The 1,153,433-nt window shown below is 46.0% G+C and overlaps 2 protein-coding genes and 1 long non-coding RNA gene across 4 annotated transcripts; 2 read left to right on the forward strand and 1 right to left on the reverse strand.

Moving 5' to 3' along the window:
- Positions 1-21,463: 21,463 nt before the first annotated feature.
- Positions 21,464-164,052, reverse strand: LOC146865332 (uncharacterized). Its single transcript, XR_014976622.1, has 3 exons — positions 163,932-164,052; positions 93,834-93,978; positions 21,464-21,584 (listed from the first exon to the last, which is right to left on the reverse strand). It is a non-coding gene; the product is annotated as an uncharacterized LOC146865332 (long non-coding RNA).
- A 121,105-nt stretch (positions 164,053-285,157) lies between these two features.
- Positions 285,158-748,763, forward strand: MAP3K1 (mitogen-activated protein kinase kinase kinase 1). The gene is made up of 20 exons (XM_085631362.1): positions 285,158-285,585; positions 489,335-489,485; positions 513,251-513,454; positions 524,777-524,977; positions 525,896-526,012; positions 542,066-542,214; positions 562,520-562,641; positions 581,342-581,423; positions 589,778-589,952; positions 592,869-593,159; positions 625,896-626,017; positions 656,363-656,454; positions 667,330-667,519; positions 668,463-669,735; positions 677,109-677,261; positions 688,335-688,497; positions 703,683-703,814; positions 705,833-705,975; positions 742,830-742,961; positions 746,295-748,763. Exons 1-20 carry the CDS (start codon positions 285,236-285,238, stop codon positions 746,442-746,444), a joined length of 4,392 nt encoding a protein of 1,463 aa, XP_085487488.1. The 5' UTR covers positions 285,158-285,235; the 3' UTR covers positions 746,445-748,763.
- Positions 748,764-987,797: 239,034 nt separating this feature from the next.
- On the forward strand, positions 987,798-1,141,384 carry SETD9 (SET domain containing 9). Of its 2 annotated transcripts, none has more exons than XM_085631363.1 (6): positions 987,798-987,976; positions 1,034,966-1,035,321; positions 1,048,863-1,048,986; positions 1,062,632-1,062,747; positions 1,097,201-1,097,306; positions 1,141,085-1,141,384. In XM_085631363.1, the coding sequence occupies exons 1-6, from the start codon at positions 987,873-987,875 to the stop codon at positions 1,141,170-1,141,172; spliced, it is 894 nt and encodes a 297-aa protein (XP_085487489.1). In that variant the 5' UTR covers positions 987,798-987,872; the 3' UTR covers positions 1,141,173-1,141,384. The 2 variants fall into 2 exon arrangements, with proteins under 2 accessions (XP_085487489.1, XP_085487490.1); XM_085631364.1 differs by having other exon boundaries at positions 987,831-988,206.
- Positions 1,141,385-1,153,433: the final 12,049 nt, after the last annotated feature.

The following is a 1,153,433-nucleotide window of genomic DNA, read 5'->3' on the forward strand; positions in this document are numbered from 1 at the left end:
CACCCAGGAGAAAGGTATCCCTCTTATCGAACAACTCTTAATGTCCAAAGGAACAGCCTGTCAAGATGTCTGATATTCAATGGCAAATCCTACCCAATGGTTGCCATTAAAGGTTTCTGATCCTCCCTGTTAGATCCAAAAGTAACTAACAAGTAACTGCAGGAACTAAAAGATTCAGTTCAACATAAGTAATAATTAGAATATCCTATACATATACAGGCACATGCATCATCATAGTGTTTTGCGATTCCTTAATAGCGATTATTAAGGAATCGCAATTAAGGAATAGCAAAACCCAATGCATGTAGGAATCTCTAAAGAAATAGCGATTCCCACAAATTCCTTAATTGCGACTAGCAAATTGCGAGTCGCAATTAAGGAATGTCTTCCCATTCATTCCTATGGGCCTCCAGGCCCATAGGAATGAATTAGAGATTGCGGGAGCAATTTGCGAGTACCAGTAGGTACTCGCAAATTGCTCCCGCAATTTCGATGGTGCAAGGGTGTCAAAATGACACCCTATTGCACCCATGTATGTTCACTCTGCACAAATGTTGCATACACACATGCTCCAAGGGCATGTGTGTGGGCAACATGAAACTTAGAAAAATGCAAATAAGTGCATTTTTCTAAGTTTTCGCAAATTACCATGAGGTCCAGCCTCATGGTAATTTGCTCACGCTAATAGCGAAATCGCTATTTTTTAAACTGTAATGCATTGCATTTAAGGAATCTCAATTAGGGATTCCTTAAATGCAATCGCAATTTAAGGAATCCCAATTTTGAGATTCCTTAAATAGCGATTTTTGCATTTGGGATGATGCATCCCAAATGCAAAAATACCGGGAGCAAAGGGTCAGATTCTGAGAATCTGCCCGTTTGCAACCGGTATTTTGCTTGATGCATGTGCCTGTAAGTGAGTATAGGGCTTATTTTTCTTCCAGGGAAGAAAGATTTGGAAAATAATTCTACAAGACTAATCCTTTGCTCTAAGTGATACCTGGAAGAAACATTTGGTAGAAACCCGGGCCTTACAAAAGACCATAATGCAGAAACTTAAGATAATGAGCATCAATAACCAAGGCCCCCATTCTTCCAAGTGTCCTAAGGAAGTGACTGGCAACAACAAATACAGGCTTTTGAAGACAAATGTGTGAAGGCAAAATAATCAAGTTGTTGAAATGTTGTTCCCCAGAGACAGACTTATCAGCAGTAATGGCAAATTCCACAAGGGTAACTGGGAATCCAAAATGGGACTTTTATAAGCGAAACTTCAAAGAGAACAGGCCAACTGCTCCACTTTAGAAACTGAAAAAACAGGGGGGTATATTCACAAGAACGTGTGATAACTACCGCAAGAGTAGCTTAACGCAGCTCTCAACATCGGAGCCTATCGCGGGAAAATTACGCCGTGCCTACCAAGTATTCACAACGCGACAATAGCATACGATAGTCACCAGATAACGCGTCAAAGGGCCGTGCAAAATTAAACGCCACGCTGCAAAAATGCAAAACGCGAACGAAAAAAATCATGCGATGAGGCCAATCGCAGTACAAAAAGTAGCGAAAACTAGCCACAGGCCTGTAAATCCCATGCGTCTGGCGGGAAAATGCACCATAAAAAACTCAGAAACAACACACTAGAAACAAGCCAAAGAATGTAGCAACATGAATGCACCCTGACCCAGCGCAGAGGCCACCGTGAACCCCACAACCCCCACAGACCACCAGCAAGGAGCAACAGGGTCGACCAGCGTCACGGAGATGACAGAACACTACCAGTAACTGACCCACAAGCAGACTACCTGGAATGCAGTCGGAGTGCCGAGGAGGCCAATCGAGGAGCCCAAGATGCGCCGGCATGACGTGACAACCTAAACCAGGCACAAACCCAATGCCAACAGGAAGGCAGCAACGGCGACAGGAGGTGGCAGTCCTGCACCACAGGAGGAGCTGGAGGAAACCGAGGCCACAGTCATCAGTGTGGAGACGGTGCAAGGAGAAGTGAGTACAGACACAGCTGTAGAGGACATGACACAACATCAACAGGGAGAGTAACGAACAGGTGGGGGGGACGGGGGGAGATGGGCACGATGGCACACATGCACATCGAGGTGTAGCACACTGCACAGCCACAATTACCCAGGATCATGTCCCTGATCCCCTTGGGACACTGACGCACACACACATAGCAAGAAGAGCACACCCACATTGACGACAACATGGTACAATGTGCATAACTAACCCTGCAGAACAGAGGACACAACTGGCTCCGCACATGCACAGAAACATGCCTACTACATCTGACAGAGCTGGAAATTTTGAAATGGAAATGTACGCGTACGACCTCACATCCGTCATGTAGTCCAAATGTACACTGTCCCGCACAAGAATCCAGCACCTCCCAAACAGTCAAAATGTACATTGTCATACAGTCTGCATGTAAACCAGTCCAATGCGCCAGCATACATGTCAACACAATGTCAACATGCATCTCCCCTTCACATTGCAGAGGGGCACACAACACCTCCTGCAGAGCACAGAAGACAACACATCTGTGATGCCGGAGAGGACCACCACACCTTCGACACTGACGTCCTACATCAGTCCATGGATATCCCACGCAACCCACCACCAGGCCCCGGCAGCCAAGCTACTTAGAGAACACAAAGCCTGCAACAGACCACACAGCAGGAATCACCCGCAAGCACAGCTGGCTCATGACACTTCACCCACCCACACATGGCACCCCAATGCCAGGTGCCAGCATGCCAAAAGGAGGTGGCCCAACAGGTGTGGGTGGGGTCCAAACCCATGGAAGACAAACTAGAGCACAGAAGTTGGGGTATATTTCCCTTCAGGGACAACCTACACCCCACAAAAGGAGACCCACGCTGCCATAGAGACACATGCAGATGCACATTCACAGTACAGAACCACGACCAGGGGCATGCAAATAGCAGTTGCACACCCACTTTGGCTCTGCATACGACGGCCCAGGCCACTCCCCTTACGAATTGAGTGGGTGACAACAAAGCTACATGTCCAAGCTCCAACCCGCTGCCTGCTGTGACATGTCTGCATCCGCTGTACACAGCACAATGTAATGTTGCAGGGCCCAGGGCTCTCATGCTTACAACAAGACCACAGGAACACGCAGATATTATGTTGTACTGGCTACGGGCATGTGCGCCCGGTCCCTTTATTGGCAGGGCCACATGTACAGTGACACCTGCACTGGATGTGTGTGGGGTGAGTGTAAGCCAGCCCGCACGGAGTGCTTGGTGCTGGCAACCACTTGAACAGTGGACACCAGTGCAACGGAAACTGAAAACACCTGCATAACAGAGTCAACTGCTGAGAAACATGGAGGGAGCCGTAGAAAGTCCAGAGGACACACAACATGCAAACAGAAGTGTCCGTGAGGTACGGGCACTAGAGCTGAGCATGCTCATGTGAAGAAAAAGTCTTGGATTGTGTCCCTTCGACACATTGCTGATGCAGATGCAGTGGGGTGTGTTAGACCTGCATCATCTGCCTCATCAACGTCCCAGGTCTCCCACCCTGCTTGAGGTGACATTGCTGCGCAACCTCTCAACAACACAAAACTCAATCAGTAACGGACGATGGCTTGCAGTGCACTGAGTCAGTGGCACCTGGAGTGCCGAGCAGGGTATCAGTCTGATGATGGCATGCACGAGAGGTGTGAGAAACTCCGTAAGTCTGTCAGGACCACCATTTCGACTCTGGCAGATGGCGGTTGGAGGTGGTCCTGGCGGTGGTGGTGTGTGCCTCCTGCGGTGATGCGACGTCCGGGCCGGTCAGGTCTCGATTTGATGTGTGAGCCTGCAGTTGATGCCAGAGGCAGCGGACAGCGCAGGGTCACAGACACATTGCGTTGATGACCCTAAGGCCATCGCCTCAGAGGCCATCCAATATCTCAGAAGAAGGGGTCTCGGACATGACCAGCACAGAGTTAGTGGCCCCGGATGCACTGCGGCACAGGCACCCAGCCACGGGACGGTGACTTGCGGTGCAGTCCGACAGGCCATGCGACCTTAGCGGGTCCTCATCAATGTCCGAGGTGTATGTTGCAGAGGGTTGCGGTGTGCAGTGGAAGGTGTCCTCCAGGGCATGATGCAGAGGGTGAAAGCTGCCCGGAAGCAGCAAATGAAGGGGTGGGATGCCACGGCCTCGTTTTCGCCACAAAGTCAGTATCACCGCCATGATGGAGACGACAACCCCAAGTCCATGAACTCAGTCGCCACCAAAGTCCAACCAGAAAGTGTCCATGGGTCTCGGGGAATAGACATAGTGGTACCGGGGCTGAAAGGGGATGCAGTCTGCGATGAAGCCTGTACACTGACATCAAGTCTGCCATAAATAAACAAAGGCTGAATTCAAAGGTGTGTGTGACCTATTCGACCGCAGTGTAGGCCGGGGGCAGCGGTCAGCAAGGGCCCACAGCCACGTATCTTTGGGATGCTATGCACATGGTTGCTGCCACCTGACCAAAGGGAGTACAGTGAAGTAGAATCTTCCTTTTTGTGCGTACACGGACACTGTATGATCAAGACTCAGTTCCAAATGTGTGACCTACTTGTCCGTAGTGTGGGCCGAAGGCAGTAGTCAGCAGGCGACCACACCCACCTGTCGTTGAGTCGCGATGCACAGAGTTAGTGACACCAGGGCAGTTGTCGGTAGTGTTCGATCACCTCCGTAACAATGATCCTATTCCCTCCGGACTGCAAGACATCATCCTCTTATGCCTCTCCTTGCGTAGATGTATTCTGCCTTTGAATGATCGATGTTCAGTTCCGATTCTGTGACCTACTCGTGCGCAACGTAGGCTGAGGGCAGTAGCCCGCGTAGGCCCACAGTCACGTGTGGTTGTGATGCTATGCACAGACTTGGTGGCACCACATCGGAGGGAGTATAGTGACATGAACTCTGCCTTGAATAATGTTCACTGCCATGGTGTAATCAAGACTCAGTTCCAAATGTGTGACCTACTCTGAAATACTCTTCCAAGTGAGCTCAGAAGTGCAAGCTCCCTATCCATCTTCAGGAGAAGGTTAAAGACCTGGCTGTTCCAGGACTAGACGTTGTGTGGGCTTACTGTGTTCTCAGCGCCAAGACACCTCTGGGTATTCGTGCACTTTTATGAATCCTGTTAACATTAACATTAGCATTACTTGACCGTAGTGAAGGCCGGAGACGGCAGTAGAGTATGTCAATGAGAAAGGAGTAAAGCGGGCCTGTGTCGTGGAGGCCGTGATGGTCTGAGAGGCTGCCAAGGTCGCGGGCCTCGGGCTTGGAGCTTCCGCAGGCACGTGGTGGGCCCTCCTTGACACACGCCGGTGTCGGAAGGTGATCAGTGTGGCCTGGCTGCGCAGGGGCAGGCCTGACGAGTTCGGTGTCCAGCGGGCCAGGGTACGGCAAGCACACAGGAACACAGGCAGCTCCGCTCATGAGGACGGCGTCAGCCTGGTGGCGTGGTGAGAGGCGCCGCCCTGGCAGAGACATTGGGCTTTCCGTAAAAAGGCCACGCCCAGGGCTACGTGCTTTTTATTCACACCCCTACACTGACCTGGCGTACGCCGGGCCATCCCTCTCCGCTCACGCTTACGGGGAGGACGTAACAGGCAACATTTGCATGAACTACCCCGCTGGCAGAGGTGACATGGTTGCGTCCACTGTCAACCTCGCTTCATGCACCAGCGGTGTATGTCGCCATGGATATGGGTGTGTTCGGCATACTGGGGTCTGTCCAGCACATCTCCGCCACTCTTGGCATGTGTACTTTCCCAATCATGGTTCTCCTGCATCCTTCACACATGCCTGGTTGCCACCTCTCCCCACATTGGGCTAGTGTGTGGTTGAGGTGCCATGCCATTGATGGTTCATTTTCACGGCTTGCCCAAGTTACCATTGTGAGTTGTTCTGTCGTATCTGGTGGGGGGACATGTTGTTTTGCATGTTGGTTGTGATTTTGTGACGTGTCCATTGCCAGAGCTGTGAGTTGCATGGTTGTGCAGTTGAGGTGAGTGGGGTGTTCAAATGGAACTTGCCAAGGAACTGTGCATTTCCCTTGGTGCCATCCTGGGAACGCTGTTTGCTGATGGACTGTCGGAGGATGAAGGAATCATGCACACTGGCTGGGTATTTGGAGGCGACATTGGTGGAGGTTCCATGGTGTTCGGTTGTTGCCTGCACATTGATGTGAGACGTGTGCTTTCTGTTGCGGTGATTGTGTGCTGTGGCACAGGTATGACGTGTGCTGTGGATTGCCACCAACACGTGCGTGCATCCAGGTATGGCGTATGGTCCTTGCTTGGTTTACAGCGGATCCTGCGCATTGTGTTGGACGTATGGGGACTGGTGTACCAGGCTGATGGTGATGCCCAGGACAGGTGTGAGGGACTTGGATGGGCTGGCTGTGTGACTCCTCTGACTCTGGCGAGTGTTGGTTGGGAGGTACCAGGGACCAACAGGTGCAGCACAGCCAGAAGCTTTGTGTGGGGTGGGATGTTGGTTGTCCGCTATGTTAGTGCTGTCGGCCTGTTGGGCATTGTTGGTCAGGATGTGTGCGATGGTTGTTCTTTTGAGCTTGTAGTGGGCCATGACATTGTCAGGTGTTGGGTCTGTGAGGCTGGTGTGTTTCCTGGGGGTTCGCTGTCTTTGTTTGCGCTGCCTCTGTGGTGGTCCGGGGGGGTTGGAGTCCTGGGGTGGTGGCGGCGGGTGTTGTGGCCCTCTTGGGTGTCCGGGACGCATGACCAGTGGCTTCATGGCATCTGTTGCCCTTCCGATGTGGCTGTAGGCTGTGCTCCCTTCTGTGGTGCAGGCTGTGGTCCGACTTTGCACCAGGTCAGAGCAGGTGTTATTTTCCTGCTGCTAACGTGCCTTATCGCCTGTTTTGTGTTCTTATCGTAGTTCTGGCTGGTCTTTGTGAATGTTGTGGAGTGGTGTTGTCACGGCTTTTGGCACGGGAACGCCTACTCTGCATCTCATTAGCGATAGTTGCGGGGGTCATCTGTGGCAATGTTTTTTGCGGCTGCTATCGCGGGAAAAACTGGTGCTGTGGGATGTTAACACCAGCTTGTGATTGGGGCGATACATTTATCGCAACTTTGGCTGCGATAAAGTGCCGTTAACCCGGCGATAGATCCTTGTGAATATCCCCCAGGATCTCTAAAGGCCATTGCCCATTGTATTCTAAGGATAGACACAGAGAGACTTTTAAGAAATCCAATCCTCAAAAACTTCAGAGGCAGAAGGGGATCACTTTCAACAGACAGCCTGATTAACCCTGTCATTGCACCAATCTGAAAAATTCAGTCAATGGCAGAAATATGAGGCACAAGCACAGGTCCGGATATTCTCCTGGATGAAGACAGCCAGTCTAGCTGAACAATTCAAATGCTGCAGAGCTACCCGTTCAGCTTGAAAGAAGTCAAGCGGAGTGAAAGCAGAGCTGGGCGAGGGAAGTCTGGCCACAGGAAGGACTCAGATACCTTGGAAACCTCATTGAAGGGATTGGAGCCATCTATCTTAATAGGAGAAACCATTGTCTTAGGGGCTGAAATAGGACGATCAGGAGTACTTGGATCTTCTTCAGCACCCTAAGGAGTAGGTGAAAGAGAGGAAACAAAAAGAAGAGATCTGAGGGTCACTGGAAAAACAGATCACCCAGAGTCCAAGCTTCCACACAAGGGCTCTTGGTACAAACTAATATTTCGTGAAAGACATCCACTGTCGGGCAGTCAATTAGAAACTGACAATGGAAGTCGATGCTAGATGAAAATACCTAACTTAGGTGGTCAGCCACCACATTGTCAGGCCAGCCAGCTAAGTGGCTGTCATGGAAACACCTTCAACAACCACAAAGAGTGTACCAGCTCTTCCAGCTTGTATGACTGAGTGCTCTAGATGATTTACAGGTAGCCATCTTCATTGGAAAAGTCAGAGTGTAGAAATAAATCGCCATGCAAACAGAGGTAGGTGAAGGATTCTGGTTTATTCACCACAACCCTCAGCAGCTTCCCAGGGTCAACTGACTGGTATAATCAGGTGATTCAATCAGATACATTCTAAATGGAATATCCTAGCGCTGGTGTATATATGACATTACTACATTTAGTGTCTCCTGCTTCCGCATCTCAGAAATCTCTCAAGGCTTGACTATGTTGAGTGCTCTTCAAGTACAGAGTGGGGTCACCTGGTCAAATGTTCCTATTTATGGCGATCTCACACTCAGGATCATTGGGGACAGCAAATAGTATTGGAAGGGTATCAATTGAAGTTTAAGGCTGCTCCTCATTGTTCCATCATATGCCTTTGGTGGCAGACACCGACAAGTGGGCAGCTCTCTAAGCATGGGTGGATGCTTTTTCTGAGGAATTATTTTCTGAATCCGGTGACACCCTCCAGTGAGAAGAATAAACGGATACATTCAATCATGCTTTTGGTGGCAAAACAATCAGTAGATGTGTAACCTATTCTGGACCTGAAAGGGGTCACTTTGTCCTGGCTACAATTGCATTCAAAAGAGTGCCTCTCCAGACAGTTATCCTACTGGTGTGCAGGGCAATTTTCTTACCACTGTTTAAACAGTGTATCTCGAGACAGTTGTCCCCCTGGTGTCCCTGGGTGATGTTCTGGCCACTCTGGACTTACAATATGCGAGATCTTAGGTCCATGGGATGTGATGGACAAAGGTGACCCCTTTGAGTGATTGTCAGGAGGTGGAGATATTGGCCTGGGAGGGAATTGAGAGGCTCCAAGGGATTGGCAGTGTAATTATTTAATTCTGCTATGCTTGTTTCTGCCCGGATCTACCCTCGACTCAGACCTGAAACCGCTGCATTAACAGAGACTGTGATGATAGCTAAACAACTTGCCTCTCAACATTGTTGTTTGTATGTTATGTTGCATATTCATGCATGAAAATTCAATTACAAATATATATTCTTTAAATATGGCTACCCGACCATGGGACTACCCGCAAAAGTGTCTGCTGCCAAACCCTTGCTTGTGCACAAACCGCTGCTGTGTCCTAGGGAACAAGGGGCCAGATGTACAACCCTTTTTTGCGGCCGCAAACGGGAAATCCCAGAGACCACTGCCTGTCCTTAAAAAAATGAAACTGAAAAGTTTATTTTTTCTTTATTAAATGCATCCCGTTTTCCTTTAAGGAAAACGGGCTGCATTTTTTTAAAAATGAACCGCTTCAGTAAAAGAGCAGTCACAGACATGGTGGTCTGCTGACCCCAGCAGGCCACCATCCCTGTGAGTGCTAGCCATTCCTAATGGGGTCGCAAATTGCGCCTGCCACATTAATATTAATGAGGCATGCAATTTGTGACCCTATTAGGAATCGCAAACAGTGTCTGAGACACTGTTGTGCAGTCCAATTAGCGAGTCGCAAATTGCGAGTTGCAAATGCGACGCAGTTTGCAACTCGCTAATTGGTGGGTCGTACATCTGGTCCAAGAAGGCGCATTCCCTGGGTGTCTGATATGATAATGGCAATGACAGCCTTTTATCTTTATTGGACAGTCTCAGTAGTTCATTTGATTGAGGTCCCCACAAAGGGGGATATTTACAACTGAAGTGGCAGAGCGCTGCCACGTCTTAACACCTTACTTCGCCACTTCAGAAACGCAAGGCTGCACCATATTTACGAGAATATGGTGCAGCCTTGTGTTTCCCCCTGCGCTGGTGCTACGCTTAGTTGCGTAGCGCCAACGCAGGCACCCTTGCACCATAGTGCAAGGGTGTCTGCGTGCAGGGGAAAGATTGTTTATGTAAATGCCATTTTGTCACTTCTATGTGTGCTGCTTAATGCAGCACATATGGAAGTCACAAAATGTCTTCTTTTTTTTAAAGATTGTGTATGTGCAGGAAAGGGGGACCTTCCTGTACATAAACAATCCAAGGCTTTTTGCTTTTTCCATTTGTGTTGCACAACGCAGCACACATGGAAAAAGCAAAAACAAGGAGAATTATAGCATTTTTCCTCGTTTCGCCAACTTAAGGCCAGGTTTTCCCTGGTCTTAATTTTGGCGCTGCCTCCTATGTACACATCCCTTGTAAATATATAATAATAATAATAATACAAATAAATGGGTGTTTCAGTCGAACGCCCACCGCAACACCCACTGCCCACCCCTTTCATTGTAAGCATAGCGTGAAAGGGTGCCTTATGTACAAGGCAGCGTTAAGCCACGTTAAGTTGTGTCTTAACGCTGCCTTGTACATAACGCGCAGCCCCTATCGCCAGCACAACGTCTTAAGAAGTGATGTTGTAGTGGTGATAGGGGTTTGTAAATATGCCACAAAATTTCATCCCAAGGATGGCATATGAGAAATGAGGAAACATTTGTCAGTGTCCATCATCCAGATCTGCAACAACTAGTCATGACAGCACTTAAGAGGTTGCAGCCATGCATAGACTATCAAAGGTTGTATTAGAGAGAAACTGCATCATGAGGTCCATAGTGCCCAGATGTTTGGTACAATCCATTCCTCTCTGAACAACTTAATAAAAGGCTTGAAAATCTTTGAAGCGGGCATGAGAGGTAAAAACAGTATGTGTGTCAGCACAGAATAAGCAGTTGGAAGCAGTATGCGCTCGTTTGATAGCTCCTTCCACTTTCTTACTAAGGGGCATATCAGCAACACCCGGCGATAATTATCGCTCAGCGCTCTTAGCGTGAGGATAATTATCGCCGGGTAACGTGGATTTTTATCGCTGAGATAGCGTGCTATTAGCAACGCTTATCTCCTCAGCGATAAAAATCCTCACGCTAACTGCCTAACGTGAGATTATCGCTGGAAACCGAGCGATAATCTCACGTAGTGTGGCGTTAGCTTGCTGATAGGGACTCACAAACTTAGCCATGATATCCACCTTCCATAGGATATCATGGCTAAGTCAGTCCTGAAGCAGGCGTAAGGAAAGTAGTGATAACAGGGGTTATCGCTACTTTTCCTGACGCTATGCTTCATAGCGTGGGGCTTGATGATAGGAGAAATGTCGCTTAGCGACATTTCTCCAGTCATGTTAGGTCAGGAACGCCCACTGTGCATCTCATTAGAGATGCAAAGCTGGGCGTTAGGAATTCCCACGCTAAAGCAAGGTTTCACGCGTTAGCGTGGCCTTGCTAATTAGGTGATAAAATCATCGCCGCTTTTCGGCCGAAAACGGCCGCAAAAGCGGCGATAATTTTTTATCGCCAGCTTGTAAATATGCCCCTAAGTGCTTTGGAAAGTAACAGGCCTCAGTTGCTGACGAAGACGACATCCTAATCAGCGGAAATTAACAGTGGATTGTCATTTTGTCATTGATTTTCTTTGGGTGATGACTACCTTACGTACTATAACAGCATCAGTCATACAGGCTTCTTTCTTTGTTGAGGGCGTAGGTTGAATGAACCAATCAGATTCAGGGTTTGAAAGATTAGTAGACAGCACAGTATTGTTTTTCAGTGACTGGCAAATCGGTATTTGTTGTTGGTCTGTTTAGGTATTTAAGCAGAACTTGATTGGAGGTTCTTGTAGTATGATGGGATGAGGATTATTGCGATCCAGATGCAAACTATACAATAATAGGAATGAAGTTTGAAATTTACAATACTACTGACAACTTGAAAGATTGATGGTAACACCAGTCACAAGTAATGTGAGTAGATGGATGAACAATGTGCTCACAGATGGGATGAAATACAATTCTTCCATCAAGCCATTCGGCCTAATAGAGAATTATTTTGAAAAGGTACCAATTGCAACAGGCTGGTTTCGGAAATATACCGATAAATCTGGTGTACACCTCTGGGTAAGAATGACAACTATGACAATGGGCAGCTTTTCGATTAGGATTGTTATTGAGGTGTTGGATTGGAGTCACAAGGTTGGATCGGATTGTCCAATGTTAGTAATCAAATCACAAAGCTTTAGGTTTTGAAGAGAGGTGCAGTACCTTCTTTTGCCATCTAATGATTTGAATGTTAGTAAAACATGAAGGGGCATATCAGCAACGAGGCGATATAAAATTATCGCCGCTTTTGCGTCCGGTTTCGGGCGAAAAGTGGCGATAATTTTATCGCCTAATTAGCAAGGCCACGCTATCGCGTGAAATCTTGCATTAGCGCCTGGATTCCTAACGCCCAGCTTTGCATCTCTAATGAGATGCAAAGTGGGCATTCCTGACCTGACATGACTGGAGAAATGTCGCTAAGCGACATTTCTCCTATCATCAAGCCCCAGGCTATGAAGCATAGCGGCAAGAAAAGTAGCGATAACCCCTGTTATCGCTACTTTCCTTACGCCTGCTTCAGGACTGACTTAGCCATGATATCCTATGGAAGGTGGATATCATGGCTAAGTATGTGAGGCCCTATCATCAAGCTAACGCCAAACTTCGTGAGATTATCGCTGGGTTTCCAGCGATAATCTCACGTTTGGCAGTTAGCGCTAGGATTTTTATCTCTTTTGAGATAAGCGTTGCTAATAGCACGCTATCGCAGCGATAAAAATCCACGTTAGCTGGTGATAATTATCCTAGCGCTAAGTGCGCTTAGCGATAATTATCGCCGGTTGTTGCTGATATGCCCTGAAGTGCCTGCAAGAATCGTGTGAACAGTGTGCATGGCTATAGCTGTTCCTATCCTGACTTTGATACATTATATGAATTTGCCAAGTGGACAGATATAGGCCTAGTTGTAAATAATTTTTTGAAATATCCAAGATTGTACTTTGGAAAAAAAATTGTATTCTATTTATAGACACAATTGTTATTCCGAAACACTTGTGAAGATCAAAAATGTGAACTGAGAGGTTGTCTTGAAGAAGGTGATAATATTTGTTGCTTTCTGCCACCAAAATGTATTGATATTCTGCTTACACCCAATGGCTATGGCCACCAATGCTGATGAATGTAAAGCATAAAGGCATTGTTCAGGATTGTATAAGGCCATGGGTTCTTTTTAATGTTGGAATGGGAGTATGCATTTTGACCGAGACAGATTTCAAGGGTGAATACTTAGATATGTATGTCAAATTATGTTTTTGAGAAAGGATTTATTAATTTTGTATATCTATGAATGGGTTTTGTCAAAACTAATGGATTTTGTATAAAATGTTTTTTTCACATATGTCAACAAGATATAATGTATGATTATGAACACTGATACAGTGATTTGTTTTAATTATAAATTAAGTCTTATAACAGGCCCTTTACAAGATGGTGGTCACTCCATAGGATGGTGTCGGAGAATACCAATCAAAGATGAAGAAAAGTCTTTTTCCTGTGATGTCAGTTCCTGTTAGATTACATATATGATTGGGCAGTTTCGAGTACAAGATATGTCACAACACATTTGCTTTCTTATTCCCACTGCATTCTTCATCCCCTCCATTTTTATCCTAGATGTTTGGTCCTAGCAGCTGGAACATTCACAGAACTTGTCCTGCCTTTTTACTTCCTCCTGTTCTTTCAGAAGCAAAATTCTCAACATTTATAATCTTCATCGTCAATCAAGATTCATAAGCTTACCAAGGACACTTCCTCTTATTTGGGACCCTCTTAACGAGACACTAGATACCTTTCAAGTACACTATTCTCTGCAGGATGGCACCATGACTATTGGGAAGAGTTGCCCTTTCTTCATGCAACCGCGAACAGAATTCAACAAATAGTTCATGTGTATAGTCCTTGACAAGTCCATTCCATTTCAGTGGCCCAGCAGGCCAACCACAGATCCACCTCAGGCGTAAAATAAATGAATCTGAGGATAGACTTTGACACTGCCCCCATGTTTATGTCATGACGTATAGAATTTATTGTGAGGATTTCCGCAGAGAAGGTCCCCCTAATGGGGTCAAAGGAAACCTGAGCTACTAGTTCAACTCATCCAGTCGGGGCCTCAACTAAGAACAAAACCTTTCACCTCAAAATATAAGGTCATAATTTGCAATGCTTTTTTGCAATGAGTAGTTGTTTCTATCTAGACTCTTGTGTTAAGATTTTCCTAAAGTAACACTTGCTTATTCTTAAAATATTTTTTAGGAGTAAGCATATTGAATTCTGGTCATTTATGCTGGGACGCTGGATGTAGAGGTGGTGGGGGGAGCTGCAGCACCCTCAGAAATAACCTTACTGGATGGAGTTCAGAAGGTGAGCAAGCAATAAAGATGCCTTTAAATTTTGTGTGTATCTTGTCACATTTGTTGCATGTTCAAAGGCAAAGGTCAAATGTAAGGCTATGTCTTCTGACAAATTGCTGCTTATTTGGAAACTGGTGTTTACTTATATTTGATTTATCTGACAGCAAAGTGGGAGGATTTTGTAAAAGTGACCTAGGTGGTAATCCTGCTGGGGTATAGGAAGTGAAAGGAAAGGCTGTAAGATGGAAAATGTACCCAATTCCCAACAACATTTAAATTCCTGTGCATTAACTATAAACATATTTCAAAATATATCAACAATTAGGAAAACACAAATGTAGCACACTTTTTGTAAGTCTGAAGTGTTAAGGGATTTTTTTTTTTAATAGAATTAAAACAAATCAAGATGCTTTGCTCAGTGATGCGCAAGTGATAAATATTCACTGAAAACTAATTTTCACACATTGTTTGTGCGCTATATAGTTTTGCCGGTACAACAGCATGTCTATAGAAATGTAATGCCATTTCAACGAGAAATATGCTTCTGTCAATCACAGTGTGCTTCCACTCCAGTGCTCCAACATACACCAGCAATGTGCTTTCTGTAAACCACAGTGTGCTTCCACTCCAGTGCTCCAACATACACCAGAAATGTGCTTTCTGTAAACCACAGTGTGCTTCCACTCCAGTGCTCCAACATACACCAGAAATGTGCTTTCTGTAAACCACAGTGTGCTTCCACTCCAGTGCTCCAACATACACCAGAAATGTGCTTTCTGTAAACCAGTGTGCTTCCACCTCAGTGCTCCAACATGCACCAGAAATGTGCTTTCTGTAAACCACAGTGTGCTTCCACTCGAGTGCTCCAACATACACCAGAAATGTGCTCTCTGTAAACCACAGTGTGCTTCCACCTCAGTGCTCCAACATATACCAGAAATGTGCTTTCTGTAAATCACAGTGTGCTTCCACTCCAGTGCTCCACAATACACCAGAAATGTGCTTTCTGTAAATCACAGTGTGCTTCCACTCCAGTGCTCCAAAATGCACCACCGGCGACGTACCACACCATTACCACTCTCCTCCTGAATGGGCGCTGCTCGTTTGCTGCACTCACTCTATGTGTGACCCTTGGATTTTTCACAATCCCTATGACTTCAGTGATATGATATTAATGACAGCACTGTCACTATGAATGCTCTTCCAGCGCCACTGAATTTATGATGAAGCCCAACAGAAAATGCTGTGTGGTTATGGTCTCGATATTCAGGAGTAATGCACATTCAAGGCAGGAATAAGATGCATCGGTCAATAAGAAAAGCTCTGGGAGTCAATCACTAAGTACTGAGCTTGAGCCTTTTTCATCAAAATGTATTTAGCTTCTATATTATTACTTTTGTATGTTTGATTTAAAAACTTTGCATACGTGTGCTAAGCAGCGTGATACATTTTACGTTTTAAATGTCAATTTGTCCTGAAAATAATAGACTGAACAGATTAGTTTTTACCTTTAACTTTATCGGTACCAGCATTGCATCTTTTAATTAAATGTGTTCGTCTACTAACGTTATGTGTTAATCCAAGAGAAGCCTAGAACTCTTGTACTGTGCTCCTGCTGGGGTATAGGAAGTGAAAGGAATGGCTGTAAGATGGAAAATGTACCGAATGCCCAACAACATTTAAATTCCTGTGCATTAACTATACACATATTTCAACTTCCACTCCAGTGCTCCAACATACACCAGAAATGTGCTTTCTGTAAACCACAGTGTACTTCCACTCCAGTGCTCCAACATACACCAGAAATATGCTTTCTGTAAACCACAGTGTGCTTCCACTCCAGTGCTCCAACATTCACCAGAAATGTGCTTTCTGTAAACCACAGTGTGCTTCCACCTCAGTGCTTCAACATGCACCAGAAATGTGCTTTCTGTAAACCACAGTGTGCTTCCATGTCAGTGCTCCAACATGCACCATAAATGTGCTTTCTGTAAACCACAATGTGCTTCCACTCCAGTGCTCCATCATGCACAAGAAATGTGCTTTCTGTAAACTACGTTGTGGTTCCACTCCAGTGCTCCAACGTGCACCAGAAATGTGCTTTCTGTAAACCACAGTGTGCTTCCACGTCAGTGCTCCAACATGCACCAGAAATGTGCTTTCTGTAAACCACAGTGTGCTTCCACTCCAGTGCTCCAACATACACCAGAAATTTGCTTTCTGTAAACCACAGTGTGCTTCCACTCCAGTGCTCCAACATACACCAGAAATTTGCTTTCTGTAAACCAGTGTGCTTCCACTCCAGTGCTCCAACATACACCAGAAATTTGCTTTCTGTAAACCACAGTGTGCTTCCACTCCAGTGCTCCAACATACACCAGAAATGTGCTTTCTGTAAACCACAGTGTGCTTCCACCTCAGTGCTCCAACATACACCAGAAATGTGCTTTCTGTAAACCAAAGTGTGCTTCCACTCCAGTGCTCCAACATACACCAGAAATGTGCTTTCTGTAAACCACAGTGTGCTTCCACTCCAGTGCTCCACAATACACCAGAAATGTGCTTTCTGTAAATCACAGTGTGCTTCCACTCCAGTGCTCCACAATACACCAGAAATGTGCTTTCTGTAAATCACAGTGTGCTTCCACTCCAGTGCTCCAACATGCACCAGAAATGTGCTTTCTGTAAACCACAGTGTGCTTCCACTCCAGTCCTCCAACATACACCATAGATGTGCTTTCTGTAAACCACAGTGTGCTTCCACTCCAGTGCTCCAACATACACCAGAAATGTGCTTTCTGTAAATCACAGTGTGCTTCCACTCCAGTGCTCCAAAATGCACCACCGGCGACATACCACACCATTACCACTCTCCTCCTGAATGGGCGCTGCTCGTTTGCTGCACTCACTCTATGTGCGACCCTTGGATTTTTCACAATCCCTATGACTTCAGTGATATGATATTAATGACAGCACTGTCACTATGAATGCTCTTCCAGCGCCACAGAATTTATGATGAAGCCCAACAGAAAATGCTGTGTGGTTATGGTCTCGATATTCAGGAGTAATGCACATTCAAGGCAGGAATAAGATGCATCGGACAATAAGAAAAGCTCTGGGAGTCAATCACTAAGTACTGAGCTTGAGCCTTTTTCATCAGAATGTATTAGTTTCTATATTATTACTTTTGCATGTTTGATTTAAAAACTTTGCATACGTGTGCTAAGCAGCGTGATACATTTTACGTTTTAAATGTCAATTTGTCCTGAAAATAATAGACTGAACAGATTAGTTTTTACCTTTAACTTTATCGGTACCAGCATTGCATCTTTTAATTAAATGTGTGCGTCTACTAACATTATGTGTTAATCCAAGAGAAGCCTAGAACTCTTGTACTGTGCTCCTGCTGGTGTATAGGAAGTGAAAGGAATGGCTGTAAGATGGAAAATGTACCGAATGCCCAACAACATTTAAATTCCTGTGCATTAACTATACACAAATTTCAACTTCCACTCCAGTGCTCCAACATACACCAGAAATGTGCTTTCTGTAAACCACAGTGTACTTCCACTCCAGTGCTCCAACATACACCAGAAATATGCTTTCTGTAAACCACAGTGTGCTTCCACTCCAGTGCTCCAACATTCACCAGAAATGTGCTTTCTGTAAACCACAGTGTGCTTCCACCTCAGTGCTTCAACATGCACCAGAAATGTGCTTTCTGTAAACCACAGTGTGCTTCCATGTCAGTGCTCCAACATGCACCATAAATGTGCTTTCTGTAAACCACAATGTGCTTCCACTCCAGTGCTCCATCATGCACAAGAAATGTGCTTTCTGTAAACTACGTTGTGGTTCCACTCCAGTGCTCCAACGTGCACCAGAAATGTGCTTTCTGTAAACCACAGTGTGCTTCCACGTCAGTGCTCCAACATGCACCAGAAATGTGCTTTCTGTAAACCACAGTGTGCTTCCACTCCAGTGCTCCAACATACACCAGAAATTTGCTTTCTGTAAACCACAGTGTGCTTCCACTCCAGTGCTCCAACATACACCAGAAATTTGCTTTCTGTAAACCACAGTGTGCTTCCACTCCAGTGCTCCAACATACACCAGAAATTTGCTTTCTGTAAACCACAGTGTGCTTCCACTCCAGTGCTCCAACATACACCAGAAATGTGCTTTCTGTAAACCACAGTGTGCTTCCACCTCAGTGCTCCAACATACACCAGAAATGTGCTTTCTGTAAACCAAAGTGTGCTTCCACTCCAGTGCTCCAACATACACCAGAAATGTGCTTTCTGTAAACCACAGTGTGCTTCCACTCCAGTGCTCCACAATACACCAGAAATGTGCTTTCTGTAAATCACAGTGTGCTTCCACTCCAGTGCTCCACAATACACCAGAAATGTGCTTTCTGTAAATCACAGTGTGCTTCCACTCCAGTGCTCCAACATGCACCAGAAATGTGCTTTCTGTAAACCACAGTGTGCTTCCACTCCAGTCCTCCAACATACACCATAGATGTGCTTTCTGTAAACCACAGTGTGCTTCCACTCCAGTGCTCCAACATACACCAGAAATGTGCTTTCTGTAACTCACAGTGTGCTTCCACTCCAGTGCTCCAAAATGCACCACCGGCGACATACCACACCATTACCACTCTCCTCCTGAATGGGCGCTCCTCGTTTGCTGCACTCACTCTATGTGCGACCCTTGGATTTTTCACAATCCCTATGACTTCAGTGATATGATATTAATGACAGCACTGTCACTATGAATGCTCTTCCAGCGCCACAGAATTTATGATGAAGCCCAACAGAAAATGCTGTGTGGTTATGGTCTCGATATTCAGGAGTAATGCACATTCAAGGCAGGAATAAGATGCATCGGTCAATAAGAAAAGCTCTGGGAGTCAATCACTAAGTACTGAGCTTGAGCCTTTTTCATCAGAATGTATTAGTTTCTATATTATTACTTTTGCATGTTTGATTTAAAAACTTTGCATACGTGTGCTAAGCAGCGTGTTACAGTTTACGTTTTAAATGTCAATTTGTCCTGAAAATAATAGACTGAACAGATTAGTTTTTACCTTTAACTTTATCGGTACCAGCATTGCATCTTTTAATTAAATGTGTTCGTCTACTAACATTATGTGTTAATCCAAGAGAAGCCTAGAACTCTTGTACTGTGCTCCTGCTGGTGTATAGGAAGTGAAAGGAATGGCTGTAAGATGGAAAATGTACCGAATGCCCAACAACATTTAAATTCCTGTGCATTAACTATACACATATTTCAACTTCCACTCCAGTGCTCCAACATACACCAGAAATGTGCTTTCTGTAAACCACAGTGTACTTCCACTCCAGTGCTCCAACATACACCAGAAATATGCTTTCTGTAAACCACAGTGTGCTTCCACTCCAGTGCTCCAACATTCACCAGAAATGTGCTTTCTGTAAACCACAGTGTGCTTCCACTCCAGTGCTCCAACATTCACCAGAAATGTGCTTTCTGTAAACCACAGTGTGCTTCCACCTCAGTGCTTCAACATGCACCAGAAATGTGCTTTCTGTAAATCACAGTGTGCTTCCACTCCAGTGCTCCAAAATGCACCACCGGCGGCGTACCACACCATTACCACTCTCCTCCTGAATGGGCGCTGCTCGTTTGCTGCACTCACTCTATGTGTGACCCTTGGATTTTTCACAATCCCTATGACTTCAGTGATATGATATTAATGACAGCACTGTCACTATGAATGCTCTTCCAGCGCCACAGAATTTATGATGAAGCCCAACAGAAAATGCTGTGTGGTTATGGTCTCGATATTCAGGAGTAATGCACATTCAAGGCAGGAATAAGATGCATCGGTCAATAAGAAAAGCTCTGGGAGTCAATCACTAAGTACTGAGCTTGAGCCTTTTTCATCAGAATGTATTTAGCTTCTATATTATTACTTTTGTATGTTTGATTTAAAAACTTTGCATACGTGTGCTAAGCAGCGTGTTACAGTTTACGTTTTAAATGTCAATTTGTCCTGAAAACAATAGACTGAACAGATTAGTTTTTACCTTTAACTTTATTGGTACCAGCATTGCATCTTTTAATTAAATGTGTGCGTCTACTAACGTTATGTGTTAATCCAAGAGAAGCCTAGAGCTCTTGCACTGTGCTACGAAAGAAGGCAGGTGTTCTTTTACTTTAGGGGACTACCTTCCGGATTGGCTCTTGTGGCAAGATTGGCGTGTTTAATTTAAGGCTGATCCTTTTCTCATCATCTTAACGCCTGGTTCTACAATAATTGTCCACTTTTAGATGAGGGTGTGGAGATGCCCATCTGCAATAAGCAGGTCACGTAACCAACATCTGTACAATGTTTCGCACGTTGCTGATTTACAGGGGGCACCTGCGTATTTTGTGGTGCAGACTCAACAGCTAATGTGCTACACTACGCAACGCCTTTTGAGACTCTCAGGCTGTGCCACTACAGTGGCAAATGTTTTAGGGGAACATGCCATTTGACCTGATGACCAATGATTTCCAGACATTGGAGACTCCCTTGAAACACATGCACCTGTTTACAGTCAAGATGGCCGCCTTTAATGGAACTCAGTGAGCCACTCTCCTAGGCTGCCCATGAAAGTGCTGAGGCCACCTTTCGCCACTAAGATAGGTAACCGCCAGTGGTCTGTAGGGTGGCAGGATGAGGTGCGGCCCACTGAAGTACAGAGACTGTGTGGCTGCAGTGAGAGGAGAGACACAGACAGCCCGCTCTTCTGTGGAGGCTTCCAAGATGGAGCCTAGCCACAGAGAGAACACCCAGCTTCAGTGATCCAGACATCACCGACCTGATTCTTAAGAATCAGTGGAAAAGGAGCACAAGCTACAATTGTTCAGTAAGTAGATCCTTTCCTTTCTTCTGGCACACAGCAGCCAGCTTCGGGATATAAGGAAAGAGCTGCTAAACTTGGACATGCAGTCCTCTCCTGCTACCCTGTGCATCCGAAGGTGGTGAAAAATGGTAACTCATACGTGATCTCCCAGACAGAGGCAGCGCACTCTTTTTTGGAACTGATGAAAGCTGATTCAGCCATGGGTCAAGATGAGAAAGGGTGTCATCTCAACCACTTGAGCCTTCCAAGTGGCATAAATGGCCCTTTGTGGATTGGAAGTGATGTACAGATTTGTTTTTAGACCTCAAATATTGTGAGGAAGGAACACCATAAAAAGTCCATGAACTCTAGTCTTCTGTCTTCTAAATTTCTTTATTTATCACAAACGTGGTTTCTTCAATTGATGATGATTCAATAATTCACAAAATATTGGTCTTACAAGTACATTTCACAAAGCTTTATCAACCTCTTAGCCCTTGTTCAGCCAACGCGTTCCGTCCTACCCTTAGGACTTCCTCAGGGCTGTAAAGAGTACAAAAGAAACAGAAAAACAAGTTTTTACAAAATAATATGAACAATACAAAAACCCAAAAAGATTTTTCTTTTTCAAATACATGAATTCACTCTATTCTCACTTGATTTTACTATATCACAACAACGTTTGTTGAACCCATTATTTATTTTGCACTAGGCAACACCTATTGACTATACATCTTCTACTTCCTAATTCACTTGAAGCTTTTCAACCTCAAACAATTTTTAATATCAAACCTCAGATTTACTGATTCAGAGTTCAAGAGGACGTACATATGCCAATTTTACAGACAATTGTTAGTCCCTATGAGTCCAGAAATTATTACCCCCAGCTTTTTCTTGTTGCATCCACGTTTCTTCAACTATTGGATCCATCTTCCCACCAGTGTTATCTATATACAAGTTAGACAGCAAAATGTGTATGTTGAACTTCTCTCTCTCCATGACTTCCCCATGCAACCATAGCCCTAGGTGATCTATACTCACCAAAAACTATCATGGATATTGATACGATATGTGAAAAACAGTCCTTGTCTCAGAAATTATAACCAATCTATAGAAAACAAAAATATCAATCATCCTCCACCTATTTTTAACTTTTTTAAATTATTATTATTATTTCTTTTTTTTTAAACACAAGACAGTCATCATGAATTAAGAACAACGTACCTTTCTCAACGTAAGTTAAATGCCTCTAATAAAAGGCAAAATTCATCCAAAATGCCAACAACTTCCGAATATAATCATGTCTAAAATAATTGAAAAACGCCACATATTAGGCTTTCATATAATGCCATATAATATCCTCTAACGTCTGCCCAATATCTCTTATGACAACAATAACGTCCTTTCACGCAACTCACCAAGAGCGTTATATCTCAAAGACCTTCTCTTCTGCCCGGGGCTCAATAAATCCTGTCGGTGCAGTTCATGCCCGAAGTACTGTCTTAAAAAGCCTCCATTAACCAATCAACGCTGGTGTTGGAAAGCTATTTTTAACCAATGGAATTACTCCATTCTAAATCCTGGTTATCATAAATCAGTTCCCTCTCTGGTCCGTTCACCACCATTGACCAAACAACGCTAGTGTTGAAAAGCGATTTTTAACCAATGGAATCACTCCATTCTAAACCCTAATTAGCAAAAATCAGTTCCCTCTCTGGTCCGTCAACCGAATACTGCATAACATTGCATATCCCTGAATTAAAAGCTAATATGCTAGATCGCTCCAATCCAATTAGAAAAATTCTAACTCTAATGTTTATTCTTTGCTGATTGTTCTAATCAGAACTATTACCCTTTTTTGGACATGCAGTCCTCTCCTGCTACCCTGTGCATCCGAAGGTGGTGAAAAATGGTAACTCATACGTGTTCTCCCAGACAGAGGCAGCGCACTCTTTTTTGGAACTGATGAAAGCTGATTCAGCCATGGGTCAAGATGAGAAAGGGGGATTTATTTTTGTGTCATCTCAACCACTTGAGCCTCCCAAGTGGCATAAATGGCCCTGTGTGGATTGGAAGTGATGTACAGATTTGTTTTTAGACCTGTTTAGGTTTGCCATCTATAGATGTACTAAGTTTTTGTTCCTAAAGACTCCGGCGTTCCCACTGTTATCGTTTTGATCCCTATCTTTATACACAATACAGTCCTATCTCTCCATTTTCCCTTTTGATTTTCCCTTTGTTCTCCTAATAGAGCACCAGGCTGCAACATCAGCCTTTTTAAATAATACTGGCCATAGATCATGGAGACTAGGGACGAGGCAGGTTTGAAAATTCTCAATATGTATTTTGTCATTTACAACCAGAAACAATGAGCGTCATTAGATGAAAGATTTTGAGACACTCCCAACAACAAATCATACATAAAATCAAATATTTTGCGCAAAATGAACATATCTACAAGATATCTGGAGATATGATGAGTCTGTTAGGACTTGAAGATCTACATTGTCCACAGTTTAGTTTTGGAAACACCATAGGAGCAGTAAATGTTTCAGTTCCTTTATGAATATCTGGAAAGAGGCATTTGTGGCAATAACGTTCCACATTTTTGAGGCACTTCTTGAAAATGATTGAGAGATGATTCTTTGTTTCTTACTTTGAGGTGGTTCTAGGAGGATGGATTCAGCACTATGTAGTGAGTGGTCGCCCGCTGAGTAATTTAACTTACGTGCCATGTATTTCGAGGCACCCAGGAATAAGGTTTTGTGAGCCTATAGGGCATTTCAAAAACTCTTCAAGCTTAGACAGAGTACCATTTGAGGGTACTCTGGCTGGTGTAATGTGATCCAAACATTTTGCAATGAAACTAATCATGTGGCGAGCAGCCTTCAGCACAGCCAATGTCATTTGAGAATCGTGAGAGTGAAGCAATCCAGTCGTGACAAGACTATTATTCTACTACTGTTTTAAGTCCAATTCTGGTATATAAAAACTCATTTTAGTAGCTTGGGTTGGGATTGAGTATTCTTTGCTGTGCTGTTATTATCTGTGTGAAGGTTGAAATGTGTATCTGGCATGAAGCGCATTGATTATTGTACGGTTTTATTTGTTGTTTGTGTGGATGATGCGAGTGTTTTTGCCTTTAGAAATGTTAATGAGGAATAATGTGAAAAGCTGGTGTGGATCAGACCGAACTTAACCTGTAGTGGAACGAACTGAAAAGGTGTTTACGTTGGCTGGATTCTCTGCCTATCCTTATTGGTTTAATGGCCACACCACCTCTGTCCTGTCCAGTTCCCTTGTGAGTTATCAGTGAGTTTGACTGGACAAAAAAGATAAAATGCAATAAAGATATTTAAAGAAAAAAAAATCAATGAGAATGTCATTGAGAAATGGTCTGTGTGTCTGATAAGCCTGTATTGGGGCTTTGAGCCAACCTTACAGGTTCTGGATGATGTCCTCAAATGTTGATAACTATGCTGTATTTGGCCAATATATTTGTAATAACTCAACAAAAAAAAAAAAAAGCAATCTAGATGTGTGACCTTGTCTCTTGACCTCTGCTATCACATCAGATGTGTGCCTGCCTGGAACAGAGCACTCCACATTCACCACTGTTTCTGCTTGAGACGGTGACAAAATATAACGCGGGCACAATGCTGATCCTGATTCACAACATCAAAACACTTTCCAGCCAAGAACATATAACACACATGCATGACTACAACAAAAGCAATTACCCATGCACCAGCATGCTACCCTTCCACAAATGTCCTTCCACACCTGTGAAATGCAATTACCAATACAATACAGTACCATTCCATACATACTTGCCAGAAAGTACCCTATCCATATGGGCATCTTATGGGGCCCTGTGTAGTGCAAAGTCGCATCAGTTCTCACTCCCGTTGTATTTTGCAATGGGTGGGAAAGCTTTCTCTCACCTTGCTCCGCTGTACTGGAACCAGCTCCCTACCTGTTAGACCTGTCAGCCCTTTGGGTGGTCCCTCCTCATCATTATTTATTTTGTCCCACTTTTGCCTCAAACCCTGTTAGTATTTTTTCCTTTTTGGGAACCACCAGACTTTTTAGTATTGATGCAGATTCAGGGAGCCATTTTATCTACCCCTGGAACTTCTGTCTGAGGGCCTGAAACACAAAATGGTGGCCACCCATTGTCACCTGTGACATCACTGGAACCTACCAGCACCTTCCAGAACATTCCAGAACCCTGTGACAGTGTGAGGCAGGTTTAGAATGTTGGGAAGGCATCTCCAGGTTGGCAGTTGGAGTTGGCAGTTGGCACCTGACTGGTGAAGAGAGAGGAGCACAGAACTGAAGGAGGAAGGAGTGAGGCAACAGGGGTGGAAACTTGTGCCTGGAGTGGGGTCCAGAAACCCACCCTTGATACTAGTCCCTGCTGACTGAGCCCAGCCTGGAGCCCTGTGTGGGAGAAAGCAAGAAAAACCATCTTAAGGACCTGGACAGCCGGAACAGGCCTTAAAAGTAAAGAACAGCAAGTTCCTGACCTGGTTACTGGTAACTTCCTGAAGTCCGACGTCGAGAAGCCTGGAGACCCGGAGCCCGAGGTGGAGAAGCGGCGCTGACTGGAAAGCAGACGTCGTACCCGGAGCCGCCAGAGGTCGAGAGAGGGCGCCGACGGAGGTCGTGGAGACACCAGAGGTCGAGGAGGAAGTCACCTGAGGTCGAGTGTGCGGCGTCGACGGGGGAGTGAAGTCCACCCTCCGGAGTCGCCGGAGACCGAGGTGAAGCGTGCCGGAGGTCGGGAGTGGAGATCGCACTCCGGAGTCGCCGGAACCTGAAGAGAATCGTGCCGGAGGTCGGGAGTGGAGGTCGCACTCCGGAGTCGCCGGAACCTGAGGAAAGGAGCACCGGAGGTCGGGAGTGGAGATCGCACTCCGGAGCCGCCGGAAGTCGACATCGAGCCAAGACCGCCCGACGTCATCGAACCGGAGCCGACATCGAACCGAGGCCGCCGACATCGAACCGGAACCGCCTCCCGGCGTCGACAAGAACTGTCATTGAGCCGAGGCCGCCGACATCGAACCGGAACCGCCTCACGGCGTCGACACGACTCCAGCGGCGCCGGAACTTCATAAAAAGGGCAGTAAGGGGAATAGAGGGCGCCTAAGGCCCTGTGGAGACCTAAGAGACCATCCTAGGGGCTAGAGAGGTGCTGGAACCAGCTTGATAGTGCCAGGGGTGAGCTGAGACTAATACAGAGGGGTTGTGTAGTGTGGGAGAGCCAGATCTCTAGATTCCCCCTGGATCTACCTCAGTTTAGGCCTCAGCCTTGTTCAAGCCAAGTAGTACACCCCTCAGGTCATCCAAAACTCTACAAGCTGGGATTGGGCCAAATCATCCCATAGTACCTCAGGAATGTGAACTGATTTTCAAGTGTCACTGTTGGCTTTTATTATTTATTGAGAGCACTGTATTTATTGTATTCATCCTATTTATTGCCTCACAGTATTTATTGCCTTACAGTATTTATTGTTTCACAGTATTTATTGTCGCACAGTATTTATTGTCTCGCAGTATTTATTGCCTCATAATATTTAATTGCCTTTTATGTAATGCACTTATATTTATGCCTTGATTATTTATGATCTACCTTATTTATTGAATCGTTGAAGTATTATTGATCTGATTTACCCTTCCACAGGAAAAGCCTTGTGTACTGTGATTGTATTATTATTTATTTAATCAGCAACTAAGAGAAAAGAAGATAAAGAGATATATTTTCAGTATAATTTTTAAGGTGTAGTGTCGTTTTTGGAACGGATGCACGCATGGTTATTGTGTGGGTATGGCGTATGCTTAGCACGGTGCCTGATCCCTGACCACTCGAGCCAAGCTACCACAGTGTATGTCTGGGAGAACACCACCACCCTTCCGGTGTGGGAGTGTTTTTCTAACACTACCCATCTGAGACAATGCCCTGACCATCTTCAATTTAGACGGCTACTCAAAACTGCTCTGTTTTAATTTCGGCCCTATGTCAGCTTCTTGCTGCAGGTCCGCAGCGCAGACATACCCCTTCGGGGGGGGGGGGGTGATTCAGGCGCTCTACAAAACACTTAAATAAATAAATAAATAAAAGCCACAACGAGTGACGTGCCTCGCTTGGTTCCCGCAGTGGCAGTGAATCCCACCCTCATCAAGACTTTCTGTTAATGCACCCTTGTTTTCAGATTAGTGCATGAGTCCCACCAATTACCTTCTTGAGAAAACACAGAGCTGTTTTGTTTGTGACGGGCAGGCATGATTTATGTATTTGTTGTTTGACTTTCTCCTTTTGTAGAGGTAACCACAGCAAAGGCGTGTTTTCCCCGTTACCTGGGACCGAATGGCTGGCTGTGGATTAATTGCCTGGTCTTGTTGACTTTTCTGCTCCATGGATTTTTTTTATTAACAATCCGCTCCAATGTAGAGTTAAGAGTTAATTGGTGGTTTCGCACAAACAAACAGCTACCTTGCTTGTCGGCGGTTTAATGCTGTGATTTCTGCAGGGTAAGAAAAACGAATAGGATCTGTCTTGTTCTTTCTGACCCTTGAAAACGACGGTGTAGGGCCTCCCAAGGGTCAGATCAAACAGCCTCCTACGTCACGCACAGTCAGCAATTCGTACATTCCCTGACGAAAAATGGATCTAAATTATAATGTTGAAAATGAAGCCCCTTTAATGATTAAGGCATGCAACTGTCCAGGAATAATAGCCCTTAAACAATAAAAAGTTAAAAAAAGAAAAAATACTTTAGGAATTAATTTTACAGGGAGGACTAACCCATGAACACCAATCCACCGACATGCAAGGGGTAGCGGATATGACATCACACACCATTTGCTGCACAACCACTTCCCATCATTGGCCGGCTGTTTCACCCTTAGCACCTCAACAGACCTACAGGTGACGGAATGGGCAAGGCATGGAAAAAGCAGCCAGCAAATAGGACTCACAAAACCCTGTTTCGTTTCTGTTACTTACGCCTCCGCCATGACCAGTCAGATAGGAGGATAAATAACATATAACTGTGCCATATGGTCCGATATTCTCATCCAGGGGTTCATGTGGCACCATAAAACACGAGCAGAGTGGTTTGTAAGTGTCACCAGAAGTGGCAATATAAGACCGTAACACACATGGGTTTGTGTATTCCATCTGTATTTTGGAGTACTTAGCTTGAAAAGGCTGTTTTCTTCACAATGAAGCCAGCAAAGAATATTGATTGGAATTAGTTTATGTAGGATCGATCTTGCCCCAGCAAATTGTTGATAAAAAAACATATATACTGGTAAGGTCAGTGGATTTATGCTGCAGGGTTCACCGAAAAATTGGATTTATCAAGTTTGCTGCCTAATTGGTTATTTATTTCTGCATGATTTAGATATCCTTGTCAAGTAATCTGATCCTCCTCCAGTCAAAGCGCCAAAACATGTAATGTGTGTGTGAAGGTCACATCACCAGGTGGCATGCCTGGCACCCCCACCCTCTTACCTTGATGTGCTGCTACACCTGATATCTTCATGCACCCTCTCTCATAATGGAAGTGAAGTACTTAGTTGCAAGCATGGGAGAAAGACTAAATAGAGAAAGGTGTCCATTTATAAAAATAATCTTCACGTTTTTTGTTTTTTTTACCTTCTACTATGGATAGACTGGCACGTGGGAAGCAGCAGCTCAAAACAGGAGTCTTTTCACACAAAAAATACACACCACCACTTAAAAAATCATCCAATCAGTTTCCTGTGTGAAAGCAGAAATATATTTCTATGCTAATTTCCTACAGACCTTTAGTCTAACTATCCAGTTTCCTTCTGATATCCTAGTGATTGGTATTGTGTCTAGCTTACTTATTACTTTCCTTGTAGAGCATTCTATTGTTCAATCAGAGTCCTAGCAAAGCCTACTGCTTGTGTTAGGATTTCTAATGACTCTTCAGGAATCCTTGAACAATTATATAGGAATTACCATAGAAACAAATGACAGATAGTAGAAATGTTTAACTGCAGCTCATGAGCATAGAGTAAGCCCCTTATTTGGAAATCCTTAGACAAATTGAGACTTGAAACGAGGACTACAGCGATGCACACCCATGTGTGTATCTGTGTCTGTGACTGCAAATCCACACATGTGAGCGCGTATGTGTGAAAATTAACATGTTGCCAGCAAGCCAGTGTTTGCTTGGTCAGTGGCTGAATCCATGTAAAGTAATGCAAAAATCAGCACAACATATCAGAGCCAAATATTTCACTTAAGTTTTCCTTGGTAATTTCCATCATGGTTTATTTAGGGGTTTTATGAGCAGTGCAAACCACTTCTGTCTATCTTAGTGTCACAGCGGTACCCAGGAGCCATTCAGACCCCAATGAAGATCACCACACAACCAGGTCAGCAAGCATTTCTTTAATCTAAGAATAGCTCTCTCCTCACAAGAGGATCCGACAGTATAGCGGAGAGTTGGTCACATCGTCCGTTGTCCCGTGGGCACATCGTGGTAACTGCCCCTTCCTTCCAGCTCCCGGGGCACTTTCTTCACTCTCTTTAAACATGCACAGCTGTGCATTAGGAGGATAAAACACATTAATGACACAGGAGCTCTCTGTGTTAAAGACAGTACGGCTTTCAGTCCAAACTACTATATTATCACTGTAAACAAATTTAAGCCCAAAGATGAAACTGTGATAGCAGAGAATGATACACTTCCCCGTACACTTAGCGCATAACTGTTTCTGCCCCACACTGAACATTCTCAACCATACATCTTCTCTACAGGACAAAGTAGTTATAAAATACATCAAAGAAATGTATGGTATCTCCTTGTTGGGTTATCTTGTGAGGGATGGAATGTGGGGAGTTGTAATAGAATTAGAATGTTGGGGGTTGTGGGGAAAGTGATCCAAGGTTAGCAGTTGATGCCTGACTTGGAGAATCACCGGACGTACTTAGAAAAAACCTATAGACAAAACACCTGGACTCCGTCTTTTCAATGGCAGTGACGAGTGGCCGCGGGTTTATCCAGGCTCTGCTGGGAGAGAATCCTTGTCTGCTAAGTGTTTCCCGGCACTGACGCACTGAGCAATTTTCTGTGTGTGAACTCCAACTGCTAGGAACAGAATAGGTCACGTTGCAGCTGTCATGGTGAGTGCTGCTGCCTTACCTCTTCTGAAAGCACTTTCGTGTGCGGTCAGCATTTTTGCCTTTTGCCGTGGGGTCACAATTCACTTCAGCCCTGTTTCATCAAGCTTCTGGTATGCGCGTCTCAGCAACCATTTTAGGATGTCGGGCTTGGTGAACAAAACAAGCTCCACCAACCGTCAAAAGCAGTCATTGTAGGATATTGGGCAAGTTCGCATTCAAGTCTATGGATTGCGTGCTTTTCGTCTGGTGATGATTCAACTTCACCTTAACATTTCCATTCTCCTAAGGGTACTACCTATTTGCCTATTCAATCAGCTGTGACAAACATACATGTGGCAAATTATTTGGTGCATTTACATACAACTTTGAGCATACCTGGTGAAAGTTAAACAGTATATCTTTGAAAGTATATTGCATGCATTATAGATATTCATTGTAGGCAACAATGACTAACACCTATTGTTATAGAAAAGATATCAGCAATGAGAGCAATGATATATCGGTTCTGAAAATTGGATTGTCACGTATAGCTGAGTGGATGCAAAGACATCTCCTCAAACTAAACGGTGACAAAACCGAAATTCTTATCTTAGGGAAGCATAAAAATGTATGGGGCCCTCAACATTGGCCTAGTGAGATGGGACCCCTTCCTCAGCCATCTTCTGTAGTCCGCAACCTCGGTTTTCTTATAGACGACAAACTCTCCATGAGACAGCAGGCCACTAAGGTGGCCGCCACATGCTTTGCCATCTTGCGATGGCTCCAGAAAATTCTTTGGATGCTGCCTCTTGCCACCAGGAGAACCGTCGTCCAGGCGTTAGTAACATCTCGCCTGGACTACGGAAATGTCCTCTATCTCGGCGCCGATGTGACCACCGTAAACAAACTCCAGGTCGTTCAGGACTCGGCAGCCCGACTTCTCTGTAATATCCCGAGGAGATCATCGGCCACACAGACTCTGCGTGATCTACATTGGCTCAGGATTTCCAGCCGTATCACCTTCAAAGCTATATGCTTTCTTTTCAAAATCAAGCAGGGCTCGGCGCCAAAATACTTGCAAAGTCTGGTTCAACCTTACAAGCCTAGTCGCACACTTAGACCTTCTGCCAACTGCGACTTTGTTGTCCCTCGTTTCAGGCTTGTAAGGATGGGGGGACGGACCTTTTCCCATCTAGGTCCCAAATATTGGAACGCGTTACCCACTATTTTAAAAATGGAAACTAATTTTCTTATTTTTAGGAAAAAACTGAAAACCTTACTTTTCCAATGATTTTCTTGCAGCTTTAGTTGACTCATGGTGTTGTCTTAGAGGTTGTTTTCCTTCTTGAGTCTATCCCTTGCGCCGGGAAACCCATTGCGGGTAGCTGTTGCGCGTTATAAGTTCAATAAATAAATAAATAAATAAATAAATACCAGCGCCACCTCTATTTCTTCAGCTTCAAGGTACTTCTCCCCTCAATAGGAAACAATGGCATGAAGCATTTGATGCCAGTGATGGGGGGCACATTTACTTCGAAAAAGAAACAGGCTCTTTTAGTGTATCACTTAGGATCTGAGGGCAGAAGTATCTTAAAACACTTCCATTGGAAGTAGTTAATGTCTGTGTTAGTGGTGGCGCTAAAGGTGGCACAGCTAAAGTACAGGATGAATACGCATCCATCAGGAAAACACTGGACAAGTGGTTCAATCCAAGGAAGAACATTGTCTTGGAATGGCATAAATTTCCTCAGCAGGCTCAACTTCCTGGCAAAGCGATAGATGATTTTGTAGCTGCATTGAGAACATTAGCAGTTATCTGTAACTATCCTCAATTTAAATATGAAATGATTCACAACCAATTAATAGAGAGAACAAATAATAGATAAATTCAAGAGAAGCTATTGTCAACCGAGGATTACAATTTGGATTAGTCAATACAGGTTTGTAGGAGCATAGAGCACTCTGAAATGTGTATGAGGGAAATTAAAATGAGTTCAAAGTCATGCGAAATTCAACTAGTCTCCAAGCAAGCTGAAAGACGTAATGTCAAGACAGACACCAATAAACCTAGAGGTGCAAATTCTCACAATGACACCACTCATGGTGGAAAGAACAATTTGTTGTGCTTTGGATGTGGTAGTAAGACTTATTTGGTAAATGCCAAATTTTGTGTTGCTTTCAACTCGGTTTGTTTGAAGTGGAAAAAAGGGTCTCTTTGCAAGGGTATGCAAAGCCTCAGCGGATCAAGAAAAGCAATCTGTCCAAATTTTCAGAGCAATTGATGAATGCGTTCTAGGGAATGATGACAATGCTGTGTTGATGTTGGCCTCCCAAGGGTGTGATCAGGAAGGTGTACTTGAATTAGCCACAGTCGAGAGCTGTGGGAAAAGGAGTCCACCTTGTTATGTTATTTCTATCCATGAAACGGATGTCAAAGTCATGGCAGATTCGGGTTCTCCATTTCCACTGATAAATGACTGTGAGTTACTCAATCTTCAAGGGATGAACTTCCGTGACTCACACATTAAAATCTTTGTATACAGTGGTAAAAGAATAGAAGTAGTCGGGAAGATTGATGCTAAGTTACAATTTGATAATTGTGTAACCATTACAAAGGTTTATGTTGTGAAGAATGGAACAACCTTACTATGATGGAATGATCAAGGGAAACTTGAAATGATTTTAGATCCCAATCATCCTGACATGTTTGTATCCAAACACAAATTTCTGAATGTTGCATCCAAAGTGTGTCAATCATGTCAGTGGGCAAAGGTGGAGGAGGAATTCCCACATGTCTTTAGTGACAGATTAGAAAAATTCGAATGTTTTCAACATCATATCATATCGAAACGAGATGCTCAATCAGTGGTGCACAAGGTTCGTAGGTTCCTATGTGTTTGAGAAAGGAATTAAAATTAGAACTGTAGAAACTATGCAATTAGGGATCGTTGAACCAATCAAGGGTTCCGAGTGACTTGCTCCAGTGGTGTTGGCAAACAAGTTGGACATTTGTTTAAGATTGTGTATTGACTTGGGTGACCTGAACTAGAGCATTTGGGTTGATTGAGAACCATTTCCTAACATTAATGAGATGTTAGCAACAGTGAAGGGAGCAAAAATATTGTGGAATATTTATTTGTGCTCGCAGACGTGGGTGGGAGCAGTGACTTTCCAAGAGGCTGATAGAGCTGGTGTACTGAACAAAATAATCCCAAGAGGAGATGACAACATCTCCTTCTGCTAATGGCTGACAAAATGCGTAAGGCAGTCAGCTCTGCCATGGATGAAATGCTCTGTGCAGTTTAATTACACCCACCTTACACCTGCCCACCGTGTGGGATGGTATACATGCATCTATTCTAACGCATCAATAAAAAAATCTGTATTTTACAACATGAGATGGCCCTGTAAATCTTTCTTCACGGCCACGCTGGAAGCTGAGCAAGATGCAGAATAGATTGATAAAAGACATATTTGTTTCAAGGTTTGGAACCGTCACTGCATAACAAATATTCACGCTAAAGGGTAGGTTTAGAAAGAAAACCGAATCAGTGCAGGTGTCATTTTCACTGCTAGAAGTAGTCAAAGCGCTCCTTGAGCAGTGCAGGCATGACGTGAGCCAACTATCGATCGAACCGAATTGGGCCTGGGTAAAGATCTGTAATTAAGTTTGACTCTTTCTCACCTAAAACCCTCGATATCAACCGAGGATACACCATGAGGGGCTTTTCTTTTAAAGCGTAGGCAGAGTCAGAATTTAGCGCTCCTTACTGACATCCAGCACGTGGCCTGCAGGGCCAAATTAACCATTCCTATATCAAAGTGTGTTTATACAGGGTCATTTCAGACTATCACCTTTACAACGTCGATAAATAGAGCGTTATTACCTCCAGTCTGACAAACAGCTACTAGTATTCACTACCCTTAGAATTGGAAAATTCGGGCTACTATGGATCACCTTTAGTTTATGCTTTCCAGTTACGAGAACTCTGATAGCTTTGTTGTAATCGTTACTGAAATGATATTAAGCAGTTGTATAAATATTCATCTTCGTCAGAGTTATTTTTTATTTTATTTTTATTTTTTAGAGCTTTATATAGCGCGAACTAGACCCGAGACATCGGGTATCAGATCGCTTTACATGAGCACTAGTTTCTTAACATGAGGACACATTCATTTTTTGTTAGGCACAGGGAGATTAAAGTGATTTGCTCAGAATCACAGGATGTTGAGCGCCGTTGCTGAGACTCAAGCCCGATTCCCCAGCTTCGAGGTCGACCGCTCGAGCAGTAAGGCTGCATCCTCTCCCCATCATCTTTGAGGACAACAGCACACCTACTAGACATCTCCGCCTTGCGAACCAAGGCAAGGATTTCTTCCAGAGGTGCATCACCGCTGATCCAAAGCCTATCTTGAATAGATGGGTTGGAAGCATGCATAACTACTTTATCTCTTATAAAATCATCATGCAGCGTGCCAAACTTACAATCCAAGGCTAACTTCTTAAGTTCATGCTGCATTATCTCTTCTGGTTCTTGTGTTTCTTGTGTAGCATGAATGTGACATCGATCATATGGCCTCAAAACGCTTAATATTGGGATAAAGGGTGAACTGAGCAGATAAATTCACACAAACCAGAAGCAAACTTAGAGGGACTGTGCGTAAGACCACAAGGTATGAGACTCAACAGTATGCACACCACACATCCTTACACACACTGTCTGACAGGCATCTAAATGCATATTTGCAATTACCTTACTATGCCTGGTCACACCCAGGAGACTCCACAAACCAGACACAGGCACATTGTAGCCCGGGTTCAAATGTCCACAGTTTAAAGAGCAGGCTGGCTGTTTAGGTGGCTTCATGCAAAAAAATCCCTAAAAGCTGAGTTGATAACTTGCGACTTGTCCCCACTGCAATTTCATTTGCCACTGCCTTTTCACTGGTAAACACGGTAGCTCGTTGGTCTAGAACAACTCAGTCAATCAGGTACCAGAAAACACATTCTACTTAGATAAGGCAGTACTGTGATAATCTGGGATTGCTTTGTTGAACTTTTGTCATGTGGCCTTGCTGGGAAGCTGTTGTGGACTGTTCATTGGCCAAGAGTGCCCTGAGACTACACTGTTGATGTGTATTGGCTGAAAGAGGCCTGCCAAATTTTTACTGGTAGAATGACCCCGGAAGACTGCACCCTGCCCTACGGTTGTCTGGTGGTACGCTGGTTAGCTTCTGTGTGGGCAGTGTGCTGCTCTGCAGCCCACCTGGCCTGTACTGGCATCACAGACGTGTAATTTTTTTTCAACTTCCCTTTTCACAGCCAGGGGCAAAACGCAGAGAGCTGCCACGGGAAGTACCGCTCAGACAGAGCTCAGCTTCAGGGCAGGCAGCACACAGACCAGCGGTGGCGCCACCACAGAATAGGTGGACGGCCAGGATAGTGGTGTATGATGAACCAGAGACAGCACAGAGGAACCTTGGATGCCGATAGAAGGAACAGAAGAGACCTAGAAGGTTCAGTCCTTAAGAAAGGAGTGAAGCCATTCTAAGGCTATTCCGTCCAGGCCCAATGTCTGCAAAACCCCCAGGAGTATATGATGGGACACCGTATCGAAGGCAGCGCTGAGATCCAACAGGATGAGTGCCGCAGTCTCACCCTCATCCAAGTGGTGCTTTAGCATTTCTGTGACCTCCAGAAGAGAAGCTGTCTCTGAACCCCAATTGTGAGGGATGAAGACATTTTGAGATTTCAACAAAGGAGGACAGTTGGCAATTAACGTGCTTCGCCAGAATTTTAGAGAAAATGGGGAGCAACGTGATGGGGCGGAAGTTGGACGGATCTGAATTTGCTTTCTTTAAGAGAGGGAGGACAATTGTATGCCATCTTTGGGGGACTAACGCCTCCTTCAGAGCGGCGTTGAGCAGCTCCATTACCATCGCTAGTATGGAAGGATCCAGCTGCCCCAACACATGTGGATGGAGGGGATGGAGGGGGGAGTCTGTTTTGGGGGAGTGGAGAATGGGGTTAAAGGAAGTGATATCCAAGGGGTCTCAGGTGTCCAGTTTAAGTGGGGGGCTGACACTATTTATGGAATTGGCTGCATAAGGGTTCTGCCTAATGTTAGGTGAGTCCGCTGTACATCCTGGAAGCATTTGCTCAACAGATGAGAGTGTATGTTAGCAACTTTGGCAGTAAAGAAAAGAGCGAGTTCTTCACATTGACTGTGGGAGAGGGCTGGAAAATCATCACTTTCCCTGAGCCGGATATTTCCTTCACTACTTTAAAGAGAGTGTCAGCACAATTTTGAGCATTTAAAATTTTTGGGGAGTAAAACTCACTGCTGGCGGCTTTACAAAGACTATGGTATTTACTTAAGGCATTTTTATAAGTAGAGTTTCTTTAGTGTAAAGCTTCCTTCAGCACCTTTCCAGTGTCTTGCAATGAGTTTTTTCACATTTTAGCATTTCTGTAAACCAGGGCCCAGGGGGCAGGTAGCGACCCGAGCATTTATTCGAAATAGGGAGGCATGTTTCTACCACTCCCATAAGCCAATTGTGTATAAGCTCCTGATCCACAATAGAAATTTGTTTAAGGTCAGGTCTATTATCTGACAGGAACTTATTAAATGTTGGAACATTCAATTTAGCCTAACTTCTGGTTTTCGGTTCCGGGGCTGGACGGCGGCAGGGGGGACACCACTTTCAGCGTAAAAGGCACTGCAAAATGGTCAGACCAGTATAGAGGGCAGAGGGGAAGTTACTAAGGTCGGACAAGTTGGAAAAAATAGGATCCAACAGATGTTCAGCCACATGTGTGGGGTTCACATTACACAATCTCAGGTTCATGGCCCCCAAATCCGCCGTAAGCGAATTACTTTTGGTATATTTTGTGGCTTCCAAATGAAGATTAAGGTCACCCAGATTTGTGAAATTGGCAGCTTTCAGAATGTAAGGATCTGCTAAGTCTGGGAAAGAGAGACCCCATTTTCTCACTGGGCCATAGTGGCGGTACACCAGATTGCCCGAAAAAGTGAATTTTCACATATGTGTGAGTCTGAAGAGTAAGGCTTCGCAGTCCGAAGCTGTGAAGTCTTCAGTTTTGCACTCAAAAGTAGCTTTGTAGATAATCGCCACACCCCGTCTGTCTTGTGTTGCCTGTCCTTACTAGTAATAGCGTAATTAGGTGGGAGGGCAGCTACTACATCGGGGGCGAGCCCTCATGGGGCCAGGTCTCTGCCAAAAAACAGCCTCCGACTGCCTATCTACTAAAAAATCCAAAATATGTGCTTGGTGTTTAGGGAAGGACCGACAATTAATATTATAAAAGAAAAGTTCAGCGGGGACCCCCCAACCCCCCCCCCCCCCCCCGTGGGCCCCAAGGCGTTATCTTTTGGAGATCCCTGTTTGAGCAAGTGCTAAAAACGTTCACTTGACTTAGAATCCCTGTGTTGTGCTCATTATGTTTAGTAGAGGAGGCAAGGCAAATCTCACAGTTCTCACAATCAGGATTTCCATCCCCATTCTTAATGGCACAACAGTCGGAAAAGGGTTCTTGGCGCAGCATCATCAGTTCTTGCACAGAGAAAACTCGTCTTTCCAGTGCAAAAGTTACAGTGATTATGGCCCCTGGCCCTGGACGGACACCAGGGACGGACTGGGAACCAAAACCGGCCCTGGCAAAGTGCCCCCCCTCCCCCCAGGGCTTGGGGGTGCTGCCGGGCTCTTTGCGAGGGCCGGTTTTCGGCCGATTTTGTTACAGGAGCGATGTGGCAGCTGTGCTGCAAAAACGGCCCTATAACAAAAACGGCGCCCAAGGGCCCAAAACCGGCCCCCACCCTTGCGGCGTACCGGGGGATTGCCCGGTGCCCGCTACAGCCAGTCCGGCCCTGACGGACACGGATGGTCGCAGCGGACTCGCTTTTGGCAAGCCGATCGGCGCATACGCAGCGCACGTCCGCTGCGTGTCTGCTCCTCAGCCGTTTTATGGAGGGCTGTAGCGTGGGAGCTGGAATGCGTACTATGGAAAGAGGGCGGCACCATCAAGATGCTAACCTCGTAAAGGAATGCGTTTTCAGAAGTATGCATAATAACCTCCCGTGGTCCAACTGGGACCGGAGTAAGTATTCAGTGCCACGAGTATTTAAAATTATTTTAAAAAGTAACTGCATCAGAATACGTACACTAAAATTTCTAAGAAAACATCACATACATACAATGAACTCAATATAGAAGCAGCAGAAGAGGAAAGATAAAGCTGAGCATACCAAGCCGCTGTTATAACCATGCAGCAGAAATCCACTACATCACATTGACCCTCCCCAATCTCGTAACTCCCTCCCACAACTACCTCAGAACTTTAGCGTTCACTTGTCCCACTGTCTATTATATACCTCTTTTATATACGGTTACCAAGAATATTTACTTACGCTTATGTAACCAGGGTAATTGCTGCTATTTTGTTTACATATCCCACTGCATATTTTGTTTAGCTATCCCACCTGTATATGGTTTATGTTCCTTATACCGTTACTATGCATTTTTATTAACTTTATGCACCTCGTGTTACTGCGGTTGTGCTTGCTCTGTGGACCCCCAACTTGTTTCCCGAGCCAGTTTCAGGTAGGAGCGTCTGGGGCTCCGTTATCGATCTGCTGTCACTCCGGGTCAGAGGCTGCAGCTGGGCTCTTTGTGACCGGGCCGTCTCTCACCGCAGGTTTCCCTTGTTCATCAGGAGCTACCGGAGGACGCCCGCTGTGCCGTGTGCATCTCGACATGCCTTGATGCCGGAGGAGTATGGGAGATGGCATGTGCGTTTACCGGGGCCAGCCGGGAGAGAATCCAACACGGAGCAAACCTCTCCTGGGGGACCCAGAGAAGCAAGTGCCGCCCAACGGCACGGTGAGTGCAATCAGAGCGAAGCGGGACACGCGATGGCTGCCATTTCCCTCCGGGGAAGCACAGCATGGTGAGAAGCACAGACTACCCAGGAGAGTCCTGTTAAGGCTGCCTATTGGCTGATGTAGCTGTAGCAATGCCGGAAACTTGCCAGAGAAATGTGTTTTTAAACTCAAACACTAGACCCTGACGAGATTGAGGAATCCGGCGGTGCCTGACCTTAAAATGGCACCTGTGGAGGATGCACTTCCTTGTGGTAACTGGCCTTCACCTCAGGTAGCTTTTCCACATTAGCGCAGAGACACATCCCCTTTCCCTAGGCCATCATTGTACCACGGACCCTAAATTGGCGGCTGAATAGGCTTTAAGGAGGAATGTCCAACTGTGGCAATCCAGGAGACACCTGATGAAGCGACGCGAATACCCTAGGGGCCCCTGAGATTACAAAGGGAAAAGATGAAAATGGGGACTGGCCGAATGGAACCCCTGGGGCAGAATCTCTTGCCTGACCCCAAGATGGCCACCACAGTGCTCCTTTTCCTCGATGAACTACTACTCTTGGACAAAAATTGGACCTCGAGCATATCCCCCATCCGACTCTTTAGCTTCTACAGTATAGATCAAAATGGCGCCCAACACATATTAATTTACTGATCTTCACCTATTACCATCAACATTGGCTGCATAGGGGCAGCAGTCTCCCAGGCTACTGAACCAATGACCCAACTCGCATTTGTCCTTCTACAGTGAGGGTCTTTCTCTACCAGCCCGACTGTCCTTAAAATGGCCTCCATAAGTGTACCTTTGTCCAAAGCACTCCTACTCCCCTTGTTGGGGATGGATCCAGCATTTATGCCCTGGAGTCTCAGAGACCCCTCGGCGATACTCCATAGTGACAAGGGAGTCACACATAGCGGAGTACTGGGAAAGGTCCCCTTACCGCTGGGAGCCATCTCCTACCCAGCCGGACGTCGGTCACTGTGTTTCCGCTGGGTTTCCTACCCCCTCCCCCACCTCTTCCCTCCTTCATTCTTCAGAGTGCGCCCATGGCCAAAGCACTCCTCTCTCCTTGTTGGGGAGGGATCCAGCATTTATGCCCTGGAGTCTCAGCGACGCCGCTGAGAGAGTCCACCATGACAAGGGAATCACACTTAATGGAGGACTTGGAATGATCCCTTCACCGTTGGGAGCCGTCACCTACTCAGCCGGACGTCAGACACTGTTACTTCCTCGTCTCCACGCTCTGTCTCCTACCCCCTCCCCACCTCTTCCCTCCTTCATTCTTTGTCTACCTCCCCTATCTCTCCCCCTGCCTGCTTTGTTTATCCTTATGCCTATGCTATGCGTTTGTAACTCATGTAACTCATGTAACCACGCTCCAGCAACTGATGTAACTGTGTAACTATGTTCTGAAACAATGTTCTCCTCATATAAAGCGCTCTGATACCTCCGGGTCTAGCCAGCGCTATATTAAACTTTTCAAATAAATAAATAAATGTAACCAGGATAATTGCTGCTATTTTGTTTACATATCCCACTGCATATTTTGTTTAGCTATCCCACCTGTATATGGTTTATGCTCCTTATACCGTTACTATGTATTTTTATTTACTCTTTATGTACCTCGTGTTACTGCAGTTGTGCTTACTCTGTGAAGCGCTCTGACACCATCGGGTCAAGTTTGCGCTATCCAAAACTCATTAAATAAATGGCTGCAGAGAGATGGATAAAATCTGGAATTTCATTGACCAGAACATGACAGCTTGATCTCTTGGTGAAATTCTGTGGGTGCCCAAGAAACAGAGATGCCATAACCTCTATGTCTCATCTGTGACAGGGCAACACTCACATCTTCGGATTATCTAACAAGCTGTAGCTAAACCACCTTTTAACTTAACAATCCCCTCTCACAGTGGCGAAACTAGTCCTTAGACTACCCCAGACGGCTGCACTGAAGAGTAAGGGGTGCTGGTGATTGACGCCTGAGATGGCAGGTAAGGACTGGGGGGAGGCTGTCGCCCCAAAACACGTGCCGCCCCCTTGCTACACCACAGTCCTCTCACGCCAATACAAGAGAATACAGACTTTCACCCGAGCCTGGACAGATCCCACGTACAGGTACGGATCACACAGAGGAGCAATCGACTTAGAGATTTTTGTCAGGACGGGGCGGTTCAAACCATTGAAGACATCAAACATGCATATCATACGCCAGAGCGGGAACAGTTCCTACTTACAAATCAGACACTGGTTCACTCAGTCACTCACTAAAGCAGCAGCATTGCACCCACTCACCTTCTTAGAGAAGTTCCTCCAGTGCCTTAGGTCAACAGAATACCTGAACAGCATACCTGATCTCACACATCCATGCCATACTCAACAAGTCCAGAGCCAACATTGTCAACATCAAAAGGCTTGGACGTTACATTATATGATAAACATTAGGACACAATAGTCACCCGTATGAACAATTTTGCCACCACTCCAAAGATCGAGAGGTCCTTTACACAATCCTGTATCGATGGCCCTACATGCCCATGAGGCTGCACCCAATAGACAGAGCGTGCTGGGAACAAAGCGGGGTGGGGGCGCCACCATTTTCCATATACTATGGCCCTGTCCTGGTCTCTGCATCTTCTGGGCTGCTATACTAGATAATATTGGACCGATTGAAGAGACATGGAGAAAGAGCTAATCTCAATATTATTGAGACTCCGTTAAAGGCACACATACCTTGTTGTCCACAAAAGGGAAAAGAGTCTCTCTCCTCCTTTTGGCAGCCAAACAAACCATTTGGGTTATGTGGTGAGACTCTATCCCCAAACCCTGATATCTGGCTTCAGAAGGTATGGTGCCTGTTAGCATTTGAGACAACAGCGCACAATATAAAGAATGAAACGGACACATTTAATGAAGTGTGATAGTCTGTTATACACCACCTGAATGCAGACAATAGAGCCGTAACTTATACTAATAGATGAAGAGAGCCCTTAGCCTGCTGTCCCTTCACAGAACCCTCTCACACCAAGACCAGAGCGACTGAAATGCCCGGAATGAACTGTACTTTGGAATAGAGCCAGTGTTTTAAAATGGCAGTGCCAGGAGGGGTGGGTGTCTAGTGGTGTGGAACACTGGGAGGGAAGTGGGGGGGAGGGGCATTGACATGTACTTTTTCCTTATTATTGACCTTAAATTGCATGAATCTACAGAGTATAGCATTGGCAAAGCTAATAGGTCTGGCCTTGGCGATCTACTTCAATGGTTACATTTCTTTTATTGCATGGAATAAAAAGATTGAAAAAGCTGACACCACATTTCTGTGGTGGTCATATGCTTGCAAGAAATTTGTAAATTTAACAAAAAATTACCTTTTCATAAAAAACAGTAGGGGTGATTCCTAGCAGGTGGGGACTTCGTTTTAGAATCACTTTCATGTTTTAATGCAAATCCAATGAAAATATGATTCTTATTGTAACAAAGAAAAATTGCCACTGGTTTTGGATTACTGTAATCTCAAGACATCGTTTAAATGCACATGGATGACCCAAAAAATTAAAATAAATAAAATAATGATAAAGAAAGAAAAAAAGTGATAAAGACTTAGAAGATAAAAAAACATGGCAACGCAAATTATTGGTCCACTCGCCCCAGCTGCGAAGGTCACTTCTTTTCAGCAGCTGTTCACATGTGAGCAGTCAAAATGCCATCACTCAGAGTGCAAGAAAGCCAATGGCTGAGGTGGGCCGGCCCATTGCCCCATTGCGTATGCTGTGGCGGGCAGACATAAAATGTGATAACAGTTGAACAGGCAAATGGATGGAATAGGCTAACGCAAAGCCCCTCTATGTACAGAGATACATCTATTGTTTTTATCTATCAACACCATTATTATTAATACACAAATAAGGTTCACAACAAACGGCTCTTGCAGAAGGACAAATGTAATAATAAACCACATACACTGTGTTACAGATGGAAAACCCCGCACAGTTTATATGTTCGCCTTGTAGATTTCTCCTCAGCAGGAGCAACTGTGGGGAAGGTGCCTGGTATGAGATTAGATTCTAATTTGCAGCAGCTTTAACTGAGCTTCACTCCAAAACTTGGACTGCAGTTCAGCTCCGGAAAAGAGAGAATATTAGGTTAAGATGCCTATTCCCAGGGCACAAGTCCTAAAAAAAGAAGTGGGGGGACGCTCCAAGTTAGGTGGTGTCGCCGGAAGTGACGTCATGACAGAAAGTGACGTCACGAAATGTAGTCCCCGCTAATTAACAAAGGTTACAAGGCGATGGGGGCAGGTTCAAAGGGCAAAGCAGAATGTTTATGTTGGAATTCGTCACCGTATTGACACTCAAAGGAGCGGGGAAATTAAAGCTGCGCTTGTTCGGTGCGTATTTATTGCCCACAGTACATTTGCCGGTCTCCGTCTGAAATGCATGAATACATACTGACCTTTTCTAATATACAGCCACGAGCGCCCGTCTGTCATACTGAACGGCTCCATCAACGTGAAACAACTTAACCCCTTCAGCGCTGCGCGGATTTCCGCGCGGTGCTGAAGGTTCTGAGCGCGGGCGGGGCCATGACGGAGCGGTTCCGTCATGCGCACAGCGCAACCGACGCTCATGACGGAACCGCTCCGTCATGAGCGTCGAAGGGGTTAAAGAGCTCTGGGGCATATTATCAACGGCCAGCGATAATTATCGCTGGCCGTTCATAGCAATAGAAAAATTATCGCCAGCTATCTCTGAATATTATCGCCATGATAACACTATATTTACAACGCATAGCGCTATGGCGATAATATTTTAGCGATAGCGGTGTTTTCAATGGAACATCGCTGGTTTTCCAGCGATGTTTCATTGAAAACAGCGATAACATTGCTGATAGGACCCTGTGGTCCTATCAGCATAATCCATATGCCTTAGTCAGGAATTTAACAGGTGTTAAATTCCTGAGTTAAGGCTGAGGTAGAGCGATTTTTTTTATCGCTGCACCACCTTGTTAATATCGCGAAGCTGCCTTCACGATATTAACATGTGTTGTTTTCACAGCCACGCCTCGTTTGCATCTCATTAGCGAGGCGAGGCTTTGAAAAAACAGGCTCTACATCAAGGAAACACGCGCTAGCGTGTCCTTGATGATATTGCGATATAATTATCGCCGCTTTTCGCCCAAAAACGGACGCTAAAGCGGCGATAATTATATCGCCAGCCCTTGCTAATATGCCCCTCTGTTCGCCCTCTCTCGACAATAGGAGGTGAAGTTTGGTGACTGCTGAGCGCGCGCGCAGGTGCAGACTCGGGTACCGGCTCCTTCTTTTGGGCAGGGGGGACGGCGTCCACCCGGTAAAAACCCAGTAAAATAAGTGGGGGATTGCCCTCCACCCGCGTGGTACCCCGACTCGAGCCCTGCCTATTCCAGATGATCTGAAACTAGGCTGTCTTCTCGCATGGTTTTAATTTAATGTATTTTGATCTACCTGAAACTCTGGCATCAAGTGATGATTTGACGCCCAGGTCTTAGGCAATTTACAACCAGACAACATGACCGTATTTCCCAAGATGCCTAAGAGGTTCCAAAAACCTACGCATATTATAGCTAGTAATTCCCGGATTAATGGCTTGACTATCAATAAAAGAACAAGCATTTGCAAAGCCAATAGGTCTGGGTTCAACGTGCTAACACAGTGTTAGCCCATTAGAGTGAGGCACACAGAAGCAGGCAGAACGGTCCTTAGTTGTAAAGTTGTCGCTCATGTAGTTGAAGGCAAGTACTTGAGTGGAGGCGAACAATGCAAATAAAGCAATAGTTTAGAGATGAATACTCGACAGGGATGTGCAAGGATGTGGTTGATGAAGTCTCAAGTCGATGGCTGAAAGAGACTGGATAAAAAAAGCGAATGCTTGAAAGGGGTGGACCTAAAACCCACCCAATGTATATATTGTTAGTAATAGGTCTCTTTGCGCTGTCAAAACCCAACCCTAGAACTGAGGGCATGAAGTCCTTTGAGATGTCATTAGTGTTTTCATAAATGATGTTATACAACATGTCATGAGTGATGTAATATGTGAGGTCATAAGCAGTGCATAGCAGGGGCGCAAGTTATAGTTAGAGCTGCTAACTATAACTGCCACATTTCTGTGTTAATACTGCCACTGACATATTCACCTAACAATAGTTTTACTTCAACCTTTGGGTTTTTTAAGGTTTATTAATTTTTTTTTACCAAAAACAGATCTTTCTATATATATGTGTGTGTGTATATATGTAACATAGTGGCAGACACCACTGTGTAGTTATGGTTCACCCACATTTTCCATTGTAAAGGCACTTTTGATTTTCCCATAACTTTAAATCGTGTGGATGGAGTTGCACGAAATTTGCCAAATCACAAGCTTAGTGAGAGGATGTGGTCCGTCGGCTTAAACTACCGACTTTGATGTTGGAAACCAGAGTTCGAGCCTCGGGGTCGCGTCCACATCCTGTAATTCTGGGCAAATCACTTAATCTCCCCGTGCCTGAATGTGTAATGTAAATACGGTGCTCATCTAAAGCGCTCCAATACCTGCGGGTCGAGTTCGCGCTATATAAATATGCAACAAAAAAAAACTCAGCTTAAGTCTCCAGAAGACCATGTTTCATGAAGACCGTGCAGGGGAACTAAAGTGAATGGGGTGAAAAAACTGATTCCTCATTTTAGTTCCCTTAATAAATTTTGCTCACGCCTACAGCCCAAACCACTAAATGGATTGACACCAAACTTGGCATGAAAGTGCGACTTTAGTCTGAAAGAGGGCTTTATTTGGTTTGGTGTAAATCTGGTCAGTACTTTTTCATATATTAGCATTTAAAAAAGTTGCTGAGCAGCCTTTAAAGGTTTAACACTTTAATCTCTGCCATTTTACCTCAGGAGTCATGACTCGCAAATCCTGTCAATCACATTTTTAAGTTTTAAAGAAGTTTGATATGCTGGATAAGGGCTCTCAAACATTGTTTTTGGCAAACTTCGGCGGCAGTGACTCAAGAGTTTGGCACTGTAGAAAATAATTTTGCTCAACAATGGGGCGACCTTTAAAAGTACCAGACCCTGGGGAGGCGGGGGGCGAGGGGTGGGGGTGCTAAGGAGCAACAAAAGTTGTGGAAAACTCAAGTTCCACACCAGGAAAAACAACAATATTCAGCATGTGACTCTCAAGTCAAAAAAGATTGGAGAATCTCAGGCGCAGTCATTTCAGGTTCCGGAATTGATTGTTATTTTGTGATTGGCTTTAATATCACTTCTGACTCAAGAGTTTCAGGCAGTGTAAAATCAAAAAGCACAACCAAGGGGGCGTGGTCTTGCTGCTGATGGAGCGAGACGTGCACTGTCGGAGCTCCGGGCCGCCGTCGGTTACATCAGCATTTGAAAGCGGTTCAACGGCCACGGGGGAACCCCAACTGGGGGCGCATAGCAGTCGGAAGCGAGTGGGCAGTTATCTGGAGGCTCGGGAATCCCAGAATCGAGCGACTGCGGTGAACGCTGCGACGGAGGGGAGGCCCCAACCAGGGAGAGCGCGCCCGCCATCTTGCGCGTACGGACCCAGAGCGCTGCAGAGGAGCCGAGCCCCATCTGCACGGGATAGGGGCCGCCGGTGAAGCGACATCGGACGACTGCGGAGCGGGGAGACAGACGGACTGTGCCGACGTCCTGACCCTCCTGCTCTGCCGGCTGGACTGCGGAAGAGACCGGGCTGCGGAGGCAGGGGTGACAGAGACGGCCATTTTGGGACCTTCATCCGGAGCGTGATCCCCGCCTGGAGCCAACGAAGTCAGGGTGGACATCAGAACTGCAGAGGTAACGGGCTTGGGGCATGCTGCCAGCGATAGTTGGGGAGCGCCTCGCCGGGGGGCGCCGCATTTTGCCGCTGACGCTCTGCCGCTGCCGCCATTGACTTTGACCCTGCAGAGGCCCGGTGTGTTTAAGGGCAGCGGCGGCCTGCAGCCCCCGGGCGCATCAATCCAGCGTTTCACTGCTTTTGGAAAGACTGGTCGATGGTCCCCACTGACACGCCCTAGCCCACCTGCCACCACTGATTCCTCGCTGTCACCCTGCCCCCAGGCTGAGTGGGCTTAAGCCTCCGTGCACCCCTGGGCAGCGAGTGAGACATCGGAACTGTGGTTACTCCCATAGGGGCATAACGGGAAGCACGCCTTGACACCTGACCCTACTGGCCTGCATATCGGCTGGGATGCGGGGTTGAATGTTCGCTACCCCCGCTGCTGCTAGCGGCCTGGTTGCCACCTTTGTTGCCCTGGTGGGACCCCTCAAAGCACGGCTGAGCATCTGAGCTACTATACGGCACGGCAGATGGCTTCGAACTGTGTGGGAATGTCATTAACCGCAGCTGGGCTGGATAGGGGACACTGATCGCCCGGGAGCGCTCAGGCACTCCGGTGAGTGGCTGGCGCGAAGGGCACCCCTCTCACGATCTACACTATCTAGGAGGGCCCCCTCCACCGTTTGACCATCTGGGCTTAGACACTTGCAAGCAGTCAAAGTCGCACCCACGGTGTGCTAGGGATATTGGCGTCGCGTGGTGGTACTCTGCCCAGCCTTCGAGCCGCATTGGGGTGTCCCTGCCGGATAGACTTTGGGGAGAGGGCGATGCATATGGACAGTTGACAGTATTCTCGCAGAAGCGGCTACCCTGCAATCTACAGCTGCCGGCCCCCCACTAGAACAGGGCTGCATCTTGAGGTTGTCACGGGGTGTCTGGCAAACAGTGCCGCCTCACCGACTCAGCCAGCCTCTGCGACACACCTCCCTAAGGCTGGAGCACTGGACACTTGCACGTGAGTCTGTGGATCTTCCAGCGCTGGCCTATCTCTTCTACGCCCCTCAGGATCGGAGCAACAAGTGGATTACAGGGAGGGTGGACACGTTGGAGGGCTCTTTGGGGAGTTCGTTGGAGGCCTAGAGGCGGCAAGCTACTTGGTGGACTGGAAACCTATATCGCCCTCCCTTTGACTGCGGGGGTCTTTGGTGGCCGCGCCCTCACGGTGCCGGCCGGTGGGGGTTCTGTGGAGTATAGTTCTCTAGGCCTCTGGATTGACAGTTGCGGCCCTCCCGGCGCTTGGGCACGTGGGGGTTCAACGGCGGGGAAACAGCTTCTCCGGCACACGATTAGACCACTCAACGGCGCCCGCAGACCATGATGCACTCCAAGCCGGGGAAGGAACCCCAGGCGGCCACCAAGGACGCTACGGTAATGGACCTGTGGAACAAGCCAGGTTCGACCCAAACGGTTGCTGCATCAGCAGGGGCGGAGGGCCCCTCAGAGCCGGTCACGCAATCCTTCATGGCTTTGTTCATGCAGGAGCTTAAGTCAGAAATCGGGTCTCTGCGCACGGAAGTGCAAGCCTGTGTTAAGGACCTTCGGAGAGACGTGGGTGAGCTGGGGGGGCGTGTAGATGACCTGGAGAAGACCCTAGACGCGCGCACTGAGGACCAGGAGCAATTGTGGCAGCGGCTCGCAACACTGGAAGAGCAGCATGTTGAATTGCAGATCAAACAGGAGGACTTAGAAAATAGGGGGCGCCGGAACAACCTGCGCATACGAGGCGTGCCTATCGGGGCGGAAGGTGAAGACATAATGGCGTTTGTGGCAGACCTACTTCACGAAATCAGAGGAGACGACGACGCCTCGCCACCAACACTTGACCGCGCGCACAGAGTCTCGGGACCGCCTGGAAGACCTGGTCTCATTCCGGATATACTGACACGGGTTCACTTCTTCGTTGAAAAAGAAGCCATTCTCAAGGCAGCCAGGGAAAAGCCTGAGATCTTATGCAGAGGCGCGCCCATCCAGCTATTCCAAGATTTGGCCCCCACGACTCTTCGACGCCGGAGGGATTTCAGACCCATTACTGACAAGCTGCGGTAACTTAACATCCGCTATCAATGGGGTCACCCCTTTGCCCTCATGTTCCAATGGGAATCTAAACGCCGCGTGCTGAGATCTTATAGAGAGGCGGCTCAAATGCTTTGAATCCCGGACACCCCACCAGACAGCCCTGCACGCCGGCCAGCCAAGCCCCGAGTCCCGTCGCAACCGCAATGGTCCACGGTGCGCCGCCCCAGACACCTATCTTCTCCTGATGGTAGCGGATCCTCGCGGGATAAGCAAGACATTATACGGCATATAAAGTCTCTCGAGGGGGGCCCGTCACCCACCGGATCACAGGCGTCCGCCTCCACTTGAACTGCTTAGACTCTGGGTGAATAGTCTACTATCTGTCTCCGGACTAGGGGCACGACATGACTGATTGACCTGTGGTTGTTTTGTCCTTCTTCATTGTGCCTCTGACGCCACGCTACTGGGCGCCTTGTCTACAACGCTGGGGCCGTGGCCCGGAGACGCCCACCGGTGATCAGGCGTCATGACCTGCGCGATGACCGACCCTCACTCCTATTTATGGGAGAGTGACATCTCCGGGACAGCTTGTGCCGTTGTGCCTGGCTCCTCCCTTGATTGGAATAGGCTCTGTTGGCCATGTTGGCCGTTGCTGTATTTTGTTTATTCTTCCCGTTCCCACTTTTTCCCTTCTCTTTCCCTTCCCTATATATCCTCTTGGCGGGGGGGATACGCTGACATGTGGAAACAGTTGCAAGGGGGCAGCTATATCTGACGATAGGTGAGTATGGACACAACACCCTGTTGGAAGATTATTTCCCTTAATGTGAAAGGGCTCAATTCCCCTAACAAGAGACGCCAAATATGGCGGTATTTACTACAACAGAATCCTGATATAATTTACTTGCAAGAGACACACCTCCTCAAGGCTGATGTGACACGTATGTCGCACCCACGTTTCCCCCAACAGTTCTGGTCCTCAGCAGACACTAAGATAGCGGGTGTAGCCATTCTATGTAGGGCGGGCATCATACAGGGAGATACCAAAGTGATCCGGGACACCGAGGGCAGATTTCTGAGGGTAGAGCTAAGGAGAGGGCACCGTCCACTTACCCTTTGTAATATATATGCACCCAATCAGGGCCAGGACGCTTTCTTGCGCAGGATTTTTAGAGAACGCCTGGAGCAGGTAACCTCGGATCTCATAGTCGGAGGAGACTTCAACTTGGTGTGGGATGCAGAGTTAGACCGCTGTGGAGGCGCCTTTCATGGGGTGGGGGCTATGTCCGCAGCAGTGAAAAAATCCCTCACTGCTTTAAACTTGGTAGACGCCTGGTGATATCACTCCCCAGAATTGCGAGACTACACCTACTACTCTCATGCTCATCGCTCCTACTCTCGCATTGATTTTATCTTCGTGTCCCACTCCCTGATTAAGGATACTCTTTCGGCGTCTCACTCTAGTATTGCGATCTCTGACCACGCACACGTGGAGCTACTTCTGCACGAGCATCTCTCCTGCTCAACGCGACCTAATAGATGGAGATTCCCGGCCTATGTCCTAAGAGATCCGGTAGGCAGGGAAGAGCTACAGGCGGCTATCTCCACTTATTTTGATAACAATGACCTACCGGAGACCTCCCTCCCTGTCCTATGGGACGCTTTCAAAGCCACGATACGTGGTACCCTTACGTCACTGGCCATCGCTAGGGCACGGGAAGCTAGACTACACAAAATTAAGCTCACACGAGAAATCAAGACGATCGAGAGGATGGATCAGGAGCGCCCCTTGGCGGTGCATAACAGGCGGTTGGCTGTGCTCCAGGGTCAGCTCCGGTTGCATAGAACAAACAAGGCCGAACATGCTCTACTCGCATTACGGCAACGCTATTACGATGGGGGGGACAAGGTGGGAAGTGTTCTGGCGCGTCGCTTGAGAATGTGGGCGGCCAAGTCTCACATTGCAAAAATACGGAGGGGGAACGGGTCATGGGCTGTAGCAGAACTGGCTAAACTTCAGGAATTTCGTGACTACTATGCATCCCTTTATACTAATGACCCACCCGCGCCCGACTTGATCTCGGCCGCCCTAGACACCTGCACCTGGGAGCTTTTGAGCGAGCATCATTCCAAGTTGCTGGAGGAGCCTATTACTCTGGAAGAAATAGCCAGTGCTCTAAAGGACCTTCCATTGGGTAAAACGCCGGGCCCCGACGGACTTCCGGTCTCGTTCTACCGCGCATTTCTACCGCATCTACTACCCTATCTCTCGCGCCTCTTTAACTCGTTCACAGAATCAGTGGGGCCCTCCCCAGACATGGCGATGGCTGAAATTGTTCTCATCCCAAAACCAGGGAAAGACCTCACACTCTGCTCCTCTTACCGCCCTATCGCCCTGCTCAATACAGATCTTAAGTTATACACCAAAATCCTAGCCAAACGGATCAGTTCTCACCTGCCCAATCTCATAGACCCGGATCAGGTGGGGTTTATCCACCAACGCCAGGGGGCTGACAATATGCGCCGAGTAGCCCATCTTGTTGGGAAGGCAAAACACTGGAAGATCCCGGCCTGCCTGCTCTCGCTCGATGCTGAAAAAGCATTCGATCGGGTGGACTGGATGTTCCTCCGTGCAGTGTTACGGAAAGTGGGTCTCGGTCCTATGATGATAGCGCGCATCATGGCTCCGCCTGGGTGATCACTACTCTAGAGACATAGGTTTGGGACAGGGCGTTCCCCAGGGATCGTCCCTGAGCCCAACTTTATTTAATCTTTATGTCTCTCCAGTGGCTTCAATTGCCGCGAGTCATGGATTGGAAATCGTGTCATATGCCGATGACACGCAGTTGGTTATCTCCCTCTCTCGAGCGCCCGGACTTGTTATGGACAGCTTCAGAGCTTGCATGCAAGATCTTGCAACCTGGATGTCCACTAATTGCCTGAAATTAAATGGCAACAAGACCGAGGTACTCGTGGTGGGGGGGAGTCCTTCCGTCTGGTCGTCGGCATGGTGGCCCCCATGCCTAGGGCAAGCACCTATGCCCCGTCAGGAAGTAAAAAACCTGGGCGTATGGCTCGATGCTGACCTGTCTTTTGGACCCCAAATAAACCGAGTGGCGGGTGTCTGCTTTAGCGTTTTAAAAATCTTACGCAAGGTCCTTGCTCTCCTTCCTATGTCCGCCCGGAGAACGTTGGTACATGCCCTCGTGACATCGCGCCTAGACTATGGCAACCTTTTGTACTTAGGAGCCACCTGTAAGGCAATAAACCGCCTCCAGGTATTGCAGAACGCGGCAGCCCGACTCATCCTTAAAATTCCTAATAGATCGGATTCGAAAGCTGCCCTTCACACTCTCCACTGGCTGCCAGTGAGAAGCAGAGTGGAATTTAAAGCCCTCTGTACCTGCCATCGCATCCTTGCTCGGAAAGCTCCCAGACCACTCCAGAACCTTGCTATCAGGTATGAACCTTCTCGCGCTCTGCGCTCTTCTCACGGAGGTCTACTTGTGGTCCCTAGGGTCAGAAAGGCTCGTATGGGTGGACGCTCTTTTCGCCATTTGGCAGCGAAGCGCTGGAACGCCCTGCCTCTTAATCTCCGCCTAGACCCCTCGGAATCCAGCTTCCGGAAGAATTTAAAAACTCTCCTCTTTTCAAGATAGTCGTGCCTACTCCTCACTACTGCTCTGAGTCTCTCAGCTGTAGCGCGGGGACACGCTTTCGAGCGTTACCAAGCGCTTTATAAACCTCCCTAATAATAATAATATATCACCGCGAGCAAGCGTACGAGTCAATGGTCAACTGACGCAGCCCTTCCCCATCTGCAGAGGCACGCGGCAGGGTTGCCCCCTGTCGCCCCTATTGTTTGCCCTGGTGATCGAGCCTCTTGCCCATATGGTACGCCGGTCCCCTGATATTCGTGGCATCTCTCTCGGAGGTGTGGAGCATAAGATTGCACTATATGCGGACGATATGCTCCTTACCTTATCTGACCCACGGCGTTCACTCCCAGCGGTGCATACGCTGCTCCAAACTTATGAGCAGGCCTCCGGGCTAAAAATTAACCACACAAAATCGTGGGTTCTTAATCTCATGGTTCCCGATGGGGAGGTTACAGCCCTACAGACTCTCGTTCCTTATCAATGGGCGACCAGGTCGGTCAGATATCTCGGTCTCAACTTAACGCCGGACTTAGCCACCTGGTCGCAAGATAACTGGCAGGATTATAAAAATGTTGTTATGGCTGAGCTGCGCACATGGAAGGCTGTGCCGCTCTCTTGGCTAGGCTGTCTAAACACAGTTAAAATGTCCATACTACCGAAGCTCCTATACCTTTTTCAAACTCTGCCGACGCCCATCCCTGAGCACCAAATCCAAGGGTTACAACGCAAACTGACGGCCTTTATTTCGGGAGGTAAGAAACCACGGTTCTCTAGGAAAATTGTAATGCTCCCACGGGACAGAGGCGGACTCGCTTGCCCCAACCTGCTCGAATACTATTGGGCGTCATACCTCCGCTTTATCTTGGAGTGGGGAGCATGGGAGAGCGAGAAGGTGTGGTTTCATATGGACCGGGAGGTCACTTGCCGCCCGCTCTGGGATCACGCCTGGCTACCTAGCGAGCTGCGGCATCGCAGCGCCTACATGGCTGTTCCTACAAAAACAGTGCTTGGGGTTTGGGACAAAGTGGCGACTCGCAGGGGCCTTACCTCCTTTCCGTCCCCACACACTCCAATTGCTCGCAACCCGCAGTTCCCCCCTGCGTGCCGCCCGCCCTACTTTGCAAATTGGACGGAAACCGGTTGTAGAACGATACGGGATCTATTTATAGGAGGCAATTTCAAAACCTTTGCTCAATGCAAGCAAGACTTTGGTTTAACAGAAAAAGACAGATTTCAATATATTCAGCTTCGGCACTGGATACAGGGCTGTTCTCTGGCGCAGGCGGCCACGAGACCCTTCACACCGTTCGAGCGGCTGGCGTGTACCTTCGGCACCTATAAGGGGCTAGTCTCTCACATATACCGCGTGCTCCAGCGTTCACAGCGTTTGGATCCTCATCCCTACCAACAGCAGTGGCAGTCCCTCTCCGGTTCCGACGTTGCCCCTGCTCAATGGACGCGGCTCTGGAGAGACATTCCCAAAATCCTCCGTAGCACTCCCCAACAGGAATCTGCCTACAAAGTAATGACTCAATGGTATTACACCCCTGCTAGACTCCAAAAAATGATTCCTAACACTTCCCCCACATGTTGGCGCTGTGCACAGGCCCTGGGAGATTTTATCCATATCTGGTGGACGTGCCCTCTTCTGACTACCTATTGGAAAGAGGTCCTTAGCCATATTAAACGGGTGCTAGGGTATCCGCTGCCCGAGGATACGCTCCTAATAGTTCTGGGCCTTAGACCGGTTAATCTGAGAGCTATGACATGTCGGGATTGGCATTTTAGTTTTCACATGCTGGCGCCGCAAAGCAAACAGTTGCTCTATACTGGAAGAAAGCGGAAACACCCTCCATAAATGTGTGGTTTACCCGCATGTGGCATGTGGTGGCAATGGAGCTGCTCACGGCACGTCTACAACTCCGTGATAGTAAATTCCGGAAACTTTGGAAGCCCTTGATTGGCCATCTGGGGCGACTGGAACACGCTAGATTGCAGCCACCTAGACTTCGAGCCCTGCAGTTGTTTGATGATGTAGTTTGCCCAGCTGACCCAGGGGGTTTCTGGAACCCTGCGGATCGCGTGCATCATATACCGCTCTCAGACACTCCTTCTGACTTAGACGCCCTTGCCCCTGACGCCTGAGCCGTTGCCACCGCCTCTAGCCTTATTATACATTTTATCGGAGGCGATGTCTGGGTTAACTGCAGCGACACGCTCTTGCATGGCAGCGGTCTTAGATAGAGGTAGCAGGGAACTATTACCCCCCCCGCCGCTCTCATTCACCATACCCCACTATCCCCTGCTTACCCTTCCCCCCTCCACTTTGATTGGTTTCTTTTCATCAACTTGCGAGTTATGATATACAGTAAATTGGTATAACAATGCCATAGTGACGCAGCACAGAGGTGTCATTATTAGCGAGGTTGCCCTGACTGCGGTATAGATTACCTTGTCAATTTCAGACCTGCAGGGTTAGCTGGGCATGAGATAAGCTGGGGCGCTGGATAATAATGTTCTTCCTCTTATGATGCCTGAATCAGCATTCTATTGAGCCATGTGCAGGCTGCGGTAATATGTAATGCGCTATATGTCCTTTATAAATGCCAATAAAAACGTTATGAAACAAAAAAAAGCACAACCAAAGCCAGACATTTTGAATATATGACGTTACAACGCATGCAATTACAACGTATGCTTTCACAACGCAGTCTTTACATCGCAACTACCATTACAACGCATACCATTACAACGCATACCATTACAACCAGCCACAGCCCGTATAGGGCGTGCCACCGGGGCGTAACGTGGGGCGGGGAAGGGGCAGGGTGGGGGGTTGTAAAATGCAGCCTACAACCGGTTTCAGGTAACGAAAAAAAAAAAAGAATTTTGTTGCGCGCGCTGCATCGCATTTGGCGATGCAGCGCGCGCAACGAAATTCGGTTTTTTTTTCATTACTTACCTGAAATCGGCCGTATACCGCATTTTACAACCCTGCCCCTCCACCGCCCCACATCACCGCCCCAGGAGCATGCCCTATACGGGCCGTGGCTGATTACAACGCATACCATTACAACGCATAATACTTTTTAGGGCAACAGTAGGGTAAGTGTTGGATGGTGTAGGGGTAAGAAACACTATTCCAACTCCAGTGAGTGCAACAGTAGGGTAAGTTTTGGATAGTGTAGGGGTAAAAATGACTAAGTATTTGATAGCATAGGCGTAAAAATTACTATTCCCACTCCAGTGAGTGCAACAGTAGGGAAAGTGTTGCATAGTATAGGGGTACAATTTACCATTCCCATGCACCCCAAAACCCATACCCACCCTAATACCCCAAAAATCTCCATTACTTACCCTATAATGTGTTGTGATGGCATGCGTTGGAATGGTATGCGTTGTAATGGCATGCGTTCTAGTGACAAGCGTTGTAATGGCATGAATTGTAATGGCATGCAATGTAAAGGCAGTTGCGTTGTAACAGTTGTGTTGCAAAGGTGGGTCGTTGTAATGACTGCGTTGTAATGGATGTTTCCTGACATTATGAGTGTCTGAGAAGACTGGATCAGGGCCTGTCTACAGACGGGCAACCCCTACTATGCACAAAGGCCATGCACAGCGGAAATTGGAATTTAAGTACATCATTAAAAAAGCACAATGAAATGCACTGAAAGAATACAGTTAAAAATTAGTTATGGTCTGGCACCAACGTATAAAACCACTGAAATTTGTCAGTTGCGGTTACCAATGTTTAGCACTTGCCATAACTGAATAGGGTTTTAAATAAATCCTAACAACCTACCTACATACTTGTCTGATTTTCTGAAATTATATCAATCTGAATTTCGAATTCCAGAATCAAAGATAATATTGGTTTAAATTGTGGATCTGAAACTTGCGAGGTACACCTCCCAGGAAAGTAAAATATGTTGCCACATATTTCTGTGGTTGTGAGAAAGAAGATGTCATTAAGTGGGGGCTTTATTGTTTTATTAAGACATTTCACCGTGATGAACATGAACACAAGTCATTTAAAATGAAGAAGTCCCCCATTAAAATACTACCACACACCCATTAAAATGGGTTTCAGAGGCACATTTTCCCTCGGTGATCCCAACCAACAAATGTAAATCACTACTTGAGTTTTTCTAACACTGATTCACACTTTTGTTATAGGAGGGGTCTATCGAGAACTCTAGGAGGTGACATTTTTTTATTGCCTGCGTCAGAATGAATGTTTGCATTGACGGGTAATCAATAAAACTTGATAAGAAAGTAAGTAGATAATGCCATTAACACGTTTAAAACAATGCTATACGGTGTATCCGTAAATGATATGTGTGTCATAGATTATAACATGGCAACGCTCTGTGTTAAAAGCCGCATCCTGCCTTTTATGGGCGTAACTTGCAGTTACAGTGGATTCCTGTTTTATTTTCTGCCAACTAAGCATTTCATTTCAAAGAGGGCTGCCGCCATACATGGGATGAGCATGTGTTCAAACAGCTGCAGTACTTGTGGTCAACTTTACAAGTGCACTTGAAGTTGTGGGAGCTGCCTATAAAATTCTATTTGTACGTTAATGGACATGAAATAGGCACACAGTGGGTTCAGAATGCAGTTGCAAAGAAATTAAATCAGTAATTCACGTGTCTTATTCAACTATTTGTCAGAGTATAATTTGAGTTTACCATATTGATTGATGTAGATATATATACATATAAAGTGTTACGCAGAATTATTGATCAGTCTCAAAGGCCGCTGCAGCTTCGGGCATCACAATGGCGTTGGTTATTCACAAAGACAAACAGATTTAGTTCATCATTTCGATATACCTTACAAATACAGGGGCATATTTACAATAAACTGGCGGAGAATGGTGTTGCTCTAAAATTGGTATCGCCGTGCTCCGACAGTTTTAAAATGCAGAGATGAGCCGTATTTCCAATAATACAGCATTTCCCCTAGTGCTCAAAAGGCAGTCTAGCACCAGCGCAGGTACCCTAGCGCCATTTTGGTAGGGTGCCTGTGCTGCAGGGGCGATTGTTTACATGCAGGAAGGGACACCTTCCTGCACATAGACAATCTTTAAGAGGCGATTTGCTATATCCATGTGTGCTGCAGAATGCATCACACATGGAATGAGCAACATACGAGGAGAAATAAAAAAATTCTCCTCGTATCCCCCCGTACCTTGTAAATATGGGCAATGTCAAAAAGCAATGCCAACTGCACACCCCTTTCACGCTAAGTGCTGCATGAATGGGGCATTATTTCCAAGGCGGTGCAAATAAGGTGAAAGAGTTAACGCCACCAGAATCAAACTAAGTGACGTTCTGGTGGCGTTAACTCCTTGTACATATGCCCCACAGTTCCCATCACCTTATCTATCGCATTGAATCTCTGGAATTTAATAGCAACAAAGTTATGTGGCTTGAATAGCCTTAGCAAACCTTATAATGCACTGTAGGTTGGCATTTACAAGACACAACATTTGTGACTCCACTCCAGGGCCGGACTCGGAACCCAAAGCAGCGCTGGAAACCTTGGTCAGACCAGCTTCCACATTGTATGTAGCGACGAGTACAGCACGCGAGCCTGGCCACGGCATGTGGGGGTGGGTTGGTTCTCACCCCAAATAGTGTTTCCAAAATATTGCAAATAGGGTGTGTTCTACAAACACATATTTCATTCTCAGTGCATCTCCAATCATTTAATTGAGGGGTGGAGATTGGAGACTGGTGGTGTATGGCTCTGAGAATGAATGGTTGCATGGTGAGAAGTGGGTGGATGAATTAATTCATTCAAAAATGGACATCAATGAATAAAGAGTTTAGGCTACTTGATGCAAGTTGCTTCAAAGCACCGACCAAGGGTGGGTACTCTGGCTTTCATTTCATCTTCCATATTAAACATCACCCTCCCCAAACTCCTCTACCATCAATCCTTATGAGGCTCACATCGCCTGGGTGTATTTAACATAGTGCACTGATTTAGCGCCTCAAAGAATTAAACAGAAAGCATTAACCTTTGATCTAAAATGAGTGAGAAAATGAGATAATCATGAAGTTGTTGAATTACACCACAAAAAATCTGCAAGTGGCTTTCACTGCACTGCACTGTGTGATCCTAAGCAATTTGTTTTTCAATAGTGCCCCTTTTTTCACAGTTTCTGCTTTTCCTTCAACATCACATGGGAGCACCTTAAAATACATCAGTCCAGGGTGTGCGCTGCACAAAAGCAAAAGACTATAATGTTACTCCTTCTATAATAACACCCTAGGCTTCGACAAATGACAGCTTTCCTCTTGGTTCACTAACAGCATCGTCATCACAGTGGTGGTGGTGGTGGGGGCATGAATGTTTCTAAGTTCATGGTTCACTTCCAAGAATAGTCATCCAATACAATGAAATAATTAAATATAATGTAATATGCTAAGCTAAAAAGCTTGAAAAGATCAAGGTTCAAAGAAATTCACTGTTATGAATTTTGAAGAGTCTTTGTCAGATATGTACTGGACTTTCTGGGCCAAACAACAGCAGGTCCCTCACCACTCTTCCCTCTTAAGCCCTAAAGGCAGCGCTGCTCGTGACTACCGGGCACGAGACAGGAACCCCCCAAATGCTAAAACAAATGGTTTTGAAGATGCTCTAAAACCTTTTGTTTACAAGCTCTGCAGACAGGAAACACGTCGGCTGGTACTCAGCAACAAATCTGGCACCACAACAGCAGTGAAATAGGCCCCTACCCTGCCAGCCCACTGGGAAATTGATTCAGCTAATCACCAGGTAGACATTTCTCATGAGCAATTGCATGGGATTAGTATGGGTACCTATAGGGCAACCAAACCCATTTTTGCAAATATCTTCAAACCCTTGCTCAGTAACCCACTAACTCATTTATTACAAATACATCTGTCTGATTACCTATAAAATCAGGCTTACTACCTTTCTTTCAGTTTCTTGGGTTCTACCTTGCTGATCAACACCGACTCGGTGCATGCAAGCCATCCTCATTGCGGTGTGCATCGCGGGCACCTCTCCTATAAAGGGGACTGTAGCCATTAATGTTTCTCCAGTATCTGCTCAGTCAGGCCCCAGGCAAGTATGTGATGTATTTGTCATCAGTAGAGAAGCAACCAGCAATAGAAAGTGTCACCTGCACAACAGGAAGTGTTCATACTTTAGGAAAGCACCTGAAGTGCAACCCAACATGGGTACATCTCACGCGGCCTGCAATGTACCTGAGACTCTAACATTACTGGTCTCCTCATCTGTCTCCTTCACTGATATATCACCAAGATAAAGGGCACATCTGCATGGCAATTCTCCCAGTCTTTTTTGCTTGACAGGTCTCCCTAAATTTCTTTTTATAAACATAATCGTGTCTAGACATACCGCCCAGCTCCCTTCTATACCACACTCAATATATAATGATTGCCATAGCAAACTCTTAATTTCCCTTGTGGCCCAATCTCAGAGTCATCCCTTAACAGCACTTTCACACACCCTCCAGGCTCATTACCTCCTAGTTCACATCCAGTGATATTGTCAATTTCCTACAAGAGGAGTTCCTCATTCCTAATTTTCTTGATTTACTGATCTCTTCCCCTAAAACTATTCAATAAACTTTCTCAACAGGCATTATGGTCCGGGTCATGCACCAACACACAATTCATGTATTTCAATGAATACACTTGTATTGCACTGGAAACCCAGCAATGGCATCCGATAACCTCAGATGCTGGCCTGAGAACAAAACAAAAGCCAAATTCATGAGAAATGAAGTGCGAAAGGAGTAGAATAGTCATTAATCAGCAAGTAAGCAAGACAGGACTGTAAAGATGCGGTTATTGCAGGTTACATCCAAAGAGAGAAGCAACGAAGTAAGTAAATTCCAAGTGCGGGTTTATTTCCATAACAGCATATCACAGGAGTACTGCTATTCTCATCAAGGTACAACTGCTGAATGGATGTTCAACAGTTGTAGGCTTTAGAAGATAACTGAACCTCGAGCGATGCACCTTCAAACATAAACATGTTTGGAGGTGCGCACGCCAGAGGTTTGTAACATGGAATATGGAACATTGTGAGTGGAGCAATAAACACAAAGGAAATACTGACAAGAAAGCATTACGTATAGCATAACAAACACAGAATAAAAGCCCTTTACATTGTCTCCCTTCCCATAAAAATGAAAGAAAACTCTGAAAGAAAAGGTATTGTTAAGACATATAAAAATCCTTAAACCTTACAGGAATTGAACAATTACGAGACGATCTATGTGACTCTGAAACTGTAGTTGAAGGAGAAGTAATGGCAGGTTGAATCAAAGATGAAATTTGTAAAGGAGCAGATGCAATAATGGAAGAAGATTGTTCAGGAGCAGAAGGATTGTCAGATAAGGTACCTAGAGGAAAATGTGAACAGTCATGATCATATGCAGGAGAACTCTTGCAAGCGAGAATCCTGTTGGCTTGTTCAGGTGAAAGCTCTCTTATTTCACCACCCTTTTTTTCCAAGAAAAGCTAACCTTTTTGAAGTTTTGATGACCTGAGTGGGCAAAGAAAATTTAGCCACCTTTCTTGACCTTGATGGGACTTTTGATTAAAACCCAATCTCCAATTTGAAAATCATTTGTGCCAGAAAAATAAGAGGAATCAAAATGTTTCTTCTGTACATTCTGTTTGGTAAGTACATTTTTCTTAAGTATCATTTTGTCTTGACAAGCTAAGCAGGAAGTTTCATTTTTCTTCAGGAGTTTGGTCCAATTGGGACAAATGTTTCCATTGGGATTTCTTTTCTTAAGAAGTCTGAAAGGTGAAATGCCTGTTGTAGAGTATGGGGTGACAAGATAAGACCATATTTTCATTCTTAAAAAAACATCAACAGGAAGATTGCAAGCTATGGCTGACTGTATACCTTCGTTTATAAATCTGTTCATTCTTTCAATGAGTCCATTTGATGATGGAGAGTATAAAGCAACTCTGAGATGCCTGATATCATGTGCCTTAAAAAAGTCTTGCATCAGCATGGAACAAAAATGTGAGCCATTGTCAGTAACAACTTCTTTAGGAGACCCTTCTGATTGAAAAACTCTGTTAAGAAAAGTTATGACTGCAAGAGTATTTGGCGAGTTACAAAAATCTAAATCAACCCATTTTGAATGATAATCAATAAGAGCAACAATGTAGCATTTATCATTAGAAAGAAGATCGAATGGACCAGCAAAGTCGATCGCAAGTTTAAACCAGGCTTCTTCAGGTACAGGTACAGTATGGAGTGGAAGCCTGCTGGTTTTCTAATGCTTGTCGAAAAGTAAACAAGTATCACATGTGTCAATCCATTGTGTGACGTCTCTATCTAAAGCAGGCCACCAAAAATGTTCCTTTAACTTTCTTGAAGTTGCTCCTACCCCTAGATGTCCTTCATGGGCACTCTGAAAAAGTTTAATGCGAAGAGACATGGGAGGAATACATTGAACTCCACGCATAATGACATTGTTTACAATCAAAAGGTCATCTGACACTTGAGCATATGACTTTAATGAAGCAGGAAGTAAACGCTCTTTAGGCCAACCAGAAATTATCATGTTTTTGACCGCTTGAAGAATTTGATCATTGTCATATGCTTGAAACCAATCTGATTGTGAAATACTAAGAGAGGTGAGAGAAGAGTCATTAATGGATGCAACAACACATTCCACCTCATCAAATTTTGAGCCAGGAAGATTGTCTTTTAACGGTAGCCTAGAAAGACAATCTGCTCTGACGTTGTTTCCCCCAGAAATATGTTGAATTGTAAAATTGTTTTCACGTAATATGGAAAGAATATGTACTAGTCTTGCACAAACCTTTCCAGTGCCATTGCCATTGAGTAAATGCAGAAGGGGTTTATTGTCACTTAGCATGAAATGAGAACCCCAAATAAAACGTTTACATTTTTCCACAGCCCAGGAGCCTCTCTCTCTATTGTACTGTAATTCACCTCAGCAGTAGAGAGAGACCTGGAGGCAAATCCTATTGTATTTTCTTTTGCACCAAACCACTGACAAAGCACTGCGCCTAAACAAAATTGACTAGCGTCAACTGAAATGGAGCATTGAACCCCCGGGGTAAAAGAAGACAGAGCCGGAGCTTCGGTGATTACTTTTTTGATTAGGTTAAAAGAAATATCCAATTCTGAAAACCATACAAATTTTACATTTTTCTTTAAGAGATTACGTAAAGTTGAACAATTTGGGAGTAACCTTGAATGAATCTCGAATAATACTCCGTCATTCCCAAAAATGATTTTAAGGTGTCTTTGTCTTTGGGAATTTGAACATTGGAGATAGCTTGAGTAAGAGAACATTTTGGTTTGATACCAGTTGAGGAAATAGAGTGTCCCAAATAATCAACTTCTGTTTTAAAAAATTTACATTTATCTTGGCCTAAGGTAATACCTGCATCTTTGAAACGTGAAAGAACCTCTTTAAGCGTGTGAATGTGTTCATATTTGTTTTTTGAGAAAATTAAAACATCATCTTGGTAAGCTTGAACAAACTTAATATTCTTTAGTAAACAATGCATAAATTTCTGAAAAACACTGGCCGCAGAGGCCAGGCCAAACGGTAACCTTAAGTATTTATAGGCTCCAAATGGAGTACTGAAGGTGGCTAAGCTAGTAGATTGTGGAGATAGAGGAATTTGATGGTACGCACTACGAAGATCAAGTAAAGTGAAATATGTGGAACCATTAATACCTGTTAGTAAATCTTGAATCTTAGGGAGGGGATGACAATCAACAAGTATGTTCTGATTAAGGGAACGAAGGTCATCACAGAGACGGATACTAGAATCCTTTTTTCTGACAATCACAATGGGACTAACCCATTGAGATGAATCTGTGTGTTCAATGATGCCTTCCGAGACCATTTTGTCCAGTAAATTCTTGAGATTATCTCTCACGCTTAATGGAGTGGATCTGAGTTTATGTGCGACAGGTATGGCACCTGGTTTAAGCTTGCTCAAATTCTTTTATTTTTCCTATTTTTGTACGAAAGACTTCGTGAAATTGTGAAATGATGTCATTAATAATTAATTCAAAATCTTCTGAAATAGATGAGATTTCGACATCATTAACTTGAACGGGATTATCAGAGCCAGGAACAAGTTTTAAACCCATTTTTGCGAGATCCTGCCAGACTATAATGTTTTTTCCTTTTATGGCAACATACATTTTAGTATTGATGCACTTACCAAGACAAGTAAGATCAGAAAAAAAGAAACCAAGCATGTCTATGTCTTTGTCTCCATATGCTTTAGGAACGATGTCTAAGTTAAAAAGAGAGACAGAAGAAGACCAAAGTTTCTCAAACAAAATGTCGGAAATAATGGTCACAGGAGCACCAGAGTCAGCCATCATGTTAAGTGACTTATCACCAATAATAACTTCACAAGTGGGATCTTTGGCACGTTCATGTTTAGTCAAATCCTCGCAAGAATCAATAGATAAAATTTCTTTTTTTGGAAGAATATTAGAAATTAACTCTACGGTATTAATGTCAAGACTCTGTAAAGATGAATCAAGAGAAGAAACATCAAGAGAAGCAACATTAACATCTGGATGTTGAAGCTCATGTGAGGGAATGGAACCAACATGAACAAAACTTTCGCTTCTCCAAACAGAGTTAAAAGGTCCCATTTTATTACAATTTGTACATTTCTTACCTAGTGCGAAACAAATGGGACTATTGCCAAGATGTGATCTCGATCCGCACCTATAACAAACAGTGTTAGTTTTCCTTTGAAAAGGTTTTGTGAATTTGTTTTTGACAGCAATAGAATTAACAGACAAATCATCTTGTACAAAATTGAATAGTGAAACATTTTCATTTGAAATACATTTTGAAGAGATAATACTTCTTTCAATACTCTTAGCCATGTCAATGACTTCTGATAAGGTAGGATCTCTACAACTTAGAATACGCTCTTGAATCTTTTTATGAAAACAACTATAAACGAACTGATCCCTAATACACATGTCAAGAGACGCACCAAAATTATAGTCTGCTGATACATTTCTGAGTGCTGAAATAAACTCTTTAACAGTCTCATTGGGATTTTGTTTCCGTTTCATGAAATTAAAATGTTCCAGCATTATGTTTCATTGTTCCAAAAACTTTTTGTTAAGTCTCTGAACAGCGTCAGTGTAAACATTCCAACCATCACCATTGCCAGGAGGAGGAATAGAATGTGGTAAATTATCACAAATTTGACGACCAACACTTCCTAAATAGCTATATAAAATTGCTAATTTACGTTTAGGTGAGTATTCCTCGGCATCAATGGCAATCAAATAGCTTTCAAAGCTGCGAAACCAGATTTTCCAAGATTCATTAGATTTGCCATTAACCGGCAGAAAATGATTCAAATGTACAATTTGTTGGTTAGGTGCCATGCTAAAAGGAGTAATAATGCTGTTTTCACTTTTTACTTTCCAGCAAGTATAGATATTGTATTGTAAAAACTCATGTAGAGGTGATTTATTGAAAGGTAATTTCCTTTGAAGTCCTTAAATGTGAGAAAGCAATGTGAAATTCCTTTGAGGTGCTTTAATGTTTTAAATTAATAAATGTTATGAAAGTACATACCGGTAAGTTAACGATGTGTAGATCAGCTGATTTTTTGAAGCTCAGATGAAACGATAGTTTTTTGAAGAACATACGATAAATAAAGATGGCCACCGGAGCGTGAAAACGCGGTGATGTCACTGGTATGTTAGAGCAATAAAATAACTTCCAAACTCACGTTGTGAATACTTTAAATATGGCGGCTTACGTTGCGTGATGACATCATCACGTTATTGTGGAAGCGAGGAGCCGGTTGGCTTGCGTTGCAGAAATTGACCAAATACTTTGAAATTCAGTGAAACTGAAGTAACGGTCATATTCTGTTTGTAGAAGCTGGAAAAACACCATGAGGAAGAAGCGAAGAATCGAAGATAGCAGTAACAACGAAGATTTGAATTCTTACATTTTCGTAAATCTGCTGTAAGGTCGAACGTAGAAAATCTTTTAAAAACGATGAAATGCTGAAGAACCGCTCGTTGCCAAATGTAAAGATGCGGTTATTGCAGGTTACATCCAAAGAGAAACGCAACGAAGTAAGTAAATTCCAAGTGCGGGTTTATTTCCATAACAGCATATCACGGGAGTACTGCTGTTCTCATCAAGGTACAACTGCTGAATGGATGTTCAACAGTTGTAGGCTTTAGAAGATAACTGAACCTCGAGCGATGCACCTTCAAACATAAACATGTTTGTAGGTGCGCAGGCCAGAGGTTTGTAACATGGAATATGGAACATTGTGAGTGGAGCAATAAACACAAAGGAAATACTGAACAAGAATACATTACGTATAGCATAATAAACACAGAATAAAAGCCCTTTACAAGGACATGCAGCCTAAAATAGGTTGCTTTGGTTTTTTTTTAAATAAAACCCGAAAATACGAATAATAATAATAATTGTGCCCTAAAATCTAAACTGTCGTTTACATCCACTTAGAAATCAAAAATACACCTTTCCAGGTTTTGGTTGTTGACTTTGACAGTCTTGACTTAAGAGCAAGCTAATGTCCCAGATGTCCAGCCACATCTATGTTGTTCTCATAGTAGGGGGATAACTATTCAGACCACAGTGCTATATAATTTGTGGAAAGGTGTTTGTCAAATCCCCAATGGAATGTCACTGAGGAGACCCCTTTTAAACCTGCTGTTCAATGCCAGACTCCCCATCCCTGCATGTCTCTTTGAATCATCCCAACCACGAGTGTACCCCATTAATCCGTTGCCCAACAATTCAAAAAAGCTTTAAAACAGCATGATCTGAATAGAGAAAAACACTACAAAATTGAATGGAAAATGCACAACCAAGCCCCTTGAATCTCGCAGTGTTTGGGGACTTGTCAATAAGGAATGAAGAATTCTATCTAATGCAGCAGTGGAGGCAGGAGCTTGGGTTGTGGTGTGCCTGGATGGTGGCAGAAACAAAGAGGCTGAAACAGCCTCTACCTCTGGTTTTTAAACCCTTTCCCACCGCTGTCCCCGCCCACAACGCCATGAGCCAGTACTGAGACCTGGCAGAAACTTGCATGAAAACTCCTACAGATTGAGTGTGCATTGCGGTGACAGTATCTAGCCTAAATTCTCTGCTCCCCATTTTGGGGAAAATGCACTATAAAGGTCCAGAAATTAAGGAGCAGGGATATGGCCTTGAGAAAAGTGGGAACCAGATACCAAGTTGTTCGTGGAAAAGGTTTCAGGTCATATTAATATTCTATATGTTATTTAAATACCCAAGAAAAACACATTAAAAAACTCATGCGACTTTAAAAAATACTTGTGACTATATACATAAGACATTTCCTGTGCACTCATTGCCAGCTCTGTGGTTCGAATCCCCCAACAGCAAAACATTCTAATCTGGGAAACCAACCATTCCTTTTTTATATCTACATAATTCTTACCTCCATTTCCCTAATGGAGAAGACTGAAATTATAGCTCATGTATTTACCTACATTCCCCATAATTCCGTCATGTACCAGATAAGGGAGAAGTCTTGTACAACCAGACCATATGGTGGCACGTGGCCCAGGTGTGTGTCCCAAATAGGCTTTAGGTGGGATACCCTGGAGAGCATGCAAACACGCTGCATATTTCCTGGCACTAGTGAACCCTTCCCAGCCACACGTGGTGAAAAAGCAAATCAAAAATATGATTGTTTCTAATATGCAAAAATGATGCACTTGAATGATCCCAACAACAGACTATCCTGATGAAAAGACATCCATGTTCTGCTGGTTATTCAGCCTTTCACATCTAGAGTGATGAGTCAATGCAAAGACCACCAAGGGCCTAATTGGAATGTCGGTCAGCAAGCTGATGTTTATTTATTCATTTATATATTTTATTTAGTTATATAATTTGTAAAGCGCAACTCATGCCATTAGGCGTCTCGGCGCTATAGGACCTGAAAATTTTGCTGTATTAGATGACCTTATCATGTTTAGCTTGGGCCAGGTGGCCTTAAGTCTCCTGGGGAAACAGCTAGGTCTTTAGGGCCTTTCTGAAAGTGAGTAGAGAGGGTGCAACTTTCAGTGCCATTGGAAGACTGTTCCAGAGCACTGCTGAGACCCTGAAGAAGCTCTTTCCTCCCCAGTTGGTTCTCCTAAAGGGGGGAACGATCGGAAAGCCTCCGACCATAGGTTGGAGGCTTTCCAACCGACATCCTTGGTTTGAATTTCAACCGTCGTATTAGGATTACAGTGGTCATGAGTCAAACCGGCCAGTCATTCCGGCTGACTTCCGATGGGCTCATGAAGCCCATCGGCCAGTCGGAAACTAAACATAATCCCATGTGGACGGCGTTCCTCCTGTCGGGATTATAATGTCGGTTTCCGACAGGCTTTCCATGTCGGGCTTTCTGACATGGATAGCCTCTCAGAAAGCAACTTTGGGGGCCCCTCGCAGGGCCCCCTCTATCCACGGCGAGGCCTCTGGTTGGGGGCCGATAGGGCACCTATGGTGCACCCTTGTAAATCCCTGCACCATGTAGCAGGCACCATGAGGTGCCTGTCACACGGTGAAGGGATTTACAGTGACTCCCATTTCTCAATTGGAGCTTGAGATGTGGATGGTTTCCAACAGTCTCACAAGCTCCCATTGGGAAATTAAACTCTGAGGATGCACTATGTGCGGTCGCATCGTAATTGAGGTTTCAGACAGCCGACCCAAGGTCGGTCCGGTTCGAAACCCTAGGGATATCAGTCGGAGGAAACTCCGACTGCCATCCTAATTAGGCCCCAAGTGTTCACAAAAATCTCAGTCCTACACAGAGGGTATTTGGACCAAATATGGAGCTGTAAATATAGGGATACAGAAATATCAGACAAAATATTGTGATACAAAACTATTGTAATACAGATATATCGTTGTCAAAAATATCGATTTTTTTCAGGTAAGTAATATCATTGTCAATAATATTGTTATTGTTAATATTGTTTTCAATAATATAGTTGTAAAAAATATAGTTTTTAATTATCTTGATCTGTTTTAGTTCATATATGAATTTTATGTGTTATTATTGTTAGTACTATTGTTAATATTATTTTTAAATATAGTTTGAGATTTTAAGTGATTCATAATTTTTAATTTCGTTTCTAATAGCAATTTATAGTGTTGCAGTGGGCTTCTAGCTTTGTAGAGGTATAGGGTGGGAAGTTAATTAAGTGATAATGAATTATTATTTATTTATTTATTATTACTTATTTAATTATCAATTATTTATGTACATTATGTAATATTGATTTATTTTATTTATTTTTTATTTGAGGGTTGCTAGGTTTGTAGGGTTATAAGGTGGGACATTAATTAAGTAATAATTAATTAACAAATAGTTATATGATTATCAGTTATGTAAAATATGTTATGCATATTTATTTTAATTATATTTTAAGTGTGGGCTGATAGGTTTGTGGGGGTATAGTGTGGGAAGTAATAAATAAATAATATTTTTGTAATTGATAATTAATTATTAAATTGGTTAATAATTATGTAAAATTGTTTAATTGTTTCTTATTTTTTATATATCTACTTTTTTTGTTAATTAATCATGTTCATTTTGAGGGTTCTATATTTGTTCTAAATTAATAAGGTTATTACATATGTAATGTGTCTGAAGTGAAGTACTTTCCCTACTGTTGGCAAGACTGGAGGTGGAATAGTAAATTTAACCCCTCTGGAGACCAACGCTTTTGTCGCTGCTGCACAGACTGTAGTGGGAATAGTAAATCGTACCCCTCCGAAATCCCACACTTTCCCTAGTGTTGCACAGACTGGAGTGGGAATAGTATCTTACCCTTCCGAAGTCTATGGCTTTCCCTACTATTGCACAGACTGGAGTGGGAATAGTAAATCGTACCCTTCTGAAGTCCCAAGCTTTCCCTACTGTTGCACAGACTGGGATGGGAATAGTAAATCTGACCTCTCCAAAGTCCAACGCTTTCCTTACTGTTGCATAAACTAGAGAGGGAATAGTATATCTATTGCTCCCAGACTTCAATATTGTTTAAATATATTTATTATTGTTATTTTTTTTTCTTTTTTGAAATTCTTATATTATTTGTATATATATATATGTCCGTCACCGCGTTGGAAGCACCCGGTCGTGAGTGAAGGGATTAAGACGGAAAGCTGAGCTGGATATATATATATATATCCTACCAACCAAGGGTGCCTGCTGTGGAAAGGCCCACGACAGGTGAGTCAATTGCCAACAATCTTTATTGAGGATAGCGATGCACAGCACAAGCCCACAATTAGCAGACCAGCACGACGCGTTTCGTGTATTTCAACACTTCATCTGGGGCTCTGGGCTTGAAGGGAAGGCACGGAGATTTTTTCGGCACCAATTTCAATCAATTAAACCCCGCCTCAATGGGCAAACCCCGCCTCAATGGGCGTGGCCACCACTGTGGTCTATTGGTACTCGTACTTGGCTTCAAATATCAAAATTAAAATCCAAGTGGATGGCGGCGCAGGGCTCTGCCAACCGCAACTGCTTTAACTTCCTCAATAACCGGCTCCTGTCCCTTGTGCGGCTCCGCCTGTTGGCGTCTCCGCAGGAAAGCTGACGCAGCAGTGGGGCCTTTTCCACGGCCCAGGCAAGCCACTCACATCCTACCAACCAAGGGTACCTGCTGAGGAAAGGCCCACGACAGGTGAGTCAATTGCCAACAATCTTTATTGAGGATAGCGATGCGAAGACACAGCACAAGCCCACAATTAGCAGTCCAGCCCGACGCGTTTCGTGTATTTCAACACTTAAGGCACGGAGATTTTTTCGGCACCAATTTCAATCAATTAAACCCCGCCTCAATGGGCGTGGCCACCACTGTGGTCTATTGGTACTCGTAGTGCCAAGTCTTACTTCAGGGAGTTACCCGTGCCTTTGTGGTAAATATTCTTTTTACCGAAACTGAATTTCATACGGAATCTTTAAAATAAAGTAAAATAGCTCAGAATAACAAGAGGCAGAATCCGTGGTATAAGAGGTTTTCTAAATGGGCTTTATTCCATCCAAAATGGCCGACTCGAGTCGCGGCCTTCAGGTTCCGTCACCACGAGGGTTCAGGAAGTGAAGTACAATACTTTATTGACAAGAAGTAACTTTTATAGGTCATACATTTACAATGAAACAAGTGCAAAAAGGCGTAACAATTGATAAGATAAATTAACATAGTGATACGTAATTGAAACTAGGCGTAATAAGGAGCAAAAAGAAACATGATTGGCTCTGATTATCTTACATAGGTGGATCTATACGATAATACTTAACATGGATGCGTGCGCAGCAGCATGACGTGTGATTGACGTGCAACTAGGGGGTGAAGGGGACTTGACATTTAGCTCTACATGTGGAGACGAGAAGTCTAGGGGGTCATGTCAACCTAATCCCAAATCATATCTAACATCCTATGTTTAGAGAACTATGTTATCCACAAGGAAGGACTCTCGGACAGAATCTATTCTATACTAACAGTATGTGCGTGTACAAGCGTCTAAGTGTCTATATGAGAAGCGAGGGGCAGAAAACTTTCCATGGCAACAGGGCTATGAATCACTTGCAGGAGGACGGAAAGGCTGAGTCCTTTGCTTGTGAGTTAAAGGAAATGTTTACCTAAATCACTAGACAGGAATGCATCGGCTGAAGAGCAAAATAGATAATTCGAAGGTGAAATACAGCTTCTTGGCAGGCAGGCGAAAACTGGCCGAGGCAGGCACCGTTAGCTGCACAGGGAGTAGGACAAAGTTCATGGATACAGATGCGAGCTCAAGCTGAAACTGTCAGAGACAGAGAGCAGGGAAAGGCTTTGAGGAAAGAATCGGGCCTACTTGCCTGAACTGTAAAAATGGAGTACCTTAGCCATATAAAGTCGGTGGCTTTTCATACTTAGGAATTGAATATCCAGCCCATTGATGGCGGATCTGACAGAGAACATGTCGACGGTAGACACACATATGTTTGCGTCTTGGAAACTGGAACTGGAGGGAACATACATGTACTTGTGACATGCACATAGAATCGTTGGGGTCCAAGATAGGGGACATAACTGATCAGGAAAATCCACATTTCCACATTCCCTCCTTGTCCCCTACTTGCCCTTCAAGAGATATCAATCTTCATTATTCCATCGATTTGCTCATGGAGCATCATTTCTTCTTCCTTCTTTTTCCGGCATTTTGAACGAGAACTTTGATATGGAATGCATGATGTGGCACACAGACCACAAATCGCTGGTCCACATTGCAGGCATAAACAACAACTGAAGAGCATAAGAAGGCCAATACCTAGGAAGGATAGAACTCTCCATCCCCAGGCTGATATCACACTCCAAAACCACCCGGACCACGTCCAAGTGCCTGGATTCTCGTGTATCTGGCTTACAATCTTATGAAGGCGTGTTATAGCTTTATATACAGATGGCGAATTTTCTGGTATGAATATGCAGCAGCTGGATCCGATGACCCTGCAAGCTCCGCCCCTATCGGCCAGGATGACGTCAAGGACAAGACGATTCTGGAGAACAACAATTCTCATCACTGATTGTTCCTCTGTCAGATTGCCTAGGGCGGCTATAGTCTCGTTTACTACAGCTTCAAGAGTCTTGGTGAGTCTGCGTATCAGCTTACTATTTGATATTGTACCTATATAGGGAAAGATACCTTTATTGAAATCTACATACTTGTCCCATGCCGTCTCAGTATAATCGACAACTGGGAGATCTCTACGCTCTCTTTTGTGTACTAAATGAACATTTCGATAATAATCAGGGGGAGCTAGGAAAACAGGTGGCAAAAGGAATGCTATGTAACAGGTACCATCCCAATCTAGAGGCAGACGCATATATGCCGTCTGACCACATATAAAGTAAGAATGGCGAGAAGCTCTAAATGAAGATTTCCCTTGATCACTATATTCTACTGTAGTAACGCATTTGCTATGGCCCATGTGTATGGAACCAACTTTTCTCACACATAATTCACCCTTAACTGGAAATACTGACATAGTGGGCAGAATTAATTCAACTTCGGATTTGACGTTCAAAATCATGAGGTTAGGCGTAAAATTACCTAATTTATACACTTCATTTTCTAAATCAGTTCCTGTTCTACTGGGGTGACCCTCCTTATTAGGGTGACAGACTTTGAATAAAACTAGATTCAGATTTCCCCATATCCAATGTTGTTGATAAACTGCTGTGTCTGGGTCTATGGAATTTAGTAAACTAAACCATGCTCCACAGGAGCCATTGTGTGTGAACGGATGTGGAAAGAGAGGCAGAACTCCTTTGTTATTCTGATAGGGAGGGAGTCGGCCACACACCCAACAATTGGTGGCATTACTAGTCTGATGGGAATGATGTAACATACTAATGAAGGTGTTATTGCGCAGCGCAAGTCTATAAGATAATTCATGTGGCGGTAGGTCACTAAAAGAATGTTCAGCAGTAATATTATAAACATGTCTAGAAATAGGATGATATATGTGCAAAATCACACTCGTAATGATTATTAAAACACTTAATAGAAACAGAATTAATAATGTCCTCACACAATAGCTACGCAGTGATTTACAATACGCCTGTCGTTTCAACATTTCTCTGGTATTTTCTCTACTCAGGTCCAAGGGATACATGTCAGAGACAATTCAACCGCTTCACCTTGGAGAGGACTTAAACAATCAAATTGCTCGACTGTTTGGGCCTAAGTTTTAATTTATAGTTCTGAGAGTCATTCCTTTCAACAAAGGGAAGTTTTGAATCAGTCTGTGAGGGAGTGCAGGGCACAGTGTCTATATCCGAGGATAGTCCATGAAATTTCTTAACGTGACTGGAATGTATCCATCCTTTGCGGCCCTCCACTTTCACGGCTGTTCTTGTGGTCAGCAGGACTAGCTTCGGTGCTTTCCACCTGGGCTCCAATTGGGTTTTCCGATCGAAATTCCTCACAAACACCAGATCCCCCGGAGCAACGTCATGGGGTTTCACCTCAGTGTTGTCAGGAAAAGCTGCAGCTACCTGTGAACGACAAGATTGTAGTGCAGACATCAAGGAAGCCAGGTAATCTGTCAGCATATTACAATTAACATCAGTTATTTTACGTGGTACAGGCGTCCCCCACATATTTGGTGGCCTTCCGAAGATCACCTCATACGGGGATAGCCCTGTTCGAGAGTGTGCTACCATTCTTATGTAAAATAGTGCAACTGGTAAGGCTACTATCCAGTCAACACCTTTCTCCTTACATATTTTAGACAATCTGATTTTCAAAATTTGATTATGTCGTTCCACGAGACCTGCTGCCTCGGGGTGTCGGACACAGTGGAACTTCCACTGATATCCCAACAAAAGTGAGACATGTTTCATTAATTCGGATGAGAAAGGCTGGCCGTTATCTGAATATACAACACGTGGTAGCCCGTACCGTGGGAAGAATTCTCGAACTAACTGTTTGGCAGTAGTCGGGGCCGTGTAATCTGATACTGGGTACGCCTCAGTCCATCGGGAGAGAGCGCAGACAACTACAAGAACATATTTGAATCCTCGACATCGTTCCATCTGGATATAATCCATTTGGAGCACTTCAAAAGGATGATCAGGAGTCTGGAATCCACCCTGTTCTACGGGAACACTTTTTCCCGGGTTGAACTGACAACATATCATACAGGTACGGACCTTTTGTTTAGCTGCTGCTCGTAAATGTTTATTGAACCAAATGTGTTGAATGCTATCTAGCATAGCTTTTTCTCCTAGATGCGCCGGGCTGTGAATTGTAGCTATAATGGCTTGGACCATAGAGTCAGGAAGAAACCATACAGATTTCTCCTTCGTCATCCATCCCTGATCTGTCTGGATCCCTCCTAGTTCAGTCCATTTCTTTAATTCTTCTGCAGTAGCATGTGTCTGTATGTCAATTACGTCAAGTGCGGGATCCTTAATTGTCATACACTGTGTTGGTGTCTGAACTATTGGCTTTGTCATGTCTAATGTGCGATTCTGAGCAGTCTGTTTAGCTGTTCTGTCAGCTAAATCATTGCCTTGAGAAATGATATCAGTAACCTTCGTGTGTGCTTTACATTTCATAATCGATATAGCAGTGGGTAGATGTATTGTGTCTAACAAGGCATGAATGAGGGGTCCGTGCTGAATGTGGGCACCATGGGAGGTTAAATAACCTCTCTCTCGCCACAGTACGCCGAAGTCGTGTACAACTCCGAATGCATAACGTGAGTCAGTGTATACATTAACTTTCTTATTTGTGGCTTGAATACAGGCTTGTGTTAGAGCAATAAGTTCTGCTGCTTGGGCTGACAAAGTATCTATACAATTTGTCTCAATAACTTCAGTGTCTGTTGTGACTGCATACGCGGCCACTAAATCTCCTGTACTTGTTCTCATGCACGATCCGTCTACATACAACGTCAGGTCTGGATCTAACAATGGAACGTCTGTCAAGTCTTGTCTAGGTTTCGTCTTTATTTCAATGATCTCAACACAATCATGAGCTAGTGGGTCTGTTCCAATTACAGGTAATAGTGTAGCAGGATTCAATGTATTACACCGTCGGATCTCTATGTGTGGTTGAAACAATGTCAGTTCATAACCGGTAAGTCTTGCTATGGTCAAGTGTTGTGTTTGTGTTCGGTTCACAAGAACCTCTACTGCATGTGGTACTTGTACTGTCAATGGATGTCCTAATACTATGGCATCGCTTTGTCTGATTGCTAAAGCTGTCGCCGCCACTGATTTCAGGCATGCAGGCAAAGCCTGAGCTACGGGATCTAATGTACTGGAAAAATAAGCACATGGCTTGCGTGATCCTGCTTGATCCTGAGTGAGTACTGACAAGGCAGTACCTTCACGTTCTGTAACAAAAAGTGTAAAATGTTTGCTATAACATGGTGTTGCTAAAACAGGTGCTTGACATAAAGCTTCCTTTAGGCTTTCAAAAGCTTGTGTATGTTCCTGAGTCCAAGGGAGAACAGTCGATGTGGCTGCCTCCTGTGTGGTTAACTGAATGAGTGGTTTTGCTAGAAATGCGTACTGAGGGATCCACTGCCTACAATATGAAGTGAGGCCTATAAAAGCCCGCACTTCCTTTTGTGTCTGGGGTATTGACATGTTAGCAATTAACTGAATGCGGTCGGGTGTAAGCTGCCTTCCCTCCTTGGACAGCGAGTGACCAAGATAAATAACTCGCTGGACACAGAATTGCAGCTTAGAAGGAGACACCTTGTGCCCCTTGTCGGCTAGAAAATGTAAAACTGTCAGAGAAGCCCTTTCACATTCAGGTTCGCTTCTCGCGGTGATCAGCAGATCATCGACATATTGAAGCAGTGCAGTATTGACTGGCATGTGGATACTGTCAAGTTCTCGTTTCAGTGCTTGGCTGTAGATGCTGGGGCTTTCTGTGAATCCTTGGGGAGCGCGTGAGAATTTAAAGCTGCGCCCATTTAAACTGAATCCGAACAAATATTGGCTTTCCGGATCTATTGGGACGCTGAAAAAGGCATTCTTGAGATCAATTACAGTAAAGAATGTTGCTTCGTAATCAATTGCTGTCAATAATGATGATATATCAGGGACCACAGGAAATTGTGGTACAATGCACTTGTTTAGTTCACGCAAATCAATAACCAATCGGTATACTGGTGGGGCAGTAGGATCAGTTCGTTTAAGAATCGGAATTATCGGTGAATTACATACATTGGAGTCTGTTTCTACAACTACTCCCTGGGCAATTAGCTCATCAATGATTTTCAGCAAAGCCACTACAGCATCATGCGGTAACTTGTATTGTCGCATTCGTGGTAGTACCACTCCTGCTTTCAATGTGACTCGGTATGGTGTAATGTTCATGCAGCCAACATCCGTAGGGCCTTGTGCCCATAGATGTACTGGTAAAGTCTGTAGTCGGGGATCCATGTCCCTAGACACATAGTGACCTTTAAAATCACGTAGAAACAACCTTACTCCTTCCGGAGAACAACATATTATGGCTCCTAGTGCTTTCAGAGTTTTAATTCCTAACAGATTTTCTGGGCATGATTTAGTAAGCAATAAATCTGTAGTTCGTGTCAAAGGTCCTATCGTAAGTGGGAGAGGCTGTGATACTTCATTAACAATAGGTTTTCCTGAAAAACCAAGGGAAACATTTTGAGAGCCTGAGAGGGGTGCCCCTGGAACTTCACTACGTTTTATAGTTGTTCGACTTGCCCCTGTATCGAGTAAGAATTTTCTATCTTGACCTAACAATTCACTATGTACATACGGTCCTTCTTGATCTACAGGAATCTCGATGAGCGGTAAGTCAACTTCCCTCTCTAGGCTTGTTCATGCGTAACGCTGATACTCAGGATATTCATATTGTGCAGTCTGATACATTTGTCGTGTTGTGGTTTGTGTGGCAGTAGCAGGCAACGGTGGTGCAGCTGGCACAAACTGTATGGGCTGCTGTGAGGCTGGCATGGACTGTTGCTGAACTGGCATGGACTGTCCATGCTGCATAGCTCCTTGTTCATTCTGATCTTGTCTAACTAATCGTGGTCTCTCTTTTGCAATACCTGTAGCTATATTACGTTTCAGGACTGGACAATCGTGTACATAATGGCCTAGTTGCTTACAGTAATTGCAGGTTCCTTTTACAGGAGCTGCAGAATCACCAGAATGTGTCACACCCTTTTTGTGACCCTCTGCTGGTACTGTCTGAGAAACTAGCATTTTCATTTTTGTATCCTTCATGCGTCTATGCTCGTGTTCTTGTTCATCCCTAATTCTATTGTGATGATACTGTAACATTTGTAGCATTTGTGACGGAGTGTTACTTTGCCAGGTACTCTCGAATTTCAATATTCTATTCTTCACTGGAGGCAATGCATTTTCCACTAATTTTGTCACAAATAAATGTGGATATGAGTCACTACTTGCTTTTATACCACTGTTTATACCAAAACATTTTTCAAATCGAGCATAATAATCGCTTGTGTCTTCATCTTGCTTTTGTTTGCAGGCTGTGATTGCACCCCAATCTTCCTTTTTTGTAGTTAATAGACGTGGCAGTACCTGTACTAGTAAACCTGGTAACAGTTTAACTTTATCCCCGAGCCCTGAACCTGCAGTTCGGGCCCTTTCTTCCTCTGCTAATGCTGTCCAGTCTATCTTTTGGTCTCCCACTTCCCACTCTTTTTCTTTCAGTTTTTCATAGATGCCAGCAGGCAAAAGCACCTTTAATATCGTCATAATATCAGGAAAGGTGTACTCTCCCAATAGTAACATGTCTTTAATTTCTCGGTGGAAACCCGCTGGGTCTTTGTCATGACTAGGTACTACTTTCTTCATTTCTAATAATTCCATTTTTGATATGGGTGTGTAAACAAATACACGGTGAAACTCATTGTCTTCGCCTTTTATTGGGTGCACTTCTCGTAAAGGATTTTGTCTATCCATATAGTACGGCGTTCTTTCTCTGTGGGGCAGCGAGAGAGAATCCGGATTTACAAAAAGGACATACTGTTTACGTGACACTAATATCTCTTTAATTAGCTTGTTACTAGAACCTCTCCATCTGTTCGTGAGTAGTTCCGTTAATATATCAGGTAAAGGACCAGGGTCAGCATGTTGGCTCTTATATAATATAAGGAGTTGCTGAATCATATAGATTCCAGCTAAACGTTGTTCGTCTGCACTGAGATTAAAAAACGTGTGTGCTACGGTCTCATCACCGTATTTTTCAGGACTGTCAATCCAGTGAACAGCTGATCTGGCTAATTCTTGCTCATCCATGGAATCGAGGAGGTGGTAACCCCTTCGTTCTCGTAGTATTTTATCTGCGGCTTGAAACAAATGTTCAGGAGACTTCAGATTTATTACAGGCGTCGGATACGTTCTGCTATTATTTGGGCATACAGAGTGTATGGGATCAGAAAAACATCTAGCATTTTCACAGGATCTCCCTCTGCCTACATAGGCTATGGTCTCTGACTGTCTTGCGGAATTCCCTGATTCGGACACTTCATCTTGCTCGAACTCGTCTGTTCCCAATCTTTCTTCATGAATACGCTCTATTTCTCTACGTATTTTTCGGCACATGGCTATTATACAATTTTGCTTATCGTGTCTCCCTTCTGATATATTCTGGCTCCATCTTGTAAGAATAAGCATTGCATTCGGGTCTACCCCCGGACGGTCTTGATTTCTGATCACACAGTTTATGAGGAAACGTAACAGTTCCCCCTGTATCTCTACTTTCTGGAATTCCATAGCTCTGTTAATACATCCTGGATCTCGTCCTGTTTGAACAAAATGGTATATGTTATCTAGATGCGTAGTCATTCCTGGTAACCTTGCTAAATACTCTGCGGCTCGCCTGATGCGTAATGATGCCAGGACCATTTCGTCCTCTTTACCAACCACCGGGTCATATCTACAATTTACAAGGAGTTCCTTAAGCGTACGTTCACTTACGAATTTAGGTGTACGTGAATGCGCTGATTCTTGAAAGACAAGTTTATTTATTCTGGGTGGTGTAAAGGTATTGCTAGCACCTCCCGTGGCCCCATCTGGGGCATCGGGTGTGAATGGGTTCGTTGAACGTGACACAGCAACTATGGGTGTCGATACCACTGTAGAATCGACTGCGGGGACAGATGTGCTTGCCGAAGCTTGTATCGGGACTTGCTGTGGCACGGGGTCGGATACCTGATCCTGACGTTGAACCCCTCCGCCAGACGGTCTATGTAGTGTGGCGTTAGCATACTCGGGAGCTGTGTCGTCTAGATATGAGGAAAGAAAAACATCTACTGCGGTTCTGGGATGCCCTTTTTGATGTACCTTAATTGGAAATAACGGGGGTGGCAAGTCTTTTGGCATCCCTGGAACAGCCTTTGGTAGTCCTTCGGCTAGAAGGGGATACATACCATTCATAAGAGCATTTCTTTGTCTATCTACTTGTTCTGACTTCACTCGGATACCTTCCTCAATTAATAGATTTTCTTGAACTTTATTTGAACTTTCTTTACTCCTCTCTTCTTGTCTACGTGCTTTTTCTGTACGTCTATGAGATTCTTTACGCCATAACTCAACAGCGTCTTTCTGTGACTGTCTGACCTTTCTTTTCCATAACTCTTCCTCCACTTTCATGATGCACTCTGCATCCCAGGTTCCCGCTGCGGGCCACCTTTGACTTTCCGGCAATCCCTTGGTATAATCTACCCATAGATCAAGAAACAATATGGCATCTAAGCCATGCTTGTGGTACATAAAATGCCCTGGAGTGTCCCTAGGAGGAATAGGAACTGCTTCTTCAAGCACCCCTTTTCTGGTAGTAATCTGTCTTAACTTCGAGAAGAGCGGCATATTGACAACTGATCTGATACTTACTCTTGAATTCACTAAATACGAAAAGCACAATAATGAACAGCGAACAAAGAACAATCATTCATACCACAATATGCAAGACATTTGAACACTTTAAACATTGAACATTAAACATTTTAACAATAACCGACAATGATGACAGTCTGCCTAACTAATCACCATGCTGAATTCTTGACAATAACTGAATACTTCGGAATACTTGATATACTGCTAAACAGTACATATACACTGCTAAACAGTGCAGACCGGATTTGTGTACCCAAATCCGTCTTGACCGGCACAACCTATGTGCGCGTCAACACGCCTCCTCGGCGATGGTACTCACCGAGTAGCTCCTTGAAACGGAAGGCCTCAGAGAATGGACAGGACTCGATGACTGCGGACAGCGGACCCTCTGGACATCGGGATTTCGGAAAACCTGGTGGGCTTCTGTATACCTCGGATCTTGCTCTCTCAGCTAGGCTCTGGTCGGGATACTTCGCACTTCTCACCGCCTCGTCTGGGTTGATCGCAGCCTCAGTCGCCCCCGCTTGACCGGAGGGAGCTTACAGGAAATCCTGCTGGTACGCGTTTATGGTCCGTCCAGCTGTGGCAGGAGACCGGGCCTGCAACGCACCGCCGGCGCGTGAGATGAGAAAGTGTCCCTGTTCGGGCGCCATTATGTGGTAAATATTCTTTTTACCGAAACTGAATTTCATACGGAATCTTTAAAATAAAGTAAAATAGCTCAGAATAACAAGAGGCAGAATCCGTGGTATAAGAGGTTTTCTAAATGGGCTTTATTCCATCCAAAATGGCCGACTCGAGTCGCGGCCTTCAGGTTCCGTCACCACGAGGGTTCAGGAAGTGAAGTACAATACTTTATTGACAAGAAGTAACTTTTATAGGTCATACATTTACAATGAAACAAGTGCAAAAAGGCGTAACAATTGATAAGATAAATTAACATAGTGATACGTAATTGAAACTAGGCGTAATAAGGAGCAAAAAGAAACATGATTGGCTCTGATTATCTTACATAGGTGGATCTATACGATAATACTTAACATGGATGCGTGCGCAGCAGCATGACGTGTGATTGACGTGCAACTAGGGGGTGAAGGGGACTTGACATTTAGCTCTACATGTGGAGACGAGAAGTCTAGGGGGTCATGTCAACCTAATCCCAAATCATATCTAACATCCTATGTTTAGAGAACTATGTTATCCACAAGGAAGGACTCTCGGACAGAATCTATTCTATACTAACAGTATGTGCGTGTACAAGCGTCTAAGTGTCTATATGAGAAGCGAGGGGCAGAAAACTTTCCATGGCAACAGGGCTATGAATCACTTGCAGGAGGACGGAAAGGCTGAGTCCTTTGCTTGTGAGTTAAAGGAAATGTTTACCTAAATCACTAGACAGGAATGCATCGGCTGAAGAGCAAAATAGATAATTCGAAGGTGAAATACAGCTTCTTGGCAGGCAGGCGAAAACTGGCCGAGGCAGGCACCGTTAGCTGCACAGGGAGTAGGACAAAGTTCATGGATACAGATGCGAGCTCAAGCTGAAACTGTCAGAGACAGAGAGCAGGGAAAGGCTTTGAGGAAAGAATCGGGCCTACTTGCCTGAACTGTAAAAATGGAGTACCTTAGCCATATAAAGTCGGTGGCTTTTCATACTTAGGAATTGAATATCCAGCCCATTGATGGCGGATCTGACAGAGAACATGTCGACGGTAGACACACATATGTTTGCGTCTTGGAAACTGGAACTGGAGGGAACATACATGTACTTGTGACATGCACATAGAATCGTTGGGGTCCAAGATAGGGGACATAACTGATCAGGAAAATCCACATTTCCACACCTTGGCTTCAAATATCAAAATTAACATCCAAGTGGATGGCGGCGCAGGGCTCTGCCAACCGCAACTGCTTTAACTTCCTCAATAACAGGCTCCTGTCCCTTGTGCGGCTCCGTCGGTTGGCGTCTCCGCAGGAAAACTGAAACAGCAGTGGGGTCTCTTCCGCGGCCCAAGCAAGCCGCTCACATCCTACCAACCAAGGGTGCCTGCTGAGGGAAGGCCCACGACAGGTGAGTCAATTGCCAACAATCTTTATTGAGGATAGCGATGCGAAGACACAGCACAAGCCCACAATTGGCAGTCCCGCCCGACGCGTTTCGTGTATTTCAACACTTCATCTGGGGCTCTGGGCTTGAAGGGAAGGCACAGAGATTTTTTTCGGCACCAATTTCAATCAATTAAACCCCGCCTCAGTGGGCGTGGCCACCACTGTGGTCTATTGGTACTCGTAGTGCCGAGTCTTACTTCATGTTGACACCAGAACATGGGCTTCTATGGGAATTCTCAAGGGCATATTATCAAGCCCATTATCGCCGCTTTAGCAGCAGTTTTCTGCCGCTGAAGCGGCGATACTTTGAACGCCGTTTCTTGATAATATGCCCCATAGTCATTGGTAATGTTACTGCTATATCTAGGATGAGATTGTACTCGCTTGAGTGTTTTCTTTTTTCACTGGCCAATTATGAGATTCATTGAAATAATGTTGGTTTTTATATTAATATTCTATTCACCTAACATTATGCAAGTGGCAGATATGTTATAATTTATATGTATGTATTTTTATGTGTGTAATGTCTGAGTTGTACCTTAATGTAAAATGTTCTTTGCTTTTGTGTTGTCAAATTTCCTACAACCCTAATGAAGCGGTTGTCAATTTGGATACCACGAAACATGTGTTGGCTGGCTGTGCTCTTTGAACTACTAGGAACTTTGGAAGTGAACTTTATTATGAACTGCATTATTTTTCCAGCTTTAGATGTACCCTCTATACTAATTATGCTAAAATGAAGTTTATGTTATTATTGTTGATTGGGTGTTAAATGTCGTTAATGACTCAATGTAATTTGAACATTGTGCAAATGTTAAAGACCTTAAGACTTATACTAATTGAAAAAAACAGCATAATTACATGTATATCTGTACCCATCCCTCCCCCACAAACTACAGAACTCCTCATCGGGTTCTACTGTAAACCCTCTCCGAGCAGGCCATACCACTTAACTGTTAAGATTCTCCAGACATGTGCTGCATTCCCTCAAATTCTCCCTAGCATCCCCACAGAGACACATCCTGTAATATTTGGCTTCCAAGACGAACAAAGGGGCATATTAACAAGGGCTTTATCTCCGCTTTTTTGGCTTTAAAAGCCAAAGAAGCGGAGATAAAAATGTCGCCCTATCAACAACAGGGTGCTAACATGCAAAATCACGTTAGCACCCTTTTTCACTACGCTTCCCTTTGCATCTCTAATGAGATGCAAAGTGGGCGTTCCAGAGCAAAATAATAGGAGAAATGTCGCTAAGCGACATTTCTCCTATTATCAAGCTTCACGCTAACCCTGTTAGAGACAAAAAAAGCAGCGCTAAACACGGATAACGCTGCTTTTTTACGTCTGCTAATTTTCAGTCTTAGCCATGCAATCCAATGGGAGGTGGATTACATGGCTAAGTCCACCATGGGCTATCAACAAGGATATCCCTATCCTTGTAGTTTTATCGCTGCAGTACCAGCGATAACCTCCCAAAATGCCGCTATCGCTGGATTTTTTATCACCTAGGCGGTTAGCGTTGTTAACACGATAACCAGGCGATATTATCCAGCGATAGCGGGTGTTAAAAAAATTACCGCTAAGCACCCTTAGCGTTAATTTTCCCTGTTCCTTGTTAATATGCCCCAAAGTGTTTGCAATGATTCTTAAAAAGAACAATGTGTAGTGTATAATTAAGCTGCAATCAATATTTGCAGCTGAAACAATGTTGCCATTTTTTCATCTAAGCAGCACCAGATGTACATCCTAAACTATCTTACTTTCTCCAGAGGTAAGTAGCACACCCCTTCTACCGGGTCAGTTTGTATGGCCAAAGAAAACTGCATTGGACATTGGGGTCTTCCAGAATAGACACATACAATGGAAGAATCCATAACCAGGCACAAAGGAAAATGACTCTTCGAAGTGAAAACACTGTAGACCTCAGTGCGCCAGGCAAACTGGCGGCGAGCTTGGGGCAAAGTCTGTGTTAGTATCTGCAAAGTTGTCTCTACACCTAATAACTGTGTGTGGTCATCACTTGGTCAAGTGAAACATAACAGACTGAGCAGCCAGCAGGGTCAATGATGTCATTCACTGAGCCATCTTTAGGCACAAACTGGTTGTGGCTGAGCATGAATTACCATTGCTTCTTCTTGGGCACAATGTCAAGGTGGGCCTGCACACAATCATTTAAAGGGGGGCCACAAATTAACCCACTATCGTACCCAGGCCCCAGTCCGTCTTTAACCTCATCCTTTCTATCAGCAACCAATAACTGTTGATTCTTATGCACTACCTCTCTCATCCCCTGCAAAGCCCCTGTGCAGGAATCCAAAAACCAGCACAAATACCAAAGCACAAAACTGTAAAGCAATGGAATTTAACCCCTTCGACGCCGATGACGGAACGGTTCCGTCATGCACGTCGGTTGGGCTGTGCTTATGACGGAACCGTTCCGTCATGGCCCCGCCCGCGCTCAGAACCTTCAGCGTGGCGCGGAAATCCGCGCCGCGCTGAAGAGGTTAAGTAAGAGCTAATTCAATGTGTCAGATAACCAAAATTCAGTGGCAAAGGAGCATTCCACCACAGCCCCCCCATCCCCCTGCACTAATTCTGGGTTATTTTTCTTTTGAATTTTTGAACATCTTTGAGAGGAAGCCTACAAAATGGACAGCTGTGCTTGAATACTCCTCTTTCCCCTTGGCGAGTGCAGGGTGTTTTATTAAAGCCTGTGAGACTCGAAATGAAAGGGTAGGATTGTCCCACCAGACCGGAAAACCGACATCTGTCACTCGAAATAGAGCTGGTGCTTCCCCACCAGGATCTGAGTGACCATGATAGTCCATTCAGGGGGATCTATAGTCAACTACTAGTCTAGTCAATAGAATGTTGTACACCCAAGGTTAACGGTATCAAACATATCAGGTCTATGATAATGTTTAGGTTACATGTGACATTTCTATTACTTGTTAAGTGTCTTGATTATTTGAAAGTGTTGAGACACTGATAATTTTGTAAATCCATATGTCAGGTTGGCATAGGATTGTATACCCATCCCCTGGTATGAGAATAGAAGGGCTGAGGTTGACTTAGACTCGGTAAACCGCCAGAGTGAGAGCCTCTTACCTGTTTATTGGCAGTGCAGCACGATAGATATATAGATAGACAGGCAGGCAGGCAGATAGATAGACAGACAGACAGACGGACGGATGGACGGACGGACAGACGGATGGAGGGATGGGTAGATGGATGGGTAGATGGATGGACAGATAGATAAGTTACCTTCGAGGGTTTAGCTTGCTATTCAGCAGAGCACATAGCATTAAAACAGTATAAAGGCTAAGAGACAACGAAGCACTAGAGAGGAACATGCTCTGCTGAGATAGAGATTCTCCTACAAAGATCAGAGAGAATGTTGAACCTGGTGCTCAAAAGACATTTTACATTCACAAAATCATTGCAGCTAATGCACAAAACTGTATTCCAACTGATTATAAGTGGGGAGCTTGCATTGAACTCCCGCGTAAATCACATGGAAAAGAGGATTTTCCTTCCCCCTTTCGATCCACAAGGGAACATACAAATACTTGTGAGTTACTCTTGTGGTTGTAAACCATGGAATGGTCAGGACTGTTGTGGGCAGAATTTGACAACTCAAACTTTGCTGGTACAGGCAGCAGACATTGGGAGGCGCAGACAGTGTATGCACTCTCTGATGTTGCATTCATAATGTGTCATTGTTTGTGGCATTGTAGCTGTACTGAGTGGGGAACAACCTTTACAACGCAACTTTTACAACGCACTACACTTACAACGCATTTTTTACAACGCAAAATCCATTACAACGCATTCCATTACATCGCAGGACACTACAACGCATTTTTAAAAACTACCTTTACAGCGCATTCCATTACAACGCATACTACCTTTACAACGCATACCATTACAACGCATAATATTACACTACACTATCCAACACTTACCCTACTGTTGCACCCCCTGGAGTTAGAATAGTAATTTTTACCCCTATACTATCCAACACTTACCCTACTGTTGCACCCCCTGGAGTTAGAATAGTAATTTTTACCCCTATACTATCCAACACTTACCGTACTGTTGCACCCCCTGGAGTTAGAATAGTAATTTTTACCCCTATACTATCCAACACTTACCCTACTGTTGCACCCCCTGGAGTTAGAATAGTAATTTTTACCCCTATACTATCCAACACTTTCCCTACTGTTGCACCCCCTGGAGTTAGAATAGTAATTTTTACCCCTATACTATCCAACACTTACCCTACTGTTGCACCCCCTGGAGTTAGAATAGTAATTTTTACCCCTATACTATCCAACACTTACCCTACTGTTGCACCCCCTGGAGTTAGAATAGTAATGTTTACCCCTATACTATCCAACACTTACCCTACTGTTGCACCCCCTGGAGTTAGAAAAGTAATTTTTACCCCTATACTATCTAATACTTACCTTAAATGCAATTTAATATAATGCGTTGTAATGGTATGCGTTGTAAAGGTAGTATGCGTTGTAATGGAATGCGTTGTAAAGGTAGTTTTTAAAAATGCGTTGTAGTGTCCTGCGATGTAATGGAATGCGTTGTAATGGATTTTGCGTTGTAAAAAATGCGTTGTAAGTGCATGCGTTGTAAAAGTGTGCGTTGTAACGACATACATCCGTACTGAGTTAGCTCGCTATTTGGACGATCACATTCTAAAAATAAATACCGCAAAAAGTAAAATCATGATTTTTAGACACCACGGATTTAGAGTTAGGAAAAATATGCATTGGTTCCTGGGGAAAGACAAACTTGATGTAGTAAAGTTGTACCCATACCTATGAAGAATTTTTACAAGTATGTGTTCTAGCAGTGATCACATTGACCAATGTGGAAGTAACTCAATTTCTCAGGAATGCGCAATTGGTAGATTTGATAAATGTTGCGGACAAAGACACTTCGCGTGTGTTTTATCAGTTATACAAAATTAAAATTACGCCTATACTGAGTTACACTTGTGAATCAGTGAACGAACAGCAGTGGGCTTACTTTGAGAAGGTAGAAGGCCGCATTTGGCGTCAGATCTGTAATTTGAGATGAGCAGCCCCTATAGCGGCGATCCGGCTTGAATTCGGGGTCCTTTCGACCTATGTGTTCACCATAGCTGCATGTTTGAGATGGAGTAATGCCCTACTGAACAGTGTTGAAAACCCTTTACGGGCAACGTTAAGATAGGAAATGTTTGCCTGCCTGAAGGGGAAAAGTGTTGTCTTCAGGAATCATGTGAAAGCTGCAGACCTATTTGAAATTGGGCATAGTGGCATAGGTTTCTTATCAAAGCAAGTTTTGAAAATGTTAATTAAAAAAACAATTTACAAAGTCAGTCGTAAAAGAGATACTGCCCTGTGCTTAGGGTATTACAGTAATGATATAATAGTGGGGAGTAGTATTCATAAACAACCTCAACCGCACGTTGTACGGAATCTCCCCCATTGAGTGCGCAGGACCATCCTGTTGCTGAGGTTGAATTTGCTGCCCCTACGACTCATAGCAGGGGCGTGGGAGGGATTAGCCAGGCAGGACAGACTTTGCCACCATACGAAAGCTGGGTTTAGGATCTAAATCATGTTTCATTTATTTGTCCTCTATTACAACTAGTACAAAGTCATTTCTTGAGACATTGTATTTAAAATACAACATCGCTAGAGCCGGGGAGGCCCGAAACTGTCACCTGCCAGAGAAGGACTAATGTGTTGTACCTAGCTGTGGTACGCTGTACAAGGTCCCTTGTGGGCAATATACATTGCATATTATAACTAGAATTAGAGGGTCTTTGAATTGCATAGTTGATCTTGTTATAGTACCTAGGGGTATAATCCGAGTCACACCGCCCTAGTCAGGGTGGTACCCTAAAGGACAAATGAAATTGGTATTGTATTTGTGCACTTGCACTTTTGACATTTTGTACACCGCTATTGCACAATGAAATCTGCACCTGCTAGGCCTCTGCTTGTATCTCTGCATGGGGTCCCGTCTGTGCAAAATGTACTTTATATTATAAGTAGAATTTTTTATAGGATGTGTGAAACTGGTACTATACTTGCGCACCTGCATTTTCTGTCATCTTGTATGCTGCTATGAATTTTGTGTGTGCAATGAAACCTGTAACTGTTAGGTCTCTGTATATATTTTGCACAGGGCGTCTCTCTGGGCAAAATACATCTTATATATAGAATCTTAGGATGTTTATATTCTGTAGCTGAAGCTATTGGAATATTTAACGGTACAGCTCGATTTGCACTGTCTTAGTTAGGACTGTATTTTAAAAGAATGGTGAAATTGGCCTCATATTTGCCCATTTGCACTTTTAACTCCTTGTATGCTGCTTGAATTTTGTACTGTTCAATGAAATGTGTGATTTTAAGGTTTCCGCACGTATTTTATCTCGTAATTATTATTAATAAACTCTGGATGATTTGCTATATCGGAGCCTTTTCTGTAACTTTTATGTGGAAGTCTTTGGAGCTTCAAATCATAATAAATTGAAATTTAAATTGGCGTTGTAGCCCCTATTCCTATGTGGGACGGGGTCACAAAGCAGGCGTACTGTGAATGTGAATGCTGGGGTGGAGGTCTGCTGTCCCATGCAGGCCTCCATCCTAGCAGTTGTGAATGTTTGCACGGTATCACAATAAACAGCTGTCTCATAAAAACTCATGGGCTGGACAGATTGCAGTGTCTTGCAAAACCCTTCGCTGTGTTTGAGGATCCCTTGCAATGCAATACAAAAATCAGGAAGCCATCAGCCTCTTCTGAGCTTCAAGCATCATCATGGAAACCACATATATGACTCTGACATGATTGACTGCTGTCAGGTGAAACTGGTTGTGCGGAGCTGATGGACATCAGAGGAAGGTTAATAGCAGCACAGCATAAATGTATGAGTTTGTGAAATATTGTTCAGATATGTGGCACAATATGGTCATTTTATGGCTTTAAGTTTAAAGAAGATTTTATTGAAGAAATAAAGAAAGTCCAGAGCAATAATAGCATACATTTTGTAAAAAGAATACATTGTAAAAAACTTCATAAAAGTACAAAGAAAAGGAAAGAAAAAGAAGAAAGGGGAGAGAGAAAGAGGAATGTCATCGTAAACATATTACAACAGTATATCTTAAAAACTAACAGCGTAAACAAAAATAATTTCACGATTAAGAAATTAATAATTCAACATGCGGCAGAACAGAAATGATAATCAACATTCAGTAATAATAACAATTTCAAGGGGGCTTAGAAACTTCCTCATTGCGAGGGCTATGTAGTGGAGTAGGTTGGGCAGACAAATTCAGAAAGGTAGTAATGGGTAACCACAATAAATCTCGTTTAATAGCAAGGCTAATGGGATGGACATAAGCCCTGTCTAGTCTATGATTATAGCAAACCCCATACCACCAGGCTTGATAAGAAATAAGGGAGGTATCCTTCCATGCTTTCGTGATTTGTTGAAATGCCACAGCTAGAAGGAGGTCAACAATGGAAGTGTTAGTACTAAAGGAGGACCATACTTGCGAAATACTACCAAGAAAAATATGTGAGATAGAAAAGGGGAAGTTGGAAGAGAAAATGGTATTAATTTGGTGCCATACTTTACCCCAGAAAAGATGAACAGCAGGACAGGTAAACAACATATGTTTAAGATCGGCTACCAAGGCCGAACAAGACCAACAGCGAGAGGGGATAGAAGAGTCAATTTTATGTAGTTTGGAAGGGGTGATGAAAAGTCTATTATATATGAAAAATAAAGTTTGGGTTGTATTTGCTGCTCTAGAAGATTTCCTTATTTTGATCCAGATGTTAGCCCAGGTAGAAGTAGGAAAAGAATCATCTAAATCCGATTCCCAGGCGCACTCCACAGCCGACTTCTCTCGATGAGCAGACGCATCTCGCAATTTTTTGTAAATCTGAGAGGCGGAGGGGGAGGAGTGCAAAAATGTTAAGGGAATGGGAGAAGAATTATATTGTATGGAGGTACAAGTAAGAGCATCATAAGCAGTTTGGACCGCCGTTTTCAATAGAGTATATTTGAAATAAAAAGATAGGGGGAGAGAAAAACGAGTTTGAAGAACAGAAAAGGGAATAAAAAGTCCCTCTTGAAAAAGCTGATGAGTCCATTTAAGACCAAGGGATAACCAATCATTCCAAAAAATAGATCTATTTTTAATTCGGATAAGGTGATTGTACCAGATAGGAGATTGTAAAAAACGGGCACGATCATCTAAATTATGTAAAATAATAGGACGAAAGATTTTGCGAACATGTTGAAGGATGGGAAGAGAAAATTTACCGGAGCACGTGCCAAGGAAACAAACTCTTCAAACGTAAAGGGATGAAAAAAGGAGGATTCAACCTCTACCCACAAAGGTTGAGAAAAGGGATCAGAGATATGATCGGAAATGAAAGATGCAGAGTGAGTAAGGAAAAAGGAAGTGTGATACGAGAAGAAGTCAGGAAAATTGACACCACCTAAATGCTTAGGAGATTTAAGTTTAGAAAAAGACATTCTGGGTGGCTTGTTCTACCATAAGAATTTTGATAATAGAGAATAAAATATTTTTGTAATAAGATTTGGGAATATTGACTGGAAGATTCGATAAGAAAAATAAGATTATTGGAACTAACATAATTTTGATAGAATCCAATCTACCCCACCAGGATAAGAACAAAGGATTCCATTTGTTCGTAGAGACAGTAAGGGATGATAGTAAATTTTTAAGATTCAATGCTACAGTATCCTTAATAAAAGGCGTGAACCAGAGACCAAGGTATTTGATTTTAGTTGGACTCCAATGGAAGGAAGAAGTTAAAAAGTCAGCATGAAAACAGAGTTTATTTAGAGGAAGGATTTCACATTTATCTACATTAAGTTTATAACCTGACACTGATGCATAATCCGAGACCTCTAATAAAAATTTCGGGAGAGAAGTATGAGGGTTCGAGATAAATAGAAGGATATCATCTGCGTACGCAGAAATCTTTAGCTGTTTATCACCAAAGGGGAAACCAAAAATCTCATCGTTCCTACGAATTTTTGTTAGGAAAGGTTCTAATGCTAAAATAAATAAGAGCGGAGAGAGCGGACATCCTTGCCGGACACCACGAAGAAGAGGAAAAGAGGAAGAGACAAGTCCATTAGCTAAAATAAAAGACCTAGGAAAAGAATAAAGTAGTGAGATATATGAAAGGAATTTAGGACCACAACCGAACCAAGAAAGAGAAGAAAAAATAAATTGCCAGTTGACTCTGTCAAAAGCTTTCTCAGCGTCCAGTGCAACCGCTGAAAAATGAAGCCTTGTAAGAATGAGATTTGCTTAAGACATTAAAGAAAAGACGAGTATTATCAGAGAGATGACGGCCTTTGATAAAGCCACATTGCTCTTTACTAATTAATTGTGGGAGAAATTTTTCCAAACGAAGCGCAAGAATTTTTGCAAAAATTTTATAATCTAGATTAATTAAGGAGATTGGCCTATAATTTTTACAGAGAGTGTGATCCTTGTTATCCTTAGGAAGGAGACAAATTAGAGCTTCCTGAAAAGAACCATCAGATTTCTGTGTTGCAATAAAGAACGAAAAAAGTTGATAAATTCGAGGAAGAAGTAGGGAGGAGAAGTGGGAATAGAATTCTATGGTAAACCCATCTGGGCCAGGGGCCTTACCCCTTTTTAGAACTTGAATAGCCTCCAGAATATCCTTATGCGTTATATCAGCCTCTAATGGGGAAAAGTCAACATCTGAAGAGGAAGGTGAAGGGATGGAAGACAAATAGCGAGTGATATCAGATAATAAAGGGGAGGATTCAGGAGTGTATAATTGCTGATAAAAGTCCGTGAATTCGGCTAAAATATCTTCATCTTTATGAACCATAACATTAGAGGAGGTAACAATGGATTCAATTTTTGTACGCTCTTTCTTAACTTTGAGGTATCTAGCTAAAAGATTACCGGCTTTATTCTGTGCGCTGTAATATTTAGCACTAGACTTAAGCAAAAATAAATTGGCAGAATCAGTAGAAAGTTTATTAAAGGAAAGTTTAGCCTTAATAAGACTGTTTAAGTCAGATTGTTTCTTAGAAATATAAAAGGAATGTTCTAACCTTTTAATCTGTGTGCTAAGTAGATGAATAGACTGAGCGGCTGAGCGGCGTTTCCGTGCCACAAATGTAATAATGAAATCTCTAGAAGCAGCTTTGAAGGTGTCCCAAATAAGGGAAGGGGTTAATTGAGACGAGTCATTATCATCAAAAAATGAAGAGGTAAATTCAAGAAAGGCTTGTGTAAACTTCGGGTCCAATAAAAGAGAGTTATTAAACCTCCATCTCCTAGTGCCTTTCACAGGAGGGATTAAATCTAAACTTAAAGAGACTGGGGCATGGTCAGAAATTAAAATAGAGCCTATATCAGAGTGAGTAATGTGTTGAGTAAGGGCTTTGGAAATAAAAATATAGTCTAACCGGGACTGGGAAGAATGAGGGGGTGAGTAGAAGGTGTATTCTTGAAGGGTAGGATGACAAAGCCTCCAAGAGTCCACAAGTGCCCTTTGAGAAATAGTGGAGGTAAAGAAAGAATGCATAGGGGAGGGAGAGAACCTAGAGTCAGACCTTCTATCTAAAAATGGGTCCATAACCATATTACAATCTCCACCCAAAATTAGATAATCATCAGTGTGTTGCATGAGCAGGGATAGAATATGGGGCCAAAAGAGTTTATCTTGTCCAGTGGGAGCATAAATATTAAAAATAGTTAGAGGAATTTTATTAATCAACAAAGAGACTACTACCCACCTACCCTCTAAATCATTATCTTGTTTAAAAAGTTGAAAATCCAAACGCTTATGGCATAAAATAGCAACACCATTACGCTTTCCAGAACCAGGCGAAGCAAAGACATGACCAACCCAATGACGACGTAACTTAGGAATTTCAGGATCTTTAACATGAATTTCTTGTAATAACGCAATATCCCCTTTTAAATTAGCTATATGAGACAATACTCGTTGACGTTTAATGGGTGAACCCAGACCCTTAACATTCCAAGATAAAATATTCAAAGACATCTAAGGATAAAAGTTAAAATGCAATTTGAGAGAAAACATGAAAGTATGAGTAATTAAGGAGTGAAAAACAACTGATACAATTGCAAAAGAAGGAAAAACAAAACAGTGCAGGCCGAAGAATCATTAATGTAATTAAAAAGAAATAAAATACATAACCATATACGTAACTGAAAAACTGTCATAAACACATTATATTTAGAAGAGAAGGAAATTAAAAAATTAAGAAAAACCTGAGATTGAAAAAGGTGAAGGGAATGGAGATAATAGGTTGAAAAGGAGAGCCAGAAAATAGATCGAATTAAAGGAATAAAAGGAGAGAGAAACAAAGAAGAAAAAGAGCAAGGAATAAAAACAGAGAGAAAAGTAGTTAAATAGAAAAGGAAAAAGAAACTAGGAAAAGCAAAAGAGGGGAACAAAACAAAGACAAAGAGAAGAAAACAAGTCAGAAGAAACCATTGAAGTAAAAATGAGAACACAATAGCAATAGACATACCACAAGAAGACAAGAAGGATGAGGATGGTGAAACCACACAAGGGAGAGGGAACGCCGAACGGGAAACCGCAGAGCAACAACGACAAGAAGGGCGTCATCCAGGAAGACTGAAGGAGAGAACATACAGGGGGCCATATATCCAAATCTAAGGAGAGAAAGACAAAACACATAAGTTAACATCCTATAACCTTAATGCCAAAATAAAACAGAACAGAACATCAAGTAGCCAATATGAGGGGAACAAAACAATTACGATCTGGATACATCCATAGAATCATTACGACAGGTAGTCAAAAATTGCTGAAGTACAGTTGGATCTTCATAAGATGTAGTCTTATTGTTATAAGTCACCTTAAAAAGACAGGGGTGAAAAAGACCATATCTAGCATTGAGATTTCCAAGAGCAGGTCTCATTTCCAGGAACTTTTTCCGACGGTCTGCAGTCACCTTGGCATAGTCCTGAGTGAAAAATAAATTAGAACCATGCCATGAAATCTTTCCTTTTTGCTTGGCAGCTTGAAGTACCTTGAGTAGGTCAGTATATTCCAGAAAATATAGAATAACACCTCTGGGTCTCGCCGAGGGTGAGGAGGGACTAGAGACCCGACCAAGGCGATGAGCACGTTGAATGTTTAAAGGAGGAGATTCAGGAAGCCCAAGAAGAGACGGTAAAAATGATTGGAAAAATGAAATTGGATTAGAACCTTCAAGACCTTCACCCAAACCATAAATACGCAGGTTATTGCGCCTATTGCGGTTTTCCAATTGCTCAACTTGTTGCTTGAGATGGTTAATCTCTTTATGTAAAATGGGGACTTGATTCATGGATTCTTCTGATGCGTCAACTCTCTGTTCAAGGACCACAACCCTTTGAATAGTGTGAGACCAGTTGTCTTCAAGGCTTTGTAAAAGCAAGTTAGTTTCCTCCATATATGGCTTCAGAGCATGGATTTCCTCAAGGAGAAGCTCCATAGAGACTGAAGATGGCGGATTAGTGGGAGAAGGAGGGTTAATTTTTACCCTTTTGCCGGATGGAGAAGCCGCTGGTAGTTTGGAGACCTGTTTGGGACGAGTGCCTGAAGTAGTCGAAGCTTTAGAGTCAGAGGACTCAAGGGGTACTTCATCCATATTGTCACGAAGGACATTGAACGGATTAGTATCAGCCATTGGAGGATTGCTAGCCTGCTGCGCCCCAATACGAGCACCACGAGGCATTACCATGAAGAAAAGGAAACAAAATTCCTCTTTGAAAATGTGAGAGAAGGTCACGAAGAAAAGAAGGTTCGAATAACAACAATGTTCAATATCAGAGTAGGTCCGTGAAGGAAATGTTTATGTAAAGTAAAAATAAAAATGAAGAAAAAGAGGCTGCAGTGAGCACTTCAGTAAATACTACGACGAATTCAAGAAAAATTGCCTTCAAAAGGTGAGGAAAAAACCTTTGCGTAGATACTGACAGCAAAAATTCTGAAAAGAGTAGCAGTGGCAGAAAGGCGAAGGATCCATCAGGAGAACAACAGCAAAGAAGAAAAAAAAATGGCGGCTGCAGCTCTGACGGGCTGCATTTGAAGAGATAAAGTCACCTTAACATCCTGGAAACGCTCCGCAAATCATTCCAGCGGTAGCAGAGGTGTTCCGACGGTGAAAACGCCGTTTTTCACGATCCGCCCCCGAGAAAGAGAAGCCTGGAGACTCCCTGCCGCCTACGTCGCCGCGGAGCTCCCGAAATCGGCGGCCATCGCCAACGGCTCCGAAGCCACGCCCCCGTCATTTTATGGCTTTGATTGATATTTTATGTGTACGGGACCTCTGAAGTGTGTTTTGGCCTTGGACGTAACAGTACTGTGCTCCTCTGACATAAGTTTGTCAGAGGATATTTGGCTTCACCGACTGTGACTAAAATGGGCGATGAATTGTCCTACAAGATTCTGCAGTGCAGAGCTATGCCGAGTATGAGGTTAATGTGTGTGTGTCATTGCCTTACAAATGGGAAACTATGGATGGTGACTTAAAATGGCAGCATGCATCTGTTACGCATTTTGTTCCACTACAGTAACCAAGCTGCACTCTAGTGACTGACACCTTGTTATTTTGACGAAATCCAATATGGCCACCACACAGCACTGCATGCGTGCTGTAACAGCAAGGCCATATTGTTAGTTGTAACTTTAATCTGGATCGGTGTAGATTTAAGTATTTCCCGGGTTTCTCTAATTTTTGAAATTCATGTTTAAATTGAAAGCCTAGTAGTAAGGAACCCTCCGATTATTCCTGTGTTTCATTAGGGTGTCCTGTTGCTGTTTACCTGAAGTGCATGTCATTGAAATGTGAGTGCAGACAAGGACGTAAGGTGAGCAGGAGGAAGTCTAAATCAGGACTTTGGCAAAATAACTATGTTACGTCCATGAATCCTTCTGCTGGGTGTCTGTGGACCTACTGGCTCTCCCGACATGGGCTCGGTTAATAGTTTAGTCTGCAAAAACGGTGTAACTTTGGGTGATCTCTGTATTGTCCTGCTTTCGGAATGCCATGGCTGGGGATTGGTGCTCTTAATCTTCTAAAAAAACAACTGAATTTGGGACTGTAAATAAAGTTTGCCATAGTAAAAATATAGAAGAAACCGTACCTACCAGTAGAAATGATGGACAATGCGGATTTGCCTCAAAAAGTCTATCTCTATAGATTCCCATCTAGATCACGGCACCAGCATTTACCTAGAAGAGGCTGCCAATACTGTCCATCACTTGAGCTGGGGCAGTATGCCACAACTAGGACTCTAATGCGGCTTAGGAAATGTGTCCATGTGTCGTAAGAGTTACGTTCTTGGCAGTCTCTAGTACGAAAAATTATTCTTTTCAAATCCAAGTCCCTGGAGCATTGAGCCTTACTGGAGGGATTCCAAACTTTGCCTGCAACATTTCAGTAGTACCAACTTGGGTGAGCAGTTAAATTGGCCACAAAACGCAAACCAGTTAGCATAGCACAAAGGAAATCTACTAGTAAGGCCTTTGGCTTTCGAGCGACAGTAAAATGCACAACTGCAGCTTTGACGACAGATCCATCACTTGAAATTCAGGAAACTTGTGAAACTTTGATTTCCCACCACCTCAGTTAGTGGACCGATGAGAATGATTGCTCCCTCTCGAGATATTTGTGGAAGTCTGCTCTTAACCAATATAAATTAAGATAGTATGCAACAGCCACACAACTAGAGCTAGGGTAAAAGGCATAGGTCCAGGGTGACCAGGCGTCCCAGATTTGCCCGGACGGTCCCTGTTTTTCAACAGTTGTCCTGGCAGATTTTGGTTAAAATTGTTCATGTCCCAGTGAGAGGCCCTTTTCAGGTGCTCCAAAGCAGGTCTAGTAAGCAGCTGTTATCAGCAAGCAATGTAATTAACAAACATGATGCTGGTTTTAAAAATTACCTTTTATGTATTTTCTTAGTGTCTCTTCTGTGTTTCTGTGTGGATGAGGGCTGTCATTCTTTGCCACTTTATTGATGTAAATTTGTAGTCCTTCCTCTCTTTTTGCGAAATGTCCCGGGTTTTAGGTCGCACGACGTGGTCACCCCACAAAGGTCACCTATGCATGTGAACGGTATTTGAGATTTGAATGTTTATTACAGCATGCCAAGTTGGTGCAGGTATAGAAAGGGGTGAGCCAGAAAATCCAAACATTGGTAAATTACCCTCAACACATGCGTAGCCATCAGGGCTCGAGTCGGGGTACCACGCGGGTGGACGGCGTCCCCCCACTTATTTTACCAGGTTTTTCCGGGTGGACGCCGTCCCCCCTGCCCCAAAGCTGGACAGCATTGTGTGAGCAGAGAGCCCGGGTGGGAGGGAAGTTTCCCGTAAATTGCCAAAGATATGCTAATATTTGTAATTGGAGACTTTAAGAGGCACCGGTGGTGTGTGCAGGCTGGAGTGATTGGGAGGCGGAGCGAGCAGGCGTTGGCGGTTAACGCTTGGAATGTGTGTCCTTCTGTATCGATTCTTGTGCACTTTTGAGTCCTTCCTTGTGCAACTGGGGCACCCCCTCGGGGGAGTGGGAGGAGGGGGGGTTGCAAAGGACATCGAGGAACAGACCAGGGGTAGCAGTGCTGTGAAATGCCCCGTCATCTAAAGGCATATGAATACTCATGAGATTCCTGTTGTGACGTCACTTCCGGTGACAGCGTCCCCCCACTTCTTTTCATGAGATTCCTGTTGTGACGTCACTTCCGGTGACAGCGTCCCCCCACTTCTTTTTTTAGGACTTGTGCCCTGGTAGCCATACATGACGCATGGTGTAGGTTACATACGTAAATCGATGTTTTAGTACATCTGGTCCAACAAGAGGCAAACCATAGAAACACCGGCAAATCTGTGAACCTTTCACTGCTCTGAAGCCAGCTGTAAGTCACAATGTCGAAATTAACAATCACAAATCAAAAAATGTCGCCTACATGTAATACTAGGCGACATTTTTGTGATTTGCGGTTGTTGATATTATTATTAACTCAACATCTTCTTACCTAGACGTATTATGCAAATTAAAGGTTATGTCGGCGTAGTGTTTGCAAAATGTTTGCCATGTGCTGCAGCGTGAGCCTGCACCATAAAAAACACACAACCGTGGATGCATAAACAGGAGAGTGACATGCCTCAATATTCCCGTGTTTCCACATTTTCCACTATCTATAAAAACAGTATTTCAAGTTGCACCCTTTAGAGGGTTTTATTCAGAGCACGCTACATGTAAAACAGCTGACATGCATTCCAAGTTCATAGTTCAAGCTCTGTTCAAGTGCGCTTTTGAACGGTCGCATCTCTACGGCGAGTCTGTCTGCTGAGTGGCTGGGAGCGCAGAGATCGATGAAGCCATGCTGGCCACCAGCTGATGGGGCATCGACCTCTGCCCTCAGGAATGCCAGGATTCCGCGGCTCTGTTTTCCCAGGTGTCATCTCTGGTTATAAATTATCCATTTATAGCGAATTCGGCACCTGCTTTCGTCACCTCGCGCTGCCAAGGCCTTGACCGTCTCATCGAGCGAGTATCGGCTTTTCCAGGAACGGAGACCCTGAATCTCCCGAGGTTGGCACGTTCTCGTGAGAATTCGGAGCGCTGACTCGTGCCAGGGGGCATTGATGGGGTCACCTCTTATCAGTTTAAAACACAGAGCTGATCTGGAAGCAAGAGGCGCACTTCTACACACGCTTTTCAACCAAATGCAGTGATTTAAATGGGCAGGTACTCACAGGTACTCAGTACCGGCACTTCTCAATTTTACCGAGGTGAGTACCGGCATTTGTCCACTGCCAAGGAGAGTACCGGTATTCCAGAAATGTGCGCTCATTGCTGCTAGTGCTGCTGAGCTCGAGGCAGTCAGAGTGGAGCAGATCTGTAGGGCACTCTGACATCCAAAGCGTCTCTCTGGCCCTTAGCTGAGCGGCTCATTTGCATTATGCACGGGATGTCTAAGTGCTGGGAGTTTCACCGTCCTGCTGTGTCTGACAGAGTGGTCCCCAGCCAGGCCCTGCTCTGTCAATCAACATCTGCACTGTCAAAGCTGGCGCTGCCAAGTAACTAAGGAATAATCAGAAGCACAGGCTGCGGTTCCGTGAATTCTGAACCCGTTCAATGAAGGTTGTCGTATCGTGATGATTTTGGTATCAGCGAACCGCGAATGACAAGTGCGGTATGCATGAGTGTTTTCGTCATGCTACACCGATGGATTCACTGTGTATTTAACGATCTAGTCTGCACCCTTGGGTTTCATTTTGTGCATAACCGCCATTTTGTGGTTGCCCTCACATAGGCTAATGACTGCAGGATGACTGTGGCCAAGCAAGCCTCTAGGGACGCATACACCTTAGCTTGAATTCGTGTTGACTCCTGTTTGACCTGAGTCAACTGACCCTGTTGCCCGAGGCTAAACTTGTTGAGCCAGTACCTCGTTAAGCAGCTGGTCAGATAGAGATCAAAGAGCAGGACATTATTGATTCTATGGCACACGCACACAACCCTCTATCTTGCTTCTCATCTGTTTCTGCTCCTTCCTTTTATGACTTTATGGCCTAATTATTGATTTGGGTTGAGGTCTTTTATGATGGGCCCGTCCGGCCTGTTCGAACAAGAATGCTGGATTTTTGTCATGGCGATGGGCTGGATAACTGAAAGTGGGTTTGTCGTTATGTGATGCCTCTGTAAATGTCATCCTCTTATTGGTCAAATTTGTAAGTAATTGATGCTAGCCAGGAACGTGGTTTTTGGCATAAAAGACGATGCTCCGCTCTATTTTTTTGAGCAGTCTCCTGAGAACATACATGATGTTGTACTTCTAGGATCTCTGTTACTGGCTGCAGCTAATAAATTTGATTTTTGATGTCAGCAGAAGAATCCCGTGTCTCTGTACTCTAAGACAGGTGGACCCGAAGACTTTGGGCGTGTCCCCTGCGCCGCTGGGTTTAAATCCCGGTTCTTCAGTTGGCGCCCAACTCTAGGACGACTTCAGCGGTACCGGTCCAAGCCTGAAGATCGTGAGGAGCTTCGTGTGAAAATTCTGGAGGGAGGCCTACCACTTCATCGACCCCTGTATGTCGTTGTGGTCCGAAAGTCTTTGCTGCGAAGTTCCCCGCTTTCCGACGGCTACGGAGGACTGCTGCCCTGACTGTCGCCCTGTCTTGGAGCCCTTTGATGATTTGTAAAGCGAGACGATAGACGGGTCTTCTGGCGACGTCATCGATATTTCAGTTAAGTATGAGTGGAGCGTCTCCCAGTCCTTAGTTTGTTTTGGTATCCTTCGGGATCGCTTTGATTTGGTACCTGCAGGCCCCAAAGCCGAGGGACTCGTGTATTCACGAGGCTATCGTTTTGATATTCCCTTGAAGTTGGAAGCTAAACTAGTGATCGAAGCTGCCTGGTCTTAGCAGACTTGGAAAGATATTTTGTTATGGTTGTAATAGGGATTCCCGATTGGAGGACTCGTGTCCGGTGCCTCCGATTGGAACTCCGACCTATGAGCTCTATTTAAAACACGGCGTGGGCCCCCTCACGTATAATGATGTATGGATTAGGTATACTAGGAAGGATGGTGTCCTAAAATGGCCCCAATATGGTAGTTATGACACGGAGATTTTAGATAATTTAGAAGTCAGACTCTTCAAAAAGAAAGCCCGGCCGGCAATGTTTGACTCTTTCCGCCTTTGGCGAAATGAAGCCAAACAAAAGGAAATTAAGATAGCAAAACGAAATAAGCGTGCACAAGGTATGTCGATGGTGCAGGCTGCTATACAGTTTAGGGATAATGAGGAAGAGCAAGAAAGCGAACAGATGTTTAGGCAACGTCAATTAGCGGTAGACAAATGTTATCCAGTTTTGCCGCCTCAACAGCAAGAACAAAGGAAAGATCTTGCGAAAGATCCTTTAATGTCGCATCTATTAAGTTCGCCACCCCCTTATGCTCAGAGTGCTACCGCACCTCCACCACTTGTAGTTGCGCAACCTCTGGTTGTTTTACCTCCAGTGGTTCCTCAACAGCCAGCTCTCCCTCTACTGGCTACTACTGCTTCGGCGCAGCCTTCTCAAGAGCCGCCGTCTTTGCTACCTCCTTCGTCTGCTACTCCTATACCTGTGTTGTCTGTTCCTTCTGTTACTGTTCCGACTTCAATTCCTTCTCATTCTGCTTTGTCTCCTGTTCTTTTGTCACCTTCTCCTTCTGCTCGACGGAGAATGACTGATGCGGTTGCTAGTCTTTTTTCTCCTCTAATGAGTTAATTGGGTATGTCCCCTGTTGTAGAGCGTAAGCAATTGCGTAGTCAATTGCCTGGTCCTGATGAACGGACAGTGCTGGATCACTTGGCGCGTAAATGGGTTACCTATCCTTCGCACTATGATCTTGAGGGTGATATGGATGTTTTCCATCAATGGGAAGCACCGAAACAGAGATACGTATTTGATATGATGTGTTCTTTCCTTCGTGAACAGTGGGAAGATAGTGAGGTAGGGCAGACTCCGCCTGAGTTGTCTCGTGTGCAGTCCGAGTTTGCGAAAGGAACTATAGTGGGTCTTGATGTTGAAAGAGCAGTCGCGACATTGTTGTCATTTAGGAGTGAGTCTCCTTCTAGGTCATTATTTGAGCCTGATACTTCAGTTAGGAGAAAGGCGCGTCAATATCCGATGCGTGAGGTTCCTCCCGTTTGGAGACCTGGTGATACGCAAGCTAATCCACCTGTTCTGCCACATTTCCAGCGCGTTTGGGTACATGTTCCATGGAAGCGTGCCAAAGTCCTAGCTCTAAAGCAGACTCTGCCTGATCCACGTAAAAATCCTGCGGGGTTTTATAAGGAGCTATCTCAAACTGCGGGTTCATGTATTATGAATTTGGCTGATATAGATATGTTATTCGGGAATGTTGTTCCACAGCCTATATGGAGTAAGATTCGTCATACGGATCATGCGCAGGAATTAGGTGATACATGGAATAATCTTAGAACTGCAGATGAAAGACAAGTAGGTGGTGCTAAACCCGAAGATGTGATTGCTGACCTCCCTGGTAGAATTATTGATTATATGAAGACTTTGATGCCTGCTATGCGTGTCAATTGAGACAAGTTGTCTGCATGCAAGCAGAAGAAAGACGAAACTGTGTCCGACTTTTTCACTCGATTTGAAGAGACATTTGCAGACCACAGTGGTCAAGACATGAGTACAGAAGGTGGTCAAAGGTTGTTCGTTGACAAGTTTGTGCATAATTTGCTTCCCGAGTTGTGCCATAGGTTGAAGGATTCTGAGAGTGCTTGGGCTGTTTCTTCGTCAGCACAGATATTGGCTACTGCCCAGTATTATGAGAATAGAAATAAGGATGAGATAGAGAAAGCAGATAAAAAGACTAAAGAATTGAAGACTAAGGTTCTTTTGCAGCAAGCATACCCACCTCGCAATACCCAGCGTGAATATCAGCAACCCCAACAATATCAGAGAAACTTGCAAAGGTTCGAGTCTTCTCAACAGCGTTTTCCTGTAGGCCCTAATCAGTGTGCGTATTGCAAAGAAGAGGGTCACTTCAAGAATAGTTGCCCGATTTTATTACAGCGCACGAATGGTGTTTCTGGTATGAGAGGTCGAGGTGTTCAACAAGCTCCGCGAGGTCGAGGACGTGGTATGTCTCAGATTGCGCGTTCCTTGCCTCCGCAGAATTCGATGAATTGTTTTGATCAACAGAATGGCGTGTCTGGTAGGACGGCTCAGTATTGTACGGACGATTATTACGTTGAAGGTGAGAATATGGAAGGTAATGATTGTTGGACAGCCACAGACAAAGAGAGGGAGTTGTTTCAGTTCCAGTAGATCAGAGTGGGCCTTATGTTGAAGTGATTGCATCAGGTGTGTCAGAGCCTTTTCTGTTGGATACTGGTGCTGCGAAGAGTTCTATCATGCACTCTAAACTCCCTGGCGCACCTTTGTCTGGCTTAACGAATGTTTCAGTAGGTTTTTCTGGCGCCCCGGTTAGTAATCCGATTTCTAGTCCTTTGTCTCTTTCTGTTGGACCTTGTGAATTCGAAGCACCCCTCATTCTGACGACAGGTTGTGGTGAGAACTTGTTGGGCTTGGACTTGTTGAAGAGATTGTATGTGACGCTTTATTGTTCTCATTCAGGAGTACAGCTTACATTGGGAAAGAGAGTGATCTCTCCGATGTATTTGTCTAAAGACCAACTTCCAGCTGAATTGTCTTCTCTTCCTGATTCTCTTTGGGCTACTGGTCCTAATGATGTGGGTCTTTTGGAGATTCCGCCATACGTTGTGACATTGAAGGCGAATGCTAGATTGCCACGCATTCCACAGTATCGTATCTCAAGTGATGGTGAAAGAGCACTCTTGGCGATCATCTCTGATCTGATTGAGAAAGGTGTGATTGAGGAAACGAGAGGTAATGTGTGCAATAGTCTGGTTTTGCCTGTTCTGAAAAGAACCGATTCTTCTTAGCCTCCTGTATATAGGTTTGTGATCGATCTTCGCGAGGTGAATAAGATCGTTGTTCCACAATTCCCTGTCGTGCCTGATATCACCGCTTTACTGACTTTGATTCCGGCTACAGCCACGTGGTTTTCGGTGATTGATTTGAAGAATGCTTTCTTCAGCATCCCGATTGCCGTGGAGAGTAGAGATATCTTTGGCTTCTCTTTAGGAGGCCGAAGTTTCCGGTTTAAACGCGCTCCTCAAGGCTATTGTGAGAGTCCATCGATCTATAGTCAAGCTTTGAAGACGCAACTTGATTTGTTGGTTTTACCTGATGGTGCTGCCCTTGTTCAGTATGTTGACAATCTTTTAGTTGCTGCTGACAATGAAGAGACTTGTAGAGAGGCTACTCTGTCGTTGTTACGTCACTTGTCTAATTTCCATCATAAGGTTTCTCTTTCGAAGTTGCAGTATTGCCGACAAGAAGTTACCTACTTAGGTCACCTCTTATCGAAGGAGGGAAGAAGATTGACCCCAGAAAGAATTCAAGCGATTGCGAAAATGAGTGTGCCTACGTCACAGAGAGAAGTGCGTGCGTTTCTAGGTATTACATCGTACTGTAGACAGTGGGTTCCTAATTTTTTGTTGCTCGCAAAACCTTTGATAGCTCTTACTGTTAAGGATACTCCGAATCCTATTCCTTGGACTGACGAATGTCAGAAGAGTTTTTCAGAATTGCGTGATGCGCTGTGTTCGGCTCCTGTGTTGGGTACTCCCGATTACAGTAAACCTTTCACATTGTATGTCCACGAGAGAGAGGGATGTGCATTGTCAGTTTTGACTCAACAGTTTGGCGATAAGCAACGTCCATGTACTTATTTTTCGTCGACTTTGGATCCGGTAGCCATAGCGTTGCCGAGTTGTTTGAGAGCTACAGCGGCAGCGGCTGTTTCAATCTGACAGTCTGCTGGTTTGGTGATGGACAATACACTGATTGTGATGGTTCCACATGCAGTGGATACCTTGTTGAACCGTACCAAGACACAGCACTTAACTAGTGCTCAGTTGTCAGGTTACGAATTGACCTTGTTAGCAAGTCATGTACATATGAAGAGATGCAACACGTTGAACCCAGCCACGTTGTTGCCGATCTCAACTGAGACAGATGATACCGAACAGCATGATTGTTTTCTTAGGACTGAGGAAGAAACGAAAGGGAGGATAGACCTTAGGGACACTCCTCTTGCAGAATGTGATGGTACTTTATGGGTTGATGGTTCGTGATTCAAGCTTCCGAATGGTGATACGACTGCGGCATATGCGGTTACGACTTTGCATACGATTGTTGAAGCTGCTCGTATCCCACATAATTCAGCACAAGCGGCAGAGTTGATTGCATTGACAAGAGCGTGTGTGTTGTCGAAAGGGAAAAGAGTGACTGTGTACACTGACAGCCAGTATGCGTTCAGTGTTGCTCTTAGCTTTGGACGATTGTGGAGAGAACGTGGGTTTCTGACTTCGCATGGGACCAAGATCCAACATGGTCAATTGGTGAATGAACTTCTTGAATCTCTTACTTTGCCGTTGCAAGTTGCGATCTTGAAATGCAGTGCGCATAAGAAAGTCACGGATGATGTTGGTCGTGGTAATGCGTTTGCAGATGAAGTCGCGAAAGAGACTGCGAGAGATGTGATGAGTCGAATGTATGTCGCGGGTTCGGCGAGATGGATTCCAGATAGAAGTATGTGTGAAGATACGATTGAGAGTGTGAAATCCATCCAAGCTGAAGCTACAGAGAAAGAGTTGAATGAATGGAGAGAAAGCAAGGGTAAATTAGACTCGAATGGTTGTTGGGTTGAGTTGTCAGAGCATCAGCGATGGTTGTTGCCTGATGCGTATGTACTTCCAGTGGTTACGATGGCACATGGAATGGCCCATATCAGTGTGAAAGGGATTTGTAAGTTGTGGCCCCAGTATGACAAAATGCTGGAATTCCTAAGTGTGCAGAGAATTTGGTCAAGAACTGTATGGTTTGTTTGATGTACAATCCTGGTAAGGGAACTCCAACTCCAGCTGGTCATTTTGCTCCTCCCACGTATCCCTTTGAGGCTTTGCAGCTAGATTTCATCCACATGGAGAGGTGCAACAACCTGAAGTATGTCTTAGTGGTTGTTTGCTCTTTTTCTAGATGGGTGGAAGCCTACCCTTTGAAGGACAATACTGCCTTGTCCACAACTAAAGCCCTTATTAAGGAATTTTTCCCTAGGTATGGGTTGCCGAGAATGGTCTGGAGTGACAATGGGAGTGAATTTGTGGGTCAAGTGATGAAGAGAGTGTGTGATGGGTTAGGAATCCGGCAGAAGTTCCACGCTGCCAATCATCCCCAGTCAGCTGGTCTAGTTGAGTGCTACAATGGCACGTTAAAATTGAAATTGGCCAAAATTCAAGCGAGCTCTGGTCTACAATGGCCTGATGCCTTGCCGTTAGCCCTTCTGTCCACAAGAATGACTGTGCATTCGCGAATTAGTCTGAGTCCTTATGAGGTTGTGTTTGGTCGCCCGGCAAATATTTGGGGAGTGCCACGGCCGACAAAATTTAGTGAGATAGAACACCCTGTATTGCTTGACTACCTGTACGAATTGACGGCTAAATTGCGTGTTCTGCATCAACAGGTTCATGATACTTTGCCACAGGTTTCTGAAGATCCAGGGCATGCCATTGAACCTGGCGCATGGGTGCTCGTGAAGAATTTTCAGCGAACCAAGAACGAGCAGCCCCGCTGGACAGGACCTTACCTGGTGTTGTTGTCTACCCGTTCTGCGGTACGAGTGCACGGTAAAAAGAACTGGATTCACGGCGTACATTGTAAGAGGGCCCCTTTGCCTCTGCCGTACGACCGGTGGGTCCAAAAAGGACTTCCTGATTCTGAGACTGAGACCGTGCCTCGCTTTCTGCCTTTCAGTGATGCCCGTTTGATTGGAACAAACACTGAGCCAGAAAGCGATGATCTTCTTCAAGAAGCTGTGCCTCCATCGAACCGTTTGAACACTGTTGAACCTGAGCTACTTTTCCGAGAACAGACATTGCCTGGCAAAGAGCGTTATAATTTGCGACCAAGAGTCGCGGGACAAATACCAAATTAAGTTATTTCTTTGCTATTTTTAAGGTTAGCTCCCCTCCGAGAAACTATTTTGATTTTAGTTTTTCGAACCACCATCCGGGTTCAGCTGTAGGGTCGCGGTGCCAAGTCCTTGGAGTGCAAGCCGAAGACGTTAGGTCGACGGTTCTGGTTGGTCTAAGGCCGTTCCCTGGACCGACAGGCGCATTCCTTAGCACGGAACACCCATCCGCCGCGAGCAGCACGATTAGAGGATGGAGTTTTTCGGGATGGAGAGACCTACTAAAAGAATGAGCTTCAAGAGCAAAATGTGTATAATAATGAGTAGAAAACGTTTTTTAATATTATGTCTGTTTATACTGTTTAGTTTAATGATGTTTTTAATTGGATATGTGACATTCTCTTTTCAAGTGACATTCATGCCCACTACACAACCCATGCCTCCTCCTACTGTTTCTTCGCATTCTTTTCACCCTCTGCCCGAACATGAGTCCATTAGGAGAATGGAATTTGCTAATAATTCCTTTGTTCAGCTTCTGCACCAACACCAGCTAGTAGTGAACACAACTAATTGTTGGGTGTGTGGCCTTATGCCCCATACTACCGATAAAGGTATTCCTTACCTGGTCCTGCCATTTAGCTACAATGGTTCTGTGTGGGCATACAGAACAATGTTCATTTATGCCCGTGAAGTTAACCCCCTACGTTCTGTGAAGGATAATCCGAAGAATAGTGCTCTGGTCAAGGGCATAGTCGACATGATTAGAGGAATAGGTTCTTATGAGACTATCCTGAGAGATGAGACGCTAGCGCATATTGGATGGAATGTTACTGGATATGGAGTTAGTCTGAGTGGGAACCAGCGAGCGAAGAGATCCTCTCCGATTTGGATAGTACCCCATCAGGGTCATTACTGTCTGCAAGGTAATGGCAAGAATCCTAGAGCTCAGTTAGGGAACAGTGTTTGCATTGAGACATATGTTTTTGCATCCCAGACTTCCCCACCGTTTCTAGCAGCTAAGGGTACCTACTTCATTTGCCATGACAGAGCGTATACATGGTTGCCCCCTGACTTCTCGGGCACATGTTTTGTCTTGTTCTTGTTACCTCCTACATTTACAGCTGCAGCAGATTACCACAAGATGAGAGTCGTTAGAGGTGTCTTCAGTAAGGAAGATACCGCAGGACAAGAATTGAGGGATTTCTTGACGGGTTTTCTGCCGTTTTGGGGACCTATGGTTAACAGTAGGAACATACGGCAATTGACGAGAGTGGTTGAGTCCACCATAGTCGAGACTGCCGGCGCCCTTAGTAACTTGACTGCTGAGCTCCAGTCGGATCGCCTTATGACTCTTCAGAACAGAGTTGCGTTAGATGTCATACTTGCAGATAGAGGAGGGGTCTGTAAATTGATCCAATCGAGCTGTTGTGTTTTCATTCCAGACAACGCTCCGACAGTTTTCCAAGCCATCTCCAAGCTACATAAGCTCTCCGAGTCCGTACATGTGGACGAAGGAGATTGGTCGTTAATGGGATGATTCTGGGGATTGTTATCCACCTGGGGATGGAAGATTCTGATGGTCATTGGGATGGTATTAGCTATCCTTTTCCTGTTCTGTCTTTGTGTACAGTGTGCTCCTGCTATATGTGGCCTTTTTGCTACCTCATGTTCGAGGAGACCTGTCCAGAGAGAGTTACTAAGTTCCAGGATGATGCTACAGCAACATCTCAATGATCTGATGAATATAGACCTGGATTCAGATTGATGTGAGTTTAGGTTATTGCCTATGTAAGGGCAAAAGGAGGGTCTGTAGTTCCGTGAATTCTGAACCCGGTCAATGAAGGTTGTCATATCGTAATGATTTTGGTATCAGCGAACCGCGAATGACAAGTGCGGTATGCATGAGCGTTTTCGTCATGCTACACCGATGGATTCACTGTGTATTTAACGATCTAGTCTGCACCCTTGGGTTTCATTTTGTGCATAACCGCCATTTTGTGGTTGCCCTCACATAGGCTAATGACTGCAGGATGACTGTGGCCAAGCAAGCCTCTAGGGACGCATACACCTTAGCTTGAATTCGTGTTGACTCCTGTTTGACCTGAGTCAACTGACCCTGTTGCCCGAGGCTAAACTTGTTGAGCCAGTACCTCGTTAAGCAGCTGGTCAGATAGAGATCAAAGAGCAGGACATTATTGATTCTATGGCACACGCACACACCCCTCTATCTTGCTTCTCATCTGTTTCTGCTCCTTCCTTTTATGGCCTTATGGCCTAATTATTGATTTGGGTTGAGGTCTTTTATGATGGGCCCGTCCGGCCTGTTCGAACAAGAATGCTGGATTTTTGTCATGGCGATGGGCTGGATAACTGAAAGTGGGTTTGTCGTTATGTGATGCCTCTGTAAATGTCATCCTCTGATTGGTCAAATTTGTAAGTAATTGATGCTAGCCGGGAACGTGGTTTTTGGCATAAAAGACGATGCTCCGCTCTATTTTTTTGAGCAGTCTACTGAGAACATACATGATGTTGTACTTCTAGGATCTCTGTTACTGGCTGCACCTAATAAATTTGATCTTTGATGTCAGCAGAAGAAACCCGTGTCTCTGTAGTCTAAGACAAGTGGACCCGAAGACTTTGGGTGTGTCCCCTGCGCCGCTGGGTTTAAATCCCGGTTCTTCAAGGCGCAACTAGAGCCACATTTCGGCAGGGTAGGGGGTGGGACTACTACAAATTTCAGGGGAGGGTAATTCTTCCAGTGATAGAGTGGAGAGGCAGGGGCTCTAAGAAGGGGTGAAAAAACAACAATGCCTCGTTAGCAAGTAAATGGTCTTTTAAAGACCTGTGAAGTGCTCAGTTGCGGCTGTGTTTGTGCCCTGGAAGGTGTCTCAGCCGGACTGACACACATGACGGGTGTGGGGCTGAAGCACTTTGAACATGCATGAGCTATTTTACCCTTGGGTGAGCTTTACCAGCTAGGTTTACAATAAACTTTGTTTATTTGAAAAAGATCTGAGTTCAGAGCCATCTCCAACACAGGGCGGCATAGAGGAGAAGAGTATTTCACTTTTACAAGCATCTTTTTCTCAAGTCTATTTTTGCGCACTATATAATTATTGTCACTGCTATGATCCAGCTCCTTACCAGATATTGACACTAGATCTTCACTATCTTCTCAAATCAATTCCTTCTATGCTCTCACCTAACCGTTTCCAGACAGAAAATGTGCGAGGTGAGAAAGGTGGCTCCTAGGAAAACAGGCCCTGATTCCCAAAGCTTATTTCTACGAGTAGGCGTGCAAAATCCCATAACTTCAGGAGTATTTCAAGTGCATCACACCTACTCATAGAAAATATGTGTGCATAGTGCCCAGTTAGGATTCAGATCCAAGCTGCTCATGTTAACTTGTAGTCTTTGACAGTGTGAGAACATAGAAATGCAAAGATTTCATGTTTTCAGGAAGAGATTGAGAAATAAATATACACAAATGGTAGATAACATTTTCAAATCTCTCCTTATACCTTTAGGTTTTCTGTTTTCACTTTCTACTCATGTTGATTTTCCCACTTTTTGAATATGATGTACTACTGGTTTGGTTATCATTTCCAGAGAGTGGTTGGCATGGTATGACTGTCATTGGTTCCGTGCTTGTCATGTGGTGGATTGTGAACTTTGACTCCAAGCACCCATGAAACAGTTCCCAATACCGCTCTCATCAACCGCATCCCTTAAAAGCTGTAAACAAGAATTTTGAACATGCGCCTTTCTAATCTGTGAAAGATGACACCTGTGCCTACACCCTGTCCAATCTGAGACTACGAAAATTAATTGAATTGGGCCTATCTGGTCAGGTAGGACAACCCAGTACTATAATATACCTTCTGTAGCGTCTTCCCAACCAGGGTACCTGCCAATGACTTCACCACACACACTACACTACACCTTCCATCATACCTAGTGGCCAATTACGATCTTGCTAGGAAGGCATCCAGACGGATTCCGGAACAAGCAAATCGGAGCCTATGTTTCCGACCGAGTCATACCCCGTTCCGAGCCACCAAGTACGATGCGATGATCTCGTCTGCGTCGACCGAATAGTTTCTGAACCAGATCCTGTCTGTCCAACTCGTTAGGAGCTGAATCGAGCCGCGCAATGGAGCTGGATTGCGAACGAGCGAGTACAATGCACGATTCAGACAGCTGTATCGACTCGGTATCAGCTAGATGAAACGGCTGTCAGAATCGGACTTTGGGTGTCTGTAGCCCCTTCACCCAGCGCCCTCCGAATCAGTCACGAGGTGGTGCGCATGGGTCCCCCCGATCCAAGCATGCACAGTGTGGCGGGCAACATGGGGTGCCTGCCACAGGGTCTACGCTTCTCCCCACCCACCCCATTTTTGCTATGGGAGCCTGTGTACATGTCAGTACACAGGCTCCCATAGAGTTCAATGGGACTCGTGCGAACCGAGCCCGTCAGCATATGGCTGCATTGTACATGTTCCGTCGAACTCGCACAGCGCGATTCGCTAGGAAAGCCCTCCGGATCAGAGTCGTACGGACGGCTTTCCTGACGAGATCATATTCGAGCCCCTAGTGACTTCAATTACAACCTTGGATAGCCTCTTGTTGTTTCTCCTCTCATTTCCCACTACTGATGGCAGGAAAGGCATTCTGGAAAGACTTGCAGCAGAGTGTAAAGGGACAAATAGAAGTAATGACAAATTAGCATTGTGAAGTGCCAGTACCAACTGCAGCCACTATGGAACTCACAAAAATGGGACACACTGACCACGTCACCTTCTAACAAGTGCCATAATTAGAGCTAGAGATAGAAATGTACAAACAAATACAACATTCTGGAATTAACAGACAAAAGAGCTGACACTCCCCCATTCCTTCATAATGAGGCTATTTTCGCAATCACTCCAGAAATATACACTTGGAAAAGATCCGGTGTTCCCTTTTTTACTAAATTTGCAGGAGTTGCACACAATGCCACCTGTTCCCACTGGGGCCAGCAATACATTGCCGGCTGGAGAACTGGTGTAAGCAAAAAACCACCATATCAACACCACATAAGGAATTAGGAAAAGGTTTCCATGAGATTAATGGTTTTGATGAGCAGATTTGCCACCATAATTTCCAGACCTAATAATTTCAAGTGGGGGAGCCTCGCAGGACGTTATTATATCTTACTGAATTCTGATCTACCACGGTGACAATAGCTATTATTTATTTGCTGTAATTCTTGCAATAGGGTCCTGACCATTTTTTTGATATTGGCAATAGGGCTTTGAGTTCCACTGTGTCCCTGAGGTCATCTTGTGGGACTGATCCTTACCAGGAAACACTTCCTATGCAGTACCAGTCAGTGGGTTGTGTATGGATTGCGTCCAACTCGGTTTCTAATTTGTATTGACACATTGACTAAGTCTTCCCCCAGCGTGTTAGAAATCCGACTCCAAGGTTACCCCCAGAGACCGGATCACGAGGAGGTAGCCCATCTAGAAGCTATGGAAAAAACTGCAACACATTAACTGGCCAAAGATTTGGGGCCTCATTTACAAAAAAATGGCACAGGGCAGTGCTGCAAGGATTTTTGCCAGGTGCAGCTCGTCCATTTGAGCGGAGGAGCATTTCCCCACAAAGAAAAGCCCCAGACCAGTGCTGAAAAATAAAATGATAATAAAGTTTATTTATTGGCGTTCTATTTTCCAACAACAGACTCATCCCGAACTGAGTGACAGGATGAGTGGGGCCAGTACAGCCGAGTGGTAGCAGGAAGCTGTGCACTTTAAAATGCGCCTGTCTCTTTGACCCGCCATCTTGCGGCAGCCAGCCAAACATGCGCATTTTAAACTTCTCTAACCTAGCTGCCTTAGACAGCTGGGTTAGAGAAAGTGTAGGCCTCCAGTGCTCTTGACAGCGCTCAATGAGGCCACTCCCTCCAATCCTGGCACGGCTCTCATGCTGGTGAGAGCCGCACCAGGTTTGGTTAGGGGAGTTGGCTGGGACCCGCGTTGGGGCCTGACTTCAGAGAAGACCAAAGGAGGAGGACATTGCATTGCACTGGAAGGTAAGTGTAATTGAGTTTGATTATTTTTTGTGACCCCCTGGCCAACCACCCTCCGTACATGTCAGCCTCCACTGCTTTTTGCTGCACTCTCCTACACCAATTTGAAAGGGCAGGAATGCTCTGTATTTCTGTATGTCCTTTTAGCCGGCGCCAGTGCACAATTTGGTGCCTAGCACCAAGGCAGGTGTCTGCGTTGTTGGCAGCACTGTTTTTGTGCAGCAATGGATACCTTCCTGCACAAAAACAATTGCGAGATGCATTTTCTTTGTTCTATCTGTGCTGTATAATGCAGCACACATAGAATGAGGAAAAAACCAGGCGAAATGAAAACATTTCTCCTCATTACGGTTGACTGGGGATGTGTGAGGTTTTGGCACTGTCCCAGATTTATATGATTTCATAAATCTGAGGCAGCATCAAAATCCATGAGTGTTTCATGGGAACACCCACTGCAACGCTCATCGAACGCCTCATTGACGCAAAGTAAGGCAACCCAGCACTTTGCGCTTTTTTGCCTTACTTCATATCTATGAGGCCATGCAAAGCAACGTGGGGTGGCTTTGCATCGCCTTATAGATATGATTGACAGGCTTGCACTTTCTTTGAACCATAAACAATGATTAGTGGGTCAGAGGACCATGATAGCTGTCGGGACTGCCCATGCTCCCCCACTATGCTCCAACAAAAACCCGCAATTAGCTATGGCAAATTTTATTTCTCAATGTTCTCTTCAATGGAACTAATTTTGAGCTGATGTCAGTGGGTCCCAATTGACCGAAACCTCAGGGTAGAACCAAACTAGATCTCTCTCAGGAAGACCAGAAAGACAAATCAATTTGACAGGCAAAAGAAAAAAGACTGTCCGAAAAAATTAGTTGTAGTTGCCATTAGCACCCAGATAGATGCTGTCAATAATGGGGTCGTAACTCGTAAACCATAGATTGTGTATTATGTAAAATGGAAATATTACTTATGCCTTTATTTGAGGAATGCCCATAGACTCAATGAAGTATTTACTTTCTTTCTGGTTTAGTACACTAACAGTGAGCATTCTGACATGGCAGCATTTATATCTGTGGATGAAAAATAATGCATGAAGAGCATGTAGTTTTATCTAAATTAGTGGGCTTAGGAGCAAATTTGTGTGAATAGGAGGAATAAGGAGACTATATGCCAAGATGGCAGGATTATTAACCACTTTTATTTTGGAGCAGGTTAGACTGGCATTATTGGAACCCTTAAAGAGAATAAAAAGGTCAGGGGATGACTAATATATATAGGGGCTCATTTATGAGCCCCTGCGTCACTTTTGCGCCGCCGGTGCGTCACTTTTTGTGACGCACCAGTGGCGTAAAACATGTGCCATGTTGCGCCATATTTACAAAGTGACGCATCTAGGTAGATGCGTCACTTTGTAAACCCCTGCGCCACATGATACCTGCGCCAGGTATAATGTATGCAAGGGGGGCGTTTTGACGCAAAAAAGGGTCGTAGAAGTGACTCAGTGAAATCTACGAGATTTCACTGCGCCACTTCTAGGGTGCAAATGCGTCAATTTCTTGCGCCTGCCTCACAGCAGGCGTAAGACTGACGCAGGCCCTTTCACATGGGGCTTGCCCCATGTGAAAGGACACATTGCTGGAGTTGCGTCACTTTTGTGACACACTCCAGCGATGCGTCACTTTTGCGCCTACAGATACGTCAGAAATACTGACGTATCTGTGACTCCTTGCGACATGATGCGTCATACTGTAAATATGACGCATCACTGGAGTCGCAGGGAGGGCGCAGTGAAAAGTGTCGCATCACTGTTTTCACGCAGTGATGCGTCACTTTTCATAAATGAGGCCCATATTTTTTTGTGTAAGGTATGAGAACAGCATTGCTTCTCCCGGCATTGTTCCCGTATAGGTAGGGGACAGGAAAAAGGGTTTTAGTGACATATATACGTCCACATTTCTTGGTAACAAATTTTCCAGCCTCAAAAATGGTCAAGAGTTCCAAACATAATACATAACTCTTATGGACATGTGATTCTTTGTAAACAGTGTCGCTGGAGTTTGTGTTGTATGGGTGTTGTCGACGTTTCGACCCCCTAAGGCAGGACTGGATAGTGTCCTTGCAGTGGGGTTTTCATCAGGACTGAAGGGAGCACCTAGAAAGACGATTAGAAAATGGGTGTAAGGATATGGTTATGGTCGTGTGTGCTACTAATATAATGAGAATACTACCTACTAAGTACGGAACGACGGGCAGCCTCCGCCGTGTTAGTGGATGATTGGGGCCTGAAGAAGCTCCTATAGAGAGAAGGAAAACAATCAAAGTTCTGGTATTGGGCTCTAAATCTCACAGAAGGAGCTCATCTAAATGGTGAGTACAATGCTACTTACTCATCAAATGAGTTGAAATTGCAGCAGTGTCAGCTTGCAAGATGTAGATAAATCAATTAATTCTATAGAAAAAGGAGAAGAGGGGTTTCTCATTAAGGCATTCAGAATCACTGGGGAGGAACAATACGAAAGAAAACAGTCAACTGCAAGGTACCCCGGTCACCCCCTAGAGAGCGTCACGGGCCGAGGCACTATATTAAATTAAAAACGTAACAATAACCATGTTGAGTTACTTGTTGAAGGATATGTGGCATCTCATGGGAGAGCGATGCCGTGATTCCCGGTTTGGTGGTACCGAGTCAGATGCATACTGGATGGTACTGTGGCTGATTGGCGTACACATGAATCCTACATTTTAAATGGAGCCGTTGCATTAAAAACTCGAGGTGGGAGCAATACTTTTTTCTGTTTCCCTGCCCGCACCAGTGCGGGAAGGGAAACAGAATCCAAGTCTGTTCAAAGCCAGCAGGGACATTTTTAAAGCTTCTATCAGCTGGGAACATTTTGTGTTTGCTCCCGTTTGGTGGAAGATTTGTATATGCTCCCACCAGATGGGATCAAACACATATTTCCCTGCCCATGCTGGCACGCGCAGGGAAACCACTGTGTCTCAAGAGTGGGCTACCCAGGAACCACTAAGTGAGCTAACACCTAGAGTATGGGGTCCCCAAGGCTAAAAACAGTTCAAGGACCCTTTGACCCTTTCCATTAATAAATGGATTGGGCCCTGTGGGATAGGTTTCCTGTGGCCAAAAACAGCTCGCAGAGAATGGGGCCATGCAAACCCTCCCTTTAAATATTGAAGACAGCCCTGGAGATAGGGTCCCAGGGGACCTAATTGGACTGGGGAGGAAGCCTTACTCATGCCCCCTCCCCATATCTATATAATACAATGGTAGCTGCTATTTTATTCTTATTTTTGCCACAATCCCGCAGGTTTGCGGAAAAATTTGCTGATTTTGTTTTGCTTTTGGCCCAGGCTGGGGGTCCCTCTGGGTTCCCTTCATATGCCTAGTGGCCTGGATATCCCTACCTTGCCCCTTATATTATTACTTTTTTAAGTTCAGGACAGGGGCCTAAGGGCCTCATCTACAAAAAAAGAATGCAGCAGAGGGCTACAAGCCATTTATCTGCGCCGTGCTGCATCATGTTTAAAGCACAGGGATGCGTAGTATTAACAATATGACGCATCCCTGTGCTTTCCCATGCGCTGGAGCACAATTGGCTGCCATACGCCAGTGCTGGCGTGCTTGCGCCATTTTGCAAGGGTGCCTGTGCTGCGGGGATGATTGTTTTTGTGCAGGAAGGGACACCTTCCTGCACAAAAGCAATCATTAATGGTATTTTCCTCTTTGTATGCGTGCTGCAGAATGCAGCATGCATAGAAAAAGGGAAAAAGGAGGAGAAATAAAAGTATTGCTCATTGATGTGCCATTCCTATGCCTCCCCGGGGGAGGATTAGGATTCTAACACATTCCCAGTTTTACAAAATGTTGTAAATATGGGAATGCGTCAAGTTCCATGGATGTTGCTTGGGAACACCCACAGAAACACCCATGAAATGCCACTTTCGCTCAGAGTATTGCGTGAAAGGGACCAATATTTACAAGGCTGAGTCTGAACTGGGTCTGAACTGGGGTGGTGAAGTAAGCTAAAGAACGATGATGGATTCAACCCAGATCTGTGACTGGGGGTGAGTGTCTGAAAAGCTTCAGTGCTCCGTCCATCATCTCCTTGTGTTTGCCCATATTTACAAGGTCATGAAAAGTCACGCAGAGTGAGAGATTTACAACAAATCACAAACAGCACGCCTTCTGGATCAAGATCTTACTTTCTGCCAAATTTGTTTTAATTTCGTTCAGCAGTTCTGGCAGTTGCGCTGTCTAAAAAAGTCTATGTAAAATGCATGGGGGGTTTGCATTTTGGGACCCCCTTGTTCCTTGGTCAGTGCATGAAGGATCACCCCAAAACTTTTCATGCACAAACCAGGCAAGAAAAGAGAACTTTTTAGAAAGTTTCATGGAGATTCATCAAACTGTGCAAAAGTTATTAGCAACACAACAAATGCATTTCTTATGTAAACGCTGACCTAACTGTACCTATCCAGTGGTGAAGTAGCGATATATATACATATATATATTTTTTTTATATTTATTTTTTATTTTTATATATATAGATATATAGATATATATACTGATAGTATTTCTTTCGTGGATATGGCTTTTGTATAAACTGTTGCACTGTCACTTTAAAAACAAAAAACTCAGAAAAAAACTCAAAATAGTAGAAAAAGCAGACCATGAACTGTGATGCGCGTCATGTGATCAAGGCACCGCAGGGGTCGAAACGCATAATGAATGCTGGTTTGTAGAGCAGAACAATAAACAGCTCACCTGCACAGAATCATGGTCCGTACTCCATTTCTTGTTGGCAAACTGAGTGATGGTGGAGTACTTTTGTTATATGTAGCCGGTTCTGACTCCTCCGGCTATCACACGGACCCCCTCTTGACATTGGGCAATGCTGCCTTCAAAGGAGCCGCAGCCTGGGATCAGGCGTTCAAGAAGAATCCGGGAGGATTATCGGCAGCAAGGCCCCCCAGCAGCAAGCACTACTGGATCTGGCAACTCCACATCCGCTTCAAGGTAGGCAAACACAGGTCGGAGGAAGCGTAGGGTGCCTGGCCGCGAGAGGAAGGTGGGAGGCCACTGTGACTATTGTGCTGGGTAAAGAGGTGTGCAAGGGTACACTAGGACAAAGGGGCAGCACATGGCGGGCTTCGTCCAATGGGGCAGATTTATAAGCCCCGTGCACCACTTTTGCGCCGCCGTTGCGTCACTTTTGTGACGCAGCGGCGGCGCAAAGCCAGCGCCATGCTGCGGACTATTTACAACGTGACGCATCTAGGGAGATGCGTCACGTTGTAAAGCTTGCGCCACATGTGGGCGTACCTGTGCAGGGGGGGGCGTTCCGGCGCAGGAACGCCTCCGAAAAGTGGCTGAGTGAAATCTACAAGATTTCACTCAGTCACTTTTGAGCCCATGCTGCGTCAAAACCCTGCGCCTGCTTGAAGCAGGCGTAAGGATTGACGCAGCATTGTGACGATAGGGCACCACCGAGCCTTGCTGGAGCTGCGTCGCGCTTGCGACGCAACTCCAGCAATGCGCCGCCTTACGCCTTCAGATGCGTCACGCATCTGTTTATCCTTGCGCCACGATGCGCTGCATTGTAAATGCGGCGCATCTGTAGTGGCGCAAGGGTAAACTTGCGTGACGCATATTTCCTGGCGCATCCATGCTGATTTGCAGGGATGCGCCAGGAAACATAGATCTGCCCCAATGTATCCACAAAGGTTAATACATACCAACGGCTCCTCAAACGCTATGTCAGCCAACGCGCTTAAGGATCGGGAGGCGTGGCGGCCGAGATGTTCGACGATGCACGAGCACCAAAACTAAACTCAGTGTCCCAGAGTGCACCAGCAAGCAAAACAAATATCAGCCTAAGGGATAAAATAAAGCGCCTGGAGAAGTTAATGAAAACTGAGCTGAGCAAATGGTGGGAAGACAAGTCCCTTCAACGATATTTAGATGTGGGGAGGGTCCCACGGGGATTACGCATCCTAATAGCACCCAGCTATGAGAACCCTGAACAAGAGATGATGAAAAAATGGGCAGAGACAAATCTGGAGTCATCCAGAAAACTAGTCGGTATCCTGGTCAAATACGCTGAAAAAGACCATACAAAACTTCAAGAACAAATAGACAAAATTAACGAGGAATTGAGTGAGTTGGGGGAAAATGATGAACTGGCAAAACTAAGGGATGAAATGACCAAAATACTTCGAAAGGATGAGGACAAAATCCATGAAAGAAATTCCTTCAAGTTCCACAGAGATCAAGCTGACTACGAATGTGGGCGTATATTTATATTTGTTAAGAAATGTGACTCTCTAAAAGTTTCCAAATATGGTGAAGCACAACTGCCAAATCAAATAATTCCAGCAGAGGATCAATACAAGCGACTACACCCAACTCAGATCTAAGCTCGGGAATAGAAAGCGAGACTGAACTTGATGCTCGCGACCACCAGGCAAAACATATACCATCTAAAATATCGCTAGCTGAGGAGGTGGATTTTTTGTGCTGGGAGCGCAGACAGACACTGCGCCCAAGAAATCAAACTCACAAACAAGGACAAACATATCCACAAGGCGCCATGAGAGGCGGGAAGCAAAGCGACGGAGAAGCCAAAAAACAAACCCAGAGGAAATGGAAACGCAAATAACAAATGAACCTACCAATGGTCAAACCATTATAAATCTTGCAAAAGTGGATTTGAATAAGGCGGAGATGCAGCTTCTAGCTCTCGGACTGTCATACTGTCCTGAGAGCACATTCCATTATGCATCCACAAGAATGGACATTTTCAAGACTGTGTGCAGATTAAAATTGAAAAAGTATTTTCTGTTATAATAAACTAGTGGACAGAACTTCAAACAGTCAATTGGATCAACCCCCACCTACATGCCCTCCACTCAACCTCACAGCATCGGACATGTCGATCCTAAGGGACATGCAGGTCTTGTTGAACAAGAATATCGCCGCAACACAAGATCAGGAGGAAAGAGACCTCACCAGTACAGGGGCTGATCGAAATACTGAAAACACACCCTTTAGACCTCGCTCCACTATCAACCCCATCACACCGAGGGATGCCATCGATATATTTCAAGAACAAACAGTGATATAGGCATCAAAAAACTAAACCACAGAGTACAAAGAAACCTAAGATTCAAGACAGATAAACAGGAGCTCCAGCACCATCTTTTAATGACCAAATTGAAAACCAATACAGAAGTGGTCGTTCGTAATTCAGACAAAGGGGGACATTTTGTACTATGGGGGAAAGCCGACTACGTGGAAGAAGCAATGAACCAGCTGGCTAACAGAGAATGTTACCGCAGAATTGAAAAGGTACACTAAATACCACATAGAACAACTACCACATGAAAGTAGTAGCGTGGAAAAATGCATGGATGCGGTCTCTTCAAGAATACAAATTCATGAGAAACGACAACCCGGTGACTCCAATCCTCTAGTTCATACCAAAGATTCATTAAAACTCTTTAAAAACCCCAGGACGTCTGATTATATCGGCAAAAAACAGCCTATTGGAGAGGTCCTCTCAGTATGTGGATTATTTCCTGCGAGAACATGTGCAGCAACTCCCATCCTACATAAGGGACACAGGGGACATTCTGTACAAAAAAAGGACTTTGAGTGGCAGGATAACTACATACTAATTACCTTACATGCAACCTCTCCGTATACGTCCATAAATCACCTAGATGGTCTAAGGGCTTTGCAATTCTTTTTGGAAAAAAGACCGCCCCAATGCATACAACACAGCAAAATGCAAGTGAACATTGTTGAGTACTGTTTATATAACAACATTTTCTTGTTTCAAGACTCACTTTATCAGCAACAGCCGCGGTCGGTAGTGGGAGTAACTGCAGGGCGGTGACGTGGGGAGGGGGAGGGCAGGGTGGGGGGTAGTAAACTATGGATTACGGAGGTTTACAGTTAAGTTAACATGTAAATTAATAAAAACGAATTTCGTTGCGTGCACTGCATCGCATTTGGGGATGCAGTGCACGCAACGAAATTCGTTTTATTAATTTATATGCTAACTTACCTGTAAACCTCCGTAATCCGTAGTTTACTACCCCCCACCCTGCCCCTCCCCTCCGTCACCGCCCGGCAGTTACTCCTACTACCGACCGCGGCTGATCAGCAACAACGAGGCATAGCTATGGGGGCCAGCGTCTCCCCCAGCTATGCCTGCCTGCACATGGGATGGTGGGAGGAGCTGGTCCTACATAAAGAATATGAGGTGTTTTTTAAAAATAACATTAAAATGTGGCTGAGGTTTATCGATGACCTGTTTGTATTCTGGCTGGGGACCCTGTCAGAAGTAGAAAAGTTCATTGAAGGTCTGAACATCAACAGTTTAAACCTACATTTTACAGCCACTTTGAGCCCCAAGTCAGTCAATTTCCTCGATGGTGAGATTTACAGTAGTAATGGCAGATTAGAAACAAAACTGCATCGTAAGCCAACTGCAGGTAACTCAATCCTGCATACCTCTAGCTCACACCCCAACATTTGATCCAGAGCATCCCCTACGGGGAAATGCTCAGACTTAAACAAATCTGCAGTTGTGAGGATGAATTAAAGGCAGCAAAACTAGCCACCAAACAAAGGTTCCTAGTGAGAGGATACTCGATAAAATGTGTCAACGCAGCCATCAAGAAAAATAACATGGTGGAGAGAGAGGTCCTACTCAACAAGCCCCCCAAACAAGACCGTATAATATCAGGAATTAGTAAAAAAACAGGAAGAAGGGGAGGGAGACTTTAGAATCATCCTGGGGTACAGGAAGCAGGAAAAGGCCATTGAAACCATCATTAGAAAAAATTAGCCGCTGGTCCTGAGCGACCCAGTGATTGGCCATATGTTACCCAATAGGGTGGCCATTATGTACAGCAAGGCGCCATCCATGAAGGACACATTGGGATGAAATGACCCTGGCAGCCAAACCAGAGGTACGTGGTTATCCCAGAGAAAAGGATTCCACAGATGCAAATCATGCAAAGCATGCCAACATGGTGTGAACAAAACATCTTACACGACACCATTTGGAGACCAGGAATGACCCATTAACAGAGCTCTAATGTGTATATCTGATTACGTTGTCTATGTGCTGGAGTGCCCTAGAGTGTAATAGGATACTCCAGCACATCAGGGCCATCAAAAATCAGGATCAATCCTACCCCGTGGTGCGGCACTTTGGTGAGGCTCACAAAGCCGATCCAAAAGATTTGAAATATTTCTTAATAGATGCCGTCCCACCAAACAAAAGAGGGGGGAATAGAGAGAAGGCCCTCAGAAGCTTAGAGACAAGATACATTCTTGATCTAGATTCGAAACACCCTGGGGGCCTTAATGCCACTGAAGATTTATACACATGCCTCTGAACTTGATTCAGAGCAAACAATCAGCAACTGATGGCCATTAATATATTAACAAGTCCCCAGATCAGAGCCATTAGGATGACAATGAAAAACCGCCAACCGCCCCCAACCATAATTTTTACACAGTTTTCTATAATGTTTTTTAGATAAGTAATTTTAGCTCTTTTTACCAGGGTGGATTTTGCACATGCACTTTAGAAATAGTTGATATGCACTTGCACTTTGTTTTAGAGTCATAGGGGCATATGTATCAAACTCCCCTTTAGCGAATCCTAATTTGCGAGATTTTGCGATTCGCAATTCAGATTCGCTAAACGGGATGTATAAAATAAATCGCTAATCATTTGCGATTACTAATAAATCGCAAATAAATCCCGTACTGCGATTTCTTAATAGCGAAAATCACAAATTAAGAAATCGCAAAAACTGGAATCTGCAAGCCTGGTGCAGGCTGATGACATCACAAACAGCAAACTGTAGTGATTGCCTGCACCTGCTCACCTGAGCCACACCCAGAGGCTGCTTGTGGAGTGTGAGGAGGCTTTCCTGGAGACAGCAACCAGCAATGGATCCCAAACAAAACCAGCAGGGCAAGGATGCAGAACAAAGAAAGAGAAAACACAAGTTTTCAGAAAAGGAGCAGGAGGTCCTCATTGAGGAGATGGTCTGCAGCCATATGCTCCTCTTTGGGAAGAAGGCACTCAAAGTCCCAGAGGCCAGGAAGAGGAAAATCTGGCTGGAAATACAGAGCAAGGTGAATGCTGTTGGAGTCACCACACGCACCATCGAGGAGCTGCGCAAGCGGTGGTATGATATGCGCCAGAGGTCCAAGGAGAGGGTGGCAGCCAGACTCAAGGATGCCAATCAGACTGGAGGAGGACCATCCACTGCAGAGCAGCCAACCCCCCATGAGGAGCGCGTGGAGTCTACCCTCCTGGCTGAGAGCGTTGGTGGTGTGGCTGCAATAGACAGCTCCGACCCCTCATCCAGCAGACAAGGTAAGATGCATGCCAAATCAACCTGCACTCCTCCCCATCCCTTGCACAGTCCCCCAAATGCGCATAGTAAACTCCCAATATGCCAATCCAGCCCAGGTCTTACAGCACACCCAGCAATGCATCATGGGACTCATAGTACTGTGTCTGACTGTGTCCATGACACCATCACAATTAAATGCAACATATGTGTTTTGGGGATCATTGAATGAAAATGTGTCAGAGGTTAGCCGTCAAAGAATTGTAACTTTATTGAGTGCCACATGCAGACAGTAACACAAACTCATGTAGTCCCCTTTACATCCACAGCACACGGCATGCCACAAGAAGACAGCGCAGAGGGAGAGGAGGCTGCAGACCCTGCGGACTCCAGCGATGACACAGAGCAGCAGCCATTTCAGCGCAGGAAGCGCGCACATGTGCCCCCACTGCCTCCATTTGAGGACGAAGTCCCAGCAACAGACGATGACACCGACAGGAGAGAGGGGAGTCAGGGTGTGACAGACATGCGACGTCATGACGCACCAACACCAAGGCAAAGGGAACAAGCCACATCCAGGTCAAGGCCCAGGAGCAGCACTGCAACAGAAGGAGAAGGCACCGTGTTCTCCGGCTTGGAACAGTGCATGCTGCAGGAACAGCGCCTGCAAAGCAAGGCAATGCGGTCAATAAATCACCAGCTAGGCCGCATACATCAGGACAATCGCAACATGGTAGCGGCAATACATGAGCTCTGTGCCACATTGAGGGACACCCAAGCTGCCAATGACAGGGCTGGACGACGTGCCAATGCACAGCTACACAATTATACAAAGGCAGTCAACCACCTCTGCACCACCACCAGCGCACTCACACGCAGAAGCGTAACCATGCAGGTGGACATGGCACATTGCTGCCAGGACATTGCACGAGGGCTAGAGCAGGTAACCACTGCTGTGGAACAGCTGCAGACAGCCAATGCTGGTGGCAGCGCACTAATGGCCTCTGCTGAGAGTGAGGACACATCGAGTCGCAGCAGCATCACTCCAACCTTGCCAGGTGAAAGACGCCGCAGTGGCAGACAGGTAGCAGGCCAAGGGCGCACCATGGGGGGCACTCACCCTGGACGGCACCGACGGAGGTGATCATCTGCGGGGACACTGACTGCAACACGGGTGCATTAACCCGAAAAGGCTGTTTGCCCTATTACTTGTGCCTTCTCTGCACTGTGTGTACAACATGTGCTGGGGACAATTGCTATTTCTTTCATGTGAAGTGTGATTAAACACTTGACACATCATCAGGCTTTGTAGTCTCATTTCATCAATACTCACCTAAAAGTAGTTTTGTGTGATCTCAGTCCGTCTCTGGCGTCCAGCAGCTGCCCCAACTCCTGGTGCTGGTCTGGCAGGGGGAGCTGGGCGCTCGTCATCCAATGTGTCTGTATCGGTCACATCATTTGTGGTGCCTTTCCTCATTGCCATGTTATGTAGCATTGCACAGCTTGCCACGATTTTACAGCAGGTCTCAGGGCTGTATTGCAGTGCGCCTCCACTTTTATGCAGGCACCTGAAGCGGCTCTTCAGGATTCCGAAGGTTCGCTCAATGACACAGCGTGTAGATCTGTGTGCCCTGTTGTAGCTCCTCTCACTTGCATTTGCAGGATCCAGGTATGGGGTCAGGATGAAGTCGCGCACTGCATAGGCACTGTCACCTGCATGGAAAAAAACACAATAGGTGAGTCAATGTCCCCCCCCTCAAGTGATGTAGTGGATGTATTGATGTGTGCCATGTATTTACCTAGCAGGTACCCCTCCCCAAACTCTCCAGCACTCAGACGTCTGTGTATTCCACTGTGTCGGGAGATGAAAGAGTCATGTGTACTGCCGGGGTATTTGGCTACGATGTCTGTGATGTGATACTTAGCGTTGCACACAATCTGTATGTTGAGGGAATGGTAGCATTTCCGATTCCTGTAGACATATTCAGTTTCTGCTGGGGGTGTGATGGCCACATGGGTCCCGTCAATGCAGCCAATGACGTGGGGGAAACGTGCAATCTGGTAGAAGTCCAGTATCATTTGCTGTAATGCCTGTTGGGTGGTGGGGAAGTAAATGTGATGTGAGAGCCGCAGTAGCATTGCATCCAGGAAGGCATGGAAGAAGAGCGAAAGTGCACTCTGTGACACCCCACCAACCTCCGCTATGACCCGTTGAAAACTCCCTGACGCCAGGAGGTGCAGGGAGCACAGGACCTGCACATGTGTGGGAATTGTTTGTGTCCTGCGAATAGGGTGCTCCAAGTGGGGTTTCAGCTCCTCAATCAGGTCCATTATGGTCTGTGGGTGCAGTCTGTACTTGTCATAGATGTCCTCTTCTGTGTTCTGGAACAGGGTGATGCGCAGCCTGAAGATACGTTCCTGTCTCCTTCTCCTCTGAGCAAGGGCCCGAATAAGCAGCCTCCTGGCTATCACGAACATTGCTGCCATTGTGGGTGGGTCTGTTGCATTGTGGGGTGGTTTAAGTACCTTGCACCAGTTTACCACCTGCAAGCAATTGGTATTAATAGCGATTTCTTAATTTGCGAATTTCGTAAAATCGCAAATTGCGATTTTTTCATACATGTGTTTGCGATTTCTTAGCTTGCGATTTCTTGATAGCGATTTTCGCTAAGCTAAGAAATCGCAAATTAAGTTTTCGCAAGGAAATTCGCTGTTTTCATGTTTCGCAGCCTAAGAAATCGCTAATTTAGCGATTTCTTATTTTTCTGTGTGGAAGTGTGTCATACATATGAAATAGCGAAAAATCAGTCGCAAACGCTGTTTTTTGCGATTCGCAGCGTTTGCGACTCATTTTTCCTTTCATACATATGCCCCATAATGTTTACATACATCGATGTTTACATATTACAAATGTATCAGCACTAGAACTTTAGATCTGCATATAGTCTGCCAACAGGGGTAGCTATCTAGTTTAGGCCTATAACCACTCTTAAATCATTGGTGGTGAAATGGCCAAAGCAGACAATCAACACATATGTGGAAAGGTAGCAACTTAGATCAAGGTTAAATTCCATTCAACTGTCTAGCCTTTTAACATGTTTTATGTAGTTTTTAGGCTGGTTTTTGATGTTTTATGGTGTTTTATGGTCTTAATTTTGAAATCCCGATTCTATTTTATGGTATTTATACCTGGACTGTGCTTTAATCAAAAAAACACATGTGTGTAAAATGTAAACTGATAGTATTTCTTTCATGGCTATGGCTTTTGTATAAACTGTTGCACTGTCACTTTAAAAAGAAAAAAACTCTGTGATGCGTGTCATGTGATCAAGGCCCCACAGGGGTCGAAATGTGTAATGGCTGCTGGTTTGTAGAGCGGAACAATAAACAGCTCACCTGCACAGAATCGTGGTCCGTGCTCCATTTCTTGTTGGCAAACTGAGTGATGGTGGAGTACTTTTGATATATATATATACTTTGTAAGTTTAATTTTTTTTTAAATGTTGTTTTACAAAACTATTTTAGAATAAGGTATTCTCTGTTTTGTGTGATGCGTTTTATGATGAGTCATATCATTAGCATTTAATTTTTAAGAAGACACATTTGTTTGAATAAGCTGAACATCTGTCATGGCCTTGTAAACATGGTCCCTCTTGAGGAGGGTAATGTTCAGTTTCTCCATAAATGAAAGGCATTCTTGAGGTCAGCTGCTCCACTTTAAGCAGTAGCTGAGAGGTGAGCTACGGTTGCTTCACTGCCCTGCATTTCCGAGTGTGTGGCCAAACAGCTGAGCCACAGAGCTCCATGCATCGAAAGTAAAAGCTCAAATTACTTCATGAAGTTCTCAAGCATTGAAAAGAGTGTTACCGAATAAAGCCAATGGGCCTCACCCTTAAACTCGCTGTACAAAAAGAAAAAACACTATTTGTGTTGGTAGAGTCACATTAGTAAGAGTGTTTCCAGGGTAGGACAGGGTACAGACACTCTTGAAATTGATACTGGTGTGGTAGAAGGTTTTCTCTGGAGGGAAAAACCCCATAGAGAAATAATGAGAAACATTAAAAGTGCACAAATGCATATTTTCTTTTACTTGTATAATTGTTCACTCTGCTTACAATACTGCATGCAGAAATAATTCTAGTTTTTCTGGAAAATTGCAACTGGCATAGTCTCCAAGAGAACTGATAGAGTTGTCTGTGAATTGCAAAAAAGATGGAATATTGTTACAAATGTAGATAAAGTCCTGTAAGAGGAACTATCAGAAGTTGTGTACGATAGACAAAGACTCATTCACAAAGCAGGATATGCAATTTGCACACTGACTCATTTGGTAGAGGGTGTGCAATTTGTAATGCACCTTACTAATAAGTAATGTAATGTAATGTAATGTAATTGGGCACTTATAAAGCGCAACTGCCAGTCCAAAGGAGCATCATGGCGCTAAGCGGCAACATAGAGAACCTGGCTGATGAACCCATACCAGATGCATAGGGGACGCGAAAGAGTAGGTATTTAGATTAGAGTTCTACATATGGCGTTAGATGTTGTGAAGATCCAATTTTTCAGAGCTTTCCTAAAGAGAGTCTCAGATTGAATTTGACGGAGCTTGAATGAAAGTATGTTCCAGGCCTTTGACCCTATTACTGCAAGTGATTTCCCTCCTTTTGAAATGAGTCTAAACGCTGGAACCTTCAGCAAATTGGCGTTGGACGACCTAAGGTTCCGAGTGGGTACATAATGCCTGAATTTGGTTCAGAGATAGAGGGGACCTGTGGCATGAACTGTCCTGAAAGTGATCAACAGGACCTTGAAAAGGACTCTTTTAGGAACTGGCAGCCAATAGAGTGTTTCTAGGGCTGCTGATGCAGATGACTTCCTAGGCCATTTGAAAACTAGACGTGCAGCTGCATGTTGGACCATCTGAAGCCTGTGGAAAACTGACTTGTTTGTGCCTGCATACAGGCTGTTGCAGAAAGTCAAGTATTGACGTTATTAGGGCCACAGCAACTGTCTGTCGGGCAGCAATGGGAAGCAAGTCAAATAATTTTTTACGCGTTTTTATAATGTGAAAACAAGATCCAGCAACTGCCAGTGATTGTTGTTTAAAGGAGAGAGTGGCCTCAAATCTAATTCCTGAGTTTCAAACCGAATTCACAGTGTTGGGCGGGGGGTGGTGTCAGCTGGCCACCAGGTCTTGGGAGAGAAAAAAATTCCCTTTTCCTAGCGGTAGTATTTCTGTTTTTTCAGAATTACATTTCAGATGGTTAGTCTTCATCTAGTTGAAGGTAGCCGTGAGACATTGGTGTAGATTTTCTTCTGCCTGAGCGATGTTATTCGGCAAGACCAGAATTAGCTGCGTATCATCCGCATATGATATGACAAGCGCGAAATATAATGAAGCGCGCACTTAGGACTCGGCCCCCCGGGCACCCGGGCACGCCCCCCCTTCCCCTTGGTGATCTTCATAGGTGGAGTAACAGGACGGCAACAAGAATAACTTCCGGGTCAACGTCGTGACGTCACTTCCGGACGGAGCCTGCACCCCAAGGGGGGGGGAGGCGGGGGGGGGGGGGGAGGGCGGGGGCCTATTTAGGGCAACTTGCCCGTGTCCTCGCCCTCTCTTTTCTTACAGCGCCGGCCCCGGTATGCAGGGGTCTCCTTTTAATCTCATTTGTGCAGGTCGTCGAATTATGCGTCGTTAGAGGACCGGCGCTTGTGGAGTTTAATGGACAGCAGCTGTGGGAGAGCATGGATGCAGGTCCGGACGCTGGAGAACAGTGGAGTGCCCGGATGGCCAGAAGTGCGGCGCGGCCTAGGAAGAGGGGATTGAGCCATAGTGTGTTTGGTGGAGCAATGAGGTAAAGGGAAGGGAGCCTTTGATTGTTTTGCGTTAGAAGTGCGCAGTAATTTAAAAAAACGCGCGGGAATGGAGCGTTGGCTTTGGTCGCCGGTCACCCGCGGTCTGTGTCTAATTACGATAATCCAGCGGTGGAAGGGATTGGGCATCAGCATCTTTATGGGCAAGCAGATATCTACACTTGTAGGGGCGCGGGAGCTCGGAGAGCGTAGTAAAGTAGTGGCGGGTACACGGGTCTGCTACGTTGTTAAACGTGTAATTATCGGAGCTGCAGTCCACGTAAGGTAATAAAGCGGTGTGTACTGAGCTCGGAGCATAAGTGAGTAGTTAAAAACACGGGTGTTGGATCGAGTGCAGCACGTCGTGGCGGTTTTGAGGGAGCACGGTTGAATCACGGGATAGAGAGCACCGGGATTCGTTGCTACTGTGGCCTAATGGTTAAAGTATGAGTCGCTGACTCTCAAGGTGACATGTTGAAGTCCCATTGACTATGTCCGGTTCGATATCCGTGTTCGTTGCGATTGCGAGGGGCAGCCCAGTTGTCCGATGGTGAGGGGCCCAGGTTCGGGCCTCGGCGGGCTCAGAGGCACTGGGATCCGTTGCTACTGTAGCCTAGGGGGTAAGGTATGAGACGTTGTCTCGCAAAGTGACATGTTTATTTCCCTTTGATTTTGTCCGTTTCGATATCCTTTTCCGTTACGATTGGGAGGGCTAGCCCAGTTGTTCGATGCCGAGGGGCCCAGGTTCGGGCCCCGGCGGGGGTGAGGGTCATCCCAGTTATCCGATGCTGTGGGGCCTCGGCGGGTTGAGGGGCACCGGGATCCGTTGCGACTGTAGCCTAATGGTTAAGGTTTGAGATGCTGTCTCTCAAAGTGACATGTTTAATTCCCTTTGATTTTGTCCGTTTCGATATCCTTTTCCGTTAGGATTGGGAGGGTCAGCCCAAGTGTCCGATGCCGAGGGGCCCAGGGTTGGGCCTCGGCGGGGCTGAGGGGCACCGGGATCCGGAGCTAATGTGGCATAATGGTTAAGGTTTGAGACGCTGACTCTCAGGGTGAAATGTTTAATTCCCTTTCATTTGTCCGGTTCGATATTCCCTTTTTTCTGTTATGATTGGGTGGGCCAGCCCGGTTGTTCGATGTTTAGGGGCCCGGGTTCGGGCCTCGGCGGGGCTGAGGGTTATAACAGGCTGAGGGAATAACAGCACGCAGGCAGGCAGTCACTGGTTGGGGGGCTCCCAGATTTACTGTGCAGTGAAGGCGCCAAACATACTCGGACACAGAAATTAGAGCAACTCAGTAAAAGAAACAGTGGGGACAGAGTGGTGCAATACATATGGGCAAACAGCACTTCTATGAGTTGTCTTTCCAAAGAGAAGTGAGAGCAGCTGCACTTTGCACCGAGTAGAACACCGGGGGCACAAAAAGAACGTGATTCAACAATACTCGATGATAGAGCTCCCTACTTTGGTAGCGTGTTTTGTCGTTTGTTTTAACCAGGTCGTGCAAAAGAGTGTCAGAACCTCATTCGTGCGCTCAGGCTACCTGATCCGAACCTTTAGTTTAAGGTATGCTGTGTTCAGTCAGTGGCTGAAAGCGTATTCTGGCTACCTTATCCGAACCTCTAGTTTAAGGAATGCTGTGTTCAGTCGGTGGCTGAAAGCGTATTAAGTACTATGAACATGGTTACCAAACAACTTTAACATCTATTCTTAAATTGGAAGGAACACCATGGTTGTATGGGCGGTCGGGGGAAGGATGGTGGTGCACGTTATGTGGGAGGGCGAAGGGCGGTCTGCCCTGGTCCCCCTTGTGGCGGTAAAGAGGCCACATAACTTGCCTTTACATTGATAAGGGGAGTCCTCCGGCATACTCCGTAGGCCAGCACTGAGGTGGAGAGACGGGAAGCTCACCCCAGAGAGAATGGGACACCGGCTGGGGGCAAGGGCGCCAGTTTAAAAATAGAGCATGGGGCATCCGCCCCTGGGTATTCCCTACGAGCCCCGATGAGCAGCCTGGTGGTGGAGGGGTGGGCCCCTCAGGTGGCGGACCTAGACCAGATGACAGGGGCTCACCCCTCAAGGACGCAGGTGTGTTGCGCCTTGCGTGGTTCTCAGTTGGTTGGGCGAAGCGAGCCAGAAGGCCCCTTAGTGCTGGAGCAATAGACAACGTTTTCTGGTGAATAAATTGAGTTCTGCCCGACTGGCGGATGGAGCACGAAGCTAGGGGCAACTTGAATATAAATATTGTTTAACGATTGAATTTGATAAATCCATATCGTATCAAATTGTATGAATTATATATTGTCATGTTTGTGTGATGATTTGTAATAAACATGGCCTTTTTAACCCACAGCTCTGGTCGTCAAGCATTGATTTGTGGGTTTGGAGGGGGGCAGGGCTGGGAGCCATCCTGGGGGGTACGAGTCCTATGACAAGCGCGAAATATAATGAAGCGCGCACTTAGGACTCGGCCCCCCGGGCACCCGGGCACGCCCCACCCCCTCCCTTGGTGATCTTCATAGGTGGAGTAACAGGACGGCAACCCGAATAACTTCCGGGTCAACGTCGTGACGTCACTTCCGGCCGGAGCCGGCACCCCGAGGGAGGGGGGAGAGGGTGGGGGCCTATTTAGGGCAACTTGCCCGTGTCCTCGCCCTCTCTTTTCTTACTGCGCCGGCCCCGGTATGCAGGGGTCTCCTTTTAATCTCCCACCCACCCGTCCCTAAAGATAGAGATTGGGGAGGTGTTGGATATGGAATGGAGTGTGGCGGTAAAGAGGCCACATAAGTTGCCTTTACATTGATGAGGGAAGTCCTCCGGCATACTCCGTAGGCCAGCACTGAGGTGGAGAGATGGGAAGCTCACCCCAGAGAGAATGGGACACCGGCTGGGGGCAAGGGCGCCAGTTTAAAAATAGGGCATGGGGCATCCGCCCCTGGGTATTCCCTACGAGCCCCGATGAGCAGCCTGGTGGTGGAGGGGTGGGCCCCTCAGGTGGTGGACCTAGACCAGATGACAGGGGCTCACCCCTCAAGGACGCAGGTGGGTTGCGCCTTGCGTGGTTCTCAGTTGGTTGGGCGAAGCGAGCCAGAAGGCCCCTTAGTGCTGGAGCAATAGACAACGTTTTCTGGTGAATAAATTGAGTTCTGCCCGACTGGCGGATGGAGCACAAAGCTAGGGGCAACTTGAATATAAATATTGTTTAACGATTGAATTTGATAAATCCATATCGTATCAAATTGTATGAATTATATATTGTCATGTTTGTGTGATGATCTGTAATAAACATGGCCTTTTTAACCCACAGCTCTGGTCGTCAAGCATTGATTTGTGGGTTTGGAGGGGGGCAGGGCTGGGAGCCATCCTGGGGGGTACGAGTCCTATAGTCTCTATGCTAAATGACGATATCAGCCTAATTAGGGGGGCCATGTAGGCATTAAAAAGAATGGGGCTGAGACTTGACCCCTGAGTGACGCCGGAAAGCATTGATTTATCTACTGATTTATAAGGACCTAAAGTGATAACTTGTCTTCGGTCCTGCAGGAAATTCTTTATCCAGGCCAAAACTGTGTGCGATATGCCAAAGGAAGCGAGACGGTCTAGCAGAATGACATGTGAGACCGTGTCAAACGCCGCCAACAGGTCCAATAAGACCAGTACAGCATTTTTTCTTTGTCCAGAGCAGCTCTGAGGGATTCAGCCGTATACAGTAGGGCCGACTCAGTAGAGTGCTGAGATCTAAAACAGGATTGGTTGGGGTGAAGCAGATTAGCATCTTCCAAGAATGTAGTAAGTTGACGGTTGACAACTTTTTCAATGATCTTACTAAGACAAGGAAGAAGAGAGATTGGCCGTAAGTTCGAGAGGGTAGCGGGGTCCGCAAGTTGTTTACTTTGTAGTGGTTTTACCGCTGCGAGCTTCCATTCTGCAGGGACCTTAGCAGTTGCAAGTGAGGTATTTATTATTTGGTTTATGATGATATAAGTGACAGTAAATCATGGACATTTCCAAGGGGGGAGTCGCAAACTAACATTACTACTAAACATTAATTAGGCAGTTCTCAGTTTGCGAACCCTTGCGAACGGCTGAGAATGCAACCGATGACCATCTCTGCATTTTTTTGTAAAGCAACCCATGTCCATCAACGGGACGGACAGGTGCTGCTCTTCTAACAAAATGGGGTCTATTACGATGGCGGACGGACTTTGTCCGCCCTCCATCGCCCCGGGAAATGGGACCGCCCGCTATATGTGCAGCGGTCCCGCATGTGCAATTAGGATGCGCCCGCCACACTGGCGGGCGCATTCCACATTATTTTCATTGCGGCGGGCGGTGCTGTCAGCAGCACCCGCCGCAATACAAAAAAGGCATTTGTGCTTTTGTATGCACAACGTGGCAGGCACCGCGCGGTGCCTGCCACGTTGTCCATGCAAATGCAGGGGGGTACCATAGGTGCCCCCCACACCCTCCAAGATCCTGGGGGCCCGCAACATTGCTCCCAACTGAGGAATCTGCATGCCGTTGCCGCCACGGAAAGGCTGCTTCCCGCTGACATTGTAATATTCAACCCTTTTCCACCAGGTCGACTCGTCGACCGGGCGGAAAAGCGGCGGACAGTCTTCCCGTCCACCGCAGTACCCCCCACCATCATAATATGGTGGGGGGGAAAGGGGAGACGGGCGGGGGATGATGTCGGGCGGATCGCCACCACCATGCGAGCGGTGGCGATCTGCCCGATATCATAATAGACACCTAAGTTCTTTGAAGGGAATCACAGCGAGGAAAACAGGCAGCGGTGCACTGGAGATTGTCCAACACAATTCCCAAAGGGGAGGCTATTCCTGAACTGACTGGATTGGCTAATAGGAAAATATCTTCATTACTGCAAATATCACCATCTTTCAACTTGAAGGCTGCTGTCAAAATTCCAGCACAATAACATGCGTGTACGTTTGTGGACATTAACTAACACTTTGCTGAAAAAATCACACATTTACTTCCAACGAGGTCAACAGTGGGATTTTTTCCAGGGAGGGACTGGGAAGGTAACACTGTAGAATTTGATAAGGGGTTCCACTACAGAAAAAAATATGTTTTTGTGAAGAAACATACAAAAAGGAATTTCCAAATGTAGACTTGCTTACCAGTAATGTATGCATAAGCAATTGCTTTATAAATCCACATGTGGTAATGTTAGGTATGGGAGCCCATCCTGAAAACTCCAAATGTTGTCGATGTCCAAGAGCACGCCTGGAATTTTCGGAGAATCTGGAAAAAACTGCACAGGAGCAAGTTGCCATTTTCCCCCCAAACCTTTGAGATTCGGTGCGTAACCGGAGCACACAGAGCTAAAGAAGGCAGTTTAGTAATTCCTAAAAGGCTGAATCACTTTTGCACTGACTGGCTTGCAGGAGTAATCCCTTTTGCACTGGTCATTTACTGCAAGTGCCAATTGCCAGTCACAATTATTTGTTTAAATAGTAGGTCCAAAGTTTTACTCTGTATGTAACGTGACTGACAAATAAAACCGATACTCCTTTTCAAGAGCAGTGAAGACAGATTTTTCTGCAGGCAGGGGACAGGAAAAGGGAAGTTGATGAGAAGCTAAGAATAACTATTATTGAAGAAAATGGACTGCAGATGCCGAGCTAAAGCTGCAGATCTGCTAATGTTTCCGTTCGGTTCTCATTTGTGTAATACGGTAATGGAGGTGGTCGCTGGCCAGGACTTCCCCAATCACCGCATGTCGTTTTGTGTTTACCCCTTCTCCAGCCACACGAACGTTTCGGGCTATAAAAAAGCAATTACTGGCGTTTTGTTTAGTTAGGCCCTCAGAGACAACAGACCATCGGGATTAATCTACGTGTAATGTGTGCCGTAATGCACGACAGCTGGGCCCCATGTTCGCTGTGTGGTCTGGTCGGCAGGTGGAGGGCGGGAGGCTGAGCCGCAGGCGAGCGCGTTCCTCTGCGCGGCTTGAAGTATGTTATACAATCTGTGCTAAAATACCCATTTCGAATTAGGTTGATGCCATTCAACCGGGGCCTAGCGTGGTCAGTAAGACTGATGGGGGAGGGGGCGAGCTTCAGATTTACCGACAATCATGCTGGCATATCATGTTAATCATTATATGGGAAGCAGCGCATGAGGGGGCTTAAGGGACAGTGGAAAGTGAAAGGAGAGAGGATTCCGTGGGTAACCTAAAACACAGTATTTTGTTAAATACCCATGTTTTAAGACATTCAAAACAGAGATGTGAGTGTGTGTGTTTGTTTTGTCTGCATGAGTGCTGCACATTTCTCACTCACTTGATGCAGCTTTTTTGAATGGGATGAATTCACATATGTTGATGTCCGCAGAGGAGCCTCTGTGGAGGTCTGCATACTCCATGTACAAACACGGACGTCAGTTAGAGACAGGGTCGGCTTTAGGGCTTGTGGCGCCTGGTGCGACAATCATTTTTTGCGCCCCCACACCCCATTACCGCCTTCTCGGATTCTCTCACTGCCACCAGGCAAAAGTACCCTCATCTCTCCAATCATAATTTATTGCTAAAAACAGTGCCCCCCTGAGGTCAGCGCCCCCTCCACAGCTCGGGCGCCCAGTGCGGTCGCACTGGTTGCACTGCCCTAAAGCCGGCCCTTTTTAGAGATAGACAGCCCCAGCTCCTACCACAGGCTAACCCTTTGTAGCGCCGGCACTGCTCCGCTATCCCTGATAGCATGAGTTATGAAGGCAGCAGGCCAAATGGTTTTGCCAATACTTGTTCGCTGCTGGTATTGGTTTTGCCAGTTCTTTTAGAATCGTGGTGCAAGCATTGACAAAGCCAATAGAGGTGTGCAGCCATCTTGAAATGTTATTCTGTATACTTCCAAGTAGGCCACCACGGTGCATCTAGACGTACCAGACTGCCACATTGGAATTGTATAAATTAACAATGTTATTTTGCAGCTGCAACATGACGGCCATCTTGGAATGTAGAAAAATAAATTTCAAGAGGGCACCCAACTACTATAAACCCCAAAGCGCAATGGTGATTGGTGGGTAGCCGTTAGGCAAAGCCAATAGGTCACACTATTTTAAGTTTGCCCACAGCAATGACCAACGTTACACCCACACATGCACTGCACCAGCGACTGCAGATCCTTGCCCCACTGGTCGAAAGTTCCAGTCGCTAGAATTATGTATTCCCTATGATTTATTGCAATTCACAGCTATTGCATCACTTCTCAAAGCCAATAAATCCAGCAGTTTGTATATTGTTGATTGTATGTATGCAGAACAATTTCCTGCTTATCAAATTTTAATTTGTGCAAAGTGTTTAAAATCTTTTGCACTACCCGTACAGCAAGGATGGCCTATGACGGAAATAACATACACAACAGTATCTGCTAAAAAGTCTGCTTGTCGCTTGGTATGGCCCGGTGTGTGAGTGTGTATGGGGTGGCTGGGGCTTATAGTGTGGCACTGCTGGGTAAGCAGGATCCAGTGGTGACTGGAAAAGCTGCTTCAGGAAGTTATGTCTGCAAGAAGAGCAAAATATGATTTGCTAGTGCAAGAAAATAAAATAACAGTGAGTAGAAAAATAGAAAACATAGATTGGACGTGTCATTTAAGTCTGATCATGAGTTTGTTTACTGTTAGATCAAGCAGGTCTTGTCTTGATCAAGAACAGGATCAGAGAAATGCTTCTTTTCCAGGTGCTCAGTTAGCATCTATTGCAGTATACCCCCTCGCTGTGCAGTCTTCCAGATGCTCACCATCAGCACCCCTAATACTATTAGACCTACATTTGCTGCATTTCAGAGTATCCATGTTACAGAAGGCCTGGAGCCGCACACCACTGGTTGAGTGAGGAGAACACTGGTCTGGGTGAAGCAAAGAGTGGCGCATAGGAGCAGGGGGCAGGCAAGGGTGCCCCTGAACCGATACATGGGGCCTGTCCCCATTATTTGTTGCAAAAAAAAACTATTGATGGACAGAATGCAGAACAATGTCATACATTCACCCCAGTACAGAGATCTGGGCCTAAATCCATCGTTTTTTTGTTCACCATGCCATTCCAGTTTGGACCCAGCCATACGCAAATCAGTCCTGCCCTGCGCTCAATTGGAACAGTCCAGCCCGAGCTGCCAGGCCAGGTCCTCCCGGGACTGGAAACAAGCTTCTAGGGTCAGTTTCAGGGTTTCACACCTTATCAGCCAGGATAGCAAGACTCCAGTGGCATGGAGACCACGGGACCCACATCTGGGCATACCCGTCCCATTTAGAGTGACCAAAGCAAAAGGAACAATTGATGCACAGAATGCAGAACAATGTCACAAATTCACTCTAGTACAGAGATCTGGGACTAAATCCATTGTTCTTTTGCTCACCATGCCACCCCAGTTTGGACCCAGCCATATGCTAATCAGTCTTGACCCTGCCCCTCATGGTAACAGTCCAGCCCGAACTGCCAAGCCTGGTCCTCCCTGGACTGGAAAAAAGCATCCTAGGACCTGTTTCAGGGTATCACCCCTCATCAGCCAGGATAGCTTGAATCCAGTGGCGCAGTGAGCACGAGACCCACGTCTGGGCATATGCTTCCTACTTATGGTATAAACTAGCACTACAAAATTGATGTCTTGGAGCTGATTATCACTCTGTCACAGAATGATGGCAGTGTGGCTGGTCTGTTAACAACTTGTCTGTCAGAGTTGGCCCAGTGGATCGAGCTCAATTGTCTCAATCTAAATAGCGGAAAAACAGAGGTCCTTATCTGAGGCAAGCTGCCTTCGATCTTGTCCTCAGCCTGGTGACCACACTAGCTTGATCCTTTACCTGCCCCTAAGGTTAAGAACCTAGGCATTTGGTTCGATGCTCAGCTCGCTTTTGACAGTTGGAGCAAAGCTTTAGAGGGCAAGTGTTTGAAATCCTAAAAACTGTTAAAAAGATCCTTGGTCTTCTTCCTGAAGCTGTCAGGAAGACAGTAGTCCAGGTCTTGGTTACATCCAGGCTGGACTACAGCAATGTCATGTACCTAGGAGTCTCAATGGATGAGACTTCAACTAGTGCAGAATGCGACAGCTTGTCTGCTGCTGAAACTCACTAGATGGGCTTCCATGACCTCCACACTCTTAAAACTGCACTGGTTACCTCTGAAGAAAAAGCCCTTCTTTAAGGATCTATGGTATTGCTACAGGATCTTCACAAATAAGGGTCCTCGCTACCAGCACCCCTTTTTCAAGCCCTATTTTCCCACTAAGAACTTAAGATCTGCATGGGCCTTGCTGGCTTGCATTCCTACGCCAAGTTGTGGAACTTTTCTTCCTATTCAAATCAGATAGGGAAAAAAGGAATCATTGTGCTGCAAAAATCTTAAAACCTGTCTGTATAGGTCGGCCTGATTGTGTTCCCTTATTTGTCTGCGGTATCATTCATGATCCTTGGTGAGTGAGAGCCTAACATTGGGACACTTCTCTAGAAGTGACTATGTGCTCTGCAAATTATTCTTATTATTATTAATATTGTCCCCCACACATAGGCTGACACTGGGGAAAAAAGTGACACCTTCAGAGCATCTCATTAGAACACCCCTGGAACTGTGGAAGATTCAGAAGAAGGACTACCATGCTGTCTGAAGAAAGAACACAGGACCTGCTTGCCTTGATTCCAGACTCCACAGAAGGGACTCCAAATTCAGTTGACTGACCTCCTGTTTAACCTACTGGGACACAACAAGCTTTCAGCGATGACTAGCTCTTTGCGCCACACCAACAACCTCCTTGCGGTCCTGAACTTCGCAAATCTAGTTAAGTACTCACTTAACTCCTATTATCCGATACTAGTTCTCCAGTCATCCCTTCCCTACAAAAAATATTCTTTAAGAAATAAACAATCATGTTTGGCACTCCACCATCTTCCCTTATGACCATTTCATGAAATAATCAATTAAAATGACACCAAAACCCTCTTTTCTGGGAATCACACGAAATGTACCCAAAATGTCTATTCTCAGTTTTCTCCATGCTCCACAGACATACTCCATCAGGTTTAGGTCTACCACACAGGTTCTCACGATTTTGTCACTGCTAGCACACAGTTTACACACTCTCTTCCACTCAAACACTTTTATATCGATACCAGGCCACCAGTAGTATTCCCAAAATCTCTTTTTTGTGTTGAACATACCCATGTGTCCTTCGTGAGCATTATGAACATTCTTTTTCTCTGACTCTGTGTACCCTCAAGTCACCTCAACTTCTTTTATGTATACCAGGGTAGCTCACCAGTTTCCTGTAAGTAGCTCTCTTTTGTGCAGCCTAGCATACTAAATTAGAAGCTTTTGCTTGGTTGAATTATTATATGTATTCCAAAATTGAAAAGGGTTTATTCGAGACAAAAATGTGTGCGTTTTCAGAACTCATAAGCTGATGTTTGGAGCAAAGTGGTTGAATTTCCAAATTATATTTAAAGATGATATTTGAATGAGATGAAATGAATGTAAAATCATCTGGTGTTTAGCAGACCTGATATTAATGTTATGAACTTTGTGGCAGGAGCATTTTAACTATTGTTCTGTATTACCTTTGTAGAAGCATGTCACATTGACAAAGCATTACATCTGGCAACTGTGCCTGATGTACTTACGTGAACATTCCTGGCAATCCTGCATATGGTGGCTACTAACGTCATCCTGACTGAAGTGGTCACTATTACAACTCTCATAATATGAGTAGCTCAGGTAGATTTTCATTGAACGTAAGTAGCTCTCATTACAGAAAAGGTTGGAGACTCCTGATCTATACCCACATCTGAAACCTCAAGTTGGCCCACATCCCTTACCTCCAACCAACCCTCAGGCACCAGGTCACTCCCACCTCCCTTTACCTCTACCCTTCCTTAAACCCTAAACCCTAAAATCACTTTTTTAAAATAACATAAAAGGCATGTTATTAAACAAAATACTTACCTTCGTGGTAAAGTACTGCATATTAAAGGTACAAATACTTCCCTGAGTGGTAAAGACTGTGTGGTAAAGGTCCTCCATGGTAAAGGATGCGTGGTAAAGGCTATTCCTTCTCAGGCAAGACACATCCCCGCCCCTTCCATAAACAATTTCCTGCCTTCACCCTAGTGCCCCTAAATATCTGGGAGCTCTGTTAGTTTTTTATGCCCTTCCATATGTTTGGCACCCACTTTTACCTCTTTGACAGTTAGCCTTCCCCCCACATCCTATAGTTTGTCTCACCTGAAACAACGCATGCAATGTTGCTTGCAAGACATTTTGTTTGCTTACAATCCGCCCATTGTTTCCCATTGGTTGGTTTCATAGTCACTCTCATCTTTTTTGCTTAGCCTGGTCAGCAAGTTCTGACTTCACTCCCTCTTCGTGTGATTGTCCTTCCCTGGACCATGGCCCAAGTACTGCTTCTCTTGCCCACGGTCCTTCCACTACCCACAGCTTTCAGAGGTACTTTTTTCACTTTTAATTGCACTCCCTTCCTCAAAATGGAAAAAATAAATTAATAAAGCCAAAAGTTCTCCCACGGACAAGACCTATTGGCTTTGTCAAGGCTTATTCACTATTGAAGCACTGATCCCGGCAGCGCTTATTTACTAGGAAATTGCAGCATGTTAAAAAGCTTTGCTCTACATGTTGCTTTCTTCCTAACTGGAAGGCGACTACAACTCCCATCAGGCCAACCTTGGTGGCCGTTCTGTCACTGAATCATAAAAGGGACCCGTGTGCTCAGATTTCTTCTGCACCGGAAGATGGCAGGAGCAGTGATCCTGGAGATCATCCTCTTCATTCCAGTGGTATTACACTATAATAAAGGGAGGCAGAAGCATCCCACAGCACGTTTATCTTTTCTTTACAGGGGGTGGCCTTAGTACTTTCTGATGAGACGGTGTCGTATACGGTCACGATGCCTTGTAAATCAGTGAATTCAAGGCTCTGCTCTAAGTGTGCTTAGGTTCTGTGCAAACACGTGCACTGTACACTGGTCATTTTCATTGAACATCGTGGACGCACTCAGAACATTACCGCCCCTGGGTTTTGTTTGGACAGCTTGTGGAGCACTGTAATTAGGCTTGACTTGGTGAACAGTTCGATCTCAACCCTGTTTATAAATAATTGTGGTTCTTTTCAGCTGGTTAGGTGATGGACAGGAAGATGTGCACTTGATGAATAGTTGAGAGCGCTACTCAAGATGCTGTGCAGCAACACTGCGGATTAGGAAGAGTCATTCCTCTGTCATGGCTGCTGTGATGCAAATGAACATTGAGGAAGGACGAGTCACCATCAGAATGAGGCTACAGTAGAAAGATAGAAATCCTATAGGCCAATCATCTCTGTACTGGTTTCGCTCTGTGTATTTGGATTGAAGGAAGAAACGTTGATGTGTTTCCTCTCCTTTTATTCTCACCTATTATCTCTACACACTAATCCTCCCAGCGCTGGAGGAAGGTAACTAGTGAGTCATTAAGCCTACATGGCACACAGGAATCAATCATGATCTTGCGTCATCCCAGGTCTCCTCCAAAACCAAGCAAAGCCAGATGCTGCCAGGTGGTGTTCTTCGAAACTGTGCTGCCTTCACGCAATCAGTTCTGATAGAATTTTGAACCCACAATTTAATTCCTCCTGGGCGGGAAACAGCCATTATCACGCAGTCTTAACCACGTAATGATCTTACCACAAAGTCTTTACAAGACGTGTCTTTACCAAGCTTGCCTTTAACATGCATTTACTATTACCACACATGCCTTTACCACGTATGCCTTTACTATGCATAATGGTAAGTATTGATAAGTAGTGGGGAAGTATGCTATGTGTTTTAAAATTGCAATGTTTTATGTTCTTTATTAGTTTAATTTGAAAAATCGTATATAATAAATTATGAAAGATAATTATATTGTTGCAGGGATTCTGCTTATGCACAGAACTATGCACAGGCAACCAGGACCTCAGTGAATTGTGGTGTACCAAAAACTCACCTCCAAACCCAGAACCCTTTATCCGACCAGCATCAGTGTCCCATTCGTTATCCGAGTTTTATCTCGGCGGTCCCAATGTATAGACAACCCAGAACAAGCGACTTAGGGTATTCTCAGGAATGGTGGGAATCAGAAATACCTGTTCGTAATTATTCTCATATCAGTCCACAACAGAGTAAACAGAGACACGGTAAAGTTTAAAGAGTTTATTTCATAAACCTCGTGTCCTAAGATGCAGTACTTTGGCTAACATAAGCAGACAAATGATTAAGATCAAAACCATCAGCATAGTTACAATACCATAGAAAATGAAAGGAGTAATCATGCTAAAATGACAGTGGATATCAGCCACCTTCCTTTCGCTAATAACCTAATACTATTATTATTAGACTAATAGAAGGTCTCTAGGCTTAACTGGGGAACCCCATACCGTAAAGATCAGCTCAGTGCGATCACATCACAGGATCAGCTAGACTCTGCGCCTGGGAAAGCTCTTCTTCCGAATGTAATGAAAAACATGCAACACTGCAATATTAAAAGCACGGAGTGCTACCTTACTTGTTGGCAGAGCCCTGAGAACTACTCGTACCAGCAGACCCTGGGGGCAGAGTGACACCTGCAGCAGCCCCTCCCTCCGGCAGCGGACTTAAGAGCACCTTGCGCCTCCCGCTTCGCGGGACGCGCAGCGCACGGAGTGCTACCTTACTTGTTGGCAGAGCCCTGAGAACTACTCGTACCAGCAGACCCTGGGGGTAGAGTGACACCTGCAGCAGCCCCTCCCTCCGGCAGCGGACTTAAGAGCACCTCACGCCTCCCGCTTCGCGGGACGCGCAGCGCACGGAGTGCTACCTTACTTGTTGGCAGAGCCCTGAGAACTACTTGTACCAGCAGACCCTGGGGGCAGAGTGGCACCTGCAGCAGCCCCTCCCTCCGGCAGCGGACTTAAGAGCACCTTGCGCCTCCCGCTTCGCGGGACGCGCAGCGCACGGAGTGCTACCTTACTTGTTGGCAGAGCCCTGAGAACTACTCGTACCAGCAGACCCTGGGGGCAGAGTGACACCTGCAGCAGCCCCTCCCTCCGGCAGCGGACTTAAGAGCGCCTCCCGCGGCGCGGGACCCGCCGGGCTAAGCCCGGGCAAAGGGCGGGCCGTCTACGGCCGTCCAAGGCCGACAGAGGCCGGGCTGGGCTACCCCTCTTGTTTATCGGCTGTGAAACACCTAAGTAAGACTTGCTTGCGGCGTCTCGCTGTATTGTATTGCCCTATAGTGTGATACTGCGCTGCTTCTTATTGTTACACCATGACTACCCGTCTAACTCAAAGTAGGAAATCCCTGGTGGGGGGTTCAGTCAGGGGGACTTTAGACCATTTTATCACCAGGGCTGCTACAGTTTTAGAGCAGGAGATAGCAATAACTGAACGTCGTTTGTCCCTGGAACCACTCTTTCAAAAACGTTCATCTCTAGGTCATATTGTGAACGCTGTATCACCCACCATGATTCCTATCCCAGCTACGGACTCTGCATATGGCATGGACCCTATCTCGCAGTCATACGATGCGACAGATTCATCCCTTGTTGCCAAGGTTAATACTAGGCATACTCCAGATACTCAAAATATAACTGACAACTCAATTGAGGATCAGATCCCAATTAAAAGCGTAAGGAAGACAAAGAAAAAGGCTTCCAGGAGTAAACCTAGTATCGCCAAAACTCCTGTTAACCCAATTTTGCAAACAACAAAACGAAGGAAAACCTTTCATATACCTCCCCCTAAGTCCATTCTCCAAACCAAGTTGACCTCAATATCCGCAGATTCTCTGCCAGAACATACTCAGACATGCGCGCCACATTCTCTCAATCTATTATCTGATATTGAGCACCTGGTGAAATCATTACTTTTCCCATTAGTGGAGAGAATTAAAAACATCGCCATTCAGCTAACGTCCCTGGAAATATCTATTGCTTTACTTACTGCACCCAATAGGGACTTAAACACCAACTTTGCAAAAAATCCTACTCATTCCTTAAACACTGGGCATATTTCATCGGATCCAAAATTAAGTCAGCTAACACTATCACCTAGAAGGGCAAATTCACCTGCCGCTACGACTATATTGGAGAATAGCGTTCCTGGCAAAAACCACTCTAGAGTCATACAAATGCACAAATCTGCAGATTACCATTGTGATAATGCTAACATACAGCCGTCCCAGCTTGGTAAGGAAGGAATGACCGATCATATTGATCTGCCTCCAGAAGCAGCCCCATATGTGGTGATACTCTCTGGCGTTCCTGAATTGGTCACGGGTAAATCAGAGGGATATTAGGAGCTTAAAAACAAGGTGGTCCATTGGCTGAGTAAAAATAGGCCACTTCCCAATGACATCAATGGGGAAATACTCCATGTAAGAAGACTGGGATGGGTGGGTTATAGACCAAAGGACATCAAGGGAGACGTGATCATTATAAATTTTAGAGACCGCAGAGTACTGCGTCATATTGTAGATTGGTACACCCCATTTAGTGGTGTAGGCATTTCGACACATGCCCTAAGCTATTTTTACCCTCGCTCCCTCCTGTTAAACTCCCCGAAATTACATCCATTAATCACGGCCAGTGTAGAACCTCTGCACTCGTCTCTCCCAACCTCAAACAGATATGCCATTCTTTCCGGCTTGGACGACTTAGACTGACTCCCAAATGCGGAAAATGAGACCAGCAAAACTGTCACTCGGAGTCTTCCCCAAATCATTTCAGACATTGATCCTTTACATCATAAGATTATCTCTACGAGTCCCCGTAAATTTGATACAAAGATAAAAATACCCACTGATTCCCACCCCTTAAACTTTGAGCATAGTTCATTAAGCGATGGTTTAATTTCTAACCCATCTCTGAATCAACATCAGATCAATGAAACATTACGCTCTTTAGTTTTTTCAGCTTCTTGCCAGTCACAGGATACCACTGAGCACCCCAAGAGTGCTATGAGCGGTAACACCGGCATTAAAAAGAGCTCCTCGCACGAAAGCTTCTTGTTTCCACTTTTAGCATTATCTGCTTACAGGAAACATGGAATACTAATGAACTCCATCTCTTAGGATATAAGACCCTACACACCCCAGCACTCCCTAGCTCACACGGCAGGAATAGGGGCGGATTAGTGACTTACATATCCGTAGAATCCGGAATGTTACATACAAATTTTATTGGGACTGATAATTATCAGATTATTACTTTAAAAGGCAGTCGTTGTAAAAACATCACTCTGGTAAACTTTTACAATAACATCTCTAGTTCTTGTTACGACCTGGTCCTTAATGGCTTAAAGGAAGACTTAATTAAAGTTGAGTCCCACCTTCAAACGGACATGCTGCTCATTTGGGTAGGTGACTTTAATTGCTCTCTGTGTCCACTTAGCAATGGAGGTACTTGTGGCCTGGAATCTATCAGAGTTGACACCACCTCCCATTTTTTGCATACTAAACTAGGCGACCTTCTAAACGGCTTAATTTATCCTATATGAATGAGCTGTGTAATCCACCGAAGTGTTTTAAACCTACTTTTAATGGGAGAGGCTGCCACTCTATAATTGACTATACCTTGATATCCACTAGGTATTCAGAGTTTATATCAAACTGGGAGACGTTGGACTGTGCTATTAGTGATCACTACCCATTAGCGGTGACCCTTAAACTAACTATAATTGCTGATGACGATCCAAGGGTAAATTTGCCCCATACCCCGCCACTCACTTTAGGATCTACGACGGGGTTTTATCTTAAATGGGACAAAGTAGTTCCTCCAGTGTTTCTTAACTCTTTGATTAATAACACATTTGAGCATTTACAGATATGCCTGTCCACCCAAGAAAGCCCTCAGGCAATTAGGCATGCCTTCTCCGTCATTTTGGCAGAGATTAAGAACTTACTCTCTAGGGCACCGAGGAAAACCTCACAAGGCAGCACAGGCTGGTTTGACAGGTCCTGTTCAAAAGCTCTGAAACACTTAAAAACTACTTTAAAAATCAAACCTAGAAATCAGCTGGAAATACGGCAAGCCAGACAAAAATACCGTGCAGCACGGGTGGGAAGAACGAAACAGCTAAAAGCAGAGGCTTGGCTAGCTTTACAGGAAGCTTCCAATAACAGGGACAATACCACCTTCTGGAAAGCGGTCAATGCTCCTTTCCTGCAGTGCACACGGGCTGCGAAGATTGAGATGGCTATAACCGCTGAAACCTGGGTTAATCACTTCGGCACACTATACGATCCAATAGATCAAACAGTGCCAACAGATAGTCTGGACCTTTATCAGAACCATTATAAAGAGTTAGATGCCCCCACCCTTTTTCCTTTTGATCTCACTTTTGAATGCGCTGAGGTGCTTACGGCACTGAAAGAAAGTCCCTCTGGGAAGGCTCCTGGTCCCGACTGTGTACCTATTGATGTTTTTAAATCACAGTTGGACCTGTGGGCTCCTTTACTTACCAACGTTTTAAACTCTTTAAACAAAACACGTTTTTTTGACACATGGCCTGAAGCGGTCTTGTCCCAATTTTTAAGAAAGGTGATAGGAACAACCCTTCTAATTATCGCCCTATTTCATTGCTCGACTCTCTAATGAAAGTCGCAGGGCAAATTATTTTAAACCGGATTCATGATTGGTTGGGCGAACAAGATATAATTTCAAAATTACAATACGGTTTTAGACAAGGTAGAGGCACCATTGAGCAAGGTTTGAATTTGACCCTTATCATTGCCAAGTACACCCAAGCAAAAAAAGGGAACCTTTTTGTGACTTTTGTAGACCTTAGTTCTGCATTTGATTGCGTCGACCATGAGCTCCTTTGGGAATCCCTTGTTGAGATTGGTATAGAGTCCCCTATCCTCGCATTCATTAAAGAGCTTTATAGGGGAGCATCAGCACGTGTCAGATAAGGCAGACAGGGAGAGTGTTCGGATAGGTTTTACATTAAACGAGGCGTAAGGCAGGGATGCATTTTAGCCCCCTTACTCTTCACTCTCTACATAAATTCTGTCGGCAAGTATCTTAATAAAATTTATCACGACTACCCCATCATCAACGGGAAACCTATACCCATATTGCTCTACGCGGACGACGCTGCAATCATGTCACAGACCCGCATGGGCCTACAAAGAGCAGTAAATGATTTTACTGAGTACATGTCACAGAGAGGCTTAAAAATCAATGCGTCAAAAACTTTTACCATGTCTTGTGGCCTGGGAATAGGGAAAAGACAATGCTCCGTTTTTATAAACGGCAGTAAGCTTGAAAGTGTTGACAGGTTTCCTTACCTGGGCATTACTTTCGAGAAGAAGGGCTCCTGGCGGGCTGCCGCCCAAGCTAGAGGAGCTGCATTTTCTAAAGCCATAGGAGCCTTGATCAACTTCTCAAAAAAACTGGGGGGACGTCCAATCACCCCCCTATCACAGATTTATCGTGCCAAGTGTGTCTCGACTGGCATATACGGATCTGGGATCTGGGGAATTGATCAGGCAGTTCACATACAGCGCGCCGAGAATTTATTCCTGCGCTACCTCCTGGCCACCCCACGTGGTACTTCTGTTTTTGTATTACATCATGAACTTGGCTTGACATATATCACGGACATTATAAAATCTGCTCCTATTATTTTATGGCACAAAGTTTGGACCACTCCCGAAACACACTTTAATAGGGAAATTATTATGGATTGTCTCAGCTTGAATGGGGCTGACCGCCTCAAATGGTTGAACTACGTTAGAAACTTGTCACGTGAAATAGGGCACCTAGAATTTTTCACTGATCCCTCTACATTAAACAACATACCTAGAGTTACCTTAAAGCGATTAGTCGCCACTCATCTGGCTAACCGCCGTTGGCTCGTTGAAAATTCTAAGCATACCGTGCTGGAGTACCAACTCTCCACCACTACTGAAGGGATGCAACAATATCTATCCTTAATTCCTTCCCCATTTTCCCGTATGCTTGTGACTCGTTTTCTAACCGATACCTTTTTTAGACTGTTGACATTCCCTAATCAGAACTGTTGGTCGAAAAACTTGGAGAAATGCCCATGTGATGGTCTGTCATTACAATCTAATATCCATTGCACTTTATTTTGCAAGTATTACCATTTGCAAAGGGTTAATTATTTGAAACCATTGCTCAAATCCTGGGGATTACGTTCCTGCAGGGCAGCTTACCTTAAAATGAAAGCTTTAGACAGCCCATTAGCCATCGCAGTGGTTTCTTTTTACCTGAAAAAGATTGTAATAACAAGGGCTTCTATGCAGCCATAGATGATAAATGTCCTCTCCTATGCCATGTATCTTTTCTCTCCGCCAAATGAATCAGATAAGGGCTGTTCCTACACTAAAATTATGTTCATTATCATTCCTTTTAAGTTTTTATGTCATTTATGATGTCTTAATATGTTCTTATTGTACTTTTATGACAATGTTTTTACATTTCGAATAAAGGAATTTTGAATTTGAATTTGAAAAGCAGCCGACTTCAGGTATTTGCAGCTGCGTGTGTGTTATGGCTAAATAGTGGGCCGATCAACCTGAACCCAACAACATGCACCGTCTAGCGACCCAGGCTGTTTCTTTACACAATGTACAGACCAAGGTCGCTGCTCACTGTTAGCGATGTGAACAACAGACAGTTCTCATGTGAAGCAAAGTCGAGTAAGCATTTCTCACTTAATAACATGTGACTACAGTGTCGTGCAAAAGCAGCAAAAGCGGCAAGATGGCTTTCTAATATCTAACGCGGTTGTGCTAACTTAGCATTGTACGTATATAGATAGCAATCTTCACTACAATATATTACTAATTAGCGGCAAAGCGTTAGGGATGAATAGGCTATTGGTGAGGAAGTGTATTAATACCAGGATATTAATTGTCTTAAAAAAAAGCTAGAGTATTACTTTTAAGAAAAGTAAATATATAATTCATATATTAATATTGGACTGATATATATTAATGTAATTCACAAAGTAATTATTAAGAGAGAAATGTTAGGGATAAAGGGTCTATGGGTGGGGACGTTTATTAATATCCAGATACTAAATACGTTATTAGAGTATTAATTTATATTAAATATATAAATTAATTATTTAAAAATAAAGAATACATTAATATATTTAAGTAATTTTTGATTAATAATATTTAGGACTAGGATGTTAGGGATACAGGGGCTATGGGTGGGGAAGGGTATTAATAACCAGGTATTAATGTACTTTTTACAATTGACGGAGTATTAATTAAATATATATATTTAAATATTTCATATATTAATATTGGATTAATATATGTTAATTTAATGTTCAAATTAATTACTAGGTGCAGGATTTTAGGGATACAGAACTATTAGTGGGGAAGTATATTAACGCCCAGGTACAAATGTATTTGTTAGAGTAATTTATAATAGAGATAAAAAATGATTTAAAAAAATGAATAATAGATGCAAATATTTTATTTGATTTTGAAAAATAGGTTTTAGGAGGGGGATGTTAGGGATGAGGAAGTGTATTAATACTCTGGTAATATTTTATAAATTATGGTATTAAATTAAAATAATTACTTTAATATACACGTAACAATTTAAAAATATATGCACTTACCTAAATTTAATTCATACAATATTTTTGAGGAGCAGTATGTAAGGGCAATAGTCATCTCCTTACTTTTTTTAGAAACTCAGGATTCAGAGTTCGTGACACTGATTGTGCCATTCTCATTTCTTGAAAACTTTGGAGCTAATTATGATAGTGGTCAGTCAGACCACCGACCGCTATCGGGTCGGTCAGGAGACTGCCTGACAAGCAATTGGAGGTCTGACGCCGTATTAGGTTGTGACGGCTGGGCTGGCAGTCACTATGGGGCCACTGAAACTCATTGTAACTGGCATTTTGTTTTTAAGTTGGGTAGTTTGGAGTGTATTTAATAAAAATTGAAAATTAATTTATACTTTTTTTGACATGTTTGACATTATTAAACATGTGTTTGATAATAAAAACATAACGTTTAATTAAGCAATTTGCATTAAGAATAATAAGTTCTATTTTTGAACTAACATTTTTTAAGTTTGTAGTCATTAAAAATATAATTTTTAGTATCATTTTAATGACTTTTTCATACAAATCTACATGCATATTGGTGTTCGCATTTTTTAGATTTGAGAAAAATGCTCTAAATAAATTTTTTACTATCTATTTTACAATTCGTTTTGATAAATATTTCATAAGACATTTCTAAAGCAGTTTTACATGTATTAACAATGTTTACACATTTTGGACACTTTATTAAATTTTGAATTATTACATTTTATTATTGCTTTGGTTTGTATAGTAAGAAAGTGTTTTTTCATTACCATTAATCTGCTATTTTTGTAACCTCTTGCTCTATTCTTCAGCCTGGTTCGTCATTTTTGGTCACAGGTGATCTGCATGTTAGCAGTTCCTTGTTGCTGTTCTCCGGTAAAGGTCAATTTAGTTATACATTTATTTTCTATACTTATATGTCCAGAGAAGAAGCAGATTATTAGTAAGGTTAGTATTTGTATTTTAATGTGAAATTTAGATTATAGTTGGTGTTGGATTTTGTCGTAGTTTTTCGAGGTGCATACTGTAGGCTTAGCTCTGTTTTATTGTGTATGTAGTTGTATTGGAAGAAAATATGATGTCTTTTAAACAAAGTTCAGTTATTCCTGTGTGTGTGTTACTATTTATGTGAGGTGAGTTTGTTTTAAGGGTGGATTTTTCTTTGTTTTCTTTTAGAGGTATTTTTTATTTACGTTGAAGTTGATTTTCTGGATGGTGCTTGCATTTTTTTTTTTTTTTTTTTTACCAGATAAATTAATAAGATTTTTTAAACCAATTATTTATTGTCTGTTTCCTTGGGGTTCTGTAGTTTCCTAGAGCTTTTATGTATTTTTAATCTTTTGGGGGCTTTTGGTTGGCCTGCCTAGATTTTCTTTGGCTGTACTATATGGAGCCCATTATTAATTTTTGCATTTCTTTGGCTATATTTTATACACATTCTTTTATGGAAGTAATTTTTAGGATACCATATTATCTATGGGGGAGTGCATGTAAAAAAAAGAATGAGTAATTCTATGGTTTACATTATGGTTCTATTGGATGGGATTTTTTTAATGAATTGTGTTTGCACACATTTTGTAAGTGTGTGAAATTTTGTTGTGTTATATTATGAATTTCAGTACTTTTTAGTAGGGAGCTGATCATCTTAATATGTATTAAGCATTTGCACATACTTCCTTCATAATTTATTATTCCCTTTATTGACTTTTGTACAAAAATATACATTCATAAAACATCTATCTTCTATACATCAGATTCATAAAAATCTCAGTACTGTTCCTGATACATCACTAAATCCTTTTACATTTGTATTTTCACACAGTTCATTAATCTATACACCTTAGGTGTACTCTTAGTACTCCAGATGAACAGCCTGTGAACTAAGTCACAAATGTTTCACAGGGCCAACATATGTTTTTGTAAGGATTAGTTCCTTCCCTCTTAATCACCGCAACGTGGACTGAGCCACTGCAGCGCCGCACCGTGGGGCACCTCTGCCAGGCCTAGGGCATGGCAGCTTCCCCTCACGTGGCACCATCTTGCTTTGCTCCAGTGTGTCGGGTTTCCCAAATACGCAAAGGATTTTGGGGTGAGTTGCTCTGCATGGCAATTTAGGAAAATTACCACAAACAGGAGAGCTGCTGTGTTAAAGCTTCCTAGGAATTACTGATCTGGACTTTATTATTGATTGATGATATTGATTTCTGTCCATCACAAGTACATGTATACATCGCAAATGCATTGTTTTTTTCAACATTTTCTTTCCCAATCCAAGATGGCCTGAACCACTTCTTGGATGATGTCATGTCCTGTTTTCCCCTATAAAAGCAGCTCAATTATGAAGTACAGGTACGTCGCAATTGTTCCCAAATCATTGCTTGCTTACTAGACTCCGTGGAATGTCCACACTGTCGCCAGAACCTAGTTGCTATTCCTCTGCTTTTGCCTTGCTGCTTGGCCTGTCAGATAGAAGGTTTCACTGGTCTCCAGTTTTTCTTTTTTCTTGCTGGATTATTTTCTGAAGCATTACTAGAATTACTTTTGCAATCTGGTGTCTAGTACTGCTTCTGGAAATAAGCGGCCATTTCTACAACCTAAGAAGTCTCTCCAAGTGTACCCCAGAAGACCTGCTCTAAACAGTTTTGAGGTTTGAGGACCGCTTCTCCTAGGCTATATTTGGACACAGCAACCTTTCCTTGCTCTTTTTTGAACCAACTAAAAATCTTTTGAGTGGTTTTCAAGAAGACATTCCCTACTGACCATACTTTATGAATTTCGGGGTAAGAAGTACCGTTTTTGCCAGAAACAGCATATCCACATTTAATACTGTTAGACCTGACATCCATGGCGTGGTTTCCCCTGACTTTTTGCCTTCTGACCTCCTGTTTTAATAACTTCATTTTTGCCTGCTTTAGGATTCTGGGCACTTTACCACAGCTAACCCATGTTAACGTTCATATGCTCTATACTCTAAATATGGTAACATTGGCTTATCCACAATTGGCATATTTAATTTGCTTGTAAGCCCCTATTAAAGTGCACTAAATGTGCCCATTGCCTTTAAATTATATGCTACTAGTTGGCCTGCAGCACTAATTGTGCTCAGACCTGCCACTGCAGGGCCTGTGGGTGCAGTTTAAACTGCCATTTCGAACAGGCAAGTTCATCTACTTGCCAGGCACAAACCTTCCCTTTTATTACATAGAAGTCATCCCTTAGGTAGGCCCTGAGCAGCGCTATGGGCCGGGTGCAGTGCATTCAAATGTACGACATGTGCTTTTGAGTTTTACAAGTCTTGGTAGTGAAAAACTGCTAAATTCGGTTTTCACTGCTGCAATGTCAATCTCTTCTATATGTTGACATTTGGGTTACATTAAAATATTTTTTAAGTGTAATTTCCAATTGGAAAAAGATAGAGATTTAGAGTTTGGTGTCTATGGACTTACAATTTAAAATCACAACTTATGGTGAAGTCGGATTTTAAATTGTAAGTCTGAAATGCCACTTGTAGAAAGCTGGCATTTTCTTGCTTTAACCATTCTATGCCTCTGCCTGTCTCTGAATATACATCTGGGTTGTGTGACAGCTGGACTTTGTGCATTCCCTCTAGACAGTCATACGGAAAGGGAGCTGGGGTGTGACATTTTCATCCTGATGGCCCATCACCAGGCTGATGGGCCTTCATGAGGTAGGTCGGGAGGGAGGAGCTGATACTAACACCTAAATAGGGTTGTGCTTGTCTCCACACAAAGAGCTGCATGCCCCTCTGTAGTGAGTCTGGAGCCAGGGCAGGAAAGGTAGGGACCCTGTGATCTTCCAAGGCCTCTTTGATGTCTCCCCTAATTCAAAGGTTCATTTGGGTATAGGTATTGGACTCCTGACACCACCAAATCAGAACGTTGTTGGAAAAAAGGGCATTCTACATAGGGGCCGATTCCGATCCGGGTCGGAAAGCACTCCGACCGAGCCGGATCCGGTGTGTTTTCTCACCGAGCCGGAGTCCTGCAGTCCGACCGAGCGAGTACGATGCGGCCATATGCTGCCAGACTCGGTTGGGTCGGACTCCCATAGAAGTCAATGGGAGCCGGTCGTACGACGCGTACCTGGGCTCCCATTGACTGAATGGGTATGTCGCGGACAAGTGCGCCCCCTACAGTGAGTACGCGTCGGTGCCATCCGCACCGTACATGCCTGTGTTGGGGAGACCCATGGGTCTCCCCCTGTGTCCGAGTCGTAGGGTGGCGGGTGACAGGGGGTCCAACGTGGACCCCCAAAGACAACCACCCAGACAATTTGCGAGCCGGACTCTACGGCTCGCACAGGCTGTCCGACGCGAGCATCGTACTGGCTCGGTCATGAATCACATCCATTGCACGCCACGGTTAGCTTACGACCGAAACGTACGGAGCGGTTCGGACCCGGAAACGACTCGGTCGGTGAATTTCATGTAGCTCGCATCGTACTTGCTCGCTCATACAGCTGTACGAGTCGGGCGGAAAACACGCGTACGGCTCGTAGTTTTTCCGGCCGGATCGCGTTCGGTGCCCTTCCGACCCGGATCAGAATCGGCCCCATAGAAGAAGAGCTGCTGTACTGGAGGAGGGACTGCCACTTTGCTAACTGCAATGCTGTGTTGGCCTGCTGCCTGCTGATTGCTGTGCTGTGCTGTAGGAGGGAATGTCACATTGCTACCTGCTCTGCTGTGTTGACCTTCTGCCTGCTGATTCTTACCTAGGGATGTAAGGGACTGGGCCTACTCTGTACATACTTGAACCTAAGTTTTTCCAAGGGCTTGTTGGCTTGCCTCCTATTCTCTGAAGTCTGTGGGTCACAAAATCCTTCTTGCAACTCTTCTGGTGCTGCTGGGCTCTGCCATCTGTGAGTCCTTCTCTTGCCTGAGGTGCCCCCAACAGACCTGGGGCTCAGAAGTGGCTTCTGCAACTGTTTTCTGCAAAAACCGATGCAGTGATCCCTTTGTGCTGATCAGAACCTGCGCAGTGCACTCCTATGCCTATGCAGTGCTGATGCGATGACAAAATGGGTCCCGACTGCAAGGTTTGACAACAACCCACTGCCAATCGGAGGACGCCACTGTGAGGCTCTATTTCAATGCAGTGCTGATCCTTTGACACAGACTCTGCTTCAATGTAGAGCCAATCCTTCAGCTTAGTTCTTACAAAGTACTTTTTCAGTGAGACCTGCATGGCCCCTGTAACCAGCTTGCCCTCTATCGTGGTCAGCCTGAACTTTGAATTTACCCCGGTTTATGGCGACCTTAAGTAACCTTTATGCAGTATTGATTTCTAAGGGGCTCATTACGATGGCGGACCAACTTAAGTCCTTCCACAATTGTTGTGGGGCTTGGGACCAGCTGCCTGTAAGGCGGCAGTCCTGCACATGAGATTATGATGCAACCACCACCGTGGCGGTCGCATCATGTATCTCTAACATTGCGTCGGGTGCTGCTGGCTGCAGCACCCTCCGCAATGTTCAAAATGCACTGTTTGCATTTCCCTGCACTACATGGCAGGCACCATGCGGTGCCTGCCACCTGGTGCTGGGAAATGTAGGGGGGTACCATAGGTGCCCCCCAGTGCAAAACTGAAGTCCCCTGGCACAAGGGGGCCCCGCAATGGGCCCCCAAAGTACATCCCCACTGCCTTTCCATGGCGGTTTCACCGCCATGGAAAGGTTGTCGGGGATGCAGCATCGTAATATGGCAGGCGGTGCCTGCCAAGCACCTCCACCTTTCCACTGATGCGCTGCAGTCCGACAAGCAATTCTAACATTTGCTGCTGTTGGATTGTAGCGGATGGACTTTCCGTCCGCCATACAAACCGCCCGCCATTGTAATGTGGCAGGCGGGATTTGGCCGCATGATTGCTGTGAATCCGCCACCGGCAGGCTGCCGGTGGCGGATTCACCGCAATCGTAATGATTCCCTAAGCAGTGTTTTGAGATTTAATCTTTAAAAGTTCATATCTCGACGTCTATGGATTGGATTGTTTTCGTTTTGGTCTTGTTTTACTCAGATAAATACACTCTATTTTTCTAAACCAGTGGTGTTTTCACTGTGTTACTGTAATTCAAGTGTTGCACAAATACTTTACACATTGCTTCTTAAGTTAAGCCTGACTGCTCTGTGCCAGGCTACCAGAGGGTGAGCATGGGTTAATTTAGGTTGAATTTCTGACTTGCCCTGACTTGGAGCGTGGTCCCTACTTGGACAGCGTGCAAATCTCTGCCAACTAGAGACTGGGGGGAGATTTACAAAAAAGTTGCGAAACACAGAGCAGCCCCCCACTAGGCTGCACTGCGTTGCGCGACAGGGAGGGAGCAGGAGAGCACCATATCTTCAAAGATATGGCTCTTTCCCCCTCTCCCTTGCGCCGGCGCTGATTACAGCTGCCGTGCGCCTCGCACACACCTTAGCGCTGCAGAGCTAGGGTGTGTGCATGAGTCCAGCATAGGTTTTGTACAGGAAGGGTACCCTTCCTGTACAAAATAGTATGCTCGACACAAGGGAAAGCTTGTCCCACTTTGTATGCATGCTGCACAGTGCAGCACGCATGCAAAGTCAGAAAAGGAAGGAGAAATGAAAGCATTTCTCCTTCCTTGCGCCTAGTTGAAAAGGGCGCAGTGTTTTCACGCTAAACCCAATCTACTGTTTTTAGTAAATTGGATTTAGCGTGAGGAACCTCGGGTGGTTGCATGGGAACACCCATGCACCACCCTTGGTACGCCCCATGGCGCCAGTACTTTTACTTTATTTCCAGCGCTAAACAATTTTAGCGCTGGAAAGTAAATTACAAAAAAAAGATTTTTGCATCGTTTTGCATCACTTTTTTGACGCAAACACGGTGCAAAAGCTCAGTAAATCTGTCCCCGCCCCCAATTTCTAACAATTAATGTTGTTCCCAAAACTAAGGTTGTGCCCAGCTGGTGAGGTCAAAGCTGAGAGGACCCAGCTCAGATTCTCCTCCCATGAATGCACTTCAGTCTTGTCTCCATTTAGCTTTAAGAAACTACAGGATATCAATAGCTGAATGCCTATTAGGAAGTCTTTAATTCGGAGGATAGATGTAAAGGAGGGTTGGTCAAATTTAAGAGGCAGTTGTGTTTTCCCCAAAAAGACTTTACTCTATATGTGAGGGTGAGTCTATGGTACAGGACAGGAATAGGCCAAAACTGTAAAAAAAATATTTGACCGGTTCCTGTCCATTACATTAGACCCATGTACTAGTGAGGCGCTGTTTTAGTAGTAGACATGTGGGAACGCAGGCTGGTGGAAGTTTGCTGTTGCGCACACATTCTGGAACTTTCAAAGAAACATGAAGAAATAGATTTTCTAACCAATGATTAACCTATAAAGGGAATTCTGGGTAAGATAAAGTGGTAGCTTCCTCACCCGCCACTCCACTCAGTACTCCTCCTGATGTCTATTTTTCAGACATTTCTGGGCTTTCTAGGTTTCTCTCGATAAGAGATGGCCCCAGATGAGCATTTCTGTTTCCCAGCGAAGGGCTGGGCACAGTTTGAATATTTTCTGAGGCAAATAATTATCCAAACAGCATCCAAACTCCTTGCTGGGGAAAGACATGTGTGTTGCTGGGCTCCATAAAGACACCAGGCAAGAAAGAAAGTCCCAACAGTATCTGGTTTCCTTGTGGGAACAAAGATGTGAGTGTCTGCACTCCAACAAGGAGCCAGGCCCAGTTTGGATTTTTTTTGGATGCTAAGAAAAACATCAAGCAATATTCGGACTCCTCTTTGCGCTGCAGTACCTTTCCTGACGTATAGATTGACAGTATCGAACAAACACCCAGAAAGCATTTACACTATGCTGTAAAGCATGATTTTGCATTGCACACAAACTGTGGGCAGCTCAATTAGGTAGAGAAATCGAAAATGCCTTTTAACTCTGGTCCATTTGTTCTCACGAATTCACCCACAGACAGGCATCTGCTTTAACCTGTCCCAACATCTCTCTTATGTATAAGTTTCCAAGTGGTATTAAATGGCTGCAATGCAATATACTTGTTGCTATTGAAAACTCCAATAGATGGTTTATTTTATGATATTGACATTTTAATGACCTACTACTGAGAAAGGAATAGTGATGGCAAATCTTAACAAGCTTTTACAAATGCAATTGGGTTGACTTTCTCTGACCATCTCTCCCAAACGCTCCATCAGAAAAGACTCGTGCACACCAGCATGCATGTTGTATGTATGTTCAATTACTGCGCTCTTTGCGCTCAGTCTGTGAGGCTTCCTCTCGGATGGACTCAAAAGAGAGAGTAGCCAGTGACAAGCAGCATGTGTACAACTGTGTACATGCTCACTTGAAACTCTCTACAGAACCCAGCAAAGGTGGTTTCAGAAAGTGGAATGGGGATTCATGCTCATTATTCTCTGGGATCAGCAACATCACAAAATAAAATGATGGACGGAGTGTTGAACGTTTTCAAACACTCACCCCCAGTCACAGATCTTGGTTTAGTCCATCGTTATTTGGCTCACCTTTTCACCCCAGTTCGGATCCAGCCATATGCAAATCAGCCTTGACTAGGGGAGAGTGTTTAAAGATTTTCTGCACTCAATCCAACAACTTGTTGTGTTTGCTATGTTCACCCTAAGAGGCCAAGGGTATGCCCAGATTTGGATCCCTTGCTCGCTGTGCCACTGGATTCAAGCTAGTCTGACTGATGAGGGGTGATACCATGAAACCGGTCCCAGGATGCTTGTTTACGGTTCCGGGAGGACCTGGTTTGGCGGTTCAGGCTGGACTGTTCCCATGAGGCACAGGGTCAAGACTGATTTGCATATGTCTGGGTTCAAACTGGGGTGGCATGGTGAGTAAAAGAACAATGGGTTTAACCCAGAACTCTTGACTGGGGTGAGTGTTGGAAAAGTTTCAGCACTCGGACCATCATCTTGTTATGTGTGCTCCATTCACTGGGATTAGGCAGAGGCTAGTGCTTATGCAGCACATGTATGATAATATGAATGTTCACCAAACCGCACATTTGGAAACCTGGTAAAGATGGTTTCAAAAAGAAGATCAAATTTGTCACTGATCTAATGTTAGGGGTGTAGAGAGGGCAAACAATAGTCTATTAAAGTCACAGCGTGAATGAAAGTTACACTAAAGGAGTTGGGAGGTCTGCTTCTATCTAAGATTTCTCACTTCTCAGATTCTATGTTTCTGTGAATAACGTGTCCAGGTTCAAATTCTAGTCTCAGAATACTGGACCACAAATAAGGTTGACAATGGAATAGTTCAACGACACAATCCGGATACCACCTCACCCACTATACTGCAGCCCTCACAGTACAGGGATTACCGTGGCAATTGCAAAGAGGCCTTTTTAGGATGAGTTGAGCGACTACGCCTGAATCTTTGTCCGGGAGGAGCACATTAGGATTAAAGGGATCTGTACTCAGGCATGTAGTGGCCTCAGGTTTAGGAAGTTACCGAACTCATAAATCTAGCCCCCACAGGGGTTATAAATGCACCTCATCCTGGGAGCAGAACCCTACTCAGTCCAACACACTGTGGGGCATATTATCAAGAAACGGCGTTAAAATTATCGCCGCTTTAGCGGCAGAAAACTGCCACTAAAGCGGCGATAATGGGCTTGATAATATGCCCTTGAGAATTCCCCTAGAAGCCCATGTTCTGGTGTCAACATGGGCTTCCATTGAAATTCTCTGCGGCATATTATCAAGCCCATTATCAACGCTTTAGCGGCAGTTTTCTGTCGCTAAAGCTGCGATAATTTTAACGCCGTGCTTGAAAATATGCCCCTGTATTTGTACTGCAAGGTGACATCTAATATTCAATGCTGACGAGCACCTGCGCTGCAATACTTCCCTTGGTCTGGATATAAATCCACTTTAGACCACCTTAATCCTCCCCAAATCTGTGCATCTACACCCCATTCAGACAGGCGGTATTCTACTTGACCATCATCCAAGTTGTGAAAAATAAACAAGCGTACGGGGCCCATTAACGCCATGGATGTGGTAGTTTGCAGTGCAGCATGGCGAAGCAGGGACGGGAAATTGGCAACTCCCTACACTCCTCAAGGTCACCGCTGCTGCTACTGAAATAGTTTCTAAATGAGTGCGCTCACTGGGGGTCTGTGTGAAGCAAGCATCACCAGACGACTGCAACCATTGTCCTCTTCAATGGACATTCAGCACCGACGTTCATCAGAAGAGGCTGAAGGGCTGTAGGACTACCTGGAGCAAGTTAAGTCTGCAACTAAGAAGATATTTCAACCATCATAGTTTTCGGCAAACCTCGGTATACAGGTTAGGTAAAAGAAAGCAGTGGGTCATATTGCAGCACAGCTGTGATGGAAAATGGGTGGCCTACTCTTCGTACATGTTTTTATTTTCCTTATAGTAACCTACAACACAGACCGGCAAAAATGCTGTTTGTTGCTTAAGTTGCAGCAGTCGCTCAGCAGACAATTTCTCGTTGGATGCAGCAGCTCTTTGCAGAGGCGGGCTTCATGAGCAGTCGCGTCTGGTTCCTGAAGACTTCTCCAACGAGACTCTCAAGTATATAAGTCATGCAAGGCAACGGGTCCTTCTAGCACCCAGCAGAATCCGCGTAACCCGAGACCAGCCTCCCAGCAAGCAGCTATCCTCTTTCCCTTCTGGGCAGTACACAGGCAATCTCTCGCGACTCGCTCCATCAGTAGACTTTGCCCCCCTTCTAGGAGACTACTAGTAGCTACTGTAAGCCTCCTGATGTCACAGAAACATGTGCCGTGTCCCAAGTTCTGTTTTCAAAGCTTGTCACCAGTCTAACTGAAGCTTCTTGGTTGTACGGAACAAGCAGGATGCTGTCACTTTAAAACAAGGTTCCTCTTTAGTACAAGTCTCAGGCCCATAACAGGACAAGAGAGGCCTCTCCAGGATCAGCACACCTATATGCTCCACCTACCTAAGCACCTGGCTAACTGCAAGTTCTCTCTGTGACTTGCCCAGATTCAGATCATATTAAGGCACACTGTATCCAACTACGGTTTCTATTCCTCAAACTCCAGCAACCATGGAATGGGCATGAATTCTTTTAGCGTGCTAATACTCCAAATGAGAAATTCCTGCCTCATGTAATGGAAAACGTTGGTGAGTTTGCATGGATCCATCCATTAATAGCAAGGTCCTCATTGTTAAACTTCACCGAAATTGTTATCGCTAACAAGGCATAATCGTGTCATCCTGCGATAGCTACACATGCCTGTTTAAGTGGACCTCATATCTTGCTGGCCATTTTGACCTCCTTCAAGGGGCAGAGGGATACATGTTTGTGTTTTAGGTACAAATATGTTTCTTTTATATTGATTTTTATTTCCAAAAATTGCTTATCAAAAGGAATCTTTTGGAAGACCCACCTATTCTTTTTTTCTAAACTAATTTGGCCAAGAAGGGAATGTCCTGCAAATCATGAGCTATAGATTACTTCCCCAACAAACCATTGGATCACAAACAACTAATTAATTTTCACTTTCATACTGCTTTGAATTCTGCATTTTTCCAAATTTCTAAGGACAGTTTTAAATATTTTCAGTTTTTGAACATAATTTTTGTATTGTTATTTCAGAACGCCATGTGAGATCGGTAGGTGTTCAACCAGAGTAATAGTTTGTCAATAAGTGGCTCACATGGGGACAGAATTTAAACTTCATAAACACGGTGGATTTCAAGGTAGAGCAAGGGCAGTTCAACTATAAGCTTATTTTGTCTTTGCCAGAGATGTTGGGATCTCCTTTGGGCAGCTGATGATGTAGTTGTGAACATCATCTGCCTGTCAAGAACTAATTTAGCTTAAGAGGTGCATTTCTAAACTGCATATTCTCCTGATGTTTCTTTTTGGCACAATAAAGCAGATATGTATTGTTACCAAACTCAACTGCACTAATTTTCCCTACAGTGGGAGACAACACTCCGAAAACGTTTTGATTTTTTTTTGTTGTAGTTTTACATAGCGTGAACTTGACTTGAAGGTATCAGAGCGCTTTACACGAGCACCAGTTTCGTTACAGGAGGACACATTCATTCTTGTTAGGCACGGGGAGATTAAATGATTTGCCCAGAATTACAGGATGTTGAGTGTCGTTGCCAAGACTTGAACCCGGTTCCCCAGATTTGAGGTAGACTGCCCTAGCCGTCAGGCTACATCCTTTCCCCGATTTGAGCTCAAGGGGTCAGACACAGACCCTGCAGTGAATGAATTTGTTCAGCCAGTCATCGGAGTGGCCTAATCAAACGCCCCTACCAGACCTGCTAACATCTGACTTTAAGACTGCAGCAGATAAAAACTGAACATTTACTCCATGTGTCCATATGATGTATGCACCAATCTACTTTCAATAAAGCATCTTGATTCAGACAAATGGAATCTTTGTGCAACGGATTGTTTCTTGTACGAAGGAAATGTGGCTTCTTAAGAGATCAGAAACAATCTTGTCAAGGTAAGATCAACATGTAAACTCCCTAAGCTCTGAGAGCAGCAGAGAAATGTTTGAAAACTTAGTGGAGAATTACAGAGCTGAAAGAGATTGACTAGATCTTTCTCTAGAAATCACAAAACATGACTAGGGTTCCTACATCTTCATTCTATGAAGTATCATTGTAAAAACGGTGGCTCTGAAGAAGGTATTCATTTAGCACACTCATGTTTGTGGTGACCGCACCACTCAAAAATTGTATTGCTCTCTGAGCAAGTAGAGAAAGAGAAAAAAATATTCATATATGTTTGAAACAAAATGTACATTTAGGACAGTCACTAACCTAAAGTAAAGGCAAGAGAGTCTTGTGCATTATTGATAACCTCCAGCTATATGCAGTTACCCACCATGGCTCAAATTTACATGAGACCAATTCTTGTTTAGCCCCTTCATGAGGCATGCTCAGAATGTTTCCTCTTCTTTGAATGGATGATGGAAAGACATTCATTTCTTTGTCATCTCTCAGCCACAGACTGAGTGTCTCCACCAAAAGATGCTCATGGCTAGCTTCTACCAGCATTCACAGTCTGTACAGAGTGGTCCAATATTTGTGCCACGTAATTGCCAGTGCTTGTGGCCACTGTATGCATGCGCGATGACACACCTTTCTGCATAACGGAGGACACAGAAGACTCAATAAAATCTTGAGATTTGTCCTAAATAACCTCTCTTCTGAACTCTTTTCTTTCTTGTCTTTTTAGGGTCAGCTCATAAGTGAAACTTCGATCTCACTTACTACTAAAATCAATTGGAAACATAAATCTTAAAAGAGACAACCAGAAACCCTATTGATGAACACCCCCAACCACAATAAAATGCAGAGCAAAAGGTCAAATATTGACTTCTACAACTGCCCAGTACCACAGGACTCTTACCATAGAAGCAGTGATAGTGGAATGCAGGCAGGGAGTGGACGACATGCCGAGGCTATAGAGCAGGGTCCCCACACATGCACTGCTGCGTGAGCACTGCACAGCATAAACAGTGTGCAAGCACTACTGGAGATACACCTCTTACAATGAAAAGGAATGAGAAATCAAGCCATGACTGCAAGACTTCCTGCAGTACCGCAAGCCATGACCCCAAGACCTCCTGCAGTACCGCAAGCCATGACCCCTAGACCTCCTGCAGTACCGCAAGCCATGACCCCGAGACCTCCTGCAGTTCCGCAAGCCATGATCCCGAGACCTCCTGCAGTCCCGAGACCTCCTGTAGTACCGCAAGCCAAGACCCCTAGACCTCCTGCAGTACCCCAAGACCTCCTGCAGTACCACAAGCCATGACCCCGAGACCTCCTGCAGTGCCACAAGCCATGACCCCGAGACCTCCTGCAGTTCCGCAAGCTATGATTCCGAGACCTCCTGCAGTACCACAAGCCTAGACCCCGAGACCTCCTGCAGTACCACAAGCCATGCATGTCTCCCAAAGGCACAACAAGCCCAAGAGGTGAGAAAAGGCCAAAGCAAAAAACACAACAAGCTGGCAAACGAGAAAGAGAAAATACTACTACAAATGTCCATTACAACAAAGCGCAGCATACGCTAAATTATCTAAAACGAGAGAGTAATGGGTGAGCACTTACCCTGACTGCAGCAGCAAGAGACGAGAATTGATTGGACGGCTCTAATGGGCTGCTTTATAAACTGCTGAACTGAAAGGCTGCTCCAAGATCCCTTGTTTTTCATTGACTGTTTAGATACTCAGGGTTTGTGGAATATATTGCATTTTCTGTTGATTTAGCCGCCGGTTAAAGCCACACAAACCTCCTAGGAGCTTCCAGCCTTGTCAAAAGAACGTGGGATAAAATGTGGCGGCTAAATTCCATTTGATTATCTGTTCCAGTGCTCGTTTTATTTGGAACATGTCACAGCCCCGGTTCAGTCACTTGCTACAAAGTTAAAAAATAATTCTGGGCTGTGGCCCTGTTGACAGCCAGGCAGCCCCCCTCCTTATTTTCCTGATCTTTTCGCTTCTTTCTCAAGGGAAAGACTCATAGTTGGCCGGTTATTTTTAACAGCAAACGAAAAATGGGGCGCTGGCCTAACCTTCGGCAAGGCGAGGATGCTGATTTTGGGAAAGCAAATGCATGCACAGAAGCATTACCAGCTGCCTCTTCCAGAGGGCAAGGCGGCCTTGCTCTGGGAGGCAGTGCATTCAAGAAGCTGGTACCCAGGGCACAAATATTTCATGATTAAAACGATCCTTCAATTTAAAGAAAGTCAACAAAGATACAAAACTATCCACTCATTAAGGCAATACTAAACTGAATGTAAAGTATTTGAATAGGATAATCAAACTCCTGCATTAACACTAAAACTCTGACAATCACTTTTAACAAGAAACCTATGAGAGGCTCTGTAGGCAGACTGGCTTATGAAGTCCACAGCAAGCTCGACAAGGCAGGAAGGATTGAGTGACCAGGGTATGCCATATCGCCATGTACAATGAGTAAATGAGGGTGTGCAAAGAATGAAAGTAGGCTTAATGCATTACATCATCAGAATACTCTTGATTAGGTTAGGCTGCTAATTTCAGCCGGCCACATCCCCAACTTCCTGACTCAGGAAGCCTCAGAGGGAAGATCCCTGTGAGCTCTGAATGTCTGCTGCTCGTGTTCTCTTCTTTATCCTCAGGGAAGAAAAGCCTATTCAGATCAGGAGAAAGATGACAACATAGGGACGGATGTATAGGCTTGTCCTAAAAATACAAATGTACACCGAACAAGGATATCGGGGCCCACTTTTCAGTACTAAGTAAATCCTGCAAGTAGGGAACAAGAAATGAAGCGTTTGTAAACACATTTTTCAAAATGCCTGGGCCTCCACCTTTTCCCATATTGTGTTCAACTGAGTAAACACCTTATAAAGAAACATACTCAATTAAACTGCATCACTCTCCTGCGCCCTCAGACACGCACAACGTTTAATTCCGAATTATGGGCCTGATTACAATGCTGGTCGGACTCTCGACCGACCGTCACCGTGGCGGAAGCAGGACCGCTCTAGTAGAAGTTGGCAGTCCCTCTGCCCGCATTACGATGAGACCGCCTTCACGATGGTCACGCCGCAGTACAAAATATACACATTTAAAACATTCCTGCACTATGTGGCAGGCACTATGCGGTGCCTTCCACATGGTGCAGGGATGATTAGAGGGTCACCATAGGCTCCCCCAAGGCCCCATAGCGGAGGGCCAGGATGCCCTGCTAGGGGACCCCAAAGTCACTTTCCGCATGCCTTTTCATGGCGGGTGAACCGCCATGAAAAGGCAAGCTGAAAGGGACATTGTAATCCCTACGGCAGTGCCTGAGCAGGCACCGCCCTCATTGCAGGGAATGGGAGTCCGACTGCCGCACTGACGGGATCCTTGAGCCTGTTGGACGCGGCGGTCTTTCCCCCCGACAGCCGAGCGCCGACTGCCTGCATCCTAATGCGACGTCGGACCAATGGGCTGTATTGCATTGGGACCGCCACTGATGGCCTGACGGTGGCGGTCCCATCGCCGTCATAATCAGACCCTATGGGCACTCAGCATTACCACACAGTGTTGCTTCATTGTCAAAGTGGAACCTAAGCACGTGGATCACAAAAGGGTTTTGGCGCACTTGCCTTTAACTTAGCCAGCACTAGCCAAGTGTAAACTGCTCTTCCAGATTTGCAGTCAGCACTGGTGGAATGTGACCCAGAGAATGCAGAAATACTGCCAGTTACAGGGTAGTGAAAATGCTGCATTTACATGGTTAGGAGTAGAGAGGAAACTGAGGCATTTACTCGGCGGCGCACAGTGTAAAAGTTGGGAACCAATCACAAACATGTATGCTTGTGAATATCTGCATACGTGTTGCAGATAATTTCCCAGTCTGGACCTGAATTAATTCTTATTTGTGCTTTGTTTACGAATTATCAACCTGGTAATGATTATTCATTTAGCTTGCGAAAAAAGAATGATATCCATGCATATTTATGTCAAGGAAAATGCTTTGCGAGCAAATTAAGTACCTTCAGAACATACAGGCTCCAGCTTATATTCATGGTTATAGTCTTTCCTATAGTACTACATTTTCGGCAAGAGCATCCAGCCCTCAGGGTCGGACTGGGACAGAAAATAGGCCTGGGCACAAAATAAATGTGGCCCCCATTAATGAATTAGGTAGGTAATAAAAGGGCCCAGGTTTGCAAATTGGGCTAGTCTTGAACGTGTGAAGATACACTGTATGAACGTTTTGCAAGATAAGGAAGACTGCATGGATCTGAGCTTGCTGCAGGCAATGCTTGTTTTAATTTCAGGGAAATCATCAGTAAAAACTGGCTATGCAGACCATAAAACCTTCCCACAAGGAGCCAAAAACACGGCCCACAGACTGAACTGTCAGACCAGCTCTTCGAGCACTACCTGATTGCCCTATAGAGCAGTCCGCACTCTGAATTTGGCCACTACTGTTGTGTAGCAGTTGTACACTCTCTTATGGATAGAGAGCAGTCAGTCTCCCTCTGAGAATTTAGATCAAAGACCTTCTCACTGCCTTACAGTGTTCCGCACAAGTTGTCACTGAGCCCTACAGTTTTTAATGTTTATGTGGCCCCTCTAGCCAAAGTAATCTAATCCTTTGTTTTTTTGACAATTTCTTACGCTGACGACACCCAGATTATTGTGTCTATTTCTAGCAATGTTGAGAAGTCTCCCACCGCTTCAACAATTGCGTGTGTGAGGTCGTCAAATGGATGAAATGAACAGTTTAAGCTGAACTCAGAGGAAAACGGAGGTTCTTCTTTTTAGAAAGGACACTTCATTCTGGAATCCATCCTGCTGGCCTTAGTCTCTCCATCCTCTTCCCACTCCGATTGCGAAAGTTAAGAACCTGGGGCGATCTTTGATATTAATCTCCCTTTTAGAGATCAGATTAACAAACTCTCCTCTGCCTGTTTCTTCATCCTAAGAACTTTGAGGAACATTCTTCTTTTCATTCCTTACGATATGCAGAAATCAGAGGGGATTGCATTGGTATTGTCCAGGCTGGACTATTGTAATGCCCTTTATCAGGGCATTCAGCAGTGCTTTTTAAATTAACTCCAGGTTTTGCAGAATGCAGCAGTTTATCTCCTCAAAATAATACCTAAGTATCAGTCAGTCTCTCAGGCCTTAGTGGAGCTTAACTGGCTCCCAGTCAAGAAACAAGTTGCCTCTAAGGCTCTCTGTGCAGCACATAAATCCCTTCATGGGATAGGCCCAGAATATCGGAGGAAAAAGTTCACTTGGTATGCTCCAAAGAGAACTCTGCATTCATCTGGCATTCGTAAGCTTCATAAATATTATCCATATCAATACCCTTTGGAGCGAATAACGTCTGAGCATTTCCCGAAGGGTGAACAATTGTTCTTGATAGTGCAGATTTCACGCTGCTTGTTCCAAGAGGATCATCAACTTATTTTTTGTTTTCTACCTGTGTGGATCCTTTAACTATGTCCATCGATACAAAACCTTTTGGTTGATAACTCCATGACCACAAACATGATTCTACCTCTACTAGAACACTGGAATGTTGGGAGCGCCATGGAATACAATGGAGTGCTCTGGGCTTCTAATGGCTGGTAGAATCCCGGAGCATCAGCATTCCAATGTTTTCCTTTCACTATTGTTGCTGTGAACAAAGGCCCAACAGAGTCCGATGGGATTTCAACCCCCTCGCGCTCAATGAGGACTTTGGGGCATATTAGCAAGTAGCAGCGATAACTATCGCTGGCCGCGCCTAGCTCGAGTTTCCCTATCGCCGGCTATCGCTGGAATTCATCGCCAAGCTAGCACTGTTTTTTACAACACTTAGCACATTGGCGATGAAAATTCCAGGGATAGCAGGGAAATGTCCCAACATCGCTGGAAAACCAGCGATGTTCCCTGCAAAACAGCGATGACCTTGCTGATACGACCCTGTGGTCGTAACCCCACATTCCACCTCCCATGCAAAGTATGCCTAACACTGGATTTTAGCAGATGTTAAAATCCAGCGTTAATGGCCGTTAGCGCGATTTTGTTTATCGCTACGTCGGCCGTAGCGATGCGATGCAAAGCGGGTGCTAAATCACGGAAGCACACGCTAGCGCGTCCTTGCTAATATTGCAATACTATTATCGTCGCTTTTCGGCCGCAAATGGACGCTAAAGCGGCGATAATTTTATCTCCCCCTCTTGTTAATATGCCCCTTTGTTTTACTAATTAGAACATTGTGCCCTCGAGGGGCGGAATCTTCTAATAGCCTTATATCCCTCCGTAACGGGCTATACCAGCCATTAAAGGCTCGCTCCCTCGTTAAATGTCCTCGCCTTTAACGCTGGCAGTGGGCTATAAGGCTAGGGTGAGCTATAAGGCTATATTAAATTTGTCCTTTTATATTTGCCAAAGGCATTTACACTTTCTCTACCCAATATTTCAATTGGATTTAAATGTATTGCTTGATTAGTTTAACCCATCGCAAAACATTTACACATTACAACACCTAAAATAATCTGCTTATCAATTCTAACGTTAAAACTATGGAAAGCCGGCCAATTCTGTATTGAACCAGGGTTAGAACATATATGCCTTACAGCCCCTATGGTAAGTTAAACGGATCAAATACAAGCATTAGGTTGGAATATGGACAACTGAGGCATAAGGGTAAAGCACTCCTTGCCTTTCAAGTGGTGGAAGAGTCACTGTTGTGTTCTGTCGGCACTCAGACTTAGTGGTTTGAAAACATGCAGTGCAATGCAAATGACTGATTGGCAATGCTGATTATCAATTTGGTGAAATGTTCTTGTAAGCGTAGTACCAGATAGTGCATGTATTTTAGACACAGGGCCATTTATTTACATTTTAAATCACATTAAAGAAAACCTTAGAAATTCACTGAAAAACCAAAAGATGAAAGGTATAGTTAGGTGAGGCCCTTCTACATTTCCCAGCCTGCAAGAGCATGGGCAGGGAGAACTTACCCTCCCTGCCCATGCTTTTGTAAGCAGGTAATTAAAGTTTTCTCCCCCCTGGCGGGAGCAGAAAACAGCTGCTTACCCAGGGCGGGAGCAAACCACCACATCTGCCACACTGCAAACGGTGCAGGCTGGGGGTCCAGTAGGGGCTGCTGGTGCCCTGGGGCTCCCCCATGGCTCCATGACCGAGCATTGTTGTGGGTGTCCCATCCCACAGCAGTATTTGAGTGTGCTGCTGCCCGTGGGTAGAGTCTCCTGTGCCTGTAAAAGGCTTGAGGAGAGGAACCACGAGTCCACCTCCCCTTAAAAATGAATGCATCACCGGGAGAGGGGTCTCTGGGACCTCTAAAAGCCTTGGGGAGGGGGACCACACACTCAACCTGAAAAATGAATGCATCCCTGGAGAATGGGGTCCAAGGGCCTGTAAAAGGCTCAGGGAGGGGTTCCCCCTCCCTATTCAAAATAGTATGCACCACCACCCTAGGGGTTGGATATTTCTTCAAAAGTGCAGGAATTAGTATTTTTTTAAATGTGATCGCAGATTCACTGACCCACTGCCAATTTGCAGTAAAGTTTAAAAAAAAGTTTTTTTGGCACAGGGGGCACACCCAGGCCTGGGGGGCACCCATGTGTAAGAGGATAACGTAGCCCTACAGTGACCCCCTATATATTTTTGTACCTTATTTCAGGACAGGGGACTGAGTCCTGAGTTCTAAAATGGCTGGAATTACATCTTTGCTGATGTTGTGGGAGCCACCTAAATCGTATCTTTAAATCTTTCGGTTCCGTCGATCCTCAGCACGGGAAATAGCTATATTATTTTTACCTTAATTTCACGAAAACAACTGAACAGAATTACACTGAATCACAAAAAGCATGCTTTTAGGAGCAATTTCTTGTTTTCTGCCAAATTTGGTATAACTTCTTTCTGCTGTTTTGTCTGTAGCTGTGTTTAATTTTCCTATGGATAAGATGAATAGTTAAAATGTGTTTGGGACCCACCACCATTGTTCTTGGCCCCACTTGACTCGTCATCCCGGAGCTGAAACAAATTAGACTTTTTTTCGGAAGGTTTTGTAAAGATTGGCCAGACGGCACCAAAGTTATATGCAAACAAAAAATGCTTTTCCCATGGAAACGTGATCCTAACTATAACTACCGGCAGTTAACAAACAGTTTACCATGATGCTTATTCCAAGCAGACTTGCAGTCACATATTATGACGGCATATCCACTTGGAAGCTTCAAAGTAGAAAATCACAAGGAATACAAAGCGAACAATCATATGCCGTAAACAGCACAGCTAAACTACCCCTACAATGGCATGTTCTATAACACAGAGCTTACAGATCAGCTCAGCCATATCAGCCAGACAGATCAGTTACAGATCAGCCAGTCTTTTGCCCCAGTCAGAAGTAGCGAAATCAGTATTTTCTATGCATTATGTGCCCTCTTTTATTTTAATCAGTAATAACTCCTGGAATATGCATGAATTATCACTCAAATACCAGCTTTAAATATATTTATGGAATAGAGTTTACTTACCTAGACGAACCATTCGATGTAATGGACATAGTGGTTGTGATATTTTTGTCATGTGAAATTTAAAATGTAATATAGTGACCCTTTGTGAGGATTCTATCTCAATTGCTCACATCATGTTGAAGATGCGCCATTACTGTACCAGAATTTTACTAAGAATTCTCACTATATGTCAAGAATTGGACATCATGATGCATAGGGTTAACCAAAATATTGCCAAAAATACCACATGTACGATGGGGACTACTATTATGTCATTACATTGCAAACATATGACCCAATTAATTTCAATGATGGGTCACAATGGCGCCAGGGATCGCCAGAAAACCCACTCTATTTCCAGGAGGTGCCACTGAAATACTAGGGATAACCGGAATGACGCCAAGAATAGACACTATCTGTAAAGGACATGCCATTATGCTAAGGATAAATTGAGGCTTGTCATGAATGGGCATAATGCACATCGTATGGTCACTACTATGCCCGGAATAGCTTCATTATTGTTGCCCAGGATCATCATTGAGCTGCCAGCCCCATAAGCCTCCATCTGATCCCCCTTTAGAGCCATAAACAAGCAAGAAGACACACAGGCAAACACAGAAGGACTTACTAGGCATTGCTAAGGGTGTGTCTGAAAACAGATGCAATTCCAGCAGTGTGTCCTTCCACATGGGGCAAGCCCCATGTGAAAGGGCCTGCGTCACCCTTACACCTGCTGTGAGGCAGGCGTAAGATTTTGATGCGTTGGCATCCTAAAAGTGGCACAGTGAAATCTTAGAGATTTCACTGTGCCACTTATATGACCCTTTCTTGCAGGGGAATGCCCACCCTGCATACATTATACCTGACGCAGATATAATGTAGCGCAGGGGTTTCCGAAGTAACGCATCTGCCTAGATGCATCACTTCATAAATATGGTGCAACATGGTGCATTATTTATGCTGATGCAAAGTCACTAAAAGTGACACAACAGCGGCGTAAATGTGACGCAGGTGCTGGCAACAATGGCTGCTTTATGCCCTAAGTCCCCGTAAGACCATGCCTCATCCTTAGGTGACTCTTCCCATGCTCAGCCAAAGAGAGGAAGAGGCACGGTACTGGGTGCTGTGCTCACCCATGGCCATGCCTCATCTTTGACAGGCCCTTCATCTTCATATTCACAGACCCACATTGAGCACGAAAGTGTGGCATAACAGAAGGTACCAACTCTTGCATGGCCAGTGTGGTCCGCGCACTGCTCTGCTACACTTTAATTGCCAGATTTGCAGCAAATCAGCCAGTCAATATCCTTCTTCGCATCCTCTGGATCCACCCCAAAGGCCCATGTGGACAATGCACCCCAATGTCCTGGTGCTTTACATACTGGAAGTACTGGCTAGGGTGTCTTTTAAATATGGGATCATTAAGGATTCTGGCCTGGGCGGTCTTCACCTATTAGAACATTGCAGGTGGTGGTCTTAGATGATGTTTAACCTGGGGATGGTACTTTACCCACTGGGCACCAATGAAGCTGCCCTCGCTAGGATACTTTACAAACAGGGGCAAGACTGGAAGAAGTATTGTGCTTAACATCATTTGTCCTTTGTAAACGTGCCTGGTTATGGTGTTCACATCCTATGGGAACAGAATAACTCATTAGTAGTCCTTTAAAATGGTCTGTAGATCGTGCACTAAATATAATAATAATAATAATAGCATTTGTAGAGCGCAAACAGGTCCCTCAAGCAGAGGTAGCATCCCTTCGGCTTTAACACAGAAGCAGCGGCAATCAAGAGGCTGTGAGTGCCCAGATAAACATGAGCATCGTGCACAATCGTACTCCTAGCAGGGAACACAGCGCGGTTTTCATGGAGACGCCCACCGCAGCTGTGTGTGCAGTGCACATCGGACATGCACTTACCATCATGGACATGTTCCTTTTAACACCGTCTTCCCATCCGCCCCTCATCATCTTCACAAAAGGGAAGACTTCTTGACAGCGCCCTGATGACGAACCCATCAACCGCTGGTAGAACCTCTGCGGCTTTACTTCAATGTAGCCCTGATCTCGGTCTTCTGTTTGACCAGGTTCTTAAATCCCCAATTCCAGGAGATCTGCCCATTTATGCAAACAGGAAATTTCCCTAAGCATAAACTAAACACTTATCAGGGTGCTCAGTTCATCCCCAAATGTAAGCGCACAAAGGCCTTCACAAAGGCCTGTTTTTAATAGTCTCAGACAGTTCCTTCATTGATTGATGGATTATGGTTGAAATTGCTTACTGTAATTGCCTGATTTCGTTCACGAGTTTCTGTAATTATTCTCTCTTTCGTCGATTTATCAAATAATTTTCCTGGTTTGTTCATGACTACCAGTTCCTGCTGTGCTCTGGAAGTACTAACTCTGCACATCACCAAATCTTCAATAACGGCCAGCATTTTGACATTATGCAATTTAACATACCTGCTTCTCAATTGTGACAGACATTCTAAAACAAACTTGCCGCACAAGGGGGCCAACATCTGTAAAATGAAAGCCTAAAAGCTTTTCATTGGGCTGTGGGGAAGTTTTCTGCCATTGCACCCCAAATCGGTGCTCACACAGGAGCAGCGAGATGTTGCCGTCAGCCATCTCTAGTCATGTTTTCTTTGATTTTATTCTCCGGAACAGAGGAGCTCGACCAATGACGACACAGGACCAGAATATGTACCCATCTTTTTCCTGCTTAACACAGGCTTGGGTGGGGTCAGGATCACTGGTTCCACTCTTTGCCGGTGACAAGATGTGAAAAGGCGGCGTGAGGGCCTCCTCTGTTGCATGCAATCCTTCACATCTTGTCAAAGGCTGGGCCTAAACAATTCCCATACATGCACATTGGACCAAAGAGGCAGCTGTGCTGTGTTCACATTAACCAGTGCAAAGGCTCATGCACACATGCGTGAGTGTTGGGATGGAAAAGTCCTCTGCATGGTAATGGACATGTACCCTTGCCCTGCCCTGAGTGCCCAACTGTACTACTGCTGGATCTCTGATGCAGATTTTTTTTGTCATTGGCAAACACGGATCATGTGTGCATGCCATGACGTAGGCCTATCTCACAGATTGCAGTCTTGTTGGACCGGAAGAGGTGCCCAAAGCGCGTAGTGATCAGCAGTTGTGAACAAGTACTTTTTACCCTCTGTCAGTGGAGTGAGTCCTACAGGTTCACTCACCGAGTGCTACGCAGTGCAGGAGTAGTGAATACGCTAGATTTATGTGTGCTTGGGAAGGGTACAGTACAGGGATAGAGCAGTACTGTGCAGTATATGTGTGGTTAATGCATTTACTGAGTTATATGTGGCTGCAGGGAATGCATTACATGAGAGATGTAGTGCTGTGCAGTGCGTGCCCAATAGAGGCATGTGCTGGGTGTGTGTGTGCTTCCATGAAGTACAATACTTAAAGGGTGAAGTGTTCTGCAGGGCGCACAGGGTGAGTGCGTGTGCTGCAGTGTGTGTGTTTGCAAACAGCACACCCTTGTATAGTACCAAAAAGCTACAGTACTGAACAGTGCGTGCAGATTGAATGTGTGTGCTGAATTTATGTGTGCCTATAATGGTGCAATGGTGCAATGCATGGAAAATAAGCGTGCTATGAATGTGCACTTGATGCAAGTGTGCCTTCAAAGGTACATTAGATGGAGGACCCTGGCTTCTATTTTAGAAAGTCCAGGCCTTCCTTGTAACATGAGGAGTAGAGGAATCTCATCAACACAGGAGTAGAGGAATTCCCCAGGACAGAATTGTATATTGCTGCATTTCTGTGATCTCGGGGTGACACACACTGCAGGGAAGAATTCCCCCTTTACACTTCAAAAGGTTGCTGCTTGATTCAGTGATAGATCATAAGAAAGGAGTGTGGGCACAGCTCAGGAAGGAGATAGGACTGATAAGGGAATCATAAACAGTAGGGATGGGAGCCCAGGATTAACATTTTGATGCACATATCACTGTAGCTGACATCCAGGAGTGATCTCTGGTCACTCCTATAAACTGTGTTGTGGGACAATCAACTTTAGAGTCTTGCCTGCTGTGACAGGCAGCCTTTCATGAGGAAAGGAGTACACTTCAAAAGAAGCAGAACCCCAACATTAAACCTCAAAGACTCAGACCCTAAATCATATGTTGGTGTCTGGAAAAGGACTATAAGGAGGGGAGGTTGAGACTCCACAATTTGTCATCTGCCAAGCAGTCTGATGGGCTATATGAGGTGGGGAAGCTCTGCATGACTTCTGCCTGTGCCCAGGCCTGCTAGTCTCCCTGCTGGATGAGGGGACATCACCCAGGACCTGAAGCCTGGAGCCTGCTTGCCAAAACTAGTGTGCCCTATGAGGAAGAGGGGAGCATTGGAGGGAGCAAGGTCTAGCGGGGAGGGCTCCCTTTGTGAGGGGTGAGCATTCAGCTGTTTACCGATCAGGCTATAGCCCGTGCGGAGGACTGTTTTTGCCAAACCCAGTATGCCAGGAGAGGCCAGCCGTAGATTGAGCCAAGTATCAAGTGCTGTGCGTAGGGACCAAGTCCTCACTGCCTTGTAGTGACCGTGTATGCCAGAGGGGACCAACATTAAAATAATTGTGTGACCAGCATGCCAGGACTCTGGAGCACCTTAACAGTGACCCCATATGCCAGGATGGGCCGTGGTGTGGGCGATTGTACCGGAGGAGTCTACATTGTGTCCAGAGGTACTTTATCAATCCCGTGTACCAGGAGCGGCTGCCGGAACCAAATCACCAGTCAGGAACCCAAGAATCAAATTCGACCCCCACCCTCCAAACCCGCTGTAACTCCCACCACACCTGCTGGGGAAAAGTGGCTTACTGCACCTTCGGGAGCCGGAAGCTACTCCAACAGCTGGGGAGCGCAGTGCACGCAGCCCAGGAGCCTGCACCTGCCGAGTGCTGCTGTGTGTACCGTGAGCTGACTGACTTCTCAGAGCAGGTGCAGAGCTCAGCTTGTGAAACCCCACACTGAAGGTAGCCACTGCAAAGCTGAACGCATCCATGCTGCAGGAGCGGGAAATATTTGAACTGTGCTTGTGGGGCCCCAGGGGATTTGCTGCTGAAAGTGCTGCAACACCATAGACACTTTTGTCTAGTTGCTAAGAGTAAAAGAGAACTTTGGAGTATGGCCTACTGGTAAGCATTTCCTTGATGGGGCCACCAGTTAATGGGAGATAACCCAAACCACAATATAATAAAGAGGATGGGACAGGAATGGATTTGCCTGACAACTACTAGAGCCCCAACCTCAAGTGGATAGTGTCATTGCTCATTAATGTCAGTATTTTAAATGTGTAGAGTTAGAAATAAAATATTTGTTTTTCCTATAGAAGTAAGTATTGGACTGGACATTGATTTATTATTCATACTGTATGCACTTTGAGTTATGAGTCGTGTTCAGTTACCTTTATTTGCACTTTTCCCCTGAGGGAGCCTTTGACTACTTGTACACAGCTACCACTGAGGGTCAAGTACATGAAGGGTATTGACCCAGTTGCTCAGAATCCATAGTAGATCCGGCCCCGGGACATCAGGAGTAAAATGCCTCAACCATCACGGCTGGGACTAGTAGACCCTGCTGCCCAGTAGCTATCTTAAAGGGGTTCTGATAATCCACCTCTGCAAAGTCAATAGATAATGAAGGACTAAGGGTGGTAGGGTGTAGACATAATAACCTCACTAAGAAACCAAAACGGATTTGTACCACATGCTCTTGTGGCACACATTTGAATAAATGGGAAAAATGCTATTATATATTATTGCTAATATGTTACCTATTTTCCAGGGAGTACACAATTCAGGCATTTTCAGGTATATTATGCAACATATGTAACACAATCTTTACACCACACGATAAGTGACATGGAAAGACCATGGCTGATGAGCGCATACAACTATCCTACCAACCACAAGAAGCATACAGCATTTCACCTATGAAAGCATTCAGTATTATACCATAGTGTTTTGTCATTCTGAAATTAAGCTGCTGATGCCTACAGACATCTGTTGGCATAGCACAAATTGTATGTGAGATAATTATGGTCAGTTGCACTTTACATACTCTAGTCATACAATCTGTAATGCCCCACAATGACTACTAAGAAGGTTATGCACAAGGTTTGGATAATGACATTCTGTTACATCTTTACAAAGAATGGGGTTGAGAGGTAACTGAAGGCCCTGCATGGGCCGAAGAGAAAGAAGTGCTGATCGCATTGTATGGCAGTGTGTTCTGAAACTTGTCAGTCTGTGCATGACTGACAACCCAATCTGTCAGATTCGTGCTTGAGCCTCTGTGTTTGCGGCAACGCGAAGGGCTATTCCTCGAGCTATTTGGAGTTCAGGATGCAAATGGAGGCAGCGGGACTGCAGAATGCAGGACTGGGAAAAAGATGCCAAACTTGGTCTTCATCTTAGCTTCCCAAGTGAACACTCTGATTTCCAGAATGTGGGCATGGTCTAGACTTATGACAGGACCTTTCTAAGATGGTGCTCAACAAATAAGATGTTGTCAGAGGATCCCAATCAAGAATGAAGTAATGCCTTGTCCTGTGATGTCAGTTGCTATTAGACCATAAATAAAGAGACAGTTCCCTGTCACGGATGCATTGCACTGCATTTGTTTCCATACATTTTGTCAAATTCTTCATCCCCTTGCTTCCATTTTTGTTCCAGAGTTTTGCTCTTTGCAGCTGGAGTATACACTGGCTTCGTCTTTTGTATTTGAACTGGCTCTAGTCTCCTACATGTACCATAGGGAGTTGTCTAGTGCTTAACATACCTACAATGTCTAATATATATCTTCAATCAAGATTCCAATGATTACCAAGGGGGTCCCCCCTTTGTAGGTTATTAATCCTATTTAGTACCCTCTTTAGAAGGGACATCTTTCACATATAGTGTTCCATGCAGGATGGCCTCTTTCTTCAGGCACTTTACAAGGAACTCAGCAGCCCATTCAAGTGTTGAATCCCTCAAATACAGACACAGACAGCAACACTTAGGGCCTGATTATGAGTTTGGCAGTGCGGACCGGCACACCGGCAGACCGCTCCCGCACCGCCAAACCCATGTGTGTACCGCCTGCCAAATTACGAGCTTCCTTTTGTCTGGTGGGATTTTTGCCGGTCCTGCGGCTGTGCCTCTGAAAATGGCACCGCAATGGGAACGCCAGAAAAAGTTCCCGTACAGCATGGGCTATAAAGTCAATGCCGTGTAGGAACTGGTGTGCATGCACACAGGGAGGCACATGCTGTGCCCCTCTGCAGGCATCCCTATGCAAATGGACAACAGGGGGCTTTGTTTCCGGACCATCAGCCTTTTAATGGAATAAAGACCTCCATGACACCGCTGGCGGTCCTGAAACTCGTAATATACATGGTTGTGCCGCAGTGGCAAAACCAGCATATTACTGAGGACCTGACCACCGCGCCACTGCCAGGGAACAGTAGTTCCCTGGTGGCTGCAGTGGTGCAATTGCAGTCTGATGCCAAAGCTGTGATATGGCGGTCGGGTCGTTGGTGTCGCAGTGGCTGGACCGCCAAGCCCCCACAAATCTGGAGTGACTCTTAATTAGGAAGTAAGAGAGTCAAGGGATAGAAGGATGAGAAGACACAATGTTGCTTAGTCTTCTGTTCTTGTGAGTCTAAAAACTAATTTTAAACAGACTAACAGCTCCAAACATATTCTGGTAAACACAGATGTGTGCTCTCAAAATTAGTTTTGTAATGTCACATCTAACAAAGGCAAGATGAGTCTTGCATATATTAAGATGTTTGTCTCAAGTCGTAAGGAGAAAACCTACTGTAATATATTTACAGCATGTAAATCATTCCCCATTTGCCATTACATAGATATAATACATTCAAAAGAGAAACAATATAGATATCAACTGCAAACATACAACCAGCAATCCATATTCTATAGGACCAACCCTGTTTTTCCTTTACAAGTAGGACTCATTCCCAAACTGCCAGAACCTTTGATTTTAGGAAATTACTATCCTAATCTGGAAACCTTGGTTCAGGACACCTGGAAGGAAGGGACTACGGGGTGGGGAACTGTGCCCTTTTCACAGGCTGAGGATTCTGAGTGACCCTCATCATAGCACTGAACAAAATAAGAAATTAATTTTGTATAGGTTTTATTGGCCTGGGATATACCATCAGGTAAAAAGATATTATAGGGAATGTCCTGTATGTCAGAAAAATAGCCGTTATAGTCCCAGTAAGGTCCCCCTGCTTCCCTTTCCAGTGGTAGAAGAACGATTCTCTAGAGTAGGTAAGGATATTATTGGACCCTTTTCTCTTTTTGCAGTGATTGTCGACACGTCCTGGTCCTGGTGAACTACGCAACTCGATATCCTGAGGCGGTGGCATTGAGACAACCTAACACAATACACATAGTGAAGGCAATGATTAACATATTTTCACGGGTGGGGTTCCAGAAAGAGATTTTAACCAAAGAGGGATCCCTCCTTTGTATCCAGACTCGTGTGGCAGGTGTGCCAACAATTGGGTATGAGCTAAATCCGCACCCAGGCCTATCACCCACAAACGGATGGCCTCGTTGAAAGGTATAATGCCACCTTAAAATGTACCCTAAAAAAATTACTTGATCTTGAAACCAGAAAGTGGGAGGATATGCTACCTCTTGCACTTTCTACCATTAGATGCACGGTCCAGAAAAGCTCAGTTTTTCATCTTATGAACTTCTCTTTGGCCGAGAGCCATGTTCCCTACTAGACATGGCAAAAAAAGAGTGGGAACAAGTCTTAAAACCCATTTGGGGCAAAGAAGGAGTATAGTCAGAACAAATATGAAGCATGCCCAACAATCGCAGACAACCCAGTGTGATAAAAATGCAAAGGAAAGATCCTTAGATGTAGAGGATTACATCCTTCTAATGATGCCCTCTTCATACCATACACTACTGGGACAGTGGCAAGGCCCCTTTATGGTTATTGGAGAAGATGACCCCTCTCACCTATCAGATTGAGGCGGATTCCAATAAAAAGACAACCCAAATCTATCTTTTACATCTTTTAAAGAAATGGGAAGGACCTGTGCCTGTCCTATTAGGGACATCTGGGGAGGAATCCCTGTTGCATACTCAGAGTATAGACCCTGACCTCCCTATCGCTTTAAAGCAATGGCTAATCAACCTTGTCTGACCCCTCTAGTAGTTAATCTCACTTAACCCAGTCAAGACAGCCTCATTGGAGCACCCCATAAATACGCTTCAAGGGAAGAAGGTGTGGGTGAGGCCATGTCACATCCCAGAAGCCCGAAGGGAGGTCACTGAAAAAGAGGTTAAGCAAATGCTACAAATGGGGGTCATTGAACCCTCCATCAGCAAATTGAATTCTCCCACAGAATTAGTGCCAAAACCAGACGGGTCATTACACTTTTGCATAGACTTCAGAGAAGTAAATAAAACTTCTCAGTTTGACACCTATCCCCTCCCTCAAGTGGATGAAATAAAAGAAAGATTGAGGGAAGCAAAATGTATCAATACCCTAGATCTCTGTAAAGGATACTGGCAAGTACCCTTGAGGGAACAGGACAAAGAGAAAACAGCCTTTTTCACCCCAGGGGGGTTGTATCACTTTACAGTGTTGCCATTCAGGCTCCATGGTGCTCCTGCAACATTCCAATGGATGATGCACACCATACTGAAACCCCACTAACTGTATTCTGCTGCATTATAGATTACATTGTTCTCTATAGTTCTTTCTAGGACCAACACTTGAGCCACTTACAGTCTGTAATACAAGCATTAGACACCAGTGGGTTAAAGATTAACCCTGATAAAAGTCACTTAGCTACCAGAAAAGTGAAGTACTTGGTGTGTGTTCTAGGGGAAGGGTACATCAGACCCCAGGCCGACAAAAATTGCAGCCACCTCAAATGTCCCCTTGCCTAGAAATAAAAGGGTTCCACAGCCTTTTTTGTGACTCCTCGGTTACTACAGATGATTCATTCCTTTTTGCTCCCAAGTAGCTGCTCCTTTAACAGATTTGTTTAAAAATCTAGACAACCAGAGCTAGAACTATAGCAACCCTCACCATACATCCTTAAATGTTTTCAAACCTTAAAAAATTGTGTCTAGGGGCAGTGTTGTCTCAGACAAATGAGGCGAGGGAGGAATGACAAATTGTGTACATAAGTAGAAAGCCATTCCCTAGAGAAAATAACTATGCTGTAGTGAAAAAAGAAGCTTTTGCAATCAAGTGGGCCATAGAAAGCTTACGATATTACGTAGAGAGACCTACGAAGTCTCCACTGGCTCCCTGTGGAGAAAAGAGTCACTTTCAAAATCCTCACTCACGCCTACAAATGCCTACTCAACAATGGACCCAAATACCTCAACGATAGAATCATCTTCCACGTGCCCAAAAGAAACCTCCGATCTTCCAACCTCGCACTGGCCGAAACCCCACGCATCCACAGAGCCAGAGCAGGCGGAAGATCCTTCTCTCACCTTGCAGCCAAGACCTGGAACGAGCTACCGGCAGACATCAGACGCGCCCCCTCCCTGAACACCTTCAGGAAGACCCTCAAGACCTGGCTCTTTGGCTAAACAGATCTGCGCCCACCCCCACCTCAGCGCTTTGAGACGTTCATGGGTGAGTAGCACGCTTACAATTCCCTGATTGATTGATTGATTTGAATTTAACCTCTTTACAGGTCATGCCCCCCTTTGAGTGGATGGCCTGAAATGAAGGAAACAATGACTGAGTGTTATAATGGTTCCTAGCACTGCAACCATTTAGTTTTCAAACCTTCCATTGAAAAGGAATTGAGCATGCCACTCCCCGGGAAGAATTTCTTACTAAAAAGAAAGTAAGGGAAAATGTGAAGATGAGCCCCTGGAGCCCCCCTACTTAGAAAACGGAAGACCCCTGGACCTTGTGGATGGCCGCTGCCAAGACTGGAACATCTGTGGGAAAAGGAAGGAATCACAGGTTAAAATGGGCAGACACCATCAACTAGCAACACTAATGACGAACCGCTATGTTTTTAGACAGGTGGGCGGGGCCCCAACATGCAGAAACCTACTAGACGATCCGAAAGGAAGAGAAAAGGACACCACAGAACGTCGAGGAGGGAGGACTGCGAGGGAAAGCAGGAAGACGAAGGATCCCCATCCAACCCACAGGAGAACCACCCAATGCAGCGGAGCCAGCAGAAGACGCCACCGGCCTTGACGGAACACCGGAGACCTGGAGCAAGGAGTGGTGGTCACCGCCAGAGGACGCTGATGAGCCACTGCAACTCAAGAGAGTTGTGGCATAGTGGTTGAGTGACAAGGGAGAGGGTGTGGGACTGTTGGGGGTCACAGTGAAGGCAATTTTTGTTATGTTCATGCACTGTACATTGAGTTTTGGTTGCTTTTGTTACTGAGTCGGGTGACACCTAAAACAACATAGTTTGATAATAATCCTCTAAATAGCTGCTGCATGAAATTAATGTATTGGGCACTAAGTGAAGGGTCCGCTTTAGACAGGACAGCTTACACAATCTAGGTGACGATAGCTGGGTGACAGTAAACCTGTTCACTGTGGTGCAAACAGTATTGGGAAAACAAACTGCATCAGAACCCTTGAATAAATGGTTCACTGATAGAATATCGATGTAACAAACATCGACTACAAAAATATCGACTCTCATACATTATAAGGTAAGTACAAAAATATCAACTCAAAAATATTGAGGTAAAAATATAGATGTAAAAAATATAGATTTAAAAATATATATAAAATAAAATAAAATATATTAAATATATTAAATACTAATATTATTTTTAACAAAATAAATGTAATTTAATATACATTTTAACTAAATATAACAAACAAACTTAATTAAAAAATATAAACACACAAACTATAATTTATACATACACATATGTTTACTTAAAATACATTTATTAACTATTATCTTTACTTAATTTTAAACTTTAAAATTTTATAACAATAATCTATATTTATATATACTCTATCTATAATATATATATATTTTTTAAATTAAAACAAACATTCTACAATAAATTAAAACATTAAGGGGTTCATTACAATGGCGGAGAGTCCACCACTGCCAGCCGTGCAGTGGTGGGCCCTCCACCATCTGACAGCAATTTCCCCCTCACAAAGACCGCCCGCCACGGTTCCGCCACAGGCAATCGTTCCGATTATCTGGTGGACTGGCCTTCATGTTATAAATGGTGGCGATGCCTAGCAGGCACCTTCCGCCAAAGTACAATGCTGGCTCAAGCCAGGCTTTCCATGGCGGTGAAACCACCATGAAAAGGCTGGTGGGGATTGGCATTGGGGGCTCGTTGCAGGCCCCCCCTTTGTATTGGGGGGAGGTGGCGGTGCACTGGGGAGGTACCCATGGTAGCCCTCTACATTTCTCTGCACTAAGTGGCAGGCACCTCGTGGTGCCTGATATGAAGTGCAGGGAAATGCACAACATGGCTGTTTAGTATTGTGCGGGTGCTGCAGCCAGCAGCACCCGCCACAATGTTAAACGGGCTAGATGTGACAGCCATGGTGGCCGTTGCATCGTAATCCGTGGTGAGGAACCGCTGCCTTACAGGCGGGCAGTCCCAATCACCGCTACAATCGTTATGACCTCCTAAACTATTAAATAATAATTTAAAATAACATTTCCCAATACAGTAAGTGTAAAAGTAGGGAAAATGTTGGATAGCGGAATAATTAAATTTACTATTCCAACTCCGGTGAGTGCAACAGTAGGGAAAGTGTTGGATACCAGAGGGGTAAAAATTACTATTCCCACTCCATGATAGCAACAGTAGGGAATGTGTTGGATAGTGGTGAGGAAACAATTACTATTCCCACTCCAAAGAGTGCAACAGTAGGGAAAGTGTTTGATAGCGGAGGGGTAAAAATTACTATTCCAACTCCAAAGAGTGCAACAGTAGGGAAAGTGTTGGATAGCTGAGGGGTAAAAATTACTATTCCCACTCCAGTGAGTGCAACAGTAAGGAAAGTGCTGGATAGTGGAGGGGCAAAAATTACTATTCCCACTCCAAAGAGTGCAACAGTAGGGAAAGTGTTGGATAGTGGAGGGGTAAAAATTACTATTCCCACTCCAGTGAGTGCAACAGTAAGGAAAGTGTTAGATAGCGGAGGGGCAAAAATTACTATTCCCACTCCAGAGAGTGCAAACATAGGGTAAGTGTTGGATAGGGGAGGAAACAAATTTACTATTCCAACTCCAGTGAATGCAACAGTAGAGAAAATGTTGGATAGCGGTGGGGTCAAAATTACTATTCCCACTCCAGTGAGTGCAACAGTAGGGAAAGTGTTGGATAGCGGAGGGGGAAAAAAACTATTCCCACTCCAAAGAGTGCAACAGTAGGGAAAGTGTTGGATAGCAGAGAACAAAAATTACTAATAACAATTAAACTGTTAAAAGAAAATCATTAAAAAATCTATATTTTAAAAATATAAAATTAAATATATTAAACATATAAAAAGAACACATATTATAATATTATTTACATATAAAAAACCTACAAATAAGATATAAAATAAATGAATAAATACATTTATAAACAATAAATACTTAAAAGTAGCAAATATTAACAAACACAACAATTATTTAAAACATAAATGTATTTATTTTATTTCATACCCTATAACACCACACCAATAACACAAGCATTGGCATTGGCATCGGCCATGGTAGCACTTTTTTGAGCCTTCACAAAAAGTCTCGCCAGACCAGCACATGCGCTGGGTCAGGCGAGACCTAAAAAACGACATTTTTCACAACTATATTTTTGCAAACGATAGTTAACACTTAGATATTTTTAAAAACAATATCTCTTACCTTAAGTCGATATTCTTGATCACAATATTCTTGCTGTCAATATTTCTGACCCACGATATTAATGCCTCGATATTTGTGCAACTCGATATTTTGTATTCGACATTCTGTCTCTACACCAAATAAATCACTGGAGCCCTAGAGTATTTACTGCACTTCGCATGAGAAGAGGGCTAGGGTGCCTTGGTTGCTTGGGAACATTAAGGGAGGAACAGCTTAAAAAAGTAAGATTGGTGCTTGTTTTTATGATTCTACCACCAATATTTCTGATCCACATACTTTTGTCTCCAAACTGGGTGTAGAGATGTCCTAAGAATAAAAAAGACCCCAAAATACCAACTGTGTACTTACCGCTTTTTCTTTCTCAAGACTCCTGTTGGCGGCATCCTGAGGGAGGACGCCTAAAGAGAAATAAAGGCAACCAAACAGCAGTCATACCATACTGAACTACGACAGCATCAATGTTCTTTCAAGACTCGTATAAACCGTATTGTACCACAAATAAATATCAAAATTCAGAAACCTACCCAGCCCCCGTGTCCTTATGTCAGCCAGCCCACCTACAGTTATTTGCAAAGATTATACAGTTTCCTGGAGTATGATGCACAAAGCGGATTTAGCCTTTTTTGGTGGACAGTAAGGCATTTAAATGAAGAAAAGGGTTAAGTTTCAATGTTACTGTACTTAAGGTGATTGTTGAAGATGATAGCAACACCTCTGCTAATCTTGGAAGATCTGTCTTTGCACAAAATGCTGTTATCATTCAGGAGTAATGATCTTCCATAGGTTGGGAGGAGTTTGGAGCCAAGCCTCGGTGATTACTAGACCATCCAGACCACTTTCTTAGAGAATAATAGAGCGGCCCACATTACTGTTAATGGAACATTGGCAGTTTATGAGGACACAGATTAGATGCTTATTAGCAGGAATTGTTGTTCTGTTATAGAATTGATTTGTCATAGAATATTCTGGCAAACTGATCTGGTGTTTGTTCTACAATAACTAGATCTAAGAATGAATGAGTTTCTCTGTGCAGGAGGGTCTGAAGTTGGTTGTTGAAGGTGGTTTGGGAGATGTGTGCGCACAGCTATAGCTGTGTATCCTTGGATGCTTTGTCAATGGAGTTGTGCGATCATGAGTCAGCATTTTAGTATCTGGTTGGCAATCACTAAGGATCTTCAACACAGCATCTAAAAAGTCAGATCTCCTTGGACATAGCGGCAATGAGAAGCAGGATTTGGGGGGGGGATATTTCTTTATTAAGATTGTACATTATACAATGAGTACAATATACTTGTCAGTAAAAATGTTCAATATATCACATTCAGTCGACATGTTAACATAAATGGTATCAGTGCAGTTTACTGGTATATTTATAGCACAAGTATCAGTGACCTTGCATATTCTTGTTGACATTTTTACATTAGAGCAGGAGTTTTTCCCAGTGCCCTACTCATGAGGGAATACCCAACGTATAACAAGAAAAAGACAACATAATTCTGTTTTAACAGAGGAAAACATTAAAAAAATAACAGTAAGGGTAGAGTCTCTGCGGTCCTATTTTGCATGTACTTGTTATCAGGTAGTAGATCACGGTTCTGTGTCAGATTACTGTGTGGTGTTTACATGACGTGGGACCATATGTACATTGTGCATTCATATCCGTGCTCGAAAGGGTATATGTTGCCTGGCCTGTGGGGGTAGCGAGTGTATTGTGTATGAAGAGGGAGTCCTCCTCATAATTGCAATCCCTGTGAAGCGGCAATACCAGAGTGGTGTGTAGCCACATCTCATGTAGTTGCTGATTCTTTGTCTTCTAGCCCAGCTTAGCCTCAACAACTATGAGGTATGCCTTCCAGTCAGAAGGACTAGTTACTCTCGGGCGATCTGATTGTAGCCCCTGTGAGAGGTCTAACTCAGCCGTTAAGGCTCTATGCAGATCTTTAAGCCAGAGGGAGATAAGGAGAGAGACATCTGTGCCTTCCAACACATAGCGAAACTGCGCTTTGCAATCACCAGAGCCAGGTCTAAAAATGTGTTCAGTGCCTTGCGTTTGGGTGATACCCAATAGAAAGTGCTGTCCGTGTACCTGTAATGTGGTTTCTGTGGCCTCATTCAGTATTTCTGCTATTTCCGCCGTATGACCAAACCATATGTATAAATGTGGCCACAGGGGTGTCACACCAAGGACATGTATCTGTGGAGCCTGGATATATCATAGCAATTCTCTGAGGTGTAAGAGGGGTGTGGTGCAAATAATTGAATTGGGTATACTTGAGCCTTGCATTAATTGAGAAGGTTTTAGGGATTCCCAGGGACTGTGCCCATTGTTTATGGCTCAGTGTGATTGATAGTTCCTCATCCCAAGAAGCCTATAAAGCCGTTAACGGGAGTGTCCTGGATTGACATAGGGAAGTAAAGCATTGTGATTGCTCGGTGGGCTATTCCATGCCTGAGGAGTGTTTGATGGAGTCTAGACTCTTCTCGTTCCACATATGTCTTTTTCCATACCACGCGTAATTGGTTTGCCAATGCGGCATAAAGTAAAGGAGCCTGGGTGTGTCCCATAATCATCTACTAAAGCGTCAAATGTAATGAGAATGGAGTCAGTGAACACGTTTCCCCATGTGGTGAGTCCTGCATTTGTCCATTCTAGCACTTCTTGTCTGTGACTGTACACTGTATACTCCGGAGTCACCTAGAGTGGCAGAGGCGTAGCGTACAGGAGTAGGGGGTTTGCTTTATGCAAATATTGACGCCAGCAAAGCTTGGCCGTAGTCATCAATATGTTTCCCGGTCTCTTCGGTATCACAGTCTCAGCACCTAGGAGTCACTCTGGTATGAAGTTTGAGTGAGTCATGTTTGCCCATTGCCCCAATTCAGATATATCATGGCCTGCTATCCATCGCATTAGCCACTGTAACAGTGCAGCTGCATAGTTGTACTCGTAATTCGGGGCTCCTAGACCTCCCTCTGATAACAGTGTATATGGTTTTTTGAGTGAGACCCATTTCCGTTCTTTCCACATATTAGAGCTGTCAATAGTGATGTCAAGTCCTGGAAAAAATGTCGGGGGTCCTTGCAGCGGGAGAGCTGTGACAAAAAACAGTAATCTTGGCAACAATATCATTTTAGGAATGGCGATATGGCCCGTGGGTGATAACAGCAGTCCTGTCCAGAACTGTAGGGAAGATCTGGCGCTCGTCAGCGCCTTACCTAAGTTTCCATCGTTAGATCTGCTGGAAAGTGATAAACTTGAATGCCTAAATATTTAAAAGTATCACAAGACCAGGGCAGTGGTGTGACAGGACGTGGACTTCTCTGTTCAGGGTTCAAGTATGTCATTTGGAATAAAAGCGACTTTTCCCAGTTGACCCTAAGGACTGAAACATTTCCAAATCGCTCTAGTAGTCTCATCAGGTCGGGTAAATTTGTTGCATTGTCCCGTAAGTGTATTAGCACATCATCAGCATATAGTGATACTACATGCCATCCATTGTATACCCTTAATTCCCAGGCCTGTGAATATTGGCGGAGCACAAATGCAAGAGGTTCCATTGCCAGAACGAATACAATCGGTGACAAGGAACAACCTTGGCGGGCGCCCCACTCTATTTTCAGCAAGGCCGATATAACGGAGCCAGTACGTACTTTTGCTGTTGGAGGATTATATAGCAAGGACAGCCACATCAGAAAGTGCAGTCCTATGCCATATCGAGAGGTACCTCGTTTGTTTTTCCCAGTCCATCAGCATAAACAACCTATATAAATTTAGAAAGGTGCTCCTATAAAGTATCAGGCTATTCTGATCATTATCCACTAGTAGTTGTGTCAAATCTGTTAGTCTATTTGCTAATACTCCACCTAGGATCTTGTAATCTGCGTTTAATAGGGATAGGGGTTGGTATGACCCAAGGAGTAGTGGGTCTTTACCCGGTTTCGGTAACACCACCAGCACCGCCTCCCGTAGTGAGGCAGGTAACATGCCTGTATCATACGTGTCCATGTACACACAGCGTATATGTGGGCTAGTTGGGTTTGAAAGGTCATATAAAATTCCGGGGTCCATCCATCCGCTCCTGGCGTTTTCCCTCTCGCCAGCTGCTGTATAGCGTCTTCTATTTCGCTTATTGTAATGGGGGATTCCAGCTCTGTTAGCATTGCTGGTGGTATCTGTGGGAGTAAGATGTCCTCTAAGAACGACTTCAGTTCTGTGGTGTCTATGTCCTGCGGAGCACTGTACAAGGCTGTATAATATGAGTAGAAGGCAGTATTTATGTCGATCTGCGTGTTGACTATGAGCCCGTTCTGTCCCTGATAGCCAGAATTCGGCTCCTTGGAGTATCGGAGCGCAGCAACCATGCCAACACCTTGCCCGCTTTGTCTCCCTCCACGTGTCACCTGGCCATGTATTCCCTGTAGTCCATAGTCCCCAAGCGATTAGTGCCTCCTTGTAATCTAATCTTGCCATAGCCAGTCGTAACGTCTCTGTTCAAGTTGGTGTATCTCTGATTCTAGTTGCATTATTTCCTTATGTAGGACCATTTAGGCTCCATAAACTGCTTTGATCATGATTCCCCTCAGTACTACCTTATGTGTCCCATTTGATCCCTGGTCCTGAGGCAGAGCCTTCATTATCTTGGAAGTAACAGGCAATAGTTTCAGAGACAGAGCGTAATATTGTGTCCCTAAGTGCCGCTACATGTAATCGCCACATCGGTATTGCAGGCCTACTTTCACCCCATTTCAACCGCAACTCTAGTGGGCTGTGGTCTGACAATGTGCGCCTGAGATACTCCACCTGGGAGACATTTGTGAGCCGTAAATTAGATCTATTCTGGTATGCAGGCCGCGTAAAGCTGAGTAATGTGAATATTCCCTGACCTCAGGATGCAGACCCCTCCACGCTTCCCGTAGCTGCAAATTGGTGGAACATGTCTGTAGGCTGCACGCTATCGCTATGGACTGTGAACCAGGGATTGGGTGGCGGGAACGATCCATGTCTAGGTCATGTGTGCAGTTAAAATCCCCACCCCAGAAAACAGGGGCCAAGTTGTTCTGCTATAATGTGGGTGACAAGGGGTGTACAAAGGACGCCTGACTGGAGTTAGGAGCATAAAGTGACACCAGTGATACTTTAAGACATCCAATCACCACTCCAAGACCACATATCTTCCCTCCATAACGATATGAGTATATCAGACCTCCAACAGGGTCCCAGGTGCCACCCATATAAGTGCCCCCCCTGGCATGAATAGAGTAAGTAGCACCTATTAGTGTACCCTTCCAGCAGCTACGCATAGTCTCAAGTGTTTGTGAAGTGAGATGTGTCTCTTATAGGAGAGCTATGTGTATTAGTGTACTCGGTAGCGCTTAATATATCCCACCAGGCCATGGACATTCCAGGTAAATAATGTTATCATTGGGGCCAAATCATGTGCCACAGAGAAAAATTCTCAGAAAGTTTGTAGCCAATATTCTCTGTTTTTGGTCAAGAAAAAATAATCTGTTTTTAAAGGGCTAGATCATGGAAAAAAGTACTGGTCTGCAATGAGTGGTGCATGATGATTGGTTAGGGCATTACACTGTATACATTTAGCTGGGTTTTTACTAAGACCAGTGGTAGATTATTGTTGCCTGATTCAAAGAGGTTGATGGGATAGTTGTATTTGCTTTTGGGTGAAGATGTTATGTGCTTGAGAGAGTGAGATATTGATAACTAGTAGAGGATTAGTAGCATGCAAATATATTTCAAGATGCATTTACGCTGGCATTCACGATGTTGGGCAAAAGTAAAATTATACTGGGCACAAATATGTGATTTTAGATGTACAAACTCCTGATAAAACACGAGGTATAGAATCTCGACCATGGCTAAAACAAACTAGCATTGTTTGCAAGGCACATGTATGTAATCTACATGTACAATATCCTGATAAAACAAGAGGTATAAAAGGTTTCTATGGCTAACACAGATAATCTAACATTGCAAAGTACAATGTCCGATTTTTTATTTTAAAGTTCAACCGGAGTTTATCACAGGTTAACAAGGCATGGCACATGCTTGGAGCAAGCAAGTTTAGGGGTGTCCAATGCAAGATAAAAGTATTATGCAAGACCAAAAAGTAAATTGAAGCATCAGGCTTATTCCATATACCTCAGCCACAGCATACCAATTGCCAGTTCAGGAACATGCAGGCTTCTCACTCTCCATATTAGAGCTTCGTGACCACAAGGTTCCACTGCTGTAGTCTCTTCTACAATGTCCCTGTATATTCCACAGTGCAAGTGACATAGGCGATGGACAGATACCACAAACCTCCCTTATTTTTCTCAGATTCCCACTCCAGAAAGCATAGAAACACATAACAGTCAATAACACATTTGAAGAAAGAAAAGGGAATTAAACAAATATGTTAAGTAAGGATTTTCAATCAAGGCTTCACAGAGTTAGAATTAGACATGAGTATCACATTACACTTCCAAATATAGGGGGAAGTAATGATATAATAACTCTTGCTGTATTACTTGAATAAGTAATCTTTTAAAAAACGCGGGGGCGAGTTATACGTTCACTTGATCTAACCCAAACCGCAATGTTTCTCCCCTCATGTAATATAGGACTATGATTCATATGTCCACTTTCTGACCTTGCTTCACTGTTGTTTTCATGTGTCTCCCCATATGCAGCCGCAGCCCATCCAGATAAGAGGGGTAGGGTGGTGGTGCCATGTGGGGGGACATTTTGACGGACAATGACGTGGGAACATTATTTATTTATTTAAATTTCCCTCATCGTCTGTCGAAATACCCCCAAATGGCCACACCACTCCTATCTGGACGGGCAAGGGTTGCCATTATGTCCTGGCCAGTAATGTTTCACCACCCTCCCCAGATTACATATTCTACCATTCTGTGTCTTGACTGCATTGCGAAAGAGCTTTATGATTTGATGGGCTCAGTAAATTTTGACCATTGTTTGTTGCCAGTTGAAGCTTTCACTAGTTCCCAATCACCCACTTTAAACTCAATAACTTTGGTCTTCTGCAATTTGTCAAACCTTTGCAGACTGGCTGGAACTCCAGCTCCCTTTTCCACCACTGTTGGCCTAAATCCCCAGCCATTCCTTTACCCAACCTTGGTGCCACTTCATCCACTCAGGTACCAGTCTAGAATTGGGCTTTTTACTCTTTAACGACTTAAAGGGAGTCATACTTGTTGACTGATGAGGAGTTAAGCGATATGCCTCTTTTCGCCTTCAAACCTCATCTTTCTAGCTCAGCCTATTTGAGCTTTCCAGCTGAATGCCCTCTTTGAGTGTTTTGTTAAATCTTTCTACTGCCCCATTGGTTTCTTGGTGATACAGGGCACTACGTTTGTGTGTTATTCCATCGCATTGCATAAATTCATTCATTTCTCAGGCGCAAAACGGAACACCATTGTCAATAAAAAGGGTATTGGGTAGTCCCTTTTGTAAAAAAAACCCTATCAGGAAGTTTATAATCGTCAAATTTGATTTATGGCCATCTTGAATATAAGTCGTCTAAAACTAGAATGTATGAGGAATTCATTTCTCCCGTCACTGGCCCAATGATATCCATTACTACATCCATCCAGGGACCTTCAGGTAGGGTACGACACTTTATGGGTGGAGTATGCAATTTTGCTACCTTATCACTGGTAGAACAGGCTATGCAATTCTTATCTCTCTCTCATCCAGTACATCCATCCCTGGCCACCATAAGTCTAACCTCAACCTTTGCTTGCTATTGGTGATCCCCAGATGGCCTTCGAATGCTATGTCAATCAGTTTTTTCCTGAGTATTTCGGGAGGAATCTATTTGGTGATTCTAAAATGGAATCCACCTCATCTGATAATTCGTCTGGTGCAGTGGTCACAGCATTCTTAATATCTCTAAATTCTCACTCACAATCATCATCCCACTCAAAGGTTACCATATTTTTCAACAATTTGCGCATATGGCCCATTCGACTGGCAAAGTTGCTGATAAATTCACTATATAATTCTATAATTCCCAAAAAGGATCTCAGCTTGTGTTTGGTTTTGGATGCCACTAATTTCATCATGGTGTTAACCAAATCTACTTTGGGTTATACCCCTCCAGAAGTGACTTTATATCCAAGATAGTTTATTTCAGTACATTGAAGTTCACATCTGTGTTTCCTTACTGTAAGGCCACACTCTTTGAATCTGTCGAAAACTTTTCCAACTCTTTCAACATGTTGTGCTTGAGAATTCCCAAATATCAGCACATTCGTCCTGATAACAGAACACCCCAGGATTACAGACAGTATATTAGACATGACTCTCTGAAGGAGCAACAGCGTAATTATTAGACTAAATGACATGCGTTTAAATTTGTACTCCCCCCTGGATGTGATAAAAGCAGTTAGTTCTTGAGAGTCGAGGTGCAGACAGATCTGGATAGGCGGATGTTAGATCTAATGTTAAGAAGAGTTTTGCTCCAGCTACAGTTGTGATCATCTCTGTTATGTTTGGCAAAGGGAACTTATCAACAACTACCTCTTTGTTAAGGGCCCTAAGGTCAACAAACAGGTGAATCTTGGTATCTGCTTTTCTTGCCACTACAATGGGTGCCAACCATTCAGTTGCTTCCACAGGTTCTATCACATCCAGCTTGCATAATTTTTCTAACTCTTCTCTCACTGCATTCTGGACACTCAAGACTACGTACTTTAGCTGACACTGGAACTGCTGTCTCTTTCAATTTTATCTTATGCACCAGTGCTTAATTTGAGCCGGTGCTTTCCGGTGCTCAGCACCGACACTTAATTGGTTTCCGGTGCTCGCCACCTAATTGTCAACACCATACTTGGAACAGTCCACCACATGGTGGCGCTGCTCATCTAATTTAGAGATGAGCGGAACAACTGTAGTTTAGGAATACAATATACATTAAAACTGCTAATACCTGCCTCCCCAGCCATTCCTTTAGCTTTGGGGACCAGAAGTAATCTGAACTGTCGCACTTACATGTAAGAGAGATGGTTAGCAGTTGTTTTGGCAGCAATGACAAGGGCGATGGGTGGTGCAAGCTGCAGTGGCCTACTGGTCAGAGCCCTGGCACTTAATATTTTACAAATTAAGAACTGTTATGCACATTTTGTTTGAGGCATCACAACCTTTAGTGAATACTTCAGAATCTTCTTTCTCAAAATCAGAACCCACCTGTAGGAGAGTAGGGTCTGCTATCCTATGGTCACCCCAAATTTTTGCTTTTTGCTTCACTGGTTTTTGACATATTGAGGCTGTGGGCCTGCTAATCAGACCCCCAGCCTGCTGTTCTCTCTACTAAATTGGAATTGGATCACCCTGTGAGCCCCTGTACCAGTGTACACTAGGTACCCAGGGCATTGGTGTATCTAAGGCCTACCAGGGGCTGAAGCATGTATTATGCCACCCCTGGCCTGGCCTAACAAATTTGACACAACTGGCTGATCACTCAGCTGGGGTAAGTTGGTGTAACCACCTCTTACTTAGGTGTAGTATACCTATACCTAACCTTAAATGGGACACATGTTAACCTATAAGTCACTGCTATGGCAGGCCTTGACAATCCTGTGCTCATAAAGAGTCTAGGGGATACTTTGAGTAATAAATACATATATGTTTTGAATATATATCTGTGTGGTGTCCTTTCATTGGTATAAAGGGGGGTTACATATGGTAAAACAGCTTGCTTAACACGCTTTAACGAGTTTAGCCTCAAAGACTGCTTAGCCTACGCTACCACTAGGGCAGCTAGTCCGAAAAGGTTGACTTACAACCACACCATAAGGGTTGCTTGGCATGGTACAAGGTGGTCACTTTTACTAGTGAACAGCATATACCAGGCCAACTTCTCACATTGGTGAGCAGCGGTTGGATTTGAGCTTGCTGTGTTTTACCTCTGTAATCTCTTTGTTACCAATTGAAAGATCATACAGGTACCTTTAGGTACATATAAAACAAGATTAGATATACTTAAGTTCTACTGAACTTAGTTGTTGTAGAGCAAAGGGAGTAGCACACCCTGACTACAACTACTAGATAGGTTTAGTAGGAAAACCCAAGTGTAGGTAGTTGCAACACATCCACCCACACTTAAGAGCAATGGCTGGGGCAGAGGGGTCCAATGTACCCATCTCTGTCGAGAGTGACCCCCAGAGGGCACCAACCATCTTTGCTACCCTAAATCAAAATGAGCTCAGGCAGTTGGCAAATATCAGGGGCCTTAAACAGCCCAGGAACCCTACCTCTGCTGAACTCAGAGAACTCTTACAAGCTGATGAAGATCAGAGAGCTCTCAAGAAAGCTTCCCAGTTAGGCCCCTTAGGGACTGGAACAGGAGGCCCCCTTCTGAAGATGCCACTGAGGTACCCATTTCCAATAGTCACCCCTTAGATGAGAATCATACTACAGAGGATGAAAGTGATAAGGGTACTGATACAGATGGTAGTGAGGATGAAGGGAGAACTAGCCCAGTGCCAAGTGTTATACGTGGCCCAGCTAACTTAAGGCTACTGGGGACTGACAATGGGGTCACCCCATTGGATCTCCGTAGTGGACTTAACCAGGGGTTTGGGAGGCAAAGGAATCACTCAGGTGAATCTAATGCTTCTCATGCCTCTAGAGGCTCTCAAGGTCACTCCAGGAGAAGGATGACCAGCCCTCAGAGGAGGGAGCATGAGGCCAGAATGAAGGAAGCTCAGCTGAGAATCAGGAGACAGGAGCTAGAAGTAGCTCTGATGGAAGAGAAACTGAGTAAGGCTAGGCAACCTAGAGAGAGTGGGTCTATACCCACTGGTGGCAGCATTGTCCCTAAGGACAAAGATAGGGTCTTTGACACTAGGAACCTGTCCAAGGTTGTGCCCCCCTACAAAAGTGGGGATGATATCCACAAATGGATGACTGCTCTTGAGATAGCCTGCAAAGTGCAGCAGGTTCCTGAAGACCAGTGGGCAGCAATCTTATGGCTCTCCTTTGAAGGAAGAGGCAGAGATAGACTCCTCACTGTTAGGGAGGAGGATGTCAGAAACTACAGAGCCCTGAAGAGTGTCCTAGTTGATGGGTTAGGCTTAACCACTGAACAGTACAGGTTAATGTTCAGAGACACCCAGAAGACACAGACTCAGGACTGGTCTGAATACATTGATTGTGCCACTAAGGCTTTGGAGGGTTGGTTGCTGGGAAGTAAGGTATCTGATTATACAGGATTGTACAATTTGATGATGAGAGAACAGATTTTAAATAACTGTCAGAACCAGCAACTGCATCAACACTTGGTTGACTCAGATCTGACCTCTCCCCAAGAATTGGGAAAGAAGGCAGACAGATGGGTCAGAACCAGGGTTAAGCAAAATAACCAGAACCAGGGCCAAGGGGGTGATCAGAAGAAAACAGACCAAAAGGGTGGAGATCAGAAATCCATAGACCAGAAGTCTTCAACAGGGCCCCAAACTAGTACTAACGAGGGTGGGTCCCAACAACCTAAAGGGAAGAAGAAAGAAGGTCCAAAGAAACCCTGGTGCAAATCTTGCAAGAATACAACTCACTGGACTAGTGATTGTAAGAAGGGTGGAGCCCCCAACACTGTTGCCCCTAAGGCACCTGCTCCCAGTACTACTGTTAGCAGTGTTGGTCCCCAGACAAAGGGTGTAGTGGGAATCACTATGGGAACTGAAGGAGATTCTGACTTAGACAGAACCCTGACACAGGCAGTCTTGATCTGTGATGGGGACATGGATTTGTCCCTGACTGTGAGCCCCAGTAACCTGGGCAAGTACAGACAGACTCCTTTAATAAATGAAAAAGTGGCTCAAGCCTACAGGGACACATGTGCCAGTGTCACTATGGTGACACCAGGCTTTGTGGACCCTGGACAGTACATACCAGGTGAGAATTACCTGGTGACCAATGCCAGCAATGCCACTACTTCACATAGTGTGGCTGTTGTTAACTTCTCATGGGGAGGGGTAACTGGCCTCAAAAGGGTTGTGGTTAGTGCAGACCTCCCAGTAGAATGTTTGTTGGGCAATGACCTAGAGAGTTCTCTATGGTCAGAAGTGGAGTACAGGACACATGCAGAGATGTTAGGTATATCACCACATGTCCTTGCTGTGACCAGGTCACAGGCCAAAAAGTGCCTTACTGAACCACAGGTCTTGGATCCTGGAACAATGGACCAAGCACCTACCAAGAAGAAGAACAGGAGCGTTAAGGCTGTGCCTTCCCCCCTGCCTCCAAGTGAGGATCAGCCTTCCCAGGAAGATGATCTAGAGAACCCTGAAGGAACTGTCCCTGAAGAGCTTGAACCTGATCAGGTTGAGTTTCTGGGGACAGGGGGACCTTCCAGGGCTGACTTGGGGCAGGCTCAGTTATCCTGTCCATCTCTTGAACCCCTCAGACAGCTGGCTGCTGCTGAGGCTGCTGGGAATGCTCAAGGTACCCATAAAGTGTATTGGGACGATGGGCTCCTTTATTCAGAGGCTAGAGACCCAAAACCTGGTGCAACCAGGAGGTTGGTTATACCTCTGCAATTTAGGGGCTTCCTTCTTACCTTGGCCCATGATATTCCTCTAGCAGGACACTTAGGCCAGAACAAGACTTGGGACAGGCTTGTCCCTCACTTTCACTGGCCTCACATGAATGAAGATACCAAAGAGTTTTGTCGCTCCTGTGTAACCTGCCAAGCCAGTGGCAAATCAGGTGGCACAACAAAGGCCCCCCTAATACCACTACCTGTGGTGGGGGTTCCCTTTGAAAGAGTGGGAATAGATATAGTGGGTCCCATGGATCATCCCACTGCATCTAGGCACAGATTTATACTGGTGGTAGCGGATCATGCCACCAGGTATCCAGAGGCAATTCCCCTTAGGACCACTACAGCTCCTGTTGTGGCCAGGGCCCTGCTGGGAGTATTCTCCAGAGTGGGGTTTCCTAAGGAGGTGGTTTCTGACAGAGGTACCAACTTCATGTCAGGATACTTGACAGCTATGTGGAAGGAATGTGGTGTCAACTACAAGTTCACCACTCCTTATCACCCACAATGCAATGGGCTTGTTGAGAGATTCAACAAGACCCTAAAGGGTATGATCAAAGGATTACCTGAAAAGCTCAGGCAAATATGGGACATCCTTCTACCATGCCTTCTGTTTGCTTACAGAGAGGTCCCACAAAAAGGAGTTGGCTACAGCCCCTTTGAATTGTTGTTTGGGCACCCTGTAAGAGGCCCACTGTGTTTAGTGAAGGAAGGATGGGAGTTACCTCTCAAAAAGCCTAAACAAGACATAGTGGACTATGTACTTGGTCTCCGCTCCAGGATGGCTGAGTATATGGAGAAGGCGTCCAAAAACCTTGAGGCAAGCCAGGCCTTACAGAAAGCTTGGCATGACCAAAAGGCTGTCTTGGTTGAGTATCAGCCAGGACAGAAGGTATGGGTGTTGGAGCCAGTGGCCCCAGCAGCACTCCAAGACAAATGGTCTGGACCCCATACAATCCTGGAAAAGAAGGGAGAGGTTACCTACTTGGTGGACCTAGGAACTCCCAGGAGTCCCCACAGGGTACTCCATGTTAACAGGTTAAAGGCATATGTTGACAGGGCAGACATGGGCTTGCTCATGGCTACAGATGAGGGACAGGAGGAAGAGAGTGACCCTCTCCCAGACTTGTTGTCTCAGAACCATGAAGATGGCTCAGTTGAAGGAGTGACCCTTGGAGGCAACCTCACTGATCATCAGCAGATTGAATGTAGACAGGTTCTACAATCATTTCAACATATGTTTTCACTGATACCTAGTCAAACTGACTGGTGTACCCATGTGGTGGACACTGGTGACAGTCTGCCTGTAAAGAACAAACTTTACAGACAACCTGACCACGTCAGGGACTGTATAAAGGCCGAGGTACACAAAATGCTGGAACTGGGTGTCATTGAGCCCTCAGAGAGCCCCTGGGCTAGCCCAGTGGTTCTGGTCCCCAAACCTCACACCAAAGATGGCAAGAGAGAGATGAGGTTCTGTGTGGATTACAGAGGACTCAATGCTGTCACTAGGACAGAAACACATCCTATTCCAAGGGCAGATGAGCTCATAGATGAACTGGCTTCTGCTAAGTTTTTGAGCACATTTGATTTGACATCTGGCTATTGGCAAATCAGGTTAGCTGAGGAGTCCAAGGCCAAAACAGCATTCTCAACCCCAGGTGGGCATTATCAATTTTTGGTGATGCCCTTTGGTCCGAAGAATGCACCTGCCACCTTCCAAAGGTTGGTGAATCAAGTCCTTACTGGGTTGGATGACTTTTGTGCAGCATATCTTGATGACATTGCTGTCTTTAGCTCCACCTGGGAGGATCACCTGATCCACCTGAAGAAGGTACTTGAGGCTCTGCAAAAGGCAGGCCTCACTATCAAGGCTACTAAGTGCCAGATAGGGCAGAGTAAGGTTGTGTATTTGGGCCACCTTGTAGGTGGAGGCCAAGTTCAACCACTGGAGAGTAAGATACAATCCATCAAGGACTGGTCCCCTCCAACCACCCAGACTCAAGTTCGAGCTTTCTTGGGCTTGACTGGGTACTACAGGAAGTTTGTTAAGAACTATGGGTCCATTGTGACTCCTCTTAATGATCTGACATCCAAGAAGATGCCCAAAAATGTTCAGTGGACAGTAAGCTGTCAAAAGGCATTTGATGACCTGAAGAAGGCCATGTGCTCTGCCCCTATCCTGAAAAGTCCTGACTACTCCAAAGAGTTTTTTGTCCAAACAGATGCTTCTGAGTTGGGTGTGGGAGCTGTGCTGTCACAACTTAATGTAGATGGTCAAGACCAACCCATTGCTTTCATTAGCAGAAGGTTGACCCCCAGAGAGAAGAATTGGTCAGCTATTGAGAGGGAGGCCTTTGCTGTGGTGTGGGCCCTGAAGAAGCTGAGGCCATACTTGTTTGGCACTCACTTCAAGATTCAGACCGACCATAAGCCCCTCTTGTGGCTAAATCAGATGAAGGGTGAAAACCCCAAACTGCTTAGGTGGTCCATTTCCCTACAGGGGATGGACTTTACAGTGGAGCACCGGCCAGGTACAGACCATGGGAATGCAGATGGTCTCTCCAGGTACTTCCACTTAGGACATGAAGACGAGACTGGTCAAGGCTAGTTTAATGTCCCTGCGTTTGGGTGGGGTTGTGTAGGAGAGTAGGGTCTGCTATCTTATGGTCACCCCAAATTTTTGCTTTTTGCTTCACTGGTTTTTGACATATTGAGGCTGTGGGCCTGCTAATCAGACCCCCAGCCTGCTGTTCTCTCTACTAAATTGACACTATGCACTATAGGTGCATAACCAATTGGAATTGGATCACCCTGTGAGCCCCTGTACCAGTGTACACTAGGTACCCAGGGCATTGGTGTATCTAAGGCCTACCAGGGGCTGAAGCATGTATTATGCCACCCCTGGCCTGGCCTAACAAATTTGACACAACTGGCTGATCACTCAGCTGAGGTAAGTTGGTGTAACCACCTCTTACTTAGGTGTAGTATACCTATACCTAACCTTAAATGGGACACATGTTAACCTATAAGTCACTCCTATGGCAGGCCTTGACAATCCTGTGCTCATAAAGAGTCTAGGGGATACTTTGAGTAATAAATACATATATATTTTGAATATATATCTGTGTGGTGTCCTTTCATTGGTATAAAGGGGTGTTACATATGGTAAAACAGCTTGCTGAACACGCTTTAACGAGTTTAGCCTCAAAGACTGCTTAGCCTACGCTACCACTAGGGCAGCTAGTCCGAAAAGGTTGACTTACAACCACACCATAAGGGTTGCTTGGCATGGTACAAGGTTGTCACTTTAACTAGTGAACAGCATATACCAGGCCAACATCTCACACCACCTCTACATCCTTGTCAACATTCAGGATCATTATTTGAGGGTCAGCATTGGGATTCAGATAAACTATATTCAAACACTGAGTATGAAGTTCCTATCGAGAGATGAAAAAAGAAGAAAAATGCTAACTGTATGGTTGAAACCGATGAAAAGTCGGAGAGTGATCTCCTTATTGGAATAAGACCCTCACACACCTGACAAGTAGGTGTCTTGCTTCATCATCGGGTCTGCTCCTACTCGGGCCGGCGCTGCAATGCCCGATCAGGCACCCGTTAAGGGGCCTACTTCTCGGAGATCTTTTTTCCAGAGCCGATAGGTGAAGTGCAAGTGAGGGTCCTAGTGTCAGTACAAGTGAAGGTGTTGTGTGCGTTAAAATAGGGAAAAATATTCCAATCCAAAAATAATTTAATGAGTGTGGTTACTTCCCTAATTAAAATGAAAATAGCGCGTATCGTCACTTCAATGTTGTGTAGTGATACGCTAAAAAGAGCTCGACATGTTTCTTGCCTATTTATCAAAGTTGATGGCAATTCCTCAGGACCTAGTGATATACTACCTCCACAGTTTTTGGTGGTGGTCACCCAACGCGTACAGTGAAGGAGCGGCCACCATTACAGCACCCTAAAAAATGTGTAGGGGTGGTTGGTACCTTGGTGTCAACCGGGGTAAGCAATGCTTAACCTGAAATAAAAGAAACAGTTAGAACAATAAAGAAGCAATCCATTATAATATGATTTCACTGAAAGTAACTCATCCCAGTACTATAGTTTGTGGTAGTGTAAAAACACATGCATTGGGACTAAGGACAGTGACGTGCTGAAATGCGATAAAACAGTGATCAATCAATTGAAGGACACTGCGGTGATGAAAAGAACAGCAGAAGTACGAAAGAAGAATACAGGGAAACATCATTCTTAAAGCATAAGGATATAGTATCATCAAAGTGAGTCTCACCCTCGTTCAATCCGTGCCAGGCCATAATGGTACCGGTCGCCGCCAACACTGAAGTCTAGTGTCCTAATATATGATGAAAACACATTAATGTCAAACCCTTAGTTGGGTGTAAACAACAGCGAATTAATTCCTAGGACCCAGGTAAAGGTAGTAACTGATGTAAGGGTCACTAGTGCTCAGTAGTATCGCTGACTATGAATTTGAAACCTCTACAGGCAACCCTGAAATGGTAAATAACTCCATTAAGTGAATTTAGAACTTCAAATACATTGAGTAATGATACCTGGCCAATTATAAAACTCCTATGTCTTTTTTTATTGGCCATTCCAAAATGTTATATCCTTTACATAAAACATAAACTTTGCATACTGTATATCTGTTTTATACTCAATCTTTCTTACAGAGTTTCCTATCATCTTCTGGGCTGACCACCATACCATCCAGGGTGTATTTCCATTTTGTACAGCTTCATCTGTTTCTTGAACAGTTTATTAGATACCTCCTCTGAAATTATTGTTAGTCTAGATCATGAATGAAACATGACCTCAACCTCCAGGTCTTCTATCCTTACCATATATTTGGGGTTGCTAGACCCTCCATCAGTCATCTGCAGTACGATTTCTTCTCACACCTCAGATACACCTTGTTTCTCAGGTTTCTTGCCACCGGAGCTACTTCTACAGCATGTCAAATAAAATGTCCTTTCCTCCTAGATTTATTACATACAGATTTCTTTGCTGGGCATTCCTTATGGTTTACCATGTGGCCAACCCTCCCACATCTGTAGCACTGCCCTATGAAGGCTCTGGAACTCCTCCTGTCCTTTGTCTGTGAGTATCTCATTTTTCTCATCCCCAACTAATTGTAAATTTTCTGTTCTATTGGTGTCTTACTTAATTTCTTTACAATATCTTATCATGTGTGTCACTTGTTTTCCCACAATCAGCAAATCTCCCAAGGGAGGATCATCTTTAGCCAATGTTCCTCCTGTATCCTTTCAGTTCTACAATTCAACAAAAAGTGGTCCATGATGCGTTTGTCATTTGTTGCTTCAAACTTACATGAGGCTGCCAATTTACGCAGCTCAGGCACAAATTCCTTTACTGTTTCTACTTCCTGTTGTGAGCACTTACCAAAAGGATAACTCTTCATGAGTGTACTGATCCTAGGAAGGAAATGATTATCTAATTGTCTTATGCTTATTTCGCATTCATTTAATCTCTCATGGATTAGATGCTCTATGATTTCTTGTCCCTCTGCTCCTAAACAATGTTATAGTAGAGCTATTTTCCTCTTAAGACCCTAATTGGGCCCACAAACGATGGATTAATTGTGAAAGACTTTTTTCCATTCGCTCCACGTCAATGGTGGTTCCCCAGGGGACATTAAAAAGAATGAGGGAGGAGCAGCCGTGCAGGTAAGAGCGACGGTGGGATGGTGGGGCCGGGCTGGGGTGGGGATTCGACAGATGACCACGAGGGAAAATTAAAGAAATCATTATTTTTCCCTTGTCGTCGTTTGTCAAAATACCCCCCTCCGTTCTTACCTGCACACACCCCGGCTGGGGAGGAGTAACACTCTGCATACTCATTTCTTCTTTCTGATGTCATATAAAATATCCCCCACCCCACTTTCTTCAACCCTTCTACCTCACAACCAAATTGGGGCTTAGGTCTCACAATATATAGCAAAACAAAATGTATTCACACACTGAGTTTCTGTTCTCTTTTCATGAGTGCCAACATCACTATGGATTTCCTCAACTGCCTCCAGGTGGCATTGGCTCTGTGTAGACAGGAATAGACCGTTAAGCCAGGAAATAATGAGGCAAATACACCTTGCAGGACTAGGACAAAACTTGGTAAATGCCAGGCAGTAGGCGGCATATGACAGAAAATCTACATAAGAATCTTCGCAGATGCTCCTCCCTCAGGGCTCCTGCAGAACCCCATGAGAACAAGGATGCCGCTTTCACCCGGGAAGGCAGACTTAAAGAAGGTGAGAGGTCCTACTGGAGTGAGACCCTAATTCAGGTTTTTAGGCACCGAATCCTCCTCATTGTGTTGCGAGCAAGGCGAGTTAACAATGGTGAATGCTAGTGCTGACTGCGCACTCCTCGTGCTCAGAAATGTTTGTAGCTGCTTGTGCGTGGCATCAGTCATGCTCACATCAGTTCGTAGATGTTTAAGTTTGGGGGTACAAAAGGAGGGAATTTCTCATCTACAGTGCACACCCTCATTAGAAAGCAGCACACTCTTCACGCTAACGTCGAAAGCGGCAGATAGTCATCTCTCTTTCTAATTGTTTACGCTTGACGGAGGTTGAAATCACCACATCCCTCTGGTACACAGTCTCTCTCCCTAGTCAATAACTCAAGCAGTGAACAGGGATCACGTTAGGATGAGCATTAAGTCACCGCAGTTACTGCTACCAGTAGCCAACTACTCACTGCTCAGACTCACAGCCAGCACCCATCCACAAAAGCACTGACAATGTCCCAGTCAGTTTGACACAACGATCCTGAACTCAGTTGTGTAACCAGTTTACCTTCCTGAATACCCTTCAGTTCCTGAGAGTGACCACACTCCCTCATCCTGCTGGATCAAGTGCATTTTGAGGTGTAACTGGACGTATCCCGTCCTCGTCGCCAGTATCTAATGCAAGGTAAAAGGATTACGCAATAAGCAGACTAGAGAGTGAAGAGAAGCATCAGGTTTATTCCATACACCTCAGTCACAGCATACCAACTGCCAGTTCAGGATCACTCTAAATTCTACAACTTTGTGACCACAAGGTTCTACTGTTATAGTCTCTTCAACAATGTTCTGGTAGCTTCTACACTGCAAGTGACATAGGTGACAGTCAGATACCACAAGGGGGAAACCAAGATTTTTCAGGCTTATACATTTAGTATAAGAATTCTTTTACAATGAGGTCTCAATGTAGAACTGTAGGTATACCAACAATTCATAGTGGCTCATAAGAATGTTCAAGGTGTTTTTGGGAGTATCAGATGGTATATGTACATGAGGTTGACATGTAGTTAGGTTACAAATGCTCACTATGTAATTGGTGGTAGATGGATTGCTTGTGTAGGAATTAAAGGGGTGTGTTGCCAGGCTCTAACAGCTCCAAATGGAAATCAAAGCGTTAGTTGTACAGTCAGAATCTATGAGATAGATTCTCTTGTATGTCCAAAGCCATCTTTGATGTCTACATGGCTATCCAGCAGTGGGTGCACGGAACTAGAGGTCACCTTTCCTCCACATATGACAGGTAAAAAGTGGTTGCGGCTCTCAGCAGGCTAAAGCCACAATCTCCTTTTGATCCGGTCCCAGTGCCCATAATGAAAAAGCTAACACCATTCAATGACCCCTTTAAATTAGGCTATCAATAACTCTTTCACAATATAATTCTATGAACGAGGGATGATCGCGCCCCTGCTGAAGAAAGCCAGCTTAGATCCTGCAGTGATGAAGAATTATCCTTCACAAGGGTTACGGAATAACAGTTGGTGAAATGGCTGGAGCAACGCCTGGTAAAGCACAGGGATACTGGGCTGGTTACAAGTGGGTTCCTGAGCAGAGCACAGCATGGAAACAGTGTTAGAATTGGTCCTGGAAGAGCTCAATAAAACCAGAGAGGAAAATAAAGGGATAAGCCTATTGTTATTAGATCTGTCCATGGCCTTTTGCAAGATCAGCCATGCCATCCCCATTGAACGCTTAACTAATTGTGGGCACACTAGTTGTGCCTAGATTGGTTGAATTCTTTCATGGAGTGAAGTTTCCAGGTGTCTGATAAGCAAAGCAAGGTATTAAGGCCCCAAACTACTCTTCAGCTTGGTAGCACAGCCCCCATGTTTGCCAGCAAGCCTCCTTCGATCTGGTTCAACCGTTCCCTGTAAAGTCCCTGATCTAAGAAGGGGAAGAAGCAGCGACAGATCTTTCAGGCTTAAGAATTCCAAGCTTTAGAATGTCTTCCTGCTTGACGTGCCCATGACTGTCAATTTTCAAACTTTTTAAGAGGAAGCTAAAGACCCCCTTTTCACTTAACGGTGGCACTTGGACTCTCATCTTGTCATTTTAACTCAGTTCAGGACCCTGGATGATTCTTGCACCGTGATACCCTTGGGTGACACAGCACACTATAACTAATCAATAAATATATAAAATAATAGATGGGGAGCATTGGAAAGGGTGTTTTGCTGTGTGTCTTGTTGCTATGGGCCTAGCCAGATGTCCCTGATGTGGTTTAGTGATGTTCTCTAGCAATAATAACAGCGTCATCACTACTGCCTGGATCAATTATTGCCTCTGATATGGCAATATCTTTGGTAGGGTGTATGCTCTAACTGGATCCACCTACAAAGGAGGTTAACAGTTTATTAAACTAAAATCTTATGCATTAAGAAACAAAAAACTATCACTGAAAGAGTAACATTTATTCTCAATGTGGCATATATCACCCAAGATTTATTTTGACTTGATACTGAAAAGACAACAATGTAAAGTGGTGCAGCCAATGTTCACACTTGTCATAATAGAAAGAAACATTTCAAGAGTGTAACCGAGAGACAAACAGTCTTTGGAAGCTGTTCATCGCATTGCTGTTCCTTTAACCTCTGTTATTCGTAACTTTTACTGTGTGATAGATGTCTTCTAGAATACAGAGCTGTAGCTCCGCCATTCGTTCCCCGACCCTATACATGTAGTTATTTTCATCCATTGCATACCTACTTACAGTGTGTCATACATTTTAGGATTTTAGGCCTAAAAGTGCCAGGAAGCAAAACTAAACACAGAACTTGACAAACCACCTATGCACTGACCCATGAAGCTTGGAAGGTCTGTATGTTTGTTTACAGGGATTTTCCTCATCAGTGTGGATTCTTCCTTTATATCAGCAGTATCTTTGCCCATTGATTCCTGACACCATTTCAGGTGCTACTGTGGCTACTATCAGTTCCACAACTGCATTGAGTGCTTTCTGGGCCTCTGCTCAAACACCAGTTCCTTGCACACTTTCTCTTTTGTTCTGAGCGTCACGTTATACCACCTTTTGGCATTTCCTCCAAGTTTCTTTTGGTGGGTGCTGCTGCATTTATTTTTGCAAGAGTATAATTTCTTACTTTCTTTCTTTTTTTAACCTTATTTATTCCGTTTTAGATAACAACTGTGTGTTTTGTACACAGATTTCAACAGATCTCCATCCAGACATTTTTCCACATATTGGCAGAATCCAGTGACATATCTATCATGCATACTAGTAAACGTAGATGAACCATACACCATATAGAATTATATTATAATAAAATCTTTGCTTTATGTTTCGCTGTCACAAATAGAGGTATCATTCTGACCATTTCGATAAATTTCTTACTTTCTTCATTCATTTATTGTTTTCAGCAATAAGCATTACAAATAAACACATTTAAAATTTCAGGATAAAAACTTACACTAATAAAGATATAAATACATAAGTATGGGGGAAAAGGAGTGAGAGAAAAAAGGAGAAAACGTCTATCCAATCTCTGTACAGGCCTGCGATTGAATTAATTGACATTACCAAAACAAAGCGCAAGTGATTTAGCGTGGCATTATACAGGGAAAACGCTTATATAACAACAGTAATCTTTAACAACACTAAAAATACTGGGTTTCCCATTGCACAAGGTGGAAAGCTGGAAACATTATGTAGCAAACCCCCTACACTCAAGCCTCCCATTCAGGATCCAAAGTTGATTGTATCTCGCTCCCTGAAGTTACAATCGCATAAATCGCTGAGTAGCTGACTATTACTGAACTCTAACGGATACACTCTGACACTAGTCTACATATGAGGTACAAAGAATGACGGACGTGCCTCCAGTGCAATACAATCCAGATAACTCTCTGTCCCCAGCATCTGCTCGACAGGGAAATAGCTTGCATCAACTGTAAAATCTCTGCAGTCAATGTAGTTGTCTTAAAATTGAGGGACCAGTAAACATCCATGACCTGGACGACTACTTCAGAGTTAATTGTTTCAGGATCAGTCCATAAATGTATGAACCCCAATTCTTCTAATGTCCTCTTGACATAGAATGCCCATGGATCACTAGAGAGCTTGGAGTCTGTGGACACTTCAATTTTAGAGCTTAAGTAGACTTCCGCATGGTGATTTATATTCAGATGTAACCAGTACATCACAGGGCAAAACACAATAATGTCTGAGATTGGTCTGATGCCAATTTCCATGAACAGGGGGACAAGTGGTGTTTTAGGACCCAATTTTAGCCCTGCCCTCTAACATTTGTTTTCTAATATTTGCAATTTCTTGAAATTGCTATATACCCAAAGTCCACAGAACGTAAATTGCAGCTGCAACTGCTTTTTTCCCGCATAGTTGTAATATTGCACACAAGAAATGGATTCCAATTCCAATTTCATCTCTAAGCCGCAGTAAAGCCTTGGTTGTGTTTTTTAAGAATGACTGATGTATTGTCGATATGGTCATGTCAGTTCAATTTGTGATAAAAAGGTTTACCAAGGTAATCGTCTGACCGTCCACTCTGGAGAGTTTGAGCATTGATCCACGGCAGCCTTCGTAGCCTGAGCGATGGTTTTAGTGCCATGATATTACTTTTTGTGGCACTGATTTGAAGATCTTTGGCTTTGCAGTATTTTCCAAAGCTAGCAAGAAGCATGTGTATTTCTTTTTGTGTTTTTGATAAATTTACAGCATTGTTTACAAAGAGCAAAATGATAATCTTTTTCTACATGTTTTCGGGGCATCAGAGCTTCCTTTTCAAGGAATATACCCACATCATTCAATAGTAGAAAGAATAGTAATGGGACCAAGACTCATCACTGATGGACACCTGAGGGAATCGGGAAGAAGTCAATACTTTCCCCTTCAGATCCTGACACATAAGTTGGTTTTATTGTGTAAATTATCAATTGCTAGAACCGGTCTACCTCTATTCCCAAGTTTTGAAGATTTTCCCACAATTTTGGTCTGCTCCATAGAATTCAGATCTATGAAGGATAGCTATTGTGGTTGTAGGAAGCTGGCTTGGTAAATACTATACCAAAGTAAAATATAGTGTGCACAGAGTCCAGGGAATCACTTGAGGTACAGCAGAGGATAAATTAGATAATCACTTACAGCTCTCTGTGTGGTAGTGTGTGCGAGCAGTTAAGCTTATCAGGAGGGTGTGTTAAGCATTTATTGTATTTACTCAATTAATGACTGATTACACACGCTCAGAGACAGGATCCAGAACAATTGGGTAAGCATAAAAAAGTATACTTATGTTTTATTTCTACAACCAAGCAGGACTCGGTACAGGTAGATAAAATGTAAGTGCAATAGTAAAGCTTTACAAGGTAATGCAGATGGGAATGGATTTGCAATTGTTACACATTTGTATATGTTTTAAAACCAGTATAAATTACATAGAAATGACTTTGGATTACTGTTGCGTTACTTTTGGATGACATCGACTACTCAGGTTGATATGCCTAGATATCACACTGCGGATCCCACAGTACAAAGTTAAATAAGACTTTTTCAAGTTTAAGGAACAGTTACTTTTCTCTCATACACAACACAGGTCAACACAGACATTTTTCGGAACAGAAATCCCATAACATTGGTTCCTATGGGAAAAATAGTGTTTCCGGTTTATAGGTAAGTAAACGACTCACAAGTATGACTTTAGGGATTTAGGACCATGGTTCCCCACGGTCCAGTTGGGCACTCAAATTGCACCACCGGCGGCACTGGGGCAGCAGATTGCAGAGTGCGGGGGCCCGATGTTAACCAATGGGGCTAAGGGGGCCTTCGGTCAGGGACTACTCACAAGCAGGCCACTCAGTCATGGGAGCAAAGCTCCAGTGGTTGTGATCAGCACTGCAGGGGTCCACAATCAGCACAGGAGCTACACCACCAGCTGCACGAAGGCGGCCTGATGTAATGTACCAAGCGCCCTGTGGATTCCAATGGAGATCTCCGGTTTGGAAAAGATGCTGCAGGCTCGGTCAGGGAGGTTTCCTGGAGGCGACCACCGACTGGTGAAGTAAGTTGGATTCTTGGGGGATGCCTGGTTGGGCCTCTCAAGGCCATAGGGGATCGGGTGTCTTTTGGTGTCTGATCTTTTTACCAGCTCTGGTTGTGGTCGGGGGAACCCTACAGGTTGAAGCTGCAGGTGTCAGCTTGAAGCTTGAGGGAGGTCGGGGATCACCAGATCCTAGGTTAGGATTTCTGGGGAGACCAACTCGGGGTGTTGAGCCACAGGAACTTGGGACGTGGGCATCGAGTGAAGAGTGGGGCAGAACCATGGAGCCGCCTGGATACCGGTTCTGTGCTGTAAGTCTTTGCTGAGCAAATCCGGTGCTCACGGGAGACAGAGTCTTTAAGTTGAGTGCAGGGCATATCCTCCAGGCTCTGGGGGGGCTGCTGGACACGCCGGGGTTCTGCTGTAGTCAGATTGGAGTCAGGTCAGGCCAGTAGGGCTGGGCCAAAGCAGTTGGTGTCCTCTTCTTCCTGGGTCAGCACAATTCTTCGGTCCTTTTTCTTTCTTCCTCGAATCTGAGGAGGCAAGGATCAGGGTTGAGACCAATAGGTCCCTACCTTGAGGTGAGTATACCCTCTATTATGCCACCCTCCAGTGAGAGGGAGCATGAGCCTCTTCCTAATTGGCTGGGTTCCCTCAACTTCAAGATGGAGGGGACTGAGATGTGTGCTTCACCTCGTCTCCCCCACCTGAGGAGTGGTGTTGGCAAAGGTGGGCAATCCTCTCCTCCTAACTCGGCTTTTCTTCCAATTCTCCCGCCCAAAGTGGGGGTTAGGACCGGTGGGAGCCAGTTACTGGGGGCAGCAAAAGCATGCACAGCTTACAACGGCAGCAAGCCTTTGAAGCTTCCCCTTCATGGACCCAGCCCATCCTGGGGGAGGAGGCCTGACACCTCTGCCCAGGATGAGCTTTGTTTTATGACCCAGAGAGCGGAGGCTCTCTACCCAGGAGTCCAGAAACCTGTCTGGTGGTGGCAAATAGCGGGCGGGCGGGCAGCCATTCAGGAACCACACCAGAGCTGGTCTTTTTTCAGAGGCCTCTCTAAGATGCCCTCTGAGATCCTTTAACATTAAATCCCACACTGGCATCAATGTGGGTTTAATGTGCTGAGACGTTTGCTACCAAACTCCCCAGTTTTCAGTAAAGCCATTATGGAGCTGTATAAATGGCTACACATCCAATTACATAGAGGTAAAGCGTGGTACCAGACAAGGCTGCCCGCTATCACCAATGCTCTTTGCACTAATCCTAAAACCACTGGCCTGTAAGATTCGACAGAAACACTCTGACTCGGCCCTGCAATTCGGTCTCCGCCTCATTGGAATAGCATTGTACGCCGACGACATGGGCCTCTACACCACACACCCGGATAAGAATCTAAACCCGCTTATTAGGGAATATGTTAGATATGAGCAGTATGCCGGCCTCCGAATAAACTGGGATAAATCAGTTGTGATACCTTTAACTGCGGAAACAGAAGAACCTCATCTGGAATACCCTTTAAAATTGCGGACAGATCCAGTAAAATACTTAGGGGTCTGGATCCACCATGACCCAGAATTGGTTATTAGGGAGAACTATGGAAAGGCGCTGATGAGATTAGAGGAACAGGTAGATAAATGGATAAAAATGCCTCTCTCAATGGTGGACAGGATAGCCTTACAGAAAATGATTATATTACCCAGGTTTCTATCTCTGTTCTGGAATGTACCAGTGTGGTTGAATGCGGCCTTCTTCGTAAGATTAAGCTCTATTTTGCAAAAACTCACATGGGCAGGTAAACAGGCCAGAATGAGCTGGAGGGTCTTTAACCCAACCATATCATTTAGGAGGCTTTGGGGCACCGGATTTCCACCTATATTACCTTTGCGCACAAGCACAGCACCCACACTACTGGACGAAACCACATGCATATATGCCACACATCGCGGTGGAAAAAGACAGCGTTGCTCCTCTGCCACTGACTGCGCTCATAGCCGACCCGATCAGGTACACACCAAGTGACAAGATTCGCACAGCCCAAAGCACCTCAAGGGTGTGGCATGTGCTCATCAACTCCCCCTGAAGAAATTTGCATATTTACGACTACGTACGGCTGTCCAGTCCATATACACCACATTCCCGGATGAACCCTCACAACTGAATACATTACAAATATTGTTAACGGCCCCCAACCGGAAAAATCTGGTAACACGCTTATATAACGCAGCCCAAGAGGAACAGGCCGAGAAACCTACCGCAGCGTTGGGTATATGGGATGTAGCGTTATGTTATGTTATGTTATGTTACTGTTTGTTTTGTAGAGCGCTCAGCTGCTCCAAAGAGCGTCCCGGCGCTAAAGATCATCACACCAAATACCAGCAGCAAACAAACAGCCATAACAGAAAACATAACCAGAATTAACCATAACAGCATTACAAAGCAAACAGATAGGTTTTAAGTCCTTTCCTAAAAACCGAGAGATTGGTGCACACCCGCAACGTCAAGGGCAATGTGTTCCAGAGGCGGGGTGCAAGGTAACTAAAGGAGCGACCTCCACAGCGAGCACGCTTCACTGTTGGAACGATAGCCTTGGCCTGGGCAGCAGATCTCAGAGGTCTAGATGGAAGATAGAAATTGACCCTTCTCTGCAGATATTCAGCGCCGAAATTGTGAAGCGCCCTAAAAGCTGTAGTTAGGGTCTTGAAGAAGATACGCTTACGAATCGGCAACCAATGCAGAGAGACAAGGAGATTGCTGGCCCTAGATCTTCTAGTTAAACCGAAGATTGCCCTGGCTGCAGAATTTTGAACTATCTACAGACGAGTCAGCAGATACTCAGGAAGACCTAAGTAAAGGGTGTTGGCGTAGTCTAGGCGCGAGCCAATTAATGCTTGCACCGTAATTTTCTTATGCTCCAAAGATAAATAGGGCAGAAACTTGCGCAACATCCTTAAGATGGCAAAGCACTTCCCAGTCAAGCCAGCAACCTGGGTTTTAAAGGAAAGAGTGTTATCGACCATCATACCCAGGTTCTTCGCTGTGACCGAATCGCTGGCAGGGGGAGACATGGCCGAAGGCCACCATAGCTTCCAACGTGACAATAGATGAACAAGACTGGCACTACAGCTGCACACAACTCACACTTCTCACGTCAAACTGCAACTTGCACATCATCCATTTCAATTTCCTCCATCAACTATATTATACGCCGGCCAAACTACACAGGCCAGGCCTAAGAGAGACAGACACCTGCCAGAGGTGCAATACACCGTGCGCTGACTTTTTACATACCTCATGGTTATGCCCACAACTGCAGACATATTGGAATGAAGTCACCGCCACACTCTCCAAAATGTTATCAGAGCAGATCCCCAACACTCCCTTGGTGTGCATTTTGGGTGTCAGGAAACTTAAACATGTTAGACGCAGGAAATTCTTGACGGTAGCTTTGCGGCTTGCAAAAAGGCGCATAGCGATGAGGTGGGGAAGCAAAAGATCCCCCAGACTTAAAGACTGGATCACGGACATGACCTATTGTAAAACTACGCTGGAGACTTATGCAGAGGACATTCCACAAGCTTCGAGGCCCAGAGACTTCTGAGAGCCGCTTGTCCAATACTTACAGGCAGCACCGGAGACCGAATCACGATCTGACTCATGAAGTAACTAGTCCTCACGATACCATGACTGGTGTACCACACAGGTAATAGATGTTGCAGGTAACAGGGAGTGTCAAGTTGATGGGGAGTGTAGAGACACATGTAAGGTAGGATATCATCTGCTGATTCGGGAATGACAAAAGGGATAACTGGTATGTGTATGATATAGATTGTAACTCCAAATGATATGTATTACTGAACATTGATTGAAATGTCTTGAATGATATGTAACTGCTGGTTGGATGGAAAAATAAAATAAAAAATGAAAAAAGCCATTTTGAGCTGTAGAGTTCGTAATGAACTCCCAGACCATATACTCTTTATGGATTTACTGCACTTACCAGGTCTAAGAATGGACTTAGACACTGTAGGGATACAGTGCTCATGCAACTGTACCCTCTCCTGTGGTCTAATGCTCCCTGCTAGAGGGCTGGCTTGCCTAGGCCACAGGCAGTGGATTGCAGACATGGCACACAGTAATGTGTGCTATGTTGCCTCTTCACTTTTCTCTGCACCCAAGCACGCAGTCTGAAATGACAGTGTGTGGGTGTTTAGGTACAGGGCCTTTAAGGGTAGCACAATAGGTGCTAGAGCCCTTACAGGCCTTCCTTGGTCACAGTGCCCTTGCTACCAATGGTACCTTTTACAGGTGGCCTACTTGTGACCAGAGAGGCACCAATTGTGGGGAAAAGGTACAGCTTTGTGAACACAGGCCATGGCAACCTGATTGGCAAGGACCCAGGGCACACCAAGTCAAACTGCATCAGATGTCAGGCAAAAAGTGGGGGTAACCATGCAAAAGGGGACACTTTCTTACACTGGTATCTTTTGTAATTTTGTATATCTGACACAGATCATATACAGCCTGGTTGCCTGGTCAATAGAACTAATTTATTTTTGAAACCCCGCTTGAGTATCGATAAGGATGGACATTCGTCAACACATGCCTACAGCCTGTTCAATAAAACATGGCCAAAAACTTTCCCCACACTGTCTAAAAAGGATATAGGTCTGTAGTTACTTGATGATAACTTCCTGCCTTTCTTCTTAAAGAGAGGTATTATGACTGCAGAATTCCTGGATGGTGGAATAGAATAGGCAAGTAACACTGAATTAAAGATATTTGTCAATATCTCCGAATGAAACGTATCAGCAGGTAAGTAAGTAAGTAATATTTTATAAAGCGCGGAATGTTGAGGCGTCTTGGCGCTGAGGGAAAGTGGTGTGTGTTGATCAGGCAGGTCGTGACCTATTTGGGGGAAACTGCCAGGTCTTGATCAAGTTCCTGAACTGGAGCATGTCAGGCTGCTGCCTATTAGCAGTCGGCAGCTTGTTCCAGAGTCTAGCTGCAAGAATGGATAGGTATACACTTGGGGCTAGCGCGTTGCTAAACTTATGGGCTAATATATTGCTCTCTCTATTTCAGGCCGGAGGAACATTAAACACACTTTTGAGGATTATTTTCATGGTCATGCTGAATCTGTAATCCTGGCTGAACGGTGCCTCACGTTTGAGGTTTAATTTCATAAAGAAGCTTTTTTGATTGATATAATATTTTAGCTCAAGAAGTTTACTTTTTATTTGTTCATTTCTGAAGTTCGGTATTTACTTCCTCCATCCCTCCTTTCTGGTCTTTGGCTCTTAAACAGTGATATGGTTGCTACTCAGTCATCAACCTGGGTGTTGTCTCACTGAACAGGCAAACTTTGAAAAGGTTTGGTACATTTCATGAGACGTTTTAGGTTTTGTGCAGTGACACAAAGAAATACTGCATGGGTGTCTTGTTTGTGCTGTGTGTGCATTATGTTATTTACATTTGTCACGCTCTGTAGTTCTACCCTATATAAGTGGTAAAGGGGTTTGTGCAATGCAACACAGGAGTTCTTGTGCACTGCATTGCCCTGCACTGATGTTACAAACCTAGGCCTGAATTTGCTCTGTGTTTGGTTTGTTAACAAAAAAGTTATGTATGTATGGAGTATCTTTATAGCGTAAACCTAGCCCTGCGGCATAAGAGGACTGTTCAGCGTCAAAGACAAAGATGCAGTCAACTTGTGATGGAGGGCGTGCGGGTTTATGAGAGCGAACATAGGCTGCTTGTGTTCTTCCCTGAACTGGAGCAGGGATCCTGATGGAGAACGGGATGTTGTTCCAGACACTGACTGAAAACATGGCGAAGGCCTTTTGCCTTGTTTTCGACCCTTTTACACATATTCATCCGCAGTCTGACGGTATCCTGACTGCTGGAGGTGGTGGGCCTGGCAGCCACATAAGCCAGGGTGCTGGTCGTGATGGCTTGGTAGATGATATGGCTGATTTTCAAGATGTTGTGGACTGGCACGGGGAGCCTGTGCTGTGAATGAGTCGTGAGGCGTTTCTGCTTTGCTTTCTTGTACTTTTTTTACTCGAAATATAACTTGTAACTAATGGAAAAGGAAACATTTATGACTGTGCACATTTTTGCGCTGCGTAATTCTGAACTGCAGCTGGTTATAAAAGGTGCCTTACGTCAAACTTAAAAACCTTTTGCAACAAAACACAGGCTGCACTATGGATCGTTTATTGTCACAGAACACATTCCGCAACCATGCTTCCTTTGATTTCAAGGCATCAGGGATGAACGATTTAAGAAATTTTAGGAAAATGTGCTTATGTTTAATGGGGAACAAAACACTCTCTCTTATATTTTTCTACATTCTTATTATAAAAGCAGCATAAACAGTGCAAAAGTATTTTGCTCTAACTTTTTCGCGCACAGCATACCTCAGTGCATTATTTTTTAATACATTCAAGGATCAGATTTCTTTTTGTTTAAAACTGTATTGCACAAGCAAACTGATACATGTGAGAGGTATTTGATACATGTATGCAATCAATTAGTATACTTTTTCTATTTTACCATTGTGCAAAAATCTTTATTCTTCATGGAACTTCACTAATACACAGAAAAGCAGTTCAAACAACAAATGATCTCTAGAAAACCAGAGGCAAAAGCAGTGCAACAGGCATGAACGGGGAAGAAAATACCCAAGATAGCAGATTTGTTATTTTCCTCAATACAGTCTGGCTCTATTAGTGATCGAGGAAAAGTAAGAAACACTTCTTTAATTCATATGCATTCAAGAAAAACATTGTGCAAGGAAATTCTTCATGATGCACAACGTTTATCCAGGAAAAGAACAATACGCGGGGGATTTCATATTCAGCTGTCCTTGCCTTGCTCGTTAAACTAGGGAAATGGAAACCAATGTTTGCCTGTCTCGATTTCCTTTGTTTTTGCAAAGCCTCAATTCTATTATCAATTTCCTTATGTATATTTTTTTCATTTTAACCATTCCCATTCATCTGTTTCCTGCATAGGACACTGATGTTTGCATTCTGCCGCAAAAGCCTTTAGGTGTTACCAACTAGAGAGTCCATAACATCAACAAACTGTTCCTAACTTCACTTGCAATATCAAAAAGTTCTAATTAACACAAGGCAGTAGATTAAATCATCTGTAGAGCAAGAAATAATGTAAGGTATATAAATGTTTGGTACATTACATCGATACTTCCGACCCTCCGATTTTCAGCACTCAATTTTTCATTGTACTTTTTGCCATTTTGATGTGATTCAATGGTGCATTCCCAATTATATAGGAAAGTGCACAAGGGCACAAGAGCAAAATCCATAGCATACTATAGCATTACCATTGCACAGCCTAATCTGATGAAACACTGCTTACAGCTAGTGGAGGCTGGTGACTTTTAAAAGGGCTAGGAAGTGCACACCTACCTCACACAGCAACATGTGAACAAAGTGGGAAACGCTGACATTTGTTTTTAGGGGGGTCTCAGATTTCACAATCACACATATAAATGAATTGCCTTGATAAAACATGAAAAAAACCGACATAGTACTAACTGGTCAACAACGAAAAAGCCCTTATTGCACATTACACATAGGAGGGAGGATAGGACCTGCGCAGATTTTTCTTTTTGAAGATACACATGGGGGGTTTATGATTAGATATCAGACCCCTCTCCACTGGAAGTGAAAAAGTCGGGTACACTTGAATCATTTGACGCTATGTGAAATGTGCCATAAGGGCTTTTTTTGTTGACAATGTTGAGTGGAGGGCACCCTTTTTTGCCTGTTCTGCCTCAAAAGCTCCTCTTTGGTAAATGATAGTACTATCTAGTACCAATCAAACAAAATCGCAATGAACCCTCTTGAACGCTTCAAGAATTATCGATAACATAGTTCCAAGCACTAGTGTGACACTAGTAGTAAACGCGAGGTCAGATACAGTTTGTTATCCAGAATTTCCCTGTAACAAAGGTAGACCTCCAGTCATTGGTCGGTTAGCTGAAATGCTGCTAAGTCACATTAAGGTTGATTGTAATGAACATCTGCATATGTATGGCATGTCGACTCACTTAAGTGACAGGCACTAGGGTCAGTAATGTACGAGATGAAATAGAAAAACCATTGGTGATGGTGCAACTACCCAGGCTGAACGCACGCATGGGCATACTTACAAACACCCCCAATCACATAGGTTCATGCACCACTTACCTGGCGAGTATTAGCACTAAGTGCCACACATAGACAGTAACACCAGCAGAAGTTGGGAGCTGGGGAAGCAGGAGGGACCAGGATGTAGTAGCTGGAGGCTGTGGGTTAGGGCAGAAGGAAGATGTAGGGCTGGAGCAATGCCCATGGTGCTCTTGTGCTCATGCTCATGCAGGGAAAGGCATGGGCAAGGCACCAGTGAGACTGGGGCATAAAGCTAACAGGAGACAGAGAAGATTAGGACCCCACACATGCAGAAAGGCTGCTACAAGTAACACAGTGGGGGCTTGCCCTTATAGACTTCAGGGCTATTCCCTGTTTGTTTTCTGTCCCATTTTCTTTATACCAACAGTGAATAATAATCTAATATTTACTGTTGGTGTAATAAAAAAAAGTCAACATGCTCATCCAGCAGCAGCCTGGGGAGCCAGTGACAATGTCTGATGGGTGGCACAAGCACATGACGGTGCAAGCACCAGCCATCAGAGAGATCGTCTAGGGCAGGTAAAGTCACAGCTCTTACCTCCGGAGCCTGGCACACCTCAGTGCCTTCCTAGCATCACTGCTAAAGGTAGCCCCGGGTGCTGTAGGCTAAAGCCATGCATACTGAAGAGAATTGTTGGCTTATAGAGACACTGATTACAAAATGCTTGTACTGGCATACTGGAGTACTGGAGGTCATTCTTGGCATAACAGGCAGCCATGGAAAAATACTGCCACTGCCACAGTAAAGAACGTGCTTGACATACAGGGCACCAGTGGAAAGAGGGTGGCACTAGGGTACTGGAGGTAATTCTTAGTATAAGCCACCTGTGGCAAATTGCTGGTGCTGTCACATTGGAGGTAGATTCTGGCACAGGGAGTGAGGCCACCATGACAAAATATTGCCCCTGAAGTACTAGAGATTTTTTTTTAGCATAGGTTTAGGTTTAGGGATTTATAGAGCGCGTAGCTACCCTTAGGCATCCCAGCGCTGTATGAGACATGACAGGGGAATTCCAGCAGGTAAGTTCTAGGGAAACAGCCATGTTTTCAATCTTTTTTTAAAGGTCATTTCATTCTCGATCATTCGTAACTCTGGGTCCATGTTGTTCCATATTTTAGGGATCAGGTGTTTGAATGACCTCCCGCCCCATCTCGATCGTTTAATTCTGGTGGTGTTCATCAGAAAGTTTGATCCTGATCTGAGAGGTCAATGGGGTAAGTACTGCGAGGCCAGTTTTCGTACCAGCGAGGGGCCTTTCCCGTGCATAGCTCTATGAGCAAGACAGAGGGACTTGAATTTGATCCTTGCTAGGACCGGAAGCCAGTGTAGTTCCTTAAGGGTGGCTCTAACTGACTGATGCCTTGGTATTTTCAGAAGCAGTCGGGCTGCTGCGTTCTGTACCACCTGTAGTCTGTCTGTTTCATATTTGGGGGAACCCAAGTATAAGTAGTTGCCGTAGTCAAGCCTTGACACCACCAAGGCCTGAACCACTGTCTTCCTTGAGTTTTCAGGAAGAAGGGTCAGAATGCTCCTGATCATTCGGAGCATCCAGAAGCAGGTGCTCGCCAGTCTCCATCGTAAGATTCTGGTCCAGCCACATCCCAAGATTTTTTATGGAGTTTTTGGGGGGAGGCGGGGTACCCCATTTAGCTGGCCAGGGGATCTCAGAGCGCAGGCTGAAGTTGCTGCCTAGGACCATAAGCTCGTTTCATCCCCATTCAGCTTGAGGCCGCAATCGGCCATCCAGGCTCCACTTTTTTCAAGGCAGGTGGCTAACTCTCTATGGTCTGAGTTGAGGAAGTCTGAGATCGAGACCACTAGTTGTGTGTCATCAGCGTATGACACAATGGAGAGGCTGAATTCCTGTACTAAGTGGGCAAGTGGGCTTAGGTATATATTAAAAAGGGTTGGATTTAGGGAGGATCCCTGAAGGACCCCCCATGGGGCTGAAAAGGAGTCTGAGAAGATTTGCTTCCATGCATTGGAAAGATCTACCATCCAGGAAAGAGGCCAGCCATTTGATGGCTGTACCTCTGATTCCAACCCCCTTCATTCTGTTGATCAGCACGGTGTGGTCTACTGTAACAAAAGCTGCGCTGAGATCCGGAAGCACGATTGCAGCAAATCTTCCCTTGTCTAAAATGCTTTTTAGTTTTTCGGTGACAACAAGTAAGGCTGACTCGGTACTGTGTTTTGGTCGAAATCCAATTTGTGTCGGGTGTATAATACCGTTGTCTTCTAGGAATTGCGAGATAGTGTCATTCACATGTTTTTCGGCTATCTTGCCCAGGATGGGAAGTAATGAGATCGGACGGTAGTGTGCCAAACAAGCTGGGTCAAGTTGGGGTTCTCTCAACAGAGGTTTTACAATGGCATGCTTCCACTCTTTAAGTACTGTACCACTTTCCAGGTATAGGGAAATGAGGTGATGAAGTTGGGTTAGGACACTTTTCCCACTTTGAGAGAGAATATGAGTCGGAGCCGGGTCTAGAGGGGACCCATATTTGATGTGCTGTATCAGGGACCCAACCTCTTCCTCATTTAGTTCGGGGAAGGTGAGCAGAGCAGGGGTAGGCGAAGGTGGTGGCTGTTCTGTAATCCCGGGAGGATCTGGGGGCTTCGGTGACTAATGGTGCAATACTAATATTAATGTGGAGAGAGTTATAAATGTTTTCTACCTTGCTCTTGAAAAACGAGGCTAGCTCATTGCATCTCTCTTTTGAGCACTGGGAGACAGTTGTGCTTGAGTCGATCGTAGAGAGGGATTTTACAATTTTAAAAAGCTCCTTTGAAGAGTTGGAGGACTTCTCGATTTTTTCTTCGAAAAAGGCAGCTTGTGCTTTCCTAATTTCCTTATGATATTGCTGGATAGCTAATTTGTAGGCTGTTTTAAGCTCGGGGTCATACAATTTTCTCTAATTTCGGTCTAGCTTCTTGCAGCTTTTCTTTTGAGCGACCAGCTACCGGTTGAACCAGGAGGATATGTTTGAGTTTTTCAGATTTATTGGGCCTGGTTTCTTGAAATTCTGTTCTATGGATCCGTTTATCCAGGATACCCAGTTTTTATGGGCTTTTTTTTAGAGCTTTTGATTCTGGTGGGTAAGAAGCCTCAAGATCTGTTGTCCAGGCTTCAGGAGCTTGTCTTGGCCATTTACGTCCCAGTACAGGGCTAACTTTATTTGGCTCTGTAGTGTGGGGTTTTAGAAGCTGGATTGGGATGAAGAAATGGTCTGTCCATGGCATGCGTATGGGGATTAGTGCTTCCAGTCTAGAGTCATTAGAAAAAATGGGGTCCAGAGTGTGGCCTTTTTCGTGAGTGGGCCGGTGTACCAATTGAGTGAGCTGTATGACATCCAAGTCGGCTACACATCTCTTAGTCAAAGGATTAGAGTGGTCGTCCAGGTGGATGTTGAAGTCGCCTAGGACAGTAAAGGTGCTTTTTCCTATTATTAAGCTGGCCAAAATGTCTGGGGCGGCTTCTAAGAACTGTGTACATGACCCTGGTGGTCTGCAGATGAGAGAGCCTGAGAAGGAGCAGGCTGGGGTGAGAGACAGTCTGAAGGCAAGGGCCTCACAGTTGGCAATGTTGGTTATGATGGTTTCAGGTGACCATTCAATCTGTTTTGATGTTGGCATCCACCCTAAGTCTCTGCTAATGGGTTGTCTACTCCTCACAAGGACAAATGGAGATTCCTTCGTGCTGGCACTGGGTGTGATTCTGTAAACCCAGATGAGCTTAAAAATCTCTTCCCAATTAAGATTGCTATTTCTGGACAATTGTATGTTGCCTTTTATGACTCTGTTGAAGCGTTCAACGGGCCATTTCCTTCAGGATGATAGAGTGAGGTGGTGTTGTGAGTTATACAGTTCCTCTCAAGGAACGATTTGAATGCTTCAGAGGAGAATTGGGGTCTGTTGTCGGTTAGGATGCACTTAGGTAACCCCTCACTCATAAAAAGTGTGTCCAAAAATGAAATGACACAGGTACTATCAGCACTTGGAACAATTTTGATCTCTGGCCATTTTGAAAAATGATCCACGACCCCCAGAATGTATTTGATAACACCATCATGACCTTCAATTGGCCCAGTTATGTCCAAAACTATTCTTTCCCACGGCATGCTCGGGGATACTATAGGATTTAGGGGAACCCTGAAAACCTTGAGACTTTTGTCCGAGTCGTTGCAACTCACACAGTTTCTGATTAGGACTTCAACTTGTTTATCGACCCCAGGCCACCAATAGTTGTTTTTGACTCTATGTTTGGTCTTAGAGATGCCAAGGTGACCAATGTGGCAGAGTTTAAGAATTTTCTTTTTGAGCTTGTCGGGGGCAACAGCTTTTCCAATCCTAAATAGTATATCATTTTAAACACTTAATTCATTTATTAATTCCCAAAAAATCCTGGCATCTGTGTCAAGATGTTTTTTCTCAGGCCACTGACTATTGATGTATTTACAGACGTTTTGCAGTGTGAGATCTCTCTGCATGTGTTCTTCCCATTCAGTTCTTGCAATACCATCGAAATCTACATCAAAAAGTACAGCTACTTTCTCAATGTCTTCCGGATCTTCATTGACCTCCTCATTAGGTAAAGGGAATCTACTTAGAAAGTCTGCAACTTTGTTCTTGACACCAGGCCCGTATTCAACTGTATAGCTGTAATCTAGCAACTTAATGGACATTTTACTTAGTGTGGGAGAAGCGTTTTGTAAGCCAGCCGCTGACAGAATTTTGATAAGGGGTTTGTGATCTGTCCGTAAGCGAACATTGTAACCCCAGACATAAACGCTAAAGTAGTTAAGACCCCATGAGCATGCAAGCATTTCACGTTCTATCACTGAATACCTTTCTTCTGCAGTGGTCAGTGATCGAGACGCGAAGGCTACCACCCACTCATTGTTGTCAGAGTCCTTCTGTGAGAGGACAGCCCCAAGCCCCTTGTTGCTGGCATCTGTTGTTATGAAAATCTGAGCTTTAGGATCAAAACCTTTTAAAAAAGGTGCACCACTAATTTCTTTTTCTATGTGGTCAAATGCATTCTGGTGTAATTGGGACCACAAGAATTTAACATTATTCTTGAGTAATTGCCGAATGTGGTATGTCTTTTCTGAAAAGTTGTGTATGAATTTCGAATACTATTCGGTTAAACTGAGGAATGCTCTTACATCATCTTTGCTGGTGGGACAAGGTGCTTTGAAGATAGTTTCCACAAGACCTTGTTTGGGTTTTATACCATCCTGACTGATGCAATGACCAAGATAAACAACTTTGTTTAACAAAAATTTACATTTGTCTAATTCAACAGTTAACCCATTCTGTTTTAAAATTTCAAACACCTGCTTCAGACGTGCATTGTGTTCCATTTTGTTACCACCCATGACTAGGATATCGTATTGGAAGAACTTTATGCCAACAGTGCCCTCAAAGAATGACATTATCCTTTGAAAGAGCGCTGCGGCCGAAGCTAAACCAAAAGGTATCCGAGTGAAGCGATATCAACCAAACAGTGTAATGAAGGTTGTGTACTTTTTACTATCAACATGCAGAGGTAAGACTTTAAATCTATGATGGAAAACAGTTTCATATCTTTAGTTGCATTAAAAATTTCGTTAATATGTGGCAGTGGAAATTGGTCAACAATTACAAAGTCTGATTTTGCCATTGTGACGTTTCACAACGATTAATGGAGAAACCCATGCGGCAGATTCAACCTTCTCGATGACCCCATTAGTGACTAGTCTATTGAGTTCTGTCTGAACAGAATCTCTGATTGATATTGGTAAGTGTCTGACTTTATGTACACATAGTGAAGCATTATCCTTTAATTAAATTTTATGTTGAAAACTGTTAAGTAAACCCACTTTTCCAGAGAAGATTTCTGAGTATTCTTTGAGTAAGTTGGGGTTAAAATCAATGTTATCCTCAATTGACAAGACTGGATTGGTACTGTTAGGATCTAGTATGATCAGCTTGGTCGTTCCACCCAAGGACATAGGGTCCTTTTTTTGCCACAAAGAGTTTGCAAATAGCTTTTCTAATTTTGAACTCAAATTCAAGTTCACGAGTCCCAATAAATTCAATATTGTCTCCAGTATAACTTTTAGCTATTACAGTAGACTTTTCAAGAGAAGCTCCCACTTTGTTTGCAAAATGTTGTTTCCAGATGGTCTCATTGACTATTGTAAATGGGGAGCCTGAATCAGCTACAATGTTCATTGATACCCCTCCCATTTTATTTTCACACATGGGTATCTTGACTTTCGTTGGGTTGACATCCAGAATATCATATTCAATTGAAAATACATAGTTGATATTGTCTAAATCTGATTCTTCAGATTCATCAGACTTCGCACAAGGGTTACACTGTATATGTTGAACTGACTTACCACTTACTTACCAAAATTTCCCATTACATACTTTAGAGAAATGTGCTATCAAACCACAAGACGTGCATTTTACAAATCTGGCTGGACATTTTTTTAAGTCAGCAAGGTGCGAAGAAGCTCCACAACGATAAAGTTTCCTTTTTGTGTACTCACTCGAATTCTTTGTGTAGATTTTTTCACCATTGTTCTTTTTCCTGAGATCTACATTTGTACTGTTTCTGTTAGTATTTTCCTTAGTTTTGCATTTGTTGGCATTAGTTGTGTTTACTAACTTAACTTCATTTGGCTCCTCTAAAACAGCTTTTGCACACCTACCAGTGAGTTCTGCTTTTTTGACTAAAGCAACCACTTCTTTTGCCCGTTAACCCAAAGTTTGTCCTGAATGTTGGGGTTACTAGCATGCATTATGATCTGATCACGTATGAACTCTTCTTGTAACTGCTCAAATCTACATGCTAAAGCGAATACATTTAAAGTAGACACATACTCATCAATGCTTTTGTTTTTGCCTTGTTTCCTTCGTGAAAATTTGTAGCGATCAACAGCTACACATACAATTGGTGAAAAGTGTGCATCAAGATCATCTAAAGCATGTTTGAATACATCATCATCCTTTCTTACTTTCTTCTCTATTTGGTTATAAGTTTTTAAACCCCCAGGACCGAGGCAATAAAGTAGAACTTTTTTTTTCCAGAGTGAAATCTTCATCATCAACAGTTTCAATTTAATTACAAAGTATTCCTTCCACTCTTTCCATGGCATGCAAGGTTCACCCTTGAGTGGAAGGAAGGGTTGTGGCTGAGATAGGTTTAAAGAACTTAAGGCACACATGGTAAATCGCTGTTTGAGCCAATGTAACTAACCAATTATTTCACAATGCGATAAGTACGTTAAATTGTCAACTTACTGCATATGAATCAAGTAACTGTGATTACAACAATTCACTCACGACGGAGTAAGACCTTTGGTCTCTGTACGGTAATTTCCATCATTTCTACTGTTAGGGAGACAGCATACCATATAAATGGGATCACTAGCCAAGAACGCAGGTTGAAAGGTATACAACAATGTATAAGGAAAGTAGAAATAGGTAAGTCAAGCAATGCAGGACCACTGATCGGGTCAACTCTGTTCCTGTGAGGAATAGCGAGCCGAAATGGAGCTGAGCCGATCATCACATTCACTTCTCTTTTTCATCCTGAGCTATTTGATGAACTGTTGTTACTGAGGTGCTGACTTGCTCCCTCTCTACCGTTGTTAAGGCAGGAGAAGGCAGTGATATTAACATAAAATAGCCTTTTCCACTCCCCTGTGCTTAACGTTGTATTTTTTTCAAGAAAAGCATTTTATATATGAGTATTGTGTCACATTGAATTAACATGCAATACATATATTGAATTAAAACAGTGCACCAACTTGGTTCATGAAATAATGGAGCACCAATCATTAGCCTTTAGTGATGAAAAGGAGAGAGAATGAGAGAATCATGCAGTTGCTGAAGTGCACAATGAGTAACCAGATATATACATTTTTTAACCATAGAATCTTTGGTAAAACCGTGGCTTCATCAATCAACCAAACTGTGTGATCTAAAGAAGTCGCTTTACTTAAGGGTGCCACTTTTTCATAGAGTTTTCACTCTGAGAACACATTAGGCAGTTCATATGTGCTATATACAAATGCCAGTAATGCTGACCACCTATACAGAGCCCATGACAAATTAACATCTCTTGAGTTATGGCAGTATTCTCAGATCATTGAGGTGGGAAAAAGCTCCTGTTTAATGATTATTTCTATTAACAGATGTCAATGGAGTGATATAATCTAATATTCTAAAGTGAAACAAGTATTCAGTAAATAAATGGCCTATAATCACTCAGCTCATGCTTGGACTCTCTTCCAGCCAGGCCAGACCTCTGACTCGGCTCTCCAATTTTACTGCCTTGTTTAGCTCAAATGCAGAGTGCACCACACTCTGTCCATGTAGGTGGCTGCTCCTTGATAAAAATCTTCACAACACTAACTTGTGACTTACCTGCATCCCTATGACCAGGGCTCAAGTTGAGGGTACACGCAGGTACTCGGCGTCCACCCACTCTTTTCACAGAGTGGACACCGTCTACCCTGCCAAGAATTTGGGCCGCACAGAAATATGCTAAGCTTGTCCTGGTGTAATTTTAAGTCACTGGGACGCATTCAGCAGCACCTGCACGTTGTCTACTTTCATTATGCGCAGCAACGTGCAGGCGAGGGGCCTTTGGTATATTAAATTCTAGCTGGGCCCAAGCAAAGGCCGAATTAAAAGAGCCATCTGGACTCCTTTTGTTAGAGTATCCTGGCTGGGAGCTATCTGGAGCCTCACATCCAAATGCAAATGCAATTGAGGGGAAACAAAGGCACAACGTTTGTTATTACTTCACAAGTACTTATGTGAGGCAGGCTATCCCTGAATATGAGAAATGCATGCACTTTAAGAATGTTAGATGTGTTTGTCTGTCCCAGTATTTAAACAAATTCCAATTTAAATACCATTATTTAGTTTTATTTCTTTTGTAGCGCTACTCATCCCAATGGAGGGTAGCATAGCTCTTCACATCACACGTACACATTATACATTTTTGTGTGTAAATCAATGTACAGAATGTGGTACATAAGACAGTGAGTGTTACACAGTGTAAGAGCCGCATGTCCTACATAGCTCACTGTTCTATATTAGAAGGATTACAATTTATGAATTGCAAGTAACAAAAGGATTTCTACCAGTTAAAAGCAGTAACCCACTTACCCATTTCAATACATTAAGAATCTGTCATATTACATGATGTGCTTTGCAGGAGACATATCAACCCTCGCTGCTTCTCTGATTTTAAACTGGGATTAGACAAAACACAACGTTCGCCAGAAAATTTGTTCACCTCCAGAGTTATTTTACCATTAGTATTATTCCCTGAGATTTACTGGGCACACAAAGAACGGTGCAGCTGGTCCCTTAACCCCATAAGATATTTTAAAATACAGACTTTGGAACAAATTAAGCAGAACAAATTTACTGCCACGTTTCTCCTTGTTGCCAATTTTTTAGTGACAGGGTTGAAAAAGAAAATATTTATATGTTGAAGCCCAAATTTTGTATTGGGATTGCAACACTTTTTTGGCTCAAACCCGACACAAAATCAAATTTTTAAAATATTTTAATGCACTCAAATGAACTCATGATAGAACTGATAAACATATGTGTCAGGTCATAAGATCTGATATCACTTCTTGTGATGTCACTTCCTGTGAGGTCATGGGTTGTGATGCCACTTCCTCTGTCACCACGTGCAATGTTGCGCTGTGAACAGATGGGTGAGAGGGGTCACTGATCAACAGGGGGTTGATCACTCCACAACCGAGGGGGTGGCGAGAGCGTTTGCCGACTACTACAGGGACCTCTATCAAGCTCGTAACCTTAAATCACTGGTAGAAGTAGGGGAATATCTGGCAGCAATTCCTACTCTGAGGTTAGGAGAGGACGAAGCCCAAGAGTTAGAAGCAGATCTGTCTTTAGCAGAAATCCAAGAGGCAGTAAAGAAACTCGGCCCGGGGAAAACCCCCGGCACCTATGGGCTGCCGGCCGAATTCTGCAAGCGATATATCGATCTCTTGGGGCCCCACCTACTCCGGCTCTTTACCGACTCACACGAAGACAGTATCTTACCTCTGGATATGAGGTTGGCAACCATAGTGGTTATCCATAAAGAGGGGAAGCCCAGCGATCAGTGTGGGTCCTACAGACCCATTTCGCTGTTAAAATCAGAAGTTAAGATCTTAGCTACCATCCTGGCGAACCGCCTTCTGAGGGTCGTCATGGCCCTGGTAAACTAAGGCCCGTCGGGATTTATGCCTGGCCGGTCTACCCGCCTGAACCTCAGAAGAACCCACAATTGCCTAATGAAGGTGTTCCTATCACTCGATGCCGAAAAAGCGTTTGACGCAGTTAACTGGTAATTCCTGGACGCCACTTTGACCAAATTTGGATTCAGGCCTAAATTTTGGAGCTGAGAGGCGCTCCTCTAAACCCAACCGGTGGCTACAGTGCGAGTAAATGGAAGATGCTCGGCACCATTTCCTATCAAGAGAGGGGGAACGACAGGGCTGTCTGCTCTCGCCTCTTCTCTTCGTGCTAACCCTCGAGTCTCTGACATGCACAGTTAGAGGAAATCCCAACATTCGAAGATTTCAGAAGGCACCCACAGATAGTGGGGAGGAAAAGATTTCACTACACGCCGATGATATCTTACTATATATTACCAACCCCACTATGGTGATTTCGGCCCTGTTCGATACCATAATAGAATACGGCAGCTACTCTGGTTCCTGTATCTGGGGATAATTGTGACCCCACATCCAGAGACATGCAGAGAAAAGAAGCTTGGGAAAATCATATGCAACTTTTAATCGGACCCGGAGCGATGGAGAGACCTCCCTCTCTTCCTGCTCGTGCAAGCGGCCATTTATAAAATGATTTCCCTGCCCCAACTGCTATATGCTCTCCAAAATACATACCATCCACTCCCCAGGAACACCTTTGTAGAGATAGACAGTAAAATGTTATCATTATTGTGGCAAGGGGGACACTGCAACGAAATCCACATAACGGAGGGATCGCACTACCTGATATAGAGGCCTATTAGGTACCCATAAATGAATGGGTACATAAAGATAGGGAACACCCCGCGTATCGCCTAGAACGGGACGAAATGATGCCGCATACACATTTACACTACTCATATAGGGGAAGAGGGCCTTCCACTTGCTACCCACAACTCAGGTTACCTTGGCGGCATGGGTGAGGGCGACCACATTTTCGGGTGATCGTGCTGAGTCACGAAGAGTACTCCGCACTGGGAAAGAAGCTGGTTCAAAGAGATACGAAAGCTTAAAGGGTACAAGACATGGGATCTTCTGGAGATTTCCACAACATCCTTGAGAGAGGGAAACTTAAAACATGAGCAAAACTAAAACAGGAATACAACATGAATAACTCCCAATTCATCAAGTATGCGCAATTGCATCATGCATGGCAGGCGGAGAACATCCAATGTGAACACCTCCCGGAGTACGTGACATTGGAAGGCAGACTTCTGCAAAAAGAATGAATAACCAAGGCGGTCTCTTTTAACTACAAAACTATTAACAATAATATTCCGGATGGGTTAAGAGGGCTTCGAGCACGATGAGAGAGACGTGGGGTCACTCGATGATATAGATTGGGAGGCGGCGTTAATGCATCCCAGAGAAGTTGCCATTAAAGCAAGACTCTGTCTCATTCAATATAAGATACTACATAGAATCTATTATGACAAGGTCAGACTGCATAAAATGGGAAGGGCGGAGTCACCATACTGCCCCATCTGTAAAACGGTCAAAGGGGACTTCTTCCATACAATCTGGGAATGTCCTGAGCTCCAGATATATTGGATATTGGACACAGATAATTAAGACACTAGGAATGGTCATGGAGGTGACTTTGCCGGTGGAACCGCGATTCGTGCTGCTGGGGATTCCAAATGAGGTGGACATCACTAGGACTCAACTAAATTTTGCCTCTCTGACTGGTGGTGGCCAAAAGGGATAAAGCCAGAAGATGGGGGTGGTTGACAGCCCTACACTTTAGGAGTGGATTAGGGGAATGGATTTATACATGGCTGCCGAGCACACTACGTACCATAGCAGAGGGTGCCCCAAAACATTTCACATAATCTTGGGTCCATGGAGGAGATACTTTGGGTTGGACACAATACACATGTCCCAGGAGGCTCTCGCTGATAGACCCGAGGAGAGATGCCTTTAGAGAGAACCCTAGTCGCTAACCACTTCTGTTCCCCAGACCCAAAATGGAATGTGTAATGGTCATGTAAGAACACAGTTGGTAAACGCAAATCAGTACGAACCCAAGAGATGGGGGGATTCGCTACGTTGAGGATGACGAAGTTTTGTTGGATGGGATCAATTATTAAAGTTGTAATGTTTATGATATGTATTCTGTTGCTAACTAAAGCAGAAAGTAAAATACATTAAAAAATATATATATATCGCACTGTGATGTCATGCGTCGTGATGTCACTTTCATACTGCCAAACTTGATTAGTCCCCCACTTCTTTTTTTTAGGACTTGTGCCCTGACTATTACAAAGCTTTCAGTAGGTTGGCTGCAAGCATGACTAGGTACAATAAAGCAGTTTTAAAAGCTCAGACCTCTTAAGCGTGTAAGACACAATGCGGTCCAGCCAAGTGCCACGCAGCGTGCGTTAAACTAACACATTTCAGTGCCTGACCTTGCATCGCCGCACTGAAATGCATTAGTCACGCAATTTAGACGCTGCTCGCGGTGCTTTACAGCAGTTTCATTTACAGCCATTGCAAGGTATCATCCCGAGATGCCCTGCAGAGCCCGGGGTTGATAGGGGAGACCATGGAGGGCCAGCATGGCTGTTGTTTGATTGGTGGATGCTTTGGTGAAGTCCTGTACATGAATATCATGAATATAGTGCACTATTGAGCTATCAGGCCAGGCATATGGATTCTTTATTGTCTGTGCCATGCCCAGTATAGCATGATCCGAGTTACTACTGGGCCCATGGCTGAGAATACAAAGAAGCCCCTTTTTGGAAACGCTTTTTCAACCAAAAACGATCTTATCTATCACAGGGTATGTACGAGTGAGTTATAAAAAATGAAAACGCTGAGCCTCGGGGAAACTCAATTTTAGTCAGGATCACAGGAATTTGACAAAGCATGTACCTCTTTCACCAGCTTCCCAATTGTCTGCAAAATGTACATGCTGCATGAAACAATATCGTGTGCAGGGTAACTCTTCACTCCGTACCATCTGGGCATTATGTTTCCTGTTGCTGTGTTACACTTATTAACCATGTCCTGTGATTTGGATTGAGGTGACTACCATACATATGCAAACAGGAATGCATACAAAGTACATTCTTAAGATGGAACGCGTCAGTGAATTGTACCTGATTGCATCCAAATTAGAAACATTAAAATATTCTTTTTCAAGATTATGTATTTCAAACAGTCCTGTTTTTTTCAAATACAGGGGACTACAAGTACCAGAATGCACCTGCTCAATATAGACTGGATATCATACTAGTGTATGGCATTAACAACTTGAGTTGTATACATAGAGATCTAATGAAGACGATTATGAACATATATGATCACTGCACTACTCAATGACACTTACAAGGTAAACTTTCTTACTCTTGATAACCCTCAAAAGCAGAAATACACAACATTAGCTGATATGGGTTACAAAACAAGGACTCGCCCTCAGTTAGAAAGTTGAAGCCAGTGACTCCAAAGCCTGAATTTTCCTGCAGAAAATGTGGTTGTTATACGTTAGTGCTTGCAGGGAAGCCGATAGGGAGACATTGCTTGCAGGGGAAATGTTGGAAGTTGTGCTTGCTTAGACTCTGGAGGGTGTCAGGATGCAGCCACCAGAGGACCTGAAGCGAGCCAATACTGGCAGGGGCCATGGAGGCGGTGCTCACATGGGAAATGTTGGAAGTTGTGCTTGCTTAGACTCTGGAGGGTGTCAGGATGCAGCAACCAGAGGACCTGAAGCGAGCCAATACTGGCAGGGGCCATGGAGGCGGTGCTCGCATGGGAAATGTCGGAAGTTGTTCTTGCTTAGACTCGGAGGGTGTCAGACTGCAGCCACCAGAGGACCTGAAGCGAGTCAATACTGGCAGGGGCCATGGAGGCGGTGCTCGCATGGGAAATGTCGGAAGTTGTTCTTGCTTAGACTCGGAGGGTGTCAGACTGCAGCCACCAGAGGACCTGAAGCGAGTCAATACTGGCAGGGGCCATGGAGGCGGTGCTCGCATGGGAAATGTCGGAAGTTGTGCTTTCTTAGACTCGGAAGGTGTCAGACTGCAGCCACCAGAGGACCTGAAGCGAGTCAATACTGGCAGGGGCCATGGAGGCGGTGCTCGCATGGGAAATGTCGGACGTTGTGCTTGCTTAGACTCGGAGGGTGTCAGACTGCAGCAGGGGCGGCTGGTGACATTTGAAAGTGGTGAGGCGTAAACACTGCACTGTGGCTCGCGAGCGTAGCGAACGAGCCCGAACCCCCTATGGTGGTTTCTCCCCCCTGAGAAAATTTTGAAAAAGGAGTGGGCAAATGGTGCATTTTCAAGCAAATTTGAGAGAGGTGGTTTGCGAACACATCTCTGGGAGTAGTCAGACAAGTCTCTTTGCACTTGCACAGATACATCACTCTCCCTGCATTCACATAGGCAAACTACTCACCCTGCACTCATAGACCCATTACTCACCCTTCCATGACAGATCGCTAAGCCTGCATTCACCCATCCACATGGCTCACCCTGGACTCACACAGGCACACTGCTCAACCTGCACTCACACAGACATCACTCACCCTGCACTGCACTCAAAGATGCACACTGTTTCGCTCTCCCTACACTCACAAAAGTAGACTGCTTACCCTGCACTCAGAAGGGCACACCACTCATCCAGTGTATTCAAAACACTCAACTCAACCCTCACTCATGATGGCATACAGCTCATCCAGTGTACTCATACAGCCACACAACATGACCGTCTAAGTCATAATACACATTTAAGAAAAAATAATTGATTATTATATAGGACTGGGGGTGATCGAAGAACAATTAACTGCAGTAACTTTTTCCACTCGAGATTTTTGTATGACTTGTACCTCTTATCTCTTTCCAACGCAGTCCCTTACTATGGAGAACACTCCCAGCACCGAACAGACACCTAAAGTAGGGCCCCTGTGGAGATGCGCACGAGCTTTCACACAAACGCTCTAGAATAAATTAGCAGCTGGAGTTTTCGTATCAAGCAGTGTGTTTGCGTGTACAGGAACAATCTTAAACACAGATTTAAAAAACAAACACGACAATACATTGCATTGGTATTGCAAACATCTATTTTCATCTCAACTTATATCTTTCTTTTTCAGCTTCTGTCTAAATCATTTTCTCTTTTCATGTTCTCCGATATATTTCTCAAAACTTCACCTCTCTCCTTTTTATGTCTCGCTCAGAGACAGATTTAGCTGTCTTACCAGCATCATGTAATCAAAGCAATTCATAAATACACAAACTTTGTCAAAGCCAACAGACCTGACCATGACAAAAATAAAGAAGAAAAAAAAAAGAAAACACACACCTGCCTAGATGTAGTGGCCGTATGCTTGCAAGAACATGTAAAGATTAGTTAACCACTGCAGCGCCTGGGAAACTAAATCGCTCTGGAACGTTCCCCTCAGAAGCAAGGTGCCTGTAGTTTGCACACATATTTTCACTACTAGGCGCTCACTTTTAACTGTGGTGAGTTTAGTTTAAATGCTACTTTAGGGAAGAGGTAGAAAAGGAATAATTTTTCAACAAACAACTGCAGCCTGTGCCACGCTGTCAGCCCTCCCTACTGTCGAAGCCGGGAGCAGTAGAATCAAGACAGAGAAACACGATTTGTCCAGGATCAAACAATTTTGATGGTGTTGGAAAACTCTGGACTGCGGATTGCATAAACTGCAACGTAGCCTTGGTCACATGTATGAGAGCGCGTTCCATGTGCATTAATGCACAAATAGTTCTTCTTCAGCACGAATGACATCCCCAGCTCACGGTAATAACCACAGACATGCCAGAGCAGTCAAACAGGGAACGTACTAGAGATGTTAAAGGCATTTGAACACTAGTTTGCAGGTGAAAAGAATCGATTGGAGGCAGCAACATATGTACGAGGAAATACACATACATTTGGCAAGTAATGCAATTCAGCGGCGTGCTTTCTATATTAAATAGATGGGGAAGGCCGCAAAGTATATGGGGATTTTTTTTTGGGGGGGGGGGTAGGGGGAAGGGGTCCCACTGCGGAAAAACACAGATGAGTTTACAAACGATTGCTGAATTCTAAAACATGGAAGAGTGAAGAGTCGCCTAAGGAAAAAGTGTGTCACCAGTGGCACAGCCTGACATTCGAGGGCAAAGCGTTTCCAGTGTGAAGAAAAACAGATTAACATTTTCTCACGGAAACTGTGCCGTGGTTTTACCACTCGATGCTTGGTGTTATTACACAAATGCTTACCTAAAGATAGACGCACAATACTGAATGCACCTGCTGCAGAGAAGCTGCCCAGTACTATAGGTGTGGGGTGGGCCGAGCCTTGAGGTGGAGCCACAGACAGGGCACAGCTGTTGGGGGCAGAGAGCTCAATCAGAGAGCATAAGAGCGAAATGTATATCTTATGTAAAGCAAACCTGTGGCATCTACATGTGCTTTTCACTTCCACACGCTTAGCTGGTCGCAGATCCCTCAGTGAGCTAAAACAACTGTTACTTTATATCATGTCATGTGAAGATGGGCCAGTGAGGTGAGCGCTAGCCTCGACTGACACCTCTTGTGGAATTGAGCATCTGCTGCAGAACACAGCGAATTAGAACTAGCGCTGGGAAACGTTTTTAGGACATCCATGCGCTTTATAAATCCCGTATAATAATAGATAAGTGCACTGTTGCCCTGGTAGCACAGTGAGCTGAATGACACTTGCAGCTGTCTACAGGGCACAAGTTAAGAACCTGGCAAGGAAGAGCTATAATTATTATTACAAAGCGCAGAAACGAGCATTGCAAGAATGCAGAGAAGCAGTGGCAAATGAATGTTGTTTTTCACTTCCATCCCTTTGAAATAATAAGCTGTACACCCGTGGCTGGGTGCGTCAACCAGCTGTTTACTGGCATTAAAGTGCACAGCCACGTGCAGGATGTGAAGCAAGTGAGCACGAGGCCTGGCAGGCAGAGCTGGGTCTGCCTCTGGCGCCGAAAACTGAAAATGAGCAGACGAACACGCTAACTTTTAGGTGATTTGCCCAGAATCACACCAGAATGTTAATCCTGCCGCCAAGACTCGAACCTGGTCGTGGGGGGGGTCGCGCAGGGGTGAGGGTCGAGGGAGAATACAATTTAGAAAACTAACTTACCCGACCGCCTCTGCTCCTGGTCCGCGTTGGCGCATTCTTATAATGGAGATCAATAAAGAAGTTTGCTATAAACGTTCCCAATTGATTACTTGATCCACACCTATAACAGTTGTTATCGCAAGACCCAACCTCAACATTTCTTGTACTCGTTACCTGAGTTTTCGTAACAACACTCACATTTACACACTCTGAACCAGAAATACCCGAGAGCACTTTCACCCATTGAACAGAATGTTCAATCCCTTTAGCGATTTCCACCATTTCGTCTAGAATGAGGTTTGTACAACACAGCAAATGCTCTTGAATTTTTTTAAATAGCAATTCAAAACAATCGGATGTTTAATGTATTCATCTAATGCATTAATAAATTGACAGGTGGTGACTAAACGTTTAAGTGCTGCTATGTATTGTTCAATGTTTTCTCCTACCAACTGTTTTCTAGAACAGAAACTAGAAAGTTCTAAAACCACACTCGGTTCATCTGAAAAATGCAAAGATAGTGGGGGATATTCACAAGGAAGTGGCGGAGAGAGGCGTTAGGCTTATTGGTTTAACGCCTCTCTCCGCCACTTCGGAAACGCAAAGCTTCACCATATTTACATGGATATGGTGCAGCCTTGCATTTCCCCCTGCGATGGCGCTAAGTTTAACAACTTACCGCCAACGCAAACACCCTTGCACCAGAGTGCAAGGGTGTCTGTGTGCAGGGGAGGATTGTTTATGTGTAGGAAGGTGTCCCTTCCTGCACATAAACAATCCTAAATGCAATTCTCTCACTTTCATGTGTGCTGCTTTATGCAGCACACATGAAAGTGACAGAATGACATTTTTTGGCAGACAAATTTTTATTGATTTTAACGAGAAATACCAGCCAATCATCAAGGTTCCATGATAATAAAGGAATGCATGCAATGGTCTGGACAATCCAAAGGTCAAGTGCATACAAAGCAAGACGACAGCATTAGGAGAATCCCCTACAAAACTAAACGAAGCCCCCCAACCACTTCCCCCCAAACCCTACGATACGTCTTGGGGCAACCACGTGTTGCATACATTGTTTTCTCTTGTGCGGCACATCAGTCGACCCCCGCCCGCCACTTCCCCACAGTGGGAGGGTCAGGACTTTTCCAAACAGAGGCTATATCCCTCTTCGCCACCGCCACTGCTGTGGTATAAAACTGTTTTTCATGTCTGGACCCGTCCAACCCATCTGTGATGCCCAAGATCGCATGCTTCAGATCGTAAAGAATCTCCCACCCCAGCACCTCGGTGAGCTCCTCCTCAATGTCTCCCCAGAAGCGCCCCATGCGCGGGCACGACCACACCACATGGAAAAAGTCAGCTGGCTCGTGGCCACACCTCCCGCAAGCGGGGGACGGCAGGAACCACGCGCGGTGCAGACGTGCCGGCGTCAAGTACGCAGCATGCAAGAAGTAGAGCTGTATCATGCGCAGTCTAGATGAGGCCGTGACTGTCCTGGGTGCCATAAGGGCGTCGCACCAGTCTTCCTCTTCCAGGGAGCCCACCCATTCCTCCCACTGGGTCCGCAGCCGCTCAAGTGAGGTGGGGGTATTGTTAATGAGTTTCCGAAAGATGCGGGAGATGCCCCCCCTTCCCAGGTCCCCCAGCAGTATTTGTGCCTCGGGCGGGCTGTGGTCAGGGAGACGAGTGCCATTCATGAGGCGCACCTGAAGGGCGTGATGCAGTTGTAAGTATTTGTAAAACTGTGATCGGTGTAAGGAATATCTACCCTGGAGGTCCTGAAAGGAGCGCATATGATCGCCTACCCAAACGTCGCCCAGCTGCGAGATACCTATCAGGTCCCACGACCGGAAACCCTGTAGCCCGTTGACTTCCCTGAGCCAGTTCCCCTGCCACAAGGGTGTGCATTGGGTCAGAGTGAGGGTTCATTTGGTGTGGCGGAGCGCAGCCTGCCAGGCCAGGAACGCCGACCAGGTCATGTCAGGCAGATGAGACGGGACAGGCGCCCCATACATCATCGATTGGAGGTTGGACAAGCCCAACTCACTAAGCTCCAACCTATATGCCGGGTCAGACCAACCCCTGTTGAACCAGTCGTGCAGTACAAGCAAGCACGTTGCCAGGTAATACAAGTATAAATGAGTCATCCCCAGACCCCTGTCAAAGGAAGGTATCTGACAGACGCCCAGGGCCAATCGGGACCTGCCCCTCCCCCAAAGGAATTTGGAATCTCCCGGAACCACGCTCTAGAGAAATTAAGGGGGGTGTTTTGGAGCATATAAAGGAACCTGGGAAGAATCATCATTTTAAAAAGCGCGACTCTTCCCATGGGATTCAGGGGCAGAGGCTGCCATTTCGACAAGCCTGACCTGACCCGCTTCACCAGGGGAGTGACATTACGAGCCCAGCTGAGTTTGGGGAGTAGAGACACCCATATCCCTAAATGACTGGCGGCGGAGCGGTATGGTGTATGCCACTCAAAACACTCCCTGGAAATGTGGAGGTGGACCAAAACCGACTTACCAGGAGTGAGCCGGAGACCGGAGGCTTGCTCAAAAGACTGGAGTATCCGGAGGCAGTGGGGGCCCGAGCTCACGGGGTCTGCCAGATAAATCAAGACGTCATCCACGTAGAGGGCGATTTTGTCCGCCTCTGTATTGGGCCATTCCCAGCCCGCACCTGTCCGCAGGAGCGTATCAGGACTGCCAGGGGCTCCATCACCAGCGCGAAGAGCAGGGGAGAGAGGGGGCAACCCTGCCTCATTCCCCTACAGATCCGAAAGGGTTCGGATAGAACCCTGTTTACCAGAACGCGAGCCCTCGGGCAAGCATATAGTACACGGGCGAGACCACGAAAGAGGGGTCCGAAGCCCATCGCCTCCAGGATGTCGTCCAAAAAACCCCAATCCACCGAGTCGAAGGCTTTCTCAAAATCTACCAGAAGTGTGAGGTAAGGGGTGAGTAAATTGCGATGAGCCAGGGCTGAGTGGAGCCTCCGCAAACAGTGACGGGTACCACGGGAAGGCATGAACCCGCATTGGTCTGGATGGACCAGCGTGTGTAAGTGGGGTTTGAGGCGTTGAGTGAGTATAGTGGCATACAGTTTTAGCTCCGTATTAATAAGTGAGATGGGACGATAGTCTGCGAACCAAGGCGAGGGTGGCTTGGATTTAGGCAGGACCACAATGGTGGCCATGTCAGTCTCCGGCGGGAAGGAACCCTTCTCCACTGCTTCCTGGAATAGCTGGGCAAGGTGTGGAGTCAACGTCTCGCAGAACAGGGCGTAATACTCTTGGGGGAGGCCGTCCGGACCCGGCGTTTTGCCGGATGAGACGGGGGCAATCGCCTTCCCGATCTCATCACGGGTGATGAGGCGGTCCAGGTCCGCCTGCACTGCCAAATCCAGATGAGGGAGCCGACCGTCTCCAGCTCGCAGCATGTCTGAGAGAGACAGGAAGGGAGTCCGGGCCATGTAGAGCTGGCGGTAGTAGTGAGCGAAGGCCTGGGCCATGCCGGCGGAGGAGTTTCATACCGAGCCGTCTTGATCTATGATTTCGGGGATTATACGGTTTGCTCTGGGGTATGTGGCCAGTCTGTGGCGGAGGGAGCTTTTCTTATCTCCCCATCCGTACACCCTAGCAATAGAAGAGCGCCAGAGGAGTTTAGCCACGTCCATCGACAATTGTCGAATCTCTTCGCGTGTGTGGGCCAGGAGTCTCACGTCGGAGGCGTCAAGATTTAGGGCGGTGGACCGTTCAAGACGTAAGGCCTGTGCCTCACGTGAAGTGAGCTGATCCAACTGGCACGCCGCTGGGCTTTGAGTTGCCCCTTGGCCACACCGCGGATCGTGGCCTTGCCAGCCTCCCACAGAGTACCCAGTGACGACACCGACCCCTCATTGGTCTGGAAGTAATGCTGAAGTTCCTGTCCCACCACTTTCCGGAAGTCCCTGTCCTGGAGGAACCACGCATTCAACCTCCAGGTCGGACGCATTGAGGCAGGAGGGGGGCCCACTGTGAGCATTACCGGGGAGTGATCGGATATACCCCGCAGGAGGATTGCGACATCCTGGAGCCGAAGACAGTCGGTCGAGGGAATGTAAATGATGTCTATGCGCGCGTGTGTGTGGTGTTTCGGCTGAATTGTGAGTGAATTGCCTAGATCGCGGGTGCCACGTACGCCATGCATCACAAAGGCCTAGGGACTCGGTTCAACTCGTTAAGTGCTTCGCATGCGCCAGTCTGCCTTGCCTTGCCCGTGTCTAGATCCGGGGAAGGGACCCCATTGAAGTCACCCCCCAGAAAGGTGGAGCCCGGGGACAAGGAGGCCAGGAATTCACAGCCGCGCTGGAGGGGAGTATAATGACACCAGGTTAAGGGGTATGCCATTCAGAGTGCCGGATAGGGCCAGGAAGGTGCCCTGGTCATCGTGAATGACACGTGTTGGCACGAAAGGAAGGGAGTGCTGTACCAGGATCGCAACCCCACGAGATCCGCATGTGAAGCCCGAGTGCCAAACCCTGTCGTACCCATAACGTGCTAAAAAGGGGCAGCGATTACCCAATAGATGTGTCTGTTGCAGCAGTAAGACTTTGACCCCAAGACGCTGCGCATAGTGAAGTACCGCCGTGCGCTTGAGGCGGTCAAGGAGACTATTGACATTCAAGGACAGAAGACGCAATGATACCCCTTGCTGTAGTATGTCAGCCATAATCATAGACCGTCCCGGAGAGGGGGGATTGGGAGCCCAGACGTCAGGCTCAACGACCCCTGATGGATAAAGTGTGGCTTCCTGCAAGCACTGATGTGAAGGAACAACGAAGAGCTGGTATGGTGAAACAAAAGGAGAACTCAGAACAAAGAACAGAAAACTTGGAACAACGGTCCCCCCCACCCACGTCCTACCCTCACCCCCCACCCTATACTTCAGGAGACAGGCGAGATCCCCCCGCGTCCCAGGCGGCCAGAGGAGCCAGAGCGCCGCACAGCCTGGAGGTCCCCGGGGGACGGCCCGGCCTCCCGGGCGGGGGTCAGCGGGGAATCAGATCGGGTCCTCCTATGCCCACGGTGCCTATGTGAGCAGTTGCGCTGGGGTCTTGGTTCTGGCAGGCCAACATGAGGGGGTCCGCTCTCCACACCCCACCCTGAAGAGGAGGTTGGTCAGTGGGCCGAATGGGACGCTCCTCCATGGCCCAGGTCCATGCATTCGCCGGGGAGTCAAAGAACAGAGTTTTATTGGCAAACACCACCCGGAGGCGTGCCAGGGAGAGGAGTCGGTATTTGATATTGAGGGCCCGTAGCTTCTGCCTGACCTCCCCAAACGAGCGGCGCTGGCCCTGGACCTCTCGAGTATAGTCTGGAAAAATCAGGTTTGAATGGTTCTCATATGGGAGGCGTCGCTGCCTGCGGGCTTCAGGCAAGATGGAATCGCGGTCCTTATAGTAGAGGATTCTAACAGCACAAAAAAGAGGGTAGAAGCTATAAGAATCCGCACCCAACAGATGACAAGTGTCTTTAGGTCCACAAGATAGCGCAAAGAACCAAGGAGTACTCCCCTCTATACTCCTTATTTAGGAACAAGTCCTGCTTTACATCTGATGCACAAAGGTTCAGCACTATATACAATATACGTTTACTTATCAAATTTAAAGCTTCACACAGAAAAAAGTTATCCCAAATGTTCATTTCTTGTGAAGCCCTGAAGAAGTCTCGATGTGAGACGAAACGCGTTGGCTATAATCTCTTGACCATTTGAAAATAAAGAAAACATTTTAAAGAAAAATAAAGAAGAATTTTCTCAAGAAATGAACATTTGGGATAACTTTTTTCTGTGTGAAGCTTTAACTTTGATAAGTAAACGTATATTGTATATAGTGCTGAACCTTTGTGCATCATCTTATAGTAGAGGATTCTCATTATGACTGGGCGGTGCGACACGCCCGCCGGAGGCCTCGGCGCCAGGGATCGGTGCGCTCGTTCTATTGCAAACCAGGGGGAAAGGGAGCCCTCAGGGAGCCAGGACCTCAACCATTTCTCAACAAATTCAGCGTGGCGGCCCTGCTCCGCCCCCTCTGGAAATCTCACCAGGCAAAGATTGTTGCAGCGTGAAGAACCGGGAATTTAATCCCAGCGGCGCAGGGGACACGCCCTCAGTCTTCGGGTTCACCTGTCTTAGAGTACAGAGACACGGGATTCTTCTGGTGACATCAGAGATCATATTTATTAGCTGCAGCCAGTAACAGAGATCCTAGAAGTACAACACGGTGTATGTTCTCAGGAGACTGCTCAACCAAAAGGAGTGGAGCATCGTCTTTTATGTCAAAAACCACGTTCCTGGCTAGCATCAATTACTTACAGGTTTGACCAATCAGAGGATGACATTTACAGAGGCATCAGATAACGACAAACCCACTTTCAGTTAACCAGCCCATCATCAATCTTGGTGTAGAATGATGAAAATGCTCATGCATACCGCTCTTGTCATTCACGGTTCGCTGATACCAAGATCATCAGGATATGACGACCTTAATTGAATGGGTTCAGAATTCACGGAACCACAGACCCTCCTTTTGCCCTTACATAGGCAATAACCTAAACTCACGTCAATCTGAATCCAGGTCTATGTTCATCAGATCATTGAGATGTTGCTGTAACATCATCCTGGTACTTAGTAACTCTCTCTGGACAGGTCTCCTCGAACACGAGGTAGCAAAAAGGCCACATATTACGGGAGCACACTGTACACAAAGACAGAACAGGAAGAGGGTAGCTAATACCATCCCAATGACCATCAGGATCTTCCATCCCCAAGTGGATAACAATCCCCAGAACCATCCCATAAACGACTAATCTCCTTCGTCCACATGCATGGACTCGGAGATCTTATGTAACTTGGAGATGGCTTGGAAAACTGTCGGAGCGTTATCTGGGATGAAAACACAACAGCTCGATTGGATCAATTTACAGACCCCCCCTCTATCTGCAAGTATGACATCCAACGCAACTCTGTTCTGAAGAGTCATAAGGCGATCCGACTGGAGCTCAGCAGTCAAGTTACTAAGGGCGCCGGCAGTTTCGACTATGATGTACTCAACCACTCTCGTCAATTGCCGTATGTTCCTGCTGTTAACCATAGGTCCCCAAAACGGCAGAAAACCCTTCACGGAATCTCCCAATTCTTGTCCTGCGGTATCTTCCTTACTGAAGACACCTCTAACGACTCTCGTTTTGTGGTAATCTGCCGCAGCTGTAAATGTAGGAGGCAACAAGAACGAGACAAAACATGTGCCCGAGAAATCAGGGGGCAACCATGTATATGCTCTGTCATGGCAAATGAAGTAGGTACCCTTAGCTGCTAAAAACGATGGGGAAGTCTGGGACGCAAAAACATATGTCTCAGTGCAAACACTCTTCCCTAGCTGAGCTCTAGGATTCTTGCCATTTCCTTGCAGACAGTAATGACCCCGATGGGGTACTATCCAGATCGGGGAGGATCTCTTCGCTCGCTGGTTCCCACTCAGACTAACTCCATATCCAGTGACGTTCCATCCAATATACGCTAGTGTCTCATCTCTCGGGATAGCCTCATAAGAGCTCATTCCTCTAATCATGTCGACTATTCCCTTGACCAGAGCACTATTCTTCGGGCTATCTTTCAGAGAACATAGGGGGTTAACTTCACGGGCATAAATGAACATTGTTCTGTATGCCCACACAGAACCATTGTAGCTAAATGGCAGGACCAGGTAAGGAATACCTTTCTCGGCAGTATGGGGCATAAGGCCATACACCCAACAATTAGTTGTGTTCACTACTAGCTGGTGTTGGTGCAGAAGCTGAACAAAGGAATTATTAGTGAATTCCATTCTCCTAATGGACTCATGTTCAGGCAGAGGGTGAAAAGAATGCGAAGAAACAGTAGGAGGAGGCATAGGTTGTGTAGTGGGCATGAATGTCGCTTGAAAAGAGAATGTCACATATCCAATTAAAAACATTATTAAACTTAACAGTATAAACAGACATAATATTAAAAAACGTTTTCTACTCATTATTATACACATTTTGCTCTTGAAGCTCATTCTTTTAGTAGGTCTCTCCATCTCGAAAAACTCCATCCTCTAATCGTGCTGCTCGCGGCGGATGGGTGTTCTGTGCTAAGGAATGCGCCTGTCGGTCCAGGGAACGCCCTGAGACCAACCAGAACCGTCGACCTAACGTCTTCGGCTTGCACTCCAAGGACTTGGCACCGCGACCCTACAGCTGAACCCGGATGGTGGTTCGAAAAACAAAAATCAAAAAAAAAGTTTCTCGGAGGGGAGCCAACCATAAAAGAACAGCAAAGAAGGGACTCAGTTTGTTATTCGTCCCACGACTCTCGGTCGCAAGTTATAGCGCTCTTTACCAGGCAATGTCTGTTCTCGGAAGAGTAACTCAGGTTCAAAAGTGTTCAAATGATTTGATGGAGGTACAACTTCTTGGAGAAGTTCGTCGCTCTCTGGCTCAATGTTTGTTCCAATCAAACGGGCATCGCTAAAAGGCAGAAAACGAGGCACGGTCTCAGTCTCAGAATCAGGAAGTCCTCTTTGGACTCACCGGTCGTATGGCAGAGGCAAAGGGACCCTCTTACAATGTACGCCGTGAATCCAGTTCTTTTTACCGTGCACTCGTACCGCAGAACGGGTGGACAATAACACCAGATACGGTCCTATCCAGCGGGGCTGCTCATTCCGGGTTCGCTGAAAGTTCTTCACGAGCACCCACGCGCCAGGTTCAATGGTGTGCCCTGGATCTTCAGAAACCTGTGGCAAAGTATCATGAACCTGTTGATGCAGAACACGCAATTTAGCCGTCAATTCGTACAGGTAGTCAAGCAATACAGGGTGTTCTATCTCACTAAATTTTGTCGGCCGCGGCACTCCCCAAATATTTGCCGGGCGACCGAACACAACCTCATAAGGACTGTGCACAGTCATTCTTGTGGACAGAAGGGCTAACGGCAAAGCATCAGGCCATTGTAGACCAGAGCTCGCTTGAATTTTGGCCAATTTCAATTTTAACGTGCCATTGTAGCACTCAACTAGACCAGCTGACTGGGGATGATTGGCAGCGTGGGACTTCTGCCGGATACCCAACCCATCACACACTCTCTTCATCACTTGACCCACAAATTCACTCCCATTGTAACTCCAGACCACTCTCGGCAAACCAAATCTAGGGAAAAATTCCTTAATAAGGGCTTTAGCTGTGGACAAGGCAGTGTTGTCCTTCAGAGGGTAGGCTTCCACCCATCTAGAAAAAGAGCAAACAACCACTAAGACATACTTCAAGTTGTTGCACCTCTCCATGTGGATGAAATCTAGCTGCAAAGCCTCAAACGGATACGTGGGGGGAGCAAAATGACCAGCTGGAGTTGGAGTTCCTTTACCAGGATTGTACATCAAACAAACCATACAGTTCTTGACCAAATTCTCTGCACACTTAGAAATGCCAGCATTTTGCCATATTGGGGCCAATGACTTACAAATCCCTTTCACACTAATATGAGCCATCCCATGTGCCATGGTAACCACTGGAAGTACATACGCGTCAGGCAACAACCATCGCTGATGCTCTGACAACTCAACCCAACAACCATTCGAATCCAATTTACACTTGCTTTCTCTCCATTCATTCAACTCTTTCTCTGTGGCTTCAGCTTGGATGGATTTCACACTCTCAATTGTATCTTCACACATACTTCTATCTGGAATCCATCTCGCTGGACCCGCAACATACATTCGACTCATCACATCTCTCGCAGTCTCTTTCGCGACTTCATCTGCAAACGCATCACCACGACCAACATCGTCCGTGACTTTCTTATGCGCACTGCATTTCACGATCGCAACTTGCAACGGCAAAGTAAGAGATTCAAGAAGTTCATTCACCAATCGACCATGTTGGATCTTGGTCCCATGCGAAGTCAGAAACCCACGTTCTCTCCACAATCGTCCAAAGCTAAAAGCAACACTGAACGCATACTGGCAGTCAGTGTACACAGTCACTCTTTTCCCTTTCGACAACGCACACGCTCTTGTCAATGCAATCAATTCTGCCGCTTGTGCGGAGTTGTGTGGGATACGAGCAACTTCAACAATCGTATGCAAAGTCGTAACCGCATATGCCGCAGTCGTATCACCGTTCGGAAGTTTAAAACACGAACCATCAACCCATAGAGTACCATCACATTCTGCAAGGGGAGTGTCCCTAAGGTCTATCCTCCCTTTTGTTTCTTCCTCAGTCCTGAGGAAACAATCATGCTGTTCTGTATCATTTGTCTCAGTTGAAATCGGCAACAACGTGGCTGGATTCAACGTGTTGCATCTTTTTATATGTACATGACTTGCTAACAAGGTCAATTCGTAACCTGACAACCGAGCACTAGTTAAGTGCTGTGTCTTGGTACGGTTCAACAAGGTATCCACTGCATGTGGAACCATCACAGTCAGTGTATTGTTCATCACCAAACCAGCAGACTGTCGGATTGAAACAGCCGCTGCCGCTGTAGCTCTCAAGCAACTCGGCAACGCTCTAGCTACCGGATCTAAAGTCGACGAAAAATAAGCACATGGACGTTGCCTATCGCCAAACTGTTGAGTCAAAACTGACAATGCACATCCCTCTCTCTCGTGGACATACAATGTGAAATGTTTACTGTAATCGGGGGTACCCAACACAGGAGCTGAACACAGGGCGTCACGCAATTCTGAAAAACTCTTCTGACATTCGTCAGTCCAGGGAATAGGATTCGGAGTATCCTTAACAGTAAGAGCTATCAAAGGTTTTGCAAGCAATGAAAAATTAGCAATCCACTGTCTACAGTACGATGTAATACCTAGAAATGCACGCACTTCTCTCTGTGTCGTAGGCACACTCATTTTCGCAATCGCTTGGATTCTCTCTGGGATCAATCTTCTTCCCTCCTTCGATAAGAGGTGACCTAAGTAGGTAACTTCTTGTCGGCAATACTGCAACTTCGACAGAGAAACTTTATGATGGAATTCAGACAAGTGATGTAACAACGACAGAGTAGCCTCTCTACAAGTCTCTTCATTTTCAGCGGCGACTAAAAGATCGTCAACATACTGAATAAGGGCAGCGCCATTGGGTAAAACCAACAAATCAAGTTGCTTCTTCAAAGCTTGATTATAGATCGACGGACTCTCACAATAGCCTTGAGGAGTGCGTTTAAACCTGAAGCTTCGGCCTCCTAAAGAGAAGCCAAAAATATCTCTACTCTCTGCGGCAATCGGGATGCTGAAGAAAGCATTCTTCAAATCAATCACCGAAAACCACGTGGCTGTAGCCGGAATCAAAGTCAGTAGAGCGGTGATATCAGGCACAACAGGGAATTGTGGAACAACGATCTTATTCACCTCGCGAAGATCGATCACAAACCTATATACAGGAGGCTGAGAAAAGTCAGTTCGTTTCGGAACCGGCAAAACCGGGCTATTGCACACATTACCTCTCGTTTCCTCAATCACACCTTCCTCAATCAGATCAGAGATGATCGCCAAAAGTGCTTTTTCAACATCACTTGAGATACGATACTGTGGAATGCGTGGTAATCTAGCATTCGCCTTCAATGTCACAACATATGGTGGAATCTCCAAAAGACCCACATCATTAGGACCAGTAGCCCAAAGAGAATCAGGAAGAGAAGACAATTCAGCTGGAAGGCGGTCTTTAGACAAATCCATCGGAGAGATCAGTCTCTTTCCCAATGTAAGCTGTACTCCTGAAGGCGAACAATAAAGCGTTGCATACAATCTCTTCAACAAGTCCAAGCCCAACAAGTTCTCACCACAACCTGTCGTCAGAATGAGGGGTGCTTCGAAGTAGCAAGGTCCAACAGAAAGAGACAAAGGACTAGAAATCGGATTGCTAACCGGGGCGCCAGAAAAACCTACTGAAACATTCGTTAAGCCAGACAAAGGTGCGCCAGGGAGTTTTGGTGTGCATGATAGAACTTTTCGCAGCACCAGTATCCAACACAAAAGGTTCAGACACCCCTGATGCAATCACTTCAACATAAGGTCCGCTCTGATCTACTGGAACTGAAACAACTCCCTTTCTTTGTCTGTGGCTGTCCTAGCAATCATTACCTTCCATACTCTCTCCTTCAAAGTAATAATCGTCCGCATAATACTGAGCCGTCCTACCAGACGCACCATTCTGTTGATCAAAACAATTCATCGAATTCTGCGGAGGCAAGGAACGCGCAATCTGAGACACACCACGTCCTCGACCTCGCGGAGCTTGTTGAACACCTCGACCTCTCATAACAGAAACACCATTCGTGCGCTGTAATAATCTCGGGCAATTATTCTTGAAGTGACCTTCTTCTTTGCAATATGCACACTGATTGGGGCCTACAGGGAAACGCGGTTGAGAAGACTCGAGCATTTGCGAGCTTCTCTGATAGTGTTGTGGTTGCTGATAATCACGCTGGGTATTGCGGGGCGGGTATGCTTGCTGCAGAAGAACCTTAGTCTTCAATTCCTTAGTCTTTTTGTCCGCTTACTCTATCTCATCTTTATGTCTATTCTCATAGTACTGGGCAGTAGCCAATATCTGATGAAGAAACAGCCCAAGCACTTTCAGAATCCTTCAACCTATTGCACAACTCGGGAAGCAAATTATGCACAAACTTGTCAACGAACAACCTTTGACCACCTTCTTTACTCGTGTCTTGACCACTGTGGTCTACAAATGTCTCTTCAAATCTAGTGAAAAAGTCGGACACAGTTTCGTCTTTCTTCTGCTTGCACGCAGTCAATTTGTCCCAATTCACACGTGTAGCAGGCATCAAAGTCTTCATATAATCAATAATTCTACCAGGGAGATCAGCAATCACATTTTCGGGTTTAGCACCACCTATTTGTCTTTCATCTGTAGTTCTAAGATTATTCCATGTATCACCTAATTCCTGCACATGATCCGTATGACGGATCTTACTCCATATAGGCTGTGGAACAACATTCCCAAATAACATATCTATATCAGCCAAATTCATAATACAGGAACTCGCATTTTGGGATAGCTCCTTACAAAACCCCGCAGGATTTTTACGTGGATCAGGCAGAGTCTGCTTTAGAGCTAGTACTTCGGCACGCTTCCATGGAACATGTACCCAAACGCGCTGGAAATGTGCCAGAACAGGTGGATTAGCATTCGCATCACCAGGTCTCCAAACGGGAGGAACCTCACGCATCGGATATTGACGTGCCTTTCTCCTCACTGAAGAATCAGGCTCAAATAATGACTTAGAAGGAAAATCGCTCCTAAATGACAACAATGTCGCGACTGCTCTTTTTACATCGAGACCCACTATAGTTCCTTTCGCGAACTCGGACTGCACACAGAACAACTCAGGCGGAGCCCGCCCTACCTCACTATCTTCCCACTGTTCACGGAGGAAAGAACACATCACATCAAATACATATCTTTGGGTCGGTGCTTCCCATTGATGGAAAACATTCGTAACACTCTCCAGATCATAGTGTGAAGGATAGTTAACCCATTTACATGCCAAGTGATCCAGCACTGTCCGTTCATCAGGACCAGGCAATTGACTACGCAATTGCTTACGTTCTACAACAGGAGACATACCTAAGGAACCCATTAGAGGAGAGAAAAAACTAGCAACCGCATCAGTCATTCTCCGTCGGGCAGAAGGAGAAGGTGACAAAAGAACAGAGGACAAAGCGGAATGAGAAGGAACCGACGTCGGAATAGTGACAGAAGGGACAGACAACACAGGTATAGAGGTAGTAGACGAAGGAGGTAGCAAAGACGGCGGCCCTTGAGAAGGCTGCGCCGAAGCAATAGTAGTAGCCAGCAAAGGGAGAGCTGGCTGTTGAGGAACCGCTGGAGGTAAAACAACCGGAGGTTGCGCAACTACAAGTTGCAGAGGTGCGGTAGCACTCTGAGCATAAGGGGGTGGCGAACTTAATAGATGCGACATTAAAGGATCTTTCACAAGATCTTTCTTTTCTTCTTGCTGTTGAGGTGGAAAAACTGGATTACATTTGTCTACCGCTAATTTACGTTGCCTAAGCATCTGTTCGCTTTCCTGCTCTTCCTCATTATCCCTAAACTGTATCGCAGCCTGCACCATCGACATACCTTGTGCACGTTTATTTTGTTTCGCTAACTTAATTTCCTTTTGTTTAGATTCCTTTCGCCAAAGGCGGAAGGAGTCGAACATTGCCGGCCGGGCTTTCTTTTTGAAGAGTCTGACTTCTAAATTATCTAAAATTTCCGTGTCGTAGCTACCATATTGGGACCACTTTAGGACACCATCTTTCCTAGTATACCTAATCCATACCTCATTATACGTGATGGGGCCCACGCCGTGTTTCAAATAGAGCTCATAGGTCGGAGTTCCGATCGGAGGCACCGGACACGAGTCCTCCAATCGGGAATCCTTTTTACAACCATAACAAAATATCTTTCCAAGTCTGCTAAGACCAGGCATCTTCGCTCACTAGTCTAGCTTCAAACTTCAAGGGAGTATCAGAAATGATAGCCTCGTGAATACACGAGTCCCTCGGCTTTGGGGCCTGCAGGTACCAAATCAAAGCGATCCCGAAGGATACCAAATCAAAGCGATCCCGAAGGATACCAAAACAAACTGGGAGACGCACCACTCATACTTAACTGAAATATCGATGACGTCGCCAGAAGACCCGTCTATCGTCTCGCTTTACAAATCATCAAAGGGCTCCAAGACAGGGCGACAGTCAGGGCAGCAGTCCCTCGTAGCCGTCGGAATGCGGGGAACTTCGCAGCAAAGACTTTCGGACCACAACGACATACAGGGGACGAGGAAGTGGTAGGCCTCCCTCCAGAATTTTCACACGAAGCTCCTCACGATCTTCAGGCTTGGACCGGTACTGCTGAAGTCGCCCCGAGTTGGGCGCCAACTGAAGAACCGGGAATTTAATCCCAGCGGCGCAGGGGACACGCCCTCAGTCTTCGGGTTCACCTGTCTTAGAGTACAGAGACACGGGATTCTTCTGGTGACATCAGAGATCATATTTATTAGCTGCAGCCAGTAACAGAGATCCTAGAAGTACAACACGGTGTATGTTCTCAGGAGACTGCTCAACCAAAAGGAGTGGAGCATCGTCTTTTATGTCAAAAACCACGTTCCTGGCTAGCATCAATTACTTACAGGTTTGACCAATCAGAGGATGACATTTACAGAGGCATCAGATAACGACAAACCCACTTTCAGTTAACCAGCCCATCATAAATGACAGGGTAAAAATCCAGCATTCTTGCTCGAACAGGCTGGACGAACCCGTCATAAAAGACCTTAACCCAAATCAATAATTAGCCCATAAGGCCATAAAAGGGAAAGAGCAGAAACAGATGAGAGGCAAGATAGAGGGGTGTGTGCGTGTACCATAGGGTCAATAATGTCCTGTTCTTTGATCACTATCTGACCAGCTGCTTAACAAGGGCCTGGCTTAACAAGTTTTGGCCTCGGGCAACAGGGTCAGTTTACTCAGGTCAAATAGAAGTCAACACGCACTCAAGCTAAGGGGTATGCGTCCCTGGAGGCTTGCTTGGCCAGTCGTTTCTTAATCATTTGCCTAGGTGAGGGCAACCACAAAATGGCGGATGTGCACAAAATGAAATCCAAGGGTACCGACTAGATCGTCCAATACACAGTCAAAATCTTGGTGTAGAATGATGAAAATGCTCATGCATACCGCACTTGTCATTCGCGGTTCGCTGATACCAAGATCATCAGGATATGACGACCTTAATTGAACGGGTTCAGAATTCACGGAACCACAAGCGCGATCGATTTTCAGCATCTTCGGCCCTCCGGTGCAGCTCCTGAGTGTGTGCCTGGAGGTGCGCCACCTGTCCCTTAAGTTGCTGAACGTCATCTTCCACTGATGATATACGGGATTCAGTTTCAGTGATCCGGGCCGTGGCGTTACGGAGGTCCTGCCGAATGAGGGTCATGTCCACCCGGACTTCTGCTATCTTGCCCGCAACTGAGGACTGCGAGGTGTGGATGGCCTTTAGGATGGTGGACAGATCAGACGGCGGCGACACCTCCTTTTCGGCAGCACCCCCCGTGGCCCCACCGTCGGTGGTTGTGAAGCAGTCCATCTTGGTCTGAGTGGCCGGGGTCCTGGCCGGACCGTTCCGGCCCATGGCGGCGCCCCCAGGGGCAGATGGGAACTCTCCGAGTTACTCGAGGCGCACACGCCATGGGTGGGCCACCGGCTCGCCCAGAGGGTCCAGGTTCTAAGGAGCCACCCGAGGTGAAGGTGGTGGGCCTGCCTAGGCCGCCCGCGGGTGAACCAAGAAAACCCGTAGACGTGGGTCCTAGGTGCAGATCTCCAGACTCCGACGGCAGGCCAGGGGGGGGGGGCACCGGAAGACCCTCACCCTGCTCAGGAGGCCCAGCCGAACACCCCCAACTCCACCGCACCGGCCGAGGAAGAAAGGAGTAATGCCCAGCGGTCAGGCCAGCTCGAGGAGTCCCACACTCAGGAAATCCAAAGGAGTGCAGCACAGGCTTAGGCCTCCCGGGAAAGGGGCCCAGTGTTCAGGCAGGCCGCCAAGTAAGGCGAGAAGAACAGAGGCTGTACCCCAGTGCCCCACGGGTGGGCCCAGGATGGAGGAAGGGCCGGGAGAGGACCCCCTCACCGCCCGGTATATGCGGCCGGTCACCCTTTCACCAGGCACCACCCAAGAAGCCGGGCGGGTGGATGCAGTGTCACTGGCAGGTCAGGAGGACCGTAGGTTCAGCGCAGTCAAGGCCGTAGGCCCGAAGATGGGAGGAGCACAACACCGCCGCCCGAAAAAGCGGCCGAGATCACCTTGCCCCGGTGTTGAATGGCACAGAGCAATTCCAAGGCTAGGCCGCCTGCGCTCACAGAGGGGGCCCCTCCCATCCACTACGGGACCCCCTCCCACAGCTGGGACTTACCGCCAGTGATGCGGCTGAGCCAGCCCCCCAGGACGTGAGCGCCCAGCCAGACAGCCGATCCCGACAGCGATGCGCCCGCTCACAGGCCGGGGCGGACGTCGGCCCCAGGTGACAGCAGGACTCTTCTTCGCCCAGGCCGTCACACCGCCGCCAGCCTGCCACCCGACACAGTGGCCGAAGGGCGCAGACTGCAGCAGGGTTGGAGAAGACAGCAGCGACGGCTGAGCTCCACAGCGGTTCGCCTGCTCACAGGCCGGTAGCAGGATCCTCCGTCACCAGGCCATTACTCCACAGCCAGCCCGCCGCCCGACACAGCGGCCAAAGGGCGCAGACCGCCACAGGGTCCCCGAATGATGGCAGCGGTGGCTCCCAGCGAGGAGAGCCTGTCCGTCAGGACCCCGCTGTGCGCGGCTCGCCCGGAAGGTCGGCCCCGCCAGGTCTCCAGCCCCGCACTCATGGACAAGTGCTCCGGGGCGAGCAAGCAGCACTCCAGCACCCGCAGCACACTGTCAGGCACCCTCAATAACACTCCGGATGCCCCCGCTCGCCGCTCCCTGCAACGGGGCTCAGGGGGTCCCAGCACTTCAGGATGCAGCGGTCAGAACGGCCGCGCCGCTATCTTGGGGCCGCGCCCGCCGAGCAAGTGATTCTCCCCCAAGACGGGACCTCGTCGCTGGAATTCGGCCGCCAGGCAGGCAGCCGGGTGCACTGCTTTCCCGCAGCAGAGGCGATGAAATGCGGGTAAGTGCTCTCTGCTTAGCCAGATGACGAGCAGATGGTGGAGGGGTCCGGGAGCGCACTCAAGGTGCGACCGCCATCTTCGCTCGGCAGACTCCGCCCTTCTCAGAATGACATTTTTAAAAAAGGTTTGTTTATGTACAGGAAGGGTCACATTCCTGTACATACACAAACCATGGCAATTTGCTTTTTTCGTGTGTGCCGCGCAGGGCAGCACACATGGAAAAAGCAAAAACGAGGAGAAATAAAGCATTTCTCCTCGTTTCGCCTGTTTAAGACCAGGATTTTCCTGGTCTTAATTTTAGCGCTGCCTCCTATTTACACTGCCCTTGTGAATAGGGGGCAGCGTCAAAATCAATGGATGTTGCAGTGGAATGCCCACCACAACACCCATTACCCTCCCCTTTCACGCTAAATACAGCGTGAAAGGGTGCCTTATTCACAAGGCAGCATTAAGCCACGTTAAGTGGCTTGACACTGCCTTGTGAATAAGGCGAGGCCCGTATTGCCATCACAATGTCACAAGTGGCGTTGTGGTGGCGATAGGGGCTTGTGAATATGCCCCAGTGTCTTATGCCCTTCGTGGAGCTGAGGCTTTTGCCACATGGCTAAAATCTGCAGCTAATATAGTGGCAATTCTTAAATCATATACTCAGGAAAAATGCCGCCCCTCGGCTCCATGGTACAACGACAAACTCAAGCATTTAAAACAATGCTGTGGTCGTGCTGAGTGAGCTTGGAGACAAATTTTAGAGGATCAGGATAGGATCCTATATAAAGCTAGGGTTAAGGAATATTAATGCGCACTTGTAGAAGAAAAATCCACATATTGTATGCACATAATCGATAACTCAATATCCTCCAAAGAGCTGTTCCAGCAGGTACAACAGCCCTCATCCTCCCAATCTCTGGCAGAAGCTGATACATCACAAACATTCTGCAATCAATTAGCTACCTTTTTCCAAACTAAAATCACGGACATATATACTGGTTTCGAGTCAGACCCGAAACGCTCACTATAAATCCGACAGTCAGCAGTCTTACTAAAGACGCCTCGCTGATGCCTGGTAGTGAACACAGAGGTCTTTCAAAATTCTCTGACCTCACGCCACCTCTTCTTGTACATTATCTTATGAGAACGCACTCAGGCTCTCCAATGGAGACATGTCCACCTGCAATTCTACATATGGCTGCTGACACCATAGCAGAACCCCTCTGTAAATTAATGAACATCATTATCCGTTCTGAAATCTATCCCCACTCTTGGAAACAAGCCATCATTAGACCTCTTTTGAAAAAACCTAATCTGGATCCTAGGGACTGTAAAAACGATCACCCCATCTCTCTGCTCCCTGCTCCAGCAAAAATCCTGGAACTACATCTTAATAAGCAGCTCATGGAAACTGCAGAATATCAATCTTGGCTTAATGATTCGCAGTTTGGATTCAGAAAGCATCATGGTACAAAAACGGCTTTAACATCAGTCACAGACTACATCAGGCCTACGGTGGATGAAGGACAAGGGGTAGTGCTAATTCTCCTGGATCTGTCAGCAGCATTTGAAACCATCTCACCTACCTTGCTGCTGGACAGACTCTGAAGTCTTGGTATCTCTTATCAAGCACTTGCCCCCTCGTCCTCATTTCTGACAGGGAGATCCCAAAGGGTGAATTTAAAATCCTTTCACTCAGACTCCTATCTTCTACCTTGTGGAGTCCCGCAGGGGTCCTACCTGAGTCCCAACCTCTTTAATCTATATGTGGCACCCCTCGCAACCTAAGTCCACTCTTTTGGATTGGAGGTGGTGTCATATGCGGACGAAACTCAAATTATGGTTACCATCCACAAGGGGCTGGGCTCACTGTCAGAAAATGTCCTTGGATGCATGACCAGAGTGGCAGACTGGATGTCTGCTAACTTCTTGAAGCTTAATGGAAACTGAGGTGATGATATTTGGATCAGGGGCAGCCAAATGGAATAGCAGCTGCTGGCCTCAATCTTTGGGATGCTGCTCTGTCCCGCGAGCAAAGGCTAAGAACCTGGGAGTCCTGATGGACACTGAACTCAATGTCCAAGTGAATCGTACCATCTCTACATGCTCCTGGCTCATAAGGATGTTAAAAAAATATTCCCTTTCATCCAGCGATCAGCTAGGATCAAGGTAGCACTGGCCCTGGTAATGTCCAGATTCGATAACTGCAATGCCTTGTACCTGGCTGCCAATATGAGCTTACAGCATAAACTGCAGGTACTGCAGAACGCTTTGGCAAGACTCATTCTGGACATTCCAAAAAAACAATCTGCTAAGAAGGGTCTAGAACATCTGCATTGGCTTCCCATTGAACAACGCATCATTTGTAAATCTCTTTGTATGGTCCGTAAATCATTGCACGCTCCCTACCCCTCAAGGCTGAAGAATATGTTCAAACAGCACTCTCCCAGCAGATTACTACGCTCCTCACTTTCAAAGCAACTACTGGTTCCAAGAACCAAGAAGAGTAAGTGGGGGGATATGGCTTTCTCAGTGGCGGCAAGCAAACTCTGGAACCTCCTACCCCTTGCTCTTAGATCTATCCCTCTTCTGCTCCCATTCAGAAAGGCCCTTAAAACCTGGCTGTTCACAGTCCAACGGTGAGCTGGAGTTCTTTTGCTTTTTTTTCTTCTAGATTCCTTGGTATGTATGGCCTTTCTCTTAGCACCTTGATGCCTTTGGGTGAATGCTGCGCTGTAGGAGAGTAGGATCTGCTTCTTATGGTTACCCCCACTTTTTGCTGATGTTTCACTGTTTTTCGACTTTAGTCTGGCTGGGGCCCTGCTATCCAGGACCCCAGCCTAGCTGCTTCCTCTCTAAATTGATTCCCTGTACCTTAGGTACACTCCAGATTGGATTCTGGGGTACCCTTATAAGTCCCTAGTATATGGTATACTATGTACCCAGGGCATAGGTACCCCTGAGGCCTACCAGGCCTCTGGGGTATATAGAGGCCTACCAGGCCAGCATGTATTATGCCACCCCTGGGAAGCCTTCCAAAATGACACCACAGGACTGCTACTTCAGCCTGAGTGAGGTGGTGCATGCACCCCTTACTGAGATATAGGTTCACTATATCTCACCCTATCACTGCACATATACACCTATCAGTCACCCCTATGGCAGGCCTTATCAATCCTGAAGGCAGGGTGCTTGGTTTTATGTGAGAGGGTGCCCATGTATGAGCAGAGCACCCCTGCAGCCTTCCAAACCTATTCTCCGGGGTTGTCTGTGATGCAGCCTGACCATATACTCTTAAGTGCATTATAACCTTGCGGTAAATGCTAACTTTGGGATGGCTGCACGGAAACATGTTGTGTTTGGTGTCACACACCTTGTAATCATACCCCCAGACCAGTAACTGTGTGGGAGTATGATCCCACCCTTCTAGAGGGAGAGACATGACCGCACCGGTATACCCGGTACCAGCTAACAGAGTCCTGGCATCAAAAAATGGATGCTGTCAGCCACAGACACAAGTCTGGCCTCCTGCTGCTGACCGAGACTCCGGCAGGGGAGGCCTGGACAATAGGTTTCCTGTCACAGGGAGGTGTTATCACCTCCCAGACAGGCTTTAGTGGATTGGGGCTGGGTGGGTGCACTCCAAGTGTGCTTTGAAGTCTGCACTGGGGGCACATTTGGTGTCCCTGTGCATAGTCCAGCTCAAACTGGTTGCAGGGGCTACCAGCCCCTGCTCTGGCGTGAACCTGGACAAAAGAAATGGGTGGGTCCCCTGAGTTAGCCCAAACCCTTCCTTGGGCATAAAGAAGGAACCCCTGACTACAGAACTTTAGATATCCCTGGACGAAACTCTGAAACAGAATCCTGGAACTTTGATGATCTACCAAGCGCTAGATGTCTGAAGAATTCCCCTTGGAGTAAAGGAGTTACTCCCCTGCTTGGCAGACACCTAAAACGCATCTGACCGGTTTGTATATCCAAAGCTCCCACCGGGCTCCGAAGAATTTGCAACACAGGAGGTGGGTTTCCAGACTCCCCAGAGGCCGATCCGAGCTCCCAGCAAAGCTGAGACCCGTAGCCCTCGTGGGGACCGTGGAACCGGAACCCCTGGACACCGTGCACATTTGCAAGTGCATATGCTTCTTGGTGATCCTTGAGGCTGTGCTTTGGGTTACTTGTAGTCCAAGCCCCGAGCAGCGTTTCCACCGAAGATTACTGGCCTACACTCTCCGAGTGTCCCGTGGGTTGGTATTGTGTGATTCCTCTTGAGGTCCCTTTGCGATCCCTGGTCCATTGACTGGTGGGTCTCTGTGAAGACAACTTTAACTTTAATTGGGCTTCCCTGGTTGCTCCAGACGAGCCCTGACTCTCTATCGCTTGGGGAGTCCCCAGGACCTTGCTGGTCCGCACCGAAGCATCTTTCCTCTTCTTGCGTGTGTTGCTGTTGCCAAGACTTGTTGTGTCCAATTCGGGCACCGACACTGCAGCACTCGACATCCTTCATGGGACAGCTCGAATCTAGCTCCTGGTTGTCGTTGACGCCTCCTGGTCCTCGTGGTTGAAGAGTAAAATTTTCCCTCTTCGCACCTGAAGCACCCGACATCGGTGGGCATTCATCTATCGTGCCCCTGGTCACTGGCTAGTGACCCAGACTCTGTTCCCTCTGCTTTCCGGTTCTTCACATCTTCGATCCAGACTTGGATCTCTTCGGACACTTCTCCTCTTCCCGGCAGCAGCACTTTTCTGCATCTTGCCATTGAAATCGACGAAGACGCCGACACCATTTGACACCTATGCACCCGGCTTCCTTGGCTCAGGTAACACGAGTACTCCAGTGCTCCCGTGGGTGTTGGCCCTAGAACCATCTAAGTCCAAAAGGGTTTGTTCCTAGCCCACCTCTAAGTGTCCTTAACCTTTAAAATTCCAACCGCGACTTTCCCCATAGAAGCTAACGGAGCTTGCGGCTGTGTTCTCACACTGCACACGTCCCCCTAGGGTCCCCTGTGTCACTACCTTGGGTGGTTCCTTGGGGTCTCAACGATTTTACAGGCTCTAGGCCTTGTGTCTAGTCAAGTTGTGGTTCTTATACCACTTTCTTAATATATGGTTTGGTTCGCCCCTAGGGCCTACCGTATATTGTGTTAATTTACTGTGATATTTTAATTGTAACATATGTGCTTTAACCTCTAGCCTCATAAAGAGACTAGCACGGTGTGTTTAGTAATAAATTCATATAGTTTATTATATACCTGGTGTGGTTACCTAATGATAGATACGAGCATTGTCTTTGGAGGAGAGAACACATTATTACATCCCCGGATATATATATATTTTCAGAGCTCGTGGATTGGTCAGACGGAGACCTTTCCTGAATGAAGAACCGATTTTAACGCAGAAGACAGATATTTTACCCATTGTGGGTTGGAATTATCACCACATAAGAAGTAGGTTTTCCATTTGCGCGCCAGATTTGGAAATGGAGGTAGGAATGTATACGAGGAGTTTGTTCTAATGATAGGTTTCTTTAATTTCACAGAGGAATATACCAAAGACTGTAGAGGTATTTGAAATGCGTTCTCACAAACGCATGACTTTGGGTTTTAAGGTGGATATATTGATCTTCCATCACTTTTTTGGGGGGGGGGGGTTGTGCTTGCATCTGACAATCTACAGTCCTTATTTTAGGCTGTTCTTTAATCAATGTCAGATAAGTGTCATCATGGTTTTTTCACCAGCACATGGTCACAGATTGGTAATTGGCTCTTTCACTTTGTTGTCACAAATGTTTTCCTCCATCACCAATCAGCAGGTGTTCGGGGATGTCACTTTTTCAGCCCCTATAGTTTGGCTCAATAGTTAGGTTGGGCCCTTGATTGGCATGGGTGTCATGTTCATACGTTCTACCTGGTGCGTGTTTATTACATGTTTGTCCTTAGAGGTGTATAATTGTACCTCTAGACTTAGGGAACTTCTAATGTTATAATGTATACCAGTGTATTTATGGTGTTACATCGGTCTTTAGTCTGTGTTTATACAGCCTTGAGAAAGTCGCGGGACAATCCCCAGTGTATGCGACGAAACACGTATCGGCTGAAGAGAAACTATAAGAATAAAGAACGAAAAACAAGAAACTCAAAATTCTGTGTTAATATTTATGCATGCAATGTGCAGATAAATGTTTAGATACACTACAGACGTGTGCTGAGGATTTCCTTTGTGTATTCAGTGGCCTCGGCCGCAATTTTAGGGGAGGTTGGTGGTTCTCCTCACCTTACATTGCTGGAGCAGGGTTTTCTATTGAAACTTGAACTTCAGTTTATGTTCTATTTGTCATAATTAAAACTATTAAGAATTAATTACTAGATATTAATTGCTGTTGAGTGGTTTTTTTACTAATCAACCTTACTAATGAGAAAAAAATACACGTGGGAATGCAATTGCATGGCTTCATTAATAAGTGAACTAAGTTGGTGAGTAGATTAATTAAATACGTGTAGCTAAAGTGTTATTTGTTATGTGCTTGCGCTTTAAAATAATACACTTTAATGCTTCTTTATGTTGCAGATGGCTAGATAATTACATACACATAAGGGTATTAGTGGGAATTAACACTGTATAATCATTACGATGTAGTAATGTTGTTTTGTGTTTCTTTTAATTAAGATTGTCCATTCTGGCCTAGTGAAAGATGGCCGATATTTACAGCCTGCATTTGAGTTGATGAAATTAGAAGAGCGGCCTCGCTGAATATGGTTGAAAACCTGACCTCGGCCTCTGACTGTATTAAAAGTTTCCGTGAGGACAGCAGCTCTGGGCTCGACTCCAGCTATCCTTGGGAAGGAACAGTAGCCACAATGAACATTTTGATAATCTTGCAGTGGCTTCACTATGATTCCGGAGAAGAGCATCCATGAATGTTGCATTTTTAGTTTGTGCTTCCTTCTTCCGTGTTTTTATTTTTGTGATATTCGAGAGCGGAGGTTTTTCTAAATGTTGCGAGCCAACATCCTTTCCTGCTCGCTCTGCTCAACAGACGTTTGGAGCTTGTTTGTAACTTTTAATGTGTAAGTTTTAGTATAAATATTGTTAGACTAGAGAGGGTCTAAGGCCACTTCTTCCCGAACTTATGCTCGAGAGGATCGATGCTGATTGAGAGGACGGCGACTCGGGAGACTTTACTGAGAGACCTGTCCTGACCCAATTACGATATTTAGCTAGAATAGGTAACTATGAGAATAATGATTTTGCTACTTGATGACTTTCATTTGAACTAATTTAGATAAAGTAATTTCTTGTTTGAATTCCAGTGTCGGGTGGTTATTTCTTTGTCAATTTATTGAGATCTCAAATGTGTTCTTAATGTTTATATTTTGACTCAAGACAAATCAATTAGGTTGCATTGACCTCAGGTTAGATGCAGATTGATTTAGGAGTTCTCTCGTATATTCAGTGTGGATAGAGTAATAGAATGAATGTCGGTATGATGGGCCCTAGCGTATGATGAGTGTATGTGCGTGTAACTGTGGAATTACTCTGTCCATGGAAGTAGGGAGAATTTATATGCTCCGATCTGCAGCAGTTTCCTGGTAGCAGTATGATGGTTTGATTATTGTCTTGATCTGATAGATTGCTTGTACCTAGGCTTTTGGATTTATTGGTTATTGAATGGTTATTGATTGATGTTGATACATGTACTAATACTATATGTTGAAGTCGTCGTATTGAGTTATATGTAGTGTGTACGGCTTCTGGAACGTGGGGAGCTGGTGACGGTTCCGTAGTAGGGCAGAGGGAAGTGAGTGCTGCTCTTGGGAAAAACGGGATTGTTGGCCCTGTACGTATGCAGGGAAAAGCGTGTGACAATTGAAGTTGCGCGTCGCATTGTCTGGTTTCGGAATCAGTGACATCGTCGTGTGTTACTACTAGAGATATATTTTCTGTATAAGAGGGGTGTGTATGGTAGCGAAGGTTATCTATGAAACTCTGGTCGTAAGTCCCAGGGATCCGTAAGGTTTGCCATTAAAGCTTATCACTGGAGAAGTAATAGGTATTCTCTGAGCTTGTTTGAAGGACCGTGCAGAGGTAAGCGCTGCTTGGTTAACGTGTGTTATAATTCTGTAGTGGGACAGACTGTTCGCTGTTCTCGGGAAAGACAGGATTCTGTGTAAATGTGCTACATTTTCTGGTGTGAAAGTGCGTGAATGTATGAGCATTTAGTTGATTCTGAGACTCTTTGGAGCATTCCGGGAGGAAACAGTTAATGGATGCATGTTAGAAGGGCAGAGTAGAGGGATATGCTACTGTGTCAACGAAAGTAATAATTCCGTAGTGGAGCAGAGGTAAGCGCTGTTCTAGAGAGAAGCGGGATTCTCGTGAGAAAGGTCCTTTACTATTCTGTGGTTAGCGAAGCAGACAATGGAGATGTTTAAATGTTGTAACTAATAGATTTTGTAGAATCTGAAACAGAGTCTACCAAGAAGGTTTTGTAAAGGAGGGGTAGACGAGTGACAGGAGACAAGAGTAGAAGCGACTGCAGCGACTACTGACGTCAGAAAGACCGCGCTGTGATTGGACAGTGGATTAGAACAGTGCTCGCGCTGTGATTGGTGCGTTGGTGTGAGCTGCGCAGGGATTGGAAGGAGTACAGGGTGACGTAGACACTCCAGGATTGGTGCATTAGTGTGAGTCGCGCTGTTATTGGACAAAAGATCGTACGGTTGCGGAAGGGACTAGAGGATAGTGGTAAACACGAAAATGTATTACCAAAGAGAGGAAAAGAAGAAAAAATCCTTGTTCGGTAAAATTAAAAAGTGGTTCGACAAGGATAAGAACATAATAACTAGAGAAGGTGAATTGCTACCTCCGACAAGAACTCCTGCATCCTTCATGGTTGCGAAATATGGGTATCATACCTGTATTTGGTTAGACAATTGGGCGAAGTACACTAAAGAAGATGGTGTTTTAGCGTTCCCGGAACATGGTTCATTTAATCTGGCCGTGTTGAGAAATTTACGGGAAAAGATGATGTGTCTAGAGCCTAGACAAAGGCCGACACAGTTTGAGGCGTTGGTAGAATGGGAAGATGAGGTGCATGAGCGAGAAAAGCAGAGGAGTGGAGGTAATTATAGGTATATTTTTGGGAGGAAATATGATCGTGAAACTCATCATGATCGAATGAGGAGATGGCGAGATGCTAGTATGTCAGAGGGACTATATCCTATGAGAACTGTTGAAGAGACAGAAGGGAGGAAGGGTACGGAAAAGGTACCTGATGCAGAAGTAAGAAGGTATGGGGCTAATGATTATGAGGATGAAGTCTTGGATGACATGATCTATAAGAGACCGCCTCCATATAGACCAGAACCAGAAGAGTGAACGCCAGTTGCTACTCCCATAAGAGATTCTTTGCGAATTGTTAAAACAGAAATTGTGACACCTGAACTGAAAAGTGGTAGCTCTTTCACGGAAAGGGAGAGAGAGAGAGAGCGAGAGAGAGAAAATCAAATCGGGGATGAGAAAACAAGAGAATTAGCCAGAACGACTTCTGAGTTGACTGAGAAAATTAGAGAGCTAACAAAGAATCTAGAAGCTGTTACAGTGCCTGTAACCATTGGTCCGGTTATGCCTATTTTTGATAAGCAAAGAATGGGTGAAAATGGTTTGACAGTTCCCTATGTACGAAATGCTTTGGTTGGTTCTTTGGAAGAATCAGGAATGAGGACGGGAGAAAATAATTTGAGATGGTTGAGACATGATACATGTAGTGGAGGGTCAGATGTACAGCCTAATTCAGGATTGAATACTGGTTGTTTAGGAGGATCAATATTGGAACCACAGAGGATGGCAGAACAAGTGGGTGCAGTGAAAAGGTCTACAGAAATAACAGCTGAGGATTTGAATGATTGGTTGAAAGTTCTCCAAAAGAAGGATAAGGATTCTCAGGCAATTGATATAGCCAGGTTGCGCATAGAATTGGAGGAGCTTATAGCAGGAACAATTCCTACAGAAATATTGAAGAATCATCATGATGGTGAGTTGTTATTCATGTGCAAGAGTATCACCTGGAGGGCTAAGAGTACACACGACAGGTTAAAAGGAATAGCGAGTGAACTAGGAGTTGATATGGATAAGGTGAAAGCTTTGCAGAAGCCTTACAGGGTGGATTTTTCTGATAAAGATATCGAGAATCTAAATGATGTTGGCAGAACAGGGCAGATTAAGGAAATGATTTCCTTATTGCAAAAATGGGGTGATGTGGAAAAGTGGAAGGATAGGTGGTACAAGAAAAGAGAAGATTCAGTGGACAGGACTTACTCAGCATTTCCCATGAGAGAAAATGAAAAAACAGTGGATGCTTATCCTATGAGAGAGATTCCAGGAGGAGGATATGTACATGTTCCATGGACTAGACAGGATATTTTGTCATTTACGAATGATTTCCCTCGACTAAGAGAAAAACCCGTCGAGTGGTATAGGCAGGTAGATAGGTTTGTGAAATTGTCAAAAGTGTTGTGGATTGACCTGAATAGTTTGTTTGATATAATTGTTCCAGCAGACTTGTGGGCACAGTGTAAAATAGTTGTAGATTGGCCTGCTAAGGAATACCCAAGAGATCCGAAAACAGGAGCTCCAGACCCGGAGGTTATGAGGAAATATGAACAGGTTATTGTGTTCCTGAAAAATAAGGTACCCCCTAAAGAGACAGATTGGGTTAAGATAGATCGAACACATCAGGAAGCAAAAGAATCAGTTCATGCTTTCTACGAAAGGCTGATACTGGCTTTTAAACAGTTCAGTGGAGATGAACATCTGAGTGATAAGGATTTGAGTCATTTTGTATACAGATTTGTATATGGCTTGAGACCTGAAATCAGTGAAATGATTCGAGAGCACACAGTCGATTGGCAGAGTAAAAAGATTGATGAGATCTTGAGACATGCGAAATACTTCAGTGATGAAATTGAGGCAAAACAAAGAAAGCTGAAGGAGAAAGCAATGTGGGCACAGGTGAAAGTTGCAGAAAGACAAGACACACAGCTGGTTGAACAAGCAAATAATCCAGGAAATAGGCCCAGATATGGCACAGGAAAAGGAAAGGGGAATTTAGAAAAGGCCAAAAAGAAGTTCCCATGTCACAACTGTGGACAATTGGGGCATTGGAGATCCGAGTGTACGAATCCACCATTAGTAAGTAATGAGAATAAATCATTGAATCAACAGGTGCAGAACGAGGGGTGTAATCATCAGCAGCAACAGCAGAAGGTTGTCAGACAGCAGAGTCAAGAGCCAAAACCGCCCTTGCCGCAGAATAGAGGGTCCCAGAAATATAACCAGGACTCAGGATTCTACAATGATGAGCAGGTAAACAAACCAAGACGTACTAACCCGGTACAGCAATACTGGTTAAAGAATGAGGGGAGTGAGTCCGAAGGGGACTATTGACGGTGCCGAAGAGAGGAGGAAGAGTGCATACTTGGAGCAACTCTAGAAATAGACCAGGCAGGGCCATTTGTAGATGGGAAAATAAATGGGGAGAGTGTTACTTTTTTGGTAGACACAGGAGCGACGAGATCAACTGTCAGGTCAGCAGATATAAGAAATCTTCCTCTCTCGGACGAAGCAATCCAAGTGGTTGGTGTAGCTAATACACAGATTAAGACTCGTCTTACTGAACCAGTAAGGGTAAGAATAGGGAAATTTTCAGATATGCACAGATTTGTAGTCTGTGACACCAGTCCAGTGAATTTGTTAGGTAGGGACTTATTGTGTAAGATGAATTGCACAATTTTTTGTACTCCGGATGGAATAGCTTTTGAGACACCAGATGAGGATGTTCTGTACAGGATGACTCTAGATAATAGAGAAAGTGAGATTGTTGGAACATATGCTGTATTTAATCCAGATGATTTGCCTCAAGAGTTGAGGAATACAGTCAAAGCGGCAGTTTGGGATTTTACTGGAGAAGATGTGGGATTGATGAATAATGTAGATCCAGTAAAGATTACAGTGAAAGAGGGAATCACTTACCCTAATATCCCACAGTACAGATTGACACCAGAAATAATTGAAGGAATAACACCTATCATAGATAAGATGATTCAGCAAGGTGTTTTGAGAGAGTTACTGAGTAGCCCGTGTAATTCACCGATAATGGGGCTGAAGAAACCTAATGGGAAATTCAGGATTGAGCAAGATTTGAGAAAGATTAACAAGATTGTGGTATCATGTTGTCCCATTGTGCCAAATCCATCAGTGATTTTGTATCATATTCCTCATGATGCTGAATGGTACACGGTGATTGATTTGTGTCATGCTTTCTTTTCAATTCCATTGCATCATGACAGCCAGCCGATTTTTGCATTTCGGTTTGGACAGCGTATTTTGGCATGGTGCCGTATCCCACAGGGGTATACAGAGAGTCCTTCAATATTTAATCAGTTGCTGAAGAAATCATTGGAGAGTTTGATCATGCCTGAAAGCTCAGTACTAGTACAGTATATCGATGACCTACTGGTGGCATCGAAGACACGTGAAGCTTGTGAAGTAGATACCATAGCTTTACTGAATCATCTGGCAGATGGAGGGTTAAAGGTATCTCCGGCTAAGTTACAGTTTTGCAAGAAAGAAGTACATTATCTTGGACACAATATTGAAAAAGGTCTGAGAAAAGTGACCAATGACAGAATCAAAATTATCAGAGGAATGAGAGCCCCAATGACTCAGAGAGAGGTGAGGATGTTTCTGGGGATGGTGGGTTATTGTCGTCAGTGGATAAGTAATTTCTCCCTGATAGCAAAGCCACTGATTAAATTGACTAAAAGGGAGGTGAAAGACCCATTGGAACTGAATGCAGAACAAATGGCAGCATTTGAGGAGTTGAAGAGCAGATTGTGTGAAGCTCCTGCTCTGGGAATGCCGGACTATGAGAAGGAGTTTGAATTGTACTGTAGTGAGAGAAATGGATGTGCACTTTCCGTGTTAATCCAGAAACATGGACGACTGAGAAGGCCAATTGCGTACTTCTCATCAACACTTGACCCAGTAGCTGTGGGTTTGCCAGGTTGCCTGAAAGCAGTAACTGCTACATGCAGAAGCTTGGAACAGAGTGAGGGCATAATAATGGGATATCCTGTAAGGGTGTTTGTACCTCATGATGTGGCAATTCTTTTGACAAGAAGCAGAACTCAATATATGTCACATAGTCGGCTGACTAAATATGAGAAAATCATTCTGGGAGCATCAAATGTAACCCTTGAGAGATGTGTGAATGTGAATCCAGCGACACTGTTGCCTGATGCAGAAAATGTGAATGTGGGAGATGATGTTGATCATGATTGTTTGGATGTGCTTGATTACTGCACAAAACCAAGACCAGACATAAGAGATCTGCCACTACCTGAGAGTGATCATGTGTTGTTTGTGGATGGATCATGATTGAGAACAGAAGAAGGTGTGCTAAGTGCAGCATATGCGGTATGCAAGGTTTCAGAAGTTATGGAAGCTTCGCCTTTGAAAGGAGTTAGATCTGCTCAAGTAGCTGAATTGGTGGCATTGACAAAAGCTTGCAAGATTGGGAAGAATTTGAGAGTGACTGTGATGACTGATAGTCAGTATGGATTTGGAGTGGTTCATGATTTTGGCCAACTTTGGCTACAGAGAGGTTTCTTGACGTTGAGTGGAACTCCCATAAAGAATGCTGAAGTGATTGGGAAGTTGTTTGAGGCGATACAGCTGCCTAAGGAATTAGCAGTTGTAAAGTGTGCTGCTCATGGACAAGGAGATGATTTTGTTACTCTTGGTAATCGTTTTGCAAATGACATAGCACAGTATTGTGCAAAGAACAATCATTCGATTAACAGGGGAAGAGAAAGGGAAATGGCTTTTTGTTCTGTGATGTTTACTAATGTCCTGGAAACATGGGATGAGGTGAAACAGTTGCAGGATGAAGCAGGAGATGAGGAAATGAGAGATTGGATCAAGGCAGGTTGTGCCCCAAGAGAGAAAGATCATGTTTGGATCTATAGGGATGGAAGACCAGTCATGCCAAATTCAATGCTGTCAACAATGGCAAGAATGTATCATGGCCAGGGACACCTGGGGAGGGACGCTATGATTAGGTCCTTTAAAAAAACCTGGTACAATGCAAAGTTCAGGCTGATTGCAGAGAGCATCTGTCGGAGATGTTTGATTTGTCAGCAGTTCAATACTGGAAAGAAAACAGTGGTGAGCCTAGGAACAATAGGCAGAGAAGGAGGTCCTTTTACCAGAATGCAAATAGATTTCATTGAAATGCCCCAAGTGAATAGATTGAGGTATGTTCTAGTGGTAGTCTGTTTGTTCTCAAGGTGGGTGGAAGCCTATCCGACTAGGAGAAATGCTAGAATAACAGTGGCCAAGTTGCTGTTAAGAGAGTTGATTCCTAGGTACGGGTTCCCAGTGACAATTGAGTCAGACAGAGGGGGACACTTCTACAATGAGCTCATGGGTTTAATTTGCGAAGCATTGAGCATACAGCAGAAGCTACATTGTGCATACAGGCCAGAGACTTCTGGTGTTGTTGAACAGATGAATGGCACAATAAAGAACAGAATTGGTAAGATGTGTTTAGCCACTGGAATGAAATGGCCTGATGTCTTGCCTCTAGTGTTAATGACTATTAGGTCTACTCCAGACAGGACTACAGGGTTGAGTCCACATGAAATATTGATGGGACGAGCAATGAGACATGCATTCGTGCCTGTCAACAAATTGATGACAATAACTGATGACATGATTTTGGATTACTGTAAAGGCCTGGCTGACGCAGTTCATTCTGTGTTTCACCAGGTTGGAGAAGACGCCACCACACTTGAAAAGAAGCAAGCCCATGATCTAAGTCCAGGGGACTGGGTGAGAATAAAAGTCCACAGAAGAAGGAATTGCTTGGTTCCAAGGTGGGGAAGGCCAAGACAAGTCATTCTGACTACGACAACTGCTGTAAAGTGTGCTGGTGTGAAGAACTGGGTTCATGCAAGTCATACTCTGAGAGTTCCGAATCTAAAGGATGGGACTGGTAAAGAGTATTTTGAAGAGTCAGATTCCAGTGATGATGCAGACACTGAACCAGTGAGAAGAAAAAAGAATCCTGAAAGGGGGGAAGGAGAAAGAGAGTCAGGTGATTCTTTTTTCTTACCGAGAGAGGCTTCAAGAGGAACATTGAGGACCTCAGGAGAAAGTTCAGATTCTGGAAAAGTGCCTGAAGTTTCAACAAGTGGTGAAAAAGAAAGAGGAGAAAGGAGCAATTCCACAGAGACTACACCTGAGTCAGATGAGGAGATTGAGAATCCACTTGAGATTACTCCTGAAGAAGTAGGGTCAGAGGAAGATAGAGAGGGACAGATTGCGGAAGACCCCCGAGGAGGTGTAGGGAATATTCCAGATAAGCCAGGTGAAGGGACAAGTAGACAGCAAGAAGATTGCGTGTCGGAGACCCGAGGAGGGACAGTAGTAGGGAAATCTCAATCGGTGGAGAAGAAGTCTGTGGAAAAAGAGAAGATCGTCGATGAACCAGAGGCAATTGAGACAGAATCAGATGAGAGTGAGGATGGGAAACCAGAGGGTCGAGTTCTGAGAAAGAGAACTTGGATCGGAGAAAGAAACAACAAGGAAGTGAAACAGAAAAAGAGCGTAAAGGGAGATCTTTGGCCCAACAAGATAAAGAGGCAGAGGTATCGACTGACACGAGCGAATTCATCAAAAGCTGAACAGGTGAATGAGGTGTCGAGTCAGAATCAAGCAAAAGAGGAGGAACAAAAGAAATCAAAGGAACCGGAGGAGATGAAGAGAATCAGATAGCCCAAACAGAAGTATAGGTCACCGGAATGGACGTATGTGGCACTGTCTGACGAAGAAGAGGCAGAAAGTCAAGGAAATCCAGAGGGGGCCTTACGGGAAGTGGTTGAGGAGGAGAAAACTGTTGGAATCCTGAAAGTTATCTTGACTGACATTGGAGAAGAGTCAGATGCTCAGGATATTGAAGATCTGATACAGTTTGATGTAGCTGAAGAAGAAGTGAAAAGTGATGAAAATCCAAATTGAGTGAATTGAAGGAGTCACTTGGAGAAGAGTGAAAAAGAGGAAATCTAAAATAAAATTAAGCAGTTTGAAATAATCTAGTGATCTAGAAATTCAGTAGTGGAGTAGTAGAGGCTAAGTCAAAAGACACTGCCAAAGTAATAAGATGGCTAACACAGAAAATAATCAAAGTAGATGTACCTTCTTGAAAAGATGGTGTAGAATGTGCTGCTGCTGTACAGGATTATTAATGCTACTGTGGAGTGTACTTGATTTATTAGTTACTTTTAGAGTTACGATAGACACCTTTGGAATACATACTGAGAATATGACTAACATAGAGAGGAGTTCACAGAAAGTAGTTCCTACTAGAATTAGTAACATATACATACATAAGGATAGGTCAATTAATGATTTTTCTAGTAATGTTTTTTCAAAACTGTTGTACGAATACGTAAAGACAATGGAAGTAAGGGATTGCTACGTCTGTATGCAATTGCCTGCATCCGTTTCAGAGGGAGTTACTTATCACCATCTTCCAGCTACGTATGGGATTTCATGTAGTGTGTTGAGTAGTGTTTTTTATTTGTTAGGGAAAATAGATTATGAGATGTCTAACAAAGATAACATTTTTGGGCAATTGCCTAAGAGTAAAAAACTGAATCCAGCTAAAGAAGCTAACATTTTTGGTGAGATTTTTATTGAGACAGAAGAATTAACATTAGATTACATTTTTAGAAACAATCTAACCTGTAGTTTGAAAGAAGAAGAAAAGGCTTTCCCAGACATGGTAGAGAAAAGGAGAGTGAGCATGCATGAAGAGGCAGGGGAATATAAAATGAGTGAGACAATATGGGATATTGAGATGGAAAAGGAGTTGAAGAGAGGGGCCAGTCCAACTTTGGCTTTAGATGCACCACAGAAGGGTAAACTATGCATTACCAGAAGGAAATCCCAATGTGATAATTATTTTGTTGGGACCAGTGAGTGTCATGATACATATTTTATTGCAACAGGATGGGGATTCAAGGGAGGAGAAGATCCAGTTTTCCCGGGAGTATACTATATTTGTGGGAATAAAGCTTATTACAGGTTGCCTGACCATTGGTATGGCACATGTTATGTTGGCCTGGTATTTCCAAAGATTTTTCATATAGATAAGATAGAAGATGCAGAACAAATTAATCTACTAACACGCTTTAAAAGAGAAACTTGGTCAGAAATTGTAGGAGATATTTTTGGAGCTTTGATTCCAGCAGTGGGAATTTCATTAAATGCATATGGAATTCAGAAGCTGTCAACAGTGGTGGATCGCTTATCGACAAGCACCGCTGGAGGGTTTCTTTTGGTGAATACAGAGATGGTTGCCTTACGCGCCATGTCAATGCAAAATCGACTTGCCCTTGATATACTATTGGCCAAAGAGGGTGGAGTCTGCGGAATGCTGAAAGTTCAACATTGTTGCACTTACATTCCTGACGAAAGCAGAGATCTAAATGTCTATATGAAAAATATTACTGATTTGCATGAAGAATTAGTACCACTGGAAGCTGAAAGTATCTGGACTAAAATGGCTAATAAGATGATTGCTGTTAAGAATTTTATTGCTAAGATAGGTAGTACCATTTTTGGTAGAATATTATTTCCATTAACATGTGTGATTGTTGCTTTATTGATTCTTAGATTAGGGTGTTTATGTTGTAGAAATAGGAGGAGTAAAAAGAAAATAGTAAAAGAAAATGCTGAAAAGAGACAAAAGAGGTCAAAAAGAGACCCACAAGAAATAGAATTAGAAGAATTTAGAGAGAGCTTGTACCTAGAGACCAGAAGAGATGATGAAAGAGAAACTGGTGTGTAGCATGTATGCAAAAAGACATTTGAACTTCTCCTAAAAAGGGGACAAAATTTTTGGGTTGGATTTTTGTGGTGATAATATATCACCAAAGGGGGGATTGCTGGAGCAGGGTTTTCTATTGAAACTTGAACTTCAGTTTATGTTCTATTTGTCATAATTAAAACTATTAAGAATTAATTACTAGATATTAATTGCTGTTGAGTGGTTTTTTTACTAATCAACCTTACTAATGAGAAAATTACACGTGGGAATGCAATTGCATGGCTTAATTAATAAGTGAACTAAGTTGGTGAGTAGATTAATTAAATACGTGTAGCTAAAGTGTTATTTGTTATGTGTTTGCGCTTTAAAATAATACGCTTTAATGCTTCTTTATGTTGCAGATGGCTAGATAATTACATACACATAAGGGTATTAGTGGGAATTAACACTGTATAATCATTACGATATAGTAATGTTGTTTTGTGTTTCTTTTAATTAAGATTGTCCATTCTGGCCTAGTGAAAGATGGCCGATATTTACAGCCTGCATTTGAGTTGATGAAATGTGAAGAGAGGCCTCGCTGAATATGGTTTAAAACCTGACCTCGGCCTCTGACTGTATTAAAAGTTTCCGTGAGTACAGCAGCTCTGGGCTCGACTCCAGCTATCCTTGGGAAGGAACAGTAGCCACAATGAACATTTTGATAATCTTGCAGTGGCTTCACTATAATTTCGGAGAAGAGCATCCATGAATGTTGCATTTTTAGTTTGTGCTTCCTTCTTCCGTGTTTTTATTTTTGTGATATTCGAGAGCGGAGGTTTTTCTAAATGTTGCGAGCCAACATCCTTTCCTGCTCGCTCTGCTCAACGGACGTTTGGAACTTGTTTGTAACTTTTAATGTGTAAGTTTTAGTATAAATATTGTTAGACTAGAGAGGGTCTAAGGCCACTTCTTCCCGAACTTATGCTCGAGAGGATCGATGCTGATTGAGAGGACGGCGACTCGGGAGACTTTACTGAGAGACCTGTCCTGACCCAATTACGATATTTAGCTAGAATAGGTAACTATGAGAATAATGATTTTGCTACTTGATGACTTTCATTTGAACTAATTTAGATAAAGTAATTTCTTGTTTGAATTCCAGTGTCGGGTGGTTATTTCTTTGTCAATTTATTGAGATCTCAAATGTGTTCTTAATGTTTATATTTTGACTCAAGACAAATCAATTAGGTCGCATTGACCTCAGTTTAGATGCAGATTGATTTAGGAGTTCTCTCGTATATTCAGTGTGGATAGAGTAATAGAATGAATGTCGGTATGATGGGCCCTAGCGTATGATGAGTGTATGTGCGTGTAACTGTGGAATTACTCAGTCCATGGAAGTAGGGAGAATTTATATGCTCCGATCTGCAGCAACAGCACCGTCCAGAATTCAGGATCTATTGAAACTAATATATGTGCGATTTTCCTGAGTGGCGCCGTTTCACCTAGCTCAATACCACTGTCCGTTCAAAGGTACCATAAGGTATCCCCAGGAGTTCTACCTTGCTGTGCCACTGTTGGACTAAGGATGACGTTGGGAATAACCCTTGTACATAGTTATTATGCAGGAGATGATAGTCCTGCTGAATCTCCTGAATTCTCATGCATAATGTATGAGCCTATTGTTCAGGGAAAACCCCATGTTCTGTAAGGAATACTGTAACAAGGTAAAAGGTCAGTAGTAACAGCCGTTATGTATGTAATGTAGGGACGAATATAGGTGAAAGTTGTGCTGTTACCTGGGACTATATTGGGATACCTTTATGGAATATAACACCTGAATCTACATTTTACTTCCCACATTAGTGTGGAGTCAGTTCAATCTTTAGATCTCACTGTATATATTGATCAACATAAATTGCACACCAAAACTTTCAGGAAGATCACTGCTGGCAAAACGATACTGTAGGCTTGAAGCTTTCAACCCAATAAATTAAAATACAGTATTCCATATGCGGGAAATCTCCACATGTGGAGAAGCTGTAGTGGTGAAGCACAACTAGAACACGCCCAGCTGGAACTGAAAGATAGGTTTGCGCACAAGGCAGTGGTGGCTCCTCTATAGGGGCGTTTGGGCGCCGACTCCCTGCTTTCTCGCAGTGCGAGAAGGCAGAAACATAAATGGTAATAACTACCATTTATGTTTCTGCCTTCTCGCACTGCAAGAAAGCAGAAGTGCCTGGTTGGGGGTGGGCGGTCCTACTCGAGGGCAGGGGGGAGTGGCTTGCCCACTGTTGTGCATACTGACTGTTTGGTCAGCCCTGGGGCCGACCAAACAGTCAATACCCACAACAGTGGGCAAACCACTCCCCCTGCCCTCGAGCAGGACCGCCCACTCTCCCTTTTCTCTATGTAGGCTGCTGTATGCAGCAGCCTACATAGAGAAAATGGCCCGGCTGGGGCGCTCTCAGATTCGCTTCACCAGTTCTGATTGGCGGAGGGGAGGGAGGGAGACTGCCTTTCCTGATGACACGAGGAGAGCTGCAACCGGCCGGCCCGGAACTGGAAAACGCAGATCAGGACCGGACGGCGGGAGGCGGGACCCATCCAGAAGATGGCGCGGGACGGTAAGTTTTATTTTATATATTTTTTTCCCATTAAACCCCTTCCGCCTCCCCCCCATCCTCCCCGTGGCACGACGACCCCATTTCCACCTCCCCCACCCGCCCGTAATGCCAGCCGAGACCGTTTATGGCGCTGTCCGTCCTTTGCTTTATGACTGCCTTGCAGCACTACTATATGTAGGAAAGTGCTGAGTGAAATGTTTGAAATGTTCGATGGTAGTTACAATACAATTATGTATTGCTCCTACTCAAACTAGTGGATGCCGGGGAGCTTGAAGCACTACTAGGGGGCATGTTTTCACTAGGCGTCATGACTCGTCTACTTGCATGCTCAGCATACACTGGGACTGGGTTTGTGTCACACAAGTGCCGCAGCAGTGCATAGCCCTGCTTCAGCCTGCCTGATCTCTGTTGCAATAGAAGATCTGGGCTTGGGTCACTACAGTGTGGTGTGCCAGCAGTAATGCCTGGATTTAAAGTGCTGCAGTGTAATGATTAGTCGGGGGGATTTGGAGCACAAACGTATTGTGCTCATATGCTAATTGATGCATTGTTTAAACTGTAACCTGATTCTACAAATGTACTAGTATATGGCAGTGATTTGTTCCACTGACTCTTATTCTCTGGTTTGTGTGTGCTGCATTCACGTAGCTCTCTTTGTGCTTATTTTCTGGGTTTCCAAGTTTAATGCTGTTTTCCTGTGCTTGCCAAACCTTGTTTTGCACGTTTTACCCATAATGTTCTCAGACTATTATTCTCAGGATTGCACACATTATGGTGTTGTGTCGCATGTGATGGCAGTGTTTATTTAAGTGCTGTGGTCCTCTGGTTAATCATTGGAGGCTGTCAGCAGTCTTCAATGAGTGATAACATGACGAGGTTAGATCTTGCACACTTTTTATAGTTTGGTGTGGCAGTTTACGCCCCACTATTTTACAAGTCCACAAACCGCCACTGGCACAAGGATATAATGAAAAAGTGTTGCAAGGTGCAAAGATCAAAGCAAACTTGAAAACGAGAGATCAATTACTATTCTCAGATAGTCATCAGGAGATTCAACTTATTACAGGTTTTAGCACTCAGTACATGCAAGTGAGACAAATCTTACAGAAGCACTGGCCCCTATTATGTAGTGATCCCATTATAGGTCCGAAGGTCCAATGCAAGCCCTTGATAGCTTTCTGTAGGACAAGATAAATGAGGGAGGATCTTGTGGTAAGCCATCTGGAAATGCAGCAGGGAGGATGGCTTATGGGCAGTGAGGGCTTTAGGAAGTGCCATAGGTGCAAGGCCTGTAAATATGGGGTCAACCCCACACAACTGGCTTAACCATTTTCAGATGGTTTTGGAAGATCAGTCAAGTACTGTGTGATTCTCCAAACAGGGGCACGCTTTCCTTACACATTTAACAGCCGGCCCAGTCGTAGGGGAGCACCGCCACACGAGTAGCGGACCTGTGATGACACCAACATGGAGTCATTAGCCTGGATGGTTGGACCTGGTGGAGGGCAGATATGTGTGGAACTTTGAGAAGCGGACATTTTCATCAACCCACTAAGGTTTTTATTGACATTTTATATTTTTGGAGTAATGAGAAATCTCACTCCAGACAAACGATTGCAGTACTACATATACCATGATGCCCTGCACTTGCAGAACGCCCACTGTGGGCGGGTGTATGTGAAAACATATAATGGCGACTGCAAAGGCTTTCTGAATACTCCATAGATGCCTGTGATCAAGGGCATGTAGCCCGAAATGCTTTAGGAGTTATGAATGGATCTGGGTGTCTCCTCCTTATTTCGCAACAGCCTCCATTAAAGGATGAACAAAACCCACCAGTGTGTGCTTCTCCTACTCAGAGCAACCCTTTCCTTGCATATTTAACGGCCGGCCCAGCTGTGGGGGAGCACCGCTGCACGAGTAGTGGACCTGTGATGACGCCAACGTGGAGTCATTAGCCTGGACGGTGGGACCTGGTGGAGGGCAGATATGTGTGGTGCTTTGAGAAGCGGGACATTTTCATCAACCAACTGAGGTTTTATTGACATTTTATATTTTTCAGCAGTAGTAGTGCAACTCACTGGGAATCGGCAATGCAGGATTTGCACGCACACCAAATTAAGTTTGCAAACTTCACGGTCTCTCTGCTTCATGCACAAGCACTTTAAACACATGCTGCCTGCTCTGGGGCCACTGGAATTATACAGCAATGGAGGCCAAAATTATGTTGCAGTGTTGACTAAAATATGCAGCAAAAAAAAACTGCAGCGTAATGCAGTACATTTTACGATACTTTATTATTTTGACATTTTTATACATACTAACAGCCTCTGCAAAGATTTTGCTTCATTAGTACCTGTGTAATATACAAATGCAGTAGTGAGAAAGGTGACCAGTCAACCTTTGCAAAGGCCCTTCACTTCGCAGCAACATAAGTCCCATTTTCTTTAGAAATTTTTGATCCGTTTGAGCTACAAACAATTTTTTTGTTGAAATCGTTATATTATGCAGCAGATGATGTATTATGTGGCAAATATGGCACAGCCATAATTAAGTGAAAAACATTTGCAAACTAGATTATTTCGCCCTTTATGTTTGAGCTGCTCTTGTGGAAAAAGGGAGAAGTGCTGATGACAGAAACTGCATGGCTTGGAGATAAATGGCTTGTGATTCCACTTTTACGCGTATTTGTCATATTCTGTGATCGGAAGCATATCCCACTTTGTGAAGGTATTTTAATTTTATTAACTTATATTAAACCTTAAATAAACATGTGTATTTATAGGTTGAATTAAATAATGTAATACGCTGTAACTGGTCAGTGAAATGCCAAATACCAAAAATAGGGAATCTTTGCTCTTTCTGGCCACACCTCTGACTCTGCCCACACACCCAAATCTCGGGTTATTCTCGCCCTCTGATTCTCCTCCCACAGTTTTCCTAATTTGTTTTCCCCACTTTGACCACTGCTTCCTGTTTATTGCCCTTTGAATGTCGAGGTCTCACGAACTGAAGTATTATCAGAGCCTGACTGTGGGGTTAATCACGGCAGTTGCAGGTCACAGTTGGTTCAGGTGGGAGCTGGGTTTTGAAATTAGGAATCACAGACTGCATAGGGCACTTTCCCTGTGTCTTCTTACTTCACTAATGAAGCCTAGTAAAGGTACCAGATGACATTGTTCTATGTTAGGATTTTAACTTATGAACTGCAAGTAACAAAAGATTCACTCGGACAAAAGCAATAACCCACTGACCTATTTACATTATATGAACTTTGTGATCTGCATGGTACACTGTTCTTTGCAGCAGGCATATTAACCTACTGTGGCTACCTTACCATGAGTCAAAACTTCCACTAGACAAACCTATGATCTCTCTCAGTGAAGAACATTAACCACTGGAGTTATCTTGACATTTTTATTGTTGCCTGAAAATTGCTGGACAGCAGGAATGCAGCAGCAGGTACTTTTCAAACCATAATTCACTTGCAAACACCACACCCCCATCCAAAGTCAGCAATCTTTGTTTGCTTGGTGCATGAAGATGCAAGATTCATATGCATTTTTTTCACATTTAGTCTAATTACTATGTGAATGTATAACAATAAAACATACTTGCAAACTGTGACTGCATGCCTGCCTTTCTCAATATTTCACTTCAAAACTATGCGATTGTATTCGTTTGAGAGGTTTACCATCTTACACAACGGGCGATTTGTATAAGGTCACTGGAATGTACACAAGGTTGTCCCAGTCCCCCCCAGAATTTTACTGTCTCCTACGCCCCTGGGTTTTCGACCATCGACATGTAGATTCTTTGCAATGCTTTTGTTGTCTTCACCTGCTTTACAGCGGCTGGAGCTGTGATTTTACTCAACATGCATGAAGCGTTGATTCCGTGCTTTGACGGCAAAACACTTAGCAAGCATGAGCAGTTTGCTTGGACCATGGCAAACTCTCTGGAAGAGTAGGTCATTCTTCGTGTTACTTGTCCCCTATCTCGTCGCCAGTTGTAGCGTCCTCCCCAGCCTGGGTACCCGCCAATTGACAATGCCACACACGGAGCTTAGTATTACTCATCTTTATTCTTCAGTGTGTAACTGCGAACTCCAAATTCTAAAACAGGCTTTCACTGCATTCTGCTCTGACACCTACGTCACAGCTCCACGGAGTCCATTATGAGTCAAAAGAATTCCATCATAAAACTCGCAAGACACTACAAGTGAGATGCTGGAAGGTTGGTAACATCCCAATAAGGGAAAGTTCCACCCCATACAAACATACAGTATACATCATAACACTACCCCAGGATACATCATCACAAATAAGCAAACTCAAAACTTTGCAGCTATAACAACGAGCTGTCTGCCAAGCGTCACTCATAAGGGGTTAGTCTAACGCAAATAAGGTGGTTTCCCCACATCCCAGCACCTAATCTAATTGTCACACATAGCAATGTGCTCTGTTCTGGCTCAAATTGATACTTTTAGAGAGCTGTGATCCCACACCATCAAGCTTCAGTCCGTTGCCAGTCCCTTGTGGTTGAATTAATACACAGGCCAAGAATTAGCATTTAGCTGCTGCGACATAGCTCTAGGTAGTTGCCATAGTTACTGTCTGGGGTCTGTCTCAGCTCTGAAAACTGAAACTGAGAGAGAAGTGGAGGCGGAGCTGGTGTCCAACACGTGAAAGAATTCTGCAGCCATTGGCCTTCTAAGATTGTGAGCTGCATTGGGCCTTGAATGTCTACGTGGCCCTTGACCCCATCAATCAACAAAGCTGTGCCTGTAAGCTGTCTCCCAGCAAAATAATTTCTGCAATGATAGGTGACAGCAAAATAATTTCTGCAATGATAGGTGACAGCTGTGTGTTGTAGAGGACTGGCAGCACTCTATCCCTCTGCAAATAATACCTCTGTTACATGAAGCCACATAGATTCTAAAGGGGCTCGAGCCTGGTGCAGCAGCGGTTTACCTGCCGTGACCCTCTTTTGTCATGCTAGGGGTGAAACCATTTCCACGATCTCTTGTGTCTCTGCCTAGCTTGCCGATTCTGGAGGAAGGCCTAAGTTTCAGCTCCTTTCATGAGCGGTAGCTGGATCTTTGTTGTACATGAATGTCATTTACTGTATATGCACATGTAAGCATCAGTAGTACTTTGTTTATGTTTATGATTGTGCAGTACGTTGATATCGTCTCCGAATGTTAGGAGACTACTTATGTGACATCACACCCTGTACGAGGACCAGTTGCCGTCTTCCATGCTGTTGATGGTGTCTCCTTATTAATGCCTCTCGCGGGCCCTTGTTAATTATACTTAAATAAACATCTCTAAGTCAACTCTTGCCCCTGTTTCTTCCTGACATAACAAATGGCGACGAGTTACGGGATCGAAGTCGGGCTCACGAAAGGTGGAAAAAATACATGGAGAGAAGATTGTGATGAGAGCGTTCTACACGGTAAAACCGCTCGGATAATCAAGGCATCAATTTGCTAAACAAGTAAGTGAAGGTTGCGGTGCATTAGTGTGGATGATACCGCTGAATGTCGTTGAAGAATTCCAGTCAGAAGGCGCTCGCTGCTGGCCATGAATGACGTAGGGAGAAACTCCGAGTTTCTATTGGAGTGAACCCGGACACGTCGAGCCGACGTAGTATGCGTACCGCCATTTTGAAATGCTGACGTTTGGTTTCTAAGCAATTAACGTGCGCATAAGTGCCAGCTGAGGAGAACGGAGCGCGGAACTCTGCGTGAGGTAAAGGCAGAGGTGTAACTGACAAGAAATCATTTAACGAGGATAACGCTGGATAGTGCACGCAGGTCACAACCAATAAACTCTCATTGGAGTTAATTGAAAAATTGTGATAAGTGAGTTAAAAGGAAAAGAAAATAATAAACCTGATTAATTAACCTACAGTGCAAAATACAGGAGGAGTTTTGAGAATAAAGAAGTCATAGTAAAAAACAAGTGTATATCACGACTAAATAGTGTGGAAAAACAAAAAGTGAAAATACGAAAGGAGTAATTTGAAAGACATTAACCATAATCCAGTCAAGTATAAATTGGTAAAGTGTGAAAACATGGCTCAAAGTAATAACATATGCGTGCCACCACTTTGCCTTGAGGAACCAGGAAAACCTGTAATGAAATGGAAGAGCTGGCTGAGAGCCTTTGAAAATTACATTGTGTCCATTGAAGGTAAAAAATATGACGCAGAAAGGAAAAAAGCTATATTATTTGGTCTGCTAGGAAAAGCAGGACAAGAGATATTTGACAGCCTACCAGAGTATGAGAACCCGCCAGGGGTATTTATACCGATAAATGAGTAACAGGAAGCCATTAAAAGACTTAAAAAACAGTTCTCGTAGGAAAGTAATATTATGGTAGGAGGGCATAAGTTTGCACTGAGGAAGCAGGAAGAAGGCGAAACAGTTGAAGAGTTTATAGCTTGCTTGCGTGTATTGGCAAAGGATTGTGAGTTCGAAGATATGACTGACATCTACATATGAGACCAAGTTGTGTTTTACTGTCATTCAAAAAAGGTTCAGGAGAGACTGTTAGCGTGTAGGAACCCTACGCTACAGGAAGTAGTGGATATTGCAAAGGGAATAGAAAGATCTCTTGTGTCGACAAAAGAATTGTCTGGTAATGGAAATAATTCAAACGTGTTTTATTTACAGGATAAAAGGAAGCATGAAAATAGAAGTAACGAAAAGTTGGGAAGTGAGAAAAAGGTAGGAAATAAGACTTTAAGTTGTTTCAGGTGTAGTTCACAAGAACATCCAGCTGATTGTAGAACATGCCCAGCTATTGGTAAGAAATGTATGAAATGTAAAAAATATGGTCATTATTCTGTACTTTGTAAAACCAAAAAAACAATGAGAGGTATGAAAGTAAATGCATTAAGCGAATATGAACAAGAAATGTGCGCAAACATTGTTTTATCAGTAGACATGGTAGATGGCACATTGAAAGGACCCATAGGAACAGTGTTGATAGGAAATATAGAATTACAATTTACTGCAGACTCAGGATCCCCAATAACTTTGATTTCTGATAAAATGTTTGAGGAAAAATGGCATGGTATGAAGTTATGTGAATCAGATGTAAATCCAAAAGCGTTTGGGGAAAAAGAGATTGACATGGTAGGTTATTTTACTGACAGCCTTACATTTAAAGGAAGAGTGATTGAGACAAAAATATATGTAGCAGTGAAAGGCAGGAATTTAGTAGGCTGGAAGGATTTAGCCAAGCTAGGAGTGATTTTAGTCCCAGGAGCAAGGGACCCAATAATACTTAAAGATGAATATATAAATTCAATACAGTTGGTGGAAAAAAAAGAAGGTTTAAAGGAAGTTTTAGAACATTATAGTAATGTTTTTAAGAATGAAATAGGATGTGTAAAAGGATTTGTACATGAAATTAAACTGAAAGTAGGGGCGATACCAGTAAAGCACAAAGTAAGAACTGTACCATTATCTGTAAAAAAAGAGCTGAAAAATGTGATTGACAAATTAAGAAAAGAAGGTGTGATTGAGGAAGCTGATGCTTCAGAGTGGGTATCAGCTATTGTTGTTTCCAAAAAGAAGAAAACAGGTGACATAAGGTTATGTGTGGACCTGAGGTCACTGAATAAAAACATTTTAGTGAACTGTCATCCACTTCCTAAAATTCAGGAAATTTTGACGTCCACAGCTGGTTCCAAGTATTTCACACTAATAGACTTGAAATCAGCGTACCACCAGGTATGTTTAACAGAGCACTCAAAAAAGTTGACAACTTTCATAACACCTTTTGGGTCATACAGGTATATCAGATTACCATTTGGACTTGCCTCATCATCAGGAGTATTCCAGAAATTGATGGATTTACTATTTGGTGATTTGAATGGTGTTGAGGCATTCCAAGATGACATTTTAATTCATTCAAAAGGAAAGGATGACCATCTGAAATTACTGAGTAAGGTTTTAGAAATATTAAAAAACAAAGGCATGGCAGTTTCAAAAGAAAAATGCTAATTTATGGAAATGGAAAACAAAATTGAGTACCTGGGGCATGTTTTGACATCTAATGGAATAACACCGAAGGATGACTTAGTGCAGGCTATCAGAGATGCTCCGAAACCGGAGGATAAGGAGGCATTAAAGTCATTCTTGGGACTCAGTGAGTACTACTCAAAGTTTGTACAAAGTTATGCAAACAAGGTGGAACCTTTGAGGAAACTGTTGCGGAAAAATGCAAAATATGAATGGACTGATGATCAAAACTGTGCTTTTAATAACATTAAAATGGGTATTATCGCAGCTCCTACTTTGAAAGCATATGATCCAGAGTTGAAGAATACCATTACTGTTGACGCCAGTGCAAAAGGCATAGGTGCAATTTTTTGTCAAAATCAAGGAAGGGATGAGAAAACAATTGCGTTCATATCAAGAAGATTGAGTGATGCAGAATCAAACTATAGCACCATAGAACGCGAAACACTTGCATGTGTTTGGGCTGTACAGAAGTTGAAAAACTATTTGTGGGGTAAGGAATTTGAAATTGTCACAGACCAGAAGCCATTAGTATATAGGATGGATGGCAGTGGACGTGGAAACGGTAAGGCAAGTTCCAGACTGATAAGATTGCTGTCCAAGCTACAAGAGTACAATTTTACAATAAGGCACATCAAAGGTGGGCAAAACAGCAGGGCGGACTGCTTATCACGATTGCCTATAACAACACAAGGAGAAGTTTCTCTTGACGATATTGAGTGTGTAGTAGCCTTGCTTGATGCCACTGTAATGTGCGAGGGTTCAATATCAGAGGAGGAATGGTTGGAGTGTCAGAAAGAAGACACAACATTAGAGAGAGTTATAAAGCATATCACTTCAAAATGGCCCCCCATAAAAAACCTCCAAAATTAATTGAAGAGTTTCCAACAGATAAGTGAGGAACTAACTCTGAAGAATGGTTTTTTGAAACGGTGTGATTTATTTGTGCCGCCAACCAAACTAAGGCCTAAATTAATAAAATTGGCCCACAAAGGCCATCCAGGAAGTTCTGCAACGAAAAACATTCTAAAAAAGTATTACTGGTGGCCAGGAATGAGCTGTGATGTGAATAACCATATTGCCAAGTGTGAACAATGTTTAAAGGCTGACAAACACTGGAAGGTAAGCAAAGGCAAGCTCCAGATGGTTGAAATACCAAATGGACCCTGGACGAAAATTGCAATTGATTTCGCAGGACCATTTCACATACTGCAAGAGAATTGCAGATACATAATAGTACTGTCTGATTACTATTCAAAATGGGTACATTACAAATTTGTGAATTCTGTAACTACTGACGTAGTGATAATATTCCTAAGGAAAAATGTTGCTATAGAAGGACAACCCAAGGTAATAGTTTCGGACAATGGTACACAGCTGGTATCAAAAGAAATGACAGAGTTGTTTGATTATTTAAGAATAAAACAGGAAAAAACACCGTTGTATAGTCCTAAAAGCAATGGACAGGTTGAAAGAATGAATAAGTTTATTAAAGAAGGTGTCCAACTTGCAGTTGCCTCAAAATTGAATGTCAAAAAACATATACGTGAAAAAGTAAGTATGTATAACAATACTCCAAATGAAACTACCATGTACACTCCTTTCTATACTCATGCCAAAATGTAATCAGTGGTACAAAGATGGTGAAATGTCGGAAGAAATAAAAGAGGATGCGGTGAAAGTACGTGAAAACATTGTTTCAAAACAAGAGAGAACGAAGAAATATGCTGATAAAGCCAATAAGGCTAAGGATAAAATGGTTGAGAAAGGAGATTGGGTGATTGTCAAAAAACCTCACAAGGTAACAAAGGGAGAGTCGAAATTCAGTAATTCAGTCCAAGTACAACAGGCAACAAAAGGGTCAGTGTGTATACAAGGAAAGGGATGGCGGAGCAAGGATGATATTGTTAAACTAAAGAAGGGGCAGGAAAAAATAATAATGAGAAATAAACAGGAACTGGAGGAAGGTCTAGACGATAGCATTTTGGAATGGGAGGAAGATGTGTTTGACAGTCAAAATCCTTGTAACAGTGAGAGAATATCGAGTCAGTCTAGGTATGAGGGAGAGGAACTGGCATGTGGCACAAGTGAGAACTGTGTGGATGAAGAGACATTCAATGCAGGTGGAAACGTAAGTCACCACATAGATGGAAATGGTGTGCCCAATCAAAATAGGAATGTAAAGACTATGCCACTGGAGAATACAAGATGCAAAGAAAAAAATCATACCACAAGGTCTGGAAGGGAGGTCAAATGTCCAAACCGTTATGATGATTACATCTTTAATTGAAAGATTTGTTGTTTTTACCGAAGGAAAGGAGATGTTGTACATGAATGTCATTTACTGTATATGCACATGTAAGCATCAGTAGTACTTTGTTTATGTTTATGATTGCGCAGTACGTTGATGTCGTCTCCGAATGTTCGGAGACTACTTATGTGACGTCACACCCTGTACGATGACCAGTTGCCGTCTTCCATGCTGTTGATGGTGTCTCCTTATTACTGCCTCTCGCGGGCCCTTGTTAATTATACTTAAATAAACATCTCTAAGTCAACTCTTGCCCCTGTTTCTTCCTGACATAACAATCTTGTTTAGAATGAAAACCTAATTTGAAAGAAGCTTTATGGTAATTTGTGTTTGCAGATTCATTTTTTTTGTCTGAGAATTGGGAACATCATTTACTCTGAACCTTTCTTCATAATGCAATGTGCATGAGGAGTGGGGTGGTAAGCCCATGAAATGGCTGTCCAATGGTTGTGTTTTATGTAATTGACACCTTTGTTCAGTCCTAAAGTTTTAGCCAACTGCAGATGAATTAACATTTTAGAGTTCATGACCTATTCTCCAGAGATTTAAATGCCATTAGCCTTCAGCTGACTGTGTGAAAGGCTTAGAGCGTGTCATGTGCTGCTATAGGGCTGCCTCACTGCATATGCTCATTCAACTTTCTCCTTATTAGCTTCACTAAAAATGAACGTTTTTAAAGATGTATTGTGCTTTACAGCTTCTCCACAGCAGCTCTTTTTACTGGTCCTCCTTGCAAGTAATCATGTACACTAACAAGCACTGCCGAACTTTCTTCTACTCTCCCTATGCACTCCTCAAATTTCTTATTATAAGATTAGCGATGTATATGCACGTCAGGAGTGCTGTTTTTAATTTCAACAAGATAATATTACACATATGGTGGTAATAACTGAAATCTACCTTTTTAATGGATGAGACTGCTTTGTCTAGCTTGCGGGAGTCACACAAAGTGTCACACATAAGGCTCTGAAATGTCATAAACACACTCAAATCATGAAAATGTCACACATAAGTAAATTGAAGCCTTGGCAGTTATGCTAACATATTTTCTATATATGTTTTAATCATGTAACTGTGCAAATGGTGGGGTCTTATTGAGTAACGACCGTTACATGGTTAGACAAGTTAAAAAAACACTCCTCTTCTATATCTACGGTAAACGGACCAGTAGTCTTAACTACCTTAAGTAAGTACTGCGGCCACACTCACGCGGCATTCTGATTGGTCTATGAATTCGGCAAACAACGTGCAAGTCGTAGTATATCTTTTATGTCTATCGCCTTCCAAGTTGTACCATCCTCCTTCGGCGTGGTTCCACAGCTCGTGTGGTGACGTCACGGCAGACCCGCCTCCCTTGACCACGCCCCCTCCTGCGGCTCCGTGCCGGGGTCCAGTAGAGCGAATGTAAACCTTGGCCGAAAAAAATGGCGGCCGCGGCCGGGAACAGGAGTGCGTCCTCTGGGTTGCAAGCGTCCGGCGGTTCAGGCTCCGGGAATGCTAGTGGTGCCGAGCCTGGAGGTCATGCTGGCCTCCGGGATCCTGGCGGTGGTGGCAGGGAGCCGCCCAGAGCTGACTGGAGGGGCAAGCAGCTGCGTAAAGTGCGGAGCGTGGATTTGGATAAGCCCGAGGGCACCCCGGGGCTGGACCCTACAGATGCCCCTCTGTTCTTCCTGTCCGGTGGAGGCGGATTCCAGGCTGTGCTCCCGCAAGTCGGACGTGGAGCTCAGGAACCCGACACTGAGGACTGCGCCGGGGGTACTACTCTCGCGGGAAGGTAAGAAACTAGCGGCGCAAACGTGTCTGCATTGGACAGGGGGACTGTGTGGCTACGGGGAGCGGACAGTGTAAAGTACTAAAGAAATCTCTGTGAGGGATCCTGGTGTGGCATCGGACAGTGTGAGGGACTCATGGAGGCTCGCATAGATTGCGATTGGGGTCACACACTGGGTCGTAGTTGGAGAGTGATGGGTGCTGGAGGGGAGAGCAGACAGTGGAGACTATTTCGGGGTACCGGACAGGAATATGGAAGAAGGGTCGAACAGTGAGGGGTGCTGAAGTATGTACGGACAGGACGATATAGGGAAAGGGATGAGCGTGAGGGAAGGTACCGCGGATCAGCTGTCGGATGTTACTTTGAGTGGAGCCGCAGGATGTCTGTCTGTACAGCAGTTTGTGTTGCAATTCTAGTGGGCTCTATAGATAGAGATCAGGAGATGTTGTCAGCCTGGAGTTGAAGGCTGTCTGACAGAATGGGCTACTGAGTCCCACTTGCTAGAGGTCCCAGTCTTGAGTCTGCCACGCTCTGTGTACTGGTTTATTTTGGTATTCTAATCTCGTTTATTTGGGGGCTCTTTCGCTGATGCTTTTTGTAAATATTTAATGCAGTTTCGGTGTCTGTCTGTTTTCTTGCTGCGGCCGATGAGTAACTTTTGTACGGATTTCAGCGCTGCGCTTCCGTTTTGGTGTTTGCCACAGTGAACTTTTTCTTGTTCCTGTGTTTTGCTGCCCTTTGTTTCTGAGCTCCACCATGTTCATAATTAAGTGTTATTGTGTGCCCAGCGAATAGTTGCAGTTGATAATGTTAGGAGTAGTGTCTCCTTGATTGTCTGACGTTTGTGGGTTGGTATTGTTTTTTTGTGCTGTTAAAGCCTTGTGGCGTTTTTTTGTCTTAGCTCTCTGTTCCACACGAGTAGCTCCTGTTGCCTCTTGTATTCATGTTCTTTTTCGTGATTTGATTGGTAGTGGCTTTGCATATTTTGCGGGTTGGGACATATTCTATGTGTAAACAGTCTGATTTGAATGTGCTTTTCTTTCATTGTAGTCTACGATAATGCTTTTTATTGTCTAGGTCTTAAAGCGCTGCCTCGTGTAACCACGACATTTCCACTAGATTTGTTGAGATTTTCTGTGTTGGGTGTAGAATTTACAACACCCTCTTCTCTAGTAGGCAGTTCGAGTTAATAGTACCATGATATTGTGCTCGACAGCGTTGTTCTTTGTTTCGAGACACATTTACAAATGAGGGTGAGCTTTTTCATAAACCCCCAATCGAGTATGATTCTATTTAAAATAGTTTGTTGTTGGGCTATTATTGTCAGCAAAACTGTACATGTACTACATTGGGACTGTCATCCCATGCTTTACAGTTTGCCCTGGCTGAAGCTGGACGCACTGGTCTTGCCATTTCTTGGTTCGGTGATATTGTACATGGCGAGAATTCCTGTTAACTGGTTACGTTAGTTTTCTCGCGGATCATGTAGAGACGTGTTGCTGCGTGTGTGTGGTGATTTGGTGATCATGTGCCTTTTCTACTTAATGTGCAGTCTGCTTGCCTCCCTCTGATTGCCTATCTATAGCCACCGTCACAGCTCTCCCTATTGGCTGGGGGTATCATACAGACCAGTTATGTAGAAGCATATTTCTTTTAATTGAATTTTGTTTCAGCACTGTATTGCCTGCATTGTGCGCTTACTCTTTCAGTTGTAAAAACTCGGGTTGTGTGCATCCCTGTTTATTTGCACATTGGTTGGGTGCTTTACACACTAGCCTGCTTAATGCTCTGTCCATTTTTTTTTTGCAGCATCTTGTCTTGCTTGTAGAGGTGTCCAATAAAGTGCACATAATTTGTTTTGTTCTTGCTATTGACGTCTTTCTTTCTTTCCTTTTTTTTTTTTTTTTTTTTTTACTGGTATTTGGTAGTGTGCTGTTTTTCTTCTGTAAAGTCTCTGCATACAGGCCCATTTATGTGCTTCTTGTCTGTGTATTTTTTCATTTTACTCTTGGGAGTTAATGGCGGCAGCAGTCATCCATCCCCAGAATTAAGTCGAGGGTGGAGGCCTTATTCTGGGCTGGAAGAGGGGACCCTTGTCACCCATAGCCTATATGTACCATGGAGCTGTAAGTGAAGTGGTGGCTGGCATCCTTGGTTGCACTTCTGTCTTATTTATGCAGTTAAGCGATTCTCTTTGGCGCTTCCTGTTGGAGCTAGGAGCCAGAAAGAAGCATGTTGCTGGTGTTGGGCCAGGTGTATCAGTGGAGTGAGGCTTTGGGGATACAAGGCCTTGCAGACATGACGTTTCTACCTCTTTGCCCCTTGCACTCCTTCTAAACCTTCTATTACCACCAGGACAGAAGCCACCACCCAATCCCACTAATTTTATATTGCTTGGTATCGTGTTTTGGAAATAGTCGTGTGCAATTTATTGAAGCAAATATCTGACCAGTGGATGCTGCTTTGTTCATTTTATTCTTCGGCCATAGTAGCCTGGCTGGGTTACTACTGTTCTGGTCGTTTATTAATGCTCTTCGGGGACTTTACATCTCAGAGTTTATCACAATAAGGCGTTACATGAAATATGTTTTTGCATTCAGCGTTGGCCATCAAGGGGTTGGTAGTTTACAGCCTCGTGATAGACCATTCTTATGTCCTTTACGTCCACTCGCATGGAAGTCTTGCGTTAATATAGGGTGTGTGTACGTTAGGTCGGGGCCGGAGCTTTTAGGCACGTTGTTCTGGACTAATGGCAACAGTGCAGATGTTTTTGACGGCTGTATTGGCCCCTGAGCTCAGTAATATTTTTTTTCGTTGTAGGCAATCAGTGTTATGGTTAATGCAGGTAAGGTTTGAGCGGTCAAGTGAATATGGATGGCGATCTAGACACTTGAGCAATAATTACTTTTCTTATAAATATTTTGTTTTTAAATGTACAGTTTGAGGTGTATCACTATAATCTTAATTTCAATTGGCTATAAGTGCGTTGGGGGAGGGTAAGGGATCCACATGCTGTATTGGTATACTTGCTACTTCTTAGCAGTGCTGGTAAAGCTCTCGTGGGGAGGGGGCTAAAGGCACTTAATACCTGCTTCATATGCCTGGCCGCTTACCTTGTAGTCGACGTTTCACACCCAACGGAGAAGCTGCCAGGCATACCGCTGGGGCAAGGGAACCCGATCCCCCTCAAAGACGTGGGACACTATTGTCTGCACCTGTCTGGAGACAGCACGTTTTGACTGGCATTGGGGAAGGCCTCGAGTGATCAATATAGAGCAGAGGATTGCTAAAAGGGAGCCATTTCTGCAGAATTCGGGGGGTATTCTTGCCCCGAGTCTCCCCCACTAAGTGTGTTCATGAAAGGCACGCACTGTCCGGCCCTTCCTGTCAGCTGCCTGCCTTCTCCATTTTTCACATTCGGAAAACAATGCATGATCTGTCTGCTTTCGACTAAGGAACAAGGCGTTACCTGTAACCTGACCGTTGTGGGAAATCCCTGCCAGTCTGTCCCCGGTGCCCCAGGAGACTGCTCGGAACCAGAGCTGCCAGGCTGCCGCTAAATGATTCTTGAACTGCACAGTGCGCGAGACCAGCGCGGGAAGCCTTGTGTTGGCACCGGTCGTTAGGCTTGTCCTGCCATTATTGTGTATCGAGTGTGTACCGGAGCGTTAATGTTGGCTGCTTGAAATGATGTGTTTTTCTGCATGCCCCAGTGCACTCTTTGAAGTTTGAAATTCTCCTGCTGCTCGTGGGCGGGCGCTTACCGGATGTTAGCCATTCAGAGAGCAAAGGCCAAGGTCGGCAGAACATTTGAAGCGAACCTGGGCAGATTTACTCCCCATGTCATTTTGGCACCCAACGTGTGCGAGGTATAGCGTATTTTTAGGCATAGTTATTCGATCCAAAATTCTCATGATTGCCTACATAATGGCGACGTTCTGCATTTGTAAACATGCAGCATTCACAAGTCCCTGCGATGTTAGTTTATTCACTAATTACTTTTCTTTTCATCTGTTGCATTCAAACAGTCGTACCATCTCCCTCAAACTAGCTTCTCATCCTTGATCTCTACATTAAATAACATGACGCTTCTGTCGAATCTGTTCATTTTAATTGTTGTTGTAACTGATTTGAATTAAAGTATTGTACACTACGTCTTTGCACAGTGTCTTCTTGTTAAGCGCTCTGACGTCTACTCGGACAACGCCCATGGTTCAGGAAAAAAACACAAAAAGATGTTAATCGTGCCATCGATGATCACGAAGCAGGTGTTTGCTTTTTAAGAAACACAAGTCTCTCTAATACTTGTGAAATATCGAACCTGTGAACTGCAGCTCGGCTGGTCGGAGCGCCAAGGATGCTTCAAATCACTTCAGCCCCAGACCCTACTTCTCAGTGTTCAGTCTCTTATTAGGTTTTTGTAATTTACCCCCTCAACACGAACCACGGCTAAGTTCCCGGGGGTCCATACATAAATGGGGTGGCGGGGCTTGGGATAGCAAAGAATAGGGTATTGAACGGGAATACGTTGGAAGGGTATGTGGTTCTCCTAATTTTAAGGAGGGATTTCCCTGACTAGTAGCTTTGGAATTATGATGAAAACCTTACATGCACCAGCTGAGTCATGCCATGTTTGAACAAAGTTGAAACCGAGATTCTCAGCAGTCAACGGTGCCCTTTCTTTTGTAAACGAATCCGTTTTGTATTTAAACGTTAAAGCATTTTTTTGTCTTCTGAGATCATGAGAATTGTTGTTTCTTTCAAATTACTGCAGCTGTCTTTTGGTAACTGCCATGTTACCATCCTCCACTGGTGTAATAAATGGGATCACGTACCATACACAGTATTCTAGGGCTATTGCAAGTCACTGAGGAGTCCCTTGACCTCAGAGTGTATTGATACTGAAGATATAGTTACTTTATGAGGTAATGAAAAATTGGGGTGGTTGCAATTTCCTTTTAATGTGCAGCAGAGTGTATTTTATTCCTTATAATACATAGTGAGACTCTTCCCCCCCCCCCCCCCCCAAAGCCTTACATTTTTGGTGTCTTGCTTCTTATGAAAGAGTGTTCTTGAATTATAGAATACATGTGCATATGCAGTATGTACTGTGAAATTAGGCAGCTCATAATGCAGTTTGAAATTTGTTGCAGGAATATTTTAAGAAGTTTGATGTAAGCCACTTTTTTCAAAACTAAATGCAGTTGAGAATTAAGTAATGCAAAAACTAGCACTGTCGCGTATGTTTCCTCGTCCGTTAATGATAATTAAACTTTAGGGGAAATAGTTCAAAGGTAAAAAGAGGGCTGAAAACCTCTTTACCTCTTCCATTGTTGCTCCGCAGGTGGTGGTCTGCTGGGGGACCTGCCTTTTCTGTTCTTGCATCATCCGGTATAGCGACATTGTGATGTCACAAGTCAAGTGTAATATCTTATTACAGTAGAGTAGCTTTGTCACTTTTTATTACGGGTGGCTGCAAATGCCACGATTATGCTGAAACAATATAATGAGAGCAGAGCTAGGCTCTTATTAATTTATGAAGGGCTTCTGTGTATTTAGTTTTTAGATGGCGTGCTGCAGGCTTTTGACCTTATGACGCAGCTGATGAAAAGGCCATCCGTCAGTCGTAGTGGGCAGCATTTCGAAACCCTCAGTTAGAGGAAGTGAGGCTGAAGAGCACAGCGAATGGCCTAAATAATACGTGAAAGCTCTCATTTAAAGGGACAGAAATGTCGCAGTGCATTAGCTTTAAAAATCGCATGTCTTGTGACTGAACCCCGCAAAGACAAGTGCTATTTTCATCTCGCAGATAAACTATGCATATTTTCAGTGGTGAGCACTAGAAAACTGATAGTGTTATTTGTAGTACATTTCATGTCATTTTGTCTTCTGATACACTTCCGCTAAGACGCAGCTTGTGTTTTAGACACCTTAGGCAACTATAAACATGAGGATTTAAAACAATTGGCACAGCATTATGGATTATAGTTCTATATGATTATTAGAATCCAGAACTGCTTTTAATTCAGACAGATATTTCATGAAGCGTGCCGCCAGCTGCACTGATTCACCTTTTAAGCACTCAACCAGGGCAGCTTGACAGGTCTGTGTATTTAAAATACTCCATATGGGGCGAAGCCAGTATATTCTCAAAGTGCGTGTTTTTTCGCAGGTGCACAATATGTGGATTAGAGATTCCTCTACTCCCCCACATGCTCGGCACGGAGTGGCTACAGTCTCTTTATACCTCGTCCATACTTGTATGTCAACAGTGAAATCAAGCCAAACCATAGTTTCATCAGTTGGCGCTTCATTATTGGTTTTAAGGTGTAGGACAGGTAATGTGGCAAGGCCCCACTGTTGTAAAGTTTTGATGACCAGCTTCCATGACTTAAATTTTTCAGAGTTTGTGCGTCGCTATCGGCCAACATTATCTTCGCTTGTTTTGTTAAGAGTCTTGCTGCTGCTCCAGCGGAAAAGGGCAAATTTACATATCCTCCCTATGTCACAGACTCGTCACCACATTAACTCATTCACACATTCATTCATTGGTGGGGTCCATAACACCAACACGTCTCACTCGAGACTGCACACAGGAGGAAAAGAAGCGCTGGACATGTGGGGTACCTTGTTACCTATCAGGAGTAATTCCTTTACATTATATACATCTGTACCTATAGAATCCTAACTTTAACATCAAGGCACTCCACCACTTGGTCGATGGACCAATTAGTTGGACTTGTTGATGGTGATTTAGAACCAGCTAAAACACATTAAAAGCTTTGGAACCTTTAGGTTAACTTTCAATACCTTATTAAAGAATCACAAACTCGTTTCTTATTAATCAAATTTTAGTTTATCTAATTAGGTCACTCCGTGTTGGCATATTCAGGATTTCAGTTCAAATAATTTCTCTATTGAGCGATTTCCAATCTTTGATCTTTAACATTAATTGACATAACATTTATATTTACCTAAGTTTTGAACATTGGTGACCACCTCTAGAAGAACCCGTCAGCCCACAGCAATAATCAAAATCCCTTCAGATGGAATCGTCCTTTTATAATCAAAGAAACTCAGGAAATTTCCTTCAGCTCGACGCAGTCCCCACGATTCAGCCAAAGGACCGGGCAATCGAACCAACAACCCAGCAAAATCAACCCTCCACACCAACATCAACTCCCTCTTCCAAATCCCTTCCTTTTATACTCTTTTTCTCTTTACTTTTACGACAATGCGCAACAATTTAGGGGTAGAAAGTGTTCTGATTGGCTAAACCCTCTGAAATTTGTAAGTCTCTTGAATGTTCCCAGGTTTGCATGTTTCCCATCAGACCGGGCATGACATTTCTCAATTGTATTCTTTTGGTAATTTCACAGGCAAAAGTTCCGAAATAACAACATGTAAGATTTCTTGTACAGGTCTTTCATTGTCCCCTCGGTCATACACACTAGTCTTTATGTTGGCAGTCCTCCATGTTCCTATCCTTGACAAGGAACATTTCGGTTCTCGTCGGAGGTCGCTTGGAGATCTTCAGAGCCATCCGAGTCTGCGCACTAGACAATGCTCTCACATGACGGTGGCCACTTCCGAACTCCATTTTAAGTACTGCGACCTAGTAGGCCCGAATGCCAACTTAAGCAAAAACAAACATAACAGTAATTATTTGCCATGCAATTAGCATTTTAGTCCCACGTGTATCTTGTGTTTATTAAGGTGCAATTGTTAATTAGTCATGCCACTTTACACTAATTATTACAAGTTAATATTTAGAATGATTACGTAATTCAATTTCATGCAAAATAGAGGAGGTATACAAAATTTTGCTTTACCTGCTCCATCACTACTGCCGATGTGGGTGTAGGGGCGGACTATATTTCCTGAGCTTCCAATACTTCAACACAGTGAGCTAAAAATTCACACCATGTAGACCCTCGGCTGTTTATCATGGTCCAGATATTTTTCTTTAGCGTGTTATTCCACGCTTGTTTGGCTTTTAGACAATAGGCTATGAACCTAGCTTTTAGGATCCACTTTTGAGATAAAAGGTTGAATTGCCTACGTATTATCGCATGTGAGATAGAAGACGGTAAAAAGAACTCTACAGAAACAGGCTGACTGAGCTCTATCCAACCGTGTTGTCAGTTTATCTTTGAAGGCTGTTGCACCGTGGGCTACTGACTGTAGAAATTTTGCCCCTATTACTCGGATTAAGGGGTGAGATGTGAGCGGACAGCCGTCCTTTGTGATCGATCCACACTTCTAAATACTTGTATGCAGTGACTAGCTCGATTGGTTTACCTTCAGTGTACCATGCACCTTTTCTTTTTATTTGTTGGGAAATTATCATTGCCTTTGTTTTTGCAGTGTTTATTTTGTAGATTGTTTTCTCTGCACTATAGAGACAATGCAGTTAGCAGCCGCTGTAATCCGATCGTAGTTTGATCAAGCAATATTGTGTCTTCCGCATATTGGAGTGATTGGAATTTGGTTCCGGCTAGTTTGAGAGGGAAAGCTCGAACATCAGCCAAACAATCTGGTAAATCGGCCAGGTACATATTAAAAAGCATTGGGGCTAATAAGCATCCTTGCTTCAAACCTTTATTGGTATGTATTTTTTTGGTGGTAGACCAGGATGTAGTGACTCTAATCTTAACCCAAGTTTCCGAGTATAGAGCAACCAATGCTTTTAAGAGTATTGTCATTGCCCCAGTTTTTTAATTTCATCCACAATATTGTGCTGTTAATTACAACTATTACAGTAGCAATGACATTGAACAATTGATATGAAAAATAAAAGTGCCAAGGCAAATATCATTAGATAATAGCATGCTATAAGTAAACAGTGACACTAAAACATAGTTATAGGAATCAGTCAGACAAAAGGTAAGCTCTGGTTTCCTGAATCATGTTAATGAATGATTTTTCTTGTAGACCTATTCCATGATTTGCATTTATTTTGAAAGCCTTTAGGATAGGACTCTTTATTGTCCCCCCATCTTCATAATTTATGTAGCATCAGACAGCCTAAATGAGTGTTCTGCGTGGGCCCATATTTTGAGAGAAAATCTATAAAATAGATCCATATACAATGAATCTACATGAAAGTCATTTACATAGAGATTGTGTGAAATAACCCCCCTCCCTACCCGGAGCTATACAGGACCCCCTGAGAGAGTGCAGTGGACATACTCCATGAAGTTTAATGGCAGTTCAGGAATCCAACAGGAAAGTTATGACTCGTTGAGGTATTCCTCTTTTTTTGTAATGGTTTCTGTGGCTGGTGTGTGATATGCTTTGACGTGATGTGCTCTGACGGTGTAACTAATTGAGTGACATTACTGCAGCTGCACAGAGAGAGGGCTTTGTGTTTGCATTGCAATTTGACACGTTCTCTAATCTTACAGTGGTGATTGTGGTAACTATCTGTCAAATGATTTTTGCGATGTTTTTGGAGTATGTCAATGCTGTGGCGTCTGTGCCACAACTTTCCCTGTTCCTTCTTCCGTTTCCTTGTGACTTTTCATGTTCTTAGTAACATATTTGCTCTTGGAAAGTGAAGCCTCGATTATATGGAAGTAATCCACTCGAGGGCGAGTATGGATATTTTAGCAGTCGCTTCAAGAAAAACTATAATTTTACAGTGGTTTACAATAATCCATACAATCACCAATGAATTTGATTTTTCTTCATTACTTACATTTGTTATGTGCTTTAGCATCTTTCATACACGTCCTCTATAAATGTAGGCACTGTTTTTGTGCTCACCTGTTTTTGATTAGCTTCTATTAATTTGGTGCAAGTGCAGCTCCAATATTGTTTCTCCATGTGTATATGAAGGTAGACTATTAAAATGGACAGTAATGGGGCATATCTGCCTTTTTCCATTGACCCACTTCTATGTTGCAGATCTTAACTTGTGCGGTTTCAAGATGCACAGAACTGCACTTCTTACTCCCATGTGGAACAATTTGATATGCTCCCATGTTATAGAATTCTTTATGCGTCACCTGGTTCACTCTCTGCTGTGCTTGAAAGCTATCTCAAAACTTACCGCTTCATTCTTCCTCTCACCTAAGCTCTCCTTTCCTCCATCCTCATCTCCTTTAAAGTAATTCAAATGCGTCTTGTAAATGTCCCAACGTGTTCTGTAACCTTCCATCTCCAGCGAGTATTCTGTTTCGATATACCGTTCCGCTGCTTCCTGGTGACGGGGTCCCTGCTGTATAAATAACCCCCAAGTAAATACCCAAAGTAGAAATGATTAAAATGTCGTGAGCGCAAATTAAGTTTGCAGATACATAGCGATTGAGGTCTGCCATTTGCTTATGGTAATCTACTATAACTCCTCGGAGCTATTTAGTTGACTGCATTGTGTGTCTTCCTATTACCATTATTCCCCTTAATATTTCACACAGTAGAAGCCTTTACCTCCACGTAGATATTTTCTTGCTGTCAGTATTTTCCATCCATGCCATATTGGCGTTTTGCACCCCTTTGTTGCCGGGAATACAACACCTTAGAAAAAAAAATATCATTAGAGCATTATATAGAATGAGAAGCAGTCTAGCGATATTGACTACTGACGTAGGTGTGTCTTTTATTTTACTCGTTTTGGGCGTTTAGCATGAAGTTTCTCAGAGATGGTTTGTGCATAATGGTTCAAGGATCTGATATAGGTAGCACACTTCAAAGAGTAGGGGGGGAGCACTTAAGTGGACAGCATTTGTTGTTGAGTTGCTGAAATGAGAGAGAACTGTTACCAGCATCCACACTAACGTTATTTGGAGAAGTAAACTAATATCTCATCTCTTAGGTTGAGTTACACCATAGGTAGAATTTATACGGCAAATGCTCTTTTATTTAGGTCTTATCTGCACACTGCTTTTAGCTGTCTTTCTGTGAAAGACCTCTTTTGCACCATACCAACGCTTAGTGGGCTAATGCCATTGGTTCCTTTTCACTCATGTGCTTGTTTCTTAGTTAGTGACTTTCCTTCTTGTATTTGTCCCTCTCCTGTAGCATAGCTTCCCCCTTTTTTTTTTTAACTCTTTATTGATGACATGGCAGGGAATATTACATTACATGCAACAACTTCGTCCAGTTTCAGAATGACTTGGTAAAATCAGTAAGGACCACATTCCATCGTTCACCTTTATTATTTCGCTTCCTGCCACTCTCGCAGGGTATCCATCCATCACCAACTCGTGCGAGTTCTGTCAAGGGGTTCGTGCATGGACTCCCCCTATACATGTTCGCTTACCCAGATCTGTTCCCACTTTCTGGGATAATCCCTACTTTCATATAACACCTTCTCCGCTACCATACACCAATCCAGGTCTTTCATCCAGTCTTGTACTGTTGGTGTGTCAATTGCTCCCCAAGTTTTGCAATATTGCGCATGGCAACTACAGTTCCCAGTGTTACCCAAGTTCTTTCTTTGCTATTGAGGTCAGTTGCTTTCCACACATTTAGTAGGCACCACTTCAGTGTAGGTTCCAACTCCACACCCAAGACTTCACTCAAACAGTGAATAATTGTCTCCCAATACCTTTTTTATTTGTGGGCAGTACCAAAGTGTGTGATAAAATGTACCCTCTTGGCCACACAGTCTTTCACAACCACAGTCCGACCCCTTGCCCATCTTAGCCAGAGCATGGCTTGAAAATTGTGCTCTATGTAATAGCTTAAAAACTTAAATCTTGTGCAGATGGCCACCTCCCTCGGAGAGGCCAACCCTTCTTGCCAGTCTTTGTCATCTAATTTCCCTATGTCCTTTTGTCACTGCTCTCGAAGTTTGAGGAGGGGGTCGGGAGAATTATTGATCAATTTTTGATAGATCAAAAGAATCGCCTTGCAGTCCATATAGTACATCAGGATTCTATTTTTCCAATGGGGAAAACTCTGGGAGTTCCACTCCCTTGATGATGGCAGACCGGAGGGAATGCCTGACTTGTAGCTTTTGATACATCTCTGTATCCACTAATTCATAATATCGTTGCAGTGTTGTGAAGGAAACTACCCCTTGTGAAAAGCTGGGTTTCTGTTGCAGTAACCCCCCACTTATTGCTAGACTACTGATGCACTTTGACTTGATGTGCCCTGAGTCCCTGCCAATCAGGTTCCCAGGGCCTGTGTTATTTCCCCAAAACGAACCCAAATCCAATTGGCATCTCTGGCCACAGGTCAGCCCCTGGTAAATGGTACCACAGGTACCAGGGCACTGTGACCAGGGAAGACCTCAAAGAGCTGCAGCACTTATTGTGGAACCCATAGAGGCTCAGTACCTTTATATATACACACACATACACACGCACACTTTCTTTGCAGGCTGCGTGTCTTGATGCAGAATAAAGTGAAGAGTCGACATGGCACACATCCCTGTGTGCCCAGCCTACACCCCACTGCCCTGGCATAGATCAGTCACCCCTTTAGCTGGGTGCACTATACCACTGGTGAGGGTACAGGTGCATGAGCCCTGTACCCCCACGTTGTGTAAGTTCATTCTTAGACATTGTAAGTGCAGTACTGCCATTAAGAGTATATGGTGCTGAGAGTTTGTCATTATGAACTCCACAGCACCATAATGGCTACACTGAAAACGGAGAAGTTTGATATCAAACTTCTCAGCACATTAAACCCACACTGATGCCAGTTTGGGATTTAATGAAAAATGCATGCAGAGGGCATCTTAGCGATGCTCCCTGAAAAACGACCTACCACTAGTTTCCAGGCTGAGTGGCTGCTTTCAGATGCCACCACAGACATGTTTCTGGACCCCTGGGCCGAGAGCCTGCTGCTCTCGGGGAGAGGGGGGGGGGGCCTGAAACCATGCACAACCTGGGGTGAGGTGCCAAGCCTCCCCCCCCCCGCCACCCCCCAGGATGAGCAGGGTCCACGAAGGGGAAGCTTAAAAGGCTTGCCGCCTTTGTGAGCTTCCCTATGCCACTTGCGGCTTTCAGCAACTGGTCACCACTGGTTCTGACCCCCACTTTGGGCGGGAGAACTGGCAGGAAAAACAAGTGAGGAAGAGGGGTGTACCCACCTCTACTAACTCCACCCCTCAGGTGTGGGAGGCGAGGTGAAGCACAACGCTCAGACCCCACCATCTTGCAGATGGGGGAACCCAGCCAACCAGGGTGAGGCATATGCCCCCTCCCACTGGAGGGTGGCATAATAGGGGGTGTACCCACCCCAGGGAATGGACCCATTGGTTCCAACCTTTTACCTACCTGTAACATCCCTAAATCTAGTATTTAGGGGCACCTCTGAACCTTGCTTCCTCAGACAAGAAACCAGAAGAAGAAAAGAAGAATGACCAAACAGCTATGCCGAAGCTAACAAGAGGAGGACGCCCACTGATTTGGCCCCAGCCTACCACCTCGAACCTGCTCCAGCGAAATCCTGGTGTGTCGTGCAGTCAGCAACCCCGAGAAACCCGGAGGACCTGCCTGCCTTCCATCCCAAAGACTCTGTCTCCTGTGAACACCGGACTTGTTCAACAACAGACTCCAGCTCCGCAAGGATCTGCAGGTCTGCACCCAATGCCCACGGCCCGAGTTCGAGTGGCTCAACACCAAGAGGTCTCCTCCCCGGCGATTCTGACCCGAGATCCGGTGATCCCTGACCTGCCTCAAGCCTCCAGCCGACGCCTGCAGCCTCAAACCGGAAGGTCATCCTCCCCCCCCCCCCCCCCCCCAACCCCCCCCACCCCCCTGCGACCAGGAGCTGGTAAGAAGATCTGACCCCGAAAAGGCACCCCTGCACCCGATGCCCCACGGCCTTGGGTGGCCCAATCGACGTTGCCTAACCAACCCCCAACATCCCAACTTACCTCTCCAAGTGGTGGTCGCACCCAGAAGACCTTTGTCCCTGAGCCTGCCGTGTGTTTGCAAACTAGAGTCTCCCCATTGGAAGCTACAGGGCACCCAACGCCAAAACAACACTCTGCACCCGGCCGCCCCAGTGCCGCTGAGGGTGCATCTTTTGTGCTGGCCTAAACCCCCATTTGCCATGAGCTTAATTAAGTCCAGGAGCTTTGCTCCCACAACCCAGTTGCCTGCTTGTCAGCAGCCACTAACCGGAGGCCCCTTATCCCCCATTGGATGACCTTGGGCCTCAGCACTCTTCACCCGGCCGCCCTAGTGCCGCTGAGGGTGTAATGAGTGCATCCTTGACCCTGGGGGACCCCTGAGTCTAACCCCAGAATACCAACTCCCACAACAAAGTACTTACCTGTTAACCGATACCACTATTTTCCTCCGTAGGATAACATTGACTGTTTTTCTATGAAAAGTTTCTAAGTGTGGTGTTGAAAAATCTAAGAAATCCTTTAAAACTGTAACTAAATTACCAAAACGCTTTCACTTACCTGTTTACAGGAAATGTCCCAGTGCAGTATCCAGGTATACTGCACTGTGTAAGAAAAGTTATCTGAAAAGTAACTTACACGATATTCTACTAAAAATCCTATACAAAGTATATGTACTGTATTCTGAAAAGCATTGCATTATCAGTAATACTACTGTAATCAAATCAAAGTACATTTGCAATTCCAATTCAAACTGCTTACTACTGTAAAGTATTTATTGCTTACCTGTGCCAGGCTTGCTTGGTTCTAGAAAATAAAATAACTAAAAGAATATTTTTATACAAAAACAATTGGTCTGAAGTTCAGTCTTTGAGTGTGTGAATTCATTTGAGGACTGAATGTGTACAACAAATGATTAACACTGTCCTCTGATAAAGCCTTACTGCTCGACTACACTACCACAAAAAGAGAGTGAGGTGCTATCTACTTTACCTCAGCCTACCTTTTGGGTTCCACTGGACTCTGTGCACACTATACCTCACTTTGGTATAGTATATACAGAGCCACCTTCCTACACCCCTCCCATCCCCCTGACCACAAATCGCCCACTCGGGAGAGTCCTCTTAGGTCTCATTTCTCTCCTCGGGGCGCCCAACCGTTCTGCATCCCACAGCGGGTTGGCCTGTTATCTTGTTATTCCTTCCCATAAGTTTTAGTACTTTATGCCAAAGCTGGACGGTGTTTTATTGACTCCGTAAGCGGAGGTGTCTGGAAGTAGTGTAAAGCGCCGTCGCAAAACACCCTGTCTGTAGGCCAAATTTGTCCTTTCTATATGCTGGGTTATCTAAGAGTCGATACAAACACTGGTAAATTACCATTAGTCGTGTGGCCCAGTGATATTTCTGTATGTCAGGCAACCCCACACCTAGTCAAACCAACCTTGCTCTAGCTTCTGTAAGGCTATCCGTGGGGGTTTTCTGTCCCATGATAATGCTCTCTGTTCGCTTTCTGTTGCTTTAAAGTATGAAGAGGGGACTGGATACGGTGTGTTTTGCAGTATGTACCGAAATCAAGGGAGCGCCATCATTTTGAATAATAGTATTACAAGAAACAGTTGTTCCTACTAAAAAAAGAACATTAAGTAATGGATACAGAACTACATTTAGAACTGCGATGGTATACATCCAAATGGAAAACAATGTGTTTATTGAACAACCAATAAAAAAGCAAGAACACAAAATAAACAGTGGGTAAAAAAGGGTGTTGAACCTCAGACATTTGCATCCAAGGTCACTTTCAAGGCACGATACATATTTACAACAGTCAGGCGTTCCTTGGTTCCTGTGGCATTATCATGTATCCTGACGTCTCATGTATTCTGGCCTTCTCGTGTATCCCGGCTTCATACAACCACAGCATTATTAAGGTTCCATTCACTTTATCCGGTACTGAACCTTGGTTCTCAAGGGGATGACGGGCAGTACATTGATACTCGGCCTGTCTGCATACATCCATGCTCGTCGCTAATTGATGATTGTTGAAAACTACACGGAGGTCCTTCTTACACAGTCAAACCTCCCGTGTAGCTCTCTCAGGCTATCTCTCAGGCACATATATCTCTCTATCCGGATGATGAACCCCGCCCCCCCCCCCCCCCCCCCACCTTAGTTGGGATCGAAACGTCGTCAACACCCACACCTTGACTCCAATTGGCTCATTAGGATTTATGTGAAACATAAGATTGTTTTTTTTTACATTGTGACTGTTGTAAATATGTATTGTGCCTTGAAAGTCACCTTGGATGCAAATGCCTGAGGTCTGGAAATCTGTTGATTTCCAGCCCCCTTTTTTACACACTGCACTTTGTTTATATTGTGTTCTTGCTTTTTTTATTGGTTGTTCAATAAACACATTGTTTTCCATTTGGATGTATACCAACACAGTTCTAAATGTAGGTCTGTGTCCATTACTTTATGCTCTTTTGGTAGGGACCAGTGTTTCTTGTAATACGTTGTATACCCGTGGTCTCTCTTGACTTACAAGGTTCCGTTGTTCCTCTGCCAACTTCATCATTGTGAATAGGGCAGCCCGCCCAAGCAAGGAGAGTAGCACAGTCCTCCAGTGGTGCACATCCCCTTTCAAGCGGATCAGTGGGGGCTGGAGATTCTGATTGTAGAAGAGGACTGGTTCAGTGGCGATGTACACACTGAGGTAGCGGAAGCCCTCCCTGTGCTTCACACTCCTTGGGCAGTGAAGGGAGCGCTCCACTCAGTACGTAGATTATGGACTTTGACCAATTAATGGTGTAACTGGAGTATTTTCCAAAGTTAGTGAATATATTCAATATTCTATGTATGGAAGATTTGGGCAATGCCATATACAAAAGGATGTCATCCGCACACAGGGATATTCTATCTTCCCAGTATTCCGGCCAGCATGGGCCCCTTATCAACAGATCTCTATGGATCCAGGTTGCCAGGGGTTCAAGTATTAGGGCAAAAATCAATGGTGACAGGAAACAGCCCTGCCTTGTCCCCCTACCGAGGGGGTCTGTTTGGGACGTTCTGTTGTTTACAACCACTTGTGCCTTTTTGGTCCTCATTTATTTATTTATTTATTTATTTATTTGTGGGATTTTTTGTGCGCAGCTAATACCCTAAGGTGTCTAGGCGCAGCGAGATACTCTAGATTACAACACAGATCAGAGCGCATTCTCATTGATTAAAAAGCCAGGTCTTCAGTAATTTGCGGAAGTTAATAAGGGTGGGAGCGGTTTTAATGTGCAAAGGAAGTAAATTCCAGAGCACAGGCGTTGTTACCAAGAATCGCCTGTCAGCCCAGGTGGCCGTTCTTCTGCGGGGGACAGTCAAAAGATAGCTAGCTGCTGATCTTAGATTCTTTTTGGGAATGTACACCTGAAAAGCCTCTTTTAGAAACCTTGGTCCTGTCTGGTGGATGGCCTTATAGGCTATACAAAGAGCCTTAAATTTGATCCTGCTCTCAACCCTTAACCAATGAAGATGGCGTATGGCTGCAGAAGTGGAATGTCGCCTAGGGATGTTAAGCAGGATCCGTGCTGCCATGTTTTGGACGGACTGAAGCTTGTTTAAGATGTGTTTGTGTGTACCAAGAAAGAGAGCATTTCCATAATCTAATTTTGAAAATACTAGTGTGGTAACTAGCGTTTTTCCTGCAGATACTGGTAAATACGGCAAGAGTTTTTTTATTTTCTTCAGTACAAAGAAAGTAGCCGAAACCACCTTGTTAACGTGGCATCCAAAAGTTAACTTATTATCAAAAATCACTCCCAGATTCCTGACCTTGGTGGCTGGCACCGGAGGTGGGCCCATCTGACTAGGCCACCATGTGTGAGACCATTCTGGAGAGATTGTGCCAAAGGTCATAACCTCAGTCTTCTCCGCATTTACTGTGCATCCATGATTGTACATCCAGTAAGCTCTCCTGAAACTTAGCTGCTACCACGGGGCCATTCTTGTACACCGCCAACACGAGCTGGGTATCATTGGCGTAGGTGGTTAAACGCATCCCATGGGATTTAATGACCCTCGCCAAGTCCGAAACATAAATGTTGAAAAGTGTAGGACTTAGCGAGGATCCTTGAGGGACCCCACAAGGCAATTCAGTAGTGGGTGAATAATAATTGCCCAGCTTTACTGCCTGTCTACGGTTGGCTAAAAAGGAGGCTATAAGATCTTTGGCCAGATGATTGATCCCAAGGGTTGCGACACGGTCGACCAAGATGGTGTGGTCGACCGTGTCAAAGGCCGCCGACAGGTCCAATAGAACAAGAACTGCAGCTCCTCCTGAGTCCATAATCTCTCTAATTTCGTCTGAGGCTTTTATTAGTGCTGTCTCAGTTCCGTGTTCCCTCCGGAACCCGAACTGAGTGTCGTCTAAGAGTTTATGATGTTCAATAAACTCTGAGAGCTGTTTATTCATAGTTGCCTCTATGATTTTGGACGTGAAGGGGAGGCAGGCAATAGGCCTGTAGTTGGACGAAATAGTGGGGTCTAGGGAAGGTTTTTTAATTAAAGGTTTAACAATGGCCTTCTTCCAGCTTGCTGGGTAGACACCAGATTTAAATATGGAGTTACATATTTCAGTTAGTGGCTGTGTGATAACGTTCTGTAATTTATTCATTGTTGTAGGTGGGCAAGGGTCAAGTGGGGAACCTGATTTGATCTTACAGATCAGCGCACTGATCTGATCATCAGTAGCTGGCTGAAACTGATCAAAAGAGGAGTTATTGGGTATTGGATAAATGATGGGTGTAGCATCAGTTTTTCCTGCCTGTTCATTAGAGAAAGTGGAATAGATGTCCATCACCTTGGTTTTGAAGAAAGTGGCTAATGAATCACATAGTTCCTGCGAGTTCTCAATTATAGGTCCCTTTGGACTAGAAAGAGAATTCACAACTTGAAAGAGCATCCTGGCTGAGTTGTGTGCTTGTTCAATTTGGCCAGTGTAAAAGAGATTCTTTTGCGTGTTGATAGCTTTTTTGTAGATTGCTAGAGCGCTCTTATAATCTTGCTTAGCAGAGGGACTGTAATGTTTCCTCCAGCGCCTTTCAAGATTTCTACAGTACTGACGTTGGAGGCGCAGTTCCTCTGTGTACCATTGAGCAGATGGCGTAGCTCTATTGGGGTGATAATATTTTTCAGGTGCGACTTGGTTGGCTGCCTTTAAAATCCATTCCTGAAAATGTGTGGACATGGTCTCAGTATCACCTGTGTTTTCTGGAATAGATGACATCAGGAGATTAATAAAATACGGCATATCTGCCTTATTCCACGTCCGTGCCCCCACTGGCGGGCGGACTTTATTCTGAGAGAGTTTGAGTGGTAACAGTTTGATCCTAAAAATTATAGCTTGATGGTCAGTCCATATCAAAGGAAGTACTACTGATGTCTCAATTTTGGGGTCGTTAGTAAATACGCCATCCAGTGTATGCCCAGCGTTGTGCGTGGGGCCCCTCACTAGCTGCTGCAGTCCTATTGCCTGCATGTCCGCGATAAGTTGGACTGTATCATGATTATCCATGTTTTCAAGCGGGAAATTAAAGTCCCCAAGAATCGTATAGTATGGTGAACCTATTATTGATTCCGTGATATCTGTAAGAGCTGCTAAAAATTTGGTACGTGTTCCTGGAGGTCTGTACACAAGTGTCCCTTTAAAAGCTTGTATCTGGGTGAGATTGTTCGCGAATGCAACAGCTTCGCAATTAGTGCTGTGAATAGGATCACATTTTGTTCGATAGGTGTCCCTATAAATGATGGCTAAACCTCCACCTCGCCCTGAGATCCTATCTTGTCTAGCTACACAATAGCCTTCTGGGGTAGCCAGTACAAAATCAGGACCGGAAGCATCGTCTCCCCATGACTCGGTAATAAGAAGTATATCCAGTTCTTGGTTAATAATAGTCTCCCTTATTACCAGACTATGTTGGGGGAGTGAGCGTACATTGATTAGTGCTGCTTTTACATATTGGTCGATAGATGGGGAAGCGCTGGGGGTTTCCTGGGAGTAGGATGTGATGTTTGTCGCAAGCCGTGGAGATGGCAAAGAAAAAGCGCAACCTACACAAGATATAGGTGCGGTAGGCAAGTGTTTACATAGCAATAATACTTTACAAGACCTACCCACACCTGTATTCCACTGTTTCAGCTGTGCGGAAGTGTAGCATAGAGTAGATATGGCTTCGTGAGTGGCAGCCGGACCAGGGGGGGTGGCCCTGGGCCCGGATCTGGTGCGGACGGATCCGGATCTGGCGTGGACGGGCGCAGACGGGCTTGTCTTAGGCGCGTCTTCGGCGCGTGCCCGCTGCGCACGACCGCTGCGCATCCTGGGTGAGCGAGGACTATATAGCTCTCTCCCGGAAGTGTAGAAGAGCTAGAACGCGTCCCGAGCCAGCCCTAAGATGGCGGCTGGTACTCGTGGACGTGTTCGAGTGCCCAGTTCCCCCCGCTCTAGCGGGTCGGGTAGGTGCCGATTTTCAGTTTTAAACACAATGTGAAGGTGCACAGGGTATTGCAGGGCGGTCAATAATTAAAACAATGACAAATCTAAAATTATTAAAAATTTCTATAAACCCTCCTAAAGCAGCCTAGAATATCTCAATTTCAGCAAATATCAGCGCTAGTGAACCTGAGGCTCGTTCGTGCTCTGTGGCATGTAAAATGTCATATTGGCGTCTCAACCAAGCCGTAAATTTAGGGCCAAATCCCATCCTCTCCAGCACTGCAAATAGTTGAGGCCATTCAACAGTATTGAATGCTATTCGAGCATCAAGTTACATGACCACTGCGTCCTCCTGCGGGGGTGTGGAATTTAATAAAAAATCTATTTGTCCATGGGGCAGGTTGCTTCATAAATCTACTTGTCCTATAACAAAATCCACTTGCCCCTTTGGTGCCATGAGTGCAGCAACATATTATGGTAGCTATCTAATTGTATAAGAGCTCTGATATAGCCTCTCTGATTATACCAGGGCTCATACCATAGTAGTTTGAACACTTGCAATCCCCTTATGTTGCCACCTTTCTGCTGATCTACATACTTTGGCTGAAGGTAGTGGTAAGCAATAGTTCCAGGGTTAGAATGCCCATATGAGTCTTAGCAAACCTTCTAACTTGCATGTTTTAAGGGTTTTCAACAACTCTTCTCTAATCTCTTCCCATACTGAGAAATGAATTTACCCCGGACAATGGCAGATGGAAATCTTCTTCCAGAGTGGGGGAAAAAAAGTGGTTGACGAGAAAGTGAACTTGCAAATACTCAGTTTCGCATTATCTACAAATGCATATTTGCTCATGCTAAAATGCAGTTCACAAATATTTTCTAGGGATACTAGTTCTTGTCCTACTTCTGTAAATTCACGAAAGCCGTATAGCTGCACTTAATGCAAGGACATAGACCAAGGATGCACTTTTGAGACTTTCTTTAATAATTGGGCCCCTAATTTGGTCTGGCGTAGACCATGACCTTTTGTGTTTATTAAAATGTTGTCTCTCTCGTTGTCTCTCTCTTCTCTCTCTTCTCCCCCCCCCCCCCCCCTCTGGCTTCACTGTCAGTGGCAGAATTCTGCTCTTTCACAAGGAGCATGTCGGCACACAAAGTAGTTTTGTTCAGTGCCAGTAACTACTGTAGCAGCGTATGCTTTCTGAGACCAAAAACAATTTTTGCTTTTGCCTATTTTTGTTATAACGGTGAGGGCCCTGCAGCTCCCACACCAGTAAGGTTTTGGAAAAACCATGGCAAAACAATTCAATCAATCGTAATTTGTAAAGCGCACTACATACCCGTGAGGGTTTCAAGGCGCTGGGGGGAGGGATGCTGCTGCTATTGGTCGAAGAGCCAGGTCTTGAGTTGTCTCCTGTCAGCAAGTCTTTGGTCTGTTGCAGGTAGAGGGGGAGGGTGTTCCAGGTCCTGGCGGCTTGGTGGGAGAAGGATCTGCCTCCGGACGTAGTTCTCCGGATGCGTGGGACCGTGGCCAGGGCGTGGTCAGCGGAGCGGAGTTTTCTGTTGGGTACGTAGAAGGAGAGCCGACTGTTGAGATAGGCTGGGCCGGTTTTGTGGAGAGCCTTGTGTGCGTGGATCAGGAGCTTAAAGGAGATTCTTTTGTCGACTGGGAGCCAGTGCAGGTTCCTCAGGTGGGGGGTGATGTGGTTGCGGCGGGATGTCGAGGATCAGGCGTGTGGAGGCGTTCTGGATTCTCTGTAGTCTGTTGATGAGCTTGGATGAGGCTCCGGCGTAGAGGGCGTTTCCGTAGTCGAGTCTGCTGCTGACTAGGGCCTGGGTGACTTGTTTTCCTCGTGTTTGTCGGGATCCATCTGTAGATCTTGCGGAGGGTGTTGAAGCAGGTGTGGAGGAGACTGCGTTGACTTGTTTGGTCATGGGGAGTTTCGAGTAGAGGATGACTCCCAGGTTGCGTGCGTGGTTGGTGGGTGCCAGGGGGGATCCCAGTGACGTGGGCCACCAGGAGTCGCCCCAAGCGGAGGGGTTGGACCCGAGGATGAGGATTTCCGTCTTGTCTGTGTTCAGTTTGAGGCAGCTGTCCTCCATCCAGTCTGCGACGGCCTTCATTCCCAGGTGGAGGTTCGATTTGGCGGTGAGGGGGTCCTTGGTGAGGATCAGCTGAGTGTCGTCGGCGTAGGAGATTATGTTGAGGTCGTGTTGTCGGGCGATGCATGCTAGTGGGGCCATGTAGACGTTGAACAGCGTCGGGCTGAGGGAGGATCCTTGAGGGACGCCGCAGATGATCTTGGAGGTATTGGATCGGAACGGGGGTGGCGGACTCTGATTTCTGCCGGAGAGGAAGGAGGAGGTCCAGTCCAGGGCCTTGTCTTGGATCCCGGCGTCGTGGGGGCGTGTGCGTAGAGTGCGGTGGCAGACTGTGTCGAAGGCGGCGGAGAGGTCCATGAGGATGAGGGCTGCCGTCTCGCCGTTGTCTAGCAGGATCCTGATGTGGTCTGTTGCGGCGATGAGGGCGGTCTCGGTGCTGTGGTTGCTGCGGAATCCTGATTGGGAGGGGTCCAGGATGTTGTTGTTTTCGAGGTGACGGGTGAGCTGGGTGTTTACTATCTTCTCGATGACCTTTGCTGGGAACGGAAGCAGGGAGATGGGCCGGAAGTTCTTGAGGTCGCTCGGATCCGCCTTGGGTTTCTTCAGTAGAGCGTTGATCTCTGCGTGCTTCCAGTTCTCAGGGAAGGTGGCGGTCTCGAAGGAGAGGTTCATAATTTTGTTCAGGTAGGGTGCGATGGAAGTGCTGGGTTTGTTGAGAAAGTGGTGCGGGAGAGGGTTGACGGGCATCCGGAGTGGATTGTTCCCATGGTCTTGATTGTGTCCTCGATGCTCACGTTGGCCCAGGTTGTCAGGGTGTCGTGGACGGTGGGGTTCGGTGTGGTGTGGTCGGCAGGGGCCGTCCGGGATCTGAAGCTGTCATGGATGTCAGTGATTTTCCGGTGGAAGAAGGCGACGAGGGAGTCTCACAGGGCTTGCGAGGGTGGGATGTCGTTGGCGTTGGAGCTGGGGTTGGAGAGTTCCTTCACGATGTTGAAGAGCTCCTTGCTGTTGTGTGCGTTGTTGTCAAGGCGGTCTGAGAAGGAGGTCCTTTTGGCGGTCCTGATGAGGTGGTGGTGGTGGTTGCGGATGGCGTCTTTGTGGGCAGCACGGCTGTCTGGCGTCTTGTCGCTGTGCCATATGTTTTCCAGTTTCCGGCAGATGCGTTTTGAGTCGAGGAGTTCCGGGGTGAACTAGCTGACTCTTCTGCTGGTGGAGTTTTTCAGTGGGGTGACGGTGTCACACATTGACAAAACTAAAAAGCTGACCACCAATTGCAGACCCACTGGCTTTGCCAATGCTTGTTTATATTTGTTTCCCAAAGAGATGGTACCTGAAATTTTACAGTAGTTTAGCAAACTGTTTATTTCTGCTTTCATTTTTTTAATGAACATTTTATTTTGAAACCAAAGACTCATCAATCTTGCTTTCAAACTTCTGCAAATATTTGCATCAAATCAGAGAGCATTCTGGGAGCATTATACATAGCCTCATATTGCTAAACTTTGAACACTTATGTGCACATTTTTATACTGGAACCACCGTCAGCAGTGCAGTCAGAGCTTACAACTTTTACTTGGAGCTCTCACCCTAATAATAAAGGCTTTCAATTAATGAACCATAAATACAAGTTTGAATAGCATTAACATATGGACAAAAATATTACCTTATCTGCAGACAGTGCACTTCCCTGATCCATAATGTGGTACTTCAAATTGGCAGCCAAAGGGTTTGTGCTGCAGGGGGTTGGGCCTACTTAACATACACATAAAAACGTGTTGCCCTTAACCCCAAACAATATGTCCTGGTAGTCGGGTCATAGGAATTCCACATCCCTGTCCTGTAATGTATCAATTCTTCCCAGTACCCTGTGGAACCTACGTAAGTTGAGTGCTGTATTCCTTTCCAGCATGAAGCTTGATTGGGTAGGATGTATCGGTCTCGGAATGATCTGTATTAGGGGAGCAATTTGGCCAGGATTTTGATTTCTGCATTGAGATGGGGCGATAGGATGAGCAGCTGTCTCTTGGTTAACCCGCTTTATGAATTGCCACGCTGGTCTGTTGGAAACTTCCGTTTGTCTGACTTTCTAGGTAAATGTTGTGCAGGTGGGGGGAGGGGCTATCTTACCAACTGCCAATTTATAAAGCTCGATTGGGAGGCTGTTGGGTCCCATTGCTTTGCCCGACCAGATACCACGAATCGCCTGGGCTACTTCTTGGTCGGTTATGTCGCTGTCCATCAAGGCTAGGTCATTTGCAGTAAGGGTTGTTAGGGGTATGTCTGATAGTAATTCCCTAGCTGCTGCTCCCATCAAAATGTCAGTAGGTGAGTAGACATGGTAGTAATGAGTAGGGAAAATATCCGCCATTATTTTTGTTGGTGTCGGAGTTTGTCGCCCGCATCAGTCTTGATATCGGTAACTAGTCTAACCCCGATCTCACGCCTGTGTATCCAGGCAAGTAGTTTCCCTGTTTTGTCCCCAACTTCTTATATCATATATCATGATATGACTCAGTAACTGTCCCTTTGTCAAACTGATAAAACAAAATTCAAATAGCAGGGAGTGACTTCCCTACCCTTTATCACCCTCTCCCTCTTTGTCATCTAAATAGTAACTATTAATAACATAACACATTACCCCTGCAATCCAGGTTTGAAACCACTCATTTCCCCAACTATGCAGAGTGCCTGTCGCCCTATCCTAAACTGAATTGTGGAGGACCAGGGCTTCTACCCCTTTCCCCATCGAATTCCCACTATATTGTTAGGATAATAGTATTTTTTTTTTTTACCCACTTTGCGAAGGTTCACATTCCTGCAGCTACAACTGAGTCTTTTCTAGGATAGCGTTCATTGGAGCCCTCCTGCACCATATGGTTACTAGGTAATCAACTTATCTGGCACTGGATATACTGTCTTAGTCCAGTTTTTCTGGTTCATCAGGATTCTCTTTTCCTGTGTTGTGCTTTCTGCTCCTTGCGTTCCGAAGGTCTTTTCAGGTGTCGTATCTCGTGGTCGGGGGATGTTGACTCCCCACTCTCCGACCGTCCAACCATTCCCAAGCCATCTCTGGCGTCTCGAAGGGCGAGGCCTTGCCCTCTGCCTAAATCCGCAGTTTTGCAGGGAAGAGCTTGGAGTATTTCACTCCTTTGTCACACAGCACCTTTTTAATGTCCATTAACGATCTTCTCTGCTTCTGAACTTTGACAGTAAAGTCAGGAAGGAAGTTGGTGTTGGTTTCGTACATTACAGGTGGGGAGCTCCGAGCTGTTTGTTCAACTTCCAGGACCGAGATACCACCCAGAGGGTGACCGGGCAGTGCATTCTCTGCCCTGTCCGAGGGTGCCATCCAGGTGCACAACTGTCAGTCTCGCCACTCCTCAAGCATCGGCTGGTGATTCAAATCTTGATGAGACATGGGTCAATTTTAGTCCGAAAGTGGGTTCCGTCCGCCCACATATCGGGACCAAGTTGCCGTTCCCAATACACCCCGTGGTGAGTTCGGAAGGAGGGGCGTCTTCTCTTACTGGCCTGCTCCAGTAAGTCTGTAGCCTACTTTCTCTGCCTGTGTTTTGGGGGCCTTTGATATAGCGCTGCTGAGTGGGGACGTCTCCCCCAAGACGTCGAGTCCGTACATAACTATATGCCAGGCACACCCCTGCTCACCTTAACTGCTGGGAGTGCCCAGTGCTCCCACACGGCTGCTACTTGCTTGTTCTGGCATTTGGGTCACTGCTTCGCCGATAAGCAGTGTATGACCTCTGGATCTGATCACTGTGGGTCCGCTGAGAGGGCCGCCGGCCGGCTCTCGCCTGTGACTATTTCACCTGCAAAGTCTCTCAGAGGTGCCCGCTGCCTCTCATCTCATTCCACGTTCCCAGCCCCCTGCACCTGTTTCCAAGAGGAGCGGGGGGGAAGAGCATATCGCAGCCGATATGTCGCGGCCCCAACACCATCTGCTGCACGGGGGTCACATCGATGTGGCAGCCAGTTAACTTCACCAGGCCCTCTGCTGGTCCATCTGCTCGATGTCCCGGCGTTTTCCCTATAGTAGGCCGCCGCCTCCGTGTCGATTCAGAGCCACGGTGGAGGAATTAATCTATTTTAAAGTCGTTGCTGCATTGCAGGAGCTTAATGGTGTCAGTCTGGTCCTCTAATTTACGGATGCAATGCCGGATTATGAGGAGTTTACTCGGTGGGTTTTGGAGTCTCTCTTGTGAGCTGCCATCTTCCTCGTCGTTCGGCCTCACCTCCTTGCATAGCTCCTTTTGATTGGATGACTTGTACCCTTCAACTTCCCACTTTGAGGTAACTACTTTTTAGGTCGAGCCTGTAGCAGCGTGCATGCGCTGCTCTGGCTAGTCTTTTAATAAGGGGCTTTCAAAAGCTCACCACACGCTCGTGTGTGTCCTATTGCTTGCGGTTACCCGCACGGGCGCCATCTGTTTTGAATTATCGTGCCCAGGCGCATGCACAATAATTGAAAACCGATGTTTCGCTGTGGTGCGCGCCCACCACTCGCGTGCTTGTTCGTTTTGAAATCTGAAACAAGGTTTTCCTGGACCTTGAAATACCAGCAGCCCAGGGTGATTTATTGACTATTATCGTTTCACGCAGTCAGGACTGTTCTATCATGTTAAAAGATTTCTCTGTGTCTGGTTTACACCATTTGTGAGGCGTGTCTAAGTCGAACAGACTAATTAAAAAATTTTACAACTTTCTGCAAAAGTTAATAATCTATCTCTTAACCGAAAAAAGATTTTTAATGTAGGTCCCATCTTACCCAGCGTGTCATAAGCATGGTGGGACATAAAAAGCAAGTGCCATAAACCTTCAAATATAGCAAGGAATGCTGAAGGTGCTTTCAGTGTCCGACCGTGTTCTTTCACATAAACACTGTAAATACATCTTCTCGTTTGTCACATTCCTTTGATATGTTTTGAATTAAAACAGAAGTAAAACCAGTTCTGCCCCCCTTCTTGAACGCCAGAGTATCCCTGCATAGCCTGAAAGCAGTTTGTTTACTCGTGGCCAGGAAGTCTGCTGTGTTAACCCCTTCTGTGCCACGCCCTTTCCCCCTCCTGTGCCAGGCGTTTTATTAGTGGGTGGGGTTCATGACGAGATAGTCTCGTCATGGGCACAGCGCGACCGTGCTCCATGACGAGACTATCTCGTCATGGGCACTGAAGAGGTTAAGGAGAAATATTAGTCACAGACCATTAACACAGCTCTAGGCCACATTTGAAAGTGCTTTCAATGTATATTTGCTGGTTGATGTCTATGCGGATGAAATCTAAAAATATTCTTTTTTGTTTACTTTTGTACCGACTGGGACATCAAAATTACCAGTGGTGCTGGTAGAAAACAGGCCAGGTAGCAACCCAGATACTGGGGTCTTGATTTTTCACTTGCCTAGGTAGGTCTCCGAGGTGAAGCAAATATAGACTCTTTACATAAGAGAAAAGTTGGGCTGGTATGGACATTTTCAAAATTGCTGTTAATTAAACAAGTCAATGAGGTTACATTGCCCAACACCAAGACACTTTTTGGAATTTCTCCGGTCATTTCCCCAGACCAGATTGTAAAATGTCAGTTCTCTTGCCTAATGTTGTCGGTGGGTTGTCACACATTTATTGACCCTGTTGCACTGTCTCCCTACAATACCTTCAAGTCTCATTCCGTGTAGTAGACTGCTTATATTTAGGTTTGAAACGTATGGTGCTTGCACTATTCATAGAAACATATTGTATACTATATTTACTTTAAGATGCTTTATGCCCGTGTCCTTCAGCCATTGGCTTCTTGTCCAGAGTCTTCAGCCATTGTTGAGACACTGTAGCGTACATCCTGACCCTGCACCGTACCCAGTACCTAAAATTCACTTGAGTACTATCACGCGGGCAGTTGTTTTTCATAATTCCCAAAAATGATATCAATTCAGCGACTTGCATATTAAACAAGCATTTGCAATTTAATAGGTCTCGTGTTTACACGAGTTTGAGCTATTGACATTGCAAATAACTATGCCTTTTATTTTTGTTTTTGTTTTTAAAAAATAAATAAAAGGCATTGTCATTTACAATGCCAATAACTTAAACTCTCATAAATGCGAGACCTATAGCATTGCAAATGCTTGTTTCTTCAGTGCTCCATGAGAGTGTGCATTTGGTTTCTTGCAGTCTCTCATTTGTTCTCCGTGCTCACCAGGCCCACAAAGTCATTTTTTTCTCATATCCCCATTGCTTCCCCATGGTGCCATCTTGGTGTGTGTACATCGCTGTGTTCACTGGAAAAAAGTAAAACAAATGTGCAAATGATGTTATAGTCTAAGTAGCTCCCTCCTGCGCTGGCTCCGGTTTATTTCTTCATTTGGTTTTCCTTCCTTGGACTGATTATCTGTGAGTGCATTATTTCATGTTCTAATATATTTTTCCTGGTTTTCGAATCCTCCATAGGAAATTACTGAAAAAACGTGGCCTACTTGAGATAAGCTACTCTATATATCTTTTCAGTATCCAGTGTTTGCTTAATGTCAACATAGAAGACGGTTCTATAAAATTACCTACCTTAAAGTATTTTTTTTTAAAGTCTGGCGTTACCCAAGACCTTTTGATTCTAATAAATTTTGTGTGTACTATACCTATAGTGGGTTTCGGGCAGCCCTTTTCATTCATAAGTTGGTGTGTTTATGACTCACTTTTTTCTTCTTTCTACTGCAGCAAAACATTTTTTTAGTCCGGGGTCCATGAGTTCTACTCGGGTGCTCTACAACTTTTTAATAAATTAAATATTATCAGGCTAATAATGAAGAACACATTAAAAAAACAAATTGTGAATTTTTAAAACCTTCTGTAAACGCAAAGAATTTGAAATTGAAGTCTAAAAATGATGATGGTTGCGTATCTTGATTCATGGAGGGGCAGCAGAGAAACTGCAAGCGGAATCTAATCTGGACGTTTGGTGGCCCCAATTGAAGCACTGGTTTGCACCGACAAAAAGTTGCATGAATTAGGAGCAAAAAAGAGACGTTTGTCTTCTATAATGAAAACTGAATTTTGAAAAGCTGCAACAATTTCATTAATTTTAATTTCCATTTCAGATTATTTTTTGTTGGTAAATCAAATAAAGCATTTAATAATTTGAGAATTTGATGTATACTTATTTTCTTATCTTTGTGTATTGGTTTGATGTTATATTCTTAGAAATAGTTTAGGTGGGGGCCATGGCATTCAAGTAGTGATGCAGTGGGGCTCCACAGAAACCAAATTGACAAGAACTGTACTACTGCATACACCATGGGATAGTAGGTTAGCCCACTTCAGCCACTGGCTAACTTTACTGAGAGTCTCAGCATTATTTCCTCCACATGGACCACAACTATATCAAAATGAGTACCCTTCAGTACTATTGCAATGTGGGCTTTTAAAAATATATATATATATATATATATATATATTTATTTGTTTGTTGCTTATAGCCAAAATTTGGGTGTTTTAAAAAAAAATGTATTATTGAGGGCCCTGCGGCTTTCCCATCCAATAAAATTTTGCATGCACCTTGACAAAACGAGCATTGACTAAGCCAAAAAGCTGGCAGCTTGTTGCGCTTATGTTGAAAGCCGAGCTTGTTTAATGTCTGAGGTAAGCAAAGAAGAAAATGCTTCCATCATTTAACATGTGAATACCTTTGTGAAGATTTGTGCAAATCAATGGACCTTCCACTGCCATTTGTGTCTTGGTGTGGTGATGTTTAGTTTGATGTGTTTACTTTAAGAGTTCTGTATCCTTCTCCAAACTTGTTACCATAGGCTCATTGTTATGTATACATCATGAGTGATAAATCACTTTATGTCTGACACTTCTATTCTTTGTACTGACGGTAGTAGATTGTAGGTCCATACTACCAGTGCAGTGTCTGGTTGTGAAAGACCTATTGTGGGCTGACCAAGAACTTACTTGGAGCCCGCCCATTGCTTACTGTTAGTTGGCTTTATTGTTACTATCATTTGCTTGTTTCTTATTTTTCTTGCCTACCTTGCATTTGACCCTCCTCTGGAGCATAGCGTCTTTACCATCTTTTTGACTGTTTGGCTTCTGTCTGCATGCTCTGTTTGCTCTCTCTCTCACACAAGCATAGCTGATCACTGTTGCTCTCCATTCTCTTTTCTGTGCCACCCATCCCTCCTCAGACTAGGGAGACCACTCCAAGCTGATGCTCTCTCCGCACGCACTGTTTTTGTCTCCTTCATTGGCTTCTCACCTGCTGTTCCTGTATTTCTGTCTCATTCGTGCCCTCTGCTCACTCCCTATTGCTTTCCCCAACCTGCGCCCCCATGGGCCTCCATTGCCCCCCCACACCTCCAGTTTAAAAAAAATATGTTTTTAAATATATCTTTTGAAGGGCCAGGAATCAAATTGCTGCCAGCCCGCCACATAACTGGTTTTGCATGCTTACAGTTTCTTAAATGTGCCATCTTAGATCAGTAAATAAAAAATAAAAAATAAGACACCTGTGTCATTTTGTAGGCGCACTATGTATAAATAATCCATGTGTGCGCCTACAGAATAATGCAACTGTACTTAAAAAAATAAAATAATAATATATGTATATTCACTTAAAAACCATAGGTTTCACACACGTTATAGTTAGGAATTAGCATTTAAAAAACCTTGCAAATTCACTTAAAAAACCATAGGTTTCACACAGGTTATAGTTAGGTGGACATTTCACTCGTAAAAAACCAATGAAATTCCCCCGTTATAGTTAGTTCAGATAACTATAACTCGCGCGCCCGCAATCCACTGCTCATGACGTCCCATATTACATTGGCTGTTCTCTGTCCTTGTACCATGTGCAGCTAAACAAATGAATGTGTTTAGAAAAAATAACTCATTACTCAACAACTTCCAATCAAGATTTCACTAGGGACATATGACAGAAACTGCTTTACTTAACTTCCTAGATGATGCTTATCAAATGCTTGATAAAGAGGAGTATGCCTTCAAATCCTCTTTATTTCTCGTTGGCATGCAGCAGTGAAGATAAAAAAAAATTGAATACACTCTCTTCAAGAATTGGATTAATAGGGTCAGTTTTACCATTGTTCGAATCATATCTCATTGCCCAATATTAGATGGTGAAAATCAATGACTCTCTAACAATCTATCCCTATAAAGATTGTTTTCCCACAAGGCTCTGCTCGCCCTAGACTTTAAAACCTGTACATTGGATATCTCTTGAATAGGAATATCATATCTTTAGTGAACAGATGATAGTCTAAGATTGAACCACAACACATCGCAATCATTAAGGTCTGTCACACAAAATTAGAAGAACCAAATGGAAACTGAATGTAAACCATTAAAACTCCTCACCATCAGGTCAGACATAAATGAGAGCATTGTAAAATTGTGACAAAAGCTTAACATCACTGAACTGCACTCTGAAACAATCGAGGTTGCCAAATTTGTATGTTTCACACTTAGCAACAACTTAACATGTTTCACTACATCAAAGCCAATGCCAAAATCATATTCTACCATTTAAATCTGTTTATCTATCAAATCCTTAATCCAGACGATCTCACACAAACTGCCCAAGCCCTAATCATCTGCGACATAGACTATAATAGACTATAAAGTGCCTTTTCTAACTGCCTTACTTGCCTCTCTAACTTCCCCTTTGAAAGTTGCTCTACGTGCAGCTGCCAGATTGATCTCTTGTACTAGGAAATATGAAGATGTCTACTCATGCAGCGGAATTGACTCCACCACCCAAGCAAGAGGGTATGTCTTATTTTTAAAGACTTCAAAGGAACCCTCAGAATTAACTTCGGTCAGCTGCAAAGTTTTGTGCAGTTTTATTTCACTTTGCCTTGTGCCAAAACGACATGGAAACACCTCCAACTTAAAGTGCTCCTTCCTAGGATTTGCTCCCAGAATATAGAGAAACTACTCAAAGGAGATTAGGCTAGATCCATCTTTTAAATCCTATAAATTAACAGCACATGCTTTTGAAGTCCTTTTTACATGCCTTCCTGTCATATGCTACAACATTATTGTATGCATGTGTTTTTTCTATAACACGCTTTGGGATATTAATTGACTCCTGTCCCTTACCCTCGTACCTTTTCCCCTGACATCTGGAATGCTTAGGATCTCTACTTCAGCTTCCTCTGCCCTCTTTAAACCTTCACTTTCTAGCTCGTTTCTTTCAAAATTGCACCATCCTCCTAATTGCAAACCCAAATCTATGTTGTTCTCTTATGGAAGATCCGATTGATTTGAATGTAAATATTGGATCCCACTTCTTTATGCTGTATAATGGTTGTTCCTTTGTTAAGTCCTGTGGTGTTCACTCACAATAAGTCTGTGCTGCAGAAAAAACCAAATAAAAATAAATCTCCATCCTTGTTTCTCAGTAGCACAGAAGGTTAAGCCAAGATTGACTTGTCTAATAAATGCTTCTAGTATCCTTGTTTTTTGTTTCTTTCAGGCTTCTACTTCTGTTTATTAAATGTAAAACCTTTTGTGCACTCTTATGTGAATATGCTTTCTGCGCATTAAGAACAGTTTATACCAATTAATGCTTCGCCGTTGAACTTCGTTGCATTAAAGGGCTTTTTGGTTTTGATTTAAAAGCAGCGGGCAACCATCTGTGATCACTAAAGGCAGGTCTTTTCAGGAGGGTGAAACTGATCGCTGGTTTGACATCTCTGCCTTTTGTTGTAACCGTTGGGTAAGGCTGTAGTTTGAAGGTGAGTCTTGCAGAAATGCAAAGGATGCAGGACTAGGGGTTTCCTCAAGTGTTCATGTTTGAGGAATTCAAAATTCCTCAAATAATCAAATAAGCCAGCTACCACTATTCATATCAACATATTAATAGTGGTAGCTGGTTTATTTGGTTTGTTTTTGAAACATGCCTTTTTTGTGTACAAAAAGAAATCTTGATTCCATGTTACTGACTTAGTTGAACCCAGTCGGTTGCTGGTAGATTCAAGAACTTGGTGTGTCCTGTTCTCGACAGTGAATGCTGCTACAGTTACCAATAGAATACATGCTTGTAACAAGATAGCATTTTTCGGCATGGCAGTGAGCCAGTGATTTGTGCGGCTGTCTGTTTCCCCTGCTTGTCTTTTACTCCTCTGGTCCAATCTGGCAGAGCATTTTGCTGACTAAGGATACATGGCTTCTTATCAGGGAACCTCGGATGCGTTGGTTCCTGAGAAGATACAAATAGTCCGGAGGAGGACTTGAATTAGTCCACTCTACAAGCATAAAGCACTTGGTTCCCGAAGAGTCCTGACTAGGTTCCACTAATAGGGGCTCACTGTGGAGGAAAACTGCAAGGAATCAAAGCCCTGGGCTCCATCTCCATTAGGGGATGGTTTCCACTGCGACAGTCAGCAAGACCAGAGTAAGCCCATATTTGCCAGTTTCAGTGCATACCAGACTTCAGAGCCAAAATAGAGTGCCAATATTTGCATGAGAAATACACTCCTAGGAGACTGGAAATCCTGATGAAGACTTCACATATTCATTCCCCAACTCGGAGGTCGAAACACATCTAACATGAGAACATTGCTTTGTATAAAAAGCTAGTGGAAATTACCATAAACTATTGGATTAATTACAGTTCAGGTGATAGGTATACCCTTTGTGGGGTTTAATGAACTGTTTTACTTGAGTGGTTATCCAGCTTTTTCTTTTAGTTTGACCTATGAAGATTGATCCCTTTTTAGGTCTCGGCTCGAAGGCTGCGCTTGCGCAGTCTCGCTCCGAGATTTAATGTTTTGGAGTGGGGCTTTAACACGCCCCTTTTTTTTTTTTTTACCTCTTCTCCATTGGCTGGCCTCTTAAATGCTGGTCAGCCATTGGAGAAGAGGTTAGTCTCTCCAAACAAGCCCTGTCCTTTTCGGATTCGGTTGCGTGTTTTTTCAATTCTTTCTCTCCTCTGGAATGTAAACATTCCAGCCAATGGCAAGAGGAGAGAAAGAAAAACCACGCCCCCGAATCCGAAAACGCCACTGCCTTTCTCCGAGGCATTTCTGCTTCTCCTCGGAGAAAGGCGGTGGTGTTAATGGCGTCCTCTCCCCCTGGAAGCAAGTTCAGCATGGACCTTGCAGCGGGTGCTTAACCCACTGAGCTACTTTGCCCGCGCAATAGCTACTAGTTGCCAGTGGAGTTGTGTGATATATTTCCAACGGCTCGCATGTCACACAGTAATCTTTGCACTTCGACACGGAAGCCTTACATTTAAAGCAGTTCGGACTGTTTCATATGATAACCATCGAAGTCGCTTGACTTTGTTACACACCTTTTTCTTCACGTAAACCATGTTAAACTAAAAACTGCGCTCCAGGCAGCGCAGTCTGCCAAAAAAAATAAAAGAATGTTTTTATTGTCGCTCCCTCCGCCTCCGAATGCTGGGACGGGGATGGCCGGGCAGACCTCCACTGTTTGAGGGGGCAGAACGCCTCTGTATAATCGGCTCCCTTTACTCCCAATCGCCTGTGTTTGAGTGTAAACTTTGGGCGATCTAAGAGTTTATGGAAGGTGATCTAAACACTATTTCAAAACATTCTGTAGCGTTCTTGGTTTGCATTTAATAAATATCCTTAATAGATGCATCAGTGCCCGTACTTGACGTGGAAATATGTAAGTGCAGGTACTCCTTATCCCAGAGCATCCGTCTGCTGCTAAGTTCTATTCTTCCATTAAAAGCACTGGAGCAGTGCCGGTACTACCCCTTCCAAATAAAAGAAGCGCAGTTACTGTGTACCTGTCTATTTAAAGCACTAGTAGAAATCGACCACCCGAAGGAATCTGCGCGCTTTACATGAACAGTTGCATTGCAGACGGACGCGTTAATTTTTATTAGGCACGAGTAGGTGAAGTGATTTGCCCAGAGTCACAGCAGCAGGATGTTGAGCGTACTTGCCGAGACTCGAGTCAGGTTCTCCAGCTACGAGGGCGGCCGCACTAGCCGTTGGTACACACCCTCTTCCTGTTTTACCTCCATTCAAGCTCCTTTCGCATCCTGTGATGTCTGGACTCCTCCAGGTCCTCTTCCTGTTTTACCTCCATTCAAGCTCCTTTCCCATCCTGTGATGTCTGGACTCTTCCAGGTATCTCCCATGTCACGTTACAACAACAAATTTTGAAAGGGGGGCCAAAGGGAATTATATTTACCGACCCAAAGGTTACTAATCCCTTAACCCTACATATAATAACAACCAAAAGTAACCAGGGTCAAAAAAGCAGGAGCTAAATGTTGCAATGAACACGCTTAAACGAAAAAGCACACTTGTGAATAATACCATCGATATTGAATCCCATCAGCCACTATGAATAGCGTTTATCATCATCTAGGATTCAGCCATACACACAACTCTAGTGCTAGAGACACATGTGGTGTATGGGACCAAGAGAAGGCAATCAAGTTCATGAAATTCGCAAACCTTGGTAAGACATGATGTCGCTAACAACGGATTGAAAGTGGCAGATGGTATTGTAGCAGTGCAAAAACAATCAAGAAGTGCAAAAGTTAAAAACAACTACTGGGTCAGTCCCATTAGTTTATTCATTCCTGACCGAGTGGTGTGGTTAAAAAACAGTGCAAAAACAGTTTGAAATAATAACTGCTATTGTCCTAAAGGTGGTCTACATGTTTCAGCCATCGTGATTAAATATCAATCAGGCTTTCGTCAGGACCAGATCTCAAAGCTACTGCTGCATGGTGTGAAAAATCCAAAATGAAAAGGAAAAATACGACCTACTTGGATGGAGGTATTAGGACACTCCCGAATATACGTGGAGTGCTTAGCAAATCCTGAAATAAAGAGAAAATATCACTAACAGAAATTATGATGGAAAACAACAGCGTGGTTCACAAACTTTTTCTCAATGTTAATATGAAAACACTGTTAGCGTGCAAAAAGCTCATATATTGGTTTCACTAAATAGAGTCAAAAAAATCAATGTAATAAACCAGTTGAAATTTCAAACTTGATGTCACCAACAAAAAACCAAATTTGGTTGAAAGCTTACCCCTCAGTGTAGGGGGTCACGCCTCACCCCACCTGGCATCCGCTCAGATGAAAGAGGCCCCGCTCTGTATCAAAATAAACGGGTATGGTAATGTATAAACCAAGCAAGAGTTGCTGGTCAACTAAAATCGCTACGCTATTATCCTAACGATAGGAGCATGGCAAGGAACAGACAAGTGTCTAATGAGTAGAAGTTGGTCTTGGCTATGAGTGTAATAAGCCACTTTGCGGGAGCGCTCGTCAATTATCGCAACCCATAGAAGCACCGCTAAATGTGACTCAAGTTGAGTGATTCACAACTCAATGTGGAATAAGGAGCGGGCAATAAGGATAGATGCTTTGTAGACAGTGTGAACTTGTTAAACAAAAGCAAAACACACACAGCATCCAATGAGCGCTTACCTATCCGTCGGTACCTCCGGCTGAAATGAGCTGGACGGGGAGGCACCGGCGCTGATGTCGTGCGCACGTAAATAGACGCGCGTCTCTGTAACGTAGGCAACAGGATCTACAGGGGCTTCTGGTACTTGAAGTAGTATAACAGAAGTAGATCCGAAGTCAAATAGAAAGTTGCGATAGTATTAAAAGCTCGTAAAGTACGAGAATTAACACTAGACTGTAAACAGGGACTTTTGATACTTAGAAATAAGCCACAAGAGTGAAAACCTGCAGAATATAGAGATGTAATTACGGGCAGGAATGAACTCAACAGTGTACCTAGTGTGTATCTCTTAAGATAGTGGGAGAGCTAGGTGACAGAGCATGTAGATCAATGAGGACCTATGTCTTTGTTTGAAAAGCAAACGCAAAACTGACTCGTGCATGTGAAAGTCTCTCTGTCAAAACACTTAAATACAGAGGCACTCGTTGGTGGTGTCAACAGTTCCAGGAATACAAAAGTGTGACTATCAAGTATCACAAGCTAGTCCATGGTATATCATCGTTTAGCCCTTGTGTATCACTATGAAGTAAATAGATCCATTTCTGTTCTTTTTTGAACAGGAATCGGGCAATGTCGCTGACATGTGGAGGAATGAACGGCTGTTCTAACACCGTCCATTGGAGTTCCTCTGCTTTGTGCTGCAGATTAAGGAAATGTTGAGTCAATTTGGTGGCTTGTTTTTTACAGCGGATGGTACTCTTGTGTTCATTGATGCGAAGCTTTATCTTACGAGTCGTCATACCGACATACCTCAATGAACAGGGGCAAGTGATAAGATATATAACTCGTTCTGAGTTGCAATTAGTATGTTTGGTTAGAGTCCAAGGTCTCTGTGTCCCGATGTCAATCTCTTTAGTGGGTGCAGTCTGTGGGCAGGCAGTGCAAGTACCGCAGGGGAAATGTCCCTGCACCTTCGGTAAGTCCCATAGTGTGTTAGTTCTAACAGATGGGATAGTTTTTGGTCGAGTGTGCACAAGTGTATCTCTAAGATTAGTACCTCTTTTATAAGAAAAAAGAGGACTAGGAAGAGTGCCTTTGCCGATATTCAAAATCGACCAATGTCTCCGTATGCTTCTTTGAATCTTATTTGTCGGAGTACAAAAGTATGCACAAACGTGAGTCTAGACAAGGGTGTCTTAGTTACAGGAGGCTCCAATAAGGCATCACGATTGTTATTCAGTGCTCTCTTCATTGCTTTCTTCACAAGATGTGAAGGATATTGTCGTTGTTGCAACTGAACCGAGAGATTGTGGGCATGTTTGCGAAAAATTTTTGTGTCCGAACAGTTTCTGCGCAACCGCAGGAACTGTCCTACCGGCAAATTCTCTCGTAATGCTCTTGGATGGAAACTTTGAAAAGTAAGCAATGAATTCCTGGCCATAGGTTTTTTGTACAACTCGCAGCCTAATCCACCATCCACAGGATAGATACTAATATCCAAAAAGGATAGTTTTTCTTTACTGTATTCTATGGTGAACTTTAAAAATGAATTTTGATTGTTCAACCAGTCATAGAATTCTGAAACCTGTAGGGTAGTGCCTCTAAAGATGACAAAAATATCATCAATATAGCGTTTCCACACTCTAATCTGATCTCGGAAGGGATTATCAGGATTGAGTATGTGGTTCTCTTCGAAAACATGAACATACAGATTGGCTAGCGAAGGGGCAAAAATACTCCCCATCGAAGTTCCTGACACTTGAAGGTATAGTTTGTCTTCGAACTTGAAAATTTTTTCGGTCATTGCCAATCTTGCACATTCCATGACGAAGGGTGTAGGAGATACTTGATAGTCACACTTTTGTATTCCTGGAACTGTTGACACCACCAACGAGTGCCTCTGTATTTAAGTGTTTTGACAGAGAGACTTTCACATGCACGAGTCAGTTTTGCGTTTGCTTTTCAAACAAAGACATAGGTCCTCATTGATCTACATGCTCTGTCACCTAGCTCTCCCACTATCTTAAGAGATACACACTAGGTACACTGTTGAGTTCATTCCTGCCCGTAATTACATCTCTATATTCTGCAGGTTTTCACTCTTGTGGCTTATTTCTAAGTATCAAAAGTCCCTGTTTACAGTCTAGTGTTAATTCTCGTACTTTACGAGCTTTTAATACTATCGCAACTTTCTATTTGACTTCGGATCTACTTCTGTTATACTACTTCAAGTACCAGAAGCCCCTGTAGATCCTGTTGCCTACGTTACAGAGACGCGCGTCTATTTACGTGCGCACGACATCAGCGCCGGTGCCTCCCCGTCCAGCTCATTTCAGCCGGAGGTACCGACGGATAGGTAAGCGCTCATTGGATGCTGTGTGTGTTTTGCTTTTGTTTAACAAGTTCACACTGTCTACAAAGCATCTATCCTTATTGCCCGCTCCTTATTCCACATTGAGTTGTGAATCACTCAACTTGAGTCACATTTAGCGGTGCTTCTATGGGTTGCGATAATTGACGAGCGCTCCCGCAAAGTGGCTTATTACACTCATAGCCAAGACCAACTTCTACTCATTAGACACTTGTCTGTTCCTTGCCATGCTCCTATCGTTAGGATAATAGCGTAGCGATTTTAGTTGACCAGCAACTCTTGCTTGGTTTATACATTACCATACCCGTTTATTTTGATACAGAGCGGGGCCTCTTTCATCTGAGCGGATGCCAGGTGGGGTGAGGCGTGACCCCCTACACTGAGGGGTAAGCTTTCAACCAAATTTGTTTTTTTGTTGGTGACATCAAGTTTGAAATTTCAACTGGTTTATTACATTGATTTTTTTGACTCTATTTAGTGAAACCAATATATGAGCTTTTTGCACGCTAACAGTGTTTTCATATTAACATTGAGAAAAAGTTTGTGAACCACGCTGTTGTTTTCCATCATAATTTCTGTTAGTGATATTTTCTCTTTATTTCAGGATTTGCTAAGCACTCCACGTATATTCGGGAGTGTCCTAATACCTCCATCCAAGTAGGTCGTATTTTTCCTTTTCATTTTGGATTTTTCACACCATGCAGCAGTAGCTTTGAGATCTGGTCCTGACGAAAGCCTGATTGATATTTAATCACGATGGCTGAAACATGTAGACCACCTTTAGGACAATAGCAGTTATTATTTCAAACTGTTTTTGCACTGTTTTTTAACCACACCACTCGGTCAGGAATGAATAAACTAATGGGACTGACCCAGTAGTTGTTTTTAACTTTTGCACTTCTTGATTGTTTTTGCACTGCTACAATACCATCTGCCACTTTCAATCCGTTGTTAGCGACATCATGTCTTACCAAGGTTTGCGAATTTCATGAACTTGATTGCCTTCTCTTGGTCCCATACACCACATGTGTCTCTAGCACTAGAGTTGTGTGTATGGCTGAATCCTAGATGATGATAAACGCTATTCATAGTGGCTGATGGGATTCAATATCGATGGTATTATTCACAAGTGTGCTTTTTCGTTTAAGCGTGTTCATTGCAACATTTAGCTCCTGCTTTTTTGACCCTGGTTACTTTTGGTTGTTATTATCTCCCATATCACCCCATTCCCCCATCCTTCGCGCCTTGTGCACACAATCGCACAGCTCTTCGTTTTCGGGTGGTGAGAGCGGGGTGGAGGAGATCCAAGGACGGCTGAGTTTGTGAAACCGACATTGGTCCCACTCCTGCGCTCTGAAGGGGTCGCTGAATAACACGCCCACTACATGGAGCACCACCCTCTCTTACTCTAAGAAGCCGCCTTGAGAGGCCTGGCGCCCCTCTGCGGGAGAGCGCCTTGTAATGTTCAATGCCACGAGGTATGCGTGTTCTACAGAAAGGAATGTATTGCTCGAGGGGGCAGAGCTGGATGTGAGCTTCCAGCAGGCCCCCTGCTAACAGGGCGCCTTTATCCCGGCCTGGCACCGGAAGCAGCGGCGTTTGTCACGTTGGGCATCAAACATTTACAACTTTCAAATGTGAAGACCTAAAAGTCCCAGCGGTGCGCGGGCCACAAGCCTGTCTGAGGGGGCCCTGCCAGGGCTCAGGGGCTCCACGTTTACATCGGAAAGAGGGCAAACCAGATACCTTCCTCTCTAGGGAACCACACTCACAGAGACAATCTAAATACGCAGTAAGATGTACCTGCAGAAATGCAGATGTCTCCATTTTGAGTAGATTTTGGAAATTTTCGGCAGATCTTATACCTGTAACTCCCTCTGCAGGTACAAAAACAGCTCAAACAAGTGGCGCGCCTGCCACAGCCACACACGTGGTTTCAATTATCGCGCCCGTGTCTGGGTAATTGAAACCACATGGCCTATTGGTGTCTATTACGCGCACCAAGCACGTAATAGACCCCAATAGGCCATGGGCGGAGCAATGCGCCCGCCTTTGGCCAATTGCATGCAGTCTTTAATGAAAAGACGCACGCAAAGGCCAATCGCGGTGTGGGTAACTGTGTGTGTGTAGGTGGCTCTGTGGGTGGCTCTATTTGTGTGTGGGTTGCTCTATGTGAGTGGCTCTGTGTGTGTGGGTGGCTTTGGGTGTGTGGCTCTGTGTGTGGGTGCAAATGCAATAGGTCTCGCATTTGAGAGTGATTAAGCTATTGACATTGTAAATAACAATGCCGTTTCTTTAACCCCTTGTGTGCCCCGCCCTTTCCCCGCCCTGTGCCGGGCGTTGAATTAGCGGGCGGGGTTCATGACGAGATAGTCTCGTCATGGGCACAGCGCAACCGCGGCCCATGACGAGACCATCTCGTCATGGGCACTCAAGGGGTTAAATGTTTTAAAAACAAAAACATAAACAAAAATGTCATGAGCAATGCCAATACCTTTAACAATGCCGAGACCATTGCATTGTAAATGCTTGTTAATATTGTTTGTAATTGTCACATATACATGTTTATCCGATATTCATACTATTGTTTGGTACACTGACACATCTACCTACCTACCTTGTGGCACTTTGCTGTGGTGTTTGTGTAACGATATTTGATTTGTGCATAAAGATTTAAAAAAAAAAAGGTATGTGGGAGTGTATGTAAAAATGATGGAAACATTTTAAATAAAAAAAACTGTCGCAGCAAGCACATCACTGTGCTGTTGTGAACTGAAGAAGTGTTAGGTGAATAAGTAATGGCTCATTGCAGATCTTATTCTTTCTGTTGCCAACTAAGTAGCGCACACTCCTTTTTTTATTTTTCCTCTGCGGCCGCAGTGTATAGCCCACAGCTTGGTAACTGAAGTTGTTTTAACAGTTATTTATATAGCAGCCAGTTGTTGTTGGTAGTGCTCGGTCAGTGCTGTCCTGTCCGGAAATCTCACTTCATGGGATATTGACTCCCTCCGACAGCTCCTCTTGTCCCATTCTCTTCACTGGATTATACTGTGACTACGGTGATTTTATCTTTAAACCTCATGACAACCTTATTTATTCAAGCTACATTGGGTTGGCCTTCTGTTCTGGCAACCCAGTCAGTAGTTGCTTGTGACTGCAATCTACTTTTGTTGGTCACAGTCACAAGCAACTAATCTAGCCACATAATTTGAGCACTGTTTTTGCATTTTTTTGTATTTTTTGGCTTAAATAGGACGTAAAATACTTCATAGAGAATTTACAGTGCTATGCAACACTTTTATGTGCTGAGTTTTCCCGCTTAAAAACAGTTTACGCAGCATGCAGATAGTATACCTGAATTGCATAAGAATGACCGAACTGAAGGACTATTTAGGCTAGGTCTGACTGGGTTTGTCTAGTGTGCATTTATACTGTGCAGGTAGTGCAACTTTTTGTAAGTTGCCCTGTCTTTAACTGCCATGAGAGTATAGGGAGTTAATGCATCCTTCTTTGCTATTAGAAGTGCTGTGCTCTTACTTGGCACTGTGCTCATCCTCATGTTCTCTTTTAAAAAAATGACTGATGTGTATACTTGATCTGGAAGGGCAAACAGTTGACTCGGCAAAATACCCAAGAGTCTGGGAGAAGCACAGACTTCTAGCTGCAGCCAGTCACAGACCTCTACAACACATTGTTTGTTGGTATGTGACTTGGGACTGTAGTGTGTATGTCCATGTCCCTTTGCATTTTGTAAGATGTAAAATTCAACTCCATTTTTCCACACACACCAAAACCCTTTGGGGTGTGGCATTTAGTCCTCTTCAACTGTACTTGTTTGCTGTGTACACTTTGCAATGCAGTTCAACAAAACAGGATAAGGCCAGCTTCTCACACTCCTTTTCCACGTTCATGATGCCTGCTCTAAACTAAACTCACGTTTTATTATTTAAAGGCTACATTTGGGGAAAAACGAGGGCTTTATTTAACAGAATTCTAAATCCAACCTTCCAAAATTACGTTTCAATTTGTTTCTCGAACACACCCACTTGTATATCTATATACTAACCACAAGAAAAGCATTTACACCAGGAGTTAGTGTCATGCCCTCTCTCTATGCACCTCCCTAAATTAATGCAATGAAGGATTTGTGTCAACTCATTAAAAGCTCACTATTTTAATCAATAATATTTACTCAGCCATGGTATGACTTTATAAAGTATTTTAATATGTTTTAGGCCCTTCATATTTTTGAAACATAAAGTGTCAGGCTTGAACAAGCTTTTGTAATTCCCAGATTTTAATGAGTGTAATGATGCTAATAATATCTACTCCTCCAATGTGCTGAAGCGTCGTTGTTCTACAGCGCAAGCACAACTCACCCTTTTTAGGTTTCGCCTGGCGTTGGCAGCGTGCATGCGCTGCTCTTGCCATGCGAAGTCTTCTTGGAATCAATACGGATTCCGAAGCTTTCAGAGGCGGACTTGAAGCCCCGCCCATCTTTTTAATTTGCTGGTGTCACCCTCTATGCTAAATGCTGGCTCAGGATTTAAAAAGAGGCTTATTAGTCCCTCCTTGTTACCTGCTCTGTTCACTTTTAGCCTCGCACACCGGGATTGGATCTCTCACTGGCGGCGTTATATGGTCTCCTTCATTAGCTGGGACGCAATCTTTCTTTGTCATTGTGAGCGCGGACCGCCAGGGTTGAGCTTGTTTTTCATGGTGTCCGTGCGTGAGAACTTTATAAGCACAACGCTGCTCGGCGAACATATGCTTACTTGTCACTAACTTACACTGTTCTGTATAAACCGAGCTTGTTGCAACATTGTGTTGACCAGAGCGGCGTGATGGGAAACGCAAGCGGACAAATGTGAAACATTATACAAAGAATGCCCGCTCTCACTTACAAAGAATGCTGCTTTCACTTTCGCCATGGCTCTCCGCTTTATAGCCATTATAGTGTGAAACATTACGCAAAGAATACCGCTTTCACTTTCGCTGCGGCTCTCCGCTTTATAGCCATTATAGTGTGAAACATTACACAAAGAATGCGCGCTTTCATTTTCACCGCGGCTCTCCGTTCTATAGCTAATATAGTGTGAAACATTTGTAAGCGAAATGTGTTTTCACCCCAATACAGGTGCCGGCGGGCACCAGAACATTAAGGAATCCACACGTGTATTGTATTTTTTTAGTTTAAATTCTGGTATAGCACTCCGTGTGGTTGAGCGAAGCTTTAAAGGGCTTGAAGACACGACCCTAAACAGAGAGGCAGGCGTTCGTGCATCTGTACGCGGTTGGGACGGATGGGGAAAGCGGGTTAGGGGGGCGCCCACGCGACATCGTCCGCACTGAAAACACCCTGGAGACCACATTTACAGCGCTATTAATCAACACGAGAACATGATGTGTAAAATTTTAAGCCATCTTGCTATAATGTCTGCAGTTTTGTGATGCCAACTGCTATAGGTGATGCTGATAATCACACGTTGCTCAATGCCACAAACAAAAAGCCTGCACGGCCCTTTATGCTAGGTAAACCCCTCACATGCCATGCAGCTCATTGCTTACACAAAGAATGCCCGCTTTCACTTTCGCCACTCCGCTTTATAGCCATTATATATTTATATGAGGGAGTGTGCCCGCCCCTCCCCCATCAGATGAACATTCTTTCACACACATCCCATCTGCCTCACCCACCCGGAGTGAACAGGGGTCACTCCACGAGCCGCCCTGTGGTCTGACACCGGTGACTATGGTAACGTAGGACTCCCTGAGCCTGCACACACAGGCTGGGTACAGCTCCCCGCCTGGCACCGGGCAGTTATGGCCAGAGGGTAGGCAGACCCTGCCATGGCAAGGACAGCACAAAGTCCTCGATGGAAGGGTGTAGACGGAAAGTTCACTCGTAGCCTCTGGGATACCCTCTCTGAAGAAGTCAAGCTCAGGGCTTCCCATAGACTACCAAAAATGCACATGCTGTGAACACTAGTCATTTACTTGCGGCGTTATACGGTCTCCTTAAATTACTGGGTAAGCACTTTGAAAAAAAATTATTTACAATGTGACAGCTGGGTTAACATTGTGGTTGCCTCAGATGTAAGTATTGTTTTTTTTTTCTTTTTGTAACTTGCGATAGAATGTATTACAGTTTGAATTCTCTTTATAGCTTGCGATTGAGTTTATTAACATTTGATTTCCCCAAGTTTTTTATTGTTTGGTTGTTGTTGCTTGTTAAATAGATAGTTTTGGAAACCGAACGTTACTTTAAGATTGTAACAGCCTTGCTGTTTGTTTGTCTGTTTTACACTAATGCAAACGGTTTTATTTTTGTGGGCAACATTTTAGGGGTTTTAAAATACAAACTTGAATGTACGTTTTTTTCCTAGAAACTTTTGGAATTTACATGGAAGAAAGTGATTTGTTCCTTTGGAGCTTAAAAAAAGTCCCTTTCTGCATCTAACAACCTTTTTTATCATAATATGCGACGTTTAGTTGGTGGGGCTGTTTGTGTTCATGGCCATGAAGTGTCCGTTCTGGGGGAGGGGATGCTCCACATTAAACTGCTTGATTCTGTCGGGAATGGGACGTGAAAAAAATGACATGCAATACAATACCATTAGCAAAGCAAATGGCATTAACTTAATCAAAGGCGATACCTATTGCATTTTCAATGCTTGTTAACCTCTGCACTCTCCTAAGTGGACATTGTAATTTACACTTCATCGTTAATTGTAAGGGCCGCACTGATAGCTACTGCCTCAATTCATTAAAAGCCACACACAAGATGAAATGCAAACTATTCGTTTTAACTCCTGCATCGATCACAAACGGCTACTGCTGATTTGGATTTCGATGCAACAAGTAATCTTTTTTTCTATTTTGGGTCTGGTGTGAGCCAAAACCTTTTAATTTTACTAAGATTATATGTAAGATATACGGGCTTTCAGCCAATCTTCTTCATCAATTAGTCATCCACATATTGTCCTGCCCACTACAGTATACACCATGGGGCGGTGGGTCAGCCTGCTTCAGCCCTTGCCTAACTTCTCTGTGGCAGTATTCTAGCCTTTCAGAAGGGGCATATCCGCACACAATGTTGTTCCCTTCAGTGCCTTGAACAACCAGGGCAATGAGTGTTTTTTGAGGCCAAAAAATATATTTTTCCTCTTAGTCACTGTAATTTTTAGGTTGATGAGGACCTAAAAACTTAGCAATAAAGTTTTGTAAAAAACCATGGCAAAACGAGCATTAACCAAGGCAGAAGGCTTTCAACCAATGCTAGACCCATGGCTTTGTCAATGCTTGTTTTTTTTTTTAAACTCTGACAAATATCTGTACTTGATGTGAGGCATGAGAGTTGTAGAACAAGACTGAAAAGGAAGATAGGCCGCAGTGAGTTGATTAAAGATATTGCTACTGGGCGTTAATAATACCCAATAAATTCCTGCAGACGCAGTTCTAAGGAAGCAATGCTTTCTTGGGATTTGTAAGAGTACTTTACAATGTTGTTTCAGATAGGGAGACTGTTGGAGATGAAACCCTACTCATGGGCCTGATGATGTTGGACTGGTAGTTTTACTGTTTCTGTACACAAAGGCAACATTCCTAGCATTCCTGAATGAGCTCCTAGTTTCACCAGCCAAGGCCAAACTGACTGCCCCAGTGGCCGCTGTTAAACCCACTCTCCATATTGCAGAAGGTTTCCAAGATCAGCTCAGATGGTCACCAGGGGATTACTCTGCAGATACACGGGTATCTTGGATAATTTCAAGATGATCTCACCCTACTGTACACCTAGAGTCTCCAGCTGTTGCTTTGGACTGGCCAGGTGCTTTTGATTCACCCCCTTCCCTAAAGTTTGCAGATCAAAAAGGTTTTACTGTGGCTACTACTGGCAATATGATAGATGCACATGACTACTAGAATGGAAAAACTAGGCTTAGTTAATGACCTACTTTCATTTCCAAATGTATCTGAATATCTGTGGACACTTTTTTTCAGTATTGGGACCAAACTACAATACTGAAACGTATATAGAATTGTTCATGCCTGGTTAGCCTAGCATTGAGTTTACCTTTGTTAACGTAGAAATGATTCTCCTGAATTTCATTGTTGTTTGCTTATGCTAGTAGCACCTTCCAGGCACTTCAGTTACACTGTGAACGAGCCGACGCGATGTTTTCTGTTAGCATGCCAGTTTGTCAATTGAAGTTCTATCTCTTACAAGTGTTTGATCAGTATGTTGGTAGCTGCTGTTGATGCTTCGCCACTTCACCAAGCCTCCTGTGCTTGCAGAGGAGTGGATTTCTCCAGGATGAATTTGCCCATGAGCTGCTGGTGTTCTGGCTGCCGACTCCAAGCAACTTCAGAATCTTTTTGGTTGCATTTTAAAACCGCTCTGGGTTTTGGTGATGTCGAGCAGGAAAGGTATCCTATCTCTTCCCAAAATACAAATGAAGAACATGTTCTGTCATAAGTAAAGATGCTGTCTCCAAGAGACCATGCCAAGGATGTCGGTTTCACTGTTTCTTATTGTGGAGCATGTTTGAATACTGAACTTCGAGCAGGTTGTGCATTCCAGGAAAAAAGAAGCCCCACGCCCGGACCCTTGTACTTGTTCAGAGTCTAAGGTCTTAAGGCTGCAGGGACTTCAAAATTCGCAGTGGTACTGTTACAAATCCCGTAAGGCCACCCTCAGCACTGTTATTTGTTCCTTTTGTTGCAACTGTTAAACTCCGTTCGTGTCTGAGTCTTGCACCTAACGCACATTTTGAAGAGACAATGAGTCTTTACTGAATTGGGCTATGAGAGGTCTAGGAACACAGAAAAGGACAGTTTTTGTTATTTATAGAACACCTAAAATCTTGTAGTTGACTGCACTGGGTGTGTACCTATAAAATGTTTGTATATAAAGGTCAAATGCTTTAACTTGAAGATGTTTGCATGAATACATCTGTTAATAAAGAAGTGCGTGTGATGTGCGGATTGCTTTTGCAGGTAATGTGGAAGCGCGGCCTGGTGACCCAGGGAGAAAGGGGTGTCCGGTGGTTCCTTCAGAGTGCTCTGCTGCTCCGGTGCATCGGTCAGGGCTGGTGCAAACAGTGCCAGGCTCGCCCGAGTGACGGAAATGCACAGCCTCCGTACACTCTCCAGGATTTTAGGGGAAGGCCCCGCCGCGCGCGAGGCACCGTGCCTTCGCAGGTTGCCGTTGTGTGGCAGCAGCCTGAATGTAGCGCATTCCTGACATTCTTGAACGCTCTCCCAGTTTCAGCAGCCGAGGCCGAAACCGACTGCAGCATCAACAGAGATTACATTAACGGCTCGGAGGCCGAGACCAAGGTCCCGGCGCGGCCTGTGGGCCCAAGGTCGCCCAGCGGCGCGGGCGCTGCCGAGCCTGACTGAGACCGGGTCCTGCCTGCCGCGTGGTGAAGGCACATGTATGCTGTGCGCGTAATTCATCCAGTGTGCATCGCTTGTTTCGAGCACAAGACTGGGGGGGACAATGTGGTCCGTCTAGACTGCCGACTTTGGCGCTGGAAACCAGGGTTCGAGCCTCAGGGTCGCGTCCACATCCTGTGATTCTGGGCAAATCACTTAATCTCCCGGTGCCTGAATTTGTAATGTAAATACGGTGCTCATGTAAAGCGCTCCAATACATTCGGGTCGAGTTCGCGCTATATAAATATGCACAAAAAAGACTGCCTTGGCGAGGGACAGTTACTTTATAGTCTTTGCCAACACAACATTTAGGAAAAGTAAGGAGGGAGCTCTTGAAGAAAATATGGGAGGCGTTTGATTACCCATTAACGTTAATTGAAATTGAATACAATTCAGCAATTGGGGAGGGGTTTAAAACGCGGGAGTCTCCCTAGTAAATCGGGGGCGGGGGTTGGGGGGGGGGGGGGGCGCTGTCAAGAAAGCCTTGAAAAATCTCCTTCAAAGGCCAATTAAGGGACATCTGTACATACAGAAATAAAAATATCTCTTACAGCATATAAAGACAGCTAGCTTTAAAAGTCGGTAGTTATGACTTTTTGCTAATATTTTTGTGGTATTATGTTTAGTTATCATGAAATATGAGCAACAATATAATTTTTAAAACGTAGACTGTCCCGGGTCTGCTTAACTAAAGTAGGTCAGGTAAAATTGAAAGCTTCTTTTTATAGATCGCTCCATACAGCACCCCTTCGGTGAATAAGCTCCGTAAGTCAACTTTATAGTTATTGGTGTACTGATCTTGGAAATTTGAGTTTGCCATGACTAAATTTGAATTGCAGATCTTTGCGCTGAGCCTTAAACTTAGTCAACTTACGCCATAGCATAAGCCCTTGGTGAATGCATTGGATTTTGATTTTTGTTTTGGCAGCATGAACCAGGTACATAATGTTGACTCCTCCGGGTCAGGCTGGTGGTAAACCTCAAGCATCCTCTGGGCAGCCCAGGAGTTTTGGACATTTGAAACAGGGAGACGTATGTTCAGTTTTAGGGGGCCCTAACTACATTTTGAAAGGAAAGGCATAATTTCTTAGTACAGCACTTTTTTTCTAGTATATTGGCCTCCAAGGTATTCAGGAAGGGTCTTCAGGCATCTGTGGCCACTTATGAAATCCAGAAGTGCCCCATTGCAGAGAAGATCACAAGGAAGATGACTGCGACTGGGTAGAAAATCTTTAATGCCGATGTGTAACGTTTGTTGTCCGACTTTGTGACTGGTATATTATTCTCTTGTTTGCAAAACAGAATTGGTAGTGCTGAAAAAGGCGAGAAAGTATTTAATGCTTTAGATGAAAATCCAAATTGAGGTGGCATGGTGTGCAAAATAATGAATTGGGATGGGCCCCAGAGTAATTACCAGTGGCTAAGATTAGCGCAAGCGTTCCATCCATCACTTTTTTTAATACTTCACTGTGATGCCCTAAATGGGATGGGTATGCCCAGACGGGAGACCTGTACAACTTGAACCAAGCTATAGGACTGATAAGCCCTAACAAAGGGGGAAACGGTCTTGGGTTGGTTGTGTTCTGGCTCAGAGAGGACCTTGCTTGGCAGTTCAGACTGGACTTCTATTGGGGCAGGGTCAAGGCTGATTTGCATATGTATGGTCCAAACTGAGGTGACCCGGTGTGCAAAATAATGATGGACTGTGATACAGCTCGAGTAATTACCAGTTCACAACATAAACATCCTCCCTTACGCCAACAACACTCAACTGATACGGTCTGTCTTGGCCAATACACCCAATACCAGGAACCAGTTCACAACATGCATGACAGAAGTAGACACCTGGGTGAAATCTAACTGACTCAAATTCATCTCGGGGAAAGACCGAAATGGCAGTTTTCTGGATGAACACCTCACCATAAGACTCCACGTGGTCGACCACTGACCTCGTACCTATGCCATGCTCACAAACAAGAAACCTCGGAATGATCATAATAAACAAACCGAACATCACCATCACCACCCAAGTCAATGCAGTGGCCTCGTACAGCTTCAACACCCTAAAGATGAAGAAGAAAATATTCAAGTGGCTTCCAGATAACATCAGGAAAACAATCACCCAAGCCCTCCTCACCAGCAGATTAGATTACTGAAACACCCTTTCGCAGGGATAACCAAGCAGCTCACAGGAACACTGCAGAGCATCCAAAGCCTAGCAGCCAGACTAGTCCTCAATATCCTCCTCCAAGCCCACATCACACCATACCTTTGGGAATTCCTGGCTTCTGATACATAAGTGTGCACACTTCAAATTCCCCACCCACACCTGCAAAGCACTTCACAACATCAGCCCTGCCCACCTGGAGAGTCGCATTCCCATCCTCCAGCCTTCCAGGTGTCCACACTCTGCCAGTCTCTCGCTAGCACACACCCTGCACATTCAGAAAAGTAGAGCAGGGTGGCATCATCTTCCCGTCCATAGCCCCTAAAGCCAGAAACTACCTCGCACAACACCTCAGAGCCTCCTCTTGACTTTCAGAAGAAGCTGAAGACCCAACTCTTTGAGTAAGCTTCCAGGTAAGGCCTCACAAACCTGCTCCAGAGCACCTGGATATCCTCACGGATGATTAGCGTACTATAAAAATACCAGTAACATAACTTAACTATACTCTACTGATGATCCCTAATGGGTGTGAATCTGGTCTTGGGTTGCTTGTGTTCCTGTTCAGGCAGGGCCTGACCTTGCAGTTCTGGCTGGACTGTTCCTATTTGAGCACGGCAAAGACTTATTTGCATATGCGTGGGTCCAGACTGAGGGGTCATGGTGTGCAAAATGATTGACTGAGTTGCTGCCTGAGTAATTACCAGTGGTTGGTAGTAATACAAACGTTCCACCCGTCACTTTTTTTGTATACTTTAAGATGAAAATAGAAACATAGTTTTTATGCTGAACATCAGGGCTCCATCTCGGAGTGCCTTGTCGACTTAGAAAACGCTGTTATATAACTGCAATCTTAAAAGGATAATTTAAAATTATGGGTGTGATTCACAAAGTCTTTTGTGCTTGCGGTTTGCACTAGACTGCAAGCAAAAAATCTGATCTTCGTGCAGAAGTGCCCCCAATCCTGATCGCACAATAAAGGCCAGCAGGCATTTCTGATTGCAGACCAGCCTTACTTTTATAGATGATGCTTCAATTTGCAGATGGTCCCTTCATACAAACCTTCAAACAATGAGGTATACAGGTGTCCTTACTGGGTGGTCCAGAAAAAGTTGTCGAGTAAACAGTCTATGTGCCTTTTCTCTGCAAAGATAAAGAGCAAGAATTAGTGCTCCTTGTTATGGTGCTAAAGGAACGGCTACACCCTTTGCCCCCCGCCCATTCATGTATGCTGCCCTGATTTCAAAGGGCGTAGGTGAAAGGTATTTTCCTTAATGAAAAATGTTTTTCTCATGAAGAGGAAACCGTTATATCACAATATATTATGAACTGGTGATGGCTCCAGGTTCTTTAGGGTCCTTCCTTGTCACCACATCTTGTGACATGGCTCCGTCACAGGCCTTAATCTTCCTATCTGTAACCCAACGAAAGTTTTCTCATCCTTTATTTGGAAGTGCTTAGTAGAGGATGGTGGTTATTTATGTCTGCTTGGAATGTGACTCTGAGGCCGAAGTAAGGAAAAAGGATGAAATCTAGTGAACCGTGAAAATTGGATGTAGGTAGAAGTGCGGTCATCAAAGAAATAAGCTTTGAACAATTCCTGTTGAGCAGTCTGGCATCGGGAATAGTTGTAGACTAAATAGGGACTTGTGGTTCTGCAGTAGGTACGGAAGTGTATATTTGTGATGTGCCTGGCAGTCTTTTTCTGTTGCTCAGGCTTTTCTAGGGTGTTCTTTTAAGCGAAGGCACTCTGTCTCTTGGTCTCAGTAATGCTCCAGGGCACTACCTACTGAGAGGTGCCCTTCCTCAGTCGTTCTCATCGGATTCAAACCAGGGTGCTAAAGTCACTGAAAGGGTAACATTTAATAACTAGTATTGTTTAGACTACAGTAGGGCTTCTAAGCATTCTCATAAAGGCGTTGTGTACTCATCAAAGGCTAGGACGCCTCAGTTTTATGTTCTGTCCAAGACTGAATAATAAATGTTTGTTTTTCATTTCTGTTCACAAGGTGACTGGCTAATTGAATTGCTGAGCATGCTATGAGTCATTACTCTGTGGATCTGTTGTGCGAGTCTGAGGTAGGAGCGAGTTTCCCTTACAGAGCTCTGTTTTCCCCACCCACTTAGCTAATTTCTCTCTTCACCGCGTTCGACGATGCTACATTATACAGTAGAAGGCATACTAGATTCATGCATGGTGCCCATGTTATCTTCTTATTCATGTCTGGCTGGGTATTTTAGTTAGCCTTATATAGTTTTGCCTCACCATATTACATCAGTGCACTTATTAGTCCATTCTGAATCATGACCCAAACATTTGAGGGCATACATAGAAGTCAGCTGGAACGTCTTTTAATTTATTAGAAATTTGTGTTTGTCTGGGCTATTGTAGACCCCTTTATTCCCAAGTCAAGTAGCTCCATTGATGAGGCATGCAGGAGCCAATCCTAGATATTCACAAACCTCTGACCAGCAGATGGAGTACCATTTGTGGGAGCTAATGTTTTAGTAAAGACTTTCGACACTTTGAACAGCAAGACAATGAACTTGCATAGCTCCTCCTGGGCTTCTCTTCATGGACATAGATGGGGTGCTGACCAAAGTAGAAACCAAAGAATCCACCTGCGCAGTATATTGTTTCAAGTAAGGGATACAAGCAGGCCATAAGGCAAGACACAAAAAGTCTGTCTTTGTCTTTATGTACACTGTGAATGTCATCTAGGACTAAATGATTGGTTTACCAACCTGTTGTTTGTAGTGGAACGGTATGTCTGACACTGGTGTACCCTGGGAAATCTGGTTGCTGGAAGCCTATGTTCTTCAACTCTAGAAAATAGCACTGAGTACACCAGTAGAAACTTAACCGGCCCACCACCCCACCACCCCTAAGATCCAGGGAGCTAGATTCACCAGTGTGAGCTAATTCCTATTTCTCAAATTTAGCTGAAGATTCATAGTCAGACTCTTGGAACTAAGGGTGATATTTGCTCCTTGGTTTATTAACCATGACCTCTTCTTTAGCACCGTGTTTCTTACCAGTTTGCATGTCACACCACTGATCGATTCCCCATGCTATCACATATCTTATTAGGAAGCTAAGATAAGCTGGATGATACAAAAGTAGGGTAACATGCTTTGCTTTTTAGGTCTCGCCTGCATGAGCATGCGCTAGCGCTCTCACTTGCGAGACTCTTGTTTTCTGTAATGGGCTTGGAACCAGTCCACTATTTACCATTCATTTGCAGCACAGTCATTCTTCATTGCTGCCTTCCGATTCGACAGCGCTGCACATGTCACATTCCTTTTTCATTAAGCAGCGCATGGACTAAGCACAGATCAAATACATTTAATTAGTGTCCCTCTGCTGCTCGTGTTACGAGCCAGATACTATTTATCTGAAAGAGACTGTAGTTGTAGAGTCCTTACCTTAGAATTACCCCCAGGCATCAGACTGGATCCAGAGAAATGTTTTTGTAGCAATACCCCTGCGCATAGGTAGGTGGCGTTGATGACTACATGTTCATAGTCTGCGTCGTGGTCGCTGGTAAGATGTTGCGGTGTCTACTTAGAAGCCTCCCCTGTACGCTGACGTCAGTTCTTTCTTTTTCAACTCCTGGTGCACGAGGGATGTCCAGCCGTAGACACGGTTTCAAGCCCTGTGACTCCTGTCACAAGTTGAAGTTGGCCACCGATCTGCACCTTGTGTGTCTCTGGTGCCTGGAGAGCGACCACAACCCAAAGTCGTGCTCTGACTGCCAGGCCCTGAACCCGAAGTCTTTGTGGGAGCGTTCCTGAAAGCTTTTGGAGGCCCGGCAGTCCGCTCCGCGCAATTAGAGGTCCCAGTCGAGGGAAAGGTTGCAGGGTCACGACCATTCGTCCTCAAAGTCTTCGTTCTCCTCGGGTAGTTCTTTTAAAAAAATTTTTTTTTTATTGAAGTGTTTGCATTAGCATACAGAATATACACATACCAATAAGACAAGGCAGTGTTAATCTTCAATACAATAAAACACAAACAGGGAAATGAAAATAACAATAGGTACATTCCAGTGATCAGATAATGTCACGTATGCATATGTAGTACTTTGCATTTGCTACAAATTTGAACAATTCTGGTATTTCGGTAACTTGTTAAGTGCAGGTCACAGTTAGTCACACAGAGTCCGCAACAGACTGATTTATCAAATAGTCTCTCAAAGGAGTCCAGATATCCGTGGGTTTAGACGTCGTCGGTAATTCCTCAGCGTAAAGGTCTAGCTGTTCACGACAGTATACCATATCCTTAACCCAGTCGTCAGTTTTTGGAGTGAGTTTACTCTTCCACGTAAATAAAACCCGCCTCTTTGCGAGTAGGAGGGCCACTCCCAAACCTTCCCATAGTCGCTTTTATATGGGGGACATACTCAAGGAGGCATTCTAGAGGCGTGCATTGCAACACCTGTCCTGTCATAGTGTGTATACGGGCTATGACGGTTTCCCAGTATGTGAACACAGGGTTACATTGCCATGCAAGATGGAGGAAGTCAGCACCGCTCTGGCCGCACCGCCTGCAGTTGTCCGATTCTCTAAGACCCATTCTATGTAATTTAACAGGAGTATAGTACACTTGATGTAAGAATTTATTTGAAATGAATAATTCTCAAATTACCGTTCGAAGTCAGGCGGCCAGTCAGCGCACAAATCTGTTCCCATTCCATATGAGTAATCGGGGGAGTCATCATATCATTCCAACGTTCTAGGCTTCTATCTACCCTATGGATTGTTTCCTCCTGCACCACCTTATATAATTTGGTGATCAACTTCTTCTTAGTTGGGGCTACTAGCAGTAACTGTGGTGACTTGAGTGTTTCCGGTTCATTGGGAAAACCAGTATGATGGTCTTTTATGGCCCGCCTCAACCGATGACGTGTACTGGAAGAGCGGGGAGGGGTTTTGAATATAATTTAGATCGTTGCCTGTAATATATTGTCCCCCGGGGTAAAGATCGCTCGTGTGTGATTCCAGCCTCTTTTAAAGCGGTTATGGGTCCGCTTTCCTGTGTGACAGATAATGCCGCGTGTCCAGCGAGGGGTAGTGCAGGGGCATATAAAGGAAGCTTGTGTGAGCGCCTAGCGATTGCCTGCCAGGCCACGACAGTAGTGTCAATTGTGTTGATCTCTGTCCTGGGCGTCTGCCTACGGTATGTGTGATGACACTTTACAGAGACACAGGGTGGGCACCTCCGTCATCCACAGCAATGTGCGGGATAAAATCATGGGATCTGAACCAATAGTAAGCATATTGGGCCTGCGCGCAAAGATAGTAGATATAGAAGTCAGGAGCAGTGACCCCCCCCCCCTTTTCATCGGCCAGTGTTTAATGTAAACCAGCTAATTCTAGGTTGTTTATTCCCCCATATTAATCTGAGCAACTGGGTTTGCACTGTTTTAAAAAAAATGTTTTGTCAAGTGGATCGGTATATTGCAAAAGAGATACAAAAACCTAGGAAGTATGACCATCTTGATTACTGCGATGCCATCCACCAGGGACAGTGGTAGGCGGGACCACTTTTCCACTTGCTGTACTAGGGTGTTATATGCCTGGCCATAATTCTCTTTGATCACAACATCAGGATCTCGGTGCACCGATACACCTAAGTATTTGACCGGGTCCTCAGACCAAACCAATGGGTATTCTACCTGAGGCGGGGACGTGGCCAGCGTCAGTGGAATAATCACAGATTTTTTCCCAATTTATTTGGAGCCCTAAAAATAGGCCAAATGTAATATATTCCTGGATAATCTGGGGATAAATGGAGTTGGGGATCACGTATAAAGAGGACCATATCGTCTGCATACATAGAGATCCCAACCGGCCGCTGATTAAAATTAAGGGCAGCAGCCCTATGGCTTTGCCGGATCTTACATGCCAGAGGTTCCAAAACTAGGGCGAACAGAAGAGGGTACAAAGGAAAGCCCTGTCTGGTTCCACGTTCTATATTAAAAGGTTCTGACGTGAGCCTGCCCACCCGGATTCTCGCCGAGGCGTCGGTGTAGAGGACCTGTATGCAGCGTCTCAGGATAGGGGGAAATCCCATTCTGTGTAAAATGTGCATCATATACCTCCACTCTATGGAGTCGAATGCTTTTGCAGCATCCAACATGACCGCAGCTGCAGATAAATCTGGGTTGAGGACATGGAAGATGGCAAATATAGTGTGCAGATTATGTGAGGTTGAACGTTCTGGAGTGAACCCAAATTGGTCCGGGAGCACTAGCAGTGGCATTAGAGGTTGTATTTTCGTGGCCAAAATCTTCGCTAAAATTTTTGCATCCAAATTTATCAATGAGAGTGGGCGATAAGAGTCACAGCGTGTGGGCAGTTTATCTTTTTTGAGGAGGATAATGATTAAGGCCTGACGCAAGGAAGGAGGGAGAGTCCCAGTGTCATGGGCCTCAGCATACATCTCAAGTAAGTGTGGTATGAGGAGATCCGTGTAAGCCTTGTAAAACTCCGCCGTCAGGCCATTAGGCCCAAGGGCCTTATTGTTTGGCAGAGATAAAATAGCCTCTCTAACATCTGTCTCGTCGATAGGCTGGCTCCGATATTCTCTGTGAGCGTCTGAGAGCCACGCGCAGGCCGTGTCTGCTAAGTATTCATCCATGCTGCCTCACCCATCCTGCCGCGTGTAATATATACCGATGAATAGAATTGCTGGAATTTACTCACTTTAGCGTGTGGAGTGTAGTGTGCAGACCCAGGAGTGTCAATGATGTGGTCAATTGGGGGGTTTTCAGCCCTAGAGCGCAATTTTTCAGCTAAGTTTTTTCCAGGCCTTCCCCCTCTCCGTAGGTTCGGGCTACACGATATATATATATATATATATATATATATATATATATATATCGCCTCTGTGTCAGCTAGGGTGTTATATTCCTCGATCAGCTCATGAATTCGCGCCAGTGTATCTGTGGCTGGAGATTGCGAATATTGTTTCTCGAGTATCTCCAGATCTTGCTCTATTTTGAACAGCTGGTCTCTGATATCTTTTAGGATCCCCGCTGAGGTACCTATGCACACCCCCCATATTGTCACCTTAAACGCTTCCCATAAGATAGCCTGACTGTCCACTGAACCCACATTTAACTCAAAATATAGTATACTAGCTGTTCTAAGAGTCTCGTATACCGGGTTTAGCAGCGCTTCTGCCCTAAATCTCCACGTGGGGGATTAGTGGGAATGTAGATGTCAAGGACAATGGGGTTATGATCAGATAATGTGCACAGAAGCGTATGAACTTGTTCTACCCACCCATTAGCTTCGTCATTCAACAGTCAGTAGTCTAGGCGAGACCAGCTGTTAAATGCAGAAGTGATGTGTGTGCCCTCTAGTGCCCCCTCATTGCGCAGTCGCCACACGTCCAACAACCCCATTTCTAACATGGCATCTCTGATACACTGTGCAACCTTGAGCGTGCGTGCGCCTGATGGGTTAGATTTATCCACTTGCGGATTAAGATGGGTATTCAGGTCCCCTCCCCATAGGACCGCAGATTCAGGCCATGCGCGCAACACATTAAACATTTGTAAAAAGGCATCTGGTCGTCCGCCACAGGACCATACATATTTACCACAGTCACTAGTGCCATCCCCAGCTTGCCCTGCACCATGGCCCAGTGGCCCTCAGTGTCTGTACAGGTGGGTACAGACTGAAATGGTACTCGCTTTTTAATGAGGATAAGAACGCCCCTGGAATAAGTAGAGTATGATGAGGCCAAACGAAAATCTGCCCATCGGCGTGCTACATTGACCTCCGCTTGTTTGCTCAAGTCGGTCTCCTGCAAGAGAGCGATCTTCACAGCATGTCTATCCAACTGCGCTAACACTTGCCTATTCTTTTTGGGTGTGTTCAGTCCGCGGATATTCCAAGTTATGCTTTCATACATTTCACCCATTATTTTTACAGATAGGCACACCGCCTTATATAGCATTGTATATAACGCGCATACCTAGCGACCTATATCTTAGTTACAGTTGTAAATCTGATCACAGTACCTCCAACATAGAAGAAAAAAAACCCTCTCCCTCCCCCCACCTTCTTAAGCAGCCCCAATTTGCCAAAGACAGAGCCCTCCAATAGAAACTTTCCCATCATAAACAAATATACGCATACGGTGTATATTACTGCAGACCCTCCTCGGGTCATTCTTAATCCTTTATTTTTGAATATTTAAAATCTTATAATATTGTACCAATCATTTCTGGTAATAAAATCCAGTTCTAAAAAATAATAACATGAAATAAAGAAACCAATCATTAATATAATCAAATATGTTAAACTTCATCATACCAATTGCATAATACAGATTACATTTTATATATATCCTATTTTACATCTCAATAAAAACTTTACAAAAGCTGAATTCAGTATTATATCGTCTGAGTGCAGACATCTTATCAGTGCCTGTCTACAAGTCCGTATTCGTCTCAAGTTAAAATGCCGCTTAAGTATAGATTTTCTTTCAGTTTTAAGTTTCGGGCATCGCACAGCAAATGAATAGTATTCTCTTGGCCCAATTTACATAAGCGACACAGCGTCATTTCCACTGTTTGAAGCCAAGGCATTACATGACATGAAAGCACCAAAACGAGCTTTTATAAAAATATTCTTATGCTTCAGAGACCATGGAGTTTCAAGATATGATTGGGATTTCACCTTTGTATATCCATTCATTAATGACCATGCATGCTTTATTTTTGCAAAAGAGTCTTTATCCAGAACCGGCGTTTACCCCTGCCTCACCCCCCGATATAGACATGGCGCCGGACAGACGTCGGTGCAGGCCCCGGAGGGTACTCTTGTACCGCTGTTCATCCTTGGCGTTCCCTACCGCCCTGAGTGGCAGCCAGAGGAGGGGTCTGTTGACCCGCTAGCAGACCAACTTGAGGAACTGGGCAGGCGAGAGGAGTTGGGTGATGCCAGTGGCCTGGATACCTCCCCAGACCTTGGCATGCTTTCATCCCATATCGTAGCTACAGAGGAGGGAGCTTCCTATGCTGTGGGGTTGCGTAGGTCGGCTGAGGCCTTGGGCCTCGAGCTTCCTACAGTTGCTGTCCGGACTAACCTCCTGACTGAGGTGCTTCAGCCGGCAGCAGCCTCTTCTGAGCCCCTGCTGCCTTTTAATGAGGCTGTCACTGACATCCTTCTGGGCACTTGGTCCAAGCCCAGCACAGGGGCTCCTGTGGACAGGATGATTGCCCGACGCCACCACCCGGCCCCGGGTGACCCACTTTTCCTCTCCCAACACCCTACCCCTGAGAGCTTGGTGGTCCAAGCCTCATCCTTAAAAATGCGCATTCCCTACTGCACCCCCACATAGGGAATCCAACAAGCTGGACCATCTTGAGAAGATGTTTTCTTCCGCTAGCTTAGGACTGCGGTCGATTAACACCGCACGTCTCTTGGGCTGTTATACACACACTGTTTGGCATACGGTCGCCCAAGTGCTGCCACAGTGCCCGGAGGAGGCCCAGGTCGTGCTCACCCGCGCTGTTGCTGAGGTTTGAGACGCAGCTAAGTTACCATCTGGTGTGGGCTGGATACTGCCGACTCGCTGGGTAGGACTGTTTCCACGTCTGTAGCCCTGCGGTGCTACGCCTGGCTGAGAACGTCTGGCTTCTCTGGGGCTGTCCAATCCACACTTTTGGACATGCCCTTTGATGGCCGTCGCTGGTTGGTGACAAGGTGGAAATCGCGCTCGAGTGCTTCAAAGACTCTAGGGCCACGACCAGATCCCAGGGCCACGTAGCAACTTCTCGCCCCATGCAGCCTGCCTTTCACCCCTTTCGTGGCTATGAAAGGGGTGCCCCACCACGTTCCACCGGCCCACGCAAGCTGCCCAGCCTATGCGTGGCCGCAGACGTGGGACCCAGCATCGCGGGTCTGGGGGCCAGCGGGCGGGCCAGTCCACCAATGCCTCCACCACCAGCTGCCTCCAAACCTTCCTAGTCCGATTTTTAAGGGCCACCAGTTGCCAGGAGGCAGCAGGATCTGCTTTCACCTCCCCCACTGACACGTTATGTCGGACAGGTGAGTTTAGCAGATAGTCCGAAGGGGCTACTCCCTGCCCTTCGAGACTACCCCTCCCTCCATGCCACCAACTTTCCATTGCACGTCGGGGGATCACTTGGCCTGTCTCCGCCAGGAAGTTACGGCTCTATTGGACAAGGGAGCTATCGAACGAGTCCCTGTGCTAGAAGTAGGTCGTGGTTGTTATCCCACTACTTCCTGGTACCCAAGAAGGACAAAGGCCTGCGTCCTATCTTAGATCTCAGGGACGTCACCATTTCCTCCTGAAGGAAAAGTTAAAAATGTTGACCTTTGCTCAGGTCCTGTCTGCCCTGGAGACTGGATGGTAGCGGTGGACTTGCAGGATGCTTATTTTCACCTCCCCGCCTTGCCTGCCCACTGACGTTACCTACAGTTCATGAGCATTTTCAGTTTACCGTGCTCCCCATTGCCCTTACCAGTGCCCCTTGGGTGTTCACGAAAGTGATTGTGGTGGTTGCATCTCATCTGCACAGATCAGGTGTTTCAGTCTTCACCTATCTCGACAACTGGCTGTTGAAGGTGGGCTCGCCCCAGGCTGTCGTCTCCCACCTCCGGGCTATGCTGGACCTCCTGCATTCGCTGGGATTCACTATCAACATGCCGAAGTCGCTCCTGATTCCCTCTCGGAAGCTCTTTTTCTTCGGAGCAGTTCTGGATACAGCGCAGTTACGGGCTTATCCTCCCGTGCAGCGAGTCTGGGATATTCGGGCTATGGTACCGATGTTTCAGGCTCTATCCCGGATTTCAGTGAGAATGACTGTGAAGCTTCTGGGCCGCATGGCTTCCTGCATCCTGATGGTAGATCATGCCAGGGTCGCATATGCAGGCCCTGCAGTGGGACCTGAAGCTCCAGTGGAGACAGCAATGTGGAAATCTCACTGATCTGGTCAAGATCTCTGAAGGAACTGTGGGAGATCCTCAGTGGTGGTTGATGAATCGCGATTGGGTTAGAGGCAGACCCCTCTCCCTTCCCTAACCAGATCTCACAGGGGTGACGGATGCGTCACTCCCTGGATGGGATGGCCATCTGGCAGAGGTGGAGATCAGGGGACAATGGTCTCCTGCGGAGTCGGGGCTCTGCATCAGTTTGTTGGAGCTTCAAGTGATCCAACTGGCATTGAAAGCATTTCTTCCCTCTGTCAAGGGGAAGTTAGTGCAGGTGTTCACGGACAACACCACTGCCATGTGGTACTGCAACAAACCGGGCAGGTGGGGTCGTGGACCCTTTGTCAAGAGGCCCTGCATTCTGGACATGGCTGGAACAGCAGGGCATAACCCTGCTGGTTTAACACCTGGGTTCTCAGCCGTCTATGTCTAGCGGATCACAAATGGCATCTTCAGTCGGCGGTGGTGCAAAGTCTCTTTCCGGAGTGGGGAGAACCTTGGTTAGACTTGTTCGCTTCCAAAGAGAACGTGCAATGTCAGTGGTTTTGCGCGCTGGAGTTTCCAAAGCAGCTATCGCCCGGCAACACTTTTTGTCATGAGTGGAGCTCAGGCTTGTTGTACATCTTTCTGCCCATACCCCTTCTGCCCAGACTTCTCAAGAAGATTAAGAATGACCGGGCCGAATGTATTCTTGTGGCTCCGGAAAGGGCAAGGAGAGTCTGGTATCCAGAGCTTCTGAAAATGAGCATCGATCCTCCGATCAGCCTGCCACTTTGACAGGAGCTTCTGTTGCAGCAGCAGGGAAGGGTTCTCCACCCGAACCTGTTAACCCTCCACTTCCATGCATGGAGATTGAGCTGCGGCAGTTGATGGCTTTTGACCTTCCTCCCGAAGTATGCTATGTTATTTTGGCGGCCCTCCACTATAACGCTATACGCCGGTCATTGGCAAGAGTTTGTATCGTATTGTACAGAAAGGCCTATTGACCTTCTTTCTGCTTCTCTTTCTACTGTTCTTCTTTTCATTCTTACCCTTGCCCAGCAGAGCTTTGCTTTGGGTACTCTTAAGGGTTCGCTTTCTGCTCTGTATGCAGAACAGATGTCTTGAAAAACGTTGCTTTAAAAGGACAAAGCGCTGAAGAAGTCTCGAGAAAAGAGACGGAACGCGCTGGCTAAGTTGATGTGAACAATTTTGCATATTCTCAATGAAGAAATTTTGACATACGACATGTCTGAAGAAACTTTAACTTGAAAACTCCGGAGATAAACTATGTTTACTAAATAATGTCTGAATCAGGCATTTGCAATCAAATAACTTCTGATTAGAATAGACATCATTTGGAAAAATAATAGATAGTGGGTGCGAATCTCTTTTGTGTATAAATATGTGGATTTTATCAGTTTATGGGTGTAGAAGAGTATGATCTGCCTCTTATAGTTACCCCCACTTTTTGCTGATGTTTTACTGTTTTAAACTTAGTCTGGCTGGGATCCTGCTATCCAGGAACCACAGCCTAGCAGCTTTCTCCTCTAAATTGATTGCATGTACCTTAGGTACACTCCAGCTTGGATTCTGGGGTACCCTTATAAGTCCCTAGTATATGGTATACTATGTACCCAGGGCATAGGTACCCCAGAGGCCTCTCAGGGGCTGCAGCATGTATTATGCTACCCCTGGGAGACCATTCAAAATGACACCATAGGTCTGCTACAGCAGCCTGTGTAAGGTGGTGCATGCACCCCTTACTTAGATATAGGTTCACTATATCTACTCCATATCACTGCACATACAAATCTATCAGTCACTCCTATGACAGGCCTTATCAATCCTGAAGGCAGGGTGATGCAGGAGCACCCTCGCGTATGAGCAGAGCCCCTCTGCAGCCTTCGAAAACTCTATTCCAGGGTTGTTTGTGATGCAGCCAACCATATATACTTAAGTGCATTATAACCTCTGTAAATGCTAACTTTAAAACGGCTGCATGGAAACATGTTGTGTTTGGTGTCAAACACCTTGGAATTATACCTCCACACCAGTAACTGGTGTGGGAGGTATGATTATACCCTCCTAGAGGGAGAAATATGACAACACTGGTACACCCAGTATCAGTTTAACAGAACTTGGCATCACAAAATAGATGCTGCCAGCCACAGACACGAGTCTGTCCTCCTGCTGCTGGACGAAACTCCAGCAAGGGAAGGCTTGATAATAGGTTTCCTGTCACAGGGAGGTGTGACCACCTCCCAGACAGGCTTTAGTGTATTGGGGCTGGGTGGGTGCACTCTGAGAGTGCTTTGATGTCTGCACTGGGGGTACATTTGGTGTCCTTGGGAATAGTCCAGCTCAAACCGGTTGCAGGAGCCATTTGCTCCTGCTCTGGCACGAAACTGGACAAAGGACATGGGTGTAGCCACCCCTCTGTCCTGATCCTCCCATAGGTGGGTCCCCAGAGTTTGTCCCACCCCTTCCTTGGGTAAAAAGTAGGAACCCCTGACTACAGGACTTTAGATTTTACCTGGACTAAACTCTGCTACAGAACCAAGTAGTTCGACGATCTGCACGATGCTGAATGACTGAAGAATCTCCCTTGGAATAAAGGAGTTACTCCCTTGCAAAGCAGGCACCTGAAACGCATCTGACCGGTTTGCATCTCCGAAGCTCCTGAGGACTCAGAAGATTTCTGCAACACAGGAGGTGGCTTCCCAAGGTCTCTGAGGTTGTACTGTACTCTCAGCAATTCTGAGGCCTGTATCCCTCATGGGGACCGTGCAACCCGAACCACTGTGCATCCCGTACATTTGCAGCAGCATATGCTTTTTGGCGACCCCTGAGGCTGTGCTTTGGGCTGCTTGTAGTCCTGACCCAGAGCAGTATTTCCACTGAAGAGTTCCGGCCTACACTTAACGAATGTTCCGTGGGCTGGTAATTTGTGATTCAGCTCGAGGTCCCTTCACGAACCCTGGTCCGTCGACCTGTGGGTCCCTGTGAAGGTAACTTTGACTTTCCGTGGGCTTTCCTGGTTGCTCCAGACGTGCCCTGACTCTCCATAGCTTGGAGAGTCCCTAGGACCTTGCTGATCCTCACCGAAGCATCTTCCCTCAGACCGCGTGGGTTGCAGTTGCCAAGGCTTGTTGGTGTTCAATCCGGACACTGATTTCTCCCCGCCCCCCCCCCCCAAACACTCGACATCCTTTGTGGGACAGCTCACCTCTGGACTTTGGTCGTCGTCGACGTCTCCTGGTCCCCGTGGCTGCAGAATCAAGCTTCACCTCTTCTCACCTGAAACACCCGACATCGGTAGACATTCGTCTATCGTGCCCCTGGGCACTGTGAAGTGACCCAGACTCTGTCCCCTCTGCTTTCAGGTTCTTCTCAGCTCCGATCCAGGCTTGGATCATACCGGACACTTCTCTTCTTCCCGGCAGCAGCACTTCTTCGCATCACGCCATTGAAATCGAGCGTTTCCGACACCACTTGACCCCTATGCACCCGGCTCCTCTGGGATAGGTAACACGGGTACCTCGGTACTCTCAAGGGCGCGCTGGCCTCAGAATCTTCTATGTTCCAAAGGGTTTGCTTGAACTCCTCTCCTTAGTGTCCTTAATCTTTAAAATTCCAACTGCGACTTTCCCATAGAGTTGTACAGAGCTTGCTTCTGTGTTCTCACACTGCACCTGTCCTCCGTGGGTCCCCTGTGTCACTACCTTGGGTGGTTCCTAGGGGTCCCAGCGATTCTACGTGCTCTAGGCACTGTATCTGGTCATGTCGTGGTTGTTATACCACTTTCTTGTATATGGTTTGGTCTCCTGTGTATTGTGCTATTTACTGTCGTTCTAGTACTTTAATATTGTGTACCCTGTTCTCTAATCTCATCAAGAGGTTAGTAGAGAGTATTTAGTAATAAATACATATATTTTATATATTTCTTGTGTGGTTCTCCTTTCATTTGGTCATTCAGGAGGTTATAATCTGGTAAATCAAGCTTTACATTCCTTCGAGACTTAGCCTGAAGGCTGCACTCCATAGCTATTACTAGGATAGCTTTCAATAAAGGTTGACTTTAACCTAATCATCAATAAGGGTCGTTTGGACTGGTGCAAGGTACCCACTTTAATTAGTGGACAGCATATACTAGGCAAACTTCTCACAATGGGGATCCAGGAGGCTGTACTCCCTTGATCTAAGCACCACTTCTTTAGACTACACCCTACATTTGGATAGGTGCGGCCTTTTTTTGTAAATTGTTATCTCTTCTAACGTTGACTGAAATATTGTGTTTCTGCCATCTCTAGTATATGATACACAATTGATGGACGGAATGCAGAACAAATCAAAACATTCACCCCCCCGTCAAGAGATCTGTGTTAAATCCATCATTTTTATTTTTTTGCTCACCATGCCACCCCAGTTTAGACCTGGCCATATGCAAATCAGTCTTGACCCTGTGCCTCATGGAAACAGTCCAGCCCGAACTGACAAGCCAGGTCCTCCCTGGACTGGAAACAAGCATCCTAAGACCGGTTTCGGGGTTTCACCCCTCTTCAGCCAGGATAGCTTGACTCCAGTGGCATTGAGAGCACGGGACCTACGTCTGGGCATACCCGTCCCACTCTGGGTGACAAATGCAGAAAGAACTGTTGATGGACAGAATGCAGAACAATGTCATACATTAACCCCAGTACAGAGATCTGGGCCTAAATCCATCGTTTTTTTTGCACTCATCGCGTCCCGAGGGTAGGATATTATTTGCACGTGGAACAGATTTCTTCATTAATCTATTGCCTGAATAATTCGGTATCTTACACTCGAATTTTAGAGTTAACGCCTAAATCTAATCTTAAATTTTCCCAGCGGTACAAGATCGACTTGCAGGTTACAGATGCACTAGGAGCCCCCCCCCCCCCCCCCCTCCCCAATTATATACAGTTTCTCTAAATCGTTGGGTTTCCCCTTGAGCCAATTACAGGGACTAATTACCTGAGCTGCTATATGCATCTTGACTATCCCACCCCTAACCAGACCCACAGCTTACTAAGCCAAGTGGATATCCCGTTTATTCCCCCTCTGGCTCCAGCTCCCGCCCTGTCCTTTGGGTGTTACCCTGTGACAATTCAAACTAATTCCTCCTCTCCCTTGCACGCTCTGGACTCCAGGGTCGCATGGAACTGACAATCACTACTGTTCTATGCCCTACCCTGAGTCACTACAGAACTAAATACCATTTGATTTGTTGCTGTGATTGACCCCACTGCCCTTGCCTCCCATTGTGACCAATTCAGACTGCATACTTATAGTCCTGAAGATGATCTCAATGACATGAGATCGAAACGTCGTCGACCCCCCCACAACAGGAACTCCCTGTATTTTTTTAACTCGTGTGGAGTTCCATTTTCTTTTTGTCTATGCAATGTCAAGCTTTTAATTCACCCTCACTTTGTCACTTTACGCTGTTTTCACTTATTTGTGAGCACCTGAATATTACTTAAAAATTTCAATTGTGTTTTGGTAATAAATACCCTACCTTACATGACAGTCTTCTTCCCCTGTACATTATTAGATACTCCCAACGTGATTAATTGTTGTTGTGTACACAATTCCCTGATAGTGTCTCCCTTGGGGAGCACTGATTACATATAAGGACCCTTAGGGCCACTTCTGAACCATTGTTTTCCTAAAACATATACTCACCCCAGGTTCACATATCGAGGTACCCTTGTTTTCCCATACTCTACAGACTAAAGAAGACATGTAGTGTAACAACAGAAGTAAAAGGGCCAGTCCTAATGGGAGGTTTCAAATGAAGACAAGGCGGTACTAAGGAGGGACTAACAGGCCAATTAACCAATCAGAAGCCAGCATTTACAAAGGGCATTGACACAAGCCAATTAAAAATATGGGCGGAGAGGGCGGAGCTTCAAGTCCATACTTTAATACAGCATGCCTCGCAGGGCAGCGCATGTGCTGCCCAGGTTCGACCTCAAAATAGAACGGCACAGGAAATTGTGAGCTTGCAACTGCTTTGCTGTCTGTTTTGTTAGCACATACATTGAGTACACTTACTTCTGTATTGACCACTTCAGAATTAAATGTTTTACCTTAATGAGCATGCAATATTAACAGTTCTGCTATAACTTGGTGCTCTGTCACTCCACAGATAAGTGAGCGCTACATAACTGTCAGTGCAAAAGGAGCTCCGCAGTTTCCCTAAAATACAGCAGAGCACTTTTTATGCAGAGCTGTATGAATAAAAAGGCATCTCTCTTCAGGCTTGGCGCCAATGTAGTGAAGACCGGCAACTCTCAGTTCCATCATCCAGGAAGTGTCAGGACTAGTCTACTCGTGCCATTGTTCAAGACAAGAAGACTTCAAAGTGTTGCCTTAAAATATGCAGGTTTTCAAGTAACAGCTCTTAATCCCTGGCTGCACAGCACCCAGGATAATGTGCTGCCTGGCTAAACCTTTATAATGTCCAAACGGTGAGGTCTATTGGCTATGCCAGTGCTTGTTTAAATGAGTTTTAGCCACACTGCAAAGCATCAGCTGCTTCTGTACAGCAGGGCTACAAAACATTGCGAAAGCCAATACCTCTCATTGACGAGGCCTATTGGCTTTGCTAATACTTGTTGAGCATGTTTCCTATTGTGGCTGCCTATAGTTGCTTTCCCTTTTGTGCAGGCACGCACAATGGACACTTGTGACACTTGACTGCCACAATGTATTAAATAACAGCATAGTATTGTTCCAGCAACTTCTGGGATAAGGGCCCATGCACAGGAGTTGAAATGCTAGATTGTGTTATCAGTGTCATCTGGTAGGTTTGCCTCCTAATGTCCACTTGGGATGCTGATCATGGGTCTGCATTCCTGAGAAGGGCTGATTCTGCGAGCTGGTCATGTTTGAACTCCGGGAACATGAATTCTAGCCAGCATCAGTCCAAAACTGCCCACTGCTTGATGCAGTTGTCCGAATGCTGCCATCATATGGCGGCCTGCTTGTCTCACTACCCCGTTGCTTGCATACACAACGGTATGTATTTGCGCGCCCTGCTTCTCCTCGCTGCTGCTAGGAGTGGTGCATCTCCTTTCAATGCGCCTTATAAGTCAAAATCCTGTAATTGTAATTTTATTTATAGAGCGCTTACTACCCCTAACGAGGCGTTGAAACGCTTTTCGGCGAGTAGCACGGTACTCCGGAACCCAAAGGATTAGAGGTGGATTAGTATAGGGAAATATAAGTTGTTCATTTGAGCTGTGCACTTGTGAGTTTCAGTTTGAATATGATAAAGGAAGGATAGAGGAGGGAAGAGTCTAGGTTGTGTTATTTGGGAGATTATACTAGTAAAATGAGGTTTGGGATGAGTTGGGGGAGGGATGCAAGAGGGAAAAGTTTAGGAAGTGTTATTTTGGAGATCATTGTTGTAAAATGAGGTTTGTAAACAAAGCAAACTCCGTCTCCAGGTGGAGACTGGCAAACACATTAGCAGTCTGTGATTCTGTCCCTTTTTTATACCCCTTATTAGTAAGGACTTGGACGAGGAGTAGACGCGTAGAGGTTTCTAGTTCTTTCTCTTTGCAGTTTATTTCACTACCTGGTTTTAAATGTGCTAAGCGCTGTGGGTTGAATTCTTAATGCGCATGTTATCTTCTAGACCTTTGTTTTATCAGCAAAGGCTTCATCTGTGCTCCTAAATATCGCCCACAAGGCCCCGGCTCTGAGTCATGTCATTTTTTTTTTCCCTTGTGGTTCAGTTTCCTGAAATGTAATGTAGGACAATAACGCGACGCTTAATGAACTGTGTTTTGAATCCTGTTTACTACCTAGATTCTCCCCTGAAGGTGAGCGCTGAAAAGGTGATCTGTGTTTTGGCATGCTCTGGTTTCTACTTCTCTCCCTCTAGTATTCTAATGAAAGGTTGCTCTGAGTTTATAAACAGAGGAGTCATTGTTTTCAGTAATTGTACACCTTCAGTTGTGGTGAGAAATCAGTCTAGAGTGCTGACCCACATTACAGAAGTCAGCTCTTTGTCTCTGCTGTGTTGCAGTTGCCAGGGTTTGCTGCACGTTTGACACAAATTGGAGGAAAGCTTGTATGAGCACTTTTTAGGTCTCGCCTGACCCAGCGCATGCGCTGGTCTGGCGAGACTTATTGAGAGGGCTCCAAAAAGTGCTACCAGGCCAGCCTAGAGCCACAGTGCATGTGCGCGGGCGCGCGCGCCGCGCTTTACCGCCATTACTTTCGATTTCGCGGCCGCTTTGATGTTTGATCGCTTTCATTTTTGCGGCCGCTTTGCATAGCCAATAGGTCTCGCTTTTGGGACCTTATCGTATTTAGTTATGCAACTGTTGCATGGCTAAACACTTATAAGGTCCCAAAGGCGAGACCTATTGGCTATGCCAATGCTTGTTATTTTTATGATAAGGACGTGCAACATCTCCAGACAACATTTTAAAAATGCGCTGAAGCTGATATGCTATGCCATGATTTTTCCTAGTGAAGGGACGTGCAAAACCGTCTAACCTGTCTTTTCTCACTAAATTTTGCAAAATACTAGACAAATGATGTGAAATTCTACTTTTAACGCCAAGTGGTTTGCCAGCATCTCATCACTTTTTTTTTTAACCTCAAGCACTCGCCTCACTGAGAACTTAAAAAAAAAAACTCACTAGATACCGGAAGGATACTGGTTCGAGCAAAAAATGTCTCTTGTTAAGACATTTTGTGTATGAACCAGTCTTCACTGGCAAGGCACTTTTTTTTTTCCGAGTAACGCAATTGGGTTAAAAAAGTTGCACCAAATCGCATAATAGGCAATTTCGAGAATTGTTTCTAAAGGGAAAATTCGTGAGTTTTGCAAATTTCGCTAGTGTACCTAAAATGTTGCCATGTTAGTTACAAAATAACTAATTTTGATAACTGCAACACGATAATAAAAGCGAAACAAGCATTGGCATAGCCAATAGGTCTCGCCTTTGGGACCTTTATAAGTATTTAGTTATGCAGCACAATATCATTGGTACAACAGCATCAACTGTTGCATGGCTAATCACTTATAAGGTCCCAAAGGCGAGACCTATTGGCTATGCCAATGCTTGTTTAAAATACTTGTGGTATATTTTACCTTTTCACAACATATTCCAGAACGCGAGCTAAAGCAGTATTTAAGCTGCCTTTATTATTTGAGGGAAATTTGTACTTTTCCCAAATAATTCAGGTTCAGGAAATGCATACTCAAGAGATACATTTACGTCTGAAAAGGGTTCAGGTTCGCCTACTGACAGGGCCACTGGAATTATGGGATTGTGCGGCCGCAACGATTTTCGCATAAATATAGAGTTGCTGCATTTGCCACATAATTAATCTTCTGCATAATCTGCCAATTTAATTTCTTTCCTCCTTTCTTTGGTACCAAAAGCAACATACCAACTGATATTATGTTATGTGGGTCTTCGTCTCAAAGGGAGTTATTTTTCCTCTCCGATGTTTGCATTCATGGCACTTTTTTACCTGCAAGTGTATGTAAATGGGTTTTGTGTCTCGTCGATCACCGTCTGTGAATATCAGTGTACATTATTAGATTTTCATTTGCTTGTGTAATGTGGATTTATTACGAGTCTTTCGATTCAGAGTTTCAGCCGGGGTTCTTCTCTGACTTCTGCTTTTATGGCTGGCTGAGAGTGGGCTCCCAAGTTTCAGCTGGTTGTATTTTGTTGTAGGGCTCAATAGTGTTATACCATGGACTTCTAAATCTCCATTATGTTTTTGTTTTGGCTGCAGAGCTGAAACGTTGTAAAACTGGTTTACTTGAGCAGCTAATAGTTAGGGATGTACTTGTGTGTGAAGTTTTACAGCAGTTTTCATAGGTAGGTTTTCTACTGGATACGACGTTCTTTACTAATTATTAATTCTTTCCGATGCACGTGGAAAAGTCACACTCAAAACGTACACAGTGTAGCCAAACTCATCTGGCCCATTTTTCATAACTCGTTGCACGTGTATGTTTGAATGACTTCTTGGGAGTGCAAACCCCTTTTGCTCTTCTCGGAAGTTGGATTTTCGTGTGAGTGAATTTACTAGCATAGGCAGGGTGTCGGCATAGACTGGGTGTTACAGTATGGAGAGACCGTGTATATTTGCGAGTGCCCACAAACGTACTTGGCTTTGAGCATTCTCAGACTTGTCTCAGGTCCGTTTCCGCCCTGATAAACGTTGTAGAATATACTCCTGCCAAGATCAGAGCGAATCCCTCTCCACGGTGTGAAAGGTATTAAACCACGCCCCCCCAACAAAATTGCAGGAATGTGTGGGGAGCAGTTTCTCCACATGGAAAAATATTTTTACCAGAGTAGAAAAAGAAAAGATAAAAGTTAACAAACTCATTTGCTGTAGGTGTTACTGCTTGCACATACATTTTAGATGTAAATTCTCACATGAAAGAATGGAATTCTCCATTACAGCGGTACACACCTCCTGCTTCATGTTTCCAGACTTTACTTGGAAATGTATGAGTTCCAAGAAGTCAGAAATATGCATCCATGCCAAGTCGGAAACCTGCAGGTGCCGATTTATTTATTTATTTTGTTTGGGGTGGGTGCGGGGGAGAGCGGAACGTGTTCATTTGAAAAACCATTAGAGGCAGCCGTTCCGCTGTGCAGGCCTGATAACGATACCCTGACCTGCCGCTTGATGGCGCTTGTTCTTCTCATCAGGTGGAAAGGTCGCCCTTCGTCTGCCAGTCGGGCGTCTCCCGGCCGCAGCTCGTGCGCTCCCTGCCTGGTTCATCTCGGAAAAGGTAAACATTATGGCCTTGACATGTGATAATACTGACTGCTTTTGTTATTGTGGTCAAAAAGTCATCAGATGTCGCAACTGATTCTCTCAAAGGCTAAGAAGGCAAAAAGGGGAGCTGGCCAAAACTAGCACAGCCCAGGAAAAAGAATGGGCACAGTTAGACTGAAGGCTAGGGGGAGTGGTGGAAGGGCCAGAACCGAAGCACGGGGCACTGGAGGAATAAAAGCCCCAGGGAGGAGATAGAAGCATTGATGGAGTGCATGGGCTGAGAAAGACGTGTGAGATGGATGGAAAGGAGGCCATCGCGGAGATCTCAGGCACTGAAGGAATGAATGGGATGGGATAGAAGAGTGAGATGTTGATGGCATAGAAAGCTCGAGACAGCAGGGTGAGTGACTAACGGAATGGAAAACCCCAGAGAAGAGTGAGGCATTGTGGGAATGAAAAGGGCAAGAAAGAAGGATTGGAGGTAGTTGATACTGAACGGACAATACAGAAGAGTGAGGCACATTGGACTGAAAGGCCAATAAAACAAGCATTGGGCGCGCGGCCGTGGAAGTGACACGGCTGCGAGGCCTGCGAAAGTGAAAATGATCGCGATTAAGCGCCGCGAGCGAAGCGATCTGTGGTGGCGAAGGGGGAGAAGCAGGAGTTGTGTGACGGAGGAAAGACAGATGGCGGCTGCGCGCGTGCATGCTCGCGTGCATGCAAGCTTTTGCCCATCAAAAGCCCGTGGTAGCACTTTGAAAACTCACACACTAAAAGTCTTGCAGAGCAGCGCATGCGCTGACGCAGCAAGACCTAAAAAGGGGTAAAAGCACTGAACGTTACCAACGCAGCAAAAAAAAAAAAAATTGTAAATAATTTGTAGGAAAAATGAGGCCTTTTAAAATCGCAATGGGCGTAATTAAAAGACTAAATTACTGCTCCTGACGAGCAGTGACAGTGAGCCTTTTAAGTTAATCCATAGTGGAAAGACTAATTAGCAAACACAAAGAAGAGCTGTGGAAGCACATGTTGGTGGGAGGGTGAGTTAAATGACATTGCAGGGATAGCAATGATGTTAGGAGGGATGTGAGGAGCAGGGATGGACGAGTAAAAGCGAGTTAAGAGACACTAGAAAAGTAGTATGAAATGGGGAACCCAATGACAAACAATACAGGCGGGAGTGCAAAGAATGGTACTGTGTTGGACATAAAGGGGTGGATGAAGTGTATTGTGGGTGATGAATGGGATTGAGATCAAGAATATACTGGTAAACAAAATAAAATGGGGACAAGGGGGCGATAAAGCCATAGGTGCCATGTGTATGTCCATGCATAACTAGCATGTGCATTCTAGTGTTTTTTTTCTTTTCGTTGTGGGACATGTCCTAATTCATAATGGAATGAACAAGACCACAAGTCTCCGAATGCAATGTAAAACCTGGACTGGAATAGCTTTCCACGTGTGGTCCTGGGAAACTTAGAAGGGTGTAAAGGAGAGGTTGTCCTAAGTTATAACAGAAAGAATTGTTGGGTCAATAGTCAGCCATGCAAGAAAGTGAATGAACATAAACTCAGTCTGGGAAATGTGACTGCAAGAAATGTGCTGTTGGCCAGTTATAAGTGAAAGGGGAAAGTTGCTCGGCCAAATAACTGTACCCTGTATATTGTGAATATTAGGTACTTTTTAATATATCTTTTACTTTTTAATATATTTGTGTTTAGTTGCATTATGTGTAGTTGTGTCGAGCAGTACAAACTAGCAAGCAGTGCACCGTTAAGAAGCCAAGCACAGCACTTCACATTATGGTTCAGTCTTCATTACTTGATCTTGCGTTAAGAGGGGCAGGTAAATACACTGCTTGTGAAAAAACTCTTGTTAACATTGATGGAAGGACATAAAATGTACACCATCTATGTCGGGTAGTCTTTCCTCACATTGTATCGCCTTGTCTCCTGCTCATTAGCCACAGCAGCGCCCTGCTGTTCACTGTGTTTATATTTTATTTTTTAAACCACTTTGAAATTGGGGCTTAGCATCTGTAAGTGATCTTTTGAAGGCCAAACATTTTTTTATACATCACTTACTGCCTGTATTGCGTTGTTGGCGTCTGGTGCCCATATTACTCCATGTATCAACCGTGGAAGGGTTTTAGGGCGGAGTTGTTTATGCAGCTCTTTGCCTGTGGTGGTGTGGCCCATTCATGCCGCTATAAGCATGTGATTGGTTGGCAGGGACGTGATTTTATTCTCTACTCAAGCCTTCCATTTACACCTTACACAAAGTATGTAAGTGTGAGCTTCCGTCGTCACCCCTAACTGCACTGGGCCGCCTACAATTAGAGTAAACTCTACCTTAGATTAATCCCTTTAATATTTCGGCCCATAACCAGAGGTGTAGGCTTTCTTGATGTCTTTATTTTGATGATAGGAGGTGTGGTTCTAGAAAATCCTAGACTTTTCTACCAACTACTCAACCAGGACCAAATCTCACCCAATTCACGGTTCAATAAAGTAACATATGACACAAAGAGAGCCAAAATCAATGTAGATTTTGTAATTTTTTTGTATTAGAGATTCAAAATTCATCAAGATAAGCAATCTTTTCAGGATTTCAGTTAGTAATATAACAGTTTAAATAAAATACCCATCGTTTGTAGAAGAATGGTTCTAAGTCCACTTACAGAGGTACAAAGTCCTGCTACCCATGAGATAGTAGGATGATTCTCCAACTAACAGAAGTAACCTACTCTGATCTAGGGAAAAACATGTTTAAGTCTCTTAACCCCTTCCATGCTGCGCAAATTCCGCCGCTGTGCTGACGGAATCTTGCGCGGGCGTGGTCATGACGGAACGGTTCCGTCATGAGCACAGCTCAACCGTGGCTCATGACGGAACCGTTCCGTCATGAGCACCGAAGGGGTTAAGGGCATGTCCTTTTAGCATAAAAGATAAGTAAAGAGAAGATTTCTAGTTTGGGTTCAGCATGCTACGGACAGAAGCATCGACAAATAATCCAGAATCATCCGAATCAGGCTCTATCAGAAGCAACTTTGGAAATAAAAGTAGTGTTGCTCTTAAGAGCCCTTACTGGTCAGGCCACTTCTTGGATCAATAAAGCCCGTTTTTATTTCTTTTGTATTGTGTGCAATCTGAAAATGTAACTTCTAGGACTCCAAATCTGCAGATAGATCAAGTACTGCATTATAGGTAACCTAACGTCTTAGCTGCATAATTGTCATATTTCAGACAATCGATCTTGCTCAGATGGATTAAAGAAAATGTTATATGTTGGGGATCCAGTTTGTCACTTAATCTGCTGAAGTTGCCTGACGTTCATCTATTAGGTGTAAAAATAAATGGAAGCGGTATGAATTTTATGGTTCAGAATTTTTTATTTTTATTTTTTTATTCCTACACCCACCTATAACCACTGGCTGGTGGTGATTGCATTAGTAGAGGAATCAGTGGGACAGCTGGTGAGGAAGGATAGGGTTGGCAATCAAAGAAGTTCGGGGAGAACGGGAAAAACAAGTAAATACTTGAAATACTCATTTCCCCCAGCATGAGGCTTAGCAAATGAAGATGAGGCAAGCCTTAAAGCTTGGGCACACCCTGGTAGATCTCTGAAGAAGTTGAGATTATTGTCCAGTAGCAAAGGAGGGGTGCCCTGTGCACTGGGTTATAACACCTTCAGGTAGGTAGGACAGATGCGTTCTTTTAATTTGTGTGTTTAAAATGGTATGCAGGGGTCCCACAGTTTATCAGATATATTTTGTTTGTTCTCCTGTGTAACCGTTATTTTCTCCATATCCTAAAGCTTCCAATACATGTGGTGCCAGTCCATGTGCACTGGAATTTTGTCTGTATCCCAGCAAGCTGCACAGAGGGCCAGTGTAAATTGCCTCTCTTTGAACGAATACAGCAGGAAGATCAACTCGTTCGGCAGCCCGTGGTGGGTGTAACTGGTAAAGTAAGGTACGCCTGTGTCGAATATTTCATTTATATCCTTTAACACTTCATCACAATATTTTTTAGGTCTCGCCTAGTGAACGCCGCTTCGCCTTGGCGAGACTATTGTTGACGGTTTGGTGCGCGAATGGAGACAAATCATGTGTGCGCACGGACAGGTGATGTGCACACGCATGGCGTCTCCTCTCTGCCTCACACCGCTCCCACTGCGCACTGCAACTATACAAGGCAGACACGCGCTTGTTAAAAATGAAAGAGAATGCTTAGCAATGAAAGCTGTGGTCTGACATGAGGACTAGCAAAGACTGCAATTACATTTCAAGAAGCTTTGGTTGGAGTGCAGTGTTAAGTCTCTCAGCCAGGAGCCGGACACATGATAAATGAATAGGTATTTGCATTTCCGTTAATATTTTAGCTCGCTTATTGTCTAATGCTAGGCCATGCATTGTACTTTAACCAGTGGTCAAAGTGGGTGGGTTCGGAGGTACATGCGGCCAGAGAAAGCTCACCTCCCGGGCATCCTAGCTGCTGCACGGGTCTCCTCTGGCTTGGCACAGCTCCACGACAGGCTGAGCGCGCACCTAATTTGGGTACCTTTCCTGGGGGAAGCCAGAGGGGCGCGCGCCGCCCCGTGCAGAGGCTTGCACGCGCCGCCCCGTGCGGAGGCTCGCACGCGCCGCCCCGTGCGGAGGCTCGCACGCGCCGCCCCTTCGCTGTGCCGCAGCTGTAGGCTGTAGGAGGGATTGGAGAAGAGAGATGCTGTGGCTCTTCGTACGGCTACTGCCAGGAAATAAAGTAAATATCAGACGTTATCTTTTTGTGTGTAATATAATGCATTAGAAGCAATTTTAAACAGATCAGTTTGGACAGTGATAGTGATGAAGCCAGGACTGATGGTAGCGTCAGGCCCCCAATACTTGCAAGCTTGCCACTTCCACATAACCCCACTACACATTCGCACTAACAGTCACACCAGAATACATACACACTGTATTTCAACAAGCATTTGCAATGCAATAGGTCTCGCTTTTGTGTGAGTTTAAGCTATTAGCATTGTAAATGACAATGCCTTTTATTTATGTTTTAAAAACCGTCTCTGACAAATGACTTCCACCTCACCATCTGCGCAGTGGTATGGTACCAGTAGTGGGTGATTTTCAGCATTGCTTCTTTCACTGGGTTGTGAAAGCGGACATGTGAGTTCTGTGGATTTCATTCTTTTTCAGAGAAGGTACCCTCCAACTTTTTTCCCCAACAGATGTGGGCTGGTGATTTGGTGACATAGAGGCCCAGTTTGAGAAATCTACACAGATTGGATAGAGTTTGCTTGCATTTTTTCTGTAGGTTAGCCATTTCTCAAAGGTGGAAGAAGCCTACTGGCCTGGAGTTAGAGCGACGAACTTTAGTCACGGGACGTGTATCCGTTACTTTGACTCCTGTGTATATTAATTAATAGCCATACCAGGCGCACCACCCACCTGCCCTAAACGTTTTTGTGACCAGAAGGCTACTAGCAGGAAGCAAAGTCAACAAACATTTAAGTACGTTCTCTGCACTGCAGAGAACAAATCATGTGAAACGAAACTTGGATGTTTTCGGTATGTCAAGATTTGTTTCACAGCTAAGATCGAATAGATATGAAGTACATGGGATGAATTCTGTTTAGATGTTCAAAATTGTGTCAGATTTGGCGCGTGCTTGGCACATAAATGGTTCTTCTTAACAAATGTTCAACAGAGAAATCACTTTTTTAGAGGATCATACAATATCTTAGTAATTTTTGCTGTTTGATGTAGCATACAATGCAGGACACACTTAAACCAATTATACTTAAAAGATAAAGGTTCCATCAGAATGGATCCTTTTTGTTTTTGTTTGGTGCCATTCCAGTAGCTTTGAGCTATTGAATAAAAAATGCTTTCGTTGTCTGAACCTTTTTTTAAATTGGTGTATTGAGAGGGCGTCTGGTAAATGAACTCATTTAGACATTTTGAAAACCAAACCTTACTTGGATGAAGAGGAATAAGATTTTTCTCTGTCTGCCGTTACAAGATTCGTAGACTGTGGTCAGTGGGTCACAAACAACATGGCGTAAAAACGTTTTTGAATACCCCTCGTTTGGATAAGATGGACCCAGATTAATTACAAAGTTATATTAACGCGCCCAAAGTGGTGAAAGTACCAACATTCCTAAGAGAAAATATCAGGAAATACAGTGACGTTTCAGAGCCTAGTGTGATGAGGTCTTGAGGAATCTAAAATATTTCAAAAACCATGGCCCATGCGGTGTCTCAGAACTTAATATCTCTGCTTTTACTGTGTTGAATTCATGAACTTAACCTCTATAGTTTTCAGAGTATTGACATATACCTAACAATTTACAAAGAGGCCTTAAGACACAGTACTGCACCTGTTATATCAGTGGTAGCATATTTTGTGTGGTGCAAAGATCATGAGAAAGAACACCTCATAATTTCTCAATAGTGAATAAATTCACATAAACAAAAGCCAAGAGATGATCAGCACACACTTATGTCCGGACAAAGATCAGTTTACTAAAATCATTATTTTCATGAAGTCGATAATACAAGAAATAATGCTCTTTGACTAATGCAGTGGAATTTTAGGTAATTCTTTAATCTTCACAGTATAGCCAACGCGTTTCGTCCTTTTATAGGACTTCTTCAGGGCTCAAGCAGTATCATTCTTTTACACTGGCATTTGATCTCACAAGTTTAAAGGCAAGAAAGTCTTGAGCCCTGAAGAAGTCCTAAAAAAGGACGAAACACATTGGCTACACTGTGAAGATTAAAGAATAAAGGATTACCTAAAATTCCACCGCATATGTCCAAGAGCATTATTTCTCGTATTTTCGGCTTCATGAAAATTATGATTTTAGTAAAATGATCTTTGTCTGGAAATAAGTGTGTGCTTATTATCTCTTGGCAATTATTGACATATACCTGTGCAGAACTGGTGTGCCAGATAATATCACTGTGCATGCCATATAAATTACCTTTATTTTCCTCACATGCAGCATAAATAGACTGTTCCATGCTGTCAAATTCATCCAACCAGGCTGCATATTTTGACTCAATATTTCTCCAGATTTCAAGTGCCTTTCATGTTGTAGTGCAGATTCACTATGGGAAATACAAACCTTCTAGTGCAAAATTCAAATTATTAGTTACTTGTCATGGTATAACTTTTGAGATTTCTAATATTTGAAACATCCGGCATTCAAAAAATGTGTACCTTTTGAAATATGAAATCCAGCCCCTACCTCATCAAAACTGTTACCCCAAGGTAAGTGTTTTTGGATCTTACACAATCAGGAGTTTTCTTTTTTTGGCATGCATTGTGTGGGGGGGTTTTCTGTTCAAAGCAAGGGCAGAGTGCCCAGGTTGTTCTTAGTGGGTTTTATGTGTTTTTGACTAGATGTCAAATCTTAGTAGGAAAGTCATTTGACAGTGAAAATGGAAAATAAACGGAGAATATGTCACTAATGTGTCTAAGACGTTCCCATAGCTCGCAAGTTATGCTCTGAGCTGGTATGTGAAAGGTGGCTGTAAAAGAAAGAATTCTCTGCTGTTGAACCAGCCGTAAACTGGTGGTGGAAACATTAATAACAAGATTTGACAGGCAGTTTCATGTTTGGTCTTTTGTTTTACGGATCTATAAATCACATTAGCTGTCTGAATGTGTTCTGTTTTTTCTTGGTTTAGTTTCAGTCCAGGTATCATTTGGCAGTAGAACATCTTCACTGTTCCAGACGCTTGTTTTTGCTCTGATAGCATTTTCGTGGCATCGTTTTCTTCACTTTGTAACATGATAAATTCTGAATGCTTGTACTCTATGAGTTTGAACTCGTTTGAGTTGTTAATCTAGACCGTGGCCAAAATCTGCTGATTAAGACACGCCTTTATGGTTTGAAAGAGCAAGTTGCTCCCAGCCGAGAATCCGTCTGTTTCTCCTGAACTAAATGGAAATCTGTACTATTGAAACTTGTTATTCCTGTCTGAGATCAATAGCAAATCTTTTTTATTATTAAAAACAAAACGTGTCCGTTACCACAATTGTTTAGAACAAGGCCAGTACCTATTTGACTACTTGCAGCATTGCAAAAACACACACTATTTGCTGTTGAAACCTTCAAATAATGTATGTCCAACTTGTTTTTTTGTTTCGCTTTTGAATTAATCCTTAATTTCAATTTTACCAGCGGTAATTCACAATTTCAGCTCGGATTAACACAAAGCACCTTAAAATCTCAAGTCCTTTATGTTCTGTACTAAGACCGTTTCTTATTGTATTTGGAGTGTTTAGAGATCAGTAACAAGTCTTGGCTCCTTGCCCTGCAGTTATGGAGCCGAGGTTTTTTTTTTTAAAGTTTATACACATAAATTTGCATTGCACCTTGAGGGTGTAGAAATAGGTAGGGGACCTGGTCTGAGAGAAGCATCACATGCTGCCTTTCGTCTACCTTAGCACAAAAACCTTCCTTGTTTCGTGACCCTCATCAGCTCATGCTCCTTAGGCGAAGTATACTTGATACTCTTAGGCTCGCACTATGGGCTTGATTGAGAATGTGTGACTAAGGGGGCAGCCCCAGCTCTTGCTTTGTGTGCACTCTTCACACGGAACACCTACATGGCTCTGTTGCACAGACACTATCTCTTTTCATGGTGGTTGTAAATTTTAACAAAATGTTTGTTTTTGTTAGAAACAAACCCCCACATTGTGACTTTGTTATTGAAAAACACTTCCCTGATGACCCTCAGACCTAGGGAGTTTTTCCCCCTCCATGTGGGGGGGGGGTCGTTATTTATTTTGTGATGGATGGGAAAAAAAAGGGTGTCGCAACATCCAACCTAAATAGGCGGTATCGTGTAATTCCCTTTATTCAACGACACCTACTTCATCAGACTGTCGGGGGGAATCTTGCTGGTGATGGAGCAACAGAGGCTCTGTCAAAGGAAAGCTTGATGGTCCATCTGAATCTAAATGAGATTGGTGGACTGAGTGTTTGGTAGACCGGGTACGCCGTCACATTTTTGACTATCCTGTCCACCAAACTATAAATGTGGCCCTTAGTTTTATTTCTAAAATACACTGCAATATACTGCACTGTAGCATATAACATTGTCCTTTTTGCTCCTAGTGCATGCTCTCTCGTTGTCTGTGCGTACCAGTGCTGCTTCCGTTGAGGCCACCAGTCTTCCAAACTAAATTCCATTTGCTGTTCTTGCAGTGATCCCACGAATCAAGATAAGGACACTAATTTACTAGTTTCCAATTTCAGATTATTTCACCCTCCCTGTTTTAAAACAGTTTTTTCATATATGTACTTTATCACCTGCTAATTTAATTACATTTTCTAAACTGTTATGGACCTACTGAGTAGGCGTTGCGAGCCCCCAGGAGTCTGCGGACCACAGGTTAAGAACAACTTGTGCGGCAGACCATTGAGAAGATTATTACTTTTTATTTTTAAAGATTTGTAATGAGCCTACACCACTGTGATGCTGTCTCTGAGTGGGAGAGGAAGAAAGTAATATTGTCAGCAGACTAGGTCCATGGTGCTGACTATTCAGATGTCCGCATGCATTTATTCGAAGGGGTGGCAGGGAGCTGAAATACCATTATTCAACCCAGTCCATTTGTATAGCACTTAAATCCAAAGTTTCCAAGTGCTTGTGTCGCTAAATAGTTGAAGGCTAAGCTTCAAGGAAAAGGTGGGATGGGAATCATTTTTCCATTATTTTACATAGGATATTTGCCGTGGGGCTTGGTGCATAGTCTAGGTCCTGTAGACTGCAGTGTTCTAGTGCTCCACTTAATGACTAGGCCCAACTCCTGCCGATCTCGGCTCACCAGCCAGTGGACAAGACACAGTGATTAGCCCTTCTTTCTATAAGTACTTTTGTATACTTAAAGATCCTGGGAATGCTAGCCGTACCATAATGTGAAGTCGGTACAAGGCCATGCGAATCAGAGAGTTGTGATGAAAGTTGGCTCCACTGGCATAGTATTGAAACTTTTTGTAATATATGGCGGGGCTCCTAAAACACGCTATCTCATACGTGTATGCAAGAGCTGTTAGTAGAGCTGTTAAGGGCAGCACATGCTTTTTCCTCAAGAAAAAGATCAAGCAAATGTAGTAGCTGTAGCATTTTGTAAGGGCATTCACTTGATTCACCCGAGGATTGCTGTTAGGATCTGTAGACTTGCCACCAGAAAGGCTTTAGTAGAAGGATCCTAACTTACCTATAACCATGTGGCTACAACCCATCCCGGTCAGCTTGGTTTGAGCAGAATTGAGTGACAGTCGGTTATTTTTCATATGTTTAGTTCCTCAAACTTCCTAGAGATTGTATATGGTTTTTTTTATGTATTCCTTGCTAGTCCCCCCCTCTGTCAGTAGCCCTCAAACTTCGAGTATATTTTAACCAAGACCATGAGAAATAGGGAACCTTCTGGCATGCCATCGCTTTTTACAACAGTTGTTCGCCTAATTTTCCATACATTACTCTGTTGGACCACCTGTCTTGTCTGTTGGTTCGAAAGTCTTTGAAGCAGCCGATGTAAATACATGTAACCTCAGCCAACCTATACAGTCGACCCGGCAAGAGTTTATCAGTGGTATCAAATGTCATCAGAAGGGCTGTGGATCCAGTTGGCTAGCCACAGCGCTTCTGGAGTCTTTAAAGGAGACAGCTGCTAAATCTGTTCCTCTTCGTGGACGAAAATATAACTGCTTATCAGCTAGCAAGGAGTGAACTTCAAGGTGCTGAAAAAGTTGGGAGGTTGACAAACACATCTTAAAAGCAAACCTCCATGGTTCTGCTATTATTGTTTTGCTAGTGTATGAATAAACCAGAGAGGAACTCTTACATATGCACTGTTGTTGATGGTACAATACACAGTGATTTGCCAAGATTTAGTGTTGGTATTCTAACGGTAACAAATATACCAGGTTCATGGTCCTACACAAAATAGAACAAGCAATGCAATATTAAAGTAGTGTATGTTCAAACTGTCACACTAGGAAAACATATAGTTATTCTTAAATTCAGACAGTGGCGGCAATTAACTTGTGCTTAAGATGGAAACCAGTGGTGTTGCAACTCGTATTTAAGACCTGTGTTTTTTAAAAGAAGTCCTGAACATTTTTGAACTTCTTTATGCAGATTTGAGTTCATTTAGTACTTTTTTTTGCCCATTGATGAGCACTACAATAAATCACAAGGTTCCGTCTCTTTTTCCACCCCCCCTCCTTTTGCCCTCCCTCACCATTCTAACCCAAACAACCTATGAACAGGTTCAAGAATTATTCATCACCAATCGGCGGTGTACGCACTATAGTTAGGCTGTCCAATGCCAATTGCGGAGTTTGAATTGTACACATTCCTGACTCTCCAACCCTGTTGCATGTTTATAACAACAATAACAGTGGAGCCTTCAATTGACCAGCACCTAACCTAATATGACTCTCCCTGTACTAACCCTCTGTTTTAGGGAAAATCGTGTGCATGTTTAGTCTATCTTTTGGGTGCCCTCCAGCTCTTTAGTGTTCATCCTCCCCCACAAAGTTCTTTATGATATTACCAAATGGCAATTCACCGTTTTCCTAACGTCCGAGCCAGCTGTAGAACTTTATATGGCATTTTTTTACCCTTTGATTGATTGATCAATATAGGAGGCCTAATAGTTGATGGGGATGAGAAGGCAATGGGATCCCTGTCGCTCCATGTCCCCACCTTCACCATATTCCAATATTCCAAAACATCCGGGCAAGACCAGGCCGTATGCAAGAACGTTGCTCCTTCTGCCCTACATTGAGTGCAGTCCTGTGATCTTGTTAATTATATTTTGGTAGTGTACTTGGAGTCCGATTGTGATGGAGGAAATGAAAGTGTATTAACTTAAATCGTGCAATCCCCCAATACCTTTCGAACCAGTTTGTATGTCCTTGCCCTGTCCCTATTGGTCCACATCCCAGGCGTGTCTGGCCCTGTATAAAGTCCTGTGGTAGTCTGACTTCAAAGCCCTGTACGTCAGCGTGTTCAGGGCCTCCCTAAATTCCTTCAAAGTGAAGTTCGCTTTAAGTAGCCTAGGAACTCCCACACTCACCACATAGCTCCGGACAGTATGGAGCACAGCAGAGGGCACCTTCCTATATACTTTCCTCAGATGCTCAGCGAAGCATAATTTATAGCTTTTTGATTGATTGCGGTTGTACCTTCTAGGTGCTTCAAACACCAAACGGTGGTGTTTCAACCTCCCTTAGCAGCACCCAGGTAAGCAGGCGTCGGGGTTTGTCCCTCTCCCTGTGTAATCTTTGGCAGTAAGATTTAAGCGTGTATTTATCTAATCTGTCCCAGGTGTCTCCGACATGGTGCTTTAAGTCCAGACGTTCCCATTGGGCCTCCAGAGATGTCCCTTACTTTCACAGTGCATTGGCCAGCCTCCCTTTCCAGTGCATCAGGTTCCCCTGAAGTTGTTTCTTCACCCCATACACCTTACCCAAACACCCCCCCCCCCCTTAACACCACCTTCAGTGCCACCCACTCTTTTGCTGTCATGCCCATGGACCCAGGTTAGCAGTCATATAGTCATCAGTTGCTTCCGAGAGGTCCATAAGGCACACCTCATTAGTCAAAATGTCTGGTGGCAGTCTTAGAGTCCGAAGTGGGCCACTCTGCACCCCCCTCCCTCCCCCTATGTGCAGTTTGCGATCATCGGGGCATGGTTGGAGAGGAATCAACCTAAATATATAGCAGACATTATTTTATGCATGCCCAGTCAACCAAAATGCTGTCAAACTGGCTGTATGTGTTGCGGGATATTCCTTGGATGTCAGATGTAAGACCCTCCAGACATCAACAAAGCCTGCATTTGTCATAACTTCAGTCAGGGCAGTTGTCATGCCTGGCATGGTGCGCTGTTTAGGCAGTGCCCTGTATATCGCACCATCCAGGATACAGTTTAAATTTGCTTCTGTCAGAGTATAGTAGTAGTTTGCATCGTCCGAATTCGATTCATAGGTCTTCAGTATTCAAAGCTCCCTCTCATCCCGCACACCAAATAGCAGGAGATATCATACTTCTATATCCACCTCGGAGTAAAGATGATGAAAGGGCCCCCCTGGGGCTATCCACACTGACACCCTTCTAGTGTACCCAGAATATGTGCGGAGTACAACTGCTCCCTCCATTCCCTTTTTTTTTTGTTGAGATTCTGGGCTTCGACCTCGATGAGATGGGTCTCCTGCACGCATGCAATTGCCACCCTGTTGCGTTTCAAGAATGTGAGTATTCTTGTACTCTCATTCTTGTAGTAATTGCTTACCAGATCTGTATGTTCATGAGGAATAGTCCAAGTGCTTCGGCATGGTCAAGGTACTCCCCATGCTCACCTCTGGGCAAGGGGGCTAGAGAGGAACCAGTGCAAGCAACAGCAGGCAGCAAATAAGTAGATATAGCGCAAATTAACATTATAAACACCAAAAACATTTCCTTCCATCAAATCGTAGAGGCACAGAATAAAGAGAGAAATCGGTTTCTGCGCATTTAGACCTAGCTAATTCAACAGTTTAACATAGTTCCCTAACTAGAACTTTCAGATTTCTCAGAAAAATAAACGTCTCACCCCCCCCTTCCATTTCTTTAATCTCAGTATTTTTAACTTGTATTAGGAGCAGGTATCTTCCCCCACCCATCCCACCCTAGACCTGAGTTTCAAGTGAGTAACAGCAGACTCCCGCCTCTACAGGCCATGGCCCGACAGAATCTCCCTCTCCCCAGTTTTAACAGCAGGATGAGAACTTCTCAACGGGTCAGTTCCAGCATGTGCCAGGTAGACTGCACCTACATCTCCACCATCAGGGCATCACTACATTATGAATCGGGCACCAGTTCCACAGGCATAAGACCATCAGCAGCAGTGTGTAGCATATAGACTGCCATGTCTCTCTGCAGCCATCACAGGGCAGAGTCCCCTTGGAGTCTAAAGAAGACCAGCATTGGCATAGCCAATAGGTCTCGCCTTTGGGACCTTATAAGTGTTTAGTTATCCAGCACAATATCCTTGGTGCAACAACATCAAGTGTTGCATGGCTAAACACTTATAAGGTCCCAAAGGCGAGACCTATTGGCTATGCCAATGCTTGTTTTATCTGTCGAATTTGCTGTGCTTTAAAGACCGAGGTCAACTGTCAGGTTATGCCTTCTGACAAAATTTTGCTTATTCTTTTAACATGGAGATTTGTGTTTCTTAAATGGAGTATCTGGCAAGCTGGCTAGGGTACAGGGAGTGTGAGAGGAACGGCTGTACGGGGTCAGTTTTTTAAAAACTATACAAAGAATTAAAAAAAGGATATCAGCAGTTAGGATAACGCCAATCTAGCGTATTTTTGTAATTCGGGAAACGAGCACTTGAATTGGATGATCAAAACATATCAAGACACTTTACTTGGCGTTGTGCAAATGGTAAATATTTGCTGGAAAACTATTTCTGCAAATTGTTTGCGTGACATTTAGCTTTATCTGTAAAACTGTATGTCAGTGAGAATTTCGTGGCCATTTCAATGGAAATGTGTTGTCTGTAACTTAGTTTGCTGCCACATCATGCTTTAGTACTATATTTGCAGCAGTGTCCTCCAAAATGCACCACCAGATACATACTACAACCTTACCGCTTTTGTGCTGAATTAGAGTGGCTTATTTGCTATTTCTGCCGTTGTGACTTCAGTGATGTAACATTGATGCAAGCACCCCCAACCACCCACCCACTCTGAAAATCCATCCAGCACCAATGCTGATTGTGGGGCCTGAATTATCAGTGACCTGTAACACACCAGGTTCTTTGCATGAGCAGGGAGGCATATCTGACGGCCACCTTCTTCTCTTGCAGGGAAAACACTACTAACATAGCCAGAAATGTGTGCAATACTTTCCTCTTCGTGGGAGTGGCTGGTAATTACTTGGAAAGTAAACTTTAGTGTGGAAGTTGCTTTGTTGGGGGAAGGAGGTTGTTCCTGAGAACAGAGAGTGTTTTGTTAGTCAAATTGAATTTGTTGTAGCTGTCCCCATAGTGGTACGCGACAAAGTTTAAGTGCCACATAAGTTGGTCAACTTGGTTAACCTGTGATTGTATGCACATGGCTGAAGTTTAACATGTTTACTAGGCTTTGTATCCCCCACTAATGAGTACACATTAACTTTTATTAATGTAATCTCCTGCAAAAAACACTGCCAAATACATGGAATGATTTCATTGGGAGAAAACGGCTAATCCCAATAATCAGCATAATCCATAATCACTGGATTAATCTCTAATTTTGGGGTTCGGAGTAGTGTGCTACTTGCTGTAAAGCACTTCAGTGCCCCTTCAGAGGCAGGAAGTGCCGTATAAATCCAATCACACTTTAATACAATATGTAGGAGAGTAGGGTCTGCTATCCTATGGTCACCCCAAATTTTTGCTTTTTGCTTCACTGGTTTTTGACATATTGAGGCTGTGGGCCTGCCAATCAGACCCCCAGCCTGCTGTTCTCTCTACTAAATTTACACTATGCACCCTAGGTGCATAACCAATTGGAAGTGGATCACCCTGTGAGCCCCTGTACCAGTGTACACTAGGTACCCAGGGCATTGGTGTATCTAAGGCCTACCAGGGGCTGAAGCATGTATTGTGCCACCCCTGGCCTGGCCTAACAAATTTGACACAACTGGCTGATCACTCAGCTGGGGTAAGTTGGTGTAACCACCTCTTACTTAGGTGTAGTATACCTATACCTAACCTTAAATGGGACACATGTTAACCTATAAGTCACTCCTATGGCAGGCCTTAACAATCCTGAAGGCAGAGTGCTTGGTTCCATGTGAGATGGTGCTCTGGCATGAGCTGAGCCTGTCTGCAGTGGTCGGAACAACTTCCTTCTACTGTTTCCAGATATCGTCGTACCATATACTCTTAAGTGCATTATGAACCTCGCGGTTAAATGCTATCTTTGGTTTGGCTTTATCAAAACATGTCGAGTAAGGTGTCATACGAATTGGAATACTAACCCCTCGCCAATTCTGGCGACGGGGTTATCATTCCACCCTTCTAGAGGGACACGACATGTACAGTACCTGAAACCCGGGTAAAATCAGACATAGCCTCAGCTCCACAAAATGGATGCTGCCACCACAGACACAAGTCTGCCCTCCTGCTGCTGAGAGTCCTTCCAGCTTGGGAGGTGTGGACAAAGGGTTTCCTGCCAGGGGAGGTGCGTGCACCACCCCAGACAGGATTTTGTGTATTGGTCAGGTAGGGCTTGAAAGGAACCAGACATGCCTGAGGCTCACAAGGAGCCTCGGTGCATATGCCAGTTCAAACCGGTCCTGGGGCACACCAGTCCCGGGCCTGGGGCGAGCTGGACAAAGGATTGGGGGTGTAACCACCCCCCTTCCTGGTCCCACCCATAGGGAGGGACCTAGCAGGTAGTCCGGCCCCTAGAATCCGCTTAAAGGTAGGAGCTGTGTCCTAAGACTTCAGACATCCTGGAATCAACTTGAAACTAAGAAGAAGACGGGAACTTCGACATTCTGCTGCACAGAAGACTGAAGGAAATCTCCCCTGTGGTCAGGGAGTGACCACCTTGCTAACGCAAGCACCATCCAGCGAATCAACGTCTGCTTTGCCGCCGCCTCCCGCCGGAGCACGAGCCCAGAGACTGACAAGACCTGGACCTCCAGACCTCTCACCGCCCGATCCACAGTCCCTGAAAAAGAGAGACCCGTGGAGGCACCGAGACACGTGGAGCCAGCCATCTTGGAACGACTACGACAAGCTACAAGCGCAACACCCGAGGCTCCCTCCAAGTTGTGCTTTGGGATCTGAGAAGCCCAACACCCGAGCAGCATCTGCGCCAAAGGTGAGCCCTCCAGCATCTCCACGATCTGCGTGGGGCCCTTCTGCATTTTGCCACTCGACGCGCCTAACCGGTTGCTGGCCCGCTGGCTAGTGGCCATCTTGGCGACGAACTTCAAGAAATACACCGCTGGTCTGGTTGCTCCAGACTGGCCCTTGCTCCCCTCCAAAGGAGCAGTCCCTCTGACCTTGCTGGTCAGAACCATCAGCTTATTTCGCTTTCCACAACAATTGCTTTTGCCAAGGCTTGTTTGCTTAGATCAAGTCGCCGACACCGCCGACCGCGAGAGCCTGCGTGGGACAGCTCGTGAACCGACTCCTGGACGTCGTCGACCTTCAGGGACCACGTGGCTGCAGAGACAAGCTACACCTTTCTTCCTGTTTGCCCCCGACATTGCCTGGTACCCACCTGGTGCCACGCTGGTCACTGGCTAGTGACTGTGAACACTGTCCCCTCTGCTTACAGGTCTTCTACAACTCTGATTCACTCTTGGATCCACCACATCTCTCCCGGACCGACCGCCTGCAGCATCTTTGTCCACAGGCTCCACTGAACAGATAGAAGAAACCCGACGCACTTCGAGGCCTATGCACCCGCTTCCTGTGGGTGAGGTAAAGCTGGCACTCCGGTGCCCAAGTGTAGAGAATCATCTCTAGTGTCTGTGTTTCCAATCTTGAGTTCATAGTCCATCCGGAAGATCCTTTTTGCAGTAACTTTGTAACTTTTACGCACCCATTGAAAACCTATGGGAGCCCGCGTGTGACTATTTGCTCTGCACACGCAACCCGTGGACCTCCTGGTCACTAACTAAAGTTAGCTCCTTGTAGGCCCAGCGATTCTAGAGGCCCTAGGCCTTTTCCCTTTTCTGTTCGTGGTACTTATACCACTATTTTAGTATATGGTTTGAGCGGCCACCAGGGCCTATCCATATAAAGTGCAACTTCTGTGTATTCTACTGTAATCTTGTTTGACGATTTGTGCTCCTGTGCTCATAAAGAGACTAGGGGTTACTTTGAGAAATAAATACATATATATCTGTGTGGTGTCCTTTCATTGGTATAAAGGGGGGGTTACATTTGGTAAAACAGCCTGCTTAACACGCTTCACGAGTTTAGCCTCAAAGACTGCTTAGCCTACGCTACCACTAGGGCAGCTAGTCCGAAAAGGTTGACTTACAACCACACCATAAGGGGTGCTTGGCATGGTACAAGGTGGTCACTTTAACTAGTGAACATCATATACCAGGCCAACTTCTCACACAATACAGTAACTCAAATGGGTGATTCAGCAACTGCTCCACACAGGACAGCTACCTGACGCAGTTCAGACGTACTCCTACGCCCCTACAGTGACTGTTTTGGTTGTTGGTTGGTAACCTGCTCAAAAAGTGTTACTTCTTCCAGGGAAAAGATTCCTTTACAAAACTAAAGCTTGGATGGTGCCTTTCAGAAGTCCTCGTTTGCCAGTTGCTCTGCCCATCACATTGGGTTACTTGCCAGAGCCAAGGGCTATTCCTGCTGGACATGGGCTGCCTCCTCCTCTGATGAAAGGGTTCCTGGTCTGAGAGGCACATTAGGGTTTCGGTTGCAGACCTCATTAGGAACCATAGATGTCCTGGCGACAATGCAGCGCTTTGTTTTAGTGTCACTTCCTTTCTACTTAGGTGACTCTCACCGAGACGTCCTTGATGCCTTCAGGGACCCTCGAGGATGCGCTCTGTGACCCTCACTTGCAGAGTCTGAAGCCCTTTGGGGTCTTCACCAGGATATGATGCGTGCTTGGTTCGACCCTCAGACATGCAGCCACGAGGGGTCATCGCCAGGAGAGGTTAGAGTAGGCGCTGCACACCTTGGGGACCCTCACCCAGAGAGACTATATATCTTGTGGCACCTGAACCATAAGAGGCCATGGCCCCGACCAGGAAAGCTGTGGGATGTTCACCCCAAGATGCTCCATACTGTGTAGAACCCTCACCAGGAGCTTATCACGGGCCCTGCAGCCCCTTCGGCGCAGGGGCGGGGGACCCTTCAGGGTCCCCTAAATCCTTCATAAGGGCACCATTGCACCCAAGTCCAATGGATGTTTGTGAGATGTGGGAGACTGGGGCCCCTCTTCACATTCTACAGGGGGATCCATCATTTTACGTTATACTGCGCCTCTGACCCTCACCCAGAGAGACTGCATACCTTGTCGACCCTCAGCGTGACAGGTAGTGAACCCTTGACCCGGACAGGGTGAGGGGACTTTCACCTGGAACAGGTACATTCCATGTGGAATCTACACTAGGAGAGGCTGCGTGCTCTGTGGGGCTTTGGCGGGGGAGGCCGCGCGCCATGTGTGACCCTCTGAAGGGGAGACTGCCCATCCATTGGGACCTCACCCCGCAAGGCTGTGGGACACTCACCAGGGTTGGCTGAATACCCAGTGGGTCCCTCCGCAGGAGAACTGCAGTCCTGGCTCCTCATCCTCTCTCCATAGTCTGGTAATTTTGTCAGTTTAGGCAAAGCAGGGTTGGTATGGCAACGTAATTGCCAGAAGCCTAGAATCAATGGGAAATGGAAGTGGCAAATCAAGTTTTCTTTTTTTGTGGGTGGGCTGGATCCGCGACTACAGGCGTAGTGAAGGCCCACTGTGGTGGGTGTTTGGAAGGGAAATAAATGGCTCGCGTGGCAAGTGTCACGAGCAAAACCTTTACCCCATGCTATGTTCTTCAACAGCACTGGCGCTGATGAGATTGCTTCAGTGAGCTAAGCGCTCACAATCGGACTCATGCTACGATCTGGAGGCTAAGAGTTTGAATCTAGGAAGGGCCAGCTCACCTTCCATCCTTCCGAGGGCGATAAATGTGGCACCTTGAAATTGATAAAAGTAACATAATACTAGCGCACAGAAATTACAAGAATGTGCCATGACGTTTATGAAATATTGTCATAATATTCATTTAGTAATAATATTGTCCATCCATGATTGAAACGTGTGTACATACATCGACGCACACAAGCCTACAAGCAGCCTACGTCTTGTGATAAATGTGAAACCCTTCTGTCGTGTGTCCGCAGTCTAGGTTTAACGAGTGGTACGCGCGCAGTCCTGGCTCCTCATCCTCTCTCCATAGGCTGGTAATTCTGTCAGTGTAAACAAAGCAGGGTTGCTATGGCAACGTAATTGCCAGAATCAATGGGAAATGGAAGTGGCAAATCAAGTTATTTCTTTTTCTGTTGGTGGGCTGGATCCGCGACTACAGGCGTAGTGATGTCCCACTGTGGTGGATGTTTAGATGGGGAATATATGGCTTGTGTGGCAAGTGTCACGAGCAAAACCTTTACCCCGTGCTATGTTCTTCAACAGCGCTGCTGCTGACAAGATTGCTTCAGTGAGCTAAGCTCTCACAATCTGACACATGCTTAGATCTGCAGGCTAAGAGTTTGAATCCTTCCGAGGGTGATAAATGGGGCACCTTGAAATTGGATAAAAGTAATACAATACTAGCGCATATAAATTACAAGAATGTGCCATGAAGCGCCGTTCATGAAATATTGTCATAGTATTCATTTACTAATAATATTGTCCATCCATGATTGAAACGTGTTTAAATACATCGACCCATACTTAGCAGCACACAAGCTTACAAGCAGTCTACGTCTTGTGATAAATGTGAAACCCTTCTGTCGTGTGCGTGCAATCTAGGTTTAACGAGTGGTGCGCGCGCACTCCACAGCGAGCGATCTGTTTTCAATTATTGCGCCTGTGTCTGGGCACGATAATTCAAAACAGATGTCGCCTGTGCGGGTAACCGCAAGCAATAGGCCGTGGGCGGAGCAGAGGCGGAACATGCACCCGCCTTTGCCCAATTGCGTGCTGTCTTTCTTAGAAAGATGCACGCAAAGCCCAATAACCTGTGCGTAAAACAAAAACACACGCACGAGCGTATGGTGAGCTTGGTGAGCTTTCTGAAGCCCCTTACTAAAAGTCTCGCAGCAACGCATGCGCGCTGCTCTAGGCTCGACCTAAAAAAAGCGCTGCCTCTGATCAAGCCAAGTTAGGACTCCATGTTGTCAAGTTCCTTAGTGCTCAAGCCAGTCTCTGGTGGTGCAGCTGCGGTGTCTCCTCACTAGTTCGAGAGAGTAAGGCTCTCCATCGAGGATGACACTTAGTCATGTCACACAGTGCCTTCCTCTTTTACCAGGACACGTGGGGTCTTGCATGTGCTGACACCGGTCGTGCCCAATCAACTATGCATTTCTCTGCCACATCTTCCAGAGCTCGCTCCTTTCAGGCCTCGCATAGGCACCTAGTCCCAGAGATCAAGCCAAGTCCAAACCTCCTCCAGTTGGTCAAAGGAATGTGTTTTCTCATTGATAATCACACGCAACCTAGCCGAGTACAACTTGAATCTCAATTTCATTTTCATATCTTTGAGTTTTTGCTTGACCTTCTGGTATGACTTGCCCACAGGGTATGAACTCAAAGTATAGTCCGGATAGATGGTGAAGTTGTGGGTTTCATATAGCAGTGTACCCGCCTCCCTGGCCACTTTTAAGATGCAGTCCCTGTCTTTATAATGGACAATGCAAGCAATTATCGCTGGGAGGGCCGCCAGCGCCTTGTGCATATGTTCCACTGAAAACATTGCAGGTAGGCCCTTTGGCCTCAGAATCTGATGGATCCATTCCTCCTGAAAAGCTCTCAGCAGATGGGTGTTACGCCTTCTCCAGGAATCCTAGCATATGGATTTTATTCCGTCTGGAGCACCCCCTCCGCATCTTCAGCCCAGACCTCCAATGTCTCTATTGTCTCCATTCTCGCTGTAATATCAGTTCAGAGTTCCATGATAGATTCCTTTGCCGCATGTACTTTATCTGCCTCTTTCCAGAGGTCCTCCTGGAGTAGATTGATGCCAATGGCCCCCGCCTCAATTTTCCCCTCCAGGCCTTTCCTCGAGCCTTGTATAGCAGGCAACAGTTCCGCTCTCGTTGGTTCCCCCTATGATAGGCCACCCTTAGGAGCCGATGGGGATCCATCACATCTCATAATCCCTGGAGTGGAAGTTGGCGGTACAGTATACTACGTGATGATGATCCCTGCCTGAGGTTCAGTCACCTTGTGTTTGCTCATGGCCACGCAGGATTCACCAGTAATCCAGAAGCTCGGCCAGCAGTCCGGTTCCCCTTTTGATCAGATGCTCCAGTCACAAGGCAGTGCAGCAGGGACACCACAGTCTCCCCTAAGGCAAGTCCAACCGTAAGCTTAACAGGCTGCCAGATCCCAGCAGGCTCTCCCGTGCAGTCAGTTCCAGCTCTAGGAAGTTTCAACTCCATGAAAGGCAGAGCACATCCAATTATGCTGCCTCTGGGAGCCAGTCCAGATAGGTCCCTAGCCCCCCCTCCACTTTGGCCTGCAGCGTCTCGGAGTCCAATACTCACCAGGGCCATTAGCAGCTAAGGAGTGGGTTCCAGGCTTGATCCTCCCCTCCCCCCTTCGTGGAAGCCTTTCCCCAGGTGGCAGGCAGGAAGCTCTCACTCCCCAGAGGGAGAGATGAACAGCGCAAGGGTTACCACCTAGACCCAGTCCTAAAGAAGGTTCAGAGATATTAGTAACAAGCATTGGCATAGCCATTAGGTCTCGCCTTTGGGAGCTTATAAGTGTTTAGCCATGCACCAGTTGATGTTGTTGCACCAAAGATATTGTGCTGGATAACTAAACGCGTAAGGTCCCAAAGGCGAGACCTATTGGCTATGCCTAAACCCTCTACTATAGCAGCTAGTGGTGTGGTGGGTGTTGACATGAGCCACTTGGCTGATAAGGCACTAAAATGTTGACTCTTTTGAGGGCTTCGTCTGTCTTCAGGTTTGCAGAACAGAAAGAGCTGAGGCGTGTTGGCCTACGGCTGACAACGGAGCCAAGTGCGTGAAGGAGACAGAGGATTCAATGAATAAAATGTGGAAAACCAGAAAAGTAGAGGCATCAAACAGATAGTCACATAGAAAGATAATAAAGTAAACAAGCATTGGCATAGCCAATAGGTCTCGCCTTTGGGACCTTATAAGTGTTTAGCCATGCAACAGTTGCATAACTATATACTTATAAGGTCCCAAAAGCGAGACCTATTGGCTATGTAAAGCGGCCGTGCGGCCGCGAAAGTGAAAGTGATCGCGATCACGATCAAACATCAAAGCGGCCGCGAAAGTAAAAGTAGTTGCGGTAAAGCGTGGCGCCCGCGCCCGCGCACATACACTGTAGCTCTAGGCTGGCCTGGTAGCACTTTTTGGAGCCCTCTCAATAAGTCTCGCCAGACCAGCGCATGCGCTGGGTCAGGCGAGACCTAAAAATCAAAGATGGAAGAAAAGAAATAGATTGCTAAATATAAATGGTGAAATGAGGAAGGGAAAAAAGGAAGGAATGAGGAAGGATACAAGTATGAATGGAAGGATAAAACAAAGAAATGTGAAGGGAATAATGGAAGGAAGTGTGAGACAAAAGAAGGGTGCAAAGAAGGAAGTTTGGAAGGAAGAATTAAAATAGGGACAGAAGGAAAGTGTGTTGGAGGAAAAGAGAAAAACAAGGGTGAAAGAAGGTTTGGAAAGATGAAAGGATGGATGAATGAAAAGAGGACTGGAAGACTGCTGGAACAAAAGGATGAATGGAAGGGTGGAAAGATGGAAGAGTGCATGGAAGGGAGTTGGGTGGCTGGATGAGTTGAGAATGGAAGAAAGAAAGGATGGGTGAATGGATGAACAGTGAAAGGATGACTGGGAGGATCGATAGAGGACAGGAAGGAGGGAAGGGTGAAAGGATGAATAAGTGAATAGATGGATAGTAGGTGAAAGGATAATAGAAGAGAAAGTGATTGATAGAAAAATGTGTGGGTGGGTGGATGGAAAGGTGAAAAAGTGGATAAATGGGTCGTGGATTGATGAAAAGGTATTGGCTTTGTCATTGTCTTTTACCCATGTTGTACAGCAGCACGGCTGCCGTGTAGCATGACTGAAAGAAAAAACAAGTGGTATAATGTAGGCAGTGCTGGCTGTGTAATAACTTTTGTCAAAACACTACAAAGCAGCACTGAGCTAGTTTTTAAATAATTTTCAGCCATGCAACATGGCTAACAGTTATGGGGAAAGTGCTAGGACGGCGGGCACGGTTTATTATGTTATTAGAGCAAAGGTTTGAAACACGTGTACATGTATACTAGTTTTCCATATCGTGACAGTGAAATGTGCATGCCTTGCCTGCTAGAGACACATGCACTCAGTGGATATATATATATATATATATATATCTCCCGGGGGTCAGCTGATGAGTGGTAAAGTCCCTTCGCTGGCCTCTGCTTTCTGTTTGAAATTATTAGCACGGGCCTCATTTAATGGATGTCTGGGCTCTGCTTTTCTAAGCTCCATCCATAAATGATCATCTATTCCCTTTCAGACCAACCCCCTCCACAAACAGTCACCCGTGAATGCGGATCATTTCACCTACCAGTATAGTGTACTACTATTGATACGTTGAATACAAGCCATGTTTTCTAAGGCTCCTCAGCTTGGCTACAATCTGGAGTATCTTGTGCTTGACATACTGCAAACATACCTTATAGCTCTAATGAGCTCTGTGCTCGGGCCCAGCCTGGTGCAGCCAAAGATGTTTGTTGTGGCTCCATTCATTCCAACTAACACGTTATAGCGCGTTTTTCATAGCGCTCGAATGCACCTCAGCGCTATTTCATCATAACTTTTAGCTGTGTTGCATGGCTGAAAGTTATGGGAAAAGCGCTATGACGGCAGGGTTGCGAAGTTAAGAATAACAAGCTAACGAGGAGGGAGAAGGGAGGGGGGAGTAGGGAGGGGGGGTAGTGAGAGCAGACAGCAAGGGGGTGGAGGAGGCTTAATGAGCCATGACAGAAAGGCAGATGGCTGCGGATGTGCACTCAAGCTTTAGGCCACCAAAAGCCTCTGGTGGCACTTTTGAAAGCCACTTACTAAATGTCTCGAAGAGACAGCATGCGCTGTCTCAGGCGAGACCTAAAAATGGGTAAATAACTTAGATGTGTACGGACTTGCTATCAAGTGTCATAATTTGTTAGACATAATCAATTGAATTATGCTCTAGTTTTAATAGAGTAAAAAATGTATGAAAAGTTATTTGTTTTATGATACGTACTGCTTTTAAAATGAAGATGAATTGTAATGTGTTGATAGGCTGGTGGAAATTTCATAGCCTAAAGAACTGAACGTCTGCTCAGTGTATCTGAAGACTTTTTTGTTCCTTTTATGCCGTGGGATTTTACTTATACAAGCTTGGTTGTGTCAAAATAAAATGAAGCCTCGATGGCTCATATATATTGTGGTTGTAAGCTTCGTTTGTTTTTTTTATGTTTTTTCCCTTCAATTTGTTGTTTATTTTGCCATTTTTAATGCATGAGTTTTCAGTGGTATAGACTGCTAAATTGGAGATTAAATTAACACAGCCTTAAACCCAATAACGAGTAATGAACCTTGAAATACCCTGTTGTTAGCTGAATTTTTTAAATAAAGTTCGTAAAATAGTGATGGGTGGATGACCTAAATTAATCTCAGCCACTGGTATTTACTCGGGCCGCATTCAACAATTGTTATTTTGCCACCTTAGAAAAAAACCTGCCAAATGAAAATCAGTCTTGATCCTGTTCCATTGGAACAGCCAGATTGACCTGCCAGGCCTCATTTGAACTGGAACACAAGCACCCCAAGAATGGTTTCATTTATTTGGGCCTTTTCAGTCTGGCGCATCTTGAGTCCTATGGCACAGTGACCGCGGCACCCACGTCAGGGCATATCCATCACACAAAGGGCATCGGGTACACAATACAAAAATGTCTAAAATGGAACATAAAAAATGTCTAAAATAATGCATTGAACTTTTTACACAATAGAACAGCAAGCTCAGGTTGGGTATAACGAAAAATAAATTGTCATGTTTGTTTCAGATCTACTTATTGCAAATTGCACACTTCATATGAGCATAATAATTTATCCATTGAGAAAATCCTAAGGGATAGGTAGAAAACCGGAAACAAAATAATGACTAGGAGTTAGGCAACCAGCCTAAAACGAGATGCGTTTATTTCATTAAGTGCCGAGCACTGATAAGATATGAAGGTGACCTGGAAGGGACTGGTACGTGGAACAGATCACAAGTAAAATTCCATGAGTTCTTAGACGATTTGTTGGGTATTTTTCGAGTTCTCTAGCAATGTGAAGTATTAGTTAGTTTCTACTATTACTTTTGTAATCGTCTTGATGTGCATTTAAGTATGGCCCATTGGTTGGAGATATACAATTTTGAAGCCATCGCATCTTCCAGATAATTATAGGTTTGTCACACTTGCCTCATAAACCATAATCTGCTGTATACCTTAAACAGATCAAAAGTTGGTAAATAAAGTCACTTGTTATTGCACAAACTGACAGGCTTGGTGTAAAGGTTAACTGGCCGCCGTGATGTTGTTGATTGCATTTTAGTTGTTGATTGCTGTATTCAGGTGTTAAACTAAATCTGTCTGGACAACTGCTGCAGTTCATCTGTACCAAAGTATTCAAATGACGAAATGGTAAAACTGTTCTATAGACCGTGTCATGTTATGCTGTCATCCATTTGTGTTGCCTCTTAATTTAGTCCACTCGTCCACATAATTTGGTCCTCCATTGCTGCATAATTCCAGTGGCCCAGATTACGGTACGAATTTGCCATAAACGTGTATCAAAGGCTGTCATTTTCTTTTCTATCGGAATTTTAGATAGCGCGAACTTGACCCGGTATCGGGTATCAGGTATCAGAGCGCTTCACATACCACCAGTTGCGTTACATGAGGACACATTCATTTTTGTTAGGCACGGGGAAATTAAGTGATTTGCCCAGAATCACTGGATGTTCAGCGTCATTGCCGAGACTCGAACCGGTTCCCCAGATTCGAGGTTGACCACGCTAGCGGTTAGGCCAACTCCTCTCTAATCATCGCTTTTTAATTAAACATATAGCCTGGCGAGTGCCATAAGTGTTTTGGTGCATTGAACGTCCCTACAGGATGTCCTATGAAAGACGTCAAAGGCAGGGTTTGGCTTGGAGATGGTTACTTGCCTGACATAACCTGAGTGGACTGGGTTCAGGCACCTACACGAACAGACAGTTTAACAAACACTGAAAGCAGTGAGGCTAACTCGCCGCTGATGGGAATGCACGCAGTGAACGCTGAACACATCAATTACTTTCGGTTATATTCGTCTCCAAAAGTACAGAAAATGCAAAAGACTGAGGGCATCACTGTCTTTCAGGTTATTACAAGCGTGTTCACTGTCTTTGGAAATGTGCGCACATCATTATTGAAAGACCGGTGTCCGTGCTGAGGGGCAGTTGACAGTGGACCATAAATCCATTGGCCAGCCCCACTGCATCCATCCATTTATTGAAGCATTTAACCCCAGGAGGGGGCCGCATGTGAACTCGCCAGGACTGCGCAGTCTCACGGCCTCCTGTCACCCACATTTTATCTCTCTGGAATTTTTGACAGATGGTCACTCAAATGTTCATGGGTCAGTTACTGCGTATTCATTCATCCTATGATTGCAGGTTTACATCCTTCTTTTATTGGCTGTGTTATGACCCCGATTGTAGCTGCTGAGCTGCTACCTTTTTAGGTCTCGGCTCGAAGGCTGCGCTTGCGCAGTCTCGATCCGAGATTTAATGACTTGGAGAAGAGGGGCTTGAACCCGCCCCTCTTCTCCCCTGTTCTCCATTGGCTGGCCTCTTGAATCCTGGCCAGCCATTGGAGAAGAGGTCTGTCATTCCGTTTAGGACCCGTCCTTTTCGGATCGGGGGGCGTGTTTTTTTCAGAAAGTCTAATCTCCTAATTATCTCCTCCAGCCAATGGCTGGAGGAGAGAAAAGACAAACACGCCCCCGAATCCGAAAATGCCGCTGCCTTTCTCCGAGGCATTTCTTCTTGACCTCGGAGAAAGGCAGTGGTGTGCCTTTTGCTCTGCCTTGTTCAACGTTCCTCGTTCGCTTCCGCACTTACTCCGGGTCTCTGCGCCTTTGCCAGGACCTCACTCGCCCTTGCCACCCTGTCTCTGGCCTGAAGTGCCCTGCGGCCTCGGCCAAAGCAAGGAAACTTACTGCTGTGGATTTCCCTGCTTCGAGCTTCCCCAGGCTGCCTGCGCACAACGTTAAGGTCCAGCTGTCTGGTGACACTTGTGGCGGCCCCTACACTCCCACCTCTCTACTCCTCCCCCACCCCCTTTACTTCCTCCTCTCCATCCCCAGGGACCGGGCTCGCTCTGCGCGAAGTCACCGCTCGGCTGCGGCCGTTCACGAGGAAAGTTGTGTCTGGAGAGGCCTGGAACACGGCCAGGCGCCCCTCCCTTTACTACAGGAACACAATCCTCTCCTATCAGTCGTAAAACCTTTATTCCGTTGAATGTGGACACAGGGGGCCCACCCGTGCAGAGCGCACATTGGACGACCCCCAGCCCCCTCCGCCCAGAGCACGGGCGGGCCGTCACTGCCGCATTCCCGGGGTTACCATGGCTGAAGGAAATCCAGGAACCACCCCCCTCCAAAGACCTGCCCCAACTAACCACAGCATACCAGTATCCGAGGGGAGGCGAGGCGAGGGCTGTCAAAGCAACAATAGGCATGGCCCCTCAAAACCGGTCACCCCGTGGGTTTAAAGTTTTCCTACAGCTCTTCGCTGCCTCCTAAGTGCAACCAGACACCCCTGAATGGGACACGGACGCTCTACACCCCATGCAACCCTATGCCTGTGTCCTACAGCTGCACCTAGTTTTACAAGCCCACGGGGCACTTGATTCAGTGAGGTTGTATCTGCTCCTATGGAACCCGTCGCTCAAGTTTAACATGAATGACGACTCCTTGTGATGGAAATCTTTACTGACGTCACTCTCTGCCACGGGGATGCACAGCAAGGCTAGCGGACTGCCAGACCACTCGGAAGCCACGGGGATGCACAGCAAAGCTAGCGGACTGCCAGACCACTCAGAATAGAGCTAGCCCCTTCCCCACCACAATCAATGACACAGACTTAATGCCGACTAATGTGTAATCCTAGAGTTAACACTGCGCCTTTGTTCCCGCCAATGTAAAACTTCTCTATTAATACGGAAACGAGCAAGATCAAAGTGACCCTGCTCCCTTCAGTTTCATGCAACCCCCCCTGTCACCCCCCCCCCCCCACACACAAGGGTTGTCAGGGCTTTACAATCACATCTGTGGGGCTCCCCCCTGTCTCCCCCCACACACCCTGCGCGAATGGACGCGGTCGCCATGGTTACCACGGTGTGTGCATATGGTGACCACTTCACTGCGTTTGGGAGTACACGAGATCGTGTGACTATGCCATGCCTTTGAAATGAAGTGATGTTGCAGCGAGAGCTCTTTTCAAGACGTATACGATTCAGTCTCCTCTGAAATAACCATGCAGGAGCAGGGCCAGTACAAACAACAACACCATGGTGAGTTCCCCGACGAATGCCCGCAGAGACCGGTGCACGAATTTTCTGGAGGGTGAACTTTTAAAAAGTCTATAATCATTATGACTACATAGCTTCATCACCTCCTGAACAAAGACTTTTAAATGCTTAATTTTTAGTGATAAATGCAAAGATCTAGAAACAACGGTGCCACTTCTGCTTTGGCTCCCAAGATCAATGTGTATGTGTCTAGATGTATGTGTGTGTGTGTGTGGTTCTGTATGTGTGTGTGGTTCTGTATGTGTGTGTGGTTCTGTATGTGTGTGTGGTTCTGTATGTGTGTGTGTGGTTCTGTATGTGTGTGTGTGGTTCTGTATGTGTGTGTGTGGTTCTGTATGTGTGTGTGTGGTTCTGTATGTGTGTGTGTGGTTCTGTATGTGTGGCTCTGTGTGTGTGGCTCTGTGTGTGTGGCTCTGTGTGTGTGGCTCTGTGTGTGTGGCTCTGTGTGTGTGGCTCTGTGTGTGTGGCTCTGTGTGTGTGGCTCTGTGTGTGTGGCTCTGTGTGTGTGGCTCTGTGTGTGTGGCTCTGTGTGTGTGGCTCTGTGTGTGTGGCTCTGTGTGTGTGGCTCTGTGTGTGTGGCTCTGTGTGTGTGGCTCTGTGTGTGTGGCTCTGTGTGTGTGGCTCTGTGTGTGTGGCTCTGTGTGTGTGGCTCTGTGTGTGTGGCTCTGTGTGTGTGGCTCTGTGTGTGTGGCTCTGTAAGTGTGGGTGGATCTGTGTGTGTGTGGGGGAGGCTCTATGTGTGTGTGTGTGTGTATATGTGTGTGCCTCTGTGTGTGTGTGTGGCTCTGTGTGGGTGGCTTTTTTGTAGGTGGCTCTATGCGTGGGTGGCTCTGTCTGTGTGTGGGTAACAGTGTGTGTGTAGGTGGCTCTGTGTGGGTGGTTCTATTTGTGTGTGGGTTGCTCTATGTGAATAGCTCTGTGTGGGTGGCTCTGTGTGTGTGGGTGGCTTTGTGTGTGTGGCTCTGTGTGGGTGCAAATGCAATAGGTCTCGCATTTGAGAGAGATTAAGCTATTGACGTTGTAAATAACAATGCAGTTTCTTTAAATGTTTTAAAAACAAAAATAATGTCATGAGCAATGCCAATAGCTCTAACTTTAACAATGCCGAGACCATTGCATTGTAAATGCTTGTTTTGTTTTAAATACCTTATCCCTTCCTTCTTCCCCTCTCCTCTTAGTCCCGTGACAGCCACCGCCTCCCCAGCTTCTGAGCAATGCCTGCAGGTCACCCCTCTTAATGCAGAGACGCTTCATTTTTTCCTCCAATTCTTTAGCATGTTGGTTGTGTTGTGTTGGAAACGTATAGAGTTTTTGGCCCCCCTGAAGAGGCGATGAAGGGCTCTGCTTTGGATAGGATTTATCAGTGCCCTTCCAGACTGTAGGTGCAAGGGCATTCATGTAATGTGTCCTGTATGACAGACGCTGGCATAAGGTGCGTGAGGATCAGACCTGGTGTGATGGATGGTGCTGTTCCATAGGCATGAGGTTGTGGAGAATGCGAGAACAGTCCAATTCGCGCATACCTCCTATCCAACTTATTTGGCTGATTCTCTTCATCGGGTCAGTGGGAAGAGCTAGGTTTTTAGCGCAAGCAGAATTCAAGACGATTGTTGAATCTTATTTGTGCAGAGATCTAGTTCCAGAGCGTAGCTGTCTGGATACAAAACCAGCTCTAGCAGTTTGTGACCTTTTTTTAAATGTGTGACAATCGAAAGAGAAGCCATCTGGAATGTATTGTTATTGTTTGGTGATGGATTGGACTTTCTGGTGAAGTAAGAGTGGTCCAGTGCAGTGGATTGCTGGATGAGCGATGCACCTTGTTTTGAAGGGGATACATCTGGCTACAGGTCTCTAGTGTAAAGATTTGATACATGGTGTGATTTTACTCTGCATCAGTAGATAGAGAATCTTGCCGCTGCATTCTGCACTCTGTAATAATCTCCTGCGTATTAGATTGGGTGCTTCCAGGTAGATTCAGGTTGGCATTAATTAGGTGAAAAAGTAATTGCCTCTAAATTTGGCACTTTGGTTGAGTGTGATGCTTCATGAACTGCATCCTGGTATTTCCTTTTCTGAGCTGTTTAGCTTCAGGTGCTAATTTAGCTTTCGGTGATCATTTTCTTTTAGGCATTGCCTGATAGTAAAGGAGTCCAGAGCCAATGGATTTTTAGGTTTTAGTATGATTTGTGTATCTTTAAAGTAGTTCTTATTCTAGGGTCTGAGAGGAAACACGATGAGCTCAGGCAGCTGGCTAAATTAAACATTGATCAGGTGGAAAGCAGTACTTCTGTCTTGAATTTATATGGAGCTGAAGAGAAAGGGAACGTAAGAAATCTGTTCGCGAGTGAAGAGCTTATCGATATTAGTACAATTCCTTGAGCTTCTGTCATTCTTTATTTGTAGGAGCATAGAGTGATTAACTCTGTCAAAAGTATTTGAAAGATCATTCGCCCCATGTGGCTTTTATTGCTGCTCGAGTACCACAGTCAGGATGGTACTCAGTGTCACTGTCTGAGATCAGGTTCTTTTCTTCAATGAATAAAGATACTTGGTGGAAAGCAGATGTTTCAAGAGTTTTCTTAAGAATGAACCATTGGTTGATTACTCTTTTTCTTTTTAGGAATAGCTGTTATATAAGCAGTTTCTGATTTACGTTAAGCAGTGGCTTTTCCCTGTACGGCAGTGCAGCATTTGAGGAGGACGTCCTTGAATATATAAGCCAGTGACTGGTCAGCTGGTGATTCTACTAAAACATAGGCTTTTGTGGATTCGAGGATTGAAGAGGAGTAGCTTCAGACCTTGACATGTTTTGCGAGTTAGAGGAGTGATAGAGGAAATTAATTTGTCCTTCTTTTCTTAATGTCTATTTACAGTTCTTCACATTTTTAAATGAAGTGGTCAGTCATAAAGTCACATAGTTCCTGGGAGGGCTCAATTTTACTTGGTGCATTTGGGGATCTGGAATTCTTTAATGTTTGTAAATAATTGACTTGTTGCACAATTGGCTTCTGAGAAATGGGGCAAATAGTGACTTTTTTTTACAGTGGCTCTTTAATGTGTAATAGTCTTTAGTGATGTAGGATTTCTTCCTCAATCATTCAAATTGCTTTCTATTTGATGTTGTTACTTTAATTTCAGATGTCAGCCTGCCAAGTTTCCTAAGGGATTTTGTGCTCTGGATGGATTTGATTGTCACATGGTTGTCAAGCACAGTTGTTAATTCGCGACTGAACTGTTATTCACCGACCAGTCATTTGGGAAGTACTACGCGAAGTGCAAAGTACATTTGCGAGTTGGTGTTGGTAAAAAGTGGCATCAGGAGTCACGTCTTTTAGGAGTGTTGTGAATTTTTTTTTGTTTTGGCTTTTAAAACCTATTCAAGGTAGACGGTCCGAAGCTGGGGTAATGTTGCAAAATGAGAACAACATTCAGGCAGCTCTTTTTTTCTTTAATCTCAAATAGCGTTGGTGAGAAAATAGCCACACACTAGATTTCTAGATGGATTATACATGACATTGTTTTCTCTTAGTTATCTGGGTAACCAAATTCTTTGTAGAACGTGCCACTGTACCAGTGCTGAAGCCTACTTCGTTGCACGTGCATAGTAGTCCTTTGATGCCGAATCTTGCATCGTTGCCACATAGAATCTTTGTTAAAATGATTCTCTGCTACTTGAATCTGTGCTTCCCACAATGCTTAGTAGTAAGTAATGAGTTGGTTACTTAATTGTATCTAGGAATTTCCAGAATATGGGCATCTGGAGGGAAAGCAAATTATTGGTGTATATGTATGTGTGAAGGGGGGGTGGTTGTGTGTGTGTGTGTGTGTGGTGGGGGGTGTATGTTTAGAGGACAGGGATATGGTGTGTGCCAGAGTGAATATGAGGGCGCGTGTGTGTTGAAAAATGTATACTAATGAGAGGGCATCAAAACACATGCACTTCCATAGCATGCTGAAAACAAAAGTAACAAGCATTTGCAATGCAATAGGTCTCGCATTTATAAGAGTTTGAGCTATTGGCATTGTAAAATTACAATGCCTTTTATTTATGTTTTGGTTTTAAAACAAATAAAAGGCATTGTCATTTACAATGTCAGTAGCATAAACTCGCATAAAAGCTGCATTACACACTGCTGCATTACACACTGCTGCACGCCGCACACTGCTGCACGCCGCACACTGCTGCACGCCGCACACTGCTATGCACGCCGCACACTGCTATGCACGCCGCACACTGCTATGCACGCCGCACACTGCTATACACGCCTCACACCGCTGCACGCCTCACACCGCTGCACGCCTCACACCGCTGCACGCCTCACACCGCTGCACGCCGCACACCGCTGCACGCCGCTCAATGCTACACGCCGCACACTGCTGCACGCCGCACACTGCTGCACACCACACACTGCTGCATGACACTGCTGCACGCCGCACACTGCTGCACGCCGCACACTGCTGCACGCCGCACACTACCGCATGCCACAAACTGCTATCCACACTGCTGCACGCCGCACACTGCTGCACGCCGCACACTGCTGCACGCCGCACACTGCTGCACGCCGCACACTGCTGCACGCCGCACACTGCTGCACGCCGCACACTGCTGCACGCCGCACACTGCTGCACGCCGCACACTGCTGCACGCCACTGCATTAATCACTGCTGCACGCCGCAGGACACTGCTGCACGCCGCAGGACACTGCTGCACGCCGCTGCACGCCGCCGCACGCCGCACAGTGCTGCACGCCTCAGTGCTGCACGCCTCAGTGCTGCACGCCTCAGTGCTGCACGCCTCAGTGCTGCACGCCTCAGTGCTGCATGCCTCAGTGCTGCATGCCTCACACTGCTACACCAAACACTGCTGCACGCCGCACACTGCTACACCAAACACTGCTGAACGCCGCACACTGCTGCACGCCGCACACTGCTGCACGCCGCACACTGCTGCACGCCGCACACTGCTTTTATGCGAGTTTATGCTACCGACATTGTAAATGACAATGCCTTTTATTTGTTTTAAAACCAAAACATAAATAAAAGGCATTGTAATTTTACAATGCCAATAGCTCAAACTCTTATAAATGCGAGACCTATAGCATTGCAAATGCTTGTTAAAGTTGTAGTTATAAAATTATATTGTAGCTGCCTGCGATTTGAGTGCGTGGTTAGGTAATGAATAATTCCTTTTATTCACAAATAATAACCTGTATGTCACAATTAAAGGCATATTATGTCAAAAGAGCATCACTGATAAAAACACCACCCAGTGATGTTTTTTAATTTTAAAATGTGTATTGCAATCATATGCAAGCCACGTTTAGGTGGTGGTATATTTTCTTTTTATCTTTGTGGCATATACCTGCAATACAAAACCACCACCATTTCAGCTATGGCAACTTTGCAGTGCTCGTTAACAGAATCTTTTTCTGACATTTTGAAAGCAGCATGTTATTAAACCATAAGCTGCCTTGTAAGCACTTTTTGAGTTAGGACTCTGACAGTGAAGATGCTTGGTTGATTAATTTCTTCAGTCTAGGTCCAAAGTAATTAATACACCATTGTGAACTGTCAAATGGAAATATAGATGGTAGAAGAATCTCTATTAATTGTTTCTATTTAGATGGTTTGAGTGCTAGTTCTGTGCCTGTAGGACTTCATAAACAATTTATCGACGTTAAAAAGTATTTGTAGCTGGGTCACAGGTCTGTGATCTTTGTGTTTATCTAGCTGCCTGAGGTTGAACTTTCAGTTGCACATACACCATGTTGTAATGCTAATAAAGTGTTTTGTAACTAGATAATTTATGGTGTTTTTGTCTGTAGCAGCACAGATTGGAGAAGGGCAACTTTCATGGATCGTTTGGTCTGGCTAAACAGTACAATTTTAAGCTAGACCTATTGGCATTGCCAATGGTTGTTGAACATATTATATTGCCAGTTGGTATTGAACTCTGGAATACAGTTGGTTATCAGTCTGGGTATGACTGACTTTTAGTTGGTGCTGATATGATTTCAAGTAAAATACCCAACAGGTCACCTCCTACTGCCACAATATACAGCCTATTCAAAAGTAACTAGTAGTCCGTAACTAGTGGTATGGGTTACTTATTATATGATCCCTGTTTTTTTTTTTTTTGCAAAAACAATTTTTATTGCGGATTGCAATTGTAATTGAGGAATGCAATCTCCATCATATCAGTAGTCGTCTCCCGCAGATAGAAACCATTGCATAGTACAGTGTAGACCACTTCCAGCTACCAATGCACTGTCCCCCAACACTCCCCTAAGCAAATGCACCCTCCCCCCACCCACATGTCAGTGTGCCATAACATCAGGTACCGGGATAAGTCTTTCGTATAAGTAGCCGTGTTAGTGGCCGCGGGCTACTCCCCACCCCCATGGTCAGGCTCAGAGCAGAAAGGAGAAGGAAAGCCCTCCCACCCTCATGTGTAATCCATCCGGTGTATCTCCACCGCTACGCTTCTGCCGGCTGCTCCAGTGCTTCAGTGCCCTCCTCCGCTGCTGTACCCCACCCCTGGAGGTCAACCACTAGCGCTTCCCATGCATGTGCCATGGCCAACGCCTTTTCATCGTTTCCCCGCAGCGCTAGCTGCAGCCGGAGCGTGCCCTCGCTACCTGCCCATTTGGTGAAGGCCGCTCTCCACCTCGTAAAGCTGGGACCAGCCCTCGATTTCCAGTGTAGGGTAATTTCTCTTTTGGCCACCACCAGCCCTAAGTCGCAAAACTTGCTCGTGATTTTCGTGCGTGGCGTGTGGGGAAACCATAGCAGCAGACAAACTCCCATTTCCACCCGCAATTCCCGCCCTGTCACTTGGGTCAAGCAATCGATGACCTCCCCCCAATAGCAGCTCAGCGCGCCACAGGACCAAAACATGTGTTTAAAGTCAGCCCCCTCCTCCCCACAGCGAGGGCATTGCGGTGTGGGGCCCCCAAAATACTGAAATAATTTAGCTGGCGTCAAGTATGCCCTATGCAAGATGAAGTACTGCACCAGCTGAAACCGGGCATTACGTGTGCTCTTCCAGGCCCGTCTCTGCAGCGTGGGCCACGTCAGATCTGGGATGGGTTTCCCGATGTCTATTTCCCATTTATCCTTCAACGCAGTCAAAGGGGCTAGATGTTCCGTCGCCATTCTCTGATAGAGGCACGTAATGGCCTTGATATGATCCCTGGTTAGTGAAGTTCTACTACTCTGGGGTCCTACTCTAGAGTTGAAAACTAATCCTGTGAAGAAACTTCTCCATTATGATGTTGATCTAGGCTGAATATATTCGGCATAGATACTTGACAAAACTCAGCCAAGAGATTGTTGTAAAGCATTCAGAGTCATGCGAGTGTCTTATCTGAACATACAAAAGGTGATCGGAGGAATGCTTGCAATTTTTCAAACCACTAGACCAAGCCATATGCAAATAAGCTTTGATCCTGCTCCGATAACAACAGTTCATCCAAAATGCTAAGCCAGGTCCTCTCTGAACTGTATCTGAGCTAACAAGGGGCCTCCCTGACAGTCATTGTCCTGGTGAATTATCTGAACATCGGGGCGAAGGAACTAAGCTGACATCTTGCTGATTGTGAGAGGCACAAGCTCCTGGGGGTGACTCAGTGAGCGTGTCCTCAGTAGATCTGTAGGCTGTTGCCAAGAATGCTCAATGGCCACCCTTTTGCTCCCTGCCTCATAAATCTCTGGAAGACTTGTTCTATCTATTGTGTTCCCACCCCTGCTACTGATTCCACAGATCCTAAAGCGGGTCTGCAGGTACCAAGCTCAGCTCACCTTGATAGCGTGGATTGGGGGCAGAGTCTGGTGCCCCATCTTGCACAATCTGAAAATCTATGCTCTGCTTTGACTGCCTAATTGGGAAGACCTGCTGTCTCAATCTGAGGGCAAAATCCTGCATTCGAACCGCCAGTCTCCATCTCTATACTTGGAGATAGAGCAGAATCTGCTGCATGGTTTCGAGCTTGCTCTGGAGAAAGTAGATGTTATTTTTGGCTGCTTGTGGCTCATCCACAAAGTTCATATGGGCTACAGTCGTCACCTAGTATGAAGACAGACTGGTTGATTGTCTCTTCAAGCCAAACTGTTTAATGTTCTTTGATGTGTGTCTGGCCCTGCAAGATTTTGCTGTGGTCCTACTAAAGGGTTACTTATTGGCCTGCCTGAATTTTCTTAATTTACATATTTAGCCCTTTTTATTCCACTCCCCTTTTGTGATGCATATCCTAAAAGGGCTATCATATGTGTCCCTGTTCTCCTTTTATCATGCATAGTGAGACCTATATTTGGTCCTTAGTTTTTTGATGTGTGCTGGCATTGTCTGTTCAGCCACTGTATACCATATTTTCCCCAGACAAATTTGGTACTTCAGATTCTAGTATTCTTTTTTTCCGAAGGTGGTGTTGACTTTTCATGTGGAGTGGTCGATCAGGCTTCCCTGTGTTGTCTCTGGCACAACACTAAGAAGGGGGAGATTCATTGGTTGGATCCTAAGAGGACCCTTCATTTCCTAAAGTTGACAGGACTAATGGGCTCCAAGGTGGACAGTGAACCTATTGCCGGGTTTGCTGATGCAAAGAAAGGAAGGGCATTCTTGAAATAGATTGTCCTTTGTATTACGCTATGCTATACTCTGGCCAAAAAGGATCCTCTTCTAGGCCTTTGAGCTCATTCCACCTGGCTGAAGGCCGCAAATACGGCATTGACTAGAATGGTTACCTTGTCACACATCTGTCAACCTGCTACATGGGGTCCATACCGTCACTAGGCACTACTATCAAATGTCTGGTCCAAATGGAGGGTCATCTCGTCCACTTGGTCCTGCAGGACCTTCTAGTGTCTACTCTTCAGACATAACAACATTTGAAGTGTACCAGTGGGATACTGGCCTGGACTAGCATGCTGCTAGTTGGATACTGCCATGGGAATGTGTATCTGTGTATCAGACAAGGTGAGATTAATGTGTCAGTCCATTAACCCGGATTATGTGAGGTTACCTCACCACTTTTATGTTGTATGATTGACTTGCCTATTAAAAGCTGTTGTAATATTGTTTATCCCTAAGCCTACATATTGCAGTGTCTAAATTGTGATGTACCACTTTCAATAAAGACATGGTTAAACATTTTTTTAATATACATTTGGAGTGTTCTGGCCTAGTATCGGTTCAAAGAGTGATTAATATGCAGTTAAAAGTATCCAGCGAAAACAAACAAATTACCTGTAACACTCTTTCTGGTGGATAACAGCAAATTCCTCACTGTCTGTCCACCTCTCCTCTCTGTAGAGTGAATTTTGTCAGGTTATGTGGTTCCAACTTGGAGGTAGCACCCTCCGACATCCTAATGTGTCAGTCACTGTGTCTGATGGCATGGAAGTAATTGGCATATAAACTGACATCAGCACCTAAGGGTAGCGCCTATATGTGGCTCTGTTTGATCATTTCCTGAGATGGGAAGGAACTACCACGCCTCAATGGCACCACGTGCCAACAGATGGGAGCTATTGCAGAATGAGAGCCTAGGAGGGTTTAAAAAGATATACATCTGCAATGAAGAGTGTTAAAGAAGTAGGGTAAGTTGTTCCTCTTGCATTTATTTAATTAATGATTAATTTCCTTTTTAACCGTAACGTGCATCTGCTTAGTGATCTTTTTTTCGCGTTGTACATCTGTTTGCATGAAATGTAGTTCCAAGTTGTGTTCTTGTTACAAAGTAAATTGAAAAGTAATCGTAGTGCCACTCCCACTGCGCCACGGATAATTTCAGTAGCAACAGCTCATGCTAGACTGAAGCTTCTAAACTGGGGCGTATCTTGTATTTAGGGGATGTCCTTGTTTTCTACTCTGTTTCCAACTGATATGCATATGTGGAGTTTTTATTTCCAAAGAAGCATAATTAGTTATAAAATCTATTTTGAAAACTTGGATACAGTTTCTTTGATCAATAGATCTTTGTTCTAACTTGCCTGGAGCATGATTGGTGGGCCCCTGAACGCCCTGCAGAGCAGAAAAACAAGTTTTGTGTCCTGAACTTAGAGATATCTGATTTCGTGAGTGTTTGAAGAAACCTGCTAGCTGTATAGCGATTGAGAAAGAAAAATAGATTTGATTTAACGTGACCGTAACACCCCTAAATACCGAACCACAGTGTTTCTGCTGTGAGTGCCAGTGATGCCATCTTGGATGGATTAGGAGCAGCGATTTTTATAGGGAAAAGGTTAAACTTTTTATGCAGAATTTGAACTTCGCGTTCTTGCTGTGCACTAATACTGAGAGTGTGTGCTCCTCAATTTTAAATTAGGTCAGGGTGAAACTGCAGTAACTTTGCATGGTAGATTGGGCTGGACTGTTCCCCCGGGGAGCAGGGTCAAGACCGAATTGCATATGGCTGGGTCCAAACTGGGGTGGCATGGTGAACAAAAAAACGATGGATCTACTCCAGATCTGTGACTGTGGGTGAATGTTTGACAATGTTCAGCATTCTGTCCATCTTTAGGGTTGCTATAGGTGCCCTAAGTGGGAAGGGTATGCCAGACGTGGGTCCCGTGCTCACTATGCCACTGGATTCAAGATCAAACAAAACCACAACAAACGAGCATTTGCAATGCAATAGGTCTCGCATTAACAAGAGTTTAAGCTATTGGCAATGCAATAGCTTAAACTCTTGCAAATGCGATACCTATTGCATTGCAAATATTTGTTTTTTTTTACTAGCGCTCATGCGGCGCTTTCAAATTTATGAAAGCCGCACCCCTTTCTTTAGACAAGCCGTGTCTAAAGAAAGGGGCGTGTCCAACATTAAAGTGAAACCACGGTATGGAGGCTTTGACAAAAAAAAAGCATCTGTTTGTCAAGTTTACAAACAGTTTTTGGGGGTAAAAGCGCCCATGCCGCGCTCTCACTTTAATATCGGCAGTCTACCTTTCTATAGACGCGGTTTGTGTAAAGAAACTGGCGCAGCCTCTGTGAATGTGAAAGCACCGCATGGGCGCTCGTAAACAAAATATATAAAGATATAAATAAGCGCGGCCGCTAAATGCGCACCGCGCTTCTAAAATAAATAAAAAAAATGTGGCTGCTATAGTTGAAGTGGACCACCATTAGTAAAAATTATAATTAAAACAGGCGGCGTGCTGCGAGGTAGTGGGTGGAATAGGGGAAGAGCATTAAATAAAATAGTGCTCACCGACTTATAAAGCAGACCATGTAACACCAGTAAGAGGTCCAGTCGTTATAGGAGGTAAGAAATGCAGACAAGGCGGTACCAAGGAGGGACTAACAAGCCTAATAACGACTCGGAAGCCAGCGTTTACTTAGGACAGTGACACAAGCCAATTAAAAATATGGGCGGGGCTTCAAAGCCATACTCCAGTGCTGCATTCCTCGCAGCAGCGCATGCGCTGCGCAGGCTCGACCTAAAAAGGCCATGGCTTTGGAACTCTGACATTTCAGTCCAGGGAAGTTCAACCAAAGCTGTTGAGTTTAACAGGTTCATGCATGAGTAGCTTATCCAGTCTGGAACTTTGCTTTACTTGAAGTTATGTTTGTGTTTGTCCCATTTTAAAGTCGGGACTTCAAGTCCCAGAATGCTACATAAACACCTGGCCTGGAGGATCTACTAGCGCATAGACCTGGTATACATGTAAGCTCTGGTTAGATACATTGTTGAGAGGTATCGCACTTACTGCTGGAACTTGTTTCAAAAGCAAACCACTTCTGTGAACTTTTTGAAAAGTCTTCAAATGGGAATGCTCTTTGGTTTTTTTATGTAAAGATCTTCCTACTAATATGCTGGAAGTCAGCCTGTGTGGAGACTGATATAACTCAGTGAGTTAAGCACCTGCTGCTGAGATCTTTGTTTAATCTGGAGGACAGAGGTTCTAATCCTAGTAAAAGGTAAGCTGGTTAATGTACCCGCAGCTCGTGTTTGCATGAAGCCTTGCGGGTACATGCTTAGTCGTAGCAAGATAGCTCAGTAGGTTACTGTGCCTGTTGCAGAGACATGTGCTTGAGTGGACTGTAGGTTACATGATTGAATCCAAAGGTTGACAACGTTCTGTAAAAACTGAATTGTGCCCATCTCATACAGCAATGTGTAAAAAAAGATTATTTTCTTATGACAATTTGGTTTGTGACACCAGTACTCACGTTTCAGGAGAAAACAGCATCACTGTTGTACTTGAGTTTGCTTTTTAATGTCGCAGGACCAGTACTTGCCCCGGAATTGATTTCTAAAGGCAGCATGCAGACCCCAAGATCCGCAATGAAACACTCAGTCTGAGCTAGGGCTCGCTTTTCGGATTTCTGCCTTGTGACCTGTCTTTCTCTGACCCTGCACACAGTCAGAGCCCTGAGTGAGGAACGCAGAGATCTGCCATGCAGTTTTCTTGCCAGACTAGTCTTTGCAAGCGTTGTCAACACGTCCTGTAGTAGGAAAGCGCTGTGATGCCATAACAATGGTAGAAAGTGCTATGCACAGGCAAATAGCATAAAATGCTTGCATCCGTAAAAGATCTCTTCCTTGAAGGAACGTGGCACCTGATTGAAAGTTCTGTGTGAGATGCTTTAAGACTGACCATATATTATATTAACTAGGCCCTCCCTCGTTTATCTAACAAGCGCGCGTGTCTGCCAGTGAAACTGAAAACTAAATGAAGCGTATGAGGAGAGAAGTGTGAGAGGAGACACCAGAGAGGAGAAGCCATGTGCGTGCACATCGCCTGTCCGTGCGCGCTCATAGTTTGTCACCCTTCGCTAGCAAAACTGACAGCAATAGGCTCGCCAAGGCGAAAGCAGCGCATGCGCTGCGTTCGCTAGGCGAGACCTAAAAAGTTTAATGCGGGGATGAATTCAAAGCCGGAATCTCGACTTTGCTGCACTCATTTACTGTTGCTGCACTTTGCTGGCAGCTTCTTTGAAGAGTCCTGTGTGACGCCGGATTAGCTCTCTGAAAATTTGAACGGGAGTTCACACCGAACAAGATCCCTCCCCTGTCAAATTAAGGTATTTGTTTACCTCTGAAAAGGCTACTCGTCACCCATCACAGTATTTCGATTATATGCATGCCTGTCTAAATTTGGGCTAGGGGGCCCTGCCCGACTGGGACTGGTCAAAAGAGTAGAAGAAGCACCTCATGGGCAAAATGTGAATTGTCTATACTTTTGTGCAACAGAATGACGTTATCAGTTCCTTGTCTGCACCTCTACCACATTGGCCCTAAGCACCTTTGTGACTCCTATGATGAGCAGTTTTTGTTCTTCCACTGTCCTAAAGAGGCCTATATTCAAAGTGCCGAAACTCGTCAACGCTTTATATTGGAGGAGTCGTCGTTGAATATGAATGTAGGAAAATAATATTTGGGACACACATCAAAGAAACAGCGGCTAAATTTGGCCTCAGTGTGAAAAAGATCCAGAAGACTACCCCCTATGATAGACTGTACATACAACTAGGGAAACTGCCATATATATTTGATTTTATGCATTTGTTTTCATGTGTGAATTGGGCTAATGAATGCCCCTAATTGGAGATGTGTGTGTGTGTGTATATGTCTGTCTCATCCGACTCCTCACAACCAAACCGGACACCGACACAGGGGAAACATTTAGCAATATCGTCATTTAATTCAGAAATACGCTGCAACGCGTTTCAGCAATTCCTATATGTATATATACATACATTCTATCTTTTTTTTGTATGGGAATACATATGTTACTCCTAAAATCAACGTAATGAGAGCAAAGGTTATGTAACTTGTTTGAGTGAGTAAAGAAATCATACAGAGTCCTAAACAGACCAGTGATTCATTTGAGTTCGGCTCCATAGTATACCTTTTTTTGTTACTTTGTATGTTCATGCCCAGGTATATTGGGGTTAGTTAGGCAGACCCCTATTGAAGATATTAGGTGGATTCAAGCTAACCTGAATACCCCGAAACCGGTCGCAGAATGCTTGTTTTACGGTCCAGGGAGGATCTGGCCTAACTGTTTAGGCTGGACTGTTCCCAAAGGGGGGTAGGGTCAAAACAGATTTGCATATGCCTGGGTCCAAACTGGTGTGGCATGGTGAGCAAAAAAACGATGGATTTAACCTGGATCTGTGACTGTATTCAGCATTCTATCCATCTTTTTGTGTTGCTACTGAAACAGCCGTAACCACAATTTGTTGTCTTATCTTTACCAACTTTTGTTATCTTTAAGTAGCCACAGTGATCTCTGTATGTAAAGAAGTAAAATGCTGTAAAGCAGTCATCTGTTAGTAAACTTGTCCTAAACTGTAGAATGTTGAACAGCTGATGGACAATGGTTTGCCCCTCCTTCAGTGGGTGTGAAGTGGGCTTCAGACTAAACTCTATTAGATCCAGTACCCCCACAAAACTGCTGCTTCATGAGTTCTGCAAAGCTTCATGTTGAGGTCATTTCTCCTGCTCTGACAGACGTATGCTAGACCTAACTTGACGCCAGCATTGTGTTATTGTAGAAACATACAATAGTTAACCATTTCCTCAAGCCAAATTTAGTACCTTATATCCTCTCCAGATACCTTCCAATTGCCATGCTTCCTTTATCTGCAAAAGTTATTGAATGAGGCTTGATTCTCTAACTTTCAGTCTACATGGAACAGTACAGATGCCTTTATTCAGTTCAAGCAGGCTCTCACCCAAATCTTGAGGCTGAGGTTGTGGTGTTAGCTTCCCTGGATGACTTCTAAAGGACTCTTGATGCAGAACTAGCGAAGCGCTCTACAGCCTTTGGGACGGAGTACCACCCCATCCTGCTGTCTCGCTTGGTTGAGGTTAGGTTGCAGGCTTCCTATACGTCAAACCAAAGATGGGTGGTTGCCCTTTCCTCTTCTTTTCATCCTTCAGAGACTTACCTTATACAGTCCCTAAGAACATCTTATGCCATCCTTCCTTATGTAATCATTATTTGACCCTGCTGATAAAGTCTTGTCTTTATTGCTGTGTCTATGACAATTTTGATATTGTATGTTATCCCTGCGGCTACTCAACAGAAATCGCAAAAACATCTAATGGCGATCTTTGACTGGATGCGTACAAGGAATCTTATGATTGACATCAAAATGCCAAAGTCCTAATTCTTATGGTGAAGAAACAGTATTATTTTAGTCAGGTTCCTGGTGGCCTAGCCTCTGCTAGCTCTGTCCCAGCTACTGGTGTTATGAAACTCAGAATCATTATTGACGAGGATTCTAATTTCAATTGTTGAATTTGCGTGTCTTCAGTATATTTGTTTCTTTGCCTCGGAACTCTTCAGGAGATTTTGCAACTATTTTTTCAATTGAATTCAGGAGCACGGGCTGTGATTTTCTGTTGCCTGAACTAGAGATATGGGGTGTATCTTGGTTTCCCTAAATATTTATGAAGTGATGTACAAGTTATCTAAAATTTTGTCAGCCATAGTTGTAATTGGCCTGCACCGTAGAGACTAGATCTTGGGGTATCTGCGCAGCTCCACTGGCTCCACCGTCATAAAAGGGTTATTTTAAAATGTCTGTGTCTTGAGCCACCATGCATGCTAACTCAGTCGAAGGTGCATCCCCTATTGGAATCTTGCCCCTACCAGTCTATTGTTGGTCCCACAAGTTCACTGTGTGACGCTTGGAGGTAGATCCTTTTCCGCTCTGACTTGCAAAGGTGTGGAACATGCTTCCCAAACACAGCTGTTTCTGTCAAAATATTCCACTTTCTGAAAGACCCTCAGGATATGGCGTTCCACTTCCTCCATTTCTCTCTCTAATTGGTCTCGCCAGCTTCTTGCTCCGTTCAGATCCTAATTAGCACCAGAATACTGACTAGGTCAATGAGAGACCTACAGATCATTGGTTGGAATCTGCACAAAGCCAGCTCACACGTGGATCCATCTATGGTTGATTTGTAATATCGAGCGGCATAATATTAGTAAATATTATTTGAGCACACAGAGCTGTAAAGTTTGTGGTATGTACTTTAATACTAGTCACAAAAATGAATATCCTCCAAAGCTACAGTTTCACATAAGCTTCCTAGTAGTGGAGGAAAGTAACACAAGTTTTGATTTTATTTGCTAAAGTTTTGGAACCAACCATGAGCACTAATTATGAAAGGAAGAAAAATGATTGAGAAGACCTACAAATATTTCCTTGTGTTTGAGTGTGAGCAAAAAGAGCTTATTTCTACTGTGTATGCCACAGACGGGTGTTGAGTGTCTGGCAAGCCTGTGTAGAGCGAGCAAGGGAGAATGGCCTGCCTATTCTTGTCTGAGTTGAGGCATTTTGAGTAGTTGATGGATTGTGTAAGGATCTTACACAGACTTCCGAAGGAAGGGGTCATCTTGCGAGTATGCAGTTATGAGCCATTGGACAAGAGTTGATCTTTATTTATGTGAGCGCTGTATTCAGAGGAGTTAGCGAAATTCATTCCTCAATGTAGTTTCTTTTGATATTAGCCACATATTTTTAGTGTGCTTGTGGAAGGCGAATAGGAGGATGGCTTTGTGTAGATGATGTAGGGAGCAGGAAGGATCAGTTATTTGGGATGAACAGAGGAAAGTGCCGCTTTCATGGCTTCTTCTAGATTCTTGCATTCACATATGCAGCGGTTTGAAGACCTCTCCTGAAATGTGTTCACAAGCATTTCAAATATTTTCATCACAGTTGGAAGTACCTAATATCTTACGGAGCAGCAGTACTATAAATTGCATTGGCACAACTAGTTTGTTCATTCTATTGGTACATTATGGCTCTAAAGTCTACACCGGTTGACAGGCCGGAAGGAAAGTTTGTAGATGTTCGCCATTTAGGAGTATATAATGCATCCATAAACTGGAGTCTTAGTTGTGGCCATTACATGATGTACCAGCAAAAAAGTGCTGAACCCTGTCTTGTTTCTCTGTGAAGTGATTACACAATTCGGTGTATGTTTTTCTGTATGAGGCTACAAAACAGATATGCTAATGTGACCTGTACCAAAACCGCTTATTTACAGGTTTTGATTAAAACGAACCGTGACCTTGTGTGACAATGCATTCCAACATCAGTTGCCTATCGAAGATGAGTTTTGATGCTTTTACTAAGATGTCGCTCTCATGAGATTGCCTGACGAGTCTTTTAAGATTCGATTTAGAGTAGGCTTGAATGTGAGCCACTACTAGTCTTTTATATTTCATCTTAAAGTTTACATTTTGATTTATCAGTGGTATGATGTGGAATAGAGATATACGCATGTGGTATTTGCAGGCTTGGTTAAGACTTGGCTTCAGAGGAGCCTTCTGCAATTTTGGAGATGGGAAATTTAGTAGAGAGTGGTATTGACGATCAACTCCGCGTATGAGTACTGCATTGAAAAGCGCATCCAATCCATGGCCTTTGTCAAGCACGAGATATTTAATTGGCTTGGAACAGTATTCACATGCAATGGTGTGTCCAGGAATTTGCTCTTGTTGGAAAATCTAAAATATATGTTGATGTGCCAGTTTCAGTTGAGTTATAATCGAAATTGTGTTGCGTAAAAGTGTTTTGGCTATGTTACCGATAGTGTTTTCTTTGCATTGTTTTCTTAATCCGCATGTTTTAAGGAACTTGTAAAACGAGTTGGGAGTACATGGCATAGGAATGTCTGGATTGTACGGAAGCAGACAGGAGGGTTATGGTAGATTATAAGTCTGCCATCGATATCTATATTTGATCAGCATGCAGCACATGTCGAAGTGCTGTGCCATGCGGCTGGAGGCGGGTTGGAGTGAGTTCTGCTACTTGAACTTTGATTTGTTGTAGTGGCTCTTTACGGAGGCGCCTTTCTAGGTGTTACCACAAAATGCAAGTTGACAATGGTCAAATGAAATACAATGGCAAAATGCAAGTTTTGAAGCACATGCAAAAAATTGATTTTAAAAAAATGTGATAATATTCATCGTTTCTTCAGAGAATTCTTAATACATTAGTTGCATGTTATAAATTAGCCAAAATAAAGAGCTTTTACCTGGCAAACAGGACTCTTGTAACACCTTCCTTGCCGGCCTCTCAGGATCTTGTTTCTTCTACTTTGAACATACCTGTCAAACCTCACAACAGCAAACGGACTGATTGACTGGCTGACCGGCTTGCAGCTAACACACGGCACCATGCTAGGTCCTTACCTTGATAGTCAAGACTATCTCTGGCACTTCACCATTTCTCCACCTGCTCTGCCTTCGCTTGGCCAGAGACTACCTCCTACTTGTTCCCAATCCACCAAACACTCCTTCCCGATTCAGATCCTTGAGACTACTTGGACCAGTGCACTGGAAAGCACTTCCTTGTAAACTGCTGGAAATTCTCTCCCTTCACACATTCAAGACTATCCACCAAGCTTATCTGCTCCATCTTGACGATCAATAGGGCAGATAAACTCCTCTCCTTTGTCCACTTAATACCTGACCACCCAGTCTCCGACCTTCGGACACATTCCATGTAAGTTGGTGTGCTTATACATTTCCCTCATTGTTGTAGTATTTCCTACCCTTGCTGAATCACCATCTGAGTGTATTCTCCCTAACATCTGAAGCCTTTGCCCTTATGCAGTACTTGCAATTCCCTGTGCAGCGTGTCTGGTGAGAATACCCTGCTCTCTAACAAATAGCCCACTTTAAAAATATGGAATAAGTGAGGCAAAAGGAAGAGGTTGTACAGATTGGGAATTCTGAGGCAAAAATATCAACGCCAGACCTTTTCATCTCGGTGCAGTTGGGCCAGGACTCTCCAATCACTACTGCGTTTATCCCTGCTCTCATTGATGCCCCTGTTTAGGAATTGCTTCTTGATAGTTTAGGTTGTGTTAGATCAAGAGGGCTGTACAGGAGAAGTTCTACATTACACTGGAAGGACACACAGTATACGGAGGCATAGAAGTGGTGGTGGCATCTTGCTTAGCCAAGGAGGTACAAGTTTATATGGACAATACAAACTTGTTGGAGAGCGCGACACTGAGCTCTTTCCGGAATTGAACTGAAGAGGGAAACGTGCCTGCTGAGTTTGGATTGTGATGGACTCCCATATACTGGGTATATAACAGGAGATGCTCTGGCCCCCTTTTTTTTTTTTTTTTTTTACTTATGCCTGTTTTCGGTTTGGTGATCCTACGACCGGTTGTCTGTGTCCCACTTGAGGGCTTGACCTTGGTAGTGCAGTATTAGTGTGGAATTGATAGCCTCATAAAAGACTGATAGCAACACCAAAAGATGATGGACGGAATGCTGAACGTTAAGCATTCCCTCCCCAGTCACAGATCTGGGTTAAATACATGTTTTTTTTTATCGCCATGCCACAACAGTTTGGACTCAGCCATATGCAAATCAGTCTTGACTCTGCTCCCCATGGGAACAGTCCAGCCTTCACTGCCAAGCCAGGATCTCCATAAATGTTTACATGGGAGGCAATGTCTTTCCTTTTGTGGCTATATTTCATACAAAAGCATAGTGAGTATTCTATAGCAAGGGACTTGGATAAGGCCACCGCAACAACTGTTGGTTTGCCCATCTCTCATAAGGGGTGAGTACTCTGCGTTTTTACCAGTTTTACAAGGATTTCTTGCACCTGTAAATCAAGGTCTTTGATGGAAATTTAAAGTACAGGTCCCAGCATGCAAAGTGCTACCGGCTGAAAAAGTGCTGAAAACAAATCTAATTGACATGCCCATTCAAAAGGCCCCCTCTGATGAAACTGCACTTGTGTTCTCTGTAGCCCCTCATTCCCTGAAGGATCTTAAATGTGTGCTGATTTAGAGTTATTGCTCATCCTTTTCTCCAGCTTCCCTCCCCAAGTTTGACCTAACACTACATAGAAAAATGCCACAAATATATTCTGTGTAGCACATTCTTTTCTATTTTCAGCAAGGATGGAAAATTGCCTCGGGGCCTGCTTCTGAAAATTCTCCAGTACTGTACAGTAGAGGCTGATTTGGCATATTTTCAGTATGTATCTTCCCCTCCGGCATCTGCATGCAAATGAGAGGCCGTGATGTCGGTCTATGGCGGGCAACGACAAGGATGGGCGCCTGCTAAAAACAGTAGATTAGGTTTTACTATGCCGTGTCTCTGCAAATAAATAAATAATACAAAATTGAACACGTCTGTACTCAAAAGATCTTTGTGTGTTCAACAGCAGCATCCACCCCACTTACACCCCTGGCCTGACATCTACAGGGTAGTCTAATCCAGCCATGGCCCTTCATAATGGGCGAAGGGGCCTTCCACCCTCACTTTTTGCCCAAAAAGAAGTGTGTCTGTCAGGCTGAACAAAGGTCAGGCAGTCAGGAGCTACGTATGCACTAAAAGCATAAGCTCCTGGTTGCTTGAGCTGAACTTTGCTGGGCTGAAGATGTCACAGCTTCTGTGGGCGTGAAACCTTCAGCCTGGCAAAGCACCTGGAGGCCATCCCCCTTGTGCCAAGGGTGAGCGTCACTGATTGCCTCGGACCCGGGCGCTTCAGTTCTAGGCCCTGAAGTACTCAATCACTGATATCAGCCCATGAGGGGAAGGCAACAGTCCCAAACGCCCATGGGACCTGGCTTTTCTGCCAAGCATTCGAGGCTTAAGGGATGGGAATGCGTGTTCGATCTGCTCTTTTTTTAACTATTGATGCACATAAAGGCCTTTCGGCGATAGAGCGTATAATTAATACCTATTCACATTAGTCCAGTAGGATCCTTCAAACAGGTCAACCACTGCCACTGTGCACTAAACAGTTAATAGAAGCACAGGGCTGGAAAATGTATTCCCTGTGACCTGAGTTCATTTGGTAACCTGCGGTTTAGCTTTAGTAGCAAAACGTGATTTAATAATTGCACAATGAACCCTAATGGAGTGATATAAATTACAAGGAAGGGAATGTTTCGTGGGAATACTTGGATGCATCACATATCCTTGCTTTACCATAGAGTCTTTCTATTGTTTTGCATGGGCGGTGTAGAGCATGTTTATTTATTTATTTTATTTATAGCATTTGTAGAGCGCTACTGTAACCCTACGGGCATCCTGGCGCTGTGTACATATTGCTGAAAATACTGTGCAACAGAGGAGGGGGGAGTATAAAGTTCTGGTGAAATTAGACTTTGGGGAAAAGCCATGTTTTCACCTTTTTACGGAAAGCCATCAGTTCGTCTGTTTTCCTGATGTCGATAGGCAATTTGTTCCACAGATGGGCTGCGGCTAAGCTGAAAGCTCTGCCACCATAAGTGGCTTTCCTGATTCTGGGTATGCTTATCAGATTGGAAGATGAGGAACGGAGGGACCGTGTGGGTATATACCATTTGAATTTCTTTTGAAGTGGTCGGGGGCCCATTCCGTGTACTGCCCTAAAGACAATGCAGAGGGATTTAAAGCAGATCCTTTGATGTACAGGTAGCCAGTGAAGATCGGCTAGAGCGAGGGTGGTAGAGGATCTTCGCTCTCGGGAGAGTGCCAGCTTCGCTGCTGCCGCCTGGATGCTTTGCAATCTGGAGATCAAATAGGCCGGGGATTCCAGAAGCAGAGCATTACAGTAGTCCAGGCGGCTGAGAATGGTGCTCCTAACTATGGTGGTTCTGACCTGCGCTGGTAAGAGGGGTAGCAGCTTTCGCAGTCCTCTCATCAAGGCGAAGCAGCTACTCATCTGCTTGTTGACATTGGTCTCTAAGCTCAGACGGTCGTTAAAGCGGACTCCGAGATTCTTCACTGATTTCACTGGGGCTAATGACTCCCCCAAGTCCATGGGCCAAAAATCGGTGGGTAGACTTCTGGTAATTCTGCCAACTGCGCAGTGCATTATTTCCGTTTTATCACTATTAAATTGTAGTGAGTTCTGGTTTAGCCAGATTGTCATTTCTGCCATACAGGTATGGAAAGCCGTGAGTGGGTTGGCCTGGGCACCATCAAGGGAAATCATCATCTGCGTGTCATCCGCATAGTTGATCACGCTGATACCGTGGGCCTTGATAATGCCCAACAGGGGTTGCATATATATATTAAAAAGTATCGGGCTGATTGCGGACCCTTGTGGGACGCCATGTGGGACTTTGATAAATTCCGACTGATATGGGGGGATGGCTACTGCCTGCCATCTGTCTTTTAAATAGGAGTGAAACCAATCAAGCGCCACTCCGCCGATTCCAATGTTTTTTAGTCTTGTCAGCAGGATGTCGTGGCTCACCGTATCGAAAGCGGCGGACAGGTCCAGCAGAATCAGGATTGCTGATTCCCCCCTGTCCGCCCTCATTCGCAGGTCATCCAGAACTGTCAGCAGAGCTGACTCGGTTCCGTGAGCTGGTCTGAAACCGAATTGCTTCTCTTCCAGGATGTTGTTGGTTTCTAGGAAGAGTGTAAGGGATCTGCTGACCCACCGCTCTATGATCTTTATAGGGTAAGGCAGGAGCGATATAGGACGGTAGTTTTTTTTGCAGTTCGGGTCTAGGTTAGGTTTCTTTAATAGGGGGTTAACGACCGCCAATTTCCATTCTTTTGGCACTGTGCCAGAAATGAGGGATTGATTGCAAAGCTGTTGCAATACTGGGAAAAGGTCATCCCTGAACTCCTTTACTATTTTGCGGGGCAAAGGGTCCAGAGGGGACCCTGAAGTTGTATTAAGAGCAGTTTTAGTGAAGTCTTGTTCTGTAAGGACTTTAAAATGTTCTAAGGTAGCCTTTGGGTTGGGTCGTCCTGCGTTGTCTTCGCTCTTTTCCCTATTCTTGGGGTTACTGATATCCTGCTCAGAGGAGATAGAAGCACCCTTCATTCCCTCAATGATTTTAGTGATTTTTTCCTGAAAGAAGGAAGCTAAATCATCGCATAATTCTTGTGAGGGCTTAATTTGACTGTTCGCACAATCCGGATTGGATAACTCTCTGATTATCCTGAAAGTGTCACGGGACTTATTAGAGCTGTGGAGTAGTAAGTCGGCGAAATAGTTTGCTTTGGCTGCGATGATATCTTTTTTGTATCTTACAATGGTTTGTCTCCATATCAGTTTCTCCGGCTCCGAGTAATTTTTTCTCCACATCCTTTCGGCATTTTTACAGGCTCTTTTCAGTGCCTTCAGATTATCCGTGTACCAGGGCGCGGAGGGTCTTCCTCTTTTCCTGATTACTTTTAGGGGTACAGTATCGTCGAGCTTTTTGGTTACTTCTTTACACAGCGTGAGATAGTTAGTGGTGATGTCGTTCTCTGGGTTGAATGAATTCCCAATGTGATGGAGATTGAACTTTCCTTTCTCTTTCCTTTTTAGCAGGCCTTTCCAATCGCGTCCGATAAAGGATCTGCTCTGTGTATTAGTAGGTCCTGTATTAGTCAAGGTGTGAATGTTGAAAAGTAGGAGGTTATGGTCTGACCAATCCACTGGGAGCGTAGTTCTCATTGTAATAAGATCCTCTGCCGCAAATATTAAATCCAGTGTATTTCCCTGTTTATGTGTGGGGGTAGTTATCCACTGTTTCAGCCCTAAGTTTTCCCAAGAGTGGGTGATATTGTGGAAGGCCGTGTGTAGTTGATCATTATCCCAAAGATTGAAATCTCCTAGTACCAGTAGTTTGCTGTGTGAGATTGATATGTTGTTGATGACGGCAATCAATTCCTGCTGTTGTGTTGCGTTGATATGTCCCGGGGTCCTGTAGCAGATTAGGCTCGTGAGGCAGTGGCCTGAGTCATGTCTGATCGATATCCCAAGTATTTCAGTACATGAAACCGTGTCGACATCTAAGGTAGCAATATTTAGCTCCTCTTTGAAGATGATCCCTATTCCTCCTCCTCGTCCTATGGTCCTAGGTTTATGAATGATCTTGTATCCTGGCGGGCAGGCCGGCCCTAGCTCTAATTCCATTCCCGCAGCCGTCCATGTCTCAGTCAGAAATAAAATGTCCAGATAGTTGGACTCGACCAAAAGCTGTATTTCAGTGGCGTGTTTCGGCAGAGACCTGACGTTTAAAAGTCCACTGACTAGTTCTCCCTTAATGGTCTGTTTGGGGACGGCGTGTGTTGGCAGAAAGTGCCTATATCCTGTGTTCTGCTCGGGGTTCGAATGTAAAACTAGTGGGAGGGGATTGATATGAGGCAGGCGCCCTAGGCAGTTGGGACATAGACTATTGGCCTCGGACTCAAAGTGGGGACTTAGACGAGGGCAGTTAGCTCTGCCTGCCAAAGGGTTTAGTAGCATGAGTGTTTCTCTACTGTATCTGTTTGCCTTGTGGAGCGGGAGAGCTCGGGCAGAGGGGGATGCCCTAGGCCCGGTCTCGGCGCGGACGAGCGCAGACGAGCTTGCCTTAAGCGCGCCTTCGGCGCGCAATCGTCGCGCCCGCTGCGCTCGTCCGCTGCGCTTCCTGTAAGGACACATCTTACATAGGGATGAAGTGAGCAGTGAAAAGGGGCGTGGCTACGGTTGGTGGGCGTGGCTTTCTGTTCCAGCCAATTGTGCCTCAGCAATACAAACAAACCCCCGCCCTCGGCAGCGTTTTCCGCTGTGCGAGGAGTAAGGTGCAGTGATTAAGCTGTTAAAAACAGAAATGAAACAACACAAGTTTAAAATGGTGCAAGGGGTCCCTTCTCCCGGCTGTGCCTCAGGAGATTTCAGCAGTAAGACGCAGCGCTCGTGTTCAGCGCGCGTATTGGCAGAAAAGGGGCGTGGCTACGGTTGGTGGGCGTGGCTTTCTGTTCCAGCCAATTGTGCCTCAGCAATACAAACAAACCCCCACCCTCGGCAGCGTTTTCCGCTGTGCGAGGAGTAAGGTGCAGTGATTAAGCTGTTAAAAACAGAAATGAAACAACACAAGTTTAAAATGGTGCAAGGGGTCCCTTCTCCCGGCTGTGCCTCAGGAGATTTCAGCAGTAAGACGCAGCGCTCATGTTCAGCGCGCGTATTGGCAGAAAAGGGGCGTGGCTACGGTTGGTGGGCGTGGCTTTCTGTTCCAGCCAATTGTGCCTCAGCAATACAAACAAACCCCCGCCCTCGGCAGCGGCATGTGTTTGGTGTAATGGTGGCATTGTTTTTGTCTTCATGCTGGTGGAGCAATATGTTGGACATGTTGGAACGAGAGCCGCCTTCGATGCCCGAGCCTACTCAGATGCTGGTCGGCCTGGAGTTTAAATCACTTGGGCGTAAAGTTTTCTTTGCTCTTCTTCCTTCTGTCTTTTCTCCTTTCCTCTGATGCTCTGTGCTTCTGGCGCAGACGTTGTGCCTTTCACTTCCTGTGTCCTGTTCAGGTCTGCCAATAGTTTGTTCCCCATGCAGTTTATTCATTTGCCCTTCTTTGCCGTACTCCCCATCTTTAGATCTTTCCGCTCAAAGCTCCATGCTTGTTTCATGCTCCCACATGTTGCAATCTCCCCAGTCCAGTTTTATCGACTGTGTCCATGTCCCTCGTGTCGTATGAGGAAGGGATAATTGCACATCGGCTACTCTGAGAGTACTTGTTACACTAGGAAGGAAAGCAAGCACTGATTTTCTTCAGCTTTACTAGTTCTCGAGATAAAGCTTCCATTGCTTTTGCCATTCTGCTCCTCTCCCTTGTGGGAGGGAAGCTTTGCAGTGCTACTGGCTGGTCTCCTTTGTTGCTGCCTCTATCTACTGCCTCCTATCAGTGGTGTTTCATTTGTTATCCTCCTCAGCCCCTTTCCCGAACCTGGTGCTAGATGCATCATGTCCCTTTTTGGGGTTGTCATCTTGAGTGTTAGCTGTCCTCCTCTAACCCACTACTACCTGTCCCCTTTTGGCCCTGCCACATCCTGCGTGTGTACTTCCCGCCATCATCTCATGGTACTCGATCCCCAGCCACCACTCTCCCAACCTGTCCTTGCTGTATCTGTTCTTTCTGGAAGCCAGAGGAGCTGGGGATTCTCTAGCATCATCACAACATAGAAACGTCGGTCATATTGGGCACAAGAACTTTTTTCAGTCCAAATCTTCAGTAACTTGTGTTGGATCTGGCTACGCGAGTGGCCAGAAACTCCAGCCAGCTGTAGTCGACCCTTTGTGGGCCTATGGCATAGGTAAGAAATGGGTGTGTATTCCATAATAAGCTTAATTTGAGTCTCTGCTCAGACTCTGGGTACACAGTGTGATCCTGATCAAGTCTCAAATGTCTTTCTGTCTCGCATTAGGATGGAAGGCCTAGACATCGCCTGATGGACTAGACCATAATAGAGGACCTGGATGCAGCTGACCTTGTTTTACTGTCACTGGTCTCTGAAGCACTTTGTTACCGGACAGACGTACCAAGCGATGCTTCAGTGTTTGCAGTTTTCTATCCTCTAGATAGTTTTGTATTAACCTCTGCTAAAATCTGTATGAAACCGTAGTCACAAGGTTTGAATCCTGGTATGGCCAAATCATCTTTTCATCTTTTCCAAGTCCATAAAATGAGTGCCATTAACTTGGGATTTACCATTCATCTCATTTTACTGTAGGTATCGAAGTGACTTATAAAGGGCAAACATAGCTGCAATGTGACACGGTAAGTTTTCATAGAGCATAGTGCAGAAGAGGGCTAAGGGGTGGGATAGATAGGCACGGCGAGGGTTTACCACAGAGAAGCAGGCATGCCAAGGAGGGACAAGGAGGGACTGAGCAGAGTGTCATAGTGTCGGGATGGAGAATAGGATGGGAGGGGTGGTAGTTGGAACTGTTTAGGGGTGATCTAGCAACTTAAGTCATTAGAAAACCTACAGTGGCTTTGACCTACAACGTATTTATTTGTGCTATTGCAATTTGAAAATCTTAAGCCTTGGGTCTGTGTTCACCTGCTTATGGGCCCTGCGCCTTAAGGGGCTCTCTGGATAGTCTAATTCAATTTAATAGTGACGTTATAAGCACTGACACAAAAGACTGGTAGCTGAGTTGATGGATGAGACCACCACAGTCATCCTGGGTGCCAGAGGACAGGTGCAGGCTAAATTAATGGGAGCTGTGGCAGGCCCCAGAGACATGGAGACAAATGGGTCCTGACTCTTAGAAGGGGACAGGCATTTTCCTGCCTCAGTCCAATCCATTCTTTGTGCTTCAATTCAAAAGGCAATCTATTATGCTGGCTCACGTGATAATCTTTTATCCCATTTGCTGTCAGGCCAGCTAACCACTCGGAATCTCCAACACTTAACTTTTGAAGGGGCCCAGTCTGTGCCAAATGTATCTGCCTTCAGGTGCAGACTAGTACCCCAAAATAATCTGTCACCCCGATTCCATGGTGAGGTCTGGCATTCTATAATAATAAAATGAGATATGCGTGGCGCCTCAAGACAGTCCAGTAGTCAATGGCTGGCTGGTTGGCTGGCTGCTGCTTGGCTTCATTTTTCTTCCACCAGTTCTTGCCACAGAGAGGGTGGTGAGCAGTCAGCACATTTGTTTTCTCCAGGTGATTAAAGGGTCCATACACTATTCTACTGTCTTTAAGAGTCCTCTTCTATAAAACCATAGAAAGGCCTGTATAATCTGACCGGATTGGGTACATTAAATATATAAAGAAGACTTCCTGATCTACTGAAGACTTTCTTTGTCTGAGCCAGACACAACAAACCTAGCTTCAGTGGGTGACTTTTGATGTCCTGTTACTGTGACTTGGACGAGAGAAGTACTCGAATTCAACTCTTTGAAGAGGTGATACTTGTTGATGCAGCTAAGGTATACCGCTAGCAGGTTTGATGAGCAAGTCAGGCATTGACCAGCCTACCAATCGCTGCTGTGATTGTGCTGTTTTCAGTCATGACTGACTGACGCCCGCTTCTATGAATATTAACCAAAAATAACTTGATAATGATATTAACCTTGGTAAAACGGCATCAGTATCCAAAGTTTCGCATATCCAAGGCCTGTGCTCTTGTTGTAGCGCAATTGAGCAAGAAAATATGATATAGAGAGAGGGCTCTGCTGTACTCAAAGGTAGTTTGTGCTTTCAATGAGCTCAAAAGTACATTTAAAAATACCACAAAACCTATTTCACTTATGCACTATTCACTTATACTACTTAGGATGACTCTGAAAAACTGGCAAAGGTATTGCCCCTGCTAATTTACTGGAGCTATTCCAAAGGGTATAGATAGAGAGCATATCAAACTAGTTGGATGGGTTCTTAACCAATCGATGCAGTTCAAAGAGATTGTTATGTTAGGAAACACTCTAAAGCCCAACATTTCCAAAAGTTTGTTAGCTAGAGCACCACCCTCTCCAAGATTATCAGTCCCAAGAATAGAGATGGGTAACAAAAACTCCAAAAATGAGATCAAAGCATGTCCTTATCGCTTATTATGGAGTTGTCTCTGATATGAGGTGAGAAACGTGCACTTGACAAATTAAATTCAAATGTCCAAGTTTTGTGAAGTTTTTTTCCAGGCTAGCAGTAGTTCACTCTTGAGATGCTTTTTGTCTGAATTGAGGGGAATTGCGAAGAATAATTTTTCACTAATGGTACAAATTTGGTTTTGGATACTGGTTGAAATTGAGCATCTCTAGAATATGGTACCTGTTTAAAAGTTTAGAGGTGAGGTGTAGAAGATGAGGCCAAGGAAGCTCAAAATGTCAATGGCATTGAAAGCAGACGTCTTTGGAAGCCACTCGGCCATGGAAGAAAAAGGCCCAAAAGGCCCAGTGACTTCCAAGGAGGAAAAAAGCAGTCTTTAATACCAAAAAAAGAGAATTTGAACGACCTTGGGTGCTAAAGCAGAACTTGTGAAGGACTGTGGCACATTGTCTCTTGGGAGCTAACAATTGTATAAAAATGCAACTAAATGTAAATAATTTGGTAGGTACACACTCTTATACAGACACTCTTCCCCCTTGCCCTTGGTATTGTCTTCTAAAGCATCTGTCAAATGTGTTAGATTTATGTATTGTTCCCATTTATCATAACCACTTTTTGGGCTCCAAAGGTCCTTTTAAGTGCCGGATTTTGGCTGACCTGGCACCATCAAGATCTTTCCATTCTTGGTGTAGTCCCTTTCCCCTTGGTTCTGTCTAGAACTGTGTGCTGGCTTGGGATGTAGCAATGCGTGGTCACCAGCCTGCTGGCAATGTACACCAGCTTCAGCAGTTGCACTCCCCGCAGTAAAGACCTTTGATCAATGGATGCATTTTGCACTCCTGAGCTATGGCTCTGCAGTGGCCACCAGTAGGATCCAGTCATGCACATTTTCACCTGTGTCCCTGGGCTACCATCTGTATGTAGCATGGTACTGTCCGGCCATCTGAGGACCCAGGTGAACTCCACTATTTGCTGGCAATGTATTTCTGTATCTGTCTCTTGGCAGATGCCCTCAGTGCAGTAGAGCTCATTGATCAGTGAGTACACTGGCTACGTTAGATCAGCAGGTCCGCTGGTTACGTTCGATCAGTGAATACACTGGCTATGTTTTATCAATGTATACACTGGTTGTGCGTTCAGTGAGTACACTGGTTAGGTGCGATGAGTTAATATACTGGTTACGCTCAATCAGTGAATACGCTGGTTACGCTCGATCAGTGACTAAGCTGGTTGCGCTCGATCAGTGAATAAGCTGGTTGCGTCTGATCAGTGAGTACGCTGGCTGCGTCTGATCAGTGAGTACGCTGGCTGCATCTGATCAGTGAGTACGCTGGCTGCGTCTGATCAGTGAGAACACTGGCTGCGTCTGATCAGTGAGAACACTGGCTGCGTCTGATCAGTGGGTACCCTGGCTGCGTTTGATCAGTGGGTACCCTGGCTGCGTCTGATCAGTGGGTACCCTGGCTCTTTTCGATCAGTGGGTACCCTGGCTCTTTTCGATCAGTGGGTACCCTGGCTCTTTTCGATCAGTGGGTACCCTGGCTCTTTTCGATCAGTGGGTACCCTGGCTCTGTTCGATCAGTGGGTACCCTGGCTCTGTTCGATCAGTGGGGACACTGGCTCTGTTCGATCAGTGGGGACACTGGCTCTGTTCGATCAGTGGGGACACTGGCTCTGTTCGATCAGTGGGGACACTGGCTCTGTTCGATCAGTGGGGACACTGGCTCTGTGCGATCAGTGGTGACACTGGCTCTGTGCGATCAGTGGGGACACTGGCTCTGTGCGATCAGTGGGGACACTGGCTCTGTGCGATCAGTGGGGACACTGGCTCTGTGCGATCAGTGGGGACACTGGCTCTGTGCGATCAGTGGGGACACTGGCTCTGTTACCCACAGGAACAGCAGCAGAACCACCAGCCACACGAAACTGCCAGTGCAATGTCCTGCCTGAAAATACAGCTGATGAAATGTGAGGAATGGTATCCTGGCTGCCCAGTGTTCTAGAGGTTTATTAGTCGAAACATTGATTAAAACACGGCAGGTATATTTTGGCTATAATAATTATGACATCAGCATTGAAAGTGACAGAAGTAGGTTCAGCGACTATTTAAAAATCTCAGTAGTCCTGCAGGCGCTACAATAAGAAAACAAATACAAGTCGCTCCGTAAAATGGATTTCAAAGGGTCTATGCACCAGGGGAGGGAGAAACTCAAGAAGAGGAAGGCAAACCTTTGAATAAGAAACGAGCGAATGAGACTGACAAAGCCAGCCAGTGGTAAGCAGTGGGTTTGCTCTAAGCCCACTCTACATTTTTGTTATGGTCCCTAATACTGTCTGTTAGGCAAAACCTAAAAAAGATTCCCACTGAGGGTGAAAAGCAGATGGTGGTGTTGAACATACTTTGTTGACTAACCCGTGAAACCTTAGGTAGCACAGCATTTCCTCTGGGTGACTTTGTGTCTGCTTACTGCTGTGCAATGGCAGAAGTGTGCCCGTCTCTCTAAAAGGTGACGCCGCCTAACAATCTGCTTGCGCCTTCAGTGTGGGAGGGAAGCTTCCGCTAAGGACTTTGAGGACAGCATGACCGTGATAAGAGAAATATTTGTATTTCCCTACACGTTTTAAGCGGGCTATAGTAATTCACAGCGTAAAGCAACACTATATTTAATACCTTTAATGCGGATTTTTCCTCTGGTTGAGACAGAATAGATTGACCAAATAAGGCTACGTCTGACTATTTCGAGGCAAAATACACCGACCCCGCCGCTCCCAAGTAAAGTGCCTAAAATATTATCTGCATAAACAGTGCTTTAAGTGGGATGACCAAACCGGGGGAGTCTCTGAAAGGCTGCGTCTGATCAGTGAGTACGCTGGCTGCGTCTGATCAGTGAGTACGCTGGCTGCGTCTGATCAGTGAGAACACTGGCTGCGTCTGATCAGTGAGAACACTGGCTGCGTCTGATCAGTGGGTACCCTGGCTGCGTCTGATCAGTGGGTACCCTGGCTGCGTCTGATCAGTGGGTACCCTGGCTCTTTTCGATCAGTGGGTACCCTGGCTCTTTTCGATCAGTGGGTACCCTGGCTCTTTTCGATCAGTGGGTACCCTGGCTCTTTTCGATCAGTGGGTACCCTGGCTCTTTTCGATCAGTGGGTACCCTGGCTCTGTTCGATCAGTGGGTACCCTGGCTCTGTTCGATCAGTGGGTACCCTGGCTCTGTTCGATCAGTGGGTACCCTGGCTCTGTTCGATCAGTGGGTACCCTGGCTCTGTTCGATCAGTGGGTACCCTGGCTCTGTTCGATCAGTGGGTACCCTGGCTCTGTTCGATCAGTGGGTACCCTGGCTCTGTTCGATCAGTGGGTACCCTGGCTCTGTTCGATCAGTGGGTACCCTGGCTCTGTTCGATCAGTGGGTACCCTGGCTCTGTTCGATCAGTGGGTACCCTGGCTCTGTTCGATCAGTGGGTACACTGGCTCTGTTCGATCAGTGGGTACACTGGCTCTGTTCGATCAGTGGGTACACTGGCTCTGTTCGATCAGTGGGTACACTGGCTCTGTTCGATCAGTGGGTACACTGGCTCTGTTCGATCAGTGGGTACACTGGCTCTGTTCGATCAGTGGGTACACTGGCTCTGTTCGATCAGTGGGTACACTGGCTCTGTTCGATCAGTGGGTACACTGGCTCTGTTCGATCAGTGGGTACACTGGCTCTGTTCGATCAGTGGGTACACTGGCTCTGTTCGATCAGTGGGTACACTGGCTCTGTTCGATCAGTGGGTACACTGGCTCTGTTCGATCAGTGGGTACACTGGCTCTGTTCGATCAGTGGGTACACTGGCTCTGTTCGATCAGTGGGTACACTGGCTCTGTTCGATCAGTGGGTACACTGGCTCTGTTCGATCAGTGGGTACACTGGCTCTGTTCGATCAGTGGGTACACTGGCTCCGTTCGATCAGTGGGTACACTGGCTCCGTTCGATTAGTGGGTACACCGGCTCTGTTACCCACAGGAACAGCAGCAGAACCACCAGCCACACGAAACTGCCAGTGCAATGTCCTGCCTGAAAATACAGCTGATGAAATGTGAGGAATGGTATCCTGGCTGCCCAGTGTTCTAGAGGTTTATTAGTCGAAACATTGATTAAAACACGGCAGGTATATTTTGGCTATAATATTTATGACATCAGCATTGAAAGCGACAGAAGTCGGTTCAGCGACTATTTTGAAATCTCAGTAGTCCTGCAGGCGCTACAATAAGAAAACAAATACAAGTCGCTCCGTAAAATGGATTTCAAAGAGTCTATGCACCAGGGGAGGGAGAAACTCAAGAAGAGGAAGGCAAACCTTTGAATAAGAAACGAGCGAATGAGACTGACAAAGCCAGCCAGTGGTAAGCAGTGGGTTTGCTCTAAGCCCACTCTACATTTTTGTTATGGTCCCTAATACTGTCTGTTAGGCAAAACCTAAAAAAGATTCCCACTGAGGGTGAAAAGCAGATGGTGGTGTTGAACATACTTTGTTGACTAACCCGTGAAACCTTAGGTAGCACAGCATTTCCTCTGGGTGACTTTGTGTCTGCTTACTGCTGTGCAATGGCAGAAGTGTGCCCGTCTCTCTAAAAGGTGACGCCGCCTGACAATCTGCTTGCGCCTTCAGTGTGGGAGGGAAGCTTCCGCTAAGGACTTTGAGGACAGCATGACTGTCATAAGAGAAATATTTGTATTTCCCTACACGTTTTAAGCGGGCTATAGTAATTCACAGCGTAAAGCAACACTATATTTAATACCTTTTTAAATGCGGATTTTTCCTCTGGTTGAGGCTACGTCTGACTATTTCGAGGCAAAATACACCGACCCCGCCGCTCCCAAGCAAAGTGCCTAAAGTATTATCTGCATAAACAGTGCTTTAAGTGGGATGACAAAACCGGGGGAGTCTCCGAAAGGAGCGTGACCAATGTAATTAAGGGCGTGACTTAAACACCTTAGTTGAAAAAAATCTTTGCTTAGCATAGAGTGCCCCCCAGCTGGTAAATTTGCTGCTTCCATCAGTGCATCCAGATAAACAATACAAGTTAACATTCCACCTAGACAAGCCAGGACTATTGGCTTTGCCAATAGTTGTACAAGCTAAATAAACGACAACTTTGGCTTCGTTGTATATAACATTGATAATGCTTCAGTTCTGAAATGATGAGACTGTGAAAGACCTACAACGAGTCTCTTTGAAGTTACATCAAAGGCAGTAAAGGGTGGTACTGCTGCAGAGGTAAGATTTCTTTTTCTCACTCTGAGGACTAGGGCAAAAAAGGAGAGCCCGATAGGGACCCGTCTCCGCACCTGCTTTTTAAAACTGCCTGTGTTGAGCCCCGGCAGGACCCGGCCCACTTAAAGCTCTTTGCATACGTATCATGTGTTTCACGTTTAGACGTTTACTTCGGAGGGAGGAGTGACTGTCTCTTTACAGACACTCCCTCGAACCCCCAGGAGTCAGCACCGTGTCTTGTTTTGGTGAGGAATATATCATTTAAATGTGCTGTAGTTGGAGAGCACACTATATGCAGACAGGTGCCCCGCCCCCTCCCACCCCCACGTTTATATTTGAAAGCCGCTCGTAAACTATGTAGTTGCCGCGCATTTGCTTACGTAAACCATTAACAAGCTGTTGCGTTCAGTGAATGTCTGCTTTTTTTTATAAACTTCACTACCATTCGATATGTTTTTGCATTGGCTCATCGGATGCGCAGGGCTGCGTGCTTTCTGGTGGCTGGTTTCTATTGCATTCCGAACGTTGACTTGTGTCATGGGATAATGTTTCGTGAGGAGAAGCTTTGGTCAGGAGGGGTTCACTTTTGACTGAGCAGATGTGTTGTGTGCCAGTTTAGACATTAGTCACACCTTGGACGCTTTTGTAAAGCCATGCCTCACTAGAACTTTATTTTATTTAGTGCATTTTTATAAAGCGCGGACATTACTCGAAGGTGTCAGAGCGCTGTACAATAGAGCCAGTTACGTTGCAAGAGAAAAGTGTTACATAATAGAACATTACACAGATAAACAGGAGACTTAAAATGAAGGGTACACAAACAAAACATCCAACACAGCATGCATGGGTGAGGAATGTACAGGAAAAAGTACAAATTTACAATGAAGAGCGAACTTCCTAGAGGGGCCTGAGAATGAAAGTATTAGTTCTGAAAGTGTCTTTGGAAGAAAAGAGATTTAAGGTCAGCTTTGAAGATCCGGGTTGAGGAGGTGGCACGGAGCAATGGGGGAAGCGAGTTCCAGATTCTCACTGCATTGCCTGAGAAGGATTGCGCCATCGATCTTTCCCTTTTGAAGACGGGGGGTGCTCAAGCAGAACCTTTTCCGCATTGCGAGAAGGTCGAGAGCCACCGTACAATTTCAATTTATTCGCCAAGTAACGAGGGGAGGACTTGTGTAAGGCTATGTGTGTGATGCAGGCAGTTTTGTAAATAGATCTTGCCTCGATCGGAAGCCATCGAGGAGAGGACAGGATAGGAGTAACATGGTCGCTTCGTTTAGACCCTGAAATGAAGCGAGCTGCTGAATGGAGGATGGATTTGAGAGGGAAGAGGTGGGATTTGGGTAGGCCCGTCAGAAGAGAATTGCAATAATCCAGCATTGAGAGAAACGGAGATTGTACCAAGATTTTTAAGTCTTTCTCCGGGAAGAACCGACGGATCCCCCATAGAAGGTTCAACTGGTAACGTGCGTTCTTAGCAATAGAGTTGATGTGGGAGATTAGGTTGAGTCTATTGTAAAGAATGACACCTAGGGATTTAGCGCTGTCGACAGTGATGGGTTTGTTGTTGAGTAGGTTCAGCTGATCCATCTAAGATTGAACAGGAGGAGGTGAGAGAGAGAGGTAGAAAGGAGGAGGAATTCAGTTTTGGTGGGATTTAGAATGAGTTGGTGAGCTAACATCCAGTTGTGAATAGAGTTGAGAGTAGAGTTGAGTAGTGAGGGATCGTGTGCGGAAGACACCTTGAGGTAGATTTGAGTGTCATCCGCATAAAGATGGTAATGGATCCCAGATTTGCTTAGGAGGTTCCCTAATGGTTCCAGGTAGAGATTAAACAAAGTGGGTGCCAGGATAGAGCCTTGAGGGACGCCTTGACCCACAGCCAATGGAGATGAAAGACTGTTCGCTATCTTGATCATTTGGGATCTCTCCGAGAGGATAGAGGCAAACCATTTAAGCACTGTGCCATCCAATCCCATTCTCTGTTCAAGAGTGTTGAGGAGGGTGCTATGATTAACAGTGTCAAATGCTGCAGAGGTCTAGAAGAATCAGAAGACATGATTCCCCAGAGTAGAGTATATGCAGCGCATTGTCAATCACTTGCAGCAGGGCTGTGACAGTGCTGCAATTTTGGATGAAGCCAGACTGGAAAACGTCGAGGAGATTATTGTCCATAATATGTAAGGAAAGTTGTTTTGCAACACATTTTTCGGTAATTTTCTAAAGCTAAGGTAGGTTGGTGATGGTGATGGTGATAGGGCGAAAGTTGTTGAGGTTGTTCGCATCAGCGGAGGGTTTTTTGTAGAAGAGGGGTAACCTGTCCTGATTTGAGGGTAACAGGGAGGGAGCCTTGACTGAGGAAGAAATTGACTAGCCTGGTCCAGTAAGAGAGAGTATGGGTGTGGAAATTGATGACGCTAGGGATGGGGTCAAAAGAATGGTTGGAGAGTTTAGTTTAGAGTATGCATTTGAGGAGGTCATCTTCCAAGATGACGTCAAAGTTCGGCAAGGTAACTAAGGATTTCCGCTCCTCAAGGGGGTGGGGTGGGCTACCTGATCCACCAGTGCTTTGACCTTTTCATCAAATAATATAGCGAAATCTGCTGCTTTCTTTGTAGAATCCTCAGGTTTAATGGTTAGGGGAGAACAGTTTGGGTTTTTGATGAGGTAAAAAAGTTTTTTGTGTCTGTTTTTGGCTGAGTCAAGGAGGGATCTGAAATGTGATGCTTTTTCAAGGAAAATGTAGTTGTGGTATTTGGATCTTACTGAACGTAAAAGAGAGAGATTGGAGGTGGGAGGAGATTTTCTCCAATGTTTCTCCAGGATTCTAAGGTTTTTCCTTTCATCGTAGAGAGCGTTTTTGAACCAAGGTGTGGAGGGGGTGGGTCTTTCGACTGCTAGTACTGAGAGGCACTGAGAAGTGAGAACGTTGACATCCATGTTTGGGTCTAGTCTAGGAAGTGCCCGTATAGCAAAATCCCAAAAAGTGTCAAGATCAATGTTTTTTAGTGTTGCGGGACCAGATAGTAGCTCTTTTAGGTTGGCCGAGAGTTATAACGTCCAATAGGTGAAACTGGAAGGGAATGAGGAAGTGGTCAGACCAGTCTACATGGATGGGGGGCGGAGCAGTAGTCAGCAGGTCTGCTTTGGATATAACAAGGTGCAGAATTGAGCCCTTGGAATGTGTGGTTTCCGAGCAATGTTGGAAGAGATCATTGGCTGAGAGAAAGGTGTCAAGCTTGTTGGCAGCCGAGTCTTCCAAATAGCCCCAGTGGAGATTAAAGTCACCCAGGAAGATCTATCTGTCACTTTGAGAAAATGTGGTCACTGATGACGTCAGTGAGTTCCTCCACAAAGGAAGAGCAGTTACCGGACGGGTGGTAGATGGCATGGAATCTGAAGGGTGAGCCGTGATGTATTTGAAGTTCTAGGGATAGGCATTTGAATGTACAGAAAAGGGTGGTAGGGAAGGCTTTCATTTGAAGGGAGTTCCTGAAGATTATAGCGACACCGCCCCCAATTTTGTCTGTTCTGTCATTTCTGAGGATAGAGTAGTCAGTGGGTACCAGAAGATCAAACAAAGTATGAGAGGAATACAGACTGGCTTCATTGTCCACGGTGTACGACTTCTCTGGGGCTGCATCCACATGCATTACAAGCATTGGCAAAGCAATTAGGTCTCACCTTTTGGGACCTATTAGCTTTGCGGGTGGCTTTAACCATGCCGGTCAGCTTCACAGATGCTATGCAGCATGGCTTAAAAAAATTGGTGATGGACAAGCCTATGACACGGCCAGATGCTTTTGTCGGCGCACTTTCCCCCAAATTGATTCAAGTGTATTTTTACATTTTCTTTACTGATCAGAGTTGCATCTGTAAATAAAACGAAAAATGAAGTAGGAGGTGGGGTAGAAGCAATGTGGTGGGGGAAGAAGACAGGAGGGTTGGAATCAGAGGGCGAGGTTGGGGCAGCAACACAGGTATGGGGTGGGCAGAAGCTCACAGGGAGAGAAAGAGCAAGACCAGCATGGCGGAAGCTGGAAACACAAAAGGGAGAAAGCTGAAAAACACATTCACTGTCCTTAAGTGCTTGATAATAAAAAAGTAACGCCTGGAGAGGGACAAACCCACAAAGAGGAAGTAAAGAAGACACAAGATAACAAATAAGAAGCAAGCAAATGAGTGACAATGATGCCAACCAATGGTAAGTAAAAGTTGGGACCTACGTCCTCTATGAGCTGTCAAAACATCTTGCAACAGACAGGCGAGAAATAAAAATAGAGCTCAGAGCAGCTTTTCTGTACTTGAAATTGCTGCTAATTTAATCATTCATTTGAAACTTTACGTCTATGCCAAGCTCCTGAGAATTTAATTGGAATTGTTTTGTACCTTTGGTTGTAGTTGATGCTTTAGTATTATCTCACTTGATTTGGCCCACTTGACATCTTTTAGAAATCGTTGCTTGTGGAATGAAGCCCACGTTAAACTTTGCCCCTTGCCCAGGGCACGATGGAGAGTCAGAACCTACATCTCCCAGATGCCCTCATTGTCGAGGCCTGAAAGAAACATGTCATGATTTGCTAGGAAAGGGATGTTCTGGTTTATAGGAGGGCACTATGGTTTCCTTCTTGCAAGTTTGACCTGGATGCGCTTGAGTCGCCAGTGTTGAGATGATGTTTTGCCTAAACAGTTCGGGCTCATTTGAGGGAGTTCGGCTGGAACTGCCTGTTACATTTTCATGTGAATGCATATTCAAATTAGCATTATTGCATTTTATCAGCAGCTCTGATACACTTGTTTTTAAATCTAACCAAAGCAGCGATTATGAATTCGGGGAACTCTGATATGAACAAATAAACCGAAATGTGGTTCAATTTTGGAAGTTCTAGGTTTAAATGCAACTTATAACGAGTGTTTCTTTAATAGGACAATTAATTTTCTTTGTGAGTGCTAGCATAAATTTGGCTTCCAGCTGTTTTCTCTGCAAAGCCACCTTTTCTATGTACATCTGTTTTTATCTTGTAGCAATAAAACGTTATGTGTGTTAGCTTAGTTCTTGATGCATTTATGATTAATTCGTGGGGCACCGTTTTTTTTCCGAGTATGATGGTTTGAGTAGGCAAAAACAAGGCGAGAAGGATCTGTTGCTTTCCTGTAGAGTGAGTGCGAACTGTTGAGGTCTCTTACGGTCAAGCAGTGATCTTTTCTTGCTGCTTGGGGCGTCATTGATGATAGCTGACTTGTGATTTATGAAGCCTTCGCCAGTTTAGGTTATCGTTGTGAATCGCTAGGTTTCCCCACTGTTTTGCAATTTAAAGTTTAACAGCTGCTGTTGTATAGTTATACTTTGTGATTTAATAGTTTTACAACAGGAATGTGTACTGTTTGTTGTATGATTATGGGATTGTTCTTGCGATTATAGTTCAGTGTTAATTTGTTTTTATTGTCCTTGCCTTTTTTGTGTATGGTTTTTAGTTAAACCAATGACAAACGTTGATTTATTTTAAAAAAAATAAACAAAAGTATTTTAGAATTTTTATAATCACTTCCCCACATAGATCGGCTTGGAGGTGGGAGCAACGCTTCCCAATATTTGGAAATTCTATGAAACCACCTGGATTGGCGTGGTTAACTAATGGATATATGCACCGCTTAATGAATAAGTATATAGGATAGACCAGCACAAAATGGGTGGGAAAGGATATATGCACATGCTATATGGAAGATAGGTGGGGTGCACACTAATCCATACATGGTATACATTAAACCTAGAAATGGGATGGGACAAAAGACTGACCCCTAGGATTCTTTTATGACTGGGTACAAGACTCAAGACAATGGTAACAGTGCCAGGGTTTAAAAAGTGGGACGATGTGGGCGTAGCATCCTCTAGAAGATGTGCGGAATGCAAACAGAATGGTACCCTTCTGTGCACACCTACAGAAGGAATGTGAAATGTCTGCTTTGCATAGTGTTCACATACTGGCAGCTGCGGCATGCATTACAATCTCAGATACCAGGGACAAAAGTGACTATGACAATGGGGGACTGCCCATTAGAGAGAAGATTAATGAAGGGCAGAATGATGATGAAAGCGATCTCTTACATACAGCACATTAATGGCAAATACGCAAAGATTTATGTGTATTAAGGGTACACTTTGGTGACTTAGACAGCAGCGACTAAGAACATGCGGTTAGATTTCCAAGAGAAATGGAAATAATAGCTATTTTCCGCCTCATCCAGCTCAAAATACTGCACGGAATGCCTTACAGCAGGACACTACTGTCTTAAATGGGTAGAACAGGAGCTGATAAATGTGTGTGAAAATTGGTTCAGAAAGACACACTTATACATATAATATGGGAAAAGCCACAAACGGCAGAATTATTGGAGAACGGTGGCAAAGAGATTAGAGGACTCCACTGACATGCTGGGATGGATGCTTTTTGGGATATGGAAAGTTTCCGATTAAACAATTAATAAAATAATTTTGATAAAGATACTGCCCTAAAATGGGGAAGCAAGACGGGTCCTAAAAAAACAGGAATGGGAGATGGGCATGGACGGCTGTATGGTTGTGGAATGGGAATATCCCTAGAAATTCGAGAATGTAATGTAGGCTCTAGGTGGGCAATGTAATTGTCAGAATGACATTGGAATGATGGTAAAATGTGCTCGATCCACTTACTAAAAGAGAAGGTGCCAGATTGTTAGTATACAATATTCATGAATACCTCTGGAGATGCAGAATCAAATGTATACACTGCTGAAGCTGTGTTGGTGTAATCTTATTACACCAAAAACTAATAAAATCCTTTAATAAATAGTGTGTTTTAGTATGCTGCCTGCAAGGGGTACTTCTTATGCATGCAAATGGATAGTAAAATGACTTCCACAGACTTCCCCAGAACTACACGACAGCTCGTTGGTGCAAATATGTGAGCATGTGTACTTATTCAGAAGTACTTTATTTCCGCACTTTGAATTAACAGCGATGTGTTTAAAATGAATAAGCTTGAATGACCAGTACCACACTTATAGAAACCTGCTCTGTTTAAAAAAAAAAAAAATGTATAGTTCATTAAGGAGTAAAACAAATGAACAGTGTGCAGACATACATACACATAGGAGGGTGAAAAACTCCAATGTCGCATAGGCATGTCTGTAGGGTGGCAACTCTCCCTAAAAAAACAACCTAACATCAGTTCCCCCAACTACGGTATAACAACAAGTAAGGAGAGTAGCTAAAAAATATATAATCTTCAAACATACAGATCGAGGAAGGATTGGCCAGGTAGGAGTGAACGGGGCACCTGGGGAAGGGGTGTGGGGGCTGGGACAGCAGAAAAGTGAATAATGTTGTGCTGACCTGATCTCAATGGCAACTCCTCAGTGACGTAGCATAAGTACCACAACGACCACATGGCATCTTTATCAGTGACATTCCATGATGGGACTTCCTCTGCCCAGGCCGAAGCGACACAACACCCCACCCTCCGTGAAGAGGAAGGTCTGAGAAGGGAGCTGTTTTCTGGCTAGTGAGAGAGATAAACCGCCTGCAGAGTGATCCCTTCTAGTAGTGGGGCTTGCCACGTCACTGCCCCCCCAGGTGCTTCTGGTACAACATGCAGGTGACTCTAGAGTGCTAGGCGTGGGAGATGGACCACGCTCATCCCTGAGCACAGTACTTCTCTGAGTAGGCTAGATAGGTAAGGAGGTGGTGTAGGAGAGAGAGGCAACTGAGACCTCCCACACTTAGTGTAATTGCACCCCCTCCCGCCCAACCCCCTCCCCCCCCCCCCCCCCCCCCCCCTTTCAAGAGGCGGGGAAGCTATGAAAAAATTGCCTCTTTGGTTGGCATAGCCGCCCATATAGTGTGTCCCAAGTCAAGAAGCTAGCGATAATAGTAGTAAGGTCGAGGCGGGACGGGACGGCGCTGGGTGGAACTCTGGTATCTATGGCAGGACAGTCAGGGAAGGGTAAGGATTGACTTCACAGACCACTATTAGGACGTGGTTGCAGCTGCAGATATTTTAAACCCATGCAATTCTATTGGTGACCCCTTACTGTACTCGACGTTTCTGTTTTCCAGAAGCTTTTATCTTTCAAGATGCATTGATCTCCTCTCATTCGGTCCACAAACTAACTACTAATATTTAAGAAAAACAATATTCATCGGTTTTGCAAAAGGTGCAGAAATCCCTAAGTTTAAGCTTTATGCAGGGCACTGCCTTCGTATACAGCACACACACTTAGATGATTTGTATCATATGTTCCCCTTCTGTGGTTGAAAGGACGGCATCCCACATAAGGTGTTGAGGGAGTCCTATGTTAGCATTTAGGGGAAAGCAGTGGATTCTGTTGTCAAGGGGATAAGCTTAATATTTAGCTCTGTGAACAGTTATTGTATGTTTTTATTCTGATTATTATATTTGTATTCTCATTCTTTGTATGTGAGTTGTTTGTGAAAAAAATATTTGTTTTTCACACTGCCTGTCAGCATTGGTCAGCGGCATGATCACTCGCGTATAGTTGGATATTGACTGCTCCCACAGCAGGAGTGAGCGAGAAATACGACATGTATGACACTTCAAAGTGCTTTATTTTCTAAAAGCTCCTCACTTTTTTCACTACGTTTATTTTTGTTCATTTTCTAAGTTTTACTACAGTGAGGTGTATGTATGCCTTTTCGGTGTAATGCAATTTGTAAATATCGTGACTCCAGGGCACAGATAATGAGTTATATTGAACCTTGAGGTGCCATCGCATGATCGCACCCCACGAGAATTTCGGCAACCCCCACAGCCCCACAAGAAAGCCGGCTACCGCCCATTACCCCACCCCACCCCCCCTTCCCCCCCTCTTCATCCCCACAAGATTATTGGCTTTCTTCACCTGCCCATCCCCCAAGAATTCTGATAACCCTATCCCTCCTCGCCAAATTCCTCAGTGCTCTGTTGAAATATTTGTAAATGTACCGTGTGGAAGTAAAGGGAAGCCAGGAGTGCGAGCCGGGCAAGTGTGTGCTTGTAACTGGTGTAGCGCTTAGTGAGGCGTGTCAACAGCAGCACTGAGTGTGTGGGGGATGCAGCGTGTGCTCCAGTGAAGTGAATCCAAGCACAGGGTTTGCATGTAAACAGCGCCTGTGATTAGCGGCTGTGTGCTGCGGGTGACTCGCACGCGCTCACACCCTCTCATGTGAGGATTATCCCAGCTCATTAGTTACCCTCCAGTGAGAGGCTGATGGGTAGGTAAGATGTCCGTATCCTGTTACACGACACTGGAGCTCTTTCAAAGACCTGCGCCCTTTTCTACATTTTTAGCCCAGGGTTGTGCATATGATGCTCTTCAAGGTTCCTTTGTATCGTACCTATACATGAAACCTTTTTTCAGTGTATGATGCCCGTAAGTGGCAGCTATGTGTAACAAATGAAAAATGTCACGAAAGTGCAAGATCTGGAGACGACGGCACTTCTTATCACATGCGTTTGCAAAGCCAATAAAAACATTCGAACAGTCATGTTACTGGTACCTTGTGACGCCTCCAAAAGAGAACCATACGCCACTGTCAAATGTCTTTTTCTGCCTCAAACCAATGGAAAGGAAAATGATCCCCAGAGTGAGTAGAGGTGAACTGGACCTGGCACAAGAATGAAACAAATGTAAGCAACAAATCCTGCCATTTGAAAGGAATTACGAAGGAACTTGGAATAAGAGAAGTGCAGTGATGTCTGATGGCAGCTGTGTGAAGATAGCCAAACCACCTATGTTTTCACCAGACCAGTCCATCAGATCGCATATACAAGAGTCAGGAAAGGGGAAGGATAGATTATCAGGAAAGTTGTATAGGTACACAAAAATGGGGGAAAAAACAAATTGTGGATACAGAAGGCTGTTCGATTTTGAAAAGATTTTTAGGAACCGGAACAAAATATTGCGGCCTGTAATTTCATTTGATTTCATAGATATGCCCATGAATTGTCTGGTACGTCATTTGCTTTTCTGAAATGACGTCTCTGGTGGAAGACTCTTAAAACTGCATCTGGTAGTTGACAGGTAACAATAGTAAAACATATTTGGTGCTGGTGTTTCATGGAAAATCCCATTCATGATGGTCACAATCTATGCCAGTCTGGCCAAGCACCCTGAAGCATATTCCATTCTGTTGGGAGCAATGCTGCTGCATACGTTTTTTGGGTTGAAGTCTTTGCTTCACCAGAGCTGATGCTTATGCACCAGGAGAAGCATACCCTTGCAACATACACTGATGTTTGAACACATACTGAGGCGTCGGGCTCTGAGTTATGTATCGCTTGCACATCGACATGACTGCGCTCCTCTATAGAAGCAAAATGTGAGTTAATGTTTGTCGTGACTAAAATAACCATAACTCAGTGGGACAGCAGATTTTGCACTTTTAAATACTGCAGTTGTGCTTTAACAGATAAACTATGTATCCAATATAAGAGAAACAGTGCAGTTGGAGTCTTGAAAAAGAGGCAGCACTAGTAAAGCCAAAGACCACATCTGGAGTGATTATGTTGGATTGCTGTAGTTCAGCCACAGCACACTTTTTAAACCCGGCTCCACTTGGAACCAGTTTTGGGAATCAATATTTTTTGTCTGGTCTTCGGTGAACCTTACAGCCTCAGCTGCTTTAGGTCACATTCTCTGCACATTTCCGCCATCTAAGGTTGGTCACAGTTGTTGCAACTAGTTTTACTTCCAAGTTGAAGTTTCAAGGTGACTCGTGATCCGGTCATGAAACTCACAATGCACCAGAACGAAGACTCCACCTCAAATGTTTTCTTTTTTTCTGTCTTTGGGTTTGGACATACCTTTTGGCACTCTGAGACCGTCAGGCTACAGAAGATCTTTGACTCTTTGACATTGTAGTACCAGAATACGCATCCACATCATAAGGCAGCCAGGTGCTACCACTAACCACTTTGTTACTGGTTTGGACTGAAAATATCCAGGGCTAGTCATAAAAAAAATGTCTCGTTTATGGAGAATAAACCCATTCAATTTTGTCCTCCATGCAGTGTGGCCAGACCAACATAGGGTTTGCAACCTCTGTCTCCTGTGAAACCGTGAGGCTTCGTCCTTTCAGCTTGCCAGGCATTCAGCTGCAAAAAAGATCTGTATCGAGGGAAACAATGGCAGACACACTATAGAATGCAGCACCAAGACTCTCCTGAGTCTTTCTGTCTAAGATATAAAAGAATATGTTTTGATGTAGAAAGGGGAGGGTCCATACATATCTAGGGTGGACATAGTCTAGAGGATGTTTCTTTCACTGAGCCTGACATCCAATGAAATCTTTCTTTTGGGCATCCTTTGAAGCTCGCACCATGAACAAAGAACACACATCACCTTCTCCAGAGAATCTTTTAAAGATCTTCTTGGATTCGACCTTGAGAGGAGCCTCGGCTCCAAGGCTGGGTAGGGGCCCAAGAGGGCTTTCTTTGTCTGATGGCCTGAGCTACCAAAAAGGCCTCCTCGGTCTGTACCACAAACCAATGTAGAGCATTCTCAGCCCCTAAGGCACATCTCTGCTCTGGCATAGCCTTGAAAAGTCGCCCAAACCTGCCTTTAAGGCGAAGTCCACTTCAAAGTCGATCTTGAAGCCTCCACCTGCCTCCACATCAAGTGACGAAACACCACCAGAAGAGCAAAGCAAGCAACCTGGCATTAGGCAGAGGAGAGTCTACATAGACCCTGTGACAGGACACATTTTAGCTCATTGAGCACTTTTTTGTTATGGCGGGTAAGGAGGCAACATAGACAATGGAGGGAGGGCGGGTAAGGGGGAAACATTGACCAGCATGTGGTGGGGAGGGCCTGGGGCAAGCAGACAGACAACAGGGTGGCGACAGGCAGGGAGAACATGGAGGGGAAAGGTACATGAGCGAGACAGATGTAAAACATACACAGTCGTAGAGTGCCTAAACACAAGAAAATAGCACCTAAAAAGTGAGCACTGGAATGGCACAAGAAATGCATTTGTGCTCACGGTGAGGAACAAGCACATCAGGAGGAAGCATGACTAAGGCAGCTGACTAATAAGAAACAAGCAAATGACAGTGACAATAAAGCCGACGAAGGGTAAGAAATGAGCGGTCTCTAAGCCCAATGTTAGAAATCAAAAGGTCTCGCAAGCACTGACTTAGGTGAGACTTAATAAACGAATCCTAATTCTTTTAACAAGGTTTTTAAATTTAGAGACGTAAATTTAGTTTTTACGCACCTCGGTGCCACATAGGAGTGCAAAACATTTTGTAAATTTGAAGCCCCGAAGTGCTGGGGTATCGTCCTTCTAGGAGAGTATCCAGTGTTTTAAATGGGCCGGTATTGAGTGCCGGCACTTTATTTTGAGAGTAAGAGTACCTGCACTTCTCAAGAAAAACGTAATGCTTTTAATTTGCGAGTACTGGCACTTCTCAGAAAGTATTCACAATCAAATTTAAAGGCACCACTTCCAATGTAGTCAATGCGAGTATAAGAAGTGCCAAATTCTCGCTGCAATTTTTTGCCTCCGAGAGCTCAGAATTCTTTTCCATTTCCGAGGCTGACCTCTAAAGGCGGGCGGACCCTGGTCGTGGCAGTGTCAGTTCGCTGCCATTTGTCGTCCGCATGCTTTCTTTTGTTTCTTTTTCTTGCGGTTCACAGACCAGGCAACTGTGCAAAATGGGCTTACAGAAATAACAGGAAGGGCTGGTGACTGAAAACAAGCACACCCAGAGGACGCCTCCACCGACGAGAGCACGCACGCAGGCAGCAGAAGGCGGCCGTGGAGGTCGGGACCGACGCACATGTTAAACTGTAACATGCTGCAAACCACGAACTGCAGCGCGTGGGTCACAGAGTGCTTGGATTCGGCGCTTAAATGTTGTTTTAACATGGGTGACTAGCGATGAGGAGTCAGAACACATCTGCCACCTACGATCCAGAAAGAAGCCTCACACTCCAAGTGAAATCCTGAGCAGTATTGACGGCCGTTAAGTATTTGTGGCTGTCCATAGCAACTTCTCCTGAGCAGCTTAGGTGAGGTCACGAGACTGAGGACATTTTTAGCGTTTCATGGTTTGAGGCTTAAGGTGTAGACATATCTTTCTTAGGTAAAGTTTCTAAATGCTGTCACCAAGGACTCAGTGCTCCAGTTCTGGTCTTCTGTGTGACAAATCATTGTTTTCATTTGTGTTAGTTTAAATGGCTCTGCCGGTGAAACAGTCCTACGGTACCCAGAATGCATTAGGTGGTTAAATGGAAACTCGAGACGGGCGCATTGCACCCTTGGTGACATGGAGTTATTTGTTAACGGGTTCTGTGCAGGTCATCAAGCGCAGCTGGTCCTGTGCGAGTTATCAAGCGCTAGTTTTTTTTCTTCCCATGCTCTAACATTTTTATACCAAGCTACTCTTTTTGGTCAACAGCCTGTAATGTCCATACAGAGCACAGGGCCACTATATTGCCCTGAAGTTTGGAAAAGTGTTCACAGCAGTATTCTCCATGCCCACACACGGTAGTGTCTTTAAAAGCACTGAACTGCTTAATTTTTGGTTGCTAAGATCTCGACTTGAGCTATTTTATCAGTCCATAATTTGGGGTCATGGTTGCTTACATTTTCTTTTGTTCCCTTACTACTGTGATGGCAGTCACGGGCAGGCCATTCAGCACTGTATCAGCCTTCATCAGGTCAGTGTGTCGCCTCAGTACTGGTGAGTAACAGGTTCATTTGTGATTGGAGGAACGGGTACCAGAGCACTGCAGCATCTATCCATAGCCTGTGCTCCCAAGCAAGCGTGGCCATTGCCAGTAAAAGTAAGTTCAGGAAAAGGCGTTTGTTTTGGATTCAAGGAAGCAGAAAAGGCCGGTCATGCTTGAGGTTCTACTTCCTGATTCAGCCTGGAAGAGATGTGTAGAGATAAGACAGCTTGATGGGTAGGGATGGCTGGGAGGACGTGTCCGTATGATTTGTAATTAATGGGCTTTATACTGAAAAGTGCAGCTCTTTTGGTCCAGTGAATGGAGTTTTACTACTTAAGTAAATTGACATTTTAGTAGGGTAGGGTAGGAAGTAGAGTTTTAAAGAGTTTTTTTTTAACTAGTCTAGAAAATTAACTTTTGGGCCGATGGTAGTTTGCTTACCCATCTCTGTGGATACTGTGCTACAGAATGCAGAGCGGGGAACAATTGTGATAAAACGTGGATGAAATGCAAAATTAAATTTTTGTCCAGTCTTGCATCATACGCAACGGTGCTACTCTGTGGTATCCTAAGGTTGCACTAGAACAGTTCATATTGTTTTGATTTTGTATACTATTTTTTGCTAACTCGTATCTTGATGGTTTCCGAGTCTAGTTGATAACTGGTATTTTTCACTGCTCTAAGACTGTTGCCCTTTATGATCTCTAAGCACTACTACTGTTCAAGAGTGTCATTCACAATTACAAATTCAGGCTTGCTTAATTGCTACCTTATATCTGTGTGACATGGTGGCGTCATACAACCAACTGCAAACCACAGGAAAGCATGGGTTCCCCAGTCCAGTTAAACCACACAAATAGCAGCCAGCCAACGCAGCTCTCTTCAATGTCACTTTCAATTCTCTCTAGTTTTCCAGTTAATGGATCGAATGAGTCTAAAAAGGGACAGTGCTTTGACAAGTTTAGTGCTTTTTGCTGCTGCTTCTGTTCAAAGCTCTTCAAATACCTTCTTTATAGTTTGCAATGTGTTCACACCTGCCTAGCCATAACAGCCTGCTGGCAGAACTCCCAAAACCGACCTTAAACTCTGTTCAAATGCTGCTGTATGCTTATTAGGTCTCGAAGACCTAGCGCTGGAGCGCGCCTGCGCTCCTCACTCTGCGTGGCTTATTGTGATCAATACACTTTTGGAAGGGGACTTGTAGTCCCGCCCATGATTCCTATTGGCTTGCGTCAGTGCATGGTAAACTGTGGCTTCTCATTGTAAAGGAGGCTTCTTAGTCCCTCCTTGTTACCGCCCTGTCTCCTTTTGGCCCCGCCCACCCTGACTGGATAGTTTACTGGCGGAGTTACACGGTCTCCTTTGTAAGTCTGTAGGCACTCTTTTATTTTCTTTTTCAGCGCGGTCCGCGTCAGCTATGCTTGTTTCTATTTTTGCGTCCGTCCATTACCATTTGGGAGCCTAAACAGGGGGGCTTGTTTATAAGAGCTTCAGGGGTGCATGTTTATAAAAGCTTGGCTTCATCATTGCCTTTAGCCGAACAAATCTTGAATGTCTTAATCGTTGAAGTTAAAAGAAATAAAAATTATGTGTACTTTACAGCACGTCCAAGCATTGCCCGTCTCCTAAATATGTATTTTGTGCATTGGTTGGTCCTGGTTGTTACGTTGTGCCTGTTCTAAGATGGCCGTGCTCTCTGCTTAGGACCGGTGTGTCAATTAAAGACACGCTGGCAGCTGTACGGGGAAAGATGGTGCCAAAGGAGGAGGTGCAGCGCCTCGGCCAGGAGTTGGGGGACCAGAGCCGGCCCTTGAGCCAGCGCTTCTGAGCTCTTTATCCTCCACGCCTTGGACGGCCTGGAGGCCATTGCTTGCATCAGCGGGGCATTCCAGGATCCGTCTGCCCCATATCCCGAGCAAAGCCGAGAGGAGTGAGTGAGGGAAGGAAGGAGAACGAGGCGAGAGCCACATACTCCACCAGCGCCTCGTTCGCCGCCTGGATATGTTAAGAAACTTGGATCGCTTGTTCGCCTCTTCGCTCCTCTCCAGCCGGAGACCTCGTTTAAATCTAGGCTCTACCTGGTCGCTGTGGTCCCCCTAACATATGTAGCACTGCTTTCCAGTGCTGGAGGTGTTCATCTTGGGTGCGCTGGAAGAAGCCAGAGGGGTGGCTTATTGACTAGAGGCGGCGGTTGTCTGGTCCGGAGGGAGGCTCTGAGCAGGGCCCTACTGCAGCCAGCAGGCCTGGTAAATTTGTGCAACTTTATCGATGCTTGTGGGGTAGTTTGTTGCAGAAAGTTGACCGTGCGTTAGTTCCACGCACTGGCTCACACTACTCTTCTCCTCCCAACTCTTTTTATTCTTCATGCTGCTCCACAACTATTACAATCCAATACATATAATTCCACTACACACCGCAAACATACACTCCATAACACATGAGTAAAATACATCGCCATTTACAATGCCAAAGGCTCTAACTCAAACACATGCAAGACCTATTGCATTTCCAATGCTTGTTTTTCTAACTTCCTACATCGCTCTGATTAGTTCTTGTTACTTTCTGCTTGAAGCATGCTTACTTCTCAAACATGCTTCTGCTACAAGGCCCTTCACTTTAATTAACCTAGCTAACAAACCCAACATGTTCGCCATCACCTTCACCCTCTTCAGATAAATCCAGTGCGTAATATATAAAATATATAAATATAAGCCAGGTCTGGTGGAGCAGTGGACTAATACGTCCACTGTAGGGGTCTGTGTTCGACCTCATGGTCACATGTTCAAATCCCGGTGGGTTCACTCAGCCTATCATCCTCCTGAGGTCGATTAAAATGAGTACCATTGAGTTGGGTAACAATAAACATCTGTTATTCAGCGCCAAGATTCCTACAGGTGAATGTGCGCTTTACAAATACACGTTATGTTATATATCACAACACTCATGTTCATTATAAGAACGTTACACAAAGGTATCGGGATTACTTACATCTGTCTTTAATTACATCGCTTTCTCACTTCCCAGCTTGTTTTAAATGTGTTGTATTCTCCCTTGATTACATGCATCTGTGCCCTGAACCTCCATAGCTTACTTCCTACTCAGCAAATATAGCAAATACTTAACCGTTACATGACCGTATAGTTAAATAAATCTGTGTTAATAATTTTTGCATAGGATGAAGGACCTGGCAAGTGGGTAAGTTTACCAAGTATATGTTCTGTGAGGTAGTTTTCAAAACCATTGAAAGATGGAGCATTCTTGAAGTAGGATTGAAGATCGTTCAGCGTTCTAGGGCAGTGTTTCCCCCAGCTGCGGGTCGCAAACCCAACTGATATTTGGTGAGTCGGGAAAGTCCAAGAAATAAAGAGAGAGGCCTTCATACTATCTGTTTATCTTGTCTCTGTTGCGGTGCTTTAACGACAGAGTTCAAATGTTAGGCTATGTCTTCTGACCAGTTGCTGCTTATTCTTTTAAAATAGAATTGATGTTTACTCTTCTTTCTCTGACTGCAAAGTGAGAGGAGCCTTTAAAGTGAACTATGACAATCTTAGGATGTCTTCTTTATTTTTTTGTAGCAACATACAACAAAAATATAAATACCTGTAAATGAACCGTATACGGTCAGTAGTTAGGAAAGCAAATACGAAGTACTTTTCATTTGTAATTCTGCTGTGTGCTGGAAACAGATTTTAACAGGCTTAAAACAAGCAGTCACTGTAATTGGTTATGTTCAAATTATAAATATTAACAGAAACTTCATTTCCACATGTTATTATTTGAGTGCTGTATGCTTTATAATTTTATCAAAGCTGTGTCCCTGCGGAGTTAGTGGCCTTTTCAATTGAAAATGTGCTATCACTACCACACTGCCTTAGTTACATTAAAAATCACCCCCTTCTGTCCGTTAAAGGTAAGTGGGTCGCGAAAGTTTGTTCTTAAAAGTGGGTTGTGTTACTAAAAAGATTGCGGATCGCTGTTCTAGGGTCATTGTCGAAGAATGACGGTCTGATATTTAAATGTTTCTATGCTAGCACTTCTGAGAAGATGATTAATTATTTTAATCCCACCCGCCACTATGCTCTTTTAAATATTTTGTAGTAATACATAGTCCATCCTCACTGTTATGTCAGCAGAGAGGCTTTGTCCATAAAATTAATAAAGCAGCTTGTTGACACTTAACCGTTGCTTAATCTTTGTTAAACATTATTTCAAATGGAGTCCCTACTGGCCTTATTTAGTGTTGCAGATGGTTTGATTTTCTGCTTGTTGGCAATTATGTACTGGCTGCATTGATTTAGTTTAGGTGGTATGCAAAGCTTGTTTACTTAGTGACCTTCAGCAGCAGCAGGTACCATATAAACCGAAAGTGCCATTCCAAGTCCTGTATTATTTTCCTTTCAGTGGCAGGTAGCACAATGAGCTACTAAGTTGAGTTTCTACCTTGGTTTGAGAATGAGTTAAAGAAGGCAAAGTTTATGGAAAAACTCAGTTGTGTAATGTTTCTCTTTCTAGAAATAAAGTCTTGCTAGAAATAAGGTTCCTAAACAGTCAAGAACTTTTATCAGGTTATGTATCTAGACCCTTTCAGGATCTTACTCATTCAAAGTGACTCTGTTGCATCATATTGTCAATATATATCATCTTGCACAATGTAAAAAAACATCTGTGGGAATAACCATCTTTTATGTGGTTTCCCCCATAGTTTTGCTGGATTTAGGACTCTATGTATTTACCACTGCTAACTAGGAGAAAGAGCGTGTACTCCCCAACTAAACATGTTGCGGTTCATGAATGAGCATATCAAAACACATGGTCCAGACATCCGAAAAAGATGTGAGTTCTTATTCCATGGTTCTCTACCTGATGCTCTGAAACGTTCTGTGATACCTCTTTTGTAAATCGTGGAAAGGGCAAAAAGAAGTTACTGAACAACATAAGGCTTATGCAGAATGCTGATGTGTCACCGCAACTTGCATTCTGCCTTGAAACCTCCCAGGTTGACAGACTGGACATCAGGGAAACCATTTTTGACCCACACACTGTAAACTAATGAGACGTTTTTATATTTTTCGATCTGTCTGCTGCCTACAACATAGTGCTCTTGCAATCCTCTTGGCCTGCTTTGAAATTGTGATTAGTTTAGTGATGACTTGCTAATACAGTTAGTAGGTCATGGTCGGATCCTCCACCTCATCAGTGGACATGCAACCTGTGTGGCCATCTGAGGTTTGCTCTACAGCGCTTTCCGTTTAATAAATACTCATGGCTCCAGGCACAACTGATCTCGGAGCAGGGCCAACAGTATCCAAAGTATACCAAGAGTACTCCAGTTTATCTACAACTGGAAATAATTTCTCAGCAACAAATCAAAATCACAAAGAACCGTAGGTGTATCTACTTGAAAGAGAGCTTCCTGTTCCAAAATGAACTAAAACCCAATGATTGTGTTGTCAGGAAACGTAGTACGGGATGCCAGTAGAATTAGGTGTAGCAGCAGTACTTGAATGTGTGACGTAAGAAGGAATTCCTTGTTATCTGGCTTGACTCCTTTGTAAAAAAAAAACACCAACCGTCAACGATTAATGCTTAAGGCAGTACATTTTTTTTATATATATAATGAGCCATTGTGTAGAAATCACTGATTCTTGTGCAACTGGGTTATGCAATATAGTCTACATCACGGCCCCCACAAAATATTTCAACAGCTCCCAAGGATTCCGAACCAAATACCAAGAGTCTGCCTATACATCTTTGCCCTAAACAACCTTTATTGGCTTCCAGCTGCACAACAGGCGGAATGTAGGATATTATGCAGAGTGTTACAAAGTATATTGAGATGCAAGCTCCTAATAGAATAAGAAACTCTCCGCTCTCTGTACCCCTGATTGTAATTTGACAAAGGCAGGTTCATATCACACCCACCTTCATACAGAAGAAGCATAGAGGTAAAATTGACAAGGTTCATTTTCCCATCTATGAAACCCACTGGACCACCACCTAAGGGCGCTGCCAAGGCTCCCATCTATAGACCAACTTGAACTGTCACCTGAGAAATGCTATTCAGCCCCAATCTATGGAACTCTGGGTACAGACCAGTCTTTCATCTATTCAGTATTCTCTGGATCTGTGTCTGAGGATCAGCCCAGACCCTTATCTGCAGAACATTCTGGATCTCCTAATGAGAGCTTTGGAACCTGGAAGCCCTACCCAGTGGCTTTCTAATCAGTCTATCACTCAGGGATCCCACCGTTCCATACCTTGGAGCTATACCCGGCCTCCTTGCTTTTAAAACATTACAAAAACAGCCATGCTCAAGGATGCTTTCAACCTACTTGCAAACAACACCATGATCGCCCTATTCTGAAGGAAAACTGGCCTAATAACCTTACACAGGATATTAAAAGAACTCCAGTCCATCACTACATTTTCAAAACATAGTACTGATGCTCTCCAACTGTGCCCCCTGAAATAGAATATGAATCGGTGAATTTTATGCAAATTGTTCTTAGTGTTGTGAAGCAACCACAAGGTGACATACTGATGCATCATACCACATACATAAAGTAACTAAGCTGATGTATACATTTCTAAATACAATAGACTGTGTTGGCACATAGTACCTACACCATTATAATCGAGGTCAAGCTTTAACACGGTTATTATCACCAAGGGTTACGAGGATTGCCTCCCTCTAGCTTTGTTTAGCAACCTGTAATCTGGAAGCTATTCTTAGCTAATCTTCCTTGTCTGTCCTGTACACGGCATCCGATAACGAAATGAGAATTGGTTGTGTTTAAAATATACTGTCCTTCTGCAATACCTCGCTATTAGCTTTAGTAGACTTGGCTGTTTCAACCGGGGATTTTTGCTTTGTAATCAAATTTGATGCACTTTATTTGTGGTTTCATTTTATGTTCTGGTTCTGTTCATGGTCTCTAGCCTCTGCTCCCGCCATTTTATGATGGCTTGTCATGTTCTTGAAGAGCGCATTCATGTATGTAAAAGCGCAGTAATATCCGATGTTGTAAATCATAATCGTCGTTCATTTTTGGGAGAGGGCCCTGTCGACTGAGCAAAAGTATTCAATGATGGAAAAGTGTATTTGGCCATGATGTGTCCCTAACTTTTTGAAGGAGTCCCAGTTCTGCCACCCTCTCTCTTAAGCTGGGAGCTGTTCACCATTCAAGCCAATGTTAGCAACTGGAAGTTTGTACCCTTAAAAAGTGGTCATGTACCTTTGCTGTGAAAAACGTCATCTCCCTTCTTGAGTGATGGGCTGCCCACAGGTGGTTGTTCCAGCCACTTTGACTCGGAACAGGTGTTCACTAACGGTCTCATGATAACATCCCCAATGAGAACACTGCTGCTGACAATTAAAATGTCAAGTATTTGGGCTGGACTAAGAAACTTGACTGAACGTCAGGATTGAACAATGGTTTATTATTTTGAGTTGCTGGCATTTGAATAGTGCATTTCTACAGTGTGTATGGTACTTAGGTGCTTTCGGTTCTATTTCATATCTGGGTTTCTTGTTGACTGTTTTGTAAGTGGTTTGTGGAACATTGGATACATTTGTGTTTAGAATTATTTCTGTTTTACAGTAATGGTTCCTATTGGATAGTGGCTGGATGAATCCAGTCATTGACCTGTGTGGTGCATTATTTATACACACAGTTGCCCATTGATCAGGTGAAGTGGCGGTTAATGCACAGGTTGATCATATTCCCCTCTGCTTTCTATAGACACGCATGCATCACTTTCTAGTACTCCTAACCTGTACTCTCCAAGAGCAAACATTTGTTCTGATTTTTCCAATAATTTTTAACTATGGTATTGTTGGATAAACTTATTCAAGCACTGCAGAAAAAAATGGCCCCATTTGCTGTTTCGATCATCACCCTGGTTCGTTTGCATCACAGTCCTGTGGCATGATTCTTAAACCAAGGAACGGATGATCAGCTGTGGGAGCACAACCCAGTATATTTAATTAAACGTGGTATAAGATTCATACATCACATGGAAAACAGAAATCCGGCTCAGCAAGTTCTCGTGTTTCCATTGTTAACATTTTTGGGGGGGGGGAGTTTTATATAGTGCAAATTCGACCCAAAGGTATCTGAGCACTTTACAAGAGCACCAGTTGCGTTACAGATGGACACATTCATTTTTGTTTGGTACGGGGATATTAAGTGATTTGCTCAGAATCACAGGATGTTGAGCATCCCTTCCGAGACGAGAACTCTGTTTCCCAGCTTATAGGTCGACCGCTCTAGCCATTAGGCCATATTCGTGTGCTTCTAGAAACGAGGCCAAAATATGTAAATTGTATCTACTCGACAGAGCTGTGCGGTGGTATGTGAAGTCTTCCCATCTCCCCTCACTAGCTACAGTCTGCATTCACATGTCTTTCTTAGGGTTGGGATAACTTTTTTTTTATTTGTAAGTGCCTATTGAAAGCTTTGAAATGGTTTTGATTTGCTTCTTCTGCATTTAAATAATTTGGTACACTAATTTGTTGTTTATATTGTTATCTAACTCTAATAAAATGGTTCTGCAAAATACCTGCTTTGCAGAAAACAGTTTATTTACCTGTGAAATACCACTGCACCTAGAGAAGCTCAATGGAGGGTACATTTGCAAACACCATTTCCTCAAGCGTTTGTCCTCGTGCATGGAACAACCGCAGAGACAAATTTGTGAGAAACATTTTCACACAGTTCCACCTAGACTGCGCTTGATTATAGACTAAAAATCACCACGTTACACAAGAAAATGTCTCAAAGGGCTGAGAAAATCTTCGGGTGATGGTAAAGTGAGAGACTTCATGGAGGTCAAAAAAGGACTTCGCCAAAGTTTGCAGCAGAAAAACAACTTCACACACCAGGGACGTCATTTACAAGCCCATTGCGCTGCCGGTGCGTCACTTTTTTTTGACGCACCCGCAGCGCAATGGGCTTGCCCATATTTACAAAGCCACATAAAGTCACCCTGCGTGACCTTTCATGGCCTTGAAAATATAGGCCCCTTTCACACATTACTATGCGTGATAGGGGCGTTCCATGGGTGTTACTGTGGGTGTTCCCATGCAACTTCCAGTGAACCTGATTTACAACGTTTTGTAAAGCTGGGAATGCGTCAGAATTTTACTACTCCCCAGGGGAGGCGTAAGAGTGGCGCAACGAGGAGAAATATTTTTATTTCTCCTTGTTTTCCTCTTTCTATGCGTGCTGCAGAAAGCACTTGCAGAAATAGGAAAATGTCATGAAGGATTGTTTTTGTGCAGGAAGGTGTCCCTTCCTGAACAAAAACAATCATCCCTGCAACATGAAGCAAGGGTGTCTGCGTTGGCACAAGGCTGCTATTTGTGCGCCGGCACAGGGAATGAAGACAGGAATGTGCTGTATCTGGTGGATGCAGTGCAATCCTGCCCTTTTATTTTGACACTAGGCAGTGCAGCAGGAAGGCTGACAGCTCTGCTGTGTGTCAAAATATAGGTAATGAGGCCCCTAGTGTTTGTATTACAGTTTGATATTGCCTTTTCTATGAGTCATTACATTTCAGTCAAGTCATCACAGATTTAAGTCCACTGAGCGACATGTTTCCTAGTATTTGACATTGTTGCTGTTTTCAATATTTAGGTCCATAATGAAGGAAAAACTCCTTTTAAGCAGGTTCTTTACAGTAGACTTTAAATACTGTTGAAACGCACTGTTTTGTGCCAACTGGAGGAATGGGTCGTGCAGCTGCTGTGAAAGTAATGATTTGCACGCGTTTGCCAGATTCTCTCCCTTGTGTGGGCCTCTGTTGCTGTGCTCTGTCTTGTTTACACAGTATTAAAGTTCCCAAATTTCACACAAGTCCTTGTTACATTATTTGATATGTTTCTATCCTTCTTTTCCAATAAAATGCAATTGCATTTTTAAAAACATTAAGGAGGAATGTTGTTTCCATTCATGTTCAAACCAAGTGGTTGTCCAGGCAATTCTGGCTTTTTAACCCACAAAACTTTGCTTTCTATACCTAATTTTGCTTTTATCATTAAATTCTAGGCTCTGTATCACAGATGAGACTGACGTGAAGGTGTCGGTCAGTAGATTAGCACCTCCTTTGCTTTTTTTGTTTTAAATATTGTGTTTTTGGTGCATGAAATTGTTCTTGCCTGGAGCTTTTTCACTTGGGGGCTGAGACAAAGAGTCTGTTAGAGCCCTGTTTTTTGGCTGTTATCTTAGTTTGCCACCACGCTTACACACTCAGGGAATGGAAGTGGGCTTGCAGAGGACGGTCCCGCACGTATGCTGTGTCTGCCCCCTGCATTTAAACATGCCGATATTGTGTCGAAGGTGCGTCTAAGGCAAGCCCATCTGTGACCGTCCACGCTCGAACAGGACCAGGGGCGCTGTTGGTCTGAATGCAGGGGAGCACCGCCTGACTTACTCTAGGCTTGCCTTATGAACCTAGAGCCTATGGTGAGATATGGGGAAGTCGAAGCGCTAGATCATAGATGGGAGGAAAGTGGTGTTGCGCTTGCTATAATTGGACATTTGGAACCCTGAACGGGGAGGAAAGGATGTTTCCTGACATGGCTCTCTCCAGGAAGGCCTGGGAAGGACACACAGGGAGGTCTTTGCGACCTAGGAAGCTCTTTTTTGTGCTTTTGTGAATGCCCACTCTCTGATTAAACATAGCCTGGACCCCGCTGGATTGTCTGTTAATCATGGAGATCTGGGCCAAGGAGGCTAGAGGCCCGGATTTTGCTGTTGCCACATCACCAGTAGCCATTATTTTTAGAGAACAACTTAGTTGCACTCTAGAGCCCATTAACACTTCCATTGAAGGCTGTGAGGTAGGACACTTTAAAATTAAAAATAAGAATTTAGTGAGGTTGTTAGGTCTGTTGATCTATCGCCCAGTCCCAAAAAGAAATTTATTTCTAATTGGCACCAAGTGCTTTAACCCTTAATTTCTGGTAACAACCTTACTATCCTGCGGGATTTTAACCTTCATTTAGATGAAGACAGGAGCGGGACACCAGGGCTTTTCTGGATTTAATGCTTCGTTTTGGCTTGACCCAATGGGTCAAGTTTTCGACTCATAAAGCTGGACATATATTGGACAGGATTTTTTACGGTCAAGAGAATTTGATCACTAGCGAATTCTCACAGTTAGACTGGACTTGTCATAGTTTGGTTTCATTTATGTTCCACGAGGTACGTGCGGTGGAACTCACATGGAGCATTGCAAAGAACATTAGAAACTGGGGGGAAAATACAGTGGGGGAGTGCGCTCATGCCCTGGATACATTTTAAGAGATGGGCCTTTTGGGCTGGGCTCACATGCAGAAAATGTTAATAACTGGGTCAGATCGGCAGTAAAAGAGGTTGCCCCCGCCTGATAAGAGTAAGCTCAAAGGGTAAGAAGAAACCATCTGCCCCCTGGTTTTCAGAGGAGCTACAGGAGCTCCAAAAGCAGTGTAGGAGGCAGGAGCGAAAATGGATATTGGCCGCAGAGCCGGAAAAGAAAATCAAGCTTAAGAAGTTTACCCTCAGCCATATAAATAACGGCTATTATAGAAACAAAAGTAGCATACTTCTCTCAGAGGATTAGGTCATCATTAATGCCCTGAAAGAACTCTTTAATTCAGTGTGCACCATTATGTCACCCCCGACGTATCGGAAGGCCGAGAGCTCCCAAACGTTTTGCAATCAAGTAGCAGAGTTTTTCAAAAGAGAAAATTATGAATATCCAGGTGGACATTACAACCCCCGCCAACGGTCCTGGTGATTCCAGGATTTAGTTACTATGGTGAGGATGGGGCAGTCTTGGAACAACTCACACGCCAGTTGTTTGACCATTTCCCTATTGCCTGCATCTAAGATCAAGACCCTGTTATAGCTGGTATTACCTCTGAGTATCCGGACAGCGCATGTCCACCTAGGGTTCTTCAATTGGTTCCGGACCTTATGGCTGAGGCTATGGAGATGATCTACTCTGAAGTCCTGGAGACCGGGATGTACCACAGGGCTGGAAGGAGGCAGTGGTTATCCCTCTGAAGAAGCCTAATGGTGACTTCAGTGACTTGAAAAATGTGTGCTCAATCTCGTTGCCTGCTCCGGTGAAGATTTTGGAGAAGTATATAAACAGAAACTTGCCAAATATCTCCTTGTGCATGAGCTCTTGGAACCATTTGCAAAATTGTTTAGGAAGAATCATGGAACAGAATCGGACCTTATTCCCTCTGCGAACTCTGTCTGCAGGCAAGTGGACAGCGTGTCAGCACCCTTTGACACCATAACTCCCTCATTGTTGGTACAAAGTCTGCGGCAGGCCGGGCTAAATGATGCAGCCCATAAGCTGTTGGAGTCCTTGCTGTGTGATAGAACAATCACAGTTAGTTATGGTGACTTCAGAGCTACCCCTTTCAGTTTCCCTGTGAGGTTCCTCAGGGATTGTCCCAAAGTCCCACCCTATTTAACTTGTATTTCGTCATCTTGGCAAAACTGGTACGTTCTTTCGGTTTCCAGGTATCGTCCTATGCGGACAACACCCAGATCATTGTTCCCAGCTCCAATGAATGGGAAGAGGTAGCGGACAGGTTTAAGGCGTGTGTGCAGGAGATTAGTAGATGGATGAGGGATAACTGACTCAAAATGAATGGGGAGAAAACAGATTGTGGTGTTTGGAGCAGTCAGTTGACTTTGGACTGACCACTGGTGGCCAGATACTTGCAGTACCACACCTATCCCTGTGGCAGCAGCCAAAAACCTGAGTGTGTTGTTTGATAGCAGCTTGACCTTCAACACCCAGGTCAATCGCATGGTGAGTTCTTGTTTTTGGATGATCAGGATCTTGAAGAAGATACTGCCTCTGCTTCCAAAGGAGCTCAGGGCATCAGTGGTCATTGCACTTATCACGTCTCGCTTAGACCACTGTAATGCCCTTTATTTAAACATCAACCATCCTTCATTAGGCAACGTCCAAGTCATCCGCACGCTTGGTCCTAGAAGTACCCAAACACGCCTTAGTCAGGTAAGGCTTGAGATATTTTCATTATCTGACAATAAAGAAACTGGTGTCTTTTAAAGCACTGTGTTTGATGGATAAAGCCCTTCACTCTAAGGCAGGATTTTCCAAAGCCGGACTTGGAGGCCTTGCTCCGTGCCAGAATTTCAACCTTTGTCGACACATACTCCTCCAGCTTTTTGTTGCTAACCTAGTTGGGTTTCCAGGGCGCCATAATTTTACTGCCTTATGATTATTAGCCTTGGATTTCTGATGAGTTGGCACCCGAGGAGTGAAGCATGGCTCCAGCGCCTCATCTGATTATTCTGTGAAATCTTTAGATTTATCAGCAAAAACGCGAAGAGAGTAGCTGGTTGTTAACGAAAATGCAGCCTTTAACAGTGCCTGGTTTGTAAAAAAGAATCCACGATTAATCAAAATCTGCTACCACCAGGGCCCGGTTTCAGAAGAAAAGGAGAAACGGGGGTAGAGAATAAAGTAAAAAATAGGGTGTGGTTATGTCAAGTCCAGCTTTCACTTCTCATTTTGTTTGCTTTTCATTGGGGTTTTTTTTTTTTTACAAAAAATAATGTACAATGCACAACTGTCTGTCGAAGCCACAGCATAGAAGACAGGAAATAATCCAGTCAGCCAGGGTAGTTTAATAGATTTCAGTATCGTACTATGATGGTGTCTTTTAAAGTCGGGCATGCATCTTAAAAACATACTGAGAACATGACCATATTTTCCCCGTTTCTTGCGAGGTGCTAACATAGGTTGCATGACCCTCATTTTAACTGTTCTTTAGACTTACTAGTTAACCTGGGATCAGCAGCAGCCTTCGTGAGAAGAAATGAGTATCTTAATAAAACAAGCATCTTAAACAGTTCGATTTATAAAAATAAATAAAAAATTACAAATGGTATTGTATTGTAATTCCATTTATATAGGACTTAATACCCCTGAGAAGGTGTCAAAGCGTTTTTTCGGCGAGTAGCACGCTACTCCAGAACCCATAAAGTATTAGTGGTGAATTAGTATAGTGAAAAATATGAAAGTAATTTGAGTGGTGGGTATGTTAGTCAGTTATTTGTATTTTGGTGCGCACTGTTTGAGAGACCTCCTTTCAACAAATCTATATTCAAGTTGAAGTGTGATGTGCATTTTATTGAGCGTTTGAGGTAAACTTCGATACAGAAAAGTGAGTGGGTCTCCGCGAGAACCCGTGTCTTTTGCTGTGCGTGTTTGTCACCTGTGAGGTCGAGCTCACCAGAGTGTGCAAGCTGTCTGGTTGCAGAGGACTACATGGATTCCCAAGAACATCCAGGGGCTTGCAGCCTGCTTATTGCTTGCCGTTGTCGGGCGCTCCTGTCGCTCTTATTTGCTTGCTTTTTATTCAGTGGCTTTCCTTGTTCCAGTCTTTACTTCTTGTGTGTCCCTCCCCTTGAGCATAGTATCTTTATCGTCTATCTGATTGGCTGGCTTCAACCCTTCCACTGCTCGGTTTTAAGGGACAATTCTTTTTCTTTTCGCTTATGCACTCCATGAAACTGCATGGGTTTTCCAGCGCTCTCCTCTTTTCCCGTATGCTCTCCCTAAATGCCCTCCTGAGTTGTGTTTCTCTCTCATGTATCCTGCCCCCTATCCCCTCACACTCTTTTTCCTTTTCTCTGAATTGTTAACTGATCTTGCAGCAAAGGCCCCCCATAGCTCGAAAATCAAACTCATTGACTGGGCAGTGCTGAACGTCTCCTAACTGCAAGTGTGAAAAACACTCCAGAACACCTTTGTGCAGGACACAATCGTAAAGGATACATTCCTTTTTAGGTCTCGCCTGGCGAACGCAGCGCAAAGCGCTGCTATCGCCAGCGAGATCTATTGTTGCTGACTTGCCTCGGAAGGGGGACAGGAGATGGGCACGCGCAGGCTCTCGGCGGATTTGAGTTGGTGTACGCGCTTACAGCCACGCGGCGTGCACATCTTCTGTCCCCCTTCCCTCGCAAGCCAGCAAGCAGTTTCACTTTCGTCCTCACCAGCCTCATGTAATTTTTTTTTTAAATGCGCTCCAAGCGCGTCGCGCTTTAAATGTACAACATGCAACACCAGCCTCATGTAATTTTTTTTTAAATGCGCTCCAAGCACGTCGCGCTTTAAATATACAACATGCAATTTTTTTTTTTTTTTAAATGCACAACGTGCGCTCCAAGCGCGGCGCGCTTTAAACGTACAGCATGCCCCACTTACCAGCTCTTGTTGCATAAGCTAAGGCTGTATCGGGGTGTGCAGCTCCGGGAAGAGAAGTACCTGACTGAGGAGAACAGGTCAGTGCTGTCTCTCGAGGCTCCGAGTAGCAAACACTAATGGGATTCCTCGAGCACTTTGCCAGTGCACTTAAGAGCTGTGGTGACGTCACGTGCACTACCTCCAGGGGAAGGATACCGGTGTCCCTGGATGTGTGCGGGCGCGCGCTCCGCGAAGGCTGGATCCGTTCAGTGCGTGCACAGAGGGCCGCACGCGCCCCCGGTGCTTGTTCTTTTCCCACGGAAGGGCTCTCCTTGGTGCAGGGCAGGCTCCGCCCCCACAGCCCATTCCTCCTCCCCCGATGAGGAGCAGCGACGACCAGAGAAACTTGCAATGATGAGCAGGGAATGTGCAAGCTGCTGCGGGTGCAGGAGCGGGCTGAACTTTCCCGGCTCCGGGAGGCACTTCACGGCTGGGGACGTCTAGGGGCAGCCGGAGCAGACAGACCCTACCCGCGGGCACCGCAGCTGCTCTACTCCAAGATCTGGCACCACCCAGGCTGTTCTCCTACCCCTTGAGCCTCCCTCCCTTCCTGGGATCTCCCTCCTTGGGGTCACCCACCTGGAAGCCCCAGGGCTCTCCCCGGCGGCACTGAGGCTGCTCTGGAGAGAGCCACGGTGTACTGCGGATTGCGCTGCTCGGGCTCCCCGCGTCTGCTGCCCGAGTTGTCTGCTGGAGGATGGCGGTGAAGGGAGCATGTTCGGGCACCGGGATGATGCTGGTGACGGCCAACGTGGGCACGCTATTCGATGATGTGAGTACTCTGATTCTCACCTTGTTTTTTACCCCGCACGAGACCTGGAGCTGAAAGGTGCTGTGCCATGACAACTACCCCTCCATTGTGCTGTGCTTACCCCGACGAGTCCGGGGTCAGGTCAGCAGGGTGAGAGCGACAGCTGCACTCGGGCCCTCTCACGCTGGGGGTGGGGGCGGCGGTGACATAGGGTGTGCATGTGGAGGAAGAGAGACAGTAAAAAGAAACTGCAGTTCATATATAGAGGTGTCCGTGTACAGGGAATAAATACACTGCATGTTGAAAGTGTATACCTAGGCTGAGTGTAAATTCAAACAAGCATTTGCAATGCATTAGGTCTCGCATTTACGCGAGTTTGAGCTATTGACATTGCAAATAACAATGCCTATTGGCATTGTCATTTACAATGCCAATAGCTTTAACTCGTGTAACTGCGAGACCTATTGCATTGCAAATGCTTGTTCTTTAATGTGCTGCATGACAGATCACAGGCTCCACATTTAAACGCTCTGCTCTGAACCAGTTGCACGCAAGTCTGCAGCTCTTCTCTATACATCTAGGTGAAATTCTGCAGTTTTACCACTTTTTCTATGTGCTATATAGTCTTCCCTCTGCTCTTGCACAAAACAACCAAAGGGCAGAAGAACAGATTCACTTTGATGTGCATACAGTTGATAAGCAAGGGGGCTTCCCTTCTGCTTTACCTCTTAAACCAGTTGAAGACACAGCTGTAAATCACTGCAGTTAACTAATGAAATTGGCCTCACACCAAGAACTTCAAAATCAACTACTGCTCAGATCTCCAGTTGCATACAACCTTAATACCTAATTCCCAACTCCTTACTTCTCACAGCAGCGCTATGTATATTATCATAGGACTTCACTGCTCTTTACACAGATCTCTGCATCAATGGATAGCCACTGGCAACCTCAAAAACTGAAGTTCAATGTGGTCCTGGGCAGAGGGGCAGACCAGTTCTCGCTAATATAGATTCCGTTTTTACGCCTATTTGATATATTTTTCGTTTTTGGGTCAAAGGCTATCAGACTGTAAAACTGTCTGGTTGCAGACAGCAAATATGTCTGGTCGCAAACAGCTATTGGGGACATGCTATTAGCTGAACTAGAAATGCATTCCGCCCGTTGCCTATCATTGGCTTTGCCTTTTGTCATTCACATTTGCTTGCTTTTTGTTTGCTGGTTTTATATGTTTTAGGCTGTCATGTTTAAGTTCGACCCTCCCCTCCCGTGGAGCAATAACCTGTCAGGGTACTTCTTTGTGACGCACTTAATGAGAATGCATGTTTTTAAAACATGCTTCTCCTTCCCACCACTCTCTTTACTGATTCTAAAAGGCATTTTTTTGATTATGCAGCCACTTTTACCAGAAGCTGTTTTGGTTTTTGCCTCATTTGTGGGCTGCATTTTTATGCATGAAAGTGTATGTTTTGATTACAGGTCACTTTTCACAGAAAGTGCTTCACTAGCTGCCACAGCATGCCTTCCACTGAGCTGAGAGACGCTGTCATTTAATTTTTTATTACTGCTAAGATTTGTAGGTCAATTAGCATGCAAACAAACATCCCTGGCCCATCTGCTATTTGACCATGGGTCTCAAAAAAGACAGTTTTTTCTGTTTTCACTTCTGTCTACTTTTAAAGTTCTTAACGCTGATAATGAAATGTGTGACACGAAAGAAATCCCAATGGTTTTATCTGTTAAGAAAAGTTACTGTTACTTTGCTGTAGGTAACAGTTCTACTTAGTTTTCTATTAGGATGCCTTTCTTCTGGATGCCGATGTACTATGAGCAAGCCTTCCTTTGATCTCTTGGAATGTGCTTTCCACTATGTACAACTCTTCAGCAAAAGTTGGACAACTCCGTTACTTTCATTTATAGTTTGGCAATTGAATATGCTGAGTGTTGCCCTTCTGCAGTTAATTTCAGTTAGCATATTAATGCATAATGTTTTGTTTTCATAATGGTAGCTTTGTCCCAACACACGCAATGTTGCACATGTTCTTTTTTGTAAGAAAAACATAATAAAAAAATGTATCTTTCCAAGTTGGCTTTGGACCCATAATGTAAGGGAGACCACGTCATGTTTTTTTTCTCAAACACTCATGTTCTTCTTAATAATACCCCCATTAATTAGATTATTAGGAACCTTATACAGGGCCGGACTGGCCATAGCGGGCACCGGGCGTTTCCCCGGTAGACCGCTAGGGTGGGGGCCGTTTTGGCCCCCTGGGGGACCGTTTTTGTTACCGGGGGTCGGCAGTATCAGCCCCCTGTAATAAAATCGGCCTAAACCGGCCATCGCAAACTGCTCGGCTGCACTCCCTGGTGGGGGGGGGGGGGGGGGGGGGGGGGGAGAGATCGGCTTAACAGTTTGCCAGGGCCGGTTTCTCTTCCCAGTCCGGCCCTGACCTTATATGTAAAAGTACATGTTGTAGGCCACTGGCGATTGAGCCAGCAGTAAATAACAGCTCAAGGGTCACACCTGCCTCTAGGTGCTATGCCAGTTTATTAGCTTATATGAATGACTTCACCACGAAGATGCCTTTACCACGAGGGTGGGGGGGTGTTTATTCTAAAGATTAAATTAATTTGTGACTCTGCCTTTTTTCATTTTCCTTGTGGCCTGCCTTTACCACTACCCACCCCAAACCATAAAATTACTCTTAACACCTTGTTACCCTCATCACCCTTCACCACTACCTACCCCATAAACCTTAAATTAACGTTACCGCCCTTTACCACTATCCACCCATAACCCTAAATTTACCCTTACCACCATGTACCACTTCCCACTCCCAAACCCTAAAATTACTGTTACCACAGTTTTTCCCACTACCCACCCTAAAACGTAAAGGTAGCCTTACCTTCGTGTTAATTGAGATGATGTGTGTGTGTGTGTGTGTGTGTGTGTGTGTGTGTGTGTGTGTGTGTGTGTGTATATATATATATATATATATATATGTGTGTGTGTGTGTGTGTTTATATAAATTTACCTTAAATATACTTACCTTGAGTGTTAAGGCATCGGCGTGGTAAAGGCTGTTTCACGTTTATTATTACTTCAGGATGGCATTTTTCTGGCAATAACCATATTATGTAGTTATAGTCACAAGGCTACCAGTTCAAAAAAAAAATTGCAGGATTTATTGGGCCTATAGATGCATACTCTGTTAATAATAGCCCTAATTTTGGTTTTGGAGCAAGAACTTTATTCAAAAATCGTTATATTGCGCTTGACACCGCAGCAACAAGTGCTTTGTCGGCTGATTTTCTTTTTTTTTTAAATGTCTGGAAGCGTATAAATGATTATCTGCCAATGAAAAAATAAACGTAACCCATGATGCGAGTTTGAATAGTTGGACTTCAACTAGAATTACCCCGGAGGAAGTTAAGATAGTACACTATTGTCATCAGCAAGAACAACTAAGGGGACAGCCACATCACATACAAAGCTGTGTATGTTTTATTAAAACAGTGAGTTTCTGTTTATGCTGGTCACCATGATTACCAACTTAGAAAGAGATGCGTTTTAGTTTCTACCTTCAACCAACCTTTGGTTCTTCATTTTTGCAGTATTTGAACTAAAATCCTGCTTTATATCCTCTTTCTGCATGTTTTGATATCCACCTGTAAAGGCTATTTTTAGGTTGGGCCTTCCAGACAGCAGATGTTGTTTGGTTGCAAAAGATAATGTTCTGGTCTTTCCAAGAACGTACAGGGGTTCTGAGTTTACCATTAGTTTCTTTTCTGCCACTCATTTGTTAGCTTATTAGATGTTTTTGTCAGTCTTGTGTTTGTCTCTGCTATTAAGCATAGCTACTTTAGTCACATCTTTGATTGGATGGCTTCTGTGCGTCGTCTTCTTACTTTTAGGGAACTGCTTTTTTTGTTTTTTTTAAGCACTCCGTAAGAATGCATGTGATTTCCAGATGTCTACCTCGTGTGCTTTTGTTCCCCTTTCTCTCTGTCCATGTGCTTCTCTCCTCCCACCCACACTTTTGTTGCACTCTTGCCCTTGTGCTGCTGCCCCAGCGTTCGCTTTTGCTTTATTTCACTGTGTGCTTCTGCCCCACACACTCCACATTGTTCTCCTTCAGCCATGTTCTCTTCTACTTGTTGCTTCTCTCCGCTCGCTGTTGCTCCTCCCTTTCCTTAAGCCAACTCATCCATTATTTATTTAGCTATTTCAAAAAAAGCACTTCGAGCTCCTCTTTAAAACAACACTTTCACGCTACTTTTTAAAAATTCTAGATCCATCTCGCATCTGTAAATAAAAAGACAAGATAGTGCCCTTTGTAAATGCTTGCATGTGTGTCGAACGCATAAGTGTACCTACCAAATGAGGCAATAGTCCCATCATTAGGTTTATTTTTATTCAAGATGTCAGTGACTTTTAGAATAACTCTTATCTGGCTTGCAGTGAAGCATAGCGTTGATTTAAAGAGACTCCTTTTGACACAAAGTGAAATCAAGAAACTACCCCAGGCGACAGATGAGATCATTGACCCAGGTGATGCTGGCCCCCCTCTTTTTGTTGCTGGGCCCCCCTCTTTTTGTTGCTGGGCCCCCCTCTTTTTGTTGCTGGGCCCCCCTCTTTTTGTTGCTGGGCCCCCCTCTTTTTGTTGCTGGGCCCCCCTCTTTTTGTTGCTGGGCCCCCCTCTTTTTGTTGCTGGGCCCCCCTCCTTTTGTTGCGGGCCCCCCTCCTTTTGTTGCGGGCCCCCCTCCTTTTGTTGCGGGCCCCCCTCCTTTTGTTGCGGGCCCCCCTCCTTTTGTTGCGGGCCCCCCTCCTTTTGTTGCGGGCCCCCTCCTTTTGTTGCGGGCCCCCCTCCTTTTGTTGCTGGCCCCCCTCCTTTTGTTGCTGGCCCCACCTCCTTTCGTTTCTAGCCCCACCTCCTTTCGTTTCTAGCCCCACCTCCTTACGTTGCTGGCCCCCCCCCCTTTCGTTGCTGGCCCCCCCCCCTTCGTTGCTGGCCCCCCCTCCTTTCGTTGCTGGCCCCCCCTCCTTTCGTTGCTGGCCCCCCCTCCTTTCGTTGCTGGCCCCCCCTCCTTTCGTTGCTGGCCCCCCCTCCTTTTGTTGCTGGCCTCCCCCCTCCTGCAATAGCTAAAAAAGCACAATGACGTGGACATCGTTGGCGCGTCACAGCACTTGGTATTTTTTATCCCGCCTAGGCAGCAGTTGCGCCGTCTCTTCGAGACATGCTGCATTCAAGTATGGACTTGAAGCTCTGCTCATTTTCCACCCATCTTTTCAATTGGTTTTGATTCGCCAATAGGCTTAGTAGGCCCTCCTTAGTACCGCCTTTTCTACTTTCGTAACCTCCCACCTGGAATGGCCCTTTTACTTGTGCTGTTACTCAGGATGTTTTAATTACAGACTGAGCAATATTTTCTTAACAGACTTTCTCCTACCAGCTGTTGCAGGCAGGACATGGTCTCCCGCATCAGTTTTTTTTGTTTTTTTTTACCCAGCCTTGTTTCACCATTTCCAACCGCTCATAGCAAGCAGCACGGGACGCGAGGGGCTATGTGCAAGTAAAACATAATTTTTTTCTTTCACCATGCGCCAGTCCACGCTTTATCATTAACATGGCACCCTCTTGAATTTGCACAGGCGCCATGCATTATCATGGCACCTGTTTAACTTATTTTAATATTCACAGGTGCCACGCTGGATCACGGCACATGCTTAATTTAATATGCATGTGTGACACGCATGATCACGGTGCCCGCTTAATTTAATATGCACGGGAGCCGCACATTAGGGAGCACGGTGCCCATTTGATCATTATTTTCAGCGCACCATACATGCTTTCAGTTCCATTTTTGATTAACAATGGCGGCTGCCGCCTCACCACTAGTGAGATGCCTGGTTTTTTTTTGTGGTTGAGGAGCGAGCGGGACAAATAGTTTGAATGGTTTATTTTGGGAAGTCCAGCCTCAATACTCCCAACAGGTTTTGACAACGTTCTAATACCGATACCAATGTCTGCAATCAAATATGACCCAACCTCGTTTGAATCTCCTAAAAATTCCCATCTTTCAGCCACATTTGAAACTGTTTTACTTAAATTTATATGTTTTATTTGAATCTCTCTCTCACGCAGACAGAATAGGTTAAAAGGGAATCCCTGAAAATTTTCTTCCGAAACGGGCATATAAATTACACATATTATACTAGGTATTGCTATTAAATACGTTGCAGTTTGTTGCATTTCGAATTGAAAGGGATTTCGTTTTTTCCTAAAGTATCATTTTTGGACCCAATGAAGCGAGCATATTCACAAAGCATTACTAATGCGTTCAGTTTCTCAAAGGGCAAGTTACTTTATTCTTTACTCATATCAAAATAACTACTGTTATTTAGGAACTATAAGGCATCATGCTTTTGCAATTATTTTATGGGAAGTCCCATCACTAGACGAAGTTGTAGCCACTCCCACTGAGAGACTTCCGATATTTAGTTAGTATTTCTTCTGTTTTCATTTTATTGATTCAATACTTCCTAAAAGAGATCTGTCTTGTTTTAGTTTGTGCAGGAGATTGGCGTTTCGAAATAGAAGCCTGTAGTAAATGATATGCCTTCCTATAAAGGCAAAGGAATTGAATTGTAATTAAAGCTTAAGCACTAGCCCAACTATGGCAGCCTTTTGTACTAGCAGCAGTTCAATGACATTGTTTTGAGTCATACATTAGAATCTTTGTTGAAAGAGGGTGTTTCACGTTTGTGCCTCATGCTAAACATGCATTTGCAATGCAATAGGTCTTGCATTTGCGAGGGTTTGAGCTGTTGACATTGTATATGACAATGCCTTTTATTTATGTGTTTTAAAAACCTGCAAGTGGTGCATAAACACGCACTTTGTACTTGTAGTCCTTGCTTACAAGAAGCAAGGTAGGCAGTAACCATGCCTCTTTTACTACCAGCCTTGCTTATCATAAGAAAGCAATAGAAGTGAAAAGTGTATGTTGACGCACCGCTTGCAGGTTTATTAAAACAAAAAAATTAAAGGCATTGTCATTCGCAAAGCCAATAGCTCAATCTCTCGCTAATGCGAGACCTATTGCATTTCAAATGCTTGTTAATCTGGGGTGGGGGCAAAACAGGGGGCAGGTAGGCAGTTAACACGGACCTGTTGGCTATGCCAATGCTTGCTTTTTTTCTCCTTCTAGATGTTGTTCCCGAAATTCTGCTTAACCTTGGGAGCTTGTTAGCGACGAGGGAGACAAGCCCACCTGCGTGAACCTTACAAACCATGAGTGATCGAGGACGTGAATGCGGGCCCTTTGTTATCGCTCTGTATTTCCAAGGAATGTCCCATCCCCCACACCTCCAGCTCGCTGGAGTCGCAAAGCTGGGGGTTTTGAGAGCGGCTTACCTTGGCGCTCTGCGCGCAGACGGCCTCGCATGGGGGTTTAGGTGGATTTTCAATTTATTTTAGATTCATGTTTTTGAATGTGTTGCCGATGGTCTCACAGTACTTATTTCCTAAGAGGTGGGAACCCGGTGGGCCTTTGCCCAGTGTGGAAAATAATGAGCGCATGTTGCATGAAGTGGTGAAACCTCCGCGCGCTGCTAAAGGGCAGCTGCACATTTCCACACACTCGCGCGCTCTGCCAAATAATGCAGGCTTTCTGGGTGTTTTTTTTGGTTATTGTTTTGCGTTTGCACAGGGCACGTTTAAGTGCATGTTACATATCTGGTACAATTGTGTCGAAAACAGCCCTTCTCTTATTTTGAATCGCACGAATGTATTTTCCTCCGTTCCCAAATTCGCCATATTCTTTTAATACAACCTTTTTTTTTTTAGTTACGTTAGCTGTCCCCGCTTAAACACGTTTATCCAAATGCAACGAAGGCATACGTAGAACATGTATGGAACAGACTGCCGTTTCATTTCTGTGCAGGAAGGATGGGAGAGAAAACAGTCCTTCATTTGTGACTTTTGGGAGTTGGCATTCTGCTGTTTAGCTATTTGCCGTTTTTCGTGCAGAGCTACAGAATGAATCCCACGCACCTGTCGCTGTAGGTTATCTTCGCCGTGTTTTCAAGGAAATAAATCTTCTATTTACTGTCCTTGGCATTTTTGCCCACAGGCGTCACGTTGCAGGATTACACGTATTTGGTTCCGACAAAGTGCAAAAGGTATTTTTTGTTTAAAATTGTTCTCGTCTATATTAGTGTTGCTACTGCCTTTTGCTCCCTGTTGCATGAGCTTCGTTAGGTTTTGTAAACCGTTGGTATGCTCAATTGTGTGTGTGTGTTCTATTGTTGTCCATCCAACAGCACGCCTGCCACTGACAGCGAGTTACAAAACAAAGGTGTTTTAGTTTGTCATAGTTCCCCTCATTGTACTCATGTCTTTATTGATGCAATAATAGTATCCAAGTAAGTCAGTTTGCATCTTGTCAGTTTGCTGTCACTAAGGTGCAGTTCGAGAGAACCTATAGGCTTTGATGGTTCCTCAGTGGTAAGGAAAGAAGGCTGGGCCCATAAACAGAAGGGACATTTATATTTTAAAATATACAACCAAAAATGCAGACTGTGGTAGTGCTAACGACTGGGACATCTTGCAAAGTATTCCTCGGGTATTGCAGCCCCTCCCATCTTTCTCCATATAGGACATATGGGATCTGTTCCACATTGTGGGCTAATCTGGTACATTTAGCGGAACTACATGCGGTGATATCAAGAACTTAAGTGGACACTTCCATTCTGACTAGACTGGTACAGTGAGATGACCCGTAGTCCAGTTTTGACATTCTCGCCTGGTGCCATTTTGAGGTTAAGCAGGCTTTGGTTATCTGTTATCCTATGTTGTTAAGGGGATTTTGCTTGTCAGAGGAGTGGTGCTTTAAACCTATGCCCGTGTAAATCTTAACGTTTGTTGTAGACATTCTAGGTAATTATTCCAGGATTATGTTGCCATTTCACGCAGACCTCTTTGATCCGATTGTAGATACTTTATGGACCTTGGTTAAGAAAATAGTGAAGGAGAACAGAGCAGTTTCATAGAGATCACGTAAGTGCTCTGTTCTCTCTTGGAGGCATTTTTGGGAAGCCAGGCATAGTTTAGGACAGGGGTACTCACAAACTTTCTGTCAGGGGCCAAAATTACAGTGTGGTTAGTGGCCGAGGGCCGCACTGGTAGGGGGTGGAGTCAGTGGGGTGGGATCAGTGGGGGGGGCGGAGCTAGAGTAAAAAAAAAAAACTTTTTGTGAAGGTTCTCCGTGGGTGGGCAGAATTGGGGGAGTAGAATATATATATATATATATATATATATATATATATTATTTGAAAGGTTAACACACACACACTAGACGCGTTTCGGCTTGCCGCCTTTGTCAAAGGCGGCAAGCCGAAACGCGTCTAGTGTGTGTGTTAACCTTTCAAATAAAAATCTGAAAGGTACGTTCTTACGAGTGCTGGTATTTTTGCCGTGAGCTGGGGATTTGTAATCCGCACGGTTTCTGTCACATATATATATATATATATATATATATATATATATATATATATATATATATATATATATATATATATATATATATATATATATATATATATTATATTTACCTACTGGCGGTCGCCAGTAGGTAGTTATAGTTAGGACCCTGTTTCCATAGGAAATCCGCAACATTCTATTTTGAATAACTTTGGCGCCGGTCGACGAATCCTCGCGAATTCCTCAAAATAGGTGGGGCGCTACGCTCCGCTCCTACCCTGAAAGTCTCGGGGGGATTCGTCAAGCGGGGGCTGAGATAAAAGGGGGGTCCCAAAACGCGTTTTTCCCATGCATTTTTCCATAGGACCTTTAGACAGGGCTACAGCCCGAACGGCTGAACAGAATTACTAGAAATTTGGCAGAGAGGTAGTCCTCAGGTCAAGGAAGTGCCTTTTGTAGGTTTGGTGTAAATCTGTTCAGTAGATTCTGAGAAAATAGCCTTTAAATCAATATATATATCTGAGCCAGCTTACGGTAAGCTTACCGTACGCGTACGGTGGCGTGCGCGAGCGCGATTCTGATTGGCTGTTACATCTAAGTAAACATTCGAATCGGTCGAAACCAGGAAGCGACGGCCGCCATTTTCTCTCTCGCACTCTGAGGGGGGGGGCTGTAAACAAAGGCAAAAAACATATAAAGGGGCTGTTTAGACAGCGCCCATGCACATAGCCATGTTAGTTGAGTCCTCAAAGATCCCCCAAGGCCAAAAACGGTAAATTTTTATTTTTTGAAAATTTCGCCGATTACGCTTACCGTACGCGTACGGTGCGCTTACGCTAAAAATTTTAATAAAAAAAAAAACACTCTCTGTGCATGGCATATTATTGTCATCACTTACAAATTAAATTTAACAGATTACCTATCACAAGGAAGCGCATAATATGTCCTCCATGTGCGCACGGTGCGTAACGTGGGCACGCGGTGCGCGTAGCGCACTGTGTGCCCACCTTGCGTGTACGGCACCAACTGCGTAAAGTGGGCGCGCGGTGCGCGAAGCGCACCGCGTGCTCACTGTGCGCGCACGGTGCGCGAAGCGCACCGTGCGCGCACGGAACGAACTGCGTTAAGTGGGCGTGCACGCCACGAATGGCGTAAAGTAACTTAGCATTTAAAAAACCGTACAAATTCACTGAAAAAACCATAGGTTTCACACACGTTATAGTTAGGAATTAGCATTTAAAAAACCTTGCTAATTCAATGAAAAAACCATAGGTTTCACACATGTTATAGTTAGCTGGAAATTTTACTGATAAAAAACCAATGAAATTCCCCCGTTATAGTTACTGTAGGCAACTATAACTCACGCGACCGCAATCCTCTGCTGATGACATGTGTCTTTATGAAAAAAAAATATTTGTAATATATGTATAGCTAAAATTTAATGGAAGAAGACATGGGCAAATAAGTGTCTAAATACAGTATTAGCATCAGCAGAGGATTGCGGTCGCGTGAGTTATAGTTGCCTACAGTAACTATAACGGGGGAATTTCATTGGTTTTTTATCAGTAAAATTTCCAGCTAACTATAACATGTGTGAAACCTATGGTTTTTTCATTGAATATATATGTATGTATATATATATATATATATATATATATATATATATATATATATATATATATATATATATATATATATATGTATATGTATATTACATGCAATTCATGCCTTCTGTCAATTTATTCAACATTTTGTATAGTGGCACACGTGGCCTAGGACGACTCAGCGTGATGGAACAGAGAGAAATCGAAGGAAACATACTGAATGCTAGGGGGCAGCGCCAGATGTGTGGGGTGAGCCTAGACCCGGCAGTCGTGGATTCCAAGAAGGCAGAGACATCGGAGCATGCATACCGTGTATCAAAACGGCTAACACACAAAGCAGAGCTTTGGACAATCCGCAGTACAGGATGGGGGTATTCATGGGCTAACTTAAATTAGTGAGTGGGAAGAATGCATGCTCTTAGCGTTCATTTTCTGAGCAGTCCTAGTTCATTTGGTTGATTTTTCCCAAGAAGAATACTTCATTGGAATCCCAAAAAACTGAACGCTGGTGCACTGCTTTTACTATTTTCGGTCACTCTGGGTCTGTCATGGCCTCTTATTCACAATGTCTTTGATGCTTAGGTCTAATTCTAAAGAGCACTCTTGAATCAGCCGCGCTGTTCGTGATACAACACTTCACCCTCAAAGGTCAATTCAAGTTTCGGTTAAAAATGGAATTTCAGAGACGGTTGTCAAAAATACGACCGGTCATAGTCAGCTAACAGTTTATACCTGGACTTTTAAGAAACAGGCTTTTAACCAGAAATGTGTTAACGAGACTACGTTACGCAAGTCGAATCGTGTTAAATAAACGTAAACAACAACTTTTTTTGACAAGTGTTACTTGCAAGAGTTATTCTCCTTTTAAAATCCACAGACTTCCAACAGGAGCACAGGGGAAAGGACCATCTGCTCTGAAGTAGAGGCAACATAGGCTCCTTCAACACAGTGACCTGAAAGGAGCGGCTATCGCACTGTAGCAGACAGTGTGATTTGGGAACCTTATCAGAGGGCGGGATTCCAACACGTCCGAGGCAGGCAGGCCAATCAGAGGCAAGCAGTAAGCAGAGACAATGGCCGCAGGAGGAAACGTTGTGAATACGTATTAAAGCGTATTCACAACGTTTGCTCCTGCGGCCATCTTCCCTGTTTACTCCAAGGAAGTGTACTGTAATCGAGTGTACTGTAATCTCGATCAAGGTCCGCGGGCCGCCAACGGCCCGCGGGCCGTACTATGAGTAACCCTGATTTAGAAGAACCGTACACCCCTCGGGAATAAACAGAAAAGAACTAGCCATGGCTGACTGGCTCTGGGAAGAGATGCAGTGCAAGAAAGTGTTAGAAGTAACCTGGTGCCACTGGCATGTTTAAGCCCGCGTACAAAGATCACTTGTAGTTCAGAAAGAGATCATCCAAAATATGATTCACAACTCCAATCTTGCCACATAATTGACTCCACATACTGATCATTGCAACAATGAAAACTTTACTATTTCATGTCCCACTTCCGTGAGATCTGGTCTTTCCTTAGTCCTGCTCATTTTCATTCCCAAGATAAAAAGGGTTTGAGGGGAAGGTATCCTCACCAAGTTCTCTTTGCTTCTGAAGTCCCCTTTTTTTCAGCTCAACCCCTCTGCACTGTTGCCATTTCATCATTGTTCCTTGTTAGTTGATTTGGTTTTAAGGTATTAGCCTTGGTCATGTTGCACCAAGGTGCCCTCCCTCAGACGTTTGCTTAGGTCGGGGTTTTGACTGTGCAGCTGTCAAAAGACCCATTGCTAACCATATACATGGAGTGCACTCTGCGTCCTCCTCTTTCAACCATCGCCTTTCTTCGGGCAGGTTTTCAGCTGTTTGACTTGAGCGTTTGTCAGTTATGTCTTGGCTCAGCTCAGTGCAGTATTTATGTCTCTCTTAATGCTATTGGTTCTTTGAGCTTATCCTCCCACCTCCCCTCAAGTGCTTGCCTTGAGCCGCTTTACAAGCCTGGTCTCTTCACTCTTACTGGCTCACTGTCGGGTGTCTCGCCTGAAGGGGCAACGCTGCTTGCGTACATCACATTAAACCCAAACCTTTTGGCTGTGCCATTGCTTATTTTATTGTTTTATGATATCTAGTAGTACTGGTCGTAATTTACATTAAACGTCCAAATCCATATTTAAGGCTGTCACTCTAGCGAAAAGTACCTTTTAAAAAAACTATATTTATGTATGCTTTTCGCCACAGCACTTCGGTGAATAATGGTTTAGACTAAAACAATAATTAACATGTGACGTATGCCTATTAGTTGAGAGGGCATGAAAGGAAATCTAAAATGACAATGATGAGAACATCCTGGGAAGGCCATGGATAGGATTTAGCAGAAACACCACAAAGTTGAAACAGAACCACTGAGAAAGGGTTGCTTTCCAATATTTATTGAAAAACCGCAAAATCGAGCTTGGGGTGAAGGAGTACTTGTCAAACACATGTGACAGGCTGAGTATAGTCCAAGAGCCAGCACTTACACAGCTCCTTCAGTTATGTGCTGAAACCTGCCTGTTACATTTTTGATAAACCTGATTGTTTAGGCGGTTAGAAGTGAGCCCTCGGCCTCCAATTTAATGTGTCATTTGTCTCAGGAGTACCAACAAGCCTTGATCAATGTAAGCTATACAGATAAATGCAAGGTAGCATACAATACAGGTCCTTCCAGCAACCTGAAGAGCGAACGAGCAAACCCTATATTCTGTAGGATATACCCTTTACCCCTACAAGTATTACATCGCCGAATAAACCGTGCCATCGATGCCCCTTATTTTAATTGTTTTAGGTCAGAACCCGATGAGGGCCCAGATATGCATGTTGATATATTACATTGTATGGGCAAATATTTTTATAAATAAAGTTAAAAAACAAAACAGGTGCACCTTATTTACAAGAGCAACACATACTCCCATCAGCCTGCCAAACTAACTAGCTCCTTTTGAGGAATACCTCCATTTCTACATGTTCTAAATTTTTTCTTAACTCATATAGACTGTGTGATGCAACACCCAAACCTGACCCGACTTTACTATGAATATTTGGATAGCTACAACATGCTTTATTTATTATTAATTCGCTTATAAATTTGAACAAAACTTTGCAAGCTCTAATCTATGAGCACAAGCTGGTTGGAGATGCTCATACAAAGTCCTTCTAAATTTATGTGACTAATCCAACATTTTGGCAATGAGGTAGTTTTTTTATAAAAGTAACAAAGTTCCAATTGGCATACTTGAATAGAAAACCCCACTATCTTAAGCGCTCCAGCTTCTTTAAGACCGTTTGTGTGAATTGTTGTTATGGAAAAGAGCGCTAAGGCACAAAGGGGCTTAATTATCAGTGGGAACTTTGTGCATTGAAGTAGTCTTGTGTCATTGATGTTGCTGCATGTGGCGATACGTGGTTTTATAAAACCATCAACAATCTGATGTGATCTCAGATATATTAATCAAGATCAAGGAGTTGTCTTTACTTCATTTATGTAAGCTATTGTAGGCTTTTTCTGGTGAAATTCTTCAAGGTGTGCATGTTGATAACAGAATCCAGCTTTGCTCTCCTGTGTGACATGCAACTCAGCCAGTAGAGCATATTTTGACCCATGCTTTGAGTTTAATCATTCACTGCAATTACTATGACAACAGAGAGGTTACTTACAGATTATTAACACTTGCTAAAGGCTTGTGGAAACCCTCCCTGAAAAGATGTAGAATTTAGCAGCGCCAACAATCTCACCATTAGTTGTTCCCCATCTTTCTGTAAATCCACTAGATACAGCCACAGTACCTTGTGGTAATGTAATTATCGCTGCAACACATTGCAGCTGTATTTAGCGGAGTGTTGTAAATGAGGGTGGTTATTTGTTGAATTGCAAACTACCCCTGCCATTTATTGACCAAGAGCATCCAGGCCTTCACCTGTCAGTTATGGTAGAGTTGATGTAGCAGGCATCGCATGCTTTTAGCCTGAAATCCTCAAATCGTACCTCTCTGCTCAAACCAACAACCATTGTGATGTGTTTGGAAAACTGCAGCACATTACATTGTCTTTGTTGGATGCAAACATTCTTTTGGCAGTCCCTAAAATACCCTTCTGATCCAGTAACTACCGTAACAGCAAAACTGTTAGGCCCTTATGTCCACTATGCAGTCCATCTTTATTAAGTCATTCAGCAAGTAAAAAATGGAGAGAAGGAGTTAAAAGTACAGGTTGGTTGATCACTTTACAACCAAGCCAAGCATATTCTCAAAATGTAGTTCAAAATTATTGTCATGCTGTAAATGTGCCAAGGAATCTCCCCCTTCTAATGTAACTTGTGTGCTGCCCAATTTCTTAATATAATATTACATAACTGCGATAATGAGAAAGGAGAGAGCACATTGGGTCCCATTCAGTCTGTATGGGTTCTGGTCTACTTTGATATTTCATGCCCTTCTTGGTGACAGCCCAGTGTTTACCTTCATAATACTAGCCCAGGCTGTAATATAAAGTTAATGTTTTAACCTCAACCACTTCTACGAAAAGGTAATTTAAAAAATATATATTATTAAGGAGCTACCCTAGGCCACTTCTGCACTGCCTGTCTTTTGTTATGGACATTTTTTGTTCTTCTGTTGCTTTGCCCATTTGCATTTCTGCATCCCTGTGGCATGTTATGTTGAGTTTCCAATACATAGGCATGAATGACAACAGTGGGGAATTTGAATGTGAATGTATATGAAAGTGTAGATGTATGTCATTTAGTTATATGTTGAACTTCTTCCTTGGACTAATGGGCCATTAAAGAGATCTGAATGTAATCTGAAGATTTTATTAGCCTCCATGTCTTTAATAAAATCCAGGTCCTCCTGACATCTTTTTGGAGAATCTACTTTTTATGTCAAGACTGGAGGCTATCGTTATGCATGTTTAGAGCTCGTTTAACACAGTATTCGCCAGTCTTCAAATTAAACTTAGCAAACACCTGCTTCAACTAGTCTGTTGCTTTCAATATCCTTCAAATTCCTTCATGCATAAAACTTTGTCCTCCATATCTCCTCTCACTGTATGAGCCACAAATGTATCTAAATCCTCACCCGCCTCATCCATCACCCAGTGGACCACTTTAGCAATTCTACATGGAACTACTGGCCTGTAAGGCTTCCCTTTTGACAAACACAACTCATAAACACCATCCGATTGAAACTCAGTTATCCTTCTCTTATATTCCAATAAGCACTCGATTAACACAAAAAGTAGGCTTCCCCCAATCCCGGGATGAAAGAAGAACTCAGTCTTTGTTCGTTGGGGATGGAAAAAAAAACTCCCACCATCTGGAGGAACACATTTATTATCCACAGCCAAAGCACACACCACTTAAGCTTTGCTAAAAGAGATGAGACACAGCACCATTGCTAATGTATAAGACCGCTGTCACAAAAATAAAAGGAATTTTCGGGCCACCTTTCACAACCCCCCAAAAAGTAACCTCCCAACTGTGTTATAAATCGGAAAAGCAGTCTTCTTAATCTAATGACCATCATATTCCCGCAAGCCAAAGGACCCCTTTCTGCTGAACTACCATTTATTAAACTGTGTGCCAGACCTATAGCAATTTATTGTTCAGTAACTAAGACCCTTTGTAAAAAGTTCAGAACAAAACTTCACCAGCTTCACCACAGATGTATCCATGAGATGAAGATCTCTTTCCCAGCACCTGTGTATCTAACAATTTCATGCTCCTTGGTGCGTTTCTATAGAACCATGGGCCTAAGGCTCTGATGAATCCTGAAGCCTCCTATTGAACCTTTCCTGAACCTCTGATATCTTCCAAACAAGTAGCCTCATGACCCCTGACTCCACCAGCGCATACTCCTCTCCACCTGTCCCTAATTGCATCCCCTAAGGAGTTGATTTAAATCAAGGTTCTTCCACTGAGAATTCAAAAAGCAGATGGAACCAAGCCTGACTCGTTCAAAAAGTAGTGACTAACTCCAGCTGACAACCTTTCCACCTCACCTCCACCAGAACTGCCTGAAACGTAGCAAACAGTGAAAACACATAAGCCCTCAGATTGTGCCAGGCCTGGAGATGTGTCCACTGCATGAGTTCCTCGGTTGAGTCTCTCACAGAAATAAACAGCCAACTGAACCATGACTCTTGAGACAAACCTGTATTCCCCACAGACCCCAAATCCAAGAAAGCACCATACCACTCCTCAAATCAACCTTCTATCACTGTAATCCTGCAGTTCGGGATCTTCATTCTTTGCCGCATAGGGAGCCAGCCCACAGAACTGCGAGGGCCAGCAGCGTGAAAACTCACACCTGTTGCCTCTTCCTTTGGGGCTCCGCCTCTCCCTCTGGACACTTCAAGACGCCTCACGGCCCCCGCTTCGCGGGGGGCGTTCGGGATCTCCATTCTTTGCCGCATAGGGAGCCAGCCCACAGGACTGCGAGGACCAGCTGCCATCATTGTGAAAACTCACACCTGTTGCCTCTTCCTTTGGGACTCCGCCCCGTTTGTTCAGGTAGTTAACTACGTGCCCTTAGTCACGCAGCGCGGGACGCAGCGCGGGCTAAGCCCGGGCAAAGGGCGGGCCCGTTTGAGACCGGCGGAGACCGGACCGGGCCCCCCCTCCTCAATCTGTGGACAAAACTGTATGTGTTTCTATCTAAACTCTGATATTTTTTTAATGAAATTTCATGCTCCATGATTGTACCTAGTCTTGTTTAGGTTGATTGTAGCAACTAATTAGTGTACAACTACCTCCACTCTATAAATTCCACCGTCCTGCCAGTCTTATGGCAACTAAAGAGGGTAGGAATCATGTTCCTAATGGCAATCTCACTGGTACTCTAGATCACTTCATAGTAAGAGCTAATTCTGTGATCGACCAGGGCATAGATCTTATGCAACGTAGAGTTTCGCAGGACCTTGCCCTGGCTAAGAGATCCTCGCTGGGCCACTTTGCTACTGCCTGCACGCCTGAAGCTTCTAAGGGTGCCCCTAATTGTACCGGTACTAAAATAACCATCCAGCCTCTTACTCAATTTTTAGATGAATCCTCACATAGCGACCTTTTGAGCTGTGACGATTCGTTGCTGACCCCGAGAGACTTAACGCCCCCAGTGACCAGGCATGGACCGATTCTACGGAATAAAAAGGGTAAAGTCCCAGGTTCGACTTTAAAAATGAAGCCCCAAGCCCCTAGTGCATCAAGAGTAAAATCTGGGGGAGTCAAACAATTAAAACACCGGAATAACAAAGTTCCTGAGGCTCCCAAATCAGGCACTGAGGGTCCTGGAAGCTATGTTTCGCTGTCCTTGCACCATGTGTCTCCAGGCGAGTCCTTAGGTCAGGGACAGGCTCCCCCTGCTATAGTGCCCCTAGTAGATGGGGATTTCTCACCATTGAAACTAGACGCGCTGTTGCGCTCCCTCCTTGGTCCTTTGGAAAAGAGGCTCGACAGTATAGCGACCCATCTTACCAACCTTGAACAGCAAATAAAGGGTATTTCAGGCAGTGTTGCTATTAAAGTATGCCCACAGTGCTCCTGTAATTGTATTCCTAACAGTAGGGCTGGGGGGGCAGCGAAAGATGTTACCTCTACATGTTTAGAGACTCTGCCACCTCCCATCCCACAGGTTATACCACAGGTAGTGTCTGCCAATATACATAATCTCTCTCATCCACAACATGAAGCCAGGCATACCGACAATCAGCAGCCAGACCATAACAACATAGGAACGGCCCCCTTTGATAATGATAGCGACATTGGCAGGGTAGCACGAAAGGGAGGCATGGGAGAGGACCCTAGAATTACTCTGAGAATTGATCTGTCCCCGGAAGTAAGCCCTTATTTGGTTGTTCTCACGGGGGTACCAGAACTTAGTGCCACAAGTAGAGAGAACTTTAGTTCTCTGAAAAATAAAACAACACAATGGCTTAACAACTATAGGCCTTTGCCCCCTGATGTTAGAAGTGAGATTATCATGGTCAGAAGGGTGGGTTGGGTGGGGTGTACCCCCAAATCCCTAACTGGTGATTGCGTGAATGTCAACTTCAGGGATACCAGGACAGCAGAATATATCTGTAAGTGGGATATACTCAGCCCTGACACAGAAATAGGAGTTCGTCCCCTCACGTTCTTCTACCCGAGAGAATATCCGAGGCCCCAGGAAGAAGGATGGTCATCTGTCCCATATTCGCGATGGGGAGGATGTGGGAAGTTCAGGCAGGATACACAGCCTTTGGCGCGGTATTATACCCCCTGCTCAAACAGGTATAGCTACCTGGATCAGGTTGATTGACTGGATTGGTTTAACCAGGTAACACTGGGTAATACTGTGGGTGACCCAGTGGTTCCTGAGTCCACTGTGGTAGCAAGGGAAAGTAGTTTGCCCCCCTGTACACAGGGGATCCCCACTTATTCTTTAGGGACCAGCATAAACTCCACCACACAGAAAATTGGCTGCATTTCTAGCGAGCAGCACCTTCCAAGTAATCCAGAAAGTAGTAGTGATGCCTCATCGCGGGCAACCGATATATACCAGCAGGGGTGCCCAACCCACTCACTAGACACCCCACACCTTACTCGGGGGCATTCTGAGCACATGATTATAATGTCATGGAATGTGGCGGGCTTGAAAAGCAAGCTAGCCTGCCCAGAATGGGGTACTTTTGTTGATACTTCCGATGTTATTCTATTTCAGGAGACTTGGGCTAGGGAGGAGCCTCATAGATTGGGGTTCGCGGCCTTTAACATCATGGCCCGATGGGGAGGCAAAGGCCGACCTTCTGGTGGTCTGACAACGTGGGTTGGTGTACACCTAGGCTGTAAGGCGGAATCGATCAATACCAACTCGGATGACATTCAGTGTGTCCTTATGACATGGCCCACATCATATAAATTGGCAGTGGTAAATGTCTACTCCCGACCAACCGCTTTGGCCAAGGAGTCTAGCACGATTAGGGAATTATCGGTTTTTCTTGACTCCTCAAGTCGTGACACTCAGTATGTGGTCGCTGGCGATTTCAATTGCCACTTTGAGCCTCTGCGAGGGTTGAATGAGGGGGCGTTGATGGGAGAAGACGAGTACTGGGGAACCCCACCCTGCAAGTCCCCTTATGCTAAAGCATGGTCTCCACTGGCCATGCAGATCACGACCTTAACATTACATAACTCGATTAGGGGGGTAAATGGTCGCAAGCCCTCAGATATGCCCTCAAAGTGTACCTATAACAAAAAAGATCATGAATCCCACTTGGACTATGTTATGGTAGAGACCCGGATGTGGCCAAAGATAGTGGATCTGGAGGTATTGAAAAGAATGGATAGTGACCATAACGCCCTGATGTTGAAGATGGAATCTCCCCATACTCCAAAAAGCCTTAATGAATTGACTAAGGACCCTGGCAATGTTATTACTAACAATAGGAGGCGGGTTAAATGGGGAAACTTGCTTGAGAAGAGGGATGCATTCCCCAGCTTATATACACTTATTCTTCCCCTTCTTATTAAGGCAAGTGATATCTGGGCACAAGACCTGAGCCCAGGTGTATCAGTGAACCTGCTTACAGTTCATCAGGAACTGGTGGACAGCCTAGCAGGTATCTTTAACCCGATTGCTCCACTAAACAAGACCAGGGTGCCCCTTTCCTCTTCTTGGTACAATGGCATCTGTAGGAGGCTAAAAACGGATTTGGTAAGTGCCATTAAAGATGGCACCGATAGGTTAAAAATCCGTTCACTTAGGTCGTCGTATAAAGAAGCAATGAAACAGGCAAAAATAGATTGGGACTGGGAGAGATGGCAGAATTTAGCCTCCGCGCTTGCTAACAAGGAAGCACGGAGATTCTGGGCCATCGTGAACACAGGGTGTGATGAACCCCGCAATGCGATTGAAGCCAATTTAGACGCGGGGGTGTGGGAAACTCACTTCATATCCCTATATGCAGCAACTTCTGATTTAGATCTCATGCCTCTGCATATACCTATATCTGAGGATGTGGAGGTTTTGGAATTTACCCCTGAGGATGTTTCCATTACCCTTGGAAAACTGACGCTAGGTAAAGCACCAGGTATAGACCAACTCCCCGGGGATATGTTCAAAGATCAACCGAAGATTTGGGCGCCATATCTTTGCGCCTTATTTAATACTATTTTGCGTGGTATGGAGGTGCCGGGCACGTGGCTGGGAGCAGAGATTATACCAATCTATAAAAAGGGCTCCCCTCTGCTCCCCGTCAACTACAGGCCCATCAGCCTCATTGATGTTCCCCAAAAAATCTTCTCACGACTCATTTTAGATCGTTTGCAGGAGTGGATCAATGAGAATGAAATCCTTTCCCCATATCAGGCTGGTTTCAGAAGGAACACATCCACCATGGACCAGATCTTCCGTTTAGTCATGCTGTACTGGAAGACTGTGTTAATAGAGGGTGGCAGCCTCTACATGGTGTTTGTAGACCTCCGATCCGCCTTTGATACTGTGCCCAGGGGGAAACTTTGGGCTGTGCTTCGGGATTTGGGGGTTCCGAATACATTACTGGGGATTTTGGTGAGGTTGCACACTCAGAATTTTGCACAGGTCAGGTGTGCGAGAGGTGGAGTGTTGTCTGCTAGGTTTCCGGTGAATAGGGGGGTCAGGCAAGGGTGTGTCCTGGCCCCAACCCTGTTTTGCTTGTATGTGAATGGGATGATATCACACTTGGATGCAGTGCCAAATAACGATGCACCTAGACTGGAAGGTAGGAAAGTTCCGGCTATAATGTTTGCCGATGATACTCTCCTACTTTCCAAGTCACCCATGGGGATACAACGCATTCTGAATGGGAACAACTTTTGCTGTGCTCACGGACTACAGATCAATGTAGACAAGACAAAATGTATGATATTTAACCCCTCATTACACACTCTATCAGCACCAATTCTGGATTCGTCAGATTAGAGAGGGTTCAGACATTTCAATATTTAGGTGTCACATTAAGCGAAAGCCTCTCTTGGGGTCCTCATCTGGCTAAATCCCAACTCAAATTGTCTCAAACAATGGGGGGAATCCTAAAGATGTCAAATGCCTCTACATTTAGGCCTATAAGCCCAGTGCTTGAAATATACAAAACTACGGCGAGAGCAGCGGCATTGTATGGAGGGGAACTTTGGGGGCATGCCTCCAGGCCTGAAATTGCCAAAGTAGAGAATAGATTTCTGCGGCAGTTGCTGCTGCTTCCCCAAAGTACACCCCTACTACCGCTAAGGCTCGATCTGGGTTTACTCCCTATTCAGGAGGAATTATCTATTAAACCCCTTAGGTTCTGGAGGAGGTTATGGATAACCCCCGATCTCTTGCAGTACAGAGTCGAATTGCAAGAAGTATTGAGCTCAAGTAAGGCAGCGAATATCTCCTGGCTCACCTATGTCAAACAAGGACTACTGACAATGGGCCTTTCAGACATGTGGCATAATCCAGCTAAGGCCTGCAGGGAGATCTCAGGGAAATCACTTACGGAGTGCTATAAACTACGCTGCAGCAGTGTATGGCTGCACGATTCGCAGAATGGCACTATGGTAAAATCATTTTTAGAGATTAAATCTGCATATTCCTTTGAAGAATTCTTGAATGCTATTCATCCCGCTGTGGCCAGAAAGCTATACATACAATGGAGGTTCGGTTCACTCCCAATAGGGAGCCTCACAAGTAAATGGTCATCCTACAGGGCCACTCAATGCCTAGGTTGTGGAGCTGAAAAGGAGAATGAATGTCATATTTTATTCTTTTGCCCTGCTTATAGTAGAGCTCGGAAGTTCTGGATTGTACCAATTTGTAAAAATCTGGGTTTCCGGAAATGTTCAATTGCACTAAGAATTTTTAAATCTGACACTGCAGGATATATTGTGTTTGCCCTTTCTAAGTTTCTGCATGCCATGTGGATTAAAAGGAGTTTTTTAATTTCAAATAGTGGCTAGCGCCAGCGGTTCTTTCTGGACTTTGAACGTGTATGTACTGTTTTAATGCTGTACTTTCCTTTTGTATATATGATTTTATTTGTATCTTTTATGGCTGAAATACTGCCGAAATAAAGAATCATGATGCTGATGATGGTAATCCTGAAAGACACACATTCCAATCTGCTATCTGATTTTCCTGGCCTGAAAGGTATTCTCCTCTAACTTCCACTTTGTGCTCCAAACAGACCTCCCAAAGTTTTCTTCCCAAGTGCGACTGGCTATTCGTCCTTCTGCCACCCAAACAGTTGATGTAACAAACTGTTAAAACATTGTTCAGCTTCATCACAGCTGATCAACCTTTTAAAGAACTCTTGATAATTTTTAATGCAAAAATGCCTACTATCATCTCTGGACAGTTTAAATGTAAATCTCTGTCCCGCCCTGTCCATTGACCCTTTTGTCTAACTCTTGAAAATGAGCCCCCATGCCCTTGCAACGCTTGAAGTCTGATGTGGCGCATTGGAGGTCATTGCCCCTTACTCTCTTTGGACGTGCCTCCCTGTTCAAAATGCTCGCTCTCCCGTGCTTTCTTTATGCCCTGGAAAATGCTCCTAACCCGATCCCAGACTCCTACTTCTCGCAAATTGAAGGGGTGGTGCGGGAGCTGCTCTGGGAAGGTCGGCCCCCACGGATTGCCATAAACCACGTCACCATGGTGTGGTACGACAGGGGTATTGGGCTTACGGACTTACGCCTCTATTATCAGGCGTCGCAGTTGACAGCCATCAATAGATGGGCGTTTGGCCCCCATGATGATTCCAACTTCAGGACAGATCATCGGCTGATGGGGAGGGGGGATACAATAGGGCACTCTACACGAACCATCGTAAATTACGGCTCACCTGCCCCACGGCTCGTACGGTGGAAGTGTGGCACGCAGTTCAGCGTAAGCTGGGGTGGCACAATTGTCTCACTAAGGCGACTCCGCTGTGGGAACCAGATATCTTTGGTCACCTTAGCGTATGTCCAGGGTTTGACAAGTGGGACCAGATTGGGATCTCTAGGGTTGGGGACTTGTGGATGAAAGGGAAAAAGGCCACGTTTGCGGAGCTCCAATAGAAATACCACCTTGATCCCTCGGAGACTTTAAGGTATATACAAATTAGCCACGCCATTGATTCGGCCCTCCCCGGGGGTACTCCCCTTCCAGACTCCTCCCCGCTGGAAGACCGCCTTTTATTAGATCCAATGGACCGTAAAGTCCTCTCCCTCACGTACAAAAAATTAGTGAATAACCGTACAGATCCAATGTTGAAACTCCGGGAGAGCTGGGAGCACGACCTGGGGGAGATGGAAGACGAAGACTGGAGGGAGGTGCTGGCGTCTCTAAGGGATGTGGCGATTCCTATGCGACTCAGACTGTTACAGCTTAAGGTCCTACACAGGGTCTACTTTGATGCCCCATTGTTGTTTAAGTTGGGTAGGAGGCCGGACCCGCTCTGCCTAAAACGATGCAACCAGACTGGTACATTCACGCACATCCAAAAATATTGGACGGATGTCACCCGGCAACTAACCCGGGCTTTTGGCAAACCTATTCAACCTTCCCCCAAACTATGCCTTCTCAATATATGGGAGGCAACTGATCTTACACAGACGGAACAAGCTTGGGCGACCATGGGGTGGACCATAGCCAAACAAAATATTGCCCAGAAATGGGGGGGCTGATGAGTTGCCACAGGTGAGGGGCTGGGCAACCGGCATGGATCATGCTATGGTGGCCGAAAAAACTGTATTTAAGGGACAAGGCTGCCCCAAAAAGTGGGACCACAAATGAGGAAAGTGGAATAAGTATAGGGGTGATCTTTGCATTTCTCCCACAGTGGAACAGAGAAGGGAGAGGCGAATATTGATGGATACGCTGGATGGGACGGTGGGGTCCTGTTCACCGGGCAGTCAACACTAGTGCTCTTCAGTATTTGTACCAAGAATCTGCTTTTGAGTATTTGTGGAGCAGGTGGAGATGCACTCGCTGTAAGACCCAATTATGACATCCAGTGATGGAAGCTTTTATGTATCCATGGTCCTGCTAGGCTGTGAAGTACTATATTGATTTTGTCTTGCCTTGCCACTGATTTCTGTACAATGCTTTTTGTTATTAATAAAAAAATGTTTAAAAAAAGAAAATGAGCCCCCACAATCAAAAAGACTTGTATCCGTTTCCAAGACCAATCCTGGACTCCTTCCAAAAACCAACCCTGCATTTTAAGAAAAATGTATTTTATCCACAGAAATAAAGTAAAACATTTAGTAATATCAATTGCAAATAGTTTGGCCTTCATCATTGAGTAGTAAGTGCAATTGGTATTGATTTGAGTTTAAGAACATCGAGAAACAATTGGTTTTCGTAATTCCATGCATTTGTTAATTAGGCATGCCTTATATGCAACCCTTCCCTTTTTGGATAATCAAAGATAAATTATCACATTAAACGTCATACGGTGTACATTCTCCAACTTTAAAAGTTACCTAAATCCAGGACGGTCCTATGAGAAAATAATTGGTCAGAGAAGCTTATAATTACATTTAAAGAACAGAGATTTCTTTTACCTGTTTTCTCATGTTGTCATCATTTAGTTAGGCATTGCGATTAAAAAGGTTTACTTTTTTTTATTAACTAGATATTGTGTAGACTACCTGCCTTTCATGAAAGGTTACTTAAGTTTAAAGAAAATTGAAATTCGTCTCGGCTGACTAACCCTGCTCTTTCCCACCTGCATTAGGGGAACAAAGCTCCTTTGTAGTCAGAAGGAGTTGATGTGGATTACTGTCACATGAGAGGGGAAGATAGTTTCTTCTGTCCTGTGTAGAACAAGTACGGATTGTAAAGCCTTCACTTTTTGTAGCATATTGTTCATGACTAAAAGTCCAAGGGTCACTAAAAGTCTTTTATTAACAGCAAGTCTAAATTAGAGAACAAATGCAATAGTGTATTACATGTTTCTACTGCTGAGAAGCCATGGTTTGTTTTCTAGTATGCATAGAACTGGCACACAATAAGTTGTAGATACCAAAATGCATTCTACTCCGAAAATGTAGTTTGTTAAAGCTCATTCGAGGAAACTGACCTTTTTGAATAAAAAGCAAAATCTTAAGCCACTTTTTTGTTAAATATCTGAGTCTTCGTCATTGTTTTTTTTAGTTATCGAATGACCTCGAGTCCTAAAGAAAAATACATCTTTAAAAAGAATCCATTCTACACCTGTGTAATGCAGTCTTTTATATTGAGGTACTTAATTCAGTAGTACTGTTTAAATCCACATACGTTATTTTAGTGCTGAATGATGTGATACAAAACCCTACATTCCAGACGTTCACAGTTTGTGCTTATTGCATGTGCTTGCAGTGAAAATTAGGTTACCTAGGGTAAAACGCTGGCCTTTGGACTGAGCCCTTTACCCATATGACTGTGTGCAACAGGTTCTGGGCAAGGGAGGTAGCCCCTCAGTCTTCCTGCCTTCAGTGCCCAATATAACCTTGGGGGCATACTATATATATTTCTTCTTTAAATCTGCAGATCTCTAAAAGACCCAGCTGACTCAAGATGGTGTCAAACTTCATTTCAGCAGGACCAACGTGGCAACACAGAATTCAATGGTTTTTACCCCCCACAGTTTTTTGTAGGCTAGATTTACCCTTCCATAATCCCCTCCTCAATATAGTTGTGTGTCACCAGTTAAATAGGTTCATGATTTCAGTACATCACAAAACAAGGAATGGTATTCACTTCTCCTTTTGTTGAATCTCACGTTGATGCAGCCTGAAACATATAAATAAATATTTTCCAAGTGCAAAATCTGCCCTTCTTTGATCTCTCCTACTTTACTCTGGGAGTAACGGATGGTCCACTATGGCCCTTTACGCTACCATTATTTTTTTATGCTGCAGGGTTTGCTTCTATAGACAGATCTGTATCATTATGTATTGGCGGCTGGAAAAAAAATTTCGCTCACCACCAACAAATCCCACAACTATGATACTTTCTGAATAGGCGGAGGATGAAATGGCCAATTGGAAGAAGGATTATTCTTCCAATACGATTTAAGTATTTGTTTTTTGATTCTCACCCACTGATTCTTCTTGAATATGGATTTGTGAATAATCCATGAAATAGCAGTTTAACACTGAAAATATGAACTCCTCAAACATGACTCGCCGCCTTTTTGTACCATCAAATATCAAATCTCAAAATTGTTTTAAATGCAGTTCTGTCTTTCTGTATATTGTTGTGTAATTCCATTCAGTCGTTTTTTTGTGGCGCAGTGTAAATATTTGTAATGCTTCAAATGGGAAACACTCATTTTAGATCACCACAGACAACCTTGTTCCCCTCTTGAGCAAACTGGATATAGTTTCTTATGAAGAACCTGAGTTGGACAAGTCACGCGTCTTCCAAATTTTATGTTGATTTCTCAAATTCTCAAATTGCATCAAAGTTAATAGCAGAGGCACTATCACTGACTCCTTTTCTCTGTAGCAATAGATGTTTGTGTGTGCGCGTTTGTATTTGCATATATATAGATGTTTTTGGGAAGGAGCGAGTAAGCAGTTTCTTTACATTTGTGTGGAGTTAGTCCTGCAAGAGTCATCGGCCACTGTTGCTACTTACCTAATAGCTCACAAAAACACCCATTTGCAGTGCAATAGGTCTCGCGTTTGCAAGAGTTCGAACTATTGGCATTGTAAATGGCAATGCCTTTTATTTATCTGTTTTGATAATTAACACATAAATAAAAGGCATTGCCACTTACAATGCCAATAGCTCGAACTCTTGTAAATGCATGGCCTATTTCGTTTCAAAGAAGCGACCGCCATTGTCCTGGACTGCTTGGAAAGTCAAAGTGTGCATGGTGCACTGAATGCTGCAGGAAAGCAGGTTGTGCTTGCAATAGGAGAAACTCATTAGAGAAAATAGTACTTATAGACTAAACCAGACATACCGTGTAACAACAGAAGTAAATGGAACAGTCCTCATGGGAGGTTACAAATTAAGACAAGGCGGTACTAAGGAGGGACTAACAACCCTATTAACGAATCAGAAGCCAGCATTTACAAAGGACAATGACACAAGCCAATGATAAATATGGGCGGAGAGTGGGCAGGGTTTCAAGTCTATACTCAATACAGCATGCCTAGCAGAGCAGCGCATCTGCTGCCCAGGCTCGACCTGAAAAATGTATTTAAGACGTGATGAGTTCAAACATTCATTTCATTTTCTTTTAATTTAAGGAAAAGCAATAATCAGTCGACCAGACAGATATTTACACTTCTATTTCTTCTACTTTATGTGCTGCTGTCTTAGCTGAGCGAGCTGCCATATGCCATTCGAAGTATACAGAGGATGGTTTTGTTGTTCAAGTGGACAGAAGTACCCGTGAAAGAACAAACTGTGCTATCAGCACTGCCCCGTCATAACCTGTACATGAAGGGAACCCACTAACCATACCGTGAACACCATCTTAAATGAAACCCTACCCCAAGCGTTGCTGTGAGCGAGGTTTACACCATGTAGGTTCCTAAAATAAAACCTGAAATATATGATGTGATGGGTGAAAATGGCGTGATCTGTTTTGGCACACTGTTCCACCACAGGCAGGTCTTGGACGAGTGCAAGAGTATTCCATTACTTGACGACAGACCCCGTGCAGTTTGCCTAATTTCATAAACTGAAAGCAAAAATATGAATTATGTGCGAACAGTTGATCAGGTTGAACCTTTAAGGTTTGTCAACCCTTCTGGGGTGAAGAGGTTATGGGGCCTCAATCAGGGTAACATGAGGAAGCAGTGCACATGGTTATTTTAAGTTTCACGAAGGCGTCCAGAGCACTTTACTTTCTGACTTAAGGTTATCGTGTTGCAGCTTCGCCTAAGGCCAAAATCTGCCTTTAAAAATGAGCCTGTTGACAGTAACCGAAGAAAGCGTTTATATTTTAATAAAACCAGTGCACTCCCCTGTTTTTCATTTTCAGAATCCGTTTGCCTTCTTTGTGGGACAGGGAAATGTTATTTCCTTCCTTGACGGATATTTTTGTTTCGGCCGACAGAGGTGACTTGTTCTTCAGGACATGTACCTCGAGATCGCATAACATCCAATTATTAATTACACAAGTCACTTTTTCCTACTTATTTCTCCTTGTTTGCTCGGTAGTTGGGGGGCTTAAAATGATGATCATTCTGTGAGATGGGCTCCGGTTTAACCTGATTGTGAATAGTCGAACTAAAATTCAGCAGCTTTCAAGAAGGACTGCCCTTAAGAGGGCGTGTTCAGCATGTTTCCACTTCTAATCTCTTAGTAACAGTTCATGCAGCCCTGCTGTAGATCGTTTTATTTCATTTGTCTGTATGTCGACAGCCTTTGCAGAGGAAAGCTAGTCTTGAAAACTAGAGACCTGATGGTGCTCATGTCAATGGAGGCGGGTCAAATAGTCAATCTCCTCATGGGAACTTATGTGATGCTTTATTGATTAATGAAAATAAGACGCCATTTTGGAGAGATGTGATATCATTTTGCTAACAAAAGCTTTTCTCTTATTTCTACATTTTCACTACACTTTTGTTGATCCTCACCCTTAGAAGTCATTGATCCTCAGTTGCAATCAATCTGCATTTGTAAAGAGCGACACTGTAACCCCTAGGGGTATCTGGGCGCTGTGTCTCCGTTGAAAAACCAGGTCTCGAGTCTCTTTCTCAAGTCTGCCAGCGAGAGGGCTGTGCTGTGCTGAAGGGGGAGGACATTCCGAGTCTTGGAAGCGATGTAGGAGAAGGAGCGGCCACCGCTGCGACGGATGTAGGGGGTATGTGCGAGGGCAAGTGAAGAGGAGCGCAAGTGTCTAGCACCATGGTGGAAATTGTCGATTGGTGAGGTAGGCAGGTCCTAGGTCGTGGAAGGCTTTATAGACAAGCGTGAGGATCTTGAACTTTCATCTCTTCTGGATGGGGGAACCTGTGGAGGTCTGTCAGGTGGGGGGGCGATGTGGGTTCATTTGGGAGGTCCAGAATGAATCTGGCTTCAGCGTTCTGTATTGTCTGGAGTCTTCTGAGGAGCTGGGTGAAGATGCGGGCATAGATGGCGTTGTCGTAGTAAAGGCAGCTGGTGATGAGGGTGATGGTCTTTCTTGCATTAGTTGGGATCCATCTAAATATTTTGCAGAGCATGCGAAGTGTGTGGAAGCGGGAGAAGGCGACTGCGTTGACTTGTCACTTCATGGTCAGTTGGTTGTCGAGGATGATGCCAAGGTTGCAAGCATGGCGGGTGGGTGTGGGTCAGAGTTCTGCGGGCCTCCAGCTTTGGTCCCTTGTGCATGTGTTCTTCCTGAAGATCAGTACTTCAGTTCTGTCAGAGTGGAGTTGGAGGCAGTGGTCTCTTATCAATTTGGCTACGTTGGACATGGCATTGCAGAAGTTGGTTTTGGTGTTGGAGGGGTCCTCGGTGAGTGAGGGGATCAGTTGAGTGTCATCTGCATAGGAGATTGTTGAGTCCAGTGGGATCTAACGACGTTTGTGAGTGGGGGGGGTCATGTAGATGTTAAACAGGGTGGGGCTGAGAGATGATCCTTGTGGTACTCTGCATAGTATGTCTTTGTGTGCGGAGGTGAAGGGAGGCAGTTGAATGTTCTGTGTGCCTCTTGTAAGGAAGGAGGTGATCCATTTGAGGGTGTCTTGCTGTATGCCTATGTTGTAGAGTCTGTTGATGACGGTGTTGTGTGAGACCGTGTCGAACGCCGTGGAGAAGTCGAGGAGGATCAGGGCCACTGTTTCTCTGCGGTTGAGGAGTGTTCTGATGTAGTCTGTGGTTGTCATGAAATCCTGATTGAGAGGCATCCAGTAGGTAGTTCAGTTCCAGGAATCGGAGAGCTGCCTGTTGATGGCTTTCTCAAGTACTTTGGCTGGGTAGGGGGGCAGGAAGATCGCACAATAGTTGTTGAGATTGTTGGGGTCAGCAAAGGATTTCTTTAGGAGGGGGGTCTGACAGATGCGTGTTTCCATTCGTCCAGGAAGGTTGCTGTAGCGATTGAGGTGTTGAGGATGCTGGTTTGGATGTTGAACTTGTTGTAGATGTTGGTGATCTTGTTATGGAAGTAGTGTGAGGGGCTTCCTCCTGGACTCCTCCCTCTCCATGACCAGGCAAGTCAACAACGTCTCCTCGGCATGCTTCAACATCCTACGCATGCTACGGAAGATCTTCTGGTGGATCCCCACCGAGACCAGGAAGACCGTCACCCAGGCCCTCGTCACCAGCCGACTGGACTACGGCAACGCCCTCTACGCCGGTACCACCGCCAAGCTCCAGAAGAGACTCCAGCGGATCCAGAACGCCTCAGCCAGACTCATCCTCGACATCCCACGAACCAGCCACATCTCCGGACATCTGAGAGACCTTCACTGGCTCCCCGTCAACAAAAGAATCACCTTCCGCCTCCTCACCCACGCACACAAAGCCCTACACGACCAAGGCCCGAGCTACCTCAACAGCCGAGTCAACTTCCACGCTCCCAAACGCCACCTCCGATCAGCCAACCACGCCCTCGCCGCCGTCCCCCGCATCCGAAGAGCGACTACAGGAGGAAGGTCCTTCTCCTACCTGGCCGCCAAGACCTGGAACTCCCTCCCGACCGACCTGCGCCTGACCCAAGACCACCTCTCCTTCAGGAAGAAGCTGAAGACCTGGCTGTTCGAGCAGTAGCGGCACCCCCCCCCCCCCCCCCCAGCGCCTTGAGACCCTACGGGTATGTTACAAGTGTCACTGATTGATTGATTGATTGATTGATTGATTGATTGCAGAGTTCTTGGGAGGGGTGGATTGGATACAAAAAATATAATATTTGGGTCCTGAAACTGTTAATAGTAAGCCATCTCTGCATGTTAGGACCGTGTGTGGATGGAAGACTAATTTCACCAGTGCACACGGCAGTATTTGGTCTAAACAGACCTAAAAAGTAGATCTACAGTCAGCAGTATCTTCTTACCCACAACCAGGATGCATGGCACTGTTTGTAGCCTGATATGCAGAGCAGTGCAAGAAAACACCGGAAGCACAGGCCCCATCCTGTGTCCATGCCTTCTATTCGTTCACACTTTTTTAGACGTCATCTCAAAGGGAGATTCGTGGCTTTCTCAGCTAACTTAAATCAGGGCCTAGGAAGGCCATGTGGCAGCTGAAGATGAGCAGTCCAGTGACATAGAGGCACCTAGGAAAGGGCTCAGAGAAGAAGACTGAATAATGGCATAGTAATATATGGCAACAAGGACTGCCATGAAATTAATTATGTTTCTGAAAGGGAATAACATAGTGAGGAGACATCCTCCTGAACCACGCCATATTTCCCTAAAACAAAATACAAGTAAACGAGGAAATATGACTACATTCTCAAGGTTCTACTCTGACACTGTTGTGCCTACATGTATCATTAAAAAGTAATCAAAGCTAAGATGCACATGATGTCCAGTGCTTCCATAATATGCCCTTTTTGGATCCATTTCTTTGTCATGGTTCCTCAAACGCCCTTCCCACTAATTCTTATACTCCTTCAAAACTGTCATATGCTTTCCAGATGTGTGTGGTGCGTGCAAGTAGGAGTCCCTGAAAGCAGGTGCGATTGTTGAGATATACTCGGCTGGTGTTATGTACGTCCTTGAAATTGTGGGTGCGTGGTATGAATTGTGCTAGTTTTTAGGACTCGGCTAGCGAAGGCTGCGCTTGCGCAGTCTCGCTCGCGAGATATAATGCCTTGGAGGAGAGGGGCTTGAACCCGCCCCTCTTCTCCCCTCTTCTCCATTGGCTGGCCTCTTGAATGCTGGCCAGCCATTGGAGAAGAGGTCCGTCACTCCGAACAGGCCCCGTCCTTTTCGGATTCGGGGGCGTGTTTTTTGCAACTTTTCTAATTATCTCCTCCAGCCAATGGCAAGAGGAGAACACGCCCCCGAATCCGAAAGCGCCGCTGCCTTTCTCCGAGGCATTTCTGCTTCTCCTCGGAGAAAGGCGGCGGCGGTTTCATTTAAAGCACTGGATTGAACGAACTCTCAGAGATATACAAACTGTGAGGGATCAACAGCGCGCATAAAGTAACAGAGTCATTCTAATCTCTCCCGGATTTCAATAATTCCTTGTTCCCAACAAGTTTCCAGCGCGTCGGATTGGCCACATTAGATACAAACTTGGTCAACGATTTAAGATGATGGCAAAATCGGATGAGCAGATGGCTCCACGAACCTTAGATTACATCTCCCACAGTATAGCGGGGGGACTGTGGAATGGAGTAGTTCCGATCCTGTGTGAGGTACATGATGCCCAATGACTGTGGGCATACTGCAAAGTGCGCTGTCCACAAATTGTGTCCATTTTAGGAAAGAGGCTCAATCATTGGATCGCATGATCCAGACAAAAAATGATGGCGCCAATAAGCCTAGATCGCACCTCCTACAGTCCAGCGGGAGGTCTACGTTTTGATCCCGTGTGAATTGCATGATGCCTAAAAAAAACACTGGGGCTAAACGGACACTGGTGCCGATTTTAAAACCATGCCCCCCTCCCCCTTCCTCTTTTTAGGTAGCAGGCTCCACTACTGGCTCATGCAGCCAGTGTGGTTCATTAAGAATTTTCTTTGGCAAAACCGGCTCAGGAGAAAACAAACTTAGACTACAACTCCCATAGTTCGATTGGGCAGAGCGTGACCAAAGGTCGCGGGGCCCTTTAAATCACTTCTGCTGCAGACGGAAGTCACCGCTAAGCTCCCTGGCGGCCCGGGAAGATTAACTGTGCGGCGGCCCAGGCCTGTCACGAAAGGTAAAACGAAATTAACACTGATGTTGTAGAGACGCTTCGGTTTTAGTCATGCACTTCTAAATTAGAGCTTTCAGCGTAATTTGAACTGCCGTGGTGGAGACGCTTTGGCTGCCTCTAACCAGAGCGGTCAGCGCTATTTGAATAGCTTTTGCAGAGACACTTTGGTTGAGCCATTTTAGTCTCACTCTTCCAACCAAAGACATCAACGGAACTTGTACAGCTGGTGTAGAGACACTTCGGTTAAGCCGTTTTAGCTACGCGCTTCTAACCAAAGCACGAAGCAAAGCACTTAGCTTAAGTGGAAACGTTCTTTTAATTTCTTTCAGATAAATGTGCAGCGAACCCAAAAAATTGAATCTGAAGAAACAATCGCGTGCCAAAATACAGGTACGGGGCACATCGTCATCTGGTTTGAGCTACTTCATCAAAAGGCAATATTCTGAGAAAATAATGGGCAATTATTTTGTTTTTGCTTAGGGCCATTAAGGAATTACGCCTGGATGTGCAACACGTTTTTGTTTGACCAAATGGCTTTCAACAGTCTGCCAATTAAAATGTAAGCAACCTTTTATCTAATGGAACGGGACTGATGACATTATGGAATGCTGACTCATGATTGAGATGGTATGATTGCCTTTGCCGGAGCCTACTAGCGATTGGGTTCTAAGAACATAGTAGGGATCAGCTGATCTCGCAGTTCAGAATAAGGTAAAATAATACCAGAGAGAGGAGATATTCTGAGACAGGGGTGCACATGTACAATATGGTCAATAACTAAGACACAGATTGTTTGTGTTTTCCAGCTTTTGGGTCCTGAAGAGAACCCCGTATGCGAAGGGGTTTGAAACGCGTCAACCTGTTTTGTGGGGCCAATCAAGTATACAAATTGTTGTTAAAAATTGAAAGCTTTATATTTTGAGAATTTGTGTCTGGTTGGCCATTTTTGTTCATTAGAGAATCTTTTTTGTATGTGTATAAGGTATGGGTGTGCTGGTATGTGAGGGAAGTGTAATGAATGTATGATTGAATAGATGCGATTGGCAGAGAGGGGCGCATGAAGTGAAGTTTGAATGGGTGAAAAGATGTATCATAAAGTGTGGGGGTAAGGGGAGCTTGGTTGTTTTCAGAACTTTTAAATATTATGTACTTTGGTGATTTATTTATGTAAAGTCAATAATAAATTTTGATTAAGTCAAACGGAAAAAGAGGTGTTTTTCGGTAGCATTGTTTTCATTTCAATGCACCGGGTTGCAAGGTGGATGTCTCTGGCTCTGAATATTTGTGTGGATAGCTCTCTGTGTCTGGCTGACTCTGTATGTGTAGCTCTGTATGTATGTCTGGGGGATACACTTTGTATGTGTGTGGCTCTGTGTGGGTGGTTCTGTATGTGTGTGGGGTTGGCTCTCTCACTACGTCACTCTCTCTCCCTAACTCTCTCTCTCACTACCCCACTATCTCTCACTACCTCACTATCTCTCACTATACTACACTCTCTCTCACTAACTCTTTACCTCACTCTCTAACTCACTACTCAACTTTCTCTTTCTCACAGCAACACAATATCACTACCACAGTAACTATCTCTCACTCTAACACACTACTTAAAAACTTCACTCTCTCTCTATCTCACTACCTCACTCTCTATCACTACGTCACTATCTAGTTCTATCTCACTCTCACTACCTCACTATATCACAACACTCTCTCAAAACTTCACTACATCACTCTCTCACTACCTCACTACCTCACAACTTCACTCTCTCTTTCTAACTCACTAATTCACTCTCTCTATTTCACTACCTCACTCTCTCTCTCTCTCAAATACACTAAGTCACTTACACTCACTCTTTCACTACCTCACTCTATCTCACTACTTCATTACATCACTCTGTTTCTATCTTAATACCTCACAACATCCCTCACTACCTCACTCTCTCTTTCACTACCTCAATCTTTCTCTATCTCACAACATCACTCACTGTTTCTATCTCACTACGTCAGAAAATACCTCTCACTCACTAACTCACTCTTTCACTACCTCACTCTCTATCTACCTCAGTCTCTCTCACTACATAACTCTCTATACATCACTACTCCCCTCTATATCACTACCTCACTATCTCACCACTTCTCTCTCTAAAAAGATCACTACCTCACTCTCTCACTACCTCACTCTCTATATCACAACTTCACTCTCTCTCTAACTCACTACATCGCTCACTCTATCTCTCTACCTCGCTCTTTCTATCTCACTAACTCACGTTCACTGTCTCTTTCACTACCTCTCTCTATCTCACTACATCCCAACACCACTTTGCTTACATCTCACTACCTCACAACATCCCTCTCCGTCACTACATCACTGTTTCACTACCTCACTCTCTCTCACTACTTAACTCTCTCTACCTCACTACTCCACTCTACCTCACTACCTCACAACTTCTCTCGCAAAACATCACTACCTCACTCTCTAGCTCACAACCTCACAACTTCACTCTCTCTCACTCACTACCTCAATCACTCTCTATCTCACTACCTCACTCTCTATCTCACTACCCCACTCTTTCTATCTCACTAACTCACTTTCACTCTCTTTCACTACCTCTCTCTCTATCTCACTACATCACAACATCACTATGCTTATAAATCACTACCTCACAACATTCCTCTCCCTCACTACCTCACTCTTTCACTACCTCACTCTCTTTATCTCACTACCTCACTCTCTATCTACCTCTCTCTCTCACTACCTCACTCTCTATTTCAATACCTCACTCTCTCTATCTCACTACCTCACTCTCTCTCTGCTAATGCAATAGGTATCACATATGCAAATAAAAAGCTAATGCCAATAGAAATGACAATGCCATTTATTTAGGGATTCAATAATGATAAAAAAATAATGAGCAATAACGATAGCTCTACCTATAATATTGCCGAGACCATTGCATTGTAAATGCTTGTTGTATGGGGAGCCAGTGGAGCTCCTTCATGTGTGGCTGCTGTGAGAGCGGCGTGTGAGGTTAAGAGTGATTCCGGGCTTTGAGTTATGTATGGTCTGCAGCCTTCTGGTAAGGTTTTTGTTGATCTTGGCTTAGTGGTGTTCCTGTAGTTAGGCTTGCTCTGAACCAGGGATGGTTTGCAGGTGCTGATTAGGAGATTTATAGATCTGTATAATAAAGTAATGAAAAGTACACAGCAGTGTAATGGAGGGATTCAAAACCGTTGTAGTTAAAACATTATGCTCTGGGCTCATTTGTCGAAGGCTGCACAGGGTTGGACAGTAGCACAGCCTGCGATGGGGGTGCAGCTGTAGAAGGGGGGCACCAAGTGAGATGTACTTTGGAAGGCGGCAAAGCCTTAGAATGCTCGTGAACCCGCCAAATGGGGAGGACACCAGTAAAGGAAGCAGAAGCACTAAAAGAGATCGTAGAAGGAGGGCCTGAGAGAAGAAGCAACTGTCACTGTTGGATCAGAAATCGGGTATACAAAACAGGGGCGGGAGAGGGCGAGTGGTGACTGAGCAGCAGAACAGGGCGGCAATGAAACAAAAAAAGCACTAATAGGAAGTGTAAAATCAAAGTCTAATATCTTTCCCAGTATGTACTCATAAATAATCACTGTCCTCTCAAAATGTGGCGTCTAGTGGTGGTGCTCGGTGAAACGGAAGGGGCGTTTTAGAACGGACTTCTGATACTGGCACAGCTGCAGGGCAGCATGACATTCGAGATCTGAAAAGTGTAAACCGGAATCTATGGCAAGTGACCATTTATAATTTGGTAATACTACGTGTAATGCTGGCTTACAAGTGAAACCCGATCATCGGCTCTCGCTGCGTGCTCATTGCAACTCCTAAAATTCACAGTTGCCTACACTGCCAAGTTTAGTTTAACTTGCAACTCTTACCAATCTGTCACTAGAAAAGTCGTACTTCAGTACAATGTTTGGCAATGCTGTATTCTTCCTCGCTGTATCTTTTTTGTTTAAACTCTACTCTGATTAACGAGATATGTATTCCCTCTTTACATGAGGTTTGTGAGATCTTTCGGCATGTCTGGGATGTGGGTTCGTAGTGGAAGCTTCTGCCGGTTATTTTTTGGAGTCCTTGGCCTTCTCGAAAACTCTTGACTGAACACATTCAAATGTTGCACAACTGCATCTTTTAATCTCATCGTACCCTGTTAGCCTCACGACAACGGCAATAGATTTCTACATCCGACTTATTATGTTTCTTTAGTATGTGTTTCTTCTCCACAACACCCTCGGAGGCCGGTTTTACTTAATGCTGCGGTACACGTGCTGTGTGAATTTTACTGTATATCTCTGTGCTCCGCGGCTGGGCTCATTAGATATTTGTTCTCCTCGACCACGCTTGGGGTCTACTCTTACTTAGGGTGTGTGGTTGGCGCATTCAGTCAGTGTGCCACTGTAAACCTGCACTGTTTCTGTAGGGGGTGGGGGCACTCCGATTGCCAATGCCCTCGCCCCTAAGAGTTCTGCCCTAGATTGCAGACGGGCACCCTCCCGCTGCGGCACATGTACAGGCAGCAGGAATGAATGTCTGAGAAAGTGAACAGCTTGGTACAGTAACGCGGCGTTTATTATTTGAATTTTATTTTCAACGTCACACTTTTAATGGTTGTTTCTCCCCCTCTTACTGTAGTCGTGACATGGAGAATAAAGACACCCTGCGGGGGTTGCAGAAAATGGACGACCGCCCAGAAGAGCGCATGATCCGGGAGAAGCTGAAGGTGACCTGCATGCCCGCCTGGAAGCATGAATGGCTGGAAAGGCGCAGCAGGCGGGGCCCCGTGGTAAGTTGGGTTCTCGGTTCTCGTCTTCTATCGCACGTGGTTAAGGAGAAAAGAAAGGTACATTTAGCCATATCTGTATTGAATTTAGTTGTAGAAATATAACACCGTTGCAGATGTTTTGCGGCTGCTTTTTTTTTTACATAAATATTGTCAAGTGTTCGTTTCAGGAAATATTTTAATATCGAATTTCTCTGATCTGGCGAATACGGCCGTGCCACAGTTGATGTTGCAAGGCTGCCATCTAGAGTAACTCATCGGTATAGGGACAACAATTACTTGACTTATGGCCTGGTAGTATTTTTTTTTTCCTGTGAATAATTTTAAGACGTCGTTTTTTTAAATTAAGTCTCCAACTCAAAAATGTGTTCCGACTTTTTTCTTGAATTTCTCGGAAGTTATAAGGCCACACTCCGGTTTGTAAGTTTTTGATGTGGCTTGAAAGGGAACCCTTTCAAATAACTGCTTTGCCATTTACTGCAACTACTGTACATTCATGCTAAATTTGGATTTAAAAAAATAATTTACTCGCAGATATGTTTAGTATGTGCACTAGCATCAAGATTGACAGTCGAAAGAGCTATGTTAGCAGCGTGTCCTTATAACGTGCTTATAGGAATATTTAGCCTGTTGCTTTCGCTAGTGGGGTTTTCAAGAAGTAGCTTTGTTCGTGTGCTTTCCGGGGTGTCATCTGCTCGGGGTGTGGTTTGGCTAAAACGATGGTAAACGGTGACTAGAGCTTGCCTTTTGAGACCTCCTCCTAAACTTCATACACATAGAAGTGAACAACCTTGATTAGAAAGTAACTATCCTGTTAATCCCACAGCTAGAACGGACTGCTGCTTTGGAAATTATACGTTGCCATACTTGTATTCGAAGTAAACTGTTTGTAAAAGTTTCTGACTTGCAGGGACGTGACTCCATGACCCCATACTTGTTGTACGTGAAATCAATAAAATCTGTTTAAAAACAAATAATAGAAGTGAACAACCTTGCTGGGCGGCAAGACTGTTGTCATGTTTCGCATTCGATTCTTTGTATGGATTGAGGGGTGGCTCTAGGGCAGTGGACTTCAAACATTTTGATGCCGAGAACCCCCATCAACATTTTTTAGGCGTAAGGACCCCCTGCCGACAAAAATTTCTAGAACCTGGTACTCATTATTGACGACCATAAATGTTCTCCAGAGAAACGGTCAATCTGTGGTTGCACCTAATTTATACCAGTTTAACACACATAGCAATAAGCAACAAAAAGGTGACCAGTACAGCTTTGCAAAGGGCCTTCTACTGAGCGGCAACACCTTTTGCTGCTTTTTAGTAACTTTTTAACCTTTTGAGTAAATACATTTTTTTGTTTCTATCAGCAGATGATGGATTTATGTGGGAAATCTATAATTATGCTAAAATCGCTGTGGCTACACAATCGCATAATTCCACTGACCCTTCGTATAATAGCTGTAATGCATGGGCTACAACTTTATTGCACGGCATTAGAGTAAAACTATACTATATTTCATGGGATGCTGAAGACTTGGCATTTACAACTGCATGTAACGAGAGGCAGCTGAACATCATTCATCATAATTAAAACATACATATGTTTTTTAGGTCTTTCACCGTCAGGTAGCTACATATAAAAGAACAGGCAGCTAAAACAAATAATTACAATGTAAAAAGTTGTTACTCAGTGGGAAATGCACTATATTACATTATGAAACCTCTATTAGTTAATGCACTGAAAAGGTCTGTGTGAAACCAGAGAGCCACAGAAGTAAATTGTGGTTAGTGTAGTGGAGAAAAGTGACTTGTGTATTTTTCGTGCTATGAGGTCACAGATTGTGACAGAAAACACTGGGAATATGTAAGTCTTTATTTCATACTTGCATTACACACAGTATAAGATAGACCGCTACAAAATGTGCAAAATGTTTTAACTTAAAATGGTGCTTTCAAAATATACGAGCTGCTTCCAAAATATAGGGTCTTATTTATAAGCCCCTTGCGCTGCCGGTGCGTCACATTTTGACACTCTGGTTGCGCAGAGTGCAGACTCCTATCTACGAGGCCGCGCAAAGTGACTTTGTGTGGCTTTTCATGGCCTCCTAGATATGGTGTACGGCAACGCAGCACAAGTCGATGCATTGTCTTACACTGCATCAGGGGGGTTTTCCCATGGGTTTTGACACATTCCAAGATTTGCAAGGATCTGTAAACCTGAGGATGAGTCTAAACTGTACGCTGCCCCAGGGGATGCATAACAAGGAGAAATATCTTTATTTCTTCTCACTCAGTTGTTTCATCTTTCTATGTGTGGCATACATAGAAAGAGGAAAAGCCTCCATGGGTTGTTTTTGCGCAGGAAGGCGGGCATTCCTGCCAACAATGCAGACACCCTTGCACCATAGTGCAAGGGGGCCTGTGTTGGCGATAGGCACCAAATTGTGCACTGAAAGGACAGGAATGCACCTTATCTTATAAATGCAGTCCATTCCTGCCCTTTTAAATTGGCATAGAGCAGTGCAGCAAAAACTTTTGCGGAGTTGCCCTACACCATTTCATTGTAAATGAGGCCCATAGATTTTAGTAATAGCCAGACCCTATGTAATTTTTTACATACTTGTCCCTTCAACTCCTTCTCCGGAATATTAAACGCTATGTAAATAGAATGACCATTAAAAGCAAGCACTTCTAAGCTCAATTAACTCTGCACTACCAGCTTCAAGTGATTCGATCAATTAACTGCAACAGCACTCTCCTGAGAAATCAAAGCCAGGCAGACAGCTAAACACACCTTTCTGCCAGTGTGCTGCTGGCCTGACAGAAATGCAAATGTGCGCAACGAGTTAATCTGCAAATTCTTTACATTTGCAGATTAACTTGTTGTGCACATTTGCATTTTTTGAGGCCAGCAATACACTGGTAGAAAGGTGTGTTTAGCCGTCTGCCTGGCTTCGATTTCACAGCACAGGAGAGTCCCTGAATGACACTCTAGGGAAAGCGTCTGGGACGTTTTCTTTTAGCAAATAAAGAGCGCAACCCCCTTCCGAGGACTCCATGGCCCCCCCTGGGGGGTCACGCACCACAGATTGAAGACTTCTGCTCTAGGGTATTCAAAGAAGCCTGCTGAGGCAGCGTTCCCATTGCTCGCCTCTCCTCATTTATGAGGAATTAGCTACTTGTTTGAGAACAGTGAGTGACCGCTCCCTAACATAATTGTGCCAGAGAGTAGGAATCTACTCATCGCTGCTTTTCACCAGGCGACAAAGCAGGTCTCTCAGTTTGGCCTCACCCCTGGGTGAGAATCATCGTCTTCACTGTGCTATAAACATTGTAGACCTAAGTTAAAGCATACGTCCAAGTCCTGTGGCTTGAGAACGGAAAGTAAAATCCAACACTGCCTTCTTGAAATTTGGAGTCCAGAATGTCCCCAATTTCAGAAAGCCTGGTTGGGTCGTAAAATGTGTAACCTTGTTCAGTAAATGGAGATGCACTGAAATATGATTTACTTACTAAAGGACCTGTCAGAGTAAAGAAACTTTCTAAAACGTAGCAGAGCATCTTCCTATTGTATACCTTTGGAAAGTGTGGAAGCCCAGGGTTGCAAGATCCCGCCATATTGGTAGGATATTTTTTTCCATTCCTGGGTTTCCTCTTACAAATTATTCGTCCAGTCAGACTCCTGGAAGGAAACAAAGGCTCTAACCTACCCCCTGCACTGAATTATGGTAATCTTGCCTCCATGTGGACATTGTGCTTGTTGGTGAAACATTGTGAAGGTTTTTTAGGAATCCTATTCAATTGAATGAAAACACTTTTGATAGACTTGACTTTATCGAAAGGAACACGTTTGTTCTGGCTGAAGCCCTGAATAGTTTGCAGATGAACCAAACCTTCCTGTTGAACCGTGGTTGTTTTACTAGGATCAGGTGCCCAGTAAATTAATTTATAATCTTAGTTCAAAAACGCACCTTATTGACTTTAGACCTTATCACGTAGAGTAAACCTTGTAACAGCCCAGTGCTATCATTACTAAGTTGTCATCCTGCTTGTTGGGTCTGGTCTAACTGCACTTACACTGTTTTTTCGAGACCAGCTGTATTCAGGATATGGGCATTAAGCGCCACCCATTCTTTTTTTGGTGCCTTTCAGTGTCTTTTGGAATTCTGTTTATTTCATTGGTCTATTTGTTTAGTTGTTTCTCTTCAGTACCTCCTTCTCTTCACTTGTAGCCTCCCGTAAGGACAGCCCCTCTTACATGTGTCCTTACTTTGTACGTTTCATGACTTATTTAAGCAGAGAACGAGGTTTGGGGCAAACACAATTGCACTTATCCCTAGTAAAATTATGTTTTGATATGGTGCTAGTGACCGGAGATCCAAAACCCCTAAATCTCCTGAAGCAAAATGCCTCAAATAACTATAGATACAACATAATGGTCCAGCACCCAAGATACAATGAAGTGTGAAACAGTATTAAGACACAAGTAAATGTCAATAAATTCTCTTCCATAAGAACCCACGAGCTTTCAGCAGAGTTATTTTCCATCAGATCCTTTTATTCAGTAATTTCTTTTCCAACATGTTAAAACAGACCATAGCCAACGCGTTTCATCCTTGCGGACTTCTTCAGGGCACTAAAAACGAGCTTTATTTTTCTGTGGTCTGTGCACTGCCCATTTAGAGTACTGGGTTCTTTCTCTTCAAGATCTTTATAAATTTTTATCTGAAAAGAGGGATATGGCAGTTGTAATGTTTTCTTATCCACAAAATACTGCCTGTATTTGGATTATTCAATGTAAACCATCCCTCATTCGATTTTCATTTGTAATTTCTCAGTCAGCCGGCACAATCGCGTGGCGTCAGTTTAGTCTAAAATAAAGCTCGTTTTTAGTGCCCTGAAGAAGTCCGCAAGGATGAAACGCGTTGGCTATGGTCTGTGTGTGTGTTCTTATGGAAGAGAATTTATTGACATTTACTTGTAACTTTGTACGTTTCATGAACTGTTACTGAGCAGTATTTAGTTAATGCTTTGTTTGTAGTTGCTGTAGGAGGCACGACATGCTCTCCTCCTTTGCAACCCGCAGTGGTGTCTCACTGCATTATGACTCCACCACCCCCCCTCCCCTCCTTATTGCCACGCTCATTAAGAGTGCCTGGAGTAAAATATTGTATTTTTGCATGGCGGGGTACGTTTGTTTTCCCATGCGCAGCTCGCCCAACTCAACAGTTCTAATTTTTATTTTTTTTATTTTTGGCAGTGTGCCATGCCATGCTTTTACTTTCATATTCGCAGCCACGTGCCCTGTTAATTTTTACCAGTGAGACATGCCACTCTTGGACTTTTATAATAGCGGCTACACACTTTGCTTTTGGGCACACAACGCTTGATCTTTAAAATGGCAGCCGTGCTTTTATTTCCGTCTGCATGGCTCAACTCTTCAAATATTTATTTATTGCCAGCACGCCATGCCACGCTTTCACTTTCATAATAGCGCCCAAGCACCTGGTTCACAAACTTTGCCTTCTACTACACAGTATCTGAGCTACAAACCCTTATTTCCTTGCTCAGCAGTTCTCCCTTCTACTAGCCTCTGAAAGACTTCCTAAGCTGCTACCTCATGTGACCGCTTAAGGTCCTCTAAGGTGCGTTTAACTGCTTTCACAACTTGAACTGTGCACCCTTATAATTTATCTAGCAGCTTCTTTATAAGGAGTATTTTAACAAGACAAATACTTAATTTTAATGTTACCAGATTTTTCTACGCATGACAAATACCCTCCCCTTACAAAGCCACTGAGATGCTTTTTTTCTCTTCCCGGGCTTCTCTAGGTTGGACTCTCGCATCTTGTTTTTTGAGATTGTGGTGTCATTTACAAAAACTAATACGGTAATCTTTTTTTGTTTTTTGAAAACATGTTTTATTTGTCGATTGCACAGATGTTACAGCACCCTGGTTATCACGGTCATCAATGAAATCACATTGCAGCATATCATTACAGCAATCTAGTTGCACGCCTGCCATCCAGCAATGCCACAGAATTACACCCTGAACAATAACAACCCACCCCCAACTCCCCCCACCCCGTCCCCTGCGTCGCACCATGTCCATATATTCCCCACCACCGCCTTAAAGTCCCGCTGCCACGTCATATTTTGATAAGATGGATCCCCCTGTCTCCCCCCCCCCCCCCCCCCCTGCTTGGCGGCCCCCAGCCTGACCAGTCTCACTAATCATCCCCATAAATGATCCTCTTCTTCCACTGGTTGCTCCAGCCACAGCCCCCAGTAATCCACCCATCTTTTCCATATTTTAAAGTGCTTGCGTGGACATCCCCGGGCTACAAATATGGGCTGTTCCAGACCCATACAGAAGTGTAGGACATTTTTCCATGCAGTCACCAATGGAGCTCTAGGTGCCTTCCACGCTCTAGCGATGTCCCGCTTTGCTAGTGTAAGGCCCAGTCGTAGCAGTTGCTGCTTATATATGTTGCCCCCAATGCCCTCCATGACATGCAGTAGTGCAAATTGTGGCGTGCGCGGGATCGCCCACCCCAGCACCTCGGACAGACAGGTAATTACCCTTCTCCAGAACCGGTCCAGCGCAGGGCAGTGCCAAATAGTATGGATAAATGTTCCTTCCTCCTGACCACACCTGAGGCAGTCCGGAGCGGCAATCAGACCCGCTCGGAACAGTCTGGCCCGGGTAAAATAAACCCTATGCAGATATTTAAATTGTATGAGGCGCAGGCGCATCGCTATAGCCGCTTCCATCGGAGCCGCCAGGGCCTCCCTCCAGTCTTCCTCATCTAGGGCACCTACGTCAGACTCCCAATCTCCCCACAACTTCTGGAGCTTTGTAGAGCAATAGATCACTAGGGCCTGATAGATCCTGGAGATCTTTTTGGTCTCCAGATCCCCCATAAAAAGTCTCGCTTCCAACGGACTAAACTCTGGGAGGGATGTCAGACCCTCCAGACTAGGGGACAGTGCATGGCGCAGCTGCAGATATCTATAGAACTGTGATTGGGGCATAGAGAATTCTCTTTGTAAGTCCTGGAATGATTTAAGCGTCGTGCCACTCATAACATCTCCCAATGTCGAGATGCCCATGTCATCCCATCCGCGGAAGCCCCTTAGCGCCATCAGGTCTGGGAAGCGCCCATTGTTCCAGAGGGGGGTCTCTTCGGTTAAGACATTCTACCCACCCATCCGACGCAGTGCCTGCCACCAGATCAAGAAAACCACTCGCGTGGCGGACAGCAGGCTACTGCGCACTGGCGCCGAGTACAGGATAGTGTGTAGTGTATTAGATCCCATAAGTAGCCTCTCCAATGCGTACGCCGGGTCCCTCCTATCCCCATACCACCACTCGTTGAGAACAATGAGATGCGAGGCCTGGTAGTAAGATAAGACATCCGAAGACGCAAGTCCCCCGCAATACGAGGATAAAAAACATGTTCTAAGGGCCACTCGCACTTTACCCCCCTCCCACAGAAACTGCCCCAACACTGAATTCACCTGCCGGAACCATCGTGGCGGGATCGGATATGGATAGTTTTGCAGTTGGTATAGCAGCCTAGGCAGTGCCACCATCATACGGCATTCTTTTGTTACGTTTTAATTAAAAAAAAAATTTGTGCTTGAGTAGGCAAATAAGACATTCTACTCCACCAGTGCAATTTTTTTTTTTAATTATCATTTACAATGGCAATTGCTCTAACTTTTACAAAAGTAAGACCTATTGCATTGCAAACTCTATACATTTTTTTTTTACTAGCAATGCAACGGATTTTCCATGGCATAGCACCTTTCCATAAGCAGCAAGCTTGAAAACGAGTCCATTTTTATTGAAAGTGTGTGAAGGTTTTTACATGGATCTGTCTTTACCCTGGAGTTCATCAGATCATTGTATATATGAAAGTATTGGATAGCATTTCATTATTTTATGTTTCAAACCATAACACGTGTTTAAAAATAAGTGGCTCAGGAAAGACTGATATTTATCTGCCAAGTACCTCTGTCGTTTATACATTTTAATTGGAGCTAGACTCTTGTTTCTCAGAACAAAAGTGATTCCAGAACGGTAGAGCAAGCCATGTTCACAAACTGGTTGCAGAAGTGAGTTTTAACCACTTGTTGCAACTTTCACTCTGTGACCTACTCTGTGAGAAACTCTTAAAAAGGATTAGTGCGTCGCTAAACTCTCGCACATTCAGGCTGTTGGTCCAGCCATTATGCATGATGTGCAGTATAAATCCTCCACTGCTTGGTAGTTTCATTTTATCATTTGTTGGGCCCGGTTCTATAGAGCCCTTTCTTTGGTGCCACACAATGTCTTTGCAGAGGCGTACACACGTTTGTGTGCTTCCTCTTTGTAGCAGGAAGGGCTCTCGAGTGCCCCCGTCAACCAAAGAGTACATACAAAGAAAGCTGCTTCTGCAAGGCGATGGTGCACGTACAGCACTAGCGGGTACTCCTTTGGGACATGCTGCCAAGTACAAGTGGCTCCAGTTGCCTAACTTTCTGCCTCCCATTATGTCCCAGAGAAGTGGTCTGGGAAGCTTCATTAGCTTAGTCGCAAAGTACAGTGCTTGAGAGCTCTTAAAAACTGAGCAATCCAATTTGGTTATTCCCAAGTGGAACCTTTTAGAACCTGCCTTTCTTTCTTGACTTGGTGTCCAAACATTAATCAGAAAGCATCTCTCGTAGTGGTGTTCCCAAAGGAACATTTCTTCAATAAAGATGGTTTTGCATACTTTGTGGACAAAATAAAGATAATCCAAGCATAAGCAACTATTTGTGAATACTAGTTATCTGCACAGACATACCCACCTCTACAGATCCAGCTTCCAAGTGAATATGGTCATACATCACTGCATACAAACAGCAGGCATAAGACTATGTGGATCTGAAGCTTTTGTCACACTTGCTAATGGAGCTGCTACTGTTCTAATTAGAACTGTTCAGCGCATAGAAATCTGCATAGCAAACAACCTGGAGCTTAGTCCATACTTTCTGTAAGCAGAAATGCTTGGGCTGTGGCTCCGAAGTCGACATTCAGGTTGGTCAGTCCTCTTTGTAACCCTTACGGTTAGTTGGTGGCCTTCACTGTTTTCTTCTTCTTTTCCCTCATGTAGGATTAATTGATGAGCTAGCTAGCTATACTTATTTACATTTGAGAATAACAAATAAGAATTGCATTCCCAAGTCTCTAAAGCAACAGGCCTTCTCTTCAGATGCCCGAGAGTCAAGGTTCTTTCCCATGGACCATGGATTGAGTGGGTATCATTTCAGAAAAGGTTGTAAGATATGCCTTTTTGATACTTTTTCTGACCTGCAAACTCACTTGGCGCCACCTGATATCAACTCTGTCCATATGGTCTCCTGACAAAGACATGATCTGGAAAGTCCTGTGCAAAGTGGGTTTCCTTTGTGTAGGCTGTGCACATCTGATGTCCATCTATGATTTTGTCATGAATCTTATTGCACTGCAGGGAATGCACATGGGTTTTTTTTTTCACCCACACACCAAATGTCTTTAAATTTAATTCAAATTAAGCTGAACAAGTTACTTGAGACCAACGGTAAGAGGAATGGGACAAAAAAACACAGACCAAGCTTCCACTGATCCTTGTGAGGGCATTCTGATGTTTTGTTTCTGATGGAGATTCAAAGGGTAACAGCAGTTTTGATACCCGCTTTTTAATGTATACATTGACATCTAAGCATCTTTATTCTGTTGTACTGAATTTACGTATGTCTTTTCCTGAGAGCACTGATGGTCACTTTGGTCTCAAACCTGTTAGCCTATTTTGCCTGAAAGCGGAACGCTCAACTTCCTCTGATTCTGGGCAAATCATTTAATCTCCCCGTGCCTACCAAAAGGAATGTGTCCATACGCAACGCAACTTGTGCTATGTAAAGCGCTCTGATACTCGATACCGGTCAAGTTCGCGCTAGATAAAACTCCGGGAAACCATTTGTATTGAAAGAAGTCCGCTAAATAAGTTAATCACATCAGTACTAAATACTTTTCAAACCTTTGGACTTTCCTTAAATTAAATTATGGAATAGTGCCATTACGACTCTCTAGCTTCTTGCACTCAAATACACACAGAATGCTTCACCAAATAAGTCTGTACGACTTTACAAACCACTCAAAGGCTTGTCGCCAATAGAAATCCCAAACTGAAAAATATCAAAACTCTCTCATGCTAGCTAAGCTCTAATACCAATCACTGCTCAAAAAACACATTTCAAAGCAAAACATTGTTTTGTTCAAGGTTGCCTTACATGCAACCGCCAGTTCTATGATGGGTATGCACACAACAAATGTTGGCAGCCAATCCTGCAGGGAAGATGCTCAAGGAGAAGCTTCAAGGATTTCCTTATCACCCATTGCCCAGGGAACTTAAACCAACAGTAACTGGCTCACATCTCACCTCTGAAAGGGAATCTGCAATTTGGTGGCCGTGAACAGCAAAGATTTCTGGACTCGTCCCCCTTTATTTATGACTTCCTAAGATGGCAGCCAACAGGAACTTTCTGGGAAGAGGGAGAGGTGCTGGAAGGTGATCGAGACTGGCGTTTGATAACTCCTTTCACCTTGTCCACTTCTTTGAATTTATCCAGCACTTCAATTAACTTTCGATTCATGCTTCTTGGTTTATGAGAAACTGGTGCCACCGATGGCTACCACAGTGAGTTAAAGCTGCCAGATTTTAATGTGGGATTCACTGCCACATCCCCCAAACTCTTACTATCTTATATTTCTGTAAGTCCAGATATTTTGCAGTGCCTGGCACAAGGCCCCGTCCCATGGCTGGGGAGAGCACTGGGCTCAATGTCTTGCCCTATAACCCACCGCCACAAGCCACCTCCACTCATACTAAGATTTATTTAGAAAATGGCTAAGTCTGCTTTCCATAAGTAACTTTAAAATATGATGTCGTCCCACCTATCTCTGTACAATAAGACCTCTGTAGCCAGCACTGCTCATGCCATGTTTCAGATCCCTTTGTGGCACAGATGTAAACCCTACACATGCCTTGCTGTTCTTGAAAAATACCTTGTTCGCCCTAATATGCTCACTCTTATTCACCCTGCTTGCGATAAGAGTCCTTACACACCATTATCATCGCACCTTCCTCCAATCACTCTGTAGTATGTTACTATGTAATGTTCATACTTGCTTTTTATTATGTGTGTCTGAGAGATACAAATCCCTAATTCTTTGTACTTGGAATTCTGTTACTCTCTGTGACTAATTCTGTGCTATACATATACCACAAAAAGGAAACTAGATAAATATTTTGCAGTGAGGAAGGAAAAGTTGCTTGTAAACCAAGGTTTCTATCCTGGGTAATTAATCAGAAGAAATTTCTAACCTCAGTAGCCGGGATCTTGACCTGATTTTCTTATCAAATAGAACCCCTCACACTGAAGTTGCATTGCATTCTGATACAATACACCATTTGGGTGTCATAAAGTGACCGTGGCAAAGTACTAATCTGATGTGGATGGCGTATATCTATTCCCATTTCTGCTTTTATTTCTTTTTTTAGAATGAGAGCAGGAGATGCATTCTCAATCAAATTCTAATTGATACAACTTCTTGCAGATTCCTCACCCTCAGAGTATGCTTCCAGGTGTCAAGACAATTCTGTAATACTTTCTTACCCAGCACTAAACTCCAACATTGCCAGATGATGCATGTGGCTTGAGCTGCAACTGTGTCTGTCCGTCTGAAATGACAGCACTGGTGTATAATCTGTGCCAACCTGCTCACTGATGTCCGGTCTTGTTTTTCTCCACCCCGTCGATGCTTTTGGAGCTCTTTATCCATGCTTCACCAACAACATTTCTTAAGCAGTAACAATATCAAAAGTTTCTTCAAAGGATTCTGGATTCAAGCCCTGATGTACGTTCGTTTTCCTTCGTGTGGACTGACGTTAGCTTTCCTCCCTCTTGGCGAAAAATTGTCGCCACGTAGCTCAGAAAATAAAAAAGGAAGGACTATCCCCCTTTTTGACATATGAGTGCCATATCCATGGTGTTGCCTCGCAGTGTCGCCACGTAGTTCAGAAAATAAAAGAGGAAGGACTATCCCCTCTACATGAATCTACCGCCAGTAACTTGACCAAGATTTGTTACAGAAGCAGCGTGAACTACTTTACTACGATAAAGATCTTTTTCGCACTAACCACAAACAACAAAGGGTCTTTTTTTTATGCAATACCCACTGTCCTGAAGATGGTCTGACGGATTGATGTCATCTAAGACCGAAACGTCGACTCCATCATCTATTTCCACAACATTAATTTTGCACAGTTGATTATCATTCTCTTAGTATGAGATACATCTCTGTTGATTCCACTGGAATAGATGTTTCTTCATGAAATGTGGATAAGATTCAAGATTTCCTTTTTTCATGATCTATTGCCCATTCAATTGTTCATCTGTACTCCTTTTTAATTGGATTTACATATAAAAAGATTTGTGTTTATTTCACAAAAAGATTTCCCGTGTGTGTGTTTTGTATATTTAATGATTGGTTCAGTCAATTGACATTTGGGTTGGTATTTTTCTTGAACTCACCCGCTAAGCAAGTTTTCCAAAACCAATAACTATAGAATTTGCTTGAAATAAAATCCCTTGTCGGCATTTCAACTCCTTATCTGATGTACGTGCAGCAAGCTGATGTCTACCAGAGCCGCATAACACCTGCATGTAGTGTTTTGAGTTTGATCATGGCTCAGCTGCATGTGATTCATGTTCCCCGATGCACCCAAAGGCCATCAGTGAACAGAAGGCCAAGTTAATTTTGTCCGAGGCCCTTAGAGACAGTCCAGTGCTTACCCCATCCCCATAGAGGCAAGTCTGCTGATTTGGAATAATCTCCCAAGTGTTTTTTTTACAGAAGAAACTTAAAAATTACCCTAGATAGGAGAAACCCTCTTCTTCCTTACAGAAACAATCCTGTTCACGTTAGGAGCCAATATGCCTTTCTCTGATGCAAGGCTCTTCCTTGTCATCAAAGCAGGTTTCTGAAGGTGCTAAAGATCCAGCAAGAATCCCCTTCCTAGTTTACTGACCTATAGCAGATGGAGGGCATGTTGCTTATAGGAATTACCTAGATGCCCTGTGGGCTACGCTCCAAGGGTAGACCTGCTTCTTTGGGCTTGGTGACTCCAGTGGCTCTGACACATGATGCCTCATCTCTGCATCCATCTAACAAAAAAACACATCATCATGTCATCTCCTGTTCATCTGTCGCTGTCCATGGCGCTACCCCCAGAGCCGACCATAGTGCTGTGTTCTAAGCTATCGCCAACATCTTCAAAGTCCACTGAAATAATCCAGATGCCAAATGAGAGACTGGGGAGCAGTCTCTTCCTAGATTGAGAAATTTGCCCCGAAACCTGATATAGATTTTTTTGCATTTAAGATATTGATGGTGAGGCTGAAAATCTGTCTCATCGTCCTTAATGTGAGGCTGTCTTTATTTTGACCTACAAAATGATAGTAGTGTAAATACCTCTCTGGAAAAAGACATCCCTTGCACTTCTGGTTCCCAATGGAGGAAGTAGTCTCCTTTACCACAGTAATGTGTAAAGCTGCAGCCAGTCGAACACTGACTTTGCTCTCCTAGGAACTAAAGAGTAATATTTTGATGGAAATCTTGAAACCCACTTCTTCGTTTGCAGAACCCTTGCTCGCGGTTAAAGAAAGCACTACTAGATCCTGTTTTGGCTGCCTGAGAAAAGCCCTTCTCAAACCAAGCAGTCCACAAATTTCCAGATGCCACAGGCACCCTCATACCAGTCATCAGAGAGCCTGGTTGTTCAAGTTTCGTGGTCCAAACTGATCCCCAGTGTCTGCGCATGGGCCCTCTGGACAGGAAATGTTAGCAACTGGTTGCCATGAGCCTACATGATTTTGCATTTGACGTTCTCACACCCTGTAGGGTGAATGCTGCATGTCTGCTACGGTACTATGTTCATGCCTTGTGGGAATAAGCCAAACCGGCAGTAGCAAGTCTGCTGTAATGTATGAACAAGCCGTATTCTGATTTGTCCAGTAATGGCTTGGACTTGTTAAAGGAAATCCTAAAGTGTGGCTTGAATTATTTAGATACTGTGACTAGGTCAAAGGGCTCTGCCAGCATACCTTGCCGCCATGCTTGGATTCGTTCTACTGACCTCGCAGTACATGGCCAGGCCACTCTGATGGACATGTCTTTCAGTGGGAAGCAGCTTTTTTGAAGAATCCTCCTTAAACAATGTTCAAGAACAGCAGAGCTTTCTCTCTCACTGGGCTTGGTCTCACCAGTGATGCACTTCTGTCAACAATACGTGAAAGCCGCCATTAAACCACCAAGGTCTGGTGTGGGGAAGGGTCTCTCACTTTTTTTTTTTTTTTTAAACATTTTTATTGGCATTTTTGGTTTTCTTCTGAACACAAAATAAAACAACCAAACAAACAGGTCAGCACCGGTCAACACACCCACCTTGCCCGGCCGCCACCCCCCCCCCCTCTCTCTCATTACACATGGAGTCTGTTCCATAAGTATTCTGTGGTTGGCACCATCCTCGTCAGTAGGCACCACCGCCCGTGCCCCTGGGCTGTACACACCGTCCGCGAACCGTGCTGGACCCCCCCACTCAGCCACCTCTCTAGAGACCCCCCTCCAGGCCATGATATTTCCGCCACCGGGACCACACCCTGAGAAATGTTTTGGGGCAGCCCCGCGCCTTGTACGTAACCCTTTCGGCCGCCATGTATAAGTCAAGACCCCTCCTCCATTCCTCCAGTCGGGGTGGCGAGGGCGCTCCCCAGTATTTAGCCACATCCCTCTTTGCCACCACCAGGGCCAGCACCAGGAAAGTCAGCAGCGGGCGGGTGAGGTCCACATCATGTGTCATGCCCAGTAACACTAACTTGGGGTCCTCCTGCAGTGGCACCTCTAGCACCTTACTCAGTTCCCCTAGGATCCCCCGCTATTATCCCTGAATCTGCGGGCACAACCAAAGTATGTGATAGAAGTTCCCTCCTTCCCTTCCGCATCGTAGACATGACGTGTCCCCTATCCTTCCCATTTTGTACAGTCTGAGTCTGTCAAAGTACGTCCTATGCAGAATATTGAATTGGATCAGCCCGCAGCCTGGACTTAATCGCCACCTCTCGCGGATGCATGAGAACTGTATCCCAATCCACCTCGTCCATCTCACCCACGTCTGCCTCCCATGTTGCCCTAACCGCCCCCATATTATCGGGCATATTGTTCATGAGGGTCCGATATGTGAGGGACACCGCCCTTTCCACCATGTGTTCCTGCAGCAGTCTCCCCTCCAGTGGTGCGTATTCTGGGAGAGAGGCAGTCTGTAACCCCTCTGCCTGCCAGGCATGCTTCAGCTGCGTGTATTTGTAGTACTGCGTGGGGAGAAGTCCAAATTCCGTGCGGAGCATCGAAAAGGACTTCAGTTCCCCCCTCACTAGCACGTCTCCCAGTGTCGACACCCCGATGGTATCCCAGTGCGTGAACCCTCTCAACTTGTTCAATTCTGGTAGCCACGTGCAGTGCCATAGGGGCGTCTGTCTACTTAGTTTCCTTTCCCAGCCAATCTCCCGGGTTGCCCTTTTCCATATCGCCAAGGTGATTTTAGTGGCCGTCAGTAACCGTCCCGTACCATTGCCACCATATAAGTAGTAATTATACGAGTGGGCGCTCATGACATACCTCTCCAGACCATACGTTGGGTGCATTGCTGGGGCATGAAGCCAGTCATTAATGGACACCAGGTATTCCGCCCAGTAGTAGGCCTCCATGTTGGGAAGCGAGATCCCCCCGCTATATTGGTGCCGCTGCAGGGTCTTTAGCGCCACCCTGGGTTGTTTGCCTAACCAGAGGAAGCTACGTACTTCCGAGTCAATCTCTCGAAAGACCCGCCTAAGAACCGGATAGTATTCATTCTGGAATGCGTACAGGAACTCGGGCAGCGTTATCATTTTAAACATGGCTGCACGCCCTAGTATTGTAAGCGGCAGCCGACGCCATCTGTGTGCGTCCTCCACGAAATTGTTCAGAACCCTCCCGACATTCTTGCTATAGGAGACAGTCCGGTCCAGTGTTATGAACACTCCAAGATATTGAAACCCATCCTTCGTTGTCTGGAGCCTGTCCGGGAGACACGGCCAGTGCTCCCGCCCCTCCGGGTCGTATAACACCGACTTATGCCAGTTAACCCTATATCCCGAGTGGGCACCATACCGTTACAGCTCTGAAAAAAATATCGGGATCGTCGTGTCGGGGTGGGTAGCATAAAGAAGGACATCATCCGCATAGAGGGATATTTTTTCCTCCATTTCGTCTAGTGGACCCTTCCGAAAACCCCTAATCCCCGGATGTCGTCTGACCCGCGCCGCCAGTACCTCTATCGTCAACGTGAAGAGCAGGGGGGACAACGGGCATCCCTGCCGCGTACCCGTACAGATAGGGAATTCCCCCGACGTGACCCCATTTACTCTCACTTGTGCCCTCTGGTCCGTATACAGTAATCACACCCACTGGCGGAAGACAGGTCCGAAGCCCATGCGCCCCAGAACTCCCTCCATGAAGGGCCAATGCACCGCATCGAACGCCTTCTCCGCGTCTAGGGAGAGAAACCAGTGGGGATCCCGTCGGCCACTCACCGCCTGTAGCCAGTTGTGCGATCTCCGCAGATTCAGTCTCGTCGCCCTGCTGGGGAGGAAGCCCGTCTGATCCAGGTGAACCAAATCTGGGAGCACCTTCCGCAGCCTGAGGGCCAGCACCGTCGCCAGTAATTTCACCTCGGTGTTAAGCAGTGAGATTGGGTGATACGAGGTGCACTCCTCCGGCGGTTTCCCCTCCTTGAAAATCGGGACGATCGTGGCCAGTCGGAGATCCGGGGGGAGGCACCCCTCCCCACGTGCCCCCTCAAATAATGCCAACAGATGGCGAGCCAAAAGATCCACCGTTTTTTTAAAGAATTCCGCCGGGAACCCATTCGGGCCCGGCGCTTTCCCCACCCGCAGCTTGGCCAGCGCCTTTTTAACCTCGTCCAACGTAAGGGGAGCCTCCAGCTCTTTGAGGTCCCCATCCGCGAGCGTCGGTATGTCTAGATCCGCCATGTACTGTAGCGCGTCGTCTTGCGAGCCCAGGTCCCGAGCTGCATAGAATGTCCGAAAGTGCACCGCAAAGGCTTCCGAGATCTGGGCATCAGAGCTCACCAGATTACCCCACTCATCTCGCACCTGCTCTACCCATCGCGTATCCCGCTCTTTTCTATTGAGCCACGCCAGCAACTTGCCCGACTTATCTCCGACGTCATATAGACGGTGGAGTGTCTCCAACGCCTGCTTTTTGGCTTCTCCTGTAGCCAGATCTCTATACTGCCGTTGAACATCGAGCAACCGGCGCAGTGTCTCCCGTGTCTGATCAACGAGATATTCCCTTTCCAACTGAAGTATATGACGCTCCAGCGTCTGTAGCTCCCTTTGCCTTTCCCTATTCTCCTCCGCAATCCTATCCTGGATCCTACCCCTCATGACTGCCTTCATGGATTCCCATAAGGTCACCGGCGACGACACCGAGCCCACATTTTCGGCTAAGCAGACTTTTAACATCTGCGCGGATGCCCTTCAGCACCTTCGAGTTCTGCAGGTCCCACGCTGATACTCGCCACTGCCCCCGCCCCAGTATCCGGGGGCCCATTGTCACCATAAGGGGAGAATGATCCGACAAACCCCTTGCTTTATACTCAGCTAGAACCCCCCTATTTAACATGTGTCGCGCCATGAAGATATAATCCAGTCTGGAATACACCTTGTGGGCCCCCGAGAAAAAGAGTACTCCCGCCGTGTCGGGTGTAACCAGCGCCATACGTCTGTCAGACCTAGAGTCTCCATCATGGTGGCGAGGGCCGTCAGAGGCTGGTCCCTCCCCCTATCTCCCGTCCTGTCCAGCGCCGGGGCCAGCACATCGTTAAAGTCACCCCCAAGCACCTGCATCGTATCTGACGTGTCGAGCATTATTTCCGCCACGCCTTTTAATGTGGCTACCTGGAGCTTAGGTGGAGCATAAACAGACACTATTGTGTATTCCTTCCACCTCCACACTCCCCGGACCCCCACGTAGGTCCCCAGTGAGTCCGTCCAAGTCTGTGTCACTCTAAACGGGTGTGTTTTCCGTATCAGTATTGCCACCCCTCTCAAACCTTGGGTAAAGCCCGCATGTGCTAGGACCTTGTATTGTCCTTGGGCTAGGAATCCACATTTAGTCCCCATAAGGTGCGTTTCCTGCAATAACGCAATGTCTGGGCCTAACTTCTTAAGGTATGCGTTTACCAGGCCTCTCTTGATTTTACTACTGAGCCCATTGACGTTCCACGTTAGGATCGAGACCCCTTCCCGGCTACTCCCTGCGTTACCTGTGTGTCTTGCATTGCGTCTCCATCTGTGTGGAATGATGTGGTGGCTCCTCGCTGGCGGCCAAGCCCCGTGTCGTGTCGTGTGTGCCTTCAGTGACCTGTCCCCTCCCCCTTCCCACCCAACCAGCCCCTACTGTCCCTTCCCCCCATCCCCCAACACCCCAAACCTGTAAACCCCCAACACTCCCCCGCTCCCTCCCCCGCTCCCTCCCCCTCCCTCGTCTGTCCCAGTCTCCACAAACACAGGACTGCTGGCGGAGTAGGCCTGTCGCCCTCCCTTGCTATCCCTCCCGTCGTCAACCTATCACGTGCCCTCTATGTGGTCAACACTAGAACAGTCCCAGTCTGCCCGACCCGAGAACACAATACATTGACGACTGAATGAGAAGACAAACAAAGAATAAAAAGGGGGGGGGGGGTGTAACCACTTGCGTGCTCCATCAGGCAGAAGCTGCAATCAAAATTGTCCAGTCCAGTCTCCCTCAGGAGTGGGAGTCTTGGGTATCTGGCCTCAGCTCCTCTGTGGGATCAGGTGCGTCCCGCTCTAGATCTCGGATCGCTGCTTCCAGCGGGTGCATGGAACTCTGCGCCGTCTCTCCCTTCCCTGACCCGCGGCCAGTCCCCCCATCGTCGTCCTCAGAACTGCCGCTGCCCGCCAGGCAGCTGAAGCGAGATCCCGGCACTCTAGTCCCTCCGGGTGAAAGGGAGTCCCGCTTTCGACGTCTCGGCGAGCCACCTTCTGAGCAGGGCGTCTTACGCAGCCTCTTCCCAGTTCTCCACCTTGACTGTCCCTGAGTCTGCCTGAGCGCCACTTCCTTGGGCCGTGCTCCACTGCCATACGGTCGCTCCCGGCCTTCGTCTCGATCTGCGGTCCGCCGGCCCGTCATAGGTCTTTCCTCTAGCCACTGCCAGGCCTCCTCCGGATGGGTGAAGAAATGCGTTCCGCCTTCGTATATCACCTTGAGCTTCGCCGGGAAGAGCAGCATGTAGGTAATGCGGAGATCTCTCAATTTCGTTTTAACCGCGTCGAAGGCTCGCCTCTACTTTTGCACTTCTTGACTATAATCCGGGAAGATCATAATGTTTGTATTTTCTAGTCGGAGCGCTCCCTTCTTCCGGGCCTCCCGCAGGATCAGATCCCTGTCGGCAAAATTGAGGAACCGGGCAATGACGGGACTCGGTCGCACGCCCACCGGCGGCTTCACCAGGAGCGCCCTATGTGCCCGTTCAATCACAAAACAGTTTGAAAATTGGGCCTGTGGAAACGTGCTCCAGCCATGTCCGATCCCTCGATGCCTTCCCTAAAGCCCACGAATCGGAGGTTGTTGCGTCTCGCCCTGTTTTCCGCATCTTCCACCTTACAGAGCAGTTGTCTGTGCGATGCCTGCAGTTCCGCCACATCTCTGCGGAGATGGGTGATGGTATCCTCGGCTTCACTGATCCTGGTTTCGGCCGTCTGCACCCTCTCCGACAGGTTGCGGAAGTCCTGCCGCAGCAGCGTGACTTCAGAGCCCACCTCCACCTCTCCGATCTTAACCTCCAGCGCTGCCCTTGACTCGTGGATGTCCGTCCTGGAGGCTTGTATGGCCTCCATCAGCAGCTCTGTGTCAGAGCGTGCAGCAAGGGGGGGGGGGGGGCGGCGCCCCTGTCTGCGTCCGGGTGCGGGCATAGTCTTCCATGGTCCCTTGCCTGGTGGGTTTCTCCAGCGGGGCCTTCTTCCCCATTTCCAGCCTCGATGTCAGGTCCCTGACTCCCGCACGGGCCCTCGGTCTGCACTCCACCGCTAGATCCTGGGGATTGCGCCTGCCTTCTCCTTTCTCTGTAGGGCCCTGCCGCAATATCCACTCCGCCCGGTGCCGCTGTGCTCTGTGGGCCCAACGGTCGTCGCAGGACTCCCCGATAGGGTGGACTTCACCTCCGCGGGCGAGACTACCGCCGTAGAGCCAGTGCCCTCCGCAGCCCGGGCCCCGCGGCAGGCTCCCGAGGTGGGGGGGGGGGGGAGGGCCCTGTCCTACAATACCGCCCCCGGCAGGGCAGAGATGCGCCCAGGGCCCACCAGGCCGGCTCCTCCGTCTCGCGGCCCCACCGCTCCCCGCAGCCCCAGATGTCCGTATGGCCGGATTTCCCGCTTCGCGGTCCCCACCGAGCAGCTCCGTGGGCGTCGCACCTTCGGTACCTCACAGGCCGGCCAGGTCTCCCTACAATAGTTCACCAATGCGGGCCTCGTCCGTCTGGGTCTCGCCGTAACGCCGAGGGGAGGCGACACGCGTCCCATCCCCCCCGCTCCAGCCCGTTTCCGCCTACCAGGGATATGCGGTGGAATCTGCAGCCCCAGCCTGTCCACTCGGGGCGTCTAGGCGGCCTCTTGCTGTTCTGCGCCGCACTGCGCCTGGCCGCAGAGCCGTCCCCTAGGTCTCTGGAGCCGCCGCCATCTTGCTGCCTCCCGGCCCCGCTCGTCTCGCGGGCAGCACCTCACGTGTTCCGGAGTTGTTGCGCTCCCTTGGTCTTTCCCTCGGCTCTGTGAACGCCTCCGATCCCGGGGCATGTCAGTCCCGTCTCCAGCGGACTGCCAAACACAGGTATAACGCCGGATTTAGAGCAGCTCTGCCAGAGCTATCGCGGAACACGTCTTACTCGGCCATGTTGCTGGCCACGCCCCCGTGGTCTCTCACTTTTAATCCACAAAGGCTATACCCTAGTCTCCAGTCCCTCCCTCCGGACCACCCTCCTTCCACCAGGACGTGTTCTATGACACACACCTTAATTATGTTGGCAGAAGTTTCTGCCCTGCTAAACTTACGGGCCATAGTATTGGTACATCTGGAATAAAGGGGCAGGCCTCCACTAAGGATGGAGTTCTGAGATCAGTAATAGATCTCTGCATTCTGAACTTGGCAAATTGGAAAGTTCAAGCTGCTGTCCCTGAATTAAGTCTTACTAGCCCTGAATATGAGGGCTTGACTGGCTTCCCTACTTCTATTTTCCAGTTCTCCCTGCTCACAGGTTTACCATGATATCCCACTTCGTCTTGCTGATCGGACTGACGACAATACCTAGTGTTTTCATTAAAGTACTGGCAGTTGTGGCAACTTCATTGAGACAATCAAGAATCCATAACTGGATGATGAAGACCAAATTCCTAGATCTTTGGTGCATGAGACCTACAATGAAGAGGCCAGTATGTTTTTTTTTTTGTTGCACAGAACTATTTGCAGAGTGACATAGTCTTCTTTGGTCCTGATGAATGCCCCTGAACCCCAGTTGGGTACCTTGTAGGGCAGAAACATGGTGACCTTGACACAATAGAGTATTCTTTCCAGGCTCCCGTTTATTCTGCTTGTTAATCCTGTCCACTGGAGGCACCTTACTAAATGTTTTTCACCTGCCAGGAGACTTTTACCCTAATCACTCCCTCACTGTTTTTGGGTAAATAACGAGATAGCATCTGGCACTCTGCGCCTCACTTTTACGTATCATGCTCACTCATTCCCCCCTACAAAACACCTCTGCTCCTCAATTTGAGAGTTGTAGCCCACTCCAGGTACCTTGTGGTACTGGTGTGAGGAGGGAACCTGATGATGAAGCGTGTCACCCAAGGGTGAGTGAAGGTTCTTGTCCTAAGAAAATCATTCTCCCTTATTACTTCTTGCTTTGAAAGATCTCTCCTGGTCTTTCTACATGTACCAGACATACTTTTGTGTGAGTTTTGTTTACAGGCGAAGGCATCAAGGAGTATATTAGATTTGTTGAAGGAGAAAATAATTCTGTTTTTCTTATTTTGCCATAGAATGAGATCGAGAATTTCTCCTTGGAGTTTGATGTAAAGACATAGGGGGTTGTCATGTTTAAGAATCTCTGTCTCGTAGGGTGTAAATTTGTCTATATTAATCTTAATTTCAAATGGATGCCTTGGCAAAATAATCAGGCATTTTTAGTGTTTTTTGATGATTCCTCTATTTGTGTAATAGTTTAGAGAAGCACTGTGAAGACTTGTCTTTACAATTTAAAATTAAAGCTGGCAGGTTCATCCACTACTTCATCCTAGGCTGAGTTAGTGTTCTGTTGTTGTGGATATGTTGGGGTCTACTTGGGAGTTCATTCACTGTGAAGTAAGCATAGGTCCAATAGAGACATATGTGTCTTTTTATTGTCTGTGACTTGCACCTTGCATGTCTTTCCTTTACCCGTAAAGTAGGTTTTGGTGCAGTGAAGAATGACAGAAACTAAGAAGCCATCGGACCAGTGCACTGGCATTGGATTTGAAGTCCGATTTCTTTTTTTCTTCTTTTTTTTTTTTAGTTTAGGAAGTCCAGAGCCTTTCACGTGAGTGCATTGTCAAAGTTGTCGTCGTTCTAGGGCGAAAAGGGCCACTTAAGATATGCCAGTGTCTTCTGAGTTTCACCTACTTGGTTTAAGTCGTCTATAAAGGTGGTGTTTGCAGTGGAATTTGTTCCGTCTGCTAAAACTTTCATTGACTGTTCAACAAATAGTGACTTGTAGTCTGGCAGATGATGATGGATGATTTGGACAATTATAGGCTTCCTGTCTGATCTTTTCACTTCACTAGACTAGCATTGGAAAGAGGTAAAATTGTTGTCTGTAGAGTTTAGCATTGACTGGATGATGTGTGCATCATTGAAATGCCTGAAGTGGGTTCCCCTCACCACCTACATGCAGTAAAGAGTTACCCGAGCATAATTGGTGATCTGCCACTTGCTGTAAAGAGTCTGTTAGCCAAGGATATTGGAACTTGAATCGGGTTACATAGATTCCTATCGGATTTATTGGGATGTGGCAAGAACCTTGGTTGCTCATGACTGTGGTCTCAGAGAAGCCCTTGGTTGGTTAATGAGATCCAGAATGTTGATTAAATCGAATCATTAATGTTTTCAGATGACTGAGACATATTCGAGGGGGAGGATCTCTTTACTGCCTCCCACCCACCCTCATTTTGTCAATTTACCCGAGACTGATAGTCATGGTAAGGCCTGATTTATATTTGGGATAGGCTTGTTCTGAGTCGCGAGGAACAAATCGGTATAGGGGAATCCCTCTTGTGGATCAGTTTGGAAACATTTGAAGAACTTAAAGGGTTGGAGAGGCTGAAAGAGGAAGACCACGTTTTATTATCAGGGGCTGTGACAAGTGTGGGAAGATGGTGCTGGGGGATATATATTGTAGAATATTCTTGAAATATTATTACCAAAATAAATGAAACCAGAAAAGGGAAAAACACAAACTTTATTGCAAACCAATGAAACTTAATCTTTAATACTAAACGCCGTTTGGTATTTTTATTTTTTCCCAACTGCCTTAGGTGGTTAAGCCAATCCCAGTGAAAACAGAAGGGACAGAAGCTAAGAAGCCAGCTGCGGAGTCTCAGACTGAAGTTTCATCAAGTGCCTCGAGTCCAAGAGGCAGGCGCAGCCCTTCTCCGAGCGGCAGCTCCTCCTCCTCTTCTTCCAAGACTTCCAAACCAGAATCACCAGGAGTAAGAAGAAAGAGGGTGTCCCCAGTGCCTGTAAGTTGAAAAGCATCCTCTTTTTAATGCATTTGCTAATTGAGTTATTTCCATATAAGTAGTGTTTTGTTGCTGACCTGCTCAAAGCTTTTTGTCTCAAAAATCAGCATTATTCCTGAGGCTTACTATTCATGTCTGATTGCTTTTTGTAAGCACCTGCTACTTTATTTTAGAAGGGAATGCAGTCACATTAAATCAGGGATTGATGGTGGGTACAGCTGTATTTTTTAAAGGTTTCCGATTTCTCATCTTAAGGTCTGACGTTAGCCAAGATCTTTTGATTTTACTAAATGTATCTGCATAACGTACATATAGGGTCTTTCAGCCAGCCTTCTTCATCCACTGGTCTGATATTGTCATTCACATTTTAATTCTGCCTGCTACCACCCCCAGCATGTGCCGGTGGGTCAGCCCACTTCAGGCATTGACTAACTTTTTTTTTTTTAAACTTTATTTTCCAATTTACTTAAGTACAAAGGTTACATATATGCATATCTGTTCACTTGTGAATTACCATCCATTGTCGCTGTCTGTAATTACATAATACAAAAAATGCAGTTGTGATGCATTTTCCCAGGTTGGGTAGAAAGAAATTGTAATACCATAACATTGTCATCGTGAAGGGTACCCCTGGCCCCTTCCCCTGTTTTTACCCTATTCCCTAGCAGTCCTGTCGATTTTATAAACTCGCCAGCCCATGCCGTTAGCCATGTCTGCCGATGATTATCTGGATACAATGGGATGTTGCATTATGAAGCTTTACCCCACTACTGCCGGGACAATGCCCCGCTCCAGCTGAGAGCTGGATGTCTGATTCATGTTCTCCACATATGAGCGATATGGGCACCCTATGTCTTTAGGACGGGATGTACTGGGCCTTACACTAGCGTAGTTTTCGCTATTAACATTACAGTAGGCCAAGCTGATCAGCCAATTCTGGACAGTGGGTACTGATTTGCGGCCCCAGTGTATCGCTACCTCCCGTTTCGCCAATAGTAGCCCCCGAGATGCGAACCGTCTGACCTTCTTGGGGAAATGAACTGTATCTCCCAGTAGGGCCACCTCTGGCTTGAGAATCGGGGGCAGGTTAATCCTTTGTGTTATGTATGCATTCTTATTAGGACTGTAGCTTAGGACATGTCCAGGTAAGATATGCGAAGTCAGCGTGCGTTGCCGCGCATTTACGACAGTTGTGTGGTCTGGATGGATCAATTCTGTGCGCTTTAGCAGGAGTGTAATATACGCGACGTAAAAATTTAGTGTAGGAGTATGTGCCTCCTATTGAGTGAAACTTCTTGTGTGACTGCGCAGCATTTGGCCCATTGCTCATCTGTTATCGAACGGCCCAAATCGACTTCCCAGTCGTTGCGGATCTTATCGCCATTTACAGGTCTCATATTAGCATGTCTTATATATTTTGGAAAATAAATGTGCGCTATTTATGCTCTCTATTATCCTCGTGAGAGGGGGAAACGATTCCGGCTCGACCGTGAAGTTAGGTAAAGCGGAGCGAGGCGCGGACCTGATGCGGCCTAGGACAAATCTATCCATGATGCTGCTAGATTGGAAACGGGCATCATCTGATATCGAGAAAATGTGGCCTCCAGGCTATAAATTGGAAATTTCAAATGTTGTCAGAGTACGTTGCACCAAACGTTCTCCCGAGATTGTAATCCATTGTTGGGGATGGGTAATGTAGAGGAATATAATGCGGTGGCACCTGTCAATCTCCTCACTTTATCCCACGCCCAGCTGGTAGTGGATACGGTTTGGATGTCATGGGGGTCTCTGCGAACACCCTTGGGTAGAACAGTTGAGAGCCGCTCCGGGAGAATAAAATCTGCTTCTGATGGATACATCTGCCAGTGGATTCCTCACCTTGTGAATATCCCCTGCGCCAGCAACATTAGGAAACTTTTGTAGCAGTCCACGCCGATGAGGTCGAAGACGACGTCACAGAGACACTGCTCCGCTTGCGACTCCGCTGATGTCACCGGCTCCATAAGAAGACCTCGTTGGCGTGATGACGTCAGTTCCCTTTTTTCCGCGCCGTCGACGCCAACGGATTTCGGGACTCTCTCTGTAGCTATACTGGTTACTTTGTTTTCTGCTGGTTATCTTTGTATTCTTATGCAGAAATGTCGACGAAGAAGTCCGGATTTAAGCCGTGTCGTGAATGTGGGAAACACATGTCCATAACAGATCCGCATGACGACTGCGTGTGGTGCCTGTCATCGGACCATGATGTCGAGGGATGTTCTTGCTACCGCAAGATGAGTTCCAAGGCTCTCAAGGAGAGGGAAGCAAAGCTTTTAATCGCGAGGATGAAGAAAGAAAAAAGAGGCCGGAGAAAATCGAGGTCGGCGTCGAAGTCGACTTCGGGGCATGCTTCCAAATCCAGGAAGCACAAGAAGAAGAGGAGGCATTCCTCTCTGCGTCACTCGGATAAGGATGCGGCTCCGAGATCGACATCGCCCTCCCGACGCCGTAAGGACTTTGTGTCTCCCTCGCCCGTTCCGGATTCACCTGTTGGCCTGACGTCACCTGTGGCTTCACCAGAACATTCTCCGGCTCCGGCCCCGGTTCCGTGTGAGGAGCCTCCAGCCCCGGGTGATCCTTCGGCTCCACTGATTTCACCGTTGGCGCCGGTCGGCCCGAGTCCGGTGATGCCTGAGCAATATCCTTCGTTCCCTGGACCAGGTCAGGACCCCACGCATTATCTTAATGCAATGTATGGAGTATTCTCCAGAGCCATGTACCCCTCTGGTGCACCTATGGGTCCTATGGCCTTCAGTTTGGGAGTTCCTCAAGCCTATCCTCAGGCTCCCTTCATGCCATTTTTTCCGGTGACGCTGTCATGGCATCTACCGGCACCGAGGACATTGACGCCGCTCTCTTCCTCACCGGCGCCGACTCGAACCCGTTCGACGCCGGCTACCCCTGTGGATTCACGTTCGACGCCGGCGCCGTCGGATTCGATCACGGCGCCGCCGACGCCGGTTGTGAGAATCAGATCTAGGAGAGAGGCTCAGAGGGTACTGGATGAGCAAAGATACCTTATGGAGGAGGTAGAAGAAGGGGAACTCATGGAGTCGGACGATGTTTTTGAGGAGTTGAAGGAGGCTAGTGGCCTGGACTTGTCACCCGAATGAGAGATTACTCCTCCTTCTGATGCCCCTTCGAAGGATGTGGCGCCATACCATGCCGTTCTAAGAAAAACAGCTGAACTTTTAGATTAGCAGTTACCTTCTGCCGAGTTCAAACCGAACATCTTAACGGAAGTTCTGCACTCTCCTTCTGCTGTTTCTGAGCCTCTGCTCCCTTTTAACGATGCCATCATCGAGCCAGTGATGGAGGTGTGGTGTAAGCCCTTTTCTGCTCCGACAGTTTCCAAAGTCATCGCCAGGAGGTTTAGGGCAGCTCTGGGAGACCCAGAATTTTTGACGTCTCCTGAGAGTCTGGTTGTTCAGGCTGCATGTTCAAGAAAATCATCGGGCTTAGTTACCCAGGGAAGCAAAAAAGCTGGATCAGTCGGCCAAGAAGGTCTTTTCTTCGGCCAGCATGGCTCTTAAATCAACGAATGCCACCTGTCTCTTGGGACGTTATATACATGCTCTCATGGACTCAGCTAAACAACTAACCCCAAAACTATCAGAGGAGGATAGGATTGGTTATAATGAGATCCTCTCGGATGCCCAGGCGGCGGCACGTCAGGTGATCCAGAGTGGATTGGACACAGCTGACTCGGTGGCAAGAGTCATGGGATCTTCTGTTGCCACCAGGAGGAGTGCTTGGCTTAAATCATCGGAATTTTCCCCTGATGTCCAGTCAACGCTCTTGGACTTGCCTTTTGACGGCTCTGGTCTTTTTGGCAAGAAAGCGGATGCTGCGCTGGAAAGATTTAAGGAGAGTAAGGACATGGCTAAATCTTTGGGCCTTCAAACTCAGCCAAAAGGCTCATTCAAGAGGTACAGGGGCTTTGGAAGGTCTACCTTTCGTGCATACAGATAGCCACAGCAGCAAAGCACTCTGTATAAGGGATACAGAGGCAGAATCAGGGGTCGCACTCGTGGCCGACAGCTCTCCTCCTCTTCCTCAGCCCCTCCCACCACTGCAAAGCAGCCCTAGATCCACCATTCTGGATCATGCTGGTCCTGTGGGCGGCCGCCTTACCCATTTTCTACAAGATTGGGAATTGGTCACTTCAGGCCTCTGGGTTCTAGATCTTGTAGAAAATGGATACGCCCTTCCCTTTCCGGAATTCCCTCCAAATTACCCTCCTTGTCAAGGGGATTGTTCAGAGGACCACCGTCTTCTCCTACAGGAGGAAGTTCTGACGTTACTAAGGAAAGGCGCGATAGAGGTGGTTCCAGAGCAGGAGAGGGGTCAGGGATGCTACTCCCGGTAGGTATTTCCTGATTCTGAAAAAGGACGTCAGATTGCGTCCTATATTGGACCTCAGGATCTTTATCTGAATCAAGAGAAGTTCAAGATGCTCACCCTTGCGCAGGTTCTTCAAGCGCTGTGTCAGGAGGACTGGATGGTGTCGATCGACTTACAGGATGCGTATTTCCACATCCCCATCCTGAAGTCGCACAGGAAGTATCTCCGGTTTACGGTAGGGTCGCAACATTATCAGTTTGCGGTCCTTCCGTTTGGTCTTACTACTGCACCTCGAGTCTTCACGAAGGTGATGACAGTGGTGGCAGCCCATCTCAGAAGGTCGGGGATTTCAGTTTTCCCCTATCTGGACGACTGGCTGATCAAAGCGGAGTCGCCAGGGAAGGTGCTTTATCATCTGCAGGTTACGACTCAGCTGTTGTACAAATTTGTTTTTTCGATAAATGTGCCAAAATCTCACCTGGTGCCCTCTCAGCGCAACCTGTTCATAGGGGCGATTCTGGACACTACTGTGTCGGGCATTCCCACCTCCACAAAGGATTCTTGACATACAGGAATTGATTCCTTTGTTTTACGATGGAGCGGTCGTTCCAGTCCTGAAGGTCCTTCGCCTGCTCGGTCTGTTTACTTCCTGCATTCTGTTGGTCAACCATGCACGCTGGCACATCAGGGCGCTCCAGTGGTGTCTCCGCAAGCAGTGGTATCAGCACAAAGGAGATCTCAGGGAGTCTGTGAGGATCTCCAGAGAAGCTGCGGCGGATCTGTCTTGGTGGAGCGTGGAGGGCAACCTGTCTCAAGGGAAGCCCTTCCATCTACTTCCATCTACTTCCATCGGTGGCCACAATGATAACGGATGCATCCACTTTGGGGTAGGGTGCACATCTGGGGGATCTGGAGATCAAGGGTCTTTGGTCTCCAGAAGAGAGGTTGCTTCACATCAACCTTCTGGAATTGCGGGCTATTCGTTTGGCACTCAAGGCCTTCCTCCCTTCCCTTCTCTTCGCGGTCAGTCGGTTCAAGTCCTGACAGACAACACTACCGCGATGTGGTATGTCAACAAACAGGGAGGAGTGGGGTCTCTTTGTCTCTGCAGAGAGGCTCTGCGTCTCTGGTCCTGGGCTCAGAATCAACAGATTTGTCTGATGGCAAATCATCTGGCAGGGGTTCTGAATGTACGTGCAGACAGTCTCAGTCGAGTGGAGGCTTCATCCAGAGGAGGTTTGTCACGTTTTCCGGATGTGGGGAACCCCTCGGGTGGACCTGTAACGCTCACTGCCCGTCATGCTGCAGTCTCCAGTATTCGATGCAGGGAGTGTTGGGGGACGCGTTTCAGTTGTGTTGGGGTTCACAGCTCCTTTACGCGTTTCCTCCCATACCCTTGATCCCTTGGGTTCTGAGGAAGATTCGCCAAGACCGGGCCCAAGTTATATTGATCGCCCCGGATTGGCCAAGAAGGGTGTGGTACACAGATCTTCTCCACCTCTCCTCGTGCTCTCCGCTCCGTCTCCCTTTGAGGGCAGACCTCCTCTCGCAGTCGGAGGGGCAGGTTCTACACCCCCACTTCCAGAGCTTGCACCTTCATGCCTGGAGATTGAACGGGGAAACCTGAATTCTTTTTCTCTCCCACCTGATGTGTTAGATGTAATTTTGTCTGCCAGACGTCATTCCACCAAATCTATCTATTCCTATAGGTGGTCTAAATTTGTGCTCTGGTGTGGAGAGAAGTCAATTGATCCTTTCAGGGCTCGTTTATCTGACATTCTGCAGTTTGCCCTTTCTCTTGCTCAGCAAGGCTTTGCTGTAGCCACTGTAAAGGGATATTTGTTGGCTTTCCTTTGCTTGCCGGATCAGCCGTCTTTGTTCAAATCGCCTATTGTTTTACGATTTCTGAAAGGCCTTACAAACAAGTTTCCTTCTACTCCTTTTATTGTGCCTCAATAAGACTTAAACCTTGTCTTAACTTATCTTATGGGTTCTCCCTTTGAGCCCTTGCACAAGTGTCCCTTGAGGCTGTTGTCTTTCAAAACAGTCTTTCTTATTGCTATTACCTCGGCAACGAGGGTAAGTGAGCTTCAAGCTCTGAGTTCAAAACCCCCGTTCTTGACCATTCATGTTGAAAGAATGGTACACAGGACCAGGGCTGCTTTTCTGCCTAAGGCGGTAACTCCTTTCCATCTGGGGCAGTCCATTACCCTTCCTACCTTCTATCCTCCCCCTTCCAAGGAGGAGGAGCGGCTTCACCGCTTGGACCCTAAGAGCTTCTACCTTGATAGGACTAAGGACTTTCGAGTGGACGACGAGCTCTTCGTGGGCTTTGTTGGCTGCAGGAAAGGCAGAGCAGTGCACAAGCGCACCCTTTCCAGATGTATTGTCTTGTGTATCAAGATATGCTACTCTTTGGCTGGTAAGGAACCTCCAGAGGGTTTAAGGGCTCATTCTCCTAGAGCTAAGTCTTCCACTTCTGCTTTGTCTAGAGGTGTTCCTTTGGAGGACATTTGTAGGGTAGCAACTTGGGCCTCCCTCCACACTTTCGCGAAGCATTACTGCTTGGATACCGAGGTGAGGAGGGACGGGCACTTTGCTCGTTCCGTCCTTCAGGACTTTCTGGTATAGAAGGGTGGACACCCTCCTCCGGGAGTGGGACTGCTGTGGGAATCTTTTCACAAGGTGAGGAATCCACTGGCAGATGTATCCATCAGAAGAACAAGTTACTTACCTTCTGTAACGCTTTTTCTGGTGGATACAGTATCTGCCTGTGGATTCCTCACTGACCCACCCACCTCCCCGTTGTCCACCTTTGTATACCTACAATTCTGATGATGGTGTTTCAAAATGTATTTGTTACTGTCAAAGGTATTGTGTTATTTCTTTTGCCTTCCTATTTATTCTCCACACTGTGTGTGTTGATTTGTATATTATGTACTGTGTAAACTGTGTATATATTGCTGTCAGTCCGTCCGTGTGCCTCGAAGGCACGGAAAAAGGGCGCAACTGACGTCATCACGCCGCCGAGGTCGTCTTTTGGAGCCGGTCACGTCAGCGGAGTCGCGAGCGGAGCCGTGTCTCTGTGACGTCGTCTTCGACCTCATCGGCGTGGACTGCTACAAAAGTTTCCGAATGTTGCTGGCGCAGGGGATATTCATAAGGTGAGGAATCCACAGGCAGATACTGTATCCACCAGAAAAAGCGTTACCGAAGGTAAGTAACTTGTTCTTCAGGCCGTAGGTATCCGTATCCTGGCATCTGGATGAAACCAGGAGTGTGCGTAACAGCATTGGGCCACTAATTAATATGACTGTAAATCTGGGACACTATACCCCCTTCTATCATATGGCAATGTGAGTACTGACCATCGGACCCGTGCCTGCTTCCCACCCCAGACTAGACGTGTCAGAGGAGCGCGGAGCGTCCTTTAAAAAAAATTGGGGAGGGGAATTGGGATGTTATTAAAGAGAAATACAAATTTGGGGAGTACCACCATCTTCAGTATCTCAACTCGGCCAGCGAGCGATAAGGGCAATCACAGCCATTTCTCTATCTGCGCTTCTAGTGAGTCAATGGCGCCCATAGTTATTATCTGCGCAGCGTCCAAGTGAATATGAATCCCTAAATATTTGACCGAGTCCGTAGACCATTCAAGCGGGAATTCACACTCCCATGGCTTCGTGCTCAATGTTTAAGGAAAGATAACTGATTTATGCCAATTGATGCCCAGACCAGAGAAGCGGCCAAATCTAAGAATCTCTCTGATCAATGGGTCTAAATTAACTTGGGGTTCTCTAATGTAAAGGATCATGTCGTACGCATATAGCAAGACCAGGAGGAGGCCGGTATTGAATTGTAACCCCCACCGTAGGTGTCGCTCCTGAAAATGGCGTATCAACGGATCCATAGCCAGGATAAACAATAGAAGGGACAGGGGGCAGCCCTGGCGGGTCCCATGGGAGAGCCGGAAGGGCCGGTAAAGTGTGCCATTTAAGCGAAGTCTCGCCGTGGGTTTGCTGTACAATAATGCAGTGGTGACAATGAATCCTATGGGCATGCCCATACAGCGCATGACAGAGAGAAAGAAGGGCCACTCCAAAGAGTCGAAAGCTTTCTTGGTGTCTAGGAGGATTGCCGCTGCAGGGACTTAAGGGTTGATCCTGTTTATTACTGCGAAGAGTGTTCTAAGATTAAGTGAGGTGGACCAGTGGGGGACGAAGCCGGACTGGGCCGGGGATATGATAAATTCCATTAATTGGGACAGGCGAATAGCGATGACTTTGGCTAAGATTTTATAGTCTAGATTTAGAAGGGACAAAGGCCTGTACTACCCACATTGCGTGGGATCGTTACCAGGTTTGGGGAGAACATCCCCTCGGAGTGTAGGGGGAAGCATTTGTTTCTCTAAGGCCTCTGCATAGACCTCAATAAGTTGCGGTGCAAGCAGGTCTTTGTATTCCTTATAGAAGTCTCCAGTGAAGCCATCTAACCCGGGGACCGAGGAGCCGCGGAGGGTGTCGATGGCACCAAGCACGTCTGCAACTGAAATGGGTTCTGATTAGAAATCCTGCATGTGTTTTTTCGAGATAGACAAGTGCGATCTCGTCTAGATATTCTTCTTGTTCCTCGCAGGAGCTCCCTAACCTAGTTGAATAGAGTCGAGAAATAGGCCAGAAACTCATTCCGAATGTCTGCTGTGAAGGTGTGAGTGCGGTTGTCTGCGGTGTGAATCTCAGTGATGTAGGCCTTGTTATAGGATGGTCTCAGCATCTGGGCCAGCACTCTGCCAGGTCTTTCGCCCTCTCCGTATCATCTAGCTGTCTGGTACTTGCCCAAGTATAATACTTCCCGATCTGCTGTTTCCCTGTAGTCAAGCTCTCGTTCAAGGCGTGATAACGTGTGTCAAAGATCTTTAAGTACCCCGGCGTGTTTGGCAATGCAAGCACCCCTGATAACAGCTTTAAAACCCTACTAAAGAAATGCCCTGGAGTCTACTGAACCGGTGTTAATGGCTTCAATAGCCTCGCGTATCTCTGCTTTAAACAAATCATCATGAAGGGCGCGGCTGGGGAAGCGCCATTGTCGTTCAAAGCCCTCAGCGTGGGGTACTTTTAGGTGTAACAGGACCGGAGAGTGGTCAGAGTATGTCCTATGAAGTCTCTATTGAGGTGCACCAACCGGAAACATCGGGAAAGTAGCCAGAAATATATCCTAGTCCAGGTGTTGTGTTGGCCGGAAAAATGTGTGTAGTCTGTAAGGTTAGGGTTGCGTTTGCGCCAAACGTCCATAAGTGTGAACTGTTCGCAGAGCTCTAAAAGGGCGCGGTGGGCGCGTGGTTTGGTGTCTGGGGCCGTGAAAGTGCTATCCACCCCGGGATTGAGCAGTAAATTAAAATCCCACCCATAAGCAAAATCTGCAGCTCTAACCTAGCAAGTTGAGTATGTAGGGCGTGAAAGAAGTCAGGGGAGTCAGAGTTCGGGGCGTACACGCACACCAGGGCAATACTACTCCCCATCAGTGACCCAGAGACAGATACCTGCCCTCCTCGTCCCGGACAATTGAACTAAAACTAAATGGGACCCTCTTGTGGATCAAAATGGCTGTCCCCCTTGCATAATTACTGAAATTGGCGAAGTATCTATGCGCACCCCAGCTGGCACCAAAGCATGCTGCGTCTGTTTTGGGAAAGTGTGTCTCCTGTAAGTAAGCGACTCTGTGCTTCGAGGTCCTCATTCTTGATAGCCACTTCTTTAAGGATGCGCTCCACACGTTCCAGTCTTTTAATGGATTGGGCCGTCCCATCCTCAATGTCCGAGATGCGAGCCTCTGCTACATCGAGCCTCCTGTCGTGCACCTGTATCTTGGCCCCCAAGCTGGAAATATTTTTGTCAAGCAGATCAAACCGGCTGTCCAGTGCTTTAAAGCTGGCCATCATCTCCTGGAGCAGAGAGGCAGACTCCTCGGCGGGGCCCTCTACGTGGTCAGTGCCTTGCGCATGTTCCACCATGTTGGAGCTGTGCGGTGGAGCCGTGTCGATGTAAGACCGCCTCACCTTCAGCACTCGTCCGCCACAGTCCCCGGTCCAGGATGTTCATCCAGGTCCGCCGCGTCTCAGCCCGCGCAGGCCCGCCAGCCCGTCCATTGCGCAGCTCGCTTCTCGTCAGGACGCACCCTCCTGGCGGCGCCGTAACTTGGGATCAGGGGCACCTGTGGTCCAGCTGGGCCAGGATACTTTCAGCTCCCCGGCGCTCAGTGTCTTGTGGCATTATTCAGGCATATGTACAGGGAATATGTTGCAGAGCTGGAGTGCCAGTCGGAGCTTCAGAGCCAGGCGGCCATCTTAGTCCCCGGCTTTGCCATGCCCCAGGCATTGACTAACTTCACTGTGGATGACTGCATTCTGCCCATTCACAGGGAGTACTTGGGTATAGACTACATTTCCCTTACCTGCTAGGGACTACTACTGCAATGTGTGCTTTGAGACCCAAAAATATTTTTGGGAATCAAGTCATGGGTGCCCAGCAGCTTTCCCAACCATAACAGTTTAAAAGTAGTGACACAAGTAACAACCACTGACAAACCCTAAAGGCTTTATTGGTTTTTCTAGTGCTTGTTGTGTCTACTTCCTTGCCCGGTGTCTGGCTGAGCAGGAGTCTCATTAAAGTCACAGCTGGCACAAGTAGCCTTGTGGATTTGTTTGCATATGATTCTGACGATGTGTTGATCTAAAAAGTTTGGGCCGGCTCCCAATTGGTCTTCTAGAATTACCCATTTGTATCGGCTAAATGAAGCATTATAGTCTTTCATTGTTCAATTGAAAATGTTTCTTATAAGTTTGAGGGCAGAACAAACGTGTGTTGTAGAACTCGGTTTGTAAATTACTTGTGATGGGGTTCCAGTTTGATAAAGGTGATAAGAGTATAAACCTTTATGAAGTTTCAGAGTGGCCGAACTACACCGCCTCGCAGAGCGCCCTCTCCCGATGGCTTCTCGCCCTACAGTCCGGAGGAAACGAACCGCAGGGTCAACAAAGTGATGCGAGCCCGACTGTACCTCCTGCAGCAGATAGGACCCAATTCCTTCTTAATTGGAGGAGATAGCCCAGATAATAAATACAGGGTGTTTATTGGGCCTCAGGTATGGCTGATGTACCGGGTTTGTAAAGTATTATGTGAAGGTTGCTTATTTTGCCTTAATTGTATCTTTCTAAGTAGATTTACAATCCCCTAGCACAAAACTAAAATTATGATTTCGTATCTCTGATCCTTTTGACACAGATAGAAGTGCATGACTTGATTTTAAATGTCACCTTTGTGTATTATGCTTAAGTGTTTTCTGCACAAATAATACCTTGCTAGGACCTGCTAAGCTCCGTCAGTGAGCAAGCATTGCTAGGGCAGTTGGGTCTTTACATCCATTTCTCATGGGTGATAGCCTTGGTTGCACGCTGTTTAGAATCTCTCCCAGAGTCCGGCATTGCACCCAGGTGTATACAATGCACGTATGACTTTTGAAGGCTTTTGGCCATTTAAGAACTGCCATTTCGTTCCACCCAAAGGCTCCATCTTTGATGATTTAGTCTGTTGTTGCAAGGAACTCTTTACGATGGCTCAGCTTTATTCAATCTGCATACCCATTTTTTCAGCCAGCTGGATCTCCCCCTTTTAATCTTTTAATTTTGTTAAAGATAATCTCGATCTTCACATTTCTTTGACTATGGGGAGAGTCATTCTAAGTTACTCACTCCTCCCCTTGGAAAGCAAAAAAAAACTGTCATGGTTGCAGACAACTTCATACTAATGCACGTATTTTTTAATAGTACTTCCTAGTTAAAATTACTTTATTAATTGAAACAACTGTGCTGAATTTGGGCAGCTTTAGGGTTAGATAGAGACAAAGGAGAGGTAAGAGAAATGCACATTATTGCAGATTTGGTAAGCTAATAGAACAGCTGAGTTGATGACGATTGTTGCCGTCTTTTCGTGAGTGCATGGATTTTGAATATCACAGCTTGGTAGGGCTTCACTTTTACACTTGCTTTCTCATTCTATTTAGACTTGCAGCTGTGGCCGTGGGACATTTTGCATACATCTTCTGTTTGTTATGCTTAGAGTATTCCAGCTAGAGCCGACCGATCCAATGCTCTGGCGAAAGACTCTGAAGAATTTTGAGGTAAAGAAATTCCGATTGTTTAATTTAAATGGCTTACAAGATTTGGCCTTAACCCTGTGCCATGATTGTGTTACTTGCGTCTGTTGGTGGTAGGTGACTTTTCAGAAATAGAATTGGTTGTTGTAAAGATGCAATTGAGGCGGATGTAGGAAGAAGATTTATTAAGTAAATCTCAAGAACAGGTGAGTGCCAGGTAACGCAGCTTCTTCTCTAGGACGCCAGTGCAATTGACTCCTGAATTAGAATCTAAACAAGAACATACCGAGATTTCATGTCTCGCTCACTAGCTATGAATTAAAGGAACCTAACAATGTGTAATAAAGTAACATACAAAACATCCCCCCTCCTTTGGAGAAAGAAAACAAAAAAAATAAATAATAATAATAATATTGCAATAAGAAAAGATACAATATAATAACTATCTCACATATTCTTTTAACCATGCAGGTAGGACTCTTTTCCTCTTGCCAATGTCGTCTATGTCTATATTCTTGTCAGCTCTCCTTTACAGATCCAGAGTCATTTGCAAGTCCAGTGTCTGTATCAGTACACAGAAACCCTCCCCCGCCCCCCCCCCCCTTTAATAATAGGAGAATAATCACCGTGAGAGAGATTTTCAGCTCTAAATTCTGTGGTAATCTTTTTCCCTTTTGTAGAATCACCTTTGTTTGCATCTTCCATTGTTACATTATCCACACATCCCAAATTAGCTTGCATTTTACTTTGATCAAAATAATCCTCCACCCAAATCAAAATTAGATGGATTTCCCAAATTTGAACATCCTTCAATATGTACTGATCCACATCTAAGGCAACTCTCTTTAAGTTCCAAACCCTTCCATCCATAAGTCTTATAAGATTGCAAAGAACCTCCTTCACTTGTTGCAGTGGTTCAAACTTACTTTCACCTTTAGCAACTTTGAAAGGTCTTTTAATTCTGACCCAATCACCAACCTTTATAGTAACCACCTTAGTGCCATGAGGCTCATCATAGTATTCTTTACTTTTCATGTGTACCATTTCTAAATGTTTTTCAACTTCTTCTGGTGACCACTGCTCAACTCCTCCTTCCACAAGCCAACTGGGGGTAAATTTGCACCTAGGCTTCCTACCTCTCATCATAATAAAAGGGGATAATCCTGTTGCCGCATGCATAGTGGTCCTGTAAGCCCACACTGCTTTCTGTATCTCTAACTTCCAATCCAACTGTTTGTTCATTGCAGCTTGGATTACACCTTTTAAAACACGGTTAAAAAGTTCTACAGTACCATTTCTGCTGGGATTATATAGCGAAGTGGTTTTGTGTTTAATGCCACATTTAATAAGATAATCTTTTGCAACTTTTGAGGTAAATTGTACTCCATTATCACTCAAAATACATACAGGTAATCCTTCTAAAATAAAAATCTTATGTAAAATCTTTAAAACATTATGTGTCCACTCTTTCCACTATTCTAACAATAGGCCACTTAGCAAACAAATCGATTGCCACAATATCATATTCTTTCGATTCTCCAACAGGTCCAAAAATATCAATTGCTATTACTTCCCAAGGAAGACCAGGAATCAAACCCTCACTCATTAGAGGTCTCAAAATATTTAAGGATTTATCTGCAGAAGAACAAATAGGACAATCTCTTACAAACTTCTCAATTTCCTTGTCAACTCCCGGCCACCAAAAGATACCTTTAACCACCAACTTTGTTCGAACTATTCTAAAATGTCCTTCATGGCATAACTGTATCACTTTCCTTCGTAAAACTTTTGGTGGTATTATTCTGTCACCCCTCAACAACAAATCTTTATCCAAGGATAACTCTATGTGTACCTCCCAGAAAACTTTAAGATCCTGATTCATATTATGTCTCTTTGGCCACCCTTTACACATACATTTAGAAACAGCTTGTAAAATGTCATCCTTAGATTGCTCTTCTATCCATTCAGTTTTGGTCATTACCGCTGTGCCAGAATCTTGAACAAAAGCAATACTGAAATTGCCCCAAGGATCTTCTTCACATTTCTCAATGGGTGCGGGTAGTCTAGATAAACAATCGGCCACTACATTGTCCTTACTTGGCACATACATTATCTTATAGATGTATTCCTTCATTCTCATGGATATTCTTGCTAACCTTGCAGAAGCACCAACACTACCTTCACTAGTCCAAATCCTTACCAACGGTCGATGATCAGTTCTGATGATGACAGGTTTACCCCAAACAAAAGCTCCAAAATGTTCCAAAGCCCATGCACAGGCCTAAGCCTCTCTTTCTATAATTGGATATTTCGCCTCTGTAGGGGATAAGGCTCTTGATGCGAACAAAAAATCTTTTCATGACTATTACTCATTTTCTGTGAAAGAACCGCACCCAGTCCTTTATCGCTAGCATCAGTTGTCAAACAACATTCTTGGTTGGGGTCAAAGCAACTTAAAGCATTCACATTATTCAATTCAGCCTTAATCCTCAAAAATTCTTTATCACATTCATCCGTCCATTCAAATTTTGCATTTTTACAGTAGTGAGCGTATATTATACACCTGGCTAGCAAAGTTGGGTATATACTTTGCACAATATTCTGTCATTCCCAAAAAGGATCTAACTTCATCTTTGGTATTCGGAGCAGGCGATCCTACAATGGTATTTACAAGTGAAGGTTTTGGTTTAACACCATCTTTGCTTATGGTATGTCCTAAGTATGATACCTCTCTCTCCGCAAACTTACATTTGCTTAGTTCTACACTTAACCTAGCACTTTGTAATATTTCCAACACTTGATTAAGAAAAACATCTTGTTCTTCCCTACTAGTACCCGCAACAAGGATATCATCCTGAAAGAAACTCACGCCTTTTACTTCTCCAAAAAGCCTGTGCATCAGTCGCTGAAAAACAACAGCGGATGAAGCGAGGCCAAATGGCATACGCCTGAATTGATAACACCCAAAAGGCGTGATGAATGCAGTGAGTTTCTTTGATTCTGGTGACAAAATGATCTGGTGGTAGGCTGCTGATAAGTCTGTGGTTGAAAACCAACTAACCCCTCTGAGTAAAGAAACCATTTCATTAATTTTAGGTAGGGGAAATTTCTCAATAACGATGTTATTATTCAAATGGCGGAAATCAATACATAAACAGATTTTTCCACTGCTTTTACGTGCGACGATGACTGGTGAAATCCATTCAGAACTTTCCACTTCCTCAATTACACCCTTACCTAACAAATCTTGTAAATCCTTCTTAACTTCATCCGTTATCAGTATAGGAATTGGTCTTACTTTATGAACCTTTGGGTTCAGCATGTTCTTTTAGCACTATCCTATGTTCAAATCCTTTAAGTGCTCCTAAACTCTTCCCAAAGACACCTGGATTTTTTTTTTTCAATGAATCACCCAATTTGCTAGTTTCATCCATTATGAGTACTTTTTCCTCACTATTTGGATCCAGGATGATGTGCAAGTTGGTCTAACCAACCAAGTACGGATGGACTGTCTTCTGCTACATACATCTTGCCGACCTCCTTTTGAACAAAAAGGAGAGCCATCTGAACCCAAGCATATTAATCTTTTCTCCAGTGAAACTTACCGGGTTCACATCAGTAGGACACAAATCTTCTCCAATTTTCTCTACAAATTTCTCCTTCCACACAGCCTTATTAAGATTAGTGTATGGTGATCCTGAATCTGCATACACATTTACAGTGACACCACCAAAATATACCTCACATATTGGTTTACCTTTCACTGACTCACCCGTGACATTAATAACAGTGTTCGAGGCATATGAGCTGCAGATTACACACTTTTGCATAGATCTCCATCTGGTGTTGGCCCGGATGTTTGCAGTTTGTTTTTCCTCTTGGAAAGTCTTTGGAAGTCACGAGGTCGGTGACACCTCCTTTGGATCGTATTGCGCATGGGCTTCGGCTCCACCCTCAGATTGTTTTTTTCCGCCATCGGGCTCGGATGTAATCTTCGCGCTCCGGTTCCGAACAGCTTCCAGTTCGACGATCGATGCGCAATCCTCTCCCCAATCGCTGTATTGTTCCGATCACGATCTCTTCAATCAACGCGCCTTCTCATCGACACAAACCTTCGGTTCCAGTCGTCGACGGCGGCCGTCGGGCCTACCCAGGCTCCGGTCCCGGCTCATGGAAAGAACTCCATTTAAAAAGTGCCCTCGATGTGGGTCCAAAATTCCCCACACCGATCTTCATGAGGTATGCAACCTTTGCCTCTCCCCAGAACACGAGGCTCGAGACTGTCCGGCCTGTAAGTCTTTCCGATCGAAAAAGACTATTCGGGACCGAAAAGCCAGAAGGAACATGGCACACTCCTCGACGTCCAATCCAGTCAACATCTTCGGAGACGACATCGACGATCCGGAACATCATCGTACCGAAGAGGACCTCGTCAGCGCTTCCGAGGCCGACTAGTCAGATGTGGAGGACATCACTCCGGCGCAGAGGGCCGTGAGTACCAATCTACCCCCTCCCACACCCGCGCCAACACCCAAAAAGGCTTAGGTCACGCCTTCGCCTCCGGGCCCACACACCCCACCTTCGGGCCCGGTGAAGAAGCCAAGTAAGCCTTCAGGCGGCTCGGGCTCGAGCCAGCCGGCCAGCGGTGCCGAGAAACACACTTCGGCACTGAAAAAGAAGACCGCCTCCACCTCGACACCGAGCTCCGCACCGAAGCCCTCGGGGTCGAAACCCAGCCCTTCAGCACCGACGCCATCTTCGGTGCCGACCAAACCACACAAGGCCACCGGCACTGACACTTCCAAGCCGAAGCCCATCTCTGCGCAGACCAAGAGACCGGAGGGCCCCAAGCCGGGTTCTAAACATCAAACCGGCACGGAAAAACCTAAAAAATCATCGGCGCCGACGGACCAAATTACCTCACCAGAGCTATTTACACCGGATCCCTTGCAAAAAACTCTCACCAAGGATCCAAAAACGGGACATTTGACACGCTCTACTAAGAAGAGACATTTGGAGAAGCCTGCTCCCCCTCCACCTCCAAAGAGGAAGGACTCTGCTACCTCTCCGTTCAGAATACCCTCCCCTCCCCCTCCACCCCCACCTCCTCCTTCCCCACCTCCACTCCCACCTCATCGTTCTCCTACTCCGTCTCCAGATGATGATGATCAGGGGGACCCATATTATGATACAGGGGATGTGCCACAAGACCCCACCCCTACAGGGTCTCCAGATCCATGGGACGATTACCATATACCAGATATCCCCAACGTCCCACAAGACGATATTTACCCTTCTAGACCATCTCCACCAGAAGATTCATTAGGGTTTAACCATCTTCTGCAAAGAGCAGCACATTATCATGGGGTGGACATGCATAATCACCCTGTGGAGGAAGATTTCCTCCTAGACACATTCGATACTACACATAGGTCCACCTCCATACTGCCCATGCTCAAAGGGGTGGTAAAGCATGCGGCAGAAGTTTTTAAAGACCCAGTTAGAGCCAGGGTCCTTAACCCACGTATCGAAAAAAAGTACAAACCTGTTCCTTCAGATCCCTCTTACATCGGAGGACCAGAGCCACTAGATTCCTTAGTGGTATCTACGGCACATAAAAGGGCAAGCTCACAAGCGTCAGGTGATGCACCACCACCTGACAAGGAGTCAAAACTGCTAGATGCTTCAGGCAAACGCACAGCATCCCAGGCCGCCAACATATGGCGTATAGCAAACACTCAGGCACTGCTGGACAGATAGGACAGGGCTCATTATGACGAATTAGGGCCATTAACACCAGCGTCCTTCTCCGTCGTCATGCTTGGTTAAGAGTATCTGGTTTAAACCAGAAGTACAAGCCTCCATCCTTAACCATCCCTTTGACGAGGAACACCTATTCGGGCGAAAGGTGGATGAGGCCTTAGAAAAGATGAAAAAGGATATGGAACCGCAAATTCCATGGGGGCCTTACAGTCTCACCAGGCCAGACGCTCCTTTTGCCGCTCTTCCTTTTGGAGTGCATCCAGAGGCTACTCCTCAGACCCAGCGTCCACATCGTACAAGTCCCCTACTCAGACCACCTTTACAAAAGGTTACCTTAAGAGGCGGCTACAGGGGTAAAAACAGCAAGGGCAGAGGCAAAACAAACAACGCCCGTTCTGCCACACCTACTACCCAATGACTTCCCCCCCGCTCCTCCCAGACCATTCCACTCTGGTCGGGGGCAGACTCAAAAATGTCCTTCATGTCTGGGAGACCATCACCTCAGACAAATGGGTGACCCAAATAATTTGATCAGGTCACTGCCTGGAATTAACATCTACCCCCCCCCCAAACATTCCACCCAGGCAACGCCCAATGTCACAGGAACATTCGACATTGCTAAAGCAGGAGGTAATCTCTCTCTTACAAAAACAGGCAATAGAACACGTTCCTGTCAATCAACAAAATTTGGGGGTCTACTCCCTATATTTTCTAATACCAAAAAGGGACGAGACTCTACGACCTATTCTAGATCGCCGGCCCCTAAACACATACATACACTCAGACCATTTTCACATGGTAACGCTTCAGCAGGTACTTCCGCTCCTCTCCCAGAACGACTTTCTTACCACACTGGACTTGAAAGACGCATACTTCCACATTCCAGTACACCATACTCACAGAAAGTACCTCAGATTTGTAGTGGACGGACAACACTACCAATTCAAAGTGCTCCCGTTCGGAGTCACAACAGCACCACGGGTATTCACTAAGTGCCTAGCGATGGTGGCGGCACACCTCAGAAGACAGCACATTCACGTCTTCCCATACTTGGACGATTGGCTGATAAAAGCCACTTCATACAACCAATGTGTACACCACACCGCCACCACAATCCAACTACTTCACCAACTAGGCTTCACGGTGAACCACCAAAAGTCCCAGCTAACACCATCCCACATAAAACAATACCTCAGTGCCACCATAGACAACTCAAAAGCAATAGCCTACCCCAATCCAGCCAGGATTGCAAGCATTCAGGCTTTGCGACAAAAATTCATACCTCAACACTCCCTTCCAGCACGAGTGTTTATGCAACTAATATGGATGATGGCCTCTTGCATTTTTATAGTGCCCCACGCAAGACTCCAGGTGCGTCCACTCCAAGAGTGCTTAGCACACCAATGGAATCAGGCCCAGGGGCAACTGACAGATCTGGTGTTGGTAGACGGTCGCACCCATCGCTCTCTGCAGTGGTGGAACACCACAAACCTTTCCAAAGGTCGACCGTTCCTGGACCCGGTTCCCCAAATAATACTAACAACGGACGCATCGCTCTCCGGCTGGGGAGCCCATCTATTACACCTAACAGTGCAGGGCACATGGAGGCCGCAACAAAAGTTACTCCATATCAACCACCTGGAGTTACTAGCAATCTTTCTAGCCCTGAAATCTTTTCAAACACAGATTTCAGGCAAGGCAGTCCTCATTCGCACAGACAACATGACGGCCATGTATTATATTCAGAAACAAGGCAGCACACACTCTCCACAGCTCTCTCAATTAGCACAGAGCATATGGAGATGGGCAATTCCCCACAAAATCTTTCTCCTTGCTCAACATGTCCCAGGAGTCCAAAACACCGTGGCAGATCTGCTCAGCAGACAAACACAACAGATCCACGAGTGGGAACTTCACCCACAGGTTCTTCATCCGTTCTTTCAAATGTGGGGGCATCCGCAGATAGACCTCTTCGCCACCCACGAAAACACAAAATGCCCAAGCTTCGCCGCCAGATACCCACACCCATTGTCCAAAGGAAATGCGATATGGATGAACTGGTCAAGCAAATTTGCCTACGCTTTTCCTCCTCTCCCACTCATTCCATTAGTGGTGCGAAAGCTACAACAGCACTCCCTCAACTGATCCTAGTAGCTCCAACGTGGGCCAGACAACCGTGGTACACCACGCTGCTGGAACTCTCGGTAGTACCACACCAAAAGCTACACCTCTCACCATGCCTCCTAACCCAGAACCATGGAGAGATCAGGCACCCGGACCCAGCTCAGCTCAACCTTGCGATCTGGCTCCTGAAATACTAGAATTCGGGTACCTAAACCTTCCCCCTGACTGTATGAACGTCATCAGAGAAGCTAGACACCCTACCACTAGAGCCTGCTACGCTGCCAAGTGGAAAAGATTTGTTGTTTATTGCCATAACAACACAATCAATCCCCTAACGTGTCTATACAACACATCATATGCTACTTACTCCACCTACAAAGGTGTAATCTATCCTATACCTCCATTCGGCTACACCTCGCAGCAATTGCAGCTTACTTACAAAACAGGCAGCACCTATCACTTTTCAGAGTACCTTCCATTAAAGCCTTCATGGAAGGCCTCAAAAGAATAATTCCCCCCAGAGTACCACCCTCACCTGTGTGGAACTTAAATATCGTTCTCACAAGGCTGATGGGGCCTCCCTTCGAACCTTTGCATAAATGCGAACTGCAATTCCTGACATGGAAAACAGCTTTCCTTGTAGCCATCACTTCCCTTAGAAGGGTCAGTGAGATACAAGCACTTACCATACAAGAACCTTTTCTTCAAATGCACCAGAACAAGGTTGTTCTCCGTACCAACCCAAAATTCCTACCTAAAGTCATCTCCCCTTTTCACCTAAACCAATCTGTAGAATTACCAGTATTTTTCTCGCTACCTCAGACCGTTGCAGAAAGGGCTCTGCACACGCTAGATGTCAAACGAGCCTTACTTAACTATATCCAAAGAACACAACCTTTCCGAAAGACCAAACAACTATTGGTCTCTTTCTCTCAACCACACAAGGGCAACCCCATCTCAAAATCAGGGATAGCTAGGTGGATTGTAAAATGCATCCAGATTTGCTACCACAAAGCAAAACTAATGCTTTCCGTTCCCCCTAAAGCCCAATCTACACGGAAGATAGGGGCTTACATGGAATTTCTAGGGAACATCCCACCAGATGATATCTGCAAAGCAGCTACATGGTCAACGCCGCACACTTTCACTAAACACTATTGTGTAGATGTGCAAACCAAGCAACAAGCTAGTGTGGGCCAGGCTGTACTGAAAACACTATTTCAAACCACTGCAACAGATACCGGTGGTCGCCGCTAAGGTTGGGAACTGCTATATAGTCTATGCAAAAGTGTGTAATCTGCAGCTCATATGCCTCGAACGGAATATGCTACTTACCAGTATGCATCTGTTCTTGGCATGTAGAGCTGCAGATCTACACACGCCCACCCTCCTCCCCGGCTACCTGTATCTGTTCCAGTATATCTTATTTAGATACAACACACATGGGTTTCTTCACTGTTGTTACTACGCTCCATCTTTCCCTGCTGGCGAAAAACATTCTGAGGATGGAGCCGAAGCCCATGCGCAATACGATCCAAAGGAGGAGTCACCGACCTCGTGACTTCCAAAGACTTTCCAAGAGGAAAAACAAACTGCAAGCATCCGGGCCCAACACCAGATGGCGATCTATGCAAAAGTGTGTAGATCTGCAGCTCTACATGCCAAGAACAGATGCATATAGGTAAGTAGCATATTCCTTCCTTGTAAACTTTTTACACTACTATCATCATTACTCACACCCTCCTTGGTGTGTTCTTCACTTTCCCATACATATTTTACACTACTCCGTTTACGGCACATTTTACAAAAATGGCCAATTAACACACATATGCCACATCTTTTTTTCAATGCAGGACAATATTTGCTAAACGCTAAATGTTCCTTGCTATCACAGCGATAGCATCTTCTTTCTTCAGGTTTCCTTTCTTTTTCTGTGTTCTTTTGAGATTGGTTCACCCAGCGTCCTATGGTTTGTTGATTTTGACTTCTTTTTAAGTTCTGTAACTTGAAAACACCATTTGAATACTTTTCAGATTCTTTCACAACTGTAGCACAGCTGACATTTCTGATTTTCTCCTTATGGCCAAAACATCCTCTAAAGGCGCATCTCCATTGACCCATAATCAATCTTGTATAGAGGAATTATTATTATGCTTAACTAGTTGGTCACGTATGAGATCGTCTTGCAGAACTCCAAATTTACAATCTAATGCCAGTCTTTTTAGATCGTATAGCCATTCATCCACTAGTTCTTCTTTGGTTTGTTTTCTTTGGAATAATTTATGACGAACTACTCCAATACAGACCTTAGGGTCGAAATATTTGTCAAGGTCTTTCGATGGCGCCTCAAATACATTCACATCACCTTCATTGATCTTGTTCATACGGGAGTATGTTTTTAATCCAATAGGACCCGAGGAGTGAAGCAGTAATCTTTTTTTTTTTTTTTTTTTTTTTTTTTGGTTCAGGTTTCATCTTACCTGCCTCATCAACTGCATCTATATAATTCACGAAATATTCTGTCCATTCAACCCATTTTATACTGGGCTGTGATCCTGTTACCCAAAAGGCATGTGGAGGACTTCTAGTAAAATTCTGTTGTGCCATAACTTCCTCCTCACTATGCACTGTCTGGTCTCCTTGTTCCATGTATATTTTGCGACCAACGAATAATATTCCTTCTCACAGTAAAGATTTATTCACAATTGATAATACTTCTGTAAAAAAAAGAAATTATTTCCCTGACTTCTTCACCTGTTCTCCACGATACCGCTGCCAATTGTTTACTTTATAACGCTTCAGTTACTCTTCCTTTTTTTTTAAATTTTTTTTTTTTATTTATCTTTTGTCGCAGGAGTAGCTCTCGGAGCTCCGATGCACTCCTACCAGCTTCCTATACTCCTGATCCGGCTCTAAGATGGCCACCATGCAAGGTCACTCTGCGCGACCTTACGCAATGACGTATAGGGAGTATTGTGCATGCCTCAGTCACTGCCGCATTCTACTTCTGCATCTGCGCACACTAGGTTGTATTGCGCATGCCCCAGACAATGCAGCACCAAGTTCGAAGCCCGCGCACGACGATCGAATACTGCTGCCACTTAAAACAAAAATCCAAGCTGGGCAGTTTCTCAACGATTGTCTACTCCCAAGTAAAATAATTTCTTCTTGCGTAAAGACAGTTTCCTAGTTTGATCGGGTTACATGTAATTCATCCTCAAAAGTACAGTTCCAGACACCATGTAAAGTTCCCTTCGTGAATGTTTCCAATCCGTGAAATCCTTAAGTTCCACAAAAAATGAGAGAAAAAAAGGAAGAAAAAAATATATTCCTTTCCGTGAAATTGAGGTGATGGTGGGTATCCCATCCTCGTCGCCAATTGTAAAGATGCAATTGAGGCGGATGTAGGAAGAACATTTATTAAGTAAATCTCAAGAACAGGTGAGCGCCAGGTAACACAGCTTCTTCTCCAGGACACCAGTGCAACTGACTCCTGAATTGGAATCTAAACAGGAACATACCGAGATTCCATGTCTCGCTCACTAGCTATGAAATAAAGGAACATAACAATGTGTAATAAAGTAACATAGTACAGTTGTTGTATGCACGTATGGCCGGTCCAACTAGTGTGTCCTCAGACAGTTTTTAACTATGTGGTAAGTATTTCCCCCCCCCCCCCCCCCCCCCCCCGGAAATGCATCTACTTCTTAGAAAACCAAGGTTTTTTTCAATTGTGAAGGAGATGTTTGGAAATAGGTTCTCATTCCGAAATAATATTTTTGTTTCATAAAAGTGGTATTGATTTCAATAATAATTTCATATTAATTTAAAAAACCACACAAGTTTTTGCAAGATTGCCTAACCTTACCTTGAGGATTCACCTGTTTATTTAAAGCACATTGTGCTTCAGTGTTGCTGGTGCTTTTATCAAGGTTAGATGATGGCTGAAAAAATTAAACTCTGTATCAGCTTGCTATAAAACGACCTTGCAGGGTTGCATACAAATCAGTTAAATAAACCCATTTACTCAATGAGCTATGACACCAGTTTCTTTCAGGTCAAGTAATGCCACAGAGAGAGAGAGTGAGAGTCGCTACACAGAAATGCTTGATTAAAAAAAAAAGTAGGATTTCCCATGCTGTATTTCAACAGTCTAATTGCACTGCAGGAGAAAACAATGACATTAACATATCTTTGATACACATGCTATAGCTCTGACGCTCGTAGTAAAGCTATGTTTAAGAATAGTAAGCATCAACATGGTGACATCTCTCATAATCTCCAATTGTAGTGGCCTTTTCCTAACCACCTGTCTCATAACTTAAATATGAGGCAAGAGACCTCGACTTCTGTGTTCCATGTCCGACTTCTCTTATCACACAAGTTCGACCTCCTAAGCTCTTCTTGCCTCTTTTGTTTTATAATAGAGCAGCATACTCATGCAGTGGTAGATCTACCCCTGATGGCGTAATGTCTGCTCTTGGTTGGTTTCAGACCTACGTGGAAAACCGTTCTCCTCCATGCAGGCATCCACCCACTTTCAGGATGTCATGACGGTTACACTGTATGAAGACATCATTTTTTTTTTTTTCTTTTAATGAAAATAATCAAAACTCAGTTCATCACTCAAGCTATAAGCTAACAGTTCTCCTAGATATATAAAATCACACATTGTTCACCTTTCTGTGTTGCATAATTAGAAGCTCCAATGTAAGTAGGACATAGTCGGGTAAATCAAAGTATTTAATTTATGAGCCAGCTGGTAACCAAAGAACAAACATCACCAGTTCAAATATCAATCTAAAGATCCCGAAGTGCTTGTGGCCGTAGCTGCTCATGCGATTGTCTTGGTAGTCAAAACACGAGAATGCCAATACTGATACAACTTATACACTCAAATCTACCAATCGTGCCACTCCTAGTGATTGAAAACATTTTATTTGAAAGTTAATTTAGTTTTTTTGTTTGGTATTTTATATCTACTTTTAGGAATCTTTTTTTCTTTTAGAAATACAATAGAAACAATTTATAAAGGGACCTAACAATAATATTTACAATTTACAAATGATCACATCCATATACATTTACACAAAACAATCAAAATTAATACAACATTAGCCCATCATCTCACAAGAAATCAGAGAAGGATTGTAAGAAATAGTTAGAAAGGAATTCAAAAGAGGAAGTTGAAGGGTTTCGTAAAAAAGAGAAGAGAGGGACAGATAAATGAAATCCCAGCAGATGTTGGCAGAACAGTATGGTCTTTAGGTTATACAATGAAATCCTCAAAATTCTATGTTATTTTAAGTACACCCGACACCTTTTTCTTTCATATCACCTGGTTTTGCCAAACATGAAAGGTCAAGCTATTGTCTTGTCCTGGATCAAAACTAAAGAGTAAATAACTAAATCCTCTATCTGCTCCTTCAAACAAAAAATAACCAACACAAATTACTCTAGCAAACCACTTTATATAGATCATGAAATACCACAGTTGCTTTCTTGTCCCTGCGAGTTTTGTTTCTCTCTCAACCCTATCATCAGTATGCAGATACAGCTTTATCAAAGATTTCTTCATGTCGGATCACTGCTTAGTCTGTGCCTGTTTCAGTGATCCCTGTTCTTACAGAATATTATATCATCTTTCGCACTACCCTCTTTCTATGTCCTTAAGCAGCCCAGAGTATAGCTTGATTTGGTGTGCTTAATAAAATTATTCGCCAATGTTGATAAGGCTGTGATTTAATGAAATTCCAAATTTCTCCTCAAAATATTCCTTAGTCTCCATTAAGCTAGTGCTGTTTGCATATCTTCACAAATGATTTTGCTCACCTTTAAACCAGCTTGTTAAGTTTTGCAAAATCTTATGTGAAATTAATTGAACTCCATGATTCATTGTGTTTGAAAAAGGTAGCACTTCTCTAAAAAATATTTCACACCAACAATCTAAAACTCCTTCTGGTAAGTAATACAAAAACCTTCACCTCAACCCACTTAGAAAAAGTAATCTGCAGTTCCTATCTTATACTTCATTTCATTTCTCAAGCTTTGTAAAGGACTATGCAAAATCATGGCCAAGTGTTGACACAGCCCACTGGGAAACGTAATGTGATAGAGAGGGGCACACTGAGACTGTTTAAAAAAAAATCATATTCAAAACATTCTTCGCATCTGCACACAGCATTTTCCACCTTAGTGTCTATATACATAGTTCTGGATGCTCTCTTCACAAGTTGCTTGGCCACAGTTTCAGATCATATGAACAGCTTCAATTATTTTATTCCTACCTAGTACTGGCGGGAACAAACCTTTTCATCTCCTAATGAATACGTTACCTTCACACAGACGTTACTATCTTATCTTCAAGAATACTTGAATTTCTAGATTCTGACACTTTTTTTAGTCAACCTTCAACCACAAACTTTACTTCTTCCAGAAGCCTGTCCTCTCACATTGATCACTTCCAACCCTTGCTACTGACTTTCCTGTCCAGACATACAAATGGCAGGATTTCTCACTACTGCAGATACTTCCCCAAGGTCAAGATCCATTCTCTTGTCCTCTTCCAGTAGCTGATGCCTCCATAAACTGTCCACTTTGGATTGTTTCTCCCCAGCAAATACTGAATTTCAAAAGTATGTTCCTATATCCTTGACAGATTTCTTACCAACTTTAGAAGTACCAGTGCCATTAAATGACTGAAAAAAACACAAGCCACTTATGATCTAGTTTAATTGCATCCAAACCGTAATTAAGTTTGCCCCCACTGATTACTATCTATCAGGACCCTTCCTAGCCTTTTAGCATTTAGAAGAGCACTCAAAACCGCAGCGGCTTATATCTAGCCTAAGATATATATATGATATGGTCTGCACAAGAGGAGTAGTCTGAAAATACAAAATCAATTGATGATCTTGGCACTAATGCAACTAATAGTGTGCAGGATAACAGTACTGGTACATGTCCCTATTTTACACCAATGTGTACCTGCATTGGATACATCTCATGTAGAACAGGTTAGGTGGCCCTTTAAAAAGAACAAATACAGTACCTTTTCAAAACTTATGCGAACTCAGGCCTTTTAGCGCATATATGCTAGAAACACTGGTACAAGAGAAACATGGAGTGATGATTCTCTCACCACTTTTAATTTTTATTCTGGTCTTACCAGACCTCTTAGGAGTGTCCCTGACAAACTCTGTGAGAGGGAGAGCAGTGAGCAAGTGCACCAGTTCCCTTGGAGGCCCTTAGGCCATCCCACAGGTTTTTAGGAGTCCCTTGAGCAAATACTAATATTATTGGTGTGTAGGGTTTCTCCTGACGCATGGTCGGTGCTTAAAAAGAAGCAACCTCACCTCCCCTTTGAAAGGTTGCAAGTGAAACTTCACTAGGAAGAGCAGCAAGGGAGAACTCACTAGGAGATAGGTGAGGCCTAGTTGTACACCTCTTTCCACTGGGCTCCCTAGGACCGTTTGTTGCCTTTTTCTGAGGGAATGCTAAATGCGCCTCTCCTCCTCAGTCTTGCCGCATGCCTCCAAAGAATTTCTTCCCTCATGCTTGTATCTGTAAAAAAGTGCTTGACACTCAATAATGTTCATGGTCCACATGCCCATGCAATGACAGAATACCCACTGTATGTTGCATAGATCCAAATTGTATAAAATGTTTCCCTGTGCCATCATAAGTGAAGTGTGACATCTGTGCGTAGAGTATGATGGCCTAGTAAAATATGCAGATATATAAAATGTACAATCATGTATTTGTTTTTTATCAAGGGGTTAGGGGAAAGTAGTATTGTGTGTCATGTACACAGCATCTTTCTTTGAAAAACAATGAATCCAGTTACAGTAGTTTGAAGTTAACAGATTGTGCATTTACCATTTAACCAATTTATGATTTATTGAAAAACACAAACTTTTATTTTTTTACCATTTGACAATAATGACCTCCGTAGTGAAGAATCTGGCTACCAGTCTCTTCCTATGGGTTACAGTGCGCTTAAAGTGAGAAGTGACTGATTCCAAACAAGCTTTTGCAAGTTCCTAACTAAATTGTTATTAATGTTTAGTATTTTTGAAATTGAGCATTTTAAAGAGTGTTGGGTACCACTTGCTAAGAATTGCAGGACTTTTTTTGCTGCTATACGAATATTACTTCTTAACCTTAACTTATTCTTTTTGTCTGAGATAGGTTGAGAGTTTGTTCCAGAAATACCACAATAGGCGGAGCTCGAGGATCAAAGCTCCATCCCGCAGCACCATCCAGAAGTTTGTTTCACGCATGTCAAATTCTCATACATTGTCATCACCTAGTACTTCCACATCTAGTTCGGAAAACAGGTTAGTACTTTGGAGGAAATGTAGCAATGAATCTGGCTGGATTAATGTTTACTCAATGGTTACACAAACTGTTTTGCATGAAATGTGCCTTTTACTCATCAACTTATTCTGTATCCAGTTAGTGGACCGTGCTCATGAATCTCTTGCTCTCTATTCAAAAATCTTTATTCGGCACAATCACATTAGGCCATGAAAGAGCGGATAATATAGCACATCAATTCGATTAAAAACAGATCAAAACAATAATGCACTCATACAGTGTTAAAAAACATGCAAAGCAAGTACTACAATTAGATAAGAATAATTTTTCTAATTTGATTCGTTTCCCTGGTGTAAGAGGCAACACTAAAACAAAGTAGGGACCTCCAAGACACAAATTATCCCTGATGTTATGCTCAACAAAGATCGGTTTCAAAATATATTTCTTTAAAATAACAAAATAGCAAAAAGTGCTGAGAGCTATGTTTCAAAATACCACCACAAGGGCACAGAACCTTATCCCTGTGCCACTGGTTCATAATGGGGAAGGCAAAAATAAGGTGGACTATACCCACCTGCAACCTTGTTCAATCGAAGCAATGTATATTAGTCACCAAGGTCAATTACACTTGAAAGCCCTCTGGGAAGGCATTCAACACGTATGTAACAGTAGGTTTCTTAGCCTCAACAATGGCTCTATTTTCAAACATAACAAAGAGGCCTTGGCCTCGGTCTTATTAAAAGCGAGGATTCTAGAAGGGTTTTGAAGCACAGAGGAACCTAACGATGAATTAGAGAAATCATTAATGTAGGAACGCAGCGAGATATTAAGGCTATGGTCTAACACTAAACAATCCAAAATGATGGCTTTTGTGAAGGCCGTTTTGCTTTTGACCCAGATTGAATGCCAGAATAAAATAAGCTTCAGCAAAATAAGTTCCTCCATATAAATGATCCTTCTGCATGATTGAAGATGGTGTTGAGGCGGGGATACACAAGTAAGGCATTCTTCTCAACCTGAAGAGGACCACAGGATGTTTAACCGCACAGGCCTCCACCATATATAGCAGCTGACAATGCTCCAGTCATATAGATAATAATCATTTTCCTAATGGGGCGGCTGCTAAGTTTGTGGGAGAACCTGAAAACGTCCCTCACACTTTCTGCTAATTTTAGATCAAGTATTTTGTATACGTTGGGACTATGAACCATTATCAGAAAAACAAATGCCCAAATAGCAGAATGAATTAACTTTCACAATAGGAATGCCCCTAATGAAAAATGTCCTACACTTATGGGTGTTTTCCCATAGGATATTGTGAATGTATTAGTTTTTATTAATCTTTAATTTTCTGGCATCCATAAATTCAGCAAAGGTGTCCATCAGTCTCTGCAGACCGCCGGTCCTAGACATTAGGATCGCATAGATGGCATTCACAAGCATGGGAACCGGACGACAAGTGACTACAGGTGCATCGGTCTGCAGGGTCCAAAGTGCACCATCAACACCATTTATAAAAAGGGAGAATACAGTCCTGTCTGACTTCACTCTTAATTCTAAACAATGGAGAACATTCCATGTTTGGGCCATATCGGACCTTAGTAGATATTTTCTCATACAGCCGGGAAAGGGAGAATACAATATTCTTGGGGGCCCCAAGTGAAGGCAGTGTGTGCCACAGAATCAGATAACCCACCAGGTTGAAGGCACTGCTAAATTTAGCAAAGCACACGTGAAGAAAACCTGACTTGGCCTTGGTGTATTTCCTGATGAGCAAGTCTAAATTTACACATTCCTCCACTGTCTCTAGCCCCCTCCTGATCCCATTCTGGCCTTCCAAAAGAATCGAGTTGCCGATGGACTCTACAGAAGAATCCTACTCAACAATTTTGCAGAGGAGTCCAGAAGAGTGATAGGGTGGTAGCACTTTTTATCAGATCTTTACCACTTCTTGAAAGTCAGCGGAAAGATGTAATTAGTCCAGCTGGAAGGCATTATACCCTCAGCTGCTACAGGATACACTCTGGTTAAAATGGGGCCCCATAGCTCTAAAAGCATGAGCCTAGCACTAACCTTCAGAGCTAAGAGGGCCTCATCCAAGGTGACTACAAGGGGCTGCTACTAGAAAGTTTGAGACTCTTGTATACATCCATGGATGTCGATTGATCATACTTCAAATCATTGCTAGTGGGTGGATCAAAGATCTGTACAGAATGGTCACCCCATGCTTGGAGAGGAACAATCCGTGTTAATTCAGGAGCAGAATCATTTTTCAGAAAAGGGGCATTAACTGTGCTCCTAAAAAACCCAGTATTGTTAGTTTCTGATACCTGAGCCAAAAATCGACCAAGCCTCTTCGGTAAGCAACTTTTTCCTGGAGGCGAACTTCTTATTATATTGTTTCCTTAGTTGCTTAATAGCAGAATAGTCCCTATGCAAGGCAATCTGCAGCACCTTAGATGTCTGTGTGTATGAATGGTCAAACCAACTGTGTCTCATGGAGGACCTTGATCTAGGGGAACGTGTCAATAAGCTATTAAATGCCCTAGAAATTTTTCAAAAGTGTGAATCAATCCAATCTGGTCCACCTCATAAACATAAGAGAGTTGAACTGTTGTTTGGGCACTAACAGTCGGCACATTACACACACACAGGATCAACCACTGACCATATAATGTGTACGTCATTTGGCTTGACCGGATCAGCGTTTGCTACACAAGTTGTAACTATAGGGCTGTTGGCCCTATAGTTACAACTGATAAAACAATTAAATTAGGATTGCTTGCTGCGGTTTGTATTACCCCGAAATCAGAAACTAATACATTGTGATCAATTGTAGTGCTTGCACCTCTACCAATAAAATAATGGATTTGGTCTCTATTCAAAATATTACGATTTTCCAAAAGCAAGAAATAGTGTTTAAATATTAAAGAATTTAGAGTCTTTCTGTATGCATTGTGTGGGAAATATGATACTACCACACCTGCTGAGTTAGTAATGCCACACACATGTATCAGCGTGAGAGAGCATTTTTGTATATTAAAATAACTAGCCTGTAAAATGAGGCCAATAGAATGGGTTGAACACAAAATCGTATTTTGGTCTTCAATATGGGCAAGTACGACATCACTGTGGCTGAGTCAAACATATTATTATACAAATTGGTTATCACTAGATCAGACCCCATCCTCCTGAAAGACAACAACACAAACTTGTAATATGGTGAAACAGAAGCAGACCTAATGATAACAGGTAACACATGAGAAATAAAGATCTGTAAACCACCTTTGGCATGTCCTGACAGTGGTGGAGTTGCAGCAGTAAATAAAGAAGAAAAACCTTCGACATGCACGGATTCCAATGACTAGGTTTCCTGAAGGCAAATGGAAGCCAAAATGCATTGGCGGAATCACCTTGGCTGGCAGCGAGGGGTTAGGAAAAACATGAGCAATGAGTTCAACTATAAGCTCACAATTAAGGCAAAGGGGATGAGAAATCTGATCAGTAGGGCCGTCCAAACAAGCTGGTAGGTTGAAAAATGTCCTCGAAATCAGAGTGTCAATGAACTGCCTGCAGGTTGTTCAGGGCTTCACACCTATTTGAAAAAGTAAGAAAAAAAGGATGACTAACAGAAATGAGCTGATCAGAAGATGGACTATTGGACCCATAGGGTACTTGAATCGGGTGGCGATAGAAAAAGCCAAGAGGGAGGAGCATAATATTACCAGAATTTGAAAAGTGAGACTAATTGCAAGTTTGACCCCCAAATGAGAGATGCTTGAAGTTAGCAATAAGACAGTCCTCCTCAAATGTTTTTTTTAGATGGACACATCCATCCAACCCTATGTGTCAACAATTTTTTTTTGTTGTGTTTGGAGACCGGAAAAAAAGTTTTTGTCTGCAACCAGTGGAGGAATTTATTCCTTGACTGGACTGACTCGGTAGTACCCTAGGGCGGATGAGGGACATTTATCATTATCGCAACATAAGGACAGCAGGCTGGATAGTGACCTCTTTGGAATGCCAATCCTCTTTGTTTTGTGCCCTCCTATTCCACAAGTCCTGGAGTAAACTCCCCAAGGAGGCTTCTGGAGCCAGTAAACATTTGGTAAATCCACACCAGCCATTGCAGAGGGGGCTGGTGGACCTACCCACCACAAGGCCGGGGGACCTACCCAGACTCAGGTTGCCTGCCGGAACATGGATTCCTCCCATACTGAAAGACACAGAGACAACTTGAGATAGGCAGTGATGTGGAAAATGACAATGCGGGATAGAGAGAGGGCTACCTGTCTAACTATCATGAGGGCAATTGAAAGGTAGGTTATAATCATTTGAAGGCAACTTGAGGCGCAAATGCGAAGCCCCGGGCGCCTGCGTGTGAATTGTCGAGGATACTGGATTAGCAGAGGAGGTGGGCTGCCTTGCCTTAATACTACATGAAAAAAACTTTAGTAGCCCCCAACCTGGTGCAGATTAGGAGTAAGCAAACTTTTGACCAGCCCCCTCACACTGTCCTGTAATTTCCTCTGGAGAAGGTCCAAGTCCACAGCACTAGGCGCAATAGCAGCTGCTGTGCTGAAATTGAGAACATTGGGTTGAGAGTCTGGGGGGTGTGATTTTCTTACCCCCTGGCATCTTTTCCATTTGGCTGGAGGTCCATTATTGTCGGGCAAAGTTAAGACGACACCAATGTTCTGTCCAGGGTCAGCGAAAAAGGGTTGCATTGAGAGGTGATGACTCAGACACTTGCCCCTGGGCCAGCACGTGGACAGTACCACATATAGCCTGTAAGCCTGTTTCCGCAGGTACAGTTGGCCCAGGACTTGCGACCATGGTGCCGCATAGGCGACGTTCCACATATTCTGTTTCCTTACTTACTGCGCACACTGCATGTTTAATGAACCCATCCAGGGAAGAAGAGCTAGAACTGGGCTTGACAGGTACCGCAGCTTTGCGCTTCACCATCACAAAAATAAATCCGTACCAAAACAATCAAGCAACAGTACCTCAGGATCTTGAAAACGACAACCAAGGGGGTGGCCCAACCTCCTCCGGGTGCAGACCCCGCTGCAGGAAGTGCGGCAGCGCTTTCAAGCGTGTTGGTGGGGTTCAGGCTTCTCTCAGCACATTGGTGCTTGCTACCACAAAGGTATGTGGACTCCGGAATCTCTGGCACCCCCGATATTGTTCTGTGCAGCAGAAAGTGCGGCAGCACTTTCAAACATGTTGAGGGGGGGGGGGGGTCAGTCTCCTCCCTGTCCGCAGCACATTGGTGCTTGCTAGCACAAAAGTATGAAGTAGCGGCTGCTACCAAATGGGCGTGGGAGGGGGGAGCAAAGGGAGGGAGAGGGAATTAAAAATAAATGCTAAAAACCCACTTACCTGGATGCGCCCGGCCCCGCCTTTCCTCCGTCCTCTTCCTGGCTTCTGTGGAGGCACCCAGGCTCCCCATAGCTAATCACAACTCTGCCATGCTGCGTTGTGATTGGTCTGAGTATCGTGGCTAGGCGCTCGGACAGGGAATGGGGCCCTTGGCATGTTCTCTACCCAGGCTGTTATGAAGCCTGGGTGTAGAACATACAAAGTGTGCATTAATGTTTGGCCGACCCAGAGGGCCAGCCAAACATTCATGCGCACTTAGGAGGGATACCACCACTCCTCCCCCAGCCTCTAAACAGCCCAGCCCGCCCTGCCCCAAACAGAGCCAGTATGTTTAAATAAAATTATAATAATTTATTTTATTTTTCCATTTTTAATTGCTCACTCAGTGCACAGTGGGGCGACGCTCCTCCGCCTTAGCAGAGGAACTGCCACAGAAGGTATGTGGGCCCTGGAGTCTCTGGTGGCCCCCGTATTGTCCAGCACAGCGAAAAGTGCAGCAGTGCTTTCAAGCGCGTCGGTGGGGTCCGGCTCCTCCCCCTCTCAACATGTTGGCGCTTGCTAGCGCGAAGGTATATATGCCCAGAAGTGTCTGGTGGCCCCGGTATTTTCGAAGAGTCAATAGAGCAAGCGGAGAACACCCCCTCTGGGCCCTTCTCTCAGGGTATTCATTCGAAAACTGGGCTGGCAAAGAGCGTTTTCATGGTTTCAACAGAAATATTGTGCTGTTGCAAGCACCATGAGGTGTGCTCCCTACTCCTCCAACAAAGGACTAACAGCGAAAAGGCAAAACATGATACGTTACATACTTTACTATACAATTGTGTTGCTAAAGCTAAACAAGGCTCATCGTGAATACTTTGTCATTCCATTCCCGATAGTGGTTGGTTGAATAGTTTAACTATATAAATTCTGCATTTATGTGAAGTATCACTGAGAGGTCAAGAAAACATTACAATAGTTGTGTTATATGAGATTCAGAGAATGACATGTCTTGGTTGCATTATTGCACATGCCGTATTTTCTTGCGGATACTACTCACCAAAGTATCCTAAGCTTTTGAATTTTCTCTCCAGCCTTGATCTGGTATGTTTTCCAACAATTGCCACTGCACACCAGTAGATGGTAGCATTGGACTTCAGAAGTGAATACCCGGAGCCTAACACAGCTGCCAACCCTGTGCATCGACGTCCTTTTCTTCCAAACCCTTCAACACAAGTCTGGAGCTCCACTCCCAAACTTTTGACAGTGGCTTACTGACCCAAACTGTTTTTAATGTGACTGCTCTTGTGAAATGTCTCCCCGGAAGGCCACAGGTTTCAAACCGTGCCACACCTGCTGGAAGTTCTCCTCCATTATGGGCAAGTACAACGTGCCTCTGGTGCATCGGATCCAAGCTTAATTCGTAGTCGTTAAAATGCTTCCTGATGCATCCAAAGGTCTTTTTGGAGCAAGAAGGGAAGCTGTATATCAAGAAACAATACTGATTGTCCACTAAGTCTTTGGCTCACTTCCCATCCAGGTCCTGGCCCCAGTCTTCATTTCCGTCCTTGGGTAAGTCCAAGGAAAAGTTGAAAGACAAAGCTCTGCACAAGTAGTCCAGGCGGGAATCTTCCCTTGTTAAGCACAAATGGGGCCGCTCCCAGTAACGTGCCCAAAGGTGCTCAAAGATCAATTGTGAGTGTGTACATCTCCCAAAAAGTAAAGGACTGGCCTCACACACCACCTGGTGTCAGGCTTCATCGGCCGTCCTCGCCCTCTAAAACCTCAGTTTGATAGAGGGCTGGCATTCACCTGATGACAGGGATGCACTTCTAAACTACAGTCGCCAAATTAAATGTTTTATGAGGTAGGTAACTGTATGGTCTTAAAAACAGTGGACAATGATGTACGGAAATGTATTATTCCCTCACCGTGTTAAATCGGGTCAACATGTTTCTGCCTGGTGTCCCTGAGGGGTACATGGCATTCATCAGGACCTGTATTAAGAAGGGGGCTCTGTTCTTCCCAAAATTTTTTAGTGAGAAAAACCACTGGGTGGGGTGACCTTTGCCACTCTCGACTTCCAGGGGCTCTCTGTAACCCCAAAACCTTCAACCTACTTGCTTCATGGGAGGAGGAATAGAGGGAAAGCCCCTGTAGTCAGACTTTCATCAAGGTGCGCTTTCCACAGTGTCACCTAATCATATTCTGCTGTCCTCCCCGGTGATCAATCTTCCCTTCACTGCTCCTGCTCCATGGAGAACTCTATAATTGGCCCTCCGTTGGCTTGACTCCCAGTAAGTAATCAGACTCCGAACCCATTTCCCAGATGGAGTTTGTTCATCAGATTCCCCTGGTGATAGACTCCTCAGCAGGTCACGGCCTCCAAGGAGACTATGATGACTCCTTTTCAGACGATTTCATGTCTCTTATTTGGTCTTTTGGCCCCCATTAATCTTTCTGGACCCAATTTGACTTCACCCAGCGGGGCCTGCCGACTGTACACCTTTGCGAAAGTCTGTTCGACTAAATTTCAGCGGATGTTTCACTGGTCACAACTGATGAATTGGATGCCCATTTTGGCCCCTACTGAAGAAAGCGCTTCTTTTTTCGGTAGCAGCCCGCAGAGCTACAGCGGTGCTGCAACTGCAATTACCTACTGTGAAGCCCAAAACAAATCTGCTTACAGAAATCTTGCAGCCTGGCTATTCGACTTGGGAGGCCTTGCTGCAGTTCAACGAAGCCTTGATAGCCTTTGTGGCAGCTTAGTTGAAGCTGCTTTTGACACCACTATTAAGGTGCCTCAGGCAGCTCCTGCAGCCCCAGTCTTTGAGACTCATCCGCTGGCAAGCCACGTGGTTCAGGCACCAGCCAGCTAGTTGAATTCAAACGCTTTTCCAACTGACCAACCTAAGTGGGAGTCGAAGCGCATTGGCAAGTTTGACAAGAGAGTTTTCTTCTTCTCCAGTTTGGCTCCATGGTCCCTCAGTACCGGTTGTTAGGAGGCTATACTCCTGCTTTTTGGAACATGGTGACCAAGATCTTGCCTACTCTTCCTGAGGTGTTTCACAATACCTTTGCACAGACACCAAGATGAACAAGATGCTGCCAGATATATTTTACAAGCAGGGCAGGACAACACATAATTTGCTGTTGGCACAAGCGTGGTGATTTGACATCATATTTGGATGCATAGTATGGGCTTTTTGGGGGACATTCTGGAGTTTCTTTTGGATATGCCGTTCGATGTTTCCAAGATGTTTTGGGGACAAGGTAGACTCCACATTGGAGCTGTTAAAAGATAGCAAGTTTCCTAAGGAGTGGGCCCATACCAAAGCTCTTTGTGGCCTTCCAGTTTTAACAACAGTACCAAATGTTCTGAGGCTATTCCCTGGACTTTACTTACTACCAGAGACGGCTGTATCAGCTAGTGCAGGGGTCTTCCACTTTTTATTTACTGCAAGCTACTTTCGTTCAGTAAAAACTATCCTGAGCTGCTAGTAGTATTGTAATAGTGACCATATCAGGCGTGATTACATTACTGACTATGCAAGATTACCAGAAGAGATCACACCAGGGCATCAGGCTGGACTGGCAGCAGTAATGTTGAAAATTCTTTATTCATTTGGAATGCCTCTGCGTGGGTAATACATACCAGCCATAGCTGCAGTGTCACTGGCACCAAGCTGGTTATGAGTTATGGAAATTTGTGTATTTTTGCCTCAAATACAACTTTTCAATTTTGGTATACATAAATTTAATTCAACCATGCAAATCAGCTGATTTAGTGTGCCAAGCTAATCGTTAGAGAAGCTTGAGCTGGTGTAAGACACAGTTCATCCTTTTTGTGTCTCGAGGGCATGAGAGTAGAGGCTGTGGCCACCAACATCCTCTTCCTCGTCACCCGCAGCAAGTGCTGCCAAGTCATGCTCCGTTTAAGGTCTCGCCTAGCGTTGCAGCGCATGCATTGCTCGCTCGGCGCGAGATATTGTGGATGAGTAGATTTCAGAAGGATACTTGAAGCCCCGCCCATCCTTTTCATTGGGTCGCGTCAGCATTTATGCTAAACGCTGGCTTCCCATTGAAAAGGATGCTTTTTTGTTGCCACCCTTTCCCCTTTTCGTCCGGCCCATCCGGACTGGATCGTCTGCTTCATGGCTGTCGTAAAGCACTTTCTTATATCTAGTAAACAAGCCGTGAAGCAATAAAGGATCCAGTCCAGGTGGGCCGTCCGAAAAGGAGACTGGACGGTAGCATAATGATGACAGTTTATCACGCCACCCCCAGCTCTCCTCATTCATTAACTCCGACCGGCACTTTATCTCCTCATCCACTCCTCTCTACCCCCCACCCTCGCGCCCGCCTCATGTCTAATCACAGCGCCCACTCTCTCACCCTCTTTCAGATTTCTCCTTCCTCCTCCACGCACTCCCTCTGCCTTCTTTATTATGGATGGTGCCTGGCAGCTTCGGTCACAGTGCGGGGAAACTGAGACGCTCCATAGGAAGCGTGCATCACTTCTGAAAAGCTCTGTGACACAAAGCGGCGCCGGGCCCCCTGCCCTGCGCAGGTGCTGCCAGCCCCGCTGAGCCAGGGGCACGCCCTGCCCGCATTCCGGGCTGCACCCTCACCTGTTTGGCCAGCTCGCCTTCCATGCTCTGGGGCTCGCAGCGCTGCCACAGCTCAGAATTCCATAGCAAAAACGTAAAACCACTCGTGAAATATGGCCGTTCCCGCCGGAAACTCAGCCGTAGGGGGTGCGACTAGGAAAGAGTAAGGATGCGGGTGGGGGCATCCTCGCACCTACAGCAGATCTAATGGGGCGCAAATGAAGATGTGTTCAGCCAAGTACTGTGAGGTGGTGTATCTGAAGCATTTTAACATTCAGTATAAATTAAGATGACAATACTTCGTCCAGGCCATTTTTACAGCTTTTGTGACATGAAATAATCCAAATTGTCACAACTGTTGCAGTGTGATGGTTTGACGGTAACAGTGGTACAGGCACTTGGGAGCACTGGTATGGTGTGCAATCTGAACGGCCACTTGTGAAATACTCTGGGGCCTGCTAATTATATTTTTGACGAATTAAGTGCCATGGGCAGGGCTAGACTAGTGCAGGCAGAGAACATCTTTTATACAAGCATTTGCAATGCAATGGGTCTTGCATTTACGCATGTTTGAGCTATTCACATTGCAAATAACAATGCCTTTTATATTTGTTTTCGTTTTAAAAACATAAAGGCATTGTCATTACAATGCAATTATCTTTAACGTGTGTAACTGCGAGACCTATTGCATTGCAAATGCTTGTTCTTCCAGTGACCATGTGCTACCTGTTGCGTCAGAATACATTTCTGTGTACCAGTCTGCCATGATAATACATCAGGCAATGGATCCTGCTGCATTGTTTCACCCTCCCTTTCTTATCTACGTCCTCCTGGCCCTCCTGTTTACGTTCAGTCTTTGGCAGGTCATGCCAAGGAGGCAAGTCTGAGTTCAGAGGCCTCTGTTCTCCAGTGGAACAGAGACACTATATCAGTCAGCTGGAGTTAAGGCACCATTCAGCTGTCCCTCAGTGCTTCTTGTCATTCATCAAAGGCAACCCTTTCCAGGTCCTGACGAACAACTATACTGCCATGTGGTACTGAAACAAGCAGGATATTCTTGAGCCTTGTGTGCTGTGCGAGAGAACACTATGACTGGTGATAGGGGTGTACCTTCAAGGGATTTCTCAGACGGTCAGCCACCTGACTGGCTCGCTGAAAGCCAGGGTGCACAATCTCAGCAGGCGTCATCTTGCCAACCAGGCCTGGTGTCTGCACCTATAGGTGTTTCAAGGTGTCTTCCCCCATTGGGGCAACCCTTCCTCTAAAGGGAAGAGGTGTGGCGACGCGGCCAGGGTGACTGACTCTGGAATCTTGGGATCACGGTTCGATCCCCGGCGGCAGATTAGCCCAGCACCATGTGACTCTGGGCAATAGCTTGCTTAATCTTCCCGACGCCCCCCAGCGCCTAGAGACCTTACGGGTGAGTGTTCGCGCTTTACAAATGTGGATATTATTATATATATTATTAGTATTATTCGGTAGATCTTTTTTCTAAAACTGAGAATGCTCAATGTCGCACATTTTGTGCGTTGAAATTTCTGCCACAGGGCACGCAGGAGACACTTTTTACCTCCTGAGGTACTCTGATCTGCTTGATGCTTTCTGCCTCGACAGCTGCTACCATTATTTCTGAATAAGGGCAAGAAGGACCGGGCTTAGATCAATCTGAAATCCCCAGATTGGGCTGGGGGGTGGGGGATTAGGGGTGGGAACACTGAAAGTGGGGGGGGGGGGGGGGGGGGGGGGGGTCTGGTACTTCACACAGATTAGTCTGTCCATCAATGATGTTATTCCTGTTTGAGAGGACTTGCAGCTAAAGAGCAGGGTTGTTTCTCCAGAATGTACACCCCCATGCATGGAGATTGAGTTCAACCAGCTAATGATTTTGACTTTCCTGAAGACGTGATGGATGTCTTCTTGACCATTTATCATCCGTATACAAAGTCAATCTGTTCTGGGCAGTGGTCAAAGGCTGTGGGCCGGTGTGAGGACTCTCTGATTGATCTGCACATTAAGTTTTTCTGACCTACTTCTGATCTGTCATTGGCCTGAGAAGAGCTTGCTATGGGTATCGTTTTAAGATTTTGTGGGGTTTTTTCAACTTTCTTGCGCTTACCTAATCAGTCCTCTCTATTTGTCACTTACTGTAATGCATTTTCTAAAGGGGCTTACATATGTGTTTCCTCCAGCACCTTTTGTATGCCACAGTGGGACCTTAATTTTATGTTGACGTTCTAGGTGTGCATGCGTGGGAGCCTAAACACAGCTGTTCTTTGAGGTTGCTGACCCTTAAGACTGTCTTCCTTTTTAGGTCTCGGGACCATCCGGTCGGCAGACCGGAAGTCCGGAGATTTAATGTCTTTGAGAAGAGGGGCTTGCACCCGCCCCTCTTCTCTCCTGTTCTCCATTGGCTGGCCTCTTAAATGCTGGCCAGCCACTGGAGAAGAGGTCAGTCACTCCGTTGAAGCCCCGTCTTTTTCGGATCGGGGGGCGTGTTTTTGCGAGAAGTCTCAGGGAGGAGACAACAGCAAAACACACCCCCAAATCCGAAAATGAGGCTCCCTTTCTCTAAGGCATTTTTGCTGTGCCTCGGAGAAAGGCGGTCCATACCCAAGGGTTGGCATCGTATTGCACTGCCCAGCATCACACGGCTTCTTTCCCCCTCTCGCTGAGCTGTGAACCCTCACCACGGAGGGAGAGGGCGCAGGCGAATCCCCTTCCCAGCGACACCAGCTGGCGGTCATGAGGCTCGCGGCGCTGATGGAGAGGGTGCGCCTGGCTCTCGAGTGTGCCCAGGCAGGGGTGGTAGACCCCGAAGAGGTTTTCAGGGTACGCATGCTCCAACTGTTGCTGCTGCTGGGGCGCTACGAGGAGGCCCTTCTCCTAGACACCGCAGACACCGTCTACGACCTCCGCAGGGACGTCCGGAGACGCCGCAAGCCCGCAGACAGACAGCACCTGGCCCACCAGCTCTACCAGGCCATCGAGGCCATTGCCAACGAGGAGGGCAAGCAGTGCTTGCCAGGAAGAGAGGGCGCCAGTCGGCTCCAGTCAGAGAAACCAGGGGCGGGGTCAGATACCCCCGAGGCGATGGAGTGCTGACCAGGGCCCGACGGGCCGCGAGGGACACGGGGGCAGGCGGCTGTGGGGGATCAGGTGAGACCCGGTGGCACTAGAGCACTCCTTCCCACGATACAGGATGAAAGATGAGTGCTATTCTGGACTGAGCGACGGGGTGCGCGTGGAATAGGATGCGAGCTCTTCACTGTGTATCGTAAACTGTTTTATTTTCTTTATCAGAAGCTTTTAACGTGCCCACTGCGAGTTGCACTATAATTAATTTGTATTCCATTGGTGTTTATGTAGCGCCTTCAATAACCTCTGTGAGACCTGAAGCACTTTCTGGGTGGTCAGAGTACGTTATTTATAGAGTGCTTGAGACGCCTGACCAGGTCGTAAAGCGCACTGATTTGTATTGGCTCCCTTCTTGCTGCAATATACACATTTGTAAACCTTTGTGGGCCGGATTCACAAGGATTTTACTACGTGTATGATCTGAATTTTCACACAAAATCTATCCTGAATACGTTTTTGTACCATTCCTAGGAATCCTCCCCGTTATGTGCAACACAAGTTATTTATTTAACTCACACAAGAACAGTCATTTCGTGCGTGCAGTTTGAGTAGTTTGCCTTTTGCTTTCTTCCAAGTAATATTTGTGAAAGTCAGATGTTTGTGTTTCCCAGAAAGCGTGTGACTGACTGACTGACAACATCTGCGAATTTTCTAGTTAAAGTCTTGTCTTTACTGACCAGTAGAAGAGGAGTTTTATAATGTATAGTTCTAATCTTTGCTGCGCGTTTCCCTCGTGCCATGGTCATTGTCTGATACCTGCACGTCCTTCTCTAGGGAGGACGAGAAGGAGATTACATTTGACTCTGTGGGGCTGAAGAAAGGACAAAGCTTTAGAAGGCCTCCTCAAACTGCTGGGTTAGTCTGTAGCAGGCCTTTGTATGCTTCCTTCCAGCTACGAAGGTGCTTTTCACCTGACCCCAGCCTCACCATCACTCGTCCCTTTTAAATTCAAAGGTCAACATGGTGACTACTGCTTGCGTGTCTAGCAGGAGCTGACTGCAATTGGGAGCGTGCACACATTGAAATAGTAAGACCTTCCGCAATCTTGTCTTTTTAGCCGTAAGCACCTTATCATTTTCTAATTCAGATTATGGTTAGGTAGGATGACTCAAAGACAATGCGAAATACACCACTATTCCAATATTCAGTTTTATTTTACAAATCATTGCTACAGTCGTGTGGGTTAATTAAAACAAACACTACAAATCCCACAATACACGGATTTGTTAAAGAGAAGTCCGGGGTCGACAGTGGGGTTTCTCCATTGACAAAGAGCCTTCTTTAGGCTCCAGCAAAAAGAAGAGTCTTATGGACTGACATGTCAGGACTGGGCTCAAGGAACTGGGACAGTAATGGCAACGTCAGCTGTTTTTAGGTCTCGGGACCATCCGGTCGGCAGACCGGAAGTCCGGAGATTTAATGTCTTTGAGAAGAGGGGCTTGCACCCGCCCCTCTTCTCTCCTGTTCTCCATTGGCTGGCCTCTTAAATGCTGGCCAGCCACTGGAGAAGAGGTCAGTCACTCCGTTGAAGCCCCGTCTTTTTCGGATCGGGGGGCGTGTTTTTTGCGAGAAGTCTCAGGGAGGAGACAACAGCAAAACACGCCCCCAAATCCGAAAATGAGGCTCCCTTTCTCCGAGGCATTTTTGCTGTGCCTCGGAGAAAGGCGGTGGTGTCTTCCGGTGCCCTCGGCTTGTTTTAAACCCAGACGTGTGTACAGTAGGGAGAGTGTATTCAGCCGAGAGTGGGGGGAGGGGCAGTCATGGTGACTTCGTGGGCTTGTTTTCTGCTCTAAAAGAGTCCTCTCTCCGATTAGGACCTAGTTTCTTTCTGTTTCTACAATCGCTCCCCTTTGTTTCCTGTCTCGTTTTCTTGTTTCTGAGCCAGTTCCTTCTATTTCTGCCCTTAGCTCCTTCTTTTGTGCGCCTGTCCCTTGCGCTTCTCATTTCTAGGTACCTTGCAGCCCCATTCTCTTGTTACAGATGCCACTCTCCTTGTCTTAACCTCACTTGTTTTGTAGCCATCTTTATCCTGACTGACATTGTTATTCAATGTTGAATAGCGCTAGCTAGACCCGAGGGTATCGGAGCGCTTTACATGTTAAGTGAGGAGGTTCACTCGAAGTACGTGCGAGGATTCATGTGGGTCAAAACTGTCAACAAAAGAGTACAGAACAATACAGCAGTGAGGTATTCAAAACAACCACGGAGGGATAGAACAGCCCGCACTAAGGTAACAGCGCTAGAGGCCGCGCGAGCCAGATGACGCGTTGAGGGTGCTGTCCTTGGGGGTTGCATAGTCGGGTTAGGGGGCATGTTGAAGTAGTCGTTGAGCAGTAGGGAGAGTGTATTCAGCCGAGAGTGGGGGGAGGGGCAGTCATGGTGACTTCGTGGGCTTGTTTTCTGCTCTAAAAGAGTCCTTGGTGTTATGAGGCTTGTGTCAGTGGGCGCTTGGGCTGACATAAAGCAGTAAATTAATGTGCGATGCCTGACAGGGCGCACTTACATTCCAGTGCTCGCTCCTGGTCTGTAAGTTATGTACTGCGCTATTGGTACGTCTCTGTCTTTATATAGATCTATAAAAGCGTGCAGTCTGAAGCAGCCTTAAATCAGACATGTGGGCGCTATATAAGACACAAAGGCATGTGTAATTGTGTACTCTTCGAATTCCGCAGTTTTAGTTTGTTTGCTGTGTCTCCCTGGCGCTCGTGGTTTGTTTTGCATTTTCTACACATGTACAGTGCCTAGAAGCGGCCCGGATGCAGGGCAATTGCCCGAGTTCAAAAACAAAATTCTGACGTTAGCTCAGTCAATAGATCATAGTGGGCCTTCCTTCAAATTACTAAATCTATATATATTGTTTGCATTGTTGCTTCTTTGTAGTGCCTAAAACTCTCCAATACACCGTGTGGGTGCTACACACATATGTAGTGTATACATACATAAATCCGGTGTCCATCGGCTATTAGAATCGGGCTGCAAAAAGTTTCGGGTGACGGAAGAAAGATTTAACGGCCTTGGATTCACAAATTACTTTGGTTTGTTTTTTTGTTACATTACTTTATTGAAGTTTGGGTGACAATCAGTTTGACTGATAAGGATTTTTATGTATCCGGAGGAAACTATATTGAAAATGTACTAGAGGTCTGTTACTTTGCAATTCAACGAAAGCACCCCGGATTAGTACGGCAGCGATTTCATTTCTTTGGAAGGAAATGTCGTGGGAGGGGGCGCTTGCTTGGCCACAGCTGTGCCGATTGTTAGAGAGTAGAACAAGCATTTACAATGCAACGGTCTCGGCATTGTTAAAGTTAGAGCTATTGGCATTGCTCATGACCATGCCGTTTCTTTAAATGTTTTAAAAACAAAAACATAAACAAAAATAATGTCAAGAGCAATGCCAATAGCTCTAACTTTAACAATGCCGAGACCGTTGCATTGTAAATGCTTGTTACGAATTCTCCTGTGCACTTTGTCAGCAAACTGCAGGCACTATCAGCGCAACCACTGAATGCTACCTTCTTTCTGGACAAGCGAATGATTTGGACTCTGTTATCCTTTCTGTCGAAGGTGGTGTTGTCTGTTCATGTGGGGTAGTCCATCAAGCTGTCTGCTTTCTTTTCTTCTCTTAGCCACATCCACCCAAGAGGAAAGGGTTTGCTGATTGACCCCAGGGGAGTCCTTCGCTTCTATATTGATCAGACTTAGGAGTGTTGGGTTGATGATCGGCTCTTTGTCGGATTTGCTGGTGCAAAAAAGGAAAGGTCAGTTTAGCAGATGAATTGTCCTGTGTATCAAGATGTGCTATCCCTTGGCCAAGAAAGGAGCCTTGGGGCTAATTCCACCAGAGCGAAAACCACCACTGCAGCTTTAGCTAGGAGTGTTGCGATGTTATGCATCTGCAAGGCTAGTCTGTGGGTGTCTTTCCCCACTTTCTCCATGCATTACTGTATCAATTCTCAGGTCCTTAAGGAGGGCCTTTTTGTCTGCTCAGTCCTGTGGTACTTCCTGGTGAAAAGTCATTCCTCACACCCACCACCTTGGATGTTATAATGCTTTGGTAGGTATCCATGGAATCTGCAGTTAGAAGTAGCCATCAGAAGAATAAGTTACTTACCTTCGGTAATGTTCCTTCAGGTGGATACTCTGTCTAACCACTGATTCCTCAACCTATTCCCTCCTCCCCGCTCTGTGGACTGTACTTCCATGATTTACTAAGGTGTCATGTTATATTCCGCACACTGTCAGCGTCTTTATTCTGTCTTTGACCAAGTGCATCTCAGGGCGTGGAAGAATTTAACTTTAAACTGATGTCAGCATCCAGATGTGGTGTCTCTATACTGCTCTGTACTGACTCCTCTGGAGGCTGGACTAGTCTGCCATAGAGTCCGATGGTGCATAGGAGAAATTGCAGGAAAATGGTTCCAGGTCCAGTTTGGCACCTTGGGAAAATTCAAAAGGTGATAAATTTCTGTGAAGATAAAGTATCCTCCTGAAAAAGCGTTGTTAAAAACAAGTAACGTATTCATCTCCGTATTGATATATCCCTTTAAATTGTTTTATTTTGAGGGCATACCTGAAAGAAGACACTTCCAAGGATCATAATTTGTGCAGGAAGTTGTGTGTTTTGCAATGGGTGCTTGATTAAACTCTCACCACATTTGGAATACTCTCAGATTAAGACAGGTGAGGCCTGTGTTTCCAATTAATGAAGGATACGTTTAATACTAAGAACTTCAAATTCACATGGGCCATTGCTCTGTATCCATTGCACCCATAAACATCAGCAATTCAAACAGTGCGAGATACTGTATTTGATGTGCAAGCTACAGTTTCCTGTTATTGAATGTTACTTTTCTAATTTTTGCTTTTTTGTCCTAGAGGTGTCGCACACATTCACATGTCAATTGGATAGCTACTATGAGACTGGCCGCCTGCTCTTACAGATCCGAGATGAAGGGTCCTACACTTGGGTACCAACAGCCCAGGCTCACATTCACTCCTTTTAACTACTGTGCAGGGCTGTCTGCGACTGTGCTTTCTTCACAATACACGATTGATACCCTACAAACCCCTCCACCTTAGTGGGGCATAATATGCTCACATTCGGGCTGCTATTGGCATGGCTTAATGCTGGTATTAGTAAACTAGGCGATTTGTTCTCACATGGGTTACTTCTTCGTTTTCAGTAACTAATGGACCAATATGGTCTGCATAGGGGTAACTTCCTGCTGTATGGTACCATGAGACATGTACTTAAAACACACTGGAATATAACAGATTAGGAACCCAGCACTAATCCACTCCTTCATACATTACACACTATTGGTTGCAGCATAAGTCTCATCTCGTGGATTTATAGGTCATTTCAACAAGATCCAGCAATAGCTCTGCTTTTGTTGAGAGCTAAATGGGAGGACTCCCTGCCTAGGGAGGCATTTAAAGATTTATTTCTGGCTCAATATTCTAGAATACCACCACAAGTTCTCTAGGAACACCCTATTTAGGTGCATCCTATTTCACATTTTGCACAAAGCTTTACTAACCACCTACGGATTGCAACTGGTATACCCTAAAGCCGCAGGCACTTGCCCCCGCAGTCACGCCTCCCAAGTGGATATGATGCATATGTTTTGGGTGTGCCATGCGTTGTGGCAATTCTAGAGTGAAGAGAACTCTGACGACATGCAGGCCATGAGATGTACGGATATTTCCCTTTGCACAGCACTGTTAATTAGGGTTTTTACTCTGACTCAAAAACAAGAAGGGCTACCATGAGGTTTATAGACCTGGCTCTTTTGCTCACTAAGAGGATGATATTCATGCAGTGGAAGTCCCCTAATCCTCCTCTGATTCCTCAATGGAGAGGCGGGTTAATGGAGAGAATGTGGCCCTAGACAGAGTGGGGTAAAAGACCTTCTCGAAAGACTTCTAGCGATATACCAAGACAAAATGCTATATGATTTTACTGAAGTCTCCAACAAGGACACCCACCAGACCACCATAACGGCTCATGCCCCCCTCCACTAGGCTAGCATAAACGTTTTGTGACTGTCTGACCCCTTCTCCACTCCAAAAATATGCAAGTTGCCATCCCACTGCTGCTCACACATCTCACCTGTATTCAGGCTCCCTCTTTCAAGGATACATCCTTTGGGAGACCAGAAATTGGGCCATACCCCATATTTATTCTCATTATAAAGTTGGGATTCCTGAGGATGAGTCTGATTTTTTTATAATGCTTTGTTTCTTTTTTCTTTGATTATTACTGTTTTGGCTAATTGGTCAGACTTGGCTGGCAACCTGTAAGCCTTACATTAACTGTACCTGACAAGTGTACCATTGTCTGTCTGTATATAGTTATGTCCCATAGTTTAATATATTGCAGAATGCACACTGTAATACTGTGTTTGAAGTTTATTAACCCTTTCGCTGCGGCGGGAATTCCGCCGCAGCGCTGGGGGGGGTTTGGGGGCAGCGCGGTGGTGCGGTGCTCATGACGGAACCACTCCGTCATGAGCCGCGGTTGAGCTGTGCTCATGACGGAGTGGTTCCGTCATGACTCCGCTCACTGCGCTAATCGCCCGCACAGGCGGGGAATTAGCGCCGCGTGGGCGGCGCGGCCGCCAACGGCCGCAGCATGACGGAACCACTCCGTCATGAGCACACGGCGACCGTGGCTCATGACGGAGTGGTTCCGTCATGAGTGGGGAAGGGGTTAACATGTTGTGCTCATATATGTAAATGATACTGTAAGATGATTGAAAATCCTAATAAAAATGTATTTAAAAAACAAAAATGGACAGCTAAAAAAATATACATCGATGACCGATAGCTGGCGCATATTTCAGGATCGATAACGACATTATCAATTCTTGGTGGTTTTAAAGACCATTTCTTGCATATGTTTACATTGAAATGTGTTTACTTAAAAAAATATATATATTTATTTTGCTATGTTTACAGTGAAATGTGAATATTCTTTCAAACATGGTCCTAGTTTTGGGGTTACAAGGAAAAAAGGCTGCTGACGAGATGTGTTTGAAACATACCTGTTTGAGATTCTCTTCATGTGGAATATTGTTTTGTTGAGATTTTTTCGATCCAGTAAGAAATTACTCAATAACAATGATGGACTTTGCCACAGGATGATTGATTGTGTAAAAAGCATATTTTGAATTAGATGTATTAAATCTTTTTCGTCTCCAAATTTTTATAGCGTGAAAGATGAAGAAGAACAAATGTGTCCAATTTGTTTGCTGGGCATGCTGGATGAGGAGAGCCTAACTATATGTGAAGAAGGGTGTCGGAACAAGTTGCACCATCACTGCATGTCTATCTGTACGTGTATTTCATAATTTGTTACTGCATCATAATGAAAATTCACATTCAAATTTTGAAACTACTGCCATGCTATAATACAACAAATTGGTGAATTTATTCTTGCGTAGAATCTGTAGATCTTTGTTTATAGTGATAGACGATTGCATAGACGTTAGAGATGCTCTGTTTGAGCCTGATAAAACAAATAGCTTTTTAGTAATTTTCTTGCCCCTTGTTACCATTTGTTACTTGGTTCAAATGTGTGTTGTTTCCCTGTAATCCTAAACAGGTCTTGCCATTCGGTTTAATTGGGTGTTTGGTAATGCCATGTTAGCCATGAGTTAAGAAAATGAGTGGTCTGATGTATCCAACCAGATACCAAAACAAGCATCCATCAAGCAGATCTGGTGGCCTTTTCAGTCTTGTAGGTATACTGAAACGAATAATATGAACACTCTTGACCACCCTTTTCTTTCCAGCTTCGTGCTTTCTGGCAGAAGTGGTTGTATGTACAAATTCCTCTAGCTGTTTTGTATTTGTAGCGTTAATACGGATATTCGAATATATTTAAGTCTAGCTATGTCTAGTTAGTTACATTTCTTCCCCTTACATTCCAGTTTCTTTCAGATGTCTTAGGCCTTGTCTCTGTTTGGTTAAGCTTTCCTTAGAGTTTTAAACTTGTAAGTGGAGTTTGAAAGAGTGAGTCAACTGCTTGTGATTTTAATCTTTGACGTACAGCATCATTACAGTTGTATATCCTGTGGGCAACCACTGGGCCACCTTATATGCAATTAGAACTCTTACTATCTCCTCAGTCACAATAGCACTGATATTGTAATGTCTTCATCACTGCTTCTTCGGTGTTAGTATCTTGGCATGCTCCCGTGCCAGTTCCTTCTCAGAATCATCCAGCTATCTGAACAACAGGGCAAGCCCCTGCATGCCCCTACTCTTAATCATCCGGTACAGTTGTTAGATTTCAACAGTACTGTCTTTTAAGCCGTTAGCTATGTTTAAATGTAAGTGTCTTAAACAAATGAGCACCTATGATTAAACAGTTCTGATTTGGTTTTGATGTTCACAGAAGAGGCAACTACTGCTGTTAGTTTACATTGTCAGCTCGAAGGAACTAAGGAGATACTGCTCACTTATTTGAATGTACTCGCATTTTTTGGGGGATAACTGTATGCCTTACGCAGAATTAAAATATTGATATTGGTAGATAATCGCTCAGGAAAAATCACATTATATACCAAGCAACTACCCTTCAAAGGCATTATTTAATTTGCTAATTTATATTGTTTTGGAGAAATTATCACACAGTTTTGTCAGTTTTGAAGCGTGAATATTTTCTGGATTCACATGCTGTGCATTATTCCACCATCTAGTGGTTGGGTCCGTAATTGTTGTAGTTTTAACCCCGATTGAGCATATGGTCAAGAAAAATTAGGCTGGCTTTTTAAATTTCATTAATCTTTTTACAACAGCATGAAATACACTTATTCATACTACAGAATTACTTTAAATGTTATAAGTGAGAACAGAGTGGCTCCTGATATAGCCTATTTAATGATTTACATCAAAATTAAATGGAACAAAGAACATGGAATAAAGCATGCAAAAAACACAAAACAGTTGGTCGCTTACAAGTATCACAGATATTGAAAATGTTTCAAAAGATTAATATAATTTATCCAAACAATTGATTATTGTTGGTGTGACAGCGTCTTGAACCATTAACTTTGGACCTTTGTCAGGGCTGAAGTGCTCGCTTGAATCAATAATGTCGAACTGCTGAATGTTCAATCTGAAAGAAACACGTTAGATAGATTCCTCACCTTAGAATATCCCCAGGCGTCGGGCTGGATCTGGAAAGATTTTTGTAGCAATACCCCTTGCGCGTCGGTAGGCGTCGTCTGCGGATCCGCGTCCGTCGTCTGCGTCATACGCCGGAATGACGTCGTCGGAGTACTTAGACGCCGCCCTCGCACGCTGACGTCAGTTCTTCTTTTTTCCGCGCCAGTAAGCGCCGATCCGGGAAGAGCTTACCCCTAGTCACTTTTTTGACTTCTTTTGGTCTATCGACTCAACTCTGGTGCCGGTAGGATGCCTGGTTTCAAGGCCTATGACGCCTGTCATCGCCTGATGTCGGTGACGGATCACCATCGCCGGTGCCTTTATTGCCTGGGGGCCGACCATGACGCGGAGTCGTGCCTCGATTGCCAGGCCTTGACGTCGAAAGCTAGGCGGGAGCGGTCCCGTAAGCTTCTCGAGCTTCGGCACTCGGCTCAGGAGGAGGTCCAAGGACCGATCGCAGAGCCGCAGTCATAGTCATCGCTCGTTGGGGTCTTCGGGTAAGTCGAAGTACTCCAAGAAGTCCAAGAGACGACATCGCTCTTCGGACTCCCCTCGCGCGACTCGGCTGAGGGTCAGGGTGGTCCCACCCCCGCGGCTCCATCGGAGCCGCGTCCGTCCCCATACCCGCCGGTCCCTGGGTCTGACGCGACTCCGGCGGAGGTCAGTGCCTTCCTCTCGGCCATGATGGGCCTGGCTCTGCCATCGACGCCTGTAGGCGCGCCTTCGGGCCCCGCAGGTTCGACTGTGCGACCTCGCGTGCCGGCGGCTCCGGCCCCGACGACGGCTCCGGCCCCAACGCCGCAGGTCCCCGAGGGATCCCGGCCTGAATCTCGGTCGGCGCCGGTCAACCTCACGACGCCTCCTCCGCTGGCGCAGACACCGGTTCCACCTCCGGCGCCGTCTCTGGACGACGCTGTTCCCCGGTTTAGCCCCTGTCTGGACCCGACGCCGGCACGGCGCAGTCCAGCGCCGCACCTGACGTCGATGGATGACCGTTTCATCTACCGTCCGGCTCCGATCGTTCCTCCTGTTTATCAGGAATCGGATGACGGGGGCGACTGGGAGGGGTCTGAGGACCCTATGGCCCTCCAGGGTCAACTTTCACAGGACTGGGTAGACTAACTGGGGGATGCCAGCCGTCTGGCTACCTCCCCGGACGCTGGTTTCATCTCTCCTCCTACTGTGGCCTCGGAGGAGGGTGCAGCCTTTTCAGTGGTGCTGCGCAAGGCGGCCGAAGCCCTAGGGCTGGAGTTGCCTGCTGTGGCCGTGAGAACTAACGTCCTCACAGAGGTCCTTCAACCGACAGCAAGCTCCACTGAGCCTCTGCTGCAGTTTAATGAGGCCCTCATAGACGAGGGCTCTTGGTCCAAGCCCTCCACAGTTCCTCCTGTGGACCGGAACGTTGCCCGGCGCCACCGCCCTGCTCCGGCCGACCCCAGTTTCCTCTCCCAACACCCCACCCCGAGAGTCTGGTTATCCAGGCCTCAACCTCCCAATCCTCCTTCCCGTCCGCTCCTCCGGATCGGGAATCCAAGAGGTTGGAACAGTTTGGCAAGAAACTGTTCTCGTCCCTGAGTTTGGGGCTGCGGTCTTTAAATACCGCTTGCCTTTTGGACCGTTATTCCCACTCTCTGTGGGATACGGTGGAGGACGTGCTGCCCTTGTGCCCGGTGGAGGCCGGGCACGACTCGCTCAAGCACTTGCTGACGGTCGAGATGCAGCACGGCACGCCATATGGTGTGGACTTGACACCACGGACTCGCTGGGTCGGGCGATTTCCACCACGGTGGCGCTTCGGCGTCACGCCTGGCTGAGGTCCACGTCATTTTCGCGGGATGTCCAGAGTTCCCTCATGGACATGCCCTTTGATGGCACTCGCCTTTTTGGTGAGAAGGCGGACAGTGCGCTGGCTCGGTTCAAGGACTCCCCGGCCACGGCCAAGTCCTTGGGTCTTTCGGCCCCGAGGCCGCAAACTTCCGCCTTTCGTGGCCAAGGAAGGGGCGCCTCCTCACGTCCGCCCGGCCACAGAACCAACCTGCACGCGGTCGCGGACGTGGATTCCGCCGAGGAGGTGCTGGAGGTCAACGTGCCGGGTAGTCCATATCCACCCCGGCAGCATCCGCCTCAAAGCCCTCCTAGTCCGAGCTTTCAGGCCCATTCAACGGCAGTGGGCGGCAGAGTTCGCCATCACCTGCTCCACTGGCGCTCCATCACGTCGGACAGGTGGGTGCTGCAAATGGTCCGCAGGGGCTACTCCCTCCCCTTCGAGACAACCCCTCCAGCCATGCCACCGCTGAACCACCATATGTCGGGGGATCCTTTGCATCTTCTACGAGAGGAAGTTTCGGCCCTCTTGGCCAAAGAGGCCGTCGAGCGCGTTCCTGGTCCAGAAGTAGGTCGTGGTTTGTTATTCCCACTACTTTCTGCTTCCCAAGAAGGGCAAAGGGGGCCTACGCCTGATCTTGGACCTCAGGAGCGTGAACTCCTTCCTCCGGAAGGACCGGTTCAAGATGCTCACTTTAGCTCAGGTTCTGGCTGCCTTAGACCCTGGAGACTGGATGGTAGCGTTGGACTTGCAGGACGCTTATTTCCACATCCCCGTCCTGCCGGCCCACCGGCGTTACCTGCGGTTCACGGTGGGTCAGGAGCACTTTCAGTTTACCGTGCTCCCCTTGGCCTCACCAGTGCCCCTCGGGTGTTCACGAAAGTGATGGCGGTGGTCGCAGCTCATCTGCGCAGTTCAGGGGTTCCAGTCTTCCCCTATCTCGACGACTGGCTGTTGAAGGCGGGCTCGCCCCAGCAAGTCGTCTCCCACCTCCAGACTACGTCCGACCTCCTGCACTCGCTGGGGTTCTCCATCAATGTGCCGAAGTCGAACCTGAGTCCCTCCCAGAAGCTCCTTTTCATTGGGGCGGTTCTCGATTCGGCGCAGTTCCGGGTCTATCCGCCAGAACAGCGGTTCCGGGACATTCAGGCCCTGATTTCCATCTTCCGGCCTCTGTCCTGGGTTTCGGTCAGGTTGGTGCTGCGGCTTCTGGGCCTGATGGCCTCCTGCATCCTGTTGGTACCTCACGCCAGGTGGCGGATGCGGGCTCTGCAGTGGGACCTGAAGTTTCAGTGGGCCCAGCATCGAGGCAACCTGTCCGACCATGTCTTGATCTCGGAGGGCACTGCGAACCAGCTGCAGTGGTGGCTCACGAATCGCGATTGGGTCAGCGGCAGATCCCTCTCCCTACCCCAACCGGAGCATGTCGTAGTGACTGATGCGTCCCTCCTGGGATGGGGGGGCCATATGGGAGAGGCGGAGATCAGAGGACTCTGATCTCCGGCGGAGACTCGGCTCCATATCAACTTATTGGAGCTGAGGGCGATCCGACTTGCACTGAAAGCCTTCCTTCCCTCTGTCCGAGGGAGTGTCGTGCAGGTGTTCACGGACATCACCACCGCCATGTGGTATTGCAACAAACAGGGCGGGGTGGGGTCGTGGACCCATTGTCAGGAGGCTCTGCGCCTCTGGACATGGCTGGAACATCAGGGCATCACCTTGGTGGTTCAACATCTGGCGGGCTCTCTGAACGCCAGAGCAGACAAACTCAGCTGCCGGTGCATGATGGATCACGAATGGCGTCTGAACTCGGACGTGGCGCAAGGTCTCTTTCTGCAGTGGGGAGAGCCTTGGTTAGATCTATTCGCCACCGAAGAGAACGCGCAATGTCAGCAGTTCTGCGCGTTGGAATTTCCAAGGCGGCACTCGCTCGGAGACGCTTTTCGTCGCGAGTGGAGTTGCGGTCTGTTGTACGCCTTTCTGCCTATACCACTTCTGTCCAGAGTGCTGAAGAAGATCAGGCGCGACCGGGCCCAAGTCATCTTGGTGGCTCCGGATTGGGCACGAAGGTACTGGTATCCCGAGCCACTCAGTATGTCCATCCATCCCCCGATACGACTGCCTCTTCAGGAGGACCTTCTGTCGCGGCAGCAGGGGACGGTCCTCCACCCGAACCTGTCCAGCCTCCACCTCCATGCGTGGAGATTGAGCGGCGACAGTTGATGCCATTCGACTTGCCTCCTGAAGTCTGTGATGTCATTCTGGCAGCCAGGCGTCCCTCCACAAAGACGGTATACGCCTGCCGGTGGAAAAAATTTGTGGCATGGTGCACAGCAAAGGCTGTGGATCCCCTTTCTGCCCCTCTTTCTGAGGTTCTCCTCTTTCTTTAGCCCAGCAGGGCTCTGCTCTGGGCACCTTGAAGGGTTCTATTGCTGCAATCTCTGCTTTCTTAAGGCTTCCTGATCAGCCTTCTCTTTTCAAGTCCTGTGTTGTTTCACGTTTTCTCAAGGACATTACTCATATGTTCCCTCCTGTTCCATTCGTAATGCCTCAGTGGGACTTGAACCTTGTTCTCACTTTTCTGATGTGCGCTCCCTTTGAGCCCCTTCACAACTGTCCCATTCGTCTACTGACTCTGAAAACTGCCTTCCTGGTGGCTATCACCTCCGCTAGGCGGGTGAGTGAGCTCCAGGCTCAATCAGCTGAGCCTCCCTGCATTTCGGCTCATCCCGATAAGGTTGTCCTCCGGACACGTCCTTCTTTTCTTCCTAAAGTCGTGACTCCCTTTCACATCGGGCAATCTGTCACGCTGCCCACCTTCTTTCTGCCTCCGCATCCTTCAAAAGATGAAGAGAGGCTCCACCGTCTGGACCCAAAACGTGCGCTGTCCTTTTATTTGGACCGCACAAAACAGTTCCGGGTGGACGACCAACTTTTTGTTGGATATGTAGGTGCTAAGAAGGGTAAAGCTGTGCACAAACGGACCATCTTGCGATGGGTTGTGTTGTGTATTAAACTCTGCTATTCCTTGGTGAAAAAGGTCCCTCCTGTTGGGCTGAGAGCCCATTCCACCCGGGCCACAGCGGCGACAACTGCCCTGGGACGGGGAGTCCCCTTGCAGGACATCTGTCAGGCGGCGACGTGGGCTTCACTGCATACGTTCGCCAAGCACTATTGCCTGGACAGCCAAGTCGAGATGGCCACTTTGGCCGTTCTGTTCTCCAGGACTTTCTGGTGTGATCTTGGTTCGCAGACCCACCTCCGGGGTTGGTATTGCTGGGGTATCTATTCTAAGGTGAGGAATCTAACTAACGTGTTTCTTTCAGATGAACAAGTTACTTACCTTCGGTAACGATGTATCTGTAAGAAACATTAGTTAGATTCCTCACCGACCCACCCAGCCTCCCCGTTCTGCGAACCGACATCTAGGGTTAAGGTTCTCCCTTTCAGGGCCCTAGATTTTTTGGCACCAGTGTCGGTCTCTTGCATGGCTCAGCGTCCCTGGCGCGGAAAGCTATGTATAAGAACTGACGTCAGCGCGCGAGGGCGGCGTCTAAGTACTCCGACGTCATTCCGGCGCACGACGACGGACGCGGAGCCGCAGACGAAGCCTACCGACGCGCAAGGGGTATTGCTACAAAAATCTTTCCGGATCCAGCCTGACGCCTGGGGATATTCTAAGGTGAGGAATCTAACGAACTAATGTTTCTTACAGATACATCGTTACCGAAGGTAAGTAACTTGTTCTTCAATACTAACAGATTATAAATCATTCCAAACAACTCCGCTTTTGATGAACACAATCTTAAAATTAGAGCAGTCGTGCACAATCCTACATTACCAAAGGCCCACAGAATGTGTCTATCACACGCCGAGTTCATGTCTACATATCCCTAATCAGCTAGTCTAAAACTCCCTATTTGCCTTTCAGCTTCATACTGTAACTTAGTTTGTCGAGTCGTGCAATACCCTGACCTGTAGACCAGATTGTATGTAGTTATTGATCCCATCTTACAGCATGCTTAACAGCAACCGGTCTGTATCGCCTCGCGAGCTAGGAATAGTGTATATATTTTTCTCTTTCTGGTATTTCTGTGGAGCAGGTGAGTGCCTAAGCACTTGAAACCCCTTGTTTTGTAATACCACGCTGACAACTATGCTTTCAAGCATTACATAAATGCAAACATAAATTCTTGGTACTTTTTGAACTCCGTTAGCACAGTACAGAAGCCGGTTACAAGATTGACTTGTAAACAAACCTTACTTTGCAGCAGCAGTCACCACAAACGTCAAGCAGCAACATTTTAAATTCCCCATTAGTTAAAGAAAAACAAAACCGAAAATGTGGCAATTTTGCCCACCAAAACATTCTGTCCACTTGTATATAATAAAGCAAGAAGACTCCCTTTTTTTTTTATGTCTGTGGTAACCTAAAGCACTGATCCCGTTACCATTCATCAAGGCCCTTTATGTATTTTACTCTTCTCAAATATATATAAAAATGTGCTGCACATGACTGGCGGACAACAGATCTAAGGGCTCTATAAAGTCAGACCGCCATCGCAACGGAGCACAGGACCGACCGCCGATGTTGCGGCGGTCCCGCCATGCAAATTAGGATGCACCCGCCACACTGCGGGTGGATCTGCTGGCTGCAGCCCCGCTCGCAGTGTAAAAGGATTGTGCACAGCATTGCCATGCACAACATGGCAGGCACCACGTGGTGCCTGCCATATAGTCCATTGCAATGAGGTGGGTACCATAGTTGCCCCCCATGTGCACCCCAACACCCTGGGGGCCCGCAACAGGACCCCAACACCAAGGACCGCATGCCTTTCCATGGCGGCATCGCTGCCATGGAAAGGTCAATTTCCGCCTACATCTTAATACGAATGGACCATATTGTGTCCCTATTCCGCCCGGTTGACAATTCGGCCGGCGGAAAAGTGGCGGACGGTCTTTCCATCCGCCGCGGTGCCTCCCGCCATACTAATATGGCGGGGGGAGAACCAGGGACATTTGGCGGGCGGATCGCCACCGCCGGCCTGGCGGTAGCCACCAGCAGTGGCGATCCGTCCGCCATCGTAATAGAGCCCAAAGTGTATGGAAAGTCTTCACTTTTTATCCTAAAAGCCAGTTCGGCATCATTGAGAACGATACTAGAGCTATTACACAGAGTGGTCATGAATGCTTATGAAGAGTTTTAGGAGAGGGCTATAATCCAACTGGGACAATCAACATGGTTGAAAAGGATCATCATCAGTCCCTAGTTAAGTCCAATGAGCCCAATGCTACTGTTTCTTGGAGACCAACATTCCTTTTCACACACACTGCATGAAGGGCCAAGACTGCATCTAGAATTGGGGACAAACCTGTGCCAAACAAACCTCTGAGGAAACATTCAAACATTGACCTTTGAAAAGAGGATCAACTTCAAAAGGAACATTCACTCCAAAGTTTCAAGGACCTTAAAGAGATGATCAACATTTGCAACAAGATCACCCTCAAATAGAGGACTCGACACTAGGGGGACAAAGATGGAGATGGTAGCATACAATGTAAGATTTTTTAATTGTGGCAAGTAATTTGTAGAAATTGTTCCATATTTTGTCAAACATACCATTGTCAGTACAGCATAGGTACATTATGCGTTCATGTTTGATGATAGTTTTCAAGCCAGTCTTCGATCAATGGAGTGTTTTGTATTTTCATTATTCAGAATCCATTTTGTATTCTCATTATTCCGAATCCAGTTTTCAGCCACTATGAAGGCATGTATAGCCAACATTGTTATTTACCAGCAGAGTTTAAGATTCAGTGTAGATGACAATAGGGGAAATAGAAAGTCCACCCCTGAAACATCCAGTAACTGAGTTCTGTCGAGTACATGACTAAATATTTTTCATTTTGATGCAGGACCATATGATCTGGCCTCACACAGTACCACAGGCCCCACAAATGTAAAGTCTAATTTTGTTGTGCGAATTGGTCAGTATAATCAGAAAACTAGTTTTTGTTGTCTGAATTTATGATTAAGAACCTTTGTAGCACTGTCACAACTCATGCTGTCAGCAAAAACAGAATTTTATGACAACAGTGAAGAAGAGGGCTATTGCCTCGACAGCAGAATATAATGCAAGGCAGCTCCATAATGTTGTTTATTTTTTTCACTGGTGATATATGTAGCCAAAAATTCTCTCGTAGATGGGGCGCAGGTGATAGCCCATAACCTAATAAGTACAGTGAGTAAATAAACGCAGGTAAAAAAGTGGCTATTGGAGATGTTCCAAACTACAGATCACCAGTTCACAAGCACTGGTATGTTCGTTATGACTTTCTTGGTTGCAAGTATCTTGATTTGCACCTGAGGTTCAGCAATACCTACTATATATTCCGTTCAATGGAGAACATCTTTTTGGACCACAAGTAGTGATTGTTTGAGAAAATCTATATTCTATGCATGCACTTTGGCAACTGTGAAATTAATATAGCTGGCTGCGGGGCAGATGCCCAGTATTCAGGACAAAGCAACACTATTGGTGACATGAATGGCTCCAAGCGGGCGGAGTCACTAGCAGTTTCCTTAACTCAGCAGTATGAGCGGGGCACTTTTTGTTGAAGTTCAAGGGCAAGAAGAACTATAGAAAGAGGTTTCTCAGTCTCTAATCAATTAGTCAGTACACATTCCCCTAGATGTTAGGTGGAAGATTGAGGGAGTTCAAAAAGAATAGTGCTTAAAGTTGGAGCATTTTACTCAACCTGCCCCTTTCCCTGACAAGACCAAGAAAAGTACATTTACTGCTCTATTGTCATCTCTAATATACAAGAGTGCAATAGAGGAAATACACACAGAGTGTATTCTGTATGCTTCATTATCCCAAAGAAGGATGGGTCCTTCAGACTAATTCCGTACATAAGATCATTAAATCAGGATAGCAGAATGCTGCATTTCAAGAGGACTGTCAGAAAGTGGTCCCACTACTTTAGAAAGAAGACTTCTGAACTCTGAATCTAGAGGAATTATTAGTACCTTAAATTTGTTTTACATGTCAAACTTTGCCAGTTCTGAGTATTGTCTTTTGTAATAAAATCTGCTGGGTTTTCACTTCGATGCTCGGCAGTAGCGGCAGTGCATTCACATCTATCCGTACCTGGACGACTGATTGGAAAAGGAGAAATATGGCTCAGACATTGGAATTACACATTCTGCATACTGTAACGTTGCTGGACAGACAGGGGCTTACCATTAATGCTAGGAAGTTGTTTCTGCATTCACAACTGATAAACATTTTGATTGCCGTACCCAATTCTATCCCTTCAAAAGCTTATCCAGCACCAGAGAGGATATTGGCGTTTGAGACAGCAATTCCTCTTTCCAGACATCACTGTTTCTGACGTTGAGGAAAATAATTAAGTTGTTGGCTTAATGCTTTGTTTTAGTTTCCAAGACACCTCTCCAAACATGCCCCTTTATACATTAGTGGTCTCAAGTGACTGAGGTTTGGTAAGATCTAGTGTAGTCTGAGTAATAGCTACTACAGATCTCACAAGTCAGACTTATTATTTCACGGCAAGTCGTCACTTAAAGAGCAGCAACAGTATATCATGGCTTTAGAATTCCTTCTCCAGGTATACACTACTCCGGTCTAAGACGCCTCCCTTTTTCGGTGAATTGATCAGAGAGATTTGATTACGCTTCCCCTTTTACTAATACTCTTTCAATCTCTAGTAAAAAATTTCCTTCAGCATGATTCTCATTGCTTCCATGATAGCAAGACAGGCATGGAACTCTAAAGTCCTTGAAATCTTTGAGCCATGCTGCCGGCTACCACTTTTGCCACTTGAACTAGTAAGAGGACCAGCTATTTCACCCAAACCCTCAATCTTTCAACCTAGCCATTTAAATCCTAAAATCTGTGAATAGATTTACTTGGTTACCTCAAGAACTTATGAAAATTCTGAAAGAAGCTAGCTGTCTTACCATTAGAGAATGCTATCCTTCAAAAAAATTTGAAAGCATGGTAATCCATCAGAGGCAACTGTAAGATAATTTTAAGAGTAAAACCTCAGCAGTTGGGTTAGCAGATGCACCCATAAACTTTAGTTTGCACACCCAGGCTTACTCGGAGCCTGCAAAAGGAGCACGGTTGCATTTGTGGACATTTGGAAATGTGCTATGTAGACATCAGTGCACACTTTTAAACACTTGTGTATGTACATGGTATTTCTCTGGTGCTGGCCTAACAAAAAGGCAACAAAGCACTGTACAGGGTCCCACCTTTAGTCGCCGTTTTCGCAATCTTTTTTCCGCCATTGGGTCTGGATCATTACCAGAGAATTGGAGAGAGAATCGACGAAAATCACAGATATCAACCCTAGCTACAGGATATGCAACCGGGATGACAAGGAGAAGGTTTTCAGCCGTGATCTCGATGTTCAACAAAAAATGAGCCCACAGGGGGCTCCCTGAGCGCGAGGATGGACAAAACACCTTTCAAGTTTTGCACCAATTGCCACCACAGATACGCCCAGAAGGACCAGCATCCGGTCTGCAACCTCTGCCTGCCGCTCGACAACAACAGCGAGGACTGCAACGCGTGCTCGGCGTTCATACCCAAGACCCTCCGAGTAAGAGAGAGGCAGAGAAGGGTGAACTACACCATGCAGGGGCCATCTCCATTGCTCTGAGACTTGGGCCTCTCTCGTGGAGTGGAGGACAACATCGCAGAAGGACCAAAGGACTGCACGGTCGTCTAAGTCCAAAAGAAAACATCGAAGGAGGTCAGTCGCCGACCCATAGACACTTGAGTGACACTCGTAAGAGTGAAGCAAAGTCCTCGAAGGGATCATTGCTGTCGAAGCACTCGGCGAAAGCAACAGCACCCAAGGTCAAGCAGCCCCGCGGATCCTTCGAAAAGGACTCCCAGTCGGCGAAAACCCACGAAGGATACCCCCGAAAAGGACACCTCGATGCCGAGAAAAGAAGGGCTCAAAATCTCGACGCCGAACAAGCTGCCTAGATGGAGAGAAAGAAAAGGAGGCTGGAGGCCAAAAATGGTGAGCATCCTGCAGCGAAAGAAGGACTTCGACGAAAAGATGAGCCAGTACACCAGTCCGCCTAAGCCCGCGGTCTAGGTCGAAAGGGCTGTCGAAGACCCTGAACTGCCGAAAACGCCTGAACCGGTCGAGGGACAGGAGGAAGAGGCCCTGTATTACTGCGAAGGCGAGGAAGATCAGCATACCTATCAGAACTCAACATCCTCGGAGGTGCAAGACTTGGAGTGGCATGACCTTGATGCCGAATTGGCGGAAGGAGTAGAAGACACATACCCTTCGAGGCCTTCACCACCAGACGATATAGAGGTCTATAATATGGTGGTTAAAAAGGCTGCAGAGACATATGGAGTAAAATTGGAGGAGAAGCCCAAGGCGTGTTTTCTCCATAAACAAGGAGTCAGTTCCTGCCCATGCTCCCTAGTGTGCTGGACCAGGGCAGGGAGGCTTTCAGGGAGCCAGCTGTATGTAAATCAGTGACCCTGAGGACAGGAAAGAAGTACAAACACTCCTCAAAGGACCCTGCATACATTCAGGGATCAGTGCCAACCGATTCAATAATAATCGCAACGGCTAGGAAGAGGGCCAATGTACCCACAAATGTCGGACCACCTCCAGACAAGGATGGACCTCATGGGGAGGAAAGTAGAACGGAGTGCAGCGTTTCAATGGCGCATCGCCAACTCAAACGCTCTAATCAACAGGCATGCATACCAACACTGAGAGGAAGTGGGGCAACTCCTAAAACTTCTACCAGAACAGCACCAGCAAAGGGCATCCCACCTGGTAGAGGAAGGGAAAAACATGGCGAACACATGTTTGAAGTCGGCCTTGGATGCAACGGAGACGTCCAGCAGGCAAACGATAATTGGGGTGACAGAGAGAAGGCACGCATGGCTCAGGATTTCAGGCTTCAAGCCGGAGGTTCAGGACAACATCCTGAACACTCCCTTCAACGGAGAGCAATCTTTTGGAATGCAGGTTGACGACAAGTTTACTCAGCTCAAGAAGGACAACGAGACCGCAAGGTCCATGAGACCACTGCAGTTCAGAGGGATGAGAAGGGGTACACCCTTAAGGCCAAATGGTAGGGGAGGCAACCTACCTAGTACATCGCACCAAACCTTCCAACAAGGTTATCAAGGACACGGCCAGGGCTAGCAGCAGCAGGGACAGCAGCAGAAAAACTGGCAGTACCAGCCACGAGGCCAGTCCTTTCGAGGGTGCTCAAATGGACGAGGTCATCCCAGGAGGGCAACAACCCAACTCCAAGTGACTTCGCCGTAAGGCAAACGCCCATCCTAACAACACCTCTAGGGGGGTATCAAAACAGAAGCCAAAACCTGATTTTACAAAACAAACAGTTCCTCAGACATATAACACCAGTAGGAGGCAGAATAAGGGACTTCCTCCAGGAATGAAGGACTGTCACAACGAACAAATGAATAATAAACATTATACAATATGGCTACTGTATAGAGGTAGAGAAATAACCTCCAAACAGAAGACCAAAGAACAAGTTGCACTCAGTAAAGGAACTTTCGCTCTTGCTACTGGAAGCGCAGGAACTGCTCAGCAAGGAGGCAATAGAAATAGTGCCGTACAAGGAAAGGAACAAGAGGGTCAACTTCCTTGTACCATTAGTGGACAAAACACTAAGACCTATTCTAGATCTAAGGTTCTTAAATCAGTTCATAAGGACACAAGATTCATAATGACATCTCTGCAAGAGATAATACCCCAGACACAGGAGGGGGATTACATGGCAACTATAGACTTAAAAAATGCGTACTTACACATCCGCATCAACAAAGAACTCAAACGCCTACTAAGGTTTGTTATCAACCAAACTCACTACCAGTTCGCAGTACTAGCATTCGGACTCAAATCTTCACCAAGGGTGTTTACAAAATGTCTAACAGCAATAGCAGCGCACCTAAGGAGGCAAGGGATACACATATACCCCTACCTCGACGACTGGCTCGTAAAAGCAAGCTCTTAAAGCCAATGCAAACAACACATCCAGCAGGTGATACAAACACTAACCCAACTGCGTTTTTCAATCCATTAGGGAAAATCTTCAATAGAACCGGAACAGGTGAAGATATATTCTTAGGAGCGGAGATAAACACCATACAGGGCAAGGTGTTCTCCAGCACAAAGAGAACCTTGGCAATACTGAAGGAGACACGTCTTTACCGCAGGGGGCAAGCTCTGACAGTGAGGACATTGAGCAAGCTAATTGGAATGATGGCATCATGCATACACCTGGTCCCAAATATTCGCCTCCACATGAGACTGTGGAATGGATACAGCATGATTGGTCACAGGCAACAGGGAGTTGGGAAGATCTAGTGGTTGTCACACACGCAGTGCATCAGGAGATAGTGTGGTGGAACAAGGAAAACATGTCACAGGGGAAACTATTCACACAGCCAACTCCAACAGTGACCACCACAACAGACGCCTCCCAGCTGGGGTGGGGCGCGCACATGAACAAACTCAAGGTGAGGGGGTTATGGTCGCAATAGGATCCGTTCAAACACATCAACTACCTAGAGCTAAAAACAGTGATCCTAGCCTTAAAAGCCTTTCAGAAGGAACTGTACGGAAACAGGGTGTTGATCCAGACAGACAACACAACTACCATGTTCTACATCAACAAACAAGGAGGAACACAATCAGTAGCACTATCCGGGCTAGCACAGGAAATATGGACGTGGGCCATTCCACTAAGGATAGACATACTAGCAGTATATCTCCCAGGGAAGGACAATGTGGAAGCAGACAGACTCAGCAGGCAAACGTCAGCATCCCACGAATAGGAGCTCAACCAACAGGATATAGAGAAACTATTCCGGAAATGGGGTACACCGCAAATAGACCTATTTGCAACACTGCAAAATGCCAACACTTCGCATCCAGACAACCAGACCATCGGTCCCAAGGGAATGTGCTATGGATAAGTTGGTCAAAGACATTTGCATACACTTTTCCCCCGATACCTCTGATACACGGGGTACTCAACAAATGCAGGATCAGCAACATGATGCCAATACTAGTAGCACCTCAGTGGGCCAGACAGTCCTGGTTCTCACAAATAGTAGAAATGGCGCAAGCACCAGCACACAGATTCCCAAAGAGAAGGAACCTGTTAACGATGCAGGATGGAAGGGTGCTACACCCAGAGAGCCTCAGCCTAGCAGCATGGCTCCTGAAGACTTAGAATTTGCACACCTCAATCTACCAGCAAGCACAATGGCGGTGCTCAGGGAGGCAAGGAGACCTACCACAAGGAAGTGCTATGTAGCAAAGTGGAGAGCATTCTCCAAATGGTGTATTAGGGAGAAACTGCAAAGGGAATCAACAGTACTAAAATACTTAACGCATCTACTACAAAATAAACTAAGCTACACATCCCTAAGGGTGCACTTAGCAGCGATAGTGGCTTACACAAGAGGAGAATCAGGGAAAAAGCTTCTTCACCTCCCAAGTAGTTAAAAGATTTCTAAAAGGGGCAAAGAGAATCGCACCTCCAAACAGAATGCCAGCACCAGCATGGAACATCAACGTAGTGCTAACTCAATTGATGAAAGCACCATTTGAGCCTATTCACAAAGCTACATGCTCAGGCTAAAACAGCCTACTTAGTAGCTATCACATCGCTACGAAGAGTGAGTGAATTACAACGGCGAACACTTCAAGAGCCTTACCTACAGATACACAATGATATGATTGTAATGAAAACGGACCCACATTTCATGCCAAAGGTGCTGTCACGGTTCCACGTCAATCAAACAATCCAAATACCGAGTTTTTACCAAAAACCAACCATAAGCCCTGAGAGGGCGCTACACACACTGGACGCTAGGAGGACAGTAATGCACTATATAGAGAGGACAAAGGAGTGCAGAAAGACAAAGCAGTTCTTTGTATCCTTTGCCAGCAGTTTATTGGGACGACCAGTTACCAAAAATACCATTGCATGGTGGATTGCACAAACTATACAACTCTGCCACAAACCAGCAGGACAACAGTTACAAGGAGCAGCTCATGCTCACTCTACAAGGAAGAAAGGAGTAACAATTGCGTTTCTCGCAAACACGCCTATTCAAGATATTTGCCAAGCTGCAACATGGTCTTCAGTGCACATGTTCACTAAGCACTACTGTGTAGATATTCAAATGAACAAGGAAGAGCAAGTAGGACAAAGTCTTACAACACACATTCAGTAACCAGAGCTCATCTTCCAACCAGCCACCGCAATAACAAACCGCTACAAAGTCTATGCACAGCATAGTGAATCCAGAAAGATTCACGCCGCAAAATGTATAGTTTCTTACCTGTCGGTGTAGTTTTGCAGCTTGAAGACTTTCTGGATTCACTAGCGATCCCACCCTCCTACGTCAGGAGGATGAGACCGGAGGAAAGGATTTAAAAAAGGAATAAGACTTTAAAGGTTAAAAGAAGAGAAAGAGTAACACAAGATAAGAAAAAAAAAGAATCCGAAGATGGCAACCAAAGATGGGAGCTTCGGAAGGAAGTGCGTCAACATCATGAAGGACACCAAATGGTGGTATGTCGATGCCCACCTGGGCCACACAAAAAAAAGAGAAAAAAGACTACAATTCCGGACACAACCACTAGATGGCGGAATAATGCAGAGCACAGTGAATCCAGAAAGTCTTCAAGCTTCAAAACTACACCGACAGGTAAAACTATACGGTACGAGGCACATCCCGGGTGCATAGATAGAAGAAACTTGCTGCCTTTTTTTTAACTTTAACTTTTTTACCCTGTGAACCTGTAGTACATTAGTGTCCTGTCTGTGGGTATGCCAAGAACCATCACAGATGGTGAGCTTGTCTGCAAGATATGAGGGTTCTAGTTGTGATAGATTTGTAATCTGGTTTTGAAGATGGTGCGCGCTGGCAAGCCGAGCCAATGGACTTCCATCAGGATGGAGAGTAACACTACTAAGCACTACGACTAAGCACTACTGTTTTGATAGGCCAGGTTTTCACTGTATCGCAAGTGGTGCAAACAACTTTATTCAGCACTACAGCTACTCCTTTCTTTCGCCAACAGCTTTAAATGTTGAGGGCACTGCATTGTTACAACCTATACTGTAAACGGTAAATGCTACTTACCCCTAACAATCTGTAAATTTATTTCTGAGCTTCCTACCGTGGCACCTGCTGGATACTGTCACAATAAGAAAAAAATACAGCTCAAGTGCATAGACAGAATAATTCTGGTGAAGAAAATGCAATGAATCTATGGTGGCGTCTGAGTTTGAGGCGTTGTGGGTTTTAGGGAGTGTGGTAGCGAGTCATTCCACACCAACTTTGTAGAAAAACAAGAGACCATGTTAGAAACCAGCACTAGATGACCACAGAGCACGAGGCATGTGAATATACTACTTAACCAGCTCCCACTGCCTAATCCACGATTCATATGATCGAAGTCTATTTTTTAGTTTTGCGATTCAAATAAAGAGGAGTACTGTCATAGATTGGTGCATTGTCCTCTAAGTCAGCCATCTCACCTGTTGTACAATGGACATTTGCTTAACTATTTTTCCCTGTGGAGTAACCCTATTTGAAATAAGGGGAATTACTCTTCCCTGCTCATATTTGAAAAACTTGACTGCAAAATGCTTAAAATGTTTCCATAGCACCCCTGTACTGATGCTTCTGCTTTTCTGCCACAGCAGCAAACTTAAAACGCTACAGACTATGATTTAGAGAAGATGTTGGTATCAAAACATAAGCATACTATACTAACCACTGTACACAATGGAGATTAAACCTCTGCAAGATTGGCTCTTAATATCCTGAATTTGAAACTCTGCATAAGCATCAGGAAAACCAAATCAATATAAAAATGTTTAGTGTAAGAAATGTTTAAAGATTTGCTCGAACATGTCCGTACATAGAATCTTCATGCATTAAACTGCTTTTACTGTTGTTTTTTTTGTAGGGGCAGAGGAATGTAGAAGAAACAAAGAACCTCTGATCTGTCCTCTGTGTAGATCGAAATGGCGGTCACATGATTTTTACAGGTGCATATCTCATTATTGTATGTGCGTTTCCGCAGCACTGCGTATAGAAGCAATACCTATCTTGTTTGGATCCCTAAAAGTTAGATAAAACTCAGGCCCTGAATGCTACTCTAAAATAGGATGGTCTTCCGATATATTTGTAAGCCAATAAAGGGCATACATTGCATAATCCTGTTAGTGTTTATCAGAATTGAAATAATAGTAAAAGGAAGTAAGCTTAAAAATCTAAACCAGAGCATAGTGTAAAAGTCATAAAATAACAAAAATGAAATTTCCCTAAAATGAAAACTATTAAAATGGTGAACCAAAGGTCTCAAATGCTCCCAACCACAACTATCTAACAAAGATCAATAAATACATATTTTCAAAGGGAAGATATTTTCATCTTCCATCTACTCTTCCATGATAATGTTGTCCCACAAGCACACACATTATAACACACTATGTTGACCATATATCATTTGTTATATGACTTGTCCTAGTGTTAGTTGTGTGGTGGGCTTTACAGAGTTACTCATAGTATTGAAATGTACAAATGAGACTAGTATGTTGATAGACTAAAGGTGCAGCATTTAACCATAACCAACTGCAATTTGAAACATGTTTTAAATCTGCAGAAAACAATATAACTGTATTGGGAGAGGGAATTTCATGAAGTATCCTTGAAAACAAAAAGTAAACTTTTTTTTATTCTATATGTATTAATTCTCGCACTCCTCTTTAATAGTAAGATTGAGCAATAACCTGATTGCAATTCCATCTCTGTGTTCCTCTCCGCATCTTCCTACATGATATGCTGTGGAGTCTCTGAAAGTCATTATTAAAATTTGCTATTTTGTATATCTGGCATGGGAAGAAGCTCTCAGGCCCTTAAACTATCTTATGAGATTTTGGGAAATATGGTGTAAAAATGCTGAATTTAGACTTCTGACCTGTGTGATTTTATGGGTCTTCTCTATTGCCTGTTTCACTCAATGTACAGCTAGTATTTCACTGATTACCTCCAAATTTCCATAAATCTTTATTCGATCTATTAAAAAAAAATCATAAAAGCACAAGTTCATCATATCAAACCATTAAAGCCATAAAACAATTTACAATCATGATTTTAAGTAACCTTTACAATGATTCAAGTTAGCGTGCCCATCGACTTTCTTTTTCTCATGCAAGCCCACAAAAAAGATGCTACTGAAAAACAGATGTACTGATTGGGTACAGCCTTCAAAAAGTACAGTGCCACCCTGCATTGTTTAAAGTTTTGAAGTTTTAAAATGGGTAATATAAAAACTGCTCTTTCTCTGTGATAAATTTTACAAAACAGTACCAAATGTAAGTCAGTTTGGGGTGAGACATTGTAACACGGACACAGTAGGAGATCATCATGCTTGAACTTCCTCTCTAGGAACCCAAGCATCAGGGGGATAAAATTTAGACAAAAACGCACCAGAATAAATCTGTGTCGAGCCATAATAATACGTGAGAGACAGAAATAGTGATCCTCTCCCGCAGATCTAGGCAGAACAGAGGCATAGGCGATAAGCGCCTGTTGGTGACGAATCCTCCCCTACGAATAAAAGTAGCCCCCTGCATGTATAGATCAGTCAATTTCTGTTTAGACACGTTCATGCAGGAAGCTGGGTCTTTGAACAGCTCCTCCTGCCCGATGGCTCTTAGCTCAGCTTCTACATAACTGAGCCAACCGATCCCACTGCGACCCTCTAACCTGAGGCAATCGCCAATAATGCGTTGGGTTAAATTAACCGTCAACCTCCGCCAGATGGAGAGCCACAGTAGGATCAGAGCCAACCTAATGCAATCAGACAAGTAAAGGAGTCCTAATTCAAGGTGTAAGATAAAATTAGATGCTGTCGGTGGTAGTGAGACCCTTCGACCTTAAAAAGGTGTTTTCCATTCTCTGCAGTTTCTTGATATGAGCCATCCCCCAGACTCCAGCCCCCAGCTTCTTAATAAAGCCTCTTATCGCTAGTGGACTTCTTTCCATGCCTCTGGCTGCAACCAATTTCGACCAAGTTTGTTTGCTGTCAAACAGAACGCCCAGGTATGCGAAGGAATCAACTACCTTGATTTTTTGGGAGGCTAAATGAAAATGAGGCACTTTTGCACCTCTGGTAGCTCCAGCTATAATGATAAAAGATTTACCTTCATTAACGAGGAGGTCCAGCGAGGCCATAAAGGCAGCATACGCAGTTAAAAGGCTCTGGAGAGCTACGCCTGTCCTTGCTAGTAACACTGCATCATCAGCGTAAGGGGGAGTCATCAAATCTGGGAACGTCGAGGGTTGAGCCATACAGGGCTGCCTCCACCCCGTTAGTGTAGATGGAAAAAAGAAACGGGGCGAGGAGACAACCTTGGCTAACCCCCTTCTCGATTTTAAACACACGTGTGCATTCTCCATTTCGGCCATATCTCACACAAGCCGTGGCGTTAGCGTATAGCTGATAAATGAAGTGAATGATTGGAGGATCGATCCCCATTTCCACCATCATGGGCCACATCTTCTGATGGGACACACAATCTAACGCGGCTGACAAGTTCATGAAGGCCATGTATAGCTTTCCGCCCTTGGCCTTTGTGTACTTGTCTATGCATAGCAAAAGATTAAGACTTTGGCCCACCGTCCCCTTTCCCTTCTGGAAGCCATATTGTGCCTGCATTAAGATGTTTTGTTCCAGTGCCCATGCCTCCAGTCTGGCTAATAATAGCCGGCCCATTAATTTTGCAGTTGTATCCAGAATGGAGATGGGTCTATAGTTGGTCGGACAGCCCCTATCTCCCTTCTTGAACACTATGTTTCCAGGAAGGTGGGAGGGGGCGGGGGCCTCTATGGCTATGCTGTTAAATAAGTTTGTTAAAAGTGGGACCCACATGTCTCCATTTACGTGAAAGAGGTCAATGGGAATGCCGTCTGGGCCTGGAGCTTTTCTCGGGACGCAGGTGCCATCCCTATTCTTACTTCATGGATCGAAAAAGTCAAGAAGCTACTAGGGGGAGTTACTGGGACAGGTTGCGTGGATTCTGTGATGACTTTTAAACTAAAAATGCCCTCAAAATGCTTTAGCCACGCCTCTTCCCCTACATGCGTGTCTAGTGACGGATCTTTTACGTCTTTGAAGTAGGGGGTATTTATGATTTTCCAGAACTCCCGGGTGTTCCCAAACCTGGAAGCTTGTTCAAGGTCCTCCCATGCCTTCTCCCTTATGTCCTTTATTCGTTTGGATCTTGCCTGCTTGTACTCACTTCTCAGTGTTCTTACCAGTACGGGGTCTCTGGGGTTAGATTTTAAGACACCTACTAAGAATCTCTTTGCTTTAGATCAAACTGTATCAAACCAGCGGCTCACAAGGGAGTCGTTGGCTGGTTTGAGATGGGTAAGTGCACCATTTCATTTTATTAATAAGTGTCTGAACTGTGTAACTTTATTTATCATTTTGCATGTCAAAAATACAGTATTGCACAACCAACAATGAGCGATCATCCTACTAATTGCATTCAAGACAACACAGATCAGGTCACAGTATGACATTTTGCAGGCATGAGTCCCTTACAATACAGAGTATTGAAATTACGTCATTTTAATTAACATGAACAGGCTACAGAATCATGTGCTTCCCTTCCCCTAGGCAAGTATAGTATCGAACACATACAAAATTAAACGAAGGTGCCATGGCTATATACATCATATGAGACTACAAATATAATATTTACCTCCTGATCATGCCCATTCATCCAACTCCCTCCCGATCCTGCTCCTACTGGGAGTCATCCATAGCTGTACTGACTAGGGGATATTGTCTGAAAGGCCCCCATATGTCCTTGGGCGCGCATTTTGTTGGCATCAAGGCATTTTAATTGTCAGATTGTGTTGAGCAATACGCCAGATCAGTTTTCTAGTCCGCCAGGGTGGGCAAAGGACCCCTCATCCATCTCATCTCTACTCTGCGTTTCGCTAGAAGAAGGCCTATAGCAGCCATGTTGGTGACAATTAGGTTTATCCTGATGTGTCACTTTGGCTCTTTGTTTATGTTATGTTAGAATATATTTGTAAAGCGCCAAATCACCAACGCGCTATTACAATGAACCCGAGATATCTTAACACTTGCAGATGGCAGGATTGGGGTGAACTTATCCAAACTCTTTGGTGAACAGGATGGCCTTGAGTTTCTTCCTAAATGGAAGGAGAGTCGTCTCCCCGCGCCGACTTTCTGGTAATTTATTCCAGATCTGGGGAACCACAACCGAGAAGGCACGACCCCCCAGGGTGGTTTTACTGAAGCGCAGACAAGCCAGCAGGTGAGTCCCTGATGAACGAAGACAATGTCCAGGTACATAAGGCTTCAGGAGTTTTTTAATGTAGCTAGGCGCCGCTCCATACTTAGCCTTATGTGCAATGCACAGGCCCTTAAACCTGACCCTCTGCTTAATAGGGAGCCAATGTAACTGCTGTAGCAATGGTGTGGTATGTGTTCTTCTCGGCAATTTAAGGTCTCGCTGCGTCATTTAAGACCAGCTGAAGTTTATCGGGGAGTCCTAGGTATACTGCGTTGCCATAATCCAGGCGTGACCGGATTAGAGCCAACACCACAGTGTGCAAGGTAGCGAAGGACAGCAAGGGTACAAGTTTCCTTAATTGCCTCATCATTCCCACGCAACTCCCCACTACAGCAACTACCTGGTTATCCATCGTTAGCCTGAAGTCTAACCTGATCCCCAGGCTCTTCACTGCTGGCACCTGTGTCGAAGTAGTGCCAAGCTCTTGTGGCCAGAAGAGGCTAGACCACGTGTTAGCCCCAGTAGCAATAGCAAGGACCTCCGTCTTATCTGGATTTACTTTGAGTGAGTTCAGAGTCATCCAATTCATCGTAAACCGAAGGATGGTCTGTACCTTGAACTGTGCCTGAGAAGAATTATCAATGCGGACAATTAGTTGAGTGCCGTCGGCATAGTTGTATATCTGACAGTCCAGTTTAGCCAATGCTGCTATCAGAGGCTGGAGATAAATCTTAATGAGCAGAGGGGACAATGCAGAGCCCTGCGGAACTCCCCATGGCAAGGCACCAAGACCAGATTTGCGTTCCCCTATTTGGTCCCTTTAGGACCAACCCTCCAAAAAGGAAGCAATCCATTGGATGACTGTCCCCGTGACTCGCTGCCGACGGACACGATCCACCAGTGGTTCACTGTCAAACGCGGGTGAGAGGTCCAATAGGGTCAGCACCAAAGGGTTCTTCCTATCAGTTGTTGTCCGTAGCTCATCTAGTACTGAGAGCATCACCAACTCAGTGCTATTGTGAGCTCTGAATCTTGCTTGCCTAGCATGTAGCAGCTGATGCTCTTCCAAGAAGGATGCAAACACTCTGAGCAGATGTTGCTCAAGCACTTTAGCCAGGTATGGCAATCTGGAGATGGGTCGAAAGTTCTTCAGATTCTTTGGGTCTGCCCCTGCTTTCTTTAGCAGAGGGGTTACCATGGCATCCTTGAATTTGTGCGGGACCTTCCCTGTTGCCACGGATCAGTTCAGTAGGGCCAGTATCTCTTGCCCTACCACTGGGAGGACTGTTCTGAGTACCCGAGGGCAAGGGTTTTCTGGTGACCCAGACTTTACTTTAGTCATAAAGTGAACTAAACTATTTAAATCGAGAGCAGGGAAGACAGATAGTGTATCTCCCTCAAAGTCTGGTGGGTGAAGCACCGGGAAAGGACACTTGACTAATACGAGTCGTGCCTATTTCCCTAATGATCTGTCTAATCTTGGTTAAGAAGAAGTCCTGTATCTTGTCGCAGTCCTCCTGGTTAGCGACTGACCTCAACTCCTTCTTTTTATTCAGCTCCCTGAGTACGTTAAACATCTCCTTTTGGGTGTTAGTGGCTTCCCTGATCTTCAAATCATAGTATGCAGACTTTGCAGTAATCAGAGATGCTTTGTAGAGGGCTAATTGCATTTTGTAGTTTTCCCGGGCCAGTGGCAAATATGATTTCCGCCAGTGCCTTTCGCATTGACGAAGAGCCTGTTTCCCACTTCTCAATTCTTCCGTATACCAAGGGGCACCATTAGTTCTATCCACTATCCCTTTCCCTTCGTGCGGGGGCCACTACATCAATAGCTGTCCTCAGCCGATGAGTAAATTTCTCATACCCCACATCCGTATCGTCGGACTGTGCCTCTTGGTAACCCGTCTTGGTTAGTGCTACCCTCAGACTCCCCTCCTCTATCTTATGCCAGTTCTGTACCGACCTCCACACTGGGGGAGTATGATCCAGTCGGCTGCATAACAAGAATTCAAAGCTGATCAGATAGTGGTCTGACCAGCTACAGGGTCTGCACTCTGTTACTAGCGTAGATGAGGAAGTAGTCCAGATCAGGTTCAAGGTATGGCCCATCTCGTGGGTGGGGGCCTCCACAATTTGTCTCAACTCTATCATAGTCATGTTTCCCCGAACCCACTAGCCACACGATCTCTAGGTATGGAGTCCCAATGATAATTAAAATCTCCTAGGACAAGAATCTGTTGGTAGTTCGTACACAGGACGTTGAGAACTTCATGGAATAGATCGTTAAACAGCGGGGTAGGCTGCGGAGGGTGGTATACCACCACCACTATCCGGCATGATGAGGTTTAGCTTTCAGTTTTGGGCTTATTGAGGCCACAGTTATTCTTAAAGTTCTTTGACTTTCAAGCCCAAGGCCAATGGACTGATAGATGGACTGCTAGATTGGTTCAGTAGACTAATTCATTATTTCCTGATCAAACCCACAAACTTGCACGCTTACTTTTCTTCATTTCCTAAAGGGTTCCAACACCAGCTCAGGTCCCAGTGAGGTAGTAAACCTTTTATCCATGAAAATTATTTCGATCAAGTGAAACTTTACCATTAAGGCTAAGAAAACTCCTTACCTGTGGAAATACCTAACTCTGGCCCTCTGAGATGGTTCTTCATGCATCTGCTAGGCTAGTTACTCGCACAACGTTTGATCGTATCCATCACAATGAAATGGCTTCCTATCAAGGCAAGTACTTTCTGTAAACATTGACCATTACTCACTAGGCGCCCCATCCTATTGAGCTCAAACACTGCCCATTTCTGTGGCGCGTAGCTTAGACTCTCCTTTACAAAATACCATCATTCAAAAACACAAATGCTGTAAGGAGTCTTTGTCCCAACAGTGTCACCAGTGTCTGGGACACCATCCACCTGGTCATTAGAACATAATATATTCCTATGGAGCATTCAAAAAGGTCTAAACTAAATTGTCTTCTCTTTGTGGGGTATATCTCACACTAGTTTCTATTTTCATATCTGTTTCCCTGCAGTTTCCACATTTGTAACATATAACATTTGTCATGATACGTCCTGTATGCTTTTGCATTATCTGTTTTTATTCTATTTATAATTTCCCGTGGGACCTGTAACTGGTAACTTGGTTTTATGTAAAGCTCTTCTGCATCCTCTAGGTCACTGTAGAAAACTGCTAAGCAAAAGTGCTAGTTCTCAAGCTTTGGAGGCATATTTTGTCTTTGAAAAATCCAGCCATCCCTCCATGGAATCCTGCCCCATCAGTATTAGTTCTTGAGGAGTGTCAAATGTTTTCTCTAAATATAAACATTCTTCAAATGAAAGAGAAGCAATTGAGTCTACTTTCTGTTTAACTCCCATTAGTTGACCGTGTTCACATTTTTCAAAAGGTCTTTATTCATTATCATGGAGTTTTGAAACAACCCTCATTTTGGCACACCCTTTTTGGCGGGGGGAAACCTAATATTTGTTGGACAGTTCCTCAAAAAAGTGCTGTGCTTGAAACAGTTACTGTACAGAAGCAAAAATAGTAAGTGGTTACTTCAGCTGGCATGATGCAAGATTAGCTATGAGTTTCTGGAGAGCACTCAACAATGTATTACAGCATGATAAGGGAGAAGCATTTGTACATGACTGTTATTTTCATAGCAATCTAGATTAAGCAGAGACAGAAGTGGATATTAAGGCATATCTTAGTAGATATTGCATGCTCGTATGTTCTTCCTATTGTGCACGCAAATTAAAAGTCCTGAACATATGCAATAATTACATGTGCATTAAAATCAAATACTCTTGACATTCTGTTGAGGGAGTAATTGGCCTATGAATTGAGGTTTTCAATGGTAGTACTTTATCGTAGACATAAACAACCACATCATATTTGGAAGTATGAGCATATTTCAGGTCTTTAACCTTAGTCTATTTTTCATAGCTCGACGTGGAGCAGTTTCTGATGCAGGCAAAAAAATGCTCATCATTTGGAAATCCATTTTTCCACTTCTGAAGGTAAAATTGATAGCTCCTGTGTTTTTTCTTGACAGTCATGATTCGCCTAGCCCTATGGGTTCTCCTTCCAGTGTCCGTTCTGCACAACAGCAAGCACTCCAGCCACCTGGTTCACCAAGAAGATCACTTGATAGTAACTTTAATCTAACTAACTTTGGGGTTCAACAGATCCCTCCTGCATATAAGGATTTGGCTGAGCCTTGGATTCAGGTAATTTGAAGCAACTAGAAGAGAACTATTGCTGCGTTCAATACATTTTGTGTGGTAATTGGATTTTTTTTTCTTTTTTAGTTTTGACTTTGCTGTTTTCTCCACTTACTGCTAAACCACTGTGACCTGATATATGTGCAGGGATACATGTAGCCAGAATATAATTTGGTTATCACAAATATCTGTCCCCGTAATGAGGTGTAGCATGCAAGACAGACTTACCAGGTCCAAATCTGATTCGAGGGACTAATATGCTTTCATATATCTTCTGCTCTGAAACATGGTTGGTTGGGCTGAGTGGTGGGGCTTGGGGAGGGTGTCTGGTCAGTACTGACTGGGTGGAGTCTTTTTTGCTCCCCATGCAATGGAAGGGGGTTAGGACTGAAGCCAGACTGCTTGCAGCCCAAGCCTCATGTGATTTTACTGGCTAGATCTTCTAGCTGGTAAAATTGGGTCCAGTGTTTATGCACCCAGAAAATCCAGGTGTGGGAACACCAGTCCATTTACATTTGAGTTGAATGGTATCCCACCTAGGAACACTCCTCCGCCCAATTTAAAATCAAAGCCTGTGAGATAATGGAAAAATCTTTGTTCCAAACAAAGGCTGAATTACAAGAATTGGCCAAATTTGCTTTTGAAATTACTTTTGATGTCTTTTGCAGCCTGGACCAAGTGTGACAGCACAATAGTTGTTTAAAATTGTGGTGAAATTTGCTTTTAAGTACTTAAATATTTCCAAAATACATGCTTGCATTGAGTCCTGTAGGTCGAGCCCGATAGAAAGAGCATTGGCTGTCTGTTGCAAAACATATTGCGGACTTACCGAGAACATACAGGGACTTGGAGCGCGCCCATTGTTTACTATTGGCTGGCTATCCTGTCGCTCTCATTGGCCTGCTCCCTTACGCAGTGGCTTGACTTTTCATCTTGTCTTTTCGTGCTTGGGGTATTGCCTCTTTACTTGTGTTCTTCCACTGCTCACTTTATTTGTTGCTTTTTTCTTTTTTCTTAAGCACTTCACAAGAGTATGTGTGTTTTGCAGCTGTCTCTAGTGTACTTCTTTGCTCCACTTCCTCCATGCTCCTTGTTTCTCTCTCTCTCTCTCTCTCTCTCTCTCTCTCATATGTACTTTCCCCACAGTCCACTCCATGTTGCTCTCTCGCCCATTGCTTCTTTTTGCACCCGACCTCCGCGTTTCTCTCCTCACACCTGCCCCCTCCTCTCTCACCTGATACTACTACTCCTCACTTCAAGTTGCTCCCCCCACCCCCCTCCTTTCTCGCTGGCTGATGTTTTTCCCCACCCGCTTAATTGTTTCGCCCTCCCACCCAGAGCATTGCTTCATCCCTTCTCTCCAATCGCTCCGTTTCTTGCCCCCCACCGGCACTTCAATGAAACAAAAAAATGTGGTGTGTGCCTACAAAATTATACAGCTGCCACGTTATAGCACCTTTTAAAAAAAAAATGTATTTCTTTTTGCCATGCTTTACAATATCAGGATGCCGTACAGCATAGCTAAAATCCATAGGACCCAAAGGCGAGACCTATTGGCTTTGCTTGTCTAATCTATCATTTATTTCTCCCAGGCGACCCTCGATATACTCTAACTCTGACATTGTTTATTTGTAAAGGTCCAAATTTTGTAAAGTTGAAGAAATCTTTTAACCTTCCAGCCAATTGTTGCTAAGGTCATAAAGTTGTCTTTTAACTTGTAAAAAAATTTCAGTGCATTTTGTATTTTTTTAACCACCCCACAGTTAATTTCAGTTATTGCCAAATGCCATTCAGTACCCGAAAAAGCCAATCAGACAAACTCACTCACATTGAAATTATGGAAACTGATAATAGATACTCATTACACCTCAACAAGAATGGCTGATGCTGTCTTTTCCTCATATCAGATGTAGACTGGAAAAAGTAATTATTCGCTGGAGGGAACTCTATAGCGTTGTAATAGCTGGCTCATTTTGTGTTTGGAATTCAATCCTTCTAGCTAACGACACACACTCGCCACTCACTCTTACGAAACACTGATAGTTCTATTTAAGTAACACTTGTTTGCTGCAGCTTTGATGACTTAAGTTACTATACACTTGATTGTACTACTAGGGATTATTGCCACCTAGTAAAGGATACACCATAGTCATACCAGTGGAAAACAGTACAGTAGGGAATAATAAACGTTGGAAAAACAAATATACACTAGGGTATGGCAAAGATACTATAAATGTGTTTCTGGTTTTTACAAACCTAAAATGCTGCAGGTCTGTTTGCTGCGTAAATGAAGTAATTTCATAAATAGTCATGTCTTGTCAAACACGCAGACGTTGATACCACTGCATTTCTATGTTGATTGGTATAAGAGCAAAGCGTTACGTAGGCTGTGGTTTTAGTTGATGTGATAAGATGCCAAGCTGTAAACTTTAATCCAAACCGTAAATTTTAATCCAAACCATACTATGTAGCTGTATTTGAAGGGGTTGAACAGCTAGTACTACTTAATTGTTCTGTTCTTTGATTTTTTTTAACCTCTGATTTGACACTATTTTTCTTCAGTTATCTGTGGGTTATACCTAAAGGGCTTTAAATAAATGAAATATTGCTTGTATTGAATATATGCCTGTAGTTTTGCCATGCAAAAAAATAAAATAGTTAAAAGAAAAAAATAGGTGATTTGAAGAGAGTGATGAACATGGCTTTAAACATGGCTTTGAAATCATGCCACGATGACCATGACTGAATCAAAATAACTTTTGTGGGGACTTTCGAAGGACGGGCTCACTTTGTAATCATAGCTACTTTGTTCAGCCTAATTATTATTCTCACGGTTATCTGCTTGCTGTTAGGTTACATTTCTTATTCTCTTATTTTGTAGTGTTGTACTATTTATAATTTTGGTGCTTATTGCTTTTCAAGGGTTTTGGGATGGAGCTGGTTGGCTGTCTGTTTTCTCGAAACTGGAATATCCGAGAGATGGCACTTAGGCGTCTGTCGCATGATGTCAGTGGTGCCCTGCTGCTAGCAAATGGTGAAAGCACTGGAAATTCTGGAAGCTGCAACGGGAGCATCTCAAGTGCTGCAGCTCTGCTTGCTGCTAGTGGGTCATCCCAACCTAGTATCTCAGGTGATGATGTTGTGGAGTCCTGCTGCAGTGTGCTGTCTATGGTTTGCGCTGACCCGGTCTACAAAGTGTATGTCGCTGCTTTAGTAAGTAGGCATTTGATTATTTTCCATTTGATGCTTTGTTTGTAATATATTTTGTACCTATGGGTATAGGGATCCTTTTTCCAAGCAATGCACATTTAAAGACGCCCAACTCAAGAGCAAAGAATTTTATTTCCACGCACTGTGTGTACTGGATTAGATTTTTTTAAATAGAACTTTTCAGCTTTGTGTCCGGTGCCCAAATTAAATATTATCTATCCCATGCTCTAACATTACTTTAGGACAAAACTGCGTTGATTGATAGTTCTCAAATAGTCTGTCTATTGTTGATGCATTACAGATTGCAATCCAGCTTTTCCAATGGAAATAATGTGCTTTGATTTAGGACTTTATCATGAAGTTTCCTGTGGTTTTCTCTAGCATAAGAGGATGGGTGACGCAAAGGAACAATGATGATAATTCTTCTGTTTACAGATATTAGATGGTACCCTTTAAAGAAATCAAGGAGAAAATGTATTACTCTTCAAAAAGGCACTATCATAAACGTACAAAATGTGGCTCATAAAAAGCATCCTTTATAACTCCATCTTCTAAATACAAAATAATTATCCCCCTATTTATGCTATCTTTTATTTTACTGTAACATATTATAAAAACATGTAAAAATGTAATTACCCTAAAAGAATTTGAATGTTTTTCAATATCCCTAAATTAATTCAGATTTTATCAATCCATTGTTTTTCCAGTGTAATTTTGTTAGTCCATATCAATATCAACAGTTTGGGCAGCATTTAATATGTAGTCTCAACGATTCTGGTACTTAAGTAATTAAGTGTAGCCTTCATCAGTTAACGTCCATTTTATGGTATAATGACAGGTTTATCTGAAACATGTTAAAAGATGTATTACTGATCTGTAGTGAACATATATTTTTACATCAGTACATTATTAAGTACATCATTCCCTGAGTTTATGCAGTCTCTACCATTTTCAAACACTGTCTACTCAGTGCCTCATATTTGTCATCCCTATCAACCTAATTCTTTTCTCATTGTTTGAAAACATTTACCATTTTATTATTTTCAGATTTATATTCATTTATGCAATCTAAACTGAATTAATCACCTACTGTAAAATTCTGAATGCTAAAATAACCACACCCTTAAAACTGAGCAGAAATATGTAGACTCATAAAAAATTAACCAGGGAGTATCATGACATTGTATAACCTCGTAGTTGTTTTTTACTGGGAACGTCATTTGCAAATACCATATTTCATCATTGATTACCTTACGCATCATACCTTATAATATACCTAGCCTCATTTCAGATCAAAGTTTGGAAAACATGTGACACACATTATTAAGTCATAATATAACGCTTGGCCTTAATACTCCAGGCTATCGGCATAGGTTTTAACTGTGGAGAATTGTTATTTTAATACAATAAACTGTTTTCACTGCCCACTTACTTGCACATTAAAAAGATTGCTCACTTCACCGCTTTGGTGAGACGGTCACGGAACGCCCGAGGAACGCGCCATCCACCGAGCGCCATCTTTGTTAGCGGTCTAGTGGCTGGCCCTACTTAAGAAGGGAAATGCAAGCGCGCATCGGGCGCGCCGATGGCGCGCCAGAGGCAAGCCCGTCTGCGCCTGTCTGCGCCTGTCCACGCCTCGGTCGCGCCCAGCGCCCTCCACGCTGGTTCAACCAGTACAGGTAGGATCTGCCACTCGAGGGACAGTTTACTTAATATCGGTAAAGGTGGACGGGGGGATCTCTATGGACCTTGACATGTAGCCTGATCAACAGCAGGTCCCTGATAAAGCACCATCAGGAGGTCTTCAACCTGTTGGAAGACCTGGACCTAGATTTCCTATTTATCACAGAGACCTGGATAATCCCGGACTCCTCAGTGGAGATTGGGTTTGCTTGTCCACCATGCTACAAAATTCTTCATAAACCCCGCTTAACGGGGAGAGGAGGAGTAGGGTTAATATTTAAAGATAAATGGGACTGTGCACCGTTGCAGGTAAACGAGATAGCTGGGTACGAACTCCTGGGCTTTACCCTACAAGAACCCACAGGGAGAGTGTTGACTGGCCTGGTCTGCTACAGACCCCCGGGCCCTGATCATCAACAACAGGCCCTACTCGACACCATTGCCGATTTAGCACTAACACATTCTAGACTGCTATTACTTGGTGATTTTAATCTCTGGGAGACGGGGAGCCTGGGGAATCATCTACAAGCTCTCAGTCAAACCTGTGAAAACTGTGGCCTATTTCAACATATCCAAGAGCCAACTCATCAGGGAGGACACATGCTTGATTTGGTTTTCGCCAAGCAGTCTGAGCTTGAGGTGCTCAACATATCCCCGCTAAGCTGGACAGATCACTTTTTGATACGCTTTAGGATCACTATACCCAGAGCTTTATCGATTGGGGAAAAAACAAACCTCCTTTCGGTGGGGTAGAGACTGGGCAAAACTGTCAAAAGAGAGCCTAGTCCCTCTTTTTACTGAGCAATTTCGACACGATCCTGATGTCTAAGTAAAGGAGAACTATAACAGTTACAGCAATTTCATCAACAACACTCTTGATGGCTGTATCCCTAGGAAAAGACTTAAAATCAAGGCTACACCTTCTGCCCCGTGGTTCAGTGAGGAGCTGAGAAAGCTCCGCTCCGTCCGCCGGCAGGCAGAACGAAGATGGCGCAGGTCATATTCTGAAACCGATAAAACAGCTTCAAAATTAGCCCAAGCCCAATACAATCAAGCCATTAGGGGAGCTAAGGCACAGTTCTATGCCAGCTCCATCCTACAGGCGCCCAATAGCACCAAGGCACTTTTTAAAATCGTTAAAGACCTTAGTTACCCTGGGTGCACGGCCAACAGAATCCAGACATCACAAAGTCTCTGTAATGAGATTGCCACTTTTTTCATCGATAAAGTAGCCAAAATTGTGGGGGGTTTTGATACTGGCTCCAATGGATCATCGCCAATTATTAAGGAAGACAGACATGTCACCTCATTGGAACATTTCCAACCCCTCATAGACGATCTTTTCAATAGCTTAGCACAGGAGGTATCATCCGGCTCACCCCTTGACCCTCTCCCTCACAAAACCTGGAAGGAGTATGGCCCCATCCTCTTCCCGGCCTTACGGCATATATGCTGCCAATCCCTGAAAGAAGTAGCGGTGCCAGATGTCTGGAAACAAGCGATAGTGACTCCCCTGTGGAAGAAGCCATCTCTAGACCCTTCGCTGCCAGTTAGTTTCCGCCCCATATCTCTGTTGCCTTTCCCTATTAAAATCTTGGAAAAGCTGGTTAGCAAGTCCCTGTCATGCTATCTAGAAGAGAATCACCTTCTGGACAGGGACCAGTTTGGATTCCGTCCAGGGCACGGGACAGAGACCGCTTTGATTACAGTAATGGACAAGTTGAGAATGCGAGCCGACAGTGGGACCTCTTCAGTGTTGGTCCTACTGGATATGTCGGCCGCATTCGACACGGTTAATCATGCGGTATTGGTGGCAAGACTAGAGAGCATTGGAGTGAAGGGCTGCGCCCTGAAGTGGCTTCAATCCTATATGTCAGGCCGACAGCAGGCGGTCAGTATGATGCCATATGTCTCCCTCTGGTCCCCAGTATGCTCTGGAGTACCCCAGGGCTCAGCAATCAGCCCTATCCTTTTTAAAGTCTACCTTAGCTCCTCGATCCCCATCATAAAATCTTTTGGGATTGATGTTGTCAACTACGCCGATGACATTCAATTGTTATTTTCCATCAAAGGAAAGCATGCATTATCCATGAGTTCCTTTCAGGCGTGTATGGGGCAGATCTCAGACTGGCTAGGGGCTAACTCCCTTCAGCTCAATGCGGGGAAAACAGAGCTGCTGTACTGTGGCGCAGTGAAACTGTCCAGACAACTAATGGGCGAATTTAGGTTTGGACCAGAGGATGCTCCCATAGTGGCAGCCAGGACGGTTCGCAATCTGGGAGTCAAGGTGGACGAAGACCTTCAAATGAAAATCCAGGCCAATAAAACAATTGGCATATGTTTTGCACTATTGAGAGCCCTCCGCCAAATCCTCCCTCTACTATCAAGTGAAGTGAGACCACTGGTGGTCCGCAGCATCATCATGAGTAGACTGGACTACTGCAACTCCCTGTATTTGGGCGCACCTAAATACATTTTGCAGCGGTTGCAAAGAGTCCAGTCCATGGCAGCCAAACTGGCCCTCAAGAGACAGCGCAGCTCCTCCGCGATGTCGGCATTGAGGGACCTACACTGGCTTCCTATCAAGGATAGTCAGTTTCAAATCTCTATGCCTTGTCTTCAGAGCGTTACACGACTCAGGCCCGCTTCCCTTACAAGAGCGGTTTACTTGGTATGCGCCCAAAAGACTCCTCCGGTCCACCAGCCAAGGCCTGGCGTCTGTTGCCAGAGTGAATTTGACAAAGCTGGGAGGTAGAGCTTTTGGTTCGGCAGCAGCTCGCCTCTGGAATGAAATTCCCCTAAGCCTCAGACGAGCTGACTCGTTACTGATGTTTAGGAGGAACCTTAAGACCTGGCTATTTGCCAGAAACAGCTAGCAACATTCCTGTTCAGCGGCCTAATCGCTCTGTTTTGCCTTATGTCATCAGGGTCTCTAAGCGCCAGGATACTCGTGGGGTGATAGCTGCGCTATACAAATATTTTATACTATACTATACTATACTATAAATGCCAGCAGTAACATCCGGCCTTATCTTTTTACATAAGGAGCATATTTCCCTGAATATTCTTGAGCTGTTCGGTACCATTAGTAATATTAATCACCTTTGTTTAAGTCTCCATCTCTTCTCTGATTAATGTTATGTAGAAATGGGAAGTCTTTGTGTCTTGCTGTGTTTCTTAAGATACACCGCCAATATAAGAGATCCTAATTAGAATCAGAGGAATTATTATATTACAAATCACTTCTTCCACATAAATATATGTTCATAGCATGTGTTCCTGTAGCTACACATGTTCTGCATATTTCTGCTGTCTAGAGCTGGGTCCCGACGTTTTCATTTTTTTTTTTCTCTTTGAAGTCACTTTTGAGCCACTGGATGCATTATGACTCCTTCCCTAGTCGGCAGTGCACATGAGCACCGACTCCAAGCTAGAGTGCTATGCTGTGTCATCGGATTCGGATGTGTACCCATGGGGCCCCAAGACTTGACATGCTTTCCACCTTCTGTCCGGCCCGCATGCTGAATATTTGCACTCAGAGCTGTGAAAACTTTTGTTGTCTACATTCTTCTGTCAACTACACTTTGTGGAGACAGACACCAACCGATCGAGTCCCTGAATGTCAGGGCCTTCACGCACTCCTCAGGGTTGCATGCCCCTTTGCATCAACAAGTTCCACACTGGGAAAGGAATGGCCACCCCCTGGTGCCACGCAAAGTGCCTGTGGTGGGTCAGCACAAGATTTGTAACCTCTGCCTCTCCCCCAACCACATCAATTCCTTGTGTCAAGCTCGTCTTGCCCTCTAGTCAAAGAAAAATCTATAGTAGTGAAGGGTTAGGCATTGGGTGCATTGAAAATGCACAAATATTCTGCTGCCAAAATGCCAGACAACTTCAGCGAACAAGATCCCTTCCGCACCAAGGAAGGTGAGGGCGCTAGCCAGTCGGGTATTTTGCCGCACCAGCCTAGAGGACATCTCTTCCAGCGGCTCCGAAACGGAGGAGCAAGTGATCCACCAGTCTCCAAGAGCAGCAGCCCTCTAATGAATACCTCTGCAAGGGTCGTATGTACGGTCGACTCAAACACCCACTCCAAGCCTCCCAATAGGCCTCATGCCGAGGCAGAGCACCGCTCCCAAGAGAGTCCACCATCGAGGCCCCTGCACAAAGTGCCGTAGTCTTCATTGCCTTCAGGCTTCGGTTAGCACAAACAAGGGCTTTAGATCTGAAGGAAACCCATCCAAAGGTGTCGACCCCTCTCTGCCGTTAAGCCCCAGAACCACCAGCAAGCTTTAACTCCGTTTGAAGCTGAAAGCCCCTTCGACGCCCTTGATGACTGTCTTCCAAGATATGGAGCAGCAAGTCATCCAAAAGCTGCAAGAGGTTCTCAATGCGATTTAGAAGCACCTCTTTATCAATACCGTTCCTGGGAAGATTTTGGTAAAACCTCCTCCATCAAAACCCACAGAGCTTTTGCCTCAAGAGGCGATTGGTATTTGTGTAGGAACCTGCATCAGATAGCCCTCGGGGTCTCATGCCCAAGAAGCATAGAGATATTGGCACTAGCACTCTACATCCACCATCACATACACTACCGCTACCAGGGTCACCACAGGGATCCCCATAATCCTTTTATGAGACAGGTAGTCCTTAAGGCCATGTCAATCCCTACAAAACACTCTGAGCCAGTGCCCATAGACGACCAACAGGGTGACTGAGGTCACCTTCCTGGACGACCCTGTGTTTTTTACCGTTACCCAGACATGGCAACTCTCCCCGATACCACAGACTATCACAAGGCCATCCAGCAGGCAGCCACGTTTCACAAGGTGGACATCTATGTCCTCCACAAGAAAGTTGATTTCCTCATCAAGACGCTGTCCAAGTCGGAGCAGATGGTGCAGTTTCGGAAGAGCATGCTTAAGTGTGCCCCGGAGACATTTAGGGAACCTGTGAAGGCAAAGGTAGTAACACACAGGCTGGAGTAGTGTAATCCTTCTCCCAGTGATTCGCCTTACATCATGGGCCATGTCCTGCCTGACTGGTTGTGCACACCACCCTTAGGCGTGCTTCTACCCAAGCCACAGTCTATGGCCTATTATCTGACCAGGAAAGCAAGAAGTTGGATGCAGCATGCAAGTGAGTGGCGATAGAGGCAGTTACACAGTCTACTCCATGGAGCTTCTCTTTATCTATGATAGAGCCCAGGAGGAAGAAATGGAAGTGCTGGTGAAGCATGTCACTGTGGAGTTCAGGAAAGAGGGGAGGATATAGTGTCCCAGGGAAAATCCATCTCCAATGCTACCATCCGTTGTAGCCACAATGCCGCGGATACAGCCTACTAGGGGGTTAGCATCAGTGTCCTGCTCAGACGCTATGCCTGATTCAAAATTTCTGCATTTAGCCAGAGGTTCAATAGCATCTCCTCAATCATCCATGTAATGGGGGAACATTTATTTGGACCTCCGGTTCATGAGATACTGGAGAAGATAAAGGACACCAATATCACAAAATCGATGGGTGCCCTTCAAACTCTGGCTTTCAGAGGTTCCTTTTGGAGACGGCATCCTCGAGCATGGGCCAAAGCCATCTCCTCTGATCCCATCCATTCATACCAGAGGCAACAGCAGCTTTTCCACCAACATGCAGGCAGGAGGTATGCCAGGACTGCCTACAGAGGCATTAATAACCAAGATATGGTAATGGGGTCGGGGGATTTGGCACACCCCTGTATTGTTATAGGAATGAGATGTCTTACCCTCCCAGATCCCCGCCACCATTCCAGCATCAGTGGAAATGGCGACTTGTGGATTGGGGTCTGAGAAAGGCCTGCCCTGCAACACCACGAGCGGCGCATCGTTACCTCTAAGTGATAGCTGTAAGCTGTCAAAGCCTTCCTTCAAGTCATTCTAGTCAAGGTAGTCCTTATCAAAACAGACAACATGACCATCATGGATTACCTTCGGACGCAGGGTGGCAGGCACTCTGCCCTGCTCTCCGTGTTACTGTAGGAGACCTGGTACTGGTCTCTCCGACACCGCATACAATTTGTGCTGGAGTATCATCAAGAAGTGAGCAACAACTTGGCAGACTTGCATCTGCATGTCCCACTAGAGTGCTTTTCAATACTCAGGCACCCCACCGATAGACCTGTTTGCCACCCCTGAACACACAGAATTCCTGAACTTCGCCCCAGGTACACACAGTCCACAGGCATGCACTATGTTTGAACTGGTCCTGGATCTTTGTCTATGCTTTTCTTCCCTTCCCACTACTTCCCACTACTTCCTAATGTGATACAGAAAATGTGGCAAAAATCTCTAACACTTCTCCTTCTGTCTCATGTGGGCAGACAACCCTGGTACTCAAAATTCCTCGAAATGTCCTGCAACATCCATGAGAAGCTCTCCAACATGCTGGACCTTCTTACATTGAACCAAGGCCAGATGGAGCACCCAGAACCCAAGCAGTTCTAAATCAGTGTGGTGACTGAAGTCTTGGAGTTCGGTTACCTACGTCTCTCACCGGAATGCATGGAGATTCTCACAAATCTTGTAGACTTACCACACAGGCGTTCTATGCTGCAAAATGGAAGAGGTTTGTTCACTATTGTATCTCCAATCACTTTGACCATCTTGAAGCTAGCATCCAGAAAATAATTTATCTTCAACTACAGAAGTCAGGCCTCACCTACACTCCTATACAGCTGCATTTAGATGCCATGGCTGCATAAATGCAAAACAGGGAACACTTCTCTCTCTTTCACATCCAAGTCACCACAGCATCTATGGAGGGCCTCAAAATGGTTGTCTCCCCTGCCCCAGCATGGAAAATCGGTGTGGTCCTTACTCAGCTCATGGGTCTGCCCTTTGAGCCTGTGCTTTCTTGCCCCTTGCTATTTCTGTCCTAAAAAGTAGTTTTCCTTGTAGCCATAACTTTACTCGGGTGCATTTTTGAGTTGCAGACCCTCACGCTCCAGGAACCCTTCGTGCAGGGCCACAGGGACATGGTTGTTCTAAGAACCGACCCAAAGTTTCTCCCCAGAGTGGTTCCTCATTTCTACCTCAAGCAAATGATGAAGCTGCCAGTCTTTTTCCCTCAACCAGAATCTGTAGTCGAGAGACCATCTCATCCCCTTTTTGTTAAATATGCTGTCATGTATTACACCTTTTACAGGCTTGGTCAGTTATTTACAGCCTTTAAGGAACCCTACAAAGACCAGCCTATTTTTAAAACTGGTATTTCCAGGTGGACAGTCAAATGCATCCAAGCATGCTCGCATAAAGCAAAAGAGCCCTCCCTGCTACACCAAGTGCACACTCTATATACAAGAAAGCAGCATACATGGTATTCCTTGCGGATATCCTGTTGACTGACGCACCTTACACAGCCTCCCAGTGAACCCCCCACACTCATTCACTTACCATTATTGTGTCGATATTTTAGCCCATCAGCAGGCTATTGTTGGCCAGACAGTCCTAAGGACTTTCTTTCAGATATCTGAATCCCCCACATTCGAGCCACCGCTTTTGGGGAGTACTGTTTTACGGCCTATGCCGAGCATGTGAATCAACAGCGAACCACATGCTACAGCAGAAAATGTTATGTTCGAGGCATATGAGCTGCAGATTACACACTTTTGCATAGATCGCCATCTGGTGTTGGGCCCCGGATGTTTGCAGTTTGTTTTTCCTCTTGGAAAGTCTTTGGAAGTCACGAGGTCGGTGACTCCTCCTTTGGATCGTATTGCGCATGGGCTTCGGCTCCATCCTCAGATTGTTTTTTTCCGCCATCGGGCTCAGATGTGATCTTCGCACTCCGGTTCCGAACAGCTTCCATATCGACGCGCAATCCTCACCCCAATCGCTGTATTGTTTCGATCACGATCTCTTCAATCAACGTGCCTTCTCATCGACACATCTTTGGTTCCAGTCGTCGACGGCGGCCTTCGGGCCTACCCAGGCTCCGGTCCTGGCTCATGGAAAGAACTCTATTTAAAAAGTGCCCTCGATGTGGGTCCAAATTTCCCCACACCGATCTTCATGAGGTATGCAACCTTTGCCTCTCCCCAGAACACGAGGCTCGAGACTGTCCGGCCTGTAAGTCTTTCCGATCGAAAAAGACTATTCGGGACCGAAGAGCCAGAAGGAACATGGCACACTCCTCGACGTCCATTCCAGTCGACATCTTCGGAGACGACATCGACGATCCGGAACATCATCGTACCGAAGAGGACCTAGTCAGCGCTTCCGAGGCCGACGAGTCAGATGTGGAGGACATCACTCCGGCACAGACGGTCGTGAGTACCAATCTACCCCCTCCCACACCTGCGCCGACACCCAAAAAGGCTTTGGTCACGCCTTCGCCTCCGGGCCTAAGCAAGACCAGAGACACTACTTCACACACCCCACCTTCGGGCCCGGTGAAGAAGCCAAGTAAGCCTTCAGGCGGCTCGGGCTCGAGCCAGCCTGCCAGCGGTGCCGAGAAACACACTTCGGCACCGAAAAAGAAGACGGCCTCCACCTCGACACCGAGCTCCGCACCAAAGCCCTCGGGGTCGAAACCCAGCCCTTTGGCACCGACGCCATCTTCGGTGCCGACCAAACCACACAATGCCACCGGCACCGACCCTTCCAAGCCGAAGCCCATCTCGGCGCAGACCAAGAGACCGGAGGGTCCCAAGCCGGGTTCTAAACATCAAACCGGCACGGAAAAACCTAAAAAGTCATCGCCCCGACGGACCAAATTACCTCACTAGAGCTATTTACACCGGATCCCTTGCAAAAAACTCTCACCAAGGATCCAAAAACTGGACATTTGACACGCTCTACTAAGAAGAGACATTTGGAGAAGCCTGCTCCCCCTCCACCTCCAAAGAGGAAGAACTCTGCTACCTCTCCGTTCAGAATACCCTCCCCTCCCCCTCCACCCCCACCTCCTCCTTCCCCACCTCCACCCCTCCACCCCCACCTCATCGTTCTTCTACTCCGTCTCCAGACGATGATAATCAGGGGGACCCATATTATGATACAGGGGATGTGCCACAAGACCCCACCCCTACTGGATCTCCAGATCCATGGGACGATTACCATATACCAGATATCCCCAACGTCCCACAAGACGATATTTACCCTTCTGTAGTAGGGGATCTCTGTGTATAGTCATAATCTATGAATAATCCCCGCCCATGTGCGGGGACCCCGGAGCAATCAAAAATATCTCTTAAGCTGTCCCGCATTTGCAAACCTGCAAAGACACTTAAGAGACAGACAAAATAATACAGCCTAATCACAACAAGGCTGCACTGGCCAGCACTTCCTCTGAAGTGAACACAAAAGCCAAAATAAAGTTGAAATGTCATTTTTATTCACATCTGACATGTTCCTTTATTATCACACACTCCCTTCACCAAAATCCCTTTAAACAATAGAGAGGAAGGGGTGGACAGACAAGCCCTATAGGCTGTCATTATGTGTCTGCTAAAGGGATACCGTGCCTTTAAGAAACTCTCCAGAGACCCCCGGTATCCCAGGATGCACAGCCAACACAAGTTACTTTCAGTTCTTTTTTCCGGCTCCTGCTAGCAGGACCCTGGAGCTTGAGCTCTACCCTTTTGGGTGGTTTACTTGATTAAAATTGGATTTTTTGGATAAATAGTGTTTTCATTCGACGTCTAGAGCCTTTGTCTACTACTGCCTGCAATCTGGAGCAGTTTTGGCCCACTCTTAGCATGGCTTTGTTCGATAACTGCCCTGAGTGTGGGAGGAAAAAGGCCAAGACGGACCCACATGATGTGTGTATCCTCTGCTTGTCGCCCTCACATGTCCCAGCTACATGTGCCATCTGTAAAACCTTTTCAAAGAGGACCCTGAGGGACAGGGAGAAGATTCGCCTTCAGGGACAGGAGCAGCAGAGGACCGGTGGGACTTCGGGGCATGGAGGATCTCATTCTCCCTCCTCCGCCCATGCTTCAGCCCCTGGAGGGACCTCCGGGCAGAGCAGGGAGCAGAAACGGCACCTACCGGCTGGTAGGTCGCGTTCGACGTCGAAGGCGACGACGTCGACGGCGAGAGAGAAGGCACCGGTATGTTCGCCGTCGATCCAGGGCTCTGGGTCGCGGCAGCCTCGGCGTTCGACGTCGAGGGAGGGGCCGGCGAGACCCGGTACCGGGTCGCCGTCGCAGGTGTCACGGTCGACGTCGACAACCCATCGACGTCGTACCGAGCCCCATGGAAGACTTCACTCGCCACCTTCGCCGTCGACCCACGGCTCGACGCTGACGGAGTAGACGCCGAGATCCCGGCGCCCGCCGTCCAGGCGGAGACGATCGCCGTCGAGGCACAGGTCGCCGTCGAGGCACAGGTCGCCGTCGAGGCACAGGTCGCCGTCGAGACACCAGCGTTCGACGTCGAGACACCAGCGTTCGACGTCGAGACACCAGCGTTCGACGTCGAGACACCAGCGTTCGACGTCGAGACACCAGCGTTCGACGTCGAGACACCAGCGTTCGACGTCGAGACACCAGCGTTCGACGTCGAGACACCAGCGTTCGACGTCGAGACACCAGCGTTCGACGTCGAGACACCAGCGTTCGACGTCGAGACACCAGCGTTCGACGTCGAGACACCAGCGTTCGACGTCGAGACACCAGCGTTCGACGTCGAGACACCAGCGTTCGACGTCGAGACACCAGCGTTCGACGTCGAGACACCAGCGTTCGACGTCGAGACACCAGCGTTCGACGTCGAGACACCAGCGTTCGACGTCGAGACACCAGCGTTCGACGTCGAGACACCAGCGTTCGACGTCGAGACACCAGCGTTCGACGTCGAGACACCAGCGTTCGACGTCGAGACACCAGCGTTCGACGTCGAGACACCAGCGTTCGACGTCGAGGAGGCGTGGTTCGACGTCGAGGAGGCGTGGTTCGACGTCGAGGAGGCGTGGTTCGACGTCGAGGAGGCGTGGTTCGACGTCGAGGAGGCGTGGTTCGACGTCGAGGGCTAAGAGACGCCGGACGAGGTCGACGTACAGTTCGACGTCACGGACATCGGGGAACACGTCCTCAGTGATTACGATCTCCAGTCGGGGATCGGGGAGAGGCGGACGTTCCCCGTCGGTGGCCTCCACGCGGGACAGGCCCGCCAAGAAGAGGAGAGTGGCCGCGAGCCCGGACAGTTCTGGTGGGGGCTCGCCTGCTAGGAGTGATGGGGCTTCGGAACATCTGTCCCCGCTGCGTACCCAGCAGCCGTCTCTGCCTCCTGTGCCCGATCTTCCACCGGCTCCTCCACCGGTGCCTGACCTTCCTTCTCCTCCTCTCCCTCCGCCCCCTCCTCCGCTGCCTCTGCCCGTGCCTCAGCTGCCTACATCTCCACCGCAGCCACCGCCTCCGCCCCCGAGGGTTCCTCACAGGCAGAGATCTCGCTCTCGCCCTCGCAGGCGATCGCGGAGTAGGCGCAGATCGTCCACTCGCTCTGGACATGGACGACGGAGGTATCGGTCTCGTTCCAGAGGCTCGAGGGGCACGAACTCGTCTGGGACTGGACGGTTTTCGCCCTCGCTGTCGGAGACGCCTCCTACCCGCTTCTCGCCGGTGGATGACATTGCCACGTTCCAGGAGGTGCTGATGAGAGGGGCGGCGAAGTTGGGGATATCAGTCACTACCCCTATTCCCACTACTTCTGTGATCTTTGAAACTTTGCATAAGGCTCATCTGTCGCGCCCCCTCCTCCCGTTGGTTCCGGGGTTGGAGGAACCTGCAATGGAGGTGTTCTTGACGCCGGCCGTGGTGAAACCGGCGCCCTCGAGACTGCTAAAAAAGTACAGGGCTCCTGACTCGGACCCGGCGTTCCTCAGAGTGGATCCTCCACCGGATTCTGTTATCGTGGCGGCGGCTCGTAAACAACACTCTACGACGCCTTCATCCACGGCTCCTCCGGATAAGGAGAGTCGCAAAATGGACTCCTTGGGGAGGAGGATGTGCTCCACGTCGGCCACTACGATGAAGGCCGCTAGCGCCTCCGCTCTGTTGGGGCGCTATGACAGGTCTCTTTGGGACTCCCTGCAACAGTTCGCTGCCTCCCTGCCTAGAGACAAGAGGGAGGACTTTCAGGAGGTGCTGAACGAGGGCATGATGGTCTCTAATCAGATCATCAGTGCGGCGGGGGATGTGTCGCTGCTGGCGGCCCATGGGTACTGCCACGGCATACACATGAGGAGGCATTCCTGGCTGCGGCTGACCCCGCTCAAGCCTGAAGCACAGCAGAAGATCGCCAATTTACCATTCTCTGGCACGACGCTGTTCGGGTCACATGCGGATGACAAGATGGCCCGCATGAAGGCTGAGGCGGAAACTCTGAAGGCGGTGGGGCTGGAGAGGCCCAAGGAGCAGAGGAGGTCCTTCCGATCCTCGGGCAGGCGCTACACCAAGCAGAGAGGTCAAGGGCGTCAGTCGGGCCACCAACAACAGCCCCAGCAACAGCAGCAGTTCCCGAGGCAGTCCTTTCAGAAGCGCCAGAGGGGCAGAGGACAGCATCAGTCCTCGTCGGGGAACAAAGGCCCGGCCGGGTCGAAGCCCTGAAAAGTTACTTCCCCCTCATCCGTTACCCGCTCCGGTGGGGGGAAGTATTCAACACTACCTGGCAGAGTGGAGGACAATAACGCAGGACAAGTGGGTGCTGAATATTGTTTGCAATGGGTACTGTCTTCGTTTCACCAGCCCGCCTCCACAGATTCCACCAGTGCGCTCCTCCTACATGGTAAGGGAGCTCCAGCGGGAGGCAGACGTTCTGTTAAAAAAGAGGGCGATAGAAGCGGTTCCTTTGCAGCAAAAAGGAAGAGGTCTCTACTCACAGTTCTTTCTCGTAAGAAAAAAGGACAAGAACGAGTTCAGGCCTATTCTAGATCTGCGTCAAGCCAACAAGTGGATCCGCAGAGAAAAGTTCCGTATGTTGTCCCTGCATCAGATTTACCCTCAGTTGCATCGAGGAGACTGGCTGTGCGCCATAGATCTGCAGGACGCTTACTTTCATGTGCCGATCGCACCAAAGCATCGCAAGTTCCTGAGGTTTCTGGTAGGCAACAACCATTACCAGTATTCAGTACTCCCGTTTGGCCTGAAGTCTGCACCACGGACGTTCTCCAAGTGCATGGCGGTGGTCGCGGCACACCTGCGGAAGACCAAGGTGTTTGTGTATCCTTACCTGGACGATTGGTTGATCAAAGCGTCCACTTACCAGGAAGCCCAGTGCCATTTCAACAGGACAGCTGCCTTGCTGCATCGCCTGGGCCTGCACATCAACATGTCGAAGTCAGTGCCGATCCCTGTGCAGTGTCTCCAGTACTTGGGGGCCTCAGTCAATACCTTGACCGCAAGCGTGTGTCTTTCGGAGGAGAGACGCTTATCAATCCGTGGGAAGGCGCGGCATCTCATCTCAGCCCGCTCTCCTACGGTGAGGACGGTGTCTTCCTTACTGGGTTCGATGGCTTCTTGCATCTTTCTCACCCCCAATGCACGTCTGCATATGAGGCCCCTACAGGAATGTCTGGAGGATCAATGGGACCAGAGGCGGGGGCGTTGGGAGGACAAGATCCAGCTGTCTCAACACGCTCGGCAGTCTCTGAAATGGTGGTGTGCCCCAGAGAATGTCTGCAAGGGGACTCCTTTTCACAAGGATATTCCGGTCCAGACCATAGTGACCGATGCGTCTCTCCAGGGCTGGGGAGCGCATTCGGGCCCTCTTCAGATTCAGGGGATATAGTCGCAGATGGAGACGACTTACCATATCAACTTTTTGGAACTCAGAGCGGTACACTTGGCCTTGAAGGCGTTCCATCCCTCCTTCAGGACGAACTCCCTGCTGGTTCAGACGGACAATACTACGACCATGTATTACCTCAACAAGCAGGGGGGCTCACGTTCACGCACCCTGTCTCGGGAGGCACAGGCGATCTGGAACTGGCTGGTGGCCAGGAACCTGACGATCACGGCGACCCATCTGCCGGGGGTGCAGAATGCCCAAGCAGACGCGCTCAGCAGGCTCGTTCAAGAGAACCACGAGTGGGTGCTAAACGACGACGTGCTAAGACGTCTTCGCAGAGTGGGGCACTCCGGATATAGATCTGTTCGCTACGGCAGAAAACAGCAAATGCCGCGACTTCGCGTCCAGGTACTACCAACCAGGGACGCTGGGGAATGCCCTATGGATCAGCTGGTCCAACAGCTTTCTCTACGCCTTTCCACCCATTCCCCTGATCCCGGCGGTGCTGATCAAGCTGTCGCAATCCAGAGCCAGAATGATCCTGATTGCTCCGGAGTGGCCGAGGCAATGGTGGTTCACCGACCTTCTTCACCGGTCTGTTCTGCCACACAGACGCCTGCCGTGTCGGCCGGACCTTCTCACGAAGTTCGGAGGACAGATGGTTCACCCCAATCTCTCGTCCTTGAGTTTGGCAGCATGGCTCCTGAGCTAGTACAGTATGGACACTTGAACCTACCTCAGGACTGTATGGAGATCTTGAAAGAGGCGAAGAGACCGTCTATGAGGACTTCTTACGCATATAAGTGGAAGAGATTCTGCTTATGGTGCAAGGCAAAGGACTTTGACCCTACATCCTGTAAAGAAGATGTTATTTTGCCTTATCTGCTGCAGTTAGCTCAATCTGGGCTTAATTTTCAGTCTATTAAGGTTCATCTCGCAGCTCTGACTGCGTATAGGAAGGGCCCTTCTCAAACCTCATTTTTTCAAATCCCTGTGATTAAGGATTTTTTGGAGGGTTTGCGTAAGGTGTTTCCCCCCTGTTAGAAGACCTTCTCCACCATGGGAATTGAATGTGGTGTTATCTAGATTGATGAGGGAGCCTTTTGAGCCTATCCATAAGGCTTCGTTGCAGCATTTGTCTTGGAAGGCTGCCTTTCTTGTGGCCATTACATCGGCCAGGAGGGTGAGTGAGATTCAGGCTCTGTGTTGTCAAGAGCCGTATACTGTTTTCCATGCTTCTAAAGTAGTGATGCGTACCCATCCTAAATTTTTGCCTAAGGTGATATCAGATTTCCATGTAAATCAGATGATAACTTTGCCTACGTTTTTTCAGCATCCTTCCTCTCCGGCGGAGAGGTCTCTGCATTCACTTGATGTACGTAGGGTGTTGAAATTCTACCTGGATAAGACAAAAGATATCCGCAGGTCGGATCAACTGTTTGTTAATTATGGTTCGGTAAGAACTGGTTTAGCTACCTCAAAGCAGTCCATTTCCAGATGGATTGTTTCCTGTATTCAGCTTTGTTACCAAAAAGCTAATAAAACATTGGGGGGTAAGCCTACGGCACATTCGACTAGAGGCAAGGCTGCTACTACCGCTTTGCTTAGGAATGTTCCCATTGCGGACATTTGTAAGGCTGCCACCTGGAAGTCAGTCCATACGTTTACAAAGCATTACTGCCTGGATTCTGATGCTAGGGCAGATGCGCAGGTTGGACAGGCTTCGCTGAGGAATTTGTTTGCACAGTGATTTGTTGGTGGTTGGACTTACTCCACCGCTGCTTGTTGGTTGGGATGGGCTTGCCATTCTATTCATAGATTATCCGCAGGTCGGATCAACTGTTTGTTAATTATGGTTCGGTAAGAACTGGTTTAGCTACCTCAAAGCAGTCCATTTCCAGATGGATTGTTTCCTGTATTCAGCTTTGTTACCAAAAAGCTAATAAAACATTGGGGGGTAAGCCTACGGCACATTCGACTAGAGGCAAGGCTGCTACTACCGCTTTGCTTAGGAATGTTCCCATTGCGGACATTTGTAAGGCTGCCACCTGGAAGTCAGTCCATACGTTTACAAAGCATTACTGCCTGGATTCTGATGCTAGGGCAGATGCGCAGGTTGGACAGGCTTCGCTGAGGAATTTGTTTGCACAGTGATTTGTTGGTGGTTGGACTTACTCCACCGCTGCTTGTTGGTTGGGATGGGCTTGCCATTCTATTCATAGATTATGACTATACACAGAGATCCCCTACTACAGAAGGAGTAGTTTCTTACCTGTAACTCCAGTTCTGTAGTTGGGGTATCTCTGTTATAGTCATAAGCGACCCTCCCTCCTCCCCGGTGGAGTAACCTGACAGTATCAGGCCTGTTGTTATACACCTTCAAAAAGAACTGAAAGTAACTTGTGTTGGCTGTGCATCCTGGGATACCGGGGGTCTCTGGAGAGTTTCTTAAAGGCACGGTATCCCTTTAGCAGACACATAATGACAGCCTATAGGGCTTGTCTGTCCACCCCTTCCTCTCTATTGTTTAAAGGGAATTTGGTGAAGGGAGTGTGTGATAATAAAGGAACATGTCAGATGTGAATAAAAATGACATTTCAACTTTATTTTGGCTTTTGTGTTCACTTCAGAGGAAGTGCTGGCCAGTGCAGCCTTGTTGTGATTAGGCTGTATTATTTTGTCTGTCTCTTAAGTGTCTTTGCAGGTTTGCAATGCGGGACATCTTAAGAGATATTTTTGATTGCTCCGGGGTCCCCGCACATGGGCGGGGATTTTTCATAGATTATGACTATAACAGAGATACCCCTACTACAGAACTGGAGTTACAGGTAAGAAACTACTCCTTCTAGACCATCTCCACCAGAAGATTCATTAGGGTTTAACCATCTTCTGCAAAGAGCAGCACATTATCATGGGGTGGACATGCATAATGACCCTGTGGAGGAAGATTTCCTCCTAGACACATTCGATACTACACATAGGTCCACCTCCATACTGCCCATGCTCAAAGGGGTGGTAAAGCATGCAGCAGAAGTTTTTAAAGACCCAGTTAGAGCCAGGGTCCTTAACCCACGTTTCGAAAAAAAGTACAAACCTGCTCCCTCAGATCCCTCTTATTTCAGAGGACCAGCGCCACTAGATTCCTTAGTGGTATCTACGGCACGTAAAAGGGCAAACTCACAAGCGTCAGGTGATGCACCACCACCTGACAAGGAGTCAAAACTGCTAGATGCTTCAGGCAAACGCACAGCATCCCAGGCCGCCAACATATGGCGTATAGCAAACACTCAGGCACTGCTGGCCAGATATGACAGGGCTTATTATGACGAATTAGAAAGCATAATGCATCATCTCCCTGAAAAATATAAAAGTAAAGCTAACGAGTTAATTCAAGAGGGTAAAACAATTACAAACACCTCTATACGTTGTGCCCTAGATGCAGCAGACACAGCCTCCAGGGCCATTAACACCAGCGTCCTTCTCCGTCGTCATGCTTGGTTAAGAGTATCTGGTTTAAACCAGAAGTACAAGCCTCCATCCTTAACCATCCCTTTGAACAGGAACATCTATTCGGGCCAAAGGTGGATGAGGCCTTAGAAAAGATGAAAAAGGATACGGATACCGCAAAATCCATGGGGGCTTACAGTCTCACCAGCCCAGACGCTTCTTTCGCCGCTCATCCAGAGGCTACTCCTCAGACACAGCATCCACATCGTACAAGTCCCCTACTCAGACCACCTTTACAAAAGGTTACCAAAGAGGCGGCTACAGGGGTAACAACAACAAGGGCAGAGGCAAAACAAACAACGCCCGTTCTGCCACACCTACTACCCAATGACATTCCCCCGCTCCCCCCAGACCATTCCACTCCGGTCGGGGGCAGACTCAAAAATTTCCTTCATGTCTGGGAGACCATCGCCTCAGACAAATGGGTGACCAAATAATTCGATCAGGTTACTGCCTGGAATTAACATCTAACCCCCCCAAACATTCCACCCAGGCAACGCCCAATGTCACAGGAACATTCAACATTGCTAAAGCAGGAGGTAATCTCCCTCCTACAAAAACAGGCAATTGAACACGTTCCTGTCAATCAACAAAATTTGGGGGTCTACTCCCTATATTTTCTAATACCAAAAAGGGACGAGACTCTACGACCTATTCTAGATCTCCGGCCCCTAAACACATACATACACTCAGACCATTTTCACATGGTAACGCTTCAGCAGGTACTTCCGCTCCTCTCCCAGAACGACTTTCTCACCACACTGGACTTGAAAGACGCATACTTCCACATTCCAGTACACCATGCTCACAGAAAGTACCTCAGATTTGTAGTGGATGGACAACACTACCAATTCAAAGTGCTCCCGTTCGGAGTCACAACAGCACCACGGGTATTCACTAAGTGCCTAGCGGTGGTGGCGGCACACCTCAGAAGACAGCACATTCACGTCTTCCCATACTTGGACGATTGGCTGATAAAAGCCACTTCATACAACCAATGTGTACACCACACCGCCACCACAATACAACTACTTCACCAACTAGGCTTCACGGTGAACCACCAAAAGTCCCAGCTAACACCATCTCACATAAAACAATACCTCGGTGCCACCATAGACACCTCAAAAGCAATAGCCTACCCCAATCCGGCCAGGATTGCAAGCATTCAGGCTTTGCGACAAAAATTCATACCTCAACACTCCCTTCCAGCACGCAAGACTCCAGATGCGTCCACTCCAAGAGTGCTTAGCACACCAAAGGAACCAGGCCCAGGGGCAACTGACAGATCTGGTGTTGGTAGACGGTCGCACCCATCACTCTCTGCAGTGGTGGAACACCACAAACCTTTCCAAAGGTCGACCGTTCCTGGACCCGGTTCCCCAAATAATACTAACAACGGACGCATCGCTCTACGGCTGGGGAGCTCATCTATTACACCTCACAGTGCAGGGTACATGGACGCCGCAACAAAACTTACTCCATATCAACCATCTGGAGTTACTAGCAATCTTTCTAGCCCTGATATCTTTTCAAACACAGATTTCAGGCAAGGCAGTCCTCATTCACACAGACAACATGACGGCCATGTATTATATTCAAAAAGAAGGCGGCACACACTCTCCACAGCTCTCTCAATTAGCACAGAGCATATGGAGATGGGCAATTCCCCACAAAATCTTTCTCCTAGCTCAACATGTCCCAGGAGTCCAAAACACCGTGGCAGATCTGCTCAGCAGACAAACACAACAGATCCACGAGTGGGAACTTCACCCACAGGTTCTTCATCCGTTCTTTCAAATGTGGGGGCATCCGCAGATAGACCTCTTCGCCACCCACGAAAACACAAAATGCCCAAGCTTCGCCGCCAGATACCCACACCCATTGTCCAAAGGAAATGCGATATGGATGAACTGGTCAGGCAAATTTGCGTACGCTTTTCCACCTCTCCCACTCATTCAATGAGTGGTGCGAAAGCTACAACAGCACTCCCTCACACTCTGATCCTAGTAGCTCCAACGTGGGCTAGACAACCGTGATACACCACGCTGCTGGAACTCTCGGTAGTACCACACCAAAAGCTACACCTCTCACCATGCCGCCTAACCCAGAACCACGGAGAGATCAGGCACCTGGACCCAGCTCAGCTCAACCTTGCGATCTGGCTCCTGAAATCCTAGAATTCGGGTACCTAAACCTTCCCCCTGACTGTATGAACGTCATCAGAGAAGCTAGACGCCCTACCACTAGAGCCTGCTACGCTGCCAAGTGGAAAAGATTTGTTGTTTATTGCCATAACAACACAATCAATCCTCTAGATGTGTCTAAACAACGCATCATATGCTACTTACTCCACCTACAAAGGTGTAATCTAGCCTATACCTCCATTCGGCTACACCTCACAGCAATTGCAGCTTACTTACAAAACAGGCAGCACCTATCACTTTTCAGAGTACCTGCCATTAAAGCCTTCATGGAAGGCCTCAAAAGAATAATTCCCCCCAGAGTACCACCCTCACCTGTGTGGAACTTAAATATCGTTCTCACAAGGCTGATGGGGCCTCCCTTCGAACCTTTGCATAAATGCGAACTGCAATTCCTGACATGGAAAACAGCTTTCCTTGTAGCCATCACTTCCCTTAGAAGGGTCAGTGAGATACAAGCACTTACCATACAAGAACCTTTTCTTCAAATGCACCAGAACAAGGTTGTTCTCCGTACCAACCCAATATTCCTACCTAAAGTCTTCTCCCCTTTTCACCTAAACCAATCTGTAGAATTGCCAGTATTTTTCTCGCAACCTCAGACCGTTGCAGAAAGGGCTCTGCACACGCTAGATGTCAAACGAGCCTTACTTTACTATATCCAAAGAACACAACCTTTCCGAAAGACCAAACAACTGTTTGTCTCTTTCTCTCCACCACACAAGGGCAACCCCATCTCAAAATCAGGGATAGCTAGGTGGATTGTAAAATGCATCCAGATTTGCTACCACAAAGCAAAACGAATGCTTTCCGTTCCCCCTAAAGCCCAATCTACACGGAAGATAGGGGCTTCCATGGAATTTCTAGGGAACATCCCACCAGATGATATCTGCAAAGCAGCTACATGGTCAACACCGCATACTTTCACTAAACACTATTGTGTAGATGTGCAAACCAAGCAACAAGCTAATGTTGGCCAGGCTGTACTGAAAACACTATTTCAAACCACTGCAGCAGATACCGGTGGTCGCCGCCAAGGTTGGGAACTGCTATATAGTCTATGCAAAAGTGTGTAATGTGCAGCTCATATGCCTCGAACGGAATATGCTGCTTACCAGTATGCATCTGTTCTTGGCATGTAGAGCTGCAGATCTACACACGCCCACCCGCCTCCCCGGCTACCTGTATCTGTTCCAGTCTATCTTATTTAGATACAACACACATGGGTTTCTTCACTGTTGTTACTACGCTCCATCTTTCCCTGCTGGCGAAAAACAATCTGAGGATGGAGCCGAAGCCCATGCGCAATACAATCCAAAGGAGGAGTCACCGACCTCGTGACTTCCAAAGACTTTCCAAGAGGAAAAACAAACTGCAAGCATCCGGGCCCAACACCAGATGGCGATCTATGCAAAAGTGTGTAGATCTGCAGCTCTACATGCCAAGAACAGATAGATACTGGTAAGTAGCATATTCCTTACCCTCTAAGCAATGTTTCGTAGCATGTAGTGCCGTCGATTCACATTAGCCCATCCTTCTCCCAGAAGTGTGTGGCTCTGCTTGCAGATGACTTCTTTTATTACTTAGTTTATTTCTTAATACACATGGTGCACCCTAAAGCGTTTGCTCGCCACTCCATATTTACTGGCACACACTGAAAAACAATTGAAGATTGAGTCACAGAAAGGAGAAATTACAGTGCATCCTGTGACTCTAATGACTCTCTTTGAAGAAAAGCAACTTTCAAACATCTTAGCACAACACTAATGGCAGGAGTATGCAGATCATGTGAATCTACAGCACTACATGCTACAAATGGATGCTTACATGGCAAGTAACATTTTCCTTTCTTCGTGCTTGGTAGAATATTATCCATGGTAAATCGAGGAGTAATGTTAACATCATGGTCTTTTCCTCCTCAATCAAAGGCCCTAGGTTAGCCTTATGTATTCATATTCTTTCTTATATTGTGGCACTCTTGTTCCAGATAGAATAAGAGGCCTGAGAGTTGGGTAGGAGACCTTACTACGCTTACTGCTAAGATGTGTCTGATCTTGTCAAAGATATAGCTCACCTTGCAATGTTCAGCCATGCATACTGACAAGACACCAGCCAGTACCACAAAGTTTATACTGGCAAAATGGCACTAGCGTGAGCTTGGAAACTTCACATGCCAAGTGTGGACACATACATTTCACTGATTTCTTTCTTTCATGGTGGCCATATTGCTGGGGGTACCAAAACATACCCCATAGAAAAAGTTGAATGCGATGATTACATCTCTGATAAAATATCACAAGGCAAGCATGGAATGGAAAAATAAATGTTGCACACTACTGTTGCTCATGGTGGTCATTTTGAAATTGCTACAACGCCCAACCCATAGAAATACCAGGGATAAATCCATTTCCTGTATGGTGTCATGTGTCTCAAATCCTGCAATTTGTAAAAGCTTTGTGGCAATACAATTTGCCCTTATACTCGGAGATCTCCCTCAATTGTATGTTTTACAAATGTCACCTCTATGGTGGCCAGAAATGTTAGTGTTACTCCGCAGAAGAGTCTGTTTATTTCCCAGTATATGTAATGTCTGTATGTGTTAGGTAATTTCTCTAGTTTTGATTGCGTCTCAGGGCTAAAACTGGTATCCAAGAAGCCTTTCTTAGAACTTTCAGAGGATATTTTGTTTTGAATTGAGGTTATTAGACTGGAAAAAAAATCTTCTACATGAGTAGAATTACGACGTAGCCTTAAAAAATGCTCATAGGACAGATGGTCCATCTGGCTTTGGAAGACTGCTATGGCAATGTAATAGAGTACTTTTATCAGTTTCCTGACACATAATTCTGTTTTTGTTTATTTTGTTGTGTCTTCTTTAATAAGAATGTCCAAATACCTGACTTTAGATGGTGATATATTAACTGTAATTCTTATTCTTTTATCACTTATGATCAACAAATTTCCCAAGTCTTTAAATGTCACCTTCCAGATAAAGAAAATATTGTCGATAATATCTGGACTAACTTTTAATATTTGTAAATATGGTGCCTTCTCATTAAGGATGTTTTTCTTCTCAAACTGTATCTGAGAAATGTTTGCTACTCTGAGGGGTGCACAAATGGCCACGGTAGATGTCCCTTTTACTTTTGAAAACTGTTCATTATTGTACTTGCATATGTTATTCAGCACAATTTCTAAATGTTTGATTGTGAAACCAGAAGGAATAGGGAGATAATTCTGTGCTTCTAAAATGTTAGATAACACTCTAGTTGCCTCTATTTGAGCTATGTTTGCTATATCCAACATCACCAACCGTTCTTTATCAAAACTGAATGGTGACTTTTCTAATTTCTGAATCATAATTTCCTTATTCCTTCCATATTGGGGCATTTGTATTGGAGAAGATAAAGGAAAACTGATGAAAGAATTGTGTGTCAAGCCAACTATTAGAAGTGCTCTATCACACTCGTATTGCAGTCATCTTGATAAACAAAAAGGACCATTTTGCATTGGGCCAATTTTTAATTCTACGTCATAACTGTACTAATGAAAGCTATTTTCTTCCAGTACAATAGCCTCAGTTTGAAACTCCTTGAAAGATGATATTCTCACAAAGTTATAGCCAAGGCTATGAAAAGCGCCAGATATTAAGAGATACCATATTTGAGACTAAATCCCTAGGTGAAGATGAAAAGTTGGTCTAAATGAATACATTACAATGGATAGTTATAACTGTAAATTCCTCACCTTTCGAGTATTCCCTGGTATCAGACTAGATCTACAATTTTCCCGGCATTTTCCCGGCAGTAGCCACTGCGTGACACTAAATGTGTGACTCCGTGGCGACCTTGCAATACCCCATAAGTGTCGAAACAGAACCACATATAGACACGCTCCCTGCTGGGATCAGTTCCTTTCTTTACATGCCCCTCTTCGTGCATCTGGAGCTCAGCTCCCAACTTGGAAATTTTCCGACTATTTAAAACATTTCTCAGACCATGTGCTGGGGAAGAATAGACCCACATAACACCAACAAAACAATAGGTTTCAAGCTATTCTGTGAGTGCAGTAAGTCAATGTTGCTCCCGAACCCCCAGGACAGGTTTTCTGGTGCATGGGTTCCAGTCACAGATCAAAATTGTATAATAAATGCGCCCTGGTACACCAGAAGGCAATCAATGGGCTGAAAGTGAAGCTAAAAGATTCTGGGCATAAGAAGAGTTGCACTTCCAGCAACTGTTCACTCCGGATCCAGGTCACAGAGTCGCTTTTGGTTCAGATTACAAGGCCTAGGAATGCTAAATATTGGTTCCACTTAAGTCTTTACGTACGTGAGAAATCCAGAGCATGCTACAAAGCTCAAGAAGGGCAAGCCACTTGGATGAAACCATGTTTGGCCCCTCAAGTTAGTCAACTTGTGACCAGGTGACTTGGACTGGGCCGTGGCGACCCTGCATCTCCCACTCAGCACCCAAAGTCAGGCAACCTTTTAAGGTAAATCCATATGCCTTTCCTCAAATCCTTCCAACTGGGAATCTAGGGGCATTGGGGCTTTTGGGGGAAAAGATGTTTTCATCAGCCAGATTAACCTTGCTCTGTCTGAATGTGGTCTACATTCTGGGAAGGTAAGGAATCTGGTCAACGAGATTTTGCCTGCTATCCCAGAGGACCTCACAGTGAAATTTGCTCAAACCATCTAGAATGTGTAGGATGCAGCGAAATACATGTTGCCTGGTGGCTTTGATAATATGTTTTGTGCCATCAACCTGAGCATAGTGCTCAGATGGCACGCTTTAATGCATGACATATAATTAGCAGGGAATGTTCAGGTGGGCATGCCCTTTGATGGGTATTGACTGTTTGGGTAGAAGGCCAACTTGGTGCTGGAATGCTTTAAGTACAGCCATATAACACTCCCATGGGTCTGCTCTCACTTGCCCCTCACAGAAAATCCAAGGGCTATGCACGAGACCTAGTATATAGATAGAAACAGCCCTTTCAGATGGTGCAGCAACTGTCCTAGATCTTTTGTGGCCTAGTAGTCGCAGCTACCATTAGCAGGGACAGCAGTCATCATCTTCCTCCACCACCCATGCTGCAACAGTTACCAAGCCACTCGATTTGCCCCTCCAGAGTCTCTACCAGTCAGTATTTGGCAGGATCTGAATTTTCCTCTCCTGTTGGAAATCTGTTAAGTCTGATTGATGGGTATTACAAATCAGAGGGGCTATGCCCTACCATTTATTTTGTTCCCCTCCATCCCTTTCATTCCCCCGTTATCAGGTCAAGTTCCTCCAGACCATGCCACAGAGTGAAAGCATGAGGTCAATCTTCTAGCTAAGGGTTACATTGAAAGGTTACATTTGGAGCTAGGCACAAGAGATGTTCGGTGTGTTACTTCCTCATACCCAAAAAGGAGGGAGGCCTCAGGCCCATCTTATATCTCTGAATGCCTTCTTGTGGTATGAGAAATTCAAATGCTTACTCTGGTACATTACTTTCTACTCCGAACCCAGAAGATCTGATGGTGTCTTTGCACTTGCATCATGCATTTTGATATTCACTTCTTTCAGCCCCATAGACCCTACCTGCAGTTGATGGCGGGATCAGAACATTCTTATTTGCCATTCTACTCTTCGGTCTTACCATGGCCCCCGCCGTGTTCGCAAAAGTGATGTTAGTGGTTGCAGCACATCTTCGGAGTCGTTGCGGTATTTCATTACGTTGATGACTGGCTGCTCAAGGCAGGCTCTGCTAACTCAATTGTAGACTACCTCTGGATGATGCTCACCCTCTTCTTCTCTCGCAAACTGACCCACAGAATGCATATACAGAGGATTCCGTTTATAGGCGCTATCCTGATCACTGTGCCGTTCAAGCTATTTCCACCGTCTCGAGGTCTGGACTTTAAGGATATGATCCTAATATTTCAGCCTCAATCCTTAGTCTTGGCCAGGATGGTTCTGATTCTTTTATTACTCCTAGCCTCATACATACACCTTGTGGTTTGCGCCAGATGGCACATGGGAGCTTTACACTGTAACCTTCATTTCAGTGGGCCCAGCACCAGGGCAGTATGTGACACCATACGCATCTTGGTTGAAATGGCTCCGGACCTTCAGTTGTGGCAAGTAGACACAAACCTGACTTGGCAGGCTAATATCACTAACCCACTCAGCGCTCACAGCATTGATGGATACATTCTCTCTGGGTTGTGGAAACCACATGGGAAAAGTAGAAGGTGGTGGCCAGCGAAGCGCTGGGGTCCATATCAACCTATTGGAGTATCAAGTCATCCTCCTTCCTAGTGACCATTAAAGGGAGGCTGATACATATTCTTATTGTAACACGACAACCATGTAGGGCAGACAAAAGCTGGGAAGGATGGTGTCATTGGTCGAATTGGGCAGATATGCGGTAGTTAACCACAAATGCAGAGTCATTCTATGCTGGCCCAAAACCTGTTAGACCAGGGGAGCATGCCATTGGCGGATCTCTTCACCACTGCTGAGAACATGCAGTGGCAAGATTACTGTGTGCTGGAGTTTCCAGTGGGAAGATAGGTCTACTGTACACATGCCCACTATTGCCTGTTTTGTCTCGAGTCCTTAGAAGTCCAGGCAGACTGAGCTCAAGTAATCTTGTAAGCCCCTGGTTGGGCCGGGCAAGTGTGGTACCATGATCTGAGCATTTACCCTCAGATCTGGCTACCTCTTTGGGAGGACTGCCTTTATCAGCAATAGGGGAGGGGCCTACACATCGTTCTTCACAACCTACACCTCCAAGCATAGAGATTGAGCAGCAGGACCTGGGCCTCTTTAGTTTGCTGGCTGAAGTAGGTGATTTATTCCTCACAGCCAGATGCTTGTCAACCAACTCAGTCAATTTAGGATGCTGGGAAAAGGTTGTGGCCTGGTATTGGGTCTGTAATCTTCCTCCTTTAAATGCTAAACTTTCTGATGTGGTGGTGGTCTTTTTATTGTTAGCCCAGCAAAGCCTTGCAGTGGGCAAAGTTAAAGGTTACATGTCTGCCTTCCAACACTTTTGTGTTTGCCAGATCAACCTTTCCTTTTTAAATATCCTGTTGGGATGTGTTTCCTGAAAGGTCTAAAACATATTTCTCCTGAAACCTTTTGCCCTGTTAACTTGGTTCTAACGTTTCTCAGATATGCTCAATTTGAGCCTATGTACAACTGCTCTTTGAGGCTCTTAACTAAGACTTGGAACTGCAGGTGCTGTCAGTGCAGCTTCTTTTAATCCACCTTATTACTGAATAAGTTGGTGTTAACGACAAGGACTGCCTTTCTGCCTAAAGTTGTATCGCTCTTCCACATAGGGGAGTGCATCATCCTATATTATCTCTACCACATCCCTCGAAAGAGGAAAGACTTCATTGTTGGAACCCAAATGAGCCTTGAGCTTCTTTGATGAACACACAGAGTACTGTGTCGATGATCAGCTCTTTGTTGGGTGTGTCAATGCCAAAAAGTGAAAGCTGCTACAGAAAAGGACTCTGTTGAGGTGGATATTCCTATGTATGAAGATCTGTTACTCTGTAGCCAAAAAGAATCCTCCTGTAGGCCGAAGGGCCAAGTCTACTTGAGATAAGGCTGCTACAAAAGCATTAGCTAGTGGAGTTCCTGTTTTGGACATCTGTCAAGCTGATGCATGAGAGTCCGTGCATACATTCATCAGACACTTCTGCATTGACAGCCAATGTTTCATAAACATCTTCCCACCTTCCTTTTCTTTGGAGGAACATCTGCACATTTTATAAAGATACAAGTTAGTTTTTAGTATAGATTTATCTGCAGTTTGAGTAGATACAGGTCTGAGGGAGTGGTAGGACTGCCATATTTTAAAAGAGAAGTCAGTGCACAGGGGTGGTGCTTATATGTGGCTCCGCTTCGTCACTTCCAGGGCAGGACGAGGTTGTGGTGGAACCAAGCAGTGCACAGGAGCGTGATCCAGTCTGATACCCGGGTGAATAATCTGAAGTTAGATAGAATAGCCACCAGTGAGAGCATCACTGAAAGTATGAAACTTGTTTATTAACTGTAAGACCAGTCTGTTGAAAAATGTAGTCCGCACTAGATGGCACATATTGAACTAAATGCGAAGGAAACATTTGAGAAACGGACAAATAACGTCTCTGGCCACCATCGATGTGTCATGTTTGAGTTAGCAGTTGAGAGGGATGTGTCTGAGCATAAGGGCAAAAGTTATTGGCACAAAACCTTTACGAATTGCAGACTTTGTAATGTGGTAAAATGCCCATGTGGGTAACTGTATGTTGGAGAAACCAAGAGGAGGCCTCTTTTGTACATTAATGAACATCGTTCTGCAGTTGGAACCAAAAGGTGAAATGCCCCCTATGGTCTTCCACTACGTAGAAAAAAAACACCGGAAGGGCAAATTAAGTGAATACAAGAAAAACATGTATTTTAACAGCGAAGGGGAAGATATAGATGTGAAGAAACAATTAAGAGAACAATACTAGATGTAAACCTTACACAACGCAAACTCTACTATGAATAAAAAACAAAAGCCGTTCGGTATTGTAGGATTATGGGCCTTTTTCTAAAATGATTGCCGTACGAGATGGTAGATATGCTTGAAGAACAGTTTTTAGTCTCACATAAATATGCATAGATCGCTGGTTAGTTTGGATTATTGACCATGTCCTATATTGAAGTAAAGACTAATTGGAAGACGCGAAAAACCGAAACAGAGAGAAGGATATTATAGAAGATTCCTATGGAATTATTTCTAAGGGTAGAGCTTCGTTGTCAGTTAAAGACTACCATGAGAAAGAGTAATGTGCAAGATTTATGTTTTAGTTTTGCTGTTGGAGACTTAATCATCACATTAAACATCCCACTGAATAAAACAGTCGTCCTTTTTTTTTGTCAGCCTGTTGAATATTACTGCCTTGAAAGTGAAATGCTCAGCATCTTTCTTTCTGCACTCGATGCGTGATGTTTCTACGCTTGATGTGTGATGTAGGAACTATTTTGGTTTAAAAAGAGTGGTGTCTTCTGGGTACAGGCTTGTTGCTCATCCAAATACGTGGCTGACCACTGCAAAGATGAGTTAAACCTTTGACGAAGATTGGACCACATCTTAATAAGTGTAGTAAGATGTCATGCCTAACCCTAGATCCTGTACTGCTCTGTCTAGGAGCCAGAGTGCAACAACACAGGAGAATAGGGATATATAAAGCTAAAATGTGTTACCTTTGATTTGCATGTGTTTGACTGACAATAAGACCAGAATGTTAACATAACTCCTCTATTTTGGCTAAATAATGTTTTGCCTAATACACGGTAAATATATTTGTTAAAGTAGCAGTTCATAATATAATAATTCCTCCACATCTGATTAGGATCTCTTATATATGCCCAAGTATCTCTAAAACAGCAAAACTCGTAAAGATGCCTCCAATTTCTCCCAAAACATCAATAAGTTAAGAGTTTGAGAGTTGCCCAGAGATGGCTAATATTATTAATACTACAGAGCTGCATATGATTATTCTCAGAAATATTCTGCTCATGTAAAAGATAAGAATTTATAGTACTTACATTCTGTGAGCCTTTCTGTTTTGACTTAGTAATGTAAGTCACATGTTTTTTAACCTTGGATCTGTGAATCAGGGTAAATATTTTAAAAGTTCAGTCTGTTGCAAATCAACACAGCAGACTTATACCACCAATGGTATAGAACATAAGATATTCTGACAAATGTGCACCTTATTTAAATGAGAAGGATGAATATGATGATGTAATTAGGAGATAGCCAGTATGCTTTTATTCTTTTACTTCGTAATAAGAGTCACACTTTGTTTTTTTACATTGGATCTGTGAATGTGGGTAAATAGATGATAAAGACTGGTACTTTACTTGACCAGTAACAATAAATTAGATTTTCAAATCCCTTTTACTGTACATAACAACTATATTGAGAGTATATAATGCTGTGAGAAACTCTTGGGAGAATGTTAATAACTGTACAAAGTTTCTGTGTTTTCTGGGTATATTTATTTAAAAAAAACATAAGTTAACAGGATGTTACAACAAGTGAATTCTGTTACAGTATGAATTACTACAGTATCACTGGAAATCATGGAATCGTACTAGGAAATATCTTCAGATAATGAGAACATAATTAGATTGACTTGGATTATATAATTAATGAATTTATGGTATCTGGAAGAAAAGCTTGAAAATGGTAGATGACATACCTACGCAGTTAAGGAAAGATGTATTTTATAATGTACTGATTTAGACGTACATGTTCAGTATAGAGCAGCAGTACATAATATTTTTACATGGTTCAGATATTCTTGTCATTATGTTATGAAATTATAGATGTAATTGTTGTCTTGATGAAGGATACATTGAATTACTTTAGAAGCCGAAAGGCTCCCCCAACACATTAAACACTGCCTGTTTTCTTGACATAGATGCGGACCAACAAAAGTAAATTATTGATTTGAGACTATTGGAAAGTCAATAGACAGTATAGGTCGGATCAAGAAAATATTTGAATTGATTTAAGGATATTCAAAAAATTCAATATGAGTAAATTGCATGTTTTTAAAATGTTTTTACTGTAAGGACAGATGGCACAAATAAAGTGATGAATTTGTATTTATAAGATGGAATTATAAATAATGTTTGGTATGATCTATATTCTGCCTAACATACTTATGTAACAGCCTTTTGTGTAGTAATACATTATTCCTTCTGATCACACTAGATTTTGTATTTGTATCACATCCTAATTTTGGGGACACTCTGCCCTTTTTGAATTAGTACTACCTTCCAAACCCTTTCTAAGAGAAGGGAAGACCTCTTTTGGCAAATTTCATGAGAAAAGTGTTTCTATCTGGTAAGTAGATTTAATAAAATAGTTTTAATTTTTTATTTGCACAAAAATTTATATGTGATGTGTCTGAAGAATGTGCTAGAATGACACTCGGGAACATAGAAATAAGCAGCAATTGGGCCTTTCTCAGCTCATGTTGGTTTAGGAATAGGTGACCTAGAGACTTGGATTTCTTTGTAGACTTGGTTAATCTGCGTCCTGTGTGAACACTAGGAACACAGCCTCTCTGGCACTGTGAACATTTGACATTGAAACAGTTGGGTGTTCTTTTTTTGTTGTTTTTTTGCTCCTTGTACTACTTGTTTGGGCAGTGACTGGAGCAAGTTTTTTATTGCTCTGAGCCTTCCTTCCTAAAATGAGATATAAATAAATTATAGCAGAATGATCTTTTATGATGCCACTTGGATGAAGGCATGGAACAAATTCTAAAACTTACTCCTTATTTACTGTATTTAAAAAAAAAAAAAAAATGATTACAGTTGGAACCAACAAATTCCCAAAATACTGTTATTTAACAATCTTGTTTTGAACTTAACATTAAAAAAAAATCATAATGCTCAGCAAACAACTTATTTGAATAGGTTATCTGTTTTAATTAGACATACGTTTGAAGGAGGCTGATGCGTTTACTTTCGCTGTGGTGTTTGAAATAATCACTTTTGTATATGAAAAATACTTTAAATGTATTTTCTACCTTGCAGAAAACCTTAAGAGCCATGCTGGTCTATACTCCGTGTCATAATTTGACTGAAAGAGCGAGACTTCAACAACTTCTCAAGCCGGTGGTGGAAACCATTCTCCTCAAATGTGCAGATGCTAATAGGTATGCTTTGAAAGTCTTCTTTTGGAACACGTTGCAGTTTATGAAAACACACCCAAAACTGAAAGATTACTGATTTGATTCAGATACTGCTGCAGAAATGCAGTTTAGACTCCAGTTTAGATTGAGATAGATGGGGTCTTTTTCTCTTTCTGGGAGGTAGGAGCAAAGTTTTTTGTAAGCAATAACTCCTAGACGGAAGTATTGCGGGCCAAGTAAATATCTATTCACATTTTAAATCTGGTTATTTTCTGGTGTATGCCATACTTTTTGTCTTAATAATGAACCACAGAAGTTAAAAGACATATTTACCCTTAAATGTGCTCTCCAATCGAGGCAGTAGATGTGCAAGAGCACTGTCTTCTAACTTTAAGCTTTGAACATATTTTAATCTGAACAAATCATTGCTGCTGAAGGCAGGGTTATATCTCACTAAGTATTTTTTCATTTTGAGCTGCCTATCTGGAGGGTTGCTATTGTAATTCCTTCATCTTGCAGGGCTTTTATTGTTTGTTTTGTTAAAAAAGTAATAGTATAATATTCTGTAAATACATAAGCACTATACCACACATGCTTCTTTTTCAGTGTTTAATATAGTTGACAAAAAAACTACCATGCATGTTTTCAAGAAACAACCTGATTTGGGTCTCTGCAGAGGTTCACAGTAAATCTCAGGGAATAATAATAATGGTGAGATAACTTTAGAGCTTAACGCATTTGTTGGAGAGATCTGTGTTTTGTGTATTCCAAAATTTGAATTAAAGTAGTATAGGAGATTAAGTTGTCTCCTGCAAAACATAATCACCCACTATTCTTGGGGGCGGGTGGAGGGTGTTTGGGAATTGTTGAACCTCTATTTTGTTGCTACATTCTTCGGGTTTGTTATTCATGATATCGCAACACACTTGGGGTGCATCTTATACTATGTTGTGAGCCTAAATGTGCCTCTTAATTATGTAATAGTGCACTGATGTGTATGTTATATGCAAACTTAAAAATGCAATAAAATGTTTAAAAAAAGGTTGTCTCCTGCAAAGCACATCATGTAACATGCAGATCACAGATTTATATTTTATGTAAACAGATAAGTGGATTTCTGCTTTGGACATAGAGATCCTTTGTTACTTGCAGTTAATAAATTGTAATCCTTCTAGTAGACCACAGTGAGCTATGAAGGGACTCCTACACCTTGTAACCCGGGCTGTCTCATGTAACACATCTTGTACATTGATTTACACACTTGAATGATTTATTTGGAACGGATAATATGTATGTTATCTAAAGCGCTTTAACACTCTGCATTGGGATGAGTAGCGCTATAAAAGAAATAAAATAGTGCTATTTAAATTATTTGTGTAAATACTGGAACAGACCAACCCATCTGACATTCTTACAGTGCATGCACTGATATACAACAAAGTAAAAAGCATGCATCTCATCTGAAAGAGACACGTTAGTGATAGATTCCTTACCTTAGAATTATCCCTAGGTGTCAGACTGGATCCGGAAAGTTTTGCTAGCAGTACCCCTGCACGTCAGTAGATAGCGTCGTGCGGCTTCGCGTCTGTCGCTGGCATCGTAAGCGCCGAGATGACATCACGGAGACTACTTAGGCGCCACCCATGCGCGCTGATGTCAGTTCTTTCTTTTTCCGCGCCAGCATGCGCAGATCCGGTTAGAGCACGTACCTTAGTCACTTTTTGACTACCCTTTTTGAGACTTTTTGTCTCCTTTTCTCCTTGGTGCATGTAGGGATGCCTGGATTTAAGTCTTGTGGGGCCTGCCGTCTCAATATGTCGGTTGTGGACCCCCACGATGTTTGCCTCTACTGCCTGGAGACCGACCACGACTCCTGGTCCTGCCGTGACTGTCGGGCCATGGCCCCGAAGGCCTTGAGGGAGAAGCGCCGGAAGCTGCTGGAGGTCCGGTACTTGTCCCAGCGCCGTTCCAGGTCCAGGGACCATTCCCGGGAGCACTCGCGGGGCCGCAGTCGTCGCTCCTCGGACTCCCAAGTCTTCGCCCTCGGATTCGGGTAAACGACGACATAAAAAGAAGTCGAAGAAGCAAGTTTGCTCTCCAACGTCCTCCCGTCGGTCCTCCGATGCGGACGAGGGGGGCAGGGGCTCTGCCCCTACGGCTCTTTTGGAGCCTGGGAGTCCCGCGACCTACCCGCCTTACCTGGGTCCATCGGTGACTCCCGAACAGGTGCAAGAATTTCTTGCTACCATGAACTGCCTTTTTAGGCCTCGGGCTCCCGCCGGCTCGCCTTCAGGCCCCGCAATCCCGTGTCCGTATCCTGTTGGGCCGCCGGCGCTGCCGGCGGATCCAGCTTCGGCGCCACAGGATCCTGTGCTGTTGGCTCTGGTCCCGGTGCCACGAGATCCAGCGCTGCCAGCTCCGGCCCCAGCCCCAGGTTGATTCCGATCTTTCAGCCTCTGTCCCGGGTTTCAGTCAGGATGACCCTCCGGCTTCTGGGCCTGATGGCCTCCTGCATCCTGCTGGTGACACATGCCAGATGGCATATGCGGGCTCTGCAGTGGGACCTGAAGTTCCAGTGGGCGAAGCATCAGGGCAACCTGTCCGATCATGTCCAGATCTCGGAGGGCACTGCATGGCAATTGCAGTGGTGGCTCACGAATCGTGATTGGGTCAATGGCATATCCCTCTCCCTTCCCCAACCTGAGCACACAGTGGTGACGGATGAGTCCCTCCTGGGATGGGGAGGCCACTTAGGAGAGGCGGAGATCAGAGGCCTCTGGTCTCCGGCGTAGTCCCGGCTCCATATCAATCTGTTGGAGCTTCGAGCGATCCAACTTGCACTGAAGGCATTCCTTCCCTCTGTCCGGGGAAGTGTGGTGCAGGTGTTCACGGACAACACCACCGCCATGTGGTATTGCAACAAACAGGGCGGGGTGGGTTCCTGGACCACAGGAAGCTCTGCACCTCTGGATCATCACGGCATCACCTTGATGGTACAACACCTGGCAGATTCTATGAACGCCAGGGCGGACAAACTCAGCTGCCGGTGCTTGATGGATCACGAATGGCGTCTTCACTCGAAAGTGGTGCAAGGTCTCTTTCTGCAGTGGGGAGAGACTTGGTTAGATCTATTCGCCACCGAAGAGAACGCGCAATGTCTTGAGTTCTGCGTGTTGGAAATTCCAAGGCAGCACTCGCTAGGCAACACTTTTCGTTACGAGTGGAGTTGCGGTCTATTGTACGCCTTTCCACCTATACCACTTCTGCCCAGAGTGCTGAAGAAGATTCGGCGCGACCGGGCCCAAGTCATCCTTGTGGCTTCGGCTTGGGCATGAAGATACTGTTATCCCGAGCTACTCAGCATGGCGACTGATACCCTGATCCGACTGCCTCTTCGGGAGGATCTTCTGTCGCAGCAGCAGGGGACGGTCCTCCACCCGAACCTGTCCAGCCTCCACCTCCATGCATGGAGATTGATCGGCGACAGTTGACAGCTTTCGATCTTCCTCTCGGAGTCTTTGATGTTATTCTGGCAGCTAGGCGTCCCTCCACTAAAACGGTATACGCCTGCAGGTGGAACAAGTTTGTGGCATGGTGCACAGCGAAGGCTGTGGATCCTCTTTCTGCCCCTCTTACTGAAGTCCTTATGTTCCTTCTTTCTTTGGCCCAACAGGGCTCTGCTGTGGGCACTGTCAAAGGTTATTTTTCGTCCATCTCCGCCTTGCTACAGCTTCCAGATCAGCCTTCTCTTTTTAAGTCCCCGGTTGTTAACCGTTTCCTAAAAGGCATTACGCACACGTTTTCTCCCGTGCCATTCATAATGCCTCAATGGGACTTAAACCTTGTCTTGATATATCTGATGTGCGCTCCCTTCGAACCCCTCCATAACTGTCCGTTGCGTCTTCTCACTCTCAAGACGGCTTTCCAGGTAGCTATCACCTCTGCCAGAAGAGTGAGTGAGCTCCAGGCTCTTTCTTCCAAACCTCCTTTCCTTTCTGTTCATCCGGACAAGGTGGATTTAAGGACTCGTCCTTATTTCTTGCCAAAGGTTGTCATGCCCTTCCACATCGGGCAGGCCATCACTTTGCCCACCTTCTTTCCGCCTCTGCATCCTTCAAGAGAGGAAGAGAGGCTCCACTGTCTGGACCCAAAATGTTCGATCTCGTTCTACCTGAAGCGCACACACCAGTTCCGGGTGGATGACCAGCTCTTTGTTGGCTACGTGGGCGCCAAAAAAGGTCGGGCTGTGCACAAACGGACCATCCCTCGGTGGGTCGTTCTCTGCATCAAGGCCTGTTACTCGTTGGCTAAGAAGGAGCCTCCTGTGGTGCTGCGTGCCCATTCTTCCAGGGCAACAGCAGCCACTACTGCCTTGGGACGCGGCGTCTCCTTGCAGGACCTTTGTCAGGCAGCTACGTGGGCCTCGCTGCACAAGTTTACCAAGCATGACTACCTTGACAGTCAGGTCCGGAAAGATGGCTTCTTTGGCCGTTCTGTTCTCCGTGACTTTCTGATGTAATCTATTCGCAGACCCACCACCGGGGTTGGTATTGCTGGTGTATCTATTCTAAGGTAAGGAATCTATCACAAACGTGTCTCTTTCAGAATGCACAAGTTACTACTTGTGTAATGATATATCTGTAAGAGACATTAGTTAGTAATAGATTCCTTACCGCCCCACCCATCCTCCCCGTTCTGTGAACTGATTTCTAGGATTAAGGTCATCCCTTTCAGGGCCCTAGTTTCTTGGCACCAGTGGTCAGTTTCTTGCTTGGCTCTGCGTTCCTGGCGCAGAAAGTCGTGTACAGAACTGACGTCAGTGCGTATTCGTGGGTCCTAAGTTGTCTCCGTGACGTCATCTCGGCGCTTACGACGCCAGCGACGGACACGGAGCCGCACGACGCCATCTACTGATGCTCAGGGGTACTGCTAGCAAAACTTTCCGGATCCAGTCTGACACCTAGGGATATTCTAAGGTAAGGAATCTATCACTAATTAATGTCTCTTACAGATATATTGTTACACAAGTAGAAACTTGTGCTTCAGTACCTGTGAAGAGATAACAAGCTGTGTGCTTTTGTTTCTAAGCTGGTTTCATTTGCATTTGTCAGGTTCCAGGCCGCCTCCAGACCCATACTCTATAAAAAGGAGGAATGATGGCCCCTTAACTTCTGTCTTTATCAGCCCCCTCGCTGCCTGCAGGTTGCTGCTGGGAATGGAAAGCAGACAACGTGCAGGAGCTGCTAAACGTGTTCCGGTGTCTCAAAATTATATTGGGAGATGTTCAGCATATTTCTGTGGGGCCCAACTTCTTAGCAGGTTTGACGGCGTCCACCCTGTGAATATAGTGGGTGGACGCCGTGTACCCCCGACTCGTGCCCTGGATGCCTCTATCTCCAAGAAGTGACTCGCCCTCCCGTGTGTTCCATCCCAATCACATAACTTTTGGGGGGAGCAAGGGCGACTGATGTTATTGCCTTCCACAATGAGAGGAAATATCCACTGACAAAGGTTTTTTTGGTGGTACAGCACAATTAACGCTGCAAGTTCTACACCACTAATCATACCCCCTAGTGCCAAGTAATGAGTCTAGGCCATCTACAACTCTTACAGGAAGAGGTATGAGCACTTCTTCCTAAAGGTGCAATTCAGCCGTTATGCCCACACCAGATTGGCCATGACTTCTATTCGTTCCACTTCCTAATCTCCAAGAAATATGGAATTCTGTGGCCTATTTTTGATCTTAATGCAAAACAATGTTCTCCCTGTGCACTCAAACTATAATCTTAAAGTTCAAAAAATCGTGTTGGCGCAGCCTGTGTCGCACGGAGTCCGCCCGGGTCTTTAAATATGAAGGATATTGTGGGGAGTGTCAACTTCCCACTGAACAAGTGCGCACTGTATTCAGTGAAACACCAAGGTTTCTTCACGTATTTCAATTTATTAATTTTGAAAGCATATTCTCCATTCATTGAATTTCATCATTTCATGAATCAACCAAATGTTGCATACATAATCATCTTCTCCTGAAGCAATTCATTCCTTGTTTTCAAAGTTAAACATCCACCCAATGCATTTCGGGTTAATCAAATCTGACCCTTCTTCAGGGGTCTAAAAAAGAAACAGGACCATTGAGTTCACTGCACAACTTAATCAATAATACATATAGTATACTTTATAAACATATATCTATAGAAAAACATCTGTAAGAGAGCACAAATCTGGACATACAAAACTAACAAAACAATGATGCAACTTACACATTCGAATGATGCATTACACACGCTAGTCAATGTAATATGGTGTCAACATTAAACTGGCTGTAAACTGTCTGAAAAATGTACGCGCTGTAACGTGTGCAGGAACGAACATGCTAAACCATGACATTCATTAAGCGATCACAGGATTCTAATTGAAACGTCTACATATTACAAATGTCAAACGTAACTAACACTCTGTGGCCTAAATATCTTGTGGCAGGGATCTACATTCAAGAAACCTTCATAAATGCAGTCTCGGTTCACAAACCACTTTGAACGCATATAATTATATCCTACTGCGAGCGTCTAAAGAAACATTTATACAGAGCAACTTACTCCGGACCAACGGGTCTCTGCTACCATTAATCCACCCTCTGTCTAAAGAATTCAATTTATGCGCCAATTCAATGATGATTTAAAGACAAACGTTAGTTGTCACGTGGTAAACACATTGGACCAATCATAATGCGTTGTGATCAACATCACATAAGAGTAAATATGGCTTCACATTTATGAATTAAGTACTATGACGTATTAGCGGGAAAAACCAATCATACTACATCGCTCTAAAACGTCAGTCCCACGTGATCGGGGAGGAGGCGGCTACACAACAATGAACGCGTTAATGTGAACACTACCTGACTAATAAAGTTCAAAATTGAACTTTGCAATGTTTGATGAAATAAAGCTAGGCGTGTCACTGAACCCATCTGCAATTACCTGATATAATGCGCAGAGCACCAAATGTTTTATACTCATAAATATGCAAACTTAAAAAACGCACATTGAACATTATACGCAAAAGTAAAAATAATCAAATTAAATGAGAACAAAATGATATCAATCAGAATTCATCAATAAAAAGTACTGGTAATGTAAGGACCAGAGGATTCCTTCAGCAAATGCTGTGTCAATAGAAAATATTATAGAAAGCATGAGTACTCAATGCGATCATTTAACCCAATAGGATGGGAACAGTTCAATTTTCTGATCCAAAAGTATTCAGCTCTTAACCTTTGTTTCATAGGATCCTGGTCTCGGCGTTGTGCAATCGTCTCTAATACCGTGAAGCGTAATTGAGCTATTTGATGTCGAGCTTCAATCCAGTGACAAGCTACGGTTGATTTAGGATTCTTCAGTCTAATATTGTTTTTATGTTCCGTGATGCGGATTTTCACTTTCCGCTCAGTTTGACCCACATATATTTTGCCACATGGGCATTTGATAGCATAAATACAATTGGCCGTATCACAAGTGCTAGTATGGTTTAAATCTATTTGATGACCTTTTGTAGGGTGAGTAAATTTATTTCCAAGAATAACATTACTGCAATGTGTGCAGTTTTGGCATTGAAGCATTCCACGCCATTTCATGATTGTTTTCTTCGGTGTATTCAATATTTCCTTCAAGTTTTTGGAGCGTTGAAATGCGAATGTTATCTTATCATCATACAAATCTTTCAAATCTGGTTCCATTTGTATTATTCTCCAATGTTTATTTATTGCTCTTTCATTGAATACAGTGCGCACTTGTTCAGTGGAAAGTTGACACTCCCCACAATATCCTTCCTATTTTTGATCTTAGCCATCTAAACTGGCCCATCCTCTCAGAGCACTTTTACATAACCACCTTGCATTGCGTCATTCTGTAAATCTGCAGAGGGGATCACATGGCAGCACTCCGCCTCAAGTTATCATACTTCCACATCCCCAATCATACGGTGCATCATCGCTACCCCTTTTGGTTCACCACAACCTTAAACGAATTTACCTAATGCATAGTAGTCATAGCTTGGCTGAAATACTATTTATGTCCTTCCTTATCTGGATGATTGGATAATAAAGAGCAGCAGCCAAAAGCAATACACTCAGATGGCAGGGTCACTGTTACACAGGGAAGGTGTAGGAAGCTGGCTCTTTATGTGATATATCTTGTAAAGAGTCCAAGGGTTCCCTTATGTGTGGACAGGGGATTGTTATGCAATCCCAAAGTGCTCTATTAAGAGATAGTGTAACCAAGCAGTCTTAGGCCTAACACAGAGGAGTGTAAGACATTTGCAAATACACACAATGATCAATCATTGACCCAAGAAGGAGATTTACATCCATTTATAAAAATAGCAAGTATCTTTGTATATGTTTAGGCATCAAAGAAAAATCTTTCAGATAAAAATATGTTTTCAAATATAAATTCTTTTCACTTTGAAAAGTGGACACAGTGCAGTTTCGAAGTTGTGCAATGTTATTGTATGGAAGGAAGAACAAGTTCTACAAACAGGTACAGTATATCGACTTACAGGGCCAATCTCTAGGAGGAAATGTGAGTAGTGGGCAAGGTCCAAGGCAGCACCAGCGGCACGAGGGCGGCCAGGTGCTGATAAGCATCGGAGCCCAATAGGTTTCAATGAGGATAGGTCACTGTAAAAAGAGGCTGCAGACTCTCACTAGCAAGCCATCCCGAGTAAACCAACAGGGGTGTTCAAGGCTTGCGATGCTCAGGGAATGTAGGGACATCTGAGAACCTCTTCATGAACCGGGGGTGACGGGTACAGAGGTGTCTGGTTTCTCTTAGTGGGAGCAGTCACGGTCGGGGGGGACCTGCCTGCAGGCGACCTTGGGTAGGCAACGAGGGGTGAGACCACGATGGACTCGAGCTCTGGAGGGCTGTGGACTGGGTGGCACCAGTGGCCCACTTATTAAAAATAATTTTTAAGAACACATTTTATTTGTTTTGGGCGGTACATGACGGCCAGGAAGGCCAATCACATACATCGGGTTGTTGTACATTGCAGAATAGTACCCAGCAAGGAATATCTGTCAACCGCGTTTGGATGGCGGAGACTACAAACTATATGTATGTCCATCTGTTTATGAGCGTATTTCCTGCTCGATGAGGGATTCTGGGGGACATGCAGGAGGCAGGACTATGCCCCTATATTCAGCCCAGAACAACCCCATAACACCTCTAATTCCATCCCAATGTATTTGTCCATGGCGCATTTCCACCCACCCACTGATGGTAGAGAGGTACCCTTCCAATGTTGGGCAATGTCACTCTTGGCCAGGGTGAGCCCTAGGAACAAGAGATGTTGCTTGTATCTTTTTCCCCCAGTCACATCTGTGCTATGTCTTCTGCTTTTCTTTCTCTCCGTGTCCTCCTTCGTAGGAGGTCAGGATCTGCTTCTCTAGTGCCAGGGACACCCCTAAATACTGAATTTAGGGGTGTTGGGGAGTGTAGGGTTGTACCCAATGGGCTACTGACCCTTGAGGCTCACTACACCCCGTATATGACCACTCCCTGTGGGAAGTGTGCATAATCCTGTCCCAGAATACCCAAGTATGTCATCACAAAGATGGCTACTTCTGAAAAATCGTGTCTACCTCATAGTAGCCCACTCAAGGGTGGTACTAGCCTGAGGTTGGCACGCCTACCTGACTAGCTAATTTCCCCACCTGTCTAGGTGCCAAGGGGGCTCTGGATGGGGTGAGGCTTCCTCTCTTTTGAGGTGAGCCAGTTTCACATTCCAAGGGCGGCCGATTCTTTAAAGCTCGCCGGCCCAAGGAGACTAATCAGCAGGTCATCCTGGACATGCTTTTGTTCTGGGTCTCCTGAGAGCACAAGGCTCCCAACCTAGGAGGTCAGAACAGAGTCTCGGGTGTCAGGCTGGAAGAAACCAATCAGCAAGGACACCAGAGGTTGGTAGGTTTTCAGAGGGCACCTCTAAGGTGCCCTCTGAGTGCATGTATTGGTAAATCTGACACTTATCAGTGTGGGTTTACTAATACGAGATGTTTGATACTAAGCATCCCTATTTTCAGTGAAATCATAATGTAGCTGGGGAACTTGTTTCTACCAGTGTCCAGCACATGTTCTAAAATGGCTTCCCTGGTCACTTGTACTATCAATAATGGACCTGACTAGCACAGGGGCATATCCACTAATGCAGGTATGTCCTCAAATGTAATGTTCAGCATCCTGCCTTAGGGCTGTCAGGCCTGCTGTAGGGGTGATTTATAAATATTACATGCAGTGTTAGGGACATGGCACACAGTGATGTGTGACATGCATTTTGACTTTTGTCTGCACCAAGGTAGGCAGCCTGCAGTGGCAGTCTTGCATGTGCTTGGTCAGGGGTCCCTGGGGGCGGCACAATTTGTGCTGCAGCTCTTAGGGGCCAGCTTTAGTACCTCAGGCCCTAGGTACCAGGGTACCATTTACTAGGGACTTACAGACGTGTTAAAGGTTTTGCCAATTGGGGGAACAATTGTACAGTTTTGGGAAAGAGCTCTGACACTGGGGACCTGGTTGGCAGGAACCCAGTGCACTTAAAGTCGAAATCACATTTTCCAGGCAAAAAGTGTGGGTGACCATGTCAAAAAAGGGCACTTTCCTACAGTAGGTTTTACATTCAACGCCAAAAGGTCCTATCTCGAGCCACAACAGATCCAACCCATTCTAGGGTCTGTGCTAAATGCTGTCACTGGGAAAGCCTAACCAAATTAAGTGAGGGTGATAGCATTGCAAAGGCTGTTGCTTCCTTTTCAAGCACCGTTTCCTATTACTGTGAGGGTGGTAACAAAACTGATGAGGTGGGTGACAATATGCAGTACTGTAGTATTGTTACAGCTTCTGATCAAATTATACAATCCTGTATAGTCCTTAACCTTACTTTCCACTAGCCAGCCTTCCAGAGCCTTAGTGGCACAATCTACAAAGTCAGTCCAGTCCTGAGTCTGTGTCTTCTGGGTATCCCTGAACAACAACCTGTATTGTTCAGTGGTTAGGCCAAACCCATCAATCAGAGCACTCTTCAGGACAGTGTAATTGTCTGCATCCTCATCACTAACTGTGAGGAGCTTGTCTCTACCTTTCTCAGAGAAGGAGAGCCACAAGATAGCTGCCCACTGACTTTGGGGTACCTGCTGTACTTTGCAAGCTCTCTCCAAAGCAGTTATCCATTTGTGGATGTCATCCCCACACTTGTAGGGAGGGACAATCTTGCTCAGGTTTCTATTATCATAGTGCCTGTCTCTATCCTTAGGGATATTGCTGCCACCAGTGGGTTCTGACCCACTTAACTTTTGCTCTCTAGCCAGAGCAAGCTTCTCCTTGGCAAGGGCAAGTTCTTCCCTCTGAATCCTCAGATTTGCTTCCCTCATTCTGGCTTCATGCTCCTTTCTCTCAGGTGAAGTCATTCCCCTGTGAGAAGAGGCATTAGAGTTGCTAGAGACATGGGAGTGGATGGATTCCCTTGAAGGGGATCTGTCTCTCCTGCTTCTCTGGTTAAGCCCACTTGGGGGTCTGTATGGGGGGATCCCATGCAAACTCCCATGTAAGCTTAGGTTAGCCTGGCTAAGTCTTCCTACTTGGCCCTGGCTGTCTACCTCTTCATCTGAAGTCCCATCTGACTCATCTGTGTTGGGTAGACCCTCCTTTGTACCTAGGGTACTGGCCTGTGAGGCCCTAAGAGTATCATACTCCTCTAGGAGTTGTACTAGCTGAAGGAGGGTAGGGTTTGCACCCTGTTTTAACTTTCTGGAGGTACACAATTGTCTCATCTCCTGAAAAGTTAGGGTATCATATCTAGAGGGGGTCTTCTTCAGACCTGCCCCTCCTGAGAGAGCATCTACTTGATCTCCTCCCAGAGACATGATCTAGTGAGGGTGTGGTGTGTGCACCTACCTACGCTAGTTTTTTCTACTAAACCTCTCTGGTAGTTGTAGTCAGGGTGTGTTACTCCCTTCAACCTACAACCACTAAGTCCAGTAGGACTTAAGTATTATAATCTATGTTATATGTACCTAAACAATATCTGTGTGATCTTTCAATTTAGTATCTCAAGATTACAATGGTATTACAACAGCAAGCTCAGATCCCAACCGCTGCTCACCAATGTGAGAAGTTGGCCTGATGTATGATGTCACTAGTTCTAGTGTACACCTTATATCAGTCCAAACAACCCTTATGGTGATTGGTTGTAAAGTCAACCTTATAGACCAGCTATCCTAGTGGTAGCATGGACAAGAGCAGTCTTAGGCTAAACTCTGTATGGCATGTGAAGCCAGCTGTGATACCATATATAATCCCTTGAATACCAAATGAAAGGACACCACAACAGATATATATATAAAATAAAGTGTATTTATTCTAGTCAAACCCTCAGCACTCTTTATGAGATTAGAGGTAAGTACAACAGTCTTATTTAAGCATACATTAAGTCACACAGGTAAGTAATACAGTTAGGCCCTAGGGGCCACGAAAACCATATACTAAGTAAGTGGTATAAGGACCACTGTCACAGAAATAGGATAGGCCTAGGCCTAGGGAATCGCTGGGGCTACACTACACTAGCAACAGTTAGGAAGTGGGAGGCCCACGGGATTCAGGTGCAGAGTGGAAACACTCGCGCGTAATGCGTGAAAGTCGATAGAAATAGCAGATGTTGGAAATTAACAGTTTAAGGACACTTCTGAAGCAGCTAGAGAGTCGAGACTCGGAAACTAGACCCTAGGATAGTCACTACCCTTGTGAGCACCGAAGTACCCAAGTTACCTAGCCCACGGACTGCGGGTGCATAGGTGTGAACTTGCGTCGGGTTTCGTTGTGGACTTCTATGGATGCCTGAAGGAAAGTTGCTGACAGGCAGTCAGTGAAGAGTGTCCGGTGGATCCCAAGGCTGGGATCAAGAAGAGAGGAGACCTGCAAGCAGAAGGGACAGAGTCAAGGTCACTAGCCAGTGACCACGTGGAACCAGGAAGGAACCAGGCGATGTAGTGAAGATTGCAGGTGAAGGTGAAGCTTGTCGCTGCAGCCACGAGGACCAGGGAACGTCGAGGACGACCAGGACCAGGAGGCGAGCTGTCCCACGAAGGCTCTTGCTGTCAGCGGCGTCAAAGTCGAACTAGGACTCACCAAGCCTTGGCAAGCGGAACCCACGAAGAACGGAGGACTTGCTTCTGGTGCAGACCAGGAAGGTCTGGGGTGCTTCTCTTTTGCAAGGAAGCGGGAGCCAGTCTGGAGGAGCCAAACCAGCAGTGAAGATTTCTGGATGCGTCATCACAAAGGCCACTAGCCAACGGGCAAGCAACCGGACAGGCGCGGCAAGCAGGAAATGCAGAAGGGCCCCACGCAGGACTAGTGGAGTGTGGGGGGCTGATCGGTGCAGATGGTGCTTGGGGTTGGGGCTTCTCAATCTCCGGTGCACAACTTCGAGGGTACCTCAGAAGCTGCGCTGGAAGATACTCGCCACTTTTCCCAGGTAGCCGGTCCCACGTCTCTCATCGCCTCCACGGATCTCAGCTCGGCTGTGGATGTGGATCAGGGTCGGAGAAGTCTGGAAGTCAAGGCTCTGGTCGGGCTCTGCAGTCGGTCCCTCGTAGAACTTCAGCAAAGCAAAGGGTAGTCTCTTGATGGTGCCTGTTTGCACAGGGTAGCCACTCCTTGGCCACAAGGGAGATTCTTCAGTCTTCTTCTTTCGTCGAATGTCAAAGGTCCAAGGTTTCTGTTCAAGTTGCAGGTTCAGGATAATCTAATCTCCTGGGGCCCAGCTACCACTCTTATACTAATCTGGGGGGCTGGGTTGCCTGCTAGGTCACGCCTTATGGGTGGGACCTGGGAGGGGGGTGGTTACACCCCCTTCCCTTTGTCCAGTTTCGCGCCAGGACTGGGGCTGGAGTGCCCCAGCACCGGTTTGAACTGGACTATGCATGGAGCACCTTGTGTGCCCCAGGCATGTCTCATTCCTTTCAGCCCTCCCTGCCCCAATACACTAAAGTCTGTCTGGGGAGGTGCTAGCACCTCCCCAAGCAGGAAACCTATTGTCCAAGCCTCCCTTGCCGGGATCACTCCCAGCAGCAGGAGGTCAGACTTGTGTCTGTGGCAGCAGCATCCATTTTGTGATGCTGAGGCTTTGGTTAGAGTTACACAGCAAAGTAGGATTTTAACATGTCTCTCCCTCTAGAAGGGGGGAATAATATCCTCATCACCAGAAATGGTATGGGTGTATTATTCCAAAGTGTTAGGCACCTTACACGACATGTTTTGATAAAGCCAAACCATAGTTACCATAACCGTTTAAGATTATAAGGCACTTTAAGAGTATATGGTAGGCTATATCATAGAACAGCTATAAGGACATGGTTCCGAAAGCTGCAGACAGGCTCAGCTCATGCTAGAGCACCATCTCACATGTTACCAAGCACTCTGCCTCCAGGATTGTTAAGGCCTGCCATAGGAGTGGCTGATAGGTACACATGTGTCTATTTTAAGGGTAGATATAGGTATACTATATCTAAGCAAGGGGTGATTACACGACCTTGCCCCAGCTGAGTGATCAGCCAGTTGTGTCTGATTGGAAGGCCAGACCAGGGGTGGCATAATACATGCTGCAGCCCCTGGGAGGCCTAGGGTACACCTATGCCCTGGGTACCTAGGGTACACTGTACAGGGTCCAACAAGGTGATCCTTACCAATTGGGAATGTACCTAGGGTACATGGAGTCCATTTTAAAGAGAGAGCAGACAGCCTGAGACCCTGAATGGCAGGATCTCAGGCCAACTAAGTCGAAAAACCAGCTAGACACTAGGCAAAAAGTTGGGGGTAACCATAGTCAGATATCCACCTTCCTACAACATCTATGGTGGAATAGCTGGAACATTTTGGTTGACATGTCTTTTCTGGTCCCGCTACTGGAAAGGATCACTACCACGAATGCCTCTGGCATGATTTAGGAATCACATCTCCATCACATGACTGTTCTGACACTTGGATGACACAATAGTAGCGTCGCATCAGTTACCAGGAAATCGTTGCAGTCAATATGTTCATCGGAGGCACAGCAGACCTCATAAAAATAGACAGTATGACTTCAGTGCACCACATCAAAAAGGTGGGTGAAGAAGGGTAGGGTGGGGGAGGGCTCCCTTGCGCTTGCTGTCAGTTGTAGCCCAAAACATTTGGACATGCAAGCCCATCAAGAGGTTTTTCCATTTTCTGCTCCTTCACAATGCACAGCACGTTTTCGGTCTTTGTTCACTACATCCTATTGACATTACTCGCTGAGGGTAAACAATTTGAGATGGAGTCTTTGTCCTTGTGCATTTTGTGCATGGGTAGGAGTCACAAGGTATCTTCTGACTTGAAACTGCTTTGAAGAAAAACAGCTTGCAAATGTCGGCATTCAGCACTAGATGGCAGGACTATGCAAATCATGTGAATCTACAGAACTAAAAGCTATGAACAGATTGTTACATGGTAAGTAACATTTTCCTTCTCTTTCTAGTTGGTTTTATATAAGGGTTGCTAACACAGTGCTGCATTCACAGAAATGCATAGTGGAAGACATACAAACGTGTTAAAAACTTTAGAGTTTGAAATCACTTTTGAAGCTTGAATATCATTGTTGGTTGGCTTTGAAACTGCAGGACAGATGTTACGTTGGAACAGGTTTCTCATCGAGATCTAATTTCTAGCATTGGTCATTGAAGTCATTTGGCTGTACTACTTTCATAGCACCAGCCTTATAGCACAAAGTAACTGCATCAGAGGCTGTCTATGGCGAAAATAAACTGTGAATAACGCACAGCCAGATGGCACATTGTGGAACATGCACCAGGCCTTTAGCTGGGCTTCCTTAATGCCAGGGCCACCCTTAAGATTTTATGATTGCATTGAAGAAGACTATACCAAAAGAATACATCTTTTGATGGACACGAGAACCATTTGAAAAACCAAACTGATCATCATAACTGGCACTGGTTACAATATCTTCAGTGACAAGTTGTCAAGCTACTTGGGTATTTTTCTTTGCCCGGTATCGTTTCACAGTCGCTTTTATTCCTGGCTAAGCTATTGTTTTGGCAACTTACGTTCAACCTGTACTCCCCTCTCATCAAGTGGTTGCCATTGTCCAATCTTTTTTAGACTGAGTTAAATTGGCTCAAGAGCAGATTGGTCAAAGTAATAATAAGATCTTATCTCAACACCTATTTAATTTGGCTATATGAATTGTGTTTCAACCAACAAGCTGTGGTAGCTTCAGCCAAAGGAGTAGAGTTAGATGTTCTGAGGAGGTCATGTTGTGCAGTTTCTATACTATAGGTGTGAAGGTTATCTTCGTTTTAGTATTACAATATTTTTGGTGGCCATCTGTTCATTCTGCTGCCCAGGAGTATTTTCTTGCTTGTACCATTTGCATTCAAAGTAACTCAAGACATTCTAAACATTTTGAATATTTACAACTACTTCCTGTTGTTCCTGAACCTTGCCCTACGATCTCGAGAGACTTTATAATTGATCTTCTACCTTCTGAAGATGGCAAGTGATAATGGTTAATGTGGAAACCTGTTCTAAAATAGCTAATTTATCTCCTTTTGCCAAGTTACCCACAGCGAAAGAAATGGCTAAGTGTTTTTCCATGAATATTTTTGGTCCTCTTCGGCTGCCTCTTACCATTATTTCCTATAGAGGCACTCAATATTTTTTTCGTTTTTGGGATGCTGTATGTAAGGTCATAGAAATGGAAAAAGCTTTTTATTCTGATTTGCATCCTCAAATTGTCAAACAGAGTTTCCGAAAGTTTAGCACAGTATCTTTGATATTACTAATCCAAAGCTGAATAATAAAAAATAAAAAAAATCTTTTTATTTCAAATCAAAGGCAGTGGTGTCTATTGCTTTACACACATCTTCTTTACAGCATGGCAAGAGGACATGAACAAATAGTACTACCAACTGATGCATCTCTTACTCTATCGCACTCAGCAATATCATTAAGCCAGTCCTCAACTTGGGGGCCCGAACAACAGCCCCAGTTCATTGCCACCCGCCGCATACCCAATAGGAGCAAAAGGGAAACCAGTTCCCGCGACTCAGAAGGGACATCTTTGAAGTATCCCAGCAGTGCAGTCTGGGGGAGTTAGTTCCAGGCGCAGAACAGACATCTTGTCAATCTCATTCAGAATGGATTCTGGGGCAATCCCATGACAAATGAAGGAAATTCATGCAAGGGGTAAAGCATCGGATCGGGCACAGTGCGCCGCCCTCCCTGATCCCCATCTCATACACCTCCTCAGATTTGATATAATAAATGTAGAAATTGAAAGAGTATTAAGCACAGCCTGTAGTTGGATTATGATGCTCTTGCCTGCGCGCAGCAGTACTGCCACTGCTCCTCCGAAATGGATTCCCCCTGGATTATCTCTGACCCCAGGTGTGCTGATGCCACACGCACAGAAGCAGTGTGCTGTATTTCAGAGTATAGTCTAGTTATTAGCTTGAGCGGGGAGGGATTTCCTATAAAGCTCTCAAGAGACTGAAGCGTAGGAGGAGCCTCCGGGAAAGAGGCATAGTTGGCACGCATGGCCGCACGGAGCTGATAAGTGAACCTCTCCAGCATAGTACCTCCTCCCTCTCCCAGTGCAAGTTGTGGCTCAATGAACAAGCCACCTGGGAACGCTGCCCCCATAGTAGTGAGTTGAAGCCGCCTTAATCCCTCACATGCACTCGTATCTCGGGAGAAGGGCATGGCAGTGTGTCTGAGCAATGGAACTGAACGGATGTAGAGAACATCCAGGCGCATTTGCCGATGCAGCTCATGCCATGCCCAGATCATGCCGCCGACTGTGTCTGAGTGCCCGCGGCCGGTGTTGCGCTCTGTACAAATTATCAAACAGAATGAGGGAGTACTCACATAAGACAGAGAACTGTCTATAGAGTATAGGCACGTGGAGCAAATGAAGAAAACATTTTTTTTTTTAAGAAGACCTCTCACTCACCAACCTAGTTGGTGACATGCTTCATCATTGAGGTCCCACCCAGATAGCCGAGTGCCATCCGGGTGTGCTGCGACACCTGAATACAGTGGAGCTGTTTTTTTTTATTAGTGCATAGTGAATTTAGATAAAAATTGGCCGAATTTAACCCAATTGGAAATACTTTATTCTGGAGTAATTTGGACAATGATTAAAAGTAGTGAAGACACCAAGGAAGGTTAGATTGACCTCTGGTATCTAATAATAAAAATCAGTGAAAAAAGAAAAATTAACGTCTACATGTTTCAACCATATTGATGCGATTGCTAAGGTTTTCGTCAGGACCAAAAACATGACCCGGAAGGTGCACACTCGCTAACGTGTGCCCTGTCCACGGTCAGTAGTAGAAACCTAACCCGTTACTCACAGTTAGGGAACCTTTCTCCAAGTCGTTGAAAGGAAAAATCTGTAAATAAACAAAAACGAACACAGGACAAACACATAGTACATATAATCGTCACTCTGTTCGTAAAGTCAGTGGTCCTACAATTTGCCAAAAAGAGAAGTGTGCGTCACACGGTCGAAAAGCACATAAGTGAACCTCACCAGTGGTGAGGGTGTGCTCACACAATCACGAACATCTTCAATACATGGACCATACACATCTAATCCATACCCACTCATACGAGTCTAAAAAGAGTGGGCGTCTATGTACTCTAATAAGAGTACAACCATACTAGTGCACCAGTGTAACCAAGGGGTAAAACGGGAGATATCCCGAAGGTCCTGGTTAGAGTGAACCCACGTGTGACTAAAATATAGTGGTGGGTAAAAAACATACAGCCTCACTCGATGTGGTGGGCATGCCGCTAAAACGAAGTGGAATATCCAAATCGCTTATCCTAGTGAGGAAATTAAAAGTGTAGTGAACCAAATGTCGAACTTTAGGGGAAGGAAGTACGCTTACTTTGAGAGCAGTATTAGCGCATCTCATGGGAGACGGGATCACGCGATTTGTAACTTCAAAATCTAGATAAAGACAAAGTTAAATTAATCACGTACATACTCTCAGCGATGTTAAGCGGGTTAAAGAAATCACCACGTTACCATAGTACTCACTCAGAACCACAAATCGGTCTGCTGTTACGCCCGTTAGTGATCTGCCCAGTCTCCCGGTGGAATACTAGAGACCCCGGTAGGAGCCTCTCTAATGAGAAGGTAGTTCTGGGGTCACGTGGGGCGGCGCAGGCGTGCGTGTCACGTGGGCAACGTGAAAAACATAATGAAATGGATGTTCGGGTCAACAAAGCATACAAACAAATGGAACAATAACGTTACAATAGCTTAGTTATAAGAAAACAGCGAGCGATGTATTTCAGCACAAAGAACACCCTAAAACAGGGAGGCAGCAGGTGAAAAAAGATCACAGTTTGAGCTAAATAGGTTATGAGGGTACACTGACATCTTGGCGAGATATAGAGGTTAGCTTCAAATTAGGAGAATAACCCCTCCAAGAGACGAGAGGAAATACAAAAGATCACAGCCTGATCACCACACAAACGTCAATACCTGTACAGTGGGATAGTAAGGGTTATATATTGTACAAATGACAAGAATGAGGGATACGTTTCAACAATTTGAGAAAACAGCCCTAGACAAAGTGTGGCGTGTGAAAAAAAGGGGGAGTTCACTATTCGTTCTTGACCATGTTAATCCCTGGCAGGCTCAAGAAACCCTCGTTAAGTGTCTCATTGATTGCTATTATGTACAGATGTTAGCCAGTATTGGGTGTCTTCTAATCTGAAAAAATTATTTTAAGCTACAATGACATACAGTATGAGATAACAATCAGTGATAAAATACTGTACTCCAAACAACAATAGGAGGGTAAGTACGATAGGTCATTGTAATGGAGTAGAAAGCAAATACTTATCTTGGCAACACAGTATTCCAAGGAATGTTCCCATTAAGGCCGGTGGTATGGGTAGACAGCCTATAAACCCACCTTTGTTCTTTTTCGAACAGCCTCTGTTGTATCTTGGCACCAGATTTTATTTGTTCAATGATTGTCCACCGCATATCGTTTGTGGTATGGTTATTTTCAAGGAAGTGTTCTGTTAATTTAGTCGTGACCCTTTTGCATCTGATGTTACTACGATGCTCGCATATTCTCTGCTTTATCTTCCTTGTTGTCATGCCAACATATCTTAGATTGCACGGGCACCTAATCAGGTAGACCACGTTAGTACTGTTACAATTTGTGTGTGTTCTTTGGGTCCAAGTCTTGCCTGGTTCAAGATCAAGAGTTTTAGTATTACTAGTCAAATGACACACTGCGGTTACCACATGCGTAATGGCCTACAATGTCTGGTAGTCCCCAGGCATTCAATACAGTTGATGGATTAGACTTTTCAGTAGTTTTTGGGCGGGTGTTCACAAAAGTATCTTTTAAGCTCCTTGCTTTCTTAAAAGAGAAAAGGGGCTTCTCCCAGTGTAAGTTGCCAGTATTCACGATTGCCCAATGTTTGTTAATAGATTTAGTCATCAAATTAGATGCTGAATTGTAGGTCGTAACACAAGTTAAGGGTAGCTTACTCTCTGGGTGATTCTTTTGTTCCAGGAGAATTTCCCTCGGTTGGTTCCTTGCTCGTTTTTGAGAATTTTGGATGATTCTTTTTGGATAACCTCTTTCACTAAGTTTTAGGGTCAGATCTTTAGCCTGACTTCGATAGTTCATGATCTTACTGCAGTTCCTGCGTAGTCTTAAAAACTGACCATAAGGTAGATTTTCCCTTAGAGCTCTGGGATGAAAACTCTCAAATCTTAACAGATTATTCTTCGCACTTGGTTTGTGTTGAGTTTTCGTTTCCAGAAGGCCATTCTCTTTCATAATGACCACATCAAGGAAGATCATTGTCTTGGGGTCCACATTGTGTGTGAACCTGAGGTTGTTATCACAGGTGTTAATCCAACGTAGGCAGCCATTCAAGGTTTCAATAGGTCCTTGCCAAATGGCAAGGACATAGTCTATATATCTCTTCCAAAAAATGATATGTGACCGAAATGGGTTTTGATTGGTCAATATGAATTTGGTTTCAAAATCGAACACATAGAGCCCCGCTACACTAGGAGCGAAAGTGCTCCCCATCGAAGTGCCCCCTATCTGTAAGAACAGATTCCCCTCAAATTCAAAAAAGTTCTTCTTTAGGGCTAGTTTGGCACATTCCAGTATACAACTTTTGGGGGGGGGGTCTATGTTGACATGTCAAGGGATTTTTTCAGAACTTCCAAGGTGTCATCTTGTGGGTTGCTCGTATAAAGACTCTCTATGTCTAAGCTAACCAGAATCGTGTCTTCATCCACTGCTAGACCCTCGAGCATTCTCAATAGGCTCTTGGTATCCTGGAGATAAGTGGAAGTCTCCTGTACCAATTCTTTAAAGAAGAAATCACAAAAACGTGAAAGAGGTTCCAAAATGGATCCGATCCCTGAGACGATAGGTCTCCCAGGTGGTGGAATCTTGTCTTTATGCATCTTAGGGAGGGTATAGAAATATGGGATCCTACCTTCACTATTGGTCAGAAAGGTGGCTTCTTGTCTAGAAATATGACCCATATTTTCTGCATGTTCTACCAAAAGAGTGATTTCTTGTCTCAGATCCTTCGTGGGGTCTAATCGAATAGGTAGGTAATTCCTATTATCAGATAGTAATCTTAAGCATTCAGCTTGATAAGCCTCTTTGTCTTGGACAACAACTCCACCTCCTTTATCTGCCTGCTTAATCACTATGGTATCACAGGATTTTTAGTTTTTCAATGCTTGATCTTCTTCTTTACTCATATTGGAAAAAGGTCGCTTTGCAGTGAGTTGTTCAATATCTTTGTAAACAGCTTGTTCAAAAGCTGCCAACTCAACAGGAGTGGCATGTGGAGGAGGAATGAAAGTGGACTTCGTCCGTAGTCCAGTTTCATTATACTCTTCTGTACCGGTTGACCTGTCGTTATTTTCGAAGAAGGCCTTCAATCTCAACTTCCTGAAGAAGGCGGCTAGTTCACAGTGAAGATGGAATTTGTCAAAACGTGAAGTTGGAACAAAACCGAGTCCCTTACTCAGGATCTTTTCTGTTTCGTTATACACTCCCCAAGAATCGCGGACTTAAAAGCCTCCCATAATGTAGAGGCGTAATCCACTGTACCCACATTACATTCAAAATATCCTATTATCACTGCACGGATAGCTTCCCAGAACACCTGATCTGTCAGGGCCCAGGAGGTAACTGCCATGTGAATGCCAAACCCAGGCACTCGGGCCCCGTAGAGCGCGAGATACCCTGAGGAGAAGTCCGAAAAGTTCTCTGTAAATGCGATGCAGCTGTGACATCTTTTGAGACAAGCCAGTAGTCTATGCGCAACCAAGATGAATGCACAGACGTCACATGCCCTCCTGAAAGGCTTTGTGCATACTCTTCCAAGCGTCCACTAGCCCATTACCTGCTATGATGGACTGAAGTTGAGCAGTAGCCCGAAGGTGCGGATGGCAGGAGTCACCTGATCTGCCTCATTACAGATCTAAAACAACCTTGAAATCCCAAGCCCATATAACCGCACAGGTGCCCAAACCATCGATTAGTGCCAGGGTCATACACGTTGGGTCTGTAAATTGACACCATCCAAAGTGGTCTCGCCTCCAGCGTGCCAGCCAGCAACATGTACCAACCCTATTGGTCGTACTTGACTACTTACGTTTGCCAGTGCAAACCTTTTTTGATAAGAAGGGCAACTCCCCTAGCATAATTTGAATAGCATGCTATGTGCCGTCCACCAAACCAACCCACCTGCAAGTGCACAGCAGTTTGCACTGTCAGGTGTAGTTCCTGCAGAAAACAAACATCTGCGTCATGTCGCCTCAACTATGCCAGCACTAACCGCGTTTTGCGTCCATCATTCAGTCCCCGCACATTCCAAATGATAGCCCTCAGGAACGCCATAGGGCGAGGTTAAGGGCCTGGGGAAACAAGTCATCCACGCCGCGCATCTCCTGCGCCCTTTCAAATTCTGTGATCTAGTGTTGGGCAGCCAAGGAGAGAAGAGGGTTAAGAATAGAAAAAAGGGGAAGAAAAAGCAGGTACAACAATTCGAACATCTTCAAGAACCCCCCTGCACCTACTACAGCCCCCCCAATCTGGCTGTATGCAAACACCCCACCCTCTCAAAAGCCGACAGGAGCTGACAAAATAGAACAGGGGAATCATCCAAATGGGGGAATCACCAGGAACCCAGCAATCTCAACCTCAAGGGGCAGAGTGGCAGAACAGAAAGGCATTCCGCCACCAGCTGCCACCAGATGGCACAGAGGAAAGTCTCTTTATAAACAGAAATCAATCGTCAGGGAAACCCAGCAAATGTCATCCCAACATTCCCAACTGGGTTGGAACATGAAACAAACACTACCTTTACAGTTTAAGTAGCAATTGAGGCTGCAGTATCAATCAATCATCGCCCAGCGTACCGCTTTCATCCTTGTCCTGGGCCGGTTTTAAGTTTATCTTTGTCGGCGGGAGCCCTTTGACATATTTCTCAGCCACTTTTAGGTCAGTAAAATAAACCAAAGCAGAACAGTTTGATTTCTTGTCTAACTAGTGTGGAATTTTCTTAAAACATGCAACCTATTGTGCTACAGAGGTTTCACCATTTTATGGTAGGCAAGGTTTTCATCCAAGAGTGTTATTCTTCTTCAGATTTACCCATTGGTCCCGCAGGTACTGATTATACGATCAGTTAGAGAAACAGAAACTGCTTATTTCTGAAAGTTACATCATTCAGTGATCAAGATGAAGGAACATACTGACAAGGTCAAGCCCTCTCATTTTGTTCCTAGAGTTGAGGCTTGGCTGTCATCTCGTTTTCTTATAGTTTTCATCAGTTTTGACCACTGGTCCATTAGTGATCACTCATCCGATCAAACCTGCGGCCTTCCAGTTGAAATTGCCTCGCGCTTGGAATACTCATTCTGTCTTCTATACATCACAATTGAAGCCATAAATTTAGGTTCCTTATCATTGGCTTTGGCTTCCATCTTGATACTCGACCATTTGTGTTGTATAAGGACAATCCAAAAATAAAGTTCAAGATGTATGTGACTTGAATTTTTAGAGCTCCTCTTCAATTCACTGGAATGAATATCCGTCTAGTGAATGATCATAGGAAGATGCTGCTTCTGTTCATGCTCTTACTGGATTGCGGTTTCTTTTGTTCCCTACATTTTCATTGTGTTCATCTCTCACCTGTTCTATATTTTATTCTCTGACATTTGTGTCCCTGATTCTTGTTATTTTGCAGCTGATTTTCATTTGTAATCTTCTCCTGGATACTTTGGCTGGGCTATTTTTAACTCCTGATGTAAGGGAGAGTTTGGGGCCTGGCTTATCTACTGAAGCATAATTCTTCATCTTCAAACAACCATTGTCAGATTGGCAAGTAGGTTTTTCTTCCCTTAATATTGCTTTGCTCCAATCTAGGGACCTCTTAAGTAAGCACCAAACTCCTGTTCACGTGTGTAACACTGTGTGCAAGGTGACACTGTGAGAAAGTACCATCTTTCTTGCATGGTATGCCCCCACTTTTTGCTGAATTGCTGAATGTACTTTGACTGAGTGTGCCCTGGACTCCTGCCAATCAGGTGCTCAGGGCCTATGTTCCTTCCCTAAAACACAAAACACAAATTGGCAAAACCTGGCCACATGTCAGCCCCTGGTAAATGGTACCCTAGGTACCCAGGGCCTTGTGACCAGGGAAGGCCTCTAAGGGCTGCAGCACCCATTGTGCCACCCTTAGAGGCCCTGTACCCTTACACACACACACTGCCCTTGCAGGCTGAGTGTCTGGGTACAAGACAAAACAGAGAGTCGACATGGCACACATCCCTGTGTGCCATGCCCACCACCTACACTGCCATGACATACATCAGCCACCCCTCTAGCTGGGTGCCCTATGCCAATGGTGTGGGCACAGGAGCAGGAGCCATGTGCCCCTACAGTACCCAGGTCCATTCCTGGGCACTGCAAGTGCAGTGCTGCCATTTAAGAGTATATGGTGCTTGGGAGCTCGTCAAACACTAACTCCACAGCACCATAAAGGCAACACTGAAGACTGAAGTATGGTATCCAACTTCTCAGCACATTAAACCCAGACTGATTCCAGTGTGGGATTTAATGTACCAAGCACCCCAGAGGGCATCTTAGAGATGCCCCCTGAAACCTAACCTACAATCCCCGTCTGTTCTGATGCTGCCTAGGCTGCCACACAGCAGACATGTTGCTGGACCCCTGGGTAGGAGAGCCCCTGCTCTCCTGGGTCTTCATCAATGCACATCTTGGGCGAGGTGCTAAATCTCCTCCCCCAGGATGGGCAGGGGGAAGCTTCAAAGGCATGCCGCCTCTGTGAGCTTCCCCAGGCCACTGCAACCCCCCACTCCGGCGGGAAGCTTGGCCGGAAACCCCAAATAAGGACAGGGTATGTGCCAGCCTGCCAACCCCACCCCTCAGGTGGGGGAGGCGAGGTGAAGCACATCTCCGGGCTCTCACCATCTTGAAGATGGGAAGTCCTGCCCAATCAGGACTAGGCTACTGCCCCCCTCCCACAGGAGAGAGGCAGGATAGGGGTTGTGCCCACCCCAGGACAGGGACCAATTGGTCCCGGCCCTTCACCTACCTGTACCGCCCCTAAATCTAGTATTTAGGGGCACCCTGAGCCTTCCTTCCCCAGATTCCGAAATCCGAAGAAAAGCTAGAAGAAAGAAGACCTGCCCTGCAGCTGCTAAGAAGAGGAAGACACCAACTGCTTTGGCCCCAGCCCTACCGGCCTGTCAACCCTCGAACCTGCTCCTGCTCCAACCCGGCATCTCTTGTGGTCAGCAACCTCACAAACCCCGGAGGACCTGGCTACCTTTTGAATCTAAGCCCCCTGGGACTCCCACGAGTAGAGGCTCTACTCAAAATCTACTTCTAATTGCTGGCAGCAGCCTGGAACCGCGAACCCAGCACACTCTGCACTCGCCAAGCCTGGCCTGTGCTGGAGTGAACAAAGACCACGACCCCACGGCGACTGTGACCCCGAATCCGGCACCCAAGGACCTCCCTCGACACTCCTGAAGAAGCCTGCAGCCTCAAAACCAGGTGCCCCCCCAACCGCGATCAACAGAGGGTAAGATTTCCTGACACAAAAAGGCATCCCTGCACCCGGCGCCCCGCGGCCCCCTGTGCCCAATCCCGGGGTACCTACCAATTCCTCCAACTACCCAACTTACCTCTCGAAGTGGTGGTGGCACCTGAAGAATCTTTGTCCCCGAGCTTGCAGTCTTTTTCTAAACCGGAGATTTCCCATTGAAAACAATTGAGCGCCCGAAGGCTCAAAAGCACCCTGCACCTAGCCGCCCGAGTGGCCCTGGCAGTGTAACCTCTACACCCATCTACTTCCCCACTTGCCTAGAGTAGGTGACCAGGATCCCAGCTCCCACAGCCGCGTGGCCTGCTAGTCAGCAGCCACCAACCAAGGCCCCCCTACCTCTCATAGGATAACATTGGGCCTAACTCTCTCTGCACCCGGCCGCCTTGTGCCGCTGAAGGTGAACCAACTGTACCTACCTGTCCCTGGGAGACCCTTGAGTCTATGCCCAGAACCTTAACTCTGCCAGTCGAGTACTTACCTTTAAACCGATAACTCAATTTTCTCCATAGGGTAACATTGACTGGCTTTTCCTGAAATGTCTTCTGTGTGGACTTTTCAAAGCTTAAAATATTCACCAAAAAACAGCCGAGTAACGAAAACGGAAATACTCACCTGCTCTTAGGTGAGCTCCCAGTGCTGGATCTTGGTGCCCAGCACTGACGCTGAAAAATACTTACAACTGTACTTACCAGTAACCCAATTTTCTCCCATAGGAAATCATTGACTGTTTTTCTGTGAAATTTCTTTTAAGTGTCAATTTCTGCAATCTTTAAATATTCTTTAAAACACCTGCATCCTTCAACGCCGCCGTACCTCCGGGTTGACGGCAAAGGGCTGTGTGATTCGAGCCAAATGTGAGATATTTACCGCGGCCGGCCCATAAGGGTTGTAGGCTCTCTGCTGTGTACCTTGACTCTTTGAATAAAGGTTTTTCAAAAAAAAAAATATATATATATATTCTTTAAAAATCGTATAATTTCTGAAAACGTTATTACTTACCCGTTACCACTTTGATGTACAACTTTAGAAAGTAACCACGTTGCCCAACTTTTCCAGTAGCTGGTTTCTGTTTCTAGCAGGTGCTGCCCTCAGGAAGAGGAACGACTCCCAGGAAGAGGAACAAAGGGCCTGCTGAGGGAAGAGGTGCGACCCCCCAATCCCTGGCAGGATGGCCAGACTTGGGGGTGAGCCCAAATGGCGAGCTTTAAAGGGGAAGCTGCCTTTAAAGGACAAATGGTAGTCACACTAGGGAAGGGCTACTGGTTTGTTTAGGTATACAGATGGGCAGAGAGAGAACCTGTTGGCCAACCGGTTTTGCAAGTACAGTGTAGCCCCACCGCTGGGTTGGGCTGAGAGAGCTCCACATACCAAGAGAAAGGCCTCACCATGTTGGGAGTGGGCAGAATAGCGAACTCTAGAATAACAAGATGCCACACTTCACTGAAAGTATTCGTCATGCAGGAGGAAACCTAGTAGCCCATTGAATAGTTAGTCATCACCATCACTAATAAGCTCATAGCAGGCATTAAAATGCCATTCCTGGCGCAAGGACCTCAGATCACTACTATTTTGGAAAGAAGACCGAAGGACTTCCCTGCTACTCCCTGTGCCCAGCAAAGCGAGTCTGCACCAAAGATCGGACTGGCAAAGAGAGGACTGTGCCTGAGGTGCCGCCACTCCTGGAAAGCAGCCCATGTGTGCCAGAAGTAGAAGTGACTCCAAGACTGTTTGCTGACTCCCTGTTACAGCCTGAGGACCATTAAAACTCTGAGACCAGCACGAAGAATTGTGACCACTGTGAACGCAGACATGCAACCTGTAAACCTGGGAGATTAAGTCCTGACCCTCACAAGTGTCCCCAAGTTTGCTAGTCCCAGGAAGGCCCATAGGGTGCCGTAGTGCCCCCCTCGACAGTTGCCAAGTAAAGGAAACCGTTGGGTTGTTATACTGTGCACAGAGTTCAGGGGTCGCCCAAAAGTATACAGGGCTCGATGTAAAACCCAAAGTGCTCTGTTAGTGGTAGTGTGAGTCAGCAGCCTTAAGCCTAACTCGGAGTAGTGTCAGACATTTATTGCAAAACATTGATCAATAATGGGCACATGACTCAAAAATGAGATCCACAGCAATTTTAGAAAAATAAGCTTGGTTTGTACTTTACTTTAAGACCAAGATCTTAACAATATGGTAAGTAAATTTTTAAATAAAAATACTTTGCCATTTCGAAAGTCAGCAATTTCAAGTTACAGTTCAATGTTATCTATAGCATATAAACCGGGGGCTGCCATCTGCTGCTAGCAACAGAGGCTGGGGTGTCTCATTACAAAGGCAATAGGCTTTTGAAGCTTCCGCTTCGAGCACTGGCCCATCCTGCGGGAGGATGTGTGAAACCTCTGCCCAGGATGTGCATTGTTTCTGATGCCAAAGAGTAAAGGCATTCCACCCAGTGGTCCAGAAGAAAGAGAGAGAGAACAAACACGTGTGTACATTTTAAAATAAATCCTACACTGGCATCAGTGTGAGTTTATTGTGAGGAGTAGTGTGGTACCAAACACTCCTGTGTTCAGTGAAGCCATCAAGGTGCTGTCGAAATAGAGTTGTCGAGTTTCCAACCCATGTACTAGCTTTTGCTTCCCTGGCACTTACCACATTAAGGAATATACCCCAATAATGTTGGGGCATATCTGCTCAGGCAGATATAACCACACCTGAGGTATACTGCACCCTACCTTGGGGCTGGTAAGGCCTGCTAGAGGGGTGACTTATATATAGCTTAGTCAGTGCTATCTGGCTTGGCACACAGATGTGCCATGTCAACTTGGTCATTTTGTCTGCACCAGGCTATGCATGCTGCAGTGGCAGTCTGCATGACCTAAGTGAATGGTCCCTAGGGGACCTTCTTCAGTCCCCATGCCCTTGCTACCCAGATACGTTTTACTAGGGACTCAGAGGGCCTGAAGGGTCAATTGGAGAATAGTTTTTAGGAGAAGCACTGGCACAGGAGACCTGATTGGCAGGGATTATGTGCACTACAATCAAAACCACATCAATACCAGGCAAAATGTGGGGGGCTAACCATGTCTAAAGAGTCACTTTCTCACACGGACACAGTCTGAGATAAACCTCTGAGGCAATAGACAACATCCCAGGCTCTGGGACCAAAGGGTGGTCACAGGAAGGTCTACCGCACCAGCCTAGCATCTTTTATCCATTGCATCAAGACCACTTTCTTTGACTTCATTAGTGGTTTACTGCCTAAGAATTGGACTAGAGACTGTTAAAAGTGACGGGTAACTGTCCCACTGGATCTGTTAAGGCTCTGTGTCTGGTCGAATTTGGCCAGTCCAGTAGTGTTCATATAGCCGTTTTCAACTTGGATGTTGTGGCAAACTCTAAACCGTTGTTCAATTACAATGATTTATTGCTTTGAGTGAAAAAAGCAGTGGTTTGTTTCCTTTAAAAAATCATCTCTCCGGACACTTTCGGTAGATTGTTGTCATCCAGGTGTCTATTGAAAGATACAAATATAACCTATTGTTACAAATTGATGTCTGCGTTTTTTTTATTCTGTTGTGTTTGCTTATTTACTGTTTTTGATACTTCTTAATGCTTTATACTTGTTGGTTTGATAAAGTCTGACTGATCTGTGCCACAGATACCCAGGACTGAGCTAAGGTTTTAGAAATTAACCTAACTGGACCTCATGCAGAACTGTGACATTATTACACAGTGAGGTTGCACAACCACACCCTATGATCCACATTTTCACAGTCTGGGTTCTAGTTTGCTGTATGATAGAGCTCCCTTCCCCTAATTTGTCTTTTATACTGGTTCTTTGACTTGCCATATAATCTGTATTTAGTGAAGAGTTCTGAGATACATTTCCTTTTTTAAAAAAAAATAACAATACTGTTTGTGCCATGCAGGATCTTCTGTTACTTTCCTGGTAGTCCAAACCCTAATGTTAACAGCAAGTTGCAATCATACACTTAAAGCATCCAAGCAGTATTTGAATGACCAACTAGTCTACATGCTTACTACAAAATGTCTTAATTTGTTGTCACGTGGCCTACTTTGAGAGTATATGCAGTGTGACCTGTATTATTGAAATAACATACATTTATTTGTTTTACTCCAGCCGCACAAGTCAACTGTCAATTTCCACATTGCTGGAGATGTGCAAAGGTCAGGCTGGGGAGCTGGCTGTTGGAAGAGAAATCCTTAAATCTGGTAAAAATTCAATATAATGCAGTTAAAAAAACTGTTGTGTTCTCGAGGAACACAGTTTGTAAGATGCTCAGTTCAGTGAATGGCCCATCATGGCTCTGATGATGCTTGTTAGGAATCTCCACCTGTTGTACCATTTTCTATAAGGAGCATTGAATATGTATATTTTTAACATTTTCGGTGTGAGTCTCAAACTGGGGCTTTCAAGCATTGGAAATTTACTATTAACTTACTCCTAGTTTTGTATTCATTTTATAACTTTTTGGGGATTCACGAGCAATCCAAGGTATGTTCTGCAAATTCATCGACAGTCATTGACTTAAAAGTGTTATCATACTGACTATAATTTACTCATGTTGATTTTCCACAAAACAGCAATCTGCTTGAGCTAATCATTTGGAAAAATGCATTTGTATATGCACATTTTATTTTTTCAGAAGCCTGGTATTGAAAATTCTGTTGGGCTCTCCTCCCATGTTGATCGGCCTCAACCAACACATTGGGAGAAGGCTTTCAAGTTGTTACCAATGATGGCCATCTTATTTATACTGAGAAGTGACTTAATTTCACAAGCCAGAACACTTGTTTTCTGTTGGCCCCAAATAAATCTTGTATTTGGTTAAAAGGCTAGGATGTAAGGTCTTAAAATTCTGATGCTATATTTAAGTTTCTGATGGAGACTTATTATTATTATTATTATTTAAAACACTTGTAGAGCGCAACTGTCACCTGGCAGGTATCCTGGCGCTGAAGCTCACTCCTTAGGAAGGAAAGAGACGGGAGGCTAATTAGGGAGTTAGCAGTGAACGGGATTGGGGAAAAGCCAGGTTTTGATTCGCTTTCTGAAGGGCAGGAGTTTTGGAATTTGGCGAATGTCGACCGGCAAACTGTTCCAAAGTTTGGCGGCGGCCACTTTGAAGGATCTTCCCCCGGTCCTTACCTTGTTAAATCTGGGTACCAACACAAGGCAGGCTGAGGTGGATCGGAGAGTTCTGGTGGGGGTGTACCAGGAAAACAATTTTTGTAGGGATCTGGGGCCCGTTCCGTGTAGTGCCTTGAAGACAAGGCAGAGTGCTTTAAAAGCAATTCGCTGCTTCAAAGGGAGCCAATGTAGTTCGGCTAAGGCTGCTGTGGCCGAGGATCTTCTGGTCCAACCAAGGGCCAGTTTGGCTGCAGCCGACTGGACTCTTTGGAGTCTGTCCAGTAGAACAGCTGGGGACTCGAGCAAAAGAGCATTACAATAGTCAAGGCGACTAAGGATAGTGCACCTGACTATTAGTGCTCGGGCCTGGGCGGGGAGTAGTGGCATGATTTTACGTAAAGAACGCAGTAGGGCCGAGCAAGTAGAGACTGTTTTAGTTACCTGCGTTTCCATGCTGAGGTTGTTGTTTAGCATAACACCCAGATTGCGGACACTAGTGACCGGCTGTGGTTTTTCTGGGTTTTCCGGGGGCCAGAATTCTGTAGGAAATAGGCGAGGAATCCGGCTCCCAGAGCAGAACAGGACCTCGGTCTTGGAGGAATTGAATTGCAGGGAATTCATGTGCAGCCAGCCGGCTGTGTCTCTTAAGCAATCATGGAACGATTCCATGGGGATTGAATCCTCCCCCTCCCAGGAGAGGATGAGCTGGGTGTCGTCCGCGTAGTTTACCGTTTTCAATCTGTGGGATTTGATTAACGTGATCAGTGGTTTTAGATAAACGTTAAAAAGGATCGGGCTAATGGACGAGCCCTGGGGTACACCGTGAGGTACAGCCTGTTTCCTATCTCTCAAGTATGAGTGGAACCATAGCAGGGCGGTGCCGTCGACCCCTGCCTCTCTGAGCCTCTTCAGCAGAATCATATGGTTAACCGTATCGAATGCGGCAGACAGGTCCAATAAGATCAAGGCTACTGCGTGGCCCCTGTCTGCACGCATCCGAAGTTCTTCCATGGCTGTAAGCACCGCCGTTTCGGTGCCATGGGCTGGGCGAAAACCGAATTGGAAGTCGTCCAAGATGTGATTCTGCTCAAGATGTGTCGAAAGACAGGAGCTAACCCAGCGTTCCACCACTTTCGCTGGAAAGGGTAGGAGCGATATAGGTCGAAAATTGGATAGACACTCGGGGTTCAAGGAGGGTTTTTTTTAGCAGCGGGGTGATGAGTGCTTGCTTCCAGGGGGTGGGGACAAATCCACAGCCCAGAGATTGGTTACAGATCCTGCGGAGGGTGTGGAATAGTTCAGTAACGCACGCTTTCCAGGTTTTAGGGGGCAATGGGTCGAGGGGGGACCCAGAAGTGATTCCGTGTGCCAGTCTCTCGAAATCTGCTTCGGGGATAGGGGGGAGAGCCTGTAGGCATTCCCTTGATAGGTGTCCTGGGCTCGGCGGCTCAAGGTTGGTAATAGCGGCTCCGGGGGAGTTTAGATTATCTTGAAAAGGGGGAATTGCAAGATTCTGAATGATTGTCTCAATTTTGTTCGTGAAGAACTGTGCGAGATTATCGCAAAGGGTCTGAGAAGGGGGGATAGTTTTCTTGGCACAGTCGGGGTGGATAAGGTTATCAAGGATCTGGAAGATGCTTTTGGAGCTATTTGCTGCGTTGACCATAGTGGAGTAGTAATAGGTGGATTTGCTCTCTGCGATGGCTAATTTGTATTCAAGGAGCTTGTTTTTCCAGCTAATTTTGTTTGATTCGCAGTAGCCTTGTCTCCACTTCCTCTCGGCCTGTTTGCAGGCTGATTTGAGGGTTTTCAGGGAGTCGTTATACCATGGGGCTGGTGCTCTGCTTTTAGGTTTGCATCTTTTTAGTGGAGGAATAGAGTCCGTGGTGGATACTATCCTCGTGCAAAAGGCTCTGTAGTTGTCTTCAACCAGGTTGATTGGGGAGAAGCTATCTTCTACGTTGAAGACGGTGGTGGTGGAACTCAGTTTTTCCAGAGCTTTCCAGTCCCTATAATTAAATTCGGATGGTGCGCTATTATTCAGCTTTCTAGTTTTTGTGGTGGTAATGTAGAATTTGATAAGAGCATGATCTGTCCAGTTCATGGGCAGAATGTCGTTCAAATGTGTTAAACCATGACTGGAAAAGATGTGGTCAAGTCGGTGGCCTGCTGAGTGGGTAGGATGCTTAACCAGTTGGTAGAGTCCCACGCTTTCGCAGGAGAGCAGGAGGTTTTCTAGACCGGTGTCTAGGCTCCCGTTTGGCCAGAGGTTGAAGTCCCCTAGAATGATTAATTCATTATGGGAGGTTGCCATGTTCGTGAAGGTGGTCAGTAGCGCTTGCTGTTGTTGGAAGGTGAAAGACCCTGGAGGTCGGTAGCAAATAATTGCCGTGAAGATGCCTCCGGAGTGGCAGTTTATGGAAAGGCCGAAGAGCTCAGTCCCGGCAACTGAGTCCATGTCTATGGTATTAATGTGCCAGGAGGCTCTATATATCATGCCTACACCGCCACCACGGCCTTTGGGTCTGGGAAGGTGCAAAATTTTGAAGTCTTGAGGGCAGGCCCATGCTAATTCAATGTCGCAGTCTGCGTGAGTCCACGTTTCGGTTAGGAAGAGGACATCCAGGTGGTGGGATTCTATGAGGAGATGAATTTCGTTAGCATGCTTTGGCAGTGATCTGACATTCAGAAGGCCTCCCAGGAGCAGACCCTTATGAGTGAAGTCAAGCAGTGGAAAGGCGGTGTCATCAAAGATGAGCTTACCTTCGTGAGCGAATTCTCGCAGGTTAATCAGGGTTTCCCGCGTATAGCGTGGGGGCTGCGAGCAAATTTGTGCAGAGATGTCTGCGCTAGTCGCGCCCTCGTCGCGGCCTTCGGCGCGCAAACGGCGCTTCCGCTGCGCTCGTCCGCTGCGCTTCCTCCAGTAGTACATTTTATAGTGAGGGAGAGGCGGGGGGGGCGTGGCCAGAGAGGGGGCGTGGCCTCGCTGCACGCCGTCAATGGCGGCGATCAGGGGGCGTATGTCGGCGTTTGGGAGGCGCTGCTTGCACTCAGCAGGCTCCCAGAGCGAGTAAAAAATGCTTTTGCCAGGTAGGCGAAATGATTCTAGACACAGTAGTAAAATAACACTCAACTATTAAAATTTTAAAAATGCGGCAATTTACGATGTATGCTCCCGGCTTTCCGCCTCAGGAGTGAAGAATCAATCAAGACTTGTAATTGCTTACTCACCTTTTGAATATTTCCCAGACGTCTTACTGGATCTGGGAACGTTTCAGCAGTACCTCTGCCTGCTACAGTGTGGCACCTTGCAGCTCCTCACCATCTCTGTTCTACACCAGAAATGTTGTGTGGGGCCTATATAGGCTCCACACCCATGCACGGACGTCAGTTCCTTTCTTTCTGCACCTCGAGACTTGGATCCGGAGCTTCCTGTCATGCTGCCACTTCGATTTTCAAAAATTCAAATAGTGTGCAAGGGATGTCACCCCTAAAATGGCAAGTTTCAGGCATTATAGCGACTGCTGCAAACAGATGTTTGTGACAGATCCCCATCAGGTATGCCTGTGGTGTGTGGGGTCGAGCCACAAATCCAAGACTTACAGAAACTGCTCATTGATGGACCTGAAACCGATCAGGGAATGTGAGGCGAAACTACTTTGCCATGCATAAGAAAGCCGATCTGACATCTTGCCCAAATCCAATGGAGGAGAACATTTCTGCTATCTGCTTACCACAAGGGAGGCACTATTCTCTGCATTCCCTTTTTGACACAGACTCTGATAACGATTGTGACCTGGGCGATCAGTTTAAGCCCCATTAGGATGATAACTAGTATGAGGACTTGTAGGAGGCCAATTGGCTAGACAGCTCTTTACTCTCCTCCTGGGCCAGCCACAGAAGAATCAGCATTTTACACCATAGTCATGCGCAGGACGACTGAAATCCTTGATCTCCACCTCTCCACCCTGCAGATATAAACTAACGTTCTGAGGTCATGCAGGCTGTCCAGACTTCTGATCCCCTCTTGACCTTCCACGAGGCTCTGACAGACAACCTTTTGGGAACTTGGCCAAGGACTTTCTGACCCACCTGTTAAAAGACAAATCGCCTGGTGCCACAATCCTGCTCCAGGCGCCCCAACTTTCTTGCTCCAGTGTGCTTTTGCAGAAAGTCTTGTGATGCAGGCTTCCACCAGCCATTCTAGTTTCAAAACTTTTGCTACCACTCCACCTGATAGGGAGTCAAAGCGAGTGGAGACATTTGCAAAGCACCTCTTTTTATTCACTAGTTTGGGCCTGCGTTCTGTTAATGCCTCCTGGTTGTTGAGCTGTTATGGTCACACCCTTTGAGATACAGTGGAACAAACCCTCCCTGGTGTGGTGGAAGACCATCATCCTATCCTGTCTCAGGTGATTCAAGATGATTGTGATGCGGCCAAGTTTACAATTCATTGTGGCTTGGACACCATCGACTCCATTAGGTGAGTAATATGCGCCAGCTTTACCATTCTCTGAGCATGACTGAGCTTGACTTGGTTCTCTGACGATGTCCAGCTCCTCCCTGATGGGCATACCCTTTGAAGGCACTCACTTGTTCAGGGACAAGGCTGGCTCTGCCATCAAATGTTTCAAAGAGTGTAGGGTCGGCGCTCATTCTCTGGGCTTTTCTGCATGCCTCGCCAACTGCACCAGTTCCAACACTCCTTTTGTGACTTTGGCAAAGGCGTCCCTTATGGCCAGTCTGACTAACTCTCTCAGGTGATCCATCAGTTTCGCAGGACAGGCAGAGGTGCCCACCGTCTCTGCGGTCAAGATCAGCATGCCGCTCAGCCCATTGACCACTGCTCCCACAGCCCACATTGCCACCCATAGCACCACCTGCCACACCTCTTTAGTGTGCCCTTACGGGGGTCATAGTCAGCCGCTGAGACACAGAATCACAGATGCTATCCGAGTTGGCAAGAGATCACATCGGACAGGTTGGTCCTACAAATTGTTAGGAAAGGCTACGCCTTACCCTTCCTTTTGTCACCTTTGCTTCTTCCACCACCACTGAACCACTAACGAAGGACCATCTCTCCATTTTGCAGCAGATAGAGCAAGCCTTTTTAGCCAAAGGGACAGTCTAGAGACTGCCAGAAGTAGGGCCTTGGTATTCCCGCTACTTTCTGGTGCCCAAGACAGATTTAGGTCTTCGGCCTATTCTCGATCTGGATCTGCACCATTTCAACACAGTCCTCAAGAGAAATTAAAGATGCTAACCCTGGCCTTGTTCTGGTCTGCCCTCGACCCTGGAGACTGCATGGTGGTAACGGATAGGGCACCTTTTTTTCACATACTTGTCCTGCCGGCTTATCGGTGCTACCTGCAGTTTATGGTGGGAGAGGAGCATTTCCAGTTCGCTGCTCTTTCCATTGTTCTCACCAGCGCCCCTCAGGTGTTCACTGAAGTGATGGCGCTGCTGGCAGCACTTCTTTGGAGTTCAGGTGCGCCAGTCTACTCCTTCCTCACGATTGACGGCTGGATCACCCAAAGGCAGTCGTCAACCACCTCCATACTACGGTGAACCTCCTGTCGTCTTTGGGGTTCAGTATCAACGTGCCAAAGTCACACTTCACTCCTTCTAAGACGCTACCTTTCATGGGAGCCATTCTGAACACGGTTCTGTTTTGTGCCGTTCTTGAGAGAAAAGAGTCCAGGTACTGCAATAAATTGGGGGCGGGGGGAGCTTGTTCCTCTGGAAATGGCTGGACCACCAAGGAATTTTCATGGTGGTGAATGTACAATGTCCGCACTTCTGCACATTGGAGTTTCCAAGGGGTCTCTCACAATCATCAGTTGTGATTCGATTTTTTAAAGGGGTGCTACACCTGTTTCCCCCTCCTCCTTTTGCATTGCCCCAGTGAGACCTTAATTTGGTCCTGATTAACTGATGTGCAGTCTGTTCGAGCCACTTCACAGCTGTTCCCTACAGCGCCATACTATCAAGACCGTGTTTCTCATTGGCATTAGTAAAGCACGGTGTGTAAGTGAGCTTCAGACTTTCCAGATAAACTGGTTCTGTTGACACGGGCATCCTTACTGCCAAAGTTGAGAGGCCATTCCACATTTGCCAAACTATCACTCCTAGCGTTCTATGCTCCGCCTCATCCCTCTAAAGAGAAGAAGAGACTTAATCGTGTAGACCCCAAAAGTGCGCAGAGCTTTTACATGGATTTCACCAAAGACCACCGGCTGGACGATCAGCTTTGTGGAGTTCTCTGGGAAAAAGGCACTCCAGTGCAGAAGAGAACAATCTCCCGCTGAATCATGCTCTGCATTAAAATCTACTACATATTGGCTAAAAAGCAGCCTCTGGTAGGACTGGGCACTCATTCTAAGTGGGCCAAAGCTGCTACCACTGCATAAAAGCGTGGATTGCCTGTCCTAGACATCTGTCGGGGGAGGCTACGTAGGCATCCCTCTATACATTCACAAAGCCTTATTATCTGGACCGTCGGGTTTGCCACGAGGAGCCTTTTGCCCACTTAATCCTACAGGTCTTTCTGTTTTGAGTCCATTCATAGACCCGCTGCCACATAAATATTGCTTTGGTTGAACTGTGTCTTTTAATTAGATCTCAAGTCTAGGATTCTGCACACTGTCACTTGCTTTTTGGGGTTCTGCATTTAGGGGTTGTGACAGTTTTGAAAGCAAATTATTTTCAAGGCTTTTGCTGTGTCCTGGAACAAATGCAGATAATTTTTGGCATTAGGTTGCCTTGGGTAGGATTTGTGACTTTCAAACATATTCACTTCTTACCATCTTTGAAAGTACATCCAGCAACCACTTGTTTTTCAGACAATTGCTGAAAAAAGTGCTCTGCAAGTGCATCTTTTCAGAGGGTTGGATTTGTGAAAGTCACCTCTTTGCTGGACTCTTATTGTATCCAAGCCTTCAGAAGATAGTCTCTCTTCTCTCCACTCACCTAGTGCCCTCCTCCCAACCCCCATACCACCACTGAGAATCACTCATCTGAAGAAAATTTCTTGCTGAATTCCCTTTAATAGAGAAGAGGATGTGATGGGAAATATGACTGTTTTATCTAGTCACCATTTCACACAGTGTTAATCCTTAAACAGCAGTCTCAGTATTTAGCTCTGCCCAGGCCATCTTTAACTAGGTTGATTATCTGTTTAGATATCTAAACCACTGCACTCATTAGGCCCACATCTTCCGAGGTGCAGTTTACCTAGTCTTGTTACATGCAGGTAAGGTACTGATGCTTTGATAATCATTGTAGGAAACTGGCTCTGTATATGGTATACCACTAAATGGTTATATCGTGCACAGAGTCCAGAGATTCCCTCAGTAGTGTATAGGGCTCAATGTAAACCAAAAGTGCTCTATTTGTGGTAGTGTGGGTGAGCAGCCTTAGGCCTAACACAGAGGAGTGTAAGACATTTATTATACACACATTGAATAATAAATTACACACGACTCAAAAAAGAGATCCACATCAATTTTAGAAAAATATGCATCTTTCAAGATTTATTTTAAGAACAAGTTGTGCGCAAAAAGCGAAGTATGTTTTTCAGGAAAAATACTTTGATCTTTAAAAAAAAGTGGATTTTCAGTTATGCAATGTTATCCTATGGGAGGAAAACAAGAATGCAGTTTCACAGTTAAGTGCATGATGTACAAATCCAGTCTTCGAGGTTTAAGGTCCGCACCAGGCAAGATTCAAGTTCAGACCAAAGGTGCACCACCAGCTGCACAGGAACAATTGGCAGAGGTCACAGTCGAGGTTGGACGCCCAATGTTAACCAATGGAAACTAGGGTTGATTGAAGATACCTTGCTCACAGGTTAGAAAAGCTGTGTCAGGGGCCGGGCTCCTGGAGTTAAGTTAATTACAGGGGGTACAGGGCAGCACTAAACTCACACCTTCAGAGGCTGTGGGGCAGCTGGTTCCAGAGTGCTAACACTGCAAAGGGCATCCAGTGCAAACCAATGGGGGAGCTTGAATTTGAAGAAAGGCTGCAGGTTCAGGCCAGGAGGCTGGTCAAAGAAAACCCACAGCTGCCAAGGTGCGTAGTGATGCTAGCGGACGTAGGGACACCTTTTGGCCAAGCTCCCCAAGGCCCAGCAGCTTCGGGTGCAAGAGTGTCCTTTGGCGTCAGGAAAACAGCTTCCTGGGCAGGTCCTGGTCAGGGGAAGTCTTCAAGTTGAGGCCACAGGTGTCTAGGAGGAGTCAGGCAGGGGTCTGCCCACGGTGGACTTGGGCTCAGAATCACTAGGGAGCCTTTGCTGGCCCGGTGGGCCTCTTGGACTTAGGCCGTGAGCGTCAGAGATCGATCCAGACCCGGAGGCAGTTTCACAGGTACTCGGGGCAGAGTTCTTTTTCTTTGCAGCTGGTTTCTTTTGGACAGGTCCACGGGAGATTTAGTCTTTTTGGCAGGCAGTCCTCCGGGTTTCTTGAGGTCGCTGGTCTGTAAGACGAGTCGCTCTTCTTCAGCAGGATCTTTGAGGGCTGCAGACAGGCTGGTAGGGCTGGACACTAGCAAGCTTGTGTCTTCGGTCTTCCCTCCTGCAGGCTCTTTATTGTAGGTTGTCAATCTGATTTCACTTTCTGGGGGAACCACCTAAATATACTAGATTTAGGGGAGTTACAGGGGAGTAACAGGCAGGGACCAATAGGTTCCTTACCTTGTGTGTCTACACCCACTATTAAACCACCCTTCTGTAGGGGGGGGGGGAGGTATAGCCCTAGCCCTGATTGGATAAGTCCCACAATCTTCAAGATGAAAGGGTGCTTAACTTTGCCTCGAGTATCTGATGGGTGGAGTTGGCAAAGGAGGGCACACCTCCTATTCTAGCTTGTTTTTCCAACCGGTTCTCCCACCAAAAGTGGGGATTTAAACCTGGTCAGGCCATCTGCTATCAGCAGCAGAGGCTGGGATCAGATTACAAAGGCGGCAGGCCTTTGAAGCTTCCCTCTCGAGCACTGGGCCCATCCTGGGGGAGGAGGTGTAACACCTCTGCTCAGGATGGGCTTTGTTTCTGGCCTCAGAGAGCGGGGGCTCTCGACCCAGGGGTCCAGAAACATGTCTGGTGGTGGCAGGCTGCCAAAGCCAGTCAGAACCCACACCAGGGTAGGTAGGTTTTCAGGGTTCACCACTGAGTACACGTTTTAATAAATCCAACACTGGTAACAGTGTGGGTTTATTAAGAAGAGTTGTTTGGTACCAAACACTCCTGGGTTCAGTGAAGCCATCATGCTGCTGGGGAACTCGAGTTGAGTTTCCAGCCCAGGTACTCTAAATAGCTTTCCTGGCACTTACAATATTAATATTGAAGGGGCATATCTGCTCATGCAGATATGCCCACACCTGAGATATATTGCACCCTGCCTATGGGCTTATAAGGCCTGCTAGAGGGCCGACGTACCCATACCTTAGCCAGTGCTGCTGGACATGGCACACAGGCAGTTTGCTATGTCGACTTTGTCATTTTTCACTGCACCAAAGCATGAAAGCTGCAGTGGCAGTGGCACAGCTTTGGTGAGGGGGTGCTTAGGAGACCCTCTTCATTCCCCATACCCGAGGACCTAGGGTACCTTTTACTGGGGACATGCAGGGGGTCTGAAGTTGTGCCAATCGTGGCATAGTTTTTGGGAAAGAACACTGTTACTGGGAACCTGATTAGCAGGGACCCAGTACTCTACAGTCAAAGTTGCATCAAAACCAGGTAAAAAGTGAGTGATGCTGCAACAGAAACCCAGTTTCCTACAATTATGCAAATGTTATTGTGATGGCTGCCTTATGTGGGTATTTCATGTGAATGTTAAATGGTAATATTTTGCAACACTGCTTGTGCTGTACTGGGGATGAAATAAAGCGAAGTAGTAAATGAAAGATTTAAGTCTGAACATTTCCTCACAACTAACGTAACATTTCTTTCTTTTATGTGTTAGGGTCCATTGGAATAGGTGGTGTGGAGTTTGTCCTAAATTGTATTCTTGGAACACAGCCAGAGGCTAACAACTGGCAAGCACTTCTTGGGCGGCTCTGTCTCATAGATAGACTATTGTTGGAGTTTCCAGACGATTTTTATCCACATATAACCAGTGCTGAAGTTTTACAAGCTGAAGCTGTGGTGGACAGGTACTTGCAAAGAGTGTGGCATCCTGAAAATAACTTAGTATTCTATTTGTCTTTAGAAATAAATGCAGATTTTGAAACTGATTTAATTTCAGATTTCCCTTTTGATTCCAGCTTTTTTGTCTTTTAAATCTTGGGGTTGAACTGGCATATTCTGGACAGTTACCATACACTGAATTTAATTAAAGTGTGTAGGCGTCTGGAGAATTATATCGGGCTTGCACAAACACATGGGCAGCAGCGTTGCTTGGAACGGACTTCCATTCCAGCATTCATAACGTAAAGAACATTAGCCCTCATGCTCTTGCTGTCATGAATGAAACGAAAGGTATTGAGAGGGGTCAGGAATAGTTGTTCATATTAGACATATATTTAGCCAAGTTTTAAAGTTCTGGCATGTAACTGGTATCAAGTGATATAAACAGTAGTATGATTAGAAGATAGACTGAAATGGGGGCGATGGAAATGAGCAATTTGAAGCAAACAAAACAACGAACGGTTTATTAAAATGCTTGTGTTGTGGAGCTGCCACAGACCTGTTTTCCCTATAAAAACCTTCATTTTTGCTTCCTGTACAATTCTCTTGTTAATTCATTCTGCTCACTTCAAACAGGTTTATTTCTCTTGTTAGATGTTAGATAATTTTATGTCTAGAACTGCCTCTGTATATTCGGATTCTGGGTAATTGAGCACATGTTTTCTGGGGGCAAAACTCCTGAGATCTGGAGTCTGAAGTGAGTTTCAAAGAATTCTCAACACGAACCATAGTTTTAAAACAATTCTAATAATCTGCAGTGAGCCATTCTATTAAGATGTATGGCAGCTATTTTCCTATTGTTTTTTCTATTTTTGGTGCATCCCATTTACCACATCTATTACGGCATACACCAGTAGCAATTCTTGTTTTGTGATATACTTACTGTTGTCTTCATTTTCATTTATGCAGGTATAAGAAGCTGCTCTCGCTTTTGAATTTTGCCCTCCATTCCATAGACAATTCTCACTCCATGGTTGGAAAGCTATCACGGAGGGTGTTTCTGAGTGCCGCCAGAATGGTTGCAAGAGTGCCGCATGTCTACGTAAAACTGTTAGATATGTTGAGTATGACGAGCTCAACCCATTATGCACGAATGCGTCGGCGTTTGATGGCCATTGCAGAAGAAATGGAAATTGTTGAAGCCATTCAAATGGGCATTGAAAATGTACCAACATTTGAAGGGAGACACGATGGCTTTGTACAGCCGTCTGCTCCAGCGAACTCTCCTGAAATTTCAGCAAATAATTCCCCTCTTAATACGGTTCTATTGACTGGGAGAATTGGAACTGCACTGAACAATGTGAAACTAAATGCCAGCCCAGAGGACAATAATACGCTGACTGGCATTTCTTCTGGTTCTCCCCTTTCTTCAGGTCCCACCGAGCAACCAAAGCCAGCAATTCAGACTAAGCGCAGACCTCTTAGTCAGTGTTTGAACTCTCCATCGTCTGCTCAACCCCCCTCACCATTCCCAACATTACCTTCTCCTTCTACTCCATCTGTACCAGCTGGTCCTGTAACAGATGTTACTAAATCTAGACCTCAGGCATTTGCTCCCTGTAAAATAATTTCAGCATCCCCTCAAACCCAGAGACGGCTTTCCCTACAAATTCAAAACAATTCTACAGGGAGTAAAGAGCCTGAAAAGCTTTCCCCCATTTTCACGCAGGCACGACCCATGCCTTCCAGTCATATACACCGGCCAAAACCATCTCGGCCTTTACCTGGCGACATTGGCAAGCATGAAGATGTTTCTAAAAGCAATCTGACTCTTGACTTGAATCTTTCACACTGTGATGGTGGTAGTGGTAGTAGTAGTGGAAATGCTGTTATACCCAGTAATGACTCTGTGTTCACACCAGTAGATGAAAAGTGTCAGCTAAATGTGAACTCCGAACTCCATTCGAGTATTGAGGATCTGCTGGAAGCATCCATGCCAGAAAGTGGCAGCACGGTGACATTCAAGTCAGAAGTTGCAGTTCTTTCTCCGGAACAGGCTGAAAGTGATGATACCTATAAAGATGATGTCGACCATAATCAAAAGTGCAAGGAAAAGATGGAAGCTGAAGAGGAAGAAGCATTGAATATCGCGATGGCAATGTCTGCGTCTCAAGATGCTCTTCCAGTTATTCCTCAGCTACAGGTCGAAAATGGAGAAGATATCATCATTATTCAGAAGGATGTAAGTATATGGATTCCTTTCTATTGATGTACTCTTTTCATAAGCAGATATGGAGATATTTGTAATTCCTTATTAGAAAGTCTTCTGTGTGCCCCCTTTATGCACCTTTATTGTTTTTCGATCATAAAAAGCCTGAATTTCATCATGGTTTCTGAATGGTGCCAACATTTGAAGTGTACATGGGTAGAAAGTAAACCATTATGTTTTGTTGTGTAGTTGATGCCATAAATGATTGACAGATATAGCAGATCTTTGTGAGATCATGCATAAGTGCTGAGTTTGTAGACATTTTCACATATTTTTGTTTTAATGCAGTTGGCAAACTTGTTAATAACATATAGTGCATCTCAGTTTAATTTCAAAGTTCAACTCTTGTGGGGTGTTCAATAGAAGGGAAAACAATTCTCTAAAATGTATAAAGTGCCCTTCGATGTAAAATATATTTCCAATGACCCAATTAGTGTGCAGCAGTTTTTGCAAGGATCTCTTTTTAACATCTTCATTCTAGTACCCCTTTTTAGCAACAGACGCTTGTTTGTCACCGTTGTAACATTAGAATATGTAACAGCCAAGTAAAGATAGCATGTCAGTGTCGATAAACAGGTGAGGGTACATTTTAAGTGAACAATATCCAGTTTTATTGGCTCCTTTTTCCCATCAAATAGAACATGTCCATTTTGATCGAAACCCAGACATCGTAAAGGAGGAGACTTCTGACAGAGTAACTGATTCACCCTCTTAACCTAACAACTGAACTCTGAATAGTGTGTAGTCTTAATCAGATGAGGGACTAAGTGGCGAAAGACAATATTTTGTTTGAACCACATAAAGATTACACAAGGACCCAGCATGAAAGATGCTTGTCCACGCTGAATGTAGATGCATTTAAAGTGGAAATTAAAGCTAACACAAATCAAGACTATAATGAATGCTAAAATATCAGCTTACACAGGCTGTTTTACATCAGTGAGAACACAGATGGAAAAACAGTTGCATTAAAATAAATATGTCCTGAAATGCATTCACATTTGAGAGTAGTTTTGCAGCATTCTTAATACAGTTCAGAAAAATGGCCAGGGCCAGCAAATTATAATGTTGTGTATGAAGTTAAAAGTATGAATATTCAATGCCTATAGAAAGCAAAACAAAGTAGTCAAACACTGGTTGTGGCAAAAAAGAAAAACTGTATTTTAAGATACATATACATAAAGCGCGTAGTGTCCCACGTGAGCCGGAACCAAAATGCCAACCCGGAAGGACAATAAAATGATATAAACAATACAAAAAAAAGACAGGTTTCAAAACTGTAATAAGTGACCAATGGAATTTGTTTAAATATTTATTGCAAGCGAGCCCTTTTAGTTATCAATGGGTTCGAATAATAGTTTGTTTTGAAAAAATGTCAATCACTTTTAGACCCCCTTTGTAATGCAGGTTCTCATCAGAATCAATTGATACGGTGGACACCTGTGGGTACAAAACATATGGAGTTACTACTACGTTTTAGGAGTAACAACAACCATAGGCCATAATGTTGGTTGAATGGTAACGTACCTGATGGAAGCATGGAGAAATACATAGAGATTCTACACCAACAACGTGCTTACTAAGGGGTAGGGGTACTCACATGGGTACCCTTGGTGGGAACTGGATGAAAGTCACGGTAAGGTAAAATAAATGGAGGAATTATTGTTATAAAATAACATATAAAATACTGTAAGTAGCACTGAGTTGAGAGACTCGAATGCAGGCAATGTAGGTATTGTCTAAATAAAACTTACCCACAGGGAGCTGAGTGAATTATCCAAGCAGTGCATACCGTGCGCTTCACAATAATGCCTGCTGTGGCGAGACTTGATTCCTGCAACCTACCTCATTGATTATACTGACTTCCCCAAAGAGCACGGTCTACAGCACATCGGTGCCAGCCACTACACTCCCACCTGGGACACACAGCTATAATTACCTCCGGCTCCCTGGGGGTACATTTTATTTGGTACCGTCATCCAGGTCCCACGAGTGATACCCCATGTGAGTACTTCTTCCCTTTCAGCACTTTGTTGGTGTAGACTCTTGTATGTATTTATCAATGTCTTTCTCCATGCTTCCATCAGATACGTTAACAATCAACCAACATTGTGGCCTACGGTTGCTGTTACTCCTAAAACTAAGTAGTCACTCCATATGTTTTGTACTCACAGGTGTTCCCTATATCAATTGGTCCTGATGAGAGCCCGCATTGCAAAGAGGGTCGAAATGTTGTCAACATTTTTCAAAACAAACCAATTATCTGACCTATTTGATTGCTAAAAGGGTTTGCGTGCAATAGATATAAAAAAAATGTAATTGATTGTTTGTAACAGTTTGGAAACCGGTCTTTCTTTTTTGTATTGTTTATATAATTGTATTGTCCTTCCTGGTTTGTTTTCTGCTTCCATTTCCCGTGGGGCGCTGCATTTGTATTGTAAAATACAGTTTATTATTCTTTTTGCCACAACCAGTGTTTGACTACTTTGTGTTGCTTTCTCTCTCTACATCCTTCAACACTCATTGTGCGCTTGTACTCATTTTTGCATCAAGTATACATCTATATTTCCAATAAAAAAACTGTTCTTTCTGATATTGTTTAAAAGCTCTGGTTCCTTTTGAGTAGGGTTGCCTTTTTTTTTATTTGTTAGAATTCCTGAAAAGTAGGGTGTGGGTGATAGTGCAGCAGCCACCAGGTCATCAATACAAACTTTCACTAAGCATTTCTGTCTGGACATCCAAGGCAAAAGTGGGACGAAGAGTACTAAGATTTGTGAACACACTCTACAGGACCTAGCCTACCCACAGAATAAAATAATGGTATATAATTGATGCATAGCATGTGAATCCAGAAAAGATTCACACTGCAAAACAAAATGGTTACTTACCGGTGAAGGTAGTCTTTCAGCTTGAAGACCTTTCTGGAGTCTCATGCGACTCACCCACCTCCACCAGTAGAGTTGTATTTACAAAGAAAGCACAGGGAGAGAAAAATATTGCAAAGGATAAAGGAAACGTAACATGTCCATTCTCCAGTGAAAAAAAGAATAAAAAAGAATCTGAAGATGGCGATGCAATGCAGGGTTTCCAGTGGGCACCTGTAAGGTCACACAAGGAGGTGCATGAGCCCAAATGGTCGACACCCACTAAACGAGCAATTGCGATTCAATAGGTCTCGCATTTTACAAATGCTTGTTTGTAAAAGCACCCATGAGGCACTTTCACTTTAATGTCGGCCGCGCCCATTTCCTTCGACGAGCCGTCTCTAAAGAAAAGGGCGCGGCTGCCATAAAAGTGAAAGCACGGTATGGGGTGCTTTTACAAAAAGAAGCATTTCTTTGTCAACTTGACAACCGCTTTTTTTGTAAAGCCAAGGAGACATTTTTGCAGAAGGTCGATTATATTTCAATTGTTCATGTTGAACATATTAATCGTCATATGTACAATCACATGAGGAGGTAGCACTGTGTTACATTAAATTACATTTAACCGAAAATATACTGTGTGCACGTGCTCGTGAAGTTTTGGTGACGGTGCAAGTGACACGTGAGTCGGTATATACAGCGATTGTGGTGGGCGCAACAAAAGGTAAGTGAACATAAAAATCTTTATACAATTTGAGATACCCAAACAATTAATGGTCCATGGATAAAGAGAAGTAAGGTAGGGTATCTGGTATATAAAGGTGCCAGGAGTTCCTCTGCGGACACAGTATATTTTCGGTTACATGTCATTTAATGTAACACAGTGCTACCTCCTCATGTGATTGTACATATGAAGTTTAATATGTCCAACATGAACAACAGTTGAAATACAATCGATCTTCTGCAAAAATGTCTCCCTGGCTTTCTTCCCTCTTGATTTAATCCTTGGTAATTAATTGTGCCTATTATACTTGTATGCCAAATAATACCCTTGCTTGAGACACTGTTGTTTTACACATTATTGCCCTAGTCTCCATGTGGTTTAAGGGTTACCTCCTGTAGTCCGATACTGCTATTTTTGTAAAAGCACCTCATGCAGCAGTTTCACTTTAATGGCTGCCGTGCCCTTTTCCTTAGCCACGGCTCGTCTAAGGAAAGGGGCGCTACCGCCATTAAAGTGAAAGTGTGGCATGGAGCAGTTTACATTTTTTTTGTTAAAAGCATGTGTTTGATGCTGCATATATGCTCTCCATGCCACTGGAGTCAAGCTAGCCTAGCTGATAAGGGGTGAAAGCCCAAAACCGGTCCTAGGATGCTTGTTTCTAGTTCAGGGAGGACCTGGCTTGGCAGTTCAGGCTGGACTGTTCCTATGGGGAACAGGGTCAAGAGTGATTTGCAAATGGCTGGGTCTAAACTGGAATGGCATGGGGAGCAAAAAAAACGAAGGATTTAGGCCCAGATCTCTGTACTGGGGTGAATGTATGACATTGTTCAGCATTGTGTCCATCAGTTGTTCTTTTTGCAAGTAAACCACTGTATGAGCATGCTGTGCTATGAAAAAAATAAAAATTAAAGTAATGGGGGAGAGTGTGTCGCAGGAGTAAACCATTTAAGCAAATAGTGCTCGGAGGCTGTAATTAAAGCCTACTGAGTAACAACACATGTAACAGGGGGTGTCCTCATGGGAGGTTACAAAATGAGACCAGGTGATACAGAGGAGGGACTACTAAACCTATTGACCAATAAAAACCAACAGTTTCCAAAGGACAATGACACAAGCCAATGTAAAATGTGGGCGGAGCTTCAAGTTCATACCTGAATACAGCATGCCTCGCAGAGCAGCGCATGCACTGCCCAGGCTCGACTTAAAAGAAAAGAGAGATGAGACTACATGTGACAATTCCGGACCCAACCACTAGATGGCAGAATAATGCATAGCATGTGAATCCAGAAAATTCTTCAATATGCTTAACTACCAATAAGTAACCATTTTGTTCCTCAGTATAAAACTTCCACCATTGTTTGATTGACCACCCCGTATTTTTGATGAAGTAGGGTTCTCTCTCTTAATTGCTAATTAAATTTAAATTAAACCTTTCGTTAAACTCGGTGTGTGGGTTTTGCGTGTTTTACTTTAACCAGGAATCTTTGGAGTGCAACACTAAAAGCAAAATGTATTTTTGCTACATACATAAGAAGCTAGTTATGTTTTGCCTTTTATTGACTCTTAATGCCTTATCAGTTTGCTTTCCCCAGGCTTCTTAAAGACAGTGTTACAGCAATGATACTTGCCATGCTGGTTTGTATTCTTCAACCACTTTAAATTTTGTTGACCCAGATGCTTCATGTCTAGGAATTCTTGGAAACAGTTGTTGCACAGCATGTCTGGGGTAATTTTTCCCCCCACTATGCATTTATTTTTTATTTCGACACGTAGTTAATGCATCTTAGCCTTAGGGAAACGGGCCATATTAACAAAAAAACTAAGTAACAGACAACAGTATGTCCATAAATAGAAATACATTAATTATAAGGGGAAAATCAGAACAGCTCTTCGTTAATGCTCTACCAAAATACCACTTTTCTAAAACCGAAAATTGTCTGAAAGTCTGGTACAAGGCAGATATGTAGTGGAAGAGAATTCCACCCACATGGATGCGCTACATGGAATCCTGTTTGGAGAAAGCAGCACAGGTCAACAGTGCACATAGAGCACATATGGCTTTACTCTCAGTCTCTTTAGATTGATGTAACAATCAAAGAGATCCGGTCTGAAATTTATTTCCTTGACCATTCATCACTTCTTCAAAGTCCAGGCACACTAAGTGGATCTAGCCATAGGATAATGCATTATTACTAGTTATAGTTTTTTTCCTCAGGAGCCCTACTGCTGTAGCAATATTGATAGGTTACCCGAGTTTTAGGAGCAACGTTTCTAGTCAGAAATTCAAGCTCAAAGAAGGAGCACAAATTTCTGCAAATGACCAAAACTGTTGGTAGACCACCAGATACAACATGAATATGTATCATGCATAATGGAAACCAGAACCATTGAATTACTGGGAATGATATAAAGTCAAAGGTCATGATAAAGTGTGGGGGATGGTACAGCTGATGGACACTTGGAATAACTTAGTATTTCACACTAGGGTTTCTTTGCCCAACATCCTTTAAGACAACGGCCAAGGAAGTGTAAGCCACTAGCAGTTGTCTACAATCTAACATCATTTGATCTACTACTTTAACGAGTACAGAATACAGGCTTGCTCCACACTTGCTAGGCAAAGACCTTTAATCCAGACCTGGTGCATAGTATAGACCGCCTTGGATGCAGTTCAATGCAGGTTGTTTGACTTTGACTTTGGATGGATTTTACTTTTCATTTCCAAATATTAATGGGCCATTGTGGATGATAACGTTGCTGCCCACAGTCGGCCCCCGAGACTAGTACAGAGTCTTGCATTAGTATTTACCAATCCGTGCCCGTACTTCCCACTTTCAGAACTCTGAAACTCGCCATTGTGGCCGAAAATGCAAAAGAAAATTATTATTGCACATCCTGTATCCATGGTAGCCCTGGCTACTAAAATGTGATGAGAGTTCAGCATAGTCATGACTTATGAATACTTTCTCACACAGAACGCTACCTGTGTGGCAGAGCAATCTAGCTGTACCGTCAGCAAGCTTTTGAGTGGCAGAAAACTAAGTATGAATGCAATGAAGGCAAGTCATGATGCTCCATTCATTTGAATAGAGCCTTAAAGGCAGTGCATGGTATTAACCACCTCAAGGATTTTTGGTTGCAATGGGTAAATGCCATTTTGGAAAGGATGTCAGTTGTAGCAAATTTGACGTACATTTTTCCACACAGATGAGAGAATAACAAAATGTCATCTGCAAACGCCTTAGATATAGGTATTCAGAGCACCTGAACCAAAGAATAAAAAGTGCACTGGGGAATCGACCAGATTCTGTGACATCCCTGGTTGGCCTAAAAAACAGAAAATGCTTGTTGTGGTTACATTCAGGACAATGGTGTGAGCTCCTCGAGTACACATTCTTTTATTAAACATTTCAAAAACTTTCAGAGGCTTCTGTTTCTAAAGATCAGTTAATTCCATGGTTACTCCAAAGAGAGGCCATTTGGGGAAGACCACTGTGTAACATACAAGCTTTTATGTTTGAGGACGCATCTGATTTAAGTCCTTTTGAGACATTTTGCTAATACATTCTAGAGCAGTTTGCAAGGTTTATATTTTCAATAGCATGTTGCAGCATAGTTTCAATCCATTTCCCTCATTTACTGATATTAAAATTGCTAGTGGTTTGATAAAAGACAATGTTCGCTTTTAGGCACCATTACGGTTCACATTCTCCTCATGTTATTTAAGTTTTAATGTGAAAGCTGTCCTTTAATTGCAGACACCGGAGACTCTGCCCGGCCATACCAAAGCAAAGGAGCACTACCGAGAGGATAATGAATGGTTGAAAGGTCAACAGATAGGCTTGGGAGCGTTTTCTTCCTGTTATCAAGCTCAGGATGTCGGAACTGGCACACTGATGGCTGTGAAGCAAGTAAGTGTCCATTGCAGTTTATTAACTGTTATGCAACTAAATGAACATAAAGCATAACATTCTTTCCTTTATTCATCTATTAAATTACTCTTATAGATTGAGGATCATTATGCTTGAAGTTCAGTTAGTACATCCTGCAACCGGTAGGGAACCAGTGCTCTATAATTTGTTACATTTGTGTTTTACGTAGTAAGGTTGGTATTTTTATTTTAAACTGCCCTTATTAGCTTTTACATGTTCAGCGGTGCGTTTCTCATTTTATCAGTTTTACATATTTCTCGTGTTACACTCATAAGTCGATAATCCTATCAGTGGTGCAGGTATCGTGTCAATCCCGCTAGGTAAACCATACAGGAGTCCCAACCCTTTCCTTATCAGTATTTCCTGTGCATACCCTACGCCCGGATGGGCCAATAAACACTAGCTCTTAACTCAACCATTTATCAACTACTGTCCCCGGGTTTGGGCTAAGTACTGTACTGTGGTGTGTTCTGTGGGCCATGAAGTGTGCCCCGCGATCCTCTGTGTGCAACTACCTGTATACTTTGCCATGGCCCAATGGCTGTCGCACGCAGCCACCTCAGTGAAGGTCACCCTTCCATAAGACCGAGAGACCCTCCTTCAGAAGTGTCAACCTGCTGCCATACTACTGTTTCACCACATCCGTTCAGCAAGAGGCTCCCTGCAGAGCCCTCTGCGTTCTTCCTCCCTGGGAGTCGCTCCTTCCACCTGTGCCCAGCAGATATCTGGCTTCCACCTACTATGTAGTGGGCCTGTCGAGGATCTCTAGTGTTGTGCGATATCCCGGCGGGCTACTCCCTGGACTAAGTGCAGTAATTTAGTACTGGTTGTTTTTCAGGGGGCCCCCTGTGCAACCCCAAAAGACCGAACTTTGCGTTATATAGCTGGGTCCTGTTCAGTGCGTGCTCTAGCGTCTCTATGACTTTCATCCAGAACCTCTCTATAGTTGGGCATACTACCACCATGTGCAAACAGTCCATATCCGTGACTGTACACAGGGGGCATCCCAAATCAGTAGTCTGTAACATCACATTTAGCTTGTGGGGTGTAAGGTATGTCAGTGCAGGTAATTGAATTGTATGAATTTGAATCTGGTGTTGCTTGTTTACTTAAATATACAAGCTAGAGTCCGCTCCCATTCCTTTGCCACAAATTGCCTATTGAGATAGGTCTCCAACTTAGTCCGAAGGTTCGGTAGCGTGTGCATCATCCAAGTATGCGTCCTCTTGTATCGCTAGGAGAAAAAAAAGTGGCTCTTACTTCCAAAAGGCATCACTTTCTGCTAATAAGTTGTGGGTGAGGGGGTTTCTAGGTCCACTTCCCAAATAATCTGCGCAATCCTCATATAACTGCTCCATTGATCAGGCATTGTTATCGGAGGCAGCTCCCCATCATAAGCTCATTTAGTGTGTTCAAGGAGCTCTCAGTGTAACAGTCACACAGTGTTATTTCTGCTGCTGACCAAGCTGCCCTTTGCTGGTCTGTCAGACAGCCACACTCAGCCTCGGCAGCCCCACCAGTTGGGTCCCTGAGTGTATAATTAAACAAATCCCACTCTGTGAATGACCCCTTTTCTCCAACGAAGGGAAGTGCAATGGATCCTCGGTTTACAAGTCGGTGTACTTGTTGTCCCCAAAAGCACGGCAGGGATCAGCCCCTCTCTACGTGCGGCTCCAAATCATCCTAGCTCCTATCAGCCTTGTCCTGCCACCCAGCTGGCCAGCCACTGTATTTGTGCCGCATAGTAATAATAATCAATCATGGGATACCAGTCCCCCTTTGTTCGTCATCTTCTGTAGTATTCACAGTGCCACTCAATGTAAGACTTACATTTTTGATCACTATATGAATCATGTCATTACAAAGTAGACAGTGCCATAAGGAGCCTTTATATAAGAATTAAGGATTGTTTTTCATCCCTCAAGAAAACAGTGTTGTATGGCAAAGCTGGACAAGAGTTACATCACTTATGAATTAAGACAAAACACTGCTGAGTACTTGCAGCATTGTAAATACTATTTATTGACTACAGTGTCTGAATCTAGCTTGGTTCTTAAAACATATTTAAATCTTTATTTCGATAGGGCAATATCTTGTTTCCGCCCAGGAGAGTACACTGAATCATAACTATAACAACTGGTTCTGCAAGACTGCTCCCAGAAATTGAAGTCATTCTGTCCATTTATCCACCTCTAAAGAAAATACAAACACAATCTGCCACAACTTTACAGCCAGGTTCTCAAAATGTTTTCAGAATAAGTTATTCTTTTTAAATGGGTAAAGTAACGAGCTTCAAGATGTGTCTAAATATATATGATCTCACTTTGGAAATAGAAAGGCAATAAACAGCAGCCCAGCTTGCTTCAGAGAACAAACTAGTGTAAGATGGAATTTAATGCCATGAAGGAAGTGTTTTGCACTGCACCAGTGCTCGGCACACCCGGCTCCTGCAAGAAGTTAGTCAGGCAGACTCATACTTCAGAACATAGTGTAGTTGCAGTGCCGCTGAATACCGCACGGTATGTGCTCTGACCCATAAAAGGTGGCTAGCCCCCAACTGGTGTGTTTAACATTTAAATAAATCCATAGTAATATAGCACAAAATCTACACCCAAGTCACATGAGTGGATTTCATTAGGTAGCTACAGGCCTGCAGTTGCACCCCTAGGGAGACGGCAGCAAAAATTCCTCAGCAGAACATACCCAAGGAAACCTTGTGTAGGTGAAGCTCATAAGGCCTGGGTACGTAATACATTAAAGTAGGGCAGTTCCAAAATGAAATGAAAGTTCCCTTGAGTGGCTAGATTAAACATATTGTTTCACTATATAGGCTGTAGTTGCCTGTCCTTATAGAAAAAACCTGTTTGGATTACTTGTCCTTAGATGGGCTTGGTGGGGGAAGCTATAGAGAAACCCAGCTCACCCTTGAAATATTTATCCAAAGTTTAATTCAGTATCGACTATAGATTTTTGATAAAATAGACTGCATAGGATGAATGAGTAAAAACAAAAATGTTCGACCTGGCATCTCTTGGCGCGTTTTTCCCTGCCTTTTTGCCTCTGATCTCTTGTTTTTGACTGTGTGCTGCATTTCGTTGTTGCTTATGTTAGGACTTTGGTGGGCACTTTACCACTGCTGACCTGTGCTAAAGTGCAAGTGCTTTCTGTCTAAAATGTATTGGTAATTTGTTTCTCCATGATTGCCATATTTGTTTTACTACTAGGTCCCTAGTACAGTGCACCATGTGTGCCCAGGGCATGTAATTCAAATGCTACTAGTGGGCCTGCAGCACTGATTGTGCCACCCACATGAGTAGCCCTGCAAACAGGTCTCAGCCTACCATTTCAGTGTCTGTGTGCAGTTTTAAACTGCCCTTGTCGACCTGGCAAGTTCACTCACTTGCCCGGCCCACTCCTTCCATTTTATTACATGCAAGACACCCCTAAGGTAGCCCCATGTGCAAGATGCAGTGTATTTAAAATGTTTGGCATTTACTGTTGTGTTTTGCATATCCTGGTAGTGAAATACTGCTAATTTCGTTTTTAACTACAGCAAAGCCTTGTAACATCTTACAAGTGTATCTGCCAATTGGGAGCTAATAGAAAATTGGAGTTTGATGTCTCTGCACTCGCAATTTAAAAACACATTTTTTTAGTGAAGTTAGTTTTTAAATTGCAGGTCTGAAAATGCCACTTTTAGAAAGTTGGCATTTTCTTATGGAAAGATTCTGTGCCTATGGAGTACACGTCTGGGTGAGGATGACACTTCTGCTGTTTGTGCATTCAATTTAGACAAGTCACACAAAGGGTGCTGAGGTGTGCCCTGCATATCCTGATGGCCCATCACCAGGCTGATTGGTTTTCCTGAGCTAGGTGGTGGGAGCCGTTGACACTGACACCTTAATAGGGCTGCGCCTGTCCTCTCACAGTCGTTTCCACCTCCCCATAGTGTGTCTGGAGCCAGTGAAAGGAACGCTCTTGTTCAATGCAAAGACTTTTCTTTGAAGTTTGCCTACTTCAAAGGCTGAAATGAGTTTAAGTACTGGACCTGTGCCACCATATACTCAAGGTTGAGGGCATTCTTCAAGCAAGAAGAGCTGGATAGCTGTCAGGAGGGACTTCCACTTAGCTGTTTGCTCTGCTGTGCTGTGAGTGAAAGGACTGGACTTTGCTTTCTACATCCTGTTTCCAAGGTTCTCCAAGGGCTTGAGTTGAGCGGAGCAAAGGGCACTGCTCTTGAAGAGCACGACGCCCCGCCCCTACGTACACCACAGCTGCGGCCCAGCCGATGCCAGAGCTTCTGCATCGACACTGCGGATCCGAAGCCTCGTGGCCTGACTTTTTACGCCGCTTCACAGTAAGGAACTGAGATACTGCTCCTGCCACCGCAGCCTCACCTCTCTTGCAGCAGTAAGGAACTGACGCATCACCTCCCAGGCAGTAAGGAACGGACACCTCACCTTCCTTGCAACTGTAAAGAACCGACTCCACACCAGCCACCGCGAAGCCTCACCTCCCCTGTGTTTACTTTACACATTACCACTGGGATAAATAAGCCTTATTGCTCTGTGCGAAGTTATCAAGAGGATGATCAGGGGTTATTTTAGGTGCGTGACTTATTTTCCCTGACTAGAGTGGTAGGTTCTGTCTGACTTAGGTGCGCATACCCTAGCCAACCAGAACCACCATTTCTAACAAACACTATAAGCTGTAAGCCATGTTTCTGATGGATACATCTGCCAGTGGATTCCTCACCTTGTGAATATCCCCAGCACCAGCATTCCACGGAATTTTTTCCCTAGCTCTCTACGCCGACGTCGGAATACCTTGGCTCCGCTCGCAACTCCGTATGACGTCACCGGAGCCATAAGAGAGCCATGTCGGCGTGATGACGTCAGTTCCCTTTTTTCCGCGCCATAGACGTGTAGCGGTTTTCCAGCACTCTCCTGCTACTTTGTTGTCTTGTAGTGGGTTACTGTTTCTGGATTTACCATGTCTTCGACGAGGAAGTCAGGTTTCAAACCATGTCCATTACTGACCCCCATGAAGATTGTTTGTGGTGCCTTTTTTCAGACCATGATGTGGATGACTGCTCCTGCTGCAGAAAGATGAACCCCAAGGTCCTGAAAGAGAGGGAATAGTAACTCTTCATGGCCAAGGCAAAAAAGGAGAGGTAGGAAGAAGTCGAGGCCGGAGTCGTCGACTTCACACTCTTCGAAGTCGAAGAAACACAGAAAGAAGAGAAAGCATAGCTCTCTGCGCCGATCGTCGAAGAGCAAGTCTTTGAGATCGCCTCTGCGTCGAAGTAAGGAATTTATTTCTCCTTTGCCTTCCCCTTCTCCTCGTGTGTCTCCGCAGAAGACACCTTCGCCCAGGTTGACTCCGGCGCAGTCACCAGCGCCAGTGGAGTCACCAGCTTCCGACACCGAGCCGGAGCAGGTGGAAGATCTTTCTCCAGTGCCAGCTGAACCTGCGGCTCCAGTTGAGGATGCTCCGGCTGCTCCTCAACCGGATCCAGAGTCTAATCCATACCCGCATTTCCCGACTCCGGATCCAACGCATTTCCTCAATGCTATGTATGGGGTTTTCCAAAGGGCTGCCTTCCCATCCGGCGAACCTTCTGGTCCAATGGCGTATACTTTGGGAGTGCCGCAACATTATGCTCAGGCAACTTTTATGCCCTTCTTGTCGATGGCTCCTTCATGGCAGTTCCCGGCGCCGTCTGGAGATCCATCCTCCCGGCCTCGACTGGATCGTTTGCCTTCTTCAGAGCCTCCCTCGATGCCGGTGCCGACTCAGTCTGCACCGCGTCCGGCGCCGCCGACTCTGCGTTCGCCGCCGACGCCGTGCCCTCGGATCCGTTCTCGGAGAGAGGCACAGAGGATTATGGAGGAGGAACGATATAGGGAGGAAGTGGAGGAAGGTGAAGTTGGTGATTCAACTGATGAGTTTGAAGGCATTCAGTATGCAAGTGGACTTGATACTACTCCAGAATGGGAGCATTCTTCTGCCAGATCTTCTCCTCCACAAGAGTTGGCTCCTATCATTCAGTCATCAGAAAGGCTGCAGAGTTGTTGGACTTACTGTTGCCCTCTGCAGAGTACAAGCCAAACCTTTTAACTGAAGTCCTTCATTCACCATCTTCAATTGTTGAGCCCTTTTTGCCCTTTAATGAGGCTATTTTAGAGCCTGTTATGGGCGTTTGGCGCAAGCCACTTTCTTCGCCTGCAGTCTCTGGACAAGTGGCAAGGAGGTATAGAGTAGCTCCGGGGGACCCGAGTTTCCTTTCTTCTCACCCTTCACCAGAGAGCCTTGTAGTGCAAGCTTCCTGCTCGAAGCAATCTTCAGGTGCCTTCCCTCAAGCACCAGCTGACAGGGATTCTAAAAAGATCGAACAATCAGCTAAAAATGTCTTTTCATCTGGAAGCATGGCGCTTAAGTCGACTAATGCCACTTGTTTATTGGGGTGCTACGTTCATGCTTTGATGGACTCGGTGAAGCAGTAAGCCCCTAAACTGCCTGACGAGGAGAAGGCCTCTTTTATGGAGGCTGTTACAGACACTCAAGCTGCCGCCAGGCAGGTTATTCTGTTGGGCCTAGTCACGGCTGATTCTGTGGCTAGAATTATGGGGTCTTCAATAGCCACTAGAAGGCAGGCTTGGCTTCGTTCTTCCGGCTTCTCTGCTGATGTTCAGGCCACTCTAGTCGACTTGCCTTTTGATGGGGAAAAGCTTTTTGGGGAAAAAGCTGATTCCGCCTTATAAAGATTTAAAGATAGCAGGGTTACTGCGAAATATTTGGGTTTGCAGACGCTGGCTAAGGGATTTGGCTTCAGGAAGTATAGAGGAATTGGGAGGTCTTCTTTCCGTTCCTTCCGTCAGCCTCGGCAACAGCAGCAACAACAGCAGCAGAATCTTCTCTATAGGTCATATAGAGGAAGACAAAGGGGCCGGAGAGGTTCGGGTCGCAATCCATCCTCATCTTCTGCCTCTGAAGATGAGGATGCCTCTGTTCCCAATGAAGCAGCCCTAGATCCCCCATCCTAGATCATGTGAGACCTGGGGGGGGGGGGGGGTCGGCTGTCCCACTTTCTGCAAGGTTGGAAATCGGTCACAACGGACCTTTGGGTTTTAAACCTCGTAGAGAATGGGTACGCCCTTCCCTTTCGGGAGTTTCCTCCCCCTAACCCTCCTTGCCAAGGTTTTTGCTCAGAGGACCATCTGCTTCTTCTGCAGAAGGAGGTTCTTGCATTGCTTCAAAAAGGTGCAATAGAAGTGGTTCCGGAGCAGGAAAGGGGTCAGGGATGCTACTCCCGGTATTTCCTGATTCCCAAAAAGGACGGCAGATTGCGTCAAATCCTGGACCTCAGTGTCTTGAATTTTTACCTGAAACAGGAGAAATTCAACATGCTGACCCTTGCACAGGTTCTTCAAGCGTTGCAGCAAGGAGACTGGATGGTGTAGATCGACTTGCAGGATGCGTATTTCCACGTCCCAGTCCTGAAGTTGCACAGGAAGTATCTCCGTTTTACGGTTGGGTCACAACACTACCAGTTTGCGGTCCTCCCGTTTGGTCTTACTACTGCACCTCGAGTCTTCACAAAGGTGATGGCAGTGGTGGCTGCTCATCTCAGGAGGTCGGGGATTCCGTTCTTTCCCTACCTGGACGACTGGCTTCTGAAAGCAGAGTCCCCAGAGATGGTGCAACATCATCTGCATGTAACATCTCAACTGTTATTCGACTTGGGTTTTTCGATCAATGTGCCCAAATCTCACCTGGTGCCCTCTCAACGCAACCTGTTCATAGGGTTGGTACTGGACACTACTGTGTGTCGAGCATTTCCTCCTCCTCAAAGAATTCTCGACATTCAGGAAATGATCCCTTTATTCCACAATGGAGCGGCTGTTCCAGTTCTGAAGGTCCTTCGCCTGCTCGGTCTGTTCGCCTCCTGCATTCTGTTGGTCAACCATGCATGCCGGCACATGAGGGCACTCCAGTGGTGCCTCCGCTGGCAGTGGTATCAGCACAAAGGAGATCTCAGGGAGTTTGTGAGGATCTCCAGAGAAGCTGCAGCAGATCTGTCTTGGTGGAGTGTGGGGGGCAATCTGTCTCAAGGAAAGCCCTTTCATCTTCCTCCATCGGTGGCCACAGTGATAACGGATGCCTCCACCCTATCAATTTCAATCTTCTGGAATTGCGGGCGATACGTTTGGCGCTCAAGGCCTTTCTCCCTTCCCTTAGCGGTCAGTCGGTTCAAGTCCTGACGGACAACACTACCGCGGTGTGGTATGTCAACAAGCAGGGAGGAGTAGGGTCGTACCGTCTCTGCAGAGAGGCGTTACGGCTCTGGTCCTGGTCTCAGGATCATCGGATTTGCTTGATGGTGAATCATCTGGCCGGGGTGCTGAACGTACGTGCGGACAGTCCCAGTCGACAGTTCTCCGCCGACCACGTGTGGAGGCTTCATCCGGAGGTGGTTAGGGGCGTCTTCCAGACGTGGAAGACTCCTCGGATAGACCTGTTTGCCACTCGCGAGAACGCACATTGACCGTCATTCTGCAGTCTCCAGTTTCCGTTGCAGGGGACGTTGGGGGACGCGTTTCAGTTGAGTTGGAGCTCACATCTCCTTTACGCGTTTCCTCCCATACCCTTGATTTCTCGGGTTCTGAGGACGATTCGCCAAGACCGGGCCCAAGTTATATTGGTTGCACCGGATTGGCCAAGAAGGGTGTGGTACACAGATCTACTTCACCTTTCGTCGCACCCTCCGCTCTGTCTCCCTCTCAGGGTAGACCTCCTCTCTGTCGGAGGGGCAGGTTCTACACCCCCACCTCCAGAGCCTGCACCTTCATGCCTGGAGATTGAACGGGGCAACCTGAGTTCCTTCTCTCTCCCGCCTGATGTGGTGGATGTTATTTTATCAGCCAGGCGACACTCCACCAAGTCTATTTACTCCTACAGGTGGTCTAAGTTTGTATAATGGTGTGGAGAGAGATCCACTGACCCTTTAAAAGCCCATCTTTCCAATGTGCTTCAGTTTGCTCTTTCCTTGGTGCATCAGGGCTGTGCTGTGGTCACGGTCAAGGGCTATTTATCAGCCTTATCAGCTTTTCTGTGTCTTCCAGATCAGCCATCTTTATTTAAATCTCCTATTGTATTAAGATTTATCGAAGGTCTTACTAACAGGTTTCCACCTACTCCTTTTGTAATGCCGCAGTGGGACCTTAATCTTGTTCTAACTTTTTTGATGGGGTCTCCTTTTGAGCCCCTTCATAGTTGTCCTTTGAGGCTGTTGTCTTTTAAGACGGTCGTCTTGTAGCCATAACCTCGGCAAGAAGGGTGAGTGAGCTTCAAGCTCTTAGTTCAAACCCCTGTTTTTATCCTTACATGCTGAAAGGATGGTTCTTAGGACCAGGGCTGCTTTCCTACCTAAGGTAGTTACTCTCTTTCATCTGGGGCAGTCCATTACTCTCCCTGTGTTTTATCCACCTCCTCATCCTTCCAAGGAGGAGGAAAGACTTCACCGATTGGACCCTAAAAGAGCTGTGAGTTTTTATTTGGACAGAACGAAGGACTTTCGTTTGGATGATCAGCTCTTCGTGGGCAATATTGGACAATCTAAAGGCAAAGCTGTGCACAAGCGCACTCTGTCCAGATGGATCATCCTAGCCATCAAGATTTGCTACGCCCTTGCTGGTAAGGTTCCTCCTGAGGGTATTAGGGCTCATTCAACTAGGGCCAAATCGTCTACCTCTGCTTTAGCCAGGGGTGTTCCGGTGGTAGACGTTTGTAAAGGCGCGACTTGGGCCTCCCTACATACTTTCGTAAAGCATTATTGCTTGGACTCTGAGATGAGGAGGGAAGGCCATTTTGCGCGCTATGTCTTGCGGGACTTTTTTGTATAGGAAGGTGGACACCCTCCTCCAGGAGTGGGACTGCTGTGGGAATCTATTCACAAGGTGAGGAATCCACTGGCAGATGTATCCATCAGAAGAACAAGTTACTTACCTTCGGTAACGCTTTTTCTGGTGGATACAGTATCTGCCTGTGGATTCCTCACTGGCCCACCCGCCTCCCCATTGTCCACCTTTGTATACCTTAAAGGATACCTTGCTTGACTTGTAGTTTTACATTGTATCTTCTTTCAATCTGGTACACTTATAGGAAATGCTTATGTTCTTTAGCTTTCCTTTTGTAAATGTACTATGTATATTTGTTCGAATATTGTATACTGTGTATACTTTGAATCTGTCGTTGGTCCACCTGTTCACCTCGGAGGCACGGAAAAAATGGGTGGAACTGACGTCATCTTGCCGACGTGGCTCTATTATGGCTCCGGTGACATCATACGGAGTCGCGAGCGGAGCCGAGGTATTATGACGTCCACGTCGGCGTAGAGAGCTGGGGAAAACATTCTGTGGAATGCTGGTGCAGGGGATATTCACAAGTTGAGGAATCCATAGGCAGATACTGTATCCACCAGAAAAAGCATTACCGAAGGCAAGTAACTTGTTCTACAGGTAAGTAACCTTTTCCTCTATCTATGCCGAAGAGCCTGTATAGTAGTGAATGGGGATTTTCCTACCTTGGCTCTAGACAATGAGATTAATTGGCCAGGATTTTCCTTCTCCAGGAACAGTGGGTAGCTCTTTGAAGAAGTTGGAGATACCTTCCTGAGATGAGAACAAAGATGTTTAGGGAATTTCCCTTTTTTTTTTACATGGATGTGGTGGAGCTGTGCTCCCCAAAACAGGATTGTGGCATCTGTGGTTATGATCCTTTGCTGTAGCATTATTTTGATAAACCTTCCACAGATCAGAATAAGCATCATTGAGAATTTGCTGTAAATGGTAGATATGATAGGTAAGTACAGTGAAGTGGAACTCGTTGCTTAGTAGATGTTGCACTGTTTGGATTTTTATTGACTTTGAAAGGCAAGGTCAGTTAGTATTTTGCTGTACTAAAACATGGCATAAATTAAAAATGTAATACCCTTTGTCATGTTCTTATTTTTTTTTTTTTTTAATTCGTTCTTTACAATTCCTCATTTAGGTGACATATGTGCGGAACACATCATCAGAACAAGAGGAAGTGGTTGAAGCCCTGAGAGAAGAAATTCGAATGATGAGTCACCTCAGCCATCCCAACATCATAAGAATGCTGGGTGCAACATGTGAAAAGTGTAACTACAATCTCTTTATTGAGTGGATGGCAGGTAAACAACATGCTGATGGTACAAAACTATGCACCTGATAAAATTTAGTGCGCTTCTTTTTTTGGACACTTTCGTTCTGAGTGACTATTGCTATGGAACTTCTTTTCCTAATATTAAGCTGAGATTGATTACAATACCATCATGTTCCATCTTGTCCCATCAATCCACGCAACATGGCTGCCACCTTTGAAATACTGATGTGAATTGGCAAATATTTCACACAAACCTGCATTGATATCATTCTTCCCATTTCCAAGCATATGGTCTTTGCAACTTAGGTTCTGCATCTCTTGTACCTTCTAGCATTTGAGAACCAGAGTTTAGGGATTTGGCAGTTTACAGTTTTATATACTACCATATACAGAGTTAGACATATGTTACCACAGTGCTTCTACCTGCAGACTTCTCACCTGGTTAATTATCCAAGGTATCAGACAGGATCCGAAAACGTCCAAGCTCTTGAAGCTGGCAGTGTCAGCGCTGGGAGTGATGTTCAACGCAGACATTAAAGCCATATAGCACCGATCCTGGTGCAACGTTAATTTTTTCTGAGCTTTCGAAGAAGATCTGAAGCTTTCTCTCTTGAGAATTCTTCGTACTCCGGCACTTCAAAATTCAACTATTAGTGCTGTGCTAGGATGTCTCCCCCAACATGTTTGGGCTTTAATCCCTGTAGGGACTGCAAAGGACAGATGGCCATCATCAACCCTCACACTTATTTGCCTGGGTCAGGTCATGACAAGTTATGAGTCAAAACTGTTTTATAGAGTGGTCCATGAGGACAAAGTAGGCCAACATTGTTCCTTGGCCTACTCAGTCACCAACTTCAAGCGCACCAAGCAGGCAAGAATTACACTGAACCTTCGATGAGAGGCAAATTTTTCCGGTGCCTCTAACTTCTTCAGGATCCTCATCCTTGGATCCAGAGTTAGTGCCTCTGGAGTCGTCCAAGCCAGCCTCCCCCCCCCCCCCCCCCCCTTGTGCCACCCCCTGAGCCTGAGGTCAACCAGCCCAGCCTGACTGACTAGAAGGCCCGTGCTGCCATATTCCGACTTCCAAGCAGCGTTTCTTAAAGCCATGTTAGACATCTTTTGTTGGGTAGTGTTATCCGTAGTATGTCTTTTCCCTTCAATACTATTCCACTCCTTGAATTGCATATGTCAGTCATTCAATCAAAGGTGAATGCAATTCACAGAAGGCACATGTAGTTGTGATTGTTCTGTAATGTGATAATCCAGTTTGCTTGAATATATTTGCAGTCTTAAATATAAACACTGACTGTTTTTTATTACACTGTTTGTTATTGATTTCTGAAGATCTTCTTAAAGGTTGATAACTAAATGTCTCATTTATTGACAGTCTTACAGAATGTAAAATAAGCGAAAGGGCAATTGTTTAGTCTAAGATTTTCAACCACAATGGAATAGTGCTTTAAAAGCTGGACACAGAGTGAGGAGCTAGAAAGGAATCTTTACTCCTGGCGACAATGTGATAGGCCGTACAAAGTCATGTCACGATTCTAAATGAAGGATACCTGGAAGAGAGGCACTTATCCTTCACTCGCTGTACTTATTAGTACAGCTGGCCATGAATGACAAGAATAGCAGGCCTTGCTATTATATTGTACATAATCCATGTTGTTCAGAGGGTATGCAGATGAGAACCATCTGAACTCTGAATTGGTTTTATTTCATATTGCTTGCACCAGATTAGGATTTTGATTTTAAATAAAAATTTAAAATAGATTCCTCATTTTCTAGTGTTCTTCAGTGTCCTGTTCATTAATGAAAGTGGGTTTGAGGTTCCACTAACTATCCCTGTAATGTCTCATGGGATTCATTGTTACCAGGATCTCGTCTCTCTCAAATATTGCTCAGTGGATTGTGGAGTGGTTACAGTTCAACTGTTTTTCTGTCTCAAGTTGGCATATTGACTGAGTACTTAGCTCCAGCGGTCTAGAAAACCAGACTCTACGATTCTAGAACAATCTAGGAAATGTGTGTAATTGGCAACCCCCTGTGGCACGCCTTCATGCACCATAGGACCACGTTGAGGGAGGACATGAATTGGCAGTTCTAGCTGGACTGTTCAATTGGAGCAAAATCAATACTGATTTGCATATAGCTGGGTCCAGACTGAGGTGACATGGTGTTGGAAAGTGGATTATTAGTTGTAGCAGATATGCATTTACCACTAGCAATAATACCACTAAAACAATATAGGGCTCAGAATAGGTCTTAGAAAATTATTCCCATGCTCCACACTTAGTAACTTGGCTGCGAGCAGGCATGCTTAACTTCAAAGACAAGTATGTAAAGTATTTAAGTAAATAATTAAGACCCAACACAATGTATAAAAATAGGAAATATTTTTATCTTTAAAATGACACGAAAACAATCCAATGGATGGAACCAGAGAGATTAATTTTTAAAGATTAAACATTTTCTAGTGCTTAGAAACCAATAGTGCCACTTTTGGACATTTGGTTGCCTCTGACTGGGACAAAGTCAAAGTTTGAGGCTGCCTGTGGTGGAGCCCTGGTCGGATACACTGAGCGGGAGGCCCTGGTCAAGATTGTGTCTTCACACTTCGAAACTTTACTGGAGGATTTCTCACAAGACGTCGTGCAGCCTCTTCAAGCAGGCCGGATTCAGTGAGGAACTCCTTCTTGAAGTTCCTTTTGCGGGTCCAAAATACAAACCAAGGGTCTGGAATCTTCCAAATGGTCCTTGAAAGGATGGGACTACAATTCCCACAGGACACCTGGACCCTTAAAAGTCCACTGGATACACTGCAGACAGGGGACTCTTGGTGGGTGGAGTTGATGCAGGCTCTGTTAACCTGTAGCTTGCAGGACGCCCACTCTTTATTCCTGTTGAAGCAAGGTAGTCCATAGGCTGTAGTTCTGGATTGTGCAGCAGGCGAGGTCTTCAGAGTTCAGGGCCTAGTTGGTGCAAATCAAGCTTCTCAGCATGGACCCTTCTTTCTTGAGTTTCAAGCAGCAGATCTGAGAAGCACTGCCCCTCCCAGATACTTGTTCAGTTTTCTCTGGGGTCCAGCAGAAGGGCACTCCTGTCCAATGAGGTGCATGGCAATACCCCAGAGCATGACCACTTCCTCCAAAGTGTGGGACAAAGGTCTCCCAGAAAGCACTATTTCTCCAAAATTCAATATGTCAGAATATTCAGCAGAGAAAAGAGCTAACTAAACCAGCCTACAGGATGGCTTCATCTACATAGTCTCTCCTCCTTGCATCTGCTCGTTCCTTCCTTAATCCTAGCATCTGGCTGGGTTCAAAGAGTAGAGGTGTAAATGAAACTGGTGTCTCATGCCTGCCTGCCTCCTCCTTTCAATGATGGATATTGTTTACGACCCCTCCCCTTGCTCTGGCATTCCTATGTAGCAGACCCCAGCCCTCCCACAAGAGCTGGCTAACCCCAGGGGCTATTCCACTTAACTCTGACTAATCAGGACAGACCCCTGGAAGGCTGAATTCTGGCTTACAGACTAGAAAGTCTTTTCTTCTTGTCTGTGCACTTTAGGAGAAATTCAACAATACCATATTGTTGGATTTATCAGTAACTTTCTAAGATGTCTTTGAATGGCATTTTTATGATTCTCCTAGCGGCAATTATTACTTAATAACTTCTTGCCATGTTAAGCTATATAGCAGGGGCTTTGCAGTAGGAAAACTGACTTAGGCCATTTTTCCAACAAGAGGGCTTATAAAACATCTTTTATAAAGACCCTGCCTATATCTACAGGACTCCACATCCCTGGAACACCTAGGGAAGACTTTAGGGGTTCTGAATATGTAAAGATAATATTGAACCTCACTCCATAGTGCTTCTAGCACAAAAGTCGATTTTGTGAAGCACTTTATCACAATGTGGAGAGTGAAATGTGCAATTTCACTTACCCAGGGCATATACAAATCATTTTATAAGATTCCTCCTTATAAATACCTGACCCCCGCCCCCATCCCTGGGATACCTAGGGGCGACCCTCGGGGTACCTATTATGCCCAAACATTTTAGTGTAACAATTAGTAAGTGCCCCAAACACCAATGTCAAGTTTAGGCACAATTTGCATTTTAGGATTTAAATCAATGTTATTTATTTTATAGAGACACGATACACAACAGTCCACCTACATAAAAGCTGTCCTGCACCCCAGGGCTTCTTTCAAACTGACCTCAGGCTTAAGCAGTGCACACCTGCAAGAGCAGAAAGGGCTGCTGGCCTCTAAACTGACATGCCCTACTATATACAAGGGGCTTAAAAGTAGTTTCAATCCTCCTGCCCTATTATGTACTAGGGCCTTATAGGGGAGGTCATGCCAATCCAAAGGGTACCCTAACCTGTAGTGTACCCTTGTGTATGTAGTGTCTTTCAGCATAGCACTGGACCTGGGTCTTATTAGGCAGAGCGAGCCCAGGGTCGGTCAGTCAGTCAGTCAGTTACCACCAGTACCAGTCAGCAAAAAAGTTGGGGGGGGGGGTGCCCTGGGCACAGGATGACTTTGCAACATATGGTGTGCAAAATAGCGATGGGTGGGGATCTGGCCCGAGTAATTACAAGTGACTGATTAATTCAAGCATTCCATGTGTCACCTCTTTGTATACCTTAGTCCATGGGGCCATGTGGCATGCCAATGTGTATTCCCTTAATGTTGGCATCTCTTATCGTTCAGCGCCGACTATTCAACCCCAACTCACATATTTATGCCAGTTCAGAGGTATGCAGCACTGCCTCTGCTGCCGGCACAGCAAATGGCTCCACCTCCGAGGCTGCTGCCAGTGCCCCCCTTCACCCCTTTCTGGCACCACAGCCCCTGAGGTCTACACCACGGACATCTACAAACTGGTTTGTCCTGTAGAAGAACACTGATCAAGAAAAGAAGCCCAGAGACTATTGGAGGAGGAGCAGTAAAGCCAAGGAATGGCTTTTATGGGCATGCCTCTTGTGCCCTTTTGGGTCCCAAACCAATCCACCGGACCCTTATGGGACTAGAGAAGGGCTAGACCAGGGTCCCATTGACCCAGCTATGTAGTTTGCTAGTCTCCCTTCAGCCAGTGGCCTGGATACCTCACCCGAGCTCAAGATGGAGTTCCCTTTGTGTTCTCTTGCTCTGGAGGTTACATCCTTTCATTCTGTGGTTAGGAATAGAGCAGAGGGTTTGGACCTACACTTGCCATCCCTTGAGACCACAACAAATATTTTGACATAATTGTTGCAACCTCTGCTCCATCTTCTGAGCCATTGCTCCCCTTCAATTAAACTTTGCTGGGTCCAGTATTTGCAGCATGGGAGAACCCCACTTCTGCTCCTGAAGTGAATAGATTGATGACTAAATGCTATTGCCCTGCCACTGGGGAGTCCCTCCTAGTCCAGACATCCTTTTCCAGAAAGCTTGGTAATTCAAGCTTCGTTAATTTCAGGGCATGCACCGGGAATTTTCCCAACCACTTTGTCGAACCGAGTCCAAATGCTAGTATGCTAGGGGCAACAAAAGCCTTTCCTGCTGGCAGTAATCCATAAATGCCCTGTGTCTTCCCCATATATCAACAAGCCATCTGGAACATGACCCAGCTGGTTGTTCCTCTTGTTCCTGATGACCTCAAAGGCCATATTTTAGGGCTGTTAGGTATTTGCTGATGTGTATCTTGGCATATTAGCAAATCGGGTCTCAACACTGCTGAGCCGTCTGTACGAGCTATGAGGTCCGCTCGGCTGAAGAGGGGTGAAACCCCAAAACCGGTCCTAGGATGCTTGTTTCCGTTCCAGGGAGGACCTGGCTTGGCAGTTCGGGCTGGACTGTTCCCATGAGGCACAGGGTCCATACTGATTTGCATATGGCTAGGTCTAAACTGGGGTGGCATGGTGAGCAAAAGAATGATGGATTTAACCCAGATCTCTTGACTGGGGGTGAATGTCTTGATTTGTTCTGCATTCCGTCCATCAATTGTGTGTCTTTCAATTTCAGAAGCAGCCACCCCAAAATCTCCTTGTCAGACAATACAGGGGCAGAGCTAAAGGTAAGGGCTGAGGACCCCAACATCCTGTTATCTCCTCCTTCCCAGGGAAAGCATCTCTAGTTTGCTACCAAATTAGCACCAGGAACGTGCACGAGACCCAATCCCCCCCAAGCCATGGCCACAGAAGTGTTGGATTCCGCCACCTTTAGGTGGGGAACCCATTTAGCTTCTGCATATCAGAGGCCTCTGCTCTCCAGAAAAGCAGGTGCTTCGTATGAACCTGCGAGGGCTGCGAGCAATTTGGCTTCTGCTCAAGGCCTTCCTCTCTTCCATTCCCTTTACCACTGCGGTGTGGTACATAAACAAGTAAGGGGGAGTAGGTTGTGATCTTGGGCTCACCATCAAGGGATCTGGCTAACAACGAATCTTCTGTCGGGGTCTCTGAATGTCAGAGCTAACAGTCTGAGCCTGTGTTATCCTGCCAATCACTAGTGGTGTCTTCTACCAGAGCCAGTCATGGATATTTTTGTGGTGTGGGGGACATGGGTAGACTTGTTCGCCTCTTCTGAAAATGTGCAGTGCCAGTAGTCGTGCACCCTCCAGTATCTGTTGAGGGCAGCCTTGTGGGATGTGTTTCAGTTGAGATAGAACTTTATGCTTCACTGCACGTTTCTTACCATACCCTGGATTGCTTGAGATCTGCTGAAGATCCCTTTCAGGCCCCATGGTTCTAAGTCCTCCAATTTGCACACACACTGTCTCTAAAAAGTGTGTGGTGGGCACTGTCAAGGTTTATTCAGCGTTCCTTTGTCTCTCAGACCAGCATTGATTGTTCAGGTCCACTATTGACTTTGAGGTGAGGTTACTCAAGGGGCTGGCAAAATCTTGTTCTCACGTTTTTTAATGGGGGCTCTGTTTGAGCCCCTCCATAGTTGGTTGTTATATTTGTTGACTGTAAAGACAGTCTTTTTGGTTACCCTTACTTCAGCAAGGCGGACAGTGAACTGCAAGTCCTGAGTGTGCGCCATTCACAACGTTTTACCCCTGACAAGATGGTGCTGCAAACCAGAGGTGCTTATCTTCCCATGGTGGTTACTCCCTTTCACAAGTGTCAGTCCATCACCTTTCCGTCTTTCTATGCCCTGTCCCATCCCATGCAGAAGGAGTGGCTGCATCTCCTAGGTGGATGTTTAGTTTTTATACTGACCACTCGAAAGACATTAGATGTCTTTGTTGATTACTGTGACAATAAGAAGGGCAAAGTGGTTCAGAAGTGGACCTCGTCCCACTGGTTCATCATTTGCATCAAAATGTGCTATGACCTTGTCAAACATATTCTCCTGAGTGAATAAGGGCCCATCGGACCAGAACAAAGTAATTGTCGTCTTTTCTTGCGATTGATGTTCCCATCACAGAGATCTGTAAGGTGGAGATGTGGGCATCTTTACACATATTTGCCAAACACTACTTTGTCACGGATACTTCTAATCGCAGATTCCTCACCTGTAGAATATTCCTCATGCGACAGACTAGATCCAGACATTTTCTCAGCAGTGCTCTCGCACACCGCTAGGTGGCGTTGTGCTGCTCTGCGTTGGCCATATTTCGTCCCAGATCATAGCCACATATAAGCACCAACCTGGCATTCCAGCATTTGGTTTCTTTCTGTCCACAACTTCGAACGGTGATCCGGAGCAATTCTTCCTTTTTCATCGATTTCCAAATTCGTATTTCCAGTGTGCAAGGGATGATGTCCCAACCGAAGGCTACAGAGTTCAAACTGTGCCCTGATTGTCGGAAACAAATGTTGGTGACGGACCCTCACAAGATGTGCCTCTAGTTTCTCGGGTTGGGCATTAATCCAAGTTGTGCGCAGAAGGCGGCTTCATGCACCCCATGGCGAATCAGGACTTTGAAGCAAAGCTCTGTCTCCACACACCAAAATAAGTAATTGACCTCGCGTATGTCCCACTCCTGCTGAGGACTTGAGGGCACATTCCTGCTCTCAAGGCCGTTTCTTCTTTGTGGTCTAAGTCATCCATTAAGTTGAAGACTCAACCCTATCCCTCTGCTCTCTGCCCAAAAAGAAGTCTTGAGAGTGCCAAGATCCCACAACTGGTCTCATTCTGTCTTGAATTTCCTGGGCCATCAGCGACACAGCACCAGGTCAATTCATTTTAGGAGGCCATTCTGCATATTTTTGGCAATCCTTTGACAAACCTTCGGGCCCCAAGTATCTGCAGGGTCCTCCAGTCAGTTACCGTTTGTTCTTGCGCTGGTCCCTTATCCATTGACGTCGGTCCTTACTTCACCCGTGCCGGAGGTCAAGCTCCTTCCGTATCTGGTGTCTGACCCTAACACTTCCTCTACCACATAGCGTTCTCCATAGGCTCCATCATCTTTTTGGCTCAGATTCTGAAGAAAGTTTGCCACTGCCTGATAATGATAATGGGGATGATTTACCCCTACATTATGATGAGGATGACAGTGTTTTTATGGAATTGCTGGAGGCCTATGGGTTTGATACTTCCCCTGATATTGAGTTGATTTCATGCCGTGGACCCCCCCTGGAGGGTAGTGCTTTATTCGTCAGCGTGATCAGATATACAACTCAGATCCTGGACCTACAATTGCCTTCTTTTGAGGTCAAGCCAAAAATTCTTATTGAGGTTTTTCACTTTTGGCCAGCCTATCTGAGCCATTACTTCCAATTAATGGAGTCCTGATTGACACCTTTTATGGGTACTTGAGTTAAGCCTTGCTCTTTCCCACTGGGGAACGGGCAAGGGGCCAGACGCCACTGAACACGCCTGGTGACCTTGATTTTCTTATGCAGCATCCTACTCCGGAGACTTTGAAGCCTTGTGGTCTGTCAATGCGGTCCACCTATGCTATATGCACACTCTTATGGAGCTGGCCAGTGAGATCTTTCCGGCAGTGTCAGAGGAGTTTCGAGCCTATTTGGCTCAAGCCAATCGAGAAAGCCAGGATGCAGACATGTATGTAATTGCGACTGTCCTGCATACTACTGATTCCTTAAGATGAGCAGTGGGCATTTGTGTGGTACTCTGTCACCTTGCGTGGATGCGGTTCACAGGCTTTCTTGGCAACATGCAGGCATCCTTTATGGCTGTAGGTTCAGATGTGTCATGCCTGTTTGGCAAATAGGCTGGTTTGTTCCATTGAACACTTTAAGGAAAGTAGAGCCATAGCGGTTCCTTGTGCCTTTCCACCCGGCTCAACAGTTTACTCCTCAGTGGTGGTCCTTCCAAGGTTAGCGTATAGACCACAACTGGGTCCCACAACTCCCCAGTTCTTTCGTTGCTGGGGAAGGAGATCAAGCGGACATCACAGGTTACCTGACACACAGTTCCTTTCAGTCAGTCGCCTCTGCAGCATCAGCCCCTATCTGCAGATTCCTCACTGATCCCAACCACCTCACCTTCTAATATAGAGATACGATATCTGTGTTTTGCACTGCACGACACTGCACTGTATCAGATGGATGTTGCTCCATCAGTTAACCTCAAAGGCATGAAAAAAGGCTGATGGAAACTGATGTACATATATACACTGATGTATAAATGTACTGATGCACATATGTGGGCTATATAGCTTCTGTGACGTTCCTGACATCCCGATGTCCCAAAGGAGCCAGTGCCCTCTACCGGATTCAGAAATTTGACATTCTCAAATCCAGTTTGATGCCTGGGATAATTCAACAGGTGCGGAATCTGCAGGTAGATGGAGTATCTACCAGAAAAATAGTTACAGAAGATAGGTGTAGGATAGTGGGTTTCTGTTGCAGTAACCCTCCCACTTTTTGCCAGATTTCTGATGCTTACTTGACTGAGTGTGTGCTGGCACCCTGCTAACCAGACCCCAGCAACTGTGTTCTTGCCCAAACCTGTACCATTGCTCCCACAATTGGCACACCTCTGGCCCACATATATTAGTCCCTTGAAAAAGGTACCAGTGATACCAAGGGCCTTGTGACCAGAGAGGGTCCCTTAGGCCTGCAGCATGTATTGTGCACCCTAAAGGACCCCACACCAAACACATACACACTGCCATTGCAGGCTGTGTGTTATGATGTGGCTAAACTAAAAGAGTCGACATGGTAAACCTCTGTGCCATGCCTACATACCACTGCTCGTTGCATAGCTAAGTCACCTCTCTTGAAGGTCCTACAGCCTTAAGGCAGGGTGCACTATACTACAGGTGAGGGCTTAGCTGCATGAGCAGTATGCCCCTAAAGTGTCTTAGTCAATTCTTGTACACTGTAAGTGCAGTGAAGCCATTTTGAGTACATGGGCTGGGAGTTTGTCGACACGAACTCCACAACCCGATGCTGGCTTTACTAAAGACTGAAGTTTGGTATCAAACTTCTCAGCATAATAAACCCACACTGATACCAGTGTTGGATTTACTATAAAATGGACTCGGAGGGCATTTTAGAGCTGCCCCCTGACAAACGACCATCTTCTAGTGTATTGGGTGACGGGTTTTCTGACCTCATGGGGTGAGAGCCTTTGTGCTCGCATAGGTATGAAACAAAGCCTGCTCTGGGTGGAGGTGCTTCATACCTCCCGCTTGCAGGAACAGCAGCATTTGGCAGTGATCCTCAAAGTCTCTCACCTTGTATTTATGCTGATTTGGGCAGCTCCAACTAGTGGAGATGCCCGCCACCCTGTCCTAGCCCCACTTTTTGGCAGCAGGACAAGCAGAAAAATTAGTAGTAGGAGTGTACCTTGACACACCCCTAGGGTGGCCAGGAGCTGGGTGCACCCCTCTCTTAAGAATTCTCCATCTTGGTTCGGTGAATTAGGACCGATAAGGATGTGCCCCTCTCCCCAAAGGGTGTAGTCACCCTAGGGGACAGTAGCCATTGGCTACTGTCCCCCCAACCTCAATAAAGCCCTTCAATTTAGTATCTACTGGCTCCCCTGAACCATGTTCCTCCGATTCGACAATCTCAGAAGGAGGACTGAAGAGCCATGCAGCAGCGAAGAAGGAACACGACATCTGCCTTGTCCCCAGCTCTACTGACCTGTCTCCCGCTTCAAGGACTCTTCTCGCAGAAACTGGCAAGTCTCACAGCCAGCAACCTCCAAGAACCTCAGAGAACTGAGCTGCCTTTGACAAAGACTCTTCTCCTGTGGACACCAGATTTGTCCAGAAACAAACAACCCCAAAGACACCGGATCCAGGCAGATCCGCAACACGTGCACCACTCTGCGCCCACGGCCTGAGTCTAAATGACTCGCCTGTCCTGTGAAGTCTCATGAGCGATCCTGACCTCGTCTACAACAGGGCTGGCTCCTCTAGGACTCCACAACGTCGCCTGCAGCCTCTTCACAAATGGTCCCCCGACCAGATCCAGCTGAGAAAATCCGACACCAAAAGGCACCCTTGTAGCTTCTGCCCCCTACCTTGGAGAGCCCAGCCAATGGTGCCCCAGGGCCCTCAGCTATCCAACTTACCTGCCCAGCTATTCGTCACCTTCGTCCAGCCCCCTGGTCTGAGCCTGCAGCCTCTTTGTGGAACCAATTGCCTCCATTGAAAAGCAGTGGGCACCCGACACCGATTTGCATCTGGCTGCCTCGCTGCCGCTAATGGTGTATACTTGGTGCTGCCTTGTGCTCCTCCCCCATGCTTGCTTCAACCCCCGGGGCCTTGCCCTGGAACCACAGGTACTTACCTGTAAATCTGTGCCTCTATGAGGTGCTCCCGGTCACCATAGCCTAACATTGGACACCGTGACCTCAGCACCCAGCCGCCCTATTGCCGCTGGTGGTGCAATACCTACCTTAAACTAAACCGTGCCCTGTGTTAGTCAATACCCCTGAAGACTGGGGATGTAAGTACTTACCTCTTACTGCATAACTCTGTTTCCTTCCATAGGATTGCACTGTGATTTCTCCTATTGCAGATAACTGTCTATCTTTATATTTGCATAGTCTATTGTATTTGACTGACCATACTAAAGCATTTCATTAAGTGTAAAGCTTTGCTGACTGCCTTGCAAAAGTATTCCTCCTACATCTTCAACAGTATTACAGCTATTCTTGAAGCTATTTTACTTACCTACAACCGGCTTTCGCTTGGTTCTAGAAATAGAATAACAAAGTACAATCTTTTTATACAAACAATTGGTCTGGATTCAGCCTTTTTAGTGTGTGCTATCATTTTTTGCCTGAGTGTGCACAATAAATCCTTAACACAACCCTCTGATGAGCCTAACTTCTCACCTACCACTAAATTGAGAGTAAGGTATGATCTGCTTTATTCTCTGCTATACCTTTGGGGACTCACTGGACTCTGTACACACTATCCTCTTTTTGATATAGTATATACAGAGCCAGCTTTTTACAATAAGTCACTTTTTCACTCTGCTGTTCTGATGTATTCTTTTAAATATTCACCTTTCGAATCCCCCAAAACCAGACTGGACCCCAACCTTTTCCAGCAATTGCTTCGAAGTTCCACTGCATGGTGCCATCTGGACATCGGGGTGGCTTCACACATCCATCTACAAGTGATGGTACAGGGCCATATGTAGGCGTTACTGCTGCATGCTGACATCAGTTCCTTTCTTTCTGCATTCTTTGATGCAGATCCAAGGCTCCGCTCTCTAACCTGTCAGCGTCTTACTCAGCTCAGATATTTTTTTTTTAGAAAGTGTGCTAGGACAATGGTTGAATTCACAACCACAGGCTTCAAACTGTTACACAACTTCAGATGTCTGTAACATACCCATAAGACGTCCTCCTACAGTGTCTATGGTCCAAGCATGACTCTAAGCCCTGCAATAATTCTTCACTGATGCGTCAGAAATCTGTCGGGGAGTGCATTTTAGAGCTATACATTGCCAAGCCCAAGAATTGTGGCAGGTCATACATCAAGCCCGCGGCCAGTTTCCCATCTGTGACCTGGGCCAATCCCATTCTAGTCTAAGTCCCCGTTCTCTGATAAGTCAGAAACACAGTTGAAAGTAAATTCTTGCTGTAAGCATAAGAAATCAAAATGGGATTCTTCTCCCTTCCTTCACCCCAGTTCCAGGTAGACGTCATGCCGTCGGCACGTGAAGGACCTGACTCTACCTCATTGTTTATCTCATACTATCCTGCGCTGATCCTGACACTAAATTTTCAGCAGCAGGTAAAGGCCTTCGAAATACTGCTATTCTTCTAGATGATTCTGTGTTCCTCTGGAGCACCTTTGACCCCCTGGATCTGCCAGGGCCTCCAATCAGACTACTGCTGGTGGGGTCTCAACTGGCAGTGTTCTCATTTGGCCTCATCTGGTGACTGCCCGCCACACCAAGGCCATGAAAGTTGCAACTGCACTGATGCTGGCCTCCATTCCAGGGTCACCAACTCCAGGTCAGGTGAAATCTTTTTAAGATCTTGAACTGACTTTGGCCCGAGACACACAATTAACTCGTCATCAGTGCTAGCGGAGGCTAGGGACTTTATTTAGACCAGATTGAAGTGCTGTCCAGGGCCTTCAACATATTCCTTGTGATATAGATAACAAGGCCATGAATATTTCACACGCACCTTATTACGTGAATGCAGGCATGTGTTTGGACTTACAAAATGCTAGTTGCCTGGATATTTCAAATAGGAAACAGAGTGGGGCTCCCCACATGAGGCCCCTGCAGAGGGGAATGTCTCTTTTGCAGTATTAGTCCACACAATTGCAGTTGAGCTTCCCATGGTTGAAACCAAGGCAAATCTAATGTTCTCTTGTTGAAAGTGCAGGGCTTTGCTGCAGCACCCATAACCCCCAGCTGGTTTGTCTGCTTTTTCTGCTGTTTTATGTAAGCATGATCATTGTTATTTAAGTTACCAGTTGTCTTGTGTGTGTTGAAAGGCTCACATGTTTCTTCCTGCACCCTTTCTCATGCCGCAGTGAGACCTTATTGGTCCTCATCTTGATGTGCTCACCTTTTGTGCCTGTGCACAGCTGTTTCCTGAGGTTGTTGGCTATTAAAACTGTTTTCCTGTTTAAGATTACTTGTATGCGCTGTGTCGGTGAGCTACAGGTGCTGTCTGTACTTCTTTCCTGACAAATTGGTGCTTTGAAATCCAGCTGTCTTTTCTAGCAAAAGTGTTATCACCCTGCGACATGGGACAATCCATCACACACTCTGAATTCTTCTGTTCAGAACACCCCTCCCAAGGAAGAGTAAGGAGTTCATTGGCTGGATTCTAAAAGTGCCCTTAGTGTTTTTTTTGGATTCGCTATTGCTAAGAAAGGGATTGAATTATCCTGTACATAAAAAGTTGTTATGCCTTGGCCAAGAACACCGGCCTGAGGGCCATCAGGCTCATTCCATCGGAGCCAAGACTGTCACTATGGTGTTGGCAAGAGGGTTCCCGGTACTGGACATCTGCCAGGCTGCTGCATTGGTTTTTGTCCACACCTTCACCAGGCATTACTGCTTTGACCCTCAGGTCTTCAGTGAGGGCTATTTTGCTTGATCAGTTCTTAAGGATTTCCTCATATAAATCCCACTCCTCAGACCATCCACCTTTTGGGAGGTACAGCATGGATATCCATTCAAAAGGTGAGGAATCTGCAGTTAGAAGTATCCATCAGAACAACAATATACATACCTTCAGTAACATTCTTTCTGCCTCCAAATTATTCACTGCTCCTCCCTCCCTCATAATTCTCTGGTTTGAGATTTATGGTCCTGAAAAAAGCCCCAAGTTAGGCTTTGCGCACTGTCATGTTTACCATCTGTCACGGTCAATCTGCACCTGAGGACTCAGAAGAGTTTTAAAGAAAACAAGTGAACTCAAGGTCGCACCAATGTACTGCTTGGTGGTGTGATGCTGCGGTGGAGTCCAATGAATGTACCTACCTGTGCATGGGAGAAATTGCTGGAAAAGTTCCAGATCCAGTGTGGCATCTGCGGAGGTGGGGGTCAATTAGAAAAGTGAGCATTCTGCATGCTTAGAGTAAACACCAGAACGTGTTAAAGAAGGAAAGTGACTTATTTACAGTAGATCCCCTGTTCTGCTTTGGGGGCTTTTCATTACTTCTTTTCAATGTATTTTGCTTGAAGAATACTGTCCTTCACTGGCACATATTAGCACTAATTTTGTGACCTATATAGTTTTTTCTATTGGATCGATCTCTGTATGCACTGTTAAAAATGAGTTAAGCACAAATTAATTTGTCACAAATTTTTAGGTGGATCAGTCGCTCATTTACTCAGTAAATATGGAGCTTTTAAAGAAACTGTGATAATTAACTACACTGAACAACTACTGCGTGGTCTTTCATATCTCCATGAAAACCAGATTATTCATAGAGACATCAAAGGTAAATCTGTTTAATGTATATATATATTTGATACAGTTCTAAGCGTGTTCATAAAGAAGTTTTAGTCAATTGGAAATGTTCTATACAAATGACTCTTGAAAAATCAGTTTGTGGCAGTTAGCAGTGTTAAAATTGGATTCCATATGTGGGCTGTTATGTAATTTCTGACTACACTAGTACAATACTGTTAGTGAACTTGTCTCAGCTGATACAACAGCTTAAAGACAAACAGAAGTTTAAAGCGCTATGTACCGCTGGTGGCAGCATCAGAGCATTGCTCTTGGTCAAATGTATACATTTGTTTAACTTTGTGCAGACAATATTACACTGATTTTCAAGTTGCATCCTACCAGAGCAAATGTTCCTTAATAATTTTCTCACTGCCATTTGATCAATAGCTCATCACAAAGGACAACTGTTTGCAATGTTGAGCCTATCATAAATGCATGTTAAGATAGTGGAGATCAGATACTATGGCCAAAGGAATTGGACAGCTGCCCACGGTTGTAGCACAGGTGAAGAATTTGAGCTCCTTGATGGACAAACAAATATTTTTCTGCTCAAGTGCAAGATTAGTGGCTAAAGGTTTTTTATCACGAGGGTACCTTGAAAACAATTCTCCCTCTATCTTTTCCTCCGAGTTCAAGAAGTGGTGGTTAGGGCTGTGTGTGGATTAGAATATTGCAATAGAGATTATCTATGCCATCCTCAGTACTTGCTAAACAAATTACAAAGTTGACAACATGGCTGTGCATATTCTGCCTCGGCTAATGTTGGATAATCCTGTATTCCATGCACTGGTTTCTCTCCACTATCTGCTGGTTCGATAAAAGGTTGCCTTTAAAACTTCCTTTATAAAACTCATGGTTGTCTACAGTCGTGGCTCTTTAGTTTTTGTGTAATACTCCACATTTCTGTCAATTTATTAGTGTTTTGAGATGAACCAGGCTACTTCATGTTCACTAAATTCAGAGATTTGAGGATTTCCTTTTGACTTTAGACAAATTGAAACTGTCTACATTTCCAAAAGCTTCTACATTTCCCCATGTTTTGTCCCATAACAGTGTTTTGGAAAGGTTTTGGTGACCTGGTCAGTGTGTACATATTTCCATGCTTTAGGTCAGCCAAAATTCTTCACTCTACTGAGAATAACATGGATAATGAGGTGAATAGCACCTCATCAATCTTCCTGAAGATGTGTGATATTTCTTTCTCATGCTGGAAATATTTAAATTGTATAAAGGTACAATGACACAACTTTTTAGTACTGAAGAGCCCACTATGCTGCACCTAAATAAGACCTTGAACTTAATTTTCTCTTCATGGCTACATTGTTTTATAAGAACAGTTTGAAATTGCCTGGTTGTACATTAAGCCATGATTGTCCTTTTTAAGTCGAACCTCCACTTCTTGTGTTTGTTAATCTCCTGAAGAACTATCTAGCGCTTTTGTAAACCACTATTTTATAGTTATTTTCCAAGTTTTTATTTACACATTTTGTACTAAAAAGTATGTTTGGCATTGACCTGTAATAGTGGTTAAATTAGTTTTACATTGTTGTATTCTTTAGTTTGACAACTTTGACTGTTCTTCGTAAATTATATTTTGTTGGAAATTATGAAGTTTGTAGCAGTCCTCTTAGTTCACCAACATTCTTGCCTTCTGCAATAAACCACATTTGTCTCTAAAATAACTAGATGACTCCATATCATCAGACCGACAATGTCTAGTCCTGGGGTTTTTATTTTTACAAATCAGTGTTTTTAGGCGTTAGTCTTAATTGGTTCAGTGGAAATAAACTAGGATTACAGCTCCAAGTTTATTAAAGGAAGCCCAAGCCTGCACAATGGGGTCACTGGTCACCTAGAGTCATCTAATAACCATATCTACATGTTCACTATGCCAAACATCTAGAACGGCAAAGTGCTTAGAGACCTGTGTTGACATAGCAGCTAATAAAAGAAATGTAAATAACTGACAGAAATGCAGAGGTTCATCTAGTTTTACTGTTTTGCCAGGTGCAAATCTCCTCATTGACAGCACTGGTCAGAGGCTACGGATTGCAGATTTTGGAGCAGCTGCAAGACTAGCATCAAAGGGAACCGGTGCCGGAGAGTTTCAAGGACAATTGCTGGGGACCATTGCATTTATGGCACCAGAGGTATGATCAGCCCCTTTACGTTTGATGGCCATTACCAGCAGTGGCATTGTCTTGGTGAATGCAGTGAACAGCATACTTGAACCCTTTAAAAATGGGATGTATTATTACAGTGCATCAGTATCACTATAATGTGTTAGCTTTCATACTCTTTATTTGTTGCTTTTCTTCACATGTTAAGGGCATTCCACTGTAAGTAAATAACATGACACGTAGAATGGGGGGTGCGTTGCTGTTCTCTGTATTCTCCAGAACGGTTTGAAAAACTTGAAACACTTGTAGTTGTTACTGCACCCTTTTCAGTACTTTTTAACAATTTTACATTTTTAATTGTACTTCTTTTCTTTGTGAGAAAACTGTTTGTTTTCCCCATCTCTTAAGTCAGAAGGGCTTCTGGACATTTCCAGCAATAGGCCTTTTTGGGATTTTGTGTGAATTTTCAGTGTCCTTATTGCCTAACCATAATCATACCATTTCAGCATGTTTACCAGGCGAGGCACTGGGCCATTAAGAAACACTAGTTAAGGATTATTTCCCTCTGTAATAAGAAACAAATGAGGAAACTCTTTGCAGAGTCCTCTCCTTCAAGGGCTAATACCAGTCCCCATCACTGTAGTCTTTCACCTGTGCCAGAGCTGTATGTCCTGTCAGATGTTTCTAATCGGCAACAATTGGGAATTATCACATGGTCTTTGACTTCATATTCCTCGGCGCCAAGACACCGCATGGGGTCGACTCGGGCCTACTGTCAAGAGATAACACGTTACTTTTGGTGTCTGTAAAACAAAATCTACTCCAAAGGTGCAGATTAATGACCCCTATAATTGCCATTGTGGCCTCCTCCTAAGGTACTGGCTTTTATTAGGACGAAGTCTGACAATGAGTAGTTGGGATATCTCTCTGTCTGGTTATTCTAAGCAGAGGGCTAAACCTTTGACCGCACTTTCAGCAATCAGCCACTGGACATCCTTTGAGTAGGAGTGAACTCTATGAATGTTTCAGTTCATTCAAGATTTTTTGTGTTAATTTTTTATTGAATTTTACAATAAGAATACAACATGAGAATAAGGATAAAAGACAAAGTTAGTAGTAAATAGATAAGATTAATAAATATGTATATGATATAAATAAGCGTCATCACAGAAGAATACTTACTTTGCAAAGATTGAGATAGAGTAGATTGTTAATGGGACACCGAATAACTTCTTCCTTGATAAAGCAGGTACATTCAAAATCTGTGTTTGACGGGCCAGATTTCAAAATCACATTTGATTACAACTCTTGAGGTATCAGCTATGACTTAGGACTCCATCCCTACTATATTCCTGGCATGCTTGGTCTAGTAAATTACATTTTTGAGGCTGTCCTTGAGCAAAGTCCATCATGTTTGTGCTGATCAGTCACAAGGCTCATAATTTAGAAGTTAATTTCCTGAGGATCGTGTTGGGTACCTTGTTGGTTTGGATATTCAAAAGAAAGTCCTTCTTTAATCAGGCTTTCTCTCCATCTTCACATAAAGAGTTGCAGTTTGCACAGTAAGTGAAAAAGGCATATACATTAACCTTGCTGGCCACAAATGCTACGCTATTTCCATCAGTTTTGACACTTGAGTAGTATAAATGAGAGAGATTCATTTATGACAGATGATACAAGTATGTTCAAGCTTCTGGCGGATTAATACGGTTCTGTGGTAGTCAAATTAGCTGTGAACCAGATGTGCCACTGCTGCTCTTGAGAAACAGCGGCTTCCACATGACAACATGAGAGAAAGTGTGCGGGGATTGTATTTTGTGGCTATGAAGATATTTTGACAGCTCATTGGTTCTCTGGACTGACCTTGGACTACAGTCTTCAATTCATATAAAAAAACTTCCCGACGTTAGGCTGCCTCTGAATGCATTCATAGAAAGGCAGCTCTAGAAGTGTGGGAGAGAAGTGTAATCACAGTTTGACAAAAAGGTTAAGATTAAAAAAACAGTGATCAAGGCATGTGTGGCTGTAAATACACATGGTGTGCATAATCCTGCCATCAAGTGTTGGGCCCAGATGTTTGCAAGTAGTTTTTCTTCTAAGAAAGTCTTTTGAGTCGCTAGGTATTGTGACGCCTCCTCTTGCTGGTAATCCGCATGGTCATTGACTCAATTGTTAGATTGTTTTCTTTCTGCCGTCTGGTTCGGACGTCTGCTCCCGTGCTCTTGTTCAGCAATGTTATGGTGCACTGTTTCAGTTTACACGGTTCCTTTCTTCTGTCTGTATTATTGATGTTTCTATTTCACTTCCATTCGATGCGACACCTCCTGTATCGGCCGGGCTGCTTCTGTCAACTTTGGGATCCCATGGGCCTTCACCCTTCAGGGACTTCCATCTGGTGTGTGTCTCCCCCAATGTCCTCACAGTGATGGAACAGGACTCCTTTTCGCTGCTGTCCTCGTTCTCAGGCAAAAATATCCTCGGACCAATCTCCATCAGGTCTACAGCTTGTCTCTCCTGAGAACACAGGTCTGCTTGTGACGCTTGCCCCTCCTTCCCCAAAATGGATTTCCATACTGAGCCGTTACAGGAGGGTTTCCTTTTTGAGACCCAAACCTCCAACCACCGCTCCTCATCTCCCCCATGCTGAAAGGCAGATTCTGTCACACCTCAAACATATTTTATGAGCCGTACCAGCCAGTCTCAACACCAAGAGTGGACAAAAAATATAGAGCTTCCACAAATGAACCTCTCTACATCCGGGGCCAGCTTCCACCTGACTCCCTAGTGATTGCTACATCCTGCAAAAGCGACAACTCTCAAACCACTGCTCGTGTTCCTCCACCAGATAGAAAGTAGGCGGATTGATGCCGCAAGTAAGAGGGTAGCGGCACACTCTGCCAACCATTGGCAGATTGCCAATTCCATTGGGCTGCTTTCCTGATATAAACATGCCCATTGGAATGAAATGGAAGAACTCCTTCAATATCTTCCAGAAGAGTTCAAGAAAAGAGGATTCAAGATAGGGGGAAACAAATCTCAAACGCCACCATCTGCTGGGCTCTAGATGCTACGGACCCTGCTGCTAGGGGGGTTAACTCAAGTTTCCTATTTCACAGGCATGCATTGCCCTGTGTCTCTGGTTTCAAAGCAGAGGTCCTACAAATTGTACTCATCCTGCCCTTCGATAGGCAACATCTCTTTGAACCGCAGGTTGACCAATTATCAGAAAAAATTAAGAAGGACACGGAGACAACTAAAGAAATGGGTGTAGGAAACTGGCTCTATATATACTACACCACAATTGGGTATATTGTGTATAGATTCCAGGTGACCGCAGAGGTTAAAGTTCGATAGAACCTCACTCTCTATTTGTGGTAGAGTGATCGAGCAGTAGGGCAGTATCTGAAGACAGTGTTAAGCATTTAATGTACACACTCAGTCAGCAAATGAACTCACACACTCAAGGACTGAACTCTAGACCGATTGTTTTTGTATAAAAAATATACTGTTTTATTTTAGAACCAAGCAAGCCTGACACAGGTAAGCATTAAATACTTTTTAGTAATAAGTTACTGGATATAGAACAGTTTGAAAATGCAATAGAAAGTGCACTTTGTTTGATTTACAGGGAATGCAGTAGGTTGCAACACTTAGCAAATACAGTACATTGAAATGAATAAGCTTTTTCAGTAAATTACCGGTAAGTTACTTTTTGCGTTACTTTTCTAACTCTGTGCTAGATACCTGCATTCAGCACTGGGACATTTCCTGTAAACATGTAAGTAAATAGGTTTTGGTTATTTGTGCGATTTGTAAAGAATATTTTTAGGTTTCAAAACTCCACACTTTTTGGAAGAAAATTGTCAATGTTATCCTATGGAGGAAAAACGGGTTATCGGTCCACATGTAATTTATCAACTGTGGGAGTGAAGGTTCTGGTATTAGACTCGGGGGTCCCCCAGGGTCAGTGATGCACTCTTGTTACACCCTCAGCAGCACTAGGGCGGCTGGGTGCAGAGTGTTGAGGCCAAATGTTATCCAATGGGGGCCTCCGGTTGGTGGCTGCTGGCAAGTAGGCCTCTGGGTTGTGGGAGCAAAGCTCCTAGGGTTTAGGTCAGGGCAAAGGGGGAAACAAAGTAGCACAAAAGATGCACCCTTAGCGGCACTAGGGCGGCCGGGTGCAGAGAGCTGTTTCGACGTTGGGCGCCCTGTTTTCAATGGGGAACCACCAGTTTGCAAAAGCACTGCAGACAGGGAGACGAAGGTCTTCTGGGTGTGACCACCACTTTGAGAGGTAAGTTGGGAAGTTAGGGATTGGTTAGGCACCGTCTGTTTGGGCACACGAGGCCGTGGGGCATCTGGTTCAGGGGTGCCTTTTGGAGTCTGATCTTCTTACCAGCTCCTAGTTGCTGTTAACGGGGCCTTCCGGATTTAGGCTGCAGGCATCAGCTGGAGGCTTGAGGCAGGTCAGGAGTCGCTGGATCTCTGGTCAGAATCGCTGGGGTGCCTCCTCGTGGTGTTTGCCCACGCGAGCGTCGGGCCGTGGACTGCGGTTGCAGAGTGGGCTGGCTTCACGTTTTTCGGATGCTGCCAGAGGTTGCAGTTGAACAAATCCGGTGTTCACGGGGGAAGCAGTCTTTGGAAGTGAAGGCCCTCCGGGGATTTTGAGGTTGCTGGCTGCAGGACACACCGGGATTTCGCAGGTTCGAGGGGAGATGGGGCTGGGGCCAAGTCAGAGGGCGTCTTCCTCTTGTTAGCTGCTGTACAGCTGTTTGGTCCTTCTTCTTTTCTTCTGGTCGTTTCTGGATCTGAGGAAGCAAGGTTAGGGGTGCCCTTAAATACTAGATTTAGGGGCGTTACAGGTAGGTAAAAGGGAGGGACCAATGAGTCCCTTCCCTGGGGTGGGTGCACCCCCTATTATGCCACCCTCCAGTGGGAGTGGGCAGGAGACTGTCCCTGGTTGGCTGGGTCTCCCTATCCTCAAGATGGCGGGTACTCAGAGTTGTGCTTCACCTCGCCTCCCACACCTGAGGGGTGGTGTTGGCAGAGGTGGGCACACCTCTTTCCCTTACTTGTTTTTCCTGCCGGCTCTCCTGCCCAAATTGAGGGGTAGAACCAGTGGGGACCAGTTGCTGAAATCAGTAAATGGTCTGGGGAGGCTCACAAAGGCGGTATGCCTTTGAAGCTTCTCCTTTGTGTACCCTGCCCGTCCTGGGGGAGGAGGCTTGGCACCTCGTCCCAGGATGTGCATGGTTTCAGGCCCCGAGAGCAGCAGGCTCTCGACCCAGGGGTCCAGAAACATGTCTGGTAGTGGCAGCTGAAAGCAGCCACTCAGCCTGGACACTAGTGGTGGGTTAGTTTTCAGGGGGCGTCTCTGAGATGCCCTCTGTGTGCATTTTTCATTAAATCCCACACTGGCATCAGTGTGGGTTTAATGTGCTGAGAGGTTTGATACCATACTTCTCAGTTTTCAGTGTGGCCATTATGGTGCTGTGGAGTTCGTAATGACAAGCTCCCAGCACCATATACTCTTAATGGCAGCACTGCACTTACGATGTCTAAGAATGGACTTAGACACTGTAGGGGTACAGGGCTCATGCACCTGTACCCTCACCACTGGCATAGGGCACCCAGCTATCGGGGTGACTTATCTATGCCAGGGCAGTGGGTTGTAGGCATGGCACAGATGTGTGCCATGTCGACTCTTTACTTTGTTCTGCACCAAAACACGCAGCCTGCGAAGAGGGGGAGGGGTGGTGTGTGTGTGTGTGTGTATATGTGTGTATATATATATATATATGTGTGTATATATATATATATATATATATATATGTGTGTGTATATATATATATATATGTGTGTGTGTGTGTATATATGTATATATATATATATATATATATATATATATATATATATATATATATATATATATATATATATATATATTCACTTAAAAAACCATAGGTTTCACACATGTTATAGTTAGGTGGATATTTCACTCGTAAAAAACCAATGAAATTCCCCCGTTATAGTTAGTTCAGATAACTATAACTCGTGCGCCCGCAATCCACTGCTCATGACGTCACATATTACATCACTCATGACATGGTCAGTGGCATCACTCATGACATCACTGATGACATCATCCTTGTGATAGAGTGGCGGTTGTGCGAGTTATAGTTATCTGAACTAACTATAACGGGGAATTTCATTGGTTTTTAACGAGTGAAATATCCACCTAACTATAACATGTGTGAAACCTATGGTTTTTTAAGTGAATTTGCAAGGTTTTTTAAATGCGAATTCCTAACTATAACGTGTGTGAAACCTATGGTTTTTTCAGTGAATTTGTACGGTTTTTTAAATGCTAATTTATTTATGTATTATTATTTTTTTATATATTTATTTTTATTTATTTTTTGTTTTTCACCGTGCGCGCACGGTGCGCGCACCACCGCGATTTAAAAAAATAAATAAATTAATGTAAAAAAAAATTCTGCCTTCGGGGTCCTTCAGGGACCCCCTGACAAAGGCTAGGGGGTCAGGAACTCTCTACCCTGTCCCCTTTTCACGTTTGCCACCTTCCTTTTTCACTCTCGCACTGAAAACAAACAAAATGGCAGCCGACACTTCCTGATTTCGACCGATTCGAACGTTGACTAACATGTAACCACCAATCAGAATTACGCTCGCGCACGTTAGGGTGCTCGCACGGTGCGCGCAAGGTGCGCGCTTATAGATATTTATATGCTTTTAAATGCTATTTTCTCAGGAACTACTGAACAGATTGACACCAGACCTGCAAAAGGCACTTCCCTGACCTCAGGACTACCTCTCTGCCAAATTTCAAGTAATTCTGTTCAGCCGTTCGGGCTGTACCTTCGACTAAAGGTCCTATGGAAAAATGCATGGGGAAAACGCGTTTTGGGACCCCCCTTTTTTCTCGGCCCCCGCTTGACGAATCACCCCGAGACTTTCAGGGTAGGAGCTGAACGGAGCGCCACATTAGTTTTGAAAATTTTGCGAGGATTCGTCAACCGGCGCCAAAGTTATTACAAATAGAATTTTCAGATTTCCTATGGAAACTCGGTCCTAACTATAACTATCTACTGGCGACCACGGAGCGCGCACGGTGAAAAGCCTGAAAAAAAAAAATACATAACTTACCATTTAAAAAACCGTACAAATTCACTGAAAAAACCATAGGTTTCACACATGTTAGTTAGCTGGACATTTCACTCCTAAAAAACCAATGAAATTCCCCCGTTATAGTTAGTGCAGGCAACTATAACTCACGCGACCGCAATCCTCTGCTGATGACGTCAGATATTACATCACTGATGACATATGTGTCTTTATGAAAAATAAATATTTGTAATATATGTATAGCTAAAGATTAATGGAAGAAGACATGGGTAAATAAGTGTCTAAATACAGTGATGTAATATCTGACATCGTCAGCAGAGGATTGCGGTCGCGTGAGTTATAGTTGCCTGCACTAACTATAACGGGGGTTATTTCATTGGTTTTTTACGAGTGAAATGTCCAGCTAACTATAACATGTGTGAAACCTATGGTTTTTTAAGTGAATATATATATATATATATATATATATATATACACACACACACATAGACATATACATATATTGATAGACATTAGCATTTAAAAACCTTAGAAATTCACTGAAAAACCACAGGCTACAGTAACGTTATATAAATGTTTGTTTATTCGATCAATAGCATGATCATATACATATAACTGTATCGCAGAACATACATATTTCAAATTACCATAGAGAAAAAGTTAAGAGAATAATATCACTTCATACTCCTTTACATCATTCTAGATAGAAGTAAAATTAAAAACTAAAATAGGCACTTTCAAATTCTGAATACATTAAAATTAATTAAAAGAAGAAAACACCAATACTGTCAGGTTAATTCACAACCATCATTTAATGCTACAGTCCTTCAAAAGGCCTCAAATGCTTGGTACCCCAATAATAATCAAACTCTTATATCAAGATTTTGTTCGAAATTTAGACCTCTGCCACCATGCATAAAGCATATATCTTGATAATGTAAAAACAATCCACCTTGTCGAGTCTGATCTGAAAACACGTAATGCATCTGTGAAGCGTGAGAAAGACAGCAACCGGCAGGCTGGAATAATCCATATTTTCCTCAAGTTGGCATAAAACCGACAAAGGAATATAAAGTGCTCTAGGGTTTCAGGGATAGCGTTACACAAGGGACACAATGAAGTTTCAGTCGCGTTCGTCCAACTGCTTTTCAGAGCATTCAGTGGGAGAAACCCAATTCTAAACTGTTTATAAAGTGCTTGTGCTTGAAGGAGTTCAACATCATCCATGTAGGGATCAAACTTAAAACAACTTTTAGTATCTAAAAATTGGGTTGTTAAGGTGCTAAGTGTCCTAGTTTCAATGCAAGATAAGTCAATAAAATCCCAATACCTTTTTTTTAAGCTGGGGACCCATTCCTTTAGTAATAGACTGCGGGTCATCCCACATAAACCCCATCCCCAATTTATAAAACCATTGTCTTACTTTTTTAAATCAGACTAGTCACCCTGTTTGCCTATGAAGCGTTAATAATTCCTCCACTGCCTCCTTTACTGTGATCAGTGTTACTGGTCCAAAGTCTTATCCAGAACATAAGCACCTTTAGAACAGCTGAATGGGTAATAGACCTTAGATCGAGATCAAGGTGGAGTGGTATTAGAGGCGTGTTCATTGGAGATTCAAAATCGCTCGTAAAAATTTATTTTCTGCTACTTCTAGCTGGGTCAGGTGCTCAATCCCCCACAATTCTACCCCATATAAGGCTGCACCCCACCCTCTGGCCCGGTGAATTTCTAAAATTGGGCAATAGGGAGATTTTTTAGCTTTCTTTGCTAATGCACAATCCACGTGTTGCAGTGAAAGCGCACTCCTCTGGATTTGGGGTGTCCATGACAAATTCTAGCTAATTCTGACTCCCAGATAGTCAAACACCTTAACCTGGTCTAGGTATTGCACGCCTAGCCTCAATTTGCTCTTGGTTGACTTGTAGGAATTGAAGACCATGAGCTTAGTTTTAGAGCAGTTGATTTCTAAACCCCGCTCTTTACAAGCTGTTACAAACTTGTTTAAAACTTTCTGGATGCCCATTGGAGTTTTTGAAATGAGCAGCGTGTCGTCTTCAAATAAAAAACGGGGGATTTGTTTGCCAGCTAGTTTTGGAGGGTCACCTCCGCAGTCATAGAGATCATTATTGAGCCCATTCATATATAGGGTAAACAATGCAGGCGTTAACATGCAACCCTGGCGCACCCCCTTAGAGACAGGAATATTGTTGGTTAGGCTACCAGCAGAGTTCCACCTGACTTTGGCATAGTTAACTAGGTGAAAGCGGACCAAGAGTTGGAGCAAACCACCAGGAAGACCAAGCTCCCTAAGGGCAGCCCAAAGCCTGGTACGATCTATGGAGTCAAATGCCGCTTTGAGGTAAACAAACATGACATACAGGTGGCCCTTCTTGATGGTAACCTCCTTCCAGATGAGCAACAGGAACCGAAACACCTGGTCTAGGGTACTCGTAGCGGCTCGAAAGCCACCCTGCAGGTGAGTGAGTATACAATAAAATAGCTGGCAGTCCTTCGGCCTAGACACCTCCACTAGTATACGCCAGTTTTCTGCCTCCCAGGCCCTTTTTGCCTCACCCTGTACTCTCTTATAGACTCGTCTTCTGTCTATTATATCAGTCCTTATTCCTTTCTTAACTGACGAGGATAAATCAATTCTAGCTTGGAACGTTCTAGTTAGGCTGACATTTCACTCGTACAAAACCAGAGAAATTCAGCCGTTATAGTTAGCTGAGCTAACTATAACTCGCGCCCCTGCAATGCACTGCTGCTGAAGTCTCATTTTACGTCACTCATGACATGGTCAGTGACATCACTGATGACATCTCAAATGACATCTCAAATGACATCTCAAATGACATCACAAATGACATCACTGATGACATCATCCATCGACTGAGTGTTAAGAGTGTTATATATATATCTATCCATCCATCTATATATATATATATATATATATATATATATATATATATATATATATATATATATATATATATATATATATATATATATATATGCGCCAAGGTGTATTCGTAGAATGAGTGGGTGTATGAGTGTCTGTATGGATGATTTAGTGGGTGCGTGACTGACTATATAAGTGAGTGATTAAAAATGTCTTAGTGAATGTATGGGTGAGTGACTAATCTAAGTAAATGTGTGTATCAGTCTGTCAGTTGGCATGTAAGTGGTTGCATGGGTTGGTGAGTAGGTGCATGAGTGTATATAGGGGTTATTGAATGGTTGACTGAGTACCTGTATGGGGGTCTGAGTGTTTGTGTGGGTGGGTGAGGGGGGTGTGACTCCCTGCATAGATATATCAGTGAGTGAATCCCTGGGTGTATGGGTTCATGAGTACATCCGTGAGGGACTATATGTGTGAGTGAGTGTGCATATGACTGTCAGTGAGTGAATGGATATCTCAGTAGTATATGGGTGAGTAACCGCATATGTGAAAGGCAGTATATGTGAGTGTTGGAGCATACAAGTGACAAGTATGTGTGAGTGAGTGATTGTGAGAGTGGCTGTATGGGTGAGTGTGTGCTTGTATCAGCAAATGTATAGGAGAGTAAGTATTTGTTAATATCTGTATGAGTACTGAGTGGGTGTGTGTTTCTGTATGAGTGAGTAAGTGGCTCTGTGATTGAGTGTTTGGGTGAGTGAGTAGGTGTGTGAGTAGCTCTATGGGTGTCTGACCGTGTAAGAGTGGCTCTATGGGTGTATTAGTAGATATATCAGCAGCTGTATTTGTGAGTGACTGGCTGTATGAATGAGTGAGTGGATGTGTATGTAGACCTATGAATCAGTGAGTGGGTATGTACATACTGGTATTGGTGTGTCAATGGTTTCAAGAATGGTAGTCTGAAATTTGAAGTGGGTGTATGAAAGGTTATATTGGGGTGTGAGTAGGTGCATCAGAGATTGTGTGGATGATGTCATCAGTGATGGCATTTGAGTTGTCATCAGTGATGTCACTGACCATGTCATGAGTGGTGTAATGTGATGTCATCAGCAGTGCATTGCGAGGGTGCGAGTTATAGTTAGCTCATCTAACTAATATCAGCTGAATTTCTGTGGTTTGTATGAGTGAAATGTCAGCCTAACTATAACATTCCTGTAACCTGTGATTTTTTGGTGTGTATATATATATATATATATATGTGTGTGTATATATATATATATATATATATTACCTACTGGCGGTCGCCAGTAGGTAGTTATAGTTAGGACCACGTGAAGTGAACAAGGACACAGCCCAGTGTCCGAAACGCGTCTGAGGCAGCACCTTTTTGTATATATGAAATAAAGAAAATCCTGGCAACAGCAGAGCAAAGTGTTCGTGTTCCTATCTTTGGTGCGATGATGCACTAGGGAAAAGCGGAATCGATATATATATGTGTGTGTATATATATATATATATATATATATATATATTTCCTACTGGCGGTCGCCAGTAGGTAGTTATAGTTAGGACCACGTTTCCATAGGAAATCCGCAACATCCTATTTTGAATAACTTTGGCGCCGGTCGACGAATCCTCGCGAATTTTTCAAAATAGGTGGGGCGCTACGCTCCGCTCCTACCCTGAAAGTCTCGGGGGGATTCGTCAAGCGGGGGCTGAGATAAAAGGGGGGTCCCAAAACGCGTTTTTCCCATGCATTTTTCCATAGGACCTTTAGACAGGGCTACAGCCCGAACGGCTGAACAGAATTTAATGAAATTTGGCATAGAGGTAGTCCCCAGGTCAAGGAAGTGCCTTTTGTAGGTTTGGTGTAAATCTGTTCAGTAGATTCTGAGAAAATAGCCTTTAAATCAATATATATATCTGTGGCAGCTTACGGTGCGCTTACGGTGCGCTTACCGTAAGCTTACCGTAAGCTTACCGTAAGCTTACCGTAAGCTTAGCGTACGGTGGCGAGCGCGATTCTGATTGGCTCTTAGATCTTAGTAAACATTCGAGTCGGTCGAAACCAGGAAGCGGCGGCCGCCATTTTCTCTCTCGCTTCCTGAGTTGGGCAGCAAAAACGTACCCCAAATATATGTAAAGAGGCAGTTTCATGAGATCCTAACCACCCAGCATTGATACAGGGGTCCCCAAACCACCCCCAAGCCCAAAAAAAATAAATATTTTTTTTCCGGAAAATCGCCGATTACGCTTACCGTACGCGCACGGTAAAAAATTATAAAAAAAAAAAAAAAACTATCCACATTCTCCCCACCCTGTGTGCAAATGGTGCCCGAAGAATACATTTCACAAAGATGCGCAAAATATGTCCCCCATGTGCGCACGGTGCACGAAGCGCATCGTGCGTACATGGCCCATCCCGCTTAACGTGGGCACGCGGTGCGCGCACCGTGTGACCACTGTGCGTGCACGGCACTAACTGCGTAAAGTGGGTGCGCGAAGCGCACCGCGTGCTCACTGTGCGCGCACGGTGCGCGAAGCGCACCGTGCGCGCACGGAACTAACTGCGTTAACTGGGCGCGCACGCCACGAATGGCATAAAGTAACTTAGCATTTAAAAAACCTTGCAAATTCACTGAAAAAACCATAGGTTTCACACATGTTATAGTTAGCTGGACATTTTACTGATAAAAAACCAATGAAATTCCCCCGTTATAGTTACTGCAGGCAACTATAACTCACGCGACCGCAATCTTCTGCTGATGACATATGTGTCTTTATGAAAAAAAAATATTTGTAATATATGTAAAGCTAAAATTTAATGGAAGAAGACATGGGCAAATAAGTGTCTAAATACAGTATTAGCATCAGCAGAGGATTGCGGTCGCGTGAGTTATAGTTGCCTGCAGTAACTATAACGGGGGAATTTCATTGGTTTTTTATCAGTAAAATGTCCAGCTAACTATAACATGTGTGAAACCTATGGTTTTTTCAGTGAATATATATATATATATATATATATATAAAAAATGTAAACCCAGTCCCTGGGCGACCGATCATTTCCGCCATCAGCAGCATGGGTGAACACATATCACAATATGTTGATTATTTCTTGAAGGATCTGGTTAAGAATTTGCCCACGTACGTAAAGGATACAGGCGACTTTCTTAATAAAATCAAAGATATCCAATGGGGAGTTAACATGAGGTTCATTACCTTGGACATTGAGTCCCTCTATACATGCATAAACCATGACATAGGGCTTACGGCAACCAAGCATTTTCTGGACACAAAATCTGCAGAATATTATGAACATAACAAGATCATTATCAAATGTATCCATTGGTGTCTTAACAACAACTACTTCATGTTTGGGTCTCAAATGTACAGACAAACGCGAGGCGTAGCAATGGGATCTTGCTTCTCCCCCAGTTATGCCTGTTTGATGGTAGGCTGGTTGGAGGAGCAGATCCTTAAGACAACCTGGGCTGAACAATATGACAGGCATGTTAAATATTGGTTTCGTTATATTGACGACGTGTTCGTCATCTGGCAAGGCAATGAGGAAGATGCAATCTCATTTGTTAATAACATCAATAACAATGAAGTGAACCTTAAATTTACCTCACATATCAGTGAAAAAGAAATTAATTTTCTAGATGTAAAACTGTTCATCCACGCAGGCGCAATCAACACCACCCTATACCGCAAGGAGACGGCGGGAAACTCGACGCTACATGCGTCAAGCGCCCACCCAAGACACCTCGTACAAAGTATTCCGTACGGGGAATTACTCAGGCTTAAAAGAATCTGTAGTACTAACGAAGAACAGGAAAAATGTACCAATGAGGCACTCACAAGATTTAAACAAAGAGGTTACAGTGCACACACTCTTAAACAAGCAGTCATTAAGGTAGCCCAAAGATCTAGGGAATCATTGCTAGTTAACAACAACTACGTGTCTGAGCAAACATCAGAATCCAATACCCCCAGGCTGATCCTCACCTTCAATCAGCAGGAGAGGCAAACAAGGTCCATAATCAAGCGCAATTGGCCTATAGTCTTAACTGATGCAGTTTTAGCACCTGATCTCCCTAGTATTCCCACTATTACATATAGGAGAGGAATATCTATGAGATGTCAATTGGTCAAAAAAAGCCCTGAGTTCATAGCTAAAAAATCAACTTGGCTACAACCGCGACAAGGGTTTTACAAATGTGCCTCATGCCGTGCATGTAGATTTGGAGAATCGACCACCACATTTCAGTCCCATCGAATGTAAAATCGAATGTAAAATCGAATGTAAAATCAAAGGCAGTCACAACTGCAAAACTGAATTCGCAGTGTATGTCCTGACGTGCACCTGTGGCCTCAAATATGTAGGCAGTACAAAACTACAGGTACATGTCAGGATTTTGCAGCATCTACGTGCAATTGTAAATAACGACTCAGCGTACCCGGTCGCTCGTCATTTCAAAGCAGTGCACAACAATGACCTTAAATGCCTAAAATACTTTGTAATTGCCAATGTCCCAAATCCTCCAAGAGGAGGTAACCGGGAGAGATTGTTACGGCAATTAGAATCTAAAATGATTGTTGAACTCGATACTAAACATCCCAACGGGCTCAACAACACTGAGGATCTTCATAACTTTCTGTAGAACTTTCATTATATGTCCTTGCATAGAGACCTTTTGTAGTGGTTTTTTATGATAACTCTCACCCCCCTGAGAGTTTTTTGTAGAAGATTTTTATAGATGGTTTTTATACTGTTCCCACTTTGAGCATTTTGCGCAGCAACAACATGAGTGTTTCCTCAGCTGCTAAAAACTAATATTCTCCCCCACTCTGTGTTTTTTAAACATTTTTTAAAAAAATCTTCTATTTTTGCACCATTAACTTTGTGAATTCACAAATCTATTGCACCATTTGCACTAATTTCAAGCACCTTATAATCAGCGCTCTGCCTCTTCAAGCATAACATTGATGACATGTAGCCCGTAACAAACATTTATATTCATGCGTAATTTTGCACAACTTGGGCAGCTAACAAAATGTGTTCTCTCTCTTTTTATGGTTTTATCTTTGCAGTAATATTTATGGATTTTATTCTCTCATGATTTTGCATAAAGCAACAACATTTATGTTGGTATAATCAATATATTAAGTGGCATAATGGATCATTGAGATAAACCTACATACATATATATAGATATATTTGTCTCCAATGATACTGGATTTATCCTGTTTAATGTGTACGATTGTATGTACGATTGTATATATGACGATATATTTATATTGCTGGAAACCCCATAGAAGAGTATGAATAGTACATCAGGCATTTATGCAATTATTGAGACAATATATGCAACAGTAGCTATATATTTTTTTAACGAATATTGCCCATTGATCTAGTATATGCATTTACGCTTACAAATGGTTTAATATGCTGATCTAGTAATAACAGTCTTAGCGCTAAATAAGGATTTTGTCTATGTCTATTATCACATGATCTGGTGGGGAAAAAAATGCACTAAAAAAATGAGTTTACACGGATATAAAAACTGTTGGCGGACTGCATTTCCGCATGTGAACAAGGATACTGTGTTATCCGAAACGCGTCGAAAGCTGTTTATTCTAATAAAGACCTGATCTTGCCACGGAGAAACTTGGTGTCCGTATACTCTCTCTTCACTGTTTGCCGGACGGGAAGCGGGAAGAGTTGGGAAAAAATGCTTCGGATTGAATAGCGGAAGTTGGTTGATTCCGCCAACGGACCCCCTCCCAGGACGAGGCAGCCGCCCACAGCCACATTCAAAGTTGTATCTTGCAAGGATTTTTGGCGGCAACCCCCGACAGCAGCAATCGGACCGAACACCGTTAGAAGTGGGACTTGCGGCGGGGTCGGAGGACCTTCCAGCAACGCACCAACTACGGTGAGTGTCCGGCGATACTGTTATCGGTTGGGAGGTGTGGACAGGCAACGCTAGCTCCACGACCGGAGTTGGGCACAAATATCAGCTTATCATGTCAGCGGAGGCTGTCCGAATTCGGGAGGCAGCAGCCGAGGAACTTTTTAAACAAGCACCCAATACCACAGGGGTGGGAAACAGCGCGCATAACATCACGAGCGCCAAAGCGGATGACACTGCAAGGACTTTGTTGAAACGTTTGGAGAAATGTATGAGATCTGAGATCACCAAGTGGTGGGAAAACAAGTCTCTTATGAAATATGAAGAAGCAGGACGAGTACCCCGGGGACTTAGAATACTTTTGGCTCCTAGCTATGAAAGCCCAGATCCAGCGATGTTAAAAGAATGGGGCGAGAGCAACTTAGACGCCTCAATGAATCTAGTTCGGATCCTCATCAAATATGCCGAGTCAGACCGGGTGAAAATTATGAAAGAGATTGAAGAGATCAATGAAGCTTTGACAAAACGGGAGCCTGATGAGTATATAACCAAAACAAGAAAAGAGATACAAGATCGCTTACTTAAACATGAAGAAAAAATAAAACAAAGAAAAATATTCAAATTTGCACGGGATCGTGCAGACTACGAACAAGGGCAGATCTATACGTTTGCCAGGAAGTACGCGACAGCCAAAAAACTTAAATTAAATCCTGCAGTTGCCAGCACAAGTCAACAACGTGAGACAGGTCCTCCCACGGAAGCCACATCAGAGAATGGTTCACTTACCAGCGACACAGGCTCGGAGTACAGCAGTACCAGTACCGATAACACCAGAGATGAAAGAAGGCTAGACCTTGGAGAAGAAATCGATTTTTTAGTCGAGGACCGGCGCAACACCCTAAGGCCGCGGAAACAAACACAGCCTCAAGGAAGCGCAGAAATGCAAAAAGGAGAGACAGACGCAAGAAGAGGCAACTCAAAGCCAAAAAGAAGATATTGGCGCAAGTAAAAATCAACATGGATGAGAATAAAACGATCATAAATTTATCAACCATGAAGCTAACCGAAAAAGAAAAACAGGTGTTGATGTTGGGACTCTCCTTCTGTCCTCCCAATGACCTCGACTATGCTCAAACTAGAATCGACATATTTAATTACATTCGGAAACTCAAATTGATGAAATTCTATACCATCAAAAATGGCAATATGAACAACCTGGCCAACACATCCAAATCTAAACAACAACCAGGAAATATTTTACAAGCTTCTGATGTCCCTGTCTTACTGGCAGCACAATCAATCCAATGCGAATCTGGTGATGAAAACAACAGCAATCTTCAAGAGACCACATCAACACAGGAACTGCTAGTGCGAGCCGACATCTGCCAAAGAGGGGCAGGCAGCAGCCCCTACAAACAAAAATCCACCTTCATTCCGCAAATGCCGAAAGATGCAATTGATATCTTTCACGAAAGAGTCACGGAAGATATCAAACGGCTACATCATCAGGTGAAACATCAGCGGAGGAAAAAACACAATAAAGATGGTGAATATAATGAACTGATCAAGAAATTAAGTAGGAACCATGATGTGATAATTAAACAATCTGACAAGGGTGGCAACATCGTACTATGGCCCCAAAAAGACTATATTAAGGAAGCTCAACGTCAACTATCAGACCCACTGTGCTATCAGCAAACTAGCACGAATGATTACAACAAAGCTAAAGAATCTTTAGCAAAAATGCTTCATCAATTTAAACGTGATGGTATGATCTCGACAGAAGAATTCAAATTCCTTCTGGTAGAACATCCGGTTATTCCATCCATCTACTTCATACCAAAAACGCACAAAAATGTAAACCCAGTCCCTGGGCGACCGATCATTTCCGCCATCAGCAGCATGGGTGAACACATATCACAATATGTTGATTATTTCTTGAAGGATCTGGTTAAGAATTTGCCCACGTACGTAAAGGATACAGGCGACTTTCTTAATAAAATCAAAGATATCCAATGGGGAGTTAACATGAGGTTCATTACCTTGGACATTGAGTCCCTCTATACATGCATAAACCATGACATAGGGCTTACGGCAACCAAGCATTTTCTGGACACAAAATCTGCAGAATATTATGAACATAACAAGATCATTATCAAATGTATCCATTGGTGTCTTAACAACAACTACTTCATGTTTGGGTCTCAAATGTACAGACAAACGCGAGGCGTAGCAATGGGATCTTGCTTCTCCCCCAGTTATGCCTGTTTGATGGTAGGCTGGTGGGAGGAGCAGATCCTTAAGACAACCTGGGCTGAACAATATGACAGGCATGTTAAATATTGGTTTCGTTATATTGACGACGTGTTCGTCATCTGGCAAGGCAATGAGGAAGATGCAATCTCATTTGTTAATAACATCAATAACAATGAAGTGAACCTTAAATTTACCTCACATATCAGTGAAAAAGAAATTAATTTTCTAGATGTAAAACTGTTCATCCACGCAGGCGCAATCAACACCACCCTATACCGCAAGGAGACGGCGGGAAACTCGACGCTACATGCGTCAAGCGCCCACCCAAGACACCTCGTACAAAGTATTCCGTACGGGGAATTACTCAGGCTTAAAAGAATCTGTAGTACTAACGAAGAACAGGAAAAATGTACCAATGAGGCACTCACAAGATTTAAACAAAGAGGTTACAGTGCACACACTCTTAAACAAGCAGTCATTAAGGTAGCCCAAAGATCTAGGGAATCATTGCTAGTTAACAACAACTACGTGTCTGAGCAAACATCAGAATCCAATACCCCCAGGCTGATCCTCACCTTCAATCAGCAGGAGAGGCAAACAAGGTCCATAATCAAGCGCAATTGGCCTATAGTCTTAACTGATGCAGTTTTAGCACCTGATCTCCCTAGTATTCCCACTATTACATATAGGAGAGGAATATCTATGAGATGTCAATTGGTCAAAAAAAGCCCTGAGTTCATAGCTAAAAAATCAACTTGGCTACAACCGCGACAAGGGTTTTACAAATGTGCCTCATGCCGTGCATGTAGATTTGGAGAATCGACCACCACATATATGACCCCTTTCAGTCCCATCGAATGTAATATCAAAGGCAGTCACAACTGCAAAACTGAATTCGCAGTGTATGTCCTGACGTGCACCTGTGGCCTCAAATATGTAGGCAGTACAAAACTACAGGTACATGTCAGGATTTTGCAGCATCTACGTGCAATTGTAAATAACGACTCAGCGTACCCGGTCGCTCGTCATTTCAAAGCAGTGCACAACAATGACCTTAAATGCCTAAAATACTTTGTAATTGCCAATGTCCCAAATCCTCCAAGAGGAGGTAACCGGGAGAGATTGTTACGGCAATTAGAATCTAAAATGATTGTTGAACTCGATACTAAACATACCAACGGGCTCAACAACACTGAGGATCTTCATAACTTTCTGTAGAACTTTCATTATATGTCCTTGCATAGAGACCTTTTGTAGTGGTTTTTTATGATAACTCTCACCCCCCTGAGAGTTTTTTGTAGAAGATTTTTATAGATGGTTTTTATACTGTTCCCACTTTGAGCATTTTGCGCAGCAACAACATGAGTGTTTCCTCAGCTGCTAAAAACTAATATTCTCCCCCACTCTGTGTTTTTTAAACATTTTTTAAAAAAATCTTCTATTTTTGCACCATTAACTTTGTGAATTCACAAATCTATTGCACCATTTGCACTAATTTCAAGCACCTTATAATCAGCGCTCTGCCTCTTCAAGCATAACATTGATGACATGTAGCCCGTAACAAACATTTATATTCATGCGTAATTTTGCACAACTTGGGCAGCTAACAAAATGTGTTCTCTCTCTTTTTATGGTTTTATCTTTGCAGTAATATTTATGGATTTTATTCTCTCATGATTTTGCATAAAGCAACAACATTTATGTTGGTATAATCAATATATTAAGTGGCATAATGGATCATTGAGATAAACCTACATACATATATATAGATATATTTGTCTCCAATGATACTGGATTTATCCTGTTTAATGTGTACGATTGTATGTACGATTGTATATATGACGATATATTTATATTGCTGGAAACCCCATAGAAGAGTATGAATAGTACATCAGGCATTTATGCAATTATTGAGACAATATATGCAACAGTAGCTATATATTTTTTTAACGAATATTGCCCATTGATCTAGTATATGCATTTACGCTTACAAATGGTTTAATATGCTGATCTAGTAATAACAGTCTTAGCGCTAAATAAGGATTTTGTCTATGTCTATTATCACATGATCTGGTGGGGAAAAAAATGCACTAAAAAAATGAGTTTACACGGATATAAAAACTGTTGGCGGACTGCATTTCCGCATGTGAACAAGGATACTGTGTTATCCGAAACGCGTCGAAAGCTGTTTATTCTAATAAAGACCTGATCTTGCCACGGAGAAACTTGGTGTCCGTATACTCTCTCTTCACTGTTTGCCGGACGGGAAGCGGGAAGAGTTGGGAAAAAATGCTTCGGATATATATATATATATATATATATATATATATATACGTACATACATACAGAGCCTCTAAGGGTGACACAATAAGTGCTGCAGCCCTTAGAGGTCTTCCATGGTCAGTGTCCTGGGTACCTGTGGTACCATTTATCAGGGGCTGGCCTGTGGCCAGAGATGGCAATTGGGTTAGTTTTGGGGAAAGAACACAGCCTGGGACCCAGGCACACCAAGAAAAAGTGCATCAGTAGTCTGGCAAAAAGTGGAGGGGTTACTGCAACAGAAACCCACTTTCCTACAATGGGTACCCTTCAAACCCCTACCCCTTGCTGGTCCTTTAGCTGTGCATCCTATCATGGAGGTTCCAAGATCAACTCTCCTCCCAAAGGCTATTTTCGAGTCTCCTACAGAGGTAACCACTCCAAAGGAAGAGGTAAAGGTTGCTACTGTGAAGGAGCTGCCATCACTGCTAAGCCCTGGCTTAACCCCTCTTTCCCCCGACCACATAACACCAGTCGGGTGTTCTCTACAAAGGTTCTTTCCCACCTGGCGGAATGTCACTTCCGACCAGTGGGTATTGGATATTAATTAACATGGTTATTGTCTGGAGCTGACTTCCACACCTCCTTAGAGCCATAGAAATCTGTCCCTCACCATCAACTGGGCTAGGGAGTCTCGTCTTTATACTTCCTTATCCCCAAAAAGGATGGGTCACTCAGACATATTTTGGACCTCAGGTCCTTAAATGGCTGCATTCTCTCAGAGCACTTTCATATGGTCATGCTTAACAATGTCATCCTGCTACTGCAACATGGAGACTTCATGGCCACACTTGACCTCAAGGACACCTATTCCCACACTCCAATCCATCCAGCACATCGCCAGTACCTCAGATTTGTAGTCGACGGACAGCATTATCAGTTAAAAGTTCTCCCCTTCGGAGTCACTACTGCACCCAGGGTTTTTACCAAGTGCTTTGCGGTGGTGACTGCTCACCTGCGCAGACGAGCCATCCACTTCTTTCCCTATCTAGACACCTGGCTCATCAAGAGTGCCACTCGGCAGAAATGTCACGGACACATTCAGGTCACCATCAGCCTACTACACGAATTAGACTTTACTATCGACACCTCAATCACACCTCCAGCCCCTCCAGGTTCAACCTTCTCTGCGGGCAAGTCTCAACTCGGAGGTGGGCATGGGTTAACCAAATACCACCAGGATACAGTCTTTTCGGACACTCCTCCCTCTGTTCCAATCAGGCCAACAAGTCAGTCAGGACAGTCATGTCTTATCTACGTGATGGCTTCCTGTATCACCATAGTACCCCATGCCAGACTACACATGCATCCATTGCAGGAGTGCTCAGCCCCCCGGTGATCTCAAGCGGAGGGTCCAGTGGGTCGATCTAGTGTTGGTTGGTCGTCAAGCTTACCGCTCTCTGAAATGGTGGGACACCAACAACCTGTTACAGGGAAGGCCTTTTCTTGCCTCACTTCTGCAGAGAACCATCACAACGGACGCTTTCCTTACGGAGTGGGAAACACTCTCACAGGACCGGATTGTTCAGGGCCAATGGACACCCAGTCACACGGGTCTCCACATAAATTAACTGGAACTACTAGCTGTTCGCCTTGCGTTGAAAGCTTTCCTTCTCCACCTCACTGGCAAGGTAGTCCTCATCAAAACAGACAACATTACAGCCAATTATTACCTTCAGAAGCAAGGGGACGCTTGGTCCCTTCAGCTCCCTCACTTAGCGCAGTGCATCTGAAGGTGGGCGCTCAGACAGAAGATCCATCTGAGTGGAGAACGACTTTGTTGACCTCCTCAGGATACACAAACAAGTCAATAAGTGGGAACTCTACGCACAAATCCTTTTGAATTACTTCTGGTGCTGGGGGCTAACAGATATAGACCTCTTGCTACAGCCGAAAACGCCCAATGGTCAAACTTCACCTCCAGGTCCCCACACCCGCAATCCTAGGTAAAAGCACTATGGATGCGTTGGTCAGGAGGATTGGCTTGTGCTTTTTTTCCTCTCCCACTACTTCAGTTTGTGGTTTGGAGGCTTCGGCAGACATTTCTCACCCTCATCCTGGTAGCTACCTCATGGGCATGCCAGCCATGGTTCGCCACCCTCATAGTACACTCAGTAGTCCCACACAAGAAACTCCCCAACAAGCTGGACCTTCTCATGCAGAATCATGGAAAAATCAGACACCTGGATCCCAAGTCTCTCAACCTTGCGATCTGTCTCCCGAGGTCCTAGAGTTTGGATATCTTAACCTTCCCCCAGAATGCATGGACAGTCTTAAAGAGTCGCTCAGGCCTACTACTCTGGCCTGTTGCGCAGCTAAGTGGTTTGTCCACTATTGTCTATCCAAACTTCATGGCCGCACTTGACCTTGAGGATGCCTATTTCCACATTCCAATCTATCCAGCACATCGCAGTTACCACATATTGACCTACTATCAGTCAAAGTACAAGAAAGTGTCTGCCACCTGATTCATTTGCAAAGTTATGATTTAGCTTTCACATTTACCGATTCAATTCCTGTCATTCAAGCTTTTATGGAAAGTCTTAAGATCCTCCTCAAGTCCCACCAGCCCGACATGGAATCTTAACGTTATATTAACAAGAGTAAAGTGTCCCCCTCCAGTTTATTTTGGAAAGTAGCATTTCTAGTCGCCATCACTTCACTTAGGCGCGTTAGTGAGCTTCAGGTTCTGACTTTAAAAGAACCTTTCTTCCAAATTGTATCATTATCCTCATTTGCAAAATATTTCATTTATTACACAATGTGGTTTTCCCAGGAATGTTGTTGTTACTCAAATATGTATTTTTAATCTATGATGATTTTAGATGTACTTTTCATGTGCTCTTTTATGGTTTTCTTGCTAAAACCGAATAGATTCTTGATGATGATTATAGGGTTGTACTCTGCACCAGCCCCAAGTTTCTCCAAAAGGTGGTCTGGTCTCCCAGTTCCACCACAATCAATCCATTTAACTTCCTGTTTTTTCCTTTAACTTGACTTAGTTGCAGCACTGGCTCTCCATACATTCAATGTTAATGAGCCCTCATGTATTATATTGACAGAGCTAAAACGTTTAGGAAAACAAATTTTGTTGCCTTTTCCAAACCCCTTGAAGGCAAAGCCCATTCTAAATCGACTATTGCTAGGTGGTTTGTTAAGTGCATACAAACATGCTATGTTAAAGCTAAAAGAATATTAACTAACCCTCCTAGAGCACACTCCACTTTGAAAAAAGGAGCCTCTATGCTTTCCTTGAGAACATTCCTGTAGCTGACATTTGCAAAGCAGCTACATGGTTTACACCATATGCTTTTACAAAACATTACTGTGTGCATGTACTGGCTAGCCAATGTTGCCCAGGCATTTATACCTACACTTTTTTAAACCACTGCAATTTCCACAGGCTAGCCACCGCTTTTTAGGGACAACTGCTTTACAGTCTTTGCACAGCAAGTGTATCTACAGCCGCACATGCCTCGAACAGAAAATGTTACTTTTGCAGCAGGACTCCTTTTCTGGATTCACATGCTGTGTATTATTCCACCATCTAGTGCTTGGGTCCGGAATGGTCTTTATTTTTTGGTCTTTTTTAGGCGTTGGTCTTTTTTTAGGCGTCATCGACCACCATTTCGTGGTATTCCCTTCCCCTGTGTGACGTTAGACGGCACCCCTGATGTTCCTGTTTGTGGCATGTAGAGCTGTAGATTCACGTGCACCCTCCCTCCTCCCCAGACACCTGTGGGCATTGTAGTTACATATATGAATATATTTTCAATTTCCACATCTCTCTATTCAACGCTCTGCTTCACATTCCATTATGACCCCCTGTGCGGGAAAACAATCAAGCATTGGAGTCGATGGCCATGCGCATTACCACCAAGGAGTCACAATACCTTGTGGCTCAAAGGCTTTTTCGCACACATCCAGGCCCAACACTAGATGTCGGGATTATGCACAGCATGTGAATCTACAGCACTACATGTCATGAACAGATGCATACTGGGTAAATAACATTTTTCTTATCTTCAGTGTAAGACATATAAGCAATTTCCTTTGAAAGAAAATTTCAGTATGGTCACCATTAAGTCAAAAGCTAGTACTTTAGAGTAAGGAGATTATTTGGCAAAATCTTTAGCCCAAGCTTTCAGTGCCACTGAAACAATTTGCACCGGATTGAAGAGGCCAAAGTAGGCCAAAACCGGTCTTGGGTTGCTTGTGTTCCCGTTAAGAGAGGAACTGGCTTGGCAGTTTTGGCCGGACTCCTCCTCTTGCGCCAAGACCGAGACTGTTTTACTTATTGCAGAGTCTAATCTGAGGTGACAAAGTGGGCAAACTAAAGGATGGGTTGGAATGCCAACCCAAGAAATTGCCAGTGGTTAGACTATTTGCTAGCATTCTTCTTATCCCCTTTTGTGTTGTTTACTTTAGCCCATCAGTGTGATTGCCACATCCCCATCAGAAAGGCATTTAGATGTGCATGTAGAATTTTCACAAAATGTTAATTTATTTAAAATGTGGTTCTAAGGCAGAAACTGTTCTAAATTCAATTTTCTGATTGACACTTCAAACAGCAGATTCCTCACCTTCAGGTGCCAGACTGGATGCAGAGCATTTCCAGCAATTGATCCAGCACGTTAATAGGTGGTGCCATCGGACTCCCTGGCAGCTTCGTTACACCTCCAGAAATGATAGCCTGGACCCATATATAGGTGCCATCTGTGTGATGTTCCTTTTTTCATGTGCTCTGCAACGTGTATCCAGGGCTCTGCTCCTGAACCTCATCAATGCTTTACCAACCCCCAAACAGATTTTTTTTCCTCTCAGAAAATAGTGTCTCTACCTCAAAAATGTCAGACTTCGAGCCATGCCATACTTGCAGAAAGGAGATATTGTTCACAGAGCCACAAGACATCTGTCTTTGATGTCTTGGATCGAAGCACAAATTTATTTCATGTGATAAGTGTCCCTTAGTGGACATGAGGTCCACCTCAGAATGGGAGATGAAGCTTTCAATCAATCAATCAAACATTTGTAGAGTGCACTACATACCCGTGAGGGTCTCAAGGCGCTGGGGGGACGCTACTGATCGAACAGCCAGGTCTTGAGTAGCCTCCTGAAGGGTTAGCAGGTCTTGGGTCTGTCGTAGGCTCAGTGGGAGGGTGTTCCAGGTCTTGGCGGCGAGGTGAGAGAAGGCTCTCCCGCCGGTGGTGGTTCTTCGGCTGCGCGTGACAGTGGCGAGTGCGAGGTCGGCTGAGCGGAGCTGGCGGTTGTGGATGTAGAAGGAAAGTCGTCTGTTGAGGTAGGCTGGGCCGGTCTTGTGGTGTGCCTTGTGTGCGTGGATGAGGAGCTTGAAGGATATCTTCTTGTTGACGGGCAGCCAGTGCAGGTTTCTCAGGTGGGGGGTGATGTGGCCATGGCGTGGTACGTCGATCAGTCGTGCCGAGGCGTTTTGGATGCGTTGCAGTCATTTGATGAGCTTGGTTGGGGCTCCCGCGTAGAGGGCGTTTCCGTAGTCGAGTCCGCTGCTGACGAGGGCCTGGGTGACTGTTCTTCTTGTATCTGTCGGGATGCACCTGTAGATATTGTGGAGGATGCGGAGGGTGTTGAAGCAGGAGGAGGAGACAGCGTTGACTTGCTTGGTCATGGAGAGCGTTGAGTCGAGGATGATTCCCAGGTTGCGTGCATGGTCGGTAGGTGTCGGGGCTGCCCCCAGTGCCGTCGGCCACCAGGAGTCGTCCCAGGCTGAAGGGTTGGAGCCGAGGATGAGGACCTCTGTTTTTTCAGTGTTCAGCTTCAGTCGTCTGATCTTCATCCAGTCGGCGACGGCCTTCATTCCTTCATTGAGGTTGGCTTTGGCGGTGATGGGGTCCTTGGTGAGGGAGAGGATCAGTTGAGTGTCGTCGGCGTAGGAGATTATGTTGAGGTTGTGCTGTCGGGCGACGTGTGCGAGCGAGGTCATGTAAATGTTGAACAGTGTCGGTCTGAAGGAGGATCCCTGGGGTACGCCGCCGATGATCTCGGAGGCTTCGGATCGGAATGGGGGGACTGCCGGAGAGGAAGGAGGTGGTCCATTCCAGGGCTTTGTCTTGGATCCCTATGGCGTGGAGGCGTGCGCGTAGTGTGCGGTGGCAGACGGTGTCGAAGGTAGCGGAGAGGTCCAGGAGGATGAGGGCTGCGGTCTCACCGTTGTCCAGCAGGGTCCTGATGTCGGTGGCGGCGATGAGGGCGGTCTCGGTGCTGTGGTTGCTGCGGAACCCTGACTGGGAGGGTCCAGCATTCTGTTTTCTTTGAGGTATCGGGTTAGCTGTCTGTTGACGATCTTCTCGACGACCTTGGCTGGGAACAGGAGTAGAGAGATGGGCCGGAAGTTCTTGAGGTCTCTAGGGTCTGCCTTGAGTTTTTTGAGTAGGGCGTTTTTCTCGGCGTGTTTCCAGCTCTCTGGGAAGGTCGCGGTCTCGAGGGAGAGATTGATGACGTTGCGCAGGTGGGGTGTGATGGAGCTGCTGGCTTCGTTGAAGATGTGGTGCGGGAATGGGTCTGACAGGGAGCCAGAGTGGATTGTGCTCATGGTCTTGATGGTGTCATCGATGCTCACGCTGTTCCAGGCTAGCAGGGGGTCGTGGTCGATGGTGTGCGGAGAGTCTGTTGTGTTGCTGTCTGTTGGGGATGTCTGGGTGTTGAAGCTGTCTTGGATGTCTGCTATCTTGAGGTGGAAAAAAGTGACGAGGGAGTCGCACAGGGCTTGGGACGACGGAATGTCGCTGGGGTTGGAGAGTTCCTTCACGATGTTGAAGAGCTCCTTGCTATTGTGTGCGTTGTTGTCGAGGCGGTCTTTGAAGGAGGTCCTCTTGGCAGTCCTGATGAGGTGGTGGTGGTTACGGGTGGCGTCCTTGTGGGCTGTGTAGCTGTCTGAGTCTGTTTGCTGGGCCATTTCTTCTCTAGTTTCCGGCAGGCTCACTTGGAGGCTAGGAGTTCTGGGGTGAACCAGCTGGCCCTCTTGCTGGTGTCTCTGTGGGGGGGTTTCTTCAGCAGGGCGAGGGTGTTGGCGCAGTCGTCGATCCACCGTCTGAGGCTGTGGACAGCATCATCGGTGTTGGAGGGTTCGGTGGGTGGGCTGAGAACGAGGTTTGCGTGTAGTTGGTCTTCGGTGATTTTTCTCCAGCAGCGGCCAGGGATCTGTTGGGTGTGGTGGGTTTCTGGAAGGAGAAGTGGATGCAGCAGTGGTCGGTCCAGAGGAGTTCGGTGGTGTGGCTTAAGGTGACGTGGGGGCTTGCGGAGAAGATGGGGTCAAGCGTGTGGCTGGCAGAGTGGGTAGGCGTTGTGACGAGTTGCCTCAGTCAGAGGTTGGCGAGGTTATCGATCAGGGTTGTCGAGTTGCAGTCGTTGTTTTTCTCAAGGGGAAAGTTCATATCTCTGAGGAGGATGTAGTCGGTGGAGGTCAGGGCGTGCGTGCTGATGAAGTCGGCGATCGAGTCGCTGAACTGGGGTTGGGGTCAGGGAGGTCTGTTGATGAGGGTGCCTCTGAGGGGGGAGTTGGTTTGATCTGGAAATGCATGTGTTCGGCGGTGCTGAGAGTAGTGTCAGCGCTGGTCGATACCCTGATGCTGTTCTTGTGGACGATGGCGATTGCAACTCCGTTGGTGCGGTCTCTGCGGGTGATCTTGTAGCCGTCTGGGATGGCTATGGCGATGTCGGGTGCAGATGAGTCGTTCATCCAGGTCAGGAAGGCGACGTCCGGGGATGATGTGTCGAGCAGGTCCCAGAGCTCGACGGCGTGTTTACATGCGGAGCGGGTGTTCAGTTGGATGCATCGGAGGTGGTTGAGGTCTTTCTTGGCGGGTTGTTCGGCGGCTCTGAGGCTGTTGTAGCTGCAGTTCTGGCAGGTGAAGGGACCGTGTGTGCGTTTCGGGGCAGCCTTAAATCAGGTGTGGGTCTGTCCGGGGTTGAGAGCGTGGAGTGTGCTGGCACCTTAGCGGTGGTGGTCGTTGTGGCGGGTGCGGGAACCAGGGTTTCTGTCACACCTAGTCCAGGGTATAGGAGAGGGAGAAGGGGGGTGGGGCACACCATCAACATTAAAGGCCCAATTCCACATAGATCGTCTGATTCAAAACCCATTGTGCAGTTGAAGCTAATGTTCCATGAACTTCCCAGGCCATTCTTGATTTTGCAGCTGGTAGAGGACTTAAGGAATTAACTTGTTCGGTCTCCACTGATCTTCTGGAGGCCATAGTCTAACTCCTGCTTGTGGGCACTTCTCCGACATTGACTGTTACCACTCTGCCTCGGTCAGCCTAAGGCCAAGTCTTTCCCTAATATGAACCTTGTTCTGCATAGCACTCCGATTAAATTCTTGAGTCCAAGTCTGGCTACATTCTGACAAATGACTTGCTACAAATTCCCCAAGGCTCAGACGGTAGTGCTTGAGGATCATCGGGCAGTGACTTTGTGTCGGTGCTGGTGTCTTCAGTGTCTTGGGGGTTTATTTGGCTCTGATTCAGATGTATAGTAGATTCATGAAACTCATTTAGATGATGAAGAAGAGGCTGACAACTTGCCTCATCTATGATGGATTTTATCAAGAGCTCCAGGATGCCAGTGGTCTTGATACCTCGCCTCAAACAAAATTAGATTCTGCAGTGGGGCCCGCTACTGAGCAAAGTGCATCCTTTGCTATGGTTTTAGGGTAGCAGAGATTGTAGAGCTGCATTTATCTAGCAAATATACTGCGGTTTTGTAACTTGATCATCTGAGCCTTTACTTACTTTCAATGAAGCCCAGATAGGTGCCTAGGCTGTGTCGTGGGCAAAGGCTTGCTTCGCATTGCTGATGAACCGCTCCTTAGCAGGCTGCCACAGATCCAGCTTTTTGATTCTACATCCTTCACTGGAAAGTCACGTGGTGAATGTTTCATCGGACAAGGTAAACATTAATGTGTTTCCTACTGCTCCACCTAATGGAGAATCTTAGTGCATTATGCACTTGGCATGAGGCTATTTTCCTCCACCAGGCTGGCCTTACATTTCTTGAATGTGGTCTTTCTACTAGGCCCACTCCCTCTGGGATTTTCAGAGCAAGATCTTTCTCACCCTTCCCAAGGAGCTTCAGAACACTTTTGTCCAGATTGCCCAAGATGTGCAGAATATAGCAAAATACATCTTGGGGGCTGCCCCACACACCCCAGGCTATGCTGTGGTCACTAGTGCCGTCACTCATCAACATGTCTGGATGCACACCACAGGCTTCTCTTGGGCTTCTTCTCCTTGGGATTCCTAGCTTTGGTTTGCCAGTTTAAGAAGATTCTTGCAGGGCCTGGCAAGAGGACTTGTTGGCGGTAGAGGACATATTGACGGAAGATGACCGGCCAACAGCGGCATGGGCCAGTCCTCTTAGTGTTCTTAAAATTGCCATACATTGTTACCTGCCCAAGTGACCCTCCATCACCTCAGAGCAGTGGGTCCTGCACGTTGTCAGGGAATGCTATGCCATTCTCTCATCAGCCACTACACTGCCCCAAATCACTCCAGTCCTGTTTTCACTATTTTCATGCAAACTTCAGCAGAACATGCCTCCATCCTTGCCAGAGAGTTTGTCATTACTGGACACAGGAGCAGTATAGAAAGTTCCCTTGGAGGAGAAAGGCAGTGGGCATAACAACTGCTATTTTGGTATCCAAGAAGGATGACTTCCTCATGCCAACTTTGGTTCTTTCAAAGTACAAATTTGAAATGCTAACCATGGCCAAGGTTCTATTTGCTGTGTCCTTGGACTAAAGGGTGCTTTCTTTAATATGCTCGTCCTGCTCTGCCTCAAGTGTTTCCTTTGATTTGTCATAGGGGAATCACTCTTTCAGTGGACCACTCTCTCCTTTGAACTCACCTCAGCCCCTTGGGTATTCACAAAAGTTATGGCAGAGGTCATGACCCATCTTCACTGGTCTGGGAGTGCAGGTCTTCCCATAACTCAACTAGCTGTTGAAGGCGTGCTCAACAGTCAGTTGAGTTCCACTTCCAAATGACCATCAAGCTCCTTTTGACTCTGGGGTTCTCCATCAGCAGGCCAAAATCGTCCTTCCGCCCAGGGTAAAGGATTTTCCTTATCGGGGTAGTTCTGGACATGGTGTTAAAAGCCTTTTCACGCCTGCAGCGAATCTAGGACATTCAGGATATGATTCTGATGCCTCAGGTTCAGCCTTAGACTCTGGTCTTGACAGTTCCGGGGCTTTGTCTCCCTGGTATCCTGCTTGTGCATCATGCATATTGGCATAATCAGATTCTCCTGTGGAAACTCCACCTCCAGGGGTCTCAGTCCCTCATGGACAACATCTGCATGTTAGATGAGATGGGAAGGGATCTTCAATGGTGCTTGGAAGACACCAACCTAGTGGTAATCTCTTCTCCCTTCCCCACCCAGAGCTCACAGTCGTGACTGGGTTGGGGGGTCTATCTGTATGAAGTGGAGATTAGAGGCGTCTGATCTCCATTGGTACATAAGCATAATGTAAATTTTCTGGAGGTGTGTGCCATTCGGTTGGCTCTCAGGACATGTCTACCTTCTATTATGGGCAACCTTATGTAAATTCCGACTGACAACACAAATGCCTTGTTGTACCTTAACAATGGGGGCGGCGTGGGGTTACAGGTGATGTGCCAAGGAGCGCTAATTGGATCTTTAGGGGATCTCGCTGACTACCAACGATCTCTTAGAGTTTCTGAACACCAGGTTGGATGAGCTCAGCAGATGCCATCTAGCCGACAATTGGTGTCTGCACCCAGTGGTAGTTCAAGGTGTCATCAACCAGCAAGGCATGCTTTGGATAGCTCTTTTCCCTACTACTGAGAATGCCCACTGTTGTGCCTTTTGCCTCTGGAGTATCCACCTCAAGGTTCACAGGGAGACACTTCTGGCTTCTGTGGCACTTTGGACTCTTCTACATGATTCCACCTCCAGCCATACTTCCTCGAATTACCAAGACAAGGAGAGACCAATTTTTAGAACCTGAGCAATTTGTCCTCTCACCATATACCTCTGTTCCAGTAGCTGGACAGGGATCATCCTCTGGATCTCCACAACGTACACCTCCATGCATGGAGATTAAACAGAGCCAATTGAGTGTCAAAGTCTATTTAGTCTAGACATTGGGTCAAGTGTGCAACCTGGTGTGAGGATCCTCGGGTCGATGATTTGCAGGGTAAACTGTCTGATGTACTTCATTTTATCAAGTCTGCACTGTCACCGGTCAAAGGTTATTTGTCAGCCCTTTCTATGTTTTGCTTGATCCGCCCTGCTGGCTTACTTGTATTTTTCCACCTGTACCTTTTTGTATGCCCCAGGGAGACCTTAACTTGGTTCTAACTCACTTGATGTGTACATCTGTGAAGCCTGTGCACAGCTGTTTACTAAGACTTATGACTCTAAAGAATGTTTTTTGTCTTTCTCATTGCGATTACTTCTTCACTCAAGTCAGTTTTCTGCAGGAGCTGTCAGTACAACCACTTTATAACACCTTCTTTCCAGACAAACTAGTGCTTCAGACCTGGGCATTCTTTTTTACCAGTTGGTGTCGACCTCCCATGTGGGGCAACTATCATGCTCCTGACATCCTTCTCTCCACCTCATCCCTCTGAAGAGGAAGAGAGGCTTCATTGTTTGGACAACCCACTATTAATGGGGTTCTCTGGTGCAAAGAAGGGAAACGTGGTCCAGAAACAGACCCTATTCTAATAAATTGTTTCTGAATAAACCAGTGCTATGTCTTGACCAAGAACAAGCTTCCTGTGAGCCTACGGGCCACTCCACCAGATCAACATCTGCCACTGCTGCTTTGGCCAGATGTCTTTTCAGTGGATACTCAGCCTAACTACAGATTCCTCGACGCCCATCCTTCTCCCTATTCTGTAGGGTGGAATCCTATGTTTAATATGTTTCCGTGTTATGTTATGCATACTTTTCCAGTTATAGGTCTGTACTGACTTTCTGTCTAAGGGCACCGAATGCTTTGATGTTAACTGGTGTCACTCTGCAGGTGTGCCATCTATATATACACTGCCCTCTGCTGCCACTTCCAGGGGCAGGCTGAAGCCACCACAGAGTCCATTGGTGCCACCTATAGGCATGCTAGCGCAATTGCTAGAAAAGATTGTTGATCCAGTCGGGCTCCTGGGGGAATGCAGAAGGATGAGGAACCTGTGGTTAGATGGACTATGCACCATAAAGAATTACTGCAGGTAAATAACTTATTGAATGGCACTGATGGATTAAGGCTCTTTCACCCTTGAGAACTAAAGCAACACTGCAGACAAAGTTGCATTTGTTACACTGTTTGGAAATCTCCCTAATCTGGAATAGGTAATCAGCAATACCATAGACTCAAGCCCATTTCATGTGAGCTGGCATTGACATTGTTCGAAGACCTTCTCCAAGTTAAATCAATCTTCTTCTAATCAATGTGGCCCTAATTTGAACCTATTCACAAATTTCGTTTTCAGCACTTGTCCTGAAAAGCAGCATTCCTCGTGGCCATTACATCTACAAGAAGTGTGAGCCAGAGCCCATACCCTGCCATCTTTAAAGCGTAATTCTGTGTTCTGTAACAATAAGGATTTCGTGACAGTTCACCCCTCTTTCTTCCCAAGGTTATTTTGGATTTGTATGTGAAAATAACGTTGCTTTCATTCTTTTTCTGAAACCCCTCTTCACCTGCAGAGATCATTCAGTATTCAAACTGTGAGGTGTGCTCTTAGGGTTGATAATGACGCTGAAAAATATATTAGGACCTCAGAAGAGCTTTTGTCAGCTAATGCACTATCACTTTGGATAGGATCAAGCATGGGTTCATAATGTTGGAAGACCAACAGATCCCATTATGTGCAGCCCTAAAGCCAATTTCACGCCTGGTAAGGCATGTACTATTCCTAAAATAAGGAATCTTAGTTAGTGAAATTTGTAGTGTAGACCCTATTGTCTAGATTCTTATTCCATTCCACATTACAGTGAAGGAAAGCAAAATGAGCGATTTGCAGGTGAAGAGGTAAAAGTTGCATGAGTGGGTAACCAGAATGACTTGATGTATGTATAGTGCCACATTAGCTGCATAATGTCTGAAAAGTGAATTATAAATGTCAATGCCATTGTACTAAGTGTACGGTATTTTTTATTGTGGTTGAGATATATAATAAATGTTAAAGCCTAATAAAAAGATTACTTAAAAGGCACAAGTGAGTCATGTGTTTCAGAGAAACGTCTTTAACTGATCCAAGGACATTATTCTTATCGGGTTCTTTAGTCTCCTCATTTTCCCACTTCCTGTGAAGGGTGATTAACTTGGAATTCTATTCTGTATTAATGAATGTTAATGAGGATCCCATTATGGAAACATTTCTTGTAATCTTAGTTCTGCATCATAAGTATTGTCATAAATTTATATTTGACACTCCCACATCCCCAATACAGCCATGAGAGCCTTTCTCCTACTTGCCTGTCAAAATGAATTCATCTTCATTAACACTACACTTAATTGCACACTAGGCTAAGGGGGAACATTTGTTCATTCTTCTAGATAGTTAAAAACTCTTTTTATCCCTATTGCCTTTCCGGTGTATTTTTGTATTTAACTTGGGGTTTATCAAAAACATGCACAGCTGTGTTGTATTTAATTGTTAAATAATTAACGAAAAACTCTTGAACAAATCTGTTCATAGCTAGAAGTATTCTATATCCAAGAATTTATTGACGATACCTGTGATAAACTTGGATTAAAAGAAAGTAAATAACTTCTGCATTAGTTAGAGGACATTTTTGTCTGGTGCAAAGTAAATACCTAACTTAATTGTAAACCAGTGGAGAATTGTGCATTGAGAGGGGTCACATGGGTGTTTATCCCGGTAGCTCTTCAGCATTGTCTAGAAAGGGAATGCATAAATTACCAAGCATAAAATGAACTGAAGTGTTTCCTTGAGCATCACCATTTTTGGTTGATGCAAGCCTAATTTGCATGAATAAAAATCATAGAATCTCCCTCCATTTCTAAGTGGTTGTAAAAAAATAAAAAACTTAATCGCTTTTGAATGTTTTGATATAAATGTTTATGGGGTGAGGCCTGGCAATTCGGAATTTTTGTGAAGTAATGGATCATGGGATGATAATCTTACTAAGTCACTGTCATAAACAGGAAGCCATGAGCATAAACAATAAATTGGTCCAAGAAGCTTCTCTCTGCTGGGGTCAAGGAACCTTTTTGATCAAGGATCCAGTAAATAGGAGACAAATCTTGCAAGCAAGTAAATATGTCCCAAGTAATCCCAACTCACTAAAAGCAGCATAAAGGGTGTTGTTCTTTGTGGTAAATCAAATACCCATCACCAGAACTTCCCTTCCATCACATTCAGCTTTTGAAGTCTGATCACCCCCAATTTCTTTGCTCCAACAGTTAATTGGTGGTTGATCTGGAAATATTATACATTTGTATTAATTTATGTGAGTGATTTGTGGCATGTGTTTAGTGAAACATAGAAGTGAGGTTAGCTGATGCAAGTCGTGGATGTAATTGTATGGACGACTTTATTTTTCAACAACCATTTCATAACCTATACTGAATGCTCAGTTTCATTTAGTGATGGCTGTGGCCAATTCTTGCTGTAGAGTAGAATTAGTAAGGTTGCAAATGACATGGTCTATACTCCTGCAAGTTCCACACACATGCTACTGTTGAGGCCCCCAGTTCTTTTTGATCAGGTCTGTGACATTCGTTATCAGTCAGTCAATCAAATATTTATAGAGCATGGCAAATCACCCGTGAGGGTCTCGAAGCGCTGGAGCTGTTTGCTGCTGCGTGGAGGTTTGAACATTCAAACATAAAGGTCTTTAGTTATTTTCTGAATTGCTGTAGTGACGATGCGGTCCTGAGGTGCCGGGGGAGGTTGTTCCAAGCCTTGGATACTTTGTGTGAGGAAGAGCATCCGCCACTGTTGGCTCATTTGATTCGTGGGGTGTCTGCGAAGGAGAGGGAAGATGATCGAAGTTGCCTGGTCGGTTGGTGGAGGGTGAGGCGTTTGTTGGTGTATGCTGGTCCTTTATTGTGCAGGGCCTTGTAGGGGTGGGTCAGCATCTTGAACTGGCATCTCTTCAAAATTGGGAGGCAGTGTAGTTTTTTGAGATGTGGGTCCTTCTGGCGAGGTAGAATATGAGTCTTTCTGCTGAGTACTGTATTGTCTGGAGTCTATTCAGGAGGTGTGCAGTGATTCCTACATAGAGCGTGTTTCTATAGTTCAGTATGCTGGTGATGAGGGCCTCCATGACGGTCCTTCTGGTGTCTGCCAGGAGCCATCTGAAGAGCTTGCAGAGCATCCTAAGGGTGAGGAAGCAGGTGAATGAGACTGCATTGATTAGTCTCTTCATGGATTGCTTGCTATCCAGGATGATTCGGAGGTTGCAGGCATGGTCTGTTGAGGCGGGGGTGCCTACTTCCGAGGGCCACCATGCGTCAGTCCATTACGAGGTGTTCCCATAGATGTGGACTTTTTTCGGTGTTGAGTTTGACAGCTGCCCTTCATCCATTCCGTGATGTTCATCATGCATCTGTGAAAGTTCAATTTAATGGTGGTGGTATCTTTGGACAGTATGAGGATGAGCTGTGTGTCACCGACTTAGGAGATGATGTTGAGTCTGTGTGATCTGATGGTGGCAGGGGGTCATGTAGTTGTTGAAGAGGGTCGGGCTGAGGGACGATTCATTGGAGGTTCAGCAGATGATCTTCTTGGGCTCTGAGATGAACGGTAGGAGGCGGATCCTTTGTGTTCTGTCAGTGAGGTATGAAGTGATCCATTTGTGGGAGTTTCCTTATATCCCGAAGTGATGGAGTCTGTTGATCAGGATGTGTTGGGAGATGGTGTCATACACGGCGGACAGGTCCAGGGGGATAGGGCCTGCTCTTTTCCTGCAGTTAAGGAGGGCTTTGATGTTGTCTGTGGCTACGATTAGGGCTGTCTCTGTGCTGTAGTTAGCTCGAAATCCAGATTGGGAGTGGTCCAGGAGGTTGTGGTCTTCTAGGTGTTTGGTGAGTTGCTGGTTATCATCAAATTAGGTTAACATGTATATCTTCACAAGCAATCCATCTTGCATTAGGTACTCTAAAATCTTTGTGATATACTAGTACAGTAATGATTGTAGCAATATTGGAAGATCTAATTTAGTGGTATGTCCCAAAGCCATTATTTTAATCATAAATAATAGAATTGTCATGTACATGAGCTTCACATAGATGTTTGTTTTCTACATTTGACGCTTTACAGATTTATCTTCGAACCCAGACATTAGTATGGGCATGAAATAAATGTTTCCTTTTATTATAGGTTCTTAGGGGCCAGCAGTATGGGAGAAGCTGTGATGTGTGGAGTGTTGGCTGTGGAATTATAGAAATGTCTTGTGCTAAACCTCCCTGGAATGCAGAAAAACACTCCAATCACCTTGCACTTATATTTAAGGTAAGGCATTTAGTTCTATGTTTAAAAAGTTGTGAAATGCCTGTATTAAGCACTGGTCACGATCTATAAGATTTGGTTGATACTCCTGTCTGTAATGCCTCCTAATTGATTGGGAGTAGTTTTTCTGTAGCACATTTGTGTATGCATGATACCATTTCACTGGCAACCTGTTAGTGCCTTGCGTTTTTGGCCTGTTTAGTTCCTTTATACCACCTTTTATTTCCTGTGGTGTTATGAACCCCTTCACTTGGGCCATGTGTTCCTGTGTGAGCCTGGAAAGGTGCGGTGTTTGAATCACCAGGTATATCTCCCCGCAAAGGTAGTTGTGCATACAGCCATCTACAAAACGCCTGTAAAACCCCATTAGGTTGTTTCAGCATTCTGGCTAGTGTGCCTGCCTGGGGAAGCTCTAACTGTGGTGATGGCTTATTAACGCCATGTTCTTCCTCAAAATCCATGTTAGTAGCCTGTCCATCTTGTCTCCTTCTCTTGGGAGCAATTGTCTAAATTCTGTATGGTTCAATTATTCTTTCACCACAATTTTCTCAAGTATGATCTTTCTCATGTCAATCACTCCCCTTTGGGCCTCTACATCTCTGTGCTGCTGTGTATGCTGTCTGTTCAACTCAATATCAGCATCAGTAATTTCTTTGTCCAGTCTCTTAGTCCCAGAAGTGATATTTGCGGATGCCATCCCCCTCACTACGACTTTCATCACATCCCATTTCACTCCCCTTGTGGTGGAAGTGCATGTGTTTTGCTCGTAGTAATTTACCACACAATCTCGCATGACCTTTCAAAACAGATGTTTGCAAAGCCGTCATCAGCAATCTCCATACAGGGATCGCTGTCCTGAGCCTTCGGCCGCGTTATTTGAGATAGAAAGAGGAATGATCCAATAATATTTATGTATACTGCCTGTGATATACTATGTGCGTTCGAAAGTCTAGTAGCGCATAATCCAGTACAATGTAAGTTTTGTTTGCTTGTACATGGTGGTAAAACTCTTGCACTTGGGGATGTTACTCATTCCATAGATTTGTCAAATCTAGGTCACTCTTGGCCCACACTAGTGTTTTCCTAATCCCCCCTGCTTACATTGCAGGTTAGGTGGAATTCTGTCCAATACATCCTTAAGCACAAAATTATAGTGACCAATCCAGAGCATGGTCAAGTCCACAAAGGACACAGCTCTGTCCAGCAAGTCCCTATAGAAGACTGTGTTGTCTATATTCGGCTAAGAATGGAAAATGTTACCCTGTAAGCATGTTTATGTAGCGTGTAATGTTGTAGATTTACATGCGCCCACCCTCCTCCACAGAAGCTTGTGAAGATTGCAAATCTCCTTTTATTACCCAGTTAACATTTCACAATACGCATCGCGCTAACTTCATTCTCCACTCCATACACATTCTCACTCCCTGTGCCAAAAACAGTCTCTATGATGGAGTTGAAGAAAAACACATTGCAAACCCCCAAGCCCAGCATTAGATAGCAAGAGTATGTGAATCTACATCACTACACACTACAAGAGATGCTTACAGAGTAAGTAACTTATTCCCTTTCCCTCATGAAATGGGTCTTTTCGACATTGAAAAATATTTTGATGTGAAAGGAACATGATAAAAAAGAAATGAACGGATTATTAAGCAAAAAGACAAACTATTCCTTTACAGCAATCTTTTCAATTCTATACATTTTTGCTTTCTATTTTAATGCCTTAGTAAAACTAGAATGAACAAGTATTTACAATATCAAAAACAGTAGATTGTCTCATGGGAAGGGTGGCCCTCTTTAAAATGATGACATTACCACGGCTTCATTATATCATGCAGAACTATCCCTTTCTGCCCCCACCCCCCCCGATATTCAAGCGGGTTGCGCATTAAGTGCGGACGCTGCTGTGGGAGGGAGGAGCGCTGAGAATCGCACTGCATAAGTTGCAGAAGGGAGTCTATGATGGGGGTATAGCAGTCCCAGACATCGGGTTGTATTATTGGGCATCCCAGTTGCAGGTCATTAATGACTGGGTCTATGTAGGCAGGGAAGAGCCCGCTTACAGAGTGGATAAAGCAGTCATGCCGGGAGGGAATTGTGATACTCTCCTGTACTCTCGACGGTCGTGCCCGGAATGGCCTGAGCACACCAAAGTGGAGGGAAGCCAATAAATTCCTGGGATGGGCGGATAAATTGACAGAAAGAAACCCGCTCTGGGTGGGTAACTCATTAAGCGAGGTTGCGGTGCTGACGGGCTTTAAAGGGTGGACATTGATCAGTATAGAATACTTGAGGGATGTATGGAAAAGGGGCTCACCCCTTACATTTGAGGCACTCAAGAAAGAATATAACTTACACCAGTCACAGAGGTACTCGTACCTGCAACTGATACATGCTCTCCACACACACACCGACAGTCGGGATTTATTTCCAGACTGCTCCCCGCTGGAGGATAGGCTCCTACTAGATCCCATCGCGGAGAGACCAACTTCCACGATATATATCGTAAACTAATAAACAATATGCCGGTTTCGCTGATTACTCTTAGAGCGGCCTGTGTTTCGGATCTGGGAGCCATAGACGATGAGGGGTAGCAAGAGGCAATCCAGAGTCCTAGAGAAATTGCAATACGCTCTAGATCCCACCTAGTGCAGTTCAAGATCCTTCACCGCACCTACTATCCCCGCACTCATCTATACTCTTGGGGTAGGGCACTGTCTGCGCAGTGCGTGAGGGGCTGCGGGGAGGACGGAACTTTCATGCACATTCTGTGGGGTTGCCCCGAGATAGCCAGATTCTGGCAGGGAGTCAGACACTAGGACGGCAGTTGTGGGAGAAACGGTCCCATTGGAACCCAAATGGCTTCTATTAATAATACGGGGTGATGCGGATTGGTCCAGATATATGGAGATATGGCTGGCTCTATCTGTGGGGGTGGCAAAACGTAAAATAGCCACGAGCTGGGGGGCACCTACGCCCCCGCGGGTGGAGGTTTGGAGGCGAGATCATGTCTGGTGTCAGAGCAGAAGAGACGGTGTACAAAAGTATATGATGTGCCAAAAAGTGGGAAAAGGTGTGGGCTCCATGGTGAAACTACAGAGAGCTTGGGGAGGGGGATTACTGATGTGTCAGAAGGTGACAGTGCTGTTCCTTCTCATCTATAGCTATACTGTCATTAATTTTCTGTGTCTGATACCTGATGTACTAATGGTAATGCTTGTGTATGAAATGGTCTTTGAGCTTTGTTAATAGAAAAAGATTTCCCAAAAATACCAAAAACAGTAGATTGAATCCCTTTCAAACTGTAATGTTCTATCCCGCTTCCTCTCTCCTCAGATTGCAAGTGCAACTACAGCTCCAGCCATCCCATCACACCTTACGCCTGGGTTAAGGGATGTGACTCTTCGGTGTTTGGAACTACAGCCTCAAGACAGGCCTCCATCAAGAGAGCTCCTGAAGCACCCAGTCTTTCGAACTACTTGGTAGCACATTCTACAATAAGAGAACTGTGAAGTTAATGCTACTGAAGACAGAAACAGAACGTGGGTGGCAATGCAGCCTCCATGTATTCTGTTGGCCTTAATGATGATAAAAGAAGTCCTGCTGAGGATCCTTATCCGAGTATGTGATTGACAAATCAAGATTTTTTATCATAGCCGAGCAATCAAGAAGGCAGTACTTATCATACATGTCAGCTGTGCCTTTTTACATTTTCTGGGCTCTGCTACGTCAAAATAATGCATTTATTGTCTTGAGACCAGCATCAGTAAAATGCAGGAACATCATATCTGTAATTGTGTTACTCTTTTTCAGCAATATTCGGATATCCATGATAAGTTCTTTTCCAGTAGTCCAGTGACTGGCTGTAGTTTCCTTCAACATCTAATTAGTAAGCGCAGATAGAAGCTACATTTTGCTACACACTGGGCGCAGTTTAAAATAACTTGGTGCATTTATTTGTTCTGCTTAGAAGTTTATTTCTGAGTTTTTCGGTGCCGTTTTTTTGTGGTTCACAGCTCTTAGCACTGTTGGCCCATTCATTTCTGAAAAAGTTGTACTTTTTATAACTTACCTTTATATTTTCTATCAGGGAAATTCAGACTTGTGGACCCAAGAAAACAAGTGATTAAACAATAAGTCAGCCTTGTTTTCTTTTTTAGTTTACTGTCCCAGAATTTTGGAAATAAGGAGCATGATGACACTGCAGTCTTACCGCTTGGCACAATACAAACTGCAGGCTATGGCTGTGGCAGTTCTGTTCTGTTACATTTTGAGCCTTCTTTGTGTAACATTTTTTCTTGCATAAAAACTGCAACCTTTTTAAACCAAAATCAAGTCTTATGTTTTGTGTAAAAATGGACTTCACATGTATTATTCATTCTGCTGTTTTCCTTCTGCCATACATCGTCTGTTCAGCAAGTTCCTAACAATCAAGTTGACCATATTGCTTTAAAGGTTAGCATTTGGTGTAGTAAATGCTCTAATTTTATGGTAATTTTAACAAGATAAGAATTCTTTACTTGAAATTATAAGTAGTCAAAATGTGGTAAAAACCTACCCTGCAATGTGTTTGTATTGATTTTCTGTACATTTTTGTGGTTTTTTAAAGCGGGTTTCTGAATTTTGATGCATGCGATTCTTTCTGAAGGAAAATGGCAGCTGGTCTTTTGCTTTCGTTTTTGGTGAGCCTTTTAAATCAGACGAGGAGTATATGTTTAATCAGAATGTTAATTGTAAAACTTTTTTTTAACTCTTCAGACACCAGTTGCTTTTTACAAGATTTAATTCAATTGGTTTTTCTTAAAACCTCAGGACAACTAAAATAAGCTATTATACTTTACTGGAGTAGCACGCGTAAATTGGGAGAGCAGTGCAGTGTGAATGTGCATAATTACTGCTTAAAAGCAGTACACACAATTTGTATTTCTTGTAAGAATTTACATTCCTTAAATTCAGAGTACTGGTAATGCTCGAAGAGTTAAGAAAATGGTATATAAATGTGAAATTTGGTAGCTGTAACTGTACATTACTTGACCTTTAGTATTTTTTATCACTGAAAACATGTTTTTTTTTTTTTTGCATCTTACACGTTTCTTCCAAGTCCTTGTGTGCAAGCTTTAAAAAAGTATACTCTTGCCATTTTGTATACTGGAAGATCTTTTGTCAGATACCTGTATTCTTCTGGCACTAATTAAACTGATGAACCTCAGCTAATCAGTATTACTTTGTAGATCACCAGATCTACCACGTTTCAAATTCAAACTGCCTCTAGATGTCAAAATGCATTTCATTAGAATTAGTTTGAATTTCCCTCTGCTTACTGGTAACTGTGGTATTTTTTTGTTTTATTTTTGTATGCAGATTGATGTAATATTCGTATTTTTTTCTTTGGATCAAAGCTGGACTGAAAATTGTGTAATTATTGTGCTGTTTTAATGTTATTTGGTACTGCTTAAGTTGTAAATAATGTCTACTGCTGTTTATTCCAGTTTCTACTACCTCAGGTGTCCTATAGATTTTCTTCTACCAAAGTTCACTTTCACAATGAGACTATATTTACTATGACTATGATTCCTAAGACTTCCATGGCTTAAGGGCTGACTTCTTTTAGCACCTTACTGTGCAAGCAAATTTTACTGAAATCTCTGGGTTAAGAAAATTTGGCTTATATGTATCCTTTATTTTAAATATATTGAGATATTTTAATTATTAAAGTTTTTACCCCTTTGAACCAATTTTATAGTATAATTTGTACCTATTTTTGGTGTTTTGTCTTTATAGTAAATAAAAGATTTTGAAGAATCATTGTATGTTTCAATTTAGCATCACAATGTTTACAGTATTAACCTTGCAAGAATATCCACTATAAGGGACTTTCTCTGGCAATAGAGATAATTTTTATGTAGCTACGTTTTAGTAGCTCCTCAAAAATGGCTTGTGAATTATCTGTTTAAAAGCTGGTTGTGGGAGGATCTATTATTGGGGTGGTGAGGTTTTTGGGGTCTCAAAAGCCAGTGAGTCAGCCTTGTATGCTGCAGTTTATCATTTCCGTTCACACACGCAGTCATACTTGGGGCATTCTCAGCACTGTAGCATCTTCTCCGTACTACTGTTCTTTCCCAAGTATTATTATTATTATTAAAATTTCATGGTGCGCACAGCTACCCAAAGGGCTTTCCCAGCGCATGGCAGGAGGAGAAGGATGCAGAGTGCAAAGTGAGCAGATTAGAAAAGCCAGGTCGTCTGTTCCTTGTGATAAGCAACAAAAGAGTCTGGAAGGGAGTTCCAAAGTTTTAGGCCTTAATATGCAAAAGAGCATCCTTTCATGTGACACTAGCAAAATCTGGGAACAATAAACAAGATCTGATTGTGAAGACCTCAGAGATCGAGATGGATGGTATGGGCGAACCAGATCCAGAATGAATTTATATCCTACTCTGGCTTTCACCTTAAACATATAGCATAGTGCGTTAAATTTGATGCGATTAGAGATCGTAAGCCAGTGCAGCTCATGAAGGAGGTACAAGACTGAGGCAAATTTGGGAAGCCGATAAAGAAACTTGGCAGCAGAGTTCTGCACTAGCTGCTGTCGACAGGTAGTATTGTATCGCTCCCAAATACAGCATGTTGCCATAATCTAGTCCAGAAATAATAGGAGCATAAATCACTGTCCTTTGTGCAGAGATAGTGTATTGCTTAGTCCTCCCAAATAATAAAAATGGCCGCCCTCCCAAACAGAGGCAGAAAAACTGCAAACCAATCAAACCAAACACCAGGAAAGGGATTTCACTCTTATAAAATGAAACACATCAAAAGACTGTTCTCAGAATAAGGCATGGGGTTTTATCTCTGCAACACTCTAGCAGAAAGGCTTTCCCAGATGTCAAATGAACAACGTTCAAATGTATATGGCATAATATCACACTTCTAAGTAGGCAAATGCATCTGTTAAATACTTGGAATAAAATACATGAAATGAATTACAAGCAGATAATAATATGATGGACGTCCACTCCAAGAAATCAGATAGATATATACACTAAATACATCAGATGATTACACAACCACTGGAGACTTGAATGTGCACACAAACACACACACATCACAATGACGATAATCAAAAATAAAACACATCACCGGCTGCAAACACTGCATCTTGGCCCACTCCAGACTGGGAGATTAAAAGCCTGGGTCAAGATACTTGGCAAACTCAGAACTGCTTCTGCACTGAAGTAGGCACATCCATCATTCAGGCCAAACAAATCTCAGTTTCCAAGTCAACAAACCCCAGTTTTAAAATCTCAAAGCACTTTCCGAGAGGCCCTCCTCTGCACCAAAGAAACTTACTGGAGTTGGCAACTATCCATGCAAGCATTCCAAAGGCAAAAGAGTTCTCACGTTCCTTCTGCGCTCTCACATGTTCCAGCCCTTATCTAAAGGATGCTTACAAAATTACAGAAAACTATCTCCAAAAACAAAACAAACTTGAGCGTGAGTAGCCTAAACAACTTGAGTAATTTAGGGGCCTGCCTGTGTGCGCAAAAGTTCAAGGTAGACAGAGTCAGAATTCAAGATGGTATGAGGGCATGTCAAAGCCAATAGTAGGAACTTCATAATACTTCCCAATGTACAACATAATGCACATTTGAGCACCACTGCTTATAACACTGCACTCTGAGACCAAGAAGTACATTCCACACCTCTCTCTCTCTCTCATGCTTTCAAATGCACATCCCACACGTTCTGTTCCTGGCAAGGCTGTTCTACTCTGTGAAAGTACCCCCACTCTAAAACTACAAGGTTACACAAAATAAATCTTCAAGAAAAAAAGGCACATGCAGGAAAAATGATGTCGTACATTCAAGCTAGGGTAAGGTAAAACACCAAAATTCAATGAAACTAATGGTAATCTGAAAGAAACACGTTATTTATAGATTCCTTACCTTAGAATTACCCCCTGGCGTCAGACTGGATCCGGAATGTTTTTTCGTCAGCAGTACCTCTGCACATCGGAATTTGGCGTCATTTGGCTTTGTGTCCGTCCTCGTGGTCGCCGGGATGGCATCACGGCAGTTACTTAGATGCTGCCCTTGTTCGCTGACGTCAGTTCTTTATTTTTTTGCGCCAGCCAGCGAAGATCCGGGAAGAGCGGTACGTCAGTCATTTTTTTACTACGTTTTTATCGACTGTTGACGACTTCTTGTATCCAGTCTCCGACTCCGAACAGGTACATGAGGGATGCTCGGTTTCAAGGCCTGCGGTTCCTGTAACCGACCAGTGACGAATCCGCACCACGTGTGCCTCTTTTGCTTGGAGTGCGACCGCGACCCCAAGTCGTGCTCCGACTGTCGTTCAATGGCGCCGAAGGCTTTGCGGGAGCAGTCCCGAAAGCTGCTTGAACGCCGACAGTCGGCTCCGCGCTGTTTGAGTTCCCGGTCGAGAGGCAGGTTGAGGGACCGGTCAAGGAGCCACCACCACTCTGGTTCGAAATCTGCGCACTCAGGGTCTGGTAAGTCGAAGCATAAGACTTCTCCCCGTCGGTCAGCCGATCAGAAGAGGCACGCGGGTGGTGCCACTTCCGTGGCTCTGCACACGGAGCCCAAAGGGTCGACTCCGAGCTTCCCTCCCTTTCCGGGACCCGGAGCAACCCCTGCCCAGCTTTGCACGCTCTATGAGGCGATGCATGCCATCTTTGGGTGGACCGACCCCGCCGGCGCGCCTTTGGGCCCCGCGGACTTGGTTGGGGAGCCTAGGTCTTTGCTGCCGGTGCCGCAGGCCCCCCTTGGATCCAGGCCTGGATCCGGATCAGCGCCAGTTGACCTTGTTGCTCCTACACTGGCGCCGCTTCCTGCGGCACCACTACTGCGTTTGGCTCTGGTCGGCTCCCTGGCCGGCGCCGATCCCGGCCTCCATCTCGACATGAACACAGAGCCGGACCCGCGTCGGCCGATGCTGTATTTCAGCACCGGGTGGGGTTTTTGTGCCTCTGCTCACTCCTGGGGTACCTTTCCAACAACAGTGTCACCCAGAGGATGATGAGGAGGACTGGGAGGGGTCAGGTAACCCTTTAACTGACCAGTTAGATACTGAGCGGGACTGGGGAGAGGAACTGGGGGATGCCAGTGGTCTTGACACTTCACCCGACCTTGGCATATTGTCTCCTCCTACCGTAGCTACGGAGGAGGGAGTGTCATACGCAGTGGTGTTGCTTAGGGCGGCCGAGGCTCTCAACCTCGAGCTTCCTACGGTGGCAGTCAGGACTAACCTCCTGACTGAGGTGCTTCAACCGGCAGCGAGCTCTTCGGAGCCCCTTCTGCTGTTTAATAAGGCCCTCACCGATGTCCTTTTGGTCACGTGGTCCAGGCCCAACACGGTTGCTCCCGTGGACAGGATGATCACCCGACGCTGCCGCCTAGCTCCGGTCGACCCCACTTTCCTTTCCCAACACCGGATCGCTTGGTGGTCCAAGCCTCCACCTCCAAAAGCGCCTTCCCTACCGCTCCACCGGAAAGGGAAGAGGAGTGTCTCTGAATGACATTTGTCAGGCGGTCACGTGGGCATCGCTGCACACGTTCACCAAACACTACTGCCTGGACAGTCAAGTCCGTAGAGACAGCCTTTTTGGCCATTCTGTTCTCTAGGATTTTCTAGTGTGATCTTGGTTCGCAGACCCACCACTGGGGTTCGTATTGCTGGGGTATCTATTCCAAGGTAAGGAATCTCTAACTAACGTGTTTCTTTCAGATGCACAAGTTACATACCTTCGGTAACGATATATCTGTAAGAAACATTAGGTTCGAGGCATATGAGCTGCAGATTGTACACTTAGCATAGATCGCCATCTGGTGTTGGGCCCGGATGTTTGCAGTTTGTTTTTCTTCTTGGACAGTCTTTGGAAGTCACGAGTTTGGTGACTCCTCCTTCGGTCCGTACTGCGCATGGGCTTCGGCTCCATCTTCAGATTGTTTTTTTCCGCCATCGGGCTCGGATGTGATACTTCGTGCTCCGGCTTCGAACTTCTACGGTTCCAGCCTCGACGGAAAATCCTCGTTTCTTCGAGTTTCTTCATCATCATCTTCATCTCTCGAAGCGGCACTTTCTCCATCCCGTACATCGGCACCGGCCTTCGGGCCCTCCTCGACTCCGGTCCCGGCCGATGGAAAGGACTCCGTTCAAAAAGTGCCCAAAATGTGGGTCTAAATTTCCCCACACCGACCTCCATCAGGTGTGTAACCTTTGCCTCTCTCCTGAACACGAGGCTAGAGACTGCCCCGCCTGCAAGTCTTTTCGATCGAAGAAGACCATCCGAGATCGAAGAGCTCGACGCACCATGGCGCACTCATCCTCTGCAGCTCCACCGGACATCTTCGGAGACGGCGCCGAAGCTTCGGGGCAAACACACACCGAGCAGGAGGAAGACGTCGTCAGCGCTTCCGAGGCCGGCGACTCCGACGTGGAGGACGTTACACCGGCGCAGCGGGCCGTGAGTACTATGCCCCCTCCCACCCCCGCGCCGAAAACCAAAGAGACTCAGGTTACTCCCTCGCCTGCCGGCCTGGGCAAAACCAAAACCAAAGCTTCTATCACCCCACCTACGGGCCCGGTGTCGAAGCCTCCAAAGTCTCACGGCAGCTCGGGATCGAGCCAGCCGACGCCCGGTGCCGAAAAACAGCATCCGGCACCGAAGAAAGCAATATCCAGCTCGACTCCGAAGCCACCGGTGCCGAAGCCTGGACACTCGGTGCCGACCAAACACAAACATAAATCTGTCGGCACCGACGCCCCGGCGCCGAAACCTCATTCGACGCCGAAACACCCGGAGACCTCAAGAAAGCATGGCGCACACAAACCATCGAAACCCTCGGTTCCGAAATCACCGTTGCCGACAGACGATTCGGCACCATTGGCTCTGTTTACACCAGACCCTTTACAAAAGACTCTGTCCAAAGACCCAAAGACTGGGCTTTTGACTTTAATTACCAAGAAAAGACGCCTTGATACTCCGGCTCCTCCTCCTCCACCCAAAAGGAAGGACTCTGCTACTTCTCCCCTCAGAGTGCCCTCCCCACTACCGCCTCCCCTACCTCCTCCACCTCCTCCACCCCCTCCCCCTCCCAGGTCTCCGCCACCTCTACCTCACTACGATCCGGCCCCATCCCCAGATCCGGATGACGGGGACCCGGACAATTACCCGGCGGACGCCCCAATGGATCCCACTCCACCAGGGACCCCAGACCCATGGGAGGATTACAATAACCCTGATATACCAGATATACCTCAGGACGACCTATACCCATCCAGGCCGTCTCCTCCAGAGGACTCCTTAGGGTTTCATCATTTAGTGCAGAGAGCAGCACACTACCATGGGGTGGACATGCACAGTGAACCAGTGGAAGAAGACTTCCTACTGGATACATTTGACATACAAGACAAATCCTCTTCTATTTTACCCATGCTTAAGGGTGTCACCAAGCACGCTACAGAGGTGTTCAAAGACCCTGTCAGGGCCAGAGTACTGAACCCTAGAATAGAGAAGAAGTACAAGGCGGCACCCACAGACCCTGCATACATTAAGGGCCCTGCTCCCCTAGATTCCCTAGTTGTCTCCACAGCTAGAAAGCGGGCTAACTCCCAATCCTCAGGAGAAGCCCCACCGCCAGACAAGGAATCTAAACTTCTGGACGCGTCTGGTAAACGCACCGCCTCCCAAGCTGCAAACATGTGGCGCATTGCAAACACACAAGCACTGCTTGCGCGATATGACAGAGCACACTATGACGAACTAGAGGCTCTTATGCAGCACCTTCCAGAAAAACACAAGCGCAAGGCTCATGACCTGATACAGGAGGGTAAACTAATTACAAACACCTCCATTAAGTGTGCCCTCGATGCAGCCGACACTGCTTCTAGAGCCATAAATACAAGTGTCCTGCTTCGTCGCCATGCCTGGCTCAGGATCTCAGGGTTCAAGCCTGAAGTCCAGGCGTCCATACTCAATCACCCCTTTGACCAGCAAACTCTCTTTGGGCCAAAGGTAGACGAAGCGTTGGAAAAGATGAAAAAGGACACAGACACAGCAAAGACTATGGGGGCACTCCAAACACAAGCCTCTAAACGTTCCTTTCGACGCTCGTCCTTTCGTGGCACAGGCAGAGGCTCCTCCACCGATAACGCCTCTACCTCCTACAAGTCCCCTCCTCAAAATACCTTTTCAAAGGGCAATCAAAGGGGTGGTTACAGAGGCAACAACAATAAGGGCAGGGGCAAAACCAACAACACCCGTTCTGCCACCCCACCCGCACAATGACTCCCCTCCGCTCCCCCCAGACCATCCCACTCCGGTCGGGGGCAGACTACAAGACTTTATCCACACATGGGAGTCCATAACATCGGACAAATGGGTGACCCAAATCATTCGGTCAGGGTACTGTCTCGAACTAACATCTACCCCACCCAATATCCCACCAAGGCACCGTCCAATGTCTCAAGAACATTCCACACTGCTCAAACAAGAGGTACTCTCACTCCTCCAAAAACACGCTATAGAGCAGGTCCCCGTCAATCAACAAAATCTAGGGGTCTACGCCCTATATTTCTTAATACCAAAGAAAGACGGGACCCTCAGACCCATTCTCGACCTCCGGCCTCTAAATGCCTACATACATTCAGACCATTTTCACATGGTCACCCTACAACAAGTCCTCCCACTCCTCTGCCAGGGAGACTTTCTCACAACCTTGGATCTGAAAGACGCATACTTTCACATTCCAATACACCCCTCTCACAGGAAATACCTCAGGTTCGTGGTGGACGGGCAACATTACCAATTCACGGTTCTCCCCTTCGGGGTCACCACCGCACCACGGGTGTTTACCAAATGCCTAGCAGTAGTAGCAGCACACCTCAGACGTCAACATATTCACGTCTTCCCTTACCTAGACGACTGGCTGATAAAAGCCGCGTCCTACGACCAATGTGTGCAACATACAAACAGCACCATCCAACTGCTCCACCAGCTAGGCTTCACGGTGAACTACCAAAAGTCCCACCTCATACCATCTCACACAAAGCAATATCTCGGGGCCACTATAGACACCTCCAAGGGTATTGCCTATCCAAACTCAGCCAGAATCACAAGCATTCAAGCCTTACGCAAAACATTCCTTCCTCAACACTCTCTTCCAGCAAGAGTGTTTATGAAGCTCATAGGAATGATGGCGTCTTGCATCTTCATAGTGCCCCATGCAAGACTCCACATGCGTCCACTTCAAGAGTGCCTAGCACAACAGTGGAACCAGGCCCAGGGTCAGCTGACGGATCTGGTGTTGGTGGACGGCCGCACACATCACTCTGCAGTGGTGGAACACCACAAACCTTTCCAAAGGGCGGCCGTTCCTGGACCCGGTTCCTCAGGTGATTCTAACAGCGGACGCATCGCTCTCCGGCTGGGGAGCGCACCTCCTACACCTCACCATGCAAGGTCTATGGACGCCACAGCAAAAATCGCTCCACATCAACCATCTGGAGCTCTTGGCGATCTTTCTAGCCCTAAAATCTTTCCAAAAACAGATTTCGGGCAAAGCAGTCCTCATTCGCACAGACAACATGACTGCGATGTATTATATACAAAAACAGGGGGGGACACACTCTCCCCAGCTCTCCCGCTTAGCCCAGAGCATATGGAGATGGGCAATTCCCCAAAACATCTTTCTCCTGGCACAGCACGTTCCAGGCGTACAAAACACCATGGCAGATCTGCTCAGCAGACAAACGCAACAACTACACGAATGGGAACTGCATCCACAAGTTCTTCACCCATTCTTCCAACAGTGGGGGCATCCTCAGATAGACCTCTTCGCCACCCACGAAAACAAAAAATGCCCAAGCTTCGCCGCCAGATACCCACACCCATTGTCCAAGGGCAATGCGATATGGATGAACTGGTCAGGCAGATTTGCTTACGCCTTTCCACCTCTCCCACTAATTCCATTAGTGGTCAGGAAGCTACAACAACACTCCCTCACACTCATTCTGGTAGCTCCCACGTGGGCCAGGCAGCCGTGGTACACCACGCTACTACAACTATCAGTGGTACCACATCAAAAACTGCACCTATCCCCATGCCTCCTAACCCAGAACCATGGAGAAATCAGGCACCCGGACCCAGCTCAGCTCAACCTGGCGATCTGGCTCCTGAAATCTTAGAATTCGGATACCTTAACCTTCCCCCTGATTGCATGAACATCATCATGGAAGCCAGACGTCCTACCACTAGAGCATGCTATGCCGCAAAGTGGAAAAGATTTGTAATTTACTGCCGTAATAATACAATCAACCCTCTAGATGCATCCATACAGCACATCATATGCTATCTGCTCCATCTTCACAGGTGTAACCTGGCATATTCATCCATACGCCTACACCTAGCAGCGATCGCTGCTTATCTACAAAACAGACAGCATTTATCACTCTTCAGAGTGCCCGCTATTAAAGCCTTCATGGAAGGCCTTAAACGAGTAATTCCTCCCAGGGCACCACCTTCCCCTGTATGGAATCTAAATTTAGTTCTTACACGACTAATGGGTCCGCCCTTCGAACCAATGCACAAATGTGAGCTACAGTTTCTCACCTGGAAAACAGCTTTCCTTGTAGCTATCACTTCCCTTAGAAGGGTTGGTGAAATACAAGCGTTCACCATACAGGAACCCTACATACAAATGCATCACAGCAAGGTCATACTTCGCACAAATCCGAAGTTTCTGCCCAAAGTCATTTCCCCCTTCCATCTCAATCAATCAGTGGAATTACCTGTCTTCTTTTCGCAACCCCAATCCGTTGCGGAAAGGGCCTTACACACACTTGATGTGAAAAGGGCGTTGCTATACTACATACAAAGAACGCAACCCTTCAGGAAGACTAAACAATTGTTCGTTTCCTTCTCTCCACCACATAAAGGCAACCCCATTTCGAAATCAGGGATAGCTAGGTGGATTGTAAAATGCATACAAATTTGCTATCAAAAGGCAAAGAGAACATTATCTGTTCCTCCTAAAGCCCACTCTACAAGAAAGTTAGGGGCTTCTATGGCTTTTCTAGGGAATATACCCTTAGATGACATCTGCAAAGCAGCCACATGGTCTACACCGCACACCTTCACAAAACACTACTGTGTAGATGTGCATTCCAAGCAGCAAGCTAGGGTGGGCCAGGCTGTACTAAAGACACTTTTTCAAACAGCTGCAACGGATACCGGTGGTCGCCGCTAAGGTTGGGTACTGCTATATAATCTATGCTAAGTGTACAATCTGCAGCTCATATGCCTCGAACGGAATATGCTACTTACCAGTATGCATCTGTTCTTGGCATGTAGAGCTGCAGAGTTGTACACGCCCCCCCGGCTACCTGTATCCGTTCCAGTACATCTTATTTAGATACAACACATGGGTTTCTCACTGTTATTACTACGCTCCATCATTTCCCTGTTGGCGGAAAACAATCTGAGGATGGAGCCGAAGCCCATGCGCAGTACGGACCGAAGGAGGAGTCACCAAACTCGTGACTTCCAAAGACTGTCCAAGAAGAAAAACAAACTGCAAACATCCGGGCCCAACACCAGATGGCGATCTATGCTAAGTGTACAACTCTGCAGCTCTACATGCCAAGAACAGATGCATACTGGTAAGTAGCATATTCCTTATAGATTCCTTACCGCACCACCCATCCTCCCCGTTCTGCGAACTGATTTCTAGGGTTAAGGACATCCTTTCTGGGCCCTAGTTTTGTGCACCAATGGTCAGTGTCTTGCATGGCTCTGCGTTTCTGGTGCAGAAAGTAGTGTACAGAACTGACGGCAGCGCGCGAGGGCGGCATCTAAGTAGCTGCCGCTACGTCATCCCGGTGACCACGACAACGGACGCGGAGCCAACCGACGCCACCTTCCGACGCGCAGAGGTACTGCTGACAAAAAACTTTCCGGAACCAGTCTGACGCCTGGGGGTAATTCTAAGGTAAGGAATCTATAACTAACTAATGTTTCTTACAGATATATCGTTATTGAAGGTAAGTAACGTGCGTCAGAGGTCATCAAGTGGTTTCAATACTTGGGAGTGCCTCTAGCACGACAGATGGGTATCAACCATAGACTCTTTTTAAGCCATTTAAGCATCACAAAGCAGGTGGACGTCACCTTAGCCTCTAGCGGCTTCATGGATAATGAATCGTCCACAAGGAAGCCCAGGTTCTTAACCTTATCAGATGGCGTAGGTAGATCACCTAAGAAAGCAGGTCCCTAAGAACTGGGTTCTTGCCCAGAATCATGACCTCCATTTTATTCCCGTTGAGCTTGAGTAGGTTGTTATACATTCAAGAGGTGATCCGACTACAGCCCAGACTGAGTTCCGAAGCCCATGATTCTGAACAGATGACAAAGTAAAGATGATCTGAGTGCCATTGGCGTAGGAAAAAAGGGACAACCCACTGCTCTCTACCACATCTGGCGGATATAGCTGATAAATAACATCGAGTTCTATACAGAGACCTGCGGGATTCCAAAAGAAAATGCTTGTGATTTAGACCTGGCAGTGGAGAAGAAAACCTGAAAAGACCGATCTTTAAAAAAAGATCGGAACCACACCAAAGCCACGCCATCAAGACCAAGTGCCATCAGTTTTTTCATCAGAATAGAATGAGACTGTGTCGAAGGCAGGGCTAAATCCAATAAGGTGAGTGCAGCTGTTAATCCGTCAGTCAAGCGCTGCCTCAGAAGCTCCGTTACCCCCTGGAGGGTGGATTTGGTAGAATGTTCAGCCCCAAAGCCAGACTGAGAAGGGTAAAGAAAGTTCTGAGCTCCCACAAAAGACATGTTTCTCTAAGATCTTAAAGAAGATAGGCAACCGAGAAATAGGGCGGAAATTAGTCAGATTAACTGAGTCCAAATTAGCAATTATTAAAAGAGGAAGGACGGTCACAAGTTTACACTTCTGGGGACCACCCCTTCATACAGGGATGCATTACGAAGATCCATAATCATTATTAGTGGGCTGGAATCCAACTGGCTCAGCTTGTAACGAGGTAGAGGATCCTGCGGAGAATAAAATTAAAGGACGTGGTGTCCAAAGGGGACCATGTACTAAGTTTAGGGTGAGCTGAGGGCCTTGGCAAGTAGCAGGAGAGAGATTCTGAGTGTTGGACATACAACAGTATTGTTTAGTTGTACTCCCTGTAGGTGGTTACTAGTCAATTGGGAGTGAATATTTCCACCTTTTTGGATGACTAAGAGAGCAAGCACCTCACATTGGGTTTGAGAAAGCGGAGGAGATGAAGGAAAATTGAAGGGGTCATAAAATTACTTCACCACCGTAAAGTGTTTTAGCGCAATTTTGAGCCCATAAAGTTTTATTAGCGTAAAAAGTGACTCGGAACAGATTTACACAGCCCATGATATTTATTTAATGCTGTTGTGTAGTTGGTTTTGGTGTCTTCTGTATAGGACTTTCTCCATAGCCTTTCCAGGACCTTACATTGTTTATTCTCAAGCTTTAACATTTCATTAAACCAAGGAGCTGGAGGCAAAGACGGGCCTGACCCTTTTACAGTGACTGGTAAACTTTTTTCCATAAGCCAGTAACAATCTGATCATGATGCCAGACCGATAGTTGTTTAATGGCCAGTCAGGTACAGTGAAGCAGATTATTAAAGGCTGGAACGTTCACCTTGGACTAGGTCCTTGAATCTTTCATAGAGGAAGAATGAGACGGAACACAAGAGGTTGCAATTCTCACCGTAAAAGGCACAGAAAAATGGTCAGACCAGAGTTGGGGACAAGGGGAGCAGTGACCAAGTCTGGCAAATTTGTAAAGACCGGGTCCAAAAGATGTCCTGCAACATGAGTGGGGGGTAGAGTTACACAAATTCAGATTGAGGACCCCAAGATCCTCTACGAAAGTTGAACTCTGGGTGCATTTGGGATCGCCCAGGTGGAGATTAATATCACCCGGTATCGTAACATTGTCTGGTTTTAAAATATGTGGAGCTACTAAATCAGGAAATTAGGTGCCCCGATTTCCTGCATGGTCAGGGAGGGCGGTTCACAAAATCACCAGATAGCATGAATATTGCTGTCAACGAATGTGCGAAGAGTAGTGCTTCCCAGGCAGGAGCAGGGAAGTCTTCAATTTTTAGAAACAATGGCAACTCCTCCACCTGCCCTATGTTGCCTATCTATCCTAACTATAGAATAATTGGGGGCGAGAGTCGCGATTACATCCGGTGAGGATCCCTTATGAAGCCAGGTCTCAGTAAAAAAAAACAGCATCTGGTTGCACATCCCATAAAACGTTTAAAATGTGTTGCTGATGTTTAGACCGGGACCAGCAGTTAATGTTAAAGTGAAATTCTCTAACAGAGTTAGTTTCTCCCGATGATGATATAATAGGGATAGCCAGTTTAGATGGAATGTCCGAGCCACTACCAGAGGGTAAAAGCGTATCGATATGGACACTGCATTTCAATGAGGCTGATCAAGTAAGATGACACCCACTGCAGGTAGAAGAGCTGACCCCAGGAGTGATAATTTGGCAGTTAGGAGAAAGATCCTGCCATAGTGCTTTAAGTTGGCTTGCGGAGTATAGCTGTGTCTATAAAGAAGGACCAGGCTTTGTGGCCCCGGGCCCCAGCCAGACGAGACGAACTTACCTTAGGCGCGCCAGCGGCATACCCGCTGCGTGCATCCACTCCTCTACCATCTCAAATTGGGCAGTAACGCAAGCAGCCAAGAATAACAGCACCACCAACCCCTTAGCACCCTCCCATATCCTAATAAACCTCTCTTTTTCCAGACTGTGTGGAAGCTGTTTGTTCTGCGAGTTCCATAATTCTATCAGTCTATTGGAGAATGCGTTGCCGCTCGTCCAGCCAGGCGTGTGTTTTCCAGCGGACTCTGTTATGATTTATTAGTCAAGGTTGGCTAGAGGGAGTGATTTACAGACTGAAGTTTGCCCGTGCACAGCTGAAAATAGTGATAAGCATGGAAGGGGATTCAGCTGGCTTTTTTTGTAGGGCACCTTTATATGTAGTGCCTATACACATGATGTCCATTTTTGTTTTACCGCCATGCACTCTACACTGCCAATATGCACCCTGCAGCCATGCTGGAGCATTTATACATGGCACCATGTTGTGCCACTCTATTGCCAGTGTGTCCCCCTCTCATGGACTACAAGCAGGCAGAAATGTCTTTTGTGGTGATTGGCTGAGTGCAGGGGTTTTTCTAGCTCACTACCACAATTAACATGCCTACACTCAAAGTGACATACTAGGCCATCCACAAAAATATCCCCCTTTATTATCTGGCCATGTTGGCAGTAGAAATCTGTCATTGGGCCAGCACACAGAGAGCAAGTAGAACTCAAAGTGTTAAATACTTCCTTAATGTGAAGTTTTGACTAGTAGGCCACAAGTGAAACCTTTTCCTCTCCTTCCTCCACCACAATCCTGCATCTTGTCAATATGTTGAAGAACAAGTATGTATGTATGTGTGTGTGTGTGTGTATATATATATATGTGTGTGTGTATATATATATATATATTTCCTTATTTATATTAGGAATGCCAGCAGAGATAGATTTTCCAGTCTAATCTGGATATCACCGAGACATGTACTACTACTACTTTAAAAAAAAAAGTTTTATATACCAAACAAATTGAAAATGGCGATTTAAAATTTTTGCTATGCTATTAATTCACTCGTGAAGATTAAATAGGTTTTCAAGAATGAAACCGATCGATTTAGAGCTTTCAGTAAAGTATGGGAGTGTTTAAAATATTCGTGGGTGGTGTCAGGACAACATTGAATTGAGGTAGAAGAGGAATTGGTTGAAATAAGTGGGAAGTCAGTTTTGTTAGAATTGAATTTGAGGTGACGAGCAGTAATCTAGGACTGCTGTATGTAAAGAGTTGTATCCAGCAGGAGATCTTTCAACAGTTGAAGAAAAACGTAGGCACTGTCAGCATAGTGGCGATAAATGTGTCACATCATTTAATAATGTCTTCCAGCGAATAAAGACCGTAGGGGGGGTATGGCAGATCCTTGCAGAACTCCATGTGTATCACGGTGGGATGATGATGATGATGGTGGTGGTGGTGGTGTCTGACAGATTGGGGAGAGGAGTTGGCCTAACGGCTAGGGCGGTCGACCTCGAATCTGGGGAACCGGGTTCGAGTCTCGGTAATGACCTTGAACATCCTGTGATTCTGGACAATCACTTAATCTCCCCGTGCCTTACAAAACTGAATTTGTCCTCGTGTAACGCAACTGGTGCTATGTAAAGCTCTCTGATACCCGATTCCGGGTCAAGTCTGCGCTATATAAAACTCCTTAAATAAATTCTGGATTCCACCTTGAGATGAAAGGAAAATGGGTCTTCAGGGCAAAACATACCACCCAACAATGTTAAAGACAAGCTCCGGAATGTGCCGATTAGGCATGGAAAAATAGGACCAGACTTCAGTGAAGAGGTTGGTGGTTCATATACACTTGTGAAGTCCCATCAGGAAACAGAGCTGTTGCTGGAGATGTAGCGCTGGTGAGTCATTGCTTGGAGAAAAAACAGTATTCATATGGTGAGGAAATTCCAAGAATACGAAATATCCACCAGAAATATTGTTACCAATGGTAAGTAACTTTTTTGTAAGGCCATTGTGGCCCAAGATTAATCTGCATTTCTTTGGCAAAAATAGCCAGGAGAGAATCTGCAGCACAGAGTGGAAGGATCAAGTTTACAGATGACCCAAAGTAGTTCCTTCCAGAGTTCCTAACTCACAAGACAAATAGCTGAAAGTGTAAATAAAGCAGAACTGATCATTTTAAAAAGGGGCCAATTATCTTAATATTTCCAAAGCAATTGGCACCACACCTACACGCTAACGCCAGTTCCAATTTTTTCTGCACCATCCAATGCAGGTCTGAAGGTCTTCCTCCAAAGTTATTGGTTTACTGATGACTCCTAAAAATGAAATTCAGTGTACTAGGGAATAATGTCTCCTCTTAAACCTACAGGATTAACCCCCCACACACACACGCACATGTGTGAGGTGTGCCTCTGGTTTTTGGGCTTGGAACATGACTCGCGATAAGTATGCTTATATGTACCCATATGTCTTCAAGAACTGAGAAACAAAGCGGTCACCGAACCTAAGAAGACAAGACCCTCGTGTTTTTTCCCTTCAAGGTTGTGGATGCGTATTCTGTGATGTTCTCACAAGAGATCCTCAGGGTAATAGTTCTCTAGTAGGTGTAAATCCAAGTCCAAGCAAAAACATAAAATGTGAAGTGGGATTAGGCCCTCATCTCGCCACTCCATATCGAAGGAGCAGGTTTAAGGGCATCATGATGTCAGTTGGTTCCCCTCAAGGTCCCCAACATATCTCGGTGTGCACTCCGTATCCTTGGCCTTCGGTGACACCGCAGCAGATAGAGGACTTCAAAGAGGCCATGCTGTAGAGTTTTTGGTACACTTCTGGCTCCCTCTGGTGCACCTTTGGGCCCCAAGGAACCCAAACAGTATTCCACTCGATCTGAAGTGATGTCGCACTACGAAATGACAAAAGTGCGACTGGTTGTCATACTGCCTCACTGTACTAATGCCTCTCCCAGGATGGAGGCGCCTGCAGAGGCTTCATTATCTTTGTGCTCTGACGCTGAACAAGGTACCACCACCAGAGAGTGGGGAAGATGATGGCGGGGAGGAAGTGGTACAATGATGACCATTTTTACTTAGAATTAGAAGAGGCCAGTGGTATTGATACCTCACCTAATTAAGGATTATAATTGTCACTTGGACAACCAACAGTTGAGTGCTTCACTTGCAGCATTGTCTGACAAACAGTAGAGGTCCTGAAATTTCAGCTGCCTTCAGTCAAGACCAAATGTAACATTCTTACAGAAATTGTGTACCCTGTGCCAACCACGCCTGAACCCTTTCTTCTCTTTAAGAAGGTCCTCATTGGTACCTAGATTTACAATTGGTCAAATACCTGTTCTTGCCCACTGGTGAATAGGCAGGTGTCTGATGACCCTGAATTTCTCATTAAACACCCTACCTCAAAGTGCCTGGAGGTTCAGGCTTTCCACTAGCTATGTGTACCTCAAGTTATTCCCATCAACTCCACCGGATAGAGAGTCTAAGACAATTGTGGCATTTGGAAAACTAATGTTCTCCTCCGCTAGACTGGCATGGAGATCGATCAATGTAATCTGTGTTTTTGGGTATCTACATGCATGCCTTCTGGGACATAGCCAGAGATATCTTGCCAGCAGTGCAGAAGATCTTATGGACTCTCTGAACCACACAATTCATGATGGTCAAGACACGACCAAAAATGTGATTTGTATTGTATTGTAATTGCATTTAAATACTGCTTACTACCCTGATGAGGCGTCAAAGTGCTTTTTCGGCGAGTAGCACGCTACTCCGGAACCCATAAAATATTAGTGGTGAATTAGTATAGTGAAAATATGAAAGTAATTTGAGTAGTTGATATGTTAGTCAGTTGTTTGGATTGAGAAGGATAGTGGAGGGATAGAAGAGGGAAAAAGGTTTGCAATTATATAGCCCTTGATAGGGTGTTCAAGCGTGTTTTCGGCAAGTAGCACGCTACTTCAAACCCCAGAAAGGATTAGTGGTGAATTAGTATAGTGAAATATGAAATACATTTGAGTGGTGGACATGTTAGTCTGTTATTTGGATTGGAAAAAAGGATAGTGGAGGGATAGAAGGGAAGGATTTAGAATTTTTGTTGTTGTATTGGAGCTCATAGCAGTAGGAGAAGGCTTAGGATGAGAAAAAGGCAGGTGAAGGGGGATGAGTAAAAGGGAGGAGGAGGAGTCGGAGGGAGGGTTTAGAAAGGCTTGTTTTGGGGGATCGGAATAGTAAAAAGAGGTATGAAATGATGTAAGGAGGGGTGGAGAAGAGAAGATCGTCGAAAGGGTTATTTTGGGGATCATAGTGGTTTGGGATGAAAGAGAGTGGAGGTAATGGATATATTGATAGAGGTAAAGGGTGAGAAATAGGCTAGTGCATTGGAAAGAGTAGTAGAAAGAGGTTTGAGATGAGTCAGAGTTGTTGAGCTAGAGGATATATTGAGAACAGTTTAGGGTGAAAAATAGGGTAGTGCATTGGATATGCTGAATTAATGAAAAGTAATAAATAAGTAAAAGTAATAAATATGTAGATCCAAAAGTAATAAAGATATAGATCCATAATTACATGGAAGGTATATAGATGCTTAAAGGAAGATAGTATATGTAGATAGAAGATGCATTAAATAACCTCTGGCTTTCGAGTGTTGTTGTACTTTAAATTAGTTTTATTTATTTATATATATATTTTTTTTTTTTTTTTTGATCAATAGTGAAGCAATTGTAGATAAATAGTTATGATAATTTTTTTAACTTATTTATGTAGTCACTTATATACATGTTAAAAACATAGAATAATGTAATGATCAGTAATATGTACATTTGTTAAGCAGAACTAATGAATATGTATATACTTTTTTTTAAACAAGTATTTTACACCTTTATACAAAGCAATACACATATATAGGTACATATCTATAGTAGAGATAAATGCTTATATACAGCGAGATATGCTGTATATTTCTATCTGTTTGCCTATGGTGGTTATGTGGGGAAGAGCAAATTCTTGAGTAGTTTTCTGAAGATAAGGTGGTTATCCGTGGATCTTTTGTTGGGGTAGAGCGTTCCATAGTTTGGCAGCTTGAACAGAGAATGATGTGCCACCCATTGTTTTTATGTCTCGCCTGAGCGCTAACGCATGCGAGACCTTTAGTAAGCGTATTTTCAAAATGCTACCAGAGGGGCTTTTGCTGGCCATTTGTACGTTAGTTGGAAATAACATGTTACATTATTTTCTTGGTTAATTTGCACTATTCAGTCCCTCCTGCCGCGAAGCCACTCCTTTGGAACTGTTTTATAAGATGGGGAATATGTGGGAAGATGCACCTATCAGAAAGAAAAGTTAGTTTCGATAATGATTTTTCTGGCCGAACCATTATGTTCCTCGTTGCCCTGACTCCACCCCGCTGAGCGGGCGCTGTGGTTAATAACATCCGACTATATGCCAACGTACTTTATGTCGCTGTCATTGCTCTCTCAGTTCATCTTCACACACCACAATGGGGTAAAGAGATGTCAGGAACTAATACCAGCACAACAGTGGGCGCCAACTATACTCCGCTGACCTCGCACCCATTTCTGCGTCATTGTTTGGCATTCGTTGCGCCGTCTTTGCTGGATGGAAAGATTTCTGGACCAGTCTGAAGCTGGAAGGAATATTCATAATGTAAGGAATTAACAGAAAGATTATGTATCCACCAGATGTATTGTTACCAAAAGTAAGCTACTTTTTCTTCAGTCTCTGCCTGTCCTCAACTGTGTTTTCTTATGCGTGTCTGTGATGGTCTTCCTGTGACTGTGTGTGTGTCACTCTCTTCTTTTACCCATGCCATTGCCTGCCTGCCCCAGCATCTGTCAGTCTCTCTGCTTCTAAGTAGGTGCAGTCTCTGCCCCACTGTGCCTGTCAGTGTCTCCCAGTTCTACTGTTTGTCACTTTCCTTGTCACTGTATGCGTGTCTCACTCACTCACAGATTCTGCCAGTCTCTCCTCGTCCCATAATGCACGTCCCTCAGGCCCAGTGAGTCACTGTCACTCTGAGCCGTATGTATCAGTCTTTACATATAGCTCGTATCAGTCCCTCTCACTATCAGTGTGTCATTTTGTAGTGTTTGCGCCAGTGCCTGCTTGTACCAGGCCGATCACTTGCTGATCGTCTATGCTTGTTGTGTCAATAGGATTTTGAAAGTTGTGACACATGCAGTGGAGCCCTAGTTCAATCTCAAAACTGCGCCCTAGCCTCAGTTCTATTCAACAAGTGTGTGAAATGATTTTCTGAGATAATCTGTTCAATCCCTAAACTTCTGATCAGTGTGGCTGGAGTGCCACCCAGTGGGCAAATGAAACCGGGTCAAATCGGCTTTAATCACATGGGAAATGGGCTTTACAGACACGCTAGGTTTTAATGCGTTTTATAGAGCTACCTTAAAATAATATATCAAGGTGGAACAATACATTAGCAACTCTACTTTATGGAACACTACTTTATGGAAAAGAGGGTCAAGCCACGGAGTATTCCGTCTAAAGTAATACCTTACCCCATGCATAGGGTGACCAGATTTTCGGAATTAAAAACAGGGACGGGCACAAACATAGAACAAGCATTGGCATAGCCAATAGGTCTCGCCTTTGGGACCTTATAAGTGCTTAGCCATGCAACAGTTGATGTTGTTGCACCAAGGATATTGCGCTGCATAACTAAATACTTATAAGGTCCCAAAAGCGAGACCTATTGGCTATGCTAATGCTTGTTTTTCTTGTATCTTGGGTTTTTGAGGCGAGATGCCGCTCTAGGACGGAGGTTCTTTTGTTGAATGTGTTTGGTAATTTTATTCCTAATGAAGAGCAGTCACATTCCACGTATCGCTTTGTGGGTGATACAAAGCCACTTGAATGTGGATCTTCTGGCAACTGGTAAACAATTCAGGGCTTTCAAGTCAGGGGAGATGTGGTCTTGCGGTTTTATATGTAAGAGTGGTCTGACAGCCGAGTTCTGAATACGTTTTAGTCTTTTCGTGGTCATTAAAGGTGATCCATGGTAGCGGCTATTGGCGTAATCGAGTTTGGACAAAACAAGGGAGATGGTAGCCTGGACCTTGTGTGGAAATCCCAAATGGGGGAAGATTAGTCACAGAGTTTTTATAGTAACAAAGCTTGATCTTGCTAGTTTGTCCACTTGGACATTCATCAATAGCTTGGAGTCCATGGTCATTCCGAGGTTTCTTACTTCCTTCGATATTTTAGGAGGTGTTCCCAGATCATCAGGCCACATGGCGAGCGGGTCATAATGTTTCCAGTTGCCACACATGAGTATTTCCATTTTGGAAGCATTCAATTTGAGATGGATCCACGTCATCCATTGAGACACAGCTCTGAGACAACTGAAAATTGGCGAGTTTCCAATGTCTATGGGGCATTGCAGTTGAAGGAGTATTTGCAGGTCACCTGCATAGTTATAGCGCGTGAGGTGCTGGCCTCAATACTACTGATTGCCTGGGAAGGGCAGTTGGCACCTGCATTGTGCTCCACCACTATACGTGGATGCATTCCACAGGGTTTTCTGGAGGTTTACTAGCCTCTGTAATTGATTAGCCCTTTGATGGCTCACGTCCTTTTTCAGGAAAACAATGTTGTCCTTGAGCCTTTTAAGGAAAGTAGAGCCACAGTCAGTTCCCACATAAATTCACTATTCCAGGTGGCTGGCATAAATACAGCAACAGTAGCCCCAACCTCTGCAGCAGTCACCCAAGTCCGTTGAAGGCCAGGGATGTGGATCTGGCCGGCAACGCGCAAGCCGGTAAATGTCACCAATTCCCCCAGTTCACTTTCCCTGCGGTAACAACCACCAAGCTGCTTTAGTTTGCCCTAGCTGCGCACTCCCAGCCCATGGGGTGGCAGCATTACATTTTTCTTTACAGGATGGCAATCCATCCCATCCAACAGATGGGTCATACAAATTGTTCAGCATTGCCGTGCCCTACCTTTTTCTTTTTACTCTGCCAAATTCCCCCCTCCCGTCCACTGACTTTCAGAGCATTTCTGCATTCTGCTGCAAGAGGTAGGAATGTTGCTTTCAAAATTGCTACTGATAGGATTCCAGACCCGGATGGTGAAGAGGGTTGTTACTGTCGCTATTTCCTTGTGCTAAAAAAGGATGGTGGGCTTCAGTCTATACTGGGCCTTCAACCTCTGAATGCATTCTTGTGGAAGGACAAATTCAAAATGCTCGCTCTAGCTTTAATCTTGGCTGGACTTAGGGCTCTTAATACTATCCTTGGATCTGTAGGACACGTATTTCTATATACATGTCATGCAGTCCTACAGATATTAACTATGGTATACGGTCGGCCTTGAGCATTTCAAATATGCAGTGTCACTTTCCATCTCACCAGAACCCCTTGGCTGTTGGTGTTTGCGGCACACTTTCCGAGGTTGTTAATACCAGTTTCCCCTACCTAGACTGGCTGTTGAAGGCGGGTTCGACACAGTCAGTCATGGACTCCCTCCAGATAATGGCAAACCTCTTGACATTATTGGGGTTCACGATAATTGAGCCAAATTAGCACCCAACTCCTTCAGTGACGCTGCCATGCATTGAAGCTATCCTGGATAACAGCAAGGCTTTACCTCAGCCACAATAAGTCCAGGACATTTGGTTTGTGATCCTGATGTTTCAGCCTCCGTCCGGGATCTTGGTGAAAGCAGCTATTAGTCTCCTGCCTCTTCCTGGTTTACTATTCTAGGTGGCACATGCACTGTTATCTTAAGTTCCAGAGGGCCCAGCACCAAGGAAATCAGCAACCTGGATGGCATCCGATAGAAAAGATGGCTCAGTGGTGGCTGCTCAAATGCACTTGGCCCACTCATTTTCCCATCCATATCGGGTGGTGGTGACAAACTCGTTACTACTGGAGGCCATTTTGGTGAGATGAAGTTCAGAAACCCAACTCCATATCAATATGTTGGAGTTGAAGCCCATGTGACTGACTCTAAAAGCTTTCCTGCTGCCCATCAAGTGGAGGCTGCAGCAGGCTATATCAGACATCACCCTGTGGCACTGAAATAAGCAGGGCATAGTGGTATACTGTGCCAGGAGGCTCCGCACATCTGGTGTTGGTTGGAGCATCAGGATATTTCCCAGAGCACAAACCACCTGGCGGGATCCTTGAATGCCAGAGAGGAATCACTAAACAGGCAGTGCCTTACAAATCACGAATAGCATCCACACACCAAGGTAGTGCAGGGCAACTTTCAACAGTTGGGAGAACCCTGGCTATATCTTTTCACCAATATCAAGTAGTGCAGCGTCAAAAGCTTTGTGTGTTTGAGTATCCGCAGGAACTTTCATTAGGAAATGCACTCCAGCTGGAATGGAACAAAGGACTCCTATATGCGTTACCAACCAAGTCTCCTTCCCCAAGTTCTGTAAGAGATCTGGCACAACTGGACCTAAATCATCCTAGTGGCACTGAACACCAGGGCATGAACATCTATCCTCCAAGTATGCTTCCCCTTTAAGAGGATCAGGATAGGTTTCTGCACCCAAACCTGTGCAATCCACACCAACATGCATGGAGATTAAGCAGCAGCAGTTGATTGCATTTGATCTGCTGCCTGCAGTGATGGATGTCCTCCTTTCCGTCGGATTCCCTTCTCCGAAGTCCATTTATGATGGATACTGGGACAGGTTTGTGGCCTAGTGTAGTAGCTGAAGATAGACCCTTTTACAAGCCAAGCAGCCTAATGTTCTTTTGTTCATTTTGTTCATCTGGTATTTTGGCCTTGCAGTGGGCACTAAAGATTATTTTTCAGTTTTTTTTTTTAACATTTGCCGGACCAACTGTTCTTGTTTGAATCGCCTTTTGTGAGCAGGTTTATAAAAACTTTGATGCACATTTTTCTTCCCAAACCATTTGTGAGGCCACAGAGGGACCTTAATTTGGTCTTAACGTTTCTCATGTGCACAGCTTTTAAACTGATGTATAGCTGCTCTCTGCTACCTCCTCATTGCAATTACTTACACTTGTTGTGTGAGTGAGTTTTAGACACTGTCCACACAACTGCCCTAAACCACTGTTTTTGCAGACAGATGGGTCTTCAGAACTCGGCCTTCTTGCCTAAGTGACTCCTTTCCACATTGGGCACCCAATCACGATGCCAGCATTCTGTACCCTCCCCCCACCCCATCCAATGTCTCAAAAGAGGAGGAGCAGCTTCATCAGCGTGACTCCGAAAGGAGTTTAAGCTTTTAAACTGATCATACCAAAGAACACTGTGGAAATATTGATTTTTGTTGCAGTACCCTCACCCCCCTGTTTTTGATGCAACTTTGACTGATGTGTACTGGGTCCTTCCTAACCATGTTCCCAGTACCAGTGTTCTTTCCCGAAAACTGTACAACTGATTCCCCAATTGGCAAACAGTTAACTACTACTGTAAGCCCCTAGTAAATGGTGCACTGGTATCTAGGGCCTTGGGTACTAAAGGAGGCCGCCCCCCAGGGCTGCAACACAAATTGTGCCACCGTAGGGGACCCCTCACCATACACATGCACGACTGCCGTTGCAGGCTGAGTGTCTTGGTACAGACAAAAATGCAAACAAGACATGTCACCCATCCCTGAGTGCCATGTTCCCTGCCACTGCATATGATATATGTAAGTCACCCCTTTAGCAGGCCTCAGAGCCCTAAGGCAGGGTGCTAAATATTATAAATGAGGGCTTCTTTGCTGGTCACTTCGATTACTGCCAGTGCAAGTAACCAGGAAAGCCATTTTAAAACACGTGCTGGGCACTGGTGAAAAGGAGTTCCCCAGCTACACGATGGATTCAATGAAAATAGGGATGTTTGATATCAAACATCTCATATTGATAAACTCACACTGATTCCAGTGTTTGATTTATCAATTCATGATCCCAGAGGTGCCCACTGAAACAGTACCAACTGCTGGTGGCCTGACTGACTGGTTTTAGCCTGCCTGACACCAGAGACTAATTCCTGACCCTAAGGGTGAGGGCCTTCAGTCTTGGGAGTCCAGAAACCAGGCCAGATCTGGCAGGGGGTGACTTCCACCCCCTCCCACGAGATGACCTGCAGATTAGACTGCCAAGGCAAGGGAACTTCTAAGCAGCCTCTCCGCCTTTAGTATGTGACTCTGATTTCTCTCATAGGATAGGATACCCTGTCCTGCTCTAATTTTGGCAGGAGGACAGGTGGGAAAATTAGTTAGATATAGGGGGTTGCCACATTCAGCCGGCATCATTCCTAAGGTGACACTGGTGATGTGGAACCCTATCTTCAGATTCCTCCATCTTGTCTTGGAAAGAGTTAACCAACCAGGGTTCGAGTTATACCCTCTTTCCAATAAAAGTAGTCATATGAGGGTGTAGTCACCCTAAAGGTAAGTAGTTCATTGGCTACTACCTGGCACTCCCTCTAATGCCTCTAAATTCAGTATTAAGGGAGCCCCTACCTGGCACCAGAGAGGCAGATCCTGATGACCTAAGAAAAGAGAGGACAACGAAGAGCCACAAAAGAAGAGAAGACTGAAAAGAGCACCTGACTTGGCCCCAGCCCACCAGCCTGTCGGCAGCCCTCATCAAAAATTGCACCAAAGTCGACTCGTCTTGCACCTGCTGACTCCAGAAACTCGGGAGGACTGTCTGTCTTCGAAAAAGAATCAAGACCTTCCGTGAGCAGCAGGCCTGTTCTCAAGAAACTCCAAATAAAAGACCCTGAGGTCTCCTGAACCGCCAAAACCTGACACCTGAAGCAACCACTGCACCCGTAGCCTCCGGCCTGAGTTGAAGTGGGCCAATGGTGCCAACAAGGTTCCCCAGCCCTCCAGAGCTCGAGTCCATCGTGATTTCACCCCTCCTAGACTCCCCAACATTGCCTGCAGACTCTGCACGCAGGCCCTCTCTACTTTGACTGCTCCAGTAAAGAAAAACCCGATGCCTAAAGACACCTCTGCACCCATCGCCCCTGGGCACTGGAGAAGAGGACCAAAGATGTCTCTCTGTCCCCGAGCATCTTAAGGCCTGAGCCCACTCACTGGTTCAGCCCGACTAGCTTCCCAGACCCAACACGGGTTTACAACATACACCCGGCCGCCTCTATGCCTCTAGTGGTGTACTGATGGAGCTGCCTTCGACCTTGCCCACCACTCACCTTAACTCCTGGAGATTGGTCCTGTAAGTCGATGTAGTATACCAGTTTGCAGATTTTTTGTTTCCTTCCCAAGGATAACATTGCAGAATTCAGCAATTGCAATGTGTCCACTTTTTAAAGTGATAAGAATTGATATATCAATCAATCAGGGGCTTGTAAAGCGTGGCTACTCACCCATGAGGGTCTCGAGGTGCTGGGGGTTGGGGGGGTGCTGCTTGTCGGACTGGGTGTCTGATCATTCGAAGAGACAGGTCTTGAGGTCCTTCCTGAATTGGGTCAGTGACACTTATTGCTTGAGGTGCAGAGGCAGGGAATTCCTTGTCTTGGCGGCGAGGTAGGAGAACGATCTTCCTCCGGTTCTGGTCTTGTGGATCCTGGGGATGGAGGCGAGGGTGAGATGGGTGGATTGGAGTTGTCTGGTGGGTACGTAGAATGTGAGGCGGTGGTTCAGGTACACTGGTCCTTCATTGTGTAGAGCTTTGTAGGCAAGAGTGAGGAGCTTGAAAGTGACTTTTGTTGACTGGAAGCCAGTGGAGTTGTTGGAGGTGTTGCGTGATGTAGCTGCGGCGGGGGATGTCGAGGACCAGACTGGTGGTGGCGTTTTGGACGTACGGTAGTTTTTTTTAGCTGTTTCTGGGTGGCGCCGTCGTGCATGTGTTGCCTTAGTAGAGTCTGCTGGTGATGAGTGCGTGGGTGACCGTCCTTCTGGACTTCATGGGGATCCATCTGAAAGTCTTTCGCAGCAGGCGGAGCATGTGGAAGCAGGCTGAGGAAACTGCGTTTATTTGTCAGTCCATCATGAGCGAAGAGTCCAGTATGATGCCAAGGTTGCATGCTTGGTCCGTCGGGGCGGGGGGAGCACCCAGAGCAGCTGGCCACCAGGAGCCGTCCTAGGCTGACGCAGTGGGTCCCAGGATGAGGACTTTGGTCCTATCTCCATTCATGTCAAAACGGCCTTCATTCCGCTGTGGAAGCTAGTTCTGTCGGGTGAGGGTTCATTGGTGAGGGAGAGGATCAGCTGGGTGTCGTCAGCGTAGGAGTCGAATTTGAGTCCATGGCTTCTGACGATGGCTACGAGGTGGGCTATGTAGATGTTGAAAAGGGTAGGGCTCAGGGAGGAGCCCTGGGGGACTCCACAGCTGATCTCTGTGGGCTATGAGGAACAGTGGTAGTCTGACTTGCTGGGTCAAGCCAGTGAGGAAGGAGTGGATCCAATCCAAAGCCCTGTCGCGGATGCCAGTGTCGTGGGGTCTAGTGATTTCTCTTTTGTGAAACATTTTTTATTGTTTTCATAACAACAACACAGTACCAGCCCCGCTACCTCCGCCATCGAAAGGAGAACCTTACAGTTATCGTTGCTACCAAATATCCAGGAGCATAAATATCCTTCCCATGCGGACCCTCCCCTCCACCCTCTCCCACCCCATGTCAGTGTGCCCCCCTCTGCCTTCCCCTCTCTTTATGTGCCCCTCCCCTACAATAAGTCCTGTATGGGTGCTCAACCGTCCCTAGAAAACCAAGGCTGACTACTTTTAATGCGTCCAGTGCCCACCACCGCTCCTCTCCTACTCCCCACTCATCGCATCCTCCTGTCTGTCAGATGTGCTCCCTGCCCCCCCCGCATCAGACATCAGCCCCTGAAGTTCCACCACCAGCGCTTCCCATGCTCGGGCCATCGCCAGAGCCTTCTCGTCATCCCTCCGAAGGGCCAATTGCAACCGCAGCGTACCCTCCGCACCTGCCCATCTCGCAAACGCCGCCCGCCACCGCGAGAAGCTCGGCCCCGCCCGGGATTTCCAGTGCATAGTCAGTTCCCTCTTGGCCATAATCAACCCTAAATCGTAGAACTTGCTGGTAACCTTCGTCCGGCGGGTGTGGGGAAACCAAAGCAACAAGCAGGCCCCCATTTCCGGAGCAATAGAGCGGTCGGTCACCTGATTCAGGCAATCCATAACATCTGCCCAATAGTCACCCAACTGCACGCAGGACCAAAACATGTGTCGAAAATCAGCCCCCTCTCCCCCACACCACGGGCACTGAGAGTGAGCACCCCCAAAATATTGCAATACCTTAACCGGCGTCAGATAAGCCCTGTGCAGCGTAAAAAACTGAACCAACTGAAACCGGGCATTACGCATTCCCTTCCAGACCCGCCGCACCAGCGTGGACCACGTAGTCTCGGGGATCGATTTCGCAAGGTCCAATTCCCACTTACCCCTCAACGCGGCAAGGGGCTGTAGGCCTTCCGTCGACAGCCTGCGGTAGAGGCAGGTAATGGCCTTGGCCGTCCCCGCCGCCATCACTACATATTGGCAACCCGCGGCGACCGGTGGCTCCGAGAGCCCCATAGTCCAGTGGCGCTGGAGGCTCGCTACAAGGGCCGCGTGGAGTAAATAATCCCCCCGCGGAAGCCCATAAGAGTCCTGCAAGTCCTGGAAGGGCAGCAGCACCCCGTCTCTGAATAAATCGCCCACTACCTGCACACCCAGCTCCTCCCAAACGGCTAGTCCAGACCAGTCGCCCCCATGCGGGAGAGCCGTACACATTCCCAAGGGGATCTCCGGGGCATAGGGGTGCGCTATGGCGGCCCTCCTCTGACACCTGTTCCAGCACAATCGGAGGGTACGCTCCTCCAAAGTAAGCTGGGCACGTTCCAACCGCTGCTGAAGGACTATGAAGGCAAGCACATGCCACGGAATTAACCTACCCTGCGGGCCCTCCGGGCCTCTATACTCCCTGGCCACCGCCTGCGTGAGCCATTGGAGTTGGGCTGCCAGGTAGTACCTTTCAAAGTCCGGGACCGCCAGGCCCCCCTCCGCTCTCGGCCGCCGCAATGTGGTCAAAGCCACCCGCCGCCTTCCCGAGCCCCAAATGAAGCCCGTAGACAATGCCCGAAGCCGCGCGAAAAACGACGCAGGTATCCATACGGGCAAGGTGCGAAAGAAGTAGAGGAGGCGTGGCAACGCCACCATCTTCAGCAGCGCTACCCTCCAGGCGCACGAAAGCGGGAGTGTGCTCCAGAAACCCATACTACCACGCAAGCCTCGAATGGCTCTGCCAATATTCCCCTCCAGCAAGTCAGGCTGGGTATGGTAAATACCAACCCCCAAATATCGCAGGCAGCTACCTTCCCATCTGATCGCCCCCAGCGATTGGGGGGCCCGTCCGCCCGGCGCCAGCGGGAACAAGCTTGTCTTGCCCCAGTTGACCTTGAGCCCAGACAGGCGACCAAAGGCCTCCAACAAGGCGATTGCCCCTCGGAGCGCACCCTCCCCCTCCGCCAAGATCAGCAGCAGATCGTCTGCATACAGGGATATATAGTGGGCTTCCCCCCTCAATTGTACTCCAGCATTGGAGCGCCCCAGCCGGGCATGCGCCGCCAACGGTTCAATGGCCAGGGCAAACAACAACGGGGAGAGCGAGCAGCCCTGCCTCGTCCCCCTCCTCACGTGGTAGGGGGCCGATATGGTCGCCCCCGTCCTCACACGGGCCGTGGCATCGTTATAGAGCAAGGTGGTCCAGCGCACAAAACCATCCCCCAGGCCAAATGCCTGCAGCACGCGATATAAATAGGGCCACTCTACACTATCAAAGGCCTTTTCTATGTCGACCGACAGCGTGCAGGCCTCCGGGTATTCATCCCGGTCCATCTCCATCACCCGCAGCAACCGTCGGACAGAGGTGGCCGTGTTACGCCGAGGGATGAAGCCCGCCTGATCCGGGTGAATCAGGGTGGTCATGTGGGTCAACAGGCGGGCCGCCAATATTTTACTCAAGATTTTATAATCCACCGTCAGCATGGAGAGCGGACGGTACGCCGTGCGGGCGCTGGTCTCCCCTCCAGGCTTCAACAGGGGCACCACAATCGCCTCCCGAGCGGAGTCAGGTAAGCGCCCGACTCGCCAGGCCTCGCTGTAAAGGACCTGCAACTGCGGCGCCAGCAAATCCGGGTAAGCCGCATAAAACTCGACTGGCAAGCCGTCTGCCCCAGGGGTCTTTTGCCGGGCCATGTGCTTAATCGCTGCGCGAATCTCGCCCAGCGATATGGCACCCCCTAGGTCCTTCACTGTCTCTGGGTCCAGCCGGGGCAGCCGAGCCGCCCCCAAAAATTCGTCCAGGCCGTCAGGTTCCCCCCGCAAAGTGCTATCGTACAACCCTGCGCAGTAACTAGCAAACTGCTTATTTATCCCCGCCTGAGAGTAGACCGGAGTTCCCCCTGCCTCGACCAGAGAAAGTATCGGGGTGCCGCGGGCCGTCGGGGTCGCCAACCATGCCAGGGGGGAGCCCACCTTATCTCTTTCCGCGTGCGCCCGGGTGAGATAGTCTTTATGATCAAAACAGCGGAGTTTCTCCACTCGCACCGCCACTCCCTCACGCGCCTCGATAACCGCAACCATCGTGCCCTCCCCCGCCTGATGCGTGCATTCAGCCGTCCGCAGTTGGGTCTCCGCCCCCTCCACCTCCCGCAGCAATGTCCTCCGCACTCCAGCCGTGGATGATATACAAACCCCTCGGACAACCTCCTTAAACGCATCCCATTCCGTCGCCCGACTCGATGCCGTTTCCGAGTTGTTCCCAAAATACTGCTCCACACAACCACTAACCTCAGCCCGGAAAACCGGGTCCTCCAGCAGCAGGGGGTTAAGACGCCAAGTAGGAATCGCCTGTCGCTGCCTGGACCATTGCAGCACCCCCATACAGGGGTTATGGTCAGAGATGGTTTTTGCCAAGTATTCACTATGCCGCATCAAAGTCTGAGCATCAGGTGAGCACAGTATGCTATCTAATCGGACATACAACTCGTGGGGTGCTGAGTAGAAGGAGTAATCCCTATACATCGGGTGACGTGCCCGCCAAGTGTCCACCAACCCCCAAGTGTTCTGCCAAGCCCGTCTACTATTTGCCACCCGACGGACCACCGACTGTGCAAGGGGCGGGTGGGACCTATCCAACTCAACATCAGTCACGGAGTTGAAGTCCCCTCCCATCACCACCGTTCCCGTCAAATACACCGCTAATTGCCCCGACAGTCGGGAGAAGAAGGCAGCCTGATCTACATTAGGGGCGTCGTGGGGTCTAGTGATTAGGGTGCAGTGGGAAACTGCATTGATGACGGCCAAGAGGTCTAGTAGGATGAGGGCTCTTGTCTCGACCTGGCCGAGGAGGGAGCCGTTGTCACCTGTGGCAGTGAGGAGTGCAGTCTCTGTGCGGCGGTTGCTTCGGAAGCCAGACTGGGAGATGTCCAGGACGTGGTTCACTTTGATTAACTCGGAGAGTTGCCCATTGATGGCCCGCTCTATGAGCTTGGCTGGGAAGGGTAGGAGGGAGATCAGTCTAAAGTTCTTGAGGTCTGTCGGGTCTGCGGACGGTTCTTTAGCAGGGGTTTGATCTCGGCATGTTTCCATTTATTGGGGAAAGTGGCGGATTCAATGGAGCAGTTGATGGTGTGGTGGAGCTGGGAGGCGATGGCGGAGGCTGCTCTGTGGAAGATGTGGTACAGACATCAGTCTCCGTGAGTGAATGCTCTTCATAGTCTTGAACGTGTCCTCTGTAGTGAGCAGGGTCCAGCAGGGCATGGTCTGTTGAATGGCGGCTTGGTTGTCTGCGGTGGTGGCGGGTGTGGCAGCCGTGTCTAGGGTGTCAAAGCTGTTGTAGATCTTCCTGATCTTGTGGTGGAAGAAGGTGCTGAGTTTGTTGCAGAGATCTTGGGAGGGGGAACATCTGAGGTTTCGAAGTTGGGCCTGGTGAACTCCTTGATGATGGTGAAGAGTTCTTTGCTGTTGTGTGCGTTAGCATTGATTCTGTCCCTGATGGCCGTTTCCTTTGTGTTTTTGAGGCGGAGGAGGTGGTGTGGTTTGACAGCGGATTTGAGGTTGTGTGAGTTTCCGGAGTTCTGTTGCTCCTCCATTTCTTCTTGAGACGTCTGGAGGTACTTCTGGATTTGTGGAGGATGGGGTGAACCAGCAGGCCGCCTTGGATCGTTGTTTGCCTGGTCTTCTCTTGAGGGGAGCCAGGGTGTCGGCGCAGTTAGAGATCCATTGGTGGAGGTTGCGTGCTGCGGTGTTGATGTCCATGGGCATTTGCGGAGTGGTTATGCAGAGGGAGTTGACGAAGAGGTCTTCGGTGTCCTTGGTCCAGCTGCGGCTGGAGGTGAGGGGGGGGAGGTCAGATGGTGACAGTAGTTAGGTGGGCGTGTCGAAGGCAAGGTGACTATTGCTTTCCACAGAGTGCCTGTTTTTGATATCTGCCAGGCTTCAACATGGCTGTCATTGGATATGTTTGAGAAGCATTACTACCTTGACAGCCAGGTCTGTCTGGCTGTACGTTTCGCCTACTCAGTCTGGCAATACATTTTGGTCTGAGTCTACTCAACAGACCGCCCTCTTGGGGAGGTACTAGCGTTGCATCTATTCTAAAGTGAGGAATCTGTAGTTAGAAGGCTCTATCAGAAAAACAAGTTACTTTCCTTCAATAAAGTTGGTGTATACTCTAACCGTAGATTCCTCATGGTCCTCCCACTTCCTATTTCTTTGGATTGGCCTCTTTTTACATCTACAAACATACCACGTTATGAATCTGCACTCTGGTACGAACCATTGTTCACGCTCTGCGCCTGGCAGCATAAAAAGAGATGCACCTGAGGGCATGGAAAGAAATGAGCAAGAAATTGATGTCAGCATGGAGGCATTGCTCTTGGGGGGCAATGGCTTGACGCCGCTGTAGAGGGACGCGGACCTCGGAGCTCTTCTGTGGCTTCCATCCACTACCAACAATCCTGAGGCATTAGGGTGGCCCCTTACCGCATAATCTATGACTGGTGCCCTTGCAGGTGTGCTGCTGAGGAGCGCTTATGCCGTTACAAAGGAGAAAAAAGCAGTTCCTTGCCCTACCGGTACTCCGCACGAGGCAGCGCTAAAATGGCAGCCGCGTGCTGAAACGGAGATCTCCGTTCTCTGAAATATCTGGAGTTCTGTGGCCTGGATTCGAGCGGCAGTGCAGAGAGCCAGTACCCAAGCCACGACGGGGGCCCACAGAGGCGACAACCGGAGGGTAGCGAGCTGGAACATCGAGAGCACCTGTACACCCCTGCGTTGGGCTGTGCCCTCAAGAGGTGAAGGCTGTGCCCTCGTGAGGTGACGGTGAGACTCTGTGAACACGGAGGCGGAAAGCCAAATGAGACAGAGTGGCGGGGACAACTGCTTGAGGGTGAGGCGATTGGCAGCTGCAACGCACGCCTTGGGCCCGGTGCCGCAGCGCTGGCGGCGGGGTGGCGGCAAGGTGGCACTGGGCCCTGAGCCTGCTGAGTATCTGAGCGGCTGAGAGATAGCTCGAGAAGCGAGGTTGCGGCGATCCTCGGCGATGGCACTGGTGAGGCAGAGAGCCGGCCGGAGACTGTTTGTCCTGCGTTCCCCTCTTGAACGGAGGGCTGGATGCCACGGAAGGAAGCCCTGCTGCCAGTAAGGATGCGGCGTATGCTGGGGTGCCGCGGTACAGTTCTCACTAGGCACTGTAGGAACCACTGGCCGGCGAGCCGTGTGTCTTGAACTCTTGATCCGCAACACTGCAAGGTGAGGTGGCACTTGGCCTGGGCCCCGTTGGGTGGCAGCAGTTATGTGGCGGCACTGAAAACAAGGATCTTCTGGCGGCTGCGAGATGAGACTGCTGACTGGCGCTGTTACAGGAAACCCACTTATCGCAGAAAGAAGGAGCTGCATTGCAGCGCCGCTGGAGAGGGCAGGTGTTTTATACTACATACTCCGCTTTTGCCAGGGGTACTCTGGTGTGGGTGCGCACGGGAATCCCTTTTCAATGTGTTAGACAAATAATAGATCCAGAGGGCAGATTTGTGGTGGTGTCGGGGAGGCTAGACAGACGGGATATAGAAATAGGAAGTATCTACGCCCCTAATGTGGATCAACCTGCATTTCTAGCACAACTATCACAGACACTAGCGCCGGTGTTGACTGGTTCGGTGCTCTTAGGGGGGATTTCAACAGTATTCCTGACGTCGGCTTGGATCTTTCCCACCCACCGCTCCTTGATGCTCCCACACATAGAATTGCTGAGGCCAGGCGAATCTGGCAGAGACACTGGGGGTTGACAGACACCTGGAGAGCTCACCACCTGGGGGAAAGAGACTATTCTTACTTTTCTGCCTTACATGAGTTGCACGTTAGATTAGACTCAATACTCTGCTCCCGGATCTTCATGGAGGGGTCACCCTGAGTGAATACTTGACTGGGACGATCTCTGATCATAATCCCCTGCTAGTATCTTTGGACTGGGTACGGACTAGGCCTACAATCCCTAGCTGGCGGTTGAGACCCGAGGTGCTGGAGGATCAGGTGTTTCAAGACACAATAGGCACTGCTATAGAGGATTATTTCCTAATTAATGCCAACACAACAACAAACCCACTCATTGAATGAGATGCTTTTAAAACCGTTATTAGGGGCTGATGTATTGGAGAAGCAGTGGGGGTGCGGAAGGTCCTCCTGCGTGATGTATAGGATGCAGAACAGCGGCTTCGGGAAGTAGAGGGGGATAGGCCGGAGAGGGTGGACAGACAAGCTGATCTCCTTGTGGCCAGAGAGACTTTGGCAACACAGGTGGAAAGGTTGCGCTGTTTCGATTGCAGGGCCTACACGGCCCGGGTCCATGCTGAGAGGGACAAGTCTGGAGCGTTGCTGGCTACTCCAGCACGTAGAGGGACGTCGATCCTGGAACTGCGGGGGAGGAATGACGAGGTCCATTATAGTCAACGGGATATTAATACCCAGTTCCTGGAATATTATACTACCCTATACCAGCGTAAGCTCGATCCAACAGTACTAGAGGGAGCAGGATTTTTAGAGGATGTAGAACTTCCTCAGATCGATGCAGATGCTGCAGAGGCCCTGGGAAGGGAAGTCGAACTTGGCGAGGGGCCATAAAACATATGGCCAAGAACAAGACTCCAGGGACGGATGGGCTCCCAATTGAGTTTTATTCCACATATGTAGATATATTGGCTCCCCAATTGATGGCCCTATATAATAGAGCAAAGCGAGACGGCTATCTACCCGCTTCAACGAGAGAAGCGGTAATTATCCCACTTTTAAAACCTGGCAAATCAGCCTGGGATCGCACTGCATACCGACCCCTCGCCATGCTCAACATAGATTATAAGATATTGAGTCCTATTTTAGCGAGCCGACTGATGATTCACATGCGGACCAAGCGGGCTTTATTCCATCCAGGATTACAGCAATGAATATTAGTAGGCTTCTAAGGCTACTGGATGCGACCACGTATAACAAAGAAGAGGCTTGCATTTTATCAATCGACATTGAGAAGGCTTTTGATAGCCTCGAGTGGCCTTATCTTTTCAGCGTCCTGAGAGCGTTCGGGCTGGTTGAAGATTTCATAGCCTAGACGACAATACTATATAAAAATTCTACTGCTAGAGTTCGAACGGGAGGAGGCGCAGTGCCCAAAGGGACGAGACAGGGATGCCCACTGTCTCCTCTCTTGTTCGCGCTGACGGTGGCACCTCTAGCCATGCGAGATCAGGCCGCTACTTTCAGGGATAAGAAATGATGGGTCAACCCCAATTTATAGCACTATATGCAGACGACCTCCTGATGTTCCCCGCTAACTCTGAGGACGCCTTACAGGGAGCCAAGGATCTGTTGGATAGGCTGGGAAGAGTTGCAGGACTTAAGGTCAACTGGACCAAGACGTGCCTTTTCCCTGCCCTTGCAGGGAGGGCTGGCCCACTAGACACAGCAGGTGTGATGTGGGAAGACAGATGCCTGACCTATCTCGGTGTTAAAATATACCACGACCCTGCAGATTTATTAGAAGGTAACATAGGGCGAGCGATACGAAGCACCATAAGTAATTTCGAATTCTGGGGGACCCTCCCGCTTCAGTGGCAGGTAGGGTGGCGCTATTAAAGATGGTCACATTACCTAGACTACTCTATTATTTCAGATCGCTACCACTCCGGATCTCGCACAAACTCTTTACCCAGATCAACACCATGATCACAGGATTTTTATGGGGCACTGGGACACGCAGAGTGGCACTCACCACCATGATGAGGCCCAGGGCGGAGGGGGGCTTTGCGGTGCTGGATTTTGAAGCTTATTATCATGCAGCTCAATTACAGTGGTTCACGAAGTGGATGGTGGGCCAACTCCGGAACATGGAGAACCTTGGGGGCTCGGACCCAGGGCTGCGACTCCTATCCCGCGTGTTGTTACGCCTCCCTCTAAGGGATGGGGAAGCCCCAACGGACATACGGGCGATGTGCCGATGTTGGAATCGAGCTTGTGGCGAGCACGAATAAGATCCCCGTATGCACCAGAGACCCCGCTGCTGTACTGCGAGGCGCTGCACCATGGTGGGGACTGGCATAGGCTACGAGCATGTGGGAGGAGGTGGGTATATCTACTATTGGAGATCTCTATGAGGACAATACTTTACTCCCTTTTAATGATTTACTAGAGCGAAATGACCTCCCCAGAGGTGATTTCCTTTTACATGCTGCCTTGACAGCAGCTATCCGTAAACACTGGCAGGAGGGGCTGACGGAACCTCAGACTTCCCTGGCTTGCCAGTATATAGTAGTAGCGGCTGGAACGATTAAAGCAGTCACTTGTCTCTACCGACGCCTTACGCAGGAGACACGACGGCCCCTGGTGACCCTGCGACTCAAATGGGATGAGGACTTAGGTGAGACCATAGATGAGAAACCGTGGGGAGAATTGGTAGAAAGGGCTTGGAATAGGTGTAGAAATGCGCGCTTCCAGCTGATACACTTTTTTGTCCTCCATAGGGCGTACCTTACCCCGAGCAAGATTAACGAATATTTTGGGGCTTGATCCGCCTGCCCACGGTGTAACCTGAAAACATGGGGTTCTTACATATGTTCTGGGACTGCCCACTACTGGGAGGGTTCTGGAGAGGGGTAACGACTAGTCTAGAGGATACAACAGAACGTGACATAGAACTGACACAAGGGTATTGCCTCCTACACTGGTTCCCTCACACTGCCAGGAATAAGGTCACTAGCAAATCTATAGACCTGGGGTTGGTGTTAGCCAAAAGGGAACTCACTAGCCATTGGAAGGCGAAAAACGCCCCTAGCGTACTGAGATGGACAAGGGAGCTTATAAAGTGGGCGGACTGCGAAGGGATCTTTAGACTACAAATGGCCCAGAGGACTGGAAGTAAAAAGGCACTGGAGGTGGCGAGAGCGTGGGTGGCATTAGTGGAGGTGTTAAAGCAGCTGAGTGGCGACAACGCAGCACCCCCTGGCGGGGCAAAGCCGGCTGTGGAAACTGAGTGCCTGATTTATTGAACAACCACGATGGTTGTCCAAGAGATCGCGATGCCATTTGGGAGACTGGATGGGACCAGGCCCTTTTAGGAAACTACACTACTTTGAATAGCATGCCTGGTGCCCTATCATACTGGTTAACATTGCCATGCGGGGAATTGGATGAATAAGCAACATGCCTGGGGGGTGGGGGAAGGAGGGTATTGGGTGGAGGGAGGAGGGCTTTCTCTTCGTTGGTTGTTATGGGTTAATAATGGAACAGAACGCTGTGGCGATGTGTAGCTACTCTGGGGGGAGGGGTACAGAATCTGACAAGTCCGAGGGCCCCAAACTCCATTAGGTGAATCACCAACTTCTTGCGCTAGAGCACGACCAATGCCTCCTAGGAGGAATCGGCTCAAGATTAATGTGTATGGATGTAGATAGCTATTGTTGAAATCAACCTGTAAGTTTAGGTTTATCTTTGTAATGCTACTGATTGTTTTATTATTAATTAATTTTAAAAAATCTGTTTACAAAAAAAAATGGAGGGATTGCTCTTATATGCAGCTCCGCTCATTAACATCTGGGCCGGGCCAGTACAAACCCACACAGTGCCACCTACCCGTGTGTGACAACATTGTTGAAAAACGTTTCCGTATTTAGTCTGGTGCCTGAGAAGTATTCTAAATTGAGGATTCAACAGTTAGAGAGGATCCACCAGGAGCAGCATTACTGTAAGTCACTTATTCATCCTATCACAGTAGAGCTGTCATAAATTGAGTCAAGGGGAGGTAGGGATGTAGACTGACTGCTTTTTGGGGAAAATATGATTTTTTGTAAATCATGGCAATTCTCCTATCAATTTTACTTTCTCTGTCCAGATAGAACATGGAATAATCTAGCAGAATATGTAAAACCCTGCTGAGTTGAGATTTGCTGAACCATTTTTCAGTAAGAAGCATGAATATAATATATTGAATGTTAGACTTCAGCTACATTAAAGGACAATTTACAGCCTTCATTTAAGCTATTTAACTGTATCATAGAGACCTCTGCAGTTTTAAAGGAATCCGCAAGAAAGGAATTAACGGCGCCAAGGAGAAGAGGAAGAGCCAGTTATGTTCAGATGTAGTAATAATTTAGTTTATCTGTGGTCAGTAAATTCCTCATCTTAGATGTGGTCATAAGAGGCTTATAGTCCGAGGGTTCTACTATTAAGGATTTGGTGGATAAAATATCTGCTTCCAAGCATAATTACATAATTTTGTTATGTCAGTAGCTAAGTGAGAAGGAAAAGATGATCACATTTTCTCAACAGAGAAGATTGAAAAAGACTAGGGATACTAAAATTGTACGTTGAAGTAAGAGTGGAAGTGATGGACTCTGCTGTGGAAGAGAATCTTCAATCAGAGTAGGTGTATTGAAGATCAGAAGAGAGAAACGTTTTTTAGGAGTTAGTGTGGAGAGTTTGAGAAGAGCTAGGGAAAGGTGGAGACACTTGAGAGAATTGTTCAAGGAATGAGCTGGGTAGAGGGGAGTAGACAGACGAGGATGGAGCAAAAACAAAGACTTTGCAAAAGTGGTAGGTGCATGAAAAAACAAGCGAGTAACCAAAATGAGAGAAGAGGAAAAGCCAATGGTGTGGCAAGGGCGAGAAAATGTGGATGAAAATTCAGGGTAAACGAAGTCATGTAAGGTGTTCAGGAGAGGTAAATTGTTGAGGGTAGAATAGGAGAATGCTAATTGGGAGGAGGAGGGGGAGACTGGGTGTAGTGATACAAATATAGGCTTTGCAAAGAAATAAGCAGAAATAGAAGAGTGTGAAGTGAAAAGTATGAAAAGAGTGGGGGAGGAAGGCAAATGATGAATTGAATTGTCCACAAACAGAGATCAAATTTTGCATGATTGACTTGAGAAGCCTAAATAGGGATCTTCCTATTATTTCAGACTGAGAGAGGTAAGCTTTTACTAGCGATCAAGGAGTGAAAGTAAGTTTCTGTTCATAATGGGTCTTAGACTTACGGAAAATGGCCATATTCTGAAGAAAAGCTCACTACGTGAAGTATTGTGGAAAGACAATATAAGGGCAATTTTTTTTTTTACTTCCATTCCTCATACTAACAAATTGGTCCATAATTAGTGTTCTAGGGTTTATGTCATAAATCTGTGCTCAAAGTTATATGTACCATTTTTCAAAATATTTTCAGGTAGATGATTTTGCAAGAGGTAGTCATTGATTTGGATGGTGCATTCAGAATCTTGGGATAAGACATGGTCCTGCGCAGATGAGAAGTTACAACCTCGCAGACAGTAAGTAGGCTTTGAAAAGCACCAAGTTAGAAAAAGCTGAACAACGAAAGGCACGAAGGCCTTCAAGTGCTAAGTGAAGGTCCTACCAGTAACAGAGACATGGTTACAAAACACAACAGAAAAATGTTTAGGAAAGCTGTATCAAGAAGGAAGTCAAATCAGCAGAAGCATTTGATCAGAGGCCTACAGTGACATCGACCAAAACACATATCAGGGAGAAAAACAAAGTATTAAGGAATGCCAACATCAGGGGCAAGAGTAAACAGATAACGTCAGGTGTACAATCAAAAATATCAATTTACAGAAATAGGCAATATAAATAGCTAGCTTAAAAAACTTTGGAGCGGGAACAATTCATGTATTTCAGAAATAGAAGTATGATTAACTGAACTGAAATACAAGCACTGGCCAGCCAACAGGTCTATCCTTTTGGACCAATTAGGTTTGCTAATGCTGTGCAGCATTGACAAAATCGTTTTGTGTTTTTTGCCAGTGCAATGAAACATCATCAAAAAATTGGTGTGCTGACGTGGCTACTTCTGGTGACTGTAATTTCTCAGGCACATGAATGATGACGAATGCACCCATGCCGCACCATTTTTTCTATTCACCAATTGAAGATGGCGGCCGCAACTTGGATCTGTAAATAAAAAAAAAACAAAATGCCTTTTATAACACAGGGTGACCCAGCAGCAAATGGCAGCTGTCGGGCCCTCCAATACAAATTAAATGAAGCTTTTGCAATGCAATAGGTCTCGCATTTACACGAGTTTGAGCTATCGACATTGCAAATAACTATGGGGCATATTAACAAGGGCCAGCGATAATTATCGCTGGCCCCACATAGCGGTAGAAATATTATCGCTGAAAATTATCGCCATGATAACGTTATATTAACAATACATAGCGCTATGGCGATAATATTTCAGCGATAGCGGTGTTTACCATGGAACATCGCTGGTTTTCCAGCGATGTTCCATGGAAAACAGCGATAACAATGCCGATGAGACCCTGTGGTTGTATCCGCATAATCCACCTACCATTATTAGTATGCTTTAGTCTGGAATTTAACGGACGTTAAGTTCCAGCATTAAGGCCGAGGTAGCGCAATTTTTTTTATCGCTGCACCTCCTTGTTAATATCACGAAGCTGCCTAAAAGATATTTTCATGTGTTGTTTTCACAGCCACGCCTTCTTTGCATCTCATTAGCGATGTGAGGCGAGGCTGTGAAAAAACGGGCTCTACATCAAAGAAACACACGCTAGCGTGTCCTTGATGATATTGCGATATAATTATCGCCGCTTATCGCCCGAAAACGGACGCTAAAGCGGCGATAATTATATCGCCAGCCCTTGCTAATATGCCCCTATGCATTTTATTTTTGTTTTTGTTTTTAAAACATAAATAAATTGTGTTGTCATTTACAATGCCAATAGCTTAAACTTGCATAAATGCGAGACCTATTGCATTGCAAATGCTTGTTTCTCTTGAAAAGGTGGCAAGCCTGGAAGTGGGTCGTCTGGAATCATGGAAGACAGGAGGTGTACCGCTGGCAGGGAGTGCACTGCAGGCTGCCCGGGATCCACGAAGGAGACCCGCTAAGAGGGAGGCCGTCTTAGTGCCACATGATGGCGCAGGAGGCAGCCTCCCGGTGTTTGGGACCCTCAGGGGTCTGGTGTGCCGCGTCACTTCTGGGGGTGAGGTACTGAAGTGTTCTCTTCAATAAAGTTGTGTAGGAATTCAAATAGACCAGGAGTCTTCACTCTTTCAGTAGATTTATTGCAGCCAAAAAGATAGGCAAGGATACAGGTGAAGAGGGCTCAAGGTGGCTGCTTCAACTGCTAGAGAAGCAATTCCATCCTCTAACCCAAACATTCCAAACATGTAAAACATAGAATACTTTGGCAAGTACAATGTAACATTCTAACATTTATATGTAAAATAAGTGCACTGAGAAATGATGCATAGACACCACATATCTCCCTCCTTTTAACAGAAAAAAGGAAGATTACACATATGACAAAGCTGTAAACAAAAATCCTTATTGGACATACCTACTTGGAATCCTTCTAATTCTTGAACTCCTTCTGACCTCAGGAGAACTCTCATCAAAATTTACCACTGGATTATAAACAGGATTGATTCTGGCTAAACGACCAAAATTCCACCATTGACCATTCTCTAATTTTGCACTGTTACCTTTAATTATGATTATACGTGCAGGATCCCTGAATTTAGATTTACCTTTTTGTAACAACAGAGGGTCCTTGACACGAACCAGGTCACCAACCACAAAATTGACTTCTTTCTTGGAGACAGGCACGGAGAGTTTATCACATCTCCTAACACTAGCTTCATCACTACGATTTTTAGCAATGAGCGAATTCTCTGTGACATCACACTTATTATTCAAGCAATTCAGCTTCCAAGATGGATTGAGCGTAGATACCACTTTCCTCCCTCTCATCAACTCAAAAGGAACACAACCAGATACAGAGTGAGGAGTAGTCCTATATGCCTATACTACGTCTCTAATAGCAGATTCACAATCTACTTTAGCTTTGATGGCACTCTGAATGCATTCAACTAGAACCCTATTGAATCTTTCAACTTTGCCATTCGCCTGAGGAAAGTATAAAGGAGTGCGTAAATGCTTGATGCCCATCTTTGTCAAAAAATCTTGCATGAGTTGTGAAGTAAACTGAACCCCATTATCAGTAAGTAATTCCTCAGGTGTGCCCTCTCTGCTGAATACATCTAGAAGAAATCGAATGACAGACTTGGTATTTGGTTCAGAAACACCTCTACCCACCTGGATAAATGATCGATTAAAACTATGAAATATTTCATTCAATTGGGTAGTACATGAAATGGTCCAAGAAAGTCTACTGCGACCTTTTGCCACACTCTGTTGGGAGAAATTGAAGGTTTGGTGGATGGAGAATTTGTGACCAAATGTTTGTCACTGTATAAACACTGTGTACAATTAACAACAAGTGCTTCCACATCTCGATCAACTGACGGCCACCAAAAATCATTACGAACTCAGCGCTTGGTAGCAGTCATACCCAAATGACCTGAATGTGCCGTTTCTAGGATTCTTTGTCGAAAACAAGATGGAGGGATCAATTTACCTTCTCTGACTAAAAGATTACCTTCAAGAGAACTCATTTGCAACCTTGCAAAATGGTTGTAACTCAGGTTCAACAGATCTTTCCTTTGGCCAACCTTTCACTACAAATTCCATAACTTGTTTAAGTAATGAATCACTTTCTAATGCTTTATGCCACTCTACCATGTCAGAACAGATTACGGTGTCGTCAATGCTAGCAATAATACATTCTTCAATGTCATCTTCTAAAGCATTAGACCTGTCCACCTGCACAGGATGTCTGGATAAAAAGTCAGCCTTAATGTTTTTTCCTCCAGCTATGTATTGTACAATAAAATTGAATTCTAAAAGCTTGGTGGATAACCTGGCTATCCTAGCGGTTGCTTTTTTGATTTTGTTGCCAGAAAGGATATCCACTAAAGGTTTGTGATCGGTTCTCAAACAAAATTTTCTCCCCCATAAGTATGGTTTAAACTTCTCAATTCCCCATACACAAGCAAGCAGTTCTTTCTCAATAACTGAATATCTCAGTTCAACATCTTTCATGCGTCTGGATGCAAAACCAATTGTAAGCTCATTGTTGCCAGACATTTGCGATAAAACAGCACCCATGCCATAAGAACTGGCATCCACAGTAACAAATGTATCACGTCCTTCCACGTATGCTTGAAGAGCAGGTGCAGAAAGGATGCTCTCTTTGATGCGCTGAAAATGGTCTTGACAAGTGGCAGTCCATATGAAATCAGAGTTTTTCTTTAAAAGACTTCTGAAACATTCAGTGAGACTTGCAAAGTTCTTTATGAACTTGGAGTAAAATTCGCAAAGCCCAATGAACGATCGAAGTTGATCTTTGTCAGTTGGGTGAGGTGCATTGACGATGCCATCCACAATACTGGGTTTAGGTTTAACACCATCTTTGGAAAGGACATGTCCTAAGTATTCAATCTCATTTACTAGAAAAATGCATTTATCTTCTCTGACAGTAATATGATTGTTTTGCAAAAGCACAACGTTGTGTTCTTCTTTTGAAACAGTGTGCACCAAAATGTAATCTTGAAACACAACCATTAGAGATATCTTTAAATAGATTACTTATGACTTTCTGAAACACAGAAGCAGCTGACGCCAAGCCAAATGGCATCCTACGAAACTGGAAGGTACCATCAGGTGTAACGAAAGCTGTGAAATGCCTAGAAGACACATCCAGTTCCACCTGATGGTACGCAGCTCGTAAATCCAGTTTGGAAAACCATTTGGATTGGCCTACAGCAGTGATTAGGTCCGAAATGCGGGGTAACGCAAAGTTTTCTACCCAAATTGCGTTGTTGATGGAGCGCAAGTCAATGCATAGACGAAGTTCGCCATTTTTCTTTTTGGCCAAAACGATCGGAGAAAGCCATAGAGTGGCATCTACTTTCTCTATAATGCCATCCTTCTGCATGTTGTTTAACATTGCAGACAGTTCACTTCTAATACTGTGAGGGACATTGCGTAGTCTATGCTTGACTGGTTACGCACCTTCTTTAATCTTGATGGTGTGGCAAAAAAATTTAATCAAGCCAATTTTGTCAGAAAATACATTTTTAAATTTCTTTTTCCAAGTTGAATGGTCAGATACTGAATTGGTAAGAGAAACTGGATGTTTAAGACCAGGTTTAATGATCATCCCAAATTCTGCTTGATGCCACCATCCTAGGACATTAATACCTTTGTATGCTACATAAATCTTACCATGAATAGTTTTAGTTTCAAAGGTGATGTTGCCACAGAAGTATCCTGCTAAATCAATCCTGCTGCCTTCAAATGCAGTAGTGATAACATCAGGGGGCAATAACACTTTGTGTGACCAGCTTTATTTATAATTGTCAATAGAAATTATAGTAATTCTTTCCCCGGAATCTATAAGTAGCGGAATGTTGATACTATCAATGAAAATCTGGCCCAAAGGATCTGAAATTGTGTTCTCAGAATGTACATTATTAATGTCAATGCAATCTACTGCTAACATTAATTCTTCAAGACTGTTTTCTACAACAACAGTGTCAACATCGGAGTCTTGAACCAGTCTAATGGAATGACGTTTTCCTCCTCTACAAACATTACCAAAGTGACCAATTTTCTTACATTTCCAGCACTCTTGTGCTGCAGCTGGACAATTTTTAAAACTTGAAACCTGGGAATTTGAACCGCACATAAAACACACAATTCTGCCACGACCAAAAGATGAACCTCTGAAGCGTCTAAAATTTGTGAAAGCGCCTCTGGATTTGTTTGCTACAGTATCATTTGTGTGTGAGGACTTTGTAGATAATGCACCAGTGGTTGAGGGCAAAGGTTGAGTTTGCAAAATTTTGGAATCACATTCAGAGGTTTCAATACTCTTCGCTATATCAATAGCTTCATCTAATGAAGGATTTCTACAAGATAACAACCTTTGTTGGATTTTCTTTGAATAACACCTAGATACTAATTGGTCTCTAATTAATTGTGAGGTGAAATGATCAAAATCACAATAACTGGCCGAAACTTTTAAAGCTGTTATATAAGTGTCAATAGATTCAATAGATTCATTGGGACCTTGGATGCGTGTAAAAAATTTGTGACGATGAACAACTAAATTGACTTTTCCCTCATAATAAATAGTTAATTTTTTAACTGCCAGCTGATATTCATCTAGATCACCTAAATCTTGGCCAAAGTATACAGGTAAATGGTCAAAAACATTTTGCCCTTCAACACCTAAGTAATAGTACATAAGGCTATGTTTTCTTTCTGGTTTGAATTTTAACCCATCAATGGCACCAATATAGGCTTCATAAGATCTGAACCAAAGGCGCCATTTTAGAGGTGGTTCCCCAGGATCCTGTAGAAATAAAGCAGGAGGTGTAACAGTTTGCATGATGTAACCTGTAAACCAATAAAATAATGTAGAGAATGTGCTTGCAGTGAAACAATGAAATAAAGCAGTTGTTCCTGTAAAAGAAAATAATAATTAAGTGCCAAGCATGGAACTAAATGTTGTTAATGAAATCTAAAATACGTTAGCTGTAATTAAAATACCAAACAGCAAAAAAAAATTATTAATTTTGCATTAACACATGGAGAAGACCACAAAAAAATAAAAGCGTGTTAATCGCTGATGATGAAAAATGAGCTGTGAATCCAGTAGATGGCGCTGTGACAGAAAGACTAAGAAGAAAAATTGTTGACAAGTTCTTCTTGAAGAGTACTTCCTTTGTTAATCTGGTTGAACATATCTATGGTAGTAATCCTGTTAGAAATCTAGATGAAGTGGATGAAAAGTGAGACTCCTTAAAGTAAAAAAACAAGGTAATGTAATACACTTTGTTTTTTGAACACATCAAAAGAAAAGAAAAACGACAGTCTGAAAGGCACTGTAGGATATTCTGATTAGTAAAAGTTGAAGCAGCTGGAAATATTGTTTATTTGAAGATAGTCGAAGTGAGAAGCTGTATTTATTTACTTAGTGATTGTTGAAGAGAAAAAAAAAATTGTGGTTTAAACACAGCTGAGCTTTAAACTGTTTGATGCTTGGCTGCAGTAGACGATAAGCACGATCAACTGTTAGAAGAGTTAATGACTTTTCCTCTATAACTGAATGGTTGAAAGGGAACAATGAAATGAAGGTGTAATGGATTTCCCTTCACAGTTGACTGAGCGGGCTGAAGGAAAGCACTTAAATCGAGAATAATGGCTTTCCCTTCACGCTTGGATGAGCAAGAAGAATTTTAAGTGCAGGAGATACTCCGGTCGTGTTTATCTTCAATTATAAACACGGAGTAGTGATGCTGGGTAGGATGTGATGAAACAGAGAGGCTGATTGTTGATAGGAGCACTGTGAAGGTGTGTATTCGCTTTTAAATACCAATTCATACGGGCAAAAAATGTTTATTTGCTTTTCAACATCAATAAGCCTGGGACGTATGAATTAAAGGAAACACCTTGCTGTGTATCTTTCAATTACGAAGTCAGTTTCTTTAACCCCTTACCCGCTCATGACGGAACCACTCCAGCATGAGCCACGGTTGCGCTGTGCTCAAGACGGAGTGGTTCCGTCATGCTGCGGCCGTTGGCGGCCGCTCCGCCCACGCGGCGGTAATTCCCCGCCTGTGCGGGCGGTTAGCGCAGTGGGCGGAGACGTGACGGAACCACTCCGTCATGAGCACAGCTCAACCGTGACTCGTGACGGAGTGGTTCCGTCACGAGCACAGCGGACCCGCAACTGCCCCCAAACCCCCCCAGCGCCGCGGCAGAATTCCTGCCGCGGCAAAGGGGTTAACTTGGTTTCAACCAGCTGGAGCACACGTGCTGCCAATGTTTACTTTTAATTAGAGACACGGCTGCTTAACTCGCGCTATGGAATTCTCCTCCTCGCTGCTAGCACTCAATGATACCTGCTCAACAAGCTTCTTTCACACAGTTCATTCGCACGCATAGCAGGAAATAAATTTAACACGCATAAGAGGAGTGGATTATTGTGAAAGATTGACTCTTGACTTCACACACTTAATTGCTGAAGTCCTTGAATAAGTCCTTGCGCAGTCAAATAAAAATGGATAAGTGACAGAGAAATGTCACAGGAAAGCAATTTGGCTAAAAATAAGTCCTTGAGCCCTCAAAAGTAACAAAGAGGTTACAGTACCTTCATAAAGCAGGAAAGCAGAAAGTTCATTTTTAATTATTTTAGGAAAGAAAAAAAAATTGTTCATCCCAAGCTTGCCGCCAAAATTGAAGTGTTCTCTTCAATAAAGTTGTGTAGGAATTCAAATAGACCAGGAGTCTTCACTCTTTCAGTAGATTTATTGCAGCCAAAAGGATAGGCAAGGATACAGGTGAAGAGGGCTCAAGGTGGCTGCTTCAACTGCTAGAGAAGCAATTCCATCCTCTAACCCAAACATTCCAAACATGTAAAACATAGAATAATTTGGAAAGTACAATGTAACATTCTAACATTTATATGTAAAATAAGTGCACTGAGAAATGATGCATAGACACCACAGGTACATATACCTCTCACCGCCCAATGGGCACCCTCTTTGCCCTCTCTATGTCTTATGGATAAATGCTGCCACTTCTGACACGGCGAGAATGGGTTCATCTTTCTCACCTAGGTGTGGGGACAGGTGAATTAGGGGTTGGACCTTTATTTTTAATTGCACGCAACTCATAGTCAGGGGTATCTGGGGGCCGTTAGTTTAGAACTCATTGTCTCACACCGGTACTTCCTCCTTAACCTGCCAGTGCAGATAATTCTGTCTCAGTAGCCTTGGGAGTTTGCCGCCAACGTCCTTGTACCAGCTATGGGCTTGGGAGCAAAGCTTCAGGCACAACATTCATTGTCAACTTGACCACGGACAGACTAGTAGAGGGCAGCGGGACCTGGCTTCCACCGATACCACTAGGGCTAACATGACTGGCGTTTGTTGGCTGCTGTTGAATGCAACAGAATACCCAATTTCGCAATAAATGTGAGCTCACCTGTGGAATGATTTGGTTTGTCATTTAAAGTCCACTTACAGCAAGTTTGAAGGCCACAGTTCCAAAGGGCCTTGTCACTGTCCTTTTGCCTTCTAAGTAAGTAAACCTTCATTGGCAGGGCCTACTACTGTAATTAATGTCAATTAAAGGCAGGTTTAGTAAAAACAAAAACACTACTCGGACCTGCAAAGTACAGCCCAACCTCTAGCCTTGCTGCAGGGGAAAGGCTAGGGGTGGATTATATTCATGGTGGCAATGACAGAAGAAGGGGGAATTAGGCAGCACCTATTTCACGGGGTGGGCCCAGCTTTGCAGGGTACCCTGCATTGGTTACTGACTTGAGGTTAGCAAGAAGCGATATATGGCATCTTAGTACACGCAGGCCATATGGGGGGAGGCTGCACAGACATGGGGTTGATCAGGGGAATGGGTTCTCCCCCAGTCAGGAGCCGAGAGCAATGCGGGGAGACACAGCCCTTGGGTCAACACAGAACCTCTTCCAGGTACCGTGGCTAGCCTCCCCGCCCCCGCCATATGGCGGAGGGGCGATCAGTTCCCCATTTAGTGTCTATGCTTAGGAAAGATCTGATGGGACACCGTCTCCAGGCTCCTAATTGTAATATGCCATCATGGGCCGGCAACTACGTTGTGTCATCTAGATCTATGGTGCAGCTTCAGCGCACCGAGCTTTCGGCCAGGCGCATTTGATTCCATCAACCGAGGCCAGCTATTGACTCCTGGGTGGGTAGATCTCCTGAGTATTCACCCCTAGGCTAGACGTAGGGATTGCAAAGTGGATACGGGATTCTCATAGGGGCGCTGGCCACCAGCAGTGCAGTACACTAGTAACCAGTAATTGATAGTGGTACTGTCTAAAAATTCCAGGAACAGCGCTTTACATGTCGAGCATCTGGCGGGGGAAAGTGTTTGGGTGCAGGGCGAGAGGATACCGCCCATCGGGGGTTGGCTGCTACCACTAATTGGTCTATGCATGGGGCAGGCCAGGAGGTATGCCAAATCTTCAGTAGAGCATGGTAGGTGTCAGACAGTATTTGGTACCAACAAGTAAATGGAAAGACAACAGACCACACTCAGACGGCAGCAAAGTTATTGACCGGTCACATAATCGGTCCCCTATAAACTTACAGGAAGTAAGGTCAAGGTCCTCTCTAGGGGGGCAGGCGCAGTAGGGACTAGGCAGCGCGTAGCATTAGACTCGGCCAGCAGTGGGTACCACAGGACGCTTCCTCTTGGTTATGAGAATGCCTGCCCCATAGCTGGCCCAGCCAGATGAGTAGGAGTGGTTGCCCGTCGAGGAGGGCAGGGTGTGGGGTACACTTGTTGGAGGACTCTGGTTGATAAAGTGTATTAGAGCTCCTACATGTCCTCTCCTGATCCCAGCAACATCCCAATCCGGGGGCTGGGTATTCCACACCAGAGTGGGTACACCGGGACGGCTACACAACATCCATAAAAGTCCGCAGTCAGACTGGGGGGGATTCATCGCAAACTGTTCTCCCCTTCTCACCATCCACTTGTCTGCTTCCGGGTTACAATAGCAGAAGCTCGGCTCGGGCACTCACACCAGGGTGGGGACAATAGCATGGTGACTCAGCATCTTTGATCGCTTGCAGATGGTGATGGACGTGCAGGCAATAGGAAAAGAAAGGGCAGGCAAGTTATGCATAGGACTTACCACAGGGCTCCACTAGCCAAGAACACTAGCCCTGTGTACACACTTATCTCTCTTGGGGAAGAGGGATCTGTTGCAAGAGATAAGTCCTCCAGGTGTAAGTTAGGCAACAATTGGGGGCATGTGCATTAGGCTTTTGCTTGACCTAGTCCACAGGGTGTTTTGAAGAAGATGGGGCTTCACCTGCTAAAAGTGGCCTGGGACTTGTTTACTGGACCGGGGAGAGGCCCCGGTATCAGCTGGATGTAGGTAAGGATGCCTACCCATGTCCAGAATGGGCATGGACAGGTTTGCTGGACCTGGAGAGGGGCGCGAACAAGCAGGATGTAGGTAAAGATGCTTAGGTGCAAACTGGAGTGTGTAGAAAGGTGTGCAGTGCTCAATTAAGGGTGTTAAGCAACCCAGCAGGTCTTTATTTTGCCAGGATCAATGGTTGGGTATATGGCCTTTTGTGCATCTTGGGGGTGGCAAGAGGGGCGGAATGCAGGAAACGGAGGCATGTGTTGTTTCCACCACTGAGTTAATTCGGTTTGAGGGCCTAGGCTAGCGCTGGAACAGCTTGCTGAAGATAGCTGCGGCACAGACCGGGGGGGAGAGGGGTGTCTCCCCTCCAGGGTATTATTACTCCAGGGCTCCACCAGCCAGGAGCACTGACCCTGTGTGACACAATTGTATACTTCTAGCTAACGCTGGCTTATGGGCTACATTCATTAGATCCTCCATGTCAGCCAGGTGGGTTGCTTTAGATTGTCATGCCAAAGATAGGTGCTGTTGCTGCAAAATATGGGTTTGGAGCACTAAGAATGACTACTACCATAATACATTTGCAGTCATATTTAGATGGGGTTAGTAAATTGGCTCTTATGTTCTCCAGCCTCAAATCCACGGCATTTACATATCTTCCCCCCCCACCCCCCCCCCCCCCCCCGGCACTCTGGAACAAGGGGTAAAACAACATAGAGGCTACAATGCATTAAGAATACTTGGCATGTCCCTTTCAGATTTTCAGGTTGTACAGGTAATGTAGGCATGCTTAATTAGGCCAGGCAATGTGGGTCCAGACAAGCGCTGGTGCAGTCACTCTGTTAGGATAGGGACAGCGACCACAGCGGTCAGGGCTGGCTTGTCAGCAGATTACAGCTTGAAGGTGTAACCACCTTATCTTCACTGGTTTTGCTTCCTTACTGCCTGCCTACTTTGTAATGCAATTTCCGTTTTTCTTTACAGTATGTATGTAAAGCGCTCTGATACCTACGGGTCAAGCTAGCGCTATATAAAACTTTTGAAATAAAATAAATAAAGGTGGGACGATGGGAATCCTACGGTTTTAAGAGGTACATCCGACCGTAAGCCACCCAGGGGAGTGGCCAGAAGACAGGTTAGGGTATTGGGTGCAGGCGAATTGTAAGTATACCGAAGGCACCCCGGTGTGGCAACGGATGTTTGGTGCGGTGCAGTGTTATGGTGGTATATGTGCTAGCTTGGTTAGTTGTATAGAAGGGTGTGCAGTGCTCTACAATTGTGTTTAGCAACCTGGCATTGCTTTGCTTTGCTTTAAGAAGCTGCGGCATAGACTAGGGGGGTTGTTTCCTCTCCCTACATTCTGGTCACACACCTGGAAGGCAATGATTTTACTTTCATGGGTGGAAGGCACTGCTGCTAAAAATGAAATCTCCAGGTGTATTTTAAGCAACCAATTGGGGGCATGTGGGTTGGAGATAACCCCACGTTTAGAGTGGCGAGCGGCCCAGTCAGGGGAGGCCGTAGAAGCCTCTTGCAGAAGAGCTAACAGTGCCATGCGTAAATTCACCGAGCAAAGGGGATTTGGCTTGATCAGGCATGGGTTACTGCACACTAAGGCCACAGGGTGTTTTGATGAAGATGGGGTACACCTGTCTAGTGGGTATGGACCTGTTCTTGCTTGATCTGGGGGAGGCCTTGGAATCAGCAGGGTGTAGGTAATGGTTCCTATCTTGGTGGGGGGCTCTGGGGTGACGGTGGCCACACCCAGAGCTGTGGCGGAGTTACAGGACGATCCAGAGGCTGTAAGATACAGAGCAGGTACCCTCTGCAGGAGCACAACAAGGGTGCAAAGGCCAAATATCCACAGGTAGGTCCTCGCGTTGGACCCTGGAGGAGCGACGGCACCCCGTTAGTCCTACGTGCGGTTGTGGACCTGAGCAACCAGGGGTTGCCTGGCAGGCTCTGCCCCGTTATGGGACGTGAGCAAGGGGGTGGGACGTTGGTCCACCGGTGGGAGGGGTCTTCCCTCCCCCAAAATATGGCAAACACTGTTGGGTAGGGCCACAATGTAATTTGGCTCATCAGGTGGTAGGCGGCGAGGGGCTGCCTACCTTGGGATCGCCCGTAATATAACACACAATGTTGGCATATTTGTAATATTAATAAACCTGCAGCAGTTTTCTCCACAAAGAAGGTGTCTTGGCTGGGTATTTCTCTAGGAGATTGCTGTATGGGGGGATGGCGAGTGTTGCCGATATTGGCACTATGCAGGCTGCCCGGGGACCACAAAGGAGACCCGCTAAGAGGACGGCCCTCTTAGTGTCACATGATGGCACAGGAGGCAGCCTCCCAGTGTTTGGGACCCTCAGGGGTCCGGTGTGCCGCGTCACTTCTGGGTAGAGGGGGCGGGGGGTGAGGTACATAGACCTCTCACCGCCCAATGGGCGCCCTCTTTGCCCACTACCCTGACGCCGTTTCCCTCCGTACCGCATACCCGGCGGTCAGGCAGGGTGTGGAGGGGGTTTAGTCTAATGTATTCTATTGTGTTGCAGGCGGAGTTACAGGGCGATACAAAGGCTGTAAGGTACAGAGGGGTACCCTCTGCAGGAGCACAACAAGGGTCTTCGCGTTGGACCCTGGGGGAGCGACGGCGCCCCATTAGTCCTACGGGCGGTTGTGGACCTGAGCAACCGGGGGTTGCCTGGCAGGCTCTGCCCGCTTATGGGGTGTGAGAAAGGGGGTGGGTCGTTGGTCCTTTGGTGGGAGGGTTCTTCCCTCCCCCAAAATATGGCAAACTCCGTTGGGTAGGGCCACGGTGTAATTTGGCTCATCAGGTGGCAGGCGGCGAGGGGCTGCCTGACTTGGGATCGCCCGTAAGATAACCCACCATGTTGGCATATTTGTAATGCTAATAAACCTGCAGCAGTTTTCTCCACAAAGAAGGTGTCTTGGCTGAGTATTTCTCTAGGAGATTGCTATATGGGGGGATGGCGAGTGTTGCCGATATTGGCACTATGGAAGGGGTAGGAAGTAGGGCTTTGTCAGACAGGTGCTGAGGGGCCAGGACGGGAGCATTAGGGATATGAATGGTTGAGCAGCGCTAGCAGGGATGGGATGGGCAGGAGTTTGGTTTGTGATGGACAGGAGGAGTGGAGGTGCGCTAGAGGGTCAAAGGGGGTGGACGGAGTGGGCGGGTGCAGCTCAGTGCACTGCGGGCAGAGCAGGGACTAGGTTCAGACCCGGAGCTGCAGCCATGGCACAGAGTTCAGAGAAAGTGCTCATCGCTCTGGCATATCCAGAGGATGTGGAGCAGTGCTTGCCGCCAGTGAGTACCGACGCCTGGGGTCGTGCACCTGAAAGTTTCATAGAATGTGTGAAACGATGCGTATCATTTACAGCCTGAAACTCAAAGGGGTGCACAAAGGCACAGCGACGGTGTCTAGAAGGCCGGGTGTGCGATACACCCAAAGCACAGCTATACTTCTACTGCCCTTTGTGCCCGGTGCCTGTTGGGACACCTTGTTCTCTGGTGCAACAAGTGCTGGACCTTGGGGCAGATGCTAAGTTTGTGCAATTCACGCCCACTCAGGGGGGGGGGACTGCTTTTTAGGTGCAGCAGCGACGGGGTAAATGAACTACTAACTACATCGTGTACTGGAGAGTGGCAGGATGCCAGGAGATGGGGGAGATGTGTGTCTTAATGAGGGACTAGTAAACACTGGAGGGACATGGGGTTCGGTGATTCCCAGGGTACGGTTTGCAAAGGATTGTGGTTCTAATTTGCATGTCGATAAGCTTCAGTGGGTTAAAGTGAGTGGAGATTCCCTTCTTAACTTACAGAAAAAGACTATAAGTGACAGGACGTCGCTGTGCAGCTTCACCTGTCATCTCTGACAATGTTACAACGAGCTGCGCCGCAGTTGGAACATGACTCTGAGCAGCTCAATGCTGCAAGACCAGCGACCAGACGAGGTACGCTCTCGCATACCAAAATAAGCGCACGCCCGACCAAAAGAAAATACAAAACAAGCCCTGCCCACATAAATCACGAAACCGCGTAAATGAGGATAGAGAATACTAAAGTCTGATTAAAAAAAAAAAGGAAATTTCATGATGTCTTGCCAATTTACCATAAAGCCTCATGAAACTATATTTATAAAACTCCAATGCTGTCACTCTCTGTTGATCTTTGGTGCCGGGCTGTATAACGACCCTAAAACAAGCCCTCTCCAGCCAGCCACACTCCCTTGCAGATGCAGAGGGGCCCGCTGGCGAGCTACTCCCTACCGGCTACCGTGGGGGTCGCGGGCGAGTCCATGGTGAAGCCGGAGGAGGAAGACGAGGAGACCCGCTGGGGCTGCACATTGAAGTGGCCATGTTGCCTCCGTGCAGCCCTGTACCGCTCCCCGGTGCAGTGTGCGCCTGAAAGAATATAGGGGCATATTATCAAGAAACTGCGTTAAAATTATCACCGCTTTAGCGGCAGAAAACTGCTGCTAAAGCGGCGATAATGGGCTTGATAATATGCCCTTGAGAATTCCCATAGAAGCCCATGTTTTGGTGTCAACATGGGCTTCTATTGGAATTCTCTGCGGCATATTATCAAGCCGCTTTAGCTGCAGTTTGCTGCCGCTACAGCGGCGATAATTTTAACGCCGTGATTGATAATATGCCCCATAGTGCTCACCGACTATAATTACGTTAACAGTGTAACGCCGCAAGTAAACGATCCAGTCCTGTTGGGCGGTCCCCAAAGGAGACAGGGCGGTAACAAGGAGGGACTAAGAAGCCTAATTTTCGATCGGTAGCCTGCGTTCACCATGGACGATGACGCCAGCCAAAGAAAAATATGAGCGGGGCTTCCACACCACTTCTTAAAAAAAAAAAACGAATACATCACATCATGCCTCGCAAAATGAGCAGCGCATGCCCTGCAACGCTAGGAGAGACTTAAAAATTACAGGACTGCAGGACTAGGAAGCAATAGGAAAAGGACAAGGTGCTTTTAAGGCTGGGCCTTGGGAGAGGAACACAGTGTTAAAAAGGAAAGCTGGTAGGGATGTGGAAAGCAGTAAATGAGCATGAGAAGCATGTGGGGTCAACATGGAGTGCAGGTGTTTGGTAGGAGAAATCACATAAGGGAGAAAGCTAGAAAACACATGCTTTCTCATTAAAGAAAAATAGAATGTGAGCAGTGGAAGAACACAAGTCAACCAATCCAAAGAATTATGAAGAGGCTATGCTCCATTAAACTGAGTTACTGGTGAATGGGGTGTGAGCCATGGTCAAGCAGTTACCACAGTCCTAGTCAGGGTAAGGCACAAGAAAATCCCAAATTAACCTGTGCTCAACTTCCTGGTAGATTGGCACAAGGCAGGCTTAACTGAGAGGCAATGTGTAAAGTACTTGTACAACTCTTCAAACATTGAAAACCCCACACAAACATGATCCCACAGCAAGTTTACAAAAATAGAGCTTAATTTAGTAAATAAAACAAGTCCAAAGTGACACAAATCCAATTAGTAGAACCGGAGATATGGTATTTTTACTTTTTGTGTGAAATAGTGCCAAAAAGTACAAAGCGCCAACTGCAGATATGTGGTTGCACTGGACTGGGTCAAAGTCCTAGGTTCAGGCCCACTGCAATGGAGCACGAGCCAGGTACAGGGACCCAGTTGGGCCCGCTGAGCAGTACCTTAATTCCTGGTTTGGGTAGCGTTGCATGGATCCATGTCGAGGATGCGTTGCGTAACCGAGGTGATGCGTCTGTTCCGAGATGCGGTGTAAGGTCAGGATAGGACTGGGAAACGAAAGCAGCCATGGCAATTGTGTCAGACCAGCGCCCGGGAAGGGGGTGGGGGAAGCAAGTGTGAAGCACTGCTGCTTTCATTACTGGGGCAGATATTTCTGCAAAACTGCCCCCAGTAACAAAATCACCCCCACCGCTGCAAAACTGGCCCTCGCCCTTCCATTCTCCCGGTGAAATGCCCGATGCCTGCTACAGCCAGTCTGGCTTCTGTGAGGTCCTGTTGCGTCCTGCCAATGGGGCTTGCGATGCGAAGTCCAGAGGCGGGGGAACATCCTGCAGTCGGGGTGATGTGTCAGTTCCACTGCAATGCGGAGTCTGTTGTCGTCGAGTCTGCCATCAATGACCGATGCGAGGGCCTGTGCTGTGGGTGCATTGTGCAGCAGCTCCAAAGGCAATGCGGGCTGCGGCGGTGATGTGAGTCTTAGCAATGGGTCTAATCCATGCAGCATCAGAGGTGCGTTAGTTCTGCTGGATTCACAGAGGCTGACAAAGCACCTTAAGCCCAGTTCCAAGGATCCAGGACTGGGTTGGCACCATTTGGAAGGGTAGACTCACAGATCGCAGAGTCCAGGTGCAAGGTTGTTGGAAGACTTGTCTGAAGGTTGTCTGAAGTCCCTGAGGCTTCAGATCAGGAAGCCAGCCAACTAGCCCTTAGAGTCACTCTAGGTTCTGGGCAGGGGCGGCTACCTCATTAGGGTGCAGGAGCGTCGCCCCCTGCATTTGTTGCCACCGCAGCTCCAGTGGTAATTGTAAATCGATCTAAGATTAATTTATTTTAGGTTGGTTTTTCCCGGCTGGGTACCCACAATACTTTCATTTTAGGGCAGATGTCACTGTCAATCAGAATAAGTGGGAGCACAGGCCAGGCAGACACGGGTGGGGCTTTATAGAAAGCTTGGTTTAAACTAAAGTGTGCATGTTGGGTTGGACAGGTGCCTTTCTGCGTCTAGCCTGATATACGCACTTGAGGCTTCTCGCATGTTTATCTGTAGTAAGCCAGGGGGAGCACTGGGTTCACCTGCTCCTGCCAATCCTGGAGCTGCTTACATGTTATTTGAAAACTTAAAAAGCAAGGAAGCAGCGTCTGGATTGGCTCAGGAGACGCAGGCAGTTGGTGCAACAGGTTGAAGTTGTGGCGTGATACACGAGTTGGCTTTAAAAATAAACCTGCCATGTTGGAGTTTAGCTGCGTCTGCAATTTTCTCCCGGGACTCAGAGACCGAGAGACCAGAGTGGGACCCTAATAAAGCTGTTGGCCGCCATGTCAAAATTGCAAAGAGGAGCCATATATCCATTCTGAAAAAGGTAGGTTTTATAATTAGAACACTGAAAAAAAATTAATCTGATCTTGTCGAATGTAACGACTCCGAGTGCTCATGTTCAGCACTTACAAGAGGCACAGGCTTCCCCATGTGGGTCCACTCCTGTGTCGTCACATGTGCCACAACCTTCAGAGCAGTATACACAAAATCATTGGGGTGGTATAGTGAAGACTCGGGATAAATCAGGTAAGTTGAAGATTTGTTTATTGTAGTATTCTGGACCATCAGAGCAGAGCGACAAACCAACTCCAACTGCCAACCTTGGAACTCTCCACACAGAAAAGTTCCACACCATAAGTGTTCTAAAACAAGCACAGATTACTACATGGGTCTTCCCTCTAACAAGAACAAGATAAAAAAACAAAAAGACAAAAATCATCATAACAACAAGCCGAACAATACCTGTGAAAGGAAAAGAAAGTTAGACAGAGTATAACTAAAATCATCTAAACCAGTAAGTAGAACAAACCTGTAAAAATAGGAAATGGTTAAACAAAGAGCAACAATAAAGTACAAAATCAGGAAAGAATAAAGCTCCCCAAATAGATGAGATTACACTCTGTAACAGGCAAGAAGCTAAAGCTTACAAATAGATGAGGTTTACACTCTGTAGCGAGCAGGAAGCTTCCTGACTCGGAAACAGCGCCACAAAGTAGGATGGTTGACTGCTTCTAAACCATTCTTATTACTTCCACTTCCACCCAAAGCCCTATTTTTCATCAGAGAACACTGTCCATTCTCAAGTTTCACAGAATTGCTTTTCACTTTAGCTACCCTGAAAGAAGGGCCAAACTTTGGGAAACCCTTCTTCACATGGAGCGGTTTCTTCACACGTACGTAATCACCCACAACAATCTCCAATTCCTTCACTTTTTTGGTAGAATCAAAATAGCCTTTCTGTTTGCACTGAGCCCTTTTTACACGACTCCTCACACAGTCATCCGACCACTGTCCCCCCTTGACCCACTTGCTCATCCTACTCTGGCTAAAAGTGGTTGAGGCTCTCCTACCATGTAACAATTCAAAAGGTGAAACTCCTGTGATGGAATGAAGAGTTGAACGATAGAACCACAACATGCTCTTCACAGAATTGGAAACAACACACTTGTTGGCAAGAGCCCACTGTATGCACTCTCCCAACACTCTGTTCATGCGCTCAACTAAACCGTTGGTCTGAGGGTGGTACAAATAACTTTTAAGATGTTTGATCCCACAGGTATGAAGAAAATCTTTAACCTCAGTGACAACAAATAGGGAACCATTACCTGTCACTAAAAATTCAGGAAAACCTTCTTTCATGAATAAGTCATTAAGGAATTCAACAACATTCCTAGAGCTCACTTCTCTTACAAACCTGACCTCTGGCCACTTGGAGTAATAGTCCATCATGACTAGAGCAAACTTAGATGATGGGATCAAGTGCATTGAATGGACCTACAATATCAAGCCCCAACTTAACCCATGGTGCAGACGGTAAATCAACTGGAGAAAGAGGAGGTGTGCGTAATTTGGCTGTTTTATCACAACTTGAACAGATAACTCAAGACTTGACTATTTCATCCACCTCCCTGTCCATGGAAGGCCACCAAAAAGAAAGGCGTACTCTTTTCTTTTTCATAGTAGCTCCTAAATGCCCCTAATGAGCATGCTTGATTAATCCAAACCTCAAACTGAGAGGAGGAACTAACTTGTTCCCTCTCATCAACAAACCATCCTCCATTGTCAGATCATCAACAACCTGAAGATACGTTTTGTACTCAAAACTTAGATTCCGTTCCTTCGGCCAACCTTTTCTATGTATTTCATAACCAAATCTAAAGATACATCACTGCTGAGGACTTGGCGCCATTGACTTTCAGAAACCGAACACAACTGTGGGAGATCCACAGCAGCAACAATGAACTCCTTCCTTGTCATCCTCACCCGTGGCATGCTCATCCTCTACAATGTTAGAAGAACGTGAGAGAAAATCTGCACACCCATTTTTACCCCAGGGATATATTCAGCACAAAAATCAAACTGGAGAAGTTTTGAAGATAACTGTACAATTCTGGGAGTGAAACTTCAGACATTTTTGCCACTCAGAATAAAAACTAAAGGTTTGTGATCAAGCCCCCAAATGAAATTTTGAAACTTCATCACCGTCCACCAAAACGCCAGTAATTCCTTTTCAATAACAGAGTATTTCCTTTTCGAAGGGGATAACACTCTTGAGGCAAATCCAATAGTCCTCTCTATACCATCCTTTTTCTGGGTCAAAACAGCCCCCACACCAACATTGCTAGCATCCACAGTGAGTGTGCAAGTGAGAGAAGGATCAAGAGTGTTTTAGAATTTTTGAAGATACAAGTTGTTGCTTCACCCACTCAAAAACCTCCTGGCATTCATCATTCCATTCAAATGCCACTCCTTTCATAAGCATCCGTGACAAAGGTCTCAACCTACTCACAAAATCCTGTACAAAACGAGAATAAAATTCACACAATCCAGGAAAGATTTGAGGACAGATTTGTCAGAGGTAGCTTTGGACTTGACAATAGAATCAACCAAACTGGTGTTTGGGAGAATACCATTTTCATTGACTAAATGACCCAGATATTCAACTTCTCTGGTCATAAAAACACATTTGTCTCTGCGTAATACCACACCATATTTCTGGAACCTGGACAAAACTTCTGAAAGAATAGCATCATGAGAACTACTGTTGGGTGCAAAAATTTAGAGATCATCTTGAAAAATAGATAGACCCTCAATCCCCTTCAGCATCTTACTCATTAGCCGCTGAAAAACCGACGCGGCTGATGCCAAGCCAAACGGCATGCGAACATACTGATAAGTGCCAAAAGGGGACACGAACACCTTAAGATGTCTTGATTCAGGAGTCAACTCCACCTGATGGTAGGCTGAGGCTAAATCCAATTTCAATTTTTTTTTAGCATCTTTTAAACTTGCCAAAAGTTCATTGATGTTGGGCAACGAATGGGAATCCACCCACATTTCTTTGTTAAGAGAACGAAGGGCCACACAAACTCTCAACTCACCATTCTGCTTACGAGCAACCACTAATGGAGATAACCACAGTGAGGAATCAACCGGTTCTATTATACCTTTTGCACAAAGAGAATTAAGTTTACACTCTAAATCATGTCTAACACTTAAAGGAACATTATTTATCTTGTGTTTTATAGGAATGGCACAATCTTTCACAATGATCTTGTGCTGGAAATCTTTGGTCTTACCAAGTTCACCAGAAAACACATTGAGAAACTTATTGGTCAAATCTGTCCCTAACCACTAAAACCTGCTTAATTGACCCAGGTTTCAGTACCATTCCAAATAGACCTTTGTGGAACCAGCCCAAAATGTTCAACCCTTTATATGCCACATAGACCTTGCCATAAATCTTTTTTCCCTTGAAGTCCATAATGTCCTCAATGTACCCTGATAAATTGATCTCACGCCCTTCATAAGAAACTGCCTTACGATCAGGAGGTAAGAGGGGTCTTGAAGTCCATGTTTGATCAAAAAGGACTTGAGTGATCATGGAAATGCGAGCACCAGAATCCACTAAAAGTTTCAGTACTTTATCCCCAACATACGGATCGACACACATTTCAGGATTTCCTACAATGACCCCACTATCTTGTACAACTGAAACCATTTCCCTGTGTTCTTTAGTGACAAATTCTTCATCATCACTATACAAACTCCTGTCAACAACACATTTGACTGTAGAAGATTGAAGAATTGACTTGTTCTTGCCAGTCTGACACACTTTAGCAAAATGTCCTGTTCTATTGCAGATCCTGCAAGTAACAAACTTGGCTGGGCATTTGCCAATACCAAAATGAGATTTGTAACCACATCTAAAGCAAATATTACTTTGTGAAAAGAAAGAATTCTGTCTTTCTCCTAAACAGGGACATGACTTTTCAAAAGAATTTTGATTTTTTCCTAAAGTGGAGCGAGGTTTTTCCGTATTCTTCTGGTCTTTGTCCTTGTTATCTTTTACTTTAACAGCAGAAACAGGTTCACTGCTTTTACCATCTAATGCCTTTGCTGAAATTTGTGACGTCTCAATGCTCTTTACTACCCTTATCGTTTCTTCAAGACTAGGGTTACCCATATGTAAGGAGGACGGTACCAAGACGGACGGGAAGTGGGGAAGGAACGAGCCGAGTCCACCCTTACCGGAAGCAGGCAGCGGTCTAGCGTCGTCCCAAGTGAGCAGGGAGGGGCCTCTGACGAATGCTTAAGAGAGACACTCAAAAGACGCTGGGAGAGAAGAGAGCGCGTACGATTACGGACGGAGACGGACTGAGTGCATGGAGTAAAACAGCGAGACGAAGAAGGACAGAGTCGGAGAGGAGCCGAAGAGACAGAGCCAGAGGAGTGTGCTGTGTACTGTGAGCAAACCCGGTGGGCTGAAAGAGGGAGAAGACGCCCCGGGTCCTGACGCCACGGTCCTGGAGACGGACCGTGGCTTAAGGCGAGTACCCCTCAGGGGATCATTTTGGTGGGGGTGGTGGGGAGGTACGGAGAGGCAGGACACTTGGGTGACAGGTAATGAACGCCTCAGAAAACCCGCACATTCCCTTTCCAGCACGTATGTATTGGCGGCGGTAGCACAGTTAAATTACACCACAAGACCATTTACTGACACGGCCTGTTTTTTTTTCTTTTTCCTCCCCGGCACATCGTGAGAGAGACCCGGATATAACATGACTAACCCGACCCTGATGGACCAGATTCCAAACCCAGGAAAGGAGTCATCTCCTACACCTTTATGTTACCTTTTTGGATTATTGTTATCACCTGTAAAGTACTGACTATCTTCATCCATTGTTACCACTAAGAAGAGCACAATAATAAACCACGTGTACCGTATTACGGCGTCCTGTGGTCCCTCACACCCTTCAAGCGACCCTCGTCCCCTACAAAGTGGTGTCAGAAGTGGGATATCATCCCAAAGTGTCGAACCATGACACAGCCCGTGCCCCTTGAGAGTATCATCAATCAGCTTGTGGAAAGCCAAAGGCACCTGCAACTGGTGTTCGAGCAACAGGTCCAAACAGCCTAAAAAGATAGGGAAGCCCTGCAAGACGCCTTAAGAGACCAAGCCACCCTGCTCACCACAAACCAGCAGGTACAGGACACTGCGATTCTACAGCTTACGGATGCCATATTAAGCACCAGAGTGTACCCAAACATCCCAGGGTCCGTTCTACAAAAATTCCAAGAGGGTGAAGATCCCGACTACTTCTTTATAGATTTTGAAAGCGTCGCAACCACTGCTGCCTGGCTCCAGGAAAGGTGGAGCCAATACATCACACCACACTCTTATCCGGAAAGCTTCAGGCAGCCTACCCAGCCGCCAACCCCGCTGGTACAACTGTGTTAGAAATGGGATTCCTGGTTGGCTAGGGCTTGCGCCAAAGCCAGGCAGAAACCGCCACTCTAGTGAGGGCTGGGGAGTTACACGCCAAAGATAACCCCTGCTCACCCCCTTGGTAGCTTGGCACGAGCAGTCAGGCTTATCCCGGAGGCAATGTGTAAAGCATTTGCGCGCGCACCCAGCAACAACACCCTAGGCCCACCACAAAGGAAACTCCACACAAGGTATTATATAAAAATAGCCTTTGTATTATACCAAACACATTAGATAAAAACACACACTTTACAATGTGCCAACAGGCACGGGCAGAATTTACAGGGGAGTTATTTACATGGGACAGGGCCTCATGGACCACTGTCAGGAATAAGCACTTTTGGAACTAGCACGTTGTAGAAATATCACTTTAGAACATAGCACATATAATCAGTGTAGCATCAATTAGAAAATGTAGCGCACAACCAGTAACCACTGGTAACAGGTAAGTACCACCTACGCAACCCTAACCACCTTAGGAGAATATTGCGCAGGGAACCAGGACCTCACTAGCACCACCTGTACTAGGAGAAAAACAACCACCTAAGTATCACAATACCTGTAGGGGTATAAGCACATTACACATGATGCATCACAACACATTCAGAGGTGTAGGGAAGGAAAACACATGATGCATAACATACATTCAGCGGTGTAGAAACAAGGCACATGACGCATAAAAACACATTCAGAGGTGCAGGAAAACACAATTGCGCTCAACTCACATAAGTCACCACCTGCGACTGTCCATAGGCCAACTGGCCTTGTTGGGGCTAGGACGCCCTGTCCAGCAGAGTCAGGGCAAGACTGTGCACGCAGTCAGGGTAGGAGCCACTGAGCACAGCCTACATGTTGCAGCTGCCCACTAAGTGCTGGGCAGCTGGGAAAATGCTTGGGCACCACTGTGCCTTTTGAAACACATGCCTGGCGTGGGAGACTCTCTGGGGCTCAAGGACGCTGCCCCCGATGTTGGAGCCTCAACCGGGCTCTAAACAACAATGCGCCCTGCTCGGGAGCGACCTCGCGCTCTTAACAACCACTGCCCCTTCGTTGGAGCCTTCTCGGGGCTTTTTAAACAAATACGTGGCTCCCAACGTTGGAGAGCCAAGCGAGGCTCTAAATGACAATGCCCCTGCACGTTGGAGCGCCGCTCAAGGAGTAAGCCGGTCTGGGACCGGCACCCACAGCACACGCACGGAGTCCCCCAGCCCTCCACACTTACCGGGCTGCTCTCTGGGGACTCCCGCGTTGTCACCGCTCTCCGCTGGCTGCTCTCCGCTGTGGGTGGTAGCACTCCGGCGGGGCGGCAGTGTCTCGTGGCCTCGCTTCACCCGGTCCCCGTCTTCGGGACCGGGACTTCGCTCCGGGCTTTCCTTCAGTCGCCTCCTTCGTCACCGGAGCGCGGGGTAGGCTCCCGTCTGCTTCCAGGTGGAGGCCCCACCCACGTCCCAGTGAGAGCTGCCTGACTTCCTGAGAGCCCGGCCGCGGCGGTGATTCTAGATTACCGCAATAAGAGGGGTAGGCTCCCTGGTTATGAGAAATATACGGCGGGGTGGGCACCCGCCGTGAGATGCAAACCAATAAGCGGGGTGGGCACCCGCCAACAAGCACAACAATGCGGGGTGGGCACCCGCTATGAATCCAGGGGGGCAAGCGGGGGAATCCCTACGTCGGGGTTCCCTCCTAGGTTATCGTAGCGCCGCGCTGCTGGCCACAGATGCAGGCGCTTCTCAGCAAATTAGTAAAGCGCTCCCCAGGCGCTTTGAGCAAGGTCCAGTAACAGAGTCCTGGCAAAGTTCAGGAAGGTAGGCAGGGGGGCAAGGCTGGGCCAGGGGCCAGCTCACTGGGCCCTCCAGGCAGGAAGGCAGTCCCAAGTGGTGGTTCCTCCTGGCCTCCAGCAGCAGCAGCAGCCCCCCTCAGATAGGATCCTGGAAGAGAACATTTTACTTGGGGTCACAGCCCCATTTTATACACAGGCTCACCTTTGTCTCAAGGTGCAGGGGAGGGGCGAACCAGTTACAACTGGTTCCTGAGCACTTTGTTTTGCTCAGCCCCTCTCCCTATTCAGAGAACAGGCCAGGGTCATCAGTCGCACCACAGGGGGCGGAGCCAGCATTGTGTGGGGAAAGCCCAGCCCAATTCAGGTCCTAGGTGTACTCCTCCCACCCATCTGGCTGCTGATCTCCCCATTCACCACTGGGTGATCCTCCTGAGACTGGGGATTCCCTAGCCCATCACATGACCTCAGCCAGCCAATCACGCGCCAGGCAGTCACTGCACATTTATGCCAGCGTCTAGAAGTGGCACTTCCTCACTAGCTACATAGAAACCGCACACATCATCGCGCAGCATTTAATCACACGAGTCTGCACATACCAAACTCGACCCTGCACTCCCCACGCATCAGGAACCACCAGGGACACATACATTCCCCCATGCATTCCTATGGGAGGGCAGGCCAACCTCACTACACGCACGCACTTTACCCTGGGACACAGCGGTAAAGTCCGCAGAAACCAAAAATCACTACCACCAGGTCACCAGTAAAAGCAAAAAGTTTAGGGGTGAACCTGCCAGAAGGGCCAAGTCCAACAAACTGCATATGAAGAGGTCAAGAGAGCTATACTCGAACGATTGGGGCGCGACCAGGAATACTACAGAACCAAATTCCGGAAAGAAAAATGGACAGCTGGGGACAATCCGCGCGCTCTGTATTACAGGATTAAGGATCTGGGAAACCGTTGGTTGACACGCCACGTTTCTAGTATGGAAGAAGTCACAGAAAAAATATACATGGAACAGTTTCTAGACGCCCCACCAGCGACTACCCGCTCATGGGTGAAACAACACCCCAACCTAACATCTTCGATGGCAGTAGATTTAGCATGTGCTTTCCACAGATCCCCGGAGTTCAAGGCTGGCATACCACGGACCCCTTTCTTAAACCCGAAAAACACACCCGACCCGACTTAAAAACCCAGACAGTTCCTAGTGTATCACCAAAACCGATTCATCCCACCCCTAGTCCGAGTGGGCAAGGTCCACAATGATACCACTGTGCCGAGTGGGGACATATAGCCCGACAATGCCCCCATCGGACCCCAGCAGTAGAACCCATGGAGGTGGGGTACTCTAGGGGGCGAATATACATAACTGAGAAGAGTCCTCATCAGTACAGGAAGGATGTTATGGTAAGAAACAACAAGCTCTATTAGACACTGGGTGTCATGTAACTGTGATAGACTGGGCCCTAGTACCCCGACGACAAATAAGGGAGACCGAACACATACAAATTACAGGCATCCACGGGGACACGAAAACCTACCCCGTAGCGGAGGTCCTATTGGACGTAGATAACGACCCACACCTACGAAAAGTAGGGATTATATCCTCGCTGCCTGAGGCAGTCATCATTGGCACCGACCACCCCAGATTTGAGCGGTATCTAGATGGAACGAAAGGGAAGGACTCGACCTGATTACATGAGGCCCCTTTTAGTGATAGTGACTTGGAAAGGACAGTGGGAAAGGACAGAAAAAGTAGGAACGAAAGACGGAAGGAAAAGAGGAACTACATATAGACACAGTCATCACACCAGGTTTTCCCTCTCTCCCTTGCAGACCCGGTTGGGACAACCCCGGTTAACATTCGCTCAGCCCAGAGGGAGGACAACACTCTTATCTATGCCTGGGAACAAGTCCAGGAACAAGAGCCGGATCGAGAAGGTAGAACCCTATTTTCTTTAAAAAAAAAAAAGGTTTACTATACAGGTCTGTAAAAGGGGGAGACCACTCCAACACCCAGTTGATAGTACCCCTTCCTTTCTGTGAACACGTCCTGCACTTGGCACACAATCAAACGGGGGGCGGGCACTATGGTAAAGAGAACACCCTGAAGTACCTACTAGGGAGGTTCTACTGGCCGGGGATATATAGGGATGTGGCAAAACACTGTGCGGCCTGTGTTAGATGTCAATACACGAACCCTGAAGGGATAAAGAAAGCCCCCATGTTCCCCTTACCCATCATAGACATCCCGTTCAAGAGAGCTGGTATGGACCTAGTGGGTCCACTGCCTCCCTCAGCCAGAGGCCATAAGTATATCCTGGTCATTGTTGACTATGCAAGCAGGTATCCGGAAGCTTTCCCCTTGTCGAGTATGACCACCCCTACCATAGCAAAGGCCATAATCTTATTGGTTTCCAGGGTAGGATTTCCATCCGAGATACTTACTGACCAAGGGACCCCTTTTATGTCCCGCCTAATGCACAAGTCTGTGAGATACTGGGCATTAAGCAAATCCGGACCTCTGTCTACCATCCCCAAAGAGATGGCCTTGTAGAACGCTATAACAAAACCATCAAAAACATGCTACGCAAGGTCATCTCAGAAACAGGGAAGGATTGGGACCAGAAAGTACCCCTGATCCTCTTAGCTATAAGGACACATGAGCAAAGGTCCACGGGTTACTACCCGTTCAAACTGCTGTTCGGGAGGAAGCCCAGAACGCTACTAAATATGGCAGCAGAGCAATGGGAGGGGGAAAATTAAAAGGGGCAATTCTTGATGAAATATGCAGCTGATCTGAAATCAGCAGTAACTAGGATATGGGGAATCGTACATGATAATATGGAAAAAGCACAAAGCACCCAAAAATATTATCACAATCGGAACAGCCAGCTAAGAGAGTTCACTCCAGGGGAGAAAGTGCTCCTCTTACTCCCATCCACAGAAAACAAGTTACTGACGCAATGGCAAGTTCCCTATGTTATCGAGAAGAAAGTAACCCCGTCACCTATAGCGTTCTGCAACCCCTGCGGCCAACAAATCTATCACATAAATCTTCTGAAGGAATGGGAAGAACCCGCTTTGCCTACTTGTACAGGAATACCGGCACTTCTTGTAAGTACCAAAAGACCTCTTGATATCTCTACAGCAAATACTCAGGAAACCCAGAACGAGAGAGCACCAACAGGGGACATCCTATCCCCGGAGCAACAGACTCAGCTGTTTGCTATGCTAGAAAGCTTTCCTGGCCTTTTTTCCTCCACACCCGGGTACCATGGTTGGCCACCATGGTACAAAATGACATCGTATCCCTAGACCAGAACATCATAAAACAAAAACCATACCGCATTCCAGCAGCAAGAACGGAAGCAGCAGAAAAAGAGGTGACAGCTATGTTGCAGGGACACATCATAGAACCCTCCACAAGCAATTGGTGCTCCCCGATTGTAATCGTGCCAAAACCAGACGGTAGTCTGCATTTTTGTATCGACTTCCGTCAAGTAAACAGCATCACCAAGTTCGATTCCTATCCTATGCCCAGAATCGATGAGCTGATCAAACGGTTAGGAAACACCAAATATATGTCAACCCTTGACCATACCAAGGGTTATTGGCAAATACCCCTGACCCCTCAAGCTAGAGAAAAGACGGCCTTTTCAACCCCCTCAGGGCTTTACCAGTTTAGAGTACTCCCCTTCGGCCTCCATGGGGTGCTGGCGACATTCCAGCGGTTGATGGACCACGTGCTGAGGCCCCATACAGATTACGCCGCAGCTTACTTAGACGACATCGTCGTTTTCAGCCCTACTTGGACAGACCATCTAAAGCACTTAGCTGCTGTGTTTTCACAGCAGCCGGCCTTAAAATAAACTCAAAAAAATCTATGTTGGTCACGGATCCCATTCAGTATTTGGCATATACAATCCAGAGGGGACTGATTAAACTTCAAATAAGTAAAATCGAAGCCATCAAAGCACTCCCTGCTCCCACCACTAAACATGACATACTCTCTTTTCTCGGGTTCATTCGATATTACCGGAGGTTTATCCCGAACTTTTCTTCCCTGGCCAGTCCCCTAACCGATTTCCTGACCAAAACCTATCCATCCCAGATAACAAACTGGGATGCGACACACGAAAGCAGTTTCCAAACCCTGAAAAATGCCATTTGCACAGCACCCGTGTTACACTGTCCTGACTTCCACAAACCGTTCATCCTCCAGACTGACGCTTCTGGTCTTGGCTTGGGCACCGTAATATATCAGCCGGACTCCAATGGTGACCTTAGACCTATTCTCTATATCAGCCGGAAGCTGTTTCCCCGGCAGACAAACTATTCCACCATAGAAAAGGAGTGCTTAGCGATTAAATGGGCCGTAGAAGCCCTTCAATATTACCTGTTGGGACGTCCATTTATGGTGCTCACAGATCATGCCCCTCTCACTTGGCTTGTAAAACACAAAGACACGACTCAGCGTATCCTAAGGTGGTTTTTAGGCTTACAACCTGTTTCCTTCCAGACAATGCATATTCCCGGGATCCAACAGGTCAGTGCGGATTACCTGTCCAGAAACCCATCCACTGAATGGCCCCAACGTCCATTCCTAAGGGGGGAGATCTGTAAGGAGGACGGTTCCGAGACGGACGGGAAGTGGGGAAGGAACGAGCCAAGTCCACCCGTACCGTAAGCAGGCATCGGTCTAGCGTCGTCCGAAGTGAGCGGGGAGGGACCTCTAACGAATGCGGAAGAGAGACACTCAAAAGACGCTGGGAGAGAAGAGAACGCACACGATTACGGACGGAGACAGAAGGAGTGCGTGGAGCAAAACAGCGAGACGGAGAAGGACGGAGTCGGAGAGGAGCCGAAGAGACAGAGCCAGAGGAGTGTACTGTGACCAATCCCGGTGGGCTGAAAGAGGGAGAAGATGCCCCGGGACCCGACGCCACTGTTCTGGAGACGGACTGTGGCTTAGGGCAAGTACCCCTCAGGGGATCGTTTTGGTGGGGGTGGTGTGGTGGTACGGGGAGGCAGGACACTTGGGTGACAGGTAGTTAACGCCTCAGAAAATCCGCACATTCCCTTTCCAACACGTATTCATTGGTGGCGGTAGCACAGTTAAATTACACCACAAGACCATTTACTGCCCCCGGCCTGTTTTTTTCTCTTTTTCCTCCACGGCCCATCGTGAGTTCGACAGAGAGAGAGTGAGAGAGAGACCCGGATATAACAGGACTAACCCGAGCCTGATGGACCGGATTCCAAACCCAGGAGAGGAGCCATCTCCTACATCTTTATGTTACCTTTTTGGATTGTTGTTATCACCTGTAAAGTACTGACTATTTTCATCCATTGTAACCACTAAGAAAAGCACAATAATAAACCACGTGTACCGTATTACGGCGTCTTGTGGTCCCTCACGCCCTTCAAGCGACCCACGTCCCCTACACCATAGAAAGAAGCTTTTGCTTGATTGATTTATCGATACAGTGACATATAAACTGGTCACGCACCAATTGGTCCGCAAAGTTTTCAAATTGACATTCAGACACAAGTCTCCTTAGAGCCGTGATGTAACTATCCACATCTTCACCAGTTTTTTGTACACGTAAAAAAAATGTAAGGCGAAGAACAACAATACTTGGTTGAACATTAAACCTTGTTTTTAACCTCTTAACTGTGTCTTGATACTCATCTAGAACGTCTTCACCGACAATAATGGGTGGAGGAAGATGCTTTAATATTGCTCTTCCTTCAAAACCTAAGGAATGGAGCAAAAGATACTTTCTGCGTTCTGCTCGAAATCTACTTGCCCTTATTGCATCCAGATAAGTTTCAAATCCATCAAACCACTGCTTCCATTTGATGGGTGGTTCACCAGGTGTTTCCAAGAACAGTGGAGGTGGTGTAACAGCTTGCATGGTGCACAGTTAGAATGCTGTAAATGTCTATAACCACTGTTTGAAAAAAAACGGTGTTAAAAATTGATAATCTTGCAACTGTACAAATAGTGAACACAATAATACAATATAATCGTATTAGAAGTCAACATCCCGAGGATTATTGTTCATACTAACTGAATTGTAACTGGTTCTGAATTTGGTTCTTACCATAGATAATATAATTGGTACGCATCTGACTGTAAAATGATGTCAAACCAATTTTTCCAAAAGAACCATAACGTTTCAAAACCCCCACAAAAAAAACTTGTAGAACAAAGGATTTCAAAAATGATTTCCTCTTCACAACGTAGAATTCAAAGTTAAGCTCCGTGACACACACTGTGTTTATTTCCTTGGTGTAGGAGAGTAGGGTCTGCTATCCTATGGTCACCCCAAATTTTTGCTTTTTGCTTCACTGGTTTTTGACATATTGAGGCTGTGGGCCTGCTAATCAGACCCCCAGCCTGCTGTTCTCTCTACTAAATTGACACTATGCACTATGGGTGCATAACCAATTGGAATTGGATCACCCTGTGAGCCCCTGTACCAGTGTACACTAGGTACCCAGGGCATTGGTGTATCTAAGGCCTACCAGGGGCTGAAGCATGTATTGTGCCACCCCTGGCCTGGCCTAACAAATTTGACACAACTGGCTGATCACTCAGCTGGGTGAAGTTGGTGTAACCACCTCTTACTTAGGTGTAGTATATCTATACCTAACCTTAAATGGGACACATGTTAACCTATAAGTCACTCCTATGGCAGGCCTTGACAATCCTGAAGGCAGAGTGCTTGGTTCCATGTGAGATGGTGCTCTGGCATGAGCTGAGCCTGTCTGCAGTGGTCGGAACAACTTCCTTCTACCGTTTCCAGATAGCGTCATACCATATACTCTTAAGTGCATTATGAACCTCGCGGTTAAATGCTATCTTTGGTTTGGCTTTATCAAAACATGTCGAGTAAGGTGTCATACGAATTGCAATACTAACCCCTCGCCAATTCTGGCGACGGGGTTAGCATTCCACCCTTCTAGAGGGACACGACATGTACAGTACCTGAAACCCGGGTAAAATCAGACATAGCCTCAGCTCCACACAATGGATGCTGCCACCACAGACACAAGTCTGCCCTCCTGCTGCTGGGAGTCCTTCCAGCTTGGGAGACGTGGACAAAGGGTTTCCTGCCAGGGGAGGTGCGTGCACCACCCCAGACAGGACTTTGTGTATTGGTCAGGTAGGGCTTGAATGGAATCAGACATGCCTGAGGCTCACAAGGAGCCTCGGTGCATATGCCAGTTCAAACCGGTCCTGGGGCACACCAGCCCCGGACCTGGGGCGAGCTGGACAAAGGATTGGGGGTGTAACCACCCCCCTTCCTGGTCCCACCCTTAGGGAGGGACCTAGCAGGTAGTCCGGCCCCTAGAATCCGCTTAAAGGTAGGAGCTGTGTCCTAAGACTTCAGACATCCTGGAATCAACTTAACTACAAGAAGAAGACGGGAACTTCGACGCTCTGCTGCACAGAGGACAGAAGGAAATCTCCCCTATGGTCAGGGAGTGACCATCTTGCTAACGCAAGCACCAACCAGCTACTCGACGTCTGCTTTGCCGCCGCCTCCCGCCGGAGCCCGAGCCCAGAGCCCGACAAGACCTGGACCTCCAGACCTCTCACCGCCCGATCCACAGTCCCTGAAAAGAAGGAACCCGTGGAGGCACCGAGACACGTGGAGCCAGCCATCTTGAAAGACCCACGACAAGCTGCAAGCGCGACAACAGAGGCTCCCTCCAAGTTGTGCTTTGGGTCCTGAGAAGCCCAACACCTGAGCAGCATCTGCACGAAAGGTGAGCCCTCCAGCATCTCCACGATCTGCGTGGGGCCCCTCTGCACTTTGCATCTCGACGAGCCTGCCCGGTCCCTGGCCCGTTTGCTAGTGGCCATTTTGGCAACGAACCTTGAAATCTACGATACTGGTCTGGTTGCTCCAGACTGGCCCCAGCTGCTCTCCAAAGGAGCAGCCCCTCTGACCTTGCTGGTCAGAACAATCAGCTTTACCCATTCTTCAAGACTTCTGCTTTTGCCAAGGCTTGTTTGCTTCCTTCGAGTCGCCGACACCGCCGACAGCGAGAGCCTGCGTGGGACAACTCGTGACTTGACTCCTGGACATCGTCAACCTTCAGGGACCACGTGGCTGCGGAGACAAGCTACACCTCATCACCTGTTTGCACCCGACATCGCCTGGTACCTACCTGGTGCCACGCCGGTCACTGGCTAGTGACTGTGAACACTGTCCCCTCTGCTTTCAGGTCTTCTACAACTCCGATCCACTCTTGGATCCACCGCATCTCTTCTGGACCGACCGCCTGCAGCATCTTTGTCATCAGGCTCCATTGAATCGATAGACGAAACCCGACGCGCTTCGAGACCTATGCACCCGCTTCCTGTGGGTGAGATAAAGCTGGCACTCTGGTGCCCAAGTGTAGAGAAACATCTCTAGTGTCTGTGTTTTAAGTCCCAAGTTCGTAGTCCATCCAGAAGACCCTTCTAGCAGTAACTTTTGAACTTTTACGCACCCATTGAAAACCTATGGGAGCCCGCGTGTAACTTTCCTCACTGCACACGCGACCCGTGGACCTCCTGGTCACTAACTGAAGTTAGCTCCTTGTAGGCCCAGCGATTCTAGAGGCCCTAGGCCTTTTCCCTTTCCTGTTCGTGGTACTTATACCACTATTTTAGTATATGGTTTGAGTGGCCACCAGGGCCCATCCATATAAAGTGCAACTTCTGTATATTGTAATACTTTCTTGTTTAACGATTTGTGCTCCTGTGCTCATAAAGAGTCTAGGGGATACTTTGAGTAATAAATACATATATATTTTGAATATATATCTGTGTGGTGTCCTTTCATTGGTATAAAGGGGGGTTACATATGGTAAAACAGCCTGCTTAACACGCTTTAACGAGTTTAGCCTCAAAGACTGCTTAGCCTACGCTACCACTAGGGCAGCTAGTCCGAAAAGGTTGACTTACAACCACACCATAAGGGTTGCTTGGCATGGTACAAGGTGGTCACTTTAACTAGTGAACATCATATACCAGGCCAACATCTCACATTGGTGAGCAGCGGTTGGATTTGAGCTTGCTGTGTTTTACCTCTGTAATCTCTTTGTTACCAATTGAAAGATCATACAGGTACCTTTAGGCACATATAAAACAAGATTAGATATACTTAAGTTCTACTGAACTTAGTTGTTGTAGAGCAAAGGGAGTAGCACCCCCTGACTACAACTACTAGATAGGTTTAGTAGGAAAACCCAAGTGTAGGTAGCTGCAACACATCCACCCACACTTAAGAGCAATGGCTGGGGCAGAGGGGTCCAATGTACCCATCTCTGTCGAGAGTGACCCCCAGAGGGCACCAACCATCTTTGCTACCCTAAATCAAAATGAGCTCAGGCAGTTGGCAAATATCAGGGGCCTTAAACAGCCCAGGAACCCTACCTCTGCTGAACTCAGAGAACTCTTACAAGCTGATGAAGATCAGAGAGCTCTCAAGAAAGCCTCCCAGTTAGGCCCCTTAGGGACTGGAACAGGAGGCCCCCCTTCTGAAGATGCTACTGAGGTACCCCTGTCCAATAGTCACCCCTTAGATGAGAATCATACTACAGAGGATGAAAGTGATAAGGGTACTGATACAGATGGTAGTGGGGATGAAGGGAGAACTAGCCCAGTGCCAAGTGTTATACGTGGCCCAGCTAACTTAAGGCTACTGGGGACTGATAATGGGTTCACCCCATTGGATCTCCCTAGTGGACTTAACCAGGGGCTTGGGAGGCAGAGTAATCACTCAGGTGACTCTAATACTTCTCATGCCTCTCGAGGCTCTCAAGGTCGCCCCAGAAGGGGGATGACCAGCCCTCAGAGGAGGGAGCATGAGGCCAGAATGAAGGAAGCTCAGCTGAGAATCAGGAGACAGGAGCTAGAAGTAGCTCTGATGGAAGAGAAACTGAGTAAGGCTAGGCAACCTAGAGAGAGTGGGTCTATACCCAGTGGTGGCAGCATTGTCCCTAAGGACAAAGAAGGGTCTTTGACAATAGGAACCTGTCCAAGGTTGTGCCCCCCTACAAAAGTGGGGATGATATCCACAAGTGGATGACTGCTCTTGAGAGAGCCTGCAAAGTGCATTAGGTTCCTGAAGACCAGTGGGCAGCAATCTTATGGCTCTCCTTTGAAGGAAGAGGCAGAGATAGACTCCTCACTGTTAGGGAGGAGGATGTCAGAAACTACAGAGCCCTGAAGAGTGTCCTAGTTGATGGGTTAGGCTTAACCACTGAACAGTACAGGTTAATGTTCAGAGACACCCAGAAGACACAGACTCAGGACTGGTCTGAATACATTGAATGTGCCACTAAGGCGTTGGAGGGTTGGTTGCTGGGAAGTAAGGTATCTGATTATAAAGGATTGTACAATTTGATGATGAGAGAACAGATTTTAAATAACTGTCAGAACCAGCAACTGCATCAACACTTGGTTGACTCAGATCTGACCTCTCCCCAAGAATTGGGAAAGAAGGCAGACAAATGGGTCAGAACCAGGGTTAAGCAAAAGAACCAGAACCAGGGCCAAGGGGGTGATCAGAAGAAAACAGACCAAAAGGGTGGAGATCAGAAATCCAAAGACCAGAAGTCTTCAACAGGGCCCCAAACTAGTACTAACGAGGGTGGGTCCCAACCTAAAGGGAAGAAGAAAGAAGGTCCAAAGAAACCCTGGTGCAAATCTTGCAAGAATACAACTCACTGGACTAGTGATTGTAAGAAGGGTGGAGCCCCCAACACTGTTGCCCCTAAGGCACCTGCTCCCAGTACTACTGTTAGCAGTGTTGGTCCCCAGACAAAGGGTGTAGTGGGAATCACTATGGGAACTGAAGGAGATTCTGACTTAGACAGAACCCTGACACAGGCAGTCTTGATCTGTGATGGGGACATGGATTTGTCCCTGACTGTGAGCCCCAGTAACCTGGGCAAGTACAGACAGACTCCTTTAATAAATGAAAAAGTGGCTCAAGCCTACAGGGACACATGTGCCAGTGTCACTATGGTGACACCAGGCTTTGTGGACCCTGGACAGTACATACCAGGTGAGAATTACCTGGTGACCAATGCCAGCAATGCCACTACTTCACATAGTGTGGCAGTTGTTAACTTCTCATGGGGAGGGGTAACTGGCCTCAAAAGGGTTGTGGTTAGTGCAGACCTCCCAGTAGAATGTTTGTTGGGCAATGACCTAGAGAGTTCTCTATGGTCAGACGTGGAGTACAGGACACATGCAGAGATGTTAGGTATATCACCACATGTCCTTGCTGTGACCAGGTCACAAGCCAAAAAGTGCCTTACTGAACCACAGGTCTTGGATCCTGGAACAATGGACCAAGCACCTACCAAGAAGAAGAACAGGAGGGTTAAGGCTGTGCCTTCCCCCCTGCCTCCAAGTGATGATCCGCCTTCCCAGGAAGATGATCTAGAAAACCCTGAAGGAACTGTCCCTGAAGAGCTTGAACCTGATCAGGTTGAGTTTCTGGGGACAGGGGGACCTTCCAGGGCTGACTTGGGGCAGGCTCAGTTAACCTGTCCATCTCTTGAACCCCTCAGACAGTTGGCTGCTGCTGAGGCTGCTGGGAATGCTCAAGGTACCCATAAAGTGTATTGGGATGATGGGCTCCTTTATTCAGAGGCTAGAGACCCAAAACCTGATGCAACCAGGAGGTTGGTTATACCTCTGCAATTTAGGGGCTTCCTTCTTACCTTGGCCCATGACATTCCTCTAGCAGGACACTTAGGCCAGAACAAGACCTGGGACAGGCTTGTCCCTCACTTTCACTGGCCTCACATGAATGAAGATACCAAGGAGTTTTGTCGCTCCTGTGTGACCTGCCAAGCCAGTGGCAAATCAGGTGGCACAACAAAGGCCCCCCTAATACCACTACCTGTGGTGGGGGTCCCCTTTGAAAGAGTGGGAATAGATATAGTGGGTCCCATGGATCCTCCCACTGCATCTGGGCACAGATTTATACTGGTGGTAGTGGATCATGCCACCAGGTATCCAGAGGCAATTCCCCTTAGGACCACTACAGCTCCTGTTGTGGCCAGGGCCCTGCTGGGAGTATTCTCCAGAGTGGGGTTTCCTAAGGAGGTGGTTTCTGACAGAGGTACCAACTTCATGTCAGGATACTTGACAGCTATGTGGAAGGAATGTGGTGTCAACTACAAATTCACCACTCCTTATCACCCACAATGCAATGGGCTTGTTGAGAGATTCAACAAGACCCTAAAGGGTATGATCAAAGGATTACCTGAAAAGCTCAGGCGAAGATGGGACATCCTTCTACCCTGCCTTCTGTTTGCTTACAGAGAGGTCCCACAAAAAGGAGTTGGCTACAGCCCCTTTGAATTGTTGTTTGGGCACCCTGTAAGAGGCCCACTGTGTTTAGTGAAGGAAGGATGGGAGTTACCTCTCAAAAAGCCTAAACAAGACATAGTGGACTATGTACTTGGTCTCCGCTCCAGGATGGCTGAGTATATGGAGAAGGCATCCAAAAACCTTGAGGCAAGCCAGGCCTTACAGAAAGCTTGGCATGACCAAAAGGCTGTCTTGGTTGAGTATCAGCCAGGACAGAAGGTATGGGTGTTGGAGCCAGTGGCCCTAGCAGCACTCCAAGACAAATGGTCTGGACCCCATACAATCCTGGAAAAGAAGGGAGAGGTTACCTACTTGGTGGACCTAGGAACTCCCAGGAGTCCCCACAGGGTACTCCATGTTAACAGGTTAAAAGCATATGTTGACAGGGCAGACATGGGCTTGCTCATGGCTACAGATGAGGGACAGGAGGAAGAGAGTGACCTTCTCCCAGACTTGTTGTCTCAAAACCCTGAAGATGGTTCAGTTGAAGGAGTGACCCTTGGAGGCAACCTCACTGAACATCAGCAGATTGAATGTAGACAGGTTCTACAATCATTTCAGCATATGTTTTCATTGATACCTAGTCAAACTGACTGGTGTACCCATGTGGTGGACACTGGTGACAGTCTGCCTGTGAAGAACAAACTTTACAGACAACCTGACCACGCCAGGGACTGTATAAAGGCTGAGGTACACAAAATGCTGGAACTGGGTGTCATTGAGCCCTCAGAGAGCCCCTGGGCTAGCCCAGTGGTTCTGGTCCCCAAACCTCACACCAAAGATGGCAAGAGAGAGATGAGGTTCTGTGTGGATTACAGAGGACTCAATGCTGTCACTAGGACAGATGCACATCCTATTCCAAGGACAGATGAGCTCATAGATAAACTGGCTTCTGCTAAGTTTTTGAGCAAATTTGATTTGACAGCTGGCTATTGGCAAATCAGATTAGCGGAGGAGTCTAAGGCCAAAACAGCATTTTCAACCCCAGGTGGGCATTATCAATTTTTGGTGATGCCCTTTGGTCTGAAGAATGCACCTGCCACCTTCCAAAGGTTGGTGAATCAAGTCCTTACTGGGTTGGATGACTTTTGTGCAGCATATCTTGATGACATTGCTGTCTTTAGCTCCACCTGGGAGGATCACCTGATCCACCTGAAGAAGGTACTTGAGGCCTTGCAAAAGGCAGGCCTCACTATCAAGGCTACTAAGTGCCAGATAGGGCAGAGTAAGGTTGTGTATTTGGGCCACCTTGTAGGTGGAGGCCAAGTTCAACCACTGGAGAGTAAGATACAATCCATCAAGGACTGGTCCCCTCCAACCACCCAGAAGTTCGAGCTTTCTTGGGCTTGACTGGGTACTACAGGAAGTTTGTTAAGAACTATGGGTCCATTGTGACTCCTCTTAATGATCTAACATCCAAGAAGATGCCCAAAAAGGTTCAGTGGACAGTAAGCTGTCAAAAGGCATTTGAAGACCTGAAGAAGGCCATGTGCTCTGCACCTATCCTGAAAAGTCCTGACTACTCCAAAGAGTTTATTGTCCAAACAGATGCTTCTGAGTTGGGTGTGGGAGCTGTGCTGTCACAACTTAATGTAGATGGTCAAGACCAACCCATTGCTTTTATTAGCAGAAGGTTGACCCCCAGAGAGAAGAATTGGTCAGCTATTGAGAGGGAGGCCTTTGCTGTGGTGTGGGCCCTGAAGAAGCTGAGGCCATACTTGTTTGGCACTCACTTCAAGATTCAGACCGACCATAAGCCCTTCTTGTGGCTAAATCAGATGAAGGGTGAAAACCCCAAACTGCTTAGGTGGTCCATTTCCCTACAGGGGATGGACTTTACAGTGGAGCACCGGCCAGGTACAGACCATGGGAATGCAGATGGTCTCTCCAGGTACTTCCACTTAGGACATAAAGACGAGACTGGTCAAGGCTAGTTTAATGTCCCTGCGTTGGGGGGGGGGGGTTGTGTAGGAGAGTAGGGTCTGCTATCCTATGGTCACCCCAAATTTTTGCTTTTTGCTTTACTGGTTTTTGACATATTGAGGCTGTGGGCCTGCTAATCAGACCCCCAGCCTGCTGTTCTCTCTTTTAAATTGACACTATGCACTATAGGTGCATAACCAATTGGAATTGGATCACCCTGTGAGCCCCTGTACCAGTGTACACTAGGTACCCAGGGCATTGGTGTATCTAAGGCCTACCAGGGGCTGAAGCATGTATTGTGCCACCCCTGGCCTGGCCTAACAAATTTGACACAACTGGCTGATCACTCAACTGGGGTAAGTTGGTGTAACCACCTCTTACTTAGGTGTAGTATATCTATACCTAACCTTAAATGGGACAAATGTTAACCTATAAGTCACTCCTATGGCAGGCCTTGACAATCCTGAAGGCAGAGTGCTTGGTTCCATGTGAGATGGTGCTCTGGCATGAGCTGAGCCTGTCTGCAGTGGTCGGAACAACTTCCTTCTACCGTTTCCAGATATCGTCATACCATATACTCTTAAGTGCATTATGAACCTCGCGGTTAAATGCTATCTTTGGTTTGGCTTTATCAAAACATGTCGAGTAAGGTGTCATACGAATTGGAATACTAACCCCTCGCCAATTCTGGCGACGGGGTTAGCATTCCACCCTTCTAGAGGGACACGACATGTACAGTACCTGAAACCCGGGTAAAATCAGACATAGCCTCAGCTCCACAAAATGGATGCTGCCACCACAGACAAAAGTCTGCCCTCCTGCTGCTGGGAGTCCTTCCAGCTTGGGAGACGTGGACAAAGGGTTTCCTGCCAGGGGAGGTGCGTGCACCACCCCAGACAGGACTTTGTGTATTGGTCAGGTAGGGCTTGAATGGAATCAGACATGCCTGAGGCTCACAAGGAGCCTCGGTGCATATGCCAGTTCAAACCGGTCCTGGGGCACACCAGCCCCGGACCTGGGGCGAGCTGGACAAAGGATTGGGGGTGTAACTGTGGAAATTTAGCTTGCGAACTGAACATTATCTGCGCCATCTTGTCTCTCCCCAGCGCGACACACAGGAAAGCGCACGGCAGCCATTTTAGGCACCCTGGTCTCCCCCTGCTCATTGCCGATCGCCAGCGCATCCCCCTGGCGCTGCAAGCATTCCCCCGCGCGCTGGCCACCCCCGCTCTCTCATACACGGGCCATAAAACCCTCTCCTGCGCGACCCTACCATGGAACCACATCCCACGCCTGACCGACATCCCATACATGGTCATGCATCTCTTTGATAACCCCCTCCCTCTGCGCCCCTTTGTCCGAACCGATCCCAGGCCATCACCTAGCCCTGCGGATGCAGTTTATTGCCCTTACTGTAAGGGAAACACCCCACATCAAAGGGATTACAATAGATCAAGGCCCCCCACCCCCTGAGACCCGACCGGTCGCACACACCCCCGGGAATTGGCGGAATGTCCAGCTGTGTGATAGCCATCTCCTACTGTGGGTGGGGTGGGGACTTCCACTGTAGATATGTGTGGGAACGAGCTCGAAGTGGGGATTCCGAGGATGTTCTTTCATGGATCAAAACCATCTCAAGAATGTGCCATGTATGATAAACCTGCAATAAAGTCATAAACCTGTGTATAAGAGGCCAGGCCTCAGAGATGCAGCTAGAGCACCTCGTGACGATACCTTGCTGTCTGATCTGATGTGTTCCACTCCGATGGAATAAAACTTTGTTTCCTGCCTTCCAGTCTCCGGCGCCTGCCTCTTTATTGGTTTAGCATCGAAAGGTATAAGAGGCGATTACCGCCGGGCAATACTTGAAAAGTTATCGACTACGACTGCCGCTACCATTTAACAATTGGCGTCCCAAGCGTGGGGCCCATCAGCGACACGTGGATCCAGTGGGAGAGGTCCCGACGACAGAGTGAACGACTGCAACGATCGGGAGAGCTCCTGCCCGATAGACCCTCGTCTGCCAGCCGATCATCCGAACTTCACTGGTTCCGAGCAGACCTCTCTCGAGTGATCTACGGTCCTGATTGGGAACCATCAGGAGTGCCGCGGCAAATATGGAGAGTAGAGGACCATCGGGCGCTGGAGGCGGAAGACGAGAAACTGTCCACGCGGTCCGGGTAAGGTCGTGAAACACGACAAATTGCGAAACGATTGATTGATTGATTGAAAAATACTAGTATTGCTTATTGATTGTTCTCTTTGAGATATTCGCTGTCTACAAACGGGGAGGAGTAGAAATACTCTCTCTCTCCCTTTGCAGATAGTGAAGGGTAGGTAACGCAGACTTTTGTCCCCGTTGTAACCCGTCGTGCCTATCTTTATCTCCCCACTGATTGATTGTCCGAACATTGATTGTTTTGAAGAATAGTGCTCTTTGAGATAATCTCTGTTTGCAAATAACGTAGAATGGAAATATTCTGTCTAGTCTTTGCAAATAGTGAAGGGTAGGTACCGCAGACTTTTGTCCCCATTGTAACCCGTCGTGCCTATCTTTATCTCCCCATTGATTGATTGATTGTCCGAACACTAGTTGTTCGATATTGGTTCTTTGGAGGTATTCTCTGCTTACAAATGACGAGGAATAGAGATATTCTGTCTAGTCTTTGCAAGCAGTGAAAAGATAGGTAGTGCTGACTTTTGTCCCCGTTGTAACCCGTCATGCCTATCTTCTCCCCACTGATTGGTAGTTGGTTCTGCCCGGACCGCTTATTAGAGGTGAACCATCCGGCTCCACTGGAAGGCACCCCTAATAAGGACATGTTCACTAAATATGAACTAGTCGCCGTAGCTTATAGCAAGCTATGGCATAAAATATACAAAGGGGGACCCCGAGAATCAGTGGCCACTGGTGGGATCCTTTTTGACCCTACAAAACTAAAGAAACGCTAGGAAATAGCCCTTTGTGGGATATATGAAACTAGGGGAAGGTGCCAAGCTCACGGTCAAGACGGCCACGAGGTAACTCGGCTCCGTCGCTCTCGCTGCCTAAACATGTCTGCCCTACCACCCACCCCACCCAGTAAACACGACAAAAAAAATCCCGCACAACCGGAAGCCTGCTGATACCCACCATCGACGTCACCGAACTGGACTAGAATCACGCACAATTGGACTATGCCATTTTCCGATTACACAGTAACATCCTTGTGCTCGTTGCTAGATTGCAAATATGTACAACACTCCAACAAAGTAGTATGATTAAAACATTTTAATAACTTATAGGTATAACAACATTCCGACAGGGTGAACAAGTTAAAACACATTTTAAACAACTATTTACATGACAGTCTGCTGCAACCTCCATCCCAAAGCATTTACGTCCGCGTGACACCGTCCTCGCCTCTCCTTCCTTGAAGTTGCAACATTGGCCTGTTTTGGGCGGTCCTTTAGTCGGCTTTGGGCTATAAAAGCCATGCAAAAATCCATCGACATCCGTAGCGGACGATTGTGCGAATAGGCCGGAGGCTACACGCAGCGCCGAGGCCCTGGCAGCGCCAAGGTGGAGTCCACCATGTTGTATTGGTCTTCCCGTTCTTTGCTTCGACCGGCAGCGAAGGGTGCCCTGGCAGGGGGGAAGCGACGCGGACGGGCCTCCCCCGCCTCCCCAGGTGGAGGCTCCCCAGCAGATGAGGGCACCCCAGCCATTTTACTCGCCGGCCAGCTGAGTTGCACCCTGCCATTTTACTCGCCGGCCCGCTGAGTTGCACCCTGCCATTTTACTCGCCGGCCAACTGAGTTGCACCCCGCCGTTTCTTTCACCGGCCAGCTGAGTTGCACCCAGCCATTTTACTCGCCGTCCAGATGAGTAGGCGCCCCTGCACTCACCGACCAGCTGCAACAAGACAGCCATTCAAGTCTTGCCTGCCGGGTAGCCACTCAGGCGTGGATCCACTAAGATTGCCATTAGCGTTTGATTCGAGAGGTGGGTCCCCGCAGCAGAGTGATCGGGGACCCACCCCGGTGGCTGTAACGAAGAGCTGCTGCTGCTGCTGCCTCTGGACTCTGGCGGCCGGTTCTTCGGATCCAGGCCTGGCCCACCGAAAGACGGCCCTGGACTCGAAAGCTTGTCTGCTCGGGCATGGGCCCCACCCCTTGAAAAACACCCTCTCAGCTTTGCAGATTCTGCGGGAGTCATTGACATTCGACTCCCGTGGGCCTCCGGTGGGGGCAATCGCCGCTATCTGCTTGATTATTCCACATTAACTTGTCCTTGCCCCGAGCGGCAGCCATCTTGCCTCCGTTTGGTGCCGTAAAAGAAAGACTGATTCAGGGCGACAGCGGAAGAACCCGCCTGCTGTCCCGCCCCAAGGACGGACCACGGCATCACTACAAGACCGCGGTGACGCCATGCTGACGCAAGCTGACGCTGACGAAAAGTTCTCGAACTACCGAAGGGGATTCTGGTCCGGCAGCTAGTTAAGTGGAAAAGGCTTAGACTGTGCAATGGACCCACCCGACCTCGCCCCAAAATGGCGCCGAGACGCCTCTCACACCGTGGCAGGCCTGAACGGTTGTAGGCCCGTATTTGTATACTGACATTGTTTTAAATAAAGGGCTTCTTAAAGGAATTACGGAATCAGTGTCATGACAAATCATCTAGGTTGGTAAAGGTTTTTTTGAATAAATGATTGTTACTCCCAAGCAATAGAAAACAGATAATGCAGACCCCATTTGCCTGAATCTTTTTGATTAACGGAATTTGTTCCCGTCACACCTGTCTTTTTCCAAGAGTTGTCAGAAAATGGTCGACTATAGCTTAAGGTATATGCCGAATACAAGGTATGGTATCTTGCACCATAATATACGACCGATTGAGAAATACATGTACGACCAGGGAACCCGAATTTAGGAGATGAATGAAATAGGGCATCTTTGTCTCGGAAGAAAAGAATAATAGGTCTGTGGTATTACCCACTCCTGCGGCTAGCCTGGTACGTGGTAAGTAGAATTTTTTCATGTCTACGTGCGCTAATGTACTTTGAATACTGCACATCCCCCCCCTCTTTTCCCTCTCTATAGGTCACGACGAAGTTCCGACTGAAGAATGGAGTGGACATGGACCGCACCGTGTTCAATATAAGGAAAAACATAGACAAACGTTGTGGGATAATGCGCAAAGTACAGACCACCATTGGGAACATGAAAAACTGTATGGTATGATTGTGCGTGTGTGCTACGATTATACGGTATGAATGTGTATGCATTTCATGCTTGGGTCGCTTGAAGAGAGCGTCCTCGTATGATTGAAGTGCTTGTCTATCGATCAAAGGGAGGGGAGTAAAAGGTCCGATACCCCCCCCCCCAAGATAAACTACAAAAATACTGAAAATACGCAGCATGCATAGGAAAGAGGACAGGAAAGGAGAGGTCCCCATACTCAACGTAGCCCTGTGTCTCCGTCTTAAGTTTCTGCGCTTGATGTATGTACTGTCACGCCCTATCCGGTATTTGTGTGTACGTGATCACCGAATTTATGTCTTTCCCCCGCTTGTGTTTTCTTACATAGAACTAACCCATGCTACTCCATGTTGTGTGTGCACCAAGTAGCCTATTATCGTACACATGTCTCTCTCTCTCGTTTTGTGTCGTACGTATGCCAAATGGCCTACTTGATGCGCACGTCTCTCTCTCTCTCTCTCTCTCTCTCTCTCTCTCTCTCTCTCTCTCTCTCTCTCTCTCTCTCTCTCTCTCTTACTCTCTCTCTCTCCCTCCCTCGCTGAAAGGCTTTCTTGCCCTCTTCCTTTTTGAATAAATTAACGACACATACCTCCTCTGTATGTGTATAATTAGCCTCAAACACGGCGGTGTTCGAACAAATTGACAGAAACAAAAACGACCGTACTTTACCACATTACTACCTCTCCTTTCTGCAAATGTTGAACTTAATTGGCTGAGAAAGAAAGGACAGGTAAGACGACTGATGTCTCCCAATTTGGCCCTCATCGGGGACTATACGTCAGTGGTTTTCGTTTTTTTGAGCTTTAACGACACCATCTCCACCGCCCAGAACTGCCCCCGCCCAATTGTTCCGAACTAGAATGTCCAAGCACCCCGTCCTCCCAGAATCACCCCAGCTCTGTACTAGCCGTCCCAGAGTATTCCGAACAAAACAGCTGATGACTTTATTTTCTAAAGGTACATCGCCTAAGCTGATGAGGGTTACCTATTGTCTCCAGCAAGAAAAATGTTTAGCTTATGTCCCTCCCCGAAATAGATACCTGTGAACCCATGACAGTAGCACCTCGCACTTTTTTTTTTAAAACTTAGCAGTCCTCGGAGGAAAATATGTATTAACAGAACTTGTGTTAAGATGAACGAGTCTCTACCGGAGAAACCGGTTCGAATTTTTTGATAGACCAGAAAGTTGACAGATGTCAGGCTTCCAGCAACGATTAAAGGGCACATGAAGCGACACCTAGCAGGCCAGACGATGGACAGGAACACCCACAGAAACCTGCACCACAGCAATGATTAATAAATTAGTAACACACACTGGCATAAGAGTTAATAGACATCAATCATACAGCAACCGATAAAAGCATTTCCCCAACTACCCGGTGGTTGGGAGAGAGGATGAAGTGTGTAAATGTCTTCCCTGCCAACTCTCTAAGATTTTGTTTCTTGTACTCATTCAAAGATAACCTGAGGCCATCGGAAGAGAGGGGTCGGACGTGACGCACAGCCTGGCTGCGGACCATGGAACATCTATGGCATCGACCAAGGGGGAAGCAACGAAGCAAAAAGGGCGTGAGCGAGGCACCATTATCAGCATGATAAGCGATAGAACGAAGGGCTATCTCGAGGCCCCCTGCTCGCTGACCAGCGTGCCTGAAGTCCCAACCCGTCGGGCCCGGTTGATGGGCCCAGTGCTGAAAGATTCTGCTCTCCTTGGTCCGCTTTTTGATCCGATCCCACTCCACCCCCTCTTCCCTCGGCATCCCAAAGCACGCCACACCCCCCCTCTCTCTCTCTCTCTCTCTCTTTTATATGGATTTTGAATTTGACTTAACTACAGAAGAACAAAATGCGGGTACCCCGTCACAAGGTACCTATGATAAAATGTGTTAGGGAACAGGACTGTGATCTGAGAACAACGAATGGTCACACCCTGCTACGTGAAAACTTGGATTTGAGCTGGACCTTAGCTCCACCGCCGGTGCTCAACAGTGCCAACAAAAGAAGAAGAACAATAAGAGCTTACCAGTGATGGCTCATTATAATAGGACGCTGGAAAGAAGAACTCCCTTCCATGACTGTAACTCATGTTAAGTTGAATTCCTCTCCCAACCACTTTTTATATTGACTATCTTCCAATCGAGTTTTCACGATATTGCATCAGTCACTTCCAACTGTACACTGATAAGTTAAGAAACTCTAACTTTGTATAATGACATTTGTATAACACCAGCCGTGCACTTGACTATGCTGACTATTTTTGATCCACACGAAGTCTGGGCCTTAAGTAATGTACGAAATATCCCTTGTTTTGCCAGAAACATTTTTGCTTTACGGTATCATGTTTGTGCTCAAACAAGCTCCCCTCCTCCTATCTCTGGGTCTGACATGCGGCGCAACTGATGTCATTTTGTATGCCCTACCTCCTCGCCTATTTCATCAACTACATGTAATTATGTACAGATATGTCAGGTTATTCCCGTCCGCTCTAACACTCGGAACTTTGAAGCGGAACATATGAAAGCCTTATACAAGATAGAAGCTCGCGGCATTATGGGGATAGATCCGAACTAAACAAGCTGGCGAGATATGTTAAAAGGGAGGACTGTGGAAATTTAGCTTGCGAACTGAACATTATCTGCGCCATCTTGTCTCTCCCCAGCGCGACACACAGGAAAGCGCACGGCAGCCATTTTAGGCACCCTGGTCTCCCCCTGCTCATTGCCGATCGCCAGCGCGTCCCCCTGGCGCTGCAAGCATTCCCCCGCGCGCTGGCCACCCCCGCTCTCTCATATACGGGCCATAAAACCCTCTCCTGCGCGACCCTACCATGGAACCACATCCCACGCCTGACCGACATCCCATACATGGTCATGCATCTCTTTGATAACCCCCTCCCTCTGCGCCCCATTGTCCGAACCGATCCCAGGCCATCACCTAGCCCTGCGGATGCAGTTTATTGCCCTTACTGTAAGGGAAACACCCCACATCAAAGGGATTACAATAGATCAAGGCCCCCCACCCCCTGAGACCCGACCGGTCGCACACACCCCCGGGAATTGGCGGAATGTCCAGCTGTGTGATAGCCATCTCCTACTGTGGGTGGGGTGGGGACTTCCACTGTAGATATGTGTGGGAACGAGCTCGAAGTGGGGATTCCGAGGATGTTCTTTCATGGATCAAAACCATCTCAAGAATGTGCCATGTATGATAAACCTGCAATAAAGTCATAAACCTGTGTATAAGAGGCCAGGCCTCAGAGATGCAGCTAGAGCACCTCGTGACGATACCTTGCTGTCTGATCTGATGTGTTCCACTCCGACGGAATAAAACTTTGTTTCCTGCCTTCCAGTCTCCGGCGCCTGCCTCTTTATTGGTTTAGCATCGAAAGGTATAAGAGGCGATTACCGCCGGGCAATACTTGAAAAGTTATCGACTACGACTGCCGCTACCATTTAACATAACCACCCCCCTTCCTGGTCCCACCCTTAGGGAGGGACCTAGCAGGTAGTCCGGCCCCTAGAATCCGCTTAAAGGTAGGAGCTGTGTCCTAAGACTTCAGACATCCTGGAATCAACTTAACTACAAGAAGAAGACGGGAACTTCGACGCTCTGCTGCACAGAGGACAGAAGGAAATCTCCCCTATGGTCAGGGAGTGTCCATCTTGCTAACGCAAGCACCAACCAGCTACTCGACGTCTGCTTTGCCGCCGCCTCCCGCCGGAACCCGAGCCCAGAGCCCAGAGCCCGACAAGACCTGGACCTCCAGACCTCTCACCGCCCGATCCACAGTCCCTGAAAAGAAGGAACCCGTGGAGGCACCGAGACACGTGGAGCCAGCCATCTTGAAAGACCCACGACAAGCTGCAAGCGCGACAACAGAGGCTCCCTCCAAGTTGTGCTTTGGGTCCTGAGAAGCCCAACACCTGAGCAGCATCTGCACGAAAGGTGAGCCCTCCAGCATCTCCACGATCTGCGTGGGGCCCCTCTGCACTTTGCATCTCGATGCGCCTGCCCGGTTCCTGGCCCGCTGGCTAGTGGCCATTTTGGCGACGAACCTTGAAATCTACGATGCTGGTCTGGTTGCTCCAGACTGGCCCCAGCTGCTCTCCAAAGGAGCAGCCCCTCTGACTTTGCTGGTCAGAACAATCAGCTTTATCCATTCTTCACGACTTCTGCTTTTGCCAAGGCTTGTTTGCTTCCTTCAAGTCGCCGACACCGCCGACAGCGAGAGCCTGCGTGGGACAGCTCGTGACTCGACTCCTGGACGTCGTCGACCTTCAGGGACCACGTGGCTGCGGAGACAAGCTACACCTCATCACCTGTTTGCACCCGACATCGCCTGGTACCTACCTGGTGCCACGCCGGTCACTGGCTAGTGACTGTGAACACTGTCCCCTCTGCTTTCAGGTCTTCTACAACTCCGATCCACTCTTGGATCCACCGCATCTCTTCTGGACCGACCGCCTGCAGCATCTTTGTCATCAGGTTCCTTGAATCGATAGACGAAACCAGACGCGCTTCGAGACCTATGCACCCGCTTCCTGTGGGTGAGGTAAAGCTGGCACTCCGGTGCCCAAGTGTAGAGAAACATCTCTAGTGTCTGTGTTTTAAGTCCCAAGTTCGAAGTCCATCCAGAAGACCCTTCTAGCAGTAACTTTTGAACTTTTACGCACCCATTGAAAACCTATGGGAGCCCGCGTGTAACTTTCCTCACTGCACACGCGACCCGTGGACCTCCTGGTCACTAACTGAAGTTAGCTCCTTGTAGGCCCAGCGATTCTAGAGGCCCTAGGCCTTTTCCCTTTCCTGTTCGTGGTACTTATACCACTATTTTAGTATATGGTTTGAGTGGCCACCAGGGCCCATCCATATAAAGTGCAACTTCTGTATATTGTAATACTTTCTTGTTTAACGATTTGTGCTCCTGTGCTCATAAAGAGTCTAGGGGATACTTTGAGTAATAAATACATATATATTTTGAATATATGGGGGGCGCTAGAGGGCGCCGGACCAAGATGGCCGCACGAGAGTGAGGCTCCCGCCGGACCGGGCACATTCATGACCCTTTCCTGCATCCTGACCGCACTATCCTGTGCCTCACCCTCACCGCTGTGACCGCTATGCCCTAGGCTACGCTCCGGTGCCAAACACTCCTTGGAAGTCCTCCGGAGGGTCGAGATATCCGCTATGTTTCCCCGGAGCGGAGTGGCGAGCCCTCCTGTGACCTGCACCTCCTGGGGGTGACTATCCACTAGAGCCCGGTGCTTTGAGGCCTACACGACGACTGCGATTTCGGCTCCGTTGGTCGAAGTGTGGGGCCGGAATGCCAGCTGCTGCCCCTGCTTGGGAGGCGTGATCTGCGCGGGACGAGCGGGGAGCCCTCTGGAGCTGGGGAGCCTGTGCCCGAGACTCGGGCCTGGCCGCGTCCGGCTCAGCCACGTGGGCTTGGGTGCCGAGCTGACCGCTGAGGCTTCCCCTGGGACCGGAGACGCTGGCTGGAGGCCTGACATCTGGCATCGGAGGTACATTGAGGAGCTGGTGCTGTGCTGCCTGCTTGTCGCGCTGAGCTTCCCCCCGGCCGGGGACGGCGCGTGACGCCGGCATAGCCGCCTCTGTCTGCGATAGGATTTGGCCCCCCCCGGGGACGAAGAGCACATAGAGCCCCTTCCTCCGTCTTTGCGCCTCTGGCTGGAACCCTGACCTGTGAGCTGCTGACCACACCGAGGGCCCCCCTCCCAGCTGCTGAGAGCCTCCCTGGGAGACCGCTGGGATCGGGCGGCTCTGGGCTCGGACGTTCCCCGCTGCCGCTAGAGAGAGTGACGGGGGCTGGGATCCTTCGATTGTCTGGCTGCGCCGTTGGGCAGCTCGGAGCGATCCGGGCGCCCCCCCCCCCCCGTCGCCATTGGGACGCTGACTGCGGTCTACTGCGGGCCTAGGGACGTTGCCTAGTATTGTCCGGCTGAGGTGGGCCTGCTGTCCGTGGGGCCCCCCCTCTCTCCTCGACTTCGCTGGCTGCGGGGTGGGCGTGGAGGGTCGGATGCCCGGCGCCATGGGGCGCAAGGACGCTAAGCAGTCCAAACTGCCGTTTGAAACCCAAAAAGCCCCCACGCCGCCGCCCGAGCCTGGCCCCTCCGTCGCCGGTCCTCCGGACGAAGACTGGAAATCCCTCCTGCTGGGCTTGAAACAAAGTCTTTCGACCATAGACTCCAAGATCGACAACATCACTACCAGGCTGGATGGAGTGGTCGCCAAGCTGGACCAGCATGACGCCCGCATAAAGGAGACTGAGGACAGGGTCTCCACGCTGGAGGACGGAGCCGCTTCTGCTGGACGGCATATGACACAAATGGACCGGCTACTCAAAATAATCGCCGACAAGAACGAGGACCTAGAAGCGAGGTCCCGTCGCAACAACGTTCGCATTCTCGGCCTGGCTGAGACTACCAACACTGGGAGACTGGAGGTCTTCGTCGAGAACCTGGTGGCCGAACTGTTTGGCAGAGACTCCTTCTCCCCGCACCTCGTGGTGGAGAGAGCCCACAGGTCCCTCGCGGCCCGTCCCCCTCCTGGGGCTCAGCCGCGACCCATTATCGCACGCTTCCTCAACTATAGGGACCGGGACGTGGTGCTCCGTCGCTCGAGAGAGATGGGAACTGTGAATTACTGCAACACTACGCTGTCCTTCTTCCCTGATTTCACCGCTTCTGTGCAGGAGGCTCGTCGGAAATTCACCGTAGTTAAGAAAAAATTGCAGTCCCGTGAGATCCCCTACGCGATGCTGTACCCCGCGAAGCTGAAAATCTCGCACCGTGGCAAACAACTGTTCTTCCAGCAGCCACAGCAGGTGGAGGACTTCCTCAAACAACATAGTAGTGACTCGGCCAAAGGGGGCGCGGAGCCACGACGCTCTCGGCCGTCCTCGCCGATGGAACGGCTGGACTGAATGAATTGTGAGGATGCTCCTCTTGGCCTGGTATGTTGCCGTGGCCGGACTTGCCTGAATGGGCCACCGTCATTCCTGGTGAGGTACTTTTATGTTTATTCACCAATATGTCACTTGAAATATTGTTGTCACATTATGTGCCCGGTCGCCCACCTCCGTCCCATACTGGGGCCCTGGATTATGCCTGGGTCCTCGTGGGTGTAAGTAGGGAGGTGGATGGCAGGCCTGGCGCCCCTAGAGTTCGATCCCCCAATGGGCGCTCCCCATTACGCCCCTTTCCTCATCAAGGCAGGGGTGGTTACTGCCAATGTTCTGGTTGTTAAGATGGGTTTGGTTGGGGGGTAGGGGATGGGAGGGAAACGTGTACCCGGCCAGTTGGGGTTGCCGGCGTGGGTGGGTTGCTGTTCCGACTTTCTCCGAGGTTTCTTGATAGCTCCGGACGGGGTATGAACAGCCAAATGGGTTGGGTAAATACGGGGGACCTAGGATTGAAATGTTATGCTGAGTGCTATGTGCAACCTAGACCTAAGTATACATGCCACGCACACCTCCACCCGGGGGAATGGGGGACCTAACTGACACGCGCCCTGCGCCTAACTTTCGGCTGCTCTCCTGGAATGTTCGCGGATTGAACGACACACGGAAGATGAGGCAAGTTTTGAGTTACCTGACCAGGCAGGGAGTGTCCGTTGCCTTGCTCCAGGAGACACACTTGAAACCGGGAGGGACCCCCCCCTTTGCATCGCGCTGGGCGGATAGTAGGGTGTTCTCGTCTTACTCGAGCTATGCAAGGGGTGTTACTATCCTGGTGAGACGCGGGGTTGGGTTTATACTTGCTGGGGCAGAGGTAGATCCTGGCGGGAGGTATTGCATGGCATGGGGGACACTCCACTCACATACAATGCTGTTTGCGTGCTACTACGGCCCTAATACTGACGACCCTTCCGCACTCCTCACTATGTGGGGAAGGATTCAGACCCTCGGAATATCGCACATTCTACTGGGGGGAGACTTCAACACTGCACTCAACCCTGCAATGGACAGATCACGCCCGCAGGCATCGCACTACACAAACACGCAACGTGCGTTAGTAAACCTAGTGGATGAGCACCACTTAGTCGACGCCTGGAGGCATTGCCACCCCACGCTCCGACAGGGCACACACTACTCCGCAGTGCATTCCTCCTGGGCACGTCTTGATTATATATTCCTTACGCCAGGCCTCTCTCCTTGGCTGGGCGAGGCGCTCCACCTCCCCCGCACATTCTCGGACCATTCCCCTGTCCTGCTGTCCTTCCGCATCCCCCTTGCGGTATCGCCATACCTGAGCTGGCGCCTAAACCCCGCGCACCTCACGGACCCCGTGTTTCAGGCGGAACTAGAGCAAGACATAAAAGATTTTTTTGAACGTAATATCGATTCCGTCTCTAGCCTCGCTACTGTTTGGGAGGCGTTCAAAGTCACCGTAAGAGGTTGGTGCATAGCTAAGGGGGGGGGGGGTCCTCAAGTCTCTACGGGGAGATCTGCGCAGGCTGGAGAGCGAGCTGCGAGTGCTAGAGCGCGAAATGGAAGGGAACAATCGGAGGCCTGACACTGCGGCGCGGCTCCGAGAGAAACTCAATGACTACACGGAAGCTGCGGCCACCGAAAGCAAATTTCTGGGGCGTCCCTTTGTCGCTAGGGTGTACGGAGAAGGCGACAGACCGGGCAAGGCTTTGGCCTCCGCTGTTCGCCCCCCACGATACCACAACTACGTTTCCTCCCTGCTTGATGAACGGGGCACCCCACAGCGGGACCTTGCGGCCCAACTCAAAGTCCTCACAGACCACTACACTAATCTTTACCCATCCCACAGGACTACACCGCTTGTCCTGCATGAGTACCTTGACGACACCGCGCTTGCATGGCTGGGCCCCTCCCAGCAGAAGTTCCTTCATCACGAACTAGAACTAGACGAAATAACGGACGCCATAATGGCCATGAAGTCGGGCAAGACGCCGGGATCTGACGGGCTGCCGGTTGACTTTTACAAGGCCTTCAAACATGTGCTGGCCCCCATTCTAAAGCAGGTGTACTACTCTGCGTTGGAGGGGGGTGCCCTGCCGGCCACGATGCGGGAGGCACTCATAACGTCACTGTTGAAACCTGGCAAGCCATCGGACCATTGCGACTCGTACAGGCCTCTTTCGCTACTAAACACGGACGTTAAGATTTTGGCGAAGGTCCTGGCTACGCGTCTTAACCTCCTTATGGAACGCCTCGTCCTCCCAGACCAGGCCGGGTTCGTTCCCAACCGCGCGACTTCCCACAATCTGCGCACGCTACATGCGGTGATGCAGGATATTGACCCTTCTAGCGAGGCAGCTGCGGTTTTCCTTGACGCCACCAAGGCGTTCGACTCCTTAGAGTGGGACTACCTTCTTGCCTTGCTGGAGCGGATGGGCATGCCATTCAATTTCCTAGATTGGATACGGCTGCTGTACGGCCAACCTCGAGCTACGGTCCTGCTCAACGGCGCCCGCTCCCCCCCCTTCGCGATCCATAGGGGTACCCGACAGGGGTGCCCTCTCTCCCCGGTTCTGTTCGCAATCGCCATAGAGCCCCTTGCGGCCAAGCTTCGGCAACATCACAAACACCGCGCCCTCATATATCCTGAGCGCCAACTACTCATTGCCCTATACGCAGACGATATGACTCTATATGTGCACAAGCCGCGGGAACACCTGAACCCTCTGTTACGCGAGGTCACCAAATTCGGAGCCATCTCGGGGATACAAATCAACTGGGCAAAATCGGCCTTGTTCCCCTTGACTGAGCACACCACGCAATTTCCTCTAGATTACCCCCTGGTGTGGGAATCGGCCGAGATAAAGTACCTGGGCATTCAGGTGGCTAGGAATCGGGAGGCCCTGATTAGAGGCAACTATGGGACGGTCATTGACAAACTCACGGACAACATTACTCGGTGGATACGCCTCCCGCTGTCAATGGCGGGTCGCATCTCGCTGATAAAGATGGTGATTCTTCCCAAACTGTTGTACCTCTTCACCAACATACCGTATAGCCCTGGCGCCTGTTTCTTTCGCACTCTTGACTCCCAGTTGTCGAGACTTATCTGGGGCGGGAAGCAAGCCAGACTTAGCTTGCGGACCCTCATGTTGCCGTATCACCAGGGGGGGTTTGATGTCCCCAATTTTCGGCGATATTATGACTGCGCACAGGGTCACTTCGCGGCCTACTGGTTCCACCCCCCTCCCTTTATGGCGCACTTGGCAGTAGAGGATGGTTATATGAGGCCAGAGCAACCCTCCGGGTATTTATACACGACAGCACGCACGGAGCGTAGAGACCCCACCACGGTCGACTGCACGGTCAATGCCTGGAAACGTTTGGCAGGATATATGGACGTGAAATTCCTATACTCACCCCGCATGGCCCTGGCGAATGATCCCAGATTGAGCGTCACTCGGGAGGAGATCGGCCGTAGGCTACTCACAAAACTCGCGATTCACACTTGGGGGGATTTGTACCACCAGGGGAGTTTTCGCACTGCGACGCACTTCTTTGGGGACAACTCTCCCTCGGTTATGGAGACCTTCTTATATGTTAGACTTCGGCAAAACATCAGGGCTGTTACGCCTGACTTTCCGGGGGAACCGGACACCGTGGCGCCGTTACATGCTCTATTGCAGAAGGGAATGCCGTCACACGTGGTCTCCATGCTGTATGGACACGCGCAGGCGGCTCCATCCCCCCCCCCTCTTCGTGCACGCGCCAGTTGGGACACCGATCTGGGGGAGCCGCTGTCAGATGAGCAGTGGGAAGAAAGCTGCTCTCATACCAACGCGGTGACAGGCAACGCTCGTCTTAGGCTAGTTCATTTTAAATTCCTACACCGCCTCTACTTTACCCCCGCCAAACTGCACCGTCTCGGACTCCGTGACAGCGATCGTTGCTTACGATGCGGACGGCCAGGAGCAGGCTTCATGCACTTAGCATGGACGTGCCAGGCCGTGGCAGCCTATTGGGTAGCGGTGTTTGCGGCCCTCTCTGACATGATCGGGGTAAACATTGAGCCCTGTCCTCGGATAGCGCTGCTGGGTCACGCTGATCCCGCTGTCAAAGCACACCGGAAATTTTTCGCTTTGGGATTACTGCTGGCTAAGCGACACGTCGCGTGCCGGTGGGGACGGGGGCGAGCGCCCAAATTCAAAACCTGGCTGGACACAATGACAACATGGCAGGAACAGCAGCATAGCTATGCAGATCTTTTGCCGCACAAGTCGCGCCCTAGGGACCTTTGGGGCCCCTTGGCTGAGTACCTCCTTCGCTCACAGGTTTCAGGCGCATCCTCCGCTGATGCGGCGGATGGCGCTGACGGCTGATGTGGCCTGCTCCTCTCCCCTTCCTCAGACCTCTAGCTCCCCAGGCGCAGGGGCTTACGTCCCTAGTATGATGGTCGGGGCAGCATGGGCCCCGTGGAGCTCCCGCTGACACAGGTTGGTGGTGTGGCGGACCTTCCGCCCCCCCCCCCCCCCCGAGGACTGGAACGCAGCATAGTCCGCCCCCGGTATGGCATCACATACACGGCACTACAAGTAGATATTCATGACGCGCTTCTCACTTGGGTCACTATCATTTCCTCCCAGAACATGAGACAGGTCTGTGGGGCGTAGTGCGATGCGTTGTTGCTTATCGACTGCATTTCAGGATACACGGCACTGCCCTCACAGCACCACGCTTCACCCTTTGAACACCTCATACCGAGTATGGAGGGCTGCTTCTGGGAGGGACCAGTTCACAATGCACTCGTTTTGGGTTTGTTATTAAAGTTGAATGAAACCTCAGGTATTTCACGCTCTCATTCCGCTTGCCGGTATGCCGACTCACAACTGCTTTCTCCAACAGCTTTCCCTTCACCACTACGCGGCCGGCCCGAATGGGTTGTAGGCGACATGCTGTGTACTGTAGCTATGGCTCTTCAAAATGTGATGCTTGATTCTTTCACTGCATGTTGTCGCTGCCGGCCTGTTACCTCAGGATGTAGGCGTGGAGCTGTGTGTTACTCTTTCAGGATCAATAAAGGTTTTTGGAAAAAAAAAATATATATATTTTGAATATATATCTGTGTGGTGTCCTTTCATTGGTATAAAGGGGGGTTACATATGGTAAAACAGCCTGCTTAACACGCTTTAACGAGTTTAGCCTCAAAGACTGCTTAGCCTACGCTACCACTAGGGCAGCTAGTCCGAAAAGGTTGACTTACAACCACACCATAAGGGTTGCTTGGCATGGTACAAGGTGGTCACTTTAACTAGTGAACATCATATACCAGGCCAACATCTCACACTTGGGTTTAAGATAATAACGCCGTAACTAAATAACAGGAAGCAACAGGAACGTTCTACATCAAATGCGTTTCACTTCTGCCTTACTTGTTTTTAAACGCAAAGATGACGTCCATGCGCTCCAGAAGTAAAATGCTGCAACTGAACAATAGCTGCGCCTTCACCAACACGTTGGTACTTTTGTACTTTCCACAGCTTCTAATGTCTACTTGTATAAGTGACGCGCCGCAACTAAGCAACACACTTGTTACCGCGATCTGCGTCTTCGCGTGCACATACACGTTGGTGAAACGCAAAGCCTTTATGCGTTCCACGGCTTCACGTTCACGATGCGTTCCACTGCTTCCCGTAACTAAGCAACACACTTATTACCGCGATCTGCGTCTTCGCGTGCATCTACACGTTGGTGAAGCACAAAGCCTTTATGCATTCCACGTCTTGACGTTCACGATGCGATCCACTTCTTCACACACTTCGTTGAAATGCAACCCCTTATGCGTTCCACGACCCGACTGACCTTATTTTCGCCGCTCCGCACCGCTCTGCTCACGATTTTTTCATGAATCACCACGATGTGCATTTCGAACATCTGCCGAATTCAACTGCAAATTACCCCAACCTGGGCAAAGAACAGTGCTCCAATTCTTCTGCGCCAACCGAGGATGCCTGCACAGACTACATGGGTTCGTATTGATAGCCCAGCGCTCATCGCCATCAAAAGTGTAGTGAAGACTCAGGATAAATCAGGTAAGTTGAAGACTTGTTTATTTTAGTAGACTGGACCATCAGAGCAGAGCAGCAGAGCGACAAACCAACTCCAACTGCCAACCTTGGAACTCTCCACAAAGAACCCTGACACAGAGAAGTTCCACACCATAAGAGTTCTAAAACAAGCACAGATTACTACAGGTGGGTGTTTCTTACTGTCTTCCACTTACCATCTCGCAATCACAAGTTTTCCTTAAAGGGACAACATTGGCATCTTGGTGCTGGGTTTGCTTTCAGCTCTATAAATCTGAGAAGCGGTTGAATAAAAAGACGGTGAGAATTCCCTCAATTGTGTTTAGCAGCAACCACCACTTACACAAGCCATTCTATTACAGGACCGGAGGCTTCGTATTATGCTTCTCTTTCTATTTATTGCTACTCACAGCAGCCAATGAAAACTTTTCTTTATGCAAAACAAACTACATTTCCCATGATGCGCACACCACATCACTTCCTGCAGGGCCCCATAAGAGCCAGTAACACCGGAACCAGTCCTCTTTCTTTGCTGCTCACGCAGACAGTTAAGTTGAGAGCTCCGATTCTTACTTGGATTGTGATTATAATTGATATGGTGATTATTGTATTTCTATGTGACAGACGCTTTGTGCAGCGGTAGCGTAGGCGTGAGCGCCACGATTTCATGCAACCCTCGGGTTGGGCGGACTGAGCGACACGCTTTAGCGCTCCGTGACCCCCGCAGAGTGCGTGGTGGTGTTGGGGGCATTTCGGACAACGAGCGGTCCGAGGCGCGAAAGCGCACATCTAACAAGGCGAGTTTAAACGCGGCGCTCGGCCGCCTCGTCAATGCCCCTGTCAGCGCGTGAGCGCTTCTACTTGAATATTGAGGCACACGGTACCGCCCTGCCTTCGGCGGGTGTACTTTAGGTTTGATATTGACGCTCAGGCCTCCCTTGTATGCCTATGACGCCGGGGGCCGGTTGCTGTTGGTTTAGGTCGCGTTTCCACGTGCGTAGCCGAATTGGGCTATTTTGGTAGGATTTGGGCTACGCACGTCGAAACTGCCCGTTTTTGGTGTTTTGCTTTCACTTTTAGTCATTTAGGCTGCGTTTTTCATCAGAGAGCACTGCTGACGCCTGGCTGGCTGCAAAAACGATCTGGGCCTGGAGGGAGCACACCTCCTTGAATCTTATTCTTGCTCTTTGGCTCCACTACGCCCTGAGGGCTGTAATAAATGATATACAGCTGTTGCTGAGGAGCTAGGTACCGGTGCTGTTGTGCTGTGGGTTTGCTCCCCCTTTGGACTATACCTCCTTACTGTTGCCTTATGAGCAAGTACGTTTATAAGTTTGGTTCCACCATGGAGAATTGGGTGCATTATGAGGAGGATGATACCTTGTACGAGGAGGCGGTAGGGGGACTTGCCATCGAGGATAATATTGTTGAGGCCCTGGACGCTTCCGTGCAGGAGTCAGTCAACAAGGCCCTGGAAAAGGCAGCTCCGGGAACTGTGCAGCAGGCTTTGGCGACTGCTTTGAAGCCTATTACTAGGCAACTGGAGAGATTCGCGAAGCAGCATGGCTTCACTGCCCCAACGGAAGAGCCGACTGGGGAGCCCCGGACTAGGTCTTGGCCGCATTCTGATTCTTATGAGTCGCTACCGCGCCCGGCGAGGGAGAGAGAGAGGGTGCAGGATACTGACTCTGAGTCTACTTCCACCTCTTCTGACACCCCTGATGATTCCCCTCCCAGGAAGAAGTCTCGGAAGGTTAAACATGTGGAGACTTCTCCGCCGGCCCCCACGCCGTTTACATTCAACCCCTCGGATATCGTTCACTCCAGATCCTCAGACTGGTTGCCTGCCCCGGCGGTGGCTGCATATTTACATGAGAATTTGCGCAAGAGCTTTGATAAAGAGGTGCGCAACAGGCTGCGGTCCGAATGTCCCAGACCGGATCTCTCGGATAAGGTGGCGGAAACGCCGGACATTGATCCAAGTTTGCTTACTTTTCTTAAAAAGTTTGCCAAGGACCCCAAGAAGGGTATAGACCGCGCTTGGCGAGGGTGCCAAGATAAGCTTTTGGACGTGGTCGGGCCCCTAGCGAAAATATTGGAGATGGCTCTGGAGGCACAGGAATCGGGTACCATGATTGATTCCCATGTGCTGGCAGGCTGGACCCAACGGGCTATCTGCCTACTAGGGAATGCCAACTGCGCAATTTCCACGGAGCTCAGGAAGTCTATTCTGATGCGCATGGACTCCAACCTTACAGAGTTGGCTGCGGTGGAGCCTGGGCCGTTGGCGGACGGAAACCTCTTCGGCGACCGATTCGTCAAAGACGTTGCGAAATATGTGGGTACGTTCACGACCCTGGACAAGGCTCAGGTTGGGATCAAACGCGGTTTCCACGCAGGGGTTTTCAACCGGGCCGGACGAGGTCGGGGACGCTCGTTTGGCTGTCAATATTCCCAAGGTCCTCCACGAGGAGATTTCGGACACGGCAGAGGAGAGTGGGACTCCACCCGCGGTGGCACCTTCTATCCCACCAGGCAGTGCTTCAACAAGCGGCGCTTTAACAAGGGATCCTATCGAGGAGGATTCCAAGCCACCGAGTCTTCAGGTGAGCGCTCCAGATTTATTTCTTCTTCCATTGGGGGGGCATATTCAGCAGTTCTATCACAATTGGGTTCAAATATCACAAGACGCTTGGGTTTTACAGACAGTTCAGGGGTTCCACCTAGAGTTTTTTCAGACACCCTGTCAGGTGCATCGTCCCAGACAGCTGTCTTTTTCCCAACTAGAGTGCGATTTCATAGATTCAGAAATAGAAGGGTTGCTGCAGAAACGCGTGATAGCTCCTTGCAACGAGGGCCCTCGCGGTTTCTGCAGCAATATTTTTCTGGTGCAGAAGAAAGGCGGTGGTTACAGGTTGGTACTCAATTTGAAGGATTTCAAACACTTTCTGACTTACAAGCACTTCAAGATGGAGGGCATCCATCTGCTGGCAGACCTACTGAAACAAGGGGACTGGTTGGTCTGTCTGGACCTGAAGGACGCTTATCTGTCCGTTCCCATATATCGTCCCCATCGCAGATTCCTTCAATTTCAATGGCGGAACCGGTGGTACGAATATTTGGTCCTTCCTTTCGGACTTTCCTCAGCCCCGTGGTGCTTCACCAAGGTTCTAAAACCGGTCGTCGCCTACCTCAGGGAGCAGGGGGTTCGCATGATTGTCTATCTGGACGACATGCTCATCATGGCGCAATCTCAGGAGTTGGTAGCTCACCACTTGCGCATGACCATTCGTATTTTGCAGAACCTGGGGTTCGTGATCAACGAACCGAAATCGGTCCTGTCTCCCACACAGACGATAGATTTTCTGGGGTTCGTCATAAACTCTCAGATGGCCCAACTCAGCCTCCCAAATTCCAAGCTTCGGGATATCAAGAAGGAGCTTCGCTCGTTCCTGACCAAACAGATGGTCTTGCTCAGGGGGATTGCCCGGATAGTGGGCCTTCTTGCGTCGTCTATTCAGGCGATATTTCCGGGACCCCTACACTACAGGGCCCTTCAACGACTCAAAATTCAACACTTGCAGAAGGGTCTTTCTTACATGGACGTAGTCCCTCTTTCCCAGGAAGTGAGGGACGAGATGCAATGGTGGTTGGCCCATGTCGAGGCGTGGAACGGCAGAGCAATTTTCGGGTCTCTGCCGGAGGTAGTCATAGAATCCGACGCCAGCCGTTGGAGCTGGGGTGCGCGCTGCGGAAATATTTCCACAGGGGGACGTTGGTCCCTAGAAGAGTTAAATCTTCACATAAATTGTCTAGAGCTCCTCGCGGGTTCGTTTGCGATTCGGACACTAGCCCCCAGACAGATCTCATGTTGCATCCTTCTTCGGATGGACAACATATCGGCGGTACGATATATCAAACAAGCATTTGCAATGCAATAGGTCTCGCATTTATAAGAGTTTGAGCTATTGGCATTGTAAAATTACAATGCCTTTTATTTATGTTTTGGTTTTAAAACAAATAAAAGGCATTGTCATTTACAATGTCAGGAGCATAAACTCGCATAAAAGCAGTGTGTGGAGTGCAGCAGTGTGCGGCGTGCAGCAGTGTGCGGCGTGCAGCAGTGTGCGGCGTGCAGCAGTGTGCGGCATGCAGCAGTGTGAGGCATGCAGCAGTGTGAGGCATGCAGCAGTGTGCGGTGTGCAGCAGTGTGTGACGTGCAGCAGTGTGTGGCGTGCAGCAGTGTGCGGCGTGCAGCAGCGTGTGGCGTGCAGCAGTGTTTCGTGTAGCAGTGTGAGGCATGCAGCACTGTGTGGCGTGCAGCGGCGTGCAGCAGTGTGCGGCGTGCAGCAGTGTTGTGCAGCATGCAGCAGTGAGTAATGCAGCAGTGTGCAGCAGATCGGTAAATATTAACTTGTGCTCTCATTTCGACCCTGTGACCTAAATTTTTACGAGTGCCTAACATTTTCCTTCAGACCCACCAAGCAGCCACCCCTAGCAGACAGGGCTCATTGCCTAAAACTATCCTGGGATTTGAACCCGCGCCACGGTCAGTAGTCACACACAATGGAAAAGTTAATACATCAACCCGTTTTGTTTGAGCGAGTCGCGCGCGCCCTCCGCGGGTGATCATGGGTAAAGTGCGCGCGATTACACAGACGCACGCACCTGCTGTCCCTTCTCGCAGACGCTTTTATAAACCGATAAGCTGAGGGGTGTCGTGGGGGAGTGACAGCTGACAGTCTCGATGGGATATAATGCCGGAGAGACAGGGTGACGAGGGGCATGCTCTCCTCATACGTAATCTAGTCCATTGCCTTATTCTACCAGACACTTTCAATTTCTTTCCCTTTTGACAGTCAGTGAAAAAGTTCCGGGGAGCGAGACGTTTTTGAAAAGGAGATCGGCGGTGATGTGTAGAAGTGGTTAGCACGTGAGGGAAACAGTCTCAGGCACGGATGGGAAAAAAACAGTGTGCATAGGACCAGGTAGGGACAGACGAGAACAGATTGAGCCACAAAAAAAAATAGGTTGTGATATACATAAGAGGAAAGAAGCGATGATTAAGGGACAGAAATTGGATTAAATCGCCGGGGACAGACGAAGAGATGGCATAATGAATGGCCAGAACTGCCTGCTTTGGAACTGCGTGTGGGGGGAGGGGCAGCTAGATTCGAGGTGACAAGAAGGGCTGGGCGAGAAGGGAGGGGGGAATGTCAGCAACAGAGGAGCCCGCGAAAGTGAAAGTGATCGTGATTACGATCGCTATGGAGGAAAGACACATGGCGCTGCGCGTGTGCACGTTCACGTGCACTGTAGCTTTAGGCCACGGCAGCACTTTGAGAAGCCCACATATAAAATGTCTCTTCGAGCCTTTGGCTCGCGAGACCTAAAATGCTTATTGATGTAATATATATAGCATGGAAAAAAGTAAAATAGAATGTACGCTGGTATTGTTGTTCTTAGCGGCTGCGCCATTCCCTACGAGGCTGGACCTAGAGAGGTCTTTACAAAATATAATAAAAGCAGGGAGGGCTGAGGACAGCACTGAACCAACTTGGGGCAGGGATGAGAAGCAGCGTGAAGCAGGGTGAAGGGAAGCACGGTGATGAGAAGCAGCGAGAAGCAGGGTGAAGGGAAGCACGGTGATGAGAAGCAGGGTGAAGGGAAGCACGGTGTTATGGGATGAGAAACAGGGTGAAGGGAAGCACGGTGTTTAGGAATGAGAAGCAGCGTGAAGCAGGGTGAAGGGAAGCACGGTGTTTAGGGGTGAGAAGCAGGGTGAAGGGAAGCACTGTGTTATGGGATGAGAAACAGGGTGAGTGGGAAGCAGAACACAGGAGAGAACTAGAAAAAGTGCACCCTACAGAAAAGGCCAAATAAAGTTCTCTGGATGCGACATATGGAGGATTCTGTGTAATACATTTGTTCTTTTATGGATTTCAACAAAAATCATCAGAGGAGAAGTTTGAAAAATTCAAGACACAATGAATGATGCAGACACACAAATAAGTTTCCCAAATGTGTGCTGCTGTACAAAGGGGGCTCGGTGCTTGTGCACGTTCACACGGAGATACATGACAAATAAAGCAGTGTGACTGCAAACAAAATGAGCAAAGAAACCCTATGGGTAGATGATAGATGTTCCTTAATGCCCATCTAATTATCAGTCCATCATGGGAAAAACAGACCCTGGCCTCTCAGGTGGGAGCTGTGATGTTGTTTGTGTTAAGATTTCAAATGTTTCTTAATCTTGCCTTTCCTAAGAGTATTTGCTTTTTCACGGATGTTGTGTTTCTGGTTTTTCATGTGGCAAATTACTCCTGTGTATGGTGTATTGTGAAAAGGGTCGCCAGTAGATGTGTGTGATTTCAGGTTGTGGGTGGGTGTTTATAGCAGGCGTGATTGTGAGCCGTGGAGTTCAGGCCCAAGGCAGTGAGGATTTTTCAGATCCCCAAAGCAGGTGATAGAGGGGTTCAGAGTGGGTGCTCATCCAATCTTTGACCTCTCTGCAGAGCACACAGAGCAGTGGTGGGGTGTGCCAATTGTTGTGTGTGAAGGAGGCACACAGCTGTCCAAATATTGACAGGGCGAAAGTGAAAGAAAATGCAGTGTTTACATGTGAGTGGGTGCCGTGTGTGTGGGGGAGATCCGTAAAGTCAAGGAGATGCAAGGACGGACATGCAGGAGTGAGTGAAAACAGGACGCTGAAGAGAAAGTAGATGAGATGCGCAGATGGAGGGCTTCAGAAAGATGTAAGGAGAAGGGCGCAAGTGTCACGAGACTGCAGAAGGGATGAAGGAAGAACGGGAGTGATTGAGACACTGCATGTCCCTTTCACAGGCCGTAGAAATGCTTCATTCACAGTCTGCTTAAAATCTGCGTATATTACAATGTAATGTAATATACTTGTTCTAGTGTGTAGCTCGTATAATCTTCTGAGCCCTGCGCAGCTCTGCCTCTGGGCTGGCCGGATGTTTGCCGTGTGCAGTCCTTATGCCATCCTGGGGTTCTCATGGTTTGAATCATGCTACGGCCTTTGTTGCCTGCTTCAGGCTTGGGATGGTGCAAAGGGATTTTCTCCTGACCGAATAAAATAACTTGTTCCATAACTCTGCAGTGTCCAGTGAACTTAATATAAGGAAATATATAATGTAGTATAACATATAATGTAATATAACATATTGTAATGTAATATAACTTAATGTAATGTTATATAATTTAATGTAATATATACTGTAATATAATAGAGTATAATATACAGTGCAGCTCCTTGACTGAGGCGCAGGCTTCCGTGCCGCTAGTGTCCACACTGCTGAAGGGCTGGGCGAGAAGGGAGGGGGGAATGTCAGCAACAGAGGAGCCCGCGAAAGTGATCGTGATTACGATCGCTACGGAGGAAAGACACATGGCGCTGCGCGCGTGCACGTTCACGTGCACTGTAGCTTTAGGCCACGGCAGCACTTTGAGAAGCCCACATATAAAATGTCTCTTCGAGCCTTTGGCTCGCGAGACCTAAAAACTGGGGGGCACGAGGTCCTCCATGTTGGTGGAGATAGCGAAGGCCTTTTGGCACTACTGTCTGAGTCATCAGATCTCAGTCATAGCAGAATACATTCCGGGTCAGTCCAATGTGCTGGCGGATTGGAACTCACGCCACCTCAGGGACTACAGCGACTGGCAACTTCTCCCACGGGTGGTCCGGTGGTTGCAGGAGATTTGGGGGTTTTGCGAGATCGACCTGTTTGCCTCCAGGCTGAACCGTCAAATGACGAAGTTTTTCAGCTGGAGACCGGACCCTCTGGCGCTGGCGACGGATGCCTTTGCGCAGGAGTGGACTCAGAAATTGAATTAAGCGTTTCCGCCATTCATTCTCATTCCTCGCATGTTCACTCAGGTGATGCGCCAGAAAGCAGAGGTGATATTAGTGACTCCCTTGTGGAAGTCGCAACCATGGTTCCAGTTGTTACTGGAGGCGAGTTGCGATTTTCTCAGGAGGATCCCATGGTCCTCGACGATGCTCCAGGGCCCTCAGGGGGAGACACACCCGATGGTTCTATCGGGGCACCTGTCCCTGATGGCCTGGAGACTTTCAGGCAGCGTTGGCAAATGCCAGGTTTTTCGGAACAAGCTTCGAGCTTTATCAATCAAGCATGGGCCCCCTCTACCAAGAAGCGATATTCTTCAGCCTGGGGATGTTGGGTTCGTTGGTGCATGGGAAAGCATGTGGATCCCGTGGGGGCAGGATTACCCTATATTGTAAATTTTCTGTCGGAAAAGGCGTCGGAAGGTTTGGCGTAAAGATCTGTTAATAACTTCCGTTCTGCCATATCGGCAGTCCACTCTCAGGTCGAGGGCAAACCGGTCGGAATGCATCCTTTAATATGCAAACTCCTAAAAGGTATCAGAATAGCTAATCCACCCAAACCAAAGTACTCTTCTTTGTGGGATGTCTCGCTGGTCCTGTCACTCTTTAATAGATGGCCCGACAACAATAGGTTGTCCAGGAAACAGTTGTCGGCCAAGTTGGCCATGTTGCTTTGCCTAGCGGCTTGTAGGCGTTCTTCGGATGTTAAAGCTCTGGATATCACAGGTAGAGTATTTACTCCGGAGGGAGTTTCGTTTTCTATTACGTCTAGAACTAAAACAATGTCACGCAGTGTGGATTATCATGCTTTTCCCGATAATGCTAAACTTTGTGTGGTTCAATGCCTCAAGGCTTATGAGGAATGTACCAGGTCTACCAGGCCTGATGGGGTGGCACAATTGTTGATTGCTCTGCAGAAACCGTACAAACCTGTGGCTGCGGCTACCATAGCCAGATGGCTTAAAGATGTTATGCAGGAAGCAGGTGTAGATACTCAGGTCTTTGGTGCACATTCTGTTCGGGGCGCTATGGCCTCTAAGACTTTCATGTTGGGTTCTACTTTGCAAGATATTATGCATTCTGCAGACTGGTCATCTGAATCAACGTTTAAGCAGTTTTATTATAAACCGGTGGGTGATATATCCTCTGTTGTTTTACTCAGCGTTAAACTAGCATAATACGAAGCCTCCGGTCCTGTAATAGAATAAAAAATTAGCTAGCATTCGCGCCAAGAATTTTCAATTCTATTAAGGACACGGAGGCGAGGATTATCCCACCCGGTTAAATTACAGTATTGTAATTTCTGCCCACCCGTTTGTATATATACTCTGATTATACAGAAGTTACGGGTTGTTTTATCTCTGTTTTTTCAGGATCCGAAAAGAAGATGGACTAATCCTGTTGGCAGATTGACGTTCTTCCCAGCTGGTCTGGTTTTCTTCCACGTTGGAAGCTGTTGTTGAACTTTATTATACTTATTGGACTCATTGTTCGGAGCAAAGAAAGAGGACTGGTTCCGGTGTTACTGGCTCTTATGGGGCCTTGCATGAAGTGATGTGGTGTGTGCATCATGGGAAATGTAGTTTGTTTTGCATAAAGAAAAGTTTTCATTGGCTGCTGTGAGTAGCAATAAATAGAAAGAGAAGCATAATCCTCGCCTCCGTGTCCTTAATAGAATTGAAAATTCTTGGCGCGAATGCTAGTTAATTTTTTATTCACAGCAAGTCAGTCTCTAAGCAAAACCTACTCAGTCACTGTTGTCCAGGGTGTATATGACAAACACAGAAAAAGATGCGCCTCTGTGCGCTAATAACATTGAAGCTTACATTGAATATAGAGCGTTCAGTCACTTATACCGTCCTTAAGTGCTTTCAAGAAGTACATATTTTAAATAAAATAGTTATTAACTTTCAGCACGATACAACATAAACGTTTTTTAATGAATTGCATCATTTTGGTTTCAAAAAATTAGGCCCCTGCCATTTGTAACAGATTCAGCTTTCCCCAAATTTTTACCAAGATGTATTTTGGGATTTGTAGTTTTCTTTGAAAGAAAGGGCTTACAAAGCACCAGGCTAGAAATGTCTGAATGCTTCACAAGTCATGCCTCACCGGGGCTTTGCTAATGCCATGCCACGAAAACAAATTGTCAATTAAAATTCCAATCCCTAGGCAAACCTCTCTTCGTGTCGAGGTCCCACCAGCATTTGTTTGCACTGCATTTGATGTTTTTGTCACCGCCAATTCAGGCTAGTCAGAAAAACGAGGCACTATCAGTTTACATATTTACAACTCTGAGGGGGAAATTTAAAAAAAAGTCACGCAGCGCAACCCCCGCGAGGCTGTACTGCGTTGCACGTCAGAGATGGAGCAGGAAAGCACCATATCTTCAGAGATATGGTACTCTCCTCCCCGTTCCCTTGCACCTGCGCTGAATTCACCTGCCGTGCGCCATGCACACACCTTAGCGCCGCAGCGCTAGGGTGTGTGCATGAGTGCAGCATGGGTTTTGCACAAGAAGGGTACCCTTCCTGTACAAAATACAATGCTAGGCACGATGCAAAGCTTTTCCCACTTTGCATACGTGTTGCACAGTGCAGCACACATGGCAAGTCAGAAAAGCAAGGATAAATTAAAGCATTTCTCCTGTTAGCGCCTCCTTTTAAGGGGCGTTACCTTTAGGCGCAAAACCATGTTTACAAATCTTTGTAAATATGGTTTTGCGTCAAAAGGCATAGGTGGTTGCATGGGAACGCCCATGTACCACCCCCTCAGAGCAAAGTAACTCAAAACTGTGCTTTGCGGTGCTTTGCGCAATTTAGAGGGTGCTTTCCAGCACAAAACAAGATTTGAGTTGGAAAGAAAATAGCAACCACAAAAAAATTGTACCAGGTTAGCGCCACTTTTGTAATGCTAAACCAGCGCAAAAGGTTTGAAAATCTCCCTGGAAGTCTTAATCACAATTAATTTTCCCTGCTAGGTGCAGCATGCAATTCATTCATTCTGAAACTGCTTTTGTGGTTTCTGAGATATTATCTTTCAATGAGGTTTTACGCCGCGTATATAATGGTTGAAAACCTTTGTCAAGATTGTGGGAATATGCTTGGCAGGGGACTTTTTACTGCTCTGTCTACCTCCTTCTATCCAGCACAACTCAATATCAGCCCAGTGTTGGATGACCATCAGCTGCACAGTAGTGTGAACTCCCTCTCTGCCACGGGTAGTGGCAATGAAACCTGTCATTAACCAAGCCCAGCAGAACCAATGGTCTGAGGGTAGACTGAAGTGCTCTTTCAAGGTATGTCTGATTCTGCAGCCCCACCCTACAACCACTACACTTATAACGTTTGTGCTCAAGGAAAGACGCGATTATGGGAACATGACACAGCATACAGAACTAGCTGGTTTTAGCTCCAGCAAATTGGTAATAACGTTCTGCCAGTCAAGATAAGACTGGCCATGCCAGCAGGTCATGATGGCTTTGCTGGGCACACAACTTCATAAACAACAGCGATATCATTAGCAATGTTAGCAAATGATGCAACTGGTTTTGATGATGTAGTGGACCCAGCAAAGGGAGCTAATGGAGTTGTATCAGGATGGTGGTGATTTTATCAAAGTTATTCATTTCCTCAATGAGACGTACAGTGCCTTGTAGGGTGCCCTACTGCCTTTTAATGTGTATTCGTTACTGTCTCATTGTGTCCAGTCTGACAAATGACAATATCTTGTATTTCCTCAGTATATTTAATTTCTAAAGGTATTTCAATAAATTAAAAAAATCTGTGAGGTGCTTACTGCAGTGTTATCTCAAAATCTGTTATGAAGTTCTGTGGTTATACTAAATAGGCAGCTACCTAAGGCATTATCATATGAAATCTTATTAATGTTATAACTACACTTTTACAATGGCTTTATTAACCTTCTTGCTTTCTCAAATTTGCTTCAAAATGCAGCATTTGCCCACTCTTTTTCTCAAAATTTACTTTGGTGGGATAACTCCCCAAACCCTCCTAATGCTGGTGGTGCTTGCTTGCTACGCTTGCTTGCCAGAGGGCACTCATCTCAACCTTTTACATGTCACCACTTTCAAATGTCGCAGCCGCCACTGGTTCTGGATTCAAGAGATGCAGGTCCAGTCCTCCTTTCCCAGGCAAGACGGCAGCAGACAGCAGGGCATCAGTTTCTTCAGAGCAGCAGTCCAGCAGAGCGGAAGTCCTTTCAGCCAAACAGCAGTCCTTCTTCCTGGCAGAGTATCCACAGATCCAGGAGTGTACTGAAGTGGTGGTGTCTGTTGTCCTTCTTTTATATTGTATAAGGAGTGAGCAGTTCCTAGGGGTTGCTGTCTAGGACAGGGGGAGTGGAAAGGGAGGGAAGGGGAAGAACAGGTCTTTCTTCGAAATGCCCTCACACACCCCTTCTTTTATACACAGTTGTGCCTTTGAAGTGGATACGCTTCTAGGGGAATGTCTTTGAAGTGCACAGATGCCCTGCCGGGATCCAGACTAATTACAGGGGATATGCAACCCTTTGTGTGGAGGCAGGACACAACCTATTCTGGTGTAAGCGAGACTGGGCCCAGCTTCTTCCTCCCATACTGCCAGTGATGGCCCATCCAGTCACACTCAACCTCCCATTGTGTGTGGCTGTCTAGGAGGAATATACAAAGCCCAACTGCCAACTACATCCAGTCATGTGACCAGAGACAGGCTCCAGATACCAAAAGTACATGTGCAACTTTTTTAATACACTGCACCTTGCCCATGGGGTTGTCCAGGGTCTACCTTAGGAGTGTCTTATATGTATTAAAAAGGAGGGTTTGTGCCTGGCTAAAGTCGTATATTGCCAGGTCGACATGGCGGTTAAAACTGCACCCACAGGGGGGCGTGGCTAGCAGCCAAGCAAGATGGCCGCAGCCTAACGGAGCTCCGAGTGTGAGGCCGACTCCCCTGCCATCCGCACACTGATCCGCTTCATCAACTATCCCTACTGGCGCTGGGCTGGTAGCCTGCAGGAAGCGGCGCCGACTGAGCCGCCTCCGGGGCTCCTAAGTGCTCGTGAGCCTGATCGGCGTCGGCCCGCTAGTGGCGGCCTGCGCCGCCGGCCGCGACCGGGGCCTGGATTACACTGAGGGCCGCCCGTGGTGTGTGGGAGCCTGGGCAGTGGCTGTGCCCAGAAGCGACCGGAGCAACTGACGACGGCGGCGCTGGGGCGGACCGGGATCGCCCGCGACCTGCGACCAAGTGGAAGCGCCCCGGACTTTGCGGGGGGAATATTGTCCCCGGGCTCGCCCTGAGGAACAGCGTCCGGCGCGGTGATCCCCGGGGGCGTCGCCCCGTCGCCGGCGCAGCCCCGTGGAAGGCGTAAGTGGGGGCCTGCGGAGGAACGCTGGAGAGCTGCCCCCGGGCTGCTGCAGTGAGCCGGAGCCGGGGACTGTGGCCGATCCCGGCGAGGACCGAGGTGCGTCGCCGGATTGAGGGTGGCAGCGCTGGAGCAGACCGCGATTGTCCGCGCCCTGAGGCCTGGTGAGAGCGCCCCGCATTGAGTGCAGTCTGCGGCGGTCCCTGCGGAGGGAGTATCGCTGCCGTGATCCGCAAGAGGGAGGCTCGCCTTGCGAGGCTGGGGCCGACGCTGTGATCCCCGGGGGGGCTGCCCCGTCATCGGCTCTGCGGCTGCCCCGGCGCGGCCCCGTGGACAAGGTGCGTGGGGGCCTCCGGGTTACTGTGGTGGGCCGGTGGCCGTCCGGTTGTTTGGAGGCTTGATTGCCGCTCCCAAGCTGTGTGGTGACCTTGCCCCCCCCCGGCCGGCTGGGTGACGAGAAGAAACGTCCCGGGACGGCTCCCGCCGGCCCCAAGATGTCCGGGAAAGGGAATCGCACGCACCAGCAGGGTAAGCTGGACAAATTTGCCTACAATAAAGACGCGGCCGCGGGGGCCGGGAGGTCGGACGGGGCTGCTGCAGAGGCAGAAGCGCCTAAGGTAACACTGGAGGACATAATGCTTGCCCTTAACAAAGTGCAGACCACGGTAGTATCCATCTCCACGGATGTGTCCTTGCTCAGGGCGGACTTCCAAAAAATGTCTTCCAGGGTCACGGACGTGGAGCGCACCACGGCGGCTTTGACGAGTGACACTACCCTCCTGCTCCAACGGGTGTCCCAGTTGGAGGCTGAAACGAAACAAATGGCGGCGAAGATGGACGATCAGGAAGGGCGCTCCCGGCGTAATAACGTCCGCATAACGGGAATTCCCGAGAGTGAAGGGAAATCCGCCATGGACTTGTACATAGAGGACTTAATAAAAACCAGACTGCAGCCTCGGGGTCTCTCGTCATTCTTCTCGGTGGAGCGCGCCCACAGAGTGCCTGGGGGTAAGCCCAAGGTTGGGGCGCCCCCTCGACCGGTGCTGGCCCGCATCTTCAATTACCGCGACAGAGATGTCATCCTCCAGACGGCCCGGGTGGCGCCACCGTTACGGATTCAGAATTCGATGGTGTCGTTCTTCCCGGATTTCACGGCGGCGGTGGCGGCGCGGCGGAGAAGCTTCCTGGAGGTCAAGAAGACGCTGAGGGCCCGCGAACTGCCTTACTCCATGGTCTTTCCGGCGCGCCTCCGGGTGGTGGCGGAGGGCAAGACCCTGTTCTTCGAGACGCCGGAGGAGGCGCACGACTGGCTCGAGGGCTGGAGGCCGGCGGGCGGCCCTGGGAGATCGGACAAGCGGAGGCGGCGAACGGAGGGGACGGCGGACGCCGGCGACCTGGATCCGGGAGGGGAGACATCGGACCGACCCTGATAGGCAGCGAGACTCCGTGCTGAATGCTTGTTACTGCCTTCAGGGGTGCCTCGAAGTGGAGGCCTTGTGGAACTAGACGGCGCCGGCTCAACGATATTTCAAGGGGTGATCAGTTGAACTTTGTCCAAAGGGGAGTATTTGGTCTTCCTCGGACCGCCCGCTCCACTACACGCAAGTACTGTTTTGGGACTTGGGATCTGAGCACTCTGCTGAGTTGGGGTGGCGGGCAGTTTGGAGTCCGTATGGCAGGGAGGCAGGGAGGGGGTGGGGGGGTAAGGGAATGTTCGCAAGTTTTGTTTTACAGTTTTTGTTTATAATGTCGCATATGTTTCAACACACAGTACACGCACCATGCAATGCAGGCACGGCCTGTGCCGCTCCGTTCATAGCATCAGCTCTGCGCTGCTCCTGCCGCGGGAATGGCTGACATAACGCTAGGGCGTTCCACTGGGGTCCCCCTCACTCCGGCGCAGCCTCTCTCCCTCCTTACGTGGAACGTGCGCGGCTTAGGCGATAAGATTAAGAGGGGTTTGGTCCTCCAGAGTCTCAAGAGATGCTCCCCTGCGGTGGTCCTGTTGCAGGAGACCCACCTAATGGGCACTGCTAGTAAAGCGATGGATAGATGGGGGTACAAGATGGTGATACACTCTGACTTCTCTGGGTATACTGGTAAAGAAACAGTCCCCGTTAATCATAAAAGGCACTCGGGCAGACGGATCGGGGAGGTTTGCGGCGCTGCATGCCCAATGGGAGGGACGCCCCCTGAATATTGTTTCGGTTTACATTCCTCCTGCCCTGCATGCTGCGACTCTTCCTGCGCTGAGCAGCTTCTTGCTTGATCTACCGGAGGGAGAGCTTATAGTGGGCGGCGACTTTAATGCGGTGGTGGACGGCCTGCTTGACCGCCACCCGGAGCGGGCTGGTGGAGGGGGAGCGTCTCGCCTCGGGAGTTTCTTCGAGGCACTCGGACTGGCAGATATATGGAGGCTTCACCACCCAACACAGCGCCACTACACATACTACTCGGGGGTGCATAAAAGTTTGACCAGAATAGACTACTTCCTGGGTTCGCAGGGCAGTCTCCAGTATGTAGACAGTGTGGAAATCAGGCCCTGGGGCATATCGGATCACTCACCGCTGCTTCTACAATACACGCGCTACCACCTGACCAGGCGCCGTGTCCCCCCCCTTGCACCCGTGTTATCTCCAGGTTCCCGACATCTGCAAAACACTCGGAAAGGCTACTAGTCTCTATTTCCAAGAAAACTCCTCGTCGGTAGACTCTCCGGCTACCCTCTGGGAGGCGTACAAAGCGGTCCTGAGAGGACACGCGGTCGCCTCCATTGCGGCGCACCGGCGCGCGCGGCATCTTGAGCTACAGTCGCTAGAGGCGGATCTTGCCGCGGCAGAGGCACAACAGGCCGCACATCCATCGCCTGCAACCTCCCGGGGATTACAGGTGGCGCAGGTGAAATATACGGAGCACCTGGCGGACTGTACCAGGCGACGGCTAGAGGCCACGCGACACAGAATCTACGATGTCGGGGACAAGACAGGGAAGCTGTTGGCATGGTTAGATAGAAGGGAGGGTGGTTCCAGGTGGATTGCGCAGCTCATTTCGGGGGAGGGTCAGAGGGCAACTGACCCGCGTGATATAGTGAACACTCTGGCGGGCCACTTCGCTGCGGTCTACTCCTCCGCTTCTTCCATGTCAGAGGAGGAGGCGATGTCGTATGTTCGAGATCTGGACATGCCCAGGTTAGCCCCTGCCGCGATGATGGCCTTGGAGGCCGATCTGACGGTGGACGAAATACAGGCTGCGGTGGGAGCGCTTCAGTCGGGTAAGGCGTTGGGTCCCAATGGCATCCCGGTTGAGCTGTACAAGAGGTTGATAGGGACGCTAGCTCCTCACCTGCTCACTATGTTTACCGATAGTCTGCAACGTGGCGAACTCCCTCCGGGTCAGCGCACGGCAACTATTGTGGTCCTCCCGAAGCCTGGCAAGCCGGCGGAGGAGTGCACCTCCTACCGCCCCATCTCGCTCCTCAACGCAGAGGCCAAGATTTTGGCCAAGCTGCTGGCGGCTAGACTGACGCCGCACCTCGCCGACATTATACATCCGGACCAGTCTGGCTTTATGCCCGGCAGAAGTACGTCCCATAACCTGCGGCGTCTGCATGGTGTGTTGGCCCGGACGGGTCGGGTGGGTGAGCCGGCGGTGCTTCTGTCGTTGGACGCGCAAATGGCGTTCGACATGGTCGAGTGGCCCTTCCTGTTCGCGGTCCTTCGCCATCTGTGATTCGGGCCCAAATTCTGCGCCTGGATTCGTCTCCTGTACACTAAGCCGTTGGCTCATGTTGCGGCCAACGGGCATATGTCCGGCGATTTCCCCCTGTCGCGGGGCACGCGCCAAGGTTGCCCCCTGTCGCCCTTATTGTTTGCCCTTGTGTTGGAGCCGCTGGCGGCGTGGATACGCTGGGAACCCTCGATAAGGGGACTCCGATGGTCAGATGGCTGGGAGGACAGGGTTTCTCTCTATGCAGATGACGTCCTATTGTACTTGGCCTCCCCACGGCGCTCCATCCTCACGCTACTCAATATATGCAGGGTCTTCGGCAAGGCGTCGGGGTACACGATAAATTGGTCTAAATCCGTCATGTACGTGCTGTGTGGCCCTCCACCGCAACTACCGGCGGATTGCCCCCTCAGGGTGGCGGAGGGGTCGTTCAAGTATTTGGGTGTCCACATCACTGCGGACCCAGTGGTATTCTATCAGAAGAATCTTCAGCCCCCGTTGGACCGTCTTCGTCGGGACGTCCGTCACTGGGGGGCGCTGCCACTGACCCTACTGGGGAGGGCGGCGCTCTTTAAGATGATGTCCCTGCCTCGCTTCATATACGTGCTCGAAAACACACCATATCCAGTGCCCCCGGCGTACTTCCGCTCAATCGCGGCGCAGGTGTCTAGTCTTCTGTGGCACAACCGACCGGCGCGTATTGCTCAGTCCAAACTTACCCGCGGCTGGTACGACGGGGGGATAGCACTGCCCGACATCCAACTTTACTACTGGGCGACGCAACTCAAGGTCATCAATTATTGGCTCCATGCCCCGCACTCGGATCCGGCGTTTAAAGCGGATAGAGCCATATTGGGCACGAGAGGTATGTTGTCGCCCCTGTACGATGGGAGGCTCGGCCCAGAACTCATTGGCCCCTTGCGACAAACAGTGGCCGTGTGGCACGCGGCCCAGGCCCGGCTGGGATGGAGAGGAGTTTTGACCCAGCTCACCCCCTTGTGGGATGCGAAGCGGCTCGGGAGACTTAGGCATAGCAGGGGCTTCGACAAATGGGATGACATCGGGATCTCCACAGTGGGCGACATGTGGCACAAGGGTGCAGTGATCACCTTCGCGCGCCTACAGCAACAATACGAGCTGGCGCCCACGGAATGGTTCCGGTACACACAAATTAAACACGCGCTGCTCGCCGCTTTGGGGCCTGGAGCCTCAGTTCCGGAAGCGTCACCACTGGAGGATAGGCTGCTCACAGATTATATGCCCCAGCGGGCAACATCATTCACGTACCGTAAGCTGATAAATAATCTCCCGGACCCTATGGGCACCCTGCGGGAGAGGTGGTCCACTGATGTCGGGGACTTTGATGACCCGGACTGGAGGGAGGCGCTGGCGTCCCCCCGGGAGGCAGGGATACCTTCCAGGCTTCGGTTGGTACAGCTCCGGATTCTGCATAGGTCCTACTACACCAGGTACACACTCCACAAAATAGGAAGAGCACCCCACCCATTCTGCCTGCGCGGCTGCGGGGAGGAAGGCACCTTCTACCACACCATCTGGGAGTGTCCAAAAATCCAAGAATACTGGAGGCGAGTGATGCGTACGCTGTCCCAGGCGGGGGGTGTGTCGCTTGCACCGGAACCCAGGCGCTGCCTGCTAAATGTATGGGAGCCTAACGACCTGGGCAGGCAGGCTCAGTGTTGGGCCACAGTGGGCATCGTGCTAGCTAAACGGAACATAGCGCAGAAGTGGGGGGTGGGAGAGGTGCCGCTGCTGTCTGTATGGGGGCGTGACATGGATAGGGCTATGATAGCCGAGCGCTCAGTGTACATAGGGAGGGGTTGTCCCCAAAAATGGTCTAAAATATGGGGGGCATGGAACACATATCGGGGAGATATATGCGAGCCACCACCAACGCTTGATGATGAGACCCTTGATGCGGACTGAGGTGCAGGCCTCTATGGTAAACATTTGGGGTGTGACTGTTGGGGATGGGCGCCTGTGTGGGGGGATTGCCGGGAGGTGGGGGGCTGCACTGCTTCAGACTTTGTTATATGCTGGACAACGACTGAATGATGGACAATTGCTGTACTGTACTGTGTTAAAAGAAAATAATAAAAATTGTTTTAAAAAAAAAAAAAACTGCACCCACAGGCTCTGCGATGGCAGGCCTGATACATGTTGAAAGGGCTACTTAAGTGTGTGACACAATCGGTGCTGCAGGCCCACTAACAGCATTTAATTTACAGGCCCTGGGCACATGTAGTATATTTTACTAGGGACTTATAAGTAAATTAAATATGCCTATCAGGTATAAGCCAATGTTACCATGTTTTGAGGAGAGAGCACAGGCACTTTAGTACTGGTCGGCAGTGGTAAAGAGCGCAGAGTCCTATGGCCGGCAAAAATGAAGTCAGCAAAAACAGGAGGTCGGAGGGCAAAAAGTTAGAGGGAAACAACGCTAAGAATGCCAGGTCTAACAGGGATAAAAGGAACAATTGATGGACTGAATGCTGAACAATGCAAACATTCACCCCCAGTCACAAAGATCTGGGTTTAATCTATCGTTCTTTTGACAGAATGTATTGTGAACTGGGTGTCATACTAGGCACTATCAGATGTGGGGGGAGCTCTTAATCCTGCATCCTGAGTTTACTTTTTTCATTTAGTGCCCATAATCTGTTTGTGCACCCCGACCGTATAATATGCTCCCATGTCCTGCAGCCCTCCTTTCAAGCTGCTGACTACTTAGGCTGCGTAGTATTTGACCACGATGGCGATACAGCTGACTTACAATGGGGTACCCCACACCCTCTGACTCCCACGTGGCATCTGCCCCTGGACTGTCTGGAAGATCCCGCATTCTGGTTCTCCCAAGAATCACATATTTGTAACTACTTTGCCGACAACGAAGGCATGGCCTCTAATTGTCTCCTTGAATGGGATGACTTTAAGGTGCTTACCTGACATATCTGCCTTATGGAAATTGTGGGGGTCTGTAGCACTCTTTTTTTAATTGTATTTCTTTCAATACATAGTCCATTCCATCCTTTACAACTTAGTGCATTACAGGTCGTCAATTCTCATTATCCTGAATGGTATTGATACATTCTACATCTTTGTGTACATATCTGTTTTTGTATGTATCGTCTGAGCTAATCATTCATGTTTGTAAGCCCCCCAACTCCCCCCTCCCTCCCCCTCACTACAGGCACTACAGGAATAGTATGTCAGCTAGTTGACGCTTCCCCTGTTACTTGCTGAGTACTCGCATAGTTACCAGATGCTCCTCTCTTTGATCCGCCTCACTTAAGAGGGGTTTGGTCCTCCAGAGTCTCAAGAGATGCTCCCCTGCGGTGGTCCTGTTGCAGGAGACCCACCTAATGGGCACTGCTAGTAAAGCGATGGATAGATGGGGGTACAAGATGGTGATACACTCTGACTTCTCTGGGTATACTGGTAAAGAAACAGTCCCCGTTAATCATAAAAGGCACTCGGGCAGACGGATCGGGGAGGTTTGCGGCGCTGCATGCCCAATGGGAGGGACGCCCCCTGAATATTGTTTCGGTTTACATTCCTCCTGCCCTGCATGCTGCGACTCTTCCTGCGCTGAGCAGCTTCTTGCTTGATCTACCGGAGGGAGAGCTTATAGTGGGCGGCGACTTTAATGCGGTGGTGGACGGCCTGCTTGACCGCCACCCGGAGCGGGCTGGTGGAGGGGGAGCGTCTCGCCTCGGGAGTTTCTTCGAGGCACTCGGACTGGCAGATATATGGAGGCTTCACCACCCAACACAGCGCCACTACACATACTACTCGGGGGTGCATAAAAGTTTGACCAGAATAGACTACTTCCTGGGTTCGCAGGGCAGTCTCCAGTATGTAGACAGTGTGGAAATCAGGCCCTGGGGCATATCGGATCACTCACCGCTGCTTCTACAATACACGCGCTACCACCTGACCAGGCGCCGTGTCCCCCCCCTTGCACCCGTGTTATCTCCAGGTTCCCGACATCTGCAAAACACTCGGAAAGGCTACTAGTCTCTATTTCCAAGAAAACTCCTCGTCGGTAGACTCTCCGGCTACCCTCTGGGAGGCGTACAAAGCGGTCCTGAGAGGACACGCGGTCGCCTCCATTGCGGCGCACCGGCGCGCGCGGCATCTTGAGCTACAGTCGCTAGAGGCGGATCTTGCCGCGGCAGAGGCACAACAGGCCGCACATCCATCGCCTGCAACCTCCCGGGGATTACAGGTGGCGCAGGTGAAATATACGGAGCACCTGGCGGACTGTACCAGGCGACGGCTAGAGGCCACGCGACACAGAATCTACGATGTCGGGGACAAGACAGGGAAGCTGTTGGCATGGTTAGATAGAAGGGAGGGTGGTTCCAGGTGGATTGCGCAGCTCATTTCGGGGGAGGGTCAGAGGGCAACTGACCCGCGTGATATAGTGAACACTCTGGCGGGCCACTTCGCTGCGGTCTACTCCTCCGCTTCTTCCATGTCAGAGGAGGAGGCGATGTCGTATGTTCGAGATCTGGACATGCCCAGGTTAGCCCCTGCCGCGATGATGGCCTTGGAGGCCGATCTGACGGTGGACGAAATACAGGCTGCGGTGGGAGCGCTTCAGTCGGGTAAGGCGTTGGGTCCCAATGGCATCCCGGTTGAGCTGTACAAGAGGTTGATAGGGACGCTAGCTCCTCACCTGCTCACTATGTTTACCGATAGTCTGCAACGTGGCGAACTCCCTCCGGGTCAGCGCACGGCAACTATTGTGGTCCTCCCGAAGCCTGGCAAGCCGGCGGAGGAGTGCACCTCCTACCGCCCCATCTCGCTCCTCAACGCAGAGGCCAAGATTTTGGCCAAGCTGCTGGCGGCTAGACTGACGCCGCACCTCGCCGACATTATACATCCGGACCAGTCTGGCTTTATGCCCGGCAGAAGTACGTCCCATAACCTGCGGCGTCTGCATGGTGTGTTGGCCCGGACGGGTCGGGTGGGTGAGCCGGCGGTGCTTCTGTCGTTGGACGCGCAAATGGCGTTCGACATGGTCGAGTGGCCCTTCCTGTTCGCGGTCCTTCGCCATCTGTGATTCGGGCCCAAATTCTGCGCCTGGATTCGTCTCCTGTACACTAAGCCGTTGGCTCATGTTGCGGCCAACGGGCATATGTCCGGCGATTTCCCCCTGTCGCGGGGCACGCGCCAAGGTTGCCCCCTGTCGCCCTTATTGTTTGCCCTTGTGTTGGAGCCGCTGGCGGCGTGGATACGCTGGGAACCCTCGATAAGGGGACTCCGATGGTCAGATGGCTGGGAGGACAGGGTTTCTCTCTATGCAGATGACGTCCTATTGTACTTGGCCTCCCCACGGCGCTCCATCCTCACGCTACTCAATATATGCAGGGTCTTCGGCAAGGCGTCGGGGTACACGATAAATTGGTCTAAATCCGTCATGTACGTGCTGTGTGGCCCTCCACCGCAACTACCGGCGGATTGCCCCCTCAGGGTGGCGGAGGGGTCGTTCAAGTATTTGGGTGTCCACATCACTGCGGACCCAGTGGTATTCTATCAGAAGAATCTTCAGCCCCCGTTGGACCGTCTTCGTCGGGACGTCCGTCACTGGGGGGCGCTGCCACTGACCCTACTGGGGAGGGCGGCGCTCTTTAAGATGATGTCCCTGCCTCGCTTCATATACGTGCTCGAAAACACACCATATCCAGTGCCCCCGGCGTACTTCCGCTCAATCGCGGCGCAGGTGTCTAGTCTTCTGTGGCACAACCGACCGGCGCGTATTGCTCAGTCCAAACTTACCCGCGGCTGGTACGACGGGGGGATAGCACTGCCCGACATCCAACTTTACTACTGGGCGACGCAACTCAAGGTCATCAATTATTGGCTCCATGCCCCGCACTCGGATCCGGCGTTTAAAGCGGATAGAGCCATATTGGGCACGAGAGGTATGTTGTCGCCCCTGTACGATGGGAGGCTCGGCCCAGAACTCATTGGCCCCTTGCGACAAACAGTGGCCGTGTGGCACGCGGCCCAGGCCCGGCTGGGATGGAGAGGAGTTTTGACCCAGCTCACCCCCTTGTGGGATGCGAAGCGGCTCGGGAGACTTAGGCATAGCAGGGGCTTCGACAAATGGGATGACATCGGGATCTCCACAGTGGGCGACATGTGGCACAAGGGTGCAGTGATCACCTTCGCGCGCCTACAGCAACAATACGAGCTGGCGCCCACGGAATGGTTCCGGTACACACAAATTAAACACGCGCTGCTCGCCGCTTTGGGGCCTGGAGCCTCAGTTCCGGAAGCGTCACCACTGGAGGATAGGCTGCTCACAGATTATATGCCCCAGCGGGCAACATCATTCACGTACCGTAAGCTGATAAATAATCTCCCGGACCCTATGGGCACCCTGCGGGAGAGGTGGTCCACTGATGTCGGGGACTTTGATGACCCGGACTGGAGGGAGGCGCTGGCGTCCCCCCGGGAGGCAGGGATACCTTCCAGGCTTCGGTTGGTACAGCTCCAGATTCTGCATAGGTCCTACTACACCAGGTACACACTCCACAAAATAGGAAGAGCACCCCACCCATTCTGCCTGCGCGGCTGCGGGGAGGAAGGCACCTTCTACCACACCATCTGGGAGTGTCCAAAAATCCAAGAATACTGGAGGCGAGTGATGCGTACGCTGTCCCAGGCGGGGGGTGTGTCGCTTGCACCGGAACCCAGGCGCTGCCTGCTAAATGTATGGGAGCCTAACGACCTGGGCAGGCAGGCTCAGTGTTGGGCCACAGTGGGCATCGTGCTAGCTAAACGGAACATAGCGCAGAAGTGGGGGGTGGGAGAGGTGCCGCTGCTGTCTGTATGGGGGCGTGACATGGATAGGGCTATGATAGCCGAGCGCTCAGTGTACATAGGGAGGGGTTGTCCCCAAAAATGGTCTAAAATATGGGGGGCATGGAACACATATCGGGGAGATATATGCGAGCCACCACCAACGCTTGATGATGAGACCCTTGATGCGGACTGAGGTGCAGGCCTCTATGGTAAACATTTGGGGTGTGACTGTTGGGGATGGGCGCCTGTGTGGGGGGATTGCCGGGAGGTGGGGGGCTGCACTGCTTCAGACTTTGTTATATGCTGGACAACGACTGAATGATCGACAATTGCTGTACTGTACTGTGTTAAAAGAAAATAATAAAAATTGTTTTAAAAAAAAAAAAACTGCACCCACAGGCTCTGCGATGGCAGGCCTGATACATGTTGAAAGGGCTACTTAAGTGTGTGACACAATCGGTGCTGCAGGCCCACTAACAGCATTTAATTTACAGGCCCTGGGCACATGTAGTATATTTTACTAGGGACTTATAAGTAAATTAAATATGCCTATCAGGTATAAGCCAATGTTACCATGTTTTGAGGAGAGAGCACAGGCACTTTAGTACTGGTCGGCAGTGGTAAAGAGCGCAGAGTCCTATGGCCGGCAAAAATGAAGTCAGCAAAAACAGGAGGTCGGAGGGCAAAAAGTTAGAGGGAAACAACGCTAAGAATGCCAGGTCTAACAGGGATAAAAGGAACAATTGATGGACTGAATGCTGAACAATGCAAACATTCACCCCCAGTCACAAAGATCTGGGTTTAATCTATCGTTCTTTTGACAGAATGTATTGTGAACTGGGTGTCATACTAGGCACTATCAGATGTGGGGGGAGCTCTTAATCCTGCATCCTGAGTTTACTTTTTTCATTTAGTGCCCATAATCTGTTTGTGCACCCCGACCGTATAATATGCTCCCATGTCCTGCAGCCCTCCTTTCAAGCTGCTGACTACTTAGGCTGCGTAGTATTTGACCACGATGGCGATACAGCTGACTTACAATGGGGTACCCCACACCCTCTGACTCCCACGTGGCATCTGCCCCTGGACTGTCTGGAAGATCCCGCATTCTGGTTCTCCCAAGAATCACATATTTGTAACTACTTTGCCGACAACGAAGGCATGGCCTCTAATTGTCTCCTTGAATGGGATGACTTTAAGGTGCTTACCTGACATATCTGCCTTATGGAAATTGTGGGGGTCTGTAGCACTCTTTTTTTAATTGTATTTCTTTCAATACATAGTCCATTCCATCCTTTACAACTTAGTGCATTACAGGTCGTCAATTCTCATTATCCTGAATGGTATTGATACATTCTACATCTTTGTGTACATATCTGTTTTTGTATGTATCGTCTGAGCTAATCATTCATGTTTGTAAGCCCCCCAACTCCCCCCTCCCTCCCCCTCACTACAGGCACTACAGGAATAGTATGTCAGCTAGTTGACGCTTCCCCTGTTACTTGCTGAGTACTCGCATAGTTACCAGATGCTCCTCTCTTTGATCCGCCTCACTCTGCTTCCTTTGATATACTCATGTATTTGTATCCCTGGCTTCCTGCTCTAGGTCACCTTCTGGGCCTTGTCTTGAGGGGCTCCTCTGTCTAGAGACTGCCTCAGGGGTGGTCGCGCTAGATTCTTGGTTATTACGTGTCATCTCCCCTGCCAGTGCTTCTCAAGCCTGTGCCCTGTCGATTTTGCCCAGGCCCCGCCTCCCGTTACTAAGCAGGACACTGCTATCGCAATTCGCCCACTTCTCCAGCTCCCCGCTTCCATCTGGCAATGCTGGGGCCATTCGGTGTCTTCCACCTACTGGTGATCTCTCTCTTGGCTAAAATAAAGGGCATGTGCTGAAATTTTGCAGTGACTTTTGTCTTAGCTGTGTGGGGGAAGAGGTTGAGTAGGCAGTGTGCTGGTGTGCATGGCCCTTCCCAGTCAGTTATCCGGGCCGTTTCCGTCGTCTCCTCCTGCTAGTAACGCGTCAGGGCCCGGCAGCTCCACATCATGTGGATGAAATTCACGCCCACTTCCCTGCACCTTGGACATTCTGCATCATCCCTATGAAAGTAACGATTTATTAGTTATGGAGTGATGTATGCCTGATAAAGGCTGATAAGCCTAAATCGTGCGTTTCTGGACACCTTGGGCGCTCTTTGCAGTATATTTTCCCAGTCCTTGTCCTCTAGGGGTCTTCCTAGCTCTTCCTCCCAGCGGTTTCTCAGCTCATCCAGCGGCCTAGTAGAATCTCTCCATATCGCCCTGTACAAACATGTAACTGCCTTTATGACGCCCCCAGCTATACCAATGTATTCGCATGTGGCATGCCATGGTGGTTCAAGGGTGCCCGTCTTCCAGTGTCGCCTCATCGCCCCCGTGACTGCCTTATGGAGTAGCAACTGACCCCGTGTGATGTCACAGTCGGCTCTGAAATCCTCAAAAGGGAGCAATTCTCCGTCTCTATACGGGTCCCCCATTTTCGTTGCCCCTGCACCAAGTCCTCTCCATTGTACCCCATGTGGTAACGCTCTAACCATTATTAGCGGCAATTCTGGCGATTACGGGTGTCTCCTCCGTGTCCTCTGGAGGCATCTGCTCCAGCACTGCTGTATCACACTATGTTCGTTGGTGTGTATTTGCTGTGATTTTGCAGTTCTCATTAGGGTGCGGAGCAGGTCATCCCTCTTCGGAGTGAAAGGGGGGACCCCCCTATCTGGTGTCATCCTTCCCGCTATCCATTGCGTGAATGTCTGCAGTGGCCCCGCAAAATATTAAGCCTCAAATTCCAGGGCTGCCAGGCCTCCCTCTGTCGATGGCCGCTTTAACATGGCCAGGGCCACCCTTCGTCATCCTGCCCCCCATATGAAGGCCGAGAGGCACGAGTCCAGCTCCCAGAACCACGCCCCGGGAATCAAGATGGGCAATGTGGTAAAGAAATACAGCAGCTGGGGAGGGCCACCATCTTCAGCAGGGAAATCCTTCCCGTTACTGAGATAGGGAGTTTCCCCAGAATCCCATGGTGTCTTTTAATGCCCTCAGTGCCCCCCCTAGGTTTCCTTCCAGTACATCTTGAGGCGAGTGGAAGATCATCACCCTCAATTATCGATAGCATTGGGGTTCCTAACTCAAATCCCCCAACCCCTCAGGCGGCTGCCGGTCCATTACCATTGGGAACAGTCAAGACTTCTGCCAATACACTCGTAGGCCCTAGAGAGCCCCAAACTCCTCCATCATGCCCCTCGCAGTTCCTTCCCGGAATCCTTCAGGAACAGCAGGAGGTCGTCAGTGTATAACGCTATATGGTGTACCTGTCCTCCTAGACGCAGCCCTCTATATCTGTTACCGGACCGTACCATACAGCGGCTCCACAGCCAGGGCCAACAGCAAGGGGGAGAGGGGACATCCCTGGCGTGTGCCCCTCTCCACCTGGTACTGACTCGAGATCATGCGGACTGTGCGCACTCTAGCCAGTGGACTAGCGTACAGCAGTTTCATCCAGCCTATAAATCCCTGGCCTAACCCCATCTTTGTTAGCACGGTATAAAGGAACTCCCACTCCAGGCTGCCAAAAGCCTTTTCTATGTCGATAGTGAATATCACTCCCTCCTGCTCTGCTGTCCGATTCTAAGATAGAGAGGAGTTGCCGTATGTTCATAGTCGTATTTCTACCTGGTATGAACCCCACCTGGTCCAAATGGACCAAGGAGGTCATATGCGGGAGCAGTCTTATCGAAAGTAGCTTACGTAGGATCTGAAAGTCAAGATCGAGCATCGACAATGGCCTGTAGGCCATGCAGTCAAGGGGACATTTATCGGGTTTAAGTACCGGAATCACCACTGCTTCCCGGGTAGTCTGTGGCAGGAGTCCCTCCTCCCTGGCCGCTGCATATAACTCAGCCAACCTGGGTGCCAATTCCTCCACATAGGTGGCATAAAACTCCGTGGGGAGTCCATTGGTGCCGGGGGGTTTCCTCTAGCTAACTTCTTAATGGCTACTCTGATATCATGTTCTGATAGGTCAGCTCCCACTTGATCTGCCTCCTCCTCAGGTAGTGTGTAAAGGGGGAGCTTGGCTTAATATTCCCGTATCTCCTCGTGCCCCCGGGGCCCGGATCTCTTGTATAGTTGTTTATAATAGCCTAAAAATCTGTCATTTATGTCTAACTGCCTATATAAGGTGTATCCATCTTGGTCTGCTATTTCTACGATACTAGTCCCTCTGCGAGACGAGTTGGACAGCCATGCCAGCAGTCTACCCGCCTTGACTCTCTCCGCATGTATCTGGTCCATTAATTTTTTGTAATCAAACCATCTCAGGCGTTCCTCCTGAGCTGACACTTCTTCTTTTGCCTCCAAGAGTTCCTGTCGGAGCTCAGGATGTTAGGGTGCCTTAGCTCTAGCTCTCTCAGTGCTCGGACCACCTTGTCTACGTCCGTAAGTAATGTCCGCCGCACCCCAATAGATGTTGCCATATACCTCCCCATGATCACGGCCATAAAAGCCTTAAAAGCCTCCCATTCCGTCAGCCTAGAGTCCGTGGAGTGGGCGTTGTCTGTGAAATAGGAAACAATGTATCCCCTGATCTCGTGATGGAATACTTGGTCCTCAAGTGCTTCCGACCTGAGGCGCCATGTTGGGAAGGGTTGGTGTTGTGCACCCTACTGCAGTATCGTCAGGATTGGGTTATGGTCTGATTTGGTGCGTGTCAGGTACTCTGCACCTTGCATCGAGGTGTGCATGTCAGGGGAACAAAGGAATGCGTCCAGCCGCAAATGGAGTTCGTGTGTATGCGAGAGGTGCGAGTTCTCTTTGTCCAGCGGGTGCGTGCGCCTCCAGGAATCCACCAATCCCCACCGGGACTGCCAGTCCCTAAAGACTGTTCTATGCACTGGGAGTCCCGGAGTGGATGGTGGGAGCGGTCAAGGCCCAGTCTACACAGTTAAAATCTCCCCCTATAATAACAGAGCCAATCATACAGGGTGCTAAGACACCTGACATCCTCTCCAGAAAGGCCACTTGGTCTGTATTTGGCCCATAGAGATTGATAAGTGTCACGTCCTGGCCATCCAGACTGCCCGTAACTATCAAGTATCTACCCTCTGGGTCGACCTTTATTCCCATGTGTTGGAAGGGGACCCTCACCCATATCTAAATCAGTACCCCTGCACAAATGCTGAGAACGAGGTGTAATAAGCCTGGCCTCTCCACCTCCGGTGCAGCGCAATGCCCCCCGGGGAAGAGTGTGGGTCTCCTGAAGCATGGTGATGTGCACCCCCCGCCTGTTAAGGTATGAGAATATTTTATGTCGCTTGTGCATGGAGTGCATGCCCCGTATGTTCCATGATATTAGGTTATTTGTCGTTCTGTTCTGCATTGTAGTTCATCTTTCCTTTTGCCCCAACTGACCTCATGGCTAGGGTCCCCCGGGACATAAGACAGATGGATGCGATCATTACTAGCTACCCCCAGCTCCAATTCTGATTGTCTGTAGTGGCCCCAACTTACAACTCTATAAGTACCCCAACTCCCCCTCCCCAGGACAAGTGAAGTTCTCGCCCCCATTCAAACTGCACAATCTCATGCAACTACAGAAAGTGTCCAAAGTTCCGGTAGTGACGGGACAGGCGCCTACGTTTAGAGAAGAGCCACGTCTTCCCAACCCCCCGGATACTCCCCACCCGGTGCTTGTAGACTCTGGGTAGCAGGCCATGGATTCAGGCCCTCTCGGCTCATCAGAGCGCATTATAAGGTCTCTAGGCCTCCCCGCAGTGTAACATTCCCTGGTCATACTTGCGTGTCCCGCAGTGGTCAAATTATATCATCTGCCGATCTGGGAGTCATCGCTGGGAGCTCCTGGCTGGACTCTCCCACTGTGCTAGTGCTGTGCTCTGAGTCTCTTGGGTCTTCCCCGGATAGTGATGCTGTGTCTCGCCTTCCATGTGCGCTGATGGACGCTATCGCCAACACTGCTCTGTCCCTTTTACCGTTGTGTTTCTTCTGCTGTGGGAAGGTTAGCAGGTTTTCCTCCGTTTCCCCCACGTCGGGCTGTGCCTCGGTCTTGACTCTCGTGCCTCGCATCTTCTCGTTCCTGTGGGGCATGCTGGTCAATCCACTCCCACACGTCCTGCGGCGAGTTGAAGAACTTAGTCTCACCTGCGATCGCCGGATGTAACCTGGCCGGGAACACCATTGAGTATTGTATATTCAGCTGTCACAGCTTCCGTTTCACAGTGATCTATGACGCTCTCTGTTTTTTAACCTCCCTGGATAATTCCGGGAAGATTCTGACAATATTGTTGTCCACCTTGAGCTGCCCCTTCTGTTGAGCCTGCCCCATCTCTGTCCTGGTAGAAGAGCAAGCGGACCACCACCTGTCTCAGTGGTCGTCCTGGTGGGGGTGCTCTAGCAGGTACCCTTTGAGTGCGCTCCAAGGCAAAGTACTGGGATAGGACCTCTACTGCCACTTCAGTGCGGATCCAGCGCTCTAGGTAGGTTATCATATTGGTTCACTCAATTTTCTCTGGAAGGCCCACTATGCGTATGCTGTTACGCAGTGCTCTGTTTTTCTATGGTCTGCTCTCAGCAATCCCAAATCCTCTCTGAGGGTGTCATTTTTGGTTTCCACTGCCATCCTTGACGTCTCTATGGCTTTGAGAATGTCCGAGAGTGAGGGGTCTTCTGGGGTCTCTCTCCCCCCATTGCGACCTGTGGGCTTAAAGGGTACCTTCCGCCTGTCAGGCTCCCCTCGTGCTACAAGCTCAGGGGTTCTTATACAGTTTAATTTGGCGTCCCGTGCGTTGTTGGCCTGCTGGTCCATTTTTTCGCCTAGAGCCAACTTCCAGCTGGTCCCAGCCCCGTGGCCTCTCCTGTGCCTTCCTGTCGGTCTCTTGCTACTGGGGCCAGGCCCCCGGTAATCTCCAGGCGAGCAGTGCCCTCTCCACACGTCTATTCCTGCGACCGGGCCCTTCTCCTGTTCACTCAGGCCCCACTCTTGTTAGTACTCTGTTGCAACCTCAAGGGCCTTCTCTGGCTCATCTGCCTGCTCAATGACGGCTCTCACTTCACCCCTGCATTCAGCACATCCCCACCTGCGTGTCTGCCCAGGGCGTTCTTCGGCGTGTCCGCTGCCTTATGGCTGCCACGTTTGCCACTGTACACTTTCGGGGCTCTGTCCGACCCCCTCCTGCACTTATTATTTCAGGGGGTGCAATTCCCCTGGCGGGAAACCAACACTCCTCCGGCCCCGCTATAGGGTCTCAGTGAAGGAGCATCAGGCTCACTGCTTCGTCACAGGCACCATCGTAATTATCCCCCGCTGCTCTGGCGATAGGGTTGACCACCCCCCTCGCTGCCTGTCATCGCTGGGTAGCCCCACCGCAGCTCCCCCTCCTTCTTGTGCCGGTAGTGCTCACCACCTGTAGTCTTTGAGGGCCGCTACCCTTGGTACTGCCCAGCCAAGGGCGATCTCCGGCGTGCTCGCCTATGTGCTACAGCCGCCACTGCCCCCGCTCACTTTCAGGGCTCAATCTATTTCTCTCTTGCCTGCTCCAGTACAAGTCTGTGATACTCCTGCCGGCCCTGCCATTGGTACTCCACTGGCCGCTCAGCAGAAGTTCAGCTACTTGATCGGGGGCTCACTGGACCGGCGCCGGCTCCATCTTGGTACTCCCCTCGGATCCTCCGATCTGACTATTCACATCCCTTACTGCTTGCTGCCAGAGGGTTTTGTTTCAGTTACCCTGCTCTCTGCTACCGCAGGGCTTACAGCCAGGGCTCCATGTGCCGCCGCTGCCCCTGGACTCTGCTGCCGGGTTCAGCTCCGTGTCGCAGGCGCCATTTTGTTTTTGCTCGCGGTCCTGTCGTCGGCAGCCCCGTGGCTCGCACCTGTTCCGTGTTCCCACTTACTCACGGACTGCTCGCTTCCCACGTGTTGCGGGGGTCACGGAGGCTGCCTCATTCGTCTTTGGGCCCTCTGTTACAAGCAGGATGGTACCGGATTGGGGATCGCCGGCAGGAGCTTGGATCAAGGCTCCCTACTCCATCGGCTGGGGCCCGTAGCACTCTTGACAAAGATCTCACAGAGGTGAAATGCCTCCTACCATCGTTAGAACATACCGCTGAACCAGAAGCACAAAGCCGTCCCGCATTGGAACAGGCTAGATGTTAACACACCTCCCTTCAGGAGTGCTTATGATATTTTTACCACACGGTCTATGCAGCCAAAACCGATAGAGAGAGCGATACTTCAGCCTGCCTTCTCACATGGTTAATCCACAAGTAGCAAAGGGAGGCTCCCATTCTTGAGTTGATCTCCCCTTCAAGTACAGCTTTACGATAACAACATTACAGTCTATTCTTACATCTATGAGGCAACCGGTCGACCACACAGAGAACTGCTTACTACTTCCTCACACCTGTTACTCTGCCACCCATCACTGTGGTACAACTATACAATCTAGATGCAGCCATAACACCGGCGGATGTTAAGCAGGTAACCCGGGACCTGGCCAGGAACAAGACTCTGGGCCTTGATGGCCTTCCTATAAAATATTCGGGCACATACGTTAGTGCCTTAGCACCTCACTTAGCTACTGTATACAACAAAGCAGTAAACAACCTAGGCGAGTTACTGTCCTTCCTCAGAGAGTCTTTGCTAGTCTCCATACCCAAACCTGACCGTGATCCTACCAATGCAGCCTCTTACCGCCCTATCACCATATAAGGGAGGACTACAAAATCCTGGGTAAAAGCATATCTGCTCAATATGCTCAGCTTCTACTGGTACTCATATTCCCTGATCAGAATGTGTTTGTTCCTGGCCACAGCACTTCCCACAACATCCGCCACCTGTTCCACGTTCAAGACGAGGTCCACGGACTGTTACTTTTTACGGTGAGCCTGGCCCTGCACTTGGATGAAGCATTCAACTTGTTCGACTGGAGCTATCTTTTACGAGTTCTTGAGCAGATGGACATAGGCAACCGAACCGTATTCTGGCTTACACCAGACTCTTATACACAAACCTACTTTTGTAAGTCCAGGTGGGCCAATATATTTCTAACACCTTCTCGGTTAAACCAGGCAGGGATGTCCTTTCTCACCCCTGGTCTTTGCGATAGCCATGGAACCCTTTGCCATCCGCCTCCACAAGAAGGGCGCATGCTGGGGCATCCCTGTTGCATATAAGACACATGCTGTGTCACAATACGCTGATAATCTTATGCTGTTCTTTTGTGATGCTCACGCAGACATCCCCACATCCGTACAGCACTACAGCCATTTGCTGAGAAACCCAGTTTAGCGGTCGATTGGAATAAATCCTCTGTCTACCCACTTCATTACGACCTACCCTCAAAAGAGATCATTCTAGGTGGAACCCTTCTCACCAGGCACAACTCTGCAATTCAATACTTAGGAATTCACTCCTACCATACCCTGACTGATCTGTTTGATGCCAATCTGAGTCCCATCCTGGCATCGTTGAAATCCCTGGTCTCTTTTTTGGAAGAAACTTCTACTGGCAACAACTGGGAGGATCCTACTATTAAAGATGGTGATCCTACCTCGACTTCTGTATTATTTTGCCAAACTCTTCATGATACCCCTTAATGGTTTCTTCCGGGAACTTGACACCTTCCTAACTGAACTTGTATAGGGGAGTGGTCGCATCCAGATTGTCTTGAAGAAGTTATGATTACCCACTGGAGAAGGTGGACTAGGTGTCCATTCCTTTGAGGCTTATTTTTTAGTGGCTCAACTTCAGTGGGTTTCTCGGTGGCTAGCCAACCGAAATCCATGGGAAACTTACCACCACTCCCCACCACTTTCCTCCACGGCTATTGGAACTATCTTACCTCCACGAGTGCAGTTTGCATCTCCTCCACTCTCACTGCAAGGGCGGCTAGCCTATAAGTGCTCGGTTAGGGCCCGCACTCTAACACAACACATTCTCCCATATGCCCCAGGGTTTCCTTAGCAAGGTCTCCTCCGTTACCCAAGCACATGGACAGCCTTGGACTTGCGCAGCTGGCAAGAGTGCTCGCTGACCACAGCCAGTGACTTGTTTTTCGATGGCCACCTTCTTTACTTTGAACAGTCTACCAGACTTTGATCTCCCAGCGGGGCAATTTCTCACCTGCCGTCAACTCCATCATACATATCATACACTTTGGTTAACCAGAGAAGAAAAGCCCCCCACACAAGCAGTGCTGCATGAGTTCTTCACCATGGGGAACAGCAATCGCATAATCACATGGCTCTATAGGGTGCTCCGCAGCCACACAGGCAGTTCTTTAGCGCCCCTTTATACCAAATGGGATGAAGATATCGGAAGGGTAATCAATGACACACAATGGACACAGTCGCTGGCGTTCTCCCACACTGTTTCGAGAAATAGCAGGTTAAAACATTTTCCTCATCACCCGTGCCTATTTGACCCCTGCTCAGCGTAGCCAATACTTACCCACTGCTGACCTCCACTATCCCCGCGGCAACTCGGGAAATGCAGATTTCAAGCATATCCTATGGTCCTGTCCCACCCTGGCTACCCACTGGTGAGATGTTCATGCTGCGCTCCGCGAAGTTACTGAGCTCCCTGACATCTTATGCTTGGGAGACATGTGCCCTTGGTATCTTTAAACGCAGGAAGCGACACATCGTCCGTACTCATTTCGCAGGCCTGGCCTTTTTACTGGCCACAAAAAACACTCACTATGCATTTGAAAGCCCCCTCCGCTCCTCCACTTTTTGTGTGGCAAAGCGCAGTGCGCAAATGAGGAATGGAAGAAGGCACCACCCTCTGCTATGAAGAGGCACGCCATATCTGCAGATATCCCATATCCCCGGATTGGGACACACTTTTCACACAGTTCCTACACATCATGTCCCCAGACAATCTCCCTCCTTGAATCCACTACTTTGACACCCCTGTTCCGTGAGTGCACCACATGCCTTCTACACCCAAACCTATGCATGTGACCCCCTACACTTGTGCAGCGCTCCCTCTATCCCCCCAGCCGACACCGGCTCCATAGGTACACAGCGGGCCTGCCTCCCGACTCTCCCTTGCACCTCTCCTATATCATGAAGGACCTGCCAGCTGCCCTTCAGACTGGCAGCTTCTACTCATTCACCTTTTTATCCTCTGAACCCTCCGCCCCGTTCTAGTTCCGCGGTTCTCACACTCCCCTTTCTCATACATACACTCTGACACCGCTGGAGACTACTATTGATAGTACCACTAGAACAACACGCTGTGACTCATTATCTCCTACTGTACCTTATTTTTTGGAATATTTGTCTGTTGCTTTCCTTAATAAGCTTTGTTTATGTATGCAAAACATCAATAAAAACTATTTTTTTTAAAAATGATAGAGTGCTCTTCAGCATAATTATTTAATTTTTAATGACGCGGTTTCTGCAGCAGTCCGGGACCGCGATGGGTTGCAAATTTAGGCCATGGCACTCATGGTGATGGGATGCTGGGAGGAAGAGCATGCATGGCAAATACAAAAAATTACACTTTTATGCAATATATCTGTTTCAGGCTGAGACTCGTAGACAATATTTTCCCATTTGGAAAGGCGATCAGGAATCTCTTACTAAGTATGTCAAATGTCTTAATGAAAATCCAAATAAGATTATACTAACTATGAATCTCATTCAGACTGAGATAGTGTTCCTTGAACGGTGTGAGATGACCCTCTGGTGACCACCACTCATGGTAAACCAATTGCTGAAATGCTTTGATGCATGCTGCCTGTGTCACCCATCTCCACTAATTAAAAGTATTAATACCTTTTGGTTAATATGTGCATAAAAGACGCAACGGCAGCTTCTTGTATGCGACATGAAAGTGCAAAAATTACTCACAAAATTGCCAAACATGGGTATAAGCATGGCTCACATTAGAGGGAGATTATTGCTCTATGAAAGTCCAAAAGAAAAACTGTAAAATAGATGGTTTAAATAATCTCAGACTGATTACATAGTGCTCGACCAGCCACTGGCAATTAAGAAAAATAATGACTAAACACTGGCATTTTATATTACTGTTACAAGACCCAAATCTAGATGTCTCAATAACACCGCAGATGATTTATAGCAAATTATCAAATCTGGGGGATATGCACATGAAAACGCTCTTTGCAGGATCCAATATTAGTAACAACACATCATGGCTACCACACTTAGCAAAAGCGGTTTCACGTGTGCTCACTGCAAGTATTGTAAGTATGGTTCAACAGCCTTTAAAAATTTGGATGATGATGGTCAACACGACTAAAAATATGTATTAACTCTTACAAATTTACAAACCGGAACAGGTGGTGGCCCACCCACAGTACCACCCACCCACTGCACTGGAGACCATGGTGTGGACCACACTGGAGCGGGAGGCTGTTGTGGGTATCGGGCACTTTCGACAATTCAGCATCAGGATCCCCAAAAGGTAAGTGTTAAATATTACCTTTTGACACATCTCAGACCACAACTCCATGCCCACACTCACATAGTCCAACAGCATGCATCAGACAGTTGTGCTCCAAATGTCAAGTTTTCCCCCCATTATATTTCATTATCGGTGATGTAGTCCAAAAATCAGCTTAGGAATCATATGTACATTTATTGTGCAACACATTATATAAGTGAATACAATGTTTCTCATTTGTCTCACAAATCTCCCTCAGGTACATAGTGAGGACACCAATGCAGAGGGAGTGGAGGATGTCAACATGGCATCAGAGGAACCGATCCACATAGAGAGTAACGGCAGCACCACCCCACCTCAAAGGTGCTCTGTATCAGCAGAGGCCGAAGCAATGGAGGGCAATGATGTCCCCCTGTCACAAAGACCCATTACACAGCCAAGTGTGAGCCAAAACCAGCGTGTTCTAGGGCCTTGGTGAAAAAGGTGTTGTGAGGCACGTGATGCTGGTGAGTATGATGGCAATGCTCATTGTTCTTTGGGCTGGAAGTATCCCTGCTCTAAAATCAATGCTTGCAAAACAAGCAGTTGAAAATCAGTAATAGGAACATGCACCACATACAGCAGATCATTACTATGGGCTTCAATAGTATTTGGACACATTTGGCCACAATGAGTAGTAATGTAGTGAGCCTCAGCACTGCCATACAGGACTTATGCCAAGAAATGGCAGCTGACCATGCCCGTCAAAGGCATCGTGATCACAGTGCTGCTGCAAGAATGGACCGGCTAAGTTGATCCATAGGTCTTTTGGCCACTTCCACTACATGCCTGTCCAGACGAGCTGTCAGACTTCAGGTGGAGTTGGGACATTTCAGTGGGGATGTGGCCAGGGGTCTACGGTGAATAACATCAGCTGTTGAGGTGCTACAGACTTCACAGGTAGCAAGAGGCACTGGAGATACCCTTCAGGACAGTGAGGAGATATTGAGTGTGAGCAGCGTATCGGCCACTGATGCCTGTGCGCTGCACCGTAGCAGTAGCTGCAACCTTGTTGGAGAGCAAACAGGGACCCAGTATGGTGGATGTAGCCATGAGAGTCTGATGTATGGAGTTTGGCATGCACACATGGCTATAACGTGTTTTGTTATGTAACCAACATTCTGTTGTTAGGTTGAGCCTGGGCAGCCCATGCGCTGCTCTGCAAAGCATGCTGTATTGAGGTATAGACTTGAAGCTCCGCCCATATTTTTAATTGGCTTGTGTCATTGCCCTTTTTAAATGTTGGCTTTTGATTCGTTACTAAACTTGTTAGCCCCTCCTTAGTACCGCCTTGTCTACATTTGTAACCTCTCACGAAGACACCCCCCTGATACATGTGTTGTTACTCATGTGTGTGTGTCTCTACGTTTATTTTAGTCTGTGAGCACTACTTTCTGTAGGATACTAGCTCTGTATATACTGTACCTAAATGAGGTATAGTGTGCATAGAGTCCAGTGGAACCCCAAAGGTAGGCAGAGGTAAAAGTAGATAGCATCTTACTCTCTATTTGTGGTAGTGTGGGAGAGCAGTAAGGCTTTATCAGAGGGTAGTGTTAAGCATTTGTTGTACACACTCAGGCAGCAAATGACGTCACAAACTCAAAGACTGAACTCAGACCAATTTGTTTGTATCAAAAATATTATTAAGTTATTTTATTTCTAGAACCAAGTCAAGCCTGTTGCAGGTAAGTGAAATAAATGCTTTGCAAAATTTTATGCAATGTTTACAGTTGAATACAGGTTCAAATGCAGTTGATTGAATTACAGGTTACTTTTCAGTTACTTTACAGATCACTTTGTACATTACTTTATAGATCAATTTGTAGGTAATTTTTCTACTCAGTGTGATATGCCTAGATATCACTCTGGGACATTTCCTAGAGAAAAGGTAAGTAAATCAGCTTTTTTACATTGACAATTTTTCCCTGTTTCATACAAACCAACTCCACAATTTTCAAGGTAAAACAGTCAATGTATTCCTATGGAGAAAAATGAAGTTAACGGTTTGCAGGTAAGTACAAGTTTGTGGGAGGTGGTATTCTGGGGTTAGAACCAGGGTTCCCACAGGGTGAAGGATGCACTCTTGAAACACCCGCAGCAGCACTAGGGCAGCCGGGTGCAGAGTGCTGAGGCCCAATGCTATCCTATCGGGGATAGGAGGCCTCCGGTTGGTGGCTGCTCATGAGCAGGCAACAAGGTTGTTGGAGCAAAGCTCCTGGTGTTAGGTTCAGGGCAATGGGGATGCGATTAAGCACCCAAAGTACATCCGCAGTGGTGCAGTAACCGGTGGGGGACAGTTGCTGGAAGCAGCAAAGGCCTGGGGTAGCTCACAAAGGCGGCATGCCTTTGAAGCTTTCCCTTCGTGGACCCTGCCCATCCTGGTGGAGGAGGCTTGGCACCTCGTCCCAGGATGTGCATTGTTTCAGACCTTTGAGAGCAGCAGGCTCTCAACCCAGGGATCCAGAAACATGTCTGGTGGTGGCAGCTGGCAAGCAGCCACTCAGCCTGGACACTGGTGTTAGGTCATTTTTCAGGGGGCATCTCTAAGATGCCCTTTGAGTGCATTTTTCATTAAATCCCACACTGGCATCAGTGCGGGTTTAGTGTTCTGAGAAGTTTGATACCAAACTTCCCAGTTTTCAGTAAAGCCATTATGATGCTGTGGAGTTCGTAATGACAAACTCCCAGCATCATATACTCCTAATGCCATTACTGCACTTACAATGTCTAAGAATTGGCTTAGACACTGTAGGGGTACAGGGCTCATGCACCTGTACCCTCACCACTGGTACAGTACACCCAGTGTGAGGGGTGGCTGACCTATGCAAGGGCGGTGGGTTGCAGGCATGGCACACAGGGATGTGTGCCATGTCGATTCCTTTATTTTAAAGATGGTTGGCCTGGGTACTATGCCTTGTGATGTGGCCAGCAGCTTGGGGAAACGGTGGGCGTGATACAATCTGTGTTGGTGGGGCACGCACGTGCACTTAACTAAGCACAGTGAATTTCTGTCTAGTTTATTCCCTCACCCCAAGGTCTTTACCAAACTCCTGTATATAGTTGTTAAGCTGCACGTCTCCTGCAACAATGCATTACTTTAACTATTGTGTTATCCATGAATGTGCCGGTTGGTACATGACTGATTCCTACTTTTGTGTACCACCCTGTCACGAGTCCGATAACGGACTGCGGACTTTGTTGTCCTTCGATTCTGACCCAGTCGTTTCACCCTTTGTGCAGGAAGGACAAGAGCCCTTTAAGGGAATCTCTCAGGCGGAATCCCCGGGGGCGTGGCCCACGACGTCATACCCAAGCGGCCTATCGGAGGAGCAGCGGGCACAAACAAGAGGGCCGTCCTTTTTTCAGGAGACGGAAGCGGGTTTCCCCGGAGCAGGAGAGGTCGTGGCGTGGACAGAGAGGAACAGCGGAGGTGGAATAGCAGCGAGAAGAAGCGGAGCCGAAGAAGAGACCGAAGCAAGTACTGCTGTGGCGTGCAGAGACGGGAGGCCAACGGGACTACATTTCGCCCAGCCACCCCCCCTGAAGGAGGGTGGCTTACTAAGGTATTTGCGACGCTACAGGGGCTTACAGGACACAGGAGGGGGAAGGACGTTGTACAGATGGAGGAGGGAGGTCACGTCGGGGCTCACACGGTGCCGGTCGAAGGTGACTTCTCCCCTCACTCCCCTTCCCTGAGAGAGAAACTGGAGTTTTTCCCTGCGACTCACTCCGGTCTATTTCTTTTGTTGTTTTCTCCCCATCCACCCACGCCATTTCCATCAACGTTGGGGAGGTGACGTACCGAATATCCAACCCCAAGTCCAGGGGAAGACCTGGTGAAGACAGAACCTTTTCCAACCAGGAGTTCGGACCCCTGAAAGACCATAGACTTTGACTTAATTTTTGTGCTCTTGACTAATTTAATTTTGAAATAAAACAAAAATTCCCGAACTTTATCCCTCTCTCTTACAAACATTCATTGGTTTGGCTAGCCTCCCTCTGGGAAAGATTCCGGATTGCAACAAAGTGGTGGAGAATGCGGGCATAGCTCCGTCGCTACAAGATGGAGAACCTCATCTACCAGTTGAAGGAGAGCCAAACCAAACTAGAATGGGCCATCGAGCAGAGTACCAATCAAGCAGAAAGGGACCGGACAGCATTTACCACCGCCATACAGGCCCAAGCGGACAACCTGGTGAAGCTGGCCGAAGGACAAAACCAGCTCCTTCTGGGGCTGGGACAAGGGAGAACTCCCACACCACCTGGCACAGTTATCCCACTACAAAGGTACGTACCTGGGGAGGATCCCATAGCCTTTTTTCTTAATTTTGAACGGGCCGCTAGGGCCAGCGGGTGGCCCAGAGACAGATGGCCCTTTTACCTGGCTCCCTTACTCACAGCAGACCCACAGGCAGCATATCAGACCATCAATCGGGATGCAACCGCCGTATACGGGGTGGTAAAGCAATACATCCTGGACCGCCTTGGAGTTGATGACGAGGCCCATCGCCTTAGATTTAGGCAAGAACGTGGAACAGCCGGCGACACTCCCAAGACACTTTTTCATAAGATGAAAGAAGCTGCCGACCGATGGCTAAAGCCACAAGAAGGCAATATTGATGATGTAATGAACAAAATATACCTAGAACAATATCTGGAAATGCTCCCTTATGGTACTCAAAAGTGGCTATGGCAACACGCAAACCTGACCATAGAACAAGCCGTCGAAATGGCCACTTCGTTCACCCGGGCCCAAAGCCGAGGACCTTTAAAAGAACCCGAAAGACCACACAAAGGTCCTCTCCCAACGAAGCCGCAAAGAAGGCCCGCCAAAATGTACCCTGACCCCCCTAAAGCCAAACCCACGAGATATGACACTCCAGTCACCTCCAGCCCTCAGTGCTTCGAATGCGGCGAGTGGGGCCATATAGCTTGGTTCTGTAGAAATAAGAAGGATAAACCAGATGACAAGCCCATGGATGTCAGCTACTCCCCCAGATCTATTCTGTTCGCGCAGTAGATGGGACCCATGTATTACGTGAGTCTCATTGTAAATAAGCGGGAAATAAAAGCCCTCCTGGATTCTGGATGTAAGCATTCAGTAGCCCGGGGTGATGTGGTCCTTCGTTCGCAAATCCTAGAAGGGAGAAATGTTGGCATACTGTGTGTGCATGGGGACACCCGGGTCTATACCATAGCCCAATTACCAGTAAGCACCAAGGCAGGCACCCACACCACCATTACCGTAGGGGTTCTCCCCGCTCTTCCCGAGCCACTCATTTCAGGGGTAGATAATCCCTCTTTTCCCCTCCTCCTTGCTAGTGCCCTGAAACCTGAGACAGCCTCAAACAATTCACGCAATGCTTTACTGACCTCAGAACCGTGGGCAATAGACAAAAATTTCAGGGCCGCCCAGTTAAATGACGCGTCCCATAAGCATGCCTGGCAGAGTGCGCAAGAAACGAGGAATGCCCAAAACAGGACCTATCCTTGCTTTCTAGAACAGCACGGGCTTCTGTACGGCATAGCTAAGGAGGGGGCCACACCTCAGCTTTTAGTACCAACGACTTTCAGAGACCAGGTCTTATACTTCGGCCACTCCCACTTGTTAGCAGGTCATATGGGGGCAGAAAAGACCAGTCAGGCCATCCTGGACAACTTCTACTGGCCTGGCATATATCTCCAAATAAGAAAGTATTGCCAGGAGTGTGAAGTGTGTCAGAAGCGCAACCCTTACACCCCTCCAAAGGTACCCCTACAACCCCTGCCTATTATTGGACGACCCTTTGAGCGTATAGGGATGGACCTGATAGGACCCCTGCCTAAGTCCAGCAAAGGCCATCAGTATGTCCTCATGATCGTTGACTATGCCACCCGCTATCCTGAAGCATTCCCCCTGAAGACAGCCACTACCACCTCCATATCCCAGAAGTTAGTCGAGGTATTCTCAAGGATGGGGTTTCCGAAGGAAATCCTTACGGACTGGCTTACGGACCAGGGCACCCCTTTTGTGTCCCGTCTCATGAGGGAGATCTGTAAACAGCTAGATATACGGCACATCAGATCATCCGTATACCACCCCGAAACAGACGGCCTCGTAGAGCGTTATAATGGGAACCTGAAGCTTACATTAAAGAAGCTCCTGTCAGGGGATGGAAGAAACTGGGATCAGCTTCTTCCGTTAGCGCTCATTGTGATCCGGAGTACTGTGCAGTCAAGCCTGGGTGTGTCCCCCTTTGAACTCTTATTCGGGAGGCGCCCTCGTACCCTCCTTGAAATCACAAAAGAGGCGTGGGAAGAACAAGGTGTTGTGGAAGCACACGCTCTATTGGACTATGCAAACCAAGTGAAGGTACGACTTCACAAGCTACGAACCCTGGCCCACGAGCAGTTGGATAAAGCCCAAACGAGACATAAGACACAATACGACAAGGGGACAGAGTGGAGGGAGTTTAAAGCAGGTGATTGGGTTTTAACACTTCTCCCCTCCTCCTCTCACAAATTACGAAAAGAATGGCAGGGTCCCTATGAGGTCGTGAAGGTCGGGAGGACCACCTACGTGCTCCGCCTCTCCACCAACAAAACCCAAAAGTACCACGTGAACCTCCTTAAAAAGTGGTTGGGTCCGCCTCCACCGAAACCCGTGAGTGTCTCTTTCACCACACCGGCTGAAAACACAGTGGGGGATACCATCCGTGGCCCCGAACTCAGTACAAAAGAGAAGGAAGAGTTACGAGCCCTGCTCCTCTCCTTCTCTGAGATCTTTTCCAACCGGCCAGGAAAAACATCTTTAGCAACCTATTCGATACCCACCCTTGAGGGAGTGGTGGTTAAACAGAAACCCTATCGGGTCCCCGAAGCACGTCGTGCTGCCCTAAAAAAAGAGGTGGCTGACATGTTGGCTCTGGGAGTAGTAGTTCCCTCCCAGAGTAACTGGATGAGCTGATTGAGCGCCTGGGTGAGGCTCTCTACATATCCACCATTGACCTCACCAAAGGCTACTGGCAGATACCTCTCCACCCGAAGGACCAAGAAAAGACGGCTTTCTCTACGCCGGACGGGCTCTTTCACTTTACAGTGCTACCTTTCGGCCTTCATGGCGCCCCGGCCAGCTTTCAAAGACTCATGGACACCCTTCTGAAAAACCATCTAGGGTATTCGTCAGCCTATTTAGATGACATGGTTGTATTCAGTAAAACCTGGCAAGAACACCAAACCCACCTTTTCGCCATCCTCACAGAGCTAAAGAAAGCTAACCTTCACATAAACGCGAACAAATCCAAATTTGCCTTTCAAAAAGTCCAAAACCTAGGATTCCTATTAGGGGAGGGGATGATTGAACCCCAGACGGAAAAAGTAAGAGCCATCCAACACACTCCCTTTCCCAGTACCAGAAAAGAGATAAGGGCTTTTTTAGGTTTGGTTGGCTATTATAGACGATTCATTCCTCATTTTTCACAAACAGCAGCCCCCCTCACTGACTTGCTAAAAAACTCTTCCACTGCTGCTCAAATCAAAAACCCCACAGAACAGGAACTCCAGGCTTTCAGTGCCCTAAAAACAGCACTGACCACTCCTCCTGTACTTCTCACTCCAAACTTCCATAAACAATTCATACTCCAAACGGATGCTTCTGGGGTGGGGATAGGGGCTGTTCTTTCCCAGCTAGATAGCGAGGGTTTAGAACGTCCCCTTCTGTATATCAGCAGGAAACTTTTTCCCTGGGAAATGGCCTATCCCACAATAGAAAAGGAGTGTTTGGCACTGAAATGGAGTGTAGAGAAACTTTGTTACTATTTGGAGGGACGCTCTTTTTTGCTTTATACCGACCATGCCCCTCTCACCTGGCTCCAAAGGAACAAGGGGGATAACGACAGGGTCCTTCGGTGGTTTCTGGCCCTGCAACCTTTCCGCTTTGAAGTGTTACATCGCAAGGGCAAGGACCAAGGCAATGCAGACTACCTGTCCCGGTTTCCTCTTTCCCCCGATCGGGGAATCCCAAGGGGGGGCATGTGTCACGAGTCCGATAACGGACTGCGGACTTTGTTGCCCTTCGATTCTGACCCAGTCGTTTCACCCTTTGTGTAGGACGGACAAGAGCCCTTTAAGGAAATCTCTCAGGCGGAATCCCCGGGGCGTGGCCCACAGCGTCATACCCAAGCGGCCTATCGGAGGAGCAGAGGGCGCAAACAAGAGGGCCGTCCTTCTTTCAGGAGACGGAACCGGGTTTCCCTGGAGCAGGAGAGGTCGTGGTGTGGACAGAAAGGAACAGCGGAGGTGGAATAGCAGCGAGAAAAAGCGGAGCCAAAGAAGAGACCGAAGCAAGTACTGCCGTGGCGTGCAGAGACGACAAGCCGGGAGGCCAACGGGACTAAGTTTCGCCCAGCCACCCCCCTAGAGGAGGGTGGCTTACTAAGGTACGGGCGACGCTACAGGGGCTTACGGGACACGGGGAGGGGGAAAGACGTTGTATAGATGGAGGAGGTAGGTCACGTCGCGGCTCACTCGGTGCCAGTTGAAGTTGACTTCTCCCCTCACTCCCCTTCCCTGAGAGAGAAATGCCAGTTTTTCCCTGCGACTCACTCCGGTCTATTTCTTTTGTTGTTTTATCCCCATCCACCCACGCCATTTCCATCATGGTTGGGGAGGTGATGTACCGAATATCCAACCCCAAGTCCAGGGGAAGACCTGGTGAAGACGGAACCTTTTCCAACCAGGAGTTCGGACCCCTGAAAGACCATAGACTTTGACTTAATTTTTGTGCTCCTGACAAATTGAATTTTGGAATAAAACAAAAATTCCTGAACTTTATCCCTCTCTCTTACAAACTTTCATTGGTTTGGCCAGCCTCCCTCTGGGAAAGATTCCGGATAGTGACACATCCTCTTCCATTCACCACAGTTTTATTTTATAACTTCAAATGAACCCCTGTTGTACAGCGCTTTCTCACCCTCAAGGTTTTATTTGGTGCTATTGCAAAAACTATTAACTAAAAATAAAACACGATGAGGGTACATAAGTACATACGTCAAGGAGCCCACATCCATTTAGTAAAGCTTTTCCACTGGAAACCTGAGGCAGCATGGATGTCACATTTCCCTTTTCTCTCTTTTATGATGGATTGTTTCTTTTTTTGGTTCAGATGCAGCTAAGAGCTTGCATCTGAGACCCTCCCAGCACCTTTAATCCTCACTGCATTAACATTCACTTTCAAACTCTGCAGAGACAAAACAAGGTCTGAATCTTTTCTTCTGTTCCCTACAATGGAAATCTCCCTACAACACGTCCTTCTTGGGAGTGTTCGGAGGGGAGGCGAATCCTTGGAGTTCAATAATAAGTATGCTCAGCAATGACAAGTATGGCCAGAAGTAGGAACTACATACACACTGGTAATGGACACAGAAGACAGGCAACTCCAGGCCACTTGTCCCTTGTGTTCGAAACTTTTACATCTGGTCATTTGACATAACAATTACTGTGCATGGAAACCACGTTTAAGGTGTTCTACTTGCTTTCTAGAAAGCACCTGGTGTTGGTGAACTAAAGCAGTTGTGGCACACACATCAAATTCAGCAAAATGCCAGAGATTCAATGAAACACACAATAGTTTTAAAATACACACATCTTTTATTTAATGGTCTTTCTGAATTTTATGCTGATCCTTAAGTCTCTTTAAGTTACTCAGGCCTTCTAAACCAAACGGTTTAGTGCGCCCAGCATTTCGTGATGTACAAAAATTCTGCACTAATGTGATGACACTGCGGCTGCTTTCTGTATTGTTTCATGGTACTAGAGAAGTGTTCCTTTTAGACTGCTATATTTGTTTCGGAAAAAGGAAGTACGAGTACTTTGCAGATGCAATGTTATGTCACAAACGTTTTGTTACTTAGCCAGTATGTCACATTTCAACACGGTGAAATGAGTTCAGAAATGTTTCCTGAGGCAAACATGTTAATCAGACTGCATGGCCCAGTGTCTAGTAATTGTATAGCTCTTCAGTCTCTGGTGGCACAGCACTCAGGATAATGTGCTGCATGGCTAAACACTTATAAAGCCCAATCAGCGAGACCTATTGGCTATGCCAATGCTTGTTTCTTACTTGCCACTTGGTACTCATATATCTCATTATTTGAATGAAAGAAAAGTAGCCTGAAATTGAAGGTTTAAGATTGCAATTTAGGCTATGCGTGCATCATTTAAGTGAGAGCATTGTTACTCATAACTTACCTTGCAAAGCTCCCGGAAGTATTGCAGGCATGGGGGCTGATGATCCAGGAGATAGGGAGGAGCTCCCCGACTTCAACACAGATAGTGGTGTCAGATGTTTGTCAGGTGGGGATTGAATCCCCCAGGCGGGGGGAGAGACGGGAGGATACCCCTGGTTGAGATGTAGGTAGATAGACCTCTAGGTGGGTGGACCCGGCAAGGGGGGGTCGGGGGGAGGGTAGGAGGGGTGATGTTCAGTTGAAAGTTCGAACGATTGGTATTGCTAATGTTCATGCATATTGCCGGTTTGGTACGCACTTCGAAGGTAACCATAATTGGACTAACAGTTGCTGGACAGAGACAGTGAGGATTCTTAAGCAGAATGGTTTGTAAAATAGAACTGTTTTACTATGTGTCGTGAACCACAAAACCGCAATAAAGAAATAAAAAAAAATAAAAAAAATCTCACCTTGCAAAGTAATGTGTTGCTATGTGATCCCGTTGTTTTCTCCCCTCTAGTGCTATGCTACCATCTTCAGACTATTGTAGAGGGGCCTCTGGCTCTTCATCTTCTGAATCAGTGTCTGCCACATTGAGGTGTACCCTACTTCTGGTCGCTATGTTGTGTACGATGGCACAGGTTGCACTATTTTGCTACCTATCTCTGCAGCATACTGGAGTGCACTCCACTCTTTCGAAGGCACAGGAATCTTGATTTGAGCATGCCAAAGGTCCTTTCAATGACAGCTCAGGTGCGTTGATGGGCAATGTTATAACGCCTCTCATTATGCTCTGCGGAGACTAGGTATGGGGTCAGAATCCATGGTCTCAATGCATATAAACTGGCTAATTTGCCGCTATATCTTTGATGACATTATGGGCATCGCATACCACCTGGATGTTGAGAGACTGGGCACTTTTCCTATTGTGGAACAGATATTCGAGATGTGCAGGAGGACATGTGGGGACATGTGTCCCATATACACACCCAAGTACTTGGGAGAAGTTGGTAATCCTGTAAAAGTTCAGTTTGGTATTGTGTATTTCCTCCGCATTCCTGGGAAGGTATATGTAGTTGTTCATGTGTAAGAGGATGGCATCTACGAACCCTCTAAAGAAGCATGACAAGGCACTTTGGAACACCCCACCAGCAACAACAATCACCACCTGGTAGCTACCTGAGGCCAAAAGTGAGCACAACACTTGAACATGCATGGGGATGGAACAGGTGTGCAGCCTACTACTTTCTAGATGTGGTTTAAGCATTTCTATCAGCTCTAAGATTACTACGCTACTCAGCCTGTATTTCTCATATATTTCCTCCTCTGACTGTTGTAATATGGAGAGCCTGGTTCTGTAAATCCTCTCCTGTCTCCACCTCCTCCTCTGCTGGCCAGCCAGGAATCGCCTCCTCATTGCAATCGCATAAAGTGCAGGCATTGTGGAAATGCCAGATGCATTCTGGGGCAGCTTTTATAGGCTGAAGCTGCTTACCACCTGAATGGAATCAGTGCTAAATTGCATGTGCAAATGGGCGTTTTTGTGACCTGTTGCAAATTGCGACACCCTTAAACATACGGTTTGCAACTCGTAAATAGCGATTCTATATTTGCGAGTCACAAAAACCAGTCGCCTAAAAAACAATTTGCAAATTGATCACATCGCTATATGTGGAAACCAAATGGCATGCGTACATACCAAAAGGCCACATCATTTTCAGTTGCAAATAAGTTTGCGACCAATTTGCGACTTGCAAAATGTTCATACATGTGGCCCTAGGTCCGTCAGCCTTTTTGTAACACTATACAATACTGATCTCTGGACTGTACCTACATTTTGTCTGAAGTAAGGATAAATCAGAAGTCTATTTAAAAAAAAAATTCAAGATATTTATGTTTTTTTTTTACTTCTGTGTCGCAATTCTTTGTAAACTATTTTATTTAGACATTTCTACACAGTATCCAGTAGGGGGTGCTGGCAACCATATATTAGATTGAAGTTCAGTGCTCGTCTATTTCGGAGAAATTGGGGGAAAAAATATAATTAACTGTAACTAACTAATTTATTTTACAAAGTAAGTAAGCACTAGCATTGGTTTTGAATTGTAACAGAATGTTTCAATGTTGCAGATGGGCTAATTGACATGATTGAGTGTATTAGCTTTAATAACAGAGAATGAGAACATTGGAACAATAATGTCAGCCAACAAAGAAAAACTTTATAATAGCTCTTGTGAAATCTTGAGTAAGGAGCAAGTTGCTTTTAGGCTTAGGCATAATTCAAATTAGGAAGGCTGGGCTGGTGACATGGTTCACGGAGTTGGCACACCCATACTAGCCCATTGGCTGGATCGGCCTTCAGAATGAAATGTCACTGGTGATGTTTTTGCCCATACAAAGCTGACAACCTAACTGGTGGACATCTTGAAACCTGGCAACCCCTTGTGGGTGGGACACTCTACCCTACCCTACCCTGGGTAGAAGGCTCTGCCTGCTAACTCGCATCACAAGCCTGCGGGGACTGGCCTCTAATGGGGTGATTACAAGAGCTATTCAGGTTGCTTGAGCCCCAGACTCCTCCCTGGTCCAACACCACCCTGCCCCATCTGGAGATCTGGCTTATGGGGACCGGGCCTCCCAGGCAAAAGCCATGGCTTCGCCCACCTCTCTCTCTGGGGATTACGGGAGCTGTGCAGCCCACAAGAGCACCAGACTCCTCCCCGGTCTATTGCCACCCTGTCCTGGGATCTTCACGGACCTTTACATTGGAACCCATCTCTGCCCCACACCCCTGAGGGGCACGAGAATCCTTACCAGTCTGCAGCCACCATGCTTTGAGTAGGGCCTGTCACCCCAGTCCATCGACTAAGGGTGCCCCGGGTCGGTACCTTCCACCTTCCTGGAACCAAAGCCTGTGGAGATAAGGAGGAATAAGCCAGACCCTGTGCCTTAGGTTCCATCTGGGATAGGCCCATGGTTTCAGGGTGTCACTGTCAGCCACTAAGGCTGCTCCAGCGTTAATGATCCTTCTGCAGGTTCACCTATGGAAACCTTGTTATAACTGTTACTTCCTCCAGATAGTCAAGTCTGATCATCTTCACGACTCTCCCCCAGAGCAGTTGCCAACCCCAGCGGACCAATCCAAGTACCACACTAACCACCCAATGGGTACTAGCAATGAGCGGTGTGTACAAAGGGCAGGGACTATATCAACACAAGCTCATTACCTGCACTTAGTGAGAATTCCTCGTTCATGGGAAATATTAGCAATCCCCAATCCCTATAATTTTTTTGTTTTGTTTGAATCGGTTTATTGAGTTTTATGTTTTACAACAATTATATGGGGTTTGCACATCTGATATAACAATTTACATAGCAATCATTAGTAAAGCGTTTACAAGACTTAGGCACAATGGTGTACAATATGTTACGTTAAACAAGTGTTGGCTATATCAAAGGAGAAGTACTGGCGATAGTGTATGTAAAGATGTTAAATTACAGTTTACTATTCTGGATAATCGGTGTGCTACAAGTAAGAGATTCCAGTAATAATGCCATTTGTGTACCCCGCAATAAACAGATAAACTGAGCAAAACCACTATTACAAAACACCAACAGTCCCTCCGCCCGTCCTGGCCCTCCCCTCAATAAATCTGCTTGACATGTATTAGACATTCAAGAGATGCGCGTATAGAGCCACAGTAACCAGGTGTTATCCCGGAGCCCTGTCCAAGGCAGGCAGTGCACACCCCATACAGTGCTAGCGGTTATTGGACCAGTTAGTAAGCTGTGTCTTCCATCTTTTGTGGCAGCGTGTTATCGCCAGTGTCTTGAGCTGATTGAGTGGCAGCTTGCAGGTCAACCCGGATAGCATTAAAGTTGGTCGCTAGAGGGGGTATTTGCATAGCCCTAAATTGTCTTTCCTGTGCAAGGCAAAACTTTCTGCCAGATCCCAAGTCATGAGCGCTTGTCTCCAAACCGCAAGCACGGGAGGTTCTCGTGCCTTCCATTGCCCTCGGTCAAGGAAGCGAGATGTGACCTTGTTTTTTTGGTCCTGCGGTACAGACCTAGGATGCATACCTCCTGGTGTGCAGCGCCAAGCGTCCTGTGCAGTTGGGCAGCTGGGTGGTGACTCCCCACCAGTAACGCTGCAGGCACGGGCAGCCCCGAAAGCATATGCTGGAGGTCAACATCTACCAGGTAACAGCCGTGCAGGCAGTGTCTGTTTGCTGGGAATAGCGGTTTATTTTTGCTGGGTTGAGATATGCCCTGTGCACAATATTGTATTGTCTAAGGTGGAATTTTGCGTTGAAGGGACATGGACCGGGCCCTTTAGCATCGCCTCCCATTCCTTGTCAGTGCAGGGACGAACCAGGTCTTCCTCCCACCTGAGCCGGAGGAGTGTGTGCTCTGGCCCGGCGTAAAGCGCAGTGAGTCTGCAAATCAGCGGATTTGGTGTTTGTCCGGTCCCATTACATGCGGAGATTGGCAAAGTAATAAAGGAGGTGGGGGAGGGTGACAATCTTGAGAAATGCTATCAATCAATCAATCAATCAATTGCATTTATAAAGCGCGCTACTCACCCGTACGGGTCTCAAGGCGCGGGGGGGGGGGGGGGGGGGGTCAGTGCTCGAAGAGCCAGGTCTTGAGCTGCCTTCTGATGGGGAGGTGGTCTTGTATGGCGCGAAGGTAGCTGGGAAGAGAGTTCCAGGTCTTCGCTGCTAGGTAAGAGAAAGACCTGCCTCCGGCGGTGGCTTTGCGAATGCGAGGTACGGTTGCCAGGGCTTGTCCGCTCGAGCGTAGGGTGCGAGGAGGAGTGTAGAAGGAGACGCGGTGGTTGATGAGTTTTGGTCCGAGGTTGTGCAGGGCTTTGTGTGCGTGGGTGAGGAGTCTGAAGGTGATCCTCTTGTTGACTGGGAGCCAGTGGAGTTTCTTCAGGTGTCCGGAGATGTGGTGGTGGCGGGGTATGTTCAGGATGAGTCGTGCGGCCGCGTTCTGGATTCGTTGAAGTTTCCTCTGCAGCTTGGTGGTGATGCCGGCGTACAGAGTGTTCCCATAGTCCAAGCGACTGGTGACGAGGGCGTGGGTGATGGTCTTCCTGGTATCGGTGGGGATCCAGCGGAAGATCTTGCGGAGCATGCAGAGAGTGTTGAAGCATGCCGAGGTCACCGCGTTGACCTGTCTGGTCATGGAGAGGGATGAGTCCAGGCTGAAGCCGAGGTTGCGTGCGTGGTCGGTGGGTTGGGGAGTGCTGCCTAGGGCGGGGGGCCACCAGGAGTCGTCCCAGGCGGTGGGTGTAGGGCCGAGGATGAGGACCTCCGTCTTCTCTGTGTTCAGTTTAAGCCGGCTGTCTGTCATCCAGTTCGCTACTTCCTTCATGCCTTCGTGTAGTCTGGTTCTTGCTGAGGTGGGGTTGTTGGTGAGGGATAGGATGAGCTGGGTGTCGTCTGCGTAGGATATGAGGTTGAGGTATGGACCCCGCCACTGGCAGCATCCGCCAGAAAGTCATCTGTGCTCACAAGGAGGTAACAGCCCTTTGCAAATTGCCGTGATATAAGTCTTCAGTCACATGGTACACCGTGATGCCCAAGTAGCGGAACATGGAGGGCTGCCAGGCCACTTGGGTCTGGTTGAGTACAAGGTGGTGGTCCGGCAGCGAACAGGTGAAAGAAAACAAGCAGGATTTAGTCTAGTTGACCTGAAGGCCAGAAAGATGAGCAAAGCGATCAAGTGTTAGGGAGACCGTGTCTGGGATTGAGTGTAGGTCCCTAAGGTAAATGAGTACATCATCCACATAGAGAGTAACAGAGTACAGGCCATCTCCAAGCGGAATACCCCACTCTGCTTTCCCAGCACAAAGGGCAAATGCCAGAGGTTATATGGCCAATGAGGAAAGCGGGGCGAGAGCGAGCAGCCCTGCTGAGTGACCCTGTAAATCTGGAATGATTCCGATACCAGGGGCCCAGTCATGACTCTAACCAGTGGGCGAGTGTAGAGTAACTTGACCAGCTGCAAATAGCGGTCTTCCAATACCATAACGCGCCAAGGTTTCAAATAGAAAGGCCAATTCCAGCGAATCAAATGCCTTGGCCAAATCCAGCCCCAGACAGCCCGCTCGAGGCCATGAGTCCGGTGCATACTTCAAGATATGGAAAAAGCATCTCAAGTTTAAGGACGTACTGCGGGATGGCACGAATCCATTATGGTCAGGGTGAACCAGTGTCGGTGCCAGAGGTGCTAGCTGAGTAGCCAGTATCTTTGCAAGCACCTTGTAATCCATGTTGAGCAGTGCCAGAGGCCGGTATGAGCCCAGATCAGTGGGTCTTTGTCTGGTTTACGATGCAATATGAGTAGCACTTCGCGTAGAAAGGTGGGAAGGCATGAGGCCACCAGCACATCTTCGTAGAGGGTGACGCATCCGGGGAGCAAGGAGTGCGGCATAAGCCTTATAAAATTCAACAGGTAGGCCATCTGGGCTGCGGATCCTTCCTGTGGCCAGGGCCCTGATTGCATCCTGTATTTCAGTAAGCGTAATTGGGTCATCTAGCTCCGCTTTTTGGTCTCGTGCGAGGCAGAGCAGGGGAATCGTGGAGAAGAATGCTTCAGTGTCTTGTGATAGGTGTAAGAAAGTGGCTCTGTATATACTGTTCCCAAATAGGTACAGTGTGTACAGAGTCCACAGTCCCCAGAGGTTAAAGTTAGATATAACCTTACTCTCTAAAGTGGTAGCTTGGTCGAACAGTAAGGCAGTATTAGAGGACAGTGTAAAGCACTTGTTGTACACACTCAGCCAGCAAATGGTCTCACACACTCAAGAACTGAACTCTAGGCCAATGGTTTGTATAAAAAATATATGGTTGTTTTATTTTAGAACCAACAATAGGTATCAAAATATACTTTCTCAGAATGAGATGCTTTAGTTAAATACTTTGCAATAGGCAATTGACTTTTGCAGATAATAGTTACAGTTTGTTGCAATAGGCAACACAATTTCAAACCCAATAATACATTGAACTCAATGGGAATTTTAAGTTATGTGCAATTGATTACTTTCAGGATTACTTTTCTAACTCCAGGACTGGATCCTAGATTCAGTCCTGGGACAGTTCTTGGAAACAAGTGAGTAAATTCGTTTTAGTTACTGTTGTGATTTTTAAGCAATATTTTGCTATTTTAAAAGTTGACAGAAACTTTTTCTACTGAAATTACCAATGTTATCCTATGGAAGGTAATTCACTTAGCAGGTAAGTGGGGTTATGGTTACTTTTTCGGGTTTAATGTTGGATCCTAGATCCAGCACTAGTATACCACCTGTAAGCAGTTGATAGAATACGTTTAGGTTATACAGGCGATTTTTAACGAATATTTGTAAGTTTGCAAAATCGACAGAAGAAATTTCACTGAAAAACAGTCAATGGTTTCCTATGGGAGAAAGTTCAAGTTACTGGTAAAGTATGTTCTCGTTACTTTTGTAATCCAGTGCTGGGCTCCTAGGCTCAGTACTGGGGCATCTATCTAAAACAGGTAAGTAATTACGTTTTCACAGTTGGTACGTTTTTTTTTTTTTTTATTATTATAAGAAACCTTTATTACACATTAAAAGGATACAAACAAGGGCCTACAACCACAAGGGCCGGCCGCTAGAAAGCTCGGGAGCCAGCAAGGCAACGCCATACATTCAAATGAGCCAGAAGTAAAAGCTCCCGAAAGTTCGTAAGCACATATAACAGGCCGCGGCCACAGTCCAAGGGCGATCAAAAAGGACGGTTTCATATTTTCTATTAAAAACAAACAATAACACACAAACAAGGCAATGAGAGTCCGAAATAGCAGCGTGCGCTCCCCAGGACGGGGGAAGATCCACGTTATCTGGAATAACTCTTGACAGGAGGTGGTAGTGGGGGGCGGCGGAGAAGAGGACAAAGCATACACAATTGCGTAGAATGTGCGGCTAGGGGGACAAAGCTACATCGACCTCTCGCGGCAGAGGCGGAGCGCAGATATTTCCACGGTAGGAATTCCATGGACCCCACACCTTAGTCCACCTCCCAGGCTTGCCTCTCGCCACATACACCGTCTTTTCCCTGAACATACACCAATCCATATTCTCCTTCCATACCGAAATCGTAGGCGGCCTCGGGGAACCCCACAACTGTGCGATATTGCGCTTAGCCACCATGTACCCCAAAGTCACCCACTGTGTCTGCGCCGCATTATAGTCATTTGGTTCCCAGACATTCAGCAAACACCTCCTGGCCTCTGGTAACAAAGCGACATGCGTGACCTCCTCCATTACAGTATGTACCCCGTTCCAAAATCGTACGACCTCCAAACATTCCCATAGGATATGAAGAAAGGTACCCAACAAGCAACAGCCACGCTTACACATTCCATCCCTCGAATAACCCATACGTATCAAACCAGGCCCTGTGACATACACTCTATGGAGTATCTTCAGCTGTACAAATCTAAGACGGGCCGGGATCGCCACCTCTTTCGGGGAGGCCACCGCCGATACCCAATCCTCATCGTCCAGTTCCAATCCGTCGGCCGTCCACGCCTCCCGCAGATGGGTCAGCAAGTCCGTACGATCATTAATAAGTTTTTTATAGATCAGAGAAATAGTGCTGTCGGGCACATAGCCATCTAACACTCTATCTTCCAACGGGGAATATTCTGGGATAGCAGCAACATCCGGAAAAACCGAACACAGCGCATGGTAGACCTGTGCATACCGGAAGTACTCCCTATCATTTAATTTGTATTCAGTTTTGAGCATTTCAAACGTTTTGAAGGACCCTTTCGCCCAGAGGTCACCCACCTTACTTATACCAATCATACCCCATTTCTCAAAGCCTTTCGTTTTCCACAGACAACCCAAGCGCTGGGAGGCATACAACGGCGTCGCTCGAGTCAAGCGATCCCTCCACCCCATCGCAGCATTCGCCGCATGCCACACGCGTACCGCAACTTGCGTCGGTCCTGTCAACCGTGCATCCGCAGTCGCCGAATACAGTGCCCTACAGTAATCCCCGCCCGGAAGTAATAACTTATCCATCTCGAAGGCCGGATTCAAAGCAGGACCGTATATCCCGTGGTTCACCGCCGCCAACTGAGACGCCCAATAGTATCCTTTAATATCGGGGAGGGCAACACCCCCATCATACCAAGGAAGTGTCAACTTGGCAAGAGCGATCCTCGGTCGCCCGTCCCAAAACAGTTGGCGCTGAAGACCCTCCACCTCGCGGAAGTAACGGGCCGGCACGACATCTAGCGTATTTTGTAAAGCGTACAAGAAGCGAGACAGCGACATCATTTTAAACAATGCCGCCCGTCCGAGCGGCGAGAGCGGAAGCCGTCGCCACCTCGCGACGTCGGCCTTCAATCGCTGGAGGGGAGGGAGAAGGTTTCACTCATAGCGGACCGCGGGGTCCAGTGATATGAAGATTCCCAAATATTTGAACCCCAATGTAGCAATCTGAATAGGGCACCCCCGCGGCAGGAGGGGGGCCTCGCCCGAGAGGACGTAAATACATGACTTGGCCCAGTTGATAACCAGGCCAGAATTACGACCAAAGGAATTCAATATGTCCACCAATACAATTAGCGACTTCCGAGGAGAGGTGAGATACAAAAGGATGTCATCCGCATAAAGGGAGACACGGTCCTCAAATTCCGGCGTCCATCTAATGCCCCGCAACGACGGCTCCCAACGCAACCAGGCAGCGAGAGGTTCTAAAGAAAGTGCAAAGAGGAGGGGCGACAACGGACAGCCCTGTCGCGTACCTCTCCCCAGCGCGAGGGGAGCCGACACCCTACCATTCACCACAACCTGCGCCAATGGGTCAGCGTATAATAATTTTACCCACCCAATGAATTCAGGGCCAAACCCGAATTTCGCTAACGCAGCCCAAATATACGGCCACTCTAAAGTATCGAACGCCATGGTAGCGTCCAAAGACGCCAAGATGGCCGGCTCACGCACAAGCTCCGCTCTAGCAAGCACGCCATGCAAGCGCCTCAGATTCAGGGCGGTGTTACGATGAGGTATAAAACCGGACTGGTCCTGATGAATCAAGTCGCCCACGACCCGAACCAGACGATTGGCCAATACCTTAGCCAGAATTTTGGGTTCCGCGTTCAACAACGAGATAGGCCTGTAGGAGGCACAGCGGTCTCGCGGCTTCCCCTCTTTATGTATCACAACTATGGTGGCGAGACGTTGGTCAAGGGGGAGGGAGCCCACCGCCCGTGCAGCGAGGAACATGTCACGGAGATACGGTGCTATCTTATCTGGACGCAACTTATATAGTTCAATGGGGAGACCGTTAGGACCCATGGCCTTACCAGAAGCGATCGAGCGAATGGCCAAAGCAATCTCATCCGGCAACAACTTCGCCTCCATCAATATGCTATCAGCCTCCGAGAGGGACGGCAATGCAATATCTCTAAGCAACAGATGAGAGTCCTCCTCCGAACGCCCCGAGACCGGAGAGTATACCCCACGGAAGTAATCCGCGAAGCAGTTAACAATTTCTACCGGGTCAGTCACACACACGCCATCCACTCTCTCCACAACCGGCACCACTCTACTCGCTCTCTCCTTCTTGTCCAACCAAGCAATCAACTTTCCAGCCTTATCTCCCACATCATACAGTCGTCCTTGTTGCTCTCTACTCATCCTTTTAGCAGCATCCGTGACCAGCGCTCTATAATCTGACTGTTTAAGGCTGAGAACGTGCAATTTCTCATCCGTAACACCCCACTCCAAATCCCCCTCCATCTCAGCTATGTCAGTTTTCAGACGAACCACCTCTTCCCTCCCGCACCTCCTAGCATGGGAAATAAGAGACAAGGCATGCCCCCGGATCACCGTTTTATAACCTTCCCATAGGGAGACAGCAGATGACACTGACCCTACATTATCGTCGAAGTAGTGATCAATGGACTTAACCAGTTCCGCGCGAATATTAGGGTTACGTAAATACCAGGGGTTAATTGGCGCTACTCTTCCCTCTGCCCCGGGAACAACCTCCATCTGCAACAATAGAGGGGAATGGTCAGAAATGCCTCGGGCCAAATGACGCACCTCCCCGATCATTCCAGCCTGGAACGCCGGCATAAGTATATAATCAAGTCTCGAGAGACTCCCGTGGGCCCCCGAGTGGAAGGTGTATTGTGCCTGCCCCGGGTGCATCAGTCTCCAGCAATCTATAAGTCCTAAAGTATCTAGAAAGCCACCCAGCCAGGCCTGGGCTCTAGGGAGATCCCTGGGGGGGGGTGATGGTCCTCTATTCCGGATACAACAGCGTTAAAATCACCCCCTAACACCAGAACCCCCCCAGGGAGTCCCAGGACCAAACGCCCCAAATCAGCAAATGTAGCCGACTGCAATCCCGGTGGCACATAGACAGCAATGAGCGAAACAGTTCTACCCTCCCATCTCCCCACCAATGCTGCATATCGCCCTCTATCATCGTGGAGCACCTCGTCCACCTCCAACGGGAGAGAGGCCCTGACCAAGATACCCACTCCCCTAGAGCCAGAAGTGAAACCAGAGTGAACAGCAAGGCGATAGCCCCGCCTATTCAGGGCATGGAAGGAGTTCCCAATCAGATGTGTCTCCTGCAGGAAAACAATGTTGGGCGAGATCCGTTTCAAAAACTGCAACACCACCCCGCGCTTGATCCTATCCCCCAGTCCGTTCACATTCCACGAAAGTATTCTCAAACCCTTACCCCCCACCCTGCTCCCATGCATGATGCCCACATCCCGGAGACTACAACTGGGACAAATCAGCAGCTAACCTCACATTGCCTTGTGAAACAAACAAACAGTCCCCAACACCCCCCTCCCCCACAATATCCAAACCACAACTCCCCCCTCCCTGCACCCCTGCTTGAGCCCAAACAGCCCCCCCAACTTGCAGTGTGCCTGTCACCCTAACATATACTGAACCACAAAAAGAACCCCTGAAGGAGGAAAGGGCCTCAATATGCTCTCCACAACCTCCGAGCATTTGAAGGGCATATTGCACCAAACTTGAGTCCCATAGAGCTAAGGTACAAAACGTCACCAGCCTAGTCCATCACCGGGAACCAAAGTTCTAGTCCTGTTCCGCCGAACCCTCGCCACTCTCTGCCGTCTGACCATCCCGACCTCGACTCCGAGGCAGGGTATCCAACCAGTCTCCAACCGCCTCCGGCCGGTCGAAGAAGTACGAGCGATCCTCGAACTCAACCCGCAACCTGGCCGGAAATAGCATCGCATACTTCAGCTCCATGTCCCTCAAGCGCCGTTTGACGCCCAAGAATCCCAGTCGTTGTTTTTGGACCACTTGCGTAAAGTCTGGATAGAAGCTGACGTTAGAGTTGTCAAACTTCAGCGGCCCATTCACCCTCGACGCCTGGAGGATAGCATCTCTGTCCCGAAAGTTAAAAAGTCGGGCAATTATAGGCCGCGGGGGAGCACCCACTTTCGGCGCACCACCCGGAATTCTGTGAGCCCGCTCCACCGCAAAGAATTTGCTCAGCCCCTTGGGTGCGAGATGGTTGACCACCAGATCCTCCACAAAAAGGTCAGCAGCAGGGTTCTTCGATCGTTCCGGTACCCCAATTATACGAACATTGTTCCGCCTGGCCCTGCTTTCGGAATCCTCAAGTCGACGGTCAGTTAGGTCACTGGCCAGCCGTAACCGACGAACCTCCGTTTGCAGGGCGGCCACGTCCACAGTTAGGCTCGACGCTGTGTGGTTCAAAGCATTGACCCGTTCATTCGTTTTAGACAGATCCACCCTGACCAGATTTACATCGATCAGGACCGCATACAATTTACGAGCCAGGGTATCAAACTGCTGACCCACTGCAGCCTTCATCTCCTCAATGGCGCCCATGACGTCTATCAAAGTCAAGTCAGCAGATAGGCCCGATACATCCTTGGACCTTTCCGGCGATTTATGCGACCCACCAGGGGATCCCTTCGTCTGCGCATAGCGGTCCATGTTATTAGCCTGGGTGTAAACTCCCCGCCGGGTATTCTTGGGTTTCTGCTTATCTCCGTCCAGCCTCGCCGCCATCGTCCGGTGACCACTGAGATCGGCACCTGCCAGCACAGGAGTAGGGACCAGACAGCTAATTCAAGGGGCCACAGCCGGACTGTAGCCTGTGTAGAGTCCGAGATCCAGGCCAAACACTCCACCATCCACGCTCCTCTGGAACATCAAGGCCCCTCAGCCGATGTCAGCAAACAGGTTCGAAAACGAAAGTGAAAGTGCGGGGTACGTGACAGGCCAGGCCCTGCATGCCGCTGTTGTTCACTTCGTACCCGGGCACCTCACCAACTCGAGTTCGGGACCAAGGCAGGAGCAGGCCGTAAACTTCAGATCGCAACCATTCCGGTTCCCCGAGCCCGATTTGAATTTGGAGAACGGATGGCACCTCCGCTCAAGCTCATCAACAAAAGCCCGTCGACAAAACCAGGATTAATTCAGGATAGACCTGGGAGGTTGCGGAGGCCCTCGGGAGCCTTGAGCCTACGCGGCCATCTTGGTTACGCGCTAGGCTCCTCCCCGGTACGATTTTTAAAGAATATTTGTAGTTTGCAAAAATCGACACAGAAGAAATTTCACACAAAAATCGTCAATGGTTTCCTATGGGAGAAAATTGAGTTAGTGGTAAGTACGCTCGTAAGTACTTTTCAGGGTCAGTGCTGGGCACCACGATCCAGCACTGGGATCTCTCCTAATAGCAGGTGAGTATTTCCGTTTCTGTTAATCGGTTGATTTTAGGTGAATATTTTAAAGTTTAGAAACTTCACACTTCGAAGAAGTTTCAAGAGAAACCGGTCAATGTTACCCTATGGAAGAAAAGTGAGTTATCAGCTTTTGGGTAAGTACTCGACTGGCAGAGTTAAGGTTCTGGGCATAGACTCGGGGGTCTCCCAGGGTCAGGTAAGTACAGTTGTTGCACCCTCAGCGGCACGGGGGCAGCCGGGTGCAGAGTGTGTTAGGCCCAATGTTATCGTATGGAAGGCAGGGGGCCCTTGGTTGGTGGCTGCTGACTAGCAGGCCACGCAGCTGTGAGAGCTAGGCTCCTGGTCACTTGCTCAGGGCAAATGGGGAAGTAGATAGGAGTAGAAGTTGCACTGCCAGGGCCACTCGGGCAGCTGGGTGCAGGTTGCTCTTGAGCCTTCGGGCGCTCAATTGATTGCTATGGAAAAGCTCAAGGACGAACAAAGGCTGCAAGCTCGGGGACGAAGATTCTTCAGGTGCCACCACCACTTCGAGAGGTAAGTTGGGTAGTTGGAGGATAGGTAGGTACCCAGGAGTCGGGCACAGGGGGCCGCAGGGCGCCGGGTGCAGGAGTGCCTTTTGGTGTCGGGAAATCTTACCCTCTGTTGATCGGGGTTGGGGGGGTCCCTGGTTCTGAGGCTGCTGGCGTCGTCAGGAGCGTCGAGGTGGGTCCTTGGGTGCCAGATTCGGCGTCACAGTCGCTGGGGGGACGTCCTCGGGGTCTTTGTCCACTCCGGCACAGGCCAGGCTTGGTGGGTGCAGTGTGTGCAGGGTTCATGGTTCCGCGCTGATGCCAGGGGTTAGATACTTGCTTTGAGCAGAGCCACTGCTCGTGGGAGTCCCAGTTGCTCAGAGTCACAAGGTAGCCAGGTCCTCCGGGGTTTGTGAGGTTGCTGGCCACAGGAGGTGCCGGGATTTAGCAGGAGCAGGTTCGAGGGTCGACGGGCCGGTAGGGCTGGGGCCAAAGCAGTTGGTGTCTTTCTCTTCTTAGCAGCTGCACGGCAGGTCTTCTTTCTTCTTGATCTTCTTTGCTGTTTTAGGATCTGGAATCTAAAAAAGGAAGGTTCAGGGTGCCCCTAAATACTAAATTTAGGGGAGTTACAGGTAGGTAAAGGGCAGGGACCACTGGGTCCCTGTCCTGGGGTGGGTACACCCCCTATCCTGCCACTCTCCTGTGGGAGGGGGGCAGTGGCCTAGTCCTGATTGGGTAGGGCTCCCCATCTTCAAGATGGCGAGGGCCCGGAGATGTGCTTCACCTCGCCTACCCCACCTATGGGGGGGGTTGGCAGGGCTGGCACATCCCCTGTCCTTACTTGGAGTTTCCGGCCAGTCTTCCCGCCAGAGTGGGGGTCAGAACCGGTGGGGGCCAGTTGCTGAGTAAAGCAAGTAGTCTGGAGAAGCTCACAAAGGCGGCATGCCTTTGAAGCTTCCCCCTGCCCATCCTGGGGGAGGAAACCTTGCACCTCGCCCAGGATGTGCATTGTTGCAGGCCCAGGAGAGCAGGGGCTCTCCACCCAGGGGTCCAGCAACATGTCCATTGTGCGGCAGCCTAGGACGCCTCTCAGACAAGACGTGGATTGTAGGTTAGGTTTCAGGGGGCATCTCTAAGATGCCCTCTGTAGTGCTTTGTACATTAAATCCCACACTGGCATCAGTGCGGGTTTAATGTGCTGAGAACTTTGATACCAAACTTCTCAGTCTTCAGTGTTGCCATTATGGTGCTGTGGAGTTCGTGTTTGACGAGCTCCCAGCACCATATACTCTTAAATGGCAGCACTGCACTTACAGTGCCCAGGAATGGACCTGGGTACTGTAGGGGCACAGGGCTCATGCTCCTGTGCCCACACCACTGGTATAGGGCACCCAGCTAGAGGGGTGGCTGATGTATGCCAGGGCAGTGTAGGTTGTGGGTATGGCACACAGGGATGTGTGCCATGTCGACTCTTTGTTTTGTCTTGTACCCAGACACTCAGCCTGCAAGGGCAGTGTGTTTGTGTTAGGGTACAGGGCCTCTATGGGTGGCACAATAAGTGCTGCAGCCCTTAGAGGCCTTCCCTGGACACAAGGCCCTGGGTACCTAGGGTACCATTTACCAGGGGCTGACATGTGGCCAGGGTTTGCCAATTTGGGTTTTAGGTTTTAGGGAAGGAACATAGGGCCTGGCCACCTAATTGGCAGGAGTCCAGGGCACACTCAGTCAAAGTACATTCAGCAATTCAGAAAAAAGTGGGTGCATACCATGCAAGAAAGATGGCACTTTCTCACAATAGGGCAGTGAGCCTAGATTGGTACAGCGAGGCGTAGTGGTTGGTTAGTTCTAGATGTATGTACTGTTGAGTATAGAGCAGGTCACCAGCAGCAGATCTGAGCACCATGATAGGGTGCCAGGGCTGCTCCGACCGTATCAGCCATGCCAATAGTGTGCGGGATCTGTCTGCAGTGGCATGCGTGCACGCCGAGTGGGCGGCATAGTTCAGGTAACGCAGACGTTCCAAGAGAGAAACTTGTTTGTGCTATGCCGCCAGTAGGCGAAGAGAGTCCCCTGGATTCCGTGCTGCACCAGTCTCAGGTTGCAGGAGTGTATGTTCTATCCGGGATATATCTTTGTCAAGTTGACGGCTCATGTTGCAAGACACCCTCAGCCAGTGGCCCCTGGTTGCTACTTTAAAGGCATTCCACTCAATCAGTCTAGATGTTGCTGACCCATGGTTATATTCGAAGTAGTCTTCACTAGGTATGTGTAATGAAGCATGAAATGGGGGGGTGGTCCTCAAGTGCTGCTGGTTGCAGGCATTATGTCAGGATGGTAGCTGTGCAGTGTCCCATGGGAGCTGAAGACTTTCTGGCTTATGGTCAGAATGGGTACGGGCAAGGTAGTCAGTGTGAGTTACAGAGGGCAGGAGGGACGACACGCAAACAAATCGGTCAAGTCAAATGTGTAGATGGTGTGGTGAGGAAAAGAAGTAGTATACTTTCATAAGAGCATTTTGCTGTCGCCAAATGTCTGTCATGTGCCAATTCTGGAGCCAGTTGCACATTAGAGGTGTCTGGGGTGCTAGGTAGTGGAGGGAAGGATCTGTCAAGGTGAGTTCTCAGGACACCATTAAAGTCACCACCCAGTAGCCATGGAACTCCACCCCAACGGGAGAGTGCTTCCGACAGCTTTCGGAGGAACTGGGGTTGTTCTGTGTTAGGTGTATAAATGCTGCCAAAAAGAATGTGTCTGCCATCTACACGGCCTTTGACAGGTACATAGCTGCCTTCAGTGTCTGTTACCACTTCTTCGGTGGAGGAGACCCCCAGGTCTGATCCAAATTAACACCCCTCTTGCGAAGGAGGAGAAGTTGGTAGCATAGACCTGGTCACGCCAGTGATGCTGGAGTTTGTTCGCTTCAGCCAAAGGTAAGTGTGTTTCCTGAAGTATAGTATGGTTACTGGTATGGAGGGGTGCTTAAGATAGGTACAAACGGCATAGCTGCAGGAGGGCGTATGCATGATCCACACATTCCAGGTAATGAAATTAGTATGTGTCATGTCGGCAGTTTATATATGGGAGGCAGACATCTGTCATGAATGGCGCAGGGGACCAGGCTGGTGATGGTATTAGTGACGTATGGGATCGAGCACTGGACTAGAGCTTCATGGGGCATAGGGGGAAAGATTTGATGTAACCATTAAATGCTAATAGGGCTGAGGAACAATGGGTTTTCTGCCTAAACTGTTTAAACACTTATGTGAGATACAGCAGTAAAGCCTGTAAAAGGGACTTTTGCTTTTTAGGAGGTCCAGCGGCCAAGGGTGGTGTACCCTATGTGTAAGCGCATGTTTTCCAGCCGGTGTTGGATGTAGAGCTAGGTGGCTGTATGTTGCACATGTGCACAGTGCAGGAACTATGATTGCATTAGCAGATCACTTGTTGAGAAGCAAGGAAAATGTGATAGTGCCTGATCTGCTAAGATTCAAAAACAGGGAGAGTGACATGTATGGTTAGGAGCATTTCAATAATGTAATCAGCCATCTGTTGAGTGACATCTGGTGGAGCCAGCGATCTGTGTCTGTAGGCCAAACGGTGGAACAGCCATCTTCGCTCAAAGACGGTGCAGAATGTTCAACTGGTCTGGTGTCAGGTCAGGTATCGCTTATTGTCACCACAGAATGAGGTTCCTGTCTTCTTTCTTCTATGACCAGCTCTAGGTTTGTAACTGCCGTAGGTCTAGGAGGGTGCTGCACCTCTTGCCGGCACCCACCGGCAGCTCCATCAGTAGCAGGCTCTCTCCTGGCGACCAGGTGGGGCGACACGAGTCCCGACATCTCCAGCCATTCTCAGGCGTCATCAGGAGAGTTAAAAAGTGTGCTTTGCTGGGGAGAGCCCCCTAAAAGTCCCCGAGGCTACGATATTCCTGCAGCGAGCCAGGGTTTCCGATACTTGGGTATTTTTATCACGCCCGATGCCACACTCTTTTTTGAACTAAATCTCTTGGGTCTCTTACAGCGGTTCAGATTGGATGTCATACATTGGCAAACACTGCCCCTTATGCTTTTGGGACGCGCATCCCTGTTTAAAATGCTCGCCCTGCCTCGCTTTCTTTATGCCCTGCAAAACGCTCCTAATCCGGTTCCCGATTCCTACTTTGCGCAAATTGAGGGAGTGGTGCGGGAATTGCTGTGGGAGAGCCGACCTCCCCGGATTGCTATAAACAAATTCACCATGGGATGGTATGACGGGGAATAGGGTTGCCTGACATGCGACTATACTATCAAGCATCGCAACTGACTGCTGTTAACCGATGGGTGTTCGGGCGGCATGACGATCCCAGCTTTCGCACGGACCACTGGTTGTTGGGTAAGGGAGGTTACAATAGGGCACTATGCACAAATTATCTGAAGCTGCTTCTGACTGGCCCCACTGCACGTACAGTGGAAGTGTGGCATGGAGTCCAACGTAGGCCAGGGGCGACTGACGAAGGCTACCCCCTTGTGGGAACCCGATATATTGGGCTGCCTCAGTACCTGTCCCGGGTTTGACAAATGGGACATGATTGGGATATCAACAGTGAGGGACATGTGGGTGAAAGGGAAGAAGGCAACGTTTGCGGACCTTCAAACTAAGTACCAACTTGCAGCCTCGGAGACTTTCCGGTATCTCCAGATTAGCCATGCTATTGATTCGGCCCTCCAGAAGGGTACCCCCCTTCTGGATTCCTCGCCGCTAGAGGACAGACTGTTGCTTGACCCAATGGACAGTAAGGCCATTTCCCTCACGTACATGAAATTAGTAAACAATCGTAGTGATCCTATGCTGAAACTAAGGTCGAGCTGGGAGACTTATCTGGGGGAGATCGCTGACGAAGACTGGAGAGAGGCACTGGCTTCACCCAGGGAAGTGGCGATTCATATGCGGCTACAGCTGGTCCAGCTCAAGATTCTACACAGGGTATATTTTGACGCCTAATTTTTATTTAGGCTGGGCAAGAGACCCGATCCGCTCTGCCTCCGGCAGTGTAATCAGACTGACACTTTCACACACATTGTCTGGGACTGTCCCCACATACAACAATATTGGAAGGATGTCACCCGACAATTGGCCAGGGCCTGCGATAAATCTATTCAATCGTCTCCCAAACTCTGCCTCCTCAATATTTGGGAGGCAACTGACCTCTCACAGGAGGAGCAATCGTGGGTCACGATGGGTTGGATTATTGCTAAAAGAAATATTGCACAGAAGTGGGGAGTTGACACGACACCACACGTTCGAGACTGGGCAAAAGACATGGTCCATGCCATGGTCGCAGAAAAAACGGTATATAAAGGAAGGGGATGCCCCCGAAAATGGGACCATAAGTGGGGGAAGTGGAACAAATATAGGGGTGATATCTGTGTTTCCCCTACAGTGGTTCTGAGGAAAGAGAGACAAACACAGTTGGAGAGGGCGAGTGAGACAAGGGTAGACCCCACACTGGGTAGCTGAAGATACTCCGCTACAACACACGGGCCAGTCACGGGTTTTTACATAGTTTCAACCCCGACGCATTGCTGTCTCTAAGTAGGTGGGCATTGCCTCTGAAGCTGGTGGTTTTATGTATTTCTGATTCTGAAAATGTTGTGCAACATTCCTGAGATCTGAGTAGCCTTGCCAAAGAGATGTGTATAATTTCTTATACTGCTGCTTTTTGTTACCAATAAAAATAGTTAAAAAAACAAAAAAAAAGTGTGCTTTGCTATCAGTCATGACGCGCAGTCTCGCTGGGAAAAGCAGTGAGTACTTCAAGTCGAGTCCGTGAAGGCAGTGTTTGACGGGCAGGAAGGAGTTCCTGTGACGCTGTACTGCCACCGTGTAATCCAGAAAGAACATGATGTGGGCATTGTCTACCACAATTTCCTTACATTTCCAGGTTTCACTTAGTATGGTGTCACGGTCACGGTAAAGAAGCAGGTGAATCAGCAGCAGCGTGGGATTTGAACCAGGTGGGGTTTGCGGGTTGGGACGCAGTGAGCCTGCTCTATCGAAAAGAACTGCAATACGGTCCCAGCAAGGAGCAGATCCCGCAGCCAGATGTCTTAGTATTCTACAACATTACGCCCCTCAATGCCTGCCACATGAGTGTTGTTTCTGCGTGAGTCGCCTTCTGCGTCCTCCGCCCTGGTCTCAAGGGTGCAGACACGGTCATCAGCAGCTGAATGGAGGAATCCAGTTCTTTGGACGTCGGCTTAAGTTCATCTATGGTTTGCTCCACAGTACGCACTTTGTCTGCCAGTTTACGGTGGTCAGCGCATAGCAGATTAAGGTCTGTCGCTATGCTCTGTCATGCTTGTTCTCCAAAGAGACATGGGTATTTTCCAGGGAAGTGCGAAGCTTCTCCACGGCATCCAATACCACATCCCCCTTTTCTACCAGGGATGAGGAGAAATCAGTAGGGCCCACCGCCTCACAATGACCAGTCACTGTCAAGTCCTTATTAAGTGTCTGTGGACGCGGTGGAGGCACCGGATCGGAGGCGGCCCATCCTTGGGCAGAGCTCCGATGGGTCCAGCTCAGCCACAGGCAGAAGGCAGTCCGCCGATTGGGCCCACTTGCTAGTGCATGAGGGTCAACCGAGGTGCTGCAACATGAGCAGCCCAGGTGTGCCCATTGCATGCAGATGGTCTCCTCCCCACGAAGAGCCCCAGGAACAGGCAGTAGCCACAGGGTCAGCGCAGGCTGCGATGGTGTAGTAGGGAGATATATAGAGCGGCAGGTCTAAAGGCAGTTCAGGCTCACCACAAGCAGGGGAGACCTCCTTGGGCCTGTGGGACTCCGTCCAGCGCACTTTACAAAATGGCAGGGATGGATTGGAGCCCAGAGCTGAGGGCTTCTCCTGAGTCCGCCAGAACTCTGACCCGGGGTCCGGTCAGAGCGTCTTATCCTCGGCAAGCAGGGAAGGCCTCACTGGGCCTGTGGGCCCCTATTCTGGGCTTGAGAGACCCGGCGGGCTATAGACAGAGCCCAAGGCTGGGGGCTTTCACTCCTGGGAATGTCAGGGCTCTGACCCAGGGCCTGGTCAGAGCTTCTTATCCCAGGTAAGCAGGGGATGCCACACGGGCCTGCAGGTCCTTATCCTGTGCACTTTGGGACACAGATCACAGAAACCAGCTGCCCGGGGTCCTCACCCTGGCCCTGCCAAAGCACTACACATTTTTGTAATTCATGCACACTTAGTAACAGAGGGGGACATTTGGGAAAGTGTATCCGGCCTCCATGACCCCTGACTAGGCTTAAAGCTTCAAATCAGCCCTCACTGGAACTTCCAGGGCAGCTCGGAAAGCTGAACATTGAGTCAAATAAAGGAAATTACGTTTTGTTTATTTTAAGTACAAAAGATCACCAGTAATGTTGGTATGGCACATTTTGCACCACCCATGTAGGCGTGGCAAAGGACCCCTAATTTAAATTACTCCCAGGCCTAGCGGCTTTCACAAAACACAGTGTGTTACTATGAAGCTTTATTTCTAAACCGGAATGCGATTGTTGAGCACTTTATATTGTAAGCTGGCAGTCTGGACAAAAATATTGAAAATCGTATATGAACACTTTGGATTAGGTTTGGAACCTTGACATGTTTTGGAAGTGCGGACTCTTACCAACTTGATTTTGTGAATACTGAGATTGGTAATTAACTTTGAGCACAGTGTTCGAATATGTCTGAACTATTTTGCATCTACTAAAGCTTGCAGAGACTAACTTTGCTGTTCTAAGAACATTGGCACAAGCTTTTTATGAACTTTGATTTGCCACAGTTGAACATCCGTATTAAAAGCCCTGAATTTTAAAACTGTTTCCTAATAACTATATATTTTCTTAACAACAGATGGAGAAATCATTGAAAAGTTAAGACCTATTTTAGACACTTATTGTTGGTGAAATGAGTGCAGTGGTAGATTGTTATCCGAGAGTCTAACGTGTTAAATATATTTTCCAGGTGGTCTTCTCAATACAACGACTTCCGCTGGCACGTCTTTCATTGCATTGGACACTATTGAAGGCAGCGTACCTTTAAGGCAGCGCAGACAAATGTACATTTTTGATTTCAAGATATCTTACTGTCTACACTAATATCTCAATTTATCCAGCCAAATGTCTCCCAAATTCAGTATCAAATGGATTCTATCCATCACTGCAAAAAAAAAGAAAAGTCAGGATATTGCGCTGGAAGAGTTCTATTCCACTTAAGGGTCTCCAGGTAGTGGAGTCTGTTAGAATTACAACTGCTCTCTGACAGTGCCTATAAATATATGTCTCCAATTTAGTTACTTCTCTCAGATAGCTTTTGACCTTTTCTGGTATTTTGTAAACGCTCCTCTCACTTCAGGCATGGTGACTAACACAATCATTTCTAAAGTAAGGACATATAAGAAGGCCTCTCATGACCATTTAGACCCCGAAAATGTTCCTTCCATTTTCTCATGGATATTTCTCCTTGCAGATTCCTCGCTATATGAATATCCTAAAGCACTTTACTCCATCAGTAAATATTTTGCAATAGCACTCTAGCGCTTCCAGGTGGCTTCGCACAACTCCAGCCTAGGCTCCATCCACACAGGAAGTGACAACACTCTCCTACATATGATGTGACTTGGTTTGATAGCATCTGTTCTGTCAGTTTTTCCATACCTTACCAATACAGGGCCAAAGATCTTTAACCTCACTATATTAGTCTGAGAATGTTGAGCATACTGGGTCAAACGTCTCCTTTTAAAATCTCAGTCTTCAAATCATGTTGATATCAGTAGCAGATGTCCACGTATGATTCTCATGACATCTGCATGTGGTGCTGGGTGCCTGAGGCCTGATCTCAAACATTCTCTGTTCATCACCTGTTCCTCCATGCACCTGCAGGCTATCAGGGAGCACTAAGCCTAGTTGTTCTTGGTCCGGCCCATTAGTAGACCCCACAAGCAGTCTCTGTTCCCTCAGTCCGGTACGTCTTATGACAGGGAGTGATTTCATTACAAGACCGGAGGCTACCGTTATGCAAATGCTTTTCTTTGCTGCCCAAATATGCAGCGCTTTAAAGAATGTAACTACATCATAATAAGTAGAACATTGGTAACATGACAAGTAGACTGTGCAGGCTCCCATCTTCCTCTTTTGTTCGCTGCTCTGACACAGCTAAGTATACCTTTTGTTACTTCACTATTATAAGTGTTATTTATAACAATATTGTATAATTCGCTTATATATTGTATGATAGAACTTATAACATGTTGTAATGATACTCTCTACGTCTTTAGAATTATTTTTGACGAATTGTTTGGCATTTTAAAACACATGCCTTTCCTCTACATTTAATTTGGTCTTTCCTTCTAGGTTTAATTTGGTGGCCATCTCCCCTGTCCAATTTATGGCAGGGAATGGCTTTCTTTCGCCTTGCGATCGCTTCGCAATCGTTTATGGCCCGGTAAGTATTTAAATCACGAACGAGTGCACTCTTGATTCCCTTTGTTGCCGCTGGGTCAGGAAGCCCCTGGACAGAGACACTCGCAATTTATTGCGCAATGAATGCCCTCGACCCTCTTCGGAGGACAAGATCTGTAACACACCTAATCTCGACCCTGAATTGATCACCTTCTTATTTAAATCGGGGAAGGATCCAAGAAAAGGGATCGAAAAATGCCTCAAACAATGTCAAGATAAACTTCTTGACGTTCTGGGACCGTTATCCACAATACTTGACATGACCGAAGAAGCGCGATCTAATAACACCCCGGTGGATATTGAACTCCTACGAGAATGGTCTCAACGTGCTGTCTGTTTTCTTGGCAATACCAACGCCAGTCTCATTACTGAACGGAGGAAGGCTGTCCTCCTTAAAATGAACCCGAAACTGGCAGACCTTTCCACCAGAGAAGATCTGTGTGACGCTAAAGGCCTTTTGTTCGGCGATAATTTCGTAAAGTCCTTGGGCAAGTACGTGTCCACCTTCAACATGAGAAGAGTTTTTGGTGGACGCCCACTTTTTGGAAAGGCTGACAGGAGGGGACAACCTGTCAGCCGTGGCTACTTCAGGTCCCAATTTTACCCACAAGAAGTAAGAGGCTCACGCCCTTATAGAGGTTTCCGCTCAAACTACTACCCCCAGAGAGGAAGGGGTTCAAGAGCCCGTGGCGGCAGATCAAGATCCTCCAACCAATCTTATCAAGGTAAGCTCAATACCCTCCCTTTCCCCCAGCGTGGCAGGGAGACTAAAAGACCTGTGGGTCCTAGAAACGGTACAGGGCTTCAAGATAGACTTTTGGGAAGAACCCTTCCAAAAAAAGATCCCAAACGAGATTATTCTAGACAAGGAAAACTCAAAACTAATAGAACTGGAAATATCACAAATGTTAGACAAAGGGGCTATTATAAAAATCCCTATATCAGAGATTCCAAAGAGTTTCTTAAGCACTATTTTTTTAGTCAAAAAAAGGACAAGGGTTGGCGACCCGTTATAAACCTAAAGTATTTAAACAAATTTTTAACTTACAGACACTTCAAGATGGAGGGTATCCATCTTTTGAGGGACATTTTACAAACCAAAGATTGGCTGGTAAAACTAGATCTCAAAGTTGCTTTCTTTACGATACCCATGCACGAGGATTGTCGCAAGTACCTTCGGTTTACTTGGAAAGGAACTCTTTATCAGTTCCAATGTCATCCCTTCGGCCTGTCGTCAGCTCCCTGGTGTTTCACCAAGGTCCTATGACCAGTGGTCAGTTACCTTAGAGGGAGAGGGATTTGTCTGATAATATACCTAGACGATATTCTCATCATGTCTCAAGACAAGTTAGAAATTATGAATCATTTACAAATGACCATGGACCTTCTCCAAGATTTGGGCTTCATCATAATTATGGAAAAATCTATTCTGACACCTAAACAGGAAATAGAATTTCTGGGTTTCGAAGTAAACACTATCCTTTCCAACTTTAATCCTTCCCCACAAGAAGGTTACCAAAATAAAAAAACATGTTTCTCTTATCCTTTCCAAAGAATTTATTCACCTGAACGATCTAGCCAAAGTCCTAGGTCTTCTCTCCTTCTCTATTCAGGCCATTTCACCGGGTCCTCTTCACTACAGAGGTTTGCAAAGATTAAAAACACAGGGCCTGAGGAAAGGCCTCTGGTACGAAGACTCTTGCCCTCTCTCGGAAGATGCTCGAGAGGATCTTCATTGGTGGTTGAACAATCTCCAAGCCTGAAATGTGAAAGCTATTTTCGGGAATGTTTCAGATTTCACCTTAGAATTAGATGCGAGCAACCACGGCTGGGGTGCTCGCCTAAACAATCTAGAGACCGGGGGGAGGTGGTTCTTACAAGAACAATCCCTTCATATAAACTGTCTGGAGATGCTAGCAGCTTTGAATGCGCTTATGAGCTTCAAAGAGCTTCTAAAGAACTCAAATACCCTAATACGACTAGACAACTTCTCAGCTGTCTCTTAAATAAATCGCCTTGGGGGCGCAAAATCCCAAAACCTCTCAGACATGGCTAAGCAAATTTGGTATTTTTGTTGGAATCAAAAGATCACCCTCAGAGCAGAATTCATTCCGGGAACCCAGATTCTGAGAGCAGACTGGAATTCTCATTTTCTTCACGATTTTAGCGACTGGAAATTGAATCCTTAGACCTTTTCTCTGATCCAAGAGCTTTGGGGCCCGATCCAAGTAGACCTTTTTGCCAGCAGATTAACTCATCAAGTCCAGAGTTATTTCAGTTGGAGACCAGACCCGAATGCGTCGGGAGTGGATGCATTCCTCCAGCCTTGGGAAGGGATCAAGGGTTACGCCTTTCCCCCTTCTCAATGATTCAGAGATTACTGTGGAAGGTGAGACTCGAGCCGTGCTCCATCATTCTAGTAACTCCCTTTTGAAAATCCCAGGCTTGGTTTCCCGGGGTAATGGAGTTAGCAGTGGACTTTCCACAGCTGATCCCATCATCCTGAGGCCTACTCCAGGGACCAGACGGAGAAGAACACCCTTTAGCCTTATCTTGCTCATCTCTTTGAGTCAGGTCTTTCCTTTAGAACCATCAATTGCTACAGATCAGCAATTTCTTCAGGTCATACTCTCATTAATAACCTTGCTATTGGTAGCAATTCCCTTATCAAAAGAGTTATGAAGGGTATTAGACTAAGGAGACCTCCCAAGGCCCGTTACGAATCCCTTTGGGACGTTATTCTTATTTTAAGGTTTAGCCTGAGCTAGCGCATGCGCTGCTCTGGTGAGACATTTAGTAACTGGGTATTAAAAGTGCTACCCAGAGGCTTTTTCCGGCCACCAGCTTGCTGTTACGCGCACAAGCGCACGCGACTTGCACAGCTGCCATGTGCCTTTCTGTAATGGCTCATTAAGCCTTACAGCGTGCGCATGAATCTCCTCCCCTCTCCCTTCTCCCACTCCCTCCTCGTCAGCTTCATTGCCTTCACTTTCGTGCCGCGCGGCTGTGAAAGTGACACGGCCGCGCGGCGCGAAAGTGAAAGCAATGAAGTTATTTTGTGCTTTATGACAACACACGCAGCACGCTTATATGGTGGCGTTTGGTCAGCTATGGCACCCGTTACTGTTCCCAGCTGCTCCTGTCTTCAGTAAGTGTTTGTTCCACTAATCATCCTATGTAGTCCCGGACCTCTCACCCGTCCCTACTTGTTATTTTCAGGGTTGCCATGCCTTTGTCCTGTGATCGCGCTACTTCCCGGATCAACAGCATGCTTATCCTGATGCCTTATAGCATTTAGACTGCCCACCCCAGCTCACAAGACCATTACTAACAAATCCGCCTGACGAAGAGCCGAAATAATGTGCCCTTCACTGTGTTCGGACATTAAGAAGCCTTGACTCCTTATTATTGCCATTGTAGTGTGCTCCAAATACTTGTCTAACGTGTTTTCTTATTTTTTGTTTTTAAACTGTTCTGTCATGAGTTAGGGCATTTCTGAATGCGCGATATTTATAAATCACCCTTTCAAATTCGTGACTACTTTGGTCAAATGGCCCAACCCCATCGAAGCCTAGTTTTTTTTGCAGTGCGAACTTGACCCGAAGATATTGGAGCACGCTGCATGAGCACCAGTTACATTACACAAGGACACATTAATTTTTGTACGGGATGGGGAGATTACGTTATTTGCCCAGAATCACAGGATGTTGAGCCAAGGCTGAGACTCAAACCTGGTTCTCCAATTCCACGGTCGGCAGCTCTGGCCGTACTGCCACACCCTCTCCCCATTCCCTATTTTTGCCTTAACTGTAGCTTAAGACCGCACCGGATCAATTTACTTCACCTCTTGTCAGAGGCAAAGGGTATAATTTAAAGCTGCGTGTCGGCCAATGGGGGACTTTTGAAAAACACTGATGGTAAAACAGGGTGCAAGGATCCAACGCATTCCAGATGTTTTTCTTAACCACGCAGTCTCTGAAACAAGCAAACGGACATCTATGAAAATTCAAACAATTTCCTAAATACACAGTTTTAATTTTTTACATATCACAAAAGCAATCGCAGCATTTGAAGGCATAGTCATGCAAGTTCAAACTATTATTTGGCAAATACGTCTATGTTTATAGTGAGCACTTTGGATGCTGGGGCGCTCCAGCCTGTTTAAGCATACTAAAGGAAGCCCTGTTCCACACTTTCCCACACTCCAACTAAGAACCACTGTTGCTGAGCAAACACCCAGATCTATGGGTATAGCTCACACGTGACATAATAATTTTTTATGGTTGCAGTTTGTATATAGCCAGGGGAGCAGTGATCCAGGACTTCGTGTCCCACCTTTCTTTGGGACCCTGGAGGGAGCACTTGCACGTTACTGCCTGCACCTGGGAGTACTTGGCTAGCGCTATATAGCGCACTTTGAAACCCCGCAGCGCGGGAGCAGTGATCCAGGAATCTGTGTCCCACTTTTCTTTGGCCCCCTGGAAGCAGCCCTTTCATCTTGCATGTCACTGCCTGCAGCTTGGAGCACTTAGCTAGCCTATACATTGTGAACTTTGAAACCCTACGGTGCGGGCTGCGCCCGGTTAAAGTCCGGGCCAAGGACGGGCCCGTATGCACCCGTCCGCGGCTGGCCTAGGCCCACTCTCTTTAAAGACCCCACAATAGTGGACCTCGTGAAGCCTCTTCTTGTGGTAAGGTGATAGGTTGTTTGCTGTCTGTTTAACAAACATGGGGAAGCACAAACTTGCTAGGGGTATTTCTGTTACACACCCCCAAGTGTCAATTGATAGCATGTTAGGAAGAACTGTCGGGATTAATGCTACTTAAATCGAGTTAACAGAGCACAGACTCTCCATGGACCATGGGGCTCCATTTGTCAAATCCCCTGACCGCGCACTATCCGATGCAGTGACAGCTGTGCATTGCGGCGGTGGGGCAAGCCATGGACATGTGTTTGGTCAGTGACAGTGCTGACACCATCAATATCACAGAGGCAGACCCTGAGATGGACACCCCCTAATCACTCAGCCTGCCACAAGCCTAGCTGTGAAGCATAAAAGGCAAGTGGGGAAAAATGTGGTTGCAAAATGGAAACACCCACTATTCCAACAAAGCAACACAAGTCAGCTCTTATCTGGGTTACATCCCTTACCGCAATCCCAGTCATTCGCGAGCCAGACATGCGACTCTTTAACACAGGACTTTTTGTCACCTGCCGATTTGTGCGATACATTTAGCAGCATAGCTGTGGAAAAGCTCCAACCGCTATCTGTCTGCCTGGACCGAATAGAGGGTCTGTTAGCCAACGTCGTTAAACACTCAGCCTTGGCGCCTGCCGGGAACATGGGGAATGGGACACCTGCACACAGAAACACACTTCTGAGTAACTCTTTACGCAACCAGTTATAGGTAAGAGCTCCCTAATGAACACTGTGGGCAAATATGCTTTTGCATCAATTGCAAAGTCAAGGCATATGGCACCACCAATCAGCCACCCTCAGCTTGTCCCCATCTGACAACGTCTAATCCACCCCCAAGACTGCCAAGGGCCCTGCCTCCTCTCATTGCCAGGATATCTTGAGGCTCCTCCCTGCCGTCTGTCCCTATGTTTTAATCCTGATGGGGGTCCCCCCCCCAATAGATTTTACCAACAGGAGTCATGGGTTCAGCTCCTTATACCGTTGCTGGAAATAGACAAGTCACTATGTATACCCATTTCTATGTATGGGCAGAGATTTGCGGTATTTTGCACTACAAGGCCATACAGCTTAAAGAGATTAGATTTTGCGGGAAAATCTTGTCTGCCCCCATATCATCTTCGCATCTAATTTGGCATAAAGAACTTGGACTTCCACATTTAGCAGACCGGATTAGGGCCGTCTTGCTCTATTGTGGCTTTCAATTCGGAGGCATACCGGGGGGCTGAGTTATTGAAAGATATTATAAAGGGCTGTCTTTCCTTTGACAGAGGTCTTCTCATTGTTTGCTGGCCTATGCTAAGGCTGAATACTGCAAGATTGGTGTGCAGTCTGCTTTTATTGATCCTTTAACTTGTACCCCCATAAGTATAAAAGACTATTGCACAAGCACTTTTCAACTATGATGATTCTCGGCGCTTAAGGGAAGTGAAAGAAAAAACAAATGTTACTGCTTATTTAACTCTGACTGAATTTGATAGTCCCGCCGACTACATTTAGTGGCCACGGGGTAGATGGAAAGGTTCCCTTCTCTTTCGGCTCAGATCAGATACAGTAAAATATCGATCAAGTTTCCCCCTGGGTGTTTCTCTGAATCTTGATGAAAAGCCATGCCCTTGCAAATACATATTAGGCCAATTGATGTTACATTTAAATTTTTGTGTACATTTAATGCAAGGTATACAAGACTCTTTTTAATCCCATTTAAAACAAACATTGGCATAGCCAATAGGTCTCGCCTTTGGGACCTTATAAGTGTTTAGCCAACAGTTGGTGTTGTTGCACCAAGGATATGTTGCTGCATAACTAAATACTTAAAAGGTCCCAAAAGCAAGACCTATTGGCAATGCCAATGCTTGTTAATCTCTTCCTTTCTTGGCCTGGCAACGACTCACTCTCCCTTAAAAGAATCTCAATGAAACTGGCGACTCTCCTGTGTCTGACATTAGAGCACTAGAACTTCCTAATAGATTTTACTCATACGAAGGCGTCCATTTCGACATCTGGAAAAGAACGAAAACAATGTCAGAGTCTATCTTCTATCCTACCTTTCATGAATGTGAAATACTATGTGTTGTGAATTGTATGAAGTGCTATGAAAATAAGATTTCAACTTTTAGATTTGACTGAGTCACTTTTCAGGGGCGTTCCTGCGACGGAACGCCCCCCCCATGTCGACACGCCCACGTGAAACCTGACGCAGGTTTTACGTGGCGCAGGGCTTTACATCGTGACGCATCTCCATAGATGCATCACGATGTAAATATGGCGCAACGTGGAGCAGGGTTTACACCGCCGCTGCGTCACAAAAGTGACGCAACGGCGGCGTAAAAGTGGCGCATCTCCGACATAGATCTGCCCCGATGTCTTCAAGGCAGGAAACAGCAAGTTGTTAAAGGGCTGCACGTAGGAAGAAAAGTGGCAGCAAAAAGTAAACAGTACAGCAGCTCGATATAGAAGTGCTCCGGTGGTGCCAAACAAGATGGAGTCACGTAGCATGACGTAAGGCGGGATGGCTCACGGCGGAAGAGTACTCCAAAGATTCATAAGTAGTTGCGGTAAAGGAGAGAAGAACGTCACAGGTGAGAAAGAAGAGACATCGAAGGAGCAAGACGAAAGGTAAGCTGCGCGCGCTGTGAAAGGAAGCACGCTCTCTTTTAAACAGCAAAAGACGGTTGAACTGTCACCACAGCATACGCACACTAAACGCAGCTTGAGCTCCATTAACAGAGGCAGATTAATTGCTGATATTTGCCTTAATGAACAATGTATAACAAGTGCCTCACCCGGCAACACGAAGCAGCAGAGCCTTCACTTATCCAAGCTGCAAATGAGCTGTAAAAAGACGTTTTTCAGTTGAAAATGCAGGCAAAAATTAAACGTAAACAGGCTTCCAAAGCCATTCTCTCCCGCAGATGCAGACAAAAATCACTTCTCAGTTTACTTTTCTCTCCTTAACAAATCCGCTTGGATCATGTGCCTCTGAAACACCCCCTTGACTTGTAAAAGCATGGAATTCAGTTTAGATTCTCCGGTTCTTGCCTTCAGCTCCGTTATTTCAAACACCAAATACATCGTGTCACACAGCTGTCCCAGTGCAGCACGTCTCATTCAATTAAGGCCACAGAGAGTAACGGGGTGAAAACTCCTCTGGGATGCTGCTAAAGTAAAGTAAAGCTTTCATGGCAGCTAGTAGCAGGCAGGAATAAGAGTGATTTATAGGAAACAGGGCAATTAGGCAAAAAGATAAATGGAAGAATAAGGAATAGTAAGGCAGGAACTGGCAGGAAAGCGCCATGGGCGACCGATGGAAGGTCACTGGTGGGGCTCACAGGGTGCCAGTGTGCCTTTAAAGTGAAAATCGTACCTTTAAAATTAAGTTCATGCCTTGTAGTCACTTCAGGAATTTTCATATTTCAATAGTCCTTCAGGAGGCACATGTAGGCTCTTTAAATCGTCGCCAAATGTGGTAATATAAAAGAAGTCCATGGAAGCCGAGGTGTAGATGAAGAAGATGATATTTATTGAAGATGAATTATAGATGGAAATAATCAAGTAATCAAGAGTCCTGTAGATTATGGTGCGAGCCCCACCAGGGGCAGCTCCCTTGCTGCTCAGCCCATACTCTCAACTGACACTCCCCAGGCATCCCAACACTCTGTGACCTCACCCTAATACCAACATTCTACAACATCCACACTGGCTGAGCAGCAAGGACCATGAACTAGGAAAGATGCATTTTATATAAGATACAACAGTAATGTTTATGCTTTAATGTGTTATTATTATACATTACTACTAATGGTCTTTATACATTTCACTATACCGTGTTTTCTTTCTTCTCAGATAACAATGTTAAAGACTAACTGGTTTTGCTGGAATTTCAAGTTGTACAGCTGTGTCATCGCAACCCACGAGGAAGATGGGAGCCTGCACAGTCTACTTGCCATGTACCAATGTTCTACTTATTATGATGTAGTTACATTCTTTAAAGGGCTGCATGTTTGGGAAGAAAATAAAAGTATTCACATAATGTTAGCCTCAGTTTGTCTTTAATGAAATCAAGATTCTCTCTGCATAATAATTGGAGAATCGTCATTCTCCAATAATTTCTCTCACTAAATCACATGAAACGCCATAGGAAAGAATAGTCCTCTTCTTCCTCGTCAAATAAAGTGTCCCACTCCTGGGACAACTAGGAGAGTCAGTGATGCTGTTCCCCCAATGCCACGTCTTCCTTGGAGCTAACTCCAGTTTTCAAGATAGATGTGTGATGTTGTTAATCTTCCTTCCTCCCGCTTATCTGTAACTCAGAATTAGAAGATAGAATGGAGTATAGATTCTATTCTAGAAGAAGAGAGCATTGAGTGTAAAGATTTGAGAAGAGGACAGTTGAAGAAGAACTGTTGGTGGATGAGGTGAATAAACCTACCTGCTCAATGTTGATAAGTGTTCCTGTTCATTATTCTCTTGGAGAACACCACATTTATTTGGCGACGATCGGGAGAAAAGGCACCTCAACACCAATCCAATTGTGTCTTTCATCTACGCGCTTACATCGGATGGCGGCCGCTACATCGAAGACGGAATCCATGTCGTGAAGGAAATCGGACTTTACATGACAGCTGAAGGTATCGTGTAGCAAGTCACATTTTTTTGGTGAAGCGCGTTTCAAGATAACTTTATACGGAGGTCGGAGCGAAGAATATTTGGGCTTAACATGCGCGAGAGTGACACGCAAGATTGTTTCTCACGAGTGCGAGACTTCTACGTCTGCGCGCTACGCATCTAAAGCGAGGCTTGAATCTGTCCAATCGGAAAAGACTACGTCACATTTTGTGTGTTTGGGATGACACACACGGTTTAAGGTTTGGAGCGCACCGCGGTTGATGCGTGTAACCAACAGGAGAATATCGATCTGTTGTGGGCAAAAAGAAACGTGTGGTTGAACGTGTCTATGCAACACTATTAAAGGTATAAGAGTGGCAACATTTGTTGTTGGAGGGTACAAGTGAAAATATCCTTCTCTGGTTAACGTGCAAAGGTACATTGTTCAGACTAGAGGCGTGGCACGTATCATATATTACCTCACTCCTCTCGTTTAAGACACCATCCCAAGCATAAAGTGAAGAACCTATTTTAATTGGTTTGCTGCGAAATATTGGAGTGGGTAAATGTACTTTTCCATTCCTTGTTTTCGGTGACTGGCACACCTTTTTAAAAAAAAAAAAATGAAGAAAATGAAAGAGCCAGTTACATCTGAATTTATTTAGAGTTCATTTTATTTCATTAACATATTTCTTTATTAATGTTTTTGTCTTTTACTCCTTGGTACATCATTACGTTTCTTGGGTGATTTAAGTGTAAGCAAGTTAAGGAGTCTTCAACTCTCTTAAGTATAAGTTATTGAGTTCTTGATTACTTTATTCATTGAATGTATAAATAATATTTTTTTACTCAACAGCTAGCTTCAACATGCAGAATGTAACGCAACCTCCTTTCTTTCTAATGACCCCAGGAGAACCTAGTGTGAAATGGCAGAAAAGGAAGAAAATATTTATAAATTATGCGAGGGTGTGTGGTACGAATTTAAGTGCGGAATGTAAACATTCATTATTGTTACATTGCCTTGGGGGTGAGGGACAGGAAGTGTTAGAACATTTACCGGATCTAAGTGCTGCTGAACAAAGAAACCTGAACGAATATGAAATATGTATCTTACAATTAGATCGCCATTATTTACCAAGATTGAGCACTATAATGGAAAGGTATCATTTCGGTTTAAGAGAACAAAAGAAAGATGAATCCGTTGAAGACTTTGTTTCAGCTCTTAGGAAACTTGCGTCTTCTTGCAAATTTGGTCCTGCTGTAGAGGAGAGGATCAGGGATCAGTTTGTTTTAAAATGTGCACATGACAATATCAGAAAAGAACTATGGTTGAGGGACGAACCTCCGCTGGAAGAAGTCATTGCTATTGCTAAACAAGTCGAGCACATGATGACGTGTGTTGATGAACTGAGTGGTGAGAAGAGCAAACTGGCTATATCTGAAACTAAAGTGGAAGAAGTAGTATGTCAAGTACAAAAGAAAGAGTTGAAGGAAAAAGATCAAAGTATCCCTGTTACTATCAATGCTGCTAGCCCCTCTGCCGGTGGCAAGCCTGTTTGTTTTAGATGTGGTCGAATTGGGCATCTTGCAAATTCGTCCTTTTGTCCTGATCTGCGTGTTATTTGCAACACATGTGGTCGGAAAGGTCACTTTGCAAAATGTTGCAAAAGCAAGTTTAGTAGAGATAACCGTGCTGCTACAAAAAATCAACCTGAGGTAAAAGTGGTCACCTTCCTGTAAGAAAGGATGATCATCCTTCTCATATAGTGAACATTGAAGGTGTATCACTTGATTTCAAGTTTGACTCATGCTCACATTTAACCATGATTCGTGAGGATGTTTTTCTGAAGCACTTTGCTAACAAAGTCAAACTTCTTAGGAATGACCTTTCTCCCGTGGGTTATGGTGGTTTACCTATAAAAATGTCTGGATATTTTGTAGCCACTATTGAACTCTGTGGAAGGATGATTGCAGGGAAAGTATACGTAGCTAAGCATGGTGATTCTCTCATGGGTTGGCCTCACCAACGTTTACTTGGGGTGCGTTTGAACCCTAACGCCTCTCCACAGGTTCAGGTACAAGCAGTTGAGGATTCTTCTCTCGCATTTGTGGAAGAGTTTTCCGACATATTTAAGGACACTCTGGAGTGTCTCAAGGGGTATAAACACCACATCAAAGTAAGAGATGGGGCGGTACCAGTGGTCGCCAAAGTAAGAAGGATCCCATTAAATGAACAAGCTGGTGTACAGAGGGAAATTGACAAATTAGTTAATGCAGGAATAATTGTACCGGTTGAAGCCACAGAATGGTTGGCTCCCATAGTCGTTGCTAAGATGGCCAGTGGGGAGCTTCGCTTATGCATTGACTTACGCGCCTTGAATAAAGAAGTCATTGTTGATAGATTTCCGTTACCCAACATAGACGAGATGGTTAGTACCTTGTGTGGCGCAAAGTACTTTTCTACTCTAGAATTGGCATCAGCCTATCATCAGGTTGAATTAGATGTCTCTTCTCAAGATCTAACTGCCTTCGTAACTCCCATGGGTACATTTAAATTTTGTAGAATGCAGTTTGGTCTCATCCGGCGGCTTCAGTATTCCAACGTATTATGTCCCACGTTCTCAAAGGCCTTACTGGCGTAAAATGTTATCAAGATGATCTTTTAATTTTTGGTAACTCTATTCATGAGCACAATGTTCATGTGTTTGCTGTACTGGAACGTCTAAGAAAAGCTGGTCTTACTCTTAGAAAAGACAAGTGCAAATTTGGTTTAGAAGAAGTCAATTATCTTGGCCATCGCATAACTGGTCATGGTGTTTTTCCTAAGAAGGAGTTAGTAGATTCCATCATGAAAATTTCTGAACCAGTTAACAAGGAAGAACTTTTGTCCTTCCTTGGCACGGTGGAATTTTACAGCAAATTCATTCCAGACTACGCAGGTAAAGTCCACAATATGAGGAAACTCACTGTAAAGAACGTTGTATTTCAGTGGTCGGATGTGTGTGAGAAGGAGTTCATTTCAATCAAGGAGGAACTATGTAAAGCTCCTGCTCTTCATGCGTTTGTGCCAGGTGATCCTACTTTCATAATGACTGATGCTAGTGAAAAAGGGCTAGGTGCTGTGCTGGTTCAAAAGAAAAATGGTCTGGATTGTCTGATTGCCTGTGCCTCAAGATGTCTCAGGGGGTCCGAAAGAAACTACTCTGTTATAGAGAAGGAGTCTTTAGCCATATTTTGGGCTTTAAGGAAATTCAAAAATTTGATTTGGGGAACAAAGGTTAATGTTTTATCTGACCATAAGCCTTTAAAGGAGGTGTTTTCAAAGCAAGGTATTGACTCTATTCTATCTAGAATTAAAAAAATGGATTATATCTCTTCAAGAATTCGATTTTGATGTGGACTATATTCCAGGGGTCATCAATAAATCAGCTGACTGTCTTTCTAGGTTGGTTGATCTCAGTGGAAATATCGAGGATAATGTTGCTTCTGATGGTGAGGTTGTCAATGTATGTGAGATCACTGACGGTACTGTTACTCAGGATGAGTGGAAAGTCGAGATCAACAAGGATGATGAGATTAAAAAAAATCGAGATGTTGAGAGAGAATAAACGTTTGGAGAAGCCATGGAGCTTGGTTTCTGATGAACTCTCAGTAGTGGATGGCATGCTTGCTAGGGGGACAAAGTTGGTTCCACCTCTGGGTATAAGAAAGAAGTTACTCAGTTTTGCCCATGTTGCCCATCTTGGAATTGTTAGAACCAAAGAATTGTTAAGATTGCAGTTTTGGTGGCCTGGCATGGATATTGAGATCGAGAGGTTGGTTCGTGTATGTGCAGAATGCTGTGCTAGCGATAAAATTTTGAAGACAAAACAAACTCCCATGGTTTGCAGGAAGTTACCCGATCACCCTTGGGATAAGATTTCAATTGATATTATTGGTCCGTTACATGACGTGTGTGATACTCCCTACTTGATTGTGGTTTTAGATCTCTACTCTAGGTGGATAGAAGTGTGCGCTGCTGGAGATGTTTCCACGGCATGTGTAATTAGATTTTTACAAGATATATTCAAAAAAGAGAGCTTCCCCAACAGCATACTTTCTGACAATGGTCCACAATTTTCTTCGAATGAGTTTAAACATTTCCTTGACAGCTGTGGTATAAGTCACAAAAAGTGTGCGATTTATCATCCAGAAGCTAATGGTGCAATTGAAAGGGTCAATAAAGGGGGGAGGAGCCTAGCACGCATCCAAGATGGTCGCGTGAGCACAGGGCTCCCCGGACCCTCGCTGCTCCTCGGAACTTATCCTGACTTTATCCTGACTTGGTTGACGGATTCTGGAAGATGAACGTTGGCTGAACCCTAAACTCTTTTCAGAAACCAAATCGGACCTGGGAGACCTGATCTATGGTGGTTTGAACTTTTGAGGCCCAACTGATGGCTGTGCCCGGTGCGAAGGTGAACTGTGGAGCCGGGGCATAGTTGAACAACAACGGCATCGGGGCTGTGCCAGCGGCCGTCTCATCACTTTCGGTTTCACTTTTGGATCTCTGAGTGGCTGGACAGCGGAGTTGCTTTGTGCGGCTGGGTTTTCACTCGGCCTTCGCTTCGTGCCTTTGCCTCCGCCTGAAACCAGTGTGCCCATTGACTTTGATCCCCTCGCACCGCCACATTGCGGTCCCTGGTACGGCTCGTGTCGGCTTCGCCTGTGCCACTTTGACGCTTGCTCGGTGGTCCCCTTCGGCGAGCGTGGTTCCACATGGGAGGCAGAGGGGATCCCGAGAGGCGTAGGACCAAGACATGCCTACGTGGGGGACCGGTCCAGACCAACAACATGGACCGCTACACTCATGGTAGGGGGTCCCCTGGGACGGCCGGTGTTCTCCTGGATGACGCTGGGGGTGTTCCGTCCGCCCCTCCGGATTTGTCACTGCAGGACATCATGGGCGCCATTAACGGTATCAAGGAGACCATCGCTCAGCAGTACGAGGCCTTGGCCCGTAAAATCGACACGGTGGCCATTGATGTGACGCTAATTCGGGCGGATCTCTCTAAGACCAATGAGAGGGTTCAATCGCTGGATTTGCGGACGTCCACCCTTGGTACGGATGTGTCGGACCTGCAGACTGCTCTCGGCGACCTCAAGTCGGCCAACGACCTGTCCCGGCGGTTGGAGGACTTCGAGGGACGGGCTCGACGCAATAACATCCGCGTCATAGGTGTTCCGGAGACCTCCGACAATCGTCCGGTGGATCTTATGGTTGAGGAACTCATCCTCAAACAGCTTGCCCCCGCTGGCCTGAGTAAGTTCTTTGCCGTGGAGCGGGCCCATCGAGTCCCAGGCGGTCGGCCGCGACCGGGAGCTCCCCCGAGGCCTATTGTCGCAAAACTTTTTCACTACAGAGACCGAGATGCGATTCTGCAGGCCTCACGGGTACATGGCCCGGTCCAATATGAGAACTCATCCGTTAACTTTTTCCCGGACTTCACCCAACTTGTCCAGAAACAGCGGATGGGTTTCCAGGGGGTGAAGCGCCGTCTCCGGGACCTGGGTTTTAAGTACTCGATGCTTTTTCCTGCCAGGCTCCGAGTGGAATACGAAGACCGGGCTACCTTTTTTGACTGTCCTGCGACCGTGAGTGACTGGCTGGATTCTCTGCCGGACCGGGGTGACCGGCCTGGGCCTTCTGGTGGTACCGAGGGTGGCGGGCCTCCTTCGGAGTGATTTTTGGTCCTTGACTTTGATATTTTGTTTTGTTCGGCTGGGTTCTACTTCTTTTGTACATTTTGTTTAATTATGATCTGTGTTGGGGGCGGGCGGGGACGGGTCCCTTTCCTCCTCCGGGGTCTTTTTGTAGAATGGGGTTTTTAGGGCGACAGGCACACTGCAAGTTGGGGTGGTTTTCTGGACCGCAGGGGTGCAGGGTGGGGGGAGTTGAATTTGGGGGGGGTTGGTGGGTAGGAGGGGTTGTTTGGATTTGTGTTTTCTGTTTTCAAGGCGAGGTATTGGCTCTGTTTCAGTTTCAGGTGTCGCGCTATTTGCTGGGGGACCCTTGATCTACTGGAGGGGATGGGGGGGGACGGGTTGAGACTGATGTCTTGGAACGTCAACGGATTGGGGGCTCGTATCAAGCGGGGTGTTGTGCTGCAGTATTTGCGTCGTTTGACTCCTGATGTGGTATTCTTACAGGAGACGCATCTGGTTGGTAATGTTTGTCATGCCATGAACAGGGGGGGATACCGACTCGTGGCCCATTCCGGTTTCACCACTGGCTCTAGAGGTGTGGGCATTCTCCTACGATCTTCACTTCCGCTAGAGATCACCAGGGTTGTCCTAGACGATAGAGGGCGCTATGTGGCTCTGACTGGGAGGTGGGAGGGACAGTCCCTTTCCTTGGTTTCGGTTTATGTTCCCCCGGGCCTCCAGAACTCCACTTTCTCAGACTTGGGTCGTATGCTGCTTGAGCTTCCTGACAGTCTTTTGCTTATGGGTGGGGATTTTAATTCGGTTGTTTCGGGTGAGTTGGATCGCCACCCGCCCAGGGCCCTCCCTGCTGCCCAGGCGTGGCTCGGCGGACTCTTGGATACCTTCGGTCTGGTGGATTGTTGGAGGTTAATGCATCCGACACAGTGTCAGTACACATTTCACTCTGGGGCCCATGGGAGTCTCTCTAGATTGGATTATTTTCTTATGCCCGCGGCCCTGACTGCCCGGATTCGAGAGGTAAAGCACTTGGCCCGGGGTATCTCTGATCATTCCCCACTGTGGTTGCTTTTCGACACCGGGATGCGGTCCGCTGGGCGGATCGCCCCTATTAACCCTTGGTACTTGCGAGACCCCAAGATTCGTGATAGCCTTGTTAAGTCGATTGATCAGTATTTTCTCGAGAATGAGGGGTCGGTGTTGTCCTCAGTGTCCCTATGGGAAGCCTTAAAAACAGTGCTCCGCGGGCATGCCCTATCCCAGATAGTGGAGGCTAAGAGGGTTAAGAATGAGGCAGTGGTGAAGCTGGAGACTGAAATATCGGGGCTGGAGGTGGCTTTGGATACGGGTGTCACTCGGGATGGGCTTCATGCCCTCAGCTTGAAGCAGTTTGAATATAAGTCTCTTGTCACTGACGCTGCCAAGATCATGTATAGGGAGCAACAGGGTAGGTTGTATGATGCCGGGGACAAGGCGGGTAAACTGATTGCTTGGTTGGATAAGAAGGAGAGAGTGAATCGTGTGGTCCCGGAGATTCGGGTTTCGGATGGAGTGTGTGTGACTGACCCTGGTGAGATTGTGGAGTGTTTTGCTGACCACCTCCGGGCGGTGTACTCCCCGGTGTCTGATAAAGATGAGGATGAATCTCGTCTCTTGCTGCGGGATATTGCCTTGCCCGGCCTATCCGTCGAGGACCGTGAGCAGATGGATGCCTCCCTGTCTGTCGACGAGATTGCTACCGCGATTCGTTCCCTTCGCTCGGGCAAGGCTATGGGCCCCAACGGACTGCCGATTGAACTGTATAAACTACGCCCGGATAAAATCGCGCCCTTCCTCCGTCGTATGTTTCTGGAGTCGCTCGAGCGGGGTTCCCTTCCCGACGACCAGCGTCTGGCTACTATAGTTGTTATTCCCAAGGACGGTAAGCCAAGAGACCGCTGTGCCTCATATAGGCCTATTTCCCTACTAAATGCCGAACCGAAAATCCTTGCCAAGGTCCTCGCTAATCGCTTGCTGAAAGTTATATGTGATTTGATACATCCGGATCAATGCGGCTTTATCCCTCATCGTAATACCGCTCTCAACTTGCGGCGTCTACATGGCGTCCTCGCTAGGGCGGAGTACTTCTCTGAACCGGCCATATTGGTTTCCTTAGACGCCACGATGGCCTTTGATACCATCGAGTGGCCATTCCTTGGGCCGTATTGGCGAAGTTTGGCTTTGGGGAGGGATTTATTAGTTGGGTGAAGCTCCTCTATGCTGGTCCAATGGCTCAGGTTGTTGTCAATGGGCGGGTTTCTCGGCCCTTCGCTCTCGGGAGGGGTACTAGGCAGGGGTGCCCGTTGTCCCCTCTGCTCTTTGCTCTCGCCTTGGAACCGCTCGCTGCCTGGCTCCGCTGGGAGCCCTCGATCAGAGGGATCCGGTGGGCCCCGGGCTTCGAGGATCGGGTCTCGTTGTACGCGGATGATATTCTTCTGTACCTCACCTCGCCGCGGAAGTCGCTCAATGTGCTTTTTGATGTCCTTACTTCCTTTGGGAGAAATTCGGGTTTGATAATTAACTGGTCCAAATCTTGCGTATATCCTATCTCCGGTGGCCTCCCTCTCTTGCCGCCTCGGCTTCCGATCCAAACATCTCAATCCGGCTTTAAATACTTGGGGGTATACGTTTTGTTGGATCCGGCGGTCCGCTACGAGCAGAATCTCCTGTCTCCCCTCTGGCGTTTGAGGGCGGATACGGCTCGGTGGTTAAGTTGCCCTTGTCTCCACTTGGTCGCGCAGCACTGTTTAAAATGATGTCCCTTCCCAGATTTCTTTACGCACTCCAGAACTCCTTCGATACCATTCCGGCGGCCTACTTTAGGGAAGTGGAGAGTTTGCAGAGGAGACTGGTTTGGGACGGTCGTGCGCGTATCGCTTTGGCAAAGCTGACTCTTCCCTGGTATGACGGGGGCATCGCGCTTCCTGACATTAGAAGGTACTATTGGGCCTCCCAGCTGTCTGCCATTAACCATGCTACGTACGCTCCTGGCTCGAACCCGGCATATGAGATGGATAAATTCCTGCTTCCCGGCGGTAACTACAACAGAGCGCTCTACTCTCGATCTGCCGGAAGGACCCTCACGGGCCCTACTAGGATTGCGGTACGTGTGTGGAAGGCGGCGAATGTAGCTGTGGGCTGGAGTGAGCGGTTAACGTGTGCTACTCCTCTATTCGCCTCAGAACGCTTGGGAAGCCTCTGGACAACGAAAGGCTTTGAGCACTGGGATACGATCGGCATTAGCAGAGTGGGGGACCTATGGGTTAAAGGCGCGGTTAAATCCTTCGCGGCGCTTCAGAGCGAGTACGAGCTTAGTGAAAGGGAGTTCTTCCGCTATGCCCAGGTTCGGCACGCCCTACTCTCGGTCTTTGGGGAGGGGACCACGGTCCCTGTTTCTTCGCCTCTCGAGGACCGTATACTCGACGGACACGTCCCCGACAGTACTATCTCCCTGATTTATAAAAAACTAATAAATAATCGGGCTGATCTCTTGGTGCGTCTTCGGGAGGCATGGACGGGAGATGGGGTTGAGTTGGACGACGAGGACTGGCAGTCTGCGCTGTCATCCCCTAAGGAGGTTGCCATCCCGGCCCGTCTCCGTCTGGTCCAGATTAAGATTCTCCATCGTGTCTATGTGACGGGTCCCCGTTTGGTCTCGATGGGGTTTTCTGACGACGGGCTCTGTAAGCGCGGCTGCGGGCTCAGTGCCACCTTTCTCCACATCCTCTGGGAGTGCCGCGAGGTGGCGGAATATTGGCGCCAGGTGCATGATGTTATGAAACGAGTCACTGGGGTCGCTCTGTTGCCGGAGGTGCGCCGATGTGTTCTGAATGTGTGGGAGCCCAATGACTATAATGCGGCCCAGGCGCGGTGGGCGGCCCTTGGGAACATGATCGCAAAGAGAAATATTGCGCAGCTTTGGGGTTCCCAACGGCCTCCCACCGTGTCCGTATGGAAGGAGAACATGGACTGGTGCATGTTCAGGGAGAAGACGGTGTATGTGGCTCGTGGTAAACCGGGGGCGTGGGGTAGAATCTGGGGTCAGTGGAATGTGTATCGAGGGACTATCTGTTCTCCCCCCCTGGTGGATACGTCTGATGTTGCCTTGTCCCCCTGATCCTTGAGGGTTCCTTGCTTAATTTGTTCATCTGAATATAGATTTGGTTTTCCCGTGGCCCCCCCCCTCCCTCTCAGACCCCCTTTTTATTGACCACCCTAGGGTGGTCCTATGTGGAGTTCCTCTGCTGTGGTTAGACGCCCTTTGAATGTTTTTCGCCTTGCTTTTTGTTTTTCTTTACTTTTGTTGATATTTATGTAAAATAGGGTGTATCCTGACTTCCCTTATGTGCAGCCTGATCTCCTGTCATTTAGCGGAGCCCCTGCGGGCCAGTCATTGTTTTTGAACTGCTTGAACATTTCTGAATACTAGCGGCCGGCCCAGGTGGTTGTAGGCCCGTGCTTGTACCATTTTTCTCTGCACAATAAAATTGAATTAAAAAAAAAAAAAGAAAGGGTCAATAAAACTCTTAAAGAAAGCATTCAACTGGCGAGAGCCAGTGGTCTGAATTGGAAAGAATCACTTCAAGACAGAATCTCGTCTTATCGTGTTTCTCCCCATTCGACCACTGGAAGATCTCCCTTTGAACTCTTTAAAGGGAGAATCCCCAATACTTTGTTATGTCCTGGTTGGATGAAATTGAACAAGGGTTTTGTTAATAATCAGATAGGGGATTGGAGAGACAGAGAGCTGGAGAAAAAGTCCTTGAAAAAATCTTACTTTGATGAAAAGAAATGTGCACAATTCCAGGCAGTAAAAGTTGGTGACCTGGTTAAGATAAAAGCTCCTGTGGGGTGTCAACCATGGTCAAAATATACTAATGTCAGACCGGTAGTTAAGATTTTCAGAAATGCTGTCAAGACTAGTGATGGGAGGATTTGAAACAAGAGTCGTATAGTGGTTGTGAATCCTGTCGCTTCACCTGACCAGTCTGTTGGTAACAGACTTGACTCATGTTCCAAGTTTTCTAATTTCTCATCTTCTTTCTCTGGCTCGCCCGGTGTCTCGGGTTGTGTTAGAGAAAGGAGTCAAAGGGTGCGTAGACTTCCTGTGTATATAAAAGACTATGTTTAGTTTTAAGTTTGTTTTTGAAGAACAATCTGTGTTCATTCTGGTCATTTTTTTTGGTGTAGCACTGCTCATGCATTATTTAAAACATGTTTTTTATTGCAACATTTTCAGCAACATAACCATCGGGGCAACCGGCACCCCCTACAATCTCCGGTTATATTCTTCGGTTTAGCAACGCACACAGCCATTCAGCCCACATCCCGGGGGCCGGGCGGCATAGATGGATAGTTAAGCAATGGAACACAACTATCGCCTCACAGCGGTGCTTGGTGCATGCCCCATGGGAGCCTCTGCTTTTCTGTCCCACCAGCTACATTCTTCACCCAACTCAGTGTAGCATTACCCTCCCACCTCAGGAACTCCCCCCCCTCCCATCCCGCCCCCCCCAACTGCTGCTGTTGCGGGCCCCTCCAGTGGTCCCTAACTCTAATTCGTGCCAGCTATCCGGGGTACATCTATTGTCCTCAGCCTCAAGGAACTCCGTTCTCCTCACGCTCCCGTTCCGCCCGCTCGAGCCGGCAATCCTGCAGGGCCTGCTCGATCTGCTCCCATGCCCTTACCCACTCCAGCCCCGCTTCATTGTCCGTCCTAATCGCTTGGCGCCTTCTGACTTCACTCTCACATCCAGACCATTTTAATAACTCGGAGATCCACCGCCCGATCGATGGGCCCTCCCGGGACTTCCAGTGCCACGTAATCTCTCTCTGGGCCAACATAAGCCCCAAGTCTATAAATTTACTCGTCACTTTTGTCTTTGCTGTGTGAGGGAACCAGAGCAGCAGGCACGCCCCCATATCAAACTCGACCTCCCTATCCGTCGCAGCATTCAAGATCTCTCCCACCTCAGCCCAATACGACCCGAGCTTCGGGCACCCCCACAGCATATGCTCTAGTTCAGCTCCCAGTGTGAAGCAGCGCGGGCAAGCAGCCTCCTGCACCTTAAAGTGCCGGCTAATCTTTCCCGGGGTCAAATACGCCCTGTGAACGATGAAGAAGTGCACCTGCTGAAAGCGGGCATTCCCGCTACCCTTCCATGTCCTCCGCATGATGTGGCTCCAGATCGTGTCCGGAATGGGTTTACCTATGCTTTCCTCCCACCGCTCCTTCAGTGCCGCAAGCGGCTCCAACCCCTCCTGCAGCAATCTAGCCTGTAGGCATGTCACCGCCTTGATCGTGCCCGCCGCCATTGCCACGTACTGGCAGGTTAGCGCCACAGTGGGCTCCTCGAGCCCCTTCCTCCAGTGTTTCTGTATTGCCGCGCTCACCGCCGCGTGCAGGAGATAACTCCCATCTGGGAGGCCAAACTGCTCCTGCAGAGCCCCGAAGGGGGCCAGCGCCCCATCTATATAGAGGTCCCCCACCATCTGCAACCCCAGCTCCTCCCACTCCGCTAGCGGGGACCAATCGCCTCCATGCGGCAGCGCCGTCAGCATCCCCAGCGGGATCTCCGGTGCATAAGGTCTCATCGTCTTTGCTCTCCGCATGCCCCTCTGCCAGCATAGCCGGAGAGTCCTCTCCTCGATGGACAAATCTCTCAGGTCTAACTTCTGTTGCATGACTATGTAAGACAGGACATGTCTCTGGATGCCCGTCCCCCGTCCCGGCTCCGGGCCCCGGAATACCCTGGCCACATTCTGTGTCAGCACTTGTAGCTGCGCCGCCAGGTAGTACAACTCAAAATCGGGGACCGCCAGTCCTCCCTCTAGTTTAGGCCGCATCAGTACCGTCAGGGCTACTCGTCTCCGTCCCGTCCCCCATAGGAAGCTGATGATCTGCGACCTCAATTCTTTAAAGATCCTCTGCGGGATCCATATCGGCAGTGTGCGGAAGTAATAGAGCAGTCGGGGCAGGGCCACCATCTTCAGCAACGCGACCCGGCCCAGGACCGAGAGCGGGAGGGCAGCCCAGAAGGCCATGCATCCCTTCAGAGCCCGTATGCAACGCCCTACATTACCGTCTAATAGATTTTCGACATCGTGGTATATCCGGACGCCCAGGTAGGTAAAGCATTTGGCCTCCCATACCACGTCCCGAGTGGGAGGGCAATACGGGACCTCTGCCCGCAGCGGGAAAACGCAGGTTTTGGTCCAGTTGACCTTGAGGCCCGAGAGCTCGCCAAAGCGCGAGAGCATCTCCACAGCCCCGTCCAGAGCGTCCCCGGAGTCCTCCAGGTACAGCAGGAGGTCATCCGCGTACAGGGATATATAATGTTCCTCCTCCCCACAGCGAACCCCGCCGTACACCGCTCCTGTCCGCGCTTGCGCCGCCAAAGGCTCCATCGCCAAGGCGAACAGCAGGGGAGATAACGAGCAACCCTGCCGTGTGCCCCTGCGCACTGGATAGGCCTCGGACACGACCGCTCCCAGCCGCACCCTGGCCGTAGTGGAGGAGTATAGGACCCGCGTCCAACGTCCGAACCCCTCCCCCAGGCCGGACTTCTCGAGCACCGCGTCGAGGTATCCCCATTCGAGGCTATCGAAAGCCTTTTCGATGTCCACGGCGAGCACTGCCGGCCGCTGTGCTGGGTCCCAGACGTTGTCCATGATACGGACCAGGCGGCGAATATTCCATGCTGTGCTCCTAGTGGGGATAAAGCCGGCTTGGTCCCCGTGAACCAGTGTGGTCATGTACGGTAATAATCTAGTGGCTAATATGCGACTCAATATTTTGTAGTCGACCGTCAGCATAGACAAGGGTCTATAGGACGTCACCTCCAAGGCATCCCTGCCGGGCTTCAACAACGGCACCACCAAGGCCTCCCTCATCGACTGTGGGAGTCTCCCCAGCTCCATGGCCTCAGCGTAGACCAGCAAGAGCCTGGGCGCCAAGGCATCCACGAACTGCGAGTAGAATTCGATCGGCAGGCCATCCACCCCCGGCGTTTTGTTTCTGGCCATCTGCTTAATAGCCACCCGAATCTCCTGCAGCGTAATGGGGCCTCCCAGCTCCATCGCAGTCTCCGCAGCTACCCGGGGAAGGCAAAGAGTCGCCAGATAATCAGTTATCGCGGAGGTCTCCACCCCCAGCTGGCTCTCATAGAGGACCGAATAGTAGGACCCGAACCGCTGGAGCACCGCCCCCTGCGAATAAACCATCTCCCCCATCTCCGTTCTAATACTGAGAACCGGACAGCCCCGGGGTTCCGGGTTTGCTAGTCTAGCCAGGAGCGTGCCTACCTTGTCCCGTTCCGCATGCACTCTGACGAGATACCGCTTGTAGTCAAAGCCCCGCAGCCGTTCAGTTTCTGTCGCTACCACCTCCTTCGCCTCAAGCAGCCTGTCTTGCAACTCTGGCCGCTCAGGCCTACGCTGCTCCAGCTCCCGCAACACCCCTTCCGCCTTCTCCAGGGCCGTCAGGATAGTGGTTCTCACATTCGCAAAGGTTCCCATGCAAATGCCTCTGGTCACCACCTTCATGGCGTCCCATTCCATTGCCCTCGTGGCCGTTGAACCCTCATTCTCCGTAAAATACTGCTCTATGCCCCGCTTGATCGCATCCCCAAACACCGGGTCTTCCAATGCTTCTGGCCTCAAGCGCCATGTCGGGACCGCCGACCTCGGCCGCCGCCACTGCAACGTCAGCAGCAGCGGGTTGTGGTCCGATATCGTTCTGGCGAGGTACTCCGTGTGGGCCATCACGGGCGCCAAGTCCTTGCTACACAACATAGCATCTATCCTAACGTGGAGCGCGTGTAGCGCGGAGAAGAAGGAGTAGTCCCTGTGTCCCGGATGCTGCTCCCTCCACACATCTATCAGCCCCCACCTCTCCTGCCAGTCCGCCCTGTGCGCCGCTAATCGGCGCACCGGCGAGTCAGCCAGTGGCGGATGCGACCGGTCTAGTGCTACATCAGTGATCGAGTTAAAGTCCCCTCCTATCAGGATGGGGCCCGCTAGGAAGTGCGCCAGGGAACCCGTCAAGCTAACAAAAAAGCGGGCCTGATCCGTGTTGGGGGCATATATACTGCATAAGGCCACATCCTGACCATAGAGCTTCCCTCTCACCACCACAAACCTACCCCCCGGGTCCACCAATTGGGTCTCAGCCTGAAATGGGACCCCTGCCCGTATCCATATCAACACTCCCCTGGCAAACGCTGAGCACGTAGTCCCAAACACCTGGCCACGCCACCTCCTCTGCAGCGCAGTGAGTTCCTGTTGGGTTAAATGAGTTTCCTGCAGGAGTGCAATTTGTACGCCTCGCCTCACCAGATGGGCATGGACCTTGTGGCGCCTCGACATAGTGCGGAGGCCACGAACATTCCACGTGAGGCATTTCAAATTAGGTAATGTCCCCATCGTAACCAGTACCCCCCCCGCACACCAACATTCCCGGGCCCCCCACAGCAGCGCAATAAAACCCCGCAACCAGAACAACCCCCCAAACTCCCCCCCACCCACTCCCCAGAACAGGACCTAATAACACACTATCAGCCCCCATCCAAACCTGTAACCCCCCAAACCTTCCTTACTCTGTGGTCGTCTCCACAGAAGGCCTTAGGGGCCGTTCGAGGGTGGTCAGAACCGACCTAGGGCAGGCCGAGCCCCCCGCCCCGCACCCAGCATCCCCCGAATGTCTCAGCGCCATACCTGCAAGTCCATCGAGCACCGGGACCCCCAGTCCGAACCCGGAGTCACCAATGTGGCCCCCCCATCCGCATTACCCGTCGAATAGTCCATCCGCCGTCTGTGGGGTGACCACCGGCCCCCCGGAACTTTCCACCTCCGATGTCTCTCCGCCGGACTGCCCGGCCTCCTCGCCAGACTCCGATGCCACTGGGGTCCGCTCCCCTTGAGAGCCCGTTATGATCGCCGTCGCCGCCAGCGCCCTCCGCCTGTCGTCCGCCATCTGTCCATCCCGCTCCGCTCCCTGAAGTTTGTTGCGCCTGCGGATCCGTTGCGATTTCCGCACCTGGGTCGGTTTCTGCCTCCCTTTTTCCTCCGTCCTTCCCCGGGCTGTGCCCGCCCGATACGACTCCAGCCATGTCCATGCTTCCTCAGGGGTCTGAAAGAAGTGGGTCGTCCCGCTCAGGATTACCCGCAGTTTCGCTGGGAACAGCAGGGAGTACTGTAGGCCCTCGACCCGTAGTTCCTTTTTGACGGCCAGAAAGGAGGTCCTGGCCTTCTGCACCTCCTGCGTGTAATCTGGGAACACCGTGACCGAGCTGTTAGCCACCTGGAAGGGGCCATTTGCACGCGCCTTCTGGATCAGCAGGTCCCTGTCTCTATAGTGCAAGAGCCTAACCAACATGGGTCGGGGAGGGCGGCCCTGCGCCGGCGGGCGAGCCGGGACCCTATGCGCCCGCTCCAGGGAGAAGAAGGTGGAGAGGCCCTCCGGGGCCACGGTCTTTCTGAACCAGTCCTCCATGTACGCCACGGCGTCATCCCCTTCAACTTTTTCCGGCAGTCCCACCACCCTCACGTTATTTCTCCGATTGCGTCCTTCGGCGTCTTCCGCTCGCCTCTCCAGCGTCGCCAGACGGCCCAGGATCTCAGCGATATTGCGTTCTGCGGTTGCCGCCGCCGGCTTGAGCTCCCGGATCGTCACCTCGTTGTCTTTGACTCTGTCCGCCAGTTTGGCATGATCGGCCCGCAAGAGTCCCAGCCCAGTAGCGACCTGCGCTATGTCCTGATGCAGGGCCTCCTTGGTCGCCGTGATGGCCTCCAGGATCCCATCCAGCCGTTTGTTTAAGCGCCGTTCCTGCGCTGTGTCCCCCGGGTCATCTTGGGGTCCTCCATCTGCGGCCGCTTCCGCCGCCCGGTCGTGCCTAGGGGGCACATGCAGCGCGACCCCCTTCGTGGGCATCCCTCCCTGCACCAGCTCCAGTGCCGTGCCCCACTAGCAGGCAGATCTACGTCGCCGTCTGTCCACTCCGGGAGCGAAGAGGCAGGGTCCGGCACCCGCTCCCCGTTCTCAGTGCTCTCCTCAGGGCAGTCCGCTCCCCAGGGCCCGGCTGTCCAGCTCAGGGCCCTCCGGCTCGCCGCCAGTCAGTCGTCCTTGCGCCAAGGCCACCCGCCACCAGTGCACGGGTCCTCCGCAGCTTCACCCAGCGACAGCGCACAGCGCGGGCTCACCACCTTCCTGTTCCAGCGCCGGGATCGCTCCCACTTAGTTCACCCCAACGGGTCAGCCTCACCTCCGGGAGGAGGGCGCCTCCACGCGGTCCTCGGGCCCACCGCTCCGCAGCGCGTCCGCGGCCCAGCGCCACTATCTCGTCCGGCCGTCAGCACCGTCCGCCTCCATCAATGGGCGCTAGTCGTCCGGCAGCCCCTCCGCCACTCTCGCTCTCTCGCCCCCTCCGCAGTCCAGCGGCCGCATTCGCCGGCGGGCAGGCGCCCCGCTCCGGTGTCCAGCGCCGGCTCCACTGTCCCCTCAATAGTTCGTGTTAAGCGCCTCGAGGGGGGAGGGGCCAGCAGGATCCGTCGTCGCCGCTAAGGCGGATAGCGCCGCACCCCAGCACCGTGGTCCCGGAGCCCCGGGCAACAGGCTATCGGCTCCGCTCAGCTGCACCCTCGGCCGGCTGCTCCTCGGTCCCCAGCCTCCGTCTGAGCCTGTTTACTCCGCTCGGTCCGGGGCCGCCGCCATCTTGTTCAGCCTACGCCGGTCGCCTCGCTCTGTGTCCCGGCTCCAGTGCCTCACTCGGGCCCCCGCCGTCTCGTGCGCGGCGTCCCCCGTCGTCCCGGTGCTCAACGCAGCAGGCTCGCGCCAGCTGCGGCGCGTTTGGCCGGATTTCAGGAGAAATATCGGGGATTAGGCACGGAGCTGCAGGCTCACGCCGCCATCCCGATCGGCGTCCAAACCACGCCCCCTCACTGCTCATGCATTATGTTTAGGTAGTCTTAAATGTACATTTATTTATCCCTTTTTATTTATTTATATTTGATTTTGCTAATTTTCTATTGTTGAGGGGGAAGATGTGTGATGTTGTTAATCTTCCTTCCTCCCGCTTATCTGTAACTCAGAATTAGAAGATAGAATGGAGTATAGATTCTATTCTAGAAGAAGAGAGCATTGAGTGTAAAGATTCGAGTAGAGGACAGTTGAAGAAGAACTGTTGGTGGATGAGGTGAATAAACCTGCCTGCTCAATGTTGATAAGTGTTCCTGTTCATTATTCTCTTGGAGAACACCACAAGATGTTTTGACCAGAGTATCTGGCTCTATCTGTTGATCTGATCAAATTAAGTTTAAGACTTTCAGCAGGCAATGTTGGGCCTTTTTAGGACTGCTACTCCCCCCTCTGGTCCCCTTGCAGCTTCCAAGGATTGACAAGACCCCTTTTGCCACAGTGGTTCTGGTGGCTCTGACTCTGATGCTGTCTGACTCTACACTTCAAAAGGCTTTGGCATCGCTTCTGTGGAAGCTACCTCTCTCTGTCTTAGATACCACGATTGGCTTAGACGCCGCTTTAACGTGGTTCTTGATGCCACACAGTGTGCGGCATTCTGCACTTTCCCATCCCTCAAAACCTGATGAAATCCTTCAAATGGCTGGGAGAGGATGAAAGCTTCCTTTGAGAAACCTATCAGCCCCATGCTGAACCTCTACCAAACGTTCGCACATATGGCAGAACTCTTCAGCGTAGACTTAGTCACACCTGGCATGCCAAATGTGGACTTTAGGTGCATGGAGGAAGACAATTCAGAGGCTGAAATCCTCCCCCTGCCTATTTCATGGATATTAGGCTTTACTTGAAACTTCAGAAGATTTCAAGATAGAAAGCTACCTATCCCAAGATTGAATGAGTCTCTTAGATCCGTTAACCTAGATCATGGTATACACTGTACAGCAGAAAAGTATGACAGGTATTTCATTGGGTCAGTTCTGCTCTTGAGGCAGTCCTGCCTCTGACGGAAACTGTACCCGGGCGCAATAGACCACCCGATTCTTAGTACACTGCTACCCTAAATGAGGATAAATGGGGTTGTAAGAGGAGTGATAACAAATGACATCTGGTAATCCTGGCAAAATCAGACTTCTTTGGAAATAAGATCATGGCTGTTAATAATTCCTCTAAAGGAATGTTTGTTTTCAATGGTCAAATCCTTTCTAGGGCCTCGGTGTTTTCGTCACAGTTTTTTGTATACTCTCAAAAATTAGCAGACAAGTTATCCAATTTTGTTGAGACAAGATTGCTGGTATTTGTGACACTCTGGCAATACAAATCATTATATTACTTCGGACGACCAGGTCTGAGTTTTCCAACCCGAATTCTAGTTCATCTAAGTTGAGGCAATTGGCTGAAGATCAGCTGCCCCTGTTGGTTAATCACCCTGCAGGAGTAGTCCCAAGTCTGGGACTTTTGAAAGTTGAACCAAAATCCCAATACTATTAGATCTGGCTCTCCCCTAGATCTAGTTCCACCCTGGGTTTTGAAAAATGCTTCTTGGGAGTTAGCTGAGCTGCTTATAGCTATGTTTAGGAGCACCCTGATTAATACTTGTGATCCTGAAAAATAGCTAAAAAAGCCCTGATTATTCCTCTGCTAAAAAGACTGATGCTGAACCATCTGTTCTTTTAAATTTAGGCCTATTTTGTAGCTGCCATTTCCTTTATCTCGGAAAATGCGTTAATGATCTAGTCCTTGCTTCCTGGAGCACCAACAGACCATTCAGCCCAGGCAGTCTGGTTTCGACTGGAGCATAGCACTGAAACATCTTTGGTGTCTGTGCTAGATGACCTTCGAGTATCAGATGACAAAGGGCACGCTGAGGCTCTGGTTTTATTGGATCTGTCTGCTGCATTCAATATGGTCTCGCAACACATTTTGTTGTCCAGACTGGAGGAAGTTGGATATGTGGATCAGTGCTACAATGGTGTCAATCATACCCAAAGGCAGATGTCATGCAGTATATTCACCACCTTTTCAATCAGAGTCCAAGGCACTAAATCAGAGTGTGACTCGGGTTAGCATTTACTCGGTTCAGCTTCTATTTCTGGACCCTGACCAGTGCTGTAAAACAAATGTTTAAACTGCATCAACTATGCCAATTTATACCCAGCTGATCATTGCTGTAGATCAGTTGGTTAAGGCCCATTTTGAGACCTTTCATCTGTGTTTGTTGGCAGCAACCATTGGGTTCTCTTTAATTTTTGGCCCCTGCCTTGGACTAATCCCTCTTGCCCAGACACATCTGTTAAGGATTTCGGCTTCTTTTTGGATGGTAACTTGACTCTTGAAAAACAGATCATAATCTGTCCTCCACCTGTTTATTCCTGCTTCAGGGGTTGAAAAATACTCCCGCTACTTCCCTGTGCTGTGCTCCCAATGGTGGTACAGATGGCTATTCTTAGTCGCCAGGACAATTTTAGTGTGTCTTCTGGATCTCTTTAGGACTGCCCCAGTATTCCTGTGTTAGTAGCAATGAACACCCCACAATGACTACCTGTAATTAAACATATCAATTTTAGGGGCGTGGCTGAGCCGAGAACCAAAATGGCCGCTTGGCTCTGAAGCTCCGGAGAGCTTGCCACCTCGCAGCAGCCTGCCACAACCTATTGAGCCCTGCTGTGGCGGCGATGAAGTAATGAGGACGCCCTGACCGTGGCGTTTGGATGACTAGGCTGGTTCCAGCCTCGGGAGGCTGAGGGTACCCGCTCTAGCCTGACGCGACCCTTGGAGGCTATTCATTGATAGGGTCGAGGGTGAGCCTGAGGGTGAGGCCATGCTCATGTCCGGTGGCCGAGCGCAACTCGATGCTCGACCCTCCTGCCTGGCTTCTTCACAGCAGGAGCCAACGTTGGAGACCTCATGCCATGGGGGCGGATGCCCTGCTTCTGGCCTGTGCAAGTGTCCTCGGAGGTGGTGTAAGCTATGCCTCTGAGGCCCTGTTTTTCTTTATTTCCTTTGGCAATCCATGCATGGGCAGAGAGCCCTTACGCGGGCTCTCTTTGGCCACTCTGCACTACGCCCTTATTGAGCGTAGTGATCAAGCTCATTGCCCATGGACATGAGCCCGGGGGCTGCTGTGTGAGTGCTATGCGCTGGCTGGCCCTGACCTACCCCAACTCTACGGGCGATCCCCTGGCCACCCTGCGGATTGCCACTCTGCCTGCTTGCACCATTGCCCTGCATTCATGGTAATCACCTACCATCATCAGCAAAGCGCATACCGAGTTGCCCCACATACTCCTTTCTGTGCCGATTAGCCCCACTGCCGGTGGGCTTTGAAGAGGACCACTGTAGGCTTTCTCCATGTTGGGAGCAGGTTCCTCTACCTATGCTGGCTTTACTGCAGGAGTGTACCAGCTATGCAATGGGGCGCAGTGACAGCTCTCCTTTGATACCGCTAAAACCCCCCGGCGAGGTGGAGCGGAGGGCCTTTTAGAAGATGCCCCTGGACTATCCACGACTGAGGCCCCTGTGCTTGAGGGCACTGCAGCGATCATGGCTGAGCTGAAGGCCGGATTCAAATCCATAGACTCCTGCTTTGATGCTCTCTCAGCCCACCTGGATGGTATGCACAAACGTATGGATAGGCAGGAAACACGTCTGGATGCTGCGGAGCAACGCATATCCGACATTGAAGATACTAGTGCTGCAACAACCAAGCGCCTACAAAAGGTGGAGAAGTTTCTCAAAAAGATAGCAGCCAAGACCGAGGATTTAGAGGTGCGCTCTTGTCGGAATAATATCCGCATCGCTAGGGTGGCGGAGTCCACCAATACTGGCCGCATGGGCACCTTTGTTGAAAACCTACTTTGGGAGATGTTTGGTGGGGAGAAGTTTTCTACTACATTTGTGGTGGGGAGGGCTCACAGGACCCTTGACCCTAGAACGGTGCCTGACATGCAACCTCGACTTATTATTGCAAGACTCCTCAACTACCGCGATCGTGACACTATGCTTCGCCTTGCTCACGAGAAGTGACAGCTGCAATACCAGGGCATGGCTGTGTCCCTTCTCCCTGACTTCACACCACTAGTGCAAAAGAGTCACTGCAAATTTGGGGACATTAAGTGCACACTTCAGACAGCTAATGTGTACTATACCATGCCAGTGTGCGTGTCCAGATGGACGGTAAACATCGTATTTTCTATACTTCTGCGGAAGTCATCACCTTCTGCAAACAACAAGGCATTGCAGCCATGGCTCCAGGTGGCGAACCATCTACCTCTTCACCCGCCCGGGTTGCTGAGGACCCGTAGACGTTCTCCAGACTGATATATGATGCTGCAACTAGGTCAGGACATGCTGACCTCCGGCCAGACGCAACTTCGATACCGGCCGCTTCCCACTTGGACACTAGTATGCTTAATTATCATTCACATAGCTGGACAGGCTATTATACTATCCCCCCACCCTCTCCCTTTGCCCTTTTCTTGTTCTTTGGGTAATTATGGGTTTTGCCGGATTCTGCCTGTTTGTTGTTCGGTGTGGGTGGGTTCTTATCCTTATTCTAGCGTTATACTGCTCTTTCTTTTTTCTCACAAGGGATATCATATGCTGCACGCCATGCACTGTTTATCGCTGATGCCTTTGCACTTCTACTTCTGTACCTTGACTCACATAAGCATGATGAATAGAGGGGCTGGGGCGCTAGCCTTACGATGTATGACATGGAATGTCAGGGGACTAACTAACCCATGTAAAGAGAGGCAGATGTTGTCTTACCTCTCCAGACATGATATCCAGCTGGCCTTTCTACAAGAGACCCACTGTGCTCCGAATTCCCTCAATCATTATGTGTCCTCCTGGGTGACAACCACTTCTTTGCTAATTTAGCACTTACTCTAGGGGCTGTATCTTGATCCATCGAAGAGTCCCTTTTGTTCTGTGAGAAGTGATAGTGGACCCAGAAAGTCGCTACATATTAGTCTCTGGCACTTTAGCGTCAAAATCTATAGTAATGATCCATGTTTATGCCCCCAATGTGGATACACCAGACTTTTTTCACGACATTTCCACACACATTACTCGATTGAACTCTGACTGCATACTTATGGGTGGTGACATTAACGTAACCCTTTGCCCCTCTCTAGACTCCACTCGCATGGGCCAAGTGTCCAAACCCCATTCAACTCGGGTGCTATCCGCCATCCTGAAATCTTTCCACCTCACTGATGCTTGGCGCTCCAGACATTCACTCGACAGGGTATACACCTTTTATTCTATCCCACATGGCACATGGTTGTGTACTGACCACTGGTATCTTTCCCCTGACCTATTGCTAATGGTTACCAAGACTGACCACCTACCTCGCATGTTATCTGATCATTTGCCAGTCTTGCTGACACTGCAGCTCCAAAACTCAGCACCTCCCTAGATGACCTGGCGCTTTCCAATTAATGCATTGCATTGCAAGATGAGGTATTTCGAGAGGAGATTCGAGACGCTATTGTAGAGTACTTAACATTGAATACCAGTATGGGGGCATATTTACAAGGGCCATATCTCCGCTTTTTTGGCTTTTAAAGCCAGAAAAGCGGAGATAAAAATATCGCCCTATTTACAAGAGGGTGATAATATGCATTAGCGCATGTTAGCACCCTTTTAACCGACGCCTCCCTTTGCATCTCTAATGAGATGCAAAGTGGGCGTCACTGGGCAGTACAACCTTGTAAATATCCCTGATGTACACATTGCGATATTTACAAGGCTGCCCACGCATTTTAGCAGACGTTAGTTTTTGGAGAAAACAACTGTTTTCTCCAAAAACTAACGTCTGCTAAAATGCAGATGTAGCTACACCATTGGGGGTGGATTATGCTGATGCGGCCACAGGGTCGTATCAGCAAGGTTATCGCCATTTTCCATGGAACATCGCTGGAAAACTAGCGATGTTCGATGGAAAACATCGCTATCGCTGGGAAATTATCGCCATTGCGCTATGCGTTGTTAATACAACGCTAGCATGGCGATAATTTCCTGCGATAGCTAGCGATAACATTTTTCACGCTAAGAGCGGCCAGCGATAATTATCGCTGCCGCTTGTTAATATGCCCCTTGGTACTTTGGGAGGCATTTAAGTCCTACATTAGAGGGGTCTGTATCGCCAAACACGCAGTGCTTCAATCCATTCGGGGGAGCTAGCGACTATTGAACAGAAGCTGAGAGAACTTAATTTACAGGCCATTGGACCTGGATCTTCACTGGATTTACATCGGTGCGCCATGCTGCTGCATGAATTCCGAGACCTGGTGACTTGCGAGGTAATGTACCTGAGCAAGTATTCATGGGCGCTAGTCTACGGGGAGGGTGAGAGGCCTGAGTGCACATTGGCCAGGCTACTCCGTCCGGCATATCAGATCTCTTACATCACAAGCTTACAGCTGAATGAGAAAGTGGCTCTGTATATACTGTTCCTTAATAGGTACGGGGTGTACAGAGTCCACAGTCCCCCAGGGTTTGACAGAGGTTAAAGTTAGATATAACCTTACTCTCTAAAGTGGTAGCTTGGTCGAGCAGTAAGGCAGTATCAGAGGACAGTGTAAAGCATTTGTTGTACACACTCAGTCAGCAAATGGTCTCACACACTCAATAACTGAACTCTAGGCCAATTGTTTATATATAAAAAAATATATGCTTGTTTTATTTTAGAACCAACACTTGGATTTAAAATATACTTTCTCAGAATGAGATGTTTCATATAAATACTTTTGCAATATGCAATTGACTTTTGTAAACAGTTACAAGTGGTTGCAATAGGCAACTCTATTTTAAACAAAACAATGCATTGAGCTCAATGGAAAATTCAAGTTATTTGCAACAGATTACTTTTTAGATTACTTTTGGAATTCCAGAACTGGATCCTAGATTCAGTCCTGGGTCAGTACTCAGAATCAAGTGATGAAAGTCAACTTAATTACTGTAATGATTTTTAAACAATATTTAGCTATTTAAAGATTGCAGAAATCGACAGAAGAAATTTCACAGAAAAACAGTCAATGATCCCCTATGGAAGAAAATTCAAGTTGCAGGTACAGTATGTTCTCGTTACTTTTGTAATCCAGTACTGGGTGCCTAGACTCAGTACTGGGACCTTTATCCAAAACAGGTAAGTAATTACGTTTTCAGATATTATACGATTTTTGAAGAATATTTAAAGATTGCAGAAATCGACAGAAGAAATTTCACAGAAAAACAGTCAATGATTTCCTATGGAAGAAAATTCAAGTTGCAGGTACAGTATGTTCTCGTTACTTTTGTAATCTAGTACTGGGTGCCTAGACTCAGTACTGGGACCTTTATCAAAAACAGGTAAGTAATTACGTTTTCAGATATTATACGATTTTTGAAGAATATTTAAAGATTGCAGAAATCGACAGAAGAAATTTCACAGAAAAACAGTCAATGATTTCCTATGGAAGAAAATTTCGTTACGGGTAAGTACAGTTGTAAGTATTTTTCAGAGTCAGTGCTGGGCACCAAGATCCAGCACTGGGAGCTCACCTAAGAGCAGGTGAGTAATTTAGTTTTCGTTACTCGGCTGATTTTTGGTGAATATTTTAAGATTTGAAAAGTCCACACTTAGAAGAAATTTCAGGAAAAAGCCAGTCAATGTTACCCTATGAGGAAAATAGAGTTATCGGTTTAAGGGTAAGTACTCGACTGGCAGAGTTGAGGTTCTGGGCATAGACTCAGGGGTCCCCCAGGGTCAGGTAGGTACAGTTGGTTCACCCTCAGCGACTCTAGGGCGGCCAGGTGCAGAGAGAGTTAGGCCCAATGTTATCCTATGAGAGGTAGAGGGGCCTTGGTTGGTGGCTGCTGACTAGCAGACCACGCGGCTGTGGGAGCTGGGCTCCTGGTCACTTACTCAGGGCAAGTGGGGAAGTAGGTAGGTGTAGAGATTGCACTGCCAGGGCCACTCGGGCGGCTGGGTGCAGGGTGCTTTTGAGCCTTCGGGCGCTCAATTGATTTCAATGGGAAATCTCCGGTTTAGAAAAAGACTGCAAGCTCGGGGACGAGGACTTTTCAGGTGCCATTGGATACAAGACGACCCGGTGGGCAATCACACCAGGAGCAAACAACCACAGGATCAGACGATCGCAGGCCCGAGCACCTCAACAGCTTAATAGTCAACCTATCTGACAAGATACTAACTACCCATGAGACGGCAATACTGGAAAAGGGATTGGGTTTTGTTCCATCTGCCCGTCCCGACAAATTCCGCCTCCATTGCGAACTCTCGGCTTTCTTTAGAAAATTGAAATTGAAAGCCTTCTTTGAGGAACACACCTCAGAATCAGCAGATTCTGAGATAGGTGACACACCACTGCGACCTAAATCAACGTTTACACCTCCCCCACACACCATACCAGTGGAAATTGTAACCTTTGAACGTGCTGTTTTTACTGAGATTGAGAATATGGATATCTCCCCCATTTTCAAGAATCTCAGAGCCGATGAATTCAGAGCCATCAACTCTTTACGCCAGGATCCGAATCTCACCATCAAACCGGCTGACAAGGGCGGAGCAGTGGTCCTGATGAATACTGCTGATTACGATCATGAGTGCCGTAGACTCCTCAGTGATCGCAAGAATTATACTCCTCTTCCTAGCGACCCCTCTAATGATCTTAAAAACCAGATCGAGAGGATAGTCGAAGAAGCACTCACAGAAGACATCATCACCAGACCAGAAGCACGATTCCTCACTGAGAGCCAGGGTACTATCCCATATTTCTATACACTCCCCAAAATTCACAAGGGCAGACTCCCTCCCCCTGGACGCCCTATTGTGTCAGGGATTGGCTCTCTCCTGGAACCATTATCACGGTTCTGCGACCATTTCCTCAAGCCTCTGGTCCAACAATCATCCACGTATCTCAAGGATACCAAGGACCTGCTCAAACTGTTGAACAATATTCAATGTTCTGAGGACACGATCTTGGTCACATTGGACATTGAGAGCTTGTACACCAGTATCCCCCAGGATGAGACCATCCGGGTCCTGGGGGAATTTCTCAATTCCCACCCTTGGGAACACAGGACATCTAAGAACTTCATCATCCAATGTGCAACTTTGGCCCTGAAAAGGAACTTCTTTGAATATCAGGGACACCTGTACCTGCAATCCACGGGTACTTCCATGGAGAGTACCTTTGCTCCGAGTGTAGCGGGATTGTATGTGTACGATTTCGAACGGAAATTCATTCTCCCTGATTCCAATCCTCATCTATCCTCCATAGGCCTGTGGAGACGCTATATAGATGACGTGCTTCTCATCTGGCACGGCGATATCAACGCCCTCAAAACCTTCTTCCAGTGGGTTAACACCTTGGATCCCAACTTAAGATTCACGTACACCTATGACCTTCATGAAGTCGTATTTCTTGATGTTGTGATCACTAAGAAACTTGGATCTCTTCACACGAAGACACACTATAAACCTACGTCCAGAAATAACCTTCTTGACTTTACGAGCTTCCATCCTCGTGCATTGAGGGAGAATCTGCCTTACGGGCAATTCCTCCGCCTCCGGCGGAACTGCACCTCTTTGGGAGATTTTAAGGCTCAATCCAGTGACCTAACTTCTAAAATGACAGCCAGAGGGTATCCCCTCCCTCTTCTCTCCAAAAGTTACAAACGGGCCAGAAATCAACCTAGAGAAGTTCTTTTAGAGGACTCTGTCAAAGACGCCATGTCCATACCACTCACATGCGTCACTACTTACAGTACTCTGTCCAATGCCATGAAGAAAGTCGTCATGAAACACTGGCGAATTATTAACAGCAACAACCGGAGATGGGAAAAACCTTTATTCTCTTTCAAACGAGCACAAAGCCTGCGGAACAGCCTGGTACAGACATGCCCTATCACTCAAACAAACACTGCTCAAAGATCCATTACAGAAGCTTGGGGTCTTCCTAAAATTACTGGCCACTTCCCGTGCTCGGACTGCAGTATATGTCACCTGACCTCCCACACTACCTGTCTGAATCTGGAACCAGGCAAGGTCTGGACCCAAATGGGACATACCAATTGCAACACACCTAATGTCATCTACCTGATCACTTGTCCTTGCGGTCTACGCTATGTAGGGATGACAACTAGGAAAGTGAAACTCCGTATTTGCGAACATCGGAGCAACATTAGATGTAAGCGAGTCACTACGAAACTAAGTGAACATTTTCTGTCTGCCAACCATACCACTAATGACCTACACTGGACGATAATTGAAGAGATCACAACACGCAGAAACACTCAGAAAATCCTTTTTGAGAAGGAACAAAGATGGGTGTATCGTCTGGGCACCAACCTCGTGGGTCTTAATGATAATATACCCTGGGTTAACATACTCTAAGCATGGACTCATGATTACATCACTTATAGTATTTTATTAGCCCGCTTAGACCCTTTTGAATTTGGCCTGACCTTAGTAGATATCTTTCTGGTGGTCCCACAACATATCTATCAAGTACATAGTTCCTCTTTGTGCTTTACTGTGTTGGACCCCTTCACACGAACAGCCAAACCTTACCATTTTGGGCTTCCCTGCATTATATGCAGTGTTTCCTGCACACTCTGTTTCCCACTTTGGCATTGACATCTTTGTAATACTGGAGCACTTAGCTCATGTTCTATTTCTTCCCCGTCTGCGCTCGTGGACTCTGCATTTTACTAATTTTTATCCACCCAGGCACACATTCATAATGTCGCCTGCATGTCAATTGTTCGTTCGCTCAATACCGCATAAAGTCTTTCCTGATGACTGTGTCAAGGGAATTAGCGGTCGAGCCTCCCTGGCGAACTTTTTTCTCCTCATTTCCTATTGGCTGGGGCTCAGCCAACCACCGCACAGCTTTGGAGGTTTTGCCCTATCACAGACGGGCTTACTTCTACTCGCCTACCCATTCCTTCTGTTTATATTTGCCTCGCTCCAGGTCTCTTCACTTCCTAGACCCGGTGGCTTGAGGCTTTGCAGGTTCCTAACGGGTGCCGAGCAGCGAGGGCGTAAGTGTACTTCCCGCACCCCGTCTCCTTATTGTTTTTTGTTCCTTACGGCCACAGTTCTTGTTACCCAGCCGCTCGTGGCCTTTTCTTTTTCTTTTCCTTCCCTCTCTAGGGTGTGCCATTTTGTTCGCACCCCCAGCCCGGGATCCCTGAGGCGACGAACGGTCTGGCCTCATAGTAAGAACCTTTTTGCACCTTCTTGCATCTTTGCTTCCTAGAAATGATGCACGGGCCATGTCCAATTAGTTCCCGGCCCTCTTTTGATTTAGATTATCACGTAGCATTGAGGCTCCACGTGTGTTTCGATATACAGTACTAGTCACGTTATTCAGGCGAAGTCCAGTGTACTTCCCTGACACTAGTACCTGGATAATCCTAGGAGCACTGAGAGCACAACTTTTTGCACCTGAGGTACTGATTACTGGCACAGTCCCATCCATGCACTATGTTTTGTGCCTGCAGCTGTGGCGCCTTATAATGATTTGACCACGCACATTTACAATTCTTTTATGTTTTGTCTTGTGTTTGTATGTCCTTTTTCATTATAGAGTAAACTCGTTTCTCTCCACCTCGATATCACTTGGCGGATTTTGAATTGTTTATTCATAATTTTTCACACAATAGCCCACGGTAGGGTGAACCTTAGTGCGTTCATACCACCGGGGCTCTCACTTTCCCACTCTGGTCCTGATGAAAGCCTGTTAAACACACATGAAGGCAGAAACATGTTGACCGCCATGGAGTGAATCCGGTCTGTTATTTTTTTGACCCTCACTCCTTTTTAATTCTCCCAATTAGCAAAACTATTAAATTATATTTTTTTGACTCAATTGGGTATTTTAAATTCACTGTCACCTCACAAAATCCCGCTCCGCAGTAACCTGGCGTTGCAGCACACTGGGATGGCACTCGGCCATAACCAGTGGAGCCCGATGATGAAGCATGTCACCAACCAGGTTGTTGAGTGAGGGCTTTCATACTTAACTGGTATTACCCCCCTAGGTCTGTGTTCCTCCCTATAACGTTTTGGGAAGGTTCCGACCCTGGAGATCCGTGCCTTTTGGATGGTAAGTGCCTTGTAGACACTACACTGACTTTGTTGTTTTGGAACTTTTCCCTTGAGGGGACTAGTCGTGTTATTACCCTTCCTCTCCTGTTGTTGATTGGCAGAGAGAGTTAGGCCCAATGTTTCTCCTATGAGGGATAGGGGGGCCTTGGTTGGTGGCTGCTGACTGGCAAGCCACGCGGCTGTGGGAGCTGGGCTCCTGGTCACTTACTCAGGGCAAGTGGGGAAGTAGGTAGGTGTAGAGTTTTCACTGCCAGGGCCACTCGGGCAGCTGGGTGCAGAGTGCTTTTGAGCCTTCGGGCGCTCAATTGATTTCAATGGAAAATCTCCGGTTTAGAAAAAGACTGCAAGCTCGGGGACGAGGACTTTTCAGGTGCCACCACCACTTCGAGAGGTAAGTTGGGTAGTTGGAGGATAGGTAGGTACCCCGGGAATTGGGCACAGGGGGCCGTGGGGCGCCGCGTGCAGGGGTGCCTTTTGGTGTCGGGAAATCTTACCCTCTGTTGATCGCGGTAGGGGGGGGCACCTTGTTCTGAGGCTGCAGGCTTCTTCAGGAGTGTCGAGGGAGGTCCCTGGGTGCCGGACTCGGGGTCACAGTCGCCGTGGGGTCGTCCTCGGGGTCTTTGTTCACTCCGGCACTGGCCAGGCTTGGCTGGTGCAGAGTGTGCTGGGTTTGCGGTTCCGGGCTGCTGCCAGGGATTAGAGGTAGGTTTTGAGTAGAGCCTCTACTCATGGGAGTCCCAGGGGCTTAGAGCCAAAAGGTAGCCAGGTCCTCCGGGGTTGGTGAGGTTGCTGGCCACAAGAGATGCCGGGTTGGAGCAGGAGCAGGTTCGAGGGTCGACAGGCCGGTAGGGCTGGGGCCAAAGCAGTTGGTCTTCCTCTTTTTAGCAGCTGCAGGGCAGATCTTCTTTCTTCTTGCTCTTTGTAGTCTTGAATCTGGAATCTGGGGAAGGAAGGTTCAGGGTGCCCCTAAATACTAGATTTAGGGGTGTTACAGGTAGGTGAAGGGCAGGGACCAATGGGTCCCTGTCCTGGGGTGGGTACACCCCCTATCCTGCCTCTCTCCTGTGAGAGGGGGGCAGTAGCCTAGTCCTGATAGGGTAGGGCTCCCCATCTTCAAGATGGCGAGATCCCGGAGATGTGCTTCACCTTGCCTCCCCCACCTGAGGGGTGGGGTTGGCAGGCTGGCACATCCCCTGTCCTTATTTGGGGTTTCCGGCCAAAGCTTCCCGCCAAAGTGGGGGTTGCAGTGGCCTGGGGAAGCTCACAGAGGCGGCATGCCTTTGAAGCTTCCCCCTGCCCATCCTGGGGGAGGAGATTTAGCACCTCGCCCAGGATGTGCATTGTTGCAGGCCCAGGAGAGCAGGGGCTCTCCTACCCAGGGGTCCAGCAACATGTCTGCTGGGTGGCAGCCTAGGCAGCCTCAGAGCAGACGTGGATTGTAGGTTAGGTTTAAGGGGGCACCTCTAAGATGCCCTCTGGGGTGCTGGGTACATTAAATCCCACACTGGCATCAGTGTGGGTTTAATGTGCTGAGATGTTTGATACCAAACTTCTCAGTCTTTAGTGTTGTCATTATGGTGCTGTGGAGCTCGTGTTTGACGAGCTCTCAGCACCATGTACTCTTAAATGGCAGCACTGCACTAACAGTGCTCAGGAATGGACCTGGGCACTGTAGGGGCACAGGGCTCCTGCTCCTGTGCCCACACCATTGGCATAAGGCACCCAGCTAGAGGGGTGACTGATGTATGCCATGGTAGTGTAGGTGATGGGCATGGCACACAGGGATGTGTGTCATGTCGACTTTGTTTTTGTCTTGCACCCAAACACTCAGCCTGCAAAGGCAGTGTGTGTGTGTAAGGGTACAGGGCCTCTAAGGGTGGCACAAGGAGTGCTGCAGCCCTTAGAGGCCTTCCCTGGTCACAAGGCCCTGGGTACCTAGGGTACCATTTACCAGGGGCTGACATGTGGCCAGGGTTTGCCAATTTGGGATTGGTTTGTTTTAGGGAAGGAACATAGGCCCTGGGCACCTGATTGGCAGGAGTCCAGGGCACACTCAGTCAAAGTACATTCACCAATTCAGCAAAAAGTGGGGGCATACCATGCAAGAAAGATGGCACTTTCTCACAAGCTGGACTATGACTCCAAAATTACATATAGTACTGACATCTCTGCTGCCTTCCTTTCCTACTATACTTGCCTATACACATCCCACTGTGCAGCTACGAACAAGGCGCTTGCTAACTACTTTGCTGAGGTGACAATGGTATAGCTTGGTGGTGGACACCAGCAGTTTCTAACCTGGCCCATCTCTTCTGAGGAGCTTTCACAAGCCATAGACGCCCGAAGTGGCGCTTGTGCCCCTGGACTCAATGGCTTCACAGGTGAACTTTCATAAAGCCTATATATCATTGTTAGTTCCTCACGTTAGAAGTCTATGCAGAATCTCTCACACAGGGTATACTACCCCCTACGATGCGATAGGCTGTGGTAACTCTCTTACTTAAACCTGGAAAATCTCCACAACTCTGCACGTCTTACAGGCCTCTCTCACTTTTGAATTATGGCAACAAAATTTGTCCAAGGTCCTTGCCACACATCTCTACCTACTTATTGATAGTATGTATAACACACTTTATTCGATATAAAAATATCATAACAGTACAAACATAATTAATTCATCAATAATCAATAAAAGTCCATCATTATACAGCATGTGACAATATAAAAATAGAATTTAAAAAAAGGAATATATACAGATAAAAAGACCATAAGAATCACTTCCTGATTTGACAGAGCAAAAGAAAGGCCTAACTCTTAATAGGCCTCAACAATTTGGTACGCGTCAACCAGGCACACCCCAAAAATGTAGCTACCCCACAAACCATGGCAAGGGAAGAGGTATCGGTTAGAATAGAGCGCAACGCCACCCTAAAATCCAAAACCCCCAAATTTCTGCAGATTGGGCTAAGCCATTTCCTCCTTGCCGCCCTATAAGCCGGGCACGCAAAGAGGAAATGGGAGATGGATTCATTGGGAGCACAACACCCGGGGCAGTTGGCAGATGTTACGCTCTGTTTTTTCCAGCCCACCACCAAGGCATTGAGCGGGAGGGTTCCTAACCTGAGCTTCATGTAGAGTGTTCTGTCTCGTGGAGATTGTATAAAGTCGAGATACTGCTCGGTTTTGATGTCAGGCTTGTGCTCCCGGAACTGATCAGTAAGCATCCCTCGAATGGGATTTCGATCTTCCTCTCCCTTCACCCAATCCCAATAAGCTTTTTTAATGATTTGCTTTGCGGGTGGAATCTGGCTGGCCCATGCCTCCCCAAAACCGATTTCTATGGCCAGCTGTTTTAGATTACAGATCCATTTAATCTTGTTGCCTGTATCTAAATTGATAATCTCATTCAAGGCAGCAGCATAGCTGGCCAGTTCAGGGGTGCGTCTCAAGCGGACCCAGAAGAGCAACGGGCGCAATCTTACTATGTCCTTGATAGAGCGTTTACCCAGATCACCTCGAAGCGGTATCAAGGGGGTAGAAGGTGGTAGAGAAACCAGTCCTCTGTAGAAATGATTCTCAGATCTCTCCAGGCCACTGATATTCTCAAACCCCCATAGCTCCGCCCCGTATAGTGCTGAGGGTAAAGCCTTCCCGTCGTAGACCACAAGGGCCGGAACAACTGGTCTACTAAAGGAAAGTCGCTGCTCTCTTAAAATTGCCCCCGCCACCCTCTTATGGTTAAGGAGCATTTTCGCTAGATGGCTGTTCCATTTAATCTTATTGTTGATCCTAATGCCCAGGTAATCAAAGGAATCTACAATATCTAGAGGCATGCCATTGAGTGTGATCCCATTCCTGAAACGTTTGGATGGGGATAGTGTCATTAGTTTTGTTTTGGTGGTATTTATCACTAGACCCCATACATCGCAAAACTTGCTAAACCTATCGAGCAGTTTTTGCAGACCACTTGGCCTTTTAGACATCAGAAGGGTGTCATCAGCGAAGAGGAGAGTAGGAGATTTCTCCCCTGCCAGGGTTGGGGCATCAGATGGATCCTCTCGCAAATGGTCAACCACCCCATTTATAAAGAGAGAAAACAAAGTTGGAGCCAGCACGCAACCCTGGCGTACTCCCCTATTCACTGCCACCCTTTCTGTCAGCTGGCCCTGATTGCCCCACCTAATTTTGGCATAGTTCCCCTTGTGGAGACGCTTGGTAATATCAAGGATCAAAGATGGAAAACCCAGGTCGGACAACACTTGCCAGAGCTTGGCACGAGGGATCAGGTCAAACGCGGTCTTAAGATCGATAAAAGCCAAATATAGGCTACCTTTCCCGAGGACCACTACTTTCCAATAGATTATATAGAAACGAAAGACCTGATCCATCGTGCCCACCCTGTGTCTAAATCCCGCCTGGAAATGCGAGAGCACACTGCCCTCGTCCATCCACGACCTTACCCTCATAAGGAGGACCCTGCCAACCACCTTCTGTATTACATCGATTAGACTAATTGGCCTGTAATTGGCCGGATCCTCCCTGTTCCCCTTTTTAAATATAGCTACCACTTCAGCACCCTTCCAAGAATCCGGGACAGGGTGACCTCTAGCAACTAAGTTCAATATGAGCAAGATGAAATCAGCCCATAACTTTGGTTCTAGCAGGAGGAGATCGCCGGGGATGCCGTCAGGTCCCGCCGCCTTTCCTGCAGCTAACCCAGTGATAGCAAGGGAAACCTCATTGATCGAAAAAAGGTCAGGTGAGCTAACAGCCTCAGGCATAGTATCTAACAAGGGGTCCTCCAAGGATGGGGAGGGCTTCTCGCAATTAGTGGATAAGGGGCTGTCACCGTCACAGTACAAACCAAGGAAATGTGAATGCCATTGCTGTTCCGTGATATGGTTGGGCATCGGATCGGCGCCCTTGCGACTGCCTCTATCAATGAGGCCCCAGAACAGTGTGGCATCTTTCAGAAGGGAGGCAGATTTGAGATCCTGCCAATGCGCTTCTTCCCAAATACGCTTGGCTTGCTCAATTGTCCTGGCATACTCTTTCCTACCAGATCTAACAGAAGAGGTGTTGTTACTTTGAAGGGCCACAGATAGCATGCGTCTCTTTTCCCTGCATGCACTTGTGTACCACAAATTAGAGGGCCTAAAGTTTTTTTTTATACATGCAGGGCCCCGTTGTGGAAAAAAAACATTCCTAGCTTTGCAAATAATTCTTGATAGAAGTTTGGAAGGGAAGAGTTCTGGGCTCCCTCAAGGGTCTCCCTGAACAGATCAAGCTCCAAAGACTTTTGTTTTATCAGGTCTCTTATATTGCACAGTTTGTCCTCCTCGTGTGAGATCTTGTGCCATTTAAGGCGTCGATTACAGTTAGAAGGCAACACTTCTTTTGTTAACAGTCTCACTACATTATGGGACCTGGAAACTGTCCAGTTGTTACTTAAGAGCATACATAACGAATTGTGATCACTGTCCAAGGACGGTATAATTTTCATATCTAATAAATCGTGCCAGAGCCGTATATCCAAGAGGATATAATCAATCCTTGACCGGCAGCTAGGCCTATTATATGTGTTGGCCCCTGTTAGACCTGTCAGCCCTTTGGGTGGTCCCTCCTCATCATTATTTATTTTGTCCCACTTTTGCCTCAAACCCTGTTAGAATTTTTCCTTTTTGGGAACCACCAGACTTTTTAGTGTTGATGCAGGGTCAGGGAGCCATTTTCCCTACCCCTGGAACTTCTGTCAGAGGGCCTGAGACACAAAATGGTTGCCACCCATTGTCACCTGTGACATCATCAGAACCCACTGGAGGTTTCCAGAACATTCTAGAACCCTGTGACAGAGGGAGGCAGTTTAGAATGTTGGGAGGCCATCTCAGAGTGGCAGTTGGCATCTGACTAGAGAGGAGAGAGGACCAGTTCAGAAGGAGGTCGGAGTAAGGCAGCAGGGGTGGAAACCAGTGCTTGGAGTGGGGTCCAGAAACCCACCCTTGATGCTAGTCCCTACTGACCAAGCCCAGCCTAGAGCCCTGTGTGGGACCAAGACCAGAAAAACCATCTTAAGGACCTAAATATTGTGAAGAGGCCTTAAAGAAGAAGACCAGCAAGCTCCTGACCTGTTTAGCGGTGTCCTCCTGGAGTCCTGACGTCGAGAAGCCTGGAGACCTGAGGCCTGAGGTGGAGAAGCGGCGCTGACAGAAAGCAGACGTCGTACCCGGAGCCGTCAGAGGTCGAGAGAGGGCGCCGACGGAGGTCGTGGAGAGGCACCGGAGGTCGAGTAAGGAGTCACCTGAGGTCGAGGTGAAGCGCGCCGGAGGTCGGGAGTGGAGATCGCACTCCGGAGTCGCCGGAGATCGAGGTGAAGCGCGCCGGAGGTCGGGAGTGGAGTGGAGATCGCACTCCGGAGACGCCGGAATCTGAGGTGAAGCGCGCCGGAGGTTGGGAGTGGAGGTCGCACTCCGGAGACACCCGGAAGCGGGGAGACCGTGACCCTGCGACGCCGGAAGGCGACATCGAGCCGGAGCAGCCCAGCGACACCGAGCCGAAGCCGCCCAGCGACACCGAGCCGAGGCCGCCCAGCGACATCGATCCGGAACCGCCAGCGACACCGATCCGAAGCCGCCCAGCGACACCGAACCGGAGCCGCCCAGCGACATCGAGCCGGAGCCGCCTAGCGACATCGAGCCGGAGCCGCCTCACGACATCGTGAAAAGGGCAGTAAGTGGTAGAAAGGGCATCTGAGGCCCTGTGGAGCCCTAAAAGACCATTCTAGGGGCTAGAGGGGTGTTAGAACCAGCCTGGGAGTGCCAGGGGTGAACTGAGACTGGTGCAGTGACCTCTGTGAGGGGTTGTGTATTTTGGGAGAGCCAGATCCTTAGGTTACCCTTATTCTACCTCAGTTCAGGCCCAACCTTGACCAATCTAGGTGGGACACCCTCCATGTCATCCAAATGACCACAAGCTGTACTTGGGCATAGTAAAACCAAACTACCTCAGGAAAGTGATGTGAACTGTAATTGTCATTAATTGTGTTATTTAAGTTATTGAAGGTGCTTTATTTATTGACTGTATTTATTGTCTGACTGTATTTATTCCTGCATTGTATTTATTGTCTGACAGTATTTATTAGCCATTTGTATTTATTGCACCCCTATTTATTCCTTGCTTATTTATGACCTGATCCTATTTATTGAAACCCCACTGTGGTATTATTATTATTTTTTTTTTTTTGAAAATTTTATTAAACAATAAATCAATTACAAGCATGGGCCTACAACCACCAGGGCCGGCCGCTAGATTCAGAAAGGATCACACAGTTGTTAAGGCAGTAGTCGACTCCCGGGGCCCAGCCCCGTACATGGCTCCGGATAGTCCTAAGGAAGCAGGATACTTAGGTTTAACATAAATAACAACTAAAAACAAAAGGCGAGGCATAAGGGCAAAAAGTGTGGGTCAGGCTACGTCCGGGGGACTCTACATCAGACCTTCAAATAGCTATCAAGAGGAAGGAGTACTGATATGTCAGGGGGGGGTCACGGGAGAGGAACGTCTATATTCGGTTGTTCCAGAAGTCGCAAGGAACCATCAAGGGTCAGGGGGACAAAGCAATATCGGTGTCCACTAGGGGGGGAGTACAGATACCCCCACGATACGCGTTCCATTGCCCCCAGATTCTACCCCATGCCCCCGGTTTACCACGAGCCACATACACAGTCTTCTCCCTGAACATGCACCAGTCCATGTTCTCCTTCCATACGGACACGGTGGGAGGCCGCTGGGAACCCCAAAGCTGCGCTATATCTCTCTTGGCGATCATGTTCCCCAGGGCCGCCCACCGAGTCTGAGCCCCGTTATAATCATTGGGCTCCCACACATTCAGGACACAGCGACGCACCTCCGGCAGCAGCGCAACCCCGGTGACGTGTCCCATGACCACATGAACCCGGCGCCAGTATTCCGCCACCTCGCGGCACTCCCAAAGGATATGGAGAAAGGTGGCACTGAGCCCACATCCCCGCTTACAGAACCCGTCTTCAGAAAATCCCATCGAGACCAAACGGGGACCCGTCACATACACCCGATGGAGAATCTTAAGCTGGACCAGGCGGAGACGGGCTGGAATGGCCACTTCCTTGGGGGACGACAGTGCGGACTGCCAGTCCTCGTCGTCCAGTTCCACCCCATCCCCCGTCCACGCCTCCCGAAGGCGCACCAAGAGGTCAGCCCGATTATTGATAAGTTTTTTATAAATTAAAGAGATAGTACTGTCGGGGACATGACCATCGAGTATGCGGTCCTCGAGGGGCGATGAAGCCGGGATCTTGGTCCCCTCCCCAAAAACAGAGAGCAGGGCATGCCGAACCTGGGCGTAGCGGAAGAACTCCCTTTCCGTAAGTTCGTATTCGCTCTGGAGCGCCGCGAATGTTTTAACCGCACCCTTAATCCATAAGTCTCCCACTCTACTAATACCAATCGTGTCCCAACGTTCAAACCCCTTCGTTGTCCAGAGGCTTCCCAGTCGGTCGGAGGCAAACAGAGGAGTAGCACATGTTAATCGCTCACTCCAGCCCATGGCTACATTGGCCGCCTTCCAGATCCGTACCGCAATCTTAGTAGGGCCCGTAAGGGTCCGTCCAGCCGAGCTGGAGTAAAGTGCCCTGTTACAGTTTCCGCCGGGAAGCAGGAATTTATCCATCTCATACGCCGGATTCAAGCCAGGCGCATACGTGGCATGGTTAATGGCCGATAGCTGTGAGGCCCAATAATACCTGCGAATGTCGGGAAGCGCGATGCCCCCGTCGTACCAGGGGAGAGTAAGCTTTGTCAGAGCGATACGCGCCCGTCCGTCCCACACTAGTCTCCTCTGCAGGCTCTCCACCTCCCGAAAGTAGGACACAGGAATGACATCGAAGGAGTTCTGAAGTGCATAGAGGAACCTGGGAAGGGACATCATTTTAAACAATGCTGCCCGACCCAGCGGGGACAAGGGCAGCTTACACCACCGAGCCGTGTCCTCCCTCAAACGCCGGAGTGGAAGCAGGAGATTCTGCTCATAGCGAGCCACCGGGTCCAACGAGACGTATATCCCCAGGTATTTAAAGCCGGACAGAGATAATTGGATCGGAAGCCGAGGCGGCAAGAGAGGAGGGTCACCGGAGATAGGATAGACACAGGATTTAGACCAGTTGATCGTTAGACCCGAATTTCTCCCAAAGGAAGTCAGAACATCAAAGAGAACATTAAGCGACTGCCGCGGCGAGGTGAGATACAGGAGAATGTCGTCCGCGTACAACGAGACCCGATCCTCGAAGCCCGGGGCCCACCGGATCCCTCTGATCGAGGGCTCCCAGCGGAGCCAGGCAGCGAGCGGCTCCAGGGCAAGAGCAAAGAGCAGAGGAGACAACGGGCACCCCTGCCTCGTACCCCTACCGAGAGCGAAGGGCCGAGAGACCCGCCCATTAACCACCACCTGAGCCATGGGTCCCGTGTAAAGAAGCTTCACCCAGCCAAGAAATCCTTCCCCAAAGCCGAATTTGGTCAAGACAGCCCAGAGGAATGGCCACTCGATGGTGTCAAAGGCCATCGTGGCGTCTAAAGAAACCAGCACGGCTGGTTCGGAGAGGTACTCCGCCCTGGCGAGGGCGCCGTGAAGACGCCGCAAGTTAAGAGCGGTGTTACGATGAGGGATGAAGCCGCATTGATCAGGATGAATCAGATCGCAGATGACGCTGAACAAACGATTGGCAAGGACTTTAGCCAGGATTTTAGGCTCTGCGTTTAGCAGTGAAATAGGCCTGTAGGAGGCACAGCGGTCACGTGGCTTACCGTCCTTGGGGATCACGACTATCGTAGCCAGACGCTGGTCGTCAGGAAGGGAACCCGCCTCAAGGGACTCCTGAAACATACGACGGAGGAAGGGCGCGAGTTTATCCGGGCGCAACTTGTATAGTTCAATCGGCAGACCGTTGGGACCCATCGCCTTGCCCGAACGAAGGGACCGAATCGCAGTTGCTATTTCATCTACAGACAAGGGGGCGTCCAGCTGCTCACGGTCTTCGACGGACAGGCAGGGCAAAGCAATATCCCTCAGCAGAAGGCAAGAGTCTTCTTCATCCCTATCAGTCACCGGGGAGTACACGGCCCGGAGGTGGTCAGCGAAACATTCCACAATCTCACCAGGCTCAGTCACACACACTCCATCCGAGACACGCAGCTCCGGGACCACACGATTCACTCTCTCCTTCTTATCCAGCCACGCAATCAACTTTCCCGCCTTGTCCCCGGCATCATACAATCGTCCCTGCTGCTCCCTGTACATCGTTTTGGCAGCGTCAGTGACAAGAGACCTGTATTCAAACTGTTTCAGGCTGAGGGCATGGAGCCCGTCCGGAGTGACACCCGTCTCCAAGGCCGACTCCAGCCCCGAGATGTCAGTCTCCAACTTCACCACTGCCTCACTCTTGAGCTTCTTAGCCACCACTATCTGGGAGAAGGCGTGTCCGCGGATTACGGTTTTAAAGGCTTCCCACAGGGACATTGCGGACGACACCGACCCCTCGTTTTCAAGGAAGTATTGGTCCATAGCCTTAACCAGGCTGTCGCGAGTCGTGGGGTCTCGCAGGTACCACGGGTTAATGGGAGCAATCCGCCCTGCAGACCGCGACCCGGTGTCAAAGAGCAGCCACAGCGGGGAATGATCGGAGATACCCCGCGCCAGGTGTCTAACCTCTCGAATCCGACCAGTCTGCGCCGCGGGCATAAGGAAGTAGTCTAACCTAGAAAGACTCCCATGCGCCCCAGAGTGAAAGGTGTACTGAAATTGGGTCGGATGCATTAATCTCCAACTATCTACCAGGCCGAAGGTCTCCAACAGTCCACCAAGCCATGCCTGGGCAGCCGGGAGGGCCCTGGGTGGGTGACGATCCAGGTCACCCGAGACCACCGAATTAAAGTCCCCGCCCATAAGCAAAAGACTATCCGGAAGTTCTAGCAGCATTCGACCCAAGTCCGCGAAGGTGGAGTTCTGGAGGCCCGGGGGGACGTAAACTGAGACCAGGGAAAGGGGCTGCCCCTCCCACCTCCCAGTCAGACACACATAGCGCCCTCTGTCATCCGAGACTACCCTAGTGATATCCAACGGAAGTGAGGATCGCAGGAGAATGCCCACCCCCCTGGAGCCGGTTGTGAAACCAGAATGGGCCACGAGGCGGTATCCCCCCCTGTTCATTGCATGACAAACATTACCAACCAGATGCGTCTCCTGGATAAACACCACATCAGGAGTCAGACGACGCAAATACTGCAGTACTACACCCCGTTTGATACGGTCCCCCAACCCATTGACGTTCCATGACATCAGCCTCAACCCGTCCCCCCCCATCCCCTCCAATAGATCAAAGGCCCCCCAGTCAGTAGCACAGTTCCCGAATCTGGACAAAAATCAATACCTCGCCATGCAAACAGAAAACACACAGCAAAACAACCCCTCCTTCCCCCCAACCCCCCCCCCCCAAATCCAACTCCCCCCACCCTGCACCCCTGCGGGCCAAAAAACCCCCCCAACTTGCAGTGTGCCTGTCGCCCTACTAACCCCATTCTACGAAAAGACCCCGGAGGAGGAAAGGGACCCGTCCCCGCCCGCCCCCCACACAGGTCCTAGTGAGACAAAATGAACAAAAGAAATAAAACCCAGCTGAACAGTGCAAAATGGCAAAATCAAGGACCAAAAGTCACTCCAAAGGGGACCCGCCACCTTCGGCGCCTGCAGAGGGCCCGGGACGGCCACCTTTGTCCGGCAGCGAGTCCAGCCAGTCACTCACGGCCACAGGAGAGTCAAAAAAGGCAGTCCGATCCTCATGTTCCACTCGGAGTTTTGCAGGGTAGAGCATAGAGTACTTTAGGCCCAGTTCACGGAGACGACGCTTCACTCCCTGGAATCCCATCCGCTGTTTCTGGACAAGTTGGGTAAAGTCCGGATAAAAGTTAATGGATGAGTTCTCATGACGAACCGGGCCGTGGACCCGTGAGGCCTGCAGAATAGCATCTCGATCTCTATAGTGGAACAGTTTGGCCACGATAGGCCTCGGGGGGGCCCCCGGCCGCGGCCGACCGCCCGGAACTCGATGGGCCCGCTCCACGGCAAAGAACTTACTTAGGCCTGCAGGGGCCAACTGTTGGAGGATGAGTTCTTCGACCAGGAGGTCAACCGGGCGGCTGTCGGAGGACTCCGGTACGCCTATGACACGGATGTTGTTGCGTCGGGCCCGTCCCTCGAAGTCCTCCAGCCGCCGGGCCATCTGATCGTTGACCACCTTGATGTCACCAAGCGCGGCCTGCAGGTCCGACACATCCGCACCAAGGGTGGAGGTCCGCGCATCGAGAGCCTGAACCCTCTCGTTAGTTTTGGAGAGATCTGCCCGAATTAAGGTGACATCGATTGCCACCGTGTCGATTTTACGGGCCAGGGCCTCGTATTGCGTGGCGATGGTTTCCCTGATGCCATCAATGGCGCCCATGATGTCCTGCAGGGAAAGCTCCGGAGAGACGGTCGTGCCACCACCGGCGGCGTCCGGGGGGGGGCCGGTCGCTCCAGGGGACCCTCTGCCCAGAGTGTAGCGGTCCATGTTGTTGACCTGGACCGGTCCCCCGCGGAGGGAGGCCTTAGTCTTATGCCCCTCGGGGCCCCCCTTGCCCCCCATGTGGTCACGGACACCGAAGGGGACCGCCGATCAAGGGTCGTAGGGGCACCGGCACCGCAGACCAGCGCCTCACCAGAGACCACAATATAGCGGTGCGGGGGGACCCAAGGCGATGGGCACACTAGTGGCAGGTGGAGACAAAGCCTCGCGCAGAGGCCAAGGAAACACCCCGCCACAGCAAGTGCTTTCGCCGGCCAGCCCCCTGAAGTCCGAAAGTGAAACCGAAAGTGGTAGAGCGGCCACTGGCACCGCACTGCAGCCGCTGTTGTTCAATTACGACACGGCTCCACGGTTCACCTTCGCCCCGGGCACCTCCGTCGGGTGGGTCCCAAAAGTTCGAACAACGACAACTCAGGATTCCCAGGTCCGATTCGAGTTCTGAAAAGAGATACGTGCTCAGCCGGTCGTCATCTGCCAGATTCCATAAACCACATCAGGATATTCTCAGGATAAATTCCGAGGAGCAGCAAGGGTCCGGGGAGCCCTGTGCTCACGCTACCATCTTGGATGCGCGCTAGGCTCCTCCCCTCCACTGTGGTATTATTTATTTGACCTGCCCTTTTAAAGGAGAATCTTATGGTACTGTATTTATTTTATGAACCCTGCAACTAAGAGAAAATAAGATAAAGACAAACTACTTACTTGCATAATTTTTACGGTGTAGTGTCGTTTTTGGAACGGATGAACGCATGGTTATTGTGAGGGTGTGACGTACGCTTAACACGGTGCCTGACCCCCAACCGCTCGAGCCAAGCTACCATTGTGCTGGGAACCTGGTGACTGCTAACCCGGTTGCCCGGTTTCCAACATAAAATTGGTGTTCAGCGGTGGGATCGAGCTGTGCTTGCGTCCACTCGACAATAACGGTGGGTAGTCCATAGGCCTACACCGGGAGTTTTCTCCAAGCGGACTTCCTAATTTTGAGTTTTGTTTTTTCCAAATTTACTTCTGGTGGTGGGAGGAGGTATTACAAAAGGTACCCCCCTGCATAGCTTCTGTAAGCAACTGTCTTCTATCCTGAGTGGGCAAAATGGAGTTTGTATTGGAGGATGTGGAAACTTACACTGTGGCCCAACTCAGAGAGTTTTGTGAGCGAGAGGGGGTGTTTTGTCCACAAGGTGCAAAGAAGGGTGAGCTCCAGACCAGCTTAAGGGCTTGGGGGGAGGCACGACGAGAAAGTAAGGCTGAAAAGGAGGACAGGGATGGAGAGACTGACCGCGAGGGGGCTGGTTTGTACCAACCTGAGGTGGGGAACCTAGTAGAGGGGCCCAGAACACTTTCAAGGAAGGGCAGCAGTGTCTCTAGTGGCGGCTTATCAGAAGTAGAATTAACTGACCGGAGGGAGAAAAGACAGCTCACATGGAAGTTGGCGGAGCTGGAGAAAGAGAAGGAGGAACGGAGGATGGCTCACGAGTTGAGGCTCAAGGAGATAGATCTCCAGATCCTACGAGTCGGGGCACAAACTGTTCCTAATGGTGGCAGCAAAGACAAAGAAATCACCAGGGAACCCAAACCCTTTCTGCCAAAAGACATAGTAGCTAGCTATAGTGCAGGGGATGATATCGCCAAGTGGCTAGCGGCCTATGAGGTCTCTTTAAGAGCCCATGGGGTTCCAGAGAAATATTGGGGAGGGGGGTTGTATAAATACATGCCTCCAGCTGGCAGGGATACATTATTGGCCCTGGAGCAGGATGAGCAGACCCACTACCCCACCATGAAAGTGGCGCTCGTAAGAAAGTTTGGACTAACACCCGAGAAGTACAGACAGAAGTTCCGGGGTAGCCACAAACTGGGCACACAGAATTGGGTGGATTTCCTGGATTATGCAAAGAAGGCATTAGAGGGTTGGATACAGGGCAGTGAGGTGAGGGACTACGAGGGGTTGTTTGATTTGATGTTGAAGGAACACCTGCTCGAAAAATGTTTCCCTGAACTGCGTCAACACCTGGTGGATAGCAAGCTGACCAATCCCCGGAAGCTTGCTGAGGAGGCGGACATTTGGGCTAGTACTCGGGTGTCCACAAGGGGGACTGGAGGGGACTCTCAAAAGACCAGACAGGGCGCCCCCCAGAAGAAAGAGGGAGGGGAAAAGAAAACGGAGTTCTCTAAAGGCCCCCAAAATAGTTCCCATGGGAAGGGAACAGGATTCACCCCTAGGGCTAACCCACCCAGAAACCCTAATCCTGGCCAGAGTCAGCAGCCAAGGATTGTCCATTGCTACGAGTGCGGTGGTGTCGGACACTATAAGGGAGATGTGAAGTGCCCGAAAAGACCACCCCCTCCCATTGGAGGAAAGGCCCCCGGAGTAGCTAGTGTAGTGCTTGGGGAGGAGATGCCTTTAGATAAGGGAAGGGAGTGGGCGGGTGTCACTTTAGTGTCCCTGGGAGGACGGGAGATGGTTCCTAAGATCCAGGTGCCCGCAAATACCACAAAGTATGGGCAATGGGTCACCATCAATGGCCAAAGAGGGGAGGCTCTGAGAGACACAGGAGCCAGTATGACTATGGTACATAGCCAACTGGTGTCTCCAGAGCAGGTGATTCCCCATGTACTCCACCCTGCCGCGATGGCTGACGGCAGAATGGGCCACTATCCGGTGGCCGAGGTTCCATTTGAATGGGAAGGGGTTGCAGGGTCACTTCGAGTTGCCGTAAGCCCTGCCGTGCCAGTCGATTGTCTGCTGGGGAATGACATGGAGCATAATGCTTGGAAGGAGGTGGAATACCGGACTCATGCTGAGATGCTGGGTACACCTGACTGGGCCTGTGTCAGCACAAGGTCTGCGACTACCCGGAGAGGGAGTTCGTTTAGGCGGGAGCCTGGAACAAAGGCACCGCCGGCTGCCAATCAAGGGAAGAACCGAGGACAGGAGGAGCCTGCCTCGGCATCTGCGCCCCGTGTGACGGATAGGCCACCGGAGGTGGTGGACCAGGAGTCCGCGGAGGGGGATGTTACCAAACTGGAGAACCTACCCATCCCGGCCGAGTGGCACGTGGAGGGAGGGCCGACCAGGGAGGAATTCTGCAAGGGCCAGAGGGAGTGTCCTACCCTTGAGGGACTGAGGCGACAGGCCGAAGCCCAGGCAGCAGGTAACGTTGAGGGGAACTACCATATTTACTGGGAGGATGGCCTCCTCTACAGTGAACCCAAGGCACCCATGCACGGATCGTCACGGGCCTTGGTTGTCCCTCAACGTTACCGAGCCTTCCTTCTGGAATTGGCTCATGAAATCCCCTTGGCAGGACACCTGGGGCAAGACAAGACCTTTGCCCGGCTTGTCCCACACTTTTATTGGCCTCAGATGAAAGTGTCGTCCGACACCTACTGCCGGATGTGTGTGTCTTGTCAAGCCAGTGGGAAAACAGGGGTGAAGCTGAAAGCTCCCCTGGAACCACTTCCTGTCGTTAGCACCCCCTTTGAAAGGGTGGGCATCGACATTGTGGGTCCGTTAGATCCGCCTACTACAGCTGGTCACAGGTTTATCCTGGTTCTGGTGGATCATGCCACGCGGTACCCAGAGGCCATACCTCTGAGGACCATTACTGCACCTGTTGTGGCTAGGGCCCTGATGGGAATCTTTACCCGAGTGGGTTTTCCCAAGGAAGTTGTGTCCGACAGGGGGACCAACTTCATGTCAGCATACATGCGGGCGATGTGGAAGGAGGGTGGAGTGACCTACCGGTTCACCACTCCTTACCACCCCCAGACCAATGGTCTGGTCGAGAGGTTCAATAAGACCTTGAAAGGCATGATCAGAAGTCTGCCTGAAAGCCTGCGGAGGAAATGGGACGTCCTCCTACCCTGTCTATTGTTTTCCTACAGGGAAGTGCCACAGAAGGGAGTGGGCTTCAGCCCCTTCGAGCTTTTGTATGAGCACCCTGTGCATGGACCTCTCAGCCTGGTGAGAGACGGATGGGAAAGAACTCCCAGAAAGCTTCCCCAGGACGTGGTGAGCTACATGCTGGCCTTCCGGAGCCAAATGGCTAAGTTGTGGAAGCAAGCTTCTGACAACTTGGAAGCCAGCCAAGCAGTGATGAAGGCGTGATATGACCACAATGCTCACCCGGTGGAGTTGGAGCCTGGCCAGAAGGTGTGGTTGATCGAACCAGGAGAGCTTAGCGCCCTCCAGGATCGCTGGTCAGGACCCTTTGAGGTGTTGGAGAAGAAGGGTAAGGCTACCTACTTGGTGGACCTGAAGACCCCTCGTCAGCCCCTACGGGTGCTGCATGCCAACCGCCTCAAACCCCACCATGAGAGGCCCGAAGTCCTATTGTTAATGGTGACTGACGGAGCAGAGGACGTGGAAAGCGAGCCTCTCCCCGACTTATTTGCGTCTCAAGAGAAGGATGGGTTGGTGGAGGGAGTGATTCTCTCCCCGTCCCTAACTCCTGAACAGCAGGAGGACTGCCGCCAGGTCCTGGGGCAGTACTCTTCGTTGTTCTCCCTTGTTCCGGGTAGGACTCACCTGTGCGTTTATGACGTGGACACAGGAGACAGCCCACCTGTGAAGTCAAAGATCTACCGGATGACAGACAAGGTGAAGGCCAGCATTCACAGTGAAGTCACTAAGATGCTGGAGCTAGGAGTGATTGAACCTTCCAGCAGCCCCTGGTCCAGTCCGGTGGTACTAGTACCAAAAGCTGCACCACCGGGTGCCCAACCGGAACTGAGGTTCTGTGTGGACTACCGGGGACTGAATTCAGTAACCAAGACTGATGCTCATCCGATCCCGAGGGCGGATGAACTGATTGACCGGCTGGGAGCTGCCCAATATTTGAGTACCTTTGACCTTACATCCGGGTACTGGCAGATCTCTCTGACTGATGGAGCTAAGGAAAGGTCAGCCTTCTCCACGCCCAAGGGCCACTACCAGTTCTGCGTGATGCCCTTTGGGCTCAAGAACGCCCCTGCCACGTTTCAGCGTCTGGTAAACCAGATCCTCGCCGGAATGGAGAGTTTCTCTGCTGCTTATCTGGATGACATTGCCGTCTTCAGTAACAGCTGGGAGGATCACTTGCGTCACCTGCAAACTGTTCTCCAGGCCCTGAAGCAAGCTGGTTTAACGATCAAGGCCAGTAAATGCCAGATCGGGCAGGGGTCGGTAGTGTACCTTGGACACTTGGTGGGTAGGGGAGCGGTGCAACCCCTCCAGGTGAAAATCGAGGCTATCATGGCCTGGGAACCCCTCAAGACTCAGACTGAGGTCCGAGCTTTTCTGGGCCTCACCGGATATTACCGCCGCTTCGTGAAGGGGTATGGGACCATTGTGGCCCCCCTCACGGAGCTTACGTCCAAGAAGCAACCTCGACGGGTAGTCTGGACGGAGGCTTGCCAGCAGACCTTTGTGAAACTGAAGCAAGCCATGTGCGAGGCCCCGGTCTTAAGGGCCCCAGATTTTTCCAAGGAGTTCATTGTCCAGACGGATGCATCGGAACATGGCATTGGGGCAGTGTTATCGCAACTCAATGAAGAGGGTCTGGATCAACCCGTGGTCTTCCTATCCCGGAGACTACTTCCCAGGGAACAGAAGTGGAGTGCAATAGAGCGTGAAGCCTTTGCAGTGGTATGGGCTCTGAAGAAGTTGCGGCCATACCTGTTTGGCTCGCACTTCCTAGTTCAGACCGACCACAGACCCCTTCGTTGGCTGATGCAGATGAAGGGGGAGAATCCCAAGTTGCTAAGGTGGTCTATCTCCCTACAGGGAATGGACTTTCAGGTGGAACATCGGCCTGGAGTGGACCACGCCAATGCAGACGGTCTCTCAAGGTATTTCCGCCTTAGTGATGAGAACTCCCAAGGGGTTGGGTAGCTCTCCCCACTTTCAGCTGGGGGGGACGCGTGTTAGACCTGTCAGCCCTTTGGGTGGTCCCTCCTCATCATTATTTATTTTGTCCCACATTTGCCTCAAACCCTGTTAGAATTTTTCCTTTTTGGGAACCACCAGACTTTTTAGTGTTGATGCAGGGTCAGGGAGCCATTTTCCCTACCCCTGGAACTTCTGTCTGAGGGCCTGAGACACAAAATGGTGGCCACCCATTGTCACCTGTGACATCATCAGAACCCACTGGAGGTTTCCAGAACATTCTAGAACCCTGTGACAGAGGGAGGCAGTTTAGAATGTTGGGAGGCCATCTCAGAGTGGCAGTTGGCATCTGACTAGAGAGGAGAGAGGACCAGTTCAGAAGGAGGTCGGAGTAAGGCAGCAGGGGTGGAAACCAGTGCTTGGAGTGGGGTCCAGAAACCCACCCTTGATGCTAGTCCCTACTGACCAAGCCCAGCCTAGAGCCCTGTGTGGGACCAAGACCAGAAAAACCATCTTAAGGACCTAAATATTGTGAAGAGGCCTTAAAGAAGAAGACCAGCAAGCTCCTGACCTGTTTAGCGGTGTCCTCCTGGAGTCCTGACGTCGAGAAGCCTGGAGACCTGAGGCCTGAGGTGGAGAAGCGGCGCTGACAGAAAGCAGACGTCGTACCCGGAGCCGTCAGAGGTCGAGAGAGGGCGCCGACGGAGGTCGTGGAGAGGCACCGGAGGTCGAGTAAGGAGTCACCTGAGGTCGAGGTGAAGCGCGCCGGAGGTCGGGAGTGGAGATCGCACTCCGGAGTCGCCGGAGATCGAGGTGAAGCGCGCCAGAGGTCGGGAGTGGAGATCGCACTCCGGAGACGCCGGAATCTGAGGTGAAGCGCGCCAGAGGTCGGGAGTGGAGGTCGTACTCCGGAGACACCCGGAAGCGGGGAGACCGTGACCCTGCGACGCCGGAAGGCGACATCGAGCCGGAGCAGCCCAGCGACACCGAGCCGAAGCCGCCCAGCGACACCGAGCCGAGGCCGCTCAGCGACACCGATCCGAAGCCGCCCAGCGACACCGAACCGGAGCCGCCCAGCGACATCGAGCCGGAGCCGCCTCACGACATCGACACGGCGCCGAGCGGAGCCGATCATCGTGAAAAGGGCAGTAAGTGGTAGAAAGGGCATCTGAGGCCCTGTGGAGCCCTAAAAGACCATTCTAGGGGCTAGAGGGGTGTTAGAACCAGCCTGGGAGTGCCAGGGGTGAACTGAGACTGGTGCAGTGACCTCTGTGAGGGTTTGTTTATTTTGGGAGAGCCAGATCCTTAGGTTACCCTTATTCTACCTCAGTTCAGGCCCAGCCTTGACCAATCTAGGTGGGACACCCCCCATGTCATCCAAATGACCACAAGCTGTACTTGGGCATAGTAAAACCAAACTACCTCAGGAAAGTGATGTGAACTGTAATTGTCATTAATTGTGTTATTTAAGTTATTGAAGGTGCTTTATTTATTGACTGTATTTATTGTCTGACTGTATTTATTCCTGCATTGTATTTATTGTCTGACAGTATTTATTAGCCATTTGTATTTATTGCACCCCTATTTATTCCTTGCTTATTTATGACCTGATCCTATTTATTGAAACCCCACTGTGGTATTATTTATTTGACCTGCCCTTTTAAAGGAGAATCTTATGGTACTGTATTTATTTTATGAACCCTGCAACTAAGAGAAAATAAGATAAAGACAAACTACTTACTTGCATAATTTTTACGGTGTAGTGTCGTTTTTGGAACGGATGAACGCATGGTTATTGTGAGGGTGTGACGTACGCTTAACACGGTGCCTGACCCCCAACCGCTCGAGCCAAGCTACCATTGTGCTGGGAACCTGGTGACTGCTAACCCGGTTGCCCGGTTTCCAACAGCCCCACACAAATCAGAGCGTGTCCTGCCATTTACAGCTCTTAAGTTGTATTCCAATGTTAGGGCACTCATTTGTATGGCCCTTTGGGTCCATTTCTTAATTGGGGCCAAACTAAGGGGAGGAATTGCAAATTTGATATCCTGCTCACCAATACCCAAAACATCCTCAACACAGAGGGGTTCATAGGTACAATTGAAATCCCCTGCCACAATAGATACTGAATTGGGATTAATGCTGGACAGCTCGCTCTCTAATACTGATATAGTTGAGGAAGATTGTGCCCCAGGAGACCCTCTAGCATATACATTAAATATTTCCAGATTAAAACCATTTTTGGGGCCTTTCACCGTCAGGTGTAAAATATCATTTGAGGGAGTTAGATGCATAGTAGTTGACCAATATAGAGAAATGTTTAGCCAAATGTGGAGCCCCCCTGCTGGCCGACCTTTCCCTGATTTGGTGGCTGGGATAAAATAGGTAGTAAATCCAGATTTGTGATGGGGTACCAAGCTCCAAGTCTCCTGAAATAGGCAGATATCTTGGTTATCTATAAAATTGTTTCACTCTGGGATCAGCAATTTTTTTTGCAGGCCAGCTATGTTCCAGGAGAGAAAGCGAATTGGCCCAGGACTACTACCCGCAGATCGATAGATAGATTGATAGTATAATATCTCTGATACAATCTGAGTTCGTCCCAAACCGCTCCACTTCTGTGAATCTGATCATGGTGTTTGCCGTTATTAACCAGATCGCTCCTGACTTCCATGATGTGGCGGTCCTACTGGATGCCGAAAAGGTATTCAATTCTCTCGAATGGTCTTTTTTGCACGCCACGTATACCTAAGGGCTTCCGAGACCTTGTCCGGCTACTTATTACGGATCCGCTTGCCTGGCTAGGAGTAAATGTTACATTGACTTATCAGTTTCTCTGCCGACTATTATACCACGGGCCTATCTAGGAGCCACGCGAAAATACAAACGCTCGCCACTACATATTGGGCCTGAACCAGACTCCAGCTCTATTTGGGCTTTGACTTCTTATACTCCCCCCATATGCCACTTCCTAGCAATCCTTGGCTGCCGGTGACCCAGGAATTGTTAACGAAGTGAGCACTGGCCACATGCCAGCTCCACGTACTAGGAGATCTCTTTGCTAATGTCACACTACAATCTGTATCCTCACTGATGAAGGGACATAATGTGACTTACATGACAGGTTTAATTTTCATCAATATGATTGCACTATTCCAGGGATGTGGAATTCCTATAGCCCGACGCCCAGGGCATATTGTTTGGGGTCAAGGGCAACAAGTTTTCCTGTGTATTTTGTCCTTGGGACAAGTAGTCCCAACCCCCTGCAGCACAAACCCTTTGGCTGCCAGTTTGCAGTACACCATTATGGATCAGGGAAGGGCACCATCTGCAGTTAATTTAATATTTTTGCCCATATGTTTAATGCTGTCCAAACTTGCATTTATGGTTCATTAATTGGAAGCCTGTATTATTGGGGTGAGCGCTCAAAGTAAATGTTGTAAGCTCCGACTGCACTACTGACAGTGGTTCCAGTATAAAAATGTGTACACACGTTTTCAAAATTTAGCAATATAAGGCTATTTATAATGCTCCCAGAATGCTCTCTGATTTGATGCAAATATTTCCAGAAGCTTGAAAGCAAGATTGAGGATTCTTTGCTTTCAAAATAAAAAGTTCATTTAAAAAAAATGAAATCGGGAAAAAAACATTTCTGTAACTTCAGGTACCATTTCTTTGCAGCATCATTGAGTAACATGTGTTGATGCATGCTAGTATTTCTAAAAAATATTCATAATGGAAAGTCAGTGCAACCAGTTTCAATAAGATTATGAGAAAAAAACAAGCATTGGTAAAGCCAGTAGTGCTGAAATTGGCAGCAAGCTTTTTAGTTTTGTCAGTGTGTGACTTGATTTGGCATTCTTTTTTAAAACCTTATTGGTGTGGGAGCTGCTGGGTCCTCACGATTACAACAAACATTGGCAAAAGCAAAAATTGTTTTTTGGTCTCAGAAAGCACACACTGCCACAATAGTTACTGGCACTGAACAAAACTACTTTGTGTGCAGATATGCTCCTTGTGAAAGAGCAGAATGCTGTCACTCACAGTGAAGCCAGCCGATACAGAGAGAGAGAGACAGAATTTTAATAAACACAAAAGGTCACAGTCAACGCCAGACCAAATTAGGGGCACAATTATTAGAGAAAGTCTCAAAAGGGCACCCCTGGTATATGTTGTTGCATTACGTGAAGCTATACGGTTTTTGTGAATTCCCAAGCATTAAGAGTAGTAGGAAAAGAAAAAGTACTCCTAGAAAATATTTATGAACTGCATTTTAGCATGAGCAAATTTGCATGTGTAGATTTGCCCATGCGAAAATCTGAGTGTTTGCAAGTTCACTTTCCCTCCAACCACTTTTTTTCCCAACTCTGGAAGAGGTTTACGTCTGCCATTTTCAGGAGTAAATTTTCAACATTTCTCAGTATGGGAAAAGATTAGAGAAGAGTTGTTGAAACCCCTTAAAACATGCATGTTAGTAGGTTTGCACAGACTCAAAAGAGCATTCTAACCCTGGAACTATTCCTTACCACTACCTTCAGCCCCAGTATGTAGATCTGCAGAAATGTGGCAATATGAGGGGATTGCAAGTGTTCAAAAACTACTATGGTACGAGCCTTCGCATAATCAGAGAGGCTCTATCAGAGCTCTTATATAATGAGATTGTTGCCATAATTTGTCGCTGTACTACTAGGCACCAAGGGGGCAAGTGGATTTTGTTACAGGACAAGTAGATTTATGAAGCAACCTGCCCCATGGACAAGTGGATATTTTATTAAATTCCACACCCCTGTACTCACACTGCACTTCCCTCCTTCCCTGCGGGCTTCTCACCTCTCACTAAGGTAATCACGGCCCCGGACAACACTCACCTGATCTCCCATCTATACCACACTTCTATCTGCCTGAGACCTATTGGGATGGAGAAGGCTAGAGCCACGTGGGAGAGGGATATGGGGAGCCCTTTGCCAGACTCAACATGGTATTATTGCTGCCAAAAGACACAGACGGTTTTCAATAAACATCAGCATAAATTATTACACTTTGAATACTTACACCAGGCATATGCTACCCCACGGCTTGTGGCTATGATCAACCCCACTAGGTCACATTGTTGTCCCAAATGTGGCGGAAAATGCTAATTTTGCTCATTTGGCAGTTTTTTCCACCCTATCATGCATGGTAGAACTTCCACGGACACTGATCCCACTAATGGACCTGCTGGGTTATGTTAAACCACTACCGGCAGGGGCCCGACACTATACAGCGCTCGCTTTACTATTGGCTAAGTGTCAGGTGTCCCTACACTGGTGCATCACCACTTTCCCAACAACCGAGGCTTGAGTTCGGTATTTGATATATTGTGATACCACAAGTGAAATATATGCCACCACCTTCCCGACAACCGAGGCTTGGGTTCGGGATTTGATATATTGCGATACCACAAGTGAAATATATGCCTCACTACAACCTCTTTTGTTAGAGTATCACTCTAGCTGGGAGCTATCTGGAGCCAAATACCCAGATACCATTGCATGGTGGAAACAAAGGCACACAGCTTGTTATCACTTCACAAGTTCCTAAAAGAAACGATGATTTGGAGGCAGATTCTAGACTTTGTTCAACTTCTGTACACAAGAGATATGCATGCATTGTAAAAATGTCAGATGTGTTTTTCTGTACGATTAATTAGTCAGAAACAAATAAAGGAGTAATCCCGCGGATATAGGATATCTACGAGATGAGGAGGTACCTATAGAAAAAAAGGAAAAAACTTCCTTTTCTAAAAAGACCCCATACTCACCAACCTAGTTGGTGACATGCTTCATCATTGGGGTCCCACCCGAGTAGCCGAATGCCACCCGGGTGTGCTTCAACACCTGATTACAGTGGAGCAGGATTATTCACAGCAGTGGTGTGAGTGAGTGAAAAGGTGAGGTTAGAAATCGTCTTTATTTAACTCACTAAACATTTAGTATGGAGCAATAAGACAATGGTTAAAAACAAATGTGAGACACCAAATTAGGTTAGATTGACCTGTGGTGTCTATATCTAAAATAGTGATTGTGGTGGTCTACATATTTCAACCTGTGCGTGATATTACCAGGTTTTCATCAGGACCTAGTACAATGGCCCGAGCGGTATGCACACACTAAGGTGCACCCTACTCTGGGTCAATTGCGAACCACACCTTGTACTTACAGTGTGGCAACCTTAAAGCCTTCTGTGAAAGGAACAATCTGAAAATAAGGGAACGAACACACATAATCATGGTTATTCGTGTGTCTTAGACTTAGATGACCTCTCATTTGTGGCTCCATTGTGAGCAATATAGCGTGGTACATACCATGCTCCATACATACCATGCATAATGTCTTTTTTGGTGTGAATTCACATCTCAATGGTGGTCGTGCGCCTTTATAAAAAAGGGGGGGAACCCCACCCCGTTTTCAAATAATCAATCTACAATGTGCTTATTAGCGTGTGTAGGTATCTTAATGCTCATTGAAAATGAGCGTGGATATTAATAGTAGCTTACGTGAAAAGAACTGGGCATGCGGTCGGAAATAAGCATGCATTGCCAAAGTTAAAATCGGAATAACTACTGAGACGTGTATGAGGGAAAATGGGCTTACTAGAAACTAGCTTTAGTCGTGCCTCATGGACACCGTAGGGAAGGGCGCTGGCTCTAGTCGCACTCTGGGGATGTAAAATACATAGTCAAAAAACTGTTTATATGCACAGACCTTCATTGTTTTGTCTCGAAATTGAGCGGAGCCCACCCGCCTGAAATCTGTACTTACTACGCCAAACCATGCAACTCTCATTCAAACCTGGATGCTCGTCCTACACGGAGTCCTGAGGATCTCTGTGTCAGCGTTCCCATGGTCTTTTAACCCGGAAGCGGGACGTAGTGCTTCCTAGTATGTGACGAAGTCACGTGTTAGCAGAATGATGTCAGAGGGTGGTATCAGGCCTCCCAACATATGAAATTGGAACCAAGGAATTCAATTTCAAAGCAAGCTATGCTTTTCTCGTAAATGGTGTGTGTTCATAAAAAGTTTTTGATTATGTTGGGTGAATATACGTGAATATTTTCTGTGAGCATATTAATGATGTTAAGAGTTGCACTAAACTTAAATGACTGGGAAAATCGGTATTGATTATCAGGATTGGTAGTACTTCCTATGTACTATTAGGTTATTAAAAAACGAGGGGACTCATTGGAAAAAAGTCTTCTAAATGGATGCAATACTGGTTGTTAGTGTGACGACTCTTCTCTCAAGTTGTTAAATACCCAGAATGGGCTCACTAAAAAATATTTTGTTAGCGTTTAGGGAGAAGATATATCCTATAGATGCAATGATGGGTCTAATTATACTGTCACTTTAGTGGAGGAGTTTACAGATTTTGGGGTTTATTTCTGTAGTACTGAGTTCCAGGGGATATTATCGTTTAACCCATTCTTGTGAGTCGATAGTCTGTAAACCCAGCGTTGTTCTTTTTCAAAAAGGCGCTGTTGGGTATTTTCACGTATTTACACCTGCTCTATTATTGTCTATCTCATGTCGTTAGGGGTGTGGTTCACCTGCAGGAAGTGTTCAGTGAGTCTTGTTGTTGCTTTCTTACACCTGATGGTGCTGCGGTTTTCACATATATGCTGCTTGATCTTCCTTCCCGTTATACCAACGTATTGTAGGCCACATGGGCACGCTATGAGGTAGACCGGTGCTATTGCAATTGGTGTGTGCCCTTTGTGTCCAGATTCTACCTGGTTCTAGGATCAGTGTTTTCGTTGCGATTGTCAAATGACACACACTGCAATTGCCGCAAGGAAAGTGACCCACAATCTCGGGTAAGCCCCTCGTGTTTAGAACAGTATGTGTGTTGTCTCGTTCCGTTTTCCTAGGGCGGGTGTTCACTAGGGTGTTCTTCAAACTCCTCGCTATTTTGAAGGAGAATAACGGCTTCTCCCAATGTAGGTTGCCTGTTTGCAGGATCTTCCAATGCTTGTTGATGGAAGCGTCACCTGGTTGGAGACAGTACTATACGTGGTGACGCATGTCAATGGTATATATTCTGTTGCGGTCAATTTGTCAATTTGTCTTCAAGAAGGGCATCCCTGGGTTCAGTCCGAGCACGTTTCTGACATTTGTTAAGTATCTTCTCCGGGTAACCTCTCTCTGATAGTTTTTTGGTGAGGTCTGTTGCTTGAATGTGATGCTCAGTGATTTTGCTGCAATTGCGTCGTAATCTAAGGTACTGGCTGTAGGGTAAGTTCTCCCTTAGGGCCCTGGGGTGGAACTCTCAATTCTGAGCAAGTTGTTCCTGGCAGTCGGTTTTTGGTATGTCCTTGTCTCCAGTCTTTTACGATTAATTATACATATAACGATTAAACAGCATTAACAATGCAGCTTTACACACAACAGAAATGAACAAACAAACTTCCACAGAATCAGAAACCCAAAGAATAGTTAAAATCATACTCCGTATATATATTAAGGCCACTGTTATGCCATGATATTGAATTTCTAAAGCACACTAACATCTAAGCAGGTGTCCTGGCACTGATAAAATAGAAATGTATTGATAATATAACCACTTTCTTTTTTAAAGTGTTACTAATCCTACTGTAAGGTGTCGGAGCATGTTACATCACATAATATACTGAGACAATATATCAGACAAGTGTGCAAATCAATGTACAGGAAATGTTACATACGACAATGAGGGTTAAAAGGTGTATGACTCGCATACCGTCCTTCATGGTAGGTATTATATGTAGAGAGTACATCTTCAGGAGAAACACAAAGTCAGGATTGATAAAGCAACATAGTGGTTGGAGGTGACTGTATCAATAAGATTACCACCTCCAGGAACCATCTTTTGCAACCTTACAATAATGCTGAATTTATATTACAAAAACAAAAGCCTCCAAACTGGTGTCTTGCAGTTTACATGCACCGCCGTGATGTCAGTTCATAGATCACTGTGCAATATTTAGAAGGGTTACACTTATGAACTGCAAGTAACAAAATACCTGTGTCGAAAGCAGTAACCCACATACCTTTCTACATAACAATACAAACCTGTGATCTGCATGTAACGCATTGTGCTTTGCAGCAGGCACGTTAACCCTTTATGATATCCTAGGAGTTAAAACTGTGACAAGACAAAACAAAGATCTTTCCAGAAAGTGCATTAACCACCAGAGTTATCTTTCCGTTATTATTATCCCATGAAAAAAGGACTGGGCGCACAAAAAAAGCTGGTGTACTAACATCCAATTATTTATGTATTTATTACGATTTTTTCTAATGTGCATGAATCACCCACAGAGGGGTATCTACGTGCAGCAGAAAGAACACAGGCAGTTGACTTTCATACTAAAATAGTTTGGTTTTGATTAACTTCCTAAAGCTACGATGAACAGTACATTCTCATATGTGGATAGGAAGTTTGTTCCAATAATAAGGGGGCAGAAATTAAAAAGCTCTGCCTCCGGTGCGAGTTTTCTTAATTCGTGGGACCGTAAGTAGTGACTTTTTCATTGATCTTAAAGACCTTCCTGGTCGATAAGGAATGAGTTTCTCCATGAGATAGCTGGGTCCCTGGCCGTTAAGCGCTTTGTGCACTAGGCAACAGATTTAGAAAATAATTCTATTACGCACCGGCAGCCAATGGAGTGAGCATAGTAGGGGAACCGAGGCAGATCTAGCAGGTAGATTATGGATTAAGCAAACAGCTGTATTTTGAACTACTTGGAGTTTATCCAAAAGGACTTCATTTACTGCAGCAAGAAGAGCATTTCCATAGTCCAGGCGACTAATCACCAAAGCCTGAACTAAGATCTTACGCACTGCAAGTGGGAGCAATAGAAAGGTTTTGCGCAGTAGCCTCCTTACATGAAAGCAGGTGCCAGTGGTAGCGCACTACCTAATCTTTCATAGTTAAATTCTGGTCCAGGTGAACGCCCAGGTTTTTCACTGAGGATTTGGGAACAGGAGGCTCCCCCAGTTCAGACGGCCACCAAGCAGGGGACCATAGCTGCTATGCAGTACCAAATCTAAGATATTTATAAATGCAGCCTCTTTCTGACTTTGTGACCAATTATGTAAGCTAGAACAGATTTAAAAGGCACTTTGCTCTATTAGTTATCAATTCTATGTCAGGACCGGAGGCTCCGATTATGCTTCTCTTTCTTCACTATGAGCCAATCAAAGGTTACATTTGAAATACTACATTTCCCATGACCACACACTGTCACATTTACCAATCACACAGCCCTCAGCCCTATATAATCCCAAAACACCATCTTCTGTCCTCTTTGCTGCTACGCAGACAGTTAAGTGCCTCATTCCTTTTATCCGTTTGGATGTATATAGTGCCTTTTTACAGTGATTTCACTCCCTTTACGTGTGCGAGTGGCACGTGCCGGCATCGTTTACAGTATACAGTTGTGCTTTATTGCTGCCATTGCTTGTGCCTCTAGCCCTGTGTTTGCTTCCCGACTACACCTTGGCTTTTATTAACTCCACAGTTTTATTAAATTATTTAGGCATCTGCGTAGAGAGCTGCATGCTAATTCCTCCATGCTGAATAATTACTTGTGCCTGATTGGGCTCAGCGAGCCGTGTGCCAGCTGTGCAATGCAAATTGCGCTATCTCCAGAGAACGTTGACGATCCATTCTTATGAAGATTGACCTAAAACGTAATGAACTGGCATCTTCGGATGCGGGTCCAGTGACGCAAGGTCTCCTCTTTGAGGATCTTTTCCTTAAGGAGCTGTTTAAATTTGTTGGAACATATAATACTCTGGACAAGGCCCAAGGGTCGCTCAAAAAAGTGTTTTGCCAATCCCATTTTGGTAGGGCTGGACGTTCATTTGGCTTGGTCTAATACCAAATTCCTCAGCGTGATTTCTACCAGCGAGGTAGAGGTGGTGGACAGGGCTCCTCTTATAACTCCAACTCCACCTTCTACCCTTCCTGCCCCGGGGGCAACCGAAATCGCTGCAGAAGAGGGAGGTAGGAAGAAGCACCAGGAGGCTACCAGGATTCTGGAGCTACAGGTGTGGCTTATTCCTCTCTCAGAGCTCTCTTTGGGGAACAGAACCATACTATTCTTTCACAATTGGCAAATGTTAATCCAAGACCCCCGAGTCCTTGTGTCCAGTACAGATTTGAGTTCTGCAACAGCCCCTTCCAGGGCTCCCAGCCCAACGTAATGTATTTTTCCCAACAAGAGCGAGATTTCATCACCTCAGAATTTTAGGCTCTCCAATGGAAAAAGGGGCTATAGGGGTGACCTCTCCTCACCCGAACGGATTTTTCAGCTCTGCTTTTCTAGTAGAAAAGAAAGGGGGTGGGTCGCTTCTGGTGCTCAACCTGAAGGACTTTAATGCTTGGTTAGTTTACTAGAACTTCAAATGGAAGGCCTTCATCTTCAGCGGGACATCCTTCAGGAAGGAGACTGGATGATGCGTCTGGATTTAAAAGACAGTTCTAATTTATTCCCCTCATCGTCGTTTTCTGAAGTTTCTGTGGATAGGGTGTTGCTACAAATTCAAGGTCCTTCCTTTTCGCAACTTCTCCGCACTGTGGTGTTTCACATAGATTATGAGGCCAGTGGTAGAATCCCTTCTAGCGAGGGGAGTACGCTTGAGGGTCTACTTGGACAACATCATTATTATTGCTCAAAGTCTCATTTGGAATGGATGATTCTCCTCCTTCGGGATCTGGGGATCATTATAAATGTCCAAATATCAGTCCTTGTCCCTACTCAAAGCCTAGATTTCATGTGGTTTCAAGTGGACTCAGTCTTAATGCAGTTAGTCCTTTCCCCTAAGAAGGTTCGGAATATCAGGAAGGAGTTGAAGTCTACGTTGTGCAAACAAACAATATCCTTGAGGTCGATAGCATGGCTTGTAGGGCTTCTAGACTCTCCACTACCCCTCTCTGCGACAAAGCCCATCAACGGCTCAAGATTTAGCACCTCCGTAGGGGTCTCAGTTATTCAGAACAAGTCAGTTTATCGGAGGAGGCCAGGATAGAGATGTCATGGTAGTTGGATCACATGGAGGCCTGGAACGGCTGAGCCATTATTGGTTAGATTCCAGAGATGATTATAGAACCAGATGCCAGGGAGTTGGGCTGCGTGATGTGGCACGTTCTCCATGGTGGGCCGTTAGTCCAAGTCTGATCTGTCCCTCCATATGAATTGTCCGGAGCTCCTTGTGGGTCAGTTTAAAGTTAGGGCCTCTCCCCAGAAAAGACGGATTGTTGCATCCTCATGCAGATAGACATTTCCACGGTCCGTTATGTGAACAAATCGGGCAGGACCAAATTTTGTCTCCTTTCTGAGATAGCCAAGGACTTTGGTCTTCAACATCGAATATCCATGGTGGCAGAGTATCTCCTGGGGCAACGCAGTGCGGTTGCAGATTAGCATTCCCTTCACCTCTGGATACTTCACCCTAAGATCTTCAATGCAATTCATCACCAGTGGGGTCCATGCTCTGTTGATCTTTTCGCCTCTCGCCTCAACGGGCAACCCCCAGCGTTCTTTAGTGGGTGCCCAGATCTGAAAGCACAGGCCAGGAATGCTTTCCTTGAGAACTGGTCCCCCTTTCTGAACTACCCACTTATCCCCTTCAGGATGATTCTCAGTCCTTTCCCAGATGAGGTGTCAGAGGGAGGAAAGGATTCTAGTTACTCCTTTCTGGATAGCCCAAGCTTGGTTTCTGGTAGTCCTCGATGTGATTTGTGCATGTCCAATATTGTTCCCATTTCCTTGGAATCTGTTGCTGGACCCAGTGGGTCAGCCACATCCTTTGATCCTCTCAGGACACCTCTCGCTGTTGGCATGGAGGGTTTCTGGGAATGATGGAGTCGCCAAGGCTTTTCGCAGGACGCTGTAGCCTTCATTAGACAGGTCTGATCCGAAGGGACGCATAAGCACTACGCTTCAGCTTGGCAGTGCTGTTGTGATTGGTGCCATGAACAGGGTGCAGATCCTGTTGGTGCAGATTGCTGTACAATCATAAACCCTTTATCTCCTTTGGCTTCTGCTGGTACGGCCTATTGATCTGTTAAAAATGTTAGATCCGCTATTTCTGCAGGCTACCTTCCTGTGGATGGTAAACCTGTTGGTGAACATCCCGTGGCATTTAAGCTGTTAAAGGGGTATTCGGATTTCTGGGCCCCATCATCCAAGGTATTCGGTATTATGGAACGTCAATACAGTCTTCAAATATTTGGAGAATTGGCCTGAAAATAAATATTTTCACGCAAACAATTGTCAGCTAAGCTGACTATGCTGTTATGTTTTATATCCTGCAGGACAGTATCTGATGTACGAGCTTTAGAGCTTGCTGGTAGAATTTTCTCTCCCAAAGGAGTTACCTTCACTATCTCCAGAAGGACACAATCCGTTTTGAAATTGGAATCCTATCCAGTTTTCCCTGGTAGTAGTAAGCTTTGTGTTGTGCAATGTTTAAAGGCGCATGAGGTAAGTACCAGTGAGTTTCATTCTGACATGGGTGGTCAGTTGCTGAACACTTTATAGAAGCCCTTCCGTCTTGTAACGGCAGCCAAATTTGCTAGGTTGCTGCATTGGCTATTGTCCAAGGTTGGAATTGATACTTCCATTTTTGGGGCTCATTCAGATAGAGGGGCCATGGTCTTGAAGTCTTTTATGTTTGAATCTAAATTGGATGATATCTGGTAAGCAGCGGACTGGTCTTCCGAATCCATATTGAAATCTTTTTATTACAAACCTATTGTGGATGTTGCTTCAGTGGTGGTAGCTCAGCTCTGAAAAAGCATTATAGGAGCCTCTGGTCTTGACATAGTATAAATGATTTTCTAGCATTTGCGATACGAATGTTAATTCTATTAAGAGTACGGAGACGAGGACTAATTATGTATGTATATGCATTTATGCTGTTGATGTTTTAGTTGATAATTATCTGAATTCCCACCCTGATGTCTGATATTTGTTTTTACTGTTTCCTTTTGAGCCAGTGATTACGGCACCAATGTTCTCTTTCCTTGCCAGAAAAGATGAGAAGTAACTGTTGTTTGGTTTCAGTTAGTATTAGTAAATATTGGAATTCCTCCTGCTATAGTTCTTGACCTAGATGGATGTTTTTGTCTGCAGAAGCGGTCTTCGAGTTGGACTTCGGTTGAGTCCTGTGATTCTTCGAGTTGCTTGTGATCCTATCGTTGTAGGATTCCGGAGTGATGGACTGTTATTCCCACGTTTGGGCAAAGAAAAAGGACACAAGATGGCTTTTTGGGATTATATAGGGCTGAGGGCTTTATGATTGGTACATGTGACAGTATGGGGTCATGGGATATGTAGTATTTCGAATGTAACCCATTGGCTTCTGTAAAAATTAAAGTGAAGAAAGAGAAGTGGAATCCTCCCCTCCGTGTCTTTAACAGAATTGAAAATTCTTATCGCAAATGCTCGAATGTTTTTTATTTCTTTGTGGTGGAGTTTTTTTTAATTAATACGTGGACTGTTAAGAGTCAACCTATCATGACTCCACCCCTTTCTGCTGCCACACCTTAACTCCAATTAATAGGTTCCCGAGCAGGATCGACCTGGCCAAAATGGCAATCGGGCAGTACCCTAGGTTGTGGGCCTGTTTTATGCTATTACCACAAACATGCCTGCAGTAAACACAACACATGCAGTTTCTCCTTTGCAAAATACCCATTAAGCATGATTTCACAAGTTCAAAACTGGCGTGATTTGTAAATGTGGGCCACTTTTTTTTCGCTAAAGAGGGCCACTTTTACTTAGATGCTCTGGTCTATTTTTTGTCCCAGTCCGACCCTTCCCGAACTAATTTACCTTCCAATTCCAGCACAGACGTCATACGAATTGACTAAGTAAATTACTTGTTAACATTCCGTTTTCACTTCGACACTCGTCCCTCTTTTACCTCTCTCACTCGTGATTATCTTTCCCTGTCTCCTCCCCTCTCACAGCTCCTCCTTCCCCTCCGCCCATCCTTCTGCTATTTACAACTCCCCGATTCCGTTTGCGGTATGTCTGACAGCCATGGTGCTTTTTCGCTCCATCTTCCGGGGCCTGCTTCGGAAGTGGAAATCGTACAGGCACCGATTCGTGCCCTGGATTGCGTTAAACGTGTCAAAGAACCGCAGGTGAGGAGCGTGACGTAAGGGGCGTGCGTCTCAGTTCATCTATATCCTGTCACGCGCTACGTCTAACCCGGAAAGGAGTGCAGCCAGTGGTGAAAAGCTCAGCGCGAAAGACGCTGCCGAGTTGCGAACGCCCACCTACTAGAAGGCTAAACAAGCACGGGTGAACAGCTTTGGATGCTGCATCCCAATATCTAGTTTGAACCAACAAAAATTCACCCTTGTACTTTATGGTACGTTAACAACATAACACCACGTGTGTAGGGTGACCAGGTGGCTTCATATCACCAGGCAGGCGCGTAACACCCATTGGACTCAAAGGACTTCAGCCCCCCCGTCGTGTGTGCAGCCCGGGATGAGACAGCTTCCCGGGCACCGACACAGCCGCACCCGAGCACTTCACAGGTCTTTAAAAGACCATTTGCATGTTAATAAGGCCTGCTGTTATTTCACCCCTTCTAAGAGCCCCTGCAGCTCCACTCTGCTTAAAGATTCAGCACCCCCACCGCGAAATCAGCTCCACTCTGCCTATTTAAAGATTCAGCCCCCCCCCCCGAAATTTTTTCTTCGCACCCCCACCCCCCCGCCCGAAATTTGGCTCTAGTTGCCCCACTGTCACCAGGACACCTCTTTTCCATTCCTAATCGTTGCTTTTACATTTCACGTGCTTTCTGCGGGTTGTAGTCCTGGTTCATTTTAATCAGGGCTTTAAAGAGAATGTCAAACGTGGGGGGGGGGTCTCTAACAGTGTGGTGGCCCTTGTAATTAAGGGTGTGGATTCACCAAGTAAACTAAATGTATGTGATTCCCACAATGCGTCACTCTCTCTGAGGTTTATATTATTGCATCGAGATCTAAAGCAAAGCAACTTGCATGCACCCAAAACCATCCAAGACTAAAGGCTTTATTAATGGCTGTTAGTTGTTGCATAGCTGCCAAGGTTTTTGATTGCTATGTGTGACATTTTCATAATTTCTGTGTAATTATGAGTGACATTACAACCACTATGAGTGACACTTTTCTCTCCAGCAAAATCAACCAATAAAAGATTAGGGAAACATAAATATCAGAAATTTGACCCAATTGATCAACAAGAAACTCTAAGGGGCATATTATCAAGCCAGGCGATAAAATTATCGCCGTTTTAGCGGCAGAAAACGGCCGCTAAAACGGCGATAATGGGCTTGATAATATGCTCTATGGAATTCCAATTGAAGCCCATGTTAGATGTGAAGGACATCTAACATGGGCTTCAATTGGCGCACCACAATTGGCCGTTTTCTGCCGCTAAAGCGGCGATAATTTTATCGCCTGGCTTGATAATATGCCCCCAAGATCTTTAAACTGCTGCAAATGCTGCAAATGCATGAGGTGGCTGAGTCATAATTACAACAAAGTTATCAAAATATCATACATAGCAATCTGAATCCTTGGCAGATATGAGAGGGCGAGCATCACTTCACATGACATAGCATTGAAGACCTTGCCCATACTTCTGTTCTTGATACTGAGTCTTGTTTACTTAAATATTTCATAAAAGTGATAGGAAGTATGTGTTTTATTCTATTGCTATTTTATTGCTTCTCTTGTACAATGCTGATCATATAATAAACTTGTGAATTTTGGATGGCATAATGTATTGACTAATAAGAATAAAAAGGCAGAAACAATGCCAATTAGGAAAAAATAAAAGATATGGAGCATGGTAAAACAAGGAGAATAAAACAATTCACTTTTACCAGGTGGTGTTTGTTGTCCAAGACGAGGCCATGCAAAAAATTAATGTGATGGGAAAAGGTTTTTCACTTGGAGTGGGGTGAACTAAGTCGGTAAAGCTCTCACTGCAGGGGCCACCTTATTCGTAAGTGAAGGCTGCTGTAAGCAGGAAAGTAGGACTTGTGAACTAACTACTAATATTAGCCTCAGATGTCACCACTAGAAAGAAAAAAAAAGCGGACAGTTAGAAAGCAGGTCACATGGCTCTGTTAAGAATTAACACTAAAAAGAGCAAGGACTTGCTTTTATACTGCAGAATCACCTAACTGGGTGTGAGGGGCCCTAACACAGAGCCCAGCTGCCTCGGGGCCTATACCGTACATTAATTAAAGTCAGCGGACTCCGGCCGGCGCAGTTAGAAGTGTCATGACAGCATGGTGCAGGGCAAGCCTCAGGAGAGGCAGGGAGATACACACAGCGGTCACAGCAGGCTGTATTATTTCAAAATGTAACACCAGTAAAGTGAGCAGTCCAGGGGTCTGGCGCACCACAGCTACACAGTTCACTAACTTGAACGAGTCAATAAACTAGGAGAACTGGATCTACTCCGTAGCAAAGAGAAACCATTTAAGTCATTGTTAAAACATACTTACTGGATATTTGCTATGCCGTGGTTTTTAGAACAAGCTGCGCACTGCTCACCCTGCAGCAGAGCCTCTCTTCCTCCTGCAGAGACAGTCCGGCTCCAATCGTGCTCTCTAATCTCTCTGGAAAGTCCACTGTCTGAAAAGATATTAACTTTTCCAGTTAGATACTGTTCGAGTTATTTTCCCTGGTTCATAAATCTCTCCCAAAGAGGATTCTTTTTTTCCATTCTGTTTTTGCAGCGTTGCCTGCAAAACAGCCAGCGTGGAGCCGTGCATTCCTCATTACTTCCCGCTCCACACTAGCAGGATGTGACGTCCCCCAGCGTAATTGTAGCAAAAACCTGACTGGTCATTGAACACTACCTCGGAACATGACTTCAGGCTGTCAGCCGCGCCAAATCTGATCACATAAGAAGTTGAATCCATTATACATCTGGCACCACAGTTCAGTTGTCACTGTGAGTGTGAGACTGCCAAAGCCTGCTTGGGGAGCACCGCGCACGCTGTGCACGCCACGGGCATCGCACTGCTGCTGCCTGCCCTTGAAGCTTTCAGTGATAGGTGAGGCACAATACAGGTATGCTTGACAATGCATTTCAGTGCGTTAATGCGGATTACCACACTGAAATGCGTTAGTCTGACGCCTGATGCGTGATACTTGGCAGGACTGCTGTTGAGGATAAACGAGTAACAACAATGAGTTTGTTTTAAATAATTAATATTGTAAATGTTTCAATTCTGAAAAAGACTGTAAATTAAACACTACAGAGGCTTGTGATAGGGGCAGCGCTCTTCAGACACACATTGAACCTCCAAGCTCTATTTTCTTTTACTTGTGCCTGGTCATTATTTTCACTACTGTGTACCTCCATCACGCATATTTTCACAGATTCACAATGGCAACTGGAATACATGACCTTTGCTCTGTAAGGTCTGTAGAGAGGCCAAGAATTGGACAACCATGTATTGTGAACACCATTTTCACCCATTGACAAGGCACTATGAGAATCTTGCAATGCTCTCAGTCTCAATTCCAGACCTCAAATTTGTGCCCATTATAAGCACCTGGAGGTCCCTAAGTTCAAAGTATGCACTATACAAGAGTAATATGCTACACATAAATAATACAAAAAGCACAACATCCTGGAATCAGCTAACACACTTAGGAAATGCAAGATGAAGTAAAAGATGTGAAATAGAAAGCAGAACTAAGTCACTGACATGGATTACCTTAAAGTTTTTTACATTAGTTGTTCCAGAATTGACCAGTTTTTTTGCCATTAAAGTTAAGGACATGAATATGGGGCCCCGTTTTAATATACACTTTTGATAACATCTGAGCCAACCCACATAAAGCCCTGATTTTATTTAAGCCAATTGGATCAACAGATGATATGTAAACGCAAACTGCAGGAATGGAAACGTGGTGTCCCGATAACGTGAAACCATAAGATCACCACACATCAGTGCTGTGATGGAAAATGAGGGCTATCCTGTTCAGAAGGTGAAAACTAGCCCCAGAAACTCCCACATTTCCCCACTATCCATGGGCATTAGACTGAATATCCCCCACCCTCCGAACTGCAGGGGCTTTAGGAGCCTTCCTGACACCATAGCCCTTACATGTGTGGTGGCACTGACAAACTGATAGCAGCTTTCGCGAAGTGTTTAGAATAGCAGTTTGTACTCAGTTGTCAGAGGTTTCAGAAAAGCTTTTTAATTATGTTGATTAGCTTTAATTGCATCAGGTCGAATAATTTCTAAAGAAATCATGTTCTTTTTAGTACTGAGATTATTATCATGCAAATTAAACAAGCAGTGACAAAGCAAATAAGACTGGCTTCTTTAAGTACTGAAAAGCTGTTTTGCTAGTTTAGCATGGGAAATATGCCATTATTGCAAATCTGGAAAGTTGGAGAATTTGAAAAAATATCAGGGAAATGGATTTTCCCCGTGACTTATATAGAAGCAAAGGCAATATTAGATAGCAGACAGTTAAAATAAAGGGATTATTGTCTTAAAAAATCAATAGTCTCCTGCCTGAATCAGGTCTGTTGCATGTATAGAACATGGTAGTTTGTTTTATGTATAATGTTGAAAAACTGGGATGGTATATAGAAAGAGGCATAATAGCTATATCTTGTGAAAAGTTTGGTGTCAGTGGAGTTTGAATGTGTAGGAGGTAACAGCCTATCCTGTAAATAATTAGGAGGAATTTGAAATGTAGGTGGTACAAGCTGTTTGCAGTATTTTGCCAACTGTACATTGCACTGCTCGAATTTGGCCCAATATTACACCGCTTCATGTGTTTTCCATTGCCGTCAATCATATTGCAGTTAAGGCCATTTTGTAGAGCAAAATAGAAGTTGTAGTTTTTCAAATGCAGCAGACCCCATATGCGTGTATGATACAGCCAATATCACCAGCAAATTCCATTATTGCCAATACAAATCTGTGATTTGATCTGGCCCATACCATGTTTAACAGGAGTTTGATATTTGTTTGGCAAATAGTCACATGCATTTGTAACATGTTTAATATTAGTTGTTGGAACAGTTTTGTAACAGCTCTTGCATGGGCGTTTCTTTCCTGTTTGTAAGTAGATGTATTTTTTGGTCTCACACCAGTTGGAAGAAGCCCAAACGCATTCTAAAACTTAGACACATTTGTGAAGATGTTCCACAACACTCATACCAGATGGACCTCACGGAAGCAAACCAAAGAAGACCTTAAAGTATCCTAGTCTCACACTTTAGTGTCCTGGACCAAAACTTTCGTTGATGAGTAGTGGGAAGGGAGTGTAGTCCTTTTTAAAATATATTTTATGACGTTACCACTGTCTGGTTAACATAATAAAGACTATTAACGTCTAACAGTGTTTTTTTTAAAGACCTAGTAAATATCAATTGTCTAAATATCACAAAAATTGGAAGAAATACAATAAAAGCAAAATGGAGAGAAACGTAAGTCAAGGGAGCAAACTATTAACATGAACACCTGTAAGCGGTCCAATTATTCCATGTGAATTTTGGCATGAGTCAGGAAACATGGTACTTTGTTGGTCTAGAAGTGGGTATTGGATCTGATTGTTTAAGTTACCTTCACACTTAGAGGTTTCACTGGAGGTCATTTCCACCAGCGATTGTCATTTGAATGCTGTATCCAGGGGTCTCTCTGTGAAATCGGATAGCCTGAGATTGGAGTCATGATAAATAGTATTGGTTCAAATTGATGAAAAAACGTCTGTAGAGTTGGTATCTCGCAAGTCTGACTTCTGCCCAGTTTGAAAGTCCCACTTAAAAAGTATGTATACAAAGTGGCTCATGCTCCTCCTCTACATAGCGTGACACGGCTTAAGAGAAGGAATATTTCAGCTAAATCATGTATGTGTGGTAGAAAACTAGAATATCTGTTCTCCATGTACTTGTAAACTTTAGCCCACCGTACTTGTTGCTAGGTTGGGAAAGCAGCAGGCAGAGAAAGTCCTAGGAAACTAGATTCAACAAGTTTGGTAGGTAAGTTCAGTCCAGAAAAGACTCTAGGTGCAGGGATGTACAACTATTTTCTGCTTTTTGGTCAACGAAGATATAAAGTATCGTCTTGAGCCAGCAATCTATTACAAGGATTGTGAACCCAACTTGGCATTTTATAAGGAAAAACTCTCACTGTATTGTTTCAAATGTATGACTAAAAAATATCACTCATAATTATTCCCTGAGTTGGCTTCGGACCTTGTTTAATCCATGGTGATGCAACTAAATCCAGAGGGATTTCACCAGGGGAGACCAGAGATACACATCATGTTAAGATGGCATGGGTGTCCTATTTTCAGCAAGACTTCTTTGCCCCTAATTTCTTCATCTTTCTATCTTCAAAAGTATGGTTTGTATAGGTATGAAAGAGTTTGCCCCGTTCAACACAAGCCTGACAGTGGCAGACACACAAATACAGATAGGCCTTACCAAGTTAAGGATGTCCCTTACCATTCTCAAGCCCCCACCTGGTTCTTGATAAAAGTCTTGAATGGCTGCTAAATTCTTTCAAATCTAAGCATTTTGTCAGCCTGTATCGCAGTCACTTTATCCATAGAGTAAATGTGTCAAATCTTTTCCCACAATAAATATAGTGGGGTGCTAGGCTCCTTGCCTCCGCCATTGGGCTAATTTCATTCTGCCAGCTAATAGGAAGTGTATCATCAGTCTCCCCATGTAAATGCATGGTATGCACCCTGTCTTCACAGATGGCCCACTAATAACAACTGGATCGAGCGGTATATCTATACCAATTATAGACGTATTAAGGGCTCCTAGTAAGGATGGATCTCAGGACAGGACCACCAGACGTGTAAAGTTATTACTCTTCCACCATAAACTTAGTTGAGGCATTTATCAGGGGCACAGGTTAACAGCCTCACAGTAAAAGCAACTCCATTCCCAATTGACAAGTCTTTCAATAGTATTCCCAGGATTACTTAAGCCACGACTTACAGGTGTTCCAAACTTGCTATAGATCGGTTCCAACATAAACGGGCAGTAACTAATCACCACACCACCTGTCCTTTTGCAAAACAAGTTATTCAGTGTTAATCAAGATACAAACATCAAATACAGAACTAAATACAAAGTGAACTACTGCTTCAAGTGAAAACAGTGAGTCGTCTTATAAAGAAAAACAAATTTGAGAAAGGCAATTAAAGTAACTTGCTGAAATGGAGGTAAAACAATGCAAGACTCTATACCAAACATTTAGCAGGTACCTTTCCTTGCCGTGAGGTATGACTTAGACAGCATAGAGGTATGGTCATGGGACAGTTATCCAAATTGGGTGGCCCATTCCAAGTAACTCGTATAGATAAATCCAACATTGCTACTCATTTCCTTGAAAACCATCACAACATCAGTCAATTGAAATTCTTAATTCTGGAAATCGCGATAAGAAAAGAAGGTAGAGATAACCATCTATTGCAACGCGAAAACTATTGGATCAAAAAGATGGATTCTTTGAAACCACATGGTCTTAATGACCGTATGGAATATCAATGTTACTTATAAACACAGCCAAAACATTTGTATTTTGTATCACTTGTGATTTAAAATTTTCCAGTCTGTATTGTTCATTTAAATTCTTATTCATAGTTATATCTACACCTTGATATCTCACTGGCTTATTTGAATGCTGATAATTCATATAGATTCATGTTTTACCTCAATTTAAATTTACATTTTATTATTTTTTATCTCATTTTTTACCTCCTGTTTTATTCTTGTAAACCGTTGTGTTATAACAATACGACCATTACACGATCGTTATCCCTTTAGACCCGTTCTTTTCTTCACAATTCGTTGAAAAATACCCTATTAACATGAGATGCACTAACACACTTCACTCGCGTTGAAATCCAATATGGCCACCAAATATACCTGTTGATACACCAGGGTAGCGTTTAACTCATCGCTCACGTAAGCCAAATAACACATTAGTCCGTTATTTATTACGAGTGCTCACAAACGCCGCTAACTACACCGATGCACGGAGAAGCTGACACCCGTCAACATGAATTTCAAGTAAGTGATCTTCTCACTGCTCTCGCCTAGCCACAAACACAACAGTTTAAGACTGGAGAGCGGGGGGGGTGGGGGGGCGTGGCCTGCAGCCAACGAAGATGGCCGCACACTAGCTGAGCTGCGGTAGCCGATCCGTGTAAACTACCCCAAATCCGCCATTATCCGACCACGTAGCTACTCCTTACCGCCCAGCGAAACGGTGATATAGTCGGCGTCGGCTGTTTCACCCCCGGTATGTCCCGCTCGCCTCATCCCCGGGCGGCCGTGTGAGTGTGCTGGCCGAGCTCTGGCGGCCTAGAGCGTGGTGCTCGTCATTCCTGCGGTCTGCTGCTGAGGTGCCGAGCGGAGCGGGGGGCCCCGCCGGCCTGCGGGTGTGGTGCGGAGCCCATCGGGCCAGTTGCTGCTTGTGCTGGTGGGGGCCGTGGCCGATTGTGTGGGGAGCCCCGAGACCCGTTCTCGCAGACTGCCACAGCGAACGTTGACCTCCGGCGGGATCTCCGCAGGGTCCTAGTGCCGGCGCCGGGCCGGCCGAGACGGAGGCTTTGAGCAACGGTGTTCCCCGGATTAAAACGACGGCTGCGGTGGGCCTCGACAGTGCAATGGAGGCCGGTTACAGCTGGTAGGAGGAGGGGAGAAGACGCCCACATCCGTGGACCTTTCTGTGACTCGACGGCGCCGAGGGCCTGGCGGGCCTGAGCTGTGGCTGATTGGGCTACTAGTGAGGCCTCTGAGTGGCGCAAACCCTGGTGGGGCCTGCGGCGGCGCCTGGGTCGGAGGCGCTGGCTGTCGGGACTGCTGCTTGTGGTCGGACAGTCGTAGTGTGTCCTGCCTTTGATCGGCGTGACAGCGTTCTGGTACACCAGGACGGCGGTGGCAATCTCGCCCGGAGGCGTTGGAGGCGGGTCAGCGGTGGAGACAAGCGAGCGGCGAGTGGTGGTCCGCAAGGGCCGGTGGCGGTGATAGCGACGAACGGACCCCCGAGTGACACAGTGAGAGCCTGGTGTTACTGGCGGTGGCCCGGAGAGCAGCACGGACTGTGGTGGTGGGGCTGGACCTGCTGGTGGTGTAGCGAGGTGGCGGAGCGGGCCTTTCGACGACAGACGACAGACGGCACCAAGCCAATCGAACCACATCGATAAATACACTGTCAGCATGGGCCGAGAAGACGATCCGGAAGGTGGGGGTCAGCGTTGTGGTGCTACTGGGGAGGGGTCTGACCCGTCGCTCAGGGACATCATGCTCGCCATGCAGGAGATGCGGGGGGCCATTAAGGAGATGCGTGGCACCATGGAGCCTAAACTGGACTCGGTGACGGAGGAGGTCAACCTGCTCCGTGCGGACTTTCGCAAGATGTCGGATAAGGTGGCGGAAGCGGAGAGTGGCATCGGGAGTCTCCAATCCAAGACTAAGAGGCTCGAGGAGCAGGTGGCCACGCTGACGAAAAATCAAACGCATCACAGCCCGCCTGGATGATCAAGAAGGGAGGGCGCAGCGCAACAACCTCCGCATTGTAGGGGTCCCGGAGGGAATGGAGGGGCAGTCTACCGACTGCTTCGTGGAGGACCTTATACTGCGGCATCTTAAGCCAAAACGCCTGTCAAACTTTTTCTCTGTAGAAAGGGCTCATCGAGCGCTGGGGGGGAGGCCCAATCCGGGGGCTCCGCCGCGCACCATCATTGCCCGCCTCCTTAATACAGAGACCGTGACGCTGTGCTGCAAGCGTCGCGAGTGTCTGGCGACCTGCGGTTGGAAGGGGCTACAATCCGTTTCTTCCCGGACTTTACATTGAATGTACAGCGTCAGCGGAGGTCGTTCGAAGGGGTCAAGAGGGCCCTGAGAGATCAGGGTCTGAAATACATGATGTTGTACCCAGCGCGCCTGAAGGTTATTGACGGAGAAAAGGCGTACTTTTTCGACTCGCCCGCGGAAGCGAATGACTGGATGGAGGACTGGCGCATCGTGGACCGCCCTGGCGGGCAGCGCAGGCCGGCGCACCGCGGCACTCACCGGGACACTCGAGATGGCGGGTCCCCAGCGTGTGAGTCGCGGCCGCATGAACAGGCTGCCCCTGAGTGAAGGAGATGGAGCGATGCCATAGGGTTGCCGATAATCTGTGTAGGTGGGGCAGCGTTGAGTGGGGGGATCCTGGCCTCGGAAGGTCAGGGGCCTAAGTGGACCTGTGGTTTGCCGGCTTGGACTGCCTCGGTGGCGCAGGGGCGGGGGGGATGTAAGGCCTGGTTGGGCCGTTCATGATTCTGGTGCCAATCGGGGGGGGGGGGGCGCCGGGGGCGGGGGGGTACGCTGCTTACGCTCCGTCACGGGGGTGGGGGGTCCGAACATTAGGTGTTTCTTCTTCTGCGGTTACAGATTCAGGTTCCCTCTGTTGTGTTGATTCGGGGTAGATGGGGCAACAGGCACTCTGCAGTTTCTTCAGGTGGGTGGTTGGGGGCCCACGTAGCAGGGAGGCAGTGAGGGGGCTAAGGGGCGGGGTGGGGGGGTGTTTGGGAACAGTTTAAGTTTGGCTCAAGATGTCCTTCAGTCACAAGATCTGATGATACAATGTAATGGCAGGCGGTGGGCGCTAAGTGAGGGATGGGGGGAGCAGGTCCTGACTTGGAATGGGTGACAGAACTAGATTGCAGGTCTGGACGTGGAACGTTAACGGGTTGGGCAACAAAATAAAGCGTACGCTTGTCCTGCAGCACTTGAAACGGCACTCACCGGATGTGATACTCCTTCAGGAGACCCACCTGCGGGGTAACAAATGCAGGGCGTTAGACCGGTTCGGTTACCAGATGGTGGCCCACTCGGGGTTCATGTCCGGGTCCAGAGGGGTGGGTATCCTTGTTCGTAAGGCCCTTCCTCTTGTAATCCCGGGCACCTGGGTGGAGGACTCGGGCTGTCTGGCGGCGGTGGCCTTCAGCTGGGAGGGGCGTACAATAGTGTTGAGCTCCTGCTACATCCCGCCGGGGTTGCACACACAGACGTACATCAAGTTGGGGACCCACATTGCAGATCTACCCCGGGGCACTCTAGTTCTAGGGGGAAACATGAATGCAGTCATGGACGCGGATCTGGACCGATCTGGGGAGAGGCAGGGCAATAGAGGGGAGTTCGGTTTACGTGGTTTTATCACATCGCTGGGGCTTCGGGACGTGTGGCGTGCCCACAACCCCTCCCTCAGGCAATATACCTTTTATTCGGCCAGGCATGGGTCTTTCTCCAGGCTAGACCATCTCTTTGTCCTGGGGGAGCAGCTGGCGAGCTTCGGGAGTCCCTGTGCCATGGCCCGGGGTATCTCGGACCACTCGCCGGTGGGGGTCACTCGCCGGTGGGGGTCACTCTCCAGGAGCCGACATTTGACCGATTGGCTTTTCCCAGGATAGACCCATGGCGCCTTAGGGACGACTCCATAGTGGGCAAGTTGAGGGAAGGCTCCAAACTCTACTTCGAAGAAAACCAGGGCTCGGTTGACACGTCAGTGGGCCTGTGGGAGGCGTATAAGGTGGTGCTGCGGGGCCAGGCCCAGGCGCTGATTGGCGGGCAGAAAAAAGAGGAAACGCTCCAGATCCGACAGCTTGAGGGCGAAATTGCATCCCTGGAGAGGGTGGCCGGCGGGGCTCCCACCATACAGCAGCGACATGACCTGGCTCTGAAACAGAAGGAGCTGCGGTCCCTGGCGGAGGGTGAGGCGCGTGCGTGCTCCTTGGCCACGCAGCATCGGATTTATGATGCGGGTGACAAATTCATGAAGCTGCTGGCTTGGCTCGAACGTAGGGACCGGGAGCGATCCTGGGTAGCGGCGGTCAGGGACGAATCGGGGTCGTTGGCCACTACCGGCACGGACATTGCTGAGGCCTTTGCGTCATACTATGCACAGGTTTATACTCCAGTGTGCACCAGAACAGAGTCGGACTGTGCGGAGTTCCTGCATGATTTTGCCTTGCCGGTTCTGTCTAAGGAACAAGCAGACAGCCTTGAGACCGAGCTGTCGGGGATGGAGCTGGGTGAGGCACTTAACTCCCTTCAGGCGGGGAAGGCGCAGGGGCCCAACGGTCTTCTTGTGGAAATCTACAAGCGGCAGGCGAACATAGTTATTGATCCTGTGAGGAAAATGCTCCTCGAGGCACGTGCCAGGGGGGTGCTGCCACCGGATCAACGGGAGGCCACGATTGTGGTCATCCATAAGCCAGGCAAGCCGGCTGATCAGTGCTCGTCCTATCGTCCTATCGCCCTATCTCGCTCCTCAATGTAGAGACCAAGGTCTTGGCCAAGGCGTTGGCGACGCTTTTGCTAGCGGTTTTGCCCGACCTAGTGCATGTGGATCAATCCAGCATCATGCCGCATAGAAGCACCCGACTTAACCTTAGACGGCTGTACGGGGTTTTGTACATGACAGAGGGAGAGGACGACTCCCAGACGGCGTTGATGGCGCTGGACGCCTCAATGGCCTTTGACAGCATTGAGTGGCCGTATCTATTCATGGTCCTGCAGCATCTGGGCTTTGGCCCGGTTTTTTGTAGCTGGGTGCGCCTGCTGTATGCACAGCCGGTCGCCAGGGTAAGGGTGAACGGGGCGCTCTCCCGTGCGTTCCCATTGCGTCGAGGTACCAGGTAGGGGTGCCCGCTGTCTCCCCTCCTTTTCGCCCTGGCGTTGGAGCCGTTGGCCCACTGGATACGTAGGGACCAGGCATTTTGGGGCCTTGCAATTTGTGAGGGGTGGGAAGAGCGTATCTCCCTCTACGCTGACGACATTGTACTATAAATGGCTAGGCCTTACCATTCAATGGCGCAGGCGCTTAATCTCTTTGCCTTGTTTGGCAGTTATTCCAGTTATAGGATCAATTGGTCCAAATCGGTGATTTTCCCCCTCTCAGGCCCTGCCCCGCGGATTCCGACCGGGTGCTCGGCTCAGGTGGTGACGGAGGGTTTTAAGTACCTAGGAGTATATGTGACCAGAGATAAAGGGGTGTTCTTTCAAAGAAACTTGGAACCACTTCTGGCGCGCCTAGCAGCGGATGTCTCCCATTGGCGATCCTTGCCTCTGTCCCTGATGGGGCGCGCGGGGCTCTTTAAGATGATGGCTCTGCCGCGCCTCCTCTACGTCCTGCAGAACTCGCCATACCCGATCCCTGGGGGAGTGTTCCGTCGTCTTGAGCAACTGGTACGGACCTTGCTTTGGGACGGTGGAAACCCGAGAATAGCGTTGCGTAAGCTCACTAGAGGGGTCTATGACGGGGGGCTGGCCCTCCCAGACGTCCGTCTTTATTACTGGGCCTCTCAGTTTCAGGTGGTTAATGAGTGGGTGTACGCAACAGGGTCGGAGCCTGCGTATAGGGTGGGCAGGCATGTTATGCCAGGGGGAAACTGTGAGCAGTTGTTGTATTCGAGGAGAAGGTGCAGGGACCTCCCATCTCACACCGGGGTGGTCATACAGTGTTGGCGGGAGACCAATCAGTTTCTTGGGTGGGCGGGCACCCTCACTGGTCGGACGTCGCTCTGGTTTGGGGATCTACTACCAGAGGTGGCAAGGCTGTCCGGTTTTAAGGGATGGCGATTGATTGGGATTGATTACCTGGGAGACGTATGGAAGGGGGGGTGCCCCTAGATCCTTCGACTACCTTCAAAAAGAGTACCACATGCACGGCGCTCAACACTTCCACTATCTGCGTCTCACGCATGCCCTGCGTCCCTACCTATGCCTGGGATCCTCACTCCCCGAGTATTCTCCTTTAGAGGATAGGCTTTTGCTTGACCCCATTCCGGGGAAGCTAACGGCCACCATCTACCGTAAGCTCATTAACAACATGCCCGACCCCCTGGTATCCTTACGGGCGAAGTGGGAGGGAGATATTGGCGGTCTGGAGGAGGAGGACTGCATAGGGTTTACTATCCGCGTACCAATTTATTTTTATGGGGCAGGGCAAGGTCCCCCCTGTGCGGGAGGGGTTGTCGGGAGGAGGGCATGTTCTTTCACATCCTTTGGTAATGCCCACGCATAGTGCCATTCTGGAGCAGGGTGATGACCACGATGGCGAGGGTGGTGGGTGCGCCGGTCCCGTTGGAGCCCCGGTGGCTGCTCCTACTGATCAAGGGAGATACGGACTGGTCCAGGTATCAGGAGATTTGGCTGGCGTTAGCGGCGTTGGTGGCAAAACTGAACATTGCGAGCGCTTGGGGGGCGGCAGAGCCACCGCAATGGGACCAGTGGCTCAGGGACCTGGACTGGTGTCAGAGAGCGGAAGAAACTGTTTACAAGTCCAGAGGGTGTGTGAAGAAGTGGAGGAGGGTGTGGGGCCCATGGTGCAAATACCGAACCTCAGGAGGCGGGGGGGACTAGCTGTAGCGGGACTCTTGGGGAACTCCCCCGATCATCACCTCTGTAATGTCCTATTGATGGTTCATGAGCCTTTTGACCACTGTTATGTCATGTATACAATCTTTGAGCACTGTTAATAATAAAAAGATTTAAGAAAAAAAGACTGGAGAGCATTCCTTGGGACTAAATAAAACATATATACTTTCTTACAGACTTTCGAACAACTCGTCACTTACTCCATAAGTACGGCGTATGTAAGTTGCCGCCTTAATTAACTACATCGACCATAGCAATAATACTAATAACACCGCCTCACGGATATTTATACGGGAATCCATGTTCACTTAACTACGCGCACTTCGTAAAAAACGCTGATGACACCGCGTTATTCACCTTAAACACCGGCATGATACTAATAACAACATTATATCGAGAACCCCATTACCTTCCCCAAAACAAAGATCATTAACAACCCGATCCTCACTTTGATCACGTTGCCACAATGACGAGATCACTGCTGTCACTTTGATAACCTAACTATTTCGTTCTTTAAAACAAGATACTCACTCGCCTCCTCATTATATAATTGCATTCTAGATTTGTCCCTGACGAAGGGTTAATGTAACCCGAAATGCATTGGACAGGACAAAAAATGTCTGAAACTTAAAAGATGTTTACAAAATTCGAAACCTTGGAGGAATAAATGAATACTTTGAAGTGCAATGAATAAAACTTCATGATCAAACAATATATTTCGCCTGATTAAATTTGTTTCAAAACTTGCATCTCCAAGCGGAGATCACTTGAGTGCCCAGGGGGACACATTCATTAATGATTGTGCTGCTGCTTTTCCCATTCCAAGTAACCCCATTCTTAGCCGTGTCATTTAGCCAAACGGCCTACATGCCACCAATGCCTCCCTTCAACAAAAATAGCATTGCGACGCACTACCAGCACTCGCACAGGGTGCCAGTCCTCTGCCAATCCTTTTTTTGAAGAATGGGTTCTTTGATTTTTAACAAGGTCCCCAGCTGCAATTTGTAGCACACTGACATTGTAGGACTCATGACCTAAACATCACACATCATTCCTACATTTACCCTCAACTCAGGCATCATGCAAAGAAACAGCACATGGTTTTAAAACAACCAACCAATTTGGAAACTGACCAGAAGAAGCTTTCCACTCATCGAGTAGGGTGATCAACCAAGACTGTTATGTAATAACAATGAGGGGGTAAAATGTGAAATTTTACTAAGACATCCTACCAGATTTAATTTACAATTTTTTGCGATATGTGTAATAAAATTAAGCTGTGTTTTGCACCTGAGGGCAATGGTGGAGAAAACGGCATCTCTGACAATGGTTGTGTAAATCGCCCACTTGCTAAGAACGTGACGCGCACTACGCCTACTGTCAGTATCCCCATTGTGGCTCGTTCTAATACCCAGGATGCTGGCTGCATACCATGAGAGGGTGGTATTGATATCTCAAGATCGTCAGACTCTTTGTGCTGCAGGGAGGTGCTAAATCTACCCCCAGAGGCGTGCCCTTATGTCGTGGTCCTGGCAGGTGTGCCCCCATTAAGGCCAAATCAGACAGAATCATGGGAGCAATTACGCCATAAGAGCTTAGACTGGCTATCCATACATAAAGGGTTTAGGGCATCACTTACTGACCATATTATTATGGTACGGAGAGTTGGTTGGGTGGGAGATTCCCTAAAACGTATTAAAGGGGACTGTATAGTTATTAATTTTCGCAGACCATCATTGGTTAGATCAATATTATCGTCCCAGGAGGCCCAGCCTAATTTAAATACCAGTATCTGGGCCCTGCCATTGGGGTATTTCTATAGACCTTTCCTGGAGGCATCACTTATTGATATGCCTTTTGCCGCCCACCCCCTCTCGCTAAACAACAGATTCACGCCCTTATCTGGTTTGGATAGCCAGGAATGACTATCTTCTCCCCGACCAGAATTAGATTTAGTAGAGCTAGCCCCCTCTCTAATTGTATCCCCGTCTTGTGAACTCGCCACCCGAGCCACCCTTAACACTGAACCCACTCTCAAAATACTGAGTTGGAATGTGGCAGGTCTCGTGTCTAAAATGAATTTGCCTGACTGGTTGGAGTTAATACATAAACAAGATATTGTAATGTTCCAAGAGACCTGGGCCACTCAAGAGTTGTTTTTAGAGGAGTTTGAATGCTTTAATACTGTAGCCCCCATTCCAGACTCTGGAAGACCAGCTGGAGGCCTCTCAATTTGGATTAAAATTAGGGCAGGGGCCGTGCTAGGGCGCTCACCACCAATAACGACAAATTTCAAGCCCTGGTCTACAAACGGGGAATTTAGTTTTATTTAATTAATTTTTATAATAATGATTTTAAGAATGTTCCCAATATGAACTATATTGATCTGTTTAACTTTATCTACAATATACAGACATCTAACCACGGCATTAAACCTGAGGGCATTTGCCTAGGGGGTGATTTTAATGTTAAGCTCCCGAGGGGCATCCACTCTGCTATCTATCCTATGAACATGGCACCATTATGTCATAGGGGGGCCCAATTACTAGACCTCCTAAGTATTAACAACTTTACAAACGTAATGGAGCTCGCAGAAGTGTCGACTAGAGCGGGCCATATTGAACCCACCTATAGAGGCAGGAGCTCGACTTCCACTATTGATTATATTTTTACTACTGCCCCTTTAGGGAATTGTGTATTAAAAGCTGAGGTGATTCCCACACTACAGGGGGATCACAATCCTGTCAATCTAACCCTGAGTTCTATGTCTAGACCAATCTATGATATAGAGTGTGGTGCTAGGGACTTGTCCCCCTCTACCGACAATCTCAGATTGGTCTGGCGTGGAATAGACAACAAAGCCATACTTGGCAGGTTGGTAAGAACTCATCCTGAATTGATCGACACTTGTTTGTCGTTTAAGGAACATAACCCGGAGGTAGTCGTCGCCTTCTCACAGCTTTGTGCAGGAGTTAAAACCTTGTTGTCTAGGCCTAATAAGAAATCCCACCTGGACCCAGGTTGGTTCAATGTTGATTGCTCCTCAGCTAACAGAGCCCTGCGCAGGGCACTTGTTAACAAACCCAGAGATAGTTCCCTTATCAAATCACTTAGATTATGTTATAAAAGAGCTATAGCAACTAGAAAGGAGGCAATCATAAGAGAGCATTGGGACAATCTTGCACGGGCCACCGCGTTAAAAAATGGTAAGGATTTTTGGTCGGCCGTTAAAGGCATGAGGTCTCTAGGGAACCCTATGTCTCCTATTAGTTGTAATATCTCTAGTGAGTCCTGGGAAGCACATTTTAGGAAGATCTATTCTGCTCCGGCTGGACATATAATCATTAAGGAGTATATAATGACTAACAGGGTTTCGATTGACCTATCGGAGGTAGAGGAGGCTATCGATCAGAACCTGGGAGGTAAAGCCCCTGGCCCAGATGGCTTGCCCATCGACCTTATCAAAAGTCATCCTGATTTTTGGGCGCCCCTATTCTTGAATGTTTTTAATAATTTAATTAATTCCCCTATACCCCATACTTGGTCCTCCAGTATTATTGTGCCTATTTTTAAAAAGGGGAACCGCTCGAACCCGAGTTGTTACAGGCCGATCTCCCTGATTGATAATACGATGAAAATTTTGGGGAGGGTCCTGTATAACAAAATTAGGTCATGGGCCGAGGAGTGTCAGATTTGACATCCTTGTCAGTTGGGGTTTAGGAGTAATATCGGTACTGTTGAACAATGCCTTAACCTCAACTTGATTATCGGCAAATATAATGTAGCTAAGAAAACACATATATATCTGGCATTCATGGATCTCACGTCGGCCTTCGACTTTGTTAACAGGTCTCGGCTGTGGACTACCCTTTTAAACTATGGTCTGGATGAGTCCCTTGTATCCTTTTTAGCTTATCTGCATAAAGACCTACACGCCCGGGTGCGCATAAGCAGGGACGGGGAGGTCTAAAAAATTATTGAAGTTGGTAGAGGGGTAAGGCAAGGATGTGTCCTGGCCCCTCTTTTATTCATCTTGTATATTAACAATCTGAATAAGTCTCTGATAACATTGACCCAAGACGTCCCACGCATTAACGGCAATAAACTTCCGGCCCTGTTATATGCCGATGACGCGGTGCTGATGGGTCGCACCCCAAAAGCCCTTCGTATTCTGGTGCGTGGTTTTGTAGAGTTTATGGCCGTCTTGTATTTATGCACTAATTTAAAAAAATCCTTTTTTAATGGCGTGTGGGTCAAAGAAGTATTTTAAGTCATCAATAGTTTTAAATTCTAATAGTTTACAGAGCACTCGCACTTTCCCATATCTTGGTCTGGTATTTGCCTCAAATGGATTATGATTTTGAAAAACAATAGGTCCTTCAAAAACAATTCAGAATAGGAGAAATAAATATAGACCAGAATCAGCTCTATATAAATATGCAATGTCCAGCCGGACACTTGAATTTAATAATCAAAGTAATGAATGATTAGACATACAGACAGATATTGAGTGGGACACAGTCCTGCGTCCTTCAACAAACAACACAATTACGGACAATCACACAAAAAAGACATTTTTCAGGCTAAAGAGAGAAGCTTATCGCCGATAAAGAATGAAAGGGCAAGCTTTCAAGACGGTAAACAATCATGCACAAGTTTTTAACACATGTGTTTAAGATGCATGTTTGTACAACAAGTCGACGACGTTTCGATCTTTTCAAGCAATACATAGATCATCATCAGGACTAATTAAATGACAAGCCTGAGAGTGCACTTCCTGAAAAAAATGAAAAGGGCAAGAGTTGAGGCAGAAAGGAGACATCCATTAGAATCAGGACATAGATACAAAGTATACTTAATAATGTCAGTTGTAATAATGCAAGTAGTATCAGAAGCGAATTCCCAAACTTGAATAGCTAATGCAGGCGAAAAAGGTCCAAAATCCACATGATATGACAAAAAATATTTTAAAAAAAAAGAAATGAGTAAATGCAAGACATTCAGAGTGAAAAATGCCAAGGTGCATTTAGCCGAGAGATGAAAGTTAGAAGGGATGACCGGCAGCATAATGTGTAGTAACACATGGACGTGAGAACCCGGAGTAATTGATGTCTATTAGAAGGTGAAAATTCGGTGCGCGATAGGCGGCGTGAAGAAGAATTAGCTCAATCAATGCTAACCCCGTGTTTAAGGGGTCTGTAAGCGTAACTCACTCCGGTGGGTAACTACTGGTTGCCAATGAAAAAGGGTACTTGGAAATCAACGTGCAAAAGGATTGACATAATACTGACCACGCGTATAGACGGGCATGTGCGTTGCTTCCAACCACGGAACGGGAGGTAACCGGGTAGGGTTGCTTCAAGGGAGTCCAGCGACAATATGTGGGATCCAAGGATTATGCGTACGCCGGGGCTTAGGAGGGAGGAAACGGAGGGTTAAGGGATTGGCGAGTGAGCCGCGGCGGTTAAGCAAGGGTAATTGCCAGTGACTCACCTAGAATCTGTGAATGTTGCCACAATTCAGAGAATTGCGTGGCGGGAACTGGCGCGGTTAACAAGGTACTGGGCGTCCGAGTTGAGGTAAGGCAACTTGTCGATCCAAGGTTATGCCTACGGGGGGAAGGTAGTAAGGGAATTGAACAACCAGGGAGGAATTAGGACGGAGGATGAAAAATAAGAGACGGGGCAGAGCCTTACCAGAGATCCAGTGTATAGCGCGATGGCTTGGTGAAAGTGGGAAACAACGAGCAAGTAGTTGAAGCAACAGAATAGAGACACGTGATGAATTTCGAACGCTGCGTGTTACAAAGCGTGCAGTGTGTTAATATGTCAGCAAGCGTATGGGAATGCATGGCGGCCATGTTAGGTCAGTGTGGGTGAACCAAAAGTAAAGGTAGGTGAAGGGTAAAAAAGGCAACAGTGAATACACAATTAAACAAGGAATAATACAATGACAATGAAGAAATTAAACTTGAGGACTTAATTCAAACAATTAATTATTACTTGGCAGATATTGTAATGACAAGTAAATTGACACAGTTCTCAAATAAGGGCCATCCAATCCTCATTTCTGTTGAGACCATTGCGTATTGTGTCCAAACGAATAATGAGCTTCAACTCCTCTTTGTTGAGGATTTGTGCCAAGTCACCACCTCTTGGTGGCAGCTTGATGGTTCTTAAAACTGTCCACTTGATCTCGCTGTCCTGGTGGCAGGCAAGGTTAAAGTGTTCAACCAATGGTGCATTTGGGACATTACAACGGATCCTACTGCGATGTTGTCCGATTCTTGTTTTGATTTTCTGAGTAGTCTGGCCAATGTAGTTCTTGTTGCATGGGCATTGAATCAAGTAAATCACGTTGCATGTGTTACAATTAGAGAAACCATTAGATTTAATGACTTTAATGTTACCAAAAGAGAAAGTTTTGCATTCACACAAATTGCAATTCCCACATTTTGCGTGCCCAATCAGGGGAGTAAGACCCCAATGGGCATTCAGTGTAATTGGAGGTGCTGTTTTGTGGATCGCAGCTCTCACTAAGGGCCTCATGTAGGTAGCCAAATACCGGTCGGTAACGGCCGATTTTCGGTAAATATGCCGTTACCGACCGGTATTCAGACAAGTGAGATGTAGGAGTCCAAAAACGACTATTCGGTAAATATGAGGCGGTAAATACCGAATCATATCTACCGAATTCTAAAATACCGAATCAGATTTACCGAATACATACTTAACGAATCGGTAAATATGAAGTGGTAAATATGAAGTGGTAAAAATTAAAATGACATGTAGGAGCACTCGGTAATTAAGAAATCCAAGAAAATCGGTAAATAAGAGTCGGTAATTAACACGGATTGAAAGCAGGTGGTAACCATCAACAGTGCATATAAGCAATCCCAAAATGCAACAGCGTGGACAACATGGCCGCTATGTATGTCATTGCAAGGCGCCTACGTCTACAGGCAGCAGGACTGAGGGTTTGGCGACGGGAGGAACGCATCTACAGACAGAAAGTTGTCTGCTGCAATAATGTTCTTTTTCCACCCCCGCATGGGCGGCTGGATGTTTCCATCTGGCCTTCGATTCCAACCTTGAAAGCAGAGTTCAACAAGTTGTGCAGAATAAGAGCGCTATTGTCCCAAAAAGAGGTGCCTTTGACTTCCTCTCGTGAAACATTTGTCCTTCACGTTGCTAATACGCGCACTGCGGTACAGGCGCTTCTGAATACTGACCTCCCCCTGCATTTCGGCTCTTTGATCCATACTATTTTCAATGCCTCGTCCACGACCGGCCTGGCTCATTTTTTTAAACTTGTGGGCTCGGGTCTCGTGACCTCTTTCCAAACTATTTTTGGTGTGATTCCGGCATTTCTTCATTCACTTTTCTCGAGCATCTTTGGAGGTGTCCCGCTGCTTCTGGCGCTAGTGGCAGGTGTGCTGCTTTTCCTTTTTATACTCCGGAATGGCTGCTCCTTCTGTGCCACACGAGCACCTGTCCCGTCTGCATCTTCTTCGTGATAGGATGCTTGACTTTTATGGTACTTTGCCATTGGCGACTTTGAGCCTGGCTTATGGATTATCCTTCAGGTATTCCTACTTCACCTGCGTACAACCTGTATTTCACTGCCTGGATTGTCCCTTTGAATGGCCTCTGGATTTGTGCTTGACCAACATGGTGTCTCCGGTGCCGGATTTCGATCGACTGATGAGGCCCTTAGTGTCTCACGAGTTGGCCTGTTCTGGTGTCCGGATTATGGCCTGTGGTGCGGCGCATGGTATCCTGGGTAATTGGGACATCTCAGCGGCCGCCTACGACTTCTTGGCTATGAGCTATTTGGAGGAACATTCCGGGTGCCCTCTGATTGTGCTAGAGGCTCCGATGGTTGGAGAACACGTATGTTCCTTTTCTTTACTTAATTGGATGGCTGAGACTTTTAGTGGCCCTGCAAACGATTTTTTGTTGGAAGCAGTGGCCACATATGCTGCCTATACATTCATGGATTAACTGGACTGTCGTCCATTGCGCCTGTGCTACTGGACAGCACCCTGGCGCAACATTTATTTCTTTTATTTCTCTTTTTTCTCTTCCTGATGGTCGTTTTGAGTTTTTTTATATACTTGCATTTTTTTTTAGAATTCTATGCTGCTATTTTTTGTAGTTTCGGACTTTGGCGCAGCATTGGTTACGCCTTGTTCTGCTCTGACGAAACTGAACTCTGCGTTCTCTCTTTTCTTGCCTATTGAATAGTGCTTCGATCAAGGAGGCGTGTAGTGAGTTCTCCCTGAATACGTACATACATTGTTAAGTTAGCATAACCACGTTAAATGTTAGAAAGCCATCTTTTTGTCTTTGCACACGACACTGCGTTTACATGTTATTTCTTAAATAAACTGCTGACTCGAGACTTGCTTCACACGAGAGCAATCTGTTGTTACCATCCCAAGCTCTGCGCAGCGACCTTGGTCTGTACATGGTGTGACAAACAGTCTGGAATATTACACAATGCATGTTTTCCACTCTAGGTTGATAGACCCACTGTTTAGCCATAACACACGCGCAGCTGCAAATACCTGAAAGTTGGTGCTTTTAACATCACAGACATCATGTTTATGATTCAGACCGAAGACGAGCCTTCCTGCGAGAAGACTCCTGATGCTCCTGTGATGTGATTTCACTAAGCTGATCTTTGAGGTATGGGGTCCCCTATTCAAGCCTAAGAGACCTTCTATTAGCATAATAATAATATTAGCTTCTTAGTAAAGGGAAGGTGGTAGTATCCTCGGTATTTTCCGATTCGGTAAATACCACCTCGGTATTTTCCGATTCGGTAAATACCACCTCGGTATTTACCGATTCGGTAAATACCACCTCGGTATTTACCGAATCGGTGAATTCCGATTCGTGATTACCGAATGTTACCGAATCGGTAACTGTTACCGAATTTTTACCTACATATAACTTACCGATTCTAATTTACCGATTCGGTACGGCTCGGTATTTAAGAAACGGTAAAATTTATTTACCTACATGAGGCCCTAAGTGGTCTTTCAAATTGCGATTTTTTTTTTTTCGGAAGGCAAACAATGAGCATACCTACATTTAATGTGGGCCAATGTTTGAGAACAGATTTGCGAATGTGGTTGGAAATTACAGAGAAGGTGGTCACGCAGACTATTCTATTCATGTCTTGTTTGGGTGTAAGCAAGCGCGTTTCTGCGCATTGCGAACAAGTCGCTTTGGGTAACCACGGGCTTTCAGTTTATCTGAAAGAACTGAAGCTTCTATGAAATAGTTTTCTTTAGAGAAATAGTTGCGTCTGATACGCAAGAATTGAGAGTAAGGTAGAGAATCCCTCAGAGCCCTGGGGTGGTTACTCTCATATCTCAATAGTGTATTGCGTTCAGTGGGTTTCCTGTAGAGTTTGGTGAGGAGTTCACCATCTGAGTGATATATGGATTATGGGCGGACCATGTGGCTTATTGCAGGAGGAAGTTCACAAATTCTACTAACACGATACTCGGGTTCTCAAAGCCGAGGAATACAGGGGTGGTATCTACCACTGTTAAAAATTTTAGACTCCAATGTATACCTATTGCCACTTATGGCGCTGAAGTTTGGAGACATACTAATAGTGGCATCATCCAGGATGAGGAGAATAGATTCTGTCGTAAAATCCTGGGTGCACCTATTTCTTCCTCTAAATATGCCTGTCACTGTGAACTTAACCTGCCATATATTGAAGATTACATTAAGGCTCGCCCAGCATTATTTTGGCTGAGAGTTTGGAGAAATCCCGCGGCCCAACTAACCAGAGAAATAATATCAGACTGTTTGAAATGTGATAAGGGAATGAACATACCTTGGTTGGCAGCGGTACACAAAAGTTAATCCAGTGTGAATTGCGAACACTTATTTTACTTATTTTATTTTAGACCTCGGCACTATTAGCAGTAAATCCCTTCAGATGGCTCTCTATGCATTCTATAGGGATGCCAGATTGGATAAAGAGCGCAAGAATGTGTCAGTCGCTAGATATATGTGTATTGAGAATGTTTCACGTACACCTTCTAGCTATTTATTAAAACCAATTAGTAGCTGGGAAAGGGGGCTACTCTTCCGGCTGAGGACTGACACCATGAAATGTATGCTCTCTTTTCCCGCTGGGTTTACCTCTAACCTTGCCATGTCCATGTAATAGCTAACAGAAACAATCGATGTTGCACTTTTTATTTTTCTGCTGCTATTATTCAATACTCACTAAAAGGTTTTTACTTCCGTATTTTAAAGCCTCACTGGAGACTGACTATAAGGCTGCATATGGGAAGGTCCTTGCTTTAAAAAATGATGAGCTAACCTTTCGTGTTTGCTCTTTCTTGAAGGCGGCGGTACGTACTCGTAACTCCATGTGCCCCTGCTGAATCCTTTGTATTTCACCTTGATATTTCAACTTTTAAGTTATATGTCATTTTAATGGATTTTGCACTTTCTATCTTGTGTACTGTACTACTGGAGGACTAATTTTAATTTCAACTGGATTCTTTTTAACTGTTCTTTTGATGCTGATATTTTTCGTTGAATATGCTGCTGTTTGTCTGCACTTTTATGGATATGTATTTGTATCCGAATAAAGTTTATTGATTGATTGATTAATTATTTTACCCCAAGTCATGACTGGAGCAGATATAGGAGTTTCTGGTAGGGAACAAGTTATTATTTGCTTATCTGACATAAAACAATAAGGACATTTGTTGATAAAACTCTGTCCACCCTCCTCCACGTCTTAAAGAAGAAAAACAAATGTGGTGGAAAGTCAGGATAAAATCTTAGGGAGTGTAGGAAAGTGGATTATTTGTGGTAGACAAGTGTCCACCTCAAAGGATAATGCTGCCACCTGCTAAGATTAACGCAAATTCCAAATTGGCATATGCTCAATCCCCGGTAACATAACACAATGTGGACAATGTGTAAAGTATTTAAGGAATGCATACAAAGCAGAAAAAGTTTCACAAAACAGATTAAAGCTCCAACACTTATTTATAAATACAGAGAAACATTTTATGGGTAAAATAAGACCAAAACAACAACGATCCAATAAGGGGAACTGGAGGTATGAATTGTTAAAGATGTAATTGAAACTAGAGCAAAAAATCATAATCACAGCACCTGCAGCAGCCGCTAGCAGCATCATTCCAACTCAAGAACTGTGTGATGACCTCTCTGACATATTCTGCAGCGAGATCACAACCATATACAGCAACTTCTCCCCATAACCAGACTCCTTGGACCTTGCTAGAACTCTGCTTGAGACAAACTAAGACAGCAAAAGAACCACATGGGAGACACTATCAGCATGGAGGAAACCACAGCATTCATGAAGATCATACACTTCGAGACCCCGTCGGACCCTTACCCCATCACACCTTTGACAAAGGATCAACCCCCATCAGCAAGGCCTCACCTCCATCCTCAAAACCTATATCAACACGGCCACCTTTCTGGAATCCTGGAAGCATGCAGCTATCGAGGCCCTCCTGAAGAAGCCCTCAGCTTACCTGACCAAACTCGGAAACTGCCAATTGGTATCCCTCCTTCCAGACCCAGCCAAGGTCCTGGAGAGAACCATTAACACATACCTCTCTGACCAACGTGCCAACAACCAGATTCTCAACGCCACACAATCAAGCTTCAGACAAAACAAAAGCACTGAGACCACCCCCATCGCAGATGACATTTGGATGATCCTCGACAGCGGGGAAACCACAGCCCTCATCCTTCTAGAACTCTCCGCAGCCTTCAACACCATCTCCAATCCAATTCTTATCAGACAACTCCATGACACTGGCATTCAAGGACGCACCCTCCATTAGATCTGTACGTTTCTCACCAGAAGAACCCAAATCGTCAACATTCCACCATACTCCTCAGAAGCACAGGAACTCATTTGTGGAGTCCCGCAGGGCTCCTCGCTCAGCCCAACCATCTTCAACATATACATGTGTCCGCTGACAGACGTCATCCGGGCTCATAACATCAACATTGTCCCCTATGCAGATGACACACTACTGATACAGTCCCTCTTGGACAAAACACCCAGCACCAGGAACAAAATTACTTCATGCATGACCGAAGTGGTCACCTGTAAGAAGTCCAATTGCCTTAAACTGAACACGAGAACGAAGTGATTTTCAGGAAGGATGCCTTGCTGTGGGACTCCACCTGGTGGCCAACAGATCTAAGATCTGCTCCCAAAGCACAAGCAAGAAACCTTGGAATCATTATAGACTGCAAACTGGACATGTCCACTCAAGTCAACACAGTTGCATCCTCCTGTTTCAGCACCCTGAAGATGTTGAAGATCTTCAAGTGGCTACCGACCCAAACAAGGAAAACTGTCACCCAAGCCCTCATCATCAGTAGACTGACTACGGGGATACCCAATGCGCAGAAAAAAACAACCAATCCACAAAAAGAGTCCAGATCATTTAGAATGAAGCAGCCAGACTACTCTTCAATCTTCCATGCCAGGTCCACATCACACCTCACTTAAGGGAACTCCACTGGCTCCCGATACACAGGCTTTTCTCCACACATACAGCGCATTTCACAACACAGGCCCTGCCTGTTTAAACAGCTGTGTACAATTCTGCCATTCCCCCATACCTCCACTCTGCAGGACTCTCACGTGCACACACCCCACACATACACAAAAGAAGATCAGGAGGCCGTGCTATTTTTATACATTGTTCCTAAAGTCTAGTGCAACCTCCGACAACACATCAGAGCCTCCTCCCTTCTTGAATTCCGCAAGAAGCTGGAGACTTGACTCTTTAAGTAAGCCTCCAGAGGCTATCCTCACGCACCTGCAGCGCCAGGATACCCTCTCGGGGGACAAAGTATCATCAAAATACAGGTAACATAACTTAAAACGGGGCGCACCTTGCTGTGTCAAGTGTGTCTCTTGCAGCAGAGGAATATCCTATTGCTTGTTGTGTAGCCACTTTAATGTCGCTCATCTCTTAACAGACTTCAGTCAGTCATTGTAAATTCTACGTGTATTTATTACCAGGTTTCCGAAACCTATCTCTTTCAGTTCAGCTTCACAGATTACTGTCATTCCCCAAAATTAATTATACATCTTATAACACCAGACAAGACTTGCCCATGTTTCTCCACTGTTCTCCATACCACACGACCTCCCCATCCCCCATTTTCCCACCCTGTGCTGGGCAAAACAATAGAACAAACAGTAAGCAATATGTGAACACTTGAATATTCAACAATATGAGAGCTTGAGACCGGAAATTCAGGTCGACAGGGGCATTCAAGAACACACCTAGGATAGTGGGGCAGCATTCTTGGCCACTGACTGGGGAATCCCCAAGGCTATTTACATTGGGAAACGCTGTTTTTAGTCTATCTACTTGTAAGTGGAAGGAATCCAAAAGATAGAGGAAAGGTGATAAAGTGGGCAAGAGTGATCCCAGGTTGATTTCTGCAGAAAAGCAACAAAGGAACAAGTCCCTGGACAGACTGGAGCTGCCAGCACTAGGCATAGACCAGAAGGTGGATGCTGGAGTAATTTGAAGCTCTCAGTTCAAGCATGATGTTGATGCAAAACATGAAAGACAATTGATGGTGGGCAGGAAATCAGTATTCTTCTTCTGCTGCTGTACCAGTATCTCTGTCTCTACGGATGGTCGCTTTGGTCTTGTTCTTTTTCTATTTCTCCTGTAGCGGTTGGCGAGCCTTGGATTCACGAGATCCTGCGCCTCTCCCAGGTTGCCTGGCATAAGTCCTTGAAAAGAGATATGGTGTCCCCTTGAAAGGAGACTATACTTATTGCCCGTAATCCTGTCATGATTCAGTCTTTCAGTTTATAGTGTTGAAGCCATCTTTCTTATATGATACCAAATGCTTGAAGCTTTAGGCCCTGTAAGGTTGACGTAAGAATCACTGCACAAGATGCTTGTACTTTTCCATTTTGCCTCAGTAAACTGCTATTGTAACGCAAGGCTTGCTCAAGAAAGATACAGGAACAGAAGAAGATGCACGCTTAGACACAAACATTTCAACATATCACATTTCGAAATGTTTCTGGTAGGTGGCTAATTGCATTACAGTGGAAAAGTCCCAGAAGCTGCCTACTGGGACACGTGGTCAGCAACAGTATATTTTGGACCATAAATGGTATAAACCCAACTAGGCCTTTGCTAATTGGTCAAGTGACCCATGCTTAATTTGTGCTACGTATGTTATGATGCTGCATCCTCTTGTGATTTGGGCCTATAAAAGCTGTCAGAAACATCACATCTTTGGACACTCAGTGACTATGCTGTTTGTCTCCGTGCTGCACGTATTTGCATTGTTTGTTGGTCTCCAATAAATTCTGATATCTTCTGTGTTGACAGAGAACCGTATCTGTGGTATTTTTTCTTATTATTATTTCAGATCCCACAATAGAAGTGCATTCTTGTCAGCACGTCACATGGCAGCTTTTAGTAGATCTTCGAAATGTCGAAGACACAAAGTGTACAGTTGAGTATGAATTCCGTAGTTTCTACTTCTGGGAGAATATTTGGAAAAGCTCCTTGATATGCTGTTCAAGTTTGGTGGTAGGAATGTATGGGTTGATTCCTCTAATCCTGATGATATTCCTCCAAGACCAGATCTCTACATCCTCCATTTTATTGAGGATCAGGGTGCTCTTTGCTTCCAGTGCTCCCATTTGCTCGGGAGGATTTCTTGCTTTTGAGCTTGTTCCGCACTGAAGATCTCAACCTGGTCCAGCCACAACTCTTTTTGCAGGTTTCAGCCAAGTCTACAGATCGATTACACTAGATTTTGATTTAGTGAAGAGGGTTTAGTCTTGAATGCCCAAACGATGAGTTGTGTGTCCCCTCTGGTAGCCAGTGACTGTCTGGCTAAAAAGTCGAGGGTGAAATTGGTGCCCTGCCTTTTCTGCGTGAGTCGAGTGGCCACTCTGTGAGGCTTGCTAGTTTCCATGCTGTGGTTACAGTCCGGGATTCCCACTTTTTCAGGTCCCTCTGATTGGAAGTGGCACTTTACTTTCTTGTAGCGGTCAATGTATGTGGGCAGTGCCTGAGGAGCCTGTAGTGTATGCGAGTATCTTGTAGGATGGCAGCAGCTGGTTTCCTTTATCATCTCCACTGCTCCCACAACCATCATGGGGCTCTCCCGCATGGATACTTTAGATTTGCTTTTTTTGTCTTCTTTCCTTTTTTATGTTTCTTTTTGCCTTTGTAGTGCTAGAGGCACTCTTGTGGTTTGATACCCAGTGATAACCTTTGACTACCATTATTTTAACTGACTTTAGTGTGTTATTTCATCCTAGTCTGGATGTACGACGGTCCTGCATATGCCTTGCTTCTCTTTCTTGTAATCTTGCTGTCTTTCAGTGGGAGCTGTCACTGAGTAGGACAGCTTTGCCAAGAATAGAAGGTGTGGGATGTGCATTTGAAAGCCTGAGAGGGAGAGAGAGTTGTGGAATGTACTCTTTGGTTTCGAAGTGCAGTGTTGTGGGCAGTGATGCACATATGTGCTCAGTGTTGTACATTGAGAGATAAAGTATGTGAATCTTTAAGCAGTTGTGCACGGTTGTGCATTGTGTTGTACATTAATGAGAATTAGGACGTGCTTACTATTGGCTTTGACATGGCCTCATGTCATCCTTTTTCCTGATGTTGCCTTGCTTTAGCTTTTCTGCGTGCACAGCAGCGCATGCAAGTTGTTTGGGTTATGAGAATTATGAAGTTCTTACTATTGGCTTTGACATGGCCTCATGTCATCCTTTTTTCCTGGCTTTGCCTTGCTTCAGCTTTTCTGTGTGCACAGCAGCGCTTGCAAGTTGCTTGGGTTATTCACGTTCAAGGCCTTTCTGTTTTTGTGAGGGATTGTTTATGTATTCTGAAAGGCTTTGTGAGCTTTGTCAAGATAAAGGCTGGAACATGCGCGATCTGGAGAAGGGGACGTGAGAACTCCTTTCTGCCGTGGGAATGCTTGCTTGGAACCTGGCCAGTTCTGGTAAGATTCCTCTGGCCCGGAGGGAGGTCTTTTTCGAACCTTCTAGTGTGTTTAAAGCTGAGGGTTGCTGACTCGGAAACCGGGAGTTTGGAATCTGAGTGAGGGCGGACGCGTCTACCTCAGAGTGGACCCTGGTTGCTGAGGCTCTCAATCACGGCTGTTTACTTCCCCAGTTTGAGAAGCGGTGTTTGCACCAGGTGATGTATTGAGTTTTTAGGTCTCGCCTGACCCAGCGCATGCGCTGGTCTGGCGAGACTTATTGAGAGGGCTCCAAAAAGTGCTACCAGGCCAGCCTAGAGCTACAGTGCATATGCGCGGGCGCGCGCGCCGCACTTTACCGAGATTACTTTCACTTTCGCGGCCGCTTTGATGTTTGATCGTGATTGCGATCACTTTCGCGGCCGCACGGCCGCTTGGCATTGACAACAGGTCTCGCTTTTGGGACCTTATAAATATTTAGTTATGCAACTGTTGCATGGCTAAACACTTATAAGGTCCCAAAGGCGAGACCTATTGGCTATGCCAATGCTTGTTGTTATTGCAATTGTGATGTTTGGCCAGTGGCTTTGATCATTTGAGGTGTTCTCTTTGTGATGTAGGAGTGAGTTGAGGTGCACATCCAAAGTAATCATCTGATATGTGTGTGTGTGTATGTGTATATATATATTCACTGAAAAAACCATAGGTTTCACACATGTTATAGTTAGCTGGACATTTTACTGATAAAAAACCAATGAAATTCCCCCGTTATAGTTACTGTAGGCAACTATAACTCACGCGACCGTAATCCTCTGCTGATGCTAATACTGTATTTAGACACTTATTTGCCCATATCTTCTTCCATTAAATTTTAGCTATACATATATTACAAATATTTTTTTTTCATAAAGACACATATGTCATCAGCAGAGGATTACGGTCGCGTGAGTTATAGTTGCCTACAGTAACTATAACGGGGGAATTTCATTGGTTTTTTATCAGTAAAATGTCCAGCTAACTATAACATGTGTGAAACCTATGGTTTTTTCAGTGAATTAGCAAGGTTTTTTAAATGCTATTTCCTAACTATAACGTGTGTGAAACCTATGGTTTTTTCAGTGAATTTGTACGGTTTTTTAAATGCTAAGTTACTTTACGCCATTTGTGGCGTGCGCGCCCACTTAACGCAGTTCGTTCCGTGCACGGTTTTTATCAACTTTAATAAGCCCTGTACATTTGGTGGCCTTCGGCCACCAAAAGCACAGGGGGTGAGGTGAATGTGGATAGTGTTTTTTTTATTTCGATTTTATAATTTCATGTTGCCAAAATTACGTTTTTTTTCTCTATTAATAAGCCCTGCACAGGGGGTGGGGTAAGTGTGGATAGTGTTTTTTTTATTTTTATTTTTTTACCGTAAGCGTACGGTAAGCTTACGGTAAGCGTACGGTAAGCGTACGGTAAGCGTACCCCGCGAAATTGCCGAAAAAAAAATAAAACCGTTTTTGCTCTTGGGGGATGTTTGGGGACTCCCTCAACATGACTATGTGGGAGGGAGTTGTCAAAACAGCCCCGTAACATGTTTTTGGCCATCATGTGCGAGAGACAAAATGGCGGACGCCGCTTCCTGGTTTCGGCCGATTCGAATGTTTACTAAGATCTAAGAGCCAATCAGAATCGCGCTCGCGCACGCCACCGTAAGCTTACGGTAAGCGTACGGTAAGCGTACGGTAAGCGTACCGTAAGCGGGCTCAGATATATATATTGATTTAAAGGCTATTTTCTCAGAATCTACTGAACAGATTTACACCAAACCTACAAAAGGCACTTCCTTGACCTAGGGACTACCTCTCTGCCAAATTTCTAGTAATTCTGTTCAGCCGTTCGGGCTGTAGCTCGTTCTAAAGGTCCTATGGAAAAATGCATGGGAAAAACGCGTTTTGGGACCCCCCTTTTATCTCAGCCCCCGCTTGACGAATCCCCCCGAGACTTTCAGGGTAGGAGCGGAGCGTAGCGCCCCACCTATTTTGAGAAATTCGCGAGGATTCGTCGACCGGCGCCAAAGTTATTCAAAATAGAATGTTGAGGTTTTCCTATGGAAACGTGGTCCTAACTATAACTACCTACTGGCGACCGCCAGTAGGTAATATATATATATATATATATATATCATGTCATGTGATCAAGACCCTTCCGGGCTGAAACGCGTCATGGCTGTAGAGGTCTTTTGGGATTAAAGAAGATTATTTTGCTGCATTACCTTGTGGTCTGTGCTTCATTGTCCAGAGAAGTTTGCGCAAGCCAATGAAGTTCGTGTCAATATATATATATAATCTCTTTCTGATCTCTTGCTGGACTTCCAGTATATTTGCTTGAGTCTTATTTCATATTATTTGCTGTTTGTTTATTAATCAGTATTATTTAGATTATTGCTTGCATATAAACATATATGTCTCCTTGTATATTTGAATAGTGCGCATTTGACATCTGAGAAAGCCTTTCTGTTAGAGAGCATTGTGTAAAATAAAACCCCAAGCCTTATTCTAAAGAGAGAGTCCTTGCATATTGTAAAATAAAACCCTTTTCTAAAGGTGCTGTGTTAAAGTTTTTGGCTGCGCCGGGTGTTGGGCTACCGTGTGGAAGATTCTGTGTTATCTGATAGACGCAATCAAAACAGCCTTCAACTGTAGTGGTAAGGGGAAGAGAGAATCAGTACCAAAAGGTGTAGGGCGGTGTCCAGCTCAGGTGCGTCCCCTTGGTTCCAGTTTCGTCCTTTAGCTTGTAGGCTGAGGTGGATAATCGAGCCAAAGTCGCATTGCAATGCCCATGTTGCTAGAAGTCTTCAGTCACGGTATTAGTCTGTTGGGTGAGTCTTGGCCCCCGCCAAACTAGCCTCAGTCGACCTTCTCTGTATATTGTTTGTGCTCTCCTCTCACAGAATCAAGGGGGGCAACCACCATGAATCAAGCGCGCTCTCCTGATACCTTCAGATTCAGTTCCACTGTGCGCAGGCAGGGCCCACAGTCAAGCGTGGTTTCCAGTCTCTCCACCTTGGAAATAAGTTGAAGACCTTGCCTTTAATGGGCTGTTTGTGAGCCCTTTCTGTGTCTATAGGGCCCCTGATCCGATCTCCGCAAGGACACATCTTGTCCATGTGATAGAGATCAGGGTGTGTATAATATTCCCACTACCACAAATAGAGTAATCTCACAGTTACACGCACATACATTCATCATACGCTAGGGCCCATTTCACTAACATACGCTCAAATACTCTACCAGCAATAAACCTGTGGAAAGAAAACTCCTAGTCACCCTGCATCTATATCGAGGTCGATAAGACCTGGTTATTATGACTGTCCATAAACATAATCTATACAACCTATACGGCAATAATCAAAATATGATACACAATAATTGACAAGAAATAATATCCAACACCATGTTCAAATTATATTGCTTTATCTAAAATTAGTCAAAATGGAAATCAATCAGAATAAATCATTTTTCTCATAGTTACCTATTCTAGCTAAATGTCAGAACGGGTCAGGACAAGTCTCTCGGTAAAGTCTCTCAAGACGAAGTCCCTTCAGCATCAATCCTCAGCAACGCAGATTCGGTACGCGGCAAAGGCAAATGGCAAGTGGCAAGTGGCCTCTCTAGGCTAACAATTCTTATAATGAATCGAACAAAGGAAAGATACATAGAAAAGTTGTAATGTCCGCTGGACCGCTGAGCAGAGCGAGAAGGAAAGGATGTAACATTGCTACATTTGAAAATCTCCGCTCAGGAAAAATCACAAAATAAAGACTACGGAACAGGAACCAAGAAACATAAATGTATCTTGTTAGTTCTACTTCTCCTCGGCAATGAGACCATAGTTCAGAGTCTTTCTCTAAGGCTCCTTTGTTTCCCAAGGCTGCCAAGGACGTTCCATTTCACTTGGAGATTACCCAGGCTGCTGCTGTCCTCACGGAAATTTTAACAAGGCAAGCAAGGACTGTGGTCAGCTGACTTCAGGACCATATTCAGCAGGGCTCTCTCCCATCACGGTTTTCTACTTTCAAATCGAGGCCAGGCTTACAAAATCGGCCATCTTTGTCTAGGCCACCATAGGCCACAATAGACCATCTTAATTAAAAGAAACAAAAACAACGTTACCACAGCATAGTGATTAAACAGTGCTAATCCCACTAATACCCTTATGTGTATGTATCTATCTAGCACTTGCAACATAGAAAAGCATTAATTCGGAAAGCGTTTTGTGCTCAAAAATAAACAGCACATAGCAACGTTTAAACATGAAAACACGCACGTTATTATTAAACAGCACATTTATGCGTACCCACGTGTAACTCTCTCTTATTAGGACAAACGGATTGATTAATATAAACACACTTGCACAAGACAAATAATTAATTACTAGTAATTAATAAATTAATATGACAAATAGACATACCAGAGCTTCAAAAACCAACGAATTTTCAAACAGAAAACTCTGCTCCAGCAATCCCCCCTTTGGTGATTTTATCACCAAATAAACCCAAAAAAAAAAATTTGTGAAAATTTAGTCCCATTTTAGGAGAAATCGGAAATGTCTTTTTCCCCTTACACAACATTACACACCAGTCACTCTTTCATCATCCCTTTTTGTCTCTAAGTAAACACTCTCCCTCAATTCTTCCAATTCAATTTCTTGCGGTTCTCTTTTCAACCTCTTGTTTTTCTTCTCTTTATTCAATTTCTTCTTCCCTCCCCTGTTTTTACAACACACACACACTAATCTCAGTATCAATAAAGCAACAATTATACAAGTTAAAGGAAACAATATTCTACCTATAATAGTACTACCTATTTTTGCAATAAAATCCTTAACAGCTATCATTTTATTAGCTATTTTAGTCCATAAATTCTCAGCTTCAAGTGGTACTAATTCTTCATGCAAATTAGTAATATTTTTGATATAGACCTCAGGTCTTTGCTTTCGTCTGGAATGTAAGTGCAACAATGTTGAACTTTCAGCATTCCACAGACTCCACCCTCCTTGGCCAATAGAATATCAAGGGCAAGTCGATTTTGCATAGACATAGCACGTACGGCACTTAATTCCGTATTCACCAAAAGAAACCCTCCAGCGGTATTTGTCGATAAGCGATCAACCACTGTGGACAGTTTCCGAATTCCATAAGCATTCAAAGAAATTCCCACTGCTGGAATCAAAACTCCAAAAATATCACCCACTATTTCAGACCAAGTTTCTCTCTTAAAACGCATTAGTAAATTAATATGTTCCACATCTCTTATCTTATCTATATGAGAAATCTTTGGAAAAACCAGGCCCACATAACACGTGCCATACCAATGGTCAGGCAACTTGTAATAAGCCTTGTTCCCACAAACATAGTATACTCCTGGAAAAATTGTATCTTCTCCACCTCTGAAACCCCAACCTGTTGCAATGAAGTATGTATCATGGCACTCACTAGTCCCAACAAAATATGTATCATATTGGGATTTCCTTCTTGTAATGCAAAGTTTACCCTTCTGTGGTGCATCTAAAGCTAGAGTTGGACTAGCCCCATTCTTCAACTCTTTTCCCATCTCAAAATCCCAAATTGTCTCACTCACTTTATATTTTCCTGCTTTCTCCTGCATGTTCAATCTCCTTTCCTCTACCATATCCAGGAAAGCTTTCTCCTCTCCTTTCAGACTGCAAGTTAAATTATTCTTAAAAATGTAATCTAATGTTAATCCTTTTTCTTCAATAAAAATTTCACCAAAAGTGTTAGCTTCTTTAGCTGGATTCAGCTCTTTGTTCATTGGCAAATGCCCAAAAATACTATCTCTGTTAGACATCTTATAATCTACTTTCCCTAACAAATAAAAAACACTACTTAAAATACTACAAGAAATACCATATGTAGCTGGTAAATGATGATAAGTAACACCCTCTGAAACGGATGCAGGTAATTGCATACAAACGTAGCAATCCCTCACTTCCATTGTTTTCACATATTCATATAACAATTTTAAAAAAACATTACTAGAAAAGTTATTAATTGACCTATCTTTGTGTATGTAAGTATTACTAATTCTAATCGGAACTACTTTTTGCGAATTCTTCTCTACATTTTTCACATTCTCTGTATGCATCTCAAACTCAACTTTAAAAGTAACTAATAAAAGTAAAACACCCCATAGAAGCATTAATAATCCAGTACAGCAGCAGCACATTCTACACCACCTTTTAAAGAAGGCACATCTATTTCGATTATCCTCTATGTTAGCCATTTTACTACTTTAATTTAGCCTCTACTACTCCACTACTGAAATTGGAACTCTTAAATTCTTCAACAATTCTTTCCAAAAATTTTTCTTCTCAGTTTTTCCGAATGATCCTTTCGTTCACTTAATCCAAGTGAATCCTTCCTTTATTCAGTTTGGATACTTGTCATTCTTCACTTCAATTTCTTCAACATCAAATTGTATTAGATCTCCAACATCAAAATCCTCAGTACTTGACTCTTCTCCAATGTCAGTCAAGAGTACTTTCAGAATTTCACCAGTATCTTCCTCAACCACTTCTCTCAAGATCTCGTCCGGATTATCTCGAGTCACTGTTTCTTCTTTTCCTTCTTCAGACAGTGCCACATAAGACCATTCCGGTGATCTGTACTTTTGGTTGGGTCTTCTTACTCTTTTTATTTCTACTGGTTCTTTTGATTCCTTTGATTCTTCTCCTTCAGCTTTTGAACTTTGACTCGATACTTCATTCACTTGTTCAGCTTTTGATGTATTTGCTCTTATTATCCTGTATCTCAGCCTCTTAACTCTGTTGTTAGGCCAACGATCTCCTTTTATCACCTTTTTCGGCTTTATTTCTTTATTACTTCTTTCTCCAATCCAAGTTCTCTTTCTCAGAACTCGACCCTCTGTTTGTTCATTCTCATCATCCAATTCTGCTTCAAGTGCCTTCTGTTTTCGTTTTCTAGCAGTTTTCTTCTTTTCCACAGATTCTTTCACCACTGTTTGAGATTTCCCTACTTCTGTCCCTCCTCGAGTCTCCGACACGCAATCTTCTTGCTGTCTACTTGTCCCTTCACCTAGCTCATCAAGAATGTTCCCTACACCTCCTCGGGGGTCTTCCGCAATCTTTCCCTCTCTATCTTCTTCTGACCCTACTTCTTCAAGTATAATCTCAAGTGGTTCCTCAATCTCCTCCTCTTCTGATTCAGGAGTAGTCTCTGTGAAATTTCTCTTTTCTTTTCTTTTTCCTTCACTGCTTTTTGAAACTTCAGGCTTTCTTACAGAATCTGATCTTTTCTCTGAAACTCGCAGTGGTTCATTTGAAGCTTTTCCTGCTTCTTTCCTCACTGATTCTGTATCTTCATCATCACTGGAATCTGACTCTTCAAAATACTCTTTACCAGTCCCTTCTTTTGGGTTTGGAACTCTCAGAGTATGACTTGCATGTACCCAGTGTTTCACTCCAGCACACTTTACTGCAGTTGTCGTAGTCAGAATAACTTGTCTCGGCCTTCCCCACCTTGGAACCAAGCAATTTCTTCTTCTGTGTACCTTAATCCTCACCCAGTCTCCTGGACTCAGATCATGGGCTTGCTTCTTCTCAAGTGTGGTAGCTTCTTCTCCAACCTGGTGAAACACAGAATGAACTGCGTCAGCCAGGCCTTTACAGTAATCCAAAATCATGTCATCAGTTATTGTCACCAACTTATTGACAGGCACGAATGCATGGCGCATAGCACGTCCCATGATTATCTCGTGCGGACTCAAACCAGTAGTTCTATCTGGAGTAGATCTCATTGTCATCAGAACTAAAGGCAAAACATCTGGCCATTTCATGCCAGTGGCTAAGCACATTTTTCCAATCCTGTTCTTGATTGTGCCATTAATCTGCTCAACCACACCAGAAGCCTCTGGTCGGTATGCACAATGTAGCTTCTGCTGTATTTTCAATGCTTCACAAATCAAACCCATGAGTTCATTTTGAAAGTGTCCACCTCTATCAGACTCAACTGTTACTGGAAACCCGTACCTAGGAATCAACTCCCTTAACAGTAACTTTGCCACTGTTATTCCATCATTTCTTCTAGTCGGGTAAGCTTCCACCCACCTTGAAAACAAACAGACTACCACTAGAACATACCTCAGTCTGTTTACTTGGGGCATTTCAATGAAATCAATCTGCATTCTTGTAAAAGGACCTCCTTCTCTGCCTATTGTTCCCAGACTCACCACTGTCTTTTTCCCAGTGTTAAATTGCTGACAAACCAAACACCTTTGACAGATGCTTTCTGCAATTGTCCTGAACTTTGCATTGTACCAGGTTTGTTTAAATGACCTAACCATCGCATCCCTCCCCAAATGTCCCTGGCCATGATACATTCTTGCCATTGACGACAAAATGGAGTTAGGCATTACTGGTCTGCCATCTCTGTAGACCCAAACATGGTCTGTTTCTCTTGGAGCACATCCTGCCTTAATCCAATCTTTTTTCTCTTCCTCTCCTGCCTCATCTTGCAACTGTTTCACTTCATCCCATGTTTCTAAGACATTAGTAAACATCACAGAGAGAAAAGACATTTCCCCCTCTCGGTCCCGATTAATGGACTGATTTGTTTTGGCGCAGTATTGCGCAACATCATTTGCGTAACGGTTTCCAACCGTTATAAAATCTTCTCCTTGTCCATGGGCAGCACATTTTACAACTGCTAACTCCTTAGGCAGCTGTATCGCCTCAAGCAATTTACCAATCATTTCAGCATTCTTTATCGGAGTTCCACTCGATGTCAAGAAACCTCTTTGTAGCCAAAGCTGGCCAAAATCATGCACAACTCCAAATCCATACTGACTATCAGTCATCACAGTTGTCCTCAAATCTTTCCCAATTTCACAAGCTTTTGTCAATGCCATCAATTCAGCAACTTGGGCAGATTTCACTCCTTTCAATGGTGATGCTTCCATGACCTCTGAAACTTTGCACACCGCATATGCTGCCCATAACACACCATTATCATTTCTCAGGCATGATCCATCCACAAACAACACATGATCACTCTCATGCAAGGGAAGATCCCTTATGTCTGGTCTCGGTTTTGTACAGTACTCAAGCACATCCAAACAATCATGATCATCTTCCATCTTTACACCCACATTTTCAATATCCGGCAAGAGTGTTGCTGGATTCACATTCACACATCTTTCAAGAGTCACATTTGATGCTCCTAGAATCACTTTCTCATATTTAGTCAACCGACTATGTGACATGTACTGGGTTCTGCTTCTTGTCAAAAGAATTGCCACATTGTGAGGTACGAATACCCTTACAGGATATCCCATTATGATTCCCTCACTTTGTTCCAGACTTCTGCATGTTGCAGCCACAGATTTCAGACAACCTGGTAAACCCACAGCTACAGGGTCCAGTGTTGATGAGAAGTACGCAATAGGCCTTCTCAGTAATCCATGCTTCTGAATTAACACTGAAAGTGCACATCCATTTCTCTCACTGCAGTACAACTCAAACTCCTTTTCATAGTCAGGCATACCCAAAGCTGGCGCCTCACACATTTTACTTTTGAGCTCTTCAAATGCTGCCATTTGTTCTGCATCTAGATCCAATGGGTCTGTCATCTCACTTTTTGTCAGTTTAATCAGTGGCTTTGCTATCAAAGAAAAATTAATTATCCACTGACGACAATAACCCACCATACCCAGGAACATTCTCACTTCCCTCTGAGTTTTTGGGGCTTTCATTTCTCTGATTATTCTGATCCTGTCATCCGTCACTTTTCTCAGACCCTTTTCAATATTGTGTCCAAGATAATGCACCTCTTTCTTGCAAAATTGCAATTTAGCTGGAGATACCTTTAACCCTCCATCGGCCAGATGATTCAGTAAAGCTATGGTATCTACTTCACAAGCTTCACGTGTCTTTGATGCCACAAGTAGGTCATCAATATACTGCACTAGTACTGAGCTCTCAGGCATGATCAAACTCTCCAACGATTTCTTCAATAACTGATTGAATATCGAAGGACTCTCCGTATACCCCTGTGGGATACGACACCATGCTAAGATACGCTGGCCAAACCTAAATGCAAAAATCGGCTGGCTATCATGATGTAATGGAATTGAAAAGAACGTATGACACAAATCAATTACTGTATACCACTCGGCATCATGTGGAATTTGATACAGGATCACTGATGGATTTGGCACGATAGGACAACATGCCACCACAATTTGATTAACTTTTCTCAAATCCTGTACGATCCTAAATTTCCCATTAGGCTTTTTTAGTCCCATTATCGGTGAATTACACGGACTACTCAATAGTTCTCTCAGGACTCCCTGCTGAATCATTTTCTCAATTATAGGAGTTATTCCTTCAATTATTTCTGGTGTCATTTTGTATTGAGGAATGTTAGGATATGTAATTCCCTCTTTTACTGCAATTTTCACTGGATCTACATTATTCATCAATCCCACATCCTCTCCAGTAAAATCCCAAACTGTCCTTTTCACTGTGTCTCTCAGCTCTTGAGGCAAATCCTCCGGATTAAACACAGCAAATGCACCAATTAACTCACTTTCTCTATTCTCTAGAGTCACTCGGTACAAAACATCCTCATCTGGTGTCTCAAAGGCTATTCCATCCGGTGTACAAAAAATTGTGCAGTTCATCTTGCACAACAAGTCCCTACCTAACAGGTTCACTGGACTCGTGTCACAGACAATGAATCTGTGCATGTCTGAAAATTTCCCTATCTGTACTCTTACTGGTTCAGTAAGACGTGTTCTGATTTGCGTATTGGCTACACCAACTACTTGGATTGCTTCATCCGAGAGAGGAAGATTTCTAACATCTGTTGACCTGACAGTTGATCTTGTCGCACCTGTGTCTACCAAAAAAGTAACACTCTCCTCATTTATTTTCCCATCCACGAATGGTCCTGCCTGGTCTATTTCTAGAGTTGCACCAAGTATGCACTCTTCTTCCTCTCCTCGGCACCGTCAATAATCATCCTCAGATTCACTCCCTTCACTCTTTAACAAGTACTGTTGTACCTTGTTTGAACGTCTTGGTTTGTTTACCTGTTCATCATTGTAGAATCCTGAATCCTGATTATACTTTTGTAACCCTTTATTCTGCGGCAAGGGCGGTTTTGGCTCTTGACTCTGCTGTCTCACAACTTTCTGTTGTTGCTGCTGTTGATTATTTCCTTCATTCTGCACCTGTTGATTTAAGGATTTATTCTCATTACTCACTAATGGTGGATTAGGACATTCTAATCTCCAATGCCCCAATTGGCCACAGTTGTGACAAGGAAACTTTTTTTTCGCTTCCTCAAGACTTCCTTTTCCTTTCCCTGCATATCTAGGTCTATTCCCTGCATTGTTTCCTGGATTATTCGCCTGTTCCACTAACTGTGCTTCCTGTCTTTCCGCAACTTTCACTTGTGCCCACATTGCTTTCTCTTTCAGCTTTCTTTGTTTCGCTTCAATTTCATCACTGAAGTATTTCGCATGTCTCAGAATCTCATCTACTTTCTTACTCTGCCAATCCACTGTATGCTCACGAATTCTCTCACCAATTTCAGGTCTAAGGCCATATACAAATCTGTATACAAAATGACTCAAATCTTTGTCACCCAGGTGTTCATCTCCACTGAATTGTTTAAATGCTAGTATCAGCCTCTCGTAAAAAGCATGAACTGATTCTTTCGCTTCCTGTTGTGTTCGATCTATCTTTACCCAGTCTGTCTCTTTTGCAGGAACTTTACTCTTCAGGTATACCATCACCTGATCATACTTTCTCATTACCTCTGGATCTGGTGCCCCTGTTCTTGGGTCTCTTGGATATTCCTCAGTAGGCCAACTCACAACTATTTTACACTCAGTCCACAAGTCTGCTGGAACAATTATATCAAACAGACTATTCAGGTCAACCCACAGCACTTTTGACAATTTCACAAACCTATCTACCTGCCTATACCACTCGACGGGCTTTTCTCTCAATCGAGGGAAATCATTCGTGAATGATAAAATATCCTCTCTGGTCCATGGAACATGTACATATCCTCCTCCAGGTATTTCTCTCATAGGATAATTATCCACCGGTTTCTCTTTTTCTCTCACTGGAAATGCTGAATAAGTTGTTCTATCTTCAGCTTCCTCTCTTTTCCTATACCACCTATCCTTCCACTTTTCTACATTACCCCATCTTCGCAATAATGCTACCATTTCCTTAATCTGTCCTGTTCTACCAGTAGCATTCAAATTTTCAATATCCTTCTCTGTAAAATCCATCCTGTAGGTTTTTTGTAAAGCTTTCACTTTATCAATGTCAACTCCCTGCTCATTCGCTATTGCTCTTAGCCTGTCATGTGTATTTCTTGCTCTCCAGGTAATGTTCTTGCACATAAACATTAATTCACCATCATGATGACTCTTCAGAATTTCTGTTGGAACTGTTCCTGTAACAAGCTCTTCTAGTTCTACACGCAACCTAGCCACGTCAATTACTTGTGAATCTTTATCCTTTTTCTGTAGAACTTTCATCCAATCATTCAAATCTTCAACTGTTATTTCAGCAGTTTTTCTCACTGGAACCACTCTCTTCTGCGGTTCTAAAATTGGCATCCCTGAACAACTAGCTTCACTAGTATCCAATATTTCACTACATATGTCATGTCTTGATTGTCTCAGGTCACTTCTTTCTGCTCTTTTGCCTGAATCTCCTGAAGGACCAACTGAATTTGTCAAATTATTCCCAACATATGGAATCACCAGTCCATTTTCACCTGTCCTCTGTTTGTCAAACACAGGCATAACCGGACCTATAGTTACAGGCACCGTAACAGCTTCCAGATTCTTCGTTAACTCCCTAATCTTCTCAGTCAACTCTGTTGTAGTTCTGGCTAATTGTCTGGCATTCTCATCAAGGTAGTAATCACTTCTTAACTCAGGTGTCTCATTTTCTGTCTCATTGACACAAACTGTATCTCTTATCGGAGAAACAACTGGTGTACTCTTATCCGGTTCTGGTCTATATGGAGGTGGTCTCTTGTAAATCATGTCATTCAAGACCTCATCCTCATACTCATTAACTCCATATTTTCTCATTTCTGACTCAGGAACCCTTTCTGCTCCTCCTTCAACTGTTCTCATCGGATATAATCCCTCTGACATACTAACATCTCGCCACCTTTTCATTCGATCATGATGAGTCTCACGATCATGTCTCCTCCCAAACATATACCTGTAGTACCCTCCAGATCTGTTTTTCTCGCTCATGTACTTCCTCTTCCCATTCCACTAAAGCCTCGAACTGTGTAGGTCTTGGTTTCGGGTCTAGACATAACATCTTTTCCCGTAAATTTCTCAACACGGCCAGATTAAATGAACCATGTTCTGGAAATGCTAGAACACCATCTTCTTTAGTATACCTAACCCAATTCTCCAACCATATACAGGTATGAAACCCATATTTCGCAGCCATGAAGGATGCAGGTGTTTTCGTTGGAGGTAACAACTCACCCTCTCTCGTTTTAACATCTTTATCCTTGTTAAACCACTTTTTAATTTTACCAAAAAATGTTTTCTTCTTTTTCTCTTCTTGGTAATACATTTTAGCGTTTACCAAAAACTCTCTACTCTTTCCGTATTATAAATATACAATACGAATTTTCAACCAATAGCAGCGCGACTCACACCAACGCACCAATCCTGGAGCGTCTACGTCACTAAATGGCTCTTCCAATCCTTGCGCGGCTCACACCAACGCACCAATCCTAGCGCGAACACTATTCTGATCCACTATCCAATCAGAGCGCGGTCTTTCTGACGTCAACAGTCGCTGCAGTCGCTTGTCTCCTGTCTTCTGTCACTCGTCTACCCCTCCTTTACAAAATCTTCTCAGTAGACTTCGTGTCGAATTTCTACAAAATCTATTAGTTACAACATATAAACATCTCCATTGTCTGCTTCGCTAACCAAAGAATAGTAAAAGAGAGTCTATTCCTCAAGAGTCAACTAACTTTCATACATCTCTTAACTGTTTCCTCTAGGACTTGTCCAAAGAGTCTTACAATCAATTAAATGTATATACATTTACGCACATTCATACAAGAAAATATAGTACATACACACAGAATCCTGCTTCCGAGAACAGCGAATAATCTGTCCCACTACAGAATTATAACATACATCAACTAAACAGCTTTCCTCTGCCTAGTTTCTCAAACAAGCTCAGAGAATACCTATTACTTCTCCCGCGATAAGCTTTAACGGTAATCCTTACGGATCCCTGGGACTTAAGACCAGAGTTTCACAGATAACCTTCACTATCATACACACTCCTTATATACCAGAAATATCTAATAGTAACATACGACAATGTCACTGATTCCGAACCCAGACAATGTGACGCGCAACTTCAATTGTCACACGTTATTCCTTACAATTCCGTCTTTCCCGAGAGCAGCATATACTTCCCTCTGCCCTACTACGGAACTGCTACCAGCTCCCAAGTTCCAGAAGCACTACATATAACTCAACATTACGACTTCAACATATAGTATTAGTACATATACCAACATCAACCAATAATCAATAATCAATAAGCTAATGTACAAGCAATCTTATCAGATCAAGACAATCATCAATAACCATCCTCTGCTACCAGGAAATTGATAGAGATCAGGGTGTGTATAATATTCCCACTACCACAAATAGAGTAATCTCACAGTTACACGCACATACATTCATCATACGCTAGGGCCCATTTCACTAACATACGCTCAAATACTCTACCAGCAATAAACCTGTGGAAAGAAAACTCCTAGTCACCCTGCATCTATATCGAGGTCGATAAGACCTGGTTATTATGACTGTCCATAAACATAATCTATACAACCTATACGGCAATAATCAAAATATGATACACAATAATTGACAAGAAATAATATCCAACACCATGTTCAAATTATATTGCTTTATCTAAAATTAGTCAAAATGGAAATCAATCAGAATAAATCATTTTTCTCATAGTTACCTATTCTAGCTAAATGTCAGAACGGGTCAGGACAAGTCTCTCGGTAAAGTCTCTCAAGACGAAGTCCCTTCAGCATCAATCCTCAGCAACGCAGATTCGGTACGCGGCAAATGGCAAGTGGCAAGTGGCCTCTCTAGGCTAACAATTCTTATAATGAATCGAACAAAGGAAAGATACATAGAAAAGTTGTAATGTCCGCTGGACCGCTGAGCAGAGCGAGAAGGAAAGGATGTCACATTGCTACATTTGAAAATCTCCGCTCAGGAAAAATCACAAAATAAAGACTACGGAACAGGAACCAAGAAACATAAATGTATCTTGTTAGTTCTACTTCTCCTCGGCAATGAGACCATTGTTCAGAGTCTTTCTCTAAGGCTCCTTTGTTTCCCAAGGCTGCCAAGGACGTTCCATTTCACTTGGAGATTACCCAGGCTGCTGCTGTCCTCACGGAAATTTTAACAAGGCAAGCAAGGACTGTGGTCAGCTGACTTCAGGACCATATTCAGCAGGGCTCTCTCCCATCACGGTTTTCTACTTTCAAATCGAGGCCAGGCTTACAAAATCGGCCATCTTTGTCTAGGCCACCATAGGCCACAATAGACCATCTTAATTAAAAGAAACAAAAACAACGTTACCACAGCATAGTGATTAAACAGTGCTAATCCCACTAATACCCTTATGTGTATGTATCTATCTAGCACTTGCAACATAGAAAAGCATTAATTCGGAAAGCGTTTTGTGCTCAAAAATAAACAGCACATAGCAACGTTTAAACATGAAAACACACACGTTATTATTAAACAGCACATTTATGCGTACCCACGTGTAACTCTCTCTTATTAGGACAAACGGATTGATTAATATAAACACACTTGCACAAGACAAATAATTAATTACTAGTAATTAATAAATTAATATGACAAATAGACATACCAGAGCTTCAAAAACCAACGAATTTTCAAACAGAAAACTCTGCTCCAGCACATGCGCCCAAAAGCGAAAGTTCTTGAGGAACAAACATTAGCGTGGAGGGCTTCCAGATGTGTAAGGATCTGGAATCAATTGGGGAGAAATGAGTGGAGCCATTCTAGCACATTGCTAGTCTACATTATGTTTGTGAGAAGAATAGTCACATCATGTATTTCCTGCTGTTCAGTGGTACAGAAGGGCTCCCTGACGTCGAAGAGCAATAGAAAGCTTGTTATCGCTAATGTCAAGGATGTAGAGGGCAAATGCTAGATTATTGCTTTTTCTGTGCTGTAGTGAAGCCTGACGTTGGATGGGAAATACTACAGAAGGGTGTTGCAATTGCACTCTGAAAGTTCTTACCCAGGAAGGAGAGTTGTGAACCATAGTGGTCACTCATGTCCTTTAGATAAAGGGTGGGCTTCTTGATAGTCTTGATAGTGGGAACATGTCTACAGTTATCAGCAGGTTGGGAAGAATCCCTTCGTTAGTTTTTATGCAAATTTTGTAAGGACTCCTACACAAATATACTTACTGTTGTCTTTTTTTATGATTAATTGCTGGTCTCCGAGTCTTCATGTCTAGACTTCAGGTGGTGTAAGTGATAGGTATAGCCTGTATTAATGTTAATTACACACTCCTTTTTTGCAGGACAATGCGGTACGTGTCAGAAGCTTCCAAAGACAAGATCATTTCTGATGCAGACGTCTTGGCTACACTATTAAAAGTCTTTCAATCGTTGTTCATGTATGACTTTAATGGACAAAAAGACTTGGTTTCCTTCCTATCAAAAGATGTTAAATTGAAATATGAAGAATTGTTAGCTCTTCCTGAGGAAACTTCATCTAGTCGTCAAAGGGAACCCAGACTCCATCCAGAGGAAATATTATTTGAGACTCTAGGATTTAGTATTGAGGAAGGCCCGAGTACTCTCGTCTCTGCTGGAACTGGAGTGTTTGTTTCAGAAGGAGTTGTACCAAAAGGAGCTGTTGTTTCTATGTATCCGGGTACTGTAATTCTGCTTTATTTCTTAGTAATATTTTAAAGGAGTAACACTGCAAGGTCACAAAACTATCTGCTGATTCATCCAACACAACCAATTAGTTGGGATCAGTGGTGTAATGCAAAATTATGGGGCCTTCCTTCAAAACGTAATGAGCTGCCCCTGAGTCTCACATTTCTCACGGATATTATTTAACCTTTACCTTAAGCGGTTGGTTCCACTTAATTGCAGCAGGGTTGTATTACACTCCTGGTGGTGATATGTATGTATCTATGTATGTATGTATATGGTATTTCTGTAATGGCAACCTATTTAAAAGGCAGCACAGCAGTGTATCTGGTCAAGGACATGAAGTCAACGAGTAAAAGGAGATGGAGCTGGGTTGAGTATGGTTAGTGCATTATAATGTACTTTTCTTTAAAGAGGTGATTCCTCAACCCTTTTCTCAATTGGAGCATCGTTGGTGTGGTCCAGATGCATACGGGGATGTTGTTCCAGATCCTGGTTGCATGATAGGCCTCTTAATTGTGTATTAGCTTTCAGTGTGTGACTCATGCGGTCATCATCCTTACCTCTGTTTTCCTACTTATTCTATAGTAGATTTTCCAAATGTAATTTTGTTTAGTTTGTGAAGCTAAAGACTGGTCAACGTTATCATACGTTACCCCTACAGGACACTCCTCCCTTTATCGTAGTACTCTGTCCCATCTCCTGGCCCTTTTTTGCTCCCAAAACTAAATAGAAGAATGTTAGTTGAATTGAATACGGCTGAAGTCTGGGCTAGTAGAGCATAACCATAAGGTGGAGAGAGGAAATATTAAGATAAGACCAAACTGTAAGCTATTGCCCAATTAAGTTGGGAGATGAACATTAACTGTGCAAAAGTTGTGGCTGCATGATTGGTCTACTCTTTGTAAGTAATTGATAAAAGTGGACATTGAGGCTTTCATCTCTGTGAAGTTTTAAGCTTAACGAGGAATACAGTAGGAAATGAGGATATTTGACTGAGCATGTTTGATAGCTAATTATGCAATGGGCCTGTGGGGGTGGGCAGAGATAGGAGGTCACGAGGAATTCGGATTTACTGTGGTTTACATTATAGTTGGAGACATCTAGACCTATTTCAGAATGAAAATCATTTATGGAGGCTAGATGGTCTTCGTGCAGTCTTTATGGAGGCTAAATAGACTTCGTGCAGTCTTTATGGAAGCTAGATAGTCTTCATGCAGTCTTTATGGAGGCTAGATAGTATTAGTGTAGTCTTTATGGAGGCTAGATAGTATTAGTGTTGTCTTTATGGAGGCTAGATAGTCTTCATGCAGTCTTTATGGAGGCTAGATAGTATTAGTGTAGTCTTTATGGAGGCTAGATAGTATTAGTGTTGTCTTTATGGAGGCTAGATAGTCTTCTTGCAGTCTTTATGGAGGCTAGATAGTCTTTGTGCGGTCTTTCTGGAGGCTATTTATACTTTGTGCAGTCTCTATGAAGGCGAGGTAGTCTTCAGGCTGTCTTTATGGAGGCTAGGTGGTCTTCAGGCAGTCTTTATGGATACTAGGTAGTCTTCAGGCAGTCTTGATGGAGGCTAGGTAGTCTTCAGGCAGTCTTTATGGAGGCTGGGTCGTCTGTGCTGTCTTTATGGAGGCTAGATAGTCTTTGTACTGTCTTTATGGAGGCTAGATAGTCTTTGTACTGTCTTTATGGAGGCTAGATAGACTTTGTAAAATTACGCTACCAGAACTATTATACCACTCCACTGAACCTCGAAAACAGGAAAAGACCGTAAAAACCGAACGGGTAAAACCAGTGTTCAAGTGCATACTGTTGAATGGAAGATCCCTGGTGAAACACAGTGTTGACTGTGCAGCACTAATTGCGGATGGAAAAAAAAGGTGGCATTTATCACTAAAACATGGACCGATGATGCTTCAGGTCCAGATTTAGTGAAAGCCACACCCCCAGGATACCTTAGTCGTACCATAAACAGGCCAATTAGGAAGGGGGGGGGGCTAGCTGTAATTTACCATAACTCAATACACCCTGCTTTTCACACAGCCTCAAAAGAGGCCTGTGAGGCACCGGATTTTACCTATGCCCATCACCACACTTTTAAGGGTACCCTTTTGTATAGACCCCCAGGTCCTAGGAGCCCCTTTGTAACATCATTGGGAAATCTGTTGGGAGAGGGGATGGGTGCGAACTCCTCTACGATATCGGGAGATATCAACTTCCATCTGGAAGTACATACGGACCCAGATACGGCAACCCTTGTAGACCCGATGGACAGTGCCGATCTCAGGCAACAAGTAATCGGACCCACTCACATGGCAGGGCACACGCTGGATGGTATCTTTTCGAACCATCCATACTTCTCATTTACGGGCTTGTTGACCCTAGTTTGGTCAGACCATGTGGCAGTACTATATGAGTGGGCCATTTCAGATCATCACTCGGCTGGAAGGCTCCCCAAGAGACAGAGGGAATCCAGAGCATGGAAAAAAGTGGTGGGTATTTATTTGTAGATATACTTACCTCTACAGCACGCAAAATGCCCCTAGACATGGAGGAGGCTACCACACTCTATACTAACTGGCTGGAGGCAACCTGTAATAAGCTAGCCCCAAAGAAAATCCTATTTTCAATTTGGATTCAACCTTCCGCTCTTTAGTACACGCAGGAACTCAAGGATCAAAAACTGTGTTGTAAACGTCTGGAGCGAAATTGGAGGAAAGAATATAAAGTTACGGAGAACAATATCTATAAACAAAGCCTCATGGTATACAAACACTTACTCTTCAATACAAAGAAAGAGTTCCTTGCCAACCAAATTAATTTAGCTAAAAACTCAGCCAAAGAGCTCTTCAAAATAGTAACTAGCCTGACACACCCTCGCCCAGCGAATATTTTAATGATCCAGGGATTATGTGACAAAATCGCCAGGTTTTTCTTGGGCAAAGTTGAGGCCATCTTTTTAACATTCAAAGGACTGTCAACTGACCGTGGACTCAACATAGGGCCATAAGTGTATTTTTGAAAAGTTTGCACCACTATCCGTTATTGACACCCATAATCTTCTAATGTCGACAAAATCAGAATCCCCTTATGATCCGTGTCCTGTCACAGTGCTAAAACTGGCCCTGAACCGATTGCCTTGACACTTACCTCACTATTTAACACAATGTTTCTAGATGGGTATTTTCCTAAATCCTGGAAAATTGCATCAATATTACCACTGCTTAAAAAAAACCTAAGATGGACCCCAAGGACCTGAACAGTTTCCGATGCATCGCACATCTCCCACTTCCAGCTCAACTGGTCGAGAAAGAAATGAATGCACAATTGAGTACTTATCTGCGAGAAGCTCAAGCCCTGGAACCTACCCAATATGGTTTTAGAGAGGGGCACAGCACGGAGTCTACGCTCCTAAAATCTACGGAAGAGATAAGGGTAGCCCTAGATCAGTGAGGCAAGGCCGGTATGATTATGTTGGACCTTTCCGCGGCCTTTGATACGGTCCATCATGATTTATTGATGGATCGGTTGCGGGATTACGGAGCCCAGGGTAAAGCATGGAAACTCTTGAAGTCCTTCCTCTTGGACAGATTGCAAATTGTCTCATTAGGTGAATTTTGCTCCACACCCTTTTCTCTGCCTTGTGGAGTCCCACAGGGGTCGTCAATAAGCCCCACACTCTTTAATGTGTATGTGTCCTCCTTGGCCCTCCTTATTGACTCCTTTGGCTTTTGCCTAAACTCCTAAATTGATGACACACAAATTGTGGTGTCGCTGCTACCAGAGCAGGAAAATGGAATAGGTAAACGGTTCCATGATTGTATGGAAGCAGTGGGGAGGTGGATGTTTCAAAATTGTCTGAAACTCAACTCAAGTAAAACGGAGGTTATCTTGTTTGGGAATGATCCCAACTTTTGGAGCCCAAGCTGGTGGCCGGTTTCTATGGGTTCCCTCCCGACACCCATTAGGAAAGTAAAAAGCTTGGGAGTTTTTATAGACGACAAACTCAATTTTGGTGACCAAGTCAATGCAGTAGTCTCGGTCACGTAATATGTCCTTAGAACATGCAAAAGAATTCTGCCTTTTTTGCCAAGGGACAGTCAGCGTACGGTGATTACATCACTAACTATGGCTAGGCTAGACTATTGTAATTGCCTTTACCTGAATATTCAGGATCGCTTTCTGCACAAACTCCAACTTCTGCAGAACTCTGCCACTAGACCGCTTACCGGCACATCTAAATTTGCATCTGTCTCTAGTGAAATCCAAAGATTCCACTGGTTACCCATCAAGAAACGAGTGCAATTTAAATCCCTCTGTATGGTATACAAAGCCCTACAAGGCGTAGGACCAGATCATTTGAAGAGGCAATTCCAATGGTATGTGTCAAAAAGACCTCTCCGCTCCAGGGGAGCAACATGGGTGACAGTACCACGCACAAAAAAAGCCAGTTGGGGCGGCAGAAGCTTTTTTGCATGTGCGGCAAAGGCTTGGAATGACCTCCCCTGCCATCTGAGGAACATCGCTGACTTACCAGTATTCAGGAAGGCCCTCAAAACTTGGCTTTATGATTGATAACCCGGTCATAAATTATGCTTCATTCAGAGGACTGTAGCTAGCGCCAGGACACCCTAGGGTAACAGTTGCGCTTTACAAATGTCTCTAACATAACATAACATTTGTGCAGTCTTTATGGAGGCGAGGTAGTCTTCAGGCTGTATTTATGGAGGCTAGGTAGTCTTCAGGCAGTCTTTATGGAGGCTAGGTAGTCTTCAGGCAGTCTTTATGGGGGCTAGGTAGTCTTCATGCAGTCTTTATGGGGGCTAGGTAGTTTTCATGCAGTCTTTATGGGGGCTAGGTAGTCTTCATGCAGTCTTTATGGAGGCTAGGTAGTCTTCATGCAGTCTTTATGGAGGCTAGGTAGTCTTCATGCAGTCTTTATGGAGGCTAGGTAGTCTTCATGCCATCTTTATGGAGGCTAGGTAGTCTTCAGGCAGTCTGTATGGAGGCTAGGTAGTCTGTGCAGTCTTTATGGACGCTAGGTAGTCTTCATGCAATCTTTATGGAGGCTAGGTAGTCTTCAGGCAGTCTGTATGGAGGCTAGGTAGTCTTCATGGACGCTAGGTAGTCTTCAGGCAGTCTTTATGGAGGCTAGGTAGTCTGTGCAGTCTTTATGGAGGCTAGATAGTCTTTGTGTGGTCTTTATGGAGGCTATATAGACTTTGAGCGGTCTTTATTGAGGCTAGGTAGTCTTCAGGCAGTTTTTATGGGGGCTAGGTAGTCTTCATGCAGTCTGTATGGAGACTAGGTAGTCTTCAGGCAGTCTTTATGGAGGCTAGATAGTCTTTGTGCGGTCTTTATGGAGGCTATATAGACTTTGTGCAGTTTTTATGGATGCTAGGTAGTCTTTGTGCGGTCTTTATTGAGGCTATATAGACTTTGTGCAGTCTTTATGGAGGCTAGGTAGTCTTTGTGCAGTCTTTATAGAGGCTAGATAGTCTTTGTGCGGTCTTTATGGAGGTTATATAGACTTTGTGCAGTCTTTATGGAGGCTAAGTAGTCTTCAGGCTGTAGTCTTATTTACTAAGATATCGTATCTACTCCCACAGGATTGTATTCCTAAATCCTCATAATGATCCGAGAGTGTCGGCCTTGGGTGAGGCTCATTAGTCAACCATGACTACTACTCCTCGAAATTTTACTGCGATCCTACGCGAAGTTCTAGATTACTTGAAGAGCAAGCTCACTATGGAAACTATAGATCAGGGAGATCCATTGTCTCCCCTACTACACACCATACTTGGTCCCCTGCTCACCAGGCCAATGCCCAGAATCTAATGATCAGGCATTAGAGTTCCTAAAAACACCCTCTAGGATTTCCAATTTGGGAAAGAAAGACCACAAACTTCTTGGGTTTACGTATCCTGCGCTAGGCACTGAATGCGCTTTGCACTTCAAGGTTTAGTAAGGTGTGGAGCTTGGTGAGGTTGAAGAGGAAGGAAGTGACCATACACTGATGGGTCGGGCCTTAATTGTGACATTTGATTAGCGGGACCAGATGACTAATTTTGCTATGTGCAGCATTTGAGGTTTGTTTTAAGTGCTAAATAATCTATCTTTATGATAAAAGAGAGGCACTCTTTTTAAAAAAAAATTGTTATTCTGTTTATTATTTTCCAAACAAACCCAACAGTAATGTCATATACATTAACGACAGCTTGGCACAGTACCAGCACATTTATGACACAGTTCCATCTCGTCCTGTAAGAGAAAAACAATAAGGCATTTATGCTGACATCTGTAAGTACCTTGCAGTTATTGAAAACATGACACAGGGCCGCATTTGATCAAATTATACCAACTATACAAAACAGTGTCATCTCAGAGAGTTTTCAATCCAACCCCCCTAGTGGGGCTCATTCTCAGGCACCCCTGGCCAGCCCAAACAAGACATAGTACATTCCAATCAGTATAACCCCATGACACTTCATCTCTTTAGTGGAGCCAACCCCGCTGATGTGTTTTTTCTTTTTCTTTTTTGGGGAGCCTAGAACCACTCCAGAAAGCATGCTCCTCTCACTCTGTGGTGATGTCCGTCCGTGGGTGTGTAATTAAATAACATTTTAGTGGCCCCCAAATATCTTTAGGCTTGGAGGTACTCGGCAACAATTCCGCATATATAGTAAGTTGCTCCTGACAATATATTAAATCGTCCATCCAGACCTTAAATTTGGGCGCCCTCCCTCTGCCCCAGCAGCACGCCACGCGCCTCTTCGCCAGCAGGAGCGCCAGTGCCACATATTTGCGATGCACCGCTTTTAATGGCTTAACATATCCTACCAGGGCCAGTAGGGGTGTGGGTTCAATGTGCTCATTTACCATCAAGTCTAAGGCTTCAAAAACCTTCTTCCAATAATTGTATACTACCGGGCATTCCCAGGCTAAGTGTAAAAAATCCGCACCCGGCGTCCGACACCTGTCACAATTGTCTGCAGCCCTCAATTTATACCTATACATCCTGGTCGGCGTGTAATACAGTCTATGTAGGAATTTGTAGTGCATTATACGCAGCCTACCGCTGGCCGAGACCTGCGCTGTCTGTGAAGAGCAGAACTCCCATTGCTCATCCGTCAACTCAAAACCCAATTCAACATCCCAGCGTGTCCTAGCTAGTGCCGATGGCTCCTTTCTCTCTGTGTGCACGGTGCGATATATTAATGATACTAGTCGTTTGGCCGTCACACTTTTAAGGGTCAGCTGCAATGGAGCGAGTTCGGGGGGCTCAGCCGGGAAGCTCGGAGTAAGGGAGCGAACGCCCTGACGAAGACGAATATATAAAAATACATCAAGCGGAGTATGCCGCAAGCCCTGAAGTATATGCTCTAGTTTCCGAAATTGACCGTCCTGATACAGATCCCCCCAAGTTTTAATGTGCGCACATTCTGCAAATTTATGAAACACTGTTTCTTGAAGCAGGGGCATGCTGGGGTGGTAGACGAGAGGCAGCAGCGGGGAATAAAGCATAGGAGCATCTAACAGGCCACATATGCATTGCCACGCTGCCACAGTGCAAGCAACTGTTGTCGTCGGCTGCTCCCTGCCAGTAGGCACATTATACAGCGCTCCGTCTATCGGGATGGGATGAGCAAGCCAGTGTTCCGCTGCTACTTGTGGCATATATCGCGGTTGACGCACCCAGAAATAAGCATAGTGAGCCTGCGCACTGAGATAATATAATTCAAAATTGGGTACACCAAAACCTCCCTACGAGTATGGCCTAATGAGTACACTCCACTGTAGCCGCGGGTGTTTGCCCCCCCACATCAATCGTATCAGTTCAGATTTCAGTGTTTAAAAAAAATACTTGCCTGGATAGAATGGTATGTTTAAATAAAGGTACAGTAATTGGGGTAATATCGCCATTTTAATCCGGGATGCCCGTCCCGCCATTGAAAGAGGGAGGGTAATCCAGCGGGTCACGCATTCCGTTATACATGTCAGAGCTGTTCCATAATTGAGGTGCATTAATGCATCCCTATCCCTCGTGACGCTAATGCCCAAATACCGCACTTCGTCCTTGCACCACTCCAGGGGATAATCTAGCGGGAAGCGAACCGCTGCAGTCGTCAGAGGGAAGATGCAGGATTTGCTCCAATTTATTTGGATCCCGGAGAGCCTCCCGAACACGATGAACTCTCTAAGGATTGGATTCAAATTGGTTTGCGGGTCACGAACATAAAGAGTAATGTCATCCGCATACAAGGATATTAATATTTGCCTCATGTTGCACCGTAGCGCTTTGTCTCTATGATGCTGCCGCAGTTTCGCTGCTAGAGGTTCGAGCGCAAAGAGTAATGGGGATAGGGGGCAACCCCTTGTGACCGGGAACGCCCGGGATGTGCGACCATTGATGAGCACCTTAGCAACTGGCGAGCAGTACAATAGCTTGATCCATGAGAGAAAAAGAGGAGGAAATCCCATGCGCAACATCACCCCAAATATATAGTCCCATTCAATTGAATCAAAAGCCTTTGTGGCATCGAGAAACACTGCCGCCAAAGGCAATTCAGGAGCTACATTATTCAGTACCGTGAAAAGAGTGCGCAAGTTATGAGAGGTAGCGCGGCCGGGCACAAAACCAGACTGATCAGGCAATATTAAGGTCTCCAGCAATAAGCGAAGTCGGTTGGCTATTAGCTTGGCCAGTATTTTAACGTCGCAATTAAGGAGCGATAGCGGCCGGTATGAATCGCATTGATGAGGCGCTTTTCCCAGGCTTTAATAATGAAACGATTAGGGCCTCTCGCATAGACTGGGGAAGGTGCCCGACTTCCAGCGCATCTTCATATACTTCACGAAGTATGGGGGCCATCTGATCTATATTCATTTTATAGAATTCTACAGGTATGCCATCTGTGCCAGTGGCCTTTCCCGACAGCAGTTGCATAATTGCATCCCTGACTTCATCAAGCTCAAACGGGGCGCATAGAAACTCTTGTTGCCTGTCACTTGGCCATCCCAATGTCACGTCATTCAAATAACTATCCAGATCCAATTCATCAACCCTATGCGTGGCATATAATTGAGTATAATGCGTGGTGACGGCATTAAGGATACTGGCCGTATCTCTGTACACCACCTCCCCTGGACCCACGAGTTCCAGCACATAGGTGGAATAACGTGGTTTCCGAATCGTGTCCGCCAACGCCTTGACTGGCCGTTCACCCTCACCATAACGCCTAGCTGTCCAATATCTACCCCGAAAGCACGCCTCTCGCCGCACAGAGTCCATATATTCTGTAAGCACCTCTCTAAATTTTAGCTGGGTGGGACCATCCGGACGCGAGGTCAACTTCGTCTCCAGGGCCTTAAGTTCGCTATCCAGTTTCTGCAGTGTGCCCATAATGTCTTTGAGTACTCCTGATCCCTTAGATATGCAATAGCCCCTGAGCGTCACCTTGAATGCCTCCCAAATGGTCTCAACCTTCTCAACTGAGTTTTTGTTAAAAGAGAGGCACTCTTCATTGCAAGGTTGGAATAGGTGGAATAGGTGCTGCCCAATTTAAAGCCTTTCTTAAACACCTTACTGAAGTAAAAGAGGATTGATGCAGTGCTAAAACAGCTGTGTGACGATTTGAAGAGAAATATGGGCTTTTAATAAATTATAGTATGATATATGTTCAAAAGTAGTTCAGTATAGAGATCCCTACCTTTGTCCGGCATGCCCTTCCTACATCTGTTTCCTCAGACTGTGCTTCATGTGCGTCACTCAATGCCTTCTTAATTTTAAAATTACTTTCATTTAAATGCATCGGGGTGTATATTTAGAGATGTAGGTAGCCATTTGCAGAGTACATTTCTAAAACGGATAGATTTGTGCTTCTATGGGTAGTTGGACCCTCTGAATGAGGTGCTGGTTGCACATTTCGTTTTTAGGTCTAGGTATTGATAGCACAGCTGTCAAAGAGATCTGTTTCTAGCAACATGGATAGAGGTGGGTGTTGGGTCTGCTAATTTTGAAAAATGTCTTTCTTTGACAAGCCTCTTTGAGCCATTGGCTTTAGACTTTGGTAATCATGCCTTGGCTCAACCCACTGGAGTATTCTTCTTTCACCCAACACTGTTGGCTTTTTAGGGGTATTCTTCCACCTCCCTTCCAGTGCTTGCATTTAGCTGCATTAGGGGCTAGTTTAACTCTACAGCCCTCTGGGTCTGCTGACTCCCTACCTTCTGTTGTGCTCTCAAGTGCTAACTCTGCATGTGTTACAACATTAAATCAAGACCTGTTGGCTTTGCCGATGATTGTTCTTCTCCAACTTCCTTTTGACAGTGAGTGCATCTCCATGCAAGGATGTGCACTGGTTCTGAGGACCTTTCATTGAGTTGAATATAAGAAAATGCTAAAACAAATTAAATAGATTTTATGTTAAGTGTATTTGTAAAGCTCACTATCACCAGCAGGGTATCCTTGTGCTTATTATGTAAAAAAAAGGTTTCTCTGTAAACCTTGTATACAAGTACATTTAAAGGTAATTAATGTAAATACTTAAAAAAAGCAACATTGTAAATCATACAGAACAGTAACTCAACTATTTTAAAATACACTGCAAACAGTCTTGCGCTACACATTTTAAATAAACTGTATATAATACAAACACATGGAAAGGAATGTGTTTGTTGACTCATTTATTTCAGGATTGCTGGCATCAGCAGAGATAGATGAGAACCATTTTCTTGTATTTATTCAGCCTTGTGCACAGGAAAGTGAATGATTCTAAAGCTGCCTTCTCCGGCAGCTTGTGTCCCAGTGCAGACAGGTTCTGTAAGATAGGTGAATAGTTAGTATTTTATTATAACTTTGATCTCCACACTTGACAGGAAGCCGTTAGGGAAAGTAGCCTTAGTGATATGTTGGCTAGCGTACCAGCAATTAATCTCCTGGTTAGATATCAACTGGTACTTGGCTCTTCAGCCAATGCTAGTACCTCGGTTGGACCTCCCTCACCTGCTGTTGACCGCGAAGCACCGGGACACCTCTGCTTGAGGTAGCTGTTGGGCTCTGCAAATGCTATCATTATTATTATTACGAAGCCAACCAAAATGTAGTATCTTGATAGTGTACAGCCGTATTATTCACAGTTGTTTGGAAGTTTTCACAGTGCAGGCGGCAACCACTTGCACTTTTACAGGGGATTAGAGATCCCCTTGCAGGCGGGTGCAGTCAGTGACTGCACCTGCCTGCAAGGGGCTGTCTGGGGGGGGTACAAAGGACCCCTTTTCACCCCTCCAGAGTGCTGGTCTCAGGGGGCGCACTCACAGTGCGACACCTTTTATGGGGGCGCACTGTGAGTGTGCCCCTTGAGAGCTTCTTTGCGGCAATACGGTGTGGGCGCAAAGGCAAATAAATCCCCTCATTTGCATAGAGCACGCCCCCAAGCAAATGAGGCAATGCCCCCTGAAGGTAGCGCTGACGCTTTAAGTGCGGCAGCACTATCGGTATTACTGAAGGGGACGCAAAAGCATGTGCGCCCCCTTCTGTAATACCTAAGTGCCCCGGGGGGGTCGGGCAAGGCAGGCGCAAATGCCCTTTGAGTCCCCATGGCACTTATTGTAATACGGCTCCTGGAAGCCTTGTTTTAGTCTTCCTTGCTCTCAAAGCCTCTGGCCTTCATGTTTGTGGTTGATAGGCTCCAATATATGTAAGGAAGAGTTTAATCTACATTAACAGTTACTGCCTAAAAAGACCCTCCTTCGCTGTGAGGTTGTTAGTGTCAAAAGCAACATGTCTAGGGAAGCGGCAAAGTTCCTCACACAATGGGCCATAGACAGTTTTCAGGAGTGTGGAATTCCTATTGCCGGACACCCAAGACATATTTTCTCTGGCCAGTGACAACAATTTCATTTTTATTGGGCCGACTGGTTAAGTCGGCCTACACCCATGCTGCACAAGCCATTTGACTGCCAATTTACAATACCACAGAATGGATCAGTGAAAGCTTTGTCTACCTTTTAGGCCATGTTTTTCATGTGTATTCATTTTTCAAACTTGTATATATGATGCAGTAATGCAAAGTCTTTACTATTGGGCCAAGCGCTCAAAGGAAATGCAGGGAGCTGTGAGCTCAGCTTGTGTTATTGACAGTGGTACCTGTATAAAAAGGTGTGCAAATGCTAGCAAGGTTTAAAAATGTGAGGCTACTTATAATGTTTCCTATGTGCTTCCTCATTATGTTCAAGTGCATGTATGTGCATGAAAGCAAATTTGGTAACTGTTTACTTCCAAATGAAATTTACCTTAAAAGAATTTGCAACATCAAACTAAATGGTTTGCTAAACTCTTGTGTAAGTTTGATACCGTTTCATGGAGGCATCGTTCAGAAAAACGTGTTTGAATGCTGATCATTTTTTAAAAAAAAGATTACTAATATAAAATCAGTGCAAAACCATTATAGGCAAACTATAGAGATTATGAACATAAATGAGGGGCCGTTATGTAAAGAAATGTTGCATAAGTGCACACACAGGTGTATTTCCTATTAGAACATTGGAACGTTGGCAGCTCCATTGAAGACAATGGAGCGCTCCGGGCTAATACTGGCCGGTATAAGCCCGGAGCACCAACATTCCAATGTTTCTTTGTTCACAGCTCTGGCTGTGAACAAAGACTTCAGGGAGCCTGAGGGGATTTCAATCCCCTCGCGCTCCCTGAAGGGCTTTGTTTTGGTAGAACATTCTGCCCTCTAGTGGCAGAATGTTCTAATAGCCTTATAGCCCTTCGTAGCAGGGCTATACCGCTGTTAATGGCCCGCTGCTGTTGTTAAAGTCCCTCGCCTTCGGCTCGGGCCTTTAACGCTGCAGCGGGCCATTAACAGCCGGTATAGCCCGCTACGGCGGGCTATAAGGCTATAGTATTGATGCATATTAACAGCTTTCAGGAATTCCCAAGGGTTTACAGAAGTAGGCCTGGAAACTGTACTTCTAGCAAACGTTTGTGAATTCCATTTTGCATTAGTAGATATACACACTTGCTCATGCGAAAATCTGCTGAGTGATTGCAAATTCACTTTTCCTGAACCCTGTTTTCAGCAATCTGGAAAAAAGTCTTACTCCTGCCCTTGTCAGTAGTAAATTTCCAACTTTTTCCAATGTAGGAAGAGATTGGCGATGAGTTGTCGAATACACCCTTAAACATATTAGTTTGTGTGTGAGCAAAGATTCACAGATCTCTGCATCTACTGCTTCTCACCGACTTGTAGCCCTGTTAGTAGGTTTTTCAGAAAAGTGGCAACATGAGAGCCTTCCTAGAATCAATGCACTGGTATATTCTGAGAGGCTGTTAACAGAGCTCTGATATGAGAAAGCTCCCATAATTTGTGACCAAAAGGGGCAAGTAAATATTTTACAGGACAAGTAGATTTCTGAATCACGCTGTGCCTTGGACAAATTGATATCTCATAAAATTCATTTTATGAGATATCATGTTCATTGACTTATGAAATGGTAATGTGTATTTACCTTTGTTTTCTCTTTTCTCAGGTACCGTATATCAAGGGTATGAGCCAATCTTTTTCCAGTCCATTGGAAATCCATTTATTTTTAGGTGCATTGATGGCATCCTTATTGATGGGAACGACAAAGGGATCTCAAAATGTATTTACAGGTACAGTTTTCTGCTGCAAAGTTAGTAAAATGCAGATATTTACTTAGCAAAGGGTACAAGTATGCCAAAAAAGATATGAAAATACAACCAAAAGAGTGTGACCTGGAGCATAACCAACATGGCGGTGCATCAGAGAGACTCCTGGCCACAGATTTATGATCCAGTTTAATCCTGTAAAGTCATTTTAGGGAGGGAGCCTGATCTACTTCCTGAGCACCTGAGATGATTAGTTTGACGGTGGTCTCCTTGAAAGGAAAGAACAGCATGTGAGGGAGCGCAGCCGCTGGAAGAGTGGCAACCTGGTGAATGTAATGCTTTGCATGTGACGAGGAAGCAGTGGGGAGTGCGGCCTAGAAATCAAGGCTTTGATTGAAGGCGCCATGGTAAAGTCTGGAAGTCCAGAGAATCCCTGTACTTGGGAGGAATGGAGAGGCTGTGCCTTGCCGTGTAACACATACAGTGAAGAGAAGGAGCCACAGCCGATGACTTACGGCAGACAGTAAGCACATGGGCTGCGTAGCATGCCTGACATGGTGAAAGTGCATCCATGTAAGGAAGAGTGGTCCCTGGGGGGACTTAATGAACAGACTGGAGTGGAGCCCAGGAGGTTAGGGGGGAACAGGTCACCCGTCTCCTCTCAGGGCAGTGAAGAGAGTGACAAAAGGAGTGAAAGAGTGGCAACAGTAGCCTCGGGAAGGAACGCTGATACGACTGGGACCTTAGCCTGGGCAGGGAACTCACAAAGATATCTATCCATCAATTTTTTGCCTCAAAGAGACAAAGATGGGGTGAGACAGAGGACCCAAGTGACAAGTATGCTTTTTAACCGTACAGAGGACGACCAGCTCCCAATCAGCCACTCGCGGAACAGGGACAAGTGTCAATGCTGCAAAAAGTTTTAGCAGCGGTAAGGAACGCCAGGACATTGCTATAGCAGAAGATGGATACAGAGTCCACTTATTTCATCCTACTGAGAGGAGGTTTCAATAAAATGCCTTGGATGTGGGCTACAGTAGAGAGGGTTGCACAGAAAACATGCAATAAGTGCTTGAGTGCTGTGACCAAACTACTGTCTCTGTCTCTACTGTGGCAAGGGTGGAGGATGTAGAGTGGCGTTCTAAGCTCAATAATATTACGCATTGTGGAGTTTTCCGAACCCTGAACTGTTTGCGGAAGGCATGCTTCTTGAAAATCTGAAACAAAAAGGCCTGTCGACACTGTTCTCAGTAGAAAGGGCACACAAGGGTCTGGTCAAGTGCTTAAACCCAGGATGACCCCAAGGGCTATCATCGCACACATTTGTAATTATAGATAGGGATGCTATCCTCCAGGTGAGTAGAGTTTGTGTACAACTGGAAGTGGAGGGCTTCAAGATCCTGATGTTCCTCAACTTCATTCTTGCCGGTCATCGACGCCGCCACGCATTGAAGGAGCGACATGAGAATGTCAAGAGAGAGCACAAGTACATGATGCTCTTCCCTGCGAGGCTGAGTGTGAGACCAGGGAGGAGGACACTGCACCTCCTGTTCCTGGGTGTGGTGCGGGACTGACTTAAAGATTAGACGGAGGTGTCTGTCATGCAGCTGTCCTGGAAGAAGCCTTTAGAACAGTACTGTAGAGAGAAAAGGTAGCTGGCTGGGAGAGCCGGCGGGCCTCCCTCCCTAATATACTGAGCATATCTTACAGATGGCAGATGGTGGCCAAGATTGAAGATGCTTCACCCGGGGCTCGTCCTGAGAGGAGTCTTTCTGCTGGAGCACAGGAATCAGTTTCAAATAAAATATTGATTTATCATCATCGGGGCTGATTCCTGTACTATACCGAGGCAATGAGTCTTTGCGGTTGATTTAGAGAAGATCAAGAGCTGTACATCACGTAAGTTATAATAACAATCACTGATCTATTTTCGGTCAGTAAAGAGAGTTTTGGTAGGAGTCAAAGGGTTTTATTAATCCGATCTCTTTAGTAATTTATCTTTTTTAAAGTCACAAGTTAGATCGTATTAATCTTAGTCATCAAATAAGAACCGAAATTAGTTGTCCATATTATTCAGTAAAAATCATAATAAATGCATTAAGCACATTCCATTAAGGAAGTAATCCTTATTCTAAGATTGGTGGAAAAGGTGTCAGTCAGAGCCCATAAAGCGTTCCAGTTCGAGAGAGTAAGAAAGAAAGCATAAAGCTTTAGCATCAAAAAGTCAGCTCGATAAGATCAATAATTAATCGAAGCTGAGCTTCTCATAAAGAGAGTTCAACAAACTCAGAGTCTCTAAGAAGTGTGGATGTAGGAAAATAAATGAATCAAGTCTCCAGCAATGAGTCTGGAGAAAAAGTGTCTCTAAAGGTCTGTGTCTGCTCTAGGAACACAGACTATTTTAGAATAAACATGTGATCGCCGTTGCGGCTCGTGGTTTTCTTCCTTCTTTAGTCAGCCAATCATCTTTCAATGCTCTTATGGGAACAGGATCACTCCTCGTCTTTTCACAGAAAACACAATGGTTCCTCATCGCAGCTTTCATGACGCTTATTTCTTATCATCTAGTGGTTACTTCTTGTCTACTCGTCATATATTTTCTAGTTCAAAACTACTTTCCCATGAGGAAGTTTACATCTCTATATCATTCTAACTTACAAACTTTTATATATTTATTAGCAGCGATCCTTGTGTAAAAAGAAACATTTGCACAACCTTTAAGCAACTATTATTGATTATAAAAATTTTGTTCATGTAAAGGTCAAGAAATAAACGTTGTATGCACAATCGTCATATTCTAGGCATGTCAGCTTGTCAGGCAACGTTGCTTCAGTTTTTTGAGGCCTCGTACGAGTAAATACTGCTGATTGCTACAATTTTTGCATTTAAATGCATTTTCTTTTTCATTCAAAACCTACACGTTAATTCTGCTTATTATTATAAATATAATTAATAAAACGCTCCCTCAGCACTATACAAGATATAGCATTAGCATAAAGTAATGACATGTTTGATGGGGTGACGGGCCCCTTGTGCATTTTGAGCATGTGATTGCAAGCCCATCACCTGTGGTTGTTGGAGATGGGGAAGGGAGTTGTTTTGCAGTTTGGTTTGAGATTCAGAAACATTAAGAGGCTGCAAGAAGGTTATCTGTTGGAGCCATGGGAAAGAGGAAGTATTTGGCAATAGATAAGAACATTTGAGATAAATACTAACTGGGAATGCTAATTGATTAGGATTTAAAATCAAAAGGAGAGTGACCTCTAAGGCGTTGTTTCAATGTTGCCCACACCTTGCACTTCTGCAAGAAATGCGCCTGGTTGTTACTAACTCTAATATCATAGAGAGGTAGAAATAGATCTTACCAGTTCATGCCGGCAATGCCTCAGGCTCCAGGAGAGTGGCAATTTGTCTTAGAAATCCAACCCACTTTATTCTGCAGAACTGCTGGGTGGACCCTGAAGTGTGCTGGCTGCAGTGGTTGCTATCAATATATTTACCCCCAGCGCTACAGGTGAAACTTTGGAGACATGGTTCAGGATGCAACTAAACCTACAGGTGGCTGTGCTGTTTGTGGGAGGAGATTTCAGTCTAGTGATGGATAAGACATATAACAGACTGGTGGGCATGAAAGGACTAGGTGACATGGAAATCAAACTAGGAAGACTTTGCCTCGGTACTGGGACTATCTGACTTATGGAGCAATGTACATGGAGATGTTAGCCAGTACTCCTGCTACTTGAGGGCACATGGTACGTTCTCAAGACTGGGCTATATTTTTACTATATATTCATATATGATGGGGGCTTGGCTAAGCGAGCCACGATGGCGGTCCGGCTTTGCTGAGGCTCCGCGTCTGGGCGCCTCTCGGCAGAGATATGGAGTGTCCCGCCGGGTGCTAATCGCCGCAGACGACATCGGAAGGTGGCTGCAGCACAGCGGTAGCCGACGGACGTCTGGGCGCATCCATAGCCCCCGGGACGGGACTCTGTTCGACAATTGCCGACGGCGGCGCCGCCACTCAGACCTCAAGATGGCGGCGGAACTCTTCCACCCGAAGCCAGAGACGCCGTGAGGGAAGACGGCGCGGCTGGCGACACGTCTCGCCTTGATCGCGCTGGCACTCGGAGGCTGGCAGAGGGAAACGGACCCCCGGAGAGAGAAGTGGGGCATTAAAGAGCAGAGGGGCTTCGCTGGCCCGAGCGCACCCGCCATCTTGAATCCCCGGAGCCCGCCGTAACCCGGAGTCAGACCCTGAGGCGGCCCTCGTGTACCCGAGGTACCCTATATGACTGGCGCTAGAGGGGGCAGAGGGGGAGCCGGGCTTTGATGCGGACTGTGGGACTCGGAGGTCTCTCAACCGGCCCGACCGTAGTTTGCCTGACCCTAACATGGCCGCCCAGGGGACATTGGATTCATCTTAGTGCAGCCGGTGAAGCCTAGCTCCTCGTGCCCGCCGAAGCGACGGCCTCTTGGTAGGAGCAGCTGTGTCCTTGCGGGTCCTGGTGGCCGCTTCCCCGCTCTGCGTCGTCTGGGGCTCTGCTGGCCTCTGCCTTGACAGCGGACCCTGAGACGGACGTGGGCCTGCGCGGGGGCCACGAGGGCGGTGCCCGGGCTCCCCCCTTGACCTCGGGGCGGCGGTGAAGGATACCCCGTGGTGTTGGCTGTCGTTGAAGACCCCGCGGGAGGTGGCCTGGTGCTGGGTGCGTCCCGCGTGTGGTGCCTGGTGGCTAGAGTGGACGATTCCTGCGCCCGGTCTGAGGAGGGGACTTCGGCGGACCGGCCCAGGCGGCGGCTCCCCGGTGCGGCCACACACGTGAGACAGCGCGGCTGCGCCCTTCGCCCCCTCGTGGCTTCCTGTTATCACTGGGGCTCCTGCGATCTGACAGACGCCTCCGACCAGTCCAGACCCCGGGGACTCGCGATGGGGAAATTAAAATCCGCACAACATCAAGTGATCCCAGAGACGGCCCCGGAGAACATGCTCGGACCTCGACGTGGTCCCCCAACACGGTGGCCTCCGCGGACCTATCGATATCGGACAAGCTGGACAAGGTCCTCGCCGCCATTGAACTGTCCCGTCTGTCTATGGAGGAACGCCTTGGTACCCAGGCGACGGATGTTAATCTCCTCTGTGATGACCACCGTAAACTGGCGGACCGGGTACGTACGGAGGAACGGACACTCGCGGACATGCAGCCCATGCTAAAAGAGCAACAGCAGACCCTCCAGGGGGTCCTTACTCGTCTAGCTGCGGTGGAGGAACGCGCACAGGATTTGGAGGGCCGCTCGAGACGCTGCAACATCCGGGTGCTGGGGCTGCCGGAGGGAGTCGAAGGTGCCGACCCCATAGCATACATGGACACGTGGCTGAAGTCGTTTACGCCGCCATCAGACCGCACACCATTCTTCTCCATTGAACGGGCTCACCGGGTGCCGGCCCGAAAACCCCCGCCCGGCACATCTCCCCGACCACTTCTCGCCAAGTTCCTACACTTCCGGGATAGAGATGCGGTGCTTCGGGCAGCGCGCCTTGCTGCACCGCTGCGTGTGGAAAACAACCACATCATGATATTCCCGGACTATGCTCGAGCGGTGCAGCAGCAGCGATCTTCCTTTCTGGACGTAAAGCGGAGGTTACGGGACAATAAGATTCAATACGCATTGCTCTTCCCGGCCCGCCTCAAGATTATCTATAAGGGGTCCTCCATCTTCTTCGCATCCGCGGAGGCCGCACAAGATTGGACAGATCAACATTGCCCGCGGTCATCCGATCCTCGCCCCCAGAGAGGCTCCCCTCTCAAAACTTTTCACGCCCGGAAGCGGCCCAAGAAGCTCCGTAACATCGAGTCCAGATCAACGCAGGGCGCCCACGATTCGCCGGACCTGGAACAGATTACGAGAGAAAGACGGGAAGCTCTACAAGCAGTGATTGACCTGCGCACTACACAGCCCTCAGACTCTATAGACAGACCTCCACACCTATTTTCATCCGAAGGCGAAAACGACAGCGACAGCACCGTCTCGGGGGCGGATCGGGCGGCGCCCCCCCCACGCCACTCCACAAATGGCAGATGGCCTACTGGATGGCCTGCCCTCTCCTCCTCTACCCGAGGCAACTCAGGCACACGGCCTCTTGGTATCCTTGGTTGTGATGCACACATAGCACCCATGATATTGCACCTGCGGGGACAGTCACCCTGCTCCAGATACACATCGATCCTACTACATGCCCACTCAGCGAGCGGCCTCGCATTCGCACATCGTCACCCCTATCATATAAAGCAGTTCTCCCCCCCTCTGGTGTTACGGGAGGTAGTTTGGACACATCGTTACCCACACGATGAGTCCTGAGTATTGGGACAGTTTCCCACATCCCCACACGTTGTTTACACCCCGGTTGGCATATGTCCCACTTCGCCATGAGTTTTGCACCACAGTACATCCGTTTCTCCAGGCTCCCAGTCCGCCTGGCCCCCTCTAACGGAGTGCATCCCTGGGGGTCCATTCCACGATGTCTCTACTAGGCACCACCCCCAGTCCCCACGCAGACTTGATCATCCATGGCACGACTGACAACTAGTGCAGACATTAACATACTTACCCTCAACACGCGTGGTCTGCATATCCCACGTAAGCGCTACGCGATATACGCCTATGCGAAACGGCAGAAAGCATCTATCCTCTGCTTACAGGAAACTCACCTTAATACAACCGAAGTCGGCAAACTACGAGTAAAATGGCGCGGACTCATCTGCGCCACGACCTACTCCTCGTTTGCCAGGGGGGCACTGATATGGATTCGCCTGGGAACTCCTTTCCTGGAGCTTAGACGGGTGGTGGACGACGAAGGCAGATACGTCCTACTAGAGGGTCTTTTAGACGGGAGGGCTATCCTCTTAGGAAGCATATACGCCCCAAATGTTGACCAGGATAAATTCTGGGACCGACTTACAATCTCTCTAGCTCAGTTCACGCAGGTACCCTGGCTATTGGGAGGGGACTACAACTGTATCCTGGATCCGATGCTGGATCGCTCACACCCTCCACTCCCACATTCTCCCACCTACAGACAAATAGACCGGTTTAAAGCATGGGCCGCACACTGGTCCCTCACGGACGCATGGAGGCAGCACCATCCCCAGACCCACATTTACTCGTTCCACTCCATTCTGCATAATTTACGAGTCCGGCTTGACCGATTCTTATGCTCTGCAGCGCTTCTCCCGCAAATATGTCACTCGGACTACTTGCGTAGAGTCGTGTCCGATCATGATGCACACCTTCTTGGCCTCCAGTGGCGACCCCCACATCCCCCGATCCCCACGTGGCGACTGTCGCGGGACTGTCTCACAGACCACACCTTCACACATGACCACCAACGTAGCATACAAGACTACTTTACGCATAACGCAGGGACCGCGTCGTCAACCCTGGTCGAGTGGGATGGCTTCAAGGTGGTGGCCAGGGGAGAATGCATTCGATACCGAACCGGGGTGCGACGCACCCTGGAGCACGCCCTAGAGAAGGCGGAGCAGCAACTGGCGGCGGCCACTAAGGCTGCAGATCAATCAGTGGCAACGGTGGCTCAGGTCGCCCACGCCAAATCAGAGTACCAGGTGGCGTGCGTGGACCTCCGCCGTCACAATTTTCGGGCATACGCAAACCGAATGCATCGGGACCGTGACAAGTCGGGCACACTCTTGGCATGGCTTGCTAAGCAAGATACCGAAATCCGGCCTATTACCACAATCATAAATCCCCAGGGCACTCTGGTGCAATCTCAGGATGAGATCATCAAGGTATATTACTCAGCTGTCTCTCGATCCCGGGGCCATCGACCACTTCCTCGACCCTCTTCCCCTTCCCCGAGTCTCCGCTGCAGACCGGAAAGGGTTGGACGCAAAGATAAAAACAACTGAGATTACAGGCGCGGTACGAGCTCTGGCCCGTGGCAAGGCCCCTGGCCTCGACGGGCTTCCACTTGAATATTACGCCACCTTTGCCCCGCTGTTGACCCCTCGTCTGTCAGCAGTATTGGATTCGGCGCTTAGACTCGGCGAGCTGCCCGGCTCTATGAGAGCGTCGCTGCTTGTGAAATTTCCGAAACCTGACCGGGACCCTCAACTTCTCGCCTCCTACCGTCCCATCACACTGCTCACAGCTGACTGTAAAATCCTAGGGAAAATTCTGGCGGACAGATACTCTCAAATCAAATGCCAGTTGGTACACCCGGACCAATGCGGTTACGTTCCAGGAAGGAATACCTCTCATAATATCCGGCGCCTATTTCACGTTCAGGATCAGATTGGGGATCGTTTTCCTCACGCGGCGTGTCTGATCTTGGACATTGAAAATGCGTTCGACACTCTAACATGGCAGTTCCTCTTTGCGGCCCTGGGGCGGGCGGGCCTCGGCCCCACGCTCATAGCCTATACTCGCCTACTCTACACTAATCTTACGTCCCGGGTTCGCCTAGGTCGCTATATCGCCCCGGAATTCGCGATACACAGGGGCACGCGTCAGGAGTGCCCCCTCTCGCCCCTATTGTTCGCACTCGCGGTAGAACCCTTGGCCATCCGGCTTCGTAGGGACGGACAGGCCTGGGCTATCCCACTAGCGGACGGCACGCACTGTGTATCCATGTATGCAGACGATCTCCTCATATATATATATACGGGATGTGACGACGGATCTCACCGAACTTGAGACCGCCCTGGCGGAGTTCGCGGAGGCCTCGGGGTTGAGGGTGAACTGGGACAAGTCCATGGTCTACCCCCTCCACCCGGACGCCCCCTCTCGGGAGGTCTGGATCGGTGACCGGAAACTGCATTGGGCGAGGGAGGGTCCCCGACATCTCGGGATCCGATTATATAATTCCCCAATCGACATTTTTGAGGGGAACCATCGGAGAGCACTAGCAGGGATACGATCCTCCATTGGGTTCTGGCGGAGCTTACCGTTGGCCCCGATCGGCCGGATAGCCCTGGCAAAAATGATTCTGGTCCCGCGGCTCTTGTACTACTTCACCAATCTCCCAGTGATCCCCCCCGCTCCTTCGTCAAAGATTTAGATACACTCCTCAGCTCCCTGATATGGGGGAAGGGACGACACAGAAACGCGCTGGCCAAGCTAAGACTACACACAATGCAGGGGGGGCTCGGGGCGCCCAATTTCGAAGCCTACTTCCTGGCGTCGCAGCTCCAATGGGTCTCGTACTGGACGGCAGAGCGATACCTACTGGAGACATGCACTGCCACGGGATATGTGCCCGGGCCCGAGTTACGTCGCCTGCTTTTGCCGGGCTCCCGTCCCGTGCGAACCTACCCCCTGCAGGTGGACATCGCCCGGAAATGTGTTCAACGTATCCACCGCATGGCACCGCGCTGCCCTCCATACACGCCATCGCTATCGCTAGTCGGCTGGCCCAGAAATTACGGATTTTTCACACCCGCCATGCTCCGGGAGTGGACGGTGAGGGACATCGTCGAAGCAGAAATGCTATTTGACGAGGGACAGCTCCGGCCCTACCGACAGCTCATGGAGGATTACGATTTGCCCCCCAGGCCAGTTCCTGCTCCACCATCGACTCCTCAGCCACTTTCGGCCATATTCTGACCTCACGCAGGGGGAACCTCCCACACATCCAGTCCTCCACACAATCTTACGAATGGGACGGGGCCGACACCTTATTACATGGCTGTATAAATCAATCGGGGACCTGACACCCCCACTGCTGGGGCCTCTCCGGGCCCTATGGGAGGAGGAGGCAGGAAGACCATTTCACGCCAGCGAATGGGACAGTGCGATAGAATTCCCCAAAAAAGTATCCAGGAATGCCGGCTTTAAGAATATACAGTTTCACATTCTCCATAGGGCCTATTTGACGCCTGCGCGTCTTCAACGCTTTTATCCTGACACTACATTTCTGTGCCCTCGCTGTCAAGCGTGGGATGCTGCCTTCTTTCACATGTTCTGGACCTGTCCGGGCATTCAGAACTACTGGACATCTGTCCACGCGACACTCAGAGACCTCACGGGGCTGACACACTTGACTACCTGGGCGGGTTGCGCGCTGGGTATCCTGGGGCGGAGAAAGCGACACAAGGTACCGATGCGCATCGTCTTCCTGGCCCACCTACTGGCCAAACGCTGCATAGCCATGCACTGGCGGTCCCCTACTGGTCCTCCACTTGCAGCTTGGGTAGGGGCGGTTCTAAAATGGGCCGCAGCTGATGAGGACGCAATACGAGAGGAGGAGGCCAAGGGTACCCGTAAAACCCCAATCCCTCTAGAATGGGTGCTCCTACTACACCAATTCGGACAATCTCAGACTCCAGCTGCCCCGGTAACCGATATGCATGCCCCCGATGTCGCACCACCTCACGCGGTTCCGGTCCCCACGGCAGGGAGTACCCCCACCCCCCCCACCCCCGGTCCCCCTGCACCACCTTCGGGCCAGATGGGTTCCCCCCCCCCCCCCTATTCATCTGCTGCACCCCACGGTTTCCCATCCCGGATAGCGCACACGCCCATTCCCCCCTAGATAGGAGGCAACTATACAGCCGAATGGGCAATGGCGGACTCCGGACATAGCCTAGGCCTTGTCACTCAGAATTTCATGGCACTCCCCAGTTTGGTTCTCCTCCCCAGTTTTCTAAATAGGCAGTGATCCGCTACAATATAGACCACTTCCACACGGAACAAGACATAGACATACTTTCTACATTGATGTTGGTCTCGGTTTCTACACATGTAACATACTCCTTTCCATGGATGTATGATTATATTCTAAAATGCCAATAAAAAGAATTTTGAAAAAAAATAAAATATTCATATATGATGAGATTTGGTAAGACAGGTGATACCGCATGCATGAGAGGATGTGAACAAAGGGTATATGAGTTGTGGAAGGGGGAAATTGAACAGTTGAATACGGTGAGAGAAGGGAGTTCCGAAATGGACTCTAGGACATTGATATATGAAGGACGGGTTACACCTCCAGAAAATTTGAAAAAAAGCAGGAGACCCGGAAGAGGGAATCAAATTATGAACACTGTGAAGATGTGATGGAAGAAGACTTGTACACCAGTGAAGGCAGTGAAAGAGGTATAAATATATAAGGATGCGAAAAATTTACAAGACTAACTAACAGCAATACAATGATATTGGATTCCAATATGACATACTTAACTCTTATAACAATTCTTTTTTTAAAATGCGACAGAGAATTGTTTCTTCATGAAAACAAGTAAATTGCCACTTCTGCATCTGTTTTGGAAGTAGAGTATGTTATAAGGTCTAACATGACAAAACACCTGTCTTTGCTAAACTGTTGTTACCCTATACATCAATCTTTGACCTGTTTGGTTCAGCCATGTTCAGCCATTTATTTGAGGCAGTATCATTCACATCTTGGATCACCCATAGGACTATAAAAACGCTCTATTTATGTTGTTTGTTGCATGATTCTGCTTCCTGGTCATTGGTTCCATTGCTATGCATGAGGGACTTTTTTCAAATCTAAAAGGTATGTACCTTCAATCATCACACTTTGTCACTTTAATTTCTTAATCTAATTTTATACATAATATAAAAAACAATCCTTTTGTGTTATTGTTTTTCTCTGCAAAATACATTTGTTCAATTTACTGCAACACAGATCAATTGGTAGGGTAGGCAAAGGAAACATTCCTCAGCAAATTCAGCTTCCGGCATTTTAGGACTAGGTAATTGGTGTTAGGATTGGCAATTCTTGCCTTATGTAGGGACTGTTATCATAGACACAGTGCTGGAAGGCTCTATACAATCTTCTCCTCTTTGCCAGTTTGTGTCCGCTGTCCTATGTAGTACTCTACTATTGAACTATTAATGTGGAATATTGGGTCAGACTGAGCTCTAATCCTGTACTAAGTGAATAGCAAGCACCATTTATTTATTATTCAATATCTTAATTGCCAGATCAACCTTATGGCCCAAGGCCGCTGTAAGGGGTAGTTATGAAACCCATCTTGGAAGGGGTAATCTGAAGCGAATGCAGAGCCTATGTCAAGAGCACCAATACTTCTAAAGCATATTATTGTTATTTCTCAGGGGCATGTGTCGCAAAAATGCTTTTGCGTGACTTCAAGTAATTCAACCTTGGAGACCTCGTTGCTGACCTCCATTTTCCAAAGTAATCCAATCCCAAGCAATAACAGTGGTTACTGATGCTGATGAATCTTACCCCACTCTCTTGTGAATGTTTCTTTTAAAACTGAGGAACCTAATTCATGAAAACGCATGACCCTTTGCTTTACTTTAACGCATGCGTTCAGTATCAATAACATGGTACCTTCATGGAGCATGAGAGCCACGTGGCACCGCAGTAGAGGACTGTCGCCCAGTCCTGCAGTCAAAGGCTACATTCATGCCCCCTTCCACTTTCTTAAGTAGCAGAGTGCTTTAATTACAATAGGTCCTGCTTGACTTCACATGCACTCTACTTTCAGAATTTGGCTTTTGGTTACAATACCTGAAATAACCTTAATTGAAGGGCATTCTTGGGAATTCAAACCAAGAAGAGCTTTGAGGTGATCAATGGATTCTAAGGGCTTGTTTTAAAGTTTGGCGCATGCGAGACATCTGCTAAAAGTGGCAGGTATTTCTAGAGATGCGGGACTTCCGCCACTGAGACTTACTTGAAATTACTTTACATTTTTGACAGGGATTGACTATTTCTCTGGGGAGTATGTGCTTCATTGTAATACCTTTTATAAAAAAAAAAAAGATTTTCTTTTAACCTACTCTAATGATTGTTTACCTATTTTTAATGGTGTACTAGTCCCCATTTAATTTTGTTTAATTGCTCTTTATTTTAAATCTTACATGCTGAGTAAGAGAACTTTTAGGATTGCTTACATATCAAGGATAGGACAACATCATTGTTCATACTGTCCGGAATGATTGTTCTCCTGACTTATGCTTAACTCTAGCAGAATGCCATCTTCCAATCTAACTCGAAATGTTGGACTGGCTTGTAGTGTTTTACCCTCCACAGATTTCTTGTGATCCATTAAAATGTTCCTTTCAATGTTAGTTCTGCCTACATTTCTTGGAGGAATATGCCACCGAGCCCACCACATTGTGCAACCATGCTATTTAACATTTTTCAGTAGCATGACTATCAAAAAATATGGAATTTCGGAGGGAGTGGTCAAATGATTTTATGTGAGGGTCTCTATGTAAAAAACGTGTGAAGACTACCACTTTATCCCCTCGTCTATTTCATGGTCTCTGAGTCTCTTCCGGGACTGAGCAGTCAATAGGGGTTTACAAGTGACTCCTACGGGACCAGCAGACGTGAACAGTGTATGGTTTAGAAGCAATGCTATTTACTATGTTGTTCATCAGTCTTTCAACCAAGTGGTAGGTATGCACTGTAAATGCTATCAGAGATTTGCTTAGTGCTACATTGTCATTAGGGTGGCCTCGCAGTGCTTTGGGGTTCAGGTATCTTCATCTCCAGCTCTCGAGGATTTTCTCACAGACCAGACTCTCCTTTTTCTTTGATTAGTGGAATAAGTTCCCACTGAATAGCATCAGTGTAACTCAGTGAAGAGCCAAGCTTTAAAACCTTTTTGATGTTTGAATTCACCATATAGTTACTTTCTTTCATAATGTCTTTCAGATCGTGCAGTAGAAGAGACCAGCTTGGTCCTTTTAAACTAAGCGATGTCTCATGGCTTACTCCATTTCACCAGAATCCCCTAGCTGTGGGGCAATATGTCAACAACTGTTCGAATGGTAAGTTGTTTACATTTTATTAGCAGAAAAATATTTGGAGCCAAAGTTCAGATGTTTAGCAAAAATTAATACAAATGAATTGCAACTCTCCATATAAAAATGAATTAAAATATCAGCCCAAATGCCTATTTCGTAAATCGTTTCCTTTTGCAAAATATTTCAGACATTTATTATGTTTCCTCCACCAGTGGCTAAAAATGCATAAAACTTCAAATATAAATATAATGTATTTACAACTATTGTCCATGGTTGGAGAAGATACAGGCAAAAAATTCTCCTTCACTTTAATTTCATAATTTTTGTTTGAGTGCAATGTATGTGCTTAACCAGTTTTTGAACTATGTAACACAAAACATTATATCATTAAAAAAGGAAAACAAGAATACATAATACATGTAAAAATGCAAATAAAAGAGGAATATATCAGTTCATCTTGGCATGACAGAGTCATTGTAAATATACAAAGATTTCCTATAGTTAATCACTGACCATAGATAAGTTGACATAATGCAGCAAATAGAAAGCATAGCATAAGCAGGGCGGCATTATACAAATGTATGTTCTCACAGACTGGGTAATATTATGCTCTTCCTCAAATCTTTAAAAAATTTACTGAAAAAGACGATCTGCATGGTAGTTTGGTCTGACAAATTGTCACAAGTGCATTTAGCTAGTGTCTTGGACCAATCGTTTACAGTGGAAACTTGTCAACTGATGGAATATATCCAGTCAAAAATGACTTAAAACAAACCTGTGCCTGGCATTGAGCACACATTTAAGCTATGGTTGCATGTCATAAGTAACCAGCATCATTTGATTTTGAAGAACACTTGGTTTTGAAAGTTCTGTGGTCAGTCTAAGCTGCTCAAGCAAGGGTAAGCAGGCCTTTTTAAAATCTCTTCTACTAGTGTGCTCCAATGTATTTGGGGAATTAAAATATTCTGGGTTTCCCAAGTCAAGACAGAACCTTTTAATTTAGTTCAGCCAAGGGATTTTGGAAAAAAAAGATGATTTAAAACAATCCCTGATGACTTCGTGATTAAGTGTAGTATTTTCAGAGGTCCATATCTTATACCAGAGAAGGACTGGCTGAATTCTGGCTCTATCTGTTAAAAAAGAAACCCCCAGCTCTGAGTGGCAGACGAATGAGGAACAGCTCTGAGGAACTGACAGAAGATTCCTAAAAGAGGAATTTTCCACAATCTTCAGGGGTCTGTATCCCCAGACTCCCATCATCATATAAGGCAGTCGACAAACACTTAGCTTTATAGATTTATTTATTTTAATGTTTTATAGAGCGCGAACATGACCCATGAGGGTATCAGAGCGCTTTACATGGTTAACAAAGGTGGAAAAACAGTAGAAAAACAGCAAAGTCTCATGAGCAGAAATATATAGAGGGGAGGGTTGAAGGGGGCATAGGGGCAAAGGGGACACAAATGTGAGGTTACAGATCAGGATCGGGTTGGTGGAAACCGTAGCCCCAAGGGTTCTCGATGGTGTCAGGTTGTAGAGCTGTGGAAGAAGCAATAGTCTTGGATACAGCCAGCATGTCATAGTGGCTGAGAAGGGGTCTTGGATCAGGAATTTACCCCTGAGGAAGGTTTTGGCCTCCTTCTTGAAGCGTGCTAGAGAGGGGATTCTTCTGATGTCGGGTGGGAAGGAGTTCCAAATTCTTGGTGCTGCCCCGGAGAATGCCCTATTGTAGGTTCTTTTTTTACGAAAATGGGTGGGTCGGAGAAGGAGATTTTTGGTGGATCGGGAGTTCCTGTTTCCTCCCGATAACACAAGTTTCTGTGTTAGGTATGCAGGGGAGTTTGCACATAGGGCCTTGTGTGTAATGCAATCCAATTTTAGCTGTGTTCTGGCCTCTAGAGGGAGCCAGTTTAGAGCTTTCAAGTGCGGAGAGATGTGGTCGAATTTCCTGGTGCCTGTGAGTAGTCTGGCTGCCGCGTTGAGACAGGCTTTTAGAGGTGCCAAGGAGATCTTGAGTAATCCTGTGAGGGTGGAACATCCAAATTCCAGTCTGGAGATGACTACAGCTTGAACTGCCATTTTTAAGTCAGGAGAATCGATGAAGGGTTTTAGTTTCCAAAGGTAGCTCAGGTGGAATCTGGCTGACTTGGCCATTGAATTAATGTGGTCTCGCATGTTCAGGTTGCAGTCGAGAAATATGCCCAGTGATTTGGCAGAGTCCACAATTGTCGGCGGGCAATTTAAGGCTGTGATGGCCTTGATCCACACCTGTATCTCCGGGTTGACTTTAGGGGGGAGATCAGGAGAAATTCAGGTTTCTTAGATGGTTAACATTTCATTAGGTGGCTGCTTGCCAAGATTTGTCACAAAATTAGAGTGCTGTGTTAGCTTTCATAAAATATAATTTACTAGTGCTAATGGCCTGTTTCCAAGATCCATGCTTGTCGAATAGAATACCCAAGTAAGAGAAAGATGAGGTATAGTTTGTACCACCAATCATGACATCAAGTCATTTCAGAGATCTCCTACCGCATTTCATTATAAAAAATGTACCTAGATTGACTAAAAGACGTAAATCCTGCATGTAATCTACAAAACAAGTGAGTAGCGGTTGCAGGCCCAAGGGTGTACGGGCCATAAGTACGGTATTGTTTGCGTAAAGGAGAGCCGGAATCGAACGATGGCTGATTTGTAGGAGATCACTACAATTATCTACTAGAACTTTACCCAAACTATTAATGTATAGGGTGAACAGAAATGGGCTGAGAACCACCCCTGTCTGACGCCCTTCTCTATATTAAAAGGGTGAGTGCATTCTCCCTTAAGGCCATATTGAACCCTGGCCTTACTCCCTCAAGAACTGTATTATAGGTGAGTCTACACCAAGCTCTGTCATGATGGCATACAAACTATCATGCAGGATACAATCAAATGCATTGGATAATTAAATGAATGCTAAAAACGTGGTTGTGCTGAATCAGGGTTACTTCCCAGTTAAAAGGTTGAGGTTTAGTTCCTGTTCTATTGTCCCAAGACCACTACGGAAGCCGTATTGTAGGTCAGAGAGAATCATTTCATTTCATTAGTCTTTATTATCGATCATTTTCATCATAAAAAGACAATTACAAAATGAACATTTCATACAAGATTAAAATAAGAAAAAGAAAAAATATCTAAAACACAGATCAGCTAAAAACGAAGATGACCACAAACCTAAAAACTAATACCTCCTATTTCTAATAATCCAGGCCCAACCTAAGAATTTGGCCACTGCCACAACAATACATTCACTGGTGTCAAATCTTAGGATATTTAGTGCCTCAAGCCCTTGTCTAGTACCCAAAGTACGACAAAGGGGTTTAAGCCATTTGGATTTAGGGGCTGCATAGGCCGGGCAAACAAAAAATATGTGACCCACAGTTTCTGGACACTCAATACACCAACGACAAGAATCAGAGGTAACACCCTTCCATTTTTTTGTAAATGAGTTAGTGGGTAGGCTGCCGACCCTCACTTGATGATAAAGGTTCCTATCGAGGGGTCTAGTAATAGTGTCCCAGTAGGCTTCTAAGAGAGGGACATTTTTCTCCACGAGGAACCTACCAGACAGAGACTCCACTGGGGCTAGGGTTAGTTGTTTTTGATTGACCATTGACCAATAAAGGTTTTTGAAAACTTTTTGGGGGGGAAGGTGTTAGAAACTGGATCAGTCCAAAGAGTACTCAGACCCATGGAATCCAATAGTGAGCTGACTTGTTTAAACCACTGGATATTGCCAGCACCCAAGATAGCACAGACTTCCAGGAAAGCCTTTGCGTAAGGCCCTAGTTCCGGGACCGTCCATAGTCTCCTCCAAAAGGCCAATGGTTTAAACCTGGCAATGTCATCAAAAGAATGACAGCCAAGGTCAAGCAATAACGGTTTCACTGGGGTAGAACAAGGGAGACCCGTAAGAAGCCTAAAAAATTTATATTGGGCCTTGACCAAAGGGGAAAGTTCAGAAAAACCCCAAAGTTCAGCACCATAAAGGATAGCTGAGTTAATCCTGGCATTGTAAATTGTGATGGCGGGACCAAATGATTTCATCTGGGATTGTTTTTGTTCTTTTACCAAACACCCCGATAGTTGAGCAAATTTTAGAGATAAAACATCTATTTGTGGCTTCCAATTCAGCTTGTTTTCGAAAACAACCCCTAAATAAGTCATGACTTGGGCACGTTCGAGTGTGTCCTTATTCTTGGTCACATTGCCAGTTGTGCATTTCCCTTTGTTAAAAACCATATATTTGGTTTTCGAAACATTGACTGACAGATCGAAATCAGAGCAGAAGTTGGTGAAAACATTCAAGGCTACCTGTAAACCGGACAAAGTCTGCGATAGAAGAAGGGTGTCGTCGGCAAACATGAGGAGTGGAATTTTAATACCACCCAGCATGGGGGCGTCCGTAGGCGTAGATAAAAAGTACTTAACAACACTGTTAATGAATAACAGAAACCGTGTCGTCGCCAGGACGCATCCTTGCCTGACACCCCTGTTAACTTTAAACCTGTCGGTAACCTGACCTTGATTCCCCCAACGTACTTGGGCGAAGTTGTTTTCATGCAACCTGGTAACTAAATGAAGGAGGTCAGCAGGCATCCCTAACTCAGCTAAAACCGCCCAAAGTTTAGTCCTATTGACTAAGTCGAAAGCTGACCGAAGGTCAACAAAAGCAGCGTACAAAGTACCGCCGCAAAGGTAAACCGTTTTCCAGACGATCAGTTGGAATTTGAATGCCTGGTCGATCGTGCTGGTGCAGGGTCTGACCCCGGCCTGCAGGGGCGAAATGGTATTCTCCTGCTCTATCCATATCAGGATTCTTGCCAGGATCATCCTAGCTGTGATTTTTTTGGACCGAGTCAATTAAGCTAATCGGGCGGTAGTTCCCTGGACAGGAGCGATCACCCTTCTTAAAGATGGGCAGGATTTCGGCACCCATCCAGGATTCAGGAATGGCGGCCCCCTTAGCTATAGCGGTTGCCATGAGTGCGATGTATGGCACCCAATTTCCAAGATCGAATTTGAAAAGGTCCGCTGGGACACAGTCTATACCTGGGGCCTTTCCGCTAGGAACCCTAGAAAGAGCCAACTCAACCTCTTTACAGTCAAATTTGAAGTTCGAGAGAGGGAGCATTACCTGGGAAGTTGGAAAAGCGATCACTTCTTTCAGGTTCGGATCTGAGAACTGGCGTTCGAAATGAGACACCCAGATGTCAGGGAGAACATAATTAGAGGGGGTCTGTGAACACGGAGAATTGCCCCATTTCACAATTTGCCAAAACAGAGTCAGGTTCCTTTTTTTACTGGCAGCCAAAAGATCATCCCAATGAGCATTGTCCCAATCTTTTTTGGCCTGAACTTTGGCCAAACTGTAATGCTTCCTAGCAAAACGGATTTCTGCCTGATTTTTAGTTTTAATGGCAGATTTCAGCTTGCTATAAGACTCACGACAAGCCTTGTTATACCAAGAGTTGGACTTATGACTAATAGATTTCCTGGCCTTACAAGGCTTGGAAAAAAGGGACTTGAGGTCTAAAAATAACTTCTCGTGAATAGAGGTGGACTCGGCTACGACTTCCTCGTAACTCAAGAGAGATTGGAGGTCAGCCACCGCTCGAGAAACTTTGGAGCTAATCACGGAGAGAACTGCGCTGTCAAGGGCAACCTTGTCCCAACGCACTCTCCGTAGATTGTTGGTTAAATGGGCAGTGGCAGTAATAATCTCTGTAGGTATGTTTGTGGGGGCTGAACACAGTGAAAAATTCAGGACAAGAGGATTGTGATCACTCTCTAGGCGATCCTGGATCGCCATATCACTTAATAGGTTCCAAAACTCAACTTTAATCAGGGCATAGTCAATTCTGCTGCAACGTCGTCCATCGGAAAAAGTGACCTTACCAGTCTTATCCGAGGGAGTCCGACCATTTGCTGCCCTGAATCCACGCTCCATACACAGGGACATCCACTGGATGGCAGATTCGGTCCACTTCTTAATAGGTGGAAGGTCAAGTGGAGGGATATTCAGAATTGTATCCACTTCCGTTGTAAGTGAGTCCCAAGCAAAGAGCATCGGCTCAAAGCAGCAATTTAAATCACCCACTATTACCACGTTAATGCGTGGGTTGACAGTTTCCAGAAAACCATCCAATTGGAGAAAGGTATTAGTGCCTTTCCCACCGGGAAGGCCCCTGTTGTATACATTAATAATCAGGGTGTCGGGTTCGTTTTTATGTTGTAACTGAATGATCAAAATATCAGGGTTATCAATTGATAGCTCAGCAATTCTATAGGTTAAACTTTGTCTTACCCAGATACAGAGACCGCCCGAAGGGCGGCCCCTTGTCCCACCAATAGCCGCTTTATAAAAGTTAACATATCCAGGGAGGTATATGGGATCCACAGCCCACGTTTCCTGAAAAACGAGAATATCGTGGGTGGTTACCCAGTCGGACCATTCCTCCATTACTATTTTACTCCGTAAACCAGCGATGTTCCAGGAAACCATTTTGAGATTAGAGTGGCTAGTTAGGCCTGCCAGCTGGGGGACTAAAGATGGACCCGGGACAACGGGGTGGATTTCGGTAATACCATCACCCCTACACACGGGATCAGGTAAGCTGGAGGCAGTTAGTAAAAATGGAGGACTGTTTGGGAGCAGAATAGAAATACCAGTCGCCGAGTCTAAGGGGGGGAAATTAGGGTTAACAAAGTCTTTAGCCTGGGATATATCCCGGCAATCCAAAACTGGAGAAAGGAGATCGATGTTTCTACGGGACACGTTAGAAAAGACACAAGCAAAGGTGAAATGAGTGACACCCAAACTACGATGGACCCCCCCACGCCCACCCCAACTACCCAACCCCGCACTGAGGGAACAATCAGGGCCCGCAGAGGTCGTGTGCGCGTAGCCCATAAAGGAGAGAATCTCATTACTTGCTTCTCTAATCTATACAAGATAATTCAGCCTACAGCTTTCACCAGTGAGTCAGATAATGAAATCTGCCGATAACAGGCTGGTAAAGAGCGCTCATCCTTCTTATAGATTGGAACTATAAGTGACTCTGACCATGTACTCCAAAAGCCTGAGCTACGAGTTGCTCCCAGCACCAGTACCATTGGGACCTGGTGCTTTCCCACCCTTACTAGCTGTGAGGGCCCTAACAAACATCTGTTATTCAGCGTCAAGATACCCATAGTGGTTAACGTGCGCTTTACAAATACACATGTTATTTTATGTTTGTTATGTTATGTTACCTCCTCAAAAGAGATTGTGACGCTAGAGATGCGCAGGGAGGTTCTACTATAGCACCCTCTGAATCATGAGATGCTATCTCTGCCAACATCTTGTTGGGATTTTGTTATATTCTTTACATATTAAGTCTCGGTTTCTTTAATTATTCAAGCACGTGTTATACCATTAGTTGCCTGCGCTTAGTTATCTTTTGTCTTAGGCTCTAAGTTCTGTATGGAGAGTCAGTAGTGTGTTCCAGCTGGATCGCAGTTGCGCCTGGGGTCCGCTGCTGGAAAGATGTATTGCCGTGCTGTCATCAATAAATCATTTTAAAAGCTTCCTGATACTGATACCTGAATTTTAATAGATTTGAATACATTTTTGCAAAATGAGTCACCCACTCAGTTTCTGTAATAGTGGCCTCCAATCTTGGGCCCCTCTCTTCTCCTCTTCTCTCAGATAGGAACTATTTAACTCACACTAAAACACTGTGCTGTGTTAGTTAAGACTAGCTTCGAGTAGGGACTCCCATGCTTTATCCTTTAAATCTTTTTTCTTCCTAGTCACAGTCAGGGCCAGACTGGCTACGGGGCGTTTTGGTGTGTTGCCAAGCTGGAGGCTGATTTCGATGACAGGGACCTGCGTGTGCTTAAAACCTTTTGTTTCGCTTTGTTTATTCAGGAGCACACGCAGGTCCCCATCAACAAAATCAGCCCCCCCGCAGTGAAATCAGCCCCCAGGTCGGCAGCACACCAAAACGCCCGGTAGCCATTCCGGCCCTGGTCACAGCTAATCTATTTTCGTGTCTACATGCCTGCACTTCCTGTACACACCGTGGTGTTTTATAAAGGGCTTCCTTAAGGCGTTTGTGAGCCTTGGTACAGATGGAATCGAGCCATCCTTGTTGATCCCAAGTAGTCTGTTGTCTGGTAGCATATAAACCTTCCTTTAATCCCTTTGTTATAGTAAGGAAGGCCTTGATAATATCGTTGGGGCTAACTATATCATCCAGGCATGTTTCAAAAGCTGTTCTTTATGTGGAAACAAATCTTTCCCCCCCCCCCCCCCCCCCCCCAAAAAAAATTGGAGTTGATCTGTTACCAGCGTAGTGTAAGACTATTTTGTGTGGCAATCTTGATATTATGGACTAGACATGGTGTAACAGACCTTGCTCGATTAATCAAGTGGTTGAGATCAAGAGCTACGCTTTGTGGATAGTGATCACTCAAAGAGATACTGTGTGTGGTAAAGTTGGATACCAACGAAGAGTGCTTGTAAGAGGATATTATTTAGTCCATAACGATGTTATCACCTCTTCCATTAAAAGTACACTTAAATGAAGTAAAGGGGACACAAAGTTTGTTAGAAAAGGCAAGATCATATTTAAACAGCATTTCAATTAATTTATCAGCATAGCCATCATGAGTGAAATGGGATAAATTACAATCATGATGTCCATTAGGCCACAGATCTTATTTTGAGAGCAAGGAACAAAGATAAATATTGAAATCGCCACCCCAAAGTATGGTTACTTCCTTCGTACCACCCTTACAAATGGACTTGTGATCTCGGTCAAGCTGGCCGAGGACAGTCAGAATTTCACTCAAGGGAGCATTGTTATAAAAATTAACCAACACAACATTGAAAGGGGACGAGGCTTCAATGATAACAAATTGGAAATATAATGAGGTCATCGCACTAGATACATTCCGGAAAGACAAATATTTTTCAATGAATACACCTAGACCACCCTTAGCTCTACCAGTTTTCATAGACACTCCTGGTACAAGGAAGGTTCTGTAACCATCAATATGTATAGGGTCAACAGTCTCCTGGAGACATAAGATTTGGAATTTAGTTACAAAACTCACCCATTCTGTAGTACTAATCTTTGCACGTTAAACTGTCACATTCCAAAATAAGACGATACAAGAGCGTTTGTTGGAAATTTTACTCAAAACATAAGCCTAAAACAGAACAGTCAACCAAGGTGTTTAAAGGCGTAAGAATAGAGGAGCTTGACATGTAATGGGAGCCATCTGATTTTGTTTTTTTTTTGGGGCGGGGGGAGAATTTTGGAGCCATTTGTTTTGGGTGCCATCATTTGTTTTTTAAAACAAATTTTATTGAGTTATCAAAAACATAGGCACAATAACGTACCCGAATAGGGCTGTAAATGGACAAATTGAAATCAAAACTAGTACTTAGCAGGATATTACATTTCCACATTACAACAGCAATCGTCGGTAAACAAAAGGAGAAAAGAAACCCCCCACCTGACATGGGGAAATGTGATCTGAATTGGGGATAATCCCCCATACCCCATCCTCTGTCCTGTAGTATGAGTCAGTGAGATCTATTAGTTGGTATCTCTCCGGCCATCATCTATAGCATGTAACTCTAACAACCCCCCTCCCCTCCTAATCTCAACTATCCCCTCCTCCCTGCCCCCCCCCCCCCAGGCATGTCGCTGAGTTAAGAAAGGTTCGCTGCTGGATCTGTGGGCAGGACAGTGATGTTCCGTGGCCCATGCATTCCAAACCGTAAGTGTCAGGGACAAGTGTTCACCCAGGGTCGCTCCGCCTTATCTGCGCTCTGCCCTCGTGTTGATCAGTGCCTCCCAACCTCAGTTGTTTGCTGCTGGCTCCCCCTGATCAGGAATGCCCTCCATATTGCCAGATGGGTGTTTTACCAGCTCCACCAGTGCGACCCACGCACGCGCCATCGCCAGGGATTTGTGGCTCCTAGTGCGGCTGACCATTCGCAATCTACAGTTCCCCTCCGCTTCTGCCCATTTCACTAACTCCCTAGTCCATCGCGCTAAGTTGGGGCCAGTCTTTGCCTTCCAGTGGCTGGTGATCTCCCTCTGGGCCAAGACCAGTCCCAGGTCTATAAACTTGCTAGTGACTTTGGTCTTGGCAGTATGTGGAAACCAATGCAACAAACAACAGTTCAGTGTCAGTTCTACCCCTCTTTCTGTTGCCGCCGCCAACTCAGACGTCACCCCCCTCCAGCACTCTCCTAGAAGTGGACAGTCCCAAAACATGTGGAGAAACCCCGCCCCCTCCAGGTTACACTGTGGACACGCTGTCGAAACCCCGAAGTATTCATTCACCTTACCCGGGGTAAGGTACGCCCTATGCAGCATGTAGAAGTGGATTAGCTGGAAGCGGGCATTCCTGGAACACTTCCAGGCCCGTTCTACCAATTCCCCCCACTGCTTCTCCCCAATAGGTTCACCCAAATCCTCTTCCCACTTGAGATGGAGGGCCGACAAGGGCTTGCGCAAGCTGTGGGTAATCCTCCTGTAGAGACACGTGACGGTCTTAAACGTTCCCGCCGCCATTACTACATATTGGCGAGGTCTGAGGTTCCGCCATCCCCTCCCGCCAGTGTTTCCTAATGGCTGCTGTCAGTGCGGCATGAAGCAGGAAGTCCCCTTGTGGTAGGTCATGGCGCTCCATCAGGTCATTAAAAGGTAGGAGGTTGCCATCTTCAAATAGATCCCCTATAGTAGTGATCCCTGCCTCCACCCAGTCCCGTAATGTACCCCAATCACCTCCTGTGAGGTAGGGTCTCACATATCGTCAGCGGGATCTCCGGAACATAGGGGGTGCGTGTGCACGCACGCCTGGCCAATCGGTTCCAACACCGGCGCACCACCTGTAAGTCAGTCGGGAGCAACCTATTCCTTATGTGCAATTCCAGCAGCACCCGGGATAGCAGCGCCAAGGGAGGGTCCGGCCCATCAGGCTCCTCCCGGTGCCTAGTTTGGCCTGTCACCCATTTGGTGAACCATTGTAACTGCGCTGCATGATAATAGGCCTCTAGATCCGGCAAGGCAAATCCTCCCTCCGGCCTGGGCCGCTGCATGGTGACCAGGGCCACCCTTCGTCGCCTCGCACCCCACAAGAATCCTGTTAGCAATGTGTTGAGCTGCACGAACACCTTAGTTGGGATCCAGATCGGGAGCGTCCCAAAAAAATAGAGAAGCCTGGGCAGTGTGACCATTTTCAACAAGGCAACCCTGCCCGCTACCGATAACGGAAGCTTTTCCCAAAACTCAAAATAGGTCTTGACCTTACGTACAGCTCGCCCTATGTTGCCCTGCAGCATGTCATTAGGGTTGTGATATATCTGGGTTCCAAGGTAAGGTAAGCAGCTAGTTTCCCATGGGGCCCCCTCCGCCCGCTGCGTCCCATCCCTGTCTGAATGTGTCGGGAAAAGACAGGACTTGGACCAGTTCACACGAAGCCCCCCAGAGAATGCAGAAGCCCCTTAGCTCCCCGGAGGGCCTCCCCCGAGTCAGCCAGAAACAAAAGGAGATCGTCGGCATGCAGCGCTATGTGTTGTAAGTGTCCCTCCACTAATAACCCCTGGTAGTGACGTCCCGATCGGGCCTGAACAGCCATTGGCTCCATTGCCAGCGCAAAGAGCAGGGGCGACAGCGGGCAACCCTGCCTCGTCCCCCTACCCACGTTGCAAGCAGCAGAGATCAACCCTCACGTTATGACCCTGGCAGTGGAGTTGTTATACAAGATCGCTGTCCATTCCACGAAGCGGTCTCCCAGGCCAAACGCCCTCAGGACCGCGAAAAGATATGGCCACGCTAGACTATCGAAGGCCTTCTCGATATCAACTGCAAAATTACAAGCCTCCTCCCTGAAATAGGTGTCCGCCCGCAGGACACGCAGTAACCTCCGTATGTTCATCGCCGTGTTCCTAGCCGGGATAAATCCTGCTTGGTCCACGTTAACTAACGTCGACATGTGGGCCATTAGCCGACTAGCCAGGATTCGACTTAGTATCTTATAGTCCAGATTAAGCATGGCAAGCGGTCTGTATGCAGTCCGGTCCCAGGCCGGCTTACCTGGTTTAAGGAGAGGCACGATGATTGCCTCCCTTGTGGAAGCAGGAAGGCAACCTTCCCGCCGCGCTTTGTTATATACTACGACCAGCTTTGGGGCCAGGGTATCTACAAATTCAGAATAAAATTCTACCGGAAGGCTGTCCGTCCCTGGCGTCTTGTTCCTAGCCATATGCTTGATAGCGCTGCGCACTTCCCCCACCTCAACATGTTTACCAAACTCCTCCGCTGCCTCGATATCAATCTGGGGGAGTTCTATCCCCTCTAAGAGCCCCGTTCCATTGGCAGCCCCAGGATCAAGCCTACTCTGATAAAGAGTGGTATAATAGTCCAGAAAGTGTGTGTTGATGGCTTGTTGAGTGTAATACGCCCTCCCCCCTGATCCCTAATCTCCAGGATCGGTGTGCCTCTACGCGCCGGGTTTGCCAACCACGCCAGCAACGCCCCAGATTTGTCCCGTTCTGCTTGGGCCCGAGTGGTGTAGGCCTTATAATCAAAGGAGCGCAGCCTTTCCACCTGCGTCGCCACCTCCTCGCATGCCGCAAGCAGGTCCTCCTGCCTATCAGGTCGTTCCGGTCTCTCCTTTCTAGGTATCGGAGCCTATTCTCTGCCCTCAGCACATCCTGTGTCAGCACCTTTCGAACTCCCACCACCTCCCCAATGCAACGCCCTCTGATTACTGTTTTGAACGTGTCCCATTCGATAATTAGGCTCTATGCAGACCCAGCATTATCTAGGAAATAGTCGTCAATCGCAGATCCAATCAAGGTCTTAAACACTGAATCTTCTAGCGCCTCCGGTCTGAATCGCCAAGTAGGAATGGTGGGCTTTTCCCGTATCCAATCCAGCGATAGTAGCAACAGGTTATGATCAGAAATCGTTCTGGTCAAATATTCACTATGGGTAATCCCTCGTGCACACCTGGAGAGCAAAGGAACGAGTCCAGACGAACATGCAACTCCTGCAACCCAGAGAAGTATGAGTAGTCCCTATCCCCCGGGTGATGGGCCCTCCAAGAATCTATCAGCCCCCACCGGCACTGCCACGCCCGCCTAGTCGCTGCAAGTCTGTGCATGGGAGCGTCTGGAAGAGGTGGATGAGAGCGATCCAGGTCCACGCGAGCAACACAATTAAAGTCCCCCCGCCCCCCAGCAGCACTGAACCCGTCAACAGGGGAGCTAGCTTCCCGGATAGGTGCACAAAGAAACCAGCTTGATCTACGTTGGGGGCGTAGAGGCTCCCTAACACTATATCCCTGCCGTCCAGTCGTCCCGCTACCACCACGTATCAACCATCTGGGTCAATCAGCTGCCTAGTGCTCTGAAACGGAACCCCTGTTCGTATACAGATCAATGTGCCCCTGGCAAAGGCCGAGTATGTGGTGTAGAACAACTGCCCCTTCCATCTACGCTGTAGTGCCGCCCCCTCCGTCTGTGTTAAATGCGTTTCCTGCAGCAGACCAATCTGTACACCCCTCCTCACCAAATACACATGAATCTTGTGCCGGCGTGTCATAGTGTGCATGCCCCTGACATTCCATTTAAGTCCTACGGTGGAACCCATATCTTGAACCTCAGTGGTCTTCCCTCCTGCCCCACCTCAGCAACATGCCTGCCCCCTGTGAAACCTCCCCAACCCCATTGAACTCCCCAGGACAGGTACATTCGAACTAGCTCCCATGCAAACTAATGCAACAAACAACTAGTCACTAAACATGGTGAGGCGTGTGCTGACCCAATAGGATACAAAAAAGGAGAGAGTTTCCCAGGTGTACCAAAAGGGACCGGGTATATAAGTTTTAACAAAAGAAGCTTCCCTTTTGTATTTACTTGATATATGCCAATAATCAGTTTAGATATTTTATATTGTGAACCCGAGACTTAGAATCTACAGACTATTACACTGCAAGTATATAGTATGATGGTTTTTATTAAAAATTTTTTTTTCAAATTTATTTAAAAATGTTACATTCAGTGCTGCTAAGAATTTTGCAGTCACCATCAATTAGTGAAATTCATATAATTATCAACCATAAAAACACATATTCAGCAATTATAATCACAATTACATACGATTGAAATTAACACTCAATAAATCATTTAAATCAATTAAACAGAACAAAATTGCAAGTACAAACACCATCTGGAAACCCCGTGAGACGCAAGGCTACGCGGTACAACGAGGTACTGGCCTGAGCTTGAATTTAATTAAAAGCCAAGAACCATAGTGATTGCGAGATACAAAGTGAAACAAACGCAACATATGGAGTTTGAATGAAGAGTTAATGATTAATTAATACTCTACTAAAGTTCAAATGCTTTTTGAACCAATAATCAAAAGCACAAGTACAAACATGAAGATAATATTGAGGATTCGTCGATATTAATCATTTGAGCAACAACCTGGGATGCAGTGAATTGACACACTCTCCTATGGCCGTCAATGATATTGGAGTTGAAGCCCCATTTCAGTATTGTTTTTAATCGATATTGTGAGCTGTTTTAATGTGTTGGTCCTGAAGAAGGTGTTACATATTAGATATTGCACCGAAACGCGTCGACAAGAGGACACAAATCATATTTGCTGTTTTTATACTTGCAATTTTGTTCTGTTTAATTGATTTAAATGATTTATTGAGTATTAATTTCAATCGTATGTAATTGTGATTATAATTGCTGAATATGTGTTTTTATGGTTGATAATTATATGAATTTCACTAATTGATGGTGACTGCAAAATTCTTAGCAGCACTGAATGTAACATTTTTAAATAAATTTGAAAAAAAATTTTTTAATAAAAACCATCATACTATATACTTGCAGTGTAATAGTCTGTAGATTCTAAGTCTCGGGTTCACAATATAAAATATCTAAACTGATTATTGGCATATATCAAGTAAATACAAAAGGGAAGCTTCTTTTATTAAAACTGACCCAATAGGACCCAGAGCCCCTCCGGCCACTCCCCCCGCCAGTATCAAGCAGGAGGGCATCTAGCTATCGTTCATGGCAGGGGCCACCATCCCTCTGCCCCCAGAGTTCAGCCCGGTCAGAAGTTGATCCCCAGCGCCAGCTCGGGCCTCTCTCACCCAACGTCATGTATCCATTTCACATGAGGAAGTCCGCCGTCTGGGGTGTAACCACAGGGAGTTCAGGCTTGGAGTCCCCGTTCATGCTGCCGGTAGGAGAAGTCTCAAGTCTGCCCATGTCACGGCTACCAACAGTGGCGCACAGGCTAGTCACACTCCAGCTGATCTCTGCAACCGCCCTCACAGCCCTGTCCCTTTCAAGTTGGAGTCCTGGCGGCGTTATGGATCTGTGTGACCTCAAAGGCTCAGGTGATCTTCGTTCCGCTGTGCCCGACGGGGAAGCACCCCCCGTTTCCGGTTTTCGTGCCTCCAGCCACTGCCATGTGTCTTGTGGTGTAGTGAAAAAATGTGTAGCGGCCCCATCCACTACTCTGAGGCGTGCGGGGAACAACCTGGCGTATGGTAGTTGCAACTGTCGGAGTTTCCGCTTTAGTGCAAGAAAAGAAGCGCACTGTCTCTGCACCTCCCTGGTGAAATCTGGGAAAATCATCACCCTGCCGTTCGCTATTTGGAGGTTCTGCTTTCCTCGCGCCTGTTGCAAGATGTGGTCTCTGTCGCGGTAATGGAGCAAGCGCACAACCATCAGTCGCGGGGTGTGCCAGGCTTTGGAGGTCTGGCTGGGACCCTGTGTACGCGTTCAAGGGCGAAGAAGGGGGAGAGCCCCTCCGGGGGCCACCTCGGTCCGAAGCCAATTCTCCAAGTACCGAACAGAGTCGTCTACTTCCTCTCATTCCGGGACCTCCACTATGCGCATATTGTTCCTGCAAGAGCGCCCTTTGCTGTCTTCACTCTCACCTCCAAGATCCTGACCCTGTCTTTTACTAATTTGAGAGAGTGCTGCAGAGTAGAGATTGCGTCCGGAACCTCCTCTAAAGTCGTCTCAGTAGCTTTCACCCGCTCCTTGAACTTGCGGTGGTCATCCTTCAGGAAGTTGAGATCCCCCCCCCCATGGCGTCCATCTTGGTCTCCAAAGCTTCCCTCGAGGAGGTGATGGCCTGCATTATGTCCACCAGTGTGGGGCCCTCTGCTACGTCGTCTCTCCGCTGTTCCGCTATTCAGACTGGTTGCGGTGGGTCACGCAGAACTTCCAGCGGGGGAGCACAGGGAAGTTCAGGAAAAGTCAGTATAGGCAGTGCGCACAGGAAAGTTCAGGAGGTACACCGCGGCGTAGTGGGCCATTTCCTTGGTGCTACAGTAGAGAGTACTATTCAAGTTCGCCAGCACAGAAGGGAACCGGGTGGTCATCTCCCCCCCAGATTGTAGAGTGCTCACTCCCGAGATCTTCTGGCTCTCCCGAGTAGAGGTGGACTGGCCTTGCTCCTCTCGACCGTCACAGCGAGGGGTGTTGTAGTCCTGGGCCCCCCTGCTCCGCACTGGCTTCCGCTGCCTGTGTCCTCCGAACCAGCCCTCGTGGCGATCAGAAGGGTCCCCCTTCGTCTGCATCACGTGATCACTCCCAGCCAGAGAGGGCACGTCAAGGCTCCCTTATGTGCTGTGTGGGCACCCCCCTATTGATGCAGTCAGTCTCTGTGCTCTGCTGGCACTGATCGGCCTCCCCGGGACTCAGAGTTCACAGTATGGGGGTCCTTGGTCAATATCCCCCTCAGTCAGTGGACTCCCATCGCCAGCAGCCACTCCCTCATCGCTGAGGTCTTCTGGTCAGCGCTTCCAATACCCCAAACCCAGCTTAATGCCAGAACCCATCGCGGCCCTGGGCAGTAGACGTCTGCTGCGTCCAGAAGTAGGGGGTTGCACTGCCACGCTCCGCACCCCGCAGCTCAGCTGATTGTCCCACGGCACTGCAGGCATCAGGTCTCCGCTTTAGCAATGGGCGCCGCCATTTTGTGTGTGGGGCGCGTCTCCCGGTTGAGCAGAGCGCTTCCGGTTCCTGGCAGCCCCGATGCACCGCACTCACCAGCCGCTTCGTCAGCCGCCACTCCGCACTGTCTCCCGAGCGAGGAAGCCTCTTAGAGAGCCCCAGAGCTCTGTGTGAGCGCTCGACGATTTCTTCCGCCGCAGCTCCCGACGCCATCTTAGGTGCGCGGCACTCTGATCCGTCTGGTTTCAGTTACAGCGCTTTCAGTCACTGTAGGGGCAGCGCTGAGCCCCCACCTTCGCCCAGCACGGGCAGCAGGGCTTCCGCCACCAGGATTTCGATAATATGCCCCTTCAAAGTACCAGGATGGTTGCGGACAGGGGTGTGGCGCAGACGGAGCTCCGGAGTCCGCTTCCCCTCACATCGGCACCAAGCCACGCCCCCTTGTTTTGGGTCCATCATTACCAGAGGCAAAAGCCAAAGGTGAATCAACACCAAGTCAATCAACCCCATCTAGGGATGCTAGTCTATCAAAACGGTTGCAAGTTGAAATGGCAGAGTGAAATACAGCAGTGTCTCTTGGTGGTGTGGTCTGACAGGCAGTTTTGGACCATTGGCATTAATTGGTGGCTGATAAAAATTACCAAGTGGTAGGATGGATATTTGCTGTGGAGGCACAGTTGGAAATCTGGTTCTGCGCTGAAGAGTATCAACTAGGCTGGGTTACTAAAATGACAAAACTACACAATCACAAGGTAAGGTTTTGGTGCCCTTGCCAACACATTGTACCCTTCTTGCTATTTTAAAAATCTCAAAAAGAGCCCCCGAAAGACCTGTTTTGTTGCCCAACCAATTTAGTGACTTATTCTGTTTCTACCACAGGTAGAGGGAGTACATTTGCCAGGATTACCACCTAAGGCGTGAATCTAAATCTAAAACACAAAATCTCCTGTCCATCTTGCCCGGCGAAAACTCACTACAGTATTGCAAATTAGGGAGTATCATGTAGACGTAGGTTGAGTGTTCACACTGCAATCAGAGGTGTGTAATGATGATTGCACACCCAAGATCCAGTTTGTGGGCAAACTATTGGTGCCACGATCAAGGGTCTGAGATATAGGGTGAGTACCTGTGGCTTTAGAAGAGGAAACCCATAAAGCCGGAGGAGGTACCACTCCAATGTTAGGCAGAAAGGGGATATTAACAGGAGTTGTTTTAGACTGTAATAAATATAAACAACCAGAAGTAATACTCTCCACATGCATTAATCTGGTAACAGTAGAGTCCAATGAGACTTTCACCATAGATTCAAATGCTTGGGCCATAGAAAACAGAATTTTAAAGTCTTCTGAAGATGTCCTAGGGGCTATTACTCTGGCCCTAGTATTAGTTGGTCATGAAAATTGCTGTAGCCCCATGCGAAGAATTAATGTCAATAACTTTACAGCAAGCCCCGGGTGTCCTCATACATATTAAGAGTGGTTGAGACGTAGGATCAGATGGGGAGATACAGACTGGAGTGACTTGGGCACAACTGTTTGGCCCATCTTCTGTAACAGTTCTGGGAGATTTGCCGAGATCAACTTGTATAAGTTCCTGTGTTAAAGTGTCCGTCGAGCCTTGGTTACATATGGGTAATCTGTTCTCAACACTCATGGTTTCTTTCTCGGTCTCTCTCTTAGCCCCCATTGTATAGTCCATTATCGAGGTGCGGGACTTGCATTGGGATTTAGAGGACTTGCCAGGGGATTTATAACCGTGGTAGAAGGATGCTTTCTCTTACCCTTGTACGGAATAAACGTCAAAAGCAGTTCGAATAATAAGCCATGGCAACAAAGGCACAAGCAAGATGGAATCGAGCAACAGAATAGCACAGGAAATTCTGTGTGCAAAAAAAGGAGATCACCCCCTGCAGAAGCCCAGAGAAATGTTCCAACAAATCAGTGTAGGTGAAGCCGTACTGTGATACATGGGAAACATGAAATCCAGGAAAGCGCCTACTCACATTTTTCCTTATGTCCAAGTCAATCGAGGAAATCAGCCATTGGGCACATTTAATGGACGAAAGGGGGGTGGTCCAGCCCAGCCTCCTATGGATGATGAAGGAAGCAAGATGGGTCTGCCTTGGCCCGGGCTTCACCCGGGCATAACCTACGCTCGTCACAGCCCGCACCACGGGAGAAAGCAGAGCGCTTTAAAGCTTGGCAGTGGCGCCGGGATAAATCACAGCCTATGTTCTGTGTTGTGGGGCAGCGAGTCCCTGCTAGGGTGACCAACTTGTGGAAATCTGGAATAATTTCTGTTAGCATAAGCTGAAGCTATATTGGTTGTGGCATCCATTTTGTTGGCTTCGTAATTCTCCCATCCTCTGCTGCTCGTCTTTTTCCCTGCCAGTGTGGTCTATTTTTTATTTGACTTCTTGACTCAGCTAAAAGCAATATGCATGCTAAAGAGTTTGTAGCTGCCAGAACACCTGGTCTCGGACTCAACTGTCAATCTCTTGGTGCTGCCATAAGCACTCCTGCTCCCCCTCCCAATTTGCTAACTAAGTGGTTTCCCATCTGCCCATGTTTGTCGGTAACTATTCCTGTGTAGGCCTGTACCTTCTATATGTATCCACATGCTTACCAGTGCAGAAAAAGCTGTATATAAGGCCTGTGTACTGTGACTCCAATGTACTACCTCAGGCAGCACTTCAAAGTGCTGTGTGGATGTCGTCCCACTCATGAGTGATTAATAAACTTATTTGAATTCCAGCTTCAGTGCCAATCTCTATTTTGTTGGTCTAAGGACCCATGGACAGAGAAAGGTGACCCCTGCACCGGTGTGCTCATTAAGAAGCATATTTCCACAGCTGGCGCCCGACACGTGGGTCCTCATCGGAGACGCGGCCATCCAAAGGAGTGGTCTTGACGGAAGAGTGGAATATTGCTGAGGAGACGTCCTGCATGAAGAGACCCTTGTCTTTGCAGCCAAAGTGATTTTTCTGGTTTTCTTGATTTGACCCTCCAGGTGTTGGCCGGTCCCGACTGAGGTATCCTTTGGCATTATTTTTGCAGTGACCATTAGGTCGACCAAGAGATTGGCAGTTGGAGTTTGGAGACTCTTGTTTGGTAAGGTCGCTGAAGCGGCACTCTTGTTTGCTTGGCCAAGATTCTGGTTTTGTTTGTTTGATTTATTTTTTGCAAAAAATAAAGGCAGATAATGTGGAGATTTTTCTCTACTTTGGAATATTTTGAAAAGTAATATTTTACAAAAATTGGTAGCATGCCTGTTTCCAGCACACTCCGTTGGCTGTGTTGCTGTCTTGGTGGTACCAAAACGGATTTAGAAAGAAGTCAGCCGGCTCCCCCAGAGGGGACACCTAATAGACATATGTATGTTAAATATGGTATTTCTTCCATAATGTATAGTACACTGTGGAATAAATATATGAAAAAGGATCCTGATCTACAATGTCCAGTGAATGGGTCATTTGACTTTAAAAAGATTCAATATGTAGAGCAGTGTTTATTCAAGAGAAAAAGTCGACAAGATATGTTTGATTGTGTACAAATGTGGGAGAAAGAAGTGCAAGAGAGAGTGAGGAAAGAAGAAGCTCTAGCAGAAAAAGAACAGCGAAAAACGATATATCAAAAAGCGTTAGAAATAAAAAATAAAGAGATGAAGGCAATAAAAGATAAAGAGGAAAGGGAGCGTTGTTTAGAGGTAGCTGGCCAGTACCCTATTAGGCGCCCCATTTATCCCATACTTAATAAACCTCAGGATGACTCCATTTTGTTAGATCGACCTCTGCCCCGTATAAATTTCCCTCTGCCCCTGAGAATGATCTTTCTGAAGAAGAACATTTTTCCTCAGATAATAAAGACTTAGATAACCAAGATGGGCGTCAGACTCGCTCTACTTTGACTGTTGACAAAAGAAGCTCATGGGACTACTTCTGCCCCGGACCTTGTAGCAATGGTTCAGCAGTGGAAGGATTTAAAGCAGTTATATTTTGCAGAGAAGTTCACCTAGGAGGTAATACTTGGTTTTAGAAACGTTTCTAAAAACTTAGAGCCAAATGGTATTAATTCTGATTATAAGCAATTAAATGATGGAACTTTCCTTTTGTCAAATATACCTGATTTAATTAGGCGAGTAGTTAAATTAAGACATGATACATTACGTTTAAAAGCGGAGCAAAAATCAGCTGGTAAAGTTAAAACTGCACAAACAGTTCAGACCCCAGTGCAGAGAGAAGAAGTTTTGGGAACAGACAATGACCCTAGTGATACTGTAGTTACTGTAAAACCAATGCGTGAAGCTGCACCTTTGTATGTTCCTCCGAAGGGTACAGGAACAAGTGCTGATAAAGATTCAGATGATGCAAAGGGATATTTTGTCTATAATTGGGTCTATACTCCTTGGAGTAGAGCGGATGTTATGGCTCTTAAAGCCGCTTTACCCGATCCGCGGAAAAATCCTGCCGCTTTCTATGAAGAAGTAGAAGGAGCCATTAGCTCCTGCCCTATGACCTTGCCAGATATCAATATGTTTTTTGGACTTATTTTGCCCCCTGATATGTGGAGAACAATTCGGAAAATAGATGATAAAGTAGCATATGGTGATACTTGGGTACATTTAGAAGAAATAGATGTGGCTAGCGAGCCTGCGCAGAAACCACAACAGGAGATATTAGATCTTCCCAAAGCTATTGTAACTAAGTTAAAAACTCTTATACCCCCTAAGAAAATAGATTGGACAACGTTAGCGTCTTGCAAATAGAAAGCGGATGAGTCAGTTTCTGATATATTTACACGATTTGAAGTGACATTCCATGACTTTAGTGGACAGTCATTGACAGATGAAATGGGTAAGCATCTGTTTGTCGACAAATTTGTCGCTAACATGTTGCCAGAAATAGCTAGCCGCCTTAAGGCCAGTGAGAGTTCGTGGACTATGTCTTCCCCAGTTTCCCTTTTGACTATGGCCCAGTATTATGAGCGTCAGGAATTGGAAGCAAAAGGCAAAGAGGATAAGAGGGTAAAGGAGTTAAAAAACAAAAGTTATGTTGGCTCAAGTATATGGTCCACCATTCAGAGGTGGTGGTAGAGGTGGACGGGCAGTATATACCCCTGGTGTACCCCCTTTCTCTCGATCAACTTTGTCTTCTGATCAGTGTGCTTATTGTAAAGAGATTGGACATTGGTGTTCTAAGTGCCCCGAAATCAATATCAAATGTCAGATTATTCAGCTGATGGTCTTGGGGATTCTGATTATGCATAGTAATGCCTAGGATGGGGTAAGGAACCGATTGAGGTCCCAGTATATCAGAAAGGTCCCTATGTTGATGTAAATGTTTTGGGCTCTACTGATCGGTTTCTGGTTGATACAGGAGCTACTCGTAGTGCTCTGTCTAAAAAATTGGTTCCTAGGGCTCCCCTGTCTGGCGCAATGATAACATCGATAGGATTCGATGGGACACCTACATCTAGCCCACTGTCACAGCCACTTGCATTTAGTCTTGATAAATTCACTGCAGCATATCCATTTTTGCTTTCCCCTACCACGCCGGATACCATTGTGGGTATCGATATGCTCAAACATTTTCGTGCTACAATACGTTGTTCCCCAGAAGGTGTGCGTGTTATCTTAAATGATAAGTATCCAATGGTTGAGAGGTCTTGTCTCATTAAAGAAGATATTGCTCTTACATCGTTACCTAGTACTTTATGGGCTACATCAGATACCGAAGTGGAACAAATGGTTATTCCACCAGTGCAATTCAAGTGAAGGAAGGTGCTTCATTGCCTCGACTGCCCCAATATAAAATATCTCGGGAAGGCGAGGAAGCATTGACGCACATTGTTCAGGATTTGATCAAGGTGGAAGAAGTCCCTTATAACATTTGTAATAGTCCTATCCTTCCTATTTTGAAAAGAGACACTGATACTAAGATTTACTGTTTCATTATTGATTTACGAGAAGTTAATAAAATTGTGGTGCCCCAATACCAGTTAGTCTCTGACATCACGACACTTCATACTATGGTTCCTCCTACTGTCACTACATTTAGTGTAATTGATTTGAAAAATGCATTTTTTTCAGTACCTATTCACCCTGATAACCGTTATTTGTTTGGCTTCACTTTGAATAATAGATCATACAGATTCTGTAGAGCTTCACAAGGGTATATAGAGAACCCTAGCATTTATAGTCAGGCATTGTAAAGGCAGTTTGATTCTTTTCCTGTACCGAAAGGGGTGGCTCTTATTCAATACGTCGATGACATCTTGTTGGCTGCCGATACCCCTGAACAGTGTAAAGAAGGAACACTGTCATTATTATCATTCCTTGCCTCTCATCATTACAAAGTCTCTCAGAAGAAATTGGAATTTTGTAGACAGCAGGTAACCTATTTAGGTCACCTCCTGTCTAAGGAGGGACGTACACTCATACCAGATCGCATTCAGACCATTTTAGACACACCTGTGCCCCGTACTCAGAAGGACGTCCGTGCATTGATTGGCCTTACTTCTTTCTGTAGGCAGTGGATCCCTAGCTTTTCATACATTATTAAACCCTTGTTGGCCCTTTTGATTAAAGACACTCCGATGCCTCTCTCATGGACTACTGAATGCCAGAATGCCTTCCAACAGCTACGTCAAGCTCTTTGTTCTGCACCTGTATTAGGAACTTCAGACTACACTAAGACTTTCACACTCTATGTACACAAGAGGGAAGGTTGTTCCCTCTCGGTTTTAACACAGACACACGGTGATAAACAACCTCCTTGTGCATATTTCTCAGCTGTCCTTGATCCAGTTGCTCGCGCTGCCTGGTTATTTCCGAGCGGTAGCAGCAGCGGCTGTGTCCATACGTCAGAGTGGGGGAATAGTCTTGTCACATAGATTGTTTGTGTTGGTACCTCATTCAGTCGATGCCTTGCTAAATCAAACAAAGACACAGCATCTGACTAGTGATCGCTTGACAGGATATGAATTGACACTTTTGGCCCCTCATATCACTTTGAAAAGATGTTTGACTCTTAATCCTGCTACATTATTGCCACTTCCAGCTACCCAGTCTCAGTCACAAGAGCTACATGATTGTATATCCCTTACTGAAGAACACACAAAGGGTCGTGTTGACCTACAAGATACACCTTTTTCTAGTGTTGATGGGGAATTGTGGGTTGATGGATCCTGCTTGAAGTTGCCTGATGGCACGACATCTGCTGCTTATGCAATTACAACACTTCAGACAGTTGAGACAGCTCATATCCCACAGAAGTCAGCTCAAGCAGCCGAGTTGATAGCACTGACAAGCTTAGTACAGATTTGCTTGTTAACATTTACACTGATAGCCAATATGCCTTTGGCGTGGCCCATAACTTCGGGCAGCTATGGAAAGAAATAGGCTTTCTCACTTCACATGGGACACAAATAGTGCATGGGGAATTAGTACATAATCTCCTTACTGCCTTGACCTATCCTAAGAAAGTGGCGATTGTTAAATGTAGCGCACACAAGAAAGTGACCGATAAAATAGAAGCAGGCAATGCCTTTGCGGATTACACAGCTCGGGAGACCGCATGCAGCGAAGTACCACATCTATGTATGTAGTTAAATCACAGGCTAAACGTTGGCATGATGCCAGGTGAGAGGTCCTGGACATGCAACAATCTGCCTGTGTTGATGAATTAGACCAATGGTCCATGGAGGGAGCATTAGATGATGAGAGCTGTTGGAGGAATAAAGAAATGACCAAATGGAAGTTACCCACATCCTATTTACACCCTATGATTCACATGGCACATGGGCCGGCACATGTTGTAGCATCCTCAATAGCAAAGCAACTTATGCAAGTTTGGATCATCCAGAGATTGTCGGTACGGCTAAGAAAATAGTCCAGTCCTGTCTGACTTGTCTCCAGTATAATCCTGGAAAGGGAACACAAACTCCAACAGGAGGGTTTGCGATACCGACTGCACCTTTTGAGGTCCTGCAAATGGATTACATCCAGTTTGTGCGCTGTAGCAACCTGAAGTATGTCTTGGTAGTAGTTTGTGCCTTCAGTAAATGGGTGGAGGCATACGCTACGAAAGAAAATACAGCTCTTACTACAGCAAACGGCTCCTAAAGGAGTTCCTTCCCTGATTCGGCATTTGCCGAGTTTTGTGGAGTGACAACGGACCCCATTTTATTGGGCAAGTTGTTGAGTATCTTATGAAAACGTTGGGAATAAAGCAGAAGTTTCATGCTGCTTTTCACCCACAATCAGCAGGACTAGTGGAACATTACAATTCTACCCTGAAACTAAAATTGGCTAAGATACAGGCCTCCACATCTTTGAAATGGCCTGAAGCACTGCCTTTGGCATTGCTATCCATTAGATCGATACCACATACACGATCTGGCCTCACACCGTATGAGGTGGTTTTTGGAAGGCCAATGAATATTTGGGGGATTCCTAAGCCACGCCCTATACATGATGTACCCTATGTATTGATAAATGGCTATTTGTCTCAATTGACTGACAGTTTGTCTTCTATTTATCAACAGCAAGGTGAGGGCCATTGTTTACGGCCTGTTGACTTTGTGGTTGTAAAGTCATTCCAGAGGACCAGCTCCCTAGCACAGAGATGGCGAGGCCCGGAGCAGGTGCTGCTGGCTACCAGAACTGCAGTTTGAGTGACGAACCAGAAGAACTGGGTCCATGCGACACACTGCAGAAAAGTGTTGCAAAACCTAGTGAGCCCAGCTGCGTTGGCAGATCACCGCGATATCCTGGTCACCGAGAAAGGACAAGCCACATCACCTGAAGGATCTGAGGAAGCCTTCCCGGAGCACACAATTCTTGGTACATCTCGATATCTGCTGCGACCCAGGAAGAAAGACACTTTGTTGCTGAAAAAGACAGTTTGAGCCACTGTCCTGGGTGGTTAAAGACTGACTACAAAGGGGGGTAGTCTGTTAGTGACTACTCATCTCAACGTTAGTGAAGAAACCAACGCCTGCTCAGGACCTTAGGGCACCATCTGTTTTGTTGTTTGTCGACTAAATGAATATGCCTAAGGAGAAGAAACCGACTGTTGTAAAAGTTTGTAGCAAAAGAACAATGATTGTTACTGGACTTACTTTGACTGTTGTTACTGTTGCTATAAGGAGGAATTAGCTCCGGTCCGAAATCTATTGACTGCTACTACGCTTGTCCCCATTGAACATCATTACTTTACTCTTCCTTATCATGAGCAGAAGCACAGAATGTCCTACCTCAATAACACTTTAATTCAGATGTTGCACCATACACACAATGCTACGAACGTTACTAACTGCTGGGTATGTGGAATGATGCCAGCTCATCAGAAAAAGGGTGGAACACCTTTTATTCCTTTGCCGTTTTCACATAATGGCTCCTGCAGAGCCTGGTTTGCACTATTGTGGGCTTCTCATATCACTAACTTTGATGTAGGAAGACTGAACGCTCAGTTGAACAAAGTCTGTTACCCTGATGAGGAAGGAGATCCACCAGCTAAAGGAACTGTATGGGAAATGGAGGAGTATCGTCGAGAAAATTCCTCCACACACTATGTTTTCCCCAACACTCGAACCATGAAGGGAAATGGGCCTCCTGTTATTGCTATTACTAGAGCGCGAGAGGATCTTTGTGTAAGCAGTATTGGCAATATTCCCGTGGGAAAAAGAGACTGTACTTTAGTGTTAAATATTACTGGAATGAACAATAGCAGTTTTTTGTCCTCACATAATGCCTATTTCATTTGCGGAAGTAAAGGTTATTATCATCTACCTATTGGATGGTGCAGCATCTGCTATGTGTCCTTTTTGCTTCCACCTATGTTTTTGGCACCTGCATCCTACCATAAAGACTATAAACTATATAATGACATTTCCAAGACCAGATTCAAGAGGACAATAAACAATGATGAGGTGGATCAAACTGATACTGCACTACAGCAGTATATTGACTTTAATTTGGGACTATTCTTCTTTGTTGGTGCGGCCTTTAACAGCAGAAAGATCAGACGTTTGACACATGTTGTAGAGGCTGTAACCAATCAAATAGCAATGGTACTTGGAAATATCACAGAAGAACTACAAATTGCGAGAATTGTGATGCTCCAAAATAGGATGGTCCTTGATGTCATCCTGGCTGACCGTGGTGGATCATGTTGTATCATCGGGAGTAGCTGCTGCGTTTATATCCGTGACCACGCCCCTTCTGTTTTTGCTGCAATCTCCAAGATGCACAAAATAGCCACTGAAATCCTCCAGGATTCAGGAACTTGGACTTTGACTGGATGGCTATGGAACATGTTTACTGTATGGGGTTGGAAACTATTGTCAGCCCTATGTATAATTTTTGCTATTCTTTTTACTTGTTGTCTATGTATTCAATGTGGCCCAATGCTCTGTTCCCTATGTTTTTCTACTTGTACCTCATGTATAACGACGAAACGAAATGTCACAAATGTAAATGCTCTCTTGGCAATGGACCAAGAAATTACAGAATGAATGCAGATAGATGTGCACGATGTTTTCCGTACTCCCTCAAAAGCATAGGAAGGTGTCTTCAGCATATGCTAAAAGGGTCTTCTGTGGAAATCTGGAATAATGTCTGTTAGCATAAGCTCAAGCCATCTTGGTTGTGGCATCCATTTTGTTGGCTTTGTAATTCTCCCATCCTCTGCTGCTCATCTTTTTTCCTGCCTGTGCTGTCTATTTTAGTTCAATCAATCAATCATTTGTAAAGCGCACTTCATACCCGCGAGGGTCTCAAGGCGCTGGGGGAGGGGGTGCCGCTACTGATTGAACAGCCAGGTCTTGAGTATCCTCCGGAAGGTCAGCAGGTCTTGGGTCTGTCGTAGGCTCAGTGGGAGGGTGTTCCATGTCTTGGCGGCGAGTGGTTGTTCTTCGGATGCGCGGGATGGTGGCGAGTGAGATGTCGGCGGAGCATAGCTGGCGGTTGGGGATGTAGAAGGAGAGCCGTCTGTTGAGCTAGGCTGGGCCGGCCTTGTGGAGTGCTTTGTGTGCGTGGATGAGGAGCTTGAAGGATATCCTCTTGTTGACGGGGAGCCAGTGCAGGTTTCTCAAGTGGGGGGTGCTGTGGCCGTGTCATGGTACGTCGAGGATCAGTCGCGTCGAGGCGTTTTGGATGCCTTCCTGACTCAGCTAAAAGCAATATGCATGCTAAAGAGTTTGTAGCTGGCAGAACACCTGGTCTCAGACTCAACTGCCATAAACACTCCTGCTCCCCCTCCCACTTTACTAAGTGATTTCCCATCTGCCCATGTTTGTCGGTAACTATTCCTGTGTAGGCCTGTACCTTCTATTTGTATCCACATGCTTACCAGTGCTTACCAGTGCTGTATATAAGGCCTGTGTTCTGTGACTTCAATGTACTACCTCAGGCAGCACTTGAGAGTGCTGTGTGGATGTAGTCCCACTCATGAGTGATTAATAAACTGGTAATTTGAATTCCAGCTTCAGTGCCAATCTCTATTTTGTTGGTCTAAGTACCCATGGACAGAGAAGTGTGACCCCTGCACCGGTGTGCTCATTAAGAAGCACATTTCCACAAACTGGCATGGGTGCATATTCAGGAAGGTCAGTGTAAAAATCCAGGACAAAAGGGCAAAATTCAGGACAAAAATTCAGGACAGAAGGTCAAAATTCAGGACAATAATTTGGGACAAAACATATGTTTTACAGTCATATCAGAGGATTTTGCACAATAGTATATAAGTAAGTAAATAGACAACCAAAATAAGTCAAAATAAGTTTATATAAGGTTGAGACAATCGTGCACTTCAGTTTTTCAGTATGCACACAGCTTTGCACTTTCTGCAATCAAGATTTGTGCTAATGTAACAATAAACATTAAATAGTATTTTTTTATTTGTATGTTTAAATCTTACTTTTAAATGTATAGTGAAAACGCTGTTCCAGTCCCATGACATTAAGAAGCACTTCGCTGAATAGCCTATTGTATTTATTTTTACTCAGAATTCTTTTACCTTGCACCTTATATTTATTAAGGGATAATATTTTTCAGGGACATCAGAAACTGAACTGAATACTATTTTAAAAGTGGTTATCACTTCTACCCTTCACAAATATCCACTTTTACAATGTGGTAAATGACCTATAGATGGAGGTTTTGCACAAATGATTGCTCTGCCTCCGACAGTTATTTTATTTGTATTTTCTCCAGCATGGCGCCAAGACAAAAGCAGAATGCCTTGCCCTAGACTGATGCAGGAGAAAGCACACCACATGCTGTCACTACAATAGGGCCCATTGTCACTCTATATGTGATAATCAGCTGCAGTCTCAGAATGACAATGGGCCAGTCCACAGACTGTGCAAAGTTCGGGAGGAGCTGCTGCAGGATGCCTCAGTCTACAGTTTAAAAGATAGGTGCGAGAGGCCCAGAGTGAAAACTTTTAAACTCATGGGGCCTCTCGCAGGGGAACAGCAAACCTTCCTGAAATTCCCCAATTTGACTTTAAGTATGATGTCTGTAAGGCCAAATTACGGACGCCTTACGGACATCATACTAAAATAACGGACAGTCCGTGAAATTTACAGACGGTCGGTCACCCTAGTCCCTGCCAATATTCAAATGTGCCGATAAATCACCAGGGTGTCAAAAAGTTACCAACTACTGGTAAGAGCTGCTTAAAAACTCATGATTCACTTAGAAGCTCATCGGCCATGGAAAAGAAAACCCCAAACAAATCGTTCTAGCAACAGGCTTCACGGCTTCTCTCACCAGTGTCTGGACAAAGCACATCCAGTAAAATTAGGGAATGACCCCCGTCATCACTCCCCGCTAAAAGAGAAGGTGCTCAAAACACTATCTGGCGGTGAAAATGAGCCAGTAATAGGAACAGGGAGAAGCCAGAGGGCTACCCCTGGGCCAATGAGTCTGGGTTGGGTGCTATAAAAGAACAACTCCTGTTAATCTTGAGGTTATTTCCGTCCCTTTCCGACACCTAACAGGGAGCAGAAGAGCTTTGTCACTTTGGGAGGAACGACCTACACTCCTAGAAGCCCAGAGAGGGAGATTTGAGGCTATGTTAACCTCTAGCCCTCAGTGTAGCAACAGAGAATTTGTAACTCTGTGTTGCAACTTCATAAGTAATTGAACCCTACTCTACTATTGAAACATGAGTGCTGGTCCTTGTGGTCCGCTGCTTCTGATCTGATAGAAAAAAAGTACAAAAGAGGGACCGAGGGAAAGCAGCAGCAAACTAACATAATAATGCCCCAGTCTGGAGTAACATCAGCTCAGTGGGCGCAAAACATACATGATCTCAATGCTGATAATACATATCATGCCCAAGTGGGCTAATCCTTAAGGTAGTCGTCAAAAATGAAATGGAACTGCCTTACAGTTGTTTTTTTCAACATCATTGTATCCAGGGTCGGGCAGTGAGGTCATGGAAGTTTTGTCATGGGCACGAGAAACGCAGGAACTCTCACCAACTCTGCCTAATTTTCAGCCACATGTCTGTTTCAGTTCCTGAGTTAATCAGAGTGACCTGCACTCAGCTCTAAGGAGCAGTGATGCTGCCCCTTCCCACCACACGACTTCCACCTCCTGCGATTGCAGCTCCCCTGAGGTTTCACCTAGCCTGATCACAAAGGAAATATGGTAGTTTCTCAGTACCAAATAACTCAATGAAGTTAAAGCCCCTCCAGTATGCACAACATGACTGTCGTGACAGTGGCATGAGTGGGTCCTATGACAAATTCTGCTAACTTCTGTGTGGTGCTGCAAAGGATAGAATTGTAACCTTGTACCAGTAAGGAGTATTTGAACAAATGCAGAACTTTATATATGAATGGTTTGAAACTGCGCGCTTATGTATAAATATCTGAAGATTAGTATGAGGACCTGACTATATAGAAATCTGTATTTCCAGCTGTCCATGTGATCATGAATTTTATTTTGTGGTGCCAGTTGTATGCTCACAAGAAACAGAGCCAGACAGCTTGTCCTCTGTGATGAGTATAGGGACTGAACGACAATTGCGCATTGCTTTGGAGGATAGAGGTTTTTTGGTCGATGCAGGTGAGGTGCTTACACAAAGATCCTCTTGCGCTCTAGTAACAGCAATAACAGGAGGCCCATTTCCCTTCATGGTTCGAGTGTTGGGGAAAACATCGTGTGTGAAGGAATTTGCCTCAGTGCCTCAAATCAGAGGTTCTGTTACTGGGTTGGGATGATCATGGGTTCCTTCCTTCATGTGGCCTGAGCAGCTTACCGTACCCCTTATCCCAGTAGAGAAGGTGAGGAATCTGGGTATTGTTGATGGTCTGCTAACCTTCGAACCCCAGGTCAATGCCTTTGGGGAGCCTTCCTCTGCTAAAGATGGAATGTGCCGGCATGTACATAAAGGGACGATACTTTATTTGAAGACTTCATAATATCTGACGATAAGATAGCCACAGGAACAAGACAAAAGATGATGTGCTTCCTCAACAGAGATTCTTCATTAACGAGTTTGTTTGCTCTTCATTAGATGTTGATTACTGGTTTTGTTAATAGACTGCATTTCTGCGACATAGCCAGTGGTCAGGTAAAGAGACGTGTTACCTTTGCCCCTAGTGGCCATGACCTCTGTGTGTCGGTCTGTTTTATTAAATTTATGGACTTTATTACATGTTGATTTGGAGGGGCTGAGCACAAAGTGTGTTGAAAAGTGTTGTTTGTATTACATAAGTGCACTAGGAAGGTTATTATTATAGATGGCTGTATCTGATAAGAGTATTTTAATTTGAGTGTACACTTGTTGATAACGTTGACAGCAGCAGAATAACAAGATTTTACTTTCTGTATGTATAGGGCCTAGCTGACATCAAATGAGTTTATCATTCCTGAATTTGAATAAAATTATGTAATTTTATATAGAATTAGATCTTTGGAAGTTAATGGATTGCTTTTAATTGTAATGACTATTATAAATCAGTAAATTCAACTTGATTACCCACTGCTTTTGATGAAGGATTAGCTTGTACTTTGACCCTCCTTCATCTCTCTGCAGTGCTCGATACAGGCAAACAAAGTATATAACCTTGACTGAATTATTAACTGGAGGAAAATGCTTCTTTTTGCATGGTACAACCTGGCTACCAGTGGCAGATCTCTTTCAAAACTGTACCACGATTGGTACAACTTCAGTTACCCTTATAAATCCCTAGTAAATTGTACCCCTGGTACCTCGGGCATGGGTACTGAAAAGGGTTCTCTGGGTCTGCAGCACCTATTGGGCCACGCCAGGGCCCACTCACCAAGGCAATTCACTCTGCCACTGCAAGCCGCGTGTCTCGGTGCCGGAACATCCTAAGAGTCGACATGGCACAGAGCCCTGTGTGCCATGCCTCCCAGGCACTGCATAAGAAGACTTGCTGCATAACCAGGAACTAAGCTGTACTGCAGAAGAAACTGACACCAAACCCTCCCAACTGTGAAAGGACTCGACAACTTTGGTCTGCCGTCCCTACCTGAAACTTGTGCAGCCTCCAAGAACCCCAGAGCCTTGCCAGCCTGCGCCAATTGCCTGGGACCTCCCTATAGACTAGTGGTACTTGTCCCCTGCACACCGCTGGTAAAGATCGCCACGAGGTGAAGACCTACACGGACCGTGTCGACGCGATTCACAGCATCAACCAAAAATTGCAGCAGCTAAGGCTTGTTGGTCACCAGTCCGGTAACTAACCCCTTCAAATTATCCATGAGCTAGAGGGATACTCACAGTACCTGTGACTGACGCTGGAAACAGCCCCGCTCCTATTAGCCTGTACCCGCTTTTAGGTGATGTCAACGGCATGAAAACAGCAACTTGGACACAACCGAGAACGACTGCCCTCACCGTACCTGTAGCTGAACGCTGCCGGTGAAGAACAAATTCTATATCCCAAGACCTCCAGCACCTCTGTTCCAGGTAACCCAGCACTGCCTGCTGTGCCCAAGTCCTGGGTCTTCCAAAACTCTGACTCCCCTGGGGTAGACGTTCCCCTGAACTCTGAGCGACCGTTGTCCCTCAAAATGTGAGTTTTTCTCATTTATTGCCTCTGTGTGACAACAAATGCTTAGCACTACCCTCTGATAAGCCTAACTGCTTGCCCTCACTACCACAAAAAGAACATTAGAATGTTCTGCTCTTACGTCTGACTAGCCATTGGGGAGCCACTGGACTCTCTGCACAGTGTACTTCATTTTAGAACACTATATACAGAGAGCCAGCTGTTTTGTGAAGGTAACATCCTTGAAATGGTTATTGCTCTTGTTTAGCCAACAAGTTTCACCTGGTAAAATTGGCCTCTTCCCTACCTGGCCAAGTCAGTATCACCTGCCGAGGTCCAGCAGGGATCAGCTGTATCCCATACAATTACTAAATGATACTGACAACACCCAAATTAATGTCTCCACTGATTCTTTAAATCGTCTCAAAGTAGCGGACCGTCTTGATCACCAAATAATAGAGATGGCAGATCTGGCCTTGTCTCAACTCTTCTAACATCCAGAACTACTTTTTGTTTCAGGTCACCCACACTGATTCTCATTTGTCTGTCCACCTTCCATGGGCCCTCCAACAAATCTATTGAAATGTTTGCAATCCTGGTGTTCTTTGAGGTAACTTAATCAATGATATCTTAAGTGAAAAAAGTCACTAAAAACGCATTCTACAAACCAGGTGTCCAATAACCAGTCCTGCCTCTACTACTTCTGCCTCAAGGACTGCGTTTGCCCTTGCAGTGTTGCTTATACTACTACTTTACTCTTTATTCAGACCTCCCTGCAAGACCCTTCACAAACCCTTCATCAAAGTGTCTAGAACCATGACTCTCACTATGTAACTGGACTGAAGAGCACTGCTCACATCACTTCCCCTGTGATGATCCCTCATTGATTTCCTTTGAAACTAAGGATTAAGTGAAATACATTCAGCTTTGTTCATAAGGGCCTTTATAGCCATCCACAGCCCATCTACCTCTCTTATCACTTGTTGACTTTATGATTGTTGTTGACCCTGTACATAGCTCTGCTGCCCTTAAGCTAGGTTTTTGCGATAGAAATACCATATACCTACACACAATATATACACATGTAATTCACTCACTTATTTATGGATGGGGATTACAACTGTTTTACCCTTGAACTGCAGATTTATTTCAAATAAATTCATGGTTTTGTAAAAGTCTTTGAAATGTTTGCATTATGACTTTTTCCTGTAAAAATATTGTAATGCTATTTTTCAGTGATTTCCCTTATGAATGACAGGGTTGACACTGATGGATTACTGAGAGTACTGAAACATGAAGGTGCTATTCAGGGTACTAAAATGGGTGAGATTAACATTTGAGGAAAAGTACTTTAATATTTGTCATGATGATTCTATTTTCTGTTTTTGTTGTTTCCTAGACCGAGAAGCCAATGTCTGCTATCAAGAGTTCGATGTACCTGAAGATTTTCCTATTGAATTAAGACAATATATTCCAAATATAAAATACAGTCATGACGATACAGGGTTTGTTTATTTTACTCTCTTTAGCACTGTTTGCTTCCAATTAAATGCTTCATATACTGTATTTCCGGGGTGTCATGTTATTCAGTTTAAATGACCAGTTTTTGTCTATCATGTGCTAGCTGGTGAACCAATCAAACCGAAAATGTGGAAAGTTAGGAAAAGTTAATGCCCTGTTGTACTGTAGAGCATTTGTCTAGAATTTTAAACAGCCGTCAGAAGTCTCCTGGCCAGACATAAATAGGAAAGACCAGTAAGGAGAGCAGAGTCCCTTTGTAGGTCCTCATTGCCAGCGCCATTGACTTTAGTGCTTACCACGGGATGGTATTGTCTGGATTCCCTTCTCATTGCAAGTTCAGTTGCTGAGAATGATGGATAGCTACAGAAATTGGCGTTGAGCACACAGATTTATGCAATCTTTCCCTCATTTTATCCATTTTTCTGCATCACATTCCATCAAATTTTTCCTGGCAAAATGTGAAGGGACTGAATTCCAGACGTCTCGGTTTTCCCACTAAGCTCTTAATCGTGATTTGGGGTAAACTACTTTTGCAGATTAGAATGGGTATATTAAGGTGCCCCATGTGTTTTCCTTTATCCTTGATGTTAGTCAAGAGAAGGTAAATTGGTTTTTCTGATGGGTCTGGCTTTTTGTTACGAAAAGTGTTTGTGTGGGGTTGTATGGATGGGCAAGTCACTGAATGTGGAATATTGTGAATGGATGGATAAGTGAGCAGCAACGGAAGTAGATAATAGTCTCTTACCACCGATATGCTTGTGCCTATCATGAACTTACTCATCATCTTTCATGTTTATCCATCCAAGAACTTCACTTTTCTTCTATTCATCCAGCTGCCCATGTATTCATTCAAACTTCAATCCATCTGTGCGATCACTCTCCCATCCAGCCATGCATCATGCTACTCACCAATTCATCCTTCAGTGCACTCACTCATCTATCTACTTATTCACCACTTTAATTATTTTCATATTCACTACTTCGCAATCTGCACAGCCACACAGGAAAAGTTTTCAATCAATGAAGAAGCACCTTTATTTATTTATTTATTTTAAAGCCAGACCTGTTGGCTTTGCTAGTGCTTGATTTTAAATTGACCGTCATTTGCAAGGTCTGAACAACACTGTGGCCATTAAAATCCCATTGATCAAAAAGCTGATTGGTGTAGTGTCTTGTGAGTTAGAGATGACCAGACCCTTTTGGTTCCTGACGTACTCCATAGAACAGTGGCATAAGTGCATTGAGTGGGTTGATAGAATTTATGATGTACAATATTCAGTTTATGGTTACAGGCTGTGAAATAATGACATGTAATACCAAGCTCCATGTGTGGAGTAAAATGTTTTACACGTCCCAAGGCTGGGAAGGACGCTACAACTGGCGACAAGAGGGGGGATATGTAACCTGAAGAACCAACAGTGCTCTCCCAGAGAGTTTGCCATGGTTCTGCAAACAGCTTGTGCGTGCCATATGCACCTCAGTCGTAGTGAAGATCAACAGTTGGCATATATGGAGTCAAAGCGCCACTGCAGCCAGTGCAAAGCTTTCAAAGAAGATGAAGGCCTTACAGAGAAATTTGTGTATAATCGGCCAGGAACCTGCTTGTGAGTCTGTGAAAGAGGTACTGCTCCACAAAGCAATGCAAAGCCATAAGCCATACGGAACGATAATGCTAGAGGCAGCGACAACCAGGTACGAAGAAGTGCTAAAAGAAAGAATAGTCAGATTCCAAGAGTATAACTAAACTTACTAGAGCCTGAGTAAAGAAAACCATTCGACCTCAGCAGCGGGTGAAGCGACCCAGATGAAAGCACAAGTTTTGTGCTTGCAGAGCAGTTGGTCCTCTAAGCGAGCACCACAGAATGCTCCAGTGGTTACATGACATCATATCGCATACTAAGACACAAATATCAGCATTTGGCTAGTGCTTACTGAAGGTACTGGTCCAAGTGGGCTGCTGAAATTGCCAGAGTGGGCACCGCTCTCGACAACAGAAAGTTCCACAGGTTATGATGCCGCCGCCTTCCTGAAATCACCCTTTCCTTTCGATGCCACCAAAAAGCAGAATATTGGTGCCTGATGGACTGCCTGGATTGAAACTTTTAAGGATTTCATCGATGCCTTGGATGATGCAGATTAAAAAATATCTCGAGGAATCTTGCAGATGAAGGCATAAAGGAAGTAATAAAGAAAATACCACACTCTGATGTAGTCTCATACCGTCAAATCAAAGCGGTGTTAAATATCAAGTTCAATCTAATGCCGAATATCGATTAGGAAATGTACGTTTTCAACCAAGAAAGGCAGAAAGCTACTGAAACATTCAACAAGTTTGTCGAAAGACTTGATACACTCATCATTGTAAGTTCAATTAATTCAATGATGAAGAAACAATACTTCTCAGAGTCATAGATGGCTGCCTTTCCGATTTATTCAGACGACAAATGCTGAGACAAACGCTCAGCCTGGAGCAAGTACTAATGGCTGCAAGAGCCGAAGAATGTGAAGACCGATAAGCGACTGACATGGAGGCCGGAGGAGTCCAGAGTGATTCAGCACTGAACATGAAAAGTAAGCAGAGACACAAGGTCGAGAGCCAAAAAGTGATGTCTCGAAAGAAAAATAAACTATACTTCAATGCAGCTTTTCTTTTCCACATGAAATTAAATTGCCATTGGACAAGTATGCAAGGGCTGCGGGAAAGAGAACCATTTTGTTTAATGGTCTGCAAAGCGAAAGAAAAATGTAAGTGTGATCCAGCGACCAGGACTAATACATTTCCACAGACAAGGGCCAATTTCATTACCCAACAAGTCCCTTCACGCTGGGTGAGTGTAATACCGAACTTACCAAAATCCTAATTATATAGTTGTCTGCAAAATATGTGGCGATGCAGTCTTCATTTATGTTGACATGATTTGGCAAGCTAATACCTAATTCTATTATACTTATAATTCAAGAATAAACACCTTTAGAAAAGACAAACTCATTTGTATTTATAATATTTTATCTAAATAATGTGAAAATGCTCTTCAATACCAAATACAGTATGAATCCTAGACCATCACGAGAAACAAAATTAGAAAAAAACAATAGATCGCATCTCAATAACTGTACATAAAGGAGTTTAAAGGCGAAGAGACAAAAGCTTCAGAGACAAAAATACTTTCGCAAATGATTATGCAAATTCAGTTTTCTGTCTATACTAACCCAATAGGAAATAAGAAAAGTACTTCCTGGCCTCGAGAGCAGTAAGGTCCCTCAAGATGATTTGAAGAGGCAAAGACCAACAGGCACATGCATCAAAAGAAAAACCGGTGGCAAACGGGCATATTCTCAGAATCTGCCCCTTTGTGACCGGTATTTTTGCATTTGGGATGCGTCATCTCAAATGCAAAAATCGCAATTTAAGTAATCTCTAAATTGCGATTACTTGAATTGCGATTGCATTTAAGGAATTGCAAATTGAGATTCCTTAAATGGAATGCATTAAAGTAATAAAATTAGCGATTTCGCTAATAGGGGCCGCAAATTACCATGAAGTAGAACTTCATGGTCACTTGCAAAACCTTTGAAAAATGCACCTTTGTGCACTTTTCAAAGTTTCATGTTGCGCACACACATGCCCTTAGGGCATGTGTGTGTGCAACATATATGCACAGGTCAATTCCAAGGGTGCAACAGGGTGTCCTTTTGACACCCTTGCACCCTGAAATTGCATGCACAATTTGCGAGTATCTATTGGTACTCGCAAATTGCGCTTGCAATTTCCCATTCATTCCCATAGGAATGAATGGGAAGCTATTCCTTATTCCAGACTCGCAATTTGCGAGTCGCAAATAAGGAATGTGTAGGAATCGCTATTAATATAGCGATTCTTACATGCATTGGATTTTGCGAGTCCTTATTTGCGAATCCTTAATATTCGCAATTAAGGACTCGCAAAATCCTAGCTTGATGCATGTGCCAGCAAGTCAGGAAACAACAAACAGGAACAGCCAGTTCAAGAATAGGAGACAGCAACATGCGCCTCTCATCACGCAAGAAAACTCCACAACAACAAATGCCACCACCTACACCCCTCCCACCGGAATCCTCAATTATACCCTAGAACCCAAAGACCAACCCACAATTATATCAGAACTAACAATTTCTCCTCATTCAATTGGTTATGGAAGGGGGTGTACTGTCACATCACTCTTGTCGTGTCACTTTGTTCAGAAACCTAATTGCTCATTTATTCATCTTATCAACTTCCATCCCCAGGAAATACAAATTCGATTAGCTGTCATAATACACATTTCCTCCATCCTGGTCATGCAACAAACTCTGAATTACATTTGTCCATTTGCGCTGCTCTCGAAGGAAGTGTTCTGTCTCCCGAAGTTTATTTTGTTTCTGCATGCAAACTCTTGGCAGGCACATAGGACCCGGGAAGGACAATTGTCTTCCACCTTCCCCTTCTCGCTCAGAATTAAACTGCATTTCTTTCTTTCATTAACCCAAACGTTTCCTGCAGGGCAGAAAACCATACTTCTACGGAAAACAAACACAGACATTATTAATCACTTATAATGCTATACCAGATTGCTTGTGTGTTTACCCCTGAGGCGGAAGCCGGGGGCAGTGTGTACGTGCGTGTGCTTTTTTTACTTTTTTAACCTGTTGCTTGTTGCTTGCCCTAGAAATTGTTGCGGTGTGCCACCTTTCTGGCTTCTACTGTTGCTCTTGCTTACCTCCAAAGCACTCCTTTTGGCTTCGCCCATTTGACTGCTCCTACCTCTGCTCTGCGATCGCCATCTTGGGAGGAGGCAGGGGCAGCGTTCTAGTCATGACTGCCTCCCGCCCTCCCGGACTATTTAAATCCCTCGCACCCACTCCCGCACAGATTGCTTGTGTGTTTACCCCTGAGGCGGAAGCCGGGGGCAGTGAGTACGTGCGTGTGCTGTTTTTTACTTTTTTAACCTGTTGCTTGGTGCTTGCCCTAGAAATTGTTGCGGTGTGCCACCTTTCTGGCTTCTACTGTTGCACTTGCTTACCTCCAAAGCGCTCCTTTTGGCTTCGCCCATTTGACTGCTCCTACCTCTGCTCTGCGATCGCCATCTTGGGAGGAGGCAGGGGCAGCGTTCTAGTCATGACTGCCTCCCGCCCTCCCGGACTATTTAAATCCCTCGCACCCACTCCTGCACAGATTGCTTGTGTGTTTACCCCTGAGGCGGAAGCCGGGGGCAGTGAGTACGTGCGTGTGCTTTTTTTTACTTTTTTAACCTGTTGCTTGGTGCTTGCCCTAGAAATTGTTGCGGTGTGCCACCTTTCTGGCTTCTACTGTTGCACTTGCTTACCTCCAAAGCGCTCCTTTTGGCTTCGCCCATTTGACTGCTCCTACCTCTGCTCTGCCTCTGCCCACGCCCGGTAGTTCCGGCGCCGAGCAGAGACGACGATCGCCATCTTGGGAGGAGGCAGGGGCAGCGTTCTAGTCACGACTGCCTCCTACCCTCCTCTTTCTATAAAATGCTCACAGCTCCCCGACGGCGCAGCGGTCGGGCGCAGCGGGCACGCCGGCGGCGCGCCGAAGGCGCGCCAAAGGCAAGCCCGTCTGCGCCCGTCCGCGCCTGGTCAGGACTCGGGGCCATAGACCCTGTCTCTAGGCTGGTTTATGACTCCGACCAGCTCCTTGCTTACCAGGGTCCCTGGCCTCTCAGTCCTATCACTCTCAAGCGCACCCAGGCGCTGAATGTTGCTGTCCCTTCTGCCTCTTTCTCTGCTGTCTCTCCTCCTCGCTCACAGGTATCTGTTTCCCCCACACCTCCCCTTCCCCTTGTCCCGCGTCTACGGCCTCTGCCTATCTTCTTAATACCCGCTCGGCAGCCAGACATCAGTTGGAGCTCTACAACCTTTTGGACACCGAACACCCTGACTTTCTCTGTCTGACGGAAACCTGGTTTTCCGCCGACTCCCAGCCTGATGTCTTGTCTGCTCTCCCTGATACATATTACATACTCCGGGCTGATCGCCCGGATGGGAGAGTCGGTGGGGGCGTAGCCCTGATTATTAGGTCCACTTTCCAGTTTCAGCCTCTGCCCTCTCCCTCCATACCCAAAATTGACTTCCTAGTAGCTCGCTCAGTCAACCTGCTATTTCCTCTCACCTTAGTCCTAGTATATCGTCCGCCTCACACTACGCCCCATTTTGTACCTGACCTGCAGGAACTTCTTGCCACTCTTGTGGTCAACAATTCGTCCGTTCTTCTGTTGGGCGATTTCAATTATTGGCCCAGTGACCCCAAGGAGGACTCAGCCTCCAAGGACTTTTCTGACACTCTTTGCTGCCTTAACTTCACTTCCCACATTAACGCTCCCACTCATGTTCATGGCCATATTCTTGACCAGATCTGGTCAGCTAATCGGGCCATTTCTTCAACCACAATCCTCCCTTGCACCTGGTCTGATCATTCGCTTATTTCCTTCACGATCGATTTAGCAGCCACTCATAAGCCCCCCTGCCTAAGAATGTTCTTGCCCGCAATTGGAATCGGCTGGATTTCGATTCCCTTCTCTCCTCCTTGACTACATCTATCCCGGATTTGTCAGCCCTCTCCCTTGACCTCCAAGTGGACGCCATTAACACCTGGCTTTCCACTTCATGTGATCAGATCGCCCCACTCAGGACAGTTAAAGCCTGCCGCCCACACGACGCCAACAAATGGTTCACCAGTGACCTTAAAGCCCTCAAACTGGCACTCCACCAGTCTGAGCGCCAGTGGAGGCGGCATTACAGCCCTGCCCTGAAGGACCAATATCGTTCCCGCCTGGCCAACTATAAGAGAGCGATTTTATCAGCTAAAACTGACTATTTTTCTGGTAAAATTTTACTCGCTGTCAATAAACCTAAGGAGATCTTTTCCATTGTCCATAACCTGGCCGCATCCGATCGAGTCAACCTTAACCCCACCTCCTCACACACTCTCTGTCTATCTCTTAATGATTACTTTTTTGATAAGATCACCACTATCAAATCTAACATTCTACCACCATCTTCCCTACTTCACCTCTGTTCCCCTCCTCCTTTGACCTCTTCTCTCACTCATTTTCCCCCCATTCCAAAAGAAACCTACCTGACTTTGCTCTCTAAGATCAGATCAGGCTCCCCGGCCGACTGCGGACCAGCACGCATTCTCAGAGAATTGCTTGCTGGCTGCCCTGATCCCCCTCTGGCCCTCCTAAACTCCTCTATCTCTCAGGGAACTGTACCATCTCAATTCAAATCTGCCACGGTCATCCCTATCTTAAAAAAACCTGGCTCTGACCCCACCCTTCTCTCTAATTTTAGGCCTATCTCACTGCTTCCCTATTTAGGCAAGGTCCTGGAGAGCTATATCACCTCTTGCCTGTCCACGTACATTGAGAACAACCATCTTCTGGCTTCCCATCAAGCTGGTTTTCGCCCGGTCCATTCCACCGAGACTGTGGTCCTCTCTGTCCTGGACGAGCTCAAAAACAAGGCGGACTCTAACATCCCTCAGGCCCTGGTACTCCTCGATCTTTCCGCCACCTTTGACACGGTCAACCATACCATCCTTCTAGATCGGGTCAGGGCGGCGGGCATCCAGGGCACCGCCCTCTCATGGCTCGCTTCATTTCTCCAAACTCAACCCGGATAAAACGGAGCTAATCCTTACTGGAGGAACCTCCAACCCTTGGTCCTCAGCTTTTTGGCCTCTCAGCCTCGGTTCCCCTCCAGTCCCCTCTGCCTCTGTGCGTACCCTCGGCATCAGAATCAGTAAGGATCTTTCGATGCGTCCTCAGATCAGCTCCGTCGTCTCTTCATGTTTTCTTGCTTTACGCATTATTCGCAAGATCTCTCGCTTCTTCTCCCTGGATGCTCTCAAAATCATCGTCCTGGCTATGGTCCTCTCCCGTTTAGACTACGGCAATTGCCTCTATGCGGGAGTCCCTGCCTATGAGCTACGACGTCTTCAAACCATCCAGAATCAGGCGGCTCGTCTCATTCACCAACTTCCTAAATATCATCATGTCTCCCCCCTTCTCAAATCCCTTCACTGGCTTCCCATCTCGCATCGCACCCTCTTTAAAATGGGATGCATTGTTTTCATGGCCCTAGCTCACACTGCCCCTCTTTTCATCAACTCACTGATTACCCCCTACATCCCCAGCCGTACTCTCCGCTCCTCTAACCAGGTCCGCCTCACTATCCCTCGTTTCCGCAAGTTGAAAGCAGGTGGCACCAGGTTCTCTGTTCTTGCCCCTCGCTTTTGGAACGATCTTCCTTTTTCCATCAGATCCTTAACTTCCTATTCTCACTTCAGGAAGGCACTTAAGACTCACCTGTTCACCCTAGCGTTCCCCTCCCATTAACCCCCACTCGTTCACCTTATCCCACGCACGCAATCTATCAGCGCCAGGAAACCGCTTGGTCACAGAGCGCATTACAAGTCCTTTCAACTTCAACTTCTACCATAACGCACCCACCCTGTGTTACATTTACCCATGCGCAACCCGAGTTAATATTATTTTCCTAGCAAATGTTAATAAATGCATTAAAGCTGCATTAGTCCTTTTACCTTACGTTAGTCGAAGCATTTGCAGCCTACTCAAGTGCTTTAGTTCGTGCTTGCGCAGTAGCATTTTTCTACATGTTAGGCCCTTTTTACGCATAGGTTTTTCACAGCACACAGTTAATAAGTGTTACTGAGGGTTCAATTCGAGCAGGTTTCATTGCACGAAACCCCTGCTCCATCAATCCCCCCTTTGATGGCGTCTTTGAGCCATCACCAAATACCCACCAATACAAATTATCACTTTTAGAAAGCAGTAGTTCTCTCTTGTTTCATCATTATTCTGTCTAAATCCTTAATCATTTCATAGTAATTTCCTTTCCTATCCTCTAACTCTCTCTTCTCTCTTTCTCTTTCTTGCTCTTCGTTTAACATCAGGTGGCTCTTTCTTGCACTTACAACACCTGTATATCAGGAAAATCATTAGGATCACTGCAGCCACTGCAATAATTGGTGTTAGTATTCTCCCTAATAAACTATTCCCAAAAGTAGCAAACTAATTACCCACAGAGGAAAAATTCTTACCAAGTTTCTCCCAAGCACCATCAACCTTCAGTTCAGCCAAATCTTCTCGAATATTTGTAATATTTCTGATCTATCCCTCTAGACCCTTAGTCTTGTCAGGGATATATATGCAACATTGTTGTATTTTCAACATATTGCATGCAGACACCACCCTCTTTAGCCAATAATAAATCAAGGGCAATCCGTTTTGTAAAAGCATAGACTTGATTGCAACCATTTCAGTATCAACCATCAAAAACCCACCAGCAGTGTCTGTTGATAAATGATCAACCACTGTGGACAATTTTCTATTTGTATGTGAATTTAGAATGACTCCAACTGAAGGTATCAATGCTCCAAAAATATCTCCCACAATTGCTGAAAAACGTGCTCCCCTTTTACTACGTGTTAATCCATTCTTTACTTCATTGATTCCGTCGTTCTTGTTCAGGTGATACACTTTAAGGAAACTATACCCATATAACAACATCCATACCAATGTGCGGGCAACCTATAGTAGGCATTCTTACCACACACATAATAGATCATCGGATAGACTATATCAGTTCCTCCTCTTATTCCCCATCCTCCCGTAATTAGGAAAACATGATCACATTCACTAGAACCAATGAAATAGCACAGCTTCCCTCTATGATGCCAATCGAGGGTCATGGCAACTTATGTCTCACCCTTTTTATAATTTCCTTCTCTATAAGCCCATGGAGGTACATTAGACTTTTGCTCAGCAGCTTTTCTCTTAAAGTCTTGCCTTCTATCCTCTACCATGTTCATGAATTCTATTTCTTCAAACCGCAAACTACATGTTAAATTATTCCGATGTGCGTATACTACATCTATAGACTTTGTTGAAAACCTTTATTGTAAACTACCCTTCTCATAGAAAAGTCTGGTTAGGACACTACATGACACTCCATATGTTAAAGGTAGGTAATGGTAAGTCACTCCCTCTGAGACAGACGATGGTAATTGCATGCACACGTAGCAGTCTCTCACATCCATTGTGTCCACATATTCATACAACTTAGTAAAAACATTTATTGAAAAGTTATTAATTGACTTATCCTGATGATAGATACTGTCATCTACCATTCTCTCTATATTAGTATATGAGGCTTATTTAAGACCTTTAGAATCTACTTTCTCACTCATCACACTGTTAGTATTATTATTTCCATTAGTTAACATAAAGACAGGCACGATAACAATTAGTGTTAACCACACCAACATTAGTAATAGAATACTAAAGAAGCAAGCATTAATACATCGATGTTTAAAACTACGATTTTGATATCCAGTCTCTGTTGTATCTGCCATTTCTAGGAAAATGTGTATCACAAAAAACTAAGAAATCTATTAAACTATCTAAAGTAGTGTATCCAAACACTTTCAACCTTCTTTCTTCACACCCTCTTTTTTTTTTTTTTTTAAATATCTTTACAGCCTTTAATTAAATTTCTGCTTCAGTTCTCTGCACTTTTCCAATTGAACTTTCAAATTTCTGCACCCTAATTTACACAGTTCTTTTTGGGTAGCTCGTAACTGTTTGCGTCACTCAGTTCTGCACTAGCGTTTTTTTTGCTCTGATCTGTGTGCTCAATTTCTTCCAACACCACATATATCCATTCAGATGCTGTATATTTCTTGTTCAGAACTCTTGCTCTTTATGTTTTCCGAATTGTATCTTCCTCCGACTCACTCTGTTCAGTCTCGCTTGGTACTTCTACTATTGTGTCTGGTGTTTTCTTTTTCACAGTGTATTTCAGTCTTTTCACTCCCTTTGGCCACATATCACCTTTTCAGGCTATCTTAACCTTTACAGTTTACTCTGTTTCATTGTCAAGTTCGCAACTCCTCTTTTTCGATTCTTTTCTTTGTCGCATTTGCTCTTGATCTTCGTTCAACACTTCATCATTTATTTCAACAGCAGTCTTACGAACCCCAGTAGCTGGTACCCACTTAATTCGACTTTGTTCGGGTTCAACCACATGTTCAACAGTTTCAAGATCTGCAGCTTAGGGCTCTGTTGCCTCAGGCTCTACTGCTTCTGGGTCTACTTGACTCTCTGTCTGTTGCTGTTCTTCTTCCAGTCTTTCAAGTGGACTTGGGACTCTTCTTGTATGGCTCGCATGTATGCAATTTGGCAGGCCACCATACTTCACTGCTGTCATTGTCACCAGTATTTCCTGGTATGGCCCATGCCAACGAGGCTCCAAACACAACTTTCTTACATGCTTCTTCACCAGGATCCACTCTCCTGTACTTAAATCATGTGCTTGCTCTTGCAGTGTTGTGGCTGCAACTTGTCCAACCTGATGAGACACAGAACGCACCATATCAGCCAATCCTTTACAATAATCGAGCATTAGATCATCAGTAATATTCATCAGTTGATTTGCTGGTACAATTGGCTGTCTCATTGCTCTCCCCATTATGACTTTGTGGGGGGGTAATCCAGTCTTTTTATCAGGAATTCTTCTCAGACTCATCAATACCAGAGGTAAAGCATCTGGCCATTTCATTGCTATGGATGCACACACCTTTGGTAGTCTAGATTTAATAGTGCCATTAATTTGCTCAACCACATCTGAGACTTCTGGTCGATAGGCACAATGCAGCTTTTGCTCAAGTCGTAATGCTGCGCAAATCATCGAAATTATTTCATTATTAAAATGTGTACCTCCATCCATTTCTAAAGAGACTGGAAATCCAAATCTAGGAACGATCTCTCTCAAAAGCAATTTAGCAACTGTTAAACTATAATTTCTCCTTGTTGGATATGCTTCCACCCAACGAGAAAACAGACAAACCACAACCAACACATATTTCAGTCCATTACAAGGAGCGAGCTCTATGAAGTCAGCCTGTAACCTTGTAAATGGTTCTGCTGCTTTTCCAGTTCATCCCCAACTAACAGTCTTTCTCCCTGAATTCTGCTGCTAGCAAACTATACATCTTTGGCAAAGAATCTCTGCAATGACCCTGAACTCAGGGTTATACCAGGACTGCTTGAAGAGTCTAATCATGGCATCTCTCCCCACGTGTCAATCCATGGTACATCCTCGCCATATGGCCTACCACCTGTACACACCCACACTTCAACCTCAGCTCTTCGTGTATAACCTGATTCAATCCAAATCTCTTTTTCTTCCTCACTGGCCTCTTCCTGCAACTGTCAACTTACCTCCCATGTCTCTACAAGTGACAATTTGTATTATTTTTCTCTGTTCCTTTGTTAATTGAAATTGAATTTTGAGCACAGAAACGAGCCACTTGGTCTGCATAGCTGTTCCCACTGAACACATAATCATTTCCTGATTTATGTGCCGGACATTTGACCACTGCAATCTCTTTGAGCAACTGTAATGCATCCATCAAATCTTTTACATATTTGCTGTTTCTAATTGGAGATCCTGAAGATTTCAGAAACCCATGTTGCATCAACAATTGTCCAAAATCATGCACCACCCCAAAACAATATTGACTATCCGTAAATCTGGTTACTCTCAAATTTTTGCCAATTATGCAAGCCCTGGTCAAAGCAACCAGTTACAAACTTTGTGCTGAATTTACCCCTTTTAGACAAGATGCTTCAAGAACCATGGCCACTGTACATACAGCATAAGAAGCACTGAAACACCTCTTTCATTCCTCAAACGAGAACCATCTTCAAACATCACACAATCTGATTCTGGCAATGGTGTATCTTTTATATCAGGCCTTGGTTTGGTGCACAATTCTGTCACATCCAAACAATCATGATCCGCTTCATCCATCACTCCTTCACAACTTGTATTCCGCAACAATGTTATGTTATGTTATGTTCAGTTTTGTAGAGCGCGACTAATACCCGACGGTGTCCTGGCGCTATAGGAAGGGAGTCCATCCTGAGTCTGAGAAACGGCATCACAAAATTAAGGTGCAAAAAGACTGGTCTTAAGTGCCTTCCTGAATTCCAGATGGTTAGATATATGTCTAAGGCATGGAGGCAATAGGTTCCAGGCCTTGGTTGCTTTTACTAGGAAGCTACGCCCTCCCCAGTTAGCTTTTTTTACCCTGGGGACTGAGACCAGTTTGGCCTCCGAAGACCGCAAGTTTCTTCCAGGTGAGTACCATTGAAAGAGCCTTATTAAGTAAAGGGGTCCACTTTTATATAAGGCTCTGTGCGTAATGCACAGAGCTTTAAACAGTACTCGTTTATTTATTGGCAGCCAATGCAGTTTTTTAATCTCAGCCGAGATAGAGGCATATTTAGGAGTACCAGATATCAATCTTGCTGCTGCGTTTTGCAGTAGCTGTAATTTTCTCTGGAGTTCCTCCTGGATGTTAAAATAAAGACTGTTGCAGTAGTCTAGTTTAGATAAAGCCAGGGCAGAAATAACCATCCTTTGCGACTCTTTGGGGAGAAGGGGCAGTATCTTTTTACAGGATCTCAGGATAAATGATGTCGAGGAGATTACTGCGTTGACTTGGTCCTTAAACAGGAGTTTATTGTCAATGATAATGCCCAGGTTCTTAACTTTTCTACAAGGTATTGGGAGAGGGCCCAATGAATCTGGCCACCAGGTTGGAGTCTAAAAATTTGGATCGTTTCCAAACAGGACCACCTCGGTTTTGTTGGAGTTCAGCTTGAGGCAGTTCTGGGTCATCCATCTGCCTACTGCCACCATGCACTCTTTAAAATCTACTGCTACGTTTGATATTCCTCCAGGGAGAATGGAAACCACAATCTGAGTATCGTCTGTGTAGGAGGTAAGGTCGAACCCAAAGGATTCTACCAGGGATGCAAGATGTTTTACATAAACATTAAAGAGTGTGGGACTGATGGAAGATCCCTGTGAGACCCCACATGGTAAAGAGAAAGCCTTGGCAATAAAGTCTCCCAGCGTGACTGCTTGTATTCTGTCTGCTAGGAAGGACTTGATCAACCTCCAGGCTTTCCCTTTGACTCCAATGTCATGTAACCGGTCCATCAATAAACCATGATGGACCGTGTCAAAGGCTGCAGACAGATCCAACATGATCATTGCAGCTTTTCCTCCTTGATCTAAAATAGTTCTGATTTCCTCTGTTGATTTAATCAGCGCAGATTCGGTGCTATGTCCCGCTCTAAAACTGTACTGTGTGGGATCTAATAGCTGGGCATCTTCCAGGAACCTACTAAGTTGTGTATTCATTAGTTTTTCAATTATCTTAGCAGGGAGAGGGAGCCTGGATATTGGTCTGAAGTTATTTGGATCCATGGGGTCCAGCTGTGGTTTCTTTAATAGCGGAAGAATGGATGCTGATTTCCAAATCATAGGGAAGTATCCATTCGCGAATATAGTATTAATAATTGACGTAAGGATTTCAGCGACTGGTTCTGGGGCTAGCTTATGTATGGATAAGGGGCAGGGGTCCATAGGGGAACCATATTTAGTTGTCTCAAAGAGTTTAAGAACCTCGAAGATGGAGATGGGTGTAAAATTATGTAGCACCACATTGTTGTTAGCAGAACAGTGTGCATCTACCGACCCTGGTGTAGATGTATCGTTAGCTGAGTGGGTAAAAGTAGAGAAGATATTAGCAACTTTCTCAAAGAAAAAATTGGCTATTTTGTCACAGAGTTCTTGGCTAGCTTCTATCGGCGGTGTGATGGGGTCAGCAAGGATTCTAACCGTTTTAAATAATTCTTTAGTTGAATTTGCTGCTTCTTCAATTTTTGAGGAATAAAATTCTTGTTTAGTTTTGAGAAGATGTTGCTGGTAGTGGGTCAAGCACGTCTTATACAGGTTTTTGTCCTGTATGTCATAATTGCTACACCATATTCTTTCTAATAGTTTACAGCAACGTTTATGTTCTCTTAGCTCTTGCGTGTACCATGGAGATGACGGTCGAACTCTAAAATTGTGACGTATTTTCTTAGGGGCTAATTCCATACATGCTGAGTCCAGCCACCTGGAATAGTTAAGGGCTGCAGCGTCCTGTCCAGATCTACGGGAATGGTGGGAAAGGAGTTTACAAGACGGTTAGTTGAATCGTCTGCCTTCACTTTTTTCCAGGAGCGATACTCCCTGTGGTTAGCCATAGTTTTTGTTGCACCATGCATAGGGGGTGATACTATAAATTTTACTGCTTTGTGATCTGACCAGGTCACCGAAAGTGTTTCGCTAAAAGTAACATGCGTATTGTTAGTAAAAATGCCATCCAAGGTGTGACCAGCTTTATGAGTGGGCCCCTTTACTAGTTGTATTAAATCGATCGTCTTTAGTAGATCAATAAGTTTATTAGTATCCGGGTCTTCTTCGGCTTCTAAATGTAAGTTAAAATCTCCTAGGATCGAATAAGAACTTGATCCTAACTCGTTTTCCACCCAAATGCTAGCTTGATGTTGCTGGATTCAGTGTCGTGCATCGTGTTACTGTAACATTCTCAGCACCCAAGATCACTCTCTCATATCTAGTCAAATTACTACTCGCGAGATGCTGCTTTCTCGTCCTTGTCAACAAAATTTCAACAGAATGTGGCACATTCACTTTCACTGGATGTCCCATCACAATTGATTCTCTCTGCTCCAGACTCACACAAGTAGCAGCCACCGCTTTCAAACAACCTGGCAATGCTGTAGCCACTGAGTCCAAAGTAGCAGAGAAATATGCCACTAGACGACACGCCATTCCATGTGTCTGTGTAAAAACTGAAAGTGCACATCCATCTTTCTCACAAAAGAAAAACGCAAAATCTTTACAATAATCTGCCATTCCTAACACAGGTGCTCGACAAAGACTGTCTCGCAACTCAATAAAAGCCCTCATGCTTTCTTCATCCAATTGGATTGGATTGACTACATGTTTGTGAGTCAATCTCTGTAATGGCTTGGCTATCAGTGTGAAACCACTGATCCACTGTCTGCAGTATCCAACCATGGCCAGAAACATTAAAATTTCTTTCTGTGTTCTGGGAAGCCACATTTGCAAGATCACAGCAATCCGATCTTGTGATAGTTTTCTGACTCCTTTTTCAGTTTTGTGTCCTAAATATTGAACCTCTTTCTGGCAAAATTGCAATTTCGCTGGTGACCCTTTATGCCTACCTACTGCTAAATGGTTCAGTAGAGCAATTGTATCTGTCACACATGCCTCTCGTATCCTTGATGTCACCAATAGGTCATCTATATATTGCACCAATACTGAGTCTTCTGGCAGGCACTTTTTCAAAATCTGATTGAAAATTGAAGGATTCTCTGTGTACCCTTGAGGAACTTGGCACCATGCCAAAACACGCTCTCCGAACCGTAAAGCAAAAAGATATGGACTATCCGGATGTAAGGGTATCGAGAAAAATGCTTGGCACAAATCAATCACTGTGAACCATTCTGCATCACAGGGAATTTGATAAAGAATCACTGCTGTGTTTGGTACTATCGGACAACAGGGTACCACATTGTTTATTTTCTCAGGTCTTGCACAATCCTATACTTGCCACTCGGTTTCTTAATTTCCATAATAGGTGAATTACATGGACTCCCTAATATCTCTCTCAGAATACCTTGTTCAATCATTTGCTCAATTACAGGCGTAACTCCTGCAATAGTCTTGGGACTCATTTTATACTGTGGTGTTTTTTGAAATTCTGCTCCTTGTTTGACTGAAATATGAATAGGATCAACTCCTTTCATTAATCCAATGTCTTTCCCTGTAAAATCCCACACATCAGTCATCACTGTATCTTTCAATTCAACAGGCAAATCCTTCGCTGTAAATAAAGGATATAAATCATTCACTTCTGTCCCTTGTCTTGCTAAAATCACCTTGAAAGCAAAATCCTCATCTGGCATACAGTAGATGGTGCAATTCATTTTACACAACAAATCTCTACCTAAAAGGTTTACAGGACTTGTCACACACCACAAACCTATGCAAATCTCTAAACTCTCCAATGTGAACCACCATTGGTTTGGTCACCGTAGTTTTAATAAGCTTCTTTGAGACTCCCACAACTTTGAACGTTTCTCGAGAGAGAGGTAGGTTTGGAATTTCTGCTGTTCTCACAGTAGAACGGGTAGCACCAGTGTCCACAAGGAATATAATATCATTACCTTCCACCTTCCCATCCACAAAAGGACCAGACTGATCTACCTCCAGAGAAGCACCAAGCATGCACTCTTCCTCCCCCCTCAGGCACCGTTATTGAGATGAATCTGAATCCCTCTCGGGACACTGTAACCGGTATTGTGAAACCATGTGTACATTTTGATTCTTACCAACTTGTTCACTCGCACAAAATCCAGCATTCGCACGGAATCTTTGTACCTGAGCACTCACATTATTAGGCATAGGAGCTTGAGGCACTTGTACCTGTTGTACCTGCTGTGCCCGTGGTGTAACTACCTGTTTCTGCTGCAGCTGTTGTTGATCCATAACCATCTCATTCTGCAGCTGCGGATTGAAGTTTTGAAACATTCCGTTATTTCCTAAAAATAACTTACACTTGTTCTTCCAATGTCCCATTTTCCTGCATTCATGACAAGGATATTTCTTTTTCATCTCTTCTCTATTATTTTTTACCTTTGCCTTTTCCCTGAATATGCACTTGAACACCACCATTTGGTAAAACATTCATATTAGGCACCTGACCATTTTGAAAATTCTGATTCTGCCCTTTCACTTGGAAACCTGTTTGAGAATAATCAACAACATTCTAATTGTTCTGCTGTGCTGCTTTCACCTGCGCCCACATCATTTTCTCTTTCAATTATTTATTGCTTAATTCAATATCGCCACTACAGTATTTTGCATACCTCAGAATTTAATCTACTGTCATGTTTTGCCAACAAATCAGATGCTGTTGTATCATATTACTAATCTCTGGTTTCAATCCAAATACAAATTTATACACAAAATGTCCCATATCTTTGTCAGTTACGCTCTCAAAAGCACTATACTGTTTAAACACCTGCAAAGGTTTCTCATAATAAGCAGGTACTGATTCTTTCGATTCCTGTGTCGTCCTGTCAAGTCAAGTCAAAGTTTTATTGTATAATTTGTTAAAATTATTACAAAGCCCACATGTATAAATAAAAGAATATAAAAGATGAGAACCGTAAAACATCTAGTCATTATCACCAAAGCGCATAAAACTTGTTAAATACAATTGTAAAAATTTGATTCTAGCATGGGACAATGTGTCTCTGTAAAATTTAAGTTATCTATATCCACTGGTTATTTTCTTTGTTGCTTTTTCTTAAGGGTTCCGATGTTACACGCTTCCTGCTCTTGCTGGTTCAGGCGGATCCTTACTGCCCCCAGAAATTTTGTTCCCCTGCAAGCCAGGATTATGGAGGATCCTCCCAGCCAACTTGTTACTGCTTGTCTGCAAGTGCGAAATTTTAGGACATTAAAAATTTGCTTTAAATATCGTCGTCTTAGATCCAATACTGCTCGGCATACACAAAAAATATGAGCTAGGGATTCGGATTTATAACCGCATAAACGGCAATTTTCTGTTTGATAGCTCTGTTTCCAGGAGGGGAGTAGGTCTTTTGACAGGTGTTGGCCCATCCGGTAGTCCGTGTAGCATTTCTTTAGGAACCCGCTGAAGTGAGAGGATAGGTATGCTTGTGGTTTAAAAGAATTGTAAGATGCTATAACTGTCCACCCATGCCTGCATTTGGCCAATGATTTTTTGTCTTCTAAAAAGGATTTCGTTTTGGCTGCCTTGTTAATTAAGCTATTTAAACCAACTTTATCCATCCTTAATTCCCATGATGATTCTATATCAAGTTCCATCAAGCAATTTTGCAAATGCTTTCCCCAGGCACTCAAGATTTTGTTATCCGCCTGATGCATGATTTCTTCCCAGCACAGATGGTCCAAGGACTCCTGATTTGCAGAACGAAATTTATTACAAAGCTTCACAAAGCCGCTCATGCTCCGGAAGTTTTGATTTTGCAGGCCAAATTCTAGCCGTATCTGCGCTGGAGAGGCGGATTTTGGCAGATTAAAGACTGCTTTGTAGATCTTAGTCTGCGTTGCGTTTAATAAATCAGCCTCCTTGCCTTGCCAAGTAACCAGTCCATAGGACAAGGTAGGTAAAATTTGCGCGGCCATGACCTTCAGTAGGTGATTGTGATTAGGACAGTCCAATTTGGATTTCAGTAGTCGATATGCAAAGATTAGTGACTGAGCTTTTGCCTTTATTATAACTTTTTGCTCTTTATGTTTAAGTCCTTGCTCTATTAAAATACCCAGATATTTATATGAAGGTTGTTCTTCTACCATTTCTCCGTTTGCCGTCCATTTAAAGTTGAGTTTGCTTGATTCCACTAGTCGGACGACCTTTGTTTTATCTTTATTTAGTTCCAGCTTTTCCTGATTTAAATATTTCGCTAATTTGTTGATTGCTCTTTGTAGACCGATTGGTGATTTGCTCAGTACTACTATGTCATCCGCGTATTGTAAAAAGTTGATAGGTTCGTTAGCCAATCTCGGCGGATGACATTCTGCTGCAACCAAAACTTTGCTGCTGTCCGAGAGAAAAAGGTTAAAGAGGCTTGGGGCCAATACACAGCCTTGCTTTAAACCTTGATACGTCGGGATCTTTGAGGTAATGCTGCCACCGTTGCCTAACTTAACCCTTACCCATGTATTGTTATACAGGGTGACTATGGCTTTTAACATGGGTTTCGGGAATCCCCAGGTTGTCAACTTTGCCCATAGGCGCTCTCTGCATACCCGGTCGAATGCTGACCTTATATCAATAAAGCAGGCGTATAGTCTTGAACCCTCAGTTAGTACTTTTTCCATTAAAAGTGACAGACAAGCTAGGTTTGTGATGGTGCCCATTCCTTGTCTGAACCCTGTTTGATACTTGGGGATAATATTGGGCTCTTCTATCCAATCTTGTAACTGAGTTAGGATGCAGGAGGCATAGAGCTTGGCTTCAACATCTATTAAGGATATCAGCCTGTAGTTGGCGGGGATGCGACGGTCTCCCTGTTTGAAAATGGGGTGAATGATATTACCTTGTCGTCCTGTCAATCTTAACCCAATCTGTTTCTTTTGGGGAAATCTTACTCTTCAAATAATGTAATTACTTGTTTATACTTCACACCCCTCTTTGGTGTTTCTATCACATTCCCATTCTTTGAAATGTCAATCAGTGATGTTCCCATTTCATTTGATCCTGATCCACTACCATTCCTAGAACTATTCACTGGAACTGTCAATGCATGCACCCTTAAAATACTTTGACCCTCACCATACAATGGGACCATAGGACCAACTGTCACCGGAACTGACTACGCCTCTGCATTTAAACTCTTCTGATTAATTTTCTGTGTCAATTCTTCCTTTGCTTTATTATGTTCATCAATCTCTCTCTCCTGTGAAGTATGAGGCGTTTGAAGAGTCAGAACATGAGGCGTACAGGAGAGAGAGAGATAGGAACGGGATAAAATATAGGAATACAATGAGATGGTATTCAGAGGCTAAATGTGATGCACAGATGAAAAGATGGAGGAGAGATGTAATCAGAGGGATTAATGTAGAAGGTACAGAACAAGATATAGATCCGAATGAAATTGATGAAGAGTTACTGGAGGAGATGTTACTAAAAAGACTTCCACCATGTCAGGAGAGTCTGAAAGGGATTACTCCAAGTACACCATTAATAGAGATAGAAGCTCCACAAGTTTCACAAGCTTCACTAGTTCCATTAGTTCCACAGTCTTCACAGGCTACACGAGTTTCACAGGAGAGAGAAATAGGTGGAGGTACTATTTGGAACCACCAGGAGATATTTTAAGAAAGCATTCTCCACATGTGTGAGGTTTAATGTCACGGAATCCCCACACACCCGCACCATACATCGCTATGCTAGTGTATTTTGCCCTATAAATTTGTAAAAGGTCCACTGGTGGTTTCCTACCCAACTTTTTTTGCAAAATTGGCCAGGGTCACAGTAGCTTTCATAAAAAGCAGACTCCTATTTTTTACTGCCTGGAACCATGTCCCCTTATTATAAAATAAAATACCTAGGTAAGGAAAAGTACTATTAGGTTCCACCTTTTTATTGCCAATAAAAATGCCCCTGCACCTAGAGCTATTTTTACCACACTTCATTATAAAGGTTTTAGTAATATTAACACGTAGACCCAACTTTTCCATGTACTCGGTGTAGCTAGTGAGTACCCTTTGGAGTACTAATTGAGTGCAGGCCATTAACACTGCATCGTCTGTGTACAAGAGGGCGGGTATGGGACGTTTAGTTATATGTGGCAAGTCCTGGCACTCCTCTATCAATGCTTGTTCCAAACCTTTGGTACAGAGTGTAAATAAAAAACAGGTGCCATGACGCATCCCTGTCTAACCCCCCTCTCTACGTCGAACGGTGCAGTGCATTCTCCCTTAAGTCCGTAGTGAACCCTTGCTTTGGCGTTACAGTACAATTGTCTTAAAAATTGAATCAGTGACGTCTCCATCCCCATAGTGGCTAAAGTCTACCATAATTTGTTGTGTATCACGCAGACGAAAGCTGCTGAAAGATCTACAAAGGCAAGGTATAATCTACCTTCTTTGGACCATGTGTACTTCCCTATCGGAATATTAAGGTTCTATTAAGGTTCAATCCTTGTTCGAGTGTACCCAAACCCTGGCGAAACCCGAATTGTACATCTGAAATCACGTGATTATCTTCTGCCCATTCTTGGAGCCGATTAAGCACAATCCGTCCTGTTATCTTTTCTAGCAAATCCAGTAAAGATATCGGTCGGCAGCCCGCTGGATTCTGCCGGTCGCCTTTTTTAAAAATAATTACCAGAATAGATTCTGACCACGTCTCAATGAATCCAGTAGAACAGCAGGCCGCTAAAACCTGCAGTAAAAGTGGCCCCATAAGAGCAGATTAGATATAAAAAGATCAGCCGAGACACTATTAGGGCCCAGTGCCGTACCTCCTTTGCTCTCAGTTATTGCGCGTGTTACCTCTTCTAGGGAAAAAGAGAGATCTATGGGATAATTGACTGTGGTTATTAGTCCCTGTGATATATGTTTATTATTAGAGATACTATTCTCCTTTTCCAATTTATATACTTTAGAGAACAAATCCACCCATTGGTGTTCGCCAATGGCAATCTCTACAGTTGGTGTATCTTTATCTTTAAGGAATGGGGCATTTACTGCTCACCAGAATGCTGCACTGTCCCTATTTTGGGATGCTTCATGCGGCATTACCCATGTTTAATCTTTTTGTTCCTTTTTACGGGCTTTCTGGGCCTGGTTATATTCCCTTCTACACAACCTTATCTCGTTGCATGCTTTAATTTTGTGTAGGCTTTGGTACAGTGTGAGTCATACCATCCATGGTTACTCATTTGTTCTTTCCTATTCACAACCCACAGAGATTCCTTAATTTCACCTGTAAGTTGTGCGTAGGATTCTAGGATGTTGACGCGGGAACTTGTCTCGTCCAAAAAGATTGAAAGGGAGTTATAACTTTTTTCCACAATTTTTCGAATAAACTCTATTGAATCTATCTTCCCTCACTGTAAGGAATAGCCATTAGGTTTGCCCTCAGATATATTTTTAACCGTGGATACTGTATTATACTGGGGATTTCGCAGTCTGTTGGGAAAAGTTAGAATTATACTCAGTGGGAAATGGTCGCTTATGGCGATCTTATACGTTCTAAAGTTTGTGAGTCTTGTGGCACATCTGTTAGGTAGTATTATATAATCTATGATTGAGTTTGTGCCTCTACAATTATATGCCTGCCTTGCATTAACTGATGTGCCATTGAAATGGTTGGGAAGTAGAGAACATGAGGATTCTACTGGTGTCCGTAGTGTTTTCTAAGCATAACTACCATTGCCTTGTATCCCTTCTCTATTGCTGGCTATCTCAGGAGGCTTGGCTTGTGTGGTAGCGTTGCCTGTTGTCACTGTCCTGGTTAATTCCCCTAGGCCCTCTTTTTCTGGGGTTGGTTATCACGTTTCATACTACTATCTGTTCCTTGGCAATTGTTCAATCTCTGTTCGATCATGGAAAACCCTGTCAACTATTTTTGCTAAATGTCTCTTATGAAAGAGTTTAATTCTTTCACTAAAAAAGTTAGATTTTCTAATTCAATGGGGGGGGACAATAGGTTGCGCTTTAAAGGGAGGCGTTAACTTATTTCCCAGTTTAGGTAGAATCGATAATTTACCGCACTTGCTTGGTTTTTTGTGAGGCTTTAATAGTGATCGCTTAGGTCCCCCTAAGTATGTCCGATCAGTTTTGGCATCTCCCTTTGATTTTCTTATTGCCCCCGGATTTCTTGGGCGCTTAGAAGGAGGTTATGAATCCTGCTCCTGATCACTAACTGAGATATGGTCGGACACATTATGAATGCAGCCATTTTGCAATTGTGTGCCTTTTAAGTGCCCAGAGGGGCCCGCCTGGATATTTATCTCGTCAGGTTCCCTGGCTGAAACCCCCTGTTTGTCCAGATGTAAACATTCTTTTACCGTGATGATTTACTTTTCAATGACCCCAACTGCCCCAGTCAAATAACTCAATAGTTTTTGGCGAGAGGACCGCTTTGCCACTGGAGAAGGGGGTAGGGGGTTATTTGTAGCCTTTCGTTTTCCCATCTTTGTAGTATAACAACTTTCAGGGATCGTCGCAGATATCACTAGTATCCCAAAACCCCACTAATTATATACAAATCCCCCAAGCCTGTATATAGTGGTCGATAGAGCGATAGGACAATTTCCCCAGAAATAACGTTCATACAGGTTAAAGGGCGATTATTTAACTTTAAAGTGTTATGTCTTTTTTAAGAAGTTACAGTCTCCAGCTGAGCCCAATGTGTCTGTGTTTGGTGTGGATTTAATCAACCCTAGGACAGCTGGCTTCCATGAGGGTCTTGAAATACGCAGTGAACCCGTAGTACTGGGAGCGATGCAATCTCCAAGTCCGCTGTTATAATCACTCAGAGCCCAGAGGGGTGGCCCAGCCCGGCCTCCTTTGGACTCTGATGGGTTTAAGACGGGCCCGTCTTGGCCCGGTCTTCGCCTGGGCTCGCCCCGCGTGCATTCCGCGCTTTGAGACTCCGCAGTCCGGTTTATGGCGCTCCTGCACCCGTAGCGTCTCGTGGCCCCTCCTATTAGGATCGGTGAAGTCAAGGGACTGGGTCTAAAGTGCAGAGTGCAGTTCTGTAGGGCTCCCACCCCGCAAGACTCCTCAGTCCGCTTTATGGCGCTCCTGCGCCCGTCGCGTCTCGTGGCCCCTCCTCTCAGGACCGGTGAAGTCAAGGGACTGGGTCTAAAGTGCAGAGTGCAGTTCTCAAGGGCACAGCTCAATAACTGTACATAAAGGAGTGGAAAGGCGAAGAGACAAAAATACTTTTGCCAATGATTATGCAAATTCAGTTTTCTGTCTATACTAACCCAATAGGAAATAGAAAAACTACTCCCTGGCCATGAGAGCAGTAACTCCCCTCAAGAAGATTTGAAGAGGCAAAGACTAAGTCAGGAAACAGCAGACAGGAACAGCCAGCTCATGAAAAGGAGACAGCAACACGGGCATCTCCTCATGCAAGAAATCTCCGCAACAACAAACCCTACACCCCTCCCACCAGGATCCTCAATTATACCCTAAACCCCAAAGACAAGCCCACAATTGTATCAGAGAGGAGTTGGCCTAGCGGCTAGGGCGCTCGACCTCGGACCTGGGGAACTGGGTTTGAGTCTCTGTAATGACGCTGAACATCCTGTGATTCTGGGCAAATCACTTAATCTCCCCATGCCTAACAAAAAACAACAAAAAGGAATGTGTGTCCTCATGTAACGTAACTGGTGCTATGTAAAGCGCTCTGATACCTGATTGGATTCGGGTCAAGTTCGCGCTATATAAAACTCTGCAAAAAAAAAAAAGAACTAACAATTTCTCCTCATTCAATTGGATATGGAAGGGGGTGTACTGTCACACCACTCTTGGCATGTCACTTTGTTCAGAGACCTCATTGTTCATTTATTCATCTTATCAACTTCCATCCTCAGGAAATACAAATTCGAGTCGCTGTCATAGTACACATTTCCTCCATCCTGGTCATGTAACAAACACTGTATTGCGTTTGTCCATTTGCGCCGCTTTCGAAGGATGTGCTCTTTCTTTCGAAGTTTGTTTTGTTTCTCAATGCAAACTCTTGGCAGGCACATAGGACAATTGTCTTCCACCTTCCCCTTCTTGCTCAGAATTAAACCGCATTTATTTCTTTCATTAACCCAAACATTTCCTGCAGAGCAGAAAACCATACTTCAATGGAAAACAAACACAGCCATTATTAATCACTTTTAATGCTATACCATAACGCATCCACCCTGTGTTGTATCTACCCATACGCAACCCGAGTTAATATTATTTTCCTAGCAAATGGTAATAAATGCATTAAATCAGCATTAGTTCTTTTACCTTACGTTAGTCAAAAGCATCTGCGGCCTACTCCAGTGCTTTAGTTCACGATTGCGCAGTAGCATTTTTCTTCATGTTATGCCCTTTTTTATGCACAGGTTTTTCACAGCACACAGTTAATGGGTGTTACTGAGGGTTCAATTCGAGCAAGTTTTATTTCGCAACAACTCTGCTCCATCAAGTGCGTCAGGGGGAGAAAACAAAATGGACGCCTCATTGTTCCAGAAGTGACATTCTACTCTTGCTCACAAGGTCTAGCGAACATATCAGTTGAGGCAAATCGAAACTAAACAAAGTCGATTGTTGTCTAAATCTTCGTCCACAAGTTGTTCAATGTCATTGTCAAGTGACAGTGAAGCAGATGGATGTGCGATATCAACTAAAGCAAAATGTGCTCATGTCAGACTGGCCACATGCAAGGGAAAATGCGATTTGAAGAAAGATTGGCACGTGAAGTAACAAATTCATTTAGACACTGTGCTAAAATCACACTAAAGATGAATGACAGTTCCATACCTTTTATCATAGACAGTGGCGTGTCAATAAACATCATGCCTGAGGAGAAGTACAATGATCTGTCTCCAGTGCCCCATCTCACACATTGAAGACAAAACTTTATACATGGACTGCATCAAAGCCATTAAAAAGTCAAGGTTCATTTGTAGCAACCATGAAGTACAAGCACCAAGTCATATACTCCAAGGTACTTCATCAAGTGCCTGTTTACTCAGTTTCACTACTGCTGCTCAAATGGGACTGATATCTGTAAATTACAACATAAATGCTCATCACAAAATAGTGAGTCAGTTTCCATCGTTGTTTCATGGATTTGGAAAACTTAAGACAATGAAAGTGCAACTGTATATTAATGAAGACATTCTTCCTTTTGCTCAGCAACATCGTCAATTTGCATTTCATTTACAGGAAGCTGTTGAAAAAGAACTTGAGGCATTACTAAAGCATGATATAATTGAGTACTCTACTGGTCTGACATCATAGGTTTCACCCACAGTGGTAGTCCCTAAAAAGGACAGGGAAGGAGCTGTATGTATCTGTGTTGATATGCTTCAAGCTAAAAAAGAAATTGAAAAAGAACGGCATACAGGTCCACACATTACCAATATGACCACCCAGCTGAATGGTGCCAAGGTCTTCTCTTGCCGTGATCTTAACAAAGGATACCATCACTTAGAACTAGAAGAAGATTGCAGGTACATTACTATCTTTTCTAACCATATTGGTGTGTTCAGATATAGGAGATTACGTTTTGGCGTGTAATCCGCTGCAGAACTGTTTCAAGATGTAATTCGCCTCATAACACAGCCTATCACTTATCCTTTCAATTACAGCGAAGATGTATTGGTTTTCGAGGCCACACAAAAGGAACATGATAAAGCTCTTACACAAGTGTGCTGTTTGCTTGCTGATGCAGGTCTCACTTTGAATGCAGAAAAGTGTGAGATCCACAAAACAATACTCAAATTATTTGGCCATATTTTCTCTGATGGGGGAATGACACCAGATCCAGCTAAAGTACAGGCTTTGTCAGTCACTTGTCTCCCATAAGATGTTACCATGATTTTGCCACAGTAAGTGCCCCATTAAGAGACTCAACAAAATTAATTGATTTATTTCAATGGTCACATGAATGTGAAAAAAGCTTCCAGAAAATTAAATATGCAATATAAAACATCACTGAAATGGTCTGATCTAAAGCTACATACATAAATTGTTGTTGACGCAAGCCTGGTAGGGTTGAGTGCGATTCTTGCCTAACACAATGAACATTCAATTACTCGAGGGCATATTGTGGCTCATGCTAGCAGAAGTTTGTGACAAACGAAACGTACCTATTCACAACCTGAAAAAGAAAGTCTAGCTGTTGTGTGGGGTTGTGAACATTTTCTGTATGGAAAGTATTTACCATCTTTGGCAATCCAAAAGCCAAGATGTCCCCCAGCTTTGAGTGGTAGGGGTTACGACTGCAGGAATATGACTATACTATTGTGCACCAACCAGGGAATGATCAAAGTCCTGCTGACTACTTTTCACGAGTGCCAGTACAATGTCGTAGTACCAATTCCAAAAGGGCTGCAGTCTACATTAACTTAATCGTAAAGTCCTGTACACCTGCCCCTATATCAGTGGATCAAATCATTGCTGCCACGAGCACAGATAGTGACATGCTAATACCCCAAGAGATCATTGCACATCAGTCCTAGAAACAGCACAAACGACCTCTTACAAGTGAATATCAGAAGTTCATAAATGTGAAAGATGAGCTTTCCGTTACCTAAGAAGGTATCGTCTTTCAAGGTTGGAGAATTGTCATACTGGAGAGTCTGAGAGAGTAGGGCCTTTGAAGTGGCACATGAGGGGCATCATGGAATTGTTGCCAGTAAGCGAGTTCTCCGAGACGGAGTTTGGTTTCATCATCTTGATAAAAGAGTTGAAAGGGAATTAAAGGCCTCTCATTTAGGCAACTGTTTATCTCCCAAAACAACCCAGCATCCAGTAAACATGTCTGATCTTCCAAAACGTGTGGGAGAAAATAGCTGTTGACTTCTTTGGGCCCCTTGACAATGAACATCATTTAATGGTAGTCATTGATGAGTATTCTCGTTTTTCCTTGGTAGAAGACCTCTCGTTGATCACTCAGGACAAAGTCATTGAAAGGCTAGATGGTATTTTTGCAACATGGGTTGTTACTTCAATTTCGAAGTCCGACAATAGCTCACCTTTCAACAGTTGAGAATTCAAAGACTTTCTTACTCATTTGAACGTTAAGCATCAGAAAAGCACACCTCTTTGGCCAAACGCAAGCAGCATTGTTTAGTGATTTTAAGCACCCTTAAAAAGACTGTTCAGCATGTTACACTGGAAAAGCTTAAAATAAAATCAGCTCTTCATTCTGCTCTTCATGCCGACCGGTCAACTCCAGAATTCAGCTACGGGTGAAAGTCCTGCAACCCTGATGTTTAAGAGAGCCATGAAGACCAAGTTGCCACAACGGACCACTACAAGATTGATTGATGATGGTGAATTTCGTCAAACTGATTCCTATCACAACACAAAGGATGACCTATGCAGACAAATGCAGATGTGCGAGGAGCCTTGTCTTTACAGAAGGAGACCGAGTCCTTATCAGACAGAAATGAAAACACAAATCTGATGCTCCTTTTAATGCTAACCCACTGAGGGTGTGACTAGTAAAGGACACGTGTTGACTGCTCACTGTCCTGGAAAGACCATTATGTGAGATTCTTTGCATTTCGAGCTCCTGCTCGACATTCACCAACTCCAGATGTCAGAAGTGAGATTTGTCCACCTGTTAATACTGAGAGCCATCGACTGCACCTTTGTCTCTGCCACCAATGCCAGTCATGGCCACTTCTTCTGTATTTCCACAATCTCACATGACAAGATCTGGGCGATTGATTTGAGCACCAAAACGACTTATTGAAGCGTTATGCTGTATATTTGTATTAATTGAACTTTTTATTTAACAAAGGGGGAGATGTAGTGTCTTATGAGTTAGAGATGATGGGACCCCATTTGGTTCCTGATGTACTCCGTAGAGCAGTGACGCAAGTGCTTGGGTGTGGTTGGTAGAATTCATGATGTAGAATGTTCCCTTAAAGGTTACATGCTGAGAAAGACGTGTAATACCAAGCTCTGTGTGTGGCGTAATCATTTACATGCGCCAAGGCTGGGGAGGATGCTACCATTGGGAGGGCTACTGCTAGGATAAGGTGAATTTTGTATGAAAAACAAATGTAAAATGCTGAGGCTGGCCAACCTTTAACATCACCTAAATCACTAGGCCCCTGGAAAGTCTCCCGTTCCCTTTCTTAACTGCATTTTGGCAGAAGGCAGTAAACCCACTCCTGTGTAGGGCTACCAGACTCCACGTTTCCTGGAACAGGCACACATCATGAGAATCTATAAATTTTCCCCACTCTTCCTCGTGCAGCATCCTTGAAAGCCCTGCTGCATTCCAAACCATGAATTTTAGCTGTGTCTGGACAACTTAAAGGGTATTGGGTTCAGGGCTCTTGTTCAGGGACGCACTGCCGCGTTCCACCTGGGTCCTCTATTCTGTTGCTGACATGAATCCCCCTTCTCAGCGCTCCATTGCCATGATCAATTAAAATAATTGTAATTAATTCTATGCATCACTATTATTAATTAATGCACATCAACTTTTTTCTTCAGGTTAATTTTTTTAGATTTGAACTTCAGAAAAATATATTTAATTTAATATATTTGCATTAGTTTAAAGATTGAATTAAAAAGTGCTGTAGCATTTCTTTTTATTTTGTTCATTTAAAGTACATATGAAGAATTCATCTATATTACTATTTAAGATTTTAAAAAAGTATTTATTTTCACGTTAAATACATTTTTTAAATTCCCCCTATACTTTACCATAGGGAGATTCTTAGGTTGGGATGGAGATGTCCTCGTGGTAAAATACAGGGGAAAATGAAAGAAAATTATTTAAGACAAATATAAATACTAAATGTATTTTTATGTTCAATATAAATTCAAAATAATTTTATTTATATATTTTAAACATTGAACAAATGAAATATGCAACACTATTAAATTCATTGTGAATTACAACTTTAATAACGGAAATGTATATTTTCTAAAGTATAAATAAAGTTAATTCCCACTTACAAAAAATGTTTGAATGTGTATTTTTTGTTATCAAAAGGTATGCATAAATTAAAATTAATGTAATTGTTTTTTAATTAAATGTATTGTTAAATTATTTTTTAATTCAAATCCAAATTCCATCCGAAGCACCAGCTGGATGATCTAGACCACTCTGAGCTGTAAAGTTTGACTGTGGGCTCCAACCTGGCTCTCCTGATGCAAACTGAAGCCTTTCCCAAACGTATTGGAATCTCCAAGCATCTCTGGGAATCCTCAGTTCCATCAGCTGGAGTGGGAGCTTTAGGATCAGTTGATGTGATTTGCCATGTGATCCATCAAAATGTTTGGATACTGGGGATGTATTGGAGCAACCGAAGAAAGTTTTAAAAGAACTGGAAACTAGACTTGTGACCTCCATACCGGGTCCACCAAGACCATATTTTCCTTCTACATTCTCATATGTGCCTTTAACTTCGTAATCACTAAGCACAGGAAATGCATATCCAAGAAAATGTCTCTAGTTCTGAAGGAAGGCGTCCATCATAAGTGAAAACTGATATTTGAACTGAAGTTTTACAAACTAAGCAGGCTTCCACTGAGCCACTCCTACCCTTTAGTGAGGGATTTACTAATAGCCTTTTGGATACTTGGGCCAAGCTCTATTCTGGCCCACCTGTCAATAGACCAGTTGCCTGTCACCATCGCCCTGCACCTGGCGATTCTGCCTTCTTAAGTCAACATACCACTGCTGACAGACTGGCGGTTCAAACGTCCATCAGCAGGGTTAATCTGAACGCTTTTCCTACCAAGCAGAGTGCTTGTCCTATAGATCTGTCAAACAGCTACGTAGGCTTCGGTACACACATTCACGAAGCACTACTGCCTTGACAGTCAGGTCCGTCGAGAGGGCTACTTTGCCTGCTTGGTCCTACTGGACTGTTTGTTCTGAGACAGTTTTCAGACCCATCCACCATGGGAGGTACTGCTTTGGAATCTATTTACAAGGTATGAAATCTTCTGTTTGAAGTATGCATCAGAAGATCTTTCTGGGGGTACTTGATTTAACTGCAGATTCCTCACCGACCCACCCACCTACTTATCTGTGAACTGGACTCACTTTCATCTACAAGTGTTCCAATCTAGAGATGTGCACCCTGGACCCTGCACCCTAGTCATGCCAATGGGCTCTGCGTCTGAGTGCCCTGACAGACTAGATTGCATCCAACGTCAGGGCACATGGGTGGCGCTTATATGCGAATACACACACCACATCTGGAATGGTATGACATCGCCACAGAGCCGCATGACACCATCTACTGGCGCACAGAGGTACTGCAAAAAAGTTTCTGGATCCAGTCTGACACCTCAGGAGTATTCACAAGGTGAGGAGTCTGCGGTTAGACTAAGTATCCACCAGAGATAGTTACTGAAGGCAAGTAACTTGTTCTTCTACTACGAATCTGCTTTCAGGTGATAATTCTTGGAAGGCATTAGTCTAAATAGAGTGATTTCAGAATAGTTTTATTGTAAATTCCAGCTGAAACGAATTTAACAACATACTACTCTTATGAGCCATTCCAGTGGTAAGGTCATGGACACAAAAATGCTTTGCTGGCACAGGTTGTAGACTTGGGTTCACTCACAGTGGTGCAGCAGTGGCGGTCCACCGTCTGCCAGATTACCACTATCGATGTCATACTGGCGTTGGACTGCCGCCTGTTCCAGGGAACCAGAGCGGGACCTGCTGAGCATATTACAAGTTCCCTCCACCGCCAGCAATTTCATGGTGGGCTCCCCCGCCATGAAAAGGCTGGCGGTGGAGGAACAAAGGGGGCTATATAGGGCCCCCATGCCCTCCCGCCATGGGGATGCATTCGGAGGGGGGGCACAACATATGCCCCCTGTCTGCTTGCATGTGCCCCCTTGTCTGCTTGCACTCCCAGTTCCAGCACGGCATGGACGTCACCGGCCATGCCGTGCCTGGAACATTTTTGGCGTTCCCATTGCGGTGCCTGTTTTTTCTGGCACCGCCATGGAAAAGGCCAAAGGACCGTCTGTCTTCACAAGAACTCGTAATCAGGTCGGCGGTCCTTGCATGGCTTTTGGCGCAGCCCTGCCGGCGGAGAGCCAGCACAACTGCACCAAAGTCATAATCAGCCTCTTAGTCATTATTCTTTAGCTGGGATGGGGTGTTGACGTCTCCAAAATTGTGCCTATGGGACATAGTGTTGATTCACCAGCCCAAAAATGGATGTGCTGTGTTTGGGTGTAGATTATCTAAAAAGTGGCAGCTATTGTTTTGAGAAGGCAGTCTCCACAAAATTATGAGCACTGAAAGTGGTGTAGACTCCTCAAAGTGCAGAGGTCCTTTGGGAAACAACATCTGGTGGAAGAAGTGGGGTGTTAGGAAGGGGGTTAACAACAGTCTGATTTCCTATTATGTAAACTATGAGATTTCCCTACTCATGTCTTAGAAATGGGCCCTAGCTAAATTGGTTTTCTGTGGAGTGCTATGTTGCTTACTAGAAAGGCAGCACTTGTCTCCTTGTCATCTCAGTCTTCTCAGTATTCTACTGCTTACTTTCCATCCGTCAGCCAAGATAAGATTACATTCGGGGTGCTTTGCTTTAAAGGTTAATAACATAGGATAAAATAGGATAGAAAAAGAGCATTAATACAAGCTCTCTGTAGTGTGGCAGAAAGAATGAGTCACACGTGCAGAGAGATCCACGTGAGTAGGGCCCCTCTTTGCCAATATTATTCAACATCTTTCTTGAACTTTTTGCCTAAATACTCCCTGCATTTGTCTTTTCTCTTAGAAGGATTGGTTGAACCATTATAGCTCATGTGTGAATAATTTCATAATCTGTATTATTAAAAAAGTAGTAGATTTTTTTTTAAAAAAAAGAAGAAGCTAGTTATCAGATTATAAATTGAACTTAAACCGAAATAGTTTCTGGAACCCAGTACTATATCACCACACAAAAAGGAGGCAGCCAACGGCCTCAGAGAGGCTGGAAAATAGAGAAGTGGAGGGAGAGAATGCCACCTATTATCCCTAGAAAAACAAACAGAAGGGGGTATCTAAGAGGCCACCCTTAATGGAACAGGATGTCTCACACACAATATTGTATCAAGCTTCATCATAGACATCCTCTCCCCACCCTGGTGAGATGGTATTATCAGGGCGGACTCAACCTCCGCGAAGACTTTTTGGCAGAAGGAGGGAGTTCTTACATAAATCTTCCAGGATAAAACGAGATCCAGTTTATTTAAAAATACCTTCCCTCGGTTATCACCTTTATTAGTGAGGACCTGAGGTACATTAAAAACACAATAAAGCGATCGATACTTTATAAAATAATGTCTCTAGTCCATCTGCTAAACGGCCAACATGTTTCTGCCCACACTAAGAGCCATATAGTTCTGGGCCAGGGAAAAACGAGGTACACCTTCCAAGTGCCCAAATCAATAGGCCTACCTGAAACAATGCTACAAGTAGTATCATATACCTATTGGAAATGGAAAGAAAAAGTGAATATTTAGGTGTCTCTATGCTGGGTGGTCCCCAACAAAACATAAATAAAAACCCATAATTGCCCAAGTGATATTACAACTGTGTCACCCCCACGTGTGTGCAGTGACATTAAAAAACATCGGGGGACAATTGTTTTGAGTCAAACTCCCTCTCTAAAATTTAATCGTGATTGATTAAGTGACAATTTCTTTTATTTTTTATATATATATAGACGAGTTACTCGTTCTCTCTTTTAGATTTTCAATAGAAACCATATTGCGGTCAAAAAGCCTTGTCTACTGATCCCATGTGCTAATGGTAATACACGTACATTGTAAGTGGGCACCAGAATATTAACAAAGACCTTCTTTCTTACTATATCACAGTGTTAATTAGGACAAAGAAATCAGTTACCTTGAAGAACTGTCAAAGGCAACCTCGACAATATGCAAGTTAAACTTTCTGAGACTGGTTTGTTTAACAAACAAATTGTTGAGAAACTTGAATTACAGGCCATTTTCTATTATCGGATAAGTAAACATGATAAAAATGCTTATTGTCCTCAGCTTCTGTATATGCCACCCACTTATTTTCGGATAGTAAAAAATCCCATTTAAGAGCTCCCTATGGTCATTCAAAAGACCTACATTATTGTGAGAATAAACTTAATTATATGCATTATATTCTTCACCAAGATGTTATAGTTGTTTTGCAACGTACAAAGCAATGCCTTAGCTATCTAACTATCCACTGAAATGGGAACATCTCTATGTTCTTATGCAGGCACTAAAATGTAAGTGGAAACCCTTTCTCCTAACACATCTCCATCCCTGGCAAATGTCTTGAGTGAATGAGCGATTGCACCCTCTATTGTTTTTTTTTTTTAACTGAGTTTTATATAGCGCGAACTTGACCCGAATTGGGTATCAGAGCGCTTTACATAGCACCATTTGCATTACATGAGGACACATTCATTTTTGTTAGTCACAGGGAGATTGTGATTTGCCCAGAATCACAGGATGTTCAGCGTCATTGCCGAGACTCGAACCCAGTTCCCCAGATTCGAGGTTGACCGCTCTAGCCATTAGGCCAACTCCTCTCCCCAGTTAAACACCAGAATGTCTTGGCACTGTCAAATTGCAATGAGGGTTAACATATGTAAGAGCCCAGGAGTGTTATATATCCATTATGCTCTAACCAGGGTCTGACCGCTCGGTTCCCTCTTCCTATAGACCTTTGTCCATGATTAATACAGACAGCAAACTCATTGGTAAAGCCCTTGCTCTCTGGCTGTGTCCCATCATTCCACAACTGGTCCACGTGGATCAATGTGGCTTCATTCCCAGTCGTAATACCACCATGAATCTTAGGCAGCTTGCCCATGTCTTGCATGAGGTGGACGGGAGGGAGGACAAACTGGTCATTGTTGCCAAAGAAATTGCAATGGCCTTAGCCACAGTGGAATGGTCATCCTCATGCAAGTGCTGAGTGCCATGGGGATTGGTAGTCGGTTTCGTGCCTGGGTGAACTGCTGTATATGAGGCCTGTCGCCAAGGTGTGAGCTGGCCTATTGGCAGGGGAACACGACAGGGTTGCCCCCTGTCCGCGCTTCTCTTTGCCCTTGCTGTGGAGCTGATGGAGACCTGGATTTGGCGGGAGATGGTGCCTTGGGGAATTACGGTGGAGGACACTATCCACCTACTGTCCCTATATGCGGGCGACACTCTTTTATTTGTCCACTCTGAGAAACTCGCTTCCCTGGTTGCTGGACCTCTTATACAGGTTTGGAAGGGTCTCAGGCCTTCGGATCAATTATCGAAAGACCTTGCTCTTCCCGTTGCAACATTGCCGGCCCTCCCCCTTTGCTTGGAGACTGACAGGTTTCGCTACCCCCACCCCTCAGAAATGCTTGCAACACAACATTGTTAGAATCATGGAAGGCATTCGCTCATCCATAGACTTTTTGAACACCCTTCCACTCTTCCCTTATGGGACGTTTAGCCATTTCCAAAATGGTCCTCCTGCCGCGCAGCCTCTACTGCACCCAACATTCCTTCAACTATATCCCCTCGGCCAAATTTTGGCAACTGAACACCCTGTGCTCCTCTCTGATATTGGCAGGGGGCCCCTCCCGTGTTGCTGGAGATATCCTGTTTCGCCCCCTGATGGAAGGGGGTTTGGTGGTCCCTAATTTGGAACAATATTACCTGGCCTCACAAATACAACATGCCGTACACAGGCTTGCAGAGGGTGAAAACTAGGAGAAGAAATTGCTCTGGAACAACTTCAGAGCTATCTCTTTTGCCACAGATCTTGATGGCGGGGTGTAGGTGGGAGGGTTCAGTGCCATCTCTGGGCAGACATACCACGCAGCTATGGGAACGCACAATTAAATTGGTTCTGAGAAGGGCCCCCTTTGCCAGGGAATTTACTTTCTGGGAACTTCCAGTGTTTTGGACACTCACGAGCTCGGTCGACATGACCCAGTGGTGGCATGGGGGCTGCAAACCCTTAGGGGATCACTTCCCTAATGAAGAATTTATAACATTTGAGGCAGCTCAAGAAGCTTTTACTCTGTACCTGGGCTGTTTCCTTCCATACGTTAGCCTCTCTGCTATTACCAGGGGCATCTGGACCTCCTTTCCGGTGGCCCCTCCCACTTCTCATGCCTTCCGGGCCATGCTGGAGGTGGGCGACACCTGGTTATGTTATGTTATGGAGATTTCTAAAGTGCATGATTACCCGGAGGTGTCCTGGCGCTGGTTACTTCTCGTGCAGCGGAGCTAGGAAAAGGGAGTTATTCCTCAAAAAGCCAGGTCTTCAGCCCCCTCTTAAAAGCTTGAAGATTGGTGGCGTTTCTCAAATGGAATGGAAGACCATTCCAGGCCTTCGCTTCACACAAGGAGAAGCTTCTGCCACCCCTCTGGGCTTTTTTTTGTGGGTGGGACTACGACCATTTTAGCTTCTGATGATCTTAGAGTTCTTATCGGTTTATATCACTGAAACGCGTCTTAGATGGTCAGGTCCCCACCCTTGCAGAGCTTTCAAAACTATACAAAGGGACTTAAACTGCACCCTGTTCCTCACCGGGAGCCAGTGCAATTTTTTTTATTTCTTTTGAGATTGGGGAGAATTTATATGTGCCCGTAAGAAGTGTGGCCGCGGCCTTCTGGAGCAGCTGAAGTTTATAAAAAAACTTTTGCTAAATATTCAAATATAAGCTGTTGCAGTAGTCCAGCCTCGATAAAACCAAAGCTGTGACTACTGTTTTCCGGCACCCCAACGGAAGGAGTCGCACAACCTTCTTAACCGTTCTCAGAACATGCACTGTTTTTGAAACTACTGCATTGACCTGGGCTCCCAGGGACAATTTCTCATCCAACAGAATTCCCAGATTTTTTACCTTTTTAGAGGGTGAAGGTAGTGATCCCAGAGAAGCCGGCCACCAGTTGGGAGTCCAAAAATTAGGATCATTCCCAAATAGCATCACTTCGGTTTTATCTGAGTTCGATTTTAAGCAATTTTCCGCCATCATCTTCCTACTGCTTCCATGCAGGACTGAAAACAAATATCTATTCCTAGTTCATGGCCGGGTAATAGAGACACCACAATGTGTGTGTCATCCGCATAAGATGTAATCCCAAACCCTAAGCACTGATAACAGGAGCCAAAAATGAGACATACACATTAAAGAGTGTTGGGCTCAATGAAGACCCCTGCGGCACACCGCATGGCAGTGAAAAGAGTTTTGACTGAAATTTCCCCAGGGATACAATCTGGCCTCTGTCTGATAGAAAAGACTTGAGCAGATACCAGGCTTTACCCTGTACCCCACAGTCCCTAAGACGGTCTATCAAAATCCCATGTGGACCATATCGAATGCAGCAGAAAGATTCAATAGGATCAGAGCTGCCCTACCTCCCTGATCCACTGCTACCCTAATCTCTTCTGTAGCCTTGATGAGAGCAGACTCCATGCTGCGTCCCTCTCTAAAGCCATATTTGGAGGGATCTAACGCTTGTACGTCCTTCAAAAAAGCACTGAGTTGGCCATTCATCGCCTTCTCAACCATCTTGGCAGGGAGAGGGAGACGAGAGATCGGACGAAAATTTTTAGGGTCTTTAGGGTCCAGGCTTGACTTCTTTAAAAGGGGGAGTATTGAAGCCACCTTCCACTGCTTGGGAAACTGTCCAGATTCAAACATAACATTAAAAATGGCTGCGAGAGATAAGGCAATTTGACCAGGGGCCAGTTTAGTGATCATTACTGGGCAAGGATCAAAAGGCAAGCCCGATTTAGCTCCTATTAGGAGCTCCAACGTATCATGCACAGTCAATGGCCTAAATTTGTCCAGGGCATACGGGGAGAACCTTATGTATTCAGAGTCCTCCTTCACTGCAATTAAACCACCATCATTAGAGTCACTGAAGGCTGAAAATTTGCTTCCCACTTTCTTTTGGAAGAATTTGGCAATCTCCTCACAAAGGTCTGGACTGGACTGGACGGTATCAGGCCTCTGGGAAGCTAATTTGGAGACCGTTTGGAAGAGATCTTTAGGTGAGTTCTTTGCCAATTCAATTTGGGTTGAATAAAATTTTTGTTTAGCGGAGAAGATGGCTTGTTTGTAAATTTGCAGGCTAGATTTATACAATATCTTCTCTGCATCCGTATAGCCTTTTCTCCAATCACGTTCTAGGCGTTTACAATTACATTTAAGAATTTTTATCTCCTCTGTATACCATGGGGCCGAGGGATATAATCTTTTCGGGAAGATAGTTTTACGTGGAGCCAGTTCATCACATGCCTTTGTAAGCCATTTGGTATAGGAGGTGGCAGCCTCCTCTACCCCATCTGTTACATGACCTACTGTGGAAGTTAGGAGCTCCTGGAAAGCAGTCGCGTCACCTCTATTCCAGGCTCTAGTTCACTATCAGTCCTTTGTGATAGCTACTCCTTGTATGTTGGTCCTCCATATGTAGATCAAATACAACAGCAGCGTGGTCGGACCACACAAGTGGTAGTAGGCCTATATACGACAAGCCTGGATGGTTTGAAAAACTACCATCCAGGGAATGTCCAGCTACATGAGTTGGCCCCCTAACGAGTTGTTTAAGATCAGCACTGTCCATCAAGTCCATCAACATAGCTGTGTCAGGGTCATTCGGGAGTTCTAAATAAAAATTAAAATCTCCTAAGATGGTATAAGTATTACAACAAAGGCCTTCTTCCAGCATGTTCCCCAGAGGAACGGAGAACGAGAATCTGGCCACTGGTGGCCTATACAGTAGCATGCCTTTAAAAGAGTGATGGGCAGTTACACTGAAATTGAAAGATAGGGCTTCACATTCTGTTAAAAATACGGGTCTAAAAACCACTTCAATTGAGTTATGGTAGATAACTCCCAGCCCACCTCCCTTCCGATCTGGCCTGTTCAATACCTGACAGAGGAAGCATGGTGGAGTAGCTATCACCAAATCAGGTCCGGACGCCTCGGCCGTCCATGTTTCAGTGATGAACGCCATCTTTATGTCATTATCCTCTATAAGACTTGCGCACTCCAGGCTATGTTTAACCAAGGACCTTGCGTTAACCAGGATACATTTGAAAGTTTTGTTGTCTAGTCCGGCTACCACTGTCCTACTGACCTTCTTGGGCCTAGTCGGCTTGTAACACATAGCAGGTAGCACAGTATTACAATTAGGACAGGTCCCCAGAGGAACCACAGGTCAGGTCAGGCATTTCTACAACGCTATGCTAGCAGATAGAGGGCAGGTCCTGCCCCAACCCCACCCCCACTAGGGTGGCCTGGAGTGCAGAGCTGGGGCTAGAGCTTGACGACTTGCTGTGGGTCCGCATTTGTGTGCTGGTACAATACATTTCTAGCAACTTCAGATTTAAACTCACACATTTTCTGCATTTTCATCGAACATATGTGACACCATACATGCTGCACAGGATAGACCCTTCCAGGTCCCACTGATGCCCGTTGTGCCCACCAAACAGCATCCTTCTTGCATCTCGCATGGCACTGCCCCTTAGTGCGTGTCCTTTGGGAGCGAGTGGTGGCAAGAGTACTGGCAGTAGTCCCTATCCCCTGCTTGGCAGTCCCAATTGCATGTTGCCTGGGGAACATTTGCCGCAAAAAGTGACAGAAAATGGCTTTTAGGTTTCTACATTTACTTCTCGTCCTTGCCAAGGGCTGCGTTGTAATCGCTTGGATGGGCATGTCGAGCCCAGACCTGCAGATCTGGGAACACGTTGCGGCTGAATGGGTGGTGGCAGAGGAAGTGAGACTAAAAATATGTAGAACGGACAACAAACTTGGAGAGGATCTGGATACTTGGGGCCAGCAGCCGTCTTCCTTTCTGGACCCTTCGGGCTCAAACTGGACCTCAGGTAATGAGTCTGGTAACTCCTCCAGGTCTACCTCCGATTGAACCCAACACTCGCACATGCCTGTGGGCTCGTGGGACTGGCGAGCGCATATTCTGATTTGTATATTTTCCCATTGTATTGTGGCTCTGGATCTGTCAACAAAAGGAGGGATAGATGGGTAAGTTTAACGAGGTCCAGTGTACATACCCAAGCAACTAGTAAGAAAAAAGGGGTACAAAGTTCCTCAGGTCAGTTGAGAAAAAGTAGTGATTTCAGCAAATTGTGTCGTCTGTCATGAAAAAAGGGGGGGGAAACCCTTTAGTTGGAACTAGGGCCCTCACACACCCAGCAAGCTAGGTGTCATGCTTCATCATTTGAGCCTGCCCCTCGTCAGGTCGGCGCTGCAATTTCTGACGGGCTCCCAATATTGGTGCTCTTTGGCGGGGATCTTCTGTTCCTGCCGAAGGGTGCTGTGGGGGTAAGGGGCCCTAGAATGTGTAGATGTGGTGTACGGATAAAATAGGTACTGTTAGTCCACAAAAAATGTGTTTAATAAAGTGGTAAACAGCCTAGTTAAAAGGAAAATGAGGTGGGGATAGCTACTAGTGATTATGATGCTAGTTGTGTATGCCCTACTCTCAGGAGGATCAACATGTTTCTTGCCCTTTAAGCCAGTAATTGGTCACGGCAATTCATCAGGATCAGGAAAACATAAACTATCTACAACAAGGTATGTGTGTTCTACATACCCAAAAGGTGCTCAGGAGTCACCTGTGGAAAGATTGGAGACAGAAAACACATGACAAAACTGTAAGGAAAAACAATACATACATAACAACTTCAGCTGAAATCATCGAGAGTCTCATGGGGTGAAGCTCTCAGGGTGAGTATTGGAGGGTCTCGAAGGACAGAATAAATAAAAAATTATAAAAAGACAGGACTAGGGGCTGAGACAGAGCGGAGGTTGTAAACTCACCTCTTGCGTGAGCAAGGCAATCTTGCAGCAGTCTCCGGCGGATAAAAAGGACTCCTAATGTGGGTCCTGAAGTAAAAACCGGGAGGAGCAAGTAAGAAACAAGGTCGGGACGAAAATAAAATATAAAGTGACATGGTCAGCCCGGTAATCCATGTGGTAAGGGCAGTGTCGGAGGGTAATGACAGCCTTGAGTGTCAAAAAGTGCTGACATGAGCGATTAAGTGTGCAGCCTTGGTGACCATCATGCTCAGGGGCCAGGGCGTATCGCCGCCAAAAAGAGGTCAATGAGGTCAGTAACGGGTTGCCACGAGAGACTCAAGAGCAAAAGTAGGGGGCGACCGCCATCGCCCCTGGTAGCGGATGGGTCAGAGCAGGACGTACTCGCTCAAGCTGCCAATGAAGTCATGGAGGCGTCATGAATCCCCCTTTAAAAATACCCAAACTCACCTAATGGAAGACGGCGTGGATGAGCCCTGATGCACTCACCTGCGTCAGGCGACGCGTGGGATGGAAGACCTACCCCTACCGCCGGACCTGGGATGGGTTCTGAACGGGGTCGGTGTTCGCCAGATAAGGATATCGGGAGGTCTGGGATGTATCACATGACTAAGGTAGTCGCAAGCCCATTGGTCGAGGAGTGTATTACGGGTCGGCCATGTTGCAACAGGTGGAGAGAGCGACCATCCATGTCCGGTATGACTCGGGAAGTAATACTCAGTGGGTGGGTGTGCTCACAGGGATTGGTTGCCAGAGCGGTTATGTCAATCCCATTGGTTCGGGATAGAGAGGCGGCCATGTTGGTGCAGTTAGTGTGGGGAGACAATCGGAATCCGGTCTGAATCAGGAAGTGATTCTACGTGGGTAGAATTACTCACAGAGTTGGTTGCCATGGCGATATAATTAAAGACAGGCAACGGGTAGGTGGCCAGACTCAATACCACGGGTAACACATGGGAATGTGAAAAATAATAATATAAACGGTAGTGATGGGGTTCGTGGGGGCCCTGATGTAGTATCAAAGTCCCACACATTTTTTCGGGGATGTGACCCGTGAATGGGGGTCTAAAAACAGGGCGGCAGCCAACCGCATCGGGGACCGACACATTTAAGACACACAGAGGGAGGCACATAAAAAGAAATAGGATACCAGTATAGTGTATCTATTTTTCAAGCAGTGGAAGAAGATCTAGGTGGTTCGTGATCTGTTAAAGAGGTGTATTTACAGAGAACATCACTGCTAAGGATTAAGGGTCCGCATCCAAGTTAACAGGTTTAGCCAAGGTGGTCATAGGCGTAACCAGGGCATCTGTACCTTCCGGTGTATGGTTCTCATTTGGCATATGCTTACTCGTTGTCCGGTTTTCTTGCTGATGTTACCAGAAATCAGTAACGAATGTTTAAAAAACAAATAAGCATAAGTAAGAGCCGAACGTCGACAGGATCTGAAAAGCCATGTTTTAGGTGTGCTACAAAACTTTAAACGGATGTCCAAAAGGCACGAGTTTATTGGCAGCATGTGCTAGTGTTCAGCTGATAAATACGAGAAAACACGCCCTCCCCTTTGGGCTTTTTGTATTTGAGGGTCCTGCAGAAGTCGCACGTAAGTGGATATAAGTGTATGATTGGTTACATAGGAAAGCAATTTAGATTTCAGGCAGTGAGGACCCATAGAATGAGCTTATCTCCTTATCTTCGAGACATAGATGCATTATATGTTTTAGGATAAGCTCATTGTGGATGGAGGCCCCATAGAATGACCCTATCTCCTTATCTTCGAGACATAGATGCATTATATGTTTTAGGATAAGCTCATTGTGGACGGAGGCCCCATAAATGACCCTTTCTCCTTATCTTCGAGACATAGATGCGTTATATGTTTTAGGATGAGCTAATTGTGGACGGAGGCCCCATAGAATGACCCTATCTCCTTATCTTCGAGACATAGATGCATTATATGTTTTAGGATAAGCTCATTGTGGACGGAGGCCCCATAGAATGACCCTTTCTCCTTATCTTCGAGACAGAGATGCATTATATGTTTTAGGATGAGCTCATTGTGGACGGAGGCCCCATAGAATGACCCTTTCTCCTTATCTTCGAGACATAGATGCATTATATGTTTTAGGATGAGCTCATTGTGGACGGAGGCCCCATAGAATGACCCTTTCTCCTTATCTTCGAGACATAGATGCATTATATGTTTTAGGATGAGCTCATTGTGGACGGAGGCCCCATAGAATGACCCTTTCTCCTTATCTTCGAGACATAGATGCATTATATGTTTTAGGATGAGCTCATTGTGGACGGAGGCCCCATAGAATGACCCTTTCTCCTTATCTTCGAGACATAGATGCATTATATGTTTTAGGATAAGCTCATTGTGGACGGCTACATAAGTTTGCTTCATCTAACAAATTTCCTTCAGTAGCTGATGTCCATGCATGGGAGAATGGTTGAAACTGAAAGCTGGGTGAAGGCTTCAGACGAAATGGCACTGGATGAAGTTCTGGTCTCAAGTGAATTCATCAACACAGCCCCCCTTGGTTTTGCGTGGTATCTTTTAAAGTTCCTAATGGACATATTCAGTGCATGCTCTGTGGTCATTTTAGTGGAAAGATTTTACACTACACAGAAGAAAACCAACTCAGAAATCGCTGTTTTGCTTTCAGAACTTACAATGCAATGTTTGAATTTTTGTTTTGCAGGCCCTTGAGATGTGTGGTCCTCATCGCTCTGAGAGACATCGAAGAAGAAGAAGAACTGTTTTCCAATTATTACACAATTGTTCACTAGGAGGATCTCCAAGGTTGAAGAAGAACTGTTTTTGGGAGTCTCAATTATAATTTCAATTAATAGCTGCAGCATTAATCCATGATACGAGTAATGAACCGCAGTTGAAGTATTAATCCATGATACGAGTAATGAACTGCTGTTGCAGTATTAGTCCCCATTAGGGTAATGAACTGCAGCTTTATGGAATAAAGAGAGATTTTATGTATGCATTACTATGGATTTTACAGACTGTCATCATTCCAGAGGTCCTCTACTTATCTTTATATTTCGCATGTATAATTGTTCTGGGTTTGTATTAATGTGTTCATTGTAAATGTGCTAATTTGGAACACATATGAAAGGTTGCATATTACAGCCTGTGGCTTTTTAAGTCTTCTGTTGAAGATGGGTTTCCCGCCACTGGTATTTGTTTGCTTGGTGAATTTCCCAGAATGCCCCTTCGAGGTGACTGTTTTTGGGATACTGGGACTGTCATTTGTTACTGGGCAGTATACTGCATAGATATCATAGTGTTCACCCGGTGCATAACTAAGGGCCAGATGTACAAAGCTTTTCCCATTTGCGACCGCAAAAAAGCCTTTTTTTCATGTAGAAAGGCCCAATTTGAGATCCGGTAACCGTTTACTTTATCGCAAATTGTGTTTGCTATTTGGCATTAGGAAGGAGCATGTTAAGGGTGTCCCTCCCGAATACCGAATCACAAAGGTATGTATGAATGTTTTGCGACTCGAATAAAATGGCAAAACATTCGCATTTTACCACCAACTTCAATTTGGTGGTAACCCATTCCCCTTTATGAATGTATGTGAAAACGTTTTTTAAGAGCAGGCAGTGGTCATAAGGACCACTGCCTGCTCTTAAAAAATGAAAGACATTTTTTCATTTTCATTTTTAAATGCATACCATTTTCCTTGAAGGAAAATGGGCTGCATTTATCAAAAAAAAATTGCTTTATTTAAAAGCAAACACAAACATGGTGGTCTGACGTCCCCAGCAGGCGTCCGTCCATCCCTGTGTTATTAGCGATTCCCGATGGGTCGCTAATTGTAACATACCTCATGAAAATTAATGAGGGAGGTCAATTGCAGGCCACTGGGAATCGCTAACAGTGTTAAACTGTAGTACATCGCTGCTTGCAATTTCCTAATTGCGAATTGCTAAAATTCACTATTAGTGAATCACAAACCCACAATTTCGTACATCTCGCCCTAAGTAACTTTACTACCATTAGGTACTCTCATAAAGTAGTGAAGTCTGAATTTTCAAGAATTGTGTTTGACTGATGAAGGAGATGAATAGTTTGTTCGAGGCATATGAGCTGCAGATTACACACTTTTGCATAGACCGCCATCTGGTGTTGGGCCCGGATGTTTGCAGTTTGTTTTTCCTCTTGGAAAGTCTTTGGAAGTCACGAGGTCGGTGACTCCTCCCTTGGATGGTATTGCGCATGGCCTTCGGCTCCATCCTCAGATTGTTTTTTTCCGCCATCGGGCTCGGATGTAATACTTCGCGCTCCGGTTCCGAACATTTCCAGTTCGACGATCGAAGCGGAATCCTCACTCATCACGGTATTGTTCAGATCCAGATCTCCTCAATCACCTTCTCTTCGACACATCTTCGATTCCAGTCGTCGACGGCGGCCTTCGGGCCTACCCAAGCTCCGGTCCCGGCTGATGGAAAGAACTCCTTTCAAGAAGTGCCCTCGATGTGGGTCCAAATTCCCCCACACCGATCTTCATGAGGTGTGCAACCTCTGCCTCTCCCCTGAACACGAGGCTCGAGACTGTCCGGCCTGCAAGTCTTTCAGATCGAAAAAGACTATTCGAGATCGAAGGGCCAGACGAAACATGGCGCACTCCTCGACCTCCGTTCCAGTCGACATCTTCGGAGACTACGTCGAAGATCCGGGCCAGCAGCACACCGAAGAGGACCTCGTTAGTGCTTCAGAAGCCGATGACTCAGATGTGGAGGACATCACCCCGGCGCAGAGGGTCGTGAGTACTATACCCCCTCCCACTCCCGCGCCGACACCCAAAAAGGCTTTGGTCACACCTTCGCCTCCGGGCCTAGGCAAGACCAGAGACACTGCTTCAAACACCCCACCTTAGGGCCCGGTGAAGATGCCAAATAAACCTTCCGGCGGCTCGGGCTCGAGCCAGCCCTCCAGCGGTGCCGACAAACACACTTCGGCACCGAAAAAGAGACCGGCCTCTACCTCGACACCGAGCTCCGCACCAAAGTCCTCGGTGTCGAAACCCAGCCTGTCCGTACCGACGCCATCTTCGGTACCGACCAAACCCCATAAGGCCCTCGGCACCGACACTTCTACGCCGAAGCCCACCTCGGCGCCGACCAAGAAATCGGAGGTTCCCAAGCCCAGTGGTAAGCACGGCACGGACAAGCCTAAAAAGTCATCGGCCCCGAAACCTTCGGCGCCGACGTAACAAACATTGTCACAGGAACTGTTTACACCGGATCCCTTGCAAAAGACTATTACCAAGCATCCAAAAACTGGACATTTCGCACTCTCTTCTAAAAAGAGACATTTGGACAAACCGGCTCCGCCTCCACCTCCAAAGAGGAAGGACTCTGCTACCTCCCCTTTCAGAATGCCTTCCCCACCTCCTCCACTTCCTCCACCTCCGCCCCCTCCGCCTTCTCCACCCCCACCCCATCGCTCACCGACCCCGTCTCCAGACGATGATGATCAGGGGGACCCATATTATGATCCAGGGGATGTGCCCCAAGACCCCACCCCTACAGGATCCCCAGACCCATGGGACAACTACAATAATCCAGACATTCCAGACATCCCACAAGATGACCTTTATCCTTCCAGGCCATCTCCACCGGAAGAGTCATTAGGTTTCCACCACCTACTTCAGAGGGCGGCACATTATCACGGGGTAGAGCTACACACTGACCCAGTAGAGGAGGGTTTCCTCCTCGACACCTTTGATACCGCACATAGGTCTACCTCCATACTACCTATGCTCAAGGGGGTGATGAAACATGCGCCAGAGGTTTTTAAGGACCCAGTCAGGGCTAGGGTCATTAACCCACGCATAGAGAAAGTACAAAGCTGCCCCCACAGATCCTGCATATATCAAAGGGCCAGCGCCACTGGATTCCCTAGTGGTTTCCACTGCACGGAAGAGGTCAAACTCCCAGGTGTCAGGCGAAGCACCACCACCTGACAAAGAGTCAAAGCTACTGGACGCGTCAGGAAAGCGCACTGCGTCACAGGCAGCCAATATATGGCGTATCACCAACACTCAAGCGCTATTGGCCAGATACGATAGAGCGCATTATGATGAATTAGAAACAATAATGCACCACCTCCCAGAAAGATACAAAAATAGGGCCAATGAATTAATTCAAGAGGGTAAGACTATAACTAACACCTCCATACGCTGTGCCTTAGACGCAACAGACACAGCCTCCAGGGCCATTAACACTAGCGTCCTCCTCCGTCGCCATGCTTGGCTGAGAGTATCAGGCTTCAAACCTGAGGTACAAGCCTCCATCCTAAATCATCCCTTTGACCAAGAACACCTATTCGGCCCAAAGGTAGATGAGGCCCTCGAGAAAATGAAGAAGGACACGGATACGGCGAAATCTATGGGAGCCCTGCAGTCACACCCTCCTAGGCGCTCCTTTCGCTGCTCTTCCTTCGGGGTACGGCTAGAGGCTACGCCTCAGATAGCGCGTCCACTTCCTACAAATCCCCTGCTCAGTCCACCTTCACAAGGGGTTATCAAAGAGGCGAGCCCCTTTGGCTATAGGGACAATAACAATAAAGGCAGAGGCAAAACATACCGCCCGCTCTGCCACACCGCCTACCCAATGACTTCCCCCCCGCTCCCTCCAGACCATCCCACTCCGGTCGGGGGCAGGCTACAAAATTTCCTTCAGGTCTGGGAAACCATCACCTCAGACAAATGGGTGACCCAAATTATTCGCTCAGGGTACTGCCTAGAATTGACGTCTATCCCCCCCAAACATTCCACCCAGGCAACGCCCAATGTCACAAGAACATTCCACATTACTAAAACAGGAGGTAATCTCCCTCCTACAAAAACAGGCAATAGAACAAGTTCCCGCCAATCAGCAAAATTTAGGGGTCTACTCCCTATATTTTCTAATACCAAAAAGAGACAAGACTCTACGACCTATTCTAGATCTCCAGCTTCTAAACACATACATACATTCGGACCATTTTCACATGGTAACACTTCAGCAGGTACTTCCGCTCCTCTCCCAGAATGACTTTCTCACCACACTGGACTTGAAAGACGCATACTTTCACATTCCAGTACACCATGCTCACAGAAAGTACCTCAGATTTGTAGTGGACGGGCAACACTACCAGTTCAAGGTGCTCCCATTCGGGGTCACAACAGCACCAAGGGTATTCACCAAGTGCCTAGCGGTAGTGGCGGCACACCTCAGAAGACAGCACATTCACGTCTTCCCATATTTGGACGACTGGCTGATAAAAGCCACGTCCTACAACCAATGTGTACACCACACCGCCACTACAATCCAACTACTTCACCAGCTAGGCTTCACGGTGAACCACCAAAAGTCCCAGCTAACACCATCCCACATAAAGCAATACCTCGGTGCCACCATAGACACCTCAAAAGCCATAGCCTACCCCAATCCTGCCAGGATTGCAAGCATTCAGGCTTTGCGTCAAAGATTCATACCTCAACACTCTCTTCCAGCAAGAGTGTTTATGCAACTGATAGGGATGATGGCCTCTTGCATTTTCATAGTGCCTCACGCAAGACACCAGATGCGTCCACTCCAAGAGTGCTTAGCGCACCAATGGAACCAGGCCATGGGGCAACTGACAGATCTGGTGTTGGTAGACGGTCGCACCCATCGCTCTCTGCAGTGGTGGAACACCACAAATCTTTCCAGAGGTCGATCGTTCCTGGACCCGGTTCCACAAATAATACTAACAACAGACGCATCGCTCTCCGGCTGGGGAGCTCATCTATTACACCTCACAGTACAGGGCACATGGACGCCGCAACAAAAGTTACTCCATATCAACCATCTGGAGTTACTGGCAATCTTTCTAGCCCTAAAATCCTTTCAAACACAGATTTTAGGCAAGGCAGTCCTCATTCGCACAGACAACATGACGGCCATGTACTACATTCAAAAACAAGGCGGCACACACTCTCCACAGCTCTCTCAACTAGCACAGAGCATATGGAGATGGGCAATTCCACACAAAATCTTTCTCCTAGCCCAACATGTCCCAGGAGTCCAAAACACCATGGCAGATCTGCTTAGCAGACAGACGCAGAAGATCCACGAGTGGGAACTTCACCCACAGGTTCTTCACCCGTTCTTTCAAATGTGGGGGCATCCACAGATAGACCTCTTCGCCACCCACGAAAACAAAAAATGCCCAAGCTTCAGCGCCAGATACCCACACCCATTGTCCAAAGACAATGCGATATGGATGGACTGGTCAGGCAAATTTGCGTACGCCTTTCCACCTCTCCCACTAATTCCATTAGTGGTGCGAAAGCTACAACAGCATTCCCTCACACTGATCCTAGTAGCTCCAACGTGGGCCAGACAACCGTGGTACACCACGCTGCTGGAACTCTCGGTAGTACCATGTAGGAGAGTAGGGTCTGCAATCCTATGATCACCCAGATTTTTTTTGCTTTTGCTTCATTGGTTTACGACTTTCTCCGGCTGTGGGCCTGCCAATCAGACCCACAGCCTAGCTGTTCTCTCTCGAAATTAACACACATGTACGTTAGGTGCATCCACTAATTGGAACTGGGCCACCTTGTCAGTCCCTGTCTCAGCATACCACAGGTATCCAGGGCATCGGTGTACCCAGGGCCTACCAGGGGCTGAAGCATGTATTATGCCCCCCCTGGAATGGCCGCCCAAATCTGACACAACTGGCTGCACGACAGCTGGGGCCACGTGGTGTAATCACCCGTTGCTGTAGGTGTAGTATTCCTACACCTAAACCCTAAAAATGGACACATGGATTCCTATCAGTCACTCCTATAGCAGGCCTTATCAATCCTGAAGGCAGAGTGCAGGGAATCATGTGGGACGGTGCTCTGGCGCGAGCTGAGCCCGTCGACGGCTTGCGGAACCAAGCCCTAATAGCCGTTCCATGGTGACGCGGGCCAACTACTTTTAAGGCATTATAATCCTTGCGGTTATCTGCTAACTTTGGCATCGCATCACCTATACATGTCGAGTAAGGTGTCATACGAATGGGAATACGAACCCCTCGCCAGTCCTGGTGACGGGGTTAGCATTCCCCCCTTTTAGAGGGACACGACATGGAAGTAACCTTGAACCCCGGTTAAAGTTGACTCAAGCCTCAGCATCACAAAATGGATGCTGCCACCAGACACAAGTCTGACCTCCTGCTGCTGGGGGACCTTCCAGCAAGGGGAGCTTGGACAAAGGGTTTCCTGTCGAGGGCGGTGTTAGCACCGTCCCAGACAGGGTTTGTGTATCCCAGGTAGGCAGGGCTGAAAGGAAGGTGACTGCAAGTGGCACCCCGGTGCTCACTGTGCATAGCCCGGCTCAAACCAGTTTCGGGGGCACACCAGCCCCTGAGCTGGCGCGAAGCCGGACAAAGGATAGGGGTGTAACCACCCCCCTCCTGGCTCCACCCATAGGTAGAACCTAGTCACGGGCCAGCCCCTTTCTCTTAGAATAAAGGTAGGAGCGAGTCCCCTTCCCAAATTGGATAATCAGATAATCGGATAACTCCGAATCACGAACCACTTTCCACGAAAGGAACTCTTGACTATTTCTGAAGACTCTCCCTTGTGGCTAAGGAGTAGCCACCCTGCACCAGCAGGCACCATCTAAGCGCTTGCGGTTTGTTGTAAGTCTCTCCTACGGATCAAGACTGCCCAGCTCGACGAGACCCGAGTCCCTGCCATCTCTGACCTTTTACCTCCCTCATCAGCTCAGCTGAGAGTCGTAGGTGTGACGAGACCTGCGGGACCGGCTATCTTCAGAACCTGCACGACGCTTATCTAGCACGCCCACCGAGGGACCCTCGAGTGAGTGCACCTAGGGTTTGAGAAGCCCTAACCCTGAGCAGCTCCAGCATCGAAGTCTGCCTCCCCAGCATCCCCGAGATCTGCGTGGGGGCCCTTCCGCTCCTTGTTGTTCACCGCGTTGTTCGACCACTTGCCGACCGGCTTGTGGCCCTCTTCACGACGCACCACGATTGTTTCATCACTAGTCTGGTTGCTCCAGACTGGCTCTTGCTCCCCTTCAACGGAGGAGTACCACGGACCCTCCTGGTCCACTCCCGACGCCATCTTGACTCCCCCGCTTGGGTGGCCACTGCCAAGATCCGCTGCCCCTTCCTGGGCCCAGCATCATCGACAGCGGACACCTTCGTGGGACAGCTCGCCCTCCATCCTGGTCGCCGCCGCGCCTCCTGGTCCGAGGAACAGCCGAGTCCGACGTCACCCACTCACCTGGTCGAGGTGACTTCAGCCGGTACCCTCCAGGTACCCACACGATCGCTGGCTAGCGGTTGAGAACTGAGTCCCCTCTGCTTTCAGGTTTTCCTTCACCACCGATCCAGGCTTGGATCGCTCTGAACATCGTCACTGGTCGCCTGCCAGCAACTTCTTCTTTCAGGCTCCTGAGACTACACGAGGACTCCCGACATCTTGACGAACTTCACGCAGCCGCAGCCTCCGGGCTAGGTAACTCGAGCATCTCGGTGCTCCATCGCAGGTTCGCTCTACAAGTGTCCAGCTCCTTTTTCGTTTAGTCCCACTGATCGGATCACTCCGGAATCAGTATCTCCAGACTCTAACCATTCGCATTTCACTGTTAGTGTAGATGGTTTCTCGTGCCCCTCGGGCATTTGTGTAAATTGTGCAACTGAAGTATTTTCCTAAGAGTTTTGTAGTGTGCTTAGCTCCCTGACTCATAAAGAGCCAGGGTAGTCTTGTCATAAATAAATATCCTTTTATTTTCATAACAACTTGTGTGGTGTCCTTTCACTTGGTGTTCAAGGGGTATATGTGATGGTAAACAGCTGGCTTAACACGCCCTCTAGAGTTTAGCCTAAGACTGCTCGTATCCACGCTACTAGGATAGCTGGTCTAAAAGGTTGACTTACAACCAATCATCAATAAGGGTCGTCTGGAATGATACACAGTGATCACTAGAATAGTGAGCACTACATATCAGGCCAACTTCTCACATTGGTGAGCAGCGGTTGGGATTTGAGCTTGCTGTTGTTTTACCACACACGTATCCTAAGAATATCGCAGTGAAAGATCACATAAGTACCCAGGTACATATAACTTAACTTAGAATACTCCGAGTTCTACTGAACCGGCTGTTGTAGTGTAACAGGGCTTAGCACACCCTGACTACAACTCTTAGCAAGGGATCAGTAGGTAAACCCATAGTGTAGGTAGGTGCAACACTTACACCTCACTAGAAAAGCATGTCGGTCCACGGAGAGTCTGCAGGGACTCCCCTGGTGGTCAGTGACCCTCCACAGGTCGTGTCACGGTATGCAACTCTTAGCTTCAAGGAGATGAGACAACTGTGTGCCTCCAGGAAGCTAAACCAGGGTTCTAACCCTACCATCGCAATACTGATAGGTCTCTTAGAGGCGTACGATGTTAGGAGGTCCTCTAACCCAGGTCCCCCCAGTGCAGATGGGAACATGCCTCCCTTAGAGGGAACCCTCGGTGACCCAGACCTCGACCTCCACACAGAGGAGGAGGACGAGGACGAGTTATCGGGAGACGAGGCAGACAAAGGTCCAGTGGTAGTCGGCAGGCTTACAAGGACCAACTTAAGCAGGCATGAGAATGGAACTGGGGGAGCCCCGGGCCCACGCTCAAGCAGGCTTAACCTTGGGAACGGACGAGCTAGGTCTCTCTCCAGAGGCTCTGGCAGATCGGTTCATACACATGTCTCTCAGGCACCTTCTCAGAGAGGAATGACTTCCCCTCAGAGGAGGGAGCATGAAGCGAAGATGCGGGAGGTCAATCTGAGGATCGAGCGGGAAGAACTTGCCCTCGCCAAAGAAAGACTTGCCTTAGCCCGAGAGCAGAAATTAAGTGGGTTAGATCCCACTGGTGGCAGCGTTCTCAATAGAGAGAAAGACAGGGGTATAGACACTAGACACCTGAGTAAAATAGTGCCCCCCTTTAAACAAGGGGACGACATCCACAAGTGGATAACTGCCTTGGAGAGGGCCTGCACTGTCCAGTGCGTCCCCCCAAGTCAGTGGGCAGCTATACTGTGGCTTTCCTTTGAAGGTAAAGGAAGGGACAAGCTCCTCACTACAAGAGCTGAGGATGCTAACAACTACCAAGTCCTGAAGAACACACTGATTGACGGGTTCGGCCTAACCACGGAACAGTACCGGGTGCTGTTCCGAGACACCCAGAAAATTCAGTCTCAGGATTGGGCTGACTTTGTCGATTGTGCCACTAAGGCTTTGGAAGGCTGGTTGCTGGGTAGCAAGGTTACTGATTACACAGGATTGTACAATCTTATCATGCGAGAACAGATTTTAAACAACTGTCAGAACCAATTGTTGCATCAGCACCTTGTCGACTCGGATCTGACCTCTCCCCAAGAATTGGGAAAGAAGGCAGACAGATGGGTCAGAACAAGGGTCAAGCAAAACCAGAATCAGAACCAGGGTGGTCAGAAGAAAGCAGACCAAAAGGGTAACAAGAACGAACAAAATGACCAGAAGTCTTCGACAGGTCCCCAACAAACCAAAGAGGGTGGGGGTCAGGCTTCACAGAAGAAGAAGACTCAAGAAGGCCAGTCAAAGAGGTGGTGCCAATACTGTAAAAGTAAGACTCACTGGTTTAGTGAGTGCACCAAGAAAGGAGGGCAAACTCCTACCACTGCAGCCCCTAAGGCACCTGCGCCCCCTAGTACAGTCAGCAGTGGTAGTGCGCCTCCCAAGGCATTAGTTGGGTTAACCTTGGGAACCGAGGGGAGTGACGACTTAGTCGGCACGCTCACTCAGGCCGTCCTTGTCTGTACAGGGGATATGGATATGTCCCCTGATGCCAGTCCCAATACTTTGGGCAAATACAGACAGACACCTTTGATAAATGGAAAAGTGGCTCAGGCCTACAGAGACACGTGTGCCAGTGTCACCATGGTGACGCCTAACTTCGTGGACCCTGGACAGATCATGCTAGGTACCAGTTACCTAGTGACCAATGCCAGCAACGTCACTACCAATCACAGTATGGCAGTTGTTGATTTCTCCTGGGGAGGGGTAAGTGGCCCGAAAAAGGTTGTGGTCAGTTCAGACCTCCCCGTAGAATGTCTGTTGGGCAATGATTTGGAAACGTCACAATGGTCAGAAGTGGAGCAGAGGACTCACATGGAGATGTTAGGCTTGCCAGCACATGTCCTTGCTGTGACCAGGTCACAGGCCAAAAGATGCCCCACTGAACAGGTGCTGGATCCTGGAAGAACGGACCAGACACCTTACAAGAAAAGGAGCAGTAAGGGTAAGGCTTCGCCTTCCCCCTTGCCCCAGGTCGTGGATCAAGTCTCCGAGGAGGCTGACCTTAAAGAACTGAGGGAAACTGAGCCGCAAGAGCTCGAACCTGGTCAGGTTGAGTTTCTGGGCTCAGGGGGACCCTCCAGGGAAGACCTGGGGAAGGCACAGTTAGACTGCCCCTCACTTGAACCCCTCAGACAGCAGGCCGCTGCTGAGGCTGCAGGGAACGCCACGGGTACCCACAAAGTGTACTGGGACGATGGACTCCTGTACTCTGAGGCAAGAGACCCCAAACCTGGTGCGACCAGGAGGCTGGTCATCCCCTTGTCTCTGAGAGGTTTCCTTCTCACCTTGGCCCACGAGATTCCCCTTGCAGGTCACTTAGGCCAGAATAAGACTTGGGACAGAATTGTTCCACACTTTCACTGGCCCCACATGTCCGAAGATACGAAGGAGTTTTGCCGCTCCTGTGTCACTTGCCAAGCCAGTGGTAAGTCAGGTGGCACGACAAAGGCCCCCCTCATACCACTACCAGTGGTGGGGGTACCCTTTGAACGAGTGGGGATCGACATTGTCGGACCAATGGAACCCCAGACAGCATCAGGGCACAAGTTTATACTGGTGGTGGTGGACCACGCCACCAGGTATCCTGAAGCTATTCCCCTTAGGACCACTACGGCACCTGTGGTGGCACGGGCCCTACTTGGAGTGTTCTCCAGAGTGGGCTTCCCTAAGGAGGTCGTCTCAGACAGAGGTGCAAACTTCATGTCGGGATATCTGACTGCTATGTGGAAGGAATGTGGTGTCAACTACAAGTTCACCACACCCTATCACCCACAATGCAATGGGCTGGTTGAGAGATTCAACCGGACCCTAAAAGGGATGATTCACGGACTACCTGAAAAGCTTCGGCGGAGATGGGATGTCCTGATACCCTGCCTCTTGTTCGCCTACAGAGAGGTCCCGCAGAAGGGGGTTGGCTACAGCCCTTTTGAGCTTCTGTTCGGACATCCTGTAAGGGGACCCCTTTGTTTGGTAAAGGAAGGATGGGAGAGACCTCTCAGAAAGCCGGCATCAAACATTGTGGACTATGTGCTCGGTCTCCGCTCGCGGATGGCGGAGTACATGGAAAAGGCGTCTAAAAACCTTGAGGCGAGCCAAGAATTACAGAAAGCTTGGCACGACCAAAAGGCTGTCCTGACTGTGTATCAGCCTGGACAGAAGGTGTGGGTGCTGGAGCCAGTGGCCCCAGCAGCACTCAAAGACAAATGGTCTGGGCCCCACACGATCATTGAGCAAAAGGGAGAGGTCACCTACCTGGTAGACCTGGGAACTCCCCGGAGCCCCCACAGGGTGCTCCACGTAAACAGGCTCAAGGCATATGTCGACAGGGAGGGCATGGGCTTGCTCATGGCCACAGATGAGGGACAGGAGGAGGAGAGTGACCCTCTCCCGGACCTGCTCTCTCAGAACCCTGACGATGGATCAGTAGATGGTGTTGTCTTTTGTGGCAGCCTCTCTGGACATCAACAAGAGGATTGTAAACAGGTTCTTCAATCCTTTCGACATATGTTCTCTCTGACACCCAGTCAGACCAAGTGGTGTACCCACGAGGTCGACACTGGGGACAGTCTGCCCGTAAAGAGTAAAATCTATCGGCAACCTGATCATGTCAGAGACTGCATCAAGACAGAGGTGCAGAAAATGTTGGAGCTGGGAGTCATTGAACC

Source organism: Triturus cristatus, chromosome 2_1, assembly GCF_964204655.1.
Source record: "Triturus cristatus chromosome 2_1, aTriCri1.1, whole genome shotgun sequence".
In the NCBI taxonomy this organism is placed as follows: domain Eukaryota; kingdom Metazoa; phylum Chordata; class Amphibia; order Caudata; family Salamandridae; genus Triturus; species Triturus cristatus.

Coding starts and splice junctions, on each gene's coding strand:
- MAP3K1 (XM_085631362.1), top strand. CDS start 285,236: ATGGCGGCCGCGGCCGGGAACAGGAGTGCGTCCTCTGGGTTGCAAGCG. Junction 562,642..581,341: donor CCATCACTGCATGTCTATCT/GTACGTGTATTT, acceptor TTTTTTTTGTAG/GGGCAGAGGAATGTAGAAGA. Junction 669,736..677,108: donor TCATCATTATTCAGAAGGAT/GTAAGTATATGG, acceptor CTTTAATTGCAG/ACACCGGAGACTCTGCCCGG.
- SETD9 (XM_085631363.1), top strand. CDS start 987,873: ATGGTGCTTTTTCGCTCCATCTTCCGGGGCCTGCTTCGGAAGTGGAAA. Junction 1,048,987..1,062,631: donor ATCTCAAAATGTATTTACAG/GTACAGTTTTCT, acceptor AATGTCTTTCAG/ATCGTGCAGTAGAAGAGACC. Junction 1,097,307..1,141,084: donor TACAGTCATGACGATACAGG/GTTTGTTTATTT, acceptor TTTGTTTTGCAG/GCCCTTGAGATGTGTGGTCC.